At 44.9% G+C, this 1,082,984-nt stretch overlaps 4 protein-coding genes and 1 pseudogene across 4 annotated transcripts in view; 2 read left to right on the top strand and 3 right to left on the bottom strand.

The window, feature by feature from the left end:
* Positions 1-43,006, top strand: part of ASB18 (ankyrin repeat and SOCS box containing 18) — a 67,351-nt gene extending 24,345 nt beyond the window's left edge. Inside the window, exons 3-6 of the mRNA XM_020974933.2 lie at positions 6,955-7,222; positions 30,081-30,585; positions 37,202-37,315; positions 41,077-43,006. Coding sequence (XP_020830592.1) covers positions 6,955-7,222; positions 30,081-30,585; positions 37,202-37,315; positions 41,077-41,262 — 1,073 coding nt within the window. The 3' untranslated portion in view covers positions 41,263-43,006. The remainder of the gene's footprint in view (positions 1-6,954; positions 7,223-30,080; positions 30,586-37,201; positions 37,316-41,076) is intronic.
* Positions 43,007-67,513: 24,507 nt separating this feature from the next.
* Positions 67,514-71,571, top strand: GBX2 (gastrulation brain homeobox 2). The gene is made up of 2 exons (XM_020974903.2): positions 67,514-68,820; positions 70,252-71,571. The coding sequence occupies exons 1-2, from the start codon at positions 67,944-67,946 to the stop codon at positions 70,818-70,820; spliced, it is 1,446 nt and encodes a 481-aa protein (XP_020830562.1). The 5' UTR covers positions 67,514-67,943; the 3' UTR covers positions 70,821-71,571.
* A 25,995-nt stretch (positions 71,572-97,566) lies between these two features.
* Positions 97,567-98,528, bottom strand: LOC110199913 (serine/threonine-protein phosphatase 6 catalytic subunit-like; annotated as a pseudogene).
* Positions 98,529-108,981: 10,453 nt separating this feature from the next.
* AGAP1 (ArfGAP with GTPase domain, ankyrin repeat and PH domain 1) lies at positions 108,982-591,702 on the bottom strand. Its single transcript, XM_078154609.1, is given in 19 exon segments — positions 108,982-117,417; positions 120,895-121,150; positions 184,241-184,463; positions 187,587-187,677; positions 191,108-191,262; positions 254,544-254,705; positions 288,541-288,702; positions 320,309-320,477; positions 340,315-340,419; positions 421,461-421,553; positions 430,881-431,036; positions 433,384-433,511; positions 493,848-493,982; positions 496,958-497,099; positions 500,546-500,631; positions 528,650-528,737; positions 541,432-541,490; positions 591,118-591,154; positions 591,156-591,702. Coding segments are annotated over 19 exon segments (2,901 nt in total). The 5' UTR covers positions 591,606-591,702; the 3' UTR covers positions 108,982-117,213.
* Positions 591,703-591,824: 122 nt separating this feature from the next.
* On the bottom strand, positions 591,825-593,139 carry LOC144457457 (uncharacterized). The gene has a single exon (XM_078154610.1). It carries the CDS (start codon positions 592,523-592,525, stop codon positions 591,911-591,913), a length of 615 nt encoding a protein of 204 aa, XP_078010736.1. The 5' UTR covers positions 592,526-593,139; the 3' UTR covers positions 591,825-591,910.
* Positions 593,140-1,082,984: the final 489,845 nt, after the last annotated feature.

Genomic DNA, 1,082,984 nt, shown 5'->3' with positions numbered 1-1,082,984 from the left:
GGCTGGAACTAGATTCTGAAAACCAAACCAGACAGAGTTTTGAATAGTCTCTGTACGAGAGATTGAGGGTTAAAATCACTTTATCAATGACTGTTGAACTCTAGCATACAACATAGACTTATTTCCAGACTTCATTGGGCCAACTATCTCATCAATGGGAGTGCCCCCTTTACCACTGTAGACTGCAGCCCTCCATGCTCTCTCATCTTGTGTAGCTCTTGTCCAAACCCAAGTATTTAACAAAATGGTCACAAAATGTCAGAGTTGGAAGGGGTCTTTGTGGCCATCTAGTCCATCCCATGATCCAAAGGAACCTCCACTACAATATAACCTGGAGATAGTCAGTCATTCAGCCTCTGATTGAAGATCTCCAGGGAAGAGGAATCTATTACCTCTTGAGAAAACCCATCGTACTATGAGACAGCTCTCATTGTTAATGGGTTTTTCCTGACATTGATCCTAAATTTGTCTCTTTGAAGCCTCTACCCTCTAGGACCAATCAGAACAAGGTTAATTATTCCTCTGAAGGCAGTTAGCAACTTTTAATAAGCACTTACTATGGGCTGGGCACTGTGCTAGGTGCCAGGAATCCAAAGAAGACAAACCACACGGCCCCTGCCCTCAAGGTGCTCATGTTCTGTAGGAGGAGACAATATGACCAGAACTGGTTCCATAGACACTGTATGTGGAATAGATGAGGGAGGATGCTAGAAGCTGCTGGGACAAGGCAAGGCCTCCTGCCAAAGTGGGCTGGGAGCTGAATCTTGAAGGAAGCTGAGGATACCAATGATTGTTAGGGAAGCTTTCCTCTCATCCATCTTTGTCTTGGATCTGGGCTCAAGGCGTCTCACAATGGACTAACTCATGGTAGAGCTGCTTACACAGGTGTTAAATGGAAGAGCAGACATATGGAGGGCAAAGGCAAGTTATTCCCCTCCAGATGGCCTTAAGCAGACATGGGTACTCTTGAGGAACTCCCCCCATCCCAGCCAGGCCTGCAACCCAGGACTCAACCGCTGGCCCTGGGAATCTGCTCCACAAGGACAGAGGCTTCTGGCAGAGCCAAGAGACTGTCCCTTGGGCCTGGGGGCTGTCAGGGAGGTTGTGCCTCTAGTAGGGTCTCTAGGTAAAGCACTGCAGCAGAGGCGATTTGACTCAAGTATAATGTGGCCCAGATGGTATTGGCCCCATATTCTCTACTCCGGTGTCAAGAATGAGAGGCAAGGTGATACAGCCAAGGCAATGGAGAAACTCTCGGGGAAACCCACAGAAGTCGACCAAAGCTGTCCTCTGGGGGCCAGCAAATCAAGCTCAATCTCTCCCATGTGACAGTCCTTGAAATAGTTGAAGACAATGTCACGTGCCCCCTGACACTTTTCTCCTCCCAGAAAAATAATTTCAGTTCCTTCAGCTACTTGTCATACAGTATGGACCCAAGGCCCTTCCCCATCATGGCCACCCTTCTCTGGGCATTCTCCAGCTTAGCGATGACCTTCCTACACTGTGGTTCCCAAAACTGAACAACTTACCTCGATCAATCAGTTAGCATTTATTGGGCACCTGCTATATGCCAGGCACTGATGCGGTCTGACCAGGACAGAGGACAGTGGAACTTTCACTTTCATTGTGGACCTTGAAATCAGAGATCTAGAGCAGGGGAGTGCGTACCTTAGAGACAATCTAATCCAACCCTTTGCCCTTTTTATAGAAAAGACAACAGAATCCCAGAGAGGTTAAACAATTTGCCCAAGGGCCTATGGGTAGTAAATAAAAGAATGCCCTTAATCTCCAAATTTCTGCACAAATCCCAGCTTTTACCCTAGACCCAAGCTCCCCATCTTCCCAAGGATCAAGGAGCTTCCCATTCAGGTATCTCCTATTCCCACTTCACTGGGTCCTGCCACGGTCATCCCTCCTTTAGCACCTAACTAACCTGTCCTTTCCAGAGCCATGTGTACAGCATCCTCAAGGTAGAAGGGCTCCAAAGCTTGCCAGGGTAGGAATCTGTCTTACACACTGGTAGGTAATTAAGGAGTGGTCTTTCAAAACTTCTCAGCATGGGCTCTGGGGAAGGATTGGCCTGTGGAAAGGGTCCCCTTTGCAGCTCATTACAGCCATTCGATCGATTCTGCCATCATTAGAAGCAGGCATGCCTACCGCGTGAATTCCTGCCCCTTGATGTGTATTCACCAGGGACTGGCTCCCCCCTTACTTAGACCATTGCTCAATACAGCTAACAACCTTCGACAGGGCTTTTGAAAGCACCAAAGTTTTCAGAAAGTAAAGCACATAGCCCCTGCTCCATTTTATTCCTTAAGAAAGAACAGCCCTCCACATACACACACAAAACCCTAGAGCGCTCGAAGCAACAAGCCCGAATTGTGTGAAATGTGGAGCAACGCATCAAAGTTGGGTTTTTTTTCCTCCACCTCAGATATTTTCAGGAGGGCTAACACTCGTTCTCAGGCCCTTCCTGGAGCAAGCTGGCTGGTGTCAGGCAGTTGTTTTGTGTTTGCTTCTCTTCCTCCTGCTGTTTGGTGGCAATAGAGGGGTAAGGGTTGGGGGCTTTGAAATTGTATTTTGATGTATGTTTCTCTAAGCAAGCTCATCTCAACTATCACTCTAATTGGCCGGGAGCAAGGATGCCACACATATCACTGAAGGCTTCCCTGCTTTTGCACTGTGGACGCTTTTCTCCAGTCCCACCAAAACTTACTGTGTGTACATATTTTCATTTATTTTTGTAGACCCACCCCTGGACCTACTTCCTTGACTCAGCACTCACAGGTTGCAGTTTGAGTATCACTACCGCCGGGACTCAAGGGTACTCTGTGGGGCCATATCTGTAAAACTATTGCTCCCAAGGCCCCTACCTTTAACAGTCAGACACTAGACACAATTAGTTCAAAGAAAAGGCATTTGCTGAGACAGTCTAGTAATTGCAGTCACCACGAAACATTTGCCCCATAACCAGGAAGATGCTCTCCCACGTACATGCACAGTGTCAGTGAGAAGAGTGGGCACACACACTGGTAGCAAGGCACACGTGCTCCTGTGCATTTGGCCAAGACAACTCATGCTTCTGGCACTGCAGGGCCCTCATGTCTTTTCTCATAGAATCCTCAAGATATTCCCCTCTAGGAGCATCTCTGCTGGGCAAGGGGGGTTTTCTGGGCTCCCTAGACCTTCTCTTCTCTTCGGCCTAACTCCCAAAAGACTTTTGAATCTATAATTGGCTTTCTTCTCTGCTGCCAGAGGTCATGGTCCTGGGAACTACCTCCACTGATACACTGTCTCTCTATCTCTGCATCCCTCCATCTCTGTGCCTGTATCTCTGTGTCTATTTCTGTCTCTGTCTCTTTCTCTCTGCCTGTGTCTGTGTGTGTCTATTTCTATGTGTTCCTCTGGCAGGCTGTGTCTCTCTGTCTCCGAATTTGTCTCTGTCTCTATCTTTTTGTGCCTACCTGTCTGTAACAAAGAGCCACTGGGGTTGATTGGCTAGAAGAATGGCATGGTCACTCTTCTAAATGCAAATGAATGAAATAGTCAATGTTCCAAGCCCAGACAAGACCTGTGCTTTTACAAGATGAATTTGACAGCTGAGTGGAGAATGGGCTGGAATGGGGAGCTACTTGGGCCAGGGAAATCAACCCCCAGGCTTTACAATAGTCTTAGTATGAAATTGTAAAGGCCTAGAACAGGGTGATAGCAGCATAAGAGGAGAGAAGGGGGTGTGTTCAAGAGATGTTAGAAAGGTACAAATGGACAGAGCTGGGCAACTGGTTGGATGTGAGGATGAGGGAATAAGAGAGTGAGGCATTGAAGATGTCACCTAGGTTGGGTGTCAAGAAGAATGATGGTATCCTTGACAGTAATAGGAAAGTTTGGAAGAGGGAAGGGTTTTGGGGAAAGATAATGAGCTCAGTTGTGGGCTTGTTGAGTTTAAAAATTCTAGAGGATATCAAGTTCAAGATGTCCAATAGGGTCTTGGAGATGAGAGACTGGAAGTTAAGAGAGAAAATAGGGTTGGATAAATAGATCTGAGAATCATCAGCAAAGAGATATTAATTGAATCCCTGGGAGCTGATGAGATCATTGAGTGCAATAGGAGGAGAGCCCAGGACAGAGTCCCGGGAGACACCCAAGGTTAGCAGGCATGGCGTGAATGAAGACCCAGCAAAGGAGACTTAGAAGAGGTGGTCACATGTGTGGGAGGAAAATCGAGAGAGAGGAGAGTTACAAAAACCTAGACAGAAGAGTGGCAAGGGGAGGAATCAATAAGGTCAAAGGCTGCAGAGAGGTCAAGAGGGATGAGGATTGAGAAAAGGCCATTGGAATTGAGGACTAGACTGTGAGAGAATCTGCAAAGGTCAACAGGAACAATTTGAACTTCCTGACTCTGAATCCCATACTCCATCCACTGCATTGTGTAGCTACCTCATCTACATGTCTCCCTCCAGCAGAATGTAGGTCCTTTGAATCCAGGACGGGTGGATTTTGTCTCTGTATTCCTAGCACTTAGTACAGTATATGACATATAAAAGGCATTTATTTAATCTATGGTGTGGGCTCAGACTGGATGGAATGTTGCTCCTTGAGAAAGCAAGAAAACCAAAACCCGTTAGAAATATGTATATTCAAGCAAATAAAGCCTCACATTAGCCATGTTTTTAAAAAAATCTAAGTAATAGGAAAATTCAGAAGACAGGACAGTTTGGGAAGCAAGACAAGTTCAGTTTGGGACACACTGAGGTTGAGATGTCTATGATATATCCAATTCAAGACTTCCAATAGGCAGTTTGTGAGGGGAAACTGGAGGTGAGGAGAGATGAGGACTGGCTGAATGTTAAGATTTGGTGACTGACTGAAGACCATCCTTCCAGACAGAGTGTCCTGACAAGTTCAGGTTACAGCAGAATCATTCCCTCCAGAGTTCAGGGAATGTGGTAAACCTATAAATGAAGCCAAGATCACATCCACTTCCCTGGTGGCCACATCACATTGTTGATTCAGACTGAGCCTTCATTCCTCTAAAGTTCAGTCATCTTTTTTGGACCCACTGTATCCAACCCTTCGCACTCTGCCAGCCCATGATGTTGATATTTTGAACCCAAGCTTAAGATTTGATAGTTATACCTATTACATTTTATCTTGTTAGACTTGAAAAAAAATCCATAATCCAATGATTTCTTAATTGCTAAATTTAATGGTCTCATCTTAGTTCTCATCCTTCTTGACTTCTCTGCAGCCTTTGACACTGTTGACGACTCTCCTCGATACTTTCTTCTCTCTAGGTTTTTGTAACACTAGTCCAACCCCACCCCTGCCCCCCGAAGTTCTCCTCCTACATATCTGATCACTCCTTCTATGTCTCTTTTGCTGAACCTTCATCCAGGCCATATCTGCTAACCTTGGGTGTCCCCCAGGATCCTATCCTGGGCTCTCTTTTCTTCCTCCTCCATACCATTTGATGATTTCATCAGCTCCCATAGATTCAGTTATAACCTCTTTGCTTGTGATTCTCAAATCTATCTCTGCTGATCTCCAGTAGTGCATCTCCAAATATCTGCTAGACATCTAGAATTTAAGTCCCTCTAATTCTGACTCATCATTTCCAAAACTGAACCCCAAAACCCTCCCCACTTCAAAATTTCCCTATTACTGCAGAGGGCACCACCATCCTCCCAGTCCCTCAGGCTCACTGCCTCACTTCTCCTGGATTCCTCATTATCTCATATCCAATATGGTGCCAAGGCCTGTCAATTTCACCTTTGCAACATCTCTTAAATACACTCCCTTCTGTCCTCTAATACTGCCTCTACCCTGGTGCAGGTCCTTATCACCTCATTGAGTAGCTGCTAGGGTGGGGTGGGGGGAACTGCCAGCCTCAGGTCTCTCCCTACTCCAGTCTATTCTCCATTCAGTCACCGAAGTGGTTTTCCTAAAGTGCAGGTCAGACCATATCACTGCCCTGCTCAGTAAATTCTACTGGTTCCCTACCACCTTCAGGATCAAACACAAAATGTTCAGCTTGGAACTCAAATCCTCCATGACCCAGCCCCCTCCCACCTCTCCAGTCTTCTTACACCTTAGTCCCCACCAGGTCATCTTTGATCCAGAGACACTGGCCTCTTGGCAGTTCCATGAACAAGGTCCTCCAACTCTCAGCTCTGGCCATTTTCTCTGGCTGTTCCCAGGGCCTGGAATGCTCCATCTTCTCAGCTCTGCCTCCTAACTTTCCTGGCTTCCTTTAAGACCCAGCTGAAATCCCATCTTCTCCAGGAAGCTTCTCCCAACTACTCTTAATTCTAGCTCAATTTCTTCTAGTGATTACTTCCTACTTATCCTGTTTATAAATTGTGAATGGTTTTTTGCTTGTTGTTAAATTGTAAGCTCCTTGAGAGCAGTAGCTGGCTTTTAACTCTCTTTGTATCCCAACTCTTAGCACAGATCTGGGCACATGGTAGACACTTAATAAATGCTGATTGACTGATTGGCTTCATGTTGTCTCCCTGATAGGATGCAATCTCCTTGAGAGCATGGACTATTTTATTTTTGTTTTATATACACATTATATATATATATGTGTGTGTGTGTGTGTGTGTGTGTGTATACACACCCATACATATATATATATATATGTATATATATATGTATATATATATGTATATATATATATATGTATGTATGTATATACATAGATATATAGATATCTGTATATATATATGTATATATATATATATATGTATGTATGTATATACATAGATATATAGATATCTCCAAGGCCTACTACATCTAGAGCAGAATGTACACAGCAGAGCTCCTTGAGGTCAAGAAGCTTTGTCTTTCTATTGCAGTGTTTCTCACAGGGCTGATCGATAATATGATTGATAACAGCTTGGTGGTTGATGGATTGGGTTGATTGCTTTCTCCCCCTCTGTCCCTACCCTGCAGGTCTCTGGTCCCTGGAGTATAAGAGAGAGCTCACCAACCCTCTCTGCATCACCGCCAGTCACGGCCACACTGACTGCGTACGCCATCTGCTACACTGGAATGCTGATGTTAATGCAGCCCCAGGTGGGAAGAGTGCCCTACATGAGGCCTGCCAAGGGGGTCATACGGACTGTGCAGAATTGCTCCTGGAACACCAGGCTGACCCCAACCTAATGAGTGAGGAAGGCTTGGCTCCACTCCACCTGTGTACCTCCCCAAATACTCTCCGGTAAGAAGGCAGCAGCAAGAGCCCCCATCCCCACCATACCTTCCCAACCCCACCAGAAGCCCTAGCTTCTCCACTTCTGCTTCCTAACACTGGCTCCATCACTCAGCCATTTCGGCTAAGTTCCGTTACCCACAAACAAGGATCTGGCCTTAGGAGAGGCCCCCTCAGCAGAGCTTCACCCCATCAGGGCCAGGCTTCAGCCTAGAGGGGGTGATCTTCTTATGCCAGACAAATTATGACCCACCTGAGGCTTTTTCCCCTGGCCCTGTCAATCAGCCTGCCAGGGGCCCTGCACTCACCTACCCCTGGCCAAGCAACATCCCCCCTTTACTTCTGGCTGAGTCTAATTAGAGCTTGATTACAAGAGAGAGAGCAAGAGACACCAAACTGAGGTAATGAGCTGCATGATCAGAGGCCTAAATAAACCATGTTTGAATAATGCTAAGAGGCCGCTGACAAGGGTTGGAGGCTTTAAAAATTAGGGTTTTTAATGATAATTTTATGCATCCTAATTGTCACAGTGTGAGAGAGATAGTGAGCTTCTCGGGGCTGGGGCTTCAGCCGAAACATAAGAGCCCCCCAACGATGCGCAGACAAACTTCAACTTTCTGCAGAGAGAGCCCCTGGGCACCAAGTCCTAGGCAACTTCTCCTTGAAGCAGGAGGCTCGAAGCAACCTGGGCCCCCTCCTCCAAGCAAGAGAAACCCTTGGAGTGGCCTTCGAGGAAGCTTGACGCTGGGCCTTGAACAGGGTGAAGCTCCCAGGAGCCTTTGCAAATTTTTCATTTGCATAAAGCTTCACAAATTCTGTCATTTAGTCTCTAGTAATTTTCATGTTGCAATGTTATTATCTTCAACCCCTGAGGTAACAATTTCTTGTCCTTCCTGATCTCATCCAGAATTAACTGGTCTCTCCCACATCAGGAGCAGACAAAAGAGATAAGCAGGGCATGACGGAGCCCATCAATCAAAAAGTATTCATTAAGCACCTACTGTGCACCAGACACTATGCTAGGAATACAGAGACTAAAAATGAAGCAAGCCCTGCTCTCAAGGAGCTTATGCTCTTATCATGAGAGAAGGGATGTGTGTGTGCAAATATATACACATATGTTTATGGATATATACATATAGACACTATATATGTGTGCATATGTGTTGAGTGGAGAGAGAGGGGTGTGTATGTGTGTGTGTGTGTGTGTGTGTGTGTGTGTGTGTGTGTGTGTGTGTGTGTAATTCAGAATGGGACACCAGCAGCTAGTGATCAGGAAAAGGCTTCGGGGAGAAGAAGTTGACTCTTGGTCTGGGTCTTATAGGAAACAATGCTTCCAAAGTGGGTGGGGGGTGGGGGGGGAGTGACTTTCAGAAATGTAGAACGACCATTGCAAAGGCTGGGAATAGAATGTCCTGTGTGAGGAAGAGTAAGAAGAGCAGACTGAACAGACCCGAGATTACATGGAGGGGCATCAGAGGCAATACGTCTGGAGCCAGATTGCAAAGGGCTGTCATTGTCAGATGAGTTCATACTTGCTCCTGGAAGTATTAGGAAGCCACTGGAGTGACAGCATCATCATAGCTAACATTTCTAAAGCACTAAAGCAAGCCTGAGAAGTAGATGCTATAATTATGTCCACTTTACAGATGAGGAAACTAAGGCTCAGGGTGGTTAAGTGGTTTTCTTAGATTCATACAGGTCATAAGTAACTGAGGCAGGATTCAAACTCTGGTCTTCCTAAGTCTAGCTACTCCACCACATTGTGTCTCCGTCAGCAGGTATACATGGTCATAGATGTGCTGTAAGAAAATAAATTTTGGCAGATGGAAATTATTTGTGTGCACTAGAGAGGTTGGAAGCTCCCTAGGGCTCCCTAGCCAGGCAGATGAGTCTGTCCCAGGAGCCCTACAGCTATAATTAGAAAATTTGTCACCAAAAAAATCACGCCCAGAAAGACAATAAATAGGCACTCTCAGTTGGTGTGGGAGCAGACCACCCCATGTACAGCACAACCATTGAAGTTCCTACTCTGTGCCAATAAATCACTTGACTGGCAGGTGGAATCTCCAGGAGGGAGTGGCTCCTTCTCCCTTCAGGGTGATTGGGATAACCCTGGGAGGTCAGACATGATATCTCTAGCATTGTGGCTCATGAGCCCCCACCAGCGTACTCCCCCATTATCAGTTGATATCAATGAGCCATCCAGACTTATCAACAGCAAATGAATGAATGTCCTGACCAACAGAAGTTTTATTCCAAAAACTCTCCCTAAGTGCCTACTGTCTGCCAGACACTATTCTACTGGCTTGGAATTTAAGGATAAAAATGAAAACAGTTCCTGCCTTCACAGGCAATTGATTTAGCAAGGGCACTTTGAAACCAACTAGTCTAATTCTTTCATTATTATAGCTGAGAAAACTGAGGCCCAGAAAAGTCAAGTGACTTATACAAGGTCACACAGGTAGAAAATGGCAAAGGCAATATCAAGAACCAAGTCCTCTGAATCCCAATCTAGTAGTGTTCCCATTCTACCACACTGCCTCCCAAGGAGTTACATCCTGCTAGGAAGAGAACCCCCCCCCCAAAAAAAAAGCATAGTGTAGGGTAGGAGATGAAAAGAACTAAAGAGAGAGCAGATAACGAGCTATAGACATAACTGAGGAGGGAGAGAGCAGCAGTAGTGAGGGAACTCAGACAGTAATGTGACCACATCAGTCTTTTTTTCTTAGTACATCTAGCACTTGGCACAGTGCTTTACACATAGCAGGGGCTTGATAACTCCATAGAATCCACTGATCTCCTAATGTCCACACTTAAAGGCATCCTCACCATTGGAGCTTCATGGTAGATGGAGTATCCCTCTTTCTCAGGAGGAGCGTCTGGCCCTCCCAAGGCAGACCCTTCCACCTGGAGACAGCTCAGATTTGAGGAAAGTGTTCTTGATATCAAGTCTAGATTTACCTCCTTGTAACTTCCACCAAAGTCAGGGCAACTTGTCCTGCCCGCTAGGGCCAAGCAGAACACAGCTCATCCCCCTTCCACATGGTAGTCCTTACAAACCGCAATCAGGGCCTGACACATAGCAGGCACTTAATAATGGCTTATTGACTGACTGACAATCATGTGTCATCTCCCCTCCCCCATCACTAACCTTCTCCTCTACAAGCTAAACATTCTACATTCTTTCAATAGATTCTCACATGACAAAAGAGTTAAGGCCCTTAAAGTGATTTTGTGTTCAAACCCTTTCAAAATGATAAAAATCAGGGGCAGCTAGGTTGAGCAGTGGATAGGGCTCTAGCCTTGGAGTCAGGAAGACCTGAGTTCAAATCCAGTCTCAGACACATAACACTAGCTATGTGATCCTGGGCAAGTCACTTAACCCCTATTGCCTCACCAAAAAGGAAAAGAGAGAGAGAGAGAGAGAGAGAGAGAGAGAGAGAGAGAGAGAGAGAGAGAGAGAGAGAGAGAGAGAGAGAGAGAGAGAACTCATGGCAGCTATATAACACAGTGGATAAAGCACTGGCCTTGCAGTCAGGGGGACCTGAGTTCAAATCCAGCCTCAGACACTTCTTAACTATGTGACCCCGGGCAAGTCACTTAATCCCAATTGCCTCCGAAAGAAAGAAAGAAAGAAAGAAAGAAAGAAAGAAAGAAAGAAAGAAAGAAAAGAAAGAAAGAAAGAAAAAGAAAAGTCAAAACTCTTTGAAGAGTTGAAAGTATTAAGCAAACAATGGAACATAGTAGATGGAATTCTGGACTTGGATCCAGGAGTTCTGGGTTTGAATCTCACCTCAGAGAGTTACTAGCAATGTAACTGACCCTGGACAGATCACTTTGTCCCCTCTCAACATGACATAGATCAATCAATTCAGCGCTTATCCCGGTGCCTGGCACATAGCTGGCACATAACAGATGCTTATTGACTGACATTTCATAAGTATGGGAAGAAATAAAGGCTCAGAGAGGTTAATCAACTTGCTTATGGTCACACAGCTAGGAATATGAGAGGTAGGATTTGAACCCAGATCTTCCTGACACCAAGCTCAGCCTTCTATTTACTATACCATGCTGTTTTTCATTGTCACTAAAATGCTCAAAATAATACTTCTATCTCCTCCCTTACAAGGCTACTGTGCAGAAGGGGCTTTGTAAATCTTCATATGTATGTGTATGTGTGTGTATGTTTGTGTGAGTATGCATGTATGTGCATGGATGTATGTATATATATACATATATACACATAGGTATGCTATTTTTAAAAGCTCTTGATTTGTAAAGGACTTTGTATTAGCACATAATTGTCAATGTCTGCTAGATTTAATGTATCACTTTATTAATTTATTATTATTGTAATAATCCACATTGCCTGAATTATCAGACAAATCCCAAAACATAGATTCATAATAGAGCAGCACAAAAAGTACATTTCTCTAATGGTCTGGAGGCTAGGCAGGGTTGTGCATGCCTATAATTCCAGTTACTGGGGAAGATGAGGCTGACAGTAACCTTGGGCTGGGGCATTCAGAGCCGCAATGAGCGAAGCTGACCAATGGTCCATGCTAAAGTCAGCATGGCAGTAGCCCCAGTACTTTCAGTCAAGGCAAACTAGGGAAATGTTGTTGTTGTTTAATGATATAGAAGACAATAGTTCAAAATCTTCTAATAATGAGCATATTTTCTAGTCATTAGACAATTTAGTCTCAGTCTCCAGCAAACAGTCCAAGTTGAAGAGGGATGGTGAGGTCCTTCAGGTGCTCCTGTTTGCAGATGATGTTGCAATGATTACATTGTGTCCCAGAATAGTGCAAATCCTTCTAAAGGAGATTCACAGACACTTAAAAGAGTTTGTCCTAGCTATCCTCATGGGAAAACCAAGTGGATGAAGAATGCCTGTTACCAGACTATAATATCCAATTGGATGGACAACCCATAGAGCTCCTCCAGTTTGGATGGTATATGTGTGTCAATAGGAGATAGAGAGACTGATAGAGACTTATCTTTCACAGACTTTACAAATGGACAATAAGCTAAGCCCAGAGTTGGCAGTAGAGAGAAAGCTAATTGCCTTTGGCAAACTGTATCAATCTTTCATGACCCATCCCCCCAATTTCTCCCTAACCAAAGTTGTATCTTTTTAGCACCAATATTCTTCCGAGTGATATAGAGGTATGAGTCATAGAAAAGTACCGTATTTAAAGAATAAAGGTTGAGGATCAACCAAAGAGCAACAGGGAAGTATATAATGAGTGTGCACAGGCTATAACATGTCACAAAGAGGGAATTATGCAGGGGAAATTGGATAAAGATTGTCATCAAAGCAATGTATAAATAAAAAGAAGAAGAAGAAGAAGAAGAAGAAGAAGAAGAAGAAGAAGAAGAGAAGAAGAAGAAGAAGAAGAAGAAGAGCAAGAACAAGAAGAAGAACAAAAGCAAGAACAAGAACAAGAAGGTAGTTTTAGTACAGATCAGGAACAGGAGAGAAACAAAGGCCAGCCCCTATGTTCCACTGACATCTTTGAAAAGTCAGGGGACGTGAAGGAAGGCTTCCAGGACATCCTAGGGAGGAAGGGAGCCTTGTCTGTCAGACAACAGACAAACTATTCAGCACCTACAATTTGCCAGGCACTGTGCTAAGTGCTGGGGATGCAAAGAGAGGTAAAAGATAGTCCTTCCTCAGAGCCCTTGTGGTGAACCTTCACAAAAAAACACAGATCAAGGGATGCTCATGCTGGCCAGGCATGGCTGGCTGGATTGCGAGCTGTGAGCTGCCACTGGGGCACACAGTGCTCCCTCAACAAAATTACCAATTAGGGGCAGCTAGGTAGCACAGTGAATAGAGCTCTGTCCTTGGAGTCAGGAGGGCCTGAGTTCAAATCCAGCCTCAGACACTTAACACTTACTAGCTGTGTGACCCTGAGCAAGTCACTTAACCCCATCTCCTCACCAAAAAGAAAAAAAATTCCAAATTCATTGGAGTGTTGTGGCTGCCATCTGTCAGTATAGAAGGCGCAAGCCAGGAGAGCCAGACAGCAAGACAGTCCTCCTGACTTTCCCATAGGGCAGCTGAGAGAAGTTAACAAGGCATCTATCAACCCCAGTTCCTAATCCCAAGTCCCAACAGAGCCTGTACTTTGGAACGCCAGTATTCCAGGACTATGATTTTATCAAGGCAAGTCTTTTCTCTATCAAATACAGACCACAGCCCTTTGATTTCTTAGCAGTTTGGGTGAGCTATTATAACAACAAAAAGTCATCCTCACTCCTAAATTTAGAGGTGAAAGATTTTAGAGGCCATCTCACTTAAGAGCTCTTAATTTGGGGGCCATGAACCTATTTTTCAAATATATGTTAATTGTTGCATTTCAATAGAAGTGGTTTCCTCTGCCATCCTATGAATTTCACTAAAAACATGATTCTAAGGAGGGATCCTTGGGTGTCATCAGCCGGCTGGTTAAAATCTCCAGACCTATGGGGTAGCCAGGTTGCGCAGTGGATAGAGCACCGGCCCTGGATTCAGGAGGACCTGAGTTCAAATCTGGCCTCAGACACATAACACTTACTAGCTGTGTGACCCTGGGCAAGTCATTTAACCCCATTGCCTAGCCCAAAATAAATAACTAAAAAAACCTCCAGACCTAGCCCAGTTCCCTCATCACTCCTCACTACCTCTGGTAGTACCAGCATTACCATCCCCATTGTATAGATTGAGATGAGGTTCTGAAGCAATTTTCATTGACTGGAATAATGGAATGCTTCAGAGTCAGGGTTCTTAACTTTGAGAATCTATGGAGAGATTTCAGGGGCCCAAGAATTTGGTTTTGCAAAATATTTTGATAATTGCATTTCAGTGTAATTGGGCTTCCTTTAGAATCCTATGCATTTACAATCTTACTCTGAGGAGGAGTCCATAGGCTTCACCCAACTGCTGCCCAAGGGTCTATGACAAAACTGACTAATGGACCAACACTACACCTGGAAACCAGCCAAGGTGACCCTTCCCCTTTAGCCTCACCATGTCCAAGGGAGTCTGGCATGGAGTCTCAGCCATTTTAGACCTCTCAGAGCCTCAGTTTCCCCTTATGCAAAACAGGGATAATAATCTCTTCCCTGTCTGCCTCACAGGCATCAAATGAGGCTGTGTTTGTCAGTGGAAATCTCAGTCACCAATGCAACTTAGCACTTCCATTATTACTGTGCAATTAGCAGAGGCCAGGGAAGGGAGGGAGCAGTGCCTGGCCTTCTTCCTTGTGGGGAGCCCTGATTTAAATTGCTAATGCCTGCAAATTGCTTTGGAGGCTCTTACTGGAAGCAGCAGCCTCAGTCCAGGAAGCCTCACTTCTTGGTTCAATGTTCTTTTAGGTCCTCACATAGACTTTCTAAACAGGCCATTGTGATTCCTCCCCAGTCGAGGGCAGAGGACAGCTGGATGCAGCTCATTTGAATCACTGCCACCTTCTGGCTTTGCATTGCCCTTGTCCTGAGCCCCCACAGGACAGTCTTCCAGTTTCCCATTTGCAGCCATCCCCTGACAAGTATTACTGTAAGTTGGTGCCCAGGACCATGCCAGATGCTTCTTCAGCAACAGAAGCCTGCTTGGTGTCTGCCTTCAGGGGGCCTGCAGTCAGCCCAAGAGGGATAGGCCCAGCTCAGGGGAAATAGAAAAGCCCATATTCCCCTCAGTCTGTTTGCACCCAGGCAGGGGCCTTTTTCTTCATGGCCTTCTTTGGACTCTACAGCTCTCCTGAGCTCACCCATAAAAGGAGCGATTGCCAGACTCTGTTCATGGTCTGAATATCTGCTTCTGGTCTTAACTGTCTTGTGCCGGCCTCCAGACTCTAAACTGTGCTACCAATGCTTGGAACAAATAGGCTGAAGCTCCTACAGGGCCCTTTGTTCAGTCCTTCATATACTGGGGCATCTGTGAGATGGGTCAGAAGGCAATTGCTCGGGGCGAGAGAGGAGAAGCCCTCCCCACCCCAACCCCCATCTACTGGTGTAGACTTTCAGCCAGACAGGTACCTCGTACCACCCTGGAGGCCTTGAACCCTGGCGATTATCACAGCTACAGCCAATAGGCGTTCAACTGCACAGCCCACCTGGCACCTCTATGATAACTTAAGCAACTTCCTCGAAGGATGAAAAATTAACAGATGTGTCGGCCCGGCTTGAGGCTTCAACAAGAACTTTTCAACTCTAAAGACTTCAGGGAAAGCTCTATGCTGAGAAGGTCAGGCATTCAGTAGCATAAACATTACCCCTTTCATTAGGAAGGACTACTTTCCCTGGCACCCTTTTTAAGTAGTAGATTTTAGGTCATCCTTAATTTCTTTTCTGACAATGGGGAGGGGGGGTCACTGACCTACATATAGAGAGATTTTATTTTTTCTCACTCCTGATAACAATGGTCTGAACACCTGTGTGCTGCCTTTTTCTATAGGACCATTGAGTGGGCCATTCACCACAGGGCAGGACTTTAAAAACCTTTGTGTCTCTGGGTGCCTGGGATAAAAAATATAGATAGATGGATGGATAGATGTAGGCTTCCTTCCAACCACTGGGCCATTCAGAATTCACAAGAATTCATCACGCAAAAAGGATATTGAGACTTTAATCTAGACACTGTTTGAAAAGGTTTGTTGGAGTTTTTTTAAGTTTCAATAAAATTCAGTCTCTCATTCTTCACTTTGGGTGCCAGGAATGCCCACTTTGGCCCATTTATTAGAGTTTTCCTCTATGACCTTTTGACAGCCACGACAATTAACTTGATAGGGTGAGAGGAGTCTAAAGTCACTACATCTGGCTCTCTTTTGGGGTCTACAGCTGGCTCAATTCAACTTAATTCAATTTAACAAGCAAAGATTAAAGCCCTACTATATGCTTCCTACTCTTCTGGATGCTGGGAGTTCAAAGACAAACATGAAATTGTCACTGACTGAATGAAATTTATGTTCTGGGGGTGGAGAAAATATGTATAAAAATAAGTAAAGACAGGGTATGTGCAAAATAATATTAAGAAAAATCCCTTCAGAGAGTCATTAGAAACTGAGGCTCACTCAGCAAGAAAGGCCTCACCTATGAGGAGGCACCTCAGGTCTTGTCTACGGAATGAGATGTTCTTGGTATAGTGCTTAGCACAGTGCCTGGCAAATCATAGGTGCTTAATCAATGCTTCTTCCCTCCCTTTTCTCCATCTTCAGGGACATGGGGAATAACACAATTAACAAGAGGGAGAACTATTTTCCTTCCCGAGCCTTCTAGTGAAGACCCTTAAGTTTTCTTTTTCTGTCTTACTGGTGTCACCAGAACAGGGGAAAACATAATTCATGAGCCTAGGCCCATGTTTTGAAAAGAGTTAATTATCTTAGCAAAATCATCCGGACAATGCCTTTATGTTTTAAGCCCAGCAGGTATAAATTTGGGCAGAGTTAAATGGGATATTGATTCCCCTGGGGTAGGAGAATAAGTTAACTCTGAGAAGGGAAGACCATGCTGTCTGGCCACAATGTGACAGAAGGCAATGTCATAAGAAAGTCCTGACATGAATGCCTTCAGCACCTTTCTGGCCTCCACTTCATGCTGCTAAGGTGGAGTGGGTAAGCATGGTCTCCTTGGTGCCAGGGAGATTCAACTCAAGCCAAGCCATTTATTAATACTGGCCTCACAACAGCCCTGCCAGGCTGGAGATGCCAGGGTCCCATCATCCTCACCTTTTTGAGGGGGGACTTGAGGCTCAGATTGGCAACAAGACTTGCCCAGGTTTCTTTCACTACTGGTAAAGGGGGAAAGTGGAACCACTCTTTGTGTTTAGATGCTGCTAAGGATCCAGAGAGTTGGAATTGTCTAGGCATAGGAAGCCTCAGAGACACCATCCACCCAAATTGTGCTCTCTCTCGCTCTCTGTCTCTCCCAGCCCTCTCTCCCTCCCTCCCTCACTCCCTCTTTCTCTCTCTCTCTCTCTCCTCCCTCCTCCACTCTGGCATTTGGAATCTTGGCTGTATATCTTATTCCTTGTATGTCCTTGACAACTCACTACCCCTTCCTAGTCAAAGAATTATGGCTCATACAGAGTGGAAGAGATTTCAGAAGCCATCTGATCCAACTCCCGCATTTTACAGTTGAGGAAACTGAGACTGGAAGAGAAGTGACTTGCCCAAGGTCTCCAAGTTAGTGACCAGCAAAGGCAGGATTTGAACCCAGTTCTCTGCCTCTGGACAGTCTACTTTCCCCCATGCTGTGTAATCTTCACTCCCCTCCTCTGTTAAATCAAGAGCTTGGATCAGGCAACATCTATGAGGTCCTTTCCAGATCTCAATCTGTGATCCTTTTTTTTTTTAAAAAAACCTCCGTTTAATGACCATGAATCAGTTCCCAGGGCCTGTGGTGCCGAGTCCTCGCTGTGACGTCTCTGTCTCTTGCCAAGCACTTAATGAGGATGGGTTTAATCAGATGATTATAACTCCAGGTGAGAGATAAGGAGCAGGCAGCCAAGAGCTCTCAGGAGCTGAGTTCTGGCTTCCGTGTAGATACCTCAGCTAGAAACCGTGCAGGGAGCCTGCTGCGAGGCTGCCAGATCAGGGCTCCAGGGAAACAAGCAGCAGGGACACAGGAACTGCTCCCCTGGACACTGCATCCTCAGGCAGTTGGTGTCAGGATAAAGCCACGTGCAGCTGGCCACTGGGCAGGGGTGGTCCCGAGAACCCACAGAGAGTGGCTGCAGGAGAATAGGAACCCTTCTCTTGGTATTTCCATGGTCTGGCACATAGCAGAGGACTGAGAAGGAAGGAAGGGAGGAAGGGAGGGAGGAAGGAAGGAAGGAAGGAAGGAAGGAAGGAAGGAAGGAAGGAAGGAAGGAAGGAAGGAAGGAAGGAAGGAAGGAAGGAAGGAAGGAAGGAAAGAGGGAGGAGGGAGGGAAGGAGGGAGGGAGGGAGGGAGGGAAGGAAGGAAGGAAGGAAGGAAGGAAGGAAGGAAGGAAGGAAGGAAGGAAGGAAGCAAGGAAGGGAAGGGGAAGGAAGGAAGGAAGAAGGGAGGGAAGGGAGGAAAGACACACCTTATCTCCATCACCATCATGTTTAGAATAATGGCCAATGTTGGCATCCCTCTTTATGGTCACAAAGAGCCTGACCTCCTTTGAGATTCATGACAACTCTGGGAAGGAAATAATGCAAGCTACAGGTTAGTTGAGCAGCCTTGGGCAAGTTCTACAGTTTCCTCATCTGTAATATGAGGGCATCACACACCTGGACACCACCTTGAGGTCGTGAGGTAGGGGAGTGAATAGAGTGTTGGACCTGAAGTCAGGAAGATTTGAGTTCGAATCTTGTCACAGACATTTACTAGCTGTTTGACCTGAAGTAAACCACTTCCTCTCTCTCTCTCTCTCTCTCTCTCTCTCTCTCTCTCTCTCTCTCTCTCTCTCTCTCTCTCTCTCTCTCTCTCTCTCTCTCTCTCTCTCTCTCTCTCTCCTTCAGTTTACTCACCTGCATGTAATATGCGTGCCCATGTGGATTGTCTGAATGTATAGTTGTGGCTCACAGGTGGCCTGATTAGCTGTGATATGAGCTCTAACTTACCTCCTCAGAGAGGAGGAAAGCCAAGAGCTGGTCATACATGTATCATACATGATACATGGTGGGGGGAGGAGGGAGAGCGTGAAGCCAAAAGAAAGCTGGGAGATTTGTCTTGTCCTTTCCAAGAGGAGTATTGGGCTAAAAGTACATGTCCCTGCTCTCTCAAATAATGGTAGCCCAAGGGTTAATGGATTCAGACCCAAAATCACTTTCCTGAATACTCTTAGCATGCAGCCCTCTGGTGTAACCTTACCAGACTGGTTTCTCCCCAGCAATTCTAGTTACATAAAACATCATCACAAATAGTGAAGAGCAAGTAAACCCATTTGTTCAAGCTAAACAGTAAACAGAAGTTAGGGAACTAACGCAGATAAGAAAAGATGACCGAAAAAAAAAGGCACAAGAGCAACTGAGCTCTTCAGCTAGGGCTAAAAATCTATCTCAGCCCATCCAAGGAAAGGGCCCAATCTCATCTTAGAAAACATCCTCTCTCTGCAGTTCCTATCTAAGGCTCTTTCTAAGAGGCATGTGAAGAATATGTCGAGTAACCAGCTTCGCCTAAATGTTTGAAGCTTCCCTTTCCACATACGTTTTTGAAGAATTTCTAGTACTAACTCAGTAAGTCCCTAAAGCAAGTCTGAATGGTGGTCATGCTCAGCATTCTCTCCGCCAATCAGAAGTCACATCTCTCCTATCTGTACACAACAGAGTGCAAAACTCCCCAGGCTTGGGCAGAAGCCCCAATAATGCCTGTCTCAGAGTTGTTGAGGTGCTTTGCAAACTTTAAAGAGCCCTATTAGTATTTTTATGTCTATTTAAGGAAGAATATATAGAAACCAGAGAGCATGGGGTGAGGGAGGGTTAGGATCATGAAGGGAACTGGAGACCCATACCTATGAGGATCAATGGAAAGACGTGGGGCTATTTAATCAGCAGAGAAGGTTTGGGAGTCAGGGCAGAATAGGATGGCTGCCCTCTAGTATTTGAAGTGCCATTGTCTGGAAGGGGCACTTTTGTCTTCTTGGCCCTAGAGAGAAGAATTAGGAGAAATGTTTGTAAATTGCAGAGACACAGATTTTAGCTCAATATCAGGAAACTACTCATGAAAATGAGGTCTATGTAAGCATGGAATGGACTACCTTGGAAGGCAATGAGCTTCCCCCCTCACTGGAGCTCTTCAAACAAAGCCAAATGACCATTTGTCAGGCATGTCATCAAGGGAATTCTTACTTAGGCACAAGTCAGACTAGATGCCCATTAGGTTCTTGTCTCTTCTTACTCTGAGATTCTGAACCAAGGATTCCCTCTAAGGTTCCTTCTAACTCAAAGATTCTATATATTTTGTCCCTATTTTGAAGAAAAAACAACTCAGAGGTCAACAGCATCTTATATAAAGTGAGGAAACTGCTGATTAGCAGAATAAAAGCTCAAAGCCAGTACTGATATAGCCAGGTGTAATGCCCTTTCCTATACGCCGTGCTGTCCCCACCTGATATTATAGAGGAAACAACAAGAGGACAGTCACCACCCTGCTAAACCATCTGTATGGCAGCATACACGTGGGGCACGTTTGAGGAATCTTGGTAGAGCAGCTTGGGTTAGAGGGGATGTCACCTCCCCAACCCCAACAAAAGTAACCAGGAAGATGCTCTAGCCACCAGCTTTTTATCAGGTGAGAATGCCTCTTTGACTGAGTCACCAAATGAAGCAAACAATAAATGGCATAAACTGGGCAAAGTAAGGAAGTACTTAAAAGCACTAGATGAAACCAGGTGATAAAATGTATTGGGATTTTTTTAAATTTATATTCCTCTGGGCCTACGTAGATCAAAGGTCATTCCAGGGGGTTCATTCCAGCAATGCCTTTGGAAGTCAAGCTTTCAGAAGGCTTACACCAGAGGCAACAAGGGGCAAGAAGGGAGAGAGCCCAGAAGGACTGTTCCACTGGCTCCCCACCCCCACTGACTATGTCATCGGCAAGACTGGGCCAGCGTCAGTCGATGCTTCCAGCCGGCAGCCAAGAAAGGAGAAACTAAACCTGCCAAGGACACACAGCTTCAGGGAAGGCAGCGTCTTTAAGGAATGCCAACTTAAGACTCTCCAAGGGCCTTGACCCTCAGGGCCAGCAGAGAGCTCAATGTAAGTCAGGAGAACTTTATTTAGACTCCAGGAAGGAGAGAAGGACATCCTCATAAGAAGAAGCTGAGGCACTCCATGCAACTTCCATGAAGTATGTGTTCATATCCTTTCTAAGCTTGAGCCCACTCTTGCCTGAACTCTGCAAGTCCTCATTGGATACTATGTCCTAATGTCCTTACTATGTAGCCTTAGTAAATACCTCTAATTAGAAGCTAATTAAATAAGATGGGCTAATCGATGCCAGCTGTATAATCAGTGGGGAACACACCAGTGGGGACTTGTAAGAAATAGCACTAGAAACATGCTCTTGATCCCTCAGAGTCGCCCTAGAACCCTGAGGGGAGGAGGCATTAACCACCCTTTGAGTGAGCTCGGAGAGGGACTGCATTTCAATGAGCATCATACACTGGAAAATATGGATCCATCTGATTCTGCACCTTCCTTCTCCTCCCTCCCGAAGCCTGCTGCTGAGCACTTCTGCCCCAGTTGGAAGGTTTCTCGGGTCATTTTTTGGTACATGACGTTCCCATAGCCTGGGTCTTTTCCAATTGAGAAAAAGAAAGAAAGAAAAGAAAAAAGAAAAAGGAAGGGGATCAGGATGGTCTCAAGAGGGGCTCTGAGCCAGGCCAGTGAACCCAAGGGGAGAGAGTCTCCATAAAAGTCATGGAGTGCTGCGATCTGTACTTTACTCACTCCAAGGCAGCTGGGGAATCCAGCCCGTGGATCCACGGTACATGAATTAAAACCAACAAATAGATGTGTAGCACACATGCACAAGCATGCAGGCCTGTGCATACACATACCGTACACACAGGTTTGTGGACATGCATACACGTGGGCCTGGCATGCACAGCACAAGTACTGCATACATACGCATGCAGGATCATGTACACATGTTGGAATGTGTCCCTTCAATATAGTACAGTGTAGGGGCCCAGCACATACCCATGCATTTGTCCATGCTATACATATTTATACTTTGTGTGAAAATACAAGCCCACACATGTATACATGCTAGCACACATGTCGATGTGTGCTAGCCCATGAATAGCCATGCAGTTCACATGCACACACCTCCTCCCAGCCAGCCCCTGGGCAGCACCAGCTCTCTGCAATGCAGTGTCCTTGCCCAGGCCCATCAGAGGTGCCACTGGTCCGCCTTGATGTCATCCGAACAACTGCTCCCCTGCAGCAGTCATCCTGATGTAACGCGACGGGCTCATCACATCCATTTATTTCACACAGAAAACAAGATGAAGGTTCTTTGTCTCTAAGCCCCTCTGGTTTGTCACAAGGGATTCTGGCTGGTAAACATCACCCTTGATGACAGAAGGAATTTCCTGAGGCTTCACAACAGCTTCCAGTGTCAAAATCTGTGCTTGGCCAAAGGCCAGATGGTCACCTGACAGCAGCTAGACCCCAAACCTTTACCAAACAAGGACCACTCAGTCTCTCGTAGAAATCGCGGGACCATCCTGTAGAGCCAGAGCCCCAAGAGAAGGCAGAATTTTGTAAGACGACGACTGTGCCTCCCAGAGCTGATTTCTATTGAACGGTCCCCCTAAGCTTGGTGACATCAGCCACGAGGTAGTCATCAGCTCTCAAAGGACTGCCCCAGGGATCTCGGTTAATCCAGTGATCTTTGGCCTATTCATGAGCTGTAGAAAGGCACGGAAGGTGTAGGAACTGTGGGGGCAGATGGCCCAAAGCTGGAAAGTATGCTAACACTCATCATGTGGAAGGAGCATTAGACTGTTGTGGCTGGCCCCAGAGCACCACAGAAGAAGCAATGGACAGAAGTGTCAATGACAAAAACTGGTGCCCACCAAAACTTCTCCATTTCAGCCATCCCAAATTGGACTGGGCTGCCCCAGGAGGTAGCATGTGCCCCTTCTCTGGAGCTCCTCCAGGAGAGGCTGGATAAGCCCTTGTCCAGTATGTCCTAGAGGAGATTCCAACTCAGAAATGGGGTTAACCGGAAGCCTCTGGGATTCCTGGAAGCTCAGACTATGCAAAGTCATCATTCCATGCTGTGCTCACAACACTGATGTAGGCATAGATGGGAAGCCAGTGAGACACCCCCCTAGCAGAACAAGGTGGCTCTGGGGGTTGGGAGTTAGCTATTCTGGAGTGGCTTTCCCTGTGTGTCTGCTTCTATTCTTCTACACTCTACTGTGTCCCTGAGGAATATTTGTTCAGGTCATGGAAGATGATGGACACAGAGAGGATTTAAAGGGTGAGGAGTCTTTGTTCCAAGGTCAGCAGCAATTGCATCCTTGGTTACACCTTGGGAGGCCTTCCCTGTGATCTGAAGTGGACCCACATAAAAGCTCAGAGGCATCAGAGTCTGGCAGAAACCCACAGGCTACGGTTTCTACCCCTTCCTACCCACCCCAATGACCCCCAAAATGTCTGATGGATGTAATTAATAGGATGTGTGAACACCCACAAGAAACACAAAGGAGGCCATTTGGCTTCCAGTGAGGCAGAAATAATTCATGTAAACAACCGTGATGGATGACTTCACCTGAAGAAACAAGATTTTATAGACCACCATGAGCTTCTTTTGGGTACCCAGTCCTGATCTTTTGCAAGAGACCTAGTTCACTGCATTGCAGATTTAGAAGAGGAAGGTTCCTCAGAGGTCATCTCATCCAACCCCTTCATTTTACAGATGAGGAAACTGAGGTACCCAGAGGTATAAGTCATCATGCATGTCATAAGTGTAAGAATTGGAATTGGAATAAGAATCAGCTTATCTGATTCCAAAGACACTGGCCACTACAACAGCCATTTTTGTTGGAATACAGTGTGCGTGAAAGAGAAAAACATGTCCAATAAACCTAGAAAGGTAGTCTGGAACCAAATTGTGACAGGCTATGTGGAGGAGTTTCTTTTTTCTCCTGCAGGCAATAGGGAGCCATTGGTCATTGTTGAATGAGGGAATTGCATAATAAACAGCTCCATCTGAGCATCTTCCTGTTGTCCTTGGAAAGTCCTAGACTAGGCCTCTGACCAAGCAGTGTCATGCTCCTTAAAATTAAATACATAAGGTTGACAGGCCTTAGTCTAGGTGAATTTGGCTCAAATTAATGATTTCTCTATTGCTGGTAATAAAGGAAGGCAGTGGGAGATATTGCTTCCCTTCCTGTCACCTAGGAGCTTGACAGAGTGCTTATAATTGGAGATGATTGGAAGTAGGGAGGATCGAGGGAGGGTGCATTTATCTGAGTTGCTCCAAATCAGAAGCTGTTTAAACAACAGTGTCTCCTTAATCCTCGGCCTGTGAAGTCTGGACACTAGTGACTTTGGCATTCTCAGATGGGGGTGATATCCTCAATTCAGGACTGAGGCTGTTCATGAGTTGACTGTAGGCCTTCTTGACTTCTGCCTGTCTGTTAGGATATGACAAAGCCTGCTCACAGGCCCCAATCACTGGCCTGTGGCACACAGGCCAAAGCTGGGTAACCCCCATGGCCCTTCCAAGCCTCTAGGTAACAGTGTCCTACTGGCAAGGTCATAGGCTCATAGACTGAGCTGGAAAAAACCTCAGAGGACACACATTCCAAGCTCCTCATTTTACAAAGGATGCCTAGCAAAGTTAAGGGACTTGGCCAATTAATACCCATTAAAGGGGGGCTTTAGTCCAGGTCCCCTGAATCTAGAGCCTATGATATAAAAGTAATGCAGAGAAGGGTGAAGGAATCAGGAACAGTCCCTTCCATGGAGTATCAGATCCCTAAATGAGTGGTAGTTTATGATTAAGATTTGGGTCATAGGGGTCAGGTACCTAGAACTTATCTGTTGTGATGACGCTGGACTTCCCTTTCTTATTGGTCCATAGATCAGGAAGGGCTCAGCATGTGATACCTTCTGCCTCCTATCGTCCATATTTTATGAGCCTGGGCTGCTTCTTTTGTTTTTTCTTGGATCAGTGGAAAATATCCAGAGAAAATTCTGGGCCCTGGGGTGGGCCGGAGTCCAGTGGCAGTGGAACCCTAGAAAGCTCATATGTTATTCTTAAAATTCAGGGACTGTTGTGGTAGCTTATCCCCTGGCAACAATAGCTTAACATGCCAGCCTGCTAGGAAGAAACGCAGATAAGCTCTCTATGAAAAACTGAGAGCCACATCCCAGGCAGTTGGGTGAAGAATTCAGACCCATTGCCTTCTGAAAAGGTTTCCGGATCTCTGCTGGGGCAGGCATAGAGGGTGGGGTTCATTTTCCTGTAAACTCTCTGGGGAGGGAGGACATGTTTACAATAATAATTACAGCCACTGACATGGTGGACAGAGCGCTTTGAAATCTGCAGATTGCTTCACTTACATGACCTCATTGGAGCCTCATAACAACCCCAAGAAGGAGATGCTCCAGGTGCTATGATCCCCAATTTATAAATGAGGAAAGGGAGGCTCAGAGAGCCTCCTAACTTCCTTAGGTCACACAGCCTACAAGAGTCAGGTTTTGAACACAGATCTTTCCTATTCAAAGTCCAGCTCCCTATCTACTATGTCTCCATGCTCGTCTTTTTTCCTTTCAGTGTTTCTATTTGTATCCCCAGATCTTGGCATAATGCTTAATAAATATTTGTCATTCATTCATTCAGTGCCTGCCATGTGCCCACCACTGTCCTAAGGCACTGAGGATAAAAAGAGAGGGGACCTTCACTGTCCTTTGTGTGCTTTCCTGCACTCTCTCCACTCCAGTGGGGGCTCCTTAGCACTTAGCAACAAGGATTGTTAACTGAGGATTAACTACTTAGGATGATGCTTTCTAATTGTTTTTCTGACTGACTATTTAGGAAGATACTTTGTTTGGCTGATGACTGACTCCCTGACTGACTACTTAGGGAGATACTTTGTAATTGTTGGCAATTACAAACAATAGAAGGCTACCTTATATGGTAGGAGTCAGAGATGTTTGAACCCTAGCTCTGCTACTTGCTTTCTTGTCTGGCCTCAGTTTCCTCATCTGTAAGATGAAAGGGTGAGACTTGATGGACTCTAAGGTCTCTTTCAGCTCTAAACCTATGATTCCATGATCCCTTCCAACTCTGAATCTATGACTTAGGCTTCAGAGCAAAGTGAAACTGACTCCTTGATGTTTGTGCCCTGCTGCTAAGGCAAAGAAAGGTTCCACTTCGGACAGTTCTGAATATTTAGAAATGTTCCCTTACATCCAGCCTACGTTGGCCCTTTTACAACTGCCATCCCTCTGGGGCCAAGCAGAACAAGGGGAATCTCTCATCCACGTGACAGTCCCTCAAAAACTTGGAAGCAGACACCATGTAAGTGCTCTCTGCTCCAAAGTAAATATCACAGGGTCTTCAGCCACTGCTCATATGACCTGGACCTGAGACTCTTCACCTGATGACTGCCCTTTGGGTGCTCTCCAGATCAATGTCCTCCCTTAAACTGTGGTGGCTACACCTGAACCATGTGCCCTACTGCAGATGGAGTAATACAAGGTACAATGAGACTAGACCCCCCCCCCTTCAGCCTAGATAGGAGGCCTCTTAAGGCATCCCATGAGCCCCTACCCTGGGGCTATTTCTCTAAGACCACAGTGCCCAGAGTTAGGGACAGAGCTTGTAGTCCTGGAATTAGCCTGAGTTAGGTGGCTCACTTAGGGCTCAAACACCCAGTCCAGGCTTCTGACAATGTGATGACACATCCCCAGAATCTTTAGAGCTTTCAAGGAGGAGAGGGTACTGCATGGTGACTAGGACTTAGGACCACCCTGTTATATGGTAGCAATTCTACTTCTAATTGGCATGTCTAATGTCCAGGAGAGGAGCAACCAGGGGGAGGGAAGAAGACCACGTTCTTGTTCAGTACTCCTAGGACCTCGCTGGGTGGTTCACTGGGAAAAGTGATGGACCTGGAGTCAGGAGAACAAGAGTTCAAATCCAGCTTCAGACACATAACACTTACTAGGTGTGTGACTCTGGGCAAGTCATTTAACCCCAATTGCCTCACCAAAAAAAAAAAAAAAAGACCTGCCTCAAGCACTTACTAGTTGTGTGACACTGGGCGAGTCAGCCTCTCTCTAGCTCAAGTTTCCTCATTTGTAAAATGAGGATAATAAAATCACCTCCCTCCCAGGGTCTTTATGAAGACAAGATGAAGTGATAATTGTAGAGCACTTGTAAACCTTAAATTGTATACCAGCTGTTATTATTAGGTCACCGCCTAGCACATACTAGGCACTGGATGAATGAATAAAGTCATTTATTAAGTTCCTATTATGTGCTAAGCATTGGGGAAATGAATATAAAAGCAAGGCAACCCTTGCCCTCATGGGGTTCACATTCTAAGAAGGAGCAACACTAGAGGGAAGCGGCATCCAGGGAGGGGTGGGAGGGGCGTTTCGGTGAGGGAAATCACAGGAAGGTGCATGGAACCGTCGCAGAGCAGACTGACCAATCCTTTGTGCCAGACGCAGTTGTAGAGTTCATCTGATTTTATTTCTTAACATGAGATCTAAATCTGTCATTCTGAGGTTACACACACACACACACACACACACACACACACACACACACTCCATTGTTCCTACGTCTACTTTCTAGGGACAAGTCTCATCCCCTTTTCATATGACAGCTGGCTATAAATAGTTCCATGGATGAGAGTTGTTAGAGTAAGAGATGAAATGTAGGGGAGGAGAGGGAGAGAAGTGGGTACTTACATGGGAGAGGAGTAGGTGTCAAGCAAATGACACATAGATGCTCTGGTCTATTGAGTGAGTTAATAGATTGACTGATTAATGAATCAATGGCATAAGGAAAGATCTGGTACACAAAGGAAGCCTTCATGAGGGTGAACCAGGGCCTTACATTGGCTCCAATACGGGCAGATGCCTCGTGGTGTTTTAAGCGTGTTCCTGAAAAGCTGTTTGTAAATAAAACTTTTGTAAATGGAATGTTATTTAAAGGCCACAGTGGGACTTCTTATCTAAAGGCCTGTCGGCCCCCAGCCTGGTTATGCTTTCACCCCATCTGCATTTCTAGCTGCTTACTCATCTGGTTCTGTTGGCCCGTCCTCCTCCCACTCCCAGTCTGCTTCTGTTTATCCCCATGATGTTGACGCTCTGGCTTCTGCCGTGCCATCACCTCCAGGGGATTCTGAGCTAACCCAGCTACATTCTGGTCCAAAGACTGAAAGTGTTGGCTCTGAAATCTATAGTAGTACAGGGCAACCTACCCTTCAGTTCAAAAGAGCTGGAAGGGACCTGAGAGGCCCTTTCCTTTAAGGCATTAAGAAGTTAGGGTCACATTCAGTTAAGTGACAGCCATGATTCAGCCCAGGCCTTCTGACTCCAAATCTAGTACCTTTCCCACTGTACTATCCTACCTCAAATAATTTCAGGTAATCGATCTCAGAAGCACAGAATGGAGGACAACAGAATGGCTAGGTAACAGTATCAGGGGAGAAAGATCTAGGTGTTATAGTGGACCACAAACTTGTCATGAATCAAATGTGTGTTTTGACACCCAAACAGCTCTTCTAGGCTGCATTAAGGGAGACATAATGTACTTTGTCACCTTCAGTGCATGCCTGAAATGCTGTGGTCAGTCCTAGGGGCCCCATTATTGTTGTCAGTGTTTGAAGAGTTGTCATATGGGCAGTAGATAGAGCACCAGCCCTGGAGTCAGGAGGACCTGAGTTCAAATCTGGTTTCAGACACATAATACTTACTAGCTGTGTGACCCTGGGCAAGTCATTTAACCCCATTGCTTAGCCAAAAAAAAAAAAGAGTTGTGACATGGAAGAAAGATAAGATTTTTTTTGTCTATTTGGTCCTAGAGGGCAGAATTAAGAGTAATGGGGAGGTAAAGAATGTCAAATTTGGGTGTCAGGTAAGGAAGAATTGATTAACAATTAGATTTTGAGTAAAAAATGGAACCAGCTGATTTAGAAGGGAGGGAGTTTTCCCTCACTGAAGGTCTTCAAGCAAAGGTTGAATGGTGACTTATCAGGGATGCTCTAAAGGCGATTCTGAGACTAGATGGTCCCTGAGGTACCTCCCAAATGGGAGTTTCTATGATTCCACCTGTGATACCATTTGATTCAATACCAGGTGGCACAGTAGACAGAGCCCTGGGCCTGGAGTCCGGAAGATCTGCGTTCAAACCCAACCTCAGGCCCTCAACTGTAAAATGGAGATCATAAGAGTACCTGCCTCCCAGGGCTATTGTGAGGATCAAATGATGTCATTGCAGAGAGTTTTGAAAACCTTAAAGTGCTTTGTAAATGTGGAGGAAGAGGAGGAGGAGGAGGAGGAGGAGGAGGACTGGTGGTGGTGGTGGTGGTGGTGGTTGTAGTCTTATAGGGAATAGAGTACAGGACTTAGAGGCATAAAGACCTGAGCTCAAATCTCACTACAGACATGCAGTAGCTGTGATCCAAGACAAGAGACATAGTCTCTCTGATTCCCAGTTTTCCCATCTGTAAAATGGAGATAATAGTTGCTGTGGTACTTTCGTCACAGGGTTGTCATGAGTGAGGTTCAAATAAGAAAATGAATGTAAGGGGCTTCCCGCCACTTAAAGCACCGTCAATATCATGGGGAGGGGCAGGGATCAGGGCTGTGTTATAATTGGTAGAAGGAATCTGAATGAGGAAACGCCCTCTTCCCATGCAGATGGCACCTGTGCTGTGAATTATAACATTAAAGAGTTGTCTGGGTCACTTTCTATAATAACAAGGTCATCTACTGCTACTACTGTCATTGCCACTGCTACAGCTGCTGCTGCTGCTGCTGCTGTTTCTACTGTCATTACTACATCTATATTATCTGCTTATATATCAACACAAAGTGTGGGTTCTTTAGGATTTGGGGGGCTCATACGTAATGCTGGTATGGAGGGATGGGGAGAGTATCTTATATCCTTTATAAGATAACTGTTACAGCAGGATTTTGTCATAAGGATTAATAATATGTGGGGCTACTATGGACCAAGCATTGTGTTAGGTAGTAGGGAGGCAAAGACAAAAATGAAACTGTCCTTGCCCTCAGGGAGCTTATATTCCCCTGGGGGTTATCAAACATAATAACTGGATCTCTCTTGTTCCAGATGCCTGCCTCAGGCATGGGATAGCTAAGGGGCCAGCCAGTATTGGTCCTCTATCCTTGTTTCTGTCCTTCTTTGACAGATGTGCCCAGATGCTGGTGAAGCATGGTGCCCAGGTAAACCAAGTGAGCAGCGAGGGCCAGGAAAGCCCCCTTCACATTGCAGCGAAACACGGCCTTGTGGATCATACTCTCCTTTACTTACAACATGGGGCCAGTGTGGACACTAGGAACAGACATGAAGAGACACCCCTCAGCGTGGCTTGTGGCCAAGCCCAGGAGCCCCATGGCCAGGAGCCCTACTTGGAGGTGTGCTGCCTGCTGCTGAGCCATGGTGCAGATGCCAACGCCACCGATGAGGAAGAGAAGAGTCCCCTCCACAAGGCCTGCAAGAATGCCAGCCACTCCCTGGTCCAGCTGCTGCTCCAGAACCGAGCCAAGGTGAACGTTTTTGACTACAATGGCACCTCCCCCATGGCCTGTGTTCTGCAGAGTGCCTCCTTCAAGAGGGAGTGCAGACCCCACCAGACCGTACAAATGCTCCTCAATCATGGCTCCCAGAGGATTTGGCCAGGGGCTTTTGAGAAGGTACGGTGTGAAGAGCTGGCTGGGTTTGCCAGCCATTTGTCTAAAAAGGATCTGAGGGGGTTACAGACTTCAAGCCTAATCCAAATCAAAAGCATTGAGTGAATTAATCAGATTCAGAATGGGAAACAGCCTTAGAGGGCAGCATCTACTTCAACCCCTTCATTTTACAGAGGAGGAAACACAGGGTGCTCCATATAGAACACCTGATTTTAAATGTTCGTTCAATGAGTAGGCATGAATTCAGGGGCAGAAAGGGCCCTAAAAGCCATCTACTGTGATTGATCTTGGACTGCAATAAGAGAAAATATAAGGAATAAGGAAGGAATATCTCTCTGCAAGCATAAGGAGGGAAGAAATGGCTTCTCGATATTTTGTATAATCCTCACCACAGCCCTGTGAGGCAGGTGCTAGGGATATTACGAGCAGTGAGAGATAAAGTGCAGGACTTGGAGTAAGGAAGACCTGAGTTCAAGTCCTGCCTCAGACTCTTATGAGCCACCTGACCCTGGTCAAGTCACTTAACATCTCTGGGCTTCAGTTTCTCCATATGTAAAATGAAAGGGTTGGACAAAATAGCCTCTGGAGTCTAGTCCAGCCCTGCAGTAGGGCCCTATGCCTTATGGAGACCATGACAGGTAGCACACAGTGCCTGCTGGCCTCAGGCTTGGCCCCACAGCCACCAACGCAAAATAATTCGCTGGTAACCAAAAGCAGCACCAGCTTTGGCTTGGTCATGGGTGGAGTGAGTGAAAGGATTTCCCCAGAGAGGGGGTCATCACCCAAGGCTCAGCTAACCCAGCAGCTGAACAGAGCCTCCCCACCCCACAAAGGTGGCTCCATGGACAATCAAAGTGCACAGTGAACATGCTGCCCAAGGCCAATAGCCATACTTTAAATAGAGTCGAGGCTCATTCACTGGTGCTCAGAATTCCTGAGGCCAAAGGTTTCCCAGACACTACATGGCAGATTGTGGGTTTGCGGCTCTCAGACAAAGGCAGGAAAATAGGAAACAGCAGACAGGGTGGCTTGTGGGCTCAGGTGGCAGGAGGCCAAGCTCTGTCACTCGCCCAGAAATAGGTGAGTAGGCCACGCCAGGCTTCGCTGCCTCTGTGACTCTGATCATTCCCAGTCCAGGGCTAACCAATCATACTGAAATATGGTTATTAGAATATTTTCAAATGAGTATGTGGACCTCAAGTTAAGACCCCCTGCTTCGGGAAGAGTTGACTTTATGGTCATGCACCCTCGCTATGAGAGCACATCAATTCTAGGAATCTGCTGGATGCTTAATTAATTGAATTCTTGTCCAACCATAGAAAGTTAGAGCTCAAAGAGACCATGGAGACCACCTGGCTTAACTCTGTCATTTTTAAGATGGAAAAAGTGAGGCCCAGAGAGGACATATGGCTGTCCTAAAGTCACACAGGAAGCTCATGGGATTTTGATTTTGCTAAAAAGACTGTGGAGTCTCTTCCATCCAGTCTGGCCCCATCTTTGTCCAAGATGAAGGTTTCATCACAGGCTCATGAGAATGTAGACAATGCCAAGGGAGGGAAGAGCCTTGAAACAATGATCTAATGTGGCTCTCAGTTTTTGAATGAAACTCAAATCCAGACAGAATCTAAGCAACATACCTCAGGTCACAGAGACATAGAGTCAGGCCTAAAACCCACATCTTGGGACTCTCATTAACAATCATCATGGGGCAGCTAGGTGGTGCAGTGGATAGAGAACAAGCCCTGGAGTCAGGAGGACCTGAGTTCAAATCCAGCCTCAGACACATAACATGCACTACCTGTGTGACCCTGGGCAAGTTACTTAACCCCATTGCCTAGCCAAAAGAAAAAAAGGAATCATCGTGACTGGCATTTACCCATATACATCGTGTCTTATGCATATTCTCTCCTCTGAGCCTCACAATAACCCTGTGAGGTAGGTGTGATTACTGCTCCTGTTTTACAAATGAGGCAGCTAAGGCACAGAGTCACACAGCTAGTGAATATCAGAGGTGAGACCCTAAGTACAGGGTTCTTTACATGCTATGTGGCTTCCATATCCCCAGTTCATCTCTGGACCCTGAAAATGACACATATTTTAGAGAAGGAGCATGGAGTGGGAAGGATGCTGGTCCTATCCTGCCAGTTACCTTCCACCTTGTAAGTTCTGTCAAGGCTTTCCCTGCTGTGGGCTCGGTCTCTTCACTGCAAGATGAAGGGGGTTGGCCTCTGAAGTCCCTTCCAAGTCCGAGGACAGTATGATCCACAAGGCCGTGTTTCACTGCTTGATTTGCATTTCAAAAGGTTCTCTGGTGGGATGGAATTAGGTCAGCCAGAGTTAGAGCTGGTCATTCTGCTGCCCAGGGCAGGAGAACGTGACAGGTGGGCTCAGACCAACTTTTTAAGGCCAGCTGAGCTTAGGGTGAGGCAAGACCCCAGACCCAGTGGGAAGCAGCACCTTGTGCCAAAAGAGGGAGTGCTGAGGCATCCAGACCCTGATGCAGAAATAGACTGACACTGGTGGGGGAGGGGGGTGCGGGGAAGCTCAGCTGCTGTGGGGAGGAAGAGCACCATCCCAGGTGCTTCCTATTGTATACATTATTCCACATGAGAGGCCATGTATAGAGAGCTGACCTAGGGTCCCAGAGATAGGAGTTCAAATCCCATCTCTGACACATACTGACCGAGTGACCCTGGTGGGTAAGCGCTTAGCCACTGTCTCAGTGGCTCGAGCAGCTCTCCTCAGAGATTTCTATAACTGGAAGGCAAGGAGCCAATCTGCCTTGGTAGAGGTTCACTGGGAGCTCGTGGAGTTGATGAATTTTTGAAAAATCTTCCTAATTAGGTTCTGGGCTTGGTTGTTTCTGACTGCTAAAGGAACACAAGTGTTATTAGCTCCCTACAAATTTTGGCACCCTGAGGCAAAGCTCCAGTTACCCTACCCTGGTTATGGCTCTGCAGAAGCAGTACCCAAAAATAGGCAAGGGCTAGAGTGGTTAAGAACAGGCTGCCAGTCCAAGGACTGTGCTTTGCCCTCCCTTGGAGAGGGAGCTGGGGAACTCATGAATGCCTTAGCCCTGATTTCCTTGTTATCATTTGATCCCTCCATCTACATCTAAAGCAATGTGCCTGGGTGATTTCCCCCCTCCATTTTCCTTCTGCCGCCTCATTAGCTGGGGAGAGTGTGTGTGAGTACTAATGACATCAGCATGTCAGGAGAATGTGGCCACAGCAGCTCAGCTCCCCAGCAGACAGTGAGAAGGAAGCAGAAGAGGGAGAGGAAGAGGAGGAGAAGGGAGAGGAGGAGGAGAGAGAGAAAGAAGGAGGAGGAGGGAGAGGCAGCAGCAGAAAGGTTTAGACTGTGTTGGCATGAAAGCAATGAAGGCAGCCAGTCAGCTGCCTAGAAAAGCCAGGGTGGGGGAGATGCTTCAGACTGGGGATGGGAGGGGGCAGGGGACCAGAAAGTCCCAGAGAGGTGGAACAGAGAAGAGACAGAAAATGAATTCTTGAATACAGACAATAAGACTCGGTCACAGTCTACAGACCCAGGGAGGGGAAAGGAGGGAGGGCTTCTACTCTCCATGGATTTCTTGTCACTGAGGAAGGCAACCATGGGGTGGGGGAGGGAGAAGGGCAGGGAAGAGAAGGAGGTGATGCTCCTTCTCTTATGTGAGGGCTTTGAGAGACGTTCAGCTTTTTACTGAGTCAGTGGGTGGAGAGCCTCTGGGGGCCCTAAAGATGTCCCCTTATCGAGGAACAGTGCCTGAGAGGTTAAAGCCAACTGGAATACCAGACAAATTGTAACACCAATAACTAGGGTAGGGTGACTGGAGCTTTGTCCCATGGGGCCCAAACGCAGAGGGTTCCGAAAGCACTTGTGCTCCTTCAATAGCATAGCATAGTGCAAAAAGAAGCGGATTTGGGGGCAAAGAACCTGGGTTCAAATCCTGGCTTTGATTTTTATGACCTGTGTGACACTAGGCAAATAAAAGTCTCACCTTTCTGGGCCCATTTCCTCACTTGTAAAATGAAGGGATTGGACCAGATAAAATCTAAGGTCCCTGCCAGTTGTAGATCTATGATCTTAACGATTGTGTGTCCTTGGGAAAGTCACTTCACCTCTGTGCTCCTCAGTTTCCTCATCTGTAAAACAAGGTGATTGGACAAGATGATTTCTAAGGTTCCTTCGATTCTAATTCTATGACTCCAGGAGCTGGATGTGAATTCTGCCTCTGTCACTGATTATCTGCATGACCTTGGCCAAGTGACAGCCCCTCTGGACCTGTTTCATCATCTGTAAAATGATGTGGTTCAATTTGATTATGGTCCCTTCTAAGTATAAATCAGTCTCTCCTTTCTCTCTCTCTCTCTCTCTCTCTCTCTCTCTCTCTCTCTCTCTCTCTCTCTCTCTCTCTTTCTTTCTCTCTCTCTCTCCCCCCTCCCATCATGTGTCATAGAAAAGATGGATTATCCTTTTTCTGTTTGGCTCCAAAGTGAAGAACCAAACGGGGGTGCAAAGACCTTGCTTCTCCACACCAAACCAGGAGAAAAATGCAGGGGGGCTGTGAGTCCTTTCAGAGATTTTGGAAAACTGAGTCCAGAGCCACAGCCACTTCCTCCCTCCAGCCAATAGCTCTCTCCTTCCCTCCATGTGACTATCTGGGCCATCAGCGGTCACAGAGTCCTCCTCAGCTCCCAGCACACCATCAGGTTCCTCCTGAGCACTGTGGATGGCAGCTGCATTTGCGGGTGGAAATGGGTGGGAGTGACCAGTTACTTTCCATTTCATAGAATCTTTGAGGTGGAAGGGAGCTCAGTGGCCTCTCTTCCCACCGACAGTCCTGCCCCCAGACATACACACAACACCCTGACAAAAATGGCCATCCAGCCTCTTCTTGGAAGTCTCCAGAAAGGGGGCATCATCACCAGCTGGGCCAGCTCTCCTCATTGGGAAGCTCTCCCTGACACTTAGCCTAAATTTACCTCTTTGCAGCTTGCAGCCAGCACTCCTAGTTTCACTCACTGGGGTCAAGGAGAACCAAGCTAACACACAGCCCTCCAAACACGTGGAGAGAGGAACTAGGTTTCCCTGAAGTCTTCTCTTCTCCACGATTGTCATTCCCAGTTCCATTACTAAAGGCCATATGAACAAAATGTAAGGCCTTTTACCATCCTTTTTGCCCTCTTCTGGACATTCTCTTGCTCATCAATGTCCTGAAAACATGGCACCCAGACCCCAAATGTGCCAAGTAGGACCAGCACCTCCTTTTGGCCACTAGGTGGCACCATAGTGCAGAGCACAGCAGCCCTGGAGTCAGGAAGATTCCTCTCCCTGAGGTCAAATCTGTCCTCAGACACTTGCTAGCTGTGTGACCCAGGGCAGTCACTTAACTCTATTTGCCTCAGTTTCCTCATCTGTAAAATGAGCTGGAGAAGGAAATGGCAAACCATTTCAGTATCTTTGCCAAGAAAACCCCAAATGGGGTCACAGAGAGTTGGGCATGAGTGAAACACCTACATAACCACAACCACCTCTCCATGTTTGGAGGTGACTTCTGCCTCTCTTCATGCAGCTTAAAATTCCACTAGTTCCCTCCCCACAGCTCACACGCACATTGCCATGTCACGCTTTTGGCTCATATTGAGCTTGCGGTCCACTAAGACTCCCTGATCTTTTTCAGACTATTTCCTAACCATGCTTCCCCCATATTGTACTTGTAAAGTTTGGGGTTTTAACCTAAGACTTTCCCGTTTCCTTTTACCCAACCTGCAATTTACCTGAGCTGTGAGAGCTCATGGTAAGGTAATGCCCTGTACAAAAAAAAAAAAAAAGATCAGACCCTTCACTGCAATTTATAATCTAGAAAGTTGCCTGAGGGTACTGACAGGTCAAAACACTTGCCCAGAATCAAACAATTAATATATGTCCCAGCCTGGACTTGAAGCCAGGTCTTCCCAGCTCTAGAGTCATCTTTCCATCTATTATGAATGAATCTTTTTTTTTCTTTTTGGTGAGGCAATCAGGGTTAAATGACTTGTCATGGTCACACAGCTAGTGCCAAGTGTCTGAGGCCAGATTTGAATTCAGTTCCTACTGACTCCAAGGCCAGAGCTCTATTCCATCTCTTATGTATCACTGCCTCTCCAAGAGGTTACATTCACCCTTATTTAATTTCATTTCTGATTTAACTTAATGATCTCCAATTTTCCAAGGTTTTTTGGACCCTACCCCAACATCCAATGTGTTAGCTCTCCCTCCCAGCTTTGTGTCCCTTGCCAATTTGGTAAACATGTTTTTGGATGCTTTCATCCAAGTCATGGTTAAAAAATGTCAGAAAGCACAGATCCCTGGGGCACTCCACTGGAGACCTCCTGCTAACCTGACCTAGAACCAGTAAGGGCTGCTCTTTGAGGTTAACTATCTAACCAGTGTGGAAGCCAGTGAAGTTTACTCTTACCTGTTGCACATACCTCCATATTTTCCTTCAGAATAGCAAGACAGACTTTGTTATGAAGGATCTCTGTCCTTCCTTTCCACTGAACACTCCCCCTCCCAGCTCACCCCAAAGATATCTCCACAAAATAGCCAAGTCATATTCTTGAATTCTTCCAAAAACCAGGTCCTGAAGTCTTGTGCATCCACCCCAGAAATCATTGGGATCCTTTTTAACTCCTACTCAAAGCTCCGGGTCTCTGAAAAATGGAGAGAAGTAATTCCTGAGGAAGTGTTTCAGGTAAGAAAGAGGTTTCCTTCCCACCCCCCAGGTATTCCCTTCTGAGGTCAAAAAAATTCCTCAGGAAATTCTTTTCCCCTGAGGCTAAATTGGAATTTGGTGGATCAATTCTATCAGAGTAAACTTAGAACCAACTATCTTTTAGAGGTCAGGGGGAAAGAACTGAAAGATAGTCTTATTTTTATCTAGAACTTCTCTCCTGGCTTCTCCTCAAAGAGTATGTATCCAGGAGATTAACAACAACAAGTACTAATATGATTACTACTACTACTACTACTACCACTACTACTACTACTAGTAGTAGTACTACTATTACTACTACTACCACCACCACCACCACCACCATTACTACTACTACTACTACTACTACTACTACTACTACTATTACTACTACTACCACCACCACCACTACTACTACTACTACTACTACTACTACTACTACTACTACTACTACAACAACTAAATTTTACATAGTATTTGCAAAGTACTTTGCAAAGGGCTTTACGTAGAGCATCTCATTTGATCCTCATAGCAGCCCTAGGAAATAGATGCTATTGTTACCTTCATTCTCTCTGGCCCTCAGTTTCTTCATCTACAAAATTATGGAATGCATTGGAATTCCTATAGGAACTGGAGTAAATCACACAGGTATTATTCTATTTGCTGTGTTCATTTCTGGGCACCCCAGTTTAGGAAGATCATGAAGGAGCTGGGGGATGTCCAGAGGAGGGCAACCTGGATGAGGAAGGACCTTGATGCTGTATGAACAATGGTTGGGAACTGGGATTGTTTATCCTGGAGAAGTCAGGGGAACAAGTCAACTATCTTCAGATATCTACATGACTGTCATGAAGGAGATGAGATGTGTTCACCTTGGCCCTGGAAGAAAATGCCCAGAGCAGGCAGCTAGGTGGCACAGTGGATCAAGCATGGGCCCTGAAGTCAGGAGGATCTGAGTTTAAATCTGGCCTCAGACCAAACACTTGACACTTACTAGCTGTGTGACCCTGGGCAAGTCACTTAACCCCAATTGCCTAAAAAAATAAAAATTTAAAAATTTTTAAAAATACCCAGAGCATTAGAGCCAAATCCACAAAGAAGCATGTTAGACTTGATATGAGGATAAAGTACCATTGGTCATAGCTGTCCCAAACTGTCACAGGCTGCCTCAGTGAGTAATGGGTCCACCCTCTTTAGAAATTTTCAGTTCGAGGCTAGATGACCATTTAACAAGTATGTAAAATCCTTTTTTTTTTTCAGCTCAGAATAGGATTACATGGCCAACAAAGTCCTTCCTAACTCTAAAATTTGGTGATCCTCATTTTACAGATAACGGTCAAGGAGGATAAATGATTTGTCTAGGGCAACACAGCTAGTCAGTATTGGAGCTAAGATTTACACCCAGGTTTTCTGAGAAATCCAAATACTATTTTCAACATTATGTCAATATCACTATTCTCATTGGTATAGAAAACTTCCCAGGTGAGGAAACTCCTACTACCAGTGAAGGTCAGCACCTCCTTTGTATCTTATAGTCTTAAAGGGATGTCTGGGTCACTAGGAAGATAAATGATTTGCCTAGGGTCACACAACCAGAAAATATGTAATGCATACTCTAATAAATCCGAACAGGCTTTCTATTGCATTTAATTCAAATGTCTTTGATTTATTGATTGGTTCAAAGGAAGTGCCCAAGACTTGTTCACACATTATTCTCACTTCTGGCTAACCAAGATATGGTTTCATCTGATAAAGGTATCAGAGCTAAATGAAGCCAGGTAATTGACCCCTAAACTTCCACCTCAAAAACAGGTGACAGAATGTGAAATGGGTGACTTTGATTACATTAAATTAAAAAAGGTTTTGCACAAAGTCAATGCAATCAAGATTAAGGGGAAGCAGAAAGCTGGGAAACAATTTTTACAGCCAGTGTCTCTAATAAAGGCTTCATTCCTAAAATATATAGAGAACTGAGTCAAATTTATAAGAATACAAGTCATTCCCCAATTGACAAATGGTCAGAGAATATGAATAGGCAGTTTTCAGAGGAAGAAATTAAAGCTAAATATAATAATATAAAAATGCTCTAAATCATTATTGATTAGAGACATGCAAATCAAAATGACTCTGAGGTACCACATCACATCTATCAGATTAGCTAACATGACAAAACAGGAAATGCTAAATGTTGGAGAAGATGTGGGAAAATTGGAACACTAATGCATTGTTGGTGAAGTTGTGAACTGATCCAACCATTCTGAAGCTCAATTTGGAACTATGCCCAAAGGGCTATAATATTGTGCATACCCTTTGACCCAGCAATACCACTTCTAGGTCTGTATCCCAAAGAGATCATAAAAATTGGAAAAGGACCCACATGTAAAAAATATTTATAGCAGCTCTTTCTGTGATGGCAAATAATTGGAAATTAAAAGGATGCCCATCAATTGGGGGATGGCTGAACAAGTTTTGGTTTATGAATATAATGGAATGCTATAGTGCTATAAGAAATGATGAGCAGGCAGACTTCAGAAAATCCTGGAAAGACTTACATGAACTGATGCAAAGTGAAATGAGCAGAAGCAGGAGATCATTATTCACAATAACAGCCACATTGTTTGATGACTGACCTTGATAGACTTGGCTCTTCTCAGCAATGAAAGGATCTAAGATAACCCCAAAAGACTCATGATGGGAAATACCATCCACATCCAGAGAAAGAACTATGGAGTCTAAATGCAGATGGAAACATACTATTTGCTCCCCTATTCCTTTGTTGTTTTGTTTTATTGCTTCATTCTCGTGGTTCCTCCTATTAGTTCTAATTCTTCTTTACAACATGACTAATGCGAAAATATGTTTAATATCAGTGTATAAGTGGAGTTTATATCAGATTGCATGCCTTCTTGGGGAGGGGGGAGGAGAGGATGGGGAGAAAATTCAGAACTTAAAATCTTATGGAAATGAATGTTGAAAATGGAAATAAATTAATTAATTATTAAAAAAAAAACCAGGTGTTAGAAGCAGGACTTACACCCAGGTCTCTATGATTCTAAGGTCAATCCTCTATCAAATATGCCATGCTGCCTTTCATCAATATCACCATAAAGGATTTTTTTTGGGGGGGGCCTTGCAGGGAACTCTAAGGCAGCAAGTGTTTTGAAAGCCCTCTGGACTAGGAGTCTACAGGCTGAGGTTTGAGTCCTATCTTGAAAATTTTTATGATTCCAATTTATTTTTGAACATCACATATGCTATTTCTGTAGAGGGAGGCATGTATAAAATAGCATGTTTCTTTTGGTTAAGGAATACCATACACACTTTAGATAAATAAAGCCTTATTAAGTACTTGCTGTGCTCCAGACATTGTGCGAAACACTGGAGCACAGGCAAGTAAGAGTCTTTGCCCTTAAGGAGCTTAAGTCTACTGAGGGAAGACAACACAGAAAGGGGAGTGGGGCTGGAAAAGGGACAGGGGTAAGGCTGCTGCCAATGAGGTAGAGAGGAAATCTGGAAAGAGAGGTGAGTTAAGAGTGAAGTGAGCAAGGCTGGAACCCCATAGGAAATGGCACCTGTGTCTGGGTCTCCCAATCAGAGCAGAGGCATCTCCAGGGTGGGGAGGCAGATGAGGAGGGGATGAGGAGCTCTGGAGCCAATATGAGAAACATAGTCCTGAAGATCATGTGACTATAGCTTAGAAACCTCCCTCTCGGAGCAGAACATAAACGTCCCCTGACCCGTGACTCTTCTCTGCTTTGCAGATGTATCAGCCTTTTTACCAGTCTCTCTTCATGCTATCTCACACCCCGAGGTGTCTGCAACATCTGTGCCGCTGTGTCATCCGCAAGCGCCTTGGCAGCAGGTGCTGGTCCTGCATTCCCCGGCTGCCTGTGCCAGACCCTCTGCAGCATTACCTCCTGCTGGAGCCAGAGGGCTTGTTGCTGTGAACGGTCAGAGGGATCGGGGCCGCTGAGGCTGAGGAGTCCACTGTTAATCACCTTCATTTCCAAGCTCTTGTTTTCCCATGGTCAACAGCCCCTGAGGGGCACAGCCCATCAGGCACCACAGCCCTGGAATGGTCAGGAGCTTCAAGATGGTCTGATAGCCGAGAATAAGTCAACCCCCCCCAATTTATTAAGACTGTCACTACCCAGAGCATCCTAGCCTGGCTAGAGATGGGCATTTCCATGAGGAAGACAAAAGCAATCGATCCATCAACAACAATCTGTTGTTGTTATTGTCACTATATACTAGGCCCTGGGCTGAGCTCTTAGGATGCAAAGAAAACAGTCCCTAGCCTCAAGGAGCTTATATTCTAATAAGGGCCGACAATGTGTAGTTACCTAGGTCTATACAAGATGGCTTCTACACATACACTTGGGGCGGGGAAGGCTCCCATTGAAAAAAAAGGGTGAGGGAGCTGATAATAAGGGACAAAGTTTGGCTTCCAGGGCTCAGACTTGAAATTGTCGGGCTGCCTTCATCAGACTCTGAATCTACCTTTGAAGCTGAAATGATCCATGAAATCCTGGCCCTTCCCTAGAGTTCTGAACAATAATAATCTCTGACATTTACATGGCCCTCTGAGGTTAAGAGAGTATGGTATGTACATTATTGCCTGTGATTCTCACAGCCACCCTATGAGGTCAATGCTATTTACTTTGGCCACTTTACAGAAGAGGAAACTGAGACCCACAGATACACTAATTCAGTGTTGGAGCCAGACCTCCTGCCTTCCAGTCCTACCCTTTCCTCCTCCAACCAGGCACCTGGAACTCTCCTTAGCCACAATTTCATCACTTTTGCCCTTTTTTCACATCTTGATGAGTCCCTCTGGTCTGTGCTTGTTTATCTAAGATACAGATTATAGAAAAAGGCTGAAAGGGGCCCCAGATAAAGGAGGCCAAATAGCCCAGCCGTCCCACTAACACTGGACTCTGGCCAATGCTTAGCCAAAAATGGAGGGAGAACCTGAATCCACTTCAATTCAACAAGCGTTTAATAAATACTTACTCCATGAGGGTACCAAGAGGCCCTAAAACAATTGATTGTGTCTGGGGGTATGTGCCTACTTGTATTGGTAAAAGGAGGGAATTCCCTGTGCCAAAGAAATCCCAAGACCCATACCTATTACCTACTATGTGATAGGATCAAAGTGTGGGAGCTGGAAGACACCTTAGTCCGACCCCCTTCTGAACAGGAAAGTGAGGTCCACTGAGGCAGAATGATCTGCCCGGTCATAGAGGTAGTAGGGAATTCAAGCACGGGTCCTCACTACTTCAAGCGTAGTGCTCAATCCATTCCATTGAGGAGTCAGGCAATCTGTTGGTTGTGGAGGAGGTGGGAAGAGAATCCAACCCAAAGTTCTTGCTCAAGGAGCTTTCTGGAGTTGCTAGAGGGCAGAGCCTCATGTTTTGTATGCATAACCCTAGAACCTTGACCAGTGCCTGACACATAGGAGGTGCCTAATAAATGCCTATGGATGAATTGAAGGAAGTTAGGTTTTTTGAGGATTGGAGGGGGGAAGAGGAAGTGCATTCTAGGCATAGAGACAGTCTGTGCAAAGCCATGGAGGCTAGATGTCAAATGCTGAGTTCAGGGAAGAACCACTGGCCAGTTCGGCAGGGATGCAGTCACCCGGTCAAAGCAAATTTGTTTTTCTTTTCATTAAATGTAAGCCATATTGCTGTGTCTGTGAGATCTTGCGCTTCTTTTACAGGGAGTCAGATAGTGAGAAGAATGTGGGAATGTCTTTAAAGGGAAAAGGAAACCAGTGTGGAGAGTTTGTATTTGATTCCAGAGGCAAAGGGGACGTTCTTTGAGCAGGAAAGGAAGAAAGGAAGCAGATATTTACTGTTTCCTCTACGTGCCACGCTCTGTGCTACATCTCATAGCTTAACTCCCTCCAAAGCTGAGGCACTGGGGGATACAAAGACAAATGAAGCCCCTGCCTTCAGGGAGCTTACAGTCTACCAGGGAGACAATGTACAAACAGATCAACAATGTGAGGGAAGCTGAAGACCTCAGGGAGGCCACCTGGGCAAAAGACTGGGGGAGCTATAGATGACTGTTGCGGAGGAATGACAGCTTTACTTTGAATGGCAGTGAGGCAATCTAACTCAAGTCAATTCAACTACGAGTTTATTAAGCCCTACTCGGCGCCAGGCACAATTCTAAGCCCTGGGGACACAGAGCCCGAAATGAACCAAAATTCTACTGCAGCAGGAGCAGAGCAAAGAGCCCCATTGGGAACCAGAGGAAATGAGTGCAGATCCTGCCCCTGTTACTCACTAATCTTGTGGCCTTGGGCATCACTTTCTCCCTCTGGGCCTTGTTTTCTGCCCTGTAGAATGAGGCCTTGGACTAGCTGACCTCCAAGGTCCTTGCCAGCTAGACATAGCAGAGTGCATTGACGGGGGAGAGAGAATCGTGGAGAACTTCACTAAGGGGTGGAACTTCAGCTAAACCTGGAAGGAAATGGAGGGTCCTGAGAGTTACAGCTCACATTGATATGGTAATTTAAAGTTTGGAAACTTTTTATAAATATTATTTCACGTGATCCTTACAGCAGCCCTGGGAGGCAGGTGCTATTATCACCCCCATTTTATAAATGAGGAAACTGAAGCAGACAACGGGTGATTTGCTCAGTCTACTGCTACTAAGTGTCTGAGGCAGGATTTGAACTCAGCTCTTCCTGACTCTAGGTCCAATGTTTGATCAGCCTAGCTGCCAAAGAGGTGGAGGGGGGTAGAAAGTGAATTTCAAGCATGTAAGAGCTTGTAGGAATCCACAGAAGCAAGTTCAGGGAACAGATGGTAGGTTAAGCCAAATACCTAAGGCCATGGGTCCTTCCTCTTGGGAATGCTCATTTTCTGGCCATGCAGGACTGCTTTGGGTGTAACTGCCAGAAAATCCCCCAACTGGTCCTCACACCCAACTTGTCCAACTCAAAAAGCACCAGAACAGAGGAATCCCAACTCTCTAAAAGGTGACTCAGCGTGTCAAACACAAGTGTCTTTGAAACCAGAGGACTGCACAGCCTGAACACTCCAAACACATTTTCCTGAACATGATGACGTAGCTTTATATTGCTACAGTCTCGAAACTCTTCCAAACCTAAAGCCAGGACTGGCCTTACCTATCAGTGCAGCTACATGCACCATTCCCAGTAAAGGTCCCTTACACAAAAAATGTTGCCCAGCCACTACCTCTAGTTCCACCATTAGCTACACGCTCCTTAAAATCCCTCTGGGCTTTAGTCTCTTCATCTGTAAAATGAAGGGGAATGGGCTTAATGACCTCTGAGGTTCCTTCCAGCTCAAACTAGATGATCCTATGAATCAATTCCCAGGAAGGTAAAGTATTAAGTACCTAATTCTTTCAGATCAGATTTTTCCCCTCCAGTCCCTGAAGACTCCTCACTTAATAACAAAAGCACTATAGGAGGCAATGCAAAGGTGAGGAAGGGGAACAGCAAGAGGTCGTTGAAGGAAGAGCTTCCTGCTTCACCTGGAGCCAGCTCCACAAAATGAAAACGGTCAGGAAAGGACGCCACCTCACAACGGCTAAGAGTATGGGACTGGCAGTCAGGAAGAACAAATCCTGCTTTAGACACTTACTAGCTGTGTGACCCTGGGCAAGTTACTTGAAGCTGGTTTGCCTCAGTTTCCTTATCTGTAGAATAGAGATAATAACAGCCTCTAGGTCATTGAAGGGTTGTCTTGAGGATCAAGTGAGACAATATGTGCGGAGGGCTTTGCCCTCTTTGTTCAGACACTATATCATTGTTAGTTGTTCATTATTATACGACTTAGCAAATTGAAACTGGCCAGTTGACCATCTCCTTTCTTGCTATTTGTGCCTTACTAGTCAATCTATTTCTATTTCAAGGTTCTGGTCAATAGTAAGACTGATTGAAAAGGAAAAAAGCTGTGTCCATCCTTTCCAGCCATCCTACCATGATTACCAGGTTCACAAAACATGGGGTTGGCTCTGCCATGTTTGACAGAATGGCTGGAGACACACGCCCTCCCTCACTACTGTCCTGGACCTACCACTCATAGCACATCACATAAATTGACAGTATTGAATAGCTTGAATTTCATAGATTTAGCATTCTAAAGGAGGGTCATCCAATACAACCATCTCATTTTACAAATGAGGAAACAGATTAGATGGTTAGCATCATAGATGGGATATTGCTAATTCTATTCCTCCCAGGACACATCAGTCATCCACTATGTGTGATCAGGCCACCAGAGAAGATACAAAGAGAAATCAAAGTCCCTACCATCCAGTTCAGAGGAAGTACATGGCCACCAATAATGATGATACATACATGGACATGGCCATTGCATAAGAGATGTATAGACACAAATATAAGCTCCTTGAGGGCAGACACTGTTTCTTTTTTTGTCTTTGTACTCAGGGTGATTGACAAGCAATGGGGCTTTTTGAATGGAATGGAACACAATGGAATACAATGGAAGGAACTGATGATCCAAAGGATGGAAAGAACCTTTCTGTCTGGGCAGCAGAAGATGAATTAGGGAAGGAAAGATAGCAGGGAATTATTTTTTCCTCCTTTCTCCCTACTTTTTCCTCCTACTTTTATTAATACAAAATGTAACCATGTTTTCACTAATTCAGAGAAAAAGGTATAAGGCAGCCATGACAAAGTCAGAAATCCAAGGATCACTGCATCCTCTGTACAGAAATGGAAGGTGACCAGAGGCTTCACACCTGAAGCCAAAGAGGAGCGGTAAACGACTCAAGGCAGTGGGGCTGAGTTCTCTGACCCCAGAACCAAGGCTCTCGGCACTGAGTCAGGCTGTCCCCTAATGTTCTAATCTTAGAAAACGAGCCACATTCACATTCAAAGCTGACAGCACTCCCAACTTAACAAGACATACTTTAGCTAAAGTTATCTTGCATGTTGAGCATGGTAATGTCCACATTTCTCACTCATTTTTGGACTTAAAAGGATGGCTGTAATATTGCACAGAGAGGGAGGGCAGTGCACTGGTAAAAACAATGTATTCTGTGATTAGAAGATTAGGGTTCAAATTCTGTCTTGGATACTTCCTAGCTTTGTGATCTTAACCAAGTCCTCTCCTTCCTCTGGGCCTCGTTTTCCTTCTTTGTAAAATGAGAGGTAAAAAATAAAACAAGAAAAGGAAAGAATTGGACTCCATTATCTCTGAGGTCCCATTCTACCATAATGTCATTTCACTATCAGCAGAACATGGAATTCTAACCTGACTGGGAGGAGCCTTAGCTGCATTTATGGAGCATTAGTTTGTGTTAAATGTATCAAACTTTTCAAAAAAAAATTTTTTAAGTATCAAACCTCCCAGAATCCAGAGATCTCACAAGGAGGTACTCATAAACTTAAGCCCAGTACCTGTTCCTGTGTTCCAAGCCATTACAACAGCCTTTTAAACTTGAATTCACAAACTTTTTCTCCTAGGATGGAAGTAACTGAGGGGCAGGGGTCAGCCCATGCATAAGACAATTTTTCTGACTTTGGATGGATGGTTACATTGAATTCCACCGTCTCTTAGCCCCATTACTTTACCTTCCTCTGGGCTGCCTGCCCCCACCCTAGTCCCATACAGGCAAAGGCTAAGAAAGCAGGAAGCAAGGGAGTTGTGGTCTCTGGGAAGCTCACTACCACTGCACACCAGATGTTATCATCTGGGCCAAAGCACTAATAGCTCACCCAGGTACAAGTCTAATGAACAGGGTACAGCAAAAATTTTGTAAAGAAACCTTATGTAGCTGAATGGCTTGAAGGAAAATTAGAGTTTCTGGAAGCAAGGTGACCTGCAGTGATACTGGGCCCTGCTCATTTTGTGCACACAGAGAGAGAAGAGTCGTGATACATCAGCTACAAAGGGAAGCTCTGAGCTCTCAGGGAACGGTTCAAGTATAGAAGGTAGCAACAAGGCACATTTACTCTTCCTTAATCTGTCAAGGGACCCTTATTCCCTGGTCTGAGTGACTTTCAAGAGATGGGCTATCCAGGGACCTATGGATAGGATTCTGCCCAACTCAAAATCTCTACCTCTCTCTCCTTTCTTAAACTAGCTAGCCTTTTCTGCTAGATTTATTTCAAGGTGGTGCCAAAACACCTGGAGACAGTAACAAAGTATTGGATTTGTCTTGAAAATATGGATAAGATCTCTCTAAGACAAGCTTTTTTTCTGATTGGTTTGTTTGTTTTTTAAAGCAACCCTGGACAAACCCAATCTTTTAATGGATTTCTGGGCATTGAAAGAAATGGTCGAATTATTCATACTCATCCCAGCCATATCCTCCAGGTGGCGCCATGTGCCCAACAGTCTTCCCACAGTCTAGCATGAGCATTTGTTTTACCCAGAATCAAAGGGGAAGAAAGATAGAGGTGGGTAGGAAGACAAGAGAGTGAGGGATTGGGTTTTTTGTCTTTTACTCCCATTGTTGGGGGAACTGGGGAGAAGGCCCCAAACAAAGCAAGAGTGGTATCTTGCTAACGCTGCCAATTGCCTCACGGAAAAGATTCAGTAATCCAAATATTGATTATGGGATAGCATACGCCCTTCCTCGTATTAATCAGGCACATTTTATCGACTGCGCGTTTATACACGAATGCAGTGTTAAGCCGCCTCTGTTTTACGTGATGCTGTATTGGAAGTCCAATTGGCAACTGTGCGTTCAGCGCGTTTTTTCGCAAAACCGATCCATGGAGCTCTGTCTTCTGGTGCCCCTGGCCCAGCCTTCTTTGGAGCTGGAAGAGGCAAGTGGAGGGTGGTGGCCAACCGGCGTCTGCGGGCTGCTGAGGCCGCTGCGTCTGCCGACCCTACATCTTTGCTTAATTGCTCAAAAAAAAAAAAAGATTTCGTTGTGGTGTAATTTGTAAGCGATAAACATGATTGAGAATGCGGTCTTTGGGTTTAATGCTGGGCTTTAATTCGGGGTGCGATTACTCACAGGGCAGGCGGGCAGGCAGGCAGGCAGGCAGGCAAGCAGTATCTCGGTCTCATCCACATAGTGGCGGCCCCTGTTCGGAAGAAACAAAGTTACAAAGTTACTGGAACGCTGGGGAGCTAACTGCTTATGTCTGTCTTGTCTGTCTGTCTCTGTCTCTCTCCCTCAGTCTTTGTCGCCCTGTCTCTGTATCTGTCTCTCGTTCTGTCTCTGTCGCGTTATCTCTCTATTTCGGGGTGTCTGTCTCTGCTCTTCAGCTGGATTCAGATGTGAAGATAATTTTTTTTTTATCAGCTAAAGACAGGAGGTCACATTAACTCATAATACAGAGACACATAAAAATGCAATTAAGGCTGCTAAACAGAACACAGTAGGCTCCTAGTTAACACAATGAGATTTCTAGGAAGCGAAGCATAAATTCTTCAAAAAAAAATGACACATTTTTCACGTTTCCTTCCAATTAAATCACTCAGGCTGCTAACACAGCGCCCCAGCACAAACTCATCGGGCGAAATGAGGATTGTTTCTGGTTTTCCCGACATCTCTGGGCAAGCCTGCTTTTATGGAAGGCAGTTAATATGAAGCTATCATCTCTCGACTCTCCTGGAGGACATGACTAGCACCTTGGGAAGCTCGCCTGGCTTCGGGAAGGGCGCCTGGCTTTATTGTGGTGTTTATTAATCATAAAAGATAAATACTGGGGTCGTTACCCGGGCCCCTCCTGGGGCCTGATCTGCGCATGTGGAGAAAAAATGGCACCAAAGAGGGGGAAGGACAGAATCCAAGAACTCCTGGGTTTTTTCTCACAAAATGTTCTTGCAAAATAGGTATTTTCACTTGCCCATGAAATCAACGAGGGGAAAATTAGGAAGGATTTTTGTTTTGTTTTAGTCCACTCCAAAAAAAGTGAAAAGGGATTCCAGTTGACCCCTGAGCGACCAGTCTTCCTTTTCACTCCTGCCATGGAGATATGAAGGGGAAGGACGTCACCAAACATCGGAGCTCAGACACCAGATTCCCCAACGGAAGGATGTTCGAGTTTAGGGCTTCAGCAGCTGAGGTCCGGGGTAACTAGGCGAAGCCATAATCTTCCAAGCTCCCAGAGGAGCTCTGGTCAGGCGGTCCTGCCTTCGGCTAGCCGGTTCTCTGATCCTTTCTTCCTTGCCAGCTCTCCAGGCCGCTTCTTGGAAGCTGGCTGGCCCTCAGCGTTTGGGGCAGGGAAACCTGTGGGGTGCTTCCTGACACCCTACCCTTAAAAAAAAAAAAAAAAAAAACAAGTAGGGAAAAGACGTAACCAGGCTGGACTTCACTAGGCAATCCAACAACTTGGTAGCAGGTGGGTGAGCGGGTGAGCCAGTATTTACATCTGGGTACTCTGACTACTGGGAGAGAAGCCTTGGGGCACTGGGAAAGAGTGACATGCCCCGGGAGAGGGGAGAAAGAGGAGAATTTGGAAGAAGAAGAAGAAGAAGAAGAAGAAGAAGAAGAAGAAGAAGAAGAAGAAGAAGAAGAAGAAGAAGAAGCAACCACCTCAGATCGCGCTGGTGGTTGGGGTAAGAGCCGGGGCTGGGAACCAGAAGGACCCAAGCAGGAAGGGAGACAGAAGAGGCACGCAAGGAGGAAGGGCTGGGCGAGCCCTCACTCGGGCGCAAGAGTAGCCCCAGCGCAGCGGCTGGCAAATACATTTCCAGGCCGCAGGGGCTGCAACTCGCAGCCTGGAGCCACGGGGAGCGGGTGAGGCTGGTCCCTGGGCCAGTGCCTGGGCCCCAGCTAGAGCCAGGTCTGCCAGGGAGGAGGCGGCTGCAACGGCGCCAGCGTTGGGGAAAAGATGCGGCTCTTGCCTCGACGTCGAAAATGATGGATCATGGGCGAATGGCAAATATACTGTTTGTCTAATGGCTCTGCAATTAAATTCCTCTGTAAATGACCCATGCCTCATTTCATCCTAATCTATGGAATTTTGATTGAATTCGTCAGCTCTAATTGAAAAATACTGCGCGGTAATGTCTGCATTGCAGAGCTCGGGCGCGGGCGCTGGTAATGAGACTGTGCTCCCCCCTGACCCGGGCTGGGAAGCCAGCCCGACACTGCTGGCCCCCGGGGCGCGGGAAGGAGCAGGCCTCTGGAGTGCACGTGGGTACAGGGGCCATGTTTGCATTTCTGAGAGCTAGCCCTCCGGGCCACCAGGGGCGCACGCGGACCAAGCCCCCAAGGCCCAGCAGAGCAGATGCAGTGGAAGGCTCGCCAGAATGGAGGAATGTGGACTCAGGTTCGAATCCAGTCTCTGCTCATGTGTGGCCTGTGTGGCCTTGGGTGAATGCCTTCATCTATCTAAGCCTCAGTTTCCTCATTTGCAGCATGCCGAAGTTGAACTAAATGATCAACTTAGGCAAGTCACTTCACTTCCTAGGCCTCAGTTTCCCCTTCTGTTAAATGAGACTTCATGCTCTGGACAACCCAGAACAACTCTAAAGCTCTTATCCTTTTTCTGAAGAGGGCTGAAAGGTGCTGCTTGACTTGGTTTCCTGGGGTCCAGTAGAAACACACGCCCCTACCCCAAGTCTTCTACTGCCCTCCTGATGAGAGGCCCACGATCCCTGGTGTTCCCTTTCCTTGGCTGGCCTTCTCATTCTCTGAGATTTGCAAAGCTCCTCCTCCTCCCCTCCTTTTGCCCTCGAGGTCAGCAATCCCACTCTTCCCATGGACGGTGGGCACAGGAATCAAAGGGTGCCCAACCTGGCTAGCCCAGAGAGGACATGGCACTTGAGGAGAGACCCAGCAAATGGGGTGGGGGGTAAATTGAATGCCCAGCAAAACATTCTATATGCAAATGACGAGGCAGTGGAAGTGAGCCCTAAGAAATTAGCTAGCTGCGGAGGCATATTTACTAGATTGAAATGAGTTAAAGAGAAACAGCTTCGGGATGTGCAGAAGAGCTAATTGGGCCGCATTACAAGTGGGGATATTGCTCCTAAAAAAGGAAGGGGAGGGACAGAAATCCACATGGAATTCAAAACGCATCTTTAATTAAAATATGAGAGCCCAGCTTACCCTCTGACACGAAGGGATGCAGCTGGCGACAAGAACCGGGCGTTTATCAGTATGGGGCGCTCTAACGCCCAGGTCTTGGGGGACTTCCGGGGAGGTGGAAAGGCCACTCACTGGCTCCATCCCTAAGTCGGGATCGTCTTGTGGCTGAGCACAGCTCTGCGAGTTCCAGCCGGGCCCTCCAGGGGGCGTGCTTGCATTCTCCCCAAACCAACGGCGGAGGCGAACTCTCAGCACCTTTAGCTGGGACGAGGGGGCCCCAGAGGGGGCCCGAGAGCTATTTGTGGGCTCTAGACAAGGTGGATCCCACGAGCAAACAAAATGAAAAATTACGCAGGTGAGCCGAACCGAGAGAAGCCTGTAGGGTTGCATCCCCGAGCTAATCTGGTGCAGTTATAGAGTTGGAAGGGACCTTAAAGGTAATGATATTAATTTTTTTTTAAATAGCTCACAAGAAAGTGGAATGCACACTGGGAGAGGAGTCCGAGCCCCCCGTTCGGCGAGAGCTGTACCCCCGAGGAGTAAGCCAGCCGCTGAAGAAGCTGTTTCAGGAGAGCACCAGCAACCAGCGAAGCCATGACGGGCTAGAGGTGGGAAGTGGACCCGGGACCGAGGCGGGAAGCCTGGAGGGGAGGCGGCCTCGGTCACAGGCGTCCTTTCTCCTCCACAAACCAGCCTGAGCGAGCAGCAGGTGGCTTCCAATACGCTGCGCTGCTCCGTGCACTCCTGACCGCCGCCTGCTATTCAGCCATCATTTTCCAGTCCCCCTGCGGGTGGATGCGGCCGTGCTGAAGGCCCCAGCGAAGCTTCTACAGAAATATGCGAAGGAAAGAACTGCAGGCGCTCGTGGTCACCCTGGAGCAGCCAGTCAACCTATTATGTGTTCTTCGACGTGCTCTATGATGAAGACGTGCTCAAAGAGGAGGCCTTCTACGGCTGGGAGAGCAGCAGGGTAAGAGTGTGGCCCCCAAGTCTGTCACTGCCTTCTTCACCTGGCTGCAAGAGGAAGAGTCTGACCACAACTGAGGGCGGGGACCAGCCAGGGGCCACCCAAATGGACGCACAGACTGCCCGGGGGGAGAGGAGGGGAGAGGGCGATGCTGCGGCGTGTGCTCGTAGCTCGATGTGTGTCTGACCTAATAAAGTGGTGGCTGATGAGGCAGGATGTCTTGGGTCTGCCTCCCCCCACCCCCGCCCCAGGACGATGCCAGGCGCCCCTCCCCCCGGGGGCATAGATATATACGTAAAGTCATAAAAATTGGTGTGGGGTGGGGTACCACCGCCTACCCCTGGTGTCCTTTTTTACTTTAAGAAAATGACTTTTAGGACAGCCGTCCTTGCTGCTGGGGGCGTTCCCCCGAACCTCCTCTACTTCTGCCTGGGCAGGGGAAAGGGGGGCACAGTGCCTATAATTATTAAACATTAATTCAATTTTTAAAAGGAATTTTAAAAATAGCTCACATGTCCATAGTGCTTTGAAGGTGATGAAGACTTTTGTACATATGATCTCTTTTCATCCTCACAACACCCCTGGGAGGCAAGTACTATTATCCCCATTTTACAGATGAAGAAACAGACGGACAGATGGTTCAGTGACTTGCCCAGAATCGCATAGCTCGGAAGAGTCTGAAGAATTCAAACCCAGATCTTCCGTAGTGAAAGTCCAGCCCTGTCTCCACTCAGCCACCTAGCTAGTCTATCCCCTCACTCTACAGTTAAACAAACAGGAAGAGCGGTGCAGTGACTGGCCCAAGGTCACTGGGATTGTAGACCACGCCCTCCATCTTCCAACCCGGGGTTCTTTTCACTGCTGCCTTCTCAGGGGTGTAGATGGTGAATGGGAGCCATTAGGTATCACAACGCCTCCGAGGAAGAAATGATTTCCGGGGCCACCCAGTCCGATTTGTGAAGAATTCCTTTTTCACCATTGTGGAATGGCCTTCCAGTTTTTGATGGAAGCTCTCTAATGAGGATGCAGATGGAAGAAGCAGAACCAGGAGAATAACTTGCATGATGGCCACAGTTTCCTAAAGGAAAACGCCGAAAGGCATCGGAACTTTCTGACCAGTAGAGTGGGGCAATTATAATCTCGGAGGACTAATAATGGTGAAGAAAGCCTATGCCCTCTTAGGCAAGAGGGGGTGAACTAGGGGTGTGTAGTGACATATACATTTTCAGAGATGGCCAGAGAGTTGATGTGTTTGATTTGACCATACTCATGTGTAATAATGGAGGGTTCTATGCCCCCTTGATCCATTTTTGGCTTTGTATACTCAACACCTAACACAAAGCCTGGTACATAGTAGGCACTTAATAAATGCTTCTTTTTTTTTTTGACTGATCAGGAAGCGACTCAAGATTTTTTTTTTAAAGAAAAGCAATCGACAAAACATTTCAAAAGGGGAAATAAAGACTTTTACTGAGGAGAAACCCTCTGCCTCCTGAGGCTGGTGATTCTAATAAGGAAGTGAACACCTTGCTTGTTAACAAGAACCTTCCCCCCCATTTTGAAAGTGGATCAGCTGAGGCTTAGTGAAGTGGCTGTAGGCCACGGGAGCTTGATTTGGACTTTGTCAGTTTTCTTGGGGCATAAGTGACCTCTGCAAGCCTGAGGAGGCAAGGAGCTCAGGTCTCCTTTGCACTGGAAGGGTCACCTAACTTCTCTGGACATCAGTTTCCTCATCTGTCAAATGGAGGGATTTGAAATAAATGACCTCAAAGGTCCATTCTGGCTGTCTCATGGAGCTGCTTTGATGGAAAGAATATACTGAGTCAGTGGATATTTAATTACCTTGGTAGGGTGGGGGAGGGGTCAGGAAAGAAGATGATAAGTGGAGGAAACAGTAGCAAACGCCTCTGATGGCCCATGGAGGTCACAATCTATGGCCCTGTGTCCCCGCAACTGTGGCTTTTATCTAAAATAAGCATGCACTTTCACCTGCTATATCCAAGGCCAGATTATGAATTCCCAACTAGAGAAGACCTCTGAGCAAATCCAGTCAAATACCCTTGCTGTACATAGAAGAAACCAAGGCAGCAAGGGATCAGATGATTTAGCCAAGCTCATCTGGAAAGTTAGCAGCCAAGCTGAGAGTGGGACCCAAGGCTCCTAGGTGACCTTTACACTATCCTCTCCTGCCCCTTCAACCTGAAGAATTTCAAAGAATCTTTTCGTTTCCAACACAATTACTAACTGTGGGTGGGTAGAAGCAAGGGTGCTTTAGCTAAACTGGGCATCATTTTATCTCTCTGGACCCCTAAACTGCAGGGAAGGGAGGGTAGGTGATTTTTCTATATTAACAGCTCACAATGGTTACTACAGTCTCAAATTTACATTTCACTGCCCTCACAACCCATGAGGCTGGAGGTGCTTGTCATCCTTATTATGTGCCTCAGAGAGGTTAAGTGATCTGAGGTCACACAGCTAAGTCAACAAGTGGGATTTGAACCACTTTGACTGTTTTCATTGAATACCATATTGATGTTATAAACTAAGTCCCTTCGGAAGGTGTACCCACGCCCCTCTCAAGGGCACGCAGAACCTGGTATCTACTAGAGAGAGACATTTTCTGGAAATTTTGAAGGTGGTAAAAGAGAAACAAAGAGAAAAGGAATCTTAATGGAAAATAGAAATCTGTGCAATTGTTTTTAGTACTCTCCGTGCATCTCCAATCACTCTGTTAGTTTAGAGTGGAACATCAAAGTGTCTTATACATGACTTGGCTTGCTCATAAAATGATCATGCTTGGTGTATTAAATTTAAATGTATCACTTATTCTGACAATAATTACAAAGTCACTCATTGAATCTACTTTTAAGTGGGTTGAAAAAACAAACAAGTTTTCTTGCAAATAGAGATCCAGGAGATTGAACTTTAAAGAATTCAGTCAAAATTTCAAAACAGAAAAAAAAAACCCTCAATATCACAGGTTGTTATTAGGCATGTTTTTTGTTTTCAAGACCCCATGGCCCCTACAAGGTCAAGAGAATAAAATCCTCATTTTCTATAAAGATGAAGAAAAGGTATGTGTTAGGGTGAGGAGGGGGGAGAGAGGCAGGAAAAAAAAAAGAAAAAAAAACCCAATGCAATGCAATTCCCAGAAGGAACTTACATGGGCAGATTCTTAGACTCCTACTACTATGTAAAACCAGAAGGACCAAGAAGGCCACCTGATCAAACCCTTTCATTTTACAGATGAGGAAACAGGCCCAGAGAGGGCAAGTAACCTGTCCAAGGTCACTCAACTAAGTGACAGAGCCAGGATTTTAATGAAGATGATAGGGATCACAGATTTAGAGCTAGAAAAGACATTAGAGTCTGACTAGTCTGACTCCTACATTTAACAGGTGAGGCCACTGAGGCCAAATGAGGTTGAAGAGACTTTCCCAGGTCTGAACCCAAGTTTTCTGGCTCTCACCACTCTATTATTTCCCCTGGGAATTTACAAGGAGGTAGGTTCTGGCTCGTCACTAAGGAGAGCTTGTTTAACAATCAGAGGTGTCTGAAAATGCAATGGGCCCCGCCTGAGAGGATGCGTCCCTCATCACTGGAAATACTGAAGGAAAGGCTAGGTGGCCTCAGCTTTGGGACGAGCACATATTTGCTAAGGGGTTGGACCACAGATGTCCTGTGTCTGACTCCATGGCTTTATCTAACGAGATTCGATATCTGACTTACCACTATCCATTCAATTCACTTTCAGCTCAGTCCCATTTTATTTATTAATTAAGCATCTACCATGCATAAGGAAAGTAAGAGTGTTCTTCACTATCAGCGGTATCTGCTTTTCATCCCTCCTTTTTTATCATTATTTGCAGAGAATGAGAGAAATTTCTTAACCTTTCTTGTGCTATCTTATCTCTTGAATGGCTCTCTCTCTCTCTCTCCCTTTCCTCCTTCATTCTTTTCATTCTTTCCTTCCTTTCCTCTTCCCTTCCTCCTTTCCTTTCTTCCTTCCTTCTGTCCCTCCACCTCTTTCTTTCTATTTCCATTCTTTCTTTTATTCATTCATCCTTTCTTTGTTCTATCCTTTCTTCCATTCTTATCAGACATTGGATTTCACTGCTTTAGGGAACTCCAAATCTCACCCTGGTAGACTGAATGATTTGATGAAGGCCAGGAGGTATCAAAAACTGGATTTGACCTCTGTCTTCTTGACTGTGAGCATGCCTCCCACGAGCTGAAGTATTTCTAAATGTAATCCATGTTGTTCAGACTGCTACTGAAGTGGGAGAAGCCTGAAGCAGAGATGACATGGGAAGCTTGGATCAACCAGGCCCTGTTCCCCCTTGTCGTTGACCTCTGCAGGGATGACCAGATGCTGCTGTCCTCTGACTCTCCTCTTCCAGCCCCCAGTGGTCTGCTCAGGAGCACAGCTGCAGACTGGTGAACCTTCAAATGGCCTAACAGTGTTAACATTCTCACAGAAGTGAGGTCATTTTTACTAATATCATGGCAACCCTAATCTAAAGGCTGGGAAAAAGCCAAATCCTAGAGGAGAAGAAGCCTTTAAACAAAGATGTTGCCAGTGTAGAGAAAGTATTCTGGACATGAAGCCAAAAGAACTGGGTTCAAATCCCACCTCAGATACTAAGAAGCTGTGTGACCACAGACAGGTCAATTCACCTTACTGAGCCTCAGTTTCTTTATCTGAAAAATCAGAATTATAATACTTTCCTGGACACACATGGTGGTGGGAAGGAAGGTAATTTACAGACCTTAAAACCCTGCAGGCATGTGGGCTATTATTTCAGTGCTATGACAAACTATATATCCTTTGTCCATGGATCTGCCTAGTCAAGATGGAGAGGGTCTTCACCAGGTTGGCTGCTGGGGGATGATGCTTTTGGATAGAAGCCTCTATATGAGAAGAGGTAGATGAAAGCTCACATCCTAGAAGAAGTGAAACGGTGATTCATATTGTTAGCAAACTCATTAAACATATCTGAATATATAAAACATACATGCTCTATACATTAAGCATATGTATTAAGCATATATATGCACACATGTATATATTTATGTTGTCCACTTTTGCACATGCCAATATTCCAATGGGTTTGGGAGCTCTTCAGTATAGGCATTTCTTTCTGCTGATGTAGATTGCAGCCCATTCATTCCTGCCCATCCAGTGAAGAACTGGGCTTATGTTTAAGACCATCTTGAGGTCCCTCCCATGCTCAGGAATGGTCAGTGACTCCCTGTTCGCTACAGGATACCATACAGACCCCTCATCTTGTTGTTTAAAGCTTTCTACAATCTGGCTGTGGCCTAACTTTCCAAAACTATTCTGCATTTGTCCCCTTCAGGCCCTCAGTGTCTAGGCAAATGAGCCTCCTGTCTGCTCCCTGAGCTCCTTGAGCAAGTCAAGGCCCCAAACTTGGGCCTCCACATTCTTTCCTGGGAAATGAGTGGGTTGGATTAGATGGGGTCTGGGTCCTGTCTCAGCTCTGGCCCTTGGTCCCTATGATCATTCACTCATTTCTGTGCCTTGACCTGGGCAGGAGACACATTCTCTCTTTACTGCCATGTCTCAGGAGCCTTCACTTCCTCTTCATTTCTCTCCTTTCCTTTCTATGGAGAGGAAGACAGGGGACGGAGGAGGAGGAGGAGGAGAGGAGGAGGAGAAGAGGTTCCCAGTTTTTTCCACACTTAAAAAAGTTTTTTTTTTTTACTTCAGAACTCTTGCCCCTTCTCAGAATCATAAATTCTGCAGCTCTATCCAGCCCAGAGGGTGTCTTGGATATAATGGAAAGAGGTCATTTTACAGTTTCTCTTAATTCCCATTTACTCCTGATTTTCAGAGTCACCACTGGTCCTTTCCCTGGTGAAACTGCTTTGTCTTTAAGGGACTCACAACTGAGACTTGTTTTAAGTGACAGGAACACTTTGATTTTCTTCATTTTTCTGTTGATTAAGCGATGTGCTTTTAATGGTATCCACATATTTAAAGTAGACTTTTGGGTAGGTTAACATTCATTAACTGACTATTAACACACGTAAAACTATATATTACATGCAACATATTGTATCATCCATTGTTGTGTTACAGATGAAATGTTAGAGGCAGTGTGTGTCCCATTGAATGGTTCTGGAATTGGAGGCACACGTAGGCCATGTGACTTTGGACAAATCACCTCACCTCTAATTATGCTCAAATAACAGAAGCCTAGAAGTAGCAGAGCAGGCACCCATCTGCTTCGGTGGAAGGAATTTACCAGTCATTGGGAGTGAGTTCCCTGGAGCAGTGAGAATCGTAGGTCCAATTCCATCCCATTCCTGTAGACAACCTGGTATAGTAGATATTGACACATACTGTAGAAAATCGTTGCTACATATTATAGATGCAGTATATTACAGTGTGTATTGAGGGAGACTGAGACAGACAGACAGACTTTCAATGTCACGCCCTGGTGATATACTCAAGTGATCCGAGTCCAAGGCTGGCTGTCTATATACGTCCTCACCCTGCCTTTTCGTTTTGTTTTGTTTTTTTGGTTTTTGGTTTTAGGCAATGGGGTTAAGTGACTTGCCGAGGATCACACAGCTAGTAAGTGCTATGTGTCTGAGGCCAGATTTGAACTCAGGTCCTCCTGAATCCAGAGCCAGTGCTTTATCCACTGTGCCACCTAGCTGCCCCCTCACCCTGCCTTTCTTGCAGAAGAATATCAGATGCAGAACAAGGAAGGCACTCAAAGGCCCTCTAGGGCAACCCCTGGGTTTTACAAATGATAGGAAGGAGATGGGAATTGGGACTGGCCCCAGGAATTCATTGGGAATTCCAGGGAAATGTCTGATGAGGAAACTCCTACCAATGCAGTAGAGAGCCTGGAAATCTTAGGCAGTTGCCTTGGGCATTGAAAAGTTAAGTGACTTGATCAGGGGCATAACCAGTATGTGTCAGAGGTGAAACTTGAACCCCCATCATTCTGACTCTCAGGCCTACTTTCTGTCCACTCTATGGACAGCCTCTATTACAGGAGGACAGAGAGTGATAGAAGATACAGAGAGCAACATAAGAATGTATTATATAGTCAATACTATAGCATACACTGGAATATATATTTATTGTAATACATGTACATATTCAACCATAAATTGCAGTATGATAGGCGTAGTAAGTTGTGATATGATATATGTTTCTGTTGATGTAGGAACAGCAGCTAGGGCTGCAGGAAGGACAGTCCAGTTTCCCAAGCATTTGTCATTGTGTCTTCTAATTTAAGAGCTCTCATTAAAAGGGCAGCCAGGATCCCTCACTTGCCAGTGTAAAAGTAACCCTATCCATTAAGCCCTATCCCCAGCTTAAGCTCGATCTCTCAATCTGCTTGGGATCCTCTCCTGGGTCCAGCTTTATGGGGCTCTCTGGCCTAGGACAGAAGCAAAGGGGAGGGGTCAACAGTACAAACATAACCCAAAGTTTTTCTTCTCCATTCATCCAAAATCCAGGTGTCATAGGATCCTGACTTTAGCGCTGGAAAGGACCTAGGAGGTCATTCAGTTACAGTGCCTTTATGTTACAAAAGAGGAAATTGAGACTAGAAAAGGTGAAGTAATTTGCCCACAGGTGGTAAGTCACAGAGGTGGTATTCGAATACAAGTCCTCTGCCTCTAAATTCACTGTTCTGCTCCTAGAGCACTTAAGATTAGAAAGTTTATTGATGCTAAAGGATGAGAGATCAATGCGGGGAAAGGTCATTTCCTTCCTCTAATCCCGACTCCCACACTCTTGTCTTTCATTCAACCAGTATTTGTTGAGTAGTGACTATAGTGTGAGTGTGTGAGTGAGTGTGTGTGTGTGTGTGTGTATGTGTAAGTCTCCGATTTGGGGTCCTAAACCACGGGTTAGAATCTCCAACCCCCTCCCACTACCCTGGGGCATGTCTCTCTCATCTCCTTGTGCCTTCCTCTGCAACGTTAGCGTCGGATTAGTCTAGGACTTCTAAGGAGACCCTTTCCGGTTCTGAATTCCATCTCTTTAGCAATCCCGACTTCACCTCGGCCATTGGCCCTGAGCCAGTCACTTCGTCTCTGAGTCTCAGGGTGCCAGTTTATAAAACTGGTCCAGGTGCTGCCACCTGGTTCATCTCTTTCTTTGGTTTGTAGTGAGGAAGGAAGGAGACCGTTTAGGAGCAGAGCAGTGGGTACCTGTGATCTTTGTCAGTACAAATGGAAAGGATTCTAAGGAATAAAGACCCGCCTTACGCGCTGGAGGAGCCGCCTCTTAGAGGACCCCCTACCCCTGGGGTCGGGGGCAGTCCATCGAAACAGCACCTTCAGTTTCTTCGCTCCCCCCGCCCCCAGGCGACCCATTGCAGCCTCTCTTCTAGTCCTTTCCTTCCTCAGTGCTTTGCAGGGGGGCCTCTATTTACTCGTCGCGAGGGATTAGCATCTCTGTGATCTCCACCCCCCAATGCCGGGTGTGATGCAGATAAAAGTCCGGCTACTGTTTTTAGGAGGCGTTTGAAGTCCGGTGAAACCTGTAGGGGGCTGCGGAGGATAGATCTAGGGGGGCAGATAAAGTTCGGACCCGAGAAAGCCTCATGCCACACTCTCATCTGTCCCACCCCCGCCCCCATTCCCAGGCGGAGAGGATCAGAGGGTCAAGGAGGGGCCGCAGCCTTCTCAGGCTCAAAGCCTCCTGGAGCAGGCGAAGGGCCAAGTCCGACACAGCTCCCCAGTCGCCCTGACCCATTTCGGTTCCATTATCCCTCTTCCTCTCTCTCTACAGTTCCTGGGGTGTGTTGGGAAGAACTTCCCCTGGAAGTCCCCAGGCCTGGCCATAGCCGAAGCGCCCCGGGTGTCCGGCCCAGCTGCCCCTCTCCAGAGCGCTCTGCCTGCTTTCCTAGCTTCTTGACCCGCTCAGCGCTTTACGGCCTTTTACGAGCCAGCCATAGATTCTTCCGAAGCCCTCTTGGGTGGGGGAAGGAGAGGGTCAGAAAAAGAGGGATCAGGCCCCTCTGAAAGGTCAAATGCAATGTGCGCGGCCCTCTTCACCAACGACTGAACGGAGAGATGTCCTGGCCCCTGCGACTTCCCCTCCGGCTCTCCAACTTGGGAAAGAGCGAGGGAGAGGAAAAGAGCCATTTGTCTGTTTCAGTCCGGGGCAGAAGCGGCTCGATTCCTTCCTTGGGGAAGGTTCTGGAAGGTCATCATGGACCTGAGGCCCAGAGGAGGAGGAGGAGGCTGGACAAAGGCTTAGGCGGCCCTTCACCCACACACACAGTGTGCCTAGAGGCGGCCGGGTGATACATTTTTCCGAGTGGTCGGTCTGGTATGGGAGCCTGACAACTCCACCCCAGCCATTGGGGAGGTACCAAGACAGAATTCCTGGCTCCCGAGCTGACAAATGACAGTCTCTCTCTCTCTCTCTCTCTCTCTCTCTCTCTCTCTCTCTCTCTCTCTCTCTCTCTCTCTCTCTCTCTCTCTCTCATTCTCTCCTCCCCCCCCCCGCATCCCACCCTACTCTGCAGGGAAGCAGAGCTATGGCGCTTGGGCTGCTGCCGGGCCTCCAGGAGAAACTGTGGAGAAGAAAATGGACGCGCATCCACCCACTCGCCTATGCCGCTCCAAAGAGAGCTGGGTCCCCAACCCAACGTGAAGCCTGGGCGCAGGACAGGCCTTCCCCGCCGCCCTGAATGTGCACCCACCTGGGGGGCTTGGAGTGAGGCAGCAAAGGGAAGGGGGAGGCGGCGGTGCAGTTCGGGCTCAGGGTCACTCTCGTGGGTGGGAGGGGCGGAGCACCCTCACAGTTTGGAAAGGTCACAATTCCCATCCCTTGCGTGCTTGCGCCTCTCCCTCTCCCTCCCTCCCTCTCCTCTCTCTCTCTCTCTCTCTCTCTCTCTCTCTCTCTCTCTCTCTCTCTCTCTCTCTCTCTGTGCGCGCGCCTTGAACGCCACAAGAGTCTTCCTCTTCCTCCTGCTTCTCTTCATATTTGAAAAAAAAATTCGCTCACACACACGCGCGCGCGCGCGCATACACACACACACACACACACACACACACACACACACACACACACACACAAAGAGAACTCCCAACTTTCTGGCTATAAATTCTTCCCCCCCCTTCCCCCAAAGTGTTGGCTAGCCAGCTTGCTTGAGAAAGCCAGCCCCGTGGCCCGCTTCCCTGAGCACCCAAGGAGCGCAGAACAGGCCAGGCAGACTCTTATTCTAGAGAGTGCTTGATCTTTGCTTGGGAAACTCTGTTAATTGAATGGGTTTGCCGTTTTTGCCAGCCCCCTTTATCATTATTTATGGGCTTTAAATTGTTTAAAGTTCCCTTGACGTTCAATTTACAAGTTTGGGGACTTTTTTTTGTTCCGCCTTTTGTCCTGGAGAAAGCCCTCGTGTTGGAAGGGCTTTGAAAAGCCAAACATGAGAGGCCCGGAATGAAAGGGAAGCAGGCGAGCCCCTTTTAATTCCCCCTGTTAGTGAATGGCTCTTTTACATAATTGCTGGAGCGATTTCAAAGCCCGAGCCAGGGGCTGACTTCGCTTATGGCCACATGGAGTCTATTTTGGGGCTTTCAGATTTAAAGGGGAAAAAAGGCCTGAATAAAATAGTGTGTTTTTTTTTAAAGGAGGGCTTCAATGCTTTTTGCTACTTGCAAATTGGTGTGTCTGATGGGGGGGGTGTTTCACACAAGCACCCCTTTGTGGAACTGTTCTAGCTTTTTTTGGGGGGGGATGGCTAAGTCCCCAACCGGGCCTAAGTCCCAGGATGGCCCAGGTCTCCAGCTCTGGCCAAGCGCTGGGGCAGGGCCCAGGAGGGGAGAAGAGGTGAGGGCAAGGAGGGGAACTGGACGCTGTGGAGCCAGCCGCGGCTCAAAAAGCTGGAAGGCTGCCTGAGAGAGGGGTGGCCCTGAAGTTGCCTGGGATCCCCAGAAAGTTTCCGGGAAGGGAGAGAAGCAGGCTGGGACCCTGAAATTGCAAACTGTCTTCCTTAGCTGGCTGGTAGGCAATGAGACAAGGAGAGCCTTCCCTTCCTCTCCTTCCTCCCTCAGCCAAGATCTGAGGAGCCTGAGCAGAGCCGGGCTGCTTCCTTGCTCCTCTGGCTTGGCTGTCAGGCAGAAGTTGGAATTCTCCATCCTTAGAGACTTTTGCATTTAAATGCCATTCACCCCCATGGCCTCACAGCTGCAAGCAAACGCAGGCCCGAGCAGCCCTAAGGCTTGGAGACAACTTAATTACCCAAGGTTTTTTCCTGCCGCCCGAAGGGTTGGAGGGTGCTTGAGGCTCCTGTCCCAAGCTGTGGAGGAGGAGGTAGGGGTGGGGGACAGGAGGATGCTAGGGCCTGAATTTGCAAGCCCTTGGCTGGCCCGAGGCAGTTAGATGAGAGTTTAAGAGCCGGAGGCATCCTAGGCCTCCTCCCCAGGAGGGAGTGGGGATGCAGAGGAGAGAAGGGTCTCTTTTGACCAAGTCTCCAGCTGACATCAGAGCAAAACATTCTGCATGCATAGAGTTTGCAGCTCGAACTGGGGCCCCCAAGAGCCCTCCAGTGCAAGTCTCCAAGTCGTCAGTTAGAAAGAGAAAAGGCAGGGTTTCTCACGCCCAAAATGTAAAGGGACTGCCCTGCAAATCGCTATGCATGCATGTTGCTTTGCCGTCGCAGCAGGGTCCCCAAAGACACCCCCCGTGTAGATTTCCAGGTAAGAAGCTCGGAAGAGGGAAAGAAAGGTCTCTCATGCCTAAATTGGAAATCGAAAACCACACAAACCAGTGCGACTGCACATAATAATTCTAGTTGCTAGCATAATATAGCGCTTTAAGGCTTGCAAAACACTTTACGTATTGTGTCTTTTGCATACAGAGCAGTAGCTCTGTAGCCAGAGTAGGGGTCAGCCCCCATCCCTACCCACCACACATAGTAGCAAGTCTCCAGGAAAGCCAGCGAGAAGAGGGAAGGCAGGCTGTATCCCGCCCAAAGAGCAAAGTGGCAGCCGTGCCCAGCGCTCTACCCACACATCCGTGGCTTTGATGTAGGGCAGCGGCCCTTCTGCACCCTCGCCAGGTACCAGGTACACAGGTAGAGGAGACAGCCAGAAGGCTAAGCGCTGCACCTGTGGCCCGTAAATCTGCATACAGGCAGAAGCTATACTGGACAAGGGTTTGGTTTGGTTTTTGCAAATCAGTTGCGGTCCGAGGCTCGAATGTAGGAGGCCGCCAGCCAGCGTCCGGGGCCCGGAGCTGGCCTTGTTAATCACCGCCCAAACACAAAGATATTTTATGGCACCGACCATCGTTTTCTAAGCAGTTAAACATTAGATGAGGAAATATTGCCACGGTGTCGGCGAGGAAGAGGCCCCCTAATAAATAAAGTCCCCATTGATGACTCTGGAAGCCCTCGGAACTCACTAATAAAAGGAGTCAATACTTTGCAGGGCGATTTATAGGAGCGAACAACCCGCAGTCAAATCCCGCCGCCGTTGGGCCAATGTAGTTGTTACTGGGGACCCTGTAATGCAGAACGAGCACCCCAGATCCCAGTAGCTACCTTCCTCTCCTCAAAGCCCTTGAAGAGTACCCCGGGAGCCCAAAGTTCACGGAACAATAGAGACGCCTGGATATTGGGGGGCTGGGAATCTACAGTGAAAATGGCTAAGCTTGGCTGGGTGCCTTCCTTAATTGCGCTCTGGGCAGGTAGGAGGCCAGTGCACTCCAGGAGAGGGCGGGGTGAGCGAGGGACATGGGGGAAATTCAACTAAATCCAAGGGAAAGTCCAAGAACTCCGCTGCCTTCCCGCTTTAATCCAAAAGAACCAAATCCGGGCTCCAATTTAGTCTGAACATGGTCCAGCCCTTGGCCTCGGATTTGAAAATGCTCCTCTCGGTGAAGGGGGACAAGTCCTTATCTCCCTCCTTATGAAAAGTAATATCTTTATTATCTCCCACCCTGCTGATCAGCCCCTCCCTGGTGCTGAGACAGGGTGCCCAGGCAACGTTATAATGGAGCAATTTCTGCCGGATCCCAGGCGTTTTGGCGGCCCTCAGAATCTGAAGCCGACACTACGTCTGTATTCCGTAAGGAGCTTGGTGGCTAGGGAAAGGAGACGAGAGAAGTGGCTCGGTGGCGTTGACTTCAATTTGGCAGCAAGCTCCGAGGTCCTAAGAGCAGCTCTCTGGCGCATCACCCGGTCTCCAGGGCTGGCTGGGAAGATTCCCCAGCCTGCTTCTTTGTGGAGAACAGTGTTTGGCGAGCAGAGACTGCCTCCCCTCTTACCTTCCCCACCCTTCCAAAGGACCCCAGCTTTTGAGCAGAGGAGGAGGAGGAAAAGAAAGAGTGAGTGAGAGAGACAGAGAAAAGAAGGAAGAGAGAGAGAGAGAGAGAGAGAGAGAGAGAGAGAGAGAGAGAAAGAAAGAAAGAAAGAAAGAAAGAAAGAAAGAAAGAAAGAAAGAAAGAAAGAAAGAAAGAAAGAAAGAAAGAGAGAAAGAAAGAAAGAGAAAAAAGAGGTTTTCAAAGACCGGGATCAATGAGTTCATGAATATCGATTTGTCTTTATCTTCCCATTACATGTGCGTGTAAAGGACACATAATCCGCACCCCCACCCACCCCCATCTCAATCTGCTCTGTGTGTTTACTCTCTCCCTTACTGAAAAATTGCCGGACGCCTGCAGGGAGGGGGGTGGAGGTGGGAGGAGAAAGGGAGGGTGTTCAGACTAGCAGACCCGGGAAGTTCGAAGCGGCTCTTGGACACATCTCGGGAGGCCTCTATCATTCCCACATAACTCATCATTAGGGGCTTCAGTTTTTCTTCCGTTTCCATGAAATGGTGCAATTTAAAAGGGAGAAGAGGAAGGAGAGACAGAGGAAAGGGAGAGGGAGAGGGAGAGGGAGAGAGAGAGAGAGAGAGAGAGAGAGAGAGAGAGAGAGAGAGAGAGAGAGAGAGAGAGAGAGAGAGAGAGAGGTGAGATTTTTGCTTTAGAGGTGAAATTGTTGGCTCATGGAATACCTACCCCCCCAGTTTGTGATGGCCTCAAATTTCGGGAAGGGGAGTGGGGTCGTCCTGAAATGAAATCATTATAAAACGCCTCTTTCTTGCAAGAGAATGGCGGCCAGGGGCCCCGAGATCCCACCCCACGGCTGTCGCTGCTTCCCTTTCTCCAAGAGGCTTCGCCTTCGTAAGCGAACCTTTCTGCCTCACGGCCAGGGCTTAATTAGCGCCTATTTACCAAACGGGCGCGGATTTGCGCAAACACCATAAAGCTTTCATCAGCAACCCGCGCTCAGGTTGGAGCGTCTGCAGAGGGGGCTGCAGCACCCCCTCCTTCCTCCCCCCAGGACGAAGCTGAGTGATGACTCCCTTTATCTTCATAATCATTGCGGCTGGTATGGGGGGGGAGCTGTTGTAGCAAAGAGTGCAAATGGTGAGGGGGGGAGTGATTTTCAAAGGAAGGGAAATCAAGGGATCGAGTGGATCGCTCTCTGGGAGAGCGAGACTTGGGGTAGGCAAAGCCACGGACCCCCTTCCTGCACACCTCAGGCAAGGCAGAAGAGAAAACGAGCCAGGCACTGGTGCATCGTGGAAGAGGCTGCACAGATCTATGCTTGGAATGAATGTAAGCAGAAAATATATGTAGATAGAGATGCACAGCGTTCGCAAGCAGTGCATACAGAGGGCAAGTGTGCAGAACCTACGGACTGTCTCCTCTTCTCTTGGTGTTGCGACTTCCTGTAACTAAACGAGGGCCCAGATGGGAAGACAAGGTCTCCTGAGGTCCAAGCAACCTTTTCCCAATTGGTGAATCCTTCACATGAGCACAGAGGAAATGGGCTAATCAAGGCATCGGGGCGCTCGCCCCCTATCTGTGCGGGGTGCGGGGAGCTTTTCTGTTGCAAAGATTTTCTTTTTCAACACCCTCGACTCTGACTGGAGGCGTGCGTTTGGGATGCGCTGTGTGGAACGAGTGAGCGCTTGTGTGCGGGCTCCAGTTTTCGGGAGCAGGCCTGCCTTTGCAAGTGTTCTTGGAGCTGGCTGCAAGAGTTTGCAGGAACCCAGGATGCGCCGCTGTTTTCCTTCCCTCCTCTGGTTTGATTTCTCTCACTTTGGGTCTCTGGCTCTGCCTTTGCCCAGAGCAGTGTTTGTAGGGGCGGGAGGGGAGAGAGAGCGCGAGATGAGGGCGGGCTAGGGGCGGAGCCAGGCTCGGCCTCCCGCCCCCTCTCAGCCCGTCTGACCAATGGGGAGCGGAGCAGGCACCCACGTGAGACAAACCGAGTTCTCGAGCTGGCAAAATGTGAATGAGGAGGCAGAGCGCGATTTAAAGGTGCTGGCGGCACCCGGGCGGGAGGGAGGCAGAGGGGCGTCGGCGGGCTGGGCTCGGCGCGCAAGCAGGCGGCCAGACTGGGCAGGGCAGGGCAGGACCACACCGCGCCGCCCCGCACCGGGCCCGTCGGAGCAGGCCACGCAGGGCGCGTAGCAGCAGCAGCAGCAGGGGCGGCAGCGGTGGTGGCCGCAGCAGCAGCAACAGAGGCCGTCCAGGGCCAGGGCCAGCGCCAGGGAACGGCGCCGCGGGAGGCTCTCCTCGAGCCCGCTGGCCAGCCGCACGCCCAGGGCACGGGGAGTCCCGCGGGCAGAGCCAGGCTGCCCTCTCCTCCCACCCCTACCCGTCCGTCTATGCCTTTCGGGCGCCCAGAGGAGCCGAGAACGACCGCTGCCCCCGCGCCTCCCTGCGCTGTCCTGCTTGCTCAGGCCGCCCTCCCATGGCTCAGCCCGGGTGCTGACTGTCTGAAGGGCGCTGCGGGCGAGTCTTTACCTTCCCGCTGCTGCCCGCGCCGTTCACCCGCGCCAGGGCTGCTGCCCCTGCCGCCGCAGCTCCTGCTGCTGCTACCGCCGCCGCTGGCCTCGGCGCGGCGGGAAGAGGCTGCGGGCGGGGAGGGTCCCCGGCTGGGTCGGCCGGTCGCTGGCGGGCGCTTCTCGGAGGCGGCCTGCGGCTCCGCCGGCTGCTTCTCTTCCACTCCATCTCCATTCCCGGGAGCGTATATGAGCGCTGCCTTTCCGCCCTCCCTGATGATGATGCAGCGGCCCCTGGGTAGTAGCACTGCCTTCAGCATCGACTCGCTGATCGGCAGCCCTCCCCAGCCCAGTCCGGGACACTTCGTGTACACCGGCTACCCCATGTTCATGCCTTACCGGCCGGTGGTGCTACCCCCTCCGCCCCCGCCGCCCCCCACGCTCCCGCAGGCCTCTCTGCAGCCGGCCTTGCCGCCCGCACACCCCCACCATCAAATCCCCAGCCTGCCCACCGGCTTCTGCTCCAGCCTGGCACAGGGTATGGCCCTTACCTCCACCCTCATGGCCACTCTGCCCAGCAGCTTCTCGGCTTCACCCCAGCACCAGGAAGCGGCCCGCAAGTTTGCGCCGCAGGCCCTGCAGGGCAACTTCGACAAGGCAGACGGCATCCCAGCGGAGTCGGAGGATGGTAAAGCTTTCCTGGCCAAGGAAACCTCGCTGTTGTCATTCTCGGCCTCCGAGGCGGTGCAGGCTTCCCTCGGTGAGTCGTCCCACTCCTCTCCTTTTCCCTAAGTGGACATCAGAGGCTCGGAACCCAAGAGGGACGGGCACTGGTCTGGGCTGGGGGACCGAGGAGGGAGGGGGATAGGATCATGGCAGGAGGTGGGCAGAACGGGGAGGAGGGGGGCAGCCTTGGAAGCCTCAGGATCGGCCAAGTTCCCAGTCACACAGTTCATAGGGCTCTGAAATGACCGAAGAAACACCAAGGCAGAGTTGGCGAGCAGCCCCTTAGCAAGCCCCTCAGACAGTCCTTGCCCTTCGTCTCCTACTTCCCACCCTATCTCAATCCACTAGCTGGGATGCCTGCCTTTTCCCTCTCCATCGGCGGGCCTGAGCCGCCAGACCCAGGGAAGGAACTCCGAGAAGCCAAGCAGAGCTGGCATGGTGTAGGGGGAAAAACCTGAGGCTCAGAGTGGGCAACTTGAGACCATACATTACTGGGGAAGGGGAGCACCCCAGCCGCCCTAGGGAGCCAGGAATGGCCTGGGGAAGGCTGGCATCACAGCCTGCCACTTTGGGAGCTCAGTTCAGACTTGCGCTAGTCCCCACAGTGTGCAAGGGGTCAGAAGAGAGAGGGAGGCGAGCCCCAGACATGTTAGGGTGCTGGCGCTGGCCCTGGTTCCAGGGCTCCCGCACAGCCCTGGCAATTCCCAGTAGTGTCTTCCTGGGATCTGCTACCTGGAGAACTGCCTGGGGGGTACGGTGCGGGGGAGGCAGCCAGGATAACGAGGTGAATTGGCTGGCTGGGCTGCTAGCTCCCAACTTCTCCCAAGGCATTAGTCACATCTGTCTGACCAGAGCATCCAATAACATTCCTCAACAAGGAAAGAAGTAACCCTTCTCTGGCCTCCTGGAAGGGAGAAGCCGTTCATTCCCCACCTCCAGTCCCACTGTGAGGGGGATGTGGGGATTCAGGGGCAGGTGGACTTGGCACCCTCCCAACCCGATGACAAAGAAGGCAAACCCCAGGCTCCTCGGTTCAGCGAAGGCCAGGGCGGTGGCTGGGTTTACACAAACCTCCAAAGGAAAGGAGGTTTACTTGGTGGGGAGAGGGGAGTGCAGGTAAAGGACAAAATAGGAACTTCACCTGAAAGATATCTGGAAGCAGTGGAGGGTCAGAGACAGGCTAAACTATGGGTCGGAGCAATCAAAGCCCATCCTATCCCACTGTCTCTGGGCTTGTCCCACAGTCTTCCCTTATGTATGTCCTTCCAAAAAAGCACCTAGCCAAAGGCGACCCAGCCAGCCACACATACATCCCCCAAACACCCAGGCAGTCACCCTTCTGCCCAGGCTAGGTAATTAGGTGAGATAACTGCTGGAAAGAAAAGTCCTCCTGAAGACAGAGTCAAAATCCCTTACAGGGGTGACCCGGGAAATGTAACAAATTGCCTGTCTGCTTTGGTTTCAGTGGGGGCCATGAGAGGCCAGGGGAAGGACGAGGCCAAAGGGGAAGACGACTCCAAAGGCAAAGACGAGAGCTTCTCCATGGACAGCGACCTGGACTACAGCTCCGACGACAACATCCCCAGCCAAGCAGCTCACAAGGAGGAAGACTTGGCCACGGCCCTGGAGGAGAATCCCCAGAGCAGCAGCAGCAGCAGCAGCAGCAGCAGCAGCAGCAGCAGCAGCAGCAGCAGCAGCTCGGGCAGCACTACTTCCACCGGCAAAAACCGACGCAGGCGGACGGCCTTCACCAGCGAGCAGCTTCTGGAGCTCGAGAAGGAATTCCACTGTAAGAAGTATCTGTCCCTGACAGAGAGGTCACAGATTGCCCACGCACTCAAACTTAGTGAGGTTCAAGTGAAAATTTGGTTCCAAAACCGCAGAGCCAAATGGAAACGGGTCAAAGCCGGCAACGCCAACTCCAAGACCGGGGAGCCCTCTCGGAACCCCAAGATCGTCGTCCCCATTCCGGTGCACGTCAGTCGCTTTGCCATCAGAAGTCAACACCAGCAGCTGGAGCAAGCCAGGCCCTGAGTGGCCAAGGGCCCCCTCCTCAACTTCCCCAGGCCCGACCCCAGCAGGTGCCAGGAAAGGCAAGACCATCCCCACCTCCCACCAACACACACACACACACACACACACACACACACACACACACACACACACACACACACCACACCGGGACAAAGGAGGAGCCGAAGAAAAGCAGAGTCCTATCCGACTCTCAGAACTGTTTGAAAAACAAAACGTTTGACAAAACAAAAAAAACAAAGAAGTGAATGTTGGACAGAGCAAGCAGATTGAGAATATATTAATTTCAGACAATGCTGAAAAACTATTTTCGGATGAGGGTAACATCGGGATCTGGACAGGGCACTAAGTATTATTCTGTCTGACTTTGTATATAGTGAATCTATCTATACTGAATCTCAGCTGCAGGATTTTTTTTTTTTGACTAATGGGACCAACTCCCTCCAGTTCATTAAGGTTTTACATTCCAGAAGAAAACAAGATAAGAACCAAGCCGATAACCTGCGGTATGCACAAGCCAACCTTTTTATTTTGTATATTTTTGTTTGTTTCTTGCTTTTCCAAAGGTAAAAGGAAACAAAAGTGTTTGGGTTTTCCCCTTTATTTTTGGGCTCTCCAAGTTGGCCGAGGGGCAGACATTTTCAGGCTGCCCAAGTGAACCTTTTTTTTTTTTTTTTGGTTGTTTGTTTTGTTTTCCTGGCTTGGCATTCTCTCTCTGAGTTGCCTATTCTTAACTAAGCCATGTTTGAAAGCACGTCGGTCTCTATTGTGTTTAATTTATTTCAATGTAGCTTATCTCCTTATAAGTTATGGAATTTAAACAAACTCAGTCTTGTGAATAATAAAAAGAAAAGAAAAAAAAAGAATATAATCCAGGACCTGATGAGTCTATCCGGAATCTGAATCTTTGCTTGGCCCTGGGGAACCCAACTTAGCCCCTACAGGTTTCTCCTGGGATTTATCACTGGGTAATGTATCCTGAAGGTGCAGGTTGGGAAAGGAGGGTTTAAGGAGCTGCTTTTAATTGATTACATTATCCATTTAGAAAAAGATAGATTTTCTTTTAGGAACCTTCATGTCTCAGTTGGGATAGGGTTGAACAGCAAAGCACATTGGAAAACTCTGGATGGAGGAGAGGGGAGAAGGAAGGAAATGGGATGCCATATCTATCAGCTCCAACTGCTGCCTCCTTTAGCCCTAAAACTGGAGCTCTGCTTAGAATCCATAAACTCCCCCATTCTTTGCACTGAAGCAGAACGGGAACCCCTACAGTCTGGACTTCAAGCAGTTGCCAACCCAACAGCAAAGGATATCCCCAAGCGCCTAATTTTGGTAGGGGGCTGAGGTCCTGTTGGTGTAGGAGGCAATGCCTTCCACCAGTTCCTCAGCCATCCTTTGCTAGGTGCCTACCTTTTTTTCTCCCTGTGTAATGGATTCAGCAAAGTTGTAGGGGGAGGGTTTGGCAGCCTTTAAATGATGATGATTTGGAAAATGTTTAACCCCTTGGGCCGGTCCCCAAGCTCTCAGCCCTGGCAGATGCAGGCTATAAACGCCAGCTGATTATTTCCTGCACTTCCCCGCTCCAGCCCTCCCCCTCTGGGAGTGGGGCGTCTGGGGCTTGTCCTATGACATATGCACGGAAGGCCCTGACTAGGTTTGGACAGGGCATTGCATGAAGGTGTAGGGGGGAGGCCAGGCTTTTTATGCCAGATCTTGGAAAGATGCCTTTGACTTTCTCTCCTTATGTTTGCCTTGAGAGATTCCTGTAATGAACTGTTTTCTCTATCTCTTTCACTTCTCTCCATCCCCCAGTTATATTGCCTCCTTCTTTCCCCTTTCACTCTGGCCAGTTTGTTATCTGATGAATAGTTTAGAGGGACAAGCACTAGTTATTCAGTGCAAGGGGCAGAAAACATTAAATTGTTCGTCAGAAGCCAAGGTCCAAGTAGTGCTGCTACGGAACCCAGGTTCCTGGACGAGGTTTTAAAACCGTGCAAGGCTGTGTTTGTGTGTCTGACCCTCATTAGGCACTGCCTATGTGTACAGACAAAATTCAGCCGGAGAATAACCGATGAAAAGCGCCCCCCCCCTCCACCCACCCAATAACTAGCTAGCATCTAGAATAGGATTTTTCAAAAACCGGGAGAAAACTCCATAACTGGTTCCGAAATTCGAATGTTTAAGCACAGGGGTTGAGTAAGGCATTGCACAGACAGCAGGCAGTTATCGGTCTGTTTCTCTAAGCACCGGCCCCAGGATAGAACTGAAATGTACGTAGCCTGGACAGACACTGACATTGACATAATTTACATCAGTTACATTTTTTTTTTTTAAACAAGGCTGGGGGCTAGGAGCCGAGCTGCCTTTCAGTGATGAAGAAATGAGGCTTTGTAGACAGACTGGCTTCTAGTTTTACTCAAAAAACATCTAATGTTCCCAGCTCCAAGAGTAAACTGAGCATCGAAGTACTGTCTGCTCAAAATTGATTTTTTTCTTTTTACACAATGGGCCATAATATTTATAGTGACTAGTAAACGACCCAGGCATGTATTGTTTTAAAGGGTGATAAAATATAGACACGAATTCTAACACACACCCCCCATTTCCCAATTTGAACTGAAACCCAGTCTGGGGGAACGAGTGGGACAGCTGGGCTTGCTTCCTCTCCCCTCCACCGCCCGCAAGCTTCTCCATTCTCCTTGCAGCGACGAAAGAAGGGTGCAAACAATCCTGGTCTCAGAATGACTTTTCAGAAAGCTCCCCGCGTCTCAGAGCTGATGACAAGTACACGACCGTGGCTTTCCAGCCAGACCCACCTGCACGCCCTCACAAAGGCGCGTGGAGAAGCAAGCGCTCGCGTGGATTTGGTTGGTGGCAAAGATTTGCATGCTTCTCTCCCCCTTACCCTTTTACAAAGAAGAGCAGGATTTTCGATTGTAAACTCGCTGGCTTAGGCTCGTGCGCTGCCCTGCACTGGGAATTCGGGCTCTCCTTCTGTACTGTGGCTCCAGGTTACGCAGGCCACTTCGGTCACTTGGGCAGATCAGGTTCAGTGAGGGAGGTGAGCCAGAGTGGGCTGGGAATTTTCGACAACGTGAGCTGGATAGCAAAGCCAGGTGTAGCCTAAGTGGCAATACCTCCCGTCAAGGGATTTCTGCCCTACCCACGGTCCGGTTTGATAAAGCGTCCCGCGCTCCCGTGACAACAGAGCACAACCGCTACTCAATCTACAGAGGCGGGAACGGCGCCTGAGTCGAGGGGAACCAGATACCTCCTTAACTCGCCTGAGGACAGGTGCAAAGGCCCCTCAGATTCCAACCTAGTTTCCCAGGGTTCGAGTTTCTGGACTATCCTTCCCATTCCCCCGGGGAGCCAAGCAAGTTTCTAACTTACTGTATGTTTGCATAAACTTGTGGGCCGGGCAAGATGGCTACGGGGAAGAGCCAGGAAACATTTCTTCGTGATTTTTACAGCCCTCCGAGTTTAGTGACTTGAAGGGACACTCACAGCGCCAGAGCCAAAAAAAAAAAAGGGGGGGGCGGACAGAGGCCTTCAGCTCTTGTTTATTCTCTGTAGCACAGAGAGGGACTCCTTTCTCTATCTAGGGAAGACAGGCAGCGGCCATAAGTCGAAAGTCAAGGGACTACCCAGAGTACCGAGATCCTTCCTCACCCTGTCTACCCCCAAGTGGGAAAGGAAATCTAGCTGTCATCCTCCCACCAGGAATTGTGGGGGGGTAGAGATCCCGGAGCGCTGCAATGGAACCCAACTATCTCCCAAATACTCACCGATGGTATTTGCTAATTAGGTTTTTTTCCCCTCTCTTTCTACCTCCCCCACGCCCTCCCCGTCCCTCAGAGAGAGGGAGACAGAATGATCACCAAGAGAGGCCCGAAGTGCCCAGAAGTGGAGACCACTGAGCCAGGAAAAGGAGGAAGGGAGAAGATAAACAAGGGAGAGGGCTTGATGGCTGTCATCATCACCATCATCACGGCTTTCATTTGGCTGCCTAATGAGTCAGATCACAGGCAGAGAGAAAAATTGTCAATCGCCCAGGCTCTAATGAATTTTTTTGCAAATTGTAATCAAGCCAGGCCGTCTCAGCTGGCTGATTAATGAGACCCACGAGGCCTGGCCAGCACCTCAGCTTTTTATTCCGTCCCGTCCTCCCTGCACTAAATTAACAGCAACTTGTCTGAGCTTCAAATTAACTCCCAATGATTAATTCTGATGGGGGGGCCTGAAGAATAGCTCCGTCTAATAGGCACTGGCCTGCGAGGCGGCTGGAAATTAATACACTTCCCCTTTGGCTGCCGGCTTTAATCCAAGGTTGGGTTTTGACATCACTATATTTGTTGTTACAATAAATTCCACTTACATCTGCAGATCAAATCATTACAATGCTAGGGTAACAACACGGACCTGGGCCCAAGGAGTCGACCTGGTAGTTAGGCTGAGGGTCCACCCCCAAGCCCAGCTCTACAGGCCTCCAGCCGTTCCTGGAGGCCCCCAACCAGCATCTGCCCCCGTGCCTGACCCCCCCTCCCCCTCACACAAGTAGAGCCTCCGCCCCACCTCCATCTCCTCACCACCCCCAACCCCAGCCAGAGGGGGCAATGAGCCTCTAGCACATTGTTCTCTCTGCCGGGGACCTTAGGAAGGAGGGACCCTTGCACACGTGGTCTCCTCCCCTGCTGCTGCCAGACCTTCCCCACTCCCTCTCCACCCTCCAAGGGAAACAGATTCCTCTCTAGGTCCGGAAAGAGTTCTCTTTGCCCACCTAGATCCCTCAGAACCTTCCTTCCTTCCTTCCTTCCTTCCTTCCTTCCTTCCTTCCTTCCTTCCTTCCTTCCTTCCTTCCTTCCTTCCTTCCTTCCTTCCTTCCTTCTCTTCCACTCTTCCTTTCGGGCCTGTCTGTTTCTTAAAATACGGCCACTTAGCCCTTACAGGAACTCGAGGATTTTTGGAGCACAGGTGACAATGGTGTCCTGGAGTTTTGGAAAAGAAAAGCCGGTTGAAACTGACCACCCCATTCTCCCGCTCCACGCCCCGCAACGGAGTCACCCGGGGCTTGGTTTCTAATGGATCCCATCCGGTATAGAACTCTGTGAAACTCACATAAAGGGGTGTGTATGTGGTGTGTGTGTGTGTGTTGTGTGTGTGTGTGTGTGTGTGTGAGAGAGAGAGAGAGAGAGAGAGAGAGAGAGAGACAGAGAGAGAGAGAGAGAGAGACAGAGAGAGAGACAGACAGACAGAGAGAGACAGAGACAGAGACACGACAGAGTCATTCGTATTCAAAGCAGAAAGAAAGTTCACGAGGCCATCTGACTTGGGTTCTTCACACACACACACACACTTATAAAACCAAAAATTCTCCTTGGGGATTGGCAAGGAGCAAGTGGGCTCCAGATTGCCTCTTGGCAGTCACCTGGCCAGTGCCTGATGCTTTTTTTGACCTTCTTCTCTGAGGACGCTGCAAGGACCTGACTGTCTAGAAGTTTTCCATCTAGAGTTTTGCTGGACACGCATTATGAGCTGCTGCACAGTCTCCTCCCCACCCACTCCAGCACCTTCGGTTCAGCAGTCTGGGCAAGGCAGGGCTGAAGTCTGTCCACTTTGCTCCTTTTTCTAACCCTCGGACAAGAGTAGACGTAGCTGTCAATTTCCAGCCACCCAATGAGGAGGAGAGTCACCCCCACCTCCACCTCCACCCCCGCTTGCGTTTTCTGTATGGCCAGGCACGGGCCAGGGGAAGAGGGCTGTATCCATCTTTGAGCTGGCCCTGACAGTGCAAAAGAGAGAAAGATGAGCTGGGTAACTGAACGTAAGTGCAAACCATGCCGCCCAAGCACCAAAGAGTCCCCAGTACCGACTCACAAAAGCAACACCATATGTATGGGCTCAACATCTAGGCGTGGTAGATTTCATCATGGAAATGGATTGCCTCTTTTAGCCATCCAGAAAAGTGGTGGGGGTTGGAAGCTACTGTGCTTCCCTCCTTCAGTGGCTTCTATTCCTCCCTCTCTCCCTCCCTTCTTTTCTCTCTTCTCTTCCCTCTCTATCCCTCCCTCCCTTCTTTCCTTCCTTCCTTTTTCCTTCTTTCCTTCCTTCTTCCCTTCCTTCCTTCTTTCCTCCCTCCATTCCCTTCCTTCCTTCTCTCCTCCCTCCCTCCATTCCTCCCTCCCGTCCTCCATTCTTTCCTTCCCTCCTTCTTTCCTTCCTTCCTTCTTCCCCTCATCTGGCTTTCTGGGTCTTATCACACATTTGGTTTAAAAAAAAAAGCCAATAGTGCAACACCCACTCAGGAGCCAATAAAAGAGCCTGGGGCTAAACAAGCTCCTTTTGCTTGCTCTTGGCTTGCAGGCTCTGAGGCTTTCTCCCCAGGCAACATTCCTCACTCTCTTGCTGGCCCTTAGCTCCCCATCCTAGTCACCTGTTTGGCTCTCTTGGTTTCTCCAGGAGGCAGCTGCGTTTCTAGGCCTCCTAGTGGCCATTTGGGGAGACGCCACCCATCACAATTTTGCTCTGACTTCTGGGAGGCTAGTAGGCTCAGGGGCCATACTTTCCTTAGGGGTGTAGTGGGGCTTCTCTCATTCTAGCCAGGTTGAGGCCACTGGCCTTAGCTTGGAGGCTAGTAGACTCTGCCTCCTTCTGTCTCTGGCTACTGGAGGAGCTGGCTCAGGGTTCTCCCAGGGGGAGATGCAGATGGGTGGGAAGTGGGCTGGTTGGCAGCACCAGCAACTTGCCTTACATAGCCCAATGGATGTCTTGGGGGTTAGTTATCTCAGAGGTAGTTAAGCTGAGAGTCCAGACAAGACCTGGCTAAAGTCAGCCAAGCCTGGCATTTGTGTAACCTTTGGCAACTTGAAGTTAAATGGCATAATTTAGCAACCTTTGCTCTCAGGCCCCTACACACATGCCAGTCCTGCTTTTAGGACAGGACAGAAGACAGGCACAAAAAGGACTGGGGGCACTTTGTCTGTGTATAGGCAGTGCTTACTACTATCAGAAGTCAAGTGCTTTGGGCATAAATGCTCTGCCAGCAATTTGGGAGATCCCAGGTCCCCAAGAGCTATGGGGAAAAACAGGTGACTAAAGAGCCAGAAGGACAATGATGCAATCTATGTGGAGAAGAAATAGGGCTGGTTTGGGCAATTGTGAAATTCAATCTCAAAGAACTCTAGCCACCTTCATTCACGAAGTCCCTGGCTCAGTCCACACCATCTCTTCTGTCCCTGTGAAGTCCTTAACTCAAGGCCAAATCATGCCCTTCCCCTGTTTAGTCCAAGCCAATCACCAGACTCACCAGGCTTGGATGGGAGAGAAGGTCTAGGTCCCCTCCCCCAAAAGCTTTGATGCTGGAAGAACTGGGTACATATATAAACACCAAGTGCCCCCTACTCCACCTCACCCCCCCATCTTCAGCCTTGGATTTTTTTTTAAAAGCTCTCTCTGCATGTTTGTCCCTCTCTCTTCCCCCTTCTTTCCTTTGTCTTTATTTCTTTGGTTTATACTTTTTCTTCTTCATATTTTCTTCTTCTATCTATCCTTGTTCTTTTTCTTTCCATCAGTTTCTTTCTCCCTTTCCACCTTATTTATCCTTCTTTCCTTCCTCCCTCTTTCCTCCCTCCTCCTTCCTTCCTTCCTTTCTTCCTCCTTCCTCTTCCTTCCTTCCTTCCTTCCTTCCTTCCTTCCTTCCTTCCTTCCTTCCTTCCTTTTCCTCCCTGTCTCCCATCCTTCTTTCACTTTTATCCTCCAACTAGTGTCAGTCCCAACTCTCCCTCTCCTCCCTACTACACAATCGAGGAGAGATAAATGAAAGTTCTGGGTCAAGCTGGTTGCCTGCTAATGTCCAAGAGAGGATGCTAAGAGTCTGCTTACATTTCCCACTTTTTCATTCAAGGTCTGTTTACTGACTCCCAAGCCTCTTGGGCATCCACACATCTGTGCAGTCCCAGGCAGGGGAAGTGCCCATGGCATGGCCCCATGGCCTGGGCTTTTTCCAGGAAGTCCTCCCCGGTTCCATCTCCTTGATCTGGAAGCTCAGAATTAGGGAAGTGGGGAGAAAAAGGATACCCCCTCAGTAGACAGTCCCATCCCTCCAGCACTGAACTTTGCCAAAGCACAACCAGGTAAGGAGTGAGCAGAGAAGGATGGATCTTCTGGGCAGGAACCTGCCCGGGGTGGCCCTTCTATCCCTCTCCCCCATGATCTTCCCCATCTCTAGCTCAGCTCCAGCCTTCCCTTTCAGGCAGCTGTCTCCACCCTGCCTTTGTCCCTGGCCCTGCCGGCCCCTGTGGTATGGCCGCACTCCCCCTCTGGTCTAAGGTCCCTCTGGATGCCTGAATGACAATGACGAAAATAGGATTACACCAGCCTGAGCCTTTTACACTGGGCCAATTCCAGGCACCTCCTGTAGTCTCACTCCTGGGCCTTTTGCCTGCCAACCCTACTACTGGGGCTGCTTCCCCAGCTACAGGGCAGCTCTGGCCAAGGAACCTCAAAGTCAGGCCAGCATAAAGGTAGAATAGAGTGGTAACCAGAAGGTTGGGGCCAGATGTAGGCATTCCTGCTTGGGTTTAAATTCCAGTGCTAGCTGTGTAGACTGTGGGCAAGTCACTTCCTCTCTGAGCCTCAGTTTCCCCATCTGTAAAATGAGGGTGATAGCAGCTACCTCCCAAGTTTGTGGAGAGGTTCAAAGGAGGCAAATACATCTATCGGTAGGGGACAAGCAGAAGCAGCTGTGTTTTTGACCCTTTTCCTACAGCATTTCCTTCATAATCCTGTTTGAATAGGAAGAAAATTGGCTCCACAATCTGAGTATTTGGGGGATTTTTAAAAAGTTTTCTCTCCTTTGACCCCAGGGATTCAAATCCCAATTCTGCCACCTACTATATGTGTAACCTTGGGCAAGTCACTAAAAACCTCCAGGCTTCGATTTCCCCAGCTTTACAAGAAAGAATTTGGATTCACTGGCCCCCAAGGTCCCTTCCATGTCTCAAAGCCAGGCTGGGGACTCAGAGGGCCTGAGCCTGCATCCTGGCTGCCAGTGTGACCTTGGACAAGCCACTTCCATTCACTAGGTCTCAGTTTGCTTATCTGTAAAATGAGGGGATTGGATGACATGGCCTCTGGGGTCCCTTCCAGCTCCAAATGTAGGACCAGCCCTTGTAGTGAACTAATGCATATATGAATATTTCCATTTTACAGATGGGAAGATTGAGGTATTGCCCAATGTCACATAGCTAGTAATGGCATCTCTCTTTCACTCCGCCATGAACCTTGCTCCTTCTCCCCTCCCTTCTTCCCTCTCTCATTCTGAAAACCATTATTGGCTTTTGTTTGTTTAAATGCATAAAACATAGAAGCTGAAGTAATGTTTAGCAGCCTTTTTTTTTTGCACTTTCTTCTTCTTCTTTTTAACCTGTCCACTCAGCTCTGCCTACTCAAGCTTTAGAGCTCAGTGCTACTACTGGAGCCTTCAAGGCAGAAAGAAGCCCCTAGTGCTGAAAACCCCAGCAGCTAGGTGGCACCACAGTGCACAGAGTGCCAGGCCTGGAATCAGGAACACTCATCTTCTTGAGTTCAAATCCACCCTAAGACATTTATTAGCTGTGTGACCCTGGGCAAATCACTTAACCCTGTTTGTCTCAGTTTCCTCATCTGCAAAATGAGCTGGAGAAGGAAATGGCAAACATACTGCCCAGAAAATTCCGAACAAAGTCACATAGAGTCAGATATGACTGAAACAACTGAACAACAAAAATTCCTGCAAAGCCTAGGAGACACGATATTTGGAGGGCCTTTAGAAAGCATTCGCTTCTTGGTAAGAATTTTGCATTTGTCCCCCAACAAGTGGATCTGCTAGTTTTCCTATGATGCTGGGTGGGTCTGGGCCCACCCCACAAGTTTCTTGCCTGGGAGCCCCATCAGTATTTTTAGTGAAGGCCTAGAGGGCTTCCACAGGCCAAAAAGTGGAGTGAATTTTCCAGTGTTGATACTAGGGACCAGTTTTTTTTCTGGGTTTCTCCAGCCTGTAGGCACATTCTAGACTCATTGGGCTGAAATAATTGTGGAGTGGCTGGGAAATATGGTGGCCCTCTGCTCCTGAGGGCTTGCTATATTGCTACAGACAGCCAATCAGCCTAGCTTACTACAGCTCAGAACTCCAGAGCCCAAATGAGACTCAGCATCAGCCTCTCTGGTAGTAAGAGTTACAGGCATGCACCATCATGCTTGGCCCTTAAAAATACTTTGAATAAGTCTAGTAAAATCCAATCGGCAAAACCATTAGCAGGCTTTACAGTAATTTGGGGCACTACTCTTTGAAATTACAGTGTGCATAAATTGTTAATGGACCCTTTTATATCATTTGTATTATCAAAGTAACCATTTAAAATACATATGTAATTATTACTTTTTTAAGTATTAGCTTATTGACCAATTTTAATGCATTTATCAATATTTTCCAAATGGATGTCCCCTTTTGTGAACAGAGCTGGGATTCCCCCCCCCAATACTTTTCATATTTCACCATTTCCAAAGCTATGATAAGTTGCTGGAAAAGAATGATGATAGCCTGTCTTTAGAAGAGAAATTGTTAATTTGGGATTTATAAAGGACTTTCCTTAATGAATAATAGTTGAGATCGATCTGTCTTCCTGCCTCATTTTGCAAAGTAACATTTGTAAAGTCAGGTGATTCCAATTACTCCTGCTAATTACTCCTTCCATTCAGAAGGTAGTGCCAAGCTTTTCAGGAGGCTCCAAAGACAGAAATGGTTGAAGTGGGTATCTTAAAAAAAAACAAAACTAAACTAAAATTCTAGATTATGGTTTGCCACCAAAATATCATTTCTTGCTCTTTTGCTCCCCCTATATTCTTTCTTTTCTTCACCCCATTCTCCTGGCATGTGTTCATAGGTTCTTAAAGCTGAAAGGTCCTTAGGGGTCATGCAGTCTGAACTTGGAGAAGGGAGGGAAGGAGAGAGGAAGAAGTGAAGGAGAAACGAAGGAAAGGAAGGAACGAAGGGAAGAAAGGAAGAAGGAGGGTGAGAAAGTAGGAATGTAAGAAAGAGGGAAGGAGAGTGGGAATGAACAAAGGAAGGAGGGAAGGAAGGGAAGAGGGTGAGAGAAGGGGGAAGAGAAGAAAAAAGAAAGGAAGGAAATGGGAAGAAAAGTGAGGCCTGGACACCCCTCCAAGATGATACACCTCGACACAGATGGTGTAGTCAGAAGACCAGGGTTGGAGCAGTGCCTCTGATTCCTGCTGTCTGTGTGATCCTACTCAATTTGGGTCTTAGCAGCTACCACTTAACCTCACCTGTACACTGAAGGGGTTGGACCAGATCACCTCTGAGATCCCTTCTAGAAGTTTCTCTGGTAGAAGGTAGATCCTTTGACCTGTGGCTGAATTACTGGGTCCATGTCCTAGCTCTGTTTCTCACTAGTTGTATGTCCTCGGCCAAGTCATTGTTCATCTCTGAGCATCACCTTAAAATCGAGGGGGTTAGACTAGACAGCTGTTGAGAGTCCTCCCGGCTGTTGATCCATGATCCTTTTATCTACTTGGGCCTCAGTTTACTTCTCTATGAAATAAATGGGAGGCATCAGATGGTCTCGATCTCTTCCAGGTCTGACATTCTGGGCTTCTCTGACTGGTCAGATAGTTGCTCCAGCTGGAGTGGATCCCCAGATTGGGAACTGGTCTTCTGCTAAATTTTGCCACATTACAACTGGGTGATGCTAAGTCAATGGGCCTCACTTGATCTCCCAGGCCCAAATATCACATTTCTCAGTCATATTTTATCTTCCAGCATACTTTTCCAAAGGCAATGAAGAAAAAAATCCTCATATGGTCATTTCCTTCTTCCTCCATGCCACCTTCTCCTGCCCCCCCCACCCTTCTGCCTGCCTCCTTGCCCGTTTATCTCTTGGTGAAGGAAATGGAGACCCAGTGAGGCCTGTGAGCTCATTAGGAGAAGCTTAGCTAAGCTAGTAGCAAGGTCAGAGGTCGTAGCTTCCCAGTAACACTGAGCACTGGGCCTGGAGCTCTCTGAAATCCTTGCGTTCCTTTCTCAGCAGGAAAGATTAGAGAGGGCACTTGGGGCAACTCTGAAATGGCCTGATTTCTCCTGTCAGATGGCATGATGGGGTTGGACGAGCCTTGCAGTGCTGGCTGCCTTCGGGAGGCCCCCTTTTCCCCCTGCTGATGAAGGCTGGAGGAATTGCCCCTAAGTCCAGGTTGCTGAACCACATTAATTAATGAGGGTGGCACCAGGCTTTGCTGCTTTCTCCAGCCCTTCTCCCTCTCCCCTTTAAAGGTAAGCAAAATATAGGTTTTCTCATAGGCACTGGGGAGGGGAAATAGGAAGAAGGGAGACAGAGAGGGAGGTCTGCTATTTTCCTGAGGAGGCGCATTGGCTAAAGGGACCTTTGAAGATAAGGAACAGAGCCTATTGTGGGGACAGAACTGCTAATTGAAATCCACCAAGAAGAAGGATCACAGACACAGCTCTGTAAGGGATCTGAGCTGCTCTGTGATCCAACCCTCCCCTGAGCAAGAATCACTGTGCAACATGACATACCACCCCAAATGGGCCCTAACTCATCTGAACTTAGAAGGTAGGCGGAGTTGGGCTTGGGCACTATAGGCTGAAATTAAGGGAGACCGTAAGGTACAATGGATTTGGAATATAAGGACCTGGGGTCTTGGCTGGCCTACTTTGTCTCTTAAGACATGGACTGGAATCCCACTTCAAACACTTACTAATTTTGTGACCATAGGCAAATAAGTTAGCCACATCTGTAAAATGAGGGGGTTGGGCTAGAAGACCAGGAAGGCAACTTCCATGTAACCAATGGTTACAAGATCATAAATTCAGAGCTAGATAGAACCTTGGAAGCCATGTAATCCAAACCCCTTACATATGAGAAAACTGAGGTCCAGAGAGAGAAAGTGACATAGATGGGTACAGGGTTAGCGCTTGAAGGGACGTTGGAGGCCGTCTAGTACAATGCTCCCCTCTTTTTTATACAGATGAGAAGTTACTCACATGGGGTAGTAATCATGATCTAGGATCACTGAAGCATAAATTTAGAGCTGGAAGGAAGTTTTGAGCTCACCAATCCAACCTCTTTTATAAAAGTGCAAAAGGAAAGGAACAAGCATTCATTAAGTGCCTACTGTCTGCTAGGCATTGTGCTGAGCACTTTACAAATATTATCTGATTTGATCTTCACAACAACTCTGGGAAGTGGATGTTATTATCGTCCCCATTTATAGTTTAGGAAACTGAGGCAAACAGAGGTTTAAGTGACTAGCCCAGGATCAAACAGCCACCAAGTGCCTGAGGCTGTATTTGATCTCAGACTTTCCTGACTCCAGATCCAGATTCCTCCCTAGGCCAGAGAGGCTTACTAATTTGACTAGTGTCACACAGCTAGTAATTGTCTGAGTTGGGATTCAGTCTCAGATTTTCCTGAATCCAAATCCAGTGGCACAAAGACGGTGAGTAACAGAGCCAAGATCTGACCCACATTTTCTGCTTTTGCTGTAGCTTTGCACTAGCAAAGGGGAGCCCACTTCTGAGACTGAGGCTGCTTAGCTCTACTGGCGGACAGCTCTCATCAAGAGGCAGCGTTTTCTTCCATCAGGCCTAGATCTGCCATTCTGCCACTTCAGCTCAGGGTAACGAGCATTTACTGCATGCTTATGATGTGCCATGCATTGGGCTACAAAAAGAATACAGCCTCGCCCCCCCCCATAACTGTTTGCTTACAGTCTTCCCGTTTTACTGGAGCTAGCTTTGTTCTCTGGGGTTCAGCAGAGCAAGTTAATCCCTCTTCCATGTGACAGGCCTCCAGATACTTACAGATGGCTATCAAGTGGTGCCCACCCTCGATCTTTTCATTTCCAGGCTGACACCCCCAGTTCCTTCAGCGGATCCTTGTAAGACATGGATTCAGCCCCCTGTTTCCAGAGCCACGCATTCAGGGTGGCTCTGGTCAATTTCCATCCAATTCAAAAATGGCTTTAGTTAATTTCCATAGGAGAAACGGGCAAATCACTTGCCTTTGAAGGTGTGGATGACAAACATCCCCATGACTTACACCAGCAGAAGGCAGTCTGGGGACTATGGATCTTAACCTGGACACTTCCAAACATTCGTCCCAGACAAGACACTTTATTATCTCTGAAAAAGTCTAACAGGAAGATAGAGGTTTAACAATACTCCGGGGGCTAACAGGTGAGCTGGGCCAGGCAGGGTCTTCTGCTAAGATGTTTCTCTCTCTTTCCTTTGTCATTTTTACCCCTTGCCTACCTAGACTGTGGATTCATGTATGGGGGCTTTCAAATATTTCTAGGATGATTTTTGCATCTAAGATTTGTACATTGTCCTAGGGAAAAAAAGATATGAATAGACGCTACAAATTGATGAGGAGAAATAAAGTGAATAGGTGAACCTGGAATACTAGAGAATGGTCGGTGCTTAAATCCAAAATTAAATAAAGCACATAGCAACAATGCTGTGGTCTTTTTAGAAGAACAGAGTGTAAGAGCCAGTCCAATGCCCTCATTTTATGGAAGAAAAAAGTGATGCCCAGAAAATGGAGAAACAAGTTGAATATTGACAGAACAAGGACAAGAAGCCAGGTCTTCCACCTCTAATGGCAATTAATAACTGAAGCATCCTTCCCAGGAGACACACACACACACACACACACACACACACACACACGCACACAGATATGCCCCACCCCAAGACTGGTTTGCTAATTGATCTATCTAGACATCGTACACATGCATGCACACAGTGGGGAATGGTAGATACAGCATAGTGACTGGCGTCAAGAGTACCTGGCTCTTGTTTTATTTTTATGCATTTTAAAACATTATTTAGAGGATAAGTCCATAGTCCTCACCAAACTACCGAAGGGATCCAGGACACAAAACCAGTTCAGAATCTCTGCACTAGGAGGGTGCGTGTGTGGTACAGTAGAAAGCTTTGCCATCAGAGGACCTGGGTTCACATCTGGCCTTTTGTCACTTATTTCCTGTGTGACTTTAGGCATGTCTCTGAGCCTTGGATTCCTCATCTAAAATATGAGGGGGTGGCCTCTGAGCTCCCCTCTAGCTTTAGCTCAATGACCTTATTCAGCTATAGGTCATAATCTGAATTGTTGGAGGGATTTTCAATAATAGGATTTCCTCGTACTAAATTATAGATCATATAAGTATGTATAGGATCTGTTTTATAAGCATAGATACATACATATGTTGTTATGAGACCATGCTCAACTCTTCATGATCCCATTTAGGGTTTTCTTGGCAAAGACACTGGAGTAGTTTGCCATTTCCTTCTCCAGCTGAGGTAAACAGGGTGAAATGACTTACTCAGGGTCACACAGCTAGAAAATGTCTGAGGCTGGATTTGAACTCAGTAAGATGAGTTTTCCTGACTCCAAAACTGTCACTATCCACTGTGCCACCTAGCTGTCCCCCCTTCCAAAATATATTTTATATATAAATATATGTCTCCATATACATATGTGTATATATATATATATATGTGTGTGTGTGTATATATATATATATTATATATATACATATACATATCTCATGTTGCAGATAAAGCTAGGGAAAAGATTAATGTTCATCTCTGATTTTCAAATGAATTAAAACTTCAATACCTAATGGTTTGTTTATTTAACTGATGGCTGCTGTCTTCAATAAGGTCTGGTGCCATATAAAAACTGCCTGACAAAGCATTAACTTGTAGTTGGGTTTATTTTGTTCTCAAAACTAATGTTGTGCTGTTAACACATTTGGTGTCTTGAGAGTGCCAAAGAACACTGCAGCTGTCAGTTAAATAGACTTTGCAGTTGAAATGCCAATAAAGATGCCATCTACTAAGTTCTTAGAGCCCAGGATGGGGGTGGTGCTGGATCTTAGAGGTCCCTCTGGTTTAACCTGCTTGTTTTATGATGAGAAGACTGAAGCTCAGAGAGGGGAATAGCTTGTTCATGGTCACAAAGCATCATTGACCTCTGAGATCATCTAGTTGAATCCCCTCATTTACAGATGAGGAAACTGAGGCACAGATGGTTAAATGAGCTGTTCAAGGTCTCAGAACTGGTAAGTGTCAGAGCTGATACTTCTCTAATCCTTCATGGATGTTAGCCAGTGTAAGGACTTCAGAAACTTCAAAGCACTGACCAAGTGGAAGCTATTAGAAACATTATTTTAATCCAAAGCCCCCTACATGTAGTTCTTTTCAATGACCCCTGAACAATGAGCTTTAGGAAGCATTTTCTCACTTCATTACCCTTTCTTCTTTTCTCTCCTGCCATGCTATGTTTGAAGCCAGTGCCAAGGAGACAGATGCTCCTAAGAATCATGGGAAGATAGAGTTCAGAGATACCTTGGAGAACTCCTAAGTCAACTGGGTAATGACCTCAGGAATCTAGTGAGACTAGATGCAAAGCTGTGGCAGAAGGAGTGTTGAAACAGGTGACAGCATGAGGAATGGAGATCCTGGGTCATGGAAGTCCTGCCTCTGGGGAGGTGGCTAGGCATCGGGAGAGACAATCAAAACAGGAAGGAAGAAGAGAGGGGTGATGGCTCCTGCTGGTTGGCACAGCAAAGCTTGATGTTTCAATCATCATTTAAAAGCACTCCTGAAGCTGCCAATAAGTTCAGTTTGTTCCAGGCAAGGAAGAGACACTGAGTAAATAAATCATCAGTGTGTCAGGACTTGTCTGTACTTCCCCATGGTTCCAGTTTCTCTGATGGGGGCATTCCCTCTGAAGGTATAAATCACAACTCATCCATTCCTGCCCATCCTATGTGACTCTTGTCCCTGGCATCTGGTAATCCTCTATGGGATGGATGAAGGGAGGGGGCAGGTGAGAGGTCCAGATTATGTACTGGGCAACTTCATCCAGTTCTCTTGACATGACACTTGGAGCACACATCATCTATCTGTTAGTCCTCACTCTTGACAAGTGACTGGCCTTTTCCAGCCATAATTTTTCTGGTGACATCTTATCTGCTGCTTCTCTTGGGAAGAACCCTTCCATTGTCCTTTGGGTGACCCTCCACTTTTATTCCTTGGAATAAGGAATTTTTATTCCCCTCCACTTTATTCCTGTGGTCTTCCATCATTCATAAAAACATAACACTAATGAAGAAATATCAATTTTTTAAAAAGATTTGTCTTTATAGGATAAACTTAAGGTCACTAAAAGATGGCAATGATAGAGCTAATATAATAATAATAATAATAATAATAATAACTGACATCTATGTAGCACTTTAAGGCTTGTAAAGCAATTCTCACACATTATCTCATTTCAATATCATAACAACTCTGTGCAGATGCCATGATCAGACCCTTTATATAGATGAGGAAGCTGTAGCTCAGAGAGGGTAGGTGACATTCATATGGTCACACGGCAGTAGATGGGGACAGTTCTGAGCCCAAGTCTTTTTACTTCTTGAGAACAATGTGGTAGATTCTGTGGATATGTAGTCAACTTTGTAAATCTTAAAATGATACTATAAGGAGAGATGCATTGTTATTTGTTGTTTTTATATATTTTATCCCCCCAATTACATATGAAAACAGTTTTTAACATTCAGTTTTATTTACATTTTGAGTTCCAACTTCTATCTCTCCCTCCCTCTCCCTGAGACAGTAACCAGTCAGATATAGTTTATTCTTATGCAATCATATAAAACATTTCCATATTAGTCATTTTGTGCAAGAAGACTTGAAGAAAAGAAAGAGAATGAAAGAAAGTGGAAAATAGCACACTTCAGTCTGTATTCAATCAATATCAGTCCTTCCTCTGGAGGTGGATAGGATGCTTCATCATTAGTCCTTTGGGATTATTTTGGATTATTGTACTGCTGCAAATAGGCAAAGTCTTTCACAGTTCTTCATTGTACAATATTACTCTTACTGTGTACAATGTTCTCCTGGTTCTGTTTACTTCACTTTGCATCAGTTCATGTAAATCTTTCCCAGTTCTTCTGAAATCATCCTGCTCATCATTTCTTATAGCACAATAACATTCCGTTACAATCGTATACCACAGCTGGTTTAGCCATTTCCCAATTGGTGGGCATCCTTTCGATCTCCAATTCTTAGCCACCATAAAAAGAGCTGCTATAAATATTTTTGTCCTTTTCCCTTTTATATCTGTGTCTATATCTATATATCTATATATCTATATCTATATCTACATCTATATCTATATCTATATCTATATCTATATCTATATCTATATCTATATCTATATCTATATCTATATCTATATCTATATCTATATCTATATCTATATCTATATCTATGTATATCTATATATATCTTTGGGATATAGATCTAGCAGTGGTATTGCTGGGTCAAAGGGTATGCACAGTTTTATAGCCCTTTGGGCATGGTTCCAAATGGCACTCCAAAATTGGTTGGATCATTTCACAACTCCACCAACAGTGCATTAGTGTCACAATTTTCCCTACATCCTTATCATTTTCCTTTTTTTTTCATATTAGCCAATCTGATAGGTGTGAGGTGGTATCTCAGAGCTGTTTTAATTAGAAGTGAATGGATTATTATATATATTTATTATATATTTTATTTTCCCTCCAATTACATGTTAAAATGATTTTTTAAACATCTGCTTTTAAAAAAAGTTTTAAGTTCCAAATTCTGCCCCTCTCTGCTCCCTCCTTGAGATAGTAAGCAATCAGATATAGGTTATACATATGCAATCATGTAAAACATTCCCATATTAGTCATTTTGTACAAGAAGACTCAAATAAAAGAAAAAGAATGAAAGTGAAAAACAGCAGAGTTGCATTTATTATTTTTATTATCAGTATTATTAATACCATATAAACCATCAGATGCAAGGAGACACAAGCCCACCTCTTCTCACTAGTTTCTTTTTCCTCCTTCCTTCCTTTTCCCACAAGCTACTCCTGCCTTCTTTCAAATGGCCCAGGGTTTTATAGCCCTGGCTGAAGAAATGAGAGTCCAGAGTCAACTCACTAATATTATGGCTATCCTGTAGAACCAGAGTGTTTTAGAACTCAATGAGACCTTAGAGAAGCTGGACACCTGCTTCCGCAGGACTGCCAAAGCCCTGCCTCCCCGAGTCGGACCTGAGGAGTTGCCTTGGCACCTCAGTTTGGGTCATTGGATTCTCTGGTAGATTCATCTTCCTTGGCAAGGAGTCTTTGTTCTGAGGCTGACCCTGGCCAAGACATTCATTTAGAGGCTACAGTCCTTGCCCAGTGGGCTTCCACATTGACTTGTGAGAATTTGCTTTGGTCACTGCTGGTTCCAGTTAGTTCTTCCCTCACGTCAGAAACTAAAAAGTCAAAGAGTAGAAAGAGTTCAAAGGTTAGAGTGGGAAGACTTGGGTTTGAATTTCGGCTCTGCCACTTACTGTGTGTGGGGTCTTGCACAATCTCTGGTCCTAAATTTCCATGTCTGGAAGGTAAAGTTGAACTTAATGGTCTTTAAGATTCTTCAGCTCCAGAGCTATCTCATGAGCTAGTCATGCACACATGCATATTCATTTGCTTTGTTCATAGTAGGTGCTTAATAGATGCTTGACTTGATGTGTGTAGGAGTGGTTATTTGGGGGAAGGAATCATTGAGCTTTCTCTTCCAATTAAATCAAGGGAAAAGCAATTGTTAGGTACTTACTATGTGTAAAGCATCTTGTGAGCCCTGGGGGCACACACTGAAAACTGACCATCTGAATTCCCTTTCTATCAGAGGGAGAAAGCACACATCAGAGGCTTTAGAGCAGGCAGCAGCTACAGGAAGGCAAGTTCTAATTATTGGCTTTAACCCATGACACATTCTTCCCTCCAGCATCTGGGGACAGAGACAGAAAGTGATGATGTCACCAGAGGACATAGGACATTTGCTGGGGGACAGGGTGATCTTTCTCTGGCAGGCTGATTGCCATCCTGTTCTGTGTCTCAGATACGTCCCAACACAGTCTTCTCTCCCAGCTCCTGAGTTGAAGCTTTTTGGCACCAGACTCCCTCTGACAGCTGCTGGCGGTGGCAGTGAGTGTGACGCATGGTCTAGACAGCACCTCGAAGAGGGCTCTGAGTGAAACAGGAAACAGAAACTGAACCAGGGCTGTGTGGGACCCAACAAAGGGAGAATCTGTGCAGATTAGGGAGAGCCCATGGTATTCAGGACAACATAAGCAGGGTAGTGTGGTAGAACGAAAAGAGAACCAGCCTTGGGGGAGAAGATAGAGGCAGGAAACTGGTTCTGCCACTTACCTTGGGCAACATCACAGACCCCCTAAGTCACAGTTTTCTCATGGGTGAATTGAAAAGAATCAGCAAGCATTTATCCAGTGCCTACTGTTTGCCTGGCAATTTGCTAGGTGTTGGAGATACAAATACAAGAGTGAGACATTGTCTGACCTCAAGAAGCTTCCATTCTACTGGGAAGAACACAGTATATTCTTAAAGCAATAGATATAGGAATATGTGTGGCTCCTTCTTAGCACAGCTGAGGCAAACAGGACAGTGGCAATGAATGCTCACTGATTGGATGGAAATCACCCAAACATTCTCCTCCTTGACCCCCAGTGAGTTTGCCCTGATTCTTTTATGGGGAGCCTAGACTTAGCTGATGAGGTAGCTTTCTCATCCTAAGGGACTGCGTGGTGAGAAAAGAAAGAGCAGAAGTAGGGCAGGGGCAACATGAGTGGCAGGTGTGGGCAGAGAAACTGGATGGAGTTGGAGAGCAGAAGTCAAGGGGGTGGTGGGGACTCCTAAGCACAGGAATTCTAAGACTTGAATCAGAGAGCATCCCATTCCTCTCCTTCTTTCTTCCCTCTTTCTCTGGAAATTTATCTCTATTTCTTAAAAGTCTGTTTACCTTTTTTGTTTACTTTGTCTCTTAGGGTGACAATCCAATGCATTTCTAATCTGTGTTTACCATTGTTCTAATGGAGAGGGGCATTGGGGAAAATCTAGGAGAGAAGAGAAAGACATTAAAAAACAAATATTTTGCTATCACTCTGCTGGTTGGGGCCTCAAAGCTGAAAAAAAAAATAATTTTTGCAACTTCCCAAGACACCAAGACTCCAAGACACCAAGACTAGGCAGTGATGGAGTCAGCAGAGGTTCTCTCTCTCTCTCTCTCTCTCTCTCTCTCTCTCTCTCTCTCTCTCTCTCTCTCTCTCTTCTCTGTATGTGTGTGTGTGTGTGTGTGTGTGTGTGTGGTGGCTTGACTTGTAGGGCTGATATTGAAGGGGATTTATTGTCTTTCTTATTTCCCACAGCCCAATTTGAAAGGAAAATTCTTTCCAGAGAAGGGGGGCAGAAGCAGTAGTGTGGCTGGAAAGTCACACCCAAGGAGCAAAGTAGAAAATGCCAGATAAGTAAGAATTACTGATAGTAATAGAGCACATTCCCATCACACCACTCAAGAAATCTAAAATATCTACCAAAGGGATAGCCTCTCAAGTCCCTTCCAACTCTAACTCTCTCCTCTGAGCTAGCTGAATGTGCATGCATGTGCATGTGTGTGCTTGTGGGTGGATGTAGCAGACTCTTACTCCTCGCAAAGGAGATGGCAATTGGGCTGAGCCTTAAAGAGAGCTTCTGGTTCATAGAAGATGAGATGAAGATTAATGATCATCCCAGACTACTTTTGGGGGGGTTATTGTGAGGAGCAGATGTAAGCACATTTCGAGCTCTAAGAATCTACTTCTATGGAAGTCCTGCCTTCTCATAAAACCATCAGAATGTTGATTACCCGGGCACTTACTGATCATAGAAGAAAACGGGAAGGAAGCTTGGTCACACAGCTGATCAGGTGGGCTTTGTCTTCAGATCCTCTGAGAAAGACCCTTGTGTTGTCATCGTTGTTATTTTTCTATGCCCCACAGAGGCTGAGAAACTGGTGTTGATTCAGAAAAGTTGGTTAAATTCCTCATGCTGAGCCACCAGCTAGGTTTGTGTTTGCCTGGGGGCTGTGATCTCCTCCCCTCAGGTAAAAGGCTACATGGAATGCTTTCAAGATAATACCTTTATGCATGGATCTGTGGTGTAAAGGTGTGGCTGCTGTGTGGGGGATTCATTTAGGAGAAGGAAATATGGTGGCCAAGAAGGGGTCAAGTCAAGCCAAGAAACATTTATTAAGCCCTAATGATATACCAGGCTTATGCTAAATGCTTGGGATAAAAACACAGACAGAAAGACCACCTCTTTCCATCTTTTCCACAGGAAGAGAGCCTTTGTCAAATCCCTTGCCTAAATAAAGATATCTACAACATTTAATTAATCTACCAGCCTCATGGCCCAGTCACAAGGGCAAATGAGGTGAGCCCGGCACGACCCGTTCTTCGTGAAGCCTGGCCAGCTTTTCATGCTTGTTGATCAATGCTTCTCTCTCTTGATGTTCACTAATTATTTCCTTACTGATAAGCTGTAAAATGTTGCCAGGAATCAGTTAAACTCACTGGGCTCTATTTGGGGACCCCTACTCTCTTCCTTAAAAAAAAAACATGCCCTTCTCCAGTCCCAAAGCCTGACAAAAGCTCAGCAGTCACCTTGGCCAGTTCATTCGGTATTCAGAGATGTAATTCATTTGGGCCTGGCAACTTGAATTCATCAAGGACAGCTAGGTACTCTCCTTATTTAGAATTTTAACTCCTTCTTAGCCGTTTCTGTTCTGTCCTTCCCAATCCAAAGATTATTTCGATTGACAAAGAAAATAGATATAAAATCAGAGTTGATAACGTTTGCTTTCTTTCTGTCTTCATAGGATCATGGCTTCGAAGCTAGAAGGAACCCAGAGGCCCTCTGGTCCAAATGCTTCATTAAATGGAGAAGGAAACTAAGCCTCCATCAGGGGAGAACTATTTTTTTGGTGTCCATAATTCTTCAGAGGCTGCTATCTGCATCAGGCTTAGGAATGGGACAAAGCCTCTTTGATGAGAACCGTGGATGCTCAAAAGAGCCATGGGGAAGCCATGCTGTCCAGATTATGGTACTAAGTTGGATAGGTAGTTCACTAAATTAGCCAATCAGCCTCTCTTGGACAGGTTCCATCAGTGGAAAATGAATTGGGTCATAGGAAGATGAGAGTGACCTAGGTTGTTCTGGGCAACCAGATTTGAACTGAGGAAAGTGAGTCTTCCTGACTCCAGGCCCAGTGCTTTATTATTATTATTATTATTATTAACTTTGTGGCACAGGACAGGCCACTATGGTTCTCAGTTTGGTCATCTGTAAAACGAGAGAGATCTATGATCTTAAGTCACTTTCATCTCTGGACATCAATTTTCTCCTGTGGAAAATGGTGGTGGGGTGGGGTAAATAGATTTCTATGGTCTTTTCTAGCTCTAGAGATGGGATTCAATTGTAGAATAACATTGGAGGGATAACTTGATTCCTGTGCAGCATAGGGAGAGAAGGAAGGTAAATTGAATTATGTTTAGGAAAAAAGTTCTTATAAATTATAAGAAAAATCCTGCACTTGCCCATCCTTGTGCTCCTTTGCATGTTTATCACCCCATTCTCTCCCTCTTCTTCCTGAGCTACTCCTAGGCCAAACCATTGCCTTTCTTTCTCGTTTTGCTGATGCCAGATGTAAAACTCACTAGAGGTAGGTAGTGTTAGAGGTAGGGAGTGGCCAGAGAGAGGAGCAGAACAGTGATATCTCCATTGCTGGCTCCTCATCCTTTGGCCCAGGTTCTGCGTCCCACTGAATCACCCAGAGGCAGGAGCTCCCCAAACCCAAGTGGCTCTGTCACCTCATCTAACCGGGAGCCTCTTTCTTTTCCAGCCCGGCAGATGGAAGCCCCTTTCAGCTTCAAGAAAATAAACAGATCTTGAAAATGAGCATAGCTGGAGATGGGTCAAAATCATATGCAAATAAATAAGTTTTAATTGCCCACCGTGTCTTTGTATGTCAGGTGCAGTTATTGTGGTCACATTTATTGGCCAATTAGGAGCATTACTGGACTGCAGTGGTGACAAATGGCTGCTTAGTGGGGCCTCGGGACGTTCTGGGGAGGGAGTGCGGTTGGCGTTATACTTTTACATTTATTGAGTTCCCTCGTAGGAAAAAAACAGCATTTGCCTAATCAATTCCATCATAATGCAGAGGGTTTAGAGGCTTTCCAAGGGATTATGACAGTCCCTGCTGGTGAGATTTGCAAAGCACTAACTGAATCCAGTCAAATCACTGGCTGTTGCAAGTCACAGTGGGCTCATGAAGTTTTTTTCTCCTGGTAAACTAAAAGGACTCAATGGAGAAAACGTTGAAGCAGGGAGGTTCCTTCTTGGCTCTATCTTTATGTGCAAAGAGGGGATTTTGCTTGGATGAGATCACATCCAAAGATACTTCACTATCTCCCAACCAGTCCCCATGTCAAGGCTATGAGGTTCATTTCTATCCTCTCTTCTCAGTCCCATGGCATCCTCTGGTCCATCCTTGACCACCTACCTGAAATGCTGCAATGACCCTCTTCAAAGGCCTTCTTGTCTCAACTCTTTCCCCTGTAATCCTTTTTCCACATGTTTGTCTGAACAATTCTTTCATGCATAGATCTGATCATTTCCCCATTCAAAATGCTGGGAAGGAAGACCCACACCAATGAATTCATGGATTCGCCCAAGAATTCAAACACAGGTAAACAGTTCTAGGCTCATAGGATTATCAATGTAGAACTGGGAGAAACCTCAGTGACTATGCCAGTGGGCCGGTCCAGTCCCCTAATTCTACAGATGTTCAATTCAATCCATTATGTAAGGATTTATTTCATACCTATTTTGTGTTGTATCATGACAAGTGTTGGGGATGGAAAGATAAACATAAACAGCCCCTGCCCTCAAGAAGTTTACATTGCATGGAATGACACCCATATATTACCAACTAATCAATCAGCATTTATTAAACATCCACTTCACACGGAGCATTGTGCTAGACACTGGGCATAAAAACACAAAAAGGAAATCCTGCCCTCAAGGACTTTGCATAACTTATTGATAAATAATAACATTTTATATTACAGATTATATCACTAGATCACTACTACTGACATTATTATTAATAATAATCAATCAGTCTTTATTAAACACACTGAAGCACAAGGTTATTGATCTGAAGGTCTTCAAGCTGGATGGGACCTTAGAGTCCATCTAGTATAACCCCTTTCATTTTACAGATCAGATAAAATGACTTATCCAAGGCTATGCAGGCTTTGAGAGAGAGAGCGATTTGAACCCAAATCCTCGGACTCCAAATCCAGTGCCCTTTACCACTATGCCATGCGGAGACACAGAGACAAAAGCGAGCAGTGCTATCGTTCAAGCTTACACTGGAATGGGGGAACAACGACTTGTAAACGGAGAAGTGAACACAGAAGAGATAGAAAAAAAGGCAAGGTTGTTATTTAAGGGAAGCATGGAAATGATGTTGGTGGGTCAACCTTGTGTGGGGTCTACCTGCATGGCACAGGAAAACATGAGTTATGTTAAATCAAAAAACATTAATACACCTCACCAAAAATATCTACCCCCTTCTCTCCCTCACTTTCTGCTTTTTTCCCTTTTCCCCTCTGTTTCTCTTTTCTGCTCTCTCCTTTTTCCCCTTGTCTCTCCCTCTCTCTTTCCTTCTCTCTCTTTCCCTCTCCCTCTCTCTTTTTTCTCTCATTCTTTCTTTCCCTCTTTCTTTCTCTTTCCCTCTCTCTTTTGCTTTCTTTCTCTTTTTTTCTCTCCCTCCCCAGAGTCCTCTAATAGAAACACTGTCATATTGATCATCTCACTACTGCTTTCTCGCCCTGAGCTGCTCCAAGGCAGATCTTCATAGTGTGTGGAGTAGAGCTGAAAGCCTTGTGGACCCCTTCACCATTCCATGGCTCTTCTCCATGCACACCGTGCCCTTTCAGTCAAGTTGCATGATTTCACCATCCCCTGAGCTGACCATTTGCTCTCCTGCCTTCATGCCTTGCCCAGGCTGTTTCGTGCCTCAAATGCCCTCCCAGTCCCTCTTTGCCTGTTGAATTCCTCTCCATTTTTTCCCACTTTCAACCAACTTCTTTTATAGCCACTTAAAATGTCATCCAATAAAGTACAATGTTCATGGCTGGAACAGGTGTAGACAACTCAAAGGCATTTACAGTCCAGCGTGCCCACTGAATCATAATTTTGCTGCTGAAATTTGTTAAAACTTACCACATTTAAAAAAAGCTGAACAGTACAAGAGAAGGGGAATATGTCGGTGTGGACTATTCTTTCCAATTTGCTTTTTTAAAAGAGAAAAAATATTCTTTCCTCCCCAAACCAGTAATAATTAAGAACTACATGTAGCTGTGTGGATGTTAAGACATTTCTCAAAGTCTTTGCAAATAAGGCCAAGGTAGGGATGGGATGGGGAGGAAATCAATAGAGAAATATTTCTACAGACACCATAATACAATAAATTTAGATAATTTAAAATAAAAAAGGGGGACGGGAGGCAAGAGGCAGCATTTCAGCGGCAAAGTGCTCAATAAAGAGTATATTGTAGGGGCAGCTAGGTGGCACAGTGGAGAGAGCAATGGCCCTGAAGTCAGGAGGACCTGAGTTCAAATCCAGTTTTAGACCAAATACCTGACACTTACTAGCTGTGTGACCCTGAGCAAGTCACTTAACCCCAATTGCCTAAAAAATATATATTGTAGAGGGGTAAATACAAGGAATTTGGGGGGTGGGTAGGAAAAGGGATCAGCAGGACGGGCAAAGGCCTCCAAGGAAATATGGTGCAGTTGTCCTAGGAGGAATGACATGTCCTGAAGCTGGAACTGCCCAGAATAGCTTTGGTTCTGTTGTATTTACATCTTGGAAGACCATGATTGAGGCGACATTTCCACAACAGTAGCAACAATTGGGAGCTGACCATATTGTCACCAGCTTTTCATCAAACATGAATTTATACCCTTCATGCACCAGTTGACATGCTCTGCAGATGAGTTTTAAGTGGCTGATTTCCTCCCCATCCCATCCCTACCTTGGCCTTATTTGCAAAGACTTTGAGAAAGGTCATTTGTGACCTTTGCTCCAAAAAGCCAACCTGCTCCCTGTGGACTGATTGCTCAAGCATTCATATCTTCAGGATCTTCCTTCCCAAGTCCTTTCTATCGTTCAGATTTGATCCAGTGTTTTGATGCCTGGAGAGAGACCACCATGGAAGCATGAAATCTGCTCATCTATTAAAGCTGCTACTGTGAGCATACCAAAGACTTTGGCACAGTATCTCCAAGCATTAGCATTCCCATATTGGGCTTGCCACTCATCATAAAATCCATAAACCTGTGTTATCTGTCTACTCTCATGATTTCCTTGTAAGAGTGTAATGTGATCGAGCCATTTAGCTTTTAGTGCAAGAAGGCAAATGAAGGTCTCCAAACTGTAGTAATCTCTGCCTACAAAATTGCCCATAAATATGTAGTTTGTATCTGGAACTTGAGCTCCAGTTCTGAAGAGTTCACAAATGTCATAGAACTGTCCTTGTATGTCTCCACAAACTGTGACTGGTGTCAATACTGGCTGGACATTTGACTCTTTCAACAGGAGGTCAAAAATGTAGTCACATACTTGCTTTAGGGTATTCTCCAGCAGATACTTAGAGAGCCATGGCATCTCCACATACTTGTCCAAGTCCAGGGGTACCATTTTAGGAATAACCACCTGCAGTCCCTCTCCATTCTTAAAGGCCTAACTCAATTGCCCCCCTCCTCCAGAAAGTCACTCCTGATCTCCAAGTCAGTAATGACCTCCCCTATACCCCTTTCCCCAACCTTACCTAACACTTCATTTTTGGACTAACGATAATGGATGTTCCTGCCAGGGAACAGCTTAAACCTCCACATGCCTTCCCATTCTGTGTAACTCTTGTCCATCATAAATTCGAACATTAGAACAGTAACTGACAGTTCTCTAGTACTTAAAGGCTTACAAAACCTTCTATTTAAAAATATTTTATTTTCCCCCAATTACGTGTAAAAACAATTATTAACATTATTTTTTTTAAGTTTTGAGCTCCAAATTTTATCCCTCTCTCCCTTCCCTCCTCCTTGAGAAGGCAAGCAATTTGATATAAGTTTTACATGTGCAGTCATGTAAACCATGTTTCCACATTAGTTATGCTGTAAAAGAAAACTCAAATGAAAAAAGAAAGAAAAATAGTATGCTTCAGTCTATTCAGAAGGCATTAGCTCTTTCTCTGAAGGTGGATAACATTTTTCAACATGATTCTTTTGGAATTGTCTTGGATCATTTTATTGCTGAGAAGAGCTAAGTCATTCAGAGTTCTTCATTGTACAATATTGCTGTTACTGTGTACAATGTTCTCTTGATTTTGCTCACTTCACTCAGCATCAGTTCATGTCTTTCCTGGTTTTTCTGAGATTATCCTGCTTATCATTTCTTAAAGCACAATAATATTCCATTATAATAATATACCACAACTTGTTCGGGCATTCCCCAATTGATGGAAATCCTAATTCTTAGCCACTTCAAAAGGAGCTGCTATATGTATTTTGTGCAAATAGGTTCTTTTCCCTTTTTAAAAAATCTCTTTAGGATACAGACCTAGAAGTGGTACTGCCAGTCAAAGCATATGCCCAGTTTGATAGCCCTTTGGTTATAGTTCCAAATTGCTCTCCAGAATGGGGATGGATGGATCAGTTCACAACTCTACCAACAGCGCATTAGTGAGGCAGTTTTCCCACATCCCCTCCAACATTTATCATTTTCCTTGTTTGTCATATTAGCCAATCTGATAGGTGTGAGGTGGTTACCTCAGAGTTGTTTTAATGTGCATTTCTCTAATTGATAGTGATTTAGAATATTTTTTTCCCATATGACCACAGATAGCTTTGATTTCATCTGAAAACTGCCTGTTCATATTCTTTGATCATTTAGCAATTGGGGAACGACTTGTATTCTTATAAATTTGACTCAGTTCTCTGTATATTTGAGAAACGAGGCCTTTACCAGAGATGCTTGCTGTAAAATCCCCACCCCCAGTTTCCTGCTTTCCTTCTGATTTTGGTTGCATTAGTTCAACTTGTGCAAAATTTTTAAAATTTAGTATAATCAAAATAATCCATTTTACATTTTGTAATGTTCTCTATCTCTTATTTGGTCCTAAATTCTTTCCTTCTCTAGAAATCTGACAAATGAACTTTTCCATGTTCTCTTAATTTGTTTATGGTATCACCGTTTATGTGTAAATCATGTACCCATTTTGACCTTCTCTTGGTATAAGTGTGAGATATTGAAGACCCTCTATTTTTAATAAGTGTTATTAATACCATTAAAAATATTTCCTGATAATTTAATCCCTTTTCCTCCTCCTACCTTCGAGGTAGTCACCATGTCACTTGTCTGCTCAAGAAAGATCACTGGCTCTCAGTTTCTCTCTAGGAAAACGACAGACTCCTCTGTTCGACATTTCAAGCCCATGGCTATGAGGCTCTAGCCTCTCTTTACTTGCTAATGAGCACCACTCCCCTTCATGAAGTCTGCTGTCTATCCAAAGTACTTTCCTTGTTTTTCCATCCATGTGTCTTTCCATTGAGTGTCCTCAACATCTGGAATACTCTCCCCTCCCCTTCCCACATCTACTTCTGAATCCCTAGTTCTTTTCAGGAGCTGACTCCTCTCCTCACACTCCCTATTGCCACCATCCCCCCTCCTCCATCCAGCACGAATGACTTTGTATTTACTTTGTAGGCATTTTTGGGTTTAGTGCCCTACAAGGTGTCATATCTATCCTCCTCCCCTTCCCCTACAACCGCTAGGAGAATCTTAGGTCCTTAAAGGCAATACTGATTCCTATTTGTCTTTGTATGCCCTGGATAAATCACGTAACTTCTCAGGGCTCTAGGTGACTCTTTAAGACCATGTGTTGTAGAGATGGTTCCAATCTGAATTGGTACTCCTCACCCTGGCGTTCCCTTGGACAATGAAATCACAGGTCTAGTTCTGTTACTATTTTATATCCCCAGTGCTTAGCCTGGTGCCTGGCTCATAGCTTTTGAAATGCTTGTTTCTGTTTTTTGTTTTTAGGCAATTGGGGTTAAGTGACTTGCCCAGGGTCACACAGCTACTAAGTGTCAAGTGTTTGGTCTGAGGCTGGATTTGAACTCAGGTCCTCCTGACTTCAGGACTGGTGCTCTATCCACTGTGTCACCTAGCTGCCCCTATGAAATCCTTGTTGAATTGAATTGAATTGAATCCAATGACTTTCCTTTGTAGCAAATAAAATGTCAAACAAAACCAAATGACCAAGTGACTGTTTGTATCCTTCTGGCTAGTAAGTCCTGACGAGATGGACTAGGAAACAAAAAAATGATTATGGGCTCATCACAGGACAGCAAACTGTGGTGTCTGGGGGTGGTGAGAGGGAGCAGAGATGAGAGAGATTCACTGCAGATGGTTCATATCTCCTCAGAGGAATGATGGAGAAAAGCATAAGGCTCGGGTGCCCTGGGAAAGTTAAGTGGAGGGGATGGATGAAGGACTTCCAGAGATGAGGGTCATGTGACATTATATGTGTACATGGACGTCAGGGAACAAACAAAACGAGTAGGCAATACTGAGAGAATGAGGAAGGTGGTAAAAACATCTTAGCTAAAGAAAAAAACTTTATCTCCTGAGGGAGGCAGAGCATTAATTGTGGGGAGCAAAGACACCAATAGTTATCATGTGGAAAGGTGAAAAATAAGGTGCCATGAGGAAGCATACCCCACCCATTGTAACAATAATAATAACAGTAATAATGATTGTTGTTGTTGTTCGGTTGTTTTCTTTTCCTACTGTTTTTGATCCTATTTTGGGGTTTTCTTGGCAAAGATACTAGAGTGGTTTGCCATTTCCTTCTCCAGCTTATCTTACAGAGGAGGAAACTGAGGCAAACAGGGTTAAGTGACTTGACCAGGGTCACAGAACTAGTGTTTGACGTGGAATTTGAACTCAGGTCCTCCTGACTCCAGGTCTAACACTCTATCCACTGTGCCATCTAGCTGCCTTCCAAAATAATGACAGCCTGCATTTATATAGTGGTCTAGATTTATGGTCTTCAAGGTACTTTACACATATTATTTCATCTGATCCTCACTACAACCCTGGGAGGTGGGTACTAGTAATATCCACATTTTACAGATGAGAAAACTGAGGCTGAGGAAGGTTAAATGGGTTGCCCAGGGTCATACAACTAGGAAATTCCTGAGTCAGGCCTTGCTGACCCCAGGCACAGTTCTATATCTACTACACCACCAAGTTGTTCTTTGGGTAACAAGTCCACCCTTTGAAAGAGGAAGGTAAGAAGGATCATGAAGCTCCCATAGGAGCTGTCAGAAACAGGTTTTACGCAAACACATAACTGAGGAAAACAAATTTTAAGAGGCTGTTAGTTCCACAGGAAGAACATGAGAAATGTTTTTTGACTCAGTAACATCAGATGGGGATCTGCAATTTTATGTTGGGCTCTGATTATAAGACATGACAAATATTGCAAAATAGCATTAGCTCAAGCCACTTCAAGTGCTGATACTGTGAGAATGTCTCTCCGGATCTTATTTCAGAACTTCTTCAAGAATCCATGATTTCATTAGCTTGGATGTTTCCTTCTCCAACACAAATTGAAGCCCCTCCATAATTTAGCAAGAGTGTCTGCAAACCAAAGAATTAATTACCCTGTGACCAACCAGAAATCTCCACTCATAGGTCCTCAGATGACAGACATTCAGCGTGTGGCTGGGCCCATTTGCTAAACCTTTCCAGCATGGTAGGACCAGCTCCCACATGGAGCCCAAGGACCAGAGCCATAGCTCCAATTTGGAAGGCTTTTCATGAAGTGACTCTTTGTCTCACTCTGCCACCCAAGATCTCTTCTGGGAATAAGGATTTGGTTTGTATCTAGATTTTGGAAAAATAAAAAAGGAAAGAAAAAAAACAGGAAAAGGAGAAAAGTATGGAGTTCTCATGCAAATACTCAGGCTAACAAGACATTGACTCTAGGACAAATTTTATTTAACCCCACAAAAATGTAAATGGCTTCTACTGAGGAGTGGAGATGAAAGGGTAGTGCCCTTGAATGTTTATGGGCTGAGGTAAAAAACTCCCCTCAGGCCAATTAACTCTGTCAAGACAATTACCTTTCTCTCCCCAGTGGGCTTCCATCGTCCCCAAGGAACTTACTTTGGGTGGGGCCCCTCTAAAGGGGGAAGGAATGTGGAGTTGTTAGAGAGTCAAGTAACAGCAGCTCTCTGGAGGGGGCTACTTCCCAGGAGACTATACAGTTGTTTGACAGTCACAGTTCCCTCTCCCTTACCTCAGATCTCAGGAACACTAGAGAACTGATCCTCCATCTCCAGACCTACACAGTCCAAATGACTCACAGTACAAGCGAAGGGCAAGATCTGGGTTTGTTCATCTAGGTTGTATATTTGTGTATCATTGCTACTTGGTTCCAGCTGCTGCGACTCCTGGCTTGGGCTAGATCCTTGGCTTGGCCGACAAAATCCTCCATTGCTCTGACAGTTCTGACTTGTATAGCTTTTGGCTTGGCCCATGAACTACTCACCACTGCCTCTAACTGCAGCCATCCCTGGGGTTTCAGGGTTGTATAGCTGTATAAGTCTCTCTCCAGGAAACTGAGTCTCTGTCTCTTGGCATGGCTCTTCTTTCCTTTCTGTCTAAACTTCATATCCAGCCGTTTCCAGTCTAGACTGCTTTCAGAGGTCAAGTCGAAGTGTGTAGAGAGCACAGCATGACTTGGCAGACATGATGATCTACCTTCAAATACACAATATCATTCATGTGTCCAATTCACTCCAAGCTTACACCTGCCTTGGTGCTAATGTTCACTCCAATACATGTTTAGTAGATCTTTAGACTCATGCCTGCCCTGATAAGCACTCAAACAGCAAGGATGCTGTCTAAATCTCAGTGTAGTCAGTGCTAGGACAGGTAGCCCTAACCAAAAATCATTACTGTCTTGAGTAAATCAATTAACAACCCAACATTTATTAAGGGCCTACTATGTGTCAGATGCTGTCCTAGGTGCTAGCTTTGCAAAGACAAAATTGAACCAGTCCCTGTGCTCTGAGGACTTACAGCCACATCTTGCCCCCTAAGTGGGGGTGTTCCCCAAGGGCCTCCTGGGTCCTCTTCTCTTTTGCCTCTATACTCTCTTTCATTAGGTCTCAAGGGTTTAACTGTCATCTCTTTGCAGATGACTCCCTGTTCTGTATATAAACAGCTTTAGTTTCACCCCCAAGCTTCAGGCCCTTATAACCAATTTTCTGTTAGACATATCAATTTGGAGTTTTAGGTGAGCATTTCTACTCGATATTCCCCAAACCGAATGCATCTTTCTCCACAAACCCTTTCCTCTTCAAAAGTTTCTATTCCTGTCAAAAGTAGCACTCTCCTGTTAGTCTCCCAAGGTGCATAACCTCATTCAGCATTAGCTCTGACTCCTTACTCCCTTCCCCCTACAGATCCATTCAGTTGCCAAATCTTGTCATTTCTATCTTCACAACAACTTTCGTGTCCAATCTTTTCTCTCTGCTCACATGGCTATTGGGTTAGTTCAGGTTCTGATCACCTCCTGTCCAGATTAATACAGCAGACTTCTCATTGCCTTATCTCTCCCCACTCCAGCTCATCCTACACATGGCCACCCAACTAGTCTTTTTCAAGTGCAGATCTAAACACAAGGCCCCCCCTAAGTGCTCAACTCCCCGTGGCTCCCCATTGCCCCTAGGATAAAACATAATTTGCTCTATTTTCATTTTAAAATCCCTCAAAGCTGTCCCTCAGCTATCCTTCAGCCTCTTTGGACAATGCGACCTTTCGACCTTTCCTCTGCCCCTTCTCTGCTTCCTCATAGAGCTCCTCCTTTCTCTTCCTTTGATATGCAGTTTAGGCGCTGTCTTCTGCATGGAGCCTTTCTCGATCTCTCCGAGTGCTACATTCAAACTACACATACTTGTATTTAATAACTCTATATTTATGCTGTCTGTATTGTTCTATGTACTGGTAATCTGCCCCAGTAGAATGGAAGCTCTGGGTGAATAGGAATTGTTTCATTCTTTGTACTTGTATCCCCTTTGCTTAGTACATAACAGGCATTTGAGAAATACTTGTTATTAACTGATAGATTCTATTACGGGAAACAATATAGACACCTCTAAGCACACATGCATGACATACAAAGTAAATACCAGGCAATTTCAGTTTGAGGGTAGACAGGCTCTTAGGAGGGGAGATCAAGAACAGGGAACTGTAGGAGGTAGCATTTGAGTTGAGTCTTGAAAGGAATTATGAATTCCAAGAGGCAGCGTGAGATGGGAGAGCAAAGTAGGAATTGGGCTCGGCCAATGCAAAGGCCTGGAAATGGGATATGGAATGTGCCATGGAATGTGTACAGTGAACAGGTCAGTTTGGCTGGAGAGGAGGGTAAATATTCATTAGCAAGTAAAGAGAGGTTGGAGCCATGATATGAAGACTTCTAACTGCTTGAGGAGTTTGGATTTCACCTTAGAGGCAATTGGGAGCCATGATGCTTCTTGAGAAAGCAAGTGGCACAGTGACTTCCCCCACAGAAGGATGAGGTGGAGGGGGTATTATTAGGAAATGACTGCAGTGTAGAACAAAAAAAGCATCGATAACATACTTTTCAAAAATTCAAATGTTTTGTAAAGCTTAAAGCACTGCAGAAACACCAACAATTGCTTAAACGTGGTGTCCAGAACTGGACAAAATGCTTCTGGTGTGTCCTGACCAGGAGAGAGTCTAGAGGGTCTATTGCCCCCTGACATCCTGATCCTGACTTCAAGCCTCTCTTAGAGTAACCTAGCATAGCCTCAGCTTTTGGGGCTAATGTCTCACTCTGTTGATAGCAGGTGCTCAACCTCTTAGATCCTCCCCCCTCAAAAAAAAAGCATTTTCTAGTCACACATCCTGTACCTTTCATCAAGGATCTCAAAGCATTTTGTAAGTACTTGGTAATCTCAATCCATTTCAGCTGTGAAATCTGCAAAAGGACCAGTTATTGCCTGGATCTCTCACAGGTATCAGAAACCTCTGGAACTGGAAGGGGAAGGCTTAGAGGCCATCTCACCAACTCACCAACAGGTGAGAAAACTGAGGTCCAGAGATAGAAGGAATTTGCCCAGTCTCACATAGCTAGTCAATGGCAGAACTGAGATTTGAACCCAGGTCATCTGACTCCAAGTCCAAGACTTTTTTTCTTGCACCGGGCTGCCTCTCCCTGGTGTTTCAGGCTCAGTGCCAGGCCCTGAAATCTTCTAGCAAACTACCCCCCCACACACACACCAATTTTAAGTTGACAAGATTTTTTTTGCTTGTTTTGGCCTGGCCCTGTGATTTCATTGCTGTTGGGCACTCCTGGTAAGGAGCCTCTCTTTACTCACGTAGGTGGAAGGCTGCTTTGCAACTTGGAGGCTTAATTGTCCAGGGAACTGAAGGCTGCTATAGCTTGGCCATGGTCGCACAGCCAGGATGTGTCAGAGCCGGGAGCTGAACTCAGCTCTCTATCCAAAGCTGGCTCTCTATCCACTATGCCAAACTTCCTCTCTGGTGGGCATATTCATTGGAACATTTGTCAACAGATCACCTAAATCATTGCATAATGGCTTGAAAACTGTAAGGGACCTTAGGGGGATGAGGAAGTTGAGGTTCAACCAGGGTCATAGAACTTCTAAGTGTTTTTGGTGGGAGTTCAACCCAGATATTCCCTGATTCCAAGGCTGGTTCTCTATCCACTATACCATACTTCTTCAAATCATTTTCTTTCTTCAGATCTACACCTCCTCTTTACTTCCTTGTTTCTGTTGGTGGCACCACCATATTGCCAGTCACCCAGACCCTAATCCTCAGTTACCTCCAACTCCTACGGTCATAGACTAAGATCTTGAGGGCATTTTAGAAGTCATCCAATGCAATCCTCTATTATTAGCATCACCATTTCACTGATAAGGAAGCTAAGGCACAGAAAGGTTGTAGCAACCTACCTAAAATAGCACAACTCAAAGATTCAGATTCATAGATTCAGGGCTGGAATTTGAACCCAGGTCTTCTAACTTCAAACCTTTACTCTACTCCTCTTTCTTCATCTCCGCTTCCCTAATCTTTACTCGCATATCTCATCCATTCCCAACCCCTGCACCTCTTTAAATCTGATAACCTTTCACATGTGTTCCTTCTTTTCATTCCAAATGATTTCACTCCAGTTCAGGCCCCATTATATTCTCACCTGGCCTATTGAAATAGCATTCTAACCAACGGCCCCACCTATTAACTCTACTTTGACCAATCCCTCACCTTATCTTCTTAAATGCAGAGTACCAGGAGCTCCTTGATGCTTGGGGACTACCATCCCATAGACCCCAAATGTCAGAGGGACCTTCCATGTATGACCAGGAACCTCACCTCTCCACCCCTCTGCCAAGATGTTGTTCAGCCTGTGCTTGAGGACTGGTGAGGGGGGAGCCTGCTACCTCTGGAGTCTGCCTAGGCCCTTTGGGGACAGCTTCCATTTTCAAAGGTTTTTCCTTTCATCTAGCCTTAAGTTGACTCTTTATAACATCCACCCCTTTTTCTAACTTCCTGTACTTGGCTCCAGCAAAATTAGCCTACTCACTACTCCTGTGACATTTCTATGCTTTCCTTCTTCCATGCCTTTACCTAGGCTATTCTTTCTGCCAGGAATGCCCTTGTCACTCTCCTCCCTATCTTTGCTCACTGAAATCCTCACCATCTTTCAGGGCCTACAGCCAATTAGTGCATGAAGCCCATCCCTTCACCAGAAATCTCTGGCTTCTCTAAACTCATCTCATTTTCTTCTTTTGTGCTCTAAACACATTCTCCTTCAGATGTGTTCACATCTCTTCTCCTCCTTTAGATTGTTAGGCCTTTGAGAGTCTTTTGAGAGACCATCTCATGGTCCTAACAGGTCCAGCACATACCCCACACTCAGCAGTATGTAGTGAATGGACTTTGCTACATACTTCTAGGATGGGAAATGCCTTCTATCTACCACGCCACATGGCCTCTCATGCATATATGAGTGCAGCTGTGTCTAGATGTGTGGGTTTAATGCTTCTGGGCGGGCTAAAGTGAATCATCTCAACTTCTCATTCATTCAGTATCACCAGAGCCTTCCATTCATATATCTTCTAATCCTGCCTTCTCCTGATGCCTCTCGATGGTGTGGAGGTGACCCTGCAGTAAACCTTAAAGTATACTATGCCTGTGTGGCTGATCTTAGATATAAAGTTGGATTTACCTTAGCAATCTAGTTCAAACCCTCATTTTACAGATGAGGAAAGTGAGGCCCATACAGATCAAGCAACTTATTGAAGGCCACATAGGTAGGTAGTATTAGAGCTAAATCTCTAATTTGCTATCATAGGTGAATGAAGTTTTCCAGGGGAGTGATTCTTCCAGATGTTTAAATCTAACATTTTCATTTGAATCATTCTGGAGGTGAAAAGCACACAGAACTGAAAATCATAAGGCCCAGCTTTCATTCTCTGCCACTAGCTAGTTTGATCTTGGGCAAGTCATTTCATTACTTTATTCCTTTGGGCCTCAGTTTCTCCATATGTAAAGTGAGGAGTGGGATGTCATACTTCTGAGGTCCTTTATGACTGTCTCTAAAAGAATATTGTTCTTTGTAAGGAGCCAAATGTCAGATCAGAGCTTACCTTTACTTAGGCATGGGAAACTGAGGGTGCCTTGAAGATTAATGGAAAGACACAGGGCAAATCTCTTTCAGCTGATGACTTCTACCCAATCAGTGGCATAATGGATTGAAAACATCAATACTTCAAACACCTGCAATTCCATGGGTGTGGGCTCTTCCTCTGCCACTAATCTATCTACCACTCAGTAGATAATGCCTTAGAGAATTGTGGGAAGCTCATGGGATTAAGTGGCTTGCCCATAGTCACAGAGTTAATAAATGTGAGAGATCAGACTTGAATTCATGTCTTCCCTGGAGAATGGAAACCAAACCCATGGTAAAAACCCAAAGCAAACCACAACCCCAAACCATTGATACCAAAAGATGTCCACAGAGGCCTTGTGACACGTTGTTTTTTTCTTTATTGGAGACCTGTACAATACAGCAGCCTCTCTCTCATTCTCTCTGGGCAGTACTTTACACCTTGTCTCTTTCTTTTTTTCATTTTTCATTCAGAATACTGTACAGCTGACACACACAAAGAAATCCCATGGGAGGGAGAAAAACATAATACAAACTGGCATATTTAATCAAATCAAGATTGTATGAAATAACAAGCAAGGTGAAATGTCTGTCAATGGTTTTAATTACAGTACAAACAATATAAATTAAGCATTGTTGAATCATCATTGTAAAACAAACTTGCTGAATGAGGTAATATAAAAACAACTCAAAAGCGCATCTCTTCATTAATTCCACACTGCTTTTTCCATTTGTACATTGCTATTTACAGAAACAGAAACAAATAAGAACAACCGTGCGTTAACATCTGCCCCGTGCCAGGCCTGACAGAGACCTTTCAGACTTGCTCCCCTGCCCCTTTTAAGAAAAACACACGCTGACAAGATGAGAAGTAAAGAGGGTGGTTGGATAACTGGAGAGGGCTAAGAGAAGACAGCCTGGGGGTGGCCCTTGGGAAGAGAGTCAAGCGCCCAAAGGAAAACTGATACACTGATCCTGAGGGTCACTGACCCTCAGGGTGGGTCTCTTTAAAACACACTGGCTGGCTGTACCGAGTGAAAAATATTCAGAACATACCTTCCAAAGTCAATCAGAGTGCCCCCAGTGTAGAATCCCTCCTTCACCTATATCCAATGCTTCGTACCTCTATCAGTGAGATTCGTATGTCTTTGGAAAAGATGTAGATGATTCTTTCCTTTTGCAGGACCCAGTGCATCTCAACTGGAAAATTGGACCAAAGAAAGTGGACTTTTCATGGAGTGCTCATTTTCCACAGAGAAGTGACTTAGAGAAGGACCCCTCCAATGGTCATGGACAGGTGAAAGATGTTCAACTTGCATATGCCTTCAGCACAAACTGGGAGCAAGCATGGGGGACATTTTTCAAATCTTTGAGGAAAAATTACTTTATATAGAAGGAGACAAACAGGGCAATTTTGTTTCTATCTTATGTACTGATATACACTTAAAAACTCAAATTGTACCTAACAAGTTCACAGTTTCACATATCATCCTTTTTTTTGTGTTCTTCCATCGATATCAAAATATCTGTGTTTATGGATGACTAAGTTTTACCTCATACATTACAGGTGAATTTTCCCCCTTTTGAAAAGTCTTAATTTCCCCACGTACTCCATTGAATAACCCACACTATTCTTTTACCAAGGGTCTTCCTCCAGTATCCCTCTATGCTCATAATAAAGTTTGCAATCACAGAAAACATGTATTTGCATAAACAATGAATGACAAATAATATTTCTAGACTGTTTCCCTCTTGGTGACTTATTGTATTCATTCCTATGTTCCCACACGTCATCCCAAGAATGCGTGTGACATATATACGGAACTTCCAAGAATGTTAGAAGGGAGGCAGGCAGCTGTGAGCTTGGAGACTATGAACAGTCTACATGTCACTCAGGAATTGTTACACTCTGTGGGCCAAAGGGTATTTCTGAAGATTTGTATATACAGGCATATACAAGTGGCAGTAAGATCTGAAATTGTCTTCAACCAAAACCATGATCCCTTCGTTGATAAGGGCAACTTACCAGGATTTTCTATGATTAGCTCAACTTCTCATTTCTTATTTTTAGTATGGATTTCAAAAGCAGTTTTTAGCTTTCTGTCCAAGTCTAAACAATATCCAGCAAGAAAAATGAAGGCGCTTTCCTTGAAATATGAGGGAGATACTGGCTTTCTGTGACTGCTGTCATAATATTCAACTGCACCCAAAGCATTTATTGAACAACAACTGTGTACCAGGCACTAAGTTATATGTTAGGCATAAAAATCCAAAAGCCAAACAGTCTTGCCCTCCTGCAATTTCCATTCTACGTATTTGCTACGGTTGTGTTTTCTGAGGGCATCTGAATTTGTTTTGGAGAGCAGTGCAGTGAAGGTACAGTGAAAGGAGCACTGGAGTTGGGTCCAAGTTCTGACTCCACCACTTCTAAATGGATATTGGACAAGCCAATTCACTTTCATCTGGAAAAAAATACTTGGACAATAACATGCCCCCTGTCTACGTTACTGGGTTTTGGGAGCATCGAATGAAATAATGGATTGGAAAGTATTTTTTAACCAGAAAACCCTGCTGTTATTTTTAAGCATTATATTGTAGGCAGTGTGACTCAGCGGAAAGAGCTCCAAATTTGGAATCAAAAGACTTGGGTTTCAAACCAGGCTTTGCTGTTTACTCTGTGGTTTAGTCAGTTTACATCTCTTGGCCTCAGGGTGCTCATCTGTGAAGTGGGACTGAGGAAATGGAACTACATGATCTCTTAGGTTCCTTCTAATTCCAGATGTGTGGTCTCACAGCAAAATATTTATTTTTTTCAATGGTTTCTTTTATGAACTTCATGAAGGCAGAGGGCTTTGAATCTCACTCAGCACCTAGGACAGTGCCCTACACATGGTGTGTTTGATATGAAGTACCAATAAGTAAGCTTTTGTTAAAGCACCTATGTGCCATACACTCTGCTAGGTGTTGGAAAAACAAAAGAGAAATGAAACAGCTTCTGCCCTCAAGGGGCTTATTGAAGATACAGAGGAAATGACCTGAGATCTGGCCCTTTACACTTCCTGTGAGTGTTTGCATTTGCACATGCATGAACATGCATGATATGGGGATATGGAGATAATATTGCTGAAATCCCCCAAATACTTTCCAACTCAGAGTTCTTGAATTTAAAAAAAAAGTTTGTTTTTATTTTTGATCCAAAGAATTACTATCTTAAAATAACTCAGAGATTAAATTACCTCTACATCTGACCTAAAATGAAAAATAAACTGATCTTCAAAGCTGGCCAGGACCCCTCCCTCCCCCCATGACCCTCCAGTTGGGGTTCAGACAAGAGGCTGCTCTCTATAGCATCCTGAGCAAGTGGCCACCCAGTCTGTGCTTGAGGACTCCCACTGAGGTGAGCCCACCCCTGCCTAGGGCAGCCGATTCTGCTTGTGAAAGCTCTCAATAATTGGACATTTCCCTTCATAGCAGAACTCTATGTTCCTCTTTGCAATTTCCATTCATTGGCCCCAGTTCTTCTCTCTGGGACTCAGCCAAAATCTAATCCCTCTTGGAGGTGGTGAAGGTCTACACATGTGAAGAGCATTGGGGGTTCCAAAAGGATGAAGGGAAGGTCATTCCCTATCTCTTAAGGATGCTCTTGAGCCGCCATGGAGGAAAGCAATCAACTTTCTTCTCAAACCACACAGTTGGACTCATCAGTGATTAAAAATAATCCCTCCAGAAATAGGAGTGAACAATGAAAGGTTTGGTCCCTTCCTCTTAGCCACTGGCTACTAGCAGAACATCTTGTTTAACCCACTTGTTTTGCGGATGTGGACATCGAGGCTTTGAGAGGCTGTGGTTTGCCTGTGCCCTGACCAATGGTGAACACTAAGATCTGTGTATTTTTCTTCAGTGGGCCATGTTTAATGGACCATACTTAATAACAGCCTCATCTAGCCTCAGTCACCATGTTCTTTCTCACTCTTCTCTTAAAACAACATGCAAATCATGCATCCTGGGCTAAAAAGCCACATAATTTAGTACCACGATGGCTAAGGCAGGAGGCGTGTCTGGCAGGCCACGCACTCTGTGCTCCCTGGGATGCTGTTCAAACCTCTCCCCCCATTGTTTCTCAGGTGAGGAGTATTGAAAAGTCATCCTTGGACTGGGTGGCCCTAGTGGGCTTTGTGGATAACACAAAAGGAAAGACATGGGCCAAATTAGGAAACGTTGATGGTGATTTACATCCATGATTTTGAAGCTCTTAGTAACCTTTCCTTCATTTTTTCAAAGGATGAACTCTGAGAGGTGAGACTTGGCAAAGTAGGAAGACTGACAAGGGAGTTGTAGAAATAAAGGCGATATTATACAAATCAACCAAACAGACTCATGTCTTCCATGTATTTCTGTAGGCATTTCCTCCTGAGAGCTTTCCAATTTATTTTTGTGTTTGTTTATAACGTGCTTGGGGGATGTACAGAATAGGGAAGATGGGTTCTGGAGAAAGTCAATCAAAGCAGAACTAGGAGCAAGGATGGAGAGAGAGGTTAAAAGAGTGGACTCAGCAGGTGAGAACTTTTTCCTATCATGGAGACAGTTATGCCTGTGTTTTATAATGACTATGGAGGCAGTATGGCACCATGGGAAGATCATGGGCTTTACAGTCCTCTCTAGGATCTGGCCTCAAATTTCACCTTTGACACTGCCTATGTCACCTCATGAAAGTCACCTAACCTCTCCCAGCCTCAGTTTCCTCACCTGTAAAATGAGGCAGTTGAACCAAGTGGCTTTTTAGGTCCCTTCCAACTCTAGATCTACGATCGTATGATTCTTTCACCTCAGCAAAGACTTTCCTTTCATCCTGAATGTTCAGTGGGTCTAACTTTCAGCTAGGTCATTCCATGCTTTCTGGACAGGAATCCAGGTTTTCTGATTTTCCCTTCTATGCTGCCCAAAGAAATTGGTGAATGAGAATGGTAGGGGCCCCTTGGAACTTTCTCTGTGTGAACTTTGTAAGGAAAATGCTAACATCTATGTCTTTTTTTTTTTTTTTTGGGTCAGGCCACCATCCTGAAGGCCCAGAAGAAAAAAAAAGAACAATCCTCCCTCCCCACAACTTCCCAGCCCCACTCAAATGGAGACAGGCTCCCTTTGTGGAATATAAGTAACAAATCACCAAACTACTTAGGAGCCAGGAATGAATTTTCTACTGGCCAGAGCTCATTACGCTTGCTGTCACCACCTCCTCCAAGTCCAATAATCTTCATCTGTGGGCTAGTGGTATATACTGCCACACCCTTCTGGAATATGTAAATGTTGATGTGAACTTATTGGGAGATAGGAGACTAGCTCTGTTCGTAAGGCAGGAGATTCATTAATTCACCACTCTACTCATCATGACTCCACTCATGAGGGCTGCTCATCTCTGGGAGCATCAGGGCGAGGTAGGGAAAGGGTGGGATGGGGAGGGGGGAATCTGTGAGTCCTGAGATCTGAAATCCTTTCCAGTTAAGAGAACCTGGGCATTGAAACAAAGAGAGCAAGGTCTCTGTGTCAGATCTCTCGGTAGGGAATCCTGTTTCCAGCAGCCCTCCTTTACGTAAATTTTCTCTGAACCTGACTATGCAATAAACACTCATCCATTTTAGCAACCATTCAGCCAGATGACGCAACTGGTGGAAGGGAGGAAGGAAGCTTTGCTGGGATATAAAATCCCAGCAATCGTCTTCCTGTAGGGGACGATGACATCATTCACTATCTTTTTGCCTCCTGCTTTTTGAATGGTCCTTCCAATCTTTGCTCGTCTCTTTTGAGTCTTTTTATTAAAACCAAACCAAACCAAAAAAAAAAAGGTTTTATCTCATCCACCACTTCCTACATAGCTCTTATCAGCCACGGATATAGATATTTTAAACTTTATCTTTTGCCCCTCACCAGGGGCAATCTCTAGGACGGGTCTCTCTCCTTAAGTCTTTTACTGTCTTTGTGTTAGCAAGATATTCAAATACGAGGGTGGGCTTTGGGAATAAGGAAGGTACTTCTGCTTTTTCTAACAGCACAAAAGCAGACTCACAAACAAGACCCTCATTTATTGTTGCCCCCCCCCCAAGCTCCTCCTCCTTTTGAAACATTTTGTTGCCAAAACTTAGGCTCAGGACAGGGGCACTTCCTCCTGGAACACCAACAACACGTTAAGAGGAGCAGGAGCAATGCACTTCCTGCTCTGGGGAGTCAGACTCTAACTGATGGATTTCCATGGTGGGAGGTGGGGAGAGGGAGAAAGAAAGAAGGGGGAAGAAGGGGGAAGAAGGGGGAAAGAGAGATAAAAACAGGCACACAGGGATGAAATACGTAGCTCAAACACGGAAGGAGAGGCATTGTCAGTATCACACTGGGGACCCCCTCCCTCCTCCTCCCATTCTTAGACGGACATGCCACAGAATTTTAATTCAGAAGAGAAACTGATTTTGAATATTTTGTGCACACGAGACATTTCACTCAGCACTTCATGGTTTGCTCCAACTTGTCTTTTTTTTTTTTTGGAAAGGAGAAACAAACAACCCCCCCCCCCCAAAATGAACCTCCCAAGCCATTTGAAACATAGATGGCACATGTGAAAAACTTGAAATAGGGGTTTTTTTAAATTATTTGGCTGGGTGGGGTTAGAAATGCTGTCCACCAGTTTCTAATTCAGGTCAGATTTCCCCCTTCACTGTCCCAGACCCTTCTTTCCACCTTTCTACTCCCAAGAGCCTCTTGAGAATCCCTGCTCCTCTTCCTCAAAAACAATCCTGGTTGTTTTGCCATGTCTATAGCTGGTGGGCGTCAGCAATAGCCCAGGGTAGCAATACCGAATAGCAAAACACGTACCAACACGGCGGCTAGGGATGAGTGTTCAGTTTTAGGCGGCTCTGTCTCCCTCTGACGACAGCCATAGAGAGGGAGGCGAGAAGGGATGCTATTCATGGGCCCCCTTTCTCAAGCATTTGCGTTTTATTAGACAAGCCTAAGCTTCCTCTAAGACACAGCCCTTTGTCTCCGTCGGCAAAAGTGTTACATCTAAATTGTTTCCATAGCTGAAAACCACCCTCCCCTCTCTTTGCTTCCTAACAAGATTCAGCATCACCTTTTAAAAAATAAATAAAATGGGCCACCATCTCATTCTAAAATGCCCTTTAAGAATATACAAAAATAGATGGGAAGTGCCTGCTACTGGGGCCCTTTCTGTGTCAATGACCCGTAACCCTCCCAGCCCCTCAAGTTGGCCCATGATGTGTTCACATGTAGGTCAATTTCCAAATCAGTGGAGGTGCCATCCATCTGTACAAAAATCAATGCATCTTTGTGAACTTTTTTTTTATTCAAATAGATTTTACACTCATCTAAAGACACAATACAAAAATCTGTATAACTTAGGCAACACAGCATGAGAGGGACCCCTGAATTTGACACACCCACCTTGGCCAAAGGACAGAAAAAAATAAAACAAATCTCTCTCTCTCTCTCTCAGCTGGAAAGAAAAAAAATTGCTGTGGACTCATTTATTGAGTTGACTAAACGTACTTGAAATGTGATTGTTAGCAGGGCTTACGATTTCCTTTCTGGATTTCATCGTTACTCTTATTTATTTTTTCCCATTTTGTTGTTAACACCAAGGAGACTGCAGTCAAATAATACTCGGCAACTGCTTTTCTCTCTTTGGGCTGAAAAATTAAAGAGATCCTAAATTATGACAGTGAATTTAGAAAGGAGGACTCCAAGGGCTCCGAAGAACATGTCTGAGATAATATGATGCTCGGAAGAATATTGCAATCACATCCAGGCAATCACCGATGCGTGCCGAGTAACTACCTTCTCAGCTAATATGCTTTTTTCTCCGTGATGACTAATCATGTCCTATTAAACAGCGGTAATGCTGGAAGAGCTCAACTCTACAAGTGTAATGAAGCCAGTATTCTCCCTGGACAGATTAGCTACAACTGATTTGACACACACCATCATAGGGGCTTCAAACCTGACAAACTCTGTACTTGCCTCTGATTTATGTCGTCAAGTTCCTCGGCAAAGAGAATGAAATCCCGGGGTTCCGTTTGGGAGTGGGGAAAAGTACTGATGTGCTTAACCGGCAGTTAAGGAAAGTTACCATTCCTTCTTTCTTCTGCCTCCTCTTCCTCCCTCCCTCCCTCTCCCGCCCTCTTCCCCATCACTTGCCGAGACAGTCTGTGGACAACCCATAAAATGGTCAGTCCCATGCCGTGGGTTAAGCATGATCAAAGGACCAAGGCCAAGCTGATTTTTGTCCTCCCTCTTTCTGTGTTCATCATTAAGATCTTTAAGGAGGATCGTTCATTCTGTGCTTCTCTTTCCTTCTCCTCTTTCACCAGTATTCTCCTCATGGTTGTCCAGATTTCTGATTTTTTGGGGGAGTGGGGTGGGGTAGGATGGAGAGGTGGTCGGGGTGGAGGTGAGGTGGTCGAGGAGGAAGGCTGCCATCCCGGGGTCAGGTGGGAGGTGGGACTTCACGACACTCACAGGTTGTAATTTTGAGGAGAAAGGGTACAATGAGGGCTGCTGATTTTGGGGTGCCAGCAAAGCCGCACTTACAGCTCAGAGGATGGTGGGCATCCGGCCACTGCTGTTATTCCGATTGTTGTTTTTCCGGGACAGGTTGGGAGTCGCCATGAGGACGAAGCGCTCGTCGGGACAGCCATACTGCAGGAGAATGTCAATGCACTCTTGGCTTGGGGCTTGCCTGGCGTACGCCAGCGCCGTGTTTCCATGGGCATCTCGAGCCATGACATCTACGCCATACTGCAGAGACAAGAAATTCCATTTTAAAGCACTAGGGAGGCAGGCTGGGGGTGGAGGAATTTGTTTCTTCATTCATGAGGCTGAATCAGAGCAAACATTAAAAAACAAATAAACCACATTTTGATAATTGTATTTCTGTGTGGTTTCTTTTTAAATTCTCTATGTTTCATATTGTGTATTTAAAAGCATTACCCTGAGAAAGGTTCCAAAGGCTTCACTAGAGTTCTGCTTAAGAGGTCAGGACACATACGTACACACACACACACACACACACACACACCCCCCTTGTGTGTTATCCTCCTCCTCTCCCCCCTTCCCCCTGACCTTCATCTGGAGCTAGAAGGAACCTCAGGGTTGGACTAATTCAAATTCAGTCCCCACATTTTCCAGATGAAGACAGGGAGAGAAAACACTTTCAGTGTGGAGGGGATGAGAAAGCTTCAGGGATAAGTGGATTGAAAGCTCCTCCTTAGACTGTAAGCTGCTTGAGGGCAGGGACTATTTTTGCCTTGCTTTGTATCCTTCGAACTTAGTAGGTGCTTAATAAATGCTTGTTTCATTTTGGTCTTTCTACCCCAGGACTGTTTTTAAGTGAGCACTTCATCAGTGTTTATAGAATTGAATATGAAATCAAGGGGAAAATGAGTTGGGAAATGCTAGACCCCCTAGCCTTCAGGACCTGGACAGTTGGACCATATCCCCATATTCTTTCGGTATCTTTATGTAGCTGAAAAAACACAAAAGCAAGCAAGATGGATGAGCCAATGAGAGCTTCAGGTTAACAATTTCCATTTTGGTTTCTGACTTGTCTCAAATTAATTTAGTCTATTTTTTAAAAATATGATTTTTCTTCCCCAGTCAAATGTACACTGGCACCTGGAGCACTGAAGGGCAAATGACTTGCCCAAGGTCACACAGTCAGTGTGGGTCGAGACCTGAACCCAGATCTTTGCAGCTCTGCCACTGCTGGTTGACTGATCTCTCAAGTCAGAAATCATTTCTTCTTCTTGAGAGACAAGAACCAGAGATTCTTCTTGAGAGGATAACCTGAGTTCAAATCTAGCCTCCCAAACTTACTAGCCATGTGATCAAGTGCAGGCCACTTAACCTCTCTCTGCTGTGGTTTTTTCATCTGTAAATGTGGATCATAATAGCACCCCTGTCACAGGGTTATGAAGATCCAATGAGATAATATTTGTAAAACACTCTGCCAACCTTAAAGTGTTATATAAATTCTGTTATTGTTATTTTTATTATTAGCCTTAGATTTTGAAGGATGAGCCCTTTGAGAACCACAGGGGTAGGGTGGTTTAGTAGATAAAATGAAAGGCTTGAAGTATAAGGAAGTACTAGGGAGACTCTCAAGTCCTGCCTTACCAGACACTTACCATCTATGTAAGTCTAGGCAGATCACTTGACCTCCCTGGGCCTCAGTTTCCTTATCTGTAAAATGGGGTCAGATAGGATGACCTCCAAGATCCCTTTCAGTTCTAAATCTGTGATCCTTGACAGTCATTTAACATTTCCCAGACTCAGTTTCCTCATCTGTAAAATGAAGGGTTGGTCGAGATGAGTTCCAAGGCCAATTCCATTCTAACTCTCATACCTCCTGATCAGGGGAGAACCCCTAACAACCATATCAATGACAAATGCCATTTGGCCCCCACGTGAGGCTCCTCAGGCTCTTCCAGGCAGATATCACAGGCCACTTGGTACCTCTCTGACCTCCTTTCTCTCCTGTACTGTGGATATTTGTGGCTTGTCCTCACCTCCTGGAGGCCAAGTGTTACGAGGATGGGAACACACATCTCATTCAATTTCTCCATCACCTAACATGGGGCTCTGCACACTTAAAAGTCTGTCAAGTTGAATATTATGGAACACCTTCAAGTACGATGAAGAAAGTTCAAAAACCACCCTCTGGGTGGAACCAGCTCACAGAGAGCGAGTGCTAGGTGCCTCACATGAGTGAAAGAATATGTCTTTCATCCGATTAGTACTTCTGGCCAATGCATCAAGATGGATTTTACCAAAGCCCTCCCATATGTGAACACAAATCAGAAAGTTACTAAAGCAGGGGCCTTAGGAAAAAGGTTTTGGGGGCTCAATTACCACCAGCTAGGATTTTTGCATTCTAGGAATGAGAAGGGAAAGACACTTTGATTCTGGAGAAATGAATTTGCTGTTTATGGTTTTTTTTTTTTTTAGGCAAAAAGGGAGGAAGGATTTTTTTTTTCTTAGAAACAGAAGAACAGCAGAAAAACCCAGCCTCTGATCTAGGCAGGATCTTTGACCTGAAGTCATGCATGGAAAGAGTTGGTCTAAGAAAGATCAAGTTTTCAGAAGACTGTTAGCAAACAGGGGTCCCAGGAAAACAGCTTTGGGATGTTTACCTATGGGACGCCTCACTGGAGACACTTCTTTCCTTCCAGATCCTTGCACGCCTGCCATTTTAAGGTCAGAGCGATACTGATACTTTCGCCAGTGATTCCAAACCAGCCCTACTCAATCCAACCCGACTCGTTCCGCTTCAAAAAACATTTATTAAGCATCTTCTTTATTGAAAGCACTATTCTAAGCACTAGAGACGCAAAGAACAAAAGGAAAAATAGCCCTTGACCTCAAGGACCTTATACAGACAACTTAGCTGTGCTCATGTCAGCGCCCCCCCCCAGCAGAATGTAAGCTACTAGAGGGCACAAGTTGCTTTGCTTCTGTCTTTGTAGGCATATAATAGTGTGAATTTGATTAAGTTAATTAATTAAGTGTATACATGATAGCCAGAGGAGAGAGAGAATCCCAAGTTGAGAGGATGAAGGCTGGTTTCCTGCAGAGGGTGGTGTATGAGCTGGGCCACTGGTCCCAGGCAGAGGGAAGCCTGTGCAATGAATGGGATGGATATTTCCCTGACAGTGCTAACAATGATGATGCTAGGGAATGGCTGGGTGGAGCAGTGAGTTTAAATTCTATTTTCAACTCTGATCAGTTGTGAATCCTGGGCAAGTCACTCACCCCTTTGAGCTTTTGTTCCTCATCTATAAAATGGGATAATATTACTTGTGTGATCAATGTCAAAAGACTTGTGGAAAAGATATCCTGTCAACCTTAACCTGTCAGAGCAATGCCAGCTGGCATGCGGATGTTCTATGGCAGTGGATTAGTATTTAAAGGATAGAGATCATAGGACTTCGTGCATATTTCATGGAATCATAGATTTGGAGTTGGAAGGAACCTTAGGTCACCTAGGCCAACCAATTGATTTTAAAGATGAGGAAACTGAGGCCCACAGAGTGGAAGTGACCCTCTCAAAGTCTCATACATGGAACGTGATAGATTAGTGCATGAAGAAGCAAGGAGAGAGTCCGGAATGTTTTCTGAGCTGTGAGGACCTTATGCATTGTGGGTTTCCCCCATCCTGTAGGAAAAGACCAACCAAGTGGCCATATTCCTTCTCCCCCCACCAAGTTGGAAACTCACCCAGATCAAGAGCTGTACCAGAACCACATTCCCCTTCCGGCAGGCGAGGTGCAGAGCTGTGCGTCCATCGCCCTCCCCGCAGGTCTCATTCACTTCTTCCCGTGACCCGTGGGCCAGGAGCAGGATGACAGTCCGCAAGTCCTCATCCGCTGTGGCCCTCAGCAGGTGCTGGCCCAGAGAGAGGTCCATGCACGGAAGAGGTGCCAGGAAGAGCTTTTGCTCATACTTAGCCCGTATCCACCGTTCCTTTTCTTCCCTGGAAGAGTAGTTGGTGAGATACCAGATCCTGGGTTAGTACACATAGGAGAAGGTTAAGAAGACTCTTCCCCTCCTCACAACCCCTCAGGAGTTTGGAGGGAGGTAAAACATTAAGTGTCAGGAGAGGTATTTCTTTTGTTTTTACATTAATGAGTGAATGAAAAACCATTTGAGTCTCAGGAGGTGACCCAGACAAGCAGTGGTGGTTCTAGCCTGATAAATCTCATATGTAGTTCAAAAACGAAGCTCTATGAATGTAATGGAGAGTCACAGTTTCTTACACAATCCTCTTTTTCTGTTCTTTGCACATGAAAATAAAGAGCTGACCTCAGCCTGGAAGACTTGGGTTAGGAGTCCTTTCACCTCTCATTATTCCAGGCAATACTCCTAAAACTGGCAAGAAGGTAGCGCTCATTGGGAGAAGAAGTGTCCTCACCTGAGAGCTCCCTAGACCAGTGAAATGGAGGATCAGGTTTCTAATGTCTATTGACATTTATTAAGTTCATCAAAAACAAGAACAAATCATTTATTAAGCTCCCTCTACATAGTTAATTTGCTAGGCACTGGACTGTCTCTTTTGTATGTAGTTCCCTGTACTGATTACAGGCTTGGTGCTGGAAGAAACTTTGTGCCTTATGTAGCCCACCTCTCTCATTTTACAGATGGAGAAACTGGGGCTAAGAGAAGCTTGGTGACACAGGGTCACTCCCATAAGAAGCAGTAGAGCTGGTCTTCTGCTGCCTCTCTTGGGGCAATACACTTTCCATTCCACACTGAGTAATTCTGCTCATTTTGGTTCCTCAAAGGAGGGGGCAGGGAAGAAAGCCTGGCTTCAAACAGAAAAGTTCACACTTCTGAACAGAACTCAGCAGTATCACTCTGTAGACAAAGAATGTCAGCATTTTTCAAAGAACAGGGTTGGCCTTTTCAAGTTGCCCTTCAAATTGGAAACCTATAAGAACAGTGTCTGGCAAAGTCCGACACCTCCCTCACCCCCAACAATTAGGAATTCAACAACTATTTCACGATGATGATGAAGAGAGAAAAAAAAATCCTTATATTAAAAAAATGGCAGGCAACCACTTCTATCAGAATTGGGATAGCACATTAAATTCTGAGGGCTCTCTGTCCTCAAATTCAGGATTTCAACTCAGTGTGTCCAGCCAAGCCCCCCAAAGAAGGAGTCCTAGGAAGAAAACTCATTATCCAGGCCATTTTCTGCCTGGAGTCCCCAAAGAAAGGGACTGTTTACACCTTTCAACCCTGTTGACATTACTGCTGGTAATCTAGTGTCAGGTTAGCCCTAATCTGTTTTTAAATACTTAGGCAAACAAATTCTTCCCCAGTAAATGTGGATTAGTTTTGCATCACTTCCTGGTCCAAGTGGAGTGACCTCAGAGTCACCCCTGTGACTCCTTTCATCCCAAGATTTCTAGGACAAGTATTTCCCTGTAGCTGAGCACGACATCCCTCATTATTCCTCATGCCGATGGACAGCCAACTCAAAATTCCCGCTGAACAAGAAATACAATGCCAAAGTATAGGAAAACAATGCCTCAATGTGTGTGAGTATGTGTGGGAGGCGTGGGGGGTTGGGGGAGAGAGGGGCAAAACCAAATCAAAGTCTGCTATTTTTTTTAATCATCATTTCAAACACAGTTGCCTGAAAAGCTTCTTAACTAACGGTCTTGTCTGAAACCAGTCCCCAAAGAGGACAATGGCAAAGTTTACATGAAGGATCTTGGAGGAATAGAGCAAAGGTGAAATTGACCAACAGAGCAGAGAAGTGAAATTGACATGGGGATGTTTAAAGCCTAGCGCCATTTGTCTTTCTCCGTGGGCATCATTTCCCTGAACAATTTAATATCCTTCCAGTTGCTTTTTAATAGTTATTGCAAAATCATCACAAGTGATAAAGCCAGAACTTATCACAGGGGTTATAACACTCACTGCAGTGATGGAATTTTCTCTTTATATTTCAAAATCCCTTAGCAAGAGAGCAATTATAATTACATAGCACTGCTCTTCTCTTTCCATCCATCAATATGTCCACAGTGAACATGAACTCTTAATGCGTTTTAAATGTGGCCGTTGGTGCTCAGTTCTTCCCTTCCCTTCAATCCACCAACCCACCCAAACACAGAACAGAAATGACCCACCCGCATGGTTAAGTAGGTTGCAGCTCAACTTCCCTCTACCTGACTGGGAACTCTGCTCACTTGATTGAATTGGAAGCCTCGGTTTGAATCCAGGCTCTTCTACTTACCAAATGTGCGTAACCTTGGGCAAAATCTCTTCACCTCTATGGGGTTCAGTTTCTCCCTCGTAAAATGACAGGGATAGACTAGATGTCCTGCAAAGCCCATTAGAGACCATGGCCTAATAACCTCCTTTCACGGATGAGGAAACTGAGACTCAGAGAGCTGTGGTGAAGCAGAGTCAGAGGCTTGTGTTCGAATCCTTCCCCTGACACATAGTAGGTGTGTGACCATGGAAAGCCACTTGACCTCCCTGGGCCTCAGTTTCCTCTTCTGCAAAATGAGGACACTCTTTGAGCTTCCTTCTAACTCTAGATCATAAGTGACCCACCTGGATGACCTTAATCACAACCTCTTTGGGCCTCAGTTTCCCCATCTGTAAAACAAGGGATTTAGATTAGGTGCTCTGAGGGCTCTTCCAGCTCCAGATTCCAGGATCATAGATTTAGAGCATCTTAGAGACCACTGACTCCGACGACCTCATTTCACATGAAGAACGTGAGACACAGAAAAGGTTCAGTGATTTGCCTAGGATGATATCTAGTAAGTGTCCGAGACAGGATCTGAACCCAGGTCTTCCTAAGTCCCAGTCCAGTGCTCTGCCCATAATTCAATGATGTCTCTGGACCTCTCATCTTGGGTCCTAAGTCCTCTAAGTCTTCATTTGTAAAACGAGGGGGGCTAGGTCATCTACGTCCATGACACTGGGCACATCCTTTCCTTTCTCTGAGCTTTATTTCCCTACGATGAAGAGGAGGGCTTTGGGAAGACATGACGTGCAAGGTGTCCTTTAGCTTGGGACTTCTGGTCTGAAAGCGTCTTTGGCCAAGAACACTTTTCTGAGCAGCATCTTTCCACACCAGAAGCTTACAAAGAAGCCATAAAAGAGGCCAAAGGAGCCTGTGTGCCTCCATCCTTCCTTTGTCCCTCTTGGGCTGGCAATGATATCCTGCCTATGGATGTGCACACAAGCTGTGGCATCCTTTATGTCCAAGGTAACCATGAAGGGGTGGCTTGCAGGAAACTGAAGCTCTAAATCAACACTTCTCCTTTATTCACCATTCAGCCATGTTTTCATCATTTTCAGAGGGAGGGGGTGGGAGCAGAGGGTTAAGGAGAACTATGGGGTTTCCAGGAGATGGGAGTGCCTGTGTTTAAATCAGGCAGGGGCCGAGCCAAACATGGGAGGCCCCAGCCTGGGCAAGACTTCAGACAAGGGAGTTTCATGCTTCAAGGGCTTTAAGTGCCCCCTCCCTCTATTCACCATCCTGGGACCTTAGTTCCTTCATCTGTAAAACAAGGGTTAGACCAGACAATGTTCAAAATAGTATATTCCAGTTCAAAAACTATTATAACCCTATGACCCAGGGCTTTGGAGCCTTGAAGGAGAAGAAATTCTGGCCCCCTCAAAATTTTGGTTGTACAAAGCAAAAAACTGGGTAAAAATCACATAATTGGAAACTGAGTCAATTCCTTCCATCCTTCCTCCTCTTTCTTTTTCTTTCCCTTTCCTTTCATCTTTCTTTCTTTAAGTGGAGCAGTAAATTTACTTTTAAGGATGTATGTCCTGTATGGATAACAGATTTAGAACACTTCCCACTGCATCATGGTGCTTCCCTAAGTTCCTCATTTAACAGATGAAGAAACTGAGGTCCACAGTCTCCCACTGGTTCAGTGTCTGAGGCAGAATTTGAATCCATGTCTTCTTGACTCCAAGTCCAGCCCTTTTGCCATTCTGTCATCATCTGGAGGAGGACAGCCCCCGGCGGTAGCAGCTTCTTCCTGGATTGTGATGGCCCCTGATGGAGGCACATGCAGGATGGGATCTCTCTCTCTTTTCTCTGGAACATCTGGTCTGGCACATCCTCAGGTGAAACCAAAGTGGTGTCTACTCCCTCTCTTCCTAAACACTCACCTTTTCCTTCTGTCATAAAGATCTCTGGCCTGAAGACATTTTTCTATCATGGCCTCCCTTAACTACTACTACTACTACTACTACTACTACTACTACTACAAATGATGATAATAATAATAATAACAATAACAGCTAGCATTTATAAAGCACTTACTATGTGCCAGGCAATGTTCTCAGCACTTTACCATTATTATCTCATTTGATCTCTATAACAACCCTGCTATTATTATCTCCATTTTATAAGTAAGAAAATCAAAGGAGACAGAGGTTAAGTGACTTGTCTAGGGTCACACAGCTACTAAGTATCAGAGTCAGGATCTGAATTCAGGGCTTTTTGACTCCAGGTCCAAGGCTCTATCCATTGCCCTGGCTTCTAACCTTGTCCCTTCAACTTTTATGTGGATGGCTAATACCAAAGTCAGAATTTTCTCAGTTTCTCTCTCTCTCTCTCTCTCTCTCTCTCTCTCTCTCTCTCTCTCTCTCTCTCTCTCTCTCTCTCTCTCTCTCTCTCTCTCTCCCCTAAATCTGTTCACCCTAGAAATCATGCCTCAGACACAAATACTCTAATTGTTGCCCCGATGGCCCAATTTGACATCAGGGATCCACAGCTTGTCTTGGTTGAGTCTTCCATGCTCCCAGAGGAAGGCCAGTCCAAGAGCAGAGTTGTCAGCAGTACATCACCTCCCCTCGTTCCAATCCCCTGAAGGACCACTGCTCACATCCCCCGTTAGCTAATGAGCTAAAAAATGAATTATTGGAGCGGTCAGCAAGGAGCAGAAAGAGGAGGCTCAGTGCTTCATTTCAGCCCTGTGCTGACATACCTTTAAATAAATCAGCTGAATAAGAGGCAGCGGAAATGAGAGTGAGCACCACTAATCAGGGAGAAGACACGGACCTGCTCCCTAAAAATCAAAGGCAAAGGCACAACCGAAGGACTGCTGGCAAATATTCTGTCTCTTCTTTCCAAATAACATTCCACTCAGGGTCAATGTTTTTTTTTTGTTCCAGGGAAAAGGCTCCCAAGACTGAGCTTATGGGACAGCAGTATGTTTAGTGGGATGGCCAAATCTGTAAACAGGGCTTTTTGTAGCATGTGGAGAACGGGTGAAAACCCTGTGGATGGAGCACACACAATTTGGTGTGGGAACTTCTGGAATGTGTCTGACCCAGGAGGCCTGGGTTCTAGGGCAAAGGCTTCCTGCAATGCATGTTGTCCTCTGCCCTCCTCCCCCACAAAAACGTGAGTACCACTGAAATATTTTATTAAAAACTAGTAGGTTTAGTGCCTGCCAAGATGGAATCAAGGCAAGCTAGTGGCTCAAAAGTGAATAATCCTTAGCTAAAAGAGATGAACAATAAATCTGATGAGGTGTTATTCTCAGCTAATGTAAGCATTTATTTCTCCTGGCCAATGACAAGGAGAATCAGAGGAACAATTATTATTGATAATCACTGATGAGAACACCTGAGGTCTTGGAGAGCTTGGGGGATACTGTCACATAGGACTCAGATCCTGGGAGGATGGGGGACCTGGCAGAGGGGAGAACTCAGGGGCAGTGGGAGAGGTACCAGGGGCTGGTGCCCAGCAGGACTTCAGAGCATCCCCATTTTGTGCCCTCTACACCTCGATGAGAGAAGTAGGTTCAGAGCCACTTGGGGCTCCAAATTCACTGACCTACGACCAACTTTGTGCCTAGCGCCAACAACACTCAGGATGGGGACTCAATCAAGCAAGAAGCATTTCTTAAGCAGCCCCAATGGTCTAAATAGAATACAAAGGCAAAAATGAAACAATCCTTGCCCTCAGGGAACTTAGAGTCCAGTGGGAGATAAAATGTGTTCACATATACACAAAAAGTGGATGGATGCAAAATAAAAGGTAATAATGGGGACATTAAAAACTGGGAAGTGAGGAAAGGCCTCTTGAAGGAGGTGACACTTCAACATGGCCTTTTAATGGAGGCAAGTGTTACAAGAGGCAGAGGTGAGAAGGGAAGGTATTCCAGGCATAAGGGGCTCTGTGGGCAAATACAGGGAGGTGGGAAATGGAACATCACATATCAGGAATAGGACGGAGGCCAGCTTGGCGGGAGTGTTGAATGTGTGATGGGGAGTTAGAAAATAAGGCTGCAAAGTACTCCAGAGCCAAATCGTGAAGGGCCAAAAAGAGGAGTTTGCATTTTACCCTAAAGGCAGTAAAATCACAGAATTTTCTTGAATAGGGAAGTAACATGGTTAGTCCTAGACTCTAATAAATGCCCCCATTTTCAAAAGGGGGTAAAGGGCAAATTTTGGAACCCAGAGAAAGAATTTTTCCTTTTTTTTTTGATAGCTTTATCAAGTTGGATTAAATTTTTACAATTTACAGACGGACCATCCCACCCCCCATCCCTTTTTGGAAAAATTCAGCTGATTGTTAGACTAGTGCCACCTGGAAGAAAGGGCTTTATACTTAAGCAAGACATAAACTAGATGAGAGCCGTCCTCAGGACCCTCATTCGGATTTCATGAAGTCCTTGGCCAATGCTTTTCAGGGTGTCCCTGTGGACCAGCCATGCTGAACTCAGAGCTGTAGGACTCAGGTGGGAAGACTAGGTAGCTCTGTCACGTAGTACCTGTGTGAATTTGGACAAGGCACTGACCTCTCAGCCCCATAAAGAGACTGGATCGGCTGATCTCTCAGGTGTCTTCCAGCTCTAAGACTTAGAATTCTATCAAAAGACAGGTCCTTCTCACCCCTTCCCCAGGGCTGATCCATCCTTCATCAGGAGGTCATAGGACCAATATCTTCAACTCTGTATTTTTGGGAAGTCTATGCAACTCTGCCTCACTTGAATCCAATTCATGCAGCAAGTCAAGACATCCCCAGTGATGTCACTAGTCCTCTTGGACGAATGAAGGAAGAACAACAATCCTTATGGGAAGACTGGTAGAAACCAACAATGAGAGGTAATAGGACAACTTACACAATGATTGTGATAACCCAAATGAACACAACTCTGCTCAAGAGAAGCAAAACCCAGATTCATTGCCATGTCCAGTTTTGGTCTTGGGGAACAGATGAAGAACAATACCTTCTTCTTTGTAGTAGAGAGGTGGGGGCCTATGTGGGCTACATGTTGTACACACCGTCAGATGCTGTGGTTCTGGTTGATTTTGTTTAACTGTTTTCTTTCTAGACAAGGGGGTGTTATGTGGTGGGGGTGGGGCATACATTGAGATGATTGTGGTATAAAAAGCAAAAGTAACAGATAAAACTTGAAAAAACCAAAAAACCAAAAACTGTTTATTCTTGTGAAATTTCCCTCTCAGTGTCAGCCACATGTTTTATTGTTTTGAATACTGCTTCTGTCATTTTTCATATTCACTGTTTCCTCCCTCGGAGCTTGGTGTCACTTTGAAGAGTTCATCTCAGGGACAAGCCCAAGGCCAGAGTCCTCGGCTGCTCCACGAGCAACTTCCCTGTAGGATGGCCCAGCAGCGTTAATCACTGCTCCATACTCTTTGGGTTTGCCTGCTCAAGTAGCCATAGATCCTTCTCACTCTGTCATCTCGCCCACATTTCAACGTCTTGTCCCCAAGGATATGACAGGCTTTGCCACATGCTTTGCTAAAATCGAGATACAATATGTCTCCAGGACTCCTTTGATCTAACAAATTGTAACTCTTAAAAAAAAAAGAAATTAGTTTAGTTGGCACTCTTTCTGCTCAGTGAACCCATACTGGTTCCTGGTAAGTGACTTTTTTTCTCTAGGAGCATACAAATCACATGCTTTAAAAAACCCTATTCTCGAATTTTAATGGTGGTTGATGCAAAATGTATCACACTTATTCAGTCAACTCCAGGGGTTCCTTAACGCTTCCAGTATCAACTCTCAAATCCTCTATTTGGCTTTTAAAGCCTCATAGCCTGGTGCCTCTCTCCCTTTCCATTCTTCTTGTACCTGACTGCCCTATATATATACTCTGATCCAGGGACACTGGCCGCTTTCTGTTTCCTGCCCAAGATGCCCTATCTTCTGACTCTGGACATTTTTACTGGTTGTCCCTCCATCCTGCCTGGAGCGCTTCCCCTCTGGGCTTCCCTTGAGGGCCAGCTAAAATCCTGCCTTCTAAGACAAGTCCCTTTTGGTCTTTCGCACTGAGGTCACCTCCACTTCATCCTGTATGTGTCTTATTTGTACAAAGTCATTGCATGTCATCTCCCCATTGGCTGGAGAGCAGGCCTGGTCTCTGCCTCTCTGTATCATCCCCCCACGCTTGGCACCTGGTGGATGTTTGATAAGCACTTGTTGACTTGACTTCATTTTCTCTAGTACATCTGTTTCATCTCAATCAATCAAAGACCTTTTATTAAGTGCCTACTATGTGCTAGGTGCTGAACAAGGCAGGCACTTGCACTGTTCAGTCTATCCCTAAGTCCCATCCCACCAAATCTTGGCGAACCCCATGAGCTCCTTTTCGCCTTCTTGGATCAAACTTTTCCACGAATAATTATTAAATTGTTTATTATTAATTAAATATTAACAACATTTTATTCTTAATTATTAAATTATTTTCTATAATAATAGCGACTATTTTCTAATCACCTGCCCTAGTGTAACCCTGGCAAACTACCTTTTGGTCAGAAACCAAGTGGAGGAAGAGGAGTAGAGGTGACTTCATCAAATTGAGAGGGTTTCACAGATCATCCCAGTTGTAAAATGCACCCAGGGGCTCTGAGGTCTGCGGAGAGCTCTCTACCGACCATCTCACTACCTCACAATAACTGCTGTCATTATCCCCATTTACAAACTGAGGCTCAGCCAGTGAAGTGACTTGCCCAGGGAGTCACATCAGCCACTCCAGAGGCAGAAAACACCTCAGCAGCTCCCGAGTCTAACTTCCTCATTTTCTTTTATTTTTAGTAGTTTTCCAACCCCCTCATTCAAACGAGGAGCTCGGGGGAGTCGAGTGATTTGTCTAAGGTTACATGGGTTATGTCAAGGAAAGAATGTGAACACAGGTCTCTGAGATCTCAAGCCTGGTGCTTCAGGTGCTGGGGACACAATGGACCTTCCTTTGTACTGACTTGGAAAAAAGTGTGATTCCTCCCCCCCTCCCCCTTCCCCTTCCCCTCCCCCTCAGGTTAGTCTTCTGTCTATTCGTGCTGTGGCCAGGATAGACAGAGAGCCTGTGGCAAGAGGAAGGATACTTCTAAGAGTCCTGGGATAACCTGACGTGTTGGTATCCAAAGGCAAGATGCTTGCTAATGGTTCTGCTTCCCACAAAGTTACCAAGAACTGAAAACAAATCTTCAAGTTGGGGCCATCAGATTCTTGGTTAGGTAGAACATTTGGCTTTGGGGCCCCCTTCTAAAGAGGCAGCGGGGTCAGGGACAGATTTAGAGTCAGAGAACCTGGGTTTGGGTATTAGAGCTGTGACCTTGGACAAGTCATTTTTTTTTCTGTGGGCCTCAGTTTCCTCATCTGTAAAATGAAGGCACTGGACGAGAAGGCCTCTGGGGTCCCTTCCAGCTCCAGGGCTGTGATTCCATGGTCCTACGAGCTGGGTGACCCCGGGTGAACGAGTCACTTCATCTTTCTCTGCCTCGGATGCCTCCTCTGTAGAAGAGGAACAGATTTGATAACCGCCCAGGTCAACTCTGAATCTAGGACCCAGAGAGTGTATAGCCTTAGTACTTTTATGCTACACTTTTACACAGTACCTTTTTTAGTATACTTTTAGTATGGCTTTATGCTCATCATGTAGCTAACAGGACAACCCTATCATTCACAGTGAGATCAGAGTGGATGCATCTTATGTGGAGAGTCCCAGACTTGCAGTCTGAAGATCTGGGTTCAAATTCCTCTTTTGCCTCTTATACCTGTGTGGCTGGGCAATTCCCTTCTGCCTCAGCAACCTCACTTAGAAAACGACAGGGTTAGACCACTAAGGTTCCTTTGCTTCTGCCTCTAAGCCTATAATCTTAAGTCATTTCTCTCCCCACACCTCAGTTTCCTCCTCTGTAGAATGCAGGAGGAATGGAGCGGGGGTTGGCTTGATGACCTCTGAGGTCTGTCCACCTCTGTATTCGCCTTCTCCCCTTAGGTCTCTTTCAAGCAGCTGAGGCTACGGAAGTGTAATTTGGGCATGCCAACTTCACCTTTTGACCTTCCAACCCACCAGGCTTTCAGTCCACATCCGGGCCTGAACCCCCTCCCATGACATTGTCACATTTTACTGCCTTAGGCATTCAAGAGGGTCACTCTCCCAAGAAACCCAAGAAACAACAACAAACGCATTTCCCCTCGCTAGCTGGGCTCCTTCTTGGCTCGGGAGCTGGGTCACCGTTTTCAGCGGGCGTTTAAAATGGGTTGGGGTCCAATAAGCGCTGGAGCAGAGCAGGCTATTTCAGGGCCCGGGTAGGGTGGGTGGGTAGGGGAAATTGTCAAAGGGTCACCATTTTTTAATTGTGGCAGGAAAGGCCCAGGAAAGGCAGAGGGAGAGGGAAAAGGGGACAGAAGAAAGGGCTAGCAGCAAGGAATTTCCAGAGTGTCTTCCTGCCTCCAGCAAAACAGGAACTGGGAGGAGAGGTATGGGAGAGGAGCCCGGAACAATATGCTGAGAAAACAGAGGAGGCTTCCTCTCTCTGCAGGAGAAGCCCCTGCTCTATCGCAGAGGGAGGGCTTAGCAGTCCAGCGCTCTCTCACATGCATGCCTTCTCTCCCAAGCAGCGTTGCTAAGGGGCCAGGCCCACTAGGGATAGCGGCCAGACAAACAACAGGCTGAGCATGGCAAACAATGACCATGGATATTTATTCCCTAATTACGCAGAGCTTCTCCCAAGGAATGGGTCACTGTAAATCCCACACGCCAACGGAAGGAGGCGAGAAGACAAGGATTTATGGTTACGGGGCAAAGAAGAAATAAATACTGCCCTGGCTGTTGATCAATACCATGAGTGTTGGCCCAACCTGTGGGATGCTTTATGGGCATTGAAGAAGGGAGAAAGGAGTGAAATTAATTAAATAAAGCGGACCTATTAGGCTTATTACTTCTCCCAAGTCCCAGTGAGGAGGTGTGCCAAGCAGCTGGCGTGGGGCGGGCTGGATCCGGTGTCCACATGGGGCATAAAGACAGCACACCCAACGTGGCCCCAGCAACGAGATCTATGTGTTCAGGTGCCTCCAGCGTCCAGAAGCGCCAAAGTGGGGCTTTTCTTTTTATTACAACTTTCTGCAAACAGCCTGGGTCTTTGGCTTCCCAGAAGTTATTTGGACAAGGATGGGGCTCAGTGACTGTGTGACTGGCCGCTTTGTTCCGTTCCAAGGCTTTCATTAGAGCTTAGGCCAGATTCTAGGATGGGGGTTTTCTGGGGTCCTTCCTGGCTACTGGACTACCCGCTCCGAGAGCTGAGCCGAGGGGGCTGCCCGGCTCAAAGTGCACCAATGGCCTGGCCTTGGGAGGATACTGTATGATGACGGTTATGGATGTTCCCAGTGTCCTCCCGGCATTAGCCAGTGTGGTCTGGGAGAACATCACAAGGTGACAATGCTCCCGGCTGGTGGAGTGACCCGGAGGAGTCTGGAGACCTCCATTCAAGGCTTGGCTCTGCCGGTTTGTTCTGGGACCCAGGGCAAGTCCCTCACCACTCTGGGCCTCTGATGCTCCTTGAGCTACCTGCTCCATGAGTCTATTGTGAGAAAAGGATGTTGTCCCAGCTCTTGTCCTAAAAGGACCTCCCTCAGGGAGGACAAGGAACAAGTTCAGAACAAATGTGGAATCAAAGAGCAGAACTCGGCTCAAGGTAACTCACCCAATGTTTATGAAGCCCTGACTACGTGAAAGGCATTTGGGGCAGGCATGGAGTGAGGGTGGGGTACAGAGCCTAAAAGGAAACAGGGCCTGCCCACGATGAGCTGATATTCCAGTGAAAGGAAACAAAGTGTCTGTGGATAAGAGACACAAAATGGATACAGAGGAAATGCACCACCCTCCTCTGGGCTGATTATATGGGTTGTTTTCTTGAAATTGAGGGCTGGGGTAGGCAAAGAGGCCCCATGTAAAAGGTGGTCCTTGAAGGGAACCAGGGACTCTATGAGGGAGTGCACCCCAGGCAGGGTGCACAGCCTGGGCAAAGGCATGGACGAAGGAGATAGAGCACTGTCACCGAGGCTTTCCAAGTAGGCCAGTTTGGCAGGAATAAAAAGAGTGGGGGCATTGAGGAATTCTATGTTCTGGTTCAACTCTCAATGGTGCCTGACCAAAACGTGCATTCAGAATGTCTGCGCCTCAAGGAGCCCTTTCATTTGGACGAATGAATCCAAAAGACCTTTGGCATGCTCAGGGAACCAAATGCTTATTTGTTAACTAAGCAGCCGGCATTAAGGGTAGTGCACACGGCGAGAGAAGACTGGGTTTGGAAGCAGAAGTCCTGGGTCTGAATTCCAGTGGCGTTCTTGATTCCCCACGGATTGCCGGCTGAGTCACCCTGCCCTTCAGGCATCAGGCTCCTCATCCGTAAGATGAGGAGCCCTTTCGGCTCTCCTAGGGCTTCTTGATGTGATGCCCATGTTTGCCATTCAGACCAGCGAAGAACCACTGCTGGGCCCTACAAAGTACAAGGGAAAACTGATGTGGTCCCTGTCTCCGGGGAGCTTCTGTCCAAAGGCAAGGCCAGCAGTGAAAACACTGAGGGAAGTTAGTAAGAACGACTCCCACTAACTTAAAGGTCAATGAAGTGCTTTGTTCACAACAACCCTTTGAGGTAGCTGCTGCTTCCATCATTAGCCCCATTTCACAAATGAGAAAGCTGAGGCTCAGAGTCACTCTGGGTCATTAGCATCAGTGGGCACACAAGACGCCCTGCCCAGTGACCCATCCACGTATTTCACAATTGAAAAATGCTTAAAAGACACAGCAAACCTTTTATTAGGTGTCTACATTACATGGACAGGGATAGGGTCTGGGCCTATGATTTCACTGTTATAGGAAACTCCCAGATAAGAAACTGTTTCCACCAATGCAGTCTGGTCTCTTTTCTCTAGTCTTACAGTAGCTCAGGGCCTGAGGAGTTAAGTGACTTGTCCAGGCCCACACAACCAGGATGTGTCAGGGGTGGGACTTGAACCCCAGTCTTCCTGGCTGGCAATCCGTCCACCATACCACGTTGCTTCTCTCTCTATTATACAGTAAAATTCCATCACAATCGATCCTACGGCAGGTGGAATTTCATGACAGCAAATGCTATCACAGAGAAGGGCTCAAGGTCACAAAGGTCCTTCCTGCATAGCAGGAGACCCACAGAAGCCACAAGTTTCCCTTCCCACGTAAACGTCTTACGATCGTAGACCTTGAGCTGAGAGGAGTCACCGCGAGGTGACTGGTAGTGAGTGGAGTCCTGGACAGAGCCAGGAAACCCTGGGCTCCAGCGCTCTCTATGACCCAGACTGCCTCTGTGACCTCGGCCAAGGGGCCAAATGGGAGCGTTCCATTTCTCCTTGCAAAGGTGAGGACACTGGGTTTGGATGACTGCGACGGTCCCTGAGAGCTCTGGATCTCACAGGCAGTGAGCAGCTGAGCTGGAAGCTGGGCTGGAGCCCCCGGCCCCAATCCAGAGTTCTTTCCCGGCTCTCTGTAGCGCCTGATCAGGCCAGGTGAGCCGGAGAACACTCAGGCACAAGAGCGGAGCCAAGCTTGGGAGAAGCTGCTGAGAAGCAATCGCAATCTAAGCTCTGCACAGGGTCCTCAGAGGCGATCTTGTCCAACTTCCCATCCAATGACGGAATCTCCTCTGCTGTGCAGGCAAACAAACACCTGGCCTCCACTAGAACACCTCCAGAGATGGGGAACTCACTTTCCGTCAAGAAACTTTACTCCTCTGTTTCTGGAAAGATGATTCAATTCAATTTAATTCAGTGCCTATACACGTCCAGGCACAGTGCTAGGTGCTACAGGTAGAGACACAAACCCAAAGTGGTCCCTGCTTTCAAGGAGATTACAATCTACTGGTGGAAACACCATCAACACATACAAATTAATATATCAGATAAGCAAAATAATCATTAATCTATATGGATCACTATATACAAGACTTGTGCTAGGTCCCCGAGATACAAATATAAAGTTGGCCAGTCCCTGCACACAGAAAGTTTACATCCTAATGGTAGGGGTGGGGGAGAGAATCTACCACCTTCATAGCTAAGGAAGTAGAGGATAGACACAAAATAGATACGAGGTGATGAGGGGAGGAGGGCTCGGGGCATGAACAACCATGAGGAAAAGTCACTTCATTCCAGGGCATGGGGTGGGAATTGTTAACAGGGACAATCATCAAAGGCCCTTGTACAAGAGGTGGCAATGAGGAAGCAGGGCATTCCAGGTATGGGAGACAGCCTATGTAAAGGAATGGAGGTAGGAGACGTAATGTATCTTCAGGAAGGAAGTGTTCAATTAGAACTGAAGATTGTACAGATCGAAGGGGTTTCAGGATTCCCCAGGCTCAGAAAGACCACCTGGACACAGGGAAGCTGAGTCCAGGGGAGGAGAGGAGAGCTCAGCTTGGGTGGGGGGGGAGTGGGCAAGGATGAGAGTCTGGTGGAGCTGGGAAGAACTGAGAGGCAGTCCTCATCCCTGATGGACAGGTGTGAAGCCACATTCCCAAGAACTCTCTTCCTTTCTCACTGCAGGTGTAGGGACCCCCAGAGCAGAGACCCTGCCCCAGTTGCTCTGGGCCTCCTGTGCTTTTCAGGCAGGGCTCAGAGGACAGAGGGAAGGCTGATAGCTTTTGAATGTCAAAGACACTTTCAGGCTAGCAGCCAGGGAAATTGACCAGTACAGTATCTAAGACCAAAGTCGTTCTGTTCCACAGGCTGGAGAATTTCGTATTCTAAAAGAAGACGTACATTTATTTTAAAAGTGCCTTTTGCATTCTGAAGAGAAGGCTTCCCTAGGCAAGGAGACTGCTCGGTTAGCCAGACTTTCATTTATTTATTTATTTTTAAAAAGTGTGCTATTTGACACCTTTTGTTTATACATCCCCATCATGTCGGGATCTCCTTTCACCCCCCTCCCCGACTCCTCCTCACCAGGGGACAGAAACCCCCTTGTAACAAGGAAAGCCCAGGTCAGCAAAAGTCACTGACAACAGTGACCACATCTGACAGTGTGTTCAGCATGCTGCCCTGTAGCCCCCTACCTATTTTCCAAGATGAGACATAGCTAGATGTGTGACTAATATTTATTGTCTATCATTTCTATTCTCTCTATGAAATGATAGGATCATTATTGTCAGCCAGACCTTTAAAGGGCACCGTGTGCCCTTTATTCTGCCACCTCAGCCCAAGGGTACAGCAGGGTAAGAAGCAGCCATCTGGTGAGGGGGAAGGTTTACTGTGGAGAGTTCAAATCCCATCTGATTCTCAGAAGCTAGGGGACCAAGAGCAACCCGGTCTTCTATTGTGAGCCTTAGTTTCCTTATTTGTATAATTGGTAGACTGTAAGGTCCTTGCAGGCAGGGGCTGCTCCACTTTGGAGAGGGCCAGATGTGGAAATATCCCATAAACTCAAGTTTGCCCCGCTGGCAGTCTCAGAGGCAGATCCCGTCCTTACGGGTGCCCAAGGAGTGTCTATCATTTTCAGCCACATTGGGACATGAATTATTTTTTAAAGATTGACTTTTTAAAGTTGGAGGGCACCACCAAGCCCCACCAGTCACATCTCTCCGTGGTGTCTATATTTCAACATTAGAAAGGGCTCAGCGAGATCTTTTAATGCATAAATCTCAATAAATCTGCAGGGCACAGCAGAAAGACCGAGGTAGTCAAGTGGAGGGCTCTGAGATTCAGTGTAATGTGGCATGTAACGCGGGCGTATAGCAGCGGCACTCTACCCGGCCGTCCCTACTGTGGGACGCCATCACACTGAATTAAGGGTGCCATAACAGTGGCTGATGTGATCTGCTTTGGAACATATCACATCACAAACAGATGAGAGGAGAGAAATGGAGCTTCTAATAAGCTCGGCAGACAGCCATCCCAACGAAGGGCTCAGAAAGCTGGCTTGGAGTGCCTCAGCACCCTTTAAGCATTTAGGAAGAAGAAAAAAGGCCAAACCAGAAAAAAAAACCCCAAACCCACAAACTAAATCAAAGAAACCCCAAAGCCCCCACCTTCTGGGCACAGGACAGTGGTGAGGGGACTCCCCAAAGGTTTGCAGAAACCAAGCTTTTATTGGGGCCTAAAGTGATTGATTAATCATTCCATCAACAAGCAGTAATTAAGCACCTACTATGCAATAGTGGTACTATAAAAACTTAAAAAAAGAAAATGAAAATGAAATAGTTCCTGCCCTCACTGAGCTTATGTTCTATTGAAGGAAGTGACAAGACAAGGCACGGACAGTGGTACAGTGGACAGAAAGCTTGACTTGAGTCCCAGATCTTATATTAATGGCTGGAAGGGACCTTCGGGGGCCATCAAACCTAGTCCCCTCCTTTTACAGAGGATGAAACTGAGGCAACATACCTATACACCACCCTTAGGGCTGCCTTAGACACCAGCTGACTGCAGGACTGTGAGCAAGTCACTTCCCCTCTCCCCAGGTCTCTGGAGGGAGCTTTCAGCTCTGAATGTATGAACTGGACCCTAAGATGTCACTGACCAATTTTAAGAGCAGGTCATGTCACGATGACGAGGAGCTCTGCCCCTCACCAGCTAGATGACTTTAGGGGCGTGAAGCCTCAGTTTCCTCATCTATAAAATGGGGATAATAATGGGACCGACCTTATGGGGAGGCTGTGAGGGGCCAGTGGGATAACGTATATAAAATGTTTGTACCATCCTTAAAGCCATACATGAAATGCCTGCTCTCATGATTATTTAGGGCCGGAAAAGACCTTGAGACATCAGTTAGTAAGTGGACTGTCTTCGTTTTACCCTGATCAAGGGTGAAATGCATCCAGTGTCCTTTGCACCATGGTTTCTTTCATTTATGTTTCATTATGTTTTTTATTTTGGGGTGGTGGGGGGAAGAAATAGTAAATAGCACTCATGGCCCCACAAGGGAATAAAAAACCAAAACAAAACAAGGGTTAGGATAAGCATAAAAGAGGAGAAAAATATTCCAGAGCAGAGATTTGGGGGTGTGTGGCAGAGTGGAAGGGGAGATGTTTACAGAAAATATGGACTTCATCTTGTTTCTGAAAAATACCCATCAACCAGGAGAGGCTGGTGCTGTCAGCTAAGGTTTCTGGGGCCTGTTAGCAGTCACATCCGTATGCAGGCTGCTTATAGACAAGGCAAATGAAGGCTTAGAAGAGGTGGGGGCCCCTCCAACCCCCCCCAGCCCGGCCCAGCCCAGCCCTGTCCAGTCCAGTCCAGTTCAGTCACATTCTAAGCAAAGCAACCTGCAGAGATGCCAAGCACATACCCTGGGGGATTTCATCTCATCCAACTCAAGCATAATTTCAGATTCATTTACAAAAAAAAAAAAAAAGGAAAAAAACACCCCTGACTTCCCTCCCTTATACAATCCTCATCTAATTTTCAAATAAATTAAGGCCCAGCCTACGCACAATCAACCCTTCCTCTCTAGAAGTTCAACTGGGTATTGTTACAGTTAGTAGCATTAGAGAGTCTCTCCCCCCCTTCTACTTTCTCCCTTTTCTCTTTCTATTGTCTCTTCTTCCCTGTTTTCTGACTCCCCCTTTTCCCTCTCTCCCTCCTTCTTTTTCCTTTCCCACTCTTTCCCTCCTTCCCCCCACTTTCTACTTTCTCCGTTTTCTGTTCCATCTGCTCCCCCTTCTCTCTCTCTTCCTCCATTTTTCTCCCTTCTCACACTTTCCCTCTATTTCCCACTATCCCAAATGCAGCATCCTTGCCCTATGACCCTAAGAGAATGGCTTATAGAGAATGGGCTGACAAAGAACAGCTGAAGAGCTGGGGATGTGGAACTGGGGGAAAAGAAGCCAGAGACAGTGCCGGCTTCTGGAGCTGGAAGAGCTCTCAGAATGAAGCGGGATCACCCTGCTGGCTTCCCTGATCGTCCTCCGAGGGGCCCACCTGGCCCAGCCCTCGCATTTTCCAGGGGTTTCCTCTATGGAGCCCCTGTGCCTAGCGCAGTGCCTGGCACCTCAGAGTAACCTAGTGTTTCCTGATTGACTCTGGATCAACGCCCAGCCTTCAGCTTGGGAGAGCTGGCTCTTGAGGTCTCTTCCAGCTTGAGGTCAATAATCCTGTGACCACAGATTTTCTATGGGCAAATTCCCAAGCTGGCTAAGGCTGTCACAGAAGAGGATGAATATCCTCATCATGGAACATCGTTGACAACCTAATGATTGAAAAGTCATGATTTAAATCTCTCCCCCACAAGAATCCCATTCCCCAGATACAAATACAAATCAAAGCCCAGGGCTTCCATTTTGTGTAACAGAGAACATGAGACAGCGTGACATAGCTGGAAGGGTAGTGGAGATGGGTTCAAATCTTTGCTCCAACCCTTCCTTGTGTGACTGTGGGCAAGTCACTTCTCTCTGAGCCTCAGTCTCCTCATCTCTAAAATTGGGATAATAATGGCCACTTGGCTCATAGGACTGTGAGAATCAACTGAAATGCTATTTGTAAAGCAAAGGTTTATAGTCTAAGGTCCATGAACTGGTTTAAAAAGGATTTCATAACTGTATTTCACTGTAATTGGCTTCCAATATATTTTATCTTATGGATTTAAAAACATTATTCTGAAGAGTTCATATGCCTCACCAGGGTCTCTCTCTCTCTCTCTCTCTCTCACACACACACACACACACACACACACACACACACACACACACACACACACAAAAGGTAAGATCCTCTGTGCTAAAGAAATGACAGTAATGATGATGAGATAAATATCTTAATGAAAAGAACTCTCCCCAAACCCAAACCCAAACGTCTCTGATCATATTTAGATTTCCACCCATCCTGCCACAATCTCTCACTTGACAAAACATTGTTTGTTTATCTGTGTCACCTTCTCTTGCGAACTCTTTCAAGCACATGTGGAATTATTATTACTTTTTAAAGATAAAACGCCTCTAATCTGTTACCAATTAGAAGAAACATGCGAATATTATTTTCTAATTTGTGACTCTTGAGTGTGTGTCTCAAAGCCGAGAGAAGTAATTGAAATAATTACATTGGCTCCTGAATCTTTCTATTATGCTCTTGAAATAAGAGGGTGGGGCTGTCCTCTGTGTAAGAGCTGCCTGAGGGCTGAATGTAGCAATAAGTACCTCAAAGCTCCCCCCTCCTCCATGAACTGCCACCAAATTGTAATTTGGTACCATGGTTCCTGGCAGCTGGCGCCCAGGGGCTGGCAAACTGATTAGTGAGCTCCTAATGGGCTTTGTGCAGAACTGGGGAAGGAAAGAGGGGAGGGGGTCAAGAAGACAGATGAGTTTCCTCACTAAACCCCCATGCTCCCCTCAGAGACTCAGCTCTCCTGAACCACTCTCCCAACCCAGTGAGTCCTTTGCACCCGGCCTGTTCATGTCCAAGGTTTAACTATGATTTATAATGGGAGCAATGTTGGGTTTTTTTCTAAACCTAGATAGAGTGCGACTTGAGTGACTAGCTCCTGAAAATTGGTAATTTCTTGGTGGTTAACAGTGTCCTGTCCACCAATGGCAATGCTGGGTGCACTAATAAATTTATAGTGCGTTATATGCCAATTAGGTCTCTTCAGCCATTCAAAAAGCAGAGCCGCCAATCGGTGCTCGTTCCACAAATGGACTCTTTAGAGCTGAGAGGCCCACAATTCAATTCCCATTTCTGGTTTTGAAAAGCAGGACATTAATGTCTGAGAGGCATCTATTTGGGAAATGGGCAAGCCGGTGCTCTCTACCTATACCTTTTACCTGACCCTTGATGTGAGACCTGCTGGGGCTAAAATGGGGTGTACAAATCGGGGTGGTGCTGATGGGGATTCTGCAGAGCAGACTTCTTAGGGGCTCCAACCCCCACCCAGGAGCCATCCACGAACCTCCCAGCAAAATGCCTCAAGCAGGCATAATAATAATCCCTGTGCTGGAATTGTTAGGAAAATGCTCCAGCAGTGGGGGCCAGGGTTACTTTCCACACAGCATCCTGACAACTCAGAGAATCTGAGTGGAGCAAGCAATGAGTTTGTCCCTATGGGAGCTGGGTGTGAATGGTGGCTCTTCCAGTTACTGTGACCTTGGACAAACGACATCTCCTCTCTGGGCCCCAGATTCTTCCCTGGTAAAATCAAGGGGCTTGGAGGAGAGGCCTCTGATCCTATCCTGGGAAGGTGACTTCCCCCCCTGGACCTCAGTTTCCTCATCCATAAAACCGGGGGTGATGGCCTCCGAGGTCCCTTCCAGCTCAAAAGACGATTGTATGATCCTATTATTTTTCAAATTTCAGGTCACCTGGAGCACACCCAACTTTTTATAAAAATGAAATTAATTGTAGGAGCAATCAGTTGAGTCCATGCTTTGGCCTTCGTTCATTCCATCTTTTGGATTAAGAGAAGCCGAGTTGAGCATGTGAGGTTTGGAATTTCCCAGCTCCCCGGGAGTCAGATCCTGGGAAGTTCCTACAGAGAACCTGTCAAGGCCTGCATTCAGACTTCACTCACTGATTTAAATGTAAATATACAAACCCAGGCGCCCAGGGAAGCTACTGAAGGGTTTGTGTGGTGGGTTTTCTGTTTCACAAGTGATGCTGCTGTTTAATCCCAGTAGGGTTTTGGGGTGAGAAGAACATACGACCCCAGTGTCTCCAGGGTCTGGGGAGAGGATGTTGCCTCTCAACCAGATGTCATATACCTGAAGGCTCCAGTTACCTCTCTGTGTCTGTCTGTCTGTCTATCTATCTATCTATCTGATGGAAGTCCCATTTCCAGACCATAATAAAAGAAACAGCAATCTAACCAGCTGCCTGGCACCCTTGGGTCTTAGGAGACAAGCACTCCAAGTGGGGACTGAATCTTCCTCCTGTTCCCTGTGGCAGCACCCCTGGGCCAATGCTGAGAAAAACCACCTCCCAGGCAGCTGTCTCCCCTGCCTCTTTCACACTCATGCCTCAGTCCTTACTGATGCCCTCAAAGGTGGGTTTGTCTCTGCAAGGAGGAAACCCTGAATCTGATCTGAGGGCCTTGGGTCCACTCCACCTGAGGGTCAGCTAATGGAACCAGGGTTGTTTAGCCTGAGAAGGGAAGGCTCCAAGGCAACAGGAAAGCTGATTTCAAGCATCTGAGACAATGACACATTCATTTGGCTCAATAAATGCTTGTGGCACGATCAAAATGGCGGTTACATGACCTTGGGGGACCTGTCCAGCATTCTACTTTACACTTTTCTCCTTAGACTCACAATGAACAGCAAAGGGTAGGAGTTGCAGGAGACAAATTTAGGCTAAATGTTGGGGGAATATCCTAGCATTAGAGCTGGTTCAAAGTGGAGCCGGCTGCTTCCAAGGGTGGTGGTCTGCCATCCATCATTCAATCAAGCAGTGAGCATTTATTGAGCTCCTACTATGGGCCAGGTGCTATGTTAAGGACCAGAAATGAAAATGACAAACACAGAAATGAAGTAGGAGCAGCCCCTGCCCACTAAGCAGCTTGTAATCTACTCGGGGGAGGCACCAAACACTCTGCTAGGCACAGGGGTACAATCAATCCATCACCAAGCCTCACTTATTAAGCACTTACTGTGTGTCAGACACTGAGGGCAGAGACAAAATGGAAGGAGTTCTTGCCCTCAAGACCTCCTCTTCAGTGGGTGGAGACAACTTTTAGATATATGACAGTATGGAGAAAAGATTTAAGATAATCTGTATGTGTGTGGGAAAGTAGCAGCTGGGGTGGGAGTAGCACTAAAAAGAAAAGGCCTCCTGAAAAAAGTGGCGCCTAGAGGGCATCAAGCAGTAGCCAGAGACCTCTCCCTGGCTGTGTTGCAGGGGGGCTGCTTTGGGGGCATACAGCTTGGCAAAGTGCCTTCTGACTCTCAACTTCTGAGCTATGACGGCTTGTCTAGGTTTCATTATTGCCTGTGCATCTGTCTTGGATGTGAGAACAGAAGCATGAGGCAAGATAGGACCCAAAGGGACCACCTGGCCCAGTTCTGCGCTTCAACTAAAGGCAAAGGAAAAATCTGGTGCTGCGGAAAGAGCCCTGGCTCTGGGGTCAAACACCCCCCCGACACTTAGAACCTGCGTGGCCTTGGGCTGGTCATTTCAGCTCCCTGGAGCTCGGTTTCCTCATCTGTAATATGAGGGGTTGAACCAGATGAGGTCCCTGCCAGCTTCCAAGCTGAGGTCCTGGGACTCTGTCAACTTCAGTTTCATTATCTGTAAAGTGGGGATAACATCTCATGGGGAGTGTGTGAAGCTCCAACCAGCCAATGTGGGTCAAGTGCTTTGTGAATCTTAAAATGATAGAAGATGCCAGGGCTCCTACGGGGGCTCTTCCTCCTGAGTAAACGAAAAACAAAAAACCACCAAAGTGGGTGAGGACACACCATCACCTACCCAGGCATCTGCATGCTTCCTGATCCCATGAATATGTATGGGGAACCCACAAGATACCAGAAGCAGGAAGGATGGCAGGAGGAAGATGAATATGTTTGAATCATTGGAACTGACAAAGAATCTCAAATAATAGAATGGAAAACACCATACCTGAATGAGGGGGCTTTTCTTTGGGGGAGGGGGTATCATCCATCCTACAAGTATACACACACATGTATATATACACACATACATATATGCCACATATATGTATATACATGTGTATACACAAATACACATAACTATATTGATTAACCTCCCAACGCCCTCCTTGATCCCCTTCCCCCATCCCCCCAGCAGTTCTCTTGCATATAAACAGATGTCCCAGAGGGCCACAAACTTGGGTTGTCACCTCCCTCTTATTCCTACTTAACCCTCTAAATAACATTGGAATGCACTCTGTCCCCTGATGGGCGCTGTAATGAGAACGGGCTGTCAATCACGGCTCCATTAGCGTGGACAGACTTTCACTTCCTGAAACAATTTATTGGATTCCCAGAAGCAAATGGGCCCTCTTCCTTTTCAGCTCAGTTTTTTGGGAGCTATTCAGAGAGAGTGTGTGTCCCTTCTGTTCATGCTGGGCAGCCTTTGTTTCCCTGGTTGACTCATGAAAACAGTTTCCTGAGTTTGCCGCCCTCCCCCGGCCCAAGTTGTTTTCCCTGTGTTTGCTGAAACTTTGTAGTTCCCCCCTCTGGCCCCTGCAGCCCACCACCCCTCAGTTCACTGATGCCACACAAAACCTTACACCTGTTTCCAGCTACTGAAGCAGGGAGAAGGGAATTTTATTTGTAGATTGTGTGTGTGTGTGTGTGTGTGTGTGTGTGTGTGTGTGTGTGTATTAAATTCGTGCAACCAAATGAAAAGTGACAGGTATCTGATGAGCCAATCCAATCCAGCAAGGGTTTATCAAGCCCCCATAATATCTTGGGCCTTGGGCTAGGTGCTGGGGATCCCAAGACAAAAGAAAAACAGGCTCTGCCTTTGGAGAAAAGTTCAGCAGAGCCAGGCTCTCCTCCTGGACACTGGATTCAGCCTCCATTTGTCTTCCTTCTCCTGGTCCTGATCTGGCCCCTCCTTCTTAGCAAGCTTCCCATCTGCCCCATGTTAAGTACTGGCCTGGAGACAACACTCAGCCCTTCACCATCCGGGGTCCCACAACGTTGATGCAGCTCTCTTGGGGGTTTGATTCTGATTTAAAAAATCCATTTTGATCAGAGAATGGGAATAGATTTTAGAAAATGTGTATGATTGTGTGTGTGCGCGTGCGTGTGTGTGTGTGTGTGTGAGAGAGAGAGAGAGAGAGAGAGAGAGAGAGAGAGAGAGACAGAGAGAGACAGAGAGAGAGAGTCAGAGAGAGAGAGAGAGAGAGGGAGAGAAAGAGAGAGAGAATTGATTTATGTGTGCCTGCCTATCTATCCATCTATCCATCGCTGTAACGGCATTGAGGTGTAGTAGACTGAGAGCTGACCTCAACACCAGGATGCCAGGGGTTCGTTTCCTTGGCTGGGAGATCCTGGGCAAGTCCCTCACCCTCTCAGCAAACCAGGTGATTTTCAAAGGACAGAAGTAACTGACTCGCTGGAGGGAGTTTCCTCACATAGGAGTTCTCCCAGGCAGTCCCTGTCGCCAGATAAGCACACAGGGGCAGAGATGGGCCTGGGTTCCCTTCTCCCTCCCCAGCCACAACCACTTTTGTCTTTATCATGTACTTACTGATGGGGACCAGAGGTACGCAGCTTGACATCGAGTGGGGCAACAAAGGAGCCCGAGGCGCAGCAAGTGAGTGGGAGAGCCTATACATGTGACATGGCACCGCTCAGGTGGAAGGGCAGCTCCCTGAGGGCAGGCAGCACCTGGTGCACAGTAGGCACTTAACAAATGCTCGTTGCCTGAATGACTGATGACCACCCGGGCCAATCCCCATACCCACAAAGATGGGAGTTTTTTCTATATTGGAGTCCTCTACTTCATGTTTGGGGTCCTGAATTTTCAGAAAAGCTAGAATTTTGTTTCATTGATGGAATTCTCTAGATCACAGGTTTCCAACCAGAAGTATTACCTCCCCCCCTCCCCCTGCCCAAGCATACAAGGAGTTCAAATCTAACCTTAGTTGTATGTCACTGGGCAAGTCACCTAACATTTCTCAGCCTCAGTTTATTTACCTGTAAAACGGGGATAATAGCCTCTGCTCAAAAAGCTGTTAAACTGTGCGTACCCTTTGACCCATGATTCTGCTAGAAGGTTTATACCCCAAAGAGATCTAAGAAAGAAAATGAGGACCTGTATGTACAAGACTATTTCTAGTGGTTCTTTTTCTAATGACAAAGAATTGGAAACTAAGGGGGTGCTAATCAATTGGGAAATGGTTAAACATGTTACAGTATGTGAGTGTGAAGGAATGCTATTGGGTTGTAAGAACTGATGAAGGGGATGGGCTCAGGAAAGCCTGGGAAGACGGGGATGAACTGATGCAAAATGAAGTGAGAAGAACTAGGAGAATCATTAGTATGCTAACAACAATATTGTAAAGATAAGCCACTTTAAAAGTTTTAGGAACACAGATCCACACAGTGACCAGCTGCAGGCCAAGAGGACTCATCATGAACCATGCTGGCCACATCTAGACAGAGAAATGGTCAGCTCAAGGGCAGAGTGAAATACATACACGCATACACACACACACACGTATATATTTACACATACCCATATGCACATGCACATTACATATATGCACACACATTTAGCAGATATATTTATATTTTGCTTTATTTCATTAATTATTAATATGGAAAACATATATATCTATATACTAATTTATAAATATATTTTAAATATATTTTCACATATACAATATACATGTATTTGGACATAGATATACACATACACACCCATATCTGTATATGTGTATACATGTATATATGTATACATGTGAATATATTATGTATATATAAAATGCACATGCATTTGGACATGGGCAATGAGGGAATTTGTTTTCTTTCAATGTACATGTTTATTTTTCTTGTTTTCTAGGGAAAGAGAAAGCAGATTTCATTTGGAAAAAAAAAGATAAGGAAAAAGTACTAACCCTTACCTTCGAGGGTTGCTGTGAGGACCCCAAATGTGACAATTGATACAAAGTCCCTTGTATACCACAAGCACCATAGAAATCCAAGCTCTTACTATTATTAGCCTATTGAAATATTCCGGAAACTCCAAAACCTTTTCTCCTCAATGGATTTATCAAGTTTGTGGTGCACACTTGGAGAAGACAAATGAAACTCTTTCCTTTATTTCTTAGGTACCCAATGTACAGTTAGCTCTAGAATTTATTTCTTTTTATTCTGAATAATGCATATGGGGAAAGAAAGCCCATCTATGGATCTATCTATGTCTATATGCTTCTGTTTGTCTGCCTGCTTGGGGGTCGGGGGTCATTGGTCTAGGGAATGCCCTGGTGAGGAAACTCCATCTAGTGATGTTAAATTAGAGGATGTGTCTATGGCCACATACCCAGGACACATCAGAGGAAGTAAAATAAACACATGAATCAATAAATCTGAATAAATGCAAATTAGCATCCATACTTGGCATTTCATCTGCCTTGCCCATTGCTGCAGATCTTCATATCTGTACATACCTGTACATGCAGATGCACACGCGCACACACACACACACACGTGCCCATACATAAACATATGTGTATATATATATATATATATATTTTGCAATAAAGCAACCTCTAGCAAATTCAGTCTGTGAAGAATTCAGGTCCTTGCCTAGGCTTTAGGCTCTGGGACAGAAACGGGAGGGCTCACTATGCCATAAAACATTGGTTTTGTTTTTTTCCACTCCTCTCTGATGCTTGCCTTGCCAGATAAACTATCCCAGCTTGCTGCCCTTGAGAGTTACCAGAATGCACTTTAAGTATAAATCAGTTTAACTTTTAGCCTGGGAAAAAAGAATGAAGCAAGAGGCTAGTTAGCTCTCGCCTTGTGTGAGTCTCCAGTCAATAGTAAATTGGGGGACTCGTAGTGCCACAGAGATCCAATCAGGATGAAATTATGCAGTCATGTAAGAAATAATATCTATTAGGCTAATTTAATCAACAAATACTTTACAGATGAATTAGAATTTAGAATCCAATTATTTCCAACATTCGGACTGTCAGGGTCTGTGTTTCTTAAGCAGGGGGAGGAGAAAAGCAGCAGATTGGGAGGGGACCTTCTTAAAATGCACTGGACAAGGTGGACTCCTCTTGGGTAGCAAGGCTGTGAGCAGCCGAGGGCTGACAGCTGCAATCAGCCCTTCCTCCTCACCAAACAGAGCCCAGCCATCTCTAAGCCAACAGTTTTGTTCCACTGGGTGCTGTGTGACTTGATATTGGTCCTGAGGCCGAGATTTATTATTTTGGTAACAAGAGTCATTGTCTCCAGCCTGGAGCCTTAACTGGTTCCCCCCCTCCCCCCAAGACCCATCCACACTCAGATTTGGGACTGTCGGACCCACGCAGGCTGGTGCATGTAAATCCCAAGGTGGTGGTCATTGGGGAGCATCACCTGGGGGTATAGGTCACCTGGCTTCTAGGGAGCCCTGACCAAACACAGATCCTATCTAGAGCCCATCAGAGGATGACCCAGGGCCTTGCGGGGGGGGGGGTGCTCTTGAAACCTCCTAGCTCCCTCTTCTGCATTTCCTCTTCCACCAGGGCACGTAGGATCCATTGGGGAAGGACAGCCAGGCTGTGTGGAGGGGCAAGAGGAACCATTAGGCATCGATGTGGGAGAATAGAAGGAGCTTCCCCATTCCTCACCTTCCTGCATGTTGTTCTATCTCAGCGGGCCCAAGCCTAGAAGGCACTGCCTCTTCCGTCCCAGAATACCGGACTCCATTCAAAGCTCAGGGCAAGCCCCTTTATGATGGCTGGCCTTTCTGATTCTGACAGATGCCAGCGCCTCCTGCTCCTCCTGAAATTACTTTGTATTTGTATTCTGAACAGGGTGCAATCATTTATTTTGTTTCCCTCCTTAGGCAGAATGTAAACCCCTCCGGGCTGGGACTACTTTGTTACTGTCTTTGCATCCCCAGAGTCTGTGCTAGCACAGTGCTGGGCACCTAATAAATGATGGCTAATTGACTGAATTGGGAGCCAGGAGAATTGGGTTCTAGCCCTCCCTTTGCCATTACACGCATAGCTTTTCCTCGTCTGGGTCTGAGTTACTTCACCCGAAATGGAGGCTATTGGGCTGGATAATAGTAAAGGTGATAGAATGTAAGCTCCTTGAGGGCAGGGAGGGGCGGCTTCATTTGTGTCATGGTCTTTCCAGTGCCCTGGCCAGTGCCTGGCATGTCAGAAGCTGCAAATGGAGCTGGGAGCAGCTAACTGACCACAAACGCTCGCTAGGTTGATGCCGCTCCTGCAGCCTGTGATTCTACAGTCTTGGCCTCTGCAACATTCTGGGCTTGAGAATGATGCTATGAGGTGGCTTGGGTGTGGGGAAGACACTTGATCCCGGATGGCATCTGAGTCAGGTGAAGGAAAAGCATGACCCTGACCCTAAACGCATGCACTGCTGAGCTCGAAGGGACCTTATGGGCCATCACATTTACAACCCAATCCCCCATTTTACAGATGGGGAAATGGAGGCCAAGAGGGAGCACAGGGAGGATATGGCAGAGCTGAAACTTAAACCCAGGGCCTCTGCCTTGAAATCCAGACCTCTTCCCTTCGTAGAATATCCTGCCCCTTCATTTTAAAATGAGAAAATGGGACAGGAGAAAGCGCTGTATCAGCTCTATAATTCTGTTTGGGAAAAGTTAAGGAGCTTCCTTAAGTCGGCCACTGAATATCTGGTGCTGATTTTGCTATGACTCGGAATAGAGGTCCTATAAAGGTAGGTGGCGCAGTAGAGTCAGGAAGACTCACCTCCCTGAGCTCAAATCTGGCCTCAGATACTTACTAGCTGCGTGACCTTGGGCAAGTCACTTCACCCTGTTTGTCTCAGGTTCCCCATCTGTCAAATGAGGATAAAAGGCACACAATTCTCATGGTTGTCATAAGGATCAAATGAATTAATTGTAAAGAGCTTAGCACAGGGCCTGGCACAGAGTAAGAATACGCTAGTTGTTACTATCATTAATATAACTAGCTGTGGGACCCTGGGCAAGCCACTTCACCTCTGTCTGCCTCAGTTTCCTTACCTGTAAAATGGACACAATAACAGCAGCTCTCTCCCAGGGTTTTCGTGAGGATCAAATGTAAAGTGCTCTGTAAGTCTACCCCATTCTATAAACATCACTAGCTGTTATTGTTGTTGGCATTATTATAATAATAGTTATAGGTATTATTCCCATAGGGGCCAGTCCACGACATGGACACCCCTGTCTGAGTTGCAAGAGCCTTTCCTTTCTAGCTCCCTTAACAACCCCTCGGAGCCATTAACCACTGCAGGGACCCTGAGCCGCCCCCCCCCCTCCACCCCGCAGCCACAGGAGGGGTTGGCTGGGTTTACAGGCCATCTGAATTTTATGGCAGGCCATGCACTTCCTGCCCATCCCAACACATTTTCAGGCCCCAGAGCTCTGTCCCCGCCCCTGCAGGGTCCCTGCTCCCCATCTGGCCCACAGTACTTCCCAGACTCCCATCAGGCCCTTTGATCACTTAGGGGCCTGGCTGATGACCCCACCAACAAGCCACGCTTTTTTCTCTCTCCCTCCACCCCATTTGTCTCCTTTTAGTCATGGGCAGGACCCTGGGAAAAGGAGGAAGCATCGTTGCTTCTAAGAAGAGCCACCAAGTCCTTTAAAGATACAGGCTCCCCCTTGTCGCAAGTGACATTGGACACCACCAGCCTTTACAGAGTGTTTGGAAGTCCTCAGATGGAAAACGTCACTTGTTGGGAAGTTTGCTTTTGCTTTTTTGGTCTGGATCAGATTTTGGTGGCTGAGGGAGCTCCCAGGGGAGAAGTGGTCTCTGCCCACGTAGGTGAGCAGGCACGCTGCAGTTTATTAGCACGAGGGCTGCCGTCCAGTTGCTCACTACAAGAGGCGGGGCGTCCATGAAGCTGAGGCTGGCTCTCTGCCCACTACTCCCCTCTTCCTTTAACTCATATGCTTACAAGCATCACAGGAGAATTCATTCCTTAATTAGGCTATAAGCTCCTCGAGGGCAGGGAGTGTCTTGCACCTTTCTGTGGAGCTCCTAAGCTTAGCACAGGGCCTACCACAGAGTAGGTGCTTAAAAATGCTTGTTGACCGACTCACTCAATTGAGGGGATTCCTTTCTACAAACTGCAATAGGGAAACTTCTTATCTAAACAACTCAGTCAGCAGGATGCAGAGAAAAGGATTCCACATCTAGTCAGGGGAGCATGATTTCAAATCCCAGCCCTGCTTGGATCCCTAGCTACTCACAAATAACTTCTCATGTCTGGGCCTCAGTTTCCTCCCTGTAAAGAGAGGGAGTTGAGCCTAGATGACTTCTAAGGTCCCTCCAGTGCCTGCTTAAGATCCTATCTGTGACTAATGAGGATCGCTTTGTTATGAGATTAAATGGCTCCTTCATTACCGAGGACATTTATGGGGAGCTTTGCCCAGGCTGCCTCATCATGGCTTCAGGCCTGGAAGAGAGCTAAGAGGTCATTTGGCTCAATCCACTCCTTCTTACAGATAAAGAAACTGAGGCCCAGCGGGATTAAATGCCTTGTTCACATTTACTTGGGCAGCAAGCAGTAGAGTCAGGATGTGAAGTCAGGTCTCTTCACTCCAAATTCAAACCTCTATTACTGCACCATTAAGTCTCCCAGTCACACTGTAAGGTAGGCCAGCTGGAGATATTACTATCACCATTTTACAGAAGAAGAAAGTGTGGCTTGTACCGGTCCAGGGACTTGGCCTTGGTTCTATCAGAGGTGGATTTGAACCCAGGTTTCTCCTGATCCAGTACCTATTATTCCACAGTAAGGCATCTAGATTTTTAAGGGAAGAGATCCCCATCATCAGAACAGATATCTGCAGAATAAGTTTTAGCTGGTCTGGACCTATTTTCAAATTTTTACACCAAGGAAAACCAGGGAGAAAATCCATTAGTAGGGACGTTAGGGCAACTCCCAAAATCATATTTATAATAGGCCTTGCTTCCCTTTGGCAGGGATCTGTGATTCTGTCCATGGACGGAGAGCCTTGTTTTAGGGTCAGGAAGACCTGGGTTCTAACTGAAGCTCCCATACTGTCTGGCTGTAGAATCCAGGGCACATGCTGTCACCAGACTGGGCCACTGGCGAGAGGCAGGGGTGGGGAGTGGGGTCACACCAGATGGCTTCTCAGGATCCTCCCAGTTCTAAATCTATGATATGGTGAAAAGCACCCAAATGACTTTCCGCAAACAATCTGCCAACTTCTACTCAGAGAAAAGGTGCCAGGGAACACTGAGTGCTCGTGGTCACGCAGGGAGTGGCAGAGGCAAGACTGAAATTCAGGCCTTCCTGACTTCGAGGTCAGCCCTCTGCCCACTCCAAGCTGTCTTTAAAAAAGTGAAGATCTCAAAATAAAAAAATTTAAATATTTTTAAATGGCCCTTTTGCCTTGATGTCCGTGTTACTTGGAGATGGACAGGCCAGACTAGAAACCAGGGCCCTAATCCTATTTATAGTCTCCTGTAGTCTCTCCCTAAAACAGCATAACCTGAGGTAAGAGCCTCCTTGTCTTTACTGCACAGAAGTCATCCCAGGCAAGCTGTTTGCTCCCATCATCCCCTTCGGGGATAACCTCACATCCTAGAGGGGCTCCAGTCATGGATCCCCCCTTGGCCTCATGTACGATGGACAAGCTCTCACTCCCTCAGAGACCAAGTGGGCAGTGGCCCCCTTCCCAGGAACTGGTCTGTGAGCTCCCGCCAGCCACATGCCTAATTAATGACCCTGCTGGTCGCAGCTGGAAGAGCTGAGCTGGGGGTGATTAATTAAATTAGCTGGCAGAGGAAATTACAGTGGAAAAGCCAAAGTTGGATTGCTCCGTAATTAACCGCCGTGCAAATAATATCTGCATCTCGAACTTCCAGCCAGGAGATCAGAAGCCAATTGAATTTGGCCCTGATTGAAGCTGTAAATATCCTGTGGTGAAAAATGATAGGTTTGTTCTAAAGGGAAAACTTGCTGAAATGGACATCCAGTACATGCCATCAGGGAGAAGGGCATCAGAGAGAATGATGAGGCAAAGGAAGGGAGCCCAGTGTACACCAGAACAGGCCTATTGGCTCACAATTCCCTCCCCTGCCTTTGCCCCAGCACATTTCCTTGGTTTTGTTTTTCATGATCTGGTGGTTTTGACAAAAATGACAAAGTTGGTGAGTCGCTTCTTGGTTGTGCTAGAGAAGCAGAGTCTTCCCCGAGATTTAGGGTTTGTTTCTCAAGATTGTCTCCTTCCAAGTCCATAAAGCTAGTTGGGCCATGGGCCCCCTTCTTCACAATCCAGCACTGGAGTTCAGCCCCCAAAGGGCTTCTACAAAATAAAATGATTCTCTCCCCTCAGCCATTTAAGAGACTGACAGAAATAAAGACAATTTGTCTATTATCCTTTCCTGATGAGTAATAAAATATTTATCGTGTGAGCAACACCAGATGTACAGGAAAACCATAGGACTGTGGATCCAGACCTGGCCACTGAGTCAAATCTCATTATTTTACAAATGGGCAAACTGAGGTTCAGAGGCTAAGTGACCTCTCCAAGGTAGTCAGTGGCAGCAGCAGTATTCAAACCCAGATTCTCACAAAACCACCCTTTTACTGAAAATGCTTTAATCAGTCATGAGAGGGCCATGGGCAATGGTGTGCATTAGAAGGATCAAATAAGATATTTCTAAAGCACTTTGTAAGCCTCAGAGACCTGGATAAATGCTACTTCTGAGGCCCATAGAGGACAAGGGACCTGCCCAGGACCACATAGCCAGCAAGTGTCAGAATAAAAATACAAGACAGCACTTACAGAAAGGTCACTTTAAGGTTTGCAGAGTGCTTTACAAATGTTATCCCATTTGATTCTTGCAATAACACTGTGTGGTAGGTGCTATTATTACCCCTGTTTTCTAGATGAGGAAGCTGATGCTGAGAGAAGTTAAATGACTTGCCCAAGGTCACACAGTTAGTATCTGAGGAAGGATTCGGTCTCGGGTCTTCCTGATTCCAGGCCCAGCTCTCTAGGTGAAGAGGGATTGAAACCTAGGTTCCTACATACTACCTCTTTTTTTTCTTTTTTTTTGGCTAGGCAATGGGATTAAGTGACTTGCCCAGGGTCACACAGCTAGTAAGTGTTAAGTGTCTGAGGCCAGATTTGAACTCAGGTCCTCCTGACTTCAGGGTTGGCGCTCTATCCACTATGCCACCTAGCTGCCCCTCTACCTACTGCTTCTACTGTACAACAGAGATATACCCCCTGGGTCCCAACAAAATTCATCATCATCATCACAGTCGTCAGGAGCTGGCATGACAAAAAGATGCTGAGCCAAGGGGCAGGTTGGGTGTAGAAGACTTCTGAGGTGAGACTATGGAGAGAAAGGAGAGCTGGGAAAGGAAGAAGGCAAATGCCTGCTAGGGAGATGATACAAGGGACTGTGCAGATAGCTGGAGGCAGGCTTTGGGTTGGTTGTTTTAATTTTTGCATTACAGCTTTGGCAAGAATCTTCTAATTAAGGAGCAAAGATGGCTGGGAGAAGGCATCATGTTCAGAGAAAAAGTAGGAAGAGACCCAGAGAAAGACAAGAAAGTCTGGCCAAGATCAGATCATGGTCTGGAGCCCCCAGCAGGGTGAGCTGGCAGTTTGCACAGTTGGAGAATTAGCCCCAAGAACCAATAGTGAGGGGACTAGAACATCGAGGCGTTCATGCCTCCTCCTTCTTTGAGGCTGAGGGAATTCTCCAGTGATCCACAGAGGGCACATATACATACACACACAAACATATCCATAAACCTATTTTAGTGGTACAACATAATAATCATATGTTCTCAAAATGCAATTTAGTTTTTTTGCTAGGAAGGAAATGAAAGGGTGGAAGGAATGTCTTGCTGTTCTCTGGATGTTAACATAAACGAAGTGTTCCTTTAATGATTGGGAGTAGTATTTCCAAGGAGAAAAAGAGGAAAAAGGATCCGGGGAAGAAAAGGGGGAATCCTAACCTGGGTCACATTAGAAGGTGAAAGGATGTGACTGGGCAAAAATGGGAGAAGGACTATTAGAAATCAGGAATAAGGAAAAAGAGAGTTGAGTCTCTTCAGATGGAGAGAAATTACATGAGATAATATTTGGAAAGCACTTAGTGGGTATATAATAAAAGCCTGTTCCCTTCCCTTCCCTAAAGGCGGGTGTGACAAATAAACACTGGTAAAGAAGATGGTGTTGGAGAAAGGCATTTTGATTTCTGAATCATCACAGGTCAAGACATAGGCATGATTGGTTCATGGTCAGTGATGAGCTGGTAAGAAGATATTTTCCTAATAAAAGTTCCTTTCCTTAATATGTTCAAAAGTGCTATGGAAGGACATGCTCTTAAGTACCCCTGTTCATGTAAAAAGAACAAGAAGAAAAGTGGGTGTCCACCAGTTGGGTAATTAACCAACTGTAGTATATGGATATAATACAATGTTACTGTGCCCAAAGAAATGGGGAGTGTGAGGAATTCAGACAAACTTGGAATTAACAGACTACCTTATACAATAAGGACAATCATGGAAAAGGAAAGATTTCAGTGATCAGTGCAGTGCTCATTCAGGACATCATAGCAGGTGACATCATAGGACAGTAAAGCATGAGTCCCACCCACTATTGCTGATGCAAAATGGAGCATATGCTTTTAGATAAAGACACAGTGATGATTTATTCAGGTTGGCTATACTTGTGGGGGACTGGGGAGTCATTGGGAACTGATACCAATGTATAAAAGGGTGAATGTGCATAAGATAGAAATGAAATAAAAAAAACCACCTCCTTAATAATTAAGGCTTTCGAAAAGTACAATGGGACAGCTAATCGGTGCAGTGGATAGAGTACTGGGCCTGAAGTCAGGAAGACCTGAGTTCAAATTTGACCTCAGTCACTTACTCACTGGGTGACCCTGGGTAAGTCACTTCACTTTGCCTCAGTTTCCTCATCTGCAAATAAGCTGGAAAAGGAAATGGTAAACTACTCCAGTACCTTTGCCAAGAAAATCCCAAATGGGGTCACAGACAGTCAGATATGACTGAAATGACTGAACACCAATAAAAAAGGATGGGCTGTCCTGGGAGGCAATGAGTTGCCTATCAGTGGAGGCTTTCAAGTAGAGGACAGATGACCAAATGGTGACTCTTATTTGGATAAGGGCTGGATGAGATGATCACTGAAATTCCTTCTGACTCTGAGATTCTGGAATTTGAAATATCCATTCAGAAGGTGCTACCTCTAGAGACCTATTCACAATGGGGAGATTGGTAGTGGGATTACGGCAGCCAGCCTCTGTGGAAATGACAGAGGTTTGGAAGACTTGTGCAGGCTGCCTCAAAGGCGGAGAAGGCAAAGTCCGCACAAGAGACAGGTCTGCTTGTCTGAAGAGACGGAGCCCTCTTGGTGGAGTGGGAGAGGAGGGGCGTGAGGTCAGAAGAGTCCTGTCATGGGAGGGGCATCCAGCTTCAGGAAGGAGAATTTTAATTTGATTCAAGAGGCAATTATGAGGCCCTGCCGAGTTCTGAGAACATGTCATGAACTAAGTGGTTTCCAAGAAAAAGCATTCTTTTGGTTCTGTCAGGACAGGCTGTAAGAGGGAGAGCTGGAAAGGAGGGAGGCCAAGTGAGAGCCCACTGCCCTTGTACTGGGGAGAGGCTGCTAAGATCCCTGCTAATCCAGGATCTATGATCTGGTGACCTCTGTGCCTCCGTTTCCTCTTCTAAAACGAGGGTATTGCATTCCTTACACTCCCAAACACCCTCACCTCTACCTCTTACAATCCCTTGCTTTCATCGACTCAGTTCAGGGGTCACCAAAGGAACAACATATTTCCTGAAAACCCTAGTCGAGAGTGGTCTCCACCACCAGAAATCACTTTATTTTATTTGTATACACTTCTGATTTACTTACTTGTGTATCTTTCTCTTACAGAGAATGTAAACTCTGAGAACAAAAACTTATTTATATCTTTGCAACCTAAGTCTAATACAGTGGTTTGCATGTAGTTAGAACCAAAGGAATGCTTGGTAAATGGAGCTGAATCCTATATTTATAGTTCCACCAATTAAATTAATGCTTTTCAACTTCCTAGTAATAAAATAAAATAAAATAAAATAGAATGAGGGTATTGGGCCTGATGGTGTCTGACACTTCCTCTAGCTATGATCCTATGACATAAGACTTAATGGGTTCAAGGGCTTGGGTGGAGGGGAGGGTTAGCCCTGACTATGAGGCAGACTTGTAAGGAATGATACACATGAAGTCTGAGTGCTGGAAGAGACCTCAGGACCAGCTGGTCCAAGTCTGACCCGAACTAGAATCCTTCGCACACCGGACTCCTCCCAAACATCTATTCTCTGCTTGCAGTCCTCTGGGGAGGGGTAACTTTCCTTGCATTAAACTACTTTCCACTGATTTGTATTAATTCTTTTCACGCTTACCCTGCTCATACTTAGAGATGTCTGTCCGCATTGCCTCCTCTGAGAATAGAAGCTTCTCCTAAGACTCTTTCATTCACTGTCTTTGTATGCCCAGTGCCTAGTGTAGAACCTGGACCACAGAAGGTGCTTAATAAATGTTGGTCAATTGGCAATAATGCCAGCTGGGTCAATTCCCACCCAGACCCATTGGTTTTTGTCAAACTCTTCCACCAGGAAAGTTGGCCCTTTCATCCTCCCGAATGCTTACTCTTTGTACCTTTCCCCATGGCTCCTGGTTCTCCCCTCTGGGGATCAGCAGAACAGTAACTCCTCTACCCTCTCATAGCCCTTCTGATACTGGAGGACAACCATCATGCTGGCCCCAAGGCTTCCCTACTTTAGGCTAAAGGAGCCCAGGTTCTTTGGGGCATGATCTTGGGGCTCCCTCGCTATCCTAATTGTCCTCCTCTGGACTTGTCCAAAGTCTTCCTAGAACATGGTGGTCAGCCCAGTCCTTCCGTGTGGTTTCACTAGGGCAGAGAGACATAGCAACTACTGCTTCCTTAGTTCTGGACACTATCCTTCCTTTCATGCAACCCAACATCACATTAGCTTTTGGGGCTGTAATTTCATAATGTGAAATAGCAAAGTGGTAGAGTAACTTGGGAGGGCTGGTTTGTGCTACATCCTTCTTGTGACTCTGGGCAAGTCACTTAACCCTTCAGTGCCCTAGGCTACTCTTCTCCAAGACTCTGAGTTATAGCTTTGCATCAACAGAGGGAGTTTTTATACCAGGAATTCCCCTGACCAATGGCTTCACAAAACCAGACTCTGCCCCACTGCAAATAATACCACTGCCTCATATTAAGCTTGTGGTCCACTAAAATTCCCAGATCTTTTTCAGATGAATATCTGTTTAGCCATCTCCCCTGCACTGTACCCCCAGCACCCCAATCTACCCTTGTGAAAGAACAAAGGAAGAGAGAAGAGAGAGGCCAATGTATGAGGCAGAATGAGCAAGTGATGAATAGAAGCACTTAAACATGGGAGTATTCAACTGTAATGTACACGAAACAACTGTGGTTTCATATAAGAAGCAACTCAGCAGTCCCTCTGAGAAAACCTTGCCTTGAATTCGAAATCTCCGATTGCTTCTCCAACAAGATGCGGAAAGATTGATTCCCTACAATAGTCCAGAAAAAGGCACAAGTATACACTGATCTTGGGAGGTCACTTGGAAGTGAGAAACATGATGAAAGCTGAGGGTCATATTGCCAAATCCAGTTGCGTTTTATAATCATATAAAAACATTATCAATGCCTTTTTTTTTTACAGCATTCATTTCTAAACATATCAATCCCTTGAACTCAAAGAACCTTTCCTTGCAATAAAGGATAAAAAAGGGAAAAAACCCCACAGTTCAGCAAAAGACACTTCAAGTAAAGCCAAGTCAATGAGAATTTATTAAGTGCCTCCTATGTGCCAGGTGCTGTACAAAATACAGGGGCTAAGAAGAAAGGCAAAAGACAGTCCTTGCCCTCAAGGGGCTCACAGCAACATGTGAACCATTGTGCACACACATACATATAAATGCATATACATACATATAAATGCATATACATACATATAAATGCCATGTATACACACACACATATATATGTGTGTGTGTGTGTGTGTGTATATATATATACATATATTATATATATATATACTTACATACACACATATACATGTATATTATCTAGACAGGATAAATCAGAAATAAGCAACAGTAAGAAGAAACCTAGAATTAAGGGACTTTGAGAAAGGCTTCTTGTAGAAAGTGGAATTTTAGCTGTGACTTGAAAGAAGCCAGGAGATGCAAGACAGGTCAGCAGTGGGGTTAGGGCTGGATGAGAAGATTTAAACATTGGTATACAGAAGATATTGTCACTGAGTGAGGTAGCACCAAGGCAGCAGAGAGCCGAGGCTCGAATCTTGGGGGGGTTCCCACTATTAGCAGGCTATGGCTGGATGAAGACCTAGCGAAGAAGCCTGAGAAGGAATAGGTAGAGGGGCTGGGGAGCCAAGAGGGAGCAGTGTCACAAAAACCTGGAGAGCAAAAAGGATCTGGAAAAGGAGGGTGACTGACAGGTGCAAAAGCTGCAGAAAGGCCAAGAAGGATGAGGACTGAGCAAAGGCCATTAGAGTTGGCAGCTGGGAGATCATTGGTCACTTTGGAGACAACACTTTGAGTTGAGTGATGAGGATGGAAGCCAAAGTGTAGTAAGTGAAGATCGAGAGGAAGGGAAGTGGAGGCATCGATTGTAGATGATCGCAAGGAATTTAGCCTCAAAAGGGAGGAGAGAGATGGGCCAAGAGCTTGCAAGGATGGAGGGAGCACGTGAGTGTTTTTTGAGGACGGGGGAGATGTGGCTGTATTTGTAGGCAACAGGGAGGAGCCGTAATAGACAGACAGATGGAACATAAGAGAGAGAGTGAGGATGGATGGGATCACTGTGCGTGTAGAGGGGCTGGCTTGGGCAGGAATGGCCATCTCTTCCTGTGAGATAGGAGGAAGGAGGAGATGGTGGCAGAAGGCATGGTGACGGATGGGAAATGAGGAGGATGAGAAAAGAGTGAACCCTCCATCAGCTGAAAGCACAGGGGAGGACATGAGTAGTGAGGAAAAGGTTTGGAAACACTAACGGGATAGTGAACTAATCAGGAAGACATAAAAGGCTTGGCGTATTATAATTAGGGCCCAGTTCAGATTACATGGGGGTGTGTAGGTGGCGCAGTAGAGTGAGTGCTAGGCTATATAGAAAGAGTCTGGAAGACTCATCTTCCTGAGGTCAGATCTAGCCTCTGACACTTAGTAGCTGTGGCACCCAGAGCAAGTCACTTCACCCTGTTTGCCTCAGTTTCCTCAACTGTAAAATGAGCTGGAGAAAAAGATGGTAAATCACTCCAGTATCTTTGCCAAGAAAACCCCAAATGGGGTCATGAAGAGTCAGATGTGACTGAAAACAACCGACTCAGCACAGTTTCATGACTTTCTCTAGCTTAGTTCAGTGGAGTGTAACTGACAGGACAAAATCAGTGACTGCACAAGGGACTGGAGAGAAGAGGACAGTGTAGAATCGAACCATAGTGAGTGTAAAGTGAGCCACACTGAGGGGTCAAGATGGCAAAGGTAGGAGAGCGTAACCAGTGCAGGGGTGATGCCAGGATTAGAGGTCACAGTGAGGATGAAGAATCAGCTTTGTTTGGGGTGGCAAGGCAGAGGGGCAGGTGGGTGTGTGAACATATAAAGGCACTTCGGCTCTGGATGGCCCCTGGCCCAGGGAGCAAAGGTTAAAAACTGCAGCTCATGAAGAAAGGCACATTTTTATAGAAAAATGCAAATGAGGCATCTGTGGGGAAAGTGAGAATGAGAACGGGCCTACCCCTGCCCTTCCCTGATTTCCCATTTCCAGGTTTTAGGAAGAGCTCCCAAGAGAGCAAAGCCCTGAGTGAAGAGGAGACATCCAGACCCCTCACTAGGTTTCACAGGACCAATCATGACCATCCTTCATTTGACAGGGTTGGTAGGAAACTGCTTTTTCATTAACTTGCAGCTCATTCAACTTTCTCTCAATGGATAGTATTGCTGTTTTCATTCCACAGAGCTTTTGCCTAGCAGGATTTTAGCTCTTGGGATGTTTTCCCTCTTCCTTTAAAAAAATAAAATATAAAATTCACTGTCAGTTACTCTGACCTTGACTGTCTTAGAGTCCACGGCTCACAGAGATATCTTGCTAGTGGTGGGATGGGATTTTATTTTATGTTTTTCTTCTCACTGATTAGGGTTCCAGTGAGAGGTTCATGTAGGAAAGTAGGACCATTTTTAGGGTCTGATGGGATGGAGAGAGTTGGAGGGGCAGCACAGCAGAGTGAGAGAGAGTGGTGGGAGGGAAGGGACAGGGTTCTAGTTCTCTGATTTCTGAAAAGTCTAGAGAAGAGAAACCTTGAGGAACATGTGATAGCTATCCTTCGGTATCTGAAGGGCATTCATGTGATGGAGGGATCTGGCTGGATGTGCTTGGCCCCAGATGTCGGGAATGACTTCCTAACAATTGAGGCTGTCTATAAATTCAGTGGGTTGCTTGAGGAGGTGGTAGTTTTCTCCTCAATGGAAGTTTTTGGATCAAGGCTGGATGCTCACTGGTCAGGAATGATATAGAGGGGAGTCTTATTCAGGTCAAAGTTCAACTCCATGGCTTCTGAGGTCCCTTCCAACTTTGTGACTTGGTGATTTTAGTCTGGACTCTACCACTTACTGGCTGCATGAATACTACCCCTCTGGGCTTCAGTTCACTTTTTGGAAAATAAAAGGATCAGGGTATATGACCATTAATCCCTGCTAGTTCTACCTACCTACAAATCTATGATGAGACTCCAGTCAGAACAGGAGTAATATGCCATCGAGTAAACTAGACGATTCTCCATTTGAGGCATTGCTGGCAGCTTGTGTTGTATGTTGTAGGGCTAACTATCACTTCCCACCATCTTGGTTTTTCTGAAGATCTGATACCTCTGGGTGAGCTCCACCATCTGTAATGGTGTCCAAATTTTCCTACCCCAAAATCACTGTCACATGCCCTCAAGCAGGACACAACCTTAGAAATCATCTATTCCAATTCCTTCATTTGACAGATGAGGAAAGAGGACCAGAGGGGTTTTTATGGACTTGCCCAGAGTCATAGAGACAGGATGGGCACATCTGGGAAATGGGTTCATCCTGGTTCATCCACTTCTCAGCTTAAATGACGGCCCTTGCTCAGACTGTTGGCACTGGGCCTTCAATGAAACCATCTCCTGACTCCACATCGATCCAACTCGGGTGTGGGACCTCAGGGAAATCCTCTCACCTCTCTGACCCTTATTTTCCTCCTCTTTATTACGGAGGCAATGATGTTATCCTCTTCTGAAGCCACTTATCTAAGTGGCAGACCTGGAATTTGAACTCAAGTCCCATGACTTACTCTCTCACAAGACCCTTTTGCCTCTTATCTACTCCCACACTGCCTTCATTCCATTTTTCTTGAACCAATGGCTGACAATCCTGTGTAGAGCTTGCTTTGTATATATTCGATCACATGTTGTCTCTCCCATTAGACTATAAGCTCCTTGAGGGCAGGGACTGTCTTTTGCATCCCCAACCCTTAGCACAATGTGTGGCACATAGTAGGTACTTAATAAAGGTTTATTGATTGATGCTATCATTTATGCTTTTTGGTTCAAAGTGGCTAAAAAAAAAGGAGCACATACTGAAATGAATCTTTTTCCATTTTCTTCTAATCAGATTTTACTTTAGATTATCACTCAGTCTAAAGAAAACTGAGTCATAAAACAAAGTGGCCCTGGGTCCTCTTTCCATTTCCTCAGAGACAACGTCAGAAAAAAGTGCCTGCGGGTGCTTGGCCTCCCAGTTTTTTGAACCCCTCCAACCTTCATGTGGCTCTTAACGTAAGATTTGTGGTCAGTGAATGACCAACTAGGACCACGGCACTGCGGACAAGGACACAGTGAAGTCCCCGCCCTCCCGTCCTCATCCCTGAGCTTCCTACCCCAGAACGATGCCCATGGCAGATACTAAGGAAATATCTGCAAACTGTATTGAATTGGAAGGTCAACTGTCACAGGTTCTCCTGGAGAAAGCTAGCCAAGGAGCTGACAGATATGATCTGTGATGGAGACAACTTGGAGGTGACTCAGGGACCAGTTTTGAAAATATCTCAAAGAGGGAAAGACCTCAAATGAATGGAACCTCAATTAATCAACAAGCCTTGATAAATATCAAAGTGGGATAGGCCCTGCCCTCAAGGAGGTTACATTCTGCTTGTAGTCACAGGATACTTTTACAAAAAAAAAAGAAAATGAAACAAAAACCCACTGACCAATAGGACATAAACAATGACGGACGCTTAGATCTTCTGCTCTCCATAAAATCTTTCGAAAAACGATCTAAGCTCACCTATCAAGGGTCTCCTTGCAAAAGCCCTAATCCAAACCCTAAGCCTGGCAGACTGTGAAAGGAATAAGCAGGCTCCTCAAGTTTTACATGTTAGATCACTTCTTCACCATCATAGAGCCAGATGTTGGATCACTGCATTGGAAGGAACCTTAGAGATTCTCTAGACCTCCTGCCTTCTCCCCATTTTACAGATAAAGGAACAGAGGGCCAAAGAAGAGAAGTGATAGCCCAAGGTCTCTGACATAATAAGGAGCAGAGCTAAATTTGAACCCTGATCTCCAATCCAGTGCTCTCTCCACTGGAGTGCATCATGGAGTATAAGACTCCAACATGTCTACCATTTAACTCATTAAAACAAAATGTAGCCTTGAAAGCTCCCCTTAAATAGGGCATAAGTGCCTACTATGTTTCGGTCAGTTATATCAAGTCCAGGGATACTACAAAGCTTCTTTCTCATTAGAAAGTATGTTTCTTGAGGATAGGAACTGTCTTGTTTGTTTCTGTTTGTATTCCCCAGGAGTCAGCACAATGCCCAGTATATACATTGCAGTGATCATTTAATAAATGCTCTCATCTGTCTATCAATCTACAGTTTCTCCATCCATCCATCCATCCATCCATCCATCCATCCATCCATCCATCCATCCATCTTTCCTTCCTTCCTTCCTTTCTTCCATCCATCCATCCACCCTTCCATTAATCCTTCCATCCATCCATCTTTCCTTCTATCCATCTAATCTAATCTGATCTACACTGGAACAACAAAATGGATGAAAACTTTATATTGTCCAGTCCATGTGAGGGCAGATAGATGGGCATCCCACTGAGTCTGTTAATATAAGTTACCATGTGAACAGCCATGGAAGATGGACCGTGACATGGAGTCCGAACTGACTAGGGAAAAGTACTCAGATCATATTTGGGAAACTATTGTACATTCAATGATGCCACACTGTTCACTGCTGCAAAAAACCTATCTCTAACACCCTGAGGTTGCTGGTGGTATGTGGGAAATTATGGGAAACCACAATCACACAAGAATCAGAGGATTATAGATTTACGGCTGCAATGAACCGCAGAGGCCATCTAGTTAACCCTCCCCCCACTTTGTAGATGAAGAAACTGAGGCCCAGTGACTTATAATTGCTTAGAACTAGAGGTGACCTCCTAGGTCATCTAGTCTAACACACACATTTTACAGGTGAGGAAACGAGGTCTAGGGAGGTCGAGTCCATCTGGTGACAGACATTTATTAAGAACCTGCCATTGGCCAGGCATTGTACTAAGTGCTCCTGCCCTCAGGAAGCTTATAATCTAATGGGAGCAGTCTATGTACAAACCAGATACACACAGGATAAATTGGACAGAAAGAAAGCCCTAGGATCAAGGAGGATTGGGGAAGGCTTCTTGCAGAATGGGGGAGTTGAGCTCATCCTGGGGCTTTCCCAAGGTCACTGAGGCCGTCGGTGGAAGATTGAGGCATCTGGTCTAGGACCGCCAGACTCCCAATCCTGGGCTCTTTCTGACGTACCAATGACAAGTCAAACAACCACAGCCAGATACCTGGGGTGTGAGTAAGGAGGTGGTGGCTGGTTACACGTGATGATCAGTGTGGAAAGTAGACAGAAAAGCATTTGAAGGACATGCATGATCAGAGAAGGAGGCGGGCCAGGTAGGGACAGCCATGTCTCACCCACACGGTTCCCAGAGATATCAGGCAGCACTTCCGTGCAGCTGTGAAGGGGGGCAGAGAAAGGTCTCCAGAGGTCGGGGTGAAGACAGAGGACTTATGGGAAGATGACCTGCATGGGCTGGGGGCTGACCCTGAGCGATGATGCCTCAGATTTATCAACCCAGATACCAAGGAAAGCCAAATGGAGCCTTCTGGTATTGCCAAATGAACTTGAAATGGGCCCGTTTATTAACTTTGGAGAACTGAGCACATCTCTTCTACTCTGTAAAAACTGATCATTACTTTCTAATGTGCAGACCCTGAATTAGCCCGGCAGTATCTCTCTATTAGGCTTGGACACAAATGATAAACCCTCATTTGCCTGTAGAAGCTATTAGCACATCTTACATGGACAAGCCAAGTCTTTTTTTTTTTTCCTGGGCATGGTTCTCCACATTATTATTTCCATTCTAGAACACACAGACAGGCATGGCATAGCTCATGCCAATAAAAGTGTTAGTGGATACAGTGCTGGACTTACATTTAGGAAGACCTGGGTTCAAATCCTGATTCTGACAGTCACTTTGCTGTGTGCCCCCACACAAAGAAATGTTTTAAGCTCTCTGAATCTCTCTGCAAAAAGGAGAGGGCGGATTCTTGGCCTCAGGTCCTTTCTAGCTCTAAATTTATGAACTGTCACTTCTAGGCCTCAGTTTCTCCCTCTGCAAAATAAAAGTGGCTGAGCTATATGGTCCCTGGCACCTCTTCTAGCTTTAAATCTGGATTTAGTCTGGCTTATGAGAAGGGACCTTAGAAATCATATAGTACATCCCCTCACCCCCCTGCCTCAATTTTTTTTTTTTCCCTCACAGAGATGATTCTGCCCCAGAGTGGTCAGGTGCCTTGCCCAAGGTCACACAGCTAATCAGCAGCGGTGGTGGGAAGAGAAAAGCAGGCTCTGACATAGTCTTCCCAGGGCTCTTTTCATCCCAACCTACTGTAATGCCTCATCCTCAAGCCAGTTGGTATGCTGAATAGAAGCTGGGAAAGGGATTTGTACCAAGGACATTAGGGCAAACCTCTAATGAAAACTGTCATGGGATCTTTAATGAGAGGGAGGGTTGTCTGCAAGTCAAGAATCATGGACTTTCCATTCCTGGGTGAGCCAGGGACGTTCTTGCTGATTGCAGCCTGGTCTCTTAGGGCAAGCTGAGCTCAACGGAATTAGCAGGAAGTCTTCCATGGAGCTTGAAACCAGGCTTCTGCCTGACCCATTCGCTTTTGACAGAGTTAAAAAAAAAAACCATTCTCACAGACACTTTGGTGGTACTGAGGCAAAGTTATCAGTAAATCTTGGCTGGGGCCACAGAGCCACAGGCCCGGCTTGGATTCCCCACCTGCCACGTGGTCGTGGTGACCCTAAGCCCCTTGCCCTATCTGCAAATTGCTCACTTGTTGAAAGGTCTTCAATCTGTGTCTCAAGCTGTGCTTGTGATGGCCGAAGCTTCATGGGTCTAGGGTCACAATAGGACCCTTAAAGAGAGGACTCTTCAGAAGCTTTCCAAACAATGCCAAAGTGTACCTTCCAATACCCCCTGGGGGATGAGAGGCAGCAGGCTGGGATCATTCTCAAACTCTCCAGCTGATGAGGACACTGCTCATGGGCTCCACAGGCGGCCATTAAGACCATTAGGGACAGAGAAGCAGCTCGGTGCAGGGGGCCGGCTGCCAGCTCTGGGGCCAGGAAGAGCTGGGGTCAAGTTGTGCTTCTGACGCCTCCCTGGCTCAGTTACCCTGAACAACTCCCCTGAGCCTTCAGTACCCAAAGGAGTCCCATAACCCACCTGACATTTATAGTGTTGCCAGGTGCTTTGACTCTCATGCCCGTGAGGCAGAAGCTGTTATTACTCCTCCTACATTACAGATGAAGAAATGAGGCTCGGAGAGCAGAAGAAACTTACTCAAAGGTCACGAAGCTAGGGCGGGTCAGGGGGAGATTTGAATCCAGGTCTTCCTGAGACCAAGTCCATCGTGGGTCAAATTAGCCTGTGATGATGGGTCTGAGCTCAGGGAAGCCCTTGGATTATTCCCACCTTTCAAAAGGAATCTGCCGCATAAGTCTTCTGCAGAACCTATTATACTCAGATTTGATTGAATAGCTGAAACTATTCTCAGATTGCTTTAGGAAGACATTCATTCGCTAATAATTCTACTTCATTTTGATATGTTTGTGTGACATGGGTACCAGCAAGTGTGATTATACCGGTTTCACAGATAAACAAACTGAGGCTCAGACAAGTTAAATGACTTGCTCAAGGTCACACAGTCAACAACACATGTCTGGTTCAAATGATAAGAATGATGGTTGTTTTTATTTTAAAAGCTGTTGCTCTCAGGTATGGAACTTTCCCTTTTTGTCTGACCACACACACAGCACACACACATGCACACACTCGTGCACACATTTTCTTAGGAAGCAGTAAAGGTGAAGGGTCAAAGACAGCTGACTGCTCCTTAAGGAGTCTGCTCCAGACCCTTCTTGGGAGAGAAGAAACACTCCTTTTATGAGCCCTGGGAAAAGAGCTAGCATTATGTGTGGGTTTTGGCTTTTGAAGATTCATTTTCTCTTTATAACGGGTTTGGAGACCAGCCAGGGATGCCTGTTATGAGAAAGAATTCTTCTCACAAGTAGCGTTGGTTTCTGCGGACAAAGAAAGCTTAGTTTGTAGTGACTGCACATGATTCCAGAGCCAAACTGGTTTTTGTTTTGTTTAAAGGGAAAATTCAGTAGCTTTGGGCTGTAGCATCTCTGGACTCAGCTCCTTCTAGAAGAGTCCAGGTGAGCCCTTGTCAGGCTGCTGCTGGGAATCTTTTGGAGGCACAGATTGGACCAAAGAGCCCCTGAGGTCCCTTCTGGGGGGAGATTCTGTGACCGAGGTGGGAACTTGAGTGAGAAGTATTTGGAATTTGGAGCTGAATTCAAGAAGGATCCCAGTCTTTCTTACAAACCATTCTCCCCTCCTTCCTCTAGCCCTTTTCCCTTTCCTCTCTTCATCCCTACTTTAAAACAAAACAAAACAAAGAACAAAGAACAAAAACCCTTTACCGACCTCCAGTAAACTTCTTCTAGGGCAATGAGCCAGTATGTGTCAGAGGTAGGGCTTAAAGCCCAGGCCATCCTGGCCCCAAGGCTGCTCTTGATCCATTAGCACAGTCAAGTCAAGGCAATAAACATTGTACAAATATAAGGAGAAAGAAAGACAACGTCTGCCCTCAAGGAGTTTATGTTCTATGGTGGGGGCAGATAAAACACAAAAAGAAGCCAGAAGTCGGGAAAGGAAGTGCAGATGAAGGCACTACCCATGAGGCACTGTAGAGAAAGTCTGGGAGAAGGGTCAGGAGCACAACCTGGAGTAGAATGAAGACGTGGCTGGCCTGCTCATCCTCCTTAAAATGGAGGTCTTGGGGAGCACCAGCCCATCAGAGGGAGGGTCCGTGGTGGGGGAGAAATGGGGAGGGGTGAAGAGTCCTTCTGAGGAGTGAGCCTCCTGAGAGCTTTCTGAACCATGGTGAAGATTCCAGGAGAGTCACAAGTATAGCCTCCATCATTCTTCTTCTAGAGTAAAGCCTTTGATTGGGCCATGGCATCCAGCTGGTTACACCAGGGGCTCATGTGCCCAGCATAAGCCAACAGTCAAGAGACTGACCCACACTTCACAAGGTCTTGCCCTTGTGTTTCACTCTTATAAGAAGGTGAACTTGTGTTCTCAAAGGAAATTCCTGATGAACAGGAGGAAGTCGGGAAGGCTTCAAGTATAGACATCAGTCTCCCTGGGTTCAAAAAAGGTCTGCCCCAAGAGGTTGGGACTACCCAGTCATGAAGAAAACCTGCTTAAGTATAAATCACAATTTACAACAGTGGGAGATAGAATGTAAGCCCCCTGAGGGCAGGGATTGTTTTCATTTTCATCTTTGTATCTCTAAAGCCAACACAGGGCATGACAGATATTAGGTGTTTAATAAATGCTTAACAAATGGAACTGAATTCATCTTTGTCTCTAACACAGTTCCTAGTGCATGGGAGGGGCTTCATAGATGATCACTGGAGTTCCCTCACCAATGAGATGCTAGATCCCTATTGTATAAGAATTGACGTATCCTGACCAACATTTTCGGCAATGATTAGATCTCATTACCTTGTTATAGAAAGCCGAATTTTGTTGGGAAATTATGTACATTAAAAAAAGCTCTCCTTTTCCTTCTCTGTGTGCTCTAGACTCTGGTCCTTTCAACAATAACCAGGCCTGTTTAATGCCATCCCAATTCGCCCAGAAGACTGTGGCTAGTGTTAGAAATGTGTCAGCCAGGGTTTCAAGGTTATCCTGTGAAGGCGATGGGAACGGAGAGTTTAGGGGGAGCGTCCTTTGATAGCAGCTTCACAACCAGATGAAAAACAGCGGCAGTAGGAATTTGTCTCAGAAGTTCCCCACCTACCATCATTACCTAAAGGAGAAAAAAATGCATCCCATTGGATTCGGGGAGTAACATGCCATTGCCAACAATGGACAAGACGTGAGGAGTCAGGGAGACTAGGGCCCACACTCTTAACTCAAAGCTAAGCTGATCCTTTCCTGAGGCAGGAGCAAGTGATCTAATTCCCCTGACCTGGAGGTTCCAAGACTACTGGTGAAAAAGACAGAAATGGCTTGTCTTTAGCCTCTCAAGGCTTAGTTAAAACCATCATATCCTCACGGCCTTCACGGTGGGTCTGGATTTCTTGAGAGAAGCATGGTAGAATTATTCTTCCTCCTTGATGAAGGATCACAGAAGCTGAGAATCAGAAGGGACCTCTCTGGCTACCTAGCCCAACGTGGAAGGGCAATAGAATCCCTCTAGCAACGCACCTGATAGCGAGTGGAGGGCCTTCAGCGAGGGGAGATCCACTACTCCACGAGGCAGCCCTGCCCTGGTCAGGAACAACTTCTCAACGTCAGCCTCAATGGGCCTCTGCAGCCTTCTCTCCTCTCCTCCCTCCTGACCCTACTGCCCCTGGTTCTAACCTCCTGGGCCAAGCAATACGGGACAGTCCTTCAGATACTTGAAGACAAGTGTCATGCCCATGGTATGTGGGACAGAGACTGGAAACTCATGCTGGGGAGCCCTGGAATTACAATCACTTAGAAACTCACAATGACCTGCGCGCCTGGAAATGAGGATGTGAACAGAGAGCTGAGGCAGATGCCACCTGGTGAGACTGGGGGTCCTCAGCGTACAGCTCAAAGATAACCTGCCACATTGCATTCTGCCATGTTGGTTAGTGAGCCCATCTCATCAGCACCTTGCCTGTGAGATGGATGGCAGCCACTCTCCAGTCACTGTCTAACTCTTCATGATCCCATTTGGGATTTTCTTGGCACAGATGCTTCAGTGGTTTGCCATTTCCTTTTCTGGTTCATTTTATAGATAAGGAAACTGAGGAAAACAAAGTGAAGTGACTTGCCCAGGGTTACACAGTTAGTGTCTGGGGCCAGATTTGTACTCAGGAAGAGGAGTCTTCTTGACTTCAGGCCTGGCACTCTATCCACTGCGCCACCTAGCTGTCTCAACATTTATTAAGCTCTGGCTATGTACCAGGCACTGTGCTAATCTCTGGAGAAGAGGCATCCTAATAATGGGAGCTGAAGATCACTGAGTGACAGCTTGCAACCAAGACACTCCCAGAGTTTCTCCCAGTCATTCTAATGGATTTTCCTCAGACTTCCGTCTTGCATGACCAGCTGTGCTCCCCCCAGTACCCCAGCACACACTCACAGCTCAGCCCTGCTGCCAACTTCTGGGCACGAGGCAAATCAATCCTCGGGCCAATAAACTCACACCTTGCTTCTGCCTTACACAAAGTGTTCAAGAGGACTGTGCCCCCAAAAAGGCCAGCGAAGGCTCCTATAAATGCTGGGTGCTAAGCCAGCTCTCTGCCAGCCTTGTTCTCTGATGCTGAGGGAGAAAGACGGGGGCCTGGAATAGAAGTCAAGGAAATGGAGGGTTTCCAACATTAAAAACAAAGGTTAAGATTTCTGTTCTCACTCATGTTACTCTCATCATGGCAAAGTGGACAGAGGCCCATTCTCGGAGCAGGGTTCCAGCCCTGCTTCTGATACATCCTGGCCACGTGACCCTGGGTAAGACACTGAACCTCTCCTCTTTCCCAGGTTCTAGTTTCAAAGACTAGAAGCTAGAGAAGATTTGCTAACCCATATGGGTGCAGGGACTTTTCACTCTGGGAGTTCCCTACCCTGATGAAATCATAGGTGTAACCCTCTCCCTCCAACCACTTCCACCTAACCAAGAGGGGAAAACCCATTCTCATCAGGGGCACTGTGAGTCTCCAACAAGACCAAGTGTGTAAAGGGCTTTAGAAACCTTAACATGACCACTAGTATTTAGAAAGCGATTTTTCTAGTAAGCTCCAATGGGGCCTATTTCCACTCCAGATTGCTTGGCCAAAAGCAACCAAGATTAATCAGCTTGAAAATGTTTATGCTCCTCACAGTTTTCATTGGCCTTTCCCCTGCTCTCCAGCTACTTATTTAAAGGATAAAGAGATGGAAGTCATGATGCTTGGCAGGGCCATCTCTGGGAGGCTGAATGACACGAGGCGGCTGGCATCACGGTCCAGACCCCCAACGATGCTCAGACCTAGAACATTGGGTTAAGTTAAGCTGAGTTCCTTGTTCAGGGTCACCTCTCAGGGCCCCAGGAAACTCTAAGACTCTAATTTGCAAAGCAGTTGCTCAGGTGCGTAAGTGGAGGCAGTTATATACATAGACATGCACACATATGTTTTCCATACACACGTGTATACACGTATGTGAATGAATCACAGGGCTGGTTAAAAAAAAATCATGATACAATGGACACCAAAAGCAACCCTGAAGAAGAAACAAGTCAGAGAAGGCTTGGCAGGGGAAGAACGCTGGGCCTGGAGGGAGGAAGACAGTAACTGTGTGACCCTGGGCCAGTCACTAAGCCCCTCTCAGCCTCAGTGTGCTCATCTGTGAAATGAGAGCTTTACAGGCCTCTGACGCAAAGGCCACCTGAGGCCAGGCGCGGGTGGAGAGGTGGCTGTTCCCTCCTCTTTGCCTTGGAGATTGGGATTGGGGGAAGGAGGGTCATGGGACGGATCAGAGGGAGATCAACTTCAGCACTCCCTGGATTAGTAAGGGCTGAGAGTAGAGGCGGGAAGACCCCGTTGGAGGCTCTGGACTGTCAGGGCTCAGAGGGAGGAAGCAGACGGCACATGCCAGAGGCATGGCTGAGCCTCAAGCATCCAAAGACCCACCCAGGCATGAAGGCCGCCTCTCTTCTTTCACCTGCTGGCTTATCAGTTTCCCCTGGCATCCCCCAGGTGAGCCTTCTCACACTGGTGACTGCACAGGGGGATTGAGGAATCTACCAATTAGGACCAGGCTCCAATCCCAAGTGGCTGGTGGGGCCTGCAGGAAAGGCCAATTAGCTCTAAATCTTCTAGGGGCACTTGGGGAGGCTGAGAAAGAATCGATTACCAGCTAAGTGTGGATGCACTGCGGCCTCCACTGCCTGATTAGCTCCCGGAAGCGTCTATGTGTCTGTCTGCTCTTCAGCTCCCAGCATGGTAAGGGGTAAGGGGGCTGCAGGCTGCTCAGCCACCCCTCCCCTCTCCTTCCCATCGCTGCAGCCCTGCGTCTCACCTGGCCCTTGTCTCTACCATCCACCCAACTGCGCTTTTAAGCTTCTATCTGGACCGCTGTCTTTAATGAGGGGCATCAGTGAGGGTGCACATGTACGTGTGCGTGTGCATGTGTGTGTGTGTGTATGTATATGTGTGAGTGTGTGTATGTATGTGTGTGTGAGTGTGTGTGTGTGTGTGTGTGTGTGTGTGTGTGTGTGTGTGTGAGAGAGAGAGAGAGAGAGAGAGAGTAGTCATACCCAACGTTACCTTCTCATGGTCAGTTTAGGGATCATGGCCCTGGACTTGGAAGTGACCCCAGAGACCACCTAGTCTCACTCCCTCATTTCACAGAATAAGGAAATTGAGGCCCAAACAGGGCAAGTGGCCCCGCTCACAGGGTCCTAATTTAGAGCTGATGGGGCCCGCCAGGACAATTCTCCCATTTTACAGAGGAGGAAAATGAAACTAGAGGGGGGTCATGTGATTTCACTGGACCAGAGATCTAGAGCAGGAGCTCTTCACCCTTTTGGGGTTGCAGACCCTCTTTGGCGGCAGGCTGGTGACACCTGTGGACCCCTTCTCAGAACCATGTTTTCAAACGAGTAAAATACAATACTCAGGGAAATAAAAGAAGCCACTTATATTGGAATAGCTACGAAAAGATTTTCTTACCAAGTTCACGGACTGCACATTCAAATACCCTGGGCCTGGAAGCGACCTCTGGGACCACCAAGTCCAATCCCTTCATTTTACAGATGAAGAAACTGAGGCCCATAGATTAAGTGACTTATCCAGGGTCAGACAACCTAGTTCTTCCAGATCCAAATCCAGTGCTGAGTTCACATTGTCAGCTGTTTACTTCCTTCTCTCAGTTATCCGGGCTTGAAACTTGCAAGTCACTTTGGATTTATTCTTTGCTGTCCCTGAAAATTCAGCCAGTCACCCGTCCTGACAATGCTGCTTTTACATTAACTTGAGCATGTTGGCCTTTCTCAACATAGATCACAGGTCTAGAGTTGATAGTTTTAATTTCAGGCCATCTAGGCCAACCCTTTCATTTTACAGATGAGGAAACTGAGGCCCAGAGGAGGGAAGCAAATTTTCTCAAGTCACAGGACCCTAGAGCTCACCTCTTCCAAGCCCCTCCTTTCACAGAGCATGAAACAGGGGTGCTTTGCCTGAGGTAACAAAAGCCAAATATAGAATTTCCCCTTAGAGAATATAGGAAAAAAAAAACAAATGTAAGTGTCAGAGCTGTGATTTGAACCCTGGCCCTCTGAATCCCAATCTCATGCTCTTTCCATAGAAGCACACAGAGTAGTAGGTCTGTCATGAGGCTCAAACAAGATTATCTCCACAAAGCACTTTGCACACCTAATGAGGGTATGCAAACGTCAGCCCTCAGGATCCCATTGCAATATGGACCTTTGGTGCTGGGGGTGCGAAAAGAGCCCTTAAAATCCCCTTCTGTGGGAGCATAGAATAAGAAACCAGATTGAGCCCCATGAGCTGGGGAATGGCTGAAGAGATGGTGGTTGATGAACGTACTGGGAGAGTATTGTTGAGGGAGAAGTCCTGCATGAGAGGAATTCAGAGAAGAATGGGAAGAGTTGTCTGAACTGATGCAGCAACAGAAATGAAAGCCAAACCCTGAGTAACTGTAATAAACAACCTAGGTCCCAGAGAAGAGAAAACGGAACCTAGCTCCCTTCACCTGGCAGAGAAGTGGAGGAGTCTGAGGAGTGGGGGGGGGGAGGGCAGAATGGTGCAAACATTATTAGACATGGTCACTGTGTTTCTTGTTTTTGTTGAACCATTTGACTTAATTATAATGTTGGGTTCAATGCAGTAACCGTGATGGAAAGACAAGAAGCAGCCATCATTCATTCACTCTTTCTTTTTTTCCTCTCTCCTGTTTTCTCTCCTTTTTCTTCTCTTTTCTCTCTCCCTTCCCTCCCTCCCTCCCTCTTTCTCCCCCACATCCCCCCCCCCTTTTTAAAGTGATAACATGCTTGGAGTCAGGAGAGACTCAGCTCTCGGTTACTATCTGTGTAACTATGGACAACACGCTTGATCTTTATGAGTCATTTCCTCATCTACAAAATGGAGGCAATCTTCTCTCACAGGGTCTTTTCAAGGTGCAAAAGAGAGCATGGAGGTGAAGCCCTTTACAAACCTCAACATAGTTTAAAAAACGATGTCAGTCCATACTACTATTTCTTAAAGAGTTCAGCTCTCCCCTGTTTAATAATGGGCTGGATCTTCTGGACATGGACTCTCTGGCACTTGTACACAGGCAGTCCCTGGAAGACCTCAGACAGAAGCAGCCACTGCTTTGCCTAGCCTAGCCTGGCCCCAGGTGAGTAGATTACTCTCTGCTTCCAGGCTGAGGTTGGAGCTGATAAAGCTGGAGACTTGCTTCGCCCACAGTCTCTAGGAGTGATCTTTAAGGCCCTGTTAATGTACTCATAATCTGTGCATTTTACTAACTGGCTGAATATTTATAGGGGAATATTTCTGAACCAGGCACCCAGTTCCCGTAAACTCGGGCATATTTAGAGATGCGTTAATGAGGACGCTCAGTCATAAGACAGGCTCTAAGTGAGTTATGACTCTCACAGTTTGATTCAGTGTCTCCCCACTAAGAGAAGTTGATAAAACATCTTAAGTAAAATCTGAAGTCCCCTAGCAGCTGTTTGGTTTGCATAACCACAGATGTATAAGCTTTATTGGCAGTAAATGTCATTCTGGCACACAAACGGCATGCCTGGAAAACCCAAAGGCACATCGGAGCCTGTTATTGCTATCACAGAGAATCACGTTCCCCGACGAGACGTAAAACCTGAAACGGGAAACGTCAACAGACGCTGGCCAAGGCGAGGGCTGGGGCATGCCCGCTGACAGGCACACCACAGTGACGGGAATTCACTTTGAGTTGCAATTAGTGGCACTGTCATTTTTGGGTGCTCCTGACAATTAATTAAGCTTGTCAAATCGAAAAAAGCAGCAACATTCACATGATAATTTGTATCTGGAAAGAAGAAACTAACACAGTCAGAAATGAACATGGAATTCTCCCTCAGAGAACTTACACACAAACCAAACCGGGGGAGGAAAGGAGCAAAAAAGAAAAGAGTACTGGAAAGGATGGGGAGAAGAAAGTTAAACTGTCCTTGTTATAACTGTTAACTCTGATCGCTCAAGTAGAAGACAGGCTGATTAAAACTCCAAACGAGCCCCTAGCTTGCTGAAATCTCAGAGTCCGGAATGATAGAATCAGAGGAGTTTATTCATACCATTAAACCCCAGAGAACTTAATTGAAAGAAGAGCATAGCCCGGACCTTGACAAGCGGGAGGTCACAGTAATTGCTGCCGGACATATTTAACATTAAGATAATCAGGCCATTAATTACCCTTTGGATCATTAAATCAGCCAGTTGCAAAATGAAATTTCTGCCTCTATTACTCACTTGAGAGACCACAGGGGTGGCTTTTAATTTATCAGTGAGCTTGAGCTACAAAGGATCAGGCTGGGGGAGGGAAGAAAGGAGGGGGGGTTTGCTTCAGCAGAGGCAGGGATATCAATCCGCCATGCTTGGTGATTGTGGCAAATTAACTAGGTAAGATAACCCTGGCTTGCAAAGGCAGGAGCGGAGGGTATGTAAATAGATGAGGGCAGACAGGGAGAGGAGAGCCTGCACACCACTTAGCAGGATAATAAAGGAAATCATCCTTGATTATCAGCGCTAATTTGGACACTGCCGGTAGCTTGTTATGTGTGTTCTGAGCAGCATTTAATTAATTCAATTGCTTGTTAATGAGGGAAGTGACATGTGGGGAGCAGATGCCACCCAATTGCAGATGGGCTCTGGTCAGCCCTTCAGAGCACAGACCTTTTTTTTTTTTGGATTCCCATCTATCCCTCTCCCCTCCATGTCATATTCCCCTCTCCTTCTCTCCCCTCTATGTGACCCCCCCACAAAAAAAGAAAGAAAACAGTAAAAGATGCCCAGTGCTGATGAACATTCCAAAGAGACAAAAACACTGACCTCACCAGGCCAAGAACTGTTGAAAAATCATCAGATCTGACGATTCTGGGGCCAGAGAGGGACTGCTGTTCCCTCAGGCCATCCTCGTAAAAGTGCATCCTTATGCCAGGAATTTGAGATGAAGACGATTATGTAGCTCCCCCCTCCCCATCTTATGATCAAACCGAACAAGACAAAGAAATGTGGAGGTACTCTCACGTTTAGCATCTCAGAGAAGCCGGCAGGAGGGATCCAATTATTTCTAGTTTGGTATATTTCCCCTTCGTCAATATTGCCAAGTGCATAAATAAGATGAAAGTTGGGCCGGGAAATCAAAAGAGGCCAAAGCAACATCATCAGGACAAACTTATTTCATCTGCACGTCGGCTGCTGGTCTTCCTCAGAGATTTTTGGTGCCAGGGGACTGAATCTGCCTATCTGGAGAGACATCTTTTTTTTTTTAATAGGTGAAGCAGGAGAGGGGAGTAATAGACACTAAGGTGGATTTAAATAATAGAGGAAAAAAAACACTAAAAATGGAAAAGATGTTTGTTCTTTGGACTAAGGAAGCCACATGGTGGTTCCCAGAAATCAGCCAAGTCATTTTGCTTCTAAGTGGAATCAAAGAGATAAAGGAGATTCTGCCTGAGTCCAAAGCATCCTTTCACAGAATTTAGAAGGCGATCAGGGATGAGTCTCAGCCAGCTCTCTTTGATTTTCTTTTTCTTCTTCTCTTTCACCTGCAAGTCACCAGGCTTGAGACTGCTAGGTAAATAAAGCATCCACCTCCATAGGAAAACGAATATGGGGTTACGTGTCAACTGGGAGCCTCTGGGCTGAGTTACAGAGACAGCAGAGGAAGAGGCAGGGCCAGTGTGGAAGGGTAGGATAACCAACCAGAAAGCTACAGCAGAGGGCTCTGCTGGTCCTGAGGTTAGGGAGTGATTTTCACTGCGGTACAGTTGTGGAAGCGGACCCGGATCCTGACGGCCCCTCAAACAGCAGCCTCAGTGACTTGTCCATCACAAAGAGGGAAAGGAAAGAAAAAAAACACCCCACTCAGTTTGCTGACTGTGGGTTCAGCGCCTGCCAGGTACCAGGCCCTGTGCTAGGAAAGAGGCTCACATCTATCTGACACTGAACATTTCTGAACTGGGATGCTTTGTTTACGAGCATGCTTAAGAGGTCAGGCTGGTAAGAGTTTACATTTGTCACAATGCTTTTGGTTGATTGAAGCATTTTTGCATCTTTGATCTGGAGCTTTGTCTCTATTCCCCTTTGAAAGATGAGAAAACAGCATGGGGGAGTGTGACGAGGATGGGGTTAGCCTTGGGTAATCCCCTCTTGGCCACTGACTCCTCCAATAACTACTTTCACTTTCTGGGTCTCAGTTTCTTCAACTGTAAAATGAATGGGGTTGGACTAGATCATCTGTTCTCAAACTTTTTGGTCTCAGGACCCTTTTAAATTCTTAAAAGTTATTGAGGCATCCCCTTCCCCTGCTGCCTTGAGCTTTTTAAAAACTGGGTTATATCTATAGACACTTCCTGTATTTGAAATGAAAACATCTTAGTATTATTATGAAATTAGTTTTGACCCCAAGGATCCCCTGAAGGGGCCTGCAGACCACAATTTGAGAACCACCGGAACAAATAATCTCTAAGGTCCCTTCTGGGGCTAACATTCTATGATGAGATGATTTGATTTGGAATATTTCTATTTGTCTTTTCAGGTCAAAAATCAAAAATGCCAGGTCTGGAGTTTGAGGGTCCAAGCATAATCCTCTCTCTTTTTTTGTAGGAAATTGGGGGTAAGCGACTTGCCCAGGGTCACACAGCTAGTAAGTGTCAAGTGTTTAGTCTGAGGCCAGATTTGAACTCAGGTCCTCCTGACTTCAGGGCTGGCGCTGTATCCATTGTGCCACCTAGCTGCCCCAAGCATAATTCTCAGCTCTGACATCACCATGTTCCCTCTCTGGGCCTGACTTTGATCTTCTGCAAGCTGGGAGGGTTGGGCTTCGTCAAATTACCAACAAGCAATTATTAAGTGCCTACTCCATGCCAGCCACTGTACACTGCATGCTGGATAGAAAGACAAAAACGAAAGCATTAGTGTCCTCAAGGAGACAACATGTCCAAACGCTTCTGTTGTGGAGTCATTTTTCTGTTGTGGCCAACTCTTCGTGACCCCATCTGGGGTTTTCTTGGCAGAGATACTGAAGTGGTTGGCCATTTCCTTCTCCGGCTCATCTGACAGATGAGGAAACTGAGGCAAGGAGGGGGAAGTGACTTGCCCAGAGTCACACAGCTAGTAAGTGTCTGAGGCTTGTCACGAAGATGGGTCTCTCTGATTCCAGCCTAGGCACTCTATCCATTGTCCCACCTAGCTGCCTCTGCACACATATAAGTGCATATAAATAAATGCAATGGCCTCTTCAGGAGGTCCTTTCTGGCTCTGACTGTGCTGACTTCCGTAAGGTGATGTAGCTAAGGAAACAATGGCAACCTGAACCCAGCTCTCTGGATTCCAAGGTTCAAAACTCCTTCCACCAGGCCCTTCTGCCTGAGAACTTTCCATTACTTATTCCTCCTGCTTGTTGAAGGCCAGGGTTTCCTGAAGCCAAAGACAGAAAATGCCTTTCCTCTTCCCTCAAAGGTCCAGTCAATTCTGCCCCCCATTGCTATCCACATACCACTTTCGCCTCGCCATCTTAAATCGATATTTTAAGTGTGTGCTTAAATGGTATTGATAGCAATTAGAGAGGAAAATTCTGATTTTGCTCCAGACCCAGTTAATTGTTGTAACATTGATCTACCCTAATTTGACTTCTCACTCCAAATTAAACTGACATTACAAAGGGAGGGATGGAAGCATGGAGGGCATGGTCTCCCTCCCCCTGGACAATAAATTTCATATTGAATGCGACGAAAAGAAATGGCAGTTGTTACGAGATCCATGCTGAAAGATGTTCTCCCTGCCCCCACCCCCATTTCCTGGGAGTAATTAAAAGATGCTTTTCTTGACTAATGATTCCCCTGTTTAGAATGGGAAGTCAATACTCCTTGAGCAGCAGTCAGCTTTAATTTGTCACAATGCTCTCCAAGTTGGGACGCCAGTTCTCAGGGCGGCCGATAATCGCTGGAAGCAATTATAAGCTTTCGAGAGCTGACCTAATCAAGGCCCATTCGGTCCACAATCTGAAGGTGGGACAGCTCTTTGGAGCACCCGGTGTTTATGGGACAGTACGGTCTCTGTTTGGGTTCTGGGCGCCCAGTGGGTCCCTCTGCACCTTCTCTGCATCCTAGTTCAGACTCGATGGGGGAGGGGCTGCTCCAATGGGGTGCCTCAGTCTCAGACACAATTCTTAATGAGATGGAATGGGCGGGGCTCCCTGGGGGAACATCTGGCTAAGTGGACTCCGTCATCATTTGGGAAAGAGGGCAAGAGACAGACCACAAATTGTGAAGTGCCTTTTCAGTGTGGGCTTTAATGTAATCATTAAATCGACTCACAGCTGCTTCTCCTAGCATCCTAAGACTGTCCTGCAAGCCCAGGGTCAAGAAAAAGAATTCTACCCTGAAATTTGAGCCCACGCTTTCTGGTTTGTGCATCTTAATGAGGCAAAGGTACAGGGGACTTAATGTGTATCTTGCTAGATCTGAGTGAGTCCTTACAGAGTTTTGGGCTTCATTTGCCTCCATAGGCTCAGTGATGCTGCAATAGCTTTTAAAAGGGTCTCCTCATTTCTAGTCTCTCCTCCCTTTGACCTAGCCTTGATCCCACTCTGCCTGACAGCACTTCTTATCCTACGGGCATGACCAAGCATCTTCAGTGGCTCCCCATTACCGACAAAGGAATGTTCAAACCCCTCAGTTGGGCTCCCATTTTCCAGATTTATCTCTCGTGGCTTTCATAAACATCCGCTAGGCTCCAGACAAACCTGTCATTTTCTAGAAGAGTTGCCAATCTATAATGGTGAAGGGACATTCCACGCCAATAGTTACCAACATTTAAAAAATCATAGGTCTGGACTGATAACTCATTGTCATCGTGATGTCCAAATACTGCAGTGGCTCTGTGATTTCAGTATGGGTCATCTCACCTCGGATACTGATAGCAAGCCCTCCATGTTTCTCTGTACTGCTTTTGTCGCTGCCCTTCTAAGAGTAGGTCACAAGAAGGCCATCTAATGTGTGCTGTACTGAACAGACCCAGCTGTGACTTACTAGATAAACTTTAGGGAGTTGCCTGGGGCTGAGTGAGGGTAAGTCATTTGCCCAAATAAGGAATAAGATTTGAACCCAGGCTTTTCTTGACTCTAAGCATCACACTCTCTCTATAGGACCTCTATAATTATTACATTTGCGTTATCTTTATAATGATAATTAATTTGTGCTCATTTCTTTTGATGGAGTCCAGAAAGAAACATTATTATCACTCATAACAATGGAAGAAAAGATGGGGGAAGATGGGGGAGTTACATGGTGGGAGCAAGGAACAGTGGACCACCCAACTGAGTCACTGCCATCCTCACCAATGTCAGAAGAAAGCAAGTAAGGCCTCTGGACAGTTGAGTGGCTTGCCAAATTCAGAGGAAGACACAGAGAAAAATGATGTTGCACAGCTGGAACTCACTGTTACAGGGGCTGTTCAAATCAATAAGCGCACATGGACCCACTGCAGATTTGAGAGGACTTTTTTTGTAATGTGTTACAACATGGTTGTGGTTCTTCCATTGCTCTGTGGGTGACAGTTATTTTCAATTCTTTAGAGACTACCACGTGGTACTATGAGAATACTGTTGTAAAATGATAGCTCTTTGTTTCATGGAGATGTTTGCCATTGGGATTGGTCATGTGACACGAGCAAGGAATAACCAGTGGCCAGCCAGCCCGTTTACTCCACGGGTATGCCAGGAAGTCAAGGGAAATGAAGGATCCAGCACTTCAGATGGCCTTCTTATGATCTACTCTTAGAAGGGCAGCCACCAGGGTAGGACAGGGAAACATGGAGGGCTTGCTATCTGTATCACAGGCAAGATGACCCGTATTGAGATCGCAGAGCCACTGTAGTACTTGGACATTACTACAACAATGAGTTATCAGTCCAGACCTATGATTTCAAAAGAGTTGGCAACTACTGGCATGGAATGTCCCTTCACCAGTGTAGACTGGGGCTGCGGCATGCACCCAAGGTGTGACCAACCAATTGGAAGGTGAGAGGATGGGTCTCATCTCATTCTCCCAAGGAGACAATGTTGGGGCCAGATGCTGTAGCCCAAATACCCTCATCCCTGCTGCATTCCTATGCATAACCCCAAGCAATGCAAACTCCTGACCTGTCCTCTTTTGCCCCCAGCAGAACCCTCAGGGCAGTCGTGACCATTAGGTTACATATAACTTGTGACCTGGACACTCATAGCAGAACCTGAGCAAGTGACATTGAAAAACATCTCCTTATTGCCCCTAGCAAACCCATCCTTTCTCCCCCAGATTACTTGGGTCCTCATTCATTTTATTTATTTTTGATTTATGGGTGCATGACAACAAAGTTTGGAGACTGCTGGTCTTACAGAGTTGCCTGAGATGTCAAGGGTCACATAGAGGCACACCTCGACCCTGGCTCTCCCCTCCTCCAAGGCTGGCCCTCTGTCTATCCACTTGAGCCATGATACCTCTTACCTCAATTACTAATGTTACCATTCCTACTGATTTTAAAAGCCGTAATTTCGGACAGATTTAAGGTTCATGAAGGCCCACACAGCTAACAGAAAGCCTAACTACATTGCTGGTAAAGCTGTGTCTTTGCTTTCTCTCTCTATAAATTATAAATAGGTGATACAAAACAGGGCAACTAGGGAGGCACATATATTCACATATTTTATGTAAGTGCACACGTGGGAAATATAAACAAAGGAATGACTCGGGAAAACCCACACTGGGAATAAGTATCACACAGGGAGAAGGGAGAGAAGGCGAGAATGGTCTTGACCAAAGAAAGGCGCTTCTCAAAGTACTCCAAGCTGGTGACCAGCCCTGTGAGTTCCCCAGGAACACCAATATCCTTCCTCGTCCAATTCCTCGCTCCTGTTCCTGGTGACCTATCGGCACACTTTCCACTCGGCTTGTCTAGTCCCAGGCATTCTCTAGAGCTGCTCAGTCAGGACAGGAAGAAGGTGCCTAATGAAGGGCACTTTGGGCCCGCCCATGTCAAGCTAATTCCCCACAGAATAACCTCCTTGCTGTACAGAGCTCTTGGAACTTTGTGTCTAAAGTGGAACCAGCTGGCACCAAAAACTCATCCTTTCATGCAGCCAAAACGCTGTCTGCCCTGTCTGGCTGCGTGGTCATTGCTGGGGAGTCACCGGGAGATGCCACTTTCTTTTCCCTTGTGGGAGGTGCAGTCAGGCCTTGCTGCACAGCTCCATGCGAGATCTGGTTGTCAATCAACAAACCAGGGGAACCAAGCGGCTGGAGCTGATCCCCATCTCCTGCCCCTCAGATCACCTTGTGACTAGGAGGGGGGAAGGGGATGGAATGATGGGCAGCCCTTTCTCCCTTTTTCTCCCCTGCATCCAGAACAGCAGCCTTGAAAAGAGACACAATTCTCTTTGTACCTGCTGCCTATCGCTCAGGACCCCTACCTCACAGCACTTCCCTGCTGGAGATGTCCTTGGGAAGGTGACATTTATGGAAAAACCAGAGGGTTCAAACGAGTTGAAACTGCCCATCTCACAGCAATTCCGAAGTAGCATCTTTTAGAAGCATCATGTCTTTATGACCGATTCCACTCGAAAGAGGTTTATCACAGTCATTAATGAAAAGGAAGAGATGGAATGAGTGGCTTAAAAACAAAGCCTGCTCTCATACTCGATAATAATCAGTCCTGAAGAGGATTTATCACATGCCAAGCCAGGGCTGCTTGATTAAATGTACAATTGATTAAATAAAACATTTTGCAGCTATAAATTCATTTATTCTCAAAAAGAAACTGCATAGATGGCTGGGAGTATGAGATGTTAACGTAACAAGTCAGGAATTAATTGAGTCACATAAAAGGCTCAGAAATGTTGCCCACTCAAAACTTAGGCGGAATTTCACTAGTGTATTCAGAGTCTGGAGAACAGACTGCAGGAGGGAGGGAGAGCCCCCAAAACCTAAACACAGAATTTGAAAAATGAAGGAGTTAGGATTCTCCACTTGAGATCATGCTTTGAGCACCTAATCCCAGGATTATCCTACCGGCCTTCAGGCTGAAGTCATCAGGGTCTTCAGGAAAGCAGATTCCAATTACCCGGTGCACCTCTGGGCCCCCCAAACAACTAGCAGCCGTCAATCTTCCAACACGGCTTACCTGGTGGAGTCCAGCGAGGGCTTCATGTGTCCCTGGCAGCTCTCTTCCCAGACGCTGTTCGCCAACTCGTTACCAATGGAGGACATGACCTTGATGAGTTCAATGGGCCAGTCATCGAGGTCTAGCGACCGGACGCGGGAAAGGTGCGTGCCAAGATTCCGGTGTATCCCTGAGCACTCGATGCACATGAGGGCACCCAAATTCAAACTGGCCCAGTTTGGGTCTGTACAATGACACAGAAATCAGACACACAAACAAAACACAGGTAAAACACTGTCACTGGCAAACCTTAACGTGCGGCAGAAATGCTAGGAGAATGGCAAACTGTGGGGGTGAGGACTACGTCAGCCCCGCAACTTGGCACTGTGCCTGGCACCTGTGAACAGGGATTCTTTCATTCACTGTATTTGTATTCCCAGTACCTAGCCTGGTTCCTGGCATACAGTAGGCACTTGATAAATGCTTACAGACTGACTGATCGCTAACTACTAAATTTCCTTTCCTTCCTTTAGAATATCAAAGGTCCAAAATGTGGTAGATCAATAATGGAAATGATTGTAAAGAAAGATAGATTCCCTAACTCTAACTCAAATCTTTCAATCAGTCAATCAATTGACATTTACTACATACTTATTTTGTGCCAGGCACTGGCTAGGTGCTAGGGATATAAAGACACAAAATAAAACAGTCCCTACCTTCAGAAAGCTTATATTCTACTGGAGGAGACAATAGGTACGTATACATATACGCAAAAGAAGTAGGAAGTAAATTTTTTTTTGGGGGGAAGCAGAGGAAGGGACGAGCAGTTGGAGGATGAAGAAAGAACTCACATAGAAGGTGGCGCTTGGGCTAAGCCTCGAAGGAAATCCAGGATTTTAGGAGATGGGAGAGGAGCATTATAGGGTTTCTGGTGAGGCCAGACATACATGCTATTTGAGAAGGCAATTATCCCGAAACAGGTCCAGGGTCTGTGATTTCATCCCTGTCCAACCTCCCTCTACCAACGCAGATGCCCATTTAGCAGAGAAGATGGTGAGGGTTGCCTGAGGCTTAGAGAGGTTATCTGACTTGTCTAGGGTCAAGTTTGGGTGGGGGGCACTGGGCTGTGGGAGCACACAGAGAACACAGAAAGAACTGAGGATGCCCCAGAGATGGGAAGACTGGGAAGGGATAGGGAAACACAGGCGTGCTGTCTGCAGGGCTGTGATGGAGGAGAGGGAGGAGCCTTCTGCTCGGCCCTGAGGGCAGCAGATTCCCAAGGGGCATTTGTCCAATGGGAATGGTCTAGATTTTAGGGGAACCCGGTAGATAGGGCAAACTTCCCTATGGCTGGTGGCTGGTCCAGGGCAGAACGGGAGGCTGGGGAAGAGATTTTGACAGAGGCTGGGGGGGCCACAGGTCAGGGCTGCTGGAGAGGGGATTGAGGGTCACTACAAGTTGCATCTGAGCTTGTGAAGACACTTCTGGCTCAAAGACTGTATTTACCTAAAATCATCATGGTAGTGCTAATTAACACTGCTCTAGGGGGCACCATAGTGCACAGAGTGCCAGGCTGGGAATCAGGAAGACTCATCTTTCTGAGTTCAAATCCGGCCTCAGACACTTAGGAGCTGTGTGACCTTGAGCAAGTCACTTAGCCCTGTTTGCCCTACTTCCTCCTCTGTCAAATGAGCTGGAGAAGGAAATGGCAAACGGCTCCAGTTTCTTGGCCAAGAAGACCCCAAAGGGGGTCACAGAGAATTGGCCACCACTGAAACGACTGAACAACAATAAATCACGTTAATGCCAGGGAGGGATCCTGACAAATCGCTACTGGAAAGTTAAGAAGGGAAAGATGGCCTTCAGCCAGCGAAATCAGCACAGGCTTCACAGAAGAGGCAGGAGCTGAGGCAGGCCTCGAAGAAATCAAGGCACGGAGAGAAAAGGTAGATTGTTCAAGGCACGGACGGCGGCCATGCAGAGTCACGGACATAGGAGAAAGCGGGATGTGAGTGGGGCCAGGGGGCCGTCCAGTCAGGCAGGATGGGGAATGGGGACAGGGAGCACCTGCAAAGCTCTGTTGGCCTGTGGTGTGGATGTGAATTACGGAGCAGGAGGGGGACGTTGGCTGGCTCCCCAGTGCCAGGTTCAGAGGTCCGTACTGTAGTCAACAGGAAATGAACAGGCCTCAGGGATGTCTTTAGACCATGAAATGAGGGAGCTTACTTAGGCGGCAGCAAGAAGGATGGACTGGGCAGGGAAGAGGCTAGAGGCAGGCCTTAATGTCATAGTCCAGGGGAGAAACGATGGCGCTCCCAGGGAGAGTGGATACATGAGATCTTGTGGAGGCGGATGGATGGCCGAGGCCCGCTCTAGGAATCTGGAGATGGGATTAACAAGGCCTGGTATGTCTGGGGACGCAAGAAGGAGATGTCGGCTCTGAAGAGGGGCTAGCACGGACTCTCCAGCTCTGGTGCTCACTGTCTGCCTTGGCTGTGGGGAAGGAGCTTGAGATCTCTGGGCATCAGGTTACTTATCTGTGGTGGGGGAGGAGAGGTATGTGGAAACGTGCCAGATTTGTAAGATCTCCACACCGATGGGCTTAGAGCTATTCTCTGTCAATAAGAGCTGATGAAAAAGGACTGAATTTGGCCTCAAAGAACCTGGGTTCATCCTATGCTGGCTTTGTCACTTCCTCTGCCCTGTGTGACTTGTCCAGTGTCTCCCAGTCCCACGTCTTCCTCCAAGGCCTGCCCTAATGTGAGTTCCTTGAGGGTGGTGCTTATGGAGGTGCTGACAGTGCACCCATTTTGCAGATGAAGGATCTGAGGCAGAGTGGTGAAGGGATTTGCCTAGGTTTGGTGCTGAGAACCAAGCTCAGGTCTTTTTGACTTCAAATGGCCCTCCCGCTCTGCCCTCTGGGCCAGGCTATCTGCCACATGTACACATGGGGGTGGGGACCTGGACAAGACCTGTGATCTCCTGGTGGGGAAATTCCCTCTACCAATGCCAGTTGGCACCTTCTCTGCAACTTATGGTCTCAAAGAGCTCTGAGAGCCCTAAGAAGTCAGGGGACTTGTTCAGGGTCACACAGTCACTATGTTTCACAGATGTGCAAACACAGGGTGACCTGATTCTGAGGCCAGCTCCATACCCACTGTGCCTTTCACATAAAGAACACTTCAATCAGAATAAAATGAAAAGCTGCCTCAGGTGTTGTTTGGAGGATTGGTCGTTGAGGTATGGTCCTTAGGACAACTCTCTATTAACTCAGATAAAGGATCACCCTCCCTCCCAGCCGTCCAAGGTAACCCAAGCTGGTGAAAGCCAAGCATACCCTTCTCAGGGTAGGGGTGGTCATACGTACTTTGAGCCTCACAGTCCACACACTGTGAATTCCCCCGGATGTTCCTTATCGACTGCAGGGCCATCGCCTCGTTCTGGCTCGTCAGGCGGGACTGGCGGCGTGAAAGAAAGAGACATGGAGTCAGAACATGGAGTCAGCTTGCAAGATGCAGCTTTCAATTCTGGTGATAAGGAGAAGATCCCCACCAATGCAGACCCCATGGGACAGATGCAATTTCTCTCCTAGGACCCTCCAACCTGGGGAAGATGCCCATGACGGTGACTTCTGAGACAAGGCCATGTGCTGAAAAGGACACAAGCCAACTGTGAAGATGGCAAAAGGAGAGAAGGGGGTGTCCCTTGTGAATGAAATGGAGGCTAACCACAAAGAGGAACCAGAACATGATTTGCAACATAATTCACCAATGGGCTTTCGTTCTGTATCTTGGTTTTTTTTTTAAATACCACTGTGTGCCCATATGGGCAGGTGGGTATGATTAAAGGCTGGGGCCAGAATCTGCTCCTAATCCATGGGTCAGAAGCTTAATCAGGGGCTGTAGCCAGAGTCCCTCTAGGCTGCCCTGTGGGTGACCTCCCTTCTAACTCTGAAACGTCATTCCTTGGAGACCCACTCCTCATTTCAAGGGGGACGGAGCTGCCACAGTCACAAATTCCTGAACAATGATTATGAATGGGGGTTGGGTGGGGTGAGGGAGGGTTGGAGGAGGGATTCCTGAAACAAGGCTTAACATGGAGGCCACAAAATTGATTTCGTTGATGTTTTGGGGGGAACCCCAGATTTTCATGTACAAGGGCTACTGTCCCCTCTTTAAAATGATTCCTCCCTTCTGCAGCTGTCCATGTTTCATTTGTATGATGGGGATGTTTCCCCCTTCGGGGTCCCTAAGTATTTGCAGTGTTTAATTCTCATACTTAGGTTTCCCCGTAGGAGACAGGGCTGTATCAGGACCATGGGCGCTTCTCAGTTATCCACAGATGGCTGAAGCCCATGGGCTCATTGGCTGAGCACTGTGTGGGGCCTGAGAAGCCACACAGTCTGACTCCCCTCATTTCAAGAAGAGAAAGTGACTCATGCACAGCCAGATTGACGGTGGCAGAAGGAGGCTCTGACCCTGGCATTCTGCCTCCCAACACAGCCCTTCTTCCTTTGGTGTGTGCCATGAGTTTTTGGAGGTTGTTCTGGTCTTATTTACAACTTGAAATCCTACTCTGAGATTCAATAATCCAAATGGTAGCTCTCAACTCGTTGGGGTTTATATCCTTTGGCTTTTGGTAAAACTTCTTTTTTATAGCTCATACTTAATATGAAAAGAAATTAGAAATCTAAAATTTAACATGTACATAAGAAATAATAAAGAAACTGATTATTTTTTGCAGCAGACTAGAGTTATTTCATACTCTCCATATTCCTTTGATAAGCTCCTTGAAACCTTGGGGAGAACATCTACCAGAGGCTGGGACACCACAATCTATAGAGATAGGGGGCTCCTTTCAGTCAGGGACATTTAATGAGCACACCTGTCCCCTTCCCCAGGGCAACAGCAACCCTGATAACCAACCCACTGAGTGAAAGACTGGACTGAGGGACGATGCTGTCCATCAGCAGCATGCATTGGGGAAGGTGGAGGCATATAGCCCAAGTGTGGGCTGCACAAGTAGATGCCTTCCCACCTCCTCCAGGGTCAAGCCTTGATTTGATGGAAGCATTGGGAATTTCCATGACCTCAGTCAAGGGCGTCACATATGAACATACCACCACCCTCCCCAACCAAAGCACTGGAGGTTTGTGGATTCTCCATTATCAGCCCTGCCCCTTCCTTCCAGGAGCGTGGACAAATGAAAATTGCCCGCACTTGTTTTTTGGCCTCATTTTCATGATTGCCCGCATAACGTGACTTAGTAAAAGCAAATCACATGGAAATAAAGAGCAGTGATTTTCTCCACCTTGAATATAAAATGGTTAAAAAAAGAGAAGCAAATTACATGAGGATAATCATTCCTGTGGTCTGGTTTACCCTGGTTAAAGAGGTAATAAAGGAAGCCACTCCATCTTTCTGAAAGAGAGGGTCTCTACCTAATGACAAAGCAACACATAAATCACGGGCACAAGTTTCTTTAAATGGATGCACCAGGAGACGATGGGTCTGCGGACAACATCTTTTTTCTTTGTTTCTGGCTAGGCATGGTCTGAAAAATCCACATGCTCCCCAGGACCCCAAGCCGCGTTGGCTTGGGAGAACAAGAGCAGCTGTTTGGGACCTGGAGAAGGCGATCAATGAGGTTTGGTTGCCAGATGTGGAAGCAGCCCTGGATCCCTTTTAAAGGACATGGGCTAATCTGGCATGCATCTGGGGAGGCATGGGTCAGCATCCCTCTTCTGACTAAAGAACGGAGGATTCCTGCCAATGGTTCAGAACACTGCTGACCCAAACATCCATCACCATCTTCTATCGATGGGAGGAAGCACTCATTCAAGTTCTGCCTGTATAAGACCCTTCCCATGCCTCGAATGTAGTTGGTGCCTAATAATTGCTTGCTGAATGAACTACTGAACCAGTTCCCTACACTTGGGAATGTTCTTGGTTTTGTTCAAATTATCTTGTGTTTATGAGTCTGCGTACATGCTGGATACCCTGGGACACCTAAGATAAGATCAGGATGCCACTAATCCTTGCTGAATGAATCAATGCACAAATTCCCAGATCCTGGTGGTTGATCAAATGGGCTAATAGTTGCAAAAGTGCTTAGCCCAGTGCCTGCCACATAGTAGGCATCATATAAATGCCTTTCCCTTCCCCTTCCTTCCTTCTTGTTAGAGCTCTTGCTTCCTATAATTAGCTACATGTTTCCACGTCCTCAATGGAGTATAACCTCCTGAGGGCAGGAGCTGCTTTTTCAGTTTTTTTTTTCCTTTCATCTCTACTGTCCACCACAGTGCTCAGCACACAGTAGGTACTTTATAATGTGTGTTGGCTTGAGAAGCATTAAACCTTATGACTGATTGTAGTTTCCCATCTGCTGACCTCACTCTCATGGGACCAGCGAGAGTGTGGGTCATCATTAAATGGGTGATCTAGTGCTTTCTGTCCGGTAACACGTGGCCCTTCCTGAGAAAGGGGGGCAGACCTGGGGATGGGTGAGCCCATTAGGCCTTTCTTCTGGGTGGAGTCTGCCTAAAATAGAGACAAATTGAGAGTGGGTTTGGAAACAGAAGTAGGCAAGGGGGTCATTTATTTACCATTAACAACCAAGCCTTCGTGGCTGGGGTTCTTTGAGCCAGAAATATTGAAAATGGACAGTTCCCACAGAGTAGGAAAAAATCCAACAGCGGGGACCACAATTCAATCCCTGACTCCCCGGGACTGATTCTGGAGGCATGAATATTTTTTTAAGGCTTACAATTACTCATTAGCTTCTGGTCCCGGAAGAATAATTGGGCCTTGCCAAGCGGATGGACTTTTTTCTCCGCCTTTGTTTTACTGTGGATTTTGATTCTAGCAGGCGGCTCACTGTGGGTCTTACCTTGTTCTTGCTGCTTTCACAAGACTGTAAACTGGCCAGGATCTGACTCTCGATGGCTTGTACCCACGCGTCTCGCTCTTCATACGCGGTGGCTTCAAAGTGCCACGTCTGGCCGGTGAGGGACACAATGATAAACTCAAGGTTTTCTTCTTGTTCTGAAACACAGAGTGGAGGGGATGAAGAGATGAGCTTTCCTGTGCCCGTGGCCCCCGCTGCCAGGCCTCTGGCATCAAAGGGACTTGGACTTCAAGGCGAGCCGCGTGGGGGCCCAGGCAAAACACTAGACTGGACAACTATGGCCGCTGAGATCTGAACCCAAACACCCGCACACACTCAGTGTCTCAGGCAACGTGCAGGGGAGACAGACAACGGGAGGAGGCCGGGGAATGTGAGAGTCTCTGGGCCAGAGCCAGCTGCAGCAACAGGGAAAACAGCTCCCCTGGCTTGGGCATCCGTCCCGTGGCAGCTAAATCAAAATTAATGGCACTAATCGCTGTGCTCAGTGTCAATGTGCACACATGGGCCCGTACACGCGTGGGCCATGATGGATGATTAATGTCTGGAGTCAGCAGCACCCTGACGACAAAAGGGCGGTGACGAGGGGAGATCACAATGAGGCACGCTTTCTTTATCTGGGAGTCACTTCTGGGCTGGGTACCTTGGGCCTTCCTAACCTGGGGCCTGACAACTTTTTTTTTTATATCTATTTCTTATAACCCTTATTTCAATGCATTTGGCGTCCCTTGTAATCCTATGTATTTTATTTTGTTCATTTAAAAACAGGATTCTGAGCAGGGTTCACCAGACTGACTTCCAAAGGGGTCCATGACGCAAAAGAAAGGGGTGGGGGGGGAGCAGATGGAAAGAAAGCAGAAGCCCACAGACAGTCCTGAGAAATGGGGGCTGGGACCCTCCCAGGTGAGGAGGCTCACACGAGGCCCTGGACAATGATGGCAGGCAGGTGGATAGTGAAGAAGGGAGAAAACCTCCAGAGGGTCACCCACCTGAAGTTTTAGAAACAAGTTTTTTTCTTATTTAATAATAACAATAACGATAATCATCTCCCCGGTGTGTCAATCAATCAGCAAGCATGTACAAAGGACTCACTGTGTGCAGGGCTACCCCAATACAATTCCTCTGAAGCACCCGCTGTGAGCCAGACACTAATAGAACAAAGCCCCACCCTCATCATTCAAATGGGAAAGACAAAAGGCACAGACAGGAATGGATGGAAAGTGTAGACCGACTGGTCCGGGAAGGGCATCCAGAAGGGCTTTGGGGAAGAAGCTGGTGCCTGAGGTGAATCCTGGAGGAAGCGAGGGAGTCAAAAGGTGGTGGTGAGGAGGAGAACATGCCAGGCACGGGGGACAGCCAGGGCAAAGGCAAGGAGGTGGGAAATGTCAGATGCTGAGTGGGAATGCCAGCCCAGACATCCTTATAGCAGGCCTGTAAAACAGGTTGTTCTCGTGGGAATATCCCCATTTTACAGATGAGGAGACTGGCTTAGGGAGGGGAAGTGGCTTCTCCACAGTCACGTAGGCAGAAGTCCCAGAGTCAAGATTCTGAATTGACGTTTGGCGTTCTCTGCATCCCAGGGCTGTGGAATGACAAGCTGCTGGCCATGATGGAGAGGAACTAGCCCCCAGATTCCTGCAGGCCACGAGGGTCCATGCTGTTGTGCTCAAGATGTGCACTGCTGGCCGGCTTGCTTGCTGTGGCTCTCAAGGGCCATACAGGGGACTGTGGAGTCTGACTCTGCCAGGTCCCACGCAGCTGCCGCAGCTTCAGGCACAACCAGGACCAAGCCACCAGAGCTTCGCCCCAGGGTAGCCAATTTCGAGGGCCCTTGATGTCGCTTTGGCAACACAGACATGTTGGAGCTTCGTACATAGTTAGCAGGAATGAGGAGTTAAAATAGGAAGCGACCAGCTGCTGCTTCCCTTCCCTCCCTGTCCTCAGCAGCCTGCCAGCTGAGCTCCTCCTTGGCCCCTCCACGCATCTCTGCCTCTCTCTTACCCTATGGGCTTGTCGAAGGCAGAGACTCGCTCCAGGTTGCCCCATGTGCGAACATTGCTGGTGTCAGGCTATTGTCTGAGATCTGCCTGGCAAAGTTCCCAAAGGCTTGTCCTGACTAGACTACAGGGGCAGAGGGATGGCTTTCCAGGCAACAGCCCAGACACTGAGGGGGACCCACTCCAGCAAAGCCAGGGATCCCCGGAGCACTCAAGGTGCCTGCAGGGATGATGAACGGTGCACGACGCACCTCCCAAGTGGGCTAGGGCAACCTTGAGTGAAGCCCCCAAGCGCGCACAAGCAGGACGGCCCTGGCATGTGGAGGACGGCTGGCAACGAGTCCATTTAGCACCCATGTTTGGTCCAGCAATGGCTTATCTTTGTTCCCTAGGCCTCAACTCAATGTATGCATAGCCTTGACCATGAAAATTGTCTAAGATGACTTTGGCCAGGTGAGTTTTAATGGAGAAGTATGCGGTGGGCCTGGGCAGGCTGAAACAAATTACTAACAGGATTAAGAAGGAGAACTAGGGTAAACGAAGTGTGAGCGAAGCATTCTAGAATCCTAGATCTGGAGTTGGAAGGAGCCTCAGAGACTGTGGAATCCATTTTACAGATGAGGAAACTGAGACCCAGAGAGGCAGAAGTGATGGGACGGCCATGCGGGAAGAGTAAGGGTACAACTAATGGGTAACTGGCATGCTCCACTGGTATCTTGGCAAGGTCAAGAGGAAGGGAAGAAGGCCTTCGGTGTTGTGAATGAACCCTTGTGGCGTCCACAGATCGGGCAAGGCTGGAGAGGCTGTGATCAGCATCGTTAGAGGGAAGGCTCACCCGGGGGAGAACATACATGCACTGGTGAACTAGAAGGTCTGAATGGGCCTAAGCTTCTCCTAAAAACCCAGTGCCATATTTGTAACACCCATGTTCTCCAACTGCTGCCGCATAGTTGCAAACCATAAAATATTCCATGTCTCCAAAATTGGCGGTCACTCAAAGGGCAATGGGAAGGCCGTGAGTACTGATGGAGGGCTGAGAAAGATGGTGGGCTGGCAGAGGTGTGAGAATGAGGGGGGCTGGTGATGGCCTGAGCATTCCCTTCTGGACAAAGGCCCTGAGTGTCATCACTGGGTCAGCTACCTGAGGATGGCTGAGGGGAGCTAAGAGACAAGAGCAGTCCTGAATGAGCCAGTTTGGACAGGCCATGATTGGTACCAATGTCCAGCTAGCCAAGAGCCTAGACCCATTGAGGGTGTGGACAAGTCTTGTTTCCCATCCATCCATCCATCCGTCCATATGTTCATCCATCCATCCATCCATCCATCCATCCATCCATCCGTCTATATGTCCATCCATCATCCATCCATCCATCCATCCTTCCATCCATCCATCCATCCATCCATCCATCTATATGTCCATCCACCATCCATCCATCCATCATCCATCCATCCATCCATCCACCCATCTGTCAGCATGATTTGGGGAAAGGTATCACAGATGATGCACAGTTGAGCCACAAATAAGCAGCTCAGTCATGAATGCTGAGAGCTCACATTTCTGAGGGACTTTGAGCATTTTAAGACCCTCTCCCTCCTCACTGGGAACTTCATCACAAAAAGCCAAGAGAATGGGCACGCTGAGGGTTCCTCCCGGCTGCAGAGTCTATCTACAAGTGTACAAGAAGTGTCAGACTTGGACGTTTTGCTGGACAGGTGCAGGGCAGGGCCGGAGGATCAGGATGGTGGCTGCTCACAAGCATCCTTCTGCAAACCAGCTGTGGCCCCAGACAGGCTGTGCCCTCCGTGGCAGGCTGGACAGAGGGGCGACCTTCCTAGCCGAGCTGGCCCACTGGCTGCACTGTACCCATGACATGTTCCATGCCATCCCTCGCTGGGAATGTTCTCTGTCCTCCTCCCCCCTCCCCACAGTGTCCCAGTGGCCTTCCAAGCTCAGCTCTGCAGGCACCTCCTGTAGGAGGCCTGGTCCCAAGTCCCTCAGCGACTAGGCCGCCCCTGAACCTCACACTCCCGGAGATGACTTTGCGTTCTCTTTGTTTCATACTCAGTTTTCTCTGTAGTGATAGTTCATGTTAGTTTGCCCCAAGAGAAGGTAAGTATCAGCAGGTCAGATGTTGCTTCACTTCTGTCTTTGTATTTCCTGGGCCTCCTTTGTAGACTCTCAATAAATGCTTCATAAATGAACATGTTGGTTGTGAGGCCACATTGAAGGATTTTAAAAGGTCTTCCTCATGACAAGTGGGACCCCAGATCCACGGGAGATCCATGGGAAAGACATGGGAAAGAGGATGGCTAAGGTCAAAGAACACCTCATGCCTGATCAGTAATTTATGGGAAGAAGGGGACTGCTTCTCATGTGGTACTCTCCTGCCCAAGTCTGGCGGAGAACAGAGAATGTTTGCTCTGATGAGGACTCATGGAGCCTTCTTGGGCAGGGGAGGGTTGGGATAAAGACAGTATGGAAGAGCAGAGAGCCGAGATCAAATCCTGCCATAGACACGTGTGGCCCTGGATGGATACTCTCATCACTGAAGGTGGTGACCTGCATCGGTGTAGGGCGTTTCCTCAACAGAGAGCTCCCTCACTGATATGAATCACATGTTCAGTCACTATGCCTGACCATTCATTTTCCCAGTTTCACTTGGGCTCTCTGGGCCTCCCACCTTTTTTAAGTCTTATCATCATACCCAACATGGGGTAACATTATGTTGGACTGGAAGAGGCTAGGGTGCCACTGAGTTTTCCTCCTATGTAGCCTCACCCCTTGGAACCTTCTCACTGCAGATGGCACAATCCAACCCACAATGGTAATGATGATGATGATGATGATAATAATAATAATAATAATAATAATAATAATAATGATGATGACGACGACAATAATAATGATAATAATTAATACTAATACTACAAATAATAATGACAATAATAATAATGATGATGATGACAACAATAATAATGACAATAATTAATACTAATACTACAAATAATAATGACAATAATAATAATAATAATAATAATAATAATAATAATAATAGCCAGCATCTATATAGTGCTCTACAAATTTTATTTCATTTGATCCTCACAACCATCCTGGGAGGGAGGTGCTACTGTGCTGCTCAATTTACAGATGAGGAAACTGAGGCAGCCAGTAGCTAAATGGTTTGCCCAGGGTCACAGCTTGTAAGTGTCTGAGGCCTGATTTCAACTTGGGTCTTCTTGACTCCAACTCAGTGCTCTCTCTGTCCACCGCACCACAGCCTGCCTTGGAATCAGGCTGATCTCACAAGAAGCCACATTTGTTAAGTCCTGACTACATCCTGGGAGCCAGGCTAGGGGGCTGAGGGTCAGTAGCAAACCTGGGATTTGGACGTAGGTATTTAGCTTCTAAGTCCAACACGGAATCTACTGTCCTCTTGTGATGCTCCTCTGCCCTGATGCCCCTAGAGAACTGTGCAATCATCATTGTCGGGACTGTCTGTGGGACATCGGTCTCCTGCCTCACCAGGCTGGTCTTCTGGGCCGTCTCCCATGAGTAGGGAGTCTTATGGGATGCCTCTATTTTTTTTTTCCTGTGTAAGGTACCAGTAACAATGAATGCTGATATTGCCCTTGTCTGCCCCAAGGGCTCTGACACACGCCAGCTTTTTTGATCCTGATGACAACCCTAGCAGGTAGGAGCTTTTATCGTCCCCATTTTACAGGTGAGGACACTGAGGCTCTGTAAACCTAAGTGACTTTTCTAGCCACTTGGATAGTAAGTGTCTAAAGCAGGATTTGGGCCCAGTTCTTCTCAGCCCCCATGTTGGATATTTGAATGCTTCCCAAATAGTCTTTTACAAGTAAGATAATTAGCATGAAAGTCTAGCTGTGTGCAGAGTGGGAGTCAATGGCCACCTTACCCCAAGGAATTTAACACCCTACACTCTCCACCAAAATACACCCACCAGAAGCACATGAGTATGGGGAAGGGAAATGGGTAAGAAGTAAGTAGAACTCTTCCTTCCTTTCTACTCTGGCCATGGCCATAAGACAAAGTTTCCACTTCCTCCTTCCTTCCTTTCTTCCTTCCTTCCTTCCTACTTCAGCCATGGCCATGAGATGAGGTTTCCGCTTCCTTCCTTCCTTCCCACATTGGCCATAGCCATGAGATGAGGTTTCTACTTCCTTCCTTCCTTCCTTCCTTCCTTCCTTCCTTCCTTCCTTCCTTCCTTCCTTCCCACATTGGCCATGGCCATGAGATGAGGTTTTCACCAAAGTCACCCAGAACTCTTAGGCCCCTCCTTGAAGTCACCATGTTGCACAAACAGACCTGAATTAATGAAGACAAGATGGGTCGAATGGGCAGGACATTGTTCTAGACTCTGCTTTGGGGCTGCAAGGTCCTCTAGAGGCTATCTAGTCCAGTCCCCCTTGTTTTGCAGAGGAGGAAATTGAGGATCAGAGAGCTACCCCACACTGAATCACCTGCAGGAGTAAATGTCATCTTTGTGACCTAAATCTACATTCACCATGAGGGGCAGTGGGACTGAGATTTCTTGAGGGCAGAGATTGTTTTTGTAGCTCTAGCAGCTAGTACCATTCTAGGCACATAGTAGGCACTTTAAAGTGTGTGGTGAATTGACTGAGCTTAGATATTTTTGGTAATGAACAGTTGCACTGAGTTGGATGTCAATATCTTATCTGTAGCAAAAATGAGGACAATTGCCAATCAGCCAGCTCCTTGGAGCCATCAATGACTTGGCCTCTATTGACCACCTACGTTTTTTATTGCTGCTGTCTGCCCCTCTAACACAGTTGCCACACTGGTCACCAGCCCAGTGACTTCTGACGAGGAGAACAAATGGCTGATGGGCAATACTTCACTTTGGAATCATCATTCTTATGAAATGGCATACCCTCACTCAAATATGAAGTGCAAGGGAAAGCTCCCTAGAAAGTGAGGTAGGAAACTTACTTTCAAGAGAGTAGAATATAAGCTCCCTGAGGGCAGGGGCTACTATGGTTTGGGCTTTATATGCAGCACACCTTACACATTTTCTTTCCTTTTTTGGACCTGTCTAGTGATTTCACTGGAGTTAGAAACTCTCTCCTCCAACACTGATAGACACCTGCTCTTAGACTTAATTTCAGAGCTGTTTGGAAGCACTGAGAGATTGAGAGATTGCCTGGGGTCACACAGCCAGCAAGGATGGGTTAGAGGTGTTACTTGGACCCAAACCTTTTTGGCTCTCTAGGGACTGTACTACAGCTACCAGACACTTTTTAGACACTTAATAAATGTTTAAATGCTAGTTGAATTGAATTGAGCATGGGTTCCAATCCCACCTCATCCACTATCCAGCTCTGTGGTACTGGGCAAGTCATTAACTCTCCACAGAAGTCAGTTTCCTCAGGTGTAAAACAAGTTGGCTGGATCAAAAGACCTCTGGGGACTTTGCCAACTCCAAAGTCCTTGACAGGGCTGATTCCAACATTTACTCCCACTATTGCTTCCGAACCTTGGACCCAACTCCCTTTCTCTTCAATTGCTTGGGTGGGAAGAGAAGTTTCCTTCTTCCCCTCCCTTGTTTGCTTTGGATACAAAGAATTTCAAGTTTCACAAAATGAAGTCATTTCATGTAGATCTCTGAGGGTCCAAGAGAATTCTGCAAGACTTCAGCATGTCCCAAAGTAACTCCAATGGGCATCTTAGTGAACATTAATGGGGTGGGTGGAGGGTGGAAATGGTGTTTACTGCATGGGCAAGATTTGCCAGAGAAGTGGGGCTGGGCATGACTTTTCCTTAAATGTCAAGGAGGCTCTGAATGGAGAGAGGTTCTGGTTCCTAGGCTTTATCAAAGAAAGCTTTATTTAGCACATTGATCAAGCTATCTGAGGGATCCAGATTGGGGACATCTGAGGCTTTGTTTCTTCTCTAAAATGGGCAGCTTCTTAACACAATGACCCCATCAGACACCCACCTCTTTCTTTTAGGTCACTTTGCGAGAACCCCAACATTCTCTCCTCTCAGCCTCTCCCCTAATGTCTCCCTGCCATCTCCCAACCTGAAATGAGACCATGCGTGGTCTCACTGAGTGTTCCTTATGGTTTAATAACATTGTGTGATTGGGCTCCCAGGGATTTAAACAGTTTCCCATGTTTAACGGTTATTCATGGAAAGGTCCCCCCTATAATAGTATTTTAGCACCATGAACCTGTCGAAATCAACCTGCCCAATTACCCCAAACTACATTAATAACACCGGATATTACACTAATTGTGTCCAGTTTCTATGCAGACGAGGCCCCATGGGGCTAATTTTGCGTCCTCAGGGGCAAGCAACTCAACCATCAAACCGATTTCACCAGGAATCCCTCCTCATTACACAAGTCCGGGCTGTCAAACTTTTTTTTTTAAAGGTTAATGGGCCAATCAGTCATCAATTATTTCTGGGGGAACCTGGCAGGCAAAGGGTTAAGGTGCTAAAAAGCAGCTGCAGGGCTGCCATCCATTTGGAAGTTGTTATCAACAGGAGCCATCTGAGGAGGAGGAGGCTTTTGGGGGAGTTGGCTGGAGGTAGGGGGGAGATGGAGGCAGCCAGAGATGCCGGTGTACAAGAGGACAGACTCTGAGCTTCCGCAAAGACTGCTGGGGGCTATCTGCCGCCACATTGGATCAAGCCATGTTCTTTGTGCAGGACACGTTCATACAATGAGCCTGCACTCCATACCCCACAGGGTAGACCCGACTTTTGCCCTGGGTCTTTATTTCTGTTTAAGTAAGTGTAGGAAGGTTGGGGAGGCTGGAATCACAGACTTAGAGCAGAAGGGGCCCTCGGGAGTATTAAGAACAACACTTCTTTTTCAGACCAGGAAGCCAGTCCTGGAATCTGAGGGAAAGTAACAAAGAGAGCTAGGTCTTCATCTCTGAGAACCAAGCCCGTGAGATGGCCAAACTCATGTTCCAAAGCAGGAGCTTCTGTGGTTCCCCATGGCTTTGAGGGTCCAACCCAAACACCCACTGGGTGTCCAAAGGCCTTCCCTCACCGTCTGGTTCCAGCCTCCCTCCCTCACTTTCTGACATGTTGCTTCCCCTCAGTCTTGGTTCCAACCTGAAGACCCGCGACTGATGGATGGCATGAGGTTCTAGTCAATCTCCATCTGCCTGGGCATGGGGGACACTCACTGGGGATTCCACAGGATACAACAGGCTTGGGGCAGAAGTATTATTATCCCCATTTTACAGATGAGGACACAGAGGTGCAGAGAGTCTCCGTGGCTAGCTAAATCAGAGAGCTACCTAATGGGATTTGAATTCAGGACCCTCACAGGGCCAAGTTCATCATTCTTTTTATTGTGAGGCACATGAGGTCTCATAGCATGCTGCCCTCCTGGCCTGTTTACTCATCTGCATAATGAAAGATTTGGGATCTCTTCTACTTCAGACTTTTTCTAAGTCCACAGGACCAGCTTGTGAGATAAGCCGCCTCATTTTACAGCAGGGGAAATGGAGGCCCAGAGAGGGGAAGTGCTTTTCCCAGGGTGACACAGCCAGTCAGGGATGCAGAAAGGATGAGAGCCCACCAGGGATGAAGAAACAAATGCAGAGAGGGTGGAAGACTTGTCCAGGGTCACATAGCCAGAACCCAAGCCCTGCGTTGTCTCCAAGTGTGGGATTTTTCCCTGGGCTTCATACCCATGTCATAGGATCACAGACAGAATTCCAAAGGCCCTCAGAGCCCACCCAGTTCAGCCCCTCCATTTTACAGACGAGGAGACTGAAGAAAGAAACCATTGAGGTTACGGGACTCATCCAAAGTCACTGAGGCAGGAAGGGTCCCAGGTGGGATTTGAATGCAGGTCCTCTGCCCCCAGGGTCCATGTTCCTTCTACTGTGCCATGACGCCTCTTACTCATCTTGCTTGTTGGTCAGTCACTCTCCTCTGTGTCTGATTCTTTGTGACCCCATTTGGGCTTTGCCACTTTCTCCTCTAGCTCATCTGACAAATGAGGAGACCGAGGCAGACAGGGGAAGTAACTTGCCCACGATCACTCAGCCAGGAAGTGTCTGAGGCTGGATTCAGATTCATGAAGGTGAGTCTTCCTGATTGAACGCCCAGAGCTCTATCCATTGTGTTACGTTATCCCTGATATTCCTCACTAATTCTCATAAAACTTGGTGCCAGAAAGAGACCGTCTTGTCAATCCATCAACAAGTCGGTCGGCCAGCCGAGCAGGGTTTATCTAGCAGTTTATCCTCTGCTCCAGGCCCTGGCCTAGGCACTGGGGTGGGGTAGAGAGATAAAGCAAGGGGAACGATATTCCCTAGGGACTATAGAGCTTGGCATACAAATTTGGCCAACATGCATTAAGTGCCTACTGCATAGGAAACATAGTTCTGGTTCCAGGGCAAATGCTGAAGCCTGCGTTCAAACCGAGAGGCTCCATGAGCTTAAACTCTAAGTCACCTTCACAGTACCCAAGTGCCAGAGGGCGGGCTGAGATGGGGGTGGGGGTGAGGTGAGGTGGGGGGCGGGCCTGGGTAGGAGACCAAACAACTAGAGGTTTCTATTTTCCCCATCAGGAGGGTGTCCCGTCTGGAAGGCCCATTTTGAGGAGCTCCTTCTATTAATCTTGGCATTGAGCACAGCAGGGGGCCGCGCCTTTCTTAAATTAAGGAAAGCGTCCAAAGCAAACCCTTGAGAAAGTCATTACTGCTTCCAAAATTGAAAACATCTCCAGGAGGCAGGAGGAAAACAGGCGAATGCCTTTGCTGAGGATGGGTGTGTGTCCTCGACCTCCCCCATGAAGCCAAGACTGTGCTGGAGCCAGCTGAAGGGATTAGACCCTCCCTCCGCTGTGAAAACACCCACTACTGGATCTGTTCTAATTTGTTTAGGTACAAGAGAGCCAGAGGTAGCATTACCATTTGTCAGTCAGGGTAATTTATCTTCATAAATTTCACAATCAGTATGTTTATTAGCCATCCCAATTACGGAAATATATTTGTGCCATGTCCCACTGGGCAAGGCTATGCTAATACCCCTCACCCTTCTAAAACCACCGGGCAAATCTAATTAGTCTGGAAATCCAGGAGAATGGGGATCAACAGGCCCCTGGCCCTCAGGTGTCTGGGGCCCAAGGAGGCCCCCAGTGAGAAAGGTCAGTCTGCGTCCCCTGGGCATAATGTGACATCCTGGGCTTGGCTCCCAGACAGGGGACTCCTTTCTTTTTATCTTGTTCACCAAGATTTTCATGGCATCATAGAGCTAGGAGGAGCTTTAGTCACGTTACAGATGAGGAAACCAAGGCTGGAGACCAGGACGTGACATCCAAAATCACATGGGCAGTGAGTGGCAGAGCTGGGATTGAACCTGGGTCCACCTAACGGCTTCTCTGATGCAAATGTGGAAAATGTTTCACTTACTTTGACACTTTCCAGAGGCAGTGATAATCTAGAGATCACTAGACTTGGAGTCAGGAAGACCTCAGTTTAAGTCCTACCTTAGATACTTACTGGCTATGTGACCTGGACAAGTCACTTCATCCTGCCTGCCTCAGTTTCCTTAACTATAAAATGGGGATAATAATAGCTTCTGCTTGCCAGGGTTGTTAGGATGAAATGGCATAGTATTACTAACAACAACAATACCAACTCCTCCTCCTCCTCCTCTTCCTCCTTCTCCTATTCCAACTACTGCTACTACCACCACTACTACTACTGATACTACCACCACCACTACTACCACTACTACTACTGCTACTACCAAATGCTACTACTACTACCACCAGCACTGAAGGTCAGCAGCACCTTCTCTGTAACCCATTAAGTCCTAGACCTCCCTGGAGGAACGAGGTAGGAAGTGACTTTCCCAGGGTCACACAACCCAGCTGGGATGTTTCAGAGGCTGGACTCTCCTGTACGACATATTGCTTCTCACACAGACTAAATATGTGAGGGAGCCCAAGTCACTTTGGGGTTCCCATGCATGTTAAATGGGCTTCCTCTATTTACAGACAGGAGGCTGCTGAGCCACTGGGGGGAGCACTTCCTAAACCGCTGGTGAGCCAAGGGCATTTGTAGATGTCGTTTTCGGTCTGTAGGGTTGAGCCGGCTGGAGCCTGGGAGGAGCTCAGAGGACATCTGCTTGAATGTTTATTTGGACTGTGGAATAAATGCAAATGGAAGCCATGTTTTCTAAAAAGGGCTCAGAAAAAAGAGTCGAGGGAAAGGAGGTTTTCTGCTTCAATTCCTATTCATCCCTCAAAGTTAACATTTCTCATTTCATTGTTCCTTAGCCAATGTGTAAAATAGTTACCAGGGCATCTGTGTTCCCTCTCCACAAATTTTACATGTTGGGAAACTGAGGCCCAGGGTGGTTACATGTTTTGACCAAAGTCACAAAGGCAGAGGGGGAACAGCTTCACATACATGGAAAATGAAGGAGGAAGGGGACAGGCAGAACTGATTGCTTAAAAGCATTCATAAAGCCAATTTAAGTAAAAATGAAGGGGGCAACTGAGGCAGGTTTCCTCTGCTTCCTGGCTCAATCCTCAATTTACCTGGTCTACTCTGACCAGCATGCTCATTGCCCCCCTCCCCTGCTCCCTTTGGCTCTGTGCGCCTCCCCCGCCCCAATCCCAGAGGTGAACTTCGTCTTGTCTTTGCCTCAGAACGTTTCCTGTCTGCTGCTGGGAACATCTCAGGTCTGTCAGACTGCGCTTTCGAGCTTAGGCTGGGTCAGAATCACAACCTTGGGAGGGGGAGACTCCCCTAGAAAGGGAAGGGGTCCATTCATTGCTCTGATTTTATCAGTGATCACGGCTAACATTTACATAGCACTTTGAGATTTGCAAAACTTTACACAGATCACATTACTCGATTTGATTCTCCCAATAACCAACCTGAAAGACTGGGTACTACTTTGAAGGGGAGGCCCTCTCTTGCATGCTACATTTATTGCAGTATTGACTACAAACCCAAACTGCCCATAACAACTGAATCCTTACCAAACCAATGTCATTAACACCAAGGTTATGCAACAATTTATTTTTTTAGCGAAATGCTGCAGATTTGGAAAAAAAGGGAGAGGGGGTGAAAAGATACAGAGCTAAGACTTTTCAGCTTAGTTTTCAGAGTAAGTCCTTCCCTAGGGCATGTTTGGACCCTGGCTAAAGTATAAGAATTAAAAAACCAACCTACTTTCCAAATGTGTATGTAGGTTTAACATGAAAAAAAGTTATCTCTATTACACGTTTGTAGTCACAGCATTTTAGAGCTAGAAAGGGCTCGAGTGATCACCTTATTCAGTTTTATCCTTCTATTTTAGTGAGAGGAAACTATGGTTTGGTAAGTTTAAGTACTATGTCCCACAATGGCAGAGATAATTGAAGTTAAGATTGCATTCCTTTTCTGCTAGTGTAGAGTTCTATATACATAATGGCTGCTCAGTCCTTAGTCTTAGCCAACATCCAAATCCCTATCCATGTATTCATCTACCCATCCGCCAAACCATGCACGTACCCATCTAACCATATCCATCCATCATGCATGCACTATCCATCCATCCATCCATCCATCCATCCATCCATCCACCCATCTATCCATATGCATCTACCCATCCACGTACCATCCATCCACCCATCCACTCAGGTTTCATTGAGCATCTCTCCTATGCAAGTCACTGAAGTGGATGCCAAAGGCACTAAAAAGATCACACCTCGGTAGGGAGGAGAGGGAAGGTACCTAAGTACAAGGCAGAGTGAGATCTGTACAAACAGAGCACATGAGAGCCCAGAGGAGAGAGGAGAAGGGAGGAGGGAGGAGATGGCCTCTTCTTCACATACTCACCACTCATTCCATTTTCCCTGTTTTCCTAAAACCAAAATGGACTAACTGAATCTATCCTTGCAGGGTCAGATCCCACTTTGGCTCCCATAAATGCCTAATTCTATATCATTAAATGGAGACTTGACAGAATAAAGCTCAATAATAACTTTTTGAGTCCAAATAGATGAGGTCTCTGATAAAATATTACTTTAGGCATGTATTACATTAGGCATTACATTAGATTTGGTGATGGGTTGTTTGGTTTTGCTAAGATGCTTTTTTCTTCTATTTTATTCTTTTGAGACAATGAATGGCTTTGGGGGAGGGGAGGAAGGGAACATATTTGGAAATGAAGGTGATGAAAAACAAACGACGTTCATAAAAACGCAAAAAAAAAAAAAGAGTTACATTAGGAAATTTGAGAGATGGTTCTCATTTGGAGCAGCATATTATAATTGTCCAAGATTCACCTATATGAGCTTCATTTGAAGGAGTTGGGATGGTTTAACTTGGGAAAAGAGAAGACTGAGGGGGGACATGAGAGCTTCCCATCAAATATGTGGAGGGATCTTCTATGGAAGGGGGATTATCCTTGTACTTCTTGGGCAAAGGAATTATGGGTGGAGGGTTCAGTGAAGCAAAGTCACGCTTCAAAGTCAGGAAAACAATTCCCAACCACTGGAACTATGAATGAGTTGCCTTGGGAAGTAGCGGGCTGCCCCTCACTGCAGATCTCCAAGAAATGGCTAGATGTGAAGATGTGGGAAGACTATAGATTTTAAATCGAAGGAAAGTGACAATGACATTCTGCTCATAATACTTTTTCCATTAATTCAGTGATGCATATGACCAAAAAAAGCTCAGAAGTCTTCCTAATTATTCACAGTTTGAACCCCAATTCACATCAAAGAAATGGAAATCGAATGAAAAGTAAGACTGAAAAAATCACAGACTTGTTCCAAGACTGAGCTTGAAGGAAGAGAGGCTGCTGGTTAATCATAGGAGAGGTTATCTTCTCCCGCACTGTTGACAAAAAATGGTCCCATTACTGTCTTTTGTAGCTGGGAACTGACAACTGAGGAGTACCTCATTTCTAATGTCATCCATTATCTCTGATTTGAGAGAGAAGCTCAAATGCCCTTCCGCTCAGATGTTCCTTCCCCGCCCCCCTCAGCACATCTCTGTGTTCTGCAAAAGACCCCATTTACCTGATTAGTTAAGGTTGAGGGACTCTCATTTCTGCTTGGAATCGCAATGCTTAGAGATATGGAGTCACATGTTTTTATCTGCTTGGCTACAACCCGAGTCTCCACGACCGTGTCCAGAAAGCATGCCTCATATTTAAAAGGCAATGCAAGGTTGTTAAAATTCAAGGATAATTGGCCCAAACCAGCATTCGATCACTCTATTTGGACTTCTGTATTCCTGTCTACACCTAGAATCAACTGCTGTGATGCTCTATCTTCTCTTTAAGAGACGAGATCCTGGTTGGTACTTTGGTATCCCCGATTCAAATTTCCATCAACAAATATGTCTGCTATATGTGCGTGCACATGCACGCACACACATACACGTATTTTTGGGAAAAAAAGGGCTAGTGAGAAAACAGATAAGAGAAATGAGATTTCCCCCCCAAGTCTTCCCAAGGGCCACCTTTTTGCAATGGCAAGAGCTGATTCTGCTCTGTGATGCCAGCAGCCTAATGTTTAGAAAAATAGCGCTGAGCATGGGAGGTTTTTTTTCATCTCATCCTTCAAGGCTTTGAAAGAAGACGTAAAAGGGTCCCAAGCTCGGCCCTTCCTTCAGTTTTGCAGCGAGGATTGGAACGGGATTGTCCTCAGAAAACAGTCCTTTGATGAACTGCAGTGAAGAGGTACTTTTGATTCCCGGACCCATTTCATCTGGCGGTGATAGCGGCCTTACGCCCGCCAATACAGTAGTAATTGTGCAAGAGGAAAAAAAAGAAAGATGGTGATATAAATCACCAAAGGTTAATGATCAGGATGTGAACAGAGGGACTTGTTTACAGAAATAGCATGCAATTTAAAATTTACAAGAGATTTAATGCCACCACTTGGCAATTGCTAAAATCAACAGTCCAGAAAACAGTGACATTAAGAAAAATATTACAGTTCTAATCCTTCCCAAATAAGTCAATTAGTGTTAGGGCCTGCGCTCGCCATCACTTGACCCATATGGCTTGCACTTAAGTGAAAAAAAATTCCCCCCTATTATACCAAGATCAGTGGATTGTGACTTATTTTGCATTGCATTTTTCCCCCTGAATTCTGGCCCCTCTCGCAGGCTGTCAGAGCTGTAGGGGTGCTCCCTCCCCCTTTTGCCTGGCATCAGAATAATTCTGACCCTTGACATTTGTAATAATCAAAACAAAAGCCAGTTTATAATTGCGTTGTTTCAATGAAAGTGGGGGAAAAAAATCCAATCTGTTCTCCCAGCAGAGCCATGACGGGCCGTCTTCGGCCGACGGGAGTCGATTTGTGAACTTTGGCACCAGGCGACCTTTAGAAACACAGCACAACAATCTACAGAATTTACAAGCAAGACTTGCGCATGCAAATGGCCCGGCCCCAGCTCGCCTTCGGATTCGAGCGGCAAAGAGCATTATGGAGAGCGCTTTTCCCCCAACAAATTAAGAGTGTTTCTTAAATGTCACAGCACACTATTGTATTTGGCTACAGATCATTACGCCTGATCCGCACACTTTTAAAAACGGTAATAACTCGGGAAATATTACACTGAGTGCCCACATGTAGAAAGGCAAAGAAAAAAGAGGAGAAAATAGGTTTTTGAAGTAATTTAAACATCACCACTCGACGACTGGAGGGAAAGGTCAGAATTTAAGTAAGCTGAAACGAACATGAATGGGAAAAGAAAATGTACAAACAAAAAGATGCAAAGACCAGCAGCAGGACTGGGTAAACACAGGGCATGAGCATGCACTCTTTGGGCAAATCTGATTTCCAGGTCTGCGTGTGCAGAGGATGTGAGCATCGGAGGGGCTTCTGAGCAGGCCACAGCAGAGCCCTCCTGCAAGTCCATCCTGCATCGTTTGACCGACAAGGACCACAGGAAGGCAGGTGGGGGGATGTGATTTGCCCAAGGTCACACAGACAGCAAGTAGCAGAGATGGGATCTGAACCCAGGACAGAGAGGCAGAGACAGACAGTGGCAGAGAGGAAGATGGTGGGAGAGGCGTTAGTGTGTTACCTTCGGTGTTGGTGCTGCTGCTGCTGTATATATTTCGCAGGCTACCAACACGGTTTAGTTTCCATGCTTTGCGTTTGGCTGCATCCCGAGAGCAGAAAGGGAGAAGGAGGAGGAAAAGGAGAGAAAGAAGAGAGGAGAGGAGAGGAGAGGAGAGGAGAGGAGAGGAGAGGAGAGAGGAGAGGAGAGGAGAGAGAAAAGAAGAAAAGAGGAGAGGAGAGGAGAGAGGAGAGGAGAGGAGAGAAGAGGAGAGAGAAAAGAAGAGAAGAGGAGAGGAGGGGAGGGAAGAGGAGAAAGGGAAGAGAAAGAAATAAAGGAAAAGAAAAAAATGAAAAGGAAAAAAAAAGAAACGTCAAAGTAGCAGGTGAGGCATAACACAAGGCTACTCCTACTTCATGTGCAACACCCACGTGTCTAAGCTGGGCTCTGATTATGGCAGAGAAGACCCCCTCCACCCCTTCTCACTTCCAGTCTGGATAAAACGTGGACCCTAGAAATAAAGATGGTGAGCTGAGGAGAAGGGATTCCAACCTCAGTCCACACAGTTGGCCTGCCCTCATTTGTCACAAACAACTGGTGTACCAACCCAAGCAGTCACTGGAGACAAAGCCTCCGAGGAATGCTGCTATCCCCACGTTGGCATCACCTCGCACATCACTGACATTTGTCCATTTCCCCTCAACCAAGGGTAGCGAGAGAGTTTGCAGTCATCCAGAGGGTCCCAAGAGAAGCTCAGGATGAATATCCCAGTGGATGAGGGCTCCTACCTCTCCTCAGCTATTCCCCTACACTATTTTCCCCCAGGTGAGGCCCCTGGGAAAGCATGGATCCCCATCTGGAAGGCAAATATCTGCCCCCTAGTTTCTAAGAGAAACTCTAGCATCATTTGCTGAAGAATCTTCCAAAGTCCCTTCTCCTCCCTGTCCCTGGATGCCCAGAAAACCCTGGTAGGATTCAGTGTGAACCTTCTCTTGGAGTTTCTGCTCCAGGGGCAGACCAGGCTTTTATTATTAACAGCAAACAATGACCAGCATTTACGTCTGTAGATCTCTCCACCCCAGCAAGCTCCTTGGAGCCACACAACAGCCCCGGGAGGAGTTAACTAACACAGGCGCCATTTTGAAGGTGAGGAAGATAAGGTGGCACTCTCTGGTTACCCAACAAATAAATGTTATGGGGCAGGATTAGAACACAAGGCTTCCTGACTTCAAAACCTATTAATCAATGAGCATGAATGAAACACCTCTTCTGTGCCATGTACTGTGCAAAGACCATAATGGGACAGCCAGTCCCTGCCCTTGAGGAGCTTCCATTCTATCTGGTGAGACAATATGGACACTTATTAAGCATACACAAAACTGTTCCAAGATAAGTATTATCTCACTTGGCTTAGCTCAGTGCCTGGCACATAGTAGGTGCTGAGGAAATGCTTGTTTCCTTCCGCCACCCCCTAAATACATGGCCAATGTTTTGGAGAGGAGGGGAAAGCAGTAGCAGCTGGTGGGGGAATAGGAGAACGGGGGTCAGCCAAGACTTCTCTCCACTAAGGCAGAACTGCCTCTCTTTGATGTATCTCTAGCTTACTCTTAGGGGAGAGTGGTCATCCCAGAGAAAGGACACCAAGTTAATGATAAGGGACAGCAAAGTGTTATTTTTAACTCAAGGGCCCAGCACCAACCTATGGATGCCTCTGGTCTTGACCCAAAGGGAAAGTGTTGGGGTTAAGGCAGCCCTGGAATGATAATTATCCCTGACATCATTTTCTAATTGCATACATATTTGCATCACTTGGTCTATCCTTCCCCCCCCCCCATTCCCTCTAACACTGGTGGTGAAGACAACTTTCAGGATTTGTTTCATTTTCATCTTCAGATGAAAATGCTTGGGGTTCTGGGAGCAGAGGTTTCAGGCCTAAAGGAAAGACTGTCACAAACGACTTGTAAGGATTCCATGGTGCGAGCTGCTGGAGGCAGGGCAGACCCACGCACACCCACCGACTCTGGTCATCTCAAGACACACCATCTTCTAATAACGAGGGGACCTAGAGCCCGCTCCCTGCTCAGAGAGGGGAAGGTCAATGAGCACATTCATGGATGAGGGTTCTGTTTACACTATCATGAAAAAGGAAAATATCTGTTTGTCTCATTCATTTAAAGTCCTTAGCAGCCATAAGTCAACTAAGATGTCTTTGAAACTCCCTAGCGAGCATCCACCCTCCATCACATAGCAGGGAGCCAGGCTGGGCCAAGTCTTTCATGTGATGGCACAGTTGCCAAGGCGCCCACCTTTACAAATGGTTATTCTCAACAGAGACCAAGGCAGACCTGGTTTGGGAAGGTGCCCGCAGTCTATGCTAGGCATGTGTTCTGTCCAGTACTCAGCAGGGTTGGAGATCCAGGTACAAAGACAGGACAGCCTCAACATGACAACTGTGGCTTCTGTCTGTGGGGGCTCCTACCTCTGAACCCTCAGAGCCAACCTCACCTGATACAGGCTTGGGGCCAGGCCTCCACTAAGATCTACCTTCAGCAGGTAAACATGACATATTTTTATCTATAATCATTTGATTCAGTATAGCAAGCATTTATAAACACTTTCTATGGCAGGCACTATGCTAAATGTTAGCAATACAAATACAAGAGACAAAAACAGGGACGTAGAGGGTGGGAGTGAGGAAAGGAAAAACAACATGTTTACAGAATAATTTCTGGCGGCAGAGGCGCGGTTGCTGGTATGGGGAACTCTGTGCCAATGGGGGTTTGACGGCAAGGATCAGGAGGGGCCTGGTGTAGAATAGGTCCCCAAAAGCAACATATTCAGGAAACCTACAAAAAGTGTGTATTTAAAAACTTCCAGGACCCCTGACTTTATTCACAGACTATGTCCACTGCCAACACGGACAGCAACCTCTCCCTGCCTTAGAAGACAGGCTTCAGGAAGGATTATGCCTAAAACAAAAAACAAAAAGAAAGCTCTTTCCATCACTGAGTGGTTGACCTTCGAGGATAAGCCTGTCCAGTCATGGCTGGATCTGTTCTTGGACGCTGAACCATCTCCAGGCTTGTCACTGAGGCCTGTTGGGATTTGGGTACTGTTGATGTAGACGAAGGTCCCCTCTGTGTCGTCATGATACATCAGAGAAGGACTTTGGATCTAGGGTCTTTCCTGATCTCCCCCCAGCCCCAGATGCTAACCTCAGCCTCCAATTACCTCAAATCTTGTAGATACTTAATTCTCTCTCACACACACACACACACACACACACACACACACACACACACACACACATATACACACGCACGCACACGCACACACACACATGCTCTGACATTACTCATATTCATTTTCTGGGCACAGGTTGCTTGTCCCAAAGGACTGTGAGAGTGGGGCCCTTGTCATTTCTGCCTTGGTACCCTCAGAACCCAGCCCAACACCTGGCCTACAGCAGAAGCACAATGCCTGCTTATTGACAGACAGAAATGGAAATACTCAACAGATGCAAGACAGTGAAGGAAATACCTGCCTCCCGCCATCGATCGGAATGCCCCGCTTCCCACGACTGTTTCAGCTTTGCTCTACACTCCCTCTGGCACAGCTGTAGCAGCATCTACCATCGTTGGTGAAGAAGTCCCAACCCCCGCCCCCCAACCCCCTTGCAGAGAACCTGGTCAAGAATTTCTCCAGACTTACATAGGCCAGCTGGTCCTTAGACATAAGAGGCCTCCTGTCATTGAACTACTCCAAACCTTTCCAGTTTGGGAGAATTCACCAGATGCTGGGAGATACCACGAGGAGCCACAGGGAGGGATGGGGTGGGGCTGTGGGGGTTTAGATGGCTAGGGAGCGTGAAATCTTTCTGAACTTGGCGCTCCGCACGTCTTAGTTTACCTACCACAGAATGACCAAGAATGACCCTCTCTCGCAGAGCGACACGCGCTGTTCCTATCACACGCAGTGTTATGCTTCCCATCCCCTCCCCTCCCTAGCATCCCTTCCACACCGCCCACATATACCACAGAGAGCAGAGGTACACATTTGATCAAAGGGCTGCCTGAGGTGGCTCCCGCAGCTTCCGGTTTTGAAGGTTTTAATCAGTGGAAGGATTTCCTTATTTACTGACTGGACTAGGCATGTATGCCAGCCAGGAGAACCATCAGTAGGCATCCCACATTAAAAATAAAGAGGGCCGCAAACCAACATTTAATTATAAGTGAAAATCTGCCATCAACCGTGTCTCTGGTATCGAGTCACACAACAAATTGATTTTTAGATGTGTTCCAGTATGAATTCCCTGCCGCTGCAGAATGAACTCCTCCACTAGACACAGACTGTGAGCGCCTTCAGAGTAAAGACCACGACCTTGCCTTTCTCTGTACACCCAGTACTAGGCACAGTGCCTGGCACACAGTAGATGCTTAAGAAATGCTTCTTGATAGACTGACTCTCGGGGTGGGATCCAGTGTTTCCTTCAGCCATGCCGCACAGAATAAGTGACTGCCCCCTGAGATGAGAGATGGCTTTCCTGAGCTACGGATATGCTCAATTATAATATTCAAGGTTCCTTGTTTTCCTGAACACCTAAGCATTCCAGAAAGTCCCCACACCCCAAGCGGCTCCATTAGGTGGCTTCCAACTTTCCTTTTCCCTGAAGCATTTACATATAAATAGGCCAAGTCCAGGATGAGCCCCCTCTGAAAGGGAAGGACCTCCAGCATACACTTAGAAGCATCCCCCACCCTTGTCTGATGTCTTTCATTTTTCAGACTTCCCTCTCCCATTACAGTATGGATGGAGAAGGAGAAAGTGAACATGGAGCCTGCTTTTCTATTAAGCTATTGATGAAATAATCAATTTTAATGTGCATGGTGCCAGGCTTTTTTCTTCCTTTTAAACAAATGGACTTTTCCGGCCTGATATTGAGGTCCTGCTACGAGCATCTGTCTCCCATAGCATCGATTGCTCCAAGTCCTCTCCTTTGGGGGCACCTCTCCAAGAAAACACAATTTGATGACGATCAGCAGAATTTCAGGGGACACCAAAGAGAGCTGCTGGGACCCTGGCAGCCAGGGTGCTCCCGCTGTTCCTAATGAGGCCCATGCCAGCTGCCTCTTCAATGGTGCCTGCTCTTCACAGACCATAAGGAAGACTAATCTTCCTTATTTGTGCGGCTCTGGTTAGAGGTGAAATTGGCCCATTACGCTTTAGTCAGATTCTCTGACTCAAGAGGATGATGATGGAAACCTGATATGAAACACCTTCAACTCTTCCCAGTGGGGGAAAATATTCTGATGAAAAGAAAAAAGTTTCCATTGCTGAAAAGTTCTTTCAAAAAGAGCCCAATATATTTTGATGTCATGATAAATATACACCATAAAAACTCAACTTTAAAAAAAATAACAGGCCTTTAACTATTACCAATATGAATGTGAAAGGGTAATATGTGAAATTCACCATGGTTCCTTTTTGCTGGGTTACCGCATTCTGTTTTCCTTAATCTAGTCACTGCAATTAATAAATTTTCATGATACCTGTTTAAAGCTTTTTAGGGCAAGTGATTTTTTTAGTGCCACGAGACACACACACACACACACACACACACACACACACACACACACAAAATACAATTTTAGATCTGGTATAGACTAATTAACCGGCCAGAATTTAGATAGTTGAGATTAAATTCTTATTGCTTTGGTCTGCAAATTAATTGGTGCATTCTGAATCCCAATCTGGGTGGGCCCAATAAGTCATTATCTGTGGCTAGCTAATCCCAAATCACCTTGTGCTACCAACAATTTGTATAATGGTGCCATAACATAGGCCAACACTGCATAGCTCATCAACCACTTTTTTGTTGTTGATCCAATGGGAAATTTTTGCATCTTATAAATAGATTGTAATGCAAGAAATATCAAAGGGGAAATGGTTAAGCCTTTTAAAAATTAAATATTTCACCTCCCCTCTTCCATCACTATTGGCCATATTTCTTTAAAAAAAAAAAGGAAAGCATTAATTAAAAGATTCTTCTAATTAAAAAACATGGAGTGGAGGAAGGGGCACACCATGAATCCAACATAAAGGCAGCTGAATAAGTTTGCAAATGGGTTTTTTTTTGAGGGGTGATGGGGTGAACAGGGTTAATGTGAACAAGATAAAGGCACCCAATGACCTTTTTCCTTTTTAGGGGGAGAAGAAAGGATGGGAAGCATTAATAAAGAGGCCACAGTGTATGTAATTTCTGCTATGGGGCCTAACAAGATTTTTGTAGTCTTTTAAATCCCATGGTAAAGAAAGTGCTATTTTGGGGCAACATCTGGATTTGGGTAGTAAACTAACTCCCCTTCAGACAATTTACCTTGTGTGCCCTGGCTGAAAACTTGATGCTACTTTGGGCCTCCCTCTCCCTAAGGCAATCTGCTTCTGCCCCCACTATACATAGCTATTGTGTGCCACAGCGAGGGCTCAGCAGGAAGGGGACCCTGTTGGGGGGGGGTCTGTCCTAGCTGGGTCTGAAAGCCTCCTGGGCCAAGTCCTGTCCATCTTGGATCATAATCTCCATGGAAAAAAAACATGGCTATGGATGTTAATTTTTGGAGAAGTTTCTTTCTTTTTTTTTTTTCCCACACACTTGGCCTTTCTGTAAGATTACTGCAGCTGGACGACCAAACAATGCGTGTTGTAACGCCTCCTAATTATTAACAGACAGCCAACATCATTTCAAAGAGAGTAGAAGGGGAGAATGTACAAATAACCGCCTTGTGCTAAGTCTGGGTTACTGGGAATCATTTAAAGTTAATGACTCCCAATTATTGGACATCACCTTGTTTTTGCAGGCTCTCCCTCAACATCTGTGTCCATACCATCAGACAGAACTTTCCAATTGGGTTTTTAAGCAGGAATTTTAGATACCTTGCTTTTACAGGTCCTAGCTCATTTTTATTTTTATTTCCTAATATGAATCTTCATCGCTGAACCTCATCTTTGGAAAGCATATTTCCACCTTTAGAATCTGCAAACCAGGGCCTGGGAAGTACATGAAAAATATCCATCAGCCCATTGGAGTGTTCCAAAAACCAAGGCTTCATCCTAAAATCGGCTTCCATCATCACACCCTGAAACTACAGACTTATTAACGTCACCTCTGCTCTCCATCTGACAGAGCTCTTTGTCGATTAGACAAATAGGCCTCAGATAGCTGATTAAAAAATGATGCAGCCATTCGGTTGTGTGTCCAAGGCTTGTCAGCCATGTTGGATGTTAAAGTGTGCATGAATTACATCCCTGGAGTGTGCTGAACAGTGCTGATTAAATGAGGCCCGCCACGGCCCTCAGCATCAATTATCAGAAATAATAGGATCTTTTCACCTACGCAGGAAGAAGGGGGCTGGGCTGAAGACAGCATGCCACTCATCCCTAAGAACGGCTCATCTTTGGCACAAAATAAATAACCTTGTCCATTCATATGAGGGAGTTTCAACTTGTGCCTCAAAAAAAAAAAGTCAAATGATAACCTTGTCAGATAATACACCGACAGTCCACATCAGACTTGCCTTTAAAAAAAAGAAGGGGGGAAATCTTTCTAAGTCTTCCGTACAATGGCAGGTTTGCAGAGAGGCAAGTCTGTGTTCCTCAGGTATTTCAGGATGACCCGCGCTCTGGGACCCTTTACCCAGAGATAATACTGAGGGCCCCTCGACGGGAGGGGATGGCTCCCACTGCTGTCGTGCACGCCGTGTAGACGTTCACTGGCTCTGAAGCGCCATGAGCTTTTGTTGGCAACGATGCCATTGTGGAGTTATAGCTTGGGGGCTCTCTCTTTTGTGTGGGCCATGGGACTGTGCCTGCGTTTGCTCCACGAGGTTGTGTCAGTGTTCTGTGTTCTCGGAGAATAGCGGGGGGATCATTTTTTCACAAGACGCAACCCCAAAGATTCTTACACTATGTGAACTCACTACTTCAACTGTGAAGGGGCTTGACATCACGGTCTTTTTCCTGTGGGATGCCATAGAGAGATGCAGTCATGTTGAAACATCCATTAAAAGGCCTTTGAAAGGATTAAAAAAAAAACCCGAGGCCAAGCAAATATAGGGCATGTGTTCAGAAAGCAAAAGCACTTCGTTGTATTAATTCCCAGTGGGACTAGTGTTTCGTTCATGTTATTCCATCAGCATCTTAGACCATTATCTTTTTAATTGAATTTTTGGTAATATTGCTGTTACTTCCCAACAGGTCATTCCCTCACAGTCCCCACCCTGTAACAAAGATGTACAAGCCAAATTGACACAGTGGCATGACAGTCATGTTTGACATTTTCTCATCCCACACCTAGAATCTACTACCTTTCTGTTGAAAGCAGGGGAAAATGTCTCACCACAGGCCTACTGAAGTCACTTCTAATCACTGCATTGGCTGGAGTACTTCAGTTACTCAATGTTGTTTTCATTTATATCCTATAATTGTAGTCACTGCATGAACCATTTTCTTGATTATTCTGCTATATTCCCAACCTCCTCTGGATATTTATATCGTATGTTTGTCACTTCTTAAAACGCAATGGTATTTCATTACATTTGTGTATCACAACTGGTTAATCTGTTCTCTGGTTGATATACACCCACTAAATTTCCATTTATTTTTGCAACCCCCTCCCCAATACTGCTACAAATATTTCTATAATTATGTCTTTCAATGCTAGTTTGTTTTTCAATATCTTTGAATGCTATTTACTCCACAATTATTGTGGTCATTGTGTAGGTTGCTTTCCTGGTTCTTCACTCTGTATAAGTTCATATATATCTTTCTAGGGTTCTCTGAATTCTGGATATTCACCATTTCTTACAATACAAGAAGATACCCCAACTATGCAGATCTGTGGTGCTCACCTGGCCAAGGAACTCGAAAGACAATGGGGCATAGAACAGAAGGTGGATTAGCTAAATAACTTTAATGATGCTATTTTAATTCAATTGCCAACAAGCCACCCCGGTTAATGTGACGGCAAATAAGGTTTCCATGATGGCAGCTTCAGCAGACCTCATAAATGAGATTCAAAAATTGCTTGGGGACCATCATGGTGGACTACTATAGGTAGACATAGGAAATACCATTAGCTTGGGACAACAAGGAACTTAGAAAATGAAGACAGAACTCCAGGGTATGCCACGAAACCTGGAATGCCAGTTGGGTGTGAGAGGTGACTTTTCTTTTCACCTGGACAACCTACTGAGGCGTAGATAAAAAGCTCAGCTCTATCCCTATAGTAAGTGAGTATTTTAATGGAACACCAAGCCTACTGCTAATATAATCAACAACATGGGATTAAAAGACACCCAAGCAGAAAGACATTTGTGTCAGATTTGAAATTCACTTTTCCCCCCCATATGGTGCAATTGGAGACAAATATGTGTCCATCTCTAGCTCTTTTCAGTGGGGGCCAGAGGAAAACAAATGGAATTCCTCCATGGGAAGGAGTCAGAGACCTAGCCAGCACCAGGCCTCTGTCTGTGGCAGGGTTCCTTGGCCTCTGCTCTGGGCTCCACTCTTAGCACATATAGAAAGGGAGAGAACAATTTCAAAAAACCTCGGAGGGTCACATACCTGAAGGTTATGGAGAATTCATTGGTGGTAAAGAAAAAAGGACACTAGAGAGGAAATAGCAAATGTGGGTCTTAAGCCTGGGCCTGAGTTCCATCCCTAACACAATGCATGATGCTGGAGGAGCCACTTTAATTCTTTGTGCCTCAGTTTCCTCCTCTGTAAAATGAGGTCTTGGTTTAGAATGATCTCTGATCTAGTTTGATAAAGTGATTTTAAATTCAATTTCCCCAAAGCCATCCTGGCTTAATCATCCTGACCTCTGATGCCTCTTTTGGATCCATAATTTGCTTTTTTCGTTAAATTCCCAGGAAAGGTCAGATCACAGGTGGCTTTCCACAACAGTCCATCTGGTCAAATGACTCATCATATTTGTAATCCATTAACCACGTTTCCTTTGTAAGTGACCATTTGGATCAAATAAGCTTTGTCAAAATGCATTATACTGCAATATCAATGTTTTGCATTTCCACGTGGCCAGTGGAAAGAGGGCAGAGCTTGGAGTGATAGGCCATGAATTCAGATCCACGCTTGGCCATCTGCCACTTGTGTGGAGCTTGGACAAGTCTTGTCACATCTATGGAGTGGGAGCAGATGACTTCTAATGTCCCTTTCAGCTCTAGAGCCAAAAGCCTATGAACGTCACTGGGCCTCGGTTTCCTCATTTGTAAAATAAGGGAATTGGACCAGATGGTTTCACATTCAGCTTCACACCTATGATTTTTTGACTTCCTCAAAGGTACAGGTAAGCACTGATGTCTTAATCAAAATGGTAAAAAATACCTGCACAAGAAAAAAAAAACAACAACCCCAAATGAATCCCCAATCAAGATCAAGTCAGGAGAATGCATGTGCTCATGCTTCTGACGGCCCATTTCGGCTTGTTTCTGGCCAAGCCTGGCTCTCCTATTGGCCTAAATACAGACAAGGCCAAATGTGCTGCCAGCATCCCCAACCCGTCTCCATCTTCCTGAGACAGAAATAAATGTTAATTGGAAACATTTTTCTTTCCCTTACTGCCCACCTCCCAGACCTCCCCCTCCCCAGTTTGTCATCTGCCTCAGCAGAAAATTACAGGTCTTTTACACGTAAAAAAATCTTTTTCAACAACCCTGAAAAAATTGTCTTTTAATAAAAGCTTCCAATTGTACTATCATATTTCAAAGGCAATGACCAGTTAAAGCAGCTAATCCAAGGTATAATTATTTAATGACTACTCCTCATGCTATCTAACAGGCCATAATTGCTTGGCTGTGATCACTGGACCACCAGCTTCAACACTGGAAAACAAGCCTCCTTAGTGAAGCATTTGATCTCCAGTCTCTGTAGGTTAGCTTCCACAACCGGGTGCAGGGGGAGCTGGGTAAATGAGACACTGTCAGCATCATCTGTCAATCATGCTTCCTTGACTTGTGACCATTTGAATCAGGAAAGATTTGCAAAGATATCTGTTATTATATGGCAGAAATTCTCTGCATGCCTCCAAGGCTCCCAGGGCCCCACAAGGAACTCAGCAGTCAGGTCTTTGTTACTGTGCAGTGTGCCCATAGTAGGTCCTTAGCAGAAGGTGGCAGAGACCTGCCATCCCATCCACTTCACGGACAGACAAAAACCAGGAAGTCATCTGCAAGACATTACTGCTTTTTCAAAATCAAGAAAGGAAACAATGATTGTCGCTAGAATAAACTTCAAACTTCTCTGTCTGTCTTTTAAAAGCCTCTTCTCCTGGCTCTAGCCACATCTCCAGGCTTATCACACATCACTCTCCATTCCCTTCATGTTCCAGTCCAAATGGCCTCCTTGCTGTATCTAGACCTGACATCTCACCTCCTTTGTGTCTTCAGTCAGGCCATTCCCCATGCCTCGAACACGCTCTCACCTTGCCTCCACCTCAGAGAATGCCTAGCTCCTTTCCAAGCTCAGATGGAGTGCTGCTTTCTACTAGAAACCCATTTGGACGTCGCCATTTGGGTAGAATCTCCCTTGTCCCATAAATTGTCTTCTGTATGGTTTGCATTCACCTGATGGTGTGCCATAGTCTTCCCCAAGCAAGGTTTGTGCTGTATCCACTGTGGGCAGTTTCTGGCACATAGCAGGTGCTATTGAATGCCTGGTGAGCGAATGAATTAAGGAAAACCCAACGAAGAGAAGAAAGGCAAGTTTTTGACTTCTCCCTGCCATCAGAGGCACCTTTCTTTCTGGCCAGGATGTATGATGTGATGGAGATTCTGCACCTTTCGATCACCACTGGGTCTGATTAAACAAGGTTACACTAACCTCGGAAGTTTCTTACCAGTTACCACCCCTCTGCATGACAACAAAATGATTACAAGTAAATTATTGTTTTCTTTTCTTTCTAAATGATTCAGATCTAATTGGCCACTTTGGTTGAGTTAAGGGAGAGTGGTCAGGAAGGGTTCTGAGTGTCTCAACACTAATGCGGCCCCTTTTATGACAAACGGAGCATTAGAAATGGGATTGCCACAGTCAAGGTTCATGGTCCATCTTTTGGGCTCCTGTGTCTTCTGTGGGACTGGCTTGGTATCAACTCTTTTTTTAACTTTCTAATATAAATTTATTTATTTTTAGTTTTCAATATTCACTTCCACAAGTTTTTGAGTTCCAAATTTCTCACCCCTCCCTCCACCCCAAGATGGCATGCATTCTGAATACCCCTTTCCCGGTCTGCCTTCTCTTCTATCTCTCCCCCCTCCCTGCTCTTATCCCATTCCCCTTCTATTTTCCTGTAGAGCAGGATAGACTTCTGTACCACCATTTCCTGTATTTCTTATTTCCCAATTGCATGTGAAAACATTTTTTAAAAACATGTGTTTTTAAAACTTTGAGTTCCAAATTTTCTCCCTTCCTCCCTCCCCACCCACCCTCACTGAAAAAGCAAGCAACTCAATATAGGTTGTACATGTGCAGTTATGCAAAACACTTCCTTAGTAGACATGCTGTGAAAAACTAACTCTATTTCCCTTAATCCTATCCTGCCCTCCCATCTATTCTATTCTTTCTTTTGACCCTGTCCCTCCTCAGAAGTATTTACTTCTGATTACCCCCTTTCCCAATCTGCCCTCCTCTCTATCACCCCCTGCTCTCTTGTCCCCTTCTCCCCCTATTTTCCTGTAGGGTAAGACAGATTTCCATACCCAATTGAATGTGTATGTTATTCCCTCCTTAAGCCAAATCCTATGAGAATAAGATTCACTCATTCCCTCTCACCTTCCCCTGTTTCCCCTCCACTGTGAGAGACTTTTCTTTTCTGTTTTTTTTTTGTGTGAGATAATTTACCCCATTCTACCTCTCCCTTTCTTCTCTGAGTATCATCCTCTCTCATCCCTTAATTTTATTTTCCAGATATGGCCCCTTAATCTTCAACTCACCCTGTGCCCTCTATCTATCTATCTATCTATATATACATACATATGATTTTTTTCCTTCAACTACCCTAATACTGACAAAGTTCTCATGAGTTACAAATATCATCTTTCCATGCAGGAATGTAAACAGTTCAATCTTAATAAGTCTCTTATGATTTCTCTTTCCTGTTTACCTCTTCATGTTCCACTGGAGTCCTGTATTTGAAAGTCAAATTTTCTGTTTAGCTCTGGTCTTTTCATCAGGAATGCTTGAAAGTCCTCTATTTCACTGAATGGCCATTTTTTCCCCTGAAGGATTATACTCAGTTTTGCTGGGTAGGTGATTCTTGGTTGCAATCCTATTGCCTTTGCCCTCCGGAATATTATATTCCATGCCCTGTGGTCCTTTAATGTAGAAGCTGCTAAATCTTGTGTTATCCTGATTGTGTTTCCACAGTCCTTGAATTGTTTCCTTCTGGCAGCTTGTAATATTTTCTCCTTGACCTGGGAACTCTGGAATTTGGCTACAATATTTCTAGGAGTTTTCCTTTGGGGATCTCTTTCAGGAGGAGATCTATGGATTCTTTCAATTTCTATTTTGCCCTCTGGTTCTAATATATCAGGGCAGTTTTCCTTGATAATTTCTTGAAAGATGATGTCTAGGCTCTTTTTTTGATCATGGCTTTCAGATAGTCCAATAATTTTTAAATTCTCTCTCCTGGATCTATTTTCCAGGTCAGTTGTTTTTCCAATGAGATATTTCACATTGTTTTCTAATTTTTCATTCTTTTGGATTTGTTTCACAGTGTCTTGATTTCTCATAAAGTCACTATCTTCCAATTGCTCTATTCTAATTTTTAAGGAAGTATTTTCTTCAGTAATCTTTTGGACTTCCTTTTCCATTTGGCCAATTTTCTTTTTAGGGCATTTTTCTCCTCATTGGCTTTTTGGACCTCTTTTGCCATTTGGGTTAGGCTGTTTTTTAAGGTGTTATTTTCTTCAGTATTTTTTTGGGTCTCCTTTAGCAAGTTGTTGACTTGTTTTTCATGATTTTCTTGCATCACTTTCATTTCTCTTCCCAGTTTTTCCTCTACTTCCCTTACTTGCTTCTCAAAATCTCTTTTGAGCTCTTCCAAGGCCTGGGACTGATTCATATTTTTCTTGGAGGCTTGGGATGTAGGACCTTTGATTTTGTTGTCTTCTTCTGGTTGTATATTTTGATCTTTTTCACCAAAGTAAGATAAGATAGTCTGACTCTTTTTGCGCTGCTTGCTCATGATCCCAGACAATTACTTGAGTTTTAAACTCTTTGCTAAGGTAAGAGTCTGCTTCCAATGTGGAGAGTGTACTGTCCCAAGCTTCTGGGGTTTGTGTAGCTGTTTTCAGAGATACTTGTAGGGACCTGTAAATTTTCAGTTCTTCCAAGGTGGTATGATAAGGGGCGAGGTGTTTACTCCTTTCCTGGCCTGTGACCACAAGTATTCCTTTCTGTCCCGTAACTGTGAGGAGGGGTTCCTCTCCACAGCCACTCCAAGCTCCACCATGCCAGCATTCCTCCTCACCCCAGCACTGCCGCCCAGAACTGTGACCCAGATCCACACATGGGCAAAGCAAGAGATTCCTGCCTCAGCACTGGCAAAGAGATCCCTGCAGTCCCTCTCTGATCAGCCACTGGATTCCCCCTCAGTCTGTGGGCCAGAAGCTCGGGAAGCAGCTGCCCCCCTTCCCAGGGCCATGCTCTTGGGGAATGGAGCTGAAACCCCACCTTCCTGTCTCAGCACCGACAGAAACAGAGTTTTCCCACTGACCTCCTAAGTTGTCTTTGGCATTCGTGGATTGAGGAGTCTGGAAACCTCCACAGCTGCCCATGATTCAGTCCTCTGAGGCCTGCTCCAGGTTTGCTGTGGCCTGCGTGCCCACGCTGCACTGCATTGCACTCCCAGCCCGGTGCGATACCTCTTTCTGATCAATCATCCAGGTTGTCTTGGGCTGGAAATTTGTTTCACTCTGTCTTTTTGTGTGTTCTGCCGCTTTAGAATTTGTTTAGAGCCATTTTTTATGAGTATTTGGAGGGGTTTGGGGGAGAGCTCAAGCTTTCACTCCGTTCTGCCCCCCCCCCCCGTATCAACTGTTAATCAATAGCAGGTTTTCTACTGAGGTGGAGATACAAACTTTCCAGAGGAGGAAGGTTCCTAGACATGAGCGGTACAGTGGGAAGCACATTGGCTCTGGGTGAAAACCATGGCTACCCTCACAATGTGTGTGACTTTGGCCAAGTCCCTGGTTTCTTTATCTGTAAAATGAGAAGGGTCAGATTTGAGATTCCTTTGAATTCTAGATCTGTGATCTGTGTGGCCTTGGAAAAGTCCCTTCCATCCTACGAGCCTCAGTTTCTTCATCTGTAAGATGAGGGAGGTGGGATTTGAGGGCCTCTGAGCTCCCTCAGAATTTGACACCTTGATTCTGTGTGGCCTTGTCTGAGTTCCTTTCTCCTGAGAGCCCCAGGCTCTTCATTTGATGGGGCTGGACACCTCTGATCCTTGGAACGTCCTCTCCTGGGCACTGACTCTCCTGGGACTCTTCTGTTTGTACCAGAAGAGAAATTCACATTCACTTGCAGCTTACTGCTCGGAGGATTATAGTGCCGGGGCTGGAAGGCACCTCTAAGGACATTGAGGCTATCTACTCCCCTATTCGACAGAGAAGAGAACTGAGTTACAGTGGGGGAACTTGCCCGAGGTTACAGAGGGAGAAAGTACAAGAGATGGGGTTTGAACCCAGTCCTTAGATGGTAGTGTTGCTGCCCTTTCCGCTGGACCAAAATCATACCTTACAGTTGTCCTATCTCACTAAGATCCTTACAGGAACCTCTATCACGTTGGCATGGTTCTCCCTCTGCTAGAGCAGATGGCAGACAGCCCACGCCTCAGGAAACGTCTCCTTGACAAACTGCAGTGGCCAAACACACTCCGTCCCCGGGCAGTGAGCCCTGCACTAAACACATTTTAACCTCGCCCAGGCTGGTCCTTGGACGTAGACCTGCACCCGTCTAAATGTGTGCCCCACTCTGACAGCCCAGGGTCACCTCCAACCAATCAACGAGCATTTACCAAGGACCTCATGGGTGCCAGAGGCTGAGAGTGTGCTAAGTGCCAGGGACACAGAGATGGGAGTAAAAACCCCTTGTCCCCTCGAGGGCGACCATTCTACCGGGAGCAGCAACATGCCAACAACCGAGTGTGGCCCCAGAGGAAGCCAGCACTGACTGGGGGACGTGATGTTTGTGTACAGTGGCTGGAGCACAGGCAGCGCTCAGCAAACATTTGTTCCTCGCCCTCTCCTTTAGCTCAACACTGGAATCACACTCTCTCTTCCTCCCTGTGGTGAGACCAGACAGTTAGCTCATGGTGGTTTCAAATGAGGGTCAATTAATCAAGAAGCATTTATTAAACACCTATCACATACACGTCCGCACCATATGTGAGTCCCTGCCCTCAAGAAGTGTACTGACTATGAGGAGGAGATAAGGAAATGAAGATTGCACGCAAAATTAATACAAAACATTGGCGCCACTAACACCTAGGGGGATCAGGGAAGGTCTGGCAGGATGCGCGTTTGGGCTGAGACCCTCAGAGCAAACAGATGTTTTCTTAAGGAAAGAAAAAGAAATCACATTCAATCATAGAGGAGGAGGAGTGGGTGTGTGGTGGATGGACGCTGCCCCGAGGGCAAGCGCCGGGGTGGCAACGCTCTGGCTCTTCTCATGCAATCTCCATCGCTGCTGCTTAGTGCACCGAGCTGCTTTGCTCTGAAGAAGAAATGGTGTCTCACTCTCTCTTTCCTTTCCCGGGACGAAAGATTGATCGTGGTTTTGGCCCATCAGTTTCCTCTGTGGAGTGGGGAGTCTGTAATCTTGCCCAATATAGGCTGATAAACAAGGAGCCCTGAAATCCATTACCAAGGACGTAGTGTTCTATATTTCTTATCTTCCTTTAAACCCAACTCGGCTACATTCTGGAGATAGCACAGGCAATTCTAGTCAAGGAAAAAGGCCCAGGACAAGGAAATGAGGCATTTCCTCTCTCAGGAGTTAGCTCCCACTGCATGCATCCACTTTTTAAATTTTCTGGAGTCTTAATAGTTGAAGGTGTCCAGGGTAAGAGGATTTTCATCTCACAGTTTCCAATTCATTCAATCCAAGTATTAACTGAGCACAGCGTTAGAATGAAGGAAATGCTTCAAATGCGAGGAATGCAAAGGGAGTCAGGCATTGAGCCCACAATATTGAGAGGATATATCTTTGCCACCAAACAGATATTCAGTCAACCAACATGTATTAAATGCCTACTATGTGCCAATAAGCTGGGCCTAGAACTGGGCAGGAAGAGGAGAGCGGGCTGAATGGCCTTTGGGAAGTTACAAAGCGCCTTTAGTGACCTCAAGTTTCTCCTTGAACCAGGATTTTTTCCCATGGCAATATTCTTCTCTTGGTGTTGAATGCCTGTGAATAACGGAACATGATGGCCTCTGAAGAACTGAATGGTCCAATGTATAAAGGGGAAGCCTGTGCATATGAGCAGGCTGTAACAACCTGCGAAGGAGGAATTATGAAGGAGAGGTGGCATAGAGGATGTCACTGAAAAAACGTGTGAGTGAAAAAAAATGGCAGAGAATGAGGCATGAAACTCCAGAGAGCACCTATCCTCACAATATAAAGAGAAAACAACATACTGGGTACACCCCCAGTGGCCAACTTCTAGGAGAACACGAGAGTTACACAGAATGGCTAGGCATGGACGGGCTGGGAATTACTCTGTTGGAGTGAATCTCACATGGAGAAGACCAAAGGTCCATTGGAGTCACTGAGTTTCAGGTGTTGAATTGCACTCATTGGCCTCCATGGCTACACCAGATGATTAAAGAGTGGGGAAGGGGGCCACCCAATGTTAAAGGAAAAAGAAGTTGCTTAAACATGGGGAAAGATGATGTGGTAATCATTTGAGACAGGAGGTTGATGGTTGGTAACAATTATAATTTTTTGTTTCATAGGAACTTTAATACATATATATATATATATATATATATATAATGCATGTAAACATATTTACCTCTGTATGTATACATACACATATACTTATATATGCACACATACACACAAATGTATACACAACACACACATATGACCATGCATGTTTTGTTGCCATAGGTACAAGGACTGGAGCTGGGCTTATTACTTTATCAATACAGAGAACTCCTCATAGAAACTCTATCAATGGCACTTGGCACCTTCTCTGTAATTTATAGGGGACTGAGAATTGAAGCGACATGCTCAGGGTCAAACAGACCCTCCGTATCTGTGCCATGACTTGAACTCAGGTCTTCCTAACTTGGAGGCCACTTCTCTCAACCTTGCCGGTTTGGATCTCCATGGCTGGACCTCCCCTCGCTCAGATAGGTGTAACCCAGGCTTGCAGCCTGTTCACTTTGGCAGGACCAGCTTAGGGCTGGTTCAAGTTCCACCTTGACTTAGAGATACTTGGTCATTGACCAGTCTCTAATTATAGCATTGTTCTCATGGGAGAAGAGAGTCCTCAAGCCTCAGTTTCCACATCTGTAATTCAAGAATAATGACGCTTGTTCTTCCTATCTCCCATGATTGTGGTGGAGAGAGGGCAGGATAAACTACCAAGTGTTAGCGAGATGTGTTATTTGGGGACACATTCTTTCTCTGCTGTGACATGATCCGTGGAATCTTTACATAAAAATTAGCAACCAATTAAATTTGTTTCATAAACGCCCATTTAAAGAGTTCCTTGAGTGGTGAACTTGAAAAGCAAAATAAGATGGGTTCATACAATTTTTAGAGCCTTTGGCAAGTTGAAAACGGGGGAAATGAGGCATGAGACCAAATTTAGATCAGAGATGAAATGATGGTGATGGCCTTCAATTTTCAATCCAGCAACCTTTTATTAAGCACCGAATGTATACAAAAACCAACGGAACAGTCTGATCTCAAGGAGTTTACATTCTATTGGGAGCAAACAACACATGTCTGAATAAATAAGAAAATCTAACACAATTTCAAGAGGGTAAGAATATAAACCCCTGGAGTTATGGGGAGTAGCTAGGATAGGAAGCAGCACCTTGACTGGGCTTTGGTGGACACAGAAGGGAGGAGAGAGGGATAGAGTGGGCCAGTATGAAGTAGATTTAAAATGGCAATATTAGCAGATTCAACATGAGTTGGGATAGCCTCTTCAGGCTCTGTTTCTTACGGTTAGAAGGGATTTCGATTTCCATGACATGTGGAGGGCATTAGAGACTGAACAAGAAGCTGAACAAAATTGACCACATTCAAGCAGATCTTTTTGAAAAAAGGTTTTGGCCAATGGCTGTGATGACACTAAGTCAACTTGTCCTCTGGCAGCTGCAATGGGCTTTCACATAATAAGAAAGACTAGCTCATGTGAACCATCACTGTGAGATCCCAAGGGGGCAGGCCTTCATGATGCACAGAAATAGGCCAGCTCTCACCAAGATTTGGGACAAGTCCATGGTAGAAGAAGCATCATCTTGGTAGAGTAGAAAGAGTAGTAGCTTTCGAGTCTGGGGACCCTGGGTTCCAATCTCACCTCTGATGCTTACTACCAGGATTCCAGGATCCCTCCCCAGGCTCTAGTCCTGCTCCATAAAATTTGGCTTGGTGGCTTCTCAAGTCCTATCCAACTTTAACCCTATGGTTCTCCGATTCCAAGGTTTTTTTGAAAAAAAAAAAGATATTTCAGTTATCAAACTTCTGCTTAGTTATATAAATGGAAATGAAAAATTAGAATATAGGATCTAAAAAAATGGGATTACGAAGGACATAACAAAATACAGAGTAGGCTTTATAGCACCCATATATCTCCAACTGTCATGTTGGGGGGAAGGAGATGAGTACTTCTAGAAAGAATGAGGCTGCAGAGAAAAGTCCAAAAAGTTCACATTTAGGATAGTCAAGGACAGGTGGATTAGCATCTCTAGTGCAATGTGATAGAAATCAGAAGTTCTTAACCTACTCACCCACCCATCCATTCACTCATTCCTCTTTTCATTTAACTGCTATTACTGAAATCCTTACAACGCACATACCATTGTGTTAGGAACTGTCAGACATACTGAGAGTGAATAAGAAGACAGTGGTCTCTGGTTGAAAACTATTTGAAAGCTCACTGACATTTGAAATAGTGGCATGCTAAAGTGGAGATCCGTTTCTTTCAATAAATGAAAAAACAAGGCTTCACATGTATTTCCTTTAAAAAAAAGATTTTTGACTGTCTCATGATCATTTTATTTGGTTAACAACCCTTCCTTTACATCCACTCTCTGACAACCATAGCACTATGGTACAGAGGGTGATAGAGCCCTTGGGATTTGCTCTCTAAGTCAGAAGGAAGGAAACAGGAATGTATGTACTAAGCACTGTGCAAATATGATCTCACAACAACCCTGGAAGTCTGTTATTATCCCAATTGTTATTACAATTGGAGGAACTGAGGCAGAGAGAAGTTAAGTGACTTGATCAAAGTATCAAAGGTGACATTTGAACTCAGAGCCTCTCACTGTCTGTTTCCTGCTGCCTCAGCATGCTTCAGTCCCATTCTTCTATGACTCCCTGACTGCCAGGTAACATGGCCCAAGGGGATCAGAGAGTGAAAAGCCCCAGCTCTGGTCTGGGCATTCTCATCTTTCATCTCCCAGCAGCTGTTTACCCAGTGCCTGGCAAGTTCAGCTGGCTCTCATTGGGACAGATGGGTATTGAAACTTCTTTTTACATGTGATGCCTGGCCCAGGTGGAAGATCTGAGTTGTTAACTACCAAATGACAATGGCTGTTACTAATCGCTTATTGAATAATGAAACTGACACACCTGATAAAAGGTTTCAATCCAGGGGAAAAAAATGATTAATTGTATTTCAGTCCGTGGCATTGTTATTTGCGTGACAAATGGTTGGCAGGGTCCCCGTTAATCTCCGCACACCTCCAAGTCTGACGGTGCGGCTTCTGCTCGGGCATCCAAATAATCAGCCCTTCCTAAGACTGCTGTGCAGTGTTGTGAGGGACTGAATGAGAGCTTTTATCAAGGCTGATCCTCAAATCAATTTTCACAATGGATTTTGTTTTGGGTGAGAAATAGGTGTGTATATGTATGTTGGGGGGAGGGGTACAGGGAGAAGATGAGAGAAAGAAGGGGAACATGACAAAAGCCACAAGGTAGCTGGGCCACCATTCTATAATGGAGAAATGAAATCATCAATACAAGGGTGGCGTTAATGACTTCGGAAAGCTCCGTGTGGTTTATAGATTTCTTGGATGGTGAAATCTGAGCGGCCGCAACATCCAGGCCTGTCAGGGTTGTTTGTTATGTTGTAGTGGGGGGGTGACATTTCCTGCTGTGTAGCCAACTCCAATTCCCCCCAAGATACAGGACAGAGATGTAGCTGCTTTCCAGGTCTTTAGGAAACTGGGCCTCTTTTTCCCCCTCCAAGAGATGAATAAAACTTTATATTTCTAAGGAGCTAGCCAAGAGTGCCTTTAAAGTTATGGTGGCACATGGGGCATAGCGTTTCAGTCCCTGAAAAATCACATTAATGTCATCACACTGTTTCTTTAAGACCAAGAAAACGACACCAATGACACATGTCATATTTAGAAGCTGATTTAAAACCAAACCCAAACCCCAAACACAACCATCCTGGTAAAATTATCCCTCTGCAAACAATCAGATGTTCAGCTTTGTAGAGACAAAGTGACTACTTAGACTATTATCATGGAGAGAGAGAGAGAGAGAGAGAGAGAGGAGACAGGAGAGAGAGAATGAGATCGGAGGCCGTGGCGGAGAGTCCCAAGACTTCAGACCCCACTCCTGTCACTGACAACTTGGGTGACTTGAGGCACACCTCTCTGGCCTCAGTTTCCTCCTCTGTAAAATGTGGAGAGTTTGACCTGATGGCTTCTGAGGTCCCTTCCAGCTCCAATCTATGCCCTTCTCCATGCCTGAGGAGTCCTTACCCATTTTTCTGTCATGGAACCCCTTGGTAGTCAAGTGAAGCCTATAGATCTCTTCTCAGAAGAATGTTTGAAAATGCACAAACTAAAATACCTGGGATTACAAAGCAAACCAAGTATAGTGAAATATGGTCATCAAAAGGTATTTAACAAAAACAACCAAACCGGGACCCCAAGCTGAGAACCTCTGCCTAACTAGATGTTGACAATCAGGTACTGCTTGTAGAGGGAACTTCCTTGGCATGTGCTCTCTACACTCATGAAATCCCCAAACCATGTACTGGGTTAAGGCTAAATATTCAGAACGACATATTAAAAACCTCTGCCATGCTAAAAAAAAAAAAAGAGGTAGCATGGTATAGTTCAGAGGATCTCAAAGGTCTTGGCCTCAAGACCCTTTGACATTTAAAGATTACTGAAGACCCAAAACAGCTTCGGTTAAATAGGCTGGACCTATTGACATTTACCATATTAAAAATTAAAACATCTTAGGATTATTATGAAAATAGTTTAAGTATCTATTCCTTTCCTCAAGCCCCTAATCAATGCGCTTGCTCTCTCTCTCTCTCTCTCTCTCTCTCTCTCTCTCTCTCTCTCTCTCTCTCTCTCTCTCCTTGAATTAGATCATACTGACCTGTCTCAAAGATGTACCTTTCCAGGACAAGGAAGCTAGCTGAGGGCAGACTGCTTTGGTCCCTTACCTTTGTATGCATGGTGTATTGAACATTGTAGGTACTTTAAAAGTGTATTTTGGACTAAATTGAACTAGAAATTATGTTTATAAAAGGAAAGACTATCATTGTATTCCTCATTGTAGTGAGCTATTTTCATTAAACTTTTTTATTGATACCTTTTGTTTTTACATCGTCAATGTTTTCCAATGTGTTCCCCCCTCTCCTAGAGAGGGAAAAAGTACATATTGAACAAAGCAACAAAGTGTTCTATTACTCCGGGAAAAGTACTAGGGAAAAAAGAGCAATACTTGAAGAAGAGGGGAGCCAGTGAAGGAAACGTTACTGACCCGGTTTAGAGAAAATTCACAAAATTACAGGCATGAGAAGGAAATTAGAATCTAAAACGCCGCTTCGCATAAATTGTCAGGACACTTAAGAACACTGATGGGAAAGGAAAATTTCTGCACTATTATAAAATGATTGAAAAATGGATGGGATTAGTACAATGGAAATTGTCTTTGAAATCTGAATGTCAAAATTTAAATGCTCATGCCCTCCTATGGAAAACGACAGAATGTCTGAAATTTTTAAAAGGGTCATAGGATCCTAGCTCCAGAGCTGGGAGGGACCCAGAGGCATCCAGTCCAACCCTCTCTTTTACAAAGGAGGGAACTGAGACCCAGAGAGGAACTGGGCTCACAGATCTGCAGCTGGAAGGGCCCTCGGGGGCCACGAGACCAATTCCAACTTCCAGGAGATGAATTACAGGATCACGCCCCTAGGGCTGGACGCCCATGGAGGCCAAGTGATCATTGGCCCATGGCTAGGATGTATGTGGGGTGGCATATGCTGGAGCCTGGATGACCACTTGCTGCAGGAGGGAGTCGGATTGGCTAATAGAGGAACACGACCCACCCAAGTCTGAATCTGTAGGATTCTCTGATTTGATAGCCTTTGGAAGGTCGATGTCCTTTGTAGATGTATGACACCAAACTTGGCTGCTGGGAGAGAGGCCACCAAGGGGTGTGCATGAGTGGAATCCCCAGAAAGGGTCTCGGAACCTAGTCAGGCTGTTTCTTGTGAGTGAGAGCTGTGGTCCCCTTGCCAACAGAAACACAAGCTCCGTGAGGGCAGGGGATCTCCTATGAAAGGTCCCAGATTTGCAACTCATCTGTAACTTATCATGGGAGAGAGTTGTTTGGGGCACTGGAAACTAAAGATATTTGCCTGAGGTCAGGTTGGCCAGACTCTGGGGTCTGCTCTGCACCCATTAGACCACAGAGTCTCCTATCTTGTGTTATGTACCTTATACATATCGAGCCCTAGATAAACGCAGATGGGACTTGTTGAATTTTCTGTGGACAAGAGATGTGAAAGCTGAACTAGGCTTTATAGGCACCTGGGAAAGACATCATGGGATTTGGGAAGGAGAGTGAGTTAGAGGCTAGGGAGAGAGCCATAGGCAGAAAGAAAGGAAATGGAATCAAAACATTTAAAAATACAACAAAGAAAAATCAAAGATGTTCAGACACACAAACAGGGTTTGAGAACTGCCTTGTTAAATTTCATACACACGTAAAAAAACCCAAAACAATCAAAACCATGTTTTCCTAAATCATCTTTATTGTTCTCTGGAGAGTGAAATGATTGTTTGTTGGTAAGTGTGAAGTTTGTGATAAGCAGGACAATTTTTAAAAAAGGAAATCTAGTGGCTTTGATAATCAGTTAATTAATTTTCATCCCATTCAATTTAAGCAATGCTTCTTTACACTTCCAGCTCAGAGCCCCCTTATTTTGTTTCCTAACTCAAGTGTGGGTCCTGAGCTGGCTGATCCTTTACATTTGTGTCTGATGACCACCTCCAGGAAGAGAAATGTTAGCTCTTATTCCTGAGCTTTTCCCCAAGTCAGGATGCCAAGAAGAAACCAAACATTGAAAAGGAATGCTTCAGCATGAGAGAAATCCCTTCCTCTTCATTAGAATAAAAAATGGCAGAAGGCAAGGCCTTAATTGCCCATTGAAGGCCCATGACTGAAGGTGGCGACTGCTGATGTCTGAGTTGTTAGAAGCCAGAAACTTAGCAGGAAATGCTCTCCATCTACCAGAGTGTCAAAAAGCTACCAATACTTCTCCCTCGCTTTAAAAATCATCCTAATTCAGGGAAAAAAAAGGAATTTGATCTCTCCGCCTTTCAGTTTTTCCCATAGTGCTGTGTGCACAGGGCGTTGCCTAAACCTCTGCCCCTTCTCTCCTTTATTCTCAAACAACAGCAATGGAAATGGCGTCTTTGCTTTTTAGGATCACCGGCAGAACTGATGTTTGGGCCAAACAAAAAAAATACCAAGGCCACTCATCAAGGTTCAAGGTGAAAATTCATCCCTGGGGTACCATAAGACCCCCAAAGGACAATGGTTTTTAATGAGTAAGATGCCTTTCTACACCAACACACCGTTGATGAAAGAGCAGAGGAGGAAGCCACCATGTCGGTGAGAGGACACATAACAAAACAAAGAACAAGAAAGACCAGCACAATTTGGGGGATTTTTAGAGGGAGCCTGGTGGAGGAGACAGAGTTTTTTATATGGATTCAGAGATCTGGGGCTGAATCTTGGACCTGTCTCCATCTCCATGTGACCTTAGGAAAATCATTGCATTTTTCTGGGCCTCACCTGACTCATTTGTAAAATCAGAAGGCTGGACAAGAGAACTCTGAATGAATTTCCCGAGTGATCCTCTCTTCTTGTAGACTGTGAGGGATTGGGCTTGGAGGTCTATAAATCCAGCTCTCAATTTGAAGATGCTCTGTTAGTCACTCAGTACCAATCGAGGTTTTAGTGCTGCGATTATTTAAATTCAGACTAAGCCCAAGTCAAAAATCAATTTTATAACCAACCGAAAGCAGTTGACTGCTACATGAAATCCAAGTAAAAGCATTTTTTCAGCTCATTTTTAAAGCACATGTTGGGCTAAGGCTTCTTAACGAGTTATAAAGAAAAGCTTTTATAACTCATTCATTTGCCATTTGGCCCTTTAAAAATTTAACTTGTCAAATATGGCCCCAGATGGTAGGACTGTCCCTATAATTTTCAGGGGAATCCTTCAAGCATCCAAGAATCCAGACCCATTTGTTAATGTCCAATACACTGTGGGTTATATGAATGAGGTGAGTGAGTCTTTTGGGAGATGAGTTTGTAAGTCTAAGGACCTGAGTTCTTCCAGCTGTGATCTGTGTCACCTTACCAAATGACTTCAGTGCTTTGGGCCTCAGTTTCCTCAGTTTTATAATGGGAGAGACATGACGGCTTCCAAGTCCCTCTCATCTTAGATCCTATAGATCAGAGCATCTTAAAGTTCTTTAAGGAACCTTGAAGTCCAACCTATCCCCAAGCAACAATCCCTTCTAAAACACACCAAGAAATGGTCACTATTTATTTGAAGGGATCTAGGGAGGGCAAAAACTACATCCGTCCCTCCCTCCCTCCCAAGGCAGTCCATTCCACTTTGAGATTGTGCCAATTGTTTGGAAGTTTTAATTTTTTTTTCTAAACCTAAATCTATCTCTTTGTACCTTCTAATTCTGCCTCTCAATTCTGCCCTATTGTGCAAAGGTTACTATAGAATGGAAAAGAATGTTCATCTTCATGGGGTCACAGAACCTTCAGATGATCAGTGTATGAGACAGAAACCATCAAAGGATCAAAAAGAAATGGAAGGTAAGCTTTTTGTCTTTGTTTCTCTACTTGTTACGACAGCTCCTGGCACCTAGTAGGCACTTCATACATACTCACTAAATTGAACTGATCAGATTTGCAGTTGAACTGAAAAGCACGGGGAGACTTCATATGATCTGATACAGAAGGAAATCAGCCAGGAGAACGACATTCTCTGCCGAGACAACAGAAGGAACAACAAAGCCATCAGAAGTGAAGGCTGTACCATTCTAATGACCAAGCCTGGCCAACGGAAGCTTGGCCCAAGGAAGAGACAGGAGGAGGGGCCTTCCTCACTTGTTACAGAGGTGGGAGATGAGGGCAACACTGCTGTCAGATTTTTTCCAAAACATTGGTTATTTTGTTGAAATGTATTTTTCCCCATTTTTTCTTCCTTGTTACAAGGGATGGCTTCCTAGAATGGGCATAGGACAAGGTATAAATTGGGAAATCTAAGTGATTTTTAAAACATCTCTCAATAAAGTTTATTTTTTAAAAAAATGTTTACTCTGAAGAAAAATGAAAAGAAATAAAGCACCAACACACCATCAGGTGGAGTAATACATGACATTTATAATGAGCTCACTTTTTGACCAGGAGAAGAAAACACCCTCTGAGGCACAAGCAAATCGGTACAAAGCCAGAAGTAGGCATGGCCATCCCATGTACTAGAGAACCTTCTAACTGATGACAAATGAGTGCATGCTAACAGGGACCTGGAAAGAAAGGGATGTGAACATCCTAATTTTGAGTCTAAATAAAAACGTTCATCGTGGCTGAGACAAAGACTGAGGAAGAAGGACTGATCAGCTCTTGTCCTTAAGACTCCATTTACGTGCTGGGTAACTCATTACTTTGAAAGTTATCAAAGAATGTGAGCAGTTCAGAGGAGAATGTGGCCAGAGATGACCTTTGCCAACAAACTCCAATGATGAAAATTCTCAGGCGGATCTCAACTAAGTGCTGACTACCTGGGAAGTTTGAGCTTGTTCCCCAAAGAAGTGTTTGCCCTGAAGTTTAAGAAGACTCTTCCGATGGGAACTGCTTCACTCCCTCCACAGGCAGGCAAGGGCCAAATCTTGCTTTTGCCTACCCAACATTTCCTGTACATGCTGCCATCTTGGCACCTAACGCCTAGCCTGCATTATTGAAATAGCTAGCTAGTTGTTCTTCCCGCCTCAAATCTCTCCCCATTCCAGACCATCCTAGAGTATTCTTCCTAGAGTACAGCTCTGACCATATGGCACCCCTGCTCAATAAACTCCTCTGGCTCCCTATTACCTTCAGTAGGAAACCAGATCCCTCTGCTGGCACTGAAGGCCCCTCTTAACTCGGTTCCGATCTCCCTTTCCACCTTATCACGCAAGCCTCCCTCTCAGGCACCCCACACTCCAGGGAAACCATCAAACGGCTTCCTCGCTGCTCCAGCTGTTACGTTCATGAAGACTGCCCCTCTTCACCTCGGCTTCTCTTCGAATTCCTCAGTCTTTTTATTCCTCAGCTCAGAGCGTCTCCTTCAACTTGCCTTTTCCCGACGCCCCAGCTAATGATGCCTCTCACACTAAATTATCTAGCATTGATTTGGCACAACTTTCCAGGGGGATTCCTCATCCCTGCCATCTCTTTTGGCCCAACGTAAGCTCCTAGATGGAAGAAGCTGTTTCGCCGCTGCCTCTGTACCCTCAGCTTCTTGATAATACCTCGATCAGAGCAGGTGTAATTTAATAAATGCTTGTTGATTGATTTGGGAACTGAATAGATGTCCAAAGGACACTGAAGAAACTGTGATTTGAATTCAATTCCTCAAATACTCATTAAGTACCTACTACGCTCTGTACTCTGTACTAGGCAATGTGGATGCAAAGGCATATAATAAGACAGGCCCTGCCCTCAAGAAGCTACTGTTCCATTGGGGAAAAATCCAACATGTACGCAAGGGAAATAATAGAAGGAGAAATTGTAAAGTGGAACCAATCTTTGGAGGTAACTGGTCCAATACTCTAACTTTTACAGAGAAGGAAACTGAGGCTCAGAGTCCCCAAGGTCATACAAAGTGGACCAGCTGGTATCTGAGCAATATGAGTCTGAATCCAGCCCTTTCTGGTGCCAAGCTGTGATGAGTGCCATGGGGCAGGAAGGGGAGTGGGAGCTGAGACAAAAGACCACAACTTGGGGAAGTCGGGGGAGCCCATATTTAATGAGGATTCTCTCTCCCTTGAGTCTCCATCCCAATCCATCACATGTTCACGTGGAAGATGCTTCCGACAACTTGGCTTCTGCTCTACCAAGTCATCAAGCCCCACGACCTTAGCCTCAGCCCTGAGCCCCCCACAGCACGAGTGGCAGCGCAAACTTCACCGACACCTGCGACTACGATCCCAGACTGCCCGATGCCCTTCTCTGGCCATCTCATTCCCCTAGAATGCACCCATGCACAGACCTCCCCGCCATGGATCTCCCCAGATCACCCAGTCCACTACCCCTATTCTGACAACATTTCCGCCTGCTCTTTCTGCTCTGGACAAACTGAACGACCAGCCGTTCATCACTTGATCTAAATCTACTCACTCTTGCCCCAAACAATTACTGAGAACAGTCATCATGTCTGGGACTCTCCCCACTTATCTCCAAAAACTATCCTTTTCTGCTTTCAAGACTCAGCTCAAGGGCTATTTCCTCTGGGAAGCCTGCCTGGATTCCTCAGATGAAAGTATTCTCTAACTGTCCAATACCATTTTGTCCAGCTTTATTAACTTGTGTGCTCTACTGGTGCCTTCATGACATCAGAAGAAGCATCAATCCCAGAAACATAGATTGAGAGTGTGATGGGACCTTGGGGGCCTCATTTCGCAGATGAGGAAACTGAGCCCCAGGGAGGTCGAGGGACCTGTCTAAGGTCACACAACTAGTGTTTGAGGTGGGGTTATGGGAAGACATGGGCAAGAGTCACACAAGATGAACAGACATGAAAAGGGAGTCAACATCTGGATTACTGAAAGGAATGTCTATGAGATTGCTCTAAGGCCTGATAAGATCCTTAATCTACCTGCGTGAGCAGTTTCCCTCACGTTTGATTCTGTCACGTTCAGCTGCATCATCCTTTTTGGTTCTCATGTCTTATTCTGTCTCCTGAAGAGACCCTCATACCTTTGAGGGCAGGGACCATGCCAATTTTCATCTTATTCTCTTAGTCTGAGCTTAGCCCCTGGCACACTGTAAGCACTAAACGAATACCTGCCACACTGAACTGAACTGAACAGATAACCTAGATAACACACACTCGTGCATGTATATAGGTGTATATAGATATATATATATATACACACACACACACACGCATATACACACATGTATATGTACATACACACATATACATATACATATACATAGATAATATAGGTATACATTCACATATACACACATATATACACATGCACACATACATACATGCATGCATGCATACATATATAGTATATACACTTCCAGAAGCCACACACAGAAAGTTAGAGAGACTCGAATGAAAATGAGACTAGCAGGATAAAAATACCTGTCTACTAAGCTGATATCAGTAGAAAACTATAGTCTATACATTCATGTAGCAATGTTGGAGTTCCATCCGCACATTTGTTTTCACAGTGACTGATGAGGACCACTGAACAGATGGTGCATCAAGAGTGTCCACAGAGATGCACAAGTGATGGAAAAAGAAATCTAGACCTGTGATTCCATTGCCAGAGAGAACACCCAGTGGGGAAAATGGCCTCGGGGGCACCGAGTGAAGTGTCTTGTCCAGGGTCACACAGCCAGGAGACGTCAGAGGAAGGTCCTGAACCTTGCTGGCCCTCTACCCACGCTGCCATGCTGCCTGTCAAGACTACTGCTACTGCCACTACCACTACTCCTTCTCTTTCTCCTGCCACTACCACCACCACCACAGGAAATAGTAACAATAATCCTCACCTGAATTTTACTGAGTCTCTCTTATCCTTTAAGACCTGGCCACAGCACCATGTTCTCCATGAAGCCTTTCCTGATACGCCCACATGCTGGTGCTCTTCCTCCCAAACTTCCTATGTATACACACACAGACCACACACACACACACACACACACACACACACACACACACACACACACACACACGTGCGCGCGCTTTACATTGATGCGGCATGCATTTTTATGGGCCTCTCTGGTCTCTCCCATTAGAATGTCAGCTCCTGGCAAGGAAGGCATGTTTCATTCTTTGTCTCTGTATCTCCAGCCCCTCACACAGTGCCTGACACATAGTAGGTCCTTTACACATTCTTGCAAGTGGATAATGCGCACTGTTGTTTCTGTAGTGTTTTCAGGTTAACAAAGTGGCTTCCCTGTTTGTCTCATTTGGCAGTGTGGAGAACAGCTTTGGAATCTGAGGACCTGGCTTTGAATCTTGCCTCTGTCACTCACTACCTGTGTGGTCTTGGGCAAGTCCCTCAATAGCTAACGAGAATAAAACTAGCCATCCTTTACATATCAGTCTAAAGTTTACAAAGGGTTACTCTTCTATCATAGGTAAAGCACCTAACCTCTCTGGGCCTCAGTTTCCTCATCTGCAAAATGAAGGGGTCAGAGGTGATGGGTTTTTTTGGGGGAGGGTCCCTTTCAGCTCTACCTCTATAATTCTATGATTTTCATGAACCCTTTAGCTCAAATCTGAGAAGCCAAGGCTCCAAGTCAATGATAAAAAGGAAAACATTTGCTCCCTTATGCTTCCATTTTGGATATCTGATCTTATTAAAGGCTCAAATATAACTGTCCACTAGGTAAGTCTATTTCTAGATCATTCAAGGGCCATTTTATTTCATTTTTTGGAGGGCCAACTGCATCACTTTTATCATTGGATTCCTAGTTCTCCACACCAGGGCAGGGTGAAAACAACAGTGAAGATCCGAGTTCAATCTCACCTCAGACACTTACTAGCTATGTGTCTCTGGCTAAGTCACTTAATCTTCTCTCTGCCTTAGTTTTTAACTCTGTCAAATGAGGTTAGACTCCCATCATTTCTAAAGTCCTTTACAGCTCTGTATCTATGACCTTTGGATTTGATTCTAATTTATAAAACTAAGAGCCATTTCCCACTAGGTAAATGGTTGAGAGATATAAACAGGCAATTTTCAATGCAAGAAATCCAAATCATCAATGTAAAAATTCTCAATCATTAACAATCAGAGAAATGAAAACTCAGATTAAATGTAATGTTGGGGAATTTCTGAACTGGTCTGGCCATTCTGAAAAGCAATACAGAGCCATGCCTGAAAGTTTACCCAACTGCATATGCTTTGACCTAGCAATGTCACTGCTAACGCTACACCCCAAAATGATCAAAGAAAGAGGAAAAGAACTAATATGTTCAAAAGCAGCTCTTTTTGTAGTACCAAAAACAAAATGGAAACCAAGGAGATGCCTTCTTCTTGGGAAAAGACAAATTGAATAATTGTCATATATGAATGTAATGGAATATTACTATCATCATGCCATAGGAAATGGATAGGTTCAGAGGAAACTGGAAAGACTGGAAAGAATGGACACAGAGAGAAGTGAGCCAAACAGGGAGACCAATTTATGCAATGACAACAACCTTACAGAGCAAAACAATTCTGAAAGACGTTAGAATTCTGATCACTGCAATGATAAGCCAGGAGTGCAAAAGAACAAAGATGACACATCTCTCTCTCTCTCTCTTTCTCTCTCTCTCTCTCTCACACACACAGAGGGACAGAGAGAGAGACAGGGAGAGAGAGAAAGAAAGACAGAGAGGTTGAGACACACACAGATAGAAAGACAGAGAGAAACAGAGAGACAAAGACACACAGAGAAACAGAGATTGAGACAGAAAGAGAGAGAGATTGAGAGAGAGACAGAGACTGAGAGACACAGAGATGGGGAGGGGGAAATAGAGTAACACACATGCCATTTTCAGCTAAGGCCAATGTAGGAATTTGTTTTGCTTGGCTGTGAATGCTTATGAGAAGGATTTCCTTTTTCTTTTTGTTTGCGGCTTTTGTGAGTTTTTTGTGGTTTTGGTTGTCATGCGGGGGGTACAGTGGGAGGGATGGATTATAAGTGTATGTAAAAACAAACTAATAAATATATTTTTAAAAGTGCTATTGCCTCAGGATCATTAAAATGAATACTTAGCACAGTGCCAAAACATAGTAGGCACTTAATGCTTTACCTATACAGGATATTATGATCCTAGGTGGACTGAGATCAGAAGCAAACACTAGGTGCTTTTTATTGACTGATTGGATTAATTAGGGGAATCTCATCATTGAAAATCATACGATGCAACATACATGCAACATGTGTGATCAGCAGAAGCCGGTAAGAACTCTCTTCAACAACACGCAGTGTTCCCTTGTTAAATACCAATTAGAGGGAAACAAGGGGAAGACTGAAAATTGACGAGGAGTTTGGGCTACTCTGTCCATTTTTCACCTGAAGCCCTTTCCAATGCGGTCTCACCATTAAGCCAAAGCTCGGGAAAGGTAATCAATCCCAGCTAAGCAGCATCTCGCCGGGCGGGCAGGGCTAAGTGCGAGCCACTCCAGAGCCCTGGCGGGCTGCCAGCCGCCAGAGAGGAGCCATCAATGTTTCTGACGATCACGGGAGCACGAGGGGCTATGCGTAATTGACTAGACGATGGGCTAAAACTGTGTCCAATCAGCATGTGAGCAGCGCGGCGTGGAATATGCGTGCCACCTGATTACATGGAGCCTCGTCCTTTCTCTCTCCTCATGAAACCTCTTCAAGGTCCACAGTACGGTAATAAGATCATTACTGTCAAGCAGTACGAATCGCGGGCAATGAGTCTTGGGATGGGGAGTCATACTTCACAAGCTCCCCTCTCCCCCCTCCCCCCCCTCTCTCTCTTTCTCTCTCTCTCTCTCTCTCTCTCTCTCTCTCTCTCTCTGTCTCTCTCTCCTTTGTGGGGAGAGACAGCAAGGGGACGATGAGGTGACAGATAATGATGGCATCGTCTTGTACCAACTAGAAAGCCACTTTTCAGAAAAAGCCAAGAGGAATCAGCTTAAGAGAAAGTCAGACATTTTCCCCCTCTTTTCCTCCCCACTCTGCTTCAGCCTCCCCTTCGAAATTAGATAGAATTAAACCAGGCACAGAATTCTCTTTTCGTGAACTCTTGCATAATGCAGCTGAAATTTAATCATATGATGGATCTTCCTATCTGAGCAAGGCCTTGCTGCCCCCACAGACGAATGGCCAATTTTTTTCATTTCTTGCTTACAAAAGGAGCCTTCGGGAAGAGAGAGAGAGAGAGTGAGAGAGTGTGTGTGCGTGCGTGCACGTGCGTGTGTGTGTGTGTGTGTGTGTGTGTGTGTGTTTGATAGTGTGAGTGTGTAAGGGGCAGAGCCTGCTGAAGTTTCTCTCTACCTACATCTTTCATGAGTGTGATACAAGTTATATCTCTATATCTGTTTGAAGAAAAAGGGGGAGGAGTTGAAGAGATAGATGCTTAAAACTTTTGGATTAAAAAAATATTTTTCAAAGCTAAAAAAAGAAAAGAAAAGAAAGAAATTTGCCAAGAGGCTATGAAATAAACATCCTGGTTTTGAACGCCTCTTCCTCACACCTAAAACCTAAATGATGGAATCATACATACATACAAGGCTTTTTGACCCAGGGTCGACAACCCCCCAAAGTATCCATGGATCGCATGGCGTCCATGAACTTGTGTTTTTAATATTTTGATAACTGTAATGCAATAGAATTGTTTGCCTTTGTATTATTTATGCATTAGTGCATGTATTTAGGGTTATGCATTCTTTAATGTATTTTAGAACATTCTGAGAAGAGATCCATAGATTTCACCAGACTACCAAGTGGGTCTATGACTCAAAAAAGGTTAAAGACTTCCTGATCTAGAGCTAGAAGGAACATTAAATGTCAACTGATCTTCACCCGCAAATGCCCAATCTACCCATTTTATTGATGAGAAAATTGAGGCTCGGACAAAAATAACTCTCAGCTCTCAGACCTTCTTCCAAAGGTCTGGTAGGTCTCACTGATTTGCAAAAGCTGAGGCCCAGTTTAAGGATAGAGAAACCCACTGGGGGAAAGACATTTTGACTACTGCCAACTCACGAAATATGCAAGGGTTGTTGTATGTATCAGAAAAGGTCGCACTAGGGAAATCCCAGACCTCACAATGTATCTAATACATAACGGAGGTCAGAAAAAACGAACAGATAGGCATGCACTAACACTTGGCCATACAGAAGGAGGGAAGGACAATAGAGAGAACAGTGTGGATATTCCATTTATATCCAGAAATATGAAAGCTCATAGTAGCATCGATTTTGAGTTGGAAGGGATGTTAGAAGCCATCATAGTCAAAGCACTCACTTTATAGGAGTAAACTGAGGGCTGGAGAGAAGAGATGTGCTCATGGTCTATTGGAACCAATCAGTTAATCCCCAAGCATTCATTAAACATCTCCAATATGCCAGGCACTGTACTATGTACTGAGGACATGAAGAATAGAGAAAAGCATTCCTTGCCTTCAAGGACCTTGTATTCTAACCTAAGACCCAACACCAACATGTTCAGGTGTATATGAAACACCTACAGTGCAGCCAACAGGGCACATCTAGGGAGAAGGCATTAGAATCTGGGGGCAAGGAGGACCAGGAAAGGCATCCAGCTCCTGGGGGAACCTCTCTCGGACAGGAATGGGACAGCGTGAGAAGGTATCGACAATTTATGATTGGCATCAACGCGGGGAGGACTTGTCATAAGGAGATTCCATCAATGTAGACAAGAAGATATTTTGGTAAAATCTCTGATTCATATTCCAATGTGTTTTCAGTAACAATGCTCACCAGTACATTAAAAAAACCAAAAACAACAACCTCCCAATCACTGGAAGAAAGGGGAAGGGGACAATTATGTCTGTCTGTCTGTCAATCCGCATCAGTCCAAGCAAACATTCTTTACCTCTCGTTTGTCAGATTGGTGAATGACTATCTAGAGTAGAGGTGCCGAACTCATGAAACCCCAGGGCGGCAGAAATCAGGTAAAAACTAACCTGGGAAATGTTTAACAAAATAAGTAAAAATACAACACAATATAGGTAATGTGAATTCATGGTTTTCTTAGTCAACATGGAGCCGTAGGGATCTCTCTGTAGATGAGTTTGATACCCCTGTTGTACAGTGCCATGGACTCCAATGCGACTTCTGCAATGACATGATACAGGGTGAAAGAATGGCCACCGACAGAATGAGGATGATGGAAGGTAAGTTTGGAAGAGGCTGGAAAGGGGAGAGACATAACCAGTCATAGGAACACAAAAGGTGAGAAGTGATTTCCCTATACTTCTTGGTGATCATCCTGGAGAGGCCATTTCCTTTCTCTTTAGTAGGATTAATGTCTTGGCAGTAATGATGTCAATAAGGTTGAAGTCAGGGGTTCTTCTAGAGCTTTTGGGATGAAAGTCCCTGAAGAACTGCCCACCCTGTAGCAGCAAATCTGTTATCCCTGAATGTTTGTAATACCTAGATATCAGCCAATTAAACTTAAAATTATGTAGATAATTAATCATTATTTTAAAAAAGGGCCAAATAAATGGCCTGTTTTTGTAAAAGTGCCAAATGGTGTTGAGAAATATACATACATACAGATACACAAATATACGTTTGTCTATCACACATACATGCATATATGTGTGGATATATGTATATATTCTTTAGAGGTCACATTGAGAAGATGCCATTAATTTTGAATCATCCATGAGTTTTTGTTTAGTTTCATATTTTGTCTCATTGATATAGATTTGTCCAGCTCTGAGAGAGGAACATTAAAGTCTCCTTTTATTATTATGTTACTACTTCTGTGTTTTTGCAATTCATTTGCTTCATTCTTTACAAGTGAGGAAAACAAGAACCCAGTGACTATGATAACAATGCAAGCGAAAAGGACAGTAAAGCCATTTTGATTTGAAATGATGATGACCAGCTTGCCCAGACCCAAAGAAGAGACCTGACAGGATCCTTGTTCCTACTTCTTTGTGGAGATCAGGGATCAAAGGTGTAAAGCATTCTTATAATATCTGATGGTCTTTAGTTTTTGCTGAACTTTTTCATTCTTCTTTATCATGGTGGGTGAATCTGTGGGAGGGGAGGGGGAGGGGAGGTTACAGTGAGAGATGTCAATGCTCTAAAGACAAAAGATAGCAATGCAAATGTGATGACAGTTCTTGTGAAGCCAGGGTCGATGGCTGTTCTACCATTGAGAACCTTCCATCAACAAGTCTCCTTGATTCAACTGGGACCTTTAGGAGAAAACTTCTGGTTTCTAGTTCTTATCCACAGAAATCAAAAACAGTTAGGAAGAGCACCATGGTTGAGGTTCCTCAGTGGAAGTGGAATGCATACATACGCACACACAGATATTTCCGTCTATAGGAAAAAACTCACCTCCGCCTCAAAGGATCATCATTTTTAGAGATGGAAGACACCATAGAGATCGTTAGGTTGAACCCCCTCATTTTAGAGATGAGGAAGCAGGCTCAGAAAGGGAAGTGTCTTGTCCAGGAGTATAAGGTGGGATAGGGCAGAGAGAGAATTTGAACCCAGCTCCTCTGGCTCTAAGTTCAGCACTGTGCACCATCCTGCACTTCTTGGAATTCCCTGCTTCCTTCAGACCTCAGGACACCTCCTCCAGGAAGCCTGTCTTGGTCTTTTCTATTGCTTGTACCTAAGTGAGACCTAAACCCTACTATCTGTGACGCTGGGTAAGTTACTCAAAATTCCTGAGACTCAGTTTCTTTCTCTGGGTGTAGGCGGAGGAGGAGGTTGGACCAGATGACCTGGGAGTTTCCTTCCTGCTCTGGATTCAGGAGCCTAATCTTTCCTATATCAACTAACACAGCTGACACAGAAAGGATTGACCTGACTGAGCTACTTAAGGGGAGTTTTCATGTTCTCTGCTGGTTCCTTCATCAGCTTCTTTGAAGGCCAAATGTTTATATTTATTAATCTACTAATTCAGCACAAAGAGGGGATTTCACTTCTGTGTGAGGACACAGCTATTTGGATTCACACCCCCTCCCCCACCCCCCAAGTAGAAGGCAAGTGGCTTGTGGCAGGGACTGTTTCATTTTTTGTCTCCAGGCACATAGTAGGGCCTAGTAAATACTTGTTAGATGGAAATGAAATGGAAAAGGTCTTTCAAGCCTGGATACTACAAAGAAAGAGATGCCACAGAGGGTCCATTGGGTCCCAAACAAACCCTGCCACTCCTTTAAAGGGCAGAGGGGGAGCTGTGAGAATGAATGACCTTAACGAGTGGAACCTTTACAGATAAACTGAGAAGGAAACCCACAGAACAGTTTAGTAGCATGACCTGAGAGCACCTGGACCTCTTACAACCTCTCCAGCCCAAAGCAATCCCAAAGAAGCCCAGAATATGGCAGGAGGCTCAACCTCTGCCCAGCTTGGGCAGAAAAACACAGCAGATAATGGAGCCACCGCCAGGAGGAGGGAAAGCCGAGAACATTCCCAAACTTACACTCCAAGAAACAAAGGTAACAAATGGCCTTCCCAAAGACCAAGGGTCCTCATCCCCACTTACAGAACAGTCAACAGCCCTGAATGCTTACAGAACGGAGGGATGGGGTGATGGGGGAGGGGCAGTCATCTTTTCGTATCAAACCCAGGAGAAAATGATGCTGAGTCCTATGGCGTCATTGCCTCTTCCAAATACTTTGTAATCATCTGCTAATTCACTGAGAATTTTCCTAAGGTGACCGAAAGGTGACTGAAAAGGGCATTAATAGACAGAGCTTGTTTTGTCTTCTTTTTATTAATCCTTAGAAAATAGGGGAGAATCTGGGACATTGGCTCAATTACTGCTGGGCAATTTGAAATGATAAGGTGAACAATATGGGGCCGCCTGGCTGTCTTGGTGATTAAACTCACGTTTCCCATGTATTTGGACCAAATGATAGTTTAAGCCAGAAAGCATTTATTAAGTACCTACTGTTTACCACATGGCTGGATTAGTCACTTAAGTCAGAAAGCACTTATTAAGCACCTACTGTTTGCCACGTGTCTGTATTAGTCATTCAAGTCAGAAAGCATTTACTAAGCACCTGCTGCGTGGCAGAATCTTCTCAAGTTGCCCTCTCCTCCCTACGATCTTTCCAGTCTGGTTACGCATCACCCCCCCCACACGTGCTCTGTGACCCGCCAAACCAGACTTCCGTCAGTTCCTCGCACACAGCACTCCACTTCCTGTCCTGTGTGTTTCCACTGTCCACTCTTCACACCTGGAATGCTGTTCCCCCTCATCTCCGAGTGGTTTCCTTCAAAATTCACCTCAATACTGTCTTCTCTGTGGAGACTTTCCTCTTCCCCCCAAGGTGAGCTTGAAAGGGAGACAGTCATTGTATACAGAGACATCAGCACAAAATCCTGGCTGAGACAGGGGAGGGTGAGCCCCTACAGCTCTGGGAGAAGACACCTGGGCTGAGCCTGGAAGGGGCTCAGGGATTCTGAAAGCACTGCGGGAGAGCATTCCAGGCATGGGGAGAGCCAGCGCAAAGGCACTGCGGGATGGCACGTTGTTTGGGGGTTGGAACGAGTAGGTCAATTTGGCTGGAATGTAGAGTGAGGAAGGGCTGTAACATGGAATCCGTCTAGAAAGAGAGTCTGGAGTCATTGTGTGAAGGGCTTTCGATGCTAAACAGCTGAGTCTGCATGTGACCCTCAAGGCAGTAGGGAGCCAATGAAGCTCCACGAGAAGGGGAGTGTGCTTCAGGACTATCAAGTCATCAGCTGTGAGGAGGAAAGGCCAGAGGAATAACTCTCCCAGGAATTTTACTTATTCATTAAACATTAAGCATCCACTATGTGCTGGGCACTAGGTGCTGGATGAAATCTGAGCAACATAAAATCTTCAAGGGACTGTAGGAAATAAGAACCTAAACACTGAATAAAGTTCAGTAAATCCTCCAGATTTCTCTCAGATAAGCTGCTGTCTATCGTGCCTCCACCATCTTGGATTGGGAAGTACAAGAAAACATAGGTGGGAAATGGATCAATGGGCTGCTAGCAGGGTGAATGTGCACCTGGGAGGAAACCCTGTCGGATACATCAGAGGAGATGAGGAGCCTGAGTGGCAAGTCCCAGAAATCCTAACATGACAGCCCATAAGCCTTCCAGGGTCTGTCAGGAGGCCAGAAATGTCTTCTTGGGACTGAGGACTGGAGATTCCAAGCCAGGAAGGAGCTTAGAGGCATCCAGCCCCACCCCTGGCCCCATGTCACAGATGAAGAAGTGAAGCAAAAAGAGACTGAAGTGACTTCTACTGATCTGTGCATAGGAGGATTTCAACAGAGGGTTTTTTCTGACAAAGTTTCTGTCACAGTGCTCTTTCAAATTCCTTGGGCAATACTGATTTTTAGGGCAAGTCATCTGGGCAAGAAAGTCCTCAGACTATAAAAATGCAAAGACAAGAACCGATTTAACCATTCACTTTGGACTCACCCAAAACAGGTAGGCAGTGACAGATCAGATCCACAGCAAATCACTGCAAACACTCAATCAATTCCTAAAATCACTTGCCATTTATTCCTTCAGAATAGCAATAGCCACCTCTTTTGGAGCATCCTAAGGTTTGGGAAGGGCTTTAAATACATTATTATGTTTCCAGTTCACAACTGCTCTGGGAGGTAGGGACTATAAGTATCTTCTCTTTTTACAGATAAGGAAACTGAGGCTCAGTGAGATGATGTGATTTTACCCAGAGTAATACATCTCGTAAGTGTCTAGGTTCACATCTGAGGAGTGAACAGGATACAATTCAATAAAATATTCATCTATGCACATACATAGTTATACATTTATAATACATTATTATAGACTGCACACACATTTCATACGTACATAAATATATAAATAAAACTGATGCTCCTTAAAAATCAGTATTCCACAAAAAAATTGAAAGAGTAGTATAATAGAAAAACTGTCATATCGATCAGATAATTTTTATTTATTTATATTTTATTTGTTTGTTTGTTTTTTGGCTAGGCAATGGGGTCAAATGACTTGCCCAGGGTCACACAGCTAGTAAGTGTTATGTGTCTGAGGCTGGATTTGAACTCAGGTCCTCCTGAATCCAGGGCTGGTGCTCTATCCACTGCACCATCTAGCAGCCCCAAGGTTAATTTTTATATAAATATATATTTTTTATAAATGTATAGAAAATAAATATTTATATAAATATATAAATGTATAGTCATTATATAATATTATAACTTGCAAGATTTGCCTCATCTACTTGTAATTATATACATATATTATATATTTATAATAATATAATTTATAAGACAATTATACATTATATAAAATTATATATGTAATTATATATGCTACAATATAATTTATAATAATATAGTACAGTATATCTATAAAATTATATATATATATATATATATTCTCCATTGTTGGTAGAATTATGGATTGATCCAATCTTTCTTGAAAATGATTTGTTATTAGGTGAGAAGAGTTGGGCAGCTAGGTGGCACAGTGGATAAAGCACTGGGCCTGGAGTCTGGAAGACTCATCTTCCTGAGTTCAAATCCAGCCTCAGATACTTACTAGCCATATGACCTCAGGAAAGTCACTTAATCTTGTGTGCCTCAGTTTCCTCATCTGTAAAATGAGCTGGAGAAGGAAATGGCATACTCCTCCAGTATCTCTGCCAAGAAAACCCCAAATGGGATCGTGGAGAGTCAGACATACCGAAAAGTGACTGAAAAGCTACCAAATGCTTAATTTCTTTTAACCCAGCATTTCCTTGGCTGGCCACCTACTCAAAGGTGATCAAAGATAGAAAGGCCAGATATATACCCAACCTTTTTTGGGTAGGAAAACCCTATGAAAAATTTTGGTAGTGGCCAACTGACGGGGTGGAACAAACTATAGTATACGAATGTAATGGACTAGCTCTAAGAAGTAACGCTTATGTGGAATTCAGAGAAACGTGGGAAGACCTGGATGAACAAACAGATACAGAGCAAAGACGGCAGCGAGGCAGAACAACATTTCACCATGACAATCACAACATGACTGAAAACGATCCTACCAGGCATCAGCATACAAATGGCAAAGATCGATTTTGGTTTCTGATGATGGCTGATAAAACACGGCCTCTTTTCTCAATAGCGAGGTGGTGGACAACGGGCATGGAGTTTTACATATGTTGTCCTGAATGTGGTCACTCTTTCAGCCGGTTTTGAGGAGCCGTTTGTCTTTGTTATAAGGGAGACTACGTGTGTGTCAGGACAAACAACTAGCGTGTTAAAAAATCAACAAAACCTTAAAAACCCTTTAAATGTGAGGAGACACCTATCTGTTGAAATGAGACCTTAGCGTCTGCTGTTCCCAGGCACAGAATTTAACTGTTGATATTTAACAGTGTAATAAAAGCTGGAGTTAAGAGAACAAATAGAATGGGGAAATAAACAGAAACATTGTAACAATTAGGGTGGAATGAACGCTCAGAGCCACACTTGGGCACTTTCTCCATTAGATGGAAAAGATCACTTCATCTGTATCAATCTTGCTAATTTGGACGAGCTCGGTCCTGATATTTCTGTGCCCCATAAATGCTGATGTTACACAATTTTTAACATTATCGCCTTTTCTAAGGAGCAGGCAATCGAGAGAGGCCACAGTATCAAAATATGTTTAAATGAACAGTCTGAAATCCCTGAGAAATGGCAGGTTTTCTCTTTCACTTGAAGACTCAGGGTCTGCCTTCATGCCCATACGATATGAACAACAATGCTGCTCTCCCTTTCCCAAACACATTTCCTGTGAGCGTCAGTCTTGTAGTAGGTATGTTAAAAAAAAATCCTCTAAAAGTTTCCTGACACTGAAAATTGACTAGGATCTAAAGAGTTTTCCTCTATGTAGAAACGCGATTCCTCATACAGCCCTATTTGTTGGTCACTGGGACATTTAGCTCTAATTAGCACAAGAGAACCCAAGATGACTGAGTGTGACTTAAATTAGAAATTAAAAATGCATCTTCATTACCTTCTAAGGTGATGAAATGTTTATTTGACAGAAATAATAAATGCAGTTTGCATTTAATTCAATACATTATAATTCAATCAATGGGTATTGATAGAAACCAAAATGTCTCAGGGAAAGTGACCCCAGAATTTTCTTGTGCTCTTTGGGGTTGAACCCTGGGTGCTTTCTAGATAAGACTACAGGCTCCCTTAAGGCAGGACTGTTCACTTCTGTCTTTGTATCTCTAGCAAGGAGCACATAGTAAACATTTAATGAATGGACAGGCAGCTTTCTTGTCTCTGGAGAAATTGGCAATACTATTTCCACAGAGCAGCTATTTGTTTATTTCAAGAAAGCAAAGACGTAGGTGATTCCTGTCACATGAGTTTCTTTGTAAACTTTGAATTTTTAAAGTTCACTGTCCACAAGCCTCCCTGAAAACATGCCTGTGTTAATGACTTCCTTAAACTTCAGGCAATAGGTGACTCATATAGAGATAACTGAAGGCTTCTGGGATTGTCTTTGAGGCTGTGGATGCCTTGGCTGCCTTTGGTTCTGAGAATCCTTCAGTCTGTCTCTGATCACTATGCCTTTGCCTTGGCTGGACCTCATGCCTGGAGTGCCCTTCCCTCACCTCTGACTTTTAAATAGCTAGTTTTCTTCAAAGCTCAGCTGAAGTGCCATCTCCTGGAAGCCTTTCCTGATTGGCCCTGATACTAGAGCTTTCCCCTTAAATTACCTTTTAAATGTACTTTGTATCTGCTTATAGAGGTACACACTGTCACCCTCAATAGTAAATAAGTTCCTCGGGGGCAGGATCGGTTTTGCTTCTGTCTCTGCGCCTCCAGTGCGCAGCACATGGCTTGGCGTCTGGCTTGTTGACTGACCAAAGGGAGCACGTGTGGGGAACTTTCTGTGATTTTCATCCACGTGTAGATAATATTTCCAGTCACTAGCCTATCCCCTTGGGGAGATGCACCAGGAGCACCTTCCCGGGTCTTTTGGAAGCTCAGGGTCCATGCTATCTGCCATTCCCTCCCTGGTTTAGGAAATGAGTACCTGCGGCCCCACACTGAGTTGGCTGCCCAATTCCAAGTGAAAATGGAAAGACTCCTTGGGGCTCGGTTTCTTCAACTGGACAATGAGGGGGTTGGTCCCTTCTAGCTCTACATCATGAGACTGAGACCCTTACTGTCCTCTTCTGTAAAATGGGGAGATTTCACTAGATGGTCTCTGAGGTCCTTTCCAGGTCTCCATCATCCTCTGATCCCCAAACTCAAAGGGTGGCACTCATTTCACAAATCCCTTCTTTTTAGTGCTTTCCTTGAGATGCCCTTGGAAAGAAGATGGCCCCACTGCCCTCAATTCAGAGATAAGGAAACTGACAATACAGTAGTTAAGTGACTTGCCCAAAGTCATACAGCTGGACTTAGAGCTGGGATTTGGACCCATGTATCTCCTTACTTCAGGTCCAAGGCTCATTTCACCAAATCATGTAGTTCCCCAAAAGGAATAAGGTGTTTGGTTTTTTTTATTGTTAGTGAGTGTTTGATATGAACAATTTGCTATTGGAAAGATGGAATATGAGCATGAGGAGGGTTTTTTTCCTCTTTTACCAGGGGTCACTCGGTATGGAGAGACTTTTTCATCACCCCATGCAATGGGATAGTGATAGAATGGCCCATCAGACAGCAAAGAGGCTGCCAAGGAAGCCAACGCAGCATAAAGAACGACTCTGTGGACACCAAGACATCACAGCAGCACCTTTGCGGTGGCAAAGAGCCGGGACCAAAGCAGATGCCCAAAACCTGTGGCTGCAACACTGGGGAACGGCTAAAGTACTGCATGGATATGACATGCTAAGAAACAACCAATGGGAAGAAGACAGAGACATGTGGAAGGGCACACGAACTCAAGCAGGGGAACGCCAAGAGAATCAGACAGTTACACCCAGTGACCACAATAATGTCAATGGGAAGAGCACCAACTCCAGAATGAGGGACCCTGAGTACTGGGAAATGAGAATGCCTGAGCATGGTCCCAAAGAAGTGTGATCAGAAGGCGTTCTCCCCGCCCATCTCGAGAGAGCATGGAATGGCGCCATCAGACTTTGCCACGTGATGTTTAATTGCACTGAACTGTCCCCACCCTCCACCCCCTTCAATGGTCTCTGTTCCAAAGGATGCTTGCTGGTCAAATGACGCTGATGTCAAAACAAAAGACAAGCAAAAGAATCAGGAGTGCCATCCCGGCAGCCGCTTAAGGTATTTTCTTAGAAAAAGAGCATTGCTGCTTGTCGCTGGGAATGGTCAAGCCAAGACACAGAGCAACGTTTCTCTGTCTTCCCAGTTTGAGCCTGGCCTGAAGTGGAACTGGGGACAGGGCAGAGGTGGCAGAATGGCCACTGCTGCCCCCAGATCAGAGCAGTCACACTTCGGCTTTTTGTGAGGAATTTGAAGAGTTTCACCCATGATTTAAGGAGGTGGCCACACTTTAGTTTTACAATTTCTCTATGATACAGGCAGGGCCAGGAACTGCAGCAACATTCCAGATGAAACAGGCGAAACAAAGAAAGGATTCTCCTTCTGAGGGAGGTGAATGGCAGAGCCCTGGTTTGACCCCACAACTTTCTGGTCCTTCCTCCTTGCCTCCAATATGCTTTACTGTAGAATGTAACTGAAATGGATAAAAAGGGAGTAGAAATCTGGAAGAATTCAGAGCAGGCAGGGAAGCAGTGACAATTCAGGCTACCTACATTGTCCTTACATGCTACCCAGTTCTCTTAGAATTCAGTTGAGTGGCCATGGTTGACCATGTAAAGACTGTATATCCATATAGTCCCTACATGCTACTCAATTCTCTCAGAATTAATTCGAGTAGCTTGGTAAAGCGCACGGGGATGAACATTCTTGGTTGTCAATAGAGACACTAATGAGTCAGCCTGGAAGCCAGAAAGACCTAGGTTCCAGTCCCACTATGACGTGACTTTGTGGGCTCACCTCTGTGCCCTCGGCCACGTCCCAAGACTATGATTTGTAGAGACTCAGAACTGGAAGAGACCTTAAAGGGCTTCTCATCTAAACCTCTCATGTTACTAATGAGGAAACTGAGGCCCAGAGAGGTCATGTGATTTGCCCTAGGTCACCAAGGAGTTAGTGGTTGAACCAGGATTCAAACCCAGGTCTTCTGCCTCCAAAGCTGGCATGCCTCCATGTCAGACCTCCAATAAAGAGATGGAGTGGGCGACACATGATGGTGGACATTTTAAAGGCTGCAGGACCTTCTGCAGTGTCCTTCTGCGTCACTGGGATGGTGGCATCGCGTCTTTGTAAATGGGATTTATTAAGGAGACTAACCCACATTGGTATGTGTCAGTGTGAGGGGGAAGACATGGCATTATGGAACCACCCCAGCCTTGTAGTGTCAGGGACTAGAGGCCAGGAGCTTTCTCTCTGTGCTCAACACCTTTGAGGATGAAGGGTTTCTGGCCATTAGCAAAGTGGAGGCAGCAGCTCTCACACATTAACAACAATACTTTGAACAGCATTTCTTGTGACCTTGCTATTTTAAGAGCCAAGTGACTTAACATGAATTCACAAGGAAGTTGTGATTTCATTGGGATAGGGAACCCCCTTCACCAACAGAGATTATATCCCACTCATGACTTAGTAGATCAGGTCTAGGAAAGTTCCTTAGGACAAAAAGGTAAAGTAACTTACCCAGGGTCACCTAGCTATTACACTGTGTCAGAAGCAGGATTTGAACCCAGGTTTTCTTTTCTCCAAACTCAGCCCACATGACCCATGAAGGCATGCTGCTGCTATTTAACAGCACATTAGAAAAACAAATCAGCAGCCAATGGGACTGTAGCTTCCCCAAGGTGCGTGGCCTCCTTACCTTCAGCTGTGCCCGAGAGTCCATCTGCTTTGAAATTGCTGGTACTTTTCTTCCGTCTGTGTTTTTTCCTGTTGGCATGAGGGGAAGGCGGAGGATCGAGCTTGGGACTTGTGGTGCTGGATATGCTGGGGCTTGAACAGACTGAATCTCCCAAACCTGTATCTGCAATTCACACAGAAAAGTGAAAAAGAATGCTCGTTAAAATGAACTGTAATTCAATTCTATTCAATACACCTTTCTTTGAGACTACATGGGGCAGAGCAGGTACTGATCTGCTTTGATAACATTCCCTACACTGAAGAGATCCCAGGTTCAATAAGACAGAAACCTGTCTGTCTGTCTATCTAGCTAGCCTTCTATCCTGTTTGTCTGTCTACCTACCTGTTTATCTCTCTATCCATCTATCTAATCTATTTGCTTGTGTCTCTACATTCATCTATCCATCCCTCCTTCCATCTCTCCTTCCATCTATCTTGTCTACCTATTCATTTACCTATCCATCTGTCTGTCTAACTCTATCCATCTGTCTATCTAGTCTATTTGCCAGTGTCTGTATATCTGTCTGTCTGTCTGACTATTCATCTATCTAGTGTATTTGCCTCTGTCTGTCTCTGTGTCTCTGTCTTTCTTCCCTCTCCTCTCTCTCTGTCTCTCTCTCTGTGTCTCTCTCTGTGTGTCTCTCGCTCTCTGTCTCTCTCCTAAGATCAGGGAATTCTAAATTCTAAAAGACATTGGAGAGCATGTCATCCCAGCCATCTATGCCCACTTCTTTCTGCTTACAGATGAGTCCTGTATTTCTGGTTAACAGAACGCTGTGTTCACTTGCAAGTGTTATTAATACCCTTAGAGCCTAGTTTTGGAGATCACCCTCTTAAGACAGAGGTTGTTTAACATTCTCTGGGTTTAAAAGATGAGCAACCCAAGTGTATGAGGCTTCCAAGCTGTGCATTTCCATTTCTGAATAGTCTTCTTGCCTGACAAGGTATTCCTCAAATTGAAAAGAGAGTGGGCCCCTGAAAGACCCAGCTTCAGGAAACTGTAAATGACTCCCAGCTCCAGCCCACTGGATGCAATTTCATCCTCTGGAGTGAATACAAATAATGCATTTTATTTTGTATCAATTACAGGGCACAGAAATGAACGGCCACTGCCGACAGTGTTAAATATGGAAGAAGGAGGGGGGAGAAGAAAGGGGAGGAAAAGAAGGCATGCCGAATTAAAAAAAGCCAGCGCCTCATTACTCCACATCTCAACCGGGTCCGACGGAGGCAGCGGCACCGTGTGATGCGTCTGCTCTGCCACCAGCCCGCGTGCTCAATGTCAGCCATTAGTTCTTCCCAATCGGGCATCAATGTTCAACGCACACCCCAAAAAATATATAATACCAGCAATAATAATAACAATCTGCAGCTTCTCTGAGCTTCAATCCTTGAAGCATGAGCTCCACAAGCCGTTTCACTTTTCACTCGGGAAGATGACAAGCATGACTGGAGGCAGAATAAAATAACATTCCGTTCGCATAAATATCAAACAGCCTGCTAGAGACTGATGGGCCAGCAATGTATTCTTAGCCATCATTCCGGCAGACAGGCCCAAGGACACTCATAACTTACTTTACAATCATTTAGTTTCAGCTCAAGTGGAAAACGTGACAACTTATCTCGGCTGACAAGATGCCATATCGAACCTTACAATTAACTCGCCCCCGATTATCAGCCCAGCCCATCATTAGCCCTGGCGGGTTTTGATGGACTGTTGCAGGCCCATCTCCTTGTGGATGGCCATCCCTGAAAGGGTGGGGGTGGGGTGCAGGACATCTATTTTCTCCATGCCTGCAGATATTCAAATCCATGCGGCTGAAGTGATGGGCCATGTTTGTGTGGAGATTCTCGATGTCTAGGAACATTTCTGCACAGGGTCAGGAGGAGGAAGCAGGTCTTTATGTTGGAGGAAAGCACCTCTGGGTCAAGTCCTGACTTCCTTCTTTGTCCTGAGTAACACAGAGAGATTGGAGAGGCCTTGAAATTGATCGAGGCCTGCACAGACGCCATTCTAGGGGAAATGGAGATAGTCATTAACTCCTTTCCTTGGAATGGAGGGTTTGGAGAAGGGTCAGAGAGGCAGCACTGTTCAGAATAGCAGCAAATGCTGCTGTGAATATTCTTGATAACATGAGGTTCACTCCTTCTTGAGCTGTCTGCTGTTTGGGCTTCTCCTAGGATACTTCCAGTGAACCTACAGACGATGAGCTGACATCCCAATAGTTTTATTCAATTATTAAAAAAAGGTAGTTATTTATCCATGGGAGCCCCAGTCTGTGGACCATGGAATATAAAACAATCATAGCAGGACAGTAACTTCCTCTCAGGCCACTTTTACTGTTTATGCTCATCTGCAAAGATGAGTTATGAAATAACTCAGTCAACCTTTCTTTCTTTCTTTTGTTTTTTCTAGGCACGGTGGGGTTAAGTGACTTGCCCAGGGTCACACAGCTACTAAGTGTCAAGTGTCTGAGGCCCTCCTGACTCCAGGGCCAGTGCTCTATCCACTGCACCACTGAGCTGCCCCAACAGTCAACATTTCTAAAGAGCTCTGGGCTTGGCAAAGCACTTTACATACACACAGTGCCTCATTTCTCTACTTCCTTTGTGAAGTCATCTTTTCTTTCCTTTGGGACAAGGCCTGTGACTTTGACAGAGAAGTCTCCCAGTGAGGAACCCCCCTGTACCAATGCAGATTGGTACCTACACCGTAACTCAGAGACTTGGAGAGTTGCCTACGGCAGCGAGACGCAAAGGGTCACAAAGCAAGTGTGTGTTGGAGACAGGGGGAATAAAAGGAGAAACTGAGGCTCAGGAGTTCACAAGTAAGTATACAAGGTGGGATTTGAATCCAGGCTTCCATGATTTCAAGGCCATCACCCTCCATGGCACCCAGTGCTCCTAGGGCCACAGTGAAAGCCCTTGAAATTCTCACTGACCAAGCACATGAAAGATAAGGCCGACACAAGGATTCTCCCCTTCCCCCTTTCATTCCACAAGCGTTTCTATTATCTGGGCCAGACTCCTTAAGTTTTGGGTGTTCCTCAACCAGGGGGTAGGAGTGTGGGAGAGGCAAGGTGGGGATGAGGGGGGGAGTCCCTGAGACTTCCAAAAAGGATGCACAGAGACAATTACCTATGCTTCTCTTGGAGAGCAATTGCCTCTCCCCTTCTCCCCCTAGCCCCCAAGTAGCTCAGATGGATCCCTCCAACAGAATGACACCTCCAAGTGCTTCAGAGAAATCCAAATCAGCTGCAGGCCATAAAACTCTTCATCTGACCACTGCCAGAGTCAGTTTGTTCAGAAAGCGAATTTCCCAGAACAAAAGCAAATAAATGCCTGCTTTCAAGTTTCAAGATGGTTCCTGAACCATTCAGACCTCAGACAGGCTTGTGTCTTGGAAAAACAAAGTCCATTGCTTCCAGCCAAGGATATCACAAGGATTAGCACAAGTGAAAGGAAGCCCAGAGTGCTGCTCAAAGCCCTGACCCCATTTTGGTCCTTGGTGATGGGTGGGTGCTCGGTACGAGGAAGCCTCTTCCAATCCCCATCTCCAACGACACGGCTGGGGCCAGGATTCTTGGCACTTTCCTCTTCTGGCTGGTGGCACTCACAGAGAAGTGCCAGTGTGGGTCCCCAGGGGAGATCCAAGGAGTCCGAAGAAGATGCTTTGTCACTAGGAGGGCAGAGAGGGACAGCGCAGAGGTCAGGGAGGGTCATCAAACATCGAGGAGGAAGAGAATACAACGGAAGGGGGTGGAATGGGCAGGTGAGCGCCCTATCTTGGGCCTTGGGGAGGCTGTATTAGATGGCCTCTGCAGTGCCTTCCAACCTTGGTACTATCATCCCATTGATGTGAAGGAAATTGGTACATTCCCTCCATTCCTGTCCCTCCCCCATCCAGTGCAAAGGATTGTGAAAGAGATTAATGAAGGAATTGTAGATAAGACCAGTCTCAACACCCCAACACTCACCACCTATGTAGGGCCTGGGATGCCGAGTGGTCCCTGACTAGATATTTGGTGGGGAGGGAGGGATAGAGAGAATGCTTATGTGCAGGGCACTTGGCGGGGGACAACGCGGGAGGGCCTTGATAAAACTGAAGGGGGAGCCATTTTCGTCCTTCTTCAGGGGAGCTGATTCACCATTGGAAATACAAGTATTGGTCCCAATTGGGTTGATTCTGAGTTGGATGAGTTGGAAGGGGTGCAAATTAACCCACTGCATTAAGTAAGACTCATGGGAGCAGTAGCTGGGCGAGTCAGCTGGAGGCTAGAAAGCCTGGGCATGCTCTCCCCCCACAGGACCAGCCAGTGTACCTGTCTTGAGCCAGCAGTAAATCCCAAAGACATCATCTGCAGAAACCCCACTGTCTGCCCAGACAGCTGAGCACCTCATTGTCTTCCAATGGAGAACGCAATTTTAAAAAGAGAACCCCACTTGGTCTCTTTGCTTAGGGCACATTCCCTTGCTTTATGAAGTTTACCTTTGGAGAAGTCTTTGCCTGCCTCTTGAAAAAGACACCTGGAGTCAGCCTTAAAATACAAGGATCTCATACAAGCGGGGACACAATAAGGTTTCTTATACGAAGAAGCAGAGAAAAGAAGGTCTTTTAGGCACCTAATCGGCAATCTTGAACAGCTGCTGACCTGGGGGGGGAAGGGGGGACTACAGGACAAACCCCTTGTTCACATCAGAGTGCCGACAGACATTAAAATGATTTGTTTCTTTAGAGTTTCCCAATAAGCTCTTTTAAAAAAGTAGTGTGTCCAGGGATATATTATACCGAAGCAAAAAAATCTGTAGAACAAATACATACACACACAAATATAAATTAGGGGAGGATCACTTGCTTTGCAAAAAGAGTCTCTCACTCTACCCAGGACCTCTTTAATTTGAAAACTCCCTGGCACAATTAAAATGATTTTTCCCCCATTTCTCAAACTCTTTTCCCACATCAGGTTTCACATGAGAAGGAGCCATTTCAAGATACAAAGTTTAAACACTAACGAACCAGGACGCAAAAGGACTTGCTGCTAAATCAATCTACTCTACATTGTCTTCCAGCTGTATACAGGACAGTCTGACACAGTGAGACCCAGGGAGCTGAAGATGAAAGAATCCCACAACAAGGGGCAACAGACCACATCCTAATTCTGGCTCTGCTGCAGAATGATCACGAGCAAATCTCTTTAGCTCCTTTCTATGTATTTAAAAAAAATTTAAAAATAAATTTCGCTCCTATTTATTAAAAAAAAATTTCTTCTTTTATGGTGAACTCAACAAACAAACATTTTCACATACAAAGGATACATAAAGAGGGTCACAATGCAGCCAGGAGTCTCTTAGTATTTTTTAAGGGCATATGAAATCCAATCAGAGAGTACCAGCACTGCCCTATTGTGGGGGTCCCCCTTCTGAAAGTGGGGAGTTGAGCATGAACCGAGGTTCTAAACCTGAGAAGGATAAGGGTGCCCTCGACAGAAATATGGGAGTTTGGAAGGAGAATGGGGCTGGCAAGGACAGATGATAATATGATCGGGTTTCCCTAACACATTTCAGATTTGCTTTCCCTGTGAGACTCACCCCATTCTACCCAAAACGAAAAGAGGCCAGGCATGGATGCGCGCACACAGTCCTGACAAGAGGGATAGAGTCTTCTCTGAGGGAGGCCTACAAAAGTCCCAAAGGGATCTGCCTGGGGATGGGGAGAGGTTCCATTTGCCACCCGTCTCTGGCTGCCGCTGTGGGCTTCTGGGTGGTGGTTAGGTTACAACTGACATTCGAAAGGAACATTTTGTAATCATCTTTGCATGGGTGCTGAGTATCCTTTGGTAGATGGACTCCAAGATATTTTACTCATTTTGTAGTTCTTTTGAATAGTTCATTTCTTTCTTTTGTTCCCTTCTGGATTCTGTTATTGTTAAGTAGAAATGCTGATTTTTTTTTTGAGGATTATTTGGTATCTTGCTCTATTATTGAAGTTATTTCTAATGTTTTTTTTGAGACTCCCCTAAGATTTTCTAAGTAAACCATCATGATAATCTTTATTACTCAAAATTTTCCTCTTGTCTTATTTATTATTGATTTGTTAGTTAATTCATTTATTAATGATTACCATTACTATTATATCTCTTACACCCACCTCCTTGTGTCTGTCCACAGCACTACTACCCTAAGTCAAGTCCAATACCCTTTAGAGAAATTACTGTATCAGCATCCGCATTTATTTCCTGGCCTCTAGTCCATCCTCCTTCTAGAATTCATCTTTCACAGAGCTGCAAAGCAATCTTCTTAATCTACAAACTAGCTCATATCCTTCTCCTGCTTAAAAATCTTTGATAGCTCCCTACTGCCCCAGGATAAAATGGAAATTCCCTAATTCCCTAATCAGCTCCACTCTCTCTTTCTGGCCCTGTTTCCCGTTATGTTCTACTCTATATTCTAGCAGATCTAGACTCTTAGCTCTTCTCAAAGACTGATCTATTTGTGTTTGCCTCAGGGCACAGGATTCCATTTGGTCAGGTCTGGCCAATCTTCTCTCCTCACTGCGGTTCTCTGGTCACTGAGGTGCAGGAGTCCCAAGGTGGCAGCTTCACGATTGTCCAGCATGTACACATCAAAAAGGAAATGTTGGAAAGACTCTATTTTCATGTGTTGATTATTGTCATGCACATTTCATCTTTAAATGCCTTCAGGATGATCCGGCTTAGTTGGGTCTTGATCCAATCTTTCTTGCAGGCTTGTTTTCTCATCAACAGTTTTTGGTTATCATGTGAAGCAATGTCACTCAGAGGCTTCTGTCATTCTTCTCTGAAATGTCGTGCATATGAGCCTCTATTGCGACTGTCACGTCCTTTCCCTCAGCAAGGAGATCAAACGTCTCCTGCTAAGGGAATTTCCGGGCTCTTGTGGCCTTCCAGGTTTGGCGACTGTTTTACTTAGTTTTAAGAAACAATGGTAACTGGAGTCAGTGTCTGTACTTATATCCATTCCCCATGTTTAGAGCCAAGAGTTTATTAAAACGGACTGGAGGCATGGGAATTGTATACAACCTTGTCTCACATTTTTTCTAAATTGTTGTGCCAACCAGTCAATGTCATGACAGATGACCAATCCGGAAATCCCAAGTCAGGACTCAACTGTTGACTGTCTGACAATACAGTCAATTTTTTTCCCCTGATTTTAATTTTTATCTGAATATTCAGAGCTGGAAGAGACTTTAAACAGAAACTGAGTCCAACCCCCTCATTTTGCAAACTGAGGCACAAACAGATAAAGTGAGTTGTGCAAGGTTATATGGGGAATAAAATCTACTGTCCTCTCCATTGAATGATGCTGCCTCACAGGATCATAGATCAGAAGCTTGTAAGAACCTTCGAAGCCATTGAGGCCAGAGAAAGAAACGTAGGTCCAGGGAGGTCAGACTTTCCCAGAGTCAGAATTTTATTATCTGAAGCAAGATTTGAACCCAGGTCTTTGACTCCAAGTCTGGTGCTCTACACCTGAGCCAACCTGGGCCACTTCATTGGCTCCAACTGTTCCTTCTGGCCTCATTTGGTGCTTATGATGCTAAAGACCTTCCTTTTCCAGAAAATGCATTCATGCTATATGGGAAATGAGGCATCTGAATGACGTACATGCCTCTGGCCTCTCTCATTTCTTAATCTTCAGCAATGTTTTCCAATCTATCCTCACTGTTCTATGCTGCTTACTGAAATCCTCAAATATCAGAGAATGCACTGGCTTAGCTTAGGGAGCTAGGCTGAGTAAGAAGTAAAATGCAAAGGTCAAGGTACAGGGTCCCTAAGTCCCCTTCCCATGATGAGTCTAGGATTCAACGACCTCTCTAGGACTCAGGTTCTACCTTGTTTGTAAACTGAGTCATGTCATACTAGATGGACACTAAGGTTCTTTCCAGGTTGAAATGTACCATCTCATGACCTCTACGGTCCTCAGTTGTGTCAGTTATAAATTGAGGAAGTTTGACCAGGTAAGCTCTTTTTAATCTATAACCTTATAATCCTCCAAGATAAGGGTGTGTGTCATGGAATCCTTTGGTGGACTGGTGAGGGCTGCAGACTCCTTGGCATAATTGTGTGTGTGTGTGTGTATATGTGTGTATGCACGTGCGCACATACGTTGCACGTGCGTCTTTCATAAAATCCTTTGGCAGTCTGGTGAAGTCTATGGGCTCCTTAGAATAATTTTTTCACTCCCAAAATTCATACTTGAAGGAAATACCAAATTTTGCTTGGAGGGTAATGAAGATAAAGCTCTATATCCCCCCACCCAACCCAATCCAAGGTCTCCAGTTTCCTAGAGGTATTCATGGACCCCAGGTTTAGATCCAACTCTTAGGCCACTGGACAAAGAACTCCCACGTCTCTTTCTTTTTTATCATTGTCTCTCTGGCATTTAGCACAGTGCCTAGGTGATAAAAGGGCCCTTTAAGGCAATTTTGGGGAGTTAAGCTAGAGGAGTACTCACTTTTAACGGATGTTACTGGTATTCTTAAAGCCAGGGCAGGTGATATTTAGCCCTTTCCCTCCCCTCTCCATTATTTGGCTTCCATGACGACGGATGTAAGTGGAAAGGACTGAACACCACGTTGTGGTTTCATCTACTTCATGGGTAGCCGAAGGCAAAGAATTTATCACCTAGTAGACAGTCTGCTGGTTGAGCCTTTCTTTACTTTGTAAGGAAGGGCCTCAAATGGCAGTCACAAATGGATACCCACATATAATTTCAACAGAATAAGACTAAGACACCCATAAAGTAGAACTTTGCTCTAACACTACCTGCCATGGGATAGTATTTACTGTAAGGTGGACCCCTCTTGGACACTGTCCCAGAGGGTTCAATCACTATAAGTATCCAAAGGTCCTCATTATATAACCTGAATATACTTAGAATCCTTCTTTGAATACTGCTGCTCCCCCCACCCTAAATGCACGCCCCCAGGCACCAGTGTCCCGCTAGAGAGGCATTTGAGCAAGAAGAAATCAAATGGTGATGGGATCACAGATTTAGAGCTAGAATGGACCATTATCATCATGTCAGGACCCCTCCCACCAAGAGGAGGAAACAAAGGTTCAAGTAAGGATAAATGACTCTCCCAACGTCACAAAGCTGGGTTTTGAACTTGGATCTTCTGACTCTAAAAATACTCCTTGCTTTTCTGTCTTCCACTGGGTAACTCTCTGCCATCTCATCCACAAGGAAAATGCTAGAAAAATGTCCCTGGTTACAGATAGTAGTAAGATGTCACAAAAAATAATAGTTCTAGAGATGGAAGAGGCCCTAGAAATGATGTCCTCCAATACTCTCATTTTACAGAAGAGAAAACTGGAGCCCAGAGAGGTATGGTGACCTACTCTCCCAAGAACACAAGGGTAGTACGTGGTAGGTGTGAGATTTGAATCCAGTTTCCCAGCACTGGGTTTGCAGGCCAGGCATCTTTCAACACCCAAGCCATCCATGAATAAGCTACCCGAGACATGTGGGCTGCACTAAAAAAAAAAATAACTCAGGTGCCAGATGTGAGGAACAAACCCTGGATAGTATGATTCCCTTGAGGAACACGCCCCTCGAAGCACCTGACAATTAGAACTAATGTCCCTCCTCTAAACAGGCAGATGACCGTTGGGTTCTAAGCAAGGGGAACATTGGTTGAAATTGTCATGAGCATCAGCATCATAGAAAGAAAGATGGAAGGAGAGAATTAGGAGTAAAACTCTTCAACAGTAAGAGAGGGAAGGGGCTACTAGGGTAGTGATCTTCATGGGTCTGCAGCATCATGCACACGTGATTCACCTGACAAATTGTTTCTGTTGTCTCTGCTGTTGATGGGGAATTTCAGAGGGAATGAGCCCCTCGTCCACTTCCTAAAACAATGGAGACCTTGTGTTTGGGCACAGTTGGGAGGCTTCTGGGGGGGGGGGAATCTCCTTAGGACTCACTGACACTTTCAAGCCCACTGTCTGAGGCATGTCTGGATAAGTTTGGACTCATCACTGGGTCAGACCTGGGGTTTTGGACCTTTTCAGCCATTGTAACTCTTAAAGATCATCTAAATGCTAAGTGATTGACCAATTAATAATCCATCGGTGAAAATGGAAAGACCACCAACAAAACAGAAATAGAATTCTTCCTAGTTATCAATACCAAGCTTGGCCCCAAAGAGGGCATATGAGAAGGCATCTCCCTCTTGCTTCTTTGCAGAGCTGTGGGATTACGGGTATGGAACACTAATTATTGCATCAGACCTTCACTTTTTAATTTAATTTTTTTTTTTTAGGACTGGGTCTTCCTATCTCACTGTGTAACCCTGGCCAAAGTCAATTCTTTTCTCAGTATCTCACAAAGCTTTCTAAGACTCTAGGTTTTCAGTAGTTGTTGATGCTTGGATAACATCCCAACTCACTGGTCACTGGACAAAGAGCTGCCATGTTTCTCCCTTACCTCTGATTCCTCAGCACTTAGCACAGTGCCTGGCCCACAACAGGCCCTTAATAAGTATTTGTTGAAATGAATGAGGATTTCTGACTCTTAATGAAGTGTATGATCTTCAAGCCCATGACCACGTGTCTCTAAGCTCCTCTTCCTGCCCTTTCCAACACTCGGCTGCCATGAGAATGGAAGGAAAACAACACAGTCTAGTAAAAAGCGCCTTGGACCAAGGGTCAGAATGCCTCGGGGCCATGATCATGTAAGCTCTAGGAGTCTGGACTCATCACTGGGTCAGACCTGGGGTTTTGGACCTTTTCAGCCATTGTAACTCTTAAAGATCATCTAAATGCTAAGTGATTGACCAATTAATAATCCAGAACAATACAGTCTAGAAAAAAGCGCCCTGGACTAAGGGTCAGAGTGCCTTGGGACCATGACCACGTAAGCTCTAGGAGTCTGGACTCTCTAAGCTTCTCTTCCTGCCCTTTCCAACACTTGGCTGCCATGAGGATGCAAGGAGAACAACACAGTCTAGTAAAAAGCGCCCTGGACCAAGGGTCAGAGTGCCTCGGGACCATGATCATGTAAGCTCGAGGAGGGCAGGGTCTGCTTTTGCTTTTCTTTGAACTCAGCCGCCTCAGCGCTAGGAAGTGCTTCACGGATGCTTATTGACCAGCTGCCCAACAAACCTGTGCTCCACTCTTCATTATGGGTTTGACTTCAGGCAGGTCACCCTGAAACTCTGTTTCCTCATCTGCAAAATGAGGGTCATTGGTTTAGGTGTCTTTGAGGCTCTGAGGAAAGGGCTGGCCTCAGGACCTTTCACCGTCCCTCCCAGTTTGCAATCAATGGTCCTAAGTTACAGTGGCATCACTGACCGGTATCAGCAGAGGCAGTTTCTGCACTGATTCCACATTCTTTGCACTGATAAAATCACAGGTCATAATCAAAGGAAAGGAGGGGGCGGGGAAAGGTATTGTATTCCACTGGTAGACAGCATAGCTATGTGATGAATTAATCAAACTCATAAACATTTGTTAAGCACCTACTGTGTGCTGACAATATGCCAGATGCTAGGGTTACAGTCAAAGATGTAATAGTTCCTGACCCACAAAAATAATGGATTTGAGTATACATAATTGTCTATAAATAATCAGCCAGTCCTTTTGAATTCTGATACCAGGAAAAGTTCCTGTCCCTGTTCTGTGCTTTCACATATACCATTGATTAGAAATAACAAAGCTGACAAACTGCCCCCTCTCCAGTCCCTGGCTATGCTTGTGGGGAGTGTGATGTCGTCAGTGACTTAAACGGGGGTATCCATTGCATCAAGCAGCGGATCTGGCCACTTGAAAGGGGGCTCTTCAGATCCCAGGAAATTTCCCCTTCCAGTCTTCCACACCTGGGCCAAAACAATGGCTAGTTTCACCAGATCAGGTTTAGGGAGCTGGCGGCCCAGCTGGCCTCCCTCCCTCCTAGGACCGTCCCCATCATGAAGACGCTTTGAAGTGTTGGATTCCATAGGTAAAGGAGCCATTGTGACCTTGTACCGAGGGTCCCTGTGATCTTGGTATGAGCGACAGCAGCTAACCTACAACTGTGCCAGGTTAACGAGTCAACTAATCTCCCCTTATTAATTGAAGCAGGACCTTGATTAAACTTGAAAGAAGAGATATCCATCAAAGATGGTTAGCCAGATGCTCTACATGCGCCCACCAACAAAATGGACCGGACAGCCCCCAACACAGCCTGTGTTTCTCAAGACGACTCCTCCGTCGCTGCCAATCTGTGGATGGGCACCCAGACATTCCGCCATCCACACATCAAACGAGGCGTCAACGTCCCACACAAACAAAGCCTGGAAACGGTTTGGTCGAAATATTAAGTGAGAAATTAACAACAACAACGACGCTGACGCTGACTCGAATAATTACAAATGGGGAGGCGGCCTGTGAAATACGCGAGGAGAAGCTGGCATTTTGAACAGTCATTGCCAAGAGGCTATCTGTCTCTCCTGCTGTTTATGAATTTAGCTAACATGCTGCTAATGACTAATGACTCCCGTCTACGTTTGATGGGGATTTTAAGGCTGGAATTAACCTCTCACCCGCTCTTCCTCAAGAGCAAATGTTACCATCCCATTCTCAGGCTCCCAACAGCTAGCAGGTGAGCCGTGTTATAGTGCCATTTATCCTAAATGGGAAATTTACCAGGGAAAGATGAAAACAGATAAAAATGCTAACGGATTAACCTTTTCATGGGCATGGAACTTTGGAAACAGGCGAAATCCAATGGCAAGGAGAATAATCATTGCTTTGCATTAAGACTCTTCTCTTGTGAGTCAAAGTATTATAAACAGAAAAAAATGGGAACAATTCAAGTGACCACTGAATGCCAAGAAAGTCAGCCCCACGGAAGCAACTTATAGTTGAGCAGTGAGACGTGCTTGCTGCACCTGCCCAAGCCAAATCTGAAATTAATAGGACTGGACTCTTTTGGGCCTCTCAGACCCAATGTCCCTGACTAGAAAAATGTATTAAATCTAAGAGGTGTTTAAAACACACAAAAAGACCACAGAGGAATAAGTCATGAGGATGAAGGCCTTGAATGCAGAGCTAAGGAGTTTGCATTTATTTTTTCTTCAGACAGTAGGGAACCATAGACATTCTTGAGCCATAGAGAGATGTAGTCAGACCTGAGAGTTAATCAAAATCAGTCTGGCCCTTCTTACAATCCTCTCCTAATCTTCACTGATATCAATGAATCATGGGATTGTACATGTAGAGCTGGAGTGGCCCTTAAGGGATGTTCTTGTCCAATCCTCTCATTTCACAGAATAGGAAACTGAGAGGTTTAATTACTTGCTCCAGGTTGTACAGGTGTCATATAAGTGTCAAAGTCAATAACACAACTATGAAAGTTAGGAAGTTCTCACAGGCCATTGAGTTACAAAACAAATACAATTAGTCTATGCATAAGTTTTGGGGTGGATGGGTCTGGACCTGTGCTGGCAGGAAATTAAGGAAACCAACCAGCCTTAGCATTGACTGAGATGGGATCTCCTAGTGTGGAAAATCCTTTCAACAAAGCAGTTCACTCCTATTGTAAGTAAAGCTAGGTGCTTTCCAAGGAAGAAACGCTTTATATACTGGGGAGCTGGAAGGTAGGCCAGAGGCCATCTAAGTCCAATTCTCTCATTTTACAAATGAGGAAAGTTAAGTGGCTTGCCAAAAGCCAGACAAGGAGTAAGCTCTGGAAGTCATCTGATTTGAACTCTGGGTCTTCTGATTTGAAAGCCATTTTTCTTTGCATAGTACAGCCTCCCAGTTCTTCAGGGTCTGCCACAGAAGGGTCTTTGTGAGAGAAGGTGGCAGAGACAAGGATGGCATGATACAGAGGTCTACGTCACCCTGACCAAAGCTGGGTAGCTCTCCACTGTCCTATCCTCCTGCTGTCAGTGACATACTGGAGGAAGGGCACATCTTCCTTGTGCTCCCTCAGGATAGCATTGTAGGGCATTATTTCTACTGCTGAGGTCAGCTCTACCTCCCCAGGGCTCCTGAGAGTGGTGGATGGGCAGACATTTTAGAAGCTGGTGGAACATGTGAGCTACTGCCCATACTATATAACCAGCCAGAGCTAATAACCTCTGCCAGATTAATGTTCTTACTGTAACATTCTGGCGGGGTCATTCCATGGCTAAAGGACCTATGATGGCTACCCAGTACTGAAGAAATAAAATTCAACCTTTTCAGGCTGCCATTTTATTAATGTGCAGTTTGGAATACATCAGTCATGGACTTGTAATGGTTTCCCATGTTCTATGGAAAACAGCTCAAACTCCTTAGGTTGGCATTCAAAAACTGAGTCCTCATCCCTCCCCAGACATATCCCCAATCCTAAGAATGTCATGTGGCCACACAGGATGGCTCAGTTTTTCCAAAGGACATTGTCTACCCTCCCACTTCTGTAGCTTGGTCTACACTGCACCTTCTATCAGGAATTGGCAGTGGTGACATCTACCCATCCTTCAAGGCCTGCTTCCAACACCACTGTCTCCATGGTGACCCCTGGGATTACCCAGGTAGATGTGACCAAGTCTCTTATCTGTTCATGCTGTGCACCATATTTTCCTGTGACATGATTCTTCTGCATTCTAATTCACGTCTCGTTAGGTATCTACACTGCCATTTCTATAAGACTGTAAGCACCTGGAGTCCAGGTCTATGGCATGAGATAGTGGACACAGTAATTGTTTTGAGTTAGAGGACCTGGGTTCAAATCCCATCTCTGACACTACCTGGAACCTAGAAAGTCATTTCACCTCTCTGGGTCTCAGTTTCCTCATCTGTAAAGTAGGGATCAATGGCCTTCCCAGGTCCCTTTGGCTTTAAATCGGATTGTATTCAGCAAAGTGAACTGCAGAGAGCAGTTGCTGAATGAATATTTGATAGGTCAATGGATGGATGGACAAAGCCAACATGATGAACTTAGTTCAAAGTGTAGCCTAGTAATCATGAGAGCCATGCTTGGGCCAACCCCCTCCTTTTCCAGTTGAGGAAACTGAGGCAGACAGTGATTAGATGACCTGCGCAGGGTCCCACAGCAAGAAGTATGTGAGGCAGGGTTTGAAGTCAAGTTTTCCTGACTCCAAGTACAACTTCCTACTTAGTATGCCACCGATCTGCTCCTTTTAGGGAAGGTTCTGCACATCTGGCTCAGTACAGATGTACCACACTGCTGTTTTCCTGTTATTCTGGGCGGTGCATTGGCCAGAGTGCTGGGCCTAGAGTCAGGAAGAACAGAGGTCAACCTCTGCCTCAGACACTCACTAGCTGTTAAGACCTTGGGCAAGTCACTGAACCTCTTTTTGCCTCAGTTTTTTCACCTGTAAAATGGGGATGATAATAATAGCACCCACCTCCAAAGGTTGTTATGAGGATCAAGTGAGATATTATAAAGGGCTTTGCAAAACTTAAAAGTGCTGCATCACTACCACCATCCTCCTCCTCCTCCTCTTCCTCATATTCTTCATCCCCCTTCTCCTCTTCACAATGCCACATGTGGTTTCCAGGCCCTCCATGCCCTCCGCTTCTCTCCCTCTTGCTCTGAGCACAGGGATCATAATCAGTACCTCTATCATGGAAACAACCTGATGATTCCTTATACCATCCCTGTCCACACCTTCCCCATTAGATTAGAAGCCCCTTGAGGGCAGAGGCTGTCTTGCTTTTCGTCCTTGCATCTCCAGGCCTTCTTGCTACACAGGTAAGTGCTTAACAAATGTCATTCCGTTCTGTCATTCAGACACTCCGACCCCGTGCCTCAAGCCCCACCAGAAGGGGCTTTTCCATAGAACCATTCATCCCTTCATGGGATTTTGACTTTGTCCTTCTCTGTGATTTACTCTTTTCCATAATTGGTAGAAGACACAGAATTCGACAAATGCTAGAGACACAGCATTTCTTTATTATTTTTGTCTAAAAACTGCCTGTATTTTCCCATCATGCACTGTGGCTACCTCTTGGAAGACTGTCACTCTCCACTCAAATGAAGCACGCGGCTGGGTTTTGAGAGCCGTTGACTTTGTCTCCATCCTCCTCTTTCATTCCTTCCCCTGTTCCCGGAGCAGCATCTCAGCCCCCTAGGGCTGATGTTGGGGGGGTCAGAGATGGGTGCAGCTGCCACAGCACAGAGCACAGTCAAAACGGGGCCTCCCGCAGCTGCTCATCAAAGAAGCCTTCAGCCCCATTCTTCCTGCTAACTGCCGCCTTTTATCCCCGAGGGGGAGGTTAAAAGAAGCAACTACCTACCAGCCTCCCCCACCAGGATGAGCAGAAGCAGCCCCCCCCCCACACCCCCGGCGAGCCTGCCAGCAACAAATTCCTCATGAATACATTAAGACTTCCGGGCCATCCCCATCCCTGCGGAATGTTTCCGACATAATCCATAATTTTCTCTTGACTAACCTGCGCTCATCGCTCGGGCCTGCCGCGTGACTGCCATCCCCAGGGACATCTCTGCCCCTGACCCTGGGCACATTGTCTCCGTAGCCCGATCCATCCCAATGGAGGCGAGTGAGGGGGGAAGTGGGGTTCATGGGGGACGACGTCAGGGTCAAGTTCCTCAGCTGGAGTCAGAAGCCCAGAAGCCCAGTCCAAAGCAGGACTTTTTTTTTCACCTCACACAAAGGCTCCAGAAGATTAAGAACAATCCCTGCCTCATTCCTGATTCCTGGCTCCATCAGCCGCCATTTTCCTCTTCCATCTTAGATCAGCTCTTTGGATCTGCTTCGCTTCAGTGGGAGTCAGGGGCTGGGGACTTGGCAGCCAAGAAGACCTGGGCATGAACCCAACCTCGAGCACTGACTGGATGGTAGACCAAATCTTCTGGTGCCTCACTTTCTTCATTTGTCAACGGGGGATCTCCCACCGGAAGCATGGAATGAAGTTTCCAATGAGATAGTAATGAGAACAATACCCACTAATTGCATAGCACTTTAAAGTGGGCGGTGCTGTGCAACAATTATCTAATGATGGCTCACATTTCTATGGCACCTACTGTGTGCCAGGCACCACACTAAGCGCTCTATAATGACCATCTCATTTGGTCCTCACAGCCAACCTGGGACTGGCAGGCGCTGTTATCATCCCAATTTCATAAGGAAACGGAGGCAAACAGAGGTATGAGGAGAAATTTGAACTCAGGTCTTCCTGACTCCAGGTGTGGTGTTCTGTCCACTGGGTTGCCTGGCTTCCCAATTAAACAATTTCATTTTAGCCTAACCGAAGCCCTGTGAGGTGGCTGCCACCATGCACTCCATTCTGAAGGTAGGGAATGGAGACAGAAGGTGACCAGACTTGCCCCTGATCACCCGCCCAAGCAGCGTCTCTCTGAGAGCCCAGATCAGGAGCTGGAAGGGACCTGGGCGGTCAGACAGACTGACTCCACCATCTTGTAGATGAGAAACTGAAGCCTAGGGAGGTTAATGACTTGCCCAAGGTCATTAGGCAATAACAATGGGGAGGCAAGATTTGAACCCAGTTCCTCCAAAATCCTAATCTAATGCTCTATCCAAATACCACATTGCTACCCCCTAGGAAAGACCAGAATGGATACAAAGTGTTTCATAACCCTTCACCGACATACGCCAGGAGTGATTGCCACTGCATGCCAGGGAGCTCAGCACTGTCTAATATTGCCTTTGTCTTCAGGTTTATTGGATTTTCTCCCATCTGATGCTACTCTTAGAACAAAACACCTTTTTATTCAGGGGCAAACCCTCCATATGCGGAAGGGGGAAGGGTCTATGTACTTGGGTGTGACCAGATTAAGTCAGACCGGTCTGGAGAAAGATCTGAGCTAAGTAAGAGCCACAGAACAGGGGCTGGTTCAAATCCCAGCTCTGCAATTCCCTCCCTGTGTGGCCTCTCTGGGCCTCAGTTTCCTTAGCTGTAAAATGAAGGACTAGGTGGCTTCTAGCTCCGTCACGACTGGGGAGGGGTTTCTGGTTCAGATACGGCCAGGACGATCAGTCGGACATTTATAATGACGTGCTAAGCACTGTGGTCAGCTCCGGGGACACAGAAGCTCCCCGTCCTGCCCTCCTGGCTCCAGACCCAGGACCGTAAGACAGAAGCTTTCCAAGGCCAGCGGAACGCGAGGTCTGGCCCGGTCCGTGCTGTCTATCTGCGTTGTCACTCACTTTTGAAAGTTCCCAGAGACCACAAAGGCCAACCCAATGAGATGAAACAGGACATCTCCAAAATGGTTCCATCCAACTGCCCTAAGTGCTTTGGAAGGCAATGAAAACGACTCTGCATTCTACAAAGGGGGAAATGGAGGCACGGACAGGCTGTGTCATTTGCCTGGTATCATGCTGGGTGTTTGTTTGTCCTTTGGTGATATCACCACCATATGAGCTCAGAAGGGGCCGAGGGCCTTTTCACTCCAGTCCTGACAGCTTCCTACAACAGCCCACCGCCCTGAGCAGACCCAGGCCAAGCCTCAGGAGGGCTGAGAGCAGCAGCCTTCCCATACCAGCTTTGGTCCTTCCAGACTGTGGGACTTCCTGTAAGTCACCGAACTACCCTGGGCCCATTTCCTAATCAGGAAAATGGGAACAACTGGAGGGGCGAGACCTATCCACCATGCAGGGCTTGAGGCATTTTTTGTAGTTTTATCATGTGAATTACCATTATTAATACAACAGCTAAACTGCAGGGCTTAAATTCTATTCTATTTAAATTTTTTTTAAATTACTGGGCTGACATTACTACTCATTACTTCATTGGCAATACTTCCATTGGCCTACTTAGAAATAAAAATAAAAAATCAGTTGCTCAACAAGCATTTTTTAAAATGCTACTGGGGGTGCCGGGCACTGGGCCACACACAGACAAAAACAAAGAAGGGAGTCCATGATTTTTGTTTTCTCAATTACAGCTTCAAAACCTTCTTTACCTGATAGTTCTGTTTCTAGTTGGTCCCTTGGCCCCTCATGTTCTGTCTCTCAGACCAGCTTTTCTGTTTGCCTGGAATGTTGACTTACAATTCCACATTATCCTTGATCCTGAGCTTGGCTGTGCCTTCCTCCCAAACTCCTCTGTCCTGTCCTTCCTGTCACTGCCTCGGCAATATTGTCCATGTTCCCGCCTTGACACCCCCCCCCCCCGCCACTGGAATCTTTATTCAATTCCCCTCCTCTTGACTATCCAGAAATCATTTTTATGGCCTCCCCAAAGCCACACACACAACCCATTTTCTCTCCTACAGTTAAAAGGAATGGGATTGTTCTCTTTTCATTCATGACCAGAAAAAGCCAAATCAGTCTTCCTTTCAAGTAACCTTTAACTTTTGAATTTAAAACAAAAATGCTAAGATTTTGTGTCAGTATTTAGCAACATTTTATCTAGTTACAATATTTGCTACTCTTTCCAATTCTGCCACTTAAACGTGCGATACAGCTTCTACTTCCCCTGGATAGCTTCAATTATTTCTATAGAAATTGAATGACAGATTTCAATTTAACTCATCAATTCAATAAACAGTAGGTCCTTAATACGCACACTGGAAAGTCTCTGTGTTATCTTATCCCTTCCCTTCTTCTCATTCCCTATTTAACTTTTTTAATCACACAACTGTAGTTTGGAAAGTGATATGAAATCAGAGAGGAGGAGAACTCAAAGGTCAGCTAGTCCAAGCCCATATTTTTACAGATGGGGACACTGAGGCCTAGGAATGTGAAGCGATTTGGCCGAAGGCACGTTGGTGACCCTCTGAGGTGGGAATTGAACATGAGACCTCTGACTTTAGAGTTAGAGCCAGAAGGGGGATCTTCTTGGTCCTTAAGTCTAATAACCTGATTCCATATGTGAGGAAAGTGAGGCACAGAGCTGAGTGCCTGGCATCCTCGTCGGGGACCAGACCCCAGGCCAGACACCCATTCACGACCTCAGCGGGTCTAAACCGCAAGGCTAATGCATGTCTGCTGATGGACCTATCGGTTATTATTCAAGTAGGATGATTTGGGGGAGAAGAAGCTTTGGAAGAAGGATCCTAAGGAAGTAGGACTCCTGCATTTTGTTTGCAGGGTCTATAGGACGTGGGTGTCCCCTGGACAGAAACACTCCTGCTGGAAATCTAGTTCAGATATTCTCTGTGATGCCCTGGGAGGTTCCTTCCGCATCCCCACACGAGAAGTCTGGAGCTGCCAAAGGGCTGGGTGCGGAGTTGGGTAATAACCCAGACCTTGAATCTCTTCGACATGGGCTTGAAATAATAACCCTCCCAAGATGTGTGGCCGGCACACAGAGTCACAGCCTTGCAAATCTCATCTGGTGGGCCTGGCCGACCTGAGCCCGGCTGGTTGATGCTGCCACCACGTTCTGATTGATGAAGCCTTGACATGCCCCTCAGATTTCAATTTGGCTGCACCACACCGGTGGAGTGAGAGGGAAGCATTAGAAGCCGACCTTGCAGACACAAGCCCCGCCCGGTGTTCTGACAGCGGCGGAACGAAGGGCAGAAAGGAAGCAACTCACAAAGAAAGTCTGTGTTGTCCTCTTCTCCCATCTCTCAGTAATAACCCCTCTTCCCTCAAGGTTTGGATGGCCTACTTAGACCAGTCGAGTCCTTTAGCAGAAAAATGAATGGAAGAAGGCCGGATGAGAAGATGGGGAGTGGTCCAGAGCTGAATTAGAGGCCTGAGGAAATGAAGGTGGATGATGGGATCAGAGGACCCTAACGCTAATGATCTGATATTTTCTGTAGGACCAAAGGAAGACAGATGACAGTTCTCAAAAAAGGGATGAGAGAACAGTGTGTAAAACTATGGGCCAGGAAGCCTGACTAGGACTCCTGACCAACTTCCAGACAGTGTCTTTAAATGGAATGATTTGTGAGAATGCAGAAAAGGAAAATCACAAAGATTCAGCATGGCTGTAGCAAGAACAAATCGCATTTCCTTTCATCAACAGGATTCCTAAAACGGTAGCTCAGGGGAATGATGGAGATGCCATTTTGCTATATTTCAACCAAGTGTTTGATATAATAAACAGCTCATGCAATTCATGTGGAAAAGATGGATGACGACTTCTCTGTGGATGATGCCCGGATCTATATATCCAGCCCGAGTATCTCTTCTGAGCTATGGGCCTACATCACCCACTGCCCGTTACACATTGTGAGCCAGGTGTCCAGTGGACGTCTCAAAACAGAATGCATTTTTTCCCTCTACTCTTTTTTCTCCTTTGACCTTTTCTACGTCTGCTGAAAGGACCACTGGCCTCCCAGTCAGCCCCATTTCCCACCTTGGCATCATTCCCAACTCCTCTCTCTCACAGTCACCTCATATCAACTGTCAAATAGAAATCCCTATTGATTAGTACTACATCATTTTTTCTTGGACTGGACTCTTGATGTTACTGACATAGGAAACTCACAAATGAGGAAACTCCCTCTGCCAGTGAAGGTTGGCACCTTCTCTGCAAGATGCAGTCTTAAAGACAGGTGTCTGGAACAGAGAGAGAAAGTAACTTGTCTGGGTCATACCTCCATTGTGAGTCATCCATAGGACTGGATCTAGGTCTTTTAATTCAAAGGTAGCCTTTGTATTCGCTATCCTACCAAAAGGAGGCTAGGTGGCGCCATGGTGCATACAGCACCTGGCCGCTGGAGTCAGGGCTACTCATCTTCATGAGTTCAAATCCGGTCTCAGACACTTCCTAGCTGTGTGACCCTGGGCAAGTCACTTCACACTGTTTGCCTCAGTTTCCTCATCTGTCAACTGAGCTGGAGAAGGAAGTGACAAAGATACTGTCAAGAAAACCCCAAATGTGGTCATGAAGAGACAAACATAACTTAAAAATGAATGAACAACAAAATACCAGCAAATCTTTGAATCATAAAGCTACCTAAAAAGTAGGAGGCATGAGAACTAATTAAATAGGTAGTAATGCTAAAAACAATATAGTTAACATGTATATCATGTCTCATACCCAATATCTTATTTGATCCTTTACACTATCCCACAAGGCTGGGCTTATCCATGTTTGACAGCTAGCCAGGGAAGGTTGGGGGGGATCTGAACCCAGTTTTCTGCTTGCTCTAGGGATGGTATTCTTTCTTTTCAGTCCAGTAGTGGGGAACTAATAAGTTTAACATGTATTTGGAAATGGAATGAAGCGTCCTTCGGTTCACAAAAAAGAAAGATATCTGAATAAATTTAGATTCTGAGCATTTTTCAAATGGAATTATAATGGCTTCCATGGAATGAGTATACATAGACAGTGATTGGTGAACAATCACTAGTGAACTACTAGGAATTATAACCTAGTTCCTCCCAAAAGAATCCCAAGTAACCATTCTCAAACCCAGGATTCTAACAGATCAATTAAAGCTGCATCAATAATCAAATATATTAAATATGCATCTTTGTGTAAAGCAGTCTATTTTAAAAGCCATTTAAATAACCATCTGTTTTCTTAGAAGATATGAAATTTTTATCATCTTTATGTAATGAATATTAATATCTCTTCTTCTCATCTTGGATGTCAGATAATAGAGCACAGGAGTAGGAAAGGAGAGGATGGAATTTCCTCCTGGAAAGAGAATCCCCAAACAAGACAAAAGGAGGCAAGAAGGGGAAAGCAGCAGATAACCAGCAAGAACAAAGCAAGGAGGGCTAATTATCTAAATAATCTCAATCTAATCAATGAAACCAGGCTTTAGGAGCGTTTACCCTCTCCCAAAGTCAGGGGAACAAAGAAAAAGCCAATCAGCCCCTACCTTCCAGGGGTTTACATTCTAATGGAAAAGGGGGAAGAATCTCAATAGCTATGGATGCTGGCCAGATTCTTCCCAATTATGTGCTTTGGTGATCTGCTTTAGTCCATCGGCTCCAGCTCCAGTAGCCTACCCCAACAACCCCCAACCCCACCCCTCCTCCTCCTCTCATTTCTCTAGTTTTCCTTTCTGGTAAGATTTTTTTTAAAAAATAATTAAATTTTTTTTAAAGGAGATTGGGGTTAAATGACTTGCCCAGGGTCACGCAGCTAGTAAGTGTCAATGTTTGGTCTGAGGCTGGATTTGAACTCAGGTCCTCCTAACTTCAGGGCCAGTGCTCTATCCACTGCACGACCTAGCTACCCCCAAGATTTTTTAAAAATGCTTTAAGAACAGAGAAAAAAGAGGGGGCGGGGCAAGAAGGACCTCAGGGTAGCCATACTGAGGGAGATTCTTGGATCATCATCCCCACCCTCCCCTCAAAACAAACAAACAAAGCTTTTGAAAAGAGTGGGGTGACAAAGGGTTTTCTCTCTAGGATCAGTGATTTTAGCCAAGTAAGGCAGTAATGGCCCCCATAATCAGAAGCTATTCTGGAATACTTGAAGAGAAATGCCCCCGCAGGCAGTTGAGTCCGTGTTTCCCACTCTAGTCTGCAAGAGCTGGAGCATTTAACAAATTAATTTAGGACTAGGGAGGATTTGTTAGCTCTCACTTCAAGGCAGGATGAGGAAATCTAGGGAAGTCACTTCTTAAACCAAAACTCTGTCAAGCTAGCATATGCCTTGGTTAATTGCCTACTGCTCTGTCCCAAGGGCTGGAAGACAAAGAGAGGCAAAAGAAGGGCCCTTTTCTCAAGAAGCTCGCCGTCCAATAAGAGAGGCAACCTGGAAATGATTCCGCACCAAGAACACACACATAAATGTCGATACGGCCGATCGGGGATACCACAAGGAGAAGGTGCTAGCACTGAGAGCATCCAGACCCCAAACAAAGGACCCGAACGAACCTGGAGGCACAAAACCGAGGCTGAAAAGCTTCCTTGAGAGGCGTGCCATTTTCTATCAGTCAGTTGGTAGGCATTTGTGAAGCACTGACTACGTGCCAGTCACCATGCTAAAAGCGGAGACCACAAGGAAACACCAAGACAGTCTCTGCCCTTTCGGAACTTAGGGTCCAGTGAGGGAGACACCATGTCAGCCTCTAGGTAAATATAGACTCTATACAGAGTAGGTGAATGGTCATCTGATGGGGAGCCCTGGCAAGGGGGGCCAGAGAGAGGGACCCCAAAGGGCTTCCCACAGAAGTGGCCAGACAGGGTGCAATGTGGAGGGAGGGCACTCCAAGCATTTGGGCAGCCAGTGAGAAGGCGTCAGGGTGTCCAGGGATGGACTAGGGCGTATATGAAGAAAAGCAAGATTGTAGGATTGTGGTGGAATGTAGGAGGAGGGAAGCAAAGTGTTAAGAAGACTGGAAAGGTAGGAAGGGGCCAGGCTGTGAAAGGCTGTAAAAACCAAACAGAGGCATTTCTCTCTGATCCTGGAGGGAGTAGGGAGTCCCTGTAACTTACTGAGTAGGAGGGTGACACCTAACCCTGACAGCAGAGCAGACTTCAGGGAGGGAGGCCAGTTAGGAGGCTATCCCAATAGCGTGAGTGACGGGTGGTAAGGGCCTGGAAAAGGGTTTTGGCACCAAGAGTGGAAAGGGAGGGATGTAGGGGAGAGATGTGAAGACACAGGATGAGATTTAACAACAGACTGTGTATGTGGGAATGACGGTGAGGTTGGGCAAAGAGAAGGAGCCCCTCTTTATGTGAGCTGGGGAGAAGAAGAGGGGGGGAGATGTTTGGAGTGATAGGAGATACGTAAGAATGGAGAAGGGGGAGCTCTTGGGAATGGTCTCAATTTTTGGGCTGAGTGAAAGCTGAGGTTCTTGGGGGAAGGGGAGACCCACGGGTGGCTTGTGGCGAGATGAGGTTTGGAATGCTGTTGTCGCAGGTGGAGTGAGGGCTTTGAGATCAGAGAACCCATCTCTATCGTGGATCCAGGCATCCTGATGTCCCACTCCATTCAATGGGAAAGAGGTGGGTGATGGGACAAATCCAAGGTTGGTGTGGGCCAGGCACAAATAGAAACAAGAATGCACAGTTGAACGAACTCACTAAGAGAGAAAGGAAGGGAGGGTAGCAAGTACAGTGTCAATGGCCTGGGAAAGAAACGAGGAGGGAATGGAGGTCGTGGCCAAGATGGAGAACAGGCTTAGCGGGATTAGGGAAGAGGGAAGCATCTCTCCAATGTGAAGGCCTAGTGCACGGCCTGGTATATAGTAGGTGCTTCATAATTGCTTGTTGATTGACCCACTGATTTACAGATGAGGAAATGGAGGCCCACAGAGGTGACTGTCCCAAGGTCACACGAGTGGTAAAAATGGGACCAGAGGTGCTCAGTCTCCAGATTAAATAGCAGCATCCTTTCCACTGAACCACTGACAATCTAATGAGGACTTTGCAATGACAAATTCTCGATGACTATCTTGATGTCTCAAGGTACAGTCCACATCATCTGCTTCTGATGATTCAGGGTTGGATCGGCAACATTTCTGTGATATCAGAGGTCCTCTCTGCCTGCCCCCCCTCCTCTCGTCTGCTCCTCCAATGGTTAGTAAAGTCATTTCTCATCAGCCTTTCTACTAAGAAGGAGCCGCGAGGAGAAGAGAAGGAAATCAAGTACGTCCGAGTTGGATGCTAACTCCAAGCCTCGGTGACCGCCAGCATCAGGCGGACTGAATGCCTCCTCGTGCACAGGATAATGGTGGCTTATTTTACCTGCGCTGAGCAATCTCTGAAACAGTGGACTCATATATTAATAACATGTACCCTAGAGCTCATAAACAGCTGGGACGTGTGTCCGGATCACACACCTGGTCATTCACACGAAGCTGGCACATGCCAACACAGGCAGTGGTGGTGAGCTGCTGAAAACTGCTAGACTCGGTCATGGGGAAGCGTAGTCTGACCACAAAGAAAACATTCAGCAGCTCTCCCAAAATACAGCTGCAACTAATTTAAATGAAAATATCCTGTTCTCTGCCAGGGATATTGGCTTCTTTAGAAAATCATTTCTAAAGGAACTTGTCAGAGAGGAAAAAGTTTGTAAAGAAAGTATTGCTAGTGGCGATCAGGTGACAAAGAGCGAATGCACTGAAGGTGAGAATCAGAAGGGAGAGGGATCTCAGAGGCCAGTGAGTCCAACCATTCCTCCAGGGCAGGAATCCACAGGAGAATAATCTCAGCAAATGTTAAAAACATGCTTAAGGTTCCTATTGGTAGAGTGGTATAAGAAGCTTCTGAGTCAGAAAGACCCAGGGGTCAGGTCTGACCTCTAACAAACATAGGCTGCCTGCCATAAGTCGAGTCTCAACTCCTCAGTGACCCTGGAAAAGCTCTACAATCCTGAGTCTCCTCCTTTGGAGGTCTCTAGACCCCTTTGGCAGTCAGGTAGTGCCAACAGTTCCATTCTCAGATAACAGTTTTTTTTTTTTGGTTGGGCAATGGGGGTTAAATGACTTGCCCAGGGTCACACAGCTAGCAAGTGTCACGTGTCCGAGGCCGGATTTGAACTCAGATCCTCCCGAATCCAGGGCCAGTTCACTATTCACTGTGCCACCCAGCTGCCCCCTCAGATAATGGTTTTAGAGGCATAAAGTAAGGATTACAAAGCATAGCCAACATATTGAAATCTAGTTCTCAGAATACTGAAGAATCCCAGGTTAAGAAGCTAGGACCTCAGATGGAAGTTGCAGAGTACATTAGAGGGGGGAGCAATTCGCTAGGAGCGAATTACAGATCCAGTCCCATTTGAGATGATGATGGGATGCTCATTAATGTAGATCACTGGGTTCAGATACTGGGCTACAAGGAACCTGGGAGTTAGTTACAGCTGGGCGTCTGGTATAGTCACTAATATTTCCTGTAACCAGAAGCATCATGACCAAGAAGGCAGGCTATCCCATTTGAAGACAGTCTTAATATTTACACAAAACTTCCACCAGCTAGTTCTCCTTCTGTCCTTCTGAGAAATACAGAATAACAATGGCACCCCATCTTCTACATGACAGCTTGCCAAATATTGGGCCACCACTCTCCTGCCCCCCCTTCCCCCTAGGTCTTCTATTCTCCAGGCTAAACATCTTTTGTTCATTTTCTTCTGACGACCCTTTGCCACCTTGGTCACCTTCCTTTGGATAACCATGACTTCATCAATGCCTCTTCTAAATAGGACCTGGACAGAAAACTCCCAATGCAATTTCACCAATGGCCAATATGACGGGAACATTCCCTCCATTAATTAGGACTGTTGTTCTAGAGTGAGGAGGGACCTCAGAGGTCACCTAGTCCTACCTTTTCATTTCTCAGAGAAGGAAAAAAGGTGTGGAGAGGAGAGGTGACTCCGCAGCCTCATGTAGTTAGTAAGAGGCTGAGCTGGGCCCTTGTGACTCAGCTGCTTCATACTCCTATGCACACGAGCGATGCTGCAATCACTTCTTTTTTTAAGTTAGCTACAGCACATTCTTGGCTCTTTCTCCTTTGTAGATGATTTGAACCCCTTGGCTCTGTTTCTCATTAACTTTGGCTAAACCCACTGTTTCTCATCCTGTTCTGTCCAAAGAAGGTTTCGAATGGAGACTCTCCACTCACCCCTGCTTAATTTCATCTTGTTGGCTTCAGCTCCAACAGCCCAGTCACGTCTTTTGGCATTCTGATTCTCTCATTTAAGGGATGGGCTATTTTTCCTGCTTTTGTGACATCCACAAATTTGCCATCCAAGTCACTTTGTCCATAAGGAAATAGAACCTCAGAGAAGTTTCATGACTTGCCCGAGGTCAGAAAACGAGATCTGGCTGTCTGGTGATCATCTCTTTCCTTCCAATACCATTTTATTTTTACTCATCGGTGACAGTTCCACCATGTGGCCACCTCTGGTACACAGCCTCAGGAAAAGCTACTGTGAGGAAGAGTGGATGGGACCATGGGCGGGAGGCTGTGGAGTGCAATGCATTTGCTCCCCTCTCACTCAGAAAGCGTTTTCTTCTCCCCTCCTTGGGAGATGGGGCTGAGGGGATGCTCCTTAGGTGTTCTCTCTTCTCTTTTCTTATAGTTAGAAAAAGGAAGAACCACACCACTAGAAAACAAACAAGGACCATTCCTTCAAGTGGCTTCCACGATCTGTGAAGATACTGACAACTGATGGTCGACCTTGCACTTAGCGGATGCTCAGAGATGAGCCGCTGAGGGCGTTCTGGTGGTGAGCTCAGCTCGAGGCTGACAGGATACCTCTGAGAAGGGATGTGCGTGCCAAAAATAAAATGTGTGCTGTATGAATAAAGGTAAAGAGAAGTGAGAAAGGTGCCAAATGGCACCCAGTAATTTATCAGAATCCTATAAGAATCATCTCCTCTTCTGGCAAACATGACCTGTGTTTTAACAGAATTAAAACCTACAGAAGGGGCAGAGAGGTGGCACAATGGATAGAGCACTGGCCCTGGAGTCAGGAGGGCCTGAGTTCAAATCCAGCCTCAGACACATAATACTTCCTAGCTGTAAGTCACAACCCCAATTGCCTCACTAAAAACACAAAACAAAACAAAAAAAAACTAAAGAAGAGGGGTTAGGAAGCGTGCTGATCTCTTATCTCAGTAAAATACGTCCATAATTTAAGACTCACGATTTCCAAACTGTGGTGACAGCCTGGAACCATCTCCTGGTGGTTCTGGAGCATGACTGAAGGTAGGGTCACCTAGACAAAGAGAGCCCACTAGAGCGGAAAGACCACTGACTCACAAGCTGGATGGTGAAAGACCCGAAATCTAATGCTGCAAAGCAACCCCCATGACTTTTCCCTCCATAATAAAAAGGGCATAAAAAAAGGTGAATGAAACAAGCTGGAATACTTCAGATTTCAGGCCCTAAGCCCACATCACTCTAGTGCAGAACACTGGAGATGGCAGCAGGGAGAAGTACCACTTAAGAAATGATTAGGAAAAATGGGCTCAACTCCAATCTTCCACAGCACAGGAGTGGAAGATGAATAGATGGGGTATTTATCCGCATCACTGACAAAGCAGCTTCTGTCCAATGGCCTGATGGAAGACAATCTGATGGGAGGCAGGCCAAGGAGAAGTTTAACAGATATCCCGAAGCCCAATTGGAGCCACTGCCATATTGATGAGAATGGCGGGGCATTGAGGGGAGGAGACAGACTGTGTTGCAGTGGCACTGTCTGAAGCCTAAGATGCCCCAGAGTCTCTGAGAAAGCCAGTCAGGAAACCCGGCCATGTTGAGGAAGCAGAAGCTGAACCCTCGAGCTCGAGGACAGATGGGTATGTTTGAGGGTAGGTGGTGCCATCCAACCACTACCCAGAAACAGCTGCACCAAGAGCAACCCCAAATACCCCAGCATGGCAGGGGTACGGAGGATGGCAATTCACATCTTTCAAGCTTAAGGGGGACACAAATGCACACAGACGCACACAACGGATTTCTCCTCCAAGCGAGTGGTGACAAAGAAGGATGCTACAGATGACTCGGGTGAGGTTTCTGGGGGCCCTCCCCCCTCGCTGTGGCGCAAACTCATAGATAACACTTTTAGAGAAAATTACCTTGAGAGGAAATGATTAATCAGGGAAAACCAACAAGCACGCTTGCGGTAAGATTCCAGAAAGCCTTCCACCAATCGCTGCTGTTGAGGTAATTGTTCTAAATCCATCAATAAAGCTAAGCTGCCCCTTCATTGACTGCAAACACCAATTTCTTTCACTCGGGATTATAAGTTGATGTCCACGGTCTCCCTTCTGCCATTAGGGTGATAAACAGTTTAAGCTACATCAGGATCTGACGCGTAGATCAATTCTGGGTCCATAAAGAATCTACACAAGGGCTTCCGGGACAGGGATTTACTGCGCCCCGTTTTTATTCTCTCTTGCTGGTAAAATTACTTCTGTCAAACACTTACGAGAGTAAGAAAAAATGTAAAAAAATTAATTTTTCATGGGCCGCTGGAACGGCCTTCTTCAACGCAGAAGCTGAGAGACGAATATGTTTCTACACTTAAAAAAATTAGGCTGGGCAGCAAGCGGAGAGTGGAGAAACTGTGATCCCGCTCCTTGATTCTGCACGCTCTCCAGCCGACAGCCACCTGAAAAGCGGAGAGGAGCTGTCGAGATCTTTCTCTCAGGGCAGGCGCGGGGTCTCACGCTACTGATGCCAAATGATATTAGACATTTAATTTCCAACCTCAGGTACTCAAATGTAAAACCTTCCAACACTAATAGTCATAAACCAGTGGGGCATTCCATTGCGCAGAATGGATTTTTCTATTTTTTCCTCCCTTAATTGAGCGGCGCCTCCTGTTTGGTGGCTTGGCCCATGACAAAGTAATTTATCTAATTAGGAGCCTCTCATGGTTGCTGAAAAAGACAGGAACCCCAGGATACCTGGCGAGCCAGAGAGGAAGACTTTGGAAAGTTCTCTGGAGCTACTCAAAGTATTAATTTAGTGTGGGAAAAGGGTGCTGAGAATAATGGGAGCCCGACGTGACACATGTTTTCTCTGTGATCAAAGTCGGCGACAGTCAGCCGGCACGTTCTCCAGGCTCCTGGAATTGGAATCCTGAGGCTATTTCTCTTCTCCCCATGCCTGCTGCCTACAGAGTTCCCTTTTTTATGACTAGCAAATTCAGAATTCTTCCTGGGCAGGGCAAAAGAGCTGAAATTAAAAGAGGGGTCGTTTGGGTGCTTGCCTCTAAGTCTGTGCTAATGGTAACCTCAAAAGTTAAAAAAAATCACCTCCCCCAACTGTACATATACATTGTGCCTTTCCCCATCATTTTATTGGCCTGTGTCTGCACTGAAGTGTGGGCTACGTGGCTAGCCACAGGCACTACCCTGAAATTGCACGTGAGGGCATGTGTGTGAGGAAAATCATGAAAAATGGCGGGCAAGCATTTGGCAAACACAGTAGAAGGCGTTTTCTGATAGACTAGGAGCTCTCTAAGGGTCGGGATGGGCTTTTGCCTCTTTTTATCCCTGGCACTTGGCACACAGCAGGAGTTTAATCCGTGCTTGTTGACTTGACTTCCTTCACTTTTCCAAAAGGAAAGTAACAGCAAGCTCAGTGCTTCGCATGGATGTTTCCAATACGATAAGTAATAATAAAAAAGAAATAAAGAACTAGAAAGACAAAAAAGGGAAGCTGACCAATACTCATCTGCTTGGAGCCCAGCTGAGCGCAAAGGCCCCATCTCCCATGACATCCTGGCCCAGCTTCCTTCCCTCCAGTGCCTTTCTCCATTTGCCAGACGCATGATTCTTCCTCTTGGGCTACTTATGGGCTTTTGCCCACTTTGTTCCAAATCCCTTTCTTTGCTTTTTTTTTTTGTAGGCCTTGCCTACAAGATTCATCAGCTTATAGGGACCTAGACTAGGATGTAATTCAGCCCAATCTCCTCATTTTATAGGTGAAGGTACTGAGGTCCAGAGAGTTAATGACTTGCTTAAGGTCACATAGGTAGTAAGTGGCCAAATCAGAATTCAAACCCAAGTCCTTTGAAATTTCAAAGCAAAATTTCTACTGTATCATCTAGCTCCCCAAACATGATACATGATGGTCTTTCTTTAAAATCTAGTTTCCCCTAACTGTCCACCCAGCCTACACACTTCCCAGGCTAGTCTTTCCATACAATGTACTTGGACATTTATTTGTGTCTCTGCTGACTGTGAGCTTCCTACTGAATCTTCCTTACTGAGAAGGAAAGTGTAGGCCCCAAGTGCCCACTCCATTACGAGATGTTTCCCCTAAGAGTGCTTGTTTTAAATACCTGTGAGTTGACTGACTTTTGCTGCTCAGAGGAAAGACGCTAAGGGTTAGAGAACACTCAATCTACTTAATTGGCCTCGGTGTAATAGCTAATTTAAATATGTGTAAGCAAACGCTGCAGAGGAAATCATCTCTAACAAAAGGATATTTGCTTAAAAGGTTTAGGTTTTTTTTAATCATGGATTTTTAGATAAAGTAATAAGGTATATTCTAAGATGGTTTGTTTAAAAGGCTGCTTTAACTTAATTTACATTTTACTTTCGTGGTGAGGTCAATGGTCTCTTAGGAAAAAAAAATCCCTGAGATACTGATGTCATAGGTATCACAGGGCCATGGTATTTAGAGCTGGAAGGGGCCCCCAAGGCCATCTGGCCCAATGGACTCATTTTACAGAGCAGGGAATTCATTCCTGGAGAGGGGCCTTATGCAAGGTCACATGGGTTTGAGGTGGAGAGGCAGCCTTGGAACTTCGGTTAGAGGCCGTTCCATGACATAAAGCTCATAGTCCAAGATGTTAGAGGTGCTGCACAACAGCCTTCTAACTGTATAGATGAGGCAGAAAGTCATCTCCTACCCAAGGTCCCAAAGTCATGCTAGTAAGCCAGAGAGTCGAGAAAGTAAACCCAGGCCCTCTGGCTTCCAAATCCAGGGGCCTTCCCCTTGAATTCACTTCTGGCAGAGTGGAACATTTTAACTCTGGGCACACTGCGGGGAACTGAACAATATATCCCTCTCAAAGTAAGAAAGGGGTGGCATTTCTCTCCCAAACATGACATATGGCCTTGTTATTCTCAAGAATGGTATCAGCAGAAGGAGGTATGGGGTGGGGAGTACCAGCACAAAGAGAGGAGCCTTTGGTCAATTTGAGAAGAAAAAAAAGAAACCACCACCACACCCTAGTTTCTTAAATTCATTTGCCTGTCCAGGCACTCCCATTCCAGATAAAGAGCGATCTCCTTCTAACCAAATGGGTGAACAGACTTAAATTCAAGACATAGCCCTGAAAAGAAATGGATAGATCCTGCTGAACATATCTGATCCTTTCAAGGATCTGGCAAGAATGCAGAATGCCTTGCCTCACCTACAAGATACCGGGGATGGGGCAGGGGGTTGGGGGGTGTTATTAACTGTAATTTATTCATTTCCTCTCTGCACTGTGCTCAAGACTGGGAGACTTGAGGTGAAAGGCAGAAAGCCTTCCAGGGTGCCTTTGGTGGGGGACAACAGCCACTCACTATACACTACTGGGCTTTTCTCAAAGGAGAAGAAAGAAATATTGGTGCTGGGGAGCCAATGGTGCCCGGAAGGGGCCACCAGAGGGGCTTCGCAGTCCTCTTTCCCAAGGCAGGAGACCTTCCATCGCCTCCTCCCTACAGCACCCTTCAGAACTCCACTTGCAGATTCTGTGTCTTCCTCTCCCTGGGTTTTGAAAGATTTTCCTTCAAGGCTTTCACCAGGCACCGTTCCGTCAGCCAGGTCTGGAGTAAATAGAGATAAGGATGATGTTTACCCAAAGCAAATGGGCTTCTGTAGCAGCTGGTAGGTCTACAGGGAAGACTGGATGCTGAAGTCTTTTAATTAGTACAAATTATGCTAAAATTACTCTAAAACCCTATCTGATAGATTATCTACAACAGTGGGAATTCCTTTAAATACCGGTGAGTAGTCTAGGGCTGGAACGCCACGGGCAAAGCGCATCTCTGCAGCCCAGGATTCCCTCCGTGTTGCATTATTCATGGAGTCATGGGAATGCCAGCCACTTTACATGTGCACCATTATTCCCTGTGAAGAATCCATGGGGTTCTCCTGGGGTGGGGGTATCAGGAGGGAAGTGGAAGGTTGCTAGGCACCAAGGATCCATACAAGAGGACGGCCTCTCGGACATCTTGGTACGCGCCACATCAGTGGAAAGCAGATGCAGAAGGAAGAGCACGCAGAATACACCCCTCGATTTCCTTGGATGAAAAGAAGGAAGATCACAGAATCCTAGAGTTAGGGCTGAGAGGGGCCTCAGGAGCCATTATGTAGAACCCACTCAGGTTACAGATGAGGAAACGGAGGCCTGGAGAGGTTAAGAGATCTGCTCCAGGTCACCACCTGGGCAGGGATTTGAACCGAGGTTCCGTGACTGTGAATCCGGCGCTCTTCCCACTGTGCCACGAGGCCTCCTGTGGTCTGGCTGTGGTTGGGATTCTTGGCAGGAGTCTGATTTAGGTTCTCCCCGTGCTGTCAGACTTAGGAGCAGAGAGTGGGAGAGCCAGAAGGGAACCTCAAATCCCGTGGTCCAACCCCCTCAGTGTGCAGGTGAGGCAGCTAGGTGTTCTGTAAGGAAAGAGTCCTCTCTTACCGCTGCTGATGCCCGAGTTGGCAATGACTGTGGCTTCACTCCACTGGTCAGCGCTGGAGACGGAGTAGGACCGTTGGTGCATCCCATCGGGGCGCGTGTTGAAGGACACTAAGCTGATGCCACTTGCCATCTGAGACACAGACGCACTAGCAGTAACATTCCCTGGAAACAAACAAGGAAGGTGAACAACACCGCATAGGACAAGCCTGCAGAACATCACAGTGATTTCCAGGCACTGGACGCCACCCGTAGCCAGTGGGGGACAGTGCCACCTCCCTCAACCCTCCAGGGAAAATGGGATGATACAGGCTCACATCGAACAAAGCAGCCTCAGGCTACTGTAAAATATGGGAAACAGACACATGGGATGAACTTAATCCCAATGATGATTCAGCCCTCCACAATTCTAAACAGGAAGGAGCTGCCTAAAAGCTGGTATCATCACCTGACACAGATAGGAATCAGGGATTGAAAGTTCCCTCTCTTTGACCAATGTGGGCTCTCCATTCAGCCGCCAAGAATGCTGATACCAACTGCACAAGAGTGATGGAAACCTGATTGTGCAACGCGCTGCTCAGCAGGGCCCTAACTAGCAATTCCGGCACCTGAGCAAAGACTGCAAGACGGCAACCAGATTAAAGGGACCATCAAAACCTGTGTGGCCGAAGAGCTTGAGGGGGTGGGCAGAGATTGCTCCTGGAAATGTGCCCCATAGTAGTGTAGACGTGGGCCGGGGAGCCACTCCCCTACAGTACTATCAAGCTGTGTACCTGGCAGCTTCCTTTTCTCACCATCTTTGCTAAGTTCAGCTGTTCTGCCTGCTGAATGAGGCCAAGTGCTTTCAGCACCCTCTACCTTTTGGTAGCCTGGGGAAAGCTCAAGGCACACCGCTCAAGTGGTGCCTCTTAAAGTGTCTATCATCCAAGGAACATAGCACACACTGCTGGACTTTTTTCTTGATGTAATGACTAGTTTTGCTGAACCTTTCTCTCTCTCTAAAAACAAGTTTTTCCTTATAAGAAGGGATGGCTCTGGGTAGGGAGCAAGAGGTGATATGCTGGGAAATAAAGACAATGTGCAAGAAAGATATTGATAAAAATTTTTTAAAGTATAATTATAAAAATTGGGAAAAGGCTCCTTTATTGAAAGTCAATCAGTAAAGGCACATTCCTTGATTAAGAGCTACAGAAGATCCTGAAATTCTTTAGCTTCTTTTGAACTTTTTTCCAAGTATGTTTATTGAGAACAGACCTACATTTTTATAAGCAAATGGTTGTTTTGAAAAGGGGTTTTTGATAACATTAATCCTCAATTATACCCTAGTACGATACATGCCAAATAGAGATGTGGCTTTACTTGCTGAATTAATTCCTGGTCTCAAAATACACACACAATACAAATATTAATATAAACAAAATTCAGAAGAAACATAATTCATGGGTAATCCCATGCCAAACATTTGGGATTATGATGCTGTCCTCTCCATCTTTTATCTACATAAGAAAACCAATGATTTCACAGTATAAACACAGTGCTTTCTGGAGGGAGAGAATGCTAAATGCCACAGACTAAGGCCTTCTTTTGTCCGCACACTATAAAAAAATGGGGAAATTAAAAAAAAATACCAAGAAAAATCAGGCAGGCTATAGATCTGAGACATAGACTTTAGACCAATTGAGGAATCACGCACAGGAAACAAAACAATCTGCAAACCACAGAAAATGACACAAAATATGCTTAATGGTGGAAAGAGCTCTGTGAACTCCTCTGTAATAGAGATCATCAAAATACATTAACAAATCTTTTTCATAAGAAGCTTATCAACAACTACATGAAACACTAAACAAGAGAAGTATAAAAGAAAATGATTGACATTTCATTTCACATTCATTAAATAGGCAAAGTTGATAAAGACAGAAACAGTCAATGCTGGGGGGTCTATGGGAAGACAGGCACACCAACACATCTTGTTGTGGTTTGGAACAACCATTCCCCAAAACGATTTGGAATGATGAAACCAGAGGCAGTAAGCAAACTGTCCAGACATTTTGAGCTGGAGGTTCCACTACCAGACATGTACATCAGCAAAGGTTAACAGCAGAGGGAAGGGTCCCATATCGACATATTTACAGAAGCCCTTGCAGCAGCACAAGACTGGAAACAAAGTAGACTCAAAGCTAGTCAGAAACAGCCAAACGAGTCGTGAAGTAACCGGGTATGTTACACCATAATAAACAGATATGTAAACTTGGAGAAACATGGGAAGACTTGTACACACTGATTCGGTCTAGGAAAACAGAACCAGGAGAAGAGCACACCCAATGACTGCAACACTGTCCGTGAAAACAATTCTAAAAGGAATCGCAATTCAAATAAAATGTGAGTAAATGTGGTTCCAGAAAACCCACAATAAGTACCTGCTCCCTCATGAGTAGAGAGTTGAGGGTTAACTAAGGGAAGGCAGACATGGAGATGGTGTGTGTCAAGGGCTTTGCTTTGCTCCTTTTTCTTTCTTAAAAGGAAATGTGTTCACTGGGGATGGGTTTGGAGTGTTCACTGGGAGCTGACCGAGGTGCTGAAAAGTCATCAATTAAACATTTAAAAGAGAGCTCTAGGAGAGATAGGAAGTTTCCACAGGACGTGGTTCCTATCTTCACGGAACTTCAGCCTCCTAGGAGAAATGACACATAGACATAATATAAATATAAAGGGACAGATGCTAAGGATACCAGAGAAAAGGAATTCATGGGTCAGCAGAAATCCTGGGACTTCTCCACATTCAAATATGACTCTGTTGACCCCAGCTCTCAGCCCAAATGATAAACCATCTTTCTTTTGCTGAGGCCCATCGTAATCATGTGTGTTGTTTCCTCTTCCCCTCCACCATCTTTCTATCTGGGGCCATTTAACACTTGACTATAGGTTCTTCCCTAGGACCAATCTGATCCCTGGGAAGTGACAATGTAAGGAGCCCTAGGTCAGGAGCCTGGACTTACTGTAATGCCAAGTCTGGCCTTTGTTTCCTCGTGACCAGGCCATGGATACAGAGCTTCTTGTACGAAGCCCTGAGGACTTAAATACAAAATCCAGAAGGGAGCAGTAGACAGACTGTTGGCCCTGGAGTAAGGAAGGCCTCAGACTCTCACCACCTATGTGACCCTGGGGCAGTCACTGAACCTCTGTCTGCCCAGAACCAAGCAAAAGGACAGATGTCGTCTGACCCTTTTGCCTTTTTTAATGCCCTCAGACTCAGCTCTACCTGGAGCTCATTCTAAACATGAGTTTTCTGAAAATACCCTTGCAGGGCCGTGACTGTCACCTCATGCTTTCTTTTCTCTCCAAGTCTCCCAAAGATAGAAGGAGCTTGGTGAGCTGTCTCCCCCGCCCTGATCCATCCATCGATGTCTCCTTAGCTAACCCCTCACTTCCAATTTCTGAACATTCTTTTTAAAATCCAAGTTAGTGGATGACTTTTCTGTACCCCTGAATCATCTCTTTGGACAGCTAACCCTTATCTGAAAAATATGTACCTGGATCCTCAAAATTCCACTCTTGATAGCATCTCAGATCTCTTGGACCTATTTCTTTTATAGAAAGTCAGGGCACAGGTATCCACCTGTGCTTTCTCAGAAATCTTTGAAACCCACAATCCCCCAGTCTGGGAAGCGTGGTGGACAAGGCCTGGTGGCTTCTTCTGGATCATCACAAACTCTAAGATCGCCTGGTTACTTCCTCTAGAGAGCATGGCTACATCTGTTTGGTGGCCAGTTTAGGCCTAGAGGAACAAATGTCCTGGTTACAGTCAATGACTGATGACGAAAACAAGTCCAGAACCCACCAGCCACAAATGCCGGTAATCGAAGTTCCCCATCACAACTCTCCCATAGCCTCCATCCAAGGTTTGCACTCTGCTTCCCAAACTCATTCTTATCTATTTTCTCTCTCTAGTGAGGGTGGGGTGGTGTCGGGGTACTTCCATACTTACACCACAATATCACTTGTTTCTCTTGTGGCCTTTAGGATAGAGGCCTAGACCTGGAGACAGGAAGAAATGGAATCCAACCCCACCTCTGACACTAACTAGCTGCATTACAATTTATTGGGGCCTCGGTTTCTTCCTCTGTAAAATGGGTGGAATGATATCCATTATGTCTATATGTTGTTGTTGAGTTGTTCCAGTCCAGTCTGACTCTCCATGACCCCATTTGGGTTTTTCTTGGCAGAGATACCAGAGTAGTTTGCCCTGTCTTTCTCCAACTTATTTGACAGATCAGGAAACTAAGGCAGACAGGGTGAAGTGATTTGCCTAGGGTCACACAGCCTGTAAGTGTCTGAGGCGGGACTTACACTTAGGTCTTCCTGACTCCAGACCCAGTGCTCTATCCCTTGAGCCTAGCTGCACTCTAATTCAGTCACACTTCTGTCTTTCCAGATTCTCATCATGAATCTCATCTCACCAGAAGCTCATGAGGCTCCCTTCTTGTTGCAGATCTGGTGCCCACTCTTGAGAGGTCCTGGGAAGCCTCTCTGCTGGTGGTGCTGGTCAGTATTCACCAGCATCTCTTGGTGCACAAGGACCCGTGCCTTCTCTGATGGTCTAGTGCTACCTTTGATGGGAAGACCTTCCAATCTTCCCCATGTCTCTACAGTTGGTGGTCATCTGACTCACCTTCTTCCACAGTTCACCTCTGAGGAGGAGGGTGACCTCTTCTCTGCTTTGTCCACCCTTTATCTTCCACTCAGTGCCCCCGCCTTCCTTCTTGCCTCAAGTCTCTTCCTGTCTGCCTACAATGGCCAAACCCACGTCCCTACAACTTCAACCTGAGCGTGTCACTCCCCGCACTCCAGCAACCTGAATCACTCCTGGTCATCTGTAGCATCCCAATAGCAACTGCTCTGGCTGACAAGTACAGCTCCTTGTGACTCAGCCCCAATCTAGCTTTCCACTCCTGCTATGCCTGATTCCCCATAATGTTAACACCTCTTTTCTCTTGATTATCTCCAATTAATTCTGTCTAGCCTCTTTGCATGTTGCCCAGAGTTATCTACAAGCTAGTCCTGGACTCAAGAAGATCCGAGTTCAAATCTGGCCCCAGACCCTCATTAGCTGTGGGACCTTGGGCAAATCACTCCACCTCTGGTTGCCTCAGTTTCCTCAATTATAAAATGGAGATCATAATAGCACTTACCTCCCAGGGTTATTGTGAAGATCAAAGGAGATAATATTTGTAAAGTGCTTAGCACATGCCTGGCATACAGTAGGTGCTTAATCAATGCTTATTATCTTCCCCTTCCCCTCTCATCTTAGACTGTGAACTCCTTGAGAGCAAGGGAGGTCTTTCTGCCTCTTTGTATCTATCACTTCCCCTGGAACATAGTAGGTGCTCAAGAAATGCTTGATGTCTTGTCTACAAACAAGAATGCCTTGCTTCTAGTCACTCGTTTCCTTTTCTCCCCTCGCCACGGATGAAACTTTAGATACCACCTGCTCCCATCTTCTTCCGCTCCATCATTCCAGTATTTTCTTCCCAAACTGGGCCAAGTTGCTCAGTGAAATCAGTGAAAACATATGGTGAGCCCAGTTGTTGGGTGGAGTCCAGGATCATGTGGAAGGGAATGGAATGAAGGGAATTCAATCAAACCACTTTGTCTGTAGAGACAGTGTCCTGTAACTGAGCTCTGAAAATCCCTGGGTCACATGGTTACATCCAGATTTTTCCAATGGATTAGCTGAATAGTAGCAGTAAATGGTCAGCTTACACTGCTAGGTAGTGAGGATAAAAAAAAAAAGTGGCAGGTACATGTTACAGTGGATAGAATTCTGAGCCTGGAAGAGGAGCTGAATGACCCTGAGCAAGTCACTTAACTCTTGTTTGCCTCAGTTTCTTCATTTGTAAAATGGGGATAATAATAGTATCTACCCTGCAGGATTGTTGTAACAAATGACATGAAACTTGTAAGCACTTACCATTGTGCCTGGCACATAGTAGGCACTATAAAAAGCTAGCTATTAGCTATTATTATGTAGGCAGTGATACCTGAGTGGTGGTTTGAAGGAAGCCAGGGATCCTGAGGGGGAGGTAAGGAGACAGCATAAAAAGAGAGCATATTGGTATACTCTTATAAGATGATTTTGCTGGTCTGATTTAGATTGCTATTGATTCTGCTGCAGAAGATATTGAGTCCCAGTTTGACATGCAATCTCTGGACATTTTTCTTTGCATATGGGAATGTTCTTCTTCGTTGTTTGTTAAATTCAAGAAAAAGAATAAAATTTAAGTTGAAAAATCTCAAAGGATTTATTCACCTCCTGCGTGCCAGGCACCGTGCTGAGCACTTTACAAATGTTATCTCCTTTGATCTTCACAACAACCCTGGGAGGTAAGTGCTATTATTATCTCCATTTTACAGCTGAGGAAACTGAGGCAAACAGATGTGCAATGACTTGTCCAAGCTCCCACAGCTAGTAAGTACCTGGGGGCCAGATTGGATCTTGGATCGTCTTGGGTCCAGGACTAGCTTGTAGTTGCTTCTGGGCAACATGCAAACAAACTAGACAGAATCAGTTGGAGATAATCAAGAGAAAGGAGGTGTTAACAAAAACAAATATCTCTACCCTAAAGACACAGGCATGCATTTCTCAAGCAGGCACTCTTTAGACAGCAGGAGTGCCAATTTAAGTCTGAAGGCTAACCTCGTGTCTATATCCTTAGGCAAAATACCACCAAGCCAGCTGAGGAAAACGAACAAAGCCCTGGGAAGCGTCTCAAGCCAAATTTACCAGTGCCAGGGCTAACAAGAACAGAGGCTGCAGCCCTCTGGGGAGGCTTCAAGTCAACACAATGTGATTTCCAGATAGCACAGCCACCCAGCCCATCTGAAACATTTCCACGGATGCGTGTACTTTCCTAAAGCCTAAAAGAAGATCTGCAGGCCAGAACATTCCCTGGCATTTTTGCAGTGGTGATCTTTTGGCAAAGATGATGCTTTTCCTAATGGCAGTTGAGAACACTTTGTATGCCTTCGAGTCCTATAGACATTCGAGCTATTCCTATTCTTCTTCTTCTCACTCCAGTGGTCGTGTGGGAGTTTCTAGGATGAATCACTCCCTCATTTGGGTAAAAGCTGTTGCCCTACTAATCTCATTTCCTGCTTTGGGCAAGATGAATACATCAGCAGATGAGGAGATGGCTGAGCATAGAGTACACCCAGACTTCAGCAGAGCTCCTGATAAGTTTTCGATAGCAATACTCATGCCTTGGATAACCTTCGTGGGCTCTGACACGGTCACTCTTAGGGAAAGGATGGCTAGGGATTGGAGAGCAGCAGGAGGCCCCTGGAGGGGCACCCAGGGACGAAGGCGTGGCCCCGTGCTGCTGGGTATCTGCGGAGATATCAAGTTGTTGTTGTTGCTGTTGTTGGTGGTTGTTTTGATTTGCAGGTGACACAGAGCCGGGAGGGACAGTGAACACTCAGGGTGACAGTGAAGGGCCAAATGGCCCTCTACAGGCCCAACCACTGAGCTGAATCTAAGATGACGAAATTCCACACATTTACTAAGTGGAGAGTCTTGTACTAGGGCACTAGGAAGCGCCATAGTGCACAAAGTGCTAGGCCTGGAGTCAAGAAGAGTCTTCTTCCCAAGTTCAAATCCAGCCTCAGACACTTATTGATTGTGTGACCCTGGGCAAGTCATTTAACCCTGCTTGCCTCAGTTTCCTCATCTATAAAATGAACCGGAGAAGGAAATGGCAAATCATTCCAGTATCTTAGCCAAGAAAACCCCAGATGGGATCATAAAGAGCTGGACTTGACAAACAACTGAACAACAAACAGAAATCAGCTCCACAAGGCTAAGATGGGGAGACAGAGGTGGTTCTGAAGTGGACCTGGGGATCTTAGTGGACTGCAAGCTCAACATGAATCACTAGTGTGATGGGGCAGCCAAGAATATTAACGAGATCCTGGGATGCATTTGGAGAAGCCTGGCTTCCTAGGACCAGTGAGGTGAAAACAGGCCCTCCGGTCTCTGCCCTGGTCCACCCTCCCCTAGAAGGTTGTGTTCATTTCTGGGCACCATAGTTTAGGAAGGCCACTGTTAAGTGGGAGAGTGCCTGGAGGAGGGGTGTTGAGGTCATGCTACCTGAGAAGAGGATGGCTGTGCACAAGTATTTAAAGGCTGTCATGTGGAGGAGATCTGTAGGGCCCCAGGAGCAAGGGATGAAGATTTGGGTTTGATGTTAGGAAGCACTTCCTCCCACCAAGAGCTGCTCCAAAGTGGAGCGGTGCCTCCTCGGCAGGGCTAGGGCCTCCCTCCTGCTACATCCTCAAGTGCAGATGGAGCTGACCCACCACCCATGGGGTTGAATTTAGAGAGGATTCCTTTACAGTGGGTTTGACTGGCTGGTGACTGAGGCCATTCCCAACTCACCGGTTCTATGACTCTGCTCAGTGTTTTGCCTAAGCTCATACAGCGAGAGGGACCAAAAGATCCCAGATTTAAAGCTGGATGGGTGATAGATGCTGCGGCGTCTGACCCACTCATTTACAGAAGGGAAACTAAATGGCACACGCCGTTCCCTTCCATTTATATTGCATAATGTACATTAAATTCCTGGAGGAGGGGAAAGGATTGCTCCCTTTTCCCCATTTTGTTTTGGATTTGGACTGCCCGATGCAGTGCCTGCATGCCTAATAAATGCCTGTGGAATCTGGCTAAATTGGACATGCACAAGCAGGTCTTCACCCTCTGTCTCCTGGTTTCCTGGGTCTCTAATCTGATATCCTCACCAACACTCTCATCAGATGTTCTTGCTCTGAGAGGCCTCCTCTTGCCATGATCCTACTACGCTGCTTGCCTTCCAGTGGGAAGTCTCTGCCAAGCTGAGACAGCGCCTGCGGTGGGGGAGACGAGACCACGCGCGGGAAGCACACTGGAGGAAGTCAGTTTGGGGAAGGAGGCTAGCGCACTGGCCTGAACAAGAGAACCCTCCCTCGTCTCGAAGGATGATTGTTAAAAGAGACAGCCGTGAAAGGCTCTGTGTCAAGGCCTTGCAAGAAAAGCCCTAGCTGCGTGCAGCATCTGTCTCTCCAATGCTTCCCCTGCCAAACATGTCTGCATTAAGGCAGAAATACATTGTCAACTACCTGGCCCGCTCCGAGTTCAGAAAGCAAGTGTCTTCCCATACATCATCTCTGCATCAGCTGGCTGCTTAAGTTGATTAGCAGGGGGCAGGGAAATTACTATGCTAATCCTCCTGTTCACAGCACTTGTCCCTTGATATGGATATGTGGAGATGCTCGCTGGAAAGCCTTGATTAGGCCAAGCTTCCATGTGTCAAAGGCTCCAAATTCTGGCCAAAGAATAATTTTCCCTTGCACTCCTGGCCCGAAAGTGCATGAGCTGATTTGAAAAGGTAGTTACTTCTACCATATGCTATTTTTCTTTAAACAATTTGCATTTCAAAGTGAACATGGCATTTATATCTGAATGAGTATCAGTGTGCAGCCTGAACTGGTCCCAAATGAGCAAAAAAAAAAAAATTAAAATGCCGGTTCCCTATTGGAAAAAAAAAATGTTTTCATCTGTTAAAAAAAAAAATCAAAGAATCCTGCTTTCAAGCAACGGGCTTATTACAAGAGAAGTAGCCTGTTCTGATGTGTATCTGGTCTGCTCTGAGGTGGTTTCCGAAGCAGCGATCATGGCTTGCATTCACTGGTGCACCCACTGCCCCATCCCAAGGGGGCCAGCCTGTACAATGAGCCCTCCTCAGCAGAGATTCAAGTCTGGAAAAATGAGGTATTTTGGGGGGAGGTGGTTATTATTTGAACAAGGGTGAAAAGAGCTGACCAAACCCCATCTGATTTATTTCCTTGTTCTTCTGAAAGAGAACAAGGAAAAGCCATGTTACTAAGCCTGGCGTGACAGAGGGGTGGTGGTGGAGAGCAGATGCAGAGGCAGAGACAGCCAGTTCAGATCCCAGCCACGGTGACCCTGGGGGTGCCATTTCCCTCTTTGAGCCTCAGTTTCTTCATCTGCAAAATGAGAGGTTGGACGAGGACAGGAGAGCTTTACCTTTTTTCTGTGTCATGGGCTGCTCTGGCAGGCTGGTGATGCCTACTGAATCCTTTTCAGAACTTATTTTACAAATTGCGTCAATGAAGGGAATGCTAAATTTCAGCTTGAGGTCAGAGAAAATATAGATGTAATTTTTTTTTCTCATCTGAGTCCAAAGGTGCTGTCTGGGTCATGGGTTTAGGATTGTCTCTGGACAATCTAATATATTTCTTTGAGTCTCCGTTTCTTTAGCTGTAAAGTGAGGGCACTAGGTTAGATCTATAAGGTCCTTATCCAGTTTTAAATCTGCAATTTTCTCCCCTATATAGAAAACAACAGATTTGAGACATGGAATTTCCCTTCGGCAGACCTACAGGACTCCTCTGTTTTTTCTAGGTGAATCAATAATTTATTCCACAGGCTTACAGCTTTATTTCTCAAGAAAAGAAACTAAGGTCTACAGTGGTCAACTGATGTATCCAAGGTCACTGGACTAGCATCCTTATAAATGTAATAAGTTTCCTAGATTGCCCAGTTGGTGTCCACACGTCTGTGTTTGGGGGTGGGGGGAAGGTGAGGCAACATCTTTTCACTCAACAGCACTAAACAGAAATCCTCACAGGGAAGTGATGGCGCACGACACCCAGACAAAGTCTACCTCTAGAAGCCAGGTTGTAAATGGTATTTCTTACCTTCATTTGCATAAGCCTTTCCAGAAAAGTTCTAAGCCCCACAGCGGGCCATTCTTCCAAGGAGTCTGTGGTGCATCCCATATTCTCTGGGAGAGTGGGTGTGAGCGGGAGGGGGGGACCCACACTACATGGGGCCATCCTTGGGCAGTGTGGGTTATTTTAATGGCCACATCAGTTCAAACTAAGCCTTCACCATCTGTTCCGCCCTCTAATTACAAATGCAAAAAGAGTATAATTCACCACCATACCATAAAACAGTGAACTGCTCATGATTTAAATGTGTGTGCATTACTCATTCACAGCATTATATATGTGGGGATTTGCCTGCCTCTCACTTGCTGCAATTTTATTCTAATAAGGGCTTTTTCTTGAAAAAAAAATTAGTATTATTATCATTATTATTATTATTGAGACTCAGTCTCCCTATGTCTCTCAGGCTGGAGATACGGGGGCCATTCACAGCCCTGGCTCACTCCAAACAGCATGGGAGCCTTGGCTTGCTCTGTTTTTTTTTTGACAAGGACATTTGTGCCTTATTAGAAAACCCGGCAGCCCCAGACTGCCAGGGGGCTCACCATCCCAGGGTCCGACTCAGTGTGGCCATGCAGTCAGAGCAGCCCCCAGCTGCCAGTGGCAGGGGCCACGGGTGTGCACCAGCAGCCCTGGAAAGGGGCCTTTCTGCCAAGGCTATCTCTAGAATCTGGAGCTCCAAAGTTCTGGGCCTGAGCAGAAAAGTTTGCTACTGAGGTTTTGTCAATGAACAGAACTCAGGTGGAAAGGGCTGGACTGCATGCACCATCATCAAAGAGTGTTGGAAGGCTTGTACCCCTCAGACTGAGGTTCATGCTTATGGTTACTGTTGGTATGCTGCATTCTGACTCTTGTTACAGAAAAAAGAAAAGGAAATCCATAACAGATATAGAAGGACAAATCTCATGGCTTCTAGGGAAGCCAGAGAGAGAGAGAGCTTCTAATGCTGAGAGTTTCTAAAGCAGTCATTAGTACAGAGATCTTGATTTGTGAAGATAATGGGGAAAAATGAGAGGTGGTTTGGAGTAACGGATGGGACATGGGCCACAGAACCAGGAAGCCCTGGGTTCCAGTCCTGCCTGTAGGACACACTGGTTGTGTGACCCTGAGTAAGTTACCAAACTTAGTGGCCAGGAAACTCTCTGGTTCTCCCAGGAGCAGAGAAAGTGCTGAGCTGGGTTGGGAGAGGGGCTCTCCTCCCTGATGGCTCCCCAGCACAAGGGAAATCACAGGCCCAGGCAAAAGGAAGTGACTAAACACGGTCAGATGTTTTCCATCGATGACATGCTCTTGTGTTACCAAGAAAGTAGAGGTAAGATTTTACATGAGCACAAGCACTTAAGTGTTTCTAAACTTCTGTAGAACCAAAGGTTGCATGACCTGATGACCAGAGGAGGCCAATCATTTCCAGCGTTGCTCTGGGACAAGACAAGGGGAAGGGAAGGGAAGCGGTGTGTGTGCGTGTGTGTGTGTGTGTGTGTGTGTGTGTGTGTGTTTGTTAATGTGACCTCCTGCTCCCTGGGAATGCCCTCACTCCTGCACTACCCTTAATTGAATTATCTTGATTTATTCTGCGTTGCATACATATGTATATGTGTATACATAATGCATATGTACGTGGACGTATGTATGCACTACCAAAAAATGTGGTATGGGGAACACACACACACACACACACACACACACACACACACACACACCCGTCTTCCTTGTTGTAATGGAAGCTTCTTGAAGGCAGGCAACGTTTCCTTCATCGTGTCTGCATTGCTAGCTCCCGGCACAGTGGCTGGTATGCGGTAAGCACTTAATAAATGCTGTTTGATTATGGGTGGACCAGGGGGCTTTTCTAACTTATTTTCTCCCCAGATTAAAAAAAAAATGATGTCACCATTATGTGTGTCCCTCCTGACAGAAATGCCTGTTGATACTGCCTGTGCGGAGTAATAAAGATGTCTCTGGCTTTCCTTCTCCCTGCACTGAGGCAGGGCCCCTCAGCAGGGCCTCAGTTTATTTGTAGACAACGAGATCAGACGAGCATCTCTCTACTGTCCCTTCTTGGTCTGAATCACTCGCTGTCTCTCACCAGCATCGCCTGCCAATGAGGCCTGTTTCCTTCTCTGTAAAATGGGGGGTGGGCAGGGCCGGGGAGAGTGGGGCTCAGCCTAGGCGAGCCCTTTGTCTCCCTTATCACAAGGGATTTCTTAATCAGAGTCACCTTCCCAGAGTGGATGCTGATTACCATATTTAAAAAGGAAGTAATCCCACAATAAGTGAAGCACTCATCTGTATGGTCATTAGGTATGGATGAGTTTATTTTACACACACACACACACACACACACACGTATATATGCGTGTGTATTATTTACATACACATATGTATATATACACATGTATATGTATGTGTATGTACACACAGACACACATGCACACTCACCCATATATTATAGTCACATAGGAAGTATGAAGAGAATCGTGCCCTCATTTGCTTAACTAAGCCGCGGCCAGGACGTCTGCAGCCTGATCTCTCCGTGCAAGGCCAGGGACGAGGAAAGCTCACGGCGTTTGGTGTGGCAGCCAAGGGCCAGCCTGGGAGCCATTAGGTCTTCCAAATATTTAGATCTGACTTTATTTGTGTGAAAAGTGTTTTGTAATTGTGTTCATAGAGTTCTTAGATTTGTTTCAGGAGGTAGACTCCTAAATATTTTATAATGTCTATGATAACTTTTAAATGGAATTTCTCTTTCTATCTCTTGCTGTTGGACTTTGTTGATAATATATAGAAATGCTGATGATTTATGTGGGTTTATTTCATAGCCTGCAACTTTGCTAAAGTTGTTTATTATTTCAAGTAGTTTTTTACTTGATTCTCTAGGATTCTCTAAGTATATCATCATACCATCGACAAAGAGTGATAGTTTTGTTTCTTCTTTGCCTATTCTAATGCCTTCAATTTCTTTTTCATTGGGTCTTCCCAAAGTAACCTGTTTTGTACAATGCTGAAAAACATAGCTTCCCACTCCCCCCAATCCTCCCCCCCCAAAAAGGAAAAAGGGTCCACACACCATAGAGGTGAAATAAAAATGAGCTTAATTTCTTCAACTTCTTGTTAAAAAAATTGTGACAACAGTTCTTTGCCCCTGATCCTGACTTCTCATGGGGGATGAAAGATTCTGAAGATTTTTTTTTTACACCTGTAATTCTCAAGTCCACCGGGTTTCTTTGCACTTGGAACATACAGAGTGCTCTGTTTAAAGGCACCATTGGGCTTTGATGGTACAACCAAGTTTCCAATCTACGAAGTGGAAGATTAAATTGCATAAACTGAGTCCAGCCAGGGGGGATTTCATGGCTGACCACAGAGGAAATAGAATCCAGAGGCAACGCTAACATTCCACCCGGCCACAGGGCCACTGATGAAAGGGAACGCACAGCCTCTGACACGCGGCGCTCTAGGAACCCTGGCAAGGCACCTCACTCTTCCTGTCCCCGGCAAGTCTCTCAGATGGTCAGATGCAGGGAGGTGCACATTGGCACTGGCAGAGGGAAGGGCCTCACCAGGAGTTTCCTATAGCAATGAAATAGCAGGCTGAATAAAATGAATATATATATATATATATATATATATAATATATATATAATATATATTATATATATATATATATATATATATATATATATATATATATAATTAGTGAGGAATTGGCTTTAAAGTTGGGAAGATCTGGGTTCAAATTCTGCCTCTAACATATCCTGGCTAGGAGATTCCAGGCTAGTGCTTTTACTTCTCTGTGACAGAAGATAAGCTGCCCAACACTTGCCCTTCTTGGACTGGCGGAAGGGACTACCTTATTGAGAACTGTCTAAGCAAATGAAAAGGCAGATCCCAAGAAAGCAATGACGATGATGTTTAACTAAGATAATTAAAGGGGAAGGGAAGAAACATGTATATAAATCACCTATGTGCCAGGCACTGTGCTAAGTGCTTTCCAAGTATGATAATAATAATAACAACAACAAATAACAGCAATGACAATTAATAGTCAGAGGCTCCTAGATGTCGGGTTGGAAGAGATGCTAGATGCCGTCAAGTCCAACCTACTTGTTTTACAGACGAGGAAACTGAGGTGTAGAAAAGTTATGAGACTTGCTCCTACAAGCACGACTTAGGCAATTAGAGGAAAAGCTGGGATTCAAACCCAGGACCTCCGCCCCCAAATGCAGCCTGCCTGCTACTGTACCAAGCGACACTGTAGGGCTGAGACCGCTTCCCAAACCTTATCTTATTTGCTCTTCACGACATCCCTGGGAAGTAGGTCCCGCCCATATCATTTGCCATGGTCTCAGGCATCCCCAAACAAAAAGAACACAGTTGCTGATGTCACACCGCTTTTGGTCCAATGGTAAGAGGTGGAGGTGAGCACGCCAACATGGCGGAGCTGAGGTAGGGCAGAGGGCAGTGCTGGACTAGGAGCCAGGAGCTGGGGCATGGCTGTGGCCCTAGCTCCGGAAAAAGAAGAGGCTCCAAGGGAAGGGGAAGAAGGGTCACAGAGGCAGCAAGAGGAGAAGCAGCCCAGGAGAAGGTCCCAGGGGGAGGGTGTAGACACGGTGCTCCAGGAAGCCAAGTGGCAGAGGGGGAGGCCAGGAAGGCAGCGCCTCTCCGGCCTGCAGTGGGACCCTTTGCTCAGCCCCAACGGCCTTTACAAAGTTCCCCTCACTAAGCCTCGTGTCACCGCAAGCTTCTAGAGGCTCCTGTGTCCAGGGTTTCATTGTTTACAAAGTATTTTCCTCGAAGTTCTCCCTTATGGAGGATGTGCAAGTACTATCGTCACCACTGTATAGACAGGAAAGTTGAGGCTCGAGTGGAGCGGCCGACACAGGTCACAGAGTGAGTGACGCGGCCAGGAGGCAAAATTATACTGCCTGCTCTGTTCAACATGACACAGCCTCAGGCATCCTCGTGAAGGGCAGCACTGGCCCCCCAAAGACGAGCCAGGCTGCCCTGGTCTGCTCTGAACCAGAAATCTCTAGGTCAGGTCCAGGTCCCTGTCCTGAACAATGGGGGCCCCCGGGATGGGTCCAAGGACTTAACCTTTCACACGCACTCTGGGTACTTCTCCACCAACAAATGGCGTTTATGGAACATGCCACATAAGTGGTCTAGCTAGTTACAAGGGAAGAAGGAGAAGAAGGGAGAATAAAAGGATGCAGAAACCGGTCCAGGCCTCAGAAGCTGACAATTAACCAGTGGGCACAGAGGAAACTCAAAGAAATCCACAGAGGGGAAAATAGCATAAGAATGCATACAGCCAAGGCCTGAGCACTTTTCTAAAGATGACCTAAAACTAAGGCTTAAAGTTAAAAAAAAAAAAAGCTAAGAGTTGAGACAGAGACTTCCTCAACGTCTGTTTCATTCTTTTCCTCCCTCTACCCAGGCTTGCTCATATGACTTCAGCTGGAACTGCTTTCTTCCTTATTTTATCCTGAGGTCAGCTGGAGAACCTGATTGGCTAACGGAACCTGCTCCAATCAAAAAGGGGAGGTGCTCTTTACTCATCAGAAATGTGGGATTATTTTTAGCCCTTGAGCAGCTGTCTTCAAAAGTCATTTCAGGTGCCACTTTCTACAGGACCATCCTCTTTCCCCCAAGCGACTAATGCCCCCTCACCCCAAATGACCTTGAACATATTTTATATTGACTTATTTGGGTACTTTATAGTTGCCGCATGCACACAACAAAAAGCAAAATCTCTGAGGGCAAGAACTGTCTCCGTTTTGTCTTTATAACCTCAGTACCTCACTCAGGGCCTACTACAGAGTAAAAGCTTAATAAATCCAGTTGATTACAATGCATCTGCCATTCTCAGGTCAACTGGGCTTGGTAGGCATTTGAGATTCTTCAGGTTAGAGTTGTATCGAATGACAGGTATTAGCCTTCATGGAGCCCCCAACTCAGGAACGCAAAGATTCAGTCATCCAAACAAAGTCCAAAGCAGGGAACTCAGAAGATGTCATTATTATTATTATTATTATTGTTATTTTTAAACATTTGTAATTCTCAAGTCTACTGGGCTTCTTTTCCACTTGGAACACATGGAGTGTTCTGTTAAAAGGTAATGATGGGCTTTAATGATGAAACCAAGTGCCCAGTCCATGAAGTAGAAGATTAAATTGTATAAACAAAGTCCAATCTGGGGGGATGAATGGGCGACCAAAGAGGAAATGGAGCCTAGAGGTGACTCTACCGTTCTACCTGGCAACATGGCCGCTGACAAACAGGGAAGGAAATGGGCACTAATGTGCACAGACCCACTTGGTGTTACCGAGCAGGGCCTCCCAGTTATTAAAATGTTTTCTCAACCATTTGAAACTAAACAAAGAAAAAAAAAACTTTGTTTCTCCAAGACCACAGTGGATCAAGTTTAGATGTTGCATGTTTTTTTTATGATTATTTTTTTTTGATGGCCCTTCCCACTATACCAGCGGCTCAGGGAGTGCGCGTCTGCAGAGCTCACAGTTTTGATAAACAGCCTCTGCGGGCCACACAACGGGGATAATGTATCCTTAAGTACTGCCAATGAGCCGCCATTCTGCACAGCCAATTACTTCTGTGCGTCTGTCACTCAAAGGAAAAATGACTGGGCCCATTAGATCAAACCTTTGTCACTGTTCCTAATGCACTCTTAGGCCTCATTAATCTGAGGGAGCAGCAACAGAGCCGCCGGAGCCTCATTGCCTCCTCCACAACAGGGCCACGTGAAGCCTCTCATCTCTCCCCCAAGTGCACCACGTTAATCAAGCTCTCCTTATTACCCCAGTCCCTGTCACGGAGGAGAGCGCTCTCTCTCTTAAATGCTCTCATTATGGCCCATCTTTGGAGCTGGCTGAGTGGAAAAAAAGAGAGAGAGGGAGAGAAAGAAAGCAGGGGGGAGACAGGGAGAGGGAGAGAGAAGGAGAGAGGGAGAGAAAGACAGAGAGAGAGAAAGAGAGAGAGGGAAGGAGGAAGAGAGAGAAAGAGAGAGGGAGAGAGAGAGAGAAAGAGGGAGGGAGAGAAAGAAAGAGGTAGAGAGAAGAGAGAAGGAGGGAGAGACAGAGAGAGGGAGAGAGAGAGAAGGAGGGAGAGAGAGGAGGCAAAAAAAGAGGAGGGGGGAGATGGAGAAGGGGGGAGAGAGAGAGAGAGAGAGAGAGAGAGAGAGAGAGAGAGAGAGAGAGAGAGAGAGAGAGAAGCAAGTCCGATCCATTAATATTCATGACAATAATTAGTATTCTAGGTCACTGAATATTCATGCTATTAGTTTGGTTTTTTATGGGTTTGCTGGATTGCCCTGATTGCTGGAGTATGGAAGAAAACAGCATGGTTGGGACTTTAGATGTTAACGGCAGTTCAATACTCAAAACACATTTGAGATTTTCTTTCCTGCTACCCGTGTTCAGTAAATCAGTTTCCAGCCTCCTGACGGCTTTCATATTTTTAAACCGCTGGGGAACCGAAGCGGGGGGTCGGGAGGAGACTCTGTTTTGCAAAGGGCCTCAGCATCCAGCCGGCTGGAATGAGAACATCTATAATGGCCCAAACTCTACGAGAGCACATTATCAGGACGAGGCTGTCTATCTGTCATCTTGGAACAGAATATGGAGCCAAGGGCCCCGGTGAACACCAGAATGAACGTCAGCGGCATCGGGGCTGCCTGCTGGAGGAGCGAATGACATCCAGAGAGGTGGCGCAGCGCGCTCAGATTCAGGGAAGTTCTGAAGACCATTTCCAATGTTTGTCTAGCTAATTATCATTCCAGCTCAGCCACAGTATTTGCTATGAGCTCCTGCTTATTGATCTGTGCAATCTATTGGGCATGTTAATTGGCTACATAGAGTAATTTAAGAAACCAAAAATGATTTTTAAAAAATGGATCAGAAAACCATCTGCTTCCAATGATGGAATTATAAGAGACAGGCTCTTGCAGCTTTTCGAAAGCTGCTGAGGTCAAGCTGTAGGCAATTCAACGTGAGGAAGGCCAAGGGCATGGATCCGGGCCTCTCCTAGAAGAAGTGGAATCTCACCCCATCTTTTCCCCAAACTTTCCCTCCCTGGCTTGTGTTTTTGCTTTGGGGACGTATACATCAAACACAGAATAACATGGCTCAACTAAGAACCTTCTAGAAATAGTCAAATGGACTAAAATTGGGTAAGGTCTTCACAATCTGGTTTCTACCAGCCACACCAACTTTATCTACGGCTATGCAATGTGACTCAACATTGTTAAGGCCCTGAAGAAATCGAATGTGATCTGAGGTTGCCCTAAGAGAGGGACAGCATCTAAGACTAGGGGAGGCCACTTTCTTGCTATCTCTGCTCTGCTCCTATACCTAGAACGCTGGGTTCTCTTCTGGTCAAAATATCCTAAGAAGGATGATGACACATTAGAATATCTGGAAGAAGCCAACCAGGATGGGGAAGGTCCTTGAGGTCACACCTGAAGAGGACTGGTTGAAAGAGCTAGAGATGCTTAGCCTAAGGAAGAGAAGACTTGACAGTGATTCTAAAGCTCTTTTTTGTTAATTATAATATATAACATTGTTATATATTATAAAAAGAAATATATTTTAAATTAATATAATTATATAATTACAATATTAATAATAGCTGATGGTCATGCAAATGCTTTAACTTTTTCAAAGTGATATGTGTATGTGTGTGTGTGTGTGTGTGTGTGTGTGTGTGTGTGTGTGTGTGTGTGTGTATAAAATCTCATGTTCCTTTAAGCATATGAAAGACTGAGCCGAGCAAGAAGGATTAGCTTTCTTCTGCTTGGCCCCAGAGGGAAGAATCAGGAGGAATGAGGGAAATGCGTAAAAGGGTCATTTTAGATTTGATGCCAGGAAGACACTTCCTAAGTAGAAGAAGCACCCATGGTGGTGGGGAACACCCCCTTTGGAGATCCCTTGTTGTAGGTGGTATGGCGGGAATTCTCGTTTAGGAAAGGTGGGTCTCGGAGGCCCCTCTCAGCTCTGTGCTTATTCTGGGATCTGGTGAGCAGTCCTTTCCTCTGCCCCCACCTGCTGCATTCTCTTGCAAAAGTGCCCAGGATTCAGTTTGCTTAAATTATGTGTGTGTGTTCACGTTTGCTTTGTTATTATGTTCAGTCCTTTCAGTCTCGTCCAGCTCCTCATGATCCCATTTGGGGTCTTCTTGGCAGAGATACTGGAGGGGTTTGCCATTTCCTTGGCCATCTCTAGTTCATTTGACAGATGAAGAAGCTGAGGCAAATAGGGTGAAGTGAATTGCCCAGGGTCATACAGCTACCAAGTGTCTGAGGCCACATTTGAAGTCAGGAAGAGGAGTCTTTCTGACTTCAGGCCCCATGCTCTGTGAACCACGGCAGCATCTAACTGCCCCATGTTTTTTACCCTGTTTCAATAAGGAATAGTACTCCTGTATAGCACTTTAAGGTTTGCAAAGCACTTTACAGATATTATCTCCTTCCATCCTCAGCAACAACCCTGAGAAGCTGGTGGTGTTATTGTCCACATTTTACAAATGAAAATGTAGCGGACAGGCAAAAATGGCTTGCCCGGGGTCACCAGAGAAGGCATGGTGCTAGATCTGAACTCAGGTCTTTCTGACTCAAGGCCTAGTGCTCCTGAGGTGTAAGCTCCCTGAAGGCAGGGCCTGTCTTATTTTTGTCTTTACAACATCAGAAGTAGGCCCAGTGCCTAACACAGGAGGTGTTTAATACATGCTTGATGTGTCGTGGGGTCCATTAGCCAAATGTATGCGCTTGACACTTTATAAATGCCTTGGGGGCGCTCTTGCCCCATTTTTGCATTTGCATGGAGTCTATCCCTCCTTCAAACCCCACTTCGAGTCTAACTTTCTGCATGCATCCAACCTAAAGCTTAGCCCTCACTCCTTAGAATGTGTGTCGGCTGGCAAGGGCACCACTTCCTCTTACCTGGTCACTTAGGGGAGACGCCAGCTGAAGCCTAGGGTCAGAGAGGAGCCTCCCTACAACCAGGGCTGGCCCCAAACAAAACGGGCTGCCTCTGGAGCAGGGTGCACTCCCCAGAATCTACAAAGCACTGTTTGGCATCTCACAACCATTAGAACAATCCTGTTTTACAGATGAGGAAACTGAGGCTCAAAAGAGGGAATGACTTACTTCAAGTCACATGGCTACTAAATGTCAGCAGAGGGATTTGAATCCAAGTCTTTCCTCTCTGAGTTCAACTCTCTACATTCAGCTCTTAGCCTGGTGTTTAGCATGCAGTAGGTGCTTAATCAATGCTTGCTGAGTGATTGGCTGAAGTCATCCCATGGATAATATAAAATAGGAAGTACTCCTGATGGTAGGTCTGGGCATTGGCTCAGTTCCTGGAGAGAAGATCTGGAGAAGAATGAATGAGCAACAAAGAAGGCAGGTCTCGTGTGTCCAGTGGTGGGACCTGGGAGTTGCCATCTTCCTTTTTGATCCAGCACATTAAGTAGTCCTTGTTCCTATTTCTGTAAAGGTGGGCATGGATGGCATTACTTCAGAATGGTGGGGCATTTTTGACTTTTGTTCACACAGGTTTCCTAAGCAAAGCTAATAGTATTTTGATGAGTGTGGAGAGCAGATAAGAAGCTTCTCCTCAAAAATGGATACCATTAGTCAACGAGCATTTATTAAGTGCTTACTGGATGCCACGTACTGTACAAATGTAAAATCAATAACCCCTGTGTACATATAAAAGCCAAGGCCCCTCAAAAATGTCTGCATCCTGTATCTACTGAAATTTGCTTTGCTGGGATTAACTGGGTCAGATATTATTAGCAGAGAGATCAGAGATTCAGGTTTTAAGTAGGGACTTACACAGCATGGTCCAAATGGCTCTTTCCCGACCATGGTTAGGTTTTTGAAGGGAAGAGGGTTTCTAAATTAATTTTTAGATCATGGATCAACGCCTCGACAATGAAGAATTTTTAACAATTAAAGCAACATCCTATCTCCCACCCCCAACTGGACTCAGTAGCGTGGAGGCTACCTGAAGGCAAGGATGACTTCATTTTCACTTTTGTATCCCTAGCTTCTCCCACATGCTTGGCATACAGTAAAAGACCAATAAAGGCTTGTTGAAGGCAGGAAAGAAGGAAGGAATGTTTACCAAAGGGAGCCTCCAAGGAATACCAGGCTGTCCCTGAAACAAAGGCCCATTTTTAAATATGGTTCTTCTCCAGGTGATGTCTTACAGAAGGGAATGGAAGGGCCTGGGCGAGGGTGACCCAGCTGTAACAGCCATGGAATTGCATCAGAGAAGAGGCATAAAGGATGCCAGAGAAACAAAGGGAGGGCTTGGGAAGGACTAAAAATGGAAGATAACTCAGGGACAGCACACATACTGCATTGGTATCAGAGAAAACATCAGAAGAAAACAAGGTAGGTCCTCAGTATGTGAGTGGATTGCCTGCAGGGGCTTGATGGGAGGGCCGAGACAGGAGTAGCCCAGGATAGAGCTGACAAGAATGGGCCACAATCTGCCACCCTGCCACATTTTGGAGAAACGGGATAATAATCTTTGGGCTTCATCTGAAGCTCAGGTGGGTGCTCAAAAGGGTAACAAAACAGAGGCTGTGTCTTTGGAGCTACGCTCCTTCCTTCCTTCACCCCAAAACATTTATTAAGCACCTGTGACTGTGAGGACCCAGAGGAAGCGCAGAACATCTTTTCTTGGCCTGATGCCCCCCCCCCCCCCACATAACACAGTGTCTGGTGCTTTCTGAAGTAAGTGCTTATGCTCGTTGTGGGACTGAGCGACGACAGGGGACAGAGGCACTTACAGCCCAGGGAGAACACCAGCTCCTTAGTCAAAGACCTCGAGCAGAGGGCCAGATTCGAGTTCTGCCCCGGACACAAATCGGCTACGACCTGGCTAAAGTCACTGACCTTCTCAAGGCCCCTGAACCTCCCAAAGACCCAAAGAGATCTTACTTAAGCACAGCCCTGCTCAAGCTGCACCGACAGATCAGATTCCTCACTTCACCCTTCACAGACTGGCTCCAAGCTCTCTCCATGTCCTCGCTGTCCATGACCTTTGCCTCCTGTCCTCTGGGATCCAGCCAAGATGGCCTCCTCTCTGGGCCTTTGTAGGGATGGAGCCCCATGGCGGGACAGCCTCTCTCCCATCTCCTGTGGCCAAGCGTCACCCTTTCCCTCCCAGGGGCTTTTAGGGCACCATCTTCTACGAGGAGCCTTTCCTGACTCGCTCAGTTGGGAGAGCTGGGACCGCCTGCTCCAACCACTTTGTAGGGGTCCTCTTACAATTACTGTTGTACCGTCATCAGTGGAAGATGGAGATAGTAACGGAACTCATCTCCAAGGGCTGTTGTGAGATAATATTTGTAGAGTGCTAATTAAATGGTAGCTTTTGTTGTTCAGGTGTGTCTGACTCTTTGTGACCCTATTTGGGGTTTTCTTGGAAAATATAGCAGACTGGTTTGCCATTTCCTCTTCCAGCTCATTTTACAGATGAGGAAACTGAGGCAAACCAGGTGAAGTGACTTGCCCAGTAAGTGTCTGAAGCCAGATTTGAACTCAGGAGAATGAGTCTTCCTGATTCTAGGCCCAGAACTCTATTCGTTACACCACCTAGCTGCTCCAATGTTAGTTCCTATGCATGTTGGCACACGTGTATCTGTCTCATACATACACTTGTATATGCATGTTTACTTACATAGAAACACAATATATGTATGTATGTTTATGTACACATAAAATCTCCTTGTTGGCTTCTCCACTGGCATGTGAGCTTCTTGTGTGTGGAGATTTTCTGAATATTGCATTTCTATCCCCAGTACCTAGCACATTGTAAATGCTTAGTCAATGCTCATGGATCGCTTGATTAACGGATAGAGTTTTCATAGAGTGAGATGGTGAGGGTCCCATGTTGTGAGTAAGGAGTCTGAAGTTAGAGTACCTGAGACCAGACTTAGGCTCTGACACTTCCCTGATCCTGCCAGACACTAATCCAATTACATAGCCTGGAAATCCAGTTATATCCTGGGATAAAATTACAACCCCCTAAGAACTGTGTGGCCCAAGGCAGGAGATTGGAAGGAACAGGGAACAATTCAGGACAAGCATATTTCCTCCTCTGAGCTGGGCCTCAGTTTCCTTGTCTGTAAAATGATGGGGTTGGATTCTTTGGCCTCAGAGGTCCTTTCCAGCTCTAAACGTGTGAGCTTGTGGTTTTTCTACACTGATAAAATCATACCAGACCAATAAACCCACAGATGAACAAGGTATCAAAAATAGGAACCCCTCGAGGAGCTTAAATTCTGCTAGGGGGAGGACAGAAGGAAGACCACAGGGACTGAGCAGCTACAGCTCTCCTTTAAGCACCAATACGCTCTACCTTAAAATCCCACTGATCCTAATTTCCCTAATATTGTGTTTCCAGTGCTTTGTTGTCTCTTGGAAACCAGTCACATGCCCTTATTAAAAACGAAACAAACTTGCTTACACGGTAGCCTTATTTCCTGTTGCCTGTCAGAGAATCCCAGAACTTTGGAGTAGGAAGGGACCTTCTTGTCCAGCCTATGTCAGGAAGTATCCCACGATACCATCCCCTCCATCTTGGTGGGGGAAGGATGAAGGCAGCCTTGGCTCAAACCCCAACACAGCGGACAATGTCATGGCACGCAGGAACATACAAGCGACCCAAGAGAGGTTTTCCCCCAGATTGCATGTTTTGCCTCATCTGAGGCAAGCCAGCGCCTCTGACACTCAATGAAGTAATCACTGGACGGCACCTAGCACAGTTCTTTGGTGACATAGCCACCATCGCCACTGCTGCTCCTTGACTAAACACCGAGATCCTCACAGAGGGATCTCTCCTAGGTCACTTGGGGGTTCCTGCCTGCCACGATCATTCACTAGGTCAGTGGGGATTGAGTCAAGGCACCCTTTGTCCTCCCCTCACAAGATAGATATGGAGCAAGATGGGATCTGGAAAGTGAATCTGGCCATATAATGCCATCTGTATTTAGATTATGCCATGAGAAATGATGGATATGAGGAAATCAAGGAAGCAGGAAGGCTCTGGTGGACTAAATAATGCAGGGGGGAGAAAGCAGAACCAAGAAAAAAGGCAATCAACATGATGATGATGACCACCTGACCACCACCTGACCAGAAAGAACTGTTTGCAGGGTTTCGGTGACACAGAGTAGCACTCACGTGGCAACCTTCGAATGATGAGAACATGCCCCTGACTGTCCTAAGCCATCCCGGCCCTGGGGGGCCACCCTACCGGATAGGGACGGCTCAGCTGAATCCACCCCTGGCCTTTCCAATCTCCTGCCTTTGGGGTGATCTGGAGCTGGGTCTTTTTCAAGTCACCGCCGTCTTCTCCCTCCCCTTTTCTCAGGAGAGTCAATGAGCCCCATGCCTGGAAGGTGCTCCACCATCCAGTCCCTTCTCTTCCTCAAGCGCCATTTTCTGACCCCCTAACTTCTGGTGGCCCCCCTCTAAGTGCCTTGTATTGAGCTACTTTGCATAAATGTGCAGTTATTCACTTGATCTTTATACTGCCCGTGTTTAGTATGTATCTGTGACTCCCAGGATTGGACTCTAAGCTTCTCGTCTCATTCTTTGTACTTGCATCATCAGTATCTAGTAACACATGGTAGCTACTTAATAAATACCTGACATTTTATTGGTTATTGATTAAGGGGGAGGGCTATGGGTGGGGAATTGGTGTCCAGTAACAGAGGTGCATGATTTGGTTTTCCTGAGGCATTTTATCTGTTTTGTCCGTCCATCCATCATCACCATCGCCATTATCATCTCTCTCTCTCCACCTCCAGACAGTGGCCTATCTGGAAAGCTCACTGAGTAGCGGATGTTAGGACACCCATGAACGGGATGTAACACCAACAGGTAATCGAGGACCTCCAGGACTCTCTTTCCTCAAGCTGACGGCCATGACTCCAAGGAAGGAAGCTTCCAAAGGCTCCCTCTCGGTCAGGAGACGGGGGGACAAAGCCTGTGGCTAGACACAGATGCCACTGGCTTCAAAGGGATTGTTGGGCTCCCAAAGCAAGTTGCTGATCTCTGGGACCTCCTGTATTGCATAGGAATGAAAATGGGTTGGTTTGCTTTTTTCCATCAGTCACGGAGTAGCAAGGGGACTGTTTTGTTGTGTGCATCACTTACATAAAGACATGGTGGAGCGACGGGCAGAGTGTTGGGCTTGGCATCAGAAAGGCCTGTGCTTAAAACCAGGGACAGCGGGAAATAATTAGCAGAGGCCCTGGGAAAGCGGCATCACCTTCTGGGGCCTCCAGCAGCTCCTCAGAAGAGCCCTGGGCCTGGCTGGCAGGAGCTCTGGCCCTTAGGGTGGGGCCCACCCTTTGCTAGCCACACAAGCGTTGGGCTCTCTCTGGCAGTCCCAGGAGCAGCCTTAGCTCTGGCATTGGGGGTAGGAGACTTTAATTAATGTAATGAAGCAAAGCCGTGGTGGCAAGGGGTGCCTGGGACCGGGAAGCCGCAGGTCACCGCAGGCTCCAGAAGTGTCGCCTCACCCATTCATCAATCACTCCTGGTGTCTATTACAAAGAACCGTGAGGCCACTCGAGGCCTTCTGGGCAGAACGCCCAAGTTGGCTCTCCATTAGAGATGCTGACCACTGGCTGGCCTGCCTTACGGAGGCTCCTCCTGCGTGCTGGAAGCCCCTACCCATGGCAGAGGCAGCACCAGCCTTCAGTGCCCAATAGGAAAAGAAAGGTCACTTTTTAGGAAAAAACCGAGAACCTCCTGTCATTTTTGTTACCTTAATCAGAACTGCCATTTCTAGGGACAGCCAGATGGTGCAGTGGCCGGAGCCCTGGCCCTGGAGTCAGGAGGCCCTGAGTTCAAATACAGCCTCAGACACTTGCCACTTACTAGCTGTGTGACTCTAGGCAAGTCACTTCACCCCAAATGCCTCACACACGGAAAAAAAAAAGAAAGAAAAAAGAAAAGAAAAGAAAAGAAAAGAAAACGACCAACACTGGCACAGCACAGCTAAGTTTCCAAGTCATTTTATCTACTTTAGCTCATCAACACCTCACAAAGGATCCCATGAGATAAGTACAGTTGGTATTATTATCATTACCCCACTTTACAGATGAGAAAACTGAAGTTCAGAGGCAAGATTTTCATGTGGGGCTCTCTGGCTCCAAATCCATCTGTCTATATATTAAAGAATTACAGAATTTGAGAGTTGGAAAGGATCTCAGCAAGCATCTAATCCAAAGCACTGGCAAAAGGCATCTCGAATATAAAGTACCGAGGCAAGTGGTCCCCCAGTCGCTGAGTGGGGACTGCCAAGGTGGGGGAGCCCAGCACCTTCTGAGGCCCAGCAGTGCCCTCCGTGGTGATGCTAACCTTCGAGAGGCTGTGTCTGTGACATCAAGCCTGATTCTGACTTTGCATGATCTCTCTCTCTCTGTCTTTCCATGTATCTATCTATCTATCTATCTATCTATCTATCTATCTATCTATCTATCTATCTATCTATCTATCTATCTATCTATCTATCTATCTATCTATCTATCTTTTCATCTATCCATCTATTTATTCATCCATCCATCCATCTGTCTATCTATCTATCTATCTATCTATCTATCTATCTATCTATCTTTTCATCTATCAATTCATCTATTTATCTATCTAGCCATCCATCTATCTATTCATCCATCCATTCATCTATCTTTCCATCTATTTATTCATCTATTTATTTATCTATTTATAATCTACCTATTCATGTATCTGTCTATTCACCTGTTTATTTCTCTATCTATCCATCCACCAATTCATCTACCTATCTATCATTTTTCTTTTCCTTCCTTCCTTCCTTTCTTCCTTCCTTTCTTTCTTTCTTTCTTTCTTTCTTTCTTTCTTTCTTTCTTTCTTTCTTTCTTTCTTTCTTTCTTTCTTTCTTTCTTTCTTTCTTTCTCTCTTTCTCTCTTTCTTTCCTTCTTTCTTTCTTTCTTTCATCTTGCTAAGATCTTGCCAAAATATATATATATATATATATATATATATATATATATATATATATATATAATATATATATATATATTATATATATATATATATATATATATATATATATATATATAATTATATATATATATATATATATATATATATATATATATAATACTAGAGAAAAGGAACCATTACAAACATTTCACTTGGGTCTCAGTTTCCTCACCTGTAAATAGGGGACCAAAATACTCATGTTTCCTACTTTGCAGAGCAGGTAAGAAGAGAGAACTTTGTACATTCTGGAACCTTACGAAGCGAGGAACACCAGACACCCCAAACTCCTAGTCTCAGTATTTAGCTTTTATGCCCATTCTTAGTAGTGGTTTTCTAATTCAGGTTTTGTTATTTCCAAAGCTTTAGGGCTCAGCTCTAGGGATGATTATTCGGATCACAATTCAATAACCATGCTCTGTGCATGAAGCTAGGCATTAGTAATACTAGTGAGCATTTGTGTAAAGCCTTCAGGTGAACAAGGTTTGGACACGCACTGTTACCAAGTGAAGTGTGACGCAGACCCTGCTTTCAGGGAGACTGCAATCTAATGGGATTTCTGCATCATTTTCCAATCTAATTTTTTCATTCAAGAAAGCCATACGAAGCTACAAGAATTGTTTGCTGAGTGCAACCACAGTCCCAAACAGTTATTTACACGTGTGAAAAATTCATTCTTGGGAAGCTTCAGAAAAGAAGATAATTAATGCCTTCTCTTCAGAGTTTTCAAGTTATAAGGACTAGCTTATGGCCAGAGATGCAGGATGCTGGGACGGACCGGGAGGGAGAAGATGGAAGGCGCCTTAGGCACCATGGAGTACCATCTCATTTTTACAGATGAGGAAACCGAGGGCCAGGGAGATGAAGGGACTCCCAAGTTACACAGCTAGGAAGAGGCAGAAGTAAGATTTGAACCCAGGTCCTGGGAATCCAATTCCCCCATCTTCCAGTGAGGGTAAGGGACTGACCCAAGGTCACAGAGCTGGGATTCAAACTAAAGTTCTTGAGGTCACCATCGGCTAGCATCAGAACAGGTTGAGGAGGGCTTGAGCCTCAGTGAACAAGGAGAAAGTCTATTCAACAGGAATGGCCCACTTTGCCTTATGGGCCAGGGGAGGGGAGGCTGGGCCAATGCTTGCTTTGTGGTTCCAAAGGACAAGAGCTGGCTTTCTCAAATGGCTGACTTTTCCAAAACTGGGTCCAACGGGCAGTATGCAGTACTGGACTTGGCACTGTGAGGGAACCAAAGGCAAGGCTGTGAACCAAGACCTTGCCTCAGCATGGCCAGCAATAATTCCAGTTTGTCATTCGACATGACGGCTATGCCAGAGTGAGAGTAGCAGGGACCAGGACTGGCCATGTGGAGAGAGATGACTGACCTGTCGTGAGGAAAAGGGTCACCAAAAATTTTCTCACACCCTTCTCCTTAAGATAAGACGGGTTTGTCAAGCAGTAATAGATCACAGCAGAGCGTGGTTAGGAAGGCAGTCAAGTATAAGCCAGAGGGTCACGCAATTTGGTCTTAAGAGATCACTCACCTCCTCCAACCCTCTCACTTTCTAGAGGCCCAGGAGGGCGAAAAGACTCAGATCATGCAGGTGAGAAGTAGCACAACTAGATTTCAAATCCAGGGCCTCAGGCTGCAAATTAGTATTTTGTTTTACCATACAGAATGCCTCTGACCCATGATCATTGTTCTATACTACTTGCTTATACAACATCTTTGATCCCAGCTCTGCAAGGCACTGCCTGTGTGGTCTTAAGAATGCCATTACTCTCTGTAAGCCTCAGCTTCCTGATCCATAAAACGAGCAACTGAGTCTCGTTACCTTAAAGGGCCCTTCCAGCTCTAAAGCTCTGATTCTATGACCAACTTTTAAATGATGTTAATAAAATATCTTTTAAAAAATCAGAAAAAGCACAACAGAATCACGAGCTCAACTACTTGCTCTTATGGGACTGGACTGGAAGGCCACTGGGGTAGTGTGACCCCCAACTGCCTTCCAAAGAGTTGACCCCAGTCCATTTTTCAGTCAACACAATGACACTGGAGAGAAGGCTTGTGGATGTGGGATGAGTAAGGACCATAAGGGAAGGAGGGTGAATCAAGTTCAGACAAAATAAAGAAATGAATATGTGGCTTCATGGCCACTTCTTCAAGGGAGATGAAGGCAATCATTGACCTAGTATGATGAATGGAGGACGGATGAAAGTCAAAGGGATCTCCACTTATTTTGGGGGGAGGGCTAGTGGCAAATCAGATTTTTAAAAATTAATAGAATTTATAGTGTATGTTTGCAGGTTATTAGGAGCACCTGCTAGTAATTAGTAAAGCCTCATTAATGCTTGATTATTGCCAATTGGAAGCTCAAGGTAAAATAGGACTGCTTATGTGGTATGTTTGTATCTAATCACAACAGAAAAGCTTGGCAGGTGGCAAAGGAAGAGGGAAGGAAAGCTTTTCTGGGGCTTCCCTCCTTTTTTATGGGAGGCAAAGGGTTAAGGGTCAACAAAACATTCATACCTCCACATAACATTCCACTGAATCCTCGAGTGGTATCAAATGGGGGAGGGGCATTTCTAGTGGCCACCAGAGAAGGAGGAATGACCACAAGTCATTGGACTTGGCTCATTTTTATTTCCCTCATCACTGATGGTTCTTGACCACTCCCATCAACATGCTTCTTAGGGCCCCCCCAAAACTGGCACCCCTTGGTCTCAAGGCAACGTTATCCAAGCTTTCTTACAAAATTCTTAAGGAAGGGGAGAGCAATAACTACCCCTGACCATGCCATTAATATGGAATGGTCTGAAGAACATCAGGGCACACTTGCTGGTCACCTTACCCAGTCACCTGAGGGGGGAGGCAAGGCCCTCCTCCTCTCCCCAAGGCCAAACTGTGACTCAGTTATTCATCCCTAGGGAAAGCTGAGCTGGTTGGCTCAGACTGGTGTAACTCCAGCAATACTGAGTCCTGGTGTGACCCTGAAGTCAGCTGGTAGGATTAGCCCCTAGGCTGAGAGGTGTGTGAATGTGTAAGTGTGTGTGAATGTGAGCGTGTGTGAGTGTGTGAGTGTGAGTATGCGAATATATGAGTGAGTGTGTATGTGCATATGTAAGTGTGTATGTGTGTATGTGCATTGTGAGTGTGTATGTGTGTGCGCATACGTGAGTGTGTATGTGTGAGTGTATATGTGAGTGAGTGTGTATGTATATGTGCATATGTGTGTGAATGTGTGAGTATGTGTGTGTGAGTGTGTATGTGCATATGTAAGTGTGTGTATGTGTGAGTGTGTATGTATGTGTGTGCGTGCGTGTGAGTATATGTGTGAGTGTGTGTACGTGGCTTCTAAAGATAAGTAGTAGAATGACTGAGCATATTTAGGCTCCTCTTGATTCCGGAGGAGTTCCAACACCTCCAAGGTCGAGCCGTTTAGAACTTGTGAGACGGCTGTGCTTTTAAGATGCTCCAGTTCCCTTTGTCAGCCTCAGTACAGAGCTACACGTCCCCCGAGACCAGAGTCCCTGCGCTGGGGTGGGCAAGTGACAGGTCTGTCCTTTACTGCACAGGTCAGACAAAGATGGGGAGCCAGCGGGTGGCGGTGAGGTGGAACGCTTACAATGAGAGGGAACGTCCACAGCTTCAGCCAATCTAGCGTTGAAGCTTTGCCTTTTGACCCAAAGTCTAACCAGGTAAGCCTGCATCTGCCGGTGCTCACCTGGGCCACAGCGCCTAAGAAGAGGTGCCAGCTTCCGACATGTGAGACTTGCAAGGCCTAACCTATAAGACAGCGGCAAATGTCACCGATCCCCTCCATCCAGCAAAGCCTGCCCATCTACACCAGCACAAACACGCACACACCTGTACGTACAGAGACACACGGGATGCGTCTTTTGGGCTAGGCTGGTTTCCTCGGGGCATGATCACCTTACCTGAATTTGGTGAAATGTGCAGACTGCTCATGTCCTTGGCCAGGCCGTTGGTCTTGGGGCTGGAGATGGGGGCGCAGGCCGATGTGGCCCGGGGCGGTCTCTTCCCTGGGACTTTCACAGTGGTCCTCAGAAGGTCGATCTCCTTCCCATGGACGTTCTGCATGTAATCCTGCCCAAAGACAGAAACAAAAGACACATGACCAAAACTACTCCAAGAGAAGACACGGAGAGAAAAGTTCCAGAAAGGCAAAGATGGAGGCCGAGCTTTGCTTAGAGCTGAGGAACCTGGGGCAGAGAGGCGGCTGATTTGGCCGAGTGACGGTCTGAGGGAGGGTGGGACTCAGGGACAATGAAGATGATGGATAAGGAGCACAACAGCCAGGTGAAGCGGTGAAGGCCCAGAGAAGGAAGGTCACATGGTAAGTGGGGAGACCTGGGTCCTCAGCCTCCAGGTGCCCTCCCCTTTCAATCGGAGCCCCCTCACATTCTAGATGTATGATTCCATATGTACTCTACGTGCTAGCTACAGTTATCGTACCCATTTTATATACAAGGAAACCAAGGCTCAGATAGGGACAAGTAGATGGATGGATGGATGGCTAATAGCTAGGACCCAGAAAAGAATACTTGGCATTGTATGTTAAAGAGCGTGGGGCACAGAGGGCTAGACTTGGGAGTCAGGAAGGCCTAGTTTCAAATCTAGCCTTAGACGCTTCTTAGCTATAGAATTCTGGGAAAGTCAGCCTTCCAGGACTCAGTTTCCTCATTGGACTCCAAGTCTTTGATCCTATGAAACCTATCCTAGGTGTATAACTTGAGTCAAGTCATTCACGTGCCGTGAGCCCCAATCTTCTCACCTCTAAGATGGGGACAGTCCTAGCGCCTACTTCATAAGGTTCGGGAGGAACTGATAAGACAATGTGCCTCAAAGAACCACAGATTCAGGACGGGATGGTACCAGAGGCCATCTTGGGCAGTCATGCCAAACTCAATTAGAAACAGAGCCCTGCTGGCTGCGTCCTCAGAAAACCACACATTATCATTATTTATGTTATAGTGTATTTTTATTTATTTTGTTCAACATCTCCCAATGACATTTTGACGTGGTTTAGCAGGACTCGGGAGTTTTGTGAAGCAGTCTGATACCTCTGATCTAGCCCCATTTCACAGATGAGGAAACTGAGATCCAAAAAGGTAAAATGACTGAGTTATTGGGATCCCGGCTTTCCAGCTGGCAGGAGCTGCAGACACCAGTTAGCCTGAATCTCTAGTTTTACAGATGAGGACATCAGGCCTACCCGTATGAAGGGGCTTGCGTGGCACCACACAGATGGGAAGGGCAGAGTGGGGCTTCACGGAGTCTTGTCCCAAGACTCCCAAGGTTGGCCCTCTTTCCAGGAAGTTGTCTGCAAACCTACACAAACACCAGCTAAGACTGTTTTGGAATGCTGTTAGCATATCAACAGAGCACAGGCAATTATTCGGACTTACAGCTATGTCCACGCTGATATTCTTAAATAAAGGGAGGACAGAAGACAACAATGGCGACAATGACAAAAGAGGTCTGGGGAGGAAGAGGGCTGAGCATGGCCAAAATCACTTCGGTGAATGCAGAGAGGCAGAGAACAGGCCACCGCCGGGATGGGCGACTGCCTGAGAGCCACAGGGAAAGGCCTCGCTCTTACTAGAAGGCATGGGCGCCCACATGGAGACGCATGGGAATTGGAGCATTAGGGACACAGGACATAATTATGTGAGCCCAAGTCTGCTTGTCCCTTTGATGACTGCTGCCCAATGAGGAAAGACTGTGCCCTGCCCCTCAGGGGAAGACAGCAGGGAGAGGGATGTCGGGCAGGCTTTCTACCACCCCGCACTCAGGTCACCTGTGGGCTCGCCTCTGGACACTGTCCTGGCCACAAGCAGAAAGGTTCATCTGAGTCTGTCTGGCAAGACTCCGCCAATCCATGCTTGTCAGGGCAGCTCCTTCTGGTTCTCTGTCCAACAGCAGTGCTTCCCCACAGTTCAAATCCCTGGCAGAATCGCTCCCTCCAAAGCCTGGTCCACACAGGTCCTTGAGGGGCCTCCTGGGCAGGGTGGGGCTGGCTGGGATGGCCTCAGGCTCCTTCCAGCTCTGGGCCACAAGGATCCCCTGGAGAGACTAATACTTCTGCTCCACCTTTTCTATACCGACAGCTGTGAAACTGGGGAGTTGGGCAAAATGACCTCTAGGGTTGTGGCCGGCTAGCCATCACATCGGCTCTATGAAACGGACTGAGCCAGTGGAACGGCTGACTCCACCTGCCCATGAACCCAAGGCTGCCCCTTGAACTGGCGTGAGCGCCGTTCCCGCCTCCATGTGTTTACCCCGGCTGGAGCACTGTTCCCACCTCCAGGCGTTTACCCAGGCAGATGGAAACCTGTTCTGTAAAGCACTTCCTCATCACCTTGGCTTCTTTGAAGCCAAGGAACCACTGAGGAACTCCAAGGAACATCCTTCTTGAGAAGGAAAACTGATGAAACAAATGGAAAGGACACCGGGTGTGGAGGCCAAAGACCTGAGTGACGATTTCAGTGCCGCCATTTTTTTCCTGGCGTGAGCTGGGGAAAGTCATTCACCCGCCTGAGCCTCAACTCTCTTGAGTATAAGGGGGAGGTTGCCTTAATGGCTTCCAAAGCCCCTTTCAGTTCAAAGTCGCCATCCAATGATCTGCTCCACAAATCTCTATCTAGGCTGTCCAAATTCATCATTCAGGGATTTCTCTTTTTTGGGCTGTTGTTGTGGTGCCAGAGTCAAGGGATGCCCATCAAGGTGTGTCTTTAATGAGGTAAACAGAAGCAAAAGCACTTCAATCCCCTGTCCCTGCTCTCACACCACCATCTATACAATAACCGATAATAGACCGATATATCTAATATAGAGTACCATGTGCTGTGTGACCTTGGGTAAGTCACCACCTCCCTGGACCTCTGTTTACTCAACTCTAAGATGAGGCAGTTGGCCTGGATGACCTTGAAAATCTCTTATGGCTCCAAGTGCAGGATGCCAGTTGACTCTGAGTTTAGACCAATCTCCTTCTAGACTAATCAGGGCTGGCTCCTAGCTGTCCAAGCAGACCCCTGGCTATCACCCAAGGGATGGAGCCAGGATGCCTCATGGCGGCCTAAAACGCACCAACCTCTCTATCCTCCTGCAGGCCAGCTCAGCCAAAAGAAGGCTGGCCACATTTTCTTCTTGCCTTTTTGACAGCTCTCATGCACTGTGGCCAACGGCCTCATCTTTAAGGCCTTTCTGCAAAGATACACTCCAAGCATGCAGTCCAAATTCTGGATTCCCATTTCTTAATAATGGCTGAGTTCATTTCCTGATGCCTTCTCCTCCTCATTGCAGAAGATCTGTTCCTTAGGAAATATCAACTTGCTATAACTTTCTTCTTTAATGCCAATTCTTAACAAATTAAAAGACAATAACAGGGGTGTAATTGAGCATTTATTGCTTATGGGCTCAGAGATGAGGCTAATCAAAGAGTGACTAAATCCTCAGCATGGTTTCTTTTAATAGACAGGCGAGTTTTAATATACAATAACTACAATATTTTATTTAAATCTGTTGTTGAAATGTACAAAGCGCCTGCTCATTTCGAGGGCCAAGGGATCACACTTGCTCCTGACCCTTTCGAGGGCCAGAAGATTGGCTTTCCTGCATTCAATAGGGTAGGAAAGTCTGATCAGTAGTGCAGACTTAGGTGGGGAAAGACACCTCAGAGGCGGTCTAATCCAATCCCCTCACTAAACACATCAGGAAACTGAGGCCCCCCAGGTGAAGTGACTTGGGAGCCTAAGATTTTGGAATGGGAAGGGCCCTCAGAGGTCATCCACACCAACTCCCTCATTGTAGAGAGGGCCCAGATGGAGGAAGATGGAGGAAGCCACGCGCATTGGGACCTGTGCATCAAAAGATACTTTGTCATCCCAAAATTGTGCTGGATGAGTCACGCTTTTGGGGTGACGCTCAGGAAGCCCCCAGTTTAGATGTGTGGTGCTGCTTTCCAGCAAATAGAATTTTCACAGTTCTACGGGGACATATTCACTTTTGCGCCACAAACAGGTGGAGAGGGCACACACAACCTTTCTGTTGGTTTCAGGGTAGCAAGGAAACCCTGGGTCTTTTCTCAGGGGAAGAAGAAAGAACACTAATTTGTTTTGCTTTCATTTGCTTTTTTTTTTTTTTAAAGGAATCAGAGTTTTCCTTCTCCCTTCTAGCAACTGGGGACTTGAGGAATGAAAGGGAAAATCACGAATTAAGAGGGAAAACCTCTTGGGAACATGCAAACTTCAGAAGCCACTCAGGGGTGGTTTGATCACAGGCTGTAGAACAGACTGGAGTCTCACTGTTATCTGGAATATGCTGCCAGAAAGGCAGGCTGGGAGCCGGATGGATTTTGATATGCAAATGAGAGCAATGCCACCCTGTCGGATGTTAGCGGGGAGAAAATGCTGATCGGAGGAAAAAGGGGAAAGGAGGCATCTAACAAGGCATGAGGGTAATTCACAGCCAAGGACTTTTAAACAGCTCTTAACAAGTCCCTGGAGCCCACTCGAGGGCCACCCCAGAAGCACCATCTCTGGCCCCTCAACAGCTTGAAGAAGTAGTCATTGAAAACCCATTTGCATTTTCTTCTCAGGTTGTCCAAGCTCATCATTGGGGATTTTTTTTTTTTTTGGATTGTTGTGTTTAACACAGGTGCTGAGCCAAGGGATCTCCACGGAGGTGCGTCTTGAACGAGGTAAACAGCAGCATCTCAATCCCCTGCACCCTGTGCTCACACCTCCGCCATCCCTTGTTTTCTACATTTCGCTCCTAATTATGTTGCATCTATTGCCATACACTTAATTAGCTGCATTAATGTGATTTCTTTTCACATAGTCAAGCAATTAAGAGCTATGATTGAGTTTCATTCAATTAGCCTCAACAAACATGCTAATTGATGTCCCAGATGCAAATGAGGTACGATGAGAGAAACCTGCTAGCTACTGGAGTTGTGGCAGAGACCCACGGCTTGCAGCTTGCTGACGGCAGCATCACTTCCCGGGGCTACCACCTTCTGCGGGAGATGAGCCATTAGTGCCTCAGTGTACCCAATGGATCTCCACATGAAACATCCTTTGATTTGCTACTCTAAGAGGCTGGCAGAGCACCACCCAGCAGTGTGTTAGCGGAATGGCGAGTTACCCAATGCAGCGACTTTGGGTCCAGCACAGATGGCAGCCAGAGAATCGGCCGGAGGAGATGTCATAAACCACCAATGCAAACTGGCCAGTCCCTAAATCATCAGCCTATGAAGGCTAGGGAAGGCAAATGGCTCACAGCTAAGCTCGGGTATCTCGGGGTAGTGGATCTGTCTTGTCTAAGAGTGAGCAGTAACTGGCCGCTATGTCTTTGTGAACTGCTGGGCATTTGGGTGTGGGTGGTTCAGCCCAATCACTCATCTCCCCCCAGTATTCTTTGTAAGGAGTCCCCTTTCTTGAATTCCACTGAGAGGGTACCTTCGGCAATCTGGAAAACAATCTTGCGTTCTTTTGGTTACCCAAGGCCAATAACCACCAGCTTTAACCTGACACCAAACGCTTGACATTACCTTCAAATAATTAGCCAGAATGAATCCAGTGTCTGGCACCCAGGAGATGATTTATGAAGGCTCAGTGACTGACTGAATCTGAGCAGGATTATTTCAATTCACTTCTACAAGGCCATCACGAGGCAGAAATGTCAGAGTCCCTCCCCTAAAACAGCTTCGATCTTTTTGGAAGGAACCGACTTGTCGGCAGATAAGTTCATACCCAAATTTCCAAAGACAATTCAAGAAGTGAAGGGGCCATTAACATGTGGGAGGAACAAAAAAAGCAACAAACCAGAGACTCAAGGGACCTTGGCATCCTAAGACACAGGGGCAAAAAGGTGTCAGGGTAGGGGGACCTTCAAGTCTGAGAAACAGCTTTGGCAAAGGCCTGGAGGTGAGAGATGGTGCTCCCAGGTTGGGAAGTGATGGCGAGGCCTGCCATCTGGGAAGAAAGCCTAGAGCTGTTCCAGACAAAGGACATTTGGATACAGCTGAAAAAATTATAATCTACAGGGCTTGGGATGATCAAGAGTCCACATTTGGAAACTTCCACAAGTGAAAAATCTTGTTTCCGCTGAATGGGCTGTGATTTTTTTCTCCCATGAAACAAAGAAATACAAAATAGTCTCTGACATTAAACTTCTGTGGATATGCTTAATGTTTATTTATCTGCTAGCTGCAATGACCAAGGTAGCTCATCCTTTTGTGGTGCTCACTGGTTTTGACCTATAACAATCTTTCCTTCTTGCACAGCCTGAATAATAAGCTAATAAAAAGAATAACAGCTAACATTGACATAGTGCCTACTGTGCACCAGGAGCTGGGCCCCACATGCTTTACAAATATGATCTCATTGACCCTTACAACAACCCTGCAAAGTGGGTGCTCTCATCGCCATTTTACAGATGAGGAAACGGAGGCCAACAGAGGTTAAGTCCGGGGTCACACGGCTACGTGTCTGAGGCCGGATCAGAGGACTCCACGGCATTGCCCCCCTGCTTCTCTGTGTGTGCAAGCTAACCCGTGAATGGCCACCAGCCCTGGACATCAAGATCGAAAACAAAAGTGTCATTAACATCTTATGGTTTTACCATACGATTTCCCCTCCCCCACTAAACTCAAAGGACATTGAAGCAGAAGCGAGCAAGAGTGAGGTGTGACCTGACCGCATGTGCCCTGGACCAACTGAGGAAGCACCTGCCCACACCTCCATCGAATCAGCAAAGGCAAGGGAGAGTGGCAGGAAATCCTCCACTCAAACGCCTCAACCTTTACTAGAGGAGTTCCCCTCTCCTCCAAAGGGCCGCGGTCATGGAGAAGGCCGCCATACCAGCAGGCGGCTCCAGAAGGAGATTAACGAAAGAGATCACATCAAAAGGGCAAATGGCAGGCCTGGCCAGCACAGGGTGAATGCACAGCAGCCTCCTGTCCCAGCCGTGAAGCTCTTAGACGGAGGTGAGGCGGAGACAACAGCACGATAAGAAATAGGAGAGCGAGGCAGAGGGCTACCTTTGGCCTCAGAGGGCCTGTGCTCGAGGCTAGTCTCAACATTTCCTAATCGTGTGACCTCCTGGGCCTCAGGGTCCTCATCTGAGTGCTGTGGACCTTGACTGGGGGCTGCAGAGATTCTTTCAAGCTCTCATGGACACTATACCTCTCCCGAGCCCCTTATGGTCCCTATACAGATTTCAGAGTTCACGAAAGGGAAAAGTTAAAATTGTCTGTCTTTATTTTCACTAATCTTGAATTGAAATTTAGCATTTCCTTCAATTATTTAAAAACATGATTCTGAGGAGTCCAGAGGCTTCCCTGAACTGACAAAGGAGGCCATGACACACACTCACACCTAAAAGATTAAGGACCCCCTGGGCTATAGGGCTATGGGCCTAGGAAACCTAAAATGTGAAACCCTGTACAGTGTATAGTGAAATGTTAAGCCCTGTACAATGTATAGTGAAATGGTAAACCCTGTACAATGTATAGTTAAGTGTTAAACCCTGTACAATGTATAGTGAAATGTGAAACCCTGTACAATGTATAGTGAAATGGTAAATCACGTACAACGTATAGTGAAATGGTAAATCATGTACAATGTATAGTTAAATAATGACGGGTTTTTTTTTTTTTAAAGAAAAAATTGTGATTTCTAATGAGGGGGCCAGAAGGTTTCAATGGTTTATACAGGAGACTTCAGATAGTACGACAATGATATATCATTAAATTCAATGTTCGGTGATGATAATAATAAAAGATGAGAAGAATGAGCTAACAATAGTTATAATAAGCTGTAAACAGCTCTAGAGGTTACAAAGCACTTTACATAATTTACCTCATTTGATCATCAGACCAACCACAGGAGTTCAAGTATAATTTTTTTTTTATTTCTAAGACAAGGAAACATGTTCTCAGAAGGAAAAAGACTTGCCCAGGATCACACAGCTGACACTCAGATCATGTCTCTAGACCCACTGCTCATTGTCCATCCAGGACAATAACACCCACCAAGCCTGAGGGGCTGGCTACTGTTCACGATTCATCCAAAAGCCAGGAAAGGCCCCGGGAATTGCAAACATGCCTTTGGCTTGGTGACTTCATCACTGCTCAAACACCTGAATTAACCTGAATCCTCCAAAAGGGAGACGGACTCATCGGTAGTCTTACTGTACAAAGCCCGGACTGTAGGCCGACGGGCAGGATTAGCTCACTGCTGAAAACACGTTGCCACACATGCGTGCTCCGAGGCCCCCACATTCAGCATGGGCTACAACTGTACATTCTGTGCCGAGTGTGAACGACACAGCCCAGGCAACCCTGGGCTGCTGCTGCCCCCATCCCTGAAATCTCATTACGATGAGCTCCAAGGGGTCATCACAGTTATTTTTGATGCCCTGGGATTTATTTTGTCAAACAGGGCTTGAACACAAGAAGACTGTCAGCTGGGACTTGGGCATTTTGGTGCCAGGCAGAGATTGTAGCTGCACTGATTTCTCCCAGATCCAAGATTTGGATGACTTCTCCCTATGGTTGCTCCTCCTCCTCATTTTTGTAAAAAACAGTTCTCTGTGAGACAGAATGGTTTTCTTCAGTATTTAGGACGCATAAAAAAAAGGTGGCAGATCTTTGGTCACGTCCTTGGAGGGCACCATCACGTGACTAGCTTATTTGTTAGGCCCTCAGGCATCATGTACTGCACTAAGCATGGGGAATAGAAAGACATAAGGGAAAGTGTCCTGGCACATCCACCCACAAGTATCCACAGAACAGAAAACAAATGTGCGCAGTAGTTCTGAGATCAGCCCAGAGAGCTGAGGGATCAGGCCAGACTTCATGGGAGGGGCAGTCCTTGGGCAGAATGGGGGGGGACTGCTATGGACTATTCCCCTCAAATAGGATGAGGAGTCTTGATTTGTTATAGAATGTCAGTTCTTCTACTTTTCAAAGGAATGTTCAGGGAAGAGCCTTGAAGGCTAAAGACTGTACCATTCCTGCCCTCCCCACCCCACTAGTCCTTTTTCCACAGAGCACCAGATTTGAATCCTGACTTACTATCTTTGTGTCTTCAGGAAAATTATTTAACTGCTCAGAGCCTCAGTTTTCTCACCTGTCAAATGAGAGCCGTGGCCTCAAAGGGACCCTCCAGGTCCCTTCCGGACCTAAATCCATGCAACCCTATGATCCACAGTCCACATGTTAATTCATCTCTAAGGCCATTAATTGAGCTAGAACTGCCACTTCTTCAGGGATCACCATTTCTCAGTCTTCCACCCAAGGGAGATACTCAGAAGCCGTCAGTCTACTGAACTTTCTGTGTCTTAAGCCAAATACAAAATTAGATATTCAACTTTTCCTGACTTCAGGGTGCCATGCTACGACTAGGCATGCATTTTCTACCTGAAGAGAGGGATGCTGGGAGTATTTCTCCCAGTGACACTGACATTTCTTGCAGAGGATACCAAATTCAAGGAACCGATCCTGCCTGGCTGAGGCAAGAGGACTAACCTGCAAAGCTATTGTTCAACACAGAGCTTAATGAAAATTTGGGGGAGGGACACCAAACCCCCAACCCACCCGGGCTCCATGCCTCTGCAGATACTTTTGTGCATGTCTGTGGCAGTCAGACATTTTTATTGCAAAACGTCGTCTGGAAAAGATGCAAAACAAAATTGCTAAACTGCAGAGAAAAAAAATAAAGGGGGGGGGACAAAAGGCCCCCTTCCCTTTGCTTATTGAGTTCAAAGGCATAACATGTAGCACCCTGCAGCAAATGGGAAGCTACACTAATTTTAAAACCATAAAATGCTATAAAGTACCCTGCGGGGCAGGACTACACTGAGATAGTTGCGCCGAAATAAGACACGGTTCATTTACTTCGCAGCTTAGCCTAATGTAATCATCAGCGGCTTTCCAGCCTAGAGTTGTCCCAGGCAGAGCCGACGCTGAGGAGGCGACACTCCCAGCCATCGAGGGGGCCTCTCCGAGACTGCTGTTGATTACAAGATTTTTCAGTTTTGACAAGCCCTTAATGAACATAAATCGCACCTTGATTGGCTCCCGTTTGGGGCCACGGGCACACCTGAGAGCTCCCTCCCCTTCCCAGCTCCCCGTCCACCAAAGGCCTCCTCGGCAAGAAGCCAATGACAATCACGCTCCGAGCCCGACAAGAAAATATTTATAAAATGCAGTTGTGAGAGAAAGTGTCTCTGTCGGAGGGAGAGAGCACTTCCTTCTGCGGCTGGACTCTCTGCCTCTCCCCCAGACCGGGTCTTCCGCTCACATGTGCTGCCTTCCAGGAAAACCAAGATGCTCAATCCATTTGTCCTCACCCAACCATCGCCCACCACAATTAGCAACATGAGAGAGAAGGGAAAAGGGGCGCCCCCCGTGTCTGTACTGCCCGGGATCCCAAAGAGCCCTCAAAATGCCTGACAGGCCAGTTGGGGGATCCGGACAGTAAGCCACCACTGTAAACCCAGCATCCCGACACAGATGCTTGTACCGAGAGGCATGCATGGGCTGTGCTTGGGCTAAAACACGAACAAATTTAACGGATGTTAGGAACCGAGAGAAGGGGGAGGAGTTTCCATCTTTTCCCCTTGCTCAGAAAAGCAATTCTCAGGCAATTAGACTATTTATAATTTTTGGTGTGCTTCACATTCACACATTTTCAGGGAAATCCAGAGATGCTGCTTTGTCCTGTTCTCACCCCAGGGAGACTCACTAGGTTCTGTAAACATCAGGACAGCGTGGAAAGTGTTGGGTGAGCATTCAGTTCATTTATAAAGCCTGATTTCTGAAAGGCTAAAGGGCGCAGACAATAAACAGGAAATCACTTAAGCATAAACATAGCTGTGAGTTAACAAAGGTATTCTTTCACTCTCCTTTTTAAAAACTCTCTCTCTCTCTCTCTCTCTCTCTCTCTCTCTCTCTCTCTCTCTCTCTCTCTCTCCCCCTACCCCTGTCTGTTTCCTTCTCTCTCAGTAGAAATTCTGGTTCCAGCATTAATTTTCTATAGTCTCTCTCACAAACAGTTGGAGATATTTTTAAAAATATGCTCATCTACTGGGCCTACTGATGGTTTATGGTGTGTGGCAATGAAGGGATGTTGGATAAATCATTCTTTGTGCTTTCCGAAATAATCTGAGTCAATGCCAAGTATCTAGGCCAGTAGAGCCGCCTCTTCTCCCACCTCCCCCTTGCCAGAGCGGAAGTTGCTTGAGAACAGGAATTGCTTCGTTATTTTGTACTCACACAGACTAAAACCTGTAATAGATGTTTCTTGATGAAGTGAAGAAATAAATGAGGAGCTTATGGGAAGGAGACACCCTACTTCTGAGACCTTCCACCCTGTGCCAAGGATCCCTTGTTTTGTGTTTTCTAAAGCCTAGCTCAATGCAAGCCCACCTTGGGTGTGATCTCCTATGGGGAGCTTCTCCCAATCTTCATTCTCATTAGGATTTTTTTTCCCCATCCAGAAATTAATTTGAACAGCTGTGTACGGATGTCGTATTGACTTACTGTATCCACATGAAATTCCCCATCGAAGAGTGCAAGCTACTGGAGGGCAGAGGCAGTTTTGTTGTCTTTGTATAGCCAGTGCCCGCCATGGAGCCTGGCACACGGCGCAGCTTTCTGAATATTGAAATGGAAGGGGAAAATGCTCAAGGCATTTTATGACACTGCGCTTCCTTGCACTCATACATACTCACTTTGATATTAGAAATGTCCTAACATGTATGATGGTGTGGACAGCCAGAGCCAGGCTTGCCCTTTTTCAAGGAGCTCTGCTTACTGGTCAGGTTACTAAGCTCACTTTTCTGAAAGGCTTCCTTATCTGGGAGCCCTGATACTAATAGTATCTCAAGCTTGGAGTGGGAGGACACCTATTCCAATCCTTCCCCCATGTGAGAGTCCTGCCCAAGGAGGAAATCCCTTTTGAGGCAGCCCAGCCCATCTTGATTCTGGGCTAGCATCTCTCATCCTTATGAAGCTTTTCTTTGCACCCAGTGGAAACATGCAACTTTTTCCCTTACAGGTCTGTTTTGCCCTCTGTGGCCAAGCCGACCAAGGCTAACCACTCATCCATATGGCATCCCTTCTAATACAACTCTTATGTTCACTCTGACTTCTCGTCTTGAGGCTGAGTATCCCTACTGTCTGAAACCAAACCTCACGTGGCCTTGGCGCAGGGTCCAGACCATTACTGGTCACAGGTCTCTGAATTGGTCTGAGCTTGCCAGTGCTCTCAAAGCTATCCATAACTACATCTGCATGGGCTGCCCTTCCACAGACACAATCATGGTACCCCTAGAACAACAGATATCAATACCAATACTAGTAAGAACCAAGACTTCCATGGCGCCCACAGATCTGTATAGCACTTTCCACATATTATCTTCTGTGATCCTCACAATACCGTGGGAGCTACTATCATTCCCATTTTACAGATAAGCAAACAGAATCACCAAAAGGCTAGGCTGGACCTCAGACAACGGAAGAGAGGCTCCCACCGGGCCCATGTCTGGAACGTCTAAAGCTTGACTGATAGGCCCGGAAGAACTGGGCTGACCTTCGCCCCACTGGAGCAATAGCAGTACCTTGCTCAGGGCCTTCCTTCACGGTCACACTAAGAACCAAACTCTTCTCCAGGTATGGACACCACTGAGTCAAGTCAAGAAGCATTTATTAAACACCTACTATGTGCCAAGCACTTTGCTAAGCTCTGGGGATGTACAAAGAAAAGCAAAAGCCATTCCCTGCCCTCACCGGGCTCACAGTCTAATGGGAGAGAGGACGTATCAATGCCTTCGTACAAACGAGCCACAGATGGGAGAGTGCGGAGACACTCAACAGAGGGAAGAATTAGGGGGGTCAAAAGGGGGCGATTTGAGTTGGGTCTAGAAAGAGTTCACAAGGTGAAGACGAGGGAGAGTCAGAGGCATGGGGACAGCCAAGGAAAATAACCAGAGGTGGGAGAATTTGCCAAATCACGAATAATCAGAGAATCAAATCAAAGCTCATTGGGCTTGACCGCCAACTCAGCTGTTGGACAGAGATGACCAACGATGGGACTAGTCAATGCCGCAGTGTCAGCGCAGAGCAACTCAAGGGAAGACACTGTGTGGAATAGTGGAAAATGGGCTCAGTCATGGGACCTGGGTTCGAATCCTGGTTCTGCTAAGGCCTTCCTGGCTCAGCAGGTCATTGTCGTTTTAATTCATAGATGAAGGAAATTCTAAATTTCAGTTGGAGGTTAGGAAAATGTGACCTTTTTATATCCAAGTCGAGAGGCTTTGCCACATGGTCAGTGGGGCATATAACATGAAAAGAATCCCGGTTCTGTTCATTTTACTGACCAGGGAGCTACGGCCTAAGGCCACACAGATAGTGAGGGGGCAGAGCTGGGTTCCAAACACTAGTCTGACCTGGATTTTCCTCGAAGGCCCCTTCAGTCTCTATGAGTGGCCCTGGGAAGAGGGTAATACATTTTTAACAGACGAGGAAACTGAGGCTGAAAAGGGTGAGGGTAACAGAGCTAGCAGAGGCTTCTTCCACCTCCAGTGGACTACCCTTGTCCACCATGGCACACTGAGATGCATTAACGGTGGCCAAATTGGGCTCTCTTTCACTGAGTCCTCCTCTCCCTCTCTTCCAAAGACAAGCCAAATTGCTCAGTGGCAGGGTCCAGAACCCAGGAGACCAGGCAGTAATGAAGCCACGAGGCTCATGGAAGCTGTGGGCTGGCTGGCTTGGAGATAGTGGGGTAATGGAAGCCTTTCTCCCTGAGTGTGGATGGGGGGGATGGCAGGTGGAGAAGGCAAAGCAAAGGCTTCCAGCTTCACCCAGGAGCTGGCCCTCGCCTTTCAGCTCAGCCTCCATTAGGGAAAGGCAACCTCAGGCCAGATAGGGACCAAAGTGGCATGAGGTCATCTTTTGGACGGCCAAGAAAATGAAATTTAAATTCAAGATGACAGGATTGTTCTAGGGAAGAGGAGTCTGGCCAAGCGTCTGTGAGCTAAAAAGACAACATGCTGCCTGAATGAGAGGCAAGGGGACCATGGCCAGCGAGTGGGCCTCAGCGTCAGGAAGAACTGCATTCAAAGTCCCATCTCTGACATGTGGTGGCTGGGGCACTTGGGCTGGTCGCTCCAGCCCTGGGACCAGAGAACTCTCCAAGGATATTAGGTACAGAACCATTGCTAATCTACATCAGAAGAGCTTCCTTGCTAGGAACGCTGTGAACTTAGAGGTTGGGGCCAAACAAAACAACACAAAATTAGGAAAGACAAAGCGAACCCCAAGGTTGATGTATTGAGAAACTTCTCTTTAAAATAACAAATAATTCTTCAAGTCCTCCAAATGCATCTTAGGATAGTGAGAGACTCTCAAGATTTTTGTGAGTTTACCAGAATTAGCAGAGAGAAACTATTCTAAGTTGGTTAGTTCACATACTAATGTTTTTGTTTTTTTCAATTGATTCCTCTTCTATTTTCTATCACCTTCCTTGCTAAATATTGACCCCCTCCCCATCCCTGAGTTCTTTTCTCCAGGGACCCATCCTTTGTACTGAAGAGGGAAAAAAACCCAGCACAAACAGCCAGCTCAGACTGCATGCCCAGCAGCACCTGCTCCCTCTGACTCACGCCCACCACCCATGCCATGAGGAAATGAGGCAGATTTCCTCATCTCTTTCGGGGGGGAGGGAGGTTTGATCATTTTTACCAGTACAGAGTGCTCAGGAACATTCAATCTTCTTTCTTATTCTGGGGATCCTTGCACTTGTAATCTCATTCCTATATATCAGGAAGGACACTTGGACATATTTATGCGCTCACTAAACACTGTCCACGGGGGCCTCCCCAGGAGAATGGAAGCTTCCTGAAGGCATTTTGGTCTTTGCACCCCCACCACTCGGACACCTGACACACCCGGGGCACTCAGTGCTTGGTGTTGAGTCAAAGTAAATGGACCTAAGAAATCCTTCAGGAAATCCTGCATCTCAACTTTTCGTTCAAGTGAGCAAAGGCTTTTTTTATGCAGTCATTTCAGTCATTTCCTTCTAGGAAAGGCAGGAGATACTAGATACTGTGTGATGTCCACCCTTAGTAAGCTTAATTCAGTCTTTATTAATTAGTCCGCTAATCAGTACTGCTTGGGCACCTGTTCTGTGCCAACAGCAAGAGATACAAAGAAAGACAAAAAGACGATCCTTACCCTTGGGGAGCTCCTGGTCTAATGGAGGAGGCAACAGGAATGATGAGGGACACACAAGCCGCGTACAGACCACAAAGACTCCTGTCTGCCATGGCCTCAGAGGCCGTTGGGGAGGACCCTCTCATCTGACAAAGGAAGAAACTGAGTCCCAGAGGGGAACACAATGGTAGCGTCCAAGGCATTCAGTCTAATCCTCTCTACACCGTACCACCATGTTAGAGCGTGTGTGTGTGTGTGTGTGTGTGAGTGTGTGTGCGTGCGTGAGTGTCTGTGAGTGTGTGAGTGTATATCTGTGTGAGTGTGTGTGAGTGTGTGTGTATATCTGTGTGTGTGAGAGTGCGTGAGTGCGTGAGTGTGTGAGTGTATCTGTGCGAGTGTGTGTGCATATCTGTGTGAGTGTGTGCGTGCGTGTCTGTGAGTGTGTGTGCGTGCGTGAGTGTGTGTGAGTGTATATCTGTGTGAATGTGTGTGTGAGTGTGTGTATATCTGTGTGAGTGTGTGTGTATATCTGTGTGTGTGTGAGAGAGTGTGTGTGAGTGTATATCTGTGTGAGTGTGTGCGAGTGTATATCTGTGTGAATGTGTGTGTGAGTGTGTGTGTATATCTGTGTGAGTGTGTGTGTGTGTGCATGTGTGTGTGTGTGTGTGTGTGTGTGTGTGTGTGTGTGTGTGTTTTCTCTTGGGGGAAGGCATTAGAGAGTGTGAAGGAAAAATGGACAGTATTATGGGCTCCTTCTAGACCTCAAGCCTAGAAGGAGATTTTAGGTCTCCTGACTGAAGAAAATGGAAATGTCCCCAATGACTTTTGCCTCCTGAACCCACTCAGACAGATGTCTTTCAGGAGAAGCCCAGTGCTGCCTGGGAAATGAGTGGAAGCGGACAGTAATAGCATCAGACAATAGATTCAATGTCACAAGCTGGAATTTACACTAGATTTGGAGTCTAGACATGGGTGGTTCTGGAACAGAAGCCCTGAGAGGCACGTTCTACAGCGTGGCTACCAATCTCAAGAATGAGGGGTAGGGGCCTCTCGGAATTGCAGCAGGAGGTACATACTGTCCACTCTGAGCACACTCACACCACAGGGCAGTTGGTGGGATTCACTGTGGTCCCTCTGGAGCCCAGTCAGCCACCATCTTAGCCACGCTCTCAGAGGCGGCTCTCCAGATGAGAAAGATGAATAGGCAGTGACAGTGAACTGTGACGCCCCGAGGTCCGAGGGCTTTCTCATTATTCCCTCCATTTTTCTATCACAGTGGTCCCCAAGGCACGCATTTAAATCGGAGGAAGGGAAAGCGAAGAATTCTTAGAATGAGCTGTCACAACTAGGTCCACCTGGACTGCGACCCACCAAGTGGGACCTATCTACAGGGTGTTAATAGAGACCTTTGCAAAAAAAGTTAGGCAGAGAGCGGTGCCTTGTTGACCCCAAGAAGACACAGGAGAGGACGCCCACCTGTCTCTTGCAGAGGTGGTGGCCTAGGGCTGTGGAACGCTGCCAAACCGTTTTGATATGTTGGTTAGTTTTGGCAAACTGTCTGCCCTCCCCCCACTCCCTTTGGTGTTATAAATAGAAGGTTCCCAGAGAAGAAAGGAAGTGACACATTGGGAAATGCAGGTGCTATAAATATAAAAGATATGAACAAAATTTCTTTTCAAATTAAAAAGATGGGCACTTTAAGGCCTTTTGATACAGATGTGAATGTTGGTGGAGTGGAAGTTTCTTGAAGGCAGGGAGTGTCTTGTCTTTGTGACCCGAGGACCTGGTACATTCTTTTTCGGGTGATGGGGAATGGGACCTGTGAGTTTTCATTTCCCCTGGACACCCCATGTGCCCTCTCTCCATCCATGGATGGAGATCAGCAGCTTATTTGGAACTTCCAGTCTCAGTGAGTTGCTTGGGAGACAGAGAGGCTAAAGGGACTAGCCTGGGGTTACCTAGCCAGAAGGTATCAGAGGCAAGCTTTGAATAGAAACGCTTCTAAGGACAACCTTTATCTGTGAGGCCTCTCACCCGGCCCTTGGTGATTACTCAGTGCTGTTTGAATGGATTGATGTGACTTACCAATGGAAGTGGCCATGCCAGCATATTCAAAGGGCCTTGGGCAAGGTGTCCTGACCCTTTCTAAAGGAACTGGGATTCCAACACCTAGTTTAACTTCTCAGTGGTACCAGCCACCACACAATGATTTCGATCTTCTCTTCTACCCTGAGTGGTTCTTTTTAGGCCTTAAAAATGTGCTTGTATACATTGAAAATATTATGACACTTAAGTGTTTATGTCTTATTCTCTCCACTAGACAGAAAGCTCTATGAGGGCAGGGTTAACTTTTTCTTAAAACTTTGTATAACTCCTAGCACCAAATACAGAGCTCTGAACAGAGACGGTGATTAACAGATGTTTGTTGAATGCACACATGCATGGATGGATGGATGGACCGATGGATGGATGGATGACTTAGACCAAGTCCACAGGAAGCTAAATGACTAGAGAGATAAATGGGCAGATGAACTGACCAATCACAGGACATTTAAGTAACAAAATCAATTCCACTATTTGGGTTTCGCCTTTGACCAAAATGGTGCCAGCACTTACAGTTCAGGGCTGCCTTTTCCTGTGAAACTCAACTGATGTTGGTTCAAAGATCAGATGAAAAAAGTCCTCCCTCCTCAAATGGAATCTTGAATTGAAAGAGCACTGCTATTTGTTTAGATTCATCTTTGTCTTCCATTTTGGAACAACTACACCTGATTAGTTTGGGTTCAATTGTTGAATTAATAAATCTTAAAAGCTGTCAGAAACCCCATAGATCACCTATGTAACTCAATATAGGAATTCCTTCACAACATCGTGGACGTCTCTAGTAACAGGAAGCTCACTGCCTTCCAGGAAGTTTCATTGTCAAACAGCTGTTGAGCAGAGAATTCGTCCTTCTTGTGAGCTCATGTATCTCCCTATAACATGCACTTCATGGGAATAGAAGCAAGCCTGTCCTCTTCCCAAAGATTATTTTTCCAGATCTCTAGTTCGGCTACCTTGTTATTAGCAGGAAGATGGAAATCAGGGACTGACTCTAAGTAGAATGGGGGGGCCTAGAAATATGATTCTGGAAGGGATCAGCATAGAGGTAATAACCAAAGCCGTGGGAGTGGATTGACATAAGAGAAGGTAAAGGCAAAGCCTGGGGGTGGCCTATGATTAGACACCGGGAGGAGGAACACAAAGGACCTGTGACCTTGTCGAGGTGGATAACTGTCCAGGAGATGGAGGAGTGATCAAAGAAGCCGAATAAGGAGGAGAAAGTGGGGTCCTGGGAGCAGCAAGGGACAGAAGGAGGAGGAGAGAATCAGAGGCTCGAGAAAGCTGAGAAAGGGTTGCGGGCTTGGGTAGGGAGGAGCTTGGGCAGGACCGCGGATAGAGCAGTCTGAGAAGAGGGCTGGTGGAGATGGGAGATGTTCTGGAGATGGAGCAGGTGGGGAGGCCATGAAAGCCGGACAACGAAGGAAGGAGACAGAAGACAGTATGGAGCCACGCACTCGGAGGGGGATTTTGCTTTTACTGATTTTAGACAGTGGAGACCCAAGGAGATTTGTTAGGGGGTAGAAGGGACAAGGAACCAGACAAGGCTTCTGGGAAAGGGGAGGTGCAGCAAAGACAGGAGGCATGGAATGGCGAGGGGGTCCATGAGAACATCATTAGGACTGCCAGAAAGAATCATGGGATCTCAGATTTAGAGCTGGAAGGATTCATCCCCAACCCCACCCCCCCTTTAAGAGAGGAAGAAACCGAGGCCCAGGGAGGTTCAGGGCTGGACGGCAAATTTACAGTTCGATGGGAACTAACCCTCCCATTTTACAGATGAGGAAACTGAGGCCCAGAAGGTTGGTGACAGTCTCACACAGAATGGCTATGCTATGGACTCTGTGCCTTCTGAGGAAAGCCCTCATCAAGTTAATCTTCCCACCCTCCCCCTTTACCAGCTGCTGCTGCCCCCAGTGCGATTTGAACAAAGATGGGCGCGGAGTACTGCAAAGTGCCGGGAATCTTCTAATACCCTGCTTTACTTTGCTGAATTCCGTCTTTCTTTCTCTTGCCTTCCTTCCTTCTTTCTTTCTTTCTCTCCCTCCCTCCTTTCTTTGTTTCTTTCTTTGTTTCTTTCTTTCTCCCTCCCTCCCCCATCCCTCCCTCCCTCCCTTCCTTCCTTCCTTCTTTCCTTCCTCCCTTCTTTCTTTCTCTCTCCCTCCCTCCTTTCTTTCTTTTTTTCTTTCTTTCTTTCTTTCTCTCTCCCTCCCCATCCCTCCCTCCCTCCCTCCCTCCCTTCCTTCCTTCCTTCCTTCTTTCCTTCCTTCTTCCCTCTTTGTTACAAAGGCTGGATCTCTGGGAGCAGGAGAGGGAAGGTCAAAGTAATGTAAAAATGAAAACTAGCAATAGCAATTCTTTTTCTTAAAAAGTAGAGACTCAAGAAATACAGGTCTTCTAAAGTGGACAGCTTTGTTTTCTATAGTATGGATGGAGGCCAGTTTTTCCAAATTACAGAACCAGAGGATGACATGGCCTCCAGCCCCCAGGATGGCTTAGCCACACGATGGACAAACAGACAGAACTTTCACTGCAACTGACATCAGTGACCTGTGGCCCAACACCAACTACACCCAAAAGTAGGGCCCCGACACTCACGTGTAAACTTGGGTGATAGGTCAGGACGCCGTTGTCACACAGGGTGACATATTTCTTCTTCCATTCTTTATTCAACGATTTGCCGCTTCGCTTTAATAGCATCCCCTGAAAGAAAGAAGGAAAATGAAACATAAGGCCTTCCACAAAGAAAAGACTGTTGACTGCATACAAGGTTTTCAAGCATTTTTAGTCACCTTTCAACACATTTAAAATCTAGTTAGAATTATGTTTGAATTGTTCTAGAGTGATTGGCCTAGCATCAGGGAAACCTGAGTTTAAATCTAACCTCAGACATTTACTGGATGCTGGGCAAATCACATCACTGCTATCTGCCTCAGTTTCCTCATCTGTTAAATGGAGATAATAATAACACCTACCTCCCAGAGTTGGTGTGATAATCAAATGAGATAACATTTGTAAAGTGCTTTTGCACACACACACACACACACACACACACACACACACACACGTTTGTTATTATTATCCACCCTCCTACATAAGGTCTTTCTAAACCTTCTAGCTGTCAATTGCCTCCTTTCTTCTCTCCCCAGCTCAATTTTGTATTTACTTATTCAAATCTACATTGCTAACACTCTCTTGTAGAAATAAGGCCACCAAAGTCCTTCGCCCTGTCAAGTGGTTCAACACCAGAAATACACAGGGTTCTGTCAATGGAAAAATTACATGAAAGAGGCATGACCATGTACTTGGTTGCCACACCGTAAGGCCTATGGGACTTTCCCGTCTCCTGGCGGCTGAAACCTGCCCTACGTGCTGTCCTTCCCATTAGGGTATGAGCTCCTTGAGTCCAGGGCCCATCTGACTTCTCCCCTCGCACCCCCAGACTTTAATGCAGTGCTGTGCACATAGTAAATGCTTAATAAATGCTTTATTCATTCATAAGACCATGAGCTATTCTTATTATTAGTAGAACGCTATGGTATTAACCATCTTAGTTAAAAGGTACATATGATATGCGTGTCACATCACACAGTCTTAATAAATTATTCAGTTAATTATATGTGGAAGACCAATAATGTGACTGTGATTATTAAAAAAAAAATGATTTTTTTGAAGGATCTAAGTTGAACTGATAAGACATCAGCACATCCATCCTGTTCAAATGTATTCTTCTGTTAAGTTTGCAAATGGCATTTGATATTCAGGTCTTTCTCATTTTACATTTAGTGCTCTAAAGCACCATGTCAATTTATAAGATTAGGGATTAAAAAAAAAAAAACTCCAACTGGCCCCAGCGACAAATTTGAGCCTATTCTGAAGCTAAACCACTTTATCATTTCTTGAAATGCATGCAAAATTTGGAGCCAATTATCCTCTATATGTGATGACAGGCTTAATGCAATCATTTAAGTGATTCTGATGAGCATTTATTCTAATATAACCTCTTTCTTATCAAGAAAATATAAGCCTTCCATTAATATGGAGGACTGCAGAATCCATATTCAATCTGGCAGAAATCAGGGCTCAGTTCTCAGAACCTTACTTGTCTGGTCTCTAGGCAGGCCTCTGTCTGTTCTGCGCTCATCTTTATGGACAAGAGCAACCTGTACGGTCCAAGATGGCAGCTTCCACAAGAAAGTGACAAGAGGATGGGAACTCCAAATTACACATAACTGAACTGTAATGCATGAGCTTCCAAATGACTAATTCTAAATATCCTGCTTCCTTCTACCTCTAAGGCATCAATCAGCAAATCCAACAAGGCTGCTATGTGCCCAAGCCAGTTACTGTGCTAAGAACTGGGGATGTGAAGACCAAACAAAAAGGGCCCTGCCCTCGGGAACTTACATTATATTGGGGTGTGTGGGGAGAGGAACATGTATGTAGAAAACGAATACAAAATATACATCAAGTAAAAATAATGTCATTTGTGGTGGAGAACTAACACGTGGGCTTGGGGAGAGAGTGAGTATCAGGGTGGGCCTCATGTAAGAGGTAGTAATGGGCTGAGCTTTGAAGGGTGCTAAAGATTCTCTGAAGTGGATCTCAAAGGGATGGCATTCCAGACAAGGGGGATGGTCTGTGCAAAAGCAGATAGGCCAGAGATACAAATGAGAAGAAATAATCGAAGGCTGGAGCCCCCCTCTAAATGTCACAGCCCCCCAACAACTAAGGCCCACTCCAAAGGCTCTCATCCTTTGCATCCTCCCTGGTGGAACTCACTGAGGTCCAAATTGCCAGCAGCCAAAAGAACAGGCGTGCGTATGGCGACACAGGCCTGCATAATTAGAGACATTATTCAGTTTGACTTAATTTTTCCTGTTTGAGTCATTTTTGTAGCACAACAGTCTTCTCTTAATTCCCACCCCGTCGTATTTCTGGTATGTCATGGGGAAAAGAAATAGGTTGTTCAATGTAAAATACACACACATATGTATGCACACACATATGTATATAAACACACGTATATGTATGTGTATATACATATATGTGTGTGTGTGTGTGTGTGTGTGTGTGTGTGTGTGTGTGTGTGTGTGTATAACACAAAGGAAGAAATCCACGGTTTCATATATTATCTTCATTCTGTGTTCTTTGTATAGGTAAATTTTAACTTTATTGATGTTTGTCAAGGTCATCATCATCATGGTCATCATCATGATGATAGAAAATAAACAGACTCCTATGGACTAGCTTAGGAATCTCGTCACAAGTGAGAACACTGATTCCCAGGGAAATGAAGTCAGAGTTAGAAACAACCAATATACAAATACGCTTTGGGCACACACCTGATTTTGTAAATTGGAGGCTTCCACTATGCACAGTTGGCAGAGAATGTAAGTTTATAAATAATCTGCTATTATGGCTGACAAATTGAATGAAGCCCTCCTGAATGGGTTATCTCATCATGAATTCAAGAAGACTGCTCAAATGGTAGGCACCCCTGGAAGCCAGGAAGGTCACTAGAATAAGAGACAGGCGGTTTCGATATCCAAGTCCTTCTGCCCAATCTGACTTGAGAGGTTTTTGGGCTCACACTTAGCAGAATCATCCTTGGAGCAAATGCTAGTCTACATTTTTCCATCCTCCACTTCAGATGGAGTTCCAACAAAAGCCAGGGCCAAGGGTCGATATTAGGCCCCTGACAGATTAGAGCTGCTCCATCGCTTCCAAAAGCTCTGTCCCTCCCCATCAAAATAAGCCCTAATCCTCAACTCAAACCCCAGGGCCTCAGGCCAGATGGACTCTCAGGGATCCTTTGGTGACCGTGCGGTTACATTCACAGACAAATCCCACTGTTATCATTAGCCCTCCTTCAATGGAGACTATAAAGACGTTAATTTAAATAAATAAAGATGACGGGTGGGGAAGAATGAAAATATGAAAATTAGGCAAGGATGTGAAACTCTGACCCCCATGGCCATTTGAGAGATTAAGCTGTTCTGGACCTGTTATGGCAGACAGAAAAAAAATTAATTTATCAGTGATAAAATGCAAAATTGTCTCATAACAATTACAGACGGCTGATTATTCAAGGCAACCCATGATTACAATGTCCAAATCACGCTGACCTGAATCAAGAACCCAGGGCAAAACCCAATTATTACGCCTTGAACCTACTTTCTGCTCATCTCTATATGCACAAGCTGGGTCCCCATTAAAACATGAGCTCTTACAGTATAGGGGATGTTTTCACCTTTCCTTTATATGGCCAGCACTCTTCTTGTGCCTGGAACATACTAACTGATTAAGAAATGTTTGTTGATTGATTGAATCAATACTAAAAGTATTTACTGAGTGCCTACCATATATTGCAAGCACTGGGAATAGAGAGACAGAAATAGAAACAGGTCTTGGATTCATAGATTTAATTATTCAAACACTAATCAAAGAGCATTTATTAAGCACCTGCTATGTGTTACCCACCCTGTTAAGTTCTGGGGATATGAGAGAAAAACATTAAGAGCACACAGGCTCATCAATCTAATATCAATCCATAAATATTTATTAAGTGCACGTGTTTGGTTCTGTGGATACAAAGGCACAATTGGGATAGCCTGCCCTCAAGGAGCTTACATTCTACAAGGGGAAAGCATAAGTACACATATAAGTATATATAAAGCACATACAAAGTAAATGCAAGGCAATTTTGAAGGGTAGGCACTAGCTACTGGAAGGAGGTAGGGTAGAAGGTCAAGAAAGAGGTCTCCTTAAGAAGAAGCTAGTCACTATATGTTAAGGACATGGAGTCAGGAAGACCAGAGTTCAAATCTAATCTCAGACATTTGCTAGCTACAAGTGACCTGGGCAAGTCACTGGAGCTCTCTGCCCCGGTTTACTTCTCTGTAAAATGGGGGTAATGATAACACTCACTTCCCAAGGCTGTTGTGAGAATAAAATGAAGTAGTGTTTTGTAAAGTGCTCTGTAAATATTAAAGTGCTATGTAAACACTTACTATTGTTTATTATTAGGAAAGCCACCTGGTCAAAATGAGTTTTTAGAACTGGAAGGCATCAGAGATTATCTGGTCACAGGATAACAGATTTAGAGCTGAGATATCAGTGATCATATAGTTCAACCCCCTCATTTTACAGTTGAGGAAACTGAGGCCACAGAGGATGAGGAACTTGTTCAACTATGAGATGAAACTAGTTGGGCCATAACTGGTAATGTCTAACTTCTTAGCCCCAAAGTAATCACCTCCATCCAGCTCTTTGGGAACTGGACCATAGTACCCAAAGCATTTGGGGAAGAAGAATTTGATAGTGAGCTTGCCAAGGAGGCAGGAGGCTCCTACACCTGAGACCCAAGGAGCCCCTTCCCATGAAAGGAATGACTTCTTAACAATTAGCGCTACCTCAAAGTGCAATGGGCTTCTTTGGAAAAGAGGGAACTCCTCATGTTTGGAGGTTTTTAAGCAGAGAATGGTCACACCTCGGTTGGGGATTTCATGGAGAAAATTCTTTTTCAGATATTAGTTTACAACAGATGTCTCCCAGAGTCCCTTTTAGCTTTGTGATTCTTTGATTCTGGCTGTCATTCCATCATCACCATCATCATCATCATCATCATCATCATCATCGGGGAGTTCCATGGATCACAGGTGAAAATAAATCCAAATCATTTAAAAAAAAAAAGACTTGGATGCTTAAACTGGATGAAAGTAATTTGGGGACATAGAGAGAAGGGAAGCAGATCAATTCCAAAAAGCCAAGGATGGCTGTCTTCTTGAAACACAAAAGTCAGCAGTCTCCTGCCTTGAATCTTGACCAGGTTTATTTTCTTCAGTTAGGTGTTCATTACTGGACAATTAACTCCACTGAAATTGCCCTGGTTGAAGGTGGCAGGGAGAAATCCTCCTCTCCCACCCTGGGGGCCTCTCAAGGTCTGGGTTCTTCCACAGCTATCTCTCTTCTCTGCTGCCAAATGGGACATTCCTTAGTGTCCCTCAAGTGACTGCTTAGAGGGCTGGTCTTGCTTTTGAAAAGAGTTCCCCAGGCACAGTAGATCCTTGGCCCACCAATGGGGAGCCACCCTTTGATTCCATCAAATCTGATTGGAAAGCTTCACAGAATATAAAAAGATAAAAAGAGTATGGACAGGTCTTTGCACCTTGTATAAGAGCTTAATATCTTGTTATCTCAAAACTGTAGGGAGTGAACATGAAATGAGCCCAACAGTAAGTACTTGAGAAAACAGCAATGCTTATCTTTGGCTGTGTTTGCACACTGAGCTCAACAAAACTCTTGGCCTTCCTTAGTTTTTTTTTTTCAGCTGCATTTTAGGGGCTAAATGCTCAGGTTTGGTTTGAATGATCTGCTATATTTTCACATGGATTTCACAGACAGCACCTACTTGAGAAATAGTTTTATTTTTGTAGCATTTTCCCAGGAATTTTCCATCATAAAATTTGGGCAGGGGAAGGGAACTTAAAATTCATTCTTATTATATGAATGGACAGAGGACTGACATTGACACGGCTACTTAATTACATGTTGTCTTCCTATTAGGAGGCAATGAAGTCATGCCTTTCTTGGCATCCTCAGAGTAAGCGCTGAGTAAATCCTTGTTGACTGACTGCCCAGGGTTCAAGCCCTGCTTCCAACACATACAGATTGGGTGATTCTGGACAAATCATTGGAACTCTCCATACCTCAGAAATCTGTCCAAGTCAGCAGAGGAGTTGACAATCAGCATCAACAGAGGGAATTGCCACACTGGAAATCCCAGGCCTGCTCTTCTTCCTCACCTCTTGGAATTTAAATGTCACCTACCATAAGAGGCTCTGCTGATCCTCCTAGAATAAATGGTTAATAAAGCAGAGCACTTATCTCTGAAAAAGGATCAAGTGCCCCATAAAATCCCAGGGGGATTAACAGAACTAGAGCCAGGGGGACCTCAGAGGCATCTAGTCCAACCTCATCACTTTACAGGCGAGAGAACCCCCTTCCCCAGTTACTTACTGTTTGTTTGGTCCTAACTTGTTGGTATACGTGGTGCCTCCCCCTCCCAGTGGAGTGTAAGCTCCTTGAGGCTAGCCACTGTCTCTTCTTAAACATCTCTATATCCCTACCCCATAGCACACGGCAGTAGCTCAATACATTTGCCGAATATAACACAACTGTAATTCCCTGTGCTGATGAAATGAAAGGTCAGCACACAGAACAAAACCAAACCAGATTCCCCAAACTGGGGATGCTGATCTAATTGCTGACCACCAGCCGGTGATTCTAATGAGCTACCACTCCAGCCCTTGGCCTCTGCACATCTTGCTTTTCGTTGCCCCAAAAGCCGGTGAGTCAGTCTGTGGCAAAGCCCTTATTAGTCATGTGGATCCTTCTCTAGTCCCGGGAGGTCACAGCAAGCCAAAGGCGATGAGAAGCGTACAAGCTTTAAATACCGTACAAAGTTGGTGATATCTGAAATCCATCGCTCAGCTGTAGCCCCAAGCTGTGATAAAACACCGCTCATAAATTTATATTAAAACTCTGTTCAATAGCAATTATTTACCAACAAAGATTTCTTGATTGCATTTGTGGTTCGAGATCGGGGGGCCTAACTGGGCCAATCAGCTTGCGTGGCAGAGTTCTGAGGCACCCCATGAGCTGGGTGAGGGCCTCGCTCTCAGGCGCAGCATCCAGGTCATTATGATGCCCGTCGGGACGGCTAATGACAAGGCTCCCACGTGGGAGGCCACAGCACATGAAACGACGGGCTGCTGGTCAAGGGAGTGGTGGGGGTCTCTGTTCCACAGAGCCCGTGGGTTCAAAGATCTGACTCTCAACAATACAACTGACAAACAAGTAACAATTCCCATCTGTTCTTAGGGCTCCTGCATGCCACGGGGGCATTTAACAGCGCACGGACAGGAACAGAGCTGTGGTTCGATGGGATTTATTAGGGAGGTACAATGGACATTGGGATGATGGCCACCTCGTTGTCAACCTGAAGTAGAAAATGGTTTCGGGACAGGAACAGAAGTTTGTCTGCTATAAAGTCCTATCCTTTCATGTTGGAACCTCACGAGCGTGATATGAGGTAATGAATGGTTAATAAAAGAATGCACTTATCTCTGAAAAACGATAAAATGCTTCATAAAATCCCAGGGGGATTCACAGTTTTAGACCCAGGAGGGACCTCAGAGGCATCCAGTCCAACCCCGTCATTTTACACACGAGGAAACTAAGGCTCAATGACTTCCCCAAGATCACACAGGCAGCAATGATTAGTGCTAGAGAGGATTATCCACTATTTAAAAATCTGTCTCTCTGTACCTTATTTCGTTAAGAAAATCACACTGTGAGGCTGGGCTAGACAAGTCTGTGTCCTATCCATGCATCCATCTGCAACCATCTCAACCTATCCTATCTAAGTGTCCGGAGGTTCAAAACTGGGTTTATTATGCCCTGATGCCGAGATCAGTGAGAAAATTTCATTCGAGCACCAGTGCAGACCCTCTCGGCTTTTATTTCTCCAAGTATTGTCATACTGCCCATTTGATTTCATTTCAAATGTCCTGAGTCCACAGTATTTTCCATAAATCCTAATGCCTAAATGGTCAATGAATAATATTTAAAAATTAATGTAACAATGTCACAGAGCTCTAAGAAATGGTGGCTACGATGACTACAGAGAAGCCTGGGTGATTTATAAGAACAGATGCAAAAGGAAGAAACCAGAAACAGGGACATGAACTACATAGTAACTGCAACAGCTGATGACAAAGAGATAATGGGAGAAGACCTCTGTGCTGGTTCAGAGCGCTGTGCAAAGACCAGCTACGATTAGTACTATACAAATGGAAAGGAGCAACAGAAACAGATTTCTGTGCAATTAAAAAGGTCACGCTTCAGGTTTGCTTCTAGTTATACAGGAGTACTGGTGAATTCCTGTAAAAGGCAAGCTCCTTGAAGGCAGGGGGTGTCTTTATTTTTGTCTTTTTATCTCTTTCGCTTACTATGGTGCCTATTATGAAGTGGAAACTAAAGAAATCCTTGTTGAATACATACACGCACACATAAAATCACATGTTAATATATATAGACATAGAGATACGTACACATGCCAACACATATGATCCTATTTCTTTAAGAGCTATCATCCATACCAAAGTTCCCGTAGCATTTCTGGTTCAACCATCTCATCAACTATCTCAATGATGAACAATATGTTGTCTTCTATTTAACTCTGTGAATTCCTTGTGGCATGTTAGCAAAACATGTATTAATGTATGCATCAATTATATTTTAATATATGTATAATTAAATACATACATTTGATTCACACATGATAAATATTTGAATGTCATTTGTGGTTATACATAATCACATATTTACACATTTTCTATACACATAAAGTATATGTTGCATGCATATTTATGTATTTTAAGAGCCATCACCCATGAAAAAGCGCTCTTTGCATTCCTGGCCCGATGATCACAGCATTCGTTGGGGGAGCGCAGCCCTGTGGTAGAGAACACTGGCATCCATGGGTCCCCCACGTTTCACAGAAAGTGGGATTTGGGCTGACCATGGAACCCCAGGACCTGGGTTCAGATCTCAGCTCTTTTACTTCTATCACCTCAGACAAGTCTCTTGCCTCAGTTTCCACATCTGCAAAATGAGGACAGTGGGCTAGGATGTTTATTCCAGCTTCAAGTCTATGATCTCACATGGCTAAGCCTGGACCTCCCTCTCTCTACACTCCATGTGTTGCTCCTAATTCAGAAGAAGTCAGTGCAAACTATGTGGGAGAATGAATGAATGGATAAACGAATAAAACATTTATTAAGCGTTTACTATATACAAAGCACTAAGGCCGAGAACACAAAGAGAAAAGTCATAGTCCCTGCCCTCAAGAAGCTTACATTTGAATTGGGAGATGCCAACACACACACACACACACACACACACACACACACACACACACAAACACACATGGAAGGTTTTAGCTGCAAGTCAGATGAAAAAGTCCCATGATCCTCAGGGAATGATGACAAAGTGGCTATTAACGCCTCTTCCTTAAGGTCACTATTTCCAGGGTTCCTGGGTTTGGTGTGTGTCTGAGGGCTGTCTGAGGGGCAATCATGGTCAAAGTGCAGGGGTCAGCGGTCTCACTTGTCTGGTACAGGCTACCTCCTCCCCTCTCTCCCCCAGGGAGACTTGCTGCTTCAGCTAGGCTGGCCCACACAGCCTGTGGGAAGCAGCATATCCGGCACACAGTAAGCGCTCAATAAATGCTGACTGACTGTGAGTGGAGGGGGCTAGCCCTTTCTCCCCAGGAGTTCCTTCCCTGGATGACGGCCGGGCTGGGAACAGGGCTGGAGGTCTGGGAGTTGCTTTCACTCTTGGGGCTCCTATGACTCCTATTTGTAGCAGCTGGTCAGCAGTTGCTGCTGGTGGTGCTGAGGAAGGCGGGCCCCCTCTAGGCAATGATTCCTCCCCTCAGTGATGGATGGCTGCAGAGCCAGGCTAGAAGCAGCTCTGGGGGGTTGGAGGGTTGAGGCAATGCTGTTTCCAAGCTTGGAGTACTGGGCTGTAGTCATCTGGATCAGAACATAATGAAACTGGAAAGCAAATTCTAAAGAGAGGCTGTAGAACTCCAGTCAACATTCAGGAATCTGGCTTTACAAACAACTTCTATCATTAGCTTACATGTGATCTGTGGATAAGAAGACACTTCTTTTTTTTTTTTTGGCAATTGGGGTTAAGTGACTTGCTCAGGGTCACACAGCTAGTAAGTGTTAAGTATTGGGTCTGAGGCTGGATTTGAACTTAGATTCTCCTGACTTCAGGGCCAGTGCTCTATCCACTGCGCCACCTAGCTGCCTGAGAAGACACTTCTAATTGGTCTCTTTGCCTGCCATCTCTGCCTTCTGCAGTCCATCCTTCATAACAATGTGACAGTGATAGTCCTAATACCCACTGGCAACATCATTCCCCTGCTCAAAATCCTCAATGACTCCCTACGTCCCTGGGATGAAACAGAAGCCAATATGTTGCTCTTCTGCATGCCCTCTGTGAAAACTGACCTTTATATGCTTACTACACACTATTCCCTGTCACATACTCAATGATCCAGCTAAACTGGTCTTCTTGCTCTGCCTTGTATACCACAATCCATCTCTCGTTGCTCTTTTCACTGAGCCATGCTGCCCTCGCACGATGAGAAGTCCCAGGCAAAGTGCTCTGAATATAGTGGGTGTCTAATAACTATTTGTTGGCTTGACTTGCATTGAGTAGATCCTCCATGGTGGTTTGCTGTAAACATTCAGACAGGCATTACTCACTGCATTGGCCAAATCCGGGTATGGAGTAACACGCTATCTCTAGAACAAAATGGCGGGCATATCGGGTGAAAACATGTCTGTAGAGGCACTGGGAGACTGCAGCATTTTACAGGTATAAGACTTTTGCATATTGGGGGATGGTGGGGGAATCCACAATTTCCTCAGGGTTGGGAACTCATGGTGTGGAAATTCTGGTCTGATGCTGACTGGCAATTAATTTGTTGGGTTTAGAGGACACCTTGTTCTGCTCCCTTGGTCTTCTGCTTACAATGGTGAGGTAGGGCTTCAAGGTGGGTTCCTTCCATAGAGACAAGGCGAAATATACGGAAGCCAGCAATCAACTGAGCACTGGGGAAACTGGCAGGCTAGTTCTAGCGAAGGAGTTTGATGAATCTGTTCTACAAGATTTTGGGTAAACGGCTGGGATTGGGTGATGAGGTGGGCTTGCTCCCAATATTTCATGCTGTCCAAGTTCTACTGATTATCATAATTAACGTGTGTGTGTGTGTGTGTGTGTGTGTGTGTGTGTGTGTGCGTGTGTAGTGGGATGGAGACGCTCTCCTTCCACTTATGCAGATGGCCAACTCATAAGTAACTGACAGACTCCAACAGTTGCCTTGGGCCCAGGGTGACTTGCTTGGGATCACACGGTTGCTGGCCTGTCTCCAAGGCTAGCCCTCAGCTTCAAGCCCATGGATCACACAGTTATGGCCTGTCTCCGAGGCTAGACCTCCACTAAAATGTCACAATCTAACCACCACTGCTCCTGCAATGTCCCCTCCCCTATCTATCATGTTCGCTTTTTTTTTTTCTCCCAGAGTCATCATTTCAGTGATCTGGGGAGCTCCCAATAAAGAAGCCCTGTCCCAGTGAAGATGGGCACCTGCCCCAGAGTTTAGAGTCAGAGTTCCCTGGTGCACTTTGCACTAAGGGCCTTGGTGTGTGCAAGAGGCAAGGCATGAACTCTCCATCACCTTGACTTGTGTATTGGTTTGGGCACCAAGTTCAATGTAATTTAGGCCAACAGGCTCAAATACCACAAGTTCTAGAGTGTGGGGTTTAGCACAAGGTGTCTCACAGTGCTATGACAGACATCATTTGACTAGACATCCTGCAGTCAAAACAGTGGGGCAATTAACAGATGGAGAGGGTGTTTTCTGTTTCAGGAGAAATGGAGTCACTGAAATAAATATTATTAATTACTGTGAACCTAACCTGCTCCTCTTGTCTTTCTCTTTTCTTCTATCTAAAAAATCTCAGGTAAAATCATGCCCCCTGGGGCCAGAGACTTTTTTCCTTTTCTTTCTTTCTTTCTTTCTTTCTTTCTTTCTTTCTTTCTTTCTTTTTCTTTCTTTCTTTTTTCTTTCCTTCCTTCCTTCCTTCTTCCTTCCTTCCTTTTCCTTCCTTCCTTCCTTCTTCCTTCCTTCCTTCCTTCCTTCCTTCCTTCCTTCCTTCCTTCCTTCTTTCTTTCCTTCTTTCTTTCTTTCTTTCTTTCTTTCTTTCTGTCTGTAGAAGGGAGTAAGGATATTTGGAAGAAACAGGGGACAGAGTGCCCTATTATCTCTAAAACAGATTTTAACTTTCTCTGCAGTTTGAAGTGTTTCCATAGAAACGCCAGTATGACAACTTAACGGAGATTTTTCTTTTAACAGAGGTATTTACCATCCTCTTCCTCCTTCGGGCAAGCTATTATTTCACAAATCGTGTTTTTGCGGTGGGGGGAGCTTGTTTTGTGCAGGAGACAGAGGAGGGTTTGGGGGGCAGGGATGAGGCTCTGGCCCTGGATCTTTAACCAGTTCCCCTGTGGCCCCTCCCTTTTCTATCATTCTGCCTGTACTCCGGTACAAAGGGCGAGGCTCTAATTGAGCTGTCAGCGTCTCCCACAATCCCATACAGCGTGATTATGCACGGTGGGGTGAGTGACACACTTGTTATTGTGGTTCCCCTATTTGCTAAACCTGCCACCCCCCCAGTGGGTCACCTCACCCACGCGACCTTCCTGTCATTAGCCCGTCTATTCCTACCTCACCGCTGTGAAAATCACACGGGCCCCAGCTTCAAAGCCCCTCGCCAGGCCCGGCTTCGACCAGGAGCTAATCACCCGCAAATCCGGCTCAAATGCCAATAATTGGCTAAACTGCTCACCTCTCCAGAGCCCAGCAGTAATTTGGGATAATAAAGAGCAGAATTATTCAGCTAACTGCCCTGAAATGTATCCTTTGTGCTCGACACACTTCACATTTTAATAATGATGGACACAGAATCTAATTTAACACAGCAATCACCGATCACAGGACGAGATGGGACAAGGGCGAGGCAAGTTTGGTGTGGGCTTGGGAAGCTGGCAGGCTTTTGCCTGCAAAGACAGAAATGTGGACAACATTTCAGGCTAGAAGAATTGACCGCTTTAGGCCGAGTGGAGCTGGCTTTGCCAACTCGGAACTCAGATCAGTTTCCATCAAAGAAAGTCTCTCTCTTAAAAACCAAACCAAACCATGGAGCTGGTCCGTCCTAGAAACTAACAAGAACAGGGGTGGGAGAGGAGGAAGAATTGTTATTTGTCTGCCGGGGCTGACAGAATCCTTCTTGATTTTTCTAGTTAATATTATCTCTTGATCACCTCGTTTTTCTTCCCTTTCCCCCTGTCCCCTCCTGTCATGAGCTGCTCAGCACCGGAGATGACAATATCTACACTTAATGGCTGGACAGTGACATTGGGGCTGGACGCGCCTCGGTATTGACCATCACCCAGGGATTTCCACAGGCAGCTCAGTCATGCAAAGATGCTCAATCACTTTCTCTGCTGGCTGCTCATACTCTCAGGCCTTTCCAAACCTCCCTAGGGCCAACAATTAAAAATAAAACCAAGAGAAACTTCACGGTGGCCCGGAAATAGGTTCTGCTCACAGGCTGCGTGACCACTCTGGGGCAGGTAAAGTCCTGTGAATTAGCTGAGCACAGGGTAAGGGAAGGAACAAGAGAAAAGGCACTTGGCAGCCATGAGTGTGGAGAGAGTGGTCATGGACACAGGAAGGGGTCATCCTGAATCGCTAAAGAGAACTATTGTGAGTGTGACCCAGACGCATGATTCAACAATCATGGGACAGGAGGATATTGTTATCAAACCACAACCAGAACAGCAGAAGATGATTAATCGTTAATAAAAAAATCTTGGACTGTAGCCATGACTTAAAATATTTGCAACACCATGGATACTGGTCAGTCCATCCTGTTTTCAATCAATTAGCCAGCACTTACTAAGAGCCTACTAGGTGCCAGGCAGTATGCCTGGTGCGGGGGATACAAAGGCAAAGAATAAAGGCATGTTGGGGTAGTTAATTCACAGAATCACAGAATCCAAGAGTGGGAAGGGACCTCAATACAGACACAGCACCAAAGGAGAAAACCAATAATTCATGTAAAAATGTTTTTAATTTAAATTTTTTTTTAATTTTTAGGCAGTTGGGGTTAAGTGACTTGCCCAAGGTCACACAGCTAGCAAGTATCATCTGTTCAGTCTGAGGCCAGATTTGAACTCAGGTCCTCCTGACTTCAGGGCCAGTGCTGTATCCACTGTGCCACCTCGCTGCCCCAAATGTTTTTAATTTTGAGGGAGAAAAGAAAGTGAATAATTAAGAAAAAACCCTCAAAAAACCCACCATCAAAATGTAAGTAACAATTAGAACAGTTCACCAGGCACTTATTTAATAAATGTTTTATATTTATTTTCAGTTTCATTAGAAGCCACTGAAGGTAACACAATGATTAGTTTCCTCTAGCCTAGGGGTCTACAACCTTCCTTTTTTTTTTAATATTCTGATAACTTTTAATATAATTTATTTCCTTTGTAATTCCCTTTTATGCCTTTACAAACATGACTTTGAGATTTTAGCAGGCTGCCTGCCTTAAGGATCCAGGACACACAATACGTTAAGAACCCCTGATCTAGATTTTTTTAAGCCCCTGAGAATCATGACTGCCATGTTCTGTCTTGTATCACTAGCGCCCAGTATCACAATGCCTGGCACACGACAGACAACAAATGGTCATTGATTGATTGACAGCCAGAAGTGACAACAAAGGTCAACTGTCATTTGACGTTTCAGGAAACTGAGGTCCAAAGAGATGAAGGGACTGGCTCAGGATTACCCAGATGGGAAGCAGAGGATGCGGGTTATGAGCCAAAGTCTGCTGACCCTACACTTAGGCTTCTTTCCTCCTCCACCACAACATTGACAGTGAAGGAAGGTGGTATCTCTTCCAGGTAGAATGGAAGCTCCTTGAGGTCTGGAATTGTTTTTAGTAAAAATGTATGATCCTAGTATGGTGCCTGGTACTTTGTAGGCATTTAGGTAATGTTTACTGATTTGAAGGTTAGAATAAGGACAACAGATATGAGTAAAGATATTTGTATATGTTGGGCTCTGGGTGTGTGTATGTGAGTGTGAATGTGTGTGTGAGTGCACATTCCTCAGTTAACTAAATAAGCGGGCTCAAACTCAAGCAGAAATAACAACAGACAGTATAAGATGGCTTTTCATGTACAAAAATGTCACAAGCATTTAGCCCACGGGCAACCCCTTGTGGGTCACCAACGACACGAGGAAGCCGGTGGTTCTTGGCGCCAAGTAAGCATGAGCAGGGGCCTGGGAAGGTGGGCTTTGTACCCATTGGATAGGAAGCATAAGGCCAGCCAGAACCACTTTCAATTGGGCAGGGGCAAGCAAGGTGGAGAACCCCCAGAATAATGACTGTGTCTGGCGGGAGTTGGCCACTCCCAAGCAGAGCTGAGTAATGAGGACGACGGTATCGATGTTGCAGAACGGGGGCTTCTCTGATTGTTTCCCTTGTGAGAATGAGGGGGAAAAAAAAGAAAGAAAAAAAAGAATGCTGCTTTTTGATCATTTATATCAGGATGAGGAATTAATTAATGATCTGATAGGAAATCTGAACATAAATGTTGTCAAAATCAAATATAAGATAAAAAGGACAAAATAATTAAAATTATGTCATTGATCTCCAATTTAAAAGGCAAATACTTTCAATTCAATAGCTACTTAAAATTATATAGATAGATAGATGGACAGACAGATAGAGAGATAGAGAGACAGACAGACAGATACAGAAATAGTTGGAAAGGCAGAAAGTCTGTATTGCAGATAGAGAATTGGCCCCGGAATTAGTGTGATGCAGGTTCGAATCCTGCCTGTGACCCATCCTGTCTGCGTGATCCTGGGGTAAGTCACCAAGCCTCTTGTTCCCTCAGGACTTTAAATTGCAGAACAAGGATTGACCACAGGTCAGCATCTGCAAAGCTGGTGCCCAACCCCGTGCATTCCCCTCTCCTGACTCTTCTGAAATTGCTGTCTTCATGGCAACCAATCAAGTTCTTCATGGTCAAATCCAATGACGCTTTCCCAAGTCCATGTTGAACTTTCTATAATATTTCATAGACTCAGAAATGGAAGTGACCTAAGAGTCCATCTTGCTTGCCTAGGCCAGACCTGACCTAGAATCACCCTTTATGATGTTCCTGAGAAGTGGGCAATCAACCTCCTGTGAAAGGGCAGCCCATTTTACACTTACTGGCTGTGTGACCCTGGGCATGTCACTTCAACCCTCTGTGCCTCAATTTCCTCATATTGAAAATGAGGTGGTTGGATTTGCTGGTGGTGATGACACGAGGACAAAAGATGTGCCATCATGAAAAAAATAATTGTTCTAAACTTTCTTGAGAAGTTTTCCTTTCTTCCCCACCACCATTCCCCCAAAATCTGTAAGAAACAATAGGTGATGACGTAAACACTCAGATCCTGAGCACATTGCTGGTAAAGATGAATATAAGATTTCTTGATAACAGATATATTAATTTAACAACCACCACCATTTAGAGAGTTGGCTGAGTTGCAATTTGCAACCTATAGAATGGGAAAGGAACATATGCATTAGGTAGGTCACAAATCTGAATATTTCCAGAGGGCTCTGAGGGATGGGAAGTATTTTCTAGTCAGTATTTCATGTAATCTTCATAAAAACCCTATGAAGGAAGAACTAGGGCTACTCCGGGAACCCTTAGCATTCATTTAGCAGATAAGGACACTGAAGGTCAGGTTAGGTCACTTGCTCAAGCTTTCACAACATGGTGGTGTAGGGAGGAGCATTCAAGGCTCCTACCACACACACACACACACACACACACACACACCCCTCCCTAACTTACAACATAGGGATCAATGCAGTTAAAATCTATTGAAGTAAATATATCTCTCTCCAAATAAGCAATCATCTCATTAACCTTTTCTGATATAGAATTCCTGAAAGGATCCCAGGGCCTACAGGGGGAAGCAACCTTAGGGATGGCCAAGTCCAATCCCTCTCTTAAGTCACAGATGTGGAAAGTGAGGATGCAAAGAGGGGAAGTCCCCCAACTCATCAGTGGCACTAAGATTTGAACCTAGAACTGGGATTTCAAATTCAGCTCACTTTCCACTATAGGGTGGTTAAGTGATACGGTGGATAGAATGCCAGGCCCGGAGTCAGGAAGACCTGAGTTCAAATCCAGCCTCAGAAACACACTAGCTCTGTGACACTGGACAAGTCACTTCATACTGTTTGCCTCAGTTTCCTCATCTGTAAAATAAGCTGGAGAAGGAAATAGCAAACCACTCTAATATCTTTGCCAAGAAAACCCCAAATGGGTCATGAAGAGTCAGACACAACTGAAAACAATTAAACAACCACCTTCCAGTATACCATAGGGAATGTCTACATTCCAGGAGAATTATCTTGCTTTTGTCATTATATCCCTAGTGCCTGGCTCACAGTAGGTGCTTAATAAATGCTGACTGATTGCTGGGAATCATGACTCTCAGAGTCATTGGCATATTCCAGGTCACGGAGTTGGAAGGTTCAGATCATTAAGGCCAGACTGTTTGAAAGGGGTTATCTTCCCACAAAATATCTCAATCTAATCATTAATATTTTTCTATCTACAGGCTCCTTCCATTATGCCTACAAAAATGCCAATGTTGCCCTCATCCTAAAACAAAACAAAACCAAAAAAAGAAAAAGCTCACTTGATCTGCCACGCCTCATCCTACATTTCTTCTCCCCTTCTTGCCTAAATTCCTTAAGAAAGCTGTTTAGACTTGGTTCATCTCTTTCTCCTTTCACTCCCTCTTGATTCCTTGGTTTCTAATTTGGCTTCTAATCTCATCATTCAACTGAAATTGTTCACTCCAAAGTCACCAACGGGTCAAGAACCAAATACGATGCCCTCACCCTCATCCTCCTTCTTCTGGAGCTTTCTTCAGCCTGTGACACTGTCGATCACTGTCACCTCTTGAATCCTCTCTCCTTCCTATGACACTGCTCTGTCCTGATACTTTTCCCATGTGCTACACCACTCCTCAGTCCTCTTGGCTAGATCTTCATCAGGTCATGCCCGTGAACCATGGATGTCTCCAAACGCTAAGTCCTGAACCTTTTCTCTTCTTCCTCTAAACACTCTTGCTTGGTAATTTCATCAGCTGCCATAGATTCAATGATTATTTCTAATGATTCCCCAATCTCCACAAACAACCCGGGTATTCTGAACATCACAAAATGCATGTCACCCAGGCATCTCAAATGAACACATCCAAAACAGAACTCATCATCTTTTTCCACACTGTCCTCTCTTCCCAACTCCCCAGTTACTTTTGAGGGCACTGCTATCACTCCAGTCATCTCAACATCATCCTCAACTCCTCACTAGCACCACCCCACAGATACAATCTGCTGTGAAATCTTATTATTTCTACATTCACAATGTCCACTACATACATTCTGTCCTCTCTCATGGCCAGCATCCTAGGACTAGCTCACCTCACCTTGTACCTGGACTACTGGAGCAGCCTCTGGGCGGTCTCATGTTCTCCAAACCATTTCTACTCCAGTCTACCCTCTACTCACCTTCCAAAGGGATTTTCCAAAAGTTGCCTGATGCTCCATAAACTCTAATGGCTCCCTATTACCTCTGCCCCTATTATGCTATTCACCTCATGTCTGCCTCTCAGTTTCTGTGGCTTCCTTCAAGACTCAGGTCAAACCTCATCTTCTACAGAAGACCTCTCCTGATTTCCCTACTCTTCACTTACCCACTGTTACTGGGATTACCTTCCAACATTCATTCATTTATTCATTCATTCATTCATTCATTCATTCATTCTCTCTCTCTCTCTCTGACAATTAAGTCAACAAGCATTTATTGAGCATCTAATATGTGGCAGGTTGTTTGAATACTGTCTCCATTAGAATGTAAACTTCTTGAGAATAGGAACAGTGATTTTTTGCCTTTCTTTATGTCTCCATTGTTTAGCACAGTGAATGGCACAAAGTAGGCATATATAGAATGGCTTAATAAATCGTTCTTGACTGACACTGATCTATAAAGTTTTGCTGCTATAATTGTATTAAAATTGAATGAGTGCCTCTAGATAATACCAAAAATCAGAGAAGATGACTGGAAAATGGAATCCCACAGAGAATCAACATACCGAAGTAGGAACACCAAATAGTGCCACCCAACCCTCAACTGGCTACACCCATGTTATAGGCGATGATGAAGGAGCATCACCAAATAATCTAAGCTGTCACGTTTTAAAAAACAAAAACAGAAAGTACTACCATGGCAAAGCTACCCAAGCCGATGGCTAATCAGGGCAATTTAATGAAGGGAAATGGCAAATATTGTGTCAGCACGTTAAAAATGGTTCTGTTGTTTCAATAGAAGAATCACTTAAGTCTACACTCGGTACAAAGCATTGTATTTCATGCCCCATTTCCTGTAACATATTAGAGGCTTCAGTCATCAAGGAACAACCGTCTCCGGGTTGGGCTCAAATAGGGGGTGAGATAACGGAACTCGGTGGCAGAGAGTGGCCTCTATGTTTTTATTATTGTGGGTTTACAGTCTTGCCAATGGACGTTAAGTCATTTCAGCTACATTTGAGCAAACCTGGATACTCACAAAAAACAATTCAAGCATGGCCACAAACAGTCCACTCTCATTTCAGGGGTCCATTGTAATTTGTTTTTATTTTAATTGAATTTAGAAAATGGCTTTTGACAAGGATAGGGAAAAAAAGAAATTCTCTGTATTTCATGTTGCCAAACTAGTTGTTTTTAATTTTTAGCACTATTTTCCAGTGATGCTAGTCTCAATTTTTTTTTAAATGTAATACTAAACTATTATAAACAAATCTATCACCAGAAGGAAGCCAGACATGTATTAATTGAAATAACTTGTCTTGGTCTCAGAGAACACATGGCAATATCACAGACCAGACTTTGGGTCAGAAAAGGCCCAGTAGACCATCTCTACCATTCTGACAAGGAAACCGAGGCTCAGAGGGATCGTGATGCATCAAGGCCATGTAGCAGTAAGTGCCAAAGATGGGATCTGAACCCAGGATTTCTCAACTTTCACTGAGATCCTCTTTCCTACTAAGCCACTAATGTTTGACCCCAACTTTGCTCCTCCCTCGGCATGTCCCTTCTTTCAAAGAGCAGTCAAGGGCTATGGATTTAGAATATTACATATACTATTAGCTCCACTAGAATCACGGAGTTACCCTGGAAAGGACCTTACAGTCCAACTCATTCTGCAGTTTATTTAAATGTGTGGTGTTGGAACCATCCAACAAAGGATGATTCACTGGCCATGGTGGAGAGAGTGGAAAATGAGTAGAGTTAGGAAAGTAACCCACGAGGAGAAGCCACAAACCTTGGCTCATACACAATGAGCAGGGTTAGTATCACACTTTAAGATGCAAAGACATGCTTAATTTTTGTCGACAATGGATAAAATAACAGCTTTTCGAGGAATGGCCTTTTTCATTGGCTTTTTTTAGACGATTATTGGGATGTGTATGATGGGTCAAAACATGACAATTCATTCTTTTTAAAAGAATAAGTTAATAAAATTTAAAAGTGGTAAATAATGATGAGTGATGTAAAAATCTCAAGTGGTCTTTAGAATTGCACAGAAATAAGAAATAGGAACTGAGAAAGAAGTTTTCTGTCCTATATCGTCCTATGGGAACAAATAACTTTTCAGGCATCAAAGTAAGAACAAACGTTCCATCGTTAAACCTATGGCATTATCATACCAACTCACTCCTACATGTGGGGGGATCCCCCTTTCCATTTAAGAAAGAATTAAATTGTATACCTTGGTGCCATCATCAATGGGGTGTTAGGTCTTACTCTCTCAGAAGTCATGCATTGGTAAAAGAAGAAATAGAAAAAACATCATGGCTCAGTTATCAATAACAATATAATATACAGAAATATACCTTAAAAACTCTGCTCTGGCTGTTCTCAATTCACAATGATACATTAGTACTTTGTAGTCAAAGGCCATGATAACCTCAAGAAACTCAGCCTCTGGCCACCGCCCAAGGTAGGGTAAGCTTGAGGGTGGGGAATCCTGGGAACAAAATCATATAACCCAAAGCAAAAAAGTTTAAAAAAATAAAAAAATTGGGTCAGATGGGACTTTGAAGGTCATCTTATCCAACCCCTTATAAATGAATGAGTAACTTCAAGTCTGGTTATTATTCAAGAGACATCTATATTCCAAGACATTGATCCATTTATCAAACAGAGGTGAAAAGAGTCTAAACTTTCCTCTTTCAAAGGTCCACTCAAGGCCAGGGTATTTAGTGGGGCCATGGCAAAAGCAAACACAGTCACCATCTACACATCCTACCCTGAATGACAGCATTTTCCATCAACAGTCCAGAACTTGTCCACCAAAGATATATAAAAAAAAAAAGTTGAAATGCGTCCAAGAAAAAAATCCATTTGGGGAAAACTGTCACGGCACTTGGGAAAACAGCAAATCCTGCCAAGCTTCTCGTCACCACTGTGCCAAGTCACATTGACCAGAAAACAGGGTGAGGAATGGGATGCTTTGCAGAACCGTCCAGCTCAAGATGTAGGAGCCTCTGACCATCATCAATCTTTTTTTCTAAGAGCCGGGGAATAAAAGCACAAAACTACAATATAATAAAGTTAATTCATTATTCTTTTCCAAAAGCCATCGGAGCTCAAAAGAACCCTGATTTTTCCCCACCCTGTTAAACTGTTTTCTTCTTTGGAAAGGGGTGGGAGCACAGAGATCAGATTTCTGGGTTTTATAGCAACAGCATGCACTGAGGAGGTGAATGGGAAGACTCTCAAATGAGTTCAGAACATGGGGTCTGGGATTTATAAGCAACTTACCATGTCTTCACTGCTTCTAAAACTTCACATGGGTGAGGTGTTCATTTTATATGATACACACACACACACACACATACACGCACGCATACACACACACACAAGCGTGTGCACACACACATACACATTCACAGAAGCAAGGTGCCCAGAGTACAGCTAATGGGATTTGACGCTGGCTTTAATTTTAATGAAGAAAGTTGCCAGTAGCAACAAAGCTGTCAGCGGCGGCCAAGCGCCATTAATAAAGACCGAGACAACATTAGTGGCACGGCAACGGTACAAAAGGTCCCCCCCCGCTTCCCGCTGCGCCAAATTGCCTGCCCAATTTTTCTTAAGTGTCCATACTATTTAGAAGACAATTTATTAATTTTTCCCATTCATTGTCAGTTGACAGGCCATCATTTTGCATCCTGAATTTGAGCTGGAAACTAATTGAAAAGCCTGGCAGTATTTATGAGGGGTATTATTTGTCAATTACAGAGGATCCTGGGTCCCTCCAGCTTAGATGATCCCCATCCTCTGACATGTCAGACTTCTCTACTTGGGCATTTTAACAAAAGTCATCCTTTTTCCATGTCTTCAAGTGCAACTCAGGCACAGAGAGACATCGGCCATCTTCCATATTGCATGCGTTCATCGCGGTTTCTAAGGGAAAGGACACTGAGAGACTCCAGTGGTAAAATAAGTGGGGGCAGAAATCATAAATCACGGGAAAATAGTTCAGATTCATTACACTTTGCTATCTTTTGCCCATAAACACTTTAGGCAAAGATATTTATTTTCTAAATTCCTGTGCTGATTGAGTCTTTGTACATGATACAACAACCCGGACAATTTCCATCAGATACAGCGTTAACGTGCTCAGTCTATGAGTCGCCAATGGGCCTAAAGATTTCTGCTCCCATTACTTTGCTTTAGAAAAGATAAAGGGGGCTTCTCTTGACTGAAATGCGCCTGATCAATCATTCAAAAGTGTTCTGAGCTTTGCAATAAATATGTTTGATGGATGGAAGACTCTGGAAAAGGAAACTACATGTTCTCCCTGCTGAAAGCACAGCCTTGCGAAGTTTTTAACAAAATCCCCAATGGGGACCCAAGAGTTTAGCACCAAACAGGGATCTCCACTTTTTTTCTCCCAGACAAATAAAAACAATCACATTGCAAGGGTGCACGCTCAAGGTCAGCTTCCTTCTTGCAGCCATAGAAAAAGCAGGAGGAATGAATGTCAGTTCCTTAAGGGAGGAGTCCCTTTGCTTTTGCCCATACAACAGCATTGCTGAGCACATTCCAGGCACTCACTAAACACTTGTTGATGGAAACTGCCATATACAGCAAATTACTTTCCAAGAAAGTTCTTGGAAAGAGAAATACTTGAGTCTTGTGGAAAATGTCTTATAAATCTGCAAAACTAATAATGAATCTTTTAATAGGGAATACTATGTAAACGGAGTCCATGATTGATTCCCCCAGTCTGGGCCAGAAAGAGAAAATGCTCTGAAACACCACTAGGTTCTAAGGGAACCAGAGGACCTGGATTCGAGTCCTACCTGGGAGGCTTTTACTATGTGACCGTGGGCAAGTCCCTTCACATTTCTGGGTCTCAGTTTCCTTATTTGAAAAAACAAAAAACAGGTTGGGCTCCAAGGCCTCGGAGGCTCCTTTCAGCTATGAGACCATGGTGGAGGACATCTTATCCTTTCATTTCTCTGAAGCAAGTGGAGCCCTAGTGCCACTCTGGACAGCGCCTAGGCGCATCCGCTCAGTGGTAAACCTGAAGAATGGCCACCATGCACCATTCATCACAGGGTCATCCAGACCCTGCTTCACTACCATTACTGAGGAGGACACAGTGCCGTCAATCCCCAGGGAGCCCAGGCTGCTTCTGGACAAGGCACTGGACTAAGATGTCTCTGCTGATCATGAGCCAGAGTCCATCTCTTGGCCCGTTACGCTCATTGGCTCCTCTGCAACTCCTCCACATCACAGCCCTTTGTCTGCTTGGAGGCAGCTCCCCAACACCCCCCTTTTTCTCCCCAGTCTTCACTTGTTCAGAATAAATAGCCCCATGTTCTTTCCCATAGGGATTTGCATTCAAAGTAGCAGAAAAGAGCTAAATTTGTAATGAAAGGTTCTGTGTTCAGATCTAGCTCACTACTTGTGTGACATTGTTCAAGTAAGTTTCCTTCTTTCAAATGAGGCGGTTGGAGGAGATCACCCCCAAGGTCCCTTCCAGCATGAGGAGGTGTAGTGGACAGCATGTAGGAGAAAAAGTCAGGAAGACCCAAGTTCAAATCCTGCCTCAGACACCTATTAGCTGTGTGACCCTCGGCAAGCCATGTAACTTCTGTCTGCCTCAGTCTTCTCATCTGTCAAGTGGGGATAATCATAGCACCTACCTCCCAGGGTCCCTGCGAGGATAAAAATGAGGTATCTGTAAAGTGCTTCCTTAGCAAATGCTTAAAGATGTTCCATTGAGATGTTCTCTCTCTCAATTCCAGGCCTTTTTTCTAGCTGTCCCTCACCCCAGAACACTCTCCCTCCTCACCTATTGGCCCCCCTGATTTCCTCTAAGTCCCAACTCAAATTCCACCTCCTATAGGAAGCCTTCCCCAATTCCTCTTAATTTCAGTGTCTTCCTTTTCTTAATTATTTCCTACTTAACATCCATAGAGCTTGTTTGGATATAGCTGTCTGTATATTGTCTCCACTGTTAGATTGGGAACTCCTTGAGGGCAGGGACTAGTTTGTGCCTCTTTTTGTATCCTAGTGCTTAGCACAGTGCCTGGCACACAGTAGGTGCTTAAGAACTGTTGATTCACAGATTATATCCAAGCTAGGTATTGTTATTATCTATAAACCCATGATTCTAAGTTTCAGGAACTTAAATGAGCCACTGGAACAGAAGGATATTTGTTTATTTTTATTTTTATTAATTTATTTTGATTTATCAACAATCACTTCCATATGCTTTTGAGTTGAAAATTTTTCTTCCCCCTTCCTCCCCACCACCCTCCCCAAGACGGCGCACAATCTGATACAGGCTTTACATTTACATACCCATTAAACATATTTTCACATTAGTGAAATTGTAAGTAAAAATTAAAACCAATAGGAGGAACCATCAGAAAGATGAAACAAAACTCAACAGAAGGTAAAAATAAGTGATAGCGATTCGACTTCCATAGTTCTTTCTTTGGATGTGGACAGCATTTTCCATTCCAAGGCCTCTGGAGATGTCTTAGATCCTCGTAATGCTGAGAAGGGTTCAGTTTAACAATCTTAGTCATTGCATCACGTGGCTGTTATTGTGTACAAAGTCCTCTTGGTTAAACAGAAGGATATTTGGAAGGACGACTTTGGAACTGAGGTCCAGAATTTCATACTTGGTTTAAAACAAAAGTGAAAATGAAAACAAGCTGGGTGTGATGGAGATGCGTGTTTACACATGCCAACTTTTCCCCTCTATTTTCTTTGTATATGGAATTATTTAAGTTCAGAATAACAAAAGATTGAAAAAACAAATTTAAAATTGGGGCCTATACGAGATGGCTTTCGAGCTGACATGTTACGGTCCTTTTCACGTGTAGGAGGGAATCCTAAGCAACCAAAAGGTGTGGATTAAGGGCCTGCCATGAGCTAGACATGGCACTAGATTATGTTGGAAAGCCTTTATCAAGCACCTACTATGTGTTAGGCATCATGTCAGGTTCTGGGCAAAGAAAAAAATGAAAAAAGTCCCTTCCATGATGAAGCAGACTTTCCCTCAGGAAAGGTAACATACACACACCCAGAAGTATTTATAAAAAAAAAAAGCCAGGCTATTTCAGCAGGGCGGCACTATGTGCCCAGCACTGTGTTGGTGTTGGGGATATAAATCCCTGCCCTCGGGGAGCTTACACTGAGTCAAATCCTGGGAAAGTACTGAGGGCAAGAGGATGCTATGGAGCACATTAATAGTGGCAACATGGAGTCTCTTGCTGAGCGAGACTGATCTGAATGGAAGGAGCGTCCTCTAGCCACTACATAATTACATTGGTGGAAGTTGCAGGAAGGCATGCTTAGGGGTGATGGAAGATCAGATATTCCAGTCTACGCTGTGAGGATTTATTTGTTGACAAAATGATGATGAGGAGATTCATGGCCACCATGACAGTTTCCAAAGGTCTGAAAAGTTATCATGTGGTAGAGAAATCTGCTTTTTCTTCTTGGCTGCAGAAGGCTAGGCGAGGACCAAATTTTGGCTCAAGGTGATGAAAAACTCCTATCCACGAGAGAGAGCTGCCTTGAGAGGTAGCTCCATGCTCAAGCTCTTCAAATGGATGGTCACTTCTCAAGGGGGTCCAAAGGAGTTTGTGGTCAGATATGACCCCGGGGGTTCCTCCCAGCTCTGGGATTCTATGGCGCGTAACACCACCACAATGTTGAAGATTAAACACAGGGCATTATGAAACAATATTAGCATGCTAGACGCTCTAATTATGTTGAGCTTGCATGGAAATGTTGGACAAATGAGTTTTAAATGTCTTTCATATTAGTGTTAACTTTCCTAAAAAATCAAAACAAGCATTTAGCAGCTAGCCTCTGATGATGGATGGCACTATTATAGCCGACTTACATTTCCACACAGTCCCCTCAATCCACAGGAAACAAAATACAGTCGGAGCAAAGCAAGAGAAATGTGAGGCTCTGTTTGCCCCGAGGACTGGGTATGGGGCAAGGAAACAGAAGACACGTTTTGAGTCTGCTGGTGTTCCACATGGACCTCAGGCTGACAATTCCAGTTTTCTCTTGGCTTGCTAGGACAAGCAATGAACTTATCTGTGATTCTGAGCAAGTTAAGTTATATCCCCTGACCCGAGGTGTTCAGGAAGCCCAAAAGACAAAGCCAAGAGAGGGCAATGCTCAGTGACTGCCTCTTTGGCACTGAGAAGCCCTTGATAAGGGCTTGGTGGATCGAGCGAGCACTCTGCTGGGACCCACAGAATCTGAAAACCGCAGACCTTTGCATTCCCTGTCGCTAAGGGGAAGACAGAAACCCTGCTATTTGGCATGCAAAGCCCTGCATGTCTCGGATCCAATCTGTCTCTCCTGACTGATTTCACTTTATTCCTTTTCCAGCCAAACAGACCCCTGGATGTTCCCCATCTCTTGCCTCTGTGCAATTGCTCAGACTGTGCCCTGTGCCAGGAACGCTCTCTCTCCTCACTCTGCCTCTCGGAGTCCCCAGACACAAGGCTCAGTTCAGGCGCTGTCTCCTGTAAGAGCCTTTCTGGGTTTCCTTCTCCCACCCAACATATTTTATATGTAGTTGCCTATATCGTGGAAATCACAGGTGCCAGTGTCCACCCCTACCCTGATTGATGTATCTGTGCCCAATCTTCAGGCCTGCCCCCTTCATTCTGTCTTTCTGTCTTCCATGGCCTTGGAGCCCGAGGACCTGAGTTTTGCTCCTGGGACCACTGACGAATCACTGGACTTCTAGGCTTCAGTTTCCAAAAGCAGTAAGTGATGGGGCTGGACCAGATGGCTTCTGGGGCCCTTTCTCGCTTCAGATCTGCGATTCTAGGTACATTCCAGGTGCAGCAGCAGCAGCACTCCCAGCCTCCTTAGCCCAGCTCACATTTGTAGAGACTTTAAGGGCAGTAAAGCACTGGGCAGGCTTGGGCTCATTTGATCCTCACAATCACCTTGGGAGGCAGGGGCTTTTATTGTCCCCATTTTACAGTTGAGGAAACCAAGGCTGTAAGATCAGAAGTGACCTGCCCAGGGTCATGCAGCTGGGAAGGGTCTGAGGAAGGATTTGAATTTGAGTGCTTACGACTCCTGGTCCAAAACTCTGTTCCCCTCTATCCCTCCTGGAGACCTTAGCAAATGTTTATTGGATTAGATTGGTTTGAAGGACACGAGAAGCCTCCCTCAAGACCAGATACCGATGGCCCAGGGCACGAGTGGCGATGCCCTCTGCACAAACAGTGCTCCGAGGAGGAGGCCTCCTTTGCTGTGCTCCATTCACAAAACATGTTCTCCTCTGGCTGTTTCTCTACAGGATGAGATGTCATTGTTGCTAAGTCATTTTTCAGACTCTCCATGACCCCTTTTTTGGCAGAGATACTGGAGTGATCTGCCATTTCCTTCTCCAGCTCATTTTACAAATGAGAAATTGAGGGAAACAGGGTTAGGTGACTTGCCTAGGGTCACACAGCTGGTAAATGTCTGAGACCAGATTTGAACTCAGGTCTTCCTGACTCCAGGGCCAGTCCTCTGTGCACTGCACCACCAGCTGCCCATAGAAGATGAGATATCTCAACACTAATTGTGTTAAGCTCATTCTACTTAGCATTTTCTGCTTGCCAAGTTTCCACTCCAGGGAACAGGATGCCCCTCCCAGGATAAGCTCAGCACCTCTAATCTCCTCATTAGGCCACTAATCCAGCCCTGATTAAGACCAAAGGCCTTAGTCTCCTCTTTGCTCTAATTGGAGGGCAATGTCTTAAACTCCTCCCAGTGACTTCCCTTATAAAGAGCAGAACCTGGGTTCTCAGCTCATCCCACTCAACACCTGCTGCTCTGTCTGGTTTCAATTCCACTGAACAAGATGCTGCTCACCTATTATCCCAGTCCTCTTTACCTCCCCCCCCCCCCCCCCCCGCCACTATCCTGCCGCCTTTTGTGTGGCATCTCCCTCCGTTAGACTGTAAGCTCCTTGAGGGAAGGAACAGTCCTTTTTTATTTTTAATTAATTTTATTCTTAGCACTTAGCACAGTGCTTGGCACATAGTAGCTGCTTAATAAATGCTCATTGAGTGCATACCCTTTGACCCAGCAGTAGCACTTCTAGGGCCGTATCCCAAAGAGATCATACAAATGGGAAAAGGACCCACATGTACAAAAATATTCATAGCAGCTCTTTTTGTGGTGGCAAAGAATTAGAAATTGAGGGAATGCCCATCCATTAGGGAATGGCTGAGCAAGTTGTGGTATATGAATGTAATGGAATACTATTGTGCTACAAGAAATGATGAGCAGGCAGACTTCAGAAAAACCTGGAAAGACTTGTATGGTCTGATGCTGAGTGAAGAGAGCAGGACCAGGAGAATGTTGTACACAGTAACAGCCATGTTATTCGATGACTAACGTTGATAGACTCAGCCCTTCTCAGCAATACAAGGATCTAAGACATCTCCAAAGTCCTCATGATGGAAAAGGCTATCCATATCCAGAGAAAGAACTATGGAGTTTGAACGCGGATCAAAGCATACTATTGGCTATATTTTTTCTTCTGTTGTGTTTTGTTTCCTCTTTCTGGTGGTTCCTCCTATTGGTTCTAATTTTTACTTACAACATGACTAATATGAAAACATATTTAATAGGAATGTATATGTACAGCCTATATCAGATTGTCTTGGAGAGGGAGGAGAGGAGGGAGGGGAAGAAAAATTTAAAACTCAAAAGCTTATGGAAGTGATTGTTCATAATTCAAAATAAATTAATAAAAAAATGTTCATTGAACTGGAATTGCTTATTAGCTAATGATTGAGAGATGGAAAGAGCAATGGATTGATAGGGAGTCCAAGGACTGATGTAGGAACTCTACCATTTATTACTTGAGTGGCCACAAACAAGTCACTTTTCCTCTTCTGGCCTCTATTCCTCCATCTAGAAGATGAAGGGGCTGACCTAGAGGGTCACTGACCGCAAGGGTCACTGAATGGTGACGCCTGCTGGTGCTAACTGTCCACAGACCCATTTGAAGCCACCTGTATAGAAATGGCCTCTAGCATTCTCTCTGACCTAATTCGTTGCAGCTTGTAGAATGTAAGCTCCTGGAAGGCAGGGATCACTTCATTTAAATCTTGACCTTCCCAGACTTTAGCATAGTGCCTGGCGTAGAGGAAGCGCCTCATCAACATTTGGTGCTTGACTAGCGAACGTATTCATTTAAAGCATCCATACAGTCCATGGGGGAGGGGAGGGCGGAGGAAAGCACACTGAGCCCAGCGTGCAGAGAGGCAAGACCCAGCCCAGGCTCGGTGGCCATGACCGAGTCCCTTAGTGCCCTCAGTCTCCATTTTCTCATCCGTAAAATGACAAAGCTGGAGTCGATAATCTCTCGGGCCCCATTTCCCTCTAAAGACTTTACATCCTCCATGCCTCTAGACCAACTTTGTCCAAAGCTATACCTGGTGAGCATCACCTGAACCAAGGTGGGGATCAGTGAATTAATTGTTCATTAGCTCTGCCCCAAGAGCTGTAAAGAGCTGTGGAAATCCTGTCTTCTGGTTAATCGAGTCTTTCTGGAGGCATACTCTCCCATCATCCTTGCTGTCCACGGTAACCGTGAGAGTTGCCTGATGTAGTTTCTAACCAAGGGTGGTTTCTAAAAACCCACTTTTCTGGTTCTGACTTTCTTGTTATCCTATTCATTGGAAAAAGAGCCAGTTTACTCTATAAATTAAAATATATTTCCTGTCCTTATCACACCTCCCTGGCTAAATGAGATTCAATAATATATTGCTCTGATTAAATTTTCATTAACATTGAAAAGCATTACGCAGACATAATGTCTGACTTAAGTTATTGGCATCTGATTCCCAAAGGCATACAGTCAAAGGGGCACCAGGCCCTGGAGAGCCCAATTATCCCTTCACTGCAAACTCCCTGAAAAGGGCATGATTCTTGGAGTGCACTTCCAAAGCCTCCCCAGAAGGGCCTGGGGGACCTCTGCCCTTCTCTGATACCTCCAATGGTCACCACAATGGTTTGGTGCTGCTCAACTTGAGAACACCCTACATCACAAGATAGTCTTCCCAACTGGCCAGCTGAGTGAACAGTGGAGACCTGGGTTTAGATCCTGACTCCCACAGGTAGAAGGATCACAGAACAAGAGCTGGGCACCATCTAAGGGGCCAGAGAGTTGAACTTCCTCAGTTTACATGGGGGGATGTGAACGAGTTCCCAGGGAGGTTCAATATCCTCTTTGAGGTTACCCAGGGAATAGATGGTAGAACCGAGGTTCAAACTCAGGACCCATGACTCCCATTCCAAGACTCTAGTTACCATACCCTGTGGCCTGACAATCTCTGTGAACTTAGACAAGACTGTTTCCTGTCCCGGGCCTCAGTTTACCATTCTTTCAAATAGGATATTGGATTTATGTACACACTGAGGTCCCTTACAGCTCTAGTCTGCCAAGCAATAAGCATTTATTAAGCACCTACTATGTGCCAGGCACTGAAGTACATGCTAGGGATACTAAGAAAGGCAAAAGATGGTTCCTGCCCACAAGGGGCTCCCTATTATCCTGAGGCTCTGCCCAGAGAAGGTAGAAGTAAGAAGAACCAGGTGATGTTCTACACGATGACAATAATTTTTAAGGAAAAAGAACGGGAAGATGAAGCCATACTCAGAGACGGCAATGACGACCTTGGCCCCGCCAAAGGGCTGATGGATTATGCTGCCCTACTTTGGGTGGGGAAGAGCAGTGGGGAGAGACTGTAGGTTCACAATGCTGTGCGCGCCATCAAACACTGTAGTGCGTTTTTGACTCAAGCTTTCTTCTTAAAAAATAAATGATGACAAAGGAGATGTGCCCTGTCTGGGCAAGCAGGCTACCATCACGGGAGAAACAAAAGGAACTGTCAAGCACACATGTAAACACGTATGTATGCACAGAGGCGTGCATCTCTTCACCCCTAAAAGGGAAACGAGGCAAAAAGAGGAGCTGTGAAATCTACAGACACACACAGCAAAAACACTGCTTCTCATCCTACGCGTGGCCAGCTGTGCTCCAAGAATAGAAAGGAGGCAACGTGTTACAGTGGCAAGAGCAGCGAATCGGGGGTCAGAGGACCTGGGTGTAAATCCTGCTCCCATTGAAAGTGCTCTTGTGAGTCTGACAGCATACCCTCACCACTCTGGTCTTAGTGTCCCAATCTGTAAAATGGAGGGGCTGCAGAGATCGTCTCTAAAGGCATTTCCAGCCCTCAACCTGGATCTTCTTCAATCAAGTCTTTGCTGATAACCAGCTGTTTTATCTTAGGCAAGTGATTTGACCTACCTGTTTCCTTGTCTATATAAGAGAGAGGAAACTGAAGTGGATAAAGATAAAGTCTATGACTAAGGCACCTTGTGTAAATTGCTAACATTAAACTATGATTTTTGATTCTTTAAAAACTTCATAAATTTTTACCATCCCTTTTAAAGAAAAAAAAACCCACCTTGGGAAGCCTATAACACATGCGATAAGGTCACCAAAAGAAAGCAAAGGCTTCGTTTATCCCCTCAGTATTGTCCTAGTGAATAGCTCAGCTGAAGAAATTAAGGGCTCTTTTGTGAATGTCCCAAGTTTCCTGAGTAACCTTCGGGTCCCAACATCTCCCGTTTTAACCTCTTTGTTGGAAGGTGTCAGCAGGAGACGAGGGCAGCGTCCACATGCCTCCCCAACACAAGCTGGGCTGGCGAGCTATCTGCGGTCCAATCTGGAGTTCACCTCTCCGTTAACTCCTACTGCTAATTCATCATCCCGCCACCCGACAGCTCGGCTGATTGTACGCCTTCCAGCACAATGAGGGTCTCAGCTGACCACCAAAATCCACCCCGTGGGGGAGGGGTTGATGGGCACAGGCCTGAAGAAGGCCCGCGATAAGTACACTCTGTCAGTGCAAGGACAAAGAAGGGCAGGCCCTGGGGAGAGAAAGGAGATAAAAAAATTCTCTACAACTGCTTTATCTGATGAGGGTTATGGCTAATTAATTATAAACTCAATTACCTAACCCTTACTTCAGCAGTCTCTATTCATTAAGAGATAAAACTTGAATGACTGCTAACTTTCCTGGGCACACATACACACACACAGCATGCTTACTTCAGATTTACACACTCAGAACACACAATTTCTTCAAAAAAAAAGAAAAGGCTCCCCAAAGGCACCCGGAACCTGTCAGCTCTCTCCACACAGGACAGAACAAACCTCTTTCTTTTCCCTCCTTCCCACCCAGGGCACCCTCTGCTGCTCGATGGGAGGGAGCTGCTCTCATGCTGTGCGCTGGCATTTAAAAGCAAAAACCAGGCATTAGACAATAGGCATTAGGTACATCAAAGTTCCTTTTCACAGCTGAGTTTCCATTTCCAGGGGCCTCAGATGTCTTCTGCATTTTAAGTGAGCCTCCTATCACTTTGGATGCCAAAGATGTCCCAGCCTCTGCTCAAAGAGCACTTTGCTCTTCTCAAGTTGGAAGCTAAGCACCCCAAAAGGAAATGCCTGCTATCTGTGGCCACTCTGGTCTCATTTCAGGTTTCTGCCCAAATGCATTCAATTAGCCTCATCTTTTCCTTCTACTCTTGTTACTGTGATTTTTTTTTTGAAAGGTAAGATTTTATTGACATCTTTTGTATCACTATCACCTGCATCCTGCAAAGTGGCCTTCTCTCTCCTCCACCCCTCCCAGGAGGCCATCCCTTATGACAAATAATTTACAAAGGGCAGGGGTAGGGGTGGAGAAGCTTTCAACAATACAACATTTATAAAAACAAATTGGCCACATGCAGTGTTCCTGGCCCACAGCACCTCCCTCACCTCTGCAGAGGAGTGGAATAAAGAAAATCCTCTCACAATCTTCCTTTAGCATAGAGCTGGGCCATTATAATTCAGCAACACTTAGTTCTAGCTGTCTCACTGTAACTGTTCTTTCCATCTAAACCTTGCAGTCCTCGTGTATTTCATTTGTGTGTTTCATTTTCTTCTCTCTGCTTACTTCAGTTTGCATCAGCTCATCTAAGTCCTCCCATATTTCTCTGGATTCTTCCTAGCCCCGGTCTCTTCTGGCACAGTCAGAACTTCAGGTAGCTGCTGTCCCCTTTTTTCACGGCTTATAGGAGCCCCGGGACAGGCCTCATCACTAGAATCAGATGGACAAAGGTTCTTTCATCTCTCTCCAGATCAAGGCTGTAAATAACACTCCTGGACAGCCCCTCAATATCACGAGTCATCACAGTTTGCCTTTCTCATACATTTTCATGTCTACATTTTATTTTTCAACACGGAAGCAGGATCTGGAAGGCAGGCTTTCCATCTCCCAATGTCTCCCCATCACTACCTGGCTATTCTGTAAATTAGCAGATTGTAGCCGGGCATCAAAATACCCTAGTTTGTTTCTTTTCATCACAGGTAGGAGGCTACAAAAACACTCAGATCTGACAGCAGCTCAATGATTTTTATAGGGAACAATAAAGGAGTATGCTACCTGCCCCCCATTCACGTGGTGCCTGTCCCCTTCTTTTCCTTCCACATCTCTGCTGTGGATAGACTGTGCATGTGGAGAGATCTACCCAGGCTAGTGTTCCTGCATTCCCAGCAACAATGGTGTCTAACAGGACGCAGCACATGAGCCGTACATCCCCTCTGAAAGGACGGCATATCCAGGGGAATCAGAATCAGAGATTCACTAAACCACAGAATTTCACGGAAGAAAGGGCCCTCCGAGGTCATACAGTCCCACCAGAACTTAAAAAAGAATGACCACAGGAGTACATCCCAGCTGAGAGTCAACCCCCAGACTCTGTTGGAGCCTCCTGCCTAGGATTTCTTCCAGGGAGTCACCTGCTGCTTTTGCATAGCTCAAGTTGTTAGCAACTTCCCCCTGAGTTTTCAAACCTACATTTTCTCCTTTGTCACTTGCTTTCATCAGTCCCAAATCTCACTCTTTCACAAGGCAAATGTTTCAGTAACTAAAGACGGCTCACCTGTCCTCCTGAATCTTCTGTTCTCTGGACAGGAATCTCTAGTTTCACCAACTAATTCTCTTTTGGCACCTTCATGACTGGCCTCCTCTAGGTCTTCTCCTGATTCTGTCCCAGACTCTGGTTCCTGAGCTGAACACAGCATCCCCAATTTGATCATGCCCAGGCTGGGAATGGAAGGATTAGCAATGCCTTGCTCCTCACACCAAGCATGAAGCCTAAGGGCACAGTAGCTTTCTTGCTTGACACATCACATTTCAACCTTACATACACTGAGCTTGCCATCCACTGAAACCCCTAGATCTTCTTCAGATAAACTGTTGTCTTGTCATTTTTCACTCTCCCTGTGATTGTAAAGTTGATCTGCTGAACTCCAGCATTAGCCTCGGGTGATGACTTTTCAAGTAAGTGATAGCTAGTGTGCATTCCTTTTAATGCATAGAATGGACTAGAATCGGGGATGGGGAACCTGTGGCCTCATGATCCCACCTGTGGACTAGATGGTTGTGGACATCCCTCCCATCTCTGTGAATTCACTTGTTTTACCCTATTCAATTTCATCTTTGATTCAACTTAATGTTCGAAAATGAAATGAAATACCAAGATATTTGAGGGGGGGGGGCAATGATAGCCCCAGTCCCTTGATTCTTATTTGAAAATCCTGAAAACAAGCCACCTAAATGACCCCCACCCTAAAAACGATGCTTCATAAATCTAAAATCACTATATAAACATCAACTATTACCACCATCACATATCTTGTGTACAAATGATGTATGTATGTGTGTGTGTATGTATGTATGTGTGTGTATGTATGTATGTATGTATGTATGTATGTGTGTATGTGTGTATGTATGTATGTGTGTGTGTATGTGTGTATGTATGTATGTATGTATGTGTGTATGTGTGTATGTATGTATGTATGTATGTATGTATGTATGTATGTATGTGTGTATGTATGTATGTATGTATTATGTATGTATGTGTGTATGTATGTATGTATGTATGTATGTGTGTGTATGTGTGTATGTATGTATGTATGTATGTGTGTGTATGTATGTATGTATGTATGTGTGTATGTATGCATGTATGTATGTATGTATGTGTGTATGTGTGTATGTATGTATGTGTGTGTATGTGTGTATGTATGTATGTATGTATGTGTGTATGTATGTATGTATGTATGTATGTGTGTATGTATGTATGTATGTATGTATGTATGTGTGTATGTATGTATGTATGTGTGTGTATGTATGTATGTATGTGTGTATGTATGTATGTATGTATGTGTGTATGTATGTATGTATGTATGTATGTATGTGTGTGTATGTATGTATGTATGCATGTATGTGTGTGTGTATGTATGTATGTATGTATGTATGTGTGTATGTGTGTATGTGTGTATGTATGTATGTATGTATGTATGTATGTGTGTATGTATGTATGTATGTATGTATGTATGTATGTGTGTGTGTATGTATGTATGTATGTGTGTATGTATGTATGTGTGTGTGTATGTATGTGTGTATGTATGCACACATAGTGTCTCTTAATAGGATATACATTCATTGAGGACAAGGACTGTCTTGTTTCTGTCTTTGTAACCCTAGCACCTAGCAGACTGCCTGGTCCATGGTAAGTATTTAATAAATTCTTAATTGATAGAAAAGTAGTTTGTGTATACTTATATAAGCACATGTTGTCTCACTTGATGTAACTTAAGCTATTTAAGGGCAGAGACTCTTAATTTTGTCCTTATGTCCTCAATGCCGAGCACACAGTAGGCACTTAAAAATGCTTGTTGATTGACTGGTCCTCAGAGACCCACCAATAAGCTACTGGCAGAGCAATAAATTCAGGATGCCAGGGATGGCAGCTGTGACCTAGTCGTCACCTCCCATTCACCAAGCCTGTGTACACCTCAGAAGGGAGATGGTAAATTCTACCTGCTGATTCTAAGATGTGAGAGATTGATGTGAGCCCCAAGAATGGATTCCTCTCCCTCCTTCTCTCTGTCACTTGCCTAAGTCCTCAGCCCTGGACCTTGATGTGCTAACCCATGGCAGGTAATGACAGGGTCAGGGACAATCTTTCCCCCCGAAGGCTCAGTGCAGTTTGGAGCTCATGAGGGAAGCCTCTTCGTTATTATTTAAGCCAGGAGAGCTTGGAAGTGCAACATGACCATCGGCAGTGTCAGCCAGCAGAGTGGGAAGGCAGGAATCCACGTGGAAGAAGAGCATGAACACGGTCATGTTCCATGTTTTATGTTGACAGCGGCAGCCACCCCGCCCTGAGTGCTGCAGAGGGGGATGGACCCAGCCTGGAATGGAGGGAGGTCCCCGGGGCTGTCACTGGCTTCTCCAGCTCCCAACCTGGGAGCCTTTTAGCTCCTTGGTGGATTCTCAGTCAGAGGCTGGGAAGTGGCAAGAAAAGGGAGGAAGTACTTAAGTCCATTTTGGTAGTTACACAAAGCAATTAGGAAAGTCTGGTTAATAAGCTGAAACTATGTAATAGAATGAAGGCTTTCTTCAATTAAAAAAAAAAAAAGAAAGATCATTAAGCCTCATGGTATGTTGGAAAGAAGCCCTAATCTAGGATTCAGAAGATCCGGATTCTAGTCCCAGCTTTGTAACAAACTCGTGCCAAAGCTACTCGGCCATGTGGGATCCCAGCATGCTCGCTGAATCCAGGAGAATGGAAGTAAACTGAATCAGATCTGGAAGGAATCTTGCACAGTCTTGGTCACAATTTTAAAGCGCAAAGAAAACTCAGGAGTGCTCCACGTCAGTCCTCTCCTTTTGTACTTTAATATGGCAAAGGACCAGGTACCACCCACCCACCAACAGCTCATTAAAGGCCTACTGGGTGCCAAGCACCATGCTAGGCACCGAGAATGCTAGCTAGATTCCTTCTGTGGGGGACACAACATAGCACCAGGGACGTCTCCAGCCCATCTCCTCCTCTTCTCTAATTGGCCCCACTTTTAGCTTAGGGGAAATCCAAAGGCCCTGAGGCTGTCTCCGTCCTGCTCTAGATTTTACAGTCTCTGTATTTGAAGAAAAGTTACTGTATGACATTACTTTAGAACTGCAATAAATATAACCAGCATTTATGAAGTGTTTCCTAAGGACTGGGCTCTGTGCAAAAGGGCTGGGGATTCCAAGGAAGGCAGAAACACAGCTCCTGCCCTCAAGAAGCTTACAGTCTAATACAGGAGATCACACGGACAAAATGAGGCATCTAGAAGCTACACACAGAGTAGATCAATGGAGCTGAAGTGACTTGAGCTGTGCCACACCATTACCTGGAGTTTGCACTGGAACTCAGGCCTCTTGACTGACTCTCTCTCTCTCCCTCTCTTCTCAGTCTGTCTCTCCCTCTCCCTCCCTCCCTCCCTCCCTCTGTCTTTCTTCCTCCTTATCTGTATCTGTCTGTCTCTCTGTCCATCTGTCTCTCCTCCCTTATCTGTGTCTGTCCATCTGTCTCTCCCTCCTTATCTATCTGTCTCTCTGTCCATTTCTCTCTATCCATCTGTCTCTCCTCCCTTATCTGTGTCTATCCATCTGTCTCTCCCTCCTTATGTGTCTCTCTGTCCATCCCTCTCTGTCCACCTGTCTCTCCTCCCTTATCTGTGTCTGTCCATCTGTCTCTCCCTCATCTGTCTGTCTGTCTCTCTGTCCATCCCTCTCTGTCCATCTGTCTCTCCTCTCTGATCTGTGTCTATCCATCTGTCTCTCCCTCCTTATCTGTCTTTCTGTCCATCCCTCTCTGTCCATCTCTCTCTGTCCATCTGTCTCTCCCCCCTGATCTCTGTCTGTCTCCCTTGGCCACACTGTCCTCATTTGTAAAATGAAGGGGTGGGACCAAACAATCTCTAAAGGGAATTCTGGCTCTGAAATGGTGCCATGTTACGATGCCCGCCTTAGCGACATCACAGGGCTCCTGTGAAGATCAAATGAGATAACAGAGGTGAAAGGACTTTGAAAAGTACAAAGCGCTTGACGGTGGAATGAGGCATGTGCCCAGGGTGCACACACATCAGTCTTCCTTGCGGTGGATAGTAGAACAGACTTTCTTGGGAAATGGTAGCCACGGTAGCAAGCACAAGGAAGGCATGTGGCTGTGGCCTCCCTCGCGCTCTAAGGCTTCCACATGGACTGTGCTGGGAACAGGAGACCACTGGGCACCATGGATCCTCCTTGCCTCCTCCAGGATGTAGCCTCTCACACGGTCTGGGCGGGACACTTGCATTTTCAGGCACATGTGCAACTTATAATGATGCCCTCATTAGAGCACTTTATGGGGATATGCTGGGGAAAAGTTTTCCTGTAATCAATTTCTGCAGTCACTGAGCAGAAAAGTTCTCCCCTCAATGACCGACCCCCTGACATGGGTGTGCCTGCCTGTACTTAGCTGGGCTGGGCTTCTTTTCCCCCCAAAAGACACTTTTAATTAATATAGTAGTGGGAATGTCATGGGCCACATCTAAAAATCACAAGTAACTGAGAACACCCGCAACATGATTTCAAGTGTAATACCAAAAATGAAAACCTCTTTGCAATACACAGCATAGGGAGATGAAAGCACAGGAGAGCCCCTCTCTTTCCCAGCACTATGCCAATACCTATCCTCTCCCGACTGGTGATCCCTAAGGAATCTAGGGCCTTACTCTCTGCCCTGAAGCTGAACTCTTCTGTCTCGATCATTTCCCCTAATTGGAGTATGAGCTCCTCAAGGGCAGGAAATGTCTGCTGTTGTTTTTCTACTTGTATGACCAGCTCGGTGCTTGGAACATGCAATAATTGTAGTAATTAATATATGTTTACTATCATATACGCTTAACATTTAACATGCTTAATGTTTTTCATTTATTCATGCCCATAAAAAGTCTGTAAATACAGATGCACCCGCATCCACACGTATGTACATCTATGCCTATCTACTACACACATCTATTTGTTTGTGAGGGTAGCAGTCAGGTTGGCAGACGGAACATACAACATGCCCAAGAACTGTATCTGATGCTCTGGAAGGGACCACAAGGGAGAAAACACAATTCAACCGATAAAGCATTGCTCGAGCAGAGATGATGAGGAAGGTATCACACCAGGTGCTGGGAAAGACAAATGCAAACCAGCCCCTGCCCTGCCCTTGGGAAGGAGTGGGGGAGATGGTGTAAAATGCACCGACAAGTAAATAAAAAGATGAGAGCAAGTAATCCCAAGAGGAGCAGGAATGTAGGAATGTAGGAAATCAGTGGATTTTTTTTTCCATTTGGCCAATTGTATTTTTTAAGGAATTATTTTCTTCAGTCAGTTTTTGTCCTTCCTTTTCCAAGCTGTTGACTCTGTCTTGTATACTTCTCATTTCTTTTCCCAATTTTTCTTCTACTTCTCTTATTTGACTTTTAAATCCTTTTCGAGCTCTTCCAAGAAGGCTTTTTGGGTTTGAGACCAGTTCATATTCCCATTTGAGGCTTCACATGGAGACATTTTGACATGGTTGTCCTCTTTCTAAGATTGTGTTTTGATCTTCCCTGTCACCATAGTAGCTTTTCTGTTTTTGTCTTTTTGCTCATTTTTAGCCCATTTCATGACTTTTAAAGTTCAGCTCTGCTGCTGGGTCCCAGGGGGCACTGTTCCAAGCTTCTTGCACTGGGGGCTAGAGATATGGTCACTGGCTTTCTGCACAGGGGCCTCAGGCACTGGCGGTTTGCACACTGCACGAGAGTGGCCCAGCCTAGTCACACTTCTTGTGCCAGGGGGTTTCAGAGCTTGCAGTTTGCCTTCTACACTAGGGCTGGAGGCATCACAGCTGGCCTGCTGAGCTGGGATCGAGGGGCTTTGCTTGCTGACCTCCCAGACACTGTCTGTATTGGGCCATGCTCCTCTTTTACCCAAGTCAGACAGACCTTTCCTGAAGTCCTTCTAAGTTATCTTAAGCTGGAAAATTATTTCACTCCATCTCTTTGTTGGTTCTATTGCCCCAGAATTCATTTAGAGACTTGATTTAACAGCGTTTCCGAGAGAAACCGGGGAGAGCTCAGGCACCTTTCTGGCTTTTCTCCACCATCCTGGCTCTGCCCCCTGTAAATGTAGGAAATCATTACAGGATCAGGAAAGACTTCATGTAGAAGGAGACAGTCCCAAGCTGGGCTTTGAGAAAAGCCAGGATTCTAAAAGACAGAGGTGAGGAGGGAGGGCATTCCAGACATGGGAGGGCCTGCGCAGAGGCACGGGGACAGGACATGGAATTTCACCTACAGGGAGAAGAACATACCTCAGGTCGCTGGCCTGCAGAAATGTTAGGCCACCAGTCATCACCCAGCTCAAGTATTTCCTTTTCCATAGAAAGTGACCAACAACGCTGAGTCAGCAATCGCTCTTGATTCTGAAGAACGTCAGTAACAACAAAAACATTCAGAGAATCTCCTCTTACCCCATCGTCTGCTGAACTTTGTGGGAAGTCACTCGGGAATTATCAGAGCCACAGAGTGAAGAAAAATGAGCAGGATGGAAGGTCACTTTACACTCTCCTTTTCACTGGCTGATCACTGTCATCACATTTATTGCCTACTAGCCTAAGTTCTGGTGCTGAGGGGTCCCCACACTTAATTAAGCCAGTCTATAGGTAGGAGAGATTCTCTCACACTGGACCCCTAATTTAAGTCTTTCTAGCTTGGTAGAACCAAGGAGAAGTATTTGCTTTCTCATGGAAATTTTCTCCAAATGCCACTATTCTTAAGAGGATAATTCCCATACACTAATTGTGTTGAATCTTAGAACACTAAAAAATCCTATGCAGGATATTCAATCTTTGAGGGGGAGGGGTGGCGGAGATTGATCTAATCATCCAAACAAGAAAGACAAAGTGGGTGAAAAATGCTTATTGTCCATATTTTGGGATGCCATTGGGCAGGAGGCCCTTTGAATTGGTTTATCAGCAAATATCTAGCTGGATAGATAGATGTAGATACACAGAAGTCACATATCTGTTGGAATATGTCACAATATATTACAATATTCAAATATCTTAATATATCTCTTATATATATGTTCCAATACATACAACTATATCTTTTCATCTGATAGTTGTCATCAAGCTATTTATCCCAGACAAACATTTGAGATAAACAGTGAGATGAAGAGAAGCTTGCACTACATGTGGGAAACTGCACTGCTTTCACTGACATGCAGTGGCTCACTGTTCAAAAGCCCACCTTTTTAATGTGAGTAGTATCATAGCAATGCTAAATAGATGCACATCATGGGCCATGACACGTGTCCAAGCACCCCCAGTTTTAAGGGCACCAGGTGGTTAGCTAGAGGAGATTTTGAATGATGACTTGAATGTGAGAGGAGCATCTGAAGACTATTGTTGAGCACACCCTTGTGCAGAGAAGTAGCTGGCCCTGCTCCTGGGGTGACAAGAGTGATGGGCGGCAAACCAAGAGGTCAGGCTCTGTCCTGGTCCTTTGGAGATAGCCAGGAATCCGAGAGATACCCTCGGGAGTGGGTCCCCCGTGGAGGATGCGTGGGAGGACAAAGACAAGGGTCACACTGCTATGGATGGAGTAGTGATGATGAGGGGAGCACGAACCCTCTAAAGGAAAAACAAGTTTGCTAGGGAGGCAGTGGTCAGAGTGCTCGACTCAGAGCCCCTTCCATACATTTCTTAGCTGTGTGACCTCAGGCAAATCACTTAACATTTCTCAGCCTTAGTTTCCTCATCTACAAAATGAAGATAACAGCCTACCTCACTGGGTTGTTGTGAAAATAAGTGATACTTGTAGTATTATTATCATATACTGACAGACACATTTCACCAAGTACAAGCCCAAAGAAAGAGGAGATAATTGCTATCTGAGAATCAGACCAAGTTTAAGGAGATTTGTGACCGACCAGAAGTTTGGGCCACTAAGTGGTGATGATGATGGTGATGGCTTTTTTCTTCACAGCCTCATTAAATGGTATAATGAGTTATGGGTGGCCTGTCATCCTTGGTAGAGTGTACACACATTCTAATGAAACAGATCCCCCAAACTTTTCAGGAAAGGGGCGCAGGGTTGGTGCTGAATACATTTTTCACTATCATGGTATGAATGATATAACTTTCCCCCAGTCAACAAACATCAATTTTCTCTCCTCCTCATCTCTCCTTCCTCACTGAGGGATAGATAGGCGGGGGCGCGAGTGGGGGGGGGGGGAAGGACAGAGCCCTCATAATAACTATGCGTAGTTGAACAAAATATGTTCTCTCATTGGCCATGTCCAAAAATGTATGTCTGCATATTGAGTCTGTCACCTCTCTCGTAGGACGTGAGGAACGTGCTTTATCTTCAATCCTCTGGGGGTCATTTACCATACCTTCTTTACTTCTAGCTAAGGGGCCCTGTGGCTAGAGTGCTGAATGGGGTATCAGGAAGACCTGAGTTTAAATCCTGCCTCAGGCACATGCTAGCTATGTGACCCTGGGCAAATCACTTAACCTCAGTCTGCCTCAGTTTCCTCATTCGTAAAATGAGATAATATAGCACTTACTGACCAGAGTTGTGAGGATCAAGTTCAATAACACATCGAGCCTTTTGCAAAGGTACCAGTGACTGCTGAATGTTACTGGATGTCTGCACCTGGGGCTGGGGAGTCAGCAGAATGCATGTCAAATCCTCTCGAGTGACTATAATTCTGTAACCAAAGGTACATCTAGGTGTGTGGACAGGAGGATAAGGAGAATCCTTTCCTAGACATGTTCTAGAATTCAGTCACCATCAGACCTTAGAAGTCATTGGTTCAATCTCCTTCCTTGGGAGACATGAAAAGCAGAGGGTGGCAGTCATGAGTCTGAAATCACACGCCTAAGTCCTCAGCAGCGTGGCCAGGAGGTGAACCCGAGTTTGGTGCCAACCATGGCCTGCTCCCCCCAAAGCATTTCATCTGACTCGTATGTGGCATTAATACAGATCTACAAGGGTGAGAGTTGGTCCTCAGAGCAGCTCTTTGCTATGAAAACAGAAGCACACAGAGCAAAGAAAGCACAGTGTTCTAGCTTATTTAGCAAACAAAGCATAGACATATATTTTTACAGCCCTGGAGGCCCATCGCTAATGGGTTTATACCAGTCTACATGACACCCTGGCAAAAGGAGGCTCGTGGACAACTGGATTATCCTGGGTTCGCCACCTGGGTCTGAATGCCCTTCCCGGATTCGCTCACCAAACAGAAATAATGACTTTGGAAGAGCCTACGGGCTGAGCACACGACTCCCAAAGTCACGTCTGCCCCTATAATTGGCGTTTGCCGGCCAATGGAAGGAGACCGTTGCAACTTTCCTCAGGAAATATATTTTTAAATCCTTCAGGAGGTGGGCCTTGTCCTTTTCCAGGGAGCGGGATCACATTCTTTAGTATTCACGGGCATAATTAGGACTGCAGTTAATTTCATTAAATTCTCTTGCTGCTAAATGAAGCAGATTATGAGACATCTTTTATTGCAAGGCGTGAAATTACAGCCTGTCAGCTGCCAATGGGAGAGTGAAACTAATGAATTACGGGGTAAATAACACCAGGATTAACCAGCCAATTTCACATAGCAGAGAACAAAGTCATTTTTACTTAGAGGTTTAACGAACACCAGTGCCGCGACACCTCCTGAACTCAGATGAATGAGGGAAATGCTCCAAGGATATTTAAAACCTTGGCTCACCCATAATTCATGGGTGGGGGAGAGAGGGAGTGAGGGGAGCATGGTAAGGAAGCAGAGATATCATTCCTAAAATGCCTGAAAGTGCCATCGGGCCAAAATGGCGAAAGGGCAAGCCCTTCCAGGAAGACAAGAAACTTCGGGAAGTGCTGGGTCCCTCTGTGTGTGCTCCAGTGTAGACCTACTCATTAACTAAAGGAGGTAACAGCAAGAAGCCCGCACTGCACAGGCCCATCTCTGCTGATTACAACCTGGATGACTTTGGGCTAACTGCATCTCCTTAAGCCTCAGTTTCCTGAATAGTGAAATGAGGGGGCTACACTGGCTGGCCTCTGAAATTCCTTTGGGCTCTAAATCCTTTGATGGCTGGAATGCAAAAATCCAGTTCAGCAGACGTATTTATTGAGCCGCTTCCCCACTCAACCTCTCTGGGCCTCAGTTTTCTTATCTGTATAATGAGAGAGTTGGGCTAGATGGCTTCTGAGGTCTCTTCCAACTGAAGCCTATGATCCTCTTCTCTTGTGATGTGGGTTCAAATCCCAGCTCTGCCTTTTACTATCTGTGTGACCTTGGCCAAGTCACCCAGCCTTAGCTGCATCATCAGCAAAAAGAAGTTGGACTCAGTGGTCTCTGAGGGCCCATGCAGCTCTAGAGCACTGATCCTGTAACAGAAATGACCTCACATGGAAAAAATTAAAGATGTTGCATCGATTCCAGGTATTCTCAACAGTACTGATTACACTGACTAGAGTATCTACCATTTGCTGGGAAGGCAATATGGAGCAGTGGAGAGAGAAGTGGACTTGGAGGAAGGACAGACCTGAGTTCAAATCCCACCTCAGAATTTTACTAGGTATGTAAGTGTCCTAACTGAGTAAGCTTTTCCTCCTCGGTAAGCCTCAGTTTCCTCCTCTCTAAAATGGGGACAATAAAAAGACCTATCTCACAGGACTGATGTAAGAATTAAATAAAACAATATCTGTAAATCCCTTTGCAAACTTGACCAGGTTAGAACAATGTCAACCATCATCACCATTACTATTAAGCTCAGTGAATAGAGCACTGGGCTTAAGTCAGAAGACCTGAGTTCAAATCTGGCCTCACCTGCTAGCTGTGTGAGTCACTTAGCTACTGCCTGCCTCAGTTTCCTCATGTATAAAATGGGGATAAAAAACAGCAGCCAGAAACGTGATACCAGTTCTAAAGCACTAAGCACACTGGTACACAGCGCTATGTAAATGGCAGCTATTATTATTGTTGTTGTCGTCGTCGTTATTATTATAGTTTGAAGTCAGAGTTCAGAGAGAAATAGTCCTGGGCAGGCCAGCCTATTCTTTTTAGTAGGTTCAATGTTCTATGGATTCTTGCCCTGGTGGAGTAATGAGAGATGATCACTGTCACCAGCGCTATGGGACATGCACCACTGTGCCCATGTTCCCTCTGGTTAATGCATGTCGTTAGGATCCAGGGAGATCATGCCCGAGAGGCGCTTTGTGGACTTTGGAGCACTGGATAAAAGTCAGTATTACAGCTGTTATTAGAGACACACCCAACAGAAGGATGCTTTCATTGACCACATCGTCAGTGGGCAAAGCGCTTCTGCTATTAGTTTTGTGGGATTAAAAGAACAAAAGAAAACCCAACCCAACACCTCCAGCGTTTCACAAGTGGTGCCTCAGGAAGCTTACAGATGCCTTGGCTAGCTGTGGTAGAGCAGGGTGGCTGCTGGCAGAAGGGCCCGTTGCTGTCAGTGGTGTCCCTCACCTGCTCTGCTCTGCTGCCCGGGCGCAGTCCGGGTGACCCTACACACACGGAGGCTTTGCCAACCATAGCCTGAGTGTGCTACTGTGTAAGAAACTGGGCCACCTTCACTGGACTGGCACAAGATCATGACTTTCTCAGCAAAAAACTCTCAAAAGCTTTTTGATAATAAAGCTTTGGAATGAAAATGTAGGGAGGTTGTAATGAGCAAGCTTGGGTCCAAAGAAAAGATAAGAGAAGTACCTTCCCCCTTGCTTTCTTGCAGAGGCTGGAGGAGAAGAGGGCCTATGGATGACGATCACTGTATATAATGTCACTTCTTTGATACCAGGGTTAACTTTTTAATGATTTTTTCTTTCTTTTTTTTTTTTTTGGTGAGGCAATGGGGTGAAGTGACGTGCCCAGGGTCACACAGCTAGTAAGTATCAAGTGTCTGAGGACAGATTTGAACTCAGGTCTTCCTGAATCCAGGGCTGGTGTTCTATCTACTGTACCATCTAGCTGCCCCTATTTTTTATTACTTTTTAATGATTACTTCTAAGAGACAGCTATCTGGGAGGGAGGAAAGGGGAGCGATATAGTAGGATATAGAGTTGAAATAAAAACAAAAGATAGTAAGTAAAATTTATTTAAAAAACACAAATGAAGATGATATATGCTATGGGGCTTTGTCCCATTTGGGCCTCCCACTAGCCTTGCAATGTATGCATTTCTCTTTTGGTCTTCACTATGACTTCCCTTGGGCAAGTCATTTCCCCTTTCAGAGCCTCAGTTTCCTCATCTGTAAAAATGGGAATCCTCCTTCGAGGACTGGCCCCACAGGGTTGTTGTGAATATCTGGTCTATGAGTGACTATAGCCCTCAATGGGCTGTGCAGGTGCATGAAGTGCTGATTGTTGCCTGGGGTAGGACCATAAGAAAAGTAACGAAGCTTGTTTTTCATAGGCTGCTCATGAAAACTGGCCTTCTAACTTAAGAGGGTGACCCTCGAGGTCATGAAGCCCAACCCTCTCACTTCAAAGATGAATAAATGTGATGGATGACCCACCTAAAATGGCAGAAGAGAATTCTGAAGATTTAAAAGGACTCAAAATAAATTACTAGAATCATTTAAAGTGGGAGGGGATGTTAGAGGCAAACACCCTGCTTGTTTGAGTAGAGGCACAGAGAATGGTGACTGGCCCAGGTCATTCACTTAGCAAGCAAAAGGGCTGACATCTGAACCAGGTCCTCTGACGCCAAATAAGAGTATTTTTCAGCTGTTCAGATGAATTGTGCTCAGCACCAAAGAGAAAAAACAAAGTTCATAACGGTCTGTCCTCAATGAGCTCCAATTCCAATGGAGGGGACATCTAAATAAACAGGTATATAATGTTGATTAATAGATACCAGAGAGAAGAGAAGATAAAATTGGATGGGAAGGAGTAGTAGGATGTCTGGGCCAAACTCGATTGCACGGTCATGGGTTTCTTTCAGAAGGCTCTCTACTGTTCTATGGTTTGGTGTAAAACTCACATCATTATCTGTCAGCAAGCTCTTCTGGAGGATCCCACAAGCACTAGGGAACCTACTTTCAGCATGCACTCCTCGATTTCCTCTATCCCAGTGCCAGCCCTTTGGGCCAGTGCCAGCTCGTGCCTTTCTATTTTATGCATTCCTGACACTTAGGATCAGAGATGCATGACCCAAGGCTTTTTCTGTTGTCACAGTGTTTAAGAGATCTCAGAAAAGGTTGGTTTGTGGATGGAAGGCATACTGTGGAGAAGAAAGAGTTTAACAAAAATAAGCATGATAGGAATCCGAAAAGCCTAGATTTTCAGTCAGTTGGACAATTATCGATATGTAATATAGCAGGGTTTATCACTTGTGAAAGCCTACCTCGATTAATACCCTAATTAACAATGTCTTTGATTCCTGGGCAGATGATTCTCAAAGAAATTCTACATAAATGGGAAGTAGGAATATAGATCCATTACAGTGAAAGACCTTTCTGATGCTTATTTCTTCCTGTTAATAAGGTCCAAACTATTCCCCATGCCTTTGATACACCACCCCCCAACCCCGATGCTGTGTTAATTCCTCAAAGCCCTTACAATTGTGCTGTCTCCAGCATGGAATTCTTTTATGAAAATTTATTGCCATTTCTACCTAGTCTATAAACACATCTTAAATTGTGATGTTAGAGTTCAGATGTAGTCATGGAATTGTCCTTGGTGCTGAAAAAAGTTTAGCATCATCTTTGCAGATCTTTTCCATTTTTCTTCTGTTTCCTCCTTCTGGTTTTATCCACTAGTGCCCTTGAGATAACCCTCTTCAGTGGGAACTCTGTTTACCACTTTCTTTAAACTGGTTTTATGTGTCACTTCTTCTCTCTGTTTTATGAGGTTGTCAACATCCTACATAAAGTCTTATAAGTGAGTTTATATTCTAAATGGGCATTACCTTTAGATTCTACCTCTCTCAGGGGCAGCTAGGTGGTGCAGTGGATAGAGCTCTGGCCTTGAAGTCAGGAGGACCTGAATTCAAATCCAGCCTCAGACACTTGACACTAGCTGTGTGACCCTGGGCAAGTCACTCAACCCCATCGTCTCACTGAAAAAAAAAAGAGATTCCACCTCTCTCTACTTGGCAGGAAGACAAAGATCTATGCCTAAGGTGCTTTCAGGCTTTTTCATCTCCTTCTTATGGCAACTGATTTACATCAGCTAAACTTCTGTGTAAAATTATTTTAGTCTGTGTCTATGTCCTTTCTTCCATCCAGACCCCACTTTTTCAACATTAAAAAAACGAAAAAACCGCACTAACAAAAAACCAAAACCTGTTTGAATGTATCAGGACTGAGTAGTTCAATTTAATATTAGATCATTTTTTTTGTTTCTATCTTTTTTCACCAAATTTTGACATTTGCTCTAATGAGTCAGGGGTCTGACAGCTAACATGACTCCCACATCAGTAATGAGCCATTTCCTTTTCATTAAAATTAAATCAATTTCTTTTTGTCAGTGTGATGTTATTTAGTGTTCGCCATCCCTAGTATCTACCGATATTTTTCTTGAAGAAAGCAGTCATGATACAGTACACGGGTGTGAGGCTTCTGCAGAGTCCACATGTCTTTGAACTCTCTCATTTCTTATTCCTGATCTATATTTTCCAATATATGTCTCCTTATCCTCATTTATTCCCATCTTTGTATTGAAGACCCTAAGCTGTTGATTTAATTTGGAGACGGCATATCTCATTTTCTGTAGGATCTGTCTATCTCTTCATCTTTTGTAACAGATGCTGATGCATAAATTGTAATTATTTGGAGGGGGGGGAAGGTCACTGACCAAACAACTGGCAAAGATCAAGTTCACTGAGAGCTTGAAAATGGTGATACTTAAAGGTACATTTCCTAACATCTGCCACAATCAGTTAAGCCATTTTCAATGACTGGGCACCCACTCTGTTCCCAGTTTTCTGTTTATTTTTGGCTACAAAAGCACTGCTTTGAATATTGTGGTGTAGATTTTTTTATTGGGGGGAAATCTAACCACCCTGAAGGATATGTCCAGGAGTGAGATCTCTGGGTTAAAGGGTATGAACAATCTTTCACACATCATTCCACATTATCATCTGAAGCTGTGCTTACATTACTAAAAAGAAGCATTGGGGAACTAGTGGTGTGGTTGACTACAGTTTGAATTGAAGTCAGTAAGACCTGAGTTGAAAACTTGCCTTGCACACTTACTAACTGTGTGACCTTGAGCCAGTCAATTCCCTCAGTATCAGTTTCCTCATCTCTAAAATGAAGATAACAATACTACCTATAACACAGGATTGCTGTGAGGATCAAACGAAATCCTCACCCTAAAAAGATGCTTTGTAAACCTTAAATCACTATATAAACATTAACTATTATCATCATCAAAATTATTATCATCATTAGTAATCAATACATAACAAGCATTTTTTGTTTCTAATGTTCCAGGCACTGAGGTTAAGTGCTGGGGATACAAAGAAAAGGCAAAACCCAGCCCTGCCCATGAGTAGCTTACACTCTTGATTGGAGGAGATAACCTGCCTACACACTGATGTGTGTGTGTGTGTGTGTGTGTATACACACCTATATAGGTATGTGTATGTATATGCATATACCTATGTATCTACATCTATGCATCACACACACACACACACACACACACACACACACACACACACACACACACACACACACACACAGTGTTCAAAGAAGATAAGGATTCCAAGAGTGAAACATTGGGAGGGAGAGCACTGCAGACATGGAGGACAGCCAATGCAAAGGCCTTGAGGTGGGAGATGGAGGATCACATATCAGGGCAGCAGTAATGTAGAGTGCTTCAAGGGGAGATTGAAAAGGTAGGAAGGATCCAGATTACAAAGGCCTTTAAATGCCAAACCAAGGACTTTATGTTTTATCCTGGAATTTAAAAAGTGAACCTTTTGGGTTTACTATGAATAGAAAGAAGGTTCACTATGTTGGCATATGAATATCAAAAGTTGCTTAAGATTTTTATATTTTAGAAATCTGAATAAACAGTATCATTTAAGATGTATGTGACAGAAAAGATAGGAGGTCTTGTAGTTGCAAAAGTGGGGGATATCCAATGGACAACCCACATGCTCCATTGGCCCATCTAATGTCAAGATACACCATTCAACATGAAGAGATGTTGAGGAAGTACCCTAGCACAGTGTGTGCTCCACCCCCAGCAGTGGCAAACTTGGGGTAGAACAGGGGTGAGAATCGTACAGGAATGGCATCCTTGGAACATCATCCACTTTGGTGAGATCACAGAGCCATCTAAGCATCATCAGAACATCACTGCCCTATTAATAATTGACACAATGCTCTGTCTCAGCAGAATAGGCCTTCTTTTTTTATGTGCTGTTCACAAAAACCTAATTTAAGAAAATGTTCCATATTCATTCCATTGGTAAAAAACAAAAGAAAACAAAACAAAAAAGACAAATCACTAACCCCAGAGACACTAGGTTCAATGCTTTCTTTGGACTTTCTTTAATCACTAGATCATGGAAGGGATTCAGCAGATGGTTTTGATCTTCCTTTGGTTTCAGAGACCAGCACTTAGACTATCTCAGGCTAAAGGCCATCTGAAAGATCTCCACAGCAGCCTCTTCCGCCTCCACATCAACTCTGAGCTTCTTATACTCCTTACACATAGGTCAAAATGAAAACCGTTTCTCCATTCACTGCTGAAGAACAAATTTCAATTCCCAGTCATTCAATAATGTCGACCAAATGAAGCAACGACACAGAGGGAACTCCAGCTCCCCTCACCACTCCCCCCAGCCTTTTCTCTGTACTAGAACCAGAGCATTGGGGGATGTTCACAAGATAAACATAACCTCCAAACGGGTAGAAAGACAAACAAAGAAACATCTCTACAATATGAGAAATATTTTGACTTATTTGATTTTCTGGTAAGAAACAGGCATAAACTGCATTTTTATCTGAACCTTCCCAATCCAAGAACCATTCCTTATGGCAGAGGGAATGGTGGAACCATAAGAACCCCATGGTTCTGCCTTTTCTCTGTCATCTACTACCCTCACCCCATCTATTGTGAGATCCGGTCCCCATTCCCACAGATATTCCCACTGCTCCCATCATCCCTTCAAAATAAACACTGTTGTCCTTAGCATTCCTTACCAGCCATTTGAGCTTTGCTATTTTAGATACCATTGTCACAAGACTGTGTCACCCTTTTGCGCATGACCCAGTTGCCTGCCCTTCTTTTGGTCTTCATATACCTCTCTTTTCAAAATTGCTTTGTCATTGAATTCCCTGACTTTCCACATGAATCTCCTGTTTTTCAGACAAATACTTCTGTTTACATTTTCAGAATTTCATCCTTCAAATCCAGTCCCTCTTACACTAGCTTGCCCTGCAGAACTTTGCACTACAAGTATTCAACCTTACTTTCTCCGATTCCCCCAAATAACATTCTTCAAAAGTCTAGCATCTGCATCAGGCTATGCCCTATTCCTCTTCCTTCCCTACTATGTACTTTACATTGGAGTATCAGTTAATCCTCTCTCCCCCCAGATTCACATCATTTCTGCTTTAGCACTTCCCATTAAAAAAAAAACAGATTTATTTTTAGTTTTCAACATTTACTTACATAAGATTTGGAGTCCTAAATTTGCTCCCCTTCCCTCTGTTCCCCCCTCTCCAAGATGGCATTCAATCTATATGCTAGATGTATAGCTATATAGGCTATACATGTACAATCATATTAAACATATTTCCACATACAGTCATGCTGTGAAGAAGAATTAGAACCAAAGGGAAAAACAATGAGAAAGAAGAAATAAACAAAAAAAGAGAAAATAGTATGCTTCAATCTGGATTCAGACTCCATAGTTCTTTCTCTGGATGTGGATAGCATTTTCCAGCATTTCCCATTAAAAAGAAATCAAAATGATATAAAGAATAGATGTTATGATTGTTACTTCCTCTATCTCTTGAAAAAAAGAAATTATTCTGAAAGGAAGTCAAGAATTTCGGAGTGCTCTGCTTTTGGCAGGAGAAAGACCTTGAGCACTGCTATCTCATGCCTCCATGCCAAGGTTTTGGTCTATGTAACAAACTTCTCCCCTAATTCTTCCTTCTGCAGAGGTGGTCTGTAGCTTTCCATAGTGACATTAAAGCTTCTGTATTTTGTTCTGTTGTGCCTCACATAACAGAATCCCATCACACTTTCCCTGACCCAAATGGTCTCTGCATTTCCTCCCATGAACATATCTTCATAAACGTCATAAATCTGACAATCTATTTTCTTCTTCTTTCAAATAAGGTAACCCTCTCCCTAGCCATCCTCACCACGTCTCAATTACATGAGGTTGAATTTCCCTCCACAAAAGAGATGGTCCATTTCACACTATTTGTTAACTAAATTTTGTGCAGTTGTTGATAGATGCCCAAGGTCATAGGTTATATAACTCCCTCCCTCCCTCCCCTCTCTCTCTCTCTCTCTCTCTCTCTCTCTCTCTCTCTCTCTCTCTCTCTCTCTCTCTCTGTGTATATGTGTATGTATGTGTGTGTGTGTATGTATGTATATATGTATATGTATTTATGTATGTATGTATAATATATGCAGACTCTCTGCTTGGGTATTTCCATATGTGAATGACTGATCCTGCCCACTCATTTCTTTCAGTTCAATTAAGCAAACATTCACTAATATCTAACCTGTCCAAGGCACTGGGCTAGCTGTGGGGGAAGAAAGAAACAAAAGGGAAAAGTTTCTTGCCCTCAAGGACCTTGCAGTCTATTGGGAGACAGAGCATGCACACAGATAAATATAGTATATGATCAGCAGACAACTGGGGGACTCCAAGATGGATTCATCACTAGGAGTTGGTCCCTGAGCTGAACCTTGAAGGGAGGATTCTGAGAGTGGAAATAAGGGAGGAGAGTCTGAACTGGAAGGTGGACAGCTTATGCAAATGGACAGCAGTTGACTATGAAATGTTGAGTTTTGGAAATGGCTAAGATCCTAATGTTATTGACCTGCAAAGTATGTGAAGAGTGACATGAGATATGCCATACAAAGTAATTCAGAATCAGACTGTAAACAGAGGTCCTTAAATATAAGCCTCAGAAATGTGTATCTTATGGTAGAAGTGACAGGAAGCTATTGGGTGTCTGTGGGCAGGCAATGGCACGGTTAGTCTTGTGCATGAGAAAGTCACGTTGGTGGTTATGGGAAAAATGGACTAAAGAGAAAAGAGAGCCTGGAAACAGAGAAAGGAGGAGTGGAGGGGTTGCAATCTACAGTACATGATGGAGAAAGCCCCCACATCTAGGAGCTGCCAACCCACTGAAGTACTGATGCTGGCTCACCTATCTCCCTTTGCTCCCTAATGATTAGAAGAAACCGGCCAATCCTCTATTGTAATCAGGAATGGCTTAGCCTTTGTTTGGAAGACACTCTCCAGTGGAAATCCATGTTCCAGCCTTGTCCCTCCGACTCCTTCTTCCTTCATGTTTCCATTGATCAGACTGCACCCAACTCCTCTATTCTTGTTTCTCTGCCTCAGCTCTCTTTCACTACTGGTTTGATGTATATATGGCAGGTTTGCAACATTTTTCTCATGAGGCTTCTTACCCCAAACATAAGTATATAGAACATTCCAGTACTAGCAAGATTTCCAAATCATGACTCAATCTTGAGACGAATAATTTCTTCTAACATAATCTGTGCAAACACAGTGCCTTGATGGTCTCCGTACCAGTGCCTTGGGCTGCTTTCTCCTGAGGTGATCCCCTTTAGTTTGGATTTTAGGAGCTCTCTATAAATGAAGAACACTTTCTCTTGTAACAGACATGGGCGTAGAGAGCCATTAAAAATAGACATGGAAATCCCATTGGGGCTATAACAAACAGAAGTGCAAAGCATTTCTGAGGAACTCGGGTTCAACTCGCCACTCTAAAATTCTATTTTGAGTGAAATAAGTAAAATCGCCTCCCGATCTAACCCTTCCCAAGTCAGAATAAATCCTCAGGGTGTTTTCAGAGGCAGGCTGAGAAAGGCTTGGTCCGTGTGTACCAAGTGAGCCCCACTGAAGCCCTCTCCCTTTCTAGTTTAACTTTAGGTTACGCCTCGTCATCCACTCAGCATTTAAGTCAAGCTCACCCACTTGCATCCCCCCACTCCACCCTGCTTGACCTTCCTTCCACCTTTGGCCTTTGAGCCTGTGAAGTCTCTCTACCTCCCCTGCCTGGAATGGCCTCCATCCTCACCTTTACCACTTAGTGTCCTTAGCTTCCTTTGGAGCACAGCATGGCAGTACCACCTCTCACATGAGGTAATTCCCCACCCAACTCTAATATTCATTCTCTCTCCATCTTGAATTTGCTTTGTGTTCCTTTGTAGCTACTTGGTGTTTGTCTATCTGGGCCTATAATGTATCTCTTCCCCAAACCCCAGAAGAATATAAGATCCCTGGGGATAGGGACTAATTCATTTTTGCCTTTATATCTTGGCACATAACACAGTGCCTGGCACAATGGAGTGGCTGCGTGTTTGCTGAATTGAAATAAATTAGATTAGATGGCACAATGAGATTTGCTGGTGGGTGTCCCTTCCCATCAGATCCTGTCTTAGGTCATTATAGCATTATATATGGAAATGAAGATTACAGAAAAGCAAGATTTATAATAATAATAATAATAATAAAATAATAATAATAATAATAATAATAATAATAATTTTTTAAAAGTAGATCATGGAAGGATTAAGATTGAATTCTAAGCTGTCCTGGCCACATTGTATTATATAGTGCCACCTTAAACATTCATCATCCCTTCAATGACAGCCCTGGGACGGGGTGCCAGGCAATTTGTCAGTGTCAGAGAAATACTGATTTGGAAGACAGAAAGTATCAGCATAGTGAGAAATGTAATATACATGGGCACATAGAGGTTACTTATTTGTGTACATATTGCTTTTTTCCAGAAGAATGTAAGCTCCCTGAGGGTAGGAAGGACTATTTTCACTTTTGCCTTTCAACCTCCTGTGTCTTGAACAAAGCAGGCATGTACATTGTCACCACCTTGGTCTTGATCACTTTCACCTGCCCCTAAATGACACATTCCAAGTTTGCTAGAAGCATTTTCTCAAGGAATGCGTGCACGCATCTCTTGCCTTTCTCCACATCTGAGAAGATGCCATGGGTGACCTTTGACTCCTGTGCCTTCTTCACCATCTGCCTGCCTCTCCTCTGATGATTAAATATTCCCGATTTACTTTTGATTGAATTACCTTTATCACAGAATTAAGGCAATGGGGAACTGATGACAATATTTGCAGCATAAAAAGTTTTCTTTCTTTGAAAACAGGCTACAGGGCTGTAGACACTTGCTGTTCAAGTTTACCCTTTGGATTGCACTGCTGCTATGTAAATCAATTTGTTAATGTTCCTTGCAGAATGCATGAGCCAGTTATCCTGACAAACACACAAAGCTCATTCGTAATTAGCAGTTAATTAGTAAGAAGGAACAGATGCTGTTAGAGTTTCAGCAGGCGAACAGGTTCTGTAAACAATGCTTATAAATCTAAATGAATTTATTAACCACAACGCAACTGTCAACATTTCGTTGGCAACTGCACAAAATATGGCGGAATCTCCCAAACGTCTCAGCGATGGATTAATAACCACCGTGTCAACGGAAGGCTACCAAGCCATCTAACTTGCCGACTGTCATCAGACATCTATTCAATCTTGTCCACTAAGTCACCACTTTCTGTCTCAATCTCCCCCACACACCAGAAGATGAAGCCCATCAGAGCGTCATGTGTAAAGGCACACAAACTTCTGTGGGGGCAAGACTGTGAGACAGAGATGTAATCTGGAGGGATTTGCCACCATTCTTTGCTTATGGGCATCATCTCTTCAAACTTGCAGGGTAGGGACTTGAGTAATCTAGGCAAACACCTAGATTCCTAAGGTGATGAGGGACCAGTTTGAGTGAGGAATCACAGACTCACACATAAAGGGATTTGAAGCTCTCTCCTGCAGAGTTTTCTCCTACCACACTTTTGGAAAGGTGGCAGCTCAACTCTGTGCTCAGATACAAAGTGGTGTCTTGTTTTTCTGGCTAAGAACTCACAAACACTACATTTGTCAGAAATAGCTATAAAATCAGAATTGCTTCACTTCTGTGTGCTTACCACAGTGCCTGGCATACAGGTAAAATTCTTGTTGACTAACTGATACTGTCTCTTCCTGGTGGAATGTAAGCATTTTGAGGGCATGGACTATTTCAATTTTGTCTTTGTTTCCCCTGAATGTAGCCTAGTGCCAGGCATACAGCAAGTGCTAAATAAATGCTTGGTGATGCATTAATGATGAAAAACCTTTATCATTAGCTCCCTCATCCTACTTAATAAATTAATCCACACTGAATGGACTGATGGCGTAAGAATGGAGGGTGTGCTGGGAAATGTTTAACAAGTAGTTCTCTGGAAGGGCAGGACACACTTTTAAGTTTAATCTGTATAATTTCTATTTTTCAATCTGCATTGTTACCATTTTTTCTGTCACTGTATCAAGTCCAGACAATCAACAAAACCATAGATCCAGAACTTGATTTATGGCATTTGCTGATTCCTGTGGCTTAAATGTTCACACTGAAAATTTAACGATGGGCTTGGGCAAGCCAGTTCAAGCTGGCTTCAGCACCCTCCTTGAAGAAGGGTAATTTGATGACCTTGAATTGGAGAAATGTTTCATCTCTCCCAGCTGTAGAGGAAAACAAAATAGAAGCAGACAGAGGATGATGATGCTGCTGAATAAATCACAGCATTTGACATTTCTGAAGCATATCAAGTGTTTTTTTTAGAGATATCTCATTTGCTTGATTCAAAACCCTTTATTAAGCGTGCGTGTGTATGTGTGTATGTGTGTGTGTGTGCATGTGTATGTTTGTGCTGATTGTGTATCCTATTAGAATGTAGACTCCCCAAGTTCAGGAACCATTTCAACTTTGTTTCCACAGGACCTGGGACATGGGAGGCATTTCAATGCCTTTTAACTATCTCTAAATCATTGGAGGGGCAGCTAGATGGCACTGTAGTGGATGGAGTATCATGCCTGGAGTCAGGAAAACTCATCTTCCTGAGTTCAAATCTGGCCTCAGACACTTACTAGTTGAGTAACCCCAGGAAAGTCACTTCTCTGTTTACCTCAGTTTCCTTATCTGTAAAATGTGCTTGAGAAGGAAATGGCAAACCCTCCAGTTTCATTGTCAAATGAGGTCACAAAGAGTTGGACATGACTGAAAAAGGACTAAACCAGAAGTCATTGTAACCCATTGGAATAGCTTTCTTCTCTCTCCCCCAGGTCTGGAATGCTTGTCGTCCTCCTCTTCTCTGCCTCCTGGAACCTAATGAGGGTTCCCTTAAAGGTTCCGCTCAAAAGCTTAGGGTTCCTTCTTCCCCTCCCTCCAGAATTATTATGTGCATACTTACATACTTATATGTATAGATATACATATAAACACACACATGTGCCTATGTCTGTTGAATCAGGGGTCGAGAAGCCTCTAGAGTTGGAAAGACATTAAGATGTCATTCACTTCATGGATGAGGACACTGACCTCCAAGTCAAGGTCACACAGGCAGGAAGCTGCCGAACTAGACTTTGAACCCAACTCCTCTGAGTCTGGATGTGAATCTGCGTTCCCAGACCCCAAAGCCAGAACCCTTTCCTCTGCACCACCCAACTTCATGACCTTGGGTTCTCCCACCCACTGTGTCTCAGCTCAAGCCCTTGCCTCCTATTTCAGTGAACAAATGGAGGCCCTTCACTGTGAGAGCTCTCTCTTCTCCCATCCTTCCCATGCCACCCCCATCTCACTCGACCTTCCTCCTGGCCGAGGCCAATCCCCCCCATGCATGAGTGATCCCATTCCATCCTGTTTTCTCCTGCAGATTGGCTCCTCTCTCATCCCAACTCTTACTTATCTTCCATCAGTCCCCTCTCCTGGCTGCTTCCCCACTGCCTACAAACACATCCATGTTTCCCATCCTCCTGCCAGCCTCCCTGGATTCATTCATCTCAGCTCGCTTTTGTCTTCTCTCTCCCTTACCTTTTGTGACTGCCCTTTGAGAAGGCCATCCACAATCGAAGCCTCCGCCTTCCTTTCCTCTTCTATACTCTGTGCGGTGTGGCTTCTGCCCTCATCCGGAGCTGCTCTCTCCAAAGTTAACAACTTCTTATTTGCCAGATCCAGTGGCCTTTTCTCAATCCTCGACCTCCTTACTTCTCTGTGTACCCCTTTGGCCTAGGTGACCACCCTCTTCTCCGTGACATTCTAGGTTTTCATGGCCCTGCTCTCTCCTGGCTCTCTTACTTGCCTAACCATTTCTCATTCTCCTTAGCTAGCTCTTCATCCAGGTCATGCCCATCAATGAGGGGGTCCCCAAAGGCTCTGTCTTGGTCCACTTCACTTCTCCTTCCATATGCATTCACTGGGTGATCTCTCCTGATCTACAGTCTCACGTCTCCGGCTGTCTACTGGACACATCTAGCTGAATATCTCACAGCTCTGCTAAGCTCAACATGTCCAAACTGAACTCATTACCTACCCTGACTCTGGGTGCAGCACTCCATCCTCTGCAGCCCCCAGATACATCTAATTAATTTAATTCAACATAGAAAATGTCAAAGCACTTTTTCCAGTCAGTTCCTCCTTCTAAATATCCGTGAGGATTCATTGCCTATTAATTGTCACTCACTTTCCAGGGATGGCATCTGAGCGCCCTCCCTTGCAACTCTAAAAGAATAACCTGACTTGGGACGAGTAGCTTTTTGTTCCAAAGTAACTCCACATCTCTCGCTCAAAAAACAATCAATGCTGTTTCCTTCCCTCTGACATTACATCTATTTTATCCCATCCATAGCTTGTTTAGGGCAGCTAGGGGGTGCCATAGTGCATGGAGTGCCTGGTCTGGAGTTAGGAAGACTCATCTTCCTGAGTTCAAATCCAGACTCAGACACTTCCTAGTTGTGTGACCAGGGACAAGTCACTTAACCCTGTTTACCTCAGTTTTCTGTAAAATGAGCTGGAGAAGGAAATGGCAAATTACTCCAGTGTCTTTGCCAAGAAAACCCCCAATGGGATCACAGGGTCAGACACAACTAAAGTAACTGAGCAACAATGTAACTTGTTTGCATCTACTTATTTGCCTGAGATCCTCCTCATTAGAATGTGAGCTTGTTGAGGCCAGGGACTGGTTTTATGAGCTTGCTTTTTTTTTTTTTACTTTCTGTGCATCCTTAGTACTTAGCATGGTGCATGGCATATAATAATGCATAATAAATGTTTATCGACTATTGTGGGTGTGGCTATTGATTTCTGTATATGTTGTTTCCCCCATCAGTATTTGACAGTGTTGAGGCTAGCCACTGTGTTTTTTGCCTTTCTTTGTATCCTCAGCACTGAGCACAGCATGAGGCACACAGTAGGGACATAATGAATGTTTGCTGCTTTTGCGATAGATTACAGAGAGGATGTGAATCATATGTCCCAGAGAACAGGAGCCTTTCTGAGTACAGTGACCCTGTGCTGGAGTGGAAAGAGCTCTGCATTTGGAGCCTGAAGCCCTGAGTTCAAATGCCACCTTTGCCTGGTCCCGGCTTCATGACCTCAGGATGAGCCCTGATCACTGAAAGGCTGTTTTTTTTTTTAAATTTCTGGATTGGCAGAAATGTTCGAATGACCCAGGAGTATCGTTCCTTCCTGTGACTCACATCTGGCCCTTGGGACTCTCCTAAGAGCCAGGGAGCTTGTGCCGTTGGAGCACTCCTCGCCAAACTCCCTCTTCTGGCATGCTTCAGCCATGGACTCTCAATCACTATTGATCAGGGAAGCTCAGGTCCATTTAGGAACCATCCTGGCATATTTATTTTTTAAAGTCTAAGATATTTGTTAAGGAGCCATCCTTTTCTATGGGCCACTGAAGCTCAATGTGATCCCTGTGACACACAGTCACGACCAAGTCATCAAGGTAATTCTAGACAAATATAGCCAGCAATGAAGCTTACTGCTGCATCACCGAGAAGAGAGCCGCTGACTCATGGGCTGTAACTGTTCTCCCCTTCTCCTGCTTGGGAGGGTCAAAGCATCATCCTATGACAATGAGGCATTGTTAAAACCCATCTCTTATTAAGATCAATTACAGGGTTATGCCGGAGGCACTAGGTCCCCAGGAGCTGGCACTCAGTACTGGTTACCTAGTAGGTGCTCACTATGGGCTTGGTGAGTCATAGTGACCAAATCTTGTGTTATTGAGACTCATAAAACTTAACTGAGTTGCTCATGGTCACAAAGCTAGTTACGGATCAGAAATGAGATCTGCACATGTTCTTCTGGACTCTAAGCCCAGCATTCCAGCCACTAGATCAGATGACCTCTAATATATTAGATAGAAAGATGGTTCGATTTTAAATCCACAGTAATATATGTTCCATCGCCTCCCAAATGTCCTTAAACGAAGAGATGTATTCATGGAACAAATCATGATGACCTGCTATGGTGATCTCATTTCCCAATAAGATCTTGGAATCAATCAAAGCTCAAGACTTTTGAGTCCAATCCCCTCATTTTATAAGTGAGATGCCTGAGGCCCAGAAAAGAAAAGGAATGATTAATAATAATAACAACAATAATAGCTAGCATTTATATAGTACTCTGAGGTTTGCAAAGCATTTTACAAAACATCTCTTTTATCTTCTCAATAACACTGAGACATCATGGCTATTAGCATTAGGTCCATTTTACAGATGAGGAGACTGAGGCAGGTGGTCCTTGACACTAGACCCAGCATTCTTTCTACTGTACTTACTGCCTCTATGTATAGAAACCTTATTTTGGAGGAACTGAAGGGTTGGCCTCTCTGGAAAGGGGATGACATCAACCTTCGACTGGCCTTACACCTCCCAGAGCTATCACTGATGCTAAAGGATACCAATTCAAAGGCTTAATTCCAGAATGCCTCCATAAATTACAAAATTGTAATTGTAAATTATTGGTCAAATAAAGTATTGGTTTTCCTCCCATCCCATAACATGGAGACATAAAGACCTTGTAGAAAATGGAGCAGCTAGGTAGCGTGGTGAATAGAGAGCCAGACCTGGAGTGAGGAAGACCTGAGCTCAAATCTGACCTCAGACACTGGATCTGTGACCCTGGGCAAGCCACTTAATCCTGCAGATCTGTAAAATGGGCTGGAAAAGGAAATGGCAACCCCCTCCAGTCTCTTTACCACAAAACCCTCCAAATGAGGTCACAAAGGGCTAGACACAACTACACAACTCGACAACAAGAAAATGGAGAGATCCTGAGAAGTTTCACAATGAATGGACAAGCCTTTCAAGGGCTTTGATGGTCCGTGGCAACAGCTATAATAGGCGATACCTCTATGCTCTTCAAGAAAAAACAAATCCCTGAGGATTTCCAATGTCTTCTTCTTCTTCTTCTTCTTCTTCGAGGCCCATATGCTTTCCAAAGTCTGAAGTTCAACATCCCGCTCAAGTATGGGAAGCTGCCACCTCAGCTTGCAAACAAGCACACAGTCTGTGTGCTTAGCTCTGAGCGCACATCCAGATCCCCCAAGTGACTAGCAGGAAATAAGAGAATGCTGTTCTTCCACAGGGCAAACACCCAGAAAAGCCAAATGAACCTAAGTGATGTGGGTGGAGAGCCCTAAGAGCCGTCCCAATGGCCACAAACATCTCTGGCCACATATCTGAAAGAACATGATCCAAGATTCCTTCCGAAATCCCGACACCTCCTTCCACGCCTGTCTAGGGATCCCAGTTAGGGAAACCACTTTGGGCACCTTGGTGCTCCTCTTCTATAGCATCCTATCTCTTGCTTTTGCACATTTGCACCCCCATGTCTCTCACACCTCAGATGCCCTTCCCTCTACCTCTGATTACGAGATGCCCTAATTCCCTTCAAAGTACCAATGCCACCGTCTAGAGGAGACCTACCCACATGGTCTCCCAGGTGCTACATAGTATTTTATTCGGTGCTATATTTATATGCTTGTTTCCCACCAGTAGAATGTAAGCCCCTTGAGGGCAGGGATAGTGTTTCATACTTGTCTTTAGTTCACAGTACCTAATATAAATCATGGCACACATCTGGCATTTAATAAATGCTTTTGGAATGAAATGAATCAACAAGGCTAAAAGAAGTCAAGAAGAGCCCTTTCTGAACAACATAAGGTCATTTGAATCCTTTTCTAGGCATCCCCAAGCTAGGCCAGAGAGAATGAGGTCCAGTTTCTTATGAGGGCACCAATGTAAATGCCTCCACTTACTTTTTTTTTTCACTTTTTGGCAATTGGGCTTGCCCAGGGTCAGTTTAGTCAGGTTAGTAAGTATCAAGTGTTTGGTCTGAGGTCACACTTGAACTCAGATCCTCCTGACTTCAGGGCCAGTGCTCTATCTACTGTGCAACCTAGCTGCCCCCTCCATTTACTTTCAGAGAGACAATCAATCACCCAAGAAGTACCTACTATGTGCCAGGCGTTGTTCTAGGCTCGGGAGATACGAAGACAAAACAAAACAGCCCCAGCCTTCGCAGAGCTGACAAGGTAGCCAGGGAAAGAAGGGTGTCCCCACCCAAGTACAGAAAGCGTGTGCAAAAAAGTAAACGCCAAGGCAGAAAGATGGCAGCGGGTTTCTTGTGCCCGCACAGATGGTCATGCCCAGGGGTGTCAATGCACGGGCATTTTTAGATCTGTCCCATTTGCCTCGAGCATTATTCCGAGCAGGTATTCAAGAGCTCAAGTCCCTCCTTCAAAGTAAAGGCACGTCTCATCTAATTGGAAAAAATATTTCAAGGGCTCTGGGAATAGTCACTGTTAACTGAATTCAACAACAAAAAAGGGGAGGGGGGAAAAGGGCCTGCGGACCCAAGGGAATTACCCAATCCATTAACAACTAATTCAGGACCTAATTTCTGGATTGCCTCTTAGCACAAAACTCTCTCTTTAATTTCCCCAGCCATAAGCATCAGCACGCTTGCTCGTCCTAACGCACACTGACGCCTCAAATGAGTTTACAAGTATCTCTTTTTGATGGGCTAGTCTGCATTACTTCTTCACAGGTCAGTGCAACCTCAGCCAAGTGCTCAGAAAGATTTAACGACGCTGGCAGCTGCCGGGAAGCAATTTACAAGGCCCAGAGTGAGTACAGTATGTTGTAAAGAGCTAGTAATCAACCAATTAGAGATACTGTAAATTCCGGATACTCCAATTAGAAAAGAACAGCTAGAGAAGGCATGACTATTCATTCCTACCTTTGCGTTTTCTAGCATGGTCTAGGGGTTGATGCTTGGGCTGGAGGGTCAGAGGATAGGATGCCTGGTAGAAGGTAAGCACCCTGAGGACAGGGCTGGGGCCAGAGACAGGTCCCCTTACTGCCTTGCTACAAACCATCCAGTCTATATCAGGATCTGTCTCTTTACATCCTTAAAAACCCTGAAAGAGCTTTTATTTATGTGGGCAATGTTTATTGTACTCCAAGTAAAAACTAGTAACATTTAAAAACAACAAGTAATTAAAATAACAACAATGAATCCATATTAACATAAAATGTTCCAAAACAAAAGGAAGAGAGAGGAGTTGCCCTGTTTTATTTATATATATATATATTTTTTTTTTTTTGCCTTGTTATATTATTTTTGCCTGTCTCTTGGCTTAATAAAAGGCAGCTGGAAATGGAAAGCTGTCTGCTTCTGCATTTAAATTGTTGAAAAATATTGTGGTGGTAAAGTGCATGAAGAGAATCCAGGCTCATACTTGGAAAAGGGAGGAGCATTTTAATAGGCAAAGAACATCTTAGCAATATTATGAAAACAGCTTTGACCTCTCAGACCCCCTAATACAGTCTCCAGGGATTCCCAGGGGTCTGAGGACTATACTTTGAAAATCATAGGTGTAAAGGACCTTGCAAGGAGGGCAATCCCTCCATCAAAGCAGGCCAGCCTGTCTCTATCACTTATGGTCTTAGAGAGTTCACTGACTTGCCCAGGGTGACTGAACCAGCGTAGGTGACAGGCCAGATCTCTCTCCCATGATGGCCTCCAGACGACAGAATGGGATATTTGAGCTCATTCCTATCTCCCCAGCACTGAGCCTCACAAAATCCCAGCCTAGCTGCCTCTTCCTCCACAAAATGTTCCCTAATTCCCCTTCCCCACTCTCGTTTTTGAAATGATTTCATATCTTTTTATCAGTGTACATATATCATATCTCTCAATGGAACAAAAGTCTGTCTGTCTGCCTGTCTCCCTCTTCTCCTTCCCACTATCCTGCCTCCTGCAGTGCCTGCCACCAAGGAACAAGGGCTAGACTTATGATTGAGTCAGTATGGGGGCACCTGAGAGAGGGAGCTCCTTCTACCAAAGCAGATCTGCACCTTCTTGGCAACCCTATCTTAACGAGTTGCCTGGATGTTCTGAGAGGGAAATGACCTATATGAGTCACACAGCCCACTCATGGCAGAGATGGGACTGGATCCTGGCTCAGCATGGCTCTTTAACCACTGTGCTACCCTGCCTTTCACACAGTGAGTGCTTAGAAAATACTTCGTGAGTGATTATGGCAAAGAATGTAGGACTCATAGCTGGAAAGGACTCTTTTTTAAAGAGGAGGAAACTGAGGACCAGTGTCAGGTAAAGGTCTGAAAAATGTCTTGTTTTCTACCCTAAGTTGAATGCCTAATGCAATTTCTTAGCAACGCTCAGTATTTGAACCACAGAGAAACTCGAGGAGGCATCAAATCAAGGAAGGAAGGGAGGAAATACATCTTTATTAAGTGCCTACTATGAGCCAGGCCCTGTGCTGAGTGCTTGGAAAAATATCTCTACTGATCCTTATAACAACACTGGAAGGAAGGGGCTATTATTATCCCCATTTTACAGTTGAGGAAACTGAGGAAGACAAGGTTAAGTGATTTATCCAGCATCACACAGCTAGTAAGTGTCTAAAGTCACCTCTGAACTCAGGTCATCCTAACTCCAAGCCCAGAGCTCTATCTACTGCACTACCCAGCTGCCTAGAACAGAGTAAGTGTATAACTTCCAAGAAGAAAAAGAAACATTCCCTGCCCTCAAGGAAATGACATTTTATTGCAAAGGAAGTGAATGGAACTCTCAGGAACAAAGAATAACAAAGTGGCAAAGTGAGTGGCTTGGCTTTAGGCGCCAGAAGTTCAGAGTCGGGCTCTGAGTTCCCTGAATTGAGGGAGTAGAAGCCCAGCAGATCTATGGAGAAGGGAAGGGCACTGAACATTCTCCTTGCAGCTAGCACAGTGCCTGCTACATCACATTAATATGAATGTTTGTTTATTGGTAGCTAGACTGGGAGCTCTGAGAGGGCATGTGTGGCCTAGGAAATATCCTGTGCTGATCACAGCAATCCCCTTGGGTAGACACTCGAAGGACCATCACTCCCATTTTAGAGGTGAAGAAACTGAGGCTTTGAGAGGTTGATAATGTAGTCATAGCCACACCTATCAATAGACAGTACCTGTCTGTCTCTGGCAGAATTTGAACCCACTTTTTAAATCCAGTGACCTTAGAACAGGTCATTCTGTCAAGTAGCGGGTGTTCAAGTTAAGGGCTGAAACCGAGTCCATTCTGGCTCCACGTTCCACATTGTCCACTGCTCCTCACTGCCCCTCCTTCCCCCAAATTTGTTCATTGGTGAATGTGATTTTTCAGATATAAAAAGGGATATTTCTTCAAGGTAATTTTAAGGAGCCCATAAGAACCTATAAAATCAGTCAGTCTTATTTTTAATTTCTTTTAGGCTATGAAATCTCTTCGATATTGCAGATTATTTTTTGGTAAAAGTGGTTTTACTTGCTAATAAATGATATAAAAGTGTTGCTTTGGTGTATCAGCAGCTTCTGAACTCCCCTTAATCAGAATGCACACCTCACATGATGTGAGTTTCCAATTCACTGGGCATAGGCACAGAAAAATGAACTTAGCTTAACTTTATATGTACATGTGTGTGTATTATTCCTTAACTTTATATACCCACACACACACACACACACACACACATATTCGTATACTATATACAGAGACGTATAATTACACGTGTACATAATAATAAGAGCTAACATTTATATAGCACCTGTTACATGCCAGGCAATGTGCTAAGCACTTTATAATTAATATCTCCTATGAGCCTCACAACAACCCTGGGAGGTAGGTGCTATTATTATCCCCATTTTACAGATAAGGAAACTGAGGCAAACAGTGATTAAGTGAGCAGAGATGGAAAGTGTTTGAGGCTGGATTTGAACTCAGGTCTTCCTGGCTCCAGGCCCAGTGCTGCATCTGTTTATGTGTGGACATATACCCCCTGACACACACACACACACACACACACACACTGACACACAGTTCCCGACAAGAAACTCTAATTAAAGCAAGAGAACAGAGTTTTGCTTAAGAGTATGTCAGCTGGATGTAGGTGGGCCACAGGCACAGGGGCAGAAGCCAATGCCTCCTGAGTTGTGGTCTCACACATTGGGGCAAGCGTGAGGCTCTAGAGGCCAGCTCAGCCAAGCTCATTGGAAGGATGGATACAGAAGTAGTTGGTGGAGGTTCAGAGACTGGGCCAAGTTCACACGTTTTGTGGCCATGGGGGCCTCTAACTATAGGTGATCTTGGCAGTTCTTGTCAAGCCTAACGCCCGTGGGCTCCTTCCCCTGGCCTGTTTGGGAAAGAGCTTGGAGAAGCTGGAGAAGGCCCAGAAGAGATGAACCAGGCAGCTGAAGGACCTTGGATCGATGGCATAGGAGAATCAGATGAAGAACCCAGGCGCACTGAGAGTAGAAGGAGACACGATGACAGTCTCAAGGGCATTCAGGGGAAGGGGATGAGCTTTCTTCTGACTGGTCCCAGAAGGTAGAACCAGGAACAAGGGGGGAGGGTGAAAAGAAGCCAGCTTAGGCTAGAAGTCAGGAGGAACTTCCTGGCTGGTGGAGCTATGCCCATGGGGCCCTCCTCCTGGAGGGCTTCGAGGAAAGGCTAAATGACCACTGGTCAGGCAAGATCCATTCTTGTTCGGGAGAGGCTGGCCTGGCTGGCCTGGCTGCCCTCTGACCCCAACCACCCTGAGACCCTGATTCATCAGCTTTCCTATCATGGCTGACAAAGAGAATGTTACAGAGTGGGACAAGCCCAGGCTCTCAAATCAAATTATGATCAGAAAAGGAAGGCTGGATGAAAACTAACACTACCTGTCTGTTTCTCCCCTTCTCTCCCTCCCTCCTTCCTTCCCTCCTTCTCCTTTTCTCCCCACCCCCTTCCCCTCTCTTTTAAAGGCCTAGAGTGCCAGAAGCCATGGAATGGATACTAGGACCCTGGCTGAGGTTCTAGACCTTCAGCTGGACCAGCTGCCTTTAAGAGAATCCTCCAGGTCCACAAGCCCAAAGAAGCAGACAAGAAAACCTAATGCATTTGCAAACATGCTGCCAATTCTGGAGTCATGTAATTAGTTATAAAACCAACCGCCAACAGCTACAGTAGAGATAAATATGCAAATATACACGGCAGAGAGCATGCAGAAAGAATGATAGCCACTACCATCTAGAGACATTATCTATAACAAATCCTAGTACCAGTAGGGAAGAACAAGGATCATTCTCTGTGTTTTATAAACAAGGAAACTGAGGCACAGGAAAATGAAGAGACTGCCCAGAGTCACATGGCTGGTAGGTAAATATCGCAATCCAAAGCAGAAATGAGGACTCCATTGGCACTGAGAGACCTTGCAATTCTCCAATTGGTAATTGTGTGACCGCCATCCCAGGGCTGTTGGCTACAGCCTCCCAGTGGGCCATGATGCATCCCAAAGGATCTAGTCTTACTTTCACCAAGCTAGATGATGCCTCCCAATTTTGGACAGGTCAGGATAATTCAGGGGGCCTTATTTTCATGTTTCTTTTGGAAACTGAAGAAAAACAGTACTGGAAAGCTTTTGTGGGATGCATGTAGGTACATTAGGATAGTTTAGGCACCTAAAAGTTCTCAGTCCACACAACATCCGCAACCCAAGCTGAAGGCAGAAGGGTGGAGTGGAGAAAAAGCAAGATGGAGGGTCAGGGAACAGAGATTCCAATGGAGCTGCGTGACTTTTTCTAAGTCTCCCACCCTGTGCCTCTGCTTTTCCATCTGTAAAAGGAGAGGTCATAGGACTGAAGACCGAGAGCTGGGAGGTGCTTATGTCTAGGGGCCTTCCTGAGATAAGGTCATCTGGTCCAGTTTCTAGGACTGTGTAAGGAATTTGCCAACACTGGTTCCTAAATTACTTAAAAACAAACAAAAAAACAAAAGCAGTAATACTATTTTTTTTGGGGGGGGGGACAAATCTGTGATTTCATTCTTAAAGGGAATCATCAGCCTGGAAACTTTGCCAGCCAGCAGCTGATACTCTCTTAGAACAATGTGGTCAAGTGGAAAGTGCACCAGTTTGGGGAACAACCCTTCGACTGAAATCCTGTCTCTGATGCTTTACTACCTGCGTGACCTTGGGCTAGTCACTCAAAATCCCTTCTAGGTCTGGATCTCGGACACTGTGAACGTCACTTCTTAGGAGAGTTGCCTCAGGCAGGGAGAGTTGTGGGTGACTTGACCTGGACCACACAGCTAGAAAGAGTCAGAACCGCGTCTTGAACCTCACTCTTCCTGACCCAAGGCTGGCTGGCTGGCTATGATACCCCAGCTGCTTCTCTAGATCTTCTCTACAACGAAAATAAAATAAAATCTTAATTACGTTAGTATCTTTTCTCAGGGGCATCGACATCTGTTTTTTCTGTAACATTTACAAACACGCACAGGATTCAGTAGACATCTACATAAATCCACGCACATTCGGGTGTTGGCTATGCTGGGAGAGAGTCAGAGCAGGGGAGTGGGTAGAGGGCCGAGCTGGGGGCCAGGAAGCCTTGAGTGCATAACCCACTTCGGACATCTCCAAGCTGGGTGACCTCTCTTGGCTTCAGGGTCCTCACAAGGGGGTTGGTCTGTGATGTCCTTCCCAGTTCTAAATCTGTGGTTCTATGAATCTCAGGTCATGAAATCTGAGTCAGCCACCTTAGCTCGTGCAGGTAGCAGCGGTGGGCTGGCCTACCCTGAGCACCTTGACTGGAGGAAGGAAACTAGCTGCATCCACTGTTCTCCCCTTCAACTTCCCAGACCACAGCATCTACTCCTGAAACATCTTGGTGGGGTGTGAGTGAAGAGGTCCCCTCCTGTTCCTGTGAGCTGCTGTTGCAAAAATGAACAGCCTCTCTTTCCTGTAATGCCACGGAGCAGGTACGACAGTGCCCTACAGCTCTCCCAGGCTGGTCTAGCGGTGAAGAGACTGCAGGAAATCAGTCTGATGGGCTCCTCTGAGCTTAGCCCCAATTTCCCAAACCCACCCAAAGAAACCCTCCCTGGAGCCCTGCCAAACAGTTTAAGGTGGGAAGCTGACGTTTTTCTGAGAGGACCATTCTGAACAACCAAATGATTCCAAAGAGAATAACTTACAGAGAGAATGCTGTCACCCTTAAAGCAATTCTAGGAATGCAACCGGTCAGCCAGCCCTGTTTCTTCTTCTCCCTCTTTTCATCCTTTCCCAATGTATTTCAGATAGAAATAGTCCTGAGACAAGGGGTTGCCCTCATGCTACCCTCCTAGAGTTAAAGTTCTAGGGACTATGGCAGAGGTCCATAATGGTTTTGAAATCAAATGAGTGAATGAACAAAAAAGCCTCGAGCAAACATCTACAGCATTCCATGCAATATGCTGAGAATACAAATATGAGAGAGAAAGAGAGAGAGAGACAGACAGACAGAGAGCGCCTGCTCTCAGGGAGATCCCATTCTAATGCCGGGAGGGGACAGCTCCAGCAAGGGGGGGGGGTGAGGGAAGGGAGATCTGTTCTGAGCAGGAGTGCAGACAAGCAGAATAACGGGACAGGTAAGTCCTTTAGAGAAGGACATGGCAGTGTTGATTTAACTGAACCAGAGGATTTGGCTGCAAGCTCCTCGGCACTGTCTATAACCAGTATTTATTGTGCCTATTAGAAATCTGGGTAGACTAGGAAACAAAAACTCTGAACATAGGATTTCAGGAGGGACCTCTGGCACCATCCAACCCAAAATTATTGTGATTTTATGAAGGAAGAGGAAGACACAGAAGAAGGAAGGGACCTGGTCTGCTTGGCTCTTGAAGGCAGACCCAGAAGAGACAAGTAGAAGCCTCCAGAGGAAGGAGATGTCTGCTAAGGAGATCTGCCCCAAAGCACAATGGCTGGGCTGCTCGGCCCTTCTTTGGAGGCCTTTAAGAAGAAGCCAGAAGACAATTTCACGGGGATGGGGTCCAAGGGTTTCTTTGGAAGGCAGACTGACCTTGAGCACTTCTGAGTTTTTGTGACACACAGGAGGGAAGGATCAAGACAAAAGATGATGGGAAATTTGAGGAGAACCAGATTCCTTTGAGTTGGGGGCAATCTGAGAAGGCTCTATGGAGGAGGCCACTAGTTGAAGATCTCATAGGCTGTAACAGCACCCAATTATTATCCAGCAAAGACTCTCACAAATGACTTCTTCCTGAGAGGCATGGAAGGGAAATGTAAATGACTCGGGCCAGCCGCGGGGAGCTTCCTGTGGGCTCCTCCATCCTCTTCCCACTATAGCTCCAAAGCCATCCTGCCCAATGGTGGGTTTAGTCACTAAGTTACAGATGGATTCTGGCCGTTCGGAGACCCCTTTGTGTCTGCGTCCCTAAGGTGACAATGACCTGGAGGTGTCTCTGTTGCCTGTGAGCTCTGGCTGGGTGGCCCTGGTATGACCCAAACCAAGGCCTGCTGTCTAAAGCCTTATTTGCTGCGTTGTGGTTTCTGTCTTCCTCTCCCAGTGCCCCAAAACAGCTGCAATGGACTGTTCTAGGACTGTCAGATCATAGCTCTGGAGCTAAAGGTAACTCAGAGTCAAGGCCCCTCATTTTCCAGATAAGGAAACTGAGGCCAGAAGGAAGGCATGCTTAAGTATCACAGGATCACAGAGTTAGAATTGGAGGGACCTTCAGTCGTCACAGAGAGATTAAGTGGCTTTCTCAGAATTGGGAATATTTCACCTTTCTAATCCCAGCACCTAACACGTGACACGCAGTAGGCACTCAAAAAATGTTTCTTAAATAGAACTTTGAGGTGGGGAAGCTGTGAGGAGGGCAGTGGAAGAAGCTGGAGAGAGGTAGGGGACCTTCCCATAGTCATTCAACAGTCAATCCACCAGCACTGCTTAATCGCTTGCTGTATGCCAGGTACTGTGCATGCTGACAAGACCAAGAGAAATGACTCCACGGCAATTCTGAGAAGACAGCCGTGGAGGGCGACGGGGTGGTCGTCAAGATCAAAAGCACTGGGAGGGACTGAATTTGAGCTGGTTCAGCATCTGTAGAGGACCAGGCATAGCACCAGGAGTGCCAGATGCAGTCTCAAGGATCTTGCCTTCTCTGGGGTGGGTTGGCTGGGTGGAGCACGCACACATCGATCAACGAATCTACCTCTGATGCCATGGAATCAAGAAGGCAGGCTTCATCTTGGGCAAGAGCAACAGAAATAGGAACACTGGCAATTCTGAGGAAGAGGAGATTTGAGGGAAGCGGAAATTCTCAAGTTCTGAATGTGCAGAGTCAAGCTGTACTTTTATTCTGGGCCTTTTTGAAAGCAGATTCTCAGCATCGGAAGGATGCCCTCTTTGGACTGCTGAGATTCTGTGATTTCCCTGAAACCATCCCCATCAGGCAGACAGTGTTAGATTGAAACTCACTCCTGAAAAGGGGGTGCACAAGGGAAGAAGGGCTTCCAAACCAGCTTCTGAGTTCCCTTCACTGAATGTCGTGGAGGCCACGAGTTTCTATCACCCTTCCAGGAATTCATCTTTAAAAGCTATCTTCAAAGTTTAAGATTCCTTCGGCTGAATTACTATTTTAAATAGAAGAAAGGTTTGTCCCATGTTCTGTCTCTATAATTGATAGTGTGATGCTGAATTTGAAGGCACGGGGCTGGAGTTCAAATTCTGGCTCTGCGGCTCACTGCTCACGTTGACCTCGGCCAAGTTGCTTGCCTCTCTGGATCTCAGTTTCCTTATTTGGAGAGTAACTAGATCCCTCCTAAGGGCACTGCTGGCTTTAGATGTAGGATCCTTTGATTTGCGTCTCCAGAGAGAACGCTGGTCAGAAAAAACAACCACCACAAAACCCCAGAAAATTCCCCATGTCAGACATTGGAATTGCTTTCCTCAAGCTAATGACAGCTGCCGTGACTGATGTTTTGACACAGGCAGCCAACCCCAGAATTCTGAATGACAACTGGGCTAACTACTGATGCTGGTGCTAACGACCTGTGTGACCTCAGGCTGGCCCCCAAACCTCCTGGGCAGAGGGGACAGGACAAGATGACCGCTGAGGACCCCAGGAAGCCACGATGTTCTGGTGAACCAGGGAGGGGGATGCTCTTTCTGGGTCTCAGAGCACACAGCGGCGTCCCTCTGGCCTGGACTGATCTGCCACGTGAATGGAGGGAGTTTTCCCAGAAACATTGGGCTCACCTGGGCTCCCACCATGGCTGGCTGATAAACACGAGCATGCCCAGCGGCTCCTTGAAGCAGCAAAGAGAGCGCGCTCCAAAGACCTCCGGTAATTAACCGTCCTCGTGGCCGTGGGAGGTGGGGCAAGGTTCCTCCTTTGCTCTCTCTCAAACCCCAATGAGGCTCAGGCTTGGTCTTGTGCTTGGCCTCCTCCGCGAGAGCAGCGCACGACTACTGATCAGTGGTCCAACTCGCTGTGAACAGCATCGAACTTTCAGGAGATTTGAAAGTCAGCTCTATTAGGTCATCTTTATTCAGTCAGTGCCATACAATATACCCCCCAACGCTGATCCCAGGTACCAGCCAACACAGGTCAATGGCCTACAGCAGGTTGGTTGAGGGGATTAACTCCAGTGGGTTCCTTTCACTTAATTGACAATTGCCTCTTTTGACTCAACTGGGAATCAAAACCCTGGACCACTTCAAAACAGTTCACAGGCCCAATGGCTGAGGACGAAGCGAACAGTGCGCTCACTCGCGCAAGCTCCTCGCCCGGCAGCTTGAGAAGGCTTTTTCCTCTGTGGCTTCAGATAGCGGCAAAAAACTCTGCTCTGTCACTGGTGGTGGAGGGGTGCTCTTTCAGCCCTGTCTTCTTGAGGCTGGGTGGGTATGACATTGAGGTTCAAGGCCCAAATTAGGAACTTAAAGGAGGACCAGGGGCCAGAGAAGAGAAACTCGGTCTTTCGGGCCACACGTCGACAGCCAAGGACCGCCATGGTGGTCCAAGGGTCGGCCCCAGAGCCATAGAAGCTGCGAAGCGCTCTGTGGAATTAACTCATTAGTGCTCATTCTGAAAATTGGCAAAGACAGAGGCTCCATGATTCTGTGTCTGACCTGAGGGGCAGGGGGAGTGACCCCGAATTCTCCTGGTATCAAGAAATGGGGAGACACCCACCTGAGCACTTGTGTCACCCCAGCCACTGCCCCCCCACCTCAAGAATGGGGAGCCACTGATCTTCTCCAAAATGAACAAAAAACCACTTTAGAAAGTTGGGATCTGCTGCCCTGGCACTCTACTAGGGGGAAAAACAAGGCATTGTAAGGGGCCAGGGAATGACACAGGGATAAAGCGCTAGACTTGCGGTCAGGAAGACCCGAGTTCAAACCCTACCTCAGATAGTCAATACTGAACGACCCTGGGCGGGATATGTCATTTCTCTGAGCCTCAGTTTCTTCATTTGTAAAGTGAGGAAGACAATCTCATTTTTGTGAGGATCAAATGAGATAAAATCTGTAAAGCGCTTGGCAAACCTTCAGGCAACAAAGAAACGGGCGCTCGTCTCTACGGGAAGCGTCGCGGCCTTCACTGGGGCCTGAGAAGTCCTGCATGAAATGGAGGACCTGGGTTCACTCAAACATATCCAATTTGTCAAAAACCAAAACCAGAGTCTGAATTATATATCTGATTTAGGGGAAAAGGAAATCTCCCCTGTGCTCCTGAAATTGTTTAGGTAGCTCTGGGACTTCCCCTGATAAATGCACGGTGGTACTAAGACAGGAAAATACACCAAGACGAGGCACTACCAGGCCTGTTGTGAGACTGAGGGGCAGAAAGCCCTCCAGAAGAGTTAGGCCTCATCTCCACTTTGAAGAAGGGACCTAGCAGCTCTGGGCGCTTGGAGCTGCAAATGCTTCAAATGAGTGAGACCGAAAGGAAAGCCAGGGTATCACGTCGGCAGGAGAAGCAGTGAAAAATCCCCAAGAGAGGTGGACGGACAGACGGATGGACAGAAACCTCTCCAAGGAGCCCGAGGGGAAGATGAGTCCAGTGCCCAAAGATGTGTTGCTCCATGGACATTTCCAGATTAAAACACACACACACACACACACAAACACACACAAATACCCCCGAAAAAGAAAGAAAGGCAAGCGCCCAGCTGCCATCCCCAAAACAGACCTCCCATCTGCCACCCACAATTTGCATGTCACCTTCTCCAGGCTCATTTGTACTTCATTAACTGCCATTGACTTAACAAGATTTATGCAAATGACACCATAGGAGCACGCCAACTCCCACTGCAATCAAGTGATTATGTATGTACAATTCTCCACAGCAATGAAAAATTAATACATGACAAGCCCACTCACTGCTGAGTTGAACCTCTGGCTTTTATTTTTCTTGTTGGGGCCTTTTTTCCACATTTTCATTTGGAAAGGCCCTACCAGGGAAGGAGAGCTGGGCTGGCTGCCTCATCCCCCTTCTTCCCCTCACTCTCTCTCCTCCCCTTCTGTAATATTTAAGTCAACAAGCAAGGAACTTGTCCACCAGAAAGAGAGACAGTCATATTTCAGAGAGGAAATCTCTTGATCTAAAAAAAAAAATGGCAAATATTGCTTCCCATAAAACAATTCCAAGATAAGTGGCGATGAAATCACCAGCCAGAAGGGTGAGTATGAATATTTGGAGGAGGGAATCTCTGAAGTTGACCACGGACAAACGTGGCTCCCGTGAAACAATTCCCGTTGAAGTGTCACCGGTCATCTGGCCAGCCTATGATGTCGCTCCTGAGGCACTTGGCCAGGAGGTCGTTTGGGAGTCAGAGGATTTGTACGAGGGTCCAAATTTCAGCTTGGCTCGTTTCCTCCTTTGTGAGCACAGACAAGTCCCTCCTTCTTTAGGGTCTCAGTTTCCTCATCTGCACCACAAAGCTGTCTGGACTAGAAGGCTTTGAGGCCTACTTCTAAATCTATGATTCTGTGATCAGACGAGTTTGCTGACTGCCCACATGACCTGGGAGTCACTGCCCAGCCCAGGGACTCAGTTTCTTCATCTGCAAAATGAGGAGGGTTGGACCAGACGGCTTCCAATTCTAATTTTCTAACATTTATTGAACACGATTCTCGTTCAACCCTGGCAGAGGGAGGGGGCTTTCTCTGTCCTACCCCCAGTGAAGCACTGGTGCCAGCTGTTGACTCTCACGACAAAGGTGGCATCACCAGTGAGAGCAGCATGACCACCACAGTGCACCTGCACTCAGTGATAATAGCTGGAGAGAGTGAGGATGGGGTGGGGGTGTTCTGAGGTTGGGTACCACGCCTCACTGGGGCTGGTCCCTGTTTCTGACTTGGGACAAGAAATCTTGACTCCTACGGAGGCAGAATGGATAAACTCTGTCAGGGAAAAACCTGGAAAATCCACCCTGGCTTCGTCTTTGTCCCCGTACCCCCAGTGCTGAGCAAACTGTACTCGCTGGTCGGCATGTTAGAGGATTGATAGCAGCTGTGCTGGGGGGGTCTGGACAAAGTCCCCATTGAAAGAAGAGGAAGGCAGCCGCAAGGCCCAGTGGACAGCCCAGGGACAACAGGCTGCCCATGGCAAGAGACAGTCCTCAATAGTCTAAGACACACAGAATTGGGAGGGGGAGCAAAAAGAGGAGGCAGATGGATAGACATGACGTCAAAGTGTCCAATGGCTCTTCCTCAGTGAGAGACCAGCCATTCTCTGGGTAGGTGCTGAGCTGCCTATGTGGGAGCCCAAAGTCCATTCACCCCTCTGCTCTCTCCAGCTACAAATACGAAATTTGGGGAGTAGGCAGGTGCATCTCAAATAGACAGTCAGCACTTCCAAATTTGCTTCCAAAATCCCCTGAAAGGTACCTTAAAACAATAAACAGTTAAAAAAATATTTTCTAACTATAATTTGATTATTCAATTGACTGTAGCAGAAACTGGAAATAAAAGGAGAAAGCTTTGACACACAGCTTTGGAGAAGATGTTTCTCAATCTTACCTATATTTATCTGAAGACCTGCCTTTTAAAAGGACAATAGAGCTACATCCTGGTTCTGCCACTGCCCAGCTGGGTGATTCTGGGCAAGCCACTTAACATCTCTGGGCCCTGGTTACCAGTTGGGCTAGATGTCCAGTAAGGACCCTTCCCGCCGCGTCTATTTCCTCTGGAATGCCAGGTACTGTGGTAGGCAGCGAGGAGACAGAAGAATGAAAAGAGAGGATGGGGGAAGGGAAGGGCTTTAACTCTCATCCTAATTTAATCACCAGAAAGAAAGGGAAGGGTAAAAACAAACAGAAGACAGAAACAAACATACAAACAAAACACCCAAGATGAGAGGACTGGACTGCTTTTCCCTGCTTCCCTTCCACTGAGGGCATGCCCACAGGTACAGTTACCAGCATCCCCCCTCTCAGACTACATTGTGTCTACCAACGCTGTGCATTTCCTCTCATTCACTTTCCGCGGACTCTGTCTCTGTTCTTCTACGCCCTGGCTGACCTCCCCACCAGCACAGAGATCGCTTCATCCCTCGTACACGTTTCCCCAGTGCCCTGTCCCTCGTCGGCGCTTAATAAATGCTTCTGTGTTGACTGGTGCAATAAGCATAGCTCCCCTGGATACAAAGCACTTTTTCTGCATCATCTTTCTTGCGGACACAGGCAATGTGGAGAGACACACACTCAGGCTTTAACCGTCACAGATTCAGCTCCAGAAAGGGCCTCGGAGACGATCTAGTGAATCCAAGCCCCTCACTTTGCAGCAGCGGGAAACTGAGGCCAGACAGACAGTCAGTCATGGAGGAGGAGCTGAGATTTGACCCCCCCCCAGGCCTCTGAAGCTGAATATGCCATGATAGGCACACTTATAAATAAAACACGTAATAGAGACTTCCGTTTCCTATAAAAGACAGTCTCCCAAAATAAGAAGCCGATAGAAGTGCATCTGGAATTCCACCTAGAAAATAAGTCTGAGCTTTTCCTGCCCTAGAACCCTAGAACATCCCATCTGGAAGAGATCTGGGTGATCCATTTCGGGTTCCTGATTCACCTGATAAGGTAGCAGGAGCTCAGCAAGGAGAAGGTCCTGTGACTCCCACTGCAGAGTTCCTAAGTCTGGGGCTCATTACAGCTAAATACCCCTGGTGGGGGCCCATGGCTATGCAGTACTCACTGCATGTAACATCAGCCTTCTTTTTCTGCCCTGGCGACTTTTCCTGAATTGTTGTTTCCCTCTTCTTTTATTTATTCTTCCTTCTAAGGCAGGGCCTCTGGAAGGAGGAAGGAGGAGGGTCACACGGTCACGCAGGTGACACAGAAAGGGATTAATACAAATTTTATTAAAAAACAAAAGGAGAGTTGACTGCCACGGGCAGTTATGGAATTTTAAAGCTGGCCAAGGTCTTCCTATATATCAACTTAATTGACTGTCACAACAGCCTACAGACATGATTATCCTCATTTTATAGAAGAAACTAGAGGTTTGAGAGGGGCAGTGACTTGTCCAGGGTCACGCATCTGCTGATGGACAGAGATGAGACTGGACCCCAGACCGTCCTGTGCCCATGCCCAGCATTCCATCCTCTGAGACCCACTGCCTTGGTGCATGACGTGAAAAAGAGAGATCTCTTAATCTGTCACTTCTTGAACTTGGACTGAGATCATTCTGCAAACTGACAGCGAAAAGGCTTTCAGGGACTGCATAATACTCATTTTACGCCTGACAGTCTATTCCAATCCCCACATATATTGGAAATCTAGCCGGGAAAAGTAAGTGTCCTCTGCAAATTAACTGTGTACAAAATTGTGTTACAGTTTCAATTAAATCACAGCCTTATGCTGCTCAAATCGCAAAGCATTGCCAATATTAATAAGGGTTTCCACTAAGTTAAATACAAGAATTGAGGCAATGAATTTATTAAATTTTGCTAGATAAAAGAAATACATTTCTTGATATCAATTTCAAAAATGAAAGAAAAGGAGTTAAGTACATTAAAAAAAATTGTTCGAATATAAAATGGTTTGACAGCTATGTGCATGTATGCAAACACTCTCTCTGTCTCTGTCTCTGTCTCCCTCTAGATACTCACAAATATGTGTGTTTTAAAGGTCTGTAGAAAAAGAGAGTTGAGGAAAAAAGAGAAACCAAAAAGCTGAGGAGAATCAATAAAATCCATCTAGGGGGTGGGAGGGTGAGGGTAAAACATCTTTTCGTCAGAAATGCTGCCACAGAACAGAGCTTGCCGGCAAGAGGTCCCTTTCATACCGTGGGCTCTGAGCTTTTCCTCATGATGTCCAATCCCCATTTGGAAGCTCGTTAGAGCTGCTCTGGCTCCTGATAAAATGCCAGTTTTCTCCGCTGACCCCTGGGACCTAGTGGTAGAGGAAACCCGGGAGGAAGGGCAGTGGTGTGCCCTTGACTGGATGTTTTCAGTCTCCCAAGTTCAAGGTTTGCCCTTGGGGGGTCTGCTGAGGCTCCTTACTATGAGCCCAAAGACTGGGCTCTCCCATGAGGCCACAGGCTGCCTCTTCCCAATACAGAGAAGGAACACTCCCTCTCCCTCCTGGCGCCCCAGGCTGTGGACACGGGGCAGCACAGCCGGCCAGCCCGAGAGAAGTTACTGAGGCCAGGAGCTGTTTCCTAACCACGTTAACTATGGAACTCCAGCAGAAGTGTCAGAATGTTCTGCTCAAAGAGGTATGCGAAGCAGTGCTGAGAGAAGCACGTCAGTGACGGCGGAATGGGAGACGACGGAGAACGAGCCTGAGCTGGAAACATCTGGGGGACAAACACTCCCTCCTTCTCTCCTCTCCCTCCTTCCTCTGCTCTTTCCCTTCCTCTTCCTCCTCCTCCTCCTCCTCATTGTCTCTCTCCTTGCTCTCTTGTGTACTTCTCATTATCTTGCTTCTATGCTTTCCACTTCTTCCTTCCTTTTCTCCCTCTCTCTCTTCCCCTTTCCCTCCCATTTCCTTTCCTTCCTTCCCCTTCCTTTTTCTTTTTTCCCCCCTTTCCTTCTTTTATCCTTCCTTTTCCCATCCTTTCCTTCTTTTCTAGTCCAACGGAACAGGAAATATCAGGTCCATTAGCAGCTTTTAGCTGCAGGATGAATGACCCTCAGCCTTATTTGTCCCCCTCCCCCCCCCCAGCACCAATCCTGGGCCCTCTTTATTGATGTCTCCCTGGTAAGCGTGCCCTGACCAAACGATGCTCTAGCTTAAAAACCAACACGTGTCCATCCAGGCCATTCCGCCTCTGGTTTGGGGGCTAATGAAACCTTGGGCCAGGCTGGTCACCCAGGCCAAAACAAACCCTCCACTCCAAAGCCTGTTGTGTAATGAGGAAGTTTAATTAAGGCCCCCCCATTACAGCTGTAAATGTGCACCGATATAATAAGGTCTAAATGAACCCAAGCCTAATCAAAGTTACAATTCCTTCATTAGCAAATTACAAGCAAGAGTCTGCAGCTGACACACGGGCTCAGATTATCACAACTAATTGCCTCGCTGTTACAGCCCGGTCTGAAACGGCGTTCAGATGTCCGTCTGCGAGAGAGGAAGCGAGGGCCGTATCAGGCGGAGGCTGGATCACAAGGGGCCCTTGTACCGAGCTCTGATTTACCCCCGCGGACCGGCAGCCTCGCCAGGCACCGCGCGAGGCCCAATCAAAGGCCGGCCACAAAGGCAGCCTTTGAAGCCAGCTCAGCCTCCCCAAGCCCTCCATATGCGAGCGGGCAGACTGCACTTCATTAGGGCATGTTGTCACATTTTCCCTCTTCTTATTCTAATGATCCCATTTTAATACACACAGGAACCTCTCCTAATTGATGTCAAGTGAGTGACTTCCACATTCATCAACAGAACACATCAAACACGCGTCGGCTCACAGGCCCAGCATCCTTGAGTAAGCGTGAGGCTCGAGGTGTGGCTCCGATGGAAAGGGAGAAAAAAAAAAAGGGGAACGGCGGGGGGGGGGGGGGAAAGCCATGTACCTGCTTAATTGGAATTGCACGGCCACTTCCAATGCTGTCCGCTCGACTCTCCAGGCTTTTTTTCTCTTTGTCTGGGTCGCTCCCTTTACGAGACTGCGGAGAAAAGGAAAGTTAGCAATCGGAGAAATGCGGTAACGGTTCCTAGACGGGGCCCTGCCCCACTGGGAACATGCTCTGAAAAGACCCATTTTGGTGACAGTGCACATCCTAAAACCATGGACTCAGGCCTTGAAACAGAGCTCCCATCTTTCTCTCCCACCTCCCCACCACAAAATCATCTTTTAATTTTTTTTTTAAGAGTTCAAAATTCAATTACTGGAAACCAATGGACCATATAGGAAAGTAACGCCCAACAGGAAAAGACATTTTCCAAGCCTCCATTAACAGTAACAAGGAGGAAAAAAAAAATAAAAGAGGGTTCGAACTTCAGATTTGGAAAACCTTCTGTATCGATTTCTATATTTAATTAATGCTGGAATGACTTTTTAAATTCTATTAACGGCTTGGCAGGGCAATTGAATGGCATGCCCTTGATTAGTCACAAGTTCATTTAATTTTTTTATTGCTTTGGGGAGGTGAGAAAGTAGCAACCTCAAAGTCAGGTTGGTGTCTGATTCTGATCTGAAATAAATAAACACGAATCCCAAGAGGAAGCTTCCCTCAGGCACCGCAATGAGGTGCAGGGGGGCGCGGAGGCTGAGGGGGAGAGCCACAGCTTCACGTGGCGTAGCTTCTGCCGGCAAAACGACCAGGGCTGCACTTCTTCCTTTACAGAACCGAGGACATACACAAGGAGTTTACTTAAAGCAAACCGTCAGGAGTGCCCCCATCTCCAGGCCCTGTCTTTTACGGCATGAGAACGTGTGAGCAAAATGATTTTCTGACAGATTTATTTTATTATGAGAGAAAGATCTGGGACTCGTCCTCCTTAATAACCTTCCTGACAAGTGACAACTTCACTCCATTACTTTTCAATGGGAACATTACTCACGCAATATTGAAAATGGGGAAACATTTTCATGTGCTTTTCAAATCTTAGATGATATATGAAATGGAGGGGGTCGTGGTGTCCGGCGCGACGGTGGCGAGAAAGCTCAAGAAACCCAGGTTCAAGGTGATAGGGGAAGCGTTGGCAGCGCCAACTGGGAGAGTGACTGGCAGAGACTCGGCATTCAAAGGCCTGTCGGGATCAGCGGCTGGACCCTTTTTCAGAGCTGGTGCCGGGGATGAGTTGGGAAGGGGCAGAGGACATGTTAAACAAAAAATAAAATCAGATCAACACACCTGAGGCAAGGCAGAGGAAAGAGAATTTGGTTTGGTTTTGGCCAAGACTGGCGACTTCCTCAGGGTATGCGTCCAGGGGCACGAGGGAGACAGAGACACAGTCTGAGTCACAGACTGACTGAGAGAGAAGGGGAGGGGACCATTGAGGACTTCCAGTCTGGAAAGTCCCTCCACCAACCTGTTCTCTCCCTCCCATGGTATTCTGCCTTGAACACTTTGTCTGAAAAGCGCACTGACCTTATCCCAGGCTGCCTCAAATCACCCTTTTTGGTGCCTATCGCTCCCCCAAGTCCCCAGTAGAATGCAAGTGCTTGTATCCCAAACACCCAATGGGCGCATGATAAACAAAGTAGGCGCATAATGAATGCCTAGTGAATTAGATTGCATTCATGATGACTGCAAGGTGGAAGGAGAGAGAGCGAAATCTTTTCAGTGTGATTTTAAGGTCAAGTGACCTTTTCCCCCCAATCCTTTGGAAAGTGGCAAAATGCATAGCGTGAATAGCCATCCTCTCCTCACACAGACATTAATTTACTGAATTAGCTCCAGCCACGTGGCATTATTCAGTAGGCGCTCAATATACTCTATTTGTTCTGCTGTCACTTTGTCAGCAGGGAAGCACATCCCCACATCCCTGAATACCAATGAGGGAAAAAGCAGTGACACAGCTAATGTACTGGCTTGTTTGTTTTTTAACTTGAAGAACTAAGGTGACCCCATATTCTGGCATCATGGGATTGATGATATTGGGGATAGAAAGAGGACTCCATAATCAAAAAGAAATGAGTCCAAAACAAGCCCAGGGCTGCACTGCCCTGCACACCAGCTCACGTGGCATATGCCCCACCAGGGCACATCCCTGACAGATGGCATCTTGGGTCGAGTTTTGTTTGAGAAGACTTGGGACTCCATCCCTTGTAGGGACACCAGACCAAGGAAGTGTTTCCCCAAAGCAGATCACCACTCGCTCTTTATCTTCTTAAAGAGACATGCCCAGGGCACAGACAGGGGAAGGGATCGGTCCACTGTCACACAGCTAGGTCACAAGTGGGAAAAGTAGCACTCTTGAACAAAGAGAGTTGTCACTTTGGTCTAAATGTAGACTTCACTGCTAAAATGAGATCTCTTCACCAGTCACAAACATAAGACAGCAAGGGGAATATATGACCCGTTGAATTCCGTACTTACGGCCTTGTAAGACAGACCAGAAGCAGAGAGATGGTGAAGGAGTACAAGACAGCCAGTTAACACCAGCCCACGGCCAGACCTGGCCTGCTGCCAAGATACTGTGGCCTTGAGAAGTGGACCACAGGTCCATCATGAGGCCCACCTCTTGTTGCTTTTGGCTTTAGCTTTCTTATTGCTTTTTTCTCCCCAAGTAATTAGAAAAGGCCCAGACAGACTGTGCACATAACTACTGACGTGCAGGGACGTGGAGAAATTCTCCAGTGAAATCATCACCGATGTGGCTCGTGCAGGTGCCAGAGCCTGCGCTGAGTGCGAGGGATGCAAACGGAGGCCACGAGAGGAGGCCTTTTGCCTCTTGTTCCTCAGGCTATGAAGGCAGAGCCAGTGGGGAGAGCCAGGCCTTCAGAGGGGCCTCCATTCTTCTTTGACTCAAAGCCAAGCACACGAGGAAAACCTGTTGGGTTCCGCTGCTTCTGGCAAGGGTGTACCAACTTGCCTTTATCAGCATGACGGTTTTTGCTTGGCTTCATGTAGTGGGCACTGGTGGCAAGCCATACAATGAAATTAAACGGGAAGTTTAAAAAACTCTCACTCACCAATGCCATGCACTCTCCGGTCAGGCGCACTTTTCGGTCCAATGGGGAATATGGGGATGGGAAAGGGGGCCGTGCATAGGAGGAAGGGGTGGCCTCAGGGAGGGTGGGCTGCCCTCCCCTGTGAGCCTCCATACCCAGGTCAGCCCTTGGTACAGGCAGGTTCACCCTCCTCCCTCTTTTCAAAATCCAGCCCAAGCGCTGCCTTACATAGAGGGCCTTTCCTCATCCCTTGCCGCTGTCTTGTCACCTGAAATGGATTTTGTTTAATGACAACGCCAATAACAGCTGTCAGGCAGACGGCACTTCGAGGTTCACAAAATGCCCTACGCATTTGATCCTACTGATCCTCATCACACCCTTGGGAAGGAGGTGCTATTATTCCCACTTTACAGATGAGTAAACTGAGGCAGAGAGAGGCTAAGTGATTTGCCCTGGGCCACACAGCTAGTATGTATCTAAAGCCAGATTTGAACCCAGGGCCTCTGACTCTTGATCACTGCCTCCTTCCTAAGAGCTTAATAAACCTCTGTCTAACTGAATGATCCAAGCAAGGCTGGGGTAACCCCTGGTTGGGATTGGGGAGAGAAGATTCTTGGTCAGGCGATAACGGATGACCAGATGACCACCAAGGTCCTTCCAAACCTGAAGTTCTGAGGCTCTTCAAGGATCATGGATAATTTTTTGACTACGTTGGTGACATGATGACAAAAGACAAGCAGAGCCGTGGATGTGGACGTGGCAGGACAGGGCACCAGCCCACTCGTGGCCAGGATGTCGTGGAGCAATCGTGGGCATCCCCAAAAACAAACAACTGTTTACGTGATCCCACACTTCCAAAGCATGGAGAAAAAGCACGGGTCACCCCGGGGCGGGCAGTCACACGTGCACATGGAGTCCCTGTGTCAACGGCGTCATCTTCAGATTGAAGGACCAGCGTGTGGGGAGCGTGTCTGATGCTGGAATAAAAGCTTCCCCCCGAGTCCAGTCAAACGGCTGGTGGCCCCTTTGGGAAGGAGGGGGCCCGTCTGTCTTGGCACCTGCAACTCTCGGCAGACACGCAGCAGCTACTAATAACAAATGCCTGATGAGTCCTTCAATGGAAGCCCCCTGAGGGCAGGGACCGTATCCCAGGTTTGGTTTTTTCCTTTGTGTCTGCCCAGTGGTTGGTGCCCAGGGACCAGATCTGTAATTTCATTGATAAATGAGGGAGCTGCCAGAGGAGGAAGCTCTACCAAAGCAAATTGGCACAGACTCTGCCTCTTGTGGTCTTGGCTTACGGTCTAGAGGACAGTGAGGCTAAAGACTTACCCACGGTCACTGTGTGTAAAAGTAGTTTGAAGTAGGATTTGAACTCATGTCCTCTGGCTCAAAACCCACAGTGCTTTCACTGGCCTACCCTGCCTTTATGTGATAACTTCAGCCTCATTAAAAACAGAACAGTCAAGCCAAGGTCTAGCCCCTGGCAAGGGGCTGCCTCACTTGTGCCTCTATCTCCCCAGGTCCTGGCACAAGATGTGATGGCCGGCAGAGACACTTCTTGAATGAATGCCTCTTGATTTGTCTAACTACAGCTTAATTAGTAAATGATGTGATACAAGCTAACAACATAATAAATAATAGCAGTGTAATAATCATAAATAGCATTTTTATAGAGCTCTTTAAGGTTTACAAAATGCTTTACAAATATTATCTCATGTAATCCTCAGAACAACCCTGGGAGGGAGGTGCTATCACCATATCCATTTGACAGTGTAGGAAACTGAGGCAGAAGGAGAAGTGACTTGTCCAGTGTCACCCGGCTAGTGAGGGTCTGAGGCCAGATTCGACCTCGACAGACACCAGATGGCTGCCCAGGACGTCATGGCCATCTTCTGTGCAGATATGAACAGCATATGAAAAAATACATAATTACTTAGAGAAATCTCTCATCGCCTAAAAAACGCTAAAATCATGAATGTCAATCAGAATGCAACGAGCATCTCTGAGAGGTGATGGGACACCCTACACCTACCAACAGTCTGCCCCCCTCCATCCTCCCACGACTTAGCACACAGTCTTAGAGACTTGCCTGAAGCTCATGACTTGCCCAAGGTCACACAGCAAGTATCAGAGGCTGGCCTGGAACCCAGCTCTGTGACTCCAGAAACCTATTCGCTATGGCCTGTGGCTTCTGTTGCAATCTGCAGAGATCAGGGCAGCTTTGAACATTCATGTTTAGTTTATTATGTACTGAAAAAAAAGGCAAACTCTATGTAAGGTAGAGCTGTAACTTCACAGACTTCCCCCGCGATGGATGTGGAAATGCTTATTTTCTTTGTGCTTGGTTGAGTTCAGCATCAAAATAAAAGGAATTTTTTTAAAATGGGGATGAAGCGAGAGAGGGGGTCAGATCCAGTGACTTCACAAACACAGGAAACTCCAGGACAAATTCTCTACAAATCACCCATTCATTGAGAGGTGCCCGGAACTCTGGGACACGAAGGACTCGGCCGCTTATGCCACATGGCTGTTTCAATCAGTCAATTAATATTAATGTAATCAAATTAATTAATTTAATCAATTAACCAAACAAACATGTATTTGAAATAAACTAGGTCGTCCCAGGGGCTGACAGCATGGCAGAAGATTTGGCACAGAAATCTGGGGCCACTGGTGAGGGCAAAGGCAAAGCAGGACCACAAAATGCGCTGGTGGAAGAGCCCTTGGCAGGCCCCACTTTAGGAGAAATCCCTGGGATTCGGCAGTGGCAGTGGCGGCGTCTCCTGAGCGAGCCCGGGCCAGTCCTCGGATCCCTACAGAAGGTGGCGTAGTGGTTGGGGTTCTTGGTAGGGCTGGGGATCCCTTCTTTCCCGATTATCTGCTCCGTCACTAAAGCCACAATCACTTACATAAAGAGAAGCAAGTGTAGCGAAAAAGAAGGGACGGCTGACAGCCGGTCCTGGGCCCCCCAACGTCCTGGCGATATTAGGCAGAGATGAGGGAGGGCCTCAATGTGCAGGAGGCTACGCGCCCATGCGGAGGGGATGGCGGCTGCAGGGGCACACACGGGTCCCTGTGGCCCTCCTGACATGATCTGTGTCCCAACCGCCAAGTCCTGATGGATGAGGCTCAGGAAGCCGGTGACAATCCGGACTCCAGGGCTGGCCTTTGCAAAGCCAAGCATTCGCTCAGTTACTTGTATGACACTGACATCTAGTGGCAGAAACGTGTCCAGGCTCTCCTGAGTCTCACCACACACACACACACACACACACACACACACACACACACACACACACACGCATGCACACACACTCACTCTCATGCCCAAACACATCCCTATACATTCATATACACATACATCCATGTACACACTCGTACAGCCCCATCCACACATTCACCCCTACATACCCATTCCCCACATACATGCACACGCACTCATATCCTCATATCTACTCATACATATATCAACCCACACACGCTCATTCATACACACGCTCACACTCACATACATTCCTACAGACACATCCCCACATACTCATATCCACTCACAGACACATACACACCATCCCCACACACTCATATGTGCATACATTCACACACATATAAACCAAGACACACTTACACTCATGCAGACATACACTCACACTCATATACATATCACCCCACACACATATATCTTCTCATACACATATCTACACACATACTTATATCCACACTCACACTCATGCTCAAACACATCCCTACACATTCATATGCACATACATACCCATACACACCCCTACGCCCGCATATAGACACATATACACATTTACCCCCACGTACTCATTCCTTACACTCACACACACTTGTATCTATTGATACATACACACATTTAAACTCACATACATACATTCATAGAGTCACATTCCCACATACTCAGATACACACACAGTCCACACATTTATAACTACTCATAGATACACACTCAAATCCACTCATACACAAATAACCCACACATACTCATACACACTCACAGACACATTCAAACATCCCCACCCTCACCCACAATACACTCACACACACTCATGTCCATGTACAAACAGTCATGCGAACTCATACGGACACATACACATACACACACATGTACGCTCACACTCAAATACACACACACACACACATTCCTACACACCCCCACTTTTGCTCAGCATCAAAGCATGCTGTTGGCCAACAAGAGCCCTTTTTGCTGAAATGCTGAGGTGAGCCCACGGTCATTTTTGCCTCCCCCATGACGCTGCTCTGTTGTTTGTTAACGCTGCTATTCTGCTGACGATCACTGGGGCAATCCTCAGAGGATTCTGGTACTAGAACATTTGGTATTTAGTCGTTTCCCCCACTGAATGGCCGCATTAATAAAGCAGAGCCCCGCATCTATCTGCCTGCTCCAGGAGGACGTGGGGAACTGGGAGCCCCCTTCCAGGCCCAGCCCAAGAGCCCCTTCAGCAAGGAGCCCTTCTTGGCCCCTCCAGATGTTACTGGTCCCAGCCCTGCCCTCGTCTGACGTGGCAGACATTTGGTACTGACGTCTCACCATCCACAGGGCAGAAGTTTTTGTCCTTGCCATCCTCGACATCGAGCACAGCAACACCACACAGAGTCACAGACTTAGAGCCGGGAGAGATCCCGGGTTCTCATGTAGAGACTTAAGAAGGCACCTTGGAAGCCATCTACGTCAGTCCTTGAGTTTTACAGATGAGGAAAATGAGGCTGGAGACGGTCCTGAGCAAAGGTGGAATTGGACACAAGTCCTTGGACTCTGACAGGCAGAGCCAGCGTCCAGTTCAAGCCTTGCCTCTGACTTGTGCTGACCATGTGACTGTAAGCCAGCTCGGGGGATTGACCCTCACAACAGCTCCCCTCCCCCTGTGCTCACCCTGTCCCTTTCCCATTGACCTGAAAGCCAGGCTTTTTTCCACATAAGGTGATCCTCCTCTTCCTCCTTCCTAACCTTGTTCTTATGATCAGAGAAAGAGGAGTCACTGACAGAAGGTGCATTGAATGCCACATGAGCCGGTGAACTCAACTGCAAACTGCTTTTCAGGGGTAGGGGAGGGGGTCCTATTCAGAATGCAGGACGACCAAACCAGTCTCATCTGCCACCACCTAGAACCTTCTCACGGGAGGATCCTGCTGGTCCTCCACGGATCCTCTTGGGTGGGGAGTCTGGCTCCACGGAGGCCCTGAAGAGGCTTCTGCTGGCCTCCTGACAGGGCCAGGGTCCTCACGTGCGCTCCAGACCAACTGGGCATCCCTCACTCCTGTCTCTGCCCCGGCCTGGCCTGGCACACTCTTCTCCTCTTCCTCTGTCTCTGGGGCTGGCTGGCGGCAGCTCCAGCCCATCTCTTTCCAGAGTCCTTTCCTCTGTGCCCCTTTTGCCAGGGCCCCCAGCCCCTTCATTGGGAATCTGCTGCAAATTTATCTTGTGTTTATTTAACCTCTCAGTAAGGACAGCACCAACTTCGCAAGGTGGTTGTGAGAACTGAGGCAACGCCCCGAGGGCCCCCTGCAGATCGCCCTGAGCTATTCTTATTTACCTCTCTGTGCCTGCGCTGCTCTGCTCCCACCTGTGACTCTCCCCCAGCCAGGAGCCTGTCGGGTCCCAGGGACAAAGTCCAGTTCATCTCTGTCTTCGCATCCCTTGTACTTCAAACAGTGCCTGACACATAGTAGGAGCTTAACAAATGCCTGCCAAATTGAATTGGACGGGTGATAGCTCGGAAACGTCCTAAGTGGCGGCTGATCTGGGCAATATGGGACTTCGGGTGGCTGAGCCGCTGGGGCTAGGAGGGCAGTGGCCCTGTCCACATCCTTGGGACAGGAGGGGAGCAGTCCCTATGGATTCCCAGCTGCTTCTGAGCGGCTCTCCCCTAAGGAGGAGAAGCATCACTTTGGGGACTGTGGTCCTCTGGGATGGTGGGACATGGGAGCAAATCTGCTGAGTGAAATGGAGGAAGAGCAGGGACTCCACCTCCAACCAAAGCAGTTGGCCTGGCGAGGCCTCCAGAATTGAGAGACTGTGTTAAGGGACACAGCTTAGTGATGTCTCCAGCAGGAATCTGTGGTGGCCTCATCTCAGGGTCATTAAAAATCAGGGCTTCAGGAAAAAAAAAATCAATGCCCACCAACACTATGCTAAGTCATTTCATTGGATTTGGTTTCTTTTTTTTTTTTTTAACGAGCCAGGAGACAGGTTTTCTAAAGGCCTCGTGACTCCATGCACGTTCCTCTCCTTTGGACTGATTCAGCCAATAGGACGGAACCACATGGCGCCCGGCGCTCAGTTGCCAGGCCTTCTCACGCACACGCCCTTGCTCTTTTGGGGGTTGACACTCACTGTGAATAGGTTGGATCGCCGCTTGGACTGCTTGCGGACAGGAGTCGGAGTGTTGGCAGTAGGAGGGACATCGATTCGGAGCTCTTTCTGGCTGGTGCTTGGAGTGGACGGGACGGAGGACGAATAGTCACTCAAGCTCCCTCCTCCATTACTCGTCTGCAATGATTAAAACCAGGCGCATCCATCAGTGAGGCGCTCTGTCCAAGCAAGCTCGTGTCTTCACTCGGGCATTCATTCAGTCATTCAACAAGCATCTGTTAAGCATCTAGGATGGGCTAGGCACTGGGGACACAATAACCACCAGGAGACACAACCCCTGCCTTTGGGGAGCTTCTGCTCTACAGGCTGGCTGAGCTTTTGCCAGTGCAGATGATGGGGGCTGGACATAGGATACAGAGTCTGGCCAATGTTCCCACCAGAGAGAGTCAGGTGCTCAACTGGCCTGACTGCCCTTCCCCCCGAACCCTTCCCCTACTCCCACCATATTCACAGCCTGCTTATCTGAAACACCATTCTTTAAGCCATAGATCATCTCTACCTCATCACTGGGCCTAAGACAAGCTTCCCTCTCCAAACTCTCTCAACTTCCTCTCCATGTTTGTCAGGAATGAAAAGGCCTGGACTAGTGGAAGGGCTGCTGGGTCGGAAGCCCCAGGCCGCAGGTGGGGAATCCCTCCCTGTCACTCCCTGCGTGGCGATAGACAAGTCACATCCCTTGTGCGGGCCTCAGTTTCCTCACCTCACCTACCAAATGAGATGGCCTCGAAGGTCCCTCTTAGCTCAACGTCTACAGTCTCATGAGAAAGTCTTAACTATGTTCAAAGCCAAAGCCCTTCCCCCTTCTTTTAAACACAAGCCACTGTATCCACTGATAAAATTGGATTTAATGGCATCAAAATGTGGCCCCTTGGGGGGAAGTAGTTTTAAGTTTCCTGACACAAACAGGCATAAAAATAGTAAATCTCATTCTAATTATTTCCTTTTGACTTTGCGTATATTTTGCATCTGTGTATATAAAATGCATATAGTTTCCTCCCAATAAAATGTAAACCTCTGGAGGGCAGGGGCTCTTTCCTTTGTGTTCTATCTCCCCAGAGCCTGGCACACAGTAGGTGCTCAATAAATGCTTGAGGGGCCCCCAGGGCACTCCTCCCACACCGTGTGTTGGGCCAATGGCCATTGGACTTCCTGAGCCAGGATGGTGGGCACTGTCATGACCTTTTCTCTCCTGTGCTCATGCATCACAGCATTGGACCTGGGTTCCAGTACTGCCTATGTGACCCTGGACAAGTAGCCTAAGCCTTCTCAGCCTCCGTTTCCTCGTCTGTAAGACAGTTTGGTATTAGTACCTTCCTCACAGGCTTATGAAGCTCCAAGGTGATCACACAGGGAGAGTACTTTGCAAACCTTCAAACAATACAGAAATGGAAACTATTCTCTATTGAGAACATGAGGACATTTGCCATCTGCCTTAAGGAGGTGGTGGCTTCTCTTTCCTCATCCCCCATTTACATCCTGCTCTGATACCTCTTCCAGGCAGGCAGGTGAGCCTGGGATCTCAGGGGCCAGACCCAGGAAACCCTGGGTTTAGCAAGGCTTTGAGATTAGGGCTGAGTGGGCTGCCCTTTCACTTCTGCCCTGGCTGGGCCACACCTGGAGTGCTGTGGTCTGTTCTAGGTGCCTTTTTATTAGTAAGGACATCAGTCAGGCAGAAGGAGAGGGAGGGTTGGTGACCCAGGCTGGGGAAGGGCTTTTGAGCTCATGCCACATGGCACGATAGCTTCTGTGATGGCAGTTTTGGCTGTGGCAAGACATGAATGATGCGGGGCCGCTGTAAACAGGAGCAGAGGGGATGTCCCCGGCGAGGAAATACAAGCTTTCCCAGCCTCAGAACCCAACAAAAGGAAGCCAGCCGTTGCATTTTCCTCAACAAGCATCCCCTCACATCCTCAGCCTCTGATGCTCCTCTGTAAATAATTCTGCAGATTTCACACTCGTCATGGACAGGGGATTACATCTTCCAGGGGGAAGGCAGAAGAGAAGGTAATTGTAATGAAACAGCGTTCTATAACATAAGCGCAAAACTCAGATCAGCCGGGGAGGTCGGCCAACGACCGACCATTCAATGGCTGAGCCGCCAAGAACCCGGACCGAGGTCAGCTAATTGAAAACGACACAGAGAGCATTCACACAACTTGGCTCCTGACCAGCAGCTCAACTCAGGTCAGCAGGAAACATAACACGAGCGGCAGGGGGAAGGAGAACGGGAAAGAGATATTCCCAATAAAATAACAACAAAAAAAATAAAGCACTTGGCCACAGCAGCTCCTGAAAGCGATGTCAAATCAATTACAAACATGCTGTTATTTACCACTGCGATCATAGCAGAAAGCAGAGGGGGAAGCCCACTTGTAAGCAGTGGCAAACAATGTGTGGGAAAGCCCTACAGACTCCATTAGTGAAGGGCTTTGCCTGGCAAGTCCCCAGGAGCTCTGCTCCTCACCTGACTGATATGCACAGCAGAGACCTGGGCGGAGCACACGGAGGAGTGGCTGGGGGAGTTGGGTAATGACTTGCATGGTCCTATGGAAAGCTGCTGCTTCTTCCTGGTGGCAACAATCTTCTGAGCAACTGCAGGATGAAAAAAAAAACATAACAATGTATCACAGTGGCAAATGACCAGTTTAACTTCATGAATAAAGCAAGCACAAAGGACCTCTGGAAGATATGGGACGATTATTTTTATCATATGGCTGACCCTGCAAGAGCATCGTCCAAGGCAAGAAACAGAAGTGAAATCCTTCCCAAGAACTTTTCTTTTTCAAATCTATCGCTGCTTCAGTACAGGGGAGCTTTAGCTTAATCAGTATGTATCTAATGGGCTCCAGCCATAACTTCTCCGGGAATACAGGTTCTCTAGGAAAAGTATGCTGAATTTAATGGGAAAGGAAGCCAGCAATCAGAGGTGTCACCGAAAGAGAATAACAACAATTTGGCCTTGAATTGACATAATGCAGCCTTTAGGGACCTGCTGTAATTAAGTTAATAGTATTCAATCCCTGTCTTATTCAGAGAGGTATTTTTGTAAAGGCTTATGCAAATGAAGAGCCCCCCCCCCAGCAATACATTATAACTTAGGAGATAGTGTTCACTAGTGTTTGCAGACAATTTCTTTTCAAATGAAGATCATTTTAATAAGGAACTGGATTTGTCTGCAGCTTATGTTTTCCATGTAAATGAAGGATGGCATAACCATGATTTAGTGAGAATACAACATGTAAAAAATGGCCCGTATAGAAGAGGAAGCAGCTTCATTAGTCACAACCCGCCTCCGATAGGCCCCTTATCATCCTGAAAGGATGATATCAATTAATTTATCTTTCTGTAGGGTATTGATCATAACCTCCATCAGCTAATCATCTTTAAATTACAGAAGAATATCGCAGCACTTTGTCATCCCAGAACCACTGGCGTATTGATCACAGATCGTCGGAGACATATATTAGAATATTTTAAAAATCATTATAGGAATGCAAAGAGCAAATCTAAGGTCAGGTTCTAATAGCTGCTAAATATGTGTATTCTGTGTAGGTGGTAAGGTCTGAATTCGGACCCAGAGTGAGCAGATTAAACCCCATGAACACTGGTTGCCATCCCTGTCTATTAGCACATTTCTCAGCAAAAGAATGAACAGAATTTTAGTTATCAAGCACACTTGAGTTTAATTTCAATCAAAGGCTAGACAGAGCAACCACTTGGCTTGATGAGTCCTTCAACTTGGATTTTTAAAGCTCCCAGAAAATATAGCTATGAGTGAAGGAAGGAGAAGTTCCCTTGATGTTTCACAGAGACGGGCGTCTCTCCTCTGAGACGGGGAGACCAGGGAAGGTGACGCTAATATGAAATTTAAAATTGAAGATAATTTTGTTTAGTCCTAAATGAACATCAGTGTCTCACTACTCCCAACTTAAAAGGGGAAAAGGGGCAGAGAACATAGAGGAAGGAAAATCTGAGTGTAAAGTTAAAAATGGAATGGGGGAGAAGGAAATCCAGAAGAGCCTATGACGTATTAAAGTGAATGAGCCCCTGTTCTGTGCAATGATGTTAATAAGGAGACCAACATTTAGAACGTGGAGAGGCGACGTTGTAGTGGATAGTGGATGGTGGATGGAGAAACTAAGCTTATAGTCAGGGAGAGCCAGGTTCAAGTCCCACCTAAAACACAACGTCTCAATGCCCCACACAACTCTCTAAGGGGGTCCCAGACATACTGCTGGATCTGCAGAGGTGCAGCCCCTGGAGTTCCACCATACTGAGGACATCACAGGGATGCTCTCTACTGTCACTCTCAACCCCCTTTTTAGGACCAAAAATGAAATGTCCTCCCCATCCACCTCACTCTGCCTCACTGAAAAAAATAAAAATAAAAAGGCAACGAATCAAATGAGCAACATCTTTTCCACGGCTGCAGTGAAAAAGGGCTGGTTGTGGAACGATGGCTAAGAACCACTTCTGCCTCTTCCCCTGACATCTAGCTCTTTCATCTGTCTGGGAGTCAGCATCCTCCTCTCTAAAATGAACAGGTCTGACCAGATGGTCTGTGTTTCCTTCTAGCTCCAGATTTAGGATGATCTTATGACTCCTCTGGGCCTCAGTTTCCTCATCTATCAAATGGAGGGATTAGACTAGATTGTTTCTGGGCTTCCATCAAGCTCTAGTTATAGGATTCCATGTGTGACCTTTAATGAGTCACTTAACCCTTTTGGGAGTCAATTCTCTCCTCTGTGAAATGAGGGTATTGGATTAAACAGCCTCTGAGGTCCTTCCAACTCTGGTTCTAGGACTCACTGGATAACTTAGGGAAGGCCATGGACAAGATGCCCTTTGAAGAAGCCAGTAATGCTGCAAGTGTCCACACCAATGAGATCATGGAAACAGCCTCATTAAGACTCACCACCAAGTGGTGGAGGGTTCACTATTTGCACTAGGAAAGGGAATATTCACATGGATGAATTCAAGGATCCTTAAAATGTTTTAAAATAACATGGATCTATCTTTCCCTAGATCTAATATAAATTAACTTGGCAGGAAGATTTTTTTTTAATACACCATGAAAATTACAAGTTTTTACTGGTTGAAAGTCATACATCATTTTTTCGCCATAGAAATACTAGCTGAGCAAAGAAGACCGTGAGTCTATTACAAATACTTCCTTATAATAGACAAGGTAAAGAAATTAGAAGCTCTTGGACTCTTGACATCCCACCACAAATGAACCTAAACATATGCTCATGTCCCGAGTAGTGCAGATCTTTACTGAAAATGTGACAGCTGTCTTCTCATTATCATTCACGGACAGCCTTCTTAATCAGCCCTCTGATACCATCACTGGTCCTGCTCAGAGCTGGATAGACTTACGCAGACACTACTTTCTCTGCTTCAAACTGTGCCCTGAAATCTATTCAGTGACAGCAACAATAAATTATACAACAGTGTAATTGTTCCAATGAAGCAAGAAAGTCCATGCATTTTTCCCTGTTTTGTGGCAAGAAAACAATTAAAATGTAGAACACGAGTCAGTAAAAGGCTTTGTTCCATACACTGTTACAAGCCAAGGCAGAGAAAGACATGAGGGTCTATAAAGGGCAAGTGAGCATCTCAACACAACCCATTTCCCACAGATTTTTTGAGGGGCTGCTCAGGTTGGGTTCACAAATGGTTAGTCACTAGCCCTAAGGGTCAATGTTTGTCATCTTTTAGGAAGGCCCCCAGTTTTGTAAACTGTTACCCTGTCACTGGCCACTGGGGCAAGACAGAAGAGCCACAGTTTGCCCTTTGGTTGGCTCTCCTAAGAACAGAAGGAAAGGAAAAGAAAGCATCAGCTTAGATGTGATGGTCCATGCATGCTCGAAATGAGGGCTCCTTCTAAAGTGACTTCCCTCAAGTTGAGAAGGGCTAACATAGTCAGCTTTCCCCTTCCCCAATTATTTCCTCACTGGACATTTATTCATCTGTCGTGAAAGCCCTGAACAAGAGTATTTTTGGGGTTACATTTTTATTCCAATATGTAGGCAGCATTTACACACAGCAAGCTCTCGATACATTCGCTGAATGAATAAAGGATGAATGCATATATCTTAATTTGACTTTAAATTGTGGTCTTAGGAATTCTTGCTTCAAATTTTAGGATCTGAAGTAAAGGTTGTCTCTACATAATTTTCTATGTCCTCCATGGTCACTCATTCATTCATTCATCAAAAGCTTCCTACATGTAATCAGAAAATGAGACACGGTACCCGCTCTCATGAAGTTTACATTTTGGGGTGACACAGATTAAGAAGACACGTACACCAAGAACTAGGACCCAAAATAGAACTTCGATGTTAGGTGAGATCTGAAGAGGAAGACATCAGCACTGGCTAGTGAGATCAGGAAAGTCTCCCTCCTTAGAGAAGATGGTATTAGAGCTGGGTCTTGAAGGAAAGGTAGGATGTCAGCAGGTCAGAGATAGGTAGACTGGTGGCAAGAAGAACAGAGATGTCCTAGAGCAGGGAAAAGGGTGAGAAAAGGTAAGGAGACAAGATGGCACAGGCTATGTTAAGGGATATGCCAGAGCACAGAGTTTGGCTGAGGTCAAGTGTATGCGAATATTTATAAAAGAGAAATCAAAAGCCACTTTCAATGTTTTTGTCTTCAGTTTTGCTCCTGGAAGTTATACCTCATTCACTTCCTTCACAATCTCTCCTCCTTTCCATTTATTCATTCACTATTTCATTGAACACACATTTATTAGACACTTACTACATGCCATGTAACTGTTCTTGCTGACCTGAAGTGCAAAGATCTCCCAGTGGGGTCATGTTTCTTTGGTGTGTGGAGACTCTCCTGGGAACTCTTTGTAAGAAATAAAACTAGCATCCCCTGCAAATGCTCCAGAGACAAAAGGCAGCTCTGCTGGGAACCAGACTCTGTTTTACATTAGAGTGCAATGATCATCTGAAATATCTGATTAATCAAGGAAAATTAATTAATAAATCCTTTGTCTAATTCCAAGTTCATAATTCAAATGAATGTTATATGATAAATATTCTGGAGGAATAAAATCTACCCAATTACTTTTTTTGTGAATGAAATAGAAAAATAATTTAATTGTATAATTACAAAGTTTGATTTTTACCATCAAACATATCTGCCACATTTTGGATTTTAAAGAAAACATCACCCTACACTGAAAGGCAGCACAGTAAGAGGCCAGTCACAGAGCCAGTAAGACTCTCCTTCAGATCCTGCCTGGGAGATATTAGCAATGCGACCACAGCCCCATCACTTAAACTTTGTCAGCTTTTAGTTTGCTCATCTGCAAAAGTTAGGACAGTGATACCTGTTACATTAGGAAGAGATGACACAAATCAGCAGAACGACCATGGGTAAGTCACTTCACCTCCCAGTAACTCAGCCAACTCTCTTAAGACTATAAGGTCTAGACAAGTTGATAATGTATGCAAAAGTGGAAAAAAGTTCCCAGACTGGGAGTTCTAAAGAAGGTTCAGATACTGTTCACACACACAACCCTGCCCTTCAAGACCTATACAGTGGGGTAGGATATGTACTGTACTCACCCTAAGTAGATTTTTTAAAAAAAGGGAGAATCAAAATAAAAGATGTTATTAAAGAAACATGAGCAAAGCCAAAAATGGACAGACCATATAGTGAGGCTAACAGATAAGCTGTGGGGAGGCAACTGATCTATTGGCATCCTCATGATGTCAACAGAAAGCAAACAAGGCCTCCCCCACATTGAGTGGGCCCCAGCTGCAAACACCTCCGAGGGCAGCAATGAGAACCCGTAAGGATGGGGATAGGCATAGATGGGCTGCAATCAGCACTGCTGGAGGGAATATCCACACAGAGGAAATCACAGATTTGGTCAGGTGTTAAATAAAGAATATTCTTTATTAATGAAACTACCTGTTCCCAATGACTTCTATTAGTACCCTGGAGAGTTCTCTGTGGAAACAGGATGGCTCTGGTTTACCTTAAAGAAGATATCCAGCATGCGGGTGGATGTGACCAAACTCCACCACCTTGGGATATGGAACTGTTGTGGATAATGCAACATCAAACAAAATACAACCCAAATGGTTGTATAATCTCAGTGAAAGTGACGAGAGTCAAAACGACCTGTGTGTGGAAGAGGCAATTGACTTGTCCTGCCTGGCCCCAGTGGGCAGAACCAGAAGCAATATGTGCCAAGCACAGAGAAGGCCAATTTGTCTTCTTCTGATGAATGCTTCCTAACGTTTAGGGCCAGGATCCACTTGGATATCCTTGAGGGAGCCTCAGAAGGGAGTGGCTACCTATTCACTAGAGGTCCCCAAGGGGATTTCTGCTCAGGGAGAAATTTGGTCAGACGAGATGCCTCTGGATTCCTTCTGACTTTGGAATTGTGCACATTGAGATCTGCAAGGTTCAAGCGCTCTGCCTTTGTGATAAACACAAAACAAAGTAAAAAATAAACAACAGCTCCCTAGACTCTTCAGACAAATCACTAATTGCTAAGGAATATATTCTATTTAAAAAGAAAAATAATTGGTTTCCCCCACTCAAAAAGATAAAGATACGGAGGAAGAAAATACTTTCACTCTTTGATGTCTAGATTCTCGACATGAAAGATGCTGCCCAGAAAACAGCTGCTTCTGCCACAGTTGACCAAAAATCTCCATTGGGTTTTATGCCCAAATTCCAGCATCAGAAATGAGGTGGACAATGAGGTGTAGACACCTCTGCCTCCAAAGGAAGGCTCAATTAAATAACACCTTCCTCTCCTGGGATTCTTCGAAGTTGCTAGCCCTACCCCCTCATTTTCCTTTGTATTTACTTATCTGTGTTTTCTGTCCAATAGAATAGAAGCCTCTTGTGGATAGGGACTATTTTTGTCTTTCTTTGTATCCCTAGGGTTGAGCACAGTGCCTGGAACATAGTAGGTGCTTAAAAAATCTTTGATGACTTGACTTGCTGACTTTATGCTCAGCACCTACCATTGTGCAGACAGTGTCAAGTGTTTCCTAAAGGCTACTTGAATGAATTAATTCATTTCACTAATTCCAAGGACAACTTCTAGGACAGAATGGAAGGGTCTGGGTGGGGGCAGCTGTGTCTCTAAAATCTCACCAGTGATGTGATATTCAAAAAAAAAGAAATTTCAACAACAACAACAGCCTCTTGTCTTGTCCCAAAGTCTAAGATGCTGCTATTGATAAGATACTGGCGATGACTAAAGATACAGTCAGGAATGTGGAGGACAGTTAGTGATATGCCCCCAAAGAATCCAAAACCAACTAGGTGTAGATGCCTGTGCTTGCATCTCTTTGAAGAGCCATGATGTACCTGCGAGACACTTAATTAAAGTTGAAAGACTTAGCTGCTCATTGAAAACAAAGCCTTGGGAAAGGTTCTTCGTGGTCACAAAGGTCACTCACATTGATGGAGTTTGATTATCTTTCTCACCTACGAGGAGAAGACTAGAGCTGCCATTAGCCTTCCCACACTGATTCCCTTCAATAACTCTCAAAATAATGAGACTAGAGAGTAAAGGCGTAAAGAGGCCACAGAACTGCTTGATCGGGGAGTCACCCCCTATCATGACCTCATCATACAAAAGGGCATTTGCTGGATGTTTGAGTCCAGAATACTACAGCAAGTGGTTGTCATCAGGTATCTCTTGGAGGCTAAGTGTTGGCTAGCTCCAGTTACTACTTGTTAATTCAGAAAGAAGCCTCTGTATCAGCCTTTGCTTTGACAATCTCCTCCTACATTCCCACTTGATGAGGTCCTGATTAAGAAATAAGCCCCGCAGAAGAGTTCATCAAGAGACAGCCAGCTTTGCCTCGCCCCCCCGTTGATTTAGAGGCTCAGCTGGAATGTGCCGAAGTGCTTCAAGTGCAGTGAGTGAGACACCAGCTTCCTTGGCTCCTCCAAGCCACTGGAGGAGCAAGGGCGGCACAGCTTAGTGGTAAAGGATGTCACAGAAGAAACCTTTCTTTCCAGTGAGGCACAGAGGATGCTGCGCCGATATTGAGGTTCATCTTTGGAAGCATCATGGTGGACAAAGCCCATGCCCTCCCGCCATGCTGTAATGGGGGCATGCCCAATAATACTAGGGTACAGGCAGCATGGTAGAGGGGAGTCGGGATTTAGATTCAAATCAGCTACTTATTAGCTGTGTCATCTTAGACAAGTCATTGCCCCTTTCTGGGCCTTATGCTCCTCATCTACAGAAGGTTGGAATGTCTGATTAGATGACAGATGATGTCCCTTCCTACTCCCATTCTCTGATCACATGACCTTTAACATCCTATTTAGCCCCACGGTCCTATCAGTAGATGGATAGAAATCCCAGGATCCCAGGGTTAAAGCTGGACCTCAGAGACCATCCAATCCAACAGAAAAGAGTAAGAATACCCCCTGCAACATGCCCAAGAAACAGTTATCCAGCTCTGCTTGAAGACTTCAGGCGGCGGGACACCCCAGACACCCCAGGCAGCACATTTTCCTTCTGGACAGCTTCACCTGTTGGGATATCATTTCTCTGCCTAAATTTGCTTGTTTACAGCTTTCACTCAGTCAGCACTGTTGGGGACTTCTTTCTTCTGCCTCTTTAATACTCCATGACACTCTTTTCTATCAAATTATCCACTCTTAGTCTATTCCTTCTCAATCTCCTTTTCCAACACCTCCTTGTATCTCTTAAACATGGACCCCCTCTCCAATGTCTGCTGTGGGTCACTCTTCTTATCCAATTCTTCCTTGCATCCCGCCCCTTAAACACGGATCCCCTCTCCAGGATCTATTGTGGATCATGTTCTCATTCATGTCATCATAGGGGTCTTTAATTCACAATATGTCAAGCATCCTTTTGTTTTTGGCTAATCATGTAGCCTAACCTGTCTGGTCATTGTTCCTGTGATGGGCCTCTCCTTTGATGAATACAGAAACACATGAAGAAGACTGAAGTTCCTTAAAGGAATGGAATGTTTGTTATTCTTGCCCTTTGGAAGGTACTGGTAATTCCACGATCTTGCATGGGAACCACGATTACAGTCTCACAGGATTCAGCATTCATCCAAAGGATGATGTAGACATGCCTCCATTTTACGGATGACCCTGAGCTAGGGCTCCAGGTGTAGTAAGATGGAAAGGTGAGATTCAGATCTTGGTCTTCTGTCTTTAAATCCTGTATTCTTTCCACTAGACTTCTCTACTCCTAAATTGGGAAGAGGCACTTGGCTAGTGAATCATATACGATGCCAGGAGATCCATGATTTATTCTTAGAATATAGCCACAGACAAGGGAAGGGTTATGGCTTTCCCCAAGAGAATGTAACCTACTTGAGAGCAGGAACTGTTGTATTCTTAGCACATAGCTGTGCCTGGAAAATAGGGAAGCATTATTTTACTGGCATAGGGAACTCCCCCCTGGGGAAACTCCTTCTACCAATGCATGTCAGCACCTTCTTTGCAACTTGAAGAGACTTTCTTGGATCTCTGAAAAGTGAAGTGGCTTCCCAAGGGTAACACAGTCAATGTTTCAGAAGAAAGACTTGAATTCAGGTCTTCCTGGATCTGGGGCACTACCTCTCCTATAGTAGGTGTCCAATAAATGCTAGTTCATCCACTGACTCACGGCTGATAGCACACTGTGCTCCATATAATGGGTGCTTCATAGGATTGAATCGATGCCTGTCAGTTGAGGAAAATTGCCAGAAATCACAAAGGACATATTTAGAATGAAATGGGGCAAATGGGAACATCTGAATATCAAATTACAATGTAATTGAGTGGGTTTATCAAAGGAAAAACCATAGGCCCTCCTCAAGTTACCCATCCTGTATTGTACACAAGAATGGTGAGTAGTTCAGACCCCAAATGACATGCTGGGCTATCTTGGGTTCATGGTACCACCTGGTGGACACCACTTAGAACTGTCCCCACCAGCTTCCCCCCGCCACCCTCTCTCCCATTCCCTTCCAGTCTTTGACCCTAGATATCTAAGTGAATTCCACCTACTCTACTCCCTCTTCCTCTGTGGACTTCTAGTCCTTATCCTCTGTCTTTCAATTTTTGCTAAGTTAGGAAAATCTCTATTCTTTTTACTCTTTTTTTTTCCTATTCTATTTATGAGCCCTACAAAATAGCACTAATCTTCAAGGCCAGCACTGGAGAGGGAACAGAGGAAAAGAAGAGCCCAAAGGTATGAAGTAAATGAGGGACCCGAGCCACTATTAATCTCAAAAGCACTCCAGGAGCAGCACAGACTCTCCTGCAGAGCACCGGCCTCTTACCTCTCAGCTTCTAATTAAGGATTCAGCACTTGAAGTCCTGCTCCAGAATTCAAGAGAAAAGTGTTGAAAATCCTTTTGTTTTTCTAGTTTACTGCTCATCTCTTTTGTTTAACAACCCACTGTGGTCTATTGTTTCTCATCAAGCATAAGATGTTTGGGCTATCACATGGCTTTGTGGGCTAACCTGGGAACCTAACCACAATTCATAACCAAAATACTCTATGATGTCCACACAATTTGTAGATGGCTTCTCAAACATAAAACATCTGGGAACTGGTGACTTCTGAGATATGCTGCCATTTTCCCTCAATGTTCAAGCAACAAATATTGTCTTCTGTGGGCAGGCACCCAAATTCATGCTTCCTAATGAATCTAACTGTTGGCAGGATCTTCTCTGTCTAATCCATTCTCCACACGGCTCCCCAAGGGATCTTCCTAGATTAGCGTAGCTGGGTGAGCATGGAGTTCCCTACCGAAGGAGCTCTAGCTGTTCTTTATTAGAACTAGAACCAAAGTGAAACCCCTGTGTGCATTTCAAAGCTCTTCTAAGCTGCTTCCAGGCTCAGGAACAGGACTTCCTTCCTGCACTGTCCATGAGATTGGGCTTGACAGGAGTGGCGCCTCCCGTGTTTCTCTCCAAGTCCCAGTTATTTGTAAAGAGCTTTTATTTCTTCATCTTTCAATATACTATCCTCCCTCTATAGTATATGAACTCCTTGCCAAAGGGCTATTTCACTTTGTCTTTGTGTCTCTAGTTCCAGTAGGCACAAAATAAATGCTTATTAAATGAACAGATGAGTAGAGTGCTGTTCTAGATGCTAAGGGTCACAGATTTAATCTTGAAAGGGACTCAGTTCAACTCCCATTTTACAGATGAGGAAACCAAGGTCCAAAAAGGTTAGAAGCCTTGCCTTCAGTCACCCAGCAAGTGGATATCAGAGTCAGGATTTTCACTGTGATCCTCTGACTCCAAAGCCATGTGCTTCCCATAAGACAAAACCCACATAAATCATCATCCTTGCTCTCATGGGACTTGCAGTCTAGTAGGGCATAAGAAACAAACAGATTACTACATTACACACCAAGATATGATAAATGCATTAGGGGGTTATAAAATCCATTGCCAAAGAAAGTATCGGCAAATAGGTTGTTCTATTGGGGTGATAGAGAAAGGCTTCCTGGAGAAGGTGGGCAGAAAAGAGCCTTGGAGCACCCTTCTGCTGAGGGGGGATTTGATGGTTAATGATTTAGCAAAGAAGATGGAGAGCAGCCAGAGAGGGAGAAAGCTAACCAGCAGGAAAACAGTCTGTCTCATTAGCTACCGTGGCTCCCAATTCCACAAGTGCTTTAAAACTTGGCTGGTTCTTGGATGAATTAGTTGCCAGTTGCCTCTTGCCCTCAAAAAGCTTTCAGATTGATAGGAACCATCAGAGCTTAGCCTCCACTGACACAGCCTTCAAGAACCCCGGATCCTCTCCTGGCCAAGGTGAGGCTTTTAAAAATTTAAATTAAAAACGACAAAAAGTCCTATCAAAGAGTTAGCATGCCATGGTTTCATGATTTGGTTGCAATAAGATTGTAGATTCTTGAAAGCCTATTCTTTTGAATGGGGTTTGGTAATTTCCTTCATCATAAATCACAGACCTTAACAATCTTCTATTTTGATTTGATTTCTTGTGTAAAATTTTGGAAATTGTTTTCTGGAGAAGGAATAAAAGGCTCAGAAGTAAAGGAAATAAACAAAGCTATCTACCATAAGCAGCCCAAAAGGATAATAAATGCAGACTATGAACCCAAATCTCACTCTCTTCAGAAGAGTTCTAACTGAAATGCTTCACTCCTAGGGGGCAAGGGGGAAGAAGACAGGATATCAAACTAATGTAGAGAACTCCCAGAACTGGGAAGTAGCCTGACATTTTTCTGTTTTGTTAAAAAGAAAAGCACCCAAGATATCAGAAAAAAGTGAGGAAGGTCACACTGGGTGGTAAACATATGGGAGAACATAGAAAAGAGCCCTACAGGATGGGGTTCAACCTGTAACACCGGCAGCAAGGTCCAAGTCTCAGGGCGGGGCAGCTAGGTAGCACACTGGATAGAGCACTGGCCTTGGAGTCAGGAGGACCTGAGTTCAAATCCAGCCTCAGACACGACACTTCTTAGCTGTGTGACCATGGGCAAGTCACTTGCCTTGCCAAAAAAAAAAAAGTTATCTCAGCACCATTAGAGTATAGAGGCGCATAGCTATCTGGCAGAGTGAATAGAGACCTGGACTTGGAACTAGGATGACCCAAGCTGACATTCTGCCCCAGGCACTTAACTATAGCTGTGGGGCCTTAACAAGTCATGTCAGTTTCTTCATCTGTAAAATGGGGATGATGATAATAACAGGATGGTTGTGAAGATACAATAAGAAAATATGTGTAAAATGAGAAGTGTTGGGGACAAGCCAATGACTATTATTTATCGAAAGAAGATTTAAAAATCCACTTTTTGTTTAAAGACAAGTTGAATTCAGACTTAAAATGATTTCATTTTCTTAACTAAAACAAAAATGACCAGCACTTTGATAATCTAACTATTCCATTCCACAGGACCAACTCGACCTGATCACAGATTCTTGATCCTAGAAAAGGCCTTCAAAGTCACTGCATCTAAACCACCTTCGAATTTTTGAATGCTTCCACAACGTGGTCCCTCAGTCTCTATTTCAGTACATCTAATGACAGTGAAGTCACCACGTGGGAAAGCAGGCGCTCTATTTTTGCTCACCCTGATTACTAGAAAGCTCTCTTGAACATCTCTCTCCTTGGAATTCCTGTCCATTTATCCTACTTTTGATCTCTGGAGACACACAGAAAAGGAGCCTCTTGAACAGGACAGCTGCTCCTTTATTTGCAGATATTTTTTACTTCTGTTGACTTTTTAAGCCAAAGCACAGGCCGTTTTATTTGTTGTGACTCTTTCTCATTTCATGTTTCTCCAGAAAAGCTCTCCCCTGGGCAGAAGGTCACTCCAGGCCAGTGGGGCACAAACTTGATAAGGTCTGACCAAGGTAGAAAACAGTCATGTACAGTTTCAGTCCTGGGCCCTACGTCTCACCTGGGGATGAGGCAGGCTTTGTTTGGAAAGTTCCATCAGCATTCTGGCCTGAGAGTGAAGGGTTTGGTCACTGCAGCTCCTGAGAGATGGAACCACTAAGTTAGAGAGGAGCAGCTACCTGTGTGAGTAGGAGTACTAATGCCAATGAAATTTTAGACTCTTGAAGAAACAAATGAAATAGATTGGGTACATTATTCAGGCCTATCATGGGATCACAGATTTAACCGAATCCCCTCATTTGACAGAGAAGGAAATTGAGGCCCACAGGGGTTAAGTGGCTTGCTGAAGATCACACAAATGGCAAAGCTGAGATTTGAAAATAAGTCCCACTCCCCCCCGCCAATAAAGCCACCTCACTGTGCCAATATGGCGCCAACCTTTCTCCATCGCAGCCACCAGGGGAAGACATGGACAAAGGCTTCGTGGAGCTCCATATAAGGCACCATCTATGGCTTTCTCCTGATCTACAATAGCCTCTTAGTTTATTGCCTTGGAAATAAAATAATGTCCTATGTTTATAATAAATAACTGTTCAATAAAATGAAATTTATTTGGCAATTACACATGTTATGAGCAAAGCATTAACAAGAATGGGCCATAAAATTAAAATGTTTGTCAAAAAGGAAACATTAACGACAGCATTTGATTTTAAACAAAAGCCTGTACAACGCTCTCCAAAAGAGTCCATTTTAGGCCTAATGACTCCATCAGGATGCTCTTTTTAAAGGATACTATATCCTTATTTATTGGTTTTGAAGACATATTTAGGAAAAACAGCCATCACTGCACTTCTCAGTGTGCGTGTATTTTACTGCCATCTCTGGAACTTTAAACTAACGTATCAAAGGCAAATTGTGCTCATAATTCCTTTTATATTTCCAAAGGTAACACTGTCCTTCCATTACTGAGAGGCAATGTGGAAGAGCAGGAAGAGTGTCAGATTGAGGTGACTGGGGCCCAAATCCTGCATCAACCACATGGGGGGGAGAGTAGACAAGTTACTTAATCTCATGGAGCATCAGCATCTTCATTTATAATGACACTTGGAAATGAGGAAATGGCTTTGAAAACTTTAAAGTGCTATCATTGCAAATGGGAGTTACCGTTATTGAGAGAGGTGTTGACAGTATGGGAGTGAGGAGTTCAAATCTTGCCTACACAAGTTATGTGACCCTAGACAAGTCACAACACTCCTCTGTATCCCAGAAATCGTCTAAGTGTATAAGGTGCAGAGTAGGTGCTCATCTGTATCTGTAGAGGGGCTTTCCCCACTGGGAGGAAACACCCATGAAATCCCAGCTCTAGGTCCCAAAAGGAGAAAACTCATGATCTCAAAGATTGTAGCTCTAGAGCTGGAAGGCCCTTTAGTTCAACCCCTTTATTTTTCGCTTGAGAAAACTCAGGCTTAGAGAAGGAAGTGATTTGCCCAACGTCATGTGAGAGAAAGGCAGCAGAATCACTTGATGACTGAAACTCAGGTCCTCCTCCACAAACTCCATTGCCCCTTCACACATTCCACCACGTCCAGGATCCAACAGAAAGTTCTCTTACATTTAAATCTCTTCAGACCTCGACCCCTTCCTCCCTTTCCAGGCTTCTTACATCTCGCTCCCCTCTCCACTATCCAGCCCACTTGCCGTGTCTTCCACATGGCCCTCCATCCCCCAGCCTTCCCCCTGGCCACCCCTCATGCCCTGAATGCTCTCTCTCTTTACCTCTGCCTCCCAGCTTCCAGGGCTTCCTTTACGATTCGGCTCAAATCCACCTTCTGCCCTTTCTCCCTCTCTATCTGCTCGTGTCTCTCCTCTGACATCTTCCATCTACTCTGTATGCATTGGGAACGTACCTAGTCACTTGCACGCTAGCTTCTCTGATAAAGCAGGAGCTCTCTGAGGGCAGGGCCTGGTTTGTTTGGCTTTTCCCATTCTTTGGCAATCCAGCCCTTATTAACCCAGTATCCAGTACCTAGTACGCACTCAAGAAATACTTGATGATTGAGGTCTGGTAACTCTCTTCAACTTTTGGGAGTGTGTTTTTGGGGGGACGGGTCCTTCTTCCCCTACCACTCCAAGTATTCTCCTCCACTCCATTAATGGAGGAAAAATCTTGCAAATTCTGCTGTCAAAAACCTACCTCTCATTTCATCCCCAGCTCTGACCTCTTCTACCTGATTACATTTCTATGTGGAGGAGAGACAATGAGGCAGAACATGCGAGGGAGACAGCTTCTCCCCCATGGCCCTTTGCTCTTCAACACTCACTCCCAGGCCTCCCAGGCCCTTCTCTGCCATAGCCTTGGCACCAGCCCCCACAACTTGGCACATTCTTCTACGTGCTCCCTTCCTTCGTTAAAGTGTCGTCTCCTTGAGGGCAGGGCAGAGCCTGGGTGTTGGCTTGTGTGTGGCCTAAATACTGCTTGTTGACTTCATTGGGTAAGCAGCTCAATTCTGGCCACTGTTCTGGGCACTACAACTACAAAAACCAAAAGTCCCTTTCCTCCAGGAGCGAATGGAGCCCGATCGAGAGGATGCCCAGCAGCTGAAGGGCAGCCACTCCATTGGCACCAAACACGAGGGCCTACCAGGCTGCTGGGAATTGTGCTATGTTCTGCAGATCCTCAAGAAGGACCGAGTGCAGCAGAATGAGATGTGTCACAATTACAGGTGGGGAGGAGAGGAGAGGGGGCAGACAGCCCCTGAGCTCAGTCCTCCCCCTTTTTCTTCCTTCCCCAAGGCTCCTTTATGAACTCTATTCAACCTAGCAGCGGTAAGGGCTCTAAATTCAAAGGCGAGTGGCCTGGGTTTGAAACCTGGCTCATCGCTTATCACCTCTGTGACCTTGGATGACTTACTCCCCCTCCCTAGGACTCAAGTTTCCTCCTCTGTAAAATCAAGTGGTAGCCTAGATGATTTCTCTGGTACCAGTGTGGTAAAGAGGAGAGAAAGTGTGGGTCCAGAGGCAGAGGACCTGGCTTCAAATATCACTTCTGATACTTACTACTTGTGTGACGCTGGCCAGTCAATATTATGTCTCTGGGCCTCATTTTCCTCTTCTGTAAAACAAAGTCCCTTTCAACTCTAGACATATGACCCTCTGATCTGTGCCAGCTCTAAGCATATGACGCTACAAATAAATGCTTTTTAAATGCCTACTTCATGCCAGGCACTGTGCTAAAGGCCAGCCAAGACCATGAAGACAAACCAACAATTTCTTCCCTCAAAAAGCTAACATTCTACCGAAGGGACAAGGCCAAGGTAATGTGAGATGGGAAAGAGACTGAGAAGGGGTGGCACCCCTAGCAAAAGACTCCAGGGCACTGAGTCTCAATAAAAAGAGCTCAGGATTTAGAGACAGAAGACTGGGCTTCAGTCCTGGTCCTGCAACTTACTACCTAGGCAAGAAGTCATATGATCTCTCTGAGCCTCAGTCTCTCCATCTGTGAAACTGAGATCTTTTCCAACTCCAGCTCTAAGCCTATGATTCAAAACTCAGCTCTCTCCTCCTCCCCCATCAGGTCTTCCTTACCAGGGACCAATTCAGCACCATGGAAAGGAAATAGACCCACAGGGATTGAGCCCTTAACATCTGTGAGCACAGCCAGTGGAGGCATAGGTACAAAGCCGTGGATGCTGAGAGGTCAGCTATCCCTGGAAGCAGACACAAGCAGCCCTGCTGGATGCTCTGTGTTGAATTCCTAGTCTGCCACCCTCCACTAAATGGTAATGGTCCCCTGTGAGGAGCCCTGGCTCAACCCAGTGAGATCAGGGGAGAGAAGTAGGGGGTACAAATCCAAGGATGAGGACAATGAGTGCTTAGAGCTGGCCCTGGGATTTCATTGGCAAAGGGGACTCGAGAAGGAGGAGAGACCTTTTACCAGTGGAGGTGGGTCTGCCCCTGCTCCGTACCTTATAGCCTGAGAGCCTGCCTGAGGTGTTGAGAAGGCCAGTGCAGATTCCAGGCAGAACTTTCAAGTTTTTCTCATTCCAAGGCCAGGTCTTTATCCATTACTCCACGTTGTCTCATGGTGCAAATCAAGGAACATTAAGAGGACAGAGATCTCACCCAGACTTGCTCTGAGCTTCTCTGACTTCTCAATACCTGGTCCCCAAAACCAGGGGCACAGCAGGCAAACTATGGGGCAGTGGAAAAAGTTCTGGATTAAGTCTAAGAACTTTGTGTCAAATCTGGCTTTGCCACCTGTGAGACCCTGGGCAAGCCATTTTACCTCTCTAAAACTCAATGTCCTTACCTTATAACTTACTAAGTTAAAACTGGATTTGGGTCCTTATCACAGCTACAAAATGAGGTGATTGCATTAATAAGCCTCTAAAGTCCCCATCATCTCTAATGCTGAAATTCTTATCCAGCCCCTAAATTCACTTCTGCAATCAAACCCTGACGGGGGCCCTCTTAGTGCAGTGGGAATGTCAAGACCATGGACTTGGGAATTCAGAAGCCTGGGATTCAAGTCTGGACTCTTGAGATCTTGGGCAAGTCACTTAACGTGGAAAGGATAGTTTTGGAGCTGGAAGGGACTGAAAAAGCCCTTTACTCAATCCCTTCATTTCACTGATGAGGAAATGAGAGCCAGAGATGAAGTAACTTGCTCAGCATCACACAGGCAGTGAGTAACAGAGATGGGGCTCAAACCCAGGTGTTCTGACTCCTCAGGTCACAGTGAGGATCTGCAATCAGGACCCTGGCTCTAGATCCAGCACCCTCACAGCAGCCATCAGACACAAGCCCTGGTCCTCAGAGAGTTGCCCGGAGAGAATCGAGCTGAACACTGCATGTAAAGAGTGAGTCCGCGAGGGCGGAGCCAAGATGGCGGAGTGAAAGCAGTGACTTGCTTAAAGTCTCCCCCTCCAAATACTCATAAAAAATTGGCTCTAAACAAATTCTGAAGCAGCAGAACCCACAAAAAGACAGTGAAACAAATTTCCAGCCCAAGACAACCTGGATGATTGATCAGAAAGGGGTATCGCACCGGGCAGGGAGCGCAGTGCAGCGCGACATGGGTACGCAGGCCGCAGCAAACCTGGAGCAGGCCTCAGAGGACTGAATCATGGGCAGCTGTGGAGGTTTCCAGACTCCTCAACCCACGAATGCCAAAAACAACTTAGAAGGTCAGTGGGAAAAGTCTGTTTCTGTTGGTGCTGAGAAAGGAAGGCGGGGTTTCAGCTTCATTCCCCAAGAGCGTGGTCCTGTGGGGGCAGCTGCTTCCTGTGCTTCTGGCCCACAGACTGAGGGGGAATCCAATGGCTGATCAGAGAGTGATCGCAGGGATCTCTTTGCCAGTGCTGAGGCAGGAATCTCTTGCTTTGCCAGCATTTGTATCTGGGTCACAATTCTGGGCGGCAGTGCTGGGGTGAGGAGGAATGCTGGCGTGGTGGAGCTTGGAGTGGCTGTGGAGAGGAACCCCTCCTCTCAGTTACGGAACAGAAAGGAATACTTGTGGTCACAGGCCAGGAAAGGAGTAAACACCTCACCCCTTATCATACCACCTTGGAAGAACTGAAAATTTACAGGTCCCTACAAGTATCTCTGAAAACAGCTGTACAAACCCCTGAAGCTTGGGACAGTACATTCTCCACATTGGAAGCAGACTCTTACCTTAAAAAAGAGTTTAAAACTCAAGTAATTGGCGGATCATGAGCAAGCAGCGCAAAAAGAGTCAGACTATATTATCTTACTTTGGTGAAAAGAAGATCAAAATATACAACCAGAAGAAGACAACAAAGTCAAAGCTCCTACATCCAAAGCCTCCAAGAAAAATATGAATCAGTCCCAGGCCTTGGAAGAGCTCAAAAGGGATTTTGAGAAGCAAGTAAGGAAGTAGAGGAAAAACTGGGAAGAGAAATGAGAGTGATGCAAGAAAATCATGAAAAACAAGTCAACAGCTTGCTAAAGGAGACCCAAAAAAATACTGAAGAAAATAACACCTTAAAAAACAGCCTAACCCAAATGGCAAAAGAGGTCCAAAAAGCCAATGAGGAGAAGAATGCCCTAAAAAGAAAAATTGGCCAAATGGAAAAGGAAGTCCAAAAGATTACTGAAGAAAATACTTCCTTAAAAATTAGAATAGAGCAATTGGAAGTAGTGACTTTATGAGAAATCAAACACTGAACAAATCCAAAAGAATGAAAAATTAGAAAACAATGTGAAATATCTCATTGGAAAAACAACTGACCTGGAAAATAGATCCAGGAGAGAGAATTTAAAAATTATTGGACTATCTGAAAGCCATGATCAAAAAAAGAGCCTAGACATCATCTTTCAAGAAATTATCAAGGAAAACTGCCCTGATATTTAGAACCAGAGGGCAAAATAGAAATTGAAAGAATCCACAGATCCTCCTGAAAGAGATCCCCAAAGGAAAACTCCTAGGAATATTATAGCCAAATTCCAGAGTTCCCAGGTCAAGGAGAAAATATTACAAGCTGCCAGAAGGAAACAATTCAAGTACTGTGGAAACACAATCAGGATAACACAAGATTTAGCAGCTTCTACATTAAAGGACCGCAGGGCATGGAATATAATATTCCGGAGGCAAAAGGCGATAGGATTGCAACCAAGAATCACCTACCCAGCAAAACTGAGTATAATCCTTCAGGGGAAAAAATGGCATTCAGTGAAATAGAGGACTTTCAAGCATTCCTGATGAAAAGACCAGAGCTAAACAGAAAATTTGACTTTCAAATACAGGACTCCAGTGGAACATGAAGAGGTAAACAGGAAAGAGAAATCATAAGAGACTTATTAAGACTGAACTGTTTGCATTCCTGCATGGAAAGATGATATTTATAACTCATGAGACTTCTGTCAGTATTAGGGTAGTTGGAGGAAAAAAATTATATGTATGTAGATAGACAGATAGATAGACAGATAGATAGATGGCACAGGGTGAGTTGAAGATTAAGGGGTCATATCTGGAGAATAAAACTAAGGAATGAGGGAGGATTATACTCGGAGAAGAAGAAAGGGAGAGGTAGAATGGGGTAAATTATCTCACAAAGAAAAAACAGAAAAGAAAAGTCTCTTACAGTGGAAGGGTAGTAGGGGAAGATGAGAGGGAATGAGTAAATCTTATTTTCATAGGATTTGGCTTAAGGAGGGAATAACATACATATTCAATTGGGTATGAAAGTTTGTCTTACCCTACAAGAAAATAGGGGGAGAAGGGGACAAGAGAGCAGGGGGATGATAGAGAGGAGGGCAGATTGGGAAAGGGTAATCAGAAGTAAATACTTCTAAGGAGGAACAGGGTCAAAAGAAAGAATAGAATAAATGGGAGGGCAGAACAGGATTAAGGGAAATAGAGTTAGTTTTTCACAACATGTCTACTATGGAAGTGTTTTGCATAACTGCACATGTACAACCTATATTGAGTTGTTTGCTTTTTCAATGAGGGTGGGTGGGGAGGGAAGAAGAGAGAAAATTTGAAACCTAAAGTTTTAAAAACATGTTTAAAAAAAAAGTTTCACATGCTATTGGGAAATAAGAAATATAGGAAATGAGTACAGAAGTCTATCCTGCCTACAGGAAAATAGAAGGGGAAGGGGATAAGAGAAGCGGGGAGAGAAAGGAAAGAGGACAGACTAGGGGAAGGGATATTCAGAATGCATGCCACCTTGGGGTGGGGGGAGGGTGAGACAGGGTGAAAATTTGGAACTCAAAAACTTGTGGAAATGAATGTTGAAAACTACAAATAAATAAATTTATATTTAAATTTAAAAAAATAAAAAAAGATGAGGAAGCTGGACCGCTTAAAAAAAAGTGAGTCCTCACTGACACCTACTCACGTAGGATGACTCAGCCAAATGGCCCTTCGCCCTCGCTGTCTCATCTATTCAGTCACCTCCTTTGTGCCTTACCATTCACCTGATTCAGCTCCTCAGCTTCCACTTCACTCCAGCGACTGGCCACCTGGCTGTGCCACCACTAAGACCCTCCGTCTCTCTACTCTGGCTATTCTCTCTCACTGTCCCCAGGCCTGGAATCTTCTCCCTCTGCCAGTGTAACTACTGACCTCCCTGGCTTCCTTCAAGGCCCAGTTAAAATTCCGCCTTCTCCATGAAGCCTTCCGTGACCCCTCTGAATTTCACAGCCTTCCCTCTCAATTATTTCCTATTTATTCTGTCGGTAACTTGCTTTGTACACTTTTGGGTTTTTCTGCTTGTCTTCCCTATTAGATTAGAAGCTCTTTCAGGGCAGGGATTATCTTTTGCCTCTTTCTGTATCCCTAGTGCTTGGCACAGTGCTTTGCACATAGTAGGCGCCTGATACATCTTTACTGATTGATTGGAAAGGGGGGTGCTCAACAGCAAACCTTCATGCCATTTCAGAAACTTTTTTTTCATTTTTAAAGAAAACCCAATGCCTTGAAAAGCCTTATCTTTTGAAAGATTTGTGACATCAGTGATAATGGGAATTATGTTCAGCAGTACAGGTCACCACCCATCCACGCCTTATTAACCTGAACACAGAAAACAATCATGGGCAGAGCACGCACACCCAGACCACCCCTGAAAGCCTTCCATCCTCACCCTTTCCAGGTGAGCACACCTCAAAAGCCAAGGTTACTAATTAGCCCTTGTTAAGTACTCAGGATGCTGCAGGGCTCTGTTCCCATGGCCTTGGCAGCACGCTAGCTCCTCGGGGAGGCATGTGTAGCATGGGAGCGGCAGAAGGGAGGCCAGCTCCAGCAAGCTTTGTAGATTTCCGGGTGCCAGACTGGCTAGGGGAGGAAAGTCTGAGGAAGTGGGATAATCCCCTCTGTGCGTTCCTGTAAGTTGGCAGTGGTAGCTGTAGGAGAGTACCCGAAGTGGGGAGGGGAGAGGAGAAAGAGACAGAGACAAACAGACAGACAGACAGATAGACAGACAGACCTGCCCAGGCTCCCATCCACTCTGGGAAAGAGTCTTATTGTCTTGGAAATAATAAAGATGGGATTTTTCATCTGAGATTCCACTCTTGTCTGTATTCTTTTTTATCTCGTTGTATTAAAACAAATTTATCTTCATTTATGTCGCAATTACCTTGTAGGGCTGTTAATTTGCTGGAAATGAAGCTATTGTTTAATTGCGCCTATTAATCGGAGGATTTAAATGCTGCTGTAATAAACAGTTACCTTCAGGACAGAGCAAAGTCAAGGCTGGGGACATCAGGGGCAGGATCTCCAACTGTTGCCCCAATGCAAATGCCAGGGCAGCTGAAGGCACCAAGACCACCCGGGAAAGGCCAGGGGGCCATAGACAGAACAAAGTCACCATTTGCTACATTTATCTCCACACCTGAACCCTCATAGGTTGCCATCTGTAGCAAAGGGACAAGGAACCACCCAGCACAAAGGGAGAATATCTTTTGTAAAAAATCAGGAAATGGATGAGAGGCAGTATAGCTTGGTGGCTAGTGCTCTAGATTTGCAGTCAGGAGGAGTGATCTGCTGCCTGTTTCCTGAGTTTTTGCAAAGTTAGGTACTTAGTATTTTCTGAGATTTACTAGCTGTGTAACCCAGGCAAGTCACTTGACACACCTAATCCTCAGGTTTCTCATCTGTAAAATGGGGATAGTAATGCCAGCTATGTGCCATGTGGCTCCTTATCGTTTCTAAGACCCAATATAAAACCCTCTGGCATTCAAAGCTCTTCATAACCTGCCCCCTCCCACCTCTCCAATCTTCTTACACCTTAATCCCCAACACACACTCTTCCATCCAGTGCCGCTGGCCCCCTGGCTGTTCCATGAACAAGATCCTTCATCTCTCAGCTCTGGGAGTTCTCTCTGGCCATCTCCTCCATGCCTGGAATGCCCTCCCTCCTACACTCTACCTCCCAACCTCCTCGATATTCTCCAAGTCCCAAATAAAATCCCTTCTTTTACTGGAAGTTTTTCCTTAATTCCTCCTCTTAATTCTAATGCCTTCCCTCTGTTCATTACTTCCTACTTACTCCTGTATAAAGCTTGTTTATTCCCATTTGCTTGCCTGGCTTGTAACCTCCACACTATTCTGAATTCCTCATGAATTATCCCTGATGTCCCAGACCCAGTCAGTCACCAAATCTTGTGGGTTGGACCTCCCCAACATCTCTCATATCTCACTCCTCAATTCCCATGGCCAGCACTTTAGGTGGGCCCAAGTTACTCCCCAGTGTGATACATTCCAGTGACTCTGGGTAACCACCAAGATCAAATAAAGAAGCCTCGGTTTAACTTTTAACACCCTTTACAACTTGGCCCTGAATCACACTTCTAGTCTACAAGACACTGCTCTTCCCTCCAGCCCTTCCTGATCCAGACAAACTGTCCTCTGCTCCTTGCAAATGGGCATCCTTATCTCCCACTTCTGTGTTTTTCCACTGGCTGTTTCCCATGCCTGCAACATGCTTTCTCCTCACCTCAGGCTCATGGGATCCCTCATTTCCATTAAGAATGCTGACGACATTCTGATTTACTTACATATGTGAATGTTGCTTCCTCCAATTGAACATAAGCTCCTTGAGGGCAAGTCTGTTTCATTCTTTATAGTTTTTCATCCCTGGTACCATGGACAGCACCTGGCATATAACGTAAACTTTGTAAAAGCTTGTAAATTGATGGATTGATTGATTGTGAGGGAGGACTCAAAGGTACTTTAAGGTTTAGTCCCACATGTCCAGGATCCCTTCACAGAAAAGATGGCTGAAAATGAGCTATCCATTAAGACCCTGTACACTCTTAGGGACAGACCAAGGTGAACCTAGGAGATCCTCCCTGAGATGACCCCAGGTTTGGGCAGGTCGCTTGGACATCTATACATCCAAAAGCACTACGCAACGCCATCAACCAACCCATCAATTGACAAACATTTATTAAACACCTACTATGGGCTGGGTTTGGGCACATCTTTTGGGCTACAACTGGGTCCAAATCTACATACCCTAAAGCATTAAAGAGAGCCATCAACCAACCCGTCAATCAACAAGCATTTATTAAGCACCTACTATGGGCCGGGTTTGGGCAGATTTTTTTGAGCTACAACTGGGTCCAAACCAACATATCCCAAAGCATTACTGGGAGCCATTAATCAACCAACATTTATTAAACAACTGCTTGTACACTGTGCAATGAACTACAGATAGAAAGATAAAGGGGAAACAGATGCTGCCTTACACTCAATTCTGTATCTAAGCCATTGAAACCAGGGTTGTTTCATAGCCCGCCTAGCTTGGAATCAACTCAAGACATAGCCTGAAATAACTGGCAGGACACACCCACTGGTACTGACAGCCTAGAGGTAGACTGGCAGCCGAGACTTTAAGGCTGCGGGTCCAGGGCCCAATTCTAGGCAATTAGTTGAAGGGCACACCAACAGAGATTGGGACCAGCCAAGGCCCCTTCTCTTCCAATGGATGAGGAGACAGCTCTTTCAGGTTTATAAAGCAACTGAACATGATCGTCATTGGCACAGCTCTGGTATCGTTATTGCCACACCACCCCGCCCGCCATTCCCCTGACTCCTGGGCACCTTATGTTAAGCTGCAAACCCTTTCTGATGAGAGCAAAAATCTATCACTTTATGTATTACTGGCCAATGTGGTCACTGAGAAAGGAAAATAGCCAACTCATTGCCTGGGTCTGGAGCAGAGCACAGTGTCTGGCATGCGCCAGGTGGTTCATAAATGTTTCATTGATTGATTGATAATGGGATAAAGTCCCACTTACTTTAAACAGGGACATCTCATGTGTATATTCATAATCGTCAGCATCATAGTAAGAGCTAACATTTATATAGCGCCTACTATATGCCAGGCACCATGCTAAGAGCTTTACAGTTATTATCTCATTTGATCCTCATAACAACCCTGCAAGATAGGCGTTATTATTATCCACATTTTACAGTTGAGGAAACTGAGGCAAACAGAAGTCAAGTGACTTGCCCAGAGTCCACAGCCAGTAACTGTCTAAGGCCAGATTTGAATTCAGGTCTTAATGAGTCCAGGCCCACTTTAATGTGGTTTCTCCAAGATTTAATGTATCTGAGGCTAAAAGGTGATGTAGGAGTTCAGGGACCAGACAACCTAGATGGCACCCTTCCCACCCCGCTAAGTCATGGTAATATTCTGAAAGATGGGTTTCTTTCTCACTGTATCTACCCTCTCCTGTCCTCAACCTCGCATGCACATGCGCAAGCACAAACACACACACACACACACACACACACACACACACACACACACACACTAGCTTAAACATTAATCAAATCAGAAGCTTTGTATAGCAACGGCCTGAAAGCCTGTCTAACAGGTATAATTATCTCCTTAATTTTAATTGAGTAAATAATTATTGTAACAGATAATAACTCAAATGGACTAATACTGCTTAAAAGTAATGAGAATAAGAAGAAAACAAAGAAATAACTGCAGGCAGCAGTAGGGCCTTAATAAAGACGTGAATTGTAATGATGGAGAAGTGCAGAGATTGAAGAACCCTTTATGAGAGACATTCAGTTGGAGGAGTACAAGATTTAAATCAGAGGACCTGGGTTCAAACCTCAGACACTTACTATCTGTGTGACCTTGGACAAGGCCCTTAACCTCCCTGACTATTCTCAGACTTGCGATTTACGAAGCATCTTTAAAATAGTGCTTAGAACATGGCAACCATTGTCAACCACCTAGATAGCACTTTATGGTTCATGAAGTGCTTTGCACTGATCCTCAAGGTAAACTATGAAGTAAGCTGAAGGGGTAATATCCCCATTTCAAAGATGAAGAAACTGTCTGGAAGAAATGATTCTTCCAGCTGGCAAATAACAGAGGCGAGACTTGACCTGTCTGGTACTCCTTCCACTACATCCTCCGCCTCCATTATCATTCTGAAGCTAGTCAAAAGAAGAGTCTGGACTTCCCTGTGAGATATCAATGACCATGTCCATAGAGTTCACTTGGTGCAGGAGGCAGAATGAGAGCTAAGTTTGGAGTCTGAATGACCTTGAGGCTTCAGTTTCCACATCTCCAAATGGAAAATGTTGGCTCAGTTGATCTCTAAACATTTCACCCTCTGCCACTTCTTAGAATGTTCATCCCAGCCTAGGATGAACACCTCAGAAGAACAGAAAGCCAAGCCACGGCCCAGAGGGTCGATGCCTGATTCTGAGTCTGCTTGAAGGCTCAGGCTTCCAGCCCATCTACACTTGTGCAGTGGGGAAGCGGGTGATTAACCCTCCTGCTCACTCACTCCCAAGTTACATGCAAATCAGTGCCTTTCAAAGACGAGGTGAGTGAAGATTCCAATAAACTGGTAATACAATTCAGATGGCAGGCAAGAAGTTAAAGATAAACCGCTTAAACAAAGAGGGAAAAAATGAGCCCAGCACCCCTTTCAACTGATCAAGCTGCCACACAGAGAGAACTGAATGGAACTTTCCTGAGATGTGTCTGACACTGCAGATGCAACACTCATGGGCAGGGGGCAGGGGACAGGGAATGACTCCGGCCTTCCCAGCATGGTGGACAGGGCAGGTCACCCTGCAGTCTCACACCTAGAGCCAACTGCTATTAATTTAATTAGCAAATATGACTGGAATAGAAATGGTTTGCTCAGGAGGCAAAGGGAAGGGCTGGGAATAAACAGAGGTGAATTTCTTGATGACAAAGAAATAATCCATTAAAACTGAAATGGAGAGGGAGAGGAAGAATCATGGGATGACGGAGATAGCAATGGAAGGGACAAAGCCCAGGGAACCCTCCCCAAATGATAAAGTACAATGTGGATCAAGACAGAGTGTGCCAGAGAAGGAAGGGTGTGATAATTTAGAGAAAAACGACATGGGCGCCAAGATAAATGAGGAGCACCAGAGGAAGAGAGCTCTCAATGTGGGGAAATAGAAGGCACAATATCCATAAGAACATTTTGAAACCAGGCTCCTTGCGACAGACCCCGTTAAGCGCTGTAATTGGTTTTCCTTTTTTATTAACGCGGGCTGATGAATAGACTTTTAACCATATTTCTCAGACCTAATTTGTTTCTTATTTTATGATGTACACATTGTGGTGGGGGGAAGAGTTTGGAAACTTCCCTAATCTCCTCATTTGTCAAGGACTCCTCCACCATCGATTGCCTTCCCCAGACAAGTGGGCCCAAGCCATCAGATCTGAAGAGCCTTCCTGTGGCCCAGAAATCATTAGGCCTCCACTGAACGACACAAAAACACACAGCTTCATGGGATTTCGGTCTGGGAGGGAGCTCAGAGGCCAGGAAGCCTACATTCGACAGATGGGGAAACTGAGGCCAAGAGAGGTAAAGGGACCTGACCAGGGTCACGCAACCACTAATCCTTTCTGTGACAGGGTTTGAATCGAGACCTTGTCTCCAAGAGCATTGCTTTATTAGAATCTGCAGTAAACGTGGCTTAAAAACAGTGCCCTCAGGGCTGGGATGCTCTCCCCTCTCACTCCAGCTGCTGCCTTCAAGGCCTGTCGAAAATGCTTTCTCCTACAGGAAGCCTTTCCTTTAAAAAAAAAATCCTTGCTATATTTTTTCAAGATCACCTAAGATCATATATGTCCCACTTCACCTCTTCTCCCTTCTCCTTGCAGAGATTCCCTTAACAAAAATAATTAAAATGATGGAAAAGATATTCATCAAAATGAGCACAAAAATCAGACATTTTCTGAGTCCCTTACTCTTGAATTGTAGAAAGTGTGGGTTGTGGGGGGGGGGGGTTCCTGGTCCCTTAGAACGTTGGTCCAACTCCCTGCCCCCCTCCACTCACTGTCCCAGGAAAAATGACATCTTCTTAAGCAGGGGCTGCTTCACTTTTATATCTCTCCCCCCAAGTCCCTGTCACAGTACTTGGGACAAAGCACACAGTTTGTCAATGTTAGCCGATTGATTGATCTAATCCAAGTGGGAAGAGCTACCCCTGGCTGCCATGAAGAAATGGTTAAGGACAGAGCTGGGGTGGAGGGAGCAGCAGCAGCCCCCTCCCATTTTATTTTATTTTAAGAAATTAAGTTTATTACTTGATATTGTAATTACTCGTTGCCCCTCAGGTAATTAAAAGTGATCTAAATCTAATTTTATTTACATTCAGAATACCTGAGGTCATCCCCCATCTAGATTCAAGGCTGGTGACTAATAATGTCTAAGTGTTAATTAGAGTTGGGCAGAGAACACTGATTGATTTAGAATTTCTAATCTGCACCAATTTCATACAAGCAATGAAGCCCAGGCAGCTGGTCTGGCCTCTGCAGCTTGGCCACTGTGGACTTTCCTGGGCCTGCTCAGCCTCTTCTAGAAACAAGCACGTTTGCTGTCAGAAAATGGGTCTACAATTTTATGGAAAAACAAAGCTCAAAACTGCATAGGAGGGCTGAAGGGCTTCTAGACAGGCAGTGTGGTCTGCTGGGCAGAACAGTGGATTTGGAATGAGAGCATGGAATCCAAATGACCAGATCATGAGATCCTCCATGAAGGGACCTGGAGAGCACAGGAGGCTTAAATACATCTGAGGAGACAGTGAGGTGGGATGGTGGAGAGCGCACTGGGCCTGCAGTCTGAGTTCCAATGCAGTCTCCATTATGTGCTAGCCTTGTGACTTTGGACAAGTCACTCAAGCCCTGCTTTTCTCAGTTTTCTAATCTGTAAAATGGAGGATAATAACAGCACCTCCCTTCCAGGGTTGTTATGACACTTCAATGAGATAATATTTGTAAAGCACTTTGTAAACCTTAAAGCACTATATATATATATATATATATATATATATATATATATATATATATATATATATATATATATATATATATATATAAAAGTTAGTTATACTATTAAGCCTTCAATAACCCTAGACTTCTCCCTGAGAAAATGGACCATGTTTTTTTTTTTTTAACATTGGTATTTTTCCAATCATGCTCTAGGCACTGTGATAAACACTGAAGATAAGAAGAAAGGCAAGCAATCTGCTCCCTGCCCTTGAGAAACTCACATTGTAAAGGGGTAGGGAATTCATGAGTACCTATGGGCATTCCCTTTCCCCAGAGTAGATGGAAGCTGACTGCAGAGGGGAAGGTGCCAGCGGCTGGGAGGACCTGGTAAGGCAAAGGCTGAATTCTGAAGGAAGCCAGGCAAATTAAGAGGTAGGGGTGAGAGGAGAACACACCAAGCACGGTGCACAGCCAGGGCAGAGTCACAGAGGCAGGAGATAGCGTGGTGGCCAATGTGGCTGGATCATAGAGATGTCTCTAACTCAATGGCCCCCCAAAGCTATCTCTCTTCCAAAATTCCTCCTTGCTGCTGAGGGCATCATCAAGCTTCCCGTCACCAACCTCTGCCATCTTGGAGTCATCTCTGCTCCTGTGACCCACATAAGTCTTGTCAACTTTATCTCCTCCACATTTGACCTATCCTAAGCTTCTTCCCACTCATGCAGCCTCTGTCCTACTTCAGGAAAGTCCTTATCATCTGGCGTCCCTGCCTTCGGTCTCTCCTATTCTCATCATCCTTAATACAGTCAAGCCCAGGTTCTTAAAACACGTATCTAACCATGCTCCCACCCAAGTGGGGAATCCTCAATGGCTCCCTACTGATTCCGGGTTAAAATGCAAAAGGAACCAACCTGAGCCTATTCTGAAGAGCCCTGAGAGCTAAGGTATTGATTGCCTCCTGCATGAGCCCTTTCCCTAGCCCTCCAGTGATTCACAGTATTCTCTCATTCTTGAGATTACTTTATATAAACGTACTTGTTTGCAGGTTGCACCCATCAGAAGAAAGGAAGAATTTTGCGGGGAAGTAATGGCTTTTTTCCTTTGTATCCCCAGTGCCAAGCATCACTGCATATCTTAGGCAAAGCAGGTGCTTAGGAAATATTTGTTAAATGAATAAATGTGAATTCTGTCCTACGTTGTTGTTCAGGCGTGTCTGACTCTTTGACCATTTGGTGTTTGCTTGGCACAAATGCTGGAATGATTTGCCATTTCCTATTCCAGCTCATTTGACAGATGAGGAAACTGAGGTAAACAGCGTAAATAACTTGCCCAGGGTCACCCAGCTAGTATGTGTCTGAGGCTGGATTTGAACTCATGAAAATGAGTCTTTCTGTTTCTACGCCTAGTGCTCTGTCCATTGTACTATACAAGGACTGCAAATACAACTGAGTCAAAGCTTGCCCTCTATTAGAGAGGAAGGTGATCGTTACCTTTTCCATACTGGAAGGTCTCCTTTCTACTGCCATCTACACATGTTAAAGGATCTCCATTACTCCCCAGAGCCCCAATATGTTTGTTGCACAGAACTGAGAGACAGCTAGACTCTACCTATCTTTGCCATCTTGGAAATGGCTTTTGAAAACTAATTTGAACAAACATAATTTTCACAGCATTAGAGCAATGGTTTCATGCCACTGCATGCACCAAGGGTGTTTAGGCCAGAAATTAGAAAGGAATAAAATGCTCCGTGTCCTGTCATACTCCCCCTGAACACTGTGGCACAGTTTTTTAAACAATTATGAAGATACTCCAAAACCTAACATGACACTAAGAGATCAGTGAGGCACTGACAGTCGAGGTATATTTTCTGAAACCACATGTGGGTGGAATTCCAACTTGCAATCAGACAATGAAAACAAAAAACCCACTTTAGGATGTGATACTCCATTGTCAACAACACTGATGGAGCAGTGACTTTGGTACGTGTCCTGTCTGTAAGGCATAAGCTAAGTGGGAGACTATTAATGGAGACAGAAATGACAGAATCTCAGAGTTGCAGCAGATATCAGAAGCCATCAAGTCTAACCCTTACCTGAACAAGACCCTCTTAAGTCACAACCCCCCAGCAATTGATCAGCTGGCCTTTACATGACACCTTCCAGTGGGGGTTCATGCCCCACTGCTCAAGGAAACCTGTTTCAATTGGGAAAAGCTCTAATCATTAGGTCATTCTTCCTGATGTCAAGCCTAAGGTTGCATCTTTGCAATTTCCACCTATTACTCCAAGCACTGCCCTTTGGGGCCAGACAGAATCACTGATGCCTCTTCTATGTAACTACTCTTCAGCTACTTGAAGACAGCAATCATGACCCCCTGAGTTTTCTCTCCTCCAGGTTAAATATGCCCAATACCTTCCTCCAGTGCTTGTAGGCCACAAGCTCAAGACCACCTGGAGGCCATCGTACATGTCAGCCTCTAGAGATCCTCCAGTTTACCAACGTCCTCTTCAAACTGTGGCGGCCAGAACTGAACACAACACTCCAAATAAACAGGGGTGCCACCAATTCCCCGAATTCAAAGGTGCTTAGCCAACAAAAGTAAGGAGAAAGCATGACGGAGTAAGCATCTAACAGGTCCTCTGTACACACCGGCGCTTTGGAGACCTCCGTTAGCACGTATATGGGCCCAGAGATGAGACAGGGCCCAGCTTGGTGGGGTTCAGGCAAGCTCATCATCAGAAAGCTGCCTGCCTCGTGATCATTCGGGGCAGGGGCATGAGAACACACCTACAGAATCAGGATCCCTGAAGTCCCAAGGGATCACCATTTAACCCTCTCTGTGCCAGGAATTCAGCAAAGCGTTTCCTATAAATCTCACCAAACACAGAAGGACCCATACACTTTAATCATTTGATAACAGTTACAATAAGATTATATTAAAAATTTAAACTGCCCTACTTAACGCAATTTACCTCCAAATGTCCATTTCCAGCGAATGAATTTGCCTGAAATAAATGTCGAACACTCGACCAGATTTATGGTGCCCAAGAATATTTCTCCTGATACAGATCGAGAGAGTGAAGGCTAATGGCTCCACTTTTATGAGTTTTTAAACACTTAATGGGGAGATTTAGACATTTTCACAAGATGAGGTGTCCCCGAGATTGGTGCCTTTATGGAATGACAGGCAGAGGGGAAAAGGAAGGGATTCCTTTGGAGACAGGCCCAGTTCAGTGGGGTCGGCTTCACACTGAAGGCAAGGCAGATGTCCCAAGCTTGTCATACTGCCATTCCTACACCCACTGGTGACTTGTTTTCTTTTTAAGAAAAAAAAAAATCATGTGCTCCATCATCTTCCAGAAGGTTGTCAGCATCCTTGTTTTTTTTAAACCATGCATATAAAAATTTAACATCGTGTTTTTAAAGCACCCAAGTTGTGATTTTTTAAAAACTTTATATATTTATAACCACCCACACCATGGGGAGGTTATAGAGCAATCCAATAATTACCCAAGCATAATTAACCAAGCACTCAGAAGTATCAACAATTACTACCCCCCGCCAGGACAGTCAGCAGGAAAACTGTCTTCCAAATGTTTGGAAGCAAATTTCCAAAGTTTCTCTTTCATCGCAGTCGGTTTTTTCCTAACTCCAACACAGCTGTGAACCCTCCGATTTCAATTAATGCCTAGGCCCTTCTCCTATCAATCACACAGGGCTATAAATCCCTGATCTTTCTCATTAGCTCTACCATGCACAGCTCCTCCAGCAACACACCTTGCCTCAGTCCTGTAAATTATTAGGCAGGAGACACGGGGAAGGAAGGAGGCTCACTCTCCGAGATGCCATGAGTGATTGGAACAGATCGGGGGTGCCCACGCAAGCTGGGCTCGGAGCTGATTTACTCTTCCCTGGGATGGGAAAAAAAAAAAGAGACGCATACAACAAACAACCCGCCGAGAATCATTCTGACAGCAGATCTCTTTGAGCCCGCTTATTTGCCTTAAAACTAGTAATGACCTGTCTTTATTAATATTACAAAGTTTTATGGGCAAAATCCAATTTTCTGTGGGAAAAAATATTTTCAGCTGTCTCCGCCAATAGTATCTTTGGCAGGTACCTGTAGCTATTAATATATATATATATATATATATATATATGTGTATGTATACATACACACACACACACACACACACACACACACACACACACACAACACACACACACAACACACACACACATATATGTATTAAACTGAAATCTCCCAAATTAGTTTTTTTAAGCTGGAAATGAGCTTGAGATTGAAATTAAAAAGGGGATCCTAATGTGGCATTAGGAACCTGTGAACGGCAGAGGGAGAGTCATCCCTGGACAGCTGGGGCCTTCTCATGTTTTGGGAAGCAGCTGACCACCACAGCCCTTGGTGCTAACTTGGCAGGAATCACAATGCCCTGCCTGTTCCATAAAAGCAGCTCTGACTCCCGGAAACTTCTTCATTATTTCCGGTGACCCACTCCCTTCATAAGGGTGGTTTCCCAGTCACTAGATGATAGGAAGTCAGCCCCACAGGAGTCTGACCTGTTTTCCATGGTGATTGTCTCTATCAACTGCAGTCCACAAAGCAGCCACCAGCCACACTTTCCCCTGGGATACCCTCATCACAGCCCATTCCTTCTCAGATGACGACTCCCTCACATGCCTGAACATGGTGAGAAAAATCCAGAGGAGAAGGGTGACACATCAGTTCCAAGACTGTATTGGCTACAGCTAAAAGCCCCGGTTATAGCACAGACCCTCCCGTTTTCCATCATATCCACTTTATGCCTAATTTAATTAACTGTATCTTTCAAATTAAAATTGATGTAGCGCATTAACTCATTCCCATCTTTGGGAGGCACGGCCGATATGTTACCGCTTATTTCACCTAAATGAACTGATTGGCACAGAATTTGAGGGGAGTTCAGCCAGAGGCATACATTTCTGCCCATAACGGGACTGCCACCTGGTGGATGGCATTTTTATGAAGCCAGTGTTTGCATGGAGCCAATGTCTCTTCCATGACTTAAAGAGTGCTAGAGCAGGTAAGGGACCATGGAGGTTATCAGGTCCAATCTCCACCCTCTTGTTTTATAAATGAGGAAACTGAGACCCAAAATGTTCAGTGACTTGTCCAAAGTCACAAAGGAAGTACTAGATATGGAACCTGGATATGGCTCCTCCAGCCTTCATGCTGACTCTTCCCAGGAAAGCACACTTGTTTGTTAGAATCAGAAATAAGTGAATATGGAGTGTCTTTAACCCCTAGGACCTTTCCTGTGTAGGGAATTGGACTTTTTCCAAAGGGGTGGTGAGCTTTGCTGAACAGTCCTCCTCTCCTCCTTTTTATATTCTTTATCATAGGAGACATTTTTGTAGAAGTGCGAGTGGGAGCAGAGAAATGGGAAATGTCCTCAGAAGAAAACCAACTGCTTGATAGGTGTTTGGTTCCCTCACTTCTGTCAGTCAAATGTTTATTAAGCACTGATTACCGTGAGCTCTGCACTGTGCTCAATGCGAGGGAAATTTAACGACAACAACAATGAGAACAAACAGTCCCTGCCTTCCAGGAGTGTCTTTCTAATAATGGCACACTATATAAATAAAGTGACATATATAAGATACATATAGTGCAGACGAGAAGTAATGTGAGAAAGAAAAAGGCTCTAGCGGGGTGGCAGACACAGGAAAGGCTTCTGACAGAATGCAACCTTTGAGCTAAGTCAACGAGGATGAAAGGGAATTCTAAGACACAGAGCTTAGGAGGGAGCACCTTTCAGGCATGAGGAATGGTCAGCTCGGAGGCAGAGAAATGGGAGATGGAGAACAGTGAGTAAGGAACATCAATGAGGCAAGTAAAGCAGGATTGGAAACTCTGTAGAAGAGAATGACGTGTGAAAAGACTGGCAAGATGGAAGAGGCCAGGCAGTGAAAGGCTCTGAATGCCAAAGTGCGGTTACCATTGGATCTTAAACGTAATACGGATCCACGGCAGCTTACTGGGCACAGGGATGGTTAAAAGATGGCATTGGACTGGATTTAGAAGATAAGCTAGAGCTGGATATATAGATCAGGCAATAGTCAACATAGACTGTTGAGAGAAAGGTATCTTTGGAGGCACCCACAGTTAGGGGCCACAGTGGGGTAAAGAACCAGTCAAAGAGACTGAGGAGGGTTAGACAGGTAGAAGGAGAACCAGAAGAAAGTGGTCTTACAAAACCTAGAGAGAAACAAATGTCCAAGAGAAGAGAGCGATTGACAGTATTGACAGCTTGTCAACAGGTCAAGAAGGATGGTGACAGAGAAAAGACCAGGGGCTGCTGATGTAAGGCTCTGGCAGCTCCTCTGGATTCAGGGAGCATGAATCTCTCAGCTCTGTGTGACATGACCAGATGAGGAGACCGAGGACTGGTTCTCCTCCAACCTGCCTGACCTGGCCAGGACAAACAGAGATCCTTAAAGAGACACACCCTCACCCACGGCATCATGCACTGGTTCTCCAAAGACAGGACTTTAGATGACATTGGTTTTCTGAGGGCAACCCGTGTTATAGAAGGGTCACATACGGAAGAAGGGGTCCAAGCAGCTCATCATACGGATGATCAGATTGAAAATCTATGTCTCTGAAGACCTGCAACTAGAATAGGACTGGGCTGTGCTGCTTGAGTTCATAACAGGTCTGGAGTCCTCAGAAGCACCTCAAAGGTTTGTAGCTAGAGGTCCCAGAGAGGAAGACTCCTCTCTTCCTCCAAAAGGAAATTATCTGCCAATGTTCTGGGATCAGGAGGGGAAAAGCCCTGATTCTTTCCTCCCCAAGAATCCCCCCCGCTCAACCCAAGAGTTGTCAGAGATGATTGTTCTCAGATGAGAATGGATATTAGAAATAAGTACCTAGAAGGAGCAGGGAAGGAAAAGGCAAAAGAAGGGAAGAAGGACAAGAGAGGGAGAACATTAGGGAAGGAAGAAGGGGAAAACAAAAGATAGGACAGAGAGAAGGAAGGAAAGAAAGGAGGAAGAAAGAGGAAAGAGAAGAAAAGAGGAAGATGGAAAGCTAGAGTATTATCAATCACCCCTAAAGAGAGCAAAGGAAAAGTGGTGAGACCTACACCAAAGAACAGAACAGGGAGGGCAAGAAATCAGAGCGTTTGAGTCTCAGTCCTTCTAAAGACAATGAAGAATGGAGCGACCAATAGGGCAGTGGCCTTGAACTTGCAGAAGTTGGGGTGGAGTCTAAAAACCCTCAATCCTTCCTTTTTCTCCTTTTTTTCCCCTCATTCTCCTTCAGGATCCAGAGGCAGCTGGGTACTTCCTTTGAGAAAGGGGCTGCCAACTGGGAAAACCCTTGGCCATGTCAATGAACCAGTTAGATAAAGCACTTAATATTTAACAGCCCAGGTGAACAATGAGGACTCCAGCTGGTCCAGCAGTGGCTTGGCTCCATGCACTGAGCCTGTCTTGGAATTCCATCCTCTCTCCACCTGCCTGGCTGGTTTAATCCCTTTGGGAATAAGTACGGACAAGGCTGTCCAGGAAACCAGCAAGAACAAACACCCAATTCAATATTCCAGAACATCCTAGATACAGTGTTGGGACAATGGATGCAGAATAAAAAAAATGTGAGCATTCTAAATGGGAAAAGAGCTAAGCTTGAGAATCAAAGTCCCCGTTTAAGCGGAGTAATTAAAGTTGTTATTAGGAGGCTCACAATTGCAATGACCTTAGTCTGCTCCAAGAGACTGCGTTTATCTCTCTGCAGCAACACTTGGATTTCAATCAGAGCTTTCAAATGAACTTATCTTGCTCTTCCTCAGTCAAGTCTGAGTAGGACGCAGATGCAATCACAGAATAATCACCAAGTTTTGTATCCCTCCGGTAAAGGATGGAGATGAGGGAGAGGCAGACACACGGTGCAAGGGAAACAATCAAACCAAGAATGAGATGAGGAGCTCAAATGAGCGCCTTAATTTCTCGGTGAGGTAGGGGGAGGGGGGAGCGAAAGCACAGGGAACTTTTCAGCCTCCTCGAGAACGTCAGGCTCACTTGCTCATTGGAGGCTTGGCTTCTGAGTGTTTTCCCCTTTTATTCTTCTAATACTTTAGTGATTGGAAAGCCAGGACTGTGGTTGAAAGGGTACGTGGAGTAGACTACAAAAAAGGATGAAGACATGCTAACAGCCCACATTTCCTGAGTTGAGAAGCAAAGTGATTTGTTGAGGATCACAGAGCTAATAAATGTCAGAGGCAGGATTTGAACCCAGATCAAGTCACTTTAATCTGTTTGCCTCAGTCTCCTCATCTGTAAAATAAACTAGAAAAGGAAACAGCAAACCACTCGAGTATCTCTGCCAAGAAAACCCCAAATGGGGTAACGGAGAGTCAGACATGACTAAAATGACTCAAAAACACAAACTTCCTCATTCCAAAGGCAGCCCTCTTTGCACTGCGCCATGGTGTTGGTAATTCTCCTCCCTGCCAGTGACTCCACAGCAGACCACGGATCTATTGCGAGAAGGGGCTTTAGATGCCACCTTATCCAACCTGCTCATTGGGCAGATGAGGACCTGGCCAAGTTAAATCACCTGCCTGAGGTCACAAAGATCGTATGTGGCAGTAAGATTGGAATGGAGGTCTTTGGACTCCAGATTCTGGTACCCTTCCCACAGTGCCCTGACGATGCTCCTACATGCCAAAGTATCACTAGCCATTTGTCCGAGATGAGCAATATTGATTAATTGATCGATGAGGGGAGGAGGGGAATTGAGGAAACTCTCCTGGAGAAGGTGTTGGGATTGAGATTTAAAGGATGGAAGAGATTTCAGTGGGTGCATGTCCCCCCATTAGATACGGAAGTGCCTGTGGCTTTTTTTTTTGGTTCCTTTAAAGGTTAACATCCTCATATGCTGTTTGTATTATTAAATTATGCTACCGTGCCATGCGGATGACTAAGGAAGTGAGCACATAGCTGTGAGAAATCAAAATTCAAAAAAACCGAATTGCATCAACTCTGTTCTCTCTGCTTGTCTAGGAAAAAATAAAATAAAACACGCCCCTTGACTCCCTGCCCTTCAACACTTGGCTCTACTCCTCCCATAGGTCTCTGGGTATGTTTGGAGGAAACACAGGATAGGAGAAAAGGTAGTAGACTTACGAGCTGTGTGACTATTGGTTGACTTCATCAACCTTGGTTTTCTCATCTGGAAAATGGGATAATTAAACTTGCCCATCCTATCTAAACAGGGTAGCCATGCGACAAGTGTCACACAGAGATCTATTATTACAGGCTCAGCACAAATTAACCACTCACTGGATGCAGGCTCTGGGCCCAGAAAGTATAAACCTAAGAGCCCATGTTCTCTTCTGCTGCTTAAACATTTCACTTCCCTCTTCTGGCATATTTGTTTTCTTTTTAGTTTCTTCTATGTTGGGCTGACAAAGACCCAGGGCATGTTACACCAGAGGTCTTTAGGTTCCGATAAATACAATCCACATTCCTTACTTTAGCTTGAAGCTGAGACCCACTCTTCTGTGGTGGTGGCCGCAGTCAGTCCACTGGTCTGAGCCAGGATGAGGCAGCTGCAGCAGGCTCGCACCTCGGACGCCCGCCCACTGGCCGAGGGAGGTCCGGCACACACACTGACGATTGAAGCCCCTGCCTCTACTCTCTCAACACCCCATGGTAAGCTGGGTTTGCTCCCCAGTCCTGCCTCTGTTCATACCTTCTGTCTGGGTGGTCTGGAGCACATGCTCCATGAAAGGATCCCTTCTGCTCCTTCCTTCATCAAGTCTCACTTATTCTTCAGCATTCTCCCACTCCCTGGTCACAGATCTCCTAACGTATCTTTTTCATGTAACGACCACGGGCCCTGCTTTCAAGCCAGAGCCCGAGGTTGAAGGGAGCAATCTCTGTGGAGAAAGGGCCTACCTTCCTCGCCACCACCACCAATAATGGCTGACCAACTGCCACTGACAGGCAGGTAAACAAACGCAGATGACCCGGGAGGAGCAGCACCCCTCCCCCGCCCAGGTGACCTGGAAGGGCAGCACCCCACCCCCCCCTCAACCCCCCCCTGGCCCCCACAGTCAGCACCCCCCAAATGCCAGCCAACTGCCCACTACCTGCGAGGCAGGAAAACAAGGTGAAGCAACAGGGAAGAAAGGGGAGGTGGCCTGTGCTGGGGAAGTCCCACAGACCCCAGGACCCTGGTCCTAACAGCCTTGGAATCTCATTGTCTCTCACAAGACAGACCCTTCTTCCACCTCGGTCCCAGAGCCATCACTACGGAGAAGGGGCCTGCTATCCTCGCCATCACTGCCACCAGCTGCTGACCCACCATCACCAACAGCCTTCCATGAGGCAGACAAACCGTGCTCGCTACAGCAGCAAAGCCCACAAGGCAGAGACAGACAGGGTGTAGACAGGACAGCTCAGCCACACCCTGGCCGCCATCTCTCCTCAGGCCCTGAACCCAAATACCTGGGGAAGATCAGCATCTCCCACGCACCAGCCCGGCTTCCAGCCTGGGCCGCAAAGCCACAATTTGGGGGAGATGCCGCTGTGGAGAAGGAGCACTTCCTGGTCACCACCAATGCTTACTGCTGACCAACCTCCATTGCCAGGAATGGATGCCAGGGGCCCTCTCTGACCCCGGCTCCTGTTTCCAGCTGATCCTTCATCTGCTACGAAGGAGAATGACCCCAGTGGAGCTGCAACCTGCAACTGTTTCTGCCTTGGTCCCTGTCATCGCAGAAACCATGGAGGCTGAATATCTGGAAAAGATCATTCTTAACACAAGGCATTGGCGGGGGGGAAAGGGGCTAAATATAGCATTTATGAAGCACCTACTGTGTGCCAGGCCCTGTGCTAAGCACTTTACAAATATCATCTCATACAGTATTGACAGCATCAGAAAGGGAAGTGTTATCAAGGAAGACACATTCCCAAAGTCTGTCTACTTTTAAATAGCCCTAGTTATAAGGATGTTTTCTTTAAATCTGCTTTGGTATTGCTCCCCAAGGACCCTGGGGCCTTTCTATCAGCCCTGAAGATGAAACCAAACCTCCCATGTGTTGTCTCCCCTCCTTAGAATGCGAACTTTTCTTTCTTTTTTTTTTTTCTCAGCCAAAGATAAGGTTTATTAGACCATCCGCCATACTGGCCAGACTCTAGGCATCTGTATCGCTAATGCAAGTGGGCCAGATTTTAAGTATCTGAGCACCTTAATGGAGACAAGATGGACCTTATATACAGAAAGACTGTGGGAGGGATCTGGGAGTGGCCAAGTAGTTTGGGTGACTGCAGGAGGGGTCTAAGGAATATCTGGATGGGAATGACCAGTAAGCTGAACTGAACCAAGTGGCCAAGGGAGAATGGAGTCTAGACAGGATTAAGGGCGGGAAGTGGCCAGGGGCAATCTGGAGGTAAGAGAATGGCTTGAGAACAGGGCTGTCTTGCTTTTCTGTTGGGATCCCCAGGACCTGGCACAGTGTGCTGCATACAGTGAGCACTTAGTAAATGCTTATTCATTCACTCCCTCACTCAGGTACAATACTAGTCTCCTTCCCTTTTACATAGTCTGTGGTTACAGTTATGCTCAGCTAGTGAGTCTCAATCTACCAAGTCTCAGTGATATCTCAGAGAAAGAATTTGCTTCTCTTAACTGGAAGCTCTAAGTCACCTGTTTATTCCCTGTCCTGCAGAATTTTTGTACCAACATCTGTGGCCAGGGTTTGTATGACCCTTTCCCTCTCGGATGCTGTCATCCGTCACAGAACATCATTTTATCTTCTTTCCTCAAAGTCTCCAGGTCAAATGGACTTTCCTTACTAAGCTTTACCTCCTGACTCCTTGAAATACTTTTCAGACTCAGCAGTTTTCTTCCCTTCTCCTTCATCTTCGGGGTTTTCTTGTTCAGATTTGCCGAAGCTCCAGGAAAATGTACTTTTATTTGGCTTCATTAAATACCCTCCATTCCTGGTCAAAAGTCCATCACTGCAACATTTTAACCTGCAGTCCAGAAACACAAAGCCCATTTCCAGATGCCGTCTTCTTTATCAGTCATTGTGTTTCCAAATCCATTTCCCTCTCCCAAAACTTATCTACCTTCAATCACTGGTTGGTTGGCTGTCCTTCATTCTCAAAGAGGACCAAAATAACATCACTAGGTTAGAGTCCAGTTACAGTGTGTCTGACTGTGGCTGATCACACCAATAGGAGCTTGGAATGTTCTACCACAGGTCGGGCACAAAGTCCATATGAACATTTGGATGCTCTAAATCTGCTCATCTCACAATTCTTTTGAGCTACTTCAATTCTGCTTTGCTCATAGAGCACAGGACCTTCTCTGATGAGGACAATGAGCACAAAGACATAATATCAGTCTTCGATGTCTTCACTCTCTTGCACAGAACTTCAGCATCTTTAACAATGAATGGGTGGGATTTTTTTCCCTTCTAACTTCCTTCTGTAGCTTTTACACGAGCCCATATAAATCACCACAAGTGGGCAAATGGTACCATGTCTGACCAGTCTTAGTGGTCCTTCAGTGACAGGAGATAGCATGGTATCAGTGTAAGGAATGTTAGTTCTGGAGTCAGAGGACACACAGTGAGCTGAAAATCTGCCTCTGGTGCCAGCCACCTGCATGACCTTGGTCAAGTGACTTTCCCTCCCTGGACCTCAGTTTCCTCATCCATAAAATGTTGTGGCATGGATTAGATGGCCTCTAGATCTGTGAGCCAATGAGCATGTCCTAAGAAGACAGCAGACCTCTCCAGTGTTTATGTGACCTCCTCAAATCCTCAAGCCCCATCTAGGATTTGTCTCTTTTCCCTATCTCCTAGAAGGAGATGACATCCCTCCTGGAAGTGCAATCAGTCTACACCGTTCATTAAAGGACCAGATGCCGCCCTGTCAGGTGGCTCAGGAAAAGGCATCCTCCTCCTGTTAACTGATTCCTGCCCTCTTCATGGCTAAGATTCAGATTCTCCTTGGCCTCTTCCCACGATTTTTGTTCGTTTCCCTCTTGCAGCACTTCTGGCTTTTCAATGAACACTTCATTCTGTCAGATGCCTTCTCTACTAGGGATACCAACTGTATTTGATGATGATGCAGCTGTCCTTGTCAATGGCAGAAGCTCAGACACAGCACATGGCCAGGAGGTCACTGGGAAGCTGTCCTCTGCCCTCCATACTGGCTAGGAGGGAGATCCTTAGCTCTCTTCACTCTGTTCCTGGGCCTCTGGATATTAAAGTGATGCCACTACCATTGTCTTGTCTTGAATTTCCCTCAGGGCCTGGGGCTGCTTCACCTTGGAGCATCCTACTTACCCTTCATGAGGTTCACCCCCTCCCTCCCCCTGTGAGTCCCTCCTGGAGCCTCCATTTGGCAAAGAGACTGCGGCCAACCTGCTCCATTCCGGTTTCCAACTTTCGGGACTTCCAAATCATGTCCCAATCACCACCCCCAGCTTCCCAGCTTTCTTGTGTGTGCTGTCTCTCCCAAAACAATGCCAGATTCTCGAGGACAGGGACTACTTTCTTTTTGCTTATACTTATATAACCAGTATAGCACTGTTCCTGATATGACATCGTCATCAGTTAATTAATGGGCACCAACCATCTGGGAACGAGCCTTGTCCTTGAGTGGCAGACCCGCAGTCCATCGTCGGATCACAGATCTCAGGTGGAAGGGGGCTTCTGAGGTCATCTAGTCCTTAACCTGCTCATTTTTCCAGATGAAGAAACTGAGGCCCAGAGAACTCATTTGCAGCTCATCCCATGTCTTTCATCTTTGTGAACACCTAGAAGAGCTCTTTACTCATTACTCAGAACGAGCCCCTGAGAAACCAGAATCACCTCATACCATAATGAGAATATGGAGTTGTCCTCTAGGGGAGGGAAAAGGAAATGGGGGAAGGAGAGGGAAATTCGAATTCAAAGCAGAAGATTCTTCTCAGAGGGTTGGGATGGGGGCTCCTTGTGCTTTGTTTCTGCTGGGAAGCTGAAATCTCCCAATGAGACAGGAGCAAACTGCTCATGTTTTTGGAGAGGCACTAACTCTTCTGAGTCGTTAGCATCCATTTAGTAAATCACCACTGTTGCTAATGTTGCCCAGGCGTCCAGAGAGAACAAATACGCTGCCAGACAAAATCAGCATCTCCATCCATTCTCCCAGTTGTCGAAGTACGATGAAGCCATTAGCCTGCACATTGCTCCGGGCAGGAAAGAAAAAGAGAAAAGAAAGAAAAGGAATTCTCCCCAATTTACAGAGGGGATAGCTGAGGTTTGTGGACATTAGAGGGCAACAAACTTTATCCCAGGGAAGGATCAGTCATGGATCCATACGCAAATGGGCTGAACAGACTCATTACCATAAAGAGCAGTGTCACCAGAAGCAGGAGTTCTGGGTTCAAATCTCGTCTCAGACCACTTACTAGCCATGATGCCTAAGGTAAGTCATTGAGCCCGGATCCTCTTCTGTGAAATGAGACAGAAGGACCCCAAGGCTTCTAACAGAGTCCTGGGATCATCTCAAATGAATCTTTGCTGTCTGGAAATGCATGTGGTCTGGGAAAGGCCACAAGGGCAGGAGGCAGGAGCTGACTGTGACACGTGGTTGACCATGGGCAAGAAGGCCCTTAACCTTTCTGCAGCTCACTATGGGCGTCCATGAGAGAAGAAGCAGAGTTCCTTTGGGATTGCTGGGCAAGCTCTCTGGTCCCAAGGTTCAGGAAATGGGAGCCAAAGAGATACTGGAGGACAGTGGAATGAGCTTTGGCTCTGGAGTCCGAGGTCCTGGGTTCAGATGCCATCCCTGAGGCTAGCTGTGCAGCCTCTGGGAAGTCACGTTTCCTTCTTGGACTCAGTTTTCCCACATGTAAGATGGCACAGTTGGCTCCGTGGCCTTTCATATCCCTTCCAGCTCAAGAATCAGGAAGCTAAGGCCTCTGAGGCCCTTTCCAGCTCAGGTCAAGGATCCTGGGATTTCCCTGGGCCAGAGTTTCCTCCTCTATCACATGAATGAACTGGATTGGATCATAGGTTCTTAGCCTCTTACGTGCCTGATTCTGGCAGGGTGGAAGCCCACGGACCCCTCCCTTCTCAGAATCATGCTTATAAATGCAGCAAATTAAAAGCATAGGATTACAAAAGGAACAAATATTAGCAAAAATAAGGATGAAGTCTTTTTTCCATAGAAATTCATGGACCCCCTGGAATTTATCTGTGAGAGATTCATGGACAGACCCCAAGGGTTGAGAATCATGCTTATAAATGCAGCAAATTAAAAGCATAGGATTACAAAAGGAACAAATATTAGCAAAAATAAGGATGAAGTCTTTTTTCCATCCAAATTCATGGACCCCCTGGAATTTATCTGTGAGAGATTCATGGACAGACCCCAAGGGTTGAGAATCATGCTTATAAATGCAGCAAATTAAAAGCATAGGATTACAAAAGGAACAAATATTAACAAAAATAAGGATGAAGTCTTTTTTCCATCCAAATTCATGGACCCCCTGGAATTTATCTGTGAGAGATTCATGGACAGACCCCAAGGATTGAGAAGCACTCAGCTAGATGGTGTTTGGGGCACCTCCTAGCTCAACATTTATGGTACCATGGTCATTCTTTGAGACACAAAGAGGCCATTAAAGGCCTTAGCATTGGGCTAAGGACCAAAGCAGTGAGAGCACCCTAGTATTAGGCCCCAGCTGGGCATTTAAAAAATTTGTTTAAAAAAGATGTTTTTTTGTAGAAAATTTCTGAAATGTTCTGCAAAGCAGTCAGTCGATAGCCTGAATTTTGTCCTTCTCTTTGGTTCTTAGGAAGAAGAGAAGGGACAAAAGAAAAAGAGAAGGTGGGGAATGGTGAAAGTCACCCTATATATATCGGGGTGGGGGTGGGGTGCTTTCCTTGGCTTTTCTTTCTGTTTTTCCCCTCCGGCTCCTGACAAGGTCCTCCCTCCACTGAGTTCAACTTTCTGACTTGGGCTCCATGTGCTGCTGATCCAGGAACTTCACACACTTTATGGAGTGTGTCTTATTGCAGGTCTAAATGGTCTCTTTAAATGACTGTGTTAGCTTTATTGTGTCTGCAAAAGGAAGAATAGCTGAAGGAGACAGCCAATTTTCTGTATGGCAACAATGCCCCCTGGTGGCTGCTGGCTGAATTACCAACCAGCACTTCTGCCCTCCTAGCTCTGGGGCTGGTAGCCCATTCCATGTTCCATCAGTAAGAGGAAGCAGGTTTTACTGGGATGGCCTGTGGAGAATTTATGAGATCTTTCTGTAGCCAACTTAGGAACACCGGATCATCCACTGAGTTAAGGGAGGACCTCAGGAAAGTTATCGAGTCTAAAGTCCTCAAACCCAAGTCTTCAGAGAGAATTCAGGAGCTCCCCCACGGTCATGCACATAATGACAGAGGTGGGATCTGAGCTCAGGTCCTCTGGCCCCACACAAGCCCATCACGTGTTAAAATGTTGGGATAAACAACACTGGAGTTAGCTATATGCATTTACATAAGAGGATTTCAAAATTCATAAAGACGGGCACTGTGGAAGATGGTCTAGTCTGGGATCTGAGAGGCCTGGTTACTACTTTTGACAAAGTAAGACGATCAATGGAGCTCAACTCTCAGCCCCGTGCGACTTGGGGCACATCATTCTTCTTCTGAACCTCAGTTTCTTCATCTGCAAAATGAGGTTAATAATAACGGCATTACCGACCACAGAGGCTGGCCATAAGGATCAATGGGACAACATCTGAAAATCTCAAGATGACCATCATAAAGTCTTAGTGCAGATGGAAGCTTTGAGAGTTTACCCCCTCTGGGCATGCTAGAGACAGCCCTCCATGAGCCAACTCTTACATGTCCACCCTAACGGAAGGAAGCACCACACAGAGAAGCCAGAAAAACAACCAAGTAAGAATCCACATCTATCCAGCCTTGGAACTTGACACCTGAGCATGGTGCTGAGTGTGGCTGAATGGATGTCCATTCAATTCAATCTGATAGAATTTATGAGGCCCCTACTGAGAAGGGGCACACGAGGGCCCAAACAACAGCAGTGCCTCCATATAGGAGTTTACATTCTCTAGCAGGGAAATGATAGTATACATGGAAGTGAATATAGAATGGAGGAGACATAGGCAGTCAAGGGTATGCAAGAATCAACAGTATTTCCCCAAATACACAGCTGGAGAGGAGATCTCGCCTGGTCCAGAAACTAAAATCCATAGAGACTTATGCAACACTAGAGTTTCTGATGGTTGGATTTGGAAGGACCAGGGGGGCAGCTGGATTTCTGCAGATTTATTCCTTCTACACATACTGTCATGGCTAATGCAAAGATTTCCCCACCTTTTTCTCTCTCTCTCTCATTCCCTCCCCTCTCCCCTTTTCTTATTCTTTCCCTTCCTTTCCTCCTTTCTCCCCCTCCCCCTTTTATACATACACACATACATACCTACCTATCTGTCTGTCTATCCATCCAGATAGATATGTTCGTGTAATCTCATTTGCATATGTCATCTCATATATTGTTTCCTTCCTGCTGGGGCCAGGCAGCTGTTTGGGGGGGATTCCTAACAAAGCATTGGACTAAATAAAGTTACCTTCTCTCTTGTTGGCTAAGTGCTTGTTTCAAAGGGCTTTCCTGCTGAGATGTCAGCTTCTTTAGAACCAAGAGTATACAAGAGTCAGACATCAGTCAACTAAGTGATAATTAAGCAGAGTAGGTATGATCATTACAACGAAGCTTCAACAAAGCATGTAATTAAAAAACCACTGCGGTAGGTGCTGACAAACTGGAGAAATTTCCAAGAATTAGTCTCAAGCCTTTCATTCATTCACAATCATTCCTTCCTTCCTTCCTTCCTCGTGCACCTGGAGTGCTGCATTTCACTGTGGGTGCCATGCTGTAAGAAGCAGAGGGAGAAGAAGTTGGAGCCCCCATAGGAGGCTGACTGGGATGGTGAAAGGTCAGGAGGCCACAATAGGCAAGGATTTCTGGAAAGGGATAGTCAGCCTGTAGAAGAGAAAACTTAAAGGAGACACTGGCTTCAGGAATTTGAAGGGTTGAGGGAAAAGAGAATAGGCTTGTTCTGCTCAATCTCAGAGGCAGAACCAAGAACATGAATTTGAACCCAAGGCCCTTTATTGCTACTCAAATTCCAAAGCATTTTCCCCTACTCTAAAGAGTCTTCCCTGTCCATTACAAGTCATGTATAAATTCCTGATTCTGGCATTCAAGACCCTCTGCAGTCTGATTCTTCTTTCATACTACCCCTTTCAAGCCGTCTGCTTTTTAGCAAAAGTGAACTCTGACCCCTGTTTTTGTCCTCCTGCTCCCTTCTCTGGGCATGTCTTCATGCTGGCCCTCCCCCACACATTCCATCCTCTTCCTCAATGGAAGACCCCTTATCCCTTCAAAGCCTAACTCAGATTCTTCTCCTCCAGGTCACACCCCATCCCAACAAAATGGATCTTCTTAATGTTAAGTTTACATTAAAACATTTGATTAGAATAAAAGAGCAGGCAGTGATTAGTGGATGAAGAGCCCATTCTGATGTCCAGTTGGAGGTCTTAACTCTGGTGCAAACTGAGCTGTGAGATCTTGGTCAAGTCGCCACCTCTGAGTGTCCCAGGTGACAATCTAAGACTGTACATTACAGACAAACTGCTGGGCTGTCAAATATGAGCAGTGGATGGAAGTGTCCTTAATCTTTTCTGATGCCCTGGACATGTCTGGAGGAGAACAGAGTCCACCTTCAACCTTCATGTGCCTTCAGGAAGACACGGAAGATTCCGAGGCCAAGTGGCCCGGCTCCTAGTGAGCTGGAAGAAGGATCCCAGCAGGCCCTCCTGGCCCAGCTCTGACTCTGGCAAGGTAACGAATGAGTCGTCTGCGCCGCTGCGTGTCGCTTCCAAGATGGCCGGGGGCATTGCACAGAAAGGTCACAGCTGTCCATAACCGAAATGGAAGTAATTACCACAGCCGGAGGACCGGGCCCCGCTCCCGCTCAGCGCATCCTCTGGGCCCGGCTGCTACGACCTCTCGTTGTGAGCCCTCAGGGATACATCTGGAAGAGGAGCAGGCCACCGCCTCCTCCTCACATCTTTCATTCACGGGATGGCCAAGATGTTATTTTCCATCCATTAGACTGATTGCTATCCCTTAATGAAAAAGAAATTAGCAGAAGCTCATTTGCTGATTCTGATATCAAAGGACAGGGCTTTATGAGATAACAAATGACTGAAGCATAGGTCAAAAGGCACAGGTCCTTGTCCAAGGACCTGATCGTTTTGGGGGTGATTCAGTCTACTTACTGGGCACCCCTACATCAGTCTTCCTAAAGCAGCAAACAATGAAGAAATCAATGGGCACTCATTAAGCCCTGACTGTGTGTCTCTGTATAGAAATGCTTGAAATCACTGATCCTGCTGCCTACAGTTAACACTGGATATCTACCCTGACATTCAGGGCCCTTTTTTCATTTTATTTTATTATTTTTTTTAGGCAATTGGGGTTAAGTGAGTTGCCCAGGATCACACAGCTAGTAAGTGTCAAGTGTTTGGTCTGAGGCCGGATTTGAACTCAGGTCCTCCTGACTTCAGCGCTGGTACTCTATCCACTGTGCCACTTAGCTGCCCGTCAGGGCCCTTTCAATACGGCTTCCACCCATCTTTTCTGCTTTTCCAAACCTCCCCCCACCAGGACCCCCTACAGCATCCCACTGTCCTCCGTACTTGCCCCGGAACCCTTCAAACTCGGCTCTGTCCCCAGCCCCACCCCTTCCCTTCCTTCTTTCTCCTAACCTCCTTGAATAGCCTTATTTTGGTGCTCCCTCCACTCAGGCCAGCAGTGATCACCCAAGGACCGAGTCAACAGCTTGAAGCGCTCTGGACAACCTGGTGACTTGGATGAGGCTGTTCTGGGACAACCATCTGTCAGTAGGTGCCACATAAATGCTTATTTTCTTTCCTTCCCCCAAATACATCTATAAAGATATTGCTGTACATATCGATACGGACATGGGTACAGAGCTGCATAGCTATATGTCAATACAGATATGGACACTGACATAAGCAGCCATACTGATACTCATACGGAGGGATGAGGACAAGAACAGTGATTGCTTTAGCCCAGGGAATTCCAAGATGAATAAATACCCTCCACCTGAGGAGGGCAGCACCTTCCTTGCTACTTATTGTCCCAGACACTTGTCTGGATCACTAAGAGGCAAGTGACTCATCCAGGGTCATACAGGATGTATCAGGGGCAGGTGTTCTTGCCTTCAAGGCTGGCTCTTTATCCATTACGACACACTGCTCCCCCTACATACAGACATCTATATGTGTGTGTGTGTGTGTGTGTATACACACACACACACACACACAGACATGAACAAAGATATAGACAGGAGACACAGATACATACACACATATGACTATATGACATGCACGTGCATGCATACACATACAATAAATACAAGATGAGGTCTTTGCATTAATCAGCACAGCACCCAGAACACACTAGGCGCTTAGTTACTGCTGGATGGATGAATGAGTGAAAAATCACTGTCTAAACTGAGGTAAGACACAAGTCTAAAGTGAGGGTCCATTTTCTTGAATAAAAATGATTTTAAAAAATAAGTCACAAAGAGCAGCTACTATGAAACTTTCAAGACCTAGTTTTCTTGGTCTAGCAGAAGCGAAGAAGGGGGAAAGGCCTCTGCTAAAAAGCAGGCAGCAGATGAACCTCCAGACGGGGGAAAGGGAGTTTGTCTAAATGAACATTGCTTCCCGTCCTGCCTTTATCGATAAGCCCCAGGTAGCAAAGATGCTCCCAGGGATCACGTAGGGTAGTTACATAGGAAGGCAAGCTAAGTGGGTCAGAAAGGACATCATCATTTGATCATTTAAAAAAAAATTAGGGAAAGCAGAAAACCATGCAATTATGAACAGATCATGAACAAAAATAAAAGCCATTTGTATGCATTAATAGCACATCAGGCCAACTCAAGCAGGCTAAAGGCATTAGCGAGGAATCCTGGGGCAAAGCCCACTTAACAACGACCATGCCGACAAGAAATATTAAAATCATCATTTTCAATGTCATTGACAAAATTCACTTTATGAGCAAAAGAGAACACTCTTAATAGGGAAATTTAAATAGAGAACATTTACTAATGACATTTTAAAAGATTCAATTCTGAGGTGGAGGGGGAGCTAATTCAGGTATTTCTAAGGATGCTCAAGCACACATGCGCGCACACACTTGCATATACACATACATACACGACACACACACACATATACATAGAGACACTACTGATGGACCCAGTTTCTACTAATAAAAGACCCACTAGACACATTACAGCTTTAGGAGCTGGATAAATATCTCCCCCAAAGCTGATTTTTGGGGGAGTGGAGGGAGGCAGGAAGTGACATTCTTGGGGCTGTTTGGTTCAATAACAGACAGAGCTGGAGACTGGAAGAATATGTCCTCCTTTATTCTACTGCTGATATATTATTCAGAACAAAACCTGTCTTGGATTTCCTCCTGCCAATTCTTTCTGTAGATTATTATCATCACCTACAGCTCCATCACCATCCAGACCCACGACTTAATCCTTGTGGATTAAACTCCCAGTGTGGAAACTCTCTCCACTAACATCAGAGCTCCCCAACCCATCTGCCAATGAGAGTGTGAGAGGACTGCCCACGGACATTGAGAGGTGAGGGGACTCGGGCCAGTGGCTCGCTTCTTGTCTCAGAGTCGAACTCCAAAGTTAACTACATCACGTGACAGGAAGAGGAGGCATTTTACAAAGTACTTTATCTACACTGTCTTATTTGAGTCTCTCAATAGCCCTGTAGAGAAGATTAACCCATGGGGGGCTGGGGTATCTGCATTTTTGTCTTACATCATGCCCACCTGGCACATGGACAGTGTGTAAATGGTATTTGTTAAGAGGCAACAGGGTACACAGTGGAAAGAAAGTTGCATTTGGCATCAGAGGACCTGGGTTCAAATCTTGCCAACCTTGGACAAGGTTTCTAAGCTTTCTAGCTCTGTTTCCTCTTCTGCAAAATGAAGAAGTAGGACTAGGAGGTCGATGAAGCAAATTCCAGCTCAGAACCCAAAACACTGAGTGCTCGGTCTCTCAAGGCCTTGGTTTCCTCATCCGCCAGATAAAAAGGGTAGACCGACGGCCTCTGTGTCCTTCCCTGACCTGAACCTCAGACCACAGTGACCTGAATCAAGTCCCCAGCTGACAGGTGAGGAAACGAGCCTCAGTCTGGGCAGGGGACTTCCTCGGGGTCATACGGCTTTGGGGATCACCTTTGAACCTGAGTCCTTCTGACTCCGCTTCAACATCACCCCTCAAACCCAAACCGAATCTCATTACTCCTTCCCAGCCTGCCAATGACCCAGGCAGTGCACTGAGGTATTTTAGCACTTTGGAGAATGTCACCTGGGCACAAGGTTTGCAATTAATCCACAGCTGCTTGGGAGATAACTCCAAGGTGAAGATTTGTCCTCCTCAAGTCAAATCTCATGTGTCAGCCCACATGAGACTTTGCAGGAATGCTGAGCCTCCCAGTAGACTAGAACTCAGCTCCAGCAGCGTCTCAGGCAGAGGCAAAGGGGAGCCAAGAAGAGCCGAATGAGAACAGTGTGCCACAGAACACTGAGACGCCTTCCAGGAAGAATCAGTGCAGACCTGAGCTCAAACACACTCCCCCATCTGGGACAGTCTGGGCACTAACTCTACTTGGAATGAATGAATGAATGAATGAGTGAATGAATTCCTCAGAAAGAATCAGTGCAGACCTGAGCTCAAACACACTCTCCCATCTGGGACAGTCTGGGCACTAACTCTACTTGGAATGAATGAATGAATGAATGAATGAATGAATGCATTCCTCAGAAAGAATCAATGCAGACCTGAGCTCAAACACACTCTCCCATCTGGGACTGTCAAGGCACTAACTCTACTTGGAATGAATGAACGAACGAATGAACGAATGAACGAATGAATGAATGCATTCCTCAGAAAGAATCAGTGCAGACCTGAGCTCAAACACACATCTGGGATGGTCTGAGCGCTAACTCTACTTGGAAGGAAGGAAGGAAGGAATGATGAATGAATGAATGAATGAATGAATGAATGAATGAATGCATTCCTCTGGACTAGGACAGTGCTTCCATTCAGGAGGGAACATTAAAGCTTGAGCTTTGCTCAATGTCTCCAAAGGCCAGGGACCCACTTTTCAGGCTCCCAGTTCCATGCTTCAAGAACCCTAAGAATGTCTTAGAACCAGAAAACTCAGTAACAAAGGCAGAGAGAATGATGACCTGCCCCCAAAGTAATACAAAGAGGTCTGCCCTGAGCACACATTCACTTGTAAGAAACTTCCTCTTGGGTTAGGAGAGAGAATTATTTTCTATTTTTGCATTAGTATTGGTGTGGAAAAGCAAAAAACACCTTAGTTGAAATGTAAATGGTATTTATTTTGTAATTTACATTATTGGCCAAGAAGGGGATGATAGTAGGTGCCTATAGAATGCCTTAAGGCCTGAAAAGTACTTTAGAGATATGTCTCTGGTCTTACACCAGTCTCGGGGTGGGCCTGGGGACAACAGAAGACAAAGAGGGCTCACAGTCACGGGGCTCAATGGTTGGTCAAGGCTCCACAGGGACTCTCCTGGATGCTCACAATGACCCTGGGGGTAGATGCTATTATTATCTGCACTGCAAAAATGAGGACCCTGAGACTGAGAAAGGTGATGTCATTGTACAGGGTCTTAAAGCTAGATTAAGATATCACCAACATCAGAAGCTGGCCACTTTCCCCATGGCCACACAACTTGGTGTCCAAAGCAAAACTCCAATGCAAGTCTGCCTTCCTGATACACAAGTCACGTGGCAGCTCCCCTCTGCCCATCCCTTCCACTAACAATGCCTTATCTCTGTTTGGGTAGGATTCCAGGTCCCATACACTATCTGGCAAACCTAACAGCAAGCTGGAGAGGTGGCTTTGGGGACAGGCCTACGGACAGCCAGCTCGTCCAGCGTCTGAGAGGGAAAGGTCAGTGAGGTGTCTCAGTGTGTTGGCTGGAGAAGAAGGCACCATGTCAGCCACACAGCCACACCAATACTCAGAGGCCACTGACCAAGTAATGTGAAGGGGCTGTAACCAAAAGCAGGACCGAGACTTCACAGAATGAAGTCACAGACCTTGAATGAGTTCAAGTAGGTATAACACAGGGTGAGAGTCAACTGTGACAGCTCGTTAGTGTATAAGGAGGAACAGCACCTACTGACATTTATACAATTCACCAAACTTTCCTTCTGTCTGACTGTAAAACAACCCCCCCACACACACACACCAGCACAGGGGTGCTATGCTCCCTCTCCCCCAATAATGTTAACCCAACTAACATCAATGCATCACAACCAGACTCCGCCATATCTTGGAATGCCAACCTCAGCATCCTTCTGATGCCAGTTTTAGAATTTACACTATTTATAACACGTACTTTTAAAATGCTTAACTTAAAAGACCGTTCATATGGAACTAACTATCCCCATGGCCAGTACTCCCCCAACACGGTGTTTTCAAAGAGCCAGTTAATAAAAATTGGCTGGGACACGTGCATTAAATTTCCAAACTCTGGCTAACATCAACACTAACCAGCCAGGGAGTCTTGAACCGCTGAGATTCAGAAAGCGGCTCCAGCATCACAGGTGTCTTTGTCTGTAAGGTGCAATGACTCAAGATTACTACAGACTGTTATAGTCACATGACTCCATGTAGACCCTCACTTCATTGTGTTTGGGAATAAGTCAAGGCGCATTCTTGGACTCTGGAATTACTGGAACAGCTATATGTTACTGGTTCGTGGGTAGATGGAACCTCAGAGGGCGTGTAACCCAACCCCCTCAATTTGTAGATTCAAAAATTGAGGCTGAGGGAGGTTAAACAATAACTTGTCCAAGATCACACAGGCAGTAAGCCCCAGAGACAGGATTTGGACTCAGGCTATCTGTCTCCAACGCCAATGTTCTCTCCAACTGGTCCAGTCTATACTTTCTTTGTACACAGTCGTTGTCATACCTCTTCCTACATTAGACTGTTGGCTCCTTGAGAGCAGGGACCGTCTTTTGCCTCTGTTTATAGCCCAGTGCCTAGGAGAGTTCCTGGCACATAGTAGATGCTTAATATTGCTTTTTGATTGTTTACACCACACTTCTTGTCCACTGACAGCAATAAATTAGTGCCACGTTATAAACATCTTATTAATAACTAAATCACTTATTAATTTCTAAAAATATTTAACTAAAATTCTCAGAAGAATATTAAGATTTATCAGCTTTAATATTTCTCCCTTCTCTCATACATAGCAATACTATCTACACACCATCCCCATCACACTAAAGATAGACTAAGCCTTGTTTATATGTTTCTATTCATAAAGCAGTCTGGACATGGGATTTCATTGCTGAAGGGAACTCTTGGTGTGGAAACACCCTCCACTATTGCAGATCTGCAACTCATCTCTAACTTATGCTTACAGGGTTGTCTGTGGCACTGAGAGATGATGTGACTGGGGAGCGGCTCACATACCTAGCAGGCACAAGAGGTAGGATTGGAACCATTGTCTTCTGAATTCCAAGCCCTGGCTCTCTGTCATTGTATCTCTTCTGCTACCTCTGTCTGTCTTTCTGTCTACCTATCAGTCTATCCATCTATCTATCCATCTGTCCACCATCTGTCCATCCATTCATCCATCTATTTGTCTATCTATCCATCTGTCTCTCCATCCATCTATCTATCTATTTACCTGTCCATCTATTCATGTCTGTTCATTCATCCATCTATTCGTCTGTCCATCTTTCTGCTTTTCTGTCTATCCATCCACTCATCTCTCTCTCTCTCTCTCTCTCTCTCTCTCTCTCTCTCTCTCTCTCTCTCTCTCTCTCTCTCTCTCTTTCTCTATTTTAGGCATCTAATAATTACTTGCTGAACTGAACATATGCCCACCTTCTCAATAGATTCCAGATCCACTCCCTTCAAGGACAGTTGTAAAGTTGTTTCCGAGGGAGTCAGCAAGGGAGTAAATGGAGAAACTGGGTAAGTTAGAGCAGACGTGGTAAGTTGGGGAAGAAAGAAGATGACTTGCCAGTAGATGGACCAGAGAATGCTGACATCCTATTATTTAATATCAGTGACATTTAAAAAGGGCTAAAAGAATATAAACAAGATCACAGAATTCTAGAACTTAAAGGGAAACTGGCAACTGCCTAATCCAACCCATACCCAGCAAAACCCAAAACACCCTCACCACTGTGGTACGCTATTGTGGACAAGTGCTCACCCAGCCTCTACACAAAGGCAGGGTACCCTCGTCTCCTTCTCAGGAGGCTCATCACACTTTTTTCCTCATACCAGGCTTGAATCTGCTCAGTGGGTGGCAACTCTCACCCACTGTTCCACCCATTGGCTTAGGGGGCCAAAAAGGCCAAATTCATCTCTGAAATGACTTGCCTGAGGTCCAAGGAGTCTCAGAAGCTGGTGGGCCCAACCCCCTCATTTCACAAATGAGGAAACTGAATTCGCACCTGGCCAGCAGCAAAGTTTGTTTCTGAGCCCTGGTTCTCTTTTTAAAATGGCCACAAGGCAAGGTGTCAAACTGCTCCTGGCTCTGCTCTCTGGGGCAGACTGAATGATCCCTCCCATCTTCCACATGGGAGACCTTCAAATACATCCCTGAACAGGACCGCCAGTCCCCCATGCTCTCAGCATCTTCTGCATTTCTTGTCTTACATGACTCCAAACGTATTCTTTTAGAATGCCTCTTCCTCTACAGAAGGAATGTGGCTAGTCATAAAACTATCACAAAAAAACAAAGGAGGGGGGCACACCTGGACTCCCCCCACCCTCCCAGCATAGCGAGCACATGATGGGAAGAAAAGAAATAGTCCTGACTGACATTTGTGAACTTAAAAAAAAAAAACTACAAAAGGCTGGACCAGCACATTAAACAGATGATGCAAGTAGATTCTGAAATCAGGAGGAAATTCCAAACGATTCTTTGAGTTAAATGATGACCTACTGAATGCAATGCGTCCCCAGCCATCCAGCACCATGGACATCAACTCTGGTCCCTTAATGAGGATCAGGCTGCCACAATTGACTTACTGGAACACCCCCCACAATCTCCTAGGGCCAAGACCGGTCTCATAGAGGAGGAGGCTGGAATCAGTATCCTGAGCCCCCTTCTTGTCGGGCATTTCCAGTATATTTCTGCCCCTGTGGTCTCCAAAATCCAAGTCCGTCTCTAAGATGAACTGGATCCTTAGAGCAATGGAAGAAACAGTTCACTGTGTAGAGGCTATTAAACCTAAGTGGCCCACGAGCTTGAGGTAAGAGGGACCTCCAGGGGCTGTCCCAGCCCACCCAGAGCCGAACAAGAGTTCCCTTGGTCCCCAACAAGTGGTCAGCCTGCCTCTGCTTGGAGATCTCCAAGGACAGGGAGCTCACCACCACCTGAGACAGCTCATTCCCCCTCTAGGATAGCTTTCCTTGTTAGGAGCCCAAGACTAGTTCTTTGCACCTGCCACCTGTGCTTCCTAGCTCTGCTTCCTGGAACCATCACAACACACTGAAGTCCTCTTCCAGAAATGGGGCCCTCTAGATGCTTGAAGAAAGGTATTCTGTTCCAACCTAGGCCTTCTCCTGTCTCAGCTAAACATCCCCAGTTCTTCAGCCAGATTTCACACAGCCAGAATCCAAGGCCCTTTGCAATCCTACGGCTCTTCTCTGGACACCCTAGATGATCAGGTTTCTTCAAAAAAATGCAAGGTCTGGTTTATGATCTAATCCCCCTCCTCCCATTGCTTTATATAGATAAAGAAATTGAGGGATATTAGCTGACTTGCTTAAGGTCACACAGCTAGGAAGTAGTACAGCTTGGATTCCCATCCACCATGTTGGCAAATGTTGTCTGAAAATCCATTCGGGAAAAAGACTTTGCATTTGCAAGATTGGAAAGAAGATGCTTGATCTTAAGGCCCCTGACCATTGTGTGCACATCATAAACACTGAAAACATTTTGTCAGAGGCCACCTCAGAAGTAGAGCTTCCCCCTTCCCCATGAGGCCATGTTCCAATGGCAAGGAGGGAGCCCAGGCATCATAGCTTAGGCTTGAGCTGACAATATGGCCTAGAGTTTGGGAAGATAAGGATGAGTCCAGCTAGAGTTTGTAGAATTTTACACATACAAAAATAGGAACTATTCTGCCCCCCAAAACCCACTGCTTGGAGCAGAGGAGAAGCAATAATCCATAAGACAGTGAGCCTCTGTTTTTGCCTCTGTCTAACCTTGCATCCCTAAGGCTGAGCACATGTTAAGAGATCCATAAATGGATGAAAAGTTGAGGATTTTTCCTTCTTCCTTCTCCTCCTCTCTCCCTCCCTTTCTCTTCTTTCCTCTCTCCCCCCCCCCCATTTCTTGAGGTCAAGAACTACCTTTGGTTTTCTATTTCCATCTCTAGCACTTAGCACAGGGCTTAGAATATATTAAGCACTTAATAATGTTATTTTAATTCATTCATCCATGTGTTCCCCTGCCCCTGCCCCCCTTCTTTCCAGATTTCCTTTGTATTTCACAGTGGGGATCAATGGATTCTGTGATCAGGAATGTCTGCAGTCTTCCCTCCTCCACCGAGGCGCTCTCACAGAACTCTCCACAGCCAGTGCTCATCCAAGGTTTTCCGAGTCACCACTAGAGGGAACCTGGAGACTGCTGTGGTTTTTTATTTAAATATATGAAAAAGGGAGCAAAGGAAGAGCCAGGTGGTGCCTGTTTTTAGAAACAAAATCAGTGCTGGGATTGTCCTGTCCCCAGCAGGGGATCCCAGCAGATGTGGCAGCGGATGCCTTCCAGTCACAAGTTCATAACATCCAGGTCTTAGAGGAGAGGAGGCGCCCTTTAATGCAAGCAGAACATCCAGGGAAAGGGGCCTGGAGTCTGAGTCGTGTGACCTTGGGAGATCATTTCTCTCTTAGGACTTCAGTTGTACCATCTGTAAAAAAAGGGGGGAAATAGCAGAAGACTGGGAGAATGTAAGCTCCCTGAGGACAGGGTCAGCTTCACTATATTTTTGGATCCTCAGGGCCCAGCATGGTACCTAGCTCCCAGAAGGTGCTGGTTAGTGCTTATGCACTGGGGGGTTGATGTCTCGGTTACTTTTTAGGGCTAAAAATGTAAGCCCTAGGACACCTTTCTTTTACTTCTGGCAGATTTGGGAAACCTGAGCCCCCCAGGTCTGACAGACTAGGGGGTCTTCGTGGTCACCACATCATCATCTGATCTCCCAAAAGAAGCTGCTTGTGTTAATTTAATATCAATAACCAGACCGGGAGCCACTGTAGCATTTTTTAGAACCCAGAGGAGACCAGAAGAGTGTTCCAAAGGGAACAAGGCCAAGCAGGAAGGGGTCAAATTTATCGTACTCTTTAAAAAGTGAATGCAAGTTATACCTAAAACTGAGAGAAATTATTCCAGCCTCAACCATAAAAAAAAAAAAAAAGCCTACGACCTTCCAATTCAATTCAATAGAATAAATAAGCCACAAGCACTGAGCAAGGGACTGGGAATGTTAAAATACCAGAATGCTCAGAGGCATTCACAACTGCCAAGAAGGTTTCAATAAAAAGGCCCATTTTTCACTCTTTAGGCTGGAGTTCGGACTGGTAAAAAATGGAGGATTAATGTCGCATCGAGCAGAAACATGGAACAGGGAAGAAACAGTGGCCCTGGGCTCAGGTAATCAGAGGTTTAGAGCCAGAAGGGAGCTTGGAGGCCAATTTGAACTCGGGTTTTATGTTCTATTCACTGGGCCAAAGAGCAGATTAAAAATCCCAACCCTGAGGTTCCCTATGTGACCTTAATGACCACCACCATACGACCACTTTACTACTCTGGGCCTCAGTTTCTTCATTGGTAAAATGAGGGGGTTGCATTAGATGGTCTGTGAAGGTTCTTCAGGCTCTAGAAATCCTGAGGCCCTAAGCTCCCATTCCAGGTGGGCTCCTGCTGAATTCTGGAGGCCACTGAATGGGCCAGAACATCAGGACCGACAAGGGCGAGGGCCGTCCTCCACTGGCGGTCATGCATCTCCCAGGTGAAGAAGAGTTCTCCCGGAACAGCTCTCTTTGGTCCCAGGGGCAGGGAAATCTTGGAGGTGTTTTATATTGAGAGAATCGTGATGCCAAGCAAGACAAAAGAACAGCAGAGAAACACGGGCATTGGGAGGCTCAGGGGGAGTGTTAGAGAGAGAAGGAAAAAGGAGGCTTATCAAGAAATGGGATTTTGGAAGGAACAGGGAAAAGAACATATCAGGTCTGAAAAGGAAGACCAGCCTTGACATCAAAACAAAATGGCAAAGAGCGGATGTCTTACCCTAAGCTTCCCATTTTACAGATGAAAAAATGAGGCTCCGAGAGGAGATGTGTATTACACAGCATCAGAGGGGTCGTAAAGGAGCAGATCCAAGATTCAAACCCAAGAACTTGGGAAGCATGGCCATCTTCACATTAAAAGATGTGGATGATGGGGCAGCGTGGGAGGCTTGGCCACAGCATGTAAACATGGCGGCAGACCACAACCTGTGTACGGGATGATGTGAGAAGGATGGCTCTGGCTTCACAGGTCCTGGGAGTGAATCCCTGATCTCCCAATGGAAGGCAGATCTAGGAAGGTCTCCCTCTCTGGGCTCCTGCGATCGTGAGTAGAATGCAGATTAGATGGTCCAGAAGGGCTGTCCACCTTGGTCCAGATGCCTCTCCCCTAAGTGTTGCCCTTGCATGTCTGATCTTTGCAAAGAATGCACAGAGCAAAGCAAGGGGCAGTCAGGGGAGATGGAGGTGAGCACACAGATGTCTATGGCAACTGGGAAAACCACCCATTGAACTGGGAAGTAGGAGGATGTGGATTCGAATTCCACCTGACACTGGGAGGGCAAGTCACTTATTCTTGGCCTCAGGCTGCTCATCTGTAACGATGAAGGCCTCGGATTCAGCTCTGAATCTACAGTCATCAAGGCTGCATCAGTCCACAAAACGTCCCCACATTTTAGCAGACACAAACCACTCTGAGATGGGGGTTACAGAACATGCATTCACTGCCCCCTCCACTTAACCATCATCCGATGACTCACTGTGGTCTGGAGGTGACCCCTGAGTCTCAAGGCAAAGAACAAGCTTCACTGGTACCTGCTAAGACGGGAAGGCTTCCCAGAACAGGCCCATGATGAGCTGGGCGTGCACCATCCCAGGACAAGCCTGGCTCCTTTCACAGGGGATCCAATTGGCTTCCAAACAACTCACAGAGACCATCTACCAAGTCCTACCCAGGTCCCGGGCCATGAGTTTTGTCACTGGAGGGACTGACCACAAAATGATGAATTCCCTAGATCTTTTAGGAACCAGAGTCCTTCATGCCCAGAATGATTCGAAGACGCTCAAGACGCCACCCTGCCTGTCCCTCACAAGTCATTGCCCAAATCCAACCCTCAGACACCAAGAGGAAGCAAGGATGATAAAGATCCATTTCTATTATCAGTATGGTGTGTGTGTGTGTGTGCGCGCGTGCGTGCTCCCATGCCTTCATGGGCATCTCTCAACAGATGGGGAAGAAAGGTGGGAAGTAGCAGGCACGGGCGCCATCTTCCAGAAGGGTTCCCTGCCACAGATGTCTAGACAAGACAGACAAAAGCATCAGGGTTTACCATCTTGGAACACACGCTCCACATTCAGGCCGTAGGTCGCGCAGGTCTCGTAGTACGTGCATCGCTTCAGGTCATTTGACAGCTTCCTCGCTCGAGCGTCATCAATCACACGTGGGTTGCTGGAACTTATCGCGTCTGAGACCAAAACATAAAACATCAAAATGTCACTTAACAAACACTGTGAAGACATCTACGAAGCCGGAACCCTAAAAAAACTCACAGCACAGAGAGGACAGAGGAAGTTCAGGTGAGGATACAGAGGGCAGTTTTATTATTACACTAAATTTAATAAACCCAAAATAAAAACAGTAACATTAACCAGAAGTTACTGAACACTTTAAGGTTTGTAATGAACTTTAAAAATATCTCATTTTATCCTCATATCAGCCCTGGGAGGTGATTATCCCCATTTTACAAAAGAGTTAAACTAAGGGTGAGGGAAGTTAAATGATTTGCCCAGAGTCATACAGTTAGTGCCTGAGGCTGGATTTGAAGTCAGGTCTTCCTACATCCAAGTCTAGCTAGCGTTCTATCCACTAACTTACCTAGCTGCCCCCAAACTCTGATGATTTCACATATAATCCTACTGTTTGCTCTTTGTTGATTGAAATCACAAATCCAGATCTCAAAGAGACCTCAGAGAAGGAAAGTGGAGTCTGAATTCTGAGAAATCATAATGACAAAGCATGGCACCAGACTGTATCTTTGCAGAGGCGGGGGGCTCTGGGTGTGGAACACTGCAAGCACGTAACATCAGATCTTTTAAATGTCCATCAGTATGGCGGACTTTACATCTGTTCTTTTTTTTTTCAATAAATTATGAGGGAAAACTCTCTGGGATGGGGAGAGGTACACTGGGACGTTAAGGGATAGAAAAACAAAAGTAACAATAAAAATGTCTTTTTTGAGAACCCTTAAATTTGGGATTTTAAATTGCCTGGCATTTCCTCTGAGGGAGAAGAATGGATAGAAGGCCTTTGAGGTGACCTCCAGTTCTCCTTCTGTGATGTGATGAGCCTATAATCGTACCAAAGTCACTCAACCTCTTCCCTCCCTAGGTTGGGAACAAAGTGACTGATGCCATTTCAAGTTACGCCACTAGAGGGAGGTGTAGGCAGGGATTAGGGACTATTTTGATTGTCACGTTCTCATTTACAGTTTCCTTGCAAGAAGCAAAGGGAAAAATACCCTTTAATATGACAGACCAGGAGAAAATAAAAGAGCTCACCCACCGGTTGTGGACCTGAGAAGGCTCCAAAGTCTCTTCCTACCAAACAATTTTAGCATCTGAATCTTTATTGTAACCATAGAACTTACTTTGTTCCACAATTTGCTCGAAGGGTGCTCCAAAGTGATCTATTCCAATATCATTTTACAGAGGAAGAAACTGAGGCCCAGGGATTATGAGGTAGAAGGACCTTGGAGGACACGTGGTCTAACCCTTTCTTTTCTGTTTCTTTTTTTACAGGTGAGAACACTGAGGTCAAGTTAAGTAATTTGCCCCAAATCTCACCAATGGTATTCACACAACTTCAGAGCCAATGCTGTTCTACTGTCTTGTGATGCTTCCCCATCAACAGACCATCATTAAGCACCATCTTTCTATTTCCAAGGCCTTGTGCTCCATGCTAGGAGACAGAGGTTGATGACACACTTTATTAATTAGTTGGTTATGAGAGGCACATGAGGTAGTGGTGAGGGTGCTGGCCGGCTCTGGAGTCAGAGAACTGGGTTAGAAACCATTTCTATCATTCACTGTATGTATGCAATCTTGGGAGGACACTGGGCCTTGGTGACCACTGGAAGGTGGTGGTGACCCTTGGCTCTCCAAAGTCTAGACTTGAAGACAAGAAGACCTGAAATCAAGTTCCTAATCCAGACAATGTGTCACTACTGATCTGTGTCTCAGTTTCCTTATCTGCACAATGGGGGTAATAGCACCAAGCTCACAAGGTTGTTGCATGGATCAAATAAGAACATTTTTGCAAACCTCAAAGTGTCACAAAGTGTGAGCTATTGTTGGCATTACTAGTACTATTGCCCATCGCAACCTGAGTGCTGCTGCCTTCCCCCAAGCTGGGGAAGCTGTCCAAGAAGCAGCCCAGTTCAGTTCAAATCTACTCATCCCCCAAACCAGCAGGGGCCCCAGAAAGATAACTGTGGGTGTGGAGTGGAGGGGATGGTGAGCCCCTTAAAGACCACGAGCAGAGGTGGGGAGGCTAGGGACCTACACTGGTGGAGAGAATTTAGGGTTCAGGTTCAACGAGCCCAAATATATGTCATATGGATAAGAATTCAAGGGCTTCTTAAAGGTTTCCAGATTCATTAAAAGCAGGAAAAGGACGAGGACTTCAGAGAAGCATGGGAAGACTTCTATGAGCTGATGCAGAGTGACATAAGCAGAACCACCATAACTACAGTAACATAAATAAAAAGAATAAAAGAAATCCAACTTTGAGTAACTGATGGCTCGACAATGATCTCGGAGAAGCAACAATGAAACATATTTCTCTCTTCCTGGCAGGGCTGTGGTGGAACATAAGGACAGAATGCTCTGTCCATTGTCAGGTAGGATAAATGTATCAGTTGTTTTTACTTCACTATCACTTTTCTTCCAAGGGGTGGAGAGGGGAAGTGGTAGTATTTCCCAAAGTGGCTGCAACATAAAACTCTGTGGCATGGATAGAACGTAATTAAACTATAAAGAGTGCAAGAAGGGATCAGAATTGAACGATTAGCTGAAACCAGTCTTTCAGCTGTTCTGCAGATGTCTGTGTTCTCTGATAGCCTGGGCACCAGAATAACACAAGTCAGCGACAATCAGTGCTTTAGATTTCTAAATCACACAACCCCCAAACAGGGACCAGAATACCAATATCTCTCACCTGCCAGAGTTCTTGGGAATATCAATGAGATAACACATGGGGAGGGTTTTGGAAATCATTCAAGGATACAGAAATATCATCAGTTTTGTGAATGAGGACTAGTACAGTTTTCACAGTAAGTAGGGACCTTCGTGGTAGCTCTGGAGTCAGACACCGCTCACCACGAAAATGGTGAGCCAAATGGTAGCCCCTTTTCAGAATATTTGGAATCACTGGGTCACTCACCCTGGGTTCCCACTAGAACCATGGGGATCTCATTCGTGTTCCGATAATTGGCCATTCGACTGTAGTAATGGTAAACTGTCTGGAAGCTGATCTCATCCTCCAAGCTGAAGACAAATATAACCGCATCCACCCACATGGCAAACTGGGGAGGGATGTGGGTGGAGAGAAAGAAAACGGGAAATTAGGTGAGAAACAGGTTGGAAACAGCTGAAAAAATACAAATATCCCATGTGAGAGAAAACATAACCATTTAGAAAAAAGAATCACTATCTGTGTGAGTGAGTGTGTCTGTGTGTCTGTGTGTCTGTGCATGCCTGCATGCTGAAACTTTCTGGATGAATTTGTTAATTACAAAGGCAAGGGATCAATTATAGTGGTGTGAAATTGTCATGGTGCTTGGAGCAAACAGCAATCTATGCAATGCTTTTATATCACAGGTAGTTCTAGGAAATAAAATATCAGACTGAGAAACATTCTTTACATGTGAATTGACAAGCTTTGAGTTATAATGGTGGTGGGCAAATGTCCTAGTCCAGTTCTTCCACAAATGCCCCTGTAAAGACAAAGAAACGGTTCCTGGGCTTTTTACTGAAGAAGGAGATCAGCAGAGCTGGAAGGATCTCAGAGGTACCCAGCAAAACACAGAATTGGAAAAGGATCCCTTTACAACTTACCCAGCAATGGCTCATCTGCCCACTGTGAGAAGAGTTCCAGTGAGGGAAAACCCACAACCCCTAAGTCAACCCATTCCATTCAATGGCAACTTTGTTGTCGGGAAGTTTTTCCTGACCACAAATTTAAATTGGCTTCCATGCAACTCTCTCCCATGGCTCCTTTTTACTTGAAGTATTTTAATAAAGGGAAGGGTATTTTTCTGCAAAGAGTGATGAACTGAGAGTAAGAAGGACCTGTATTCAAATTCTACTGATGCAACTCACTGGGGACTCCAGCCCACTTTCTCTCTCTCTCTCTCTCTCTCTCTCTCTCTCTCTCTCTCTCTCTCAGGCCATTAGGGTTAAGTGACTTGCTCAGGGTCACACAGCTAGTAAGTGTCTGAGGCCAGATTTGAACTCAGGTCCTCCTGACTCTAGGGCTGGTGCTCTATCCATTGCACCACCTAGCGGCCCCAGTCTACTTCTCTTAAGCCCCAGGTTTCTTCATCAGGAGATCAATGGTCTCAGGGTTGTTATGAGGCTCAAGAAGATAATGGCTCAAAAGCATTTACTCTCCTTGGAGACCTCTACAGAGGCAAACTCACCACTTCTTGGGGCTATGCATTCCAAATTTGGAATAGCTTAATTGCCCCGACATTCAGACCAAGTCTGCCTCTTTGCAATGATCCTGATTGGCTCCTGGTTTTGCTTTCTGAGGCTAAAGAGAAGTAGCCTCATTCCTTTCCCAAAGGTCAGTGCTTGAAGACAGTTCATCATGGATCCCTGGGTCTTCTCTTCTCCAGGCTAAATATTTCTATGTCTTCTACTGATCTTCATGTGGAATGGAGTCAAGAAGTCAAGACCCCCTTCCTTGGTAGGATGTCTCTTCTCCTGTTTATCAAATTCCTTCCTAAAGCATGGTGCCTGGAAGTGAGCACAATGCCCACATATGAGGTCTGAGGGGGCCTATGGATCAACACCTCTATATTCCTAGAGCCTCTCTTGCTCGTAATATAGCCTGAGATGGCAGGATGGCTTTAACGGCCATAACCCCTGGCTGACTCACATGGTGCTCCCGCCATACCACTGACACCCAGCTCCCTACTCAACAATGCCTTGTACCTGCTCAAACCCAAGGAGGAATACTGACATAAGGGATCCAAGCAAGGGTCGGTGAAACTGCTCCCAAAGCTAAGAGTGGGTCTGGTGGCCAAGCCTGGTGGCAACAGGAAGAGGTGGAATCACACCTAGAACAGATGGGATTCATCACTCTCAAAATGTCACTGAGTCTCTAAGGTGGGCAATATGGAATGGGGAAAACAAGGCTTGCCCTCTCGGTCTTAAACTTCATATGAAAAAGTCTAAAACACTTAATAAGTGAATATTTGTTCAGTCCACTTCCAATCTTTAAAAAACAAAACGAAAAAAAAAGACTAATATCTATGTAGCACTTTAAGGCTTACAAAGCACTTTATAAATACTATTTTATCCTCATGTCAACCATGGAAGGTGGGTGCTATGATTATCCCCAAATTACAGACGAGGAAATTGAGGCAGACAGAGGAGATATGACTTACCTAGGGTCACACACCTAGTAAGTGTCTAAGGCTGGATTTGAACTCAGGGCTTCCTGATTTCAGGTCCAGTGCTCTATCCCTGGCACCACCTAACTGAATGGTCCCAAAGGCTAACTACTGCTTCTCCTGGCTGCTCTCTTCAGCCAAAGGGGCTTTGAGAAGGAAGAATGAGGAAAAAAGAAAAAAAAAGTAGCCTTGGGTAGCCTGTACATCTGTCAGAGCTCAAGGCAGTAAGCGATGAATCTCATTTCTATCATTTGCTCTGAGCTCCTTTAAACAAGTTTTGTGATTGAGCCTGGAGGCTGAAATAATTCTGTGTTAATGGAATGCACAATAAAACTGAAAATAAGACATTTTCAGAAGCTACCCTTTCTTTGAATTTTTCAAATGTCCATCTTCCAAGAATTTGAGTGATTTTGCAAACATTTCTCTGGAAGAGAACTACCACCTGAACTTGAAAAAAAAATCATTTTAATGAGATTTTAAATATCCCCACATAGATTAAAAAGGACAATTACCAATCACTTAGAAAATGCCAAGAGGGAGGCTAAGGCCACTGGGCTTCCCAGCATCTTGGGGAAGGGCAGAAGGAGAAACCAAGGCACAAGGTGCTTTCTGATTTGACCCAATGACTTTTCTCAAAAGACCATGTGGTCCATTAGGTCAAACCAGCTAGGCACAGTCTAGCGTGGCCAGATCCCTGGGCAGCCTTGTCTCCGGAACCTCCTCCTCCCCTTGACATCTGCCATATGGGAAGCACAGGGTAATCCCCCCTTTGAAAATGGGAGGCTTGCATCTGAGGACCTCTGAGGTCCTAAATCACAGAGGTGGAAGGAAGGATGCAGTCTAGAACAGCAGAAAGAGAGCAAGATTTGGAGCTAGGTTCCAAATAGTGGGACTCTGCCATCTTGTGTTCCTGGTGTCATCTCTGTCACTTACTGCCTAGTGAACTTGGGAAAGGGGGCGGAGTCTTTTCCTCTCTGGACATCAAAGAGGGGATTAGACCAGAAGTCTTTGATTTTACCCAAGCCCATGATTCTATGATCTCACCACCTTAGATGAGTCACTTCAGTCTGCTAAGCCTCAGTTTCCTGTTCTGTAAAATGAGGACACAAGACCTTTGTGGTTTCATCCAGCTCTCCATCCACAAAGGATCTCAAAAGTCATCTCCATTCCAACTTCCGGTCAGCAAAGAAATTCTATAGCTCATCTTTTAGGGTTTCCAGTATTGCCTTCATTAATTTCCAGAGATCTGATCCAAATTCCCCAGATCCACCTGACCTGGTTGGAAGAAATACAGACCCTTTTCCATGACTATAGGAAAACCAGGCTGCAGCTGCGGCTGGGTCCATGCTCACCTGTGCCTCTGGAGGACCCCCTTCATCTCTAATCAGCAGCAGGTAGCTTTGCCCATCCACAACTATTTCCTTCTTGAATCTCCCACCTGTCACACAAAAAGGAAAACTCGTTACAGAAAGGGGAAGAAAGGTGAAAAGGCTGAACAGACTCAGGCTCCGTGTGGGGAAAAATACAACCTCAGCTAGGCCTGGGGGCTCAACATTGGTCTCCAGCAATGCCAGGAGTTTTATGAGAACAGTCAAATCCATATTTTAAAGTTCCCTTTAGAAACCCACAAGCATTCATATTTGTAGCTAGTGGCTTTCTGTGGGATCCCAGGTTCATAACTGGCAAAAGGGAACATTTTCTAGGATCATTTACATTATAAACTCCTTGTTGCCCCCAAAGGACAAGAGTTCCCTTCAGAGATGATCAATCATCTCTTAGGAAAAGCAGGTCCAAATCAGCTTTGACCCACATTTCACCACATACAAACATATATACATACACACACATACATTCATTCTCTCTCTCTCTCTCTCTCTCTCTCTCTCTCTCTCTCTCTCTCTCTCTCTCTCTCTCTCTCTCTCTCTCTCTCTCTCTCTCTCTTCCCCACCACCTTCCCTCCCTCCCTCTTGCCTAGATTGTCTCTGGGATTCATTGGAGGGGAGGACATTGCTGAGGAACTGTATTACTCCCCCACAAGAAGCCTGACTCTAGAAAGGAAAACACGGAACATTATGAGAATGGTGACACTTTCTGTACTCACAGGGCACAATTAGAGGGGAGATGCTGTCATACTACACACATGTTAGACAAAAAGGAAACGCTACTACAGGGTGATGACATCTCTGGACTACGCGGTGAGGGCCAAGCAGTGCATCTCGCTAGCAGCAGGAGAGACAGACTAATCTGGGTTAGAGATGAAGGTCATCTGGGACTCCTTATCCAAATGGAAGGGCTCGATCCCACTCAACAACTACTACTTTTCTTTTTCTTTCTTTCTTTTTTTTTTTGGACAGAGAACCCGGGAAAGCAAAGGACTGCCAGCATATCTAGGCCAACTCCCTGCAAGCAGCTGGCCACTATCTGTCCAAACAAGGGACATTGTGGCTGAAATTGACTTGCCCCCTTCCCCAGCCCCCCAGCCCTGAAACTGACACTGCAAAGCCACTGGGTAGGGACCCCTTCCTTTTCCAGGGGTAGCCCCAAGTATTTCAGACCTCATGCAGCCTAACTCAACTGATTCTGGAACATGGCCAATCTTCTTCAGGTTTTCAGTGATAGCCCAGACTAAATGAAGATCAGCCAGAGACACGAAGGCTATAGCCTGAGCAAGGGTTGACTTCCTGTCCTTGGGAGCTGACTCGCCCTTCTCAGGCTAGTGATATCACCCCAGCCCCCTTCAGTCATTGATTGTCACACCTTCTCTTTAATCAACATGTCTGATTAAGACCTTTCCCATAACATACAAGGACTGACACAGGGGAACTCCATGCCTATATTTTGACCCCAAGAGAGAACCTTTCTGCCCCAAAACACTCTTTCTCCACTGGATGCCCTGTTCCCTGGAAGCTCTCCCTTACCACCCGCAGCTGCTGGAACAGCTGGAGTTCCCCCTCGGGCCCCTCCTACTGGCAGCTCTGGCTAGAGTCTCTAACTCAGGGCTTAAGGCTGAAGGGACCTTGGTGCTCACCCAAGCACTATTTCGGGGACAGTTGTGGACAGGCCTCAGAAGCTAGCAATCTTTCCAACCACATGTTTTCCAACTTGCAAACGGTTCACATGTCGTCATATACAAGGACGTGACTGCTAAGCCATTTGGTTAGCAGGTAGAATACCTCCAGGTGAGTTTGGGGATCTCTTCTGTCCTTGAGCGCACCAGAGAGAGCACTGGATTTTGAAATTAGGACAGCAGGGTTAGACTCCTGTGCCTCCCACTCACTAAGCTCCCTTTGTGACTTCAGAGAAGTCGTTCAGTCTTTCAGAAGTTCATCCTTGTTGTGGCTAAAATGAGCGGCTGGATCAGAGGACCAAGATGTCATCCAGCTCTAAACCTATGAGATGATGGTCCTCAATCACATAATCTGCCTTCTGGGCCTCAGCTTCCTTAACCATAAAATGAAGAGGGGACCCAGCATCCCTTCCAGCCCGAAGGATCTGAATTTACTTTTCAAAAACATCACTTTGCTCACGGATGAGGAAGATGGCTCTTTCTAGCTTTTTGTGATGATTTGAAACAGAACAAAACTTAAGTAATTATTGGGGGGTGGGTAGGGGAGAGAACACCAAGCTGCCAGGACTGGGTATGGCAGACTTCCCTCGCTACACAAAATCCAATGGTCTCTCAACTAGGTCCTTTGCCAATTTGAGGTTTCTGTGGATCTCACTCACAAAAGGAAAGTGAGACAAAAGTCAAATCCTAGCTGTGGTTTTTTGCCCAAATCATGTTTGAGCATAGAGCAGGAGCATGGTCCAGAGGATCATCCCCAGGAAGTCTTGCCTCTACCATCTTCTGGTTATTTAACCAAAGCTAAGTTTGCCATTTAACCTCTCAGCGCCCTAGGCAACTCTCGAAGAGAATAGTGTAGAGACAATTGCCAGTCTGCTTCAGTCAAAGGTATTTATTTCCATAACAGGAATTCCCTATAATTATGAAAATCAAAGGTCTAGAAAAGTAACAATAACAATAAGCCTGGGAAAGAATACTGAAAAATTAAACATTCTCCAAAAGTGACAAAACAGCAAAAGAATGTGAGGAGGAGAGAGCGCTCTTGAGCCACAAGTCCAGAGCGACACTTTCTGCCACCCTACTGTATGAAGTGCAATGCCAGGCCCCAAACAAAGGCGTGGGGATCGATGTTCAGGCGGCTCCGCCCCAACTCGAGGCAGCTCTTAGTTCTAAAAACTGAAAACAGGAAGTTTTCTTCATTGCAGGGAAACCCAATTCTCTTGACCATTGACCATAGTAACCCTATAGAGGAAGGCTAACCTTCTCAGGTCTCCAGCTGGGAAACCTCCTTGCCCCTGAAGCCATTTCTGTGGATCAAGGAACAGTGGAAACAAGGCAGGACCTATCTAGGGGTCACACACAAGCACTAATTCTCCAAGTATAACACGTGAGGATCCACACTAGTCCGTTTCCAGGAGGGGATTCCTGCATTGCCCAATCCTATCATCCAGCATCAATGCCATATGTACAAGGAGAGGTTCATTAATGTATCTCCAGTCCTCACTGTTGCTCCAATCATCCGGACCCCTCCCCAGTCGCACTCCAACACCAAATCTGGCCACTGACTATCCCATTCCACTATGACCTATGGAATTCCCACTCAATTGCCTATAAATTGTTATCCATCTTTGAAATTTTCCATCAATATCTCTTCTACATCTTCAAGAAAGGCAATATAGCAGAATGGCTCAAACACTGGACTTGGAACAAGGAGATCTGGGTTTGAATCCTACTCTGTTCAGTTACTAGCTATGTGTTTGGAGACAAGTCACTTCAGTTCTAGGAACTTCACTTCCCCCATCTGTAAAATGGGCACAGTAACATCTGTAACGCCTGCTTCAAAGTATGGCAAGGAACAAACTGCAAACTTTGAAGCACTATATAAGTGTGAGCTATTAGTACTGGACTGGTGTTTTATTTTAACAGTAACCTGTGTCTCCTAGTAACCATGAAATATCTTTTTCAGCCTTTTCTACTGGACTCCTGACTCCTGGGGCTAGGAGGAAGGGGGGTTAAGATACTGCTTGGTTCCTGCTGCTTTAACTGCCATTTCTCATTTATGTTTCCCTTTTGAAGTTCACGTTATCACCAGCACGACCCTCTCCCTCCCTGTCTTTGCTATGGATCATCTACCTACTTCCAGGTAATTACTCCAACTTTATCCATGACTTTGGAATGTCCTTCACGGTCTTCTTCATCCTCTTCCCTGCCGAGCAATATTCTCAGAGATTTCTACTAAACAAGGTAACAAATTCTTTGGCAATCTGAGCACCTGTATTCAGCCTCCTTCCCTACCTTATTTTAATCAAATATCGATGTGCTTGCTTGCTCCTTAGAGCCCTCCCAACACTGCATCACCTCTATGAAATGAAACCTTAAAATTCCACTCTTCAACCACGCAGTCGTTCCACCCTCCCGGCCCTCCCACTTCCCTTTCTATGACTTCTTATCCTCTGGTCCTTTCCTATTTTTATAGCCTATCTCTACTTCTCCACTTGGACTTGTCCATGCCCATCTCTCCCACCATGGTTTGCCTCAGTAATGTTGTGAGACCTGCTATCCCTAAATTCCTTATGACCCTTGACCCGGCATTTCTGATCCTTGAATACTCATCCCTGGGTAACCTATCCATTCTGATTTCTCTAATCCTTTTACAATACACCCTAGTATTACAGAAGAAATGAATGAAATCAAGCTGGTATTAGCCATGACAAATTTATGGCATATTGCATCCTCTACCTAACTGCCATTAGCCTCAAGCATGTGATGCCTGCTCCTTTTTCCTTTGCTGATCTTAGGTAAATAAGCCTCTAGAGGCAGAATAGACCAGGTCAAGCCCTTTGAGCTAGAAAAGCTTGCAAAAGCCATCAGAGATCCCTAAGTGTCTGGAGTTGGTAGCAAGAGTAGCTGAGACCAGGGAGGAGTCAGCCCTAAAGAGTGTCCTACTTGACCCAAGCCAGCCGACTATCTTCCCACCAGCCAAGACAGCCTGTCCTGCAAAGAGCCAGCCAATTTTCAGGAGATGAAAATCCAAGAAAAGAATCATCAAAGCTTATAACTTCAGTAGTCTAAATACAGATAAACAAAGTATAGATAACTCAAACCAAGGTGAACTTGAGAATCTAATGGAAGGAGTAATATTTTGCCTTATGTGTGGTGGGATGGGTCTACTCAAAATGAAAAGACTAAGTAAGTAAGTGTGTGTGTATGAGAGAGAGAGAGAGAGGGACCGCGCGCGCGCGTTTGTGTGTGTGTGTGTGTGTGTGTGTAGGAGGGAGTCAGAAAAGAATTGAGTATTGTTAAGAAGACATGTTCATACGAGGAAATACAAGGTTTCCAGAAAAGGCAAGGATACATACATACATACATCACAAGTATATCTCACATTTCCAGAGGACTTTAAAGTTTAGAACATGCCTTCCTCCTAATTGTACTGTGGGTCAGCAGTGCAACCTTATTTTCCCATTTTACACAGGATGGGACAGAGAGCTCAGGAAGCATGCCCCCCATCCCACAGCTAGGAAGCATCTGGCATAGGATTCAAACCCGGGGCTCCTGGCTTCACACCCATCACTGCCACCATACACCAAGCTGCCATTCCTACACCCTATACCCTCCCCCAAAGAGAAGCAGAGAGGCATAAATATAATTCTGATGATTTTAGACATCTGTTTTGTAAGTTTACAGAGTATTATATCCACAGATCCCAGGAGAAGCAACCAGGACATGGCCTGACATTAGTTTACACTTATTCGTTTCATCTGACATGGCTCCTTTTAATCCGCCATCCCACCAGGAAGCCCCTCCCCACCTTCATGAGAGGTGATGGACCTCCAGGCACTCAGTGATTCCCTGCCATCTTTAGACCCCTACAAAAGACCACACCCTGGTGGACATGAAGCTATAATGCTCCTTGCGGACTGGAAAACACAAAATGTCAACTGATCTAATTTTTAGTCCCAAAGTTTCATTAATTTGCTTCAGCAAACATCTAGTCTGACAAGTATTTTTTAAGCATCTAATGCATGTAAGGCACTGTGCTTGGTGCTGGGGGTAAAGGGACCACAGACAGCAGCTAGAAGGGACCTGGAAGGCCATTTAGTTCAATCCTCTGCTTTTACAGGCAAGGTTGTTGTTGGTCCTTCAGGCTTGAAGAAGACATAGCAGGAAAATGATGCCAGGACTTGCAAGTCAATTGGACTTAAGTGAGGCAGTGCTGTGCAGGGTCACTAGCCTCACTTTCTCCTCCGCAGCTATCTAGGTCCAGAGGTAAGACATAGATTAGGATAGATGGAGGTGGCCTCCCTTGAAAATGTTAACAATGTGGCTAGATTAGAAGCACGTTGATGCCTCAATTTAGTTGCAGGGATGTTAAAACGTTCTTTTGTCAAAGTTGTCCTCAGACTTGGGAGTTTGAGAACCATTTTGATAGGGCTCAAAGTATCCTGGATCCATCCCTTAGGCAGCTCTGTACCAAATTTTTGATAAGATAAAAATGCTTCCTGTTGGAATTTTTTTCTCTAAACAAAATACATTTTCTCTTACATATTTAAAGGCATGTAAATGAGCCCATAAAGAATAGTCATTTACCCAAAGAGAAGTTCCAATATCCTGTTATTTCTGTGATACTGATGGTGACAGAAAAGGAAACTGAGCTCCAGAGAGGTTAAGGGACTTACTCAATTTCACACAGGATATGTCAGAGTTGGGATTCCAATCTATCCCAGGGGCAGGGCTTCTTCCAACAAACAGCAGCCCCTGCCTGCAAGGAGTTTACGTTTTACCACGGGAATAGACCAGGTAGACCCATAATTCATATAAGACACTTTGAGGAGGAAAGAGAGATTCTAAGTAACAAAAAGCCAAGGGTAAATAAAGATTTTGAGACAGGGAGGTGAGAAGATGGAACATTCCTGGCCTGGGGGCTGGCAGCCTGCACAAAGGCAGAAGGCTGATGGTGGAGTCCTGACAGATTGGCCTGAGCGACACTGAGAATGGGAAGGAAGAGTGGTGATGTTCACTACACTTGGAAAGGCAGCTTTGAAAGTTAAAAGGGAATATAGCCAAGCTGCTGACTTAAGAACAGATGAATACCCTTCTCCTTTAACAGGATTATGCCCATGTAATAAGATTAATGAATTCTAATGATTTTACAGTAGTCCAGCACAATGCTAGAAGGTGTTAGGGACAGACTCGGTAGTATTAGGAACACTTCAGGCTCTTGGCCCGTCTGTGACTGGTCTTAATTTCTGCTTAAAATGACTTCCTGCTTCAGGGAATCTTCACAGACTTAACAGTGACAACCACATAATGCCTGGATTTGCCCACTTTGAGCACAATAATGACAGGAAAGGAAAGGAGACAAAAAAATCCCATCCAAATCACTGCAAGCTAGAGGGAAGGAGGGCAGCTCCATTAGGCAGGGTATCTGTCACCAAGGTCAGATCTTGGAAGACTTGCACCCAGAACAAATACCAGTAAGGGAGGGCAGCAGGGTGCTAGGTGGAGAGTGCAGGCTGGGATTCAGAGAAACTGGGTTTGAATCCTGCCTTGGTCCCCAAGTGACACTGCAGGAGTGAGTCTCTTCACCTTGTCTAGGACTCAGTTTCCTCATCTGTAAAATGGGGGGAGGGCAGACTGAATGGTCTCTAAAGTCCCTTCCAGCTGTAAAAACATATCTTCTATGTTCTTGGCAAGCAGGAAAAGGCAAGCTCTCCTCTGCTGGGTGGGACAGGGTTTAGAGAAAGATACTAGTGCTCTGTATGAAACGGCCATCATATAGGGAAGGGAGAAAGGATAAGGTGGGAGAGGGAAAGAGCTCAATCATTTCGATACTTGAAAACTTCCTATTTTAGCTAATTAATCTTGAGGCAGCTAGGTGGTTCAGTGGACAGAGGTGTCAGGAAGACCTGAGTTCAAATTCAGCCTCAGATAGTCCTTCTGTCAGCCTCAGTTTCCTCAACTGTAAAATGGGGATAATAGCCCCCACCTCTCAGGGTTCTTGTGAGTATAAAATGAGATAATATTTGTAAAGTGCTTAGCACAGTGCCTGGCATATAAGTGTCATAGAAATGCTAGCTATATCATTATTATTATTATTATTATTATTTTTACTACTAGCACCGCCACTGTTCTTTTCATTGCTTAGTCATGCCGCCTCTTCAGGACCCCATTTTTCTCATAGGGTGTTCCTAGCAAAGATACGGGAGTGGTTTTCCATTTCCTTCTCCAGATAATTTTATAGATAAGGAAATTGAAGCAAAGAAGATGAAGTGACTGGCCCAGGGTCACACAGCTGGGAAATGTCTGAGGATGGATTTGAACTCAGGTCCCCCTGACTCTAGAACCAGTGCTCTATTCACTGAACGCCACCTAGCTGCGACTACCACTACTCCTACTTCTATGTTAGTGTTATAGAGAGGCCTGCGACACTGAGAAGGTAAGTGACTTACCCAGGGTCTCACAGTCAATGCCAATATGCTAACATACCTACAAACTGCCCAGCCAGAACACGGACCCACAAACATGTAAGAGTAACATTTTTAATACAAGTTGTCATCCTTTCCAATCTGTGTGGAGTGAAAAGTTCTCCAAATATAGAGGTCTAACCAAAGAAATAAAGACCATTTGGGAATGGCATGAGGTCTACATCATCCTCATCACCCTTTCAGCTACAGGGATGTCCGAAAGAGAATTCTGACAAGTCAACTGGAGGCGAACTTTTATCCGGGTATTTTTACTGAATGGAAAACTAAGAACTAGAGTTATAATAATAATTTGATCTGTGTGCACAAGAGCTTGCTGTGGAGAATAGGGCAGTGACTTGTCCCACTTCTGGGTCTCTCTGAAGCCCACTCAATAGAAGATGAGCCAAAAGACAAGAATTAGAACAGACATCGGCATCTGGCTGGTTCTCCGAGGTTCACAAAGCCCTCTCTGTGCCCCTTCTCATGGACACTTACACAGGTGGGGAATCAGAGGCAGCATGTCTAGTCGCGTGACGGGTGACTGTATGGTTTGAAGTCCAGTCTCTTGACTCCACTACGTTCAGGGCTCTTTCCTTTAGGCCAGCCCGACTGTAGGAAGCTGTGATGGGAAATCACATCCAAGAATCACTTGGGATGAGTCGGGGTAGAGGAGCGGCTGCTGGCACTGGAGGAAGGAGTCCCCGTCCTGAGGAAACACACATCCACCCAAATCACAAAATGTCTGTGAGCCAGATTGTGACGGGCAATACGTGAGGCTTCAGCACCAGTCTGGGGAAAAGCTGAGGCCTGGGAACTGGGAGGAACAGCCCAAATCACTGCCCAGCTAACTCAGGTCACTTAATCTAACTAGCACTCAATCTTCTCATCTGCAAAATGAAGTCCTCAGGCTAAGTGAGTCCCAAGAGCACAGAGCAAGGCTTTGATGACTAAAGTAGACATGAGGGCATGGGTTATAATCCTTGACCAGTATAGGTGAGGGGGAGGGACAGTGTCACATAAAGAGGAAGAGAACAAGGGTTCGAATCCCAGCTCTGCTGCTAATCAGTGGTGTGACTTCCCTTGTTCTCTCTGGATCTCAGCTTAAAATGAGGGGATTCGATTGGAGGCTCTGACATCCTTTCTAGCTACGGATCCACTCTCTAGAGAGGCAGCTAAGTGGTGTTACAGACTGACCCTGGAGTCAGGAAGATGCGAGTTCAGATTTGCCCTCAGACACTGGCTGCCTCAGTTTTTACATCTATAAAATGGGGATGAGAATAGCTACTTTCCCAGATTGCTATAACGATCAAATGAGGTAATTTAGGAAGCTCTTTATAAATCTTAAAATTATACATAAATGCTGTCTACTATTAATAATTATTCCCTTACGCCTTATAAGTAGGCAGGTCATAAAATCTCAGAGGAGGCAGCAAGGTCTGAGTTGGGGAAGGCAAGGTAATCAGACTTTACTAATTTATCACATTTATGCAGAATTCTATGATTTACAAAGCACTTTCCTTACAAGAACCTGGGGGAAGGAGGGGGCATACTGTCATCTCCATTTTCTAGATTGCAGAGTCTGAGGCAGAGGTTAAGTGACTAGACCAAGGTCATACAGCTGGTAAGTGTCAGGGCAGAATTAGAACTCAGGTCCTATATGACTGACCCACTTTTGCTGGCTGTCATGAGTGTTTAGGGAGTTGAGATATATTTGTTCTATGTAGCCGCCTCTAATTAAAAATTCAAGCTCATGAGTCTTGCCTTAAAAGCCTATACTCCAGCTCTCACCTATGTTTAAAGATTGAGTTCACATTACTCCCTGTTCCCTAGTTTCCCTTGTCAAATTATAGACACATGGGATCGTTGGTTTAGAGTTGGAAGGGACCTTTGAGTCCCATCTCATAGGCTCAGAGAGGTTGTGTGACTTCTCCACAGTCACACAGCTGGTGAACATCAGAGAAGGGATTGGAAACTCCCTATCAAGGGCCAGGCAGCCTTTCTACACCCATGTGTACATGCCCTATGCTGCCCATGTGTCCCATGCCCCGCGGAAAGTCCCTGAAGACAAGAATGCTGTTTGCTTTTTGGAATGTTTTAAGATCTTTCTATCTCTTAGCTTCTAGCACCTTGACTAGAGATAATTAAAAAGTCTAACCTGAGAGATGATAAAGAGAATGAAAGAGAGAGGCCCAGGACAAAAGTTCAGGTGGGAGATGGATGATTATGGAGAGAGGCTGTTCAAACACATACAAAGAAAAGAAGGAGAGGGCAGTATTGCAGGAGCCAAGGGGCCACAAGCCAGGAGAAGAGGGGAGCTGAAAGGGTCATGATCTGGGAGGGGTCAAGCTGAGTGTGCCCAAGAAGGGGACACAGCATGGCGGCTGAGGGGCTGATGGGAAGCGGAAGGTGAAGGATGGAGGGACCCAGGCACATTAGATGGAGCAATACTGAAGGGGATAAAGGGAGGGGAAAGAAGGAGAGAGGGCAGAAATGGAGGCAGAAGAGATAGAAGGGGAAAGAGAGCGAGGAGAGAAGGGTGGGGGAAGACAAAGGAGAGATGAAAGAGGGGGAAGAGACAGGGGAGGGAAGAGGGGGAGAGAAAGGAGAGAAGGCTGAAAAGAGGGAAGGAGACGTGAAAGAGGAAGAGAGATGGAAGGGAGAAAGAAGAAGAGACAGAAAGGGACAGGAAAAGAGGGGAGAGATAAACAAGGCAAGGAGAAAGAAAAAGGGGGAAGAGAATGGTAGGAATAAAGAGAGACAGGAATGAGAAAGATGGGGAAGGGAAGAGAGAAAAGAAAAGGCAGATGGAAAGAAGGGGAAAGGAAGGGAAGAAAGAAAGGGAAAGAAAGTAAGGGAAAAAAAGAAGAGGAAGGAGGGGGGAGAGGGAAAATGAATAAAGAGGCAGGCTGACAGAGGAAATGGGAGATCTGTCAGATACCCTGACACATCTCATAGATGGACTCATTGGATGAGGACGGCCCTAACGCAGAGTAGAGTTTGGGCATACTGGTTTCCAGGCAGCCTGGCAAACTAGGAATAAGCATCTCACATCAGAAGACTTGTGTGCCTGTGCTTCACACGACCATCAAGAGACAGGCTGTGCATAGCTGCCAACGTCCCTCAGCTCTCCTCCATGAGACGAGGCACATCAGTGGCCCATCTGGTGCTGACCACTGGCCTCGGCGCCTGGCCTAAACATACCAAATGTAGCATGCATTTCATTCAAGACCTCTGTGACTAATTTTATTTAATTAGCTTTCCCTGAGCTGCTCTTGTCTTGATGCCTCAGACACCCTGGAGCAGGCCCTGAATGGGGTTTAGCTCCTTATCTGAAAGTCAGAGTCAAGCGTAATTCGTGGGGTTCATGTTTTATCTCTAAGGTCGGCCTTTGGAGTTCCCACAGAACTTCCCCAGAAACCTCCATTTGCCAGAGCCTCCCCTCCACATGTATCTCAGTATGATCTTGGGGGGTAGGGCGTCAAAGTCCGCATCTCTCCCCAGGGCCAAAGATCTCTATAAGAAAAGGCGGATAGAAGGGAATGGTAATCTGACTGGGTGTTTGTGCCAATACCATGTCTAGAGGCAAGATGATACGAGACACTTTGTAAACTGTTTTGCATTAGCACATGTACCCAGACAAAGCTTAGAGAGTTACTTAAGAAGCAAGGAGGAAGTAGGTCTAGGGGAGGTGGGGTTCCTCAGAGCTCCAAAGACCATGTGGCACTTGGCAAATCTGGAAGAGAAGACCAGATGATTCTCTAGGATATGAGGCTGGAAGGGATTCTAGGGATCCCCAAGGCCAATTTCCTCATTTTTTTAAAAGATGAGGCCCAGAAAGTCCAATCAATTTGAGAATCACAGTATTTTAAGTCAGAAAAGACCCCAAGGCCTAAATTTTGACCATCCATTCCCATTTTCCTCTTAAGAGTTCTTAATCATCAAATGGCCAAAGAAGATATTTTTATCTGCTCTTGTCTCTGAATTTTCAGCCACATTCAAAATCTGCAGAAAACCCAGCATTATGTTAACATCGTGCTTTGGGCAAAGTCCAACATGGTGACATTTAACAGGAATTTTGGACGGACTATTATTTTCATGGATGGGAACCATGATTATTGGTAACATATTTGTTTACTAAAATGTAATTAAATCACACTTCATCTGCTCTGCCAATTTATTTCTAAGCTCTCTATCTTACAGTCAAGACCATGAAGTGGAATGAGACACGAACAGACAATGTTAGTAACAGGAGAAGATTGGGATGCTGGGGGCAGCAAATTCTAAGGTCTAAAACTCTCCAGGTCAATGACCATGGATGAACTGGAGAGGGACAGCACAGGGTCACCTGAGGCCATCAACTGAACATCATCACTTTAGCTCACCCACTTCTAAGTAAGATAAAAAGAGTCAGATAGCACTGGACAAGAGATAATGAAATGAATCTTGCTGGTTGTGCATGTCTACGTCTGTCTCAATGACTCAATACACGTCTAAAAAGAACCTCGGGAATTCAGGATCGACAATCACACTAATACTTTTTAGGGAATATTAACAGGACAGATAGCTCAGGTCAAGTTCAATTGGCCTTCAAGATCATAAACACGGAGGTCTTGGAAGAAAGTTCAAACTGAGCTTTTAAAAATTTTATTTTTAATCAAATCTGGAATTCTTTATCCACTGCAACTTGCTAACCTGATATGTTGAGCTCAAAAGCACTTACCATAAAAAATCTATGCTGATAAGAGAAGTTATCATGTAGAAACAAAAGCAGACTGAGTGGCTCACAATATTCAGAGGGTCTAACAGCCACATGGGGGCATCTGCAAAAGCTATTGCCCTTTTTACAAGAGAACGCACTTAAAAAAATTTTTTAAATGATTGTTTTTTAATAAATCAGTAGACCAATGCAGTAAAGTGACAGCTCCTGAAACAGAGGTCAATATTTTTCTTCAATAAATTATTGGTTGTTGAATTCTAAAGACTTCAAAAGAAAATGATACTTTAGAATTTCTCATCAGCAAGGAGAAAAGCAGATGACCGGCTCAAAAACCTTTTTGTTAAGTTTTCAAAGTCTTTCCTTTCCCTACCAGATGATGCCAGAACTCATTATCTTCCCCCACCTCCCACCCCCAACCCTCCCCTCTTCCTACCTTCTCCATTACTGCTAAAGGCACCACCATTTTCCCAGTCACCCACACTTCTCGACTCCTCACTCTTTGTGACCCCAGCCCCATCCAATCTGTGGTCAAGTCCTGTCGATCTTTAATTTCCTAACATGTGCCCCCTTCTCTCCTCTGACTGTGCCCCATGATGGTTCAGGGCCTCATCACCCCATGCCTGGACTATGGCAATGGACAGGGGGATCTGCCTGCCTCAAGCTGCTCCCTCCAGTCCATCCTCCATTTCACTGCCAAAGAGATCTTCCTAAGGCACATGTGAGATCATGTTATCTCCTTACTCAACAGACTCTAGTAGCTCCTTATCACACCTAGGATCAAAAATAAAATAACCCTAACCCCAGCTAAAATCTCACTTTCCCAAACCCCCTCAATGCTGGTGCCTTCCATCTGCGGGGTATCTCCAATTTATCCTGTGTGCCATATGCTGTCTCCCCCCACTGGACTGACCCTTAACTTTCTTTGTACCCCAGCACTTGGCACAGTGCCCTGGCACATTGGAAGCACTTAATAAGTGTTTGTTGATTGACTAACTAGGACAACATGGTATGGGGAAAAGAACACAGGATTTGGGAGTCAGGAGAACCAGAGATGGAATCTTGGCTCTGATATATATTAACTTTATGACCCTGAGCAAACAAGTAACTAGCCAACTCTGAGCCCTTGTTTCCTCTATCTGTAAAATGGGGATGAGAAAATAAAGGCTGAACTGCGCCCTCCCCACCCCCCAAAGAGCCACACTCCATTTCACAGGTGCGATGATGTGTTTCTCTGCTGTCCCCTTCAGTTGGAGTGTTAGGTCTGTGAAAGCAGGGACTGCCTCAGCTTTGCGCCGTCGTTGTTGTCATTGTCGTTGTTGTTTTTAAAGTTGTATCCCCAGTGCTCAGCACAGTGCTTGGCACTTAGCACTTCCACATTCATTCCAAGATAAACAGCTGGGAAGAAATCACAGCATGATGTGATCCCAGGTCGAGCTCTCTGAGGGACCTCGATGCTATCTGGTCCAAGCCCTTCCTTTTACAACTTAGTAAACTGAGCCCCCAAGAGGTGAAGCAGCAAAAGTCACCTAGGTTGTAAAGGGTAACATCTGGATTGGAACTCAGGTTCTATGATTAAAAGTTCTGGGGGGGCGGAGCCATGATGGCACAGTGAAAGCAGTGACTTGCTTGAACTCTCCCCCAAACCCCTCCAAATACCCATAAAAAAATGGCTCTAAACAAATTCTAAAGCAGCAGAACCCACAAAAAGACAGAGTAAAACAAATTTCCAGCCCAAGGCAGCCTGGATGGTTGATCGGAAAGGCACATCGCGCTGGCGGGTAGAGGAGCGCAGTTCAGCGTGGGCACGCAGGCCGCAGCGAACCCAGAGCAGGCCTCAGAGGAATGAATCACAGGAAGGTGTGGCGGTTTCCAGACTCCTCAATTCATCAACACCAAAGACAACTTAGAAGGTCGGTGGGAAAAGTCTGTTTTTTCGGTGAGAGAAGAGCTAGGTCAGAGCCAGTTCCAGAGCAAAGAGCTCGGAGCACAGGTGCTGGGTTGGTGGCTGCATCCTGAGCTTCCGGCCCACTGACTGAGGGGGAATCCAATGGCTGATCAGAGGGGGACTGCAGGGATCTCTTTCCCAGTGCTGAGGCAGGAATCTCTTGCTTTGCCCGTGCTTGGATCTGGGTCACAGTTCTGGGTGGGGGTCCTGGGGTGAGGAGGAGTGCTGGCATGGTGGAGCTTGTAGTGGTGTTGGAAAGGAAACCCTCCTCACAGTTCCAAGAGAGAAAAGACTGCTTGCGGCCGGTCACTCAAAGACCAGAGCACAGGCCAGGAAAAGAGTAAACACCTCAACCCTTATCATACCACCTTGGAATAACTGAAAATTTACAGGTCCCTAGAAGTATCTCTGAAAACAGCTACACAAATCCCCGAAGCTTGAGACAGTACATTCTCCACATTGGAAGCAGACTCTTACCTTAAAAAAGAGTTTAAAACTCAAGTAATTGGCGGATCATGAGCAAGCAGCGCAAAAAGAGTCAGACTATATTATCTTACTTTGGTGACAAAGAAGATCAAAACATACAACCAGAAGAAGACAACAAAGTCAAAGCTCCACATCCAAAGCCTCCAAGAAAAATATGAATCAGTCCAGGCCTTGGAAGAGCTCAAAAGGGATTTTGAGAAGCAAGTAAGAGAAGTAGAGGAAAAACTGGGAAGAGAAATGAAAGTGATGAAAGAAAATCATGATAAACAAGTCAACAGCTTGCTAAAGGAAACCCAAAAAAATACTGAAGAGAATAACACCTTAAAGTATAGCCTAACCCAAATGGCAAAAGAGGTCCAAAAAGCCAATGAGGAGAAGAATGCCCTAAAAAGCAAAACTGGCCAAATGGAAAAGGAAGTCCAAAAGCTTACTGAAGAAAATACTTCCTTAAAAATTAGAATAGAGCAATTGGAAGATAGTGACTTTATGAGAAATCAACACAGTGAACAAATCCAAAAGAATGAAAAATTAGAAAACAATGTGAAATATCTCATTGGAAAAACAACTGACCTGGAAAATAGATCCAGGAGAGAGAATTTAAAAATTATTGGACTATCTGAAAGCCATGATCAAAAAAAGAGCCTAGACATCATCTTTCAAGAAATTATCAAGGAAAACTGCCCTGATATTTTAGAACCAGAGGGCAAAATAGAAATTGAAAGAATCCACAGATCTCCCCTGAAAGAGATCCCCAAAGGAAAACTCCTAGGAATATTGTAGCCAAATTCCAGAGTTCCCAGGTCAAGGAGAAAATATTGCAAGCAGCCAGAAAGAAACAATTCAAGTATGTGGAAACACAATCAGGATAACACAAGATTTAGCAGCTTCTACATTAAGGACCGCAGGGCATGGAATATAATATTCCGGAGGGCAAAGGAGATAGGATTACAACCAAGAATCACCTACCCAGCAAAACTGAGTATAATCCTTCAGGGGAAAAAATGGTCATTCAGTGAAATAGAGGACTTTCAAGCATTCTTGATGAAAAGACCAGAGCTGAATAGAAAATTTGACTTTCAAATACAAGACTCAAGTGGAACATGAAGAGGTAAACAGGAAAGAGAAATCATAAGAGACTTATTAAGCTGAACTGTTTACATTCCTGCATGGAAAGATGATATTTATAACTCATGAGACCTTTGTCAGTATTAGGGTAGTGGAGGGGAAAAATTATATGTATGTATGTATAGATAATAATAGATAGATAGATAGATAGATAGATAGATAGTAGATAGATAGATAGATAGATAGATAGATAGATAGATAGATAGATAGATAGATAGAAGATAGATAGAAGAGGCACAGGGTGAGTTGAAGATGAAGGGGTGATATCTGGAGAATAAAATTAAGGGGTGAGAGAGGATTATACTAGGAGAAGGAGAAAGGGAGAGGTAGAATGGGGTACATTATCTCACAAAACAGACAAGAAAAGGTTCTTACAGTGGAGGGAAACAGGGGAAGGTGAGAGGAAATGAGGAATCTTATTCTCATAGGATTTGGCTTAAGGAGGGAATAACATACACACTCAATTGGGTATGGAAATCTGTCTTACCCTACAGGAAAATAGGGGAGGAAGGGGACAAGAGAGCAGGGGATGATAGAGAGAAGGGCAGATTGGGAAAGGGGTAATCAGAAGGAAGTACTTCTGAGGAGGACAGGGTCAAAAGAAAGAATAGAATAAATGGGGGCAGGATAGGATTAAGGGAAATAGAGTTAGTTTTTCACAACATGTCTACTATGGAAGTGTTTTGCATAACTGCATATGGCCTGTATTGAGCTTGCCTTTTCAATGAGGGTGGGTGGGGTGGGACGAAGGGAGAAAATTTGGAACCCAAAGTTTTAAAAACACATGTTTAAAAAAAATGTTTCCACATACAAATGGGAAATAAGAAATACAGGAAATGAGGTACAGAAATCTATCCTGCCCTACAGGAAAATAGAAGGGGAAGGAGATAAGAGAAGCGGGGGGAGAGATAGAAGGGAGGGCAGACTAGGGGAAGGGTATTCAGAATGCATGCCATCTTGGGGTGGGGAGGGGCAAGATGGGGTGAAAATCTGTAATTCAAAATCTTGTGGAAGTAAATGTTGAAAACTAAAAATAAATAAATTTATATTTTTTTAAAAAAGTCCTGCACTTTTTTTTTCACTGAAATGTTGACTTCCTTTAATTATTACTTAAGTAAAAGTGACAGGATAAAAAAAAACAGGATATGCAGAAATAACTTAAGAATTATTGTTTTCTGAATAACATGAAAATAAATTTAAAAATCATGAATACTACAATGCAGGAAATACTGCAAGAAAATGGGCCAGAACTTCTGAATGCTGACAGCAAGCCTCAATAGAGAGAATCCACAAATAATTTTCAAGGCAGAAAACAAAAATCCATAAAACACACACTTCAAGCTCCAAGATCCAGTGGTTAAATTGAATAATTTCAATGACAAATAAAAATAATGGAAGAGGACAAGAGAATGACCTTCAAATAGAAGGAAAACACAAGATTATTCTTCAGTCACAAGAATTGCAAAAGGGATCGGAACAGAATACGCCAAAAAGCAAAGCAGTAGAAGCTGTGACAAGAAATGACATTCCCTAAAAACCTGAGCCTAATTATCAATTATTATTTAAAAGGAAATTGAGAAGCCTTTAAGAAAACTATTGTAAGAGATATACTTAAAAATTGTACATCCAGTTAGTCCCAAGAAGTGAAATGGAAAAGATAAGGGCTACAGGGTCAGAGACTGATTTCAAATCCCACCCCAGCACTTCCTGTCTGTGTGATCTTGAGGAAGCCACTTGACCTTTGAATTCAACTTCTTCATTTGGAAAAGGAGGGGGTTGGGCCTCTGAGGCTCCTTCCAGCTCTGGAGCTAGGATCTTTAGTCATTCTAATTAAAAATAACTGGAGGTAATTTTCTTTCCTCTTCATTTTTCAAGGACCTCGATGCAATAGCAGAATATTAATCTGCTGACTCTTGGTACACTTAGGCAGAACCAGTAACTCAAGTTTTTGGCCACTTCAATTCATTAAACTATCACATAACACCAACTAGGAGTCATCTCAAACTAATTGTTCTCTGGTTCCTTTTAATAGTTGCTGCTGTTCAGTTGTTTCAGTCCTGTCTGACTCTTCATGATCCCATTTGGGGTTTTCTTGGCAGAGATACTGGAATGGCTGGCCATTTCCTTCTCCAGCTCATTTGACAGATGAGGAAACTGAGGCAAACAGGGTTCAATGACTTACCCAGGGTCACACAGCTAGAAAGTATCTGAGGCTGGATTTGAACTCAGATCTTCCTGGCTCTATTCACTGCACCACCTAGCTGCCTTTAATAAGTGTCCAGGAAATTCCCCACGGCTAGTTAAATAAACTGGGCTGTAGGTTGGCTGGACAAGCCAAATTCAAAGCTGGAATATGAGGAATATTGTCTTCATCAATAGACTTTGAAGACTGACGCTGGCATTTCTGCTAAGGGCGCCATTTCACAAACGCAAGCTTGAGAACAATTAGAACCAACCTGAGTGTGGATAATATAAATCCTTGGCCCAATGTCCATGTTTCATTGCAATGAAAAGAAATTTTGTCTGACACTGGACAGTCAGAATTCCCCACTCCTCCGGGTAGGGGTAAGCCATAGCAAATGGGGCACCATGTTTTAATTTGGTTTTGTTCTTTAGCCATCTTAAAAGTTCATGCACTTTTAGATCATTGACAATCACCTCTCAAATAAGAAATTCGTTATGGGGCTGAAAGTGACCAGAAGGCTCATCTAGTCTCTGGCTTGTAGGGAGTGCATATGAATCTCTCCCCTTCAGAGCAGGGGGTTTGATAATCGCCATTAGCAACCTCTTGCTTCTTAGAGAAGGATGATTCACGGCAGAGTTGAATGGAAATCTGAATTAGAGGCAGGGAAGGTTTCATGGGCTGGACTAGATCCCTTGAAAGGATCTGCTTAAAGACTCTATGGGCTTGAGTCCCGCCTCTCACACTGAGGAGATGAGTGAAGATGGGTGAAATCTGAGCCTCAGTTTCTTTGTCTGTAAAATGGGAAAATGATAAAAATACTTGTGGTACCTCCATGCCAGGGTTGTTGAGAGAATCTAGCAAAATAATTTACATAAAGTGCTTCAAAAAAGCGTCATGTAAATGACAGCTGTAATTACTATTACTCCCATGCAATAAATATTTATCAAGCACCAACTATGGGCAAAGCTTTGAGCTCAGCGCTGGGCATCCTTACATCCCTTGATGGTATAGGCAGTGAGCCCTCAGCAAATAATCCCTGGACAATTATAAACCCTTCTCCAAGTTATCAAGTCCCAGATGTAGAACAGCACCCTTCAGCATGACCGAGCAACTTCTGAAACAGAAAACATCCCCCATGATACTCACGCTGTTCCTCATCCATGCCACTCATTTCCTCCCTCCTCACCTTTGCACAAGCTGTACCCAATACCTAGTATGGCTTCTTTTTCACTTCTACTCCTTGGAATCCTCAGGTGCTATGAAAACTCAGTTCAGGTATTACCTCCCATCAGAGGCACTTCCTGATTCTCTCGTGTTAATATGCTCGTGAAATTACTTCATATTTTACTCAGAACATATTTTGTATTGACTGATCGACGTGCTCTCCTCAGACATTTCAGCCACCAAGTGCGTGCACATCTGGAAGAATGTGCAGGGGAAGGTCACCACCAATCTATAGCCTCCTGCATCTGTTTCTCAAGAGGGAATCATCCTGAACTGCTTTCATGCTTTTCCCATTAATTAGCAGGATAAATGACAGAAGGAAAGATCATCGGGGAAACGTTAACTGTGTGAGCACAAGGAATCCCAGGGAGGAGCCGGCTCTGCCTGTTCACCCCCAGATCCGCTTCCCTGCCCCCGTGGGGTGACAGCCCCCTGACCTCCAGTGGATGGGCAGGGGCTGGAGTGGAGGAGAGGCCACGGGGAGGCAGACCCAGAGTGAGGCTATGAAAGAGAGAGGGGCCCCAGAGGGATGGAGGATGAGGCTGAGGGCCAGGAACGGGCCAGGAACAAAAGTTCAAGTGCTTTCTCAGATTTCCTGTGAGGAAGCCATTCTGAAGGAATATTTTTCCCATGTGAAAGGACCTTTCTGCAGAGTTTAAAAAACCAAATAAAGCATGTCCAATGGGAAGCAGTATAATTAACAGGGCAGAAACAAGTCCTCCTGGGGCTGCTGGGGGGAATGGGCTGTGAGAAGTGTCAAGGGCTCCAGGGTAAGGGGTTTTGGCTGCATTACCCCCTCCCTCCAGAATCACACAGACCCACCTCAGAATGGGTGGACAGAGCTGGTTGAAAGACTCAGAACTAAAAAGCGATCACTGACAGCAACGAAGCGTTTCACAAAATGTGATAATACAGCAGAGTGAGCTGGACCAGGAGCCAGGAGAGACTGGGCTTTGAACCTCGCCCTCACGGGGGACCAGCAGCCAATCACCTCATCACTCTGGGTCTCAGTTTGCTCATCTGCAAAATGTGGATAAATGGTAATTGCCTATCTCATGGGGGAGTGACAAGCTCAAAGACATGAATGCAAGCCTTAAGCCAGAACTTTAGCACAGAGTAGGGACAATTTGTTTTCACTTCATTTTTCAATCATTCATTAAAGTATACATAAAAACAGACACACACGGATACAGATGTCAGTTTTCTCAATGCTACCTATAGTTTGATTCGTCCATAATGTGAATGAGGCAGGATGGCGAAGGAGGTGGAGTCAGACGTTACATGAGGAAAACCCAGGTTCTTCTGCTGTCTCTCACACATCCTGGCTGGGAGACCTTGGGCGAGTAACTTCACCTCTCAGTGTCGACACTAGGCCTCTCTCTAACACTAAAGTAATGATGATGATGATGATGACGATATGAAGACAACAACAATAATAAAGTTGTTCAGTCATTTCAGTTGTGTCCGACTCTCCGTGAGCCCTTTTGGGGCTTTCTTGGCAAAGATCCTGGAGCGGTTTGAGATTTCCTTCTCCAGCTCATTTGACAGATGAGGAAACTGAGGCTAACAGTATGAAGTGACTTGCCCAGGGTCACACAGCTAGTAAGTGTCTGAGGCTAGATTTGAACTTAGGTCTTCTTGACTCCAGGCCTGGCACTCTATCCACTGCCCTAATAATAATGATAATGAGGATGATGTATATGGCACCTACTATGTGCCAGGCACAGTGCTACATGCTTTACAAATACATTTCATCTGAACTTCACAAACAGCAGCCCCAAGAAGCAGGTGCTCTTATGTTTCTCCTTTTATAGTTGAGGAAAATGAGGCAAACAGCAGTGAAGTGCCTCTGCCCATGTCACCCATTAGTGTGTATTAGGAGACTGGATCTGAGCTCTGGTCTCCCTGACCCCAGGCCCGGCACTCTATCCACTGCACCATGACCAGCTTCAAACATCTTTGTACAAGGTACAGAACACTTGCTCCAGTGGAGGGAGTTTCCACACCTGAAACACCCATCAATTTATGAAATCACAGGTCTTGCCGCTCTCTGCCAAGGGAATCATAGGTCATCTGAAGATAGACCCAAAACATAGATATACATACACCACCATATCTATCAGACACACATATATATGCCAACATGTCTCACACAGATACTAACTGCATGTCTTCATGCAATTCATATTGGGGTTTGGGGGGGGCAGGGAGGTGATTTTATCAGTGAGTTAGTAAAAGGGACCAATACATTGAAAAGGGAAGAGGGAGGAGGCAAAGATGACCCCAGGGACTGGACAGGAAGGATAGCTGCATCCTTAGTGAAAACAGGGAAGCCCAGAGGAGTTGAGCTAATTCGGGCTTCAAAATTAAACAGTAAACTAAGATTTTAAAGTAATTCAACCTTGAGGCTGGTGAGGCTTTAGGATATCTGGCTTTTCCCTTGAATATTAAACCCAATGCCTTTAGAAAGAAATATGAAAGCAACTGGGCAGAATGTGCAAACCTCATCAGTCACAGGAACTATGTAGGGAGTTTCTGCTGAATTGTTTTTATGTTGGTACAATAAAGGGTTCAGGCTGGAGTCACGCAAGTGTGTGTGCATGTGTGCACGAGTGTGTGTGTGTGTGTGTGTGTGTGTGCGCATGTCTGTGTGTATGTCTCTGTTTCTGTGTGAGCACATGTGCATGTGTGCGTCTCTGCGTTGGGGAGAGACAGTCCAGAAATGACTGATGTGAAAACAGAAGGCATCAGGCAGACTGACTTTAAAGAAAAAATGCCTGGCAAGTGGGTTGGATCACCCGTGAGGGAGCAGGCCCTGGAGCCTGATGCTGGGCACCCACCACATGGCTGGTTATTAAAAACTAAATCACATACACACAAAATCCCAACCCACCACCAGATGACGTTATTTTCTGGATGCGTGGATCCCTTTTACTCACTTGCTACATTTTAAATAGATACATCTGCTAAAAATGCTTCTGGGCAGATAGACGTATGGAGAATCACTTCTAAACCAATTCAGGGAGCAGACCTGGCTGAGGGCTGGCCAGCAATGGGTATTTGCCCCAAGCTGCTGTGATGGGAATATCAGAGCTGCCCAGCTTCAGAACTGGGTCTCTGGAAAAGTGAAGCCAAAATTGGAGAAAACCCAGCGACCCCTCCAAGATCACAGGTTAAGGAAGGGTGACTTCCTCAGAGTGTAAAGTCCACCCACCACTCCATGGACAACTAGGTTTAAAGTGACGTGCCTGGGGCTTCTGAGATGGCCCCTGTTAAGGCGGAGTCTGTGAAAGGGGTGGATAGGCAGGGTACCTCTACCACCCCCCTTCAGCTTTAACAGGCTGATGTCCTGATCCTCCCAAAGGGCCCCTGTTGGCCAAATGTTCTCAGGGGGCTGAGGGTGGACGGCCACACTGCCCCTCTTAGTGATCATGACTCCTGACGTGGATGTGATGAGCGCTCAGCAGACCTCTTCTTCAAGCCTCCCTGAAACCTCAGGAAGTGCCATTATTAGGCCCATTTTGCAAACGGGGAAACTGAGGCTGGGAATCAGAACCAGGGTTAGAGTCTAGGTTAGGGAACTAAGGTGGAGTGACTGGCACAGAGTCTGGAATGAGCTTCAGGCCAGGCACCTCCTGACCCAGTGGCTCAAGAGCACCCACTATCCCTGCACCCGAGGAACTGACGGAACTCAGCAGCCAGAGTGTAGGAGTCAGAGGACAGACTGGGTTCAGATCTCGGCCTTGTGTTACCAGTCGGTCAGTTAAGGATCTAGTATAGAAGCTTCAGTTCAAAAGGGCGAGACGACACATAAGAAACTCGATAGTCTCAAGGGGGAAGGCCTTCTCTGGGCCTCAGTTTCTTTCTCTGTAAAATGAGGGAAGAGGCCCTTCCTGGCTCTAAATCTGTGAAACTCAGAGACATGGTGAGGCCAATTTCGAGTCTGGGAATATAATGAGTTATGGCAGAGCAGGGATGAAAGAGGCCCAGCCATGCTGGTCCCTGCTCTGAACAGGGCCCAGAAACCTCCAGGGGCCAAGCACAGCCTCAGAACCAAGCTGGGAGGGACACTGGGGCAGGACACAGGCAAAGGGGGTGAAAGAGATTAAATGAGGCATGGGGGCCCTCCTGGGGGCTCCCCAGCACGTGTCTCCCATAGAGAAGGTACTTCATATGGGCTTCCTCAACTGCCCTAAATGACCAGAGAAGGATGGGAACAAAGTCACTTCCCACAAACCGTGGTCAGGAAAACACTGGGGTGCAGCCAGAGATGTCAAGGTCATGTTCAAGCTTATGTCCTCTCTGGGTACCACCATAAAGTGGGTTGGGCCTTTAAATACACTGTGGAATTAATTTCCTGTTTAAATATTAGGCTGATAAGAGTTCACCTTCAAACTGGTTTAAAAAAATACACACATCCACACAAGCATACATATACATGCAAACACATGCATACCTATACACACACACATACATATACATGTATGTACATTCTCCCAACAGTATGCTCCTGCCAAGTGCTTTGCAATTAATTCAACACTTAAATTCAGGGTATATGTGTCTCTGTGTGGGTATTTGGGGAGGGGGGCTGTTGAGGGTGCTTTCAGACCCACGATTTCAGCATAAAGAGGAAGCCCTCCCTCCACCTCATGCAGATCACAGGGACAAAAATACAGAAACAGATAGGACCTTATTGTTCATCTAGTCCAACGCTATCATTTCACAGAGGAAGAAACTGAGACAACAAATGGCATAGGGACTTGCCCATCTATAGTCCTACTAGGGCCTAAAGCACTAAGAGGTTAAGAGACTTACCTAGGGTAACATGTATAGCTAGAGGCAAGACATGTATCCGTGTTCTTCCCTTCAGAAGAACATAGACCGGAGGGCAGGGTCAACTAGTTACACAGTGTGAGCAGTGTCGCCCCAGCCCTGGTATATAGCAGTTGCCTTCCACATACCAGGTGCTTAATAAATATCTGCTGAATAGACCTGAGTGACCAATTCCAATTCTTCTACACTGCCTCCCACGTCCGGGTGTCCGAGTGTTCGTGTACACACGGCTGTCTCGGAGGAGCACAGGGTAAGAGCAGGAAGGGGCCTCTGATGGTCATTTAAGTTCACCTCCTCTTTTTATGGAGGAGAAAATGGAGGCTCTGACAGGCTGACTCAGAATCACAGATACAGAACCAGAAGGAGTCTTAGATGGCCACTGAGTTCACCCTCCCCTCTTTTTACACAAGAAACAGGCTGAGCCAGGTTAAGTGACTTAGGAGCAGAAATACAGAGCTGACCCCTCTCCGAACAGGGAAGGGAGCTGAGACTCATGAAGATTGACTTGTCCAAGGTCAAACAGGTTCCGGGTTTGAACTGACATCGTCAGACTTCCTACCTGGGTTCTTTCCACCAGCCATGATTTTACTTGTCTGGATAGGGAGCTTGAGAAGTCTGTTACCCAGACATGCCTTCTTTGAGCTTTTTCCTCCAGAATGCATTTTCTATGCTGCTGCTCCTGCACTGCTGGTCAAACGTGTGCATGCGAATGTTAAAAGTCCTGGTCCTCAGAAAAGACTGGGACAAATCAAAGCTACAGGTGCTTCAGAAGCCCATCTTTCAGCCTGGGACCATCGCCCCAGTCAAACCCAATGGTTTCTCGGCACTGACATTATGGTGGAAAACAGATAAAAAATGAGCTTCCCGGCTTCCTCCCCCAAATCCTGAGGAAGCTCCCCAACACAAGCAGGCCAGGGCCAAGAACAGTGACAGCAGACATGTGGAGAGCTGAGATTCGCCTCATCAAAAGGACCAACTGTGAATTAAAAGGCCAGGCCAAGAGCTCTGCGGACCCTCAGAGGCACCTGAATGACAACCAGGATCACAAAGCCAATATCAGGCCCTTGATTGCAAATAGGCAGCTACAGGAGACAACGGTCCCAGACTACAATGGACACTTTGGCATGACAACAAAGAGCACAAGGGGGCAGGAGGCCCCAGCAAACCCGCGAGGAAGAGGTCTGCAGCCAAATGGGAAAATGGCGGCCGGAGTTTGAATGTGTGATGGGCGCCGCAGTGGAGAACCTGCACGCCTTCCCATGATGAGGCAGTGCTGTGGGCAAATCAACAGCCCGCGCTCATCAGCTCGCAGCTCCGGAGCAGAAAGAAACCTTAGCGACCACCTGGTCATAAAATCATAGAGTTGGCATGAGCCACAGCGACCATCTATCTGGTCCAATCCATAAAAAAATAAAAAAAAAAAGGAGGGATTTCTGCTATAAAATACGGAATGAGTGATTGTTCAATCTCAGCTTAAAGATAACCAAGGAATGCCCCTCCCCCTTGGAGAGGAAAGTCTACTGTAATCCAGCCCCTTTGTTACAGAAGAGGAAACTGAGGGTCAGAGAGGTCAAAGGACTTGCCCAGGGCCAAACAGGTAACACGTAGCTATGCCAGGATTTGAACCCGAGTCCACTAACTTCAAATTCAGAGCTTTTCTATCATACACATTTTCCTGTGGTATCAGAAGCCATGTTACAGGTGGGCTTGAGTGGGCTCTCCTAGAGTTCTAGATTGGCATGGAGTAAAAACTAGACCTAGTCTGTATGGTGCCTAGGGCTACCTCATGTGGTAATATTTCCCAGAATCTCAAGAGATGGAAGGGACTTCAGAAGCCATGTGGTCGATCCCTACATGAACAAGAATCTCTTCTATCATACCACTGAGAACAGATCATGGAATCTGAGGGGACCAGACCTATCATTTCGTTGATGTGTTCCCATGACCCTTGCCCAATTCCCCCTGTTCCTAGTAGCTCTTTTCTCACGAAAATTGCTTTGCATGTTTTGCTTACTCCCTGAATTTATAGACTACCGAATATTTTTGTTTCCTCCAGTAAACCCTTCAGCTCTCTGGGGACAGGATGCACCTCACTTTTGTCTTCGTAACCCTGGTGGCTAGTAAGGGACCTGGCACCACGAAGCTGCTCATAAATGCATGTTGCATCCAGTTCTTATTTCTAGGTGATTAACTGGCAATATCCCACGAATTTCTCTCCATCACCTTCTCTACGCTCCAGGTGGTCTCTCCCTGATGGGATCAAACCTCCAGTTTCAGAGCAAAGTTGCTAACCTTTCAGGGCAAAGTCAAGCCCACCCTGAGAGCAACACCAAGAGTGTTGGAATTAATGCTCAGAGTAAGACACAGCGTCCAGGACAGGAGTTAACAACCGCAGACAGGTGTTATAGGAGACATATGGAACTAGTCACAACTACTGCTAAGAAGACAACTACAGGATGAAACAGTGAGATGTTTTAAAATCTAAAGGGAAAAAAAAAAGAAAGAAAAAGCATTTGGATGATGACACCGAACAAGGAGCAGGGTGGGGTGGGGGGGATGGGACGGGACTCTACAGTAACAGAAGCTGAGCCTCCTGTCTCTTCCAAACAAGACAAGCGCTGCATGAAGGGAACGTATAGTTACCTGCATCCACATCTGCAAAGAATGGAACAGCCAGTAAGAAAAGGAAGGAACCAGAGATTCAGTGTCTCAGAGATGGAGGAAAAGATCACAAGGAGTCAACAGCATTGAGAACGGCTTTGCTCTTGCATTTCTATGGGAGTGCTCTGACCTGGCTACGAGGGCTGAGAAAGCAGCTTTCCCACTTGTGACTGTTTCCATTCCAATTACTTGTAAAAAAAATAATTAAAAAACCTATTAAAAGGTTGGGAGTACGGGAATCGAGTCACTCCAAGGGTTGCGGCCAAAAGAAGTCATTTTCTCCCCATTGCCAATTAAACGCTTAGAATCCATTCCAGAGGGAAACTCATGGGATCCAATTAGACTGGGTCAGGGATTGGTGTCTCTGCCATCGTTGGAAAAACGCTCCCATCCTTGTGGGGCAGAGCACACAAACATTTTTATGGAAACAGGACATCAGGATTAGGGAAATTCCCCATGGAATAACTATTCAGTGGACAAGGGCTAACCCATTACAAAGCAAAGGCAATACATTCAACCTCTCTGCTTAAAGCTAGCTTTTCCTACTACTCTGATAGCTCAAGTAAATGAATCTTGCTTACTACTAAGTTGCAGAAACACCAGTTATACAATTACGTTTTCATAAGGGATTTTTTTTCCCCTCGGGAGAGGGGTAGTGCTAGAATATATTGATGATTGCAGATACATTCAATAAAACGAAACAATTAAATTGGCACAAGGCACAGATGGGCAGCTTGCACATAACTTACCTTCAGGTGATTCCTCCTGAACGTATGTGCCAGTCAGGTACCGGTGGACCAGCGCAGACTTGCCACTGGCCAAATTACCCACAATTCCCTAAAATGGGGAAAACAAAATAGTCATCGAGTTAGACTGATACCAGGAGGTCACACAAAGGGCAAATAGAGAGACTAGTTGAATTGTCAGTGCAAACTGGCACCTTTTCTAGGGACATGGAAAGTGTCGTAATAATACAATATATTATTATATATCATAATAATATATAATAGAATATATTCTATTGTTATATATTACAGTAATATATTACATATATTATATAAAATATAATAATATAAATAATAATAACTGATTTATGTGTGGGAGTGCTTAGGGAACAGAAGCACCCAGGTAAGTCAATACAAAATATCATAAATATATAAAAATATAAATTATTTAAGGAGTTCGAGAAGACTCAGCTCCTTACAGAAGGCAGTCAGGAGCTGAGCCTGGAAGGGAGAGAAGAACAGCATCCCAAGGACCCGGTGGACGACAGAAAAGGCAAAGGCCTTTCACCAAGCACAGACTGGCCCCACGTGGCCAACAAGCTAGAAGGGGAAAGCAACCTCCTCTAGAATCACCTGTTTCCATCAGCCCAAAGGAATTGTGATGTAATGGGAAGATGGAGAAGCCAGTGGTGGGGGTGAGCAGGCCGTGGCATTTTAATTACTGATAAAAATGGTGAAAAACAGAGATGTGGATCTTCAGTCTAGGACTGGAAGGGCCCTGGGAGGTCTCTGAATCCAACATTCCCATTTGACAGGTGAGAAGGCTGAGGTTCAGAGAGGTTGAGGGATCTGTCCAAGGTCACACAGCTAGCACACATCCAAAGACGGATTTGAACTCAGTGCTCCTGGCATTATACCAGGCTGCCTCTCGTGAAAGGAGTGGCCAGATATGGTCATGGGTCAGTCTGATTATGAATGTGGGGACAGGTGTGCAGCCCCAGAGTTGCGCAGCTCTCCTAAAAGACCCAGAGGAAGGGATGCTGGGGAGTTCTTCTTTGAATGAATGGAAAAATATGCCTGTAATCCCTCCCCCAAAAAAGTAAGAGAGGAGGAAAACCACTGGGATGTGATGAAAACAGGGGGACACCAAGGACCTGGGACAGACTGAGGTGGATGTGAAGAGGGGAGGGGGCCAGAAGAGCAGACCACAGAGCCAGGGAAGGAGTGGATTCCTCATCCACCATGGAGAGAGGAAACGGCACATGTCAAGGGAGGACCAAACAAGAGAAAAGAAAGTCGGTTTGCCAGAATGTAGCACGGCTCCCCCCTTGGAAGAGATGAGATAGGAAAATGGGCAAAGGGCAGCATGCTGGGAAGTGTTCCACTAGAAAACAGATAGCTCCTCCTAAGTCCAAAGCAGAAGCAGAGTAGTACCATGGAAAAGACACTGGCTTGGGTTCAAATCTCGGCCCTGCCATTTGTGGGATGTTGGGCAAGTCACTCTCCCAGCCTGGGTTTTCTGCTGTCAGACAAGGGGGTCAGACTGTATGACCTTCAACGGCCCTCCCACCTCTAAATCTAGGAAGTGAGCTTGATCTTTTTTTCTTAAAATCCTTTATTAGTTTTACTTTTAAAGGCACTAAGGAGCCACTATAGGTTTGTGGACAAGGAGATAACATTAAAGAAAATGATGTCCAAGGGGAGATTCTCACTCCATTGGGTGAGAGCAGGACCGAAGGGTGAGGGAACAAGGAAGCAGAGGGCTCTGCCAAGTCTGAATGGCAGCCGGCCAAGAGATTCCTGATAACCGTGAAAAAGGGACTAAAGTTAGAGAAACTAGGAGAGCAGAGAATCCATTCACACTGGCTTGAGCTTCAGCTGAGCCCTTAGGAGAAGTTCAGAGCTAGAAAGAGGAGAGAGAGAACCTTGAAGCCCACCCTGCAGGGCTGTGAAACAATTCCTAACCTTTCCAGAAAGGGCTAAATGCGAATTATCCTCACTGCTGGTAGGAATCCAAAACCCTCCTTCTAAAGAGGAAAAAACCAAGGCCAGCCAGTCAGTCAACAAATAATTACGAAACACGGCATGGCATCATCTCCCCGATGTCATGTTCCTCTTTGAGAACGAAGGACAAACCACAAATTAAGCACCTACTATGTGCCAGGCACTGTGCTAAGTGCAGGGCATGGAGACGTAAAAGTGATTTTCCCCAGGAAGCAAGTGGCTAAGAGCAGTAACAAAGAGCTGGCCCATTCCAAAGCCTAGGTAGTTTCCATGAGCCCACAACAGCTGGTCCTCAGCCCTCAGCTGTTCCAAACACAAAGGGCAGTGTACATCATAGAAATCCATCAAGCCCGGAAATGTATGTTTTCTGTTCCATGAATCTTTCTCTTCAGTTCAACAGGCATATAGTGAGCCTAGGTGCCAGACACACACACACACACACACACACACACACACACACACACACACACACACACGTGTGCACGCTCACGCATTGATATTCCACTGGAGGGAAACAGCACCCGTGCAGACACACTACACAGTACTGAAGAGAAATAATACAAAGTAATTTTAACAGAAAAAAAGCGCTAACAAAAGGGACGATCAGAGAGGCCTCATCTGAGCTGTTTCTGGAAGGGAACTGGCATTCTAAATGTGAGAGGCAAATGCATTCTAAACACGGGCAGCAGCCAGGGCAAAAGCCCATAGGTGGGAGAGGTAAGGTAGAGAGGGAAGAGCTATCAGGTCAGTCTGGCCCCAAAAGAGGAAGCAGGAACTGGAATAATAGGAAAGAAAATTAGGAAGGGAAATGTGAGAGAGATTGGGGGCAGGGGGAAGAAGTGGATTTGGAGAGAGATAATGAATTCTGCTTCGGGCATGCTGAGATTGAGAGGCCTAGAGGACACTCGGGTAGAAATGCCCAGTTGGCAGTTACTGCTGCAGGGTTGGCACTCAGGAGAGAGGTCGGGGCTGGATACAGAGATCTGAGAGTATCCTACAGAGAGAAACTAGTTAAACCCATGGAAGCAGATGAAATCTCCAAAAGGAAGTTCAGAGAGAAGAGGGCTCAGGACAGAGCCTTGGGCAGTGGGGGCAATAGTATATTTTTACAAATGTTATTCATTCAGGAGACATAGCACAGACTCTTAGAGACAGGTCACCAGGATCCCTGGTACAAGGCTGTCTTAACACAGCTCGATGTTGTAGCCTATCCTCTTGTTTCAGCCCCTCTACCACCAGCACTGCTACTGACCTGTGAAGAGGGCCTCATGGGACTGAGGGCTGTTTAGGTCTTTATATTTGTTTCATGAGTAGCCAAAAAAATCATCGGGGGGGGGGAGGTAACAACATGCCTACAACAATTAAAAGCTAACAGGATTCCAGGTTGACAAGATTCCACCAGAAACGATGGCTGCTGAGTTTTTGAACCGTCTGCAGCAAGGCTTCAAGTTTTCTAGGCACATACATATGCATTTGGCATTTACTGAACATGCAAAGGATGGTGGAGAGAAGCCAAGAGGGAGAGAAACTCAGTCATCCAGACACCAGAGTCAGAAAGACTCAGAGTTCTGGGACAGCTCCAAACCTGGAGGTCGCCCCTCAAAGGAAGCACGTGGCTAGCCAAAGAGCCAGGCCTGAGGCCCCACCAGGAATGAACACAGTTTAGAAGAACCAAATGCCACGCCGCCCCCAAGCCAGCATGGCGGGCAGGGGACACCTGCAAAGACCTGGTTTTTCAGATGAAAGTTCCAAAGAACAGGAGACAGCACAAAGTTCGAAAAGCAGAGGGAAAGGGGAAATTGAGCATCAGGCGACTGCAGCAGCTGCTGCTCAGGGCCAGGGAGGAAGGGAAAGACCCAGTGAAAGCAGAGGAGGGGAGGGTCCAGGGGCAAAGAAACAGGAAGCAAAGCAGCTTGGGAGACAAAGACACAGAGGATTCTGGGTCTACAAGTGGGAGGGACCTCAGGCCATGGAGACCCATCAGCCCATTTTAAAGAGGGAAACTGAGGCCAGCAGTTGGGAAGTGACTTAGGAGCCTGGGCTCACAGATGCAACCTCATTGCACAAATGAGGAAACAGAGGCACAAGAGGATAAATAATTTAGACTCTACCTTGCAGGGTTGCCAGGATTAAAGGAGATCATATTTGGAACTGGCTTAGCACAATGCCCGACACACAGGAAGTGCTAGGTTGAGAAGGCTCCAACAAAACTGGACCCTCTGGGCATCTCTACAGCCCCAAAGGTTGAGCCAAGGCTCCGAATCTCAGCTCTGCCTTCTCGTCTGCCTGCTGCTGAAGCTTTGTATCAAGCACACAGTGGGTGCTTAATACGTGTTTGCTGATTTATCGATGCACTAATTGATGCTGAAGCAAAGCGGTCATGTCACCTTGCCCAGCAGGTAGAAGTCACTCCACTGTAAAAGGAAAGAAGTGAACAAGCAAGCAGCAAACCAGCCCCCCGGTCTCATTTAAGAGGAGGCCTTTGAGGGTCACTGCTGAGGCTGGCCCCTCCACCTCACGCCAGCAGCATCTTCAGCGTGCCACAGAACCACCGAATCTCAGAGTGGACAAGGTTCTCCGAGGCGAACTGGGCTAAGCCAGACCTGAACCAGAATCCCCACCACAACTCAAGCCATAACGATGATCCTGAGTCACTAAGAAAAGGGGAAATTATATTCTGCACCGCATGCTCAAGAAGGCAAGGGAAGGAAGCAGGAAAAGTGCAGAGAGAGCACGGTTCAGGGGGATGAAAGATGGCTGCAGAGTCTGAGACTTCCCACCTGTGGCCCCTTAACCGACTCCTTCAAGCTCCCTGAGCCTCCGTTTCCTCATCTGTGAATTGGGGGGTGGGGGCTGAGGACTTCAGACAAAGAAGCCTGTCTCAACAGAAGCAGGCAGCCCAGCTCCCACAAATCTACTCCTGAAAACAAACTAAAAATAGCGCCAGACCAAATAATGGTCAAGAATTCCAATGAGAAACAACAGCAAATTACTTAACCACACCAGAGCTACACAAGTCCAGGAAAGAGCGCACATGCGAACACACACACACACACACACACACACACAATACCAGAGCAGGAAAACAAGACAGGTACCTCCAAGGGGCATCTGTATCCTACAAAGGGAATAAGAGTAGAGGGATTGCCCAAAAATTCCGCAGGGGGATAGAAATCCATTTGGACCTTGGAAACCACCAGTCTGGGTACAAAAGTGCTCTGCCTCGGCGGACACCCTGGTTCCAAGAACTAAGAAGATCCTGAGATGCAGGGGAGTACTACCAGCATCACTGGCATAGACATACCCCATTAGGTGAAAGTCAGTGCAGAAAGTAATGCATGACAACTCAATACCAACGAGCCAACCCAACCTAACAGTGCAACAGAGAGCACATTCTGGTGCTGGCACAAAGGTCCAACACAGGAACAAAGATGGAAGACAGGATGAAGACAAAAACAACGATAAAAAAAAAAACTGGTAAACATCTGGAAATACCCCAAACCTGAACCTGTACGAAGAAAATAAGTCCACATGATAACTGTAATCAGAGGCAAAAGAGAAAACTAATAGGATTTTCTATAAGGACTAATAATGATAACATATTAATAATAATAATAATAATGAATATTTAGATAGCGCTATGGGCCAGGTACTGTGCTAAGCACTTTAATAATTAGTATAAGAATACCAAAAAGAAAGGAATCAAAAGATAGAAAAGCAATAAAAATATGGAAGATTTGGAAGGAAAATAAATATTTTAAGAAGGAAAATAGTAAACCTTACCCAGGTAATTAACTCCATGAAAATTGAAACAGACCAAACAGAAAGCAATGACTGCAGGAGACAACAGAAAATATTAGGACAAAATTAAAAGATTGAAAAACTAGAAGAATATATCAGATAGATGGCATTAAAAGCAAATGACCTAGAAGACAGGTCAAGACAATTTAAGAATCCATGGACTCTCTTAAAATCATAACCAAAAAAAAGAGGCCTAAACATTATATCTCAAGCAATGTAATAAATTAAAATTATCAAAATCTAATAGAATCAAAGGGTAAGAAAAGTTCGAAGGAAAAGAAAGGGGACGTTAACAGCAATACACTTGTATAGAAAAGAGGGAAGAACTTCCTATTTTTCAAAACTGAAGTGCTTCCAAAGAACTACAGAAACATAGAGAAAGGTAGGGACACAGGCATGAAATTACTCTTTGTGAATCAGACACAGGAAGGTTGAGAAAACACACACACACACACACACATAGAGTTTGGTTGCTGGAATATACCAAAGTCAAGAGGAATATGGGCAGGGAAAAAAAAAAGATGTGATTGTGAAGGAGGATAATAGTGGGAAGGGAGAGTTGGAAGCAAAACACTTGGACTTCAGAGAATAGATATTGAATTGGAGGTTAAAAGGAAAAAGAAAAGAACTGGAAATTAAAAGGTGCCCATCAATTGAAGAATGGTCGAATAAAGTATGGCATATAATATAAAGGAATGTTATTGCTCCTTAAGTACTGTCCAAAGAGACAGCTCCAGAGAAACCTGGGAAGACTTGTATGAACTGATGTAGACTGAAGTGAGCAGAATCAGGAGGACACTTTATAAAGTAACACTGTAAAGGGAAGAAAAACAAAAGCTTCACACATAAGCCCTGTAAACAAAGCAAGCCCAATCGTGTCTCCAGAGGACCGATGATGAAAAGTGCCACGTGATTTTCTATAAGAAGGAGCCAGATACAAGATGCGGAAGGAAACGTGTCAGTGGACACGGCCGGGGCGGGTGGTGGGGTGGGGGTGGGGGATTTGTTTTGTTTGATTTTGCTTGTTTGGTATGAGGGTTTTAACCCGCTTTTTAATTATAGGGGTGAATTTGAAGGAGGAAAGCAGGACTAACAATAGTGATGCCCCCACCCCACACACATCTCCAAAAGTACTTAAAAAAAGAGAGAACCTTGAAAAAAAATTAATGGGCCCAGAAGGGAAAAGAAGGAAATTCAGAAAGAAAAACAGGCAAATTCCTGCTTGGATTTATTGTGTACTTAAAGCATAAAGCAAGTGGTATGGAACAGAGATTCACAATCTGATATGCAACTCTACACATTCTCCTTTGTGGCTGGGATTGTTCTTTTTTGAATTAAATTCACAATTGAAAAAGAACGTTATTGTTGTTGTTATGCCATGTCCAACTCTCAGAGACCCCATTTGGGGTTTTCTTGGCAAAGATGCTGGAGCGGTTTGCCATTTCCTTCTCCAGCTCATTTTAAAGATGAGGAAACGGAGGCAAGCAGTGACTTTCGCAGGGTCACACGGCTAGTTAAGTGTCTGAAGCCGCATTTGAACTCAGGTCCTGTTGGGTGCACATCATCTTAGCTGTGGCGGCTTAGTCTGTCCAGTACAGGCATTGCTTTTGGCCTCACTTCTGCAGCAGTGACATGGATCTGTTCATGACAGAGGGCCTGAAAAGGCCTCTGACTCCCGGTGCCATTTTCCTCCCTTCTATTCCATCAGGAACAAAGAGAGAAGACGGAATGGCGTACGGAATGGCGTACTGGAAAACAGCAGCAGAGTTTCAAGTCGGAGGAATGGAGAGAATCATTAGATTCTGTGGATTCTGTGGCCAAACAATGGTCGGCCTCTCGCCCATGAGCCCCATTGTGTAGGAGGCTCTTTCTGCCACAGCCATCTTCTTGCCCTCTGTTCCATCTAGCTTCTAGACCCTCTAGACCTAAGAGGACTGCCCCAGGGGCTTTAATCTGCTTGGTTTTGGAGCTCTTGCCTTGGGTGGGCCCTAAACTGTCCACACTGTTATTCCCACCCAGCCACCCATCACATTCTCTCCAGCTCTTCTGGTTGCCAAGAGCACCCCTCTCTCTCCGGCCTCTTTCTTTGGGAAAGCAGTCAGATCAATGCTACCAGCGTTGCTGGAAAGGGCCTATCGATCACTCCTCTGGACCTCCACTAATCAGCCCTTGGACCCCTCCATGGTTTTCACTCCTCCATGTGTCTTCTCCTCTTGTTAGCATGTAAGCTCCCTGAGGGCAAGGGCTATCCCCTTTTGTATTTGTACCCCCTGTGCTTTTCATAGTTCTTGCCATATCATAAATGCCTTTTCCATTCATTCATGTAATTCTTAAGGAAAAGCTCAAAACCTCTGAGCGATATTTTTCAGAGACCAATTATTACTAATGAACAAACAAAAATCATAGCCTTAGAAGAGACCCTGACAGTGATCTCATCCAGCCCGACTTGTTGGTTCTCATCTTCTACCTTCTCACTCTCTGCTCACCTCGATCCTCCCTCTGCTTCAGGCCCCGACTGAAGTCTTTCTCCTCTATTCCCATCTTCAGGTGTCTTTTCCTCTCCCGAGCTCCTGAAGCGTGGGGCGCCCTGCCTTCTTTTGGCCCAGAACCCAGTGAAGCCTGGACTTATTATGCACCCTGTTTCATGCCCTTACATTGGGTCTCCCAAACTGCTGTTTGATCTTTCAAAGGCTCAGTCGATGCCAAATGGCTAGGAGGAAAGGCTTATCTTTTACAGGGCAAAACCTCCCTCTGAACTTTCGGGAATCTGTCATTTTGTAGAATCAGGGCTTCCAGATTGCTTTAGGGTTAACGGTTTAAAGACAAAAACTTGGGGATGGGGTGGGGATTAAGCTTTTTGAATGGAAACTTTTCCCAACAGGTCAGATGTCTTTCATAGATTTAAAGCTGGAAGGGACCTTGGAGGGCATCTAATCTAAGATTGTTTTATTTTGTTGTAATTTAACTTTTTTTTAACTTTTTAAAAATTTTTTTAACTCATCTTCCCAAGTTCATTTGACCTCAGACACTTACTAGCTATGTGACCCTGGGAAAGTCACTTAACCCGCTTTGCCTCAGTTTCCTCACCTGTAAAATGAGCTGGAGGAGGAAATGGGAAGCCACTCTAGTAACTTTGCCAAGAAAACGCCCAATGAGGTCATGACCAGTCGAACACAACTGAAATGACTCACTACCACCATCAGCACCCAGCACGTTTCAGGTACTCTTCCATAAACAACAAGCAAATGGCAAACCACTGCACATGGCAGTCCTCTGGTTCACCCTGGACTTTCTTACATTATAAATCCAACCACCATCTCAACAGGGCTTCTATTACTCCCATTGAATTCTAAGCTATAGAATAATTAAACCAGGGCAAACATGTGTTGTAATATCAATATTTTATTTAATATACAATGCATGGGTGCTTGTTAGTTTATTTATTAAAATGACCTGTACTTCCCTCCCTCCTTTGCAGAGGTGGTGCCCATAGCTACAGACCACTGGATACACTGTCAACCTTGATCATTCCAGTATTTGGGTTTGCTGAACTGCTTTTTCCCCCCTTCTTTAATTTTATTCTCTGCTACAAGGGACAGTTCTCTGGGGACAGGAAAGATGTGTTTGGAAATTAGCAATATAAAAACATAAGATCAATAAAAATTCATAAAAACCTCAGTTCCTTTTCTGGAAAAAAAATGGCCATTTATTTACACGAATGAAGCTAACCTTTTTCACAATCTTTTTTGAAATCTCAGCCTCTTAGATATCCAGTTCCCTTGTGGTTTTCTTGCATAGATTTATTCAACAAGGAAGAACAGGCCCAGATGGACCCAGCCCCGTTCAAAGCCTACAATTCTGTCCTCATTAGAGAGGGGATTGTCAGGGGAACCCTCCTGGCCATGTCACTCAGCTCAGGGGCTGCCTCTCCCCTCCCAGACAGGGAGACCCTGAAGGCATAATTATACAGAGGAAGAAGCTGAGACAGCCTGATGGGGCAGCCAAGCAGAAAACCTGAGAAAGAATCCAGGCCGCTTTGACGCTTTGTCACGCCCAGATTTATTTAGGAGGGGCCCCTTCAAATGGAAGAGAAGACCTATAAGGACTGATCCCTTTACCTGAATTACTTCATGTTGGATATATGTTTATAGACCCTTTCCCCCACTAAAACCTCTTTCTTATCCAAATGGCTGCGCATTTCAACATAAGAAGTAATGACTTTGCCTCTCCTTGGTACACAAAAATCCTGCAGGACCAAGGGAGGAGGGGCTGCCATGGAGGGCAAAGAGGCTATGTTTATGGCGGGAGTGAAATGTCTGGTTCACCTTTGTACCACTCCACTGCTGAAAAGAGCTCTGCCTAAGGTAGGTGTTCTGGAAATGTTTACTGAATAAAAGAATTTACATTTTTATGACAGACCACTGAGCCAATAAAAGCATACCCGACTTCTCAGGGAAAGGAGCTCCCCAAATACTGAAAATGGATCACACAGCAGTGAGCAGCAAGTTTGGATTACTTTGTTCCAGGTGTGACCATGAACGTTTTCACTACATCCTGGGTCAGAAGGTAATGGCAGAAAGCACAGGACACTGGGAGGTAGTCAGCTGGAGCTCTTCTTCTGGGTCTCTAACTAAACCACTGAAACCATGGGCAAATTCACTCATTCACCTAAGAGACGGATCATAGACCCGGAGGCAGAAGGGACCTCGGAGGACAGGTCATAGGAGGCACTGAGGCCCAGAGAGGGTGAGGATTGAGATCACAGAGCTAGGGGTACCTAGGCAGTGCAGTGGATGGAGCGCCAACCATGGAGTCAGGAGGATCTGAGTTCAAATCTGGACTCAGACACTTCACACTAGCTGTGTGACTCTGGGCAAGTCACTTAACCCCAATTGCCTAGAAATTCCCCCCCTGCCAAAAAAAAAAAAAGATCATAGAGCTTACTCTTTCATATGACAAATGAAGAAACAGAGTCCCAGGGAAGAAGGTAAGATAGAGCTGGAGGGAAGCCTATCGATTCACAGATTCATGAATCTAGAGCTATAATGGCTCTTATAGGCCAAACTTTCCATTTTACAGATGAGGACACTGACGCCCAGATGGCAGAAGCTACATACCCAAGGACTATAGGTATGTAATGAACAGAACTGAGATTCAAACTCACGTCTTCCACCTCCAAGTCCAAAGGCACCTGATTCCTCAGCTGAGCCACTAACCTACTTTCCCCAAAACCCTCAATAGATATTTGTATGTTGTACCTTGACCCCTTCTACCTTTGCCAGCTGCCCGTGTACACTTTCCAATCACCCCCTCTCTCCAGTGTCCAGGGTCATCCTTGGTTCCTTCAAGCAAAGTCTCTCTCCTTATTCTTTGCCAATGAGGCCAAACTGGCTTGCACGCAGAAGCCCAGACCAAGAGAAAACTTCCATTTTAATGATTGAAAATGGCTTCAAGGCTATCAAGGAATCTCAGAATGGGCCTTTTTCTGAGAAATGGCCACTTATTCTACCACTCACAGATCAGTACTATTTGTGAATCAGAAAACAGATTTACAGCATGCCTTAAAAAATTGAGTGCTGATATCTTTAATTTTATAAGGATGGGTTCTATATGTAGAGAGCAGGAAGAGAGAAAGATGACAGGTAAAAACACCAGTAACCATTTTTGTATCCCGATGCTTATCAAACAGCAGGCACTTAATAAATGTGTGTTGATTGACTGGTGATCAGCCATTTTATTACATGAAGCAACAATAACACATGTAAATGAAAGCCCCTCATTCTTCCCAGCACAAGCATGAACATATTAGCAATAAACCTTCTTGGATACACCAGGGAGTCAAAGCTGGTGGGTGAAATGGATCCCTCCCACTTCACTGCTTCATCTACTCTGGTCAATTCCACTCCAGATTCAACAATGCCTTTGAAATCCTTCTGGGTGCTAGGGCAATAAAACCCCACAAGTAAATTGCTCCTGTCTTCAAAGGGCTTACCTTACACTCAAGGGGCAAACAACAGGTGAATTCAGACTACAGGCAAAGTCAGTATCAACTTCTTAGAACAAGAGAGAGAACAGTAGTAACAATGTAACAAGAGTAACAAAGGAGATGGAAGCAGGAAGTGAATCCTAAGGTGGGCTCCCAAACTGCGCTGGGAGGGAACCTGGCTGAGGTTCAATCACTGAGAAATGGGACCTCGGGTCTAAAGCTGGATGGGTCACCTGGAGGGGAAAACTGAGGCCCAGATTGGTGAAGTGACTTAGGCCTGTCTATTTAGAGCTAGAAGGGATGTTAGAGGTCATCTAGAAAAAGAAATTTGGGGAAAAAAAAGAAAGAAAAAGAAACTAGGGGCCCGAGAGGTTCAGTTATTCAGAATCATAGATTTATAGCTGAAAAGGACCTTAGAGGTCATCTAGTAAAGTCCAATTGTGTCATTTTATAGACCACAGACCCCAGAATTAGACTTGGTAGGGACCTGAGGTCATCTTGACAAGGAAATTGAGGTTCCAGGATACTGGGCGATTTGTACAAAGTTACACAGGTGTGAAGTGGCAAATTGGAGATTCAAACCTGGAATTTCTGACTCCAGAGCCAACGCTCAATACGCTATACCATGGAGGCTTTCTGGACATTGTGGTTGGAACTTCAGAGAGGTTAAAAGGTTCTCCACTAGGGTCAAAGGAAGACTCTGCCACCGAAGAGGCAGTGAGAAGGAAATAGGAGAAAGAGGCCCATGGCCAAATCTTTTCCCATAAATACATCACAGAGTGACAATCCCCGCCAGAGAGCAGCCTGGAGGCAGCAGCCTTGGCCAGGCCCTTCTGGGCAGAGTGTGTCAACTCCTCCACTCTGGGCTAGCTCTCTCCTTCATGCAGACCTTCCGGATTGCTTCACGAAGGCGCTGCTCTTCTGCCTAAGCAGAAGCCCATCCTCCTGGTTTAGCAAAGTGAAAAATGGCCCAAACACACAGACACCAAAAGGAACACCGAAATGAATTACTCACCACTTTCAGCTCTGGCACAGATCGACTTAATGTCCATTCTTGGCTATTCACGAAGGCATCTGTAAAACAGCAATGGGAGGGAAAGACAGATGTCAGAAAGCTTGGATTCGCGTAAGAGTCCCAGATTATCTCCAGACAATGACTACCCCTCCCACCAGACAAAAGTTTGCTGAAGTAGAGAGAGGAAATGAAAACCAAAAAGCAGAACCAGACTACTGTCATTGTTAGATGATACATGCCTGGGCTGTTTTATTCTGAGCTGGCTAGTATAGGATGCATTCTCCAATGGGACCAGGCTGGCGGCTCCACGCACAAGGGCTTATCCAACTTGGCGCTGAGAGCAAGTTGTCCCCAACTGCTTTACATACGTGTGTGTGATCAGTCTCAGGTGGCCTGGATACAGCAGTGTTGTGTGTGAACTATGACTTCCTCATCCTCAAAACATACCTCAAAGGACAAAGTCCACTGAGACCAGTTGATCAGCATTCTCTTGAGTGTTCTAACCAAAATCCCAACATAGAGTGAGTCAATGAAGAACTCAAGGATCATTTTTACATCTTTAGTATTTAAGGGTCTCTGATTTTCCCCATGTCACTATTTTCTTCTATAACAATAGGACAGACTTCAGTTTTAACATCTTTTAAGTCCTGAGTGGGAATTAGATGTGTTAGTGCCCCACCCCCCTCCACCACATACTTATTTTATACAAACTCAGACTAGAGGTAGTATGGCATAGTGGACAGAGAGCCAATTTGGAGTTAGGAAGACCTGGGTGCAAGTCTGGTCTCATATGTACTAGCTGTATGACTCTGGGAAGTCACTTAATCTTCCACTGCTCTAGGCAACCCTCTGAGAATTCTGATTTGCAGAGGAAATAGTATTGGATAAGGGGTTTTCCCACACAGGACTTCCTTATTCCAATGAAATCACAGGTCCAGTCCCTATCTCAAGTTCAGCATATACTAGCCTGTGTGTGTGTGTGTGTGTGTGTGTGTGTGTGTGTGTGTGTGTGTGTGACAGCCCCAACAGAGGGTAAGCCCTTCGAGGGCAGGAAATGTTTCATTTCTGCCTTTGCATTCATTCACAATACAAGCGCTCAGCACAATGCCTGGCACACAGTAGATGCTTAATCAATGTTTATCATTTTGAAATGAACACCAAGCACAGCGCTTGGCAACACTGAACAAATATAAATATCTGTTGGTGAATGATTGCTTGCTTAAAAAACAGATGGGTTCTTAGGCGGAGGGTGCTCACAACTGGGAACATACCTCACCAGAGCAAACAAGCTCCATCACTATGGATTCAAAACGTGAATTCAAACACACACAGCCACTGTCAGCTGGACACACATTCACAACTCCTTAGCCACGTCCATAAAAGGAACCAAACCACATGTGTTTACACTGAGGAATTCAAAGAAGGAAGACTAGCTGTAGTCACACAGCAGCAACCTCTTCAATCGAGGTTGGAAAAGTGAATGCCACTCACATTCCTAACAACTGGCACCCACACAAGACGCCTCAGTGGTGCAGTACATCGAGCACTGGGCTTGGATCCAGGAAGACCCGAGTTCAGATCCAGTCACAGACATAACCTGTGTGGCCCTAGGCAAGTCACTTGACCCATCTCATTCTCAATTTCCTCATCTGTAAAATAGGTATAATAATAGTCCCAACTTCCCAGGGTCGTTGTGAGGACCCAATAAGACAAAACTTGAAAGAGCTCTATGCACCTTAAAGTATTCCACAGAATGTGAGTTTTAAAGTTCACCTAGTCCCTTATGGATATGCCATGATCTGAGTCTCCCAATAGGCCTCAGGTCATTATTTTCAGAGTTAGCTTAGGGATACAAGAAAATAGACTCCATTCTAGCAAATGACACATGTTCTGGACTCCCACGGCTCTCAATATGTCCAAATACTCCATTCATAGCGAGACAATTAGTGATGCTCTGATCGACTCAGCACCAGGTTCAGCGTGCCCCTCTGCCAATGACATCAGAGCTCAGTGCAGAGACTTGGAGGCTTCCTGGATGCTGGTGGTGACCCTCCCAGTGGCCTCACTGAGCTACCATTCAAGAAATTCTCTGATCTTGCAAATTACATTACACATGGCATTTATTAATAATATCAAGCATTTATATCGCAAATTCTTTGCAAAGGGCTATACAAACATCACCTCATTTTATCTTCACAACAACCCTAGTAGGTATGTGCTACTGTTACCATTTTGCAGATGAGAAAACTGAGGCAAATAAAGGTTAAGTGACTTGCCCAGGGTTGCACAGCTGGTAAATGTCTGATACTAGATTTGAATTCAGGTCTTTCTGACACCAGGTCTCACCTAGCTAACTCTGTTGCCTAAGGTAAAAGATCTCACTAGGAGCCTGAAGAATTAAGGGCACCAAAGATACACTGTGTATCATCCATTAAGCCCCATTACTGGCAGGTATTCTCAGGGTCCCCATCTTCCCACATAAGATTCAATAACCTAGGGACAGCTGGGTGGCTCAGTGGATAGAGCACCAGCCCTGGGGTCAAGAGACCTGAGTTCAAATCCGGCCTCAGACACATAACACTTACTAGCTGTGTGACCCTGGGCAAGTCATTTAACCCTATTGCCTAGCCAAAAAAAAAAAAGATTCAATAACGTTCTACTTCATCTACTTCATCTACCCCAGGTTCTCAAGGTCCTGCAATTTAGGGTGATTTATTTTTCATCTCTGCTGCCCCAGTTTCTGACCTCCTGAAGAGAATGACTATGGGCCAGCATTAGACTTGCCTGGTTCTGGGCCAGAGAAGATCCTGCCCTGGTCCACTACCCACCTACAGCGCCCTTTCCATACTGTATGAAGTACTGACTACCAGGCAGGCACCTTAGGAGACCCTGGAGACAGAGGCAAAGACAAAGATGAAACCATCCCTACATCCGAGCAGCCTCCATTCTTTGGGGAATTCATAGGATGCATGAAAAAGGGTAATAAACAAGGCAGAGGCATCTAGAATTCAAACTACTAGGGCCAGGGAGGCCTGACACAAAGAATGTGGTACAAATTCATTGCAAACACTGTAGATCATTGGGGGGGGGGAGAGAAATCTAGATAAACTTATTAATATATACAGACCCAGCACACAGAACTTTCCCAATTAATAAGGCATTTTTAAAATGAAAATAATACAAATATTCTAACTATGAGGATAAACAAAGTCCTCTGCCTTCTGAACTAGCTCCAATTGCTGTTATGGGAACGTCTCTTCACAATGAGCCGGCCTGGAAGCCAGGGCCACCAACAAAGGCCCAGAAAGGTGTGGGGGTGGGGGAGGGATGTGTAATTCAATCCTAAACTAGAATCTGCCGTCAGCATCAGCTTGGGGCTGCGGGCTCTGGGACACTTCCAGCAGACAGTCCCCTTTGTCGAGGAAAAGAAAAATAAAGAGATGCAGAGGCATACTGAAGAAATTTAGTCCCCGTGTTGCATAAAATACTACCGAACCACAACTTTCACAAAAAAACTTGAACCCTGCCATTCTAGCCACTCTGGGAACTCCCCCTCCTCTGGCACAACCAGCCATAAGCTATTGTCTTTAACTTCTTTCGGAGGCAATTTGGGCATGGGGTGGTGTTCTATCCATATCTATCTATTCTCAAGTTCAGAGAAATTAACAAGATGGCCAAGATTACCCAGCTATTAAATTTCAGTGGTGGGATTTGAACCCAGGCTTTCCCGACTCTCAACCCAGTACCTGGATCGATTATATTAGCTTCCTCTCTCAACCTCTCCCCTTAAACCACAAATCAAAGACCAGATCGAACTTGACATTCATTGGATTAAAAAAACCATAAGTTCTTATAGTCATCTTTTCTCTGTTGTAAAAGATTAAAGATCACTCCTAATGTTGACTGAAAAGACATTTAAGAAGCACTCTGCATTAATGTGCTACCATATTGTATTTATTATAAAGCAAAATCATTTGCCACTGTTCAGACAAAGAGAAAAAAACTCTCATGAGATACAAGTTGATGGCAAATGAAGACCAGAGTTGTCCTTACTTGTGGAAACATCTATCAATTGGTCTGGAGCAAAGAGTCTAAAGGGATGGAGAAGTAGGGAGTGAAAGTGGTACAAATCATAGGGTTAGATTTGGAAAGCAACAAAGGGACCTAAGGGCAGAAAAAAAAAAAGGAAATTGCTTTGATAAGCATAATTAACAACCCTCAACGTTCAAGGCCAATGCTCCCTAAACACTGCTATTCTCCGGGGCACCATGCACAGCTTCAAGACCATTTTGGAAGAATTCCAGTTGGCAAAGGAGATCTGTGTGGTGGGCAGAAGAAAGAGGGAACAAAAACCGACCGAGATACAGGCATGGAAAGTAGCTCAAAGGGAATCATCAGAGGGGTGGGCATGAGGACCAGGCCGGCTGCCAGGGTGAGGGTTAAACAACCTATGGCTTATATGCAGCACTGAGACCCACCTAAGTTCTGGAGAGCCAGAAGAAGGCCCCTGGCCCACTGGGCAGAGGACTCTGGCAGAGAGTATAGGAAAGGACTCAGGCAAGAGTTCCAGGGGATATAAGAGATGGAAAGGTTGCAACCTGCACCACTGCAGGGAGGGTCCATATCAAGGAATATTTGGGTCCACCAAGAAAAGGTCTTACAGGCAGGTACTGAGGGTATGAGAATAAGTAAGATACAGTCCACTCCCTTGAGGAGATCAGATTCTAATAGAAGAAATACAATTGATTTTAAAACAAATAATTATAACATAAAATTAAATTTAAGAGTATTACTTGATTATATTTGTTACAAGGGATATTTGTGGGGAGGGGGACAGGGAAAACGGGTGGGGGTGAGTAAGGAGATAGTGATGGTGATGCCAGAAAAAAAAATTTAAGAAAAAGAGACAAGAAAATATTTCCAAAATTCACAGCCAAAAGTGGAAGAGAGTTCAGAAGAGGCCAAAGACAAGCAGAACAGTGTTGGAGCTACCATTGTAAATTCAATACACACTTTAAGAAACCTGTACATAGTAGAAAGTCATATCATATACAGTCATCCGTTACTGTTCTTGTTGGAATATGGAAAGATTTGTGTATGCTAGTGTTTGTCAAGTTAGTTCATAACAAAAAAAGAAAAAAGATTTAAAACAAAAGAAAGCGAATCTAAGAAATGAATGAGATGTGGGCATATGACAGCATGACAGTTCCTAGGAAGAAACAATTCTTTCTCAATGAGGGAGAAGAGAGGATATTTCAGACAGAAGGGGACAATGGAGCTGAGCTGTCAGTGATGGGTGGGAGTTTAGCAAGCAGAAACAGTAGAGGGGCATTTCAGGAATGGGGAGGGGCATGAGAGAAGGGACGGACTCAGGAAATCACAAGGCACATTCTCCATGCAAGGAAATAACAGACTGTGCCACTTATACCAGACCCTAGAATGTGACAGCTCCTTCCCAACAATACTCATGGCAACCAAAAAAGATATAGGAAAGATCAGTTGAGCGGCAAAGAACTCTTATCCAGTGATGGCTGAGGTTGAATAGATAGTTCAATGTTCTCCTGATGCTTCCCGGATGTTCTAAATCCAGGAATCCTGATTTCATGACTCAAAATTACAGGTCATCCAGAGGTCAAGAAGACACAGGATGAGCATTATTGAGTTACAACATATAATCAATGACGTGTCGAGAAGTAAAAACAACAATAATAGTAATAATAATAATAACAGCAGCTAACATTTATACAGCTCTTCAAGCTTTTTGCAAAGAGCTTTCCATATATAATCTGTTTGGATGGTCACATCCAAAGGCGTGAGGTAGATGCCATTATTATCCCCATTTTATAGATGAGGACATTGAGGCTGACATAGTTTTAGTGGTTCATCCAGAGTCACACAGTTAATATAGTAAATGCTTGAGGCAGGATTCAATCTCTCAATCCCAAATCCAGTGCTCCATCCATTATATATCACCTAACTTTAGTAGGGCTAAAGAGGCACTTAAACACAAAAGATGGCCCCCAGGCCATGAATGACTGGAAAAGACAGTGGACCTGTGATTGGCCTAGGGCCACCAGATGGATGCTGATGTGACAACACTGGCATCCCTAGAAATGTAAAAAAAGCAAAGGACTCCTCCTCCCCCTCCTCTGTGCATTGTGCAAATGCATGGGATAACCTCTGTACCGCCATGGAAAAGAAGCATGCAGGATGAGAAAGGATGGATGGGTTTCAGGTAGTGCTGATGGAACACATACCCAATTAGCAAACTATCCCTGTCTTACCCAAGAATCGGTAATGCATCAGCATTATGGATTGAATCAGTATTTACAAAGTTACAAGACACCAAGAGGCAGAGGATTTTGTGTAATTAAAATGGAAAATGAGTCAGAGATTACTTGAAAATAAATCCTGCTCCAGGTGAACAGCCATGAATAAGGAAATGGAGAAAAGATCTGGATGGTGTGGAAGAAATGCTGGTGAGGAAATTCTCTCCACAGATGCAGATGGACAACTATCCTGCTCAGAGAGTTGCCTAAGACACTAAAGGTGTAAGTGACTTGTCCAGGGTCACACAGTGAAGTATGTAACAGGAAGTTCATCACAACTCAACATCCATCATTAATGCTGTCTCTCTCAAAGTAACTATAAGGACATTTTCCTTTCCCTTTTATTGTAGTTCAAAATCTTTTGAACACATTTACCAATGACATGCATGATAACTATAGCAGCAATAGCGATATAGGTTCTTAAGGTTTACAACAAGCATTATCTCAATATTTCATTTGAGCTTCACAATATCCTTATAAATTAAGTACTGCAAGTATTTTTATCAATCCCATTTCACAGATGAGGACATCAAGGTCTATAGAAATTAAGCAACATACAGCCTTTCAATGATCTCATGTATTAGGAATGACAGGTATTATCATTCTCATTTTATAGGTGAGGAAACTGAGGCAGAGAGGTAAAATAATTAGTCTATGACCACATAACTAATGTGACCACAGAGCTGACCTCAGGTCCCTGAAACACTATGTCCAGTTCTCTACATACTTTATCACTCTGCCTCTGCTAGACATACATTGTAATATACTGGTTTCATAATAGCTGGGGGGAGGAGATTGAGAATTGCAAGTCTTTACTCACAGTAAACTAGAGATGTGGTGTCAGTTATAAATGTTATTGCTGCACTCAAACAGAAATAATTATACAGACTGTCAGCTCAGGTGAAATGCCATGATAAACCACCTTCTCTCCCCTCGTTAATTACGCTCCACATGCAACAGATGGTTTCATAAAACTAAAACTGCATTGACAAATGACACATTAGTGCATGACCAATATCACAAATATTTATTTACTATCCACTGGAGTGTGATAGATCGTGCTCAGGATATTCTAAAAGGATTCATTAAATGGAGACAGTTTTGAAATTGAATACATGGACGTTCTCTCCCCCTCCCTTCTGGCCAGCCCTGGTTTTTCTTGTCTGATTTCAGAAACACATGTCCATTGGAAGCAGCTAGGTGGCGCAGTGGATAGAGCACCAACCCAGGAGTCAGGAAGATCTGAGTTCAAATCTGTCTTCAGATATATAACATTCACTCACTGTGTGACTCTGGGCAAGTCACTTGACCCCAATTGCCTCACCAAAAAAAGAAAGAAAGAAAAGAAGAAATACATGTCATATCACTTGTTCTTTGCATCCTTAAACTTGAAAAATGTTCCTTCAATGAAGGGGAAGAGCACATCAATGCTTTCTGTTGGTATCTGGCCATGGTGCTGACAAGGAGAGAGCACACTAGCCCTTTGAGTACAATCGATCAGCTCAGCAAGGTGAGTTAAAAAATCTAATCCTGAATCCAACCATGGAACGCCAGCTTTCACTGGACCATAGATTTAGGTATGAGAGGGATCTTAGGGTCCTGCAGGACGATCCCCTCATTTTAAGGATGAAGATACTGAGGCTGAGAGAGGGGACATGATTCGTCCAAGGTTTAACAAACAGGACCTGGCTAAGATGTGAATGCAGGTCCCCTTGATCCAAATCCAGTGCTCTTTCCACTGAATCATGTTTGAAGAGGCCTCAGAGGCGCCTCAAATCCACTGCAGCCGGCCCAAAACAGGAGCCAGGATACAGCCTCTACCTGAAGACCTCCAAACAGAAGGAAGTCACTGCACAACACGAGGTATTGATTTCATTCCAGTTCTGGACAGCTCTAACTGCTAGGAATCTGTCTCTTAATTATGCCCAAATTTGCCTTTTTATAAAATCCACCCATTGCTTCTAGCTCCAAGACTGAGCGGAACGGTCCAATCCCTCTTTGACCTTACAGCTCTTCAGGCTAAATGATGGCAGCTACCAAGTCATCCAAGAGTCTTTTTGCCTGTGGCTAAACCCCTTCAGTTCCTCCAAACAGTATTTCTCATTCTGGCTACTCTTCCAAATGTTCTCCAGTTCACTGATGCCCTTCCTACACTGGGGGCCTAGAAGAGCAAACATCACTGCAAATGTAGCCTGAGCAGAGGGAAGGGGACCCGCCACCTCCTCCTCCTTGAAAGGTTCTGTTCATACACACCAAGATTAGGAGGATATCTTTTTAGCTGACACATCAGAAGTGCAGTGCAGTCAAAAATATCCTGAATGAGAAATTGGGGGCAAAGTGGGCAGGTCTTAGGTTCGAAACCTGGCTTACTGCTTGCTGCCTGTTTGACTTGAGACAACTCACTTGAATTTTCTGCAGCCCAGGTTCTCTCTCTGTAAAGTGAAAGAGTTGAATGAGCTGACCTCTAAGGTCTCTTTCTGTTTTCTAAGGCACAGGGACTTTGAGAATAGAGCTGGAAGGGTCTGTGGCAGCCATGGAGTCACCCACTCATGTACCTGGAGATGAGAAGGCCCATAAGAGCCACCAAGTCAAAGACCCTTGAGCTGCAGATGAGGAAACCAGGAAGAGACGAGAGAAGCCTTGTCTAAAGTCCAAAGGGAGCAGCTGGAGGAAAATAAGGGTGAAGCCAGGTCTCCTCTGACTCCAAAGCCATAGTCCTCTCCCAGTACCACACTGCCTTCTCTGCTTGACTCACACCAAACTTGTAGTCCAATAAAACGCGCAGATCTCTTTTCAGACAAACTGTTGGCTAACCACATCACCACTATTAACAAAAAATCTTTTTCATAAACTTAACAAACATGAATATTTGAACATTCAAAAAACTGAAGAGGGTTTTATCTGCAACCAGGAACTTCGGTTACATAGTTTGCTTCTATTCACTTTTTCTAGCGTTCACAGCATCTTTTACCCAAAGTGTTCATTTCCTTTTGTGCTTTATTCAAAGGAATGCAGGATTTAAAGCTGCAAGGAAGCTTCCGGATGGTCTAGTTCAAAGTCTTCACGTTACCTATGAAGAAACTCAGGCCATAGAAGGGAATCAATCTGCCCAACTGAGGTTGGTCTCACAGACTGGTGAGCTAGAGAGAGGATTGACATCTAGCTTTTCCAGCTCCAAATCCAGCAGTCTTTCCCCTCGACCGGGCTGTTTCCTTAGCCCTTACATCACTGCGTGCTGCTGGGTTTTGTTTCATTTAAATACAGGCCTCTGCCTTTCTACCCAAGCTTCCTATTCATTTTGACACAAACAGGCCAAACTGCTCTCTAGGGAGGAAAGCGAGAAGGATGTAGAACTTTCGAGGAGACTGAGAAAGAATTCCAGCTTTGATGATCTGTAGAAAGCTTCAAGAAAAAAGCTGCCCCTGGGCATTCCCAGGTCCCTTTCCTGCATGCTGCCGACCGGGCAGGGAGGTAACAAGAAATCAGGCTGGTTTCAGGCTGGGGGATGGTTTCCCAGCATGGCAGAAAGCAGCCAACTTCATGAAATGCTAGAAAAAGTCAAGAGGGGGGATGAGTGGTGGTGGAGTGGCCATCCCTTCAACCCCACACCCTCCACCAAGTGCCAGGCAACACAAGCCATCAAATTTCTGGGTGGCCAAGAGAGCTTCCAAGAAGTTTGTGGGCTGAGAGACTGGCAGATGGATGGGCAGAGACAGAGGACTTGCAGCTTCCATATAACATGGGAATGGGCACCAAGCATGACAAAGAGGAGGGAACTGAAAGCTCCCTGCATCTCAGAGCTACAGGAAAGAAGGGAAGGAGGCAGTGTGGCACAGGAGAAAGAACACTGGCTATGAATTGGAGGACCTGAGTTTAAACCCTGCCTCTGAAACTTATTTCTTGGGGGACCTTGTGGAAAGCCAACTAACCTCTCTCAGCCTCAGGCTCTTCATTCTTAAAATGAGAAGGTTGGACTACATGGCCTCCTAGTCTCTTCTAGTTTGACATCTATGATCCCATTAACTTCTTGGGATTCAGTTTCCTCATCTGCAAAATGGGACAGTTGGCCTAGACAGCATCTTTGATCCCATGAAGGAGGCACCAGAGCTCAGTGGAAAAGGCCCTGGGTTCCAGTCCTGACTCTGATGTGTACTACCTCTTTTCCCCTCTCTGAATCTCAGTTCCCTCCTCTGTAAAATGAAGGTGTTGGGCTAGATGGTTTCTGCACTCTCTTTTTGGCTCTTAGTCTGTGATATCACGAGCCAAGAAAACACTACTTTCCATTTCTCTCCTGAGAAAAACATATTCCCCTCCCCAACCCTCAAGTCTGGACCTTGAATGAAATTCACTCTGATTACAAAATTCTTCCATTCTGTGCATGCCTGATGAGACTGATTGAGGGATAATTACTCGGAGTTCCATATGATTAAATAATTGTGTCTACTCTATGAGCAGCAATATGTTAGCCCAGGCTCTAAGCGTGAGGCACCTGTCAGGAAACTGCTTGAGTGAAACATGAATTTTCCCCGAACTGAAAGGCCCTGTAGTTTCCTAAAAATGAAATGCACGGGTATTGTGGCGAAACTTGTCTGGCGACATGGCACTGGGCTCCAAGAGAGGCTCCTGGTTTCTCAATAGGGTTCATGAGAAGAACGTTTGTCCATGCTAGGAAAAAAACCAGCAAAGCAATAACAGAACGGAAGGACCCATTCCCATGTCTCTGTGGCCAGCCAGACACAACAAAGCATCTCGATTATTTTTTTTTCTTCCTGAATGCTGATAACAGGATGGATCAAAAGCCTCCTAAGAGTGACTGCTTGGCAGCCTCAAACTGGAGTGCTTTTCCAGAGTGGCTCATCACATTTATCATGAATCTTGGCGTTCTTTTTTACTGAGATGTCTCCATTTATTCAACTACAGACTTGGAGAACAATTACATCCAGCACCAGACCTACACTAGAGGAAGGGGAACTTTAGTGGGAACACTGTGGGAGGCTACCTATTTGTGAGCTCATGGCCCCCTAGGGGAAAAAAACAAACAAACCTAATACAAGAAGTAATTGATTAATTGGTACAATATTCTCCAGTTTTCTGTGATCGGTATGTCGGTATTACTTGCAACCACGTATTCATTCATTCAATAATGGTCCCTGCATGGCAGGCACCAAAGATACAAAGATAAAAACAATATAGTCCCTGCCTTCAAAGAGCTTACGCTCTCCTGAAGAGAAACAACATGCATTCGGAACACACACGCACATATCAAATGTCCCAAAATTTGAACTGGGGCAAGGAGGGCACTAGCACCCAGGAGGGATTCAGGAAAAGCGTCTTGTATGATCTGGTACTTGAGTAAACTTTGAAGGAAACTAGAGACTCTTAGAAGCGAAGGTGAAGAGGAAGTGGATTTAAAGCATGGGGAGGGGGATGGCCTGTGCAAAGGGTCTGGAGGTGGGAGATGAATACAATGAACAGCAAGTAGCCCGTTTTGGCCGAAACCTGGAGTAAGTGAAGGACAGAGGTGTAAAGTGAACCTGGATGAAGGCAACCTATCCAGGCCTCCCACACTGCGTGACTCATCGTGACTCATCGTGATCCATCCATTCCTATGCACCCAGCATGACTCTGGTCCAGCTCCTAAGGTGATTTTATTTCTGATGGGTCAGGATCACTCACGATGCAAGTTTAATTTGAGCAATCTGCATTCACTGATACCCAGACTTCTTAAAAACAAAAGGTGTCAAAGTGCCCAAACAACAGATGCATTCATCTCGTGTGAGGAATAAAGGGAGCTGATTGGAAAATCAACCATGCCGGTTTGCTCACCAGTCTTTCTAACATCAAATTTAGCTGAGACATTCTCAAGAGGGGAAGAGAAGTCAACTGGCATCACTCAAAACAGCATTGTTTGTTGTTCCTGTGTTTAATGAAAAATGGAGACAACTTTCCCAGACAGTGAATATATCATCGTCGTCCCTTCCTCAAAAGGGCACGACATGCAAAAACCTAGGGGCTAACTGACTGGTGAGCAGAAAAGAACTGGAGTAAAACTCCTTTCTTTTTGAAAAGGGAGAAATCATTTTTTTAAAAAGCAGGGAAAACTTGACTTGTAATTTTGTGCTTAACAGAGTCATTTTCCTTCCCTCAGTTAGTCTGTCTTGATGAGATGTTTTTGGAGGAATACATTTTCACATCTAAACACAGAATAAAAACTGTTAAAATCACACATGACTTTATTGAAACACTTTTCTATTTGTGGTACTCAGACATGGCAGCTTCCCAATGATGTGTGCCAGAAAAGTCCAGTAGAATAGGGAGAGAGAAATCCATGTTTGTGTTTTTAAAACAGTCCTAATAAGCTCCTTCCAATGTACCACGCTGTTTCCCGACGACAATTCTTTAAGAGTGAAAAGGCCCACTAAAATGAATTATCAGCATGGAAGGTCAATACATTATCCACCCTTTGCCCAATTTTACACATTTGTACATAGCAACTTACATTTCCTCATTCACCCAAGGGCCAAAAAGCTGAAGTCTCATAAACTTCCCTGTTTCCTCAGCAGTGAGTCTTTCAGCTAATTACAAAGAACCTTGAAAATGGCCCCATCCATCCTCCTTCAGCAAAGAGTAAAAGAGACTGAAAATAAGGGAGGAAGAAGGATGTGACCAATGGATATGAGGAGGGTTGGAGGGCAAATGCAATAAAACATCATCTTCTCAGCCCATAAAACCGTGAATTCAGAAAACAACAGATATAAAACTTGACTCCACAAACATGCCTTGAATTCAGAATTGGACACTATGCTTCTTTCAGTGTTCCAGTTGGAGCACCACAAACTTCTTGATATGACCCACAACCCAACAACAGGTTTGAGATGAGCATATTTATAGCATAAGGCATCCTCCAACACGATGGCAGCTATGAAAGCAAACATTCAATAGCACCACAGTTACACAGATAGAAGGGACCTCAAAGGTCATCGAGTTCAAATCCTTCATTTCACACGTGAGAAGCCGAGACCCAGGAAGGTTAAATGTCTTTCCCACAGTGGTAGTAAGCTTCGGAAGCAGGATCTGAACTCAAGTCTTCTGGCTCAAGAGCCAGGGCTATTTCCACTAGACCACACTGCTTTCATCCATTTTGCATGCCTGCTCTTCCCCAAAGGGAGTTGATGGATACTTATTTGGGATCCTAAATTATTACTTAGCTGTTCAATACGTGGCCAAACTCCTGTGAATTTTATGAAGGCTCAGATACATCTTGCTAGACAACCCTGAAAGCAGAGAACAACCTCAAAACACATTGTTTGGAAGAACCTTCTTTGAAATGTTAAGTCTACCTGTCCCCTAAAGAAATTCAAAATCACAGGTGAAGAATGCTTGGGGCCAAAGAGAGTTACTCTCTTTGGCCCCAAGCATTCTTCACCTGTGAATCTGAATTTATCCTACTGGGGGCAAGGATGATTTTGATTCTCCAATCATAGTTTCTTTGACAGCATCACCAAATTCTACACAAAAATGAAAGAAGAAATTCTTTCTGGACCCAGAAATACATGGGCATGCTGAGTGTTAGGAACTGAACCCTGACTTCCCACATGATCAATAAGAACTTTACCAACTTAATGCATCCCAGGATCCAAATACCCTGAGGGGCTCGGGTAAGGATTTTTCATGCCTGGGTGTTTTATATTTTCTGAGTAATTATCAATCGTAATGAAACCTAATACCCTCATATCAGCAGAGAGCTGGGGGACCACTAGGTCAGAAAGGCAGACACACTATCAGATAAGCAATTGCTGCATTACAGAGTTTTTGCTTAACTTTTTTTCTTCATTGAAAGGGAGGATCAATTTCAGGAATGAGGAAGGGAACGTGGTTCTAACACAGATTCTGATGCAAAAGCAAAATTGATAAATAAAACCTGCTTTTTTTTAAATAACTAACATCATAAAGGTGGTAGTGGTGAAAAACACTAAAGAACAAGGAGAAAAAAATACACCTGCTCCTCTCAAGATGGTGGCTAGTTCAGTATACACACACACACACACACACACACATACATATACACATACACACCCACATATACACATACACACACACACACACAGAGTTTTGGGAGTGAGAAAGGAAATGGTTGACTAGGATAAAGGCAGAACTCCATTGAAAAGCCAACCAAAGGAAGAGCTTTGCATTGATTCCAGTCACACTACAGTTCTACAACAGTCTCCCAGGGAAATCTTAAATGCCTCACTTGATCTCCTGCTCCTCAATTTCCTCGTCTGAAAATCGAGGGCTGTGGAGTAGGTGCCTCCTCAGATGTGTTAAGCATGAAATCTCTGAGCTCATGGCCACACATTTGGAATATAATGGTGATGCTCAGAAGCAGATGATATACATTTACATGGGAGAGTTATACTATTTAATTTCTTATTTTAAAATAGTGAAGGATTTAATAACTTTTAAATTATGGGGGTTTTTTTAATGCTAATAACAAGACCCTTAACAAACCAAGTCAGTTTTAAGAAAATCCCAAGTGGTAGGGTTCCACTGGGCTCAGGAATTCAGGTCAAGAAAACACAGGGCACCCTAGACTTGCCAAAGAGCAGACTGCTCATGTGAATGTCCTAGGGCTCACTGGGCTCAAACCCACCCAACCAAGGTGGGGGGCAGTTAGAAATCAGAGGATCCCCCCTCACACCTGTGGCCCCAGTGTTTGCCCTACTTCCAGGTGATTTGGTTTGATTGGCATACAGCTTGTCTATGACGACCTGAACTTTGTGATCATCAGACACACCGTGGCCCTCTCCTCCAGAGTGCTATGATCAAAACTACATCTCTTTCTCTCGCTCCAGAATATCTCCAGCCTAACATCCTTCATGGGGAGGTTCAGAGAGCATTCATTTATTTTATATTGACTATCGGGGGATGGGGAGAGAGGAAGTGAGTTTTCTGTGTCTGATGGTTTTCTGATAGTCACAGCTGTAGGCAGGCACTAGCAGAGGCATCCTTAGCTGGCAATGTTGTGTTTCTAGCCATTTAAATGCACACACACACACACACACACACACACACACACACACACATTTTGTTTTAAGATTAACAAAATGGACTCAGTCTGAAGACCTTTTGGAAACCATCCTAGCCTTGGTCATTTAGCTGGATGACATTGGAAAGCCTGTAGAAGACCTTTCATACTCACATCATGGGTTTCCCAACAAGCCCTGCCTCTGGCCGGCCACAGACATAATTACCAACAGAATTGGGCAAAGGCACAATAGGTTAGGTATCAACAAAAAACTGCCCTGGGGCCTCGGCCAGCTCTCCTGTCAGGAGGCAATTCTGAGCTCCTGGAAGAGGCTCTATTCTGAGCTGTCCATTGTTCTGCTTCGAGATCGGCGGCATCCTACTTCCGTGGCTGCTGGTCTCCTCGCTATACAATAGCCCACTGATTCTCCCTCTGTGGCAGGGTAATGTTTCTAGGATGGGCTTGGGGTCAGAAAACGAGGAGTCTCCTTCCTGACTACTGATGGCCTGGGAGGCAGCTGACCTGAGGGACATGGACATTCTCAATTGTGAACTCAAGGGGAAGGTACTGACCTCCAAAGCTCCGACACCTAAATTCCAGGATTAAGGTTACCCAGGCATGCACCAGCAGTCACTGGACAAGAACATCATTCCTCTGCTAGCTTCCCAGCATTCTCTCTCTCAGCCTCAATTTCCCCAACTGTAAAATGTAGGGGCAAAGCTACATGATGACTAAGGTCTCTTGGAACTTGAAATCAATGATCCTTTTATCTCTTTCTTCAAAACAGTCCGCAGCCCAGGGTTCTTTGGTCAAAGACAGAAACCATTTCCAAATTTCAATTCCCAATGGAAAACTAGCAGTCAGTGGGTTGAGAGATGTGGTACAGGAATGGGGACGCACAGAGAGAACCATAGACTAACCTAGCCTTGGCTCTTAAAGCCCAGTTTGGGACAAAGAGAAGCCTACCTGCCTTACGGCTCAGATATTAGACACTGGCCTGGGAAACTACAGGTAGTCTTACCAACCTCATCTGCTACCAAATTGATTTATGACCTTCTGCAAATCTCTGAAACTACCAGGGATGAGTGAATAAGGAAGGTTCCGGAAAGTCAGCCCAGACAGGCCACCTAATCACACACACAAAACTTGGCATCTCAAATTTAGAGCAGCCAGGCCCAATCTTATTTTAAAGAAGAGAAAACTCAGGCCCAGAGAGGGTATGACTTGTCCAAGATCACAAGAAAGCAGAGCCAGGATCTGACCCAGAGGTTTGGGGTCAAAATCGGGACTGTTTCCCCTGCATCAAGAGGTCTCCTAAAGTAATGATGTCAGGTACTAGGGGAGTCTGAGACAATGCAAAGAAAAGAGTGAAACAATGAAACCAGTCTCTACCAGCAAGGAACTTATGTTCTCCTAGGCACTGCTGTATCCCCCCAATTTACAGATGAGGAAAGTAAGGCCCATTTGGTAAGACCTAGTGAGCGTCTACCATGCACAAGCCCCTTGAGAGGGAACCAGAAACCTAGAGCTGAAAGGCGCTTCAGAGACCATAGATGGTCTCTGAGTGCATCTCTTGACCAAAATCACAAGGAGAGTGGCATCTGTGGAGGCATTTGGATCTAAGTCACCTGACTCTAGCACCAGGGCCATCCCACCGCACCACTTGGTCAACAAAGAAATATTCCCGCCCTCGAGGGGCTACTTCAGTACCATTGCCGGTTTTGTTCTCCACAGACCACAAACCCAGCCTTGGGTCCCCTCCACAGCATGACGAAGAATCAGAGCAGAACCACACAACGGGCACGGCCATATTGGTAACATTAACAATTCCAGACATGTACGCCAGGCTTCATGAGAGCTTTAGGTCAGATTCATAGATTTGGTGGGGAAGGGACCTTGACGGCCAACTAGTCCAACGCCTTCTTAACACAAGAGGGGACTCTCTCTCCCTGGCCTTTGAGAGATCAGACATGCTGGAGGAAAATCCCAAGGACAGATCATTGGTCCCATCCTGATCTCTAATATGTCTGGCACTGGTTTGCATTAAAAAATAATAACGACTTTCATCTAAGAAATCACTAAGGGACATGGGGAGAGGTTTCACCCCCAATTATCCAACCTGACCAGGGATAGCTGGACACATTCTCTTCCCCTTCTTAAGTTAACAACCAGCCAACACATGGAACCACACAATAAATCCCATCCTACTATAGTCTGGTTCTTATAACTTCCTTGGAAATGGAAATGCTTCCAAATTGGACAAACATATTTCTCCAGGGAAGGAAAATATCATTTTCCAAGAGAACAAATTGTAAGACAGGGAGAAGATTAGCCCTCTCTGACCCAGGATTCTTTATCTCTTTCTCTTTTTAACAGTCTGCTTCCCATAAAAGGAAACCGGATGAGGTAGGGTGATGTGAGCAGGGCAAATCATGGAAAAAGTTATAAAAACATATTGGGGCCCGGCATTTTCATGAGGCTTCACAAGAGGGTTTGTAAAATCATCATAGGCCAGAGGCCACAGCTCCCGACAGATGGAACCTCTCTGGTCTCTCTGGCCCCAAAATGAGACTTGAAACCCTTGCCTCTCTGGATCTCCAGTTGAGCTCATGTATATCTTGCTGTTCTGCAGTGGTTTGCATGTTAGCTACTTTCACTAAATTGTGAGCTCCTTGAGAACAGAATTGTCATTTGCCTTTTTGTTTCCTATCCCCAGAACTTAAGCACAGTGCCTGGCACATAGTAGGTGCTCAATAAATACTTACTGACTGACTGGACTCAAGTAGAACATCTCAGTATCATCTGACACTATAAACACATTCCTATCTCACATCATGTCATTCCAGAGGCCACCTAGTCCCACTCACACCTGACCATGAAGCTCCTCTAGAACAATTCTGAAACATGGTCACCTCTTCTCTATTTGAATACTCCCACTGATGGAGAACTCACTACTTCCCTAAATAAATCACTCTACTTTGGCCAACTCTACTTCTTAGGAAGCCCTTCCTTCTACTGAGGTGAAAGGTGCCACCCTACAGCTTCTGCTCATTAATGGAGGAGTCTGGGCAGGACTTTTTTCCTTGGTCTCGACTGCTGACCCCAGCTGAACCACCGGCAGCCAGATATGAATGGCACCCTGCCTGTCACTATTTCTAAACACTGCAAACACAGTCTTCTCCTCCCACTCTGTTTCTTATTAAAGCCACAACCGCACGTATCCTTTCCTCTCCAAAAATATAAACCAACGGAGCTTCGGCTTTGCCATTTGTTAAACAAAATGTAGGATCTTTTGACAGTATGTCTTAATTTGAGCTGCAGAGAATGCTTTCAAGCAGCTAGAAATCCACATTCCTTCAAGATCTAAGAGGAGTTTTCACCCAAATGTACTGAAATCCCCAAAGGAAAAGAGCCTTTTCTGATGACAATTCCCAGTAGGAAACCTTAGGAAGACCACAAAACCACAGAACACTTCACCAGCAGCTAGCTGTCCACATGTGAGAGTGTACCCATGCCGCAAGAATACATCAACTTAAATGGGCAAAAAATAAAATGGTCCCAGATTTGAAGGCTGAAAATACAATTCAGCACACACTTACTAAAGCCCTACTATGTGCTCTGCACTGGGGAATCAACTGATCTCAGCCCCCAAGATGCTTACCTTCTTCTGGGAAGATAAGAAAAAAGAACGTGCCCTGAGCACTTGCTTAAAGACACAGACTTAGCTGTGTCAGAAATTTCATCCCATTGGGAGACAAGGTTGCCAGCATGTTCTGTACCTGACCCCCATGGCAGAAGAAAGGTCCCAGAGCTGTCGACCATTAAAGATCAGTATTTTCTAAGAGGAGAGAGAGGAGTAGTGGCAGCCCAGATCTGAGCTGTCAAATGCTTCCCAAACCACCTGAAAATAAAATTAGGCAATGTTTAACAAAATAAATAGAAATACAACACAACAGAGATAATGTTAATTTGGTGTTTTCTTGATATGCAACCCAAAGGGTTTTCTGTTTCTATTTGAACTTGACCCCACTGGCCTAGATCATGTCTTATTCCTAGCATATAAAACACAAAGTTTGGATAAATAATAAGCCTTCCAAACACTGAGAATAACAGCATTTCAGAGCTGGAATGGACCTCGGCAACATGAAGTCCACCTGCTACTTGAACAAGAATCCCTCCTACAAAATGCCCTCTCTATGTGGTCACTCAGGTCTCCAGAAGGTTCTCAAAGAAATCCCTCTGAAAACCTGGTGTACATGTTTGGGAAGGATCAAACTCGTGCTCAGCCCTCCACTGTGCATCAATTTTATAGAATTATTCCCATATATCTCTGAATGCTTCAGATCTGTCCTTTCTTATGGTGTAATAACATTGCATGAAGCAAACATGAAAATACCACAAGCCCCCCTAGACTGAGAGCATTCACTGTCCTCTTTCTCTCATACTTGGGGGTTTTTGAATGAATTAGTTTGCTCTGAGGTAAGGTAGAGAGATAAGGCCACACACTAGCAATTTGGGGGATTTCTACTTCTAACAGCACCTCATCCCTTCTGCTAAGCACTAACTGCTGTGAATGAGGGGTTTCAGGGGCTGCTGTTGACATTCCTTGAAGGTACATTGTGCCCACAGATAGAGTTTCTTCTCTTATCGTAACTCTGTGGCTCCCAGGCTGGGCACCGCTTGGGTGGAGATCCTCTAAGATCCCTTCTACTCCGAAGTCCCATGACCCTATGAGAAAGGTCATAACAAGAACACAGGGACCAGCTGGTCATCAGCAGCTCAAACCACCAGGGCTGGAATTCTGGGAAATCAAAGACTTTAAAAGTTAAGCTCATGTAACCTTCATAATCCTCCATGTTTTAACACTCTCATCTAACTTTGGAAGTCTCTGAGTGTGGGGGTGTCAGACAGGACATACCCCAAGGCAATCGAGTACCTGGGTCTTGAGAAAAGTTCTTGGATATTGAGAATGAAGTTATTTCTGGGTGGGGAAGCTGGGCAGTCCTGGACAGCTGATTTTAGGCAAGAGAAGAAGGCAAAAGGGGAGGAAGGTGAAGCCACAATTCTCAAAAGCCTTCTTTGTCATGCCACTTTGACACTAATACTGGACATGTCAATTAAGGATTCCCAGGGAAGGGGATGAAATGCGCACCCTTCTTGAGGCGTTCAGTTACATGAGTGTCAAGAGCAGACCAAGGTAAGTTCTTTGGGCTAAATTATTTACCACTCCTGCCTACCCTGAATGTTAGTCATCACTCTCCTGAACATAATTGAGTTGGACAGTCTTAATTCTGTCAAGGAACATAAGCATCAGCCACTAACACCCTTAATTCACAACACCGTTCGTGCTTAGCAGAGAATATGAACTACTAATGGGAGAAATAGAAGTCCGCCAAATGACTAGTGTGGGGGCAAACCAGAGGGTCCATGCACCTGCCTTGGGAAGCCTGAGGTCTTTTCATGCAATGTTATGATGCTATAAGAAATGATGAACATGAACCATTTGGAGATACATGAGAAGACTTTTATCAACTGATGCACGGTAGAGTCAGAAGAATCAAGACAACAATATACACCATGACTGCAATAACATAAAGACAAATAATTCTCCTGGGAAGGCAAACCCAGTGATTACTAAGAGCCAATCATGGCCATGGAGAAGAGATCATGAAACACACCTGACTTCTTCCATGTGAATGACCTGGGGTGCTACAGGTCTGGCACATGCCTTAGGCTCGTCAGATGGAGCTGCTATTGGTTGCCTTGATTTTTTGCTTAACAGTTTTTCTTTGTTACAAGATTCAGGGGATTCACTGATTGGCTAGGCATACTGCAGGTGTATTGGGGTGGAGGCTATGCCCAGAAAGGAATGGGGTGCAAAAACAAAAGGCAGCAACAAATTGATTTTAAGAGTCTTTCCATAAAGAACCAAGATAAAGAACATGGTAGACATCTACATTTGGTCAGTCAACAAATAATAATAATAATAGATAACATTTATATATTGCTTCCCGCTTATGTGCCAGGCACTGTGCCAAGGGCTTTACCATCATATCCATCATTTGATCCTCACAATAACCCTGCAATGTAGGTGCTCTTATTATCCCTGTTTTCCAGATGAGGAGACTGAAGCAAACAGTGACTTTCCCAGGGTCACATAGCTGGTGTATTAGAGTATGGTATACATTCAGATCAATCCTGCAGAGAAGAAATGTGGACTATATGGAAATATAAGCCCAAGTCTTGCTGCCTGTCCTGACTTGATGAGTTTAAAGGCTAGGAAGGGAAGGCCGTACAAATACAAAAATAAGCACAAGCTATGCAAGGGAATTGAGAAGGTGGAATAAAAGAAACGCAAGACAAAGCATCCATGAGTTCAGAAGAGGCAGCCAGAAGGTCCAACCAGGGAATTAAGGGAGAGCCAGAAAAGACGGCACCTGAGCTAGGCCTTGAAATATGGGTAGGAACAGGAGATGGGGATAGAGGAGGGCAGGCTTATTAATGGCTAAGGCATTCTAACCACAAGAAAGGGCTTGAACAAAGACATAGAGAGAAAAGGTATAGGTGGATTCTGGAGAGAGCCGAACCCTGGCTTAGCTGACGTGTTAAATATAGTAAGTAACATAAAAAGACCAAACTATAGACGAGAACCACATTGTGCTTAGACCGATGTGCATATAACAGTTTGGATATGCTCGTAAAACCTCTGACTGGGTCTTCTAGCCACATCAAAAGGATCATGTGGACTTTCCTAAAAAAGATGCACTAATTCTTTCTAGCAGTGGAAAGGGGGTTAGTAGACAGAGGTTTAGATCCCCTGGCACCCCTCAGTTCTTGGGCTCCCCAGAATCAATGGGCAAGCCAACGAGGAGCGTGGGAATGAAATGTTTCAATCTCTTGACCTGGAAAGTAAAGGAGCTCTCCAAAAATCAGGTAAGGTGGGAGACAGCAAAGTGCTTGTCATCAGGAAGGGAGCGGGGGAGTGGCAGGGGAAAGAGAATGAGAGATTCCTACTGAGCATAAATGGATTTTTTCTAAACTAGTTTACAGACAGAACTCAGGCAACAGACCGTAATTTCATGGTGCCACTACCAATTATACAGCTACATTATACAATTAAAATAAATATTATACATTATGTTTCAATAAGAACAAAATCTAATACTATCTTTCCATAATAATGACTACATTTTGGGATCTGGCAAAATATTTGACTCCCCTTTCCACCCCTCAGTTTCCTGACCTCATTTCCAAGGTCATAAGATATGTATGTACCTCAGGGACTGAAATGGCTACTTCTTTCTAGCTTTGTACAGCAATCTCCATCACAAATTCTGGGAAGTCACTTAGCCTCGTGGTCACTGACATTTAATGTTTATTGAGAGACTCACAGGAGGAAATAGATGAAAAAGGAAAGCAAAACAAACGGGCCTTTCCTCCAGTTCAAGACTCTTAAAGAAGAGGCTTTCTTAGATCCCAGGCTCTCCAGCCGCCTCAAATTCTCCTCCTCTCTTCAACGCATCCAGCAACATGGTATCACCACCATTTTTGTTCCCCCACTGGAAACAGATTTCTATGGCTCCCCAATCATACAGTGAAATGTGATCACTAAAAAACAAAGTCACTTCCACTCAATTCGATGGTAGCCCTTAAAAAGCCACATCTGCAGAAGGAGGAAAATCACCATTCTTGTCCAACATTTGGATTTCTGCTTGCCACAGCCCCCACCTGGAGTTCAGATACAAGTTCCCTCCCTTTCACAAATAGAAAGGCATGCTTCTAGTTCTTGCACACAGCCTTCCAAGCAGCAAATGATAGCACCAACACCCAGCAATGTTAGGTAGGGGTTATTCAGTGGATCAGGATAATCTGACATCATTTCCGTTGGCAGTTTTTCCCCCTTTCCAGCTGTTTCATCAAGGCCACTGATGACTACTCAAGATCGACCCGATGTCGTTTTTGCCCCTTCATCTAACAGCTGAAAAGGCTAAAAGCCTGACAGCCATCAAGAACTTGTCTCCATGCAGAGTACTAACTCTCGCTAAGGGAATTACAAGGTGAAGATTTTTCAGGTGTGGCACTCCTCTTGGCAGATGCCCAGGACTGACCAATTCCACTTTTTTTACAAGAAAAGTTAATGGACATTCATGATTTCACACACAGCCCTTTTTGTTGGGTTTGTTGGGTAGCCTTTAAACTTCATTAAGTCAGGACAGGCGCCATGAGTTGGGCTTATAAAGTTTTCTTTTTTTGTACATGGAAATGTCATGTATGCAAAGCTGATTTTAAAAATTAAAAAGAAACCTAAGCTGTTAAAGGTGTGAGTCCTCCCTTGCTCCTTTTCCTCCCTAACCATGTGAGCAGTAGCGTCCTCACACCAGTTATTCCTGCGCAAGAAGGGATCTGAGGGCGCCACACCTCCTGGGAAGCCATGGAGCTGCTGAAACGGGGAGGGCACAGAGGAGCAGGGCTGAAGTCTTCTTTACCAGCAAATAAATGATGAGCAACTGAAAGTTAACATCAAGCCAGAAAATGTGAAAAATGGGCAGAAAGCACAAGGCAGCCTCGATAATCTTTCCATCTCAGCCAAGGTCTATAAGACCTGTACACGCAGGCAGCAAATTCCTGTGAAATATACCCAGCTGTCGTCAAGGTAAGGAGGAAGTACCCCTCTAATATACAGCATTTGCAGGAGTCTTGGCACCACGGAAAGCCAACGTGTTCATTGTTTGCCACTGAGCAGGAAGTCAGAGTGCTTTAAGCTCAAATAGTCCCCATTTGGGGGGAGGAAAAGAAGGCAGACCAAGTAGCATGACTTTCATAGGTATTTCTCCTTTGAAGGCGTCATTGGGACACAGAGGTGACCACGCATTCTCTAAGACCATGCCAATAGAACCCAAGCTTGAGCAGGTCCCGTTGGGCTGGAAAGGCATCCACCACTGGCTTGGTGAGGCTTCTTATCTGAAGGACCAGCTTCATTATGCTCAGTTGTCCACAAAGAGACGATGTTTTGTTCATATCATCGATTCTGAAAGACCTATGGATGCCGGGAGGGGTCATGATCTCGGTGGAAGGAGCGCCCGCATGGATGAAATCACAGGTCGGTGAAGAATTGACATACATGGGCATCACAGATTAACTAAGACTGGACTTTCAAAACTGCCTTTGTGCCAAATCACAGTCTCTCTAAGAAACAGAATGACTCCTCTTTACAACCAAGCTCATCGGCCTCTTCTCACAGTGATTCTTCTCAGTTGGCTGGCTGTTCTCCCTTCCCCCATATCTGAGATGAGACTGACTGCCATCTGTGTTCTTAGAAAATGAAATAATTACCTCTCCTCCCTTCTTTGCTGAGCTGGGAGGAATACCATCTAGTCTGTCCAGCTTGAGCTCTCCCTCTTCCTCTCTACCCTTTGGAATCCTGGGTTTTCTTCATTCAAGAAACACTTACTTACTGCAGGGAGGGTCTTTACCTGCTTCCCCTAGTCACCAAGGGCTCCCTAGCAGAGATGCCTCACAGCTGTGCAAGCTGTCTTCCCCATTAGAACATAAGCTCCCTAAGGGCAAGGGTGATTTTGGATTCCTTGTATCTCTAGAGCCTCCCACATGGAAAAGCTCCACAAATGCTTGCTTTCATGATACCCTAATTAATTAATTAATTGATTGATTGCTTGATTGATTGATCAGGTACATTTAATTCATTTTGCTGAGCTGTGTTTGTTTTCTTCTTTTTTTTATTCTTTGTTATGAAAGATGACTCAGAGTGAAGGGGAGAATGGGGGATATACTGGGAAAGTAATGTGATGTCCAAGTAAGAGTTATCACTCAAAAAAGGAGAGAAAGCATCCCCGTATCCTTCCTTTCTCTAGAAAGATGTTCGACCAAAGGTAGGTAACATTGCATATGATGTCAAACATGGCTGCCCTAGAAGATGTTTTGGCTGAACACTTTATATACTCATGCCCAGTTATGCATGTGTATATAGGAGATAAGCACATATATCTTTGTTAAAAGGGGAGGGAAGGAAGTATTTACATAGTACCTACTATGTGCCAGGCACTGTGCTAAACATCTGTCCATTTGTTTTGCAAATAGCTTACGTGATCCTCAAAACAAATCTGCAAGGTAGGTGTGGTCATTATTATTCTTATTTCACAGTTCAGAAAACTGAGGCAAACAGGGTTAAGTGACTTGCCTAGGGTCAAAGAGCTAGTAAGTGTCTGAGGCCAGATTTGAACTCAGGTTGCCCCATTCCAGGTCCTATCCACTGACCCACCATATTTCAAGGAAAGGCTCCTTGGATAAGAGAGGGGTACAGTCAGAAAATGGGCACCAATAAAACTGAAAAGAAAGAATTAACCTGTTTCAAGTTATCTCAGGCCAGTGTCTGCCAAAGCGTAAGCCCCGAATAAACGCATTTTCATTCATTCACCCAATAAATGTTTTTTTTCTATTCATTCATGTCCTGTTCGTGTACATCAAGGCTTCTGATAATCACTTCCTTTAAACACTCTTATTAGAAATTGTTCCCATAATTAGTGCCCTTGACGAAGCTTGCAGCTGAGCCTAACAAAGGCCTGGCTTGCCCCAAAGGAGCCCTGGAGGGCTGTCATTCCAGACACAACTGCTCACAGACAGGCCCCTGGCCAGGCTGACCCATTCCTTGTTCCTACTACAAATGATGCATGAGACCTCAGCCGGCATCATGAGCAGCCAAGATGTCACCAGTCATGGCCTGACGGGGGCAGGTGCCAGCACTGGGGACCCCAAAATACTGGTGTATCAACCGAAAAGCCGTTGGAGTGTCTGAGCTGGAAGAAAGCTCTAGGAATGGCAGGGCCTACTCAAAGACAAAGTGCGGAGAGGCCTAGAGGGAGACCGGGCAGATTTCTGCCCACTGGCCTGCAGCAGTGTTTCAGCTTCTTAGATAGGACCATCACTTAGGAAGGGATGCTGGGGCTAGGTCTGTTCATGACCACTTGCAGGTATGTGATAGTAAGGCTTTTTGTTTCAGTGCAGGTCAGGTCAGATGACACCTCTAACTCTGTTTCATGATTCTATGAACTGCTCCTACCCCTACCCTTGTTTCTTAAGGAGCTCGGAGATTCAGACAAGTCACTTGATTCCTCTGAACCTCTGTTTCCTATTCTGTCCAATGGAACCCCAAAACAGATGGGGGCTGCCTTGGGAAGTAGAGGGCAGACTTCCCCACTGTTGGAAGTCTTCTAGCAAAGACTCGATGACCACTTGTTGTGTATTATGTAGATGGAATTGCGGTGACCAAACCAAGCTCCAAAATATGGAATATCACTGTTGCACTAGGAAACAAGATTTGGGAAAAGGCTAAAGCAAAAAAAGTCAAACATCCACCTCACCGTTCTCAGAGAAGCTTATCTAATGCCGAATTTAATCAGCCTCTTTGATGAAGCTGATAGGGAGAAAGAGCTGCTTAAGATAAATCCACAAAACCCCTGCCATGCCTGCCTCATTGATCACCCACTGGCTGTCCACAGCTAATCATCCTCTATTCATCAATCACCCCCAAATCCCAGGGCCTGCCCAAGTCAGAGGAGAAGTGGAAAGAGAGTTCTTTGGTATGCAGGGAGGGGACATACCAAGCATTACTGGGGCGGAAACATAGGGAAACCTGAAGCTTCATTCAGCCATTTCCCTTTATACAAGTCTCTTTCTTTAATTCCCAAATGAGGCTGATGTTTCACATGTTCATTTTTAAGCTAGAAATTATCTTAGACAAAAATTCAAGATGGAGCGATCAGTATAATGAGGTGTATGGGTGGGAGGAGCTTAAGCCAGGAAGGCTCAAGAAGAAAGACACTGAGTACGCCAGAGAAAGGGGCCTGAGCTGGGCTCCCAGTGCGTTCATCCAAGGATGTGGGCTGGGGGAGTGATCAACCCCCACCTTCTCTTCACTGCAGAATGGGTTTTGTTAAGATACCAACACCAAGAAGCATTTGGTGCTTGGGCATGAGGGCCGCATGTCGTCTGTGTGAGCTGATGTAAAATGTTCATGATTCGTCTTCCCAAATATGCACTTGACATTTGTGCTTCCAGATTTTGGGGTTGGAAAATCACTCAAGCCACCAAACGCTGTGTGTCTGCTTACAATGCCCAGAATGGTGCCCACATAAATCCCATGCATTCCCCTTCTTTACCTGGCTCGAACCCAGAGAAGCCAGCCCCGAATGCTCACAGGAAGCCAGCTAAAGTCAGAGAACAATAGGGCTTTCTGCATATAGACTGAGAAGGTCATTTGAAACCAAGAGCTACTTCCCTTTTCACTGTCTAGTTCATTTCTGGGTTTTCTCAGAGGAAGAATCGAGATCTGGGGCCCTTCAAGTCAGTTTTGTGATAGCTTTCAACAGTCCCAAACATGGTCTTAAAAACCACAACAGAAAAGTGAGGGTCTAGAGCTCGGACTGACCTGCCGTGTACACAGAGCACAAAGGGACTCACTGACCTACGGTCGAGAATAAGTGGAGACCAGAAAATCAGTGGGTCTGACATAGCCAAGGCAGGTCTTAGGACCTGGAAAGAAAGTGGGCCTCCACCTCCGGGGGAATGGCAGGCCAAACCGTGGCTCAGGAACAGAATGGAATCTTATTGTTCCGTAAGAGAAGAAGATGAAGAATTTGGGGAAGCCTGGGAAAACTTGGGTGAGCAGATAGATGGTGAGGTACAAAGAACTGGAACAGCACATGAACTGACTATAGCCACATACCGGAAAACAAGACGGGAAGACTTCAGAACTGTGGTCAACGCAGTGACCAATCAATCAGGACTTGAGGGTCAGCAGTGGACTATGCATGTGGAATGAGACATCCCCTTCACACGTGGCCAAAGTGTCTGTTTGCATTCCTGGGCTCTGCTTATTTGTTGCAAGGGACGGCTCTGATGGGGGGTGCGGGTGACAGTGACTCAGAAAAACCTCAATAAATCATTTTAAAATCATTAAAATGTAAAGCTTCGATAAAGACTTTAGGAAGCAGCTGCCTTCAGAACAATGCAGATGTAGGCCAGGCTGAGCCACACACTGCAAGCTGTCCTAGACACAACATACTACCACCATCATGCATGTAACTGCTCACAGTCACAGGCCAGAGGGACAACGAGGCAGGATGCTGTGAAAACGAAGGCTCCAACCCCTTCACTGCACCATCTCTGCCCTGCTGTCTCCACGGGGTAATTTCTCTCTCTAGTTTTCTCACTCTGCCTCATAGTTCCCCTCTCCTCCCTTCCACTTCTCTCTCTCTCCCTCCCCTGCCCTCCCTCCCTCCCACCATGAGAATTTACCATGTTGTATCCTTTGATTTAGTGAATGTGAGACAGTGTTATTCGACCCTTGTCAGGTATATGGCTTTTTGAAAAGCTGGGCATCAAGCACTCAAATTCAACTTACTTAGTTGTAGAAACATGTTTTCCAGGAGTGTCCCATGCTCTGATTTCCACAAATGTCTATGAATAATTCCAATGGGAAAACTCTAAATGGTTGATGGTAGCTTTTAAGGACTCTTATTCAGGGAAAGGAAAAGTTCCAGTCATAAATGGGGATAATGACACCATTATCTCAGAACATCTGCAAATACCCAGGATAAAATCCAAGCCTGATGGGAGGCCAAAAGAAAGGGAGGCGAACTAGGGGAGACTTTAGCAGAATGATGACAATTCCTAAAACGAAAAACAACAACAATAACACCCTGCCTGTCATACCTCTGGGGGCCCTCAGAGAAAAGAGGGACACACTCGGACCAAAACCCAACCAGGCGCCATGTTGCCATGTGGTCAATCACAGGCTCACAGAATGTTTGACTTCACAGAATTTCTTTGTAGTCGCAGAATCAAATTCCTGTCAACATCACAGCCATCATGTAGGTGCCCAGCCTTTAGATGAAGGCAACCTCTCAAAGCCATCCATTCAATGTTGGGAAACCATAAATGGTGAGGAAGCGTTTCTTACATGACGCCCAATCCCCTCAGCTGATGGACGGAGCAGAGAGAAGGGATCTGACTTCCCCACATCTCATGGCCAGATCATGGCAGAACTGAGGCGATACCGAAGGTCTCCCAGCTGCCTACCCAGTATTCCACGCATCTGCACCTCATTTCTCCTCTCCATATCTTGTTTTATGACTTCAGTCAAACCCAGAAATAAGTCCAATGCTTGCTCATTTGATCACTTGGGAAAGATTCCAATGTAAAATACATTTTATAAACCTTAAAGTGCTATATTAATGTCAGCTATTACGAGTATTATTATCATCATGGAAAAAAATCCAAAGCAGATTATATGGATTTGTCATGGAAAAATTCAGAAGTCCCAACCAGATTTAGGCAAATCTTAAGGGGCTTAATTTAACCTAAGATGATAAGCACATTTAACAAAGCCTTCTAAAGTTGTAAAATACTGCAGCTGAATGCAGTTCAACAATGCGATAAATCAGGAACATGAACACAAGAATAAAAAGTCCATGCTCTGATGCAGCACATTGTCAGGGGGGAGGGGGGGGGAAGGTCGGGGCAGGAGTACAACATAGACACAGGTAAGCAAATGAAAGGTCGTTTGAGAAGGTCTGGCACAAACAAGGGAGTGGGGCTAGAAGAACAGAGAAGGCTTCTGGGGAGGGGGGCACTGGAACTGAGTCTTAAAGGAACATAAGGATTAGGCAGAATGAAAATAAGGAGGGATGGCACTTCTGACACAGAGGAGTTCTGAGGAGAAATGCCCACAGCCAGAGGGAATGCTGAGTTTGGGGAACAGTCAGTCCAGGCTGATTGGCTGTGCTGTTGTTGACAACAGAGTTCACGTAAGGGAAGACTATTAAATAAGGTTGGAGACGAAGGTTGGAACCATGATATGGAGGGCTTTCCTAGCCTGGCTAAGGACCCTAGAGGCACTAGAGAACCAGGGGAAGTTTTCCGTAAGAAGGTTTAACCTGTGCCTTGGGAGTATTATTTTGCTAAGGGGTGGGGGAAGGGACAGTTTGGAGGGGAAACAGACTAGAAACATGCAATCTAAGTGAAAGTTGAGCACTGGGCTTGGAGTCAGGAAGTTCTCAAATCCAGCCCCAGATTAGCACTAGCAGTGTGACCCTGGGTAAGTAACTTCACCCTGTTTGCCTCAGTTTCCTCAACTGTAAAATGAGCTGGAGAAGAAAATAGCAAACCACTCCAACATCTCTGCCAAGAAAAACCCAAATGGGGTCATGGAGAGTCTGACATGACTGAAAAAATGACTGAACAACCACAAACTAGACCAGCCTAAGCAAAGAAAAGGGCACAGAGGCAGACATATTATGTAGTTGGAGCCAACAGCAAACTAAACAGTTGCTGAAATTCTCTAATTCTTAACACATACGATTTCTAGAGATTATTCCTGTCCAACTAGCCAGACCACTAACAGATGTACCGATGTTTTTATCCAAAGAAAAGCAGCACAATGCAGGTTTTCCAAGTGTGATCTGTGGATCCTGGGAGATCTATGAGACCCAGTCTAAGGTCATAACCATTTTCTCGATAATGACAAAATGTCTTCATCTCTAATAATGTAATATCATTAGATATAATTTACATAAACATGACTTCTTTAGGGACACATTCGGCATGGTGGAAAAACAGAAGAACTTCGATTCATGGACGGAGGCTGGAGTCTCAGCTCCATTCCTTACACCAACCTGTGTATGTGTTATGTCTGCCCTTAGGTACACATGCACACTGTTTCTCTAGCCAGAAGCTCCTTGAGGTCTGCAATTGTTTCAATTTTATCTCAGTATCCCCAAGACGCAGCGCACAGTACCTGACGCATGGTAGGTGCTTAACAAATGCTTTTTGATTAAGTGACCTTCTGGAAGTTTCTTCCTCTGCTCCACTACATTAAGTAGCCTCAGAAGACCCTTCTCCTTTTCATATGACCAGGAGGCTTTAGAACAGCCATTTTCTATCCCCTGGTACAGACTTGCAGAGGCCATGCCTGGAAGAAGCATCTCAGCTGCTCAGCTATTCCACCCCTTTTCAGCCCACCTCTTCCCACTGCCTCTGAAGAGGGTGTGCCAATGTCCCTCTCACCATACCACAGACTTCTCATCTTCTCACCCCATTTGGGGCCATCAGTCCTCTCCAAGCACAGACTCATTCATTAGAATAAACCTCTTTCAGGGTAGCAGCTGCCTGGCTGGTTAGTATTTGTATGAAGGGCTTAGCACTGCCCATTAGGTAAAAGAGTCCACACGATGCTTTTGCTTTATTGGTGTTCCTATTTCTAAAGGGACCACCTACATAAATTCTGTGGCTGCCCAGGTGGAGGGAAGTAATTCTGTGGGCATACAGTGTTTCCAGGTTCTGGAAACACCCAGCAGAAGTGGTTGGGTATACAACTACCCCCAAACAATGCATGAATAAAAACATGTCTCCCCTAAGGGCTTTGGAAACATCTAACACGACAAGCCTCACACTCCAGGGCTGGGACTCTGGAAGAGCTCTGTCTCTAATCCTGGAACCTGGTAGAGCTCTGAGAACTATGCCCCTGAGAAGCCACTCAAAACTACTCATGGAATGTCTGCTGAATAAAGTGAAAATGCCATCACGGAAAAAGAACAACACAATGAATTCGCCCAAAGAAGTCCCAAGATAAATAAACAGTGGCCAAAACCGAAAGCTGTTCTGGGATAAAAGAAGGGACCTGTGACAGCCTCAAAGCCACAGCTGTCTCCAGATGAGCTCATACAAAATAGAACTTTCTGGTGACCAGCAACATCCTGTCGTGAAGGAAATTACAGCTTTTCTGAGGGATGTTTTTTCCCCCTCAGTGTCTCTAAACCATCATAATCACATCTACATCTCAGCTCACATTAGGATAGATAGGAGGGAGATGATCCAGACGCCTCCAGGACCATACCAATGGAAAGCTAGTACTGGAAGGGCCTTCTTCCTTCCTTTCCCCCTTCCATAAACATTTTTTTTTAGGAGTTGACTAAGGCATTGAGGGCAAAACACAAAAATGATACATTATATAGTCCTCAGAAAGCTTGCATTCTTGGAAGACAACAAATGCAGATATGTAAATACAAAATATTGGCAAAGTGCTTAGGACTGTGGCAGCTGGGGAGATCAGGAAGGGCTTCCAGGTAAAGGTGAGCTCTGGGTCTTGGGGAACAAAAGGACTGGGAAAACCAGGGTCGGGGGTGGGGAGGGGGGCTGAAACATAGGTGACTGTGATTTGAGGCAGGGAAAGGCCTGAGCTGGCTTGAATATTTTCACTCATTACCAAGTATGAGGACACTGAAGGACCGGAAAAAAATAATAAACAGGAGAGCAGCCCCCTGGGCTGCTGTTTGCGCATCTCAGACAAAGAAAGCTTGGGCAATCCAGAGGCTGCCATCCTAAGCCTCAAAGAGCACTCAGAGGGCAGAAGGGAAAAGCCCAGCCATGCAGGGAAACAGCCTCCATCTAGTCAAGGACACTGAAGACAGTTCTTAGAGCAGCAGCTAGAGGCATGAAAGACAGCACTCATTGATGCACTAGGAAGACTACGGGCTTCCGTTCCCCACTTCCTGCACTTCACCCCAACTAAGATTGCCCAGAGAATGACCCAAACAGCTGGGGGCTGAGATGCCAAACAAGCCCCCTTTATAACTTGCCTGTGTTCCTTCTGCCGGGGACATGACTGTACTGAAAATACTGGATTTCTTCAAAAAGAGAGCTGGGATCAGCAACTATTTAAGAAAAAAATAGTTTTTTTATAATTTTTGACAAAATGATCTATTACTTTGAGGTACCTAGATAGCATTGTGGGTAAGAGTGCTGGACTTGGGAGTAAGAAAGACCTGGGTTCCCATCCTGCTGCTGACAACAAATAGCTGTGTGGGCCTCTAACTGCTGACTTCTCTGAGCCTCAGTTTCCACATCTGTAAAATGAGGATAATAACAGCCCCTGCCTCCCAGGGTTGCCGTGAGGATCCAATAAGACTATACACACATATATACTAACTTACATATTTATATACTCACGTGCCTGACTTTGCAATCTGAAAGTGCTATGTAAATGAAAATTTTTAAAATCTCAATGGGTTATTGCAAGCATCAAGTGAAATAATGTATGTCAAGGGTTTGACAAACCTTAAAGGGTAATAGAAATGTCAATAATTTTCATTGATCAATCCACAAGTCTTTGTTAAGCTTGTGCCCCACTGATCAATTACAGAGCACTTACCAAGCATGTACTCCAGGCCAGGTGCTGTGCCAAGGCCACACCAGTGACTGAAGAGAGAAAGACAAAAGGGAAACATCCCCTGCTGGCTAGGAGATTATGTTCTGACAGGAGATTGTTACTGTTATTATTACTATCTGGTATTTCTCATCAACGGGCAGCAGTGGATAGAGCGCCAGGCCTGGAGTCAGGAAGACCTGAACTCAAACCTGGCCCCAGACACTTACTAGCTATGTGGCCCTGGGCGAGTCTGAGCTGAAGAAGGAAATGGCAAGCCATTCCAATATCTTTGCCAAGAAAACCTCAAATGGGGTCATGAAGAGTCAGACATGACTGGAAATGACTGAACAACGACATTTATCATCGCCATCGTCATCACCATCATCACGTTAGTTGTGAATTCCTGCCACTTTCACATTTCCATAAAGGTAAGTATGGACAGGTGACAAGACATGGATGATAAACCAGCACACCAGAATAATTCAGGGCAATCCTAGCACCATAAATTCCAGCTCTTTTATGGAGAGACAAGATGACCTCTCCTATGGTCACTGAGTCATCCACAAGATGTAAAAGGACCAAAGAAAAGGAGGCCTCAAAGCCCAGGTGCCACAAGGCCCAGAAAATACGTCTGGACTCCACCATCTAAGTACCAGAAGCATCACGGCTACAGAGCCTGGCAGCTTTGGCAGTTCCCAACGGTATTTAAAGAAAAAGGATTCTAAAACAGAGAAACTAAATCTCTTCACAAAAGTAAATGTGGCCTGGAAACAAGATATAAGACGTCACCTGCCCCTACTTCTCTGCAGGGCGGGGGACTACGGGCGCAGAACGATGCATATAATGTCAAACCTTTTCCACATGCTAGAAAGTTTTGTTAAAATCCCTCTCCCCACCCCCACCCCTGCTATTTCTTCATCACAAGGGATGGCTCTCCACAAGGCATATATTGGGAAATATAAGTGATATGTTAAAAAATAGCAATAAAATTTTTATTTCAAGAAGGAAACTGACAATTTCTGGCATGTTAATCATAGCAGATGGCATATTAATTTTTTAGAATGCTTGAAATATTTCTTCCTTACACAGCTAGAGGGTAATTTCAAAATTACAGAATCGCTATAGAGCAAAGAGAGAAGAGATGGCTTAGAGGACGTGTGAAAGTTGGCTAGGAGTGACTAAATGACTGTCACAGGGAAGAAAGATTCAACTTTCTTGGCTTGCCCCCAAAGGCAGAACAAGAGACAAAGGGTGGAACTAGGGATGGGGCTGATTTAGTTTTCATTCAAGAAAAGCTCCCTATGATCTGAGTGGGAATTCCAAGTGGAACAGGTTACCTCCCTGGAAGACTCCCAGTAAGCACCAGCTTACCACCAGACTGGCATGTCTTGGGTTCAAATTCAGCTGATGGCTCCAGAGATCCCTTCCCAACTCTTAGAGTCTGTGACCAACATTCAGGGCAACAAAGAAATTAGCTCTTAAATATCAATTGTAACCTCCTTCCCACCCAGCTCACTGTGGTAGGCTCGAGAGGAACTGAGTCACAGAAGTCATCCTGAATCTGTGGAGGAGTCAGGGCTCACCCGGACTCCAGCCAAAGGAGAACAACCCAGATCTTCCTAACTCCAAATCCAATAGACCACACTGCAGTCATGAAAGCCTGAGTGTCCTTCCTCCCTCCCTTTCATTCCATATCTTGTATCACACTTATCTACACTGGTGTTTGTACCGCCTGAGAGTCACTCACATTCCACATTTAATTAGCTTCTACATGTACAACATCCCTCACCTCTGCTCTCTTCTCTCTACTAACAAGGTCACCACCCTAGTTCAAACCCTTAACACTGGCCTACACTATTGCAATTGCCTGCAGCCTCTCCCTTCTCCAATTTTCTGCCCAGAGAGTTGCCAACATGATATTCTGAAAGCAAAGGTCAGATCACGGCCCTCCCTGCTCAGCAAACTTCAATGGCTCCCCTTAGGCTCAAACACAACCCCCTCACCCTAATCCTTCAGCCTCATTCCCTATTGCTTCCCCATGTTCCTGCCAAATTGGCCAATTTGCCATTCTCAGCCCTTGACAGGATACCTTCTCCCACTTACATGAATGCCCTATGAAGAGAGGGAATAGCAGCGCCTATGGTGCTTTTTAAGTGTATTGAACTGTTTGTTTGTTTTTTAAGTGTATTGAATTGAATAAGGCTGAATAGAAATAAGGAGGCCAATGGCAAAAAGCAAGGACCCAAATGCACCAAATACTCATAGCAGCCCTTTTTGTGGTAGTAAAGAGCTGGAAACAAAGCAGATACCCATCAGTGGGGAATAGCCAAATTGCAGCACCTGAATGTGCATGTGCGGGAAGGAAGGAACAATGAAAATGATGAGGACAGGAAACAAACACAGGAAAACTTACAAGAAATGCTAAGCTACAAAGTGAAATGAGTGAAACCAAGAAAAGACATACAATGACTTGCAACAATGCAAATGGAAAGAACAATAGCAACAAAGCAACTGAAATTGAATGCAGTGAATTCAAACTGACCAGCTGGGACACCGAGAAGAGAGAAGCCAAGGTGGCCCTTCCCCGGCCCCTTCTGGAAAAGACGGGGGACTGTGGCTAAGTGCAGAATAATGCAGATGTCAGATTAGGGTGCTGGTGGCTGGGTTGGCTAAAGTGCCCTGGTTTTTCAAAGGAAATTCACTGGTTTATTGGGAGAGTGTGCATTAGGATATGGAGATAATATGAAGACAAAAGAGATTTGCATCTAGATACAGACGAGTAGCTCTAGATGTAAACAGTAAGTGCAGAATGAAGGGTGCATTTTCAGGTGTAGCCAGCAGGACATGAAGGTCTGTTTGGGTTAACTGTACTCATTGGTTACAAGGGAGTGTTTTTGAGGAGGAGAAAGAAGAAGAAATTGGGAAGGGTCAGAGACGAAAAAATAAGCATCAATAAAACATTTCAAAAGGGAAAAAAAAAGGTTGCAAGATCTCCTTGAAGACCTTATTAGATCTGGGTACAGAGTAGGCTTTCATTAACTGGTTATCTAGTGAAACTATCAATCCACAAACAATGGGGAAATGCTTCCTGTGTGCTAGGAAGTGTACCAGGCACTGGGGATATGAAGACAACAGGGGAGAGTGATTATGGGTTAGTTACGGGGTTCTTTGTACAATCTTGGGCAAGGCACTGAAACTCAGCCTCAGTTTCCTCATCTGTCAAGTGGTCGGACTCTTACAGCCTCTGACATCCTTTCTAGCTCTAAATCTAAGAATTTATGAGCCTGTGATGCTGTACAGGGTCTCCTGGGGAGCATGAGGATGACACTGAAGCATAAAGTAAGCAGGATATCATGTTAAGAAGGAAAGGTATAAATTCCTGGGAGGATCAATGAGGGCTTCCTGTAGGAGGTGGCACCTGAATGTACTATGGAGGAAGCCAAACAGGATTATTAGCCTAAGAATTTTCCATACAAAAAAAAATATATATATCCAAATGAAATTATTTGGGGGAAAAAAAACCAACCAGCCAAATCCTTACTCTGTGCTTTCTTCTGACATGAGAGCAGCACATGCCCCAAAGCACCCTGGGATTTCACCCACTTCAAGGTCAGAATTACCAATGGACATAAGAGCATGGTTGGTTTCTTCCAATCAGATGACACCCTCTCTTCAGGGAACATGGGACTTGTCTCCCAATGGAGCCCCTTGGGTAAACAATATCTACTCAAGGACATGGGGATTTTATATGGGGCCAACCCCAGACATAACAAAGAATAATGGCTTTCCAAGAAGATGGCTTCGCTGCTGGCAGGAGCCAGTTTGCATCTCACCTTACCTCACTTTGCTACGCATCTACTCTCCTGCAAACCTGCCCCATCCTCTGTTGCCCTCAAGCAAAAAGACTTATCCCATCCCTTCGTGGGCAGACGTGGCCCTAGGTGACACTGACAGAGTCGGTTTCTGGATCCGTGAAAAGTAGATGCTTTTGCCCAATGGCTGCTGGCTTTGTCACGGCACAAGGACACCTTCTATCTAAACCTGTTTGGGGAAGGAGTTCAGTGCCAATGAGGAGAGGAAGCAGGTATGCCTTAGGCTGACAGTGGCCTTCCGAGTCAGGAAGATCAAGGTCATCCATCTGGTAACCTCCCTGCACACTTCATCCCCTTTCTGGAAAGAAACCCACAGCTTCTGAGCTGGGAGGGAAAGCCTCATGGCACTGCATCTCATTCTCTGAAATGGTTGTGATGTCGTCACTTGACCTAAAACCTTGGTATTTTTTTATACTTACAAACAACTGTCTAGATCAGGCAGCCCAAATATAAATATTGCAGGATGTCACAGACTCAAGAACTATCTTAGCAAATCTAAATATTTTTCATGGAGGACAAAGCAGAAACTCATGAGGCATACTGTGGAGGAGGAGACAGTGAGGACTCCATGCTACCTCAGTTTACCATTTGGAAGGCTCCATCTCAGGGCACTTGGGACCACCTCTCACCATGTCGTCAAACACAAAGGTGTATTTCAGACAATATTTTAAATTTTATAGGAATTTCTTTCCCTCATTCAGATGACAAGGATAACTCTGGATTTGGCAGGCAGAGAGGTTTACACTCTGTAGAGTAATGTTTATAGCCATCTAAGGGGGAAAAGTCCAAACAGTGTTAGAAAAGGCAGAATTGAGAGGAACTGAAATGGTAAGAAAAGCTTTTTAAAAATATAAACAAATTCAGCTTCCATTAGGAATGACATACATCCCAAATTCCATTCTTCCACTTAACATGCATTTAAAAATGAATGCAGAGGAAGAATTTAATTCAATGACCATTTCCCAAGTGTCTGCAACCCACAGGGTCTTCTGGTCAGGCTGGGGGGCATGCCAACTGGATCATCTAATCTGAGGGCAGGAAGGGATCATGGGATCATCGATTTAAAACAGAGGCCAGCTAGGTCAGGGAATTGAGGTTAAGTGAATTGCCGGCGGTGATTGAGCTCAATGCCCTCATTTTACAGATGAAGAAACTGAGGCCCAGAGAGGGAAAACAACTTGCCTGGGGTCACAGCCTTCTGATGCCAAACTCTGCCTGGTCTAGGACATGAGGCTGAATTAAAGGCTGTCCCTGTGCTCATGGTCTGGCAGTCAAACTACCAACCAGAAGCCGGAGACCATTTGTAAGTATTCTAAATGAACTGTTTAGGGATGGAGTTATTGACAAAATTGTTGCCGTTTTTAAAATACAAAAACCAAGAGGGAGAAAGCACAAAATGCTTCTGGCCCCTCACTGGGAAATCTCCATTTCAATTCAATTACAAATCAAAAAATTAGTCTTCACTATGAGAAGAGACGGAAAATGTCTCAGCCATACTGATTGCTTTGGGCTGCACAGAGTCACAGAGGACAGTGCATTGAAAGATTTCCACAAGGACAGTAAAAAGAAGAGAGAAAGTTCCTGCCACAGTGAGGACCAGGAATGGTTAGGACCAGTCTACAGGCTGGGAGAGGGAAGAAATCCTGCAACACCTGCTCACCCTCTGGGTCATCACTGGGAATGATCTAGCAAAGTCTAAGCCACCTCATTTTATAGAAGAAGATGCTGAAGTTCAGAGAGGTTCACCACAGCTTAACAGAGGATGACGGCCTCTAGAAAAGCCCATTAAATCCAACCCATTCATTCTATGGAGGAGAAAACTGGCCCCCAGGAAGGTTAATGACTCATTCAAGCTGACAGAGTTAGTAGTAGGTGGTACAGGTAAGATTTGACCCAGATCGTCTGACTGAGGATTCTTTCAAATCATAGCATGGTAGGCCAAGAGCAAGAAGGGACCTGAATGATCATGTGTCCAACACCCTCATTTTACAGATGAGGGAAACTGAGGCCCAGTGGTTCTCTGGCTTGGCACTTGTCAGGATCCCGGAATTGGTTACAGGTCAGTCTAGTCGAACAAGTGTTAGGAGAAGTGACTAGGATGTTGGGGAGAGGAGGGAAAGGGAAAGGAGAAATGAGGACCCAGGAGTATCAATTTTTCAAAAAGGAAAAAAAAATAAAAACCTTCTGATGAATTGAATCCCCTGCCTTGACACTAATTTCCAAGGGTTAGTGAAGGAAATGAGTATTTGGGGGAAAGAGAGAAGTCTCCGGAAAGTGCTTCTCACCTGACTCTGGCACCCTCAAGGACTCGCCACTCTGACCAGAGGAAAACCCACACCAGAAACAGTTCTTCTTCGGGCCCCCTTCCCCAGCCAGAATCTTCCCTCTGAGTACCTAGACACGCCTACAACAGGGAGATGTTGCCCACAGGCCACATCCCTAAGACCAAATTCCTTTCCCATCTGTTCTCTAGTCCACACAAGGAACTACTGGTAAGCAGCCTTTATTAATTGTCAAACAGAGGAAGAAACAGTGTAAATAGAGCAAATCACCTTCAGCTAAAAAAGAGCGATTCCTGGGAGGCTGGGTTGTTCTTAAAAGGCTGGCAGGTGGGGGCAAATCCCCAGCCAGTCTGGAGATCCTGCCCATAGGCACTAGGCTCAAGGGCCCCCAAGTCACTGCCCACACTGGAAGGTTTCCTCCCCTTCCTGAACCCCCATCACCACAACAGTCACTCACTGGTGGGGATAGCAGCTGCGAATACTTAATAAATCCTCGCTGGATGAATGGTTGAGCCAACACTGGGCCCTTTCAGGACGAGGTCTCCAATGAATAAGAACCCAGATGAGTGAATGTCACCCATACTGGTCCCCAAAGATTGTCAGCTCAGAAGAGGAAGAAATGCTCCAGATTTACCAGAAACAGCCTCTTTGAGAGCTGCCAAAACCTAGGTTCCCAGGAGCTTTTTAATTTTCTCACCCTTGGAACTGCCCTTACTTGAAAAACTCTTGTTGCAAATCATTGGAAATAATACACAAATTTAAGATTGGTCAATACTTTGGGATCTTTTGTAAACCAAAGGAACAAAGACACCCGCCCCCAAATCTTGAATGTCATTTTTTTTTAAATCCCTTGACAAGGCCATAAAATAGATAGACAGGGAATGGGTGAACAAAATGTGCTCCTAGGCTATGACCCAGGAATAGCCTATAAACCCCGTGTGTTTTCTGATAAGCTGCTAATTCTCAAGATCTGCTGCGATAGGAGGCTTGGCGGCTCCAACCAGACATTTAAAGGCCTGCCCCGCTGATCTTTCCAGGGTCACTTCACTTTATTCCCTGATCTTCATTCTAGGATCACTGGGCTACTGGCCACACACAACAACCCAAATCCAGCCTCTATGCCTTTGCAGAGATCATTCTCCTGAACCTCAATGCCTGGTATGCCTTCTCCATTTCTGACGCTCAGAATCCCAACCTTCATAAAAGCACCACTCAGCTGCCACCCTTCTTGACCCCACCTTCCATGTCAGGACTGCTTTCTCCCTCTTGAACTTATTCTGCATCCACCACCCAATAATCAAATGTTCTATCGAGTATCAGGTAATTCAGAATAATACATTTATCCATGCACATTGTTTTTGCTGAAGGAATAGAAGATCCTATGGCAAGGGAAGGGTGATTTTTTTTCCTTGTAGTCCCAGCACCCAGCACAGTGCCTGATACACAGTAGGTTTTTAATAAATGCTTATTGATTTAAATAGGAACATCATAAAGGCCCAGGGATTCTGAAAAGGCCAGGCAAGCTGGGTCAGCATCTGAAGTGCCTTCCAACTCTGAAATGCTGTGATTCCATTCATCTCTCTCCTGCAAAGGCAGAGAAATCCACCAAACAGGCATCTCCTCCCCACCACCTTTTGTTTTCACAGGAGTGATAAATGGGCAGATAACGCCAATCAACCAAAAGAAGGCTGGGGGAGGGAAATATGACTGTAACACATTTTAAAAATCCACAAAACCTATGATTCTGGGTCACTCGCACCAGCCAAATAAAGAATTCTAATGGTGAATATGAGTTTGAGTTCCTCTAAACGTGAAAGGAAAAGGGTGGGAGGGAGTCCCTATTCTAGGCATCTGGTACTTCCCCTGATACCAGGACATTAATCCGTCCTCTTTTCTCTCATTCAGTGACCTTAATACCTCCTCAGTTCTTTGTAATCTGGATATATTAACTCAGCTGCTATCCCCTTCAGCTCCTATCCAGGGCTGCCCCAATACACAAGAGATTCCCTTCTTTACTCCCCTCCCCCACCTGGTCTACTTGGTGACTTCACTCTAGAGAATGAGCATTTCTTTGTCCATTGGGTTTTCATCACAGACAGATCTAGTAAGACATCTGTGGTCCCGATACAAATTGTTACCACTGATTTTTTTTAAAAAACAAAAATTTCAAAGCATGTCCCATCATAGGAGAAAGATATCTTTAGTGAGCACCAAAAGCACACCCCCCACTCTCAACGGGAGCTCCCCAAAAGAGGGGAAAGAGGCATCACAGCCATGTAGAATCTTGGCTGGGCCATTTATCACTGGGTGACCCCAGACAAATCTTACTGCTTAATGAATGTAGCCTGAGTCTCAGTCTCTCATGTGTAAAAAGGGGGGTGGGGTGGGAGGAGTCAAATCCAGCCTCCTACACTTACTTGCCGTGTGCCTAGCAACTGATTACTAAAGCACTTGGAACTTTCTATAAAATAAGGAGGTTAGACTTGATGACCTCTGACCTTCCTTCTATCTCTAAATCAGGGGTTCCAAACCTGGGGTCCATGATCTTGACTAAAACACACACACACACACACACACACACACACACACACACACACACACACACACACTCTATTACAAGATGACTGATGTCTTTTATCATCCTCAGTGTTTTTTTTAAAATGCATTTAAAAACATGACTATGACAAGGGCCCCATCAGGGTGGGTGAGGCAGGACTAGAATTAAGAACCACTCATTTAAATCAATGAACCAATGAAATGCAAACTCCCCTGAATTCTTCCCTCTCTCATAAATGGAAGCTCAGGTAGGGTAAGGGTCGTTTGTTTCTTTCTCTGAATATCCCCAGTGCCCAGCACATCGTAGTGCTTCCTAAACTTGAGTTCCTTGATTAAGTTTCACAGAGAAATATCCAATGGACATAAAGGGGTGAGGGGGGGGAGTTCTGTCTCCTACTACTGGTACAACATGGAACCATAGCCTCTCAAGAACACCTTCCAAAAGGGTCCCACCAGTGACTGCTCTCTGTTAGTGACCAAGAAAAGCCAGCTTACGCAGCAGAACCAAGACCAGTCGGGACCTCAGACAACACTGGCTATGCTCTGAGAACAGGGACTGCAGGAGGGAGTCCATTTCCAGGATTCTTTCATCTCTAGGTGCAGGACACCCATTCAAAGCCTCCCAAAGGAGGACTGCCTGACTGCCATTCAGGGCTTGATTCTGAAGAGACAGCCAGAGCAAAGTTCACGCAGACTGACCCAAGAGCCTCACTCAAGGGGGGATGCCTCTTGAGATATACAGACGTAGATACACACATATATGGATATTATGCATGTATATGCGTGTATACATCGGCTGTTGTCTGTTCTTGAAGAGGACCAAAATGACATCACCACACACTGTATCTGACTGATCAGACTAGTACAAGCTTGGACTGTTCTCCTGCAGGTCAGGCACAAGAAGTCCATGTGAACATTTGGGGTGGATTCTCTAAATTTGTGCATCTCACATTTCTTTTGAGCTACTGAAATTCTGCTTTGCCAATAGAGCACAGCACCTTCTTTGATGTGGGCACACCGTGCTGGCCGGTCCTGTGCCAGTGTCTCCCACATCACACAATCAATTCTAAAGTTCTATAGGTGTTCAGACATTCCACGTGCCAATGGTGAGTGGAATTATCTTTGCAAATGTTTTTGTACATTTTTGTGTGTGTTTCGACCACAGGGTAGAATCCCCCCTGCTGCAGAATCAGGCCAGGGTTAGGTAGGCAATTTTTAAGTCATATATGCATATATATTCATATATATATGAATTATGGTCTGCCTGGGAAGAACATTTTCTTTTTAAAAATTCGGTTAAGACTTAGTATGAGCTATCGAAAGAAGCAGAGGAGCACAGCACATCCAAAATGCAATATATGAGGAATTTTAATGTTGGGCTCATACACACACACACACACACACACACACACACTTTTCCCTAGGAAACTGCTAATGCTATCTAAGATGACCAAAGAATTCTGTGTCCTTCAGAATCATTGCCTCTCTGTTTTGTCCTGGAAAGGAAAGGGGAGAGAGAGAGGGATAGATGGAGGGAAGAGAGGCAGGAAATGGGGTGAGAGAGAGAGAGAGAGAGAGAGAGAGAGAGAGAGAGAAGAGAGTTCCCCAGATCACATGATGAAGAACTGGAAAGGGGCTCAGTTTAGGGTCCATGTTGAACAGATGAAGACTGGGGATGGGAAGTCACAGGATCACAGCATTAAGATCTGGAAAAGACCTCCAGAACAGTCTGGCTTAGACCTTCATCGGACACATGAGGAAGCTGAGCCCCAAGACCAAGAAAGACTTGTGAGTTCCATCAGGAGCTAGATCTCTATCAGAGGAAGAGAACTTTACCCTAGCTGGAGGACCTACATTCCAACCCCAGCTCTGCCTCCTGATAGCTGTGGGATGCTGGGCAAATCACTGACCTCCTGGCCTCGGTTTCTTCTTCTGTAAAATGACATCGGAAGGCCTCTTTCAGCCCTATATGTGGACTGCTATTGATAGGATACAAGGTCTCTCTAAATGCACATTCACAGAATCCAATATCACTCTATGCAGAGTTTTCCAAAAGTCTTTAACAGCTTAAAACTCCATTAAGATTTTTAGGGTCTACATATGAATAAATATTCATAGGACTCAGATTCTCCATCCTTTTCTTCCACTCCCTCTTTCCCTTCTTTGTACCAAACACACATTCATGAAACTTTTTAAATTACATTAAAAAAAATCTGACAATATTTCCTAATGGTTAGGAGCCCCTGAGGAAATCATCAGGGAAAGGGAGGCAGGGTGGTGCATGGGCTAGAGTGTTAGACTTGGAATTATAAAGACTTGGAATCAACTTCCACTCCCTTCTCTGAACCTCAGTTTCCTCCTCTGGCAGGGATAATACCTGCAACACTGGGACCATCTCACTAGGCACTGGGAGATTCAAATATGAGAATATATATAATAAAATGCTTTGAAAGCCTTTGAACCCATGGGAAATGTCAGCACTTACTCCTTGAAGTGCATTTGGGATTAAACAAAAATAAACCAGTCATTCACCAATGTATACAAGGTATATTGGAAAGAGGACAGAGCTTGCAGTTAGATTGGAAACCTTGGGATACCCCTTACTTCCAGTGTTACCATGAGCAAGTCACTGTATAGGTCCATGGTATTAACATCTGGAGGGGACCTTTGGGAAGAGCCAGCCCTTATTAGATAGAAATAACTGAAGTCCAGGACGGTCCAAGGACCCCAGGAGAAAAAGGGCAGAGTCAAAACTGAAACACAGGTAGGTCATTTGACTCCAAATCCATTTTAGTGCTCTGTCTACTAGACCATCAAGGCTCCTTGGAGCCTAAATTACTTCATCTGCAAAATGCAGACAATAATCCACACGTACCCTCCTCCCCAGGATAGCATGAGGAAAGTACCACAGAAGGACCTATGATCAGTAGGTTCAATCCAACAAGCCTTTACCAAGTTCCTACTGTGTTCCAAGGCCTGTGCTGGGTACTAGGGTCAAACACCAAAACAAAATTTTGGGAAGAATATTTTCTTTTTAAAAATTCGCTAGGATGATGAAGGTAACAGTGAGAATGGCTATTCGACAGGGTAAATTCAAGAAATCACATCTCATTGTTTTGCTTTGAATTAGTATCTAGCTCAACAATCTTTTTTTTTAACTAAGCAAATAGCATACTTCTGTCTCATAGAGGATACTGATTCCAAACCTACACAGCAAAATGCTCATATGAACCTAAGTGAATTATCTTAATAACAGCTGCTAGAATTGTGCCTTGAACACAGTAGGTCTATAATAAGGGTGTGGTCTGTAGTAAGTAGATTCCCCATAAAACATCTGTTAACCAATAATTTGTCCCCCATCACTAGGTTCAGAGAACTTACTGTGGCAATGAGAAAGCTATTTTTCTACCATGAGAAAGGAAGGAAGGAAGGCCAGCTTTTTGTCTTGCTGGGATCCTATTACAATTCATCTTTAATTTCTTGGAAATTTAATGCATTTAGTAAAAGCTAAAAAGTCAGATCTTAAAATAGCCCACAAAGATCAAGATTTGACTTTGCAAGGGCCAAGAAATACAAAGATATTGGCATCCTTCCTTACCACATACCACTTCTGCACTACAGACAGAAGATCTAAGACTTAGATGTCAGTGTATTATTACACAGGCTGACAATGGGAGAGGGGACGGTAGATTCATTACGAATATTACACCAGAAAAACTAGTCCAAAATCCCAATACATTCTAAGTCAAACCTTTCCAAAAACTCAATGTTATGGGTTTGTATGGGGGAAGGGTGAGAGCATTAAAGGGTCAGACTCAGAGGGATGGTTATGGCAAGGGTGACAAAAGCTGCAAAGTGGGTGATTTGGTGCCCCGAGGAGTGAATTAACCCTAGTGGAAGTCAAATAGTCCAATACCCTCATTTTACAGATGAAGAAACTGAGGCCCAGGTGTGTTAAATCATTGTTCACACAGGTAATAAGCGCCAAAGGTGAGACTGGAACCCAGGGTGCGGACCGATAGATGAAGTACACAGACTCCCAAACACCTTGGACCTCAGTTTCCTGACCAGGAAAATAAGAGAGTTAGACTAGACAGCCTTTAAGATCCCTTCCAATTCTAGTGCTCTGGCCTCAGATCTTTCTGACCACTGATAGATGCTCCAAAGGAATGAAAGCCAGAACCCGGAACATTCCAGGCATTTCAGTGGAAGGAAAATCCTGACTGCTCGGCTGCAATTATGGAAGCTTCCCACCAGAGCTGGGCCCCAGACTCTGGTTGGATTTTCTGTAATTGCCCCGGATCTTTCCCCTATTTTATTAACATTCAGTGCTTTTCAGTAATTCAGACTATGCCTGTAAGGCCTCAGACTAATGCAATTCCTGGCTGCATTGTATCAGATCTGAAAGCCACAAAACCCTCCTCAAAACCATAATGGGTATCACCTGAAGCCCAGGGTTGGAGGGAGGAAAGCAGGAACTCCACCACTGAACCCCAAGCCAGCCGATCAATACTCACCCCCCACTACCCCCCAAGAAAGGAGGGAGTCCCAAGCCCCCAGAGCTTTTAACTTGCAGCAACAGCTCCCACCCGCCCACCCTGGGATGTTTTTATTCTAAGTAATTGCCTGGGCTTTACTTTGCTTACCTCTTTGAAAGGCACTTGTCTAAAGACTGAGCAGTTAATTACTGTTTTCCTCTTAGGTCTATGATTACCAAGATGCAAAAGACCGATTAAAGAGGGCTGGAACCAGGACTCAGTGGTTGGAGTCTCATCGCAACGAGTAAAGGATGCAGGCAGAAGGTGTAGCTTGCTGCAAATTAATTATTTGGGAAAAACAAAGCAGCCATTTCTGGGGTGACTGCACGAACACAAAATACAGCTAAGAGTTTTGTTTTTCCTTCAGCAAGGGGGAGAAAGATGGTTAGAATGGGGACACCTGTCTTTGTTCTCCTAGCGAATACTTGTACATCTGCTACCTTCACACCTGGCTGTCATCAGCCTTTCCTTACTGCACATTACAGCCTTTGGCTAACTCCCCATCTCCTATGCCCAGACATTTGGCCTGGCTGAGACTCCCTACAGCTCAAGCACCGTCTTCTGTAGGAAGCCTCTCCTGGTTGCCCTTTTTCTAAGTGTGAATGCCTCCCCCCCAAAAACTACCTGCTACCTCTTTGTAGAGATCCTCAGACAAAGTACAAGCTGGGGGGCAGCAACAATTCAATTTTCGTCTTTTTCTGCCCAGAATCTGACACAAAGTAGCTGCTTGAGAAATGCTAGCACACAAGTTGCTGTATTATCAGTCTGTCAGTCAGTAAGCCCTTATTAATCACCAACTGTGTGCTAAGTGCTGAGAAAAAGACTGAGAAGACAGGCCCTGCCTATCAGGAGCCCCCAGTCTAACGGAGGAAACAACAGGGAAATAAATATGTGCAGACAAACTCTAGACAGGAAAAACTGGCGATAATTAAGAGAGGGAGGGCACTAGAAGTAAGAGGGCTGGGAAAAGCTTCCCATACAAGGTGGGATTCTAGTTGGGACTCACAGGGAGCCAGTAGGGAGAGGTAAGGAGCAAGAGTGTTCCAGGCCTGGGGGACAGCCAAAGAAAATGCCCAGAGCTCAGACATGGAAGGGCTCATTTGTGGAGCAGCCAAAAGGCCAGTGCCACTGTATGAAAGAGTTTGTGCTGGGGAGTACGGGGTAAGAAGACTGGAAAGGTAGGAGGGGACCAGGTTATCATTAGCTAGAGTAAGCCGCAATGGAAATCTAGAAAATAGTCAGCTAAGGCCTGGAAACTCTTCACTGTCTCTCGGTCAAGTCCAACCCCCTCCTTCTACAGATGAGGAAACAGAGGCACAGAGAGATTAACCTATTTAGCCAAGGTCACACAGGGACCAAATGGCAAACGTGGGATTCCAACCCAGGGCTTCCTGACTCCAAGTCCAGAACTTTATCGGCTACTTCAGGCTGCTTCTCATGCTCAGGCTTTTCTTATACACAAACAAACGAGGCAGATGTATAGAAAAGGACGCTGCAGAGCCTAGGCGAAGGCCCAGGGCATCATGAGCCCAGAATTCAAACTGCACCTCTGCTAAGGAGGCCCTGTTCAGTGACTGTGCAAAGCTGAGCCTCAATTTCTCTGCAGGTAAAAATGAGGGGGCTGTATTCTGCCTGGGCACTGTCCCTTACACCTCCAGCTCTGGGATGCCCGATCTAGGACAAGACCCCGACCAACCTTAAAGCACAACATAGTTCACCTGCTGAACAGAATTCTGGGACATCCATCCCCTCCTGGAAAACCTTTGGCCTCAGGACGAGCTACAAAGTCTCAGCCTGGCCCACCACATCTGGGCTCCAAACGACACACTGTAGTCTGGCCACCAGGGAGTACTGGTTGCTCCCTAATCTCCTGCAGGATTCCTGGCTGGGGTCCAGCCTGAAGCACATCCCTCCCTCCCTTCACCTCAGGACTCAGTAGGCCCCACCCTCTAGCGAGCCCCTAAAGAGACTTCCTCTGGGGAATGGGAATCTATATCAGAGTCATGGGATCTCAGACCTCAGAGGTCATCTAATACAACCTTTTCTATTACATAAAGGGAAACTGAGTCAAGTACAGAGGGGCGGAGGACTGGCTTGGGAGGCAGAGGTCCTGAGGCAAACCTTACTTCTGCTCCTTCCTCCCTGTGTGACCTCATATAACCTTTTGGGGGCTTATTTCTCTGCTTTTTAAAGTGAGGGGACTGCTAACTGATAACCTCCAAGGTCCTCCAAGGTCTCCAAATCTGTGATCCTCTAAGCGATTTGCCCCAAGCCGGACAGGTAGTAAAAAAAAGTTGGATTTGAGCCCAGGTCTGGATTCCAGACTCACTGTACCACACAGCCTTCCTCTAGGAACACTGATCTACTAATCCAGGTTCATCATCCCCCAAAGGAGAAAAAGGAACGTGGGGGAGATGGGGATGAGGCTTCTCCTCCTCACCATGCCTGGCCCCCCTAGCTCTCCGCTTGGACAGCTGGAGGAGGAAGAAAAGCTAGATCTGCAACCCTCCCCTTCCTACTCCCTGACCCACGATGGAGTCAGGTAGCAGCTAAATGTCCTCAAGTGAGGGAGAGGTCACCTGGGGCCACTGAGAATAAATGAATGAATGAGTGAGAAAATGAATGAATGAATAAATGACTCCCAGTGGCATCTACAGGAGACCAGGTGCCAGGGTGGGGAGGGAAGATTGCGAGCCTCATTCCCAGACCCTCATTCCCAGACCCCCCCCCCCAGCAGCCCACCCCCTCACCCCATCCAAGTCCCTTCCCGAGCTTCCAGAACCATCCCCAGCTCTTCCTTTGCTTTCTTCCCGAGCCCATGACGGCCAGGCCAGCCCCACTGGGCCCCAAGGACACAGCCTGACCTTTCTGCGGGGAGCCACCGATGCTCTCGCTGCTGGATTGCATGTCCAGGGCGGCCCCTCTTGAGGCTGCTGAAATAGCCCCGAGAGCGGGTGAAGCTGCCACGGGGGCCCCTGCCGTTGGGGCTGGAGAATGGGGTCGAGGTGCCGTCCTTTCTGGCGAAGATGCCGCTGAAGAAGCGCAGCAGCCGATGCTCCGGAGGTCCCAGGGAGGCCCCGGTGAAGAGGCCCCGGCCCCCGACGGCCTGGGCCTGGGCCCGCTCCAGCCGCTGCAGGTCGCTGTTATCCAACGTGCGGTTTTTGCTCTTGCTGCGCTCCCAGCGCTCCAGTTCCGACAGTGCCAGTGGGTCCACCTTGCTGAGCACCTCGCCCACGTCCAAGGTGTTGCGCTTCTCCGAGGGCTGGGGCTGGAGCTGGGGCTGGGGCTGGGGCAGGGGCAGGGGCAGAGGCAGGGCCAAGGGCAGAGGCCCCTCCGGGGCTCCGGGGCCCATCTCGGCCGCAGCCGAGTCCAGAGCATCCCTGGGATCTCCTGAGGCCCAGAGGGGCTCCCCTTCGGGCGGCTGGTGCAGGCAGCCGGAGCTACGGTGGTGCTTGTCCCGGGAGAGGGCCCGCAGCCGCAGCACGTCCCCGCCCGGCCAGTGGCGGAAGCTGAGGCTCCTCCGAAGGAGCCGCTGGGGTGGCCCTACGGATTGAGGAGCTCTAGAGCTCTGCTCCTCCACCTCCAAGGCGAGGACTTCCTCGGGGCTGCTTAGCTCTGCCCCGGCCTCGGGAAGGGGGCTAGTAGTCCTGGGCCCCCCTACAAATCCTGGGCTGCCCAGGTCCAGCTGCTCCTCGTCGTCGTCGTCGTCGTCGTCGTCCTCCTCCTCCTCCTCCTCCTCTCCTCCTCCTGCTCGTCGCCGTAGCCCCCTGAGGGGCTCCTGGGCCTACAGCCCGACGGTTCAGCTGCCTCAGCATGGGGCGTTCTCCCCGACAAGGAGCCTTGCTGGAAGCACTCTGGCCGACCAGGCACCTTGAGGCGGCCCAGCTCCAACTGGCCAGTGCTGCGGGTCCGAAAGCTCCGGGGACTAGGAACACGGTCCTCTCCCTCCCTCTCTTCCAGGCTGTCCTCCTCCTCTGCCAGGTCCTCTCCCGCCTCTTCCACCAGCAGGCCGCCCCGGGGCAGACTGGCCGTGGTCGTGGGCAGCCTCCGTCGCCGCTGGTGCTGCCGTGGAGCCCCTGGCCCCTGAGTGCCCGCCGCGTCTCCCATAGTCCCTGGGGGTGGCGACGGCGGCTGCAGCAGCTCCTTCTTCACCATGGTCACAGAGATGCGGTAGACGGTCTTCCTCTGGGGCGTCCCCCGCTGCATGGTGGCCGGGCCCGGCTCGGGACTGCTGCTGCTGCTGCTGCCGCCGCCGCCGTCCAGCAGGTACATACCGGTTCCCGGGACTCCTGTAGGGAGGCACCTCGCGACCGCCTCCGGCTCAGGCAGCCTGCTGTCGGGCGAGCATCCCGGCCCTGGCACCCGGTTCCCGCTCGGGGAAGGGGCTGCAGAAGGAGATGTCCGCTTCCTCGGAATCCTTCTCTCTTCCTCCTCCTCGCGGTCCTGAGCCTGTCTGTCCGCCGCTGTCCTTGCGGGTGGGGGGCTAATGCGGCACGTCGGGCTCCAGCAGCGCCCCCGGGACTGGGGTGTCCATGACCGGGAAAACGACCGTGCGCCCGCCCCGCCCTGCAGAACCAGAACCAGAACCCGAGCCGAAGCTGAGCTGCCCTTCAGGAGAAGGCGGGAGGGAAATCCGAGGCGGGCAATGGCCTGGGAAGAGGGGGCGGACCCTGCAGGCAGGCTCGGAGGACTGATGGATGGATGAACTGATGGACGAACAGCCGGACTGTGAGTCAAGCTCAGCTGCCGGCTCGGAGGCTGGCGGCGGCTGCTGCGCTGCTGCTGCTGCTGCTTTTGCTGCCGCCGATGCCGCCGCAGCCGCCTCCTCTGCTGCTGCTGCTGCTGCTGCTGCTGCTGCTGCTGCCGCCGCCGCCGGGGGCGGGGTGGGGGGCGATGCGGAGGAAGGGGGGCGCTGAGGGGGGGGTCTCAGGCTGCGGCCGGAGCAGCTGCTGCTGCTGCTGCGACTGCGGCTGGGGCTGCTATTGCTGCCGCGCTCGCGGCGGGCGGTGCGGGGCCCGCGGGCGGCCGCCTCATTGTCTCGGGCGCCTCTGGGCCCGCCCGTTCGCACCCGGGCCGCCCTGGCCCGGCCCGCTTCAGGCCCGAGGCCCCGCCCCCCTCGGCCAGCCCCGGGCTCAGGCAGGGGCGGCTATGGGGGGCCGAGGGCTGAGAGCGAGGCAGGGGCGGCCGTGCTCCCGCCCAGCATCCTCCCGCGGGCACGCAGGGCTCCCGGTCCCCCGGGCCGGGTGCGGATGAGGGGCGGAGCAGAGCCACAGCTGCCGCCGAAGGAGCGAGCAAGCAGCTAGCGAGCGGCGACGGCGGCGGCGCCGAGCTAGCGAGGGAGCTCGGGCTCCCAGGGAAGCGCGGCAGCCGCGGAAGCGCCGGACTGGATTCCCGCCTTCGCTGCGGGAAGGGAGCCAGCCAAGAGTGGTAGCAGAGGCGGAGGAGCGCAGCCCTCTCTTTATTCCCCCCCCGCAGAGAAGAACTCTCCGCAGGACTCGGGCCCTGCGGCAGACTCGGAACGGGCGGGGGTGGGAGGAGGGTGAGAAGCAATACACCCCCCAAGGTCGTCCAGGGTGAAAAGGCCCCCATAACCCCCAGGAAGGGAAAGGAACAAACATTTCTTAAGCTCTTAACTCATTTGATCCTCACAACAATCCCGAGAGGGAGGGGCTATTAGGATACTCATTTTACAGATAAGAACACTGAGGCAGACAGGCTCAGTTACTCGTCCAGGTTCACACAGGTCACGTTTGAACTAGCGTCTTCCTGAATCCGGGCCTAGCATTCTGTCCGCGGTACCACCTAGCACTGAATGAATGCCAGTAAAACCGGAAAGGGAATGTGATTTGATTGTAACAGTGCCTATGAAGAGAACAGAGTAGCAGAAGAAGATTATCATCTGATACAAATGAAGTAAACAGAATGACCTCTGACTGGAGCTCTCTGATCCCATGAACCTCTGCAGAATTCCTGGCTTGTAAATTCCTTATCAACAACCAATAGGTATTTACGGATTGCCTGCTGTACCATACCAGGCACCATGCTGAGCTCTGATGATTCGCTGACAAAAAAACCAAACAGTCCCTTCCCTCAATGCGCTTACAATGTAGCGCTATAGGGGCATAATACAACGTTCCATTTCCTTTCTGGAGCCTCCCCTCCCCCAGCCAAGCCTCCCGATTTTAGACCAACTGCACACACTAACTCAGCTGCTGGTACGATAAAGGGAAGAGCTTTGCCCTGCAGCTAACTGACCGGGAAACATGCCACCAGATTTTATAAATGAAACCAAAAGATGAAAGAAAGTTAAGGCTGAATGTAAGCTCCCTGAGGTCCGGAAATGTTTCATTTTGTCTTTGTGTCTCGAGTGCCTAGCACCATATCCTGAGCATGGACTGGTTGATGGAATCCTGCCAAGGAGTCTACCACAACTGAGTAGGCACTCTCTTGATGGGCTAGGTATAACAAACCGATCCCCAGGCCAGCCTGCCAACCTTCTGGGGATGACCCCTTTCCCTCTTAGCTACCTGGGCAGGGCTTCTGAGAAAAGCTCAGTCCTGGAGAGGCAATGTGATGTGAGAAGAAAAGTACTAGATTGGAAATTAAGGATTGAGAAAGGTTTCCTGCCCCTGCTACTGTATACTCTGACCTCATGCAAGACACTCACTCCTCTGCTCTGGATACGTTTCTGCATTTGTGCAATGAAGGGATAGAATCAGAGTACTTCTAAGTCTATGATCTTTTGCTGGAGCAGCCAAACCTTCAAGGAACCTATGGCTCTCCTCCTCCTGCATTAAACTGATGCAGGAAGGATGTAATGTTTAAAATCAATATGCCCCTTTTTCCCTCTTTCCAACTCTTCATGAAGCTTAAAAGAAAATCTAGCAACTGGACACACAAGAATCAATCTCTTCAAAAACTCACTTCCTCTACACTTTAGCAGCACCAAATGAAAACTGTCTTGTCTTCAGAGTGTGATGCCATGGGCAGCTGTCATGCCATGTGTCTCTCCTGGAGGAGAGTTCTGAAATAGGCTTAAAAACAATAACAAAAGAGAAAATGACAAAAAGCAAAGCTTTTCTGCTGGAAGTGGAATGAGGGGGCCTGTTTGGGGGTGAAGGACTTGGCTTCCAATTCCAGCTTCCTCACCTATAGGTGACCTTGAGCAGACTCAGTGTCTGTGAGCGTCAGCTTCTTCCTCTGTATAAATGAGGGACTCCTAAGGCCCCTGACAGTACAAAATCCTATGAACCCCCAAACACATGACCATCGGGTGATTTGAAGACATCAGCCCAGCAAGAATGAATAAACTCAGAGCTGCAGGGGAACCTCCAGGCCTCTCCCTCATTTTACAAGTAAGGAAACTGAGGCCCAGAGAGTACTGCCTGTCCAAGGTCACATAGGTAGGAAGTAGCAGAGCCAAGATTCAAACCCTCTGGCTCTCATTTCAGACCCAGTGAGGGCTCTTTCTCCTCCTTCAAATTATCACAAGGAACTTTTCTGAGCAGAAAATGGAAGCCCTGAGATGGGGACTGAACTCACCATGCCTTCAAGAATCATTAATTTAGACCTAGAAGGATCCTGAGAGTCCAAATCCTTAAGTTTACAGGAAAATGAGTTTTAAGAAACTGAGGCCCAGAGGGGAGAAATCCTACAGCAAAGGCAGAACTAGGACAGGCTGCAAATACTCAGTTACACTCAGGGTCCATTACACTGTATTATGGGGGTGTTCAGTCTTTTCAGTCCTGTGCACACTTCATGACTCCATTTGGGGTTTTCTTGGCAAAAATACAGGAGTGGTTTTGCCATTTTCTTCTTCAGACATACTATCTCTAGCATTTCACCAAGGAGGAAACTGAGGCCAGAGATGGAATCCTGACCCAGGGCCACAGGCCTGATAAATCTTAGCAATGGAGCTAGAACCTAGGACCTCTGACTCCTAATCTGGTGCCCTTTCTACTCCCCCTTGGCACCTCCATTCTTCATACAGCTTATATATTTTATTATTTTATTAATTTGTTTTTAGTTTTCAACAATCACTTCCATAAGCTTTTTTTTTGGTGAGGCAATCAGGGTTAAGTGACTTGCCCAGGGTCACACAGCTAGTGTCATGTGTCTGAGACCAATTTGAACTCAGGTCCTCCTGACTCTAAGGCCAGAGCTCTATCTACTGTGCCACCTAGCTGCCCCCCTCTATAAAGCTTTTGAGTTTTAAATTTTTCTCTGCCTCCCTCCCCACTACCCTTCCCCAAGACGGTGCACAATCTGATATAGGCTCTACATACATATTCCTATTAAACATTTTCACATTAGTGATGTTGTAAGGAAGAATTAGAACCAGTAGGAGGAACCACCAGGAAGAGGAAACAAAACAAAACAGAAGAAAAAAACAGCAAATAGTCTGCTTCGATCTGCATTTAAACTCCATAGTTCTTTCTCTGGATGTGGATAGCATTTCCCATCAGAGACCTTTGGAGATGTCTTAGATTCTTGCATTGCTGAGAAGGGCTAAGTCTATCAGAGTTAGTCATCACTATCTTATTAATTTTTAGAACTGACACAGTAAACTTGTTTACTTGACCCAGCGGGGCCACGTCCAGCTGCTGCAAAGGAACCTGCTTCGGCAATGTGGCTCAGCAGAAAGCATCTTCCCAGCACAGGCTCCCACCCCCTCATTCAGCCCCACTAGGTGCTCGGCTGAGGGGATGTACCCTGCGTCGCCAGCCCCAATCCAGGCCTACTCCAGTCCGGACTTTCCCTCCAGCCATACTATTAATGTGGGCTAGGATTAGGCAAATCCATTTTCCCCCCACCTTACAGAACACAGAACATTTCCAGCAGTCACTTTCAGCTTCCTGCCCAGGGCTCTCAGGGATCCTGGGTCCACACCTCACCCCACTCATTCCCCTCCAGATAACCGAGGTTTAGGGCCCTGGTGGACTCTTCAGGCAAATGATCCCAAGGCCCAGGAGCAGCCCCTCCCCGCGTCCCCAGAGACTTGGGCTGCTCCAAAGCATGGCCAGCCTGCCCCAGGCTCTCCCCAAGGCTGCCTTCCTCCTCCGCACACCACCTTTAGGAAACGGAGGGAGGGAGCAGGGAGCCTAGTCTGGCCAGGAATCCCTGTCTCTCCACCCACACAGCCACCACCGCTCCTCAGCCCTCTGGCAGGGTCTAATCCAACAGCCTCCAATCTCTCCCCCAGCTCCGTTCTAACCTCTACCCAGCTCCCAAATCGATATCCCTAAAGCAAAGGTCTGACCAGGTCCCTCCCTAGCTCCAGATACTCCCGGGGCTCCCTATTGCCTGCTGTGGCAAAGCCTGTCTTTAAAGGGCTGTTTACACATCATTCCCCTCCCCGTCAAATACTCCAGCTCTGGGCAGCTCGTCCTTCCCTTTCACGGAACCCTCTGCCTCTTCAGCCACAGCCCCCTAGAAGGCTCAGCTGAGGTACCACAGCCAGGTGTGAGGCTCGTCCTCCCCCCCCCATCCCAATCACTCCAGATTAATTTTCTTTTTCTCCAGTGTAATTACTTTCTCAGGACCATCAATGGAGAACTGGGAAGGGTCTCAGAGGCTTTCAGCCGGCAAAGGAGAAAACAGGTTCAGGTAAGCTGTGACACACAGGTAGCCGTTAAGGGTGGGATTTGAACCCAGGCCTCAGGATTTCAAAGCCAAGACTCTTACCTGGGAATTTTCTTCTTCTCTTTCCCTCCAAAACTGCAGGAGAGACAATGCCTACAGGGTCCTTTTGGATTTGTGTCGGCACAGCCAAGCACAGTGGGGGGACAGGCAATCCAAAGTATTTGTTAACTGGTTGATCTGCTGGGAGTGAGCCTTAGGGTTCTGTAGTAGGAGCTGACCTGGATCAACTCAATGAGCCAGGCCAAGGAGTAGCTCAAAGGAAATCTGGGGGCTAGAACCCCTCTGGAAATTACCCAAGAGGCAGCATCAGAGGGGGAATTTAACCCCAGATCTTCCCCACCCCTACTGGGAGGGCCAAGGGGAGGGCCAAGGGGACAGTGTCACAGTTTACCACTAAGGGTGATCAGAATTCCTGGGATCACAAGATCACAGACCTGGAGCTGAAGGAATCTCATAATCCAACTCCTTCAACACTGATTTTATGAGGAGGGAAACAGGACCAGGGAAACTGAATGCCTACCCAAGTCCACCTAGGTGGCACAGAAGCGGCATTTGAACACATCCACTGATTCCTAAGGCATTACTGCTTCCACTGTCCCAAGCTGCCTTGTGTTTTGTAACTCTGCAGTTTGCCTGTTTCACTTGGAACTCCTTCCCATACTGTGGCCCTGTCCCCCCCAACTCCAACCTCTCCCCCTTTTAATCCAAATCATTAGTTTGGAAACCTGTCCTGGGCCAGTGTTCACAGGGTGGAAATCAAAGTTTGCCAGTAGGTTTGCAAGTGTTTGTTGTATTGCGAAATCTCAGGGAAAGAGAGCCAGAAGCATTAGGGAAGACCCAAGCACGCTCCTTCCCCAGAATAAGATCTGCCAGCTTCCGAGAAAACGCAGAGCATCCTCAAAATGCCCCTTAGCTTTGGGCATCAAAAACTGGCCAAATGCCAGCCAGCTTCCTCTGTCCCCCAACCCCCAGGCAGCTCCTGACAGGTTCCCGGGCAGAAACTGGGCCCCGTTGAAAGGGATTTTCATAGAATCCCAGCTACAGGGCTGGTTCACTGCCATCATATGGCAGAGCAGAAAAGTGAAGCCAAGATGGTAAGGGACAGAGGCCCACCTCTAACTGGCGTCTTCTAGAGTCAGGGACAGGTTCTCTTAGCCATTATGTGATAGACATCGGGTCTTGAGAAATATGAAACCAAAAGCAAAGGAAAGGGTTTTGTAACCCTTACTTCTTCTTAATATTTAATTTGAGGAAAACTCTCAAATTCAGTAAGGATTGATCAGTCAATCAACAAACTCTTATTAATAATCCCTTATTGGTTTTAACACACAGGGCCCTGTGCAAGGACTCTCCCAATGGCGGTTTAATGCTGAGCTCCTTCACAAGGTGCCCAAGGCCCTCCTCTCCAAGGAAGGTTAGAATGAAACAACAGTTCAAGAGAGGAGTGGACCTTATCTTCTGGCCAAAGGAGACCAAGGACTCTTATCCCAGGGAAAGCTGTCTTCTGCCAGAGCTGGGAAGGGCAGGGGGTTCTGAGAGGTCTTTTTCTGGTTCTTGGCCTTGGAATTTTAAATCCTGCCTGTGTTAGTTTTGTATGTGTCCGGGGAGAGAGGGGTGTAGGGGTGTGTGTGTGTGTGTGTGTGTGTGTGTGTGTGTGTGTGTGTGTGTGTGTGTGTGTGTGTGTCTGTGTGTGTATGTGTATGTGTTTTCTCTCCAGGACAATCGAAGAAAACCTTTTCTGCCCAACCAGCTAGAAAAACGGATAATTTTCGTCATCATACTGTTAAGGCAGCCTGTCCTCCCAGAAACATACAGACTGGAAAGCAAATCAGTACAATTTGCAGCAAGGGCCAGAGTGTCATTTAAATGGACAAAGTGACTGTTTTTCTAGCAGTGAAGTTAGGAGGATGGTATGCCTGGATATGAAAGGATCCCCTCATAGAAATACATGTTGACTCTCTATTAAGCTCAAGGGCCATCTCTTACAGAATATATACATATATGCACATGTGTTTATGGATATATGTAGATACATGAACAGGTATTTATACACATAAACACATGTGTATGCATGTGTGTGTGTGTGTGTGTATGTGTGTGTAAATTTTTTTTCTGAATTGTTTCTGTTTTCCTATAGAATTTTTTCTTGTTGGTCTTAAACTCCCAGGGCCTTGCAAGGCTTCTGGCACACAACAGGTGCTCAATACTGAATGAATGAATGAATTCCCACTTTCTTGGTGGGAGAAAAGGTAAGGAGAGCACTCAGTTTCAAAATGCGACAGCACCCACCTCACGGGGTCATAGTGAGAATCACGTAAGTTAACATGTGAAATACTTTGCAAATTGTAAAGCGTTATATAAATACTAGCTATCATCTTCTGCTTCTTCTTCATTATTATAATCAGACAAACCAGGGATTGGGACCCAGGCCCCCAGACCCCCATGATACTCTTCTGTATTGGGTCTCTCTCCATTCTAGTCCCATTCAACAAGTTCTAACTAAGCACGTACTATGTGCCAGGTCAGCTACTGTGCATGGAACTGGAGCTGTATGCCTGACACACAGTAGGGGCTTAATAAGTACTGACTGCCCAACTGCAAATGAGTGCCTTTGAAGAGTTTACATTTTTTAACCTAAAGTTCCATCCTCTGTAAAATGAGGGGTGGGGTGGGTGGATGGGGTGACCTCTGAGATCCCTTCCTGCCAGACCTAGGAACTTAGGAATTCAGCCAAAGACGGAATGAAAAGACTGACCATAAGAGCAAAGTAAGAAAACATTTGTGCATGTGTGTGTGTGTGTGTGTTTATATTTTTGTGTGTAAATGTGCGTGTGTACACAACATGTGAATGCAAGAAAAGTTCTTGCTGCCCTCATGAAGAGGAAAACTGATTTGCTTGAGGTTCAGACGATTCATGTACTGACCAATGGTTCAGAAAAAAAAAGTGGGCAAAAAAATCTGGCCCCTGGGCATAGCCAAGCTCCCAGCCTACCCTTTTGTGCTGGTGGGCAGAGGGCCAACCATCAGTTGAACCTACTTTAAATCATTAAAAGCGTGAGGACCTGATTAGAACAGAAATAAATCCTGTCTCCTCTTGGATGGAGATGACCCGGAGTTCTCTGAGCCTGTGCCATTAGGGAATGCCCTCTCTGGCACGTTAGGCCAGGCTGGGTCAGGTCCATGTAGAGAGGCTAATCATGGGAAGGTTGGAAGAGTGGACCCAGGCAAAGAAGGGCTGCCGCCTACGTGGTCTGAGGGAAAAGCCACATCAGTGGAATCAAAGATTCTTTTAAATACAGAAGAGAATTCAATTCTTGCACACATTAAATCCCTAGTAGGTACCAGGCCCCACAAAGACTAGAACAAAACAGCTCTTGCCCTCAGGAAACGTACACCTTCTGAATTCAACATTACCTGGATAAATGGAAAGAATAAAGACGAGATCACATGAAAAGAGGTTATGCCACTGAAGAAGTGGCATGTTGTGCTTGACAGAGCTCTGGACTTGGGTCAGGGAGACCTGGATTCAAATCCCACCTGTCAATTAAACCTTTGTTAACGTCCCTTGAAAGGTTTACAGTGCAGGCCCCCCTCACCTCCCGCCTCCTACAACACAGCCTGCTGGTTGCTGTGCCTGCCTCAGCTCCAGCCTCCACTCAGCTGCTCCAGAGAGCTTCCTAAAGTCTGGGCTGACTGCACCCTCCCCTATTCATTTAACTCCAGTGGTAGGCACCCTGGCACCATCAGGATCAAGAGAATATCCTCCATGTGGCACCAAAAACCCTGTACGTCCTGTGCCACCCTACCTCGGCAGACTTCTCACACATCACACCCATGTACCCACATGCTCTGGAATGCAGTGACACCAGCCTCCTCACCTTACTCAAACAATCTGCACCATGATTACAATATTATCAATGGAAAAAACAGAGAGGGGAAAAAAAGGGAACCTGAGTGCATATCCCCCAAAGATGAAAGAAATAGGAAAGGGACCCATATATTCAAAGACATTTAGAGCAAAAAGCTGGAAACTAAAGGGGATCCCCTCAATTGGGGAGCAGCTGAACAAATTACAGAATCAAATATGCAGATAGTGTAATGTTATTGCGCTATAAGAAAGGATGAAGGGGACAATTTCAGAGAAATATAGGAAGCATTCAAAGAACTGATGCAGAGGGAAGTGGACAGAACCAGGAGAACAATTTACACCCTAACAACAACATGGTAAAGACAAGCGACTTTGAAAGACTTCAGAAATCAGCGTAATGCACGGGAGGACCAGTAATGGTGTGCACTGCCCACCTCCTGACACAGTGGCTTGGGCTGCAGAAGGAAACTCACATTTTCAGATGTGGCTAATGGGGGAATTTGGTTTGAATGATTATGGATATATGGTGTCAGAGTTTTGTTTTCAGTTTAGGGTGGTGGGGGTAAGGAGAGAAAAATAAATGCTTGTTGAATGAAAAGAAAATAAACTTTAAAAAATAGAAATGAAATATTTCAAATTTATAATGACCAAGGTTGGCTCCAAAGATGAGCCATGAGAAGGCCCCTCTTCCCCTTTTCTGCAGCTGTGGAGAATCACAGATGTCCGATTTTCAGTGGGTGGGTTAGTTTTACTGAACATACTCTATTTTATGATCTTTGTTACCAGTGAGAGTTCTCTGGGATGGGGTAGAGGGAGAGTCAATGGGAAATAGAAGAATGGAAAAATAAAATATACAAAATGAATTTTTAAAAAGCTAAGGGAAGGCAAATGGTCTTCCTCCCTGATGGCAATAAGACATATGCTTGTGGAGAAAATGAGTGAAGGAGCACATGTCGACCTTTGGATCTCACATCAGCTTCCGTATGCAGAAATGAGTCTGTAACTGGTCCTATTCAGAAAGGGGATTGGTGTGCCAGCTGATAAGGGAGAGCAAAAGGCATAAAGAAAAGGCCTCATCAGTGCCCGCCTTTTATTTTTAGTCACACACACATAGATGACAAAAGACAAGCAGTGAATTATATTCACAAAGTCTTAGAAATGCCAGCCTTGATGAAGCAGCTCCACGGAGCGCCAAGGATGAGTCATCCGATTTGCTGATAGTGAGCCTTGTGGTTCATAAATTAGACCTCAGGTTCAAAGCTGCCTCTGCACTGCCGGGACTGATGAACCCCCTGCTCTGCTCTTCCTCCCCCAGCTTCCAGCTCTCAGGGGAGGCTTGGCAGGGGCCCAGATCTTGGGAAATCAAAGGAATCCTCCAGCCAAACTAGCAGGAAAGTTCTACCTGCCTGCCTGCTCCCCAGCTGCTAGATGTGGGTGGGCAGGACCATGAAGAACAGGCTTCTCTGGCCCAGCAGAGTGGAGCCTGCTCTGGTCAACAGGAATCGATTTTCTCTTTCGAGGTGTGCCAGATGTGGAATGGGGCAGATCCCACTCAACTCAATCTCAGCAAAACTGAGCCTGGTAGATGATTGCAGTGCAGCTTCTGGAGAGGACCTAGCAAGGAAGAAGTAGCTCAGAGGTCATGGCCAGGAGGGACATGTGAGGCCATCTATTCAACTCTCCACTTTACAGATGAGGAAACTGAGGTCCAGGGAGGGGATCAGAGCTTTAAAGCTGGGATCTCAGAGACCACATAGACCCATACCCTCATCTTACAGATGAGGAAACTGAGAACCAAAGAATTTGTGGCCTGCCCAAGGCCCCACAGGGAGTGAATTCTGGTGGGAACGTGGGCCTCTTGAGGTCAGGGACTATCTATGCCTTTCTGGGTGTCCCCAGCACTTAGCACAGTGACCACCTCATAGTCAGCGCCTAATAAATACTGTTGACTGACTGTCCTGATTCCAGAGCCTTCAAGGTCAACATCTGGCCCTATCTGGATGTTTACCCTCCAAAGTGCCCCCTATAAGACTCCTCTTCAGTCCACCCTTCACACTCTGCCTAGGCCATTCCCCAGCTCACCAGGCTTCTGAGGCAGATCTCTCTCTTGTCTGTAGGAGAAAACACAGAACCGCCCCCCCACCCCCCAGGCATTTTAAGCCCTTCACAACCTGGGTCCAAGCTCTCTCCAGAATGATCTCCCATGACTGCCCCCTCACACATTCTCTGTCCCAAACCAGCCTGGTTTACTCGCTGTCCCCCAAACTCAGTAGGCCACCTCTTGCCTCTCCTTGCTTTTTGTATGCACCTTCAGAGCAGTGATGTTGAACTCAAATCGACACAGGACCACTAAGCCCTACATCTGGATCACTGTGGGCTGCAGCAGCCAATGTGAGATTAGCCATGGCCTACTGTATGTTTATTTATTGTGCTAAATATTTCCCCATTGCATTGTAATCTAGTTCCTGCATATCTTACCCCTCTGCTTTATAGGGTTATAGAAGTTGGAGCCAGAAGGATCCTTAAAGGTCATCCACCAGGCCTCTTGTTTTAAAATAAAAATTAACTTCATTCTTTTAAAATGTAGTATAATTTTAAATTTGCTTAAAATTTCTGATAGCTCATTCTCCTAACACTCTTGTCCACCTTCATTTCTGAATGTGTCTGCCCACCCTCTTCCTCAACAAGCCATTTGTGCCCCGTAACAAAGAATTTACAAAGAGGGAAAAGGGAACTCAGCAAACTTGCCAATACGCCAGTAGTACAGGATCCAGTATGGACTGGGACAGCGTATGCAGTATTGCACACCCGCGGTATCCACTTCTGCAAAGACAGGAGAGGAGGCAGCTCATCCAGCATGTTTGTTATAAAGGCCCAGCAGCTGCTTTTCATACTTTGCTGCTCTTTCTGTCTCAATTGTTAGAATCATTATCTCTCCCCACTCGTTTGACAGATGAAGAACTGAAGCCCAGAGACGTGAAGTGAGTTAGCTGCCCAAGGACACAGATGCAGGAGTCCCACGCAGGTCAGTTTTCTGGGTCCCTTCACAGCTAATTGCTTTCCCCTCCCCGTCCCTAAAGAACAGACAAGTATGAGTGAAAACTTAGGCTCAGCTCTGAGCCAGCTGGAGAGCTGAGAGAACATAGACAATGACTCAGTATGAGCAGAACAGCACCAAGACATCAGCAGTCCTGAGGGTCGACGAGGAAACCCCTTTTGGTTTGCAGGTGGTGGGCTGCAGATGTGGAATGCTGCATGCACTGTTGTGAGATAGGTCAAAGCGTTGCTTTGTTTTGATTACCTACCCCCCCACCCCCCAGAAGTAAAAGCATTAGAAAGAAACTAAGAGCTAACAAAACGTTTTTTAAAAAGCACGACCTGTGCCGGAGAAGGGGCAGCAGAGAATGAAACAGCCACAGCCCACTTCGGTGTTTGGGCTGCTACACAGCGTCACTCATTCCCCCGCATCCAAGCTGCCTCCCAGACCTGCTGACTTCCCCTCTGCAGCATCTCTCCAGAACACACCCCCTCCTCTCCTCTGCTTCTGCCTGGCCCACTGCGCTAGCTGCTGGGGGTTGGGTCCTGCCTGCCTCCAGGCTCTCCCCCCAGTCCACCCTCCACTCAGCCACCAAAGTGATTTTCCAAAAGTGCAGCTCTGACCACGTTTCCCCCTCTCACCCTCCCCCAATAAACTTAGGCAGCTCCTTCGGGCCTCCAGGAGCCAATACAAAGGGCTGTGTTGGGCATTCCCAGCCCTCCATAACCTGCCCCCTCCCACCTTTCCAGGCTCCTTCCTCCTTACTCTCTGACTTGTGCCTCAGACCCGATGACCTTGGCCTCCTGGTTGATCTACAAACAAAAGCCTCCATCTCTCAGTTCTGGGCACTCTCTGGCTGTCCCCCTGCCTGGAACACTCTCTCCCTCCTCTGCTCTGACTCCCCAGCTCCCTGGCTTCTTTGAAGGTCCAGGTAAAATCCCACATTCTCCAGGAAGCCTTCCCCAGCTCCTCTTCGTTGTTCACTGTTTCCTATTTATTCCTCCAGAGCTTGCTTTGTGTAGATTTGTTTGCACATGGACTGTCTTTTGCCTCTTTGTGTCTCTAGCCCTTGGCACACAGTAGGTGCTTAATAAATGTTTACTGATTGATCGCTTTAAAGTTTGCTAAAGCACTTTAGACATAAACACATTTTATTCTGACAACAACCCTGACTGGTAGGTCTTATTGTTATTCACATTTTACAGATGAATAAACTGAGGCAGACAGCGGTTAAGTAACTTGCCCAGGGTCAGACAACTATGAAGTGTCTGCCATGTGATTTAAATTCCAGTCTTCCTGGTTCCCTGTCTAGCTGTCTAAACCACCTCGATGACTGTGTCTTTTATCTTAAAACTTTAGCATGTAATTGCGGGAAGGGCAAAGGTTTGATGTGGAATGGGGCACCATTATGCCAATAATGTCACTGCCCTCACTGTGCCTTCAGCCTTTATCCCCTAGAGCAGGCAGATTGACTGGGCATCTTCTCCCATCTCTTTATCAGCAAGACACATCCTGCTTACCAGTAGATGGGAGAGAGAGGAGATGATATGAGGAATGTTCATCTCTTACCTAGCAGCCTCTCTGAGGAGGCTGGGGTCCAGGTGGGAGTTGGGGCTGAACAGAGCCTCTCCTTATAAGAGAAAAAGAATGTGGTTTCTGAAATCTACTCATCATCTCCGATCTCAAAAGGCATTTGGTGGCTGTGAAAGGTATCTACCATCAAACCAGAAAATAACTGCGTTCACAGAAAGGACTGGGTAATGGGGGATGGAGGAGGACGGTTTCATGAATATTTAATTGACCACAAGGAGAGTCTGCTGGCTTTGATCTCCTATGGCTCTATTTTCCTATTTTTATTAACAGGTTAAAAACTCACACAAAGAGCTAAGCCCACTATCATGGTGGGGGAAGGAAAGACCAGTGGAGGGAAGGATAAGAAAAGGAAATAAACTCCACCCAATAAGCAGCTTCCTAGAGATATTTAGGATTTTATGATGGTAATACTGGGTGGATAGATAATGTTTCTTTACCCCACAATCCCACAGGCCTCCGTTCATGCAGGTTCAACTTAATCTGACCAATGATACAGCTCTTAACTCTGGCTGCCGAGTGAACTGAGAACATACTGAAACCACAACAGGTCTACAAGACACAAGAAGCCCTTCTGTTGACATGATGCCTGTCCTGAGGGTCCAGAGGTCAAACACCATCTTTTGTGATATAGGACATACAGAAGGACAAGGTTTAGAGTAAGGAGTTCCTGAGTTCAAAGCCCAGCTCTGCTGCTCACTCACTAGGTTGGGCAAATCAATTCTTCTTCCTGGGTCTCAGTTTCTTAATCTGTAAAATGACAACGTTGATGAAACTGATAGAGATGATAAAAGGTAAAAATAATTCAAGGAGGAGAAGAGGAAATCTGATTCACTAATACATTGTTAGTAGAGCTGTGAGTTGGTCTAACTATTCATAAAAACAATTTAGAAGTAGGTGAGAAAAGTTAATGAATTTCCCTGCACTTTAACCCACATTCGGCATCTACTCCCATGCCTGTCCCCTAAACCTAAAATGCTCTCTCCCCTCAACCTCTGCCTCTTGACTGAGCCCCTCCAAGGCTCACTTGCTTCAAGAGGCCTTTTCTGATCCCCCTCCCCAGTTGTTGGTGCCCCTCACTCACATTACTCGTTATTGATTTTGTATATAATTACATTTGTTTATCTGGGACTATCTTGATTCATCAATAAAACAGCAGTTTTTTGATGGCAAGGATTGTGTCACCCTTGTCCCTGGGTCCTCTGGGTCCCCACCTGGCACATGATAGGCACTTAATCTTCTGGATTGTTGATTGATTGAAAGCTATGAATACCAAGACATTGGTGGTAGCACTTTTTGTGATAGCAACAACTGGAAACAAAGTGGGTACTCACTGACTGGGGGATGGCTAAACAAAGTGTGCTACAAGAATGTAATGGAATTTTCTTGCACTGTAAGGAATGACCTGGGTGAAGAATTCAAAGAAACTTGGGAGAACTGATGTAGAATCAAGAGAACCTTATAGACGATCACTGCAATGACAAAAAAAAATTTTGAAATAACACAAGAAAATTAACCAAACACAGAATAAATACAAAGGTTGATATTAACTCCAGAAGTCAAACAGTTCCAGATGCTGGAGGTGACCTATTCAGACAGATATAGTTGATGTTTATGTTTTGATCAACTCTCCTTGACTGTTTTTCTTTGTTACACAGAAGGACTTGGGGCAGAAAGAAGGAAAAAACAGTCCTAAGGGCACTAGATCCGGAGCTTCTGTGCCGTCCAATGCCATAACTTTACAGATGAAGAAACTGAAACTTAGAGAAATCACATAAGCACTGCCAGAAGAGGAATCAGAGCCCAGGTTCCCTGAGGGCAGAGCCAGTCCACATTCTTTCCACTATGTCACACAAAAGGGAAGAATATTGTGATTTTTTAAAAAAATCAATAAATTTAAAATTTAAAGAAGTGGTGAGGAAGGACAAGATGACCTCTAAAGTCCCCCCTGCTCAAAAATGATGATCATATGATTGGGGAAAGGATTGCTAAACCTTTCTGCTTCTGCTACTTACTACAATCCCACAGTAACTGGGAGAATTAGCACCAAGACTCCTCCAGCACTGATTGGTTTGTGTTGGAGCACAGAGGACTCTCTCATTCCCCTTTCTTGGAATCAGATCTCAGGATCATTAAGCCACCACAGCGGGCTCTAGAACACAGGCATGCTTGTGCAAACCAGGATAATCCAGACTCTTCAGCTCTTCTTACAGAAAACATGGTCAACAACATGGAATGGAATCATTTTCTTCCTTTTATCTTTGTAATTTTGAATAATAATAAAAGCCCATATTTATATAGCAATTTAGGTTTGGCAAATGGCTATATATGTGGTATAGTATACATTTTAGTATATATTTTAGTATACAGTATACATACATATAGTATACATTTTAGTATGTATTAATATATAGTATATGTAATTATATATGTATGTACATGTGTGAATCCGTATGTGTGTATATATGTATGTATATATAGACATACATTCATACACAGCCCCCCATATATATATATATATATATATATATATATATATATATATATATATATATATATTATATATATATATATATATATATATATAAAATCTTATTTAATAATATAGGTACTGCTATAACCATTGGACGGAGGAGAAGATAAGTGACTTGCCCAAGGTCACCCAACTAGTAAATGTCTGATGTGGGAGTCAGGTGTCTGCTCCTCCTGACTCCAAGGCCAGTCGTTGGCTGGAGTACCAGGGTTTCCATCCTGACTCTTCTCTTGTCACTCGGGTGACCTTGGGCAGCTGATTCCCTCTCTGGATCTCACTTTCTTCCAAATGAAGACAGTTGGACTGAACAACCTTTGAGGTCTCCCCAGTCTTAAAGGTCAATCCCACCATCCTCTTAGATGTTTAAGAAGAGAATCTAGAAGTATTTTTGCCCGGAGACCATTGGGTAGAAGGGCTCTCCTTGAAGTAGCAGAACGCCAGGCAGGAGGCCAGGCTCCTTGGCTCCCCATCACTGGGGATCATTAGAGTATAAGAGAGCAGGAACCTCTTCCTTAGCTTTATTTGCATCCCAGAACCTTGCACATAATTAGGGCTTAACAAAGACTTGTTTGATTTTATGATACAGGTGTAAGAATCCTGATTCTAGAGTTGGAGCCACCGGGTTCTAATTCCACTTCTGATGCTTACTGACCTTGGACAAGTCATCTACCATCTTTGGGCTTCAGTTTCCTCAATTGTAAAATGAAGAGGTTGGTTTGCAGTCTAAGGGCCCATAGATGAGCCTACAATCTCACATGGCCTTTGAGCTTGAGAACCTCTGATCCCCAAGCTCTTCCCATTCTTTACCACCAAAGCCCCAAATTGAGGGCTTCAGCCATTATAGCGGCAAGAGTGATAGAATCCTGAAGCCTGAGCTCAAACCTCACCCCCCCCACACACACACACTTCCTAGCTGCATGACCTTGGGTAAGTCATTTCACCCTGTTTGCCTCAGTTTCCTCATCTTAAAATGAGCTGGAGAAGGAAATAGCAAACTACTCCAGTATCTCTGCCAAGAAAACCCCAAATGGGGTCATGAAGAGTCTGATATGGCTGAAACAACTGAACAACAATGGCGGGGGGGATGGTTTGGACTTCATGGCCCCTTCTACCTCTAAAGCTAGGATCCCCAGGCAGCCTGGGTCTGCTTTTCTCTAGAACTGAAGACCAGCCCCCCACCCTCAGTTCATTATGTAACCCAAGGTTCTGTTAACATCCTATTTGCAATTATCTCAACAGGTTCCAAGGTACAGAACGAGGGAGGGGGGAAGGAGGAGGGCTGCTATCCCAGCACCCCTTCTGTTTCCCACAATTACTGGGGGCAGCATCAGGGGCCTTGCCCTGGCTTTATAATAATAACAGTCCTGGCTCTATGCAAGAGGGAAGCCTTGTTTTGATTGGAAACTCAAAGGGAGGGAGAAAGGGCCCCAGGCAAAGAGGCATCACATGAGGATCAATACATGGGACTCTCAGCTCCCTAGAAGGAAAGAAAAGGGAGTGATGGAGGGCTAGGCCAAGGCATGAAAAATAGTGGGCCTACCTGGGATGTTATAGGTGCTAAATGCTCTAGGATTTAACACAGCATCTGGCACCTCATCGGTGCTTAATAAATGTTTATTTATTGATTGTTGGTTGGTGGATTGCAGGAAGTGGCTCCCCAGCTGTGTCTCTGTCAATGTTCCATGATGACCCCCCCCCTTTTTAAACATCTTTATAGAAGTGTCTGCCAAAGAAATAGATCATTCCCCTATACCCAATTCATTTTGCTCATTGAGTGCCTTTCTAGGATGGACTTTGATAATCCCTTTTGAGGAGGTGCTGGTCTTGTTTAAAGGATTACCCTCAGAGGTCTGCTCTGGAGCAGGGGAGCAATGAGCCAGGGAATGCTCCTAGGGAAAGAACACTGGATTCTCTCCTATGGTGAGCCCCAGGCTGGCGATGCTTGGAGAGGAGGGCTCCCCCCACCGCAGGCCAGTGGGTTTGCAGTGCTTAGGAGCTGTTCCTAAATTGGAGGCGGTTTGTACTCAAAGAGGACTGATTTCACAGGGCTTCGTGTTTCAATGAAACCTGAGGAAGAATTTTTAAAAATGACTAGCCCACAGACATCTTTCTCTTCAAGAAAAGTCCAGTAAAGCTGTCAATAAAAAACCAAAGAACAGCAACAAGAACCCACCTAAATGAGGGTATTATTTCCTGTGATTTTCTCTCTTATTCAAAGTGATCCAAGGTTGCCTTGCCATAGCTGGCAATCAGAAATGTGCACAACAGCCTCTGGATTAATCTACTCAGTCCTGACCCTGATGGGGCAAACAGGAGACACAGAATAGCCTGTGAGCAACTGTAATTTACTCGAAGTGTGAAAGGAAGGAAAGAAGGGAGGGAGAAAAAAAAAAGAAAGAAAGAAAGAAAGAAAGAAAGAAAGAAAAAAGAAAGAAAGAAAGAAAGAAAGGGAAGGAGGGAAGGAGGGAGGGAGGGAGGAAGGAAGAGAGGGAGGAAGGGAGGGAGGAAGGGAGAGAGAGAGAGAGAGAAGAGAGAGAGAGAGAGAGAGAGAGAGAGAGAGAGAGAGAGAGAGAGAGAGAGAGCGCCCCATATTGTCAGGGCCTGATTTTCCTTTCCTGTGGGTTCTCCTTCCACTACACATGGATCCCACCTTCTTTCTCACTTAATAGATAATATTAATGAGTTCCTGGAAGTGAGAAAACCTCCCTCTGGCTATCTCACCTCCCCCCTCTCTTGACTTGGCTGGGATGCTCTAGGGAAAGCAGCCATACAGCCTGGCACTGAGCCCCTATGTTACCGGTTCTGTAAGACTGGCCAGAAATCAAGGTCTTTTGGCCTCACCCTGGATCTTGACTCAGAGGACCTGGGGCCTTGGGTGCCTGATCTGGAAAATGAATCAGTGGCCTCTAAGATCCTTCCCAGCTCTAAGTCCTTGAACCCAAGAGCCAGAGTCCATGCTCCAATGATCTCCTCAAGGAGAACCAGTGGATGATGGGGTAACGTCCCCCAAATTGACACCAAGTGTGACCCGGGACCTAGAACTAGAGCCCTGGAAATGGAGGGGAGTCAATCCTAGGGGCAGGTGCACAACAAGCCCTTTGGTTCCTGCCACCACCAAGGGCGGACACTGTCAAAGTGATGCCAGTTTTTGTTGGTGGTGACATGTACAAAGAGCACTAGCAAGGCAGGCAGAGAACCACGGTTCGAACCCTGTTTCCAATGGTTACATCATCTCATGGCCCTGGGCCTCAGTTTCCTTCTGGATTAGATATGGGGTTCTCGATCTTTTTTCAATGCCCTTTGGCAGTCTGGTGAAGACTAATAGCATTGTTTGTTGCCTGCATTTACAATGGAAGGAAATCTGAAATTTCATTAGACAGTCCCTGAGGAATTTCCACATCCGACACCTTTAATCTCTCCCCAGTGAAATGAGATTATTTATAAAGAGCTTTACAAACTTAAAGTTCTATGTAATGCAAGGCAGGGTTGTAATGTCCTTGAGAGCAGGGACCAGGACTTAGAAATATAATAAATAAATGCCTGCCTCTAGGTAGCACTTGAAGGTTTAAAATGCACCATCCATCCCAACCACAGCTCAGGGAGGTGTGTAGAGCAAACTCTTCTTGCTTGGCCAATGAGGATAGAACCAAGAACGTGACTTATCCAAGATCACACAGAGAGAAAGAGCTCAAATCAAAACTGGAAAGCCAAGTACTCTCACTGAACAGAGCACTTGCTGTGGCTTGTGATCCAGTTTGCCCCCTCCCCCTGCCTTACCCAGGGGCAGGAGATGACAATCAATACATGTTAAATCAATAACGATTCCGTTTGAATGAATCTTACTTTCCTAACTCTATTGTTGGAGCATTGACTAAATGTTGATGTCTCCTCATGGTGTGGAGATGAGTCTAAGACTGTTATCCTGGACCAGCCTTGCTAACAGAGCAAAGACAAATTCCCCAGCAGACTGATGACCAGGAGATGAATGAATGAAAAAAAAAAAAGTGAAGCACTTACAATGTACCACTTACTGTTCTAAGAACTGGGAATATGAATACAAAGGTAGAATGTTTGGCTGTGCTGTGACTTCCTTGGGGGAGAGAAGTGAGTGAGAAAGTGACCTCCACAGAGGACCTCAAATGAGCCCCTGCTTGATAACTTTGTCTTAGAGAGCTGTCTCAGGCACCAGAAAGTGACCTGACTGCCACAAGGCAGTAATATCAGAAGTGGGACTTGCACCCAAGTCTTCCTGATTCCATCAGTAACTCATGCAAAATATCTTAGGTTAATAAAAACAATAGCTCACATTAGCAGCAATTTAAAGTCTGCAAAGCCTTTTTTCATAAGTTAAATCATTTCATCCTCAAAATAGCTTGTGAGGTAGTCACTATTATTATCTCCAAGTTACAGAAGAGGAAACTGAGGCTCAGAGACATTAAATGGCTTGCCTAGGGTCACAGAACTAGTAATTCCCTGAGATGGGACATGGCCACCATTATCCATTCTACTACCCTGTCAATGGCTCTGTCCTGTATCTTGTAGAATCCCTAGCTTTTATCCAATCATAGCCCAGGGGTCAGTGTCTACACAAAATTTTCTCTTGCTTCCGCTACTTGTCCATGCCTTCTTACTCCTGCCCCACAAATTATTTTGCATTTACTTTCCAGGGATATCTACAGGACCTGTGATTTCATTGATATAATCTCTACCAATGCAAGCTGGCACCTTCTCTCTGCCCGGTTTCACCTAGCCAGTCAGCAAGTGCCTGAAAAACTTGAACCCTAACTTCTTTGAAACCAGCCCTCCATCCACTGTCACGCTGCCTTTTTAATATGCTTTAAAATTTAGTTCCCACCTGTGTAAATGTTGCAGGTGCACATACACACACACACACACACACATGCACACACACCCATGCCATTTCATTGTTGAGAATATGAAACTTTCATTGTAGTCTTTTTATCGCCAGCATCAAGGACAGAGTCTAGCTCTTAGTAGGTGCTCAATAAACTTTGCTGAATTAAATAGATCTTCGACCCTCATTTGCTAGAAGGAAGACCACACAGATTAAAAGCCTGATCCTGGAAAGACAAAGTCCTTCCTTCACTCTGAAGTTTTTACTGGATCATCAAATAAACAGGCCAGGATAAATTGTCTCATCACCAAAGAGGCAATTCTCCACTGAATGATTCTCATTGGAGCCTTTCAGCAGAGACAGAGCAGAAGACAAGAAGAGAAGCTGTCACATTGGAATATTTCACACCCTTTGCCTCCAAGAAAACAATTGGATTTAGGAAAAGTTGATCATCAATCCACAGAAGTTCAGACAAAAGCCAAATTTTCTAAGAACTGAGATGAAGGATTTTGGTTCTGTGATCTGTTATCACATTAGTTGTTGAGGGGTGGGGCAGCAAGCAAATCAGGTAGACAGAACAAAAGGTCAAACCCATTTGTTATAAGAAACTCAACCAGAATACTCAATTATTTACATGCAGAATTCCCCTGAAGCCAGAAGTAAGTGATGGACCCATATCTGAATACATTGCTCACCCCAATAGAACATAAGCTCTTTAGGACAGGGGCTATCTCCTTTCTTTCTCTGTATGCCCTGTCTCTGGAACACTGTAAACACTTAAAGGCTGGTCAAGTGACGTATTTATTGGTAAACAAGTCCATCAACTCCACTGGCATCTCTGAGACATCAGGAGAACCAAGGAAGGCTCCCAGAATGTTGGGTGACAGATTTAGGGGAGGCCATAGATAAGAGTGGGCAAGTATGTTCGCAGCCCGCACATGGAGGCAATTAAAGCTCCCGGGGATCACTATGCTCCAGGAAAATGTAAACAGTCTAAAGTCAAGACTATTGCTTTTTAATTTGACTTGGTATACACAGCACCTAGCACACTGCCTCCAAGGGCATGCTTTGCTAAATGGAATTAAGGATGAGATAGCTGTATTTCTCAATGTGGTTGAAATAAAGTAAACATTTTTAATACTAAATGATTTAGAATTAAATCTAGAACATTTCTCTGATTTGAAAGTAATAATTCATAATAATATCTAGCATTATGTAGCACTTTGAAGTTGGCAAAGCACTTTACAAATAATATATCATTTTAACCTCACAACAACTCTGGGATGTCAGTGCTGCTGTTAGCCCTGTTTTATCTATGAGAAGACATTTCAAATCCGTAATTCAATTTACATATAGACAGAAAAATTCAGCACGGAGGAGTGGAAAGTAGTGGTATTAAGAGTCAGAAGGTGTCAGTTTGAAACCTAGCTCGACCACTTAATTCCTATGAGATCCTGACAAAGCACTCCCCTTCTCAAAGACCTCAGTTTCCTCATCTGTGAAACTGAGGGTTTGGACTTCTAGTTCTAAATCAACGAGCTGGGCTCGCTTTGACAAGCCTATGAATACCAAACACTCTGAGAAAGCAGAGAGGACAATTTCATCGGGGGCTTTCAAACCCCTTCTCCTTCCAGAGTGATGGGGAATATGGGTGCAGAATGTTGGATGGACCATGAGATGAGGTTACTGCATGGCTTGACTTTGCTTGGCTGCTTTCCTTTGCTAGAAGGCACTTTCCCTGGGTGGGAATGGTAGGGCAGGGTTGATCCAAAAATGATCATTCTATAAAAACAAAATCAGCTCTAAAATGAGGGATCTGGCTGGACCCGCTGGCCTCTAGGGCTCCTTCCAGCTCCAGACCCAGAATTCTAGCCCCCTAAGCATCAGTCAAACTTCTCATCATTTATTCATTTGATGTTAAGTCAGTTCAGTCGTATCCAACTCTTAATGGCCAATTGGGGTTTTCTTGGCAGAGATACTAGAGTGGTTTGCCATTTCCTTCTCAAGCTGATTTTATAGATGAGGAAACTGAGGCAAACAGGATGAAATGACTTGCCCAGGGTCATACAGCTAGGAAGTGTCTGAATCCAGATTTGAACTCAGGAAGATCAGTCTCCCTGACTCCAGACCTGGTGCTCTATCCAAGGTACCACCTAGCTGGCCCTGTATTCACTTACTTATTTTTAAAAAAAGGGTTTTCAATCTGGATCTGAGCTGCTTCCCAGAGGTCAGTATTGAATATGATCCTCCCTCCTGTGACCTGGGCTTGCTTGACTAATGCTGGTGGAGCCCAACATTAATAACAGACAAAAATCACATGTCCCCCATGCAGGGGGAAGCCATGGCTGTCTTTGTACCAAAACAAGCATTTCTTTCAAGGCCCAGCCATTTTGGAGTGGGTGGGATGGCTCTAAATTGAGTAATTCCCAGGAGTGATTAATGAAATATTATCTTTCCTTGTCAAAGACCTGAAGCCTCAAGAGACTGTCCTCCAAGTTGTTTCTTTCCCAGTGTTTACTCAGCCTTCCATGGCAGGATTTCCAGGCTGGGAGCCCTCTGATGTCCTCATGTAAGAGACACTTCTGTGACTGTCAGTCTCAACACAAGCTCACAGTCACATCTATACCTTTTGTTACATAGGCTAAGTCGAAGGCTGTTCCTGCAGGTTACTGGGTAGTTTTGTTGAAATGCTTCCAGATGTTCTTTGGGAGGCTGGGGCTATCTAAATGATTTGGGGGATACTGGCAAGCACACTGCTCCCCTTCACCAGCCAGGCCAAACACCTACTTGCACATACTGTCTCCCTTTTCCAACTCCATGCCCTCCCTCCTCCCTGCTGCCTCTAGGAATCATGAGCCGTCTTCAAAGCTCAGCTCCCATGTGCCACATCCTCTGGGAGGAAGGCCATTCTGGAAGCCTCCTGCAGCATCTCATACCCTCCCTACCAGAAAACAACTTTGTGTTTACATATGTGTATATCGGATATTCCCCCAAAGAAGAGAAACTCCTTTAGGGCAGGGACTGTTCTCTCTCTATATCCCCTGCACCTGTCCCAGGGCCTCTGAACACATTGGAGGCACAATAGAAAAGGTCAATAAAGGTTGTCTGTCTGCTTTGTTCAAACAAAATGTATCATTTACATATTGTTGTTATTTTAAGTAAACAGAAAGAGTTTCCACTTGTATGCATAAAGTTAAAGGCAGAGAACCGGTGTTCAGATATTTGGCTCTATCACTGACGATATGTATGAGTTTGGGGAAAATCATTTGGTTTCTCCATCCATGAAATGGGGGGGAAGGGGAGGCCTAGATGAGTTCCCAGGTCCTTTCTAGCTTCAAACTGATGATCCCATGCTTAGTTTAAATCCAAACGAAAATCTTTTGAGAGGTAACCCTACATTAATGGATCCAATTTATGACTTTGGTCCGAATATTGCTCAGAAATATAACTCATGAAAGTCACCTTTGCCATCAGCCAATCCATATGTGATGTACAATATTTAGCCTTCCCCTCCCCGCTCCCTGTTTTGTTTTTGTTTTGTTTTTTTCTAGTACAATTGGAAAATCCACTTCCTTGGTCTGGCTGTTCCCAAGCTAAGTGATCCCAGCTGTTCAGGAAATACCACGGCAATGAGCACACCACTGAAGATGGAGGAATCAGTTGGGGATCCCGTCAGAGAGTGCACAATCTGCCAACTGGTCCTGCGATCCAAGCAGGGCATTCACTGAACCCCGAGGAAAGGAAAACTTGGGTGACTTTTATCACTTTATCACTTTCTAGGGTGAAACTCAAAGCGAAAGAATGCAGGTTAAAATCCCTCTGGAAAGCAAGTTTTCTAAGAGGTTCAGGACCTCCCTTCCTTCTTCCCTCTTTTTCTCCTTCCTTCCCTTCCTTTCTCCTTCTCTCCCTCTCACTCTTCCCTCTTTTTCTTTCTCTCTCCCTCCCTTCCTTCCTATTTACCCCAAATGTAAACTGTAGTTGTTTCTTTTTTTTGAATTCACCATCAGACTTAACTTTGAGTTCAAACTAATACTTATTTTTGAACATTCTTGACACATGGCCTCATTTAATCCACCCATCCTCTTAGTCCCACCTCTAGATGTAGTATCAGCAGAATTCTTTCTTATCTAATCCATCCCTAGGTATCCTTAAGGAAAAGACAAAAGAGCAGTTGACAGTCACTTAAAATAAATTGTGGCTGTCTAGAGCTCAGGCCTTGGCCTCTCTCCAGATCCCTTGTCCGTCCAGGCTGCCACTTTGTCCCTCTCCTTTTGGCCTCCAAGTTCCAGCTCCATTTAGGGCATGACGATCCAATACCGCTTTGGGTTCAACTGTGTCAACCATCAACAGCTGGTCTACTAGTCCATGCTGGAGACTTCACTCCTTTCCAAACCGCCCAAGCCCCAGTTAGATGGCTCTGCCGCAAGAAAGGCCTTTCTTCTTGAGCCAGAAGCCGCTTCCCTACATCTCCCACCCTTTGGGCCCAGTTCTACCTTTTAGGGTTGAACAATCTTGTTTTCTCAGAAGAGGCAGTTGGCAGTACAGTGGATAACTTGCTGGACTTGGAGTCAGGAACCTTGATCTAAATTCAGATTTAGATCCTGGCTATATGACCCGAGGCAAGTCACTTCAGTCTTAGTCTGCTTCAGTTTCCTCATCTGTAAAATGGGGTCAATAATAGTCCCTACCTCTCAGGGTTATTGTGAGGATCAAATAAAATAATAATTGTTAAGTGCTTAGCTCAGTGCCTGTCACATAGTAGGTACTTAATAAATGTTTCCTTTGTTCAGGCTAAGTAGTTGGTTCTCACCCAATCTATGATTACCAAGCATCATGGTTGTGCTCATCAAATTGTCAAATGAGATAATCTAAGGAAAGCTCTTTGCAAACCTTAAAGCATAATGCAAATAGTAACTATGATTATTTTATTATTATTGCATATGCCCTGCCTTCCCCTACCCAATGACTGCCACCAGATCGTCAGCTCCATGAAGGCAGAAACATGTACTATTTAATCTCGACTCTTTTATGGCATCTAGCACAAAGCTGGACATACTGGAATCATTCCATTAACAAGTAGTAAGCACCTACTATGCACCTGGGTGTGGTCAGAGACAAAGACAAAGATGAAAGAATCTCCTGCCATCAGCTCTACTGGGGGAGACAACATATGGACGTGTGTGTGTGTGTGTGTGTGTGTGTGTGTGTGTGTGTGTGTGTGGAGAGACAGGAGACAGTGGGAGAGATTTTTTATATCTCTAGATAAGTGTTTATATATTTACATTTATTTTGTAGGTGCATATTTACATATACATATATATACATATATACATGTATATATACATGTATATATATATACATATATATACATGTATATATACATACATATATATATACATACACACACATATATATATGCCAAATATGTAACTAAAACAGATACAATCTAATGGGGTAGGGTTGGGGGAGGGAGGAAATCAGGAAAGATTTCATGCAGAAGGTAGGATGGAAGCTGAGTGTTGAAGGACTTGGTGCCTATTTCCTGCTCTGTTTCTCCCACCCAGAACTACCCATCCAGTCTCCATTCCTTTTTGCCAGCTGTCCCCCACCCTACCAATGCTCTCCCTTCTCAACTCCACTTGCAATCCTGGGTTCATTGATATGGGGAACTCCCAGGTTAGAAAATTCCACCCATCAATTCAGGTCCACACCTTTCCAGCATCTTAAAGTCTGGAATACGAGTTTAATTGACTTGCTCTAAGTTACATAGCCAGTGTATCACAGGCAGGACTTGAACCCAAGTCTTCCAGACTTTGAGTCTCTGTCTCTATCTCTCCCTCTCTGTCTCTCTTGATGTGTCTCTCTCCTGCCCTCTTCCTCCTTCTACTCTCTCTCTCTCTCTCTCTCTCTCTCTCTCTCTCTCTCTCTCTCTCTCTCTCACACACACACACACACACACACACACACATACACACACACTCTTTTCTTCTTCATCAATACAGATGGGGGGAAAATAACGATTTAGAATTTCTAGTCTTAGGTGGTTACCTCACATTTCAAGAAAATAAGAGCCTTTGCTCATAGTTGCAGAGCTAGTTAGTGGGAGAGGCGGGATTTTTGGACACCTATGTTGTGACTTCTACCATTTTGAACTTCTCTGGGCTTCCATTTCTTGTCTATAAACCGAGGGGCTTGAGCTGGGTGGTTCCTGAGGTGTCCTCCAGCTCTCAGGTTATGATCTTTATGGACCCAGGTCTTCTTGGGTTCCAGGCCCACCTCTCCTTCCACTTTATCCCTTCCTCACATTCCCTCTCCATTTTAGGGATTTAATGTGGGTGAATTATTGTCTTTAACCTTTCTTCACTTGCCTTGACTCAAAGAGCATTTCTGTAAGCTCTAAACAAAAAAATGTATAAATGACACAGCATCTCCTTTCCCCATCATTCAGTCATTGCCTATTTCCCAGTAAGATGCAAACAGACATTCTAGCAAAGCCAGAGATGTTGAAGCTTTGTTTGAAATTTGGCCTTTACTTAAAGCACAGTACGTATTACCCATAGATTGGAGAACTTTCTCAATACTGAACTCTGAGGGTAAGAAAATGTCCATCCAGCCAATTTCCTGAACACAGAAATACATACATGAGACCTTGGGAGAGAATACATAAAAAACATGGCAGACACAAAGCTCTATCTTCATCCACATGCTTCCCATCACAAATATATCTCCTGTCCTGACTTTTGATACTCAGCAGATGGCCCAAAGCTATCAACCTCATTCATATAGAAGGGAGACATTCAGCCATTCATCTCTTAATCATTTCTCTAGGACTCTGTCCAATTAAATCCCATTTTCCAGTAGGTTAATAATTTTCTTTGCTCTCCTCTTCATCAGAAGCTATACAGTGCCTGGTCTATATTGATTTACAATTAGCTCCTGAGACTTAAACCCTTTAATCATTCTGGGTGTCAGAAATGAATTACCAAGGTACATTGGCAATGGTGGGGGGGGGGGAATAAGAAAGGAAGTAGGCTGGAGCAGCATCACTAGGCATTGAAGAGATGGAACCATGGAGAAATATGGTAGACTGAAAAGAGCAATGTAGTTGGAGTAAGAACAGCCAGGTTCAAATCTCACCTGGGTCTTTACTGCCTGTGTGATCTTGGGCAACTTACTTCATATTTTCAGGCTCCTGTTTCCTCATCTATAAAATCAGAGGACTGGACACTCTAAGGTCACTTCCAGCTCTGGATCTAAAATCCTATCATTTCTAGAGGTGATGCCATACAGCAGATTAAAAACCTGGACTTGTAGTTAAAATGGGTCAAGTCTTTCTTCAGAAACTTACCAACTGTAGGATCCCTGGGCAAGTGAAACTCTCTTTGCTAGAGACAACTCTAGCCAGTACTTACAGTCTTAGTGGAGGCAGGTCACAGTGCACACTGAATCATCCAGTGAGGGTGCTAATAGCTCACATTTATAACTAATTTTAGCCAGTAACTAAAATTTATAACTCTCAGGTTTTTCAAGTGCTTTGCCAGTTGGCTCTGATCCAAGACTTTACAGTTCTGGGCCCTCCCATACACACTGTCTCATTTCAGAAGATCCTGGAATCTCAGAGGTGGAGGGAGCCTAAGAGGTCACCCCATTCAGCCCCTAAAGCTAAAAGGTTGAATCCCCTCTGCGACATCTGAGGGGACCCACTATGGCTTGAATACCTCCAGGAATGGAAAACGCATCAGGCAGCTTTTCCTTCTCTGTGGTTTCAACCTTTATCCCTTTAACTTCCAGGCATTGTTCCCAGCTCTGCCCTCTGGAAGTGCATTGTTCTTTAAAAAGAAGGCCCTTTCAGAACGTGAACATCCCTGCTAGATCCCCTCAGGTATCTTTTCTCCAGACCAGACTCCACATCTCCCTCGTTCCCCATCACCACCCCACCACCACCACCCAGTGATTTCCTTGGGAATGGTTCTTTTCAACGAAAGCAGACAAGGATTGGGACAGGATCTGTGATTTCGCTGATGTGGGCAAGTCCAGGATGGGGGAAAGCCTTACACCACTGCAGCTCTGCAAGAGTCTCAGAGAATTGTCTAGGTACTGAGAGTTTAAAATGCTTCCCTAAGATCACATAGGCAGTAGGTATCCAAGGCAGGACCTGAACCCGGCTCTTCTTGATGCTCTACTCACCACACCTAAGAATCCCAGTTAGCAAAAATTAGGGTTAGGGCAGGAAAGGACCTTAGAGACCACCTCGCTCAACCCTCTCACTTTATAAGAAGGAAGCCAAGGCCTGGATGATTCTCAGGGTGCAAAAGCAGCAAAAGGCAGCATCAGGATTTGAACTGAGTCCTTTGGCTCCAGATTCAGAACCGTTTACCATGCGGCTCTTCCGCTGTTCCTCGGGATGCCCCGCACCGCCCGGGCCGCACTCCTCAGGAGGCATTCACGCTTGTTCTTTCTTTCTTCCTTGGGCCAACATCCTTCTTACAACATGGTATCCAGCTCTGTGATTCTAAGCACTTGTTAAGTAACTATAGCTCGCCAGCTCCTGTTCTAAGTACTGGCATGTAAAGTGGACAAAATGAAATGGACAGTGTCTTCAAGAGGCTTCCATCTCCAGAGGGCAGTGCTGTCAAAGATGGCAGAAGCTGTTTTGCCACCTAAGACTGTTGACTAATAAGTTGTAGCCAACCAAAACCCTTAAGTCCAACCCAGACTTATGCAGTTAACTTTTTGGACCTAAGCAGAGCTTTACATTAATTCCTCTTATGTATTTTTCAACTAGGGTCATTTTTGGAGTCAGTCCAAATTGGAAAGATCCTGGTTCTCTAAGGCTCTCCCTACATTTGTGCCACTAACAGCTTCATTCACACCAAAGAAAAAATAGTGTGAGTGTAGTAGGTCTGGTTGTATTATGGCCCTTTTAGGGAAGAGTTAATTAAAGTCCGGAGAACTTAAATTACTTACATAAAGACAAGATCCGGACTTGAGACTCCCTGAAGGGCACCTAGGAGAAGGATCTTTCCCTTGAACTGCTCAATGGCTGATCTATGGCAGATTGTCACTGAGGACTCCTAAGAATAGAGGATAGACTTGGTGTTCTACCCAATTTGGACAGGGCTCTCCTCCAGCTGATACTGTGGTCTCCCTCCTCAAATAATTGGATACGGGACTTAGCTGTGAACACATTATCACCGCCCTCCCCTGCTGGGAGAATGAAAGGGCAAGGACTTTTCACTTACTTATTCGTTCACGTGTTTCATGGGATCCTAACTCTGCAGCTGGTAGGGAACCATCTAGACCAATCCCCTCATTTTACATATGAGGAAACTGACTTCTGTCAAGGGGAAGTGACTTTGAATCAAAAAATATCAGACCTGGACAAGACCTTAGAAGCCAGCTGGTCTAACCTTATAAATTTACAGATAAGGAAACTGAGGACCACTGAGGCCAAGTGATTTATCCAAGGTCACATCTGTAGCCAATGGCTTTTTGCAATGAAAAGGGTATTGGATTTTTGGTCAGATAATTTTCATTGGAATCCTAGTCCTTCCCTTGGCTTCTAAAGTGACTTTGGACAAATTATTTAACCTCCCTGGGCCTTAGTTTCCTTATCTGTGAAATGCAAGGGTTGGGCTAGCTGACCTTTGAGGTGCCTTCCAGCTCCAGATGAAGGATCTAACCAAAGTCCATCTTCTAAGTCCAGAGCCAACCCGCTTCCCAAAGCACTCCCCACCTCCCTGCCCTATCCAACAAATGCAGAATGTAATGTCTGATTTATTACATGTTGTTGCTGGGGAAAGGCTACCATAAACTAACTTGAGGGGAGGAATTAGAAAGCATTTATTTTTATGCAAAATGTATTCCACAGTAAATCACCAGAAAGAGGAGAACATGATATAACAGAAGCCAAAATATTTCCAAATGCTCTTACTTCATCAGAAGTCATGCTAACCCAGCTCCATCCATCAATCCTTCCCTAAGTCAATTTGAGCCTCCTCTGGGTTAGCAGGTGTCTAGAAAACAGTTGGGACTGCTTTGAGATCAAACAAGCACCTAGCATTTATTAGGCACCAGGCACAGAGCAGTGCTTCAGAGACATAAGTGAGATGGGCTTTGCCCTTGAGGAGCTCAAACTCTGTCATCTATGCATGTCCCGATTCTTTGTATCATAGTAATCATAGGTGCAGAGGTAGAAGGGACCTGGAGAGGGTTATCTAGTTCAGCAACAATTTTAAAGATGAGGAAGCAGAGGTACAGAGAAGGGAAAGAACTTGCCTGAGACACACAGGTAGTAAGTGTCTGAACAAGGGTTTGACAACTCTGAGGTATGACTTCCAACCCATTAGACTAGCTGCCATGACAGAACAGGAAAATGACAAATGCTGGAGTGGATATGGAAAAACCTCGGCCACTGAGGCACTGTTGGTGGAGTGGTGAATTGGTCCAACCATTCTGGAGAACAATTTGGAGCCATGCCCTAAAGGCTATAAACTGCGCATTCCCTTTAGCCTAGCAAAATCATTATTACACCTATATACCAAAGCAATCAAAGAAAAAGGAAAAAGGAAGTACTTACACCACAATATTTATAGCAGCTCTTTTTCTGGTGGAAAAGAATTGGAAACTGAGGGGATGCCCATCCACCAGCTGGGAAATGACTGAGCAAGTTGTGGTATATGATTGTGATGGAATACTATTGTGCAATGGGAAATAGCAAGGGGGATGCTTTCAGAAAAACCTGGAAAGGCTTACATGAATGGATGCAAAGTGAAGTAAGCAGAACCAGGATAACACTGTACACAGTAACAGCAACATTGTATGCTGATCAACTGGGAATGACTTAGCTATTCTCAGCAAGGACTCATGATGAAAAATTCCATCCACCTCCAGAGAAATGATGAATGTTGAGTGCTATTGTTATTTTTCTTGACTTGCTGTTTTCTAGTCTGTGTTCTCTTTTGCAACGTAACTAATATGGAAGTATGTTTTGCCTGACTGCACAAGTATAATCTGTGTCAAAGTGCTTGCCTTCACAAGGTGTGGGAGAGGGGCAGGATGGAGGGAGAAAATTTAGAACTCAAAAAAAAAAAATATATATATATATATAAAAGAACAAGATTTTGAACGAAGGTCCTTGGACTTGTAAGCCACTGCTGACTCCTGTACATACACACACACACACACACACACACACACACACACACACACACACACACAAACACATTATTAACCCCTATAGAACATAAGCTCCCTAAGATCAGGGACTGTCTAATTTTTGTCTTTTTAAGCCCAGAACATGGCACAGTTCCTGGCACATAGTTGGTGCTTAATAAATGCTAGTTTATTAATATAATTATAAAAATAAATATCATTATATATTATTATGGGTTATATATAATAAATATGATATAATAATTATTGCTGTTAATGAGTCATTTTTCAGTTGTGTCTGACTCTGTGACCCCATTTGGGATATTCTTGGCAAAGGTACTGGAGGGGTTTGCCATTTCCTTCTCTAGCTCATTTTATAGATGAGAAAACAGAGGCAAACAGGGTGAGGTGACTTGCCCAGGGTCACACAGCTAGTAAGTGTCTGAGACGAGATTTGAACTCAGGGAGATGAGTCTTCCTGATTATAGGCCTGTTACTCTAGCTCCTACGCCACCTAGCTGCTCAATATAATTAAACCAATTACAAATGAAGACACAATATCATCATTTTTCCTCTTTGAGCCTCAGTTTTCTCATCTGTGAAATGGAAGGGTTGGATGACATGGCCTCCGAGACACTTAGCAACTGGAAATCTACACTCTGATACCATGGGTTCCCCTTCCTAGACCTAGCTTCCCAATCTCTGACCTAAAGTCCTTGGACTATCTGGCCTTGGAGATGTCTTCCAGGTCTACATCTGTGTCCCTAGGACTTCTGACCAAGTGCCCATAGCAGGGATCTTTTGGGTCCTTTGGCCTTTCTCAGGCCCTCTTCCATCATTCAAAAAACAACTCCCAGAGAAGACAAAGGATGGCCACAGTTTCAGATCCCTGTGACCCAGAGTCCTTCAGGCTACCTGGAGATTTGGTCACAAGATATTCAGTCTAAGCACTGGCAGAGAATAGTGGTAGGTCTGGAAACATCCCCTTTTCTAAGCAACACTCCCTTACTAACTTTGGTGAAGGGCCGGCCTCAGACACAGCCTTCCCTAAGCTTTCGCGGCACGGAGATAATAATATAACAGGTCATCAAGCACACAGAAATAGCGGCTTTAAATGGTCCTGCCACTTATAGGCACTTACCTCCATCCTGCTTCAGCTTCCAGGGTCAGAAACATGGCCCAGACTTGGAACTTCTCTGGGAACTGAGATCACTCCAAACAAAAAAGCAAGCATGTGTCCTGGAGGCCACATATAGGTAGCCCTCTAGGTCTCCAAGTGCAGCCTTTCAACTGAGTCCAAGCTTGACAAAACAAATCCTTCTATGAAGGGGATTTGCTCTGTGAAGTTTGGATTCAGTCAAAGGGCTGCACTTGAGGACCTAGAGGGCCACATGTGGCCTCCAGGCCGCAGTTCCCCATTCCTGCTCAAGAGGCTTTCAACCTTGGCTTTCTCCATCAACTTCAGCCTGATTCATGATACAGTTCAAAACCACATTGTCCCAATATAGAACAAGCTATTATCAGAGTAGGGCACTATTCTGGAGTTAGGACAGATCTGGGTTCAAATCCAACCAGCAGTGTCTTCCTGGTCAAATGCTTTAAATTCTCTGAGCCTCAGCTACCCCATCTGCAAAATGGGAATAATTAATACTACTATTCCATTCCTCAGGGGGAAAGGATATGGAGGAAGGTCCTATTCAAAACTTAGAGGGCCATAGCTGTCATTCCATGTGTGACAATGAAGTCTCCGCATCATAGGATCACGGATAAAGCAAAGGAAGGGACCGGGAGGGCCATTTGGTACAACCCACCGTCTGTCCGCTTAATGCAACTGAGAGGCCTGCTATAAAAGGTTTTTTGGTGGGGGTGGGGAGACATTTGCCTTAAGGCATACAAATCATAACAAATTTCAAGCAGATGCTTATATTCCGATTTCAGGTACTTTCACATCACACAATGAAAAAGGAGGATGGAAGTCTGACTCTAATTCCGAGGATGTTTTTGAAAAAAAATCTTTATTGATGCATTTTGTTTATATATTACAAACATTCACAGAATAATCTCATTTTGTGAGAGGTCTCTTAAAACAAAGTCAAAGCGTCACATAAAACTAATAGTACGGTTACCTCCATTGAAAAGGCGTGTGATATTTCACATCTGGGGGATGTGAAATGCCCCCTCCCCATTTACAAAACCCCAGACCTAGAGTGGATGAAGCCTAGGACCTGTGGTCAAGAAGGCGGGTTCAGGTATTGCCTGGGAACCTTCCTAGTTGGATGACAACCAAGTCCCGTGTTTCCTCATCTAGGTAATAAACGACAATTTCGTTATCATTAGAAACCCCTGTGCCAAAGTCTGCAGAAAGGACCATAAGAAGGACAGACAGAGGGCAGATTTTCTGACCATTTCCCAATCCCCAGCTCCAAAAGAGGGCAGGGAAGTTTGAACCATTGTTCATCTATTCCAAGTGCCTGGCCTATAGTAGGCACAGTAAATGTTAGTTGGTTTATAGATCTCATTCCCCCACCCTCCCCTAGCCTCCCTTGGGCAATTGGGAAGTAAAGCAAGGGAGAAAGAATAGCTGAAAAGCATTTTAGCATTCTCCAACAGATTGGCTCTAGTCCATCTTCTGCCTCCACAGCTTTCCTTACACTATACAGGGTATCCCCAAAGTCTTGGTGCCTTTTTCAGCTGTAAAGGCACCAAGACTTTGGAAACACCCTAGACTTCTCCAAAGAATTGGCTCTAGACTCAGAGGACCCTGGGTTAAAATCCCATTCTCCCATCTTCTACAGGGGAGACCTTGAGCAAGTCACTTGCCTATAAAGGTACTTGGGACAAGTGTCCTCTGAAGTCCATCCCTTCCAATGTGGAGCTATGTGTCTATATATTTTAATACTCTGTTGTTTTGTCCAACAGAATATGAGCTCTTCAAGGTCAAGGGTTGTGTCAAGGTTAAACACTGTTGTTTGTGTCCCTGTAGCCCTAGTGCCGAGCACACCGCATAGTAGGTATAAACTGATGCATAGTAGGTATAGGCTGACACATAGTAGGTATGAGGGTTCGTGACAGACATGGATCTAATCCTGGTTCTGCCCCTTAGCCTGGTAACTTTACACTAGTCACCTCTTTGTAGGCCTCAGTTTCTCCATCTGCAAAAGGAGGGTGCCAGAATGCAGTACATATGCTGTCCCTTCTGACAGTAAATTCCAGAACCTATGAACACCACCATGCAGCCCACAGGTTTGCATTTTTCCCCTCTGCCGGCACATGACTCTGCCATATGTATTACTTTCCAAGAATAACCATGAAAGGAATGAAATGTACAAAGAAAGATGCAAAGCCTTATTGGCTGATGTCAAAGCTAGCAATCCTGACCTCCTTTCGGGCTGCAATTCTCCTGTGACTGCGGTAACTGGGCAAGTGTTAATATTTCTGCGCACAAAGTGCAGCAATCTAGGCTAATGGAAATCTAGGGAAGTGGGGGAGGGGGAAGGAGTTCTTCAAAAGCTGGAAAAAGGCGATTCCCAGCAGAAAACCTCAGCCAACTGGGGGCAAAGACTGCTGGGTCAGATTGGAAATCTCCTATTCAGGTGGCTCTGGACAAACATTGGCAGCAGTCTACTCTGCAGGGCCAGGCAACTGCACAAAGGGAGGGGAGCGAGTGACCGATGACTGAGAAAGAAAATGAACATTTATCAAGGTATTTTGGTTTTCCCCTATATATTTGCCATATATTCCTCTCCGCACCCCATTCTAGGGAGCAAGCCCTCATAATTAAATGCTTTTTAAAAAATCAAGAAAAAGAAATTTCACAAAAATTAACCAACATATCAAAAAAGTCTGATGTTGCACACATAGTTCCACACCCATAGACCCTCAATCTGTAAAGAAACAGAGGAATGTGTCTTCTCATATTGCTTCTTTAGAACTAAACATGGTAATTAGAGTTTTGAAGCACTTGCAGTTATGATTATTTTATTATGATAATAATGATAATTTAAATAATACGTGTATGTATATAGCACCTGGGGCAGCTAGGTGGCACAGTAGATAGAGCACCAGGCCTGGAGTCAGGAATACCTGAGTTCAAATCCAGCTCAGACACTTTTTATCTACGTGACTCTGGGCGAGTCATTTAATCCTGTTTGCCTCAGTTTCCTCATCTGTAAAATGAGGTGGAGAAGGAATTGGCAAACCACTCCAGTATCTTTGCAAAGAAAATCCCAAATGGGGTCACAGAGAGTCAGACAGGACTGAATGACAAATGTGCCAGGCACTGTCCTAGGTGCTGGGCATACGAACACAAAAACTGCGCTTGAGAATCTCCCATGTAAGGGAAGGATGTATCAAGAAACAGGCAGCAGGAGGAAGTAAGATCGTCTGGGGGGCTGGAGACAGATAATGAGCACCTCAACAGCCAGGCAGAGGCCTGGCCTGACTCAGGAACGGGGAGTCACTGAGTGCTCTTGACCAGGAAGGGGCAGAGCAAGAACAGGGAACCCCGGGAGAACTGATCTGATGGGGACACGTGGGCTAAAGCAGAGCTGTGGAAGACTGAAATAAAGAAGACAGACTCTAGGGAGAAAGTAATGCGTTTCACTGGCACTGGGGAAGGAACATGGGCCAAGTGGGCAGAAAACAATGACCTTGCCTCTTTAATTTCGCTTTTCTTCTAGTTCAGATTCATTTCCAAGCAAAACTGGATTTGGGGAATGCCTACATTCCGCTGAGTTTATCTGTCATATACTGGGCAGCTACAGAATACGGGGCTTAGAATCAGGAAGAGCTGAGTTCAAACCCTGCCTCGGACACCAACTAGCTATACAAAGCTGGGAAAGTCCTTTCATTTCTCTTAGCCACAAAATGAAGGAGCTGGACCCAGTGGCCTCTAGGGGCCCGTCCTGATCTAAGTCTATGATGCTAGAATCTAGGAACCAAGAGTCTCCATCTCCATCTAGACACAAGGGTCCAAAAAAAAAAAGACTTTTTTTTTTTAAAAACAGGGCACTCAGTCTGGCTTCTGTACATGGGTGTGGTAGCTTTGACTAAAAAAGAGTCTGTCCTTATGGGATAGAGATTCTAGCCAGTAAAGCCTTAGCAGCCTGGAGCCAAGAGGACCAAGACTACATTCCCAGCAGAGAAAAGTCTGTGACCATGGGCAGAAGGCACTGGTGCTCCTGCTGTGTTGGGAGACATAAGGTGCTCTGTCCCCAGGCGTTCCTGACACATGTGCCCCTCACATATGAGCCTTACATGGGGGCTACGTCCATTTGTGAGAGAGTAAGCCCTAAGGAGGAATATTCCCATGCAAATTTTCTTTCTAGACTTTTTTTTTTATTAAATGGCTTTGTTCTGAAATGTTTTCCCCTAGTTAACTAGAGAAAAAATAAACATACAAATGGGGTTCAAACACTACAATTTACACACACTCCCCCATTTACTATTCAGCTAAAGTGCTAGAGCCAACTGAAAAGACATTTCAAAGAAAGAACTGACAGGCCTCAATGCCTGGCATTACAAGAAATGCAAAGAAGGATGATGTCTCGCCTGCCCAAATTAATCCTGTTATTCAGCAGAAATGATATTGTCTGAAGGCCACTGAAAATAACATACAGAATTATTTTTAAATAGTTGATTTTTACTGTGAATCTTTTGTTTTTACATTACCTAAATTTCTCTCTACCTAGAATTCTTAATACAAATTCCAAGAAGCCCAAGGGAACTTCTGAATAGCATATGTGAAAGATTGCCTTTCTTGGGAGAAACCCAATTTACCTCCAGCTTCCTCCTTAATGAGGTCACAGGTGGGGCAGTGAATCTTTTCCTTCCTTTCCTCTAGCCCCTTCCAGGCTGCCTCCCTAGTGCTTGTAACTAGCATAGCCCTATTGGCTAGAGCCCATACTGCCTGCATAGAAGTGGGGATCGTAGGTTTGAGCTCATGCCCCTTTTAGCATGGCCTACTGGGGTGAAGGGAAGGAATGCTCACAGCTTTCTTCTCAGCTCAGCATCCACAACTTGAACTCCCGATGAGGGTCAGCTTTTCTCTTCCAGCTTATATGGCCCAAAGATGAAAGCCAGATCTGATTAGACAGCCACTTAATCCTTGGTATTTACCATGGAAAGGAATTGCCTACATTTCAAATCTTCATTGGGTCCACAGAGCTAAAACTCCCCTATCTTTTATTGATTAACTCTTGAGATTGACTTGGATTTCAGCTTATGTAGATAAGTATTCTCAATCATTAAAGAAGGATTTATTTCAAAAGCCCAGCTCAAGGGCTCTGTCTTCCAATCAGGCCATTCAGAAGAGACACTTCTCTCCTCTGAGCCCTCATGGAATTGGTGGCCTCTATCTCATATACATATTCCATTCTTCCTGTAGGAGAGTTCACAGAATCACAGAATTTGAGAAGTGGATCTCAGAGACTGCCTAATTCAACCCATCCATGAAAAGAATCCCAACTAGAATGTATCCACCAAGCAGTCAGTGGTCCAGTCTCTGCTTGAAGACCTCCAAGGAAGAAGAACTCATCACCCCTTGAGGCACCCCATCTCACTACTAGGTGGGGAATTTCTCAAGGTCAGGGGCTTTATCTTACTCATCTTTATAACTGTCTCTGCTTCCCATGTACAAACCATTAATACATAAATGTTTGGCAAATAAAAGTATTTCCTAAGCTTTGGTATGGACTTCATTGTGTTTTTCCAATCAATAATTATTCTTGACTTCATTCTGACACCAGAAGGTTGTATTAGAGTTATTTAATTTATACGTTATCTGATTCCACCCATTGTACCTAGGGTAGGAGCAGAGTATATAGGAACTATAGTAAGGATTGGCCAGCCTGGGTTCAAATCTTGCCTCTGATGTTTACTATCTGGTATGACCTTGGGTAAGTCACTTATCCATGGTTGTTAAGTTTCTTCAGCTATAAAAGGGGGGGCAAGATTGACCTAGTTGGTTTTTGAGGTTCCCCCATGTCTCTAGAGCTGTGTCTATCATTGTAGGTGCTCAAAAAATGCTTGTAAGATGGGATTGTACCAATGGTGGGGGTCACGGATCTTTGGAGGGTATCCTGTGATGAATAAGCTGTGATTCTCAGCCCATGAGATCACTCTGAAATATGTATGTGCTCCAAAACGGTTCTCTGGAGGCTTTTCTCTTTGAAGCAGGGTTAAGTAAAGGATAGGAGAGAGTCCAGTGTCCTGTTCTTCCAGGCTATTAGCAGTGGATCTCCTGTTCACCCAACCCAACCAACTGACTAGCTCACAGACATTCTCACCGACTTTGCCTTTTGCAAAGCGAACATTTCCTGCCAGGGTTGACCATGATTTCGCCCCAACCCACTCGTAAATTTGTAATCTTGTAGGCCTGTTGATCATCCCTACATTCAACCCCAATGACCCTGCCCCACACTCTCACGTACACATTGTGTTGTACATATCGTACATTTCCTTGGGGGTAGTTAAGCGGTGCAGAGTATAGAGCTGAGAATCAGGAAAACACATTTGAGAATTCAAATTCAGCCTCAGACACTTACTAATTGTGTGACCCTGGGTAAGTCACTTATCCCTGTGTGCCTCAGTTTCTTCATCTGTAAAATTAGCTGGAGAAGGAATAGCAAACCACTTCAGTATCTTTGACAAGCAAAACTGCAAATGGGGTCATGAAGAGTTGGACACAACTGAAACTACTCAGCAACAAGCAGGGCGTTTCCTTATCTGTGAGTGTGTTTTCTCCAAAGAATATAAGGTTTTTGAGAGGAATTATTTTCATTTTGGTCTTTATAGATCTGGCACTTGGCACATAGGAGATCCGTGAAAAACATATGCAGAATTGACTTGAATACTACAACTGCAAAATCCTCGGTGGCATTTGAAGCGTTCCACAGCACACCTCCCACCTACCTTGCTAGGCTCCTCTCCTACTCCTTCTGTTTATGTACTTTCTATTATACCCCAAACAAACTGCTCACTATACTGGGTTCCTTCCTGTGCCTGCATGGATGGTCCTGAGTATTCAGACTCCATTCGCTCCTCACATCTGCCTCTTAGATCCCCTAGATCCATTCCAAATCGGCTGTCACAGCCTATGTGAAGCTTTCCCTGGTGCCCCAAGTTTTAAGTGCTCCACACCCATTGAAACTGCTGTACATAACTCAATGTATATTCTGCCTTTCCTATAGTGGAATGTACACATTGAAGACAGGTTATTTGATTTTTCCTTCATATCCCTGGCACCTTTGCATATAGTAGGTATCTAATAAATATTTGAAGAATTATCAGGCAATCAGCAAACATTTATGAAACACCTACTGTATGCCAGGAACTGTGGTAGTCTTTGCAGATATAAAGATAAAATGAAAACAATCCCTGCCCTTCAGGACCTTACTGAATTAAAACCTCAGGCAGATACTGACCTGTCACTTAAAATGGGAAGTGTTTTATAAACAACAATGAATCATTCCTGAGAAAATTCAAATCAAATTCATCCAGGCAAAGATTTCCAAAACCTAGCCTGCATTCTAAAAGTACAACCTTGGAAAGCTCCAAGAAGGTGGCTGCCGCCCTACCTGTCCATCAGCTCCATGGGCTGGAGACCTTGAGTCCCACAGCTACTTGAACAAACCCAGTGATTCATCTGCCCATTCGACTGTTGCCCACCAATCTCTGTTTGAATAGACAATTATGAGATTTCACCCAGAAGGGGGAAAACACAGCTAAATGCCAACCACTGAGGTTGCATTGTGCTCCAGAAGGGAAAGCTCAGGCTGCTTGCTTATTCCAGACAGGGCACTGATAATTTATTCTAAGATGAGCTGATCACGATCCCTTGTTATTTCCTACTGTGAAGTTGATAGAAACACACATGCGTGTACCTACGTACAGAATATAAGAGCAAACAGTTAATTCTCCTGGGAAGTCCAGGGACACACATGCTTAAACACACTGGAGGTTGGTATAATGGGAAGGGAGGCTCCATTAGCACCATGCTCTCTTCCTCTACACTTCTCCATTATCTAATAAAAAAAAAAACAAAAAACAAAACAAACTCCTCCCCCCCTCCCCCAGACTTTTCTCTCCTATCCTACCCTCACATCTTGCCCTGGAGGATTACAGAGCTTTCTAGCCATCTGGAGCCTGAGAAACTCCAATGTGCCCATGACATCTGCAAGCTTACAAAGTGGATCTCTGATGATTCATAAGTGTCCCAATTACTGGCTAGATGGGGGTGGGAGGTGGGTAGAAGAGGGTGGGACTGTTTCTGCTTTTTCTCCTTTGTTGATAGGTTACCAAGCTTTCTTAGTGTTCTAGGTCTTCTGCATTATATAGATGGGAGGTGGGGATGGGAGAGAAATGATAACACATTTCAAGATGGAGATGTCTTCTGCTTCCCTTGATGAGTTAATAAATCTATCTGTTCTCAAAAGAAATCCATGGCACACATGACAGCCAGAATTTCTGGAATTTAACCAGATCCATCCCGAAGCTGGCTTTCAGCAGGGCTCCCTCAAACTGCATCTCTGGAGTCCTTGGAAAAGAATGAGCAAAGAGGAACTTCTGCCCATTTGTTCCCACTGTGCTTAAGTTGTATATTTAAAGCCTTCGTCTCAACAAACTCCAAGGAATGGCCTGAATTCTTTTCTCATCCTGGAATTGGGTCATGTCTGGTCTAGTTTGAAATAACCTAAGTAGACCATCAACTGGGATTTGAGATAAATTTTTGTCATAGAGAGAGATTTGTGTTGTGGTGCTATTTATCATAATGGGGTTTATCTTTGTAGAAGCTCATGTGTAGAAGCTCTGAGAACGGAGAGATTAACAGCTTCTCTGTTTGGCCACCCTGGAATCTGGGGCCAACACCTCAACAAAGTGCTTTCTTTCCCCTCCAGTATATTATAGCTTTTCCTCACTCACTTACAAAAAGGTGCTGCCATTTTGTTGAGCCACTGAATGATTCCTCAAAGCTTTTCCTACCTTTGTCGTAGGCATCAACTGTAAGGGAACCTGGCCTCAAATTGCCCATCACGGTTCAGATTGTTCCCCTAATGGTGGAGAGATTGACAAAGTTTTTTGTAAGAAAGGTTCTACCCAGTGAGAAAAGCTGGAGTAGCAGTCCAGAGACACATGGTGTGCCCACTGTCCATGGGTGTGCCTGCCAAGCTAAGTTCAGAGGGCTTGTCACCAGCCTGAGTGGGGCAATGACTTTTGGGGACAAGACAACATTCTACGGACACCTGTTAAAAACAGAAAAGTTGCAATTTGTACTGGAAGGTCCAGATACTTTTGATTTCTTTGTATGACTTGCCCTCATTTCTAATCTCAGTGCCTGTGCACTGCTCAATTACCATGCCTGGAATGTGCTCCCTCCCCACCTTCATTTGATAGGATCCCAAGTTTCTTCAAGCACCATCTTCTACATGAAGTCTGTACTGATCTCCTCGACAGCTACAGCATTTAAATGCCTCTTGTTTATACATATTCTTATTTGTACACACTTACATAGCAGCACGGCCTGATAGAATAGGGTCATGAAGATTTGGAACAAGTTCCAGCCTCTGACACATACTGCCTTTACAACCATGGATGAGTCAGGGCTGTAGGTAGCTCTCTGACTGGACGGCTGGCCTGCATTAGGAGAGGAAGTTTTCTCACTTAGGAATTCTCAGTATCACTGACATCACAGGTCTAGTGCTGGCTAATTATATATTCATATGTTGTCTCCAGCACAGATTGTCAACTATTTGGATTCAGGGGATAGTTTTATAGGGTCAAAGGACTATAGATGAAATGCTAGAAGGGACCTTTGATGCCAAATCATTCTGTCTACCCTACTTTTCAAAAATGTGTTTTGGTATTCTTAGCACCCTAGGATGGTGCCTGATGTAGAGTAGGTCTTTCATAAATATTGATTGATCACGTACTTAGGCTGAGAAAAATCACACATCTGTGAATGGTTGGGCTTCGATGTACTGAATGCCCCTTCCCCAGAGATCTCCAAGAGTAGCCTAGATAACAACTCATTGGGTAAGCTATAGAAATGATTTATGCTCCCATCATGGGCTGGACTAGCAGACTTTTGAAATTCATAGAATTACTGATTTTGAACTGGAATGGACCCCAGAGACTATCTAATCCAATCCTCTCATTTTATTACTACAACTACTACTACTAGCATTATTATTATTAGCTATTATGATAGATAGATATATACATACATATACATGAAATAGCTCTACTATATATGTGTGTGTGTGTGTGTGTGTGTGTGTGTGTGTATGTATAAAACTTTAAGATTTCTCAAGATTCTTCTAGTTTCTCAAAATGAATCTACTGGAAGATTTAAATGGATCCACATTCTCAATAGCATTCAGTTTTCTTCCTCCCTAGGTCCCTAGTTACAACATCACTGCCCTTCTGAGAACAATATTTCAAATGAGAATCCCACTGCCACTGTCTGGGGCAAGAAGACAGGAAATCAGAAACGATCTCACTAATTAACAATTAACATGCAGTTATTAAGCACTACCATGTGCCAAACACGGAAGTTCTGGGAATACAGAGAAAGGCAAAAAAACCCAAGTTCTCAAAGGAGCTCCCAATCTAAGGAGAGGGATACCATGCCAACAACTACATACATACAAGATAAAGACAAAATAAACCAACAGTGATCTCCAAGAGGAGGCACACAGGTGTAGGACAACTGGCAAAGGCTTCTGGTAAAAGATAAGACCTTAGCTGATCGGGTAATAGGAAAATGTATTGGGTCCAAATCAAGGAGCTAACTACTTATGTCATGATTTCCTTCTTGTCCTCTCTCCCTACCCCCACCCCCACTCTACTCCCCTTACAAACACCAATGATTACACATCTGTTTGTTCCTTCCTAAAATAAAAGAACTCTGAAAACAATGACACCCTCCCTGACCCCACAAAGGATATTATGGCCGACCTTCTTGACAGATACACTCAGGCCTTCCTTTGCACACCTGGGACAGGGTCATGCTGCCTAGCATGTGGAAAGCTCACATATTCTTCAAGATACTGCCCAGATGAGATCTGCCAAGCCTTTTGCATATGGTGGCTAACAGTATCAGCCAAATGAATGCCCAGATCCATGACAATAACCTACTGACCCAATGTAAATTTTATAGGATAGGATAGCAATAGGAGTGAGATTTTGATCAATGACTGTCTCAGGTTAATAACCATGGGGGAAAGATGGGGAGACAAGGGGAAAAAACCCAGAAATAATGGCTAGAGGAGGAACAATCACTTAACTAGTTAACAGTCAGACCTCACTTTAAGATAACAAGTCAACAGAAGTACTGGCCGTAAACCCCTGAGTTCTTTCTAAGTATGGCAGTGAGGCCAAGGCATTTCACCCAGACCTCAGTTTCCTCATTTGTACAATGAATGGTCCCTTTTAGCTCTATATTTACAATCTTAGCCATGCCCTCACCAACCTCCCAGCAGCCCCTAAGCATCAGACCAGAGAACAATCCCAAAAGGACTTAACCCTTTCATCTTCAGAGCTTCTGCCCAGAAGCCCCACTGCCATGACTGGGGATAGCCTCCATTACCAGCTACACCTAGACCTGTTTGCAGCCACCTTTAACTTACTTCATTCTTTAGCCAACTCCTTGCCAGCTGACGTTCTGCTCTCATCACCCTCACTGTGCCTTTTCAGCTAGCTGGTTCTAGAACCATAATCAGAGGAACTTCGCCTTTGCTACCAGAAAGGGTCTGATGATCCACTGCCCTCTGGTGCCCGTCACCATCCCTGTGACTTTTCCAAACCACATACACCTACCTGGCTCCCACTCCCATGTAAGTTTTGTCTCCCCCTATTAGAATGTAGGTCTTCCAGAACAGGTTGGATAGCCACTTGTTGAGGTTACTACAGAGGGTATTCCTCAAGTAGGAATGCACATTTCCGCTCATGTTCCTCCTTCTCAAAAGCCATCTCTTATAACAAAGAATTCCTTTTTTTTTTTTGTAAAACAGAAGCTCCCTGAATCCCAAAGCTCAAAGTTTGAATCCCACCCCTGATGTTTACTAGCTATGGAGCAGGGGCACATTCTCTGTAAGCTGTAAAATGTCAGTGAGGGACCCATGATGTCCAAAGTCTCTTCTGGTTCTAGATCTAAGATCCCATCCAATAAAATAAAGGTGGAGAAAACCTTCAAAAGGTCTGAAGCTGAGAATTCATTCGATGATGTTCCAAATGCTGCACCTCGTCAGCATTCCATTGGCTAGACAACAAAGGTGTGGCCAAGCCCTTTGCCCAAGCCTCCAGAATATCATGTGACCAATAAGAAAAAAAGCCTGAAGACAAACTGATACTTCTTTGACTTAATCATCTTTAATGAAATCAATTTTTATCTAAATCATTCAACACAAATATTTGTTCCTAGGAGAACAGAGAGAGGAAGAGAAAACTGATCTTTGGAGCAAGTCATCTGCAGAAGCACATTCCTTCTCAGCCTAGAAAGCCTCGTGAGTGCAAAGGGGGCAGCCAGTGGAGAAGGCTGGGAAGTGATTCAACAGAGCTGGGCCTGGTGAAGTGGGCGATGTTCACCAATGATGGTCAGGAATGTTTGCAGAGGCTGACATGCCATCCCCTTTTAATGACTACATCTGTAAGAGCTAGCTGAAGTGATCTCTACCAAGCCTTCAGCACTCTCCAGCCTTGGAAGTAGGGGACTAGGGACACTACCAAATGGCATTTTCTTCAGATTTTCTAGGGTAAATCAAAAAGAAGCAGGAGTTTATTGACAGCCTACTGTATGCTCAGAATTGGGTCTGTGTTGAAGAGTGGCAGACAAAAAGCCATACAGTGCCTGCCATCAAGAAGCTCACATTCTGCTAAAGGAAAAAACACTTATACATACATATATTGATATATGTATATATTCACTTATGTGTGTGTGTTTGTGTGTGTGTGTGTGTGTGTGTATATTCACTTATGTGTGTGTATATGCACATACATGTCCCTTCCTGCTCCATACTGAAGACACAGGGCTGAATTGGAATTTGAGTGTATATCCTGATTTGGGAATTTGATTTCATATCCTGGATCTGAAACTAATTAGCAAGTCTCTTCCCCATTCTGGGCCTCAGTTTCCTCTTCTATAAAATTAGGGAGGAATGTAAACTGGATAATCTCTAAGGTATCTTCCAGCTCTAAATTTAAGATCTTATGAAATCTCAAAATGATACAGATGTGAGCTATATTATTATTGCTATTATTATTGTTATTAACTATTATTATTCTTATTTTTTTCTGGACCAGACCCTCCAGGTGCCCTCCAAAGTGAAAATAACTAACATCCAATAAATTTAGTGTATGAACAAGACAGCATTATAGGAGCTCCTCCTTCCATGTTCAAGGCTTCACACAGCAGTCTGAGGTATTAGAGGTGAGGTACATATTGAATAACACCTTGGATAAGCTGTAACCTCTCTGGGCCTCAGTTTCTCTGTAGAATGAAGGCATTGAACGAGATTATCTCTAAGGTCTCTTCCATTCTATGATATTGAATGACATCATCTCTTAGCCTCAGTTTCCTCATCTGTAGAATGGAAATTGGCCTGGACAATCTCTAATCTGCTGGAGCCTGAGGTGTTTAGACTAGATAGCCCCTCAGGTCCCTTTCAGCTCTTGGTCTATGCTGTTAGAACCCAACATAGAACACAGCTTTCATTGACCAATCCTGGTCTTTCTCTTCAAAATTAACCACACACATTTACGTGGAACTTCAAGCTTCGAAAGGACTGTCCTCACAACAGCTCTGGGAGGAAAGCAGAGCAAGAATCATTGCCCCCATTCAATGGATGAGGGAACTTGAGCTCAGAGAGGTTAAAAACAAACCCAACGTGCCAGGGTCCCACGGATAAGCACTGGAGCCAAGATTCAAAGTCCTGGCTGCCTGACCTCAAGTCCAACCCTCTTTCCCCTCCAGCCCACAGCCTCTCCTCAGATTCCCAACCTCTATACTGGCAGAAAGAGAGCAAGTTTTTTAAAGATAAAAGGTTAAAACAAAAATCATTTTTTAAAAGTCGGGGGGAGTTGGTGTTTTTGTTAAGGAAACAAATGAACCCGGTTGCTCTCCCACGCTGCATAACATATGCTCCAGGAGATAAAAGAAAAAGTCATTTGCTTCCCAGCCTTTTCCAGCCCACAAAATTTCCCACCATCCTCCCACACCCTGGGAAGAGGATGACTCCACTTCCCAACCTTTCCATATTGGACACATTTATGAAAGAGCACCCAGGCCATGTGGGTCTCTGCCCTTAGCTTCTGCACCTCTGCAGCTCATATTGGGCCTCTGTGAGAGCAAACCCAGCAAGAAGAACTTCAGCGAACTCAACAGCCATTCAAGAAATGCCCATCTCCAGTGTGCAGGGCACTAGGCCAGGCCCGGAAAGAGAAAGTAGATTAGTGGGTAAGGAAGAGCTGAGTGTGGCCTGCCCACATTCATACTTGTCCTTTTACTCATTCCGAACTCGACAGCTTAATTACAGTCTTTCAACTGTTTACAGAAATGGCAGCTCTGCCAGCTACCCAAAGGGGAAGCTCTCTACCCATGAGGCAGGGGACGGAATGTTGGCTCTGGAACTGGAGGGAACTGGATTCAAATCTCACTTCAGTCACTTCCTACCTAAAAGGACCCTGAATGAGTCATTTCCCTAGGCCCCAGTCTCCTCAGCTGTAAAATGAGGGGTTTGGACCGGATGGCTTCTAGGGTGCCTTCTAACTAGAGAGCCAAGAGCCCGAGATCTCCAGTGAGGCTGAACATTCCCATCTACATATGTATGAGGCTTGGGTATCTGGAATGAGGATCTAGTCCTCCATAATGAGGCAGGGACAAGACCTGCGATTTCTTTTCCAGCAGGCTTACCCCTTTGTCTTGAATACCATTGCCCTTGTAAGGCCTCCGCTTTGCCTTGAGATGCCAAAAAGCTACATCCTTCCTGGCTCCCAGCCATCTGCTAATCAGGAGGGTTTTCCTGACATCTCAGCGAACCAGGTAGATGCAGAAGGGGTACCAGTTTCCCATGAACCAAGAAGGGAAATGGTCTCCTGGACCACCTGCCTTCCATAAGCCTCAATGGCTCCCTAGTACCTCCAGGATAAAATATATAGTTCTGCCATTGGCATGCAAGGCCCTTCACCATCCAGTGCCGGTCCATCCTATCAGGCCTGATTTCACTCTGCTCTGCCTCAGACACCACACCTTTGAGCCAAGGTAACCCATTCGTGGCTCCCTATCCATGACATTCTATCTATCTCTCTTCTGCATACCTTTCCACAGCTCGTCCCACAAAGCTAAGATGGTCTCCCATCCTCACTTGCATCTCCAAGAGCCCTCATCTCCCTTTACCATTCATCTCAGGTGCCATTTTCTATAGGAGGTCATTTCTTAGTGCTTTCCATAGGGCCACAAGGTGGGACAGTGGATGGAGCGCACTGGGCCCGGAGTCAGGAGGACCTGAGTTCAAATCCGGCCTCAGGCACTCGCTGTGTGATCCCAGGTAAGCCATTTATCTCAGTTTTGACTCAGTTTCCCCAACTATAAAATGGAGATAATTATAGCACCTACCTCCCAGGGTTGCTGTGAGAATCCAATGAAATAATATATGTAAAGTGCTTAGCATAGTACCTGGTACATAGTAGATGCTACGTCAATGCTTCTTCTGTTCCCTCCTCCCTCTCCGTGCCCTCTGAAATTACTTGATATCTACCTGATTTTTTTTAATTTAAGTTTTTACTAATGCTTTATTTTCATATCACATCCATTTCCCAACATTTGTTCTTACTTTGTACGTGCTTACATGTGTACACGTTCTTTCCCCTTTTAAAAGAACCGAAGTACCCTGAGGGCAGGTAAGTATTTAATTTTTGTGTTGGAATCCCCAGTACCTTGCAAAGCATGCCCTTAAAAACTGCCTGATGATTGACTGTTTTTACTTATTTCTTTCTATGAGATTGCAGATGGAGTTCTCGAGGGGACATCAGAGAGAGAGTAAGAGATTCCCCCAAGGCCACACAGGTAAGTGGCAGAGCTCAGATCTGGACTCAGTGCCAAAGCCAGAGTTCTTTCCACTGCACCACACTGCCTCTCACATATTGTTTCCTTCTGCTATACTGTAAGCAACTCTGAGCGCTGATCCTGGTGATGCATTACAGGCAAGATTCTGAAGGAAAGGCATCTGACTGATATTATCAGTCTCACCAGAAATGAAACCAGAAGATATTGATATAAAAGGCTGCTTCATTTTTGGTTTCCTCTCTTCAGCACCATGGACAGTGATCGGCACACAGCAGGCATTTAATAAATGCCTGTTGGATAATCTGGCTCTTTTCATCTGTGAACCCACAGGGAATACAGCCTCACTTTACTTTCCCACCACATTTCTGTAAGTCAGAATTTCCATTTCCACTGGAAGCTGGGAGACCTAGTAGAACAAGGCCTAAACAGAAGAGTCCAGCAGGGTGACAGCAGTATTAATTAGTCCCCAGCAGAGTTTAATGAGCACCCTGAGCGAGTCTCCCACCAGACTAATGAAGACTGGTCAATCAGTATTACAGTCATGTTGACCAGAAAGTACACTTGCTGAATTACCTCTGAAATGAGTGACGAGGAAGACCGGAAAGCTACAGGGCTGACCCCATCATGGAGAATGCACAGTCTGTCCACGCACACTAGGCTGAGAGCAGCCCTGTGGGTGCGGAGGTGATGATGCTGATGATCAGATATCCTGATGTATTCATCTGCTCATTCAGGCCTGCATGCTTCCTGGTATGTATGGAGTGTTTTCCTCTTGTGATGCCTCACAAGGATGTGAAGGTGATCCTGGATTCTCAGAGACTATGCCAATGGAACCCAAGCTTGAGCACGTCCAATCCAGCTGGAAAGACTCTAACATGGGCCCCTCAAGAGATGGTGCCTGTTCCGAGAAGCAGCCTGGCTAAGGAGAGAGAGGACCATCACTTCAGCTCACCATTAAATGATAACTTCTTGGCATGTTCCAAGCCTGGAATGCTCATGCCCGTTAGCTTTGCCTCTTAGAAGGTCTAGTTTCCTTCAACATTCACTTCAAGGGAAACCTTCTACTTGAAGCTTTCCCAGCTGCCACTGCCTCCCTCTCCACTCCCTTAGAGTGGAGTCACCTCATATACATTTTCTATATGCCTATATACACGTTGTCTTCACCAGCTAAACTAGCAGCTCCCTGAGGGCAGGAACTGCTTCAGTCCTGCTCTTGTATACACATGGCATAACACAATACCTAGCGCATAGAAGGCCCTTAACAAATGCTTGTTTGTTAGTTTATGCACCAGCTGCCTCTCTCCATCGAACGGAAGCTCCTGAGGGATGAGAGTGTTTAATTTTTGTCTTTGACATACATTAGGTGCTTAATAAATGCTTGTTGATTGAAACCTAAAACTCACCTATTCATAGCTCTCATCATTATCCAAAGGAACTCAGAAATGAAGTGTGGCAGAGACAGAATCGCTTGTGTGTGCTTTCAATGTGTACTTCATACTGGCCCTGGCCCTGAAAAGAAAGCCGAGCGCTGCTGATGGAGGAAGCCGAAGAGATGTTGAGGCACCTGCTGGGGGCTTCTCCTTCCTTCCATAGCTCCCTCATATGCAATTAGGAGAGGCTCAGCTGAAGCCCCTGCACCCCTGTGCCAGGGCCTCGAGATGTCAGCTGTTCAGCAAGAAGGTCCCCCACAGGGATGTGGGATTTGAGGATGTACTTCCTCCTGCTCCCCAACTCCTGCCTAGCCACTGAACCTAGCAGGGGGGGCAGGCAGTGCATCCTCATTCCAGCTGGTATTCCACAAAGTGAAATTCTCTTGCTGCAACCAGAATGCCAGATAAGGTCTGATCCAAAGAGGTCAGGGAAATAAAATGATGCAGGTGCTCTGCCAAAAGCAGAGCTACCAGGACAGGGTGTGTGTGTGTGTGGGGGGGTGGAATTCATTTAGATCAACCTCGAAAAGAGACTTCTAGTGCAACATTTAGAAAAAAAGCTACCCAAGCTGACATTTTCCACGTCATTCAAAACCCAAATTACAAAATTCTCTGTAAGCTAACCCTCCTCATACTAACATTCATAGCTGAAGCTAGATTTGGATTTGGGGACCATGAATCTTTCCCCATCCCACTCATTATTATATTTTAAATACATATGTATTTATTTATATTTGTAAAGCCCAAGATCAATTATATGGGAAAAGCAAGACAAGAAATTGTCCCCTGCACATCCTCTCCATCTAATTAATTTGGAAAAGGAAAAAAAAGGCAAATGTGTCACTTGTAGAGTCCAGATTGACATTCCTCATGAATAATTTACCTGAACTCAAAGAAAATATGGAAAGTTTCTGAAAAATGGCGTATCATGCTCTAACATCTAATTCATCGAAGGGGAGGAGGAAGAGACAAGCTCACCTACCTCTGAAAGCCATTTCTACGAAAGACAATGGAAAGAAAGCCAACTAGGGGCCAGAGGATTTCAGCTTGAGTCTTTGCTCTGCAGCCTCTGATGCCTTGCTTTAAGTCTCTCATTTCTGCGGGCCTTAGTTTCCTCATTTGTAAAATGAAGGGGTGGATTTGATGGCCTCTAAGGCGTGTCGTTAAAACTGCCCCACAGTAGGGCATGAATCTTGGCAACCAGGACATGGTTGATATCCATTCAGATTATTTTGCAAAGAAGGGGTCTCCTGTCATCCATGCACAGCACAGTGCTTGGCACATGAAAGGTGCTTAATAAATGCTAGTTGATTAATGGTCTGATCCTTCTTTCCCCACCAAATCTAAAATGATATTCACAGAGCCATAGCTCTAGAGCTGGGACCCTCTATTTTACAGGAGACCCTTATTTTACAGATGAGGGAGCTGAGGGCTTAGGGTAGGGAGGTCATATAAGGTCATACAGGTAATTAAGTGTTTGAAGCTATGTCCTTTGACTCCAGAATCAGTGCTTTTCTCTCTCATGCCACCAATAACTCTCTGAGTTCCACATGACATCACTAAGACAAGACCAGTAGTGTCCCAATATATGTTTGGAAATATTACTTATGAATTTTATGAAACATATTGCACAGGATTCATTTTTCCAGGGGAAAAGAAAAGGTACTACAAAGAATATGAATTCTCATTCTTTCTTACTTTTAAGTACCAACCCCTCAGTCCCCTTCCCCCCACCCAAAGACCCAGTGCCACACCCACTCCCTCATCCTGTCTTTCTTCCCCGAGCCCTGGGAAGCAGTACCTGCAAGTCCTGCACAATCTGGTGGAAGCTTGGTTTTGTTCAACGATCCACTCTGGATTTGGCCACAAAAAGTGTCAGAAATTAAATTAAAACCACATTCAACCCTATGTGGAAGTAGGGCATCCTTTCCACTAACTACCCTTTCTTTATAGAACGCCCAGGACATGAGAGGTAATCAGTTTTCCTACAGCTCTACTGGACAAGAGTGTAAACAAGAGAGACCTAGGTTGCCCTCCACATCCAAACAGTGGCCAAGCCTTGACAAGTCCCAGCTCCCCAGTGACCCTCTCATCCCTGCTTCTTCTCTAGGCTTGCATCCGCCCCCTTAGGCTGGACTCCCCTTATCTCTGCCCCAACTAAGACAAAAGCAGCCTGTGAGTCCCAGCTCAAACCCGCCTTCTATATGAACTCTTTCCCAATCCCTCCAATTCCAGTGCTTCCCCCCTCCCTTATTTCCTCTTTGTCCGGTACGTAGCCCGTCCATAGATCATCGTCTGCTTGTTTTCTCCCCATGAGGCGGTGAGCTCTTCAAGGACGAGCACCATCTTTGGCCTCTTTTTGTATGCCCAGCCCTTAACACGGCAGCTGGCGTGGTGCTGAACTGCTTATTGACTGAATGACCAGCTAGTTTCCCTTTTCCGACCCATCCTCCGCAGGAAGTGAAGGGGATATTCTAAAGCACAGGTCTGACCATTTGCACTCCCGCTTGCTCTAGGAGAAGTTACAATGAGACAACAACTACAGTTATTTGCATAGTGCTTTCAGTTTGGCAAAACTCCCTACACCTTACCGAATTTGGTCCTCACAATGATCCTGGAAGGCAGGGGTCATTATCCCCATTTTACAGATGAGGAAAGTGAGGCACCCTGGAGTTAAGTGAGGTGCCCAGGGTCCCCCTGCTAGTAAGTGCCTGAGGCTGTATTTGAACTCGGGTCTTCTGACTGACCCCAAGCCCAGTGTTCTATTCTTTGCACCACCCGCCTGCCCCGTGAACAAGCTATCAGGTTAATTTGATTGGAAAAGAGAGTAAGTAATTGAGAATTAATGAAATATAGCCAAAAAAGGTAGTGGGGCCCAATAATGGAAGATAAATATCAGGTTGGGAATTTCATGCTTTATCCAATATAATAAAAGCATGAATCTTAAGTCCTTCCTTCCATCATCATTTTTTTTTAAAAACAATATGGGTCCGTCACACCAAGTCCATGCTGGCTTCAACAACAGGGACAATGACAGTGCCATAATCCCCATGGAAAATCCTGGTTTGATTAGAAAAAACAACTGAAGATGACAGGCTGTCATTTCTCCTCCCCTACCATCACTTCCCCATCCCCCAAAAAAGACTTAGATGGAAACCCTATCCAACTTATATGTAGGTCAAAGGTCACTAGAAACCCCTTAAATCTACTCCTGAATTTCCAAGCTCTGAAAAAAGGCCAGTAATAGCTGGGAAAGCAAGCACCCAAGCTTTTTTGAATTTATTATGGCATTTGTCTCAAACGGGGGAAACATTCTCATATAAAGAAACTGGGGTCTCCTGGGAGTCAGGAGATTCAGGGACCAGCAGAAGCCCCACCTCCCCAATCATCTGAGTGGCCTCAGGTTTGTGAATTCACTACTCTGAGACTTCTTTTCCTCATCAATCAATTGATCCATATACATTTATTAAGTGCCCTCGATGTGTTAAGCACTAGGAATACAAAAGAAGGTGAAAGTCCCTGTTCTCAAGGAGCTTACAATTTAACGAGGGAGACAACATGCAAACAAATGCACATATGAAGCAAGTTAAGTACTGGATAAATAGGAAATAACTACAAGAGGGAAGACACTGGACTTACGGGGTGTTGAGGAAGGCTTCCTGTAAAAGATGGGATTTTAGTCGTGATGAAGGAAATCAGGGAGGTCAGTAAGTGGAGCAGAGGAAGGACAGCATTGCAGGCATGCGCAATGGGCAGAAAAAATGTATGGAGGTCAAAGATGGAGGGTCTTGTTTGTGGAACAGCCAGGGGGCCAGGGTCGCTGGATGGAAGAGTTCAGGTCAGGGAGTAAGGTGTAAGAAGACTGAAAAGGCAGGAAGGGGCAGGTAATGAAGGACTTTGAATGCCAAGCAGAGCCCCTGGAGGCAATAGGGAGTGACTAGAGTTTATTGAGTACAGGGTAACATGGTCAGACCTGAGCCTGGAGGATGGACTCAGGTGAGGTGAGACTTGAAGCTCGCAGACCCCTCCCCCAGCAGCTATTGCAATAGTCCAGGAATGAGGCTAGGAACAGGGCAGGGTCAGAGTCAGAGGAGAGAAGTGGGCACATTCAAGAAATATTGAAGAGGTGAAATCGACAGGCCTTGGTGCCACATTGGATATGAGGAGATGAGAGAGAGGGAGGAGTCCGGGGTGACTCCTAGGCTAGGTGGCCCAGTGGATTGATCAACCAGTGTGAATCAGAAGTATTAAGTTTAGATCCAGCCTCAGGCTTTATTTACTCGCTGTATGACCCAGGGCTTAACCTGTACCTGCCTCATTTCCCAACCTAAAAAAATAGGGACAATAAAAGCACCTGCCTTCCAGGGTCGTGTTCTGGCTAAAATGAGATGATGTCTGTAAAATGCTTAGCAAACCTTAAAACGCTATATAAAATGCTAGCTATATCTATGACAGCACAGCTATATGGAGTAGTCCATAGAGTGCTGGGCTTAGAGTCAGGAAGACTCATCTCCCTGAGTTCAAATCTGGCTTCAGACACTTCCAACTATCTGACCGTAGGCAAGTCATTTAACCTTTTTTGCCTCAGTTTAGCCATCTGTAAAATTAGTTGGAGAAAGAAATGGCAAAATCCTCCAGGATCTTTGCCAAGAAAACCCCATATGGGGTCACGGAGAGCCAGACACAACGGAACAGCAACAGCAAACTTAAAAATAATATTAGTGGTAATGGTATCGTTGCTATTCCCCTGATGTCTCCCCTAATCAAATGTAAATTCTCCAAAGACAGAGACTTCATTTGTTTTTACTTGGCTCCCCAGGCCTAGCACAATGCCTGACATAGAAGTGCTCAATAAACATGTCATAGCTGCTACCAATGGGTAGAACGCTGAACTTTAGAGCTGAAAGGACTGGATTCCAATCCTGCCTCAGACACTGGTTGTGTGAGGCTGGGTAAATCCTTTCTTTTTCCTGGGCCTCAGTTTCCTCCTCTATAAAAACTAGAGGGTCTCTAATTTCCTTCCAGGTCTAAAATCCTATTAACTCTTCATAATAATACTTGTTCTATCCAAGGGTTATTGCAAGGAAAGTGCTTTCTTACATTTTCTAGTACTAGATAAAATGTGAATTATCTTTGTCAACTCTGAAATCCTAGCATCACCAAGCTTGCTATTTACACAGCAGAACATCAGAAACACTGAAAATATGTTTTTTTTTTCCTTCCCGTGCTTATTGCTCAGAGTAAGAAACATCTGTAGCTCCCTCCCCCAAGCCCTGGGGGTTTGCTGTGGATTTCACTACCACCCATGTCTGTGGCATTCATTCTGTTGGCATATTAAAGATCTAGGCTGGGGGCTCTGTCACAATATTTTTTGACAGACCTGTCACAATCCTTTTTTGACATGCTTGCTTCACAGCTAACAGAAAACGTGTTCCCAATATGTTTCAACAACCCGTCCATCACATAGAGCGGCTCTCGTGTGTATGTGTTTGTGTGTGTGTGTGTGTGTGTGTGTGTGTGTGTGTATCAGACGGCCACTGTCTGTCTGTCAGCCTTCCTTCATCCATTATGTAGCCGCAACACCAGGCTGCAGCCAGCACCCAGGCCTCATTTCCAATAATTAGGAGTATGACTAATGAGAGTGGTATTAGGAGAAGCCGTTGCCATGGCAGTGACCGCAAGGAAAGGTGGTGGTACCCAGATGAAGGACAAATGCGCCCTCAGCCTCTCCCTGTGTCACCCATCAAAAGGCCAAGAGGAGGAAGACAGAGCATCTTCACGGCGCTCTCCCAATTACTCACAAAATCTACCAATTTCAGCTTCCATCACGTGACCCCATTCTGGACTCTCCCTTTATCCTCTGTTTACTGAAGACTTATCAAGGACCAAGGGGGAACAATCCTGTCCTGTTTTTGGAAGAAAATTTCATGTAAAAAAAAAGAGGCCAAAATTACTAGAAATTTTTCAAAAGGATCAAAGGACCCACATTTGATCCAAATGTTTCTGATGGAGAATGTTACCAGGAAAATCATGTTAGTTGCAAGGGTTTCCACCCTGCCACAGTTTCAATGCAGCATTAAGGATGAGTTCTTGTGTACAAACATTGATTTACTAAAATAAGGTCTAAATAGCATTTGCAGCCAAGCTGTGTACTCCATTTTAAAAAATCTCTCCCCCTCTACTTTCTGGCAACAAATATATGCCAACATCTTTCCCAATTGAGAGAATCTGTTTCTGTGATTTCCCTTCAGCTAAAGAGATCTCCGAACACATTCCCCATCCCTCTCAGCCCTCTACCTAGCTCAAGCTTTGTTTCTATCTCCCTTAATGAGGAAATACCATTCAAACAAGAGAGGGAAGTGCCAAGAAAAATATTCCCTTTCCTCCATGGCCTCTGTGAAGCCCCATAATGAGTCATATTAAGTGGGAATATCTGCATTATTCACTGGCGGCACTCCTACGAGTGAAGCGCTTCCTGGTCACCACCTGGGGAATCTCTTTGGAGCCCTACACAAGAGCTGTGAACACTAATGGACAAAACGTCTATCACACTCATTTTTCACTACCAGATCACAAAACATACACACCAGAGACATACGATGCTCGAGCTGCAATGACCTGAGGTTGACTCCTGAACCTAACACGCTGTGGAGCTGACTTACCACGTCTTAAAAGCACACAACATCACCTCTGAGGGCTGAGTGTAAAATGCTGGAGAAAATCGCTCCTCATTTATTGCCTGTTGCCAACAGACTGAGGCACATAAAGGAGGGGCCCAAATATGACATGAGAGAGGGACATAGTTCTTTCTCTTTAAGAAGTGGATACATTCTTTTTGACACATTAGGCACATCTCAGCAGACCCATTGCCCACAGTTCCTTCCCATTAGAAAAAAAAAGTTATGGAAACATGTCCGAAAGAGTGATGGTGACTGACAGCCCATGTCACTTTCCATTCTTGTCAATGACTGAGGCATGACTAAGCTATCACATGTGACCCATGATAAACCGTACAGGAGGAGGAGCCTTCAGGGTATCCTTGGAGACAGGTCAGACTTGAAATGGAGTTCAGCTGGCCATGGGAACAGAGAGCCAAGAGACAGCCAGCCAGTCTATGGGTTCCATCAGTATCCATACAAAATAGGAACATCTGGGGGAATCCTGGAAACAGTGTTAAAGTACTTTCCTTTAGAGGATTTATGGGAGGACGTGCACAAAGATGGGCAGGTGTAGATGGGCTGGAAACAAGACTACTAGAAGGGCCACTGGATCATTGATTTAGCATCGCAAGGGACCTCAAGGTCAATTAGTCCAAAAACACCTACGTTGCAAATCCATCCGACTCATTGGTTAACAGAAACCAAGATGGGCTCTGCTAAACTCCTAGACTGGAACCAACATGGAGAAAGACATCTGTTCAAAGTCTTCCCCAAGCTAGAGCACCATTGTTTCCTCATAACCCAAACTCTGCCTTTTGGCTCCTTTGAGATTTGCTTAAATGATGTGACTTCATTTGGTCAATGAAAATAAAGTTGCTTTATAGCCATGAACTACATGACATCAGGCCCTCAGGAAGGTCACAACTGAGTGGAAGCCAAAAGATGCTAGAGAGAAACATGGGGGTGTAACTGGTCTGTGTTCCATTAGCAGTGGTGACTTGTGCGAAGAGTAAGTTAAAATATATCACCACGAACCCTATGAGCAGAAGAGTTGGGCCAGTCAAGTAACTAATAATAGTAACAACAATAATAAAAAGAATAACAGTAAAAGCTAGCATCTTACAGAAATATAGAAAGCACTCTGTAAACATTATCTCATCGGTAGATGTTATCGTTTCCCCCATTTTACAGAGGAGGAAATTGAGGCAGACAGAGGTTAAGTGATTTGCCAGTTACCTTTTTTTTCCATATTCCACACTAGAATCCCCCCTCCCCTGCAGGGGAAGTCAAACTCAAGGAAAATACTACTAGGGGATACAGGCACAAACCCTGCATGGTTTCCTTTAGCCCATCAGACTCAGACCTGCCTAGATTTGTCCATGTGTCTACTTTTGACTCGCTGTGGAGAACATATAGCAATAACAACAACAATAACACAAAACAAAAACTCCCACCAAGCAGCCAAGGCATCATACGGTCTTCTAGACCGCCAGGGCTGGAAGGGACCCCGACGGCGGCCAGCCCTACCACTCCATTTTACAGATGAGGAAACTGAGGCACAGAGGCAGCAAACAGCTCCACCTAAAGAACATAGCCACAAAATCAGAGAGCCAAGGCACGGCCTCTAGGCACAATGTCTTCTCCTCTAGATGAGGTGGAGAACCGACCTTGTACTAAGTTCTGGATCAGGATTCAAGCATAAGAAGGAACTTTTGCACCTGAAGCACTTGGTAGTTCACCTGGGATGTGACCAGCAGGGAGAGAAGCAAGCCCAAGGAAGAGACAGGCAAGGGAGGAGGTGTCCCCCCCCCCCATGGAGAAAGGGCTCGCCAGAGCTCGGAGACAAACAAAGCCCCTCTACCTCCTGACCTCAGCAGGTTGGGGAGGAGACCAGAGAATCATCTGCATTTGTAATGAGCAGAAAAACTGATGCCTGGAAAAAGAGATGTGTCATTCACTCGGAGAAAATGTCTCCCACAAAGGGGCGAGGATGAAGGAAAAAGAAACCGTGGGAAAGAGTCAGTCCTCTGCATTATGAAAACAAAACTGGCCACTCTTGCTCTGCCTTCAGAGTGGAGGGAAGGGATGAGTCCAACCCCCTCATTTTACAAATGGGGCAACTGAGGTAACAGAGAGGAAAAGGGGCTTGACCAGGACTACACAGCTGCTGAGTATCTCTATGCATTTCTTGGTTTCTTCTCTCAAGCTTTAATGCGAATACTTGAAACCTCTACAAAAGTCCTTATTCAAATCCTCCCACCAGTGGGGAAGAGTAACAGGAAGGTAGATTTCACCTCAACAGAAGGAAGAAATTCCTAGAGTGCTGGACTTATCGTCAGAAAGTACTGACCCCGATGCTCTCAGCCTCAGTTTCCTCTTCTGTAAAATGGGGATATAATCAAAGCACCTGCCTCACCAGGTTATGAGGATACAATGAGACAACAACTTTGCAAACCTCGAAGTGCTACGGAAATGTTGTTATTATCATTAGAAGCACATAGAACAAGCTGCCTTGGTCGGTAGCAAGCTCCCCTTCACCAGAGGTCTGCGACGTACACCTCAGTAAGCACTTGCTGGGGATGTTCCAGCAGGATTTCTAGAAAGAAATTCACCTCAGGGAGGTAGCACAGCAAAGCAAGAGCATGGAACCTGGAACCATGGTTTCTGGCTCTGCGGCTTCCTACCTTTGATAGCTCAGGCAAGCCCCTTCACATCACTGGCACTAGATTGGATCATTTGTAAAATGATGGGGTATAGTCAGGAAGGCCTGGATTCAAATGTGACCTCAGATGCTCATTATTAGTTGTGGGAGCTTGTTGCATCCCCTCTCTGAGCCTCATTTTCCCTCTCTGTAAAATGATGGGGCCATACTAGACAGACCCACTGGCCCTTCCAATCCTCGATCTATAAACCTTTGACCCCATGTCCCCTAACCTCTCTGGGTCTCAGTTTTCTTACTTGGAAAATGAGGAGGGTGGAGGGTCCCCAAGGTCCCATCCGGCTCTAAACATTTGATCCTATAAAGTAACTTCCCTGAGGTTATGCAGAGCTAGGCCTGCAGCCCCAGCCAGAGGCCAAGTCCAAGACTGTTTCAGCCACATCAGGCGGCCTGGGCTGAGATGCATAGCTTGGAACAAACAGGGGGCCTGATTCTATCAAGGGGAAACGTCATCCATTCCAGGAGCACATGACGGCTGGCCCATCTCCAATGAAGATGAATGGGAGAAAGGGGGGCAGAGTCCCTAGCTCTGTTAGTTCCAGAGACAAGCCCAAGTAAGGATGCTTCATTTGATACATGTGCCACCCTTTGAGACCGGCTGCTCCAGACCCCACCTTTATGGGAAAATGAACTCTGAGTTCCTTTTTTGTTAGTGATAATGCTAAGCCTCACAAAGGATTTGGAGATAGACCTGGGTTTGAATCCCAGCTCTTCTGCCAACTTCCCTGTGTGACCTTGGCACATTTACTTCACCTGTCTGGGTCTCAGTTTCCTCATCTGTAAACCAAAGGGTTTGACTTGATAAATTTTAAGGTCCCTGCCAGCTCTAAATTTATGATATTGTGATCCCAAAGAGAGGACATGTAATGTACTGGAAGGTGCCCTGAGCCTGGGTCTGAATCTGGCTTATAAGGGGCTTATTAGGCTTCATGTCCACCCAAATTTCCTAATCACAAGGGTTAGCCAAGAGAGAAATGAAGGATCTCCCTCTGGGTGTCATGGGATCCCACCTTTTAATGGGGTCTTCAAGCAAAGGCTGAATGACTACTCCTATGCTTGGTGAGAATTCTCTTTTCAGTATGAGTTGACCTTGATTGCCCCTGACCCCCCTTCCAACTTCAGAATTCTGTGATTCTGTGATCTGAGTTCAAATCTCATCTCTGCCATTTGCCATCTGGGTGACCTTGAGCAAGAAATACTTGGCTTCAACAGCATCATCGATAAAATGGCAGAATGGGACTAGATGGTCTTTGAGACCCCTTTCAGCTCTAGACCTCAGATCCCATCACCAGCTCTCAGTACAGGACCAAATAACCACACGCTTCATGTTGGAAGGGGCCTCCAACCTGAATTGTTCCCCTGCGTATGAAGAAATGCAGCTAAATTTCCCATTAGCAGACATGGGGAAGGTGGAGAGATTCCCAAACCCAACCCTGTCCTGATACCAATGTACGCCCTCATACATTTGCACATATTATTAGGAGACAAAATTCCACTCCACCTGAGGACCAATGTCTACCTGCCTCTAACTTGGGTCAGCCTTGAAAGTCAGCAAGCAAAGGTTGTTCTGCAGACCTTACAGCAACCCCAGAGTCTGCAATCAGACAACAAGCCAACTCATCTGGATTGTTTCTGCAGCTGCATTTCAATTTCCAGTGAGCAAAAGGGAAAGTCCATTTGTATAAAAAGATCCCCAGCCCAACAAGAGCAGCTCTGGAGCTCAGCAGGCCCCCTTGCCAGGGCATTACACAATCTACATGGAAACAGACTGGAAGAAATGCACTTGTCCAAAAAAGGGTGGCCAAGCTGGCTTCTGACCTTCCCAACTCCACTCTGCTGGAACAGCTGCTCAGGGGCTCAAAGCAAAGCCGTTATTGTTTTCAGCTTCATCAGTCTCTGGTTTTGTGCTTTGCCAGGTAAGTCTCCATATCTGGGATATATGCCCTCCTCACCAAACATTTCTTTTAAGCATCTGCTGTGTACCAGGCTTTATGCATACAAAGACAAAAGCCAAACAGCCTTCATCCTCAAGGAGCTCACACTCTGGTTGGGAAAACAGCACAGACACATATAAGAATAAAGAAAACCTATACAGAGATGTGTACAGAATACATACAAAGGTCACTGAGGAGTGGATGGCCTTAGCAGCTGAGGGGACCTGGAAAGACCTACCTGAGGGAGGACAGGAAGGGCTTTGTTTCTTATCTCTCTCCAGCATCTTGCAAAATGTGGGGCATATCTTTTTTGTTTCTGGACCAGACCTATGATGTGATTTCATTAGCTTAAGGTTTTCCCAGTGAGGACAGTCCCTCTACCAACAAAGATTGGTTCCAGCTTTACCATTAGAAGTCCTAGAGTGTTGTCTGGGGCACTGAAGGGTTAAGTGATTGGCCTGAGGTCACACAGATAGTTATTTGCCAGAGGTGGGATTTCAACCTAAGCCCTTTGGGTCTCCAACGACTGACTATACCACCCTTCTTCTTACATAGTAGGGTTGTAATAAATCTTTCTTCAATGGACTAGAATATGAGCTTTGGTCTGTCTGCACAAAGACTCTGACATCAAAAGTGCCTAAGGAAATTTACTCAGTATCCTTCTAATTGTGCATGACCCAAGAGAACCATGAAAGAAATGACTTCCTGAATCTCAGCAAGAAACAACTGTCTTTGCAACTAACTGCTTGCAAGTCACGACCTTGGTATATTGGGGATGTGAGCACATGGCTGCACACATCTGAAATATTTGCAGTCTGAGAGAGACCACATCAAAATCTATATGTGCTCAAATAACGAGAAATATGCAAATTGTATGTAAATGATCTCAAGGTTGTTATAGGATAAACATAGAATCTTTATCTTCAATCACTATCAAAAGGAGTCCTGTGGCTGACCAAGCACATGAATATTAATTCAGAGCTGTTGCTCCCCCTTCCCCCATACTTAAGTTTCCAAGCCACCAACTTCATGTTTACATAGTTACGTACTACATGAGTGTTTTCAGATCTTAAGACCATATTTGAAAATTAAGTGTCTTTCCCTTAAATGCCAAAATCTGAGGTCATGGCTAGATGCAGTTAACTCCTCTGGAGAAGATAGCTGTCTCCATCAACACTGCGGCCAGGATGCAGGCTCTAGAACTCCAAGCCAGCTATAGAGCAGAGATCGGAGATGTAGCAGCTATTTCAGAAGTCTCCTATTTCTTCCAGAATGGACATTTTCTGAATGTCTTGGGCAAGGGTCCACCCCACCGAGAGGCCAATGGAATGGCTAAGCACAGAGTCAAGTTAATGCACTGGACCAGTGGCTGGAATGGTACCTGGATCGAGTTGAATTGGACCCTTCAGGAACTCTGCTCACAGGCACTGGGGGCTGTGATTTCCAAACCACTTCTCCTCCATTACTGCTAATCCTAGACAACAAAGGGCCAAACCCTCGAGGTAATGAAATTGTCTAAGCCCCCTTCAGTGTGCCAAAAAGCAAGCAAATGTTTCCCTTCTGTATTTCAAATTAATAAAATGTGAGCCCAGCCCAATCCCAGTAGAGCTAGTGTGGTTTGGTTTTTTTTTTTAATTTTATTTTTAAAATTCAACTGAAGGGTGGGGGGTGGAAATGAAGGACCCCAATCCCTCACACATTTGTTTATTTCACAAGCATCTCTGGGAAAGTCAACAGGGCCTTTGAAAGATGACACAAACTATCCCCCCCTTTCTATTTGTTCTCCTGAGAAGGTGCCAAAAAGCAGGCTCAACCTTCCTTAAGCCTTTGTTAATACTGTCAAATGCCTTGAGGCTGCCCTGACTATTCTGGAGGCTTTAGCCTCAAAAAAAATGTTTATTTATTTTTAAAGGAGAGATAGCCAGAAGCAGGGGCCAGAGAGCCAACCTTAGGGTCAAGAAATCTAGGTTCAAGTCTAGCCTCTCACATACATGATAGGTGTGTGAACTTAGCCAGCCAAGACCCTTTCAGTGCCCCCTTCAACCACCTACGGATAGAAGCTTCAGTGAGTTATAAGCCTCTGATCTGTTTTTGGTGAAGAGTTTCCTCCCTGGGAGTTCCCTATGCCGACGAAATCATGGGCCTAGTCTCTCCTCTCCCCTAAAAAGTTTTTAAGGCATGATACAGTGTAGGAAACCCTCCATCCATAATCGATAGGGATGTTTTCCATTTCAATCTTACATCTTTGAGCTAGAGAGGAATGGGTATTTTTCCGAAGAGGGTAAAAATGCCCGGGTTAGCAGTTACAGGGTCATCAGTTTGGATCCAGGGGGGCTTTAAGGGGCATCCAGTCCAACCCCTGCATTCTGCAGAGGTGGAAACCAAGGCCAAGACTTAAAGGATCAGGAATCCTAGCTCGGCAGCTACAGGGGCAACTGGTCTCGCCCCCTCCTTTCAAAGAGGCAGGAACCAGAGACTTGCACAAGGTCCCACAGGGACAAAGACAGATGGGATTTGAACCTAGGTCTTCTGCCTGCATCTCTACTTGTAGGCAGGTTTACCAGCAAGGTGATGATCTGTTTTTTTCCATTACACACACACACACACACACACACACAGAGTTACAGGATCAGTGAACCTGACCCACTTTCACTGGAGCCCAGAGGACCAAGCTTCCCAGAAGGCCAGAATGAGTGTTTACCCTGTGACCCAACCTCTGAACAGCTGCATTGGCATCTCAGTGGACACCACGGCTCATAGAGGAATGAGGAGCCAAGCTGCCCCTCATCCCCGTTCCAGGAGAAATCCAGGCAAAGCCTTGCGATGTTCCCTGCCTAGAAACTCCCAAGATTTACTACTCTGCAGCAAACCACATTTTCCAGCTATGAGGGAATGAAGGGGATTGTTGAAATGATTGCTGTTTCGCCAACACCAGCTCGATGCTCAATGGGGCTGTTTACCACAACAAGCTTTCATCCCACATTGAAGGCCAGCACTGCCTTTTTATTTTTTTGCCTTCAAGTTTTAATAATAGCTTTAGATTCCAGCTGAAATATTTAATTGAACAAAAAGCATGGTTAGTGCAGATGTGCATGTGAACTCTGCTCATTAAGAATGTTGTCTTTGGATTATTATAAGGGCCAAATGAGCTGAATTAGCTTAAGGAGAAACAATCCCACCATATGGTGCAAAGGAGGTCTGTACTCGAACATCCTAAGAGGGTCTCCACCAAAGCCTTCTTGTGATGCTTTGGTGTGGCACAGGAATGACCGGGAGTTATCCCAGGGGATGCTGACGGAGTACAACCTCCGTCAGGATCTACCAAAGTGGAGATGTGTCAGCTAAGTACCGGCTTGTGCCTGAAAGGACTCATCCATCACCAGAGGGCTGGCCCCCCATGAGAAATTCTTTGGCCTTGGCAACTACTCACGAAGGCCATCTACGTGCGGTGCCCAAAGGACCCCAGGATCCCAGGGACCTCAGGACCATTTTATCTAGCCCTACCATTTTACAGATGACAAAACTGAGGCTCAGACAGGTATAATGACTTGTCTTAGGATCATCACTCCAAAGTGAGAGGAGTTCTGAGAGGCCGGTTCAACCTCTTCATTTTATTTTATTTTTAATTCAACAAGCATTAAGCACCTAAGTCAGAGCACTTTGGATACCATATCTGTCAGTCAGTGTATTAGCTCTTCTCTCCAGCTCTGAGCCCACCATCTAAGTTCACAGCCAAGGACATTATCACCTGGTCCACATCTCACCACACTGTTCACAAGGACAGTAAATTCTCACACCCTTGGCCCCAGGAAGTGAGGTAACCAGGAAGTAGGAGGTAATGGGATCACAGCTCCTGAGCAGGAAGAGATCTCAGAGGCCCCTAGGCCCACCCCTTCATTTTACAGGTGAGGAAACCGAGGCATACAAAGGGAAACTGACTTGCCCAGGTTCACATAGCTGGTGTTCCATAAATCACAGCCATGTAAGACTGGTCCAATATTAGTCTTCTTATGTGAATAGTACATACAAATGCACATATAGAGAGACAGGTTCATGTACTCAAGACTTAATGAAGTCTTCAGACCCTAGAATGGTTTGAACTAATGGAACTGAGACTTTTGGGACACTCAGTATACACACATATATATTTAGGTAGTCCAGAAATAGGATTTAATTGAAATTGGAAGTGCTCTGGTGAGGAAAGCCCTCTACCAGGGCAACTAGAAACTTGTTCTACAATTCAAAGAGTTAGAAAGAGAAGCCTGGGCCACTGGGTCACATAGACAATAAGTGTCAGGTGTGGACTTGAACCCAAGCTGTCCTTACTGCAAAGCTGGATCTCTAGACATTATTCCAGGCCGGCTACCCCCTGTTCTCCCCCCCCAAAAAAGTATGCTTACCATGAATGTATTTGATTTAGACCTGTGACATCATCAATGCAAACCCATATGAAATCACACAATCACATGAGATATGCATCCATGTAAATGCATGACAAGGATTCTCAATCTTATTTGAGTCACAGACCAGTTTGGCAGTCTGTTGAACCCTGCGGGCCTCTTTGCAGATACATAAAATGAAATACATAGAATTCAAAGGAAATCAATTATTGTAAAATATAGCCACAAGAATACTTAAAAAGATAAGTTCACAGACAGTAAGTTAAGAATCCTTGTGTATATGTGTGTGTGTTTGTGTATACATGTATGTATGCATGTGGATGTGGGTATTATTTGTGTATTATATATAGGTGTGCAAATGTATGTTACAAATGTATAGATGTGTGTCTGTGTCTGTATGTTCTGTATCTGTGCCACTATTGTGGACATGCATGTGTGTGCCTGTATAGATGGTGCATGGGAATGTCTAAGCATGTGTACATACAAGTATATGTTTGTGTATGAAGATGTGGGTTTGTATTTACACACACACACACACACACACACACATATGCCTGAGTGTGTGTTTCCAGTACGAGAACAGAATCAGCCCCGGGAATCACCGCATCCTCATCAATAACACACAAGATGACAAATGGCACATGCGGACCCGCGTCAGCCAGGTGTCTTCCTGGCTCCCCGAGCGGCAGATGGGCCTAGCTCTCCCGCACATGCAGCTCAGCCTGGCCATATGCTGATTTGCTATTAATTACAGTAGCTTTCCAGGCTTCCTAGGGAAGCCGGCACCAATTAGGCACATCCGCAAAGGAATAGTTTAAAGTAATTAATGGCTTATTTTAATATTTCTGTTCATTCCTGGGCATGTCATCTGGTGCAGTAAACAGGAGCACAGTGGCTTATTCTTACCTGGCCACTTTCAGGCCCTCTACCTTTCCCATAACCTGCAGGGTAAAGCAGAAGTGATTGGTGCAATGCTAATACTACCACTACTTAAGGGGCAGCTAGTGGTCTAGCCGCTAGGCCTGGAGTCAAGGAGACCTGAGTTCAAATCTAGCCTCAGACACTTACTAGTGTGTGACTCTGGGTAAGTCACTTAGCCTCTTTTTGCCTCAATTTCCTCAACTGTGAAATGGAGACAATAATAGCATCCACCTCACTGGGACGTTGTGAGGATCAAATGAGGTGATATGTCTGGCACATAGTAGGGACCTAATACATGCTTACTCCCTTCTCTGCTAACTACTACCATCTATTGAGCACTTTCAGGCTTAAAAAGTGCATGTCAAAGATTGTTTTATCTGAGTCTCACAACCTAGGGAGCCAAGCAGTCCTGTATCTATCACTACAAGGAGGCTGCGAGGTCACTCAGTCCAGCATTCTTATTTTACATTCGAGACACTGTGGCCAATGTCAGTTAAATGATTCACCCAAGGTCACACAGATAAGGTGGGGGCAGAGGGGAGAGAGCAGTTTTATGCCACCCTCTTTAAACAAGAAATCTCGTCTCTGGGAGATGAAATAACTGGGCTGAGGCTCACATTGCTAGTAAACATCAGAGGTGGGTTTAGAAAGCAATGATTTGGTCCAATGCGCCTTCCATTCACCATGCCTGGTTCCCCCAACCCCTAGGACAAGGAAAGGCTTCAGGTCCTTGCCAACATGGAGGGTATTACCAGCCTTCACTTCCTTTTGTGAAACAGGATAGAACGCACGGACTCCACTCAGTTTTCAGGCCACATGTTGCACTGGTGAAGGTGCCCCATCTCTCAGGGCCCTACAGAAACTGGGAAATACTGCTTATGAATCTTTAGCTTCCCATGATGAGAGTCTACCCTTTCAAAGGCTCTGGAAACACTCTGATCCCTAACACAGGGCATGTTTAGTAACAGACACCTTGGCTTCTTTTAAACCATAACCTTACAACCAGAGGAAACAACTTTCTGCACATGACTGCCCGCGCTAATAATAATCACTGTAGATACCCCTTTAAGGTTTGTAAAGCACTTTGCAGGCAACATCTCCATTAAATCCTACAATGACTCTCAGAGGCAGGAGCTGTTATTGTTCCCCAATTTAGAGAGGAAGACACTGAGGACCAGAGCAGTTACCTGACCTGACCAGAACCTCACACTCAGTGGGGTTCTTGCAAAAGTGGAGGCTGAATCATGGAAACCATGGAGGAGGGACCATGGAGATCACTGAAGTTGACCTTATCCTTCTGCAGAAGAGGAAAATAGCCCAGAAAGGACAAGTGACCTAAGTTCTTCCAGCTCCCATCAGCAGTAGAGATGAAAATCAGCACCGTACAGTGGGGAGAACCCTGCACTGAATCAGAGGTCCTTGGTTCAAACCTCACCTCTGACCCTGATATCTGAACCTCAGTTTCCTCAACTATGAAAAAAAATACAGATACCTCTAGCACCTAAAATTCACTGTGCTAGTGTGAGGTTCAAATAACTTGAGTCAAGAAGCATTTATCCAGCACCTACTACGTGTCAGCACTAAGCTAAAAGCCACAAATAAAAGACAAGGATGGCCACCTAACCCAGGGCACTTAACACATCTTAAAAATATGATAGAAATGGCAGCTGCTACATCTTATTCTTAGGACCCAGGTCCCCTGACTCCTCTTCAGCCTCACCACAACCAACAGAATCGTACCCCAAGTTAAAAAAAAAAAGAGGAGGCAGTGGGAAGCCAAGAAGTGATCAAAAACATCAAATGTGGCCATTTCCCATCTAGACCTCAGGGTCCTGTAAAATTAGGGCCTTTGACTAAGACAATTTCTAAGGCCTCTTCTGGCTCCTATGTATTTAAATGGAATCACAGGTCCAGAAATGTTTATAGATGAATGTGTACATATGTCTGTGTATGTATATAAAATGCATATATGCCTACTTATATATGTATAGATATACATGGATCTAGCCACACATGTGTAAAGTTCTACAGGTATGTGATAGGTATTATCAGAGTCAAATGCTGATTCTGCCATTTACTGTGTGATCTTGGTCAAGTGAATTGCTCTCTCTGGCCTTGTCAGTTTTCTGGTCTATAAAATGAGTGGGGTGGGCTTAATGGCCTCTATGGCCCCTTTCTGCTCTAAATCTAGGATTCTAGGATCTGAATCACATAAATGATTACTCTCATTTCTCCACTGTTTTTTCAAGTACCAAGGATCCAAGTGCCTGAGAAAAATCTATACAAAGTCATCATCTCTTCCCAGAACACATGAATCCCCCTGGATGTTAACCATGTCTTTAGCAGTTTGAACAGCTATACAAGGAAAGACCATTTCCTAGCTGATCTGGAAGGGGCCAGGCACTCGCAGCAGTACCCCGGAGAGCTCATTAGGAAGGCCCCTGGGCCCCAGCTGACTGACATGCATTATTTACTACGACACCAGCCATTCCTGGCATTAGGCACACTCTCTACTCCTCCACTCCAGAGGCACCATTCATATGTCTGCAGCCCCCTTTAAAAAGCCAAGAGGAAGTGAGATCTGGACAGGAGAAAACTTCACCAGTGGTGCCCACAGTCAAGTGCTGCTGCCTTCACTGAGATGAATGGAAATCAATGCTGAGATTAAATCTGGATTAGACCACCACTTGCTGATAACTTGGGAGAGTAATCCTCCCAGAAGACAGCCAGCAAAGAAGCAGTCCACAGATCAGTAAGAAAAACAAACCAGACAACAAGGTGTTTGGAGAAGAGCTAAGAAGGCTCTGGGTATTACTACTGATGAGGAAATTGTATTTTCCTCCTCATCAAGAGTTTTCTATTTTCTCAAGGACCTCGAGCAGTTCCTTCTTGCCTCTAGGATAGAATACCAAGTCCTCAGCTTGGAATTTAAGCCCCTCCTACCTCCCTTACCAGCCTCATTTCATATTCCACACACCGCCTTCCCTACCTCCACCTCCACTTCTTAGAATTCTTTCTCCCACCTTCATAACTTTGCACAGAGTGTGTCCCATTCCCACAATTATTCTTGAAAACACTTAATAAACACTTGGTAATTTGACTTGACTTCGAGGCTCAGCTTACATGCTACCTTCTACATGGGTCACATCCTTCATTTTGTATGTGTCTGCCCCTATAGAATGGAAGCTTCTTGAAGGCAGGCACTAATTCGTTTTCACCTTTGTATTTCCCACATCTAGCATAGTTGGTACTAAGTGATCGATTGGTTCCTGTTAGCCCTCCACCTCCCCCCACAGCTATGACAACGGAGAAAAGCCCTCACGTGTCCTCCCCACCCCAAACCAGAAAGGATGGATCGGGAGCTTTTCCTTGGACTAACCCAGCTAAATTTAGTGAAGCCTTAAAACAATGAATGGTACCGAGGGAACAATCCATATGTATTTGCTGACTACCTGCTTTGTGCCCAGAACATAATGGCAAACATGGGCCTGCCCTCAAGGAACTTAGAAAAGAGCAGCAATAGCACCAACTCACTCTTTATAGTCCTACAATTTACAGAGAAGAACCTTGGTGAGGAAGATCACGCAAGTAACACCATTTCTATTTTACAGATAAGGAAACAGAGGCACTGAGTGGTTCCAAAATTTAGGCAAGGCCACACTGCTAGTTAGTGATCAAACCAGAATTCTCACTCTCCTGGGTCAAAGTTGAATTGTGTTTCTGGGTTGTTCACAGGGTTTTTGACCCCCGTGACCATCTACTCAATTACAGAGGGTTTACCATCGGCAAAAGCAGAGGAAGCCACCCAGATGAAAGGTCCAGGTGCCTGGCTTACTGAAGTTTCAACAAGCAGGGAATTAAGAAAGTTGGTGAACTTGGAGAATTAGGGGGGAAATGCAATATCTTTTTATTACCCTAGTCTATAAGGGGTAAATGGGAAATACTTTCATTCATGCCCGAAAAATATGGGTGAGCATGTTGGAGACCCCAGGACATGTTTGGTTATTGGAGGGATGATGGGGAACTGTAGGAAAAGAACATGGGATGTGCCATCATCCAGTTGGACAAGGACAACCTTTAGCCTCAACATCAGATAAGTGTAAAAATGGCACCAGGAAAAAACCAAAGACAAAAACTCTGGCATTCTGATGATATCTATTTTGGAAGCTAAAGCCTTTTATTCATTTGACTGCTTCTTGATACACACACACACACACACACACACACACACACACACACACACTCTTACTCACTCACTCACTCTAAGGCAATGGTTCCGAAATAATCAGTTCTTTAGAAAATCTGTGATGATTTGCTTTCTGAGCCAAGTCAAAGTGTTGAGTTACTTGAAGAACAGAGGGAAAGACAGAGTCATTTCCTTCCCTCCACTGACTGCCCCACCACCACCCCACCCTCAGCGCCTCTACCTCCCTGGGGTAAGTGACTGAACTCCATGGATTCTATTACCACCAGTGCCTAGGGGGACGGGAGCCCAGATCTAGAACTGAAAGGGACCTCAGACGTCACCTAGCTGAACCCTCTCATTTTACATAAAAGGAAACTGAAGCCTAGGAAGGGTTCTGGCTTTGCCCAAGGTCATATGGGGAGTAGGTGACAAAGTCAGGATTTGAACTCAGGCTTTCTGGCTTTAAATTCAAGATTGAATAATGACACAGACAGAGTTTCCAGTTCCTCCCCCATCCACTGAACGTGTTAATTAACATTTGCCCTTATGAACTATCGGGTCTGATTTCTTCCAGAAAGTGGAATGGCTGCAAAAACTTAATGATTTCCACTCTGCCTGCGCTAATAAATGTTCTGTACAATTCAGTCACTTCCCAGATACCTTCCTTCAGAGCCAATGCAATTTTTACACAGGTCAAGGCTCAAAGTCATTAACAGCTACGAAGGCTTGTAAGCACTGAATGTAATTCCATTTAAAATCCTCTTTACAAATCAGCCCTTTTATTTCACAACATTTGTCAGGCTCTACCTTCTGGGTAACCTCAACCACTCTAGAAGAAAACACTCTAAGTCAGAGTACCTGTAAGTAAGTCTTAAAATGACTTTTTAAAAAATCGATGGTGAAAACTGATGAGGAGACTTTCTATACATAGGAAATTACATGGCCTAGAACCAGGCTCTCTGCACACTCTCCCCATCCCACCCACCCCCCACGCCTAGAACTCATCTAGGCCATTTTACTGCTGATATGGGTTGGAGGAGGTGGCAACTGTATTCATTCTGGCAAGACAAGGGGATCACCAGACCTTACCATCAGCCCTGCTACTGCCCCCAGTGTCCTCCAGGCCTCATCACTGACCCTTCTCTTAACCATGAACTTGGTGTTTTAGTATTTTGATAATTATTCCCAATAGGATCTGTCTCCTTTATAATCCTCTGAGTTTTATTTTGTATGTTTAAGAAGATTCTTCTGAGGAGTCCATAGGCTTCTCCAGACTGCCAAAGGGGACCAGGATACACCGAAGGTGAAGACTCCCAATCCATGCCATCCAACCCTCCTGACATTATCTGACCTAGTGAAGTAGATACCCCAATGAGACTACGAACACCTTGAGAGCTGGGACCTTCTCTATACCCAGAATGGAGCACCCTGCTTGGCACATGCTAACCACTTAAATGTTTTTTCATTCATGTATGTATACACTCAATCATTCATTCATCCATCCATTCATTCACATTATGGAATTGTGATAACCATTGGCCCTGGAGAAGAGGAGAAAATGAACCTCTCCATCCTTCTTTGTAGAAGTGAGGGGCTCTGGGTATGGAACATTGGATATACTATCATACTCAACTGACATGGACTTGGCTGGATGCTTTTTTCTTCTTTTTTAAAAAAAGTCTTGCTACAAGGGATGGCTCTCTGATAAAGGGAGAGGGAAGGCATTCATTTGAAAAAAGTGATGTAACACCAAAGACATTGATAAAAATATTTTTTAATGAAAATAAGTAGTGTTGCATACTAGGGAATAAGAAGAGCAGCGGAGGACTGAGAAAAGGAACAGAAATCAGTCCTCCCCACACACCCCAGATCTGTTCTCATCCTCCTCCTCCCTCCCTAAATCTTTTCTTCCTCTAGTCACTTCAGAAGACAGGAAAGATCACTCCTTCCTCTTGCTTTTGTACTATGCTTCATTCCAAGTCAGTTTCCAAAAAGCAAAACCCAATGGAATCTTACAGCGTGTCACCCTGGCTGTTTCTCAGAGCTCAGGCTGTCTTTCCAACAGCACACGCCAAAGCCCATCTCTCCTGAGGATAAGGAGGGACACAATCTCTAGGCTACACAGATGACTCATTTCATGCTAAATGAGGTCGAATGATGAAAAGTACAGAGGCAGGAGAGGCAGTAGGGCACAGGAGGGAGGGACCAACTGAGTGGGGGGAAGCAAGAGCATTTTGGCATCAAGAAACTCTGGGTTCAAGCCCTACCTCTGACGCACACTGGCTGTATTACCCTGGGCAAATAGCTTGCCCCCAGGCAAATCTCTAGAGTTATAAATTGCAAAATAATTGATGATTTGCTTTGTTAAAGGAATTTCCTCACATGGAGCTCACAATGCAGACAAAATCACACGTCTGAAACATCTGCATCCTCACCAAAAAAAGGTAAATGAGTGAATATATAAATGAATAAAATAAGAGAGATAAGGCATAATAAGGAATAACATAAGGAGGAAAAGATGAGGAATTCCAAAATGTAAACAACAGAATTGCAAAATTCCATGGATTATGGGGTTAAGTCACCATGAATGAATGAATGGCCATTTTAAAAAATAATTTACAACATGCCAGACAATTAAAAGAACAATGGCTCTCACTACTAGAAAAGCCTCCTAGCCATTGCATGAGCCCAGCAGATGGTAGCAGAGTGCAGAAGTGGCTGACTCTGAAGAGGTTAGGCAGTTGAAACCCAGAATTTTGTAGATGAATGCAGCTATGGTAGCAAAGATCAGAACAGTCAAGATGCCCATCACAGAAACATGATGCTCAACAGACAGCAGCAGAGACCCACACAGTGGAATTCCCAGAAAATGGAAGGAATTCACCCAAGATCACACAGCTAATACACAGCACCGCAGGATGCAAATCTGGGTCCTCTTGACTTCTCTTCAGAGCCCTTTCAACAACCACCCTGACTCCATGGAACGGACTCATCTGCTACCAACCATATCCACTTGGATATGACCAGCAGATGGCAGTAAAGTGTAGCAGCCAACCCCGAAGAGAATAAGTAAGATGGTGGGTGATTCCAGGGAAAGAAAATTCATTATAAACTCAGTATCATGATGTTCTGATATTCTTTGTAAATCTAGGTAGACCCTGTGAGTGAAAAGTTAAATAAGTGTCAGGTGAAAATTGAGCCAAACACACCTTTCAAAAGAGCAAGAAGAAAAGTAAAAAACAGGCATCCCAAACACCCAATGCCAAGAGATTCACCCGACGTCTACAGAACTGTTGGCTATCACAGGGATCATTTCTATCCTCTCCCCTCACACAGCCACTACTCTAGCCAGGGTTCTCCTCACCTCTTGCCTACACTTCTTCAGGGGCCTTTTCCTTAGTCTCTCTGCCTCAAGCCTTCCCTATCTTCAAACCATTCTCCCCATAGCTCTCAGTGATGTTTCTAAAAGGCAAGTACTTAACTCGGGTGATTCCCTTTTACTGGGGATCAGATATAACCTCCCCCATTTGGCATTTAAAGACCTTCACATCCTGGTCCCCGATCCACCTTTCCAGTCTTATTGCACACTGCTCCTCATCCCACTCCCTACAGTCTAGTCCACTTGAACCATGGCTCATTTATGGCACTCCATCTGCCATCTTGAGGTACACAGTGCTGGCTGTTACCCACGTGTAGAAGGTGTTCTTCTCTTTCTTCCACCTCTTAGATTCTGTGGCCTCCTTTAAGACACAGCTCAAGCAGTCCCATCTCCATTAAGCTTGTCCTGATACCCTAACATCACCTTGCACCTATTTTGTAAATATCTATACATGAACATGTTGCCCATCTCAATAGCATGTAAGCTCATTGAGGGTGGGGGCTGTTTCACTGTTGTCTTTGTATCCACAGTGTCTAGCATGGTGCCTGATACCAAACAGATGGCATAATGAGTGCTTTTTGGCTGAATGCTATATCACTGTTTCTGAGATAATAGAGACAATTCAGTGGCTTGGTGGGTAGAGTGCTAGACCTGAAAGGAAGACCTGAGTTCAAACCCAGCTTCAGACCCTAACTGTGCTATCTATGGCAAATACTTAGCCTCTCTCAGCCTCCATTTCCTCACCTGGAAAATGGGGATAATAGCAGCATCGATCTCCTGGGGTTGTTGAGAGAATCGAAAGAGACAGCATATGTAAAGTGCTTTGTAAACTTTATAGTACTATGGAGACATTAGCTATTATGATGATGATGGTGATGATGATGATGATGATGATGATGTCAAAGAGAAGAATCATGGTCTGTTTGTGACAGGGCATACATTCTGGACAGCATACTTGGATGTGATCAGCCCACGGGGTACAAGGGGCAATCTCAAAAAGTGCCATGTTATTAGCAGCCCACATTCTATGGACCCCTTCATTCATCAAGCACTTCTTTTTTTCTTTTTTCTTTTTTTTTTGTGAGGCAATGGGGTTAAGTGACTTGCCCAGGGTCACACAGCTAGTGAGTGTTATATGTGTGAGGCCAGATTTGAACTTGGGTCCTCCTGAATCCAGGGCCGGTGCTCTATCCACTGCGCCACCTAGCTGCCCCCATCAAGCATTTCCTTAGTGGCTACGATAAGCCAGTCATCGAGCAAGATTCTGGGCATACAGAGAATAAAAGGCAATAGTAACTGCCCTCAAGGAGCTTAATTCTATTTGAAGGCAATAATGTCAATACAGATAAGTACATGCAAAGTTATTTCCAGAGGGAGAAGCATTAATAACCAGGAGATTGAGTCGGTGACATCAGAGCTGAGCCTTGGAGACTGTAAATGTTGGGGTGGGGGGTGGGGAGTGAAGGTGGAATGGATTCCAGGCATGGGACAGAGATGGACAATGGAGCACCTATACGGAGAACCCAAACAAAATGCTGGTCTTTGCCAAAAAGAAAAAAAAATCTATTTAGAAATGCCAATGGCTTTATCCACCTCCTTCAAATTCATGAAGTTTTGGGGGAAAGACTGGCAATGTCCAATTCAAATCCTAGGCTGAGAGGAACAGCCCTGTCTCCAGACTGCCATACCCGGCTAAGGCTCATCCGCAAATGGACAGCAGTCGCGTGTGGTGAGATGTTTGAGCAGAAAGTCACGTTAGCCCCACTCAGAGCATGGCTGTGTTTGTTTGAAGTGACTAGCCAGAGTGAAGACTAGCCCTTCCCTCCTAGTGAACTGGATAGAGGGGAGGTTAGGGATGAATCAGAACAGCCAGGAGGGAGGGAGATTGTCCCTGCAGCCACAAGTGAAAAGACCCCCAGACATCTGCTCCAGGTGGGATGATCTGGGAGGGCTGGATCTTAGTGAGGATCAAAGGCATCTCCAGTGCATGTTAGGACCATAATCTCCACCTCCCTCCTCTCACGTTCCTTCAAACATGCAGCTGGAATGCTGAGCTCCCTGGCTGGCAGTTGGCTGACAGTGAATGTCCCACCCAGAAAGCCTGGCTCTGGCCTTGAGTTGGCACTGCTGGGAACACAAAGGGTTCAGGTAGCCTTTGACCTTTTTCCTGAAAAGAAAGCCCCAACAAATGTCTTCCAGCCTCCCCTAAAACACCTCAAGGGAGCAGGGAAATCCCAACGTCTGGGGGCAACCTATTACATTTGGAGGAAGCTCCAATGAGGACATACTGCCCACTATCAAGCCTAAACCTGACTCTTTGCAATTTCTATTGGTTGCTCCCGGTTCTGCATCCCCCCCTCCATCACCCAAGGAAAACAGATTGAATCTTTTCTATGTGGGGTCCTTCACATACTGTGTCCCTGAAGCACTCTCTTCTCCATGTTAAATACCACTGTTGCCTCCAACTGACCCTTTTATGGCACTGCCTCTGAGTATTTTCATTATCCTAACTTCCTTTGAGACTCAGTCCAAGTGCCTTCTCCTACAGGAAGTCTATACAGATTTACCTCCTTACTCCCCACTCAGGGCTGCTAGTGCCCTCCCCTATCTGGAAATTACTTTCCATTCTGTACTGACCATTGTGTATTTATGTTGTTTCACCCTAACAGAATATAAGCTCCTTAAGGTCAGGCTAGACAGACAGACAGACAGACAGACAGACAGATAGATAGATAGATAGATAGATAGATAGATAGATAGATAGATAGATAGATTAGATAAATAGAGAGAGAGATAGACAGATAGGTAGGCAGACAGAAAAATAGACAAAGAAAGAGAAAGATAAATAGACAGACAGACAAATATAGATAGATAAACAGACAGAAAACAGACAGACAGATAGCCTTTGAATTCCCATAGCAGGTGCTTCATAACTCATTGTTGACTAACTGAGAGAATAAGCCTTCAGGTTAAACGTGCCTATTTCCTCCCAGAGGTGTGGATATGGCATGGTCTCTGGTTCTTTCTCTTTCCTGGTCAACCTCTCCAGGCTGCTCTCCAGCTCATTGACGTCCATGGATGTGGGCTGCCCAGGGCCCCTCCCTGCTTCCCTCTGACACTTTCTTAATGCAGCCTTGCCTAGGAAAGCCTTAGCTTTTCTTGGCTGCCACATATTTCCATCTGTAATACATAGACGATACACTGGCAAGGAACTCCTGCCAGGATCATGACTTCAACACAGACTTGCCATGCAAAGCTCTGAATCCGCCTTGTGCTGGGGCTCAGAGTTCAGGATGAGGTAGCTTAGGAGAAGGAGAGCCCTCAGGGGTGAGGTCCCCAGCGAAGAAAGCCCATTCCAGGCGCATTAAGCAGCAAGCAGAGAACGACAAGTCTACCCAAGCTCTGAGGCAGAGATCGAGGCTCTGTGAACCATATGTAGACCACACGGAGAGCAAGCCCCAGTAGGGAGCAGGCTCACTACCTACAATGGCAGGGAGATTTTGAATAAGACGGACTGTCTAGCACATGCACAAGCACAGGGCTGGGCATCAGTGTTGTTGGCCAGCCAGATGCAAGGCAAACATCAGCAGTAGCCCCACCTTGGAAAACAAGGGAAAAAGTGAGATGACCAAGACAGAGGAGGAATGACCTTTGGATTGTTTGTGGGAGAGGGTTGGAGGAGACCTCAGGGCCTGGTGATGAGGACTCGGATCACGATTATAATAATAGGGAGCAAGTTCTCTCCAAAAATGACTTTATGCTCATTTTGTATGCATCACGAATACATTTGGGAATTTATATTTTTGCATGTAATATGTTCGTATATATTATGTAAATACTTAGAGATGTTTTTATGACAGCTGGTAGCCCAGTGGGTGGAGCAATGGACCTGCAGTGATCTAAGGTCAGATTCCACTTCAGACAGTCACTAATGGCCCTGGGCAAGTCACTTAATTTTTGTCCACCTCAGTTTCCTCATCTGTAAAAAGTACAGTAATAGCAACTATCTACTGAGGTTGTAGTGAGGATCAAAAGAGATATATTTGTTAAGTGCTTTTTGAACCTTAGAGCGCCATAGAAATGCTGCCTATTGTTTGAGTGGAAGCTCCTTGAAGACAGGAATGCTTTCACTTTGTCTGTGTAACCCTAGGATATAGCATGCAATAAACACTTAAATGCTTGCTTGCTAGCTAGCTAACCCTTACATTGGAGTTTATGAGAAGCAAAGCATTTAAGTGCATTATCTCCCTTGATTTGATGATAACAGCTAGCATTTCTGTAACACTAATTTAAAGTTTCCAAAGCACTTCACAAATATTACCTCACCACAACCCTGGTGTTATTATCCCCATTTTACAGATGAGGAAAGTTGCTGAGTAAGGTAAAGTAACTTGCCCAGGGACACACAACTAATAAATTTCTGAAGAGGATGAGAACTCAGATTTTCCTTAAATATGGTTGGAAAAGTAGGTTGACACACCTTTGTGGAGGGAAGACCCTTCCATTCCTGAAGCAGTTTGTTTTATTCGAGAGCATTGGTGAGTAAAGGTAGGTTTTTGAACTGGATGGGATGACAGAGTCAGACCTAAGCCTTAGGAAGATGACTGAGCAGCTGACATTGCTGGAGCATATGATGATGCCTGTTACTGATAACTGAGCAGGGGGAATGATGGAAAAGACCTGGAAGGTAAGAGCTTAGCTTCTGATGTGCTAGTGAGCCTGGCCTTGCTTGTGTTCCTCTTATTTCTCTTCCCTTCTCCTCCTCCTCCTTTTCTTCATCCTCCCCTTTCTTCCTCCTCTTCTTCCTCACCCTTTTCCTTCCCCTCTTCTTCCTTTTCTTCTCCTCCTCTTCCTCTTTCTCTCCTTTCTCCTTTTCCTCTTTTCCTCCTCCTGGGTTATGAAGGTTTTTGAACACCAAGCAAATGACTTTGTACTTCATCCCAGAGACAACAGGAAGCCACTGGAGTTTATTGAGTAGAGGGGTAGACACAACCTTTTTGATTGTTAGCTTTTTCATCCACAAAATGAGGATAAGTAATAAGAGTGTCTGTCTCCCAGGGTTGTTGTGAGAATCATGCTAAGGTGTCAGTTGCTTCATGAACACCATTAAGGTCTACAGAAATGAGCAGTGATCATTCTTCTTTGGATCACGGCTGGGGCGTTGGACAATCTGTGGTTATGGCCAACATGCTGGTTGGCTCTGTTTGGCTGCAAATCTTTGCTCCCAGGGAGGGGTCTCTGGGCAGCAGGGAAGTGACAATGATGTAAGCAAAGAAAAGAGCATCAGTGGAAAAATTGAGAATAAAAGTAGTTGGAGAGAAAACTAGTACTAGTGAGAAGCCAGGAAAGAGCTGAGATCTACATGGGTGGAGGGAGCCCCCACCTACAGCTGGAATCCTCAAAATGGGAAGCAGCCTCAAGTCTAGGGCACAGGACCCCAAATCCCCAGAAAGCACTAGGCCTACAGGGAAAATGGTTTCCACTTCCATGTAGGCTCCTGATTTGAAACACCCTGTGTTAATCTCCTTACTGGCCTAGGAGAGAGAGTGCTAGACTAGGGTAAGAAAAATCTGGGTTCAAAAGCTGTCAAAAATACTGCTAAGCCATGTGACCTTGGGCAAGTCACTTCATGAATGACTCAATCAGCAATACTTATTAAGCACTTGTGATATACTTGTGCTAGAGATACAAAGAAAAATAAAAATGAAACATCTTGCCTTCAGAGAGCTTATAGTCTATTGCACAGAATGTCCTTGCCCATATAAGTCTATGTAAAACCTATGCCTCAGTTTCCCCACCTGTAAAGTAATACTCAATAGTTCACAGGGGCAAGTAATATTGTGTGTATATGGCACTTGGCAAACCTTAAGGCTTGATACAAAGGTATCAATAACTAGTGGGGCAGAGCACAGAGAGTGTTGGAACCAGGGTCAAGAAGATCTCTGTTTGAATCCCACCTCTGACACCAAAAGCTGAATGACTTTGAGCAAATCACTAGCCTTAGATTTCTCATCTATAAAGGGGAGATAATATCCATTTATAATATGAGGATTATAGCAGACATTTGTCAAGGGCTTTGCAAACTTCTAAAGAAATGCCATTATTATTACTGCTAATTGGTTATATTATGTCATAACATATTGTGTGTGTATATATGTATATGTATATCACGATAATAATCATTAGTATTCGTCCTTCCCCAGACCCACAGACCCCTGGAAGCTGGAAGAGGACCCTCCCTCCCCAGAAAGCCTTGGCAGGGGTGAGCAGGTGACAAAGATTAGACACTCCTACGTCTGGAGCCAGAAGGGACCCCATAGGACATCAAGGCCGACGCTACATTTTACAGAGGAGGAGACTGAGGTCTGGGGACACAAACAGTAAACGTCGGAGGCAGGGTTCCTTTTCCTCTGCTCCATGGCCCCCATCTTGGGGTTGGGAGCAAGTCAAGGCCTCACAAGTCACGGAGTCAGAGAACCTCAGAGTTCAAAGGGCATCCCCAACACGGCCTCCAGTGACCTCAGAGAAGGCTCTCAAACCTCTCTTAAGGAAATGAATTACCCAGGCTTGAAGGAGTTAATCCTGCTTCTCATTCATCTATTGGTGACTTTGAGGGGGGGCATCCAACGCATTTTGGGGGGGCGGGAGAGCAAAATACTAGCTAAAAGGGCTCCTCTTTCCAACAGTGTGTCCACAAGTCTGCCCATGCTCAGCCTTCTTTTGAAATGCCAAAACAAAACCCAGCAGTGACTTTTGGTGTCCAGGGACCTGGATGGGAATCCCACCTTTCCCTCATGGCACTTGGTGTGACCTACTGAAATCACTTCCTCTCTCAGGGCCTCAGTTGCCCAATCTGTAAAATGAGAGGGATGGCCTCTGAACTTCTTTCTAGCTCTAAACCTAAGCTTCCATAATCTCATATTTCCCAGCATCCTTTCTGAACTAAGGATGGGATACGGTTCCTCACCCTCCACTTTTTTCCCTTCAAGAAGAAGGGAGGGACAAGTGAAAGAAGGTTAGTAGAAAGCAATAGGAAGGGGTAATAATAAAAGCCTTCCAAGTTGGGGTCTTGCATGGAGTCTTCTCGTTAATAAATATTCTAGTAAATAAACATGACGCATGAACCAGAGGGTGACAGAGCTCAAGGTTTACAGGTTAAAGAAAAAAATTAAAATGAAAAAAAAACTTAGTTGACCCCGAGCTCCACTGTTCTATCTTAATAACTTACATGGGTTTGCCAAGAGTGACCATGAATTCATGGACCACCAAGCACTTTGCAAACTTCAGCTGAGAGAACTCCGTGAAGGCGTATTATTAACATTATCCCTGTTATTACTCTCTGTTTGGACTCCTCAGCACGGATCCTGGCTCCCTTTCTAAATGCAACCCCTCGATCCTGGGCTCTGGAAATGCCCCCTGAGTGACAAAGTGGCCTAATGAGGCTTCTCTGCAAGGTAGGAGCTGGTAAGCGAGAGAGAGAGAGAGGAAGGATGCTCGGGTCCTCATGTCTCACTCCCTCCCCCTGTTGGCGGCTGCTGGAACTGAGGACCCAGGAATCACTCGGAAAGAAAGCTCAGTGGCTCAGTGCGATCCAACCTTTTCACTTTTCAGAGAGGGAAACTGAGGCTGACACAGATGAAACGACTTGTCCAGGGTCACACAGCTAACAAGTGGGAGAGCCAGGATTTGAACTACCAAATCTCATCCTCTCTCCTCTGCCCCAAGCAGCTTCCTTATCCTCCTCTGGAGTTCTGGCTCATGATATTCATTCTCAGACTGCCAACTAGTACTCTATCCACTGCACCAATTACGTCACTTACTATCTCAGGCCTCAGTTTCCTCCTCTGTAAAATGGACAGGTTGGAATAGATACATGGCTCCAAGGGTCCTTCTAGCTTAAAGATCTATGATCCAGTCCTTGAAATAAGAACGGATTGTGCACAGAAGCCACATGGGGCCCCCTTCCTCCTGGAAGCCTTTCCTTATCCCCTTAGGATCAGGTGGGAATTGGCTGGACTCCGATTCAGCCCACTCAAATTACATTCTATTCCTTTATTTATCTGTTTAAGCCTGTGTATGTCCCCAGTGGAATGTAAGTTCCTAGAGAGATGTCTTTCTTTTTGTCTTTCTTTCCTGGCACGTAACTGAATAGTGCCTGGTATGTAGTAGGCATTTAATAAATTTCTGTTAAGTCAAATCATCATCATCATTATCATCACCATCATCATCATCACACACACACACGGTTGCAGGGAGCAGTAGGCCACCACCCAAGTTAAAATACACATCTGGCCCAAACCCCCAAAGGGACCGGTATAAAAAGCCAAATTAGGACTTTAGTCCTGGAGGAAGCAAAGCAAACATCCAGGCCTCACCAAAAGGCATTTTCTGGACCTGTGGCTCCCACTATCCACTGGAGATTCAGCTGTTAGCAGCTAATGTCAACATTTTCGGCCAGAGATTCAACAGCAGAAAATTCTAAACAAGTTTTGTGGGGTCCCCAAGGTTTGCTCTCAGTATCCCTGGGCTAAATTAGAATCCCCTTTCCTGCATTCTTCCCTAATGAGCTTGTTTTTTTCTATCAGTAATGAAGATTTACTGTGTGAATTGAAGAAATAATGGTATATTTTACAGACATAAATATGACCACATTTTTTCCCCAGTAGAAATTAGCTTCTCTATTCTGGGACTCTTTACAACCTTGAAATAATCTTTTCCATACAACCAAAGCTCAGACTAGAAAGGGGCTCAAAGGTCTGCACCAGAACAGGCCCCATGAAGTGGTTATATGCCTCCTCTGCTTGAAGCCATCTAATAATGAGATCCTCACTACCTTCTAAGGTCACCCACTAGCCCCACTTGGGCTAGCTCTCCTTCTTAGCAAATTGTTTTTTTCTTTAAATACCCTTAGATGAAGCCAACATCTTCTTCCCTGCTTCCCTCCATCCCTCGGCACTGCAAACCAAGTCAAATGGCTCTTCCAGGAGAGGACCCTTCAGATACTTGAAATCAGTAAACAAAACACAAAAACAAAGCCTCCCAGGAAACAGACATTTTATAGTAAAGTAGAAAAGGGTTTGTTGGATTCACAAGACCAGAGTACAAACATTACCTATGTGACCTGGGAAAAGTCCCCAAAGATGCTTTCTGGATCTCCGTTCCATTCTCTATAAAATGAAGGGGCTGCACTAGATGGCCTCTGAGGTCGCGTTCACTCTGAAGGAATGATCTGAAGTCACTTAGCCTCTCTGTGCCTCAGTTTCCTCATCTGTAAAATAGGGGGTTGGTCTAGAGGTCCACTGGGGGTTTTTCCAGATCTCCATGCTATGAAGTAAATAGAACCTTACATGTGAAGTGAATTAGAGCCCAACTATTGTACAATATTCATTATTCGCTTACATACTTCTAGGGGCAGGAAATTCATATCCTCCCAGGGCAGCCATTTTTTAAAACAGCTCCACTGGATAGAAATTTCTTCCTTATTCTGAATACATCTGCCAACTCCACCAGGCATCCACCATCACCCCATTCTTAGTTATATATTTACTATATATTTATTTTGAGCTTGTGTGTCTTTAGTAGAACATAAGCTTCTTGAGGGCTCAGACTGCTTCACATTTATTAAATTGTTGCTTAATAAATGTAAGTTGATTAACTGGTTGATTTGCCCATCATTTCCTTGTTTCTGACATTCTGTCCATTAGGAAAAGGGTGGCCCTCTTGCAGACATTAAGCCCTTAAATAGGGTAGGAGGATGGTTTTTCTTCTACCTGGTCTATAAAACGGTTTTAGTTTACACAAAATTGTTAGCAAGTAGTTGGTTTTTTTTTTCCCCCAGATCAGTTATAGTCCAGGAAGCATCTCCTTGGAGAGGTCAATAACTCTGGTTACTAAGTCCATTTGCCCCTGCTCAGGTCCCCATGACAAAGAATCCTGTGCCAATGGTCATCTGGCTGTACCACCCACTAAATTTTCCTCTGCCCTTTGAATGACAGATGCAAATCAACAACTGAGAAGGCATGTGTTGAGTAAGCTGGAGATTCCTGGAGCTGTGGGGCAAACATGGTCTGACCTAAGAATTCCCAGTTGTAGTAAACTCTCTCCACCAAAGCAAACCTATATGTTCTGCAACACACATCATAAAGCATTGCCTGGGGCACTGGCCAGGGTGACTCAGCCAGTCTGGGATGAAGGTAAGCCCAGGTCTTCCTCCTCAGACCAGAGGATCACAGCCTCCTAGATTAGAGCTGGAAGGAGCTTCTGAAGCCAACAAATCCAAAGCCCTCATTCTACAGGTGAGGAAACTGAGGCACAGAGAGGGAAGCAAATAGAGGAGATTAGAAAGAACCAAAGGCATCTGACTTCCAGTTCATTGCTCCCTCCACACCGCAGTGCACAGAAGTGTAATAGGGTCACACATTAGTAACAGAGAAATTTACCATTTGGATTACATAACTGTCTTTTAAAAATCTTATTCAACTAACATTTATTAAGTGCGTATTGAGAAGAGGAACTGAAGGAAGGCCCAGAGGTTCAGTAAATAACAGTCCCTGCTCTCACTAAATGTACAACCTAGTTGGGAATTTGATATATAAACCAATAACCATTATGCAAAATAACATACGGTGAGTGATTTGGCCATCCTAGGTTGGCCCCCAGAATAAAACCATAGAGTGGGAGTTGGAGAAGAAATTCAAGGTTATCTCTCCCAAACCATCTCATTTTAGAGTTAAGAAAAGCGAGGCCCCAAAAGGACTTGCTCAAGGGCACATAGCGACAGAGTCCAGATTCGAACCCAAGTCCACCGACTCAAATCCATCACTCACTGCCTCTGAGTAACAGAATCCAAAACGAAATTTCAGTAATTTTGTAAAGTCTTATGGGGCACCTAAAACAAAACCCTTATCTGTTTTAAGGGGGGGGGAGCTAAGTCTTAGACTAGGACTGGAGAAGGTACAGATGAAAAAGAACTCAGGATGCTAATTGGCTTCCCTTGCTCCCAACCCTCCCTCACGGACCAAAAAAGTGTTGACAGTTCCATCAATGACCAGCAGGGGGCAGCATGTTAAAATCTATGCAGAAACCACAGTCATCTGCAGCAACCACGCTCTGCCTGAATTTGGGTTTTGAAATTCTTATTCTCAGTCTGTTATTATGTAACCAAAATATATCCATTCTCCTAAGGCCACCATAGAATTTTATCTCCTATTAACTAATACATCACACAGTTGTCAGTGCATCCATCAACATTTACTAAGTTCCTACTATGTGCCAGGCGCTGGGCTAAATGCTGGGCATAAAAGACAGTCCCTATCCTTGGGGAAATTATAAAGGAGACGTTGATAGAGCGCCAGGCCTGGAGCCTGGAAGACCTGAGCTCAAATCTGGCCTCAGACTCTAACTAGCTATTCACGTCACTGTTTGCCTCAGTTTCCTCATCTGTAAAATGAGCTGGAGAAGGAAATATCAAGCTACTCCAATATCTTTGCTAACAAAACACCAAAAGGAGCCACAAAGAGCTGGACGTGTCTGAAAAACAACTACTAAACAGCAACACTATAAGCAATAAATAAACACGTATTAAGTTCTTATTATATGCTAGGTACTACGTGAGCTCTGGCGATACAAAATAAGGCAAAAAACAGTCTGGTCCCTGAGAGAATTATAAAGAAGTGCACTATATAATCAATCAGTAAATGCTGACTAAAAACTTATGATGTGCCGGGCACTGTGTTAAGTGCCGGGGATACAGAGAAGGCAAGGAGCTTCCAGTCTAGTGGGGGAGGCAACGTGCAAACAAGCTATGGGCAGGATGAAGTAGAGGGCATCCTCAGAGGACAGCTCTAGAATTAAGCAGGAAAGACTTCCTGAAGGAGGTGGGACTTAGCTGGGACCTTGAAGGGGGCCAGGATGAGGAGTGGGTGCCGCAGTGTGGCTCTGGAGACCACCTAGCATTGTTGCAGGGGATGCCAGCCAAACACAAGCTCTATCAGGTCCCACGGAGCTGAGGTGGCCTTGAGTGAAGGCATGGGAACAGGCTGCATGTGCAACTGTCATCCAAAAACAGCAAGGTACCAGGGAATGCTCGCTGGACTCCTTGCGGCCCTCTGTGACATGAGTCACAGGAAGGAGGATGTGACATCGAAGCTCGGCTCTTCTACTCCCCACCCATGTGCCCTTGGCTAATTCTGAGCCTCAGTTTCCCCATCTATAAAATGAAAGGGTTGACCTTGATAAAGCCCAGGGTCCTTTTCAGCTGTGTATCTCTGTTCTTGGGCTCCCGTGACCAGTCTACTTGTCCAGAGAGAAGAATTTCTCAGCCTGAACAACTCCCAGATGTGGCGTCTGTACTTGTGGAAGAAGTGTTCAGCCTGAGAGAACCACACCGGGAAGTAACATCACAGGGTGGCATGTGACGAAGGCCAGTGATGACTCCTGACCCAGTTTTGGGTGTGGGCCCCACCACTGTGTGCCTGCTCTTGCGGGCCAGTGCTGGTGAGGCCTAGGGTGGTCACAGCTCTATAGCTGGAAATGGCCTTGGGAGTCTTTAACACCAACCTCCCCATTTTATGGATGAGAAAACTAAGGCCCAGAGACACTAAGTGATTTGCCCAGGATCACACAGCTAGTAAGTGTCTAAAGCAGAATTTGAATACAGTTCTTCCCAAGGCCGAGTCCAGTGCTCCATCCGCTATACCACATAGCCACCCTAACTCGGGTGTTCACAACACAGCTCTGACACCAGCTGTGTGCCTGTAGTTCCTGCATCTGTAAAATGAAGGCTGTGCTACTTTCCCCACTGACATCACTGCGCTGATCAAGAGAAGAAGTTTGAGAATGTTGAAATGCCCTAGAAATGTGAGTTGTTGTTATTATTGTTATTGTTATCATTATTTTCATTGTATTCATACCAGTGAGTGGAAAGCAAACTTCAGGTTGAAGATGAAATTTTACCAGAGGCCTGGACTGTATTTAGAGCCTGTTGATGGCCAGGAAATCCAGGCTGTGACTAAACTGGACCAGCGACGGTTCTGAAACAAGCCAGAGAAGTAAGCTGCGTGGGACTCTCCTACTGGAAGATGCTTTAAAAAGGGTCTCATTTGTGGTTACAGTCTTCACTGTCCTTGAGATGGAGGACACACACTCACACACACTCACACACTCACACACTCATACACACTCACACTCCCAGGCTCAGCCAAGTAGGCAGCCCTGGCACTTCTGGGCTTCCTCATCAATAATGCAATAGCTCTATTTGTATTGGAGGAGTCTCCAAGTGGTGCATGCGGTTGAACAAACCCACACACACGCCCACACAGACACACGAGGAATGGGGACCACCCTTCTGGGGATCAATGGAAGTGGCCAGAGCAAGAGTTGCTTTCTGGCTCCCACTGCTCAGCAGCTTGGAGCCAATTCCATAAAGGGTCAGTGCTGGCTGGGGAAGGACTAATACCGTGGGAGCCCTGAGTGAGACCGGTGTCAGAGGACACCCTCGATGTCTAAAGCAAAAGCTAACCCTGCTCTGAAGCCACCCTGCAGGAGCCTGGCCGAGCTGCAGTGACAAGGAGGCCCCAAGGAGATAAGGTAGTCCAAGCAGCTACACCAATGTAGGCAGACGCGCCAGGCCACACTTGGTCAGCATTTCCCCCCCTTTTTTTTCAGATAAAGAGAGATCAAAGAAGACAGAACATGGCTAGAAAACAGAGACACAGAGAGAAAGAGAAATACATAGATATAGATACAGATATAGATATAGATATAGATATAGATATAGATATAGATATAGATATAGATATAGATATAGATATAGATATAGATATAGATATAGATATAGATATAGGTATAGGTATAGGTATAGATATAGATACAGATAGATACAGATACAGATATAGATATAGATATAGATATAGATATAGATATAGATATAGATATAGATATAGATATAGATATAGGTATAGATATAGATACAGATACAGATACAGATACAGATACAGATATAGATATAGATATAGATATAGATATAGATATAGATATAGATATAGATATAGATATAGATATAGATATAGATATAGATATAGATATGGATATAAACATAGAGACATCTCTTATAGAGACCTAGAGAGATAGGAGTGGTCATAGAGAATGATGGATACAGAGAAACTAAGATTAGAGATAAAAGAAAGATGTATGTATGAGAAGGGGAGGGAGGAAAAGCGAGAAAGGTGGAGAGGAGGGAAGGAGGGGGGAGGGAAAGAGGGAGAGAAAAGGGGGAGAGGAGGGAAGAAGATAAAGACAGAAGATGGAAGGAGGGGGAGGGAATGGGAGGATGGTAGAGACACCAGGGAGATGAGAGGCAGAGAGATTAGAGAAAGATTGATAGAAGATGATAGAGACACCAAGAGGGACCAGAAATAAAGACAAAGATTAGAAAGGAATGTGGTTAGGAAGAAATTGAGCAAACAGAAAGATTGTAGAGAAAGGTGATTGAGAATAATAAAATTCAAAATAGAGACAGCCAATGAAAGGCAAGAGATTAGAAACAGCAATGGGGAGAAAGCTACATTAGAGATATGTTAGAGGCCGAATGAAAGAGATGGAGAGATTAAAAGAGGTAATGAGATAGAGAGGAGGAGAGGGGAGGAAAGGAGAGAATGGGAAAGGAGGAGAGGGTAGGGAAGAGAAAGAGAAGGGAGGAGAGAAGAGGGGAAGGGAAGGGAAGGGAAGGGAGGGGAAGGGAAGGGAGGAGAGGAGAAAGGAAGGAAGGAGAAAGGAAGCACAATATAGTAGACAAAGGGTCAGCTTTGGATTGGAAAGACCTGAGTGCAGATCTCCTGCTGACACAAATTAGCTGCATGATCCTGGTGAAATGATATAACCTCTAAGTGTCCCAGGCAACTCTTCCAAGATTATGAATTACAGATGAGTTGTCCACTTGCATCAGCAGAATCTTTCATACAAATGAAATCACAGATCTGAACCAAAAGAAATGCTCTATGGCTTATAAAGGAAGTCCCGGCTTACCCCCGGGAGTCTGTCTCATTGATGTCAGAAGTGATCAAAGAAAATACCACACTGACAGCTGACTGGGAAAAGTTTAGCTAGAAAGGATGTGGCGGAAACTTTTTTTTCCTACTTTTTACTTTCTTCTTTTTAAATCAGCTTTTGAGTTTCCTACTAGGTTCATAAAAGAAGACTTTGTAAGGGCAGGCAGCATGGGCCTGGAGGGAAGAATACTGGCCTGGCAGCCATGGTTTGACTGGGTCTACTTGAATCCATATAAGCACAGGCCAATTTCTAACCTTTCCTCTAGCCTGAGGGTAATGTTCATCAGCAGTGATGCCCTGCTTGTGAGAAGGAGCATGAAACAACATCATTACCAGGAAAGGAGCCAGACCTATCAGTTATCAGGAAAGGGAGATACCAGATGGGCAGCCTGGGCACTGCCCTGGTACCTGCAGAGTGGTGAGGGACCCAGATGAAGTTTCCCAGTATCATTGGGTCATCCATGGGGGACACTACAGAAAGATGTGGGCAAGAATCTCATGGAATAAGAAAGTAAGGATTTGAAGGAAGTGGGGTGGGAGGGGTGCTGAATGTTTCTAGAAAGTCCCATATCAGCAAGATCCTGGAGGGTGTGCTGAAGCACACTTTGTGCCATAGGCCCTTCATCGTCTTGTTGAATGTAGAATCAATCAGCAAGCCTGTACCAAGCCTCTCCTATAGTCCAGGCAGTAGACACCGAGGATCCAGAAGCAGAGGTGATCCATGAAGTCATACACTTGAATCTTGGGGTTTGGACCTCAAACCCAGCACTCCTGCCATGGCACCATGTGGTTCACCATATCAATGTGTGATTTCAGCCCAAACGCTATGGGTCATTTCACTGACATCCTGTCCAACATACCGCCTGCAAGGGGCTTTATCTCTGCCTTCTGCCTCTGTCATTGGTGAATGTTGGAATTTCAGGCCCTCAAAGGCACAACTGGTATTTAGTTACCTCCATTTCCAAGATGAAACAAGCCATTTTTTAAGATGGAAAAGCCGTAGGATTAGAAGTTACTTCAGCTCCAACCTGACATACTTGCTCTAAGCCTATTCTTAGTCTAAGCTGATCGACTGGACTAATATTCCCAAACGGAAGATTAATGGGAACAGCTACAAAGGAATTACTCTACTCTCTAATAGCAAGATGGTATCAAACAGAACTCACCCTCCGACTATGACCGCACTGCTGAGAGTCAGCCAGTCTTTTCTTCTTCTCAAAGAACTCTTGGAAAACTACAGTGGGACTGAGTAGGGGAGGAAGCCCAGAGGTCTCTATTTACTTCTTGGTGACCTCTCTCCCTGTGCTGCCCTGCAGGAGGATTCTCTGTTGGCCTTGTGGCTGTCATCACCAACAAATAACCAGGTTAGATAGAGCAACTGCATCCCCACCAAGGGGCAGTTAGGTGGCGCTACAGTGGATAGAGCCCTGGCCCCAGAGTCAGGAGGAGCTGAGTCCAAATCTGGCAAGTCACTTAACCCTGTTTGCCTCAGTTTCCTCATCTGTAAAATGAGCTGGACAAGGAAATGGCAAACCCCTCCAGTATCTTCATGAAGAAAAATCCAAATGGGGTCACAGAGTCAGACAAAACCGAAATGACTGAACAACTATCTACACACACATAGCTATATGTACATACAACATATAATATATGTGTGTGTATATGTGTGTGTGTATACACACACACACACACACACACACACACACACATACATGTTGTCTTCCCAGTTATACTATAAACTCCTTAAAGGCAAGAACCATCTCACTTTTGCTCTTGTATCCCTCTTTCTCAGGATCATGCCTTCCAGGTAATAAATGCTTGTTGAGACTGACTGAAAGAATGGACATTTAACACTGGACTATGTGTGATATCTGCTACAGGTGACTGGGAAGTAGATCTTGAGGCTAGGCCAGAAACCCAGGAAAAAAGGAGGTTGTGGCCAACCTGTCCAGAAGCTTCTCAAGTGATTCCTCCCCTTGTTTGAAGCACAGTTGTTGGTTAACAATACATCCAGGAGTCTAGTGCTTCTGGGGGCCTGATGCCAAGACCTCGCTTGGAATCCAAGATGACGCACAAGCTTTCGATGAAACACAAAGCCAAACAATACCCTTAGGAGCTGCTTCCATTGTACTAAATCTTGAACCATTACCAGATGAGTCTCTAAGGACTCAAGTACTCCTTTGACCTTTTCAGATGGATGGTGTCCCATCACTAAGGCACTGTCAGTGCAGCTCAGCAGAGAGGGATGATGGTGTAGAGGTGAGGGTCTTGCATTTATAGTTAGGAGACACCAGGTTTGCAAACCCAGGCCCCTAACTTCCTTGTGGGACCTTCATCATTCCTTACCTACTGTTTCTGTATTGGCAAAAGAGAGCTACAATCATCTTTGCAGCACCTAGCTCACAAGCATTAGTAGAAGGAATGTGCTTTGTAAACGTTGAAGTGCCATAGCCATGGGAGTTACTGGCATCATTTGCAGGGTTAGTTATTTAATCACAGCAGGCACCCTCTCCTCAGATGGGGAATGTGCCTGGCAGTGACTTAGGGTCACTAAGGTCTCTATGAAGGTCTGTGGCTGAGAACTCTGATCCCCTAAGGGCTGAGCTTCTGAACACCTTTCTTAGAACTTGTCAACAGGAAATTAGGGCCATTTCTCAACTCACCCCCGTGGCCTTTGGGTACGGCCAGTCTTCTTGTTCTGTAATGTTTTGAAGAAGCTGAACTCTTTTATTTGGTTTGTTTGTTTGTTTTTAGAGTTGGTGGCTAAAGAGTTAGGACAACCTGGATTCACGTCATGCTTTGGGTGATCTGTGCGATCATGGGAATGTTCCTCCACCTCTCTGGGCCACAGTTTCCTCTTGTGTGACTAGATGATCTCTAAGGACCTTTCCATCTCTAAGTCCTAAGTGACTTGCCCAAGATCACAGCCATCAAGGAGCAGAAGGAGAAATCAAACCTTACGCTCCTGACTGCAAATGCACTTTTCTTTCCACTGCTACAAAGATAGACTGAAAACCTATTGAGCTAATATACAATTAACTTTGGTTGTTTGCTGTTGGCATTATGGACACTTGATCATTTCCATACCATTTTTCAGTATAGAACTACAGGTACTTTCTCCTTGTTAACTGTTAGGGATTTTTGTTATTGAGGAGTTTCAGTTGTGCCTGACTTTTCATGGCCCCATTTGGGATTTTCTTGGCAAAGATACTGGAGTGCTTTGCCATGTCTTTCTCCAGCTCGTTTTTTAGGTGAGGAAACTGAAGCAAACAGAATGAAGTGACTTGCCCAGGGTCATACAGCTAGTAAGTGTCTGAGGCCAAATTTGAACTCAGGTCTCCCTGACTCCAGGGCCAGGGTGCTATCCATTGCAGTGCCACCTAGCTGCCCCTGTGACTTTAAACCACTCATTTAACTCCAGTCTTTAAAATGAAAGGGCTATGTGTCTTCCAGCTGTCACAACCGATAAGTCAATGAAGGCAGATATTGTAAACTTAAGTCAGAAAAGACACATCCTAGTAAAATCAGCCCAATAATGTTTGCACCACCTTCCACACAGGACCACTATGAGAGTCAAATGAGATAATCTATTTAAAGTCATCTGTAACTGTAAGCACCATATAAATGGGAATTGCATATTACATCACATAATAATAAAGTCTAATTTCCCAATGTAATTGTAAAAGGCTGAAGAACAGATGGCCCCAGACAGGGGCAAAGATTTAGAGCAGAAGGTCATCTTGTCCGATGCTCTTGCCATTTTAAAAAATGTGTAATGATGCATATTGTTCTTACATGGGCACCTTTTCAATGCATGCCCCCTCTCCCCTCTTCGTAACAAAGAAATGCCACCAAACAAAACAAGTTGGTACCATAGCCACATCTGACAACGCATGCAACATTGCACATCCCTAGTCCACCTTTTCCAATGGAAAGAGGGCAATACTCGTTTTCCAGGTGAGAAAATGGACGTCTAGATTTGCCCAAAGAAACACAAGCATTGAGAAGCTGAGCTGGGACTTGAGACGCCTCCCAACCCCACTTTACAGAAGACAAGGAAACAGGCCTACAGAGGTGAGAAGGGTTACTTAAAAGTACACCCTTGCTTGCTGAGTCAAGAGGCAAAGGATGTGAACACTAGCCCACTCTGACTCCAAATTAAGCAGACTCTGAAAGGTTCCAAGGAAGCTCGGGTGAGATCTGGCCCCTATTGCTCTCCTTGTGAAGTCCAACAGCATTGAAGGTCACATTCCACACAGCTCAACTGTGAGGTCAACAGGGCACCAGGCCAGGGCCTGTCAAACCCATGGAGGGCTCCAGCCTTGCATGAGAAAGCTCTCTTCTTGGACCTTCCATGCCAGTGAAGAAACCCAACCCCCGAAGGTCGGGATGTTTTATGGGAAAGATGGGCATTGGCCCTGTGGGATCTGGGCTTGGAAGAGGGCCTGTGCTCTCTGCCTTCTTGGCCTGGCAACTGACCCAAGAGCTCAGGCATCAGGAGATGGCAGGAGAGCCAGCTGTCTGGAATTCCTTTGCTGTACCACCTGTCGTTGGCAATACCCAGCCTGGTATTTGGTCATCCTTGGAACCATTTAAGAGCTGTTGGAAGGAGTCTTCTTCTGACCCTTCCAATTCCCATTATTTCCCCTGGGAAACTCACCTTCCAGACAAGCAGGCCCAAGAACTGTCCCCCAAACTCTCATGTTAATCTCCTTCCTCTTGTCTTTATACAACAGACTGTCTGCTATGCCTGGGGGTGCCCTTCTGCCCAGCTTTAAACCTCAAGCTTCCTTCAAGGTTCCACAAGTGCCACCTCCTCTAGGAGCCCCAAGGGAGGCAGAATGGGCCAGGGGAAAGAGGAGGGCCTGGATTCAGATCCTGCCAGATGCTTGCTACCAGTGTGACCTTCGGCCTCTTTGGTCCCCAATTCCCTTCTCTGTAAAAGGAGGGGGTTGGGACTATGGCACTGTCAGGCCCACATCTGATACAATGGACCATTCAGGATGCAAACAAACAGTCCCTTTCCTAAAAATATATTCCAATACCCCACCTCAGCCTCACTGAGGCAACTTCAAGGCACTTAGAAGCAGATCAGGAAACAACCACAACAAAAGATAAAAATCTCTGGCAACAGGTTTCAAAGCAGTCTACCAGGAGGCTTCCTGAGGTCTCAGGAGGCATGGGCCAAAGCTCTCAGAGCACCAAGGGCCCAGACTGATCCACCAGAGGGCAAAGTGAACCCTAAATGCCCCCAGGTCAGCACCAGAGCATCCTGGCTTCCAAATGTCCTTGTGGGTGTAGTGGGAGGAGGGGGATGACATCTTGCCTCCTCAGTTCCACCAGGGTCCAAGCCCACAGAGGACAGAGGGCTAATTTGGAGCCAGAGGGCTGGGTTCCTGCCAGCTCCTACCTGTGGAACCTTGGCCAAGTCATCTGACCCACCCTCTGGGCCTCGGTTTCTTCATCTCTACAAAGAGGGAGTTAGCCCGGATGACTTCTGGCCATTAACACAGGATTCTAGGACTTAAGTCAGTTCCTCTCAACCTCCTCCTCTTTTAAGGGAGGGTGACTGCTGAGATTTCTGCACCTCTAAATCAAGGCTTCTACTTGTTCAGACTCTGTGCCACCCTCCACCCCAGAGAACAGCTCCTTGAAGGCAGGGACTGTCTTTTTCTGTCCTCATGTCTCTGGGGACAGATGTATTTTGTACATACTTCTTGAGTGGCATTCACTGAAGTGACTCCCCCTGGGCAGCAGCTGCCAATGGGCATGAGAAAGAAGAGGAAAGCTGGCCATGAGGGCATCGTGTCACCCTGCCGAATCCCACACTCCAAAGCCCTCACTGTTCTCCGTCTTCTACTGGGCAAACATTCCCAGAGGCATTGGGGGCAGGACCAATTTTGTCAACTCAATTAAATGCATCTGCTTGGACTGTTTGCTCTTCCCCAGTGCCTCGTGCCATGACAGTCTGCTGGGGAAAGGCTGGGTCAGATTCAACATGGCAGAGTGGTAAGAATTGTGGATTGGGAGCCCAAGGACCTAGGTTGGAATCCGGGCTTGAGTGCTTCCTGCTTTGGTCACCTTGGGCAAGCGACTTGACTTCTCAGCCTCTTAGCAATGAGGGGGTCAGATTAGATGGCTTCCAAGGTCCCTTTCCAGCCTTGGATCTAGGATTCTGCCACTCAATCTCCCTCAGCCTCAGTTTCCTTATCTGTAAGATGAGGTCAGATTAGATGGCCTTGCTGGTCTTTCAGCTCACGCTCTAGGATTCTATGTTAGAGCAGGATTTTCCCAGCACAAGGGATCGTGAAATTAGGCACATGAATGGGTGGTCCACAAAGTCTGGTCCTAATGAGCAATGGTGCCTTCCTAGATCTGCCTGATTGCACTCCTTATTCACCCCCGCCCCTTACAAGGTAGATACAGTAATAAATTCATAATAATAGTAATAATAATAATAACGATGATAAATAACACTTACTATGTAGCAGATACTGCTAAGTGCTGTCAAGTGTTATCTCACTTGACTCTCATAGCAACCCTGATACACAGGTGCTATTATTATCCCTATTTTACAGTTGAGGGAACTGAGACCAGAAGGTTAAATGATTGATCTAAAGTACTGAGGTAAGATTCAGACACGGGTCTTCCTGACTATAGGCCATGTTCTAACCACTGTGCCATCTAGCTGCCTAGATGCACAGAGCTTGGCCCATAGAAAGTGGGTTCTTGCAGAAAAAGCATGAGTGAGGAAGTGGTTACCTGGGCCCTCATTAAGTAAGGATGTCACAGTACTCACTGAGTGCCCTGAAGTAAGTCCTTTTGCTGTCTGGGCTTCAGTCTCCCCCTCCGTAAAATTACTCAAGCGACAAGCATTTGGTAAGTACTTAGGATATGCTAGGCACTGTGCTCACACGGGGGAAACAAAGGCAGAGCAAAAGCAGTCCTTACCCTCAAGGAACTTATATTCTATCAGAGGAGACATGCAAAACCTATCAAGAAAAATGACACAAGGCCATTTTTTCCCCTTTTTTGCAGGGGAAAGCACTATTGGTTTGAAGAGATCAGCAATGGCATCATGAAGAAAGTGACACCTGAGCTGAGTCTTGGGAGATTCTCCGAGGCCCAGGTAAGGAGGGACTTCCTTCCTGGCCCTCAGGACAACTGCAAGGACACAGTGATGGAGGATGGAAGATGGAAGGATGGGCCACAGAGATATCCACTGGGAGACTCTCTTGGTCCTTTCCAGCTCTTTGCTCCTATAAGTGTGCCTCCTTCACTCTGGGCTCTGGAGGGGTCATTAATGCCTGTAAGAAGCCTACCCACCACATACAAGAAGTGGGTTGCCCCTGGTTTGCACACTGAGCCCCGGCTAGAAGGAACAGCAGGGCAGCTCCTGAGAGGTTCATGCATTTTCCAGAGGCAATGCCCCACGCTGCAGCAGCTTGCCTTTCTATCCAGATTCCTGGCAGGATTAGGGTGATACCATCACAGCTGGCCAGCCAAGATGGTTGTATCATGCTTTGTCACTTGTCACCCTATTCTTCCAGGTAGAGAGATTATAGGAGCGTGCACTGAAATCTAATCATGGGCTGGAGTAATCCTCCTCCTCTTGCTTCAAAATCCTAGAATGTGAAGGCTGGGAGTAGCCTAGGCAGCATCTTATTCGAGATTCTCTCCTTTAGGGCTGAGGAAACTGAGGCCTAGAGAGAGGTGATATGCCCAAGGTCATATAGGGAGATTGGGACTGTACAGAGCACCCCCCCCCGCCCCACCACGGCTAGTTCCACTGTACAAGAAAGGAAAAAAAAGCTATCCAAAACCATTTTTATTCTATTGGTTTTGCTCAAACACTGTAGCTTTTATGGCCTAAATAAAGCTTGCTGAAGATGTATCTGAAGGATAAAAGTGTATAAAATCCAACAGAGTCATTCCTGAGCATTCATCAGCACATCAAAGTTGGGGCAAGGTGCCCAGGGCTCTGGATAAGAGGCACTGGAATGCAAAAAGGCCTCAGAGCCTGCATCTGTTTCCTTGATACAGCATGACACTGTCGAAGTCCCTTCATCTCTTCTGTAGCATCTATCTGTGTACTCATGCCCCGTCCCCCATCAGAATGTAAGTCCCTTGAGGGTTTTGAGAAAATCCCACAATGCACCAGTCTGTCCAATGAAAACACAAGATCCGTGGCTTCCACCTACAGCCAGTGGCCTTTTTTAAAATTGTATTTTATGTCTTATTTTATTTTGCTTTTGGCCTCTAAAATAAACCAAAGAGGAAGGACAGCATGATGCCTGCTAGCCTGTCCCAGAAGCATTCACTCAGTTCAACAATGGGACAAGTCAGAGGCACTGGGTCAAAAAAGACAGAAAGTAAAGTAGGGTTGCCCTCAAGGCGCTTACTCTTCAATGAACAGCTAGGTGGCACTGCAGCAGATACAGTGCTGGGCCGGGACTCAGGAAGACCTGAGTTCTGATCCTAACTCAGATACTTACTAGTTGTATGACCCTGGGGAAGTCACTTCACCCTGTTTGCCTCAGTTTCCTCACATGTCAAATGAGCTGGAAGGAAATGGCAAACCACTCCAGTATCTTTGCTAAGAAAATCCCAAATGGAGTCATGAAGATTCTGACTTGAGTGCAGTGACTGAACAGCAATAACAACAAAAAAACAGGTGCTTCTGCTCTACTGAGGGTCAGGAGGCAAAGGCAGAAGAAAATGGGGACATAGGAGAGGACATTAAAAGTGGATACGAAGTAAAACATGGTCATTTTAAGGTGGGGGCAGGGAAGGAGGGAGAGGAGGGAGGGAGAAAGACAGAGAGAGAGGGAGAGAGAGAGAGAGAGAGAGAGAGAGAGAGAGAGAGAGAGAGAGAGAGAGAGAGAGAGAGAGGAAGGGGGTAAGAAAGACACAGAGAGGGAGGGAGTGAGGGGAGAGATGTGGGGGAGGAGAGTGACAGAGACAGAGAGAAAGAGAGACAGAGAGAGAGGAGACAGAAGGGGAGTGAGGATGAGAGACACATACAGAGGGAGACTGAGAGAGAGAGAAAGAAGGAAGGAGACAGACAGACAGTGAGACAGAGAGAGAGCAGTCATTTGAGTCATGTCTGGTGCTTCAGAACCCCAGTTGAGGCACCAAGGTCTTCAGGTGGCACCTTAGCTGAGCCTTCAAGGAAGCCAGGGATTCTATGTAGCAGAGGTGATGAAGGAGAGAGTTCCATGGCCCCACCATCCATTTCCCCCAAGATTAGGCCACCTCACCTCTACAAAGTGGGGATCCCCCCAGAGAATTCTGGTTCAGAACATGCTTTGTTTGCTAAAATTATGTCCTAAATTGGGGGTTTGACACTGAAATGGGACAGCCAGTTCCAATGTGCATAAAAAGCATTTAGGTAGGATCCAGTGCTGGGGTAGGGGACAGTAGGATTGGTTTTTCCTCCCATTCTCCTTGAGATAGCTCCCCCCCCCCATATACACAGCCCCATCTCTGGTTTCCCTCTCCCCAAAGAAACATCTGCAAAAGCATGCTTCCCCAATCAAGCTGGCTGAAATTCAGCTCGGGGTCATTTAGGGCTAGAAGGCAGACCAAGAAAACCACAATGGCATGGTGTGATCGGGTGATGGGTGGAGAGCTGATGGCTCACTGCAAACCCTGAGCAAGCCACCATGGGCTGAGACAAGAAGCACTGGAAGGCCTCGGTGGCTTGTGACTTAGCAAAAGGCACCGTGCATGCTGCCAGGGGCTGCTGGGGGCTGTCGGGGGCTTCCCTTCACCTCCTCTGCTCCTAACGCCCTTTGGCGGCACATCTGTGCCTTTGTAGTTGAAGCACACGCAGCCATGGTTTTCCAGTTTGGCCTTGCTCAGCCAGGATATGTTTTTAACATTCATTTAACCAAGAGGCAGGATGGGGATGTGGAAGAAGCCTTGGGTGTAGTGAGCGAACCTACAAGTCCTGGCCCAGCTGATTACCACCCATGACTTGGAGTAAGTTGCTTGGCCTTGTAGGCCTCAGTTTCCCCATCATACAGTGGGTGGGAGGATCCCAGGTGATCTCTAATGTCCCTTCCAGCTCTAAATCCATTAGAGAATGACTAAACTGATGTCTCTCTAACCACAAGACGGGGAATAAAATTGTCTGCTTAGAGTTTCAGCACCAACCTTACCATACCAACACGAATTGGCATCATTGCTCATTCCACCACTCAGCAATGGAGAATTCTATGAAATTCAACCTTCTTTTGGCTATCAGCCATACCACATAGAACCACAATGCTAAGGACATAGAGAGCCAAAGGAAACAGGCATAAGTGCAGTCCCAAGATGCTATGAGCCGTCAATCACTAAAATCACCCAGAAAGAGTAATCCCCTTCCCTTCCCCCATGAGGCTTCTGTCTTTGAGGATGCGGGTGAGCAGAATCACTCAGCTGAGGGCAAAGAGCAAATTCTCCTTCAGGAGGATGGATGCTTTCTGATGCTACCTAGAGGGAGTCCAAGAATGAGAGTGGCAGAGTAGACACCCAAAGGATCCCAAGGCCAAATGACTTAAGAGTCCCGAATGTCCTGGGCTGGAGCCCAGATCTGCTGCTGGCTGACTATTCAGTGGCCCCAGGCACTAGACAACCACAGAGCCTCCTACATCTGCAGGCAATCATGGGATGTCACTTCCCTGCTCCAGAATTTTAGTGGCTCCCTACTGCCCTCTGTTTCAGTTCCACATGGGAAGCAGATAATATTACTCAATGAATAACATGGAACGCGATTTCCTCCACTGGGAGATGGCAGTGATGAGCCTGCAACTTTGTGACTGTCTGAGTTGTTGGGAAATAAGTGAGATGCCGAGCCACAGCACTTTCTAACAGTAAAGTAACATGTAAATGTCAGCTGTGGTTATCTCTGTCTAAAAAGAATAAGGAACAGCCGTCGAAACAAGGAGGACCAGGTTACCCCTCCACTCCAACATCTTCGGTGGCTGCCTATAGCCTGAGTAGGGGAAGCCATCGAATCTTCAGCCTGGCATTTACCATCCCACTACAATCTGGCTCCCACCTAACTTTCCAGCTGGACAGTAAGCTCCCTGAGGGCAGGGGCTCTTTTACTTTTGTCTTTCTATCACCAGCACCTTGAATAGGATCTAGAACACAGTAGGCACCTAATAAATGCTTGTTGATTGAGTGATTGATCCCCCCCTTCCCATTATTCCCTTTCATATAATCTCTATTCCAAACTACTTGGCCAGCTTAGCTGTTCCTCATCTAAGGCACCTCACCTCCTGTCCCAGTACATTTGTACCTATGGTCTCCTAGGTCTGGAATGCTCTCCCTTTTCCCTTTTACCTCAAAGATCCTCAAACTTCTTTCAAAGCACAGCTCAGGTGCCAGCCACTTCCTACAAGAAGCCTTTCCTGATTACTTCTCTCTGAATTACTTTGTATCTGTCTTTTGCCTCTTTTTGTATCCATGGCGCCTAGCACAGTGCCTGGCAGACAGCAGGCACTCAGTAAACGTTGACTGATTGATCTATTTGATATTTATGTACTTATGCAGCAGTGGAGAGACAGCTGGATCTACAATCAAGAAGAGCTGAGCTCAAATCTGGCCAAAGACTTACCACCTCTATGGCCCTGGGCAAGAGACTTAACCAATACCTGCCTCAGTTTCCTGAGGCAAAATGCAAGATGGGGATAAGAATAGCACCTACCTCCCAGCATTCTTGTAGGAATCAAATGAGATATTTGCAAAGTACTTGTCACATAGACTAGCACATAGTAGGTGCTTAATCAATGCTTGTTCCCTCATCCCCCCCCCATATACATATTGTTCCCACCACCACCACCCAGGAGTGATCTGCAGAATGTAAGGTCCTTGAGGGCAGGAATAGTTTCACTTTTCAGCCCCCATCTCCATCACTGAACAGAAAGCCTAGAACCAAAGAAGAGCTTTAAGAAATGTATTTGCACTGAAATAATCATTTGAGGTTGCCTCGTCTCCACCATCAACAGCAAAGGCAATAATACTGGTCATGTGGCTTCATTCCCAGTTATTTTTGTAATCAGATGAATTGCTGGGGGGGGTGTTATATCCCAGTAACATTATGGTATGTTCTGCTTTGATTAACAGAGCAAGGGGATGAAGATGATTTTCTTTTCTTTTCTTTTCTTTTCTTTTTTTTTTGGGCTAGGCAATGGGGTTAAGTGACTTGCCCAGGGTCACACAGCTAGTAAGTGTTATGTGTCTGAGGCTGGATTTGGACTCAGGTCCTCCTAAATCCAGGGTCAGTGCTCTATCCACTGCACCACCTAGCTGCCCCAAAGATGATTTTTTTTTAAGACTAGAACAGATTTGTGCCAATAGTGAAATCAAGAAAGATGAAAGTTTCTCTTCAATATGATGCTCTTGACCATAAGCAAAGATGCTGAACACTTAAACCTCCTGTTACCAGGCATTTCCTGGGGTCAGTTATTCCATTCACCAATCATGAGCTGTCCTGGCAGGTGCTCAGAAGTCCCTTCAGATCCTCTGAAGCTGCCATTCTGCCTAATCACTGAGAATAAGAGGAAACAGCTAACAAAAGCTAAGTCCACCAAGAATTCCTCTTCTTTTTAAAGCCCTTCGAGGTAAGGTCTTAAAATAACTCCCATTTGGAAGAAGCATTTTTTTTAAAGGACTGTCATCATGGCTGAGTTTTCTGTTGGGAATCCAGTGTAGTAGGCTCTGCCTGTCATGCTGCCTGCTCATAATTCCATTTCCTGATTTTCTTTCCAAGAATATTAAATTGGGTGCTCGCTTCCTTTGACCTTCAATGATGGACAGATTTAGTAGATCAAAGGGAACTGGGCAGAAACCATGGAAGTCAATATGTGAGCCATAGTTGTTTTTTTTTAAGTTCCCTGATGCTATTTTTTAGAATATTAGAATAACTCACACATACCCCCAAATAAAATCCCCTCATAATAAAGTACCCCTAAGCAAAACAAAACACAACCCAGCACAATGACCATGGCTGACCACATGCTTCATTCGGCACTTAGAGTTCACCCCTCTCTACCAAGTCATGGGTGGTCACTGCTGTCATCGGCGTGTTAGAGCCTTTCAGGGTCTTCCCTACAGACGCTGGAAGCTGTTCCCCAAGACGGCACCAAGAAAATCCTGCCCGCTTTGTATTCTATTGGTGTCCATTCTAGAATAATGGAAGAAGAAAAAAAAAAGAAAGAGTAGGATGGGTTTTTCCTTTCCAAACCAGATTCAGACATTCTCCGGTGTCTGACTCCCAATCCGGCAATATTTACCTACTTGTAAACAACAGGCCCGTTGGAGTTCTATTATCCCTCCCGCTACTAAATACTCAATTGGGCTAATTGTTGTTATGCTGCAGCCTAGTCTTCAGAGGTCTCTCCCCCATCCCACCCCCCATACACACACACACACACACACTGCAGAGTGATCGGGAGGGTCAGACTTTCTCTGTCGGCTCTCCATTCTTCCCAAAGTGACCCTTTCTAAACAGCCCTATTCAGGCCGGGTGTTGTTTTGTGCTATTTTTTTTAAACCAGTACAAAGGCAATCTATCGGGGTCCAAGGCCCGCAGCCATGAGCCTTTTGTGCAGTTCTGAAAGAGTGATTAAATTTCGGGAATAGCAAACCTACACTCTCGCCTGGGGGAGGGCAGGGGAAAAACCCGCTCCGGTATGTGAATGTCCTTTTTGTTTGCCAGCTGTGTGGAGCACCATTGTGGTAGGGAGGCACAGGAGGGGAGGGGGGCTCAGAATGTGGAGGAAGCCTACTAGGATTTAACTGGCTGGGAAATGATAATTCTAGGAGGTCCGAGCCAAGCATGGGCACAGGAAGCCTTCACAGAATTTGGAACAGAAGCTAAGGCCTCTAAGTCACTCTGAGCAACTGTTGTCAGACTCCGCCAAGAACTGGGAGGCCACTTGGGAAGACCACCTGGAGGCGGTGTCAACACAAGGGGTAGGATGAGAGGCAGACACAGGGATACAAACAAGCCTTCACCAGAGTTACACTGAGATGATGGGTAAGAAAGAAAGCAGAAGGTGTCACTGAGTCATTCCCACCAGAAGACCCCGCCTGGTCAGGCAGATTTCAGTATTTGTTCATTTCAGATCAATTTCAAAACGTAGAAATTTCAATACTTATCAAGCATCTTCTGCTCATCCACCTATGGCATTGCTGTGTCCACCTCTACCCACAGGACCCACATAGAGTAGTCACGTGAGAGGGCCAAGAGAACACTCCATTTGATGTCAGAGGACCTGAATTCAAATCCTAGCCCAGCCACTTTCTACTTACATGACTTTGGACAAATCACTTTACCTTGGTGTGCCTCAGTTTCCTCATTTATAAAATAAGAGGGTTGGACTAAATGATCTCTAAATTTCCTTCCAGCTCTAAACCTACTGTTCTATGATATGCTCCTAGGCACCAGAGCTTGTCTTCAAGAGATGAATATAACATAAACCCATAAACAAATCATAAGAGGGAAAACCAGAAAAGAAAAAATATAAGACACCAACACAAACCTTTCTCATTTTAGTTTTCTCTCTTCCTTCCTTTCTTCCCTCTTCTCCTTCCTTCCTTTCTTCCCTCCTCCCTCTCCTTCCTTTCTTCTCTCCTCCCTCTCCTTCCTTCCTTTCATCTTTGCCATTCCCTCATTAACCTTCTTCTTCTTCACTCCTGCCCCTTGGAATCATTGATTTCCTTAAAAACTCAGTTCAAGCTACCTCTTCTCCATGAAGTTTTTCCTTTCCTTATCACCCTCCTCCCTCCAGTTCCCTTTCATATCTAGCTTGTATTCATTTTTAATATGGTCTGTATGTGTGAATATGGTGCATATATGTTATCTCCTCCATTAGAATGTAAGTCACTGAAGGGCAGACTGTCTCACTTTTATCTTTGATTCCAGCAGAGGGCCTGACACACCACAAGCACTTAAGAAATACTAATTAATTGATCTTTTTAGCCCATTCTCTCTCCTCAAATTCCTCTGGCTTCCACTTTGCCTTTCACCTGAAATCTCCCATCTTTGACAAAGCCAGCCCAGGTCCTAATTGTCTGACTCAGTGTCCTTTTCTCAGTCTTTATATTCCTTGACTTGTAGAAATCTAGCTGCCACCTCTTCCAATGAGCCTGCCACTCACTTTGGCTAAAAATGATCTTGTCTTCTCTTATGTCCCTGGAGCCCTGCAAGCCTCTGCTTTGCCCCATCACACCTTTTTACTATATCAGACTCATTGGAGTATATGTCTTCTCCCTCCCAGAAGCCCCTGGAGGGCAGTTACTGGGCTATTTTTCACATCTGATATCCCCAGCACAGTGCTTTGCACATAGCAGGCGTGGTTCTCAAATAGTCCTATAACCTCCACACCCAGCACAATGCGAAGCTACATCAAGGAAACTTGGTGCCTGGGGCAATCTCAACTTGGGGAGATCATCTCACGCATAGGATATTTCTTCTCAGGGGCACTTATGCCAGGACACATGCTGTTCTGTCTCCCAGAGTCAGGCTTGGATCCTTGCCACATGGTTGACAACCCCTGTTCCCCCAATTCCTGGGAGGGGGCAGAGGGCCAGAGGGGTGTGGTAAGCTAGTTCCCAGGAAAGCTATGCCATGGTGGGAGAATCCTCAGGCTAATGTTCCTGCACCAAGTGAAGGTGTGTGGGACAGCAGAAGATTTCAAGGAACTAGAGGTGCCTCTTCCTAGCTATCTCTGTCAGCAGCCTGAGGCAAAGCCCACTCACACACCCTAGTTAGAATTTGGGCAGAGAGCCCTGAACATGATAGGTGTTTGATAAATGAGGTGAATTATAACCTCGACCCCTAGCACAGTCATGAATATTTACAGAAATCAGGGTTGGATGTACAGTGGTGTGATAATAGGTGGGAAAAAAAAAGCCGAGGTGACAGACCTGGGGGTGGGGGAAGGGTGGTGGAAATCAGTCCTAGAGGGAATGACTTATCTAAGGTTATGTTGCCAATAAGTGGCAGAGCCCAGGTTCTTTAAGTCCCCATTCAGTTACACTAGTTTCCTGTACCAGGCTACCTGTGGGCCAATGAATATTTAATAGTCAAGAGCCAAGGATGGCTTCTGAGGAGACTGGAATTCTGCATCTCCTGGTGAAAAGGAAATTCTGTCCAGGTCTTGGGGCTAGGGAAGGCTGTTCAATCAGGCGTGGGTCAGCTGAGGTAGCCATGGAGGGTTTTCCAGCTCTCAAGGGCTGTAAACATGTGTCACAGAAGCTACAGAAAACAGAGTGGAAAGACCTAACCTTTCCATCGGTGGAAAGAAACCCCCTCCTTAAATGTAAGATCTCTGCTGTGGCATGACATGTGTGTGCTTTAGGAACAGGCAAAGATCACGTGAACTGGATTTTCCTTCTTCTGGCTTTCCCATAGACACAAAGGCTCTGACAAAGCCAGAGAATTCCTGGAAATCACTAACACTGGGACTTTCAGCTATATCTTTTTTGTTTGTTTGTTTTTTATCACATATTGGGAGAATGTTTTTTTTTCCCTTCTCTTCTTTGGGACTACATCTCAGAGCATAATGAAATAAAATGCATGGGGAAGATGATTCAATATCCACATCTTCATTTTGTGGGCCACTTTCTAAGAAATGTCTTTCATGCATGAAGTGAGCCAAGCTCCATGAGACTGCAATATGGTAATATGCTCATTTGAAAGTTATTTGAAAACCTAGATAGGAAAACAGAAAAGACTTGAGCATTTGGTTCTTAGAAGCTTTGGGGAAGACAGGCTTGTAGTAAGATATAGAGGCAGTGTGGGCAAGTAGAGAGAGCTATGAATTGGGAGTCAGAGGACCAGAACTTCAAAGCAAAGAATAGATGGAAGAGTAGGAGGGGAGACCTCAGAAGACAGCAATCAGTCCAACTCATACATGAAAGAACCCCCCACTTACATGAAAGAAGGCCCTACTATAACATGTGGGCCAAGTGATTTCATCCCCAGTTCTTCTCCCTAACACCTGTGTGACTTTGGACCAGACATCTTTCTGGGCTGCAGTGTCCTCACCTGTAACATGATGGGGCTGGACTCCCCCACCGCCAAGATGCTCTTCAGCACTAAATCTGATGAGCCTCTCTGTCTCCTAGTTATATAAGGGGGTAACTTTTTTTTTAATCCGCTCATTACATAACTATTTATCCACTGGTTATTTATCTCTTTATCCATCCATTATATAAGGCAGTGATGACTTTCATGCTAAGCCAGAAGGCTTTCTATTTTTTGCAAAGGCAAAGCAGGCAGCTTATTTCAGCGCTCAGACTTCCATGTTTCAATTCTCACTGGTGTCTTGCTGCTACAAGGAGTGTCTCTGCTTTCTGATAACCTGTACAGGATTAGATTCTTCTTTGCAAGGGAAAAAAAGAAACCCCAACACATTTCGCTTGTGAAAACATCTGTGCTCAGAACACCAGCCACAGGCAACCCTGTCAGCGCCAACCAAGCCAGATGATTTTCAGGAACACTCCACTACCAGAATGGGGCAGGCCAATGAAACTGATATCTTTGGGTAGAGAGAAAGGGAGAATGGTCTTGGATGCTCCTGGAGGCAGCCCTGCCTTTCATGCCTGGCTTGACTTTAACAGAATTCAATTCCACAATCATTTTTTAAGCATAGTAGCATAAGTTTAGAGGTAGAAACATAATCTAACTCAACTCCCTCATTTTACAGATGGGAACACTGAGAGCCAGGGAGAATATGATTAGAAAGGTCACACAGCTATGACGTGGCATAGACAGAAACTGAACCCAAGGCCTCTGACTATATCTAGTCCTCTTTCCATTGGCACCTGAGTAGCAGCCACTGTGCTGGAGGCTGGGAATTCAAAGATGACAATGAAAGTATCTCTGTCTTCAAGATTACATTCCAATGGTGGGGGGGAAGGGGCACCAATACACGCAGAGAGAGGTAAGCATAAAATACCTACAAGGTAAGTGGGAGTCAAAAGCAGTTGAAAACAAACAACTGGGATTTGGGGATCAGGAAAGAGAGGCACCTGTGCTGAACCTTCCACGGAGGCAGGAATTCCAAGAACACAGGGGAATGGGGAGAATGTTCCAGGCACTGGAGAGAACCTGGACAAAGCCACCAGTGAGGAAGTGATGCCCCCTTGGAAATAAAGTACCTGTACCCACTGGGGGAGAGGGGATGGTGACCTGTGATCTCCTAAGTCTAGGGGAATTCAAAACTCCCTCTGGCAATGGAGACTGGCTCCCTCTCTGCAACTTACCATCCTGGAGCACTGAGAGTACTAGCCAGGATGCATCAGGGTTGGACCTGAACCCAGAACTTTCTAAGTCCGATGTCTGCTCTCTCTCTCACCTCGATCTTATCTTCAGAAAATGTGCAAAACCCACAAACACAAACTTGTTCAGAATGTGAACAGCCATTTGCTTATTTCCAGCTGCTGCTTTCTGGGGTCTCTGCACATGTTCGATGCTGATTCATGGCACAGGTACCTCTTTCGATGCTTGAGGTCCCTGGTTCCCAGACTCCATCTCCTCATCCCCCACCCTTCAGCCTCAACAAGGAATGAGAGGAGGACATATCAAGGGAGCCCTTCAATTCAGAGCCTCTCTGCCCCTAGCCTACTTCCTTGTCCTGTAGATGAAGTCTGAAGGAAAAAAGTGTGAGTTAATGAAATATTAACAGCTCTGCAGAGGTATGCAGAGATCTCCCCAAGCTTTGCCACTGCAAAAGGAAAGGGCTGACTGGGTGTCTGTAACACCTTCATTCTAAAACCTTTAACCCCTCCAGAATTCCAGCTGACTCTTCCTACCTCCTGTTCATTTGCATAAATTCACCACTCAGCAAAAAGAGCATGGGCAGAGCACTCCCAATGGGAACAGAATAAGGCTATTTTCCTGCGAGAGAAAGGGATATACAATTGGCCTGGGGTCTAATAGGCACCAAGGTTGATGTCAACCCCAAGGGACTCCCTAAGTTTGCAGGATCCTAGCTTTACCTATAGCCTGAAGGGAGCTTTGTGGTCATCTAGTCCACTCAATTTTACAGGGGAGGAAACTGAGGCCCAGAGAAGGGTCATGACAATATCACAGATCATAGATCTGGAAGTAGAAGGAATCATGGAGGTCAAGCCAGGCTTGGGTAATGAGGTTTGATGACTAATCAAGGTCACACAGAGATTGTGTGGAAGTGGGATTTGAACTCAGGTCCTGCGTCTCCAAAGTTAGTGTTCATTCTACTATCCCACAATGCTTCCCTAAAGATAATATTTCACAATTCTATAGGACTTTAAGGTTCACTATGAACCTTCATCCCAACCTTTAGAAGTATGATAGAGTATTATTAAACCCATTTTACAGATAAGGAAACTAATTCTCAGAGGGCCAATGAATTTTTCAGGGTCCCATGGCTAGAAAGCTAAGGTGGTTTTTGAAAGCATGCGTCTCATCTCAATCCTGCAGTCCCCTCCCTCCATCACTGCTATGGCCACCTCGACTGTCTCTTTGTTCTTCCCCTCCTCTCTGTCTCCTCCAGATCTTTTGTTCTGTCACCCCCCCTTTATTTTCTGTCCTCCTCTACTCATGCTTTTGCATTATTGGGGTCACCTGAGGTCTTGCTCAGCCCTGCTGCAGAGCCTGGGCTGAAAGGCAACTGACCTTTGTCCTCAGCAAGATGGAACCACAGCAGATCAGCTTGGAAGGACCCTCTGAGGTCATCACACCCAACCCCCTCATCCTGCAGCTATCTTATCTGGGCTCCAATTTCCTGATTAAGCCCTCAACCCCAGATAACCGGAGAAGCCACTGTCCATTCTTTGCCTTGGAGTTAGTCCCAGGAGCTGACCAAGAATCCCTTCACAACATTTCAGATGAGAGGCCATCCAACTTCTATTTGAAGACTGTCCAGGGATGAGGGCTCAGCTGTTCCCCTCAAAAACAATAATGATAATAGGTTTGCAAAATTATCTATAGTCTGGGGCAGCTAGGTGGTGCAGTGGATGGAGTCAGGAGAACCTGAGTTCAAATCTGGCCTCAGACACATGATACCCACTAGCTGTGTGACCCTGGGCAAGTCACTTAACCCCAATTGCCTCACTAAAAAAAAAAAGTACCTGGTCTTTCACTCGGTCTTCACAACAATCCTGTGAGGTACATGCACCTCTCATCCCTAGTTTACAAATGAAGAAACTGAGGCCTAGTGGGGGGAAGTTACTTTCCCAGGGGCACACAGCCAATAAGGAGCCAAGTGGGATTTGAACTGAGGTCTTGCTGACCCTGAGTTCAGTCCTGTGGACCCACAAGCATCTTCAACTAGGGGCTCCACTTCAACTAGATCAAAGAAACATGAAGTGCCTATTGTGTGCCGGGCCCTTGAGACCCAACAACAAGAATAAGCCAACATAGCCTCACTCTCTGGCCTTTGTAACATGCTCCAGTTCCCCTCTCCCTCGGCCCCTGGGGCCGCCTTCACCCATTGGTGAGTTCTTCCAGAATTGCTATTTTGAGGAAGGGCCCAGACTAGTCATCCTAGTACTTTCCAGACTTCAGCCACCTTGCCCTCAAATGGGTCGACTACACCCCCTTTCCTCAGCTCCAACTCCCTTTTGGGTGTGGCCTTTCCCTGTTAGAATGCAAGCTCCCGGAGGGCAGAGAATTTCTTTTTGTTTGTACTTGTAACCTCAGCCTAGCACACAGTAAGTGCTTATTAATGCTTGACTTTCCCTCAAAGAGCTTACATTCCAGGGGAGGTAGGGTCAGTAGAACTTCTACTCCTTCCCAGCTCCCCTGGTGACCCTCTGGACTTCAGGAATGTGACCCAGGAGTCTTCTTCCTCTGGAAGGAGTCTCCACCCCATCAGCCCTCTCCTCCCACTGGTGAGTTCCTCCCTGAAATTCCATCTTACGGAAGTGTCCAGGCCAGCCCTGCTCCTAACCCTCTGGGCTCCTGACACCAGCTCTGGTTTAGCCTTCCCCTCATCCCTTTTCAGCCCCCTTCTCTGTGTCATCTTCCCTATTAGAATGGATGCACCTTGAGCACAGGTCTTTTTTTTTTGTGGTCTTTTTCTTTTGCTGGTCTTTTTACTTTGAGTACTTAACACAGAGCCTAGCATTTAATAAATGCTTATTTACTTATTGACAAAAAGTGTCCTAATACTCCTAAAACAAAGCCTCTCTGGTTATCTGGACCTGTCCTAGGCCTGCCTATTTTATTCGCAGCCTGGGCCTGAATCACTGAGGCAAGTCCATCGCCCAGTGGCCATCAACTGGAGCACTCCAGAGGTGTCCATTCCCTGCCCAGGTTTGGGGGTGTTGGCAGCTGCCTGGCCCCACATCTAGGAAGGCAGCATGGGGAAGTGGGAAGAAAATTTGGATCCAAATCCTTGTTCTGCTGCTTCTTCCTGTATGATCTTGAGCCAGTCACTTAACCACAAACAATGCACAAGCAGTTGTCCAACACTTACCATGTGCTGATCATTGTGTTGGGGATAAAGTACTAAAAGTGAAAAAGAAAATTACCACTCGCAAGAAGTTTACATTTTAATGAGGGACAACAAGTACCGGTAAAAACATACTCAACATAAATGCAAAGCTAATAAAAACAAATACCGACAAAGTCATTAAAAATCAGACAGTCAGAGAGGACACCAGCAGCTGAGGGAACCCAGAGAGGCTTCATGCCAAAGGCAGTCCTGGGCTGCATTGAAAACGAAGGGAGCATAGAGGCAGACATAAGGAGGGAGTGCGTTCCAGGCATGGGGACCAGCCAGGGCAAAGATGGGAGGTGGAGGGTGGCCATGCATCTAAATAAAGAGGGGACCAGACTCAATGACCTCTGAGATTCCTTCCAACTCTCCACCCAGCATCCTGTGATCCTTTCATGCCCCCCTCATTCCTGGGGGCCTCTTAGAACCAATCCAGCCTTGAGTCAGGGATGCGGCACTGCATTAAGGGCCTGTTCATTGGTCCCTCTGATTCTTCCATTAAAACTTTCACTGAGTCCCCAGACTCCTGCATCTAACTGGGACACAAAGTAGAGGAACAAAGGAGATTTCCAGACAAAGTTATCTGGGAAAATTGGTAGGGGGCTCACGGGGCTCTCATTCGGTCTTCTGCTCATCTCCCAGTGGTAACCCTGAAAAAGCCAAGGATAGCCATCAGAGCGGCCCTTACGTTGGAGGAGACGTTGGGAGGAAGAAACATTAACCCCAAACAAAAGTACATCAAGAGGCTGCAGGGTCCTTGCAGGGAGAAAGTCTGGATCTTGACAGGCACAGTGATGGAGAGGGCACCCGCTCAGCCTTCCCTCAAAGGCACTGGGGTCAAGCCCCTCTGCTTCCCAGACCTGCAGATTTGACCTTTCCCAAGAAACTCCTCAGGTCTCCCCTGCTGAAGCTCCCCAAGGCTTCTGCCACTCCAGGGAGTGGTGAGGGACTCAGTATTATGTGTCTGCCCTTCCCCTAAAGGACGGGGAAGAGCTGACTGCAGCCTAACACCTCACTAGGCACTGGGCCAAACGCATCAGTCAGAGACGAGGGTAGCACGGTGGGGGGGGGGCAGCTAGAGGGTAGGTTATGGGTCCAATGGGTCTGCTGATTTTAGCGTTAGGGGTTAGATACAGGATCCAGCAGGATTCCAGAAAATTCCAGATATAGTAGGAGTCTAGTAAGTTAGGAACTTAATTCCAAAACTACTGGACCCTTCTAGAACCTTAACTCTGACCATGATAAACTCCATATCTAATCCTAATCATCTCCCTCACTCCCATTGGTCAGGAGGAAGGGCCCAGAATCTCACCCTTCAAAAAGTGGCTTGCTCAAGGATTAAATGGGGGGGGGAGGGGAGGAGGGGAGGGGGAGGATCATGACAGTAGTGACCAGGAGAAGGAACACACAGGAAAACCAAGATGAATGCGTTGTTTTCCAAGCCAACATAAGCTGAAATGATCACAAACCCCACCAGCAGTGTCTGCCACTCTTCCTCCAAGAAGGGGGTCATGTTCATCAAACATATTCATTCGCTGTACAAAATGCTGAAGAAAACCAGGCTTGGCACAGCCTCTTCCCTGGTGTCCCCCAAAGGGAGGCACAGGGCTCAGCCAGCATGGCGCCCTCCTGCCTGGATAATGGGGCACACGTTACAGCTGTCAGATCACCAAATTCCCAATCAACATGGCTCAGCACAGGCCTAATTAAACTCGTGTGTGTGTGTGTGTGTGTGTGTGTGTGTGTGTGTGTGTGTGTGTGTGTGTGGCAGAGACAGAGAAAGAGAAAAAGAGACAGAGACAAAAAGAGACAGAGACAGAGAGAGACACACAGAGAGACAGAGAGAAGGGGGGAAGGTGAGGGAGAGAGAGAAATCAGAAATAATAATGCTAATAATAACAAATGTTTATAGAACACTTTACATATTATCCCATTTGATCTCTTTTTTAAAGCCAGCTTGAGGGAGCTTGGGCCACCCTGCTCTGAAAGACCTGAATGATATTTAATCAGTCAGTCAACAAGCATTTTTTAAAAATACCTACTATGTGCCAGGCACTGTGCTAAGCCCTGGGCACACAATGCAAGTAACGACCCAGTCAGTCTAGGTTCCCAGTGCACTTGTCAGTCAAACAGTAAACCACAATGGTCTGACTCCCCCCCCCCTCCCTCTCCTCCCCCTCCTTCCCCCATCCTCCTCTTCTCCCCCTCCTCCCCCCTCCTCCTTTTCCTCAGGCCCAGGGAGGCCTCATTTATTGGATACTATCACAAGCAGCACGGAAGGAAGCTGTCTAGATAACCCCATCAAGGGCCAGTTGAAAAACAAATGCCATTCTCCATGACAATCTTTCTCCAACACATTTTTCTAAGGCCCTTTCTGCTGCCTTCTTAGAAAATGTTCTGGAGGATGAAAGGCCAGCGTTTCCTTCACGGCTATCCAGTCTAAACCAAAGGAATGACTATCCACCACATCCCTGACAGTGAGCAGCTCCTTCTGGCAGCCCGCCATGCAGGGAGAGCCTCCCATCTCTGGGGCAGCCTGGTGCTTCTCGGAGGGAAGCTCTTTGGACAGCCACCTAACTCTGCCTCTTGGTAACTTCCTTCCTTCCCACCCAGGCCCCCACTGCTCCTGATCCTGGCCTCTGAGGCCACATAGGACAAGTGGGATCCTTCCTTTCCACGAGGCTCTTTGGCTACTCCAATGTAGCCATCACATTCATTCCTCCAGACCAAATACCCCCAGTTCCTCCCACCCTTCCTTAGGTGAGACAGCCTCAAGATCTTTTACCGTCTCGATAATCTTCCTCTGGACACTCTCTCAATCTATCAACGTCCTGCCTGAGATGTGACACCAGGAAGTGAACACAAGACTCCAGATGAGGCTGGGGGGAGGGCAGAGAACAGTGGGACCATCTCATCCTTATTCCTGGAAGATCTGTCTCTGTTAATGCAGCCATATGGCACTGTTCCCTTATCCACCTTGCAGGCCACTAAGACCCCCAGATCTTTTTTAGTTTAGTTACTGTCCAATCGTGTGACTTCCCCATCACACTAGCGAAGGTGGTTTTTTGAACATGAGCTAAGACTTGACATTTCTTTCTCTTCGATTTCACCTTCTTAGATTCATCCCAATGCTCTGGGCTGTGAAAATCTTCAGATCCGGGCTCCATCACCCGGTGTTATCTGACATTAGCTATGTACCATCTGAAAATGTGATGAGTGTGCCATCTGTGCCTTTACCCAAGTCCCCCACAAACAAGGACCAAGGACAGTTAGTTGGTTGTCTGAGGCGCCCCACTGAAGACTTCCTTCTACGCAGCTGAATCATTAATACCCGCTCTTACTCTGCTACCAGCTTCCAGACTTTCAACCAAGTCCAAATCCATCTACCTGAACTTTCTCCCAGCTCACTGCTCTCTGCCTTCCCCTCAAAAATAACTGGTGATACTTTATCAAATGCTGCTAAGATCTCAGCAGAGAGTAGGGATTGTTTCGTGCTCTGCTTTCCCAGATTTTGCACAGTTCCTAACACACAATAGGCCCCTAATAGATGCTTGCTGAGTGACTGAACATTTATATCCAAAAATAAAAAAGAAAGGAAAGGAAAAAAACAACCCACGGATCCACTAAGTCTGAGAGTAAATGAAATATTCCATGCCCTAGTCTCCCACCTCTGCAAGGAAAGGAGAGAGGGAGATTGATTTTTTTTTTGAAGTCTTTTCCAAATCTGGTCATTTGTTACAAATTCACGCCATTCATTTTTGGATTTGTTGTTTCCCGTTTTCGTTTAATCTTCCTATCTGTCACTTCCCTGGTTCTGCTCACTTCACCCTGCATCTGGTCACCTAACTCTTCCAGCCCAGATGTTCATAAATGGAAGGAGTAATGAAGCTAAGCCCCAAAGCTTTCCTCATCCTCAGCTGCTTATCTCACATCAGAAGACAAGAGGCACACTAGTCACATCTGGCTCCTCGGAGGCTGCTGGGGCTTCCTTATTATTCAGTTTGCTCTCCAGAACTGGTGGCACCTCATTTTAGCCCTCAGGGAAAGGTACTTGGAAGACAAGAGGAGGCCACTCCCTACAAAGATGGGGAAGAACAGGTTCCTGCCTCCCAAGAAGGAAATGAAAGGACACAGATGACGACTCCTTTTTCTGAATGGCTGGACGAGAACTCTCAAATCAAGGAAACCCAAGACTTCAGTGAAGGAAAGCATTTAAAAAGATTTCAAGGTGCAATCTGATCATTCTTGCTACAATTAGAAGCTACCCAGCCCTAACGGACTCTTTAGGGGGCAAGGAGCCATCAATATCTTACACCGTCTCCGGAATTTAATTTCTCGCTCAAATAATGCAGGACAAAGACTGAGTCATGATATCCCGGCAGATTGTTTGGACCTGCTTTGAAAAGAAACCCACAAAACCTTCCTTAAAAAAAAAACCTTGCTCTAATTTCTGCACTTTGTCTCTGACACAAGAGACACTTCCCAACAAATCCAGCCTCCCACCACCCACCCAAACACCCAGTCGAGGGGCTTCGATGGGGTCAGCTTCCCACTTTCACAGTCCACCTCCTTTTTGATAGACTTCCTCAATCTCACCTACTTGGACAATCCCCTGGGGCTAAACCTGAGAGGGGAGGTTTCCTGTTCATCAGACGTTTGGGCTTTAAGATTCTGGTCAATTCAAAATATTTTCCAGTGACCACAAAGAGACATGCCCCCCACCAACACACCCTGTGATTTCTCTCTGGCACATTCTTTCATGAGTCTCTCTCTCTCTCTTTTTTTTAACTAGCTACTTTTAGTTTAAGAAAGAAAACTCTGATTTTCTAAAGGACAGAGCATTGTAGCAAATGCAAGGATCCAAGAATTTACAGCAGGAAGGGACCCCAGAATCCAACAGTCCAATCCACTCTATTTTGCTGATGAGAAAACTGAGGCCCAGGGAAGTAAGTGACTTACCCAAGGTCACACAAGGCTTCCTTTGACTCCAGAGCCAATGTTCTTTTCACCACACCTGGGTTCAAATCCCAACTCAGACACTTACTGGCCGTGAGACACCGTGGTGAGTAGAGAAAGACTGAAGGCATGTTGAAATCACAGGACCTTAGTTTAAAATCCAACCCTATCATCAATTAATCCCTCTGGGCCTCAGTTGTCTCACCTGGCTAATGATGGGGCTGGATTAGATGGCTTCTGAGGCCCTTTGTACCTCTACATCTGTGACCTTAACTCACCCTCTCTGCCTCAGTTTCCTCATCTGTAAAATGGCAGATGAGAACAGCATCTAGATCACAGGGCTGGTGAGAGAGACTCATGGGAAATCATGAACACCAACACTTGGCTTTGAGCATGGGAGTCACTGCCTCTTCCTCTAAAATGTCTCATCTTTTAATGGGATTTTCAAATTGTCCTCAGACAATAGGCTGAAGGCTCCGGGAGAGGCCCAGCCTTGGTAGAACCATGCTGGATTCTTGGCTCAACGAGGGGAATGCTGGGTTTGGAGTCAGGGGACTCTGAGAAGGGCCCCGTAGGCCTGCCTTGCCAGACTTGGTCCAGGACCCCAGTGGGGTTAAGAACCCCTGCTCTAGATACAAGCCACAAGGGAGCCAACAAGCACTTCTCTTTCTTTTTAAAAATTCACCATTTATTCATTTTTACCATTTTCTTAAAAAGTTGCGAGTTTCAAATTCTCTTCTCCCCTCTCACCCCTCCTGTATCCAGTGAGAAGTCAAGCCATGTGATATCAATTATACATGTGAAATCAGGCAAAACACATTCCCATATTAGTCATGTTGTGCCCTCCTAAAAAAAAAGGGAGAGAAAAAAAAGAAAGTGAGAAAACTAGGCTTCCATCTCCACCCAGAGCCCTCAGCTCCCTCTCTGGAGGCGCACGGCAGCCTTCTTCAACGAGGAGCCTTGGGATTGGCTCAGCTCACAGTCTTCATCAGAGCGGCCAAGCCTTTCACAGCTGATCATCACACAATGTGGCCATCACTGTCCAGTGTTCTCCTGGTGCTGCTCTTTCACTTGGCATCAGTTCATGTGGGTCTTGCCAGGCCGGGCTTTTTTTCCCCGAAACCACCCCATCACCATTTCTTTTAGCACAACAGTATTCCTTCACAATCATATACCACAACTTGTTCAGCCATTCCACAGTGGATGGGCATCGCCTCCATTTCCAAGTCTTGGCCACCACACAAAGAGCTGCTATGAACACTTTTGTACAAGTGTGTCCTTTTTTTTTTTTTAAATCTCTTTGGGATAGAGACTTAGCAGTTGCATTGCTGGGTAAAAGGTATACGTGGTTCTATAGTCCTTTGGGCATAGTCGCAATCTGTTCTCAACACGCATGTATTAAGTACTGAGTGCGTACCAGGCAATTGAGTAGCCTGCCTGAAACGAAAGAGGAGGCAGGTGTGTATAAGCCCATGCTGTCCCCATCCGTCCAGGGGCTGGGCACCCATGCTTGGGAGCCTGGATCCCTGAGCTGACAGGCCCCTAAGACATCTTCTTCCAAGCCTTCGACCCCCACTCCACTCAATTCAGCCCTTTGGGAAGGGACATCTTTGCTGAGGATACCCTTGCCCACTCTAAGAATTGCTCAACACCTGGAGAAAAATCTGCGGCCATATCTCTGCCCAAGGGGAAGAGTCTACAAGATCAGAGCAAAATAAAGCTGGAGAAAAGAATCTAGGCCCCCGGATATCTCCCACAGGAGCACCAGAGTGAGGTCCACCATGTTATAATCATTCTCACTTCTAGGATCACAGGCTTAAAGCCAGAAAAGGTTTAGAGCTCATCTAAGACCCCTTGATTTACAGAAATAAGTAGAAACAGTGAAAGCCATCAGAACTGTGATCAAGGGAGTGCCCAGCTGGGATGGCCACAAGGCTTGACAAACAGTAGGCACTTAATAAATGCTCGTTCATAAATTGATTTGGGTTTTTAAAAAACCCACCAATAAAACATTTAAGAAGAAAAACGAAGTCTATCTGCTTTCATATTTGTTCACTGAGGTTATCCGGAGAACAGGGCTAGCCCACCATGTGCCCATCTCTACCATCTTCTCCTCTTTCCCCATCACAGAACATCATATAGCTACAGGCGCAGATCCTCCCAGAGGGGGAGACTTCCTGGACCAAATGGAGCTTGCCTGGCTCACGTTTCCATCCACATTAAGCGAGAAATGTGTTTGGCACCAAATGCCCCTCCCAGGAATGCCCATTTCAAGTGATTCAAACAATACAGTCTTATCAGAGACTAATTTTAGCCTCAGTTAAAGAAGTAGCTCCATCCGCTGGAGTGCTCCAGAACACTGACAATGGGCTGGGCAGGGGGCCAGCTGACCACAGCTGCTACAGGACAGTCAAGGAACACTCACTGAGCAAGCGTGCCTGGGAGGGGTGTTGTAAGCATGCAGGCACCCTCACCCATCCCCCTCTTATGTGATCTGACCAAGAAGAGAACGGAAGCTTCTGGAAGTCAGCAAAAGCTGAGGTTTGAGACCCCAAGCTCTCCGTAAGAAAAAGCCAGGACTGCCCAGAAGCTAGGAGCTACTGTTCAGCCTCCAACCAGGCTCCCAGTCATGGAGTACGGCTGAACCTAAAAAAGTAAACAAGGGAATGACAAATGTCAGGAAACACTCATGGGACAAGATGCATTTTTGTAGTAACCACCGCAACAGCTGCAATAAGCATTGCATGGCTCTTTCAAATTTACACATGTTCACTTACTAGCTGTGTGACCCTGAGCAAGTCACTTAACCCCAACTGCAAAAAAAAAAATTACACATGTTCTCACCTTTGATCCTGACAGCAACCTGGAGAGGTAAGGGTTTCTAATATACCCATTTTACAGTTGAGAAAACTGAGGCCCAGAGAGTTTAAGTGACTTGCCTAGGGCCACACAGCCAGTACATGGCTAAGGCAGGATTTGAACTCAGGTCTTCCTAAGCCCAAGTTCAGCACTCTATAAACTCCTCCACCTAACTATTAATCAGCTACAATAATACTAGCTGAGATTTTTTGTAGCACCTTAACTTTTGCAAAATTGTAAAATTCTTTACAAAGCCAGTCAACAAGAGCTTATTAAGCATTTACTATGTGCCTGAAGAGGACAGCTAGCTAGGTGGCACAGTGGATAGAGTGCCAGGACTGGAGTCAGGAATATTCATCCTCCTGAGTTCAAATCCAGCCTCAGACACTTACTAGCTGTGTGACCCTGGGCAAGTCACTTAACCCTGCCTTAGAAATCTTACAGCGAAATGGAGGGTGGGGAGGCAGACAAGGGTCTCTGGGCCTTCCACTACAGCTGTGGGACCACGAGCCACCCTCGGTGTCCTCCCTTATAAAATGGGGAGAGGTGATCATTGATGCCCGGCAGAGGGTTGTTGAGAGAGCTAAAGGGGCCAGGGGATGTGGAAGCATGTCGAAAACTGTCACATATGCACAGATGTAAGGTCATCAGTAATAATAACAACTACTATAAAGCTAAAAGTGACTGAAAATTTGGAGTTTGGAACAAAAGAGTTATCAGGGAATTAACCCTGAATCTGGGGGCCGAAGGCCTGCCCCGTACTGGCTGTGTGACTTAGGACAAGTCAATCTGCCTCTCTCGGCCTCGGTTTCCTCATCTGTCAGATCCAAGGTCTGCACTGACCCCACTCGCTGAGGCCTCTTTCAGCTCCAAATCGATAATTTGAACACTGTCTTCCTGACTTGATCATGGAAGAATTGCGGGGGCCTGAGAGGGGGAGATAATTAGGGGCAAAAGATCCCTGCAAGGAGCCCCCCAACTTCCCTTGGCCCCTGCTAAGGCCAGCCCAGACCGAGACTGAAGGAAAATCATTTAGGCAACTCCTTGGGGCTGGGCAAGTGCGTGACCCTCATTACCACAACAGCTTTGTGAGGCAGGCATAGCGAAGTCTCTAAAAATCTCCACTCTTCCTACAAGAGGGCCAGGTGGAGCCTTGGGGAGTGCTGGACATGGAGACCGTGGAACTCAGTCTAATCCCAACAGCTAAGCCTTACCAGCAGTGTGGCCTTGGGCCACATACTCTCTCTTAGCCTCAGTTTTCTCATCTCTAAAATGGGAATCATAATAACACCTAACTGGTGGGGTCATGGGGGGATCAAATGTCTTAACATATATAAAGCACTTTGCAAATACTTTCTATATGATTGTTTCCATTTTACAGATGATGAAATTGAGGGCCACACAGTACATACCAAAGGTAGAATTTGAACCTGTTTCCTCCTGGGTCCAAGACCAGGGGCCTCTCTGCTATTCCCCACTGCTATTTTCTTCACAAAAAGTTTGAGCTATTTGGACTGTCTCATCTTGCTTCCAGGATACAATATAAACTCCTCTGTGCGTCATTTAAGACCCTCCATGACCCAGCTCTGGACCTTCTCAGACTTATTCTGGTGTCAGCTGCCTTCTTGCTGTCCTTCTGCTTCCAACCTCCACACATTTGCCCAAGCTGTGCCCCACACTGGGAGTACATTTTCTCTTCCCTCTGCTCCTTGGAATCCCCCACTTTCTCCAGTCCTCAGCTCAAAGGCTACCTCCCATAGACATTTGCTGACCCACCTTACCAGCTCCTCAGGGTGGGTTCAAAAGAGCCAAGTTAAGGAAGGGTTTTCCCTCCACCTTCCTCACATTTCACCACCAGGATCCTAGAAAGAAGGGAGCCAAGGAATTACTTCCCTGGCCACAAGGACTGGCCCTTGGCCAAGTGGGTTGACTTCTGGCTTCTGCTCTTCCATACCTGGCCCACCATGGCAGAGACGTGTCCTTGCTCCCCGGCATCCTAAACATTCTATGGCTCAGAACAATAGTGCGGTGGTTTGGCCGGGCTCCAGGAGGCCCACGACCAGCTGTTCATTATTTAAATCCTGTGAGCCTGATGGCTCTCCAGGGAGGCAGCTCTCCATTCCAATCACTCCTGCTTTGTTCTCAATTCCTGCCTCACAGAGCTGGGCTCAACCCAATGACCTTGGGGCTCTCTTGCCATTTGAAGATGTCAGGGTTCGAGAATCATAAAACTGAGTTCCAGCATCTCCTTCAGCACGAAACCTATGGCTCCCCACCAGCTGCCATAGCTACTTTCTCCCCATAGTGTCTGCACTCATTTTGTATATGCCCTCCATCTACAGACAGCTGGCCACCTTGTCCATCTGACTAGCACATGAGCTTCTTGCGGGCAGGGATGGTTTCTTTTCAGTTTTGTCCCCAAGCCTGGAAAGCTCCCCACCCTTGCCTCCCCCTCCTGGCTTCTCAAATCTCTGCTTGCATACATACATACATCCCACCTTGTGCCAAAAGCCTCTCCTGGTCCCCCTCCATGCGGAAGGGCTCTTTGGTGAGAGCACCTCACCCTTTCCTTGTCTATAGCTTCTATATCCATTCCTTTTCCCACAAGGCCTCTCTCTTTAGAATGTCAGTGGCCAGAGGACCACTTTGATTAGTTTTCTTTAGCTTAGCACAGATCTCCATAAATGCTAGTGGAGGAAGAGCCCACTGTGGCAGGGGTTAACCAAAAAAATCACAAGGGCTGGGGCAGCAGGCTGCAGGGGGTGGGAAGAATGGCTTATGGCATGGGTCATTGGGGAAGGTCACATGGAGTCACAGAATGTTAGAGCAGGGAGGAAGCTTAGCAGTCACCTTGTCTAGCTCAGAACCAGAGAATTCCCTGTATCACTCATCTAGCCTCTCCTTGAATGCTTTCAACCAACAGGGAACTCACTACTTTTCAAGGCAGCTCCAAACATTCTTTTTTTTCCCCCTGCACAGCCGGCCCCAGGCTGCCTCTCTGTACTTCTCACACAATTCTACCTGAAGTTCTGTGCTGGTACCAAACATAGCAAGTTTAGTCCTCTCCCACTGGGTCATCTGATTCATCTCAGCTGTACTTTAAATCTGGCACAGGAAAAGGTCACTGAAAAGGTGTGACCAAGGCAAAAACCATAGGGCATTTATTATTCCAAGAATTCTTTTGGATTGGTTCGTAATGTGTTCACGGAGTTCTCTCTGACTGAAAATTGACTGAGGAAGTCAATGTCAGTGCCTCTTCTTGCTCCCCACTATGGGGAGACCCTGCAGCGAAAGGAGCTCTCTCACCTGGGAGACAGAAGATGTGGGTTCAAATCCTGACTGGATCTGCCACTCACTAGCCATGGGAGTCTTGCTGATCAGATCCTTTTCTGGGTCTCCGCAAAATGGGGAGGATCTAAACTGTGCTCACTACTTTCCTGGGGTGTTATAACTAATTCTTTTCTATTATGGGGCAAAAACAAGAGGTCACACTATTTATGTTTCTCTCACATTCCAGAGTCTGCAAAATCCCATTCGTATGTATGTGTACAGGAAAGACTGATGGGGAATAAAGCCTCTAGAATCTTCAACCGTAGGTCTAGGATACGAGATGTTACTGTATGAGATTCAAAGTCATATATAAGTTATAGTCTGAGAAAGTCATCTGAGGCTCAGAGACATCAAGTGACTTGCCCAGGGTCACACAGCTAATGGAAGGCATAGGACTTGAACCGGGTCTTTCTAATTTGGGAGGCAGCATGGCATAGTGGATAGGGCACTGGATTTGGAGGCGAGAGGACCTGGATTTAAATCCTAGTCAGACACTTACAAGTTTGTGTGACCCTGGTGGGCAATCAGTACTTCAGTTTCTTCATCCATAAAGTGGGGGTGGGGATTTATAGGGTTTCTTCCAATTCTAGACCTGCTGTCCTATAAATTCCTACCTATATGACCCTGATTAATTTGTTTCACCTCTCTGCCTCAGTTTCTTTCTCTATAAAATGGAGGGGAGTGGAGGGCATGAACTCGTTATCTTCCAAGGACCTTCTAGCTCTTTAGGAGTCACTTTCTATGTGAACCTGGACAAGTGACTTCATTCTCTGGGCCTCAGTTTCCCCAGCTGTAAAATGGAGGGGTTGAACTGGAGAGCCTTTGAGGTCCCTTCCAGCCCTAGATCCTAGATCTGAGGCTCCAAAGCCACCTTGACTCTCTCCAGGGTGGGAGGGTTTAAATAAACCCCAGGCACACTACCGCACTCAGGTGTCCACAGAGAAGGTTCAGCCTTTCCTCCGCGCCTCCTTCTAGCACATTTATGCTCGTCCAAAGCTCAGGCCAGGAGGAAACAGCAGCCACCAGGCCGTCCAAAGTTCAGGCCAGGAGGAAGCAGCAGTCACCAGGCCAAGGCACCTCAGACCAGCCTCCTGTGACCTCATCACCCCGGAGAAACATTGACCCTCGGCAATGAGCTTCCATTCAGGCCTGAGGACTTGCCTTAGAACTCTGATCTCTGGAGGCACTTCCCTGCTTCAAGGTCCCCACCTGGAGCTTCCTCCCAGGCCATCTCTAGAGGCCTTTTTAGTGCCCTCACTGCTAAGAGCTGCTGGAGGCCACCTGATTGCCTCCTACCCTCTGCTCTCCTCTGGGGGCAGAAAGAGCTGCTTCTGGGGAGGTGAAGATGGCAAAGGAAGCCGGCTACCTGCTGGAGAGCGGGAGTAGGGCAGGTTCCCTCTCCCCAGGGCAGCTCAGGACATATCTAGCGTCCTCACCCCCTCCTCTTACTCAGCAGCATCCTTCCTTCTGACCAAGCTGCCATCCAAGATGACAGCAACCAAACTGCACCAAGGCAGGCTGTTCGCCAGCTCCCTGATGCCCAGTTCTGGCCTCCTTCCAACTGGCAAACATTTGAAGCCCCCCAGGGTGGAAGACACCGTGGGATCCCAGACAGAGAGTCTGAAGGACTCTAGGATTGAGGGATCAAATTGAATCCCCTCATTTCATAAACAGAGGAAGATGAGGACCAGAGAAGGCTGGTAACTTTCCCAACATCACACAGGTAATGAGGAGGAAAAACAGAAACAGAAACAGACCCTGGAGCCAGGGTCTCCGCCCCCACATGCAGCATTCCTTCCTCTGTGCCAACAAGAAAAGAAGGCTGGCAAAGTTCTTCTCATGCCTGCTCCCATTTGGTCCTCACCACAGCCCTGTGAGACAGGTGCTGTTATCATCCCATTTTACAGAGAAGAAGACTGATATGCAGAGAGACTGAGGCCACACCACTAATTAGTGTCAGAAGGTAAAATCTGAATCAAGTTTTCCTGACTGTTCAAAGATGCGATCAATAATCAGAATCAATGAACAAGCATTTATTAAGCACCTACTATGTGCCAGGCACTGTACTAAACAGTGGGCATACAAACAAGGAGATCGATAGCCATTTGATAAGCGACGACTGTATGCCAAGCGCTATGGATCAAAGAGTCAAGAGTAGAAGTCTCTGTTCTCAAGAAGCTTGCACTCTATCAGAGGAAACACCACACCTGTACACAGACATGCCCATGTGCACGTACACACACACTCACCAAATATATTCCAAACAATCGCATGTTGATGGCAGGGGTGGGGGAGGAGAGGCCCCACATAAAGGGTGAGCTTGAGCAGCATCTGAAAGGCAGCTAGGGATTCTAAGACATAGTGGTGAGGAGGGCAGGTGCACCAGGCAAAGGGAGAGCCAGAAGCAAAGAATCAGAGATGGGAGATAGAGGAAGTAATCCTTAAATAATCCTCCTCTGGTTGCGCAGACACAAAGAAAAGTCACTCATGAAATTCCAAACTCCTTCTCATCGTGTGAACCAAAGGTGCTGGGTCAGAACACCCGATCAGAGCAATGGCTCTACTATCCTCCCAACTTTAGATCTTTCATCTTATGTCACTGGGAGGACAGAAGGAGAAGAAGATGGTGACATGGGGTAGAGTCTGCACAAGGAGAGCCTTCACCAAGGGACCTGGTGTCTTGTTCAGTATTTACAATGATTTGTACCTCTCCTTCTTGCAGCAAGAACACAAGGTCCTCAGAAGCAGGAGCTGGCCCACAGCTTTTTTGTTCTCCATCTCAGACAGAAGGCCCACTCTTAGGAAGCTGGGATCAAGCTTCAGCGACTTTTAAAGCCAAACTCCATTAATTAATAGCTGGAGGAAAGAACAATGCAATTATCCAACCTAAGCAGAATTGCCCTGAGACCTCAAGAACAAAGAGATGAAATCTATCCAGGACAATGGGCCAAAAACAGCTCCAAAAGTTTGACAGTCCCTTGAGGCTCAAATATGTTCCTCCCAGAAGTGGAAAGATCCCTTGAATGAAGGGGAGAAGGTGCCTGAGAATCTGCGAATCACAAATCAAGAACTAGAGGGACTTCAATATTCACTTCATCCCTCAATCTCCGAGAGAAGGAAAGAGGAGGAGGCCCTGAAAAATCATCTAATCCAGAACTTTCCTTTCACCAAAGGAGGACACTGAGGTGCAGAGAGGGGAAGGAACTTGGCCAGCCAAGATCACCCAGGCAGGATCATACCTCTAGAGAGAGCTAGAGGGACCCTGGTGGTCAAGTCAGCCAGGCTGGCCCCCTCCCCCTGCCCAATTTTACAGCTAAGGAATTAAGAACTCAGGAGGTCAAGTGACCTTCCCGAGATGACACAGATTGCATTATAAGACCCCAGATCTTATGAAAGAGATGGCACCTTAGAGACCCATATCTAACCACCCCTCAAACTGACAGGTAAGGAAACTGAGGCCCAAGAGGTGAGCTGCCTTGCCTGATGTCACATAGAGATGGGCAGAATACAATTTCAAAGTTAGGTCTTCAGAGTGCACCCAAATCCAGCATTCTTCCCACTGCTCCACAAAAGATCAAAGGGAATCATACTGGTAAAGTGCTTTGCCAGCCTTAAAAACACGAAGGCTTGCTCTAATAGTATGGAAGTGTCAGCTGCTGTGGCCGTCATTAACGTTATCAGTATAGAGCAGGACTTTGATCTGCTAATCCCAGGACAGACTCACAACGCTGTCTCCCACAAGGATGATGATGATACTTGCATATCATATGATGGACATGCTTCCATTTGTTAAACCCTGGGCCTTTCTAAATTCAACTTCAAGAAGTGACACATTTTCACCGGCAACCCACCTAAGTCAGACTTTGAACTTGGGAGATAAGTGGTGTGACCATTGGCTCTAGTATTCTTGAATTCTGCAAAACCAAAGGAAGCCAGCCAGATTTTTCTGAGACTCACATCCAGAGGCTCCTAGAGCCCTGGGGGGAAGGACCTCAGAGGCAATCAAGGTCAACCCTTTCCCCTTACAGGTGAGGAAACCGAGTCTCATAGAAGCGAAAGGACTTGTCTGGATTCACCCAACAGCTAGTGTCTTGGAATCATGGGTTTAAAGCGGGAAGGGATCTTAGAGGCCAACTCTCTGATTTTACAGAGGAGGAAACTGAGGCCCAAGTGAAGAGACCTGCCCACAGTCACAAAGGTACAGACCCAGTATTTTGATGATCACATCTAAATGGAAAAAAACAAAAAGGGAAAAAAAAGATTCATGGAGAATATCTGGGTATGTATTCATAGGTTTCCATGGCGATCACCTTCTTCATAAAATTTTACATTTTTTTAACTTTGGAATTATATCACAGCTCTCTGAAAGGGGGTGATACTCTTGCTGTATTTTTTTCTGGCACACAGTAGGAGCTTCATAAAAAGTGCTGATGGATTGGCTGGTCAGACCATATCTGGGGTGTCATATTCCTTTTTCGAGTGGTCTGTTTAGGAAAGACATCGATAAGTGGGGGAATGTAGAGGAGGGAAATGAGGGCAGTGAAGGACCTTGAGACCATGCCAAAAGTGGGTCGGCTGAAGGAACTCGGAATGTTCAGCCTGGACAAGAGAAGACTTAGGGAGGACCCACAAGCTGTCGTCAAGTATCTGAGGGGCTCCTGAAGACTTTTCTTACTTGATCCCCAAAAGCCAAACCAGAAACGAGGGGGGAAATTCCAGAGGTGAAATTAAGCAGGAAAAGGTTCGTGACAGTGAGAGCTTGGACCCTGCTTCAGGGGTCTGGGCCGCCTCTTCAGTGGAGATCTCCTACAAAATCTGGATGACCTTTGGCCCAAGGTTTGAGAAGGAATTCATGTTCAAGTATAGGTTAGAGTGAGGTACCTTCTAACTGAGATTGCGTAGCTAAGTGGTATAGTAGAGTGCTGGATCTTGAGTCAAGAAGACCTGACTTTCAATCCTACCTCAGACATTTACTAACTGTGTGACCTTGGGCAAGTCACTTCATCTTTGTCTGCCTCAGTGTCTTCATTTGCCAAATGGGAATAATAATGGGGCTGTTGTGAAGAACAAATAACTCACCACATATAAGGCACTTTGCAAACTCTAAAACCTTTTATCAGTGTGATGTATCATTATAATCCTTGGCAGTCTCCAAATAGGTTCTCAGCCTTTCCCAGGAAAGTCATTCAAACATGGCTTTTCATAGCAAAATATTTAGAGCCATGTCAAAAGCTAAATTTCAACAAGCCCATTTTTCAGATGAAAAATTTGCAGTTACGAGAGGTTTGTTGGGGAGGGGAAAGGAAGGGAAGAAATACAAAGAAATTGAGAAGGAAAGGTCACAGGTACCCAGATTTATATTTGGAAGGAGCCTTAGAGATCATATAGTTATTTAGCAAATAAAGAAACTGAGGCTCAGAGAACATAAGTAATTTGTTCAAGGTCAAAAAACTCTGTATATTCATTTGTCAATATAATGTTGCTTCCCCCACCCACATAAGAAAGTAAGCTGCCAGAAGGTAAGGACCATTGTTTGTTTTGTCTTGGCTTTGCCAGCCCCTAACACATACACAGTGCCAGGCATACATTAGGCACTTAGTATAAACTGAATCAGACCTAGCCTTAGAACCCGGGTATCTCCTGACTGAGTCTAGTGGCCTTTCTCCTAGACCAGAATATATTGGAGAACTTTCCCCACCATCTTTTCATACCCCTTAAATAGGTATTGGAAGCTCAAATTTTGGTAGACCTGAGAAATATTGGCAAACATCTGGCCCGAGGTAGGATGATAGCTATGGAAACCTTGAAACTTCAGGTCAGCCTAAAGGGAAAAAGAAAGCCCCACTAGCCCAATATACCTTGGAAAGGACACCCTAATTCAGCCACAAGAGAATGCCAGTTTCTAAACTAAGGGCTGAAGGAGTCCATTGAAATCTCATGCCCTAACTGTTTACTAATCAAAATGCAGATCTGAATCTTCTGACAAGTCATATTTCCTCACAGCCCTCTTGGCCTACTATATGTCAGATGAGATGTACTTCAGTGAAAAACAACATAGTCCCTGGTATCACCAGCTTCCCCCGAGATTTGGGCATCTCAAAAGCAAGTCTTGAGGCTGTAATTAAAATGTGGTTTATTGGTCTAAGAAAAACATCACATGACAATCCATTTTAGTCACTAGTCGTTGGGTCACCTTAAGACGTTATTAGGGACTTGGGTCTGGTTCACAATCATAGAGAGAAATCAAAATGTTTTGGGGGAAGAAAACAATTGTCCAAAGCATCATTTCAGAGAAAACCTTATTGGTTTCCACCAAAAAGCATTCTCTATAACTTGACAACACAATGCTTCTTGAAAAAATCTGAGCATCACTGGCACTTAGTGCATCTGGACTCACAACTGAAATACAGGAATGAAAGGGCATGCACTGTTTGAAAAATAACTCTAATACAAGAGACAAGGGTAGACTATATCAGGAACTTTATATCATGAAAATAGGAAGCTGTTTGGAAAAACATGAATCTGGTTGGGAGAGGAGTGCTTCAGACCACTGGGATGAGAATCCAACAACAGAGAACAGAAACGCTATACTACAGACCGTGTGGCCAGATGGAAGAAAGGGAGGATGCATTCCTGGTGAAAGTCACAAAACCAGTAAGACACATTAGTGACAGAACAGCTTTGACCACGTGGCCATCTTTCAGATGCCACATTCACTCTGCCCAAAGCAAAGCACCTGATTCCTTAGTTGCCAACTATTTAACATCAGGATATAAGAAAAACAGTAATGAGAATTGTAACCTTGGCCACAATTCTGCCCAGCAATGGGGACCTGGTTATGAAAGCTGAGGCCATAGGAATCTTGATAAAAGGTGATCATCTCATCTTCAGGGTCATGACTGACATGAGGAAGCATGGAGGGGATAGTCAACCAGGCACCTTAGCTTTCAGGAAAGTAGATTTCAGAAAGATCAAGACTGGGGCAGCTAGGTGGCGCAGTGGATAGAGCACTAGCCCTGGATTCAGGAGGACCTGAGTTCAAATCCTGCCTCAGACACGTAACACTCACTAGCTGTGTGACCCTGGGCAAGTCACTTAACCCCATTGCCTGGCCCCCCCAAAAAAGGAAAAAACAGAAAGATCAAGATTCACTGGATGTAATCAAGTAAAGGCTGATCAGGCATGTTGGAGAAAGGGTATTTATTCAACTATGGCTTAGACTAAATGGCTTTTAAGGTCCCTTCCAATTTCAAGACTCTCTGCTTCCAAAGACCTTTTCTTTAAAAAAAAAATTGTTATGTTTTGTTTTTATATCTCTTACATTTCCACTATACCTATCCCTCTTTCACCTTCTGGCTCTCATAATTAAAGGTGGGAGTGAGGCGGGAAGAGAAGGGAAGATGTGTTCAGCAAAACTAATCTCCATATGGAAAAAGTCTGATGTTCTATTCTGTATCTCACACCCTGGGTCTTCTACCTCTACAAAGAAGGGGGGCAGTGGTAGAGGAAGGGATCTCCCATCTCTTCTGAAGGCCCTTTCAATAGGATGACCAAATTACCTCCATTAGTGATCTTTCAGGAACTATTAATAAAATCATAAACGTTAGGGGACTGAAGACAGGCAAATGCTACCCCAGCTTTTAAGAAAGGGAAAGAGATAGAATTAACCAAGTAACAGATGGTTGACTTTAATATTGATTCCCTGTAAAATGACAATTGGCTGATTAAACAGAGGGTTTGTGAGCATTTAGAAAGGGAAGCAGTGATCACCAGCAGTGAGATTGTTTCACTGTGTATAAATTAGGACAGACTAACCTCATTTCCTCTTGTGACCGGGTTACTAGATTGGTGGTTGTAGTGTACGGGGATTTCAGAAGGCATCCGGCAAAGTCTCTCCCATGGGTGTTAGAACAGTGAGGTAGAGTCATAGATTGAGTCAGTGGCTCCTCATATCCCCAAACCACTGAAATTACCAGTTAAAAAAAAAAAGAAGAGGTATCTCGAGTGGCCGGACACAGAGATGGCTATACTGGCCTATCCTCTCCAATATGTTCATTGATAACTTCCAGAGATTTCTGAATGACACATTGTGGGGGGTGAGTGGGAGGAGTCAGATATGGAGATAACAGGATCAAGGTTCAAAAAAGATCTCATAGCCTGGAACAATGGGCAAAAACCAAGGAGACACTGTTTCGAGTCCTATATATTCAGGCTAAATGAAATAAATTAAATAAAAATCAGTTTCATAAGTAAAGAATATGGGAAATGAGGTTGGTTGTTGGTTTACGTGAAAAATATTTCAGAGTTTTTAGTTGACAGAACGTTTTGTCTTTAATAGATTTGAATGTGATAAGGAAGGAAGGGTAATGTGGACAGCATGCTGAGAAAAACCTGGGAAGACTCACTTGAACTGACGCAGAGTGAAGTAAGCAGAACCAGGAGAACATTGTACACAGTAACAGCAACATTGTATGATGGCCAATTCTGATAGACTCGGCTCTTCTCAGCAATGCAATGATCTAAGATAATTCCAAAAGACTCGTGGTGGAAAATGCTATCCACATCCAGAGAAAGAACTATGGAGTCTGAATGCAGATTGAAACGTACTATTTTCTCTTTTTTTATTTTTTCTTTCTCATGGTTTTTCCCTTTTGTTCTGATTCTTCTTTCACAACATAATTAATGTGGAAATGTTTAATATGAGTGTACATGTATAGCCTATATCAGATTGCTTGCTATCTTGAGGAGGGGGAGGGAAGGGGGGAAGGGAAGAAGGGAAGGAGAAAAAAATTATAACTCAAAAATCTTATAAAAGTGAATGCTAAAAACTATTTTTACATGTAATTGGGAAAAAATACTCTTAAGTGGGGCAAGAAAGACCTGAGTTCAAATTCTACCTCTTGACACCCTTAAGGAGTTTATATGCTAGTAGAGGAAGATAGCACATAAGAGGTGCTACAATTGGGGAGAATGGTGCCGCACCAGTTGAGGAGGAGATATAACCAAAGGCAAATCACTTCACCCCTCCCAGATAGAAGTATTTATATTATCTGTACCTCACAGATATATATTGTTTATTATCTGTACCTCACAGATATATATATATATATATATACATATATATATACATATATATGTATGTATGTATATATATACATATATATACATATATATGTATGTATGTCTGTATATATGTGTATGTGTATGTATAGTGTGTATATATGTGTACACACACACACACACACACACACATATATATATATATATGCTGTATCCCCACTGGGAAAGGTCATCTCCTGGAGAGCAGGGATCCTTTTATTTTTGTCTTTCTACATAGCATACACATCTAGTAAATATTGTAGAAAGCAGGCAGAGTGCCATCTTCACAAGAACAAAGAGAACGGATTTTTTATCAGATTATTATTTTAATGACATCACGTTTTTTATATAGCCTTCATCTTCTTCACTTCTGTTCATATCTTTTGGTTTTGCTTCACCTCCATTTACTGTCATATCCTTCTTCCTCTCCTTCTCATGACTCCCCCAAAAGCCAGCTCTTGTAGCAAATAAAATAAGAGAAGGGAGGAGGGAAGCGGCAGAGCAAAACCATCCTACACATCAACCTTATCTGCTATGTTTAAGCAATGTTGCACATCTGTAGTCTCTCACCTCTGCAAAGAACAGAGGAAGGTCCATTTTCTCCCTCTTTGGGGGCCATACTTAACCATTACAATAACATGGTACTCAGCCACTGTTTTTTATTCTTTCCATTTCCTTGTTCCCATCACTGCTTTCATTGATTTCCTGACTTTATTAACTATATTCTGCATCAGTTCATAAAGATCTTCCCATGATTCTCTGTACTTTTCACATTCACCATTTCTTATAGCCCATTTCATTCATGTACCACAATTTGTTTAGCAATTCTCCAGTTGGGGTATGCCCTTAATTTTCTCTCTCTCTCTCTCTCTCTCTCTCTCTCTCTCTCTCTCTCTCTCTCTCTCTCTCTCTCTCTCTCCCTCTCTCTCTCTCTCTCCAGTAGAAATAAGCTTCTGAAGAAATCCAATCCAATTAATACAGCAGTCTCCAACATGCCACAACACATATTTGCTTATCATCTACCATTCATTCAGCCAAACATTAACATGGACTTTCTCACTGGTGTTCCATAATGATGCCACTAGCAGAACAGGAGGGTTCATCACTAGTCAGCACAGGGATCGTTGCTCCGGGGTACGGGGGGAGTGGAACTCATGGCCAAGTGCAGTGAATCCATAAATTAAGCCAGTGGCTTCTTTATGGCACCATCAATTCGGAAAGGCTCCAGTCACAGATTTTATGGACATCCCCCCCAACAAATCATCATAGGAAGAAGAGAACAAAGGGATAATCTATTACATCTCACAATCACATCAACCCTCATATCTCCACTTCCATCACCTTAACTCAGGTTATCCTAGCTCTGCTGAAAAAAAATGCAAGGGGGAAGAGGGAAAGCTTTTCCTCAAGAAAAATACAACTCCCCCCGAAATCCACCCCTGTATTATCCTTGAGTTTTGGTTTCTTCTCATCAGTTTCCAAAGTGAAGGGCACTATTTGAAGATCCAACATGAATGGTAGGGGGAAAAAGAATAATTACAACAAAATAAAGAGCCCTGTAACTTATGAAAGATGTAAAAAATACTAGAATAAAAATCTTGTTCCAGCTCTCTCTCTCATTCCCTACTTCTAAGAGTATGAAGCCATCAACGCGAAACATAATCACTTGATTACGACCAGAACTTGTTGTGGTCTGACTACACTCAGCGTTCATCAGAGTCCATGAAAATAAAGGTACGGATTCAATTAGTCTTAATGTAATAGAAGGAGGGAGAAAAAAGGAGTCATTCCACAATTGCAGAGAACTCCTTAGAAGGTTAATTAAACATTGCTTTCTTTTTCTTTTATTTTTTAAAAGCTCCCTTGAGATAATCTTTTACACTCAAAATTCAATATTGTGCATTATGGATTAATTTGCAAGTACACAGTCCAGACTCCAAGTTCAAGGGCTTTTTAATCATTTGTCCAAATTCCTGTTTCCTCTCATTTCAAGCTTGTTGAAGAGCTAACCACTCATTCCTGACAAGACAGACTTCACCAGAGCTGAGCAGTTCATCCATCCACTGAAAGATGCCCAGTAGTTACACACAACAGTCCAAGATGGAAGGCAAATTTCAGGGGATGGGGAGAAGGGAAGTTATGTTTCAACTTGACTCGAGAGCAGCTGCTTCTCCCAACAAACGCAGGAGGTACAGGAGAGCCCCAGCAAGTCCACATCTGTCGACAGCTGCCAAATGAAAAGCTTGAACTTCTGCCTTGAACAATAAGGCGATTACTCTATTACATTGGCAAAAAGCTCTTCCACTTCCCTTTATTTAAATTCAAATGCACTCTCTAAATTCTGCATGAGCTTTTAAATCCTTCCAGCATCCTTAAGAGGAAGGTAGGAATGCCCACAGAGGGGGTCTGGGATTTACACAAGGCTTCAGGCAGCAAGCTAGTGAGAGTCAGGCAAGCCTAACCCTCAGCTCCCAGAACCACTGGGCCCCTCCCCTCCAGGCAAAGGTCCCACATTTGCCACCAAAGGAAAGATATTGAAGTTCAAGAATGCAATTAATTCCATGGGCAGGGCACTGAGCTAAGCCAGGGAAAAAGACCACCCCTGACAAGTACAGAATAGTCTTCTGTGTCCAAATCAACTGCAAGACAGCAACAGATCTATGAGAGAGACTCCTCCCAATCCCCCAACCCCAACTGCAGCATTCACAGGGAGTATAAGCAACACCCAACAGGCTTCCTCACTCAGCTTCTCTCCAACCTCAATTCACAAGCTCAGAGCAAATAGAAGGGACGCCAGAGAAAATCCATTCTGACCACCATCGTATGAGGCAATGATCAGCACACCAGTTAAGATCTCGAGTTAAAAGAGACCTCTGAGACCATCCAATCTAATCCCCTAAGTTTTGTAGAGGAAGACACCAAGCCTCACAGAGTGATCTGGCCACCATCACACAAACAGAATATGGAAGAGTTGGGATTTGGGCTAGGGTCCTCTGAATCCAAAATCAATGTTCTTTCCACTATACCACATGACATTCCTTTTTGTGATAGCAAAAAAAAAAATTGGAAATATGGCAGATGCCCATCAGTTTGGAGACGTTTGAAGCAATGGTGCTCTAGGGATGTAATGGAATATCATTGAAATGGAATAGGATATTATTGAAAATTATCAGACTTGAATGCTTAAAATGGGATCTGGGGTTTTACTGATGTGGGAATTGCCACCAAAGGGTAGATCCCAACCATCCATGTCCACCTATCCTGCTTGACTCTTGTCCATGGCCAGCTCAAAGGTCACCATCCATCATCCTACCGTAAGCAACAACCAATACAAGGAATTCAGAGAACAGTAAGAGGTGTATGAAGAGAAAGCAGGAGCAGAAGAAGTGGCCTACACACCGTCTACAATAATGGAAAGGAAGAGAAGAGTCTATCAGTCAATACACACAAACACTAGGAGCGAGGCTTCAGGCTGTCATGGTCCCTGCCCTCAAGGAGCTCACATTCAAATTGGGGAGACTATATGCAAACAATTGTGTCCAAAAAGCCACTTCCAGAGTAATCTGAGGATAGCTTCAGAAAGGATAGGGACAGGAGCTGGGATCTCATTGAGTATAGAGAGCTCCCAGGTGAGGAAATTCCCTTTCAATGGAAGCCAGCACCTCCCTCCCCCCCACCTCCACCAACTTTGGGCCTTAGGAATCACCTGGGGACGCTGAGAGTTGGTGTCTTGCTGGGGATCAGAAGTGGACTAGAATCCTCATCTTATTGCCTTTGAGGCTTGCTTTCTATCTACTCACCATGCCTCTAATATAAATAGAAACAATGCAAAAAGGCCACAGAATCTGGACTAAATGCAGTGAGCAACATAATGGATCCAGAGATCAGACAGGCATCAGATGACCACCCAGGCTGATTGTGGCAGGTGTACACAGACACCATGACTTGTGTTGGTCAGCTGTGTGGCCATTGGCAGCCATGTCCTGCCACTGGACTCCAATGACTCTGGAGGAGAACGAGGCTGATGACTACGCAGCTCTGCCTCACTTAAATCCAATTCACGCACAGGTCAAAACATCACACGCCCATTGGTCCTCTTCGAGAATGAAGGACAGGGGCAGCTAGGTGGCGTGGTGGATAGAGCATTGGCCCTGGATTCAGGAGGACCTGAGTTCAAACCTGGCCTCAGACACATAACACTTCACTAGCTGTGTGACCCTGGGCAAGTCACTTAACCTCAATCCTACCCCCCCCAAAAAAAAGAGAGAATGAAGGACAAATAATAACACTTTTTTTCTTAGTTACAAGAGCAGGTTCCAAGGGGAGGGAAAGAAAGGAAGAGAAAGGAGAAATTATGTGTTATTTTTAAAAAGGGCATTAATACTTTGTTAAAGTTACTTTGGCAAAAAAAAAATCAGGCCCTGATAAATTGAAGAATGAACCCCTCAGATGTCAGGTAAACAAGACCATTCTATTGCATGAAGTGTTTTATTGGCATTTAAGTTTTAGTAGGCTGTTACAGATAAGAGGGAAAGAAAAACAAGCTTTTCTGACTCTCCCACCTTGGGGAGATATTTCTAATGTGTCAGTTGAGTAATGTATGACCCCAATCCTCACAACGGGCCCCCACGTCACTCATCCTTCCTGTCTCGGCAAGGTCTCTGCAGCAGAGCTCTGAGGATTCTATTCAACTCAGTCTTTTCTACAACCCACCCACCAAGTGGCAAGTAATCAGAGCTTGTCAAAAATCAATGAACCAAATGCTCGCCACCCTCTGTTTCTTCATCAGGGTTGGGTTTTTTTTTTTCATTTTTTGGTTGTGTTTGTTTCCCCGTATTTCACCAAATAGCCTGGGATGGGTTATGGAGGTTTCTGGAAATTCACGAGGCTCACTGGATAAAAACAGGATGACAGAGCCTTCATTCCTTTCCCTATAAACAATGATCTTAATTGTCCTTATTCATGGAAAGAGACTGTGATTCCAAGGGACATTTGAGAATGAGATGAGAGGGAAAAAGAAGGAAATCTTGACCTTCCGGGTTTGAGGAGAGGAGGAGAGGCAAGATGCAGACAAGAGTACAAATCTCACTTTAACGCCTTATGCCCACTACTCTGCTCCTGCTCCATCTCCTTCTCTTAAAAAGCTGAGGAAGGGGCAGAAACCCACTGACTGAAGGAAACTCTGCTCTTCCTCTACTTTCCACCTTCTCTTCATCGACAAAGAATCCAATGTTTTGACTTCTGACCTTCAACTGAAGCCCTGATCCCATGACCTCTTCTAACTGCCCCCAACCTCTGATTCCTCCCTATGTAGTCAGGGAAGCTGAGGATGTCTATGCAGGAAGAGTTAGACTGCCATGCCTCCCTTTTCTCCAATAGCCACATCAGCCTATTACAAGTAAAAGTGTGGTAGAAATGCCAGCTTTCACCATAAATTCATCTAGTAGAACATTGAGAGCAGGGAACATCTCACATTTGTGTTTATAGGACAGTGTCTGGGATATGTGAGCACTTAATAAATGTTTGTTGATTGATACAGGAGCTCAGCTTTGTAATGAATACAGGAGATCGAGCAAATGAGAACCACTGCAGCTCTGACTATGCCGTGGAGTTAGATGGGCAGTCAGTGATGTCAGCCATCAGTCCACAGGTTTTGGACAGTCCTTTCATTTTCCCAGAGCAGTTTGCCTGGAACTATTCTTTGCTCCCATTTTACCACATGACCCTTGTGTTCTACTTATCTATCTAAACATTGTCCTTCCCTCCTCATTGGAATGGAAACTCTTTAAAGGGCATAGGGGAAATGGTCTGGGCCCAAAACTGAATAAAAAGAAATAGATTGAGCTAGATGCCATCCGGAAAATTGCCCATCCCTTTCCATGATCCCAAGCTGGACTCAGCCAGACAGGGGGCTTTTTTTTCAATACTAATATTCTCCTAGTGGTGGCAAATGGCTGTGAATCACTAACCACTGGTACCTCACCAGCATGGCAATCGTGGATGAGGGAGAGGGAATGAGGAGATGTGTGCTTCTCATAAGCAGGGGCTGTAGCACATTCCACCAAGGACAGCGTCTGTATGAAGAGTAGAGTGAAGGACACCAGTCCGACAGGTCTAGAAGGAAGAAGAGAAGGGCTGAGCATGGGGCAAGAGGCAAGGGCACCAGAGGAGCACCTAAGTGATGCCCTGGTGCCCATGAAGCATTCAAGCCCTAGAGAAAGGCTTCCAGGGCACTGGGATAATCTTCTGTGGAGGAATCTACCGAAGCAGATTGGCAGAGTGGAAAGAGGGGTAGATTGGGAGTCAGAGGAATCCTGGCTCTGCCTCTTACTGCCTGTGTGACTTTGGGCAGTCAGTTATGATGAGGCATTCCTTTCCGTAAAATGAGAGTGGGGGGCACACCAGGTGGCTTCTAGGAGCCCCTTCATTTCTAGATAGGGCCAAAAAACTTATGAGTTGAGAAGGCACAACTAGTTTGGATGGGATTCATACAAGCAATAATGAGATGATCTCAAAGACCCCCTCCATCTCTAAATCATAACCCAATAATCCTCAGGAAAAGACTATAGGTCCATGGCCATAGACCCAACAAGATTACTGAAGGCTGGTCACTAGTAATTAAAATCCCCAACAGATCTGGACTTCTTTCTGTCCCTCACATTGAAGAGGCAGAGGCAAAGCCTTAGAAAGCTAGCTTTCATGAGAGGGGGTAGAAAACAAAGACAGAATCCAGAGTCGCAGTCTGGCAGATGGGCAAGCTCCTACTTATACTACATCTGCACAGCTACACCCAAGGAGAATGGGCCTTCAGAACCACGAAAGAGCCCAAGGTTCTGAGAAAGATGCCTGACGGCCGGATGATGCTTCAATCCTAAAAACTCTTCCAACCTAGGATGTCCCTTTCCTCCCTCCTCTATTATCTGAGAACAGTCAGTGCATCAGGCTCTCCTCGCCTCCATCACACCCAACTTGCCTTAGTGGAATATGTGCCCATTTTACTTCCCCTTCCTGGAAGACTACAGACTCCAAAAGGGCAGTGCTGTCAATCTTTCTATCCTGCCACCTTGCACTGTGCACGGCATCTAGTAGGTGCTTAATAAATGTCTGTGGCCATTGTTGTACTACACCACACTGCAGGGAGGGAGAGAGGGGGCAGATGATTTCAGACAGGATTTTGACGGCTCATTATGGCTAGAAGAAATGACCACATGTGTGTGCCTGTGTGGTGCAGTTCAGCATTTTCAAAGCAATGTATATCCTCAGGAACTTGATCAACAGTGACATTGCCAGAGTAATGTTATCACGGCCACACGTGACACTGTGGATTCCTGGTGGGTGGAGAGTGAAGCCGGCAGTCCCAGGCCTGCCCTGCTTGTCTGTCCCTTCTGAGCTCTCCTCTGCGCTCTGCCATGCAGATTCCATGCCCCACTAATGACCAAATGCCTCTGATCGTTGTATGGTTTTTATCAGCCAGGGTGGAAGCGACAGCAACAAAAGGATTTCTGTTTAATCGGAACCAAAGCAGATCTGTTCACCAGAAGGCCTTTCCCCAAGCAGCCTGGTTCTTTGAAGTTTTACTGCATTGATTAAAACCAAGGACAGGCAGCGGGGTGGAATACAGAGTGCCAGCTCGCACTTCAGAAGACCCAGGTTCAAATCCTGCCACTGACATGTCCTGACTGTGTGACCCTGGGCAAGTTACCTCAGCTCTCGGTGTTTCAGGCTCTACTGGGGAGTCAGACACAACCGAAAACGACTGAGCAACAACGGGTGGATTGGGATTTCCGTACAGGAGGCTCCTAATACTGATGAAATATGAGGGGGGGCAGAAGTGAAATGAAAGTAGCCACCTAACAAAAGGGAAAGAGCCATCGATTTGAAGCCAGGGCCTAGTACTGCCTCTGCTATTGACTGTAGCGGTGTAGACAAGCCTTTGTGGGGCTCAGCAAGCCCGCGTGTCTGATAAGCGGGTCAGAGGAGGTAAGCTGACCTTGAAAAAGCAAGTGACCCTCTCCAGTTCTTCGTCTCCTTGTCGATAAGATGAGGGGGTTGGGCCATCTGACTTCTACAGCTCCTCCAGCTCTAAATGAATTACCTCAGGAGGGTACGATTGTTGAACTGAATCAGAGGATTTTGAAGGAAGGATTGGAGCAAGCTTCTGAATTTGGGGCTGGACTGATTCTCCCCAAAATTGCCGAGGTCAGGAGAACCATGTGACCCCCAGCCACCCAGGTAGGGGCTGCCCAGCCCGGGATGTTAGAGGGAGTAACCTCTGAAAACAACTACCCATTTTCTACTGCAAGACCTAACAAGAGGAGTCTAGACTAGACACAGCTGATTACCTAAGCCTCATCAGGCTGTAATCAGCCAGTGCTCTGGGACGAGGCCAGAAATGGGGGCTGCTCTTCTACTTTACAGACCCAGCACGTGCAACGGCTGTGTCTCTCTCGCACACAACGTCCCCCCCACCTATGTCTCCCTGCACGCCGGCTGCCAGACACACAGGATTTACGAGTCTATCCCAGCGCCTGGAGCAGGGGACTGGGGGAAGCAACGGGCCTAGGGGCTGAGCACCGCGGTCAGCGCCATCCTAGCCTGAGATGCCAACAGGGACCTTCAAGGAAAATGCACATGCCCAACACACTCTCCCATACACGTATACACTCATCCAGAGCATGCTGCCCACATTCATAAACACTCCCATACTCACACATATGTACATATATACAGATACACCATACACACTCACGTACACATGCATACCATACATGCATGTACACACACATGTACAGTCATACACAGCACACTAGACACATTCAAATAATACACAAAAACACACTCATACACATATGTACACTTACACACCGATACACCATACGTATTCACACACACGCTGCACACATATGTTCATACTCACACACATATATACACAGAATGCTACACACAGTCACACACATACTCATATTCACACATATATACTTATACGCAGACACACCATACACATTCACATACATACACACACCACACATACATGTTCATACACATACATATACACAGTACACTAGACACATTCAAATACACAAAAACGCACACTGATACTCACACATATATACACTTATACACAGATACACCATACACATTCACATACGCACACCTCACATATGTGTTCATACTCACACATACACTTACACACAGACACATTATACACATCCACACACATGTATATACACGTATATATATGCACATACACAGATACACCATACATATTCACACACAAACACACAGACGCCACACGTATGCATATGTACTTATATACATATACACAGTATACTATACATATTCACACAGACAGATGCCACGCATACATGTACACACATATACTCATACACAGTGCACTGCACACACTCACATACACAGAAATACACATACCATTGACTCATACACAGACACACCACATATATGCACACATCCACATACACCTATTCCACACACACACACACATACATACATATCTAGAATGAGAAAAAAAAACTGGCCTGTGAACATCACCTAGATTTACTAAGATGAAAGTCTTATTTCATGCCCCCTAAATGTCAGACACATGTCTTCCTCCTCCTCAAAGAGGTGATCTTTGTGTGTTTCCGAGGGCAGCGACTGCTTTTCATCTTTGCTTGTATAAGCTCTGCATCTAGCACAATATCTAGTGTACAGTAGGTGCTTAATACATACTCGATGAATTTAACTAAAGGCGCTTCCTTTAATAATAATAACAAACATTCATCCATTTAAAAAAAATTACTCGATTTTTTTCGCAGCCATTCATGAAGCACGTGTAGGTGCTGGGGACGCAGCTCCTGCCCTCAGTGAGCTTACACACTTTTGGGGGAGATACAAGAATCCAAAGTCTTTCTGCTTTGTCTAGTTGTACATGACATCTCCTGCAGATGGGGCTGCCACAACTACCTCCCCAACCCCCCATCATTCTACCCAGACTTCGGGCTGTCCCCTCCTCCACCGTGATGGAGTTAGAGAGTAGAAGGGGGGCAGCCTGTGCATCAAGAAGACCTGTCTCTGGCTCCCCCTTGCCAGTCACTGAGGCTCCCACGGTCCCACCCGGCTCTCTGAGAAGAAGCACTTATTAGCATTGGTGGAGGGAGTTCTTCCCTGTGGGAGTTCCCTACACTAATGAAAATGCAGATCTTGCCCCCTCCCTTACGCTTATTTTCCCCTAGGTGCCTTAACTTTTGTAAACCTTCTATTTGAGAAATTAAATCAGTTCAGGGATTTCCCCACGCCTCTGTTGTCTTCTCTGTAAAATCAAGGCAATCACTGAGGTCCCTTCCTGCTCCAGACCCAGTATCCTGGAAAGTAACTTAATTTCCATGGACCATAATCCTAAAATCTTTCACTGATTTTTTTTTAAAAGTCATAAGTCATTTTCCATTTGATTGGACCATGGGTTCAGAAGTCTGCCATTCTGCACACGGTTCAGAACACTCTAGCCCAAACAGCTTTCCTTCTGCCTTAGAAACCTAGGGGTGTGTGTGTGTGTGTGTGTGTGTGTGTGTGTGTGTGTGTGTGTGTGTGTGTGTATGTGGGTGGGTGTGGGCGGGTGTGTGGGTGTGGCGGGGGAGGGGGGGTGATGGTGGCTTGATATTCACAGGAAATGAGCAGATTTGGTGAGCTACGCAAAAAGTTGTCAAGAAAGGGCTCAAAAAGGGCAGCGAGGTGGCTCCATGGATAGAGCACCTGCCCTGAAGTCAGGAGGACCTGAGTTCAAATCCAGCCTCAGACTAAATACTTGACACCTACTAGCTGTGTGAGCCTGGGCAAGTCACTTGACTACAAATGCCTAAGAATAAAAAAAAATTAAAAAGACAATCACTTAAAAAAAAAAAAAGAAAAGGCTGAAAGAAGATTCAGTGGGCCACTTAGGTTATATGAACCTCAGTTTTCTCATTTGTAAAATGGGAAGAAGTAAGTTATCTGCTTCCTCCCATCTCTAAAGAAAAAAAAGAGAAAAAGAAAGAAAGAAAAAAAGACTTCCATTCTATCTAGGTCCTGAAACGAGACCAAGTTATTGAAATGCTTCTTTCAGTTTCCTAATCTGAGAAACAGGGATAGCAAAGAATGTGTCCCAAGCCCTCCATACACTGCAAACATTGTTGGCTTTATGAGACGGCCATGCTGGGCTCTGTCACGGAGCTGTTCCACGTCTTCCTCAGAGAACACTTTGTGCGCTATGGCCCATTCATCTGCCAGGAGGGCACCAGCACATCCTTGTCTTCATCAGTCCCTAAGGAAAAGCTTGTGCTCACCCGGCTCCCAGGACGCAGATCAAGGGTCATAGGAAGACACTGGAAGGGGTCTATGAGGCCATCTGCCCCCCCCTCGCCTTCTGTCACAGGTGGGGAGCCCGAGGCCTCAGAAAGGGGAAGTGTGTCACACAGGAAATGATGGTTACAGTCATTCAAAGCCACAAATCCAGTGTTCTTCCCATGGCACCCCACTGCCTGTCTGAAAGCTGCTTTCCCGACAGAACGTCACCTGACTCTGCCCCCAGCTTTCACCAGAGGGCAACTGAAACAAAACCTCTAGGACCCAGTAAAACTGCCCACTATATTTGCTTCTGGACAAAGTCTCAGCAGAGTGGGATGGGGGCAGCCCAGGGGGGCTAATTAAAATGAGATGTTCCAGATTAGCATTCCTAATTGCTGCCAAAACGAATGCGGTCCTCTTCCACGTTCTCACATCGACTGCAGGCCACCCTTCCCCCACCTGGGTTCCCCCAGATTCCCTGCCTTCCCAAACCCTTCTACTGGGAAAGTTAATTCCCTCCCGGGCTTTCACACAAGTCTATTGTTCAGCGCTTTCATTAGTTATGAATAAGCTACCACTGAACTGTATGTTACTTGTGGAATGGTCTTAATAGATTTTTCTCTTGCCAAAAATAACTTTATAGAGCCAGTGAAAAACACTTGCCAACTGGCATCACGCCTCTGAGGCCTGTGTCTGTGCTGAGGCTTGGCCTTGGCATCACGTGCCATCTACTGATGGGGGTGGCAGCCCAGCGGTTCTCCAGTCTACTTCTAATCATGGTCCTTAAAACCAAACACACCCAAATAACTTGTTTTTAAAACACCTTTGCAACAAGCAGACGAGGCTACCTTTGGGTCAGTAGAGATGCATTTCAGTGTGCTAGTCTGGGAGCTTCATTACCATTTATTGCATTGTTTCTATGAGAAAATGAATTCCATGTTCCAGAATCAACATGTAATTAAACATTTGAAGCTCAACCCTTTATCCAAGAATAGACCAAATGAGCCACTGAGGTTTACCAAGGAGTGTCATTGGGGAAAAATCCTGGAGCACCTGAAACTGGCTTTGTTTCAATGACCCAGGTGGGGAGTTGAAGGAGGGGTGGGTGCTTTCGGGAAGTTATAACAGCTACCAGTCTACAGAGCATTATGCAAGTTTGGAAAGTGCTTTGCATGTGCTCTCTTATTTAATCCTCACAAAACCCCTCTGAGGGAGGGACTCCTATTGTCCCCATCTTACTGCTGAGAAAGTTGAGGCAGAGATAGGTGGAGTGCCTTGCCAAGAGTCACACAGCTAATAAGAGATCTGTATTTAGGTCCTTTTCACCCCAAGTCCAATGCCATCCATTGTGTAAAGAAACTCACATCTCATTCATCACTGCAGTCAGGCAGATCTCCCCAACTGCCTGAGCACAAAGATTCTACAAGTACCGATAAGTGCTTGCCCTCCAGCTTCTTTCATTCAACCAATAACAGGCCTTTTCCTCACTGGCCTACTGACAGCGTGACTTAATGGAGATTCTCATAATTGTGACTTGGAATAGACCTCAAAGATGATCTGCGCTAAGCTCTCATATTAGAGTTGAGAAAATGGAAAATGGGAGTTGTCCTGGGGTCATAGGATCATGGATTTAGAGCAGAAAAGGCATTGAATTCAACTCACCCATTTTACAGTTGAAAACCCAAGTCCAAGGTAAGATAAGTAACTTGCCCAAGGTCACACAGGTAATAAAAGTCTGGGTTACTTGAGATCCAGGGTTCTTTCCACTACACCCCAATGACTAAGATGTGTTTCCTTCCCTTACACCCATAGGAAAAAGAGCCCTGAACTCAGGGCTGAAGTTGAGATCGGGCAAAAAAAAACCCCTTCCCATCTTGGGCCTCAGTTCCATCATCTGTGACACAGGAAGGTTGATCGAGATCAGGGCTTCTTAAACTTTTCCCGCTCAGAGGGAGCCCTTTTCATGTTTTGCAATCTTCATCGGCATTGCATGGCAATGCAAAGCGCACAGGCTTCGTGTTCAGAGCTGCGGCTGCAGCAAACATTGCAAAACAAGCAAGTGCCGCCAGAAACACCTCGGATTCATCATGCATTTGATTTGGAATTAATTTTTGGTCATTGTGCATTCGGCAACCTACTGTGGCCAAATTTTCCATGACCCCATGTGGCATCACGACCCAGTTTGAGAAGCACTGGGATGATTCGCAAGGCCTTAAACATGCTATGCTAAGTCCGGGATCTCTAATCTTCAACAGCTTCCCACCTTCTATCTCTTTTCTATTCAATGTCCCTTCCAAACAGCTTTGGCAGGAGGCTGCTACAGTCTTCTAGGACATCTCATGGATAACTGTCATGAAGCCCTCTAGCTGGCATCTTATAAACACAGGAAGGCTAGGGTGACCACTGCAGCAACTGAGCCTGACAGAAACAAACACACCCACATATGTATAACCCACACTGCATCCTTGGACTGAACTTACAAAGGCCCCACCACCCCTCCCAATTCTGCTGTGTCTTGAAAGATTTTCTCAAGTTGGGATGTTTAATCTGCCAGCTCTGAGATAGGATGGAAAGAATGATGGGATGTCCTTGGAAAAGCCCCGGGCTTGGCATCATCAGACCTGGGTTCAAATCATAGCTAGAAATATTAACTCACTTAGAAAGGCATCTATATCTCTTTCACTAGCTGTTCCTTCTTCATCTCACCTCCTGGCTTCCCTGAATTCCTTCAAGGCTTAGCTATGATCTCATCTTCTATGAGAAGCTTTAATCTTCTTCAATGCTAGTGCCTTTCCTCCACTGATTATTTCCAATTTAACTTGTGTGTATACATATATACATATACATATGTATGTATGTATATATTGTTTGTATATAGTTGTTTTTGTCTCCTCCTCCCTCCACCTCTTGTTTCCCATTATACTCTGGGCTCCTTGAGAGCAGGGATTGTCTTTTTGCCTTTCTTTGTATCCCCAGCACTTGGCACCCTGCCTGGCATATAGTAGGTGCTTAATAAATGCTTATTAGCTGACTGAGGCTCATTCTTATCCACAAAATGGGAACAATAATCCCTATACTCCTTTCCCTCACTGTATCAGATGGTGAGGGCAGTTCTTGGCAGCCCGTAAGTGTGCTACAAAAATGGATGTTATTGTTACTCTTACTTCAAGGAAAAGTCTCAAATTGGTCTGAGAATTCAAAGCACCAAAAAGATCCCATGTGTCTTTTTTTAAAGAAATAAATAGTATACAGCAGGGAAACATTCCAAGCTGCATTTTCTAAAATTTTTCCAATTAGAAGCTATCCCTCGACAGAAAATCTAGGCACCAACTTCTACTTCCATCCTGCCTATGATTTGTTAAGAGATTTCCCCAAACCCAAGACACAAAGAAAGCCAGACATGGACATTGACTCACTTCCCATCAGGAGGCATCACTAGTACCTGGCCAGAGGGCCAGCTCAAACTCCTGCTCCACCATCTCTCAGCTTTTTTTAAAGGGTCCAGGCAAAGCAAACTTGTGCAGTGGTCATGAATAAGGACAGTGCTGTATGCCCCACCTTGTTCTCTGGGGAATCTTAATTCTTCAGAGATCGTCCTATTCCATGATTTGAGGGTGATGGTGATGGTGATAGCGATAGCTATGGCGATGGCGGTGATTGTGATGGTGATGGTGATGATGGCGATAGTGATGATGGTGGTGGTGGTGATGATGAGAACCAACATTTCTATTTTACTTTAGGTTTACAAGGAGAGACTATACATCATAGTGCACAATGAACTGGCCCTGGAGCCAGGAAGACCTGGGTTCAAATCCTACCTCTGGCCCATACAGACTGATCCTGAGTAAGTCACTCAACTTCTCAATGTTCCAGGCAATCCTATTAAATTATAAATTGGAGAAAGGGTGTGGCCCTGCATTGGTAGAGAGATGTTCTTCATCTGGGAATTAATTTCCTCTACCAATGAAATCCCAGTCCAATCCCTTTTCCTATGCTTACATAGGGCTTACAATGCACTTTAAATATATTATCCCATTGGACATTAGAAGCCATGCCCTCTGACCTATGGTGCAGGGTTGCTGAGAAAGAAGTATTTCTTTATCATGAGGCAATCTGAAAGCAAGGTCCTGTAGGGCATAAGTGAGCAGGGGGGCCAGGAAGAAGAGCTCCAGGCCAAAGCTGTCCTTGACTCTCTCTCCCAGGAGGGGCATCCCTGGGTCTCAGGAACAATGACCTTGGAGTTCCAACAAGAGAAGGAAGGCTGCCACTCCTCAGGATTAGCCATACCCAGGGCATTCTGCATTCCATCCAGCTTCCCAGCTCAGCACGTGGGTGCCTGGCTTCTGTCCTTTATATAGCAGAGAAGGGCAGGTGTATGGCTGAGGACAAGGGATTTTAAGGGGGGGAGAAACCTGTAAGAGACCTTACAAGGCATCTAGCACAACCCTCTCCATTTACAGAAGAAAAACAGAGGGTCACACGGAGAGCAAAAGGCAGAAGCAGCATTTGCACTGAAATCCACTGACTTCAAATCCCCGTGCCTTCCCCGCCCCCAACACTTTCTGCTCATATGTGTCTGACTGCAGTGAGATTTCTCACTTCTGATATCATAGCAAGAGAGATGCTGGGTAGAAGAGACGATGAGCCTCTGCTGTCAATCTTAGGGCATGGAGGAGCCTGGCAAAGTGAAGAGGGGGTGGGCTACACAGGAGGCATGCTATTGCCCCAACCCTTGTGGATGAGAGAGAGACATTTCAAAGACAGCAAGTTCTCTTGGCTTCCTCCACACCACTAGAAACCACCCAAGAGGAAGCATGCACAATCTTTCTCCACTTCCTGCCAGACCCACTGAAGATGATCTCCAAACACTTGAGGACAGACTGAGAAGTGGAGATCATACTTTCCAATCCACCATAGCCGAGAAGCCCCATTTGTTACAGTCTGTGTTGCTTCTCGGGCACTGGAGATCAATGTGACTGCCACAGGAGAGAGGCTCAAGAAGACCAATTACTGGGTTGGTCTTCAGTCTTTAAAGCTTACAAAATATTAGCATCCCTGAGATGAGGCAAAGAAAGAAGGGAGAAGGAGGCAAATATGGAAGAAATAAAGAACACTTTCTGGGTTCCACGCAGAACATGGAAAGCTCACCACTCTGCATGCCATGGACCCCAAAGCCTCACAGTACTAGGGAACGGGATTTTGTCAGTACTGCTAAGCCAGCCTCCTTCAAGAGAGGAGGACCTTAGAGAACAGAGGGCAAGGCTTGGGGAGTGAAGAGGACCTGGATGTGCCATCCTGGGCAAGTCACTGAACCTCTCAGAGCCTCAAGACTATAAGCCAAGGAGGAGCTGCACATCTGCATGGTGGAGGGAAATTCTACCCCAGGGAGTTCCCCTACCCAAGGAAATCCAGACCTGCACAAAATCAATACTGAAGTCTTCTCCAGAGCCCTCAATGGGGTGTGCTGAGGCCAGCTCAAACTGTTCACACGGTGAAACATTCGGAGTGAGTGTTGAAACCTCGGCAGATGCTGCAAATTAAGGTTTGAGCTCTTGGTTTATTGACTGGATTTTAAAAGTCATGAAGAAGATACCAGCAATGCAAAATAAACTTAAAGGTGAGTCAGGAATACAAAGCCAGACGCTCAACATCATCAGCAGGCCCTGTTGTTTACAGAGTGTCTGTAAAGAATTTAGCACAGGGCCTGACACATAGTAGGGCTGTGGCCAAAGCTTGGTCCTTCCCTCCCCCTCCCTCTTCTCACAAGTAACTCGGGATTTTTCAATCTCCCCTCGGGATTTTTAGCTGCTTCCTTGTAGTCTTAACACTCAAGTGAAATGGGTGGGGAGGGGAGGGAGCATTCTATACTGGTCTGAATACAGTGTTTACCCCCTGAAAGATGCTGACTAGATCACTGTTGGAGCCAACAGAACTAAATTATGAGAATTTCTAAATGAATCCTTGATCTTTGAGGCTAGAAGCTTCAGGAATGAGTGAGTGACTGGGCAAATATTAAGCACTTACTGTGTGCCAGGCACCAGGAACTTTGTGTCTCCTTCACCTCCCTATTCTCCCTAATATTTACTGCACTGCATAATACAAGGTAACAGATCAGTCTGAGCATTGACCGTGAGCCCCATTTATTTCATCTAGAGCTTATTTGCACAGTGATTTGCATGCTGTCTTCCCCCAACAGTGAGCAGGTGGAGAGGAGTGACTGGTTATTTCTTTTGGTTTTGCTTTTCTTTGAATCCCAAGTCTTAATACAGTATTCAGCATGTAGTAGGTACTTCATAAATGCTAGTTACCTGGCTGCCTGACTATAATGAAGCTGGTTTGCTTTTGACCTTTTTAAATGCCACTTCTGGCAAGACCCACCCACCTAGGCTTCACCTGGGGAAGAGATTTCACATGGAAAAACAGCTAAGCTGAGGATTTAGCTGACATTGATCACTTTCAACATCTTTTTAAGCAATTAAAAAAATAGGCTACAAAGATGTCATGGGCCTTTCTGATATTAAATTGGAGGGTCCATCACAAACCTTCCTGGAAGCTCTCACCATAGATTGGAATCCAGCCATTCCTTTCATTCCAGGGCTGATGGCAGTTGGCGGTGAGACTTTAATAAGAAGGTAATGGAATATACATTCATGCAAGAAGAGTTTTAGCTTGACCAAAAGCAACTTTTCACTCATCAGAAGCCAGAAGCTAATGGTCTTTTTATGTTCAGTTTTTTAAATTCTGAATTTGAAGAACAGCAAAAAGGAAGCTATTTCCATATACCAATCAGGACAGAAAAAAAGGAGGATCATGCAGAAAAGCACAAGTCTTTCTTTGGCCCAGCCCTGCTTGCTTGTTTAAAGGATCTGTGAAATTCAATATGTTATTTTCAAAGTGCTCTGCTTGCTTGTCAGTGTTTCTGTTAGCTTCCTTCTGGTGTCTTCTGTGCATTTTTATGGATGCTTCATGACTAATGATCTTATTTAAATGAGAGGGGGGAGACCACAAAAAGAGTTTGCCCATTGATAAGCTGGGGGAAGAGAGGAGATAAACAGTGTTTTAATCGTGATGGAGGGTTTTTTTTTTCCGTTTTGTTTTTGTTTTTTGCTTAGCCCCATTACATATGAAGAAACTAAGACTCCTTCAGGATAAGTGATTTTAGCAGCTAATGTGTCTAAGATATGATTTGGTAATGGGAGGAAGGAGGGAAAGAAGGAAGGGAGGAAGGAAAGAAGGAAGTCAGTCAGCCTCTGTCTTCAGTCCATGGCAGGTGCTAACAAATGTCTGTGGACTGATCTCAAACCGAAGATAACAGTCAAGTACCTCCAGAACAGGGCTGTTCAAAGGCTCAGATGAGAAAAGGCTTGTAAAGCACTTCCCAAGTCTTAAACTCTATGTAAATATGAGCTAGTATGAGTATAAATGTGTGTGGAATGGCCACACAGGTGAATAGAAATCAGTTCCCAAAGTACACTCTTGCTGACAAGACAGTCACTTACAGATCAGCAGCGTGACCTGCCGGAGGCTTACAGTAAGAAGCCATGGAGGAGGAATCGATCTATGAACTGGGTCCTCCAAACTTGTCAAGGCTACTTTGATATGGACAAAGGAAAATGGATTCTTCGTAGGAGGTGGTTAGGGTCAGGCTGGGACCACCTGGGAGGGGGCAACAGGAGAGTCTTCTCTGGGCCCAGTGGCAAATGACACCCACACTCTGGAGTCCTAGACTAATTACATAAGCCCCCAGGCAAACTTCTGCCTCTCAGTCATGAGACCCCTAGGGACTAGCAGAACACCTTTCTCTACAGACAATTATGGATGGCCCTAGCTCCCTTGGCCAGAGAATATCCCGGGTAAAATCTAAATGAAAAGAAAACAATCCCAAAGGCTGGTCTGAGGAGTTGGAGGGAGGGGCAGCCCAGGGACTTCCTCCAACAGCAGCAAGACGAGAATGACAACGATGCCAGATGGCCGTAGTAACAGCCAGCATCTATAGGCACTTACAAGTTTGTAAAGCACTTTCCAAATGCTAAATGAGAGGTAGGGAAACTTCAGAACCCATTTTTCCAGCCAAAGTTGCCATGCAGAATAAGCACTTTTGATAAGCACATAATTTCATGTTTAATATTTCAGGCAGAAAAACACTGCCTGTATATCTACATTCTCATGGGGCCCCCAGGCACAGTGGCCAGAACAGTAAAAGCCCAGTGGGAGGCCCCTGAGCTCCCAGGAATTCTTTCTGCAGACCCAGTAGCTTCCCCTCCCCCACACGATGATAACTACCTCCTCCCCTTGGGTTTCTGGAGCTTCTGCAGGCGCAGGAAGCTGTTCTGTTCTCAGGGCACGCTCAGAGATCCTGGGAACCACACTGTCTTTTATGAACTCAAAGTGAGAGAGACAGGCCCCAACCACTCAAAGTCAAGAAAACCAGGGTTCAAGTCCTGCCTCAGACACTTCCTGGCTGGCTGTGTGACCCTGGACAAGTCACTGACTGTCTCCATGTTCTGGGCCATTATTTAGACTGAGAAGTGATTGTGACCTAAGGAAGGAGCTCTGTCATAAGTCTGCATACACATGTGCATATAAATGGATATAGTACCTACATAACATGTATATGATATACAATATGTATGTGTCTGTGTGTGTGCTAGCATATGTGTACATACATGTACTGTGGGTTAAGTATAAATATACGTGTATACACACGCACGTACACTATGCAGGGTATCTCAAAAATGTTAGTGCGGGTTTTTAAGTAGCACAAAGAGATGTTTGACCAACAGAAAAGCTGGACTGGTGAGAGCAAGGGTTTTGGGATGGATATTGCCTGTTTTACTGGCATCCTGGTGATGTCAGGAAAAAGCAACGAAGGCCCCAGTTGTTCAGGGAACCCTTGTGGTCACCTTGTGAGGGATCCCTAGAGCTGGCAGGGACCCTAAGGGCCCCTCACTTTATAGATGAGATCATGAGGCCCAGAGTGGCTAAGAGTCTTGCCTATAATTACAGAGGTAATGAAGTGACAGGTAATAAAAGTAATTGCATAGATAAAAAGGAAGTTGTCCTGTTAGAAGCATTTTGACCCCAAACTTTCTTTTTAATTCAAGAAGCACTTCTAGTAAGAATGCCATGGTGGTAGATGCTGGGATACAGATGCCAGATAACACCATCCCTGCTCTCAGGGAGCTTCCACTCTACTGGGAAAATGTTACGGGTGAGGAAGCAGATTCAAAGGTAACGTGGCTGGCTCCTGGTCACACAGAATTAACAAAGGTCAAGATGGATGACGGGAACCGAGATTCCAGTAGACTGTAAGCGTCTTGAGGGGAGGGACTCTACATGTTGTCTCTGTCTCCCAGGCACCCACCTGGGTCACCTTCTTGGGCTGGCACAGAGTGGAGGCTGTTGAGGGGCAGATGCACACAGTAGGGGCTTCATGTATTCTTGAACAATTGGGTGCTGGGGAGAAGGGGTGTTGAGGAGGGGATCCACACAGTGGAGGGTGGCCAGCAGCAAAGCCTCAGTGTAACCCATCAGCCATTCACTGGGTGCTGGCTGAAAGCCTGGGTGACACAGGTTGTGTACAAGGACCTGAAGATTAAGCGAAGAACCAGAGGAGAAGGAATGAACTTCCTAAGATCCTCTGTGAAGGCCTGGATGAGAGAGGAGAAGGCCTTTTGGAATGAGGGTGGGATGGGGAGCTAATGAGATTAATTAGTAATATAACCTCTGGTGATGGAGCCTGAACAGCTACAGTCTTCTCACCTAAACAATATTAAGCACATCCATTTCCCTAACTTCCTAAAACAAGTCAATACTTCAAGGATCCATCTCTCAGGTACCATATTTGGAACACCATAAGTGCTTAATAAATGCTATAATAATTATAATAAGGCCATTATAATAAATACTATGGATGTTGTTATTAGGCTACTTTTATAGATGGGGAAGCTAAGACACAAGGAGGCAAAGTAACTGATCCATGGTCACGGATCTTGTGTGTGATTAGGGTTTTTCCTAAATCCCCAGCAGAGCCCTTTCCTGCTAAACCATAATGAAATCCATGATTCTGGAAATGTGTGTGTGTGTGTGTGTGTGTGTGTGTGTGTGTGTGTGTGTGTGTGTGTTCTCCCTGATCCAGTCTATCTTAGAACTGGGAGATGAGTATTAGAACAATAAAAGCCATTGGCTATGGGGATTCGTGGCTATTATCAAAAAGTTATTGAATAAATGTTCCAATGAGTGAACAAATGAGTAAATAAATGAGTGAATGAATGAGTGATTGAATAAATGAATGCGTGAGTGATCCACCAATGAACCTTGTGGTGAGAATAGAGTTTAACTCCCTCCCACTCTGCTGGGGTATATCAATATTAATTCTGAAACCTGGAAATCCAAGAGCTTTCCTACCGCAAGGCCAAAAGGCAAACCTACCCACCACACTGTATTTCTTAATCCCCAGGGAACAGAATACCTTGCTAGGTGTGAGATAAGGGCTCAGTAGAGTCAACCTTCTATGAGGGTGGCAGATTTCCATGTTTCATAAACTGGAAATTCCAGTTTGCCAGTTATGTGTAGGGGAAGGTCAGGAGAGAGTTGCTTCTGATGTGAGCAGGCTCAGTACTTGGGGCAATGATAACCGGAGAAACACCCCAAAGGGTTCTCAGACTTCCAGGAATGTGCCAAATCTGCTCCAGAATGTAGCCATCTGGACCCATCCTGCCTTTAAATGCACCCAGGGAATAGCAGGGCAGGCAGCGTTAGGGAGAGAGCGAACGACAGCCCTAAGTCTGAAGGGCTTCCTTGGGCGGAGACACACAAACTGCAGGAAGGATGCCATGACAGCCTGGTATGGCTGATTCCACACAGAAGGCATCCTTCGCTACTCCAGGTCACATCTGCAGAGCCTTAAAACAGAGGCGCCCAAGGGAAGAGATGGTCAGGCAATGTTTAATTGGAGAGCCTAGAGGCAAGTGGAGGGGAGGGCGAGGACGTTCTCCAGTTTCACTTCTGCCAACAGGCAAGGATCTGGCAGGCCCTGGGCCTGAGTGTCTGCACCGTGTGTGTGTGTGTGTGTGTGTGTGTGTGTGTGTGTGTGTGTGTGTGTGTGTGTGTGTGTGTGAGAGTAATGCAGACAGGCTGGAAGAGAGTTTCATGAAGGTGGGCAGCTGTGAGAACCGACTGACTGATCTCTGCTGACCACACCAGTCAGAGTCACCCTCCTCTGTGCCAACCACTGATACAGGTCCCAGGTTCTGAAGCCAATTCCAAGAGCATTCAGTAAGCACCAACCATGTGAAAGGCGGAGATGTGGTGGGCATTGTCCCAGGGATCGTTGTTAGGGGGGTGCTGTTACAGGGACAATTAGTTCTATGTAGGGCTATTGAAGCACTGTCAGATGGGGGTTTCTTCTCTGTGTCTTCATTTGTTCAGGGCCATCTCCTTAAAGTTGAATGTTAAGGAGGTAAGAGTCTGCTGCCAATTTTGTGTTTAATTAATGACTTTTATTGCAGAATACTGAGTTTATAATTAAATTATAATATATAATTATATAATCATATAAATGTAACTATATTAAATTTAAAAAGAAACAAATACATGTTAGAATTCACTTCCATCAGATATTGACTAGGTACACAAGGTACCATGGATAGGGGTAGAGAAGTGAACAGGAATTGGATGACAAGACACTAATGAAGTTATTAAAAATCAGAGAACCTGAGGGTCACAGTTGGAGCCATGCAGCTCACAAACTCCATGGAATCTGCTCCATGGAAGGCTCTTTGGATCTAAGTTCTGGCCCTCTCAGAGGTGATCTGATCGAACACCCTCAGTTTGTTGGTAGCGGTCAGTCATTTTTAGTCATGCCTGACTCTTCATGACCTCATTTGGGGTTTTCTTGGCAAAAATACTGAAGTGGTTTGCCATTTCCTTCTATGGCTCGTTTGACAGATGATGAAACTAAGGCAAACAGGGTTAAGTGACTTGCCCAGGGTCACACAGCTAGTAATTGTCTGAGGCCACATTTGAACTCAGGTCTTCCTGATTCCAGGCCTGGCCCGCTATCCACTGAGACACCTAGCTGCACAGGGTCAGCTAAAAAAAACTGAGGCCCACCACCAAAATTGGTTTCTGGACAATTGGCACCTGAAATGAAGAGTAGCCATCTATAAAGTGGTTATTGATGAGACAGGCTACTTTTCCACCAAGAATGTCTTTAACTTAAATGAGCAATAAAAATGTCTGCCTAGAGTTCGGAAAACAATGCACTAGTCCTGAAGCCAGCAGCTTCCTTTAGTACCAGCTTTTTAAAGTCCTGGGCAGGAGTGAGTAAAGAACCGATGGGCATCAAGGCTAGGAGTGGAAAGATGAAATGACTGAGGGTGGCTGCAGCCAAAGACAGTGCCCTCCCGACCATCTCCTTCAGCAGTTATCTGCCAGTAACCTCTTTGACCAACTGGCTGCACTGAAGGGTCACTTTTCTCCCAGGGAGAAGCTTCCTCACATCTGCAGGGCGCCATTCCAGGAGCATAGCACCCAGGAGCAAAGGGGCTCAGCCAAAACTTTAGAGCAAATGTGGAAAAGAGGCCAAGGGTGAAAGCCAGGCATGAGAGGGGTGGGATGAACAAGAAGCTGCCGCCGCCTCCTCCTCCTCCTCCTCCTCTTCCTCCTCTCTCCTCCTCCTCTTCCTCCTCCTCCCCTCTTCCTCATCTTCCTCCTCCTCCCCTCTTCCTCCTCCTCCTCCCTCCTCTCTCCTCCTTCTCTTCCTCCTCCCCTCCTTCTCCTCCTCCCTCTTCTCTCCTCCTCCTCTTCCTCCTCCTCTGCCCTGCGTGTAATTATCCTGTGTGCCTGCCAGGAAGCTGTGGTGTGGACACATGGGCTGCAGCCGCTGCCCTTCACCTACCATTCAGCCAGCAATCATTCTGTGTGGGAATGGCAACCACCTGCTAACGCTCCAGAGGACAGGCCATCGTAGAGGTGATCACAGATGTGTGTTTGCTCAGAAATTCACCTTCTTGAACCTTCTTCCCACAGCTCCTCCTGGATCTCACACTATAATATCATAACTACTTTATCAGGAACTCTGATGAAAATACTTGGAAAGAGAGAAGAAAGGTCTCTAGAATGTAAATTCAAAAAACTCCAGAAGGCCAAAACTGAGGAGGAAAACCTTAAGTGTGGCTTAAACCGTGGCACCTTGGTCCAGGTGGTAGGATGTACCTGGGGGACATGGGCACAAAGAACTATATGATACCTGGCCAGTATGGGCAGGAGTGTGCTGCTACCCTAGAGGAGAGGAGGATAGGGGTGGTCTGTCCCCTGAGCTGGGACAGCTGTGCCCCCTCCCCCGTACCTCATGGAATGCCTTGCTTCCTTCAAAGCAGGCAGCTCAGGGGCTACCTTGTACATGGGGCCTTTCCTGACCCTCCCCATTGTCTCCCCCGCCCCCAGTTCTGAGTGTTCTACCTCTTCTAAAACTGCTTTGTACGTTCTCTGTACAAACGCCGTATTGGCACTGACCTCCCTGTAAACACATGTACCCCTCTTAGGCTATGAGCTCTTGGAGGGCAGGGGCTGTTTTTGCTAGCGGCAGTTGGCTTTTGTGTCTTCCTACTCTACAATCTAAGTAAATGCCTCCGGAGGGGAAGTAAATATTGATCGTGCTCTGAGTGGATGAGAGTGTGTCTGCTGTCTTACAGGAGAGCGAGGAGGGGGAGGGGTCCCAGAGAGTAGAATGTGTGCAGTGATGGGGAACCCAGACATAGCAACAAGGAGACCAGAATGTCAGAGCTGGAAGGGACCCACCTCCAAACTCCTCATGTGATGAACAGTGGAAGCCTAGCTGAGGTCGGGGGGGCTGAAGACCACATAGAGATGTGTCTGTGGAAGCCACAAACTCCCCAGAAGCTCATGCTCCAAATCTCATGGGGCTGCTTAAGAGAATCAGCAAATGGCTCCCCAAGATCGGTGCTGGCCCAGCTGGAAAGGGCCAATAGGGAAGAGGAAGAAGAGGAAGCCAGCAATTAGCCGGGGACTCTGCTGGGAGAGCCTTGTCATTTATTGTCTGCTGGCATAAACAATCTACCTACGCATCTTCGTCCTTAAAATGTGGGGGTTGGGGGCAGCTGGGCGGTGCAGTGGATAGAGCACAGGCCCTGGAGTCAGGAGAAACTGAGTTCAACTATGACCTCAGACATATAACACTCACCAGCTGTATGACCCTGGGAAAGTCACTTAACCACAACTGCTTCACAAAAAAACCTGTGGGGGTTGGATGGAGCCTTGAACATCCTTCCCAGCTCTCAAGCCTCAATGATCCTGTGATCTCCCAATGCATTCTGGTCCCTGCTTCCCTTCTGTCTTTGTGACAACAATAACTATGACATGCCTGGAACATAGTAGGGTAGCTCAATGTTTCTGGAACATAGTAGGGTAGCTCAATGTTTAACTGAATTACATTGAGTTTGAGCTGGTGTCAATGGTTGTATATAAAAAGTGAGGATAAATACAGAGCCTGGGAGCGCTGAGCATAGAAGAAACAGAACTTAAGGGGTTCCCTCCCCCCAGCCATCAGTCTACGTCCCCAGCAGACACCTCTAGAGAACTGAAGACATCAGGAGATGAAAGAGCTGGTAGATAAGTGAAGTGACTGCGATGGTGGCAGAGGCTCGCTGAAAATGTCCCCCTTCCCTTACCAGTAGCTTCTTCCCTTAGTCCTCATGAAGGAGGATCTGCTTTGTCTTAAAGAAACCAGATGGAATTTCAGAAGAAGCAATTCTGGTTAACTAACCACAATAGGGATGGGGGGGAGGGTGAGTCAGCACTCCAGTCATTGAAATAACCCTCCTTCTTTGCTTCTCTTTCTTTTCTTCCACTCTCTCTCTCCTCTGTCTCTGTCTCTGTCTCTCTCCTCTCTGTCTCTCTGTCTCTGTCTCTGTCTCTGTCTCTCTCTCTCTCTCTCTCTCTCTCTCTCTCTCTCTCTCTCCTTCCTTCCTCCCTCCTTCCATCCTTCCATCCCCTACAGATAGAACTAGAGGAGGGCAACTGGGCCTATGTGTGAGGTCACTGAATTTGGAGGGTGCTAATAACCCTCAAAGTCCTACATCGATAAAGAAACAACAGAATGTGCAGTCTATTTTTAACAATAATAATAAATTAAAATAGGAAACTCCCCCTGTGGCCTGCTAGGGTAAGCTCCTCACCTCTCCCTTCCCCTCAAATGAGGGTGGTGCTTGCCCTTGGGGTAGAAATTCCCAGCTATGTCTCTTATTCCCTTTCTGATAGGTAAAGGATTTAGTAGGCAGAGAGCTCTGGTGCTCTGGAGCTTCCCCTGGGAGCTTCACCAGGTGATGGTGGGTCCATGGGAGCATTTCCTCCAGATTTCAACCTCCTTATGGCCCTCCATGATTAGCAGTATGAGCTTGGACAAGTCACTTAGAAGCCTGCCTTTCTTTAGAAGGAGCTGGGACTAAACAATCTCTGGAACCTCTTAGAGTTTCTATGATTTGATGATTTAGTGGGTTGAATGAGGTCTTGAAAACTTGAAAGAAAAGGAATCTGCCAGTGCTGCCCACTGTCAATCTTCCCCTTGCACTCAGCCTCTCTCCCTCTCTGGCCCTTGGACACCCCCATGTGCTGCAGTCTATTTAAAGTGACACACCCACCCACAGATGCTTGACTGTAATTCCTCCATGAAGCATTCTTGCTCTAAGCAATGTTGCTCAGTCAAATAAATGAAGGAAACAGATGTGTAAAGAGATCGATTCTCATTAACTTCACTCTAATGGCTGCATAACTGGAGTCACTTTTCCTTAGTAACTGAGGAGTAGGAAGCTGGGAGGAGAATAAATCACGGCCTTGAACCAGAGTAAAAATCAGAGGGGTGGACCAGTAAGCAAGAGAAACACAGCAGTCCAGAAACCAGATGGCGAGCTGGAGCCTGGTGAAGCGTGCTGGCCACAGCCACTGACCTGCAGCTTCCCCTGACCTGTCCTCAGTTTCCTCATCCGTGAAATGATCCCTCTAAAGCCCATTCCAATTTTTGTTAATCCCACGTCTAGCATTTGATTGGTATGCTCCTCTCTCTGGCATCCCCTTCCGTGTGTAATCCTCAAAAAGAAGCAATTCCAAGCATATCCAACTATAAGAGCAGCATTTAGCTTTCCTGATGAAACATGAATCTTCCTAATTCAGATGATGGAAGGAAGGCAGGAAATAAACATTGAGTAAGCACCTACTATGTGCCAGGCCCTGAGGTAGGTGTTGTACAAGTCTCTTTGTAGGTGTTGTACAAGTCTCTTATCTCCTGTGACCCTCACAACATCTTTGAGAGACAGAAACACAAGCCAGATAGATGCTGTTCTTATCCCCAGTTTACAGGTGAGGAATCTGAAGGAAATGGGGCCTAAGTGACTTGCCCAAGGTCCCACAGCTAGTAAATGTCTGAGGCAGGACTTAAACTCAGGTCTTCCTAACTATATCTATCCATTGTGCCATCTAGCGTCCCTCTAGAAAGAAAGATTCAAGAAGTTCCTGCATTAGGTGACTTTTTTGGGGGGGGCGGAATGTCTGATTTTGGGGGTTTTTTTTAATAATTTGAAGGTTTATTTTTCTGAACTCACTGCAGACTCAAACAACAGGACAATCTTTTCAGCAACAAGATTTTGAATTTTTCAGGAAAATAGAGTGAGAGAAGCAAAGTCCTCTTCAGACCTCCAGACACTTAGAGCTCAGCCCAGGGTCTCAAACTGGAAAAACCACAAGAATGAAGAGTGCTTCTTTCCCAGAGGGTGGCACAAAGCTGGAGGGGCAGCCTGGCAGCCTGGCGAGGATTTGGGCCAGCCAGCCAGGGGCCAGAACTGAGCTGAGGAGTTTCCCCCTGCCTGTGGGAAACTGCAGGGTGATTCCCCTGGTTCCAAGCTGTGTCTCAAAATTACAGCCCCAACTGTTAATCTGAATACCTTTCTGGTGCTACCACAGCACGGCAAATCACAAGCCAAAAGCCAGAAGACCTGGGAGCGACAGGAGGACTCATGGGATGGTGGCAGGGGAGGATGAGGTTCCTCAGAAAGGCCTAGAGAGGACCCACAGGAGGCAGACAAAGGCGGAGGGGGCACCATTCCATCTTTATCTGGATCTATAGCGTGTGTCTTTGCAAAAGTGAGCAGAAGTTAACCACAATCTTTTACTCTGAGTGTGTAACGTTACAGCCACAGCCGGTTGGTAGCTGAAGTGAATTAACAGTGAGTAAAGTAGCCACCTAGCACAAGTCGGCTACGTTTCTCATGATGAAAAAAACCTCATCAAAGTTCTTCTGATGGCAGGAGGGTATAATGCAAATCACGGCTGGCTTACATCTTCAGCAGGACTGCACTCTCTCTCCTCAAGGTGTCTCATTCCTATGTTCCTCCTCCCCATTGCTGAGTCCTCCACCAATGCCCCACTTAGCTTACATTCATTTGTAAATAATAATGTCAACAGCACCTCATATTTGTAGAGGCCTATGAGATATGCGAGATGCTTTACATGTATTATTTCACTGATCTTCACAGTAATCCAGTGAGGTAAGGGCCATTACTAGGCCCATTTCTCATAGGAGCAAATGGAGCCTGAATATGACTAAGGGATTTGTTCAGGGTTACATAGCTAGCATCAGAGGAGGGCTCATTTACTGCAGTCATTTGTACAAGTCTCATCTCCCCCTGCTCAATTCCAAGCTAAGGGAAAATATGGACCATGGCCTATCTAATCTTTGTCTCTCCTCCTGACCCTCTTCCAAATACTTAATCTGCACAGGATTCTGTACACATTAGGTGCTTAATAAATTTTTAAAATCCTCATGATGGAGTGGGAAACAGCGCTGGCTCTATAGCAAGGCAGAGGACCTGGGCCCACTGCGGGCTCTATCACTTCCTGCCTGTGTGGCCTCAGGGAAGTCACTTGCCTCTAGGCCTCATTTTCCTTACAAGTAAAATGAGGGCCATTGGACTACATGATCCCTTCCCACTCTAAATCAGTGAACCTCTAGAACGCCTGTTTGGTTCAATAACTTTTTATTAAGCACCTACCGTGTACCACCCAGTGGGCTTGTCACTAGGGACACCAATTTAAACCGAATAATCCTTTCCTGGAACAAGTGTACAAACCATTGGGAGAAATAACACATGCAGAATAAAAGGGACTGGCTCCCAGAGTGGGAAATCATTGCCAAGCAGAGGGAAAGGAGCAGGCTGGGCCAGGTGGGGCAAGCAGCTGAAGCCAGGGATTTGAAAAGGCAGAGATAAGCCCAGAGTGATTCAAGACCTGAGAACCACCTAGGCAAAGGCCTTGAGGCTGGAGATGGAATATCAAGAAGAAGGAACAGCTAGCAGGCCATTTTGCCTAGAATGGAATAGGGAAGAAAGGGAGCAATAGAAAATAAAACTGGAGAGGCAGACAGTACCGGTCTGTGGAGGGCTTTAAAGACTAGACTGAGTAGTCTGTATTTTATCCTGGGGGAAAACGTGAGTTACAGGTTTTTGGCAGTGGGGACACATGATCAGTTTCAAGCTCTAGGAATATCAGTTTGGCAGCTGAGTGGAGAATGGGTCAGAGAAGAGAGAGGCTGGATGCAGGAGGTCCAAATTACAGCCTATTACAATGGTCTGGGCAGGAAATGATGAAGACCTAAACTAAGGGGAGAGACTGTGCAGAGAGAGAGGATGAGGAGGAGGAGGAGGAGGAGAGAAAGAAGGAGAAGGAAGAAGAAGAAGAGGAAATGAAGAAGAGAAGTAAGAAGAAAAGAAGAAGGAGGACGAGAAGGAGGAGGAGGAGGAGAGAAAGAAGGAGAAGGAAGAAGAGGAAAATAAGAAGAGAAGAGGAAAAGGAGGGGGAGAAAGACAAGGAAAAGGAAGGAGAATGAAAAGAAGAAGAAAAAGGAGAAAGAGGAGGAAGAGAAGGAGGAAGAGGAAAATAAGAAAGAAGTAGAAGAGGAGGAAAAGAAGAAAGAAAAGGAGGAGGAGAAAGAGAAGGAAAAGAAAAAGAAAGAGAAGGAGGAAGAGGAAAAGAAGAAGAGAAGAGGAAAAGAAGAAAAGAAGAAGAGAGAGAAGGAAGAGGAGAAAGAGGAGGAGGAGGTGGAGGAAAGGGGTGGTATTGTGGAGACAGAATCAAAGAGATCCGCTCCATTGAATTTGTTGAATCTCTCTGATAACGCATGCCCTATTGCTCATCCTCCATTCTCTCTCCATGTCATAGATCAAGAGCTGGAAAGAATCTAAGAGCTCACCAAGTCCAACCCACTCATTTCACACACAAGAAAACGAAGCCCTGGAGAGTAAGGCCTGACCAAAGACCATAACGGTAGCAAGGGGTAGAGTCAGGATTGGCCCATGGGCCTTCCGGCTCTCAGGCCCATGCTCTTTCCTGCTTCGCCCACACTGATGTTTTTAATGTAGCATTCCACAGAGACCAGTCTTAGTTTGATGCCAATGAGGCTGATGCTGTTCTCCTACACACGCCTGCCTCCACCTTCCTGGCTCTCTGAGTGCACTGGATTGCACTCACACACACACACACACACACACACACACACACACACACACACACACACACTGACTTATTATTAGGCATTGAAATCCACATGGATTTAAAGGCAACCAAAAGCCTTTACTATCAAAGGCGAAAGACAACTATTGTCCAGCCAAAAGCATGAAAGAGGCAGCAGCGGCTTTCACGACAAGGCGGGTTCCTTCTCCTGGTACACAGTCCCTGGGCCCCTGGGCTCTTTGAGAACACCTTTCCCCAAGATCACATTCCTTACTACCTGCAGAGCAGAACAGAGAGGGAGGAGGAGAAAGAGAACGAACCTTTCATTTTATGATTTTTTTAAATCCCAAATATAACTAAGATCTATTCATCCTAAGCTTTGACTGGAAAAATAAAAAGGCAGCAAGGTTCTAATTTAATTTAGTAGTATCTGACATAATGAGGGTCAAACCAAGCGACCTTCACACTCCCTTCCGTGTACTGCCTGTCTCATGTAGAGCTGCGACTTCATTTTCTTTTATTCAATTGAGTATTAGAGTTCTAACTGGAAGTATGTGCACACAGAAACAGGCAGGCTGAATGAGTTGGCTTATATGACAGGGGCATGCCCTTAAAGGCACTCCTGAGAACTTGCTCCAACACCCTGGCTATCTCTTTTGGAAAGGATAGGAAATCAGCCCTTTGGCAGAACCATGGAATGGAGCTAACCAGGACTATCTTTCATTCAATGCCCTGGTGGATGACATGGGTCAGATCATCGGAGTGATGTCCAGCTGAGGTGAAGAAACAACTTTCATTTCACATTATTGCATAATCAATCAATCAGAAAACATTTGTTAAGTGCTGGAGGCATGAAGACCAAAACCAAAACAGTTCCTGCCTGCAAAGAGCTTATAATCTATATGAGGGAGAAACAGGCCTAAATAAATACAAAATACATAAGTAAATATTGTCGTTGTTGTATTTGTCCTTCATTCTTGAAGAGGACCATGACATTAAGGAGTTGATGCCATGACTTGCAGTTGACTTTCATCTGAGTGAGAGAGGGCTGTGCAAAGTCACCAGCCTCACTTTCTCCTCCAGAGCCATTTGGGTCCCATGGCAAGACATAGATCAGGACGACTGGAGATGGCCCCAGAAGCAGGGGGAGACCTTGGCCTTTTTCAAGTAGATATGAAGTACTTGGGAGGAGAGGAGATCGGGAAAAGTGTTGTGAGAAAGGTGGCCCCAGAGCTGGGCTTTGAAGTCTGCTGTGATGTTCTCCTCCTCTTCTGAGCTCCCAGACCTCTTTGGTCTTTCCCCAATGTTCATCTTCCTCCACATGTTATACTGACTTGAGTGTATGACCTACCTCTTCAACAAGACTGAACCCCACAGAAATCAGGAACCACATCTAATTTGCCTTTGTATCTCCTTCCCCCAGAGCCTCAAAAGCAACTTGCTGGAACAGGGAGAGGGTACTTTCTGATGTCAATGTGTTGCTTAAAAAATATACAAATAGAAATGATTGAAAAAGGAGAGAAGACAGATTCTGCTGCACAATAATTGAATCTCCAGCAAAATCATACTTTTTCCCCTAAAGTCAAAGCCAAATCATTGTTTTTGCCTAAAGCACCAAATGCTATCTAGTTTCTAATTATCTGACAAACTTCTATACACAGTGGCCAATTATATTATAGAAGATTAATGAGTAATAGACAATTCTCAACTTGTCTGACCCACTGAAGAATTAATTTTCAGCAATTAAGCTTTTTTAAAAATCTCTTCCTATAAATAACCATAATTTCCTATAAAATACTACTGCTTCTTCCCTGCCACACACACACACACACACACACACACACACACACACACACACACACACACACAGAGTAGCTTAATACATTTGGTTGTTGTGCATGTTTTTTTTCAATGCAACTCAAAACTTCTCTCATTGGAACTTGGCTGTCTGTAGTTAGTAGTGAACTCAGCCATTTTTGAATTCTAAAGTCATATTTTAAGAATTTATTTCCTAAGACAGAAAAAAAAACCCAAATGTGGTTGCTGACCAAAAGCAGGCTCTTACAGCTGAGTTATCCCCAGGTCTTGGCACAGCACTGCTCAGTAAGCCCTCTACTTGTCCATACCTGAGCACTGACCTCAAGGCTACATGTTCCACCAATTCCAGGACTAATCAGTTTGGGCTTGGGTTTGGGTTTGCGTTTTCTTCATGGCCAGGAGTTGCTTGTGCTCCCCACCATGCAATGTTTCAAAAGGTGCCCTAGGACCAAACAGAACCAAGGAAGACAGAAGACTCCCTAGGAAAATAGCTACCTGTATGAAAGGAAAAAGGGAAGAGACTCTTCTTTTCTCACCACCCACCAGAGGCAGCCTCGCACAATGGTTGGAGCTCTGGCCTTGAGTCAGGAAGACCTGGGTTCCACTCCTCTCTAGATACAGACTGGCTGGGTAGCCGTGGGTCCATTCCTTAAATTCTCTCTGCCCCAGGCCACTCTCTAATACTGCAAGTGCACAAGAGATGAGATCTGCTTTGGTGGGCTAAGTTCCTCCCATTACGAGTTCCCTTCATCAATGAAAACAGAGATCAATGAAATCCCCCAAAATAAATAAATATTTGAATTTGAATATGGGCTTTATGACTTACTACCTGTGTGACTGTGGACAAGTCACTTAAAGTGTCTGGGCCTCAGTTTCTTCATTGGTAAAATAAGGAAGTTGAATCTGATAACCTCCCTTTTAGCTCTGAATCTATATAGTCCAGAAAAGGGAAGAGTCAAAAGCAGATATATTACTCTGGCTTTGATTCCATTTTTCATTCATTTTGTCTGTTTGGTTTTTGTTTCTAAAGGATGTACTCTAGGTCACCACCCTTTGTTTTGATGAATGTGGCATCATGTTTATTACTGACTGCATCATAACCTTTAAAACCCATCCTCACTATTCACATCATGCCATATTCACCAATGCAGAGTTGGTAGCTTCATGCCCAAGTTCGATAGGTCACACAAAGACAGCTTGAGAATCATAGTTCTCCCAGGAAAATAATAAAAACATGATACACCAAAAATCCTGAAAGCTATAATGCCCAAAATACTACAAGAAACCTGCCTGGAACTTCTGAATATGGGGGGAAGCAACAATTAAAGGAATCCATACATCATTTCCAGAGAGACACACAGTGGTTAAATTTAACAACCTCAATAATAAATGATAAATTCGGTAAGCAGCCAAGAGAAAGACCTTCAGCTAAAAATGAAATGAAACTCAAATAAATCAAGATCAGTCTTTACCTACAGAAACCTCAGAAGGATAGGAATAATAGCATATTCTGAAAAGCAAAGGAGTTCAAGTTGCAAGGCCAAGTGACATACCCTGCAAACCTGGGCGTAGTCATCATTGAAAAAAGATGGATATGAAACAAGGCATGGGGGGAGGGGGAGTAAGCTCCCTGAAGGCAGGGCCTTGTTCTATTCTGTGTTTGTATCCTTAGTGGCTAACACAAGGTCTAGCATGTAGCAAGTAGGTATTTATTTAATAAGTGCTTCCTAAATTGAATTGTGATCACAATGAGTTGAACCAAGTGCCTGTAGTGATATACATCTATGAAGTCCAAATAAATGTTAGAAACAGAAAAGCATTCAAGGAACTGTCAAAGCCCACTTCCTTGTTCCCATCCAATGGTTCTCTCTGTCTCTCTGTCTCTGTCTCTCTGTCTCTGTCTCTCTGTCTTTCTCTCTTTGTCTCTCTGTCTCTCTGTCTCTCTGTCTCTCTCTCTCTCTGTCTCTCTCTCTCCATCTCTCTGTTTCTCTCTCTCTCTCTCTCTCTCTCTCTCTCTCTCTCTCTCTCTCTCTCTCTCTCTCTCTCTCTCTCTCTCCCCTCCCCCCCCCTCTCTCCATTGACTTATTTGAGGACCAACAGATGGATGTCAGGGGTTTGCTGGAAGTTAACAGAAGAAGGCTTATCAGTACCCAAGTCCACCATTTCAAAGGAAACAGAAAATCAGATAGGTGAGACACATGTCCCTGTGGCATAAACATGAGAGATGAAAAGAGGATGAGCTTTCCATACCCTGCCCAGTCATGCTGATCCCTAATTTCTGTCCTCCACACAGCATGATCACAGCATCTCCGAATTACAAAGCCCGAAAGAGGCTTAGCTGCCCAACCTGGATGTGGACAAGGATCCCTTCAATGGCCCACTCGACAACTGGTCATCTACTCTCCACTTGAAAATCTCCAATGGGAAAAAGCCTACTGTCATCTAAAGCAGTTCATTTTACTTTTGGACAGCTCCCATTGTTAAGATTTTCTTGACATCAAAAATTGATTCCTCTGTTTCTATGCTAATAAAAAAAATCTGGAAATCAATTTCTACTTATCCAATTCCATCTTCCAATAAGAAGCGGGGAGCAGCGAGGATCTACAGAGGGAAGAAGGACGCATGATGTGTGGGTGCTCCCTCATCCTCACCCAATTGTGGCTGCAATTGTCTATGGGACTTCCTATCCAAGGAGCTTCCACTATTCAACACTCCAACCCAACCCTCCCCTATACGCACGTGTGCTGGGATGGATAATGTGAATGCTGGGATTTGGGGGAGGGCAAACTTGAAAACTTTTCCTTGGAGCCTTTAACTCATATTAATGCCACTGGAAAAACTCTCCTCCTTCTCTGACAGGAAGCACAGGGTAAACTTGGGATTCCTTGACAGTAGAAAGAAGTTCCCATTTTGTCTTTATGCTCAATGGCTCAGGCATCGTAGGCTTTTCTGAGAAGTTCGCCACACAGGACCATCATCAGTCAAAACCAATCCTGAGCTCGCAGACAAAGACAAGGGACTAATTATTCCACAAATAATGACTGAGTACCTACTGTGTGCAAGGCACTAAGCTAGATGCTGGGGCAGAAAAAGGCATTATGCGTGCTCTCACTGAGCTTCAGCTTAGACAAACCATATCTATCAAGAATAACCAGGTCTTGGTTCTTTTTCTCTGTAAGTATAGCTCAGACAGGCATTGGGAAACTGGTGTCCTGATCCCATGTTTTCTTTCTTTTCTTTTTTGTGTGCGTGTAAGTGATTTGCCCAGGGTCACACAGCTAATAAGTGTCAAGTATCTGAGGCTAGATTTGAACCCAAGTCCTCCTGACTCCAAGGCCAGAGCTCTATCCACTGCACCATCTAGCTGCCCCTGAAGCTGGTGTCCTGAAGACAACAATTTGGATGATACAATGTTATGAGGGAACCATTCCATTGGAACAATGTGACAAGGACAACTGGCTGACCCCTATCATCCTTTGGGTTTCCCCACTAGGGTTTTGCTTAAAGTGAGTGGATGTTACAATGAAACATTGTTGGCGGAGGAGTGGAGAATATTCAATCTGAATATTGTCAAATGTCTAATTCTCTCTGGTGAAAAGGAATGATTTGCTGCTTTCAGAAGTTCTAAGATTGTAAAATTTTCTTGAGGAAAGGAGTAAGAGAAAAGATTGTCACATGGAAGGCACGCTGGGAGGCTAGCTCTACAAACAGAGGATGTGGGTTCAAATTCTGACTCTGCTGCTCATTAACTGGGTGACCTTGGACAAGTCACCCTAGCCTCTCTGAGACTCATCTTCCTCATCTATAAGATGAGGGAATAAGAAAAGATGACCTTGGAGTTCCACTTCCATCTACCCAAACATCCCGCCCCCCAAAAAAAGACTAATTAAATAGTAACACCCTCCCCAGAAAAACAAATTCAGAGACAAGATCATGCCATCACAGACTTCAGACGTTGGGCCCCTAGATTCAGAGCTCAGGGAGACCCTAAAGGTCTCATCCAGCAGGGGGTTGTGAAGGGGCAGAGTTTTCACTATTCCCTAGAAATTAAAGACTATCTCCCAGGCATCTCTCCATGTCCAACTCAGACGCCCACACTCGTCTATTTTCATAGCGCTTGAGAGCAGTTTTCCTCTCACAGGCTTTACAATTTCCAAAATACTTAGTTTTGCACTGAGCTCAGTGATAGGGACAATGGAATGAATGTCACAGGCATTTAGCACCTGAAGCAGGTCAGTCTCCAGGGGTCTGTTTTCACATCTGTAAAATGAGAGAGTCAGGCTTGATGGTTTCCAAGGTCCCTTCCAGCCCTAGGCCTATGATCCTATGATACCGTCCCCCCATAAAATGACAGGTTATCACCTTTTGTTTATTTCACTAAAACGTAGCTATTACTAGCCACACTGTTGTCGTTCCATCATTTTTAGTCATGTCTGACTTCATGACCCCATTTGGGATTTTCTTGGCAAAGATACTGGAGTGGTTTCCTGTTTCCTTCTCCAGCTCGTTTGACTGATGAGGACACTGAGGCAAACTGGGTTAAGTGACTTGCCCAGAGTCACATAGCTAGTAACTGTCTGAGGCTGGATTTGAACTCACAAAGATGAGTCTTCCCGACTCCAAGCCTGGCGCTCTGTGCACTATGGCACCCCCAGCTGCCCTACCAGCCACATGGTCTGCCTTTTCACTTGTAGTTTGAATTTGGCCCCAAACAATTATCTTTGTTTCCTGGATGCCCCTCCCTTGCACCAGAAAGGGAACGTTTTGAATTCAGTAATTAAATCAGTTCTGTCTTTCATTTTCTAAACTTTTAAAACATGATTAATGTAATGCAAGCATAATCTATATCTACCATATAATAAGGCAAGACAAATCCAAAGAGTGTCCGTGGCTTGCTTTAGGAAAACAGAAGACGTGGAAGTTTAATGTCTGGAGCTCATACTCAGCTAGCCAGGCAAACACGAGGAGGTCAATCAGCAAGGTCTAGACAAGCTCACCATGGACCACAGAGGGCGTGAGGCATTTTCTATGGGGATGGGGGTGGGATGTGGAGAGGAGGCACACACTGGCCTCTAATCCAAGCTTCCTAATCAAATCTTGGCACTAGTTGACACGTAATATGCTTCTTTTGATCATCATACCAGCCACAGAAGGCAGGTTCCACAAAGATTTTCAAGATCATTTTACAGATGAGGAAAAGAGGACCCAGAAGCAGCTCCACTTGCCCACAGTCGGGCATATTCTCAGTGTTGGAGGCAGCAGGCTCTGCTGTTAGTTAGCATTCTGCCTGCTGCACCACACTTTTAGGTAAAGAGATAACCTGGAAGAGAGAGTCAGTCTGAATAATCATAATGAATGACTTGTAAGACAAAGAAAACAAAAAGTCTGCCAGAGCCCTCAGAATTAAGTAGGTAATGAATAAATGATTGTTGACTGGAGCACATAAGGAAGAAAAATTCATAAAGGTCTAGATGGGAATAGTTGAGTAGTATGACACTGAAGAAATCTAAAGATTGAGACTCCCTAAGGATGGGACCTGGAGAAAGTCCTGTCATCCCTTTGAGCCTCAATTTTGCCCATCTGTAAAATGGAGATCACAATTTTATTACTGGCATGATCTCCCCTCGTGAGGACCTTATGATGAGCAAAGTACTTTGTAAACCTTAAAGTATTAGATAATGAGTTATTATCAGTATTAGATAATTAGTTCTTATCAGTACTGTAAGCACACAGGGGAAGGAGCAGTACCCATTTTCATCTGTTATCTCCCTTCAATGGAGTTCAGTGGTGGAGTGCGCTCAGAACATAGTGGGTTACTGTCTGTGGCTGCTGAATGAATGTTTTCATGGACAAGTGAGAATGATTTTGCAATGAGCGCATCCACACTGTTACCAGTGACAGTGGTAAAGCCAGGAGGGCAGGGACTGTGTCTGGTTTCATCTCTGTGTTCTGCCCTTCCTCCACCCTTCAGCACACTGCCATCACATAGTGGGTGCTTTAGAAACGTTGATTTCTAAAGTAGAAGATATTGCTTACCAGTTGTTCACCCTCTGCTGGCTAATTTAAATCTGCCTCACTATAATCTCAATCACAGATTAAGGGCTGGAAGGGACCTTTGAAGTCACAGAATCCAAGCTGGAAAGGATCTCAGAGACCTAGCCCAACCCACTTACTTTATAGAGACAGAAAGGAAGGTGCAACCAAAGTTACATAGGAGGGGTCAAAAGCAGGATTTGAACCCAGGACCTCGAGCTCCAAATTCAGTGTGCTTTCCATTGTCCCCATTCTAGTAAATCCTGTATTCACACATAGTACAAAGGACTTAAGGTCTCTTTCCAGCTCAAAAATTCTATGCTTCTCAAAAGTTTGTCCCATAGATTCACAAATTCCAAGTTAGTGAGGTTGGCACTAATAAGGGCTTGATTGTAGTATCCATGGGGAAATTCAACAGTGACTTTATGGAGTGTCCCAGAAATGTGAAAGGAATTAAAAAACCAGGCTGGGAGAGAAACAAGATCAAAGAGGTATATTTTTAGTGGGTCTTGTTCTAGAAAATGATCCATCCTTCATGACCTTTGCTCATACCACACGCCCAACTGTTTATAAGTTATCAACAAGTAAATGAAAGAGAAAGCCAGACCAAAATCTGCTCCTAATCAAGTGAGATTTTGTAGAGGAGGTCTTTCCCAGTGTGGGATTTTCCCTTTGCCCTAAGCAATGAATTCCTTCCCTCCCCCCAACCCCCACACCATAAAAGGGGGAGGGGAGGGGGGCAGGAAAGGCATGAACTTGAAGAATCAGAAGGAGTAATCAGTCGGAAAGGCTGGCAAGGAGACCTTGGAGGTTCCCTCCTCTTCTCAAAAATAAGTCATCTAACAGAGGGGTGGGCAACAAGCTATTCCTTTAAAAATACAAATTCTATCATTCAAGTGTCATTCATTTACACCTTAGTGTGAATGAATCAGTGGAGACCTTTCTTCAGGGAATGGTTGATGCAGCCCAGTGCCTCTTATGCGAATAAAACAGAAGCACAGAATCACAGAACTAGGGCCAGAAGCTACCTCAGAGGCCATCTGGTCCAGCCAGCTTTCTGACAGTTGGGGAAACTGAAGTGAAGGGGTTAAGACCATATCCCTAAGACCCAAGGCCCACACACATCATAAGTATCTGAGGCAGGATTTTAACCCATGGCCTCTGACTCAAAGCTCATCACACTGAATTAGGATAGAGAGAGAAAAGAGGCAAGAAATCTTGAGTTAGAAGGCAAACTTCAGGAGAGGTACAGTAAAATTCAGCAGGGAGAAAGCTGTTTGGGAAAATTAGCCAGACTAGATGACCTCTGTGGTCCCCTTTAGCACTCATCCATGCTCTGAAATCACCTTAACTTCCTGGGCCTCAGCTTCCTCTTCTGAAAAATGGATCTACTGGCCTCTGAGGTGCTTTCCTGCACTAGACGTCTGGTCCCTTGTGTGGGCCATCTCTCTCAGATCCAAATGCCCCATCTGCCAAATGAAGAAAGATCTGGAGGTCCCTGTCAGCTATAGGATCGTGACAGTTTCTACCCTGGAGGTTCCTTCCAGACCTAGTTCTGTGATGCTATAACTAGTTGGCAGAGCTGCAAATATCAGTTTTTCAAGGCAGCCTAGGCTAGGCTAAGCGCTTTACCACGTCTGAGACATTCCATCACACCAAGGTCTAGCTCCAGTTAACCCACCCTTGTCCTAGTGGGAGAAGGAAAGGAGGAAGGTAAGAAAAAAGGTGAAAAAAGAAAAGGCAGAGGAGAGGACTTGAAGGAGCCTCCCGCTGCACCTTCTGCATACTTTGTTAGGAGCTGTACGAGAAGGGAGGGGATTGGAGGGAAAGTATTCACCCAGAGTTTAGAAACCTGCCACAATGTGAGACTGTGAGCAACGTTCCTGGCCTCACCGGGCCTCAATTTCCTCCTTTGTAAAATGAAGGACCTGGCAAAGGGGTGCCTGCGGTCCTCCCAGCTCTTGGTTTCTGATGCTCTGAGCTGAGTCTGCCAATCTCCAGAACATTTCAGGATCACGGCTTCACTTCCAGAGCTCCCCTGTCCTTAGAAGAGTATTTAAGACTTCCGCGGCCCTGGCTTTCCGCCATCCCAGACGGCAAAGAGGAGAAGGCCGTTTTCTCTGCAGCTGTGCAGTAGTTGATAACATGGATGGGTTTGGGTTTTTTTTCTCCCAATGCAGATGGAAATTTTATTAGACAACCATGGGTGTGTCTCTGGGCAACTCCCCAGCACATGGCACAAGGGCAGATTCCTGGGCAGCTGAGCAGCAGACAAGGAAGCATATTTCCCATTCCATGCGAGAGTGGGCATCAGTCAACATGCATAAACACACACACACACACACACACACACACACACACCCCAAGTGTCAGACTCTATTTATGAATCTAGTCAAGGCCAAAATATTAGTTGTGTTTGCACACACTCAAATCTAAGAAAAATGCTTGAAATCACTCCTTTTCCCAAGAGCTATAGGGCGGGAAGAAATTAGTTGATGTCAAGAAAGTGTGTGAAGCCTCATATTTTTCACAATTCCCTGGAAACTGCCATCATCTCCCAGGCTTCTTTTCATATCCAATTTACAAGCCCACACCCCAGACCTTAGCACACCAGCTCAGCACATAGTAGGTGCTTAATAAATGTTTGTTGACTGACTAATGGACACCCACACTTACATTTTCACAGCACTGGAAAACAGTTTTCCATCTAATGAGCTTCATGCATCCAGAGTACTCATGAATCCTGGATCATCTGGGATTTGCTAAGAGAAACACAGAAAGATCCTGAGAGCCAAGAGCTAGAGTAGGAAAGGCTCTCAGAGGTTGTCAGATCCATCTTCATTTTTTATGTGAAGAAACTGAAGCCATGGAGGAGCAGTGACTTGTCCAAGGTCACACGGGAAATAGAATGTCAGAGGTGACAGGAAGGCCGTGCAGAGGATCTGCAGCGGCAGCAGAGGGCAGCCATGACCTAGCACTGAATGCAAGCTGCTGTCCTGAGGCAGCAGCAGCAGAGGACCCTTGTTGGCTGGCCAAAGGGAAACAGGTCCCAGAGCCAGAGGACTCATGTAGCCAGGCTGGGGAAGAGGCAGTGTAGAGTGGAAGGACTGCTAGGACCCCAATCTGTCTAACCTCAAGCAAGTCACTTAACTCCTAGCTCTATTGAGGAAGAGGATTAGACGGTGGCCACTCAGTCCCCTCCGAGCTCCACATGGGTGAACCTGTGATCCAGCTGCTTGGTACAGTGCCTAGAACAATGGATCCAGAGGCAGGCAGACCTGAGTTCAAACCCAGCCTCACTTATCAGCTGTGTGACCCTGGACAAATCACTTAAGCTCCATCTTCCTCAGTTTCCTTATCTGTCCAATAGGGATAATACCAGCACCTCCTTCCTGGAGCTGTGAGCATAAAATATTTGTAAAGCATTCTGCAAAGGGACAGCTAGGTGGCACAGTGGATAGAGCACTGGTCCTGAGTCAGGAGGACCCAAGTTCAAGTCTGACCTCAGACATTTGACACTTACTAGCTGTGTGACCCTGGGTAAGTCACTTCACCTCAGTTGCCTCGACTAAAAGAAAAAAAAGCTAAATATAGGTGTTATTATTATGATCATTATTCTTCAGGGCATCAGTCACCTGGACAGGTGTATGCACACGCACACCATTGGGTCCTCCAGATCCAAGATCACCTCGGAGCCAAAGAGCAGCCCAGAAGGATCACAGGATCCTGTACCTCAAGAGGAAAGACACCTGAGAAGGTACTTAGTCCAACCCCCCATTTTACATTTGAAGGAACTGAGGTTACGGCAGTTGAAGGGACCTGTCCAGGGTCACACAGCTGGTAACTGTCTCTGATGGGATTGAAACTCTGCTCCTGCTAACTACAAGCTCTCTAGCCACTAGGCCATGCTGCCCCAGATGTTGGCATCCATTAATGAGCATGCTTTTGATAACTGAGAACAATCAAGACGCATCTGGTGGATGTCAGAAGGCTGAGGGCATACCCCCAGCAGAGGAGCATGGCCTTAGACTTAGAAGGGCCTCCGCAGAAGCCATCCAGGCCATCCTCTTCATTTTACAGATAAGGAAACTGAGGCAAGATTTGTACCCAGGTTCTCTGACTCTAGCAACAGTCTACTTTCCTTCACACTCAGGTTGTGGGCTCAGGCATCCAGGAATAAGGTGTCTATAATGGCCCAGTGCTTTCTGCTTAAGGAAAACCTACACAGCAGTTAAAGATGTGCCCAGTAGAGAAAGGCTATGGGCGTGAAACCTACAAAATGGGCAGAACAAGTATCTTCGTCCCTATTTTACAGATGAGTAAACTGAGGTTCAAAGATGTGAGGTGACCTGGTAAAGGTAGGTCACAAGATCTGTAAGTGATCCATAAACTAATTTATAAGTAGTATTTCCAAAATATCATGCCATTATTTTAAAGTAGTTTACCTAGAATTTATTTCCTTTTTTTAGGAATTCAGTTTTTATTGATATCTTCTGTTTTTATATCTCCCTCCTTTGTGAATATATCCTTCCCTCCAGCCCCTAACCATCAAGCCATCCTTTCTAACAAAGAATAAAAAAGGACAGGAAAAGTCAGTTGAACAAAACTAACCAAGAGATCAAACAAATTTGAGAATATATGCAAAATTCCAGCCCCATAATCCCCTCCTCTGGAAAGAAGAGAGGGAGGGAGGCGCATCTTCTCCTCTGTTGGTTTCAGGGGTTTTGTTCTCTCCATTTACACTGTGGTCGTCACTGTGTAGACCAGGGCTGGGGCCCCTGCAGCCTCAAGGCCGCATGTGGCCCTCTAGGTCCTCAAGTGCAGCCCGTTGACTGAATCCAAACATCACAGAACCAATTCATTACCCACCCCTGTAGACCACTCCCCTAGGTCTGGACCATGCTGCCTTGCAATGCCAAGAGGAGGATACTGACATCAAATGAGCCATCAATGAAAGCAGATGGAAAGAGAGAATGCTGTCTGCCAGAGTGGGTACAAGTGGACACCGTGTCCGATGGCTCACAATCAGGCAAAACCAGCTTTCCCTGTCTCTAGCCCATGACTGAGCCCACTATCCACACAGACTGAACATGATGAAGTGAATGAAAGAGAATGTGTGAAGCTCCTACTGTGTGCCAGGCACCGTACTCTGAGGATATAAATGCTAAAAGCAAAACAGCTCCTGGCCTTATGGAGATTTCTCTATCTCTGGTAACTGAGTCAATCAACCCACACTTACTAAGCACCTACTGTGCTGGAAGTCAGAGGGGCAGCTGAGTTTCTACTCCTTCCTGGATTATCGGATCCACTCGAGGTACTCTGGCGCGCCACCTACGCAGGCATGCAGCGTCAGAGCGGGAAGGGCTCTCGGGAGGCACCCAGCTGTTTTTCATGGTGGGGGCGGTGGTGGTGGCAGTGGGATTTTAGCAGCGTGGTTAATAGGGAAATGTTTTGCGTGATTTCATGTATATAATTGACATCGTACTTCTTCCCTTTTCAATGAGCGGGAGAGGGGCTAGAGGGAAGGAGAGATTTTGGAACTCAAAGTTTTAAAAAATGAATGTCAAAAATAAATAGATACTAGATGATAAATAGTTAAACAATCATTTCTTTAAAAAAAGCATCCAATCCAACTTCTTCATTTTATAGATGACAAAATCATGTCCCAAGGAAGTGGAATGACTTGCTCAAAGTCACATAAATACTAGGATAACACACAGAGGGGACTGATGGTGGCAGGGAAGGTAAACAGAGTCATGGGATAATTGACTTCTCCAAGAATGGCAGTGGTAATTTGATCTGTGTTCCCTAGCTAGGGTGGAGAGCTGGGAGGTATGCATGGGGAGGCAGAGCAGGAGAGATTCCAAGGAGGGGAGGGTCTATTTATGATGAACCATCATGGATCTAGAGCATGGGGCCCCAGGCAGATGCTGGAGGGGCCCCTCGGAAGCAGGGCATGGTAGGAAGGGGGCAAAATGATGTCGCATCCTCTATCTAGAGGTAGGAGAAGCCTTGAAGTCCATTGAGGCCACTTCATCTTACAGGGGAGGACATGGAAGGATGTGCAATGGATCCAGTGCCTTGCCCAAGCTCAGAGAGGCCGGAGGTGAACTCAGGTCCTTTGCTTCCAGATCAGCAAATTTGAATCTCTCCTGTTAGATCAACAAGGCTCGGGCCATCATCTTAACAGGGCCACCAGAGGGCCTCACTTTGAATCTGGTATGCAGAAGGAGCTCAGCAAATAGATTTCAAATGTTTAAGTTCAAGGGGGCAGCTAGGCAGTGCAGTGGATAGAGCACCGGCCCTGGAGTCAGGAGGCCCTGAGTTCAAATCCAGCCTCAGACACTTGATACTTAGTAGCTGTGTGACCCTGGGCAAGTCACTTAGCCCCAATTGCCTTAAAAAAAAGTTTAAGTTCATTTGATTGATATCTTTGTTTTTCACACTAGCTACATGTCCCAAAATATCCTCTCTCTTCCTTCCTAGAGTATTCCCTTAGAAAAGAACCCAAAAGGGGGGGGAACCTATTCACCAAAATCAATATAGCTAACAAGTCTGCTGTTATATCCATTGACCCACACCTAACAAATTTGCTTAATGAGAGAAACTTTTAAAATATTATCTATTAGTTCATTTTAAACCATGGACTAGATTAGCCTCTTCAGGCTAGACTACATACTTAATAATTATTCATTGACTTCAAACTTCTTTTCCCTGTTATGAGTTATTACACAAGGTTGAAAATCTACCACAAATCCAGACCTTCCAAAAACAAAAAACAAAAAAAACAAAACCAAAACAAAACAAACCAGGCTATCTGAACTATTCTCTACAATTGAATTTCTCTGTCCACACTTCCCTTTCTGAAGCCTTCTGTCAGCACTTTGGGGGTACAGACTCCCCAATGCCAATGTCCTCAATTTAATCAGTAGTTCTGTGTTTCCTGGCATAAGCTCATCTTTACATCTAAGATCCCAGGAATTGCTCTAGGCCTGGCAGCCCACTTCTCATTCATGGTCAAGTTCTCAAAAAGAGATCTTTTTTTTTCATCATGGAATGGCATTCTAGCCTGTGGTTCCAACTGAACCCAGGATCCTTTTCTACCACATCCACATGCCATTCTTTAGCTGTGATTTCTTTTCGCTTTTTCTAAACATGCACTTGTGTCCTGGTCTCTACTGGTTCTCGTTCCATTTGTTTCCATTATACAAGAAAGCACCAGGCTCCATTTTGTCACAAAAACAGCGACTGTTTCCTACTTGCTTGATTTAATTTCCCAGAAGTCCAAGTTTGGCGGTCCTTCTATTTCAGAGGGAAAATTGGAATAAAGCTCCCCAGCCCCAAGGTCACAGACAAATGTTCCTCTGCATATCATAGCGAGATTGGCACCAATGTTGGCATCTAGCAGGGAGGAGAATTTGGCCAGCTTCCTTTTGGATGGCATTAGCCCAAGTCACTTCTATCTGCCCTAAAGTTGATTCTGTCCTCAAATTTCAACCTTTTTTCTAAGTTGACAATCATTCTCAGCCTGTGGAAGCATCCCCAAGCTGCTCAAACAGCTGCCAAACATTGGACTGCAGTGAATTTTCTGTTTCTAGGATGGAATCCACTTCCTTGTTACACCTCACCCGACATCTTAATCTACGCCCCATGGCTATGCCACTTCAACCAACCAAAAAGAGCCACACAGCTCATCTTTGCAAAGTCATTTCACCTGCCCATGAGCTGATTTGCTCTTTGCTATCCAATTTGCTGGGAGAGAGCTCAATCTACAACATGGATCGGGTGTGGGATATTCCAGTTTCTCAAATGGTATCATGCCTGGAAAAAATCCCCTGGACCATGGCCAGCTCACATTTTCCAAGGGAACAAAGATGGAATGAGCCAGGCTCGGTAAATGCTGAAGGCTGCTTCCTCTTTCAGGCATGTGACCTTTAAACATGTCACACCGGGCACCATGGCTGGTTGGCAGTAATTTGCAAAGATCTGCTGAATGTTAAAGGGCAAAGGGGCTTGAGAGATAATGGAAATCACTGTTGCTGTTGAGTAGTTCAGTTCTGTCCAACTCTTTGTGACCCCGGTGGACCACAACATACCAATATTATCCATGACTTTTTCTTGGCAAAGATACTAGAATGGTAGCCATTTCCTTGTCCACTGCATTAAGAAAAACAGAGATTAAGTGCCTTGGCCAGGGTCACACAGCTAGCAAGCGTCTGAGACGGGATTTGAACTCAGGTGTTCCTGACTCCTAAGCCTAGTGCTATATCCAGTGAGCCACATAGCTGTCCTCTTCAATATACCTTGCTTCCTTTCAAGTAGAGCAGAATCATTTCCATAGGAAGTCAGTCAATAAACATTCTCTAAGTGTCTACTATGTGCCAGGCATTGTTCTAAGTGCTGGAGACACATGAAAAGGCAAAAGACAGTCTCTGCCCTCAAGGAACTCACAGGAAATCAGGAAAAGAGGAAATATTTAGAGCTGTAGGAAACTGAGACCTTGAGAGTGGCCTGTCCAGATCCCTGCAGTTCTGTGGAGATGAGGAGGAACCTTAGAGCCACTGGCCCATCTCTCTAATTGTGAAGATGAGGAAACCAAAGCCTAGAGGGGTCAGAGGACAACAGAAGAGAGATCTCAAAAGATATCTGCTCTGCCTTCTTTTACAGAAAAGGAATTTGAGGTCCAGGTATGGAAAATGACTTTACCCTAGTCCTGAAATTCCTTCAGTGTCATAGAATGGTAGATTTTGACCTGGAAGGGATCTCAGAGGGTACCTTGTCTACCCCCTCTCATTTTACAAATAAGGAAACTGAGGCCTAGAGAGGGCAGTGACAAGAATTTCAGGAGGGGAAGGTCAGAAGGGCCCTCTCTCCCCTACTCCATGACTGGGCTGTGGTTTGCCCTCTCAGGCCTCACATACACCCAGATGGAAAGACCCTAGATTTTCCTCTGAATGAATGGTGTTCAGTAGGCCAGACAGACATAGTCACCTTTTTTAAAATAAAAGCAGGCTCAAGGGCTCCCCACTTCCTAATAGACACCTATGTTTGTGCCCTGAGGGCAAATCTACTGAGCCCAAAACACAAGTCTTTGTTCCTAGACACAGGGCCTGGCATATAGCGAGGATATAAAAAAATGGTTGTTGACAGACTTTTCAGGAAAACGCCTAAGATCCAAAGGAAACACCGAGCATTCCCAGGTAAAAGGAAATGAAATGGAAGTCAGCCACACCAATCTTATTCACTCTCTTGCTGCCAACCCAAGGCTTTTCTCACCCATCTGGGCCCCCAAAAGGCTCTGACCTTTCTTGGCCACTAGGACCCCCTACACAGAATCATTCCTTTCCTCACAAAAGTTACTTGCCAGACCTTTCCAAAGGGGCTGGACTTCTGCAGGCTAAAATTCCCAAGCTCTCCTTGACGTGCTCACACATCCCAGGCAATGTGCCACTGGGCAATTCCATATCACAGTGCTAACAATGGAGCCTGAGACCTCAACCTGCAACTTTCCCTTATCCACCTGTTCTATGGGATAGCATGGGAAGATCACTTGATTAGGAGTCAGGAGGCCTGAGTCCAGGCCCCGGCTTCAGCCCTGGCAAGTCATCTGAGCAATCTGGACCTCTGTTTTCTCATCCCTGTTTCCCACATAACTTTATTGGGAGAGCACTAGAGGAGGAGTCAGGAAGACCTGGGTTCAAATCCTATAACTAGCTATATGGCCACACACACATATCTCTTCACCTATCTGTGTCTCTTCTTTTCCTCATCTACAAACTGGGGATGTGGATAGCGTCTCTCACAGGGCTACTGTGAGGTTCGAATCAGATGTAAAATGCTTTGTAAACTTAAATCACAAATAAATCTGAGTTATTTTACCATCTGTAAAATGGGATGAAGAATCTCTACCACAACAGACCCAAGACCTAGGACCTATTCCAAGGAACACCTGCTGGGGAGGCTATGCACTGCATGTGAAGATGCAAGCCTGCCAGCAGGTTTTCAAGTCAGAGAATTTAGGTTTGAACCCAAGTTGGGCCATTTGTGCCTTGGGCAACCTCCCCAGAGCCACTGTCCCTCCCTAGACCTCAGTTTCCACAGCTGTAAAATGAAGAGGGTTAGACTAGAAGGCCTCTGAGGGCCCTTTCACTTCTTGGGGTGTGTGTGTGTATGTGTGTGTGTGTGTGTGTGTGTGTGTGTGTGTGTGTGTGTGTGTGTGTGCACTTGTGTGCTTCTGTCTAGATAGGAACATGTGCAGATTGAATATTAGTAAGAAAGTAACACACCTAGAACCTTAAGACCACAATCAGAGCTGCCTGGAGAAAAGAGCATTGCTTATGAAGGGGAAGTTCCAACTTGGACCTTGGAAGGTCCAGGTCAAATGTGGACTCCCTTTCCTGATACGGTAGGTGATCTCAGTCAAGTGGCTATTCCTGACGACAGCACTGGTCACGTGCCTGTCACTCTACTGTACAGTCTGTGTGACTCTTGTCCACGGCCTCTTGTGTCTCCTCCACTAGGGATTCACTCACTCACTATGGGGCTGGGCCCAGGAGAAAGTGGCCCAATGGAGCCCAAAGGGCTTTCTATTCACTGCTCCTCACTCTTGCTACATGACCACAGGGTCACAGATCCAGAACTGGAAAGGACCTTAGAGGTCTTCAGGTGGGATCCCTTCCTTTTCCAGATAAAGAACCTGAAGCCCAGAGAGGTGAGCTAATTTGTCGGTGTCCCTACTTCAGGTAGCCTCAGTCCCTTCCTCCTGACCGCCACAAAGGTCCAGGTGAGCTACCTACGGGCCCCAATGGAGCTGAAGTAACCCATCTGGTCTCCCAAAAGGCTCTGACCTTTCTTGGCCACTAGGACCCCCTGCACAGAATCATAGGAATAGAGCTGTCTACTCTCCCCATAAATGAGGATCTTTGCTACTCGGTCCCTAGCTGATGATGATGATGATAACATTAACACTGAAATAGTACATGCTATATGCTAGGAGCTTTATCATTATTATCTCATTCTATCCTCACAAAATCCTGGGACGTAGGTGCTTTTAGTATCCCCATTGTACAAATGAGACAGCTCAGGCAAGCAGAGGTCAATTGACTGGCCAAGGGTCACACAGCTAAGGAAATATCTGAAGCGAAATTTGAACTCATGTCTTCCTGACTCCAGTCTAGTGCTCTATTCACTGCAGCACCTTCTAGCTACTCAGTCCTAGCTTTGCTCCAATTCTAAGCCCAAAGGTATATTACAGAGGCCCTGGCAAAAGAAGCCAGCCCACAGGCCCAGGCCTGTCACTGATACTGATCCCAACCTAGTCTCTGTCATTACGGCAGAAAGCATCTTGATCACAAACAACCGAAAATGAAGAAACCCTTTTTTTTTCCCTCCATGAACTCATCTCCGGGAAAACAAAAACACATCTCTATCAGAAACGGCCTACCCAGCTTTAGTTCAATTCAGTAGCCAAGCAATCCTGCCAAGCAGCAGCCTGGATACAAAAAATGGGCCGAGTGGGAGCTGTGGGGTTAGCAAGGTACCATCCAGTAGATGTCATGCTATTTACAGAGCATGGGCTTTTATTGCAGCTTTTACCCAATGTGAGCTGTGCACCACTGCCCCCCTCCCCTCTGCCACACACACACAGCCAGAATGTATTTGCATGCAGCTTGCTGCAAAGAAGGATGGAAGATGTATTATCTTATATAAGAAGAGAGACCACATGCAGCATCTCGGCAGGCATTCCCCCTCAGGAGTTGAAGAAACACTGTTTTTTATGAGTCTTGTGTTGTGTGTTGAGAGTGAGAGCAAGATATGGAGGAGCCGATAGCTAGGAAAAGGAGTAGGAATTAATGAGATGTTACATAGTATTTTTTTAAATGCTTCCTTACTCGACAGGAACAGCCAAATCACATTCTCCTAATACAAGAGAGATTCTGCTGTGGGAAGGAGAGATTCTCCAGGGCTCTGGATCCCAGCTCAGGCCATGCCTGACCATGGACAAGTCACTTTGTCTCCCCCTGGGTCTAAGTTCCTTCCAATGGAAAATGAGGGGGTTGGCCTTCATGACCTCGAAGGTCCCTTTCCCAGCTCTGAATTTATGATGCTATAAACTATGAATCTTGTAAACTCTCCCTAACCAAATGAATCAGCTCCATCCAGGGATTGTGTGTATTTTATATAATGAATGCTTCCTCTGACCTCCCACAGAATTTAGAAAAGTGCTCCAAGCCCAGAGATCTCAAAACATCCTACATGTGAGGCTAAAAGAAACCTTCTCATGGTGTAGTAGAAAAACAATGTATTTCGATTCAAAGGACCTGGGTTCAAATCCTGAATCTGTTCCTGGCTACCCATGTACCCTCCATGGACCTCAGTTTCCTCATCTGTAAAATGAGAGTGGATTGAATCACACGACGTCAAAGGCCCTTTCTGGTTTTCCATCTATGATCATGTAACTTTGTCCCACCCCTCATTTTGCAGAGGAAAAAACTAGAGACCCGAAGAGCTTAAAAGCTTAGAATCTTTTAGAATTTTAAAATTTTATAATTTAAAAAAATTTTTTAAGTAGTTCATGTGACTCCAAAACTAGGTATTCAAGAAAATTGGATTAACATTGTCACCTTAAATAAGACACATGAACATTCTGTAGTTTTAGTCACCCCATCTGTAAAATAAGTGGACAGTATACTACATGACCTTTGTAGTCTATTCCAACAGGAACCTTAAAAACTGTATGAAGATTAACTATTGAAAGGATGGGCCTTTTCCTCGAAGAACCCAAAGAAAAGCAATGAAATGTTTCTACACACACACACACAACACACACACACACACACACACACACCACAAAAACTTCCAGGCTAACGAAACGGAAATCTTCTCTATTTTTGCCTTTGACATTTTTCAGACCCTCCCTGAGGGCTTCTCACTCTACTCCCACCACTTAGACAATAATGACGGGTTCCAAAACAACAAGTGTCTGGCCAATCCCTTACCTGCAAAGCTCAACAACTGCACATTGGACAGTGCCTACTGAAAGAGATGTTCCATGAGCAATGGTTATAAGACCAGCCCCAGGAACACTGAAAACTTTGACTAAAGGAAGATGTGTAGGGGTAGGGAATGCCCACGTGAAACCTAGCCCCTCAGGTAGCAACACCTGACGCAAGAATGCCAGCCCTTCCATGTTTCAGGTCAGGGCAACTGCCCTTTTCATGTGATTATGTCAGCCATCAGTCAAATTCTGGAATCATGAAGAAAAGCCTTCCTTGTTGGGTTTTAGAAAGTTCTAACCCAAAGTATCATTTATGTATAGATTGTACAAGCTAGATGTGAAGGGGCCTTACAAATGACCTCGCCCAACCCCTCTCACACCACAGAATGGGAAACTGAGGCCCAATAGGACTAACAGATCTCACTAATAAGAAGGATGGAGGAGGGAAAATGCTGTTAATAAGAGCTGATGTTTAGAATAGGACTTCATGATCTCCAAGATATGTTACCTAGATAATGTCATTTTGCCTTGCAACAAAGAGATGAGATAATGCCAGCGTTATTACATCCCTTGATTGATAAATGAAGACACGTGGGCAAAGAGATGTAAAGTGCCAAGCTAGGAAGTGATGGCTGAAAATAAAATTCAAGCTCAGAGAGGGCAGGGACCACTGGGGCTTTCTCTCCACAATAGTACCTGAGTCTGTAGAAAGCACTTAATTAATGTTGCAATGAGCTGTGTGGGTTTGGAGGTCAGATGCTGAAAACAAGTCTCATTGACTCCAAAGCTATTGGGCATTCCACTCCATGAGGGCATCTCTCTTCTGCTCTCAGCTTCAAAAAAAAAAAAAAGCAGAGTTCCTTGAAATGGCTTAGCTTCTGCACCCCGGAGCAGCCAGGCAACTTCCTAGGGCCCCCCCCTTAACAGAAGCCCAATTCCCACCATGCAGCAGCAACCCCAGAACCCAAATGTCTTTAACAGTTTATACAGGGAGACCATATCTGGACATCACTATGTCCAAAACAAACAGGCCAAACAAAATTGTGCAACTTTAGTCAAGAAGTCTCCAAGCAGATATTTATCAGGTTAGCAGGGCGCCCAAAGAGGGCAATTTCTCCATCTCTGGCTAAATTACAAATATTTGTGTTAATGTGTATATTTTTCTTTGGATGAAAACAAACATATTAAAACCCAGCACTTTCTACCTCAATTTAAAACCAGACAGAGAGGTGGCATTATGGATAGCATGCTAGGCCTGCAGTCATGAAGATCTGAGTTCAAATCCAGTCTCATATACTTATTACCTGTGTGATTCCTGGGCAAACCACTGGGCCTCTGTTTGCTTCAGTTTCCTCAGCTGTAAACATCTAGTGGTGGCCAGAGTGTGCTGGACGTGGAATCCAGAAAGACCTGGGTTCAAATCACATGTTGGACATTTGGTTTCTGTGTTATCATGAGCAAAATGTTTCCTCCTCTGAGCCTCAGTTATCTCATAAGTCCAATGATGACAATACCCCTAGCTCTTGCCTTACAGGGTATTGTGAAGCTCAAATGATGAATACGAGGAATGAATCAACAAGCATTCATTAACGTGGTTATTGGACGGCGTTCTAAGCACTTCGTAAACTTCAAAGTACTCTAGGAATGTCATCATCAGCATCACCATAGCTAACACTTATATAGAGCGTGCTATATGCCAGGCCCTGTGCTAGGCAAGTACTTTGTAATTATCACCTCATCTAAGTCTCTCAACAATCCCGAGAGGTAGGCACTATAATTATCCCCATTGTACAGATGAGGAAACTGAGGCAAACAGAGGTTAGGTGACTTGCCCAGCCAAGAAGTGTCTGAGGCTAGATTTGAACTCAGATCTCCCTGACTCCAGGCCTGGTACTCTAGCACTGAGCCACCACCTGCCTCTAAAAATAGTACCCCCCAAAACAAACCAATAAACCAAGGGAAGACATTATCAGTGACAAAAAGGGAAGGAGAGGAGGAGCAGAACAACACTCACCTAAGACCGTGATATCAATCTGCTTATTGACCATGAAATTTAAAAGCAAAGACAAAAACCCAGCAATGGTAACAAACCTTCCTAGATCAAAAGGGGATGGCCATGCAGCAAATGAATGCTGGTTACTGTCTTACAAGGTGGATTTTCCTTCTCTTTCTCCTCCCCCTTCTCTAACGGAGACACTCTGCCTCAAACAGATTTACCTGGGGGTGGGGGTGGGGGGTGTTCGTTCATCTTCTGTTGCTACTCAATTTGTGATGAATATTTTTAAGAGGAGATGCCAAGCATCAGTAACCATAGGAATATATGTTGGGGACTCATAATAATTATGGGTTTATTTAAATGAACACAAGCACATGTATATTACACATAGAGAAACCCAAATGTGTGGGGGAGGGGGGAATACATTCTCTACATAGCTTAATGTAGAACATCTTTCTGCAAACCCTGGGGGTTATCAAAGTAATGTAGACCTCAAAGCCTAGGAAGAGGTTTATTACCATCAATCAATGGGAGGGTTCAGGAATTCGGAGCCAGGTGGGGTGGGTTTTTGTTTTTAATTAGGAAGGAGCTGGCATGCATGTTTTGAAAATAAATACTTAGACTGGCAAAGAAGCAGGGAGGAAAGAGAAAAAGAGGAGGCAGGCCCTCAATTGACAAGGTTCTCCATCCAGGAGAGTCCATTTGCCTATCTCCGCGACTTAGCACTCACTGTTCCTCATGTCTCTTCATATCCTTTCTCTCTTTCTCTCTAAAACCCTCCATTTACTTCAAGAATCAAATTCAGTATTGCCTTCAATGGTGTCTTTCATGGTCCCTGAGCTGCTCCCTCCCTGCCCCAACCTCAGTATTCACTTTCAATGTATTCTCTTTTTTTTTTTTTTGCAAGGCAATGGAGTGAAGTGATTTGCCCAGGGTCACACAGCTAGTAAGTGTCAAGTGTCTGAAGCCAGATTTGAACTCAGGTCTTCCTGAACCCAGGGCTGGTGCTCTGTCCACTGCACCATCTAGTTGCCCCAATGTATTCTTTATAGAGACATCAATACGTACATACCTGTTGTCTCCCCTCCCCTACCCCCATTGGACTATGAGCTCCCTAAGGGCAGGAACTGTCTTTACTGTTCTCTATACATCCAGCACCCAACACAGTGCATGGCACACAGTAGGCACTTTGATGCCTGTTGATTAACTGGTTACTTCTGCCTGCTGTCTCTTGACAATTCTTTCATGCATTCATTCAATACCTTTTTTTAAAAATAGAGACTATGGATTTAGATTGTGGAAAGATGTAGATAGATCGTAGGTTTTGAGCTTGCAGGGCCCTCTCCTAGGCCACCTAGTCCAAACCTCTCATTTTACACACCTGAGGCTTTGAGGGTTGAAAGGATTTCATATCCTAAGAGCACTGACTTAAACGGCGTGAAGGCACCAGGTGGGCCTTCTTTGTGTGTGATATGGTTTGTCCTTCCCATGACATCAAGAAGATGATGCCATGACTTGCAAATGAATAGGATTTGAGGGAGGGAGGGCTGTGCAAAGTCACCAGCCTCACTTTCTCCTCCAGAGCCATCTGGTTCCAGTGGCCAGCTATAGATCAGGACGACTGGAGATGGCCCCACAGGCCATCTTTAGCAGAAAGAGGAAGAAGCCCGGGCCCACAGAGGGTCTGAGCACCTTGCCCAAGGTTGCCCTGCCAGTACTAGGCACTGGGGAGACACAGAGGAAAACAAAACATTTCCTGACCTGAAGCACCTCACATTCTACTAATGGAGGGCAAGAGCCCCAGGGATATTCCGAATAACCAGGCAGAGCCTTAAACCGCAGCAAGGCAACTGACACAGCTTGGGCAAGGCAGAGCAAGCCACTAGATCTTGGATTCCCACTCCAGTTCCAGTCCCACTGCTATTATCTGTCTGTCTCTGGGCTATGCTGCTTGTCTATCTCCTGGGTCTCCATTCTCTTATCTATAACAATGAGGAGCTTGCAATGGTTCCCTTCCAGCTCGAAATTCCACAGCCCAGGAACTAACCCCCCACCCACCCATACAGGGGAATAGCAGGCACTAAGGTTCTCTCCACCTAGAGGAGATCACTAGGAGTCTGGGTAGTAGATTAAGTAAAGGGCCCTGGATTCCAGATCAAAGGACCTAGGTTTGAATCTCAGCTGGGTCTGAAGACAACGGTGAGGCGCTTTCTCCTTCTCTCCCTGGGCATCTGTAGAACACAGCAGTTAGACTAGATGACCTCAAAGGTCTGTTTCAGCTCTGAATCTACTATCTCAGGACTGGCATTCTAGAAACCAGACTTGCAGGTCAAGGCCCTGCAGGGACCACTCCTGGCAAATGGGTGTCTTGGCCGGTCACCAACATGAAGAGTATAATTATGAAAGAAATACATCGACATTAACTAGGGAAGGGACAGGGGTGGAGAGAAGAAAGGGCAGTTAACATTCAGGTCTCTGCTCGGTCCTTTTATCACAATTATACAATTTCCATTTTAATTGAGCTCCCTGTAAACAAAGACTATGTTAACCACTATGTATAAAGCGCTGATTTAAGATATGACTAGCATTTCCACCAGAAGTCCAAACATGCAGTGATGGTGGAGTAACCAAAGCCATAGCAATAAAAATATCAGCAAATTAGAATGAAGCCAACATTCCAAAAACATTCCTTGAATGCAGAAACAGCAAAACCAATGTGCTAGGGATGCAACATGCATTTTTTTTAACCTGCGGTCTGAAGCTTTTCATAATCTCTTAGTGCTGAGAAGACCAGCAAGCCCTGCCCCCCCCCCACACAGTTGCTGGGTAAAGTGTCTAGGTATGCTTCCTATGCAAGGAAAGCAGGTGAGACAAAGCAAACGACTTGGGGGTCAGGGGAAAGCTATTCTAATCTTTTCTTTTCTTTTTGACACTCACTCACTAGCTTTGTGACTCTGGGCAAGAGTTTTCATTTCCTTATCTGTAAAATGGGATAAAAACCTTTGCAAAACCTTCTCCTCCCCCTCCAAGTGGTCAAATGAGAAAATGGGTACAAAGAGTTTTGCCCTTCATGAATGACAGCCACTGAAAGGCCACCCAATACAGATGAGAGCAAGCTGGCCTCGGAGGGCAGAAGACCTGGGTTCAAGCTCCACCAGGCTGTAGGCTGAGTGACCTTGGGCCAGTAACAACTTCTTCGTGCCTAAGGTAACTCTCAAATACTAGAAGTTCCAGAGTAGGCAGTGGCAGAAGAAATTTTGTCACCCAGAATTCCCACACAGGGCACTGAATTTAGAGGGAAGAAGACCTGGGTTCCAATTCGACCTCACACACTTACTAGCTCTGGGAATCCAGGCAAGTCACTTAAGATCTCCATGCCTCAGTTCCTTCATATGTAAAATCCAGGGGGGGGCACCATGGTGCCTTTCCAGCTCTAAACTGATGATACTGGGTTTGGGTTCGAACCCAGGTCCAGCCCACTTCATGTCTCCAATCTTATCTGTAAAATGAGTTGGACTCACTGACTTCCAGGGTCCTTTCTGTACCTAACGCTACTATCCCATGAGAACACAAAGTCAGCTCCACCACCACTAAAAACAACTCATTTCAGAGAAGAATTTCTGGAGGTTCAAGCCGACCTTGTCTCCCTCATTAAATTGTGAGTACATGAGGGCAGGGACTGGTTTTGATTTGTCTTTGTATCCCCAGCACAGAGCACAGTGCCTGGCACTTCATAAATGATGACTTAACATGACTCTACGACCCAAAGAATAATTCTGGGGGCCTGAAACCCCCACCCAGACAAACCCACATCCCCACCATCCCATGGGACTTGTGATGCCATCATGGAATTTCTTTTCTCAGAAGCTTTGTGGAATGGCTACTCTACCCTCCTGTGTTTGCATATACAGACAAACACAGACACACAGACACACAGACACATACACACAAACACAGACACACACACACACACAAACACAGACACACACACAAACACAGATACACACATATACAGACACACACACACAAACATAGACACACACACACACACACACACACACACACACACACACACACACTGACCCATGAGCTCACTCAGGGTTGTTGCTGTTCAGTTGTTTACATTTGTGTCTGACTCTCTGTGACCCCATTTGGGGTTTTCTTGGCAAAGATACTGAAGTGGTTTGCCATTTCCTTCTCCAGCTCATTTTGCAGATGAGGAAACTGAGGCAAGCAGGATTAAATGACTTGCCCAGGGTCATTTAGCTAGTAAGTGTCTAAGCCAGATTTGAACTCAGGGCCAGTGCCTTGACTTCAGGGCCAATGCTCTATCACATTGTGCCACCCAGGTGCCCCACTCACTAAGTGTATCCTCCCCCATTATGATCTCACTGCTTCGTGTTCATGGTTAATACTCAGGTGTCCTGGAAGCTCTGAGCACTTGATGGAATCCCACTCCAACCAGCCCCTGGAGAGTTAAGGCCAGGGCAGGTATTACCGCTGTATCATTTTACAGTTGTGGGAGGATAAGTGTCTTGTCAGTGGCCATACAAGAAGTCAGGTTGGCTGCCCCACAATAAGACCACTGTAGATTATAGATGAAACAATCCTGGAACAGGATCGAAGCCAAATCCCTCTTTTATACTTGGGACAACAGGCCCCAAGAGGGGAAGCAGTCTGGCCAAAGTGGCACCATGAGTGGGGGGTGGGGGAGATAAGGGGAAGAGTCAGTATCACCTCTACCCTGATCGCTAGTTCATGGCTGCTTGCATCAAGTCAAGAGCTCTGGTCCAACCAACCAACAAGCATTTATTAAGCATCTACTGTATGCTTAGATGTGTGTGTGTGCTAGATGATGGGGGCTCAAATACAAATCTGAGACACTTCCTGTCCTTATGAACCTTAATTACACTGAAGGAGCTCTCCAGTTCAATCCTTTCTCTACCAGAACACGCAGTACAGAATTTAATAAGGGGTGGCTGGTAATGAGGAAGGAAAGGTATGGGATCTTTTCATTGGAGGCAGAAGGGCATGAATGATAGTGATATTCCAGAATCTGCAGATGTCATCGGGAAGAAGGATTCGCCTGGTTCTTCTTGGCCCCAGGGGCACATGGAAGAGCAGGAGGAGGAGGCTTGAACCCAACACATTTAGACACAATGTCGGGAAAATCGTCCTAACCAAATGAGATCGTGCATGGAAAACAAGTGTGTACCTGAAAGCGGCGTAGGAATGCGAACTGTTGCTAGAAGCATAACCACGAGAGTTGTCCCAAAGTGGAATGGCCTGGCTCTGAAGGTCATAAGACCCCAAATCTACACACATACATACATGCGTGTGCACAGGTACACACACCAACCTTAAAGCATCAGCTGGCTGCCTGGCCAGGAAGATTGCCTTAGGGTCTGCTGAACTTGCTACCTGGAAGGCCTCTGGGATCCCCCAGAAGCCACATGATTTGGCATAAAGAACAGCAGGACTTGGAGTCCCAAGACCTGGGTTCAAATCTAGCTTTGTTTCTGATTGCTTGTGTGACCCTTAGCAGGTCAGCTGGGCTTTCATTTCCTGGTCTCTCAAGGAAGTAGACCACCACCAAGAAGCCATCTAGCTTTACATTTCTAATCCTATTATTTCCTCCAACCCTGAAATTCTGTGACTAGGAATCCTGGCTCCCACATTTGCTGGCTGTATGGCTCTAGGCAAGACAATTCATGCCTCTTAAGCCTCAGTTTTCTCGCCTGGAAAATGGTTAGTTACAACGCTGGCTCAATGTACCTCACAGGGCTGTTAGGAGGAAAGAACTTTGTAAACCTTCACTCTCTAGAGAAAAAGGAATTATAGACCAGAAAAAAAAAATCTAAGCACCCACCTGGGCTGTGTTCTCAAAACATAGACTAAGACACAGCCCTGATTTCACGTGTGTTTTCTGTGTGGCTGGCACAGAATGAGGAGAAAGCTTGGTTTCTGACTAAGCACATTTAGAAACACTCAACAAGGCTTCCGGGCAAGAAGCCAGAAGAGGCATAGAACCCGTATTCACCAGAATACAACTCACTAGACTGTAGCTACAATTTTTACCAAGAGAAATATTTATGGTATTGTTTTTGTCTTTATTTCTAAATGTATCTGTCTCTCTTCCCTAACGCATCAGCCCAATTCTGGCAACAATGAATAAGAAAGGGGCAGGAGGGGAAGCTGTCCAGCCAAACTAGTCAACCTATCCAGAGGATGGCAGTATAGCCAGTGTTTCAGAACCATTACCCTCCACTGCTGCAAAGAAGGTAAACATGCTCATCTCATCTGCGAAGCTGTTTGATCATTATAATCGCACAGAGTTTAGCTGCTCTTTTTTTTTTGTCATTTGTAATTCAGCAAGCTTCAGTTCAACCCAAATGACTTCTTTTGATTTTTTAAAAACCTTAAATAAATAAAAACAAAAACCCTTCTACATTTGAGTCACTATTCTGAGTCACTGGTGGTGAAGAATGTTGAGAAGAGATACAAAAGTACGAGCAATATGTAACCTGCCCTCAGAAAGCTTTCAGTCTAGCAGACAGGATGTGACAGATATGCCTACAGATCAGTACAAAAGCCAAATCAGACAAAAGAACATGTCCCACTTGCATCCCCAGTGCCTAGCCTAGTGCCTGACCCACAGGAAGCCCTCATTAAATGCCTGTTTAATTGAACTGCTGAATCCAACTCAGTTAAGAAGCACTCAAGTAAGGAGTCCTTGAGGTCCTTGGTAATGAGCAGAAGAGAATGACTTATAATTAACAAATCAGTAAACGGGAGCTTCTTGAGTGATCTTAACAACAGTCTGTTCTGGGAAGCAGGTTTATTGTTCCTTTTAGAGCTCCCCTAGGCTTCCATGGCAGCCAGCAAAGAAAAGATTTTCTGGGGTGAAGGTAGGAGAACTGGGGAAAGCATCTTGGAAATTCTCCAGCTCCCCCTACCCCCACCCCAAGAACGAAGGCTGGACCTATTTTTCCTTCTTGGCTTAGACTGGTACCTGTCATTTAGCATTTACTTCAGAAAGGCTCACTCACTTGAACTGAACCAAATTCCCCAACTACCAAGCAATGCACTGCCACAAACACCCCTTCGAGGAAGCAGAGAGCTGGTCTCCAGTGGAGTCCCATCCACTCGTCTCTGAGATTCCCCCATGACTCCTACCTCTCCACTAAGAACAAGCCAGTTGTTTCATTTCCCTGAGCAAAGGGAAAGTCAACAATGAGCTTTGGCAGCTTTGCCCAGATGAGCTCATACTGCCAGGTGGCTGAGCCGCCCAGCAAGGTCAGACAGCCTTGCCTGCCTCCCAACTGTGACGAGCCTTAGATAGCCGGACCTCAAGCAGCACAGGCCTGCTGCAGCTCTGCCCTAAAGACCTCCAAGAGAAAGCAGCTAGGGAGGAAGACTATCTCCTAACCCCTTTTCCCTCACAGTGAAGCATACAGTAGGAGCTTAACATATATTTGGCAAAGAGGCATTACAAAGCAGAGTCATTGTGGAATGGGGGAAAGACTAGCATAGATCACTGGCCTTGGAGTCAGGAAGACATGAGTTTAAGGCCTAACTCTGATGCTTACTAGTTGTGTTCAAGTCACTTCATTTTCCCTGAGCCTCAGTTTCCTCATCTGAAAAATGGGAGAACTGGATGAAGTGGCTGCTGGTATCCCCCCCCCCATGTCTAGGAACCTATGAGCTCTGTCACTTGTTACCTATGTGACCTTCAGAAAGTCACTTGGTTCCTCATCTTCAAAAAAAATGAGATGGTTGGAGGTCTAGAGCCACCAGTATTTGAATTCCTCCCAAAATACTATTTACCTTGTAAGGAGAGACTTCAGATCCTAAGGTGAAGATTTGGAAGGAGAAATGCCAGCTAGCAAGCCTAGTAACCAAGCTGTTCACATTACAAAGAGGCCTCTGGGCACTGGGACACATGCCCACTCCAACCCCCCCCACACCCCAACTTAAAGAAATGACTGGAATGGCCAAGTAGCTACCCAGTGAATGGCAAACCTCTGGCTGCTCAAGCCCATCCCCCGCCCTGTCGCAGGAGAAATATTGGCAGCTGGCAAAGCGCATTTTCCACCTGGGAAGTGGACTTCCAAGGCACTGAAGAAGAAGGATGACATCAGCAATCACCGGGACTCAATCAAAGGGCTCTCCTCAGTTTCACTCCTTTGGACTAGCTGGAGGAAAGGCCACTGAATGAAATTTCATGGAAAATCTTGCTGGTGAACCATTTCTTTCTAAGTCCTGCTTTCAGTGATTAAGCACATTTGGCCCTTCTCTTTAGCAAAGGAGAGCTGCATGCATGCAGGACCTTATGCATACTAAGAAGAATTATTTGTAATGACCACATCTATTATTGAGAAGTACCTGAGAGTTGGATGTAAAGGCAGTCTACTCAGGTGAGGGAGCTAAATGCTGCTGTACCACCAGGAAGCTTGGCTAAACACTTCATTTCCTCACCAAAATCTTTGTTCACAGAGGTGGAAAGAGAAACTTCAGCCTAGCCCCAGTGTAAATGAGGGGAATTCTGGATGCTTTGCAGAGCAGGGTAGCTAAAGAACTCACTGACCTTTGAATCAGGAAGACTTACCTTCAAGGCCTGCTTCTGATGGGTACAGCAGAGAGAGCACCGATGCTACCATGGGAGAATCTGGGTTCAAATACTTCCTAGGAAGCTTACTACCTATATGACCTTGAGCAAGTCATTGCTCCCTCTCTGAGCCTCAGTTTCCTCATATGGAAAATAAGAAGGTCAGACTAGAGGACCTGATACTTCTTCTAGCTCTGGAGCTTTGAACATCCTAGTCACTAGTGTGATCAAGGGTAAGTCACTTAACCTTGCAGTATCCTCATTAGAGTAATTAGAGGCAACCCTCTAATGAAAAGCTACAGCGGATTTTGCAATATGCCTAAACTAAGTTTCCCATGCCAATATAAGCATAGGTCTGGATTCCACCACCAGCTGAAAATAAAATAAATACTTTCTAATGAGAAAGTTTGGATTTTCCCTGTTTTGAGATTCATGCCCAAATTATACAGTAAAAGGTCCAAATCTGTTCATACCCTTTTGACCCAGTGAACTCATTACCGGGATGATGCACTAAGGAGGTTACGGAAGAGGATGTATAGAAAGGGGGTGGCAGGAAAGGCCTAGCCCTATAAAAATATTCTCTATGAGCTTCATTTTTAACAACCAAACAAAAAGAAAAGAAAAACGACTGGAAACAGCCCATGTGTCGAATGAGTGGGAACTGCCTGAACAAACCGTGTAAATGGAATGTTACTGTGCCACCAGAAACAACATACGTGAAGAATCCTCAGAAATAAGGACAGATGTCTGTGAGGCTGGGAAGCAAAGTGCGCCAGAGCCATGCACTGCCTGACCACAAGCAGATGAATAATAGAAGCAGCAACAGCAGCAGCAGCATTGGGAAACGTCCCCAGAAGAAAGAGTTCACAAAGGGTCAGGGAAACACAGACAGTTTTGTTTCTACCTTGTTAGAGTGAATTTATACTTGAAAAAAAGATATTTTTTATTCTTTCTGCCTTAGAAGTTTTTTAGCAACTAACCACCAAGTTTAACATTTTTTAAAAATAATTTTTATTGATACTTTTTTTTTAACCAAAGTCTCTGTCTGCCACTCTTCCCAGACAGCCATCCCTTGTAATAGAGTAAAAGTAACATAATAAAAGGGGAGAAAGGTTAGAAGACCAGCACCCAACAATTTTAAAAAGACCCACACACAATATGCATTTGGTTTGGTGGAGGCACAAAGGGACCAAAACGGACCTGTGTAGGAGACTCCCTGGGATGAAATTCCCTCCACCAACAAAAATGAGATTGGTACCTGCTTTTCAATTTATAATCGTACTGAGTTGTCCGAGGAACTGAGAGATTAAGTGACTTGCCCAGGGTTATACAGCCAGTATAGGTCAGAGGTGGGGCTCCAACCCAGGGCTTCCTGATTCAGAGGTTATCTCTCTAGTATCCCACACAGCCTCTCATAATATTCATTCAGGCAAAAGAAAAAAGTCATATATGAGTCACTTTCCCCCTTTCTTCCACAAACCTATAAAGCCCATTTCCTATCTTCATTACTACCCCTCCATCACTCAAACTCTGGTCCTCAATTTCCTCATCTGTAAAATGAAGCAGTTAAACAAGATGGCCTCTAAGGCTTTGATCAAATGCTGCTCTCTAGACTGGGCCCTGGGACCTCCTGAGCACCAAGATGACTAACCCATAGTCCTTAATACCCTCGTGACCTTGGGCAAGTCATTTTTCATTTCAAGTATAAAATGAAGGGGTTAGACTCAATGGCCTCCAAAGTCTCTTCCAGCTCTAAAGCATGTGAATTTAACTAATCTCTCTTTCTAGCTTCAGCCAGGATTTTGTGACCTCAGGCAAATCCCTCAGATTCTTAGGGCATCCATTCCTCTCTATTAAATTAATTACAGTTCAGAGGAGACTAACTTCTATGTATGAGTAAAATATTCTCCCCAGCAATCCATTATTAAAATGTCACATAATTCATGTAGCTTAGATTGAATGAAGTCCTACACTTTCAGATACCTAAAAGTAAATGTTGGTATTTTCAGCAGGCCAGGGAATGTTAAAAGGCGAGTGACTGGAAAATCCCCTGCTCCTCAAGAATATGAAAACTGCTATTGCATACAAGGAACCTGTCATGTCTCCTCCTCCCCCTTGTCCTCCTCTGTCAGTTGACACCACCACTAAGCAAACTGAGGCAGAAAGCCCCCATTCGAATAGCATATTAGACAGACATCAAGGCAGGATAATGGACATCAAGTAGTGTATTTGCATTCTGACGGTGTAATAGAAATCCTGGTAGGGTGACAGACATCCTGGCAGTGTGATTGACATCAAGGCAGTGCAACAGATATTGTGTTCGTGTAACAGACATGATCTCGGTGTAATAGATATCCTGGTAGTGTGACAGACATCATAGCAATGTAACAGACATCATGGTAGTGTGATAAACATCATAGCAGTGTAATAGACATCCTGACAGTGTAATACATATCATGGCAGGGTAATAGACACCATGGCAGTGTAACAGACATTCTGGCAATGAATAGACATCCTGGTAGTGTAATAGACAACCTGGTAGTGTAATAGACATCCTGGTAGTATAGTAGACATCCTAGTAGTGCAATAGACATCATGATAGTGTAACAGATATTCTGGTAGCGTAATGGACATCCTGGTACTGTAATAGACATCACCGCATCCTGGCAATGATGCACAACTTCCATTGTCTCTTTATCACTCTGGTGCAAGTCTTGAATATGAAAGAGTCAGTCTTATTCCATCACAAAGAGAAACAAACCAATAGGAAAGAAAGTGACAGATACTAACTGTCTTCAATCATAGATCATGGTTGCTGTAACTCTGAAGGGGAGATTTCAGAGTAAATTACATCTTGAGAGAAACAAACATTTGGTAACACAAAGAGCTGCCCCAAACTGTCTCATGAGGTACTGTCCTGCCCCTCCCTGCTTCCCAAGTCTTCGAGCAAATTCTGGATGTCCACTTGTCTAAACTCTGTGTGCCTAGCCCAATGCACTTAGACAAGGATGAAGGAGGGGCTTAATAAATACCTGCTTGTTGTTTGAGGTTGTAGAGAAAATTCTTACTCAGCAATGAACTTGTCTCTATGACTGAGATTCTGCAATTCTCCACAGGTAAGCTGGTGGTGCTCTGGATAGAGTGCTGTACTGGGCCTGGAGTCAAGAAGACCTGAGTTCAAATCTGGCCTCAAATACTTACTATCTAAGTGACGCTGGGCAAGTTATTTAACTTTTGTGTGCCTCAGTTTCCTGGAATTTAAAATGGAGATAATAATAGCATCTACTTTCCAGGGTTGTTGTGAAGATCAAATGAGAAATGTGTAAAGAACTTAGTACAGTGACTGGCACATTGTGGTGCTTAATAAATGCTTGTTCCCTCCCTCCCAAGCCTTCCTTTTAACCTGGAGACCATAATTTGTATTTTAATATTTTGATAACCATGTTCAGTATAACTAGTTTCCCTTTATTTTATGCATTTAAAAACTTTCTTCTAAGAATGGGTCTATAGGCTTTCCCAGACTGTCAAAGGGGTCCATGACACACAAAAAACGGTTAAGAACATCCTTCCTTACAGAGACTCAATGTGCTTCGGAAATAAGAAGGTGGAGCATTTATACTAGGGGGGAAAGGTTCCCTGAAACACAGGGTTTGGAAAATGTTGAAAGCATGCCTGTGTAACTGACAGTGGGTGACAGATGAAGGTCAGGAAGAGACCTTGAAGGTTATCTGATTCAACCCCTCCTATTATAGCTGAGAATACTGGAGGTAAAAGAGGAGAGGGGTTTCCCAAAGTCAGTTAGAGCTAGAATTTTAATCCAGGGCTTCTCTCTCAAAACCTAGCAACCTTTCTACTATACCATGCTGCTTACAATGTCCTCTGAGGCCAAAACACAGAATTAATGGCTCCAGATTTTGGGGGCACTAAGTGCTAACCCCGTGCCCTTTCCACTACAGCACATGTCTCAGAATAAGCAATGCCTTAGAAACTGAGGTTACAGCAAGCTCTGCATGGATGATTTGGGTGGCAGAGAAGTGATAGGGACATTCATGAATGCACAGCTACTTGGTTAACTCCAACAGCTGGGCCATTTGGGGTTTGCTGCTATTTGCAGGAGGTGGGGGGGTGTCATGTCAAATCTGGGACATTTATCTCATCAGAACACTATCATCATTAAAAGGAGAAAGACCTAACAGATACCACCTGTACTCAGCTCCTGGATGCTGAGTCCACCTCAGCTAGAACATGGCTATTAAAGAGGCAGAGATGGCAGTTTTGCTGCTTTGAGGAGTCACCATAACTGAGTGGACATAATTGTTTAGAAAAAGCACTAGAGAATTTGAGATGTGTGTCCAGAGAGGAGAAAGCAAGAAAGCCTACTACATTGCAATTGGTAAATCTGCAGTGGGTTCTGCCAGTGAAACTCTTCCATTTCCTCAACTTTAAAACTTTTTTTTTCAAAAGCTACCTCACAGATGAAGAAAACAGCATAGCAGGGGATGCACAGAGTCCTAAGACCCAGATTCAAATCCCAGGCTTTGCAGTTAGAAACTGCACAATCTAAGTCAAGTTATTTAATCTCATAGGATCATAGATTTAAAGCTGCAATGCCCTGACATCACCTGGTCCAGTTTTACAGATGAGTAAACTGAGGGACAGAGAAGTTAAGTGAATGATCCAAGGTCTCCTGGGGGTGCACATCAGGGTCAAGTGTAGAACTTGACTTCAGATGTGCTAATGCTTTCCACCATGCCACGCAGGCTGCCTCCTTGGTCCTCAGTTAACTCTTCTCCACATGGGCATAATCACACTTGCGCAATCTACCTCATAAGCTCATTTGGGAGCTAGTGTTATAGAACTGTTATAGATATTGACTCTGTGCGTCAAGGTTTGCAGAGCACTCTACAATATTCTTTCAAGCCCCCCTACAACAACCCAGGGAGACTCCCTGGACATTCTACAGGAATTATGATTCCCATTTTACAGATTATAGGGTCATAGACCTAGATCAGGAAGAAACCTTACAGAACATCTACATTCTAGTCCAACCTCCTCATTTTTACAGATGAGGAAACTGAGGCCCAGAAAGGTAAAATGACCTTATACCACAGGATCACAGATTGGATAATAATAGCAACTGCCTCCCAGGGTTGTCGTGAAGATAAAATGGGATAATATCTGTAAAGTGCCTTGCAAACTACATAAAATGGTAACAATTACTACAGTCATTATTCAGAGGGAGAGGGACCTGAGAGGCCACCTCTTCTGACTTTATCATTTTTACAAATGAGGAAACTGAGGCCCAGACAACTTAAGTTATTTGATATCAGAGGTTAATTGATCCAGAGCTGGAAGAGACCTCAGAAGTTATCTAGCCCAGTGAGGGCCATTGAGGTAAAGCGTTTTGCCAAAGACCATACAGTTCATGTTAAAGCTGTGTCTCAGGAAGGCCAAATAACATGCCCATCGTCTCTGTGTGATGATGTCTCACACAGAGACTAAATGTTTGAAACTTGGATTTGAACTCAGGTCTTCTTGACTCCAGACCTAGCACTCTATCAGCTATCATACAGAATAAGTCAAAATAAGATTGGCCTGGCTTGGATTTGTGAATGTTATCTAGCTATCACAAAAGAAGACTGCTTAGGTCTGATTATATGGGTGCAGAGACCTCTCAACCCTCTCCTTTATCTCCCTGGCTTAGACCCAGTCTTTGTAGTTGGGCCAATATTACACGCTCACTTTCCAATATAACCTCTCCTCTGCCAGCTGAAGGTCCCTTCCACCTCACACTGAACCCAACAATAGAATCCTCATCAAAATACGCTCATGTTCCAACGGGGACATTTCAATGAACATTTCAGAAGCAGCTAATGTAAACAAGTAACTTCCAGGAAAGGAGCGAGAGGTGCAAGACAGAGGGAGCCCAGGCCCTGCTCTTGACAATTTTGTGACCTAATCGGGCAAAGTTGAGGACGAAGATAACAAAGATACAAGGATGAATGTGAGACTGTGAAAGAAATCTGCAAAGCACTTTGAGGAGAGGGATGCCACCGTCACCTTCATGGAAAAGGTGGCACCTGAGTGGGGTCTTAAATCAAGCATGTATTTAGTACATTCTGTGTACAAGGCCTGTACTAGCAGTGAGGATTCAAAGATAAAAACAAAAATGCCCACCCCCTTGAAGAAGTTTATATTCTGTCAGGGAAAAAAACATGTAAATAGCCAAGTCACTACAACATACTTTACAAGTAAACACAAAGCAATCTCTGGCAGAAGGCATTAGTAGCTGAGATGTTTAGAAAAAGACTTGACCAATACAAGAGATGAAGGGAAGGACTTCACCAGAGTTACAGAGCCAGGATTCCACTCTAGGTGGAAGAGATAAGAGTGTGGGCAAAGGCCTGGAAGAAAAGGGAAGGAAGGATGAAAACAGAAAGTGGAGAGTTGGACTGACTGAATCTAGAATGCATACAAGGGAGTTTTATTAAACATAAAATGAGTCGGTCAGAACAAGATTTTAAAGGATTTTGGGTTAGAAATGTATCTTTTATCCAGACAGCAATAGGGAGTTACAGAATGTTTTTGAGTAAAGGAGTGACAACATCATAGCAGTGACTTATGAAAACAGCTTACACATTGCTGTGCAAGGTAGGTGGGAGAAGAGGTAGACAGCAGGTGGAAAGAATACTGGGAGGCTATTAAATTAGCCTATTTGAAGCTAGATGAAGGATCACAAAAGTGGTTGCTGTGTGAATGAGGAGGAAGGTCAGGATGAGAGAACAGTAGTGGGTGTAGAAACAACAGGACATGAACATTTAAGAAACTACCAAAGTATGGGATTTTGTTTTGGGTCTCCTGAATGCCCTGAGAAGCCCTCATCTGTCCTAGCACAAAAAAACATAGATCTTAACCTTAGAATGTCGCTATCAAAATATCTTTGAGGTGATCAGAATTCCACAATAGACAAAGCAAAAGTAACTCCTTTGGAAAAGATTGTTCATCTGTTACAAAGACTTCTACAAATGGTTACATACTCTTCAGTGCTACATTGTATTTACCAACAAAGGGCTCAGAGAGATACAGTCACAGACATATAAATCTGCTACATCAATAGAAGCTTTGGAAATAAACCTACCAAGTTGCGGGATTCAGGATGATTCAAGATTACTTTTAAAATTGGGACAAGCAACAAATGATAAAAACTCTACTAATCGATCCAGTGGAATCAGTGAGTAAATCAACAAGTGATTGCTCTGACAGACAGGAGCCTTCACTCACACTAGCCCCATACCTAGAATTAATTTCAACACAGTAAATATTTAGTGCCCACTCTATGACAGGCATTGTACAAGGTGTCAGGGGTACAAAAAGAAAGATCCTTGCCCCCAAGGAGCCTATACACATTCAACCAACAAGCATTTATTAAGCAAGTACAGTGTGCCAAACACTGTGTTGAGTACTGGGAATTCGAAGATGAAAATGCAACAGTCCTCTTCTTCAAGGAGCATTCGAGTCCTCCCACTTCAATAAACATTTATGAAGCACCTACTATGTGCCAGGCACTGTGCTAAGTCCTGGGGATACAACTATTAAAAAGAAAGACAGTCCTTGGCCTCAAAGAGTTCATAGTCTAAAGGAAGATACAGCACACAAAAGAAGGGAGAAAACGCTGGAAATGAGCGGGGAACGCTAACACTATTAGGCTATGTGGAAGGAAGGATTTTTGGAAGGAATAGGGTTTTAAACCATCTCAAATTTGAGGAATACAACTTGTCACCCTAGCTAGGTCACTTAACCTCAGTTTTCTGATCTGTTAAATGTGAATGATAACAAACCTAGTGCCTCCCTCACAAGGTTGTGGTAACAACCTAGAGAGATAATGCAGGGAAAGTGCTATGTGTAAAATGAGTAGATGGCAGCTTTCATTTTTCTTATTATTAGCCTGGCCCAGTGATTTCATGGACATAGGAAATACCCAGTAAGGATGCACCTTCTGCTAATGTGGTTACAACTGTTGTGCAACTCTGACTTCTGGAGATGTCCAGGCATTGAGAGGCCGAGTGACTTGGACAGTGTCACATTGCCAGAATATGCCAAAGGTAGGATTGGGGGTGCTGTTGGCTATTAATAAATGAGGCCTGTAGAGGGTAAATGATTTACCCAAGGTCACATAGCTACTAAGTACCAAAGCTCTGCTGGAAACCCAAGTCAGCTGATTCTAAGGCCCCCATGGTTCATTCCATTGTGCAGATAGCAGCATCGGTCATGCAAAACACAGGTCAAAGGTCAGATAAATGTAGAGATCATTGCAAATGATATACTAGCACCTTTCACTCTGCATTTGTAGAAAGTAAGCACCTTGAGGGCAGAGACTGGCACACAACAGGCACAGAAGTGATCAACAGATCGAAACAGATTTAAATAAATGGTCAATTAAATCCAAATATGTTTAAAAAGTTAAATACACTAAGCTGGAGATGGAGAGGGGGAAATACATGTTCTAAAATTAGGTTCAACAAAAATCTTATTTGGACCTTGAACAAAAAGCCAACCAGACATTTTGGTGATAATTATGGCAAAGTGGGAACTATGAGCTAGACTAGAGAATAAAGAAAATGTATGCTTTTGTTAGAGGCTTTTGCTTGTAAATATCTGGAATAACAAGGCCTTGATGTTAGATTCAGAGGCTTGGTGAAATGGAGTCTGATGTAGGCAAGAAGCAGAGAGGGGCACAGCTGCTCCCCAGTCTGTCTAGGCCATAGGCTTGGTCATTAATCATGAGCTCTGGAGTCTGAAGAACTCGGGGAAGGCCAATTCTCAAAGCAGGGTGGCATCTCTGTTCTGGTTTACACCACATCTTGGGGAGCAAGCCATGATTGAGGCTCTGCCCAGACCCAAAAAAAGCCATGGAAAATTCAGTCTATTTTGGCCTATGCTGGTACGTGAATGCCATGGCATGTCAAGTCTCAGTCGGCTCAGTGATTAAAAGAAAATCAAATTTCTACATTGGCACAAAGTGGGCAAGAATCTCTATCCAGTTCAACCTCAAAATTGTCCCAGAAGTCAGGAGTCAGAGGAGACTTTAAGTTGGGTCTGCAAGTGCCCAGTGGATAACAGCTGGCTGAAGGAACCATTTTATACACACACACACACACACATACACACACACACACACATATACATACATATATATATATATACACACATATATATTCTCTCTCTCTCTCTATATATATATATGTATGTATGTATGTATGTATGTATATGCGCTCTTTTTATGGTGGCCAAGAGCAGGAAATTGAGGGGGTGCCCATCAATTGGGAAATGGCTGAACAAGTTTTGGTATATGATTGTGATGGAACACTATTGTGGTATAAGAAATGAAGATCAGGATGGTTTCTGAAAAACCTGAAAAGACTTATATGAACTGATGCAAAGTAAAGTGAGCAGAACTAGGAGAACACTGTATACATTGTGACAATAGAGCAATATTGTAACAATTGTAATAATGATCAGCTGTGAAAGACAGCTACTCTTATTCAGAGGATGATCCAAGATAATTGCAAAGGACCCATGATAAAAAAAAAAAATAGTACCTACTGCCAGAGAGAGAACCGATGAATTCAGTGCAGACTGAAGCGTGTATATAATATATCTTTTTACTTTATTTTTCTTGGGGGTTTTTCTGTGTTTTCTTTTGCAACATGGCTTATATGGAAATATGTTTTATATGACTTCACATGTATAATCAATATGAAATTGCTTGCCTTCTCAGGGAGGGAGGAGGGGCAGGAAGGGGGGGAAATAATTTGGAACTCAAATTTTAAAAAAAAATTTTTTTACATGTAATTGAGAAAAATTTAATGAAATAAATAAATATATATGGACAGAGTGGCAGGGGGAATATGCTCCCTTGCAGCCAACTTGAGGATTCACTTCTACCGACTTAAGCAGGCTGGTCCTCCGATGATTACCTCACAGTCTATCTCTAGGTCTCTACTGAGAGCTTTCCCCACTTGGGAGGCACTGACAGAGTCGGGGCTTTACTTACAAAATCCCTTGGGCCCTTGGGGTCACCTCCACCTCACAGTGGGGCATCAGAGGATGTTCACTTCAGCCTGAAAAAAAATTCACACATCACTGGATAAAAGCACAACTTTTTCATTTATTTATTTATTTATTTAAGGGAGTTATAAGAAAAGAAGGTAGCACCCATACATGTTGCTGACAAGAAACTGGAGTGGTGAGTAAGAAGGTGTGACTCTAATTTGGAAAATTAGTCCTACTGTTAATCCACATTTCCTAAGAACAACCTGGCCTTGTGATTCCTGAGCAAACGCACTCCTTTGCAATAAGCAAGAGTGAGATAAATAATAGCCCCATGATGCTTACATCCTCTTGTAGGAAGTACTCAGCTGTTAGCTCTCCCCCTCCCTTTCTCACTGGAATCCTGGGGAAAATAAAGAATGTCTGCCCCAGTGGACTGCACCCAAGTGATGGGCAAGGCTGGTAACCAGGAGACACTGAAGAACCCAGGGTCCTTGGGGAAGGGGATGAGATAATACAGGTGGAAGAAAGCTCTGGGAATCTCTCCTTCCTCTGAGAAGCTGATGGACTGGCTGGCTATGTTGAGAGGAGGAGGGAGAAGGACAGAGGCAGGGAGGGAGAGGAGGGAGAAAGGGAGAAAGAGATCAAGAGAGAAAAAGGGGGAGAGAGGGTGGAGGAGGGGAGTGAATGGAGAGGGAAGAGAGAGACTGAAGAGGGTGAGAGAAAAAAGGGAGGGAGGAAGAGAGAAGAAGGAAGCAGGGAAGAGAGATGTACCCCCCACCCCCACACAAGGCTAGCATCAGGGAGCAGCAGGCCAACAGAAGGCCTTGTGAAGGGGGAGTGAGAGGCTCTGCACTGATGGCTGCTCATGCAAGGATTTTAGATTTTCTCTCCTCCCTCTTTTAATTTAATCTTCCCCTATAATATGGGAGCCACGTCCTGCTGGTGCTGGCAGGAGGGCCCCACCTACATTGTTCCAGGTTCCCTAGGAGCACACCCGGGTCCTCCAGGATACAAACGAGACAACTACATGGCAAGGACCAACAGAAACCAGGTGTAAACATTCTAGTTGAACATGAAGGGTCTTTGCCTACTTAAGTTAAAGTGTATATGGGGAGGGGAGGCTGGAGAAGGGAACTTGGGGGAGTGCCTGGAGAGGCTTACCATCAGCTACAAGTTCTGCTATCTTTGACCCCAGTGCTTCACGGTCAGAGCAGCCCTAGCTTCCCAGGCCTTGTAATGCCCAAAGCCCAGAAACCAGGGGCCAGAGCCTGGGTAATCTGTTTAACACAGATGGCTGAGACCAGGCCTGGATGAATTACTGATTCTCGAAAACAAAGGAAATGGCAGCAATTTATAGCTCCTTCATCCCCCTGCCCCTCACATCACCTCCACCTCCACTCCCCACCTCCTTAGCAATTTCAGTCTCTGGGAAAGGAGAATGACAGGCTAGAAAGTAAATGCGGGACACGTCCCTCCTTGGGGATAAATAGTGCTCCTTCAAGGAACTTGAGCAGTGGGACTGGGTGCTAGAAAGGTTAGAGATTTTTGTTCCTTTTAAAAGTTGGTTGACATTTTTCCTTGTTTTAGTCATTATCATTTTTCAGTCCCGTCCCACCCCTTTGTAAAAAATAATTGCTTTCAAATGAAATAAAATAATACACAGGCCACATCTGCAAATGTGTGTAGGCCTCATTCTGCACCAACAGTTCATCACCTGCTTGCCAAGGGACAAGAGATAAGTTTCTTTATCAACTGGAGGAGTTGTTTCTACCGAGTCTCTGGGATGGTTTGAATACCTTATTCTCAAACTCAACGGATAGAAGCTTCAGAGAGATGAATTTAGGCTTGATGTCTAGAAACACTGTGGAACCATTAGAACTCTGGCTAAGCGGAATGTTCCATCTCAGGTGGTGATGGTAGCTCCCTGCTCGGTGAAGATCTTAGGGCTGCCAATCATCTTCAAATCCTTCAGGGCTGGATGACCCCCTGTCTCACGTGTTGTGAAGGGGATTCTTCTGGGAGTGGGGATTATACCATGTCATTTCTGAGGCCTCTTCTCACTTTTAAATTCTGTGATTCTTTTTTGAGAATAGAACAGAAAACATGGGTCAAATTCTTGCCTCAGGCCCATCCTGGCTTTGTGACCCTGGGCAAGTCATTTATCTCATTGCCCAGGCAACTCTCTAAGACTGTAAGTTGCAGAGATGCCAATCAGCCTTAGCAGAAGGGCTTTCCTCACTTGGGAGTTCCCTATATTAGTGAAATCAAAGGTCCAGATCCAAGCCCTGTTATACTATTAGCCTATAGGTCTGCAGTTGGGGGAAGGAAATCCCCTATACTGGGAGGTCCTAAAACTCAGGAATTCTCCAAATGTTTGAGGAATCCTTTGGGTGATAGGAACAACTGTAGATCTGCATTAATATTGGCAGCTTCCTCACTGGGACCTCTCATTCTGATGAAATTCTGGTCTGATCCAAAAGAGAAAGGGAGCTGAGCTAGCCCCAGACACATGTATAATGCGTGGAAGGACTGGGCGTTTTCTCACAGGGAGGGGAGATACTTCCTCGAGGATGGACATCTCAACACATGCTGTCCTGCACATCATAGGCTCCTCTCTGAGGGAGCCTCCTGCCAGTCCTCCCCAGGGCATGGCACCATCACAGCTGGAGTCCTTACTATTCCCTATCTATAAAGCACTGCTCCCAGCTCCACACCTTTGCCTAGGCTGTTCCCATTTGTCTGGAATATGCTCCTTCCTCACCCCAACAATGCAGCTATGAGCAGAAAAATGGAAATGGGGGAGGGATTTCCATCTGTCTCTGAACTGATGGATGCTTATGCAAGGATTCTGGGTATTTCTTTTTTCTCTTTTGGCAAGGAATGGTCATTTGAGGGAGGGGGAAGGACTTCAGATTCTTGAGGTTAAAGCGGTAAGAACAGGTAGGTCAATTACCCAAAGCTCCTCAGTTTGGGGAGTACCTGAAAGGAGACTTTCCTCTCCCCTCCTCTCCTGTACCTGCACCTGACCTTGGCTCCTAGCTCCAGGGGCATGGAGAAGACCTTCTGAACATCAGCTGGTGCCATCCAGCTCACCAGAGACCAAGAATTATAACTCATAATACTGCAGCTAACACTAAACCTGCCCTGGCATTTCAATCTAAGTTGATTCCCCCCCCCCCGAGCTCCTGGGCTATTCCAGCATGGCACGGAAGGTCAGAGGATGAATAGGGTACCTCCATATCATGGAGCCATCAGATAAGAAATGGGCACAATGCATTACACAAAGCTAGAATCTCCAGGAAGGGGGCTAACACTGCTTGGTTGGGGAAGCCAGGCGGAGGTACTGGGGCCAGGCCAGGAGGGTGAATAGGATTTCTTCAAGGTGGAAATGTGGACGTGTGATAGGGAGCCAATGTGAATAAGGGCACAGAAAGATGACACCTCAATCAACAAAAAGTTATTAAGCACCTACTATGTGCCAGGCACTGAGGACACAAATGGAAGAGTGATGCAGCCCCTCTCCTCCAGAATATTACATCCTACTAAGACACAGTATGGCCACAGAAGAACAAGTCACAATGTATACAAAACACACGTGCTCATCAGTGATTTGAATAAAGTCACTGTTAGCATATTCATCAAAAGTGTTAATAACACAATTTAGGAGGAAGACGATGCCCGGTTCAGTGGTATCAGACTCAAATGGAAACAGATTCCTGGGGGCAGCAGACTGACTTAGAAAACCATAAATTATATTCTCTACAACGCATTGCATTTTAATTTCTTTTGTTCAACTCTTCCCAAATCCATTTGGATTTGGTGGGCCAGGATGCCACCCTCAGGCAGCGAATCTGACACCTCTGTGCTAGATAAAAACAACTGAGACCCAGAAAGGCCTTGACAGGCTAGAACACTGAGCCAGATCTACAAGGATGAGACTTAATATGAAAAAATGTAAAGTTTTATGTGGGTTAAAAAAAATCAGTGGGACAACACATAAGATGAAGAAGAAATGACGAGATAACTTTTCATCAGAAAAATGATATGTATGTTTTAGTGGCCTGCAAGCTCAATAGGCCACTAGTGTGATATTAGTAACCAAGAAAATGAATTCAGCCTCAAACTGGATTGAGAGAAGCTCCGTGTTCGGGGCTGGGAGGGAGGGGGGGTGATGGGCCCAGTTGTTGGCCCCTCTCAGGGCACATCTGGAGCACTGTGCTCACAGCCAGATGTCACCTTTTAGGAAGGACATGGATGAGCTTGACCACATTCACTGGAGGGCTACCCTGAGGATGAAGGGCCTTGAGTCCCCATCTCAGTACAAGCGTCTCAGTACAAGCAGCTGAAAGAATTCGGGAAAGCTTAGCCTGGAGGAAAAAAAGACTCAGGGCAGAGGCATCTGAGCCATCTCCAGGTATGTGAAGGTATTTCTCCCATGAAAGAGGGATGAGACTTTGACTACTTCACCCCAGATGGCAGAACCAGGTGCAAAGAGCAGGATGTCCATCCATGTAAAGAAACCCTTGCTTACAATTAAAAGTGTTCAAAGGTGAAGGGTGTGATGAAAATAGGGAAGTAGGGAAAGATCTACAGGCCCTGGAGCAGAGTGAAGGGAGCGGACACAAGAATGCAATGTGGATAATGACCACAAGGTAAACAGGAAGAACCACTGTTGAGAGAAACGCAAAATGCTTCCAATTCAATGCTCCAAAATTATAAAGAGCAAACACGGCTTGGAGCAGATATAAGAAGCCCCCCCCACCCCCACCCCCCCACCCCCACTTCCTCCAGAGGTTATACATATGTGCACATATTTTTATGCTTTTTTTGGTCATATTTCTTTTTCTTGGTCTTTAAAAATACTATTTGTTATGTAGGATGGCTCTTTGGGAGGGAGGAGATACAGGGGAAGTTACGGTGATATAAGAAAAAAAATCAATAAAAACTTGTTTTTCAAAAAAGCAAAGCTGGATGGAGGAAGTGACTGGATAAGCAGCATGAGCAAGCATGCCAGCCAGATCGGGAACCAGGCTGCCTAGGCAGATGATGGTGCCCTAGATGGAGCAGGGGTGTGTTGGGAGAGTGAGATACTGTACAAAGACCCGCAATGCAGACCACAGTCAATCCATGGCACGTGCCCTTTGCTCTGTCCCATCAGAAATAAAAACTAGGTATCGGGGGCCTCTTGCTCACCAGTGCCTGGTGCCTGGCAACTATTCCATTCCCAAGGTGATGGGAGTGGGGGAAGGGAGTGGGAGCGATGGGGGGAATGGGCTGTGATATTTGCCTACTGCAACTGCTGGGGGTGCCTAGGTAAGAGACAGAGTATTCCCCACCAACAATCATGGAAGGCCATGGAGGGGTGCTGAGTCAAAAGGGGGGATGAGAGTGCATAGTGTGGGAAACAAGCTAGCACACAGCCCATCTTCCTACCCTGCCAGTGGTTGAAGGGCAGCAAGGTGGTTCAGTGGATAGAGCACCAGCCCTAGAGTCAGAAGACTCCTCTTCCTGGGTTCAAATCTGGCCCCAGGCACTTACTAGCTTGGTGACCCCGGGGCCAGTCACTTCACCCTGTTTGCCTCACTTTCCTCATCTGTGAAATGAGCTGGAAAAGGAAATGGCAGACCACTCCGGTATCTTCCACCAACAAAACCCCAGAAGAGATCATAGTGTCTGGCATGACTGAAAAAATGACTAATGTTGCATTGAATTTTTACATGCTGATCCCTCTGGCCCAGAGGACCTCCCAGGTCCCTTCCAACTCTACATCTGTGATCCTAAGATTCCTTAATCAAGAATAAATTCACCCCTAATAAAATTAACAATCTCATACATGAAAAAGTTGTATACATACTAAGACACCCAAACAAAAGGTCCCCCCATATGTATCTATCAGCTGCAGTCATTGGGGAAAAAAATACCAGATCAGAACAGTATATCCTCCTCCCCAAAGCCAGCCTTCTCCTGGCTGACTTTCTCCTTGAACAGTGTAGGTACTCAATAATTACAACTAGGTTTGAAGTCAGAGGACTTGGGTTCAAATTCTGTCTGTGATGCTTAGACCTCTGTGGCCTAGACAACCAAAGCTTCCTTATCTGTCCAATGGTGGGGGCAGAAGAGGGGGATGTGGACTAGATGGCCTCTGAAATCCCTTCCAACTCAAAAGCCGTGATCTTATGAGGGAGCTGGATGTCCTAAGCCCTAGGGTCCTTTGAACTCTAAATCTATATATAACCTTATGAGCCTAGAAATTACAAATGAATTATAATCTCTTTCAGTGGAGGGAGTTTCTATAATGAGAATCCCAACATAGATGAACTCATAGCTCCATACCCCTGCCCCCCCCAAGAGAGGAGGGCAGTGAAATATACACAGCACCTTAGCATATAGTAAGTGCTCACTATCTGAAAAATGAATAGAGATGACTGTAATGCAAGATACCAATGGCTAATGTCAGAAGTCACAGATTAATTCTAAATAGAAAGGGAGAAGGAAAATGGTGGGGGGGGGAGTAAGGAAAAGGGAGGGAGAGAGAGAGAGAGAGAGAGAGAGAGAGAGAGAGAGAGAGAGAGAGAGGGAGGGAGAGAGGGAGAGAGGGAGGAGATACACACACACACACACACACACACACACACACACACACGCACGCATGCAGAAATCCCACGAATTCTAACATTTTCAAGGCCATGCTAGAAGTCACTTGTGAAGGTATTTGAGAACATAAGCAGAATTCTTCTCCCAAAACAATGAGATTAAAATGTTTCCCATCCTTTTCTGCTGTTGTTGTTTTGGTTTTATTTAAACTACTGACTGCCACAGTAATTACAAACAGCCTGTCAGGGCCACTTCAATAGAGCCAGGGCTGTCTGAATAAACAAACTGTCCAAATGAAGGCAGGGGGCTGCAGGAAGGGGCTAACCCTGCCCAGTTCCCACACCCCTCAGTTCAGTCCCCTGTTTGTGAAGGATGGTGAGAGTTGATTGGGGCGGTGATGGAATGAACAACACTGGGTGCTATCAGCTCCCTATCCCAAGCCTTGTTCCATACCCTCAATCCTATTTTTAGCAGGCACAGCATGGAAAAAGCTGGGGCCCCTGTGCACAAACAGTTTGCTTTGGGGGTTATTCAAAGCTTCCATTAACAATTGATTGTGACAGGGTGTGGGTATTTGTAGCTTCTGGCTCCAATCTTCCTCGCTCCCCAGAGCACTACACAGATGCCAACATCTGGAGCTGGTGAAGAAGCATGGGAGCAGGGAGCTCCAGCCTCAGGACCCCAGTTGGGTAGCCAGCCCAGCTCTGCCAAGGATTCATCAGTCAGCAGAAGCTGGAAAAGTCGCTTAGGCCCTATGAGCCTCATTTCCTCAAATGGAAAGGATAAGGGTGGAACATTAAAGCCTCTCGAAGGTCTCATCCAACTTAAATATATGATCTAATGGTAATCACTTCTCTGGCTGGGCCTCAGTTTCCTCATCTGTAAAATGAAAGAGTTTGCCTCCATGGCCTCTGAGATCTCTTCAGGCTCTACAGCTCTGATTCTATGATCCTGAAACTAGATTATTTCCAAGACCCCCTACAAATCTAAACCTATGAGCCTATGATATTCATGCTTCAGACTGGGATGAAGTGAAAATCCCCTATTCAATTCACCCCCAATTCTAGAAGCATTGATTAAGCACCTACTCTGTGCTCTGCTCTGACTACTAACTTCTCAGGATTCCATTAAGTCCCAACTAAAATTGGGCCTCCTTTAGGAAGCCTTCTCAACCCTTCTTAATTCCAATGCATTCCCTCTGTTAATTATTTCCTATTTATCCTATATATAGTTTGCTTTGTGTATATTCTGTTTGCTGTTGTTCCCCACCCTCTCCCCATCAGACTGTAATCTCCTTAAGGATAGAGACTTTCTTTTGTTTCTTTTTGTATCCCCAGTGCTTAGCACAGGACCTGGCACATAGTAGGCACTTAATAAATGTTTGTTGAATTGAATAGGTGCTGAGTACACAAAGAAATAAAGCACAGCAATCCCTACCCTCAAAGAGCTTACATTCTACATAAAATAAAACCAGTTCTTGATCATTTTGAAGAATCATAATATTGAGACTTGGGTCATACCTCTGTAGCCATCTAGTCCAAGAACGACATGAAAGGAGAACCCTCATTATAACACACCCACAAGTGTTCATTCTGCCTCTGCTGGAATGCCTCCAAGAAGGGGCAATGCATTGCTTTCATCACTTTAAGGCAGCCCATTTCACTTTGGGACAGCTCTAATTCTTGGGAAGCTTTTCTGGGCAGCCTAAAATTTGCCTCTCCATCTCCCCCTCCCCTACCACACTGCTCCTGGTTCTGCCCTCTAGGACCAAGCAGAGTAAGTCCATTCCTTTTTTCAATTCCTTCAACTGATTCTCATATGTCACGGACTCCAGGCCCTCTGACCATCGTGACTGTCATTCTGGACACAATGTCCTCCTTAAGTCATATCACCCAGAAATGCGAACAAAGATTGAAGACAGGGTTGGAGCAGGTCTGAGCATACTAGGATGATCACTCTCCATTGCTCGAAGTTGTGCCTCTTCAATGAAATCCAGGATCACACTAGCTTTGGGGGGCTGCTGGAGAATGATGAGGAGTAAAGAGTGAAAGTTGCAGAGAGGCAGATTTAGGGTTCAGATCTGGAAAAAACTTCCTACCAATTGGAGTTCTCTGAGAGTGGAATGGGCTGCCTGGGGGAGGAACAGGGAATTTTCTCTCACTGGAGGTCATGAAGCACTTTCAGGGATGTCAGAGAGGAGATTCCTCTTCAAGTATGATTTGGACTAGATGCCCACTGAGGTCTTTTCCAGCTCAGAAATTTTGTATTTCTGTGTAAGTTTGTATTTTACTGGGAAGTCACTAGGGAGCCATGGAAGATTGTTGAGCAGGAGAGTAACAGAATGAGAGCAAAGCATTAGGAAATTGACTTGAGCTGTCCTAAATATTAGTAAACAGAAGCTCCCATTGCCCAATAGAGATCATGTTTTAGAAATAACCAAGAGTCATCTGTTTTGTCAAGCCTGATCATTTCACCCCAGGTTCTTAAGCGTGGAGAAAGGGAATATAAGTGAGTAGGTAGTGAAAAGAAGTCAGGGCAAGTTACACAAAAGCCAAATGTGTGGTGTGTACTGCCCAGCAGGGAAAACTCTTAGCGGCTTTTTAGCTTGACATAAAAAGCATTGGAGACACAACTAAGACAATCCCAGCCCCGATTTTGGAAGGGCCCAGGAGGGCTGCTCTGGTGTCAATGGCTTGTTTTCCCATTCTGAGTCATTTCCTCTCTTCTCCTTGAATCTCTTCAAGTTTCTAAGGTACCTGGAGCCGTCCTCTGGGGAAAGCTCAAGGCTCCCCAGTTAGCGAGCAGTTAGAAAGTGCTTCAAGGTTAGCACAGGACTTTCCATATGTTATCTCATTGGGTTCTCACAACAATTTTAAGGGGGTAATGCTACAATTATCATCCCCATTTTACAGATGAGGAGACTGAGGTTGAGAGATTAAATGCATTGCATAAGATCATAGCAGAAGGGTCTTTCTAGGTCACTGCTTCCAACCTTCTTGTTTTACAGATGAGGAGACAGAGGCTGAGAGGTAAAGCAGCTTATCCATGGTTGTGCTGCTAACATCAGAGGTTGGATCTTAGACCCCCCTTCTTTCTGACTTCCAAGGCCAGCATGTTATCCACCATGTCACACTGCTCCTCAACAGTAGACACAGTTCTAGGAAAATACAAAATAATCTTAAAACCAACCAAAACCATTCCCAAAACTTCAAAAACCATTGCAAAAAATAGTCTGGATTTTTCAAGTTGGAAGGAACCCCATCAGTGCTGACCAGCTACTCAGTGCAGACTCCCTCTAACAGCCCCCCTGTGAGACAAGCTGGACCCCTGAGGCTCTCTGCTTGGACCCTTGCACTGACAAAGGGCTTGCACTATCTCAACAAGGCAACACCTTCCCTTTGGGGTCAGCTCCGCTGGTTAAAAAGTTCCCCCTTCCTCGAAGGCATATGTCCAACATTCCTGGCCATCTGCCAATCTTATCCTTGATTGCACCTTGGGACCCAAGGCAATCCAGCCACACCCATGCAAAGAACAGCCAACATGAAGGTCTTTTTCCTCTAAGGGAGGAAATCATTATAAAATCTTAAGATCTGGAACTGTAAGGGGCCTGAGAGGTCAACTAGGCCAATGCTCTCAATTTTACAGTTGAAGAAACAGAGGCCCAGAGAGGTAACTTGCTCAGGGAAAGAAGGGAAGAAGTGGCAAAGGTAGGATTTGAACCCAGGTCCTCTAACTTCAGCTCCAACCCCGCTTCCACTGCACCATGTGCCTTCTCCTCCATCAATCACTGCAGCCTGGCTTCCCAGGCTTCTGTTATGACTCAGCTCAAATCCCACCTTCTACAAGAGATCTTCACTGGCCATTCTGGCAGCTAATGCTTTCCCTCTGGGATCATTCCATTTACACAGTACATACACAGCTATTTGCATGTTATCTCCTCCATTAGGGAGAAGTCATATGGGCTCCTCGAGGGCAGGGACCGTGTTCTTGTCTTTCTTTGGGTCCCCAATGCTCACCACTGTCCCTGGCTCATGTAGGTGCTTAATAAGGGATGGTTGAGGGATTGATTGATTTCAGACACACACTCTACATAACATTTCTTTCACACCCAAATTCATCCACCAACCCCAAGCTGTTTAATGGTAAACATCAACTTTTCAGCCCTTCCAGAAGGGACCGGTTTGTACACCTTATCTTAAAGTAACAGTGAAAGGGAGCTGAGCTTTTGAAGTTGACGAAGTTTGAAGCACAGAGGCCATTGAGCTGAACCCTCTCCAAGTATGGAGGAAGCAATGAAGACCTGCAGAAAGGTTGAACAAGGCCGCTCAAAGGGCACAGCCCAAATCTGAACCCAGGTTCTCTAAGGGGGCATTACAGTTTGCCCTCTCAATGCACACTGCTAAGCCGGTGATTTTCTTCCCAGATGAGATTTTCTGTAGGATGTCAGCAGTGGGAATAACAGTCAGGAAAACTAATTAGAGAGGCAGGACAGCATGCGGAGAGAATGCTGGACTTGGGGAGGGCATGACCTGGCTTAACATATAGCTCTTCCACTTGAAACCTGTGTGTCCTCGGACAAATTATTAAATTTTTCTGAGCCTCAATTTCCTCATCTATAAAATGAGTGGTTTCTAAAATGGCCTCTCAAGTCCCTTCTACCTGTAAATTGAGGACCCTGTGAATTACTTTTGGCCAAAGGAGGGATGGAAATTTTTTTTCTCCCAAAGTAATACACACACTCACACACATACACATACACACACACACACACACACACACACACACACACACAAAAGACCCACATATATACATACAGATGCATATATACACATATGCATACACATATAATGCATGTATAACGAACAGTAAAAAATTTCCAAAAAGCTAAGACACTCATAGATCTATTTTCATTTCTGCATATTAATTTTTCCCAGTTACTTCACTATATAACTAAAAGATTTCCCATTCTGAGTTTACTTCAACCTCCCTCTATGAAATCTGCAACAGGCTGATAACAAATAGATCGTGGTAGCCAGGCAGGGTTGATCATTCTTACTCTCAAGAAACCAAGATCTGCCCCCCCTGACATAGTAGGTACTTAAAAAAAATGCTTACTGACTGACTGAAATGTCAAATGCCTACCTCAGCATGCTGGAAAGAAGATACATTGTAACCCTTCCATGCAAATTTTTGTCACTAGGAACAAACACAATATTCCATTAAAATGGAAAACCTACTCTTAAGACAGAGCTAGCACACGGAGTGCTCATCACACATGAACAACTTTCCTGTAGAAAGATTGAGAGCTCTTGCAGGATGTCATGGGGACAGGCTGAGGCCCAAGTCATTTCTCATTCTGTCTGCGCCTGGAGAGGTCTTGCTGTTCTCAGGGAACTGCTACAAGCTGACTTTGCTCCCCATTACCCTTACCCAGTCTGATGCAACAAGCAGTCACCTGCTTTACCCACTTGTACAAAGAGCCCACAGAACTTCCCAGCTCGGTGAATAATAGCAGGCTAGTGACTTGGGCAAGTACTGCTCCTAACTGATTCCATCATGGAAAGCTGAGCACAAGAGGAACAGAGCATTCAAAGACTTTGTGGCTTGCTCATTACAGACAGCTAGACACATTGACTTTTTCTTCCATGCCCGGTCTTTAGTCTAGCCCTAAACCAAATCAGTTAAAAGCCTATCTATTCAACATAACAGTTCATATCTTAGGCAAGTCAACAAGCATTTATTAAACTCCCACCATGTTCTATAAAAGAATCTGCATTAGAAAAAATGGCCAGTTTTATTTTTGCAATAATAGACTTCTTGAAAAAGCTGTCTATCCCAGATGCCTCTTTCTTCCAGGCCTCAGCTCCTTCAGCCCCTTGAATGCAGGCTCCCACCCCCATCGTTCTTCTGAATCTGCTCCCTCCAAGGTCACCGTTGACCTAATTGCTAGCTAAACCCAATAGTTTCCTATAAATTTGTCCTCATCCTCTGTGATCTCTGCAAATTTCAATGGTGCTGGCCCCTCCACATATTGCTAGATACCTTCTCGCAAGGCTCCACAGATCCCAAGCTTTTCTAATCCTCCTTCTGATGCCTCACTGTCTCCCCATCCTCTTCTTAAAGGGACTGTTCTCACAGCATTATGGATCTAGAGTTGGAAGGGACCTCAGAGGCAGGCTAGGCCAACAGCTGAATTTTACAGAAGAGGAGATTGAGCCCCAAAGGGTTGAGGTGACCTGTCCAAGTTCACATGGATAGCAAGTGACAGGACTGCATTTGGAACCTCCTTCACCATCTATTATCTCTCTCACCTCCAGCATCCTTAAAGGTTTCCATGGCTTCCATCATCAACTCGATGCAAATAACTTCCAAATTGAAAGCCCCAGCCTTGCCTTTGGGACCAGACACTGCATGTCCCACCAATACCCCAAAGCCAATAGGTCAAATCTTGTTCCTTCTTAAATGACATTGCTCATATCTGTCCCCTTCTTCCAACCCATCTACCAGGGCCTTAGACCAGACTCTCACCATCTCTAGTCTAGACCAGTGCCTCTTAAACTGTGGGTCACAACCTTGACAACAGTAAAAGATTTTTGAATGGGCAATGACCAAAAATTAATTAAAAATCAAACATATTAAATCCGAGGTATTATTTCTGGCAGTGCTTACCTGTGTTGCACCTTCACTGCAGCCTGGATTCTGAACACAAAGCAGGCACTCTGCACTGTGCTTGCCCTCAGGCCATGCAAAGGAGTCTAGAGTGGAAAAAGTCCAAGAAGCCCCGGTCTAGACTATTGCAATCCCCTCCTAATTGATCTCCCTTCTTCTACCCTCTCTCCTCTCCAATACCCCCTCAGCACAGCTGCCAAAGTGGTTTTCCTAAAACATAGATGATCATGTCATTCCTCCATTCAAACTGAACTGCAATGGCTCCGTATTACCTGCAGTCTCAAACATAATCTTAAACCGAGGTTTTCTGACTCAGTATCCAGTATCCTCTCCATTGCTTTGAACACAGTACAGGCAAAATAAACACGATGAGAGATAGTCCCACCTGAGTCTAAAGCACAATGAAAGACTCTGGGGTCCGAGGGCCTAGTTTAAATGCTGGCTCTGCCACTTACTAAACACGTGACCAAGAGCAGATGGTTGCCCTTTTCTGTGCCTGCACTTCCTCACCTCTAAAATGAAGGGAGTGGGCCAGATGACTGCCATGATCCTTTCTGGCTTTAGAGCTAAGATCGCTTAGGTAACTCCAGGTTCAAATCTTGTCTCTCACACATACTGACTATGTGACCCTGGGTAAGTCACCTTAATTCTCAGTTCCTTTGGCAACTCTCAAAGGCTGCATGGACATTACAGAGCAGATGATGATCTCTATTGGTTAGAAAGGAGTTCTTGCTCCCACCCTATCCCCACACCAATGAAATCATAGACACTGAAAAAAAAAATCAATGACATAGCTTCAAAGCTAAGTAGCTAAGACTTAATGTGGCAAAAGGAAAGTGGTCAGGGTGTTTTTTAAGCTCCAGGAACATTCTCTACTCTCTCTCTCTCTCTCTCTCTCTCTCTCTCTCTCTCTCTCTCTCTCTCTCTCTCTCTCTCTCTCTCTTGCGGGTACACACACACACACACACACACACACACACACACACACACAAAGCCATCAAATACTTTTCCTTGTGCTAAGGAGACAAACTGCTCACATTTGTTTCTTGAGATAAAGCATTGCTGCCACCTCAAGCCCCTGCTCTACCCTGGTTCACAAGAAGCTGGGTCCCTGATGCAGAAGCCAACAGCCCTTCCACAGTGACAAGGCGCCCTTAGATATGTTTGCTTATCACCAAGCAACAGCTTTCTAAGCATTTCATCAGCCGTCCTGAGTCTTCATGGAGACAGCCAGATGGAGAGAGGGAAATCACAAATTAAGCCCTCTACACTTGCCCACACAGCCCACCTCCCCAGTTAGGAAAGCCTGGAGCTCTGACTGAACATTCTCCCCAGATCACAAATTGATGGGAGATCGATGCATTCTTGCAAGCCTCTGCTAACTAAAAGTCTGTTTGCAGGAACAAGCTGGTGCTGGCATCTCCCAGGAACTTAGAAGCATCTGATATTAACAAGTCACCATTAGGGCACAGTTTCCTGTGGGCAAGTCAATGTTGTGCCATGGGAAGCAACAATCTCTACTGCAAATCAGTCTATCCCCTGAGTAGAAAATATAATAGCAAAGGAGGTGGGGTGGAGAGAGAAACACCTCAAACTAACTTTAATAACAAAACCAGGTTTTAAGGTAGGGAATGAGGGTACTCCTACAGAAAAAACTATTTCCCCCTCTCATCTGATAGAAGGTCATGCAAAGGAGGAAACGTGTCTGTGAGCCCAGAAGACTGGTAATATCCCCAATGTCCCAAATAGCTAAGAATCTAACTGGATATCCCAGGGTGATCTCTAGGAGAGAGGCACTGGACCCTTGGATAAAGCCCTGGAAAACAGCATGGGCTTTATCAAAACACTAGCACATGTGTCCATGATGCCAGTATCTTGCTTAAGTTGCTAAAATGCTGACTGAGGAATGCAACAGTCCATCCATCTTTGCAGAGCAAATGAACTGATGTTTCAGAAACAAAGCAAACACTCCTTAGAGAATCCAGATTTCAAACCTTCCAGTGCCAATAATAGAACCTACCTCTTCACCTCCCACCCAAACTACCCCCAATAGAGGCAGAAAGACTGGTAAGCCAAAGCCGTGAGCAGTGAGCCAGCCCATCCCCAAAACATTTTCTCTATGGCTTAACGACGCAGTTGTTCAGTTTTCAAGGGGCTCAGATTTCTCTTAGGTGTTTGATATTATGCTGGACTAGGGCTACTGTGAAAAAGGGATTTCGACTCTCCGAGTCTATGCCACACAATCAAGGTCAGGTGTGCAGAAGGGGCAGGAAACAATCTAACCAGTGGGACTAACCTAAGAGCTGACCAGTGAGGCCAGCTCAGCCCAGCTCTGGGAGTGGGTGCTCAAGCTGACAGTCTTTTCCTAAAGCAACTGAACAGGAATTGGGAATGCAGATAACTCCCCAATTATTCAATCCAAGTGGGTAAACTAAACTTAGCCAGGCCAGTTTCTTACCTTGGAGGTTTCATTTCCATTTGAGTCTTTAGCTTGGGAAAGTGATGTCTCCAGGTGAGCAGGGCCCTCTCATGGAGAAGTGTTGTGGAAATTGGAGAGGGGCAAGGGTGGAGAGGTTTGTAGCCTGCAAATGTTCTGAGCCAATGATGCTCAAACATCCTGGCAAAGAGTGTTGGCCCACCACATGGGACACGCACTTTACCAGGAGCAGCTGTAACCCTGAGAATGCCAACCTGAAGAGCTGCTCTGGACCCAGCTTTCTGAGAAGTGAGCAGCTCAGGCAGGCTGCAGCCCCATCCACTATCCTGAGTGAGTCTTCCCAGAACAAAGATTCAGACAATCAAATCTGGCAACACACCAAATCCGGCTCAAACACAAGAGATGTAGACCTGCTGTCCTAGCCTCAGATGCCCCTGAAATGCACACATTCTTGACTTGGTCCACTCTACTGATCCAAAAGCCGACTTAGCATTGTTTCCAGCAAAATGGGGGATGGGATTTACAGTAGTAACCCTAGCAAGTCAAAGCAACTGGCATTTCCATAAGCAGCTACAGAAGAATTATTTTCATAAACACGGAGGACAGAGACACTCCATTCCAAAACACCTAGGTCACAGAAGCTCGTTTCCATCCCCCATCCCCCATCACGGATTCCAGGGGATGCACAGCACACATGGTGCAATCTCTGAAATACAAAGAGAAGGGGCTTTTACACTGCGGGAGGACCCTTCAAGGTCCATTTAATACAACTTTCTAGAAGTGGCGGAACTATGGACACTATTCAATGAACTCTCCCAATTCTTTTCTGACAGGTTCTCAGCTCCCCACTTTTCTCCCACTCTTCTTCTTCTTTTTTTCTTTTACAGAGATCTCTGCCCCCTTGATTACCCACCCGCAGCCCGACCATCCATCCATCCATCCATCTATCCATCCCATCCACCCATTCCGCACTCTCCGACTCGGGTTTTCCCTGGGTCGTGCCGAGAAAGAATACAAGCCCTGTTTCCTGGGATCCAGAGGAAAGAAAAAACACATTTTACACGCCTCTAAATGCATTCCAGAAAGGAAGTCTCTCCTCAGGAGCAACCGAGCAACTGGGGCCAGGAACGCCCCGACCTGGCCTGGGGGAGCCCGGGCAGTCCCACAAGACGCACTGGCGGCCTGGCGCATTTCAGGACCCCCTGTCCCAGACCGCCCCCCGACTAGGGCTGGGCTGTGCCAGCCGGCGGCGCGGAAGCTTCTTCCTTACCCTCAATGGCGATGACATGCTCCCGGATCTGGCTCTGCAGTACAGGCTCCTCCACGCGCTCCAGCAGCTCGTAGATGGAGTAGATGTTGGGGTGCACGGACTCGAAGCGCTGGATCTCGGCCCGGATGGCAGCCGAGTTGGCCAGCTGCTGCTGGTAGTTCATGGTGCAAAAGCGCCGGACCCCACGGTCCGGCCGTCCGACAGTCAGCCCGACTGTGCGCCCGCACGCCGTCCCCTCTTCCTCCTCCTGCTCCTCCTCCTCCTTCGATGGCCCGGGTTGGCTGCGGGGAGGCCGGCCTCGGGGGGCTCGGTCAGAGGGCGCTCGGGGGGGCACTGAGCCCCCATACAGCGGCGGGGCCAGGCCAGGGCCAGGAGCAGCGGGCGGCTCTCGCTCTCTCCGAGGCTTGGAGATCCCCGCGATCTCCGCGGCCACTGCAGCCTCAGCCCCCTCCTCGTCCCCTCCGCTGCCCCAGAAGTCGCCGGCCGCTTCCCCGCGGGGCCGGCGCTGGCTGGAGCTCCGTTCTCCTCGACTCCCGCGGCTGCTGCTCCCTCCTCAGCCTGCTCGCTCGGGCTCCCGAGCTACCGCCGCAGCCGCTCCGGCTCCGGCCGCCCGCGTGGCCGCCTGCCCCGGCAGCCTAGGCGCTTGGCCGCCGCAGGGCAGCCATGGAGCTGCCGCGGGGCGCGGGGCGCGGGGCGCGAGACGCGGGGCGCGGGGCCGGCTCCTGCAGCCGGCTCCCCCCCGCGCCGGGCTCCGGGCGCCTCGGCTGGACAGAGGAGGGAGGCGGCAGCGGCGGCGGAGGAGGAGGAGGAGGAGGAGGAGAGAGAGGAGGAGGGGGATAGAGGAGGAGCGGATGGAGGAGGAGAGCGCGCGATCGGGGCTGCTCCGGCCGCCGGGGCTACCCGGGAACGCTGAGCCCCGGCGGTGGCGGTGGCGGTGGCGGCGCCTTCTCTGGCCCAGCCCCGGCCGGCAGCCCCCGGGCCCCGCGGCCGCTGCAGTTCCTCTCTCTCTCCGGCTGTTCGTGCTCCTCTCCGGGCTCCCGCCTGGGCTCTGGGCCCACCTCCCCCGGCCGTCCTCCTGCTCCCGCTCCCGCTCGGGCTTAGGATCGGGCTCAGGATCCGGCTCCGGCTCCGGCTCCGGCTCCGGCCCCAGCCGCCCCAGCAACGCCAGATGCCGCCTCCTCCACCGCCTCCTCCTCCGCCGCCGCCGCCGAGATGCCCCCGCCCCCGAGCCCGGGCCCCTCCCCCTCCGGGCCCCTCCCCCTCCTCCTGGGCCCAAGCCGGATCCCGGGAATTCGGGACTAGACTCCACCCCGCTCCTTCCTCTGCGCTTCTTGGGACTTGTAGTTCTGGGCACGTCTTCCTGCCCATGGACCCGCCTGTCCCTCCTCCTGCCCTCCGCCTGCCCCTCCCAGGGGCGCAGGCGGGCCAGCCGCGCGGGGCCCCCTGGGAATATCCCCGGGGCCACGATGCTGAGGCTGAGGCCAGAGGGCTAAGGGCATTCCACGTGGCCGCGGGCTGTGAAATGCAGCTTCTCCGAACTGAGCAGCCCCTCAGCTTTTCGGACGGGGACAGGGGTGCAGGGAGAGCTGGGGGGCGGCTTGAGTCGAGGGAGACTGGGTGTGTCTGATCGGTTCCTAGTTATTGTTTTCAGTCTTTGGAGGCTAATTTAGAATCCAGGAGTGGAAAGAGGAGTAGGACGAGTCGTGGCTTAGGGGACATCGTCTACCTCTCCCTTTGCCCCTCTGAAGCTTCTTAGAAAAAACTGGAAAAGTGCTAGCTTTTCACTTATCATCGGTGATTTCGTCTGTGAACTCGAACTCCTAGCCAGGAAGCTCCCTCCGATGACTTACAGTCTTATAAAACTGCTTAGGACACCAAAGAGTTAAGTGACTTGCCCTGGGTCACACAGTCAGCAGGGGTCAGGACTGGAGACCAGGTCTTTCTGACTCTAAGGCCACCTCTCCATCCTCTGCCCCATATTGGCCTTAACAATAACAACTCACATTTGTTTGGCCCTTTTATAAATAATAATAGCTGCCATTTATATCGGATTTTAAGGTTTGTAAAGTGCTTTGCATAAAATATCTCTTGAGTTTACATGGGACCCTGGTGCTCCTCATTAAATACAGTGTGTCCTTCAGGTGTGGTCCAAGCACAACAAGACTGTCAGCTCTATATTCCTGGAAGATAGGCCTTCCCTAATGCAGCTCAAATACCACTGGCCAAGGGCTGCTGGTGGAGTTAGGAGTTAATTCTAGCTTTTCAGAAACAATATTCAATTATACAGTGGATGACTGAATGTTCATACTCTCGGACTCAGTAACCCTGATCCGAAAGCTTCCTGAAATGGGCTCCCACAACTTCCCCTATTATGGGGAAGGGTGGTAGGGAGAGACATAGCTATATAAACTATTCCTAACAGTACTATTTGTAAAAGCAAAACAACATAAAAACTCAACACAGTCTGTATGTCAATAGTTTGGTAGGTGACTAAACAGCTTATGAAATCTGAATATAGTGGAATATATCCAAAGTCCTGATGAATATGCAGAATACAAACACATATGGACAGACTTCTATGAAATGGCACAGGGAAAAAGCAGAAGCCAAACGAAGGCCAGTACCACCCTGCAGTGGAGACAGACAAGTTCTATTTATTACTCATTGGGGGAGGGAGGAAGAGGATGCAGAGTAACAGGATCTGTAGGGCTCTCTGAGTGGTCAAAAATAGGTGGAGCACCTGGTGTGCCCCCCCTCCTTGAATATGAGCCAGTCAAAACCTTCCTGCCTCCCTCCAGAAAGAAATCAAAATCAGCTAAAGGGCAGCCTTATGTAATTATGGAAGGAGTGATGGCTAATGGAGAAAAGATCACTCACTTGGGAATCAAAGGATTTGGGTTAAAATCCTTCCCTATCAATGTGATCTTCAGCAAGTCTTCCCATCTTGAGGCTCTAATTTCCTCATCTGTAGAGTAAAAGTGTTGAACCAGATGTCCTGTGAGGTCCTTTGAGCACTAGGGACCAAGGAGATCCCAGGACCCATGTCTAAGTCACACCTAAATCGTTTTATTGACTGGTGACCTCAGATAAGCCTAAATTATCTGAACTTTTAAAACTGAACAACTGAAATGTTTAGGTGGCAGCTAGGTAGATAGAACACCAGGCCTGGAGCCAGGAACATCTGAGTTCAAATCTGGCCTCAGACATTTATTAGCTGTGTGACTTAACTAGGCAAGTCACTTAACTCTGTTTACCTCAGTTTCTTCATCTGTTAAATGAGCTAGAGAAGGAAATGGCAAATCACTGCAGTATCTTTGCCAAGAAAATCCCAAAAAGGATCACGAAGAATCAAACATGACTGAAATGACTGAACAACAATGGAAGAAGTGTAGTTGGGTTGGGATATGCAGGAAATCACAGCTTTCCTTGAAGCAGCTTGTCCACTGGTGAAGACTTGCCCCAACGTAAAATTGGCCAGAATTCCTGGAAAATAGAAAATAACTCCCATGACCAGGATTAGCCATGTAATCCTTGGCCCCATGTCTTCCTTAAACGTGCCTCTTACCACTTCTGTGCTTTGAATTTAGATTGAAGAATCGATAGAGAAATATATCTGTGGCATTCCCTCTGGACTCACCCTATTTACAGTGAACTAGCAGGGTAGGTTCTCAGAGGGGAGAATACCACTGCTCCCCTTCAGGGCTCTAAGGTTAACTTTGAGGGGTGCAGTTTCTAATACTATTGCTTATAATTCCCCTATCTGCTTTGCTCTCCAATATCCATCAACCAGCTGATATCAATTAGTTTTTACAAGATGTACTGAAAATGCATAGGAATGACAGAAATGATGAAACATTCCCCCAATTGGGAGTTTCTCTTTTTTGCACATTCACAAAGTCCCTGGGGATAGGAGGACTAAATTCAAAGCACAGAAGTGGTAAGAGGCACGTTTAAGGAAGACATGGGGCCAAGGGTTACATGGCTAATCCTGGTCATGGGAGTTATTTTCTATTTTCCAGGAATTCTGGCCAATTTTACTTTGGGGCAAGTCTTCACCAGTGGACAAGCTGCTTCCCTACTTGGCTTGACTGACTGATTACAGGGTAAGGTGTTTTATCTGGGTCAGTCTACCACTAGATTAATGGGGTCTTTTAAATGGCTCTGAGTGATTCCATCTCCGAAGAATACTTCACCTAAGACCAGGAAAAAATAAACACAAATGAAACAGTGGCACCATACACTCAGGGACACAGAGTATCCAAGTGAGATACATGTCAACTGGTGCCCATTCCTCAGCCCATGGCTCAGAGTAATTCTCCTGACTCAAAAGCCACTAAGAAAGAGAGGGTGGTATAATCTGCTTGACCTCTTTTGTTTACATACTCAGTTCTGGCTCAGCCACCATGAGTCTTTCTGCCTCTGAAGCCAGTTTGGAGGCTTTTCATCCCAGAGGTTGGATTGGAATCAGGAAAGAATGTCTCCCCATTGCCCAGGACTGGACCATCATTGGCTAGTCCCCTCCATTACACATCAAATACTATTGAGTGAGTAGGGCTCAAACTGAGCTTAGCTAAATACAGGGCTAAGGAGTTAGTATGTTACAGTGGCCTTAAACCTGCCCTAAATCTTCCTCCCTTACGTATCACCGAGAGGTCCTGTATCCCTGAAACAGAGTCCACACTTCAGGAATGGTACCAGCTAATCCAAGTTCCAAGCATACTGAGCATTTCCTGTGTCTGTATCTTTACAAAGAATAGCACTCTAAGTTTGGTAAAACACTTTACAAATATTTTCTTTTTTATCCTCAGAATAACCCTGGGATGTAGATGCTTTTATTTTTTTCCAGGTAAGGGAAACTGAGGCAGACGTAGGCTAAGTAATTTGCTCAGGGTCAATGGCTAGCAAGAGTCTGAGATGGTTTGAACTCAGGTCTTCTTGCCTCCATGCTCTATCCACAGCATCGCTTAGCTGATTACCTTCATGCTTACAATCCTTCATACTCATCAAGGCTTTCAAGTACTACCTCCTACAAGAATCCTTTCCTTGTTTACCTCTCCCCTTCCCCAGCTCTCAGTGCTCCCCCCCCCAAAACTATTCTGTGTTTAATTCATACTTACTCATCCACCATGTACATGCTGGGTACCCCTCGTAGACTGTATGCAAGTTCCCTGAGGGCAAGAACTGCTTCATCTTTGTTGTCCTGTGTCCAGCATCTAGCAGAGTATCTGGCATATAGCAGCTTAAATTGAATCAAACTGACTAGTCCACATCTGCATGCAGACCTCATACTGGAATTTTTTTTAACCAATTCAGATCTCTCCAAGTTGACTCATCTTGACCAATGCATGCAGTTTATGAATTTTCAGCTCCATTTTAGCAGTACATACTAATGCTAGAGTTCACTCTACCGGTCTACTGCAGAGGGCAGAGATTTTTGGCATCCTGATGTCTTTATTCTGAGTGCAGCAAAGATGCCAAGCCATCAGCAATGTTCTCCACAACTGAAAGTAGGCAATGCATGCTACAGGTTTAAGAGCTGCAGAAGACTGAATACACTCAAGGGTCTAACATTGCAGCCAAATAAAACTTAAAACAAAGTTAATCTAATGGTTCAGTGAGGCTCCTAAGGCAACCACAACTCACTGGAACACAACTGTAAACCTGTGAGTAAATTGAGAAAGATCAGTGAGCTCCTGAAATAGCACTCACATAACAACTGAGTTTAATCCAAACCTGCAGGCTCCCACTCAGGGTTTTGCTGATTTATTTCATATATATGTGGTATATGGGAGCCCAGAAGATGAACTCACATTCAACATTTGCAACACCAGGACACACAAACCCCCAACAACATATTTACTTTTACTCATCACCCGAAGGACACACTTTGTTTAAAGCAAAGGCATTAAGGAAAAAGCACAGTAAAAAAAAAAATAGCAGTGGAATATTTCTCCACCAGCCCTGGGTCCACTTTTCCACAGCAATGTAAGTCAGTTCAAAGAGGAGACATGCATCATACCCCCTTTGTGCCTCCTCTTCCAGCCTGCACTCACATTGCCATGTTGCAATGTGAAGGTGGCTACCATGCCCAGATTCGAGTAGCATGTGGGTCTCCTACTGCACTAACTAAAAGACATTGAATAAAATGACTTGCTAAGAACAAGAGCTACGAAACATTAACCCCACCCCTCACCTTCCATAAATCTGTTACCTGCTATCACAAATACTTAAAATTTTAGTGGAAAGGCTGTGCTCAGAATGAAAGTGCAACAGTGAGGCCCACACACCTATAGGGAATAAACCCATGGGGTCCAGGCAACTCAGAAGCCCAGTCTTCAGGGCTCTCATGTCCTCTGAGGACTTCTCCTTGGAGAGTCTTCAGGAAGCTACCCCACTCCCAGGTAGAGATCCTCCCAGGGGGTGAAGCTCTCACCTAGGTTCTCAGGATCCACGTCTCTCCACAGAGTGACTCTTAATTGCTGGGGTCAGGCATTCTAAGTCCATAGCTGGCTTTGAAGCTGCTCCTGGCCTCCAGTGCATCCATGTCAGTCTGAAGCATGTGTGTGCGTGCATTTCTCTTTTCCCTTAGCTGTGCCTAGAACCTTCGCAGGCTGACGCTCCAGCTGCTGAATAGTATGTTTCCTACTAAGCAAATAGCTCTGCTTCTAGATGTCATGGTCAGGGCAGAGAAAATGACAGACCCCCCCTTCCCCCAACGTGCTTTGGTAAAGACACAGGAGTCACACTTCACAAATCTGCACTGAGCCTAGATTCTGTGGAACTCTTTTTTTTTTTTTGCAATTGGGGTTAAGTGACTTGCCCAGGGTCATATGGCTAGTAAGTATCAAGTGTTTGGTCTGAGGCCAGATTTGAACTCAGGTCCTCCTGACTTCAGGGCCAGTGCTCTATCCACTGTGCCACCTACCTGTCCCTTCTGTGGAATTCTTGACCTGCACAGACTGACTCCAGGGCTGCCAGGCTTGACTATACAAAGACTTCCAGGAGTGTGGCCAGTTTTTAGTGGCCCATCCCTTAGCTCCTATTCCAGTTTAATGAAACATGTTCATACTTTATAAGAGGACACAGACCCCCCTGTACAGTTACTTTGATAGCTCATTAACAAAGCTTATTACCTCTACCGTCTTATTTGTGCTTTCTATCACTACATCAGCTACCATGGCATGGGGGAGAGAGTGGGAAGGTGAGGCAAAAATTAATTGGTAAGACACCAGCACCCCCTCCATACATATGGATTCACATATGAAGGTACACACAGAAAACATATGGGGCTGAGGAAGATACAGAAGAAGGCAACTCACACCTGAAAAGTTCAAGGCTGATGAGGCAGTTAGGTGATGTGTTCGACAGAGCACCAGGCTTGGGGTCGAGGAGAGTTTAATTCTAAAGCCAGTCTTACGCACTTATTAGCTGTGTGATGTGGGGCAAATCATTTAACCTCTATTTGCCTTAGTTTCCTCGTATAAAAAAAATGATGTTAACAGTAGCACCTCCCCAAGTTTGCTGTGAGGAACAATTGAGATAATAATTGTAAGGGGCTTAGGACAGCGCCTAACACACACCAAGCACTGTATAAATGTTTCTTCTTCTTATTATTATTAATGATGATGATGATGGTGGTGATGTCTTGTGCCATTACCAAGTTGCCGTCTCTGGCCTGCATCTGATTGTCATATTTCTTTTCTTTGCTGAACTCTCACTTGATGTTATGATCTAACTCATCCCCATTCATTTCTCTGTGGCTTTTTTACTATCGTTGGGCACATAATTCTACTGATTTCTTGGTTTCTGTTGGTCAGCATTCTCTGTCATTAGTTTGTTGCCTTCAACTTGTTAAGACAATATGACATCAATCTCAGTCTGCTAAAGTATAGTGCCTGAGAAGCCTCTCCCTGATAAAGAAAAAGTGACCAGCAAAAGCCAGGCAGCGTGTTCCCAGACTAAGACCAAATCTTTTCTTCTTAATTCTCTAGCTAGAGATATTTATTCTAGTCTGAGACCAAATTTACTTGGGAAAGAAGGAAACAGAGGAGGTACTCATCAACTGGGAAATGGTTAAACAAATCATGGCATACAAATGTGATTCAAAGTTATTGTGCAAGAGATAAAAAACAAAAATAAAAAGACCTATGTGCACAAAAATATTTATAGTAGCTCTCTTAGTAGTAGCAAAGCATTAGAGTTTAAGGAGATGCCCATTAATTGGGAAATGGCTGAACAAGTTGTGGTTTATGATTGTGCTGGAATACTAGAATGCTTTAAGAAATAACAAGCAGGATGCTCTCAGAAAAACTTGGAAAGACGTATATGAACTGATGCAAAGTGAAATGAGCAGAACCAGGAGAACCAGTACACAGTAACAGCAATATTGTAAGATGATCTATTGTGAATAACTTAGCTATTCTCAGCAATACACTGATCCAAGACAATTCTGAAGGACTTGTGATGAAGATACTGTCCATCTCCAGAGAAAGAACTGCAGAGCTTAAATGCGGATTGAAGATACCTTTTCTTTACTTTATTTCTCTTGAGGGTTTTTTTTGTCTGTGTTTTCTTTCATAGCATTACTTATATGGAAATGTATTTCATATGACTGTACTTGTATAACCTATCTCAAATTGCTTGCCCTCTCAATGAGGGGGGGAAGTGAGGGGGAGTGAGAATTTGGAACTCAAAATTTGGAAAAAAAAGAATGTTAAACTTGTTTTTACATGTAATTGGAGGAAAATAAAATATTAAATTAAAAATGTGAAAAAAGAGAAGAGTATTGTGCTGTAAACAATTATGAAGGGGATGGTTTCAGAAAAACCTAGGAAGACTTATATGTATCAATGCAAGATGAAGTTAGAAGACCAGGAGAAAAAATTATACACTGACAACAATTCTGTAAAGGGAAAACATTTTGAAAGACTTCAGAAATCTGAGAGATAGCTGTGATGGCAGCGGAGGTAGCAGCTTGAGGAGTTCTAACTCCAGAAACAGTAAGGGGTTGGACATCTGGTGAGAAGGAGATTATAGGGGATACTTTGTCAGTACTGGGTGCAGCTGGTGCTGACTGGCAACCCTATTGCTCATAAGCAATTCTGGGTTGCAGTTCCAGGGCAGAGAGGAACACTTGCAGCCACATACAAGGGAGAAGGGGCTCTGGTCACAGCTCTAAGGCAAAGAGGAACATTAGTGCTTGTGGCCACAAGGGAGCAGGACTCCCCTCCCCCTAGTTAAAGACCTGAGCACAGACCAGTAGAGTAGTGACCATACTTCTCCCTGGATTGTACCACCTTCAGATCACTGAAAACTTGCAGACTCCCAGACCAGCTCTGAAAATAGCAGCAGAAAAAAGCCTGAAGCTTGGGACAGTGCCTCCCCATCCCACCCTCAGTCTGCCCCACCCCCCATGACCAGAGTCCAACTTTAACATAAAGTTCAAAGTCAAAAAATAGGCTGAAAAAATGAGCAAACGATAACAAAAAGAACTGGATCACATAAAAAGCTACTGTGGGGGCAGGGAAGATCAAGACTTAAAGCCAGAAGAAGACAGCAGTGTGAAAATAGCTACAAGCAAAGCCTCCATGAAAAATGCTAATAGGACCCAAGCCCAACAAGAATTCTTGGAAGACTTAAAGAAAGAGATAAGAGTAGCAGAGGAAAATTGGGGAAAGAAATTAGAATGATGCAAGAAAATGATGAAAAGTGAATTAACAGCTTGGTAAAAGAGGCACAAGATTGAAGAAAATAACACCTTAAAAAAAAGAATTGGTCTAATGGCAAAAGAGATACAAAAATTTGATGAAAGAAGAACTCCTAAAAAAATAAAAATAAATAAAAAGAACTCCTTAAAAAGCAGAATAGGTGTGCTATGAGAAATGATGAGCAGGATGCTCCCCCAAAAAATCTTGAAAAGACTGACATGAACTGATGCAAAGTGAAATGAGGAGAACCAGGAGAACATTGTTAATAGTAGCAGCAATAATGTACAATAATGTAAATGACTTAGTTATTCTCAGAAATACTGTGATCCAAGATAATTCTGAAGGACTTATGATGAAAATTGCTGCCCATCTCCTGAGAAAGAACTGATGACGTCTGCATGTAGATAGAAGCTTACTTAAAAAAAACCAAAACACTTTTTTAAATTTTTCTTTATTTTTTTGGCCTATATTTTCTTCCACAACACAACTAATAGAAATATGTTTTGCATGACTGTACATCTATAATCCATATTAGATTGCTTGCCTTCTTGATGAGGGGAGAGAAGAGGAAGGGAGGGAGAGAATTTGGGACTCAAAATTTTTAAAAAAATGAATGTTAACAATTGTTTTTGCATGTAATTGGGGGGAAATTAAATACCAAATAAATATTTTTCTCTCCCTCCCCCAAGCATAACAGGCCAAATGGAAAAGGAGATACAACAATTCATTGAAGAAAATAATTCCTTAAAAAACAGAATAGACCAAAATAGAAAAGGAGGCACAAAAGATCACTGAAGAAAATAATTCCTTAAAATTTAGAATTGGGCAAGTGGGAGCTAATACTCCATGAAGCATCAAGAAACAAGAAAACAAAGTTTAAATCATGAACAAATAGAAGAAAATGTGGAATATCTTATTGGAAAAACAACTGACTTTGAAAATAGATCAAGGAGAAATAATTGAAGAATTATACGACTAGTTGAAGGCCATGATGAAAAAAGGGAACCTTGACATCAAAATATCAAGGAAAACTGCCCTGATATCTTACATCCAGAGGGCAAAATTACCTCCTGAAAGAGATCCCAAAATAAAAACTGCCAGGAACATTATAGCTAAATTCCAGAGCTCCCAGGTCAGGGAGAAACTATTGCAAGCAGCCAGAAAGAATCAATTCAAATATTGTGGAGCCATGGTCAGGATGACACAATAAAGGAGTGGAGGGCTTGGAATATGATATTCTGGAAGATGAAGGAGCTAGGATGACAACCAAGAATAATCTACCCAGAAAAAGTGAGTATACTCCTTCAGGGGAAAAATGGGTATTTAATGAAATAGAGAATTTCCAAGCATTTCTGGTGAAAAGATCATAGCAAAATAGAACATTTGACTTTCAAACAGAAGATTCAAGAGAAGCAAAAAAAGGTAAACATGAAAGAATAAGCATAAGGGGGCAGCTAGGTGGCACAGTGGATAGAGCACTGGCTCGGGAGTCAGGAGGACCTGAGTTCAAATTCAGCCTCAGACCCATAACACTCAGTAGCTGTGTGACTTTGAACAAGTCACTTAACCCCAATTGCCTCAGCAAAAAAAAAAAAAAAAGAATAAGCATAAGGGACTCAATGGAATTAAACTGTTTATATTCCTATATGAGAAGATGACACATTACTCCTAAGAACTTTATCATTATTAAGGGAGTTAGAAGAGTCTACATAGACAGAGGGCATGACTGTGAGTCGATCATGTTGTGACAATCTCCAAATTAAAAAAAAATGAAGAGATGAGAAAGAGGGATGCACTAGGAGAAGGCGGAAGGGGAAGGTAGAATGGGGGGGATTTTCTCACATAAAAGAGGTACACAAGGAAGAGCTTCTATAGTGGAAGGGGAAATGGGGGTATGGGCAGTGCTTGAACCTCTCTCTCATTGGAATTGGTTTAAAGAAGGAAGAATGTGTATATATACACTCAGGTGTGGAAATCTATCTTACCCAGTAGGGAAATAGGAGGGGAAGGGGGTAAGAGAAATGGGGTGGGCTAAATGATCAAAAGGAGGGTGGATTAAGGGAGGCAGTGGTCAGAAGCAAAACAGACTTTTGAGGAGGAGCAGCTAGGTGGTACAGTAAATAGAGTGCCTGAGTCATGAGGAGGCCTCAGATGTTTACTGGCTATGTGACCCTAAGCAAGTTTTTTAATCTTGTGTGCCTCAGTTTCTCATCTGTAAAATTATCTGGAGAAGAAAGTGGCAAACAATTCCAGTATCTTGTCCAGAAAATCCCAAATGAGGTCACAGAGAGTTGGACATAATTGAAATGACTGAATGACAACAAAAGGATAAAAAGAGAGAATAAACAGAAGAGAAGAGGGTAGAGGGAAATGTACAATTACAAATCGTAATTTTGAATGTGAATGGAATGAGCTCACCCATAAAATGGAAGCAAATTGCAGAATGGATTGGAAACCAGAATCCAACAATATATTGTTTACAAGGGACACACTTGAAACAGAAACACACAAACACACACATGATTAAAATAAGAGGTTAGAGCAGAATTTATTATGGATCAATTGAAGTAAAAAGGGCAGGGGTAGCAATCATGATCTCAGACAAAACAAAGGCAAAAATAGACCAAACTGAAAGGGATAATCAGGGAAACTGCATCTTGCTAAAAGGAACCATAGACAATGAAGTAATATGAAAAAATTTTAAAGCAAGATCTCATTTCTCAAATATGTAGGTACCTGAGTCAAATTTATAAAAGATAAAAGCCATTCCCAAAATGATGAATGGTCAAGGTATATTAACACAGTTTTCAAAAGAAGAAATCAAAGCTATCTATAATCATATGGGAAAAAATGCTCTAAATCATTATTGATTAGAGAAATGCAAACTAAAACAACTCTGAGATATCACCTCACACCTATCAGAAATGGCAAATGCAGGGGCAGATAGGTGGCACAGTGGATAGAGCACCAGCCCTGAAATCAGGAGGACCTGAGTTCAAATCCAGCCTCAGACCAAACACTTGACACTTACTAGCTGTGTGACCCTGGGCAAGTCACTTAACCCCAAGTGCCTTAAAAAAAAAACAGAAATGGCAAATGGATGAAGAAAAACAAGCAAATTAATAAACTGTTGGGGGAGCTGTGACCTGATCCAACCATTCTGGAGAACAATTTGGAATTATACCCAAAGGACTGTAAAACTGTGCATACCCTTTAACCCAGCAGTACTATCACTAGGTATGTGTCACAAAAAGATCAAAGAAAAAAGAAAAGAATCTATCTGCACAAAAATAGTTTACTTTATCCTCACCAAAATCCCGTGAGAAAGGCAGCATGACATGGTAGAAAGAATATTGAACTTAATCATCTGAAAGACCTATGTTCAAATTCTGCCTCAGGTTTTTACCAGCTATTTAACCTTGGTCAAGTCACTTAATTTCTGTGCCTCAGATTCCTCATCTGTAAAAGGAAGAGGTTGGATTTAATGGCCTGTAACATCCCTTCAATCTCTAAATCTATGATTTCATCTTTATGATAGATTGGTGCCCTTCCTTGTCTCTCTACCTCTCTCTCCCCTTTTCTTCCATCCTTTCCTCTCCTTCATCTTGGAAAGGTGCTAGAGATAAAGTTAGGAGAGATCTGAGTGTAAGCCATTTCAAATACCAGGATCTTCATTCAGTTGAAATTTAAAATGGGGAAAATAATACTCAAGGTACCTGCTCATCGTAAGCTAGTAGCTAGCTCGGCCTTAAAAACAAACCAAAACAAAAATAGAAACAAAAATAACAATGCTCAGAATGTCCATAGCAGTTAGAGGTTGAAGCAACCTTAGAAACCACCCAATCCAACACCTTTACTTTACAGATGAAAAAACCAAGACCTAGAAAGGAAAATTGACTTCTCCAAGGTCATACACACAGTAAGTAGAATAAGCAATGTTTCAACCTCGGTCTTCTGATTCCAAATCCAGTGAGTTTTTGTTTTGTTCTGTTTTTACCTAAACGTTATGGAAATACAACACTGGAGTATTTGGATGTCAATGGAGAGTATAGTTGGCCAGCTCTACTCAGTCACATTTTACTTTTTTTGATTAGCTCACTTTTTAGCCCCTTAGGTTCACCTGATGTTCTCCTTTGCTACTTTATGGAGTTCATATTAAAGAAAAAGTTAGGAGTACAATATGTAATTGCTCAGAGCTCCAGTTAAGAGAATTATTTACATGTAGGCAGAGGTTCAATTCTCTGACTTAACTGAAATGTATATTTTTCTCTAGCTCAGTTCCAGACTTTTTATGGTTGAAGTAAATTTTATCCAAGAAGTATTTGGGTAAAGGAGTAAACAGAATATATTACAGTTGCTGTTAGTAGGAAGGGAGGTCGGACAAGAGCAGTTTCTTGATATTTTCCTCAATCCTCCAAGAAGTAGGTAGAACACATGGCTGGAGTGTAAGTCTAGTACTCTGAGATGTCTGTGTGGCCAGTGGCCCTCCACAAGCTCTTCCTCTTCCCTGCTTCTGTTCATACTTACTTCCTCCCCTCCTTTTGCCTGTTTCTTATGTTGTTGATGCTTTCTCACTCAATTAAAGACTAGGTAACTAGCTAACGCCTATTTCATTTGTCTCTCACTCTCCAACTCTTTATTTAACTCTCTTCATCATTTCCATCTCCAGAAAGATTTAAATCTCCTAATCTATCAGATGAACTTTGCCCTCAAGTTCCAATCCTGTGATAGTGTCTTTTCTTCCTAAGATGGGAAAAAATACAACTTTCAGGGTCTCTATCACTTTATTCCATATCCCCACCTACCTCTTGTAAAGCACCCAATCCAATCTTTGCCAGAATAACTATTACAGGGATTTTATTTCTTCAGCTTAAAGTATAAACCTAAGTGCTGCAACTGACTTCATACCTCCCTTACACAGGAGGCACTTTCTTCTTTGTGGTGTGAAAATATCAAAATGTCTTCTGGGGACACAACAACAGATTGATTCTGAAGGTCAGCAAAAATGTCATTAATGAAATGTTGAAAGGTGGCTGGGCCATTAACCTATCCAAAGGGCAGATACTATTCCCAGTCACAGAATTAGAGACTCAGAGCTAGAAGGGACCTGAGGCCATCTGTTCTAACCCTTTGCTAATAACAAATCACCTCTACAACCTCTCCCATAGGTGAGCACTCAGTTTCCACTCCAAAACCTCAGGGCATGCAGCATTCACAACCTCTTGAGGCAGCCCATGTCACCTTGTTCAGCTATAATTGTTTGGGAATTCTTTCCTACATTAATCTTAAATTTGTGCCTCAGAAACTTCCACCCATTCCTCCTGATTTAACAGGTCTAACAATTCTTATACATATAATTCTTATATGTGACAGCCTATCTGAAAGTTGAAGACAGCTGACATACTCCCACTGACTTTTTCTAATAATGTTGCCAGGTCACTATAAGATAGCCTGTAACCAAGCCAAAAAAAAAAAAAGCCTATTCAATGGCTTCTCCTTCTTGAGATAGTAGAGCAGATTTGAATCCAATTAACAGTTATAAAACACCTATTATGAGCAAGGCACTGGGGATGCAAAGAGGAAAAAAAATGCTCCCTTCCCATGAGGAACTTACATTTTACTGTCAGAAAAATCATGTAAAAATAAATGTATAAATGATCATTTGATGAGGGAGATGAAATGACTATTTCAGGGAAGAGTACATAGATAAGTTAGTCTGGCACAGAGTGTGTGGAGGGGAGTAAGAGAAGAAATGGAGAGGAGAGGGGGTGGGTAGAAAGGAGGAGAGAAAGGAGAAGGGAGGGAAGGGGAAGGTTTGAGGGAACATACACAATTAGAAAGTGCGATCTGGATAATGATGCAGAAAAGTCGACTGAGAAAGAACAGTGAGACAAAGTGGGAAGAGAACCAAGTGTCACAAAACTGCAAATAGGAGGGGCTATTCTACAATTTATTGAGGCTTCATGATTCCACAATATTAAGTTATATTGCCCAGATATTGATGTGAAAAGACAAATGGGAGGTTTCCATTGCTAAACAAATAAACATCTAAGTTTGAGGGGGAAGGTTAGTTTTTAGTAACTTTGTACATAAGATGGTATAATATAGACTAGGTGATAGTGCCTGGAGACCAGTCTCTAGGGCAGTAGCTCAAGGCTCTGTCCTTGGTCCTGTCCTCAACCAACATTTCAAAGTGAGCAACAAACATTAATTCACATTCTATTTGGCCAGAAATTTCAAAGACTCATATTGTCCCAAGGGAAACAATTGGATATATCTTTTCTGGGGAAAACATCTCCATAGAAGTAACTATGAAATACAGAGAAAGTAAACACAAGGCAGTTTTCATCAGGAAATTACACAAAAACGACCTCTGGTTGGAGGTATTTGAGCTGAGTTGGAAGGAATCTAGGCTTTGTAGGAGTCAGAGATGAGGAGGGAGGGCACTCCAGGTGTGAGGAAGAGACAGTGCAAAGGCAAAGCTAAGGAGCAACTCTGGTTGGTTGCTGCAGGTTGATATCTTGTCCAGGAACTCCTTCACTCCTCTGCCATTGCTGATCTGCTGAGGTCATCCCCGGGGCCTAGAGGTCTCCTGGGCAGAAGAAGGGGAACTAGTCCTGTGGAGAGGAAGGAGCCATTACTGAGCAGCATATAGTTCTTGGACCAAGCAGAGGAGTCTCAGGATTTCACCCATGGCCAGAACTGAGGAGCCGAAGGGGACTGAGCTATGAATTAAAGAGGCTAATGTGAACTCTGCCCTTGATGGCACTGTGAGTGGTGGAGACTGTACAAGTCCAGGAAGAGTAAATAGGGCACGACAAGTTATGCAATAAGAACTTATTATATGTCAGGCACTGTGCTAAATACTCAGGAAATAACCACAAAAGTGACATATATGTAGTGCTTTGTGCCAAGTACTGTGTTAAGTGCTGGAGATACAAAAACCAAGTCAAAGAGAGTGTCCATCTTCAAAGAACTGGGGACTATGATACACATAAGGAAATGGTAGCCAGGGAGGGGAACTCTGGTCCAGAAAGTTACACATATGTTCAATGGGGCCATAAGAGGGTAGATTGTCACAGCATTTCCAAAGAAAAATGTCAGAGTTGGTGAAGGCTGGGGAAGGAAGTTGGAGAAATTCTGTGCAGACTTAGAGCTTTAGTTCTGGGCTGTGGGTTATGATGTAAAATTTTTAAGGCTCATATATTCTGCATCTGGTCATGGCAAATTCTGAATTCATGTATTCTGAGTTATTGAATTTCAGCTGCTGGCAAAAGTGAATTGTAGGATTTTTAAAAGAAAGGACTGCATTATAGTAGGTGGAAGATAGGAGCTTTAGTAAAAGGTACAATGTGGGAGAGAGAAGCCCCCTTTTGACTATAATCATCAAGATGGCCACTCAGCCTTACCATAGAGCAGGTGAAGGGAAAAACCTAGAATATGGATTTGGAGGGAACTGCACAGCAAAGAAGGCAGCCTCCTTCCTAAGGCCACTGAAAGGAACACACAGTTCTATAGTCCATTCAAGCAATAAGCATTTCTTTGAGCCTTCTGTATATGGAGCACGTGTTAGATTCTGGGAATATGAAGACAAAAATGAAAAAGTCTGCCTTGAATGAACTTATAGGGAAACAATATGTACGCATATAAGCTATGTACAGAATAGATGTGAGACAGTTTTGATGGGGAGGTTCTAGCAGCTGGGAAGTAGAAGGAGGGTTAGGACAGGCTGCATGGAGAAGGTGGAACTTGAGTCTTAAAGTGGAAGCCCAGGAATCTAAGAGGCAAGGGTCAGGAGTGAGAGCCTTGTCCCTGGCAATGAGGACAGCCAGAGAAAAGCACAGAGATGGAGGATGGAGTGCAGAGTGGGAGTCTAACCTCTGCTGCCTCCTCCCCAGTGAGGCTGATCTTCACTGCGACCAACTAACCTTTCCCTGTTTCTGTATTTTCTGCCCCTGAACCTTTGACTTCCTGTTTTGCCGCTTCTCTCCTGTTCCATCTGGTTTGGGAGTGCCTGCCTGCTTTGGTGATATCCCTTGTTGATCCTAGTGAGGCTTTCCTATCTGCTGCTGCAGCTTCACTTACCTTTAGTATATCCTGGAAACCCCCCACCCTAGATCCCTTCTTCCTGTTTCAATCTCTGGAACCTTAGCCATTTTCTCATCATGATGTGTTATTGTTTCTATTTTATTTATATAAAAATGCTATTGTTGCCAATTATTTTTATGTGACAGTCATTTCTAGATATACCACTTTCTTCTTTACTCACAGTGAGCTTTCCCTTTCCACAAAAAACTACAGATAGTTAAAACCCATCCTACAGAACAATCATGTCTGACTGCAGATTCACTGCTGCACACACATAGCTCCCTATCTCCCTAGTGAAAGGAGATGCATTTACTAGACCCACTAGACTGCAAGCTCCTTGAGGGCAGAGACTGTCTTTTGCCTCTTCGTGTATCCCCACCACTATGGCTGGCACATAGTAGGCACTTCATAAATGTTTAGCGAATACTTAATTAGTGACCAAGATTGATCCTGATAATTGCACATTTAGTATCATTTTATTGCCCTTTTCATTTTCCTTATTTCCATCCTTGCACATCCTACTCCTGTCTTCTTTACTCTGCATCAGTTCATATGTCTGCTCACAGTTACGTATTCATCATGTTCAATGTTTCTTACAGCATGATAATATTCCATCATACTTACGGGCCACAACTTGTTTAGCTGTTTCCTGATCTATAAGCGTCGCTTTGTTTCCTGTTCTTTGCAATTACAAAAGTGCTGCTATCAGCATTTTTTACCACCTTTGTTTTAAAGAGGGGGAAACTGAGACCCAATGGAGTTAGTGGTAGTGCATTCACATAGGTCCTAAACAAAGTGTTTTCCATCTGTTTTCTCATTTGGGCCTGACAGCTGCCCCCTCGAGACTTGGAAGCCAGGAATTAACGTGCATTTTATAGAGGAGGAAGCTAAGACTCGGAGAGGTTGGGGAGCAGAGCTGTAGCTTGAAGCAAGTTTGAAGAATCCCTCTGTAAGGCTGACAATAGCCATAGCTCCTCCATCAGCTAGAGGCCTGTTAAGTTGGTTTGTATATAGAACAACCAAAAACCAAAGCCAACCCCCAAGAGTTGTTAGAGCAGAGAGAACCAAGCACAAAAGGGAAACCTGAAGAAAGAAGGGGAGGAATGGCAAACTGTCCCGGGTCTTTGGAAATCCCATAGTTTTTTACTTCAGGAAAATCCAAGGACATGAGTACTAGCTCCCTAGAAAGGCTCAGCTAAGAAAAACTATACTAAGGCAGTTTTTACCTCTGGAGACCAAAGGGAAAAAGCTTGTACCTTACAAAGAGAGCAGTCTCTCAAAGGCATCTTCTGCAGGACATGGCTGTCAGTTGCCCGAAAGGTCATGCCCTTGGCCGTGCCAGTTTGTGCAAGAGTGCACCTTCACTCCCCAGATTGCCAGCCCTATTCCCCACATAGGTCTGGCTGCCTTGTGAGTGTGGTCATTTATGGGCACCCACAACATCTCCATACAAATCACCTTCCCCATGAATCAACGGTGGCTAATTCCAAGTTTATGCAGCCTTCCCCCATAAATGGAAAGATTAATTTGCTTACACACGCACTGTGAACTGATTAAAAAACTTGTTTGATACACACAGCCTTTGCTGATGAACAAATTAGACATTGAGAAATCAGATGCAAATGAGGAGTTTACATACACTATGTAAATTATGTCATCTCCCTATTCCACTGAGGATGCACATCTTGGCTAGGTTTCAGCACTGGAGCATTCAGCCAGCTCTTAGGAGATTGGAGGAGTGTTTCCCGATACCTATTCCTGTTCCCTCCTCTATCTGATTGTTTCTTATTCCAAATTGTGACAGGTCTGTCTGGACTTTACCTGCGCATTTCTCTTCCATCAGAAAATATCTGCCATAACTTCTGCTTGAGCTGATTTAGGGGGCCTCATGTAAGGGGTGGTAAACTGGACATTGCATTTGCCCCTCTACACAAGGCATACATAGGGTTCAGAAATTGGGAATTAGGACTCTCTTCTACTCATTCAACTGGGTTATCCATAGATATTCATCTATGAGATTTGAATAATTTACCCTCTAAAGAAAATGTATACGGGGGTAGTAAATATGTGTTTATTCACTTCACTTCACTTCAACCCAGCAAGCATTTATCCACTATTTTCTATGTGCCAGGCATAGTGCTAGACACTGGAGATTTGGTGACAGAGAGAAGTCATATGTGATTATATATACACATACTTACATACATAGATGTGTGCAGATATGTGTAGCATGAAATGTGACATCAGTCCTCAGCTGTCTTGAGGCTCTCTCTTCCTCAGCTGGGTTGGTTCCCTTACCCCATCTCAACACTGGCCGTTTGGGGTGATCATCCAAACGGGCAGATCCATGGCTATAATGACTCTGAAAATCCTAAGGGTAATCCTAGTGGGAGGAGAGACATATATATTATTAACTACTGTCACTCCTGAGTACCCACTGGTACACTTCCCACTTAACAAGTCAGCCAAGGAAATACCATTGACTTAATCATGGAATTGACAGAAGTCAAAGAGATAAGAATAATAACATAACACATTATGACATGCTGTAATATAACATAGCAGAACAGAACACATAACATATAACCCACAATACAATACAACACATAATTTAACATAAATCTAGGTCCCACTCTCCCACTAATACTAACAGTATCCATAAGGGAAATGGGCACAAAGTCACAGAAACCTAGCAGTATGTCGCATGAAGAGTGAAACCTATGTGCCTCACACAACTCACAACTACGTAATGAAGCCTGGACGCCCTTGATGTCTTTAGAGAATAGGGCACACCACATGTCACCTGCCGGGCTCTTCTTCTGGGCCTTGTCCTCTTGGTGTTTAAACCCACTTCTTTACTACTCCCAAACTGCTGAATGAGCGTTAAGTTATATTAGCAAACAGCAGTCTTTAAGCCTGGGATGAGTAAAACTAGTCAGTTTAGCTCAACGGGTTTTGAGGGGGCTTCCCTTGTTGAGCCATAAAAAGCAGTAAAGGGCAATATAGGTAAGCCCTGGATAGGTTTCCCCTCTCTCATGAAGTAGATGGTGCTAGAAAATAAGTCAGCCTTTCTCCCAGGTATCTTTCTCTCCAATCAGCTCCCAGCATCAGAGCTTTCCTCCAGTCAGATCACCTCTCCAACATAAACCACAGAGCTTGTCTGTTTCTTATCAGCTGGCCTCATAACAAAGCAGCTGCTATTGCCTTCTTTCTCCACTATACTTCCCTGCTTGTTGACTTCTCAGTTCTATTGTCTCCTGTCTTCAGCAGCTTCCAATATTCTACTTCCACATACTAATCTTTGAACTTCTCATTCCTCTCCTGCCTTAAATCAGTCTATGCATGTGTAGTATACTCACCTCTGACTTAAGTTGAAAAATCTCAGATTTATACAATTTATCAGATATGACACAAATAGTCAATTTATAATTTTTCCAACTATCTCCAAATAGTTCTTTGATTCAGTTTCCCCGCTATCAATGTCAGAATCTTAAAAAAACAGTCAAATATAAATTAGCTACCAAGAAACAATACATTGCAGCCACCTTGACCATCAGTCAGTACTGTTGTCTCTACAGGGCTGCTTTCACTCAGGTCGGCTTTCACTCAGGTCCTCTTGGCATTGTCTGTGTTTCTTCTCAACCGTTTTTCCCTGGTTTTTTATCTTTTGCTGTTAGTAAGCAGAATGTCTACATAAGAAACAGGCACTTCCTTATGCCTCATTATGAGGCAGCTAGGTAGCACAATGGACAGAGCACTGGCCTGGAGTCAGAATAAGCCTGAGTTCAAGTCCAGTCTCTGACACTTACTTGCTGTGTGATCCTGGGCAGTCACAACCTCTATTTGCCTTATTTCCTCAACTTTAAAATGGGGATAACAACAGTACCTACCTTGCAGCATTGTTGGGAAGATAAAAGGAGATGATATTTGTAAAATAAAAAAAGCACTCAGGGCCTGGCATATGGTAGGTGCTATGGAAATGCTTATTCCCTTCTCTTCCCCCTTTACATAGACACATAAAGATATGTGATAGGCTTACTTGTATGCTTATATGTACGTGCATATATGTTTAGGTGTGTATAGATATAGTCCAGACTTGTGATCACATCAGTCTATCTTGAGGCTACTCTCTTTGCTCATGCAGGCTGGTACCTGCTCTGTAATAGATAGTATTAGAAGATTGCCTGAGAAAGTGTGAAATTAAGTGACATAACCAGGGTCACATGGCCGCTAGGTATCAGGGGGCAGGGCAGGGCTTCCTGACTCCAAGATTGACTTTCTATATACTATGCCACTTGACCTTTCATGCTTGGGCACTCGTCACAATCACCATTTTTGCCACTTTCATTATGTCATTACCGCACACATTTAAGTAGCTCTTTGAGATTTGGAAAACATTTGCATAATTAGCCCCACTCAGACCTGAATAGGAAGTCCCAAGATAATGTGCCCAATAGTTGGCCCCCTAGCCTTTGCTTGAAGACCTCCAAAGTGGGGGAAGCCGCTGCCTCCTGAGCCAGTCCCATTGGTCTTTGGTAGAGTTGGGATTCTTAGGAAGCTTTTCCTGACATCAAGCATAAATTGGCCTGTCTGTGACCTCCATTCATTGCTCCAAGTCCTTCCTTGCAGAAAACAAACCTTAATCTCTCTTCCACAAGCATGTGAAAGGTAGCTATCACATCCATCCCCTACTCCTAATCCACTCTGCTCAGGGCCATGTTTCCTGTTTCTTCAAGAGCTTTTCATGCGGCAGGCTGTCCAGGCTCTTCACCAATCTGATTGCCCTCCTCTGGTCATTCTGTAGTTTATCAGTATCTTTCCTATCCGGCGGCACTGAAAACTGAACATTGTATGTCAAACAGGGTCTAAGTCACAGTGTTGTGGGACCACCATGTTCGTAGCTTTGCACACTAGGTCTCCTTCTATACAGCCTTAGGCTATATAAGCTTTTATCTTTTTCTGGCTGTATTGTCAACCTTTTGATGCATAGCGAGTTTGCAGTCCACTACCTTCTACCACTCCCCCCTCCCCAATCACTTTTCAGACAAACTGTTGTCTAGACACGCCTCCCCCATCCTGTATTTGTGAAGAGGAATTTCTAAGCCCAAGTGTAGGCTGCTGCATAGCTTACATCCCAGTGCACAGTGTTCTCTGTAGGTCCTTCTGCCAGCTCTGTGGGCTTCATCCAAGCCTAGCTTTTCTGGCTTTGAGAGATGCCTACCGCTCCACATTCCCAGCTGGCTCTCTCTGGAACAGAAGGCCGCCTCCCCTCAGGACAATTTCAGCTATTCTAACAATCCCTGACAACCTCTCCATTTTCTCTCTTTTCCACTCCTGAGCTCCTCTTTTGTTAATAAGAACTATCTGGGAAGGACTGAGGCTCGGCCCCTCTGTTTCTGCCTGTCATCTCCCTGGTTAGTGGCTAACCTTTCACTGGTGGACTGCATGGCTTGTCCTCGCTATCAAAGATCTTTGGCATGAAATCAGTCTCTGAGTCAGAGCTGAATGTGATCACAGAGCATTTGATAGTCTCAATTCCTCATATTCTGAGCCACTTGAAAATTGTACCACAGCTAAGGGGCTCTCAAAGCTTCCACAGGTAACCTGATATCACAGACAACAGCTTTAAGATATATGGTTTTTATGTACCTCTAATGCAGGCAGGGGCATGTAGGAGACGGCATGCCAGAATGGGAGGCAGAAGTCCTTGTCATAGGCCTTGGCTCCACCAATAGCTGCTCCTGCAATCCTGTGCAGCTCCTTTCCTCATCAGAAAAATGAAGAGATTTGTCTATATGGCGTCAGGGGGGTCCCTCTCACCTCTACCTCTATGGATACAGAATCATGGAGGGATGTTACACACTGGGATGTCCCAAGACAGAAAAATCACAGTTCTGAACTGCCCCCTCTGGAAAACCAAAGCAAACCAACCAACAAACGAACAACAAATCCAAGCATCTACTATAGTCTCTTGTGCATAGTAGGCATGTTTCATAACGATCTTTAAAGTCCTTTCCAGCTTTGAAAGCCTTTTAATCATATTGTGTTGGGGGCTGTCTCAAAGGAAGCCTGAGCTTTCCTCAGTGCCTGCCTCGTGCGTCTTCTGTGACAGCAAACCTTGCGTGATCTCTTCAGAGCTGTTAAAGCTCTACTTTCCTTCCTCAAATTTTTGTTAATGTTTCCTTTTTCACGTATTCGCTCTATACTTCCCTGAGAACATTTTGTACCCAATAGAATATAAGCTGTTGGAGGACAGAGAAGTTTCACTTTTGTCTTCCTATCTCCCATGCTAAAGACAATACCTGCCACATTGTAGGTGCCTAATCAATGCTTGCTGGTTATCTGTTTGTGTGTTGTATCCCCTCTCCTCCCCCGGTAGAATGGAAGTAACTGAAGGGGAGGAACTGTTTTGGGTTTTTTTGGTCTTTGTATCCCTAGCACTTAACACAATGCCTTGCATATGGTAGGCACTTAATAAATGCTTATCGAATTAGATTCCAGGCTTAGGAGGCAGTCAAGTCCTACTTTTGAACTTTGGCTTTGACTCTTTCTTAGCTCACGACCATTGGCCAAGCTACCTGTCCTCTCTCAGCCTGTTTTCTCATCTGTAATACGGAGATAATTAAACTTGGTGCACCTACAGTACAGGTATGTGAGCTCAAAGGAGAAAACGTATATCAGATGCTTCTAAAGCTTCCACACACAGTGCAAATGCCAACTGTCATTATCACACCCTGGCACACTGACCTAAGGCCATTTCAAGGATCCTTTGGACTGGCACAAAATCTCTTGGATGTTCCCTGACAACAGTACTGATGCTGATCAGGGAGACACTCTTATTATGGCATTTGCCCATTTACCTGAGGAGAGCAGACAGCACTTCCTCCCCCATAGCATCCTCTGCCCTCTAGCTCCCCTGCCATGTTCTCGTTTTCATGGTCAACTAAGTGGGCTTTTAAATTGCTTTCATTTAATATTTCAGCTTCCTATCCTAGAGCCAGCTGTGCTGCAGTGGCAAAAACCTCTGGCTTCTGAGTCAAAGGAACTGAGTTCAGATTCTGGTTCTGTGGCTTATTACCAAGGCAAGTCACTTTGCCTCTCAGGGACTCAGTTTCCTGGTTTGCATGGCAATAATTATGAGAGGCAGCTAAGATTTCGCCTCAGGATGTCAAAGTTTAAAGGGCACTGATAACATATCCCTTAAACTGGTTGAAATGAATAAAGCATATGAGATAGTTTGGTTTTTTTTAATGGGGGGGTGTGGGGGGCTTATAGTAAGGAAATTTTCCGCTAAGATAGAATAGCTGTGGTTTTACAATTTTTAGTCTCAGATAGTTGCTAAGATTTTGCCTGAGGTCACACACCTGAGGAAAGGTCAGAGGCAGCAGCCTGACCTTTCTGACTCACGGCCCAGCTCTCTTCTCTATACCACCTTGTCACTCAGAATTCCTAGTTAGTAAGAATAATTAGCTAAAATAGGAAGCCACTAGATGCAGTTCTCTCCTGGAGGCCACCCACCCCCTCACAGATGAGCTTCTCTTTAGCTTGGCCTCCTTGGCTCTTCCTTCCAGCAGTAGACTAGGGGTGTCCCAGGCCCTCTCCTTTCACAAAATCTTGGGTTCCAAGATCTGAGGCCCTTCCCTCCCCCAGCCGAATTTCTCTGGAAAAGTTCATTTGGAGGCTTGCCTTGGGCCACACATAGCTCCTGCCCCTGGCCTCAGCCATCTGAGGTACTAATTCCAGATTTGTTTGACTTTAAATGATTAGAAGATATCCAAGACCTTTTTCAGTTTCAAATACTATAATCTCTGAGCCAGTGATGGAGGGGATGGGAGAGGAAAGGGCTCAAGGTTGGAACCTATAATATTTTTATCTGTGTTTTCATCAACTCAGTCTTGGATTTTCCAAGTACGTCAGGTGATGTTATAGGTGGTTTGTCTTTCACACCCCCAGCCTCACCTTTGGGACTGCCCCTTTCATTTCTAACTAACCCCTTCTTAGGGTCCGGAGTCTCCAGGCTTCCTTCCCTACCTCCTCAGGAAAGCCTGTCCTCACATCCATTGGTCCAGACTGAATTGGGACTTTTGAATTGGTGAACATGACGCTGAAGTATGCTGGATTAGGCTTAAAGTATTTCTTTTTTTCACTGGTATTTGCATTTCAAGTGAGGACATACCTCAAACCAGACTTCTAAGGGTGTTTTTTTCACCTCAGGCAGAAAGAGTTTGAGGAAAGGAATGATCCTAGGGTCACAGAATTAGAGCCCAAAGGCCCCTCAAAGGCCACCCACTCCAATTCCTTCATTTTCTAGATGAGGAAACTGAGACACAGGAATTTTCAGTGACTTGATCAAAGTGATACAGGCAATAAGTATCAGAGGTAGGGCTTGAACCCAGGAACCCTCACTCTATAGTCATTACTTTTCCCAACATGCCACATTTCCTCACTATCACTATGGTCTGTGGGCTAAAGGAAGTTTCTGGGTATGGGTGTTTTAGGAGAGAAGTCAGTACAACCCTTCCTTTGAAGTTGAGTGGAAGACATGCCTCAGCAGTGGGGCGAAGGGACCCTGGGGGTTTTGGCTTGGGGATGGTGATAGCATGTGGTTGTATGGGTTGTATGGGGGTAGTGGTTGCTTTGGGGAGGATCTGCACCTTTCCTGGGAAGAAACATATCCCCTGTAGATGTTGGAACCCTGAGACAGTACCCTCTTTGCTCCATGCTAGTTATGGTTCTGCTAATAAACATTTTAATTGACGAAGTCCAAGTAGCACCCAGCCAGCCTGGTGAGAAGGTATTTTGGTACGGGGGGCTATCTGGTACTTCAGAAATCACACCATCCAGAAAGAATTTTCTAAACAAAAACAAAAACAAAAAAAGTCAGGGGGCAGCTAGGTGGCACAGTGGATAGAGCACTGGCCCTGAAGTCAGGAGTATCTGAGTTCAAATCCGGACTCAGACCAAACGCTTGACACTTACTAGCTGTGTGACCCTGGGCAAGTCACTTAACCCCAACTGCCTAAAAAACAAAACCAAAACCAAAACAACCAGAAAGAATTTTCTTCCTCCTACACCTAAGACTGCTGGTCATTTCAGGTGCAGGAGCAGCAGTCATCAAGCACACCCTGAAATGCTTTTCTTCATCTTGGGCTGCAGTTGGGCTCAGCTTCCAAGGCAGCTCCTGCTAGAGGGGTGACGTTCCTTCCCTGGCTGAGTCAGCAGTGACCTCACCACATTACTCTAGGCTGATCTTGTGAGAGCTGGCGTCCAAGTAGGCTGGAATTGTAGAAGGGAGGACACACCCCAGGGCATCCAGGTAAGGAGGATAGAGGAGACCCAGTGGGTGAATCTTGGCACAAGGGGATGAGTCTGGGAGAGTCCGTTTGTTAGAAATTGCGTTGGGCCAAGATCAGAGGAATCTAAACAATAAGAAGGAAGCAGAAGAGCCAATCTGCATTTCACGGTGTGCCTATCACAGAGCTCATCCCCTCACTGACCACATGGTCTTTTACTGGAAACGAATTTACAGCTGGTCATAATCAGGGAAAATTTGTCTACAGGTTAGGGAAAAAAATGTTTCTTGCTGCCAATATTGGATTTTGAAAAACCAAGTTGAGACCTTCCTGTCTCTCATTTAAGTGCCCATCATAAAGATTCTGCCTTGGGAGTCTGGCTGACGCCTCTATTGATATACGACTGTAGGAGTAAGGCTCCAGTTTACAGTCAATTGACTGGAAATGCCTACCTCAGCACTTTTGCTCTAGTCAGCTCCTTGTCGGAGGCTCTCCACCCCTCCCCCCACTGCGGGGCAGTCCAGTCTGCTTGGACAACAGGAGAGGGGATGAGAGTGGAGTGGCATCCAGAACAAAGGTGCCGATGAACCTCGGTGCGCATGGAGTGAGGATCAAGTTGGTGTGGGCTGCCATAAATGCGACTTAGGTTCAGTGCATATGTGTGCTGATGGACAATAGTGCTGGACGGTCAGACCACTGGCCCTGCTTGCAACCCAGGAAATGAAAAGGAGAAAGTGCCAGTTATCCTCACCAACTGCTTCCCACAGGGGAGGCAAACCTGAAGCAGCCGGGCACCCAGAGTGGGAGACAGATGCCAGGTAAGTCAAAGCAGCACTATGACCATCCCAAGTTCCATGGCTCCCTCCTGTCTCTAAGATCACACTCCTCTACTGGGTGCTTAAAGCCTTTCACAACCAGTTCCAACCTATCTTTCTAGACTAATTTCCCATAATTCCACCTCAAATATCATTAGCTATGTCAGAAATTCCAAATCTTCCTTCTGTGTCTTTGCATAGGCTGTTTCCCATGCCTGGAATCCTGTTCTCACCTTTTCCTCTTCTTGGCACCCCTACCTCCCTTCAAGGCTGAGCTCATGCAACTAATAACTGTGATACTAATAACAGCTAATATTTACGTAATGCCTTCTATGTGCCAGGCATTGAACCTCATGCTTTACAAATATCTCATTTGATCCTCACAACAACTCTAGCTGGGAGAGGCCATTATTATCCCCATTTTACAGATGAGGAAACAAACAGGTGAAATGACTCACCCAGGGTCACACAGCTGTTAAATGTGTGATTCTGCATTTGAACTTGGGTCTTCATTGACTCCAAGCCCAGAGTTCTATCCACGGCCCCATCTAGCTGCCTTTCTAGATCTCCCCAGTTGTTAGTTCTGTCCCAACCCCAGAAATCACTTGGTGTACATGTTGTATTCACTTTATCAATGGACACAGCAATTCTTCCTGCAGCAGAGTGTTAATTCTTTCAAGACAGGGAGAGGGCTTTTTTTGATGTGTGTTATTACCGGCACTTAACACAGTGCCTGGCACATAGAGGAAGTTTGATGAATTGAACTGGATTTCTTTTGCACCTCTTCCTGGGCTACGGTGGAAATTCCATCTAGTTTTCAGCCTATAATCCCTCTTTTTCTATTTCACTAACCACATAGTTTGTTTTTCTTTCTGATGCCTTTAAATTCAGCATGTGAAGAAATAAATTCTCCATCTTTCTTTGGAATCTATGTGCCTCTGTTATACTGTATCACACCACTTATGCTGTATCCTATGCAATGACCTCATGACGGCTTTTTCTTCTGGCCCAATGGAGGAACCAGAAGATCTCTTTTTTCTCCCACTCTGAGTCTTTTTTGTATATTCTCACAGGATGGTCCCTGGCTTTTTTCTTGCAGGTCCAAATCTTTATTGTGTCCTGCCTCTTTCTCTACCAGCCCAGGGCCATGCCAACAGCTGTAGCCAGGCAGTCTCTGGGTGGATGTGATAGTGGTATGGAGGTAAAGAATGGGTACAAGGGGAAGACCCAAGGTAAATCCCATTGTCTGGTTTTTGTTGAGGAGAAAAATCAGGTTTTTCATTTTATCTCTGTATCCTGGAGGCAGCTAGCGCAGTGGACAAAAGGTTGGCCTGGAATTCAAGAAGCCCTGCCTCTGATACATCCTGGCTGTGTGACTCTGGGCAAGTCACTTAGCCTATTAGAGCTGTAGGCAACTCTTTAAGAGTATAAGTTGGGGGAAGGGCGCAGCTAGGTGGCTTAGTGGATAGAGCACCAACCCTGGCCTCAGACACATAATACTTCCTAGCCGTGTAACTCTGGGCAAGTCACTTAACCACAATTGCCTCACTAAAAAAAAAAAGTATAAGTTGCAAAGAAGGTTCTCATCTGATCCTATCTCTGGCACTCACTACCTCAGTAACTGTGGGCTAGTCAATTCATTTTCAGGGCCTCAGTTTCCTCATCTGTAAAATAGTTAGACTGCATAGCCTCTGAGGTCCCTTCCACTTCCTATAATGTGAATTGGTGGAGGGAGTTTCCACACTAAGTGATGCCAATAACCCTCTCCCCCCCAAAAAAGTTTTCATATTGCCTTGCACGTAGTAGGCATGTAATAAATGCTTTCCTTCCTTCAGAGTTAAGGGAAACATTCAGGACAGCCTTGAAGGCAAAAAGAGCCTTCCCAATGAGCTAATATCTATGGAGTACTCTGTACCTGTGCCACTTAAATATAATTATCATTATCATTACCAGTATTACATAGTATTAATCATAATAAATCATACTCATAATCATATATGATGAACAAAACTGCAAATAGTAATAACGACAACTGCCTAAGCAGCATGTGAGTGGGTGTTTAGCTTCACCTTAAAAATTTGTGGGCTGATTATCCTTATGTGTGTGTGTGTGTGTGTGTGTGTGTGTGTGTGTGTATCTGCAGATTTTATATATGTGTGTATGTATATGGGCAGTGAGATGGTGAAGTGGATAGAGTGCTGGCCTAGAATCAAGAGGACCTGAGTTCAAATTTGGCCTCAGACACTTACCAGCTGTGTGAGACCCTCAGCAAATCACTTCACCCGTTTGCCTCAGTTTCCTCATCTGTAAAATGAGCTGCAGAAGGAAATGTCAAACCACTCCAGTGTCTTTGCCAAGAAAACCCCAAATGGGGTCATGGAGAGTTGGACAGGACTGAAATGACTAAACAACAAAAATGTATATGCATGTATATGTGTATGTATGTATGTGTAGACATGTATATGTATATGTATGTATGTATGTATGTGTAGACATGTAAATGTGTATGTATGTGTATCTGTCTATCTCTGCTTCAGGTCTTTTGGCCCTTGGGTTGGAAAGACCTCTTCTCTTCCCTTCTCTCCTTAGTCTCATCTGCAATCATCAAAGTTCTGCACCTCAGGCATTCCCTCCAATGATCAGCATAACAATAGCAGTATTTTTAACCTAGTTCACAGTTTAGGAAGTACTTTGATACCTCAGTGTCAAATCACAGAGTGATGAAATTTGGAAGGGACCTCAGCTGTCTCTGGTCCAGCTTATGAAATATGTTAGAGTTAGATTATAACTGTTAATATACCAGACATGTGATTGGTCATCCACCCTCTGCTTAAAGACCTCCAAGGCAGGGAGCCCCTTCCCACTCAAGGCAGCCATTCCATTTATGGGCAACTGCCTCACATTGATCCCAAATAGGTCTCTTTGCAGCCAACCCCTCTTTCCTTGTTCCTGGTTTTATCCTCTAGGGCCAAGCAGAACACAGTCCATCACGCCAACATGGGCCAGTCCTTCAGATACTTGAAGAGGATCATTATGTCCTCCCTGAGTACTCTCTTCTCCAGATTCAACATGACCAGTTCCTTCAACTGATTTTCATATGTCATGGTCTCAGCTCAAATCTCACCTTCCTCAGGAGGGCTTTCCTGGTTCTACCACTGCTAGTGCCTTCTTCCTTAGGTTACCTTCCATCTACGTGCTCCCCTCACATGTGTGTGAGCATATGTGTGTGTGTATGTGTGTGTATGTATACCAGAAAACATTAAAACCACCATGGGCTAATATAGAATATAATATTATTATATACAATAATATTACATGATAATATAATATGATATCCTATTACATAATATCTATTATGTCCGTGGTGGTTTTAATGCTGTCTGCCTCATCAGACTATGACCTTCTTGGGAGCTGAGACTCTCTTTTGCCTTTTCTGTCAGTCCCCAGATATTAGCACAGTGCTTGGCACACAGTAGGCACTTACATACTTCTAAACAGACTAAAATGCATGATGTTTGGCACTCACGGCCCCCCCTCGCGGCAGGTAGGACAGGAATGAGAAGCTCAAGGTCTCTGGCTAGAATCTCACTTTTCTGAATTCCTGGACAGTGCTTCTTCCCTTTCCCCATCCTGGCTCTGCAATGTTTCTCATGACCATTGTCATTTGAATTTTAAAATAGTTTTCTAGCTTTGAAAAAAAGAATCAATTTTCTGCATTAACTGAACAATGTGAGAGACCTTGTGGTACAGTAGAAGTCCCAAGTTCAAATCCTGTCTCTGACAAATATTGGCTGGGTGACCCTGGGTGAGTCATTAATTTCTCCAATGGTTCAAGAAACTTGTAAGACTCTAAGTTATAGAGCAGGTGCTGCTTTCCATTGGTGAGGGAGTTTCCTAGACCAACAGAATCCCAGCGCTGGGCCAAAAAAGAATAACTCCCCCCACCCACCCACACACACAGAAGTCAGCCACCAAGCTCCTGTACCCCCAACTTGGGCCTAATGGAGAGAACAAGTGGCTGAGTAAATGATTTTCAAGGCTCTCTGCCCTCTCAGCCAATTTTTCCAGGCATTCTATGCCTGAGACCGCAGGCCATTTGCAGCACAACCTGACAGAAAACTTTCCCGTAAACATACAGCATAGAGAGGACTCAACCCAAGAACACCAGCCTCCCGAGCTTCCATGGTCACCTCCACAGAGAAGATCTCCTCCATTCTGGCTCCTTTGTCATTTTTGCAGATGAGGAAACTGAGACCCAGACAAGTTAAGTAATTTAACATCTGCAGTTAATTGATTCAGAACTGGAAGGGTTACTTGGGTTACTGGAGAATCATGGGCCAGCCTAGACCCAGTGATTGAACACATCACCACTGTGTTGCACTATAAAATTTAGACTCAGAGGATCTCTCAGATTTAGACTTGAAATGAACCATCCCTCTCATTTTACTGTAACAGGTCACAAGCCTGGATCATATGTATGCGACCCCCTTCATTGGTGGAAAGAGTGATTACTCAATGCTGTATGTCTTCATGAGGCTTTGCTTGAGAGATTGGGGGCAGAGACATTCTTTTTACTCAATTTGAGAGGATGTATATGGTTCCATATTCTTTCAAGGCAGAAATATGGAGGGAAAGGAAACAGACTTTTATGGGTAGACATGGCTCTCAAACATGTCCCTCAATTCCAGCCAGCCTCTCTAGAGACTTTGGGAATTTCCCTTTGGGAGAGATCAGGGTCTCTCTCTTATTTGGATTGAGGTATCTCCCTCCTAGTAGGAGAGCTCATTCACTGTGTATATAGTCTAGCATATTCTAATCTTCATAACTTCTCTGATTTCTGTTTGCTATCTGATTGTAAAAAATGGATGTATCGCTCGTCACTTTAAGATGGTGTTTTATGTAACTAGCATTTGGTGGGAGGGGTCAGGCCTTCTGACATAAGCTTGGGGCCACAATGCTCTTCAAGGCATAGTGAACAGGAAAACAGATTGAACCTAAGGGGGGAAGGCAACAATCATTACCCTAGGCTAGCAATAATTTCTTTAGGGGTAAATAGATACAATTCTATTCCAGTAGCCCTCTTTTAGTAGATGAGCATGGTCAGCCTGTGTTCCCTTCTGCTCCTGTCTAGATAGAAATCAAAGTCTCCTTTGGTGAAGAATAGACAAGATTCCCAGTATACCTCCCAGAGCTTTCCCTAATCTGCATTTAGACAGCCCATGTGATTCTGTGTCACCTACACAGGCAACAAACATGGAAGGGGGAAGAAACTCAAGCCCTGAAAGAAATTACTTGCCCAAGATGACACCTGTAGTCAGGTGGGAGACAAAGTGCTTTCCTCCTAATAACCCCATGAGGTAGATGCTGGAGATCTCATTCTCCTTCAAAGATGTCAAGTGACTAAGCCAGGGATGCATGTATGTGTCAAAAGCCCAAGTTCTTGTTGATTTCCAGTTCTCTGTCTTTTCCACTCTGCCCTGCCTCCCTGCCCTCCCACCCCATCTCTTTTTCTTTCTTTTCTCTCTCTACATACAGCCCCAGAGGAGGAAACAAGGAAAGTGCCTTCCTTAGAGATAATGGTAGCAGCTTTCTCACTCCTTTATCAGCTGCCCTTCTTCTAAGATTAAAATAAGCCACAGTCCAGGGCCTTTTTCAAGTTCAGTGATGTCAGCCACTGTACCCCATGTACATCAGCTGAAGATGGTCACATCTTGAGTTCTTTTGTACCCTATCTCCTCTCTTGCTCAAACAAGGTCTCATGGTGGCATGGAAGCAATTCTGGGCTCTCCAAACCTGGGCCAGTAGAGCCCAGCTGGTCTGTGGTACTGGCTGGAAAGGCTTTGAGGATGGGTTGGGGGTCTGGACTGTATAACACATTGTGGGGCTGCCATCTTGGGACTAGCTGAACAGACTTTCAAGAGGCTCATCTCTGGAAATGGGGAGGGGAAGGGATATACTCCTTTGGCTTTCCTAGACCATCTATTATGTATTGCATAGTGACTGCAAGCAGTGGGAGGAAAGAGTACCTGCACCAAGGAAACCACAGTTCCTTGAAATATTGAAGTGGGTGGAAATTGCAGAGAGGAGATTTTGGCTTTATGTCAGAAAAGCTTCCTAGCAATTGGAACTAAGCAAAAGTAGAATGGTGGCCTCAGGAAGAGATGGGGCCCCTCTCCCCGGAGATCACAAAACTTAGAACTAGAAAGGAGTTCAAGGGTCATTGAGTCCAATTCCCTCATTTTATAGATGAGGAAACTGAAGTTTTGAGAGAAGTGACGTGTCTAGGGTTACACAGCTATCAATTATCTGAGCTCGGACTCAAACCCAGGTCTTACTGGCTCCAAATCCAGTGTTCTCTCTGTCCTGACTTTTCAAGCAGAGTCTGGGTAGAGTCCACTTGATGTTACAGAAAGGATTCTCGATCATATATGGACTGGACTAAATGACGTCTAAGGGGCAAATCTAGGCTTGATGACTGATCAAATATTCCTAATGGTGAGTAAGATTCCTATCATTTGAGAGCTGGCCAGGACCTCAGGGGCCATCTCGTCAAAACCATACCCAAAGGAACCCCCACTCTACCATCCCTGACAAGTGGTCATCCAGCCTTTGCTCGAAGACCTCAAGGAAGGGGCAGCTTCAGAACAGCTCATCTAGTTCGGAAGCTTTCCTGACAGGAAGCTTAAGTTGGCAGCCTAATCCCTGGCATTGTTGTTCTGCCTTCTGGGACCAAAGAGGAGAGATCTAATATCTCCTCCACATGATGTCCCTTCAAATAATTGTCCCCTCTGAGTCTTCTCTTCTCCAAGCTAAACGTGTTCGTTCCTTGAACCAGCTGTTACGGACTCAAGTCCCTGAACCCGCCTGGTCGGGACATCCTCCAGGCTATCAGTCTCCTAAACTATGGTGCCTAGGAAATAACACTGCTCTAAATAGGGGCTGAAGAGGGCAGGGTCCTGTGAGACTACACTTCCTTCTTAATGCAGCCCAAGATTCTGATGACTTCTAATGTGCTTGTGGTCCACTATGCAGATCTGCTCAGAACAACTGCTGTCTTTCTTGGCATTTGCCATTTTGTTTTCACGATGCTGATTTTTGTGCCCAAGTGCTTTATTTGACATTTAGCCCTATTGAATTTCATTTTAGTAGAATGACACAATACTCAGGTGTGTCCAGACCCTTGTGGATCTTTTCAGATCTTGCTTCTGTCATCCAGTAGACTTGCTAACTTTTCCAGATGGCTGTCACTTTTAAGCTTGATGGCCCTGTCATGTAGACCTTTATTTAAATCATCCATAAAAAGATTAAATAGCCCAAGTCAAGCACTGTTCCCTGGGCTATTTCCACTGGAGACCTCTTGTCACATAACAAACATTAATCCTACCGCTCTTTAAGTCCTAGCCAAAAGTAGGATGATCTAGCTTAGAAGAGGTGGGCATGCCCATCTCTGGAGGTTTGATTTATTTACACCATCTGTTGGTGCTTTTAATTTGTTTACCAACTGCCATACTTTTTCCATTGCATTCCATCCCCCATCTCTGTCTTTGACACAGACAAACTGAGGCCTGAGAAAGACCTTAGCTTAAAAAGGCCAAGGTCTCCCATTGCATCTCCAGTCATCCTGACATATGTCTTACCACTGGACTCAGATGACCTTGGAGGAGAGAGAGAGGCTGATGACTGCGCAGCTCTGCCTCACTTAAATCCAATTCACTTGCAAGTCAAGACACTACCTTCCTGTTGTCACTGGTCCTCTCTGAAAACAAAGGACAAACAATAGTGTCATTGTACTCACTGTCCCATATGCCTTGAAGGCTTTCTCTCCTCACCTCAGCCTTTCATAATTCTGAGCTTTCTTCGAAGTTCTGCTCACAGGCCACCTCTTACATGAAGTCTTTCTGATTCTCTCAGCTGATGGTGAAGTCTCCCTTCCCCTGAAATTACTTTGTACTCATTTGAATTCATTTATTATTTACTTATCTGTGTGCATTATTTCCTGGTGGTGGAATATAATCTCTACATGGGAATGAGCACATAATAGGTGCTTGATGGAATTGAATGAGAATATGCTAACCTAATGCTATTTTTATTCACTTCACTTGCATCATTCTTGATAACGCCTTTAAAGACTATCCAATATCCTGCAAAAAAAAAATACCATTTGTGCCTGGGGTCTGAGGTTGTTTTCAGCTGTGACAAGAGTTTATCTCATATCTTAACAAACCAGGCTGTGATTATGGGTGGAAACTTTCCATTCCATTCTCTCGCAAGGCAGCCTTTTGATGCTATTAAAAGTTAAATGAGAAATCTCTTTCTAGTTGAATATGAATCTTTGCTAGACACATTTCATAGTATTTGAATTGAGCCTTCAGATCCTGCTAGTCAAGGACTTCCCATGCTGAAGGGCTGTATTGGCAGACTTTCTAGAAAAACAGAAAGATCTAATACAAGGCAAACCATTTTTCCCACAGCTTCTGCAGGGGTTGGCTGAGATGTGGACTTTTTTCCAATTGGTACTGGAGTGGTTTTGTACCACTGTGCTCACCTTTTATTTTTAAGCTTGAATTAGGTAGTTCAATGGTAGACCTGATGTATTATCTACCCATAGAACATATGGTTAGGCAGCACTTAGAATAGTATGAAGCATATAGTAGGCACTTAGAAAAGTTAAGCTTGTTGGGTTGAATTGAATCAAAGGTTTTCTTCTATGATAAGCCTGACATTGATTTCTGATTTTCCATAAATGTAATTGATCATTACTCTCTATCTGTACTTCTTTGCATAATATAGGTCTTTTAGGCACTCAGTCTCATCCCCTTTCAATTTCTTTACTTCCATGAGTTTTTGGTAGTTGGGTATAAAATTCCAATATTTTTAATAAGTGCAAAATTTGAAAAGAAATTCAAATCCCAGCCAATGAGTGGTCCCCAGTAGTTTATATTGTCAGGTGCCATAGTACTGGTGACAGAGTTAGCCCTCCCAATTGTGAAGGCTTATGGATTTATCACTAGTTGGGAGCATTTCTTGGGATCCCAGACTTAAAGCTGGATAAATAATTTAAGTTTATTTAATAAATACTTTAAAATAATAAGAAAATATGAAGTCATAAAGCTTAGAATTGGACCCCTTTCCTCTAACTGCAAATTTGATTCAATCAACATTCATTGGCTAACTACCCTACTGTGTTCCAGGCATTGTGTTAGGTACAGAGGACACAAAAAAATGAAATATTCTCTGCCCTCCTGGGGGGCATTGACACCTGGGTCCCCAAGAAAGGCCTCCTATGGGAGGTCGCATCTGAGCTAAGCCTTGAAGGAATATCAGAATTCCAAGAGGTTGAGGAGAGGAAGGAGAGCCTGGCAGTGGGGATGAGGGGTCTATGCAAAGGTTGGGAGGTGAGGCTGGAATGCCTGGGCAATACTAGCCAGTATACCATTGGGCCTGGAATGTAGAGTGCATGAGGACCCATAATGGGAAGGCATGTAATATGAAAATAGTCTGAAAAGATTGGTTGGAGCCAGAATGTGAAGGGTTTTAAGTAACAAGCATGCACAGGGATTTGTATTTAGTCTAAATGGGGCTCTCATATGCCTTTACATTGGCCACCACCATGCCTGGAATGCCTTACCTTGTCTTCTCTCCTGACCCCTCCCCCACTAGGATCCCTGGTTGCCTTCCAGGGTCAGCCCAGGACTTACCTTTTGCTTGAATTCTGTCCTTATCCCCCAAGACACCAGTGTTGGCCAATCCTTAAACTTCTTTGTGGGTATCCTCGTAGTAGTGGACCCTAGTGAGAGCTTCTTCAGCAAGGCTGAAGAAGACGGGAGGGACAGGCCAAACCCACCTGCCTTTCTTATTTGTACAGCCATACTGATTCCCCCATGATATCATCTCTTTGTAATACTTCCTGGCCCTCCATGAGTTAAGAGGGATTCAGGAGGCTTCAGTGGTAGAGTCGGAAGCAGAAATAAAATTTGGGATGACCCAAGCAGCTTAATCATTTGAATCTTCACCAGGGATGGCATTCACTCATTGAACTAATGCAGGAGGCATTTAAACATTTTGATAAAATGATTTCTCCTTATCATCTGTGATCAAATGGGAGATTGCAGAGGGCACATTCAGTCCCAGTAGTTTGCAGGTTTCTCTGCTGCTAAAAATTGGAAATTTAGTGGAGAAAGAATAGAGCACATCAGGAGATAGATGTGCTCTTACAAATTGGGTAATTGACTTTGAAACCCAATATTTGCTGGTAAATAGATAAAATGTTTGTGAGAGCACATTTGACAAGTAAATTGCGCAGCCATAAACCCTTTCAAGAAGCAGGCAAGATATAAATAAATGAAGGAATAAATTAACCAACTAAATAAATAGCTAAACCGCAACATTGTTTGCAGATAGGCAATACTATATGAAACACCACTAGTTTTTCTGCCTTGTTATTTGTAACAATTTCCCACTGCAGATGAGAGCTTCCATTAATAAGAAAGTGTACTAGAGAGAGGGAAATTGAGGTTAATTCCCACCTCCCCACTCTCTGCCTGACTGGGTATGTCATTTTACCTTTCACTGCCTCAGTTTCTTCATGCAAAAAATGAGGAGAACAGTGCTTACAGACAGCCAGGCTCATGAAGTTGTGACAAAAGGCCTTTGTAACATTAAAATGCCATAGGAATGGGGGTGCCTATTACTAGAGAGTGGATTGGGGCAAGACGGCCAAGCCTTGCCCATTTCCATCTCAGTTGCCAAGTATATGGATCCATGATTGTGTGTGTTCGAGTTTCTTTGGCAGAACATAATTTTTCCTTTCTTAGAAACCCTCGCTTTCTTCAAAGGATAGCTCAGGAATCGCTTCCCACAAGGGTCATTGCCTGAGTACTCTCCCTTGTTTCCCCATTGCTAGTTTTCTCTTTCCCTTGAAATAACTTCATATTACTTTGTAGCTGTTTACATATAAACATATCTTCTCGATTAAATGTAAGCCCCTTGACGGTAAGGGACTGACTTTTATTTCAGATTTTGGATCCCTCATGCCTAGCAGAGTGCCCGGAATACAGTAGCAGCTTAGTAACAATGTGCTGAATTTGTTTTTTAAACTTTTCATCTGAAGGAAGTTTGTCTTGAGTTTATTTATTTTGCCTCTAACAGTTTATTCAAGAAACTGTTTCTAGGTAAGAGTCAGAATATGAGGCAGGGGACAAAAGATGTGAAAAGTGGATTGAAACTATTGGTCCTGGAAAATATCTGTTCTTTATAATCCTTAACTTCAATTCATGTAGCAATTGTTAATCTAATCTAGATAGAGGGAAGGTAAGCGACTTGTCCAAGACAGCTGGCATAGAAAGGATGTGAACTCCTCAGTCTTCAAATCTAAGATTCTCTCGACCAGACTTTGCTGCCTCCGAAACAATTAACAAGTATCTAGTAAGCACCTACTCTGGCACTCTACTAGGTGCTGGGGTTACCAGGATAAATAGGAAACAGTGACTGCCCTCAAGGAGCTTACATTCTCCTGAAGAGGAAACAATAGGTTCTCAGATGAGTAAATACAAAATATACACAAAGAAAATTCGAAGTGATAGCCGGGGGGGGGGGGGGGGGGGGAATCAGGAAAGCCTTCTTGAAGGAAGGGACTATTTTTATTTTCTTTTGGCTTTTGATTCCCAATGCCTAGCAGAGTACTTAGGATATAATAGGTAACTAATAAATATTTGTTGAATTGAATTTTTCTAAACTATAATTACAAAGGAAATTTCCCCCAAATTTCTTTTTTTCCCTTAAGAGTTTCTGTGGGAAACCTTGAAGATGGAACTTGAACTGAGGTGAATGAGTTTCCTCCTCATCTCTGCCTCTCAAACTCTTTGTCACAGATTTCACAGAAGCTCAGAACTGGAAATTATCGATCCAGAGGTTATGTGATCTTATTCTAAGATTGGAACTGTCCACGCTGGATAGGACACACTAGTCATAGTTGAGATCACTTGATGGGAGAGGGTTGGATTAGTCTGCCCTTATGGCCTCCTGGTGCTCAAGGAGCCATGTCCAGTGTGAACAGTAGAGTACCAAAATGGACCACTCAAGGAGAAGAGACCCCAGAACAAATACCATAGACATGGTGCCTGACTTACTGTTCTACATCTCTTAGACCTGGCTTATGTCTTACCCTACACATATTCCATTTCCTTCCCAAATGCTCTGTCTCCAGCTAGGATACCCTCCTTGTTGATCTAATTCCATGCCACTGGATGGTCATTATACCCTGGCCCCAGCCACTCATGCACCAGTACCCTTCCTATTTCCTTGTCCTCCTAAATACCCTGCCTGAAATGCCAATATGATCAACGTTCTGTCTACGTCTGATGTCACTGCAGTGGAGACAACAGTAGGGAGAGGTTTTCCTCATTCACAGAAGCCCTCATACTCACGTTCCCCTTCAGCCCCTTAAAAGCTGGCCCCAAACTTTCTTTCTAGCCTTGTCATGGCTACGTCCATCTAAACTGGTGTTCTTGCTATTTTTCACACACAATCCATCTCCTCCAGTCTCTCTGACTCTTTGTTGGCTCTCCCCCATGCCTGGAATATAGGTACGCAGACATACCTATGTATATAGGTAGCAATGCTTCCAGTCCAATGGATATATGTATGTATATCCATATGTCTAAAACTGTGCTTCTAGACCGATATATAGCTATATCTATACACACACACACACACACACACACACACACATACATACATACATACACACATACGTCTGACAGGTCTAGTCTAGTTAAAACATCAAGGCACCCTCAGGGAAAGATAGGAGGCAGCATGTACCAAGCAAATCAAATCACCACTACCTTAAACACCATCTTCCCTCAGCACATGATGGAGATGGCCCAGGACTCTGAACCCAAGAGCCTTGGGAATAGCAATGCTTCCAGTCTAGTATCATCTTGGGAAATAGCTCCTATGGAAGTGCATCCTGGAAACTAATGGCTCCTGTAGTGTTCATAGCTACTGATGGCCCAGAAAGGAAAGTTCTTACCACCAAGTCTTTGGTGGTCACTGTCTACCATTGTCAAATGGTTTAACATCAGAAATCGAAGTAATTTTATCAGTGGAAATGAAATCAAAGAAGAGGCATCACCATCTACTTTGCCACTGCACTCTAAAGACCATGAGACCTTTCCATGTTATTTATAGCTGCAGCCTTCCACATGTGTCATCTCCTCCATTAGAATGGGATCCCTTGAGAGCAGGGGTTGTTTTACCTTTCTATTTGTGCCCTCAATGCTTAGCACAGTGCTTTGCACATAGTTAATGCTTAATATATGCTCTGTTCATTTATATGCTGTCTGCCCTGGATAGACTGTAAGCTCCCTTAGGGCAGGAGCTACTATTGCTTTTGTTTTTATATCTGCCTTGCTTGGCACCAAGCCTGACACATATTAGACCAGAATAAAATGCTTGTTGATTGAAGATGTTGACTCAATGACCCCACCAAATGCCTTATTCTCCTAAGTTTTCATTCAGTTAACATTTATTAAAACTCCATTATGTGCCAGATATTACACAAGGTGCTGTGGGTGGGGCAAAGAAACATATGATCTAATACTTGCCCTCAGAGCATTTGGAGCCTAGTAAGGAAGATAAAACTCATATAGTATCTGTATTACAATCTACAGTGTGATAAGCACCTAAGGGATTTTGAAAAAATGCTCTAGAAATCCAGAGGAGAGAGAGACCTGCCAGGTCTTTTAGCTTCTCACTTAAGCCTTTTTCTAAGATGTATATGTGTATGTGTGTGCGTGTAGATTTAACCAGCTGTACTTTGTTAGAACAATTAACTAGCTTTTAGCTTAGGGGCCTATAATGATCCTTGGGTACATGTGGTTCTTTTCTCTGCTTTTTTAAATTGAGTTTGTTGGTCAAAAAATTATTAATATGATCTAAATAACTCAGAGCCCCCAGTTAAGTAAATTCATTTTATTCAGTCAGAAGTTTGGTTCTCTGCCTTAAATTTCCTGTATTTCTAGATAACCCAAGGCTTTTTTATATTTTCAGAAAATCAGTATACAAGATAGAGTTAAGCAAAAGAAATCAACAGAATGTGTTACTGTGCTTATTACTGGTTAGGTGTGAGGAACTAGGGAAATGTTTCTTGAAGAGGTCATTCCGAACAACTGGTAACTTTACTTGGAGTCAGTCCTCTGTTCCAACATGCCTACAGGGTTCTGCTGGCTCATTTCAGTCTTTCCTTTATCTGCTAAGACTCTTTTTCAGTTCTGCCTTTCACTGGTTGGCTCTGTGTTAAAGATCCTTTCCAGTATAGCTTGTCAGTATGGGTGGGGCTGGGAAGGACCTCGTGGGCTGTTTCTGCTGATGCTGCTCAGGTCTATTAGTCTGCACTACTTCCTCTTAATTTGATCTCTTGCAGATAGTGTCTTTAAAAAAAAATCCTGGGAATGACTCAAGACCCAATTCCAGCTCACAGATTACCAAAGTCCAAATCACTCTCAGGACTTTGTGGGAATGCTTGTCCCTCTTGAACTACAAATCCCAGAATGCCAGTCAGTTCTCAAACCCTTATTAAATACATAATCAACAATTTTGCTCCTTAAACATGCTGTAATTCTTTTGAATGAGGGAGTGAACTCAGTGAGCAAATCAGATATGAAGCTATAGGCTGAATCTAGGTCACAGCTCCTCACCTCTGTATCCTAAAGCTCTGTCTTATTACTATAAAATTAACGGGAAAGGTAGGTACAGGTCAGACCATGGAAGGATATGAAGGCAAGGCTAAAGAGTTTGAACTTTGTCCTGAAGCCCACTTAGGGTTTTTGATTTTGATTTATATGAATTAAGAAGAGTATGGAGGCAATGTGCAGTATTGTATGCAGGATATATTGGAGGGGGAGAGACTGTAACCAACAAACCAATTTGGAAGCCATTTCAGTAGAAGTAAGAGCCACTGAAGGTCTGAGCTAAGGTAGCAGCAACCACAAAAACAAGGAGATATGTGGGAGATACTTCACAGGAAAATTCCAAAAGACTTGGCAATGATTGGATATGGGAGACGAGAGGAATGGAGGAAGAAAGCTGCAAAATTAATAGTATTTTATAAATCATAGAGATAGAAGGGAGTAAGAGATAATCTACTCTAATTGTATAGGTGAGGAAACTGTTGAATGTTGAATTTGGCTTAGTAGATTGCCTAAGGTCATATAATTCCTAAACACCAGATCCAGGATTCAACCAAGATGTTTTAACTCTAACGACTGTGTTTTCCCCACTGATCCTGGCTGGCGGTGATATGTGTGTGGTGGAGAGATTTGTTTTATGCTGGTCTCTAATCACTAGTGACTATGCCTCTTGTTTGGAGCAAGCAGCAAGGTATTGGATGACCTGATTTGGACTGCAATGTTGCATTTCTGAGCATAGACCTTAACTTCATGTGTACATGATTGTGTGATTTGTCTCTTATTCTCAAAAAAGGACCACTACATCCACAAGATGTTGTCATGACTTGCACATAAATTGCATTTAATTGAGGGAGGGCTATGCAGAGTTACCAGCCTCAATTCCTCCTCCACAGCCAGTGGCCAGATATAGAGCAGGATGACTGCAGTGGGAGACCTTGGCCTTTTTAAGCTAAAGTCTTCCCGAGTTCTCACTTTGAGTGAAGCAACACCCATTCAGTGATCAGGGCTGTTTAAGATGTGAGCCAAAGGACGAGCCAGAGGCTAAAATGATAGATGAATAATAGAAATTGAGTAGATGTGAGCAATGAGTCACGGTACGCTTTAAAAAGAGTTTTGTTGCTACCTTTTGTTTTTACGCCATAATCATTGCACCTTAAATCCATCCCTCACCCCTCTTCCTGCATCAGCCTAAATTGTACCACTCTTGGCTTTGATGAGAAAACTAAACTTCAGCAGACTGAAAAACACCTGAGAGGAGGTGAACACGTTGATCAACATATGATTATGAAGTAAGTTTCCATAGAGAAAATCAGCCAGAGAAGGAAAAATAAGCATGTTCCCTCCGGAAGACATCGAGGTGCCAGACTCTGGTATTTCACCCCTCTGGGGAAAAAGCCACTTTGCCAAATGCCAGCACTTTGTTGAGTGCCAGGAATGAAAGTAACAGAAGCAAACTGTCTGAGAAAGAGTTTTTCAGGAATGTACAAAGGACCCTCAAAAATATTTTTTTTAGTCACTCTTTTTATGTAATCAAAAATAAAACATACTCATATCATCATTGCCCTACTCCTTGTTTTTATTAGAATTTGAACACCTATGACCTAGAAATTAAGAGTAGCATGTGACTATAAATGGACATTGCCTTTGAATTGGCCCTGTGTACATATGCCTCTCTCTCTCTCTCTCTCTCTCTCTCTCTCTCTCTGGGGAGGGCATAGCTGAATAATAATAATAATAATAATAATAATAATAATAATAATAATAATAATAATAATAATAATAATAATAAAAATATTTATACAGCACTTACTACGTGCCAGGCACTGTGCTAGTTGCTCAACATTTCCACAAACCAGCAGGTGGGGCTTGGCTACTTCTGGCCCACTTCCATTGTGTGTGCATGAGCAACTTCTACATTCTAGTCTTAAGGAATCTGCTCATTACCAACTAATCTTGTGTAGGGGGGACCTACTTGGTCCCTTCAATTCCAAGATTTTCCCCTCAGCATCTCCCCCAGATTCCTACCTAATCGAGGGATATAAATTTTCCCAATAATAATTCATAGCTTATTTAATAACTAGAGCCCCCATTCCCAAAAGAGCTTACTGTCCTTCAAATTTGGTGTGACCCCCAAAAAGATTGCCCAATCACTTGCAGGTTAAAGTATATTTACTAAGTAGAGTCACAGTTAACAAGGAATAGGTGCAAAATTCTGGAATAACAGGCCTACTTTTGGGTAGGGTCTGAATTCTTAACACTTCCCCTCCTGTTTTATGACTTGTTTTCCCACAGGCACACTTGAAGTATTTTGTTTTTATGGATTTGATTTTAGCATTCTGGTTTTAAGATCACGTAGGGGAAGCAAGGAGGGGAATTGTGTCATCTAATGTCTGCTTTTTCCTGTGCCTTCTTCAGATAGCCAGAGTGAATGCTCTATACCTTTGCAGGTAAATCTAGAGCAAACATCAAACTATCACTGTCTCCTGATGTCCAGGACTTGGGGTCTGAAGCCATCTGGGCTGCTCGGTGTCCTAGACATCTTCTCCTAGTGTCATCTTGGAACCCAGACAGGGTAGGGATTTATGAAGTGAAAGCAAAGGGGCAACCCCACCCCCAGTACTAGCATCCACCAACCAAGTCTATTAATCAAGAGGGAATATCACTGTATGAAGAGAACGAGAGATGTGGGATTGCACAGTTCTTTTCTTTCTTTTTCTAAATCCTTGCCAGTGCTAGCGATTCTCCAGACACTCTTGTGACACACACATTAGCTTTTACACAAAATGATTTTGAGCAGCATTTCTGCCTTTTGCCCGCTTCTTGCACTGAAGATTTTAGAAACACATGCCCAGATTGATTGGGCACTGCCACTACATTCTCTGTGGCAGCTGTGCCCAGGAGCTATACCCAGAAAGGAGACCATCGCTACCTGAAGTCTGAATCCTAGGGCAGAGGACTGTGCACAGGGAAGAAGTGAAGGGAGAAAGGGATCTTTACTTAAAAACATCAAAACCACAAGCACTGATGATGAAAATAACAGCACTGTAAGGTTGGTAAGTGCTTTACATATGTTATCTTATATGAGCCTCACAAAAGCCATGTGACGTAGGTGCTATTATGACCTCATTTTGCAGATGAGGAAATTAAGGCTGAGAAGTAACTGGCCCCAGGTCACCCAACTGCTGTCTAAGGCAGGATTGAACTCATGTCTTCCTGACTCCAAATCCACTGCTCTTTAAATTGTGCCACCCAGATGTTTCATTAAGCTCCTACTAGTACAAGGTACCATGCTTAATGCAGAGGCTGCAAAGTCCGTATTAGATAATAGATTTTGAGAAGGAAGGGACCTCAGAGGTCATCTACTCCGACCCTTCATTTTACATTTGAGGAAACTGAGGTTCAGATTAGTGAAATGAGTAGCCCAAGTTCACATATAATAAGTGTCAGAGCTGAGATATGAGCCCAGATCCATTGTGCCTTCCAGTGCATTTTGCTGACTCATGATTTTTAAAGTCGTTACAGCCCCTACCTTCAAAGGATCTGACATGCAGACAATGTAGACGTGAAGCATGGGATGTGCTTGGACTTGTGATTCATTTGTGCAGAAATTCTAGCGAGAAAACTTTCGACCAGTGTAGATCTCTTACTGTTGTGGAATTTTAGAGAGTGGTCTGGGCCATGGAGAGGTTAAATGACTTTCCCAGAGATACAGACAATATATGCCAGAAGTGGGATTCAGTGCCAGGTCTTCCCAACTTTTAGGTCCCTCTATCTACTCTGCTGTATGTTCTCTCCTGAAATATAATGCAAATTCATGGAATACCTCTCATCTCCTGGGCTTCTAGCTCTGGCGGTCTGGTCACATGGGCGGTTTCTCTTTATGTACTTTCTTCTAGCTCCTCCCTCCCTTGTTCCACTTTGGAAATCACAAGTTTCCATAACAGTGATGCCCTGCCATAGTTGTAGAATCATAGAATTGGAGAGTGGGAAATGACCTGCCCCAGGGGCCATCTAGTCCAATCCACCCATGAAAGGATTCCCCACTACACTATACTCAAGCTTTCATCTAGGCTCCCATAGAAGGCTTCTTGGCAGGGGGTGGGAGATTCTACTTTCTTTTCCCCATTGCTCCCAATTGTCAGCCCACCTGTTTGAGTTAGAAGTCACACCTATCCTTTCTTCATCCTTTCTGGAGGAAAAAGCGAACATGTCTACAACTCTATGCAATTCAATTCCTTTCCATCCAGATTGACTTGGAGGTTCCCAGTCCACAATGATCTTGGGCAATGGAGTATTGGGGATGTAATTCTGCCATTGAAATCTTGGGAAAAAAATGAATGATTAGTTAGAAATATCACCCAAGTCTTCTAAAAGGCTTACTCATGAAGTCATTCTATGAAAAGAGGATCTGGTATAATTTTCAGTGTTGGATATTCCCACAAAACCTCTCCATGGGGCTTGACACTCCAGCATTCTCCAGAATCAAAGAATTTCAGAGCCCATCGAAGGACCTCAGAAGGAACCAGTCCAACTCAGGCCTGGACAGGGGTCCTCCCTAGAGCCCATCTGCCCAGTGGGTGTCCAACCTCTGCTGTGAGATCTCAGGCGAATGAGGAATGCTCCCTCCCCAGGCAGCTAATTCCACTTTGGGTGAGCTTTAACTGTGGGGAAGATTTTCCCCAACATCAAGGCGAAATCACCCACCCACTGACCTAGTCTGCCTTCCCAGGAATTGCAGTCTGCCTCCCAGGCCCCCAAGCATGGCCAGGATGGCTGTTCTGCCTACACAAGGAAATCATGTTGGAAGAGATTCAACAACACAGGACGGTAGGGTTAGAATGGAAAGAGATGTTAGAAGTCACTTGGCTCAGGAAACCAAGGCCCCAAAGGGTAAAATAATTTGTGTGGGAAAAAAGGGAGTAAGTAGTAGTAGTAGGATTGGAATTCAGCTCCCTGTCTCCAAATCTAGCATTCTTCCCACTGTATGGTGTTGCCATTTGTTTCTTTATTCGTACAACAAATGTTTAATACTATATATAGTATAGCATATGTGTGCATGTACATACATGCATACATGCAGGCCTACATCTATAAATAGCTAAGTGACTTATCCATGGTCACACAAATGCTACACTTTGAAAGTAGGGCTCTGTCTGGAGTCTTCCTGACTCCAAGGTCTTTCCCTGTGTTTGGCTGTGCCTCAATGCTCCAGGAAATACTCAGACTGAAAGTGACAAATAGGCTGTTCCTCTGCATTCGGGGGAGGAGTTTATACACCAGGAATACTCCCTATTCATCTCATCATTGGTCTGATTAAAAACAACAAAGCATTGGCCCAAAGCAAAGCCCCCAAGCCCTAGCATTATGCTAGGCACCACAGAATGACCAGAGATGAAAATCTTACCCTCAAGGGGCTCACAGTCTAGTGGGGAAGGATGGAATATGCACAAACAGGATGTGTTGATGCATTGATAAGGTCCATAAGCATGTTTCATGCTCAGTGCTTGGGAAACCCAGACAAAGGGGACTGGCCAATTGGGATTCCAGCAAAAATCAGAATGGAAGCTTCAGGTCCACAGGATTGCTCAGAGAGCTCTGTGCGTGGGAATGCTGGCTAGTGAAGAAGGGTGCAGAGCTGGAGCTTGTAGCTTTCCCGGCTTACATCCAAAAAAGCAACGTGTGTGACAGCTTGCAGAACAGAGCGCTCTGTCGAGAGTCAGGGATGGCAGATGGGCTGGAGGCAGCTGAGAGTGTTTAGAGTTGCTAAGCAGGTCACATAGCAGGGATGAAGGACAGCAGATGCATCATGTGACTCTTAGACTAGATTCTATTGGCCCCACAATGGCCAACCAGGAGACTGAAATCTCAAAAAATGGAGCAAGTCATTGGACAGGGGGTCTAGACAGAGATGGAAACAATGAGCACAGGTCCCTGGGTTCTTGAGTTTGGCAAACTGATGCCTCGTCACCTGAGTGATGGTGGATCGGAATGAATAAGTGAATGAATCCCAAGAGTTGACAGAGGCGTGTGAGGGATGAGGAGAAACCTCGTAAGAGGGAAAGGAAAACCAGTCGAAGACAGCAGCTCAAGAAGGAAAATTGCTGAAGGAAGGAGCTGACAGGATATGGGAAATAATGGGACTAAGAACCCAGATGGATGGCTAAGGAATGATTACACAAATTGTAGTTCACTCAGATAATTGAATATTATTTTGCCTTATTAAATAACAAATCTGAAGAACTTAGAAAAAGCATTCAATGGCTCAAATTTTTCACTGTTTTTCCAACATGAAGCTGCATTTCCTATCTCTGTACACTGGCTGTCTTCCATGCTTGGAATTCCTTTTCCTCCTCACCTCTACCTCTTCCAATTTCTATTTACTTTCAACACTCAACTCCAGTTCTGCTTTCTACATGAGGCCTTTTCTGATCCCCCTCCCCAGCTGCTACTGCCTTTCCTTCCCATTATGTTGTCTTGATTTTGTATATGCTTATAAATGCACACATTCTCTCTCCCATTAGAACATAAGCCTTCTGAGGACATAGAATGTCTCAACTTTTTTTTTTGTATCCACACTTTCTAGCTCAGCACCTGACACAGAGGAGGCTTAAAAATGCTTACTGATTGCCTAATGTAAAGACATAAGAATTGCAGAGTAAAGTAAGAACCAGGAATATGATAAAAAATGACTACAGCAATGTGAGGAGAAGGAACAAAAAAAGTAAAAATTGAACACTTTGTTATTATAACCACCAAGTTGGACACTAGTGAAGAATAGAGAAAATTCAAGTGATTCCCTTCATTTGAGAGGTGGGGGACTGTAGGTATAGAATAGCACATACATTGTCAAGCGTGTTTGCTTGAACATATTTGAGCAACTTTTAAAATTTTTCTTTTTAAAACATTATTAAAAAGGATGGTTTGCTGCATAAGGAAGGGTAAAGACTTGAATATGAGGTTAAAAAAGAAGAGAGACCACCATCATTATTGATGATGAGAACAATGATGTTAACAACAATGGCACAACAGAAGGGTTTGCTTTGCAAAGCAGAAACTTTCATTCTAAAGGAAGGAGAAAAGACACTTCTTTCCCAGAGTTGTGAAAAAAGAATGAATAAATGCCTGAAGAAATGGTGGATAAAGTTCTTTCTGTTCCTAATATGAATAAAGCATAGTCAGAGAGCAATGAGAGAGGAAGATATTTTAAAGAAAGGAAAAGAAAGTATTCCTGTTTTTGGAGAGAATCAATAAGCCAAACTCCATTGGGTCTTCCAGGATGTCCTCATTTCTGTCTGGACACTCTGTCTAGTCCTATAGACTAGCTTAAAAAAAAACTTAGGCTATGAAAATCTTCCCACCTGGAAGATTCCCTGACCCATCTGGCTTGGGATGTTCTTCAGTCTTCAGCAGTAGGTAACAAATGAGATCTAAGTTAGGCTAACTCAGTGGGGCTTCTTTCTCAGCTTCCCCAATCTCTGTCTCTGTCTCTGTCTGTCTGTCTGTCTCATCAAGTTTTATTTATAGCTTCAATTTTTCTATCACCTGCATTTCACAATGTATTCTTTCATACCTCTCCTTTCAAAGGCCACCCCTTAAGCCATCACTTAAACAAATAATAACAAGAAGGGAGAAAACAACAGTTCAGCAAAGCTAACCAACACACACACGTACATACATACATAACATACATATACATACATACATATACATATATATATATATATATTCTGATATTCTAGAGAGCGTTCAACAGCCACAGTTCTTCCCACCTCCATGGTTCTGTGTCCTTCTGCTCAGTATGCTGGGATTTGTTGACATTATACTAAGGATACTCAATTTAATAGAAAATTACAAGTATGTTGGACACTGTGCAGGGCACTGTTGATACAAAACCAGAGGTGTATCTGTCTCTACAAGGAGCTAACATTTTTAGCCCAATGGTAAGTACGTGTGTGAGTCCCCAGGGGCTGGCAAGCTTTGCCAATCTTTGTCCTTTATTTGTCCTTGTGGTTTGTCCTAGGTTCATTCTTCTGGTGTTACCTGTCTCCTCAGTTGGGAAACCAGGCTCCCAGTGCTTCCATTCCATCCCCATCTTGGACTCTACTTCTGGCTCTAGTCTCAAGGTTTTTCCAAGAAAGAGAGAAGGGAAGTAAAACAATACCCAGAGTATAAACACAAATCAGGTATGGGTTGGATAATTTTAGAATGCTAAGCAATTCAGGATGAGAGAGTGATTGTGACAGAATTCAGTAACTGAGCTAGGAGGCTAATATTCCAGCTTCATTGGGACAGTTATGAATGGATTCTTTGGCATTTGTATTTCACTACTACAGCCTGCTGGAAACCGAGATGTCTTTTTCTCCAGTGATCTCTCTCTGCAAGCGACTCTTTCCCTTTCACTGGTCTTGCTGCCACAAAGGCTCTACTGGCCACTGGCCCCAGATGGCTCTGGAAGAGAAAATGAGGCTGGTGACCTTGCCCAGCCCTGCCTCACTTAAATTGGATTCACTTGTACTTCATGGCGTGGCCTCCCTGAGAATGAAGGACAGACAACACTACCTAGCCATATCCTGCTGCTTAGTTACCCAGAAATTGCAAGATGTCCACTGTCTTCTGTGATCACACAAGACATTCTACCAAAAGAAAGAGGACACAAACGGGGGTGGCCCCATGCCAGAGAAAGGCTTGTGGCCTGGTGGAAGAAAATGAAACCTGACCAGACTCTGCGGACAGTTTAAAGGAGTCATTCATTCAAAGATGGAAGAAGGAGGAGGACTGAGGGCTGGGATTGGTCTCTTTAGTATATCCATGGAGTTCTAACTGAGCAGCAACTTAAAAGACCTTTTGACATCACATAATATGAAGCCGAGTCACCAGGCTGAGGATACCTGTGGGTGCTCTGAGGAGGGGGGTGGGCAAGAAGGGCCCTTCCATCACACATGCATGGCACATTGTCTTACCATATTCTAGGAGGTGATATATGGCCTACAGAGGGAAATCAACATGTGTGCAGCTAAGTATTTGCCAACCACATAGAATCACAGGACGAGAGCTAGAAGGGGCCTCCAAGGCTGTCCAAATCAAACCCTTCATTTTGCAGATGAGGAAACTGAGGCCTAAGAAGTTATGTGACTTCTCAAGGTCACTCAGGAAATGTGTCAGAGGTGGGTTGTGAACTGAGGTCCTCTACTGTTGGAGGTAATGTTAAAAAAAAAGGAAGTCATTTTAAAGAGGCTATTACTTCATGGTTATTCTTCCAGGACCAGTGACCTGCAATTCAAGTTATTTGTAGAATTGTGCAGGAATCAAATAAGCACTACAAACCCTGTAGGACTCCGCTCTGAAGTACCCCTCTTGACAGACTGCCTCTCAGGAAAGGTCCTTAATTAGGACTAGCGAAAGTCAGGTCTTCTTCACTCTAATTGGGTGAGCTGATGGACCACTTTAACCCTTTTATTCCACTGTCAGACTGAAAGCTGAGATTCTGGCAGGGCTCCAGACTGTCTCAGGAACCTGGTGGGAGCAAAGCTTCCAAACTTGAATTTCTGGGCTAACTTGAAGCCCAGTTAAATGGCAGCTGGTAAGGAGAGGATACACAAATTCCACAATGGGAACAGAGCCATCCTCATTTGCAGTCAATATCAGGAGGGCAACTTGGACACCAAAGCTACTTGAAATATAACAGATTCCAGTCCATCGCTCCCCCTTTTGCAAAGAAATCTGTTCAGTCTTTGCAGGCAAATAGCAACATATTGCCTGTTCTTAAGCAGGATCATATTCTGCCATATTTCTGAGAATTAGAAAGAAGCAATGTTTCAAAACACACGGATGCTTTTCAACCCAATCTTACTTCTTATTGAATTGGGGAGGGGGAGCCCTAGTCTCCTTGGTGTCTTGGTCCCAGAAGCTTTCTTGGAAAAAAAATGCTTAAAATTCCATTCAAAATTAGAACAAGGAAGGAAAGCAGAGAAATTTGGAACCTTTGGTGTTTGTGAAGACTCTCTTTCATCCAGTAAACTGAGCACTTAAAGCCAATAGAACAGTGGAGATACTGCAAGGGGCTTGGTGTTGCACCAGCACCTTTCTTCTCAGTGTACTAATTCACCTGCTATCACCCATGATGCAAACGAAGCAGAAGGACTGAGTGCTCACAGAAGCCTTGGGGGTTGAGTGGAGAAGGCAGCTTGTTGCTACTCCCCTCCCCTGGGATCTTGTGATAGTTCTCCTTCACTGGGCTCCTGGGCAGGGAATAATACAATGACCAGAAGAGGAGTGGATCTCCCCTTTGGAATACACCCTCGGGTCTGACTCCGATACCCCCGCTTCATCACTCTTCTGACAGTTCCTCAGCCAACCAGAGAACCACCCTCCCATCCCCACAACGTATCAGCCCATCCCACCAGGACCACCTCAGTCTCTCCTGGATGGAAGATAGCTTGCCAAGTCTCCACTTGTGACTGAATTGGAAGGAGGGAGAGAATATCTACACATGCTCTAAGGGCTGACTTCAGGCAGGGAATATCGGTACCTGTTTCAAGGTCGGCCAAGTCCATGTTCCTCCCATTCTCCACCCCACCTGCTCCCTCATTGGGCAATTCTCCATTAAATTTATCTGCATAAATGTTGTTCCCCCAAGTACAAGGTAAGTTCCTTGAGCATAGAGACAGTTTTATTTTTGTCTTTGTATCTTTAGTTCCTTTCACAGTGCCTGGCATATAGTAAATGTTTAATAAAACCTTACTGAATTGATCCAAATTGGATTGTTCAGACCAACATTTATTCAATTTTTCTTGGACACAAGGGCACAGTAATGCAGATAGAAGAAATAGTATAGATGGCTCACATCCTCAGGAAATTCATAAAAAGTTAAATTCTTTAAAATAAGGAGTCGAACAATTATGCCATCATATCCTAAAACTCTGTCTGCCTCACAGAGAAAGAAGAAACAATTTATTAGCCTCAAGCTTCATTTCAAATGCAAAGCATCCATATGTCTAACTTCATCCATGGAATTGAACTTAATGACTTGAGACTTGTCTTTTAGCCCACAAAGAAAAATAAAAGAAAGCTACAAGATGGCTGAAATAAAGGATAATACCAGTGGGAAGGGAGAGACATGGAGGTTTGAAAGGGATTTTCCCATTTGGTTTGCTGAAGTGACATTATTTTTTGTTACGGACCTACATGGACATAGTGGTAGAAATTTAATCATAATGAAAGATCCCAAAGTTGCTTCCTTCTGAGGAAGAGGATCCAGAAACAGATTAGGTCTATTTGGCCATGGTTTAATGGCCAGATAAAAATGATGCTCATTAATTGTTGTTAACTGGGAACCCAATTATTCTATTGTCTAGCTCACATCTTCATCTTTTCCACAAGCATGGAATGAAAAACTGTTCAATGCTTTGCTAAAATCTAGGTCAGTTACATCAATATTATTCTGTTTATCCATCTTTTTAGTAACTGTCAAAAGAGAAAATGAGGTTATTCCAGCCCTAGCCCTATTTGCTCTTGAAGAAGCCAGGCTGACTCTTTGTCACCACACCTTTCTTTTTCAGATATTCACTAACCATCTCTTCGATAAGGCATTATAGAATTTTGCCCAGGTTTGGAGTCAAGCTCACTGGCTTATAATGAGCAGAAAATCAGGACATCTGTTCTTCTTCAGTCTTGGAGCATGTCTCTCTCTCCTTATGACCTTTCTTTAAACAATGTATTTTAAAATAATTTTATGTCTATCTTTCATTTTCATATGACCTATATTACCCAATGCATTTCACTCCTCCCAAGAACTATCCCTTATGATAGAGTACAAAGAAAATTTTTAAAAAGTTCTGCAAAATGAGCTAGCATATAAATAAAGTCTCGCATGATATATGGTATTCCACTCCCATGATCCCTTCACTTCTGCAAAGGGGTTGGGGGAAGTGTCTTTTTATAGCTCTTCTTTGGGGCCAAGCTTAGTCATTATAATGTTACAGTGTTCATTTTCAAATATTAGGGGGTTATTCTTCCTATTGACATTTTTGGTAATCATTGTACATATGTATGTTATATGTGGCTGTATATATACACGTGTGTACATATACATGGGTGTATATATACATGTGTCTATATGCATATCTGTGTAATGTTTTGCTTGTATCACTTTGTACATCTTGTATCACAGTACATCTAAGTTTTCCTCTGCTTCTCTGTATTAATCATGCCAATTTTTTTTCAGATATCCTTCACTGGCTTTGCAGGCACAATTACCAAAAATACTCAAGGATGTTGTTGGCCTGAACCAGGCAATTTGAGCTCATCAGGAGAAGCTGAGTGATCTCTTCTCTCTCTTTATTTACCATGGATATCAAACTCTCTATTAATCCTCCTTTCTGTGTCCTGTTCATTTCCACTCATCATTCTCTTGGCAGAAAAACCTCAAGTAAAGCAAGAGTTGAGTAGCTCAGACTTGTCTTAGTAACCATTATCATTGTTCCATTTGCTCTAAAGAGCATCCCTGGTCTTTCTTTGATCTTCCTCTTTTCCCAACATAAAGAAATGAGATTTTTTTGGATTGTCATTGTCTTCTCTTCCCAAACCCAGATCTGGAGCTCTGGTAACCCCAAAATTATACTTAGAGAACTTTCTCACCCACCCCTGTTATCTGCCCTTGCTCCCCTCTTCTGTTCCTTTTAAGCAATTCATCTTTTCCCTCTTCATCTAAATGTAAAAGTTCTTGAGAATTTCCCCACTGTCCTGAGGTTGATCTCCCCTGGAGAATGGATTGTACCAATCTTTTCTCTGAATCCATTGGAATCTGCTCTTTCAAAAAGCTAGGGTACACATCAGATGGCACCTTCCTTTCCTCTTCTTCTGTGTAATGAATTCTAGGATGGAGTATTCTTCCCTCATTACCCCCTGCACCTGTTTTTATTTTTCCTGGTTGGTTCTTCTACATTTTCCAAAATGCAATTACTGTTCTAGCAAGTCAAGAAATCATCAGCTGTACTGTTGTCATAGAGAGTTCTGGGTAATTGACCATTCCTTTCACTACTCTACCTTTCTACTGTACCAGATTTAGGATCTCTTCCTCAAATGTTTCAGCTATTTCTTCTTTCTGCCTCAGCTTCTGCAGTATTTTCTCAAAACAGTATTCTTCCTCATTCCTCACCCAAATGCTATCCATAATGCTTTCCTCCTCTTTTTTCATCATTTTTTTTATGTGAGCATATTGTCTTAATGGGCAGTGCTATTGGGTTAGCACTAACTTATACCATGTTCTTTAGAGAAAGGACATATTTGTAATATCTGTGATCAGAGACTAGCTGTTGTTATATTCTTTGTCTTTATATGAGGCAAGCACAGTGCCTGGCACATAGCAAACACTTAATAAATGATTGATCAGTAATATATATTTTAATAATATTTTATCTTCCCCTCAATTTCATGTAAAAACAATTTTTAACATTAAATTTTTTTTTAATTCCAAATTCTCTCCCTCCCTTCCCTTCCTCCTCCCTAAGGCAGTAAGCAATCTGACACAGGTTATACATATGCAATCATGTGAAACATTTCCATATTAGTCATTTCAGCAATATGTTTTTAAAAGAAACACAAGCCAGACTAATGTGTTTTCGTATGTTTTTACATTTCCTTTTTATCATGTTGCTTTGTCAGATAAATGATTATCCACATCACCTTAGTTTCAGACTTTTCAGGTAGCTTCAAAATAGTTATGTGTGTCAGAGATTCAAAGTCTGATTCATGTGCCCAGAAGTTTCCCATTAAGGAGTGGTACTTTGGATTCTACTCTGTTTTACTTGTCTACCATTTTGAATTTTCCCTTATTGTAATGACAAGCAGGCTGACTTTGGAAAAACCTGGAAATACTTACATGAACTGATGCAAAGTGGAGTAAGCAGAACATTGTGCACAGTAATAGCAACATTGTATGATGATCAACTGTGGAGGACTTAGTTATCCTCAGCAATACAATCATCCAAGACAATTGGAAAGGACTCATCATGAAAAATGCTATTCACCTCCAGAGAGAGAACTGATGGAGTCGGAATGCAGATTGAAGCATACTATTTTTCATTTTCTTTTCTTTTTTTAAATTGTTTTTTCCTTTTGGGTCTCTATCTTCTTTCACAATGTGACTAACACGGAAATATGTTTTGTATGATTGCACATGGATAACCTATATCAAATTGCTTATTGTCTCAGAGACAGGGGAATTGAGGGAAGGAGGGAGAAAATATGGAATTCAAAAATTTTTTGAAAACGAATGTTGAAAATTATCTTTACATGTAATTGGGAAAAATTAAATCTTATTAAAAAACATACAGCCATTAGGGTGCTTATCTCACCCATCATTAACACCAACTAGTGAGAGGTCCCATCCAAGTCGGAGATTCTGTGAAAATCCATTTTTAATTAGCAAATTTGTAACATTGATATATTTATTCTAGGTCGCTATTTTGTGAATTGAGATAATGCACACAAAACATTGAAATCAATGTGAAAAAGACATCATAAGGAATGGGGCTTTACAGCTTAAAATGGGTATTTAGGATATCTTCTTGCCTTTCAATAGGATCTTACAGAATATTATTATGGATTCCTACAAAATGGATGTCTGGCACTATCATTTAAGAGATTTTGGATGCTTGTTTTATCAAGTAACAAAATGAAAGAAATTCATAGGTTTATGAATCCTAAATCATCCTAGCTTTAGGGCTAGATGGACATTAAAGACCATATAATCCAACCCCTTTATTTAACATATGAGGAAACTGAGGTCCAGGAAAGTTAAATGACTTGTCTAAGGCCACACAACTAGTAAACATGAGAGGTGGGATTTGAACTCAGGTCCTTTGACCTCAGAACTTGTGATCCTTCCATTGTACCACACTGACTTCTTGGCACTTTCTTTGTTTCCTGTTTTATAATCCACAAATATCTATTAAGCACTTCCTATATGCCAGAGACTATGCTAAACACTGGGGGAAAAAAAAGGCAAAAGTGAAATCATTCTCACCCTCTTGGAGTTTACATATTAAATGAGGAGGAAGAAGGCAAACAGGAAAAATTCTTGATGTAGAATGTGGTGCATGAGCTGAATCTGGAAGGGAACCAGGGATTCCAAGGGGAAAAGGTAAGGAGAGAGAACTTTCCTGGTATGGGGAACAGCCTATTCAAAGGTGTGGAGATGGGAGGTGGTGGTAGGAAACAGACACTTACTATGACTTTGGTCTCCTCACTGAGAGTTGTGTTGGTCTCCACTCCAGCATAACTACAACACATAGGATTCCATGCAAAGGAACTAGAAATGTTGAGCGGCCTTAGTATATTGTTCAATTGCTTCTGGCTGGCTGGCTTTGCTTTGAAGATTAAATGTCTACTTTTTCAAATGTTACTTTGGTTGTAAAATCAACCTTCTACATTCATTGGAATAGAAGATGATAACCTCTTTGTTTGATCCAGCTGTTAAGTTGTCATTTCACAGTCATACTTTCTAAAGGGGTTTGCCAATTATTGTTATGCTGTATGAGCGCCATCTGCACCACTTTCCCTTCTGGCTCCTCAAGGAGTAACAACTTCCTTTCTTGAAAAGAGAATCTGTCTTCCAGAAGCAGTCGTGGCTAGACCTCAAGCCACAGAGCACTTGAGTTGGACTGAACCTGAGGAGTCATTCAATTCTACCTTCCACTCACTGCAGTAGTCATTCCTACAGCATTCTTGCCAGACGGCAACTAATCCTTTCTAGGGATAATAAGCCCATTTTCTGAGGCAACTGATTCCATTGTTGGATGATGGCTCCAGCTGTTATAAAGTCCTTTGTATTGAAATAAAATTCCTTCCTTCCTTCCTTCCTTCCTTCCTTCCTTCCTTCCTTCCTTCCTTCCTTCCTTCCTTCCTTCCTTCCTTCCTTCCTTCCTTCCTTCCTCCCTTCCTCCCTCCCTCCCTTTCATTTAGTAAACAAGCACTTGTCAAGCACCTATGATGTGCCAGGCAATGGAGATACAAAGGAAAAAAAAAACAAGAATGGTTTCTGTCCTCAAGGAGCTTACATTCTATTGGATGTGGGTATGGATGCAGAAAAGTCAATATACAAAGTAATTTTTGATGGGAGGGTACAAGAAACAGGGAGAATCAAGATAGGTCTTATAAAGATGATGGCAGCTGAGATGGATTCTGAGGGGTCTGGCCCTGATAGAAAAGAGCCTGAAGTTCTTGCCATATGAGAATCAGTTGAAAGAATTGAACATGTGTCTGAGACCAGATTTGAACTCAGGAAGATGAGTCCTCCTGACTCCAGGCCTGGTGCTCAAAGTATTGTGTCACCTAGCTAGAGAATTTTGACAATTGTGAAAGAAGATTCTGACTCCATTGGGATACACATTTTCTGCTTCTAGTCCTTTCGATGCAAATATACATATACCATCTTGTCAGTGGTTTGTATTTTAGGGCAGCTAGGTGGCAACATAGTGCACAAAAGCACTGGGCCTGGAGTCAAGAAGACTCATCTTCCTGAGTTCAAATCCAGCTTCAGACACTTACTAGCTGTGATCCTGGAGAAGTTATTTACTTTTGTTTGCCTCAGTTTCCTCATCTGTAAAATGAGCTGGAGAAGAAAATGGCAAACCACTCCAGTATCTCTGTTGAGAAAACCCTAAACTGAGTCATGAAGAGTTGGACATGATTGAAATGACTGAAAAACATATACATATAGAATAAAGAAATACACATGTATATCTATTATACATGTGTATTGTATAAATATATGTGTGTTTCAATCATTTCAGTCATGTCTAATTCTTTGTTAGACCCAATTACACCCTTTGTGACCTTGGGCAAACCTTGCTGTTTTTCCTGTAGTGGAATGGAATAACATTCCTTCATGTTGGGTGAAGATTGGTTCTTCCAGGGCCTTCTGATGCTCTCTCTGAAGAAAGGATTCATGGTATTTAGGCAGAACACTCCTGAGTAGTCTGCAAGCCTTTGGCTTCTACTTCATCCTGGATTCAATTCCACCACATACTCGTGCTGTCTTTCTTGTGCCCACCTTTGTGCTAGAAACACCAGATAGCAAAGTGTGTGTGTTATGTTTATACACACAACACACATATAAAATAAAGATATATGTATATATGTATAGAAATTCAATAGCTTCTACACACACACATACACAAATCTGAGATCTTTAGCAGGTCTCAGTTTGACTGAGGCAACACGGAGAATGGCCTCTTTGCCTAGTTTAAACAAACAAACAAACAAACAAACAAATGAATAAACTGGCAAATAAATAAATAAACAATTGGGGGAAAAATCTGTCTGGATGCAAAAGACCTTCAGACTTTCTGACCAAAACAGAAACAATTGCTATTTACATTCATTCTGAGCCAATCCCAACCTAAACAATGACAAACTAGTGCTAGGCCTGGGACCTATTGTTGGCCAATCAATGAGATCCAGAGTGATTTGTGGTTAAGGCTGGTCTTGAAGAAAGAAAATTCACTGAATGGATGTTGCCTCAGACAAACTGAGACCTGTTAAAGACCTTAGCTTGAAAAGGTCAAGGTTCCCACTGCATCCTGGGCCATCTCCAGTTGCCTGATCTATATTTGGCCACTGGACCCAGATGGCTGCAGAGGAGAAAGTGAGGCTGGTGACTTTGCACAGCCCTCCCTCACTTAAATCCAATTTACTTGCATGCCAGGTCCTCTTCAGGAATGCAGGATAAACAGCGACCTTTGTGAGTAGAAAAGAGGCTGCCTACTGGGAATCAAACTGGAACTTACCAGTTGGGCAACACTTCCTTCCTTCCTTCTTTCTCTTTCTTTTTTCTTTCCCTTCCTTCCTTCCTTCCTTCCTTCCTTCCTTCCTTCCTTCCTTCCTTCCTTCCTTCCTTCCTTCCTTCCTTCCTCCCTTCCTCCCTTCCTTCCTCCCTCCCTCCCTCCCTTCCTTCCTCCCTCCCTCCCTTCCTTCCTTCCTCCCTCCCTTCTTTCCTTCCTTCCTTCCTTTCTTCCTTCCTCCCTTCCTTCCTTCCCTCCCTCCCTTCCTTCCTCCCTCCCTCCCTTCTTTCCTTCCTTCCTTCCTTCCTTCCTTCCTTCCTTCCTTCCTTCCTTCTTCCTTCCTTCTTTCTCTTTCTTTTTTCTTTCCCTCCCTCCCTTCTTCTTCCTTCCTTCCTTCCTTCCTTCCTTCCTTCCTTGCTTCCTTCTTCCTTCTTTCCTTCCTTCCTTCTTTCTCTTTCTTTTTTCTTTCCCTTCCTTCCTTCCTTCCTTCCTTCCTTCCTTCCTTCCTTCCTTCCTTCCTTCCTTCCTTCCTTCCTTCCTTCTTCCTTCTTTCCTTCCTTCCTTCTTTCTCTTTCTTTTTTCTTTTCCTTCCTTCCTTCCTTCCTTCCTTCCTTCCTTCCTTCCTTCCTTCCTTCCTTCCTTCCTTCCTTCCTTCCTTCCTTCTTTCTTTCTTTCTTTCTTTCTTTCTTCCTTTCTTTCTTTCTCTCTGTCCACATAAGGCATCACACATTACCTGTGGGTGCTCTGCCCAAAGGGAATGTAAATTTTAATCACATGTGTCCATACCTTCTATGTGGAGACCCCTCTAAAGCGTCCAAAAGCTCATTTACCCTCAAGTTAATCAGAGACTTCCCTATCAGTACACTTTACACAAGGAAAATAGACCTGTGATATAGCAAGGTCAAGTCTGGGTGTGCAAGATAAAGCACAGTTAGGTAAGACGTCCTGTATAGACATGACTTGTGTGTTATAAGGAGTTTTCCAAAGTGATCAATATGGAAACACCAACGTTAACAAAAAGCACGAAAAGTAGCCAGAGTGGCTGGCTGAGAAAATCCTGCCAAAGATGTTTAACAGACTTGAGGGTTAGGTCACATGCACGGAGCTGCTTGAAGTCTTAATTGCTGGGAAAGAAGATCCAAAAACAGCTTGCTCCGTGAAGACAGAAGACGTTGCTGAGGGTTCTTGCCAAGGAAAGCTGGTCTTTTTGTGTGCGTTTTTATTTGGGAAGGATTTCCGAGGAAACAGTCTGCTTATCAATTCAGTCAGCTTGGTGTGGTGGAAGAAGCACCAGACTTGGTGTCAGAGGACGTGGCTTCATTTCCTGGCACTGTCCCTTGTGACCTTGGGCAAGTTACCTTCCCCTTCTGCTCTTCATCTTCCTCACCTGTTACATGCTGGCTCTGTGCTGGGTAACCCCCACAGTCCTTTCCAGCCCTTAGTCTAGGCTCTGACGGTAATGGTACTTGGTCTCTAGTTTGCCTTGCTTCCCCTTGAACACTCCTCCCAACAGAACAGTTGTGGATTTGGGACTGGACCTCAAGAGAAGTGATGAAAGGCACAGTTGAAGGTGGGGAAGGATACTAAGCTCAAGGTTGGAGAAAGAGATGCCATGGGAGGTCTAGAGGTTTGGGGGTGCTGGTGGGAACCCCGAGGTTGTGACGCCAGGCCCTGCCTGAATGAATTCAACTCAATTATTCTTCCAGCCAGAGGAAAAGTTTATTATTACGCTTTTCAGTGGGCAAGGATTCTTAAGGATCCTGAAACCTTAGAGTGAAACAGTTAAAGTTTATATAAGATAAAATACAATAAAACATGTGCCAAATATGCTCACTAGGTGATTCAGGGTGGGATTAGGGAGTGGTTAAGGAGTGGTCAGTTCTTAAAAGAACATGCGCTTCTTGTACCTACTGTGCAGGCATTTTACCCAGAGTTCACTAGGAAAAGCCCACAAGTGGGGCCATGTGGAGGTGAGTTAGGCCTGCTATGTCACTAAGTTAACTAGAGTTCAGGGGTAACTGAGAGTTGTCCAGTCGGCCACCAATCAAAGTTTTGTTTGACAAGGTAGATGTACACACATGTCTTAAGTCTAGAATACAAATAATGAGTAGTCCAGGATGTAGATAATGAGGTGGGGTGGTAGTATAGATAGTCCAGTGGGTAAGAGTGTCTTTATGACCCAGTGCAAAGCCAGCTCAAACTAATAATTCCTTCAGGTGCTGTTTGTAATTGCACCAGGGTCTTGCTGGGGCCCACTCATGAGTAATTGCTAGGCACAGTGTCCTTGGGCAGGGAAGAAATTGTCAGAGACAGTGTTTCTGAGGCTAGGGAGAAATTGGGGTCCAAGTACAAGCACCCAAACATAAGCACCCCATCAGCTGCATGTTATTCTTCCTTCTTGAAGAGGACCAGAATGACATTGCTATATTGGGGTTAAAGTATAGCGTGTCCAACTGCGTATAATCTGACCAATACGAGCTCAGAAGGCTTTACTATAGGTTGAGTACAAAAAGTCCATATGAACATTTGAAGTGGAGGTGTCTCTAAATTTGCACATCTCATATTTTGATCTACTGCAATTCTGCTCTGCTCATAGAGTACAGTACTTTCTTTGATGAAGGCCCACCGTACTTGGTTGTCCTGTGCCAGTGTCTCCCATGTCTCACAATTTATTTCAAAGTTCTTCAGAGAGACCTTGAGAATGTCTTTGTCTCTGACCTCCATATGAGCACTTGCCTTGTGTGACTTCTCCATAAAATAGTCCCATCTAGTTTCATTTATGACTTCTTGAAATACAGCATTGGAGGTCAAGGCTTTGATAAAGCCCAGTGGGAATCAAATGAAGCTATTTGACTGTGCCTTAAACCCAAATCACCCTGGCTCTTACTACCAATGATAGGTCCCAGCTGTAGCCTTACCTGGTCATTATTTGGGTTTTGATGCTCAGGGTGAATATAAATAGCAATTGTTTTGGCCAGAAACCTTGAGGGGCCTCCCCTCCCAGAGTTTGGCTTGGTAAGAGGTCATTTTTTGCCTCATTGCTTACCTGGCCTTAATCACTGAATGGGTGTTGCTTCAGACAATCTGAGACCTGGGAAAGACTTTAGCTTACAAAGGCCAAGATGTCCCATTTCATTCATCTGGGGCCATTTCCAGTCATCTTGATTTATATTTTGCCACTGGACCCAGATGACTCTGGAGGACAGAGTGAGGCTGGTGATTTTGCACAGTTCTGCCTCACTTAAATCCTATTCGCTTGCAAGTCAAGACATCACTTTCCTAACGTCACTGGTCCTCTTGAAAACAAAGGACAAACAACAGCAAATGAAACGTCTGGCATTCAAACAGCCGGCCGGCCAGTCTGAGTTGTCACTCTGCGCAGCAGAGTTTGAATGCGAAACAGAAGCTATTCAGTCTCCTGCTATGGTGCTGGTTTACTGTCTGTGTTTCCTAGGCATTCAGCAATGGCAGGATGATGGCAGAAGGACTCATTGCCCAGGGCAGCTTCAGAGATCTCTCACCTTGCTCCATGAATGATTGGCTGTAAGTAGTCGGCAGTCCTAGCAAGTGATGAGAGAGGGAGGAATTGTGCCAGTGCCAATCATTACAAGATCTGATTCATAGCGGAAGCTGGCCCTCACACTCCGGGCTGGGCTGACAGCCTGCATCCAGAAGTGCTGCATCTTTGCTTGGTGACTGGTCCAGCATGAATTGAATGTCCCATGGTGACTGCTGTTTATATTCAAGCTGGACATTTCCTAGAGCTACTAAGTTGTAGCTGAGCCTTCATCTGGGACACATCTATTATTCATTATTCTCTTATAATAATGAAAATAATAATAATGATATTTTCTGAATAATTCATTGTTAATTTACTTATCAATTCTACACCAGAAGGTAAGAAAACAATAAGAGGTCACAGTTGCAAAGCATTTTTGTTTGCTTTTGCTGAGAGCCAGCTCCATTATGACAGGGCAATGTTTCTAGGGTTCATTGAAACATTGCCAATTCAAGAAGAAGCTTGGGTTTCTCTAGCAGGTGGAGGCTGGAGAGCTGACTTTTGACTCAATAAAATTCAGAAATCCACAAACCAATTGAGAAAACATCAGTGCTGTCCGCTAGAGGGAGGAAGCCAAGCTGAACAACAGGTCAATGTTTCTCTAAGAACTATAGAAAACGTAAACTTACTCAGTGCTTATGGGGCATACGCAAACTTCCAGGGTTGGTATGGAACTTTCCAGGACCTAGATCCTCAGATCAGGAAAGGGGCTAACATTGTCATCTAGTGGCTAAACAATGATCCTACAAGAAACCCTTGTTTGTGCATCATGGTTGTGAGTAGATACTGCCCGTCTTCACACACTACAAAACATTACAAGATTGGCTTCTCCAACTTTCAGTAGTTATTGATAGTTTGACCATCCTCCTTACCTCAGAGCCTCAGTTTTCTCATCTGTAAAATGAGAAAACTGCAGCTCCTCGGTCATTTGTTTCACCTTCACATCCCATGCAAGCCACCTTGTTCTCTTCCTGCCAACACTAGATCCCCTTCTCCTCATCTAAATCTGCACATTCCATGTGAAACTTGGACCTTGGTACCCTGAACCTCCAAAATCCAGGATCTCAGGCCCCTGAGAAGTTAATCCGCTCATCTTTGGAGCTCCTACACTAGGGCCCAACCCAATTGGTGGGTCACTCCTTCTGCAACTTCCACTATCCATGTTTTGCTTTGGTCACAATAATCAAATCAATAGTGACATTACTTCTGGAAAGGGCAGGCCAATGCATTCACTGACCTATATCTTAGCCCATCATCACTGTGACTTCCCAAACCCAAACTGCCTTCCCTGGCTGCCACTCCCTCGTATGTGTTTTCTCTTTTTATTTTAATGTAAACTCCTTGAGGACAGGAACTGTCTCTCTTTTTATATTTTTGCCCTTTGCCCCTCTCACCTTGTGTTTGACAGAGTAAGTGACTACTTGTAGTAAGTAATTAAAGTAAGTAATTCAAATTTTTTTTTCATTCATTCATTCAATGGCATGAGAATCAAATCAACTAATGGAAGTAAAGAATTTTGCAAACTATACAACACTAAATTCGACTATTTTCCTCTTCTTCCTCCTCCCCCTCTCCTCTTGACTACTCATGGTTAAGAACACTTGCTTAATTAAACGCTAAAACAACATAGTATTAGATTATCTTTGCAGGTGAAAAACCACAATAAATGATTTCATTTTCAAAGAGTAGATGCTACCTTGTTACATACTCTTGTCAGGTTCCCAAGAAACTGAGTCTTATTCTTTATATGAAAAATATGCTTGTGTGGGTCTGCTTCCGGGAGTCAAGATGGCGGAGGGAAAAGGTAGTCGCTCAACCTCTGAAAACCCAGAAAATATCACCCCAGAAAAAAAAACCCTGTAACACCTGAACTAGAAGAAGGACAAGGAGCAGCAGTTCAGTAGCCCAGCAAACGGGTCTCCCAGTGCCTCAGCAAAAACAAGGGGCCCCAGGCGATAAGTACCCTGCAGCATTCATCTGAAAGGAGGTGAAGAAAACAACCTAAAGGCTTCCTAAAGCCCCGACCTTGCTGTTTCCAACCCAACACCAGGTAAGCTGTAGGAGCCCTGAAGCCCCCAATTGTGAAGAGATCCTGAAGCCCAGGTGGTAGAGCAGGCAAACACCAACACCTGGACCTCCGAGTGCGGGGGGGGGGGGGGGGGGGGGGGGGGGGGGAATCAGTGGAAACCAGCTCACAAAACCACCAGGAGCCCCACCGCAAAGAAAGACAACACTGCAGGGGGCCCCAGGCAGATAAACATCCTGCAGCAGCCATCTAAAAGGAGCTGAAGAAAGCTAAAGGAAAGGAAAAGCAGGCAACCTAGAATTGCCTGAAAGTTCCAGCCTTGCTGATTCCAGCCCAACACAAGGTAAGCTGCCAGAAACCTACAGCCTCCAATTCCCAGCATAAGAGGCCCCAGAACGCAAAGCCAGTGACCAAGACTTAGGCTCCCAACACAAGAAGCTTGGGTCAGTACCCTCTGTGCCCCAGCAGGAGAGCTCAATCTCTTTAAAGGCCAGGGAATAAAGAAACACCATGAGTAAAAAGAAACGTACCATAGATTCATATTATGAGAAGAGTGAAGATCAAGACAGAAATTCTGAAGAGGACAACATTGTCAACAAACCCACATCTGCAACAACAAAAGGGAATATGAACTGGTCTGAAGCCCAAAAAGCCTTCTTAGAAGAGCTCAAGAAGGATTTTAATAGTCAAATGAGAGAGGTAAAAGAGTCCTTCAAAAATACAATTGGCCAATTGGAAAAAAAATACACTGAAGAAAACAAGTCCCTAAAAAACACAATTGGCCAATTGAAGAAGGAAGGACAAAATAACAGAAGAGTACTGAAGAAACAAGTCCCTAAAAAACACAATTGGCCAGTTGAAGAAGGAAGTACAAAAACTAACAGAAGAAAACAATCTGTTAAAAACTAGAATTGGACAAATGGAAACTAATGTCTCTATGAGAGAGCAAGAATCAGTCAAACAGAAACAAAAAAATGAAAAAATAGATGAAAATGTAAAATACCTCATCAGTAAAACAACCGACCTGGAAAATCACTCAGGAGAGACAATTTAAAAATTATTGGACTACCTGAAAATCATGATGAAAAAAAGAGCCTGGACAGTATCTTTCAGGAAATCATAAAGGAAAACTGCCCAGAAGTCCTAGAACCAGAAGGGAAAATAACCATAGAAAGAATCCACCGATCACCACCTGAAAGAGATCCCAAATTGACAATGCCAAGAAATATAATAGCAAAATTCCAAAATTACCAGATGAAAGAGAAGGTGCTGCAAGCAGCCAGAAAGAAAGAATTTAAATATCATGGAACCACAGTCAGGATTACACAGGACCTTGCAGCTTCTACATTAAAAGACCGCAGGGCATGGAACATGATATTCCTTATGGCAAAGGAGCTTGGAATGCAGCCAAGGATCAATTACCCAGCAAAAATGAGCATCATTTTTCAAGGGAGGAAGTGGATATTCAACGAAATAGGAGACTTCCAAACTTTCCTGATAAAAAGACCAGAGCTCAACAAAAAATTTGATCTTCAAGTACAGGACTCAAGAAGGACTTAAAAAGGTAAATGGGACAGAAGGATACAATATGTTGTTAATGGGGGGGGCTGTTTAAACCCCTACAAGGGAATATGAGACTTGCAACCCTTGAGAACTGTATTGTTATTACACCTTGTTAAAGGAGTATACATAAAGAGGGTGGATATTAGTTGACTTTGATGTAATGATAAAAAAAATCTAATCAAGTGGGTTAAATGGATCCAAATAAGTGGATCAATCTGATCTTAGAAAAGTACTGAGAAAGGAGGAGGCAGACAAGGGTAAATTACATTACAGGAAAAGACACAAAATCCTATTCCAGCAGAGGGAAAGAAGCGGGGGTGGGGGGAGCATTGTTTGAACCTTACTCTCATCAGATTAGGCTCAAGAAGGGCATAATATAATCAGTTAGGTATAGAAATCTAACTTGCCCTATAGGCAGTAGGAGGGAAAAGGGGAAAGAAAAGGGAGGGGAAAGAAAAGGGAGGGGGAAAGAAGGGAGGGACAGCAGTAAGACTAAAGGGAAGAAAAGGGAAAGGGATAATAAAAGGGGGAAGGGACTGAAGGAGGCGTGTGGTCAAAAGCAAAACACTAGTGAAGGGGAGAAAGGAAAAAGGAGAAAGAAAAGCATAAATGGGGGAAAAGGATGGAGAAAAAGACACAGATAGTAATCATAACTGTGAATGTGAATGGGATGAACTCTCCCATAAAGGAAATGATTGCAGAATGGATTAAAAACCATAATCCTACAATATGTTGTTTACAGGAAACACATTTGAAAAAGAGTGACACATACAGGGTAAAGGTAAAAGGCTGGAGCAGAATATATTATCATCAGCTGAAGTAAAAAAAGCAGGGGTAGCAATCCTGATCTCAGAAAGCAAAAAAAAGCAAAAATAGATCTAATCAAAAGAGATAAGGAAGGAAACTACATCCTGCTAAAAGCGCCCATAGATAATGAAATAATATCACATTAAATTTTAAAGTTTTTGCACAAACAAAGCCAATGCAACCAAGATTAGAAGGAAGGTAGAAAATTGGGAAAGAATTTTTATAACCAGTCTTTCTGATAAAGGCCTCATTTCTAAAATATATAGAGAATTAAGACAAATTTATAAGAACACAAGCCATTCCCCAATTGATAAATGGTCAAAGGATATGAACAGACAGTTCTCAGATGAAGAAATTAAAGCCATCTATAGTCATATGAAAAAATGCTCTAAATCGTTATTGATTAGAGAAATGCAAATCAAAACAACTCTGAGGTACCACATCACACCTATCAGATTGGCCAACATGACAAAACAGGAAAATGATAAATTTTGGAGAGGATGTGGGAAAATTGGAACTAATACATTGTTGGTGGAGTTGTGAAATGATCCAACATTTTGGAGAACAATTTGGAACTATGTCAAAAGGGATACAAAAAAGTGCATACCCTTTGATCCAGCAATAGCACTTCTAGGACTATATCCCAAAGAGATCAAACAAATGGGAAAAGGACCCACATGTACAAAAATATACATAGCAGCTCTTTTTGTGGTGGCAAAGAATTGGAAATTGAGAGAATGCCCATCAATTGGGGAATGGATGAGCAAGTTGTGGTTTATGAATGTAATGGAATATTATTGTGCTATAAGAAATGATGAACAGGCTGACTTCAGAAAAACCTGGGAAGAGTTATATGGTCTGATGCTGAGTGAAGTGAGCAGAACCAAGAGGACTTTGTACACAATAACTGCCACGTTATGCAATGACTAAGATTGTTAAACTGAACCCTTCTCAGCATTACGAGGATCTAAGACATCTCCAGAGGCCTTGGGAAGGAAAATGCTGTCCACATCCAAAGAAAGAACTATGGAAGTCGAATCACTCTCACTTATTTTTACCTTCTGTTGAGTTTTGTTTCATGTTTCTGATGGTTCCTCGTATTGGTTTTAATTTTTACTTACAACTCCACTAATGTGAAAATATGTTTAATGGGTATGTAAATGTAAAGCCTGTGTCAGATTGTGCCCGTCTTGGGGAGGGTGGGGGGAGAAAAAGGGAGAAAAATTTTCAACTCAAAATCATATGGAAAAAAAATTTTAAAAATAGAATAAAATTTAAAAAAAAGAAAAATATGCTTGTGTGTAGCTGAGACTCTTTGAAGTTCAATGATAGCATTTTGTATACACTTTTCTGCAAGGCAAAAAGAGGGTTTTCCCTGGGAACACAACTCCAATTTAGCCTCTCATTCCTGCAAAGCTGGTGTGGGAGTAGGGGTGGGAAAACACCATGAAAACAGGACGCATCCAAGTAATTCAAGGGCAAGGCAAGAGGACTTCCTCTTTGTCACTGATTTTTCAAGTCATGCTCCTTGGAGAGGGTTGCTAGAGACTGGACTTCATACATAGTGTTTTCCCCTATTAGAATATAAGCTCCTTCAGGCAAGGACTCCTTCATTTTTTCCTTTGTATTTCTGCATGGAGCTTGGCACATAGTAGGTGCTTAATAAATGATTGTTGTTTTTCCACCGAGGACTTCCCATGGAATATCTTGGTAATATAGAGATGACCCTGAATTTTCAAAGGCTTGGAATACAGGCCTTATGATCACTGTTACCTGGCTATCTGAGGGCCAGCCTAGCAAAGTTCAGAGACTCTCAACATGGTCAAAGGGTGACATTTTTATTTTTTATCAGAATAACTCTAAGCCATCTTCTAATCCAGAGAGGGGTTGTGAAATGATATGTAAATAGAATGATTGCACTGCTGGAATCAGGGACCCTGGAGATATTGACATGCACATATATGTATATGTATGTATGTATATACACATATCTATATATACATACATATTGATACATAACATTTGTTACTTTCTCTTTTACCTTAAAGACCACCAGCAACAAGGTTCTGGGGAGCACCCTAGCCCTACAGACTCACTTTTTTTTACAGGCTAATTGTCGGCTCTTATAAAATTTGCCAAGTGGGCAGAGGTTCCTGCCTCTTTTTCCTCAAAGGTTACAGATCCTTCTGAACTCAGGTTTGGAATCCCTCCTTCCCCCAACATACACAGAGTCCCCATGTGTTAATTGGAAGTCAGAAGCCCCCCCTGGGTGTTAAGTAGCTGCAAATAGGGCCATATGGAAAAGAAACAATGAGGACCTTGGGGAGTGTGAACTGGCTGGCATGATGGAGATGACAGAACTTCAGGGATGATCTGAGGTGCCTGGAGATGATGGGACAGAGAAAGATCTGCTGAATACATATGTGGAGGGAGTGACAAGTCTCCTAAGGGAAGAAATAATTGCATTAGCTTGAGACAGAAGACAGGCAAGGTTGCCAGCTTTTGCATTTTCTCATGGATGGCACTGGCTGCTTTCTGAAGCTTTGGGGCCTAAGCTGCCTTTGGAGCATTTGAACAAAAGCATGCAACAACATATAACCATTGTAGGGGACTGGGGGGGGGGCGTGCTGAGATGCTCACCCTGTCCCTGTCTCACTAAGGGGCCTCTTTCTTCTCTGGACCCAGGACTAGGTTTAGTCCTGGGGAAAGACTAGCCTCTGAAAAAAGGTTAGGCTCTTTTTCTTGAACTTTGGCTTTCTACATCCCCAGCCCAGAGCCCTGGAAGTATCATTTAAAGCTCAGACTTGGCTCATTTCAATCTTCTCCCCAAAAAGGATTACATAGTAAAAAGATACTCTATATTAAATTGGATATGGGACAGCTATTTATTTCCTCTAAGCATAAGAAATGGTCAAAAACACAAGACTCACAAGGGTGCTTTGACAAAAACTTAAACAAGCAGCAGTGACTTAGAACTACTGTTATATTCTCCTAGAAGGCCAAGCCTTAAATATCAAAATAAGAAGCACTTTAGAGGCCTGCTGAATGAGCATTTCACCTTTGACTTGACTCTGTACTCTCTCCTTCTAGGCAGGAATTAGACTCCTCTGGCTCCTGCTGATTGTCTTTTGTCTTTTCCTCCAAGAAAGATATTAACTGTTGGGAGCATCACTTCTAGTACAACCAGAACCAACTGAAGGAACCCAGGGGCTCCCAATGACACCTCAGGACCCAAAATATTTAACTTAAGATTATCACTCAGTTGTCCACGTCCAGGAAAGAAACATAAAGCAATCAGGGCTTGGAAATCCACTCTCAAGCTCATCTAGTTCAGCATATCTGCTGGCTTCCTTGTGTGATGTTTTACATGTTCTCCCAGACAGAGTGTCTAATATGAGAGAGAGAGAGAGAGAGAGAGAGACAGAGACAGAGAGAGACAGAGAGGCAGAGACAGAGAGATGAGAAACAGACAAAGAGACAGAGGACAGATAAGAGGTGAGATAGCAACAGAGACAAAGTAGAAGCTGTCTCTATCATGATCTAGGGGCCACCTAGGGTTTGCTGTGTCATTCCAAGGCTCGAAGACCTTCAGAGCTGAGGCTGTTTTCCTGAGAAGTGGCTAGGGTACATGCTTAGCATTGCATGGGTATGTGCTCTAGTCCAGCAGACTGGTGGGTGGGGGCTGCTCTTTACCTCATTACAAATGTACCCAAAAGTATCAAAGGATAACAAATTTTGAGGTAGAAGGGCTACGAGGGACCTTATTGCCCAAACCCCTCATTTTTCAGATGAGAAACCTGACAGAGAGGGAGGTTCAATAACTTTCTCAAGGTGACAAAGGCATGATTTGAATCCAGGTCTTCCTAGTTCCAAGTCCAAGACTCTGTCCATTACTCCATGATATCTCTCCAGGCTTTAATATTTTAAATGTTGTCCTGCTTGGTGTGGAAACTCTACTGTATTTGGGGGATCCTGGGTTTTATTGAAGGACTCAGAGAAGGAGTCCTCTATTTGGCCTAGACGGATGGGCTCAGACTTGGCTTGCGGAGATGGAGGCATCATTGGGCTGAAGGGCACCAGGGCTTAGAGTACGGCTTCAGGGCCTGAGGAGAGATTGGAAGGTTGCACTTCTCCCCAACGTAGGCTGCAACATGGACTGTCCATGAAGGCAAGAGGAGATTTACAGTCATTAGCCTTGGTCACTCACGGCTTCTCTCCCAGGAGCAGGAATCGGCTGTAACAGTAATAGTAGCTGACATTTATGTGGCATTTATACACATTCACTCAGAGCTAGGTACTGTTATTGTTCCCATTCTATAGACAACCAAACCAAGGCTCACTGAGGTAATTTCCTCAGGGCCACAGAGCTCACAAACACCTGAGGCAGCCTTCAAACCCAGGGCTCCCATCTCCTGCCTCTGTCCTGGGCGCCTGGAATGCTTTCCCTTCTCACCTCTTGCTTCTCAGAACCCCTGGCTTCCTTCAAGATTCAGCTCCAACGCTCCCTTCTGCAGGAGCCCCCAGGTGCTGTGTCTCCCTCTCCCAGGCTGCCTTCCATCTCCTCGGTCTAGATCTCAGATGTACTTAATTACCTCCTCCGTCACTCCAGGGCTTAGAACAGTGCCGGCGACATGGTGACTGCTTAACAATGCTTCAGTGCTTGCTCAGTGATTGATCACTATCCCCAGTCAAACACTCTTCCACCAACACCAATATCCAATGTTTATCAAGCGCCCACTGTTGCGCACAGGTGTTCGGCGCTTCTGCCACGCTAGTATCACAGCAACAGATCCTCTGTGCTTGCTTCTGGGGCATAAAGATAAAAATACAACAGCGTCTGTACTCTCAAGGAGCTTACATCTGACTCAGTGGGATAAGTTACATGCAAAGTAGCCTGAGTATAATGCAAGATCTGGTGTGGTGGAGGTGACAGAGAGATTCAGACAAAGCACAGTAGCAAAACTGGAGGAAGCTGATAATGCTCTTAGCTGATTAAGGAGGAATAATCTGCAGAGGCTTCTGGGAGGAGGTGGCCTTGAAGAAAGTGAAGGGATCTGAGAGACAGAGATGAATTTAGATGGAAAAGAAGCTTGACTCTGTTTTGTTCTGTTTGAATGTGAGAAGGAAGTGGTCAGGCTGAACAGGCAAAAAATATGCATGGGTTGGTGAATTTGGTGTATACAGCTGCCAGTTGAGATGCCATGGAAGAAAACACAGACTTTCTGTTGACAATTTTGTTATTCTCCATAGAGATGCTGGAGTGGGAGGGGGTTAGGCACAGCGGGTTCGATGTGAGTCTTTATTTCTAATCCATCACCAGCCTTCCTTGATTATGGATTTACTTTAACCACAGAGGAGGTCAATTTCTGTTCTTAAAGACTGATAGCCTTTTCACTAGCTCTCTGGGCCCATGAGATAGGGAAAATGTCATGCCTTGACCTCATGTAAAGATTAATGGGCAAACGCTCAGACTCAAAGAAAATATGGAGAGAACAGAGGGAAAGGTAGAGGGAGGGGGAAGGAGGAGAGCATGGGAGAAGAGGGAAGGGAAGGAGGATGCGAAAAGAGGCAGTGGGATGGGTGGGAAGAGGAATGGGAGGAAAAGAGCAGAAGAGCACGTAAGAACACTTTGTCAACATCACCATCATTAAGGCAGAAGAGTTTCCATAATGAACTTCTGTATTTGTTTCTTAGTTTTTTTTTTTTAAAGGCAGGAAGAAATGGGTAGCACATGGGTTTAGCAGCTTGTAAGGCTGGGTTCCAATGCCAGGTCTGTCACCTGGCAGATGTGGTACAGAGCAGTGGACTCCATACTTTCTTGACCATGCACCCTATCAGTAAAAATATGTTTAATCATGCAACTATAGTCTGTGGCTATTTAATTATTCATAAATTCTATAAAGTACATTATAAAATGCATGTAAGGTAGGAATTTACAAAGGATGGGATCAATAGGAAATAATCTTTGATCCTTGAATCAATCTAGAGCTACTGGAGTTTATCAAGCTGTGGTCACCTCTGCTTTAGGCCAATGACTCTGGCAGCCATGTGGAGGATGATGGACTGGACACTGGGAGACCTGTTTGAGAGCTACTCTTATTCCTATTTTTCCTTCTTTAAAAATATCCTTTGGGATAAGCTGGAGCCATGATCTGGGAGGGGAGAGGTGAAAGAATATAGGGGGACATCCAGGAGAAGAAGACAAAAGATAGCAATAACAGTTTTTTTAAATGCTGATGACCAAGCAGGAGGTGATGAGGGTCTGAATTAGGATGGCAGCTGTGTGAGCAGAGAGAAGGGGAGGGTGTTGTGGAAATAGAAATGAGAAGAATTGGCAAATGAGTGGATGGGGGTGGTGATGAGTGGAAGGTACTTGGGGAACCTGGCTGATGGGTGGGATGATGGTGTTCTGGACAGGAAAAGGAAAGTTCAGCAGATGAATGTGCTCTTGAGGCGAAGATAACAATAAGAGCTGAGATGGAAATCATGGTCCATTCATGCCTATGAATCCTGTGTGATTCACTCTGTTCCAACTGAAGGGAGCAAAGGGGGAGGAGATGGGGCTCTTGCCCTCAGAACAAAGAGCCTACCTCATGTGCCAGGGACACCTGCTGCAGATGTGAGGACATGATGAGTGGGGTTCAGGATTTCTCCACTGGTACCCACACAGTGGTTGGGGGGGTACCTAGCTTGGGGCTAAGTTATAACCACCCCAAGAGGCCCGTACGGTAATCAGGAGTGGGTAGGTTAGGAGCTTGTATGGGAGGAAAGTGTTGAGTGGGGGACCATTGGACGATTAGGGTGGGTGTGACTGGATTGGACACAAGCCACAGGATCAGATATAACACACACTCTCTTTGGATAAGCCTCCTTGGGGTTGAGGCTGCAGCCTGTAGGGGATGCTAGCTCATATTGTGAAGGCTATTTGAGTAATGGATTGAACATCTTGGTTCAAGACCCTTCAGACACTTATGGACCATGTGACTCCAGATAGATCACTTACTTTGGTGGCCCCAGGCAGCTCCCCAAGTTTCCTATTTACAAAGAAATGTCCAATATGGCTTGACAGAGGAATCTGGTTTCAGGAGCTTCCTGTATCCACAAAAGCACAGATTGGGTGTAGAAAACAAAACAAAAAACAAAAACAGAACACACAAAAAACCAAAACCTGAGTTCAAATCCTGCCCATTTCCTAGCAGTGACATAATCTGAGTAAGTCACAGAATATTTCTCAGCCTCAGTTTCCTCATCTGTAAAATGGCAATAGTACCAGCACTTACTTCATAAGATTGTGAGGATCAAATGAGATAATGTTTATAAAATGCTACATAAATTATAGTTAATAATTATAACAGTTACACAGCACTTTAAATTTGCAAAGTGCTTTCCAAATATCATTTTATTTTATCTTTACAACAGCCCTGAGATGAGGAAAATGAGGCACAGCAAAGTCCAGTGACTTGATTTGAATTCAGGTTTTCTGGACTCCAACTCCAGCATTCTATTCACTGTATTACCTAGTTGACTTCTATGATGATGATTATTATTAATCCCACAAGTAATAGGGAGCCACTGGAGTCTCTTGAGCAGTGGAGTGACATGATCAGACCTGTGTGTTAGCAGTCTTACTCTGGAGTCTGTGTGGAGGATGGACTGAAGAAGGAAGCAAGCAAGGAAACATTCATTAAGCAATTTATATGTGTTTAATACTGTGCTTAACACCTTCACAGGTCTCTCCTTTGATCCCCACAGCAACCCTTGGGAAGTAGGCACTATCATTATCCCCATTTTATGGTTGAGAAAAGTGAGGCAGGCAGAGGGTAAATGAATTGCCCAGAGTCACACAGCTAGTGAGTTTCTGAGGCCCGACTTGAACTCACATCTTCCTGACTGCAGATTGGAGTTTGTATTTGTATTACAGACAATAATCACCATTGGTGGAGAGAATATAGCAGTGGTATCATCTCAGATAGAAACAGGGGCCACTAAAGAGTATATAAGGATCCCTGTGGGCAGGCTTAGAAAACCACAAATTAACATCATCTATGTTGTGTTGTATTGTTATTTATTTTGTCAAACATTTCCCAATTTTTATATATATATATATATTTTTTTTTTTCGGGGGGGGTGGGAGGAGATTTGAGGCAATCGAAGCTAAATGACTTGCCCAGGGTCACAAAGCTAGTAAGTGTCAAGTGTCTGAGGCTGGATTTGAACTCAGGTCCTCTTGACTCCAAGGCCGGAACTCTACCCATTTCACCATCTAGCTGCCCTACCAACTGTATTTTAATCAGATTTGGGTTGCTCTTGGGCCCTGATGACACCTCTTAGACTATGTATCTCTGTCTTTTTGAGGAGGGTCACTGTTCTGAACTCCTGGGGGGGCTTCCCCCTTCCTGCACAGCTGCCTTCCCACTACAAGCCCAGGAGGCAGTAACAAGGCTTCTTTGTGGGAGAAGGCTGGGAGCCAAGACTATTCTGGCTGGGCCCCTTTTGCATAGTCTATCAGATGACCAAGTTTCTTCTAGCTCTTAATCCTAGGAGCTATGAGGATTCCCCTTCAGCTCCTTTCCTTTCCATGGTCTCCATCCACTGGAGCCTGACTTTCCTCAGGCTTCCTGACAAGTGTCCAGGAGCAATTTTCCAGAGTGACTTCGATTTGTACAATTTGTACAGTGAGAGAGCCCTTATTCTACAACTGGAGAATGTGGGTTCAATTCTGACTTTTGCTATTTACTACCTGGGTGGCCTTTGCTGTCACTTTTGAGGCCCCAAACTCTTTAGGCCTCAGTTTCCTTCTCTGAAAATGTAGGAATTGGATAAGATGGCTTCTGAGATTCTTCCTTGATCCTATGATCCAGTTTGAGAAGGCCAGTGAGAAGCTGGGAAGTGTCCAAAGGGGAGCAAGCGGGCCAGTAACTGATCAATCCATTGTAGATGAGGAGTGTTGAAGGAACTTGGAGAAAAGAAAGTTCAGGGGGACCACAGTCATCATTTTCAAGCATTTGAAAGACTCTTACATGAGAGAGATATAAACCTCACTCTGGAGCCCACAAACAGGACAGGAGCTGTGCACAGATCCAAGTTACGAAGAGGTCGAATGAGTCTTGATGTCAGGAAAAAGTTCTCATCTTTTTTTTTTTTTGGCTAGGCAAAGTTAAGTGACTTGCCCAGGATCACACAGCTAGTAAGTGTTATGTGTCTGAGGCCAGATTTGAATTCAGGTCCTCCTGAATCCAGGGCCAGTGCTCTATCCACTGTGCCACCTAGCTGCCCCAAAAAGTCCTTATCTTTAAAGCTATCCAAAGTCAGAATGGGCAGCTTTCAAAGGGACTGGGTTCCCTTTCACTGGGTGACCATATTAAGAAAAGCTTAAAACAAAAACTGGAGAACTATTTGTCAAGGATATTGTATGGGCATAGAATGCTGGACTTGGAAATCAGGAAGATCTGAGTTCCATTCCTGCCTCAGATATTTGCCAGAGATGTAACTGGGTAAGTCACAACTTCTCTCAGCCTCATTTTCCTCATTTTTTAAATAGGACTAATAATTTTTCTTGTTCAGTCATTTTGAGTCATGTCCTACTCTTTGAGATGCCATTTGGGGTTTTCTTGGCAAAGGTACTGGAGTGGTTTGCCATTTTCTTCTCTGGCTCATTTGACAGATCTAGGAAAGTGAGACAAATAGGTTGAAGTGACTTTCCCAGGTAGGAAGTGTCTGAGGCCAGATTTGAACTCATGAGGATTAGTCTTCTTGTTTTGAAGCCCGGTGCCCTGTCTACTACGCCACCAAGCTGCCCTACGACTAATAATAGTACCTACTTCACAGGATTGTTTAGAGAATTAATTGAAGTATGTGTATAGCATTGTATAAACTTTAAAGCCTATATAAATACTATAATGTTGCTGTTGTTGTTATATAGCTGGACTGGTTGTTGTCCTATTGCTGTGTCAGGGTCAATGTCACTGTGTCCGACTGACTGATCAGACCAAAAAGGCTCTATCACAGGTCGGGCACAAATAGTCCATGTAACGTTTGGAGTGGAGAAGGCTCTAAATTTGAGCATCTCATGCTTACTTTGAACAGCAATTCTACTTTGCCCATAGCACCTTCTTTGAGGAGGTCACGTCATGCTGGATGGTCCTGTGTCAGCGTCTTCCATGGCTCACAATTGGTTCCAAATTAGAGAGACCTTGAGAGTGTCATTGTATCCTTCTTCTGACCTTTTGTGAGTTTTCTGTAAAAGTCTTTTAGGCAAACATACATTTGGCATTTGAACAATGTGGCCAGCCCATGGAAATTGCTCTCTGGAGTAGAGTTTGAATACTTAGTATTTTAGCTCAAAAACAGACCTCAGTGTCTGGTACCTTACCTTACCAGGTCATCTTCAGAATCTTCCTAAGATAATTTAGATGAAGGCAATTCATTTTCCTGGCATCTTGCTGGTAGACCGCCCAGGTTTCACAGGCATACCTCGAGGTCAGCATGACAGCTCTGTAGACCTTCAGTTGGGTGGGCAGCCAAATACCTCTTCTCTCCCACACTTTCTTTCAAAGCCTTTGGAACACTGAGCTAGTTCTGGCAATGCATGAATCAACCTCCTCATCTATGCACACATCTCTGGAAAACATACTGCCAAGGTAAGTGAACTTATCCACAACAAATTCCTCCATTTGTTGTCATTGAGAGCTCTACATATGGATGATGCCATGCTAGCTGCTGGAGAGCCTCTGTATTCTTGGTATTAATGGTCAAACAGAAATTAGCACAAGTAGCAGAGAACCGATCCATACTTTGCTACATCTCAGCTTCAGAGGCTGAGTCTGGTGAACATGCATAACTCCCAGTCCAGTTTGCTGGAGCTTTCAGTTTGAACGAGAGCTTTACCCACAACCTGGGAGGTACAAGGTTCAAATCACCTTGGACAAGTCTTATTGCTGAATCTTTGTGTCCTTATTTGGAGAAGAGGGTGTGGGACTTGGTTCCTTCTGACCCTGCATGGATGATCCTGTGACCTTTGAAGAAGCACTTCATTTCTTTGAAAAAAGAGGGGATCGGATGAGATGTCCTTAAAAATACCTCCCAGTCTGGAAGCTGTGGTCCCCAGGATGTTCATCCTCGTTGTGCAGATCGCTAAACTGAAGCTTCAAGGGGTCTCTGGAGCAGAGGGCAAGGGGCCCTCAGTGGTGGTGAGGCCAGCTTTCTCATTTTACAAATGAGCCTGAGGCACAGAGGGGGAGTGCCTTGCCTGAGGTCACCCAGGCAGTAACAAGAAAGCTAGGATTTGAACCCAGAGCCAGGCACTTTCAACTGCACCACACACTGCCCCAGTGTGATGCTTCAAATCACAAAGCCATTGAGTGTCACAGCCAGGATACATAAATGTGAGGGGTCACAAAATTAATGTCTGCCTTTGGGGTTTTTTTAATTGGTTAAAATGACATATTATCTCTCAGATTCATGTTGTTGGGGCACCATCTTGGCAGGGACCTGGCAGCTTCCCTTGGGCAGAGCCCAGGGCCCAGAGGTTGGCTTGTGCCTCTTTCTGGTGGGAAGACAGAAGCAGCAGCGGCGGTGGCGGCGGTGGCGGCGGCGGCAGCAGCAGCGCACTGAGGGCTTTCTCACTGAAGAACCCCCAACACTCACAGCACGGTTTGTTATTTCTTAGAACAAACTTAATTATCAGCACCAAAAACTAGCAATCATCAAACACACAGAATAAATGATAAAACCTAACATGCGACATGACTTGTAGTCCAGTTGAACTGACTAGACAATAAAGGACTAAAGAAAACATGGATCCTTTCCCTTTCCTTTCCTTTCTATCCATTTCTTCTACTGCCCCTCCTTTCATTTCCCCCTTTCCTCTCTTCATTCCTGTTTTCCTTTCTTTCTTCCTTTTTTTCTCCCTTCCTCTTTACACTCTTCTTTTTTATCCTTTTTTTCTTTCCTCCCTCCTTCCATTCCTCTGTTTCCTCCCTCCCTCTCTCCTGTTATTACAGACAATTCTACTGCTGCTAATCTCTCTGTCATATTGTAGTGGTCTGCCCATATTGCTCTACATTCTTCAAGCATATCTTTTTTTTTAATGGCATCATAATATTCAATTACATGAATATACTACAATCTATTTTCAGAGTCAACTGAGTGAAAGAACTCTCATTTTGTGCAGATCTCTACAGGGAAGGGGGACATTATTACACACTCATTTTACAGATGGAGAAAATGAGGTTCCAAAAGCTGAGGGAGCCAGAGAATCAGTGAGGCTAGACCTCAATCTATTCTCAGAGCCTGCTTATGGCCAATTCAATACAAATGCTGCTCCATCTCTGCCTTCCTGCATGGGCAAGAAGCAATTAAAGAGAGGGAACAATTCTGAACTATTCTAGAGGGTGTGTGGATGAGATAACCCATCAGCATTTCCAGTTTCAGTTTTCTCCCATTCAGAATTTCCTTCAGGTCAGGTGGCAGCCTGGCTACATGCAGATGCCAAAGATCTCAAGTGCATTTTCTTGTAGAATAGATTACTGAGAAATAAAGATTAGCTCTCCTCTCATGTTTATTCACCTTGGGTTCTGTCCTATGACTACAATACAGTTTAGCAAGCTGGGTGATTTTCATTATATTTTTTCCATGATGCATTCAGCATCATTCATCTTTCATCTAGACCTATATCCATGAATGAAATGTGGTAGGTGCAAAATTAGGCAAGAGAAAGGGGAGAGGCATAGAGAAAAGAGAGGTGAGTTAGAGAGAGGAGAGGGAGAGGAAGAGAAGAAAAGAGAGGGAGAGACAGAGAAGCTTACTGCCTGGGCAAAGGGAAAAAAAATAACAGGGACCAATGTATACTGTTAGGACAGTACTTGAACACAAACAAATGTTCAGGAGACTTTTTTTTCTATAAATATAATGATATTCATTTAAACATTCATGGATTCTCACAGAGGTCCCAGCACTAGGGAAGATGGACAATTTGGATAAGTCCCTCTCTTGAAGAAACTTATGGTCTAGTCCCTAGAAATGGCTTAGAGTTCCTAGGGGAGGGGACTGTGGTGGAGGGATTCCTAGTGTGGGAACTCTATCCAGTAATGCAAATTGCCATCCATCCCTGACTTAGTACTGTTTCATCCTAGGGAACACCTTGAGGAAAAAGAGGTTCCTGACTTTCCCAGGGTCAAACAGCTGGCAAAAGTCAAGAATTCATAATTGAACCTGTCTTCTTGCCCCCAAGCCCATCATTCCATCTGCTATACCATGGACTTTTCAAAGTCTAGAAAGGGGAAAACCAATTCATATTTTATATAGTACTTCAAAGTTTGCAAAATGCTTTGATCACTCCAACCTTCTGAGATAGGTAGTACAAGAATAATTATACCCATTTTATAGGTGAGGAAATTGAGGTTCAGCAAAATGAGTCACATGACTCATTAGCAATGGACCTGGGACACTGAATCCAGGGTTACCAATGCCATTTTAAGTTCATTGTCATTGTGTTTGGAAAGCTTAAAGCTTCCTCTGATCACAACAGGAAAAGCTATCAACTAACTATTTTTTGACAAATAGTTGAAGATGATTTTATATTAAAGACATATTTACCGGTGTCATAGTTCTTACTTTCCATGTGACCTCTCACCCATCTTTTCCTTCCCCCGGCTATGGGGCCATAGGTCATAAGAGACAGATGTCCTCTAATTAAATATCTTCCTATGTCCCCATAGTGTGGCTGCTTCTCTGTGCAAAGGCTGTAAAATGAGACTCTTTCTCAAGAAGAGACAGCCCAGCTCACTAACAGAGAACCAGAGCTCCCAAGATCAGAGATCTGCAGCTGCAAGAGATCTTGGCAGTTAGCTGCCTGGGCAAAGCCCTTTATTTAACAGATGGTGAAACTAAAGCTCAGGCAGGTGAGTGACAAGACATGGTTACATAGCTGGGAGACAGGGACTTTACATACCATATAAGTCTAATTCTCTCATTTTACTAATGAGGAGGTGAGGATCATAGATGTTAAATGATATGTCCAAGGTCACACAGGGAGCAATTAGAAGTACTGGGACTCCAGTTCAGCTCTGTGGACTCACATTCAGCTGTATTTCCACTGATTCCACTAATTATTTTACTAATAATTCCCTAATTCCATTAATGAATGACTTTTTCTATTCAAAATGTTTCCCAAAGTCAAACTGAGACTTGGCCAAATCCCAGCTATATTATTCTTTTTGGCAATGCAGTGTAACTTACTGAGAAGTACTCATGGATGTTTCTTAGTGGATTTGATGAAAAAACACTTAACCATTTGGCCAGGTGTTGCTCTGAGGAAGAAATAGGGTCAGAAGGTAAAGAATGAGAGCATTTGGGAGATATGGCAAGGATTACGAATTTTGGGGTCAGGGAGGAGAGGTGGGGGCTGAGAGTTGGAAAAGCTGCTGAAGGGAGACAAGAGGAAGGCTGCTTAATTGAGGCAGAAGGAGTGGATGAGTCAGGACTGGGTAGAAAGGAAGATTAGGGTAGGGAGACAGAGCATAGGATTAGAGACTTAAGCTGGGAGGGATCTTTGATCCAGTCCCCACTTTTCCAATCTTTGATCCAATCACCGCTTGTCTAATCCCCACATTTGTCTAATCCCCCCAACCGAGGCCCAGAGAGACAACAGGACTTTTTCAAAATGACACGTCCCAAGGAGTGGGGCCAACATTTGAGCCCTGCATCCTTGACTACAAATCTATTTTTTTCCTACTAGACCATGACAATGCTGGAAGAGATCTGAGAACCATCTAATCCAACAATTTCAGAGATGAGGAAAGTGAGACCCCAGAAGGGGCAGTGATTTTTTCAGGGTCACATAAGAAGTAAGTAGCAAAGCTAAAATTGGAACCCAGGACCTTCCACTTCAGAGGCAATGCTTTTCAATGTACCATGCTGATGGAGGGCACTGAAATCAACATCAGCTTCTGTAAGCAGCTATCAGAAATAGAAATGGGCTGGCATTGACTGCACTGCCCATAATGATGGCCTTCTCTTGCCAGAGAAACATCTCATTATCTCCTCTCAGTGTGTGTCACTAAGTCCGGATTTTTTACGTCAATGCTTCTGGCCAAGCATATCATGATTCCCCCCCCCCCCCCCCCCCCCCGCCAAGCAGCACATCTCAGTATACTCAGCCTGACTTCCCTGGGATTTTTTTTCCTTCAGTCTTATCTAATCTTCCAAATTGACAAACTCAGAGCAAAGCATAGCACAGTGGAAAGCGCAATATATTTGGAGTCAAAGGACTCCAAATTCATGTCATTGAATCCTAGATGTAGATCTGGAAGGGATCTCAGAGTTGAACCCTCTCATTTTACAGAGAAGGAAACTGAGGCACTGAAAAGTTATGCCATAGGATCATCACTATAGAGCTAGAGTCCAACTCCCTTATTTTTATAGAGGAGAAAGATGGAGTTCGGGGAGGCAACTGACTTGCTTAAGGTCATACATATAGGAAGTGATAGAAGTAGGATTTCAGCTTAGCTCCTCTGACTTAAAAGCCACTGTTCTTCCAGCTGTCTTTCCTGTTTTCCATTTGCTGCCGGTATGACATTCCTAGAACTTAGAACTATAGATTTAGAAATGGAAGGAATATCAGAGGCCATTTTACAGATGAGGAAACTGAGGCCACGGTGGGTAACAATCATAGAAGACTTTTGGATTTTGAGGTTTTTGGGTTCAAATCCCAACTCTCCCACTTCTCTACATGTGTTTGTATACATGAGAGTTTGTATAATGTCAGAGTCAGAAGGGACTTTGGCAACCATGGAGTCCATCCCATCCCTGGGAGGAGTCCTGACTCTAAGGTAGCTGACAGTGACCTTCCAGCCTCTGCTTCAAGGCATCCTAGAAGGGGAAGCCCACTGTTAACTTGGGAGTAGGAAACATGGTGGTCTCCCAATGGCTATGCTTTGTTCTTGATTTAACATTAAACCAAATCAGGCTAGAATCAATTTTTGACTGCTAAAAGAATTTCGTTTCTGCAACTGACTGACATATGCGATGATGTAATTGCCTGGGGACATTGCCTTCCTGATGTTTTCCTTGCCAAGAATCTTCTTTAAGATCCTCTATTTTCCACCCCCTCCCTTAAGTTAATTATGCTTCAGAATCCATTCTCCTTCCCTGACTGTGACTGTCACAGCTGACAACATCGCCTCTCGTTAGGCCTCCATGCTGGTTTTCAACTCTTCATTCATTCATCACTCCTGCCTCATGGCTGTCAGGGGGATTTAGCCTCTGTTCCCAGTGGGGATGTTAATCCAATTGAAGCCCACAGACCCACAAAGAGAGGCTGACTTCAATTCTTGGGCCATCCTCTTGGGCTCTTCCAGTCCAACCAAAAAGTGGAGGGTCAGGACAGGAAAGCCCAGGAGGATGGGAAAAGGGAGACAGCAGATGTCAGATTAGGGAAGGAGGTAATGGAATGGCTCTTTGTTTCTCAGAGAAAGGAGGAAATTGTCAAAGTGGACCAAATCCAGAAGTAAGCTCTAATATAATCAGGAACTGGGAGGCCCAGGACCATAAGGGCCGGCCCCTGGCAGCCTCATGTGTGAACAGCTAGGAGGAAGCTTGCCTCAGAAGTCACTGGATTCCTAACAGAACATTGGTCCGGGTGTTCTGAGAGTTCCCTGTGGCCACCTTTGTCTGTTTGAAGGTATTATTAGAACAGAATGCACATGGAAATTGTTTGGTCTCTAGCAACTGGTCGACTTCTGTCTGCTGGGGTGGACAGAATGGGCAGAGAGTTCTGCTACTGATGTGATCCTAACCCTTGGAGAAACAATCTCCTATGTGAAATCTGGAAACTCCCTGTTTTGTTGGGCAGGGAATTTATATCAGAGAGGGAGGGTCTTCAGGCCACATGGCAATCGAGGCCCTGGGCCTTATTGTTCCATCTATTCAGATCATTTTTAAGAAGTCCACTTAAATGGACAATTGCCTGACTAAAGATTAAAATCTCAGGGATGTTTCAGAAGCATGGAAGCAGGAAAAATGTGAAGGTTCATTATTATTATTATTCTAACTCAAAAGATCAGCTCTTAATTTCTAATTTAATTCAAATTAATTTCTTAAATTAGATATACAGAGTAACCTGGCTGATATCTGTATATGTGCTTATTAATGGAGAGGTATTCACTGCTCATGCTCTCAGAGCTGTCCAGTAGTATGTAAGCCCCCTGAAGGCAGGAACTGAGTCATTTGAAGTGATTTTATCCTGAATGACAGGCCTTGTGAGCTAGGGTCTAGAGGGTAAGCCTCTGAGTTAGAAAGCTGGGTTGAGGTCTCACTTCCAACATACTGGATGTGTGACCCTGGGCATGTTACCCAACCTTCGTCCCAGGCAGTTTTTGAAGACTCTAAGTTGGGAAGGTGCTGACCTACATTGCTAGAGGGCATTTTCTTGATGGGAGCATTCTATCTAGGTCAGATCGAAGACCTGCACCAAAACCCCAAACCAAAATGCACTGAGCCTAATACTAGGCCCACAGTAAAAAGTCAACAAGAAAAAAGCAGTTTGGTACAATGGAAGAGAAGCTGGATTTGGGGTGGAAAGTCCTGGGTTCAAATCCCACTTATTACATGTGTGACTTTGGGCCAGTCACTCACTCAAGACCCTGGTCTCCTCATCTGTAAGAGGAGATCTTCCTCTGAGGGCCCTTCCTGCCCTAGCACTTGGCTCATATGATAATTCAACAATTGAATTTTAACACCTCCCCCTCCCAAAACTACATACATAATGCAGATGGAGAGTAATAAATTTATAGCTGGAAGGGAACATGGAGGTCATCTAGTCCAACTCTGCAGTTTTATAGATGAGGGAACTGAGACCGTCCTAATTACCGGGGGCAAGGTAGTTGTCAAGCAGGAGCCCTTCCCAGAGGTTCACATAGGAGGTGTTGTCCTGGCCCAAAGAGACAAAATGGTGGAGAAGATGGAACTGGGAATCATAGGCCAGGGATGGCAGACATGGTAGAAAGGAAGCTTACTAAATGCTCACTGAATGAATGAACAAACGTACTCCTTCCCCAAGGATAACATAAGGTCCTTGAGGGTAGGGACTACTGCATTTGTGTCTTTGTATAGGACAGTGCTTAATAAATGCTTGTGGGACTGAATTGAACTGATAGTAGGGAAAATCAGGGGAAATGTTTTCCCACCTCGTGTGTCCTGGACCATGGTGAGCAGGAACCTGGTCAGTAAGTTGTGGGATGGGGGCAGCTAGGTGGAGCAGTGGATAGAGCACCAGCCCTGAAGTCAGGAGGACCTGAGTTCAAATCTGGTCTCAGACCAAACACTTGACGCTCACTAGCTGTGTGACCCTGGGCAAGTCAATTAACCCCAATTGCCTAAAAAAAAAATGTTGTAGAATCCCAGGGAGAGCCAGCCAATGGGGGAATGCAGGAGGTTGGGGCCAGAGAGCTTAGGTCATAGAGAGGCCAGTGTATCTGAAATGGAGATTTTTGAACTGTTCATTCAACTGGCCCATGGCTCTATATTTTAATGAATTACTGGCCTCACCCCTCTGATAGACACATGTGCAAAGAAATTAAATGACTTCCACAAGAGTCATATAGTGAGAGGGAGAATCCATTACTTGGTCATGTACATGTTGTCTCTAAGAAGGCAAGGACTGTTCACTTATATCCTTGTACATCCAGTACCTGGCATCCAGGTGCGTGATAATATTGATTGATGGCATGTTTGAGTCTCTGGTTAAGTGATTAAGGTCTTGCACTGCCCCTTTTAAGGGGCACATCTTTGGTAGTGACACCTTCATACAGCCGGGACTGTCCATTTGTTTTCCAATCATTCATGTGCTCACTTCTACTGTTAATGCCTCTCCTCATGTACAGTCCCACCATTACTTGCATATATCATGTTCATGGACATGTTTTATGCATCTACGTTCTCTGAGTGTCTTAATGAAATGTACCTACTGCTGTGACTACCAGTTGGCTTTAGTGTTCGGGTTTTAATATTACCTTCTGAGGGGAAAAGGAGACGTTGTATACACCAGGCTCACTTAGGACCCTTCATCACATGGCTCAGGTGAGAAGAGTTTGAAAAGGGATCTTTCTTGACTTCTAGGCAGCTTTTGCCACTGTCAATCACCATCTCTTGATGGATTCTCTCTCCTTTCTAGGTTTCTGTGACATTGCCTTCCCCACATTTTTCCTACCTGTCTAATCTCTCCTTCTCCATCTCTTTTGATGAATCTTCATCCACGTCATGCCCACTGTTCTCCAACACTTCATCCTGGGCCCCCTCCTCTTTAACCTAGGACACTCTTAATCTTGGTGATATCACCAGCTTCTGTGGGATCAGGGATCACCTCTATGCAAATGATGACCAGCTCTATCTATGCAGCCCCAATCTCTTTCCTAAGATCTATCCCTGTATCACCAACTGCCTTTTCAATTAAACCTCCATTTTTAATGAACATACCCAGGCCAGCAATATCTTTATTCCTCTTCAAGCTCTACTCTTGACTCTCCTCACTCTGGAGCCTCAAACCACCCCTTGACTTCTGACACTAGAAATGCTCTTCCCCCATGCCATCCTTTCATCTAATTGGCTGGTTCCTCCCCAAACCTCCCCTTTAAGCAAACTCTTTAGGCCAACCATATTCCTTTCCAGATCCCACTCCTTACTTTCTGGACTTTCTTTACCTTGCTTTTGCATGGGTAACTCTTCCCCACCCCCATACCCCTGGACCCTTTGGCTTTTACCTTGCTTTTCTGTGTCATGTTGCCTTCATGAGGGTGCAGCTTTCTGCTGGTGTTTGCATTCTTAGCCTTTAGCAGAGTGCCTGGACCATAGGTAGTGCTTAATAAATGCTTGCTGGTCACTTGTTGCAGTCGGGTCTCCTGTGGGCATCTCCACTTCATACATTCCAAACAGAATTCATTTTGTCCCCCACTCCCTTCCTTCCCACTTTCTAGTTTCTATGGAGGACGCTTCTGTCTTCCCAGGCACCCAGGTTCACAAACTTGTTACCTCAGACACATATTCACTGTCTTTGAATCTTGTCATTTCTCCCTTCACAACTTGTCTTGTCTACATACTCTCATTTCCACTTTTCTACATGGACCTCATCCCTCTCATCTAGACTACTGCAAAAACCTTCCCATTGGGCACTCTGCTTCAAAGGTCTGTTCACTACAATCCGTTCTTCTCTCAGATGCCAAAGTGATTTTTGTAAAGTACAGATCTAAGTCACCTCCCCCTTAATGGCCCTCCAATGACCCAGATCAAATAGAAACTCCTTTGTCTGACTTTCGAAACCCTTCACAGCCCACTCTCTCCCTTCCTTTCCAGCCTTTTTACATAGCACTCCCCTCATGGCGTCCCAAGGTCCAGCTACACTGATTTGCTGCTCCCCACTCAGGACACATCATCCACTTACTCCATGTCTCTTGGCTCTGTCCTCCATGCCTGAACGCTCTCCCTACTCACCTCTAACTTCCAGCTTCCTTCAAATCTTAGCTCCAATGCCACCTTCTATCAGGAGCCTTTCATGGTTCCCCAGCTGCTATGATCTGTGGTGCTCCACTGCCTTCCCTCTGAGATTGCCTTCCCTCTCCATGGTCTGCATCTTGTATGTACACATCTATCTGCATGTTGTCTTCCCCATTAGATTGTGAGCCCTTTGATGGTAGGAATTGAGTTTTGCTTTTCTTTGCATCCCTAGCTGTTAGCCCAGTGCGGGGCCCAGGGGAGGTGCTTCATAAATGCTTGTGGACTGAAAAGGTGGTTCAGCTGTGTGCTGGAGGCTATGGGGGAGGATACAGCTGCCTCCACCTGCTAATTGTCTCCCAGGCTCCTTGGGAGACGTGGAGATGTTCTTAAGGCATGTTTTAGAAGAGAAGTGGAGACAGAAATGAGTGTATAAGCATGTGAGTCAGCATAAGAGGAAAGTGTGAGTCAGGAAGATTGAGTTGGTTTGGAGAACAAATGAGAGGGAGGGAGAGAGGGAGAGAGGGAGAGAGGGAGAGAGCGAGAGAGAGAATGACTGATGTGAGATGAGGAGCAGCAGATGGGAGTGATGAACCTTGGCATCCCGCTCTGTGGCAAGTCTAGATTTGAGGGACTGAGGCTATATATAGAAGAGACAGTGTATGGAGTATAGAGGTTATTACAGTGCCTAATGTCCTCTGCCCTGAGCAGCAACAAGAAAGGGAGTGTGAGTAGTAATCTGGGTCCTAGTGCCCTCCTCCACAGTGAATACCAGTACTGGAGAACACTGAGGTGGATGCCTGACCAAATTGCACATATATTTGTGTGTGTGTGTGTGTGTGTGTGTGTGTGTGTGTATGTGTGTGTGTGTATACACACATACTTATATACACACATATATGTGAACACAAATAAAATTTATATATAATATATTCTTGTATATATAAAATATATTATATAATATACACACACACATATATATATATATATATATATATATATATATATATATATATATAAAAATTTGATTAGGTAATCACTTGTAAGCATGGTGAACACATATCTGCAATATGCATATATACATGTACACACAATATATCATACATATAGAGAGTGTATTTGTTATATATATTATATATATATATGCATGCATATGTATACACATATACATGTATATATTTGAATAGCAAATTCTCAAGCACCCATAGTATTCTCCAGATAGGGAAGAGAGCAGCTTGGATGCACAAGGGAACCAGAGATCAGGGTTAAGCCAGGGCCATGGCAATAGCCTGGCTTCCAGTCAGCACATCTGTGATGACAAGCAGATCTTGAAGCCCTGCTGCAAAACTGAACATGACACTCCAGTCCAAAGAAGAAGAGAAGATGGAGGGGTGGTGGTGGAGGCAGCTGTCTTCAAGTATTGAAGGGCTGTCCAGTAGAAGGGGCACCAGCTTTGCTTTGCCCAGGGGGTGACCTAGGAGCCACAAATTTGAAACTGTACAACTGACACACGTTACGCTTTCTGGGCTCATCAATAGGGTCAAAGCCTGGGCTTATCTAGACCCTCTGTCCTAGCAGGTGGGCACTCGGGATGAAGAAGAAGAAGCAAAGGGGCAGGCTGGGAAAGGGGAAGAGAGTTTGTCGGTGGGCACTATTTTGTCTTCTCCCACTGTGAGCTGGAAACGTTCTGTGACTGCGTGTCAGAGCAATATATCATGCAGTAAAGTGCTTACACGTTTCATTGAAATGCTCTGGACATAGGTAGATAATTTCTGCACAGCCTCCGGGCAGCCCAGCCTTGGAGAACTCACTGGCATAGGAGAAACCCGGCTACTTGCATCTGCCTCACCCAGCAGGGGCCCTCGCAGCTGTCAATCTTGGGAAGTAGCTGGGAAGAGCTGTGTGCTTTGTCCTACCATGCTGTGCGTGGTCTTCCTTCTTTATTCATTGCCTTTCCACTGGCCTGAGTAAGGAGGCTCTGGGGGATCAGGAAAACTGTCAGCAATCATCCCCAGGCCCTTTGGATGTTTCTGGACTCAAGCTCAGCACCCAGAAATTGAAGAATGGGGGAGGTTAGGCTAGACAGTCTTTCTGTGAAAAAGATCTGGGAGTTTTAGTGGACAAGTTCAGCAAGACTCAGTATGGTGATAAGACAACCACCATAGCTGGTGAGGCAACTTGAGTTCAAATACTGCCTCAGGAACTTCCCAGATGTATGTCCCTGGGGAAATCGATAAGTCTCTCAGCCCCAGCTTCCTCATCTGGAAAGTGGGGACAATAATAATAGTACCTACCTTACAGGACTTTAGTAAGCATCAAATGAGATTAACATATGTAAAATACTTCACAAACCTTCAAACACTATAGAAACATTGCCTTCAATGAGATGCTGCTGCTGCTACTGTAATGATCTATAGATTTATAACGTCCAGAGAGTAGGGAGGTAATGATCCCTCTCTTCTCAGCCCCTGTCAGACCAGATCTGAGTGTTGGTTGTGGGAGTTCCATTTTAGAAAGGACTTTGAGGAGCTGGAAAATACCCTGAGGAAGGGGACAAAAATTGTTAAATGCCTCAAGACTATGACATCCAAGTGTAATTTGGGGAAAGAATGCCTCCCCCTTTCCTCTGGCTACAGCATCTCCATTCCAGAATGTGCATGAAGGTTCGCTGAGCTCCCCTCTAGATCGTGGGGAAACATGTTCTCAGAACTGATGGACCTTGGGGTGATGTAGTCATCCCTTGGTCCCCATGACAGCAGCAGGGCAAAGGGGCTACCCCAAAGGAGATTGGTCTCTGACTTATGAAGAGAGGCCCTAAGATTAGCTCTTAGATAGATCAGCTCTTAGAAGGAGTGTGTCTTTCCTTTGGGGCTCTCTTTTCACATCTGCCAAGGAGGTGGACTCTTTGGAGGCTGACTCTGAAGAGGAGGGAAGGGTGACTGCCTGCTCAAGACAATGAGTTGGGATGCTGCTCCCATGGGCCTGGTCATGGCCTTTGAGCTGCAGGCTGTAGCTCCTGCTTTGTCTTTCTTTCCCTAAGCCTAGATGCCCAAATAGCAGTTCTGGGATTAGTGTTTTCAGCAATATCGAGAGGCATGTTCCCAGCCTGGATGGCACACTCACAAGTGAGAAGCCAAGTTCCTGAGTTCCTTAGTTAGAATTGCTTGGCAGCCATGGCAAGGGTTTTCTGCAGCTACACCTTTCCAGAACCAAGAGCTCCAATAATGCCCCAGCTGGAAAGATGCTTGGATGGCAGTCAAGGGGAAGGGGAAATGCTGAGTCAGCAGTCCCACTAAGTGCTCCATGGTTGAATGTTTTAGGTAGTAACCTTCAGTGAGGGCATAATAGGAGTTTGGGATTATGGTATCATCTTTTTTTTTTTGTTAATTTATTTTGATTTATCAACATTCACTTCCATAGGCTTTTGAGTTTTAAATTTTTCTCCCCCTCCCTCCCCAGTTCCCTCCCCAAGACAGCTGCAATCTGATATAGGCTCTACATATACATTCCTATTAAACATATTTTCACATCAGTGATGTTGTAGGTAAGAATTAGAACCAACAGGAGGAATCACCAGAAAGAGGAAACAAAACACAACAGAAGAAAAAAATAGCAAATCGTATGCTTTGATCTGCATGCAAACTCCCCAGTGCTTTCTCTGGATGCGAATAGCATTTGCCATCATGAGGCCTCTGGAGTTGTCTTAAATCCTTGTATTGCTGAGAAGGGTTACGTCTATCAATTTAGTCATCACACAACATGGCTGTTATTTTGCACAACCATCTCTCATTTTGCTAGCATCAGACCATACAAGTCTCTCCAGGTTTTTCTGAAGTCAGCCTGCTCATCATTTCTTATAGCACAATAGTATTCCATTCCATTCATATATATGGTATGATCTTTTAAGTCTTTGTCAAAGCATTCATATGCATCTTCTGTGTTTTCAATCCATCTTTCGTGGAGGCAACTAGGTAAGTGAATAGAGCACTAAATCTAGAATCAGGAAGACCTGAGTTCAAATCTGGCCCCAGACCCTATCTGTGTGACCCAGAATAAGTCACTTGACCTTGTTTACCTCAGTTTTCTCATCTGTACAGTGAGCTGGAGAAGGAAATGTTAAACCACCCCAGTGCCTCTGCCAAGAAAACACCAAATGGGGTCATGAAGAGTAAGACATGACTGACTGACCAGTCCTCTGCCATGATGTCATGGTAGTAGAGAAGCTATAAAATACTGGCAGATGATTCTTTTCTTGGTTCTTCTTGGGTACTTTCCTCACTGTAGACAGGGCCCTGCACACACAGAAGAGACCTATTTAAAACTCATTTAAAAAGCTTTTCTTCAGCCTCCATAGTGGGATAGATGCTACACCAAGTGTGTGAATAGAAAGCCAAGACATGTGACAATTTCTGCCCTCAAAGAGCTTCCATTCTACCAAAGGTAATATAGTAGCCACATAGAAAATTAATTGAAAAATAGATATAAAGTACTTTTTTTTGGAAGGGGACTAGCAACTGGGAGGACCAGGAAATGCCTCATTTAGGAGGTAGCAGCTGTGCTGTGCCTTGAAGAAAGCAAGGGATTTTGGGAGGTGAAGGTAATGCCTTAGAAGAAATCAATATGCTGTCTAATGGCTGCCATAGCAATTCTGTTAATGATATTTGGAAGTTCATTTAAAAAATTCTACACTCATTACCTGGCAGCCCTTTTTAATGCCCTTCTAATGAAGTGTGACATCCTCTGCTAGTTGTTCACAAGAATGGCCTGTCAGCCTTATGGCACTGAAGGTGAGCAGGAGTGACGAAGCAGAACTTCTATATCATGACCTTTATTTGGTCTGATCTAAAGCAGCTGCCCTTATTCTTCTGAATAAACTGCTGAGGCAGGAGAGACCACAAAGGAAAGCTTTAGGTCACTTCTTATCCTTTTTTTTTTTGGTGAAGTTTTATTCTCAACTCTTTTATGCCAAAGTTATTTCTCCTTCAGTTCCATGTCCTTGAAAGAACTTTTTCCTTATAATAAGGAGAAAAATTTCTGTTGTAACAAAGAATAACATTCCCTTGTATGAAACAAAAGGAAACCATGGACAGCGATGTTTTGCCCCATCTCATTTCCACCCCTGCCCACCTCTCTACCAAGGGGCCTGGGGAGGAATGTTTCATCAGCAGCAGTCCACTAATGTGATCAGGGCTCCCTTCAGCATTGTTTTTGTTTATGTTATTGCAGTAATTGTGTATCTTGTTTTCTAGGTTCTGCTTACTTCACTCTGTGGCAGTGCACATAATGCATAAGCCTTCTCCAAATTCCTACTATTTGTTGTGTCTTATAATCCAACATGCTCATCTCATTGATGTACCACAATTTGTTTAGCCATTCTTCAATCAATGGAAACCCACTTGGCTTCTGTTATATTTTTCCTACTATAAAAAGTGATGCTATAATTATTCCATTATGTATTTCAGCTCTTACTTTAAAAACACTTTTTTCATTTAGTTCAAGAACATCATTATCAATATCACCATCATTAGCCACAATTACTGAGCACCTACTTTTGACTAAACTATGAAGTTACGGAAGGATGTGCAATGTCTCTATGTGCTAGAGAGAACTATGGCTAAAACAAAAGAAGGCATCCATTCCAGCTCCTTTTGATAGCTTATTTTTAAGAGAATGAGCCAGCTCATTCCCCTAAATCTCTTTAAAATTCTAAGGAGGCAAACCAATTCATTGTTAATTAAGTGCCTCCCTAATGATTATTATTGCTAGTGTGGTCATGGGGGTCAGAGTCACAAGACTGTAGAGTGGTGTTTTATCTCTGCTGTGTTTTTATTTTATGCTACATTGAGCTCTCTTGTGTGACCTATTCATGTAGTACATTTAAGCTGCCGTAGGACTCAAGACATTATTTTGCCATTTTTAAATTGCTGTGGAGGTTTTGGGTGATTGTAGCTTTCATTTTATGCCATATTCTTGGACATATCTTGGATTAACTTGATGTAGCATCTTGGATAAAGACTTCTCTGAACGATTTTGTCTTTGTGAACTTCCTGGTCTCCTCCAATTCCATGGTAGAATGAATCCACCCTGGGATACAAAAGAAAAGTGATCTGTCTCCATGAGAGCACAGTGAAATGTAAGGGATAGAGCGGTAGCTGTGCTATTAGGAAATATCTAGCTTCAAATCCCACCTCTCATGTGGATGATAGGTGATATCTGACTGGCTCATGAATCGGATTTGAGTGAGGCAAAGTTGTGCAAAGTTATCAGCTTCGCAGGGTTACCCCCTCATTCTCTAAGCCTCCGTTTCCTCACTTGTAACATGGAGTGGTTGTGAGGCTCATAAGAGACTGTGTACGGTAAAGAGTTATTTCAAACTGGCCGCTATTATTGCTGTCGGTGGGAATGATGCGAGTTCTGTGGTTAGAAGTAGCGATCTCTGAGAACAAAATCATATTCATTCAGCAAATCCCTCTTGCTTTCGCGTCTATGAGTGCTGAGCCATTTCATTTCCCCTTTAGGATCTCCCCCTTGCCCAGCCTGGATTGTTCTATTGCTGTGTTATTGTGGAGCTGCTGGTTCTGCTTTTCTATGGCCAGATGGAAGGAGGGAGAGAGAGTCAGTTGACCTTCTCCCTAAAGCAGTATAATGAGAGACATGCCCGGGTGCCAAATAGAGGCCTAGCATCCTGCCTTAACAGCTGTAAAAGGCGTGGTTTTTTGACTAGACACTCAGTTTCTGTCTCTTGTCATCTTCACTCATATCTATTTCACCATTTGACTGGGATGTTCGTTTGGCCAATCAAACACCATTGCCCTCCATAATAAGCGAAGAGGACCATTGGTTTCTGGGTAAACACCTAGCACTTTCCTGGGAAGACTTCACTTTTAGCTATAATTCTTACTCTGCTCTGGAGAAAGCATTGGTCCATGCCAAGCTGGCTTTCTTCATAGTTTCTGCGTGTCTAGTGAGGGAGGTGTAAAAGTCTCTTGTCTTTGGGAATAGGATAGAGAATGAGGCAGCAGGAGACATTTGGGGAGTAGGATATTTAAGGCTAGTGCCCAAGTCTGGGGCTTAAGGGCCGAACTGTCAAAGATGTTCTGAACAGCTGCTGTTGACCTGAACTGGCATGATGCCTGTGGATCTCACTTATTGGTGATCTGTGAAGAAAGACATACTTTGATGGGCAGAGGCCGTGGAATGTTGACTCAGCTGTGGCCCTGGATGAAATTTTAGTTTTCACTTGGGCCAAGTTTAAGAGACAGGCAATATATTTGCGAGAATATCCAAGTGCAGCCTGGCCTGGTGAGAGGCAGCGTGGGGTACCAGAGAGACAAGTCTGGTGTCAGAGGTTCTTGGTTCAAATGCCAATTCTGCCACTTACCGGCTATATGCCCTCAGCTACTTATCCTCTTTAGACTATAGTTTTCTCATCTTTAAAGGAAGGAGTTGGATTAGGTGATCTTTCTCTTGGACCTGAGTTCAAAGGGTTTGTCTGACACCATGGAACAAACCATGGACAGTCGTTTTGCTGACACAGCAGAGACAGAGAAAAAGTAGTGGTCTCTATGTGGTCCTAAACAGTCTCGGGTACTTGTCTTTAGTCAATCCTAGACTTGGGAATGCATCCACTGGTGCTGAGGGTCTCCTTTCCACAGATGAAGACTTCTGTTAGAGCTGAGTGAAGTGCAAGAGGGGTGGGTGTCTGCCTTCCCTAGGGTCACTAAAGAAAGGATTTTATGAAAAGAGGCCTCAAGCTTAGTCTGGCCCAGGTGATATTGACACAAATTGACTGGGGCTTGTCTTCTTCTGGTGGTCAAAATACTTTAATTCTTTCAAAATGATTAAATATTTGTAGGAAAATTCCTGATGACTTAGTATTCTGTTGATTGATTGAATTCAGGTATTTAGGCTACCACATTAATTAGGGTGGAGGCAGGGCCCTCATTATGAAATACTTAGTGGGTCTGATTAATGAAGACTATTTAATAAGGAGCCAAAATCTGCATAATCCAATTGGTTCATGCTTATTCTGTTAATTTTAACGGCATCTCAAGTCAATTTGGCACAATGACTAAGATACAAAGCTCTTTCCTTGAAAAGTGCTTTAAACATAATATCTCATTTGATCCTTCCAACAACACTGTATAGAGACAGTGTGGCAAAGCAGCCAGAGCCAGCCCTGGAGTTAGCAGGAGAATCTGGGTTCAGGTCCTGCCTCTGACACTGATGGCTGGCTGTGGGACCATGACCTCTCGGTGCCTCAGACAACTCTAACACTATTAACTCCTGAGAGATTATGATCTGCTTGGGTAGAGTGAAAAATACATCCAGTGTAAGGCCCACAGGATGCTGAAAGGCTGGAAAGCAGCAGTCAGAGGATTATCTATTTAGGACTGGACAAGCCTTGGAGATCCACCAGATGTGAGTTCCTAATGTGGGAGCCATGAACTTAGTATGAAAACTTATTTATTCAATTTTATTTCTATATTTATTGTATATAATATTTCTATATGACATATACATATTAGACTTGTTTATTAAAATATGTTCTGTATTTCCATAAACAGTTGGTTCCTTTACTATCCTGTGCACTTTATTTGATATTTACTAACACTATTCCGAGAAGCCGTCTATGGGATTCACCATATTTCCTAGGGGATCCACTACATAAAAAGTTGAAAGACCCCTCCTTCCTAGGCCAAGGCCCTCCTTTCAGGGAGGACAAAACTGAGGTTTGTAGGTGTCTGGGACTTTCCCTATAGGAGTATGAGGAAGGGTTCAGAAGCTGGTGTTGAGACACGTATACCACCCAGAGTGTGAACAAACAGTAACCTGAGACCTGCCAAGAAGGCACATTGAGAAATGTATTCTGACAGCTATTTAGGCAAAGTCCTTTTGGACACAGCTTGCCTTTTTGAATTAGTGGAGGTTGAAAACAATTTTGTTTTGCAGGGAAAAGGTGTCTTTATCTGATCCCAAAGGAATACACGAGATCCTCCAACCAGACCATCTAAGCTCCATCGGATCCCCAGGAGTCCCCAGGGAGTATGGGCAAGATTTGTCTGGATGGGCTTTGAATGCTTGGCTGCCTGGGAAAACATGGGCTCCAAATGACCCAGCACAAGTGTTTCCCACTTAACTCCACAAGGAAAATGTAAGGCTTTCTGAGCGATGCTTCCTTGTTCCCCATGCTTTTCCCTAGGAGAGAGGGGGCTTAGCAGGTCCAAAGAGCACAGCTCTCTCCCATATTGTCCAAATCATAGGATTGCTCTGCGAACAAGCCTTGGGAAGAAGCAGCCCATCTTATGGCACTCCCCAGTCCCTGACTCCTTTAGCTTCCCTGGGTCCCACTGACCTTGGAAAGAATCGAAGGTGTTTCTGACCTGTTCTTTGTCACCTCAGATGTGCCTTTCCCTTTTTATTTACCCATTTCACTGGTGGCCATTCCTCCTTCCTAGATGACCCCCTCCTTCTTTCCCTCTTCTCCATTTGTTATCTCTGCCTTCCAAAATGTGTGCTAATTCCACCAATTTCACTTGTAGGCTTGAGCTTTGATCTCTAATCAATCCATTAGCATTTAACAAGTGACTGCCTCGGGTAGGCTCTGGAGAGAGAGCTCACAACTGAGAGTCCCTGCCCTCCAGGAATCCATATGGGGGGGTGGGGAATGGACACAATAGGTGCATATACGAGTAGATTGACTGTGTGCAAAATCAATTCAAGGTAATTTTGAGAGAGGGAGGGAAGGGCATCAGCAGCTGATGGGACCAGGGACAAAAGCTGTAAAAATCTTTTGAAGATTGACTTTGGTTTAGACCTGGGGACTCTATTGGTGTAGTTGAGAGAGAGTCATGGACTTGGAGATGGGAGATCTCATCCTTCTTCAGATACTTATTACGTGTGTGACCCCAGGCAAGTCGTTTCTCAATCTCAGTTACCACATCTATAAAATGGGGACAATGTATCACCTATCTCCCCTGGCTATTGTGAAGATCAAGGTAGTTAGCCTAGAAATCACTTTGCAAATCTTCAAATGCTCTTAGATAGCTTCTGAGATCCTACCCAGCAGGGATGCTATGATTCTGCGAGTACTCTTTGTTCATTGTTGGTGACTTTGTCCTGCGTGGTTACTTACTTGGACATTATACGCTACCAAGAATGACAAACTGTGAAAAGCATTTTGTACGTACTTGACAGAGAGCCTGGGAATCAGCCCTCTCCTGATAATTGCTGTGGCCACGCTAAGGAGCACTAGAGTTGTCCTATCTGTAAAGAGGTCCAAAGCTCCTTATGTATTTTGGAGGTGAAGTCATTTGTTTTATCACTGCCTTTCGCGTTTATATCACGCTCGTTTCAAGATATATCACTTCCTCTCCCAACACCCCTCCCAGCTAAATGGCCCTTTCCCTGTTACAAGGAAAGTATTCCACAAAACCACCTCTCACAGCCTCAGGGGCTGAGGGTCCACAATTTTGCTCACACTCATTGGGCTTCCTTGTTCCGCAGGTGCGGAGGCATCATCCCCTCTTCCCAGACAACAATGGTCACTTTAGTCACTCAGCGCTCGTTTCCTTTCCATAGTTTTTCCCTCACATCCTTCATTTCTCCTGCAGATTGTTTGCTTGGCTCCGCTCACTTCATTGGATGATAGATCCTGTAAGTCTTTCCAGGCATCCATGAATTCTTCATATCCCTCATTTTCTTCATATTCCATTCCACTCAAATATCACAGCTGGTTTAGCCATTGCCCACTCATTGGGCACCCATTTTGTTTCTAATTCTCATTCCCCCAAAATTCGTCTAGAGTATTTGGTATATAGAGTGCCCAGTGAATTCCTTTTAAAGACATTTTAAGGCACTGTTGCTATTACAGCAAATAAAAAATGTATTAGCATGCTAACTACATGAACAGGTTGAATAACTTGTGGACTGCTTCAATGCTCACTTGTGTCATGTGACCAGCATGCTGAAAAACATGACGGAAGTTAGACAAAGTCACATGGTACTTTAAGAACTATAACAAGAATGACAGGAGACAGGGGGTAGGTCCGGACCTCTGATTTCATTGGTGTGGTGACATTGGTGGGTAATGTCCTTTACCATTGGGTTTGGGGTCTTCATTGCAACTTAGAGACTTAGAGAACAGTGCACGGTCAACAGTTTCCTGCCCCTTGATCAGTGAGAGGTAAACTATGGCCCAAGGGCTCTGCAGCCTATTTTTGTCCAGACCAGGAGCTAGGAATAGTTTTTACATTTTAAAATAAAATAGAAAACAGGTGTTGGGCTGCATTGGGCAGGTTGTACAAGAAGGTGGCAAAGGCATTGTGGACTGTGGACTTTTTATAGAGTATGCCCTACTTCCTTTAAAAAGAACAATGAGTGTGCTGATTAATGGAGGTCCCATACAGCTTGTTACATCTGGGTTCTGAGGCAGTGGATCAGAGAATTCAGAGTGGGAAGCAAGTTCAGAGACCATCTAGTCCAACCTAGATCAGAGTGGGAATCTCCTCTGTAACTGCTAAGGGTGATGAGGCAGAGCTTCCGGACAAGCAGTGCATCAAAGAAGAAACTGGCTGTGTCTCGTTACACACTCCCACCTCCCTGAGCACAACTCATGGTGATGTTATACTGAGTGATGCCACAAGATACCCAACACCCAAGGGAGGAACTGAAACAAAAACACACTGTCTTTCTGCTGATTCTCCGTGGGCACCACGCAGGCACAGAAATGTTCTCGTGCCAGAGGAACTTTTCTAGATATAAGACAATGCCACAGTGCCTCACCATCCCATCCTCTGGAGGCTCACCCTGGTCTCACTCTTATTCTGTGAATAACTTAGGCCAGCAAAAACGTAAAAGCGGACTTCTAATGAAATCTACTGCACTGGATGACAGTTGTCTCCTCTCTTTAAACATTCCCTGGGATGCTAAATCTCTAGCTAATGGCTGTAATTAGCAACATCTCAATGTCCAAAGGGCTCTTGGACTGCTCTCCCAAATCCCCAATCTGCCTGGTAGATTGGGGCCCTGGAGGGCAGGGAACTACCTCTCCCCTCAGTTTTATGGGGTTCACTCTGTGCAATCTGGTGTGACTTTCTACTAACATTGCTTATAATCCCCTATTAATGTTCTTCCTCACTGATTATACGCCAATATCAAATAGCCAGTTAGACTAAATCCACTTTCAGAAATGGGTAATTACTAAGCTGGTATGGTTAAAAAAAAAAAAAGAAAAAACAAAACAATTGGTCCAAAACAGTCTGTGATGGGAGCACCCTCTTTCATAAATTAATAAGAATCCAAGGGAAAGTGATGTCAAGCCCAGAGATTTAAGAGCCAATGTTCTTTCTGGGGTGCTCATGGCTCGTGCCCCAACTTTGCTGCTGTCTGTGACCATGGACAAGTTGCTGCTTGTCCCCCTTCTGCCTTGCCACAAGCTCCAGTCCCAATGTTGTTGAACAGGAGCTGTTTCATTCTGTCATTTGGGAGCAGGGACCGCAAGAGGACCAAAATGGAGATCTAGTTAAATATGGAGGGATCCAGGAGGCAGTGAAGAATCACAGAACGCCCAAGTTGGGCAGGATGGCGTCCAGCCAACTTGGCAATAGAGCACACCATGGAATCCATGGCCTTCCTTGGAAACCCATGTCACTTTTGCAGATCTCTAATTGTCAGGTGCTACAGTGCCAGTGGGCAGCTAGGTAGCCCAATGGATGGAGCATTGGGCTTGGAGTTGGGGACACTCATCTTCCTGAGCTCAAAATCAGCCTCAGACACTCACTAGCTGTGTGATACTGGATAAGTCACTTAATCTTGTTTGCCTCAGTTTCCTCATCTATAAAATGAACTGGAGAAGGAAATGACATGTTTATTAGTGCCTACTATGTGTCCCTCCCACCCCTAGTCTTTTTTTCTCCAGAATGAAACACTCTCATTTCCTTGAGTTGATCCACACACGACATGCTCTGAAGGCCCTAGCTCTAAGCAGACAAACATCAGGTCTAGCAAGATGACACAGGGCTGAGAGAAGCAGGCACATCCTGTTGGCTTGGGCTGGCAGGAGGGTAACATTCATGAAGTGGGGAGGGTCAGAGTGGAGAGCAACTGTGCTCCTTTGGAGCAGGTCTGCCAGTCCTGCTCCTGGGGCAGATGTTTTTAGCTCCCAGCTTTGTTTATTCTCTCCTGAGCGTGGAGGACGCTGGCTGATAGGAGTTCATCACAGGCAGAAGGGGCCTAGATGATTGAAGGTGAATCCTACCTCTTATTGAGTGAGGCTGGGACACATATGTTAGGATTGCCTCACTGATCTGCTATGTCAGATAAGCTGCTGGATTATGGGAACTCAGCTGGGGAGCAGCCTCTGGATCCTGAGCACACTTAAGGAAGGAAGCAGATGGGAAGCTTTGCTCAAAATCAGAGGTGAGGTGGGGCAGGTGACTGACATACAGTTTAGCTGAGGATTGTCAGGTGGATACAGATTGTAGCAGCTGCAAGAGTCAGGGGTCGCTGCAGTCAGGCGGGTAGGGGGCACAGCAAAAGAGGCAGTAGATTCATAATAATAGATAGGCTTGTCAACTGAAAGGTTCTAGCCTGGAATTTTCTAGGGCAAGAAGACATGAGTTCAAGTCCTGTCTGGGATGGATGACTCTGGTCAAATCACAGGCTCTCTCTGCAAAATAGGGATAATAATGGCATAGAGTTGTTTGGAGAATCAAATGAGATAATGTGTGTGTGCAGTGCTTTGCAAACCTTTTCAGCCAGTTTCAGAGAAAGGACAGGGCAGAAGATAGAAGGGTGAGTCAGGTATATCAGGTAGGAAAAAGGTTCGGGGCTAGGGTTGGGACAATACCTTTGACAGAGAAAAATTAGGCTGCAAAAAAGAGAAGGTTTCTCCTCTCCTCTCCCCCAGACAGCAACACTGACATGTATGTAACACATGAAGTTAACAGGGCCCTGGATCACCTTGTCTGGTTCTATCTTTCTAACAGCCCATTAAGGTGAGGTTGGTATTACATGGCTGATTATCAAAGCTTGCAGATGAGGAAACTGAGGCACAGAGAGGTTGACTCATTGGACATCATATATAAAGTCAGAGGAAGATTTTGAGCTCTAATCTTGAGACTCAATGCTTTTCCAACTCTAGGGAGCTGAGCTATGCCAGGTAAAGGTCTAGGGCCTGATGTGGAGGCCATGGCAGCCTAAGAGAATCAGCATTTCCACAATTGATGGGCAGGGAAAATAACAAAGGGCCAAAAAGTAGCCTGAGGAATACCAGCTGTGACACCTCCTGTGTGAAAAGTGGGGTGCAGGCATTGTCCATAAGAGATGGGACTGGAAAAGCAGGGGAGCAGGTTGTCAAGCCCATGGGGAGAGCAGATGGCCATCTCAAGGGCTGAGCTGGATTCCAGGAAATCGATGCATTAACACAAATCTATTGTACCTACTAAGTACTTGGAGCTGGGCCAGCCATTGGATGTGCCAAGATACAAGTGAGACAGTGCCTGCCTTCAAGGCTATTCCATTCTGAAACATTAAAAAACCTAGAGGAGGAAGGGAGGTGGGGAGATTCTGCATGGAGGAGAAAGTTAATTGACAATCATACATTAAGCTTCTTATACATTCCAGGAATGTAAGGATACAAAGACAGAAATGAACCATTCTCTGCTTGCAAGGAGCTTATTGGGGAAAGAAATAGGGAAAGACATGGATACATGAAAGTAAAGACCAAATACATGAACAAAATGTAAATAGTTCCTAGTTGGGAGGATACTAACAGGTGGGGGAAGCAGGACAGGCTTCCCAAGGGAAGTAGCATCTGGGTTAAACTGTTAAGGAAGCTGGGGATTCTAGGAGTCAGAGGTGAGAAGACATGGAATTTCAGGCATGGGGCACAGACTATTCAAAGGCTCAGAGGTGGGACACTGAATGTCTGGAGCAAACAACAACATGCAGGCTGGAACACAGCTATCTGTGAAAGGATGCAGTGGGACAGAATCATGCTGGGCAAGAAGCCTTGGTTGGATTCTAATCACTATTAGGTGAAGGGGCACCAACATTTATAAGACTATAGATATTTCAGAGTGATTTTCTAGAGGAGTTGGAACAGGAATGGGGAACCTGCAGCCTTGAGGCTACGTATGGCCTTCTAGGTCCTTAAGCCCTTTTGACTGAGTCCAAGTTTTATAGAACAAATCCTTTTATTAAGGGGATTTAAGTTTGGATTCAGTCAAAGGGCTGCCCTTGAGGACCTATAGGGGCACATATGGCCTTGAGGCTGCAGATTCCCCACCCCTGGTATAGAGTATGAGCCAAGAAATGAAGAGAGAAAAAGAGAAACAACACTCAAAGCTATAACAGTACAGCCTGGAGCTGGAGAGAATGCTTAGAATATATTTTAGGGAGAGGAAGAAGATATCAAAAAAAAAAAAGGAAATGGAAAGAAATGAATCAGAAGAGGAAGTGACCATAATGATTTGAACAAACATTAACATCAGAGAACAGGATGTTACTACTCAAGCAATTTCTGGTGCCCAATGAGCTGTACCTTAATTAGGTTTGGCTCCCAAAACAGAGTGTGTGGTCTTGTTGATGGGAATCTTTCTCTATCAACAGAAGGACAATCTCAGGTGTAGACAGAGGACTGAGCACAGTCAAGGCTAAGCAATGTCCTACTGGAAGTTTGTGGGTATCAATGTTAAGAAGGCTGATAAGAAGAACCCAATTGATGGGGAGTTTTAAGGTCAGCTGACCCATTTTGGACACCTGGTGGATAGAGAGTCCTCCATTGAGGAGGTAAAACTGCTGAAATTAAAAAGAGCAAGGAATTTTTTTTTAAAAAAAAAGTACTAAAATCCTGAAGAGAAGAGGCAAGATAATTATATACTAGGGGCAATCAGAAGAAGTCCCTAGCCATGAAATGGAGATGTAGCCAACCCCTGATGATGGGAAAAACTGGCAAACCTCTTTGGGCTGCAGATTCCTTATCTGTATAGTGAAGCAGCTGGCCTAGCTGGCCTCTGAGATCCCTTCCAGGGGTTCCAGATGTCTTTGAGCAAGTGTCTGCATTTCCCTTCACTTCTCTGGGACTGCTTCCTTATCTGGAAAATGAGGGGGTTGGGATACCTGACCTCTGGGGCTCCTTTTGGTATATAACATCACTTGAGTATGCCAGTGTTAAAAAATGGATTTAAAAAGAGTCAGCAGCTTGTGGAGATCATGAAATGGAAGGATCCCATCTCAGTACTTTGGGGAATTAGGGGAAAGCAAAGCTGTCGTGTACACTGCTTTTCATCTACACTGTTTGCTAAATCTCTTAAACCATTTTAGGGCAGGCAAGACAGCCTCTGCCCTCCTGCCTCTGCAGAGGAGTAGCAATCCTTGGCATCTTCACATTGGAGCCAGTCAGACTTAGACTTAGAGCCAGTTCAGTAAGACTGTAGTGGGGGAGAAGAGCAGTTGGGCTATGGCTCCAGAAACAGAGGCTTTGGGGTTGTGTTTAAAGGAGCAGAGGAAGAACAAGCAAAAAAAAAAAACCCGTAAGATCACATAGTTACTGGCATCTAAGCTAACTATAATGGCAAGGGCTCACATCATTCCAACATTGAGGTCATCAGGGATCATAGATTTAAAGGTTGAAGAGACCTTAGAGGGTATTTAGCCCTAAAACTCTATTTTACAGATAAGGAAAATGGAGGTTTACTGAGGTGAAGTGACTTTCCCAATATCACAAGTAAGCTGGGATTCAAACGCAGGACCTATCACTCCAAATCCAGAGATGTTTCCACTGTTCCATGATGCTTCACTATTGGAAAGACTGTTAATGGAGACCAGCCAAGATGGCAGAGTGGCAGAGAGAGATACAGTCAACAAGTACTCCACAAAGATTTAGATGATGTGCTAGACCAAATCCTGATGGGGAAATCCTGGGGGGAAAATCACAGTGACAATTATTTCTAGCTGAGGTCAGCATTGAGAGATAGATGGAGCAGTCTGCAGAGACAAAGGTCAAGGTTTGGCCAAGAGCCTTTAAGCACAGGGACTTGCTCCCAACAGCATGTCAGGGCAAGAAGACATCTCAGATCCAGCCCAGAAGGGACTCGCTTGAGGCAGGGAGCAGGAATGAGCATCAAGTAGCAGTTATAGCACCCATTACTCAAGGCTGAGTCACAGACACAATGCCGCAGGGCCCCGTGCCGACTGGTTATCTGTAGGACAAGGAGCAGGCTCTGAGCTCTCTGCTGAGTATTGTGGTGACAGGGATGCTTGAGACACAAAACCAGAAGAGAATGACTTTAAAACACCTATAAGGAATGCCTCAAAGGAAAACATAGCCTGGGCACAGGATCAGCTAGAGTTCCTGGAAGAGATGAAGCAAGACTACAAAAGAGAGAATGCTAAAATAATTGTATAACTGAAATTAGAAACTGAGCCCAAAAATGGAAAAAAATGGAAGAATTGGAAGGAGAATTAATAGCTTTACATGTGAGCTACAAAGCCTTATCCAAGCAACAGACTCCTTTAAAATTCAAATGGGCTCAATAGAAGTTGATTACTCTATTAGGCAATAAAAATATTAAAACAGAGTCCAATGACTTTAAAAAAACAGGAGAAAATATAAGGTTTCTCACATCAAAAACAACTGACCTGGGAAAGAGAGCAAGGAGAGATAATTTAAGAATCACTGGACTACCTAAATGCAATGACCCAAAAAACCAAAAAACAACAAAAAGACAAAAGGAGAAACATTATATTTCAAGACATAAAAGAAAACTGACTGAATTTCTTAGAACTAGAAAGAAAAGCGAAAAAAAGGGAAAAAAATCCTGGTCAAAGTTAGAAGAAAAGCAGAAAATTAGAAAAAAAATTCTAGCAAGTTTCTCTGATAAAGGCCTCATTTCTCAAATATATAGAGAACTGAGTCAGATTTATAAGAATACAAGTCATTACCCAATTAATAAATAGTCAAAAGATAAGAACAGGCAGGTTTTTTTTCTTTTTTGGGTAGGCAATGGGGTTAAGTGACTTCCCCAGGGTCACACAGCTAGCAAATGTTATGTGTCTGAGGTCAGATTTGAACTCAGGTCATCCTGAATCCAAGGCCAGTGCTCTATCCACTGCACCACCTAGCTGCCCCAAGAACAGGTAGTTTTCGGATGAAGAAATCAATGAAAAAAATTCTCTAAATCACTACTGATTAGAGAAAATCAAAATTAAAATAATTCTGAGGTAGCACCTCATTCGTATCAGATTGACTAAAATGACAGAAAAGGAAAATGATAGATGTTGGGAATGTGGAAAAATAGGGACACTCATGCACTGTTGGTGGAGTTGTAAACTGATTCAACTATTCTGGAAAACAATTTGGAACTATGCCCAATGGGCTATAAAACTGTGCAAACCCTTTGACCCAACAATACCATTAGTAGGTCTGTATCCCAATGAGATGAAAAAAAAAAAGAAAAGGTGAAGAATCTACAGGTACAAAAAATATTTATAACAACTCTTTTTGTAGTGACAAAGCATTGGAAATTGAGGTTATTCCCATCCATTGAGGAATGGCTGAACAAGTTGTGGTGTATTAATGTAATGGAATACTCTTGTGCCAGAAGAAATGATGATAAGAAGCTTTCAGAAAAACCTAGAAAGACTTACATGAACTGATGCAATGTGAAATGAACAGAACCAGGAGAACATTGTACACAGTAACAGCAACATTGTACAATGATCAATTGTGAATGACTTTTCTATTTTCAGGAAAATAAAGGTCCAAGATAATTCTGAAGGACTTATGATTGAAAATGCTATCAACTTCCAGAGAGAAAATTAATGAAATCTGAGGGCAGATTCAAGCATACTTTAAAAAATTTTTAAATTTGTTTTGGTTTGTGTTTTCTTTCAGAACATGACAAATAAGGAAATATGTTTTCCATGATTGTTCATGTATAACGTATATAAAATTGCTTGCCTTGTCAATGAGAAGGGAGAGGAAGGAGGAAGAAAATTTGGAATTCAAAATTAAAAAAAAGGTTAAAAGTGGAAAAATATTTTAAAAACACAAAAAAAACCCATTGGTCACATCCTGAAAGAAAATCCAAAATAAACATTTCCAAAAAGGTGATAGCCAAAATTTACAGCTTCCAAGTCAAAGGAGAAATACTACAAATAGTCAGAAAGAAACAATTCAAGTACGAAAGAGTCATAGCCAGGATCAGTCATAATTTAGCAGTCACCACTATGATGGTGAGCTTGGGATACAATATTCTCAAAGGCAAAAGGTACAGTTTGACAACCAACAATAATTTACCCATAAAAATCGAGTAAAAATTTCCTACAGGGGAACATTGACTTTCAATGAAATAGAGGACTTCCAGGCATTCCTGATGGAAAGACCAGAGCTACACAAAAACTTTGGAATTCAAAGACAAGAAGCAAGTGAAACATGCATCATAGGGGACTAAACAAAGATCAACTGTTTATAATCTTATATAAGGACACGAGACAGGAGTTGTTTCAGAAGTCTATCATTTTCATGGGGCATAGAGACAGTCGAATGAGACAGAAAGGTTTTTTTTAAACATATTGATAATCTTCGAAGAAGAAAAGAAAAGAGACAGGGAAAGAAATACACTGAAGGGGAAAAGGAAGAGGAAGGCTGGGGAGGGAAATTATCTTATATATTTCCAGTCAGTAAGCAGAAGGCTACATAATCAAGGAAGAAAGGGTAGGAGAGTAAGCAACACATCTCACTTTCACGTTTGGTCAAAGGAGGAAAGTATGCAGAAATACATTTCACTCAACAGGGAAACAGAAGGGAAATGGGAGCAGGGAGAAGGAGGAATTAGAGGTTGAGTAGATTAAGGGAGGAATTCATCTTTAGCAAAACAAACTTTATCATGGAGGACAGAACATGAAGAGAAGTTTAAAAGGAAAGGATAAAAATGTATCATTGGGATCTGGGCAAAGGGAAAGGAAAAAAGGCAGAGGAGCAGAAGCAGATTGGACCAAACCTAGAGCAATGGTACCAAACACGCTCCTCTCTCCTTACTCCCTTCATCTTTATAAAGAGGGGCAGGAACCTTGGATCAACACAAAACACAATGACTAACCACAGTTCCAAAAGACTTAAGATAAAAGATGCTACCTACTCCTGAGAGAGAGGTGATGTGTTTGAGGAACAGACAGACTTTTTTGAGGGACGTATTCAATGTGGGAACTATGCAATTTGTCACAAGCGTTTTGCTTTTCTTTCTCAGTTTTGACGGAGTTAGGGAGGAGGTGGAAAGGAAAGGTGGTAGATTTTCATCGATTGAAAAAATGAAATTGTTTTAATAAGAGGATGCTATTGAATGTAGCTAAGATTAGATGAGAAGCTGGGAAAAAAATCTTTGCAGTGGGTTTCTCTGATAAAGCTCTCATTTCTAAGCTAAATGGGAAATGGATTCAAATTTAGAAGAATAGTAGCTATTCCTCAATTGATAAATGATCAAAGGATATAAATAGGCAGTTTTCAAAGGAAGAAATCTGAGCTATAAATGGCCATATTAAAATATTCCAAATGTCACCAATTGATAAATGGTCAAAAGATATTAAGGCAGTTTTCAGACAGAAAAAATCAAAGCTATCTACAGTCATATGAAAAAAATTCTCTAAATCACTATTGATCAGAAAAATGCAAATTAAAACAACTCTGAGGTACTATTTCACACTGATCAGAGTGGCTAATGTGACAAAAAAAAGGAAAAATTGGATGTTGGAGGGGATGTGGAAAAACTGGAACACTAATGCACTATTGGTAGAGTTGTGCACTGCTCTAACCATACTGAAGAGTAATTCAGAACTATGCCCAAAGGGCTGTACAACTGTGCATACCCTTTGATCCAACAATACCACTGCTATATACCAAAACTCATCCAAAAAAAAAAGGAGAAAAGACCTATTTGTACAAAAATATTTATAGCAGCTCTTTTTGTGGTGGATAAAAATTGGAAACCAAAGGAATGCCAATCAATTGGGGAATGGCTAAACAAGTTGTGATAAATGATTGTAATGAATATTATTGTGCTATAAGGAATAACAAGCAGGATGATTTCAGAGAAAACCTGGAAAGACTTACATGAACATAGCATAGTGAAGTGAAGAAAATGAAGAGAACGTTGTACAGTAATAGTAACAGCAATATTGTGCAATGAAAAACTAAATGACTTAGCTATTCTTAGCTCCACGATAATCCAAGACAATCCCAAAAGATGAATGATGAAGCATCCTATCCATCTCTGAAGAAAGAAGTGATATTGATTGAATAGAGACCAAAGCATGCTATTTTTCACTTTCTTTCATTTTCTTTTTTTATTCAAGTCTTCTTGTACAAAATGGCTAATATGAAAATGTTTTACATAATTGCACATGTGTAACCTATATCTGATTGCTTACCATCTCAGGGAGGCAGGGAAGGATAGAATTTGGAGCTAAAAACTTTAAATGAAAATGTTAGAAAATTTTTTTTAAAGGTTAAAAATATTTCAGATAAGTAATAATTATAGAATTGAAAGTTTAAGCAACTCTGAGGTTTCTTCTCACACCCCTTAGATTGACAAAGTTGCCAAAAAAAGAAAATGACAAATATTGGAGGGGCTATAGGAAAACATGCGCATTAATGCCATGTTGGTAGGGCTCTATCTTGATTAAGCCATCCTAGAAAGCAATTTAAAATTGTATCCCCAAATCTTCTAAAATGTGCTTGCTCTTTCACTCAGGGATACATTACTAGGCCTGTCCCCCAACAAAATCAAAAAAGAGGAACAGGACCCATATGTAAAGGATATTTATAGCAGCTCTTTTTACAGTGGCAAAGAATTAGAAACCTGGCAGGGAGCCATCAGCTAAAGAGAGGATGAAAAAATTGTGTTAAGCGAAAGTAATGGAGTGTTGCTACGCCTTAAGAAATTAAAAAAAAAGGTATGGGCTCGGAGTAAGTTGGAAAGACTTTTATGAACTGATGCAGATTGAAGTAAGCAGAACCAGAAGAACAAGTTATTGGGGCAGGTAAAATAATTAGACACTTGGACTTCTATAATAAATATATTATTTATGTATGTTAAAAAAAACCCTTATAACATGAAATAAGCCCTTTTGCTACAATCATTTGCTTTACTTGATTTTTTTTTATTGAGTTTGCAAGACTTTGGCATCTACTTTTTAATTCTTCATCATGAGCCCACATATCATATCGGATCTTAAGCATATCTTGGAGGAGCTGTCCAATTTTCCAAATCTAGCTTTGATTCTAGTCTACAGATTTTCCATGGGGATTATATCAGGCAAGTTTCCAGGTCTGGGATGGTTATTTATCTCCATCTCTTGGGTAAAGTTGTTAATCTTTCCTGATGGGTTGGCAAGGTGCAAGGTCATGTTTTAGTATTCCATCTCCATTTGGGAATTTCTGTCATTCTGGAACACTTCCCCTGCTCAGTGTCCCAATATATTTATTAGGCATCATCATTCCCTCAAGGGAGACAAAGATTCCAGGCCTACTAGAAGTAAAAATAAAAACCCAAATGGTTTTTGGGCATGGTTATTTTACAGTCTGATGAAGAGCCAAGTGGCAGGCTTGCTGAGTCTTCTGATAGTGATTTTGGTAGAGCTTTGAATTAAACTGAGTTTCATCAGTAAAAATTGCTTTAAAAATAATAATTACTCCAGTCTTGGTATTTTCTTGCCCATGTCAAGTGTTTTTTCTTCATAGAAATGATTAGCAGCCATTTTTTGCCTTGGGCTTCTTGCTGCTTTTCCTATAAGAAGCCTGGGTTCTGCATGATGTTGGACACAGAGAGAAGGACTTCCAGAGCAGGTGCTATGCGTTAAACCTTGTCACACATATTTCTTAAATGTGAGTCTCACTAAGTTTAAGCTTACTGCTCCCACAGAAGCTGTATTTGTGGGAAGGAGTGAATGGATTCTTAGGAGGATGTTTTGAATTAACAGTCTTTACCATGTTATCTGAGAGTAGTAGTCACTACCCTATGGGGACCCAAGCTGCCAATCTGAGCAGAAGTTGGGGACTGCTACTATTACTCCTCCTCCTTCTCCTCTATTTATTTATTTATATTAGGTTTTTTTTTTCCTCAAGAAGCTGGGACAATTTCCTTTTGTCATGCGTGGTTTTCATTTTTGATTTTTTTGAAATACAGCTCTGGAAATACAGGCTTTAAAAGCCCATTGTGTTTTAAAGGGAACTACTTGACTTCACCTTAAAACCCAAATCACTCTGGTTTTCACTAAATGGCCAATAATACACCCAGCCCAAGCCTCTAGAGCTCATTGTTTAGGTTTCTGCTGGTTTAGAATGTGTAAATAACAATTCTGGCCAGAAATTCTGAGGGTCTCCAGCCTCTGGATAGATATCTTTGTGATGGACGGTAAACTGAGCCACCTTTTGTCTTTTTAAGTCTTACCCAGACCTCAGTCATTGAATGAGTGTGGCCTCAGACAAATTGAGACCTGGGAAAAATCTCAATTTAGAAAGACCAAGGTCACCCACTGAGAGAACGAAGCTTACAGCTTTGAGCAGCTCATATCCTATGAGCAAGTCAAGACGTCACCCTCATGTCGTTGGTCCTCTTTAAGGACAAAGGCAAACAGCAACAGCAGCAGTAGGAACAACAATAACAGCAGGCCGTGCCTCACTGTTGAGGAATCTACGCCAACCCTAATCCTGGGTGTCTGCAGGCATCCTGAGCTATATTGTTTGGCTGGAACCAGGTGGCTCAGAAGCAGAGAGTGAGGCTGGTGACTTTGCCCAGCCCTGCCTCCCTTAAATCCAATTCACTTGCCTGTCGTCACATAACCTTTCTTCCTGGTCTTCTTGGAGAATGAAAGACAAACAATAACACACCAGGTCCCTTTCAAGGTCTTGTTTCCCAAGAATTCATCAAGATGTTTTTGGTAACAGTTTGTCATCCTTTGGCATTCTCTTCTCTTTCTGATCACAAACTCTTTTACACTTTGGGGGAAATAATCCAGTGACATCATGGGCCATTTCTGGAGAAGCAATTTAGCTAAGCTCAGGAAAGTTCTAAATTAACAAAATCACTGAACTTGAGGCTTATAAGAGATCTCATGGGCTGTCTGATCCAAACCATACCTGAAGCAACCCCTCATTTTCACATACCTGGCAAGCGGTTTACTCTCTTCATTTTCTGGAATTACAAAATCTCCAAATTGAAAGAGACTGATGGGAAACTGCCCCTAACTTCTTTCTACAGTTGCCTTTTGTCAATCCCTGAGAAGCAATTGTCAAGCCTTTGCTTAAAGACCTTCACTGAGAGAGAATTCACCACCTGTAGAGGAAGCCCCTTCCACTTTTGGAAAGAAGGTTGGCCACTAGGCTAGCAGAAATTGGGGAGTCATAGCAATTCAAGGTGATCATCTAAGAAGGCTTAGAAGGATTGGCAATGGAAGCAGTGGATAGACAGTGTAATACAGTCATGGATCTTCTCATGTTTTATTGAGGGCTGTCTAAACAAGAGGTGCTGAGTTGGCATGAGCAAACCATAGCGTGTTGCCAACTCACTGAAAAAGGTGAAAGAGATTATCAAAGGGATGCGTGACAGAAAAAAAAAGATTGGCAAGCAAGGGTGAGGGATAATCAGTGATGGATCCATATCCTTTGTTGGTAGCCACACAACGGCAAGAGAATTTGAGGAAGGCCTCCAGTACATAGGGTGGACCTCCTTTGGCAACCTTCTGCTAAGACATGGATAAGACACCTAGGCTGGGCAGATGAGCTGTGATCTGCATTCTGATCTTCCATAGAATGAAGTGAAAGTCACTGCACAGTTGGAAAATGAAACAACTGAGTCCAGTTCTTGCATTTAGTTACAAGAAATTTCTATTGTTTTAATTTAGGTTTCAATTTTCTTGACATTGATCAGGGTGTGACTACAAAGGGAGTTTAGCTAAGTCACTTGTTTGCTTTTTCTAAAAAAGTCATGAAAGGACATATGATAAAGGGAGAATGGCGTGGGATGGTGGAAAGAGAACTGGATTTGGAAGCCATCACACTTGAGTTCCAATCCCTGCTCTTTCAGTAACTACCCGTGTGACCTTGGGCAACTCACTCAACCTCTTTCAGTTTGCTCATCTATTTTTTTTGGGGTGGCAGTTTGGACCAGTTGTCTCTGAGGTCCCTTCTATCTCTAAATCTACGATTCTGTGAGTAACTGCCATAGACTGACCCCCTCATACCTGAAGTGTCCTCCCTAATCCCCTTGCTCCGTAAAACAACCATAAAAAGAGAAAGTCATTAAAAGAATTTCAAGGTGTGTGGGAACCTAAGACTGGGTATGAAAAGAATAATGGGTCCCAACATGGTTTAAACAAAGCCTGGGGGATGCTACCCTCATCCTAACCTAGACTTAACTTAGATGAGCCAGAAAAGAGACTTCCAAAGGAATTGCTTGTTGTCACATAGATAGTTAAGTACCTCAAGTTGAACCCAGGTCTTCTGACTGCAAGGACAATGCTCTGGGTATCACATCATGATGCCAGGATTAATGATCTACTTTTTAAAAAAAATTTGGTTCCAAGATTTGGAACCTGAGGAGAGTGGAGTTCATTTACTGACAGATACTGCATTAAAAAAAATAGCATCATACTAGAAGCAGTGTGGTACAGTAGATTGTGTGCTAGGTCTGGGTTCAAATCCTTCCTCAGATACTTCCTACCTATATGATGCTGAGCCAGTCCCTTAAGCCTCAGCTCCCTCATCTGTAAAATGAGAGGGTTGACCTTGGTAACCTAATTTAAGGGCCCTTCTAGTTCTAAACTCCCACCTAACTAAACTAAATCTCATCTTACTTTCATGGCTGCATTCTCCCTTCCTTTGCCACCCATCCACCCAACAGAGCACTTTAAAGCATTTCCAGAGCAGACAGTAATTGATCTTTTGTGCTCACGAAGCAGTAATAGATCATTCAAGGCGATAGAGGATCACAGTATGCTCATTTGAGATTTTAAGAAGTTCATATGGTTTGCTAAAGGGCAGTGTTATCATTGGATCTGGAAAGCACTTCATAATTTGGGTCCAGTCTCTTTTTCCAGACCAATTTCTCATTCCTCCCCTTCACGTACTGCATTCTAGCCAAGTTGGTCCACCTGTGCTCCATTCACCACATTCTATCTCTTGCTTCCATTTTATTTTATTTTAATTTTTGCCCAGACTTTTCCTTATGTCTGGAATCCAGTCCCTCCTTACTTGGCACCTCTTCCAATCCTGAGCTCCCTTCAAAGCCCAGCTCAGGAGTCACCTCCTTCAGGAGTCACCTCCTTCAGAAGGCTTCTCCTGATCCCTTCCCCTAGTTGTGAGAGCTCTCTTCACATACACTGTATTTACTTAGGTGGGCATGCTTTATCCTGTCAGTAGAATGTGGGCTGGGACAGTTTGGTTGGGGGCTTTGTAGCCCTAGCACCAAGCACAGGGCCTGGCACATGGTAGCTATTTAATAAAAAATGCTTGTTGCATGGAATTGGACAAATCTTAGTCAATCACTTACTACATACAAGTTTTCTATCCTCTAATTCAAATAAGGTAAGCCAGACACCAACCAACTTGATCATTAAGCAATCACTAAGCATTTATTCACCTTATTAAACCAAAGTGGGGTTACTGAGGATACAAAGCCCCAAATCAATCTGTCCCTGCCCTCAGGGAGCTTGTGTATCGAATCCTCTTCTCCTGAGGAAATAGAGGAGAAGTTGAGTGTTGAAGAAGATCTTTTAATCCTCTAGTCATCATGATCCCATGTAGCCTCTAGTTTGTTTGTTTGCTTTTTGGTGAGGCAATCTGGGTTAAGTGATCTGCCCAGAGTCACACAGCCAGTCAGTGTTTTGTGTCTGATGCCAGATTTGAACTCAGGTCCTCCTGACTCCAGGGCCAGAGCTCTATCCGCTGCACCACATAGCTGCCCCCTCCATACAGCCTCTACTGACTTGTGTAATATCAAGACTCTGGTTTCTTCATTTCCCAGTTCTTGCCTCGTTGAATCATTAACTAAACCAACTCATTAAGGTGCATGCATGAGCCAATTAACCCACAACGTGCTGTGCCAATGCTCAAAGATATTATTTAGAGTTGTTGGGAAATGAAGACTGTGTCAGCTGGTATGGGAGAAGCCAGATGGAGTTAGTAACTTCTGGGAGACCTAAGATTCCTCTGCTCAGACACAGAAGAGAGGACTGAATCACACTGCAGTCAGTTCTGAGTGTTTTTCTGAGGTTGGCCTCATTCAGCTCTTCACTGTCTCTGCTTCTCTTTCCTCTGTGACTGAGGAGTCCCTTTCTTGTTGCTGTTGAGTTGTGTTCATTGTGCCTGAGTCTTCATGACCCCCATTTGGGGTTTTCTTGGCATAGATACTGGAGTGATTTCCCATTTCCTTCTCCAGCTCATTTTACAGATGAAGAAACTGAGGCAAATAGGGTTAAGTGACTTGCCGAGGGTCACATAGCTAGGGATTATCTGAGGCAGGATTGGAACTCATGAAGAGGAGTCTTCCCAATTCCAAGCCCAGTGCTCTATCCACTGTGTCAATCTAAGGGGCCCTAATGGAAACAAGTGTTTCCACAGGGCATTCAGGTTTCAGTAGAAAGAAGATTTTCACTCAACTCTTGCCTCTTCCATGGACTACCTGGGAGAGCTTGAAAAGGTCCCTTCTTCTCCTTGGGCCTTAGTTTGCTTTTTTGCAAAATTCAAGGGCTGGATTCGGTGACTCTCGGGTCTGTTTCAGCCCTAAATCTATGAACCTATGATCCTGTGAAAACTGAATTCAGTGAACATTGAGCAAATACCAGCCATAGGCTTAGGGCTGGTCTAGATGCTGATAATATAGGTTTCTGAAATTGAGAGAATTACTTGGGTTTTGGGGGGTGAATAAGGCCATATCAACATTGCTCAATACAATGGCATTGTTTCAGAGTTTTAGTTGTTAGTGAAAATGCCAGAAGAGGCCAGGACCTCAATTTGGTAAAGAATATGTTCACTGGGGAGAGTGGTGAGAACTGTGTCCGTCTCACAGATTCCTAGAATAGTCGACATGTGGATGGAAGGGATTGTAGAGGCCAGCTAATCCAATCCTCTTGTTTTGCAAATAAGACTATCCTGAACAGGCAGTTCTCAGATGAAGTCACATGAAAAAATGCTCTAAATCCCTATTGATTAGAGAAATGCGTATCAAAATGACTCTGAGGTACCACATCACACCTATCAGATTGGCCAACACGACAAAACAGGAAAATGATAAATGTTGGAGAAGATGGGGGAAAATTGGAACACTAATGCATTGTTGGTAGAGTTGTGAACTGATCCAACCATTCTGGAGAGCAATTTGGAAATACAAACAAAGGGCTATGAAATTGTGCACACCCTTTGACCTAGCAATAGTACTTCTAGAGATGCATCCCAAAGAGATCATAAAAATGAGAAAAGACCCACACGTAAAAAATGTTTATAGCAGATCTTTTTTGTTGGAAATCGAGAGGATGTCCATCAATTGGGGAATGGCTGAACAAGTTGTGGCATATAAATGTAATGGAATACTACTGTGCTATAAGAAATGATGAGCAGGTGGACTTCAGAAAAACCTGGAAAGGCTTGTATGGACTGATGCTGAGTGAAGTGAGCAGAACCAGGAGAACACTGTATACAGTAACAACCATGTTGTTCGATGACTAACGTTGATAGATTTAGCCTTTCTCAGCAAGGCAAGGATCTAAGACATCTCCAAAAGACTCATGATGGAAAATGCTATCCACATCCAAAGAAAGAACTATGGAGTCTGAATGCAGATGGAAGCAGACTATTTGTTGTCCTTTTCTTTTGTTGTTTTGTTTTGTTTCTTCTTTCTCATGGTTCCTCCCCTTGGTTCTAATTCTTCTTTTCAGCATGACTAATGTGAAAATACGTTTAATATGAATGTATAAGTAGAGCCTGTATCAGACTGCATGCTGTCTTAGGGAGAGGTGGGGAGAAGGAAGGGGAGAAAATTTAAAACTCAAAATCTTATGGAAGTGAATGTGGAAAACTAAAAATGTATAAATTAATTATTTATTTTTTAAATAAGACTATCTTTTCTCTTTGGTTTATTTTATCTGCTTAGTCAATCCTAAATTGATGGGGGCGGGGAGCAACACATTTGCTTCATAAGATCATAGCATTAGAGCTGGAAGGGCCCTCCGAGGCCCTGCAGTATGATCTTTTAATTTTACAAAGGAGGAAACTGAGGCTCAGGCAGGCTAGTACTTAGCAGGATGATGGATATAACGCTAGGAGGGCCCTTAGATTCTGTCTAGGCCAAATCTCTCTTTGTATGGATAAGGAAACGGAGGCCAGAGAGGAAAGGTGGACTTAATGAGAGCTGGGTGGTAAGTCTAGTTAGATCCCTTTATTTTACAGATGGGGAACGTGAGCTCCAGGGACTTTGTGACTTAGAACATAGGGTCATCGATCTAGAACTGGAAGGGACCTCAGAAGACAGAGTCCAATCCCTTCATTTTGATGAGAATCCCGAGGCTCAGAAAGTCTAATTGGCATTAACAGAGGGGTTGGCTATACTGCTGACTCCTGACTGCTGCCTAAACCAGATTAAAATGTCTTTGGGAAAGAGTTGACAAAATAGATGAATTGGTTTGATGGTCTTCTCCAGTCTACTGAGGTCTTTTGTTAAATCTAAACACAACACTCTAGGTCTATTTTTCAATGGTAGGAGAGGATGGAGGGAGGCAAATATAGATTTTTGTCCGTTGGAAAAAAAAACAAAATTCAATGTAAAATTGCTCTAATTGTGATCTGACCAGAGAAGACCTTAGTGATGCTATCACCATCCTTGTTCTGAATGTGGCACTTCTCAAATTTAGACTCAGAGCAAAAGAGCTTTCGTGGCTCCCATGTAACTTCTGTGTAACCTTGACCTTGAAGTCCACTAAAGCCCCTAATTCTTTTTCATAGAAACTGCTATTCTGTTATGACTCTCCTATCTACACTTGGGAGGTTGATTTTTTTTTTAGACTAAGAATAACACTTTACAATTACTGCTCTTTAATTTCCTTTCAGGAGGCAGCTAGGTGGCTTAGTGGATAGAGTGCTGGGCCTGGAGCCAAGAGGACCTAAGTTCAAATTCAGCCTCGGACACTTACTGGCTGTGTGCCCCTGGGAAAGTCACTTAATCTCTGTTTGCCTTAATCCACTAGAGAAGGAAATGGCAGACCCCTCTTTGCCAAGAAACCCCCCTGGACAGTATTAGCATGCTATGATCCACAGGGTCAAGAAGAGTCAGATGCTGCTGAATGGCTGAAAAACAACAGCAAGAGTTTCATTTGAATGGGTTTGGCCCAATGCTGTTGTCTGTTGAGAGATTGGGGCGTCTTGCCTCTGGTATCCAGACTCTCCTGGGCGTCACACTAGTGAACAAAAGCCACTGTGTTCTACGGAAAGAGTGGAGAAGGTGATTCTGTTTGGATGAACTTTCTCCTTCATGGTAAAACTGGTTTCAAAGGACCAACATCAGCATTGCATTGCTCTAGTTCTCTGCCATTATTAGAGCATAACTGTCATAGTTGAAGCGGCCCAAATGCCAGGGTGAGTGGGAGCTGGAGAGGCCTTAATATTGATCATTGAAAATGAAACAGTGTTCTTTGAAAATGAAGTCTCACATCAGTGAAGGTTTAGTCATTCCAATTGGGTTTATGAGTTGGTTTATCTTTCCTCTCCTAGAAGGACCTCTTGGATCACCTGGTCCAAGTTCCATATTTTAGAGGTAAAGAAATAGATGTCTGTAAAGATGAACTTGTCTAAGTTCAAGTATCTAGTGAGTGGCAGAGCTGAGATTAGAATTCAGGGTCCCTGGGTCCCTGCCCTACCCACCCCACTCACGATCCAGGTAGTGAAGGAAGCTGAGGTAAAGCCATTTGGAGTCATTGATCATAGACTTTTTGAACCGGAGAATCGTATATAAGATGTAGGCTGATCCCTTCACTGGTCTCCCTGTCTCTAGTCTGCCCCTCCTCCAATCCGCCCTTTACAGATGCCCACATAATATTCCTGGAACACCAGTCTGAATCCTCTGGTTGGAATTTCAAGCTCTTACCAATGTGGCACCAACCTATCTTTCTAGATTCATCTTCTAGCTATATCTTTTGAATTCATCCTTTCTTCCCTGTGACCTGTACTCCATCTACTTGCTGTCTCCCAAAAGTGATATTCAATTTCCCACCTCTGAGACTTTGCACCATTTGACCCCCAGGCATTGGAATGCTGTTTCTGTGTGCTTCTTGTGTGCCTCTTGGAATCTGTTTTGATGTGAAGCTCAGCTCAAAGGCTACTTCTGCGATGAGGCCATTCCTGACCTTCTCCCCCTGCGTTTTTACCAATCACATCCATCACCCACTGTAAGTGCTTTGAATATATTTTCTATTTATTCATCTAAGTACATGCGGCTTTTTTTCCCTAGTGAAATGTTAAGTAAGCTTCTTGAGGGCAGGCAATCTTTTGGTTTTTGCCTGGCTTCCTCAACACCTGGGGCTGTGTTCTTTCTGAAAATATATTGCATTTGTCACTTGTCACAAGTACAATCACCTGTACGAATCAAGTCACCACTGTGGATCTCAGTTTTCTTATTTGTAAAATGTAAAATGAGGGGGTTGGATCCAAAACATCTCAAAGACCCTTCCAGCTGTAAATAGATCATCCTATGAATTAAATTATTGGAGACCTAGAGAGGACTTGGAACTTTACTGAGGTTTATTGTGACTTGTCTAAGCTCATTATTTTCTTTACCTCTATGTGGGATGATTAAGTTGTAGTATATTTTACCAAGGGAGTGGGGAAGGTATGTTCATGTGAGGGCTGGGTGACTGTTCATTGGCTAGGCTACACTGGGCCTTCCTTTTGTGTTTGCTTTGGACTAAAGCCTTTACAGATCTCAGATTGTGTGATTCTGAGGCAACTGCAAGGGATCTTTGAAGTCATCACTCTCATTTGAAGTGGAGGAAACTGAGTCCCAAAGAGATGAATTGACTTGCCCAAGGTCACTCATCACAGTAAGTGGAAGACCTTGGATTTAAACGTTAGTCTTCTGACTCCAGTAACTGTGTGCCACCCACTATACCACACCAGCATCCTAGCAACAGAAGGAAATTGATGGGTGCCCCCAAAACAATTTTAATCTCAGAAAATAGCAGCAGGAAATATAAAAGAAAGCTTTGTTTAATGGAAAGACATGAATATTCATACAGAAAGCTCTGAACTCTTTTGGAGGTTGTTTCTAGGTGAGGAGATGTAATGCTTATTAGTTTCTCTCCCTCCCAAAGTGATTTTCTCTTCCCTGAAAACAAGCTTGTGATTAAGTTATTAAGATGGTTTAGTCAGTGACTGGATGCCAAGCTTAATCCTCCTTTCAGCCACCCTCACCCAGACCTCCATTATGATCTCAAGCTTTTCCCAGATTTACCAGGGGCAGGGGTAAGACTCCCCGGCACAGCTCTCTCTTTTCAAGGGCTGTCTGGTGAATTCCAGACCCTAGGATTGTACTGGGTAAGTTTGTGCTGTCCTTAACACAATCTATTAAGTACCTACTATGCACCTGGGGTACACAGATAGTCTGTGTCCTCATGGAACTTACATTTGACTGGGAGAGATGACATGTATACATATAAGTAAATGCACAGTACATATGTATATCTGAATATGGATATACATACATACATATGTGTATGTATACACACACACACACACACACACACACCAATTTGAAGGAAAAGAGTGAGGCACTGAGTGATACTTAATCTTAACCTGGGGCCATTAATTTATTTTCTTTTAAAAAATACTTTGACAATCATTTTAATTTGCATCTGCAGCTCTGCCTAGTTTTAACTCCAAAAATGAAGATGGCCCTCTCAGAATAAGCTGATCCCTTCTGAACTCACCACCATGCTGCTGATTAAAGCCTTGACTAAGCCCACCTCCCCGAGCCTCCCTTTCCTTGTGATCGCAGGGCTGCAGAGTGGAAAACCAAATCCTTTCCAGTGTCTTCCTTTATGGAGGGCAGAAACTGGACTTCCAGCTCATTCCACTTTTTACCTGTAACTCTGTCTGGTTTTGGCTTCACTGAAGGAACAAGATGCAGCCCCTCCCTCACACCTTCCCCTCCCCCACTTTCCAGCTTCCTTTTTGTGTGTGGTCTTTCCGTTGGATTATAAGCTTGGTGAGGGCAGGGACTGTCTTTTATGTCTTTTTGTATTCCCATCATTTATCACAGTGCCTGGCACATAGTAGATGGTCAATAAATGTTTACTGAATTGAATGGAATGGAGTTGAGTAGGATGTCCCCAAAGTCTTACACTATGTTTAAGCTATCAAAGCCATCTCATAGCATAAAACTGCCCCCAAGACCTTTCAGACCCCCTGCAGAATTGGTTTTCTTCAATTCCTATGTATTTTATATTATGCTTTTAGCAACAGCGTTCTGAGAAGGGCTCTGTAGGCTTCCCTGTACTCCTGCCAAAGGGTCCATGCTAAGGCCCAGAAGCTCTGGTCTAGATGATTTGTATCTGCTGGTGACCAAAAAAGAATCTTGAGAGACAACATGATGTCGTGGATGACCAGCCTTAGAATCAGGAAGAGTACTCTCTCTGCTGCATGCTGGCTGCTTGATCCTGGGTAGGTCACCAAAGCTCTCAGGGCCCCAGTAAAGGATTTAAGACTACAAGGTGCAGAACAGGCAAACTGGAGGTTCAGCGTCGATGGCCAAGGTTTCTACCACAACTTACAAAGATGACACCTACATATTCTGGCCATGAAGGGAATTGGAGTTGTAAATGACTAGGAGAGGGGGAAGGCAAGAGAGGAATAACCGCAGAGAAGTCAGAAAGTTGAGATGGTTTTTTTGTCCACGAGATCATTGATGCAGTTTCCATGTTAGGTGGCTCACAGAACCCAGTGGAAAGAACACTGGCCACCCAGTCAGGAGCCCTGCCTTTGAGCCCTTCCTTGCCTCTTCTTTTCAGGGCCCAGACTCAGGATCCCATGGCCTCTAAAGTCTCTTGTGGTTCAAATTCTCTCCTCTCTCCTTTGCCTCCATCACACCCTTGTTGTATGGATTTATTTGTGTAGACATCATACTCCACCCCCTCCCTCACCCAATGAACATTTCCAGAGGGCAAGGAGCTTTTTGTCTCTGACTTTGTATCCCCACCACCTGGCATCCCTGCTTAATGCGCGTTCATTAACCTGAACCCTACAGAATAATGATGACAAGCTTGGACAGGAATGACTTTAAGTAAACTCATCCTCATTCTTTCACAAGACAGGGAACAGTCCAGGGCCCTTTTCAGCCTCTTGCCTCAGAGAAGCTGTGGTGTCATATTGCCAGAGGTTATACCAAGGACCAAGTGCACGCATTGGGTACATGCCCAAGAACCAGAGCTGGCAGATGGCAGTCCTTTATCTGCCCGGGGCAGCCAAGGAGTCGTCACCCTGGCCCACACGTGCATGGCTGACATTTGCCTCATCTTCATAAAGCATTCTAATGCTGGACCTGGAGCAGAACACCATGAAAATCATCCCAGCATGAGGGGGGGTCACCCTCTCAGCATAGGGGAGGTCACTGTATTTGTGTTCTCACGGTGTCTGCCCCCAGGGCAGGGCACTGACGTTGGCAGGCTCATTCATTGAGCATCCTGCTCCTGAGCAGCTGACGCCTTGGAGAAGCGTCAGGCCTGTTCCTTTCAGGAGCAATCATAACAGAAGCCACCAGACTTTCTAGATACGCAAGGTGTCCCAAAAGTCAGTGCAGTTTGTAGCTTTAGCTGAAATAGCTGAAAATGGCCTGAAGGCTTTTGGGACAACCTATATTTCTCTTATTCGTAGGGCAATAGATTTGGAACTAAAAGTTTAGAGATCAGCTAGCTCAATTTCTTAAATTTACAGATGAAGAGACTGAGGTCCAGAGAGGTCAGATAACGCAAGTTAGTGGAGCAGGATTTGAACCCAGGTCCTTTGGCTCCAAACCTATCATCCTATCAGGACCTGAGTAAACAAACAATCTTGATTCCTTTACATTTCACAGAATTTTAAAGTTGGAAGGGGCCTTAGATAGAGCTCATCTGTTCGAAACATTTCCTTTCATTCAATTCCCCATTTTTGCTGAGCACCAGTGACTCATTTTAATAGATTGAGTTCATCTGCCCACCATTTCTTCCTCTACTTTATTTATTCCTCTAATTCGGTAGAAAGGTAAGGGGCACCATGGTATAATGAATAGGCAGTGGACATGAAACAAAGAAGAATGGGATGTGAATTGTTCCTCAGATGTCACCCTGGGCAAAATCACTTCATCTCTCTTGGCCTCAGTTTCCTTACCTGTAAAATGAGGCATTTGGACTCAGTAATCTCTAAAATTTCTTCTAACTCTGACTCTGTGACCTATGAGTTAACTCTCTGAAGATGTAACTTCACACATCCAGGTGATTTGGAGATGGACCTGAAGTCAGGAATCCCACTCCATCATTTCTTCTTTGTTAAGGTGCAGTCAATTTCATTTTTTAAGGTTATTTGAGCACATCATGTCCAATACTTTTTAGCTGTTTTCCTAGGAAAATTATTTGGTTTATCCAGGTGTGATGCTTCTGAGTCATCTGCAAGCCTTTGGACTCTTTTGTTTCCTCATCCAGAACCACCATTTCCAAGATGTTTTTCATTCTGTTCCATTTTACCTATCTCCACTGGGAAATGATCACATTGAACATCAAGAATGACTTAGTTTTGTTTATCTTGACAAATTCTTCACTCAACTTACCTTGACTTCACAAGCATTGATTGAAAAATTAGATCCCCTTTCTAGAACACTTTGCAAACCTTTAAAGTGCTATACAAGTGCTGGCTATTATTGTTACAGTGATTAACTGTACCCTTTATAGAATTTCTTAGCTTCTTCCTCTGAAACCATTTACCTAAGATTTTGTAGCTAATTAATGGCAGAACAGACTAAAACTCATTTTTAATAATTAGTATGTATTTCTAGCAGTTTGGCTGGGTCATGGAATTGAGGTGAGAACCAGGGGCCCCACCTTGATTCAGAAGCTGTTTAATCCATCTTCATGTAGCCTCCAGCGCTGGTGTGCCCTGGCAAGACTGGTCTTCCCCTTTTGGGAGTTATGAAATGTTGGATGAGAGAAGTAAGAAAGCAGAAACTTTCATTGGCTTGGCTTGAAAGGTCTAGGGTTTTTATCTTCTGTCTGCTCTCATGTAATTGGGCAACTCTGGTCACTATCTTTAGGAAGGGCATGAATAAATGAATGAATGAATGAGCATCTATTGACCACTTTCTTGGAATCAGATTGACTGTACTGATGGTACAGGACACATCAGTTAGAGATTCACGTCTATCTGTCTTTCTCTGAGAAAATGAGATTTCTCTCCCCTTACCTTTGAGTAGTCATGGCAATATACAATGGAAGCCCAAGGTAGTGGAAGATACATGCTTGCTTAGGAGAGCCTGAGACAGGAATCTGTAGATCTGATGATTCTCCCTGCCTTCTTTGCCTCCCTACTTCTTCTTCCTTGTATGGGTCAATAACTAGAAATCCTGAATTGCCAAGTTTCTGAGGTGAATGATGCTTGCCCAGAAAAAAATTTTCTTTCACAGCATGCTTCTTGGGGAAGAGAACAAGCCATAGGATCACTCTGAAGGTGAAAGACGAAAGCCACGTGAAGGGTAAGAAGATGTGGTCCTTGCCAATCTTCCATGACGCTTCCTATGAGGTGCTCAGATGGTAAATGTCTGAGGTGAATGCAAACCAGCTGTTCAAAAGTCTCACAAAAGGGTTGTTTTTAACCCTTTGGGGGGAGTATAATTAGCATAAGGCAATATTTGAGTGTTTTAGGGAGATTCACTAAACACACAGGAGTTCCCTACACCAATAAGTTTATAGGTATAAGCCCTATCTTATTTCTTATCCTTATGCTTAGGTTTCCTGTATTTGTTCGTGCATGACAGGCTTTTGTCTCTTATGTAGTAGAGAGAATAAACATCTGTTTCAAACCCTATACTCATATGGAAGAACTTTGTAAAAGGAGAACCTGTTACCCATGTTGGGGAGATCAAGGCATGAGCCATACCTATGCTTTGAAATACAGACTTCCCTGACATTTTGTTCCAGGATGGGAACAAATACACAGAGAGAGAACCTAAGCCCACTTTGGGCTCAGACCCCCAAGATGGACTTGAGTCCGTGTCAGCCTAAAACTTCTTATTGGGGGTAGGATGCCTAGGCCACAGGGTCCCTGACAAAGAGGCAGTCCAGAAATTTGGGCTCTGATTGTACATCTGATCCTTCCTGACTGAGCTCAGGTTCCTAGGTCTAGGGAAGGTTATTCGGCAGTCAGCATTGTTCAGTGGTCAGCAGGCTTTGTAATAGTCTGGAACATCTAGACATACCAAGTCCCATTCCAGTGTTTGTGATGCCACACTTCAGTGACCTCTCATCTGCCTGCTTGTTAATACTGCACCTAAAAGCAAATATGTCTCAGTTCTTTCATGCTTGGATCACAGGACTACAGAATCATAGAATGATAGCTGGAAGGGACTTTATACTCAAACTTTTCAATTTGCCTCACTTTAACAACGAAGAAACTCAAGTTGTGTGAAATTTAATCATTCTCCAAACTTCACCAAACAGTGGCGGTATCATTAAAGCTACGACTTCAGGATAAGGGTTTCACAAGGAGCCAAGAATAGATAAATTCCTCAGAGTCCTCAAATGTAGATATTAAACAAAATGGGTAGACAACAATTTTCCCTCAGGGAGATTTTTAAAAAGAAGACTTAAAGATTCAACTAGTCCAATGGATCTGTGATTTCCTAGATTTAGACACTCCCTAGAGTGAAGCAGATGGCAGCCCATCAGTGTCTGCCCATCCTGGGTGGCTCTTGTCCATGTTTTCTCACATGTTTTACCAACCACGCTGGGGGCTTTACTCACTCTTTTTTTGACATCATAAGGATAGAAAAGGAGCACTTGAGCTCCCCATAACTGAACTCTCACTGTCATCATTTGCCCAGCTTATCTCCTTCATTTCCTTCACAGCATCCTTTACTTTGCTCATCAGCAGTTCTGATAAGAAAAGCATTGCTCATGCTCACCACGTATCTTTGCATTACGCTTTGAGTGATTCTGATGTTCAGTTCTTCAGAGACTGCAGAATTCCAGAGCTATCAACAACACAGCAATAATAAAACACACCCACAAATCAACTTGTTACAAAGATATATAGCTTGCCTATAGTTTCTTTCAAAACATTTCAAAGTATTGACATAGATGAGAAGTATAGACCTTGGAAACTTAAGATACACACACACACACACACATATGTATATATACATACACATACACACATGCATATATATATATATATTTATACATATATATATGTGCACATATGCATATACCACATACGTAAAGATAGGGACAGAGACCAGACCTGTAATTTATCAGTACAGGCTAGTCTAAGATGAGGAAACCCATTCTATCAGGTCAGATCAGCACCTGCTCTGTGATTTATAGTCTACGAGTATGGCCTAGGGCAATAAGAGATTAAATATCTTGCCAAAATCCCATCCACAGGCAAAACTTGAACCCAGATCTTGTTGATTCTCAGATTGGCACCCTCTTCACCAAATAACATCACTTCTGCCCGCATCTCTAATGTACCTCTGTGTCTAGGACTTTACCAGAATAGCAATGAGCAGTATATCGTAAATCCATCCCCAGGACAAATGGATTCAAAGTTAGCGAGAAACAAAAGTTGGTTTCTAATCCATTTTTAGAAGCTGAGTACTTCGACCCAAAGGGACTTATCCTTCTGCAGTGAGGTAATGGGATCATGCTTTCTGGAGTAATGGTTAAAAGAATCTCATTCTGGGGATTCAGAAAGCCCAGCTCATCTCTCTAGAGATTGGAGATGCAATCTAGAACTTGGGTTTAGACTCACATATGTTCAGTTTAGTTCAGTCCAATTTAACCCAGACCTTTTGTTTTGCTCCTGAATCTCCCATTCCTAGGGCTTGGGGTGGGGGAGGGCAGGGTCTGGATATTTCAAGTCCTTTTCTCTTCTTGAACTGAGGCGATCATCCTGGGCTTTTGAAACCTGTGTCAGCTGAATGCAGTCCTCCGTAGGTCAGACCAACCAGTGGAGAATCAAAGGACTGAGAGCCGCAAGGCTGCTTTGGGGTCATCTACTGCAATTCCCCCATTTCATAAGTGAGAAACTCGAGACCCAGAGTGATAAAGTGACTTGCCTAAAATCACATCACGAGTAAGTAAGGAAGCCCAGGTTTGAACTTCTGGCCCTTTGATTCCCCACCCATCTCTCCTTCATTTTGCCCAAGATGGCAGCTGGAGATGGAGTAGCAGCTGGTGGGTTAACTGAAGTAGCATGGCTCCCAATTGGACTAGCTAAAGAGGTAATGACATGGGCCTGGAGTCATGTGGATCAGCTACAAAACCGTCTCATTCCACTGTGGTGTGGAACAGCTCTGGAGGGAAAGGAGAGACATAAGATAGATGACATCCGAAGGGCTCTTAGGCTACATTAAGACAGGTCTTGAGAATGAGGTAGATAATAATAATTAAATGCAATAATAATAATAATAATAATAATAATAGAATAATAATAATCATAGAACTTGTTATTAAAAGCTTTAAGGTTCACAAGACATTTTATACATGTCATCTCATTGTATCCTCAAAAATGACCCTGAGAGGAAGGTGATATTATTATCCCCATTTTACAGATAGGAAACTGAGATAGACAAAGGTTAAGTAACTTTCCTAGGATTACACAGCTAGTATGTGCCTAAAGTCAGATTTGGACTCAGGTCTTCCTGATGCCAAGGGCTGCCTTTATCTTTTCCACAGCTTCCTGGGTAGCTTTTTATGTTCTCAGCTCTGGTCAGACCCCAACTGGATTATTGTGTTCAATGATATACATAGTTCAGTGAACTATTGTCAAGCCAGGTCTTCCCCATCCAAACTGACTTTTGAACGTAATATAAGTCTTTAGACACGTCCTCCTAAAATATCTACTCATTGACTAATTTATCATTTATTACAACATAGTTATTGAGTCAGTCCTTTGCCAGGGCAAAGTGTAAGAAGGACTTTTACGTCTTATGTAGGGAGAATCAGTATCATCCCTCATCAGTGGGATCAGAGGGCCCCAGAACAATGTCTAGGCATAAGCAATTCAATAATAGAACAATATAATTGTGCTATGTTTAACTTGTGGTCTACTATGATACTCAGGTCATGTTCTTTCTATTCGAATAAAAAAAAATATAGTATTTCTGAGTTGTAAGGGACCCTAACAGTCACCTATTCCAATCCATTCCTGAAAATCAAACCTTAATAAACATTCCCAAGTGGTCATTTAGCCTTTGTAAGACTTTGTCTAAGTCACTTTATTTCTCTGTGCCTCAGTTTTTTCAACTGTAAATGAAGGAGGTTGTATGAGATAGTCTCTAAGGTTCAATTCAACTCTAAAATTTATGATTTTATGACCTTCAATGAAGGGGAAAGCCACCTCCTCTTGAGGCTGCCCATTCCACTTATTGGTGGCTTTAATGGGAAGATTTTTCTGACATCCAGCCTATTAAGCATCTTCTATGTGTCAGATGCTGACTATATACAGTGCCTGGTGGGAGAGAGGTGGGGATGGGTGCACGATGCAGGCCCTGTTCTGGACCTTATGTATGGACCTTATGTTTTACTAGGGTGGAGGCAACATGTTCCCAGACAGTTTTATTACAAAGCAAAGCATGCTAAGCGCACAGGAGAAATCCACATGGTGCTCTAGAGAAATTTGAGAATAAGATAGAAAGCTGAAGAACATGCCATTCAGTGTCAAAAAAGCAATTCACCAACAGCAAAGAGGCTTTGGCAGTACAAAGCTTTTTACGTAATGATCGAGTTATATCCATCCCAGGAATGCAGAGTTGGTACAATACTGAGAACACCAAACACAACAGAGCACATCAATAACAAAAATTGAAATCACAGGATTTTGTCAAAGATGTAGAATTTTTTTGAATAGTAACAACCCACATTTATATTTAAAACTTTAGAAGTCATAGGAATAAGTGAGCCCTTCCTTAATCTGCTAAGCCAGAGTTACCAAAAGCCAAGAACCAGCATCACGCGAAATGGAGATTGTTACCAGACGTTTCAATGGGATCAGAGGAGAAGCCACAGCATCCACTGCCACCACTATCTGCTGCATTGTAGTGCTGGAATGCTGGGTACAGCAATAAGATGATAAAAAGAAACTGAGGGATTGAGCATGGGAGAGAACCTGACTGAACTACAAACTAATTGAAATGCTTAATAACCAGTAAAGCAGCAGGATGTAAAACAAGCTCACAAATTATCTGTCTTTCTCTATATTACCAATTCTTATGTTACCAATCAACAGGAAGAGACAAAAAAATGACATTTCATCCAAAAAAGCCACAGAATGTGCAAAATATCTGAAAGTCCAAGTACAAGTCATACAGGAGTTAGATGAATACGACTTTGAAACGTGCTGTACGGAAATAAGAACAGGCTTCAATAATTGGAGAGATGCTAATTAATTGTTCATGGTTCATGGTTGGCTTGTACCAATGTAATAAAAATGAAAAATTACTTAAGTTAATTTATAAATTCAGTTCCATATTAAACTACAAGAGAGTTAATCCATGGAATTAGAAAAAAAATAAGCAAGTTCATCTAGATGAACAGAAAAATTAAATCTCAAGGGAAATAATGGGGGAAAAGTGGAAAAGAAGAAGGCCTAGCAGGGCTAGTTCTTAAACTATATCATAAAGCAGTACTCACCATGATTCTGTGGTATTGGCTAAGTAATAGAAAAAACTGATCAGTGGAACAGATTAGGTACACAGGAGCTAAAAGCGATCGAATACAGTAATCATTATTTTTGAAAAAGGATGCTAACCACGAGAGTTGTTGTTGTTCAGTGTTTCGGCCACATCCAACATTTTGTGACCCATTTGGGGTTTTCTTGGCAGAGATATTGGAGAGCTTTGCCATTTCCTTTTCTAGTTCATTTTACAGTTAAACAGAGACAAACAGGATGAAATGACTTGCCCAGGGTCACACAGCTGGTAGTGTCTGAGGCTAGATTTGAGTCTTCCTGATTCCAAGTCTAGTGCTCTATCCACTGGATCACCTCGCTGCCCATAATCATTAGGGTAATGAGTCCCTATTCTACCAAAAAAAAATGGGAAAGCTGGAAAGCAGTCTGGCATAATTTAGGTTAAAAGCAATATTTCATATTATGTATACAAACTACAAATTGATATTGAACTGAAAAGGTCACATCAAAAATGATTAGAGGAATAGGAAGGAGGCACTTTTTATAACTGTAGAGAGGGAAAAAGTCTTCAGTAAAAAAGTAAAAAAAAAAAGAGTTGATCCTAAGAGACAAATGGGCACTTTTGTTTATATAAAATTAAAAAGTGATTGCATGAACAAAATCAATGCCATTAGAATTCAAAGGGAAACAGCAGCATGGGAACAAGATCTTCGCAGCAAGTTTCATGGCTAAATATCTGCTATCCAAGATTTACAGGGAATTGATATGAATACATAAGGACAACATACGTCATTCTCCAATGGATAAAGATAAATCAACATCACTCATGAAAGAAATGTGGATTAAAATAACTCTGAAGTTTGAGTTTATTCTCATCATCTCGGCAAAGATAATGAAAAAAGAAAATTATAACTGTTGGAGGGTGGTCGGTGAACAGGTACGTTGATATTCCCTCGATGGAGCTATGACTTGGTGCAAATATTCTAGAAAACAATTCTTATCCAGTCATACTAGGGATATCCTTTGACCAAGTGATATCTCCTGCTCAATCTATATCCCAAAAAACTCAAAGGAAAAAAGGAAAAATATTTATACGTTTTAAAATGTTTATAGTTAAAATTTACATTTATATATTTATGCAACCATTTGTGGTGACAGAGAACTAGGAAAAATTACCTCCTTTTGGAATGGAGAAACGAATTATTTATATGAATGTAATGGAGCAGTATTGTAGCGTAAGAACTGCTGGAAAGGTTGGATTCAGAGAAGTCTGGGAAGATATCTAAATTGACATAGTTAAGCGAGCAGGAATGGGGGAACGATTTAAATAATGATCACTAAAACGCAAGGAAAACAACTTCGAAAGACTTAAATAGTTATTATCGGCACAATGGGCAATCATGACTCTAGAAGATTGACACTGAAACATGCCTCCTATCCATTAGCAGAGAGGTGGTGGACTACTGGTGAAGAATGGGATATACATTTTTGTGTTGGTCAAAATGTGAATGTTTAATAATAATTGTTACAAAAGAGAAATTTTATTTCATTTGGTGAGGTGAGGGCTGCTAGTGGTTAGTAAGTGGGTAATGACAATGATGCAAAATAAAATGAAGAGAAGAAATCAATGATATATATATATATTTATATTATAATATATTATATATAATATATAATATATAATATATAATGCTTAGCAGAGAGAAGACAGAAGTTCAGAGGAGAAACAAACAGGACAGTCTTCATAACAGAGTGTTCAATTTCACACATACTTATAAAAATACACTGTATGTAGTAAAGATTCATGGTTTTCTACACAAACCCCTTTTCTATTCATTGTACATGGAAATGCTGATGTTTGTTGCTGTTTGTTAAGCTCATAATAAAAAAGAAGGTATTTCTGAAACCTTTTGGAACAAAACAAAGGGCTAGTACCTGCCTTGAAGGTCATTACTGACCCATACATGCCCTTGTTTGTGGGCCAACAACCCGAATGAGTATCGGCTTCTTGGGCTGACTTGCCACCTGGTTGACCCTTCTTGCTGATGCTCTGCAAAGTGACAGGCCAGTTAGCCCTGGCCGTGGGAGTCTCAGCGGCTCGAGCTCATCTGTAATGAGACTGAATTCCTGGGAATCTGATGACTCTTCAGTTAACCCATGAGGGGGAGAGCTGAGGCTGACCCATTCCCCATCCCAAAGCGATGAGGAGCTGCCTGAGAGGCAGAAGGCTGGTGGCAAAAGACGAGGAGAAAGCCCATGGTGAGGTTCAAAGGACAAGCTTTAGGGCCAGTCTGGCTGAGCTTGGAAGATTCCCATGATCAGACGGGGGACACACACGTAGCACATTAAGGTCAATCAGCAACCCCAGACTGCTAGTGGAAAGAGATATTGACCACACAGGGGTTTTCTGCTGTTTAAGCAGTGGTGTGACTGGCGGGGCCTCTTCTTTTCAATCCAGTAGAGCTGTAAACACACGGGTTTGGGGAACCCCACAAGAATACTTAAAACAGAAGGCATTTGCTATCTGCACTGAATAAAATGAAAAGGGAGGAATACTAACAGAAAATCAGTGCAGCCAAGCCCGGATGCTTATGCCAGGGGTGGTTTTGACACAAGAAATATGACTGGGTAACGGATGTGAGAGGAAGAAATAAATGATGGAACTATTCATTCTTTTGGCCTCTGAATGACTCAGACAGATTGGGCTTCTATAAGTCATTCAGAAGAGGCACAGTTTTCCAGAGAAAATTAATTTAATTTATCAAATCCTGCAAGCAAGCATGAGATTTCCATGTCCGTTCAATTTATTTTTAAATACTTGAAGTAAGCTATCATGTCCCACCCTTGACTAAGTCTTTTCTTTTTCAAGATGAAAATACCCCCAACCAATCTTCCTGTGGCATAAACTTAAGGCTCTTTACCATTCTGGTTTCTATGATAAGAATAGCTAGTATATATGTGTACATTGTTGTATATATGTACATGTATATATACCCCCACAACTATACCTATACATACATACACATACATGCACTTCAGATTTTCAAAGCGCTTTATAAATATATCTCCCTTTATCATCACAACAGCCCTGAGACGTAGGTGCTATTATTATCCCCATTTTACAGATAAGAAGCTGAGGCAAACAGAGGTCAAGTAACTTTCCCACACCTAGTCAGATTTGAACTTAAGTCTAGTACTGTGCCACCTAGCTGTCACTCCCTCCTTAGCTGTGCAGTCATTTTCAGTTGTGTCTTACTCTTCATGACCCTTTTGTATTTTCTTGGCAAAGGTAGCAGAGAGGTTTGCCATTTCCTTCTCCAGCTCATTTTTACAGATGAATAAACTGAGGCAAACAGGGTGAAGTGACTTGCCCAGGGTCATATGGTTAGGAAGTATCTAAGGCCAGATTTGAACTCAGGTCTTCTTGACACCAGGCCCATCACTCTACTTCACCACCTAGCTGCTTTCTCTCTCTCTCCTTAGGTAAAATGCTGAAGACTGGCTTATCTTAATTACCTACTATTATTGAATGGTTTTCCAACAATATATTGACATACTGTTATTTCCTTCAAACATAGAATCAGTAGGCATCTGGAGTTTTTTTGGGGAAGGTGGTTTGGAATTTGAGTGACATGACAGATACAAATGTAGCCCCCTTTCTCTGGCTCAGCGGGGAATAAAGTTCTGCTGGTTGGGATAGAAACACACTAGCCTCTTATGAGCCATGGACACAAAAGGGATCGCATCTTAAAGGGACAAGACTGCTTTGTCCTTGACTTGGATTAGACGCTCTCATGAGAGATGGGGATGGGGACACAGGCACGAAGATGGTCAGGATGTGATTTGGAGTTTGGGTGAAAGGAGAGAGAGAGAGAGAGAGAGAGAGAGAGAGAGAGAGAGAGAGAGAGAGAGAGTGAGACAGAGAGAGAGAGACAGAGAGAGAGACAGAGAGAGAGAGACAGAGAGAGAGGAGTCTAGAAGGATGTTCAAGAACTCATACATTGTTATATTTTTTAGAATCTTCAGCTGTATTTGGTCAATGACGATGGCCATGTTTGGTTTTCCAATACTTTCTCTCCGCCAACCCTATTTGAGCTCCCTTTAAATTAGGGCACCAAGAATGCTTACCTGACAAAGAATGTTACCAAGGAGAATTTCCTCCATGCCGATGTGGGTGGAAAATTGCCAGGTGTCCTCACAGGCATTTCCTCCTCTGTTAGCAAGGTCAGAACTTGGAGTTCAAGGACCTTCCCTTTGCTTACTCTCCTGGAGTCTCTAAGCAGGTTGCCTCAGGCCAAAAAGACAGAAAGTCAGTTAAAGGATTCTGACTTGATCCAGTAGTCTGGAAGAACAAACAACGTGTAGTTGTGCTAGATGACAGGGTCATCCATGTAGGATCAAAAGGAGCCTCAGCAGCTAGCTAGACCTCTCCATAGCCTTTGTTTTACTCATGCAGAAACTGAGGACCAGGGAAGTTAAGTGACTTGCCCAAGGTCATACAGATAGTGAGGTGGAGTCCAAGGACCACAGATACAGAGCCTAGCCTAATCCCCTCATTTTGCAGTCAGGGAAACTGAGAGCTTGGGAGGTTAAAGGGTTTTCCTCAGATCATACACGTTCAGGGTTTGAACTGTGTCTCCCAGTCCTGGGCTTTTCCCAAGGGACTCCACTTCCTCCCAGTTCGACTTCATGGGTTGCATGGAGCTAAAGCCCTTGATGCAGCAGAGTAAAGGAAATGGACATATCCCAGGCCTGGGAATCTTCAAAGTCAGGAAACCATCTGCTGTCATTTGAATGAACAAAAATATACCAAACAGGTGTGAGAGCCAGGTGGGAAGAGAGAAATTCTAATTAGCTCAGTTTAACCTGTGATTACCGAGTACAATGGTGGAATTTGCCTGGTTAAAAAACAACCTAAACAAAACACAAAATGCAATTTGATTAATAATCAGTCAATCAATCAATCAATCAAAGTAACCAGAGGCAAGTCCACACCCTGTTCTTTGTGCAAATAAATGGGACTCCTCTCAACCTTTTCCTCTAATCTCCAATGACCTACTTTTTCAATTAAGTATGAAAAAGGAGTTTTGAGTTAAAAAACCAAAAAATAACTTGGTTTTTGCCACAAGACAATAGATTCAGACATGGAGATGATTCTCAAAGTCATCTAGACCAACCTTTTCATTTTAGGGAGGAGCAGGCCCAGCGGAGGCTTACATTGTTCAGACATAACATTTAATTTCCCACCTCTAGGCCTTTGCATGTGCTCTCCCCCATGCCTGGAAGGCTTTTCCTCCTTACCTCCACCTCCTGGAATTCTTAGTTCCCTTCAAGGCTCAGCCCAGTTTCCACCTCCTATCAGATTCCTTTCCTGGTGCACCCCCCCCCCGGGGGGGGGGGGTTCCCTGTGCCTCACCCTGAATTCACTTGGTATTCATTTCATGTTTACTTGTTTGTATATTCTTTGCTTCCTTTGAGTGGAATGTAAGCTCTTTGAGAACAAAGACTGGTTCATTTTTGCATCTATATCCCAGAGTCTAGCTTAGTGTCTCGCAGTTAATCGATCAATAAACATTTATTAAGTGCCTACAACCCGGCAGCCCCCAGGCTGATGCTGTCCGTAGCAGGAACCTAAGAAATGCGTGTCATATTGAAGTATCTTACAGTGAGCAGCAAACCTAGCTCCTCTGAGTCCAACTCCGGAGCCCATTACTGCTATCCTACCTGTGCCTTCCTCAATAACTGTCCCTTACTCACACTGCCGAGTGAGCCTGGAGCAGGGCTAGGCCACTTTGGCATCTGCTTGGAGTGGGGCTCTGGGATGCAAAGGCATTCTAGAGTGAGGGATGCTTTCTAATAGGACTCTAGGCATCTCATGCTAGGATGCTCTGCCCCTTCATGGGATCTGGTGAGTGACTTCAAATTCTTTTGTGATGTTGAGTGATACATGTTACAGTAAAGGTTCCAGGCTTCCAGGAAGCAGTAGCATAGAAGGGGGATCACTTTCAAACCTTGCCTAGGGTGCCCCAATTCCCTGACCTAGCTGGGGCCAACCTACTGCTACTAGGCTGGGTGTTAGGATGTGTTTTTCCATTAGTGAGGTTGGATTTAAGGGGCAGTGTGGTTAGAGCAGATAGGCGCTTATTCAGAGTCAGTCTTGGGTTCAAGTTCCTGCTACGTACTGACGGTGTGACCTTGGCAAGCCAATTAATAGCTCTATGTTCCAGGCTGCTGTCTAAGAATCTGAGGCTTAGAAGAGTACCTGCCTAGGGTGGATTTCTTCTGAGCCTTCTGAAATTGTGGACATCCCCAAATGGGACCATGTGTATGGATGGTTCAGGGCTAGGATTAGAAGTGCCTTCTTGATCCCAGAGAGGGACAACATGATGATGTGGATGGGGCACTGGACTCAGAGTAGGGAAGAGCTGAGCTTGAATCTTGGCTTGGAGACTTACTAGCTGTGTAACCTTGGATAAAGTCACTTAACTTCACTGTGACTCAGCATCCTCATCTGTAATATGGAAGATGGGACTACCTGACATCTAAGGCCTGTTCTAGCTCCAGATTTATGATTCTATGATCCCATGACACAAGCGACTCGGACTCATAACACTAACCTCCTTTGGGCCGTATCTCATCGGCTCTGGTTACCAAGAGCATTTGGAACTTCTGAATGAAATCCCCACTAGGTATACATTATCTGACCCACCTTACAGTCAAGACAGTGAAAGCAAGTTCTTAGTATGATGACAAAGTCAGGGACTAGGAAGCCTACCTTTTCATGCTCCTGACTCATTACTTCCTTAAAAAAATTGGCGGAGCCAACATGGCAGAATACAGGCTGGGACCCAGCTGAACTCTCCAAACATCTTCAAAATAATGCCTCAAATCAAAATTTGGAGCAATATAGAGCCAAGAAAAGGTCAGAGGGAAACATACTTCCAGCCTAAGACAACTTAAGAGGTCTGCAGGAGTGATCTATGACACCAGGTGGGTGCAGGTCTGGAGTGTAGCAGAGTGCCATCAGTGGGTCTTGGAGGCAGCATTAACAGCAGTGGCAGCAGCAGGAGCTCTCAGTCCAGAAACAGTGAAAGGGTTGGACAACTCGTCAGAAAGGGATTACAGGTGACCCTCTTCTGGTACTGGGTGCAGCTGGCACTGATTGGCAACCCTTTTGCCCATGAGTAGTTCAGAGTTGCAGTTCCAGGGTGGACAGGAGCATTTGTGGTTGGTCACAAGGGAGCAGGGACCCTGGTCACAGTTCCAGGGCCAAGAGTAGCACTAGTACTTAAGGCTGCATGGGATCAGGGGCCTTTCCTGTGTAAAGATCAGAGCACAGAGCAGGAGAGAAGTGACCAAACCTGTCCCAGTATAACACCACCTTGGAAGCACTGAAAACTTACAGACCCACAGAACTAGCTCTGAAAACACCAGCACAAAAAAGCCTGAGCTTGGGACAGTGCCTTCCCACCCCTAGATGAACAGATTCCAACTTTAACATAAATTTCCAAGTGAAGAAATAGGCTAGAAAAATGAGCAAACAAAAACAAATTGACCATGAAAAGCTGCAATTGTGTCAGGGAAGACCAAGACATAAACTCAAAAAAAAAAAAAAAAGATAACAATGTGAAAATAGCTACAAGCAAAGCCTCAAAGAAAAATGCTAATTGGACTCAAGGCCAACAGGAATTATTGGAAGAGTTAAAGAAAGAGAAGATTGGTAGAGGGAAAATTGGGAAGAGAAATGAGTGTGATGCCAGAAAAATGTGGGAAAAAAAGAATGAACAGCTTGGTAAAAGATGCACAAAAATTACTGAAGAAAATATTGCCTTAAAAACAGAATTGGATTAATGGTAAAAGAGGCACAAAAATTCACTGAAGAAAAAAAAGTATTCTTAAAAAACAGAATGGACTAAATGGATAAAGAGGTACAAAAGCTCACTGAAGAAAATAATTCCCTAAAAATTAGAATTGGACAAGTGGAAGAAACAATAGTCTAACAAAAGTAAAAAGAAACAAAGTCAAAAGAATGAAAAAAAATAGAAAAAAAAGTGAAATAGTTCATTTGGAAAAACAACTGACCTGAAAAAAAAATAGATCAGGGAGAGAGAGTTTAAGAATTGTTGGAACACCTGAAAGCTGTGATAAAAAAAAAAGAGTCTACACATCATATTTCAAGAAACTATATAGGAAAACAGCCCCAATATCTTAGATCCAGAGGGTAAAATAAAAATGGAAAGAATTCACTGATCACCATCTGAAAGAGATCCCCAAATGAAAACTCCTAGGAATATTATAGCTAAATTCCAGAGCTCCCAGGTCAAGAAGAACATATCACAAGCAGACAGAAAGAAACAATTCAAGTATCATAAGACCATAGTCAGGATCACACAAGAAATAGCATTTTCCATGTTAAAGGAACAGAAGGCTTAAAATATGGTACAGGCATGCTTAATTTTATTGTGCTTTGCTTTATTGAGTTTCATAGATGATTGTATTTTTTATACATTGAAAATTTGTGGCAACCCTGCATTGAGCAAATCTATTGGTGCCATTTTTCCATCAGCATGTGCTCACATCATATCTCTGTCACATTTTGGTAATTTTCACAATATTTCAAACTTTTTCATTATTATTTTATCTGTTATGGCAATCTGTGATCAGTGACCTTTGGTGTTACTACTGTAATTGTTTTGGGGCACCATGAACCTCACCCATATAAGATGATGAGCTCAATTGATAAATGTGTGTGTTCTGACTGCTTCACCAACCTGTTATTCCCCCATCTCTCTCCCTCTCCTCAGGCCTTCCTATTCCCTGAGACACAACAATATTGAAATTAGCCAATTAATAACTCTAAAATAGCCTGTAAGTATTTAAGCAAAAAGAATAGACAACAGATACAGCAAAATTCATCATTGTCTTATTTAAGAAACTGCCACAGCCACCCCAACCTTCAGCAATCACCACCCCGATCACTCAGCAGCCATCGACATCAACACAAGACCTTGCAACAGCAAAAAAAAAAAAAAATTACTTGCTGAAGGCTTAGATGATGGTTTTTTTAGCAATAAAGTATTTTTAATTATGATATATACATTATTTTCTTAGACTACTATTAAAGACTTAATACATTACAGTATAGAGTAAACATAATTTTTCTATGCTCTGCAAAATCAAAAAAAGTGTGTGACTCACTTTATTGCAATATTTGCTTTACTGCTGTGGTCTGGAACAACCCACAATATTTCTGAAATATGCTGTATTCTGGAGGGCAAGGGAACATTACAACTAAGAATCACCTACCCAGCAAAACTGAATATAATCCTTTAAGGGAAAAACATCTATTTAATGAAATAGAGGACTTCCAAACATGACACCTGAAAAGACCAGAAGTGAATAGAAATTTTGCCATTCAAACACAGGAGTCAAAAGAAGCATAAAAAAGGTAAAAAGGAAAGAGTAATCATAAGAGACTCAATGGAGTTAAACTGTTCACTTTCCTGTATGGGAAGATGATATGTGTAACTCCTAGGTATATTATTTTTAGGATAGTTGGAAGGAGTCTGCATAGATAGAGGGCACACAGGTATGAGTCTTTTATGTTGGGATGATTTCCAAAGAAAGAATGTAGAAGTGAGAAAGAGGGATGAACTAGGAGAAGGGGGAAGGGAGAGGTAGAATGGGGAAATTTTTCTCACATAAAGAAGGAGTTCAAGGAAGAACTTTTATAGTGAAGGGGAGAAGGGAAGGGATGACCTGAAATGCTTAAACCACATTCTCATTGAAATTGGTTCAAATAAAAAAGAATATGTGTATATATCTATGAAATAATAAGGGAGAAGGTAGAGTGGGAAAGACAGTGATTGGAAGCAAGATAGACTTTTGAGGAGGGACAGGATAAAAAAAAGAGAGAAGGATAAACAGGGAAAATGGGATGGAAGGAAATGTATAGTTAATGATCATAACTATGAATGGGGTGAGGTAACCCATAGAATGGAAGTGAATGGCAGAATGGATCAGAAACCAGAATCCAACAATATGTTGTGAACAAGGGACATACTTGGGACAGAAAGACACACACAGAGTTGAAATGAAGGGCTGGAACAGAGTTGAATATGCTTTAGCTGAAGTGAAGAGGGCAGGGGTGGCAATAATGATCTCAGACAAAGCAAAAGCAAAAATAGACCTAATTGAAAGAGGTGATCAGAGAAACAACATTTTGCTAAATGGTACCATAGACAATAAAGTAATATTAAAAAACTGTCCAAAAAGTTTCTCTGATGAAGGCTTTATTTCTAAAATATATAGGAACTAAGTCAAATTTATAAAAATAAGAGCCATTCCCTAATTGATAAATGGTGAAAGGATATGAATAAGCAGTTTTCAGAAGAAATCAAAGCTATCTATAGTCATATGAAAAAACATTCTAAATCACTATTGATAAGAGAAAGTCGAATTAAAATAACTCTAAATTAAAACAAGAGTAGTGAACTGACCAACCATTCTATTGTTATTGTTTTTGCTAGGCAATGGGGTTAAGTGACTTGCCCAGGGTCACACAGCTAATAAGTGTTATGTGTCTGAGGACAGATTTGAACTCAGATCCTCCTGACTCCAGGGCTGGTGCTCTATCCACTACCTCACCTAGATGCCCCTGACCCAACTATTCTGGGGAACAATTTGGAACTATGCTCAAAGGGCTATGAAACTGTGCATATCCTTTGACCCAGCAATCCCACCACTAGGTCTGTACACTGAGGAAAAAGGAAAAGAACTTATATGTACAGAATATTGATAGCAGTTCTTTTTGTGATGGCAAAGAATTTGGAAATTGCGGGGATGCTCATCAATTCTGGAATGGCTGAATAAGTTGTGGCATATGATTGTGATGGATTACCATTGTTCTATAAGAAATGATGAGAGGAAGGGGATTCAGAAAACAAAACAAAACAAAGCAAGACGAAAACAAAAAAATGGCAACACCTATATGAACTGAGGCAAAGTGAAGTGAGCAGAACCAGGAGATCATCGTGCACACAGTAAAAACAATGTTGTAATTATGATCAACTGTGAAAGACTTGGCTACTCTGATCAATACAAAGGTCTACAAGAATTCCAAAGGACTCACGATGAAAAAATGCTAGCCACTTCTGGACACAGAACTGATCAACTCTGAGTGCAAATTGAAGTATAATTTTCTCACTTTTTTTCTGTTTTCTTTTCTTTTTTTGCAGTATGGTTAATATAGAAATATGTTTTGCATAATTTTATTTTATAATTAACTTTTTTTTTTTGCCTTTCAGGGATTGGGAGGTGGGGAAAGAGGAAGAGAATCAGGAACTCCAAATTTAAAAAGACTGTTAATAAAGAAGAAATAATTTGAATGCAATAGAAGTTTTATTGATGACCTTTGTTTTTATGTCACAATTGCTTCAGAATATAGCTCTCTGCCATCTCCCACCTTTTGTAACAAATTTAACAAAGAAAGCAGTTGAAGAAAGCAACAAACAGATTGAAAAAGTAACTGGCTGAGTATTGGATCTTCTGCATCTGCAGTCCCCCACCTCTGTTAAGAGGGGGAGCTGTGTTTCATGTGTTTCTGGGGCCAAGACAACATCACAACAGCTTTGACTTCACCTTTTGAATGTCAATTTATGGTTATTCTCCTGGTTCTGTCTATTTCACTTTGCCTCAGTTAGGAAAGTCTTTCCATATTTCTCTGACTTCCACATACTTATTACTTCTTAAGGCACCACGATAGTCCATGACATTCATACATCACAATTTGTTCAGCCAATCAACGAGTGCCCACTTTATTTCCAGTTCTTTTTGACTACCAAAAGGATGACTATAAATTCTCTGGTGTATGTGTTAATGTATGTGTGTGAATATAAGTATATGCATGTGTGATTGTGTGTATGTGTGTATATGAGTATATGTCTGTGTGTATGTATGTGCATGTGTGTGAAGCTGTGAGTGTACTTGTATGTGTTTGTGTGTCTGTCTTCCATGGGATGCATGCATGCCCTTAAGTGAGATCTTTAGGTCACCTTGCTACCTTTTTGAACGAATGGCTGAGATGTGCCTTCTCTTGTGCAATCTTCTAACCAGAGAGCTCAGGAGCAGGGTGAGTGCATTACAAAGCTATTTTGCGTTAGAATCCTCAGGGGAAGGAAGCCTCAGATACTCAGAGGCAGTAATCCGATTTTCCAATATTCTGAGTTCTGGTTAGACTAGCTTTCATTTCAACTGTGTAACCCTTTCCCCTCTCAGTAATAAACAATCAGTGTCAGACGTCTAGGCCTGCCCAGATCTGAACAGGCTGTCGTTCTATTCAGGCCCTGAGGCTCAAACAATAAATCTGCAACCAGCATAACTCTATTTCCTTTCCTGTTCCTCCCTGACATTTAATTAATTAATTACTTATTTTAATCATTCTAATAAAAATGATGATAGATTCCTTCAAGTAGAAATATCTTTTCTGATGCTGGAAACTCACCAAGATGTACTTGGAGACGTCTGGTCTCCCTGGCTTCCCACTGTCATTGGATGGTGCTCCCAGGCTGCCTTCCACCCCCTCTGAGGCCAGAACTGGAATATGTCTGCCTAGAGAATGCCATTGGGAAGGTTGATTGTCACAAGAGAAAGTAAAATGATTCCATATCATCCCAAGACAAACACAGATTCCTTTTGGATTATGTCTTCTTTCAGATAGTTAGTTAGGCTAGAATAGTGACTAGAGTTGACCTCAGAGTCAGGGAGACCTGGGTTCGAATTTTGCCTCTGATACATCCTGACTGTGTGACCCTGGCAAGTCACTTTCATTGCCTAGGCAACTTTCTGTAAGCTTCACAGAAGGTGGTAATCTTCATCAGTGGGAGTTTCCTGTCCAAGGACTTTCCACATATTAACGATTATAGGTTTGGGGTTTTCATCTGGAAAGATTGGGAATGTTTCTCATGCAGAAAAAAGATTTAGAAGCTATCATCCCCATCTCTTCTCCTCTCACCTTGCAGTGTCCCTGTTGCTGGAGAGAAGTAACCAAGAGGAGATGGTACAGCCCCACCGGAGCAGAGAGAGATGCCGTAATGACAACCAGGGTCGCCCCAGAGAAGGCAGCCACCCAAGGCAGGAAGAACCTTCAGGGAGTGAGATCCCTGCACCCTCCTTGTGATGGAGAGAATGCCAGCTCTGGATTCTGGAAAGAGATGGTCTTCAGAGCACCACTCCAAGGGGAGGAAAGAAATCCTCACACCTGCACGTGCAAAATACCACTTGAACACCAGAGTTCCCTACCCAGGTGCTGAAATAACTTTGTGCTTTAGAGTTTATGCCCACGCTCACTTAGGTGTTCAGGGAAATAATGGATCCCTGATTTGGGGTGTGTGTGTGTGTGTGTGTGTGTGTGTGTGTGTGCTGTTTTGTATCAACTGTTCTTACTATACTCCTCTCAGTAAACTTCATTTCTAAAATAAGTAGAAAGCATCCTGGAGGGGGGCTCATGAAGGACAGCATTATCCCCATCATTTGACAGATGAGGAAACTGAGCCCAAGGGAGATTAAGTGACATGTCCAAGGTTCCACTTGTAACAAGTGGGTGAGATTCATACCATGGCCAGAAGCTGAACAAAGCTTCTCTGACTCCAAAACCAACTTCCCTAACATGGCACCATGATGATCAGACTTGTTGACCTTGGCCCCAAAGGACAGAGCCAGGAGCACAGGTGGCAGTTGTAAGTTTAACATAAAGAGAAATGTACCATCAGTAAGGGTCATCCCCAAGTGAAATGAGTTGCATTTGGAAGTTATGGGTTCCCTTTACTGGACATCTCCAAACAAAGGATAGATTTTGGGAGTGTTGTAGGGGGATTCTCAGTTAGATGTGGGTTGGATTAAATGGATTCTGAGTTCTAAGATTCTGTAGGATCAATAAGTGTATTCTTTGGGTTTGAAATCAAGTTATTTCCAATTTTGGCATGGAACAAAATGGCAGATCTAGTTAACACTGCATTTGAATCTATCAAAAACATCTCTTTCCTTGGAAAAAAGGAGTAATACAGCTTTTGGAGACTATGAGATTACAAACTCCAAGTGGGCTGGGACTAAAATGATTGACGTTCCCCCCTTTCCCCTCTCCCCAGCCTTGGTCTAGTCTTTGAACACAATGGGAGCCTAGCAAGGGCTGCTGATGAGCTCCCCTCTCCTACTCAGACATCTGTCTTGCCCTGTTGTTGACTGAAAAATCTTCTTGCTGTAGGAATGCTCCCTGGAGCCTTTCTTCTTCCCTTTACCCTCTTCTGTCATGAACCCAAATACACAACAGAGTAGTGAATGTAGAAGGTAGCTCAAGGCCATGGTTTATAACCTTGTCCACGACAGAACACCTCCCTCACCACCCTTCTATTGCCATATCTCAGATATGGCAGGTGATCACGAGCTTGGGGTGTAGCTTTGTGACTGGAGACATGTTGCAGAATCATAGATGTGGAATGGGTGGCCCTTACAGGCCAAATAATTCAACCCCTTTACTTCACAGATGGGGAAACTGAGAACCAGCAAAGGGAAATGAGTTGCCCAAGGTTACTCAGGTAATAAATAGCAAAGGCAAGATTGAAACCCAGGTCCTCCAACTGCAAATCTGGGACTTTTATGGTCAAACTTCTGATCAAACTCCTATTCAACATTGCCTCAAAAGGCCAAAGGTTCAAATATTTAACCATGGTGACCCAAAAGTATGGTCCTGACTATCCGTCATAACATAATTCACCAATAAGTCAAGGGCCCATGAAACTATCAGCCTGGAAAAGTGCCCGCATTGCCACCTAGCAGTAGGTAGCTTTACAATGGCCAGAGAGAGGGTGAGTGACTTCTCCAGGGTCACATACTTACTAAGTTCACAGGATCATAGGCTGAGGGCCAGAGAGGATCCCAGAGGCCATCTAGTTCTCTCCTCTCATTTTAGAGAAGAAGCAGAAGCCCAGAAAATTGACATGACTTGCTTCAAGATTAAGTAACTTGTACAAGGTCATACACTAGAAAGTTCACAGGATCACGGAATCATTGATTCAGAACAAGGTCATCTATTCTAATCCTTTAATTTTACAAATAAGGAAACTGAGACCCAGAGAGGTTAAGTAATTTGCACCAGGTCGCACAGATTGTAAGTAGAAGAAATGGAGTTCAAAGTGCAATGTTCTTGCCACAATATCATACTACTGGCCAAAGTTGGGATATGAGCTCAGATCTTTCTGACTCCAGATTGAATACTGGATATGCTTTGTCAGACTGCCTCTTAGAGAAAATAAACAGTCTCCCCCCACCCCACCTCATTCTCTTAGCCTAGTCTAATGTTGGCGGTGCCCTCCCCGATTGGGTTGTCATTGCCCAGGCCTCCTTAGCCAATTTCTGAGTTAAGAAGGCTGACAAAAATCCTCCCTTTTTTCCTTTGAGACTTCTGGGTTGACTGCACATTTCTCCCAAAGAAATGTTAGCTCTGAATTTCACTCTGTCCTGTACCCACCTGAATTAAACCTAAGCAGAGTCCTTCTGGGACCTAATTACAGCTTTCTCTTCGAAATGAGATCCTAGGCTTTGGCTTAAAAAAAACCAAGGCAATGAAAAAATAAATTCATTAACTAAAGCTTGCTGGGGACATGACATTCTGAGCAGCATAATCAGTTCGCAATTTATCTCTTTTTCCCATGAAAACAACAGCAAGCTCCAAGTTTTATATCTGGGCTCACGTTGTTTTCCTAGCCGAAGCTGAGCTAATAAGCCAGGGTGGCGGAGAGACCATCACCAGTGTGTCCGGGCTGTAAAGCAACCATAGCACAAGGGGCAAAATCATTTCCATCATCAGAAGATTTCTTGGTTAATGAATTCACAGGGTTATTTATAGATCTTGAAGTAGAGGCCTACTCATTGAATCACTCACTCTAAAGAGAAGGCAACTTGGCCTGAAACATACAATTGGCTCTCATTCTAAATGCAGCTAAAGTGACTAGAACATTTCATTTCAGTCACTTTTTCATTTTTGATGATATCTTTGCTTTTATATCATCCTTGTTTCTAGATCGATCCATTCCCTACCAATTGAAGCCATCCCTTGAAAAGAAAAAAGAAAGGAAAAAAAAGTGGAAGTCATCAAAACTAAGCAATACACTGATGGAGCCTGGCAGTATAGGTAGTATTCCACACCCAGAGATTCCCACCACTTCAAAGAAGGGAGGGAAGGAGGTTGGGATGTGCCGGTAAATGCTGAACAGCTAGTTCTCTGACACACTTTCAACATTCTGCATTATTAACGTTCTAGCACTTTCTTAGTCCAGACAATCAGCAAAGCAATCCATCAAGCCCTAGTTTGTAGTGATCGCCTATTTCCAAGCTGTAAATGACCCCACGGATAATTTAACAATAGGCTCTCCGAGCTTCTTTGAATTGGCTTCAGTATACCCCTGGAAGGACCATAGAATTTTTAATATAGCTAAATTCTACGTTTCAGGCCACTCAAATGCCCTAGGGGAGTCCTCAATTATGATGAAGATCAAAGCCCATCCATGCCTTCCCAACCTGTGCAACTCTTGTCCAAATCCCCTCCTAAGTTCACACCAAAGGGCTTACCCAAAGAACTGAGCAAAGCAGAATTGAAGTAACTCAAAAGAAATATGAGATGTGCAGATTTAGAGAATGTACTCCAAATGTTCACATGGACTATTTGTGCCTGACCTCATATTGGTCTGATCAGCCACAGTCAGACACACTGACACACTGAAACCTGACTCTAACGTAACGATGCCATTTTGGTCCTCTTTGAGAACAAAGGACAACAGCCAACCAACCGTCAGTCATGAGAGCTTGTGGAAGATTGTGCCAAAATTTGGTTTCCTGGAGAAGTTCATCCGTGTCACATGTTGATTTCACGATGGCATGCTTGCATGGGTTCTGGATAATGGATGCTGCTGTTGAGCTTTCCCAGTCACCAATGGCTGTGCTCTTGTTCTTACACTTTTTGGTGTGATGTTTTCAACGATGTTGTCAGGCACCTTCAATGAAGATAAAAATGGCAGCTACTGTAGTAATGGTAAATTATTTAACTTGAAAAGGCTCCAAGCCAAGACTAAAGTGGAGAGAGAGTTGGTGGATAATTTTTTTTTTGTTGTTCGCAGATGATTGTGCACTTCATGCGGCCTTTGAGGCTGAGATACAACAAAGCATGGATCGATTCTCTGCCACTTGTGCTAATTTTGGCCTAACAACACCAAGAACAGAGGTTCTCCACCAGCCATCACCACACCATCCATATGTGGAGCCATTAGTTACAGCAAATGAGAAGCTTTGAATATAATGGATAAGATCAATTACCTGGGCAGTATGCTTTCCAAGAATGCACACATTGATAATGAAGTAGATGCAAGAATTTCCAGAGCTCGTTTAGTGTTTCTGAAGAATGGTGTGGGAGAGAAGAGGTATTAGACTGCTTCCTAAGCTGAAGGCCTGTAGAACCATTGTGCTGACCTCATTGTTGCATGCCTGTGAAACCTGAACAGTGTACCAGTGTCATGCCAGGAAACTGAATTGCTGCCATTTGAGTTGTCTTGTTAAGATTCTGAAGATTCTTTGGTAGGATAAGGTACCAGACACTGAGGTCCCTCTTTGAGCTAAACTGCTAAGCCTTCAAACTCTACTGCAGAATCTAGCATGATGCCTGGTTTTTAGTAGGCACTTTATACATGCTTGGTCAACGTCGATGGTATAACTACCAGCATAGTACTTAGGCCATCCATTATCCCTTTGTCCTGATATAAAACTGGACCACTTCCATTTTCAATCACACTCTTCCTTGAAGATGTCATTTATATCACTCCTTTGGACATGTCTTCACTGGCAAGATGCTGAGGTTTACTTAGGCCCACAAAGTATCTCTCCATTGTCCTTTAAGTCACCTATAATTGTGAATTTTAAAGATGATGATGTTCTATGATTCATATTTATGTGATATCACCAGGAGAATACTGGTGTTAAAAAAAAAAGAGGGACTCTTGCATCAGGGAACAGTTTTGGAGTTATGAAAGTGTAGAACAAATCCCTAAAGAAGATTCAGACCTTTTTCTTTCTCCTGCTCAGTTCTGGTCTCAGAGCATTGCTCATCTGCAGAACAAGTTTATGCTAGACTTTCATCTAATATCATGCAACTGCATGTCATAAATCAAGCAATATGTATTCTTCATCAACCTGGTTTTTCCTGTGTGTATTGCCAAGTCAATATCTTCTGAGTGGTCGTGGGTATTGGAAGGAACAGGTATATCTGTATAAACAAAGCATCTGAAACATGATCATTTCACAGATCATTCTCTTTTTCTCTCCCATGTATTTTGGCCTTCAGGAAGCCTGAAGAGATTCTCTGTATCCAAGAGATGAAAATTCTCTTGAGCCATCTGACTTAATTCTCATTCCAATTATAGTCAGCTCTATACTTCCCCATGGCTAGCTGGATAGCACAGTGGATTGAACAGTCCTAAAATCAGGGAGACCTGAGTTAAAATCCAGCCTCAGACATTTCCTAGCTGTGTGATCCTGGGGAAATCCTTTAACCCTATTTGCCTCAGTTTCCTCATCTGTAAAATGAGCTGCAGAAGGAAATGGTAAGCCACTCCAATATCTTTGCCAAGAAAATCCTAAATGGGGTCATGAAGCATCAGACATGACTGAACAACAACTTCTCCAGAGCCATTCCCATCTAGTTCTCCCTTCACCTTCTCTCCCTACTCAAATGACTTTGCATTTACTTAACTCTGTACATATTAGAGCACAGCTATCCTGGGATGTAAACCCCCTTGAGGGTAGAGTCTGCTTATTTTTTTTTTCTGTGCATCTCAAACACAGGACAGGCTTTGTGCACAACAAATATTTCAAATGTTGAACTAAACTGGAACAAAATGGGTGAGATTAATATGAGTAACTTCTGGTTGGAAGGTCTTTCATCAATCAATTAACAAGCATTTATTAGGTATATAAAGTATGTTAGTTATTGGGGATACAGAGAGAATAAAAAGAGAAATAATCCAAGCTTTCAAGGAGTTTATTGTCAATGGAGGGGAGAAAGGGAGAATTTGAAGAGAGATGGGAAAAGAAAACAGAAAACCACAAAAGCTGCCAAGCTACTTTCCCCTTATTTTCAGACCTAACCCATCCAAATTAAACAACTATTCATTTTACTCTCAATATTTTGAATTTTTCAAGTCAATAGCTTTTAGAAAACTCTATCTCTCATCCCTTTCTGTCCTATATCTCTCCTCTCTTTCATGGTTAAACTCTTTGTGAAAGCCATCTACAACCAGTGCCTCCGCTTCCTTTCCTCTCACTCTCCTACGAAGTCAACTCTCAGCAGCTTGTCTTCCAATCTCATCATTCAGCTGAAGCTGCCACTAGATTTAGCAGAGCCAAGGATCCAAGTGTGACTGCTGTGATAGAGTGGAAAGAACACCAAAACTACCGTTGGCACATCTGGGCTCCAGTCCCGGTGTGGTGATTCAGTCTCTGTAGGACTGGGCAAGTGCCTTCACTTCTTAGGGCTTCATTCACTCCATATGTCGAATAAGGGAGTTCATAGGACTGGAACTGGAAAAGACCTCGAAGGTCATTTAGCTAAACTCCTTCATTCTACAGATGAAAACCCTGATGTCCAGAGAACTTAAATAGCTGCCCATGGTCACACGTGGAGAAAGCAGAAGAGTCAGGATTTAAACCCACATGCTTCGGCTCCGAATGCATCCCTCCATGAGTACCACACTGCGCGCCTAACTGAGGCCCCATCCAGTCTTAGAGTCTATGAGCTGGGAGAGTCACTTGTGAGCCATAGCTTAGCAAAGCCCCCGGGTGTCTCTCCCTTCATCTGTAAAATGGGTTTGAATGAGCCCTGCCTCATCTATCTCTACAGGAAGATGAGGAACAGGTGAGATAATGGCTGTGAAAGCTGTATTGGAATATGTGTGAAAATAAGACGATGACTGGAATGTCCTTCATCGAAGTAGGTGGTGGTTCTCTAGACCCATGATTTCATTGGTGCAGACAGCCTCCAGTGAGAGATTTCTCTACCAATTCTCTACCAATAACAGTGTTGCAGCTTATATTATAAGCTTAGAGAGTTGCTTAGAGGAAAGAGATGTGAAATGACCTGCCCAGGGTCACACAGGCAGTATGTTTCAGAGGTAGAACTTGAACCCAGGTCTTCCTGGCTCCATTCACCACACAACACTGCCTCTCTTCGTTCATTCCTTTGAGATTAAACTGTTGTTCAGCAGAAAGTTCATCTAGAGCTCTAGGTAGGTCATCTCAGCTGATCTCCACAAAAGCCCTGCCAGGTAGGTACTATGATTATTCCCACTTTACAGACGAGGAAATGGAGGCTCAGTGAAATTGTGTGACTGTCCTAGGATCACTTAGCTTGTAAGTATGTGAGGCAGGATTCAAACTCAAGCCTTCTTGACAACCAAAGACTAGTACTTTATCCACTCCAACACTCTGCCCCAATGCCTCAGTTTACCCTGAGTTAAAGAGCTCTTCTGTATAAATCTTCCTAATGTAGATCTGAATAGGATAATACACAAGATAATCAGGTCATTTGGATCCCTATCACTTAGCACATTGGCTGGACATATTGCGTCCTTAATAAAGCTTGTTGACTGACAGATAGGGTATTGTATCATAGTGGGTGGTATGGGGAAAGAGCACTGACCTTGGAATCAGAGAAGATCTGGATTCGAATCCCATTTCCAGCATTGTCTAGTTTTAAGACCCTGGAAAACCCAAGAAAATGCAGAAAGGCAACTCAGTCACAGAGCCTTATCACAGTAAGTGTCAAGGGTGGAACTCGAACCCAGGGCAGGTCTTCCTGCCTTGGAGCTTGGCTCCCTCTGTATCAGGTCATGTTATCTGGTTCTCCTCTGTCTGCTATATTCAGCTTCTGCCTTATTTCCTAATGCTCCATTTTCTTAGAGAGGTGCACACATTTATTTCAAGGGCCAACTTGTTCCCTAAGCAGGACCTCCCTCCCTGTCTAAACCCTAAGGCATTGTTGCTGCCTGCAGCCCCTGTCTCTGAGGCCTCCCTGGGGGAAGGCTGGTCATAGGGGGGTGTCAGCTTTTGCAGCTGGCTTGGTGGGCAGTGCGATCTAGAGGGTTACTTCCTCTCCCTACTGTATACACATTTATAAATAGATGGAGGCACCTTCCAATGAATGCAATTCCCCAGTGTGGGAGGGAGTGCTCCTTCTACTGAAACAGAAACAGGTGTGGACAGAAAGTCCACTCTCGGGAATCCACAAAGCTTGTGGGATTGCTGCTTCCCCGAGGGACACAGTCTCTGATGGGATTGTCAAGTTGGGACTCATCTGCAGCATCTCCTGGGGAGAATTTGTCCATGGTCAAGGAATGAGATGCGTCTCCTCTTAGAGGAGTTAGGGGAGGGGAGTGACGTGAGATCACAGCTCTAGGGTGGCCAACCCTGTGACCCACACCTTCTAGATGTGTGTGCATCAGAGGCAGTACAGTAGAGGCAAATAGGAGTGGGGTGTCACATCAAAAGCACTAAACTGGGGAGTCAGGAGGACAGAGTTCAAATCTGGGCACTTCCACTAACTTGTGAGACCTCTCTGGGTCTTAGTTTTCTTCTCTGGTGACTAGAGTAGAGTTGTTAAGCCGTTTCAGTTGTGTCTGACTTTGTGTGATTCCATCTGGAGTTTTCTTGGCAAATATATTGGAGTGGTTTGTCTCTTCCTTCTCCAGTTCTTTTTAGAGATGAGGAAACTGAGGCAAACAGGGTCAAGTGTTTGCCTAGGGTCACATAACTAGTAAGTATCTGAAGCTGGATTTGAACTCTGGTCCTCTTGAGTCCAGGGCTGGTGTTTTACCCACTGCGCCACCTAGCTGCCCCACTGTGAGAAAAGACCTTTACACCTCTAAAATTAAGAGCCCAGTTTTTGATGAGAACAAAGGTTAAATTTTCTTCTTACTAAGGCAAGAATTCATTCAACTAAGAAATAGACATTTATTATGTTCCTACTAGGAGCCAGTTGCTTGCCAGGTAGTAGGAATAAAAAGACAAAAATGAAATGGTACCTGCCCTCAAAGAATTTGCACTCTAATGGGAGAGACAACATGTTCATACCTAAAAATAGGTAAGATAGAGGCAAAATAAATCAAAGATCATTTGTAGGTGAAAGGTAGGAGCAACTGGGAGGACAGCAAAGGTATCATAGAGAAGGGGGCACTTTTGCCAAGGACCAAAGGAAAGTAGAAATTCTAAGAGTCAAGAGGGGAGGAAGAATTCATCCTGGGCATCGGATATAATCTGTACAAAGACCCAGAATGGAAGACGGAACGTGAGGAACAGCAAAGAAGCTGTAGAGTTGAGGAGGGAAGTTATCTGTAACAAGGCTGCAAGGTGGGTGGGAACATGGCTGGGAGCCAGGAAAGTGGGTGCATGGTTTTCATTTTTTAATTAATGTTTTATTGGTACCATTTATTTCACTTCACGGTTAGTTCCAGAGATACCCCCCATGCCAACCCTAGTGAAACTTCGCCGAAAAACATTTAAGCGAAACAGTCCACCTTCAGCAAACTGCATGGCAACATTCTGTACCCATAGTCCTCTGCTTCTCTAAGGAAAGAAGGGAGGTGCATTTCATCACTGCTTCCCTCTCCCTGTGACTGATCATTACAACTGCACAGGGCTGGGCTTTGCTGTAGTGCTCTTCCCATTGACCTCACTGTAATCACTATTTTTTGTTTTCCTGGTTCTGCTTACTTTGCTCTCTGCCGGTTCATCCATGTCTTCCCTTATTTCTCTGAACTCCTCACATTCACAGAATCAAGAATTGGAATCGGAAGGGACCCCACCCTCACCCCCCTGCGGCCATCTGGACCAATTCATTATGCGAAAAGACTCCCCACTATAACATACCTGACAAATGGTCATCCAGCCCCTTCACGAAGACCTCCAAAGAGGGGGACCCCCCCTCCTCTCAAGGCAGCCCATTGCACTTTGGGATGGCTCTCAAGGTTAGGAAGTTGGTCCTGAATTTAAGCTCCCGTTCTCCTCTTAATCGTTGACCAATGGGACCCATCCAAAGAAGGCTAGTCCCCCCTGTAGAGGCAGCCCTTCAAATACTTAAACAAAGCTATTGCGCTGTCCTTCCCCGACCCTCAATCTTCTTTTCTCCTAGCTAAATATGCCCACTTCTTTCAGATGATCTTTGCCTGGCGTGGAAGGACCCAAGGCTCTTCACCAGCCTGCTTGCCCTTCTCTGGCCATCATCCAGCTGAGTTTTATTTTTCTTCACTTTCTTCTGGCTTTGAGCATCCTTTTTCTCCCAGCATAGCTGTGTTCCTACCCCTCCCACACTTTTTTGTTGTCTTTATCTTCTCTCACTGATCTCAGGCCATTCCAAACCTTAATATTTCTGATGCTGTTTTTATAGGAAGGAGGCACAGTCTTTTATTCATCCTCTGTTACTTGATCTTATTTCTATCTTATGTACATTTCATCTTAAATCTGAGGTGGTCGGTGAGTTTCCTTTACATCCACATATTCATCATTTCTGAAGGTACGATGATAATGTTATATTCATGTATGACAATTTGTTTGGCCATTCACCGATTAAGAGGCATCCACAGTTTTCCATTACCATCAAAATGTACTTATGAATATTTTTGCATATATGGAAACTTTTTCTTCTTTTGTTATCCTTGAAATATGTGTCCAATAATGGGATTTTTGGGTCAAAGGGTAGGAACAGTTTGAAGATTTTCTCTATAGAATTGCTCTACAGAATGGTTGGACCACTTCATAACCCCACCAACAGTGTATGAGTGAATCCTTATCTTTTGCAGGACTCTTAACACTGATTTTCTCAATTTTTTTTTTAATGTTTGCCAATTTGCTCAGTGTGAGGTATAACCTCAGAATTGTTTTAATTTGTATTTTATTTATTATTAGTGATTTAAAATAATCTTTCATATGGTTACTAGTAGTTTGTAATTCTTTTTTCAAAATTCTTGGTTTATTTCTTTTGACTCCTCATTTCTTAAGAATAGGCTAACAGTTTATAGGAAGGCTTCCTAGGACAAGGCATTTGCATTGAGGGGTTTGGGATGAAACAGATGGGATGTCTAGTTGACTCTGATTTTATCTGAAATCCCAATAAATGAGAAAACCTCCATTACTCAGCCACAGTAACAGATGGAAGGAAGACACTCTTTGTACAGATTTAATGCCCCATTTTAATCTAGGATACAATTTGAGAAACTAGTGGTTGGCTATCTGCTTTCAAAATGAAGCATCTTGGCAAATGGGCTAAGACTCAAATGATATTAGACTTTCCAATTCAATTCAGTTCAGTTCTTTTTAATTCAACAAATTCTGGGGATAAAAGGCAAAATATAAAATGAAAATAAAAAGGCCCAATCCCTGCCATCATAGATGTTACCTTCTACTGGTGGGGGGGGGAAGGGAGAGGGAGAAAGAGAGAGAGAGAGAGAGAGAGAGAGAGAGAGAGAGAGAGAGAGAGAGAGAGAGAGAGAGAGAGAGGTATAGATACAGAGAAACAGAGCAAGAAAGAGAGAGGGAGAGAATGTGTGTGTGTATGAATGTGTTGCAGGAGGAAAAAGGGAAAGGGGCAGTATAAAGGGCGATTTTAGTAGAGTAAATGCCTTATTTTCCTAGGCCATTGCATTTGTAAACTAGAGTTGTATCAGCATTCTTTTTGTTTCTCAATGTATTCATTCTTAGGTTAAATTTTTCATTTTTTGCCTCCAGCTAGGAAGCATCGAGCTGAAAGCAGTCTATCAGATGTGTATTACTTACTACAAAGCGCTCATTTCACTGCGATTGTTTGTCAATGACGCCCATTAAAATTAAGAAAAAACGATTGGTAATGGATTGAGCTATATAATCACCACTCAATTCTATTTTTTTTTCAAGGAGGTAAAATTCATTCAAGTGATTCAGAAATTTTTCCCTTGAATTAAGAAACAGAATGACCCAAAGCTTTCTCATGGGACGTAACAGGAAGTTCGAGGAGTGCCCTCCCTGGCGTCCTGGGCTCCATAGGATGGAGCCCTTTGGACGTGCTTTGGCCTACCTGTGGCAATGTCTTTCCTCCTGTGGTAAGGAATGCTTGGGCCAAAAAGAATGAGAAGGGAGCACCAGGGAGCAGGGCAGTCAGGCTTGGAATTGGAATCCTATAGCAGCATGATGCAGAGTTCCTGGGTTCAAATTCTGACTTTGCAGTTGATTTCTAGTGAGACTCTGGGCAAGACATTTCCACTCTCTTGACCTCCGCACTTTCCCCCTCCATTAATTAGGTTAGGGTTAGGGTTGTGCTAGATGCCTCTGAGGCCCCTTCCTACTCTGACACACTGTGATACTCCAAAGATACTCATTCTCATGCTCCCCATGAAGAGCTATTCAATCCCCTGATGACATGTGCTGTGCTAGCATCTGTGCAGAGAAAACCACAACTGACTCATGATTCTCTTTTCCCATCATAGGGCCAGATAAAGCTAGGCTGAGCTCCAGACATGCAAGCTGCCTTCCTTGGATCCTCGGACAGCAGCCAGTAGATGATCAATACTGTATGGTCGACCCACGTTGGAAAGTTTCATAAAGGATGGGGGTGGGGGAGGGGAACATTGGGAATTTCCAAGAAGGTAAATGTCTGGCCAGACCAGTTACAGTCACTGTCATTTATCATTTATAAAGAGCTTGTGGTGTTTATAAAAGGTTTAGCAACCATTCTTATTCATTGCTACTTTTAACAACAGTGATGATTCACATTTACAGAGAGCTTGAAGGTTTACAAATATTTATAGCATTATCCTCTTCCATAAATCACCATGTCTTAATGGTCAGGCAGCATGGTACTAGGGAAAGCTTGCTGGATTTAGTAGTGCAAGACTTGTGTTTGAATCCTGTCTTTCCCACTTTCCTGAGTGACCTTGGGCAAATCAATTTACTTCTTTGGGCCTTACTTTCTTCAGCTGTAAAATGGGAGGTAATAGTCCTTACCTTACCTACCTCACAGGGGTGGTATCTGTGACATACTGCCTCACAAGTATATACAGAGTCCAGAAGAAAGTGGCCTCAAGCTTGGAACGCCCATAAGGTAAAGGGGTGACTCAGAGCTCCTTGGCAGGTCCTTCATGGGGCCCTCACGATGTTCCCCTTAAGCACAGGAGAGCTTCACCCTGGCCTCTTGGCACAGTGCTAAAACTGTCTTTCCTTAGTGCATCTGTTGAGTAGATCTTTAGCTCTCATTTGCTCTAAGGATGCAGATGTTGCTGCCAGCAAAGGCTGTTTCTGGGACATTGCTGGGACAAGGACACTGAAGAGAAGTCCTACTTCTCCAGCTCTGAAGTTCCTGCAGTTATCTTTTCATTAGGGCTGGGGAGAGGGAGGTGGCAGACATTCAGGCCCTTCCCCCAAGCTGGACTGGATGGTTCTCTCCTCTGAGCTCCCAGATGTTTGGATCTCAGGTTTCAAACTGCTTGATATTTTACACAGGACCTACAGAGCATGACTCAGTCTCCCCATCCAATATCAATACTCTTCCTATCATATCCTATCGAAATACCTTTTGATGGATTGATTCAATGGAGATGTCTAGGCCAGTGGTGTCAAACTCAAACAGGAATGGGAGACACAAAACCATAGCCATGGATCCCTGCAAGCCCGAAAAAAACCACATGTTACCATTAATTCTGTTTTTTGGTATCTTTATTTCATTAAATGTTTCCCAATTACATTGGGAGTATTGTGGACCTGCCAAGGCCCTTAGGCTGGGTCTTTGACACCTCTGGTCTACATTTCACTTACACCTACCTGGTTCTTATCTCTGGTGATTTATTCAGTCAAGAAGTCTGGGTGACACAACCATTATAGTAGGATCATAGACAGGTTGGGTGACTTGTCTAAGTCCACATTGGTAGTAAAGGTCAGAAGCACGATTTGAACCCAGGCCCTCTGGTTCAATCCAGTATTCTTTCCACTGCATCCAGCTGCCTTAAATACTGGGTCACTTAGCCTTGTCCCGTCCTTTGTCAGGGCCATTGCCTCTAATCCTCCCAGATCCTTATTTATCTAAGCCGCCACAGGCCTACTGAGCCCAAGCATTCCCCCATCTGCCAGCTGTCCAGCTGCTCACCAATCCTGCCTATCGGGCCTCCCTCTCAGTATCAATGATGTAATTGCAAATTCTCTTCCTAGGGGCCAGACTTTAACTCTGTTCACACTCATGATGCTGGGAAATCTTATTTTTGCCTCATTCTTTGCACCTCCTTCACTTGGACATCATTTCAAAGGGTGAGATGGGCAGTGGGGACACTGAGCCTGGAGAACGGTTCTTAATCAGCCTCACCAGATCTGGTCTTAATGGTGACAGTAGTGTACTTGAACTGAGCCGGGGGCCTGTGAAATGATAGCTTTGTGTCCTGTTTCCTGTTCTGAAAAGCCCCCATTGGCTCTTAGGGCCCACAGGCAAGCTTTCCCCCTCCTTACCAAATCCCTTCCATGGCATCACAGCCAATCCTTCCAAAGGTGAGTATCGATCTTTCCAAACTTGCCCCTACCCTCCTGGCTGGGGGCCCCAAGTCACAGGTCCTGGCAGAGTCAGAAAAGAGTGAGTCAATTCCACGGACAGCAGTCTGATCAGGGTTTACATGGGAAAGGAGAATCATGTTCAGAGAAAAAATCAACCCAACTAACCACCTCAGGAGGACTTTAGTTTTTGAAGTGATTTGTTACAGAGAGTGAGGTTCTGGCTACAAAAATGGCCTCGGCTTGGAAAAAGAGCAGCAAACCTCCCAGTATGTTCCCTCACTGATGGGCCCTTGGGAGGAGCTTGTTTACACTGCCCTCACTCGCTGGACTGCCCTCGAGGGCTGGAACGACGATTTTCCAGATGACTCTACCCAGGGGCTTGACCGGAACGAGAAGGCCTTACTGGGCACAAATTCTTCTACAGGTCATGAGAACTCACCCTCACTGGGGCTGATGAAGAGATTAGTCATTGACTCAGCTAAATCGTTTGTGCCCTTGTGACTTAAAATGAGTATTAAAAAGTTTGATTCATGTCATTTGTTTTCACACCAGAGTGGTTTATCCTTAATAACCTTCACATCACATACACGCACACCCTGTAATTGAACCCTTCTTTGTAGTAAAGAAAACCATAACACGAAGCTGACAGATGCTGGGACCACCTCTGGCCATGGACATCACTTTCCTAGAGGAGAAGGCCAATCATGTCATAGCCCTTCTCAAGAACCTTGTTTTGTTTTGTGTTCACTTAACCTCCCAATGGCACTTGAATTGTTTTCCAATTGATAAATGGTCAAAGGATGTGAACAGGCAGTTTTCAGAGGAAAAAAAATCCGAACTATCTCTGTTGCTCTTGAGCCATTTCAGTCATGTTTGACTCTCTGTGGCCCCATTTGGAGTTTTCTTGGAAAAGATGCTGCAGTAGTTTGCCACCTCCTTATCCAGCTCATTTGACAGATGAGGAAACTGAGGCAAACAGAGTTAAGTGACTTGCCCAGGGTCACACAGCTAGTAAGTGCCTGAGGCCTATGGTCTTTCTGACTCTAGGCCTGGCACTCTATCTACTGTACCACCCAGCTGCCCCAACCTATTTATATCCGTATGCAAAAATGCTCTAAATCACTAATAATTAGAGAAGTACAAGTTAAAGAAACTCTGAGATTTCACTTCACTCCCAGCATATTGTCAAACTTTACAAAAAATGAAAGTGACCAGTGTTGGAGGGGCTGTGGGAAAAACAGGTACATTAATGTAATATTACGAGAGCTATTCTAGAAAGTAATTTGGAACAAGGTTCCTAAAGTGACAAAAGTTGTCCCTGCCCTTTGACCCAGCAATACCACTACTGGGCCTGTGCCCCAAAAAGATGAAAAAAAAAAGGAAAAGGATCCACATGTGCAAAAAATATTTATGACAGCGCTTTCTGTTATGGCAAAGAAATGGAAACTTAAGGGAGTGTCCATCAGTTGGGGAATGGCTGAATGAATCATGGCATGTGAAGGTAGTCACATACTCTCGTGCTGTAAGACATGATGGAAAGGACAGTTCCAGAGAAGCTTGGGAAGATTGTGTGAACTGATGCAGAGGGAAGTGATCAAAGTCAACAAGCATTTAATAGGGCTTACTGTATGCCAGACACCATTTCTAAGTGTTGTGGATATAAAGGAAGGCAAAAATAGTCCCTGCCCCCAGGGAGTTCCTAGTCTAAAGGGGAGACAACACAGAAAGAACTAATCAGAAGAGCATTGTCATATTATGGCCTGAACATTGTAAAAATGACCCATTTTGAATGACTTACGAACTCTTCTTAACACAATGGCTCACTGATTACAGAGAATCCAGAATGATGTGTGCCACCCACCTTGTGAGAGAGAAGTGATTGACGACATGTGCAGAATGAGACACACATTTTTTGATGCGGCCAATGTGGGGATTTGTTTTGCTTATCTATGAATATTTTTAAAAGGGTATTATTTTTGTTTTTCTCCCCCCCCCAGTGGGGCCTGGGGGAGGAAGAAGGGAGAGAAAGTTATTCACTGAAAAAAATAATTTAATGAAAGGTTTTACTTGAGTTGTGACATGAAGAAAGTCAGAGATTCTGAAAGTTAGAAAGGAACAGGGAGAACTGGGAGTCCAGTCATGGGAGACAAGCAGTGCAAAGGAACAGAGACAGGAGACGAAGCATTATGTGCACACAGCAATCGGGCCAGTAGGGCTGGATTGCAGAGTACATGGAAGTCTCCTCCATGTAGAAGAAGACTAGAAAGGGGGGAAATGGCCAGAATATAAAGGGATATTTCTAGGACAACAGTGGGCCTAGAAGGATGCTTATTAACAAGGTTTACATAGCAAGGGGCACATTGATGCCCAGCCCCTAACCATAAAGCTGAGATCAGACACAAAGACCCAAAGACAGAGGTGGGGGAGAGGTTGTTACTCAGGATCATCCTGAGGGAAAGGAAAGAATTCAGGAGTAGTCAGCCCATGATTTTTTCCCAGAAAAGAGAGGGGATTAAAAGATGGAGAAAACAAAGAATAAAGGACATGGAGTCATTTCCCCCGGCCATTGAACAGACCAGGACTGAAAGACCTAGGTCAATCCTGCCCTGGTGGGGACCCATTTTCATGCATTTACTGGGGTGGTGGCTGACTATGAGCTGAAACAGATTGGCATTGGGAGACCTAGAGTATCTCAACAGCAAGATCTGGAGCTGAGAAGGATGAAACATCTGAATCTCCACATTAAAATGTATTCTATTTGTCATCTACACTGTCACGTGTGATTACAGCATCATAGATTTTAAGCTGGAAGGGACCTTATAGGCCACTGAGTCTAACCCCTAATTAGACAAATGAGGAAATTGAGGCTCAGAGAGGTTAATGTAGCCTTGGCCAGAAGTGACTGTAGACTTATCCAGGGTCACAAAACTAGCAAGTATCTGAGATGTAATTTGAACCCAGGTCTTTCTGACTCCAGGTAATACTCTATCCCAAACACCACATTCCATTCTTTCAACCTTTCTTGTCCTTTCAATCCATCACCCTGATATAGTCTTTTCTCTCTTCACAGCTTTGACCTTGGGGTTGACTAGTTTAACCACACTATCAGTTACTCTTGCATTCTTAGCCATCTTGTCCTATTGCCAATCATGCCTTGCCAATTCCCAGCCTTGGCTGCCTAACAATTCATCTTCTGCATTCCTACTCTCACAAAATACTCAATGCTCCTGGAGGAAGTCACACAACTGGGCTGCTAGAGTTCACTACAAATTTCTATTACCCAATCTTAAAAGTCCTCCCTATTTTATAAGCAATCACCATCATCACCATCATCACCATCATCATCACCATCATCATCATCACCACCATCACCATCACCATCATCATCACCATCATCACCATCATCATCATCATCACCATCATCACCATCATCATCACCATCATCATCATCAACCATCACCATCACACCATCACCATCATCATCACCATCATCACCATCACCATCATCACATCATCACCATCATCATCATCATCACCATCATCACCATCATCATCACCATCATCATCATCACCACCATCACCATCACCACCATCACCATCATCATCACCATCATCACCATCACCATCATCATCACCATCATCACCATCATCATCATCATCACCATCATCATCATCATCATCACCATCATCATCATCATCATCATCACATCATCATCACCACCACCATCATCATCATCAACACCATCATCATCACCATCATCATCATCACCACCATCACCATCATCATCATCATCACCACCACCATCATCATCACCACCACCATCATCATCATCAACACCATCATCATCACCATCACCATCACCATCATCACCACCATCACCATCATCACCATCATCATTATCACTATCACCACCACCATCATCATCATCATCATCACCACCGTCACCATCACCACCATCACCATCATCATCACCATCATCACCATCACCATCATCATCACCATCATCACCATCATCATCATCACCACCACCATCATCATCATCATCACCATCATCATCATCACCACCATCACCATCATCATCATCATCACCACCACCATCATCATCACCACCACCATCATCATCATCAACACCATCATCATCACCATCATCACCATCACCATCATCACCACCATCACCATCATCACCACCATCATCATCACTATCACCACCACCCATCATCATCATCACCATCATCATCACCATCATCACCATCACCATCATCACCACCATCACCATCATCACATCATCATTATCACTATCACCACCATCATCACCATCATCATCATCGTCATGATTATCATCATCATCATTATTGTTATTCATTGTATTTCTCCTCTGTGTGCACATTGTCCCTCCCATAAGCTCCAAGACAGCAGGGATCACTCACTTTTGACAATCCTCAGTACCTAGCACAGAGTCTGCCACAGAGCACGCCCTTCAAAAATGCACGTGGTGTTGAAATTATTTGAACTGGAGTTGAAAGAGCTGGATTTGCTTCCAGCTGACACCTTCTAGCTCTATGACTTTTGGGGAGGTCACGGGAGCACTCCAGGCCTCAGTTTCCTGATCTGTAAATCAGGTGTGGGCTACCTCCCTTCTTGAGCTGTTGTGAGTAAAGGGCTTTGGAACCTTGGAGCTTTTGAGAAATGTGTGCTGGGACAGGTCATTGAAGGAGCCACCTTTTATTCTCCTAGGTGACAATGGTATCCAAGCCATTCCCTTTAACGCTTGAAGAGCTGCAAGGAACAACTCCAGGTGGGCATTGCAAGCTCAGCCAGAGACTTCCTCACAGCACCTTGGAGACCCTTGGCCTCCCTTAGTTGGGGAGGCTGGACCTGTCCTTGGTACTGGCTTCCTTCCTTCCTTGCTTACTCTACAATCCTAATGGACTCTCTTGTTTTCACCCCCAAACCAATCTCACCATCCTTACCTCTTTTCACCCCTATTTCTCAGCTATGAAACTGGGATAATAAAACATGTATCTGACTCCTGTGGCAAGTCAATTAACCTCTCTGGGCCTCAGTTTCCTCCTTCATAAAATGAAGGGTTTGGACTAATTGGCCCCTAAGGTGGTGGCTAGGTTATGTAGTGATAGAGTTCCATACTTGGGGCCATGAATACCCAAGTTTAAATCCTACCTCAGACATTTTACTAGCTGTGTGACCCCAGGCAAGTCTCTCAGCCTCCCCGAGCATTGATTTCCTCATCTGTAAAATGGGGACTGGGGCAGGTAGGTGGTGCAGTGGATAGAGTGATGGACCTGAAGTCAGGAAGATTCATCTTCCTGAGTTCAGATGTGGCCTCAGATACTTATTAGCTTTGTGACTGTGGGCAAACCACTTCACCTTGTTTACCTCAGTTTCCTCATCTGTAAAATGAGCTGGAGAAGGAAATGGCAAACCGCACCAGTACCTTTGCCAAGAAAACCCCAAATGGGCTCCCAAAGAGTAGGACATGACTAAAGAAATTGCTAAACAACAACTAGAGATGGGGCTGATAATAGTACCTACCTCACAGGGTTAACGTGAGGCTCAGGGGAGACTTCGTATGTTTTGATACTGGGGGGAAAAGGCAAAAAAGGAAATATTTCCTTCCCTCAAGAAGCTGGGGAAATAACATATACTAAAAATGTTTATACAGTAAATAAAAATTATTTATGTGACTTGTGGGGGAGATTAGAAAAGACCCCATATAGGAGATGCCATTTGAGCTGAGCTTTGAAGGCAGCTAGGGATCTTGAGAGGCAGAGGTGAGAAGGGAAGGAATTCCAGGAAGGGGGGCAGCCTGGGCAAAGGCAAAGAGGTGGGAAATGGAATGTTGTGTGTGTGGAAGAGCCAGTAGGACAGCTTGGCTGGACTGAAGAGTATGTGAAAGAGAACACTGTGTAACAAGCCTGTAAAGGTAGGTTGGAACCAGGTTGTAGCAATCTTTGGTGCCAAAAGGAGTTTAGTGTCCTTGAGTTAATAGGGAGCGGCTAGAACTTCCAGAGGAAGGGAGTAACGTGGTCAGAGATGCTCTGTAAGAACTGAACTTTGGCTGAATTCCTAAAGCACAATTCCAGCCGGTTGGTTTGGAGCAGGAAGGCCAGTCAGGTGGCTGTCATAACGGCCTAAGCCAGACCGGAGAATTCCTTTTTAGACCCTCTGCACAGACACACTTTGCTGCTCCATCTTTTTATGCCCTTATCAGAACCACAGAAATGACTACTAAGGTAGGGTGGGAGGCTGAGTCAATAGCAGAGTTCGCTGATCGTTTGATCTGAGCTATTTGAGAAGAATCATTAGAACCTATTAGATTGTGAGCTCCTTGAGATCAGCGGCTGTCTTTTGTTTCTTTTTGTATCCTTAGCACTCAGCACAGCGCCTGGTACATAGTAGGCCCTTAATAAATGCTTACTGACTGCCTGGCTAAAGCATGGCCTGGCAGATAGTCAGTCTTGAAGCCTGGAACATGTGGCTTCAAGTTCTATCTCTACCATAGATTGGTTGTGACCCTGGACAGATCACCTGACTTCTCAATGATCTAGGCAACTCTGTGATTCTAAGTTCTGGCAAATATGCTGACCTGCATTAGTGGAGGGAGTCTTCTCACCTGGGAGATGTGGACACCAAAGAAATCCCAGGCCCAGACCCTGTCCTTAGCCAGATGATTCTTGGCTTAGAATCCTGCTTGCCCAGAGAAGGCATGGACATGCCAGTTGACACCTTGATTGGAAAAGTAAAGACAATGGCTGATTGTGTCTGTGACCCGGGCTGCCCTAGGATGACCCTGCTGGTTGGAGGGGCAGTGTTTCAGTGACAGAAATGGGCCGGCTTCCCCCACCCCCCCAAAGGAGGATGGACTCTGCTGGGAAGAGTCACCCTTTCTTCTGGGCTAGAAAAGTGAGCTCAACCATTTGGGATCCATTTCACCTTTTCCTTTTCCTTTTCACCCCACCCCCACCCCCACCCCCAAGAGAGTTAGAGAGCAGAGTCCTGGGGGAGGAGCTTCTTCTAGCTCAACTCTTTTCCTTCCTACAATTCTCTCCCTAACCAAACCACTAACTGCAGCCTCAAGGGGAGAGGTTGGAGGTTGGAAGTTAATTTGACCTTCCTGTAGATAAGAGAGCAGGTTCTGTTTGCATTAAGTCTTGGGCAGGAACCCTCTAATTGTCCATCAAAAGCAGATGAGTTAGTATCCTAGCCAAGAGAAAACAAAAGGAGGGAAAACCACTGTAAATAAAATGTATTGGGGACCAGCAGTAACCACGCTGGCAGCAGACAGGTGCTGCTGATAGCCACGGCCCTTACGCTCTTGAATGACAGAGAAGTAAAGTTTTCACATTCTGCAGGGATGCAGCAAGGGCATAATTTGGCTAGAAAGCAGGAACCCAAATCAGCAAGCACATCCTGGCTGTTCTGGTGGGAGAGGCACTGCAGGAAGGCTGAAGGGGACAGCAGGCTCAGGGAACCATTCATGGGAAAAATGAAGTTTCAGAGAGGATGAAGGAACTGAGGGAGGATATTTAACCTAGAAGAGGGAGGCATTCCTAGGTCAGAGCTTTAAAGCTGGGAGGGGCCTGAAAGGTCAACCTCTCTGTTTTATTTCAAGCCACTTGCCCAAACTCAGAGTCAAACCAAGAAGCATTTATTAAGCACCTACGGTGTAGCTTAGTGCTGAGGATAGAAAGGGAGGCAGAAAGCCAGTCCCCATCCAGAAGCTCACAGTTTAATAGTGGAGATGGCATTCAGGCAACAAAGAAAATAGTCAACAGAGGGAAAGTATTAGCATGGGAGGGGGGATGCCAGGGAGGGGGGTGGTTTGGGAAAAGCCTTTCTTATCAGGTGGGATTTGAACTGGGAACTGAAGGAAGCCGGGGTTGGTTAGGGAGGGAAACAGTTATAGAAGTCAAGTCCAAAAGCATTTTTATTGTGAGCTGAGCCTCTGAGCTTTGCCTTCAAAGCTACTCAGTGTGGCAGAAAGATTAGTCCTGTTTTCCTTGGCCTCAGAAAGCAGAGCTAAGGTAGGTGGGGGGAGGGGATGAAGAGGCAGATTTAAGCTCATTATAAGGAAGATTTAACAATTGGGGAATGGGCTGCCTTGGGAACCGTGCCTTCCCTTCCTTTGCATTGATCTCATCCCCAGAGGTGATATTGCAGAATTCCTTAATCACTGGGGAAATCATTCATTTTTGGTTGTGAAATGCTCAGTTATAACACTGGCAATCTCATCAGATCCAGAGTAATTGCTGTGAACATGTTAGCATTCAGCTGTTTTGACAGAGCATTGTCCGAGGTAACATGCATGAGTCCTGTTGGGTGTCTTTGGAAAAGGGACTGACCACTGAGGTAGAGGCAGACAGGGAAAGCTTCAAGCTGCCAAGGGGACTTGAGGAGCCCCTGACACACCAGAAATAGAAAGCTTCAATGGAATTCTGCCTTTACTGAGGCCCCTGTCATGACACTGATTGTGTAGTCATATGTGTGGGGACAGACACCCCCACCCCCTCTTTCTTACCTTGTGTTTCCGAGTTTGGCCCTTTGCCATAACAGGAAATGAGATTCTCCATCTCAGTCCCAGGGGCTCCTTGGCTGTTTGTTTGAATTCTATTGAGAGGAAGATGAACACTGGAAGAGCTTAGGGAAGCTGGCAGCTGATAGCGAATTCTCTATGAATGAAAAACTGCAATCATTTTGGACAGACAAAAGTACGACTCCATCCTGTGCTTGCAGAAGAACTGACATGCCTGTCAACACAATTTTTTTTAAACACAGTTCTGCTTGGGAGGGCATTGGGGGTTGGGGTGGGGGAGTCAATAAGGAAGGGAAGAGAGAAGAATGTCAAGGTGTCAGAACTGAAAGGGTTCCACAGGCACCCAGTTCAGGCCCCAAGCACCTCTTGCTTGAACTGCTGCAGCAGCCTCCTGATTGGTGATTCCACTTGTCTAGCCCCTTTCCCCTCCTTCCTCCACACAGCTGCCAAAGTAGTATTCCTAAAACATTGCTCTGACTGTGTTACCCAAATGCTCAAAGCTCTTGAGTGACTCCCCTTTGCCTATGGAACAAAAGCCAGTGTGGCTTCCTACAATTTGGTTCTCATCCATGTCACCAGCTTTATTCCATACTCTTCCCTTTTATTAACTATCTTCTAGCTGGGGGCTATCTCCAGTTGTCCTGGTCTATATCTTGCTACTGGACATAGATGGCTATCAAGGAGAGAATGAGGTTGTTGACTTTGCATAGCCCTGCCTCACCAATCCAATTCACTTGCTTGTCATGGCATCATTTTCCTGATGTCATGGTCCTCTTTGAGTATGAAAAACAAACAACAACTTGTGAGTAGTAGTAGCTGCCCCACTGGGGACCCAACTGGCCAGTTCCAGTTGGGCAACACAGCCCCTTCCTTCCTTCCTTCCTTCCTTCCTTCCTTCCTTCCTTCCTTCCTTCCTTCCTTCCTTCCTTCCTTCCTTCCTTCCTTCCTTCCTTCCTTTTTTCCTCCTTTCTCTCCCTCCATCCTCTTCCTCTGTCCACTTATGGTTACCTACAGAAGCTCTGCCCAAAGGAATTTAAATTTTGATCTCTGAAACCTAGCAAGATATCTTGGGATTTAAGGGCTAGATTTCTTCTTTATGGATCATGTCTTAATCATTCTGACTCTCACTGATTGTCCAACAACAGGTCCCAGCCCATGCCTCACTTGATGGCTCTGAGTGAGTGTAAATAGCAATTATTTATGTTTTGGTCAGAAACCCTTCCCAGATTGATTTTTTTTTGACTAGGTAGAAGAGGCCATTCTTTGCCTCATTTTACCTAGCCTTAATCACTGAATGGGCAATGCCTCAGGCAAACTGAGACCTGGGAAAAACCTTAGCTCAAAAAGGCTAAGCTCTCCCACTGCACCCTGGGCCATCTCTAGTTGTCCTGCTCTATTTCTGGCCACTGGACCCAGATGGCTCCAGAAGAGAGAGTGAGGCTGGTGACTTTGCACAGCCTTCCCTCACTTAAATCCATTCACTTGCAAGTCACAGCATCACCTTCCTGATGTCACAGTCCTCTTGTAGAACAAAGGACAAACACCACCACCTTGGAGCCACACCAGCCATTCCTCATACTCTTCATTCTTTCTCTTGCCTCCATTTCTTTGCTCAGGTTGCCCTCCATGATTTGAAGGCAATCATTTCTCATTACCATCCCATTTTCTGGAAGCATTGTCTTCCTTCAAGGATTACCTTGGGAGCTACCTCCCCTGGAAGCCTTTCCTGACCTGCCATTTCCTCCTTACCCCAGTTGCTGGCACTCTCATCTTATCAATGTCCATGTTGTATTCCTTTCCTTTCTTCAGTAAGCTTCTTGAAGTCTTTTCGTCTTTTCATCTCCATCATCTGGCAGCAGTCCTGTATCACACAATAGGTGCTTAATAAATTTTATTGAATTGTTTCATTGTGTTGAACAGAAGGGGCCATTAATGCCATGGAATCATGGATGGACCTGCCTGGGAGAGTTACTAGGTTCCCCCTCAGCACAGCACTTCAAGCAGAGACTAGGTGACTATTTGTTGTGGGTGTTTTAGTGGGCATTCATATGTCACATCCTTCTTGGACCTCAGTTTCCTCATTTGTAAAATGGAGCAGACTAGGTGGCTTTCCACCTCTATCATCTTATGATCCCATGGATTTATTTTTGTTATTTATAGTACTAATGCCATTGCTAATAAAACAATAGATATAGGGGACAGTGATTTCATTGGTATAGTAAACTCCTGGATGGAATCACAGTACCTTCTTTCAAACTTGTAGTGTCAGAGAACTTCCCAAAGCACTGAGAAGTCAAAGCACTTGCCTTTCAGGTCACATAGTAGGTTTCAGTGGCAGGACTTGAACCCAGATCATCCTGGTTCCAAGGCAAGACCTGCACTGACTTCACCATGCTACTACTGACTGCTAACGTGAACTGGCATTTATAAGTTGCCACCTTAAGGTTGGCAAGGTACTTTATAGAAATCTGAGGCACTACACCTAGGGAAGCAGGTACTATTAGTATTTGTAGCACTTTTACAGATGAGGAAACTAAGGCTTAGCGTTTCAGTGACATGTCCATCACCACACAGCAAGGGAGAGTCAGAACTCACTCTTGAGCTATGGTCTTTTCTGACTCCTGACCCACTAATCTTTCCATCATTTAATGAGGCGAGGTCCTTTGCTCCCAGCAGTGCTTTCAGAAATGCTGGGGCTCTAGAGGGGTGGTTTGGCTCTTATGGGACTTCTGTGCCTCTTCTTGGATAGGGAGAGGAGATTTCAAGCAGGCAGCTTTAATTTCCTTTGAAATTTATAGCTCCCAGACATTGTTTTCAGGGGCCCTGACATGACCCAAAAGTACATTTTAACCCCTAGGCATGGCTTGCTAGACGCCTTATTATCCAAGGTCTTCGAGCAGGCAGATTTTTGAAATTACTTCTCCTTGGGGTCAGCCCTGTACTGGACAAAAATAGTCCTATGTTTGTGTCTTTTTTCCATCCACTCATCTACCCAATTTTCCAGCCATCTCTCCTTCCTTCCTTCCTTCCTTCCTTCCTTCCTTCCTTCCTTCCTTCCTTCCTTCCTTCCTTCCTTCCTTCCTTCCTTCCTTCCTTCCTTCCTTCCTCCCTCCCTCCCTCCCTCCCTCCCTCCCTCCCTCCCTTCCTCCCTCCCTTCCTTCCTTCCTTCCCCTTCCTTCCTTCCTTCCCTCCTCTCCAGTAGAGATCACCCAGCTGAGCCAGGATGACCAGCTGCCAGGTTTGTTGTAGTGTCTATGCCTTCCTAGGAGGTTTGGACCAGGGGGCCGCTGAGGTCTCCTCCAACTCAAATTCAATGATTCTGTGGTTACATTCTCTGATTCTCAGAGATAGGTTAGCTCAAACCCAGGTCTTCAAGAGTGCCATTATTCCAGGGACACTCATGAAAATTCCAGGTAGTAGAATAAAAGAAAGTTGTCTAAACTGATGTACTTACACTTGTCTAAGATCTTTTGAGTTCATCACAAATGGCAGGGTGCTAGGGAGCCATGCTAGAGTAGTGGTCATTGGTAACTGGGGTCACGCCCAGTCTCTCTGTCTGGATATACCATCAATTTCTAGGCCTTGGATCAATCAGTCAATCCACAAGCACTCACTAAAGTTCTTACTGTGCACTTTGTATCTAATCTGTGAGAATAGGACTTGGAATTAGGAATATCTGAGTTCAAGTTCTGACTCAGACACTTATTACCTGTGTAACACTGGGCAAGTCACCGACTCTCTCAACCTCAAATTCCTCATTTGGAAAATGGGGCTACTCACAGCACCCCTATCATACATTTGCTGTGAGGATCAAGTGAGATGGTACATGTAAAATGCTTTGTCAACCTAAAAGCTCTCTACAAATGTTGTTCTTATTATTGATGTTATTAATTGTTAATGTTACTATTATTATTATTATTAACATTCTTTTTTCTTCCATTAGAATGTAAGCTTCTTATAGGCAGAGACTGTTCGCACTTTTTAATTTTTGTTCCCAGGGATAGCATAGTGCCTAGCACTAGATCCAAAGATAAAAATTGAATATCCCCTGCCCTCCAGAAGCTTAAGTTTTACTTGGGGTGAAGGGGATACAACATGTACGCAGATGGGAAGAAACCAAATGTAAACAAAGTAAATCCGAACTACTTCGGGGATATGTGGGGAGCAACTGGGGCATCAGAAAAAGCTTCATCAATCAGTCAGGGCCCGCCATTACACTAAGTACTGAGAACACAAAAAATCATTCAATTCAATTTACTTCCTTTCAGCCAAAGACAAGGTTTGTCAGAATATTCCCTCATTTTGGGCAGACTCTTAAGGAATCTGAGCAGTGGCTAGATTCTAAAAATCTGAGCATTTGGCTAGATTATTTACATTCTGGTTAGATTATAAGAATCTGAACCCAATTCAATTTAACAAGCATTTATTGAGTAGCTACCATGTGCTAGACACTGGGGAAAGAAAGAAAGGAAGGAAGGAAGGAAGGAAGGAAGGAAGGAAGGAAGGAAGGAAGGAAGGAAGGAAGGAAGGAAGGAAGGAAGGAAAGAGGAAATTTATGGAGTATGCATTGTATCAGGAAAGGCAACATGTACATTTATTACACATATATAAAATATAGCATATAAGTAGAAGGTAATTTAATGTGTGGCAGAAAGGGTGGTGAGGAGGTGAAGGTTAGGGGAATTAGGAAAGGCTTCTTGCAGAAGTAAATGCTTGAGCTGAGCCTTGAAGGAAATTCAAGTCTCACCCTATTCCTCTCCCCACTCTTCTCTTCTTTTACTGTCTAATCCTGAAGCACCGTTTTGGCAGAAATCCTTCGAGGTTAAAAAGGGGAAGGACAAAGAGGAGGAGGGGGAAGAATTGCTTACACCAATGTGGGGTGGGGTGGGGGATGTGCTGGAGGAATGAAGCTGAGAAATAGGTCTAAGAAGGGAAGTGGTTGTAGTGCTAGAGTGTTTCACCTTTCTCAGTAATATTGCTTTTATTCCTAGATCCTTCATGGAGATGAATGGATTTGGGTATCATAAGGGGGCCAAAGGCTCTCCTCCTTTGGCTAAGATTGATTTTAATTAGTAGCGTGATGGAAGTCTGTGAGGAGCTCTTCATTAGCCTGCACTCTGGCTTCATAATTCCTAGCATTCTTCTGGGCCCTCCCCTAGGGATGGGGTGCACAGCTGTGGACATTCTTGACCAGGAGACTGTGTGGGGCTCCCATTATTACCTCGGCATCTCAGCTCTTCATTGGCCAAACTCACATGATTGACAAGTGTCTGAAATAGCCCCACTGGAGTTAATCCATCTCCTTAGCAGAAAGAATCCTATTTATTTCTTCTAATTGCATTATCCCTGGCATGCAGGTTAGGGGTAAAACCTATTGCAAAATGCACTGAGGAGGGGCACTCACTGTCCAGGACCCCTTGGAGGACTCTACCTCTCTAGAGGGGCCAGCCAGGCGGGAAGGGCCTGCTTGATTTGGACAGGCAAAAGAAATGTCTTTGGAGTCAGTGGGCTTGGATTCAAATGCTGCTTCTGACTCTCACCGCCACCACTCTGCCATGGGGCAAGTTGCTTGGCCTCACTGGGACTCAGTTTGCCAGCTATAAAACCGGGGAAGGTTGGACTTGCTGAGATCTCTAGGTTTATACCAGTCTCAGTTCTGATAGCAGAGTCTGACTCTAACCAGATCTTCACTCCCTCCTGTGCCTTTGCCCAGGCTGTCCCCTGTGCCTAGAACACCCTCCTTCCTCAACCTTGCCTATTCGAATTCTTGGCTCCCTTCAAAGCCCTGCTTGAGTAGCACCTCTTCCATCAAAGTTTTCCTGATCCCCCAACAAAAATGCCTCATCTTCATTTTGCATTGATTTTCATATGACTATCATTTTGTGTGCCTGTGTATGTAATTAATGTAATCACAGAAGGCCCAGGTGCACCTTAATTGACTCAGTAGCTCAAACAACAGAATAAACTAGATATTAAGGAATTTCTCCATCCCCTCATAAGCAATGTGCAGACCACCCCATGACCAGTTTCAAAGGACCATGGGAGGGCAGCTAGGTGGTGCAGGATAGAGAACTGCCCTGGAGTCAGGAGGATCTGAGTTCAAGTGTGGCCTCAGACACATAATACTCATTGGTTGTGTGACCCCAATTGCCCTCACACACACAAAAAAAAGCCCATGGGATTTGAGACCATTGAAAGAAAAACCAATGATATGAAACAGGAGACCTGATTGGTTGAGAAGAACAGGTCAGCCTACTGCATCTATGCATACAAGAAGCCACTTGGGAGTCATGTGGCCCATTCCTAAGCAAGCCTAGTAGCAGAGGATTTCCAGCCAGACCTCCAAGAAGGAATCTACTGGGCTGGGGCTAGGGGTAGAGGAGAGGATTTCTTCTACTGCTGTAGCTCACTTAGTGCAGCCCCACATTGAATCAGCTTTTTTTTTTCAATGTGACCTTACCTGACAGTACCTCATGAATCACATGTGTGGGCAGGGAACGTCATTTGGGAAATTTCAGTAGTGTTTGTGCCTTTACTGAGTGGCTGAAATGCCAAGCCTCAGGAATGGTCATAAAAACCATAGGTGTTTCTGAATCCACCAGCTACTTTGCAAGGGACCAACTTAATGAAACCTTGTGTCTGGTCTGAAAATAGAGAGGTAAAAGTTGTGACTGGGGCAGGAAATCTGTGCGCCTCTTCACTGCAGACATTCGATGACATCAACCTGTCATTTGTCTGAAACTTCAGGGCAGGGGCCACGTTTGTTTCATGCTGCATTTGGCCTTCACATAGTGCCCAGCACACGCTGCCAGAAACTGAGGATGTGTTCTTTCTACAATTCCCCAGCACCTGCCCTATGTGTGACTCCACTCACAGTGTGTAGCAATAATCTGATGTATCCTTTTAAAAAATTCTGAACTCAGTAACCATCACCAAAAACCAAACATTGAAATACACAAACAGTAACAAAACCCCATCAAGCATGAAATTGTATGCGTCAGTTATTTATAGCTCATTTAAAACTGTTTCTATGCACGTAAACATTAATGAGAAAATGACAAAAATGTCCTGTTTATTCCAATATCCCAGCTGAACTCTTTATTCTGTGTATTTATCCAGACTTTGTTTTTGTTATTGTCATTTACTCATTTGTATTCAGTGTTCTGATTCTTTTCTCATCGCTCCATGTCACTTCATATTACTCTCCTCATCTTTCTTTGCATTTTCATATTCATCTTTCGTATCGTGCAATGATATCCTACAGCATTTGTATAATGCTGTAATTTGTTCAGATGCTCCCTCATCATTTCACATGGGTTGTTTCCAGTTGTTTAGCTATGATGAATAATGCTGCCAGGAGTATCACTGTACAAATTAGTTTAGTTTTTTTTTCTATTGGAGTGAAAACTAGGGTTGTGTGGACAGCACTTTGCCCCAGGGTGCTAAAATACAGAAGACATTGGCAGTATTTATCACTAATCCTTCAGCAGTGTGGCAACAACTGAGTATATCATCTAGTTAGTACAAATAATCTATTAGAATAGAGGTAATAGAAGATATGTTTTCTCCTCCTGGTGGCTATTTTCCAAATGAACCCATCTCTGATTTAACAGTTCCCTGCTCTCCCTCTCTGGGATGTGGCTATCCCAGTAGCGGACTTACGGTGTCTAAGGTCTGTGGAGACAGAGAAAGTCAAATTTCCCAGTTTTTAAAAGAGGGAAAAGAATAGTAAATGGAAATCATAATCCAGAGGGGATTCCTGGGAGATGTCTAGAACGGGTTGTTAAAGAGATGGTTAGGGCCCATCTAGAAGAGGAAATGGTGATTCTGAAGAGCCAGCCTGGCATCTGTTAGAACAAGCCATGTAAGACTCACATTATTTTCTTTGTTTGGCAGTATTGCTAACCTGATATACTGTCATTATAGTTTACCTACATTTTGCACAGCATATGATAAAATACCTCATACTATTCCTATGGAGAAGATGGGAACATATGGGTTACATGATAAATTATTGAATGGATTCAGATCTGGTCTGAATTCGGAGCCAGAACGAATGTTGTGAATGTTAACTTGGCAGAAGGTCTCCAGTGGAATGTCCTAGGGATCTGTGCTTGGCCTTGGGCTATTTTTGTCAATGACTTGGGTAAAGTCATAGATCACATGTTTGTCAGATTGGCAGACATCAAAAAGCTTGAAGAGAACGGTAAAACACTGGATGATTTAGTGAGGAACTGAAAAGATCTTGGCAGCTAAAGCCCTAGGCCGAATTGAATAAGATGAAACTCAATAAGAATGAATTTTAAAATCTTATCCTTGAGTTCAAAAGCCAAATTTCAGAAGTCCAATTGGGGAGATATGGGTAGATAGCAGTTTGACTGAAAAACACTTACAGGTTTTAGTGGACCACCCACACAATATAAGTCAGTATAACAATATGGCCTCCAAGAAAGCTAATCTTAGATGATCTTAGGTGGCATTAAAAGATGACCCCATTGTTCTCTGCTCTTGACAGTCCCAATGGGCGGGTCCCCATGCACCAATTCTGAGTGCCATAGTTCAGAAAGGGCATTGACGAGATGGAGGGTATCCAGAGAAGGCCAATGAGCATCACAAAGGGCCTTGAGTACTCATCATATCAGGAATTGTTCAAGGATCTGGAAGACTCTGAGTCACTAAGCTAGCTCCTCCAGTATGAGGTAGAAGAGGGATTTGGCCCAAGATGGCAGAATAAGGAGCACTGTGGGGAAGTTGGGAAGAGGGGGAGTTGCACAGAGACCAATTGGATTTGGTATCAGGAAATGCTTCCTAGCCATGAGAGCTTCCCCAAAGCAGGTGAGTTTGTGGGGAGCAGTTTCCCTTTCAGTGGAAGTTTTCAAGCAAAGATGGACTGGCTGACTGACTACCTGTGAGGTAGGTTACAGTGAGTATTCCTTTAGAGGGTAGGTTGGACAAGATGGTGATGGGAGCTCCTTCCAACTCTGAAATTCTTTGATTCTGCCGATGGGAACCATTGTCCCCAAATCTCTGTCTCTCTGACACATAATAAATTGGTTCATTTAGAGCCACTTGTCCTGGATACAAACATTTGTAGTCACTAATATCCTTACAGTATAGTCTTATGGGTTGGATCAGGGCCAAAGGGTATGCACAATTGTGTAACTCTAATTGTATACCACAATATTGAGCTGTACAGACATTGTGCCAATTCACAGAAGGGTATCAGAATGGCTGTTTCTTCACAGTCTCACCAGAATTTAATTCTACTTATTTTTGCCAATAAAATGAATTGGAGGTGGTATCCCCATTGTTTTAATTTGCATTTCTTTAATTATTGATTTGAAACAAAAGCCAGACAACTTCTGCCCACAAAGCATCTGGAGTCAGGGTCACCTGCTGCTATTACTATTATCCCTGCCTGCTTCTTTGGTTTGTCAAACACTCTTGATTTTTTTTTTTTTTAGATTTTGGAATTACACAGATATGACTCTGTTTGCTACAAATGCAAGAAAGGAGATGAAGTCTATGGAGGGAGAGCCAGGCAAATTGAGAGGCAGAAAAACAGAATACTGTGAAGGGTGCAGGGGAGGAAAAGGAGACCTTCTGAGCAATGGGTGACCCTTGCCAGGTTGAAGATGGGCATGGATGGCAAGAGGAGGGATGGAGTCTCCTGAGGTAGAAGGAAGGGTGATGGAGGCACCTGATGTGCATGATTGGATGAGGAAGGAGTAGTGGTGAGAGCAGGGGACTGGGAGTTTGGAAGCCTGAGTTCCTTTCCACTTGGGATACTCATTAATGGTGATTATGGATTAGTCCCTTTGCCTCTCTCTGGGCTTGGGTATCCAGTCAGTCCACTGGCATTTGTTAAGTGCCTACTATGTGTCAGATGTTGCACTGTCATAAAGTATATTAAAATAAGACGGTTGGACTGAATGATCTCCAAGGCTACTGCCAGCTCTGATAGTCTACGGAAGTTAAGGAGAAGGTTGGAGGACATGTCATAGCAATAGAAAGAAACAGAATCTAAGAATCAGAAGGGTCCTCAGAGGCGACGCACAGGTAACAACTCTGACTCTAAAGAGCACCCCCTTTCCAGAAGCTGCAGCACCAGGCAGATTGGGAGGCACACAAGATACCTCTGGCCATCTGACAGTGAGTTCTGCCCAGGGCCAGTCCCAGTTCTTTCTGCCCTTCTATCACAACACCTAGATAAGATGAGTAAGCTTATTTCAGAGTAAGAAGGAACCTTGGGGGCCATTGTGTCCCAGCTAGACCTGGCCAAGAAAGCCCTCCAAACATATGTGGCAGGTGGCCAACTGGCTTAATGATCTCTGGTGTATAGGAACCCACCATCTCCCAAAGACCCCTATTCTATTTTGGTGACAGCTCTATTTTAGGCCTTAGGTTAAGCCTCAGAGGGACTGAGGGACTTTTGCAGAAGTGTCAGGAATGTGGGGCTAAGTAAGGTCTCCAGCTATGTAATCCCCCTCTACTGTTGCTGCTGAATGCCTCCGTGAGGTAATTTAGGTGGTCTGGACACTAATGGCCAGGGAGGGGCATGACGGCATTTGGTAGGAATCTGCTGGCTCTAACTCTGCTAGGAGGGAGGGGCGGGGGACTTTCCCTTAAGGGTGGGGCAATTAAAATTGATAAGTTTTTGACAGCTACCCAAGGGCCTTTTTGTGTCCATGGATGTGGGACTGACTTGAGAAAAGGGCTGAAAATACAATGATTAGTCCCAGACATGCTGGCCTGCCCATAATCTCACCAAAGAGTGCACACTTCCTGTCTGCAGTCACGCCTAGATTTCCACCATGCCCCTTTCCAATCAGTTGTCATCTCATTGGTTCTAGCTCCTCAATATCTCTTGTAGCCCTTCTCTTCATTCACTTTCCCACCTCCCTTTTCAGGCCCTCCTCACCTCTTGCCTGGCTTACTGCAGGGGCCGTCTAATGAGTCTACTTGTTTCCAGTCTCCCATCACTTCAATCTATTATACACACAGCTGCCAAAAGGCTTTTCTTGAGCACAATTCTGATAATGTCACTCCTATTCTCAGGGAGATTCAGCACTTCCAGTTGAAATGAAAATATATCCTGCACAGCATCTAAAGTTTTTACAATTGAATCCCAATCTATCTTCTCTTATCGGTTCACATTATGCCCTCTTCACACACTCTCTGTTCTGCTAAACGAGTCTATTTGTGATTCCATACACCCGATATTTTCTGCCTGGCACACTTTGCCTTATGAACTCTCTTTCTTGGATTCCTGAGTTCTCAACAAGGCTCAACTCAAATGCCATCTCCAAAATGTGCCCTCAGCCTTTCCAAAACCGTCTAGTGGTTAGCAAACCCCTACACTCCTGAGATTACTTTGCGTTTACTTTATATGTATGTTGTACTTAATTATCTATGCACGTTTCCTTCCTGTAGAAAACAAGCTCTTTTGAGGGCAGGGATTGTTTCATTTTTGTATATGTTTCCACCTTAGCAAATAGTAGGTGCCTGTTGAATGCTTGTAGAATTGATTGCTTCCTCTGAGGACAAAGAAGTATCAGCAGCTGATGATATCTATGACAGATTGCAGCAGGCAACATGCCGAAGACAGCAGCAACAGTTTGAAGAAGAAATAGATGGTAGCCCCATAGCAAAGAAGAGCAGAGGCCACAGAGGTGGACTGGGACAGCAATGAAGCATAATCACATACAGGCACACAAAATTGTAAGAGTCTTTCATTCATCACTCAGCTGTTGCTATCACACAGGAGGGTCTGAGTCTGCGGAAGATTATATGCTGGTATGGACAGTGGCAAGAGAACAGTTCAATTACTTACTTTGCTCTTGTTATTCACTTTGCTATTCCACAAGAATCAAACACTTGGCTATTTGATTTATGGACAGAAAATGCGCTAGCTGGGGACTTGAGCCTTCATAAATATGATTACCCTATGTTGTTTGTCCTTTTTTAAAAATGGACCAATGATACCACAGGGTGATGTCTTGTATGTGAATTAGGTTTAAATGAGACAGAGTTGCACATAATAATTGAGGTCCAATGGCTAGACAAAAGTCAAGATGACTGGAGATGGCCCGGGATGCAGTGGATGACCTTAGCGTCTTCCATGTCTGACCAAACTCTGAGTGCTCCGTAGCACCTGCTTCAGCCGCCTTCATAGCCACTGGAACAAATTCTTCTGATCTGCCCACCAGAGGAAGTCTTCCCATGCTTGAGGTGGACATTCTCCTAGCTCAGTGATGGGTTTGAAGCCTGTCAGTTGCTCTCAACCTGGTTTAGCCAATCTGCCAAAATGGTTTTACTAGGGTGTGGCCACTGCACATGCTACAACTTCTTGGAGACACAGGTGAAAGTTGAGTGACAGGTGGACACCAAAAGTAGATGAGAAGCCCTGGAAAGGGCTCAGCAAACCCTCACACCAGAGGTACTAGTTTCCCCTGAACATACCATTACCCAAAATGACTTACACTTGCAATTTGGAGAGATTCCAGAATCATGGAGTCCCCAAGCTACAGCAGAATACCTTGACAAAGGACAAAGCCCTGTGCTCTCCAGTGGAAATTAGCTCTTCTCCCTCTTCCTTTACCACAGACTCTAAGTCATTCCATTGCTAGGTGTGTGCTTGAGTGTGATGCAACGCCTTGTTTAGCTACTTCACAGCCCAGGGGAGGTGTGGTCTGCATCATGCAAATGCATACACCCACCTGAACCCTTTACATGATGATACAGGAGCTCATGACTCACTGGGGTTTTGATTCCAACATTGCCAGTTGGGGCTTGGCTTTAAACAATGGGAAAGCAAATAAAGAGCTGGTCAAAAATGCCAGGTGATTTACTCTCCTCTTTTCCCTGGTGCCCACATTCTGCAAACTCAGGTCTGGTAGGTGCTGGGGATATAGATCAAAAACAAAAGAAAACAAAACACCCAACCAAACAAATCGATAGTCAGGGCCATCAAGGATCTTAAATTCTCTAGGGGGATATGATAGATACATCAATACACTTATGTGACCACAGAGAATTGTGGGAAGGGAGGTAGAAGGGACAGCAGCGGTTGAGACCTTTGCACACTCTATATTCCAGTCAAACTGTCCCACTAGCTCTTTTTTTTTATTAATTTATTTTGATTTATCAACAATCACTTCCATATGCTTTTGAGTTGAAAATTTTTCTCCCTTTTTCTCCCCCCCACCCTCCCCAAGATGGCCCACAATCTGATATAGGCTTTACATTTACATACCCATTAAACATATTTTCACATTAGTGGAGTTGTAAGTAAAAATTAAAACCAATATGAAGAACCATCAGAAACATGAAACAAAACTCAACTGAAGGTAAAAATAAGTGACAGCGATTCAACTTCCATAGTTCTTTCTTTGGATGCGGACAGCATTTTCCATCCCGAGGCCTCTGGAGATGCCTTAGATCCTTGTAATGCTGAGAAGGGTTCAGTTTAACACTCTTAGTCATTGCATAACGTGGCTGTTATTGTGTACAAAGTCCTCTTGGTTCTGCTCACTTCACTCAGCATCAGACCATATAAGTCTTTCCAGGTTTTTCTGAAGTCAGCCTGTTCATCATTTCTTATAGCACAATAGTATTCCATTACATTCATATACCACAACTTGCTCAGCCATTCCCCAATTGATGGGCATCCTCTCAATTTCCAATTCTTTGCCACCACAAAAAGAGCTGCTATGAATATTTTTGTACATGTGGGTCCTTTTCCCATTTGTTTGATCTCTTTGGGATATAGCCCTAGAAGTGCTATTGCTGGATCAAAGGGTATGCACATTTTTGTAGCCCTTTGGGCATAGTTCCAAATTGTTCTCCAAAATGGTTGGATCATTTCACAACTCCACCAACAATGTATTAGTGTTCCAATTTTCCCACATCTCTCCAACATTTATCATTTTCCTGTTTTGTCATGTTGGCCAATCTGATAGGTGTGATGTGGTACCTCAGAGTTGTTTTGATTTGCATTTCTCTAATCAATAATGATTTAGAGCATTTTTTCATATGACTATAGATGGCTTTAATTTCTTCATCTGAGAACTGTCTGTTCATATCCTTTGACCATTTATCAATTGGGGAATGGCTTGTGTTCTTATAAATTTGTCTTAATTCTCTATATATTTTAGAAATGAGGCCTTTATCAGAGAGACTGGTTGTAAAAATTCTTTCCCAATTTTCTACCTTCCTTCTAATCTTAGTTGCATTGGCTTTGTTTGTGCAAAAACTTTTCAATTTAATGTAATCAAAATTATCCATTTTGCTTTTCATAATGTTCTCTATCTCCTGTTTGGTCATGAATTCTTCTGTTCTCCATAGATCTGATAGGTAAACTATTCCTTGTTCTCCCAGTTTACTTATGGTATCAGCCTTTATATCTAAGTCATGAACCCATTTTGACTTTATTTTGGTATATGGTGTGAGATTTGGGTCTATGCCTAGTTTCTGCCATACTCTTTTCCAGTTTTCCCAGCAGTTTTTTTAAAGAGTGGGTTCTTATCCCAGAAGCTGGGGTCTTTGGGTTTATCAAATAATAGATTACTATAGTCATTGACTACTGTGTCTTGCATATTTAACCTATTCCACTGATCCACCTCCCTATTTCTTAGCCAGTACCAAGCAGTTTTGATGATTGCTGCTTTATAATACAATTTAAGATCTGGAATTGCTAGGCCACCTTCCCCTGCATTTCTTTTCATTAGTTCCTTTGATATTCTGGACCTTTTGTTTTTCCAAATGAATCTTGTTATTATTTTTTCTAACTCTATAAAATAATTTTTTGGTAGTTTGATTGGTATGGCACTGAATAAGTAAATTAGCTTAGGTAGGATTGTCATTTTTATTATATTAGCTCGGCCTACCCATGAGCAACTGATGTTTTTCCAATTATTTAGATCTGATTTTATTTGTGTGAAAAGTGTTTTGTAATTGTGTTCATAGAGTTCCTGGGTTTGTTTGGGAGGTAGACTCCTAAATATTTTATAATGTCTACAGTAAGTTTAAATGGGATTTCTCTTTCTATCTCTTGCTGTTGGGCTTTGTTGGTAATATATAGAAATGCTGATGATTTATGTGGGTTTATTTTATAGCCTGCAACTTTGCTAAAGTTGTTTATTATTTCAAGTAGTTTTTTACTTGATTCTCTAGGATTCTCTAAGTATATCATCATGTCATCTGCAAAGAGTGATAGCTTTGTTTCTTCTTTGCCTATTCTAATGCCTTCAATTTCTTTTTCTTCTCTTATTGCTAAAGCTAAGGTTTCCAGTACAATATTGAATAACAGTGGTGATAATGGACATCCTTGTTTCACCCCCGATCTTATTGGAAATGCTTCTAGCCTGTCCCCATTACATATAATGCTTGCTGAAGGTTTTAGATATATGCTATTTATTATTTTAAGGAAGACTCCATTTATACCTATGCTTTCTAGTGTTTTTAATAGGAATGGGTGTTGTATTTTATCAAAAGCTTTTTCTGCATCTATTGAGATGATCATGTGGTTTCTGTTGGTTTTGTTGTTGATATGCTCAATGATGCTGATAGTTTTCCTAATATTGAACCAACCCTGCATTCCTGGTATAAATCCTACCTGGTCATAGTGTATTATTCTTGTGATAAGTGCTGCAATCTATTGGCTAGTATTTTGTTTAAAATTTTTGCATCTATATTCATTAGAGAAATTGGTCTATAATTTTCTTTCTCTATTTTGACTCTTCCTGGTTTAGGTATCAACACCATATTTGTATCATAAAAAGAATTTGGTAAGACTCCTTCTTCACCTATTTTCCCAAATAGTCTATATAGTATTGGAATTAATTGTTCTTTAAATGTTTGATAGAATTCGCATGTAAATCCATCTGGCCCTGGAGATTTTTTCCTAGGGAGTTCATCAATGGCTTGTTCAATTTCTTTTTCTGAGATGGGGTTATTTAAGTATTTTACTTCCTCTTCGTTAATCTGGGCAATTTATATTTTTGTAAATATGTATCCATTTCACTAAGATTGTCAAATTTGTTGGCATATAGTTGGGCAAAATAATTCCTAATTATTGTTTTAATTTCCTCTTCCTTGGTGGTAGCTTTGCCCTTTTCATTCTTGATACTAGTAATTTGGTTTTCTTTTTCTTTTTTTTAATTAAATTAACCAAAGGTTTATCTATTTTATTGTTTTTTCATAAAACCAGCTCTTAGTTTTATTTATTAGTTCAATAGTTTTCTTAATTTCAATTTTTTAATTTTTCCTTTGGTTTTCAATATTTCTAATTTGGTGTTTAGTTGAGGATTTTTAATTTGTTCTTTTTCTAGTTTTTTAGTTGTATGCCCAATTCATTAATCTCCTCTTTTTCTATTTTATTTATGTAAGCATTTAGAGATATAAAACTTCCCCTAAGAACTGCTTTTGCTGCATCCCATAGGTTTTGGTATGTTGTCTCATTATTGTCATTCTCTTGAATGAAATTATTGATTGTTTCTATGATTTGTTGTTTGACCCAATCATTTTTTAGGATTAGATTATTTAGTTTCCAATTATTTTTTAGTCTATCTTTCCATGGCCCTTTATTACATATAATTTTTATTGCATCATGATCTGAAAAGGATGCATTTAATATTTCTGCCTTTCTGCATTGGATTGTGAGGTTTTTATGCCCTAGTACATGGTCAATTTTTGTGTATGTGCCATGTACTGCGAGAAAAAAGTATATTCCTTTCTATCCCCATTCAGTTTTCTCCAGAGGTCTATCATACCTAACTTTTCTAATGTTCTATTCACCTCCTTAACTTCTTTCTTGTTTATTTTGTGGTTAGACTTATCTAGTGCAGAGGGGGAGGTTCAGGTCCCCCAGTATAGTTTTGCTGTCTATTTCTTCCTGTAACTCCCTGAACTTCTCCTGTAAGAATTTGGATGCTATACCATTTGGTGCATATATATTTAGTAATGATATTACTTCATTGTCTATGGTGCCTTTTAGCAGGATGTAGTTTCCTTCCTTATCTCTTTTGATTAGATCTATTTTTGCTTTTGCTTTGTCTGAGATCAGGATTGCTACCCCTGCTTTTTTTACTTCAGCTGACATAATATATTCTGCTCCAGCCTTTTACCTTTACCCTGTATGTGTCACTCTTTTTCAAATGTGTTTCCTGTAAACAACATATTGTAGGATTATGGTTTTTAATCCATTCTGCAATCCATTTCCATTTTATGGGAGAGTTCATCCCATTCACATTCACAGTTATGATTACTATCTGTGTCTTTTTCTCCATCCTTTCCCCCATTTATGCTTTTCTTTCTCCTTTTTCCTTTCTCCCCTTCACTATGTTTTTGCTTTTGACCACCCTCCTTCAGTCCCTCCCCCTTTTATTATCCCTTTCCCTTTTCTTCCCCTTTATCTTACTGCTTTCCCTCCCTTCTTTCCCCCCTCCCTTTTCTTTCCCCTTTTCCCTCCTACTGCCTATAGGGCAAGTTAGATTTCTATACCTAACTGATTATATGCCCTTCTTGAGCCAAATCTGATGAGAGTAAGGTTCAAACAATGCTCCCCCTCCCTTCTTTCCCTCTGCTGTAATAGGATTTTGTGTCTTTTCCTGTAATGTAATTTACCCTTGTCTGCCTCCTCCTTTCTCAGTACATTTTCTAAGATCAGATTGATCCACTTATTTGGATCCATTTAACCCACTTGATTAGATTTTTTTTATCATTACATCAAAGTCAACTAATATCCACCCTCTTTATGTATACTCCTTTAACATGTAATAACAATACAGTTCTCAAGGGTTGCAAGTCATATTCCCTTGTAGGGGTTTAAACAGCCCCCCCTTATTAACAACATATTGTATCTTTCTGTCCCATTTACCTTTTTAAGTCCTTCTTGAGTCCTGTACTTGAAGATCAAATTTTTTGTTGAGCTCTGGTCTTTTTATCAGGAAAGTTTGGAAGTCTCCTATTTTTGAATATCCACCTCCTCCCTTGAAAAATGATGCTCATTTTTGCTGGGTAATTGATCCTTGGCTGCATTCCAAGCTCCTTTGCCTTAGGAATATCATGTTCCATGCCCTGTGGTCTTTTAATGTAGAAGCTGCAAGGTCCTGTGTAATCCTGACTGTGGTTCCATGATATTTAAATTTTTCTTTCTGGCTGCTTGCAGCACCTTCTCTTTCATCTGGTAATTTTGGAATTTTGCTATTATATTCCTTGGCATTGTCAATTTGGGATCTCTTTCAGGTGGTGATGGTGGATTCTTTCTATGGTTATTTTCCCTTCTGGTTCTAGGACTTCTGGGCAGTTTTCCTTTATGATTTCCTGAAAGATACTGTCCAGGCTCTTTTTTTCATCATGATTTTCAGGTAGTCCAATAATTTTTAAATTGTCTCTCCTGAGTCGATTTTCCAGGTCTGTTGTTTTATTGATGAGGTATTTTACATTTTCATCTATTTTTTCATTTTTTGTTTCTGTTTGACTGATTCTTGCTCTCTCATAGAGACATTAGTTTCCATTTGTCCAATTCTAGTTTTTAACAGATTGTTTTCTTCTGTTAATTTTTGTACTTCTTTCTTTAATTGGACAATTGTGGTTTTTTTAGGGACTTGTTTTCTTCAGTGTATTTTTTTTCCAATTGGCCAATTGTATTTTTGAAGGACTCTTCTACCTCTCTCATTTGACTATTAAAATCCTTGAGCTCTTCTAAGAAGGCTTTTTGGGCTTCAGACCAGTTCATATTCCCTTTTGTTGTTGCAGATGTGGGTTTGTTGACAATGTTGTCCTCTTCAGAATTTCTGTCTTGATCTTCACTCTTCTCATAATATGAATCTATGGTACGTTTCTTTTTACTCATGGTGTTCTTTATTCCCTGGCCTTTAAAGAGATTGAGCTCTCCTGCTGGGAACAGAGGGTACTGACCCAAGCTTCTTGTGTTGGGAGCCTAGGTCTTGGTCACTGGCTTTGTGTGCTGGGGCCTCTTATGCTGGCAATTGGAGGCTGTAGGTTTCTGGCAGCTTACCTTGTTGGGCTGGAATCAGCAAGGCTGGAACTTTCAGGCAATTCTAGGTTGCCTGCTTTTCCTTTCCTTTAGCTTTCTTCAGCTCCTTTTAGATGGGTGCTGCAGGGTGTTTATCTGCCTGGGGCCCCTGCAGTGTTGTCTCCCTCATTTCTGCTAATGCACCAGGAGATTCCTTTGCAGTGGAGTGCCGAGGCCCTGGTGGTGAGCTGGTTTCCACTGGTTCCCCCCCCCCCGAGGCACTCGGAGGTCCAGGTGTTGGTGTTTGCCTGCTCTACCACCTGGGCTTCAGGATTCCTTCACAATTGGAGGCTTCAGGGCTCTTATAGCTCACCTGGTGTTGGGTTGGCATCAGCAAGGCCTGGGCTTTAGGAAGACTTTAGGTTGTTTTCTTCACCTCCTTTCAGATGAATGCCGCAGGGTACTTGTTCGCCTGGGGCCCTTGTAGTTCTGCCTCCCTTATTTTTGCTGAGGCACTGGGAGACCCGTTTGCTGGGCTGCTGCACTGCTGCTCCTTGTCTTTCTTCTATTTCAGGTGTTCCAGGGTTTTTTTTCTGGGGTGATATTTTCTGGGTTTTCAGAGATTGATAGGGGAGAGTGAGAGCGACTACCTTTTCACTCTGCCATCTTGGCTCCTGGAAGCGGAGTGTCCCACTAGCTCTTTTCCAGATTTGGGATCCCATCTTCTGTCTCTTTGTCTTTATGTGAGCAGTCCCCTATGACACCTTTCTTATCCCCAATTGTTAGAATCCTTGACTCATTTTAAAGTTCATCTCGGGTGCCACCTGCTATGGGAAGGCTCCCCTGATTCTCCCAGTTGTTGGCACTGTTTTACTCCTCAGATTCCGTGTTGATAGCACTATTGGTTTGTTTGTTTGTTAGCATCATAGGACCTGAGTTCAAATCAACAATTTTTATCACTTATTCCCAGTGTGACCTTGTGCACATCACTTATTTTCTCTGGTTCTCTTCCTCATCTATCAAACTAGATGGCTGCTAAGATCCTTTCCAGCTATAGACCTATGCTCCTGTGATTCTATGAGTAGGGCAGAACTGCCTCCTAGAAACATCATTTTAGCAATTGTACCAGGAGTGGGGAACCTGCAGCCTCGAGTCCCATGTGGCCCTCTAGGTCCTCGGGTGTTGCCTTGTGACTGAGTCCAAGTTTTACAGAACAAACCCTTTTAGTAAGAGAATTTGCTCTGTGGAGTTTGGTTTTAGTCAAAGGGCTGCACTTGAGGACCTAGAGGGCCACATGTGGTCTCAAGGCTACAGATTCCCCACCCTTGGTATAGAGGATGGATTGGAAAGAGGACAGACCAATTAGAAGATTATTTCAATGGTCTAGGCAAGAAGTGATATGGCCTGAACTAAGGAAGTGGCCATTTGTGTGTGGAGGAAAGGACAGAAGGGATATTGGAAGATAGGTCCAGCAAATGGTGGTGGTGTGGTGGGAGGGGGTCACAGCATAGATGCAGAACAAGTTTCCTAGGCCTGTGCTACCACTGGGCCATTGCTTATACTTCAGTAATTCAGGGATCTACGGTCTTGTAAAGGTGGGTCCTCCCTCCAGTGATCCATTGGTTTGTGACATCTGATCTACACCTTTTCATCCTGTGTGACTCTGGTCTACGACATCCCATGACTCCTGCAGAGGGGCATCTACTTCATAGGCCCAAGGCCTTATTTTAGGCCTTTTTACATTTCAGAATATGACAGCCCCTAGACTGTTATCCTTCATTCTTACTCTATGACCAGTCTGGCCCTTTTCCTAATGACTCTGAAAGTGTCTCAATTCTGGCCAGAATATAGTCAGTCCTTAGTCACTGCAAGTGATCTCATTTGTCAAGAGCCACTGTTAATAGCTAGCATTTATGTAGCTCTGTAAGGTTGGCAAAGCACAACAACACTGGGGAGGTAGGTGATATCATTACCCCCATTTTACAGGTGAGAAAACTGAGGCAGACAGAGGATGAGTGACTTTCCCAGGGCCACACAGCTAGTAAGTTTCTGAGGCCAGATTTGAACTCAGGTCTTCCTGATTCCATGTCCAACCCACTAACCATCATCCTACCTAACTGCCAATTGAATTAATGTTGCCAATAGCTCTACAGATGGTGTTATCCCTTCTGCCCCCTTTCCCACAGCTCTGCTGTAATCACCTTTGGAAACCAAAGAGGTCCCCTGCAGGCGTTTTCAAATGTTCTTATTTCACAAATGACCATGGCCAAGGTCACTCACTGGTGGCCAGCTGGTTGGGGGTGAGCCCTCTGTATTTAGCTAGGCTGATCTTTGGGCTACAGGTAGTCTGTGCTCATGGCCAGCCTCCAAGCTTTTTCAGCTCTGTGAGATCTCCCACAGCCTGGGCTCTGCTGGAATAACCTTTGAGAATCCAAGGTCATTTCCATGCTTTGAGGAGGTTTGGGAATGGATAACTTCTGGAGGCTCATGGGACATTTCTTTTTTTTTTTTCAGGGATAGGGCAACAATTTGTTTCCTCCACATGAAAGAAAGGATAACAACACAAAACTTACAAGGCACATGTCCACAAAAATCTTAAACATGAAGCAATGACTTTTAAGTACAACTACACTTGAAACATCAAAGCACGAGACATTGTGTGAGATACCTGTATTATCATTTGACCTTTGACTTTGTCTGCACACTGTCTCCCCTGAGATCCACATTTCCTGGAAAGCTGAGGACAAAGTTAGGCTGCTCATCTGTCATCTTCTCCTCTAAGAGGCACTCTAGGAGGTGGAAGGGGTTCTCCCCTAGTGCAGCCAGCACTCTCTACAGGACTCAGGACCTTCTGAGCTCCTGAGGGCATGCAGTTGTCTCCAAGGCTAGGAATGTATGCCTCAGAACCAATGCTGACTCAAGCACACACTCAGGCAAGAGGTGGCTAGAGAGAAGCAGGTCCAAGCCCATCTAGCAGGGTCTTTGCTCTGGAGCTGATGGATGAGCAGTGATTGGAAAGTCCTAGAGGCTCCCTTTGGCCTTTAGAACAGCGAACTCCTCCTTTTCTCATCAAAGCCTAACAAGTCCTGCCTCCATCCTACCTTGATAAGCTTATTGCAGATCACTCTTTCACGCAGTCTTCAGGCCAGCTACACTGTTCTACTGGTTCTCCCCCACACACAACGTTCCATCTCCCATCTATAGGGCTCTTTCCTCTTCCTGAAAAGCTTTCCCTCCTTCAGATTCTAGAAAGAGGGAGGAAAAAGGATTATCCTTTAATCCGTATATTTCCCTCCATAACCAAGGAGCTCTAAACATGGCACCATCTTATGATCCATCCATCCAGTTATGAGCAGGCTTAGGGGTTCTCCCCCCAATTATTACAGGCTTCTTTCAGCTGTCACAGATGAACACCTAGGATCATCCTAGGAGATTGGCTTGGCCCCCAAGCTCTTGTGCCTGTGCCCTGTGGTTCTTGGAGCATATACTAGGCTTGATTTTGAGGTCAAGCAGAAGAGGGGGAACATATCATCAGGATCATTGTATGGAGCAAAAGATCAATCAGTTTCCAAGCATTTATTGTGTATCTTCTACAAGCCAGGCACTATGTGAACTACACACATGGTCCACACACAAAAGTGAAACAAGTCCTGGCCTTGAGAAGCTGACATTCTAGCAAAGGAGATGTGTTCTCATATAAAGTCTCAAAGGGACCTTAGTGGCAATTTGGCCCGACACTCTCGTTTTTACAGGGGAAGAAATTGATGAAGAAATACATAAAGGAGAAATGACTCACCTCAGGTCAAACTGATTGTAAATGGCAGAACCAGATTGTGAATCCACATGTTTCTTTTAAGCTCTAAGTCTAGTGATCTGTCCACTGCTCCATCCAGCCTCTGTCATGAAGCCTGAGGAAAAATGGTGGGGTTGATAGGGCTCAAATGACAAACATAGAGAATTATTTCTCAAATAGAACCAAGAATTTGTTATTTTCCCCACTTCAAAGGGAACTCTACTTGAGATTGGACACTCAAGTCCAAACAACTTGGACCATGTCAAATTGGAATGGGTTGGCATGGAAGGTACTGAGTTGACCCAGCTCCTATACTTATTTATTACCTGTGTGATCTTCAGCTACTCAATCCTCCTTGCCTCAGTTTTCTTATCTATAAAATGAGGGGGTTGGACCTTGGCTTCTGAGGTCACTCTTACCTTCAGACCTAGGATCCAATGACCTTTCTGAGCTTCATTTTCCTCATCTGCAAAATATGGGCTTTGAGCTTGTTGGGTTCTTAGGTCTCTTCTCTCTTTAAAGCTATGATCGTCTGATCTCTAAAAGGTGGATGTTGGACTGGGGAGTCTCTAATATCCCACCTGGCTCCATGTCTTATGATACTATGCATTATCCATTCAAGTAGTTAGAGATAGGTACTGTGCCATTCCTAATTCTCTTCTGTCTAGCCTAAGCATCCCCAGGTCCTTGAGATGAATTTTCCTTAAATGTCCAGAAAAGCAAAATGACAATACAATTTAAGCACTAGTAAAGTCCCAGCCAGAGAGGGAAGGTGAGTGAGAGTCCCAGTTCTAGATAGAATCTCTAGCTCCCCCAGAATGCTGCTCCTCATCTGTCATCACTAATTGGTCTTTATGAATCAGCAAACTCTATTAGAGAGAAGATGCTGCCAGCCTCATGAGTCATTGCTACGCTTCTTTCATCTTCCCTGACATGGAACTATCGCTCCTGCTTCTTCAGTCATTTTCCAGCCTTTCACAAGAGCCTGAATTTTGGAACTGATGATTACTCAAAATTCTTTTCTTTAAAACAAACACACAAATAAAAACACCCACGCTGCCTCCGAGCTTATACTTTGAAACCTCTGTGTACCTGGGATCACCTCAATGGGGGAACTCCCTCCAGTGATACATACTATGCCATACCATCTTATCAAGCCCTTATGCTCCATGGAAGCCTCTAAAAAGGTGGATGGCCCAATGTCCTCTGGATGTTCCTCTAGATCTCTTCACATTATCTGAGTACAGCAGCAACTGTCTAGGTGGGCTATCTATCTGTTCTCTGATGTTTTCAAGCCATCAGCAGTCCATATCTGTATCTCACCCCATATCTCTTTGATGATAGCTTTTCCAATATATTTGGCCTGCTGTCTATGACTGTTGATCCTCAGCAGTATATTGATGCCCACCAAGCCCCTCTCCATTAGCTTGGAGATGATCTACAGTGATAACTCCTCACAAATGGTGATAGTCCATGTTTCACAGCCAGACAACGTCACTGAAAGAAGAACCAGGTTAAATAGGAGGATTTTTGTTTCAGGGAGAAGCTTACTGCTTCACTTCTCAAACATAATCTACCCTATTCTTTTCTTCCTGCTCCATTCTGGGCTCAGCTCATTGTCCATTCTCAACATGTGTCCAAGAATCATGGATTGACAGACTAGTTCTATAGACCCTCCATCCCCGTGCTCACCACAGTCTTGGCCATGAGCATTCTTCATCCCTTTATAGCATTATTGAATCATGTTTAGCTTAGAGAAAAAGATAACTTAAGAGAAACTGGACAGCTGTCTCCAAGTATTTAAAAGTCAGAGACTAGAGATCTAGAATGGGAAGGGCCCTTCAAAGACAGCTAGCCTGACTCCTTCATTTTATAGAGGAGGAAGCTGATTCTCAGAGAGCTGAAGTTACTTACTCATGGTCACACAGATCGCAAATGGCATTATTGGGATTTGGACTTGGCTTCTTTGATTCCAAATTCAGCATTTTCCCCATTGTTCCACACTAACTAGAGTGATGTGGAGAGACAAGTATATGACTGGATTCCAGAAGAGGGAGAAAATGAATTGATCCAGCTCAGAGGCATCCTCCTGACCTGGCACTGTGGCTGTGCCAGGCTCTCAGTCATCATTCTGCTAGTTCCTCTGTACAAGGCATCTGAGCTGTCTTAACAAACAGGATGGTGGGGGTAGCTAGGTGGTGCAGTGGATACTGTACCAGCCCTGAAGTCAGGAGGACCTGACCTGAGTTCAAATCCAGATTCAGACAAAACACTTGACACTTACTAGCTGTGTGACCCTGGGCAAGTCACTTAACCCCAATTGCCTAAAAAACAAACAAACAAACAAACAAACGAAAAAACAAACAGGATGGTGCAAAGAGGGTCTGGTGTTTAATAAGGAGGGGCTGGCTTGGCCCAGGTTCATCTGATTGGTTTTCTGCTTCTGATGTCCCAGGTAGGTGGGCACCAAGCACTAGCAAGCTAGGAGTTTCTTTGTGGGAACCTGTGTTTCCTCTTCTGTAAGTGAAGGGGCTGGACAAGATGAGAGTACACATCCGCCCCAGTGCTCATCCTCTGATCCTCTGTGGCTTTCGTTTCCTACAGGAGAGGGTGAGGTTTGATTGCTTCCCGCCTGTCCTATGCACAATCACGTCCGGGAGTTGAACCAGATGTCACAGGCACCAGAGGGCATGAGTTCAGGGAGGAGTCCAGCCCTTTGGGTGATCGTTAATCTCCATTAGGCTTCTAATCGAGCTTTTAGTCTCATCCCTACTGCATTACACAGTCCAAGTTAACCTCAGCGTAGCCTAATGGAGTGGGTTTAATGCTGACAGGATCAATATCACAATATTTAACAAGAAAAGTCTCAAATTGTTCTGGCAAAACAGACCCATCTCGTCTGATCCACAGCTGGACGACAAACTTAGTCAAACAGCACACTTCCCTAAGGCGTTTCCAATCCAGAAGTGATTAAAACTTGATTCCTTTAGACACCTTATTTAGCTTTCTCTGTGGCTCCACCTTAGGCTGCTTCTTGTTCACTTTCTTGGAGTATTGCACACCAGTGCAGGGAATCCTGATGCCAGGAAATAAGCCTGACTTGCCATCGAGCACAACTCCCGATTTGGGGCCTGCCTCAATATTGTTCATTAGAAGCTCCTCAGACAAGGCCGTCTGTCTTAAGGGGTCTTGCATGATCTTAGCCCGTGCGTGGAAAACTCTGTGCTGGAAGAGTCTTTTCGTTCACACTTTTCTCATCCGGATTATAGAATTGTAGATTAAGAACTATGAAGGACCTTAGAGCCATCTCCAGGGGTGGGGAACTTATGGCCTTATGGTCACATGTGGCCCTCTAGGCCCTCAAGTGTGCCCTTTGATGGAGTCCAAGTTTTACAGAACAAATCCTTTTATTAAGGAGATTTGTTCTGTGAAGTTTGGATTCAGTCAAAAGGCCGCACCCAAGGACCTAGAAAGCCGCATGTGGCCTCAAGGCTGCAGGTTCCCTATACCTGATTCTAGTATAACCCCTTATTTTACAGAGGGGGAAAATGAGACCCAGAGGATGGAAAAGATTTGTCCAAGGTCACAGAGTCTGTGCATGTCATGGTAAGGATTCCAATTCAGGTTATCCAATTCCAAATCTAGCATTCTTCTCATACCACACTGAAGCAAATATTTTTTAAAAAAAAGTCAGCACATTGGGAAACAGGATTCTCTGTGCCTTCAGTCAACCATGAAATAGTGGAGATAAAGTCTCACTCTGCAAAGGCTTATTGTCTTCTTATGTTTTCATCTAGGTTACTAACCTTCAATATGCTTGGCAATCATTGTCATATTTTATAGAACTTAACAGTAGGTAAATGAGTTGGAAGTCATAGCCTATCAATAACAACGATAATACTACTAATGATATTATTAGCTGACATCTATACAGAACTCTAACATTTGCCAAGTCAATTATTTGTTTTGAACCTCACGACAACCCTGAGAGGTCCATATGACACATACGATTACTCCTATTCCACAGATGAGAAAGAGGAATCTCAGAGAGTTCAAGTGATTTTTCCATGGTTATTCAAATCTTTATTGACTGACTCTTCTTGGTAAATAATACCATCCATGCTCCGTTCCCATCCCGCCTGCCAATTGTTTGGTACCTTCCAAAATTCTAGATTAAAAATTGATTGGGGGCAGCTAGGTGGTGCAGTAGACAGAGCAGTGGCTCTGGATTCAGGAGGACCTGAGTTCAAATGTGACCTCAGACACATAACACTAGCTGTGTGACTCTGGGCAAGTCACTTAATCCCATTGCCTAGCCCCCCCCCCAAAAAAAAAGTTGATTGCTCTATGCCTCCAACAATGTGTCACCACCAGCACGGTTTTCCTTCCTGGTATGCTTAATTTGCTACAACCCTGTTTCCTATCTGCTTCTTTTTAAATATAATTTCCATTTTTGCCTGTGGCGCATGGAAAACTCAGGGGTTAAAGGCCAAATGTCATGGTTTTACTGTCCTCATGCTCAAAATAAGACAGTACAGGAATGTTGGCAAGTATTTACCATTTTGCATCCATTTGTTGTCCTATTTCCAGATTCAGCTATGAACATCTGGAATGGCGTGGCTTCAGTCTTCCATCAAGTTTTCCGCAGAATCATCATAATCTGCACTGCTTCTTTCCATCTTTGGAGACAATGCTTCTCATAAGCTTTGGCCTTCCTCCTTTTTAACCATTTACCATTGAACTTTGACTCTAATTTAGAGTTGCCCTAAGATACTATGTCTCTCTGCTTGGCAAGGAGGTCAATTATTTGCTGGCTGAGGTGACTGTGGGCTCTTTGGACCCCTTCATTCTAATGGTTGCCTTTATCAGTTAAGCCTTTCTAAAATATGGTAAGAATCAAATCTGATGTCTTTCCTTTTGTCCATTTCCCATTTTTAAGGATCAGCTGTGTCCAGGTTAGGTGTGCTCTTGAGAGTAGAGATTCTTTCATTCTTTGTACTTGCATCCCCAGCACTTAGCACTGTGCCTGGCACTTAATAAATGGTCATCGATTGATTCTCATCTTGATTCTTTCTTCTAGTTGGTACTGATTTCAGTTTTTGCTCTAATTAGCTGATCATCCGACTGCCCAAAGACAGCTGATTTTGACGTGACTGCCTCATCAGTGGCCAGTTGGTTCCTGTTGGTCCTTCCCTCCCCTCCTCCCTTCCTTTTTTTATTCCTTCCTCCCTGCTCTCCTCTCTTCTCCTCCTCCTTTTTCTTGTCTCTCTCCCTCTCCCTCCCTCTCCCTCTTCTGTGATTTCCCATTCTTTTTTGAGAAGAAGCATTGACACTGATCTGCAACTTTTCTGGGGCAGTGACATTGCTGGCAGGATTGCCGGTCCATGGAACATGAGCATTTATTCAAGCAAGAAATACTAGCTACATGATAGGGCACCAAGTTAGCATGGTACTTTATTCTCATGTCACTGAAATGTGAGGCCCATGGATGCAGTTAATATATTTTCCTTTACCCCTCCTTCCGCTTCTGCCATCCTCTTGACAAGTTCAAATGTTATTTGATAATGAAAATAACATGCTAGGAGGGTGTAAGAGGCAGTTATTTTGAGTTATTTATTATGAGGTAATATGGCATAATAATAATAGTACTAATAATGTTCATATTTCTGTAGTGCTTTAAGACTTGAAAAGTGCTTAATGTATATCATCTCATTAGAACCCTGTATTAGCCTTGTGGTGCTATTACAATCCCCATTGTACAGATGAGAAAGTTGAGGTTTGAAGAGGTGAATCAACTTACCAAAGGTCACACAGCAAGTAAGCGGGTGAGTCAGGAATCAACTCCAGGTGTTCCTAACTCCAGCTTCAATGTTCCATCCACTAGGACAAACTACCTCATGTGGTGGCAGGAGTAATGGACGTAGAGCCAGGAGAGACTTGGGCTGGAGTCCTTCCTCCAACACCAGCTCACTGTGTGATCGAGGGAGAAAGTCATTTAACACACCTGGGCCTCATCTGTAAAATGGGGATGAGTATATCTAGTGTGCCTATCTCTGGGTATTCCATGAGGTTCAAATGGACATTATGTAAGAAGCCACGTGGTGAAATATAACAAAAGCTTGGTTTGCTGTCAGAGGATAGGAGCTCAGATTCTCATTCTGTTGCAACTATTTGTGTGGCCTTGGGCAAATCCCTTAACTTTGCTGGATCTTCATTGTTCTAATTTCTTAAATAAGGATGTTGGACCAGAGAATAAGAGATGACGTTTCCACACTACTTCTAAGGTTTGCCATGACCTTTCTGTTTCCACCCTGATTGGCTCAGAGTGAATGTAAATAGCAATTATTTCTGTTTTGGCCAGAAATCCTGAGGTTCTTCCCCTCCCAGATTGATTTTTTTTTAACTCTTATCTAGCCTTAATCACTGATCGAGCTTTGCCTCTGTCAAACTGAGACCTGTTAAAGATCTTAGCTTAAAAAGACCAATGCCTCTGCTGCACCAAGGCCATCTCCAGTCACCGTGATCTGTAGCTGGCCACTGGACCCAGATGGCTCCAGAGGAGAAAGTGAGGCTGGTGACCTTGCACAGCCCTGCCTCACTATAATCCAATTCCTTTGCACATCATGGCAGTACCTCCCTGACATCATGGTCCTCGTTGAGAAGGAAGGACAAACACCACCAACAACAATAACAACCAGCCATGAACTTTACTCGTTATTTCATTTGAATCTCACTACTGTTCTGGACAGCTCGGTGGTGCGGTGGATAGAGCACTGGGTTTGGAATCAGGAAGACTCTTCCTAAGTTCAAATCTGGCCTCAGACACTCACTAGCTGTGGGACCCTGGGCAAGTCACTTCACCCTGTTTGTTTCAGTTTCCTCATCTGTCAAATAAGCTGGAGAAAGAAATGGCAAACCACTCCATTTTCTTTGCCAAGAAAACCCCAATGGGGTCACAGAAAATCAGACATGACTGAGCAACAGCAGCTGTGTGGGGCACGTATGACAAGTATTACCATCCTCATTTTATAGTGGAGGAAACTGAGACTAGAGAGTTGATGTAGCTTCCCCAAGGTCACTCAGCTGCACGTTTCCATAAGGTCTGACGCCTGGTGTTCCTGACTCCAAGTCACAGAACTGCAGAATCTCAGAACTGGAAGCTCAAAGCTTGGAGATCATCAAGTTCAACTCTTACCTAAACGAGAATTCCCCTGCCTCCACGGAAGCCCTGAAAAGTTATCTCATCTAATTTTCTCTGTCTGCACTTGACTGGTGAAAGCCCTCCAGTGACTTCCAGCCATTTCATCTCACTTGGCCCTCCAATACTAGCTCCATTCTGGCAGGCTCCCTTCCAGCTCTGATTCTACCATCCTAAGTAAAATGTTTTGTGAAAGTGGTCCCGAAATGTCAGCCATTGTTCTGTTATTGTTACCATTTGCCTTTTAAAGTTATTCTAATTCTTACTTAGTTGGGCTTCTTGTTAAGGTATCCAGATCCTTGATGGTCTTGGAGGGCCCTTCCCACTCTGTTGCTCTGTGATTCTGTATCATTTCATGGGTCCCCATGGTGTCAATTCCATTTCTGTCAGGGAGCTGGCCAGCTGTGGTTTTGGATCAGTGAGGGGCCAAGGGACCACTCAGGCTCAGAGCAACATCTGGGAGGTCAATCAGCATTAGGGTTGGTTCAGTCCCAGAGGTCGCCTCTGAAATGCCGATCGTTGATGCATCCAGAACAAGACTTAGCAATAGGGAGGCATATGATGGATGTGATTAGAAATTATTTAGCTGGAACAGAAAGACATTCATTATTTCACCACTGGAATTATTCAGGAGTATTGCTGGGACTTTGAAAACCTTGTAGTTTTTCTTTCTTTCTTTCTTTCTTCCTTTCTTTCTTCCTTTCTTTCTTTCTTTCTTTCTTTCTTTCTTTCTTTCTTTCTTTCTTTCTTTCTTTCTTTCTTTCTTTCTTTCTTCCTTCCTTCCTTCCTTCCTTCTTCCTTCCTTCCTTCCTTCCTTCCTTCCTTTTCTTCCTTCCTTCCTCTTTCTTTCTTTCTTTCTTTCTTTCTTTCTTTCTTTCTTTCTTTCTTTCTTTCTTTCTTTCTTTCTTTCTTTCGCAATATGTTAGGCATAATGCTTGAGAACAGTGGCTACAATAAACAGAACTGTCACCTCCCCTGTTCTGGATACTATGCTTTTCTTAATTAGACTAGATTACAATAGCATTTTTTTTGGCTAATATCCCTATTAGAATTTAAGTTATTTTTAATTATGGTTTGCTTAATTCATTTTATTTGCATCCTTACTGAGCACAGTGCCTAGAATGTAGTAGGCACTTAGTAAATACTTTTTAATTGTTGTTTGACTGATGTTACACTATGGACTCATTTTTGGCTTCCTCCCCTAAGACTGTCAGATTTCCTTTTTCCTCACACAAACTGTTGTCTAGCTAGGTCCCCTTCATTTTGTATGAATCAAATTGATTTTTTGAACCCAAGCATACAACTTTACATTTTGTCCTCTTAAAAGTCACTTATTTGATACAAACTACCATGAAACTCTTTTGGAATCTGGATTCTTTCAACTAATATATTGGCCACCTCTCCAAGCTTTGTGTCATAGAAAAGTTTGACAAGCATGTCAATGAAGCCCTATTTGAATCATGGACAAAAGTCATGGAGGGCAGGAGGGCAAGTCCAGGTCCACTAGTGACCTCCTTTCACACACACACACTTCTAGTAAATCTTTGAAATTCCTCCTTCTTTTTGGTCATCTTACCAATTTTAAGTTCACCCAAGCATACATGAAACACCTAGCTTATATTTTTCTATCTCGTACATAAAGAGGATGAAAGAAACTTTGTTAAATGCTCTGCTATAGTTTTGAAAAACTGTTTCATTGTGGTGGCATCACTGACTGTGCCCTTGCTGAATTCCTTGTTATTTGGGAAGAACATTCCTGTGATTCCAGATATGTAGCTAGGTGCCTGACTGGGCTCATGGCCCTGGAATGTCTTGGGGGAGCTTCTGCAGAAGGGGAAGGGATGCTGAGGTTGAAGCGGTGGTCTTATCTCATGACACCAAAGTACCTTAGAAGGCCCCCTTTGGTATCAAGACTGTACCCAAGACTGGTACCCAGACTTTAGGATGCCTTCCTATTCACAGTTCTCTGATAACCAGCTATGTGCTGCAGACTCCATTTTCTGTTTCTTAAACTGGTCATTCTTTTTTCATTTCTTTATAAAGGTTCTCTTGCTGCTCTTGTCTTTTTTTTTTTTTTACAATATTGCTACTTTTCAGTGACTTCTCCTTGGTAAAAACTTCCTTTGTGAAAAATAAGACTAGTTGAGCAAAATATATCGATGCACTGGCTATGTCGGGAAATCTATGCCTCATTTTACACCTGTAGCCTGTCATCTCCCAGTCATCTGGGGTCACAATCAGATACTGAATTGACCAGAGAAGTGGTCTCCCAACTCATGTGATTACGTACCCTGTCAATGAAAAATGTTTGATCATATACCTTCAATAATGCAATGCATATTTATTTATAATATATTCTAATATATATGTTCTAGTATGCATGTATGTATATACATAGATATATGTGTATATACATGCTTTATTAGTAATACATAAAATAAGTAACAAATAAACACATACATTAGTAATATAAATATAATATGTATTTGTGCATGCGTATATGGGTGTATATATACTTTATTAGTAATAAATAAAATAATATATTAATAATATAATGCTAACACATATGTGTATACACACTCGTACATCATGTACACCTGTGACTTTATCAGATTTTTCAGTGAAGAACTCTCTGAAGAAACCAACACAGGTTCTTCACTGAAAAAATCTGATAAAATCACAGGTCCAGTTAGAAAATATGGGATATACATGTGTGCATACACATACGTATTATTATTTATGTCTTATTTGTTTATTACTAATAAATAAAGTCTACATACACATGTACACACAGCCCATAGGTGTTAGGTCATCCTAAGTTCAAGGCTAGCTCTTTAGCTACCATCCCAGATTGCCTCAATATTAATAATTATGTGTGTTATACAGTACATACATACATACATACATACATAAAAGAAAAATTCAAAAGTCTGAAATCAAAATGAAATAATATTGGATCCTGGAGTCAGACAGGAGCTGCTGCCACTTGTTACTTAGGGGAGTGATGTGGTCACATCCATGCTTTAGGAAAACCAGTTGGGCAGCTGAGTGATTGTGAGAATCCTTTGGTGGTAGATGGAACGAAGCAGTGATAGAGTGCACAAAGAAGGGAAGAGTTCCTGGGTCAGAATGCTGGGGACCTCCAGATAGGGGATGGAATATGCATGGTGATCCAGCCAAAGAGGCTGAGCAGGAGTGGTCAAAGAGGTAGGAAAGGAACCATGAGACAGGAAATGTTGACTTTTTATACCAGGAGTGTGTGTCCTTCAGAATCTGAAGAACAACTTGCTCTTTTCATAGACTCTCAAAGATGATAGTGTCTTCATCTTTGAAGCTCTCTGAGAAGGAGGAGGGGATGATATTTCAGGCAGATCTTTCATCATAACATCAAGACCTCTGTTTGAGAAATCAGATAGCAAGGCAGGGTGTTGTCACCAAAGATCAGAGATCAGGAGAATCTCCAGGAGGAGAAATGGCTATTCCTGCCCGGAATTGAGCTGTTACTTGAGAAGCCACACCAGGATTGTACCAGGCTATGTCCAGAGCACCCAAGGCCAGGGGCTGCATCCCTGGGAAGAGCAGTTGCTAGGCAGCAATTTAGGGCAAAGGGATCTGTAGGAGTCGAGAAAGCCAAAATGTAAAGAGTAGAGGAGCAGGCTTTTTGTCTGACTCAACCTGATTCCCACAAAGCTTTACCCTCTTCATCACAATGGCTTTGCTTTGTTGCCACTGGCCAGTCTGGGCATGAGTGAGGTCCCCTTAATCTTCTTCTAACTCAACTTTTCTGTAAGGCTACAGGAACATTAAATCACTCTTATTTGACAGTTGGGAAAAGACAACGACAGCAATGCTGAAGTTATGTGATGTGCCCAATGTCTGACTCTCAGTTACAGAAGAGTTGCCTGTGTGCATTGGTAGAAGTAGCTTCCCCACTGGGAGTTCCACATGCCAGTGAAATCACAGGTCTGGACAAAAAAAAATTAGGGTTGATTTAAATAGGGCTTTGGGGACCATTTCTATAAAACCTTAGGTATTGGCCTCTTGGTCAGGAAGCTAGCCCCCTAATACATTATAATCTCTTTGGGGAAATGTTATTTCACCTTCCAATCCAGCCTCTTCTATTTTGCCTTTTCCAGGAATAGAGCCCATAGTGCTGCCTATAGTATACATTCATTTTGAGTCCTGAGAGGGGATAGATTGATAGCCCTGGGAGCCATGAACTCTGCTGCAAGCTTCTCTAACCATCCCACTTTACTACTAGACTGGCTTGTAAAAGAAATTCAGTCTTTGTGTCCAGCCCCTTTAATGTGCCTTCCAATGAGGAGGGCAGAGGGAGTTGGCATGTAAGAATGGAGCCATTGTTCTCTGACCTGGGTCACACAGCTAGTAAATGTTGAGACCCAGTCAAGAACTTGGGTCTTCTGAATCCTATACAAGTACTCCCTTTGAAATGGAAATGTCTGCTTAGCCTGAGACATAGTCCCACACATTCCTTGTTTTTCTATAGAGTGAGGATGTCGCCAGACTATTTCAGTGACACCCTCTCCCCTTCTCCGGGAAGTGTCTTTTTTTATTTTTTAGCATTCCACCTACTCAGAACTGTAGTAACCTCTCTATCCCAGGCAGCTCACAGTGGGAAGGTGATGACTGCGTTTCCTGACATTGTGCGCCACTCCATTCCATTCCATTGCATATCACACACCATTCTGTATCATGGCACCCCAGTCCACTCCACTCTAGATCATATTATTCAACAAACTATCCAGGACTTACTGTAAGAAGAGCATTGGGCGAGGTGTTTGGGGGTTATCCAATGGGTGGGGACAACACCATCTGGAACCAAGATCAAAGGATCTTGGAGAGGATAGTGACCTCAGTGGTCATTGAGTCCAACTCTCCCATTGTGTGGAGAAGGAAAGGAGGGCCCAGACAGGGTCAGTGAACTGTCCCAGGCCACACGTTTTCTTCCTCTGACTTCAAATTTAAAACATTTTTTTCTGTACCACAAGCTGATGATGAGGCTTAGCTCACATCTCTAAGAATTCCTCCAAGTCTGTGCTGCCCTTCTAAATATATGTATTAGCTGTGAGATACTCATTTCCTGTGAAGAACATTTGCTGATGTTATAGGCCACGAGCTATGAAGATTCCTCCTGGGAAGCCTCCAGGTAATGGAAATTCTTGCCAACAAATCCCTGGCCAGTGCTTATCTTTCTTCAGCTGTCCACTTCAACTGTAGGGGACTGGGAAAAATAAACTGAAGCAAGAAAATCATCATGAATGAACAAAAAGGGAAAACTCACCCTAAGAAGTATCCATTCTGGGTGGCGTAGACATCTTCATCCTTACACAGCTTGCTTAGAGATCCTTAAAGACAGTGTGATGCAGTGGATGGAACACAGACTTGGCATCCCAGCTTCACCACTGCCTACCTGTGTGACTTAGGCAAGTCACTTAACTTTCTTGAGTCTTGGTGTACTCATGTGCATAGTGGGAATAAAAATGTTTGCATTGGCCATATGCCAGGGGTGTTGTATGGCTAAAACGCAAAGCCTGCGTCATAGCATGGTGGAGAGAGCCCTGAGCTACAGTTGGAGGATGTAGGTTTGAATTTTGACTGTTACTTATTGCCTGTGTGGCCTGGGGAAAGCCAAGGCCTCTCTCTGGCCCTCAGTGCCAATCTGCTGCACCAAATGAGCAAGCTGGATTAGGTGGTCTCCAAGACCCTCTTCCGCTTAGTCTAAATCCCATGAGGTTGCTGTATGACCTTGGGCAAATCATTTCACCTCTGAGCCTCTGAGTCCTTATCACTAAAATGAAGGGGTCAGACTAGACCAGATGTGCCTAATCTCTTTTTGTGTGTGCGTCCTGGACCTATTTTGTAGCCAGGCGATATCTACCGACCATTTCTCCCAGAATCATGTTTCTAAATTGTTGAAAGAAATGGTAAATCTCAGTTAGACATTAGTAAAAATAAAGATATGATTTTCCCCCATGTGAATTTATGGATGCTCTGGATTTTATCTCCAGATTCCTTGAGGGTCCAAGAGGAACACTGGGTAAAGAACCCCTGGACCAAATGACCAACTTCAAGCTAAAGAGACCACCGAGGAGGCTCTTGCAATAAACAGTCCAGGTGAAAGGTGATGAGTCTCTCCACTATAGCGATGCCTGTGAGTAACTGAAGAGAATGGGATGGTTCCAAGAGATTTGATCGAGGGAGGACTAAAGGACTCTGCAGCTGAGTGTATGAGTTGTTCAAGGGCCAGTTGAGAAAAGTGAAGGAGAGGAACTCAGCACAGATCATTCTGAGGCTGTGTATGGGTGTCAAAGTGGGTGGTGGAGCAATCAGCAGAAACGGAGAAGTTTGTGAGAGGGCAGGGTTTGGTGAGAGAGACAATGAGTTCAATTTGGGACGTCTGAGTTGAAAATGCTCATGGGACAGCGAGGGGAAGTGGAGATTAAAGAAGAAACTCTGTCTGGTTATTGAGATTTGAAAATCACCTGCACCCTCAGATATTTGAATGGCTCTAGGATCTCACTGATCTGGCAGCTCCCTCAGACGCTACAGATTCCCTACCCAACCATGCCTACCCATCCATTCCACTCTTATCCATATCTGTCTAAGGGTTCACCCAATATTCTGGATGTTTCCTCAGTTTCTCCTGGAATCACAAAGGTGCTGTGTGTGTGATGAGGATGTGGGCCATATTCCTGCAGAGAAGTGATAATTAAATCCCTCAGAGCATATGAGCTCACCAAGAAAGGATGGAGCAGGAGAATGGGACTACATCATCATCACCATGAATATCACCATCATCATCATCATCATCATCTTCATCATGACCATCATCATCACCACCACCACCCTCCTCCTCCTCATCACCATCACCACTGCCATCATTATCACCACCACCACCACCATCATCATCATCACCATCACCATCACCACCACCACCATCATCAATATCATCATTGTCATCATAGCTAAAAGTTGCATAGTGCTTACTATGTGCCAGGCCCTGTGCTGATCACTTCACAATTATCTCCATTGATCCTCACAGCAACCCTGGGAGGTAGATGCTATTATTATCCCCATTTTACAGATGAGGAAACTAAGGCAAATAGGGATCATCTAGACCATCAATCTAGAGGTGAAAGGGACCTCAGAGGGCCATTCAGTTCAATCCTTCCACATTTTATGGAAAAGGAGACTGGGGGCAAGCAAGGTTAGGTGACTGGCACAAGGTCACACAAAGACTAAGTGTCAGAGGGGACAAACTTGAAGGCCATTCACACATAGTGGATGGAAGGAGAAGGATAAGTCACCAAAAGACAATGAGGAGTGGCCATATTTTGAGATGAAAATCAGGAGAGTAGTGCCATAAAATTATAAAATTGAAAGAATTTGTGATTACGAAAATTTATAAATTATGATTATGGGAAAAGGAGAATCGGGAGAGAGCAGCGTCACATAATCTATACAAAATATACAAGATACAATCAAGAAATCAATGAGGAAACATTTATTAAGTCCCTCGGAAGTTCCAGGTCCTGGACTAGCTCTGCTGTAAAGCCCAAAGTAAATGGGTCCTGTCCTTGAGGATCTTGCATTTTATCAAGGAGGTGACAACTTAGCCTCAAGAAGATGCATTGAAATGGAGGGGGCTTTTGGGTCTAGAGTTAGGGATGAGAGGGAGTGCTGAACTCACAGATTGAAACAGAAGGGGCAGGAGGGGAGCAGCCCAATGGGTTTGACACCTGCCCCTGCCTTGGCTCCATTCTGCCTGGAGGCAAATGAAGATTCTCCTGGATGATTGGAAGAATGGAGAGGAAAGCCTAGAGGCTGTTTCTTTGTTGCTAATGAGATTCAAAGACAGACCTTTCCTACCTTATTTAAGTGCTGCTAAAGGATTTTTAAAAGCTATGCAAAGGACCAGGTGTGGTAATGTTTGAGAACATAAATGCTTACTATGAGCACAGTGTCTAGCACACAGTAGGTGCCTAATAGATTTTTGTCATTGAAGTACTCAATAGCAACAAAGTGTTGACCTGAGTGGAGGTGACAAACATGTTGCAATATGTCTCCTCTCCATCCCCATGGCTGCCACCCTAAAGGAGGCACCACCCTCTGACTTTTGCCCTGGACCCTTTATCACAATAACCTCCGGAGAGGTCTCCATGTCTCCAGTCTCTCCCCTCTCTTGTTTGTCTTCCACAGGAGGCAGAAGTCCTATCCCCAAAGCACAATTCTTCCCACCTCATTCCTTCTCTGCAAGAAACTTCAGTGGCTCCCTATTGCCTCTAGGACGATGTCTGGCATTTAAAGGCCTCTGAAATCTGACTCCAGCTTATTTTCCCAAGCCGGTTGAGCATGAGTCGCCCAGGCGCTCTATGATCTGATCAAAACAACCTCTTTCTTTCCCATAACATGGCATTTCCACTCCTGGGCCTTTGCAGAAGCTGCTCCCTATGCCTGGAAGCACTCCTCCCCCCTCTCTTCTTGGAATTCCTTTAAGCCTCCTGATTATGCTCCTTCCTAAAAGCAGGCTTTTCCAACTCTTCCCCCTCCTCGTGAACACACGTTCTCAACTGCTGCCCCCAAAGACCCCCTAATCTCTCTTTATTTTCTAAATATTTGGTATTTACTTATCTGTCTACATGTTGTTTCCCCCAGTAGAATGTAAGCACCTTGAGGGCAGGGACCGGTCTCCTGTCCTGTATTTATGTCCCCAGTGCCTGGTACACAGTAGGTGTTCCATTAATGCTCTTTGTTATCACTCTAAGCACTTTTACTTTGTCTCATTGATTCCCATTGTCTTTTTTTTTTTAATAGCTGAGGCAACCAAAGTTTGGAGAAGGTGTCTGGCCCAAGGAATGGAGCCAAGACACAGAGCCGGGGAGAGGACAGGGTAGAGCAGCTCATTATCATGTTTTTTTTTCCAGGGTCTGCAGTCTGAGATTACATAACTTTCCCCTGGCATTGCCGCATTTTTTTTTACCTTGTTTCCTTGGAAACCAAGAAAAAAAAATTTGCTCAAGTTCATATAGGTGGGGTGCCTATTACCAGGCAGCTACAGGAGAACTGTTTTCTGAACATGTGTTGTTTTCTGAAAATATGGCAATGGTGCTTTTTTTGGGGGAAGGGGAAGGTGGACCTGTAATTTAATAAGTATAGAGAACCCCCCAGTTTGGAAACTCCCTCCACCACTGTAGATTGGAAGCTCACAACTGTTACTGATTCTTGGACAATTACCTGGCTGCTCCAAGGGCTGTAGTGACGTGTCCAGGGTCAAATAGAACATCAGAGTCAGGACTTGAACCCAGGTCTTCCTGATTCCAAGCATGGTCCTCCCTACATTACATCCCATCGGTGAGAAGCAGCGTGGTGTGTCAATTCCATTGTACATTTCACTGCACCTCATCTCCAAGAAGCCCATTGAAAGTCTTCCAAGCTCAGGAGAGATGTCACCCCTACCTGCCAGGGACTAGTGAAGCCATTACCTAAAAATACCCCCGCCATGGATCTTAAACACCTTTCGATGGCATTTCTCTGAGAGCAGAAGTGCAGGGTCTCCTGGTCCTTCCTAAAAGACCATTTGGCTTCCTCTGTGGCCAGAGAGGACGAGCCTAGTGCTGTCAAGAGAGCTCATGCACTTGTTTTGCCATTAAGAGCAGGATTGTCTCCTAGAACAGGGACACTCCAGTACTGCCTAGGACTTGGGTCCCCTGGGTTGGATCCCAGCTTTACAGCTAACTAGCTTGGGGACGAGACAGTGGGCCTTCGAACTCAGTTTCCTCATCTTGAAAAAGGGATAATAATATGGCATTACACCTAGTATCTCTATGGCAGGGAGACTGGTTCTTCTTCCAGGCTACACAGCATCCCAGTCAATCAGTAAGCATCTATTATTAAGCACCTACTATGGGCCAGGCTCTGTGCTAGGCAGTGAGGAGGTAAAGAAAAAGAAATGAGAAGCTTACAGTTTAGTTGTGTGAGACGACCTATGTGTGTATATATGTATGTTCATATAATGATAACAACAATAAAAATAATGAGTAACACTTGTGTAGCACTTGGGGCAGCTAGGCGGCACCACGGATAGAGTGTTGGACCTGAAGTTAGGAGGACTCCTCTTCATGAGTTCAAATCTGGCCTCAGACAGTTCCTAGCTGTGTGACCCTGGGCAAGTCACTTTACCCTGTTTGCCTCAGTTTCCTCATCTGTAAAATGAGCTAGAGAAGGAAATAGCAAACTGCTCCAATATCTTTGCCAAGAAAACCCTACATCGGGTCATGAAGAGAAACACAATTGAAACAATGACAAATGTAGCGTTGACTACAGGCCAAGCACAGTACTAAGCATTTTACAATTCTTATCTCCTTTGATCCTCACAACAACCTTGGAAGGCAAATGGTTTTATTATCCCCATTTACCAGATGAGGAAACAGAGGCTGAAAAGGTTAAGTAGCTTGCCCAGGGTTACACAGCTAGTTAAATGTCTGAGGCTGAATTTGAACTCAGGTATTCCTAACTCCAGGCTGGGCTTACTGTTTGCTGTACTACCTAGCTGCCTCAGTAGACACATGTGCATATGCCTACATGTACATATACAAAATAAATACAAGTTATCTGTGCATGTCTATGTAGACACAAGGTATGATGTATGCATGGACCAAATGGATACAGTATACATACACACGTATATATGCGCGCATACACGAGATAGATACGATATCTTTTTAGAGGAAAGCATTAGCACCTTGTTGTTAAATCATTGCGGTTGTGTCCAACTCTCTCTGGTCTCATTAGGGTTTTTTTTTTTTGGCAGAGATGCTGGAGTTTCCTTGCTGTTTCCTTCTCCAACTCATTTTACAGATGAGGAAACTGAGGCAACCAGGGTAAATTGACTTTCCCAGGGTCATAGAGCTAGGAAGTGTCTAATGTGGATTTCAACTCATAAAGCTGAGTCTTCCTGATTTCAGGTACTGCGCTCCATGCTACCTAGCTGCACCTTAGAGATCAGAAAAGGGTTCATGCATATCATGCTTGAAGGGGTCCAGGAATTCCAAGGGCAGAGGGGAGAAGGAGGACATTCCCAGCTGGTGAGAACGCATCACAAAGGAGCATAGGAGGAGAACTCAATGGACAATCATGGGGGTGGAACTGAAACCCAGAAGAGTGGCAGATGGCAAATGAATGCTGGTTCATTTCATTTTCTTCAACTGAAAGCTGATTGGCATCTTGGCCAACTCCACCTGGATGTTTTCCTGGCTCCCCAAACTCAACACTTTCAACATGGAACTCACCGATTTCCTCCTAGAGGTGCCCTCCCTTCCAGCTTCCCTATCCACTAGGGGCATGACCACCTGAGGATGACAGGATCATTGAGTTAAGGCTCCAAGGAGCTACAGAGGCTGTCTAGCCTTGCCTCATTGGTCTGCAGATGAGGAAAGCCAGGTCCAGATGTGGGAAATGATTTGCCCAAAGTCACATAGCCAGTAAGTGGCAGAGAAATGATTTGGCTATTGAACTAGACTGGGGTGTTGGTGGTGGTGATGGGGGCATGGAGCAAGGTGGTGACTGCATGAATGAAAAGACAATGGTGCTTGGGAGAGATGTGGTGGAGGTAGAAACAGCAAGATTTGGGAACAGATTGGATGTATGGGGTGAGAGAGAGGGAGGGGTCAAGAGAAAGGCTAAGGATACTAACCTGGGAGACTGACAAGATTTGACAGAAATTGAAAAGTTTGCAGGAGTGGGGGTTATAGAAAAGATAATGAGTGAAATTTTGGAATTTGAAATGCCTATAAGGCATTGAGTTGGAAAAGTCCAATAGAAGTTCATAATGTAGGCCTGGAGAGATGTCTTTTAGAGGATATTATTCCTGCTGTCAGGGAGTTCGCAATCTAGCTGGACAGAGGAAGCTAACACACTTGTGACCACTGCAAACCACACAAGAAAGAGTGTGCTAACAAGTGCTGACTGATTTGAGGGACTCTTTGCTGAGAGGATGGAGGAAGTCCCATGTAGAACTGACCTGGCTAATCTGGAGGCATGCTACTGTCCTGGAGCACATATCCAAGGTGAAATGTAAAGCTCCCAGGGCTCCCCAAACCCTCTGACAAGCATCCACTGATGGTCACCTACCAGCAACCCCATAACTACTACTTCCACTGATTCTGCTGCACTCAATAGATAGAGTCAAAGGGAACATGGATGTATTGTGGGTAGTTTGGAGGTCCTGGAGTCCAGGAAACTGAATGGGCACAGATGATGTTTTCATTACTTCTGAAAGTGAAAGGGCAGGGCTTTGGAACAGAAAGGAAAATGAAGGAAGTAAACATCTGGTTGGGAGTGGGATTTGGTTTTGTGGTCCATGTCATGTAATACAAACATTCTGGGCTCTTGGCCAGGCCTAGAATGCACCTAAGACAAAGAAAAGTGTGTATGCCAGGTGGCTTACCAAATCAAGAGAGTTTGACATTTTAAGGAGTAGGAAGAAAAAGATTCAGTTAAAACTGGAAAAGTTGGTACTATGGAGGGTAGTGGGTACAACTAAGGCCAAAGAGGTGAAAGAGACAGCCCGTTACTCTCTGGAGGATAGAGGATCGTGGTATCAATGCTTGTGCCCTCAGGTGTATATAAACTAAAGTACTGAGGCTACATAAGAAAGATTTGCAATAACAATAACAAAAATAACAATTCAAGAACTAATTGTGATCTCACAGATGGAGAGTTGGTAAAAAGGACCCGTTCCTGGAATACTGATGAGCTTGAGACCATCCAGAGGAGGGAGATGGGGATGGGCAGAGACCTCAGGTGTAAAATATGTGAGAAGTAGCTGAAGGAAGTAGGAATGTTCATTCTCAAGAAGAGAAGTCTTAGAGGTGACGTGATGGCTGTCTACAAGTACATGGAATGCTATCATAAGGATGGGGTAATGGCCGAATTGGTGTCCCACAGGCATCTCAAACTCCACATATTCACAAATGAGCTCATTATCTTTTCCCCATTCAAACATTTCTATTTATGTCAATGGCGTCACTATCCTCAGTCTCCCAGGTTTGTAACTGACATTTTATTTGACTCCTCAATCTCGCTCATCCCATATATCCAATCTGTCGGTTAATCTCGTCATTTCTACTTTTAGAACATTCCTTGCATCAGACCCCTTTGCTCCACTCACGCAGATACTGCCTTTGTTCATCATCGACTCCGACCCACATTATTCCAACAGCCAATTCTAGAGAATGGACTTCTCACTACTCCTACTCCAGCCCATCACTGGGTTATGGGTCATTTCCATTAAAGTGAGAGCTGACCATGTGACTCCCCCATACACTTCAATAGCTCCTATTACCTTGTGGATGAAATACATGCAAACACAGTCCCAGAGCTTTTTGGCATGGGACTCTCTCCTTATTGGTGGAAATTAATGCCGTGTCCCTGCATCGGGGTGAGGTGGAGCTTGTCAGTGTAGGAGTTCCAATCTCTTCAATATCTTCACTCTTCTTTGAGTTCTTTGGGTCTTTTTCAACCTTCAAGTCATTTTGGGCTCTACAGTTGCCTCTAGTATTTCTGGCTTCCAACTTCCAGAGAGAAGATGGAAGATGCCAAGCCCATTTAAGGTTGTTGAAGGAAAAGACTTTGGGAAGAAGCCTGCATGACAGCAGCCAGCAGGCTCTATTATGTCTTTATCCTCAGCTAACTACACTAGAAACTTCAGAGAGCTTCCCTTGAGTGAGACCCAGGACCCTCCATTTCTCTCTCTGTCTCTGTCTCTCTGTCTTTGTCTCCCACTCCCCTAATAGGAGAGCTCTTTCACTGGTATTCAGCTCCATTGCCTGGTATATTCATATATATACTTTCTCTGATTTCTTTTTGTTTTGCTACTGATTTGGATAAATGAGTTTCTTGGCTAATTGCTACGTGCACACTCATTTTGGAACTAGTATTTGATGGGAAAGAGGTCGAGAGCTTGGGGACCTGCTCCCCCCATAATGAAACAATGATCAGTAGTTAGCTTAAATCTGAAAACCACATCCCATAGACTAACAATATTTAGGTGAGCAGATAAATGTAATTCTATTCCAGTAGCCCATCTCTTTGACAAGAGCAGAGTAACCAAGCTTCTGGCCTCAACCTCCTGCTTTCTCTCTTAGCAGGAACTAAAGGCTCCTTTGGAGAGAGGTGGGGGTGGGGGTGTGCTAGAAGAGTCTAAACGTGTCTATTCAGCTTCTTTTTGAGCCATACAACATCTCACAATATATGTAGGGCCCCCTCCTGGACTTTGTAACCCAACTTTATCTCTATGTCTCACTCACAACTCTCCATGTCCATGCCGTTGCCCTGGCCACCCTGCAAGTTTAGAATACGTTTCATTCTTCCTCCTGCCTCCTTGTCTTCTCTTCCTTCAAGATGCTGCTCAGGCACCATATTGAGCACAAAGCCTTCCTTGATCCCCCATCTGCTAGTGCCTTTCTTTCTAAACTACCTGGTATTCAACCACTTTGCATGTCTTCGTATTTATTCACTTCATTTTTATGGTCTTTCTTCTCTCCATGACATACATATTTATCCATGTTCATGTGGTTTCTGCCATTAGAACATCGGCTCTTCTGAGAAGGCAGTGTCTCCTTTGTTCTTCTTCCCCAGTGCTGAGCAGAGGGCTGGGCACATACAAGGTATTAATAAATGCTCATTGACTGATGGATAAAAGATGGAGCTCTCCAACAGCAAAGTGGGCTGCCTGGGAGGCAGTGGGCGCCCTTTCACTGGAAGCCTTTAGACAAAATGGGAGGGGACTCACTTCTCAATTGGGTTGAGAGGAGATTGTGGTTCAGGTATGGGTTGGCCTGGTGGTGTCTGAGGGACCTTTTAACTATGAGATTTTGTTATTCTGTGTATAGCAATAGAAGAGACTAATTCCAACTAATAGAAGACCAGGAAGCTGGCAGGGAAGGTAGTCCTAGATGTTAAGGGGATATACATAGATGCAGAAATCCATGACCTCACAGTAGAAGCCTAGGAGGAGAGTGTATGAATGATGCAGGATAAAGAAAGAGGAGTAGATGTGACATCATGAAGTGAGCACACTGCCACCTTGCCTGTCAGGTGAGAGCAGGATGTGTGCCTTCCTAAAAATAGAGCAGAAAATCTCGCAGAGGCAAGATGTAGTGATAGAAGGGGATTTCACCACCTGCCCCACCCTGCCTCTGCTCACAGCTGAGCATCTGCTGGATTCTGCTCTGGCCTGGTCTGGCTGACAAGACCATTATTCAGAAGGTAGAAGAAGGTGTCAGGAAACTCCACTTGGACTGACAGAAAGACAATTGCATCACAGTGCCCGCAGCTAGAGAGCCAGATGGGACCTCAGAGACCACCGAGGCCAAGCAGGTGAGGAAACCAAAGCCCAGCAAAGTTGAGAGCGATGCCTAAGATGACCCAGAAGATTAGAAACAGAAGTGGGATTTAACCACAGGACCCTAGCTCCAACCAGGTGACACAATGGATAAAGCACCATTCCTAGAGTCAGGCAGACCTGAGTTCAAATCTGGCCTCAGACACTTCTTAGCTGTGTGACTTCTGGGCAAGTCATGTCCCCTTTTCAGCCTCTGTTTCCTCAACTGTAGAATGGGGATAATAATACCACCTACCTCCCAGGGTTGTTGTGAAGATCAAAATGAGGTAACAGAAGAAGCCAATGTGACCCTGTATGGAACTCTCTGCTGGACTCAGATTTGGAAAAAGGATCCGCTGTAAGAAGCGTCCATATCAAAAGCCAAATACCAAAGCACAAGAATGATGGCTTTTCCTTTTGCCTGTGTCTTCTCAGGTTCTTTGAGAGTTCCTCTGATAGATGTTTGCAGGGTGGAGCCTGTAACAATACTGTGAAGAGGGCTGAGACTCGTTGGGCGCCGAGCACTGTGTCTGTGCCCACATGGATCGGAAACTCCTCATTCCCATTCATGAGGCAGTACTGAATGTGCCTGTGGGGCTCGTCCCCCAGTCCTTCTGTTTGCATCATCCCAGGGAGAGCCCCCAGACCCAAACCAGCCTGGCCCTCAGGTTGCTCTCCCCTTCCCCAAGTGTTTACACACCTGCTGGGGAACCACAGTAATCATCCTTTTCAAATCACTTCTTTTAAGTAGGCTCTGAGACTCTCTTGAGCAAACATCTGGCTCTCCAAGGTTTGGATACTCCATGCCATCAACCAGCAGAAGCTCTTCCTCTCTCGTGTGCCCAGACTGACTCTCCCAACCACACTTTCTATGAACTCTTTCTCCTGACAATCACGACGTATTTCTACCTCTCACACTCCACCTCTACACTAGACCTTGGGACTCACTGTCATAATAACACCCAGGGGCTGGTTTTTCTCATCATATCTAATGTTTCTTCACTAGGCCTGGGGAATACTGGCAGATTGAGCGGCTGTGTGTCTCTGTGGGATTGGATGCCCAGCTGCTTCTCCCTGCCCCTGGCTGGCATCCTTGGTGTCTGACAATAACCCTGTCAAGAGGAAATTGAACACCAAGATGGGGCAGAAGATATTGAGAGCACTTAGCTGCCTTAAATGAGTGAAAATCTCCAAGACTAGACTAATTATATCTCAAGGGGCTGTTAGAAATAGCATGTGTGATTCATGATCCATCGCTAGTAATCTTTGAGAAATCATGGAAAATAGAAGAAATGACAGAAGACTCGGGAGAGGCTAATTTTGTTCTGGTTTTCAAAAAGGGGGAAAAAAGAATTTTGAAAACTATAATGAGGTAGTGTGGAATAGTAGACAGACAACTGGCCTGAGAGACAGGAAGACCTGGGTACAACTCTCACCTCTGATATGTATTAGCTCTGGCTGTGGGACACTAGGCAAGTTGCTTAACTTCTCCATGCTCTAGGCAATTATCTAAGACAACAAGGTGCATTGATAGAGGATGTTTTCTCTTCTGTGAGCTCCCTATAGAAATAAAATTCTATATCCTCTATCTAGAAAGTTACCATAATACCCCAGTGCATTTCTAGAACAGATAATAAATAATGTAAAAAGAAAAAGAAAAACTTTACAAAAAGCTGTGATTACGAGAGCCAGCCTGGGTTCACTAAGAAGAAGTCACAATGAACTTTCCAGCTTCCTAATCACCCATGGCCACAAATGGCCTCAGTGCTATTGACTCCTAACTCTCACTCACCGTACCTATCAAATCAATTGGTATATCTTGTCATTCCAGTCTCCATCATAGTTCTCAGACAGGAGTTCTTCTTTTCACTCACAAAGTCATTGCCCTAGTTTCAGACCCTGATCACTTTTCACTCAGATTATTGCAATGGTTTTCTAACTGGTCTTCCTGCCTCAGATCTCTCCCTGATCTTCTACCATCCACACAGTCACAAAAGTCTGACCATGTCATCCTCCTACTCAGCGAGCTCCAGAGGCTCCAGACTTCCTCTTCTTTATGGCCACATGGCCCCTTTCCACCTTTCCACTTGACTTACCACGGGGGCTTCTCTCCACACTCCATGGTCCAGCTATGTGGACCTAATCATCTCACACAATGGTCTGGCTCCCATCTCTGCCCCTTCGGACTGGCTGTCTCCCATTCTGGGAATGTTTACCCACCTCACCACCACTTCTTGGAATCCCTGACTTCTTTCAACCTCAGATCAAGCCCCAGCTGCTGGAAGAGGTCCTTCTTGATCCCAAGTTTCACTTCCTCACCTTCTAAGGTTACCTTGTCTTGTGTATTCCTAAATATGCATATGTTGTCCCCTCTGTAGGAACATAAATTTTTTAAGGGAAGAGACTAGTCACTTTTGTCTTTGTATTCCCAGAGCTCAGCACAGTGCCTAGCACATAGTAGGCTCTTAAGAAAGGCTGATTGCTGCCAATCTATCCATATTAAGTCTTATACTTGTAGTTGTTTAAAAAGTCAAATGCAAAAAAAAAATGCGTATTTGGGGTAGGGAAGAGGAGAGTTCTAAGTTTGAAGCAAAGAATATTAAAGTGGAGGAAAGGATTGGGGATCACCTTGGTACACATTCAGGTGAAGTCAAGTCAAGTAAATTAAGTCCAGCAGATGTCAACCAGCAGGGCTCTGAGTCATTACAGTCTTGGGACTTATATAATAAGGTAGATGGTAGAAAAGCATGGAAAATTCTAGAGCAAAGGCATAATAAAGTGAAAACAGGGCATTAGTAAGATGAATCTGGTAATGTTACACAGGCTAAGGAAAGGAGAAGAGGAAAGTAGAGAGCTTAGGATCAAGCTGGCATATGTGGATGAGTGCCTATGTCATGTTGGCAGCAATGGGAATTGGTAGAAAGTGATAGATAAGAATGACATTTGGAAGGAAGAATCTAAAGGAATGAGAGGATGGTTAGAAACAGCCTTTGCCCTTAAAGAGCTTACGTTCTATTGGGAGAAAGGACTAACTGACATGAGTAAACACAAAACAAACCCAAAGTATTTTTGATGGAGAGGACACTAAAATCTCAAGGAAATGTGACAGAGTGAATATATGTGAGAAAGAAGAGCTAATGAGATGGGGAGGGGCACTGAAAGACATTTGGAAATCAGAAGTGGGAACTAATCCCAAAAGGAAGCCAGAGAATGACAAATACAAGGCAGAGAATGGAGACTGTACCCTATGAGAAGAACTGGAGATATTTAGGCTGGAGAACAGAAACCCTGGGAATGGCCAGATTGTTGACTTCAAGTGTTGGAAAAGCTGTTGTGGAAGAGGAGCTGACTTTGATTCCAGATAAATTTAGGCTGAGTCATTACAGACATGGCTGCTGAACATATAGAAAGGAAAGCATCCACATGACTTCATCCAGAATGGGTCATGCCAGGCTAGCCGCATTTCCTTTTTTGGACAGGATAAGTGGAATGGTCTAGATATATTTTACCTAGATTTTGGCAAATCTTCTGATTGAAAGTGCTATAGAAATATTAGTTATTTTTATTGTAGCACCATGTTATATTTAAGCTTAGGAGCAATATAATGACCCCTCAGGTTCAGGTGGTTCCCTTCTCTTCAGAGTTTATTTGAAATGAAATGTTACAAATTCAATCCCAATTTTCCCAATTCCCTAGTTAGGAAAATTCTTAGCATTTAGGCAGAGGTTAGGCTCAAACTTATTTCCAGGTAACCCCTGGCCTCTTTGTTATTTAAGCAAAGTTCAGCTTACTGGAAATGTTTGTGTAATGATATAGAGGATTATATGATAATCTCTGTGGATAGACAGGCACCAGGAGGGGAAGGTGGGGAAAGAGCTGACCCTGACCTTTTCGTGGCATTTCCGTCAGCCCTGGTCTCCTATCTTGAGTTGCGTAAAGTATCAATGTCCCTCCTTGGTATCTTTCTTCTCCGTCCCAGCTCCTTCCTACCTGGGTTCCTCAGGGATATGCTGGAATACCATGTTTGCTTCAACCACTCAAATGAGACCTAGTCTCTAGATGGTTAATTTATAGATAGTCCTTGAGTATGGGTACATCTCCTTGGGTCTATCTAAACATGAATCTTATATAATCTCAATATAGTTCAAATGTCTTTTCCACATTTAGTCTAATGCCTATGAGTATAAATGATTGATTAGGTATCTTATCACTTTACTTAAGCCAGGTGTGGTTGAGGAAATCAATGACCATGTCCTTACATTGTTACTAATATTGTCATCAACATTTGGTTCTCCTCCTCATTACTGTGGCATAGAGAAAGGCTCCGAACATGCTATTTTCCTGCTATTGTTCTTTTCTCATCATGTTCTGTAGACCATCTCACAGAGATAACATTTCTGCTATTTGTAATTGAATAAAAGTATTGGGATGTCAGCTCATCTTCCACAGACTCACTGAATAATTTCATATTATGATGATTGCACAAAACCTTTCAAACGAGTGTGATGGGTGATTATGCACGGTATCACCTCAGAATGCTGAGAGAGGCAGAGGAGGGCAAAAGCAGACTGCAGAAGTTTGAGAAGACATCTGAGGGAGCAAAGTCATCCCAAGGGCATGCAAGGATGAACACGGAATGAGGACCGCAAAGAGAAGGAAAATGGGAGAGGAGTGTAGCAATTATCGAGCAAATGCATTTCTCCACCAGGTAGTGTGGAACCACCGTACTGGGTCCCTTAGCATCCAGCTCCTGCAGGGCTTGAATTCAGGCTGCAGATTTGCCTGCAGCCAGCAGAATTGAACTAAACAGAACAAAGACAGGGAGAAGCGGCAAATTGGATTAACATGCGCAGAAGCATGGGCGCGCACACTCGCAGTTATGTTGATCGCTCTGTGTATATATTCGTATGCACAAGAACATACACACGCACATACATGGATAGATGTACTCATATGTATATACACATAAGTATAGATACACACAGAAATATGTAGCTTCCTATATGTAGACACATACATATGCATACATGCATGCACACATACCTCTGGATGGATACTTGTGTGGGATGGTATGTTTGGAAATGAGTGTGATGTGAAAAAAATCAAATCAAACAATGTAAATAAAATAGCATTTTTTTTTCAGAAGGTGACATTGAAATGAAAACTTTTTAGATTCTCTGAGCAATTTTAAATTGTTTTCTCAAAGAGGGGAGGCAGTGTGCTCTCATGCATAAAGAATGGGTCTTAGAGCCAGGAAGATATGGGTCCATCCTGGCTGTGTGGCCCTGGGCAAGTCACTTATACTTTAGGACTCTAGGCAAGTCTCTAAGCTGATAAATTTCAGAGAAGATGCTGACCTGAACTGGTAGAGGGAGTTCCCTTACTTGGGAGTTCCCCGAAAGAATTCATTCATTGGTCCAGACCACATTTTCCAGAGTAAAAGAAAGAAATCAGTGATTTTAAACTCGATTTCTGTGGTTTTCGTCTTTGCCCCCTCCCCCACCCCAAATCCAGCCCGTAGAGGGAAAGGCCCTTCGGACAGGGCAAATTTAAATAATTAAACACAGAACTGTAATCTTCTGGCTCTTTGGCTGCACAGATGGCGATCAGTGAATAGAATCAAAAGTGGCAATTTTGATTTGAGGAGCAACAACAAATAAACAACACCCCCACTATCCCATCCTTCCTTTTAGAAAGAGGCAGACACTGCTGGCGGCTGAGAGCGGCGGAGGGGCTGAGGGGCAATCTTTTCTTTCCATATGAATCCGTTTCCCCAGTTCTGACCACCGACCAGCTTCCTCTTCCATCCGGCTGGATCATTAATTGAATTCCCTACCAGGCTTACTTTCAGGGCCCCGAGAGCCCAGAGCTAGGATTAGCGGCGGGGGTCCTCCTGGTTAATGTGATTAGAAATCATTTCGCCAGAGCTGAAAGTGTTTCATTATTCTCCTTTGTATTATTCAGGAGCACTGTCAGAGCAGGGTGGGGGGGCTAATGAGGAGATGCTACTTCAGGACAGCCGGCGGGGATGCTGAGAAATTCAACGAGAAGTCTTGGCAATAAAACCTTGCACCAGATACAGCCTGCATACAGATCCCGAGCCCACGACTGGAGAAACCGAAGCTTGTATTCTGCCCACCGAGGCCAAGCTACGGTGCTGACGAAGCTCGGCCGCTATTAGAACCCAAGCTCAGTCACTCACTATCGAGGCGACCTTAAGAAAATCACACAGCCCCTCTGGGCTGGAGTTTCCCCATCTGCAAAATAGGATGGCCTCTTAGGTCACTTCCAGCTCCAAATAAATCATATGGTCTATTTCCAGGCAGGAAGAGGACTCTGAAGGTTGCTTAAAGTCTGTTACTACTTCTGTTAATAGTGGCTAACGTGGCACTTACCATGTGCCAGGCGCTTTACAAATACTATCTCATTTGATCCTTACCACAATCCTGAGAGGTAGGTGCTATGATTAGCCCCATTTTACATTTGAGGAAATTGAGGTAAATAGAGGTTAAATGACTCATCTAGGGTTACACAGCTAGAAAGTGCCTAAAGGCGGATTTGAACTTAGGTCTTCCTGCTTCCAGATCCCTGCACTCTGTGTCACCTAGCTGCCCCCTAGTGGCATTAACTCTGATTCCAAAAGAAGTCAGGTGCCCACAATTTCGTTGTTTTTGTTTCATCATGTCCCACTCTTTGTGACCCAATTTGGCGTTTTCTTGGCAGAGATACTGGAATGGTTTGCTATTTCCTTCTCCAGCTCATGTTACAGGTGAGGAAACTGAGGCAGACAGGATGAAGTGACTCGCTCAGGGTCGCACAGCTAGTGTGTATCTGAGGCCAGATTTGAACTCAGAAAGAACTCTTCCTGACTCTAGGCCCAGCACTCTATCCATTGTGCCACCCTGCTGTCCTACCCACAATGCCATCCCACAATGTAAGGTATTCTGAAGTCTAGTGAGCTAATTCTGAGGTGACTAGTGGTGGTATACCATCTCTAGAGCATCCTCTGACCATCCTAATTCATTGCTTAGACCTCAGTCTTTCTTTACTTCATTCTTTCCCCCCCCCCCCATTCATTCAGAATACATTGTGGTTCTTGGGGAAGCGCAAATTGCTTGGAAACAGGAGAGAGACCCAGGTGTGAAGCCTGTCTCTGAAGCTTCCAAGCTGTGCCTACTGGGCATGTTCCTTAATCAGCCAGCACTTAGCGAAGTGCTTGGCACACAATAGGCACTTAATAAATGTTTATTGAGTGACTATTATGTGCCAGCCCTGTACCAGGCATGGGGAAGATGTAGGTCTCTGACCTCACTTTGCTCATCTGTAAGGCGGGTATAAAAACAGAGTATCTATCCCACGGATTTGTTGTGAGGAACCTGCTTTAGAAATCTCTGTAGAGGCAATTCCATACTTTAGCATTTATTCCTCAACCAGAATATTACTCTGGTGCTTTATCTCCAAGTAGAGGTGAACCTGAATCTCAAAGCATCGTAGAACTGAGATCTAGAAAGCACCCTAGCAATCGTCAAGTCCACCCCCCTTCCTTTTACAGAGCAGTTAAACAGCTTCCTGGGAGACATGAGTAGTATGTGTCTGAGGAGATCTTTCTAAATGTTACCTTTGCTATCATCACCCTACTTCTGAGATCTTTGCCCAAGGACCAATGGATGGATGTACCAATGATGGGAATGGGACCACATCATTGTTGACATCTTTGCTATAAAGGAATCCAGAAGATATAATGAGATTGCAGTTAAAGAGAGCCTAGCACATTGCTTGGCATGCAGTAGGACTTAATACATGATTGCGGATTGACTGGGAGATAAATAAATGAGCTGGCATTGATATTATCATATTCCCCAAGGTAATAAGAAACATCATTTCATGGTGCTTTTGATCGTCCAGCCTTGTAGTGCTCATGGTGAGCATTATAAAAAGGGCACAAGGAATATCATTGTACCCTATGCACTAGAGTCAGAAGATCTGAATTCAATCCTCTGGTTCAGCTGCTCCTTAGTTGTGAGATGTTGGCAGCCAAGTAACACAACAGATAGTGTACTGGAACTGGAGTCGGGAAGACCTTTGTTCAAATCTGGACTCAGGCACTTACTGGTTCTGTGACCCGGCACAAGTCACTTAACCTCCGTTGAGTTCTTCGACTGAGTTGAATCCTCCAATTGTAAAATGGGGGTCAAAATAATGCCTTCCTGTTGGGGTTGTTGTGAAGATTAAATGAGATAATACTAGTAAAGCACTTACAGTGCCTGGTACCTAATGGGCACTTAGGAAATGCTTGGTCCCTTCCCTTTCCCTTCCCCCTTGGACTGAACCTCTTTGGGCTTCTATTTCCTGTAAAACAAAAGGGTTGAATTAGAGAACTTGTCAGGTGCCTTCCAACTTCAAATACATTCCTAGGATCTCTTTTTCTTTCTAAAAAGAATTATGGCTACCTTTTGTTTTTTTTTTTATCAGATCTTCATTTCTTAATATATGCCTCCTCCTTCTCTAACCCAGACAACCATGCCTTAGAATGAATATTTAAAAAGAGAGAAAAGAAAAATTAGCTCAGAAAAACCAGCCGACACATCAACTGAGTCGAGCATCATATATGTTACATGCCTTCAGTAAGCTACCTCTGCAAATAATGAGCCCAAACTCACATCTGCTGTAGGCAGTGACGAAATCGACACTCTACAAAGAAACTGGCATGATCTCCTAAGTCATGGTGGCCATTACCTTGATGCTCAGTGATGTGAATATCAAGGTCAGCTTAGCAGAAGATGTTGACAGATGTTGGAAACAGATTTAAGAAGTAAAGATGGCCCATTGCTTGGAGATCACTCTAAAGTCAGGTATAAGGTTGGACAGAATCTTCAAAAAAGAGTTAGAAAACACTGATGAAAAGCAAACAATAAAAATAATGATAGCTAGCATTTATCTAGTGCTTTTAATCTCATTTTATTCTCACAACATTCCTGGGAGGTGAGTGTATATTCCCATTTTACAGATGACTCACATTTTATGATGTGATAAAAATTATTTTTTTAATATATCTTAGAAGACAAGAGATACTTGGGTATTGATATGAGAATTATTTCAGAATCTGCTGTATGTGTGAGATTGGACCATTGGCCGGTTATGGCACAGGGCAAAATCTGCCTCAAATTACATGACAAGATTATGATGAGAAGCAAATGCTGCAAACAAACTGCCATGGCTTCAATCTGACCTATTCAAATGAGCCCTCATTGGGGCAGCTAGGTGGTACTGTGGATAGAGCTCTGGCCTTGGAGTCAGAAGTACCTGGGTTCAAATCTGGCCTTAGACACTTGACACTTACTAGCCTGTGTGACTCTGGGCAAGTCACTTAACCTCGATTGCCTCACCAAAAAGCAAAAAAAAAAAATCAGAAACAAACGGACCCCATTGTCAAACAGTGGGAAATGGAAACAGGCAAAGATATTGGCCTTGGTTGTCAATATTTCCTGCAAAAGTTAAAGTGTCATTAAGCTCACACCATAATGAAGAGACCAAGAGAGCCCAGAAACCCCATTCGTTTGCTTGCCAGGTAGAGTGACATGGCAGCAAAGGATAAGGGTGCTTATTAGTACAAAATTATTTATTGTGGATGAGACTTATGATTTCAGTGATGTAGGGAGTTCCCAGTGAGAAATCCATTCTAGCCATGCAGCTCAGTGCCTGCTCTGCCATTTGCAATCCTAGAGAGTTGCCTTGAGAGATTACATGATCTACCCAGGTTGACATGGTATAATACAATTGTTCTGTTTCAGAGGCAGGACTCAAACCCAGGTCTTCCTGATTCCCAAGGTAGCTCTCTGCCCGCTTACTTGTAAAGCACCATGATAGAAGATGGTGAAGTATTTTGAGCAATGCCACCTCACAAAATAACAAAAAGTAGTGGTGAGAACAAGTCCATGAGCTCCCTTCCTTCATTCAATAAAGTTTATGCACGAGGCTTAGTGCTTGGGTGGGAGAGTACAAAAGAACATAGAAAATGGAGGAACACAGACCAATGGAAGCTTAGTGTCATGGATGAGCTACAATAATATAATGCATTATTACGTGTTGTAAGGGGGCAGCTAGGTGGGGTAGGGGATAGAGTGCCAGGTCTAGAGTCAGGAAGACCTGAGTTCAAATCCAGCCTTAGACACTTACTAGCTATGTGACATCTGGGTAAGTAGCTTAAACCTGCTTGCCTCAGTTTCCTCATCTATAAAATGATCTGGAGAAGGAAATGGCAAATCACTCCAGTATCTTTGCCAAGAACACCCAAAATGGGATCACAAAGACTTGGACACAACTGAAATGACTGAACAGCAACACATTGTAGATATGGTAGAGCTCAGAGAGTTCAACGTCACTGGCAAAACTTCCAAGTATAGTCTGAACCAGAAAAAAACGCAATAGGGAAATGTTGAACAAAATAAATAAATACTACATAGATAATGTCAATGTGTGGTTCTGTGTCAATATGGACCCACAGGAGCCATTTCTATTTGGGTTTGATGCCACTGGATAGAGTCAGCCTTGGAATCAGGAAGACCTGGAGCCAGTCCTGTCTCTGACTCACCCTGGCTAGCTTACCCTAGGCAAGTACATAACTTCTCAGGGCCTCAGTCTCTCTGACACTGTAAGTTGGAGGACAGATCTGGATCTTCATTAGTGCAGTGTACTCACCAAAAGTTTCTCGTACCAACAAAACCACAGGTTCAGCTCCCAACAAGCCCATATTTTTATTATAATTTCCATGTATCACATACAGACATATTATTATAATTATACTATAAGCCTATATGTTACTATAGTTAGAATGTAAGCTTCTTAGGAGCAGGGATCCTTTTGGTCTTTGTCTTTGAATCTTTCATGCCTAGGACGGTGACTGTCAGAGACTTGGCTCTTCATAAATGTTTGTTGATTTATTATTTATCTCCCTCCTCTACCAGATAACCAGTGTCATGAAGACAAACACCATATCTTAGCTAAACTCGGGCATGTTTCCAGTGTCTAGAATAGAACTTTGCAAACACTGTGTTCTTCTCAAACATTTGCTGAATTTATTGGAATTGTGAAATTGAGTCTGAGTTGAAACATTCTTAATGGTCATTTTGGCTGTAGCCAGAGCTAGAACAAGAGTGAGGTGAGTAAGATGTTTGACTCAGGCACACAAAACTGAGGGCAGAAAAGCCATAAAGTATAGATCTGCTATCCCAGAGCAGCCCCTTATACTGTGTGTGTGTGTGTGTGTATGTGAGTGTGTATACACACATGTATGTGTGGGTGTGATTTTATCGTCCATCCTTATGATCAAAATGGTATTATCTAGAATACATTTTTTCCAAGGTGAGGGAAGAGCCAAGGTGTATCCTCACTCCTAGCCTCTGACTTTTCTACCAGTCATCACATTCAAGAGAAATAGAACGCCAATGGTACCGTGTTTCTCTAATCATTCATCAGAACTTTATATCCCGATTTGCAGCTTCAAGATAGAAATATCTGCTTGGCCTGTTGCTAATCCCTTGAGTCATCTGCTTCCTGTGGGGCAGGTAGTTCTTCAAAACCTTCCCTGCAACAATAAATAATAATGAAGAAAGCATCCTGGCAACCTCAACCCATAACTAATCCACCCGTTGCCATGTCATTGCTCAGTAACACAACCCCAGGCTCTGGTTGCCGCTGTGCAGCTGGAGTCTACAAAGCCCTCTGGAGAGCTCAAAATGAGAGGATCAGCTTGGAGGATAGAACTGAATGGAAGGAGAGTGAGTTCACTGATCTCAGCGGCCTTTTCCTGTGCTGAGCGTCTAAAATTCTGGCATTTTAGAATAGAGAGAAATCAACAGCTGATGTGACATGGTAGGAAACGTATTTTGGCAGACAACTAGAAAAACACAGAGCAAGCTTTTCTGAAAGTCTCCAGACTGTACTTACAATATCAGAAGGGCATTTTCCATTTTCTTTATGATACTTTTGGGATCTGTGGTCACATCACTGTGGGTCCCTTATTCAACACTGCAGATTACCTATAGCTCCATCCATTCCTTCTCAGTCCTCATTATTCTTGTCAAGGCACAGGATGACATAGCAGATAAAGGGCCAGCCTTGAAGTCAGGAAGACCTGGGTTCAAGTCTAACCTTTGCTGTGTGACTATGAGGAAGCAACTGAATCTGGAGAGCCTGCTGGATTTGAAGTTGTATGACCTGGCTTGGCTGTATAGTCCTGGGGAGATCATTTAGCCGCTGAGCTTCAGTGCCTTCCTCTGTGAGATGAGAGCTTGCACTAGATAATAAATGCAAAGCACTATACATCTCCCCCGCCCTTTCTCCTTCTCTCTCCCCTTCCCCTCTTTCTCCCTTCTCCCTTCCCCCTTTCCCCCTTTCTTCTGATTCGATCTTCCAGCTTCAAATCTATAATCTTCCAGTGCCCCCAAGTAACTCTCTAAGACGATCCGACACAGAAGAGTTGCCAGTCTGCAGGAGTGGAGTGAGTTTCCACACCATGAACTATTATTGAAATAATAATTCTGGCCCCAAAGCAAGCAAATAAAGGCTTCTTCCCAGAGTCACAAAGTCATAGACTTTGAGACTTGGAAGGGGCCTCTGCAGTCACCCAGTCAAACCCATAAATGAAAAGACTCTTTGTCCGCAAGCTTCCTTTTATCCTTGAGCTTTCAAAGCAACATGGGCTGCTTCAGCAAGACCTGTTTGTCCCTGCAGGTTCTACATACCTCAGCCTTGTCTATTGGTTCCTGCTAGACCCCTACCCTAGAGCCAGGAAGAAGGGTGGGCTTCACTCCCTACAACTGCTGCTTACAGATATTTCCTCACCAGATTTCAACGGCCTTTCTTTGTTTTTAGGTCCATACATACCCACCACTCTCTCCCTGTTCTTACTGATGTCATTGGATGGTCAGGTAATTCTCCCAGCTGTCTCCACAAATTCAGTATCCAGTTCATACTCTTCATCTCCACCCTCTGCCATCACCCTCAAGGACTCCAAAAGTCATGTTGATGAACCCTTTATCAACCAGATGGCACAATTCCTCCATCTCTTCAATGCCAATTGTTTCCTTCTCCTCTTTTCATCTATGTACCAATAACATCTCACCTCCAGTATCTCTTAGGACGGCACCATCACCGAGGTCTGAGATACTGAAAATCAGGACTCCAGCTATAAACTCCCATCATTCCACCTTTCTGCCTGTTAGAGAGCTAGGGTAGTGACTTGCCCAAGGTGATAGGCACTAAGTAAAAGAGACAGGGTTTGTCTCTTTTCTGTCCTCTGACTCCAGCCAGTGCTCTGTATGATACACAGAGCTTCTTTCCTAAAAACTGAAGCCAAGAGCAGTTTGATGAGTTGCCTTGGATTAGCTTGCTAGCAATATCCAAGGCAAGATTTGAATTCAGGTCCCTCTGATTCCATGTCTAAGATTCTATCCACCTAACTTGACTGTCAGTCAATCGACAAGCCTTTACTAAGGACCCACTGTGTGCTATGTGTTGGGCTAGCTACTGGGAATACCATGATCATAATGAGCCAGTGCTTGCCCTCAAGGAGCTTACATTCTATTGAGAAGACAATACGTGCATATATAAATATATACAAAGTGAGCTCTTTGCAACTTTGAACACTATTGGCCGCTTTCTCTTAATAGTCTTTGCTTGCTTGGCTTCCAAGATATCATTTCCTTCTGGTTCTCCTCCTACCTTTAGGGACTTCTCCTCTGCCTTCTTTGACCTCATTCTCTGTCAAACCTTTTGATGTAATTGTGCCTGGGAGACCACCCTCTGATCCCCCTCTCTTCTGCCTATACTTTCTTGCTTCGCTAGCTCATTCTCTTCCATATGTTCAACTCCCACCTCGATACAAGTAACTCCCACATGTTTTATTGGCACTTCATCCATCTCCTGCTCTTGATAAAGGTGCCCTTTGCTCTAGGCAAATGGGTACATACACTAATGCACTGATTGTGGAACCTTGAATTGGTGCAGTCATTCTGGAAAGCAAATTGGAACTATTCCCCAAAAAGCCACTGAATTAAACATATCCTCTGGCTCTAGTGATATCTATATCTCAAAGAAATCAAAGAAAAATGAAAAGAGTCCATATGCGAAAAATATACACAGTAGCTCTTTTTGTGATGGCAAAGAACTGGAAACTGAGGGAGTGCCTATCAATTTGGAAATGACTGCAGAAATTAGGGTATATGTGATTGAATATCATAGTGCTAGAAGAAGTGACCAAGGTGACACTCAGAAAAAAAAAACTTTGAAAGAATTGTGTAAGATGATGCAAAGTGAAATTAACAGAGCCAGGAGGACAATATATCTAATAAAAATAACATTGTAAAGACAAACAACTGTGAAAGACTTAGGAACTTAGATCAAGCCAGTGACCAACCATGCTTCCAGAGTACTCATGGTGAAACATGCTACCTACCTCCAGAGTCCCTAGAGAGAAAGAGAGCTAATGGCCTGGAAATGAAGACTGAGGCTTATTTTTTTTTTTACCATGACTAATACAGGCATTTATTTTGCCTGACTTTACATATTTGATTTTTCTTTCTTTCTCAATGGGGAGGAGAGGTAAGAGAGAAGTCAGATTGAAACAAAAAATTAAATTAAAAACAAAGACAACCACCTCTCAGAGCTCCTGATTTCTTTTTCTTTTTCATACTCTTTCCCTCAATCATTTCTTCAGCTCCCATGGATTGAATACTCCTTTGTGGGTAGATGATTTGTATGTTTACATATCCCACCCTTACTTCTCTCCCATCTGCCTGTTGGACATCTCCACTTGAATTTCTAGAATCATTTTAGACTTGACATGTCCAAATTTCTTCCCATCACCTTAAATTGTGCATCCTCCAACCTTCCCTTGAGGATCCGACCATCTTGATCCTTCCCTTCTCTTGAGGTCCTACCATCCTTCTAGGCATTCAGGTTTATAAATGTACAGATATCCTAGAATCTCTTCTCTCCTTCACCCTCATATGAGAAGTCACCAAATCTCATAATTCTGCCTCTACAACCTTACCTGCATCTGTCCCCTTCCTTCCCCTCACAAGGCAGCTACCCTGCTCTAGGCCCTTACTATCATTTGCCTAGATTATTGCAAGTTTCCTAATTGGTTTTCTTGCCCCTAGTCTCTTTGCTTTCAATTTACCTTGTTCACAGTTGCCAAAATAATGTTCCTGTAGAACTTGGGACACTTCCTTGGGACACATGGCTCCCTTGGATACCACAGGGACAGCATGTGCTGGAGGTCAGCATCCATTTGAAACTGTCGTTCACAAGTTCCTCCCACTACATACGCTTTTACCCATCATGATGAGGACAGAATTCAAAGCAAAGACATTTAATGAAATTGCATAGTAAGAAAGGTCATCATAGAATGTTCTCCCCTTAAAGCTGACACGTACACTCCCAGAAATTGACCTCTCAGTGGGAAGTACAGACATCCATGGAGATCACTCATGTAGCTAGCCAGCTGTATCACCTGTGTAGGGAACAGCAGAGGCCAGAGAATGAAAGTGGAGGCAAGTCCTGCCTCTTGTGCTAAGAGCTCACTGCCCATACATTTTGGTGATGTAACTGTGCTGCTCTTGCTGAGCTAAACGTCTGCTGAGATGTTTTCAAATATCCCGTCTGGTTATCTTGTGACTGCCACACCTCCTCTGTACTGCTACTGCAGTGTCGGAGTTAACCCAAAGGTAGCATTCAAGTATCCATGGTACCTCATGCTACCTGTAAGCTGAAAAAATGAGTTTTGCTTATACCTGATGGTTTGACATTGTACTCATTTCTAGAAATCACTTTATTGTTAATTTTGTCTTTTTTTGTTTAATGACTTTTTAGATATTGATAATGTTAACTGGCATTGCATATTGCCTTAAAATGAGCAAATTTATTTATAGATCTTGTCTATTAGAGCCTCAATATAAACAAGTGAATGCTACAGCTATTATTAGTTCCATTTTACAGATGAGGAAAACAGGTTTTAGAGAGGGGAAGTGATTTTCCATGAGTCACATCATTAGAAAGTTGTGGGGGTAGGATGTGAACCCAGGTTTTCTCTGTCCAGTAAGCTAGGGCCGTGTCTCCTCCCAGTCATTCAGCCAGTGAAATTATTTCTCTTACCAAACCAGACGATCTAAATGGTGTTTTTCTTTCTTTTCTTTTGCGTGACTCCTAGATGTCGTCCCTGAACAAACAACTAGTTGAAAAATGGATTTGGGCATAGACAGGGCTGCTTTGTTTGCTTTTTCACAATTGCCTGGATGCTCCAAAATGTGGTGGGTGTCCCTGATATGGGGCCTGAAGGCACAGCAGATGTGGGGCTGGTCTTTCGGGTGCCCAGGCTCCTTGTAGATGGAGCACAAGGCAGGACCGGAGCCCAAACCCAGGGTGAATAGATTGGACAGGCAAATACAAGTCTTTTGTCAGCTGCCTAACATAAGGCAGACTGGCTGGGGACAGATAGTGGTGAACCTCCAACTCCCCACACACAAGGCTGGCCAACAGGTGTCCATGGCATGGTTGAGGGGGAAGAGATAGGCTGCTTGGAGTTCAGTTCAAGTTCAGTCATTTTTCAGTTGTTCGTGACCCTATTTGGGTTTTTTTTGGCAAAGATATTGGGAATGGCTTGCTATTCCCTTCTCCAGCTGATTTTATTGATGAGGAAACTGAGGGAAACAGTTAAGTGTAAGTCCAAGCCATGTGAGCTTCAAGGATAGCTCTCTAGTCACCACATTACATGGTATATACAAAAATATATTACAGATAAATACAAAATAATAATATTGGGGAGAGGCCTAGCACCTGAGGATTCAGAAAAAGCCTCATGTTGGAGTGGTCCTTGAAAAGAGATTTGATGGAGCCCAGAGGTTCTAAGAAGCGGAGGGAAGGAGGAAGCAAAGTCCATGCCCAAACGCCAGTCTGTGTGAAAGGGAATGATGGAATGTTGCACGTGAGTTGTCTGAAGCCTAGAGTGGATAATGGGAGGTGATGCTCCAGACTCTCAATCTAGAAAGGCAGTTTAGAGCCAAATTGTGAAGGGCCTTAAATGCCAAACAAGTGCTTTGTTGTGATCCTAGAGGTAATTATGAGTCATCAGAGATTTCTGAGTACCAGGAGATACACTTCTCCAAGTCCATCCAATGCCTAACATGCCGTGGGATCAAGGAAGGCTTGCAACCCACAGGGAAACAGCATTGCAGCTGTTCCTGCCCATGGTAACCATGGCTCCAGAGGAGAAAGCCCTTTACATTTGGGGAAGGGAGAGGAATAAGGGAGGATGGAGGCCTGAGGAGGCAGCCAATGAAGTTCCTCTGCCAATTGTCTTGGGGGCGGGATGGTGTGACCTAAGGAGCCTGGGAATCTGCACATTCCAGGCCAGTAAAGAGAGATATAGATGCTGCCTGTGCCCTGTTTTGGTGTTGTCCAGTCCTGGGAAGGCCATCTCTCCAAAAGTCTCCAATCCTACTGGATTTCAGTTTTGCTGGCCCTGGAATGGGGGCAGGGAATGGGGACAGAAGGCAATAGGAAGAGGTAGGTTAGAGACCAGGGGGATGGTGAAGGAAGTGAGCAAGGAAGGTCAAAGGTCTATCTCCCATTTGTTGGGCTTTTACAGAAAGGATTAGGGGATGTTGAGCTGGAGGAGCTTAGAGGCCATCTGGTCTAAACTGCTGTTTTTCTAGAAGAGGAAGCAGCCAGAGAGAGGAAATGACTAATCCAAGCCCACACAGGTGACATATAATAAATTTGGGATTCAAAGCCAGATCTCCTAACTCCTCAGTCTGGAAATTAAAGTTCTCCCAACCTGACTCCCACCTCCCTTTCCAGTTTTATTTCGTATTTGCACCCTTCAAGCACTCACCATTCAAATCAAACTGGTCAGCTGGTTGTTTTCTGTAGGTAATCAAGGTCATCCCATGGTGCATGGGGTAGCCATCCTTCCTAATTCTGATCAGACTGGCTCAGACACTGGGTATGTTGAGGATGAGCCAACTGTGCTGAATCCTGAGACTCAATACTGAAGGGTGTGTGGGCTTGGGACTGACCAAGCCGTCTCCCCATTGGCTCAGTGGACCTTTCCAAAGAAGGCAGTTTCATGTTCCACGTCTTGATGTCTTGCTTCAGCTCACCTGTGTGGCAGATGGTGCCCTCTGTCACTGAGGTGGCTGTGGAAGGATGGGTGGCACACTGCGCCTCTGCCCTGCCCACTTCCACAGGGAGCGTAGCTTCGCTCCAAGAGGCAAGCTTGTGCCTGAGCTGCTGCTTGCCATTTCAGCTCCGTACTTCCTTTCCTGATCAGGTGACTGAATGTCATTTTTGAAGTAGAAATGTCCAGGCTTAGTGGCGACCTCATAGATTGTGGGCCCCTCAAATTAGAACTGAGCATAAGCAAGAGAAGCTTCTGCAGGGGAGAAGATAATGACAGATCAGAAGAGCCCATGCCTCTGGCCTGATTGGCTTCACCTGGGATTGGAGGGTGGGCGGAAGGGGGAAGAGCACAGGGCCAAACGCCTTCTCAGCAGACCTGCCTCATGTTTAGTTGGGTTTAAAGATCGACCTTCTGGCACAAGAAAACAATAATTGATACCAAACTAGTTTGTGTTTCTGCTTTGTCAAATCCCAGCATTTGAGTATTGGGGGCTTAGCACTGCTTTTGTGGCAAAGCAATAAGTTAATTTCTCCATATTGTACAATGAGGACCATTTTACTTCAACCCTGCCTCCTCCCCCTCTGCCATTCCCTCTCTCCCCAGATGATCTAAGCAAGAACCACAACCTAAGCTGGTGGTGATGGTGGTGGTGGGTTAATGAATCAAAGAGTCTGAGGAAAGGAAATCTGGAGCTCAGTCTCTCCCTCTCATTAGAGGCCAAATTCCCCCAGGGATGAACCCAAGACAGATCATACACATGGGTTAAGAGGGATCCTTTAGGGAGAGGGGGTGAGTCAATGCCATGTCCCCTTGAGTTCAGCAGTCTAAATGTTAGATGCATAACCTCTATGCCCTTGTCCTCCTGCCTCCTCTGCTGGAATGCCCTCCTACCCTCTGCCTTTTAAGATCGATGGCTTCCTTCCAAGCATAGCTCAAGGGGCTGTTATAAGAAGCTTTGCCTTTTTTTTGAAATCACCTCATCTAATTTTGTGAGCTCTTGGGATTTACTGATCTGGACCTGTGCTATAGCCTCTAAGTAGAGTATAAGCTTCCTAAGGACAGAGGCTATCTATGTTTTTGTCTTTATCTTCTTGAAACCCATTACAGAGTAGGGTCCTTATTAAAGGTTTGCTGGATTGTGTTGCATGGTACTTGCCATCACCCTCCTTTTCTCTATTAGCTCCTTGGGCCCTTGTTGCCTAGAAAATGGCATTTGATAAATGGTTTACAAATGCTACTTTGAGAGAACTGATTCATTAACATGAACCAGATTCTTCAAAATTCCCAACGGTGATATTTTTAGTAGACTTGGGCTCATCCCAAGCCTGGATGACCACCCTGTCTGGGGCTTCTGCTAAAGAGACCAAGGGAATTTTACACAGAACCCATTTCAAACAGAGCTTGGGAGCAAGTGTGACCCCGACTGAAAACCAAACCAACCTCTGGAGCATCACATGGCAGGCCTTGAACAGGCAGAGAAAAAGCATCTTTCTATGGCCATGAATTTTCAAGACTTTACAAAAGATGAAAATATTGACTTCATGGCATCACACACACGACCTCTCTGGAGGCCATCCAGGTTAAGCCATTCTTTTTTTTTTTTTTTTACACAGCAGGAAACTGAGGCTTATAGAGGAGAACTGACAGGTCAGAGGAGGAGGAGAAGAAGAAGAAGAAGAAGAAGAAGAAGAAGAAGAAGAAGAAGAAGAAGAAGAAGAAGAAGAAGAAGAAGAAGAAGAAGAAGAAAAGAGGAGGAGGAGGAAAAAAGAAAGAGGAGGAGGAGAAAAATGTGCTTTTGCAACAAAGGGAGGGATATTCATATAATGGAATTTTTAAAAAATTCAGATTAGGATGAACCCATTTCAAACAGTCTAAGAATTGGTGAGAGGGAGACCAAGGCAGGCATATTAGGTATTTAATCCTAAATTTCCCGTTCTATTTGAGATTGAGGATCAGGACAGAGAGCCAAAGGCCTATGGAATGTCACTGATAGGAGGGGCTTTGGAGATCATTGAGTTGGACCTCCTCATTTGACAAAAAAGGAAACTGAGGGCTGGAAAGGAAAAAGGCCTTGTCCAGGTTGCACACATGGTATGTGCAGCCACTGCATCTCTCAGATACGCCCAGATTTGAGGGAGAGAGTGCTGGGTACAGGCTGTTTGAGAGTGCAAGGGAACTCAACTCTCTTGACTTCCTAGGAGAGATGAAAATGATAAACAGAAACAAACACTCTGCCTTGTTGAGCTCTCTGTCTATGGTGCTCAGGTACATTTCCTCACAGTACATGCTGCCAGGGCCTAGTACTTGTCCAGGCAGTCAGTCAGCAAGCGTCCATGAAGTATTTACTGTATGCCTTGCACTGTGTTAAATTCTGGGGATAAAAAAGAAGACCCACACAGCTGAAGCGATTTCAAGGCAATGAGAATGAGCAATTATAATGCAAAATATGTGAAGAAATAGATGAGAGAGTCTTGCAAAGGCTTTTATTCATCATGTGACGCTTTTGTTAACAAGAAGGAAAGCCTGAGGTCCCCCATGGTCCACGAAAAGGAAGAGCTGTAGAGCTTCTATGATGGCAGAAGGGAAGGATTTAAAGTCAGATGTGGGTTCTGGTCTGAGCTCTGCCTGTTAGTCGGGGAACTTGGAATGAGTCTGGGGCTGGATAACTCCCTCAGCCAGAAGGAGGTGGATCTGCCAGGCCGGCCAAGGTCTCCACAGTTCTAATCATTGTAAGCCCAAGAGCAACAACTAGGTGGGGCCTTCCTATAGAAGAGGGATTAGTCTAATTCTGCTTGGCCTCAAGGGGCAGAAGCAGGCCCAATGGGGGGAAAGTACAATAGGACAATTTTATGCATTACAGGAAAAGCTTCCTAACCATGAAAGCTGTCCCAAAGGGAAGTGGGCTGCTTGGAGAGGTGGGGGCTCTCCCTCCTTGGAAGCTTCCAAGGGAGCCTGGACAATGGCTGGTCAGGGGATTCTTGTCCAGATATGGAGCAGCTAGAGGCCTGGGAGGTCCCTTATGGCTCTAACGGCTGGTGATTCTGAGCTTCTTATGGGAGCAGGCTTGTAGGAAGAGTTCAGGCCAGAATTTCCTAATTCAAGCAAGAGGTAGAGACTCACTCAGTTCTAGCCAGTTTTTAACCACGTTATTCCATGAGTCATCCTTTGGTCAGGAAAGTAAAGATATCTTTCTAGCAATTCTCAAGACTCTGATTTCCTGAAATTTCCTTTTAAAATTCCAAGACCTCTCAGTTTTTTTTTTTTAGGCTAGGCAATGGGGTTAAGTGACTTGCCTAGGGTCACACAGCTAGTAAGTGTTATGTGTCTGAGGTCGGATTTGAACTCAGGATTTACTGAATTCAGGGCCAATGCTCTATCCACTGTACCACCTAGCTGCCCAGACCTCTTAGTTTTTACTTTTACATATCACAATTTTCACTAACAGGCCAAGGTGAAAAATTTAGGCTTAGTTTCATCTTTCTAAAAATCATTTGAATTTCAAAATAGGAACTGTACCATCTCAAGAATCTTCATTCTATAATGAAATTAAAAATAGACAAGATGAGCTATTATCTACTAGTTCTTGAAAAAGAAATGAGACAGGTATGATGGGATGTTGGGGAAAATGCCTATCAGCAGACTAATGACTTTCCCTGTGTTCTGGGCCCTTAGAAGCTACTCAGTGGTTTAAAATTAAACTTAAGCCTTTCTAGTTTTTGTCATATGGAATTGACAAAAAATGAATCTCTGGTATGAATAAAGGAATAGACCCAAAAGCTATTTTGGGACATGAAATGAATCTTCTTAAAAACATTTTATGAAAATTACTGAATTAGAAATATGCAGATTGAAGTAACATGTCTGAAGGTTTAACAGGAAACAAACTATGTTCAGGTATTGGAAAAATCCAAGACATTTGAAAAGTGTCAGATTTCACAGGCTGTATGCATTAGCAACCTCACCTATCCAGAACTCATCAATCTGGAAAGTTCATCTTCCACCCCCACAAGTTACCTATCTCTCCTCCCATTCATAGACAAACTCCTAGGAAATGCTATGAATACTAAGGTGCCTATGCTGCCTCTGAGTTCAAATCTAGCCTCAGACACTTACTAGCTGTCCCACTCTGGGTGAGTTACTTAACCCTGTTTGCCTCAGTTCCTCATTTGTAAAATAAGCTGGTGAAGGAAATGGTGAATGGCTCTAGTATCTTTGACACTGAAACCCCAATGGAGGCACAAAGATTCAAACATGACTGAAATAACTGAACAGCAGCAGCTATTTCTTCTCCCACTCCTCAAACCCTTGCAATCTAGCTCCATACCCCACCCCTCCTTTGCCACTGCTCTGAAATGGTGCTATCCAAGGCCACCTAGAAAATGAGCAGCAACATGGTGCCAGGATTTCATTTTGAGATGCACTGAGTTTGAGGATACACCTCCATGGAGCCGCCTTACAGCCATGTTGGAGCATCATTGGAACACACCAAATAAGAGAGCAGATGCATCTGTAATACACTTTAGCAAGATTTCCAATTAAAATAGTTACAATAAAAAGAAAGTATCATTGGTTATGCTAATTTAATCCTGGAGGGTTCTAGATAGCCACACATTTGTCTGAACTGACTATTTATTGATGGAACCCTCCTACCTCCAGCATGTTTGCCTTTGCCCAATTGCTTCCTACCCCTGCTGCCTGGCATGCACTCACTCCTCCTTCCAAATTCCTGATTTCCTTCCACTGTTGTCCCCACCTTTGAAGATATTATGACTATGTGAAGAAACAGTGAATATTTTATATATGCTATGCACGTGTATCTTTCCCAGGAGAACAAAGGTTTCTTGAAGGCAGAAACTGTTAAGTTTTTTTTTTTTTGTCTTTATATGTCTGGTACACCACACAGAGTCTGGCACAGAGGAGATGCTGAGTAAACATGTGCCTTATTGAATTGAATCCATTTTTTGTCTTTGAAGCTCAGAATTGTATTTAGTGAACTTTCCCCTCTTGTCTCCCACTTAGGCTGTCACACTGGGGGATGGGTGTCATTGGGACAGGGCTAGTCAAGAGGGACTCAGAACAAAAGTTAAGTTAGATAGGAGAGGACTGACAAATACTACCAGTCAAAAAAAAAAAAAAGGCAAAGAAAGTCAAAACCAGAGAAGTCAGCTTAAGCAGAGGGGAGTGGGTAGGTACCACAGGTTTAAGAAGGCTAAAAAGTCTTAGAGATCAGAGAGTCACCATCACAGTCCTAGAGACTGAGAAGAGCTGGTGAAGTGTAATCTGCAGTCCAGGAACCACAAGGGTTAATCAGCCCAGCAGAAGTGAGAGGACTAAAAGTGAATCTGCCCATTGGAGGCATGAATGCAGAAGCCAGTTATATCACGCAGAGATTAAAAATGAAAACATTTGGAATAATTGTATTTTCTCTAGTTTCCAGGAAAGGTTATGGCTAAAATATAGGAAGGCAATGACTCATAAGGAGAGGTGATATGTTGGCACCTCTTAATTCTGTTCAGCAAGCATTTAAGTACCAATGTGCCAAGCACTGTACTTGGTACTAGAGATACAAAAAGTCAAAAATAAAAGAGTTCTTTCTTTCCCAAGGAGATGCGAATCAATGATAGCCAACTGAATGCCTCTGTCAAACAATAAAAGCCACTCCTGGACCCAAAGGGTTGGGGTGCTCTACCCCATCCCTCTCCATTAAGTGGGTCCCTCTCTCGATTATGGTACCACACACACACACACACACACCACACACACACACACACACACACACACACACACAGAGTACATACCAGGTTCAATACTAGGGATTGACAGGGGTTAGGATAATTCCACCCCCCCTCCATTATGACTCTACCCATCCAGCCATGCCAGGGACAATTATCTTATAGATCAGGTTTTGACTCAAGTCTGAAGTTTCCCCAAAGGCACAACATAAATGTATAAAATGAACTAGGCATGGGACAGCTATTTATTTCCTCTACATAAAAGAAATGCTAACACAAAGTACTCACTGTGTATCCATTGATAGAAAAACTTAAAAGAGGACTCAGTAACTTACCTTATAACTATAGTTGTAGTCTTTGGAGGCTGAGACTTAAAATCTCCTAAGATCATATATTTTTTGTTTTGTTTTGTGGGACTGCTGAATAGGAACAGTTACATTTCACTTTGGCTCTGCACTGTCCCTCTAAGTCCATATCTCCTGGCCAGACAGCCTAGGAGCTTAGGCTCCTCTTCTCATGAATGATCATTCTCTGTGGTGAAGAACTTCCTCTTCTGTCAGTCAGCTATGGCTGAGTCTCCAACTCACAAGGCCACCTCCCAGCTCTTACACATACATCTCAAGATTAGTGTTCGGTCACTTAGGAAGGAAAGAAAACAAAGCAGCGAAGGTAGATAGGGAATCTATCCTGCTCACCAAGATGAGACTTCTTTCTCTAGGGGCCAAATGGCATCAGATGCCATCATGCTATGAAGGTTTTCAGAACAGTCTAGTGCTCCTTAGACTTCAGGGGGGCACACCTGGCAGGGAGCACCATCATGGACACATAAGGAAAGTCACTCAGGACTCTACCTGCCTGCCACAAGGAGGGCTCATTCTGGTTTCTTGCTCTCCCTCCCTGCTGCCTTCTCCTGAACACGTTTCTCAGCATCTGGCCAGGATTTTATGGCCCCCTTGTCATGGCACTGACTGAATTTTCTTCCAACCTGCCTCCCTACTTGTCCTTTCTCTGAAAGACTGGGAATAATAAATACCAAACCAACTGTTCCCTCTTGGCATCCTCAGTACATTGTTATTGGTGATGAGCTGCTGGCCTGACCTTGACGAGTCTTACCTCCCTTTCCCCTCAGCTCCTCTCCTTCCTCCTCAAGGCCCCTCTGATACCTTCCTCATATTCTGAAGGATGCTGGATGGCTCTATCTCACCTTGGACCATGAGTATGTGTTGGCACCTTGTGGCCCCTATGCCTAGGTGACCTTGAAATCGGGCTTTTGTTGCAGTGGGTTCTTGGTAGGAGCAGTGCCCCACCCCATTAAATGAAAGCTCCCTGAGGGCAGTATCTTTTTCATTTTTGTTTCTGTGTAACAAGTTCCCAGTACCTACTTAACAAATGCTGGTTGATTGACTCATTGATTAATCCAGTTGGGAGGAGATTCCCTGCCCCACTTCTAGTCAAGGAGGGATGTGCCCTGCTGCCTGTATCTTTGGGCCAGATGGCCAGGACCACCAGAGTAAGTAAGACCACAGGACCTGATTCTGTGTCTGTCAGCCCCACTAGGTTTTCTAGGAATATGCTATTAGCCAGTTTTGAGGTTCTTCGATTTATTGACTCTAGGGTACTCTCAACCAATACTACTTCTTCCACACCAACATACCTCTCAGCAACAGTGCTCATCACTGCCTGTACATGGCCCGTGGTCTTGTGCTCTGACATCCAGCTAACCATGACACAGCAACTTCTTGTTTTCTGTAATGATGCCCTGACATAACTAGGGATATGATACGGCCTTAAAGGGCCGGCAATCCTCCAGCAAAGGGCGCTGCCCAAATGTGTGCAGATTTTAAGCTCTTTTCTGATGCTTGAAGACCATGTCGAGGGAGCAGCCTTGTTCTACTTGGCCCAGAGGCCAGAACCAGAAGACCTAGGGGAAAGCTTCAAAGAGACCAGTTTAGGCTGGGCATCAGAGACACCTTTGTAACAATGATCACCATCCCAAAGTGGACTGAACGCCTTGGGATACTGTGGATTCCTTCTTCCCAGAGGCTTTTGAGAAAAGCTAGGGGGCCACCACCTCCTGTTGGGCGTGTCATAGAGGAGGTTCTGCATCACTTAGGCATAGTTGGACTTGATGAATTCAGGTCTATTCTGACTCAAAGCTTATTTGATCCTGAGATGATGATGTAGAGTTGAGCAGGCACTGCGCAAAGAAGAATGATGACCCTTGTCAATATCCCCAGAAGATAACCAAGGTTTTTGTTTCTTCTGTCTCTGTTGTGTTTATTCTTTCCTGATTTGTATCAGGCTCTGAGATGGGCTTATGCAACACCAGGGCAAGTGCTGTGTGAGGCAAGGCTGGGATGTGAGCCTTCTTGCTGAGCTCAGGTCAGCCCTTCTGCTGTGATGGCCGATCCACTAAGCTGTACAATGTCCTCTCTAAACCACCCAGGATGCTGAGCAAAGAAGGAGCAAACCACGTTATATCTCTGTCTGGGCCATGCCTGCCTGAGAAAGGGCACAGAAAGTGGAGCTACGTGCACAGGTGCTGATGACTTTCTGCCACCGAGTCACCATTCTCTGCTCCAAAGACCTCAGGCAGCTTTCAGCATGCTTCAAAACACTGCACATGCCCCAGGGCTGCATAGAACACAACACGCAAAAACAGAAATGCAGAGAAAATCATCCAGGAACACTAGCTCCTTGGTGCCAAGATCCTTTTACCATAAAAAGAAACCCAGAAACCATGGTTCTCTCTAATTTAATATATTATCTACAGGTAGACTCAAAATGTGGGGTGGGAGTGGGGCAGGAGAGACAGAGACAACAGAAAGAAAGGAAGAGAGAGACAGAGTCTAGAGACAGATACAAACACAGGTGCCAACATCAGGGTCACTGGCAGCACCTTCTGCCCTCTCAGCTTTACAGAAAATTGTCTTAGATCTCTGGCTGCACTAATACGTAGAGGGTAAGAGCTTTGGGGATAGGGACCATAGCTAACTTCTCCATGCCACCTAGCTCCAAGCTTTGACCATGTGTCGTGTGTGTGTTAAATTGAAGGCCAATGAAAAGCTTCTATAATGGCTACCAATGCCACTTAGTATTTGAGCCAGCTTCCCACTATTCCTTATTGGATGGGCATTCCAACTTTCAAAGCTATTTTTAAAAATAAAAGGAGAAAGGAAATCATTCTGGGGTTGGCTATTCATTTGGCATCCACTACTATGTTTAGCTATTATATAAGGAGAGCCTAAGCCTTCTAAAATTAAATAGCCATACCTTGTTGAAGTTTCTGAATGGAATGACAGGCCCTTTGTCTGTGTGAACACCTAGAACGAGAAAAAAGAAACATTTATTTATGCTCCAGATTAGAGAATCAGGAGCAGTTAGGAGCGGTTAAGCAGCACAGTGGATAGAGCATTGGACTGGGATTAACGAAGGCTTGAGGCCACATCTTTCCTTACACACTGGCTGTATGACCTAAGCAAGTCAAGCTCTGTTTGCCTCAGTTTCCTCATCTGTAAAAGAGGGGTAGGAACAGCACCCACATGCCAGGATTGTTGCGAGGATTAAATGAGATGACAATTGAAAAACACCTTACAAACTTTAAAGTGCTATAAAGATGCTAGCTATGATGTTAAAGATGGATAGAAATCATTGTGATCATATAGTCTAGCCCCACTGTTTTAGAGATGAGGAAACTGAGGCTCAGAGAGGTGACCTAAGAGGTTTGACTTCTACGAGACAACAACAGAATACCAGGACATCCGAGCTCAGTCAGGTAACGCCGCCTGATTTCAAGGAATGTTCTGCAGCCAGAGAAAGTCCAATTCAGCAGAAGAATCTGGGTCGCTGTGTGGAGTCGGCTGCCCTGGGATTTGGTTTGGATTGCAAAGTTCCTGGAGTTAGGGGATGTCTCCCAAAGCTGCTCGGTGCTTGGGCCTGACCTCGGCCCAGCTGCCGTCCTACACAGCTAATGCAGCGGGCAGCCAGCTTTTGTGAAGTGCTCAGTGTGCACCACCCGCTGTGCTCGGCTTTCTGGATGCCGCGGCCGAGGTGGAGCCGCCCTGCCCCCCCACAAGCTCGTTTTCTATACTGAAAGGAACAAAGAGAAAGATGAGCCAACGTTCAAGCAACAAGCAGCTATGAAGCGCCTACTGCGTGTCAGACCCCGTGTTAATGGCCAGGACTATAGAGACAAAAGCGAAACAGGCTCTGCCCTCCAGAAGCTTATGCTTTTCTGGGGTGGTGGCAGAACAGCGTCTACACGAAGAAGCAAATACAAAGTATATTCCAATGAATTTCAGTGAGGGTGGGGGGATGGGTAAAGACTGAGGGAATCAGGGAAGGGCTAATGTAGGATGTGGTGCTGGAGGGAGCTCTGCGTGCCAAGAGGTAGAAAGGAGGAAGGAGGGCATTCCAGGCATGAGGCACAGCTTGTGCAAAGGATTGGAGGTGGGACATCATGTCGAGTGACTTGCGAGTTTGTCACTTTGCCTAGACTATATGAAGGGGAGAAGAATATAAAGTGTGTGCAGGGGCCTGAACGAAAAGGGCCTGAGCCAGACTGCGGAGAATGCTAAATGGCTAACGGGTAAATATGCGTTTTCTGTAGAGGCAATAGTGCTTCTGGAGCAGGGAATGACTCCATGCTTTAGGACAATCATTTTGGCTGCTAAATGTAGGATGGATTGAGAGGTGGGGGAGGAGCCTGGAGAAAGGGAAGGTATGGCTGGAGTCCAGGTGAGAGGCGATGAGGGTCTGAAGCAGGGAGACAGCCGTGGGAGTGAGAAGAGGATGAGGGTGTGTGTGTGTGTGTGTGTGTGTGTGTGTGTGTGTGTGTGTGTGAGAGAGAGAGAGAGAGAGAGAGAGAGAGAGAGAGAGAGAGAGAGACAGAGAGACAGAGACAGAGACAGAGACAGAGACAGAAGGAGAGATAGAAGAGACAGTGTGTGTGTATGTGAGAGAGAGATAGAGAGACAGAGAGACAGAGAGAGACAGAGACAGAGAGACAGAGAGAAAGACAGAGACAGAGGGAGAGAGAGGAGACAGTGTGTATGTATGTGAGAGAGTGAGAGAGAGAGAGAGAGAGAGAGAGAGAGAGAGAGAGAGAGAGAGAGAGAGAGAGAGAGAGAGATCACGCAGGCAAAATTGATGAGCATCCCAGAATTGTCCTGGGTGGATCCTGGGGGTCTGTGCAGCTCACCTGTGTGGAGGTATGCACTGTGCTAAGGATAACCTATGATTCCCAAGGAGACAGTTTATACGCCTACAGCATGATATGTGACTGGTAGCAAAGGGTTTGTGAGTCATGGAAGAATTAGCCCTGCTCTGATAACGACTGTCATAGTCAGAGTCTGGTTTAGCAAGCACTGCTTAGTAAACATTTGTTGGCTGGCAATGGTGAGAGATCACGGTCATGGAAAATAGCATTTAGTGTAAGACTTTTTCAATGTGTTAGTTAGCTTTGCTGGACTCTGTTCCTTCTTTTACATTTTTATTACAAGGGATAGCTTTCTGTGAGAGTGTGAGGTGACATAAAAACAAAACAAAAAAAAGTACAAATATTTTAAAGTAATATGGGACCAGCTTCACATGATCAATAGCCTCATAATATTATGTATTAGTTTGCGTGAAGTTAGTGTGAAGTTTTTTCAGTCAACAAACATTTATTAAGCACCCACTAAGATCCAGGTGCCAGGAATGCAGAGACAAAATTGGAAACAGTTCTAGCCTTCAAGGGGCTTACATTCTATTACAGGAGGCAATACATACCTATATAAGGATGTACAAAATGTCTATCTTTTGGGAACTTTAATCCAGGCTAAAATGGTGTCTATAAAAGCTTTCAGGAGCCCAGGAGCCCTTCTACACCATGATGAGGCATCAATGTAAGATCTCTGGAGACATGTTACAATGGAAGCTGGGAGGAAGCATAACTTATTAAGCTAACTTATATTTTTTTCCCCATTATCTAATGCTTTGTCAGTGAAACCAAGCTTCTTACAAAAGCAGAAGGATACTTCATGGAATCCAATTCAGTTGAATTCAGCTTAATTCAGTCCAACAGACATTTAGTAAAAACCCATTATGAGCAAAGCACTTTGCCAGCCACTGGAGATATAAAGAAACCAACAGCTCCTGTCTTCAAGGAGCTTACAGTCCAACAAAATAGATTAGACATATCACAAACAACAACAAAAATGTGATTTTCCAATGAGCAAACCAGGGAGGAAATTGTCCTGGTAATGATCTAGTTATGGAGGAGAAATCAATTAATCAAAATGATATTGGAGCAGTAACCACTTTAATGTTGGGGAAAAGCCACCAGATGGGGGCTCATGAATAGTTGTATTGGAAAACAACACACAGCCCCTCATGGTACCCCTAGAATCCTGAGGAGAGATGGATCAGTAGCTGTGTTCTAGAAAATGGACCCGCCAGTGCCACTGTGGGGGCTGCAGGTGAGGACAGGAAGCCAAGCCAGAGCCTGTAAGTGCAACCTTATTCAAAATAATCCCTTTCATGCATGACAAGAGGTAGTATGTTGTAGTAGATGGAAATCTGGCCTCAAATCCAAGAAGATCTGAGTTGAAGTCTGCTATGTCACCCAGACAAGTTATCTAGAACTCTCAAAGTTCTAGATAATGCTTGAAGAATCTAAGCTACAAAAGAAGGGAGGTTGAAGATGGAATTTCTTCACCTGAGAATTCCCTGCAAGTCCATTCCTTTTCCAGATCCCTAACCTTAAATGGGTCATAAATAGGTCACTGACACAGAACACTTTCATTTTTCTGAAGTGTTCTATGGACTTTCTCTCCTTGGAACCTCACAGCAGCCACATAAGGAAGGTGCTTTGTAAGTGTTCAGTCATGTCTGAGTTTCCATGTGCCCATTTGGGGTTTTCTTGGCAAAGATACCAGAGTGGTTTGCCATTTCCTTTTTCAGCTCATTTGATGGATGAAGAAACTGAGGCAAACAAGATAAGTGACTCACCCGGGGCCACACAACTGTAGATGTCTGAAGCTGGATTTGAACTCATGAAGAGGAGTCTTTCTGACTGCAGTCTTAGTGCTCTGTGCACTATGGCACCCCCTAGCTGCCCCAAGGAAGGTGCTATAGAAATTTTATAAATGGGAAAACTAGGCCTCAGAGAAGGGACATGACATCAGAGGTAGGATTTGAACTCAAGTTTTCTTGACCCTAGCCAATGCTCTAAGATCTATTAGTGAATTGTGGGTATAAGAAAACATATTTTGTCAAAGCACTATCATGTGTTATCTTATTTAAGCACCTAAATCCCAGTAAAACTGGCAAGGCACATTGCCCCATTTTGCAGATGAGGAAACAGATACCTAGCAGGAACACAGCTTGCTCAAAATTGCTTAATTACTAATGAACTCAAAATGAGCTCCTAGATCTCAGCTAGGGCCTTCTCTGCTGCACCCCACAGCTGTCTCAACAGTCAGATGCTTACACTCTGGGAGGCCTAGAAAGGGAGCTTGTGTGTGCAAACACATGTGAGTCTGTGTGTGTGTGTTCAAGGTAGTGCTTATGGATTGGTAGCAGTGGATGGAATATTGATATGAGAGTTTAGAACTCTTCATCATACCTCTGCCATAACTCACATGTAGCCTTGACCATCTCTTCTACTCTCAGGGCCTCAGGGGTTTCATGAGTAGACTGAGGGGGCTGGAGGTGATCGCTAAAGTTCTTTCCAGTTCTAACATTCTACAAGGCTGTGTGTGTGTGTGTGTTTGTGTGTAAATATGGTCCTTGCCTACATATCTGATTGTCATTCATTCATCTGAGGAAAATCACAAAGCAGTTACTGTGTGTCAGGCATAGGGCTACAAAGATGGAAATGACACAGTCCTTGCCCTCAGGGGCTTCCATTCTACTGGAGAAGACACCCAATGCACAGGAAGTGAATACTAGGTAGATACAAAGGAGATGCCCCATGTCATTTCAGGGGAGGCCATCAGCAATGAATTGGGATTGGGGAATGAGGATGGGCTGTCTCTTCTGTCATCCCTGTTCTGGCATCTGCATTTCATCTGTCTCAAATTCATTGTGAACCCTTGGGAAGAGACCCACAGATCATTTATTTCCTCCCAGGCTTAGAGGCTGGCCCTCTGATGAAGAAGAAGAAAAAGAAAATAGATAAGGAGAAAGGAAGAAAAGAAATGCACCATGCTGAGACAGGCAGAATGAGTTCAGTTATGGAAATTCCAAGAGCATACCATGGGATGCCTCACTGCTGAATTATCCTTGACGACTGACGTGATGACGCGGTGGGGCAAGTCAGGGAATATCCCATCTGGGGCAGAGAGAAGGAGATTGCTTATGCTCTATTCAATTCAATTAAAAAAAATTATGAAGCACTTACCAATGTGCTAGGGACTGTGCCAGGTGCTGAGATACAAAGACAAAACTGAGAGAGCCCTTTCCCTCATGAAGGACGCAGATGCAGATATAAATGAAATACCAATGTTTTGGAGAGAGCAGCATTGCCTAAACCTTCGGGAGAAGATGGCTCCTGGGACGCATGTTTTGAAGAAAGCTAAGACATGGAGGTGAGGAGATACATCGAGTCTGGGAAAGGAGGAGGCAGGAGAAGGGCAGCATCGATCAGTGTTTATGAAGCACCTACTGTGTGCCAGGTACTGTGCTAGGTTCTGGAGATCCAAAACTTCTATTCTTGATCTGTCTAGTGTTTGCATGGATGCCCCCTGAGGTTTTGGTTTCCTCTGCAGGTTTACCTAAGCCTAAATGAGGATACCAACGGTAACGATAAAAATATATTTCTCTAGTGATGAGTGTTACAAAAATCTTTCCTCAAATCAACCCTGTGAGAAGATAGGTTATTTCATTTCATATTCATAAGATCTAGAACTTAGAAAGGATGTCAGAGAGCATCTGGTTTGATCGTTTTGTGTCACAGACAAGGAAACTGAGGCCCCAGGGGAGAAGTGATCTTACAGGTTTACTTGGTGTCAGACAAGACTCAAGCCTGCAAAGCCAGGGTGCTTCCCTCAACACTAGACTGATGAAAATAATGAATAGCAGAGAAACTAAGTAACTTGCCCAGGGTCACACAGCTAGTACCAGGGACAGGGCTCATTTCTGGGTCAGAAGACCCATTCTGGGCTTCTATTCATCTTTTTGAATAAGGCTGGAGCTCTGGAAGTGGTGATAGTGACTGGAAATTCTCATGTAAGGAACTCATGAGAATTATAGCATGTTTTTGAGGGGGGGATTGAGTTTTATTTTAAAGTTTTGTATATGTCCTTTATTGTATATCATAGTTATTTCTGGACATGCCCCTTTCTCCCTTACACACATATAGACACACACACACACACACACACACACATACATACACACACAAAACCAAACCAATTAGTAGAGTGGCCTCTTCTGACAGCTTCCACAGCATTCCATAAGGCTAGATCCCTATAACTCTCCAAAAAAGGAGGAGAGGGCAGCACTAACAACTGAGGAAATCTAGAAGGACTTCATGTAGGAGGTGGAGCTAGGAGCTCAGGGCTAAGGAGAGGGAACATTCCAAGCACAGAGGCCAGACAATGCAAAGGTGTGGAGGTAGGAGATGAACCATCCTAGGATCCTAAACTGACAGCTGGACAGGGCCTTAGAGTTATCTAGGCCAACCTGCTCATTTTACCAATGAGAAACTGAGGCTCAAAGAGCTTCCATGAGTATTTCAAAGGCTATATGAGGGACTAGATGATAGAGCTGAGATATGAACCCAGGTCCTCATGCTCTGACTCCAGCATTCTTCCCATTGTATCATGTATGTATACGATACGAAGAGTTAAGTAGACCAGTTTGACTGGAATGCAGAGGGTATCATGGAAGGCCTGTAATCTGCCTCAGCAGAGGAAGTAGGGCCACGGACCCAATCACTAGCCATTGAAGTAAGTCTTGAACCATGGGAAGCCTTATTAAACACAGCTGGTGACACAGTTTGTTTCTGGGAAGAATGTAGGATTTGCCCCAATCTCCAGACCCCAAACAAGTCCACTTCCTGACTGTGCAAAGATGTGAGGCCATTGGAGAAATGTCACAGCCATAACACCAGGAGATTTACTGGACAGATGAAGAGCTTTTACTCTGAGGGCTTGAATTACAGAGATTGCAAGAAATCAGCATTGGAGAGGAAAGCTCAAACCATTGCTTTAAACAGCTGGAAGATTTCACGTTGCTCTTTTTAAAGAAAGGAAGAGAGGAATGGACATAAATGATGAAGATAAATATAAAGCTGCTAAAAGATGTTAATTCTGGAGATAAATTTAGCAAAGAGAAGAAAAACAACTTGAGACCACCCCTCCCCCCACAGCATCATGGCTTCAAGCGCTAGAAGGAACTTCAGAAAGCCCCTCATCCAATACCCTCATATTACAGAACAGGAAACTGAGGCCCAGGGAGAGTGACTTTCCCAAAGTCATATAGTAACTGATCAACAAAGACCAGAGTTACAGCCAAGACATTTAACTCCAAATCCAGGGCTATTTTGACTATAATAGAACATCCTTTAGAGCCCCTTCCTGCTTTTAATCCACAATCCAATGATGAATGGAAGACCCACTGGTACATAGCCCTTTCCTAAACTCCATGAGAGCCATAAGTGTGTATGATAAAGGGTCATGGGTTCCAAGCTGGAAGGAGCCTCAAATGCATCTTGTCCATTTTGAGGAATTACAAGAATCCCTTCTCTAATGTCCCTGACAAGGGGGTCATTCAGCTATTTATTTTTAAGAGTTCAGATAAGGGAGACCTCACCACGTCCCAAGGCTGCTGATTCCCTTTTGGGACCACACCAGTTGGTGGGAAATTTTTCCTGACATCCAGCTGAAATTGATCTCCCATTTGTCATTATTTCTGACCTTGGGGCCCATGTAGAATAATTCTAATCTCTCCTCTTTATGACAGCCTCTCAAGACCCTGGAGAAATTATGTTCCCATCCTCCACCGCTGTCTTCTTCTCTTCAAGATAAACATCCTCAGTTTCTTTAATCAGTCCTTCTATGGCGTGATCTCAAAGCACTTCACTGGATTGGTTGTTCTGCAGCATATAACCATGCCTCCTAAACTGTAGTGCTCAGAATTAAGCACAGTACTTCAGGGGTGATCTGATCATAGCAGAGTATGACAAGATGATTGCCTCCCTCCTTCGTCCTGGACATTATGTCACACTTAAGGTGGTCTAAAATGGTGTTACCTTGTTTTCACTGTCTTATCACATTGTCAGCTCACTTTCCCCATGTTGTTCACTCACAGTCCCAGGTCTTTTCCATATGAACTGATGGTTAGTCATGCTTCTCCTAGCTTGCCATTGCAATGCCAATATTTGTGAAAATAAGTGGAGGACTTTTTCCTATTAGATTTCATCTTCTTAGGCATGATTTGGGAGGATCCAGATTCCACCAGTTGAAGCATTATGTTCCTTCCTAGTTTTATATCATCTGCAAATTTGCTAAATACTTTGTCAAGGCCTTTAGCCAAGCCATATGATTAATGGAGCAGGTTTCCAGGGCATGACTATAATGAAAGACCCCTGGAGCTGATGTTGAATCATTACTATGAAGTCACCTGTGTGCCTTCCAATTCAACTAATTCCAAATCCAGCTAATTAGACTTTCATCTAGCTTACATGTTTTTATCCTGTCCACAGCAATAGCACGAAGCTTTATTAAACGTTGTGCTAAAATCGAGGTAGACTGAATTTCCCTGATTTATCCATCAAGAAGTCCTGCCAACTAGGTAAAGGAAGTTATTCTGGCACTATCTCTTCTTGCCGAATCTCTGTAATCCCTACTGCCTTTTCTGGGTGTTCACTAGCCAGCCTTTTAATATGTGCCAGAATCAAAGTGAATATTCCAGGAATCTAAATCTGTCTGTCTGTCTATCTATCTATCTATCTATCTATCTATCTATCTATCTATCTACCTATCTATCTATCTATAATATATACTATATATGCCAGGAATAGAAGTGAAAATCCCTGGATTAGTTTTCAGATTTAATTATTTTATTTTTGTTAAAACTGCATTTTTTTCAGCCCACAGCTCCTCTCCCACTCTCCACAATCTTTCAGAGGTCACTGACAGTGGCAATCACATCTGCTAGCTCTTTCATGGCCTAAGGCGGCAGTCCAGCTTCCCCTAGTGAGATGACTTCAAAGGCAGTTCAGGGCTTTTGGACTATCCACTTCCCTAGCTCCTCTATTGACTTGGCATTAATCATGTCTGCTCTGTCCTTTCCTATTCAAGGATCATTTTCCTTGGATGAGAAGACAGATATAAACGAAGATTCAAGCAGCCCAGCCTTCTCTCTGTTCAATCATCCAGCAACCAAAATGTGTTGCATCCCTACTATGTGGCTGGCACTGAGCTACTTTCTGAAGATGCAAAACCAAACCAAAATCATGCTAGTGATCACTACTACTCACCCCAAGCAGCTGTCCTAGCCCTATCCCTACCTTCCTCTTTTCTAGCTTCTGTATAGTGCTTTAGGGTTTGCGAAGTGTTTTATAAACATTATCGTACTGTTATCTTCACCACAACCCGGGGAGGTAGGCACTTTTCTTATACCTATTTTACAGGTAAGGCAACTGGGGCTAGGCGAGAAATGAGTTGTCCAGGGTCATACAACTAGTAAAGTTGTATTTGCAGGATTTATATGAATACCTATAAACACAGGATCCTGTATATGCAGGATTTGAATAAACAAACAAACAAATAAAGTTAAATCAGGATTTGAACTCAGATCCTCCTGACCACATCTAGCGCTCTCTATCCATTATGCCACCCAGCTGCAAGAAGCCTTTTCTTATGGGGGGGAGGGGCTTGTCAGTTTTCCTCATTAGCACCATCTTGTTCTGAACCTTAGCAATCTGACACTATTACTAGAGTGTTGTTTCATAACATTATGTTAATTCTTTATTGTTATTTGTGCTTCTATAGACATATTTTAAAAAGTGTAAGTTGATTGATGAAGTCTGAGCACCTCACCAGTCTCTTTAGACAGCTTCATCCCGCCCCCCAACAGAATTGCTTAGTTCGGTATCTTTAATGTTTCGTTGCTGAGAGCTCTCATCCCTCCTGGGGTGGCTTTCCCTGCAGAATTTTAGTTAGGGATTCTACCTGACTGACTCCCTACCTTTGGAAATCTCCTCATCCAGTATCTTAGGTGGGGGCCAGATTACTAAATACTTTCCTCTTCTTTCTAAAAAATTCCAAAATGGATTGGTCACTTCCTCCCAAGGTTCCCATCATGTTTATTCCAGCAGCAAGTTCCTCCTTTTTGGGGGTATTCAGATCCAAGGTAACATTTCCTGTCATCATTTCATCCACATTTTGAGAGACAAAATCATCATAAAGGTAAGATGGTAAATCGAGGCTCTCATTTGGGCAGAGAGAGAAATCCATAATTAATGTCCCATCCCAGTAGGAGTCCCATACCTTGGTGCCAGGCTTATGGCTCAGTTCCCAAATGCCTCATCCATTGTCCCCTTCTGTAGTTTATTCCGATTCTGCTTCTTCTGTTTCTGCCCTCTACTGACCTTCATCCATATACTGTCCACCATGGGAAGTCTATGGTCAAGCTGTCAATGAACATCTCCAAGCCTAGGTAGGCCTTGCCTTGGACACTAACCACACAGTCCATTATCAGTCATACCCTCAGGGCTTTCCCTGACCATCAGACCTTACAGAAGTCATGCTTCCCCGATATTGTCTTCAAAATCCCATGCAGATCTGCACGTCATGGTGAGGCAGCAGAGGAAGGTGGTGTGGGGCGTGCTTCTCTCCTAGCTACAGGAAAATCCTCATTCTATCTGACCAAATAATGGATTTCTCCCAAACTGATAAGGAAGTGTGCCAAAGAACAAACTGAAAAGTGCTGTGTCTTTCTATGTCCTTCCCTCCTCACTCTCCTCTCCTGAGGAGATATTGGCAAACTCCCTCGGCCCACCAGGTCAACATGACAATGCAGAACAACCTCTGGAGATAAAATGAGGTTCTTGAGAGGGAAGAAGCAATTTTAGAAGGATCTTCTTCTATTTTGAGAAATTATAGGTCTTGCTGACATCTCATGGGGAGTGATTGGAAGCAGTCCCTGCCAAGCTCTGTGCTTCTGGAACTGGGGACATCTGCAGAGGATGAAATAGCCTGGAGGATGAAGCAATAAGAAATCAGAAGAGTGATAGTGATGGGAATCATGAGTCAGTCCCAGACCCTGGTAAACATCCATCTGACACTTGAGAGAGGCACAATGAGGCTGCTCTAAGACATGTCCTTACATTCAACAAGCTTCCTGTTTATTCCCCCTGAGCCTTGCCACAGCTGCCCTTTGATTCCAGGGCTCAGTGTTGGTGGGGAATTCATTAGGAATGACACAGGCCATGAGCCCTTTTTAAAATCAAAAGCACTAATACACCAAAGTCAGGGCAGCAGGGGCAGGGAGTCATTCATCCATGGCCATAACCTGTAAAACGCAATGTAATTTAGTATTCATGAGAGCAAAATAGAAAGCTTTCAACTCACCTGCTCTTTAAATTAAGAGCAAGAAGCATGAAATCTTTTAAAAAAATAAATACAAGAGATAATAGAAATGTGGATATCAGTTCCACTTTTTGTCCAGTTAAGGGAAATGGGGAGGGGAAAGAAAAACGGGGAGGGAAGGAAAGAGTAAGGGGGGAGGGAATAGAAAGTGGGAGGGAAGAAGAGAGGGAGAGAGGGAGAAAGAAAACAAGAGAGAGCTAGAGAAGGAAGGAGAAAGCTAAAGACAGAAAACTAGATAATGAGAAAGAGACAGAGAGTCAGAGAGAAATGGAGCAGAGGAAGTGAGGTGGACAGAGAGGGGCTGTTCTTGAATTAAATTGATATTATGCTGAAGTTATTAATTTTAAATTTGTTGTGTGTGAAATCAGCATGGTTTCAAACAGTGATGCTAAGTAATCCACAAATAGAGGGAGAAATATTGGAATATGCTTTATAAATTTAATGATGTCAAATCGGCAAGCATTTATTAAGCCCCTACTGTGTGCCAGGCACTGTGCTAAGCACTGGGGATATGAAAAAAGGCAAAAACAGCTCCTGCCATCATCAAATCTCTCTCTTCCCAATGGGGAAGACAACATCCAAATGTCTACTTACATACAAAACATATGCAGGTTAAACTGGAGATTACCTCAGAGGCAGGCATTAGTAGGATTGGGTGTGAAGGGCAGGCTGGAGAGGGGATAGGGTGATATCCCAGCAAGCTTTCTTGCAAAAAGAAGGTGAGATTTTAGCTGAGACTTGAAGGAAGCCAGGAGGTAGAGGAGAGGATGGACAATATTTCAGGGATAGGGGAGAGACAGTGAGAAAATAGAGACAGCAGATGGGATTTGGGATTTTATGTTTGTGGAATAGCAAGGAGGCGAGGATTATGTGGAAGAAAGTAAGGTGTAAAAATACTGGAAAAGTAGAAATGGGCCAGGTTATAAAAGGTTTGATACCTATAGAGAGGATTTGAGATTTGATACTGAAGCTAATAGGAAGCCACTTGAGTTTGCTGAGTAAGGAAATGGTCATGATAAGACCTGTACTTTAGGAAGACCACTTTGGTAGTCGATTGGAGGATAGCTTTCAGTAGGAAGAGATTTGAGGAAGGGAGTTCAACTAGCAGGCTGTTGTAACAATCCAGGCATGAGGTGAGGAGGGTCTCCCTCAAGGTGGTCTGTGTCAGGAAATAATGAATGATGAAAAATAAGTTACTAAGTTCTGAATGTGTGATAAGCTCTGGGCTAAGCACCAGGAATAGAAATACAAGAAACAAAGACAGGGGCAGCTAGGTGGCACAGTGGATAGAGCTCCGGCCTTGTAATCAGAAGGACCTGAGTTCAAATCTGACCTTAGACACTTTACACTTACTAGCTGTGTGACCCTGGGCAAGTCATGTAACCCCAATTGCCTCACCAAAAAGAAAAAAAAAGTAAAAACCCCAAACCAAAAAACAAAACAAAACAAACAACAACAAGAAAAAAAAATCCCAAAAAAGCAAGTAACAAAGAAAATCCCAGTCCTCAAAGAGCTCACGTTCTAATGGGAGAAGTGGTAGCCAAGGAGGGACACTGTGGTTTAAACAATTCAAGAAAAAGAAGAGGCAGGAGAAGGGTACACAGAAGGGTATATTGACACACTCCATCCAGGAACAATGTCAGGATGGATTTGATCATGGTTCATGATTCAAGAAATGGAAATTTGGCAAGAGAATAAAGAGAAAAGGGTACATACGTGGCAATGACGAGATGACCAGAGAGTAGGGGGGAAGTGAAGTATGGATGAGACTTTTCTGAAACAATGGACCAAGAGCAGTCAATGAGTAGTCAGGGTAGTGGGGACCCAGTGTGGAAGTTCCTGGTTAGAGAGTCTCTAGTGTGAGCAATCAGGAGGTTTGGCAAGGCTGTGGAGGATGTAGCTGGAGAGCAGCAAATGTGCCATGATAGATAATCCATTAGCAAGGATCTAGTGACAATCCGTAGCATGTATACATACATGCATACACACACACACATACACACACATACACACATCTATATATATATATATATACATATGCTCCCAATTATATGTTAAAACAAATTTTAATACTTTAAAAAACAGTTTTGATTTCCAAATTCTGTCTGCTCACTTTCCCTCCTCCCCCCTCCCTGAGCTGGTAAGCACACAGATATAGATTGTACATGTGCAATCAGGTAAAACATTTCCATATTAGTCATTTTGTGTAAGAAGATTAAAAAAAAAAAGAATGAAATAAAGACAGTGAAAAATAGCATGCTTCAGTTGTATTCAAACAATATCAGTTCCTTCTCTGGAGGCAGATAGCATGATTCATCATTAGTCCTTTGGAATTTGCTTGGATCATTGTATTGCTGAGAATAGCTAGGTCATTCACAATCAAACAATATTGCTGTTACTGTGTATAATGTTCTCCTGGTTCTGCTCACTTCACTTTGCTTCAGTTCATATAAGTCTTTCCAGTTTTTCCTGAAATCATCCTGCTCATTGTTTCTTATAGCACAATATTCCATTACAACCACGTACCACGGTTAGTTTAGCCATTCCCCAATTGATGGTGATTCCTTCAATTTCCAATTCTTAGCTACCACAAAAAGGGCTGCTATAAAAATTTTTGTACAAATAGGTCTCACACCCCGCCCCCCCTTTTTGATTTCTTTGGGAGATAGACCTCAAAGTGGTATTGCTGGATCAAAATGTATGCACAGTGTTATAGCCTTTTGGGCATGGTTCCAAATTGCTCTCCAGAATGGTTGGTTCAGTTCACAACTCACCAACAATGCGTTAGTGTCCCAGTTTTCCCACATCTCCTCCAACATCCATCATTTTCCTTTTTGTCATATTAGCCAATCTGATAAGTATGAGGTGGTACCTCAGAGTTGCTTTAATTTGCTTTTCTCTACTCAATAGTGATTTAGAGCATTTTTTTTTACCTTTGATTTCTTTATCTGAAAACTGACTGTTCATATCCTCTGGCCATTTATCAATTGGGGAATGACTTATATTTTTATAAATTTGACTCAGTTTTCTATATATTTGAGAAATAAGGCCTTTACCAGAGATATTGTTGCAAAATTTCCCCCCAATTTTCTGCTTTCCTTGTAATTTTGGCTGCATGGGTTTTTTTCATACAAAAAGTTTTAAATTTTATAGAATAAAAATTATTTTATATTTTAATGCTCTTTATATTTTCTTTGGTCCTAATTTCTTCTTATCCATAGATCTGACAGATAAACTATTCCTAATTTGCTTATGATATTATTCTTTATGTGTAAATCACGTACCCATTTTGACTTAATCTTGGTATGTGAGATGTTGGTCTATACCTAGTTTCTGCCCTAAATCCATAGCATGCCACACACTATATTAGAAGAAACCAATTTACTCTTTCCCTACCCAAGATGACACGATAAGAATGAAATGTTTTTTTTCCAATCTAGAATATTTCCTCTACATGAGTTCAGGAGTAATCAATAAATGTGGGTGCAAATGAAGCAAATTCATTTCCCCTGATTGAGGGACAGTTTGGATTATATCTGACCACCTAAGTGCTCCACAGTGATGTCTACTGATTGTCACAGCAGATGGTCTACAGAATGGACTTGGGCTTGGCCTATATAACTGGGCAGTTCATTGAACTTAGTCAAACAATCAGAAAGTGTACGTGCATTCATATATGGATCATAATGTTTAGCATTTTGTTGGGTGGGATGAATTTGAAGGCCCCCCTTCCAGCTCCAAATCTCAGAAAGGCATGTGGGGTGGGGGAGGGAGGAGGAAGGAAGGGAAAAGGAGAAGGAGGAAGTAATTCTAACAATATGGACTGTTGCCGGGTCCAAAGCACTACGGCATAAATCCTCTCCTAAGGGCCCCTTCTCACTGGAGCCACATTTATGGGAACCTGGCATGAGAAAGAATAGGCTCCTCTTCCCAACAGACACTCCTACCTGGAGGAACTAGGGAAAAAAGAGCTGAAAGCATAGGTTTGAGATCTTTTCTTCTCTAATGGGGCAATAGGAAGGTGCTCTTTATACAATATGCATGAATATGGGGCAGCTATTTCCTCCACACAAAAGAAATGTTAAACACATAATGCCAGCAAGCACACATTGACAGAAAGTCTTAAAACAGGATTCAGTAATTTAACATACCACTACTGTTATACCCTCCTGGGAGGTTGATAATTAAACCGTATCAGACAATAAAATAGTTCTTAGGAATACAGAATATGCAGTTTTACATTTTGCTTCAATTTTCACTGTCCCTTCAAGGTCTATCTCTTGATATTCAGATGTGCTCTTACCAGAGGACATCTTCAGTGCAGAAGCTTCTCACCTCAATCAATTCCACCCAGTAGACCTAGGACTTCCAGACCTTTCAAACTCACAAGACCTCCTTCATATCTGGAAATGTTCGTTTTGAGATCATTATATTTGTTGACCTAAGATTAGACAAGGAAACACAAAGAAGAAATAGTCCAAATCCAGGGTTAGGCCTCCCTATGTCCTTCACCTGCTATGGATTAGCTTGGGGGGTGGGGTGAAGTGCCTCCTCCTTCCTCCACCAGTAGGAGGATTTCTTGGGACATGGAAAGTCCTAGGAAGAAGAGAAGCATGGGTGGAGTCACTCCCTTTTTAAACATGAGTCATTGGCTCTCTCTAGTAAGTATTCAGAGGATGGCTTTGTCCACCTCTGAATGCCCTTCATTGCTGAATCGCCAGAAGAGCCAAGGTCTTCATTGTCTTCAAAGGGAGAGAGAAATTGATGCTCTTCATTTGTGAACCAGTTGACTTGGCATTTGGTACACCCAGTACTTAAGCTTGCTGATTTCTAGGGTAGGTGCTATAGGCTATATTTTTCTAGGAGTGAATGGGACTTTCCGTGAGCTCAGATGTTCCTTATTAGGAAAGTCCCATGATAAGAAATCCAGGATAAAGTTAAATGAGAAATCCATATCTGTTGTCAACTGATAGGCAGCTTAGGTGGTGCAATGGAGAGCACTCTGGGCTTGGAGTCGGGAAGACCTGGGTTCAAGTTCAGACTCCGACTCTTACTAGTGATACATCCATGGACAAGCCACTTCACCGCCCAGCCTCAGATTTCTCATTTGGAAATTGAGGGGGTTGGATTGATGACCTCTAAGGGTTATTCCAGCTCTAGATCTGCATTCCTTTGTCACTAATGATGACAAAGAAGTATGTCATGGAGACAGTGACATTTGTGTTCAAGGTTTTTAGATTTTTCAGAACCCCCAAAGCACACATGAATCTGTCATTGGTGTTTCCATGCCAGGACAGCTACTGGGGCAATGAATTAATCATTCCATCATTCAAGGATTTGTTAAATGCCTAATATGTCCCCAGGGCTATCACATTCTGTGGGGGCATATAAAAGGATAACAATGACATTTCAACAGTACTTTCAAAACTTTACAAAGTGCTGAATGTAACTGATCTCATTTGGGCCCCACAACAACCTTGTGAGGTTAGTACATACAGACAGTGTTAATATTTTTATGGACGAGGAAACTGAGGCTAGAGTGGTTAAGAGGTTTGACTATGACCCAAAAGCAAGCGTAAATGTCAGAGTCATGGGGATCATTTATTAGGCATGTAATATGTGCCAGGAACTGTACTCAGCACTAGGGATATATTTCAAGCTAGAAGTAACACTCGACATTAGGGTACCAAACTTCCCTCATTTTTCCACATGAGAAAACTGAGGCTCAGAGAAGGATGTGTCCCTTCTGTGTCACACAGGGAGTAAGAAAGTGGCCACAATGGAACACAAAACCAGAGTCAGATCTGTGACTCGATATTCAGCATCTCGTGAATAGCACCATAGTGTCTTCTATTCTACAAGTGAGGAAACTGAGGACCAGAAAAGGGAAGCACAAGGAGTGAGTGGCATTTGAGTCCAGGTTTCCTGGGCCCTCAGTCAAGCATTCAAGTCACTACACCCTGAAGCAGAAGACATGGTCCCTCATCAGATGTGACAATCTCTTTGGGAAGATGAGACATGTGTACATATTTTTTAATGGAGATGAAATTCCATTACTGTAGGGAACTCGTGATACAAAAATTTCATCTACCAAGAGGCATGAGAGCTAAAAGAAGTGATGCTCATTGCTTGCTGTATTTATCCTGAAGAGGGGTGGTATGACAGGAAGGCTAGAGAGGCAGTCCAGAGCCAAGATAATCCGAGGTTAAATTCTGTGTCTGACACATCTTGGCCGTGTCCTCCTGGTGAAATCACTTAACCTCTCAGTGCCTCCAACAACTCTAAGACTATGAGGTACAGATGGATGGCAAGCTGCACCAGTGGGTTGCATTTCTACATTGGGAGTTCTCCCAGGCTGAGAAATCCCAAATCCAGCTTGTCCTCCCCTAAAAAAAATAGTCCTTATTTGGGCTGTCCTTTCATACAGGACACCCTCCTAAAATGAGATCTCTTTGAAAGAACCATAGGCTCTGCTTCTGGAACCACCATGGAGTCTGAGAAGTGAGCTCCTGGGTTTCGTGGCCTGGAAGTAGGTTCTCCCCTCACTTCCCAGCCATCATCTCCAAGCTATGTTGACTCCTGTCTACTTTCAGTTGCTTTTTAGGACTATCTTCCCTCATTATAAGGCAAATTTCTTAAGAGCAGGAATTGGCTGGCTGGCTTGTAAATGCATCTCCAGAGCTTAGCACTGAGCTTAGAACACAGCTTGATCAGTCATGCGTAGTCACTAAATACACTGAAAAATAATCAGATACAATGCATATTGTATAATTTGAATGACAGGATGATATGGATGTGATTCAGGCAGAAGAAGATGCAGGACCTGCAGGTACCTTGGAGAATTCTCACATCAGTTCTATGCAAAGGAAAAGGGAGATGGGGTGCAGAGGAAAGAGGACTGGAAAAGAGGAAAGTGGATTCCAAACTCCCCCAATCCCATCCCTTTCTTTTGAAGAGAGAGAAGCAGGCAAAGAGGCAAAAGAAAACCAATTCTAGGCTGTAGCCTGTATTGGTCTAAGTGAGATTCAGAACATTGGAATGGGCAGCCTTTGGGCCCACGTGGTCTTAGAGGTGGCCTTTTTTGACAGAAAGAACACTTACTCCAAAGTCAAAGGACATAGGTTTGAATTCTGGCTCTGCCACTTGCTACAAGGGTAGGCAAGTCCCTTCACCTCTCTAGCCTCAGTTCCTTCATCTGTAAAAATGATAATCATTCTCTCTGGGTCTCAGTTTTCTTGTCTGAAATGTGAGAAAACTGTTCTAGATCTCTAGGGCTCTCCTGGGTTCTAGATCTATGATCTTAGAAATCCCAGAAAATATTCATCAGGTCACTTCAGCTCCATGGTCCACAGTATTCTCATCTTTAATATAGAAGATACCAATACCTTGTGCACAGCAATATGCTTACATAAGTATGAGCCATCATGAGTATTTATGGAGTCCTAGACAGAGGGAGTAGCCACTTAACAGTTAAAAGTTCTAGGCTCTCTGGGAGATTTGCCATAAGCTTGCAAATAGGACAGGAAGTGACCAGAAATTACCTTCCTCTTGCCTCTGCAGAAATTGTATTATTGTTATTCTGTTTCAAGAGTTGGACAATTGTAAAATTAATTAGAAGATTTTGGAAGACTCCTCCTTGGGGCTGGGAGTGAGAGAGACAGGAAACTCTTGCATAAACTCTAGCAATAGCTTCTGAATAGATCTCCTGCCTCCTGGCATTCTCATCTCTAATCCTCCCCATAGCTGCCAAACAGCTAGGCTCTGACCCTCTCACTTTTCTGTTCAAGAAGCTTCAGTGACCCCCATCCTTGAGGATAAAATAAACTCCACTGTTTGACACGTAAAACCTTCGTGATACAACTCTTCTCTATGTTTACAGGCTGATTGTATGCTACTGCTCCCATGGAGTACTACTATTACTTAGCTAGAGACATGCATGTGTAATGGCCTGTGTTCATTGGTCTTCACAAAGAGAAGTAGTTCTGAGATGTCTAAATAATGTTATTTGTGGTTTTCATCCGTTTTGGTATTTCAGGGGGAAAAGAAATCTATACCTCTGCTATCAGATTAGGATTATATTAATTTGAAGAACTAAATTATAAAAGCTAAAAGATGACTTTTATTGAGTTGAGTTTCTTCCTCCATGTAAAGCACCCTCATAAGATGATTGCTATGTACCCTCAGGTATTAGAATGTACAGGTAACTAACACTTGGTCCAGACTTCATGAAACTATAATGACAATATCCTTCCAACAGATGTCTTTGGGAAGTTGCAGCTCGAGAGCATTGCAGGTGTTTGCACATATCTGGCTACTTGGCCCATTAGAGATTCCTCCTCCAATCCCTCTCACTGGTTTCTATCATTTGGAGCATCTAAGGAAGAAATACAGGAAATCTACTTTAAAATTATTTTGCTCTATATTTGGAAAAAAGGTTGATCTGAAGTGAAGTGGAAAAGAAAAACACACATCACCAAAAAAGGTGAAATCACCCTTCCCGATGGGATACACAATTTTGGGAAATACATCAAGTTTTTCACCCATTCTGAAAGAAAATCAAGGTGATGGAGCTTCTCCACTTTCTGTGCAAGCCACGAAGAATGTCAAGGGGAAAACAGAGTGAACCAAAAGATCCAGGTCCAGCAGTCCAGGGAACAGGTTGAAGCCTTAGTCTCCCTAATAGGACTCCTTTCTCTTCACAAGTTGCCAAGTGGTTGAGAAAATAGGATTTGGATCCAAAGTCGAGATCAGATGGATTCGGGATTGCCATGAAAACCAGCCTTAAAAAAAGCCAAAACCAAAACCAAAAATGAGGTCTCTTCTTGCTGGTGCCTCTATGAAGTGATTTAGGCTCTGTCTGGGGGGCTTAGGGCATTTTCCTTGCCTCCTTTCCAGGTGATTATCACTAAGTCCCTGGCAGGCTGTTAATCTATTTCTTCATTAAATTGCTTATCCATAAGTCTTGCTGAATCTTACGAGGGATTTGACTAAGATAACTTACAGCTTTGTTTTTCAGAGAATTGTGCAGTTGGACAAGCTGTATTTCCCCATAAATCCACCCTCCTGATGTAGGTGTTTCATTGCATACCTTCATAGGATCCACTAGATTTCCTTAGGTATTCCTAGTTTCATCCTGTGGCTGTTTTTCTTCATAGAAAAAAACAAAATCTGTCCCACATCCAAGGGTTCAAGGTAGCTGACGTGCTCAGCAAGCTGACGGGATTCTTTCCCAAGGTAGGCTCATCGTGGTGGCCCTTAATAGGGCTTCAAAATCAGGAATCATCAAAAAGTGAAAGCATCATAAGTATACTGCCCAGAAATTTCAGAAGGTTCTAACATGGATTACAGTGTGTTCTAAAAGCCATTCCAGGGGATGCCCAGGTAGTTCGGGGAAACATCAAAAAGGGCAACTTAGTTTCCCCAGGGAACTGAGAACTGACCTCTTCCTTGTTCTATTTCATCTGACCAGCCCCTTTGCGATGGAGCTGAGAGAAAGGTCAAGGGTTTATTTTAGTGAACTGTTAATGTGGCTGGAAATATACATTTTAGAACTTCTGTAGATACCAGGTTTTACTCGGGCATGAATTTTGTAGTGTTTAACAGAACAAGATACGATGTTCCCCCAGGCACCCTTTCCCTTTAACCTCATTGTAAATAAGCATGTGTGAAACGATGAAAAAAATATTACATTGAATTCTGATTATTCAAAATGTGTGCAGAGAATTTGTGCATTTTTTTAAAAAATGAAAGTATTTAGATCTAGATATTGAAGGTAGTAAAGGATTCATAGTTTCAGGTAGAATCCTCATTTTGTGGATGACCAGGTTTGTGAAGTGCTCTTTTTTTTTATTGGTGACAAAGTTTGGAATAAAAAGTAAAATCTTTAAAAAGAAAGTAGTATACTTTTATCACTACACTACTAAAATGCAGGCCATTAGCCCATGAGTAAGGGAAGCTTCATAGGCATATATCTGCATTTCATGTGGTCTTAAAAAACCTACACTCTCTTTTCAGAACACTTGAAACTCTGAAAGATTTGTAGTTTTTCATTCTCCTTGCTTATTAAAATAGAAGCTGTAAGAAATGAGTCCACACTCAATGTGATCAGCTTCATGCTGTATCTCAGTTCTTTCTTTCTCTGTTCCAGAATTATTTTATCAAAGTATTTGATTATATATGTTTCTCACTTCATCTCCCTAGGCATTGTTTTTTTCATCAGCAAAATGGGTATAACTACACTGATGGCCACCTTTCTCACATGGTTATCGTGAAATACTTTATGTAAAACACTTTGAATAATTTCTCTTCAGTTTTGATCGCTATATTTTTTTACAGCACTTCGATTTCTTGACATATTCTTCTCCCTTCCTTACCCAGAGAGCCATCCCTATAAATACATAATAAAAATGAAAAAGAAAAAAAAAGCCAGTTGATTTGTAAACTTAAAAGCCATTTATACATGGCAACCAAACATTTTTTCCTAGAACGACCAAACTGCCACCAACATGGGAGTCCCCTAGGGTCACTGTTCCTTAGCGATGGCCATATCTACAATGTGGCCCACACACAGGATGCTTTTCTATCCTACCTCATAGATAGACCACATGTGTCCCAATAGATTAATCATTATTTTAGATATCTTTGTGCTGAAGGGAGTGAATACTGGACTAGATATCAGAAGACCTTTCCATGTGACCTTGGACTCAGCACCTCTTAAGCCTTACTTTCTCTCACCTGCAAAATGGGGCAATGCTTTGCTGACTTTATAGAGTTGTCATGAATTTCTTTTTTCTTTTTCTTTTTGTCGGATAATTAATTTATTTTTAGTTTTCAACATTCACTTCATAAGATTTTGAGTTTTAAATTTTCTCCTTCTCCCACTTCTTCCCCCCCACCCCAAGATGGTGTACAATCTGATATAGGCTCTATGTATACATTCATGTTAAGCATATTTTTCCATTAGTCATGATGTAAAGAACAATTAGAACTAATAGGAGAACCACAAGAATGAAGCAATAAAACAAAACAACAAAGGAAATGGAGAGCAAATAGTCTGCTTCCATCTTCATTCAGACTCCACACTTCTTTCTCTGGGTGTGTATAGTAATTTCCATCATGAGTCTTTTGGAGTTGTCTTAGACTGTTGCATTGCTGTGAAGAGCCAAGTCTATCAAAATCAGTTATCCCATAATGTGGCTTTTACTGTGTACAGTGTTCTCCTGGTTCTGCTCACTTCACTCTAAATCAGTTCATGTAAGTCTTTCTAGGTTTTTCTGAAATCATCCTGGTCATTGTTACTTATAGCACAATAGTATTCCGTTACATTGATATACCACAACTTGTTCAGCCATCCCCCGATTGATGGGCATCTCCTAGATTTCCAATTCTTTGCCACCACAAGAAGAGCTGCTATAAATATTTTTGTACAAGTGGGTTCTTTTCCCTTTTTTATGATCTCTTTGGGATACAGTACTAGAAGTGGTGCTAGGTCAAAAGGTATGCACAATTTTATAGCCCTTTTGCCATAGTTCAAATGGTTCTCCAAAATGGTTGGATCATTTTACAACTCCACCAACAATGCATTAGTGTTCCAATTTTCCCACATCTTCTCCAACATTTATCATTGTCTTGTTTTGTCATGTAAGCCAATCTGATAAGTGTGATATGGTGCCTCACAGTAATTTTGATTTGCATTTCTCTAATCAATGGTGATTTAGAACATTTTTTATATGTCTATAGATAGCCTTAGTTTCTTCCTCTGAAAATTGCCTATTCATATCCTTTGACCATTTGTCAATTGGGGAATGCCTTTTATTCTTATCAGTTCAACTCAGCTCTCTATATATGAGGCCTTTATCAGAGACACTGGTGTAAAAATTCTTTCCCAGTTTTGTGCTTCTCTCCTAATCTTAGATGCATTGGCTTTATTTGTGTAAAAAACTTTTCAATTTAATGTAATAAAAATTGTCCATTTTGCATTTCTTAATGTTTTCTATCTCTTGTTTGGTCATAAATTCTTCCCTTCACCATAGACCTGAAAGGCAAACTATTCCTTGCTTTTCTAGTTCCCTTATAGTATCAGTCTTTATATCTAAATCCTGTACCCATGTTGACTTTATCTTGGTATAGGGTGTAAGATGTTTTTCTATGCCCAATTTCAGCCATACATTTTCCCAGCAGTTTTTGCTAAATTCCTTATCCCAGAAGCTAGAGTCTTTGGATTTATCAGATAGTAGATTATTATAGTCATTGACTGTTGTGTCTAGCATACCTAACCTATTCAATTGATCCACCACTCTATTTCATAGCCAGTACCAAGTAGTTTTGATGATTGCTACTTTATAATACAATTTAAGATCTAGGTCACCTTCCCTTGCATTTCTTTTCATTAGTTCCCTTGATATTCTGGAGTTTTTATTCTTCCACATGAATTTTGTTATTGTTTTTTCTAGCTCTATAAAATAATTTTGGTAGTTTGATTGGTATGGTACTTAATAAGTAAATTAATTTAGGTAAAATTGTCATTTTTATTATATCATTAGCTCAGCCTACCCATGAGCAACTGGTGTTTTCCATTTATTTAGATCTGACTTTATTTTTGTGAAAAGTGTTTTATAATTGTGTTCATATAGTTCTTGGGTTTCTTTTGGTAGGTAAACTCCAAAATATTTTATAATGTTGGCAGTAACTTTAAATGGAATTTCTCTTTCTATCTCTTGCTCCTGGACTTCGTTAGTAATATACAGAAATACCGATGATTTGTGTGGGGAGTTGTCATGGATTTCAAGTGAGAAGTAAAAGGGATTTGAAAACATTAAATAATCTTGTGAGAGCAAAGATTGGAAGGGACCTTAAAGGTCAACTAGACGAACTGCCTCATTGTCTAGATGAAGAAACTGGGGCACAGACAAAGGAAAATATTTAGCCAAAATAACACAACCAATAAATGTGTGTGTGTATGTACACATATATACATATACATATATACATATACATACATATACACATGTGTATGTATGTATATACATATACATTATATATAATTATAAAGTGATAGAGTTTTTACAATGATAAGTGATTTATAATTATAAAGTCTTATTTCTTGGCCCTGAATATCCATGTGATAGTCAGAAGGAGTATATACATTTGGATAATGCCTAAAAAATTGGAATCACAAAGCCTCGGAGTTAGAACAGATCTTAGTGACCTCCTAGGTCAATCCAGAGCTGACCACATCCCCTTTATGATGTAACTGATGAGTGACCATCCCTCCTTTCCCTAGAGAACTCCCTCCCTGCTGAGGCAGGCCATCCTGCTTTGGGACAGCATCAATGGGTAGCCTCTTTGCACCTTCCCACATTGCTCCTAATTCTGCATTCCAGTGCCAAGCAGAAACATCTGGTGCCTCTTTGTCTTTGAAGATGCCTCTCATGTTCCCGCTCAATATTCTCTCCTCCAGATTCAATATCACAATTCCTTCAGTCAGTCTTAATGTGACTTGAACTGAAGGCCCCTTGTGATTATGGGTAACCTCCTCTGGAAGCCCTCCAGCTTATTAATGTCCTTCCTAAAATGTGGCACTAAGAGATGAGTACAACACTCCTGATGTCTAACCAGGCCGAATATAGCAAAGACAGTCACCTCATGATTCTTTACGCATATGGTGCCATCCATGTTTTTTTAAAGGCAGTAAAACTTTAGAATATTTGTTGAGTTCATTTACTTTCTTTCATGAATCATGTCCAGCATTTCACTGAAAAGAGCCCTGGTTTTGATTTCAGACAACCTGGGTTTCAATTTCAACCATGCTACTCACTAACTTTGTGACCTTGGGCAAGTCATTCACCCCTGAGCCCACCATGGTTCATCTGCAAAGCGAGGGGAGTTGGACTGAGGTCTCTTTCAGCTCTACATCCTGTGACCCCACTTCAGCCTAGGCAAATGTCAGGGACTGCATAGGTCAGGAGCTCTGGGGGAATTTTTAAAAGACTGAGGTCATTCTTTTCCCTCTCTCTCACACATTTTATCTTATTGTCCCTCTTTCTCTATTTTGTTCCTTTTTGTTCTCTCTTTATCTCCTGTACTAGGCATTTCATTCTCTCTTCCTCTCCTGTGTTTGCTTTCTCGGTCTCCATTTCTCTGTTTCAGTTTTTTAAAAACAATTCTCTGTCTTTGTCTCTTTATTTATTTCAGGCTCCCCTTCTTGCCCTCTTTCTCCCTCTCTGACTTTCCATATGCCTGTATGTCTCTGACTCTGTGTCTCTATCTCTGTCTGTCTCTCTCCCTCTCTTCCTTCCCTTTAGCCCCAGGCTGGCAACATGTGCTTGGTGAGTAGCCAGTCTTTTATTCTGACCGTAGTTGTCCCAGGGAGAAGACAGTGAGAAAACTTTGGACTGTATATTCTCCTGGCTACTAGCCATCCGTTAGAAAAGGAAATTCCCACGGGAGCAAACAGATAGTGGGAGCTGATGTCGGAGAGACAGTTTCCTCCTCTCCTTCCCACAACTCATTGTGAAACCAAGTTTAAAGGCTTTGTCAAGTCTATAGGTGACCTAGTAATTTAGTGTTTGATAAATTCAAAGACTCCAATTCCTAGGTTAAGAGCTCACTATTTCACCAAGACTTCTGGGAAAACTGGAAGGGTGTGTGGTAGAAGCTAGGTGTAGACCAGCATCTCACACTGCATATCAAGGTAATCTCCAAATGGATATATGACTTTAGCATTAAAGGTGATATCATAAGCAAATTAAAGGAAGAATGAAGAAATTCATTTTCATAGGGAAAGAGTTCGTGACCAAACAGGGGATAGAGGACATTTTATAACATAAAATAGACAATTATAATTACATAAACATTTCAAAAAGTTTTTGCTCAAGCAAAATCAATGTGAATAAAATCAGAAAGGAAATATAACTGTGAAAAAAATCTTTGAATAAACTTTCATTGATAAGAGTCTCATTTCCAAGATGCACAAGGAAATGATTCAAATCAATCAGAACAAGAGTCATTTCCTAATCGGTAAATGGCCAAAGGATATGAATGGGTAGTTCTAACAAAGAAATTCAAGGTAGAGATAGCTACATGAAAAAAATGCTCTAAATTATCAATAATTGCCAAAATGTAAATTAAAGCAATTCTAAGGTTCTGCCTCACGCACACCCTATTGGCAAAGTTGACAAAAAGGGAAAATGATGAATGTTGGTGAGGCTGTAAGAAACAGGCATCCTGATGCATGGTGGTGGAACTATGAACTGCTGCAGCCATTGTAGCCAGTAATTTGGGATTATGGCCCCAAAGTCAGGGAATGTACCCTTCTACCCAGCAATACTAGGGGAGCGACACTCACTACTAAACATGCACCCCAAAGAGATTTTTTTTAAAAAGAGGAAAAAGACCTGTATGCAGAAAAGTGTTTAGAGAATCACTTTGTATAGTAGCAAAGACCTGGAAACCAGGGAAGGGAGGAAGGACGTCTATTGTGGAATGGCTGGACAAATTATGGCATATGAATATAATGGATCACTATTGTGCTTTAAGAGATGATGAGAGGGACAGCTTCAGTGACACTTGGGAGGACTCATATGAAATGATGCTAAAGAAACTGGGAAAAACCAAGAGAACGATATGTACCATGATAACACACACATCCTAGATTTATGATCTTATGACCTATTGCCCCAACCTGGCAATAAATTGAGATCCCCAATTGGGACTCCAGTCTTTAACACCAGCACTAGAGGTATTTTCCAAGATGGGGGACTTTATTGAATAATGTGTTGTCCTTTATCTACATTGTGACCCATTGCCAGAGAGATGACCATCTGCAAATAGGCATGATGTCCATATCAGGCCCAGCCTGAGAAGAGGGAATCCAGGCTCAAGCTCACAATTGGTCCATGAGCAGAAAAGTTTTCAAATTTAAAATTGAAGTTCAACAAGGCTTTCAGAAGCAACTTACAGAAGGAAGAAATCCTGTCTAGAATATCCTTCTCACCACCCCCACATCTAGTTTCTCCAAAGGAAAAGGAAAAAAAAAAACCTTACCACCGCAAACACATGGCTGCTTCCCTTCCTTGGCCAAATTCCCAAGAGAGAGGCAGATTTGCAAACACCAAAATAGGAAATTTACATAAGAGTTTCAAAACCTTCACAAAATGTGAATAAGATTGATGTCCCCTTTCATTCTATCCCATCTGAATACAGATGCGCTAAAATGGTGGACATGAGGCCAAGTGGGGATGGGCCACTTCTACATCTTTGCAAACCGCCATGCCTAAATAGAGAGGGAAGATTTTCTTTACATTTACCTAGTGGGAACATGCTGGTTGCCTTTCTGCAAAGAGGCATTTCTCTAAAAACAAGCAGAAAAGGCCATACTTCTGAAAAGCAAGGTGGAAGCCTGAGAATGTACAGTATAAGAAAAGCAACATTAAGGAAGTCTTACAAGACCAGAGTTACAGAGAAACTCTAGGGGTGAAGAGAAGCATAAAAGCAAACATGAGTGAGCAGTGATGAAGGACTAAATAAATATAAACTTCTTACATTCAAATATAAGGAGATGATGGAAGCATCCCTTCTGAACCCTATCATCATCAAGGTTTATAGAGGGAGTCCAATTAGACAAGGCCCGGGGGTGGTTCTACTATGTCTTGATGATGATGAAGGAAAAAGATGGAAAGAGGAATATGCTGGGATCCAGAGGAAGGGAAAGAAAGGTTAGATCAAAATTATCTCCTCTTCTGGGTGCACAAGTAGACATTGATAGTATCAAGGAGGAGAGCGCGGGGAGGATCAGCAGCTGAAATTTGAATCTCACTCTCATCTGAACTGGCCAAAAGAAGAAAAAACACAGAGAATTCCATAAAGAAATATTTTAACTGAACAAAGAAATAGGAGGCAAAGGGGGGAAATGAGAGGGGGAATTAGAGGAAGGACAGATAAAGGGACAGATTAGTCTTAAGCAAAACAAACTCTAAGAATATGCCAAAATACTTATAAGTATTTTTGACGAGGCAAAAAATAGGAATCTGAGGGGGTGCCCATAGACTGGGGAATGGATAAATAAGTGATGGCGTGTGTTGTGTGTATGATAGACTAGTATTGTCCTGAACTGTTATTGGCATAATGACCAACCAAGATTCCAGAACACTAATGATAAAACATGCTCCTACCTCTTCATAGAGAGATGAAGGACTCAGTGCAGAATGAGACAATTTGGGGGAGGCGGAGTGGGCATGACCAATGCAGAAATTAGTTTTGACTGGCTATATATGTTTTTTTTTTCCTTATGTTCTCAATTGGGGATGGAGAGGGGCAGGACTAGGAAGGTGAGAAGACACAGATCTTGACTGATTAAAACAAAGAAAATATGTTTTTTAAAAAGTGAGAGAAGTTAAGGACATGATTCCTCCAGTTGCTGAGTGACCTTGACAGATTGGTTCATCAGTCTGCATATCACTTTCCTCCTAAGTAAAAAATGGTGTTGTACTAAATGACCTTTAAACCTCCTCTCTTTTCCAATATCAGGAACCTATGAACTGTTTCAGGCAGAAAACTTCCTCAAAAGACACCAGTCCAGTTTTCTCTAATTAAATCCCCAGCAAAGCAAGGGATGCTATAGAATAGGTGAGTGATATCACAGAGAGAATGTGCCATCTGAAGTCAGAGGATCTGGGTTCCAGTGCCCACTGCGACACATAGTCCCTGAATGACCTTGGGTAAGTCACTGCTCTGGGTCTCAACATGATTGAAAACTGAGGGTGAACAAGATAAACTTTAAGGGGCCTTCCTGCCCTGAATTGAACCTGTCTAGCTCCCTACTGCTTCATCCTTCCAATATGCGCAATTGAGGCCATGGATGTCAACTGCTATTGTAGGTTCAGCCCTTCCCCAGTGCTGGTACCAATTCAGTTGCTGGTTTGAGGAATATTAGGAGCCCCAGGCCAGCAGCTGCTCCATGACTCAGCAGCACCAACTCAGCCCAGCTGAGCTGCTGAGCAACTCTCCCATTCATACTCAGGCATGGCAGTTGGCTGTCACTTTGACCTTGTAGACCAATGACTGAGATGGTGCAATGTTGGAAGGGCAGTGGGTTCACAGTAATTGGACCTGAGTTCAAATTTCAGCTCTTCAAGTCTGTTTACTTCTCTGGCCTCAGTTTCTTCATCTGTAAAATGAGGGGGGTGGACCAGATGATCTCTGTGGTTCCAGTTTGTAACCCTATCATAAATAGCTCTTCCCTTATGTGACTAAGCCCTACTTTCTATCCCACATGCAGTGATTTGCCTCTGCTTGGCTCCTGTCTGGTCCATATGCTTCAATTCCTCTAGAACTGAAGTTCTGCTCCTTCTTCTCCTCGGTTCTCCAAGGGCTGGGTCCATAACACCAATTGTCCCACCTGCTGATTGTTTGCCTACCAAACTTCACAGTAAAGTTCAGATTTAGTCAAAGGGCTGTACTTGAGGATCTAGAGGGCCACATGCGGCCTCGAGGCCTCAGGCTCCCCACGCCTTCCTAGACCTTGTCCTATCACCT

Source organism: Phascolarctos cinereus, unplaced genomic scaffold, assembly GCF_003287225.1.
Source record: "Phascolarctos cinereus isolate Bilbo 61053 unplaced genomic scaffold, phaCin_HiC Scaffold_5;HRSCAF=322, whole genome shotgun sequence".
NCBI lineage: Eukaryota > Metazoa > Chordata > Mammalia > Diprotodontia > Phascolarctidae > Phascolarctos > Phascolarctos cinereus.
The sequence above is the reverse complement of the archived record's forward strand: the minus strand, read 5'-3'. Positions and strand labels throughout refer to the sequence as shown.

Bases quoted from the DNA above. Each gene is read 5' to 3' on its own strand.
- GBX2 (XM_020974903.2), top strand. From the start codon at position 67,944: ATGCCTTTCGGGCGCCCAGAGGAGCCGAGAACGACCGCTGCCCCCGCG. The intron at 68,821-70,251 runs GTGAGTCGTCCC...CTTTGGTTTCAG, and splicing joins GGCGGTGCAGGCTTCCCTCG to TGGGGGCCATGAGAGGCCAG.
- LOC144457457 (XM_078154610.1), bottom strand. From the start codon at position 592,525: ATGTACCTGCTGGACGGCGGCGGCGGCAGCAGCAGCAGCAGCAGTCCC.